Source organism: Rhinoraja longicauda, chromosome 1, assembly GCF_053455715.1.
Source record: "Rhinoraja longicauda isolate Sanriku21f chromosome 1, sRhiLon1.1, whole genome shotgun sequence".
NCBI lineage: Eukaryota > Metazoa > Chordata > Chondrichthyes > Rajiformes > Arhynchobatidae > Rhinoraja > Rhinoraja longicauda.
In genome coordinates this window covers 62,637,906-63,726,379 of record NC_135953.1, presented here as the reverse complement: position 1 = coordinate 63,726,379, position 1,088,474 = coordinate 62,637,906, and the positions used below count along the sequence as shown (strand labels likewise).

Here is a 1,088,474-nt window from a genome sequence, read left to right as displayed (position 1 = left end):
ATGTGTTTCTTTTCTGCGATTATATTCTTTAGTGTGCACTACTTTAAAAAAAATAGACACTGGTGTTCAAAACTGAAAATGTTCTCAATGAGATCAGTGACACCTCAGTAAACTACTAATTCTGTGTTATCATTATATTTATCTATGCTGTTACATTTTTTTTATTGAAATCGTCTTGTGGGTTTTATTTTACAACGGAGCAATGTGACATGTTATTCACACTAATTAATGGGTCAGTCTGGCACTTTGATGCCACATTAATAAAAGTTATCACTTGCCCACAAGTGCATCTTGGCACTTGCCAAGATGCAAATAGGTTCTGACAAAGGATATCGAAAGTGAAATGTTAACTTGTTCACCTCTCTCCGCAAATGCTGCCCGACCCGCTGAGTGCTTCTATCATTTTCTGCTTTTATGTAAAATAAGCTAACATGCCAGTGCAGCGCCTTAGGAGTGGAGCATTTTTGCGGGTCTTATTTTTCAATTAAAATAAGGATTCCTGACTCCACGCATATTAAATTTTCGATAGTACTTTGTTAAAAAGAGCTGGGGAATTCTTCAAGCCTCATATCCAAATAAATTCTCAGAACCGGAGAATGAGGGGTGGCTTGACAAATTATATAAAATTATGAGAGGCATTGATAAGGTAGACAGTCAGAGCCTTTCTCCCCAGGGTGGAAATGTGGAACACTAGAGGGCATAGCTGTGTGAGAGGGGAGAAGTAAAATGGAGATGTGTGGGGCATGTTTTTTAAACACATAGTGGTGGGAGCCTGGCATTGCCAGGGGTGGTGGTGGAGGCTTTTAGATAGGTCCATAGAAGTGCAGGGAACAGAGGGATATTGATCACGTGCAGGCAGATGTGATCAGTTTAACTAGATATCATGTTCATCACAACCATTATGGGCCGAAGGGCATGTTCCGGTGCTGTACTTTTCTATGTTCTAACCTGCACCATAAAATAATTTATTTCATAGGACATTGCATCATGAAAATAAACCACGCTTGTTGTAAAGTTCATTGGCTATAAAATCTTCCATTTTGATTTGTTTCATCTTTTTTCCAAATGTGTAATACTTGTACTTGTTAATACAAATCATTTTTATTTGGCATTTTCAAAAAAAAGTCCTTCTGCAAATTTCTGACTGCACAGTGATCCTCCAATAAATACCATGAGTTAATAAAAAAGAAAAAGAAAACAGATAGCATAGACACTTGGTGGCTTCAGTCGGTATTTCCACCCACTCCAGCATTATGCTTTCCAAAAAGTAAAGGAGATCTGGTATTTGCATTAATAGTATCATCCTAACAGGGAATATTAACTTGGTTTGATCAGACTTTTATTTTTATGATCTAAATAAGTCAAGTAAAATTTACAATTTAATAATCTTTTTAAAAAGAATGAATTAAAGAACTTGCATTTACAACGCTGCCCTTCATAACCACAATGTGGTTGCAGCTCAATCTGTTTTTTAAATAGCTAAATATTGATCAGGGCACCAGAAACTCCTGGTCTTCTATAGGTATGCCATATGATATTTTCTATCCATGGGGAAGAACAGGAGAATGGGTGTGATGCTAAAGGCAGCGTCTTGTCAGCAAAACCCTCCCTTACTATCACACCATGGCATCAATCTGCCTCTGGATGGGGCTTTGATTGTAAAGGAAACAAGACCAAGTGGACCCGTTGGGCTCAAACCTCTCCTGCGTTGGTGCAGCACCCTCCCCCCCTTCCTCCCCCACCCCTACTTCCCCCTCCCCATACCCCCCCCTCCCCTTCCTCCCCCTCCCTCCCTCCCCTCCCTCCCCTCCCCCCCTCCCCTCCCTCCCTCCCCTTCCTCCCCCCTCCCTCCCTCCCTCCCCCACCTCTACTTCCCCCTCCCCGCACTCCTCCTCCCCGTCCCTCCCCACACCCCTCCAACCCCTTCCCTTCCCCCACCTCTCCAACCCCCTCCCTCCCCTCCCTCCCCGCACCCCTCCTTCCCCCTCCCAGCCTCTCCTCCCCCTCCCTCCCCACCCCTCCTCTCCCCCTCCCCGCCCCTCCTCCACCACTTCCCCTCTCCCCTCCCACCTCCCTCCCCCTCCCCCCCTCCCACCTCCCCTCCACTGCCCCTCAAACCCCCTTATCCTACCTTCTCCCCCTCCACCTTCCACCTCCCCCTCAACCCCCCTTATCCTCCCTACCTCCCCCCCCCCCCCACCCCCTCTCTCGGAGATAGATTTAAACTTTAATATGTGAATAACTGAAAAAAATATAACACCAATTTCAACAAAACTTCTTCCATTAGCAGCAAAGGGACGACGGTGAGTAAGGTGGGCCTAAAATTGCCGCGCTATCATGTACCATTTTGGCTGTAGTTCAGTAACAAACAAACAAACAAATGAATTTTAGTATATAGATATATAGATGGAACATGATGCATGAGAAAAGGATAAGTAGTGTACTAACATTACAGGGAAACTTGCGTAAGGGAGAACAGCATTTGTATGTTATCAATTCGGACAAAGCAAATCAGATTTAATATTTTGAAGCATAAAATAGCAGCTGACAGGATATAATACTTATGTTTATGAAAGGAAATGGAACATATCCCGATTACAGAACAGTATAATTAACATTGGTGGAAGAAAAAAATATGGAATTCCACCCATAGAAAAATACAAATACATCCAAGACACTCATACCCATATATATGCACACACACACTGTGACATTGAGAAATTACCCTGGGTTCGACAGTAACCACACCTACATTCGCAATAGGGTGAACTCACATGATATGTTTAATTCACAGAGACAAGAAAGTCCAGGACTGCATGGGTTGTTGTCCCCCGGCATCAGGGCACATGGACAGTGGCACTGGCAATCTCGGGCTTGTCTCGGCAGCTCTGTCCTTTCTTCTGTGTGTGGCCACAGTCCTTTGTTGTGCTTGGGGAAGAGGCACTGGCGTCTCAGGCTTGCTTTCTTCTGTGTGTGGCCACAGTCCTCCGTTGTGCTTCGGGAAGAGGCACTGGCATCTCAGGCTTCCCCAGCACCTCACCAGTGGAGGTGCTGGTTATCTAGGGCTTCTTCCCGGCAACTTAGTCTTCACCACATGGTGCTTTCAGATTTGTCCCAGTGGCTCCTTAAATCTGCGACAGGGGAACAAAGCTAGCAGGGAGGTTCCCCGCTATCTCTCCCTTCCTCTCTTCTTTCTTCCTCTTTCGCTTCTTCTCTCACCCTCTCCATTCTCTCCTCCAGCTGGAATGCCTGGGTTTTACAAGGAGCTGGCTGAGGACGTTCAGGTGTGCCGATCCAACTAATTGGACCCAGCTATTACCAATGATGCTGGGCATTAGCCTCTCCTAGCTCGCCTGACAGTGATAAGGATCAGAGCGGCATCTGATGCAGGGGGTGTTGTCAGTGTGTGTGTGTGTGTGTGTGTGTGTGTGTGTGTGTGTGTGTGTGTGTGTGTGTGTGTGTGTGTGTGTGTGTGTGTGTGTGTGTGTGTGTGTGTGTGTGTGTGTGTGTGTGTGTGTGTGTGTGTGTGTGTGTGTGTGTGTGTGTGTGTGTGTGTGTGTGTCCCATGACGATCTAGGGATGAGAGAAAAACACAACCAGATCATTCTTCTTTTGTCAGTTTCTCACCGTTTTCACCATTTTCTGTTTGCATTTCCAGCAATAATGGTCTAATTAGTTAGTTAAACGTCTATAAAAGCAAAAAAGTTTACCTGGAGTCCTCTGAAGATGCAGAGCTTTACTGGAAACCCATGACAATACGTTTGCTCAGTAGCACAGACTGTGGCATCATTTTGTCTCAAGGTGATTTAATGGGCAGTTTTCCTTTTCAAGAGAAGTCCTTCTGAATGATACTTTGGCTCCAAGACTCGGACAAATGAATGGAGTGGCACATCCAGAAAAAGGAGCCCACTCAACATCAAGAAAACTTTAGAAACAGTAGCAATCCTCCATTTGACTTTCTTCTTCCATCATGCGAGTAGCCAGTATGCTTGCCCAGTGTGGCGTTGGGAATGACGCCGGGTTTGGCAGTGACCAGACCGACACTTGCAATAAGGTGAATTCACGTGATATGTTTTATTTACAGAAACAATTCAGTCCAAGACCGTATGGGGGCACCGTCCCACATCGTCAGGGTGCAGGTATGGCAGCACTGTCGATCTCAGGCGTGCCCCTGCAGCACAGTCCTGGTCTTCGAAAGAGGTGGTTTGGCGATCTCAGGCTTCTACTTGTAGTTCACCCTTGCCTCGAGGAGGTGCTGGTGGTCACTGGCTTTATTTGGTGGTTCAACCTTTGTGCTTGAAGAGGCAAGGCTGGTGGTCACTGGCCTATCCTAGTGGCTTAGTCTTTATGTATCTGTGCACATCCCCTCGTGGTCCATTGGCAGGAAGAGGCACTGGTGTCTCAGGCTTGCCACGGCCACGCAGTCTTAGCCTCTTAGAGGTGTTGGCTGTCGAGGGCTTCTTTCCAGCAGTCCAGTCATGACCACACGGAAGCACTGGTGATCTCCGGCTTGCTCTAGTGGCTCAGACTTCCTCAAACCTGCAACTGGGGAATAACTAGCATGGAGGGTCCTGACTTTCTCTTGCTTCCTGTCTTCTTTCTTCCTTCTTCCTCCCCTACTTCTTCAACCCTCTCCCTTCTCTCCTCTGGCTGGAATACCTGGGTTTTATAAGGAGTTGGTTGACGAGGTTCAGGTGGTTCAATTCGATGTTAGCTAATTGGACCCAGCTGTTGCCAGTGATGCTGGGGATTGGCTCTCCTGGCGTGTGTTAGTGCGCATGCATGTCTTAGATGTTCTTGTATTTTTTTCCGTAGGTGAAATTCCTTTTTTTGGGGGTCAGATTTGCAAAAGGTCTTTGATAAGGTATCCCAAAATATACAAAATGGGGGGGGGGGGGGGGGGGAGAGGGAGGGGAATGGGGAGGGGGGGGGGGGAAGTGGGAAGCTGAAGAATAGATTTCCAGCTGATTCGAGGACAGGTCAGGTTGGACACGTTAGAGGCAGGAAACATGTTCCCAATGTTGGGGGAGTCCAGAACAAGGGGCTACAGTTTAAGAATAAGGGGTAGGCTATTTAGAACGGAGATGAAGAAAAACTTTTCCAGTCAGAGAGTTGTGAATCTGTGGAATTCTCTGCCTCAGAAGGCAGTGGAGGCCAATTCTCTGAATGCATTCAAGAGAGAACTAGATAGAGCTCTTAAGGATAGCGGAGTCAGGGGGTATGGGGAGAAGGCAGGAACGAGGTACTGATTGAGAATGATCAGCCATGATCACATTGAATGGGGGTGCTGGCTCGAAGGGCCGAATGGCCTACTCCTACACCTATTGTCTAGGAAGGAGAGATTGAAGTAATGAGTGGTTGTAGACTAAGAGGTACAGCGCAGAAACAGGCCCCTCGGCCGACTAAGTGCTTGCCGAACAGCGATCACCCCATACACTAGCACCATCCTAAACACTAGGGACAATTTACAATTTTACAGAAGCCCATTAACCAGAGAAAATCCACGTGGTCACAGGGAGAACGTACAAACTCTGTACAGACAGCACCCATGGCAGGATTGAGCCCGGGTCTAAAGTAGCAGCTCTATCACTATGCCACCATGCCGGTTATTTGAACAGAAATAGATGGGGTCATCACTTCTCAAGCATTAGTGCTGGGACTTTTGTGGTTTTCTGCTTACATTAATGATTTGCACACTGAAACCAAAAACATAACATCTAAACTAGTCATAGATTGTGGCAGGGAGGGGGAGGGCAAAGATCAACACTGTGGAAGAATGTAATACATAGGTAGAGTAATAGAAATATAGAATCAGGGAGAAATTGAATACCGAAGGAAGTCATTTAGCTTCCTGTAGCTGCAATGTTGAGAAAAATGTTTATTTTTTCCTTCCAGCACCAGTTTTGCACTCATTGTTGCTCCATTACATAAAGCTCAATTAGCCATAACCTTTCCTAAACGAAATCATGTTTGGGATATGTTTCACCTGGGCCTCTTGGTTTATCTATTTGCAATATGATTTTCCCAAACTTATTGAATTTCCTCAAATGCCTCTGAAACTGTCCGATCCTCAAGTGGCTGTTTCCACTTCTCGGCACTGTTACTGAGTTTTCAAGTATCATTGTTTAGTGATCAGTGTACAAGTACTCCGCGATTCCTTTGGTTCTCTCAGAATTTTAAAGGATTAGAAATATTTACAAAGCAATTCAATGAGGGCCAAAGCAATGCGATTATTCAAAATAATATAATTGCAAGAAGCAGATATGAAGAATGGCCATATTTAATTGCAACTGTATTCCTACATTTAATGTAAATGATTGAAAATATTTGAAACACGATGACATTTAGAACAAATTATTATGAAATCCCTTTATTCAGCATTTCAAATCTTTTAACAAAGTTTTCAAAAGAGATAAATTGAACAATTGTGTTATTTCAATTGTTTATGCGAGATGTAAATATGAAGATTAAGATCCTTAAGTATGCCTTCTTTCACAGTGGTAAGTGAAAAAATACAGATAACATTTCCCATGATTACATATGGTTAAAACACAGAAGATGCACATAGAAACATAAAAAATAGGTGCAGGAGTAGGTTATTCGGCCCTTCGAGCCAGCACCACCATTCAATATGATCATGGCTGATCATCCAAAATCAGTACCCCGTTCCGGCTTTTTCCCCATATCCCTTGATTCCCTTAGCCCTAAGAGCTAACATCTAGTGAATTGGCCTCCACTGCCTTCTGTGGCAGAGAATTCCACAGATTCACAACTCTCTGGGTGAAAAGGTTTTCCCTCATCTCAGTCCTAAATGGCCTGCCCCTTATTCTTAAACTGTGACCCCTGGTTCTGGACTCCCCCAACTTCGGGAACATTTTTCTTGCATCTACCCTGTCCAATCCTCTAAGAATTTTATATGTTTCCATAAGATCCCCTCTCATCCTTCAAAATTCCAGCGAATACAAGCGCAGCCGACCCATTCTTTCATCTTATGTCAGTCCTGCCATCCCAGGAATTAACCTGATGAACCTACGCTGCACTCCCTCAATAGCAAGAATGTCCTTCCTCAAATTAGGAGACCAAAATTGCACACAATACTCCAGTGTGGTCTCACCAGGGCCCTGTACAACTGCAGTAGGACCTCCTTGCTCTTAAACTCAAATCCTCTCGCAATGAAGGCCAACATGCCATTAGCTTTCTTCACTGCCTGCTCTACCTGCATGCTTACTTTCAGTGACTGATGGACAAGCACACCCAGGTCTTGTTGCACCTCCCCTGCTCCTAATCTGAAACCATTCAGATAATAAACTGCCTTCCTGTTCTTGCCATCATAGTGGATAACCTCACATGTATCCACATTATACTGTATCTGCCATGCTGTTGCTAACTCACCCAACCTATCCAAGTCACCCTGCAGCCTCATAGCATCCTCCTCGCAGCTCACACTGCCACCCAGCTTTGTGTCCTGCACCATGGTTTACAAAAAATCAATAATCAAAAGAACATGTTGATAGAATTATTTTCAAATTGATGTCAAATGAATGATATATTCATTCAATGTATCTTCATGAACATAATTATGGAACAATAAATTAATTTCTCTGTTCTTGGAACACATCGTTTCATATCTGGCTGATGTCAATGTGTGCAGGCCACTTGTGAAATAGGTTGTCTGCTGATAATATGTGGATATTACTGAAAGTTACACAGTTTATGTTCATTCTCTGGCAAACAAAAAAATAAATTTAGAGAATACTACAAATTACTTCAAAATTAGGAACACAGGCAATGGTATCATCACATTTTTTGCCAACCTGACCAATGTCAGCCCTTAATGTAAGCAACATTTCCAACGGCTAGGCTGACATTGACTCCATGCTGGAGAAATAACAATTAGAAAGACTTTGGAATTGGAAACTTGAAGAGATAAATGCAATATCAGATCAGATACAGAAAGGGCAACAGAGAGAGAAGGAAAGGTTGGATGAAGAAAAATTGCTAGAAAATAAAAAAAATTGTATTTTTAAAATGTTCAAGAGATAAAGATAGTGTAATTGTCAATTTTCAGCACCAGTTAAATTGTTTAGTAGCATTTCGGTGCAAACAGCGAGTGTTGGGCAGCAGTTAGCACTGCTGCCTCAGTTTCTTGGACCCAGGTTTGATCCTGCTCTCAGATGTCCTCTATGTGAAGTTTGCAAGTTTTCCCTGTGACCACGTGTGTTTTCACCCAAGGATGCACCGATAGGTTAACTAACTACTCTAAATGAATTGAGTAGAATAAGTGGTTAAAATAGAATAAAAGGCAAGTGATTAACTCATTAGCCATAATAAGCCATTCCCTCAGTATAACATTTGAAAACCCCACACAAAAAAATTACATGTATAGAATGCACTTTGTGTCGTCCTTCACAAAAAATAACATGATTTTTAAAGTCGATGGATATTTCAGTTTGTTTTCTTAAACTAATTTTTAGTGTTCTGACAGTGGCTGAAACAAAGTTTATAAATTGCGCATTTAATTCTCCAATTTCAAGTAATAACTTCCACCACCCTCCCCCCACCCCCCACTCCCCGATCGCAGTGCGCACACATTTGTCACACCAGTCAAGTCCCCTGCTCCTTTCCCCTCCGTACACTCATCTCCGATCCCAGTCTTACATTTCCCCTTTCATCCGAATCCTTCCCTCTGGTTTTACACTGTACTCTTATTTCCTTGTCTGACATCGTTTGGTCTCATTTTCACCTCTAGCCTTTGTCACTCTCTCCACCCATCTGCCAATCACTTCCCGCCTCCACCTCACCAACATTCACCTATCACTTTATTCACAAAATGCTGGAGTAACTCAGCAGGTCAGGCAGCATCTCGGGAGAGAAGGAATGGGTGACGTTTCGGGTCGAGACCCTTCTCTTATTCATTTTGTGAATAAATCGATTTGTACCAGCATCTGCAGTTATTTTCTTATACTTCACCTATCACTTGCCAGGCTTCATCCCACACACACCTCGTTTTTCCCCCCAAATCCCACCCCCCCCTCCCCCACCCTGCTCCACTCAGTTTGAAGAATGGCGCCAACCCAAAATATTACCTGTCTATTCCCTCCACAGATGCTGCCTGATCCATTGAATTCCCCCAGCATTTTGTGTTCTGATCAAGATTTCATCATCTGTAATTTCTTGCATCCCCATTATAAATTGTACCCTTTGCTTCCTGGCTTAATGCGGGTCAGTTTGCTTAATTACATCACTTACCCCGAACGCCAGCCACCTCCCAGAATTGCCCAGCCGGCAAGTCTCTGCGGAATTGCATTGCTAAATCTCTGTGGTAACTTTTTGTTTGATGAACTGGGAGGGGGTAGTATTATTCCTTGACTGCTCACCGCAAAGCCGGCCCTGCTACCCATTTTAATCCCGTTATACGGACTATTGGAGGCAGTGGGAACTGCAGACACTGGAATCATGGTCAACACAAAAAATGCTGGAGAAACTCAGCAATGTCAGACAGTATCTGCGAAGGACATGGAAATGAGACAGACGTTTCGGGTCTTCAGTTTGACCCATATGTTGCCTGCCTGCCTCGCCCTTTTCACAATGCGAGTACTGCATTGTGCAAAAGTTATAGAGTCCTCCAGTAAATCACTACACGTTAGACTGGAATTAATGCACAACGTCGAATTGTTTGCCAGCGCGCGACTATAGGAGAAGCGTAACTCAATGGGAAATAGCAAAAAAGTATCAAAGCCATGATTCTGAATGCAATAAGGAAACGAAACGGTCAGCGGAATTTCGCACCCTATTTGCAAGTTCCATTTATGTTCGGCACAAAACAGTGCTAGAACAACCTAGCGGGTCAGGCAGCATCTGAGGGGATGTTTCGCGGGTCCGAATAAAATGTCCAAAGCAGACATACTTTGCGGATTTCTGGCACATTTTGCACACAAAAGGTTTGGTCTGCAAGTAACCGAAGGGTGGGGATTGTTCTGTGATGGACGAACCCGGGCTCGGCCCCAGTGCCCTCGACCCCGGTGCCCTCGACCCCGGTGCCCTCGACCCCGGTGCCCTCGACCCCGGTGCCCTCGACCCTACCTGGGTGACTTCAGTTGCATGATCAGCAGAATCAGCGCTGTGTGCCAAGTCCCCGTCAACAAACACACTGCGCATCTCTAATCATCTTGCAAGTAGCGGAGTGAACCAGACCAAAGTATCCACAAATACAATGACTTGCTGGAAGAAGTCTTACCGTTTGCTTAAGCACAAGCAAAAAAAATGTAAACCATTAAATTAATGCACAGGGGTTCAGTTAAAAGACGAGAAAGTCTGATTTAAGGATGAATTCCGTGCAGTAGTGAATAACCAAAGGATAAAGATAATTCTCTGTCCTGCAATAATTAACTTCATGTGTTAATTATTCACAATTCATGCTCAATTTAATTGTGTTTTTCTGCCCCCCTGACAAATGAATTGACGCAGCTGTTGTCAATCTAGATATTTTATGATTAAATATGTTGAAAGTGGCACGTAGATAAATCTTCTACGTTGCACCATGCCGTGATATTGTAAAAGTTTCCCATTATCTAAGATCAACCAGTGAGTAAAGTTAAATTGTTTACTAAATGAGGATATTAAAAACAAAGGTTTTTAACTCTTCACGTCCATCCCCAGTGACCCGAATTGAAAGCTTTACAATGTGGTGCGGGCTCGCAAATACGCACCGTACTTGATCCCCCTCCCACCCCTTCCCCTCTCCCTGGCATTTCACTGAATCAGACTGCTTGCAGTCGGGTCTCCATCCTCTCACCAGATATCTGGAACACGCTGCCAGGGGTGGCGGTGAAGGCGGACAGGATAGAAACCTTTGGATATGCACATGGACAGACAGGTAATGGAGAGATATGAACCACGTGCAGGCATTGGAGATTAGTTTGACTTGGCAACGTGTTAAGCAGGGACATTTTGGCCTGCAAGGTCTATTCCTGTTCTCATCTGTCCAATGCTCCAACACCCAATCCAACTGCTTCTACCGTTACAACTTCATTGCTAACAGATATAAAAAATGTAGGTGGTATGATTACACAAAGTGCTTGGTGGTGTGGATAGTTACCAAGCTTAAGTAAGGCAACAGTAGGAAGTAAATCAGATGGAAAGTTAGGTGGAACATTGGCAGATGGAATTTAATCCTAACAAGTATGAGACGATGCACTTTGGGAAATAAAATAGGCTAGGACATATACAGAAAAAAAGTGGAATGCTTAGGAATGTTGATGAACACAGGGACTTAGGGTTGAAGTCCATAGTTCCCTGAAAGTGTCAACACAGGTAGATAAAGTGGTAGCAGCAGCATTTCCAATGCTTGTCAACATAGATTGAGGCATAGAAATAAAAGTTGAGGTGTAATGTTTCAACTTTATAAATGGTGAAACAATTAAAAGAGGTGTGTAGGAAGCCTGAAAAGTAGGGGGAAGCTTGAAATATATGCAGCTCAAAGGGAATGGCAGATGGGGTGAAATAATGAAAGGATTTGGAATCAAATTGATAATTTATAAATTTACTTGGCTAAGAACCAATGTCGAAGAGTGCAGGAACAAAAAGTGAATATACAGTATGTTTTCAGGTTTTCCCTTTTGTTTTTGATATTCTTACTATTGAAAAAACATTCTATTACCTAATTTTACATACCTTTAGGGCACCAGAGTGGTGCAGATGGTAGAGCAGCTGCCTCAGTGCCAGAGATCTGGGATCGATCCTGACCATGAATGCTGTGTGTGTGTGTGTGTGTGTGTGTGTGTGTGTGTGTGTGTGTGTGTGAAGTATGCATGTTCTCCCTGGAGACCTCATTTGAAGTATTGTGTGTAGTTCTAGCCATCACATATAGTAAGATTGTAGTTGTTTAGTTTAGAGATACAGCAGGGAATCAGGCCCTCAAGCCCACGCCAATTATTGGTCACCTCTTCACACTAGTTCTATGTTATCTCACTTTCACTTCCACCCCCTACACACTAGGGGCAATTCACAGAGGCCAATTAACCTATAAACCTGCATGTATTCGGGATGTGGGAGGAAACCGGAGTAACCAGAGGAAACCCACAAAGTTGCAGTGAGAATGTGCAAACTCCACACAGACAGAATCCAAGGTCAGGATCAAATTTGGGTCTCTGGTGCAATGAGACATCAGCTCTATCATCTGCACCACTGTGCTGCCCTACAGGTATGTAAAATTAGGTAGATGGTCAATGTTTTTCCAATAGTTGGAAGAACAAATACAAAAGGGAATATCTTAACTCATACTAAGTATATTCACTCTTTATTCCTCCGTAACCTGCATTGGTTTTAATGCAAGCAATACCAAAATTTATAAATTTTGTTTCCAAACTCCTCTAAGGCTTTACCCTACTAGCCAATCTCTTCCAGCTCCTCATATTTAAAACTTCCCCTTGCTTTTCAGAACTCCTGCACTGTCCCTCTCTTCCCCTCCTCTTTCCCAGTTCTCCCTCTATCTTCCTGTCTCCACCTATATCCTTCCTTTGTCCCGCCCCCCTGACATCAGTCTGAAGAAGGGTCTCGACCCGAAACGTCACCCATTCCTTCTCTCCTGAGATGCTGCCTGACCTGCTGAGTTACTCCAGCATTTTGTGAATAAATACCTTCGATTTGTACCAGCATCTGCAGTTATTTTCTTATACAGTGCCATTTTAATTGTTTCTCCATTTAGTATCTGAACCTTGAATTGCCTTTGGATAAAATGTTAAACCAAGACGCCTCCAATAAATTAAAAAGATGCCATGACACTACTTTGGAGTTATAAGTAGTGTACTTGAATAAACCATTGAACCTGATAGATAAGGATGGCACAGTGGTAGTGTTGCAGCCTAACAGCGCCAGAGATCTGAGTTCGAATGGAACTATGGGTGCTGTCTATACAGAGTTTGTACATTCTCCCTGTGACCTGCATGGGTTTTCTCCGGGTGCTCTGGTTTCCTCCCACACTCTAAAGATGTACAGATTTGTTGGTTAATTTACTTCAGTAAAGATTGTAAATTGCCCCTTGTGTGTAGGTTAGGGCAAGTGTACTGGCGCGGACTTGATGGGCCGAAGGGCCTGTTTCCGCACCGTATCTCTGAACTAAACTAAAAGATATAATGGGACAACACGAGTGCAAGAAAGCTTTAGATTCCTAAGGTTGGGAGAGCGTGCAGTTTTAAAGGAAAAAAGGTGCATTGAGGATTGCTATCAATGGAGTAAGAAATTAAGGGATATCATATCAGAGAAGAATGAGAGTGTGCAACGTGCAAATATATAAGCTAGTACAGTTGGAGAGATTCAGCTGTAATTAATCAAGTGGGATATGATACCCTATTAAAAATAGAGGTACAAGTCCCGATACCTCATCTCTCATTTCCATCTAGGAACACCAGCAGCCCTTCCAGGTGAGATGGAAGTTTACTTGCACCTTTTCTGACCTTGTAATTTACATTTGGTGCACTTGAAGTTGCTTAGTCTGCATTAGAGAGACCAAGCATAGACTAGTTGACCATTTTGCTGAACACGTGCTCTCTCCACCAGGGATTGTTGGAGCTCCATTGCCAACCAATTTCCTTCCCTTTCCCATACTGACCTTTCTGTTTTCGGCCTCCTCCACTATCAGAGTGAGGCCAGTATGCAAATGTTCCACTTGGGTGGCCTACAATCCAACAGCATGGAATTCTCCACTTTCAGATTAATTCCATCCCCTTTTCTCATCTACCCTGTTCGCCCCTCCCCACCAAAACATCTTCAAGTGTCAGAGATCAAGGAGATCAATAGTAGGCAGTGGTTATGGTTAATGTTCCAAATGAGTACATCCATCTTCATCAAAGGAATATGGTGCTGTTGGAATCTCAGCAAAGGAAAATGTACTTGGAATAATTGGTAGGATAAAATCTGATAAAGGATAGTTGTATTTAAGGCGGAGCAATTAACTGGTTCATAACCAGTATAGATTGTTGAAAAAAGCGAGGAGAGCATTGCAAAAGTATTAGCTATAATCATCCAAATATCTGCAGCTAAGAGGTTAGCATCAAGGACTGAAGAAATGTAAATATTTCAAAGAGAATACCAGGATAGACTCAGCAACTGCAGGTCAGTTGTTCACCCTTGGCCAGGATGGGAATTTTGATAATCACGGTCAGAATTGGCAGTTAGTTGGACAAAGTTCGATTGACTAGTATGGAACTGTTAAAAGGCAAATCATACTGAATTAATGCTAGAATTGTACTTGATCAAATGAAGTTGCAGAGCGGATCACAGAGGGAAATATGATGAACCTTAAATAAGGTGAAACAGTATAGATTGGTGGTCAGAAATGAAGCCAATGTTATAAAAAGTGCAGTAAGAGCGTGGATAGAAAATGGAATAGAGAAGAGTTGCGAATAATCATTTTTTGGATTGTAGGGCGGTGTAAAATAGAGCGCCCAGGGATCCAGTACTAGGATCACTACTTTTCTTAACATAGATACTCATGAGATTGGCTTGTGTGTCAAGGGATTCATTTTAAATTTTCAAGCAACACATAACTTAGAAACATAGTGAAGTGTGAGAAGGATATTAGTAGATTTCAAAAGGTTGGGAGAATAGGCAGATAAGTGGCAGGTGAAAGTTAATGTGGGATTTTAATAAAATGTACAAGAAGAAAAATTGGTGACAATGCCAGGATAGGTTGTATAAATAATTTTTTTTAAAAGGTATGTTTGTTGCATTAATTAGAAACACAAGATTTAATCTATGAGAGATTGGTTCATTCCCAACTGGACCATTGTGTCCGTAAGAATGGTTTGAAGACCTTTGGGAGAGTGTTTTAGGGACTTACTGATTTTAATATTGAGAGATTTTTGAATCATGAATTGGCTGAAAAAATGGCATTGTTCTGTTGAGAACTCATGTGTTATTAAATAGATTAGATAAAGAGAAGCTTGTGGACAATTGGCAGATAAATCAAGAAACAAAGGGCAAAGAATAGAGGAGATTGACAAAAGCACTAAAACTGAGATGGGGAAGTTTTTTGTTAAAGCAGCAAGTGGCCAAAATCTGAAAAGCACTATCAGCAAGGTAATGAAGGCATATTCAATCACGGTGATCAGAAGGGGATGGGAGAAATACTTGAAAGGTTGGGGGAGCGGGACCAGCTGGATTGCTCAAAACTCACTGAAATTAAATGGCCTTCCAAGCTGTAACCTTTCTGATTTCAAAGTTAAGAATTAACCAGACCATGGATTGAGAGAGACTTCCTGTTTTGCTCTAGACTCCGAATCTGTCCCACATCTGGATTAATACGACAGATTTAATATCAGTCTGAAGCAATATCACTTTTCATGGAAGGAATGGCTGGTTAAATAAATACATCGCAAGAGTTTTAAAACCATGCTGTTAAGATTCTGCATCTGATAGTTCTGCTTTGCCTGGTCTTGTTGTACTTTTTTCACTTCCAGACGACATGTGAAGATTAACAATGCCAAAAGTTAGGGGCCACAGCAACAATACTGCTACGGCTCAACCACCACACAGTCATTGATAAGTCTTTTGCTGCTTGTCAAGTCTGGACAACACCATCTGTTATGCATGAAGACCATCTGGGGTTCAGTGAGAAGAATTCCAGCCACCTTAAGACAAATCTGCTTCTATTCATTAGGTCAGGTTGTCATGTCAATCATTACCAGCTCTAAAGGTCATTGCAGTTCTGTCTGCCTTGGTACTGGATTACCAAGCCCACAGTAGAGAGTTTACTTAGTTCCAATAATTGCTTTAAGTTCTCCTCTCTTAAGCACCATCATTAAACAATTGTTAAATGAAGTATAAGAAAATCAGAACAGCATGATAGATTGCATCAGTGGCACATGGAAACTTCCACTCACTAAAATTTGAGTCAATGAATTACTCTGCTATTATTTTATAGAAAATGATGCAAATAGCTATGAACTAATGTTAAAGAATAGCAACTCCAAAGCAATAATCACATTGAGATTCAAGTCAGGTACTTACTTAAGATTTCATAATATGTCTCCCACGATCAACATCAAGGATTGTTCCTGCAAATCTGGCAAAGCCATACAATTCAAGAATCAAATAAGTACTTTCATTATTATCAGGTAACCCAATTGACATAACCTATGGAAAGCATAAATGTTGTATTATCAGACCATGTTATTTATTTCTAAGCTATGATATCCAGTGCCCTCCATAATGTTAGGGATAAAGACCCATCATTTATTTATTTGCCTCTGTACTCCACAATTTGAGATTTGAAATAGGAAAAAATCACATGTGGTTAAAATGCACATTGTCAGGTTTTAATAAAGGCCATTTTTATACATTTTGGTTTCACCATGTAGAAATTACAGCAGTGTTTAAACATAGTCCCCCCATTTCAGGGCACCATAATGCTTGGGACACAGCAATGTCATGTAAATGAAAGTAGTCATGTTTGGTATTTTGTTGCATATCCTTTGCATACAATGACTGCTTGAAGTCTGCAATTCATGGACATCACCAGTTGCTGGGAGTCTTCTCTGGTGATGCTCTGCCTGGCCTGTATTGCAGCCATCTTTAGCTTATGCTTGTTTGGGAGCTAGTCCCCTTCAGTTTTCTCTTCAGCATACAGTGCATTCAGAAAGTATTCAGACCCCTTCACTTTTTCCACATTTTGCTACGTTACAGCCTTATTTTAAAATGGATTAAATTATTGTTTTTTTATCATCAATCTACACACAATACCCCATAATAAAAAAGCAAAAACAGGTGTTTAGAAATTTTTGCAAAGTCATTCAAAAGAAATAACTGAAATATCACATTTACATATGTAGTCAGACCCTTTGCAATGACACTCAAAATTGAGCTTATGTTCATCCTGTTTCCATTGATTATCCTTGGAGATGTTTCTACAACTTGATTGGAGTCCACCAATGGTAAATTAAATTGATTGAACATGATTTGGAAAGGCATATAAGGTCCCACAGTTAACAGTGCATGTCAGAGCAAAAACCAAGCCATGAAGACGAAGGAATTGTCTGTAGACCTCTGAGACAGGATTGTGTCAAAACACTGGTCTGGGGAAGGGTATAAAACCATTTCTGCAGCATTGCAGGTCCTGAAGAGCACAGTGGCCTCCGTCATTCTTAAATGGAAGAACTTTGGAACCACTAGGACTCTTTATGGAGCCGGCCGCCCGGCCAAACCGAGCAATCGGGGGAGAATGGCCTGGTCAGGGAGGTGACCAAGAACCCGATGGTCACTCTGACAGAGCTCCAGAGTTCCTCTGTGAAGATGGGAGAACTTTCCAGAAGGACAACTATATCTGCACCACTCCACCAATCAGGCCTTTATGGTAGAGTGGCCAGACGGAAGCCACTCCTCAGTAAAAGGCACATGACAGCCCACTTGGAGTTTGCCAAAAGGCACCTAAAGGACTCTCAGACCATGAGAAACAAGATTCTCTGGTCTGACGAAACCAAGATTGAACTCTTTGGCCTGAATGCCAAGCGGCACCGCTCATCACCTGGCCAATACCATACCTACGGTGAAGCATGGTGGTGGCAGCATCATGTTGTGGGGATGTTTTTCAATGGAAGGAACTGGGAGACTAGTCAGGATCAAGGGAAAGATGAATGGAGCAAAGTACAGAGAGATCCTTGATGGCAATCTGCTCCAGAGCTTTCTGGAACTCAGACTGGGGTGGAGGTTCACCTTCCAACAAGACAACGACCCTAAGCACACAGCCAAGAAAATCCAGTAGTGGATTTGTGACAAGTCTGTGAATGTCCTTAAGTGGCCCAGCCAGAGCCCGGTCTTGAACATGATCGAACACCTCTGGAGGGATCTGAAAATTGCTGTGCATCGACGCTCCCCATCGAACCTGACAGAGCTTGAGAGGATCTGCAGAGAATGGGAGAAATTACCCAAATACAGGTGTGCCAAGCTTGTAGCGTCATACCCAAGAAGACTTGAGGCTGTAATCACTGCCAAAGGTGTCTCAACAAAGTATTGAGTAAAGGGTCTGAATACTTATGTAAATGTGATATTTCAGTTATTTCTTTTTAATTACTTTGCAAAAATTTCTAAACACCTGTTTTCACTTTTTTATTATGGGGTATTGTGTGTAGATTAATTATTTTAAAAAAAGAATTTAATCCATTTAAAAATAAAGCTGTAACGTAGCAAAATGTGGAAAAAGTGAAGGGGTCTGAATACTTTCTGAATGCACTGTATAAAAGGGCATGCTCAATTGGGTTCAGATCAGGTGATTGACTTGGCCACTCAAGAATTTACCATTTTTTAGCTTTGAAAAACTCCTTTGTTGCTTTAGCAATATGTTTGGGATCATTGTCTTGCTGTAGAATGAACCACCGGCCAATGAGTTTTGAGGCATTTGTGTGAACTTCAGCAGATAGGATGTGTCTGTACACATCAGAATTCATTATGCTACTACCATCAGCAGTTGTATCATCAATGAAGATAAGTGAGCTAGTACCTTTAGCAGCCATACATGCCCAGGTCATAACACCCCCACCACCGTGTTTCACAGATGAGGTGGTATGCTTTGGATCTTGGGCAGTTCCTTAACTCCTCCATACTTTGTTCTTGCCATCACTCTGATATAAGTTAACCTTTGTCTCATCTGTCCACAAGAACTTTTTCCAGAACTGTGGTTGCTCTTTTAAGTACTTCTTGGCAAACTGTAACCTGGCCATCCTATTTTTGTGGCTAACCAGTGGTTTGCATCTTGCAGTGTAGCCTCTGTATATCTATTCATGAACTCTTCTGCGGACAGTGGTCATTGACAAATCCACACCTGACTTCAGGTGTTTGGGGATTTTTCTTTATTATAGAGGGAATTCTTCTGTCATCAGCTGTGGAGTCCCTTTACGATTAGTAAGCTCACCAGTGCTCTCTTTCTTCTTAATGATGTTCCAAACAGTTGATTTTGGTAAGCTTAAGGTTTGGCTGATGTCTCTAACAGTTTTCTTCTTGCTTCTCAGTCTAATAATGGCTTCTTTGACTTTCATTGGCACAATTTTGGTCCTCATGTTGATAAACAGCAATGGAAGTTTCCAAAGGTGATGGAAAGACTAGAGGAAAGACTAGAGGAAAGACTGGGTGCTGAGAGCTTTCTTCTACCTGCATTAAGGAGGCATTTAAACACACCTGAGCAATTACAAACCCCCGTGAAGCCATGTGTCCCAAACATTATGGTGCCCTGAGATGGGGGGACTATGTATAAACCCAGCTGTAATTTCTACATAGTGATACCAAAATGTATAAAAATACCCTTTTAAAAAATCTGACAACGTGCACTTTAACCACATGTGATTTTTTTCTATTACAAGTCTCAAATTGTGGAGTACAGAGGCAAATAAATAAATGATGGGTCTTTGTCCCAAACATTATGGAGGGAACTGTGTACACAAAATAAAAGAAGAAATATCATGAGATTTGTGCGAAGCTGACCTTGAAATAACTGGTACTTCCAATGCATGCCAGGAAAGAAAAAGCTAATCACAATTAAAATGTGAAGACTTACAAAAACAAAACTTTCTGTAGCAGATGTACAGAACAAGCTATCAATCCCACTAATTTGGAGTTCATTAGGGCATCTCGAAGTAAACCAGTCATCAGACAAGTCTTGGTGTTGATGCATCATAAATATTATCTGTTATGCCGAACCAACAGAGATCATAAGGCCATAAGGGATAGGAGTAGAATTAGGCCATTCGGTCCATCAAGTCTACTCTGCCATTCAATCATGGCTGACCTATCTCTCCTAACCCCATTCTCCTGCCTTCTCCCTGTAACCTCTAACACCTGTACTAATCAAGAATCTATCCATAACTGCCCTAAAAATATCCACTGACTTGGCCTCCACAGCCTTCTGTGTCGCTTAATAACAATTCAACAATACACCTCTGATCCACTAACCATACACCTCCCATGTCTCTGAAGCAACATGGACTGCTAGAAACTTAAATAATTACGACAATAAAAACAATGAACTATTTCGGGACAGAGACGCACATCCCGAAAGAGCTTGCACCATATGCAATGCCATCTGTGGACGTCCAGTGAACTAGTCTGGCGGTTGCAGGAATTTCAAGTATGCGCATCAGTTGCCAGAACATCAGTGGTGCACCTGTAAAACTAAATTGTTGCCTGATCAGGAGACAATTGCATCAACAAGCACAGGGTGATGGGCGAATAGGACTTTGTCCATGTTAGGTCAAATAGAGCAGACTTTTGGAAGGCATCGTGTTTATGCATAAAAACATAGAAAGTAGGTGCAGGAGGAGGCCATTTGGCCCTTAGAGCCAGCATCGCCATTCATTGTGATCATGGCTGATCCTCCACAATCAGTAACTTGTGCTTGTCTTCTCCCCATATCCCTTGATTCCACTAGCCACTAGAGCTCAATCTAATTCTCTTTTAAATTCATCCAGTGAATTGGCCTCCACTGCCCTCTGTGGCAGAGAATTCCACAAATTCACAACTCTCTGGGTGAAAAAGTTTCTTCTCACCTCAGTTTTAAATGGCCTCCCCTTTTTCTTAGACTGCGGCCCCTGGTTCTGGACTCCCCCAACATTGGGAACATTTTTCCTGCATCTAGCTTGCCCAGTCCTTTTATAATTTTATACGTCTCTATAAGATTCCCTCTCATCCTAAACTCCAGTGAACACAAGCCCAGTCTTTCCAATCTTTCCTCATATGACAGTCCCGCCATCCCGGGAATTAACCTTGTGAACCTAAGCTGCACTGCCTCAATAGCAAGGATGTCCTTCCTTAAATTAGGAGACCAAAACTGCACACAATACTCCAGATGTGGTCTCACCAGGGCCCTATACAATTGGGGAAGGACCTCTACTCCTATACCCAAATCCTCTCCTTATGAAGGCCAAACATGCCATTAGCTTTCTTCACTGCCTGCTGTACCTGCACGCTTACTTTCAGTGACTGGTGTACAAGGACACCCAGGTCTCGTTGCACTTCCCCTTTACCTAATCTGACACCATTGAGATAATAATCTGCCTCCTTGTTTTTGCCACCAAAGTGGATAACCTCACATTTATCTACATTATACTGCATCTGCCATGCATCTGCCCACTCACTCAACCTGTCCAAGTCACCCTGCAACCTCCTAACATTCTCTTCGCAGTTCACACTACCACCCTGCTTTGTGTCATCTGCCAACTTGCTAGTGTTACTTCTAATTCCATCATCCAAATTATTAATATGTATTGTAAATAGTTGCGGCCCCAGCACCGAGCCATGCGGCACTCCACTCGCCACTGCCTGCCATTCTGAAAAGGACCCGTTTATTCCTACTCTTTGCTTCCTGTCTGCCAACCAATTCTCTATGCATGTCAATACCCTACCCCAATACCATGTGCTCTAAATTTGCTCACCAATCTCCCATGTGGAACCTTATCAAAGGCTTTCTGAAAGTCCAGATACAGTACATCCACTGGCTCTCCTTCATCCACTGGCTCTCCTTCATCCATTTCACATCCTCAAAAAATTCCAGATTAGTCAAGCAGGATTTCCCCTTCATAAATCCATGCTAACTTGGCCCAATCCTTTTACTGCTATCCAAATGCACTGTTATTACCTCTTTAATAATTGACTACAGCATCTTCCCCACCACCGATGTCAGGCGAGCTGGTCTATAATTTCCCGTTTTCTCTCTCGCTCCTTTCTTGGAAAGTGGGATTATATTAGCTACCCTCTAATCCACAGAAACTGATCCTGAATCTATTGAACATTGGAAAATGATCACCAATGTGCCCCAGATTTCTAGAGCCACCTCCTTGAGTGTCCTGGGATGCAGACCATCAGGCCCTGGGGATTTATCAACCTTCAGTCCCATCAGTCTACCCAATACCATTTCTCGCTTAATGCAAATTTCTTTCAGTTCCTCTGTCCTCTAGTACATCTGGGAGATTAGTTTGTCTTCCTTAATGAAGACAGATCCGAAGTACCTGTTCAACTCTTCTGCCGTTTCCTTGTTACCCATAATAATTTCACCCATTTCTGTCTTTAAGGGACCCACTTTTGTCTTTACTAATCTTTTTCTCTTAACATCCCTAAAGAAGCTTTTACTATCCTTCTTTATATTCTTGGCTAGCTTACCCTCGTACTTCATCTTTTCACCCCGTATTGCCCTTTATGTTACCTTCTGTTGTCCTTTGAAAGTTTCCCAATCCTCTGGCTTCCCACTACTCTTTGCTATGTTATACATCTTTTCTTTTAGTTTTATTCCATCCCTAACTTCCCTTGTCAGCCACAGTCGCCTCTTACTCCCCTTAGATTATTTGCTTGTGTGGAGAAATAATAACATGGATAAGCATTTCCACGATAGATGTTCTCAGACAGGCGTGGGGTTGTACAATATTACAAAAGTGGAAGTCAAAAGTTAAAGATGATGCAGATATATATGTAGTCCAAAGCTCACTGGCAGATCAAAAATAACAGCAAGATTTTCATATTGCTTCAGTTTCAGGCGAATGCAAGAGGGGGGGGTGGGGGGGGTAAAGCTGTTAGATAGGGAACAGTGTTCGAGGTTGTTCAAAATGGTATTAGCCAGCAATGTATGGTCACTCACCAGCCACTCATGTTTACCAGTTATCCACATTCACTAAGTAATATTGCAAATCAAAAAACTGCACATGCAATATTTATCACTTGTGTTGCACAGATCTTGTGCAGGCATGATACTGAATGAGGCCACTTCCAAACTAAGCCCTCTGCTTGCAAATTGTATAACATCGAGAGGGCCTGAACAATATCCTATCTTCAAAGTTACAGATCTGCATTTAACATTGGCAATAAAAGAAATATTTTGATATTCAAAAACACTTAGAAGTTATTATAAATATTCAAACATTGAAAGAACAAAGAAAGAACACAAAATAAACAAGCATAAATTAAGTGAATATAATTATTTAAAATAATAAAAACAAAGTGAACAGTTGCTTTCCATTCAAATGAATGGAAACACTGCAAATGGTGAGGAATTCCTGCAAATTTGCACTCAACTCTTGGACTCCACCACCAATACATTGTTGAAGAAATGTTGGAGACCGAATAAAAGTATATGCAATCATGAAAGGCATAGATAGGGTAGACAGTTCAAACTTTTTTTCCTGAGGGTGTAAATGGCAAAGGCTAGAGTGCATAGCTTGGTGATGAGAGGGCAAAGTTTATGGAGATATGCAGAACAAGATTTTTTTATACACATAGAATGGTGAATGCCTGGAATTCACTGCCAGTAGTTACAGGGGCAGATGTGATAATGGCACTTAAGAGGCCTTTTCTCAGGCACATGGATATGAGGGAAACGAGGGATATGGATCATGTGCAGGTAGAGGAGATTAGTTTAACCTAGCATGATATTAGCATGGTCATTGTGTCGCTGAGGTGCTTGTTCCTGTGCTGTTCTGTTCCATGTAGTAATCCCAGAATCTTAGCAGACAACTGCCAGGAATGCCAGGGAGATTGAGGCCTTGTCAACAAAATTCTTAAGGAAAATTCTGCTTCTATTTCCAGATTTTGGACAAAAAAAAAGGACAATTTGTTGATAGAGGATGAGTTATGTAGGATGGGAGTGAGATGGAGCTGAGTATCATCAGTTGCCATGTGGCAATTAATACCATTGAGGCAAAATGTAGCAAAGAAATATAAGGGAGGCAAAGATAGTTCTCCAGGAGGCATCAGAATTCATGATATTGGTGTTTCTTTTCTTCTGGCAGAAATTCTCCAGCCCCAAAAAAGAGAAAATAAGGACAAATTAATGCAACTGCCTTCAAATGCAACTGGACAACAATGGAGAGTCCCTGGAAGAGAATAGTGTGGTAAATCATGTCAAAAGTTGCACAGGTAAGGAATTATGTAGTTCTGGAATCAATATGAAAAATTCTACTTGTAAACCATTTTTACCAGTTAATATTAATTTTGGACACTATTCTCAGCTACAGTAGGACTGAAATTAAATAGCAAAAATGCTGGAAATGCTACAGAGGCTCCTGGGTTGCTGAAACAAAGCAAAATTAAAAGACTGAATAAGATTCGTCAAATGTAGTTCGCATCCACCCAGGCTGGATTCAGAGGGCTGAGTGAACTGATTCTAACACTTGGGATGTGTCCAGGGAACATACTGAGGTTTGAGCACAACTTGGCCTCAGGCTGAGGCCCAATGGTGGCAGCACTTGTCAGGAAGAAATGTTGCGGACTGACCCTTGCCCTCTGTAAGCTGTCAAGTTATTAAATATATTTGACATTCAAAGACCCTTAAAAGCGACTAGGATTGTGTAAATATTATTCAAAAATTACTGTAAAAAAATAAATAAAACATGTACACTCTGAGAAATAATTTAAAACATTTAAATTAAATAAAGTAAAAATTAACCTTTGTCACTAAATCCTCAGTCCGCAGCCTGCAGCTCTGCGTAATATATCAATTTGTTGGCCTTTCATCAAAACTGAAAACAGTTGTAATACATTTTCAACCAAATGGTAGAAGGAAATGTTCGGAGGAGATAAAGGATGACAGGGAAAGATAGGGGGATGGAAGCTTTGCTGAAAAACAAATGGTAAGGTCTTTGATTGTAAAGGATGTGATAGTCAAGTCAAGTCAATTTTATTTGTATAGCACATTTAAAAACAACCCACGTTGGCCAAAGTGCTGTACATCTGATTAGGTTCCAATGGGGAAAAAAAATGAAACATACAGTAGCACGCAAACAGTTCACAGCGCCTCCTCAATGAGCCTCAAACGCTAGGGAGTAGAAATAGGTTTTGAGCCTGGACTTAAAGGAGTCGATGGAGGGGGCAGTTCTGATGGGGAGAGGGATGCTGTTCCACAGTCTAGGAGCTGCAACCGCAAAAGCGCGGTCACTCCTGAGCTTATCCTAGACCGCGGGATAGTGAGTAGCCCCAAGTCGGCCGACCTGAGTGAATTAAATGGAAAAGAAATGGAGTGAAATGGTAATGGTAATGTGGCAAATTTTGATTATTTTGCCTTTGTAACATAACTGAACTCCTTTGGTCTTTTGTTAATTATCTGCATATACTAAATTTTGTACATGCTTGCTCCTTTTGAATTTAATTGCAATAATTAAAACACCAGTAATAACCAATTATTTTCATGGTTTTGCTTTTTTTATTTGCTTAACAATTAATTGACGACATTAATCTGCCGAATCTGTATATTGTGCGGCTCTTGATGGTGGCTGTCGATTCCATGGTATAATCTGTGCTGAGTGACTTCATATTCAACAAAACAACATCCCACAACATGATAGGCAAGAAATCAGAAATTGTACTTTTCTGGAAAGCTAAGGAAAAGGAGTTAGAGATCTCTTTGAAACTTTAAATATTTGTCACAAAAAAATGATTCGTAATCTTTTTACAATACAAAATTAATATAACAAATTTCATTGATGATGGAACAATTATACCATAGGAAAATAAAACTGGAAGTTTTGCCAAGTCAATTAATATTATAAAATGCAGACCAACATATGAAATTTAAAAAAATGTATGTATGACATATAAATTTATGTTTACATCTTAACTTGCATATGAGCAGCATTACTGAGGAATCCCAAAACAACCTTCACAACATAAGAATGTTCAAACCTATTTATAAGATTAGAAAGTTGCCTTTAATAGTTAAGCCAATCTACCAACCCAAAACTATTGTTCCTGGAACCCCCAAATAGAAATTCATAGTACCAATCAGTCATCTACAATTTTCAGGATGAAACAACCATCTTTTCTTTATAGTTTCTACTTGCTTTCCATTTAAATACACATACGGAAATAATTTCTCTCTTTGAAGCAGTTCCTCAGAATGATAATTAATCTGCTGACTCTGTATATTATGTGGTCCTTGATGATGGTTGCATATATCCCTATGTTTTAATCCGTACTGGGTGACTTAATATTCAACACAATTGCTGACGTGAGATGCTATTGAGGTGAATTAAATTTGAATCGACCACCACTTGTTTAAGTGTATGTATATAACGATATATGCACACAATACCAGTTACCAAAACTCAAAATTAATTTTTTGTAAATATTTAAATTTTAATTGCCTGTGAGCGATATGGCTAAATCAGTTGTGTGAAACTAGATCTTTGTGGCCGATAAGTATATGACTGTGTTATGAAAACTTCTTCCAATGTTGTTACCATCTTGATTAGGTCAGGATTCACTATCAAAGTAATAGTAAAGCTATTATTGGTGCTAACATTAAAGCCATTAGGTGCTGGTTGCTATTTATAATAAATACAATATAAACTTTAGTTTGAGGAGCAGAATATTATATAAATGTGAATGTACCCGATATATACGGGTCCAAGTTGTACTGCTCCATCAGCAGCTTTGCAAATTACAGTTCTACCCTTAGACTCCCTTTAACCTTTAGGAACGTTACATTTGCTGATTAATCTCAAGGATAAGAACCATCTCAGCAAATTTCTGAAGCACATAAAATAAGCATAGATTTTATTCAATAAAATGAGAGAAAAGAGACAAAAGTAGTAAAAAAAGAGACAAGAATAGTTAAAAAAGAATATTTCCCCAAAAGTTTCAGACACAAAGTTAATGAGACTCTGTACCATTAAAAATCCCATTTACTCTGGTTCAAGACATAATTTCTATGATTACATCATTATCAGTTTGTAACTCCAGAACGTTAGGACCAAGAGATTTTTTGAACTGAAGTTACTAGAATAGTCTAACTCATGGTATCAGATGTCAAGGCACAACAAATATTGAGCAAGGGTCAATTAAAAAGAAAATCAACATGACTGGAAAACATCATGGGCAAATTTCTAGCAACTAGTAAAAACAAAGATATCATGATTAGAAATAGAGAGCTGTCCACATCCATTATAGGTAATAGTGAAAGTTTGCAGTTTACTCCATAAAAAAACTTTATAGACCTGACGTTGAGATAAACCTCTTGGATATGTTATGTGATCATATTACGAGCAAAACAACTTATGGTTATAGAGGCCAAGTAGCATGAGATGCATACAATTGCAAATCTTACCAAATCTGTTCAGCAATACTCTTGGGTTGAATGTAATAACTCAAATTTTAAACATTCTTTCATGAACTGCCTCAGAACCTTAACAAAAAATAATGGAGAAAACAAAACAAAATCAGCACAGTAAACTCGGATACAATGCAGAATTTCAGATGCTAATTTTACACCATAAACAAGATAAAATAATTTTATTTTTCAAAACAAACTCGGTATTGTTAAATAAAAGTAAGGAATGTAAAAATTGCGGAAAGGATTTGAGAAAGTGTTCAATAAATCTAATATGACTGGATTTTAAAAAAGTTTGTAAAATTCCACTTGCTCTTTCCAGAATTGATTTATTAAATTGACATTGAAAAATAAATGTTGTATTACACATTCCTTAAAAGTTTCATCTGCTTCAGCTGATGTTCTTTGATCTATTTAAACTGTTTTTGTTGGAGTTTCTCAGATTGCTACATCTTCTTTAGTCATGATTTATAATTAAATCTAAAGCTGAAAGATACTTCCTCATTATAAAAAGTGTGAGGTCCTTTCTGAGAGGATATTCACTTACTGTGTTTATTTTTTACTGATGAAGGCACCAATGGCAAGCCAGCACCTTATCATTGCCCTTTCCCAACTGTGCCTGATAAGGTTGTGGTGCACCACCCTCTTTAATTTTTACAGCTTTTTCTGCTAGAGATTTCCAAAATGGTTTTGTAGGAAAATAACTGCAGATGCTGGTACAAATCGAAGGTATCACAAAATGCTGGAGTAACTCAGCAGGTCAGGCAGCATCTAGGAGAGAAGGAATGGGTGACGTTTCGGGTCGAGACCCTTCTTCAGACTGATGTCAGGGTGGGTGGGACAAAGAAATGGTTTTGGGTCAGGCTGGAATTAGGGCAAATAAATGAAGGAATTGTGATGTACTTCCAAGTTAGGATACTGTGCAATTTGGAAGGAACCAGTTCCTTGTTCAGGTTCCTTCCAAATTGGGAGCAAGCACAAGTTGATGTTCCTTGTGCTTGCTCCCCTTGGTGATAGAGGTAGCACCGTACTTCAAAAATAACTGCATTTCAAATGTACTTCATAAGGTGGAAGGCATCACAGGGGACTGGTCATAAAAGCTACTTTAGCCTCAGAATAAAATAATGTACCTTCAAAATGGACATGAGGAGGAATTCCTTTAGCTAGGGGGTGGTAAATCTGTGAAATTCATTACCACAGATGCATGTGGAGGCCAAGACTGGGCATTTTTAAGGCAGCGATTAATAGGTTAATGATAAGGAAGGGTGTCAAAGATTACGAGAAGGCAGGAGAATGGGGTTGAGGGGGAAAAATAGATCAGCGATGATTGAATGGCAGTAAATATCCCAGACCATTTTAACTATTCTAAAGTGATAGCAAATGTACGCATTAAGGATCTAGAAGATGAAATATGATAGTAATCAAATTTTGCAAAGTTGGATGGACTAAACTTTCCTGTTTTTTTAAAAATGTTTGCACCAAAATTCTCAAAGTGCAAAAGTCTCCGTTTTGTTGTTGGGACTTCAGTTCTAATTTAGGTTTTCCCAATATATGTTTTACATAGAAACATAGAAAATAGGTGCAGGAGTAGGCCATTCGGCCCTTCGAGCCTGCACCGCCATTCAATATGATCATGGCTGATCATCCAGCTCAGTAACCTGTACCTGCCTTCTCTCCATACCCCCTGATCCCTTTAGCCACAAGGGCCACATCTAACTCCCTCTTAAATATAGCCAATGAACTGGCCTCAACTACCTTCTGTGGCAAAGAATTCCACAGACTCACCACTCTCTGTGTGAAGAAATGTTTTCTCATCTCGGTCCTAAAAGACTTCCCCCTTATCCTTAAGCTGTGACCCCTGGTTCTGGACTTCCCCAACATCGGGAACAATCTTCCCGCATCTAGCCTCTCCAACCCCTTAAGAATTTAATATGTTTCAATAAGATCCCCCCTCAGTCTTCTAAATTCCAGCGAGTATAAGCCTAGTCTATCCAGTCTTTCTTCATATGAAAGTCCTGCCATCCCAAGGATCAATCTGGTGAACCTTCTCTGTACTCCCTCTAAGGCTAGAATGTCTTTCCTCAGATTAGGAGGCCAAAACTGTACACAATACTCCAGGTGCGGTCTCACCAAGGCCATGTACAACTGCAGCAGAACCTCCCTGCTCCTATACTCAAATCCTCTTGCTATGAATGCTAACATACCATTTGTTTTCTTCACTGCCTGCTGCACCTGCACGCTTGCTTTCAATGACTGCAACCTCTCAACACTGGCCTTTGGTTAGATAGTGTGACATTGATGTCAGTCAGTAGGTAGTCGGTGAATATTGTTACTATAACAACAACAAAATAGTATGGGAAATTGGATTACATTTTAAGCATTTCTTTCCAAATAAAGAGAATGGCAGAGGAATTCCGTCCCACATGTTGTACAACTTGCAGCAAGTGAGAATTCTGAGGCATTCCTTACGGACCGAATGATCACATCTCGAGTTTGGCCAGATTGAGAAGCAGGATTTGGAGTTTCAGGTCTCGGATGCTTCTAAACCATGCTATCCTTGGCACCCTTAACCTTGCAGAAGTGGTCATACCACAACTTATTTATTTGTGTCATCACACAACTGTTTGCCAATAGCGAGCAAATTTTAGTGCCACAATAGACAATAGACAATAGGTGCAGGAGGAGGCCATTCAGCCCTTCGAGCCAGCACCGCCATTCAATGTGATCATGGTTGATCATTGTCAATCAGTAACCCGTTCCTGCCTTCTCCACATACCCCCTGACTCCGCTATCCTTAAGAGCTCTATCTAGCTCTCTCTTGAATGCATTCAGAGAATTGGCCTCCACTGCCTTCTGAGGCAGAGAATTCCACAGATTCACAACTCTCTGACTGAAAATGTTTTTCCTCATCTCAGTTCTAAATGGCCTACCACTTATTCTTAAACTGTGGCCCCTTGTTCTGGACTCCCCCAACATTGGGAACATGTTTCCTGCCTCTAACGTGTCCAACCCCTTAATAATCTTATACGTTTCGATAAGATCCCCTCTCATCCTTCTAAATACCAGTGTATACAAGCCTAGTCGCTCCAGTCTTTCAACATATGACAGTCCCGCCATTCCGGGAATTAACCTAGTAAACCTACGCTGCACGCCCTCAATGGCAAGAATATCCTTCCTCAAATTTGGAGACCAAAACTGCACACAGTACTCCAGGTGCGGTCTCACTAGGGCCCTGTACAACTGCAGAAGGACCTCTTTGCTCCTATACTCAACCCCCCTTGTTATGAAGGCCAACATTCCATTGGCTTTCTTCACTGCCTGCTGTACCTGCATGCTTCCTTTCAGTGACTGATGCACTAGGACACCCAGATCTCGTTGTGCGTCCCCTTTTCCTAACTTGACACCATTCAGATAACACTCTGCCTTCCTATTCTTACCACCCAAGTGGATAACCTCACACTTATCCACACTAAACTGCATCTGCCATGCATCCGCCCACTCACACAACCTGTCCAAGTCACCCTGCAACCTCATAGTGTCTTCCTCACAGTTCACACTACCACCCAGCTTTGTATCATCTGCAAATTTGCTAATGGTACTTTTAATCCCTTCATCCAAGTCATTAATGTATATTGTAAATAGCTGCGGTCCCAGCACTGAGCCTTGCGTTACCCAACTAGTTACTGCCTGCCATTCTGAAAGGGACCCATTTATCCCCACTCTTTGCTTTCTGTCTATCAACCAATTTTCTATCCATGTCAGCACCCTACCTCCAATACCATGTGCTCTAATTGTGCCCACTAATCTCCTATGTGGAACCTTGTCGAAGGCTTTCTAAAAGTCAAGGTACACCACATCCACCGGCTCTCCCCATCAATTTTCCTAGTTACATCCTCAAAGAATTCCAGAAGATTAGTCAAGCATGATTTCCCCTTTGTAAATCCATGCTGACTCGGAACGATCCTGCTACTACTATCCAAATGCTCCGCAATTTCGTCTTTTATAATTGACTCCAGCATCTTCCCCACCACTGATGTCAGACTAACTGGTCTATAATTTCCCGTTTTCTCTCTCCCTCCTTTCTTAAAAAGTGCGACAACATTAGCTACCCTCCAATCCACAGGAACTGATCCTGAATCTATAGAACATTGGAAAATGATCACCAATGCATCCACAATTTCTAGCGCCACCTCCTTAAGTACTCTGGGATGCAGACCATCAGGCCCCAAGGATTTATCCGCCTTCAGTCCCATCAGTCTACCCAACACCATTTCCTGCCTAATGTGGATTTCCTTCAGTTCCTCCGTCACCCTAGGATCTCTTGCCACTAGAACATCTGGGAGATTGCTTGTATCTTCCTTAGTGAAGACAGATCCAAAGTACCGGTTCAACTCGTCTGCCATTTCCTTGTTCCCCATAATAAATTCCCCTGCTTCTGTCTTCAAGGGACCCACATTTGCCTTGACTATTATTTTCCTCTTTACATACCTAAAAAAGCTTTTACTATCCTCCTTTATATTATTGGCTAGTTTACCCTCGTACCTCATCTTTTCTCCCCGTATTGCCTTCTTAGTCATCTTCTGTTGCTCTTTAAAGGAGTCCCAATCCTCTGGCTTCCCACTCTTCTTTGCTTTGTTGTACTTCTTCTCTTTTATTTTTATGCTGTCCTTGACTTCCCTTGTCAGCCACGGGTGCCTCTTACTCCCCTTAGAATCTTTCCTCCTCTTTGGGATAAATTGATCCTGCAACTTCTGTATTATTCCCAGGAATACCTGCCATTGCTGTTCCACCATCTTTCCTGCTAGGGCCTCCTTCCAGTCAATTCTGGCCAGCTCCTGCCTCATGCCTCTGTAATCCCCTTTGCTATACTGTAATACTGACACCTCCGATTTTCCCTTCTCCCTCTCAATTTGTAGAGTAAAATTTATCATATTGTGATCACTGCCTCTTAATGGCTCTTTTACCTCGAGTCCCCTTATCAGATCACCTGTCTGTCTTTTCTATATGTTGTGTACCCCTGAATATTCAGTTCCCAGCCCTGGTCCTCTTGTAGCCATGTCTCAGTGATTCCCACGACATCATACTTGCCAATGTCTAACTGAGCCTCAAGCTCATCCACTTTATTTTTTATACTTCGCGCATTTAAATACAACACTTTAATTTCGGTATTCACCTTCCCTCTCACACCTGTCACAATTGGCCCTGACCTTACTCTCTTATCCCTTCTAGAACTTCCCTTCCCATTCATTCGAGAGTCCTTTGCAATTTCTCCTCTATTCGCTTCCCCTTTAACTCCATCTTCATATTCCCAGTTTGTCAACCCCTCCCCCCCACTACTTAGTTTAAGAGGCCACGTCGTTGGCTTCTGCAAGATCCTTTACACTGCATGTGTCATGCAGCATGTCACACTCAGGAGATGTTCCATAGTCTGGCACTCGCAGTCTGCCGCATCTTCAGTATATCCCCACTTCAGCATGTTTGATTTGCTCCTCCCCATGCCTGTCCGCAGTCTGTTGAGACTGTGCGAGGTTATCCACGGTTGGTCAGAACCTGGTGGGAGTTTCTCAGAGGGATCGATTGCCATGTGAATGTCTTCCGGAGATTTCTCTAGTCTCCCTTCCCAGAGTTTGAGCCTTCTGGACGATGCACTGCAGTCCAGGGGATGGATAGAAGAGAGGAAACTTTTGTGTTATTTCAAACGCTGAAGTAGCAAAGGGTGGTCATGTAGGGGGTGTCTTTCATCCTCTGATTGTCTGAGGCGTTCTTTTTGACTGGCTACAGCTGATTCCAGGAGGTGCAATGGCAGAGAGTACATAGATGTTGTCAGTCTTGGTAGGTTTCATGCATCCACTGATGCAGTGACAGCTTGTGTTTAGCACAGGATCAATCTTCCTTGCATGAGCTGAGCGCTCCCATACTGCGCAGGCATACTCGGCAGTGGAGAAGCAGAGAGCCAGAGCTGTTGATCGAATGGTTTTAGAATTTGCTCCCCATTTTGAGGTACTCAGCTTGCGAAGAACATTTCTGGAACTGACTTTTCCTTTAAGCTTGGTGATATGTGCTTTGTAGGTCAGAGATTGATCAAGAGTCACACCGACTTAGACTGGACTGTCACAGTGCTCCAATCTGACTCCATTCCATATGATCTTCAACCTTCCATTTGCATACTTCTTCTTCAAGTGCAAGGCGCAGATGGGTTTTAGATGGATTGGCTCTCAGGTGATTCTCTTTGTAGTATGACGACAGGTTGACTAAAGCCTCACACAGAGTAGCTTCTGCCTCAAGGAAGTCAGCACTTTGGGTTGTAGTACACAGGTCATCTGCATAAATGAAACTCCTGGTGTTGGGATGGATAGGCTGGTCGTTAACATAGATATTGAACAAGGTGGGTGCCAGGACACTTTCTTGAGGGAGGCCATTTTTCTGCCTGCACCAGCGACCTTTCTTTCCTTACAGCTCGACAAAGAAGCGTCTGTTTTCGACCAGAGTCTTCACCATGTTGGTTAGATGCAAATTGTGTGTTAAATTAAGTACTTTATGTAACAGTCGGCGATGGTTTACTGTGTCATAAGTGGCTGAAAGGTCTACAAAAACAGCGCTTGTGATAATACCTTCCTGAAAGCCATCCTCTATGTGTTGGGTGAGATTGAGAAGCTGACCTGTGCAGGACTTCCCAGCCGGAACCCTGCCTGCTCCTTTATTAGGGATGGCTCTATCACCTGGCCAAGGCGAGTCAAGATGAGTCGTTCAAACAGCTTGTAGGTGTGGCAAAGAAGTGATATTGGCCTGTAACTCTTTGTTGCTGAAGGATCTTTGCCTGGCTTCAGCAATGCTATGACACGTGCGCGACTCCAGATCTTTGGGATGTGACATCTCTCCATGCAGGTGTTAAACATGGCCAGCAGCCACTGTTTTGCAATTGGTCCAAGGTGCTTGATCTGTTCAGTCATGATGTTATCCAGACCTGCAGCTTTACCTATTTTGGCTGTGCAGATAGCAGCATCTAGTTCTTTCATTGTGAAAGGCTGATACAGGGCCATAGCAGGAGCGTTCTCGTCGCGGTCCCTGTCAGATTCTACAAGTATCTGCGAATCCTGCTACCACACCACACACTGTATCCATCGCTACCAACTACTATTCCCCGATGCAGAGGCAATGTTACCTCAAGAACAAGACAGAAAGTCCTTTTCAGGACCAGCAATCACAGTTCTGTCTTTCAATGTTGAAGGAATTTCAACAGCTAAACAGGGGCTACTCGGATCTGTGTCAGAAATCAGTGTTTGCAAGACACACATCGCGGCCTAGATGACATCCGGCCCCATATTCCTGGCATGAGATTGGTGGTTGAAAGGTCACATGAACAGTATGGAAGTGCAATTTTTGTCAAATTGGGCATCCCAGTCTGTTCTACATCTATATTTGCTGAGAATTATTTTGAAGTATTGACAGTGCATGTTAATGGAGACATTTTGATCACCTCTGTCTACAAACCACCCATTTGGGAGTTTCATATGTCTCCTGATGCGGTTGGTAAGTGCAGAAACAAAATCTTCATATGAGACTTTAATTGCCACAGCAATCAATGGGGCTATCAAGTTACAGACGAGAATGGAGAGCTGTTGGAAAACTGGATGGACTCACACAACATCCATCTCATCCATGACCCTAAGCTTCCACGTCCAACCTAGCGCCAATGAGCAAACTTGTCCGAGATCCCATTCCCAAATCCCAACATCGCCCAATAGGATAGCTGTTGTCCAACCTGAGATAACACCCCTATGAAGGCATTTCAACTTCAAAAAGCCAGACTGGCAGGGCTTTGCTATGGACCCTGACCAGTCGATTGGGGATTTGGAGTCTACACCTGAAGCATATGACCAATTTGTGCTAAGAGTATGGAAGTCGTCGAGAAGACATATCCCTCGAGGCTGCTGCATGGAATATGTACCTGGCCTTTCCCCAGTTTCTGCTGCCAAATATGTCTTATACAATGAGAAGTATGAAGCCAACACCTTTTCTGGGAAGCTCTTACTGCAGCTATTGCATCTGATCGGCGCAAGTCGTGGCAGGATCTGATTGAATCCGTGGATATGACACACAGCAGCAAGAAGGCTTGGGCCATTCTCAATCGGAATAACAAGGACCCAAAGAAGACCAAGTCACTCCATACTGACCGGCCTACTGCTAATCAAGTAGCACAACAACTCCTACTCAATGGCAAAACTGACTCACCAGTGACAAAGCAGAAACCCCAGCAGTGCTATGAAGGTAACTCCGATAATCCACAACTGTGTCAGGCTTTCACAATGAAAGAACTAGATGCTGCTATCTACACAGCCAAAATAAAACACAACTTAAGGCAGTCAAAGAAGCAAAAGAGGAAGATAGGTAGACTGGGTATTAGAGAAACCACTGAGTGCATCTCATTTCAAAAATATTTTCCAGTATTTGGAACTACGACATACACAATGCTGGCTTAGATCTTAGCGAATATTGAGGAACATAGACCTTGGTAAAAAATCCAAGAATCCCTGAAGGTGGCAGCATAGGTAGACAAAGTGGATAAAATAGCACATGGATTATAGAAACATAGAAAATAGGTGCAGGAGTAGGCCATTCAGCCCTTCGAGCCTGCACCGCCATTCAATATGATCATGGCTGATCATCCAGATCAGTAACCTGTACCTGCCTTCTCTCCATACCCCCTGATCCCTTTAGCCACAAGGGCCACATCTAACTCCCTCTTAAATATAACCAATGAACTGGCCTCAACTACCTTCTGTGGCAGAGAATTCCACAGACTCACCACTCTCTGTGTGAAGAAATGTTTTCTCATCTCGGTCCTAAAAGACTTCCCCCTTATCGTTAAGCTGTGACCCCTGGTTCTGGACTTCCCCAACATCGGGAACAATCTTCCCGCATCTAGCCTCTCCAACCCCTTAAGAATTTTATATGTTTCAATAAGATCCCCCCTCAGTCTTCTAAATTCCAGCTAATTCCAGTCTTTCTTCATATGAAAGTCCTGCCATCCCAGGGATCAATCTGGTGAACCTTCTCTGTACTCCCTCTAAGGCTAGAATGTCTTTCCTCAGATTAGGAGACCAAAACTGTACACAATACTCCAGGTGCGGTCTCACCAAGGCCATGTACAACTGCAGCAGAACCTCCCTGCTCCTATACTCAAATCCTCTTGCTATGAATGCTAACATACCAATCGCTTTCTTCACTGCCTGCTGCACCTGCACGCTTGCTTTCAATGACTGGTGCACCATGACACCCAGGTCACGTTGCATCTCCCCTTTTCCTAATTGGCCACCATTCAGGTAATACTCTGCTTTCCTGTTCTTGCTGCCAAAGTGGATAACCTCACATTTATCCACATTATATTGCATCTGCCATGCATTTGCCCACTCTCCTAATCTATCCAAGTCACTCTGCAGCCTCCTAGTATCCTCCTCGCAGCTAACACTGCCACCCAGCTTCGTGTCATCCGCAAACTTAGAGATATTGCATTCAATTCCCTCGTCCAAATCATTAATATATATTGTAAATAACTGGGGTCCCAGCACTGAGCCTTGCGGTACCCCACTAGTCACTGCCTGCCATTCCGAAAAGGACCCGTTTATTCTTACTCTTTGCTTCCTGTCCGCCAACCAATTCTCTATCCACCTCAACACAGAACCCCCAATACCGTGTGCTTTAAGTTTGTACCCCAATCTCCTATGTGGGACCTTGTCGAAGGCCTTCTGAAAGTCCAGATACAACACATCGACTGGTTCTCCCTTATCCACTCTACTAGTTACATCCTCGAAAAATTCTATAAGATTCGTCAGGCATGATTTGCCTTTCATAAATCCATGCTGACTTTGTCCGATGATTTCACCACTTTCCAAATGTGATGCTATCACATCTTTAATAACTGACTCTAGCATTTCCCCCACTACCGATGTTAGGCTAACTGGTCTATAATTCCCCGTTTTCTCTCTCCCTCCCTTTTTAAAAAGTGGGGTTACATTAGCTACCCTCCAATCCTCAGGAACTACTCCAGAATCTAAAGAGTTTTGAAAAATTATCACTAATGCATCCACTATTTCTGAAGCTACTTCCTTAAGCACTCTGGGATGCAGCCTATCTGGCCCTGGGGATTTATCGGCCTTTAATCCATTTAATTTACCTAACACCACTTCCCGACTAACCTGGATTACCCTCAGTTCCTCCATCTCGTTAGACCCCCGGTCCCCTGCTATTTCCGGCAGATTGTTTACGTCTTACCTAGTGAAGACAGAACCAAAGTAGTTGTTCAATTAGTCTGCCATCTCCTTGTTCCCTATGATCAATTCACCTGTTTCCGACTGCAAGGGACCTACATTTGTCTTAACTAGTCTTTTTCTCTTCACATATCTATAAAAGCTTTTGCAGTCAGTTTTTATGTTCCCTGCCAGTTTTCTCTCATAATCTATTTTCCCTTTCCTAATTAAGCCTTTTGTCCTCCTCTGCTGGACTCTGAATTTCTCCCAGTCCTCTGGTATGATACTTTTTCTGGCTAATTTATATGCTTCATCTTTTGTTTTAATATTATCCTTGATTTCCCTTGTTAGCCACGGATGCACTACCTTTCCTGGTTTGTTCTTTTGCCAAACTGGGATGAACAATTTTTGTAGTTTATCCATGCAATCTTTAAATGCCTTCCATTGCATGTCCACCGTCAACCCTTTAAGTATAAATTGCCAGTCTATCTTGGACAACTCATGTCTCATACCCTCAAAGTTACCTTTCTTTAAGTTCAGAACACTTGTTTCTGAATTTCCCTTCTTCAGATGGGTGATAGAATACAAGAGCAGGGAGGTTATGGTGCAATTCGATAAAACATTGTTATTGGCCATAAGCTGATTCTAGACAATTTCAATTATTTCAATTCCTTGGTAACCCATTTGACCCCAAACTTTCAGCCTCATATCCTTTCACGACTACCTCCTTCTTTCAACTATGGTCCATCAGCCACCTCCTTCCAAAGATATGTTCTTGATTTGCTGAAGAGAATCCAAATCAAGATGAAGTCACATTAGGGAGTAGTCCACTGTGGGCATTGCTGCAAAACTCTAAGGTAGTGCTAATTCTGCAAAGAAAAATCAAAGAAACAGTAGAAACACAGAAAATAGGTTCAGGAGGCGGCCATTTGGCCCTTCGAGCCAGCACCGCCTTTCATTGTGATCATGGCTGATCATCCATAATCAGTAACTGGTGCCTGCCTTCTCCCCATATCCCTTGATTCCACTAGCCACTAGAGCTCTGCCCAACTCTCTTTTAAATTCATCCAGTGAATTGGCCTCCACTGCCTTCTGTGGCAGAGAATTCCACAAATTCACAACTCTCTGGTGAAAAAGTTTCTTCTCACCTCAGTTTTAAATTGCCTCCCCTTTATTCTTAGACTGTGTCTTATTCTTAGACTCCCCCAACATTGGGAACATTTTTCCTGCATCTAACTTATCCAGTCCTTTTATAATTTTATACGTCTCTATAAGATCCCCTCTCATCCTCCTAAACTCCAGTGAATACCAGCCCAGTCTTTCCTCATATGACAGTCCCTCCATCCCAGGGATTAACCTCGTGAACCTATGCTGCACTGCCTCAATAGCAAGGATGTCCTTCCTCAAATTAGGAGACCAAAACTGCACACAATACTCCAGATGTGGTCTCACCTAGGTCTATACAACTGCAGAAGGACCTCTTTGTTCCTATACTCAAATCCTCTTGTTATGAAGGCCAACATGCCATTAGCTTTCTTCACTGCCTGCTATACCTGCACGCTTACTTTCAGTGACTGGTGTACAAGGACACCAAGGTATTGTTGCACTTCCCCTTTACCTAATCTGACACCATTGAGATAATAATCTGCCTCCTTGTTTTTGCCACCAAAGTGGATAACCTCACATTTATCTACATTATACTGCATCTGCTAGGCATCTGCCCACTCACTCAACCTATTCAAGTCACCCTGCAACCTCCTAACATCCTCTTTGCAGTTCACACTGCCACCCAGCTCTGTATCATCTGCAAACCTGCTGGTGTTACTTCTAATTCCATCATCCAAATCATTAATATATATTGTAAATAGTTGCGGCTCCAGCACCGAACCTTGCGGCACTCCACTCGCCACTGCCTGCCATTCTGAAAAGGACCCGTTTATTCCTACTCTTTGCTTGCTGTCTGCCAACCAATTCTCGATCCATGTCAATACCCTACCCCCAATACCGCGTGGTCTAATTTTGCTCACCAATCTCCCGTGTGGGACCTTATCAAAGGCGTTCTGAAAGTCTAGATACACTACATCCACTGGCTCTCCTTCATCCATTTTACTTGTCACATCCTCAGAAAAATTCCAGATTAGTCAAGCAGAATTTCCCTTTCATAAATCCCAGGCATGTGAGTGGGATAAAAAAAAAGAGGAAAAGAGCCGACACTTGCAACGGGGGTCATAAAATTGGAAAAATTACACACAAAATTACCATTTTCAAGCCTCTTTTAGTGCATTTCAAAGTAAAAACAGATATTATAAAATGTTAAAATGTCTTTGTACACTAATAACATTTTGAAGTAAATTCGCACATTAATTGATAATCAGCCCAAAAAGGTGGTAATTGGCTTTTCTGCTGTTTTTTATATTTAACCCTATCTTAATTAATTTAGTTATATAATGGATACCCAAAATGGCGGCGCTGCCCTAGCAGCTGCGGCTTACCTGCGGTTCGTTTGTCTCTGTGTTTTGTTGTTTTTTTGTCTTAATTGTAGATGTGATGTCGTGCTTTTGTGTTTGTGTACTATGTGTGTGTGTGTGTGTGTGGGGGGGAGGAGGGGAACTGTAAAATTGTAAAGGTGTCCCTTCCGAACGGAGACCCGACCTTTGTTTTCTGGGTCGGGTCTCCGTTCCTGCTGCGGCCTACCATCGGCCCAACTCCTGGAGCTGGTGGCCTCCAGGGCTCCGGTTCGCAGAGCCCGCGGACCGGACTCACCATCAGCGGAGCCGGCCGTCCTCGGAGGCTGCGGGAGCGGCTGCGACTCGCCTTAGGCTTGGGCCTCGTAGATGCCGACATCGGGAGCTCCGGCAGCGTGTTTGCCCACCCCGGATCGCGGGGCTTGGGTCGGCCCGCTGCGGACCTTTCACCGTCCGGCGCGGCCTGGAACGTGGCAACGACACCAGCCTGACCGCGGGAGAAGACGGCAGGGGAAGGGAAAAGACATTCTGGCCTTCCATCACAGTGAGGAGGGGACTGGAGGAGACTCACTGTGATGGATGTTTCTTTTTTTGTGTGTTGGTTGGGGTTGTGTAATTTGCTTGTTTTATTGCTTTTATTATTGGACTGTGGGTGACTAAATTTCGTCCAAAAAACTTGTTTTTTGGATGACAAATAAAGATATCTTGAATCTTGCACTTAAATTTAATATTTACTCATTACAGTTCCACCACTGATTTTCTGGCACTCTTGGTTCTAGAGCTTTGCTGGTTTATCCAGGCCAAGGAAGACGGCTATGGGGATAGATTTGCTGGCTTCAGCTGGGCTGGAGTTCCAGAGCCCCGGCCGCAGGTTGCAAATTCAACCCACCAAAAGGCCGTGGTGAGGTCGAGATTGGCTGCCTTGCCCAGCCTAGGTGCCACATTTCTGGGGAGCTTCCAGGGCGCGCGGGGAGGGGATTTCTCGCGGAACCCCTAGCGACCTCTAGTGGAACCCTAGTGTTCATTACAAATTCACATGCCTGAAATCCATGCTGACTTGGACCAATCTTTTTACCGCTATTGAAATGTGCCGTTATTACCGCTTTAATAATTGACTCCAGCATCTTCCCCACCATCAAAAACATCAAACAAATTAAATGATTCTTCAGTATTTTTAGGGATTACATCATTCACAGTGTTGTGTTGTAAAACTGGAGCATATAATTCCAGTAGATAGAAAAAACGATCAAACCCCAAGCCTGGTTACGCACTGGAATTTGTTTATTGATTGATGCCAGAGTTAATTAACAAGTTTGATTAAATAAGAAGAATTTTCCAAAGATTTTTTTTAACTGAATTTAGTATTTGTATGGGTTGTACCCAGGAGACTGTAACAGATATGCCAAGATCATTCAATTAACATTTTCCAGTATTCTGAATACATAGCTTAAATTTAGGTGATGATACCCTCCAAAGAACTTCAATGAACAAGTTTGGAAAGTGGAAAAAATTAATTTTAGAAATTAAAAACTGAAAGTGGCTTACAATTCTTGACAACGTCACAAAATATTTCTCATTCGATCTTCGTACGTCAAGAAAATTGTACGCCAAATACGAGAAAACCTATTAACACACCTCGAGGTAAGATCCTTCAAGAAAAACATGGCTGTACAAGTTCAAAAAAATGCATTCGTTTCTTAACAGAATCATGTACAGAAATGAGTACTTAGTAATTCGTAGATATAAAGCTCAGACATTTATGAAGCTCTCCCACCTCATGGTCTGCAATGAAACCTTATCTAAATGCACAAGGAAACTGATTAAATTGCAAAGGATCTTTACACCACTTTTCGAGTAAATGGATGCTATTCAGTTTTATTCTGCAGAACAAAAGTTACTCAGTACAGGGGAAAAGATTACTGCTATAAGTCAAAAACAAATAAATCACATATCAATGAAAATAAGGTAACATTTAGCTGAATGCCATTAAATTCCAGTTCAGGGAATACAATATGACTCACAATACAAACCATTTGAACTTTCCTTGATTAAATACCTTCAATGCTTTATTTGTAATGTTTACCAGTAATTTCCAACAGAAATTTACAGAACCTTCAGTCTGCTTTTATGCAAATTTTGAATTTTTTTGAATTATTTTTAAATTAATGGTATATTCAAATAACGAATTAAAAAGTAAATAGAACTACATAACCAATGTATCAAAATACAAGGTTTAACACTGATCTAAAAGACAAAATTTACTTTTGGATGACGAAACAAAGGTAACTACTATTCATGATAAATTGATAGTTTGCCAACATGGGCAGATACATATTAAATGATTACATGTTTGAAAATTCCCACACGTGCTGATACCATCCATGTCTCAAAGCTGGCCATTTATCAAGTTGTTGTATTCTGATCATTCAAAGCACTGCGCGAACTGTGCAAAAGAATCCCAACTGATAATCATTCGTCTTTTGATTTCAAATCACGATTATTCAAGGAGTGATGAACAATTAACAGATATTTTTAGTTGGCTTGGGTCATCTATGTTGTCAATAATTATTTTTGATTGCACTTGCACTGAACAGTAACAGAAAGGGTAAAAAATAAAAATGCTATATGAGCCATGAAAACAATTTGAATATTTTAAATTGGCCAGTCTAAACACAGATTCTCAGAGGAAGAAATAAAATAAACAGCTGTAATATAATTTATATGTAGCCTTTTTTGCAACAAATTTAGTTTCCATATGCATAGGAATATAATCCACAGACTCTTGCTCAAGATTTCAATGAAATGTCATCACAACATATCTAAGTAGACAAAAAATGTTACCTCAGCTTTCATACAAATTCAAGTTAAGAACTATCACATGCATAAATTATTTTTAACATTATTCATGCTGATATTTTCAAATCTTTGTAGGGTTTGAGGAAATTTGAATTTAAAAAAATCCTTGCATGGGATTAATCCTTCTGTAATTGTTTATTTTTGAAAAAGTTCTTAAATAGATATTTCTGCCTCCTAAATATTTTTGGCCATACCATGACTTTTTATCTTATCAATTGCGTTGCAATAGATAAAATGCAAGCATTGCCAGAACAATTCCACAGATAGGGATCAACAGGTATTTCTTGTACTTCTGCCAAGTTGTCTCTTTGGTCTCTACTGCATCCCGTCTCTTGTTCTTCTTACGACGGCCTTTTAGTCTTTTCTCAAAGGCTTCTAATTCCACCTGGGTAAAATGACAAAACAAAATTGACTGAAATAAAATTAAAATGCCAAAGTTACCTTGTAGGCGAGATAAAACAAGTATACATTTCAGATTCATTACTTTTACAGAGTTTATCCATGGGCAATATACAAAGTATAACAAAGTGAAATAGCTCTGCCAATTGATTGGTTGCAATAGATGAGTTTAGAAGAGATGTACCTGTCTCAGTTGGAAGGACTGCCAGAATCCCTGGAGGGGTTTGAGGGCGGATGTATTGGGAAATATGTTACATCTCCTGCAGTTGCAGGGAAAAGTACCCAGGGAGGGGATGGCTTGGGTGGGAGTTGAGTGAACTAAGGAGTTGTGAAGGGAGTGGTCTCTGCAGAAGGTGGAAAGGGGTGGAGATGGGAAGATCAAGGTTTCAAGGTCAGTTTATTGTCACATGTATCAATTAAGGTGGGTTCACATTGAAGATAGCAGACATGCAATAGATTGATGTGTTTGATGCTTTGTGCCCCACCTGGGGAACATTTCTCCCATCCCCAATTCACACTTCCATCCTTATTTAACACCCTGTGTCTTTTCAGCTTTACCTTTGTCCAACCATTTGCCGATGAAAACCCGTGCATCTCCCCATCACTCGCCAGGCTATGTCCGACCACTCCTCTCTTCCAACTTCCAACCCTCCCTCCCGCCCCCATCTACCACCACAATCACCAAATGCTCCAACCCAAAATGCCACCCTATCCATGTTCTCCAGATCCGCCGAGTCAATCTAGCACTTTGTCTTTTTTTGAAAGTCAGCAATAGCAGTTCCTTGTTTCTCAGGCAGAATATAGGGGACATTAAAAATGGCACCAGTCCCCTTTGATTTCCAAGGTTAAAGAAAAGTTAGCCCAAGATTTCCACTTGAGGATCGTCCAATGATTTTATTGAATGTGTGCAAACTTGCCACTTATGCAAAAAGGAATAGAAATATGCTCTGTTATTAGACTGCCAGAGTGAAAATGATTCAGAGGATATTACCTTTGCTTCCCTTTTAAATTACAACTAGAGAACTGATTTGACTGAGTCTTGCTAGAAATATTAGATAACAAAACAAGATTTTAGGAATATATCATCCAGCATTGACCCTAGCCTTTAAATTTAGACGTACGTGGGTGAGTTTTTAATTTTCCTTCATTCACTGATTATTCAAATTGTAAATATCACGATGACATTACTGGAATTGATTTTCAAAGCAAATGCTCAGCAATTAAGATACCGAATCAGAGATAAACCAGACATCAGAGCATTTTTTCACTAGAGAAACTAGAGACGAGAATATGGTTGTTCGGCTTGTAATAAACAATAAATAATGTTCATCAGTAAAATATGCAGTTCATTGCAATTTTTAATACACAAAGAGTCAATGGTGATAATTAAGTTTCCATTCTTGGAGTGTATTGTGTAATTGTATTATTTGACCTGCACAATCCATGCTGTTTTACAATGTATGTAATAACTATGTTAAAACGTAACTAATTTGAGAATTTTAATTTGCTCCATGCCTTGCAATTGTTTCACGTGAGCCTAGATAATTAAGCCAGCAGTATGAAACCATTTGCATTTTACTAAATTTCTCACAAATTGCTGCACATCCCAAGCGCTCCAGAAATATAGACAGGGAATGTTAAGTGTTTTCAAGATTCCAAAAACAACAAATATATTTGTAATGGTCCTAGTTGAAAATAATAGAGCAGGAAACCAGGAAAACATGTTGTTCTTCAAATACTGATGTGGAATCTTTTCAATTCACTGAACAGGCAGTCAGAGTCAAGAGTCAAGTCAAGAGTGTTTTATTGGCTTATTGCCTGAAACAGAACAATGAAATTCTTATTTGCAACAGCACAACAGATATGTAAACGTAAAAGTACTCTCTAAACACCATAATAAACACGCCTCTAATAATCCCGTGCTCCCTTTATTTTCAATTAACTATCAAACCAGATAACGTTTACTTTTAAATTGGTTTTCGGTCCACAATATTCAGATGCATTAAAGAACTGAATTGCCAGATTTCTCTTTGATTAAAAAAAGACCAAACTCAATGCTCAGTTGAAACTCACATGAATTAATAAAATTAATTCTCGACTAAATCACGTTGATGCATTTGTAAATTATTTAAGTCAATACGTCAGATAAGAATGTGACTATAGATTTTATTTTGTGCTCATCTGCCAGTGATTTCTGCTCATATTGCTCTGGATTTTGCAAATAAGTTATCAACATTTCCCCAAAGTGCATGCCAAAAAAACCACTCATGAATGAATTTATTAAACTTGCTAGTCACTGCTTAGCACCATTCCTCTCACCACAATCTGATGTCAGCAAGGGAGCATGCCGCCATTTGCGTTGGGGGCAACTGCTTGAAAAGCTGTGCGATTATGGTCTTGATGCATGAACCTTAGTCCACATGATCTAAGGGACGGCTTATTTAATTTACATTTTGAATTGCTCGAATTTGTTTTAAATTTTCATATGAGCACATTTAATTGTTTGGCATCATGTTTCATTTTTTTATATTAATAAACCAATTAATTGTTTAATTTGTTCATATTTTTTAATACTTTTAATGGATGTAAATTATCATAGAATTCAAACAACATCAAATGCACTGTTTTGCTCACAATAAAATAATTGCAGAGGCTACATGCACCAGCTGCCTGCAACTGATTGAATATTATCAAAGCCATTCCTGCAGTTCATGAAGAAGCATTCACTGCCTACATGCACTGCAGGCAGTCATTCCAAAGCTTTAGGAGACTACACTGTAGAAAAGAAAACCAGGAATTAAAACTTGTAACTCAGATCCAGCACAACAGCAGAAGAGATGGAGACCAGGAGTGGGCCTATTAATTTTGTGAACAGGAGAATGCCAGAGGGATTGACAGCAGGATCAATGCCCCAGGGACATGGGTGCAGAGCTGGAAGTTTATTCACAAAGCCATTGAACACATCATCAAATCTCAGAAACCAACAGCTGCATCACTATGTTTGGATATTACTCGATGCATTCCACCGCCATTACTTATTACCTTACAAACATAACCAACACAAGTTAACCAACAGACACTGAAATAGTTGCCAGTGCAACATGCACACACATATCTGTACACCCTTTAGCAGTTACATACTGCCTGCTGCTCAACCATCACCCAGACATGGCAAAACAAAGCTGATGACAGAGAATTGCTGCCACAGAGACTGTGGCCAGCAGCATAGTTGAGATCACTGAAAGGAGATGACAAGAGTATATCTATTTCACATTCCAGATTAACACCTCTCTTCCCGTCATCCCACAATTTGTTTGTGTTTGCATAATGTAGATGACTAAAATATGCCCCACACTTTGCTAGTTGCCTATTCTCCTTACAAACACTGTAATAGGCATCGTTCTCTCTTCAGATACTGAAAAAGAAAAATCTACCAGTCGAGCAGGATGAACTTTATGGAAGGGCATCCCGTCACTCAATCTGATATTTGCTGACACCAGCTCAGATCTTGGAAACCTTCGTCAGAGGATAGTTTGGAGAAAATATCTTCATATAATGGTCATAAGGGACCTGCACGGCTACTTTAAAGAAAGACGCTTATGAATCAGCTCCCTGCACACGTCCTAATGCCATTTCCCTTCTGCAAGTCATGGATCATGCTATGACGGGGAACACTAAAATAATAATTGTAGACACATCTACATGTTTGGGGCAGAATTAAGTCTTTCTCAAAACTGGCATGAAAAGTCGAGAAGCTTAGGAAAAGCCAACGTTATATCTGGAATCCATTCTTTGTAGTGCAAAAATAGCATCCAGCTCCATTTCAATACTTGGGTCCAAACCAATGTGGCAGTATTTGATGGATAAGGCCCCTACTTCCACTATAGCATGAGCAGAAGCCAAGTAGTGTCAGAGCTTAAAATGCTGCCAACAAAATTCTATATATCAGTATTTGCAAAAGTGTTTTGAGGTAATAATACTCCAGAAATCTGTCCTCACTCTCCATGGCTAGTGCAGCCTTCTCTATAAGGAGATCTGCCGAGAATCGTATTGGAAGGCTAAGGAATGCAGAATAGAAGCAATTAAGTGCTTGCACAAGAGCGATTCATCAATCACTGTGATTTTGGTAGTAATCAGACATAAGATATTGCAACTTTGCTTGGCTTGTGCTGAACATAGACGATTAGCAGAAAAGATATGGAGACCTCTCTGTCTGTATGAAGAATCAGGTTCTTCTTTTCACATCTACTACAGTGAATTCACCATTGCAGGGCTAGAAGACCACAATGGTTACAAATTCTGCAGTGAGGTGCACAACTGATGACTTCAAATGTGGTCTCACGTTATATAATTCTGGTGAGTTAGCTTTCCCCTCTGACAAACCTATATGCATACGGTTGCATCGTAATTAGCAAAAAAGGATCGCTGTTCTAATAACAGCTAGATTCAATTTAATGACAAAAAGTCATTCTCCTGCAAGGGCTGAAAATCTTCTCAACCATACTCTTTAGCTTCCTAGTAGCAAGGGTCCCTCAAATTCAATGTGGATTTTCCAAGGAAGTTAACTCACCATGTAACCATGAAATGGAACATTATTTCAAGAATATGCAAACATAGAAACAAAGAAAATAGATGCAGGAGGAGGCCATTGGTCCTTCGAGCCAGCACTGCCATTCATTGTGATCATGGCTGATCATCCACAATCAATAACCCGTGCCTGCCTTCTCCCCATATCCCTTGCTAGCTCCTAGAGCTCTATCTAGCTCTCTTTTAAATACATCCAATGAACTGGCCTCCACTGCCTTCTATGGCAGAGAATTCCACAAATTCAGAACTCTGGGTGAAAAGGTTTTTTCTCACTTCAAGTTTAAATGGCCTCCCCTTTATTCTTAGACTATGGCCCCTGGTTCTGGACTCCCCCAACATTGGGAATATTTTTCCTGCATCTAGCTTGTCCAGTCCTTTTATAATTTTTTACGTTTCTATCAGATCCCCTCTCATCCTAAATTCCAGTGAATACAAGCCCAGTCTTTCCAATCTTTCCTCATATGACAGTCCTGCCATCCCGGGGATTAATCTCGTGAACCTACGCTGTACTGCCTCTATAGCAAGGATGTCTTTCCTCAAATTAAAAGACCAAAACTGCACACAATATTCCAGATGTGGTCTCACCAGGACCCTATACAACTGCAGAAGGACCTCTTTACTCCTATACTCAAATCCTCTCATTAAGAAGGTCAACATGCCATTAGCTTTCTTCACTGCCTGTTGTACCTGCATGTTTACTTTCAGTGACTGGTGTACAAGGACACCCAGATCTCATTGCACTTCCCTTTTACCTAATCTGACACCATTGAGATCCTCCAAAGAGGAAAGAAAAATTAACTTCACATCCCAGGAAACCATTAGAACAGAGATTTTTAAAAATAAATATTTTCCATCATTTAAAAGATTCTTTCAAAACTAATAAACTTTAGGAACATTCATTCATGCCTTATTTTTACCGTATATTTTTTCATATTTTTATATTTCAGATACAGCGCGGAAACAGGCCTTTTCGGCCCACCAAGTCCGCACCGCCCAGTGATCCCCGCACACTAACACTATCCTACACACACTAGGGACAATTTTTACATATACCCAGTCAATTAACCTACATACCTGTACATCTTTGGAGTGTGGGAGGAAACCGAAGATCTCGGAGAAAACCCACGCAGGTCACGGGGAGAACGTACAAACTCCTTACAGACGGCGCCCGCAGTCAGGATTGAACCTGAGTCTCCGGCGCTGCATTTGCTGTAAAGCAGCAACTCTACCGCTGCGCTACCGTGCCACCCGTATATATATATATTCTAAACCACTTATGAAACTGCTTACCTGCTGTTTCAATTTTTCTTTTTCACAAGTTGCTTTTTCTTCAGCCTCTTTCATCTAGAATTACCAGTTTAAAAAATGTTTTCAATTAGTTGCTAATAATATAGAAATAATTTAAAGCTATTTATTCTGCATTTTGAAAAGTTGCATTCAATTAGTCGACTTAATAATATAGAAACACCATTTCAAAAAAGCACGTTACTGTTATGTAACTATTGTTTGCAATTTTATACCCTTGAAACTTGCAGAACAGATCTGACCCTTTCAATTAGTTGTACTGTTTGGGGAATTTAAAATCATCAATATTTTCTCAGTAACCTGAAAAATTACTGCCCATTTATTTCATTAAATCACTAACCATTTCTAAAGTTTCATATTCTCACCACCTAAATGGTTTAATTTTTTTCCACAGATGGAATTCCACAGACCATCATCAGACATGTAACCAGCATCCAGTTTACAAAAGCTGAAAGAAGACATCTAAATTGCCCCATTTAAAATGTCATTTTTCTGTTGGTCTTAAGGTAAAAGGAGCAAAATGAAATTGGAGTCAATCCATGATAAATCTGAGCCACCTGGCCAATTATAATGAACTTATCCCGTACAATGAACACAAATCGGCATGTAACCTAATATAGTTCTTGAGCCTCTTTAATTTAAAATCCTGTCTTTGTGATGAAACACTAGTTCCATAATGGCAACATGATTACAAATTCCTCTCCTGCATTTAGATTAATACTAGAGTTATTTAATTTGACAGTAATTTGGTTGACTTCATTTCCAGCACAAGCTATTATTTCACTATTTTCTCTGTCGCCTAGTTGTCAGTTGCAGGGAAGCTTTAAATCAGAAACAAATTAATGTTTCGATACCCACTGAATTGTCAACAGTGCAAACACCATCACCAGAATGAAGGCGGCACGGTCGCGCCTTACAGCGCCAGATACCAGGGTTCGATCCCGAGTTGTCTGTATGGAGTTTGTAAGTTCTCCCCATGGGTTTTCTCTGAGATCTTCGGTTTCCTCCCACACTCCAAAGATGTACATGTTTGTAGGTTAATTGGCTTGGTATAAGTGTAAATTGTCCCTAGTGTGTATAAGATACTGTTAATGTGTGGGGAATGCTAGTCAGTGTGGACTCGTTGGGCCGAGGGGCTTGTATCTCTAAACTAAAGAAAATTAAATTTTCTTTTTTTCTCCAGGATCCCATTATTCCTGCAATTCCAACCTTTCATCAACACTCTCATTCTTTAAAATATTCCTAATTCCCACAATTTTGAACCAAGCTCCTGGCCATTCTACACTCATGGCAGTGTGTCATTTTAAAGATCTTGTGAAGTACTTGGGAATGATTCATTATATTAAAAAAGCATTGCGTAAATACAAGCTATTAATAACAAATGTTGTCAGATAATATTTTTCACCCCAACAATCTTTGTTTTAGCTCTAATTAGAGCAAATATCAATTTGTGACTTACATTCCCAATGTTCAAATTGGGGGTGTATGTCACAAATTCATAAATTTAAACTATTTTCGAATTCATATATTTTATATTCAGGGTAAAAGAGACAGACTAAACAGGATTTTAATGAGTGAGAATGTAGATCAGGCAGTGCTGTAACTTTTACTGGGCAAACATGCTTCGTATCCATGTAAAATGCATTTAATTTTATCCCAACTACTTCTTGATTAACAAGGCTATTATTGAAATTCTCTAATCAATTTGAGATGATGATAAACATCATACTTGAATTATTGAATTTTAAAATAAAGGAGGCCAATCTCAGAGAAATGAGAACAACTAACATTTAAAATGCTAACTTTCTGAAACAATTTTAAATGTTAGTTGTTCTCATTTCTCTGCCCTTTTTGCCCCACTCATCACAGGAGAGAGCAGGGTTTGGAGAGAGCATAGAAGATGTTTATGAGGATGTTGCCCAGATTAGAGGATATTAGCTGCAGGGAGAGGTTGGACAAACTGACTGTTTTCTCTGGAGCATCAAAGGCTGAGGGGAGACCTGAAGGAAGTTTATAAAATCAATGGTGCACAGATAGGGCAGTCAGAATATTTTTCCCAGAATAGAAATGTCAGACATTAGAGAGCATTTCTTTAGGTCAGAGGAGGAAAATTTAATGGAGATGTGTGTGGGGCAAGTTATTTTTCACAGTGAGTCATAGGTGTCTGGAACACACTGGCAGAGGCGATGGTGGAGGGAGATATGATAGTGGTGTTTAGGAGGCTTTTAGATAGGTACATGAATATGCTGGGGTTGGATGGATATTGATCACGTACAGGTAGAAGAGATTAATTCAATTTGGCATTATGGGGGGGATTCTAAGCATGTTTCATATTTTCCCAATCCTTTATATTCTCATTTAAACGTTGCATGGACCCTGCTTTTACAAGGATTTCTGTTGAAGACAGCAATCTTGATTAAATATCCTGTAAGCAATTTGATATGACATTCACGTTATGGTGGCTTAATTTGCTGAATACCTTATTCATAACTGCAACAGTTCTACAGGAGAGTTCATTAGTTTGCTAAGTCTATTCCTTGTACCCCAATTTCTAGGAAAGCCGGGAGAGTATAATGTAACAATTCAGGAGACATTACCTCAGATGCCTTTTGCTTCATTTCCTGACAGACTTCATCACATTCCACCAGGACCTGCTCCTCAGTCACCACCATACACAGTATTTCCTTACAAAATACAGAAAGTTTCTAGTGTTAATTCTTCAAAGAATGTTAATTTAAAAGGAAACAATCTATTATGCAAGAAGGATGTAGTTGATGTTTTGAAATTAAATCAAACGTTTCCTTAAATGTGCACACTTAACATTGTTCACTTGACTTTTGGAGTCGTTGCACAATAATTGAATAATGAGATTTTTCATGTAACAAAGGTTCTCCAGTGGAGGTGAACTCGTGCATGGTTATTTTTCTGGCATTTTAAGCAAGTAGAATGTAGTTGAATCTTGCTGAACAAAGTACAATACTGAATTACAATAGAGACATACTTCCACAGTTAAATTTAAATAGTTCTTCCCTGCATGCACATAAATAAACTCATTGGAAGTAAAAACAAGGCTTATTTAACTTTTTCTTTACTAATTATATTTAGAAAATATTCTTGGATTAAATAATATTATATTTCATACATAATCACCAGAATTTAAATTCCCCAAATTAATGTTGTGTTTTGCTGTGAGGAATGAATAATTATTTTGGAAGCCTATGTTTCCTTCTATCACATCATAGTCTGACTAAAACCTCTTCAGATGCAAACCATTTCAGGTGAATCAATCTTCACAGTACCAATCACTACATTCTGATGTTTTAATTCGTCTTTTTTGTATTTCCTTACCTCATAGAAGGGAATCATTCTGCCCATCTGCCTATGCTAACTCTCAAAACAATCCCACCAATCCCAATCTCCATCTATTTTTCCTGCAATTCTATCTCAATGCCCATCCGCCATGGAGCTAGCAGACCGCACAATGTTCCGTTGGGACAGAAACAAAGACTCCGGTAAGACCAAGGGCGGTGGGGTTTGCATCTACGTACACAACGACTGGTGTACTAATACCAACATCGTAGACAGCCATTGTTCTCCTGATCTGGGGTACCTAATGGTCAAATGCAGGCCCTTTTACCTTCCTCGGGAGTTTACCGCTATAACTGTTACAGCTGTTTACATTCCACCGGACGCTAATGCCAGCACAGCTCAAGGCTACCTACTAAACGCCATAAACTCTCAACAGAAGACTTATCCCGAGGCTGTCCATATTATAGCCGGTGATTTCAACCACGCAGACTTAAAAGCAGTTCTCCCGAAATTTCATCAACACATTAAATGTACAACCAGGGGGAAAAATACTGGACAAAGCCCATTCAAACATCAAGAGTGGCTACAGGACAATATCACTACCTCACTTGGGACAATCAGACCACCTATCCATACTCCTAACCCCAGCATACACCCCCCCCCCTAAGAAGGAAAGCCCCCCTGCCATCAAAATTGTTAAAATGTGGCTTGAAGGAGCATCCTCGCAGCTTCAGGATTGCTTTGAAAGGACTAATTGGGACATTTTTGAGGACCAGGATTTGGAGGAGTACACATCAACAGTACTCTGTTACATTAAGAACTGTGTTGACATTGTCACTGTCGACAAATGCATCCGGGTGCACTCAAACCAGAAACCCTGGATGACAAAGGAGGTCAGAACTCTCTTAAAGGATCGTAATGCTGCCTTTAGGTCCAAGGACAAAGCCCTCTACAGCGTGGCTAGAGCCAACCTTAAGAGAGCCATCAAAAGAGCAAAAGAAAATCACAAAAATGAGATTAAGGACCACTTCACCCACAAGGACCCACGACAACTTTGGCAAGGAATCCAGCACCTCACAAATTACAAAACCAGCAACTACAAGATCGCTGATGCAAACGCCTTGTTGGCAGAGGAACTTAATGGCTTCTTTGCCCGTTTTGAGGTGAGAGCGGTAAAGTTAGTTACACCATCTACACCTGCCTTCAACAGCCACACGCTCACGGTACAGGAGCATGAGGTGAGGCATGTGCTCAGGGCTGTCAACACAAGGAAGGCTGCAGGCCCGGATGGAGTGACGGAAAGGGTGTTGAAAGATTGTGCAGACCAACTCTCAGTGGTCTTCACGAAGATCTTCAACCTGTCCCTGTCCAAAGCCATCATCACATCCTGCCTGAAATCCGCAACAATAATCCCACTGCCAAAGAAACCAGTCATCCGTGATCTCAACGACTACCGTCCTGTTGCACTAACCACGGTCATTATGAAGTGCTTTGAGAAGCTGGTCCAGCAGCACATCAAAGCCAGCCTCTCAGCCACTATCGACCCACACCAATTCGCTTACAGATCAAACAGGTCTACAGAGGACGCCATTACTACTGCCCTACACACCGCACTGACCCATCTTGAGCGGCAGGGCAGTTACGTGAGGATGCTCTTCATAGATTATAGTTCAGCATTTAACACGGTCATCACGGACAGACTGGTTTCAAAACTAACTGATTTAGGACTCTCCCAATCTATCTGTAACTGGATTAAGGACTTCCTGACCAATCGGCCCCAGATGGTCAGATTAGGCCCTCACACATCCTCCACTCTCACAATCAGCACCGGCTGCCCACAAGGATGCGTGTTGAGCCCCCTTCTCTACGCCCTCTACACCCATGACTGCACCCCCACTATCCTACCAACACCATCATCAAGTTTGCGGATGACACGACTGTGGTTGGACTCGTCTCAGGAGATGACGAGACAGCCTACAGAGATGAAGTCCAAAAACTGATAGGATGGTGTGCGGAAAACAATCTGGCTCTGAATCCTTCCAAGCCAAAAGAACTCATAATAAACTTCCGAAGACACAATACGGGCTACACACCACTGCATATCAGCGGGGTTTGTGTGGGAAGGGTCCCTGCCTTCAAGTTCCTGGGCACGCATATTGCTGAGGATCTCTCCTGGACCACAAACACCATAGCGGCAGTCAAAAAGGCACAGCAGCGGCTCTACTTTCTGAGGATCCTCAGGAAGAACAACCTGCAAGAGCAGCTGCTAGTGACTTTCTACCGTTGCACCATCGAGAGTGTGCTGACGTACTGTATTTCTATGTGGTACACCAGCAGCTCAGAGGCAGACAAGAAAGCCCTTCAGAGGGTCATCAACTCTGCAAAGAAAATCATTGGTTGCCCACTGCCCTCTCTAGAGGAACTTTACTCCGTCCGCTGCCTCAGCAGAGCAGCCAACATCCTGAGGGATCCTTCCCACACTGGTCATCAGCTGCTTGAACTGCTGCCCTCTGGTAGACGGTTCAGGTCCATTACATCACGGACTAATAGACTCAAGAACAGCTTCTACCCCAGCGTCATACGTGAGCTGAACACTGCCAGACATTCACATAAAACTGAATGGAAGGAACGGAACTGATCGGAACACTGTCAGTTACTTGTCAGAAAACACAAGCCTCAATTTAATACATGTTTACATTCTACTGCACTTATATTGCTTAACATTTGCTAAACTTATCACATGTTACTCCCGACCGCAACTTATATTTAATTACATTATTTCTTTTATTTAAAAAAACCCCAAAAAAAACGGCACTACCGATGCATTTGCAATATGTTAGCTCTCATTGCTGTGCAATAACTTGCTGTCTTGATTGCACTGTACACTGCCTTGACCGTATTGTAATTATTTTGTCTATATTGTATTAGAGGTCAGTTTGTTTAATTCAGTAGATTAGGTTTAGCTTGTTATGGATAAAGGTTTATCCTTTGTACTGTCTGCTGTGTGTGATTGCATCATCTGGACTGCTTTAATTTCGCTGTACTTTGTGTAGTGACAATAAAGGTTTTTTAACATTTTTTACATTTACATCCCTTCTGCTAGTTCTCAACCACACTACTGTAGCCAATTAATCTACCATCTGCACATCTTTAGTATGTGGAAGCAAACTCAAGCTCCGAGGGGAAACCTATGTGGTCATAAGGGAATGAGTAAGCTTCATAAGACAGCACCAGAGGTCACAATAGAATCCAGGTCACCGGAACTGAGGCAGCAGTTCCAACTTCTGTGCCACTCTCTGGCTCTTTACGTCGATGTACTTTGCCTTTGCTGCAAAGTAATGACGGAAACTAAATCTGAAAACAGTGAGTACCCAAATATTCATAATTAAAGCAGTAATCTTCCTTTCAACCTTCTGTTAGGAATGTCAACTATCTATACAAATGGATGATTGACATTGCTGAGGAATAAATTTTTACATCACATTTATGCTGTGAAAGAATGGGCCAGAATGCAGTGACCTTCAGCCGTGAACCATAGAGAACCATTGGCTAACTAATTTGCATAGGAAAACCAGTCCGGCTTCCACATCTGTGCAAGGCACAGTGGCACAGAATATGGAAATCAGAAATAAGCTGGCATCTGACTTCCTGCCGCTCAACTGGATTCAGCATCATGCCCAAATGCAGAGGACAAGCTTCCACTTCCAGCTTTCCAAAGTTGAGCTTCCAGAAGCCGCAGCATGACCCCATTTGAATTGGACCACTTAAATAGTTTGGAAAAGTATGTAAAAGTTACATAATGTTTTTAATTCATTTCCACAATGGAAAAGTGTTTGTGAATATTTTTAAATACTGATTACAATTTAGTCATTTGGATTATTTTATAAAAATTACTCAAAGGCATTTGAGAGAAGCAAGTTGTTGCAAGTCCATCAAGATCCACTGTAGATCCAACAGGATCTCCCTACCTTAACTTTATTCTTTCTTCCCCTGTTCAGTCACTCCTCACTTATATCTGTGACACCCCTGATACTCTGTCACCTTGAGAGTCTTAACTTTCATAACTGAAAAATCAAAAATATGGCACATGCTGGAAACCTGACAGAAAACAGAAGATGCTGCAAATACTTTGCAGAACAGGATAAATGCCTCATGCCGAAGAACCCTCATCAGAAAGAGGAAAGGTGCCAGTTTTACAGTGAAGACAGTGCAGAGAGGGGGGGAGGGGATGGATAGGACACAATGTAATTTGCCACAATGTATTATAATTAAGCTTTACCTTCTTTAACCGCTTACAGGGGCATTTAATCTTCACTTTCTGGCTGCAGCCCTCTTGACAGTTACCAGGGTGGCAGGTTGCTTTGCACCGATGTCCACATAACAACTGGTTAAAATGAGGCAGAACAGAGAATTTTGTTCAATAAATAGAAAATATAAAATGAAATAAGTGACGAGCAACCTAATTCCTATTTAAAATTGTCCAGATATAAATTTGCCCACAAACAAATATTCTAGTGCTTTCAACTGAATTCACCATCCTATCACTGCCAACCACCATCACAACAGTCAGAAGAAATAATAGTTAGGAAGGGTCACAGATGTGATAGGATCTGAAAATAAAAATGAGAATTTACAGCAAAAACGGGAAAAAAACCCAACTGAGACATTTTTGAACGGGAATCCATTGCCAATCATTCTAGTTATTGCTGATCTGCAAACATAACTTCAGACTGCACTCACTTGGACTGAAGATCTTCACTGGAAGATTTGGACTGGAGATGAGTGGCTGCAGAGGCCGGAATCTGGGGCATCAAATAATTTATTGGAAGAACTCAGTAGGTCAAGCAGCGTCTGTGGGGGAAGGAGTGGTGGAATCGTTGACGTTTCGGTCAAAACCTTGCTCGACTCATTGACCTCCATTAGCAAGATCTCGGCTGGGCAAGCTGGCCATTTGTATTTTTGAATAAAGTCTGGAGGTGATGGGGCATGGATGAGTTTTGACACCAGTTGACATAATGCAAGGATGGAGGTCGTGAGAACATTGAGGCAGATCTAGGTGCCCTTGATGGGATCCAAATTCAAGTTGGGTTCAAATATGGCACCAAGGTGACAAACAGTTTAATTTGAACAAATTCTCAGAGGGGTAGAATTGGGGGTGAGTAAATTGAGCGCTAGAAACAAAGAATTATGGCTTTCATTTAGGTAATACTTAATTGAAACACATTTCTGCTCATCGACTTTTGTAATTAGGCAAGCATTCCAACAATTTAATCTAAGAGGGATCACGCATGGTTATGATAAAATAGAACAGGGCATCACATGTGGAAACAGTCTTTTCTGAAAGTCAGCAACTACATTTTCAGATGATACTGAATGGCATTGTGTAGACAGGGAACTGGCCATGGATATATTTATACAGGGTACTGGACGGTACATATATGGAACAAACTGGATAGCTAAGTTGATAACCGATTGTAGTCCCTTCTAGATGAGCCAGTGTAGAGGCAATATAAAGATATTAAGCCTGATGAAAGGACAAGTAAAACATGGAGGATAGCTTTATCATAGTCACATTGTTTGCCAGTGGTAAACTTTGATATCCATTTCAGTATCCAGGAAAGAGTGGAAACATATTTTTGCTCAAACACCTCAGGAACAACTGCTCATCCAAGTGATTTAGCAGCAAAGGATCCTGATTTAAATAAATAAAAGTTAAGATTTTTCCCCTGGAAAATGCATGTGGAATGCTTGTCTGATCACAAATGCATTTTCATTTAGTTCCCACACTTGGCTTCCGCATCAAATGGTAAAAGTTAAAACACCATCTAACTGATTTTCCAGTCCCATAAAGTGCACACCACCTGTTCATTTCCAGGTTCAAATTATCTAGCAAAGCCAAATACAGCACAGGACCTAGCAACTGGAAGCAAGGGGAGGGAAGTCAATCATGGTTAAAAGGTCTCAGAAGCTCAAAGCAGTAGGAATGCATTGTAAGAGTTATCTGGCTGCTAACCAACTTCCTTACTCGCCCACTTTTGCAGAGGCATTTCATCCCTCAGGATAAAGAACAGAAATTTCGAGGCACTACAAAAGTGGGGAAGAGAGGGCAAGACCCAACATCATGATTCCACATACTGTGTGAGTAGCTACTGTGCAAAAGGCGAAATCTGCCAATACTCAGTACAGGTCCACGGGAGAGGGGGGAGCGGGAGAGGGGGGAGGAGAGGGTGCTGCAACAATACAGGAAAGGTTTGGGTCCAATGGGTCCACTTGCTCTAGTATTCCTCTAAACCTTTCCTCTCCATTGGGGGCTGTCCAAAATGTTGTTATAGTACCTGCCTCAACTACCCCCTGGTGCAGCTCATTCCATATACCTACCACATGTGTGGAAAGGTTGTATATCAGGTTCCTATCAAATCGTTCCCCTTTCATCTTAAACTTATGTCCTCTGGTTCTTGATTCCCCTACTCTGGGTAAATAAACTCTGCATTTATCCTGTCTATTCCCTTCACGATCTTAATACACCTCTACAGGATCACCCCTTAATTTCCTGCGCTCCAAGGAATAAAGTCCTGGCCTATCCCACCTCTCCATTAGCTCAGTTCCTCGAGTCCTGGCAACATCCTTGTAAATCTTCTTTACACGCTTTCCAGCTTAACAATACCTTCCCAATAGCAGGGTGACCAAAACTGGACACAATACCCCAAATACAGCCTCACCAACGTCTTGTACAACTGTAACATAACATCACAATTTCAATTCTCAATATCCTGACCGATGAAGGCCAAGGTACAGAAAGCCTTCTTGACAACCCTATTTACCTGTGACGCCACTTTGAAGGAAGTTCGTACCTTCACTCCCAGATCCCTCTGTTCTACAACACTCCCCAGGGTTCTGCCACTGTGAAGGTGATGCTCTGGTGTGACTTCCCAAAATGCAACACCTGCATTAAACTCCACTACCCATTTTTCAGCCTACTTGCCCAACTGATCAAGATCCTGCTGCAATTTTTGAAAACCATCTTCACTATCCAACTTCTCCAAGCCAATTCTCTATCCGGTCGGCAAGCTTTCCCTGGATGCCATGTGATCTTAGCTTCCGGAGCAGCCCGTCATGCAGAACGTTATCTACAATGTTAGGCTCTGTAGTCTAGAGTTCCCAAGCTTTTCCTTGCAGCCCCTCTTAAAGAGGTTCAACATTAGCCACCCTCCAGTCTTCCGACATCTCACCTGTGTATAATGATGATTCATACATCTCAGCCAGGGCGTTTGCAATTTCTTCAGTAACTTCCCACTCCCACTATGTCCTCAGATATATCTGATCAGGCCCATGAGATTTATCTACATTCATACACCTTATAACGTACAGCACCTCCTCGACCGTAATACAATAAGTCCTCAAGATATCTTCATTAACTGTCTCAAGTTCCCCAGTTTTCATGTCTTTCTCCATGGTTAAAACCGGAGAAATACTCACTGAAGACCATGCCCATCTCCAACAGAGATGACGGCTTTGGTTTCTGAGGACCCCATTCCCGTTTTGGTTATATTCATTTTGCAGGAATCTCATCCCTGTCACAGACTCTCCTCTCTGTTGCCGTAACTACCGACTTTCCTTCCAGTATGGCTCTGCCCGACATTGCCCTTCCCCACTGTGCCTCAGAGCCAGGCTCAGTGCCACAAACCTGACTGCGACTACTGCTCATACCTGACAGGTCATTGCCTTCAACAATATCCAAAGGGTATACATGTTTTGAAGGGGAATAGCCACTTGGGTCACTTGCACTCTCTGTCTACTCCCTTTGCTCATGGTTACCCACTTACTTTCTTCCTGTACCTTAGGCATCACCGCCTTACTACAACTATCTATGAAGCTCTCATTCTCCCGGATGATACTGAGGTAGTCCAGCTGCAGCTCCATTTCCCCAATGCAGTGTGTAAGGAGCTGTACCAGGATATAATTCCCACAGGTGTAATCATCAGGGACACCAGCAGTTCCCCAGACCCCACATCCTGCAGGAGGGACATTGCACCAGTCTACCACCCACGAGTGCACTAAACCAAGAGGGTCAAAAGCACAACAATCATTCACAAAAAACAACACATTGTAACTTTACCTCCCATCTCTCTCTCCGTCAGCCTTCACACCTGAGCCTCATGAGCCAAAGCCTCTAACTTATCCTCACAAAGTCCTTAAAAGTCTTGAGCTAACAAGCTCACACTTACCCTGCACACAGCACTTCACCATCACACAGTCACTCTCCCAACACAACCACTCCACTACATCTTGCCTACTTTTTATTTACTCCTCAATTAGCCAAAAGTGATGACTCAACCAATGCAACAGAAACCTTTTGAAATCTCTCGCTGCTGCTCAGACATTGAAATAGACTGACTCAACCAATCCAATGGCTGCCACAAGTCAGTATTTCCAAGATAGTCAAAGCCATTTGTTTCTTTTACCATGTCAGTATACAACTGTTGAGATTCGGAGCAGATCCCAGCTTCTGGACACCCACATTAGCAATTCCAGGGTTAAAAACTGCACAGTCTAATGTGTTAAACGTCCCATGATACTGTCCTTTATGAAACAATGGAATGGTTTCCCCTATTATCCACATATACTTGCAACGAGCATTTATGGTAAGTACCATGGGGCATCATAATGGTGTGATCTGCAGTCAATAAGAAAATGTTCAACTTAAAGATTTCACAGTAACGGAATAAAATGAAGACTAATATTTGGAATTCCCCGACAAAACAGAAGGTCCTACAAAAGTCTGCAAATTGTATTATTGTTGTCCACACGGAAATCCGACAAATCTGTCAATTTGCCAAGGCATTGAGTTTGGGATGCGTCAGGACAACAAACAGGTCATTGATCTGGGAGATTGGTGGTAATTATCACAGGCAGCATTTCAGAGGGTGGGCTCTGACCCAAAAGAAAATGCTGCTCCCAGATGGATGTGACACTAGTCAATTAAAATAAATTACTGCTTCTTCCTTGGGACAATTGACCAATCGCTCAAAGTACGGCACTATCTTTACAACAGACTGAAGGGGCAGAACACCCTGACCAGAAAGTGTTAAAATGAATTGCCAGGGAAATGAGGCTGAGTGGAGCCTCACAGCATGTTAAACAGACATTGCACAATTCAGCAGATAATTACACAAGCATTTTTCAAATTTACCATTGCAATCTAATTTTAGCTTCTTAATATTAACCTCAATATAATGCAGATTTTCTGAAATGTTAATATAATCCTATTAAGCGTTAAAGTCTTTTAATGTTAGAATTTTAATTGTATTAGTTCCAAGAATATCCTTATCTTTGTACTTCATATTAGAACTAATAAGTACATTTTCACGTTATTGCCATTTATCAAGATTCAATATCATCCAATTAAAGTAACAAGAAGGTAACTGTGCTATTAGACATCAGAACAACTGCAAAATAAATCACATGTGAAGAGTAGAGAGCCAATTTCATATTCTCACTTAAATATAAGACTGTTCTGATGAGTATTTCCACTCACACTTTCTGCCTTCTCAGAAAATGAACTGGTGAAGGGGTTGGCAAGGGAATGAAACACCAATGTAACCCATTAAATTGAGGAAAATTAAAGACTTTGCATCATAGTTAGTATATGGCTCTTTACATCTGAGTGAATGATAGCTAAAAATCTCCCCTTTGACAGCTGTAAGGCTGTTATATTACGTGATTAGACAGACAGCATGCTTAAAAAAAAAAAAAGTCAAACATAAAAGTAATTATTAATACATGGTATCTGGTAACAGAGCTGAATTTCTTAACAGACAAACTCTTTGTCCACTTCAAAAGGACTTTGTTTGAACATACCTGCTTAGGACATTGATTTTTGCAGGAATTAAGGCTAATTTTTGTTTTAGCATCAGCTGTAGTCATTTTTCTAAAATAAGAAATAACATATTTGATGTTGACAGAAAAATATAGTATAACAATAGCCTTCAACAAGATTAGTTCACAAGGCAATAGGTGCGAGGGTCATGCATGTGTGTCCTTCCAGAATATTAATCAAAACTTTTCCCAAAAGCAGCTCCTTAAATAAACATTCATTGTTCACTTCATGCCCTTCGACATAATTACCACAAAGGTAGGCAGAAATCACACTCCTGGACTTATTCTAAATTTGTTTTATGCCCCATTTTTAAGGTTTCTTAGCTTAGCAATGTGTTCTTAATTTTTTTTAACATATCGATGTCATGAATATATCGTGCAAATTTTATAATAACAGCAATTGCAATTCTTTCCAAAATACATTAGTTAAAATAAAAGATCCAAAGAATATAGTTTGCAGCACAAATAAACAGTCAAGCCATTATTTTCTATCGATTTCGCAGCATTTGAGATAAGTATTCACCAGAGTCCTCAGCTGTGCCTCTTTTCACCTTGCCAAGGACTTAGATGGCTATCACAATTAAACTTTGCCAATGGTTATTCTCCAGGATGTCAACAGTGAGGAACTTGCTATGTGGGACATGATTATTTATGTTGTTATTTACACCAGTTGGCCATTATAGAAGCAGAAAAAATAGCTCAAAGACAACAGGAAAACTGGGAAAGGGGCTGTGGTTGCTGAAATGGGATAAATGGAACACAGCTTTAAATTTGCATGGAATGGCAATGATACTACTGAGAGTGCAAGACATGATATGTGGAATGTGCAGATGGCCAAAAGCAAAGGAATTGAAAGTGGTAGAGAGGTGATTGAAAGAAAATCGCTGTGGGTAGATGATTAAAGTAATGGGATTGAAGAAATGAAAAGCAAATACAACAAGGGTAATAAGGATGAGATGTTTTCTTTTTTCAGTTTAGAGACAGCAAAACTGGGAAAAGACAATGGATTATCATGAATTTGCTTTTCGGCCATTTCTGAATTTGAATTAGCACGTAATTCAAAGTAAGGAATTTCGATGGCACATAATATAATTTGTAATCCAAATAAAAACTGCTTATATTTGACTATAATAAACAGAAGACAAGGAAAAATATGTATTTAAAGAGGTTGGGCGTCCAGAGGATGGAAATCAAACAAGGGAGCAGAATTGCTCCGTTTTGTGAATGACCACAAGTTAGTGTGTGGCTGTTGGAGTCAAACAATGAGGTTTTACAGGTGACGTGAAGAAACAAGGAGTCTGAGTGAGTAGGATCTGGATGGAAAGATCCTAGGTTGTGGTTGAAATTAAGGTAGTTGTTCCATTATGCCATTTTGGAAAAGACAGATGATAAAGATCAGGAAGACCAGGAATTATATTTAAGGATGGGGGGGGGGGGGGGGGGGGGGGGGGTGGGAGTTGTGCACTGATAAACCATCTTTCCATTAGTATCAGTATCAGAATATCACACCCACAACTACCGATACAGTCATTATTCCTAAGAAAGTAAAGACTTTTGATGAAGGGCAAGGGACAATGGGATAAAGGTGGGGGTGACATGAAAGACTAGTGGTTGCTATCTAGATTTATCAACATCATCCAAGCAAAAAAGCATTCCGAATTGCCTAGTTTACTTAGCTAATATTTCTCTCTCCTAGGAACAATATAAGTAATTAAGTTTCAACATACATGCATTCCACATAAAGGGTTGCCATCTTGCAATGACATTTTGTTCGGATCATCTGAGAACATGGAGCACATGCACCTTCGTGACATGGCTGAGTGCACGGGTGAATGCAAGCAGGTGGTCGAGGATTGCTACATACTTCTTCACACATCTGACATTCTTTACCAGCCTATTCAAAATAGAAAAAAAAGTGTAATGCGACATTCATGAATTCACTATAATTTATTACAGGCACGTGCAGAAGTTCACTTAACTAAAATGTGATCAGTTTATTAAGTAGTAATCAATAATACTAAATGGATTGAAAGCATCAGTTTGTTCAGATAGGATGTAATAGATTTGTCAGAACTTCAAAATTATTTGTGGGAGAGTGCAGAAGAAAAGATTCCAGCATATTAAAATCATTGGGATGTCTAGTTAAAACACTTGAAGAGCGATATCCCTCCTCTCGACTAAGAGACTGGGCTCACAGTTCCTATCCAGTTTCCAAATAGGGACTAATCCTTTGCCTTCCAATAATCCTGCTGCTTTCTAGCAAAAAAAAGTTGCAAAGACTGTTTTGTTCATACACTCCAGCAGAGTTTTACATTACACTAATGAGTCGATGATCTTATTAAACAGCATGATAATCGTTTGCCAATTCCACAAAGCTATCACCCCTGAAGAGAGGAAAACAATTATTTCTATGGCCAAATCTCTTCTCCAAATGTAAAATTTCAAATGTAAAATGACACCAGGTTGAGATCAATTTTAAATTTAATTTTCATTTAATTTTAATCTAAAAAAACATATTTAGATTTCATTAAATTAGTAAATTAATGTAATTTTACCATTATTCCATTACAACTGTGGCCATGTTAACTAGACACATATGGCTACAGAGATGCAGTTGATTTTAAGCAGAAATTGTAACATTCACCAATCAATGCAAGTAAATGTACTTGCCATCTACATTTTAGCACTATAATTTAGTTAAGGAAGTACTCATAATGATTATGAAATACAGGTAGTTCTGCTATAACACATTATATCCTTAACATGCATTGGATATAATGTAACTGATAAATTTGGGAATACTATTTGGATTATGTGGTCCAAATTAGTTTTTAATGTAATTTTGATCTGGAAGTAGAAAACCACTTTGCAAATTGACAAGATGTCACAAATCTAAACAGTACAGGGGTGAAAAAATCCTGTTTCTATAAAACCTCCCCAATATAATCAGACATACATCGTCTCTTAAGAACAAAGATGCAACTTCACAAATTTAATTAAAATGTAACACATTCATACCCCTCTTAATCAGTATTGTGTCTTCTGTTGTTTTACACTGGTGCTTTCCCTTGGACCAGATTCATTATTGCACCCCTTTTCCTTCATCTAAACACCAACCTGCACATACTTTCCTGTACTTAAAAAAAAAATGCCATCTGCTTCGGCTGTGCACTGCTCTGCTGAGAACCCCCTACCCTCCCAACCGCTGCAGGCTGCTGTGCTGGAAGCTAGGTGGGGATCTCCATCTTCTGCTGGGGCTGTGAGGGTTCAGGGCTGCACCCTTATGGGGGAACTGGCTATGCTCCATGTATCCAACTGTGCCTCTCATCACCTCATATTGGATGTGATGGAATCCAGCTAGAGATTTCTCTATGACCACGTCGCACCCATCACTTATGCCTGCCAAACGCCAGCCCTCACAAACAGCCTCGCCACACCAAGCCAAGTAGTGATTCATCAACACCAAAATCAGCTGAGGACAGTGAGTTGAACTAGGTTCCTGGTTCCCACATACCTGTACAGCAGCTGTATCACGCCAGGTTACTGGCACAGCAGCACTGACAGTAACATCTCTCTTTCTCCTTTCCCTTTCCCCTTGCCCTGCCCCTCACCCATCCCCAAAAAACTTTTAAAATTGCCTATATTTCAAACCTATTTTTAAATTCTGGACATTTTATTTTAATAAAACAGATTATATCTACAGCCCTAGATTCAATTTCTCTGTCTTTTGGAAGAGAAAGGGAAAATTAAAACGAGAGGAAGTCTCATTCTCCCTCTCTTCACAGCCTTTCACGGCTCAACAAAATTGCATTATTAGACCAAAGGCCTAGAGGAAGAACAGTGAAGACTTTCCCAGTAGGCCAGAACTGTTGAGAGTGGATCATAGGTCAGAAGAGACCAAGGCAGGATGAGTATTTAAATTTAATTTGATGTTTTTTTGTAGGTCAGACACAGCACGAATATACAGTGCCCTCCATATTGTTTGGAACAAAGACCCATCATTTATTAATTTGCCTCTGTACAATTTGAGATTTGTAATAGAAAAAAATCACATGTCCTTTTTACACATTTTGGTTTCACCATGTAGAAATTACAGCTGTGTTTATACATTGTCTCCCCATTTCAGGGCACCATAATGTTTGGGACACATGGCTTCACAGGTGTTTGTTGCTCAGGTGTGTTTAATTGCCTCCTTAATGCAGGTATGAGAGCTTTCAGCACCCAGTCGTTCCTCCAGTCTTTCCATCACCTTTCGAAACTTTTATTGCTGCTTATCAATATGAGGATCAAAGTTGTGCCAATGAAAGTCAAAGAAACCATCATGAGATTGAGAAACAAGAATAAAACTATTAGAGACATCTGCCAAACCTTAGGCGTACCAAAATCAACTGTTTGGAACATCATTAAGAAGAGAGCACTGGTGAGCTTACTAATCGCAAAGGGACTGGCAGGGCAAGAAAGACATCCACAGCTGATGACAGAAGAATTCGCTCTATAATAAAGAAAAATCCCTAAACACCTGTCCGACAGATCAGAAACACTCTTCCGAAGGCAGGTGTGGATTTGTCAATGACCACTGTCCGCAGAAGACTTCATGAACAGAAATAAGGAGACTATACTGCAAGATGCAAACCATTGGTTAGCTGCAAAAATAGGATGGCCAGGTTACAGTTTGCCAAGAAGTACTTAAAAGAGCAACCACGGTTCTGGAAAAAGGTCTTGTGGACAGATGAGACGAAGATGCAAACCATCAGAGTGATGGTAAGAGCAAAGTATGGAGGAGAGAAGGAACTGCCCAAGATCGAAAGCATATCACCTCGTCTGTGAACCACAGTGGGGGGGGGGATGTTTTGGCCTGGGCATATATGGCTACTAAAGGTACTAGCTCACTCATCTTCATTGATGATACAACTGCTCATGGTAGTAGCATAATGAATTCTGAAGTGTACAGACACATCCTATCTGCCCAAGTTCAAACAAATGCCTCAAAACGCATTCATTCTACAGCAAGACAATGATCCCAGACATACTGCTAAAGCAACAAAGTTAAAAGATGGTGAGTAGCCAAGTCAATCACCCGAACTGAACCCAATTGAGCATACCTTTTATATGCTGAAGAGAAAACTGAAGGGGTGTAGCCTCCAAAACAAGCATCAGCTAAAGATGGCTACAATGCAGGCCTGGCAGAGCATCATCAGAGAAGACACCCAGCAAATGGTGATGTCCATGAATCACAGACTTCAAGGAGTCATTGCATGCAAAGGATATGCAACAAAATACTAAACATGATTACTTTCATTTACATGACATTGCTGTGTCCCAAACATTATGGTTCCCTGAAATGGGGGCACAGTATCAGCAATGATCAAATAGAATGGCTGAACTGATATATAAACCCAAAAAGAGAAACTTGAATATTATTCGTCCTTCACAACAGACTTAAGTGGTCAATTTATCTTTCCACTTCTTAAAAATGTATTTTATACATTAATTTAATTATCTGCAAGATACCGTTAAAAATATTGAATGTTTTATCTGTGGAATCTGTTTAGTAAAATCAAAGCTCTGAATGTTTAAAAGACTTCATAAGAATAAAGATTAAGTGCGCATGAAATAAAGTGAAGGAATTGTCCCTAAAAAAAAAAAAAAGATTTAGTAAAACATATCACAAAGTAGGAGTGACAGTATTGTACATAAATGAATATATGACATAAAGAAAACTGATGTGCATTGGAAAGAAGTTCATAACGAAATGAAAGATAAATGGAAGAATTGTTATAATCATGGGGCTTGCAGACTAATTGTGGGAAGAGGCATAATCAGTCTGTAAACATACAAGAGAACAGGAATAAGATTATTTAAGAATGTTTTAGTTATACAATTATACAACTGAAACAAGAATGATTAAACATACTTTGCAATTCTTAAATTATATGCATGACATCTTCAATCGATGCACTTATTTACCTGCAAAGGGAGAATCACTGCTAAATCTAGTTCTGAGTAAATAATGAGATCAGTGGAAGAAATAAACTTGAACAGTAATATTGGTGTAAGAACAATAGTTGGATCATGCTTGAAAAAGCCAAAGCCTTGTGCTCACCTCTGCAGGATCCAGGCTATTACATACATCAGCATATTGCAAGTATTGAAGCAATTCCAAAGACTGGAACAGTCTAGGGCCAACAAGTGGCCAAAGGCAATGGAGCCTTGAAGGCTGCCACTATCTGCAGACCCAACTCAAGTGGTCAGGCCTTAAAAACAATAAATTTAAGTACACTTTTATCCTATGTAAATTAATAATTTGAATTTCAATTAAAAAGGAGATGAAATCAAATCTTTCACACTTTTTCAAATGAATGGAGTCTTGCTAGGTCTGGATGATTTCAAAATAAGGGACAGATACAAAACATATCCAGTCCTTCAGCTCAATACGATTAGGAGAATAGATGTGGACAGATTGAGAGACCAGATACTCTTCAGCTGACCTCCAACACATTCTGTACTTCCATGCTATATGCACAGAAGTAGAAGGACTGGCATTTGCACTGTGGTAAAAGTCAGCAGTTCACCACAGAAGATTTGGCTAAAAATCAGTATTACCATGGCTTGGTTGAGTATAAGATTCAAAACAAAAAGGAAAACAGCACAAACACAGACAAGCTTTAAATTGGTAAAAACATTTTTCACAGATATTATGGCCAAGTTAAATCTAAAAATTCAAATCCTACCATGATAAGTTAATTAACTTTCCAATTTGTGATCTGGGAGCACAAGAATATTGGACTGTCATAATTACACAGCAGATTCACTAAAAGCTAAAGGAGTCAAGGTTGAAAGAATAATTTGCAACAAGATTACAGATTAACAGAATTAATTTAATCTTCTTAAGGATTATAGAAAATATAAATTAAAATAAAACCATATCATTAAAATAAAATCATAAATATCAGTATAACGTAGATAATGAAGAGGTGAACAAAACTATTTATGAGGTGCAATGGTGGTCCGGAAAGTGGCCAATGTATTAACTTTTAAAAAACACCTCAAAGCTATCTAATAAATGCGAATTGGTCAGCTTAATATCAGCTTAGTAAGAAAGATTCTGGATTTTTAAAAAAATTATTAAATACCCCCCCCCTCTCCATCCCCCCCTTATCCTCCCTCCACCCCCCTCCATCCCTCCCTAGGATATAGATTTAAACTTTAAAATGTGAATAACTTTAAAAATATAACACCGATTTCAATGAAACTTCTTCCATTAGCACCAAAGAGACGACGGTAAGGTGGGCCTAAATCTGTCATGCTGTCGTATACCATTTTGGCTGTAGTTCAGGAACAAACAAACAAACAAACAAGCGAGAGTTTTAGTATATAGATGCATCATGGCAAAATGGCCCACTTGCTCTCTTGGCATTATTCCAATTTCAGCCCAGTCTCCACTCTGATGTCAGGCAGGTGCCTGGTCCTTGGCTCATATCACCTCTGAAGATTACCAGTTAATGAAGTACTGGATAACCAAGCTTTTACTTTATTAAAATTAAACGGGATCAGACATGGGCAATAGCATTTCGCAGCACTGAGTTCAAAGACTGCTTCCATTCGTTAGTTATTGATATAAAATCAGAGAGAGAGAATATCTAAATTGGGAGCAATATTTGCCATTGAGAAGCTTACCACAAAGGTGTAGTAGTAAATTCTGGTTAAAGTGAAAAGAAAGGAGCATGTTTAAGAGATGTAGTGAACAGAAGAAATTACCTAAGAATGAAATAACATGGATTTTATGAAATAATTTCCGTAAATTTAACACCATATGGATAAATATTAAACACTAGAACCCTCTTTCAAGAGCTCAAAATTCCACTAATTGAATACCTTTTGTTCATCATCTCCATCCGCTGTAGTGATTGCATGGCATTCTATTGCACAGGTGTGATTTCCACATGACAAGTGCTGCCCACAAGGTCTTTTACAGGAATATGGCCTTGCCGCATGACAAGGTAAAGGGCTTATCTGAAATGAAGAATTAATCATACATCAAAACTGTCTTATTACAAAGTAAAATGTTAAATTAAGTAACGCTTAAGGAAAAACATTCATTTTCATCTTAGAGTCAGAGTTATGCAGGACAGAAGCAGGCCCTTCAGCCTAACGCGTCCATGCTGACCAAGACGTCTATCTGAGCAAATCACATTTGCCATATCCTTCTAAACCTTTTGCGTCCATGTACCTGTAAAAATGTCTTGTAAACATTGTCATTGTACCCACCTATACCGTTCCCTCTGACAGCTCATTCCATATACTTACCACCTTTTGATTCATACCGATTTTCATATATTCAGAATTATTACTGCTGCATGTCTTTGCAGGTACTTGAAAACATGGGCCAGGGGTTAGGAGCATGGTGGGCCTCCAGGCAAAGTCAGCAACTGGTATGCAGCTAGCTGGTAGCCAGGGCAAGGAGTGAGTGAGTAGGCCCAGCGTTATCTTTGCATCCAAGTATTAATTCTCATACAGCCGCTTGAAGCCAGTGTAATAGCTGATGTGCAACATCTACCCTAATGGAAACCCCATTCAGGCAATTATTGTGCCTTAGGTGAAGTCCAGAACAGGGAATATCAGTACCCTCATGGACAATCTCTACAGCGATAGACCTGAATGCCACCCTGCTCTCACAGCTTGGGAATTCAGATGCTTCGAAAATATTGTTACTCCACCGAGTGATCTACATTTGGCAGCTGGCAGCCATTTTAAAGAACAGAGCTGTGGGTATATATTCTTCTGTAGGTGACACCAAAGTAGGTATGCTGGAATAAGCTGCATAATCATGAATGAGTTAATTTCCTGTCTCATACAGAATCAGACTCTCCCTCTAGAATTAGCAAATGCCTTATGATCCTCTGGTTCACCCCCGCAACACTGCAGTCTCAGTATCTGGGTCCCAGCCCTGAAAGTTTCAGATTAATTCAGCACTGACCCCAGACCTCATTCCAAAGGTAATCTTGACAAATGGCTATTCCCAGACAATTTCAATATATGGGCAGAAATGAATGCAACCCTCAAAACACGTGCAATAGACAAGAGGGGAGTAGGGAAGACTTACTCTAATTGTACCCTTCTCGACAAAATGCTTGGAGTGTGGACTTGTCTTCATCAATGTATTTCATCAGAAGGGTAAGCACAAGATGTCATGGCAATACTTTGGACCAAGTAATGCCACTTGTTAAATTATACCATCATCTACTCAACAAACCACAGGTATTCACCAAGACAGGCACCAATGAATACTGGACCAACCACTGCTTAACCGGTTCCATTTTCTCCATCAATCTAACCCTAAAATAACAGCATTGACAAAAACAGCGCCATGAAAAGATCAATACTGAAACTCTCACGGATGCCACAAAGACTGCTCTTCTGACATTTGGTCACAATCAGTCAAACTCAGAGCAAGTGATGCAAGGAGCACATCACCTCCCAAGCTACTGAAACAGAATCATCCTTAATCCTCTGAGAAAGATAAAAAAAGGAAAATAAAATTAAAGCGTTTTTGTTCATTGTGCCTCTCTATGTCTGTACAATATCTAATTTGTATCCAATTTTTCCAATACATACTCAAATTATAGTTGCAATATTCTCTTTTTTTCTCCTTCCTTAGAGTTTTTGACAACAGGGGGAAAAAATGAATACCATGTTGAACCATCTCTAATGACACTGGAATGTAAGATCCCAATTTAACAAATTTTCATACCATTCACATACTTCCAGCATCCAAGACAAAATAAAAATCACCAATAATTCTTACATTCTTTATGTAATTACTTCTGATCTCACCTCAAATTGTTCCATCCAACATAAACATGGACACAAATTTTCTTGTCAGGTCCCTACACTAGCTGTAGTTTACAGTAGCCAAATGACCTATTAATCAACATGGTTTTAGAATGAAGGAGAAAATGGAGCATTTGGGAAAAGTCCACAGTCATTGTAAGAATATGTACTCTCCAAACATTACTTTAAGACCTATAACTCACTTTCAAAAAGTTACCCTGAAATGAAAAAAATATACAACAGATATTGTATTCTCCCCACCCCTGCAATAATCACAACCTACTTTGTGGGATTATGTAGTGAAATGTAATCCATCCCAAATATTATAAGAGGCAATAAAATTTTGGAATCTGTCCCACTAGGAAGTGGTCATTCGAACAATGAAATCCCTTTGGATTATTCTGTGCCAAGGTATGAAATCCAAACAGTCAATTTCCAAAGGTTCAGCTGCTTTTTAGATTTTAAATAGTTTCTCGTTTTTTCCCTCATTTACTATTGTCCTAACTTGTACAATTCCTTCCTGTAATAAGCAAATGACATTTGGTATTACAGCAGTATATTAAAAATATTGAAATTATTGTCACATGGCAAAAAGCAATACTTTTTGATGAAGCGCACGCTCACCGAGTCTAGAGCAAATGTACGACTAGTCTCGTTTAGCAGCAGTTTTACACGTGCTTTATCTAGTGCATACGATAGGTTATTCATTGTAAGAGAAAGAGTCATAAGAAAACAGTCATTACAAGTCTTCGTATACATTGTTTATTTTCTTTTTTTCCTTTCTTTTTTTCGATCCGATTTCATTGGTAAATGTGATTTTGGTAAAGTGAAAAATGCGGAAATCCTGCAAAAAGCGCGGAAAATGGATTTTAAAAACGCGAAAATCCGCGGAAACGCGGATAATTCACATGCCTGTGGTTGGATCTTGAGGATAAAGAAATATAACCTAAAATTTAAATTAGGAAATGCATTTACAGGCAAAGAGTGGTAGATATGTTGAAAATATTTCTGTAAATGCCAATTAATACACATTTATTGTTAACAAATAGACCATGCAGTTACGGTGAAATATGGTCAATGAATCGGGGAAAATTGACTTAAAGGATGAAGTAGCTTTCACTTCCAGTTTTTGTTCTCATTACTGGGGCCGACAGTTCTGGTGAGAAATTGCTTAAGTGTCTAATGGAAAATACAGGGTAGTGATGCTGAAGATCTTCAAATGCTGCAACAGTGCAGGGGAAAGACAAAGAGAGAAAAGGGAGACAGAGAAAGAGAGAAAATGAAGAGGAATAAAGAAAAGGGAAAGAGAAGAAAGGAGCAAAAAAAGGGGGAGAGGTGAGCAAAAGAGGGAGAGGAGAGAAAAAGAGGAAGGGAGAAAAAGTGGAGAAAGGCCAGAATGGAAGCAGACTACAAAATTCAACTCTGACTAAACAACGACAATGCAGAAAATTGGGAGAGGTTAGATGACTGCTTCATGGTCCTGTGTTTAGCACATTGATATAATCACGAAGACAGCACACTAGTGCCTCTTCTTCCCTAGTTTAAAGAGGTTCAGCATGTCATCAAATACTCTCTTGACTGGTGGCATCATGGCCTGAAACGGTAATTTTAACGTACAAGAAAGCAAAAAGCTGCAGAGTGGTAGGCTCAGCCCAGTCGATCACAGGCACAGCCCTCTCCACATTCAAAAGCATCTAAAAGAGGTGCTGCCACAAAAAGGACAGCATCTATCATCAGCACGTAGTCCATGCCCTATCCTTCCAATAGGCATGAGGTACAGAAACCTGAAGTTGCACATTATCAGATTCTTCAAACTACTTCCCTACAACTGTCAGGTTCTTGAACAAACCTACACAACCCTGAAACTACCTCAACAATGGAACACTATGGACCATCTCTTCCACTACTATGGACTTTTTTTTCTAATTGTGCTTTGCATTGATGTCTACTTTTTTGCAGTCTTTTTTCTTTTTACTGTCTTGCAGTGTCTCATGCATTTCATAAATATACAGAATTTAAGCATAATTTTTGTTTTTGTGTGTTGTTTTGAGTCTATTTGCCTGTGATGCTGCTGCAAGTATTACTTTAATTGTACCTGTACCTCACTGTACCTGTACATATGACAATAAATTTAACTTGACTTCAAATCTACATTCAGTGCATGAATGTAATCACAATTCTTCAATTTGCCTTTTATTATAATTCTCCACTTCATTCCCACTGAACTCTTTTTCCTTTACCTCACACAGTTCCAATAAAAAATAATGCAAGTGGGGATCAGTGCCCCATTATATGATCAGGTATCTTGGAGACTTGGTTCCTTTTTTTCCCCCTACAAAGCAGCTTTTGATAATATTTTCTACATGATCTTGTCTTACACCACCATTCTTTGCTACTCATGTCTTCCAAATTGAATTGAATTAAAAGGTACAGCATGGAAATAGGCCCTTTGGCCCAGAGTCCACACTGACTACCGATCATACTAGTTCTATGTTATCCCACTTCCTCATCCACTCTCTGCACACTAGGGGCAATTTACAGGGGCCAATTAACCTGCAAACCCACATGTCTTTGGGATGTGGGAGGAAACAGGAGGAAACCCACATGGTTAGATGGAGAATATGCAATCGCCACACAGTTAGCACCCAAGGTCAGGATCAAATCAAAGTCTCTTGTTCTGTGAGGCAGCAGCTCTACCAGCTGCACCACTGTGTCGAATGATGAAGACCTTTCTGTTCTGTCCTTTCCATCACTTCCAAATTTCTCTGTCCCATACTTATTTAAAATCTGTCACATCCTCCATTCTAATTCACAAACAAAAATGTAGTTAATTAAACAATTATGAGTTGATGTAAACATAAATGGTTTGCAACAAGAACTAAATTGATTTTGAATGAAAGCTTTGATAAATATTCTTGCTATGGAACCCAGTTGACATTAGTGGCTTGTATTCAGTGCAGACAAAGCAGAAACACTTTAATTACACCGGCCTGGGAGGCATATTGCCTCTTCTATTATCCTGGAGTTCCATATCCCTTTGGATAGGTCAAACATGTTGTATCCAGTTCCTCCTTCACTTAGGGCTGCCCCATGAAATTCATTGGAACTAAAGGATTAAATTTCCACTTCAAAGAAATATCTTTTTTTAAAGAGCGCCTTAAATATTTAAATTAACTGGCAAAGTGAACTACTTATAAATTACACAATACTTTTACTGATCTCTTCATTTCAAAGGTTATTGAAAGTACCTAAATCAAAAATATATTAAACTGCTTATCTATATTTTGAACCTAACTGGAAGTTTTGTGGTTATATTAATAGTTAGAAATCCACGCATTTTGTCTAAAATCCAATCAGACAAATTCAAGTCTATCCGTGACAGCTGGGGAATTTGAATTCTAAATTAAATAATCTGGAATTAGAAGGAAATAATCTGGAATTAGAAGGAAATTAATATAGGTAGTGCAGAGCATGACTATCATAAAACACATCTGAGTCACTACGGTATATCTAAGGAGGAAATCTGCCATCCTTGATCTATCTGGCCCATACACAAGTACAAACTACAAACTTACGGCAATAGGGCAAACTTAATTCAAGATTCAAGATTCAAGATAGCTTTATTTGTCATCCAATATTGGACGAAATTCAGTCACCCACAGTCCAACAATAAAAGCATTAAATAGGCATTAAAATTACACAACCCCAAAAACACACCAAAAAAAAAACATCCATCAAAGAAACTTCCATCACAGTGAGTCTCCTCCAGTCCTCTCCTCACTGTGATGGAAGGCCACAATGTCTTTCCCTTCTCCTGCCGTCTTCTCCCGCAGTCAGGTTGTTGTGGTTGCAGGCCGCGCCGGACGGTCCGTAGCGGCCCGAGCCCAAGGCGAGTCCCAGCCGCTCCCGCAGCCTCCGAAGACGGCCGGCTCCGCTGATGATAAGTCCGATCCGGGCGGGCGAACACGCTGCTGCTGTTGCTGCACGTCGGGGCGGTCGTGGCTCCCGACATTGAAGCCCCCGCCCAGCAGAGAAACATCCCGCGGCATATTTTATGCCGCGCCGGACGGTGAAATGTCCGCGACCCAAGCCCCAGCGGGCGAACACGCTGCCGCTGCCGGAGCTCCCGATGTCGGCATCCACGCGGCCCGAGCCTAAGGCGAGTCGCAGCCGCTCCCGCAGCCTCCGAGGACGGCCGGCTCCGCTGATGATAAGTCCGGTCTGCGGGCTCTGCGAACCAGAGCCCTGGAGGCCGCCAGCTCCAGGAGTTGGGCCGATGATAGGCCGCAGCAGGAACGGAGACAACACCCAGAACACAAAGGTCGGGTCTCCGTTCAGAAGGGACACATATTTACAATTTTACAGTTCCCCCCTCCCCCCCACATACACACATAGTACACAAACACAAAAACACCACATCCCAACTACAATTAAGACAAAAAAAACAACAAAAACACAAAGACAAATGGACCGCAGGTAAGCCGCAGCTGCTAGGGCAGCGCCGCCATTTTGTCTGTAATGCCCCTCTGAATGAACTTACAGGTCACTGGATTTCATCAAACTACTACATCAAAATGTACGAATAAATATAAAAGGTTGTTACTGCTTTCAGCGGCAGATACAAGCACAACTGATCCTGCAAAACCTTGCCTTACATCAGAACACCTGCCTAAATTGGGAACACTGTTCTAATGATTGGTAAAGCAACAGTTTGACACAGTCATACTCCGAGAAACATGACATAGCGCCAAAATGCCATGACTCCTCTATCAGGAGATATATATATATATATATATACAACCTTTGTTGAAACAACCTTTCACCATCCGGCGCGGCCTGGAACGTGGCAACCTCAACAGCCTGACCGCGGGAGAAGACGGCAGCGGAAGAGAAAAGACATTCTGGCCTTCCATCGCAGTGAGGAGGGGACTGGAGGAGACTCATTGTGATGGATGTTTCTTTTTTTTTGTGTTTTGTGTTGGTTGGGGTTGTGTAATTTGCTTATTTTATTGCTCTTATTGTTGGACTGTGGGTGACGAAATCTCGTCCAAAAGACTTGTTTTTTGGATGACAAATAAAGATATCCTGAATCCTGTATATATGCCTCTAAAACACCATCATATTTGCCTCATTGAAAAGATAAGCCTCTTAAACACCACTTTCATATTTGCTCCCACCACCCCTAGCAATATGTTCCAGTCTCCCAGCACTCTGTAATCTTGCCCCACACATCGCTATTAAACTTTCCCCCTCTTACCTTAGAGCTATACTCTCTAGTGTTGGACATTTCCATCCTGAATGAAAGGGTTTGACTGTCTACCCGATCTATGCCTCTCATGATTTTATATACTTCAAATCTCCCCTCAACCTCCAACATTCGAGGGTAAAACCATCCAAGTCTATCCAACCTTTCCCTGCAGCTGAAACTCTCTAATCAAGGCAACATTTTGGTAAACCGCCACTGCACTCTCTCCAAAGCCTCCACATTTTTCCTGTAATGGGGTGAAGAGAACTGCAAACAATAATCCAAATGCAACCTATCCAAGGTTCCATAGAACATAGAATGTACTCAGGCTGAGGACCATCAACATCTATCACCAACAGTGATTTGGTAGCACCACCATTGAATAAGATGCTCCCGATGCTGATTGGACTGTGTGCATGTGACTGATGAAAGAAAAGTAAGGGGAATAAACTTACTTGACTTCATCCTTACCATTTGATCTGATGTAAATATATCTGTCAATGACAAAATTCATAGAGGAAAAAACATCAACTTGTCCTAACCGAAAAATCAGCTAAGTGAGCAATGGCCACATTGTTGTGGGTTTGGAAGCAAAAATTATCCAGAACCACTTTCATCCACGAAGGATGTTATTGAACCATGCAAGTTTGTAAACTGATGAATGATGATGATAACTATTATCAATGTGTAAGAAAATAACTGCAGATGCTGGTACAAATCGAAGGTATTTATTTCACAAAATGCTGGAGTAACTCAGCAGGTCAGGCAGCATCTCAGGAGAGAAGGAATGGGTGACGTTTCGGGTCGAGACCCTTGTCTGAAGAAGGGTCTCGACCCGAAACCTCACCCATAACTATTATGAATGGTGGATTTACATTCTTATTTATCTATTACTTTAAATTTAAGATCCTTAATTGCCATGATAGGATTTGGAAAAAATGAGCTCTTCAGGTAAATTCCCACTTCCCAGCTCTTGTTCCACGGATTTTTAAATGCTTATTCTGGATAGAGATAAGGGGTGTCATTACATCTTCAAAAAAGTGGGCAAGAAATTAGACTATGCTGAACAAGAGATTAAACATTTCTAAAAAACTGGAAAAGGTACAAACAAGTGGAGTGCTTAAATTTTACTGTCAGCAAAATTTAGTTTCAAGTATTTCATTAGCATGAGTCAATATAACAATTAATATTATTAAATGTAAATTAATATTGCATTGCATGAACTAAAACATATCTGACCAGTAGAGAGAAAGTAATTTCCAAAACCTGTTGGTAATTCAAGGGTTAATATTTTATCAGACTAAACAAAGCCAAAAATCACAGCCTTTGTGTTTTATATTCAACAATCCAATTCAGAACGTTAAAAAATTAAAAAAAGAATTCCCTTATGTGATCAAAAACACTAAAATGGTCTCACCAAAAAAAATCAAAAGGCCATATTGAAAAATAATTATCTGCAATAATCCCCTGGATAAATCAGGTAATGGTAATATCATTTGCACTATATCCTTCAGTCAGCTTTTCTGCAAAAATGTGACAGAATAATTGTTGAACAAAAATGTGCATTCAAAGCATTCAGTGACCCAATAGAGACTTTTACTTATGTATCTGGGACCTTCCTCCATAACTAAATAATCGACTAAGTTGAAATGAGATGATTCTTCAGCAGAAGAATTTTAATGCACATACCAAGACCAACATTTTCGTGGTCGACATTTCCTAAAATTACTTGAAGATTATAAAAGATGTATGCCCATGCAATATTATAAGGTCATGCATGCGCTGTACCATCTCCAACGTTTCAAATTCTGTGGCACAGATAAATCTGACATTTGAAGAATGGCTTATTACAGATGCCACATTGACAGACTTCAAAGGAGCGTTTACTAAACTGAATAACTGACCTTTGCAACACCAAAGGCTATACAAGACACGTCACACTATCTCATGGCTGTCTGCTGGAACCTGTCTGTTGCAAATGCAAGCAAACAAAAGGGACCAATTTCTATGAACATTTTAGAAAATTACCTTGGTTTGGTACCCGTGATGACATTTTACTTGAGAGGTTGGCAAACTATGATCAAAAAGACATTTGTGAAATTGTTACTTAAAAATTTACATCTGTCAAAGTAAATGTTGTTTTCAAGATATATATTTTGAATGAGGAACTTTAATAAATTTATATTAATAATAAATTTAATTAATGAGGCCCTCGCAGTAGGTTGGTCACGGAATCAAAATGAGTTGGAAAATTGAAGCCAAAATTGGCTTGGTCATCGAAGACAGAGGTTGGTGATAGAGGGAGTATTCCTTACTGGACATAAGTAGCCAGTGGAGTTCTGCAAAGATCAGTGCTGGGATCTTTGTTGTCTGTAATGTTTATTAATGTTTTGGATGAAAAAGTAGGTGTTATGATTAGTAAATTTGCAGATTACATAATAACTAGCAATATTGTGGATGGCAAGGAAGGATTCAGCAGGATATAGATCAGATGGCGAAACCAAGCGCAGGCTCGCCGATCGCTTCGCTGAACACCTGCGCTCGGTCCGCATTAACAAAACTGATCTCCCGGTGGCCGAGCACTTTAACTCCCCCTCCCATTCCCAGTCTGACCTTTCTGTCATACAGCACCTCATATTTCGCCTGGGCAGTTTGCAGCCCGGTGGTATGAACGTCGACTTCTCCAACTTTAGATAGCTCCTCTGTCCCTCCCTTCCCCTCCTCCTTCCCAGATCTCCCTCTATCTTCCTGTCTCCACCTATATCCTTCCTTTGTCCCGCCCCCCTGACATCAGTCTGAAGAAGGGTCTCGACCCGAAACGTCACCCATTCCTTCTCTCCCGAGATGCTGCCTGACCTGCTGAGTTACTCCAGCATTTTGTGAATAGATGGATTATATGGGCGGAGAAATTGCAGATGGAGTTTAATCCAGACAAGTATGAGGTGGGGGAAGGGGGGAGAGGGAGTGGGGGTGGGGAGGGAGTGGGGGTGGTGAGGGAGTGGGGTTGTGGAGAGGGAGTGGGGAGGGTGGGGGGCAGTATGGGAGCGGAGGGTGCTAGACCAATGCAGGAGAGGTTTGGGGAGTTTTAAGGGGGGTTGAGGGGGGGATGGAGTGGGTGAGTGGGGGGAGGGAAGGGGGGGATACGGAGGGTTGAGGGGGGGTGGAGTGGGTGGGGGGGATAAGGGAGGCTGAAGGGGGATGGAGTGGATGAATGGGGGAGAAGTGGGGGAGGGGAGGGTGCTAGACCAATGCAAGAGAGGCTTTGGGTCCATGGCTCACTCTGGCTGCAACGCTGGCGGCACGGGGCCGAGGGGAGTGGCTCCCTCTCCACTTCCCTGTCCCTCCTCGCCCTCCCATGGCCCCGGGGGACATTCCCCACCCAGCAACGGTTATATTTTAACGTTTTTTACTTTTTAAACTTTAAAAATCACCTTTTTAAAGATTAAAAAATCAGTTCTCAACTTACCGTCGCCGGCAGCGCGTTCCACGTCACAATGGGACCCGCCCAAGTGATAGGAGTGGCGGCCAATGAGGGGGGGGGGGGGGTGAGGAGGTTCGACGTCACAATGGGAGCGGGGCGGTACCCGCCTGAGTGACGGGAGTGGCGGCCAAAGAGGGGGGAGTCACAATGGAAGGGGGCGCGGGACCCGCCCGAGTGACGGGAGCGGAGGCCAATGTGGTGTGGGGGAGTGGAACAATAAATTACCTTCCTCCCGTCATACAGCGCTGCGGCACAAATATGATGGCGTCGCCGCTGTTCGCCACCGAGCTGCAGGAGACCTTTTGATCTATGGCACGCTGTGCCCACAGCACTGGCCTCATTGGGCCGAGGTGAGTGGCTTCCTCTCCCCTTCCCTGTCCTCCTTCGCCCGCCCACGGCCCCGAGGGACACTCCCCGGTCGGCAAAGGGTCCACGCATCGTCAGTTGGGGGAGGGTGGCCAGGCCTGCAGAAGAGGTTTCCACCCAACTGGGATTGCCGCGCCCGCAGGACCGCCCGCAGCAGAGATTTGCACCCAACGGGTGCACGCCAGTCTAGTTGCTACTAAAATCAATGCACAAAGATCTAAGAAATCTCAATCAATCAGCAATATCTACACTTACTGAAACAAAGAATAGCAGTAATAGAGCAGAACACCTCAGGTAACAAATAATAGTGAAAGGCAGCTGCAGATAATAGGTGGTAATGTTAAGATGACCATGCCCTGATAGCCAACTTAAGAGACTGAAATAAGTTTGCTGTCAGCTGAAGTAATTATTCATAAAGTTAGAGTCATAGAGCACAGAAACAGGCCCTCTGGCCCAACTTCCCCATGCCGATCAAGATGTCCCATCAATGCTCGTCCCTCTGGCCTGCATTTGGCCCATATCCGTCTAAACATTTTATATCAATAATTCACTTTGGTAATAAAAATCAACTGGAACCAAAGCATATAATTGTGCATATAATTTACAGATTGAAAATTTAAAAAGTTACTGATTGATCCTCTGATTCAGACAGTTGCAATCTGCTAATTAATTCTAGTAACCATTCATGCTGTTCATAGACATTTAGGTTAATTTCTCACATCAACAATATTCTGATAAAGTCAACAGAAAAATAACCTTAACTCTGAAAAGTGGCACAGTAGAAGTGTCACTCGTATTGACAATACTCTTGAGAAAATACATACATTTTACCTCAAATCGTTTTAAGTAAATTTGCAGATTACATAATAAACAGCATTGTTGTAGATGGCAAGGAAGGATTATTTGTAAATTACATTCTGAGCTATGCAGAGTAAAAGACTATTTTATGAAGAAGGCTCGTTGATATTTAAAAGCTGTCTAGCAATGCTATAATGGTGAAAACATGATTCAAATTGGATTGCAAGTTGCATTCAAGGATTAAAACTTAACTTATCACAAATCTGCCAAAGTATCTTCAAAATAAAATGCAATAAACTCTATCAAAATTTCAACGTATTAAAATCCAACAGCTTTAGCTGAAGCATTTTCAACCTGATTTTCCAGAAAGCCACAATGAGCATTAATACTCAATCATCTAATTATACATGTTACTACAATTACTCTACTTGTACCCACCTCATGTTTTCCCAGGCAAGCCCTGCAAGACAAAATCATGAATTTTATTGAAAATGTAAATAACCAAACAAAAATACAAAGATATTACTACATTTTATACTGATGAATCATATGTATGAAATTATTCCAAATGTTCATATAAGCATTCTTCTGGTTATCTAAATCATTCACAAATAACTCAAAAGGAGATGAAAATAAGAAGAGCATTGTTTATTTACTTTCATGCACTATTTTAACACAATTTGTGAAAAGGAGAAAAAGAACTTTACTTATCTTGCTGATGAAAACAAAACTTCACTTTGTCAATAAATCCCTTCCGAAAATTTTAGAGTTTCATGTGCAGTTACATTTTTTGAAAAATGTCTGAAGTGCAATTGAACTATTCTTTAGTAGGGACATTTGTCAGCAGAAGTTTCCCCCAAGTCTGTCCTCCATTCCCAGTAAGCTACCTCCATCTTTGAGGACAACATCGTATGGGCAATAAATGTTGGCCTCGTTATCGATACCCAGATTCAAATCAACAGATTTTTAACTTTAAAATCTCTGTTCTCTCCAACAATTCAATCATTCTTTGGCCTAATGGACCCTCGCTCATTCTTTCCCAAAATTCTCCTTTCAAAATCCTCTGATCTCACTTCCAAATTTGAAAACCTCATCTTACCTGCTAAAATCGACCTTCACATCTAACTGTCTAATCACTATTTTCTTCTTCAAGTTGATGTCAATGTGTTAATGAAGTTCAATGCTTCCACTAATATTGCAAAGCTTTTTTGGCATTAAATAGTAAACATAAATGAAAATGGTATTACATGCATTGTTATGAAAAAATACTCTTGATTATCTGATTACATGGATTTTTTTTTGCTTTAGCATCTGGTCTACGGATCAATGTGGAGTCGAAGCTGTAGGTCCAGAGTGCAGGCCAGATGTGTGGCCAGGCTTCAGAACATGAGCCACCGAAATTTCCGCCACCTCCAAAGAGATCCCACTACTATCCACATTTTCCCATCACCCCTTTCCGCCTTTCGCAGAGACCGTTCCTTCCGCAACTCCCTGGTTAATTCCCACCCAAACCACCCGCTCCCCAGGTACCTTCCCCTGCAACTGCAGAAGATGCAACACCTGTCGCTATTCCTCCTCCATCGACTGTCCAGGGACCCCGACAGTCCTTTCAGGTTAGGCACCTTCTCCAACCTCATCTACTGTATTCGTTTTTCAAGATGTACACTCTTATCCCTCAGCGAGACCAAATGTAGACTGGGCGATAGTTTTGTGGTACACCTTCGCTCAGCCCGCCTGAACCGCCCTGATCTCCCGATTGCTGGACATCTTAATTCTCCTTCCCATTCCTACAGACCTTTCTGTCCTAGGTATCCTCCATTGTCAGAGTGAGGCTAAACACAAATTGGAGGAACAGCATCTCATATTTCACCCAGTGGTATGAATATTGATTTATCTCACTCCAGGTAGCCCCAGCATTCCCTCTCTCTCTATCCCTCCCCCACCCAAGTCGCACTAGTTTCTCGTTTTCACCCTACAAACAGCTAACAATGGCCTGTTTCCTTTTTTGCATATCTTTTATTCATTGTTCTTTATCTCTCCACATCATCATCTATACCTCTCGTTTCCCTTATCCCGAACCAGTCTGAAGAAGGGTCTCAAACCGAAACATCATCCATTCTTTCTATCCAGAGATGCTGCCTGTCTCGCTGAGTTACTCCAGCTTTATGTGTCTATCGCCAGAACATGAGGCGTCGCTCAGTGGAAATATACAAGCTGAAACACTGGGCTCTACTTTCTATTCCCTTTAAACTCACTGGGTTCACTGATAGATGTATTATTGTGTAACAAGCAAAAAAGGTGCAATGTGTTAGGATGTCAATAGGATTGCATCCAGTACTTTAGATTAACCCTAGGGTGCAAGATTATTGAGTTTTACTGTACATATTACTGTGTTATTTCAAAAACTAGGAGATTGACAAAAGAGCACTTTAATAGACTGGTATCAAAGTTATGATACTGTTGTATAAACAAAGCAGTTATGGAAATAATTTCTCATGAGTATCGTGGAAATTAAATCATTAAAGTTAATAATCGATAACAGCATAGTTCATAACTAATTGAATATAGGTCATAATATTAAAAATATTAAAAAGCAGCATTAAAAAAATTAACAAATTAATTTGAAAAACCACTGGACAGCATATTTTTTTCAAAATTAGCTGCAGCATTCAAATGCTGATTTCACAACCATAGCGTCAGTCAAAAACTTTTACTTACGTGGGAATAGGAACCATGCAGGATGGGCAAGGGATCGTAGTTCGAATGAAGGCTGGTTCAGAACGTCGTTCCCAAGGACCAGTGGGTTGGCACTAAGACAGAAAGGTTATCATGAGCACCGTATTACAAAATGCTAGAGCAACCTTTTAGTAACTTTTTAGATAATATTTACTAAAGAGCTTTGACAATTTGCTCAAGGCACACTGAAAATAAATCTTTGAATTAATTTCAATATAACCTTTCAGTTTCTTTCTTTACTGCTCTGAATTGGAACTAGGTAACCTGCTGCTTCTTACTAATCTTAAATCAAGGTTTAAGAACGTGAAAATAGGAGCTAATTTTGCACAAGACAAAACAAAAAGTATTCTTTCTGGATGAAAAAATAAATGTAACCACCAAACAAGAGCACTAAATGCAGTTTTAATTCATTCTAACTCCCACCCACCATTTATTGGCTTTGACATAAAACATAGAACAGTGTAGCACAGGAACAGGCCCTTCAGCCCACAATATCTCTGCTGAACACAATGCCAAGACCAACTCTTATCTACCTGCATATAATCTAAACTCTACATTCCATGCATATCCATGTGCTTATCCAAATGTCTTTTAAATGCCACTATCATATCTGCCTCCACCATCACTCTTGACAGTACATTACAGGCATTCACCACCCTATGTGTTAAAAAATATTGCCCGTATATCTCCTTGAAACATTGCCCTACTCACGTTACACCTTTGCCATCCAGCATTTGGCATTGCCGCACTGGGAGAAAGGTTCTGACTGTCTACCCTATCTATGCCGATCAATTTTATATACTTATCAGGTCTCCCCATAACCTCTGGCACTCCAGAGAAAATAATCCAAGTCTGTCCAACTTCTCCCTGTAGACAATACCCTCTCATCAAGGCAATATTCTGGTATAGCACCTCTGCACCCTTTTCAAAGCCTCCACATCCTTCCTGTAATGGGGTGACTAGAACTGCTCCAATACTTCAATTTACCTTGGGTTTTTTATATAAAGAATAATAATAATAATATATTCCTTTATTCGTCCCACACCGGGGAAATTTACAGTGTTACAGCAGCAAAGTGGATAGCAAGAGAGCAAGAGATCATTCATTATAAATAAAAGATACTTAAATTGTCACCAGTTTTCTGTGTGTTCTTAGCTGTTATTGTTGACTCGTATGCTGGGAACGGTGCTGGTTGTGCAGTCTCACAGCAGCGGGAAGGAAGGACCTCCTATATCTCTCCAGGCACTTGGGGTGAAGGAGTCTGTCACTGAAGGAGCTACTCAGTGCAGTGACAGTGTCCTGCATGGGGTGGGAGTCGTCCAGCAGCGATGCTAGTTTTGCCATCATCCTCCTCTCTCCCACCATCTGCACTGAGTCGAGGGGGCAACCCAGGACAGAGCTAGCCTTCCTGACCAGTTTGTCGAGTCTCTTCCCTTCCGCCGCTGAGATGCTGCTGCTCCAGCAGACCACTCCATAGAAATTGGCCGATGCAACCACCATGTTGTAGAAAGTCCTTAGGAGTGCCCCCTGCACTCCAAAGGACCTGAGTCTCCTTAGCAGATAAAGTCTGCTCTGGCCCTTTCTATATAGCGCATCGGTGTTTTCAGTCCAGTCCAGTTTATTATTGAGGCAGACACCCAGGTACTTATAAGAATCCACCCTCTCGATGTCCATTCCCTGGATGTTCACCGGTATCGGGGGGACCTGGCTGCGCTTGCAGAAATCTACCACCATCTCCCTGGTTTTCCCCGTGTTGATCCGGAGGCAGTTCCGCTGGCACCAGTCCACAAACTCCTTGATCAGTTCTCTGTACTCCCTGTCCTCGTCGTCCGTGATGAGGACAGAGTCGTCAGAGAACTTCTGTAGATAGAAGTCTGCGGAGCTGTGCCTGAAGTCCTTAGTGTACAGGGTGAACAAGAATGGTGTTAGCACTGTTCCCTGTGGAACCCCAGTGCTGCAGACCACCCTGTCCGAGACCAGATCCTTTGTCCTCACATACTGTGGTCGGTTGGTGAGGTAGTCCAGAATCCAGGATGTGAGGTGATGATCCACTCCTGTGCGCTCCAGCTTGCCCCCCAGAAGCCCCGGCTGGATGGTGTTGAATGCACTGGAGAAATCAAAGAACATGATTCTCACAGTGCTATCCGGCCTCTCCAGGTGTGAAAGAGCTCTGTTCCGCAGGTAGATGATGGCGTCCTCCACCCCGATGCGAGTCTGGTAGGCGAACTGCAGCGGATCCATTGATGGTCTCACCAGGGGGCGGAGATGGGCGAGGACCAGACGGTTCAGTGTCAAATGCTTGAAATTATTTGTTACAACTTGAAAAAGCAATGCAAAAATGATTGTTCCGTCTTCAATGCAATACTAAAATTCAACAATAATTAGAGTCTGGGGAGCATTTAGTAACAAGCTGTTTTATAATACAAGCATTTTCTTTTTTCCTTTTTATCCCGTAGCAGTTTAGTTTACTGTCAGATTGTCTTTTTTTCTCATCTCAAGAGCACAGCAGAAATAATAGCAAATGACTGGAGTCAACCATGCAACATGATTTGAAAATTGGTTGGGAGGCAGGAGACAAAAGGAAGATAAATAGTGAGGATTCTAGTTGATAGCTTTCTGATTAATACTGAACGGACAAAAAAAGATAAAAAGACAGTCAAGACTGTCCTCAGGAATAGAGACAATGACACACCAAGGACTGGGACAAGCAGGCTGTTAACTGTTTGGCATGATGCCACATAGTACATCAAGCCAAATGGCATTTAAGGGCTAACCAAGATGAAAAGGTGGCAACACTGGAAGAAGAGGACCAACAAGAGGCTGGAAATTCTGCTCCTCTGAGCAACAACATACCCAATACTTCTGAAGAACTTGCACCCAGAACGAAGAAATAAAAAATATATATGTTGCAGTAACAATTACAACTTAGCTAGGGCCAAATGTGATAATAAAGAATTTTTGAGACAAGAAAGAAAAGGGCTTAAATCATCAGGGAGAATGGAAAACTAGTCATAGAAATATCAGAAATTAGACTTTTTCTGTTATGGCTTTGGTGCAAATAAGCAAATTGACAGCATGCATGTAAAACTATTATGGAACCTACAGTTTTATTCATTACCAAAATTCTGTGAAACATGAATTTGCATTGACAATGTCGATTTGGGTATATGTTCTGGAGTATTGCTTAGAAGAAAACTAATAAATCAGTGATTAAGCTGGAACACCGCAGAAATCTTTAAAATAAACAAATCAATGCCCACCATTTCTCTCAAAAGGAAGCTGCATTGATTGTTTCCTGATTAATCACAAGCTTCACAAAAATTTACCTCAAGATATACTTGAATATACAAACTACATATTCTTACATGATTTTCTTGTTTAACCAGCACTTCATCATGACATGGTTCAGGGCAAAGGTGAGCACAAGTGGTTTGTGCTTTTTGGCAGGACTGCTTGCATGGAGGGCAAGGACCAAAGTGGCATCGGTGCTTCACTCTACTTGGATGATGACATGTGGATGGCTTCCTGGAGATAAAAATAACGTCTTCAGTTATATGGAGTCACAAGAAACTGAAGATGCCAGATTCTGAACAATAAATAATGTGCTGGAGGAATTCAGTAGGTCAGGCAATATCTGTGGAGGGAATGAATATGTTTCGGGTCAGAAACATTCTGTTCATTCCCTCCACAGATGCTGCCTAACCTGCTGAGTTCCGCCTGGACTTTGTCTTTTGCTCAAGTCTTCAGTTAAAATCCTTAGAATAGATTTTTAAAATCCTGCAATCATCAAAAATATATTTTTATGATGGAAAAAAAGAATAAAAATAAGGCAGGAAATGGTGTTGGATAGACTGATGGGACTGAAAACTGATAAATCCCCAGGGCCTGATGGGCTGCATCCCAGAGTACTTAAGGAGGTGGCTCTAGAAATTGTGGACGCATTGGTGATAATTTTCCAATGTTCTATAGATTCAGGATCAGTTCCTGTGGATTGGAGGGTAGCTAATGTTATCCCACTTTTTAAGAAAGGAGGGAGAGAGAAAACAGGAAATTATAGACCAGTTAGTCTGACATCGGTGGTGGGGAAGATGCAGGAGTATATTATAAAAGACGAAATTGCGGAGCATGCGGATAGCAGTAACAGGATCATTCCGAGTCAGCATGGATTTACGAAGGGGAAATCATGCTTGACTAATCCTCTGGAATTTTTTGAGGATGTAACTCGGAAAATGGACAGGGGAGAGCCGGTGGATGTAGTGTACCTTGACTTTCAGAAAGCCTTCGACAAGGTCCCACATAGGAGATTAGTGGGCAAAATTAGAACACATGGTATTGGGGGTAGGGTACTGACATGGATAGAAAATTGGTTGGCAGACAGAAAGCAAAGAGTGGGGATAAATGGGTCCCTTTCAGAATGGCAGGCAGTGACTAGTGGGGTACCGCAAGGATCGGTGCTGGGACCGCAGCTATTTATAATGTACATTAATGACTTGGATGAAGGGATTAAAAGTACCATTAGCAAATTTGCAGATGACACAAAGCTAGGTGGCAGTGTGAACTGTGAGGAAGATGCTATGAGGTTGCAGGGTGACTTGGACAGGTTGTGTGAGTGGGCGGATGCATGGCAGATGCAGTTTAATGTGGATAAGTGTGAGGTTATCCACTTTGGTGGTAAGAATAGGAAGACAGATTATTATCTGAATGGTGTCAAGTTAGGAAAAGGGGACGTACAACGAGATCTGGGTGTCCTAGTGCATCAGTCACTGAAAGGAAGCATGCAGGTACAGCAGGCAGTGAAAAAGCCAATGGAATGTTGGCCTTCATAACAAGAGGAGTTGAGTATAGGAGCAAAGAGGTCCTTCTGCAGTTGTACAGGGCGCTGGTGAGACCGCACCAGGAGTACTGTGTGCAGTTTTGGTCTCCAAATTTGGGGAAGGATATTCTTTCTATTGAGGGCGTGCAGCGTAGGTTTACTAGGTTAATTCCTGGAATGGCGGGACTGTCATATGTTGAAAGACTGGATCGACTAGGCTTGTATACACTGGAATTTAGAAGGATGAGAGGGGATCTTATTGAAACATATGATTATTAAGGGGTTGGACACGTTAGAGGCAGGAAACATGTTCCCAATGTTGGGGGAGTCGAGAACCAGGGCCACAGTTTAAGAATAAGGGATAGACCATTTAGAACGGAGATGAGGAAAAACTTTTTCAGTCAGAGAGTTATAAATCTGTGGAATTCTCTGCCTCAGAAGGCAGTGGAGGCCAACTCTCTGGATGCTTTCACAGCCCACAGACACACTCCTAGACTCAATTAATAACATCACATCATACAGAAAGGGAAAGATAGGTGACATATATTCTTTATTAACGAGAGAAAACATAATAATAATAATAATAATGCATTACATTTGTATAGCGCTTTTCTAAACACTCAGGGTTTACTAAAACATAGAAAAAATAAATAAATAAGTAAACGAACAGAAAAGGAAAAATAAGGTGAGGTGACGGTCAGTGGTTGAACGCAGTGTTGAACAGGTGAGACTTCAGTGATGTTTTGAATGTGGTGAGTGAGGAGGAGTCTCTGATGGTTTGAGGTAGTGAGTTCCAGAGGGTGGGAGCAGCGATGGAGAAAGCCCTGTCCCCCCAGGATCTGAGTTTGGTCCGGATGGGGGGGACAGGAGGTTAGCAGCAGCAGAGCGGAGGGTGCGGGTGGGAGTGTGTCTGTGGAGGAGGTCAGTCAGGTAGGATGGGGCCAGGTTATGGAGGGCTTTGTAGGTCATGAGGAGGATTTTGTACTGGATTCTCTGGGGGATGGGGAGCCAGTGGAGCTTGTAAAGGACAGGGGTGATATGGTCACGGGGCAGGGAGTGGGTGAGTAGACGGGCAGCGGAGTTCTGGATGTATTGGAGTTTATTGATGATTTTTGAGGGTGAACCATAGAGGAAGCTGTTACAGAAGTCCAGACGGGAGGTGATGAAGGCGTGGATGAGGGTTTCTGCAGCTGTGGAGGAGAGGGACGGACGGAGACGGGCGATGTTTTTGTGGTGGAAGAAGGCTGTCTTGGTGATGTGTTTGATGTGTTTGTCGAAGGAGAGGGTTTGATCAAAGATGATTCCAAGATTCCGGATGTGAGGGGAGGTGGATACTGGGAAACCGTCGATGTTGAGGGTGAAGTTATGGGTGGATTTGGTGGGCGTTTTTGGTCCAATGATGATGATTTCAGATTTGTCGCAGTTTAGTTTGAGGAAATTGATTTAAAGCCAAGATTTTATTTCAGTGATGCAGTTTGTCAGGATAGAGTGTGTGGTGGTGGAGATTGACTTGGTGGAGATGAGGAGCTGGATATCATCGGCGAAGCAGTGGAAATTGAGACCATGACGGCGGATTAATTGACCAAGGAGGAACAGGTACAGGATGAAGAGGAGGGGGCCGAGAACTGAACCTTGGGGGACACCTTGGGGGAGGGGAGCGGTGGGGGATTTGCAGTTATTAATGGAGATGAACTGGTGCCTGTCGGAGAGGTATGATTTGATCCAGGATAGGGCAGTGCCGGTGATGTTAAAGGTGGTTTCAAGTCGGGTGAGGAGGATGGAGTGATTGATGGTGCCAAAGGCGGCGCTGAGGTCGCGTAGGATGAGAATGTTGAGGTTGCCAGTGTCAGAGGAGAGGAAAAGGTCGTTGGTGATTTTGAGGAGTGCAGTTTCAGTACTGTGGTTGGAGCGGAATCCGGATTGGAATGTTTCATACAGGTTATTGGTAGAGAGGTGATGTTTGAGTTGAGAAGCTACAGCGCGTTCCAAAACTTTGGACAGAAAGGGTAGGTTGGAGATTGGTCTGAAGTTGTTTGGGGTGTCAGGGTTTGACAAGTTTGGGGTGACAAGTCAACTCCCTAAAAGAGCAGTGGGAAGGGGATCTGGGTTTGAAAATTTCAGACTCCATCTGGTCAAAGATGATTGGGGGTATGTACACATCTCCGATATGCATGAAGCATACTGTTATGCAGTTTAAGATTTTCCACCGACTGCACTGGACCAAGGCTAAGCTAGCCCAATTCACACCCAATATAGACTCCATGTGTGACCAAGCCACTTTAATTCATATGTTTTGGGATTGTCCTAAGTTATCTAATATTTGGCAATTAATATTCGATACGCTCTCCCAAACTACCTATGAATCCTGAGAACCATCAGCTCCCGTTGCTTTATTCGGTGCGGTAACACAAAATCTTGCATTAAATAATAATAAACTAAATCTTTTGTCTTTTGCCACGCTGGTGGCCAGACAACAAATCTTGATTAGATGGAAAGCTTGTAACCCTCCAACATTTGCACAGTGGATTAGGGATAAGTTGTATTTTATTAAATTGGAGAAGATTAGGTATACTGTTAGGGAATCAGCTGACAAGTTTACATTGATATGGCAACCTTTTCTTAGTTGTATTGATGATTTAGGCTCTGATAATTTTATGGTTGAGTAGTGTCTTTGATATGTGTGTATGTAATTAAGAGTGGAATTGAAGTATTAGAATGGTCCAATAGACAATAGACAATAGGTGCAGGAGAGAGGCCATTCGGCCCTTCGAGCCAGCACCGCCATTCAATGTGATCATGGCTGATCATTCTCAATCAGTACCCCGTTCCTGCCTTCTCCCCATACCCCCTGACTCCGCTATCCTTAAGAGCTCTATCCAGCCCTCTCTTGAATGCATTCAGAGAATTGGCCTCCACTGCCTTCTGAGGCAGAGAATTCCACAGATTCACAACTCTCTGACTGAAAAAGTTTTTCCTCATCTCAGTTCTAAATAGACAATATTCAGAACTTATTCTTAAACTGTGGCCCCTTGTTCTGGATTCCCCCAACATTGGGAACATGTTTCCTGCCTCTAACGTGTCCAACCCTTTAATAATGTTATATGTTTCGATAAGATCCTCTCTCATCCTTCTAAATTCCAGTGTATACAAGCCTAGTCGCTCCAGTCTTTCAACATACGACAGTCCCTCCATTCCGGGAATTAACCTAGTAAACCTACGCTGCACGCCCTCAATAGCAAGAATATCCTTCCTCAAATTTGGAGACCAAAACTGCACACAGTACTCCAGGTGCGGTCTCCTCTTGTTATGAAGGCCAACATTCCATTGGCTTTCTTCACTGCCTGCTGTACCTGCATGCTTCCTTTCAGTGACTGATGCACTAGGACACCCAGATCTCGTTGTACGTCCCCTTTTCCTAACTTGACACCATTCAGATAATAATCTGCCTCCCTATTTTTACAACCAAAGTGGATAACCTCACACTTATCCACATTAAACTGCATCTGCCATGCATCCGCCCACTCACACAACCTGTCCAAGTCACCCTGCAACCTCATAGCATCTTCTTCACAGTTCACACTACCACCCAGGTTTGTATCATCTGCAAATTTGTTAATGGTACTTTTAATCCCTTCATCCAAGTCATTAATGTATATTGTAAATAGCTGCGGTCCCAGCACCGAGCCTAGCGGTACCCCACTAGTCACTGCCTGCCATTCTGAAAGGGACCCATTTATCCTCAGTCTTTGCTTTCTGTCTGTCAACCAATTTTCTATCCATGTCAGTACCCTACCCCCAATACCATGTGCTCTAATTTTGCCCACTAATCTCCTATGTGGGACCTTGTCAAAGGCTTTCTGAAAGTCGAGGTACACCACATCCACCGGCTCTCCCCTTTCAATTTTCCTAGTTACATCCTCAAAAAATTCCAGAAGATTAGTCAAGCATGATATGTTTTAACATTCCGATTTTTCTCCTTCCCTCTTCTCTGTTTCTAGGCGTGTTAGTGCCCTAGATAATATGGTGTACTGCTTTAAACCTCTAACAATTTATCTCTTTTTTAAAAATCATCCTTTATTTTTTATTTTTTGGTTAATTTAATTTTTTATTTAAAAAAAAAAATTGTCTTTTTTTTAATGCTTATGTTTATGTTTACTTATTTTCCTTGCATATCTTAAGTTGTATACCCTCTGAATGGTATTGTGGGTGGGGGTGGTGGGTGGGGGGATATCTATCAGCACTAATGTGTTCATGCATTGAATTGTCAAAGCTGTATCATTAAAAAATCAGAAATAAACTTTGTTCAAATAAAAGAATAAGGGGCAGGCCATTTAGAACGGAGATGAGGAAAAACATTTTCAGTCAGAGTTGTAAATCTGTGGAATTCTCTGCCTCAGAAGGCGGTGGACGCCAATTCTCTAGATAGAGCTCTTAAGGATAGCGGAGTCAGGGGGTATGGGGAGAAGGCAGGAACGGGGTACTGATTGGAAATGATCAACCATGATCACATTGAATGGTGGTGCTGGCTCGAAGGGCCGAATGGCTTACTCCTGCACCTATTGTCTATTGATTGGAAGGGGTTGTGTTAGGACAGAATGAAAATAAATAGATCTTAAAAAATGAGAAGCAAGTGTTGTTGCATTGGTTCAGACCATTTGATTTAACTGGTTTGGGTAATGTTTCTGCATCATACAAGCCATCTTCTGGTAGCGTAATTCCAAGTTTGACATTCTAAAGTCCTAAACAGCCTTGCAACCATTGCATTGGGTATACCAATCTAATCTATTTGGTCTGGAACAGTTTTGTAACAGGGGAAAAATAGGGAGAGGAAGTGGTGGAGGGGATAAGAGGGGGGGAGTCACTTTAAATGATCCAGGACACATTACAAATTGTACAGAGCAAACAGTATGAATTGAAGGTCATGGATGTTTGCCCACAGGATTAGATTACGCCTCCTTATAAAACATCAAATGCACAGTATATTACAACGTCATCCATATAAATTATCCTTGATTTCCTCAAATAGACATTTGTGAAATTTACTTTCCATAATTTCAGGTAACAAGAGTAAATCAAAAGTAACAAATTACACTTTTTTTTAAACTGACTAATGAGATATATGACATATTTCATAGCTTAAGCAGCAAATAATGCTGCCAGTGACAGTGACCATTAACTATTGTATGAAATGTTTATATAATGGAGCAGGATGTTTGCACAATCTCAAACTGCTATATTTTTCAAAAATTGTTCAGTTTCATGCAAGACCTCCATCCTCTTCTTTATGTAATGTGACCTAATCGGAAGTGGCGGCGCCTAACGGCAGCGGCTTGCTAGCAGTCTGTTCGTCTTTTTTCCTTTTTTTTTTTGTTGTGTGTCGGTGTTGGGATGGTTTTTGTGTATTTTTTTGGTTGTGTATGTGTGGGAGGGGGTGGGGGAAACTTTTCTCTTCCTCACGGCGCGGGGTGCGGCTCGGCTGCGGGGCCTAACATCGCCCGGTGTGGCTTGGCCGCTGGACTTTACATCGCACCGGTGCGGCTTGGCCGCTGGACTTTACATCGCCCGGTGCGGCTTGGCCGCGGGACTTATCAGTGCCCGGTGCAGCTCGGCCGCGGGACTTAACATCGCCCGGTGCGGCTCGGCCGCGGGACTTTACATCGCTGGTGCGGCTCGGCTGCGGAACTTTACATCGCCCGGTGCGGCTCGGCCGCGGGGCTTAACATCGCCCGGTGCGGCTCGGCCGCGGGGCTTAACATCGCCCGGTACAGCTCGGCTGCGGGACTTTTCATCGCTGGTGCGGCTCGGCTGCGGGACTTAACATCGCCCGGTGCGGTTCGACCACGGGACTTTACATCGCCCGGTGCGGCTCGGCCGCGGGGCTTTACATCGCTGGTGCGGCTCGACCACGGGACTTTACATCGCCCGGTGCGGCTCGGCCACGGGACTTAGCTGCGCAGGGCTTGGTCGCGGGCCTTTCATCGCCCGGTTCGGCCGCGAGACGTTTCAGTGCCCGGTGCGGGGACTGTGCGTGTCGGTTGGGGACGAGCTGTCTGTCCGTGGGCGTGGGGAGGAGAGTGGAAGTTTTGTTGCCTCCATCACAGTGAGGGGGTGTTCGGAGTCACTGTGATGGACGTTTGTGTTGGGGCTATGTGTCTTGTGTTCTTTTTTTTTTTCTGTGACTGCTATGTAGTTTTGTTCGGTACTTCGGTGCCGAACGACAAATAAAGCTCTGTTATACCTGTTATTATACCTAATGCTGAACTAAAGTAGCAAAGTACTCAGAACCACAAAACACAAGCAGTTTTAACTTGACACTGTCTGCAACACAAGCCTGATGGACGTGGTCCCAACAAGATCTTGGTTACCTGAATATTAACAGACTTTTTTGTGTAAGCTATACCACCTCATTGCTCCAAACCATGCTAACCCTATCCTTAATTTACCAGAGCACCACTTCACAAGGTTGGTTTACAAATATATACTAGCTGTCCTGCAAGGTTTAACATTTCTTATCTGATAGGTTGAACATCATTATATACAAATTACATCTTCACTGTTCAAAGTCAATTTCCTAAATATTGCAGACTTACCTGCATTGCTCTTTACACCTCGGAGGCTTGGTAGTACGTTCTCTGCCACAAGGTACAATTATAACAGTTGCACTGCAATTACATTTAACTTCGACGGTCTCTGGACAAGGGTAGCAAGTACCTAAGAATTTGAAAAGAAAAAAAAATTAAACAGGGCCATGGTGGTACAGCGGTAGAGTTGCTGCCTTACAGTGCTTGCAGCGCTGGAGACCCGGGTTCGATCCTGACTACGGGTGCTGTCTGTAGGGAGTTTGTATATTCTCCCCATGATCGCATGGTTGTAGGTTAATTGGCTTAGTGTATGTGTAAATTGTCCCTAGTGTGTGTGATAGTGTTAATGTTCGGGGATCGCTGGTCGATGTGGACTCGGTAGGCTGAAGGGCCTGTTTCCGCGCTGTATCTCTAAACTAAAACTAAACTATATAAATTCAATCGACACAGTAATTTAAATGGCAGATTCATTTCCATAGTACTTTAATCTGCCTCACTTTTAACTCCATTCAAGTTGTTCACTCTGTGCGACCTTTAGATTAAAAACTTGTGAAGGGCACTCTAACATTTAACACATTTAAGTCATGGAATTGTTTTTTATAATCAGGAGTTCCTATTATCACTCAGCATCAAGAGATAAAAAGGTGGTTGGGGGATGGGGATAGAATGCGTCTGGACTGGAAGTATGCTTTGCCACATAAAACGGAATCAGAAGACGTCATTTTATGATAAATTCTTAGAAATGTAGCCATTTCTCTTCGTCTTTTCATATTTCTCAGAAGGAACTTTGTTTAAAATGCCTTCAAATCATCAACAAACTACAGGGGGTTTCTACATTATGGCTGTTCGCGTCACGGAAATACAGTGTTACAGAAATCACAAATCTCTTCAAAAATTTGAGATATTGAATAAAACTCATTCTTACATAATGCGTGAATAAAATGTAAATAAACATTTTTTTTCCAACATGTGGTTCTTGACGCACACACAAGTAGGGCGGTTTTGCGTTAAAAACATCAAGATACGGGAGTTTTTTTTACAATGTACCACCTTCCCCCTATCCCTCCACAGTGCGGGATTCACCTATGCTGGTGAAAATGTTAGGTGTTTTTTGTCCTAAAAAATGGTAAATAATTGAAGACAAGACTTGTGGTGTAGGACTAGTAGATTTTCTGGACAATTGGATGTCATTCCTCTTCATACCACTAGGATTTCCAAAAAACGGATTATCAGAGTTTCGTTGTAGTCCCTCTACAAGGTGAACATAGTAGCTATACAGAAGGTACAGATAAGATATTGAGGCTGTCAAGAAAGGAGAACTTCGATCACCAGGAAAAGTTAATTCGTCTTTGGTTATTTTCTTTGGAGCAAAGGTGGAAAGGACATTAAAATGAGACATGTAATATTAAGAAGTCAATTTGGAGTGGATAGAATTTCCCCAATTTCCTCAGCAGAGACGTCAATAAATTAGTTAGGTTAGATTAAAAGTATTTGGTGCTCGTGCTAAAGGGGAATAGAGGAAAAACAATATTCACCCAGCGTGTGGTTGGGTTCTGGCACTCACTGCCTCAATGAGCAGTAGAAGGTTTTATCCTTCATTGCATTTTTAAAAAAAAGTAATGTATTAGTTAATTCGTCTTTGGTTATTTTCTTTGGAGCAAAGGTGGAAAGGACATTAAAATGAGACATGTAATATTAAGAAGTCAATTTGGAGTGGATAGAATTTCCCCAATTTCCTCAGCAGAGACGTCAATAAATTAGTTAGGTTAGATTAAAAGTATTTGGTGCTCGTGCTAAAGGGGAATAGAGGAAAAACAATATTCACCCAGCGTGTGGTTGGGTTCTGGCACTCACTGCCTCAATGAGCAGTAGAAGGTTTTATCCTTCATTGCATTTTTAAAAAAAAGTAATGTATTAGTTAATTCGTCTTTGGTTATTTTCTTTGGAGCAAAGGTGGAAAGGACATTAAAATGAGACATGTAATATTAAGAAGTCAATTTGGAGTGGATAGAATTTCCCCAATTTCCTCAGCAGAGACGTCAATAAATTAGTTAGGTTAGATTAAAAGTATTTGGTGCTCGTGCTAAAGGGGAATAGAGGAAAAACAATATTCACCCAGCGTGTGGTTGGGTTCTGGCACTCACTGCCTCAATGAGCAGAGAAGGTTTTATCCTTCATTGCATTTTTAAAAAAAAGTAATGTATTAGTTAATTCGTCTTTGGTTATTTTCTTTGGAGCAAAGGTGGAAAGGACATTAAAATGAGACATGTAAAATTAAGAAGTCAATTTGGAGTGGATAGAATTTCCCCAATTTCCTCAGCAGAGACGTCAATAAATTAGTTAGGTTAGATTAAAAGTATTTGGTGCTCGTGCTAAAGGGGAATAGAGGAAAAACAATATTCACCCAGCGTGTGGTTGGGTTCTGGCACTCACTGCCTCAATGAGCAGTAGAAGGTTTTATCCTTCATTACATTTTTAAAAAAAAGTAATGTATTACAACATAACAAGCTGATATCTTAAACATTACAAAATGGTACAAGCAAAATGACAATATTTTTGCCAGCATGGACTTTTCTTTTGTAAATTTGCATAATGAAATTCACCTTCAATGTGCAAGCATTTTTTGACTGTGAAAAATTGTATCTGAAGATCAAGATCCAAAACATGGCCCAAAGCTCATGATTTATCGTCCAATAGAAATCCATGCAATTTTATATGCATGCAGTAGCTCAAAGGACTGAAGAGATACCACCAATGCAAAATTCTCCACCAATGCAAAAGAGATACACTCAGCAAAATTCTCCAAATATGTTGGTAGGATATCTGTGATCAGAACCTTAAAATGGATCCAGCACACAAATACTGCAGCTGAGTTTCTGTTCTTTTAATGGCACTGTCTAAATCCTGAATCTCCACGCCCAATAACACTCTTGGGATACCAGCACCCCAAGGACTGCAGCAAGACTATAGGTTCCCACCATCGCATTGTCAAGGACAATTTGGGAATGCAATATAAGTTACAGGCTTGCCAGCATACTCATATTCTGTTATTAAAGATAACAGCAAAACAACAGTGGCACCTTTGAAAAGGTGTCACACGTGAGGCTGCTAAGGAAAATGAGAGCCCATGGTATCAAAAGGCAGATACTAGCAAGGATAGCAGATTGGCTGAATGGCAGAAGGCAAAGAGTGGCAATAAAGAGGGCTTTTTCTGCTTGGCTGCCAGTGACAATCGGAGTTCCGCAGGGGTTGGTGCTGGGGCCGCTGCTCTTCACGTTGTATATTAATAATTTGGATGAGGGGATAGAAGGCTCTGTGACCAAGTTTGCAGATGATACAAAAATAGGTGGAAGGGCAGGTAGTGTAGAGAAAGCAGGGTCTGCAGAAGGACTTGGACAGGTTGGGAGAGTGGACAGAGAAGTGGCAGATGGGATATAGTGTAGCAAAGTGTGGATTCATGCATTTTGGTAGTAGGAATAAAGGCGTAGACTATTTTCTTAATGGAGAGAGAATCCAGAAATCGGAGGTACAAAGGGACTTGGGAGTGCTGGTACAGGATTCCCAAAAAAGTAATCTGCAAGTCGAATTGGTAGTAAAGAAGGCAAATGCAATGCTAGCATTCATATTAAGAGGGCTAGAATACAAAAACAGGGATGTAAAGCTGAGGCTCTATAAGGCGCTGGTCAGGCCACATTTGGAGTATTGTGAGCAATTTTGGGCACCATATCTGATGAAGGATGTGCTGGCCCTGGAGAGGATCCAGAGGAGGTTTACAAGAATGATTCCGGGAATGAATGGGTTAACATATGATGATCGTTTGACAGCACTGGGCCTGTACTCGTAGGGTTTAGAAGAATGAGGGGGGACCTCATTGAAATGTACCGAATAGTGAAAGGCTTGGATAGAGTGGATGTGGAGAAGACGTTTCCACTAGTAGGAGTCTAGGACTAGAGGTCATAGCCTCAGAATTAAAGGACGTTCCTTTAGGAAGGAGGTGAGGAGAAATTTATTTAGTCAGAGGTTGGTGAATCTGTGGAATACTTTGCCACAGAAGGTTATGGAGGCCATGTCAATGGATAATTTAACGGCAGAGATAGAATGATTCCAGGGGTTATGGGGAGAAAGCAGGAGAATGGGTTAGGAGGGAGAGATATATCTGCCATGATTGAATCGTGGAGTAGACTTGATGGGCCGAATGGCCTAATTCTACTGCTCTCATTTATGACCTTATGACTATGTTAATTCAAAGCTTTTGGGAAACGAAAATCAAATGCATAATCACAACCACATTTTTGGCACAGCTTCCCTTTAGAAATGGGATAATGTGCAAATAGTCTTCAAATTCCACCACACCAGACTGAAAATGGTGCCATTGTTATCGTTTAAAAGGGAAACGGTAATTATAAAAACATTATTCAATGGCAAAATTTTTGTTTAGAATACATAAAATTCACCTCCATCAACACTTTCTGTATGTGGCATTTTTCACATCAGATTATCTATACCAATGCTGAACAAGAGCATTCTTCACAAGAAGTAACCTTTACCTCCACTTTCAATCTGATTTTGAGAAAGAGCAGATTTTAAAATCATAATATGATCGCTAGAATTAATTAAATTTAATAAAGGTACAAACAGATAGTAAAAGGAGAATTTTTCCATTTGACATTATAGAAATGTGAAATATATTACAAAGCTACCTTTGTACTGGAATCATTTCTTATCAGAAAGCTTTGCACTGTTAAATCATCTAGCTCCATAACTCCATCCTCACCTCCAACGATCTAAAAGCCTGAAAACAACTTATTTATCATCAAGGTCAAGATAATTTATTCAGTTGTGTCCAACACTTTGCTCCTCCCTAGCTCAGACCAATGTGTATGGCTTCTCTCGGCTCGAAACCTAAATTCAGATATGTTTATTGTCATATACACCAACATGCAATGAAATGTCTTGTTCATGTGAAGCTCAGAGAAATTGGTATAGTTATGATAAATATAACAATTACAATGACGAGTGTAAACAGTAGAATGGTGCAAGATTGTAGAGCAAAATCACAGTCGTGCAAAAGAATTTGCACAATATGTGCAATTTGTGCAATAATGGAATAAATGTATGAGGCAGAGTTAAAAGCAAGAGAACAGTCTATGTGGCAGCATCCCCAGGAAGGGAGTGTGAAAGAGCTGATTGGTTCGGGAGTCTTATCGCAATGGGGAAGAAGCTATTCTTAAATCTGGAATTCAGAGCATTCAAGCTCCTGTATCTAAGGTAGAAGAGAGAAAAGGGAATGGCCAAGATGACAGACATCCTTGATAATACTTTGGGCCTTCCTGATGAACACACTGTGAAGAGTGACTGGATGAAAGGAGACAAGCCTGTGGTGAACTGGGTTGTGTGCTCTTCAGATTCAGCCAGTCAAAAAGTCTATAGTGCATCTTCTGTAGAAGCTCTCTCCTAAGGTACTAGCCTCTCATCACCACTTTTCTCAAAAATTCTAATCTTTTGACACTGTTCTTGCACGTGCCTTCCTGTGAATGCCCAGTTTCCATATAAATCGATCTTGAGCTTTTTCAGAATTCCTAGTCTGAACCTATCAATGTAGTTTGCAACCATACCACATCACTGAAACAGCCCTTATTAAAGTAAATAACAAATAATCAATAAAAATATTACATGATGGTTAAATACTGGCCAGGACTGTCGTGATACTGCCCCAACCTCACTTTACATCCATGCCTTGGGATATTTTATGTCACCCAAACAAAGCTTATTGTAGATGTTCTTTCTGGCCTGGCCCAACCCTGGACAGCGAAGATCATAATAGTCCAGTAACAATTAGCTCCGATTCTATTGTTTCAGTTCAGATAAACTCCAGTGACATTCTTGTATATATATGGCAATCTACAATTTCATCCAGGTATTTGCAAATACTGTACCATGGACTTAGAAACCAAAAAGATTGATATTATTCAGTATATTAATAGCATTTGTGTTGCTAATTTCAGTTTGATAACCTATTGTTGTCTTGAGATGTTAACTTCCTTTGTCTCTCTTCACGGATATTTCCTTACTGAAATGTTACCAATTCTTTATTCAAATTTCCAGCATCTGTAGTATTTTACACTTGGAGGTTGAGACAAGCAAGATTTGCGGAGAGATTTGTGAAGTGTATCAATTAAAGAAGTTCTGCATGTTTAAAAGTTTTCAAAGATGACTGCAATTTCTTCAGGAAAAAAAAAGAAAAAGCAAGACAAATTTACTTCAATAACCGAGTACAAATGACAAAAGAAATAAAGCGTTCCTTATTTGGAACCTTATTGCATGCTTACCTGCAATAAGCTGACCACAAACTCATTAGCATATTTCACATAAACAATTTCATGTTTATGAAAACTAAAGGCATTATCTGTAAACACACAGTAATACACACATTTTTGAATTCTAAAAATAAGAAAACAGGAGCAAAATTTTCAATGGAAATGTTATAATTCCAGAGGATATAGAATGTTAGAATAATCTAAAAATATTCGATTTCCCACCTGAATTTTTTGTCAAAAATGTAATACCGTAGACCTTGAGTCATTGTACAGCTTGAAAATAGGTCCTTTGGCCCATCTTGTCCATGCCAACATGTTGAGCTATTCCCATTGCTTGCATTTGACGCACTGTCCATATATTGGTCCAAATGTCTAAAAAGCCGCATCTGCCTCTAGTTTCCTCTGGCACCTTCTTCCAGGTTGGACTACCCCCAGTGAAAAAGATGCCCTTGATATCCCTCTTAAATCTTCCCGTCACATCTTTTAAAAATCAAGTTGAGATGCTGTTGTGATCAAAAACCCTGACTGTAATTGATCTTTCATGACTAGGTAAGAGCTTTCGTATACGTGAAGAAAATTTTGCTCCAAAAGCAAAAATGCTGATCCCAATTCAATGTGCATTAACTATGAAAGCCCTATCATCTTGTTGCTTGGTAGCAATCTAAACATAAACTGGACTGTTAATAAAAAACTTTAAATCTTTGATACAACAAAATTATACAATCTTCATTGATGTAAACAGCAATTGATGTAAATCATCATGTTTTGGTATGCACCGTTCTCCTCATGTTAAAAAATGTGTAAAGAAGCAATTTCTTCACAGTTTATGAACATATTGGACCAAATTACAAGATATAGTAAAATTCAAAACTAATTCTTTCCTGATCAAAGTAAATAATGGATCGTTTACACTTTTCATAGTGTAGCTTTTCACAGCTACACTAGATCATAAGCAATAGTTTCACCAAATATTTCCCAATGAATATTGCAATCACCACCACACAGAGTGAAATGAAAATGTTTTTTAATTCTGCGTTGCTATTCTGAAAAGGCTGTACATAATGTAAATTGTGTCTTGATTTTTTAAGAAATCTTGTTTATTCATTAAAAAAACATGATGAAAGGGCAGCACAATGGCACAGCAATTAGATTACAAGAAAATTACACCTAGTGTGGGTGGGTGGTAGAAGAATCACGGTAGAGTTGATCAGCGTGAGATGTAATACATTACTAATCAAATTGACAAATGTAATTGATGTGATTGCTTCAAGAGCTAGCAGAGAACGCCCTCTTCCTATGTCAGCGCCTTCAACGACAATTTGCATTTATGTAGTGCAAACTATTCTAACACACTGTACATGAGCTTTATCAAATATACCAAATGTCTACCCAAACTTTACACCATCTGTTTTAAACAGTAATTATTTGGGAGCATCTTAAAAGAGAGAGAAAGAGATGAGGGAGAGAACTCCAGGCAAAATGGTGCCTCGACAGCTGAAAGGAGAAGCAGCAGTGCAGAAATTTTGTGGGGTCAGAGAGTAAGAAATCAAAGAATTCTTAGGACTAAAATGGGAATTTCAGGACTGAAGCAGAATTGGCTATACGCCCTGTTTCACTGTCCAAAGGGAAATGCTATCTCAAATTCACCATTCTACTTGATTCACATTTCTCTCGATTCTCTTGATTAAACACAGTCTTTGAATATATTCAATGAATTAGATCCACTGCTTGTTGCAATAGAGAATACCAACAATTTACAACCTACTGAGGAAATTAAAAGCCAAACACTTCAGTTGCTGGAAATACAAAATAGACACTAAGTGTTGTTGTTGTTCGTCCTTCGGATTCGAAGATGACGATGACTTCACTTTCAGTTGGAGGATGAGTGACTGTGGGTCCGGAAGTGACTGGTGAGGCCAATCCGGGCCCGGAAGGCACGCCCACACGTAGGACACAAGTGGATGGGTGCTGCAGTGGAAGTGGAGGTAGCCCGGGCCTTGCGCGCGGTGCGTTTCCTCTGGGCCTCTGCAGTGTGTCTGTTCTCTGCTGCACGGGCTCCTGTGGTGAGCTTGCTACCCCAGGTTGGACGGTCCAGAGCAAGAGACTCCCAGGTGCTGAGGTTGATGTCCAAGTCTTTGAGGGGCACTTTGAGGCAGTCCTTAAACCGTTTCTTCTGTCCTCCTACTGAGCCCTTGCCCTGACACAGTTCTCCATACAGAAGCTGTTTTGGCAGTTGACTCTCGGGCATTCTGACGACATGGCCTGCCCATCTGGCTTGGGCTTTCCATAGGAGGGTGTGGACGCTGGGGATTCCGGCCCGTTCCAAGACCTCTGTGTCGGGAATTTTGTCCTGCCACCTGATGTGGAGTCTGCGTAGGCAGCTCAAGTGAAAGTGGTTGACATGTCTGCTGTAGGCAGTCCAGGTCTCACTGGCATAGAGAAGAGTGGTGAGTACCACTGCACGGTAGACCTTCAGCTTGGTGGTAAGGCTGAGTCCTCTCCGCTCCCAAACATTCTCACGGAGTCGCCCAAAGGCAGTGCCGGCCTTGGCAATCCTGTTGTTGACCTCAGCGTCAATGTTCACCACTCACGAGAGTGTACTACCCAGATAGGTATAGCTGTCGACTGCCTGTAGATTCTGCCCCTTCACCGTGATGTGTGGTTCCTGGTAGGGCTTTCCAGGCGCGGGCTGGTACATAACTTCAGACTTTTTGGTGCTAATGGAGAGACCAAAGTTGTCACAGGCCTGTGAGTAGCAGTCCATTTCATGCTGCATCTTTTGCTCTGTGCTGGCATTGAGGGCGCAGTCATCAGCAAACACGAAATCTTGGCAGTGGGCAAGTCCTAAATGGGACTTGAACGGGGGTTGGACGACCCTGCCCCCACGATGTCTCCACTGTCTTGTGTGCATACCACAGTCGGTAAGTCGTTGGATCCAGCGGCTTTAGGGCTTGTCTACCTAGCATGTGAAGCCTGGGTTCGGCGGATTGCGCGGAGGAAACCACTAAAAGGTTCCACGGGCAGAAAGACGATCCCAGCAAAGCGTCGTGGAGCGCAAACAGGGCAGAGTGAGATACGTAGGACACCTCTGACCATCCACTGCATCTTGACCTGTCCCCAGCCGTCCCGACTATGTCTTGCTGCTGGAACCCGATAGGCCAGGACGAGAGAGTGAGGTCGACGATCTGCGCAACTCCCCCTCACTTAAATCCAAGTCAAGCAAGTCATGACACTAAGTACAACAAATATTGCAAACATAATGAAAAATATTTAACCTGAAACATTAATACTCTCTTTCCCCAAATATGCCACCTGCTTTGTATTTTGTGTATCCACAGTGAAGTGCTTTGAGAGGTTGGTTACAGGGAAATCATCTCCAGCCTCAGCAAGAACCTAGACCCATAACAAATTGCCTATCACCACTATAGACTGACTTGCGATGCGATCGCGCTGGCTCTCCACTCTGTAGTGGACGCTCTCATTTCACTCCTGTCATCAGGAAGAAGATATAGCAGTCTGAAAATTGCAATGTCCAGGAACAGCTTCTTTCCAACAACTATCAGGCAATTGAACACTACGAAGTCCAATCAAACGGCAAATTATGAACTGCCGGGGTTGTACTGGAGACTTTGGGCTTTATTTTGTATTTGCACTATGTACGTTTTATAAAACTTATAAAACTTTTTTTTAAATTGTTTGTCATATTATTTATTGAGTACTGTTTGGCAAACGTGTTCTGCTGCTGCAAGTAAGAATTCCATAGCTCCACCGAGGGATATATAACAATAAACCAATCTTGACTTTATTTCCAACCTTCAGTAATATATAAATAAATTACTGCATAGCTGGGAAGAAACATATTGCATGACTTCTTGAAATTTTGCTCCCTAATACCAGGTTAGGGATTCCAGATTTCCCAGGTGGAAGCAAAATCCATCATAACTTTTTAAAAACAAATGAATACAACTTAGAGATAACCAGTTTGAATGGGATGAAGAGCATGGCCAAGACAAAGGTTGTGATTCGAATAACCTGCACTCAATCAAACTAAAACAAAAAATTGGGTACATTAATTCAGATTTTTTTTTGCATGATTTGATGTTATGATGTTGATGTTAGATGTTGATTTGATGTTGATGTTTACCTCGATGGAGATGCGTTTTTTTCCGTAACATATCTCCGTCCACACTGCGGACCAACATCGAGGAGTTGGCAGCCTTTGCTGGAGACTTCGGGAGCTTCAACTGCGGGAGCTTGTGGAGTTAACATCGTGGAGCTAGTGGTACCTGTCGGGGGATCGACTTCGGAGCTCCAACCGCAGGAGCCTGCAGACTTTAACATTGTGGAACTCGCGGTCCCTGGTTAGAGACTGACTTCGGGAGCTCCAAGCCACAGGAGCTTTGACTGCCGCGACGCGGGGGGCTTCGACTGCTGGACGCGGGGGCTTCGACCGCTCCGACAGGGGGTGCTTCGGTTGCCCTGACTGCGGATGGTTCAACTGCCTCGACCACAGGAGAATAAAGAGGAAGAAGCTTGGACTTTATTGCCTTCCATCACAGTGAGGAATGTGGGGAATCCGCTGTGGTGGATGCTTATGTTAACTTTTATGTAGTTGTGTGTCTTGTTACTTTTTTTTGGGATGGCTGTATGGTAATTTGAGTTTCACTGTACCTTAATTGGTACTTGTGACAATAAACTGATCTTTGAACCTTTGAACCTTTATTGCATTAAAAAAACTATTAAATTTGTGAAAATTACCTCTATGGCAGGCTGATGGGCACTTGTGATTTCTACAGCCAAGAGTTCGACCACAGCTTTGGTCACAAGAAGTGCAATTGCCAGAACAGCACTAGAAGCAAACAATACACGAGGATTACTATAAATAAATAATACTTTGTGTCTTTTTAAAATAGGTGGTGGTTAAAACACAATTAAATAAAAACTTCAAAATTAAGCGTAACAAAATCTCCAAGTCTTAAAAATTCTTAACTTTAATTAGTTTGAAAGCATTCAGCTGTATAGGATGAAGCATTATAACCACAATAATGCTTCAATATCATATCCACAAAATTGTACAAATACCAAAATAAAGACAGTTCAATCTCGCAATTTCCCGTGCCAATGTTTATCCACAGAGAATAATATTAGAAAAAAGACAAGCAATTGCAATACTGACACCTTCTACTTTCGATTTTAAATGACTTTGTGACAAGAGGAGTTGCGTATAGGAGCAAAAAGGTCCTTCTGCAGTTGTACAGGGCCCTAGTGAGACCGCACCTGGAGTACTGTGTGCAGTTTTGGTCTCCAAATTTGAGGAAGGACATTCTTGCTGTTGTGGGAGTGCAGCGTAGGTTCACTAGATTAATCCCGGAATGGCGGGACTATCGTATGTTGAAAGACTGGATCGACTAGGCTTGTATACACTGGAATTTAGAAGGATGAGAGGGGATCTTATTGAAACATAAGATTATTAAGGGATTGGACACGCTAGAGGCAGGAAACAAGTTCCCAATGTTGGGGGAGTCCAGAACCAGGGGCCACAGTTTAAGAATAAGGGGTAGACCATTTAGAACGGAGATGAGGAAAAACGTTTTCAGTCAGAGAGTTGTAAATCTGTGGAATTCACTGCCTCATTAGGCAGTGGAGGCCAATTCTCTGAATGCATTCAAGATAGATAGAGTTCTTAATGATAGCGGAGTCAGGGGGTATGGGGAGAAGGCAGGAACGGGGTACTGATTGTGAATGATCAGCAATGATCACATTGAATGGTGGTGCTGGCTCGAAGGGCCAAATGGCTTGCTCCTGCACCTATTGCCTTGTGTCTAAATCAGCATGCAATGTGTGATTTAATGTTTCAACATATGCACAAATCCAACGCATATAACAATACTTGTCACTTAAACACTTTTGGTTATCATATGCTATGTTTATCTTATAAAAATGTTTATTATGTTACAGCACAATTATAGTGTTTGCCAAACACCGCTTGAATGAATTAAAAGATGAAGTGGAGACCCAAGCAAGAAGGAAGGAAAAAATAGTTGCTAAAACGCACTAAGAGCTAATTATGGATGTTTGTGTACCCGACTATTCAATCAACAGGAGCATCCTGCAGGGGATCTTTGGTCAAAAGTACATTATGGGAGTTGATCCCCGAATTCAAATTGTATACCAGTTAGAACTTCTTATAAATAAAGTCCATTCATCCAATCACACAACACTGACATCTGCTGGAAAGTAAGCCAAATGACAGGTGTACAAGAATTAGTACCCAAACCTCTCCTGTATTGGTGCAGCACCCTCTCCTCCGCCACTCCCCACCTCCTCCCATCTCCCCTCACCCCCTCCCCTCCTACTCCTCCCCCTCCCTCCCTCTCCCCTCCTACTCCTCCCCCTCCCTCCCTCCTACTCCTCCCCCCTCCCTCCCTCCTCCCCTCCCTACCCCCTCCCCTCCTCCCCTCCCTCCCCCTTTCCCTCCCCCACTCCATCCCCTCAACCCCCCATATCCTCCCTCCTCCCTCCACCCCCCCTCCCTCCACCCCCTCCCTCATTCCCTTCCTCCTCCCTCCCTCCCTAGGAGATAGATTTAAACTTTAAAATGTGAATAACTTTAAAAACATTACACCGATTTCAATGAAACTTCTTCCATTTGCACCAAAGGGACCACGGTGAGTAAGGTGGGCCTAAAATTGTCGCACTATCGCATACCGTTTTGGCTGAAGTTCAGGAACAAACAAACAAACAAAGTTTTAGTATATAGATGTTAACTGGACAACTATTGTAAGGAGAAAACAAAAAGGCTACCAAAAATACTCAGTATACCATTTGGACCATTTACCAAATACCATTTTTGAAATACTGATTCAGGAAAGAAAATTAGTGAGGATATCACAAAATATTTTCTTCAAATACTGGCATGAGATCACAAAGATTTGTGCGCGTGTAAATGAAAGGGACACTCGATGATAATAGGATTGGATTGGAACGGTACGACACTAGCCTCATCCCCAAGAATTTATCCTGCCGATATTCATCCTAACCCCAATCTTAAACTGCAGGATAAATAGTTACTTGGGGGACAGTACTATATAGCAACAAACTTGATGGAACAATCCTCCTTTCCAAGATTCTGCCCTCACAGAAATTTGATCATTGGATTAATTTTATTTTTAAGTTTAACGTTTTGTCAAGACTTCCATAAAATTATAATTACACTAAGAGAAGTTTATATAACCAAATTCTAGGAGTAGAATTAGGCCATTCGGCCCATCGAGTCTACTCTGCCATTCAATCATGGCTGATCTCTGCCTCCTAACCCCATTTTCATGCCTTCTCCCCATAACCTTGTTATAATCAAGAATTGGTCTAACTCTGCCTTAAAAATATCCACTGACTTGGCATCCACAGCCCTCTGTGGCATTGAGTTCCACAGATTAACTATCTTCTGACTAAAGAAGTTCCTCCTAACCTCCTTTTTCTAAAGAGCGCCCTTTAATTATGAGTTATGACCTCTGGTCCCAGATTCTCCCACCAGTGGAAACATCCTTTCTACATCCACTGTATGCCTTTCATTATTCTGTAAGTTTCAATGAGGTCTTCCCTTCAACCTTCTAAACTCCAGCGACTAGAGGCCCAGTGCTGTCAAACGCTCATCATATGCTAACCCGCTCATTCCTGGAATCATTCTTGTTAACCGCCTCTGTACCCTCTCCAGAGCCTGCACATCCTTCCACAGATATGGGGCCCAAATTTGCTCACAGTACTCCAAATGCGGACTGACCAGCGCCTCATCGAGCCTCGTCATTACATCTCTGCTTTTGTATTCCAGTCCTCTTGATATAAATGCTAGCATTGAATTTGCTTTCCTTACTACTGATTCGACTTGCAAATTAACATTTTGGGAGACCTGCACCAGCACTCCCATGTTCCTTTGCACCTCCGACTTCTGGATTCTCTCTCCATTTAGAAAATAATCTACTCCTTTATTCTTATTACCAAAATGCATGACTCCGCACTTCGCTGTACTAAATTTCATCTGCCACTTCTCTGCTCATTCTCCAAACATGTCCAAGTCTTTCTGCTGAGTACTTCCTCTACACTCCCTACCCCTCCACCTATCTTAGCACCATCTGCAAATTTGGCCACAAAGCCTTCAATGCCCTTATCCAAATTAGATTTTAGATTTAGATTTAGAGATACAGCGCAGAAACAGGCCCTTCGGCCCAGCGATCCCCGCACATTAACACTATCCTACACCCACTAGGGACAATTTTTACATTTGCCCAGCCAATTAACCTACATACCTGTACGTCTTTGGAGTGTGGGAGGAAACCGAAGATCTCGGAGAAAACCCACGCAGATCACGGGGAGAACGTACAAACTCCGTACAGACGGCGCCCGTAGTCAGGATCGAACCTGAGTCACCGGCGCTGCATTCGCTGTAAGGCAGCAACTCTACTGCTGCGCCACCGTGCCGCGCTAATGTACAACGAGAAAAGAAGCGGCCCCAGCACTGACCCTTGCGGAACTCCACTATTCACTGGCAGCCAACCTGAAATAGCGCCTTTTATTGCAACTCTTTGCCTTCTGCCATCCAGCCAACCCGCTATCCATGCTAGTATCTTCCCTTCAATACCATGGGCTCTCATCTTCCCTCGCAGCCTGACGTGCGGCACCTTATCAAAGGCCTTCTGAAAATCTAGGTAAACAACGTCTACAGCCTCCCCTCTGTCTGTCCTGCTATTAACTTCCTCAAAGAACTCCAGCAGATTCGTCAGGCAAGATCTTCCCTACGCAAAACCATGCTGGCTTCTGCCTATTTTATCATGAACTTCCAAGTACTGTGTAACCTCATCCTTTATATAAGTGATTCTAAAATCTTACCACCTACCAAAGTTAGGCTAACTGGCCTATAGTACATTTCACCACCAATTTCCATCCTGCTCTTAAATATACTTGGACCATCTCCGACATCTCCCTACCGTTTCTGGATCTCACCATCTCCATCACAAGAGACAGACTAGTGACTGACATCTACTAGAAACCCACTGACTTCCACAGCTATCTGGACCCACCCTGTCTCCTGCAAAAAGTCTATCCCCTACTCCCAATTCCTCCGTCAATCCCCTACTCCAAATTCCTCTTCATCTGTGCCCAGGATGAGGAGTTTCACACTAGGGCATCAGAGATGTCCTCATTCTTCAGGAAACGGGGCTTCCCCATTTCCATTATAGATGAGGCTCTCACTAGGGCCTCCTCTATATCCCGTAACTCCGCTCTTGCTCCCCCTCCCCCCATTCGTAACAAGGACAGAATCCCCCTTGTCCTCACCTTCCACCCCATCAGCCAGCGTATCCAACAAATCATCCTCCAACATTTCCGTCACCTCCAACGGGATCCCACTACTGGCCACATCTTCCCATCTCCTCCCCTTTCTGCTTTCCGCAGAGACCGTTCCCTCCGTAACTCCCTGGTCCTCGTCCCTTCCTACCCAAACCACCCCGTCCCCAGGCACTTTCCCCTGCAACCGCAGGAGATGCAACACCTGTCCCTGTATCTCCCCCCTCGACTCCATCCAAAGACACAAACAATCTTTCCAGGTGAGACAAAGGTTCACCTGCACCTCCTCCAACCTCATCTATTGTATCCGCTGTTCCAGATGTCAACTTCTCTACATCGGCGAGACCAAACGCAGGCTCGGTGATCGTTTCGCTCAACACCTTCGTTCAGTCCACCTTAACCAACCTGATCTCCCGGTGGCTGAGCACTTCAATTCCCCCTCCCACTCTGACCTTTCTGTCATGGGCCTCCTCCAGTGTCATAGTGAGGCCCACCGGAAATTGGAGGAACAGCACCTCATATTTCGCTTTGGCAGCTTACAGCCCAGCGGTATGAACAATTACTTCTCTAACTTTAGATAGTTCCTCTGTCCCTCTCTACCCCTCCCCCTTCCCAGTTCTCCCACTGTCTTCCTGTCTCCACCTATATCCTTTCTTTGTCCCGCCCCCTGACATTAGTCTGAAGAAGCGTCTGGACCCGAAACTTCACCCATTCCTTCTCTCCTAGATGCTGCCTGACCTGCTGAGTTACTCCAGCATTTTGATACCTTCGGCGTCTAGTTTCCGCTCTTCTGCTTTGCTCCCTTCTTGTACAGCGGGGTGATATTCACAATTTTCCAATCTTCATTAACAATTTCATCTACAGGGAATTCAGAAGGTTCCTTATCCAAAGAATGATGAAAATATCGAACTTACTACCATATGGAGTGGTTAAAGCCTATATATTAATATATTTATGGGGCAACTCTAGGGCATCAAAGGTTTTTCTGAGAGATTTAGATAAGGAAAAAAAAGAGGATTGAGTGGAGCATCAATGTTGGCATCGTCTGGTCTGTTTCTATCCTATGTAAACAGATGAAAACAATCAATTCCATCTTTTTCATTCAAATCAATCATTCATGGTTATGATGCACATCAACTACTGCTTTAGTAAGGACCTGGACCCACTACAATTCGCCAACTGCCACAGTTGATCAAGAGGTGAAGCGATCTTGCTAGGCTAGCTCTCCATTCTGCACTAGATCACTTGAACGAGAACACATACATCAATCAGACTGTTGTTCATCGACTACAGTTCCACAATCATCACAATATTCCCCATTAAACTTAGAAAACGGAGGTATCTGCACGTCCCTCCTTAATGGATCTTCAACTTCCTCACCCACCTCTTAGCACACAGAGTTGCTGTGCTCTGGTGCCAACCACAATCAGCACGAATCAGCAACATTTGCTCCTCGATAACATCAAGGCTGTGCGTTGAATCCCCTGCTCTACTCACACTCTACCCATAACTATGTAGCCATTTTTAAATTTGCCAACGATACCTCCACTGTTGGAATAATAAGTAATCATGAGTCAGAGTACAGGAGGGAGATTGAAAATCTCATTGAATGGGGCCTGAACAACAATTTATTCACAAAATGCTGGAGTAACTCAGCAGGTCAGGCAGCATCTCTGGAGAGAAGGAATGGGTGATGTTTCGGGTCAAGACCCTTCTTCAGACTGATGTCAGGGGGCGAGACAAAGGAAGGATATAGGTGGAGACAGGAAGATAGAGGGAGATCTGGGAAGGGGAAGGGAGGGACAGAGGGACTATCTAAAGTTGGAGAAGTCGACGTTCATACCACTGGGCTGCAAACTGCCCTGAACAACAATCTTGTTCTCATTGTTAGCAAGACAAAGGAGCTGATTTGTGAAGGGAAACCCAGGGATCCATGGTCCTGTCTTCATCAATGTGGCAAAGAAGAGAGACAGCATTTCATGGTTCCATTGCTGGGTACTTATGACAATTAAACACACTTTACTCATTTTTTTGGCAATCAAGGATGAATCTGTTTACAATTTTGGTATGAACAATGATGAGCTTCTCACTATAAATCATCTACGTCATAAAGATCATGTAAACATGTGAACATTGTTTAATTCACCTTATTCCGACCTACAGGCAGAAACTAAAATCTGCTAAACCTGCGGTCAGAACAACGAAAAGGTGGACAAGTGAGGGCATTGGAAAAACTACAGTCCTGCTTTGACTGCACTGATTGGAATGTGTTCAGGGAAGCAACCACAAGCCTTGATGAGTACACAGACACTGTGCCATCCTATGTCAGCTTTTGCGAGGACAGTCGCATTCCCACAAAGACCCGGACCTGGTTCAACAACTACAACAAGCCCTGGTTCACAGCAGAACTCAGACAGCTCCGCCAGTCAAAAGATGAGGTCTATAGGAGCGGGGATACAGACCTCTACAGGCAGGCCAAGTACAATCTGAGAAGAGGAATCAGAGCTGCCAAGGAAAGCTACTCTGAGAAGCAAGTTCTCAGCTAATGACTCTTCTTCAGTTTGGAAGGGCTTCCAAGAAATCACCAGCTACGAGGAAAACCCCACGCTCCTTGGACAATCGTCAGCTGACCAATGACCTGAATGAGTTTTACTGCAGGTTCGAGAAACAGAAACATAACCCTGGGACCCCTTCCCCCCACCCCCAATCACCACTTCACACGTACTCAAAGACTGACTCCAGTTTGCAAAGACTGTATCCGTCCCCACCCACTCCTCCCCAAGCAGCAATTCACACCTACTCAGAGACTGGCTGGAGTTTGCAAAGACTTTAGTCTCTTTTTTGCTCTGGTTTATTTTCACCCACATGTTTAGACCTTATTGTTTTGATGTGTTTATGCTTTATTCTTAATTGTTAACTGTATGTTTGTGTTGTCATTTGTGAGCGGAGCACCAAGGCACATTCCTTGTATATGTATACTTGGCCAATAAACTTATTCATTCATTCCATTTTATTTCACCCAGCTCCATATAAAGTTAAAATTGTACTCTAGTCTTACCTTCTTTTTACACTGATGCCTTTGGCAATCCCGCAATTTGGCACATTTTGTTTCACACAGATATTCCTTATGGCAAGACAACATTTTCACATGCTTCCCACAGCGACACTGCTTTTCAACTTCCTGGAAATAAAAAAAGCATGGATATGCAAGAATGCTGGTTTACAAAACGTTATTTTACTACACAGAAAATATCTCAAAGCCATTTTCCTTCCTAAACATCATCACAGTAATGTAAAGAAAGTTATTTTTTTATTTATTCAGGTAAAAGATCCTTAGTTGCATGATCTAAGATGTTTTAAAAATACTTCTGAATGTTGTACCTTAGAAATAAACTGACTGGTAACATTGCACTTAATTATGCAAGTAATTAATGCAAGTCCTCTGCCCAGGACAGGATAGCCCTGCAGAGAGTAGTGCGTTCGGCAGAACGCACCATGGGAACTACACTCGTCCCCTGCAGGACCCATACATCAGGAGGTGCAGATCCAGAGCAAGCAAGATTATGAGGGACCCCTGCCACCCCAGGAACGGACTGTTCCAGATGCTACGGTCAGGCAACCGCCTCCGCTGTCACGCTGTGAAAACGGAGAGGATGAGATGGAGTTTCTTCCCACAGGCCATCAGGACTGTCAACTTTTATAACTCCAGGGACTAAATTTTGTCTTCTCTATATTAACTTTATTAACTTTATTTATATGCTGTAACTGAAATTCTTTTTAGTGCACAATCCGCAGGCATTGCCACTTTCATTTCAGTGCACATCGTGTATGTGTATGTGACAAATAAACTTGACTTGACTTGACTTGAAATCATAGAATGCCTATTTTCTTTGAACATTAGAAATGCAATTTTACGCGGTCTTGTGATTTTCTTCAAAGAACCCAAAATAATTCTTCATTCAAACACACTAACGTGCTGTTTCAAAATTATCCATTTTAAGGCTTCTACTCTATTCCAATCAAGCTCACTGCAAGGTCAAGGAACAAGGCCTCATTGAGTCAGAGTCAAAAACACGGAAACAGACACTTCGGCCCAACTCATCCACACCAACGCTAGTCCCATTTGCCTGCATTTGGTCCCTATCTCTCAAAATATTTTCTAACCATGTACCTGACCAAATGTCTTTTGAATGCTGTTATATTACCTACCTCGACCACTTCCTCTGGCAGCTTATTCTACATATGTACCATTCACTGTGTGAAAAGTTGTTGGTTAAATTCTCATTAAATCCTTCCTCTCTCACCTTAAACCTATGCGCTCTAGTTCTCGATTACCCAACCCTGGGAAAAAGATTGTGTGCATTTGCCGTATCTATGCCCCTCATGATTTTATACAGGTCTGTATGATCACCCTCAATCTCCAACACTCGAAGGATTAAAATCCCAGTCTACCCAATGTCTCCATATAACTCAGTCCCACATCTCAACATCCTCATAAATCTGCTCTGCATCCTTTCCAGCTTAATGGCATTTTTATCAGTGACCTAAACTGAACACAATACTCCGTGCAGTCTCACCAAGTGATGTCTAACTACAACATAATGTCCCAACTTCTTTATTCAATTTCCTTACTGATGAAAGTCAGCATGCCAAAAGCTTTCTTCATCATCTTCCAAATTCTAGTGTACAAGTCTAATGCACATCCATTAGACCATATTTTGGCCTATTGCCGCCCAATACTGCCTTGCAACATTATTTCATTATCATTCTAATCTTTCCTGTATTCCACCTTATCACAGACGATCCCTTTTAAAATCTTCATTTTCCATTCCCATGGACATGAAATATTAACTAATTTTCTCTCCAAGTGCTGCCTGTACTGTTAATTTTAACATTTTGAGGAATTTAGAGACAATTGGATTCAAATTATGAAGCCATCTATACAGATATCTCATATCAACTTGTCCTTTGAACTTCTCTCTTCCCAACCAAATCTGAAAATTAACTCAAGTTCCCCAATTTCTCCTCTCAGCATTTATCTTGTCACAAACAATAGTCTATGGCCCAAAGTTCCCCTTTCCATCTCAATACCTGACAACCAACATCACATTTTGCAACCTACTCGCATGGATATTTTACAAACGGAGAGACAGCATATATTTGATGCTACATTTTGGAAGAAGTGGTTCCCTTAACTCGATTCCCCATTTTTTTCTATTAAATGGAGTGTTTACCACGATGGTTGGAGATAATCAGCAGCCAGAAGCAGTGAGAGCAAGCATTGGCTGGAAGCAGGTGAGTCAGAGGGAAAGAAGATTTAAAAAGAGCGCCAAAGGACCGGGTTTGAGTAATTTACAAATTTGCCCTAAAGTAGTTGATTAGGTAACAAATAAAGAAGTGCAGCTGTAGCGGAGCGGTCTTGGTGGGAGCGGCCAAGTTGAGTGCCTTGGCGAGTACGGTGTGACTCTTTGGCTCGAGAGTCTTCGGTGAGGAGGCTGAGGCAAGGAGGCTACACTTGATTCAAAATTTGTGATTTTTGTTTTGTCCACTGAAGACATGGCAGGCAAGTTGGTACAGTGTGTTTCCTGCAGGATGTGGAATTTGCTGCTGCTTCTGGAAACTACATCCGCAGAAATTGTGTCCAGGTGCAGCTCCTGAATAAACTTGTTGGGGAACTGGAGCAGCAGTTGGATGACCTCGGGGCCATCCGGGAAAACGAGTTTCCTGGACAAGACCTACAGTGAGGTTGTCACACTAAGGATACAGGAAGAGCGAAGGTGGCTGGCTGTGAGAAAGAGAAGGAAACGTGGAGTGCAGGAGACCCCGGTGGCAGTACCTAATGAAAACAGGTACACCCTCTTCGGAGCGGATGGCACAACAAGATTGAGTGGTAGCCAGGGCTGTGATTCCAACACTGGTGCCGAGGCTCAACGGGGAAGAGTGACGTTAGGCAGAGCCACAGTGGTGGGAGACTCCATCGTCAGAGGTGCGGATAGGAGATTCTGCGACAGCAGGCGAGACTCCAGGATGGTGTGTTGACTCCCTGGTGCCAGGGTCCAGGACGTCTCGAAGCGGCTGCATGGCATCCTCAAGAGTGAGGGGGAGCAGCTGGAGGTTGTTGTGCATGTTGGCACAAATGATATAGGTCAGAAGAGGAAGGAGGTTCTGCAACAAGAACTTACGGAATTGGGTAGAAGACTGAAAAGCAGGACCTGCAGGGTAGTGACCTCAGGATTACTAGTGAAGGTGAGAATAGGAAGATTGGGGAAATGAATGTATGGCTGAGGAGTTGGTGCAGGGGGCAGGGATTCAGATTTCTGGATAATTGGGAGCTCTTCCGGCGTCAGGATGACTTGTATAAAAGGGACAGGTTGCACCTAAACTGGAGGGGGAACAACATCCTAGTGGGAAGGTTTGCTAATGCTACACGGGAGGGTTTAAACCTGATTGGCAGTGGGGTGGGATCTCGTGCAGGACAGAGGCACGTGAGAGGCTAGAAGTTGGTATGGATGGTGGTGTGGGAAAGGTTAGTGGACAGAAAAGGCAGGTAAAAGGCGGAGAGCGAGGAAGGAGGGTTGGTTTAAACTGCACGTATTCTGCAGGATAGGAAATACAGGCATTTGGATGGGCACGGGCTGATTAGGGATAGTCAGCATGGTTTTGTACGTGGGAGGACGTGTCTCACGAATCTGATTGATTTTTTTTTAAGTGACCAAAAAGGTCGATGAGGGCAGAGCTGTAGATGTTGTGTACATGGACTTCAGTGAGGCGTTCGACAAGGTTCCACACGGTCGGCTGCTCTGGAAGTTTAGATTGCATGGGATCCAAGGAGAAATAGCTGAATGGATAGCAAATTGGCTCCATGGAAGGAAGCAGAGGGTAATGGTGGAAGGTTGCTTCTCAGACTGGATGCCTGTGACTAGTAGTGTGCCTCATGGTTTGGTGCTGGGCCCGTTACTGTTTGTCATCTACATCAATGATTTAGTTGGGACATACTGGGCAAGATTAGTAAGTTTTATATTGTGTTCAGTTCTGGGCACCATGTTATAGGAAATATATAATCTTTCTATATCTTTGAAAGGGTTCAGAAAAGATTTACGAGGATGGTGCCAGGACTAGAGGATGTGAGCTATAGGGAGGTTGAGTATGCTGGGTCTCTATTCCATGGAGTGCAGGAGGATGAGGGGAGATCTTATAGAGGTATACAAAATTATGAATGAATGAATAAGTTTATTGGCCAAGTATGCATATACAAGGAATGTGCCTTGGTGCTCCGCTCACAAATGACAGCACTAACATACAGTTAACAATTGTAATGAGAGGAATACATCAGGTAGCACAGAGTCTTTTTCCCAGAGTAGGGGAATCGAGGACCAGAGGGCCATTGGTTCAAGGTGAAGGGGAAAAGATTTAATAGAAATCCGAGGGGTAACTTTTTCACACAAAGGGTGGTAGGTGTATGGAGCAAGTTGCCAGAGGAGGTAGTTGAGGCTGGGACTATCCCATCGTTTAAGAAATAGTTAGACAGGTACATTGATAGGACAGGTTTGGAGGGATATGGACCAAGCGCAGGCAGGTGGGACTAGTATAGCTGGAACATTGTTGGTCGGTGTGGGCCAGTTGGGCCGAAGGGCCTGTTTCCCCATTCTATCACTCTGACTCTAGAGAGGCCTTCCTGGTCAAAATCATTGATGAACATTAGACAGTTATAAATGTGATTCCAGCTTAACAAATAAGTCAATCATCATTCCCCTGTATAATAGAACGTATCTCTTTATTGTTGAATGAAATTTCCCACCATTTGCGCATCTATATTTTCTATTTTTAGATGGTACTGAAGCACATTCTTGGTATCAACGTCAAGAATCACTGATTTAACAATTAAAATAGACTTGTGTGCATATTTTATCAAATTACTTTTGAAGCAATAAGTTTAGTTATGCCAGTGGATATCAATTAATTTTACATCCGATGGCATTAAAATACTCAAATGGACAATCTGCTCCATCCATCATTTGTTTGCGAGGCAATGTGTGCTTCTTGGACTTTTTTCTGTGACTATAAATATATTTTTACACCAGTCACAGTGATAACAGTTTTAAATTTCCCCACCCAAATAACAGTGATAAATTATTAACTTCAAGCAGATTTTTAAGACGTCTTAATTCACAGACTCCCAGTTATTATGTTTCTTTCCACAACATACTTTATCAATAATCAGAAACATTTACAACTTTTCAACTAAAAATTTGGAAGAAACAAAAATCTAAACCAAAAGGGTAGTGTTTTGTGCTTTTCTCACTACCCTGGTACACTTTTAGTTTAGGTTTTAATGGTCAGGTGGGGCAAAGAATCACTCTTTTGAAAATAGAAGTAGTAAAATCAGATCATTTTAATTCCTTTCACTTAAATTACAAAAACAGATCAACTCTGGGATATATGGATGGCATGAATATGAATGAATTTGACATTTTTTCCAAATCTATGTTTTATTTTAAAATAAGTAATTAGGGCAGAACACTACTAAACGAATGCATCCTCTCACCTGTCGGCAGATCTCACAGGGGGCTCGATGGCAGCGCATTGAACATCTATGTAGGCCACACTCTAATTGTTTGTCACATGTATCACCACAGGTTGATACATCCTCTGTGCAGGGCAGTGCAGATTCTGGATGAATAGTTAATAAAATACTTCAATTCAGCGAGAACCTTGATTGTTTGCCCAAAAAAGAGCAAACCATTTAAATCACCCTTAATTCAATTACAAATTATTTTAAAATACAATTAAATAATCATGTAGCTTCCTAATTTGCTCATGATAGCATCCTGCAGTTTGACATATATTGGCATTTTTTTAAACAAAAGATGAAAGTACACGTTCAGTCGAAGTGATTTAAAATCTAATAAGGGAAGACTTAAGGAAGACTTAAGACTTAAGGAGAGCGGCAACATTTTACCTAAAGCACCTTTTAAAACAGTTAAAAATGCCCATTGGAATCGTACCTCCTTAATATCTATCCTTTTGAGCGCTAAGAAAGTCATTACTTCCAGTACTGATACTCTTCTGCCAATCATTTTTCATAGGAACTTTTGGAAGTACTGATCTTTATTGATAGAGATGGGGGTTCCAGGTAACGTTCAATCACTTGAGTGTGGGCTTGAAGATCTTATAGCAAAACTACAGTTTAAAAAAGGAGATCACTGATACATGGCCCAGCCCCAACTCTCCTGGCCCTGCCATACAACCCAAGAGTTTCTCTGCTTATTGTATAGAATCTTCAGTAATGTGACAGACTTAGTTCAATTCCACACCCTTGACCTGAAATACTTGTTTATAAAATTCTGTCCCTTTTATCTACTGAGGAAATTCACTACTACCAATATGTCAGCAATCTACATATCACCCCAAGCCAACACCAAGGAGACACCGGACGAATTATATCTGTTGATTCTGTTGAGACAGCAAATCCTGATGCTCTATTAATCGTCGCCCACGACTTCAATCAAATAAACTTCAGGAACCTATTCCCGAAGTACAACAGCATGCCACCTCCCCCAACACTCTTGCCAATAAATCAAGTATACCTATGACTCCACCCCTTTCCCTCATTTTAACCAGTCTGGTCATCTGTTGGTGCTGCTCCTGCCAGTTTATGGACAGATTGAAGTGCGAGTCGCCAATGAAGAGAGTAACAGCAGGACTGCTCTGAGTCAGTGGAGTGGAACACGCTCAAGAGAATTTCATTAGCCTGAATGAGTATACCTCGGCCATAACTAGTTTCATCTATATATTCGGTGATGACTGCTTTCCAACAAAGACAATTCCAATCTATCCTAACCAAATACCTCAGAGAAACAGGGAGATTCACTCTCTGTTGAAGTCCAGATCTGAGGCTTTCAAGGAGTATAATCCCACACAGGACAAGAAGGCCAATTATGATCTCCGCAAGACCATCAGGAATGCCAAGGGATAATTCCAAAACAGTTGGAAGCACAATTCAATCAAGAGGATGCCAGGCAACTGTAGCAGGAGCTGAATACCATCACATGCCACAAGCCAAAATCAGAGGCGATCTCTGGCAAACGACACCAGAAGATTTGTGCAGGCAAACAGAGTTCCGACTAGGCATGTGTGTCCCTATCCCCCATTGGTTCTGTCCATACAGCTTGGTGGCAGGTCAGATCTGCTTTCACGAGGGTAAACTTTCGAAAGCAGTTGCCTGGATGACGTCCCTGGACCTCTTCAACCACTCACTTCAATAATGTACTACTACCAGCTGCTTCAAGGAAACTTCAAATTCCAGTCCCCAAGAAAAATAGTTACCTGCCTCAGTGACGATCACCCAGTAGCTCTAACATTGACTATAATGAAGTGCTTTGAATGGTTGGTAATGCCCTACATCTATGCTAACTTTATAGACAATCTAGACCCTTTACAATTTGCACAGGGGAAAAATGTCATTTCTCATGCATGACATTCAGCTCTGAATAACTTTGATAATTCATGGACAACTCAGACTACAAGACCATAATACCAATTAAGATCATCCCTAAATATCTGGAACTTGGCCTGGGGACCTCCATATGCAACTGACTTTTGGACTTTATGACCATTAGGTTAGAATTGGCCATAACATTTCTTCCTGATCTTCAATCTTGGTCCCTTCAAGGTTGTGTGTTCAGTCGCTTAGCCCACAACTGTGTGGCCAAGAATAATGCCAACTTGATTTTTAAATTCGACAATTATTCGCCAGATCAACAACAGCGCTGAGGTGAAGTACAAGAAAAAGATCGAGAACATGTAATATGTTTTCAGGACAACAACCTAGCACTTAATATCAGGAAGATTATTTGTTGACCCAAGGAAACAAGGGGGTGAATGCAACTCTGTCCTCATCAATGGAACTGCTGTAGAGATATTTACCAGCTTCAAGATTTACTAGGCTTGTATACACTGGAATTTAGAAGGATGAGAGATCTTATCGAAACATATAAGATTATTAAGGGGTTGGACATGTTAGAGGCAGGAAACATGTTCCCTAATGTTGGGGGAGTCCAGAACCAGGGGCCATAGTTTAAGAGTAATGGGTAGGCCATTTAGAACAGAGATGAGGAAAAACCTTTGCAGTCAGAGAGTTGTAAACCTGTGGAATTCACTGCCTCAGAAGGCAGTGGAGGCCAATTCTCTGAATGTATTCAAGAGAGAGCCAGATAGAGCTCTTAAGGATAGCAGAGTCAGGGGGTATGGGGAGAAGGCAGGAACGGGGTACTGATTGAGAATGATCAGCCATGATCACATTGAATGGTGGTGCTGGCACGAAGGGCCGAATGGCCTACTCCTGCACCTATTGTCTAAGATCCTTGACATCCATTTCATCAGCAATCTAGCCTGGTCCCTCCATCACCGCTGTGGTGATCAAAAAACACATCAGTGTCATTACTTTCTTAGGCATCCAAAAAGATTCAGCATGTACAAACAAACCACAAAGAAAAAATGAGGAAAGAAAAAAAATCAAATCAAGGAAAAAGAACAATATTTGAATGTCTGAAGAAGGGTCTCGACCCGAAACGTCACCCATTCCTTCTCTCCTGAGATGCTGCCTGACCTGCTGAGTTACTCCAGCATTTTGTGAATAAATACCTTCGATTTGTACCAGCATCTGCAGTTATTTTCTTATATTTCCCCCATTGTCTAACAGCTGTTTATTGTACTTGAAAGCATCACAACAAAACAGCAATTTGCAATTCTATAGATCTATTAAAGCAACAAATGTCTAAAACCTAAAGAGAATTGACTCAAATTGGGAAGAACCAGGCCACGCATATCTTGTTCTGCAAACTGTCTGTCTTCTGCTCTTTTCCAATTTATGAGCTTAGACCATTAAAAGTAAGGAAAAATTCCAGATGAAACATGATCTCAGTGGTTACATTCCAATCATCATGGCTTTTACTTGATGTTCACGATAGAAAATACCAATTAGGACTGGGGGTAGAGGAAATTACATCCTCTATTTTCCCCAAAGTAGACAGAACGTCCTGGCAATTCTATCCCAGCTCAACACCAGTAATGCTAACTAGGACCTCTGCCAACTAGAGTCAATATAGGTCCTGTAATGACCTCAAGCAGCACAGGTTAGGAGAAAAGAGCGTGAAGTACAAGAGGCTATAACAAAGGGAGTTTACTTGAAATTGTATACAGACACAAGGACAGGAAATAGCTACACAAATAATGTCAAAGAGAAGAAAGATGTTCTAGATTGGAAACGTAAATATTTAGGTGAATAGATGACAAGTATACATACTTGATTTTCCACATGGACAAACCCTGAATCCTGATCGTGGGCAATTTCCACAAGACCCACGGTGGCAGACCTGCTCACATGTATGATGACCACAAGACAGAGTTTTTCTGCACACCTAAGTGATAATAAATTTGTGTTACATATACCCTTTGTTAATCCAAATATTCTAAAAAATATTATTGTAATACTGAACCATATGCAAACAGCAGAAAATGATAAACACCAACTCCTGTCAACCAGTAAAATTATATGCCAATATGGCTATTTCAAAAACTGCTGTTTTTTTTCTACAAACATCAGGAACAGATATGGGTGAAGATAAGGAAATCTGAAAGTTATACAATGAGAGATCATGCAAGAGAGCACACAGGACAATGTCAACCATATCAGGCAGGAAAATTGGACGTAAACACAATGGAGCACAGTATTTTTGTTTGCAAGGAGGACCAGGTTTACAACCTAAATCACTTCCAGGACAGCTTTTTTTTTCAAGCCAGTCAGGAATATTAAAATGCCATTGGATAGCAGTAACAGGATTTGGATAGCAGTAACAGGATTGGATAGGATTTACGAAGGGGAAATCATGCTTGACTAATCTTCTGGAATTTTTTGAGGATGTAACTAGGAAAATGGACTGGGGAGAGCCAGTGGATGTAGTGTACCTGGACTTTCAGAAAGCCTTCGACAAGGTACCACATAGGAGATTAGTGAGCAAAATTAGAGCACAAGGTATTGGGGGTAGGGTACTGACATGGATAGAAAATTGGTTGGCAGACAGGAAACAAAGAGTAGGGATAAATGGGTCCCTTTCAGAATGGCAGGCAGTGACTAGTGGGGTACCGCAAGGCTCGGTGCTGGGACTGCAGCTATTTACAATATACATTAGTGACTTGGATGAAGGGATTAAAAGTAACTTTAGCAAATTTGCAATGACACAAAGCTGGGTGGCAGTGTGAACTGTGAGGAAGATGCTATGAGGTTCCAGGGTGACTTGGACAGGTTGTGTGAATGGGAAGATGCATGGCAGATGCAGTTTAATGTGGATAAATATGAGGTTATACACTTTGGTGGTAAGAACAGGAAGGCAGATTATTATCTGAATAGTGTCAAGTTAGGAAAAGGGGAAGTACAACGAGATCTGGGTGTCCATCAGTCACTGAAAGGAATAAAAAGGAATGGGTGACGTTTCGGGTCGCGACCCTTCTTCAGACTGATGTCAGGGGGGTGGGACAAAGGAAGGATATAGGTGGAGACAGGAAGATAGAGGGAGAACTGGGAAGGGGGAGGGGAAGAGAAACTATCTAAAGTTGGAGAAGTCAATGTTCATGCCGCTGGGCTGCAAAATGCCCAAGCGAAATATGAGGTGCTGTTCCTCCAATTTCCGGTGGGCCTCACTATGGCACTGGAGGAGGCCCATGACAGAAAGGTCAGACTGGGAGGGGGAGTTGGTGCTCAGCCACCGGGAGATCAGGTTGGTTAAGGCGGACTGAGCGAAGGTGTTGAGCGAAATGATCGCCGAGCCTGCGTTTCGTTTCGCGGATGCAAGACACCTCACATGTTCTCCATCTCCTCGATAACACCTCGGTAGGGGTCGAGCTGCCTGTCCGTGGGGGGGAAGAGAGTGGAAGTTTTGTTGCCTTCCATCACAGTGAGGGGGTGTTTGGAGTCACTGTGATGGATGTTTGTGTTGGGGTCGTGTGTCCTGTGTTCTTTTCTTTTTTGTTGTGTTCTGTGACTGCTGTAATTTCGTTCGGTACCTCGGTACCGAATGACAATAAAGTTCTGTACTGAGATGTCCTCATTCTTCAGGAAACGGGGCTTCCCCTCTTCCATTATAGATGAGGCTCTCACTAGGGTCTCTTCTTCATCCCGCAGCTCCGCTCTTGCTCCCCCTTCCCCCTATTCGTAACAAGGACAGAATCCCCCCCGTTCTCACCTTCCACCCCACCATCCAGCATATCCAACAAATCATCCGCCAACATTTCCGTCACTTACAACGGGACCCCATCACTGGCAACATCTTCCCATCCCCTCCCCTTTCGGCGTTCCGCAGAGACCGTTCCTTCCGTAACTCCCTGGTCCACTCGTCCCTTCCTACCCAAAACACCCCATCCCCGGGCACTTTCCCCTGCAACCGCAGGAGATGCAACACCTGTCCCTTTACCTCCCCCCTCAACTCCATCCAAGGACCCAGTCTTTCCAGGTGAGACAGAGGTTTACCTGCACCTCCTCCAACCTCATCTATTGCATCCGCTGCTCTAGATGTCAACTTCTTTACATCGGCGAAACCAAACGCAGGCTTTGCGATCGTTTCGCTCAACACCTTCGCTCAGTCCACCTTAACCAACCTGATGTCCCGGTGGCTGGGCACTTCAACTCCCCCTCCCACTCCCAGTCTGGCCTTTCTGTCATGGGCCTCCTCCAGTGCCATAGTGAAGCTCACTGGAAATTGGAGGAACAGCACCTCATATTTCGCTTGGGCAACTTGCAGCCCAGTGGTAAGAACATTGACTTCTCCAACTTTAGATAGTTCCTCTGTCCCTCTCTTCAATCCCCCTTCCCAGTTCTCCCTCTATCTTCCTGTCTCCACCTATATCCTTCCTTTGTCCCGCCCCCCTGACATCAGTCTGAAGAAGGGTCTTGACCCGAAACGTCCTGAGATGCTGCCTGACCTGCTGAGTTACTCCACCATTTTGTGAATAAACGGAGTTTCTACGTTCTCCCCGTGACATGCGTGGGTTTTCTCCGTGATCTTCGGTTTCCTCCCACACTCCAAAGACGTACAGGTTTGTAGGTTAGTTGGCTGGGCAAATGTAAAACAATGTCCCTAGTCGGTGTAGGATAGTGTTAATGTGCAGGGATCGTTGGGCGGCGCGGACCCGGTGGGCCGAAGGGCCTGTTTCTGCGCTGTATCTCTAAATCTAAATCTAAAAATGTTAACTTGCAATTTGATATCCAATTTTTCCTATTTTGACTGAAAAATCATTGACCAGAAACATTCATTTCTCTCTTCACAAAAGCTGCCCAACTTGATAAGTATTTCCAGTCGGTTAGTTGGTTGTTGTTAATATTTTTAAAACATTCTTTCATTATTACCACATCAAAATTCAAGAATTCCCAAGTTAACAGTGCTGCAGGAATACTTTCATCAACAATGACCTCAATGACTCTTTTCCAATGGCTACTAAAAATCAGCATTACATGTCAACTAATCACAGAATTCAACATTTGAATATTAAAAGCATCACTGTCCTTCTGTTTCGAATTATCCAAAGGTTTTCACCAGATCTACAAGAAGCTGAAATAACTAATAAACAAAGGAAGTTATTTGGTCTAATGTGTCATAATTGAGTTCAGTTTACCTCTTCACATTGCCATTGAGGATTAGCACATAGCTGCTCGGCTGTTTTCCTGCCACACAAACATCGTTGCAAGCTGACACGAGGACACTCTGGACAATTGCCTACAAAAAGCATTCAAGGGCAATTTTTGATATTTTAAATTTCAAACCACAGCATTTAATTTTTATTTAGTTACAATCACGATAGAGGAATTTTCATTTATGTCAGGCATAGGTCATTATGCCTGACAAATGAATCATCTAATTCCCTCAAATGAATGATCTAATTCTGATAAATTGTATAGGGCCCTGGTGAGACCACATCTGGAGTATTGTGTTCTGTTTTGGTCTCCTAATTTGAGGAAGGACATCCTTGTAATTGAAGCAGTGCAGCGTAGGTTCACGAGATTAATCCCTGGGATGGCGGGACTGTCTTATGTGGAAAGATTGAAAAGACTAGGCTTGTATTCACTGGAGTTTAGAAGAACGAGAGGGAATCTTATAGAGACACATACAATTATAAAAGGACTGGACAAGCTAGTTGCAGGAAAAATGTTCCCAATGTTGGAGGTGTCCAGAACCAGGGGCCACAGTCTTAGAATAAAGGGGAGGCCATTTAAAACTGAGGCGAGAAGGAACTTTTTCACCCAGAGAGTTGTGAATTTGTGGAATTCTCTGCCACAAAGGGCAGTGGAGGCCAAATCACTGGATGGATTTAAGAGTTAGATAGACCTCTTGGGGCAAGTGGAATCAAGGGATATGGGGAGAAGGCAGGCATGGGTTACTGATTGTGGATGATCAGCCATGATCACAATGAATGGCGGTGCTGGCTCGAAGGGCCGAATGGCCTCCTCCTGCACCTATTTTCTATGTTTCTATGTTTCTAAATTATGTACAGGGTCAGGCATCCATATAATTTTGTTTTGGCAGAATAAAAAGCTAATTTTAAATTACTCAACTCGTATGTTTTTTTAATTTTAAGCCACAAGAATTCATCCACATAGAATTTAGAAATATGTAGAAGTAGTTTACATTCCATTAAATACATTTTCTGGCCATTTCCTCCCCACCCCTCCCACCAAACCATCTTACTTAACACTTTCATGAGAGAGTTAGATTTAGCTCTTAGGGTTAAGAGAATCAAGGGATATGGGGAAAAAGCCGGAATGGGGTACTGATTTTCGATGATCATATTGAATGCGGTGCTGGCTCGAAGGGTCGAATGCATCTATTTTCTATGTTTCTATGTTTCATCTTTTCTCCCTTTTCTCCCTCAAGAGTGGAAGGAGAGCGAGTACGTGATGGACACCTGAACTATCCATTGCCATATTTCCCCACGATAAATAAGGAGGCCATTCAGTCCAGGATCATGTTGGAATGCAAAGATATCTACCTTCTTTGATGAACTGCCAACTATCTCTCCAACTATTCTCATTTACATTTCTATGGAAATTATTTAGATTTCTTCGTACCTAATTAATCAGCTATCCAAGAAATACTTAACTGAATCCTTCCAATCAGGTTTCCACCCGTGCCACAATATCAACATGGTGTGGTGACACCAGGTGGCAACCCAAGGGCACAACGAACCATCGGCTCTAGAGGGCGGCGTCTTGGTGTGGGAGGTGCCAGCCACGAGGGCGGTACCTGAGTTGGTATTTAAGGCCGGGCAACGCCCATGACTGGGAGAGTAGTAGGGAGCTGTACTGGAGAGAATAAACACGTCTAGTGCACGCAACTCGTGTCTGATTAGTTTTTTGGCTGGACTCCTTCGTGTTCCAGCTACAATGGCACCAATAAAAGTCTGTGCGGTATTTATGCCTGCAGGTTCATCTTGTCTACAATCAATGATGCAGTCAATCAAAGCATCCTTCTCTGCTATCTCTCCTGGCTCAGCCAGCAGAGTGGATTACATTTCTTTACTTCTATTCGCATCTATCCAGTTTTATCCAGAGAATCATCCTTCCCCTACCTCTGTGTTATCTCAGTGTGCTGGAGTCGATCCTTAACCTTAATACAAGTGCTGTCCTTCTGCAACAGTACTGAAAAGCAGTTTCCATGACTGCTGATGTTACAGTTTTACCTCACCTTTTCAACATTTCATATTGCTGTTCTCTTATTGCCAAATGTTGGCAGCTATCCTTTCATCTGCGCAAGTCCAAACCTGTGAAATTCCTTTCCAAAAGCACTCCATCTCATCCTCCACCTTTAGGATTCTTCTTAAAACCTACCAAATTAGCCTTAACTGATGCTTTATCATTAAGAATCTATAGCAGGATAACCTGTCCTTCATACTCATCCATGAGAAAGCCCAATTGCAATTTAACCTGTCTTAGCTGGTTTGGGAGAATATTCAAAACAGAGACTTAATTTACCTTGCTGAGATTAAATGGCATCTCTGAATAATAGATATCACTTAAAATGTATTTGGTTTCCAAACTCAAGGTCCAAAGAAATCGAGATATGTTCAGTTATCGCTTTACATCTATGCCCCATTTAGGTCAAGCATTAATACGATAAGATTTAACTTTATTTATCACAGGAGGGAAATTGATCTGCCAACAATCATAAAACACAAGATACATGAAATTAAAGTGACAAGTGAAAAGGATTGGGGATGTGCAAAGATTGGGGAGGGGGGCGGGGGAGGGGAGTCAGTCTACCTCACGACAGAAGGGGGAGGAGTTGTACAGTTTGATAGCCACAGGGAAAAAGGATCTCCTGCGGCGTTCTGTACTGCATCTTGATAGAACCAGTCTGTTGCTGAAGGCACTCCTCAGGTTGACCAGTGTGTCATGGAGGGGGTGAGCTGTATTGTCCAAGATGCTCCACAATTTGAGGTTCCTCCCCTCCAAGACCACCTCCCATGAATCCAACTCCATCCCCAGGACGGAACCAGCCTTCCTGATGAGCTTGTTAATCCTGTTGGCGTCCACGGCCTTCGCCCTGCTGCCCCAGCACACGACAGCGAAGAAGTTGGCACTGATTCCAATCGATTAGTAGAACATCTGCAGCATCTTACTGCAGAAGTTGAAGGAGCGGAGCCATTTGAAAAGGTACACTCGGCTCTGCCCCTTCTTGTACAGGGCCTCAGCATTCCTGGACCAGTCCAGTTTACTGTCCAGGCAAACTCCAAGGTATTTGTACTCCCTGGTAAACTGCACATCCACACCTTTGATGGAGACAGGGGACAGGGGTGTTCCTCTCCTCAAGTCTATCACAAACTACTTTGTCTTGTCGGTGTTGAGCTGCAGGTGATTCAGCCCACACCACCCATCAAAAAAGAATACAAATATATGTAAAAAATTAAAATATCATGTTATTTTCAGTTCAAATTAAAGCAGATGGATTCAAAGTGAAAAGCACAATGCTTTGCCTATACTAAGTATATATATGTTATATTACGTTTACTGAAAATTACACGTTGGAGTTTATGCCACACACTAACCTGCATGACATAAATTTTCACATTTATGCTGTCCACAAGATAACAAGCGACCACACGGCCGTTGACAGGACCATCCCTTAGCACTGCATCGCCTGGATATTGCTTTAGCCTTTACACAGTAGCACGTTATAGAGACCATCTTTGGACAAGGTGGGCAAGGGCCTAAATTAGAAACACAAACATCATTCTTAATTATGACTAGGTTTATTAAGATTGTGCAAAAAACAATTCACCTATTCTAAATTACTTTACCAGGATGGCATAAAAGAAGACACTTGTGTCCACATAAAGGCTTAAATTCTTTGTCACAAACTTGGCCACAGGAATGAGGGACAAGCCACGGGTCTTGTGGTGGATCTTCAACTTTTCGACAGTAGCAGTAGTATCTTGTCGGAGTTTGAGATTGTTCATACTGATGCCTACATTTAGGACTAAATAGAAAATCCAACATTAATTTTCTGAACTGCCAGAAGTTTTGTATAAATTGATTTCTACTTACAATTGTTTCTAAAAAAATATACAGTATCCAGCATTTTGCACATAAAAATGGTTTGTATTGTGGTACCCAACATAATAGATAATATAGCAAAATTATTTTACATAGGATTATTCAAAGCCCACAAATTCAATAAAAATATTTTTTATTGAAAAGTTTTTAAACAGTTATAAGAATTATCTCCAACAGAATCAAGTTACATGTTTCATAAGATTGTTGAGAAATATACAATTGAATGTTGATTCACGAATATTTGCACAGTCAATAAAAGTCCTGAGTGACAGGTCCACACTTAATGAATTTTGCATAATGGCAAACTATGTGAAGACAAAGCCAATAAGAATGCTGCCTCCATTCTTTAGCAACCTGGATTTAATCCCGATCTCCGGTGCTGTCTGTGTGGAGTTTGCAAGTTCTGTCTTTGACCTGCTAGAGTTTTCTTCAGGTTTCTTCCCCCACGCCAAAGATGAACAGATTAATGTGCTGGCGACACAAGAAACTGCAGGTGCAGGAATCCTAGCAAAAATCAACGTGCTGGGGGAACTCAGTGGGTCAGACAGCCAGGGTCAGGAGGGAATGAGCAGATGATGTTTCGGTTTGGACATTTTTACAGATAAATGGATTGATGTGTTGATTGTCACTGTAAATTATCCCTGGTGCGTGAGTGGTAGAATCTGTGGAGAGTTTACGAGCATGTAGGGAGAACAAAATAGAACTTGCATAGGATTTGTGCAAAATGGGCTTAAATTGATTAACATGACAAAAAAAATAAATTTAAATGGAGATTTCAGGGTAACAATAGGGCCCAAATTAGAGAAGAGCCAGTGCGGACTAGATGACAAATTATCCTAACCTGCAGGTGACTTAATATTGGTCTCCTAATTAACTGAGTTAGTCACTAATTCACAAGATGAGACTTTATCGCATGCAATACAATATTGAAACAAAGACCATCAGTTGAGTAAATATCCAATGATTACCATGGCCATGGATGATCTTTTTTTCCAAAATCATCATCCAGCACTGAGGATACAAGGAAAATGCTGTCTTTTGCCCATTTTTGAATACATGGCATGTGAAATATACAATAACAACGGAAACAACTCCAAACCTAAAGAGGAAACAAATGGAATCTTTAATTAAAAATAAAAATCTGAATTTTAAATAAGATGATTGAACAGTTAATGAACACAGATATATTTGCATATTTTAAACCATGGTCACCCTCAAGGAAATTGTTTCATTAATAAGGTCTCAAAAAATAAAATATATATTAATTCACAAACACTGTCAACAAACTTGCCAATAAAGGAGGCAATGAGTAAAAAAAATAAGATGTGAGCACAGGTCAAGTAAGTGGATATTTTCAAGGCATAGATAGATTTTTGAATAGTACACGTGTCAGAGGTTATGGGGAGACGTAAGAAGAATGGGGTTAGGAGAGATAGATCAGCCATGATTGAATGGTGGAGTATACTTGATAAGCCGAATGGCCTAATTCTACTGCTATCCCTTATGACCTTTTTTAAAAAAAATCCTAGCTTAGGTTATTTTTAGGAAACCGTTGACATTCCCAAATCAAATCACAGATCTCCAGCTTATCCAAAGTCTTCTGAATGTCAATCACAATTTGATCATTAGGATGAATACAAAAATATGAAAAAAAATCTAAAATTAAGAACACATAAACTTGTGGTATAATATTTCACAGTCCTCAAAGGATTATCAACAGATTAGGATTGACATTGTAAAAACATATATCAATACTTACAGCTTGGTTCCTCTTTACAGAGGCAATGCAGATGAGACATGTTTGAGCCCCTGACTGAAATGCGTCATTCAAATATTGTTTTGTACGTTCTAGTTCTCTGGAAAATTCGTCACCTATATAAAATCAAAGAATCAATTCATGAAGCAAGATAGTTTTAAGTTTTGCAATCCATCTGGTATTAAGAGATATTTACACTTCTAAATGTTGATACATGCAATATTGATTCCTCCATCTTAACCAAACATGAGAATGTAACTAACTATTTTACAATGCATGCACCCCTCAAATCAGCATTAAAAATACTTAATTCTGGTATGGAAATTGTGCACTACATTGTGCAGATCAAGGTAATGCCAAGACTTAACTTTGCCATTGTATTTTCAAAATCATTTAGAAATTTTCACAAGCTGCATTTGATCCATTTGTAACAAAAATCTCATTTTATATTAATGTTTCAGGATTCAAAGTTCACACTGAACAATAAGCATATTTATAATTTATGGTCCATGTTTTCACATTATACTTTAACCATTATTAAGTACATTTGTTTCATCTCACCTATATGATCTGAATATGTGGTAAATGTTGATGCAACAATTTTCCCTTGCTGGCTCTCAAAATCATCCCCTCCTTCTTCCTCAGAGGAAGTGTCTTCATCAGCAAACCTTTGAACTGCAGCTTGATTAGCCTTACGGATTTCTTCAAATCTTTTCAGTGATGATAGCTCTACCGAAAAAAAAAATATTATTAATAGAACTTAAATTGCAAGCTGTTGCATCAGTCATATTAACTTCCATTCACTCTTCTGATAATGTATTAAATTCAAAATAAACCACCAGTGGTTTGAGAAACATCTACAAATGTTATAGCTTTGTAAAACAAAACAGAATTATGAAAAGTATTATACTCATGGAAAGGTTAGCTCAGCAAGTTCAATGAATTTTTCACCCAGAATCTGTGGAATTCTCTGCCACAGAAGGCAATAGATGCCAATTCACTGGATGTTTTCAATAGATAGTTAGATACAGCTCTGAGGGCTAATGAAATTAAGGGATATGGGGAGAAAGCAGGAACGGGGTATTGATTTTGGATGATCAGCCATGATCATATTGAATGGCGGTGCTGGCTCAACGGGCCGAATGGCCTGCTCCAGCCCTTATTTTTTATGTTTCTAACTCCGGATGTCAAAAAAGAGAGACTATTTTTTAAATATTTAAAAAAATAAAATTGTTTTAAAAAAAAGCCGTTCTAGTGTAAAGAAAGTATATGGGTGGGGGTGTTGGAAAGTATTTGAAAAGGAAATTAGGAGAGCCAAGAAGGGGCGCAAAATATAATTGACAGCAAGACTTTTTTAATACTTTGGTATTTTCCATAATATGTTAAGAGAAAGTGGTTATTTATAGAAAGAACAAGGTCATTAGGGACAAAATGGCAATCTGTGCACGGAGCTGGAAGACGTAGGCGAGATCTTAAATGAATACTCTGCTTAATGATTAGGACATTGTTGTTGGAGAGTCCAGATAGTCAGATGGTGGAATTCAAGAATAAGTTACTATTAAAAAGGTGTTACATGTCATAGAGGGCTCAATGATAAATAAGTCGCCAGGGCTTGGTGATATAGTTCAATGGATCTTTATTATCATGTGCACCACGGTAAAGTGAGATACTTTTTCTGCATACAGATTAGTGAGATTATTGCCATACACAAGCCCAATCCCCGGTTTGCTCATAATGCAAAGAAACAGCCCCAAGTCTATATGCAATATAGACAATAAACCAGCATCTGCAGTTTTCTTTCCTTCCATTACATTATAAAACATTGGTTCAACCATTGCTGGAGTACTGCGCGCATTTCAGGTCCCCATGTTACAGATAAAACAGAATATATTGGAATAGTGCAGAGGGGATTCACGTGAAGATTACTTGGGGAGGATTGTTTCAGTTAGGAAGGATAGTGAATAAACTGTGTTTGTTTTCCTTGTAGATTGGGATGTCAAGGGACCTGATAGAGATTTCCAGAATTATGAGGCACAGAGATGGGGAAGATAGCCAGAGGCCATTTGATTGGCTCTACCACCTCCCCCGCACCCCCCCCCCCCCCCCCACGTGGGATCCGGCGCGTCCTGATTGGCTCCTGCCACTCCCCCACACATGGGTTCGATTGATTAGCTCCAATCTCCCGCTCGACTGGTCGCTGTTCCGGGTCCCAAGTGGGGGGAGCGCCGTCGCCCCTCTGATTGGTCGCCGGCTCTTCACGCTCAAAGCGTGCTGGTTGTCCGACGGGGCTTCTTCCCACACAAAGCAATGGCTGTCGCCGTCAAGTCGCCGCTGCTGCTGAATGAGGGGACAGTCGCCGTCGAGCCACCGCCGCCTCAGGGTGGTTGAGGGGGGATGGAGTGGGTTGGGAGGAGGGGAGGATAAGGGGGGTAGAGGGGGGATGGTGGGTGAGGGGAGGGGTGATGAGGAGGGTTGAGGGGGGATGGTGGGTATGGGGGGGGAGGATGCAGGGGGAGGGAGGGGAAGATAAGAGTGGGGGAGGGGAGGGTGCTAGACCAATGCAGGAGAGATTTGGGCCAACGGGTTCATCCTTTTCTAGTCTATTATACACCTACTGACTCCCACAGCTATCTAGACTACACTTCTTCCCACCATGCCTCCTGCAAAGACTATATCCTCTACTCCCAATAAGTCCAACTAGGACTTCTGAGATGTCCTAATTCGTTAGGGAACGGAGGTTCGCCTCTTCCATCATAGCCGAGGCCCTCACAAGGGTCTCCTCGATATTCCACAGCTCCGTTCTTCCACCCACTACCCCCAGTCGCAACAGGGACAGAGTCCCCCTAGTCCTCACCTTTCACCCCATCAGCCGTCACATGCAGCACATAATCCTCCGACATGTTTGCCAGCTCCAATGGGATCCCACCACTAGCCACATCTTCCCACATCTTCCCACCTCCACACTTTCCCATGGTCCACAGAAACCATTCCCTCCGCAACACCCTGGTTAACTCATCCCTTCCCACCCAAACCACCCCTTCCCCAGGTACTTTCTCTTGCAACTGCAGGAGATGTAGCACCTGTCCCTTTACCTCCTCCCTCGACTCTGTCCAAAGACCCCGACAGTCCTTTCAGGTGAGGCTGAGGTTCACTTGCACCTCCTCCAACCTCATCTACAATATCTGCTGTTCCAGGTGTGCGCTCCTATATATTGGCAAGATCAAGCGCAGGCTCAGCGAACGTTTCGCTGAACCATATAACCATATAACAACTACAGCACGGAAACAGGCCCGTTCGGCCCTACCAGTCCACGCCGACCACTCTCTCTGACCTAGTCTCATCTACCTGCTCTCAGACCCCTCCCATCCATATACCTATCCAATTTACTCTTAAATAATAAAATCAAGCCTGCCTCCACCACTTCCACCGGAAGCCCATTCCATACAGCCACCACCCTCTGAGTAAAGAAGTTACCCCTCATGTTCCCCTAAACTTTTGTCCCTCAATTCTGAAGCTATGTCCCCTTGTTGGAATCTTCCCCACTCTCAAAGGGAAAAGCCTACCCACGTCAACTCTGTCCGTCCCTCTTAAAATTTTAAAAACCTCTAACAAGTCCCCCCTCAACCTTCTACGCTCCAAAGAATAAAGACCCAACCTGTTCAACCTCTCTCTGTAGCTTAAGTGCTGAAACCCTGGCAACATTCTAGTAAATCTCCTCTGTACCCTCTCCATTTTGTCGACATCCTTCCTATAATTTGGCGACCAGAACTGCACACCATACTCCAGATTCGGCCTCACCAATGCCCTGTACAATTTTAACATTACATCCCAACTTCTATATTCGATGCTCTGATTTATAAAGGCAAGCATACCAAATGCCTTCTTCACCACCCTATCCACATGAGATTCCACCTTCAGGGAACAATGCACAGTTATTCCCAGATCCCTCTGTTCCACTGCATTCCTCAATTCCCTACCATTTACCCTGTACGTCCTATTTTGATTTGTCCTACCAAAATGCAGCACCTCACACTTATCAGCATTAAACTCCATCTGCCATCTTTCAGCCCACCCTTCCAAAAGGCCCAAGTCTCTCTGTAGACTTTGAAACTCTACTTCATTATTAACTGCACCACCTATCTTAGTATCATCTGCATATTTACTAATCCAATTTGCCACACCATCATCCAGATCATTAATGTAAATGACAAACAGTGGACCCAACACAGATCCTTGGGGTACTCCACTAGACACTGGCCTCCAACCTGACATACAATTGTCAACCATTACCCTCTGGTATCTCCCATTCAGCCATTGTTGAATCCATCTTGCAACCTCACTATTAATACCCAACGATTTAACCTTCTTAATCAACCTTCCATGTGGAACCTTGTCAACTCCGCTCAGTCCGCCTCGGCCTTCGCGATCACCCGGTGGCCAAACACTTTAACTCCCCCTCCCATTCCCTTTCTGTCCTCGGCCTCCTCCACTGTCAGTGAGGTTCAATGAAAATTGGAGGAGAAGCCCCTCATATTTCTCTTGGGCAGCTCACAACCGAGCTGTATGATATTGATTTCTCTAACTTCAAGTAACCCTCGCATTCCCACTTTCTCTGTCACTCCCCCACCCTACTTCCCCGACTAGTTTCACTGTACTACTGATTAATTTTACTGATTGCATGCCTCGTTCTCACCTTCCCCTCAGCTTACAATGAACCATTCTATATTTTCTTGATCAGCGTCTGCTTTCATCTGTCGTTTTCACATTATCTTTCCGTATCTCTAATCTCCCTCTCCCCTGACGCTCAGTCTGAAGAAGGGTCTCAACCCAAATCATCACTCATTCCGACTCGTCTTCTGGAATTTTTTGAGGATGTAACTAAGAAAATTGACTGGGGAGAGACGGTGGATGTGGTGTACCTCGACTTTCAGAAAGCCTTCGACAAGGTCCCACATAGGAGATTAGTGGGCAAAATTAGAACACATGGTATTGGGGGTAGAGTACTGACATGGATAGAAAATTGGTTGACAGACAGAAAGCAAAGAGTGGGGATAAATGGGTCTCTTTCAGAATGGCAGGCAGTGACTAGTGGGGTACCGCAAGGCTCGGTGCTGGGACCGCAGCTATTTACAATATACATTAATGACGGATGAAGGGATTAAAAGTACCATTAGCAAATTTGCGGATGATACAAAGCTGGGTGGTAGTGTGAGCTGTGAGGAAGATGCTATGAGGTTGCAGGGTGACTTGGACAGGTTGTGTGAGTGGGTGGATGCATGGCAGATGCAGTTTAATGTGGATAAGTGTGAGGTTATCCACTTTGGTGGTAAGAATAAGAAGGCAGATTATTATCTGAATGGTGTCAAGTTAGGAAAAGGGAACGTACAATGAGATCTGGGTGTCCTAGTGCATCAGTCACTGAAAGGAAGTGTGCAGGTTCAGCAGGCAGTGAAGAAAGCCAATGGAATGTTGGCCTTCATAACAAGAGGAGTTGAGTATAGGAGCAAAGAGGTCCTTCCGCAGTTGTACAGGGCCCTAGTGAGACCGCACCTGGAGAACTGTGTGCATTTTTGGTCTCCAAATTTGTGGAGGGATATTCTTGCTATTGAGTGGGGCGCGCAGGGTAGGTTTACTAAGTTAATTCTCGGAATGGCGGGACTGTCATATGTTGAAAGACTGGAGCGGCCAGGCTTGTATACACTGGAATTTAGAAGGATGAGAGGGGATCTTATCGAATAATAATAATAATAATTATTATAATAATATAATTATTATAATAATAGTAATAATCTTATCTTATCTTATAAGATCTTATCTTATCTTATAAGATCTATCTATTGTCTATTGAAACATATAAGATTATTAAGGGGTTGGACACGTTAGAGGCAGGAAACATGTTCCCAATGTTGGGGGAGTCCAGAACCAGGGGCCACAGTTTAAGAATAAGGGGTAGGCCATTTAGAACAGAGATGAGGAAAAACTTTTTCAGTCAGAGTTGTAAATCTGTGGTATTCATTACCTCAGAAGGCAGCAGAGGCCAATTCTCTGAATGTATTCAAGAGAGAGCCAGATAGAGCTCTTAAGGATAGCAGAGTCAGAGGGTATGGGGAGAAGGCAGGAACGGGGTACTGATTGAGAATGATCAGCCATGATCACATTGAATGGTGGTGCTGGCTCCAAGGGCCGAATGGCCTCCTCCTGCACCTATTGTCTATTGACTCTCCGGAGAAGCTGCCTCTGCCAGCCCAGCCGGGCAGAAGTTCTAAAGTTCTGCCTCATTTTTTTCTCCAAATTCTAGCATTTTTCTTCTTTTCCACCTTATCCATTTATAGATACTATCAGGTACGATGTATACAAATGCTCCTAAGTCTGCATTTACTGCACACTTTCCTTTAACGCAACCTCCTAAAATGACAGTTCTCCAGACTAAACTTTATCTGACACTCTTCCATCCGTATTTTGAACTGAGCTAGATTCTGCTGTGGACTCCGCAAATGTGGCAGGCAGGTGCAGTGCACGGGATTGTTTACCATTGCTTGCATCAGGCTGACTCCTTGACCTGGTGATGGCGGCGGTGCTGAGACTGCAGCCCCTTCCATTTGCGGGCCTGGCATCGCTCCTGCCGGCCTGCGATGCTCCTTCGGTCCCGGGCACTTGATCGCTTCTTGTTTTGCCTCTCCCACGTCCTCGCCCGCGGCCCCGACCAGCCTGTCGCCAGGCGGGCTCCATGCCTCCCACTCCCCGTCGCCTCTACAACGGCAGCGTCTCGACACCGGCCAACGGACCCTCCATTCAGTCCCTCCCGGTCCCAGCACCACCAACTGCGCATGCTCGGCAGACACGCGGCGTTGATTCACTGCGCATGTCCGCCGCTAACCCGATGCATTGTGGGGATTGGAGTTCACATTCACTAACGTCATCCATCCAGCTGGGATGGTCGACAGGGTGCGCTTGCGTGCAGGTGGTGAGCGCGCCAGGGGACGGGGACGGGGACGGGGACGGGGACGGGGATGCGTGCACGTGCATGCGTGCGGGTAGGGGGTGCGTGCACGTGCATGCGTGCGGGTAGGGGGTGCGTGCGCGTGCATGTGCGCGTATGGGTGTGCGTGCACGTGCATGCGGATGGGGGCGGGTGCGTGTACGTGCATGCGGGTGGGGGCGGGGTGCGTGCGTGCGCGTGCAGGTGGGGACGGGGACGGCGAACCGAGAGATTGAGACTGTCGACGCGTCTCCTTCAGCGGACTCGCATGACTTCCCCTGACACCAACGTCGCTGTCAGGCTACTTGCACGCTCCCCAGCCAGTCTGAAGCGGTGAGTCCGCCCGCCCGCTCGCCCTCAGTTACCGAGCCGCGACTGCACCAGCACCTCAGGGCCCTGCCGCCCCGAGCGGGGCCTCGCCTGTCTGCAGCCCGGTTGGCCGGCTGTAGTTACCGGGCCCGGGGTCTGGCCCTGCTGCTGAGTTTTGTGCGGACAGCGTATATTTTACTTTTCTGTTGCGGGAATCTCTCCGTTTTTTCTTGCTAATTTCTGAGCTTGCTGCAATTGCGGTCATTTCCGCATTCTTCACGGTGTTAAATTAATAAATTCGGAGCATTGGGCAGTGTCAATACTAATGAAATGCCGGTTGATGTTCAAATAATTGTGAATTGTCAATAGTTAATCGCACCACTTCAAATGTGCAACAGTTCTTGTCTATTTATGCATATAACCTACATTTTCAGTTTAATCAATCGGATGCCAGGTGACTGGCATCTTTAACCTCTCCAACAGACTTCTGCTGCCATCTACTTTAAGGAAACCTCCATTATTTCAGTACCCAAGAAAAATAAGAGATTTGTCTCAATGCCAACCAATAGCTCTAACGTCAACCGTAATGGTACTTTGAAAGAATGGTAATGACCCACTAGTCTTGTGGATAATCTGGACCCCTTGAAATTTGCATAGAAGAAAAATAGGTCAACGGAGGACACCCTTGCACACCATTGAGCTCTGGATCATCTTGACAATAAGAACACTTATGTTAGTATAATATTCACTGATAACAACTCGGCCTTCAGCACAATAATACTGAATAAGCTCTTGTCTAAACTCCTAGATCTTGGTCTTAGGACCGCCATCTACAATTGGCTTCTGGATTTCCTAACCAGCAGACATCACCCTCTACTTCCACTATTGTGTGGTCAAGTGTAACACCAACCCGATGTCGGTTGACAATAATACCATTGGTGTTGGATGGATTAACAATAACGTTGAGACAGAACACAGGAGAAAAGATCAAGAATCTACTGTCATGGTGTCAGAAGAACAATATAGCCCTTAACATTAGCAAGAAAAAAGGTTGCAGTTGACCAAAGGAACCATGGAGTGAGGAGGAGAACACAATCATGTCATCAATGTAGCGTCTATAGAGATGGTTAACTTCTTCAAGTGTCTTGGCATCCACATCACTAGCATTTGATCTTTACATGTTCAAAAAAGTAGCTAAGTTTATAAAATTTTGGAGTGACTCAGTGGGTCAGGCAGCATTTCTGGAGAATATGAATATGTGATGGTTCAGGTCTGGACCCTTCTTCAGACCACCTTGAGTCTGAAGAAGGGTCCCAACCCTAAACATTACCAATGCTGCCTGATCTGCGTTATTCCAGCACTTTTTTAAATCTTTTTTGGTAAACCAACACCTGCAGTTCCTCATGTCTCCTCCTTGTGCAAATTACTTGAGTATCTGAGAGATTTGGTGTGAACATGAGGATTTTCATGAACATGTACAGATGCACTGCAGAAAGTATTCTGATGGGATGCATCTCAGCCTGGTATGGGAACCATGCTGCTCTTAACTGTCTGAACCTTCAGAAAGTGGTGAACACAGCCCAGAACATAACAGGCTCATAACTTCTTTCCACCCAGTCCATCTTAATGGTGCATTACATCAGCAAGATTGGAAGTATTGTCAAGGATGTCAGCTATCTTGGCCATTCCTTTCTCCCTTCTACCTTCAGGGAGAAAATACAGGAATTTGAACAGCCAGACATCCATACTTAAGAGCAGCTTCTGCCTCATGACTATCAGCCTCCTGAATTTATCAGCTCTTTCATATTTCCTTCCCAGAGGTGCTGCCACTTACACTTGCTCTTAACTCTCTCCCATTCCTTATTGTACTTTCGTATTTTTTGAAATACTATAGATTTCATTACAATCTTTGCACCATTCTGCCATTTTGCATTTATTGTTTTTATTTCTTTATCATCGTGTATGTTGTGTACTCTATGTGAACAAGGAATTTTGTTGCATCCTGGTTTATATGACAATAAACTAACCTGAACCTGAATCCATTTACATAGTTTTTCAATGGTCTTGTTCAGGAAAAGTGATTTGCATTTTATATGATGTAGTGCCTCGACCCAAAATACAAACTATCCCTTTGACTCAACAGATGTTGCTTGATTCATTGAATTTCTCTGCAGTTTGTTTTTTGCCCCAGATCTCCATGCTTGCAGTCTCTCGCATCTCTGTTTATGCATTTCACTGGCACTTTTCACAGACTGGAACTTACTTTGTGTATTTGTGACTAATTAGGTTCTTTCTAAATTCTGTTAATCAAAAAAAAACTGCACATGCTGGAAATCTGAAATAGAAATGGAAAACACTTAAAGTTCTCTGCATGGTATGCACCAATCATGGTAAGATAGTTTTTGCACCAATGAAATCTGACCACCTGATTGTTTCTAGAATTTTCTGTATTTATTTCATGTCTACTTTTGATAGTAACAATTAGTTGAATAAAATAATCAACCTATTTGTTTTTGGGGAAAGAGCCATAATCATGTAATTAAATTGTCTGTGGACTGTTTACCTGAGCACTTAGTTGTTTATGTTACATTTCACAATTTTTTCCCCACCAAAGACATATCCCTTGATGTATTAAAATTAGTAGTTAAAATCCAGGATTGATTGCTATGGGATTGGATAGTAAGACCTAGAGGTATGTGGTAGAGGAGGCTTGAGACCACAGATGTAACTGAATGAATGTAAGACCCGAATGTAAGTTGCACAATTTTCACATTAGGTTGGACCTCAATATAATACATTTTTTAGATATTGCCATGTGATTTTGTGCAGGCAGTTGAGAAGGAAGTAGAGTTTTTGTTGATTGCCTTAAGGAAAATATGGCATCTACAACTGTATACATTTTGTGATGTTTACTTGTCATATCCCATTGCACAGATGAGTTCAGGATCTAAATGGAAATTGTGCATAGTCAACATGTAACATTGCACGACAGGATTTATGTTATGCCGGTTATGATAGTAGCAATTATTAACTGCTGGCTTCAACCTGGCTGACTGACACTCAGCTGTCCTGCTGGGTGTCAGCTGTTCGCAGCTCGTGTTTTAAGCTACCACGCATGTGCAGCCAAATGTGGAAGTGGGATATGAGGTGAAATTAAGACAATGTTGCATCTGATCCCTGCTCAACTTACTGTTGAGCAGTGGAGAGCTACTGCTGAAGAGAAAGGGCAGATGCATTTTGCATGCAAATCTTCAGTTTTATATCAAGGAGGTCCGTGGAAGAAAGGTTACGTAGACGAATCTGTGGATAAAGGTAAACATTTTACTCTGAGTTAATGGTTTTTTTCAGTATTTATTTATTTCTTGGGGTGTTTGTAATTGCATTTAAATTTTACATCTTTAATCTTGTAAATTTATTTAAATATATTTTGATTGTAAATTTCTTTGAGGTGTTTAATATCTGTCCAAAAACATTTGATTGAAGCAAACTGTTAGAAACCATCAGAGCAATCTGCTGCCGGTGGAGACTGAGGAAAATTAGGGCTTTAGTGTAAATTCCCAATTGGATACATATTGGAGGCTGCCCTGTCTCACACGGAAACATCTTGGGTGCACAGAGACAGCTTGTTCAATTCTCTGCATCCAGAAAAAAGCTTTCATCATGGTGAGTGCACATGATGAGCCGGGTCGAACATCATCTGCTCGTCCTGGGATCTTGCTTTGATTGAAGTTTGATATTTTGTAAGGAATTCCTGTAAAGTTTTATTTTCAGCTTTCTCTAAGAACAGGCAAACTTTACAAGAAATATTAACAACACTCAGTCCGTTTGGCTCAACTTCAGTGATGTAAGGCAAGCTATTATTTTGAATGTGCGTATTTAACACTAACCAAAACAACTTTTTGTTTCTTATAGGAAACGTGAAGCTGCCAAACAATTGATTGAAGGTTACTACTGTCAGTTAACAAAAGGCTGTGGAAATGAGTTCTGCGCAAATGGGAACTGTGCTTCCTGCCCAGGTTTCAAGCAGTTGGACAATAATCAAGCTGCGGCCAGAGCTCTGGAGTTATATCGGACCAGGGCAGAGTTATGTGTAGGTTGGCCGACTAAAAAGCTGAGATCATTGCTTTGTCAAAATATTTCACATGACAAGTTTAAACATAAAGATCTCAAAACTGTTGCGGAAAATGACACTGAGGTAATCTTCAATGAGAAACAGAAGCAAGACAGCTTTCAAGGTATAGCTTAGTTTTTTCTTGTAGAGCAAATGCTAATCGAGAAAAGTTGGTCTTTTAAAAATTGAGTTACTATTCTGCTTATCTTAAAACATTAATACTAAATAAGAATTAATTTTTAATGGATTCTTTATTTCTTCTATGATGTGCATTCATTCAAATCATTGCTGCTTCATTGAGAGGCAACTCCAATAGTACCTCGTCCTCTCTTGCTTTTATCAAGCACTGTGGTTGCTGAATGCTACCACCCCTGATCTCCTTTTGCTCAGCCCACCAAAACCATTGTTGTGTTGCTGTGTTGACAAAAAACAAGGCCACATCTCTAATTTACAAAAAAATTCAAAGATAAAAAATGACCAAAATCGGTTTTAATGTAAGGTTCAAACAATGTAGAAGATTAAAATACTAATGGTTTACCAAATTCCCCCAATCACTTTCACTAAAATGTATTGCAAAGCACCCATGTCAAGCCTAAAGTGTAAGTTATAGGGAATTGCTCTAAATTCGTGCAATGCTTTCTGCATTGGAATGCAAAATGACTAACTGCTGATCAGAATAAGATTTCAATATTTGTTAACGTGTGTGAAGATCATTAAGATGTAAACATTTACACAGGAAAAAAAAACACGCAGCTAAATGATTGGATCTGGCATGTGTTTTTATGAGATAATAAAACATCTACTGTTTTCCATATGTCACTTATTTCATATTTTCTTGTGACATATAAGGAGACCATTTAGTCCATCGAGTCTGCTTGCCTTGGAGCAGTCCCATCAATCTCATTTCCCTGCTTACTTTCTTGTAACCTATTCACTCTCACCTACCCTTCAACTTTACCTTGATTCTTCTCCAATCTGCTTACATTGGGGCAATTTACAATGGCTGTTTAAGTCACCAACGAGCATGTCTTGGAAAATGGGAGGAAACTTGAGCATCTGGGGAAAGCCTAGCATACATAGGAAGAAATTGAAAACTCCAGACAGCACCCTAGGTTAGAAGTCACTGGAGGCATGTTGCAGCATTTAGAACTGAGATGAGGAAAAACTTTTTCAGTCAGAGAGTTGTGAATCTGTGGAATTCTCTGCCTCAGAAGGCAGTGGAGGCCAATTCTCTGAATGCATTCAAGAGATAGCTAGATAGAGCTCTTAAGTATAGCAGAGTCAGGGGGTATGGGGAGGGCAGGAACAGGGTACTGATTGAGAATGATCAGCCATGATCACATTGATCACAGTGCTGGCTCGAAGGGCCGAAGGGCCTCCTCCTGCACCTATTGTCTATTGTCTATTACCAGAGAAAAATAAATTGGAAACATGTAAAAGAAACATGTGAAAGTTACTTTAGTAATTTCACGAGAACCAGAATTAAGTTACTTTGTTTTTCTTTATATAGGTTTGTTCTCAAAATGTTATCATTTGCATATCAAAGAGCCCGGTGAAATAAGGTGCTGAACTACTCCATTTTTTCCCAATGATTGTAAATTAACTGGTGATAATTCTTTCTTATTGACAATCATATACAGGTGCTCCCCGGCTTACGATGTTTCGACTTGCGATATTTTGACTTTGCGATGGTGCAAATGGTAGCGAGCCGCCGCTCCCTTCCGGCCACGTGATCGCGTGTATTACAATGCATTTCGACTTGCAATACTTTCGGTTTCCAATGGGTTTTTCGGAACGGAACCCCATCGGAAGCTGAGGAGCACCTGTAATTCTGATAAAGTTTTGATATAGTTCTGATAGCTTATTTTATGAAAAGTGAAATGTCTACAAGCGTTGAATAAGCTTGATTGGTACAAAATTGTATTGTAGTTATTTATCTTGAGATAATCGGATATCTTTCAATTTATGTCCTCTGATTTCTGAATAATTTATTTTAATCCCTAGATATAAGCTACCTTACTGAAGGAAAAGTAGATGAAATTCTTAATGTTTGCAATGAAACCGGAGACTTTTCACTTCTGGTGCGTGTTATTGGACGGATATTCTCCAGTGCAGAAAAGCTTGTTAAGAGCTTTAGGAAACCTGAAATGCAGAAAACATGTATGAACTGTCTACCCGAAAACACACCAACTGATGTGGAAAAAGGTGATAAAACAAAGGCAGTATTTGGATGCGAAGATTCAGTACCATGCTGCTCTCAACAGAAATCATGTGATTGTCTTGTGCAATCAGTTAAGCCAGAAGAAGTAACTGTTGATGTGAAATCTGTTCGGAGAGTTTACAGAAAACTACTTTTACATAACCGGATTGAAACCGCACTGATTAATGCTTTGATGTATCTGTCACCAGACATGGAATGTGATTTAACTTATCACAATGCATACAACAGAGATTCAAACTACCTAAATGTATTCATAATTGTCATGGAAAATCATAACCTTCATAGTCCTGAGTATCTGGAATCAGCCTTACCTATGTTCTGCAAAGCAATGTGCAAGCTTCCTCTGTCAGCACAAGCCAATCTAATTCAACTGTGGTCAACATACAGCTCTAATGATACCCGCAGAATGATTGAGGTCTTTCAGCAGCTTATTACATACAAAGTTATAAGCAATGATTATAGTTGTCGAAATTTGGTGAATGAAGATGATGTCGTAGTTGCAGCAGCCAAGTGTCTAAAATTGGTGTACTATGCAAATTTGTTGGGTGGAGTGTTGACCTTGGAGAATGATGACGAAGAGTCCTCACAAGAAGCCAGAGAGAGGAATTTGCAACAGAATCTTTTAATCGAGGACACCAGTTACAAGAAAGGTCCCCGGGTGGACCCATTGGCCAAAATACTTAATTTTAAGACTATTGACTGCTGTCGACCAGTCATACCTTATGATGAATTTGTTAATGAATCATTAAATAATGTCCTGGCAGTGGATAAAGACTACATATTTTTTAAAGTGGATAGTGAGAAGAAATTTTCTTTCTTGACTTGTCCATTCCTCCTTACTCCCTACACAAAAAGTCAAGGGCTCTATTATGACAACAGAATTAGAATGTTCAGTGAACGCCGCATAACTGTGCTGTACAACTTGGTACAAGGACAGCAAGTTCAGCCTTATCTTCGACTAAAAGTAAGGCGTGATCATATGATTGATGATGCTCTTGTACGGGTATGTACTCATTTTTTTTGTGCTAAGCTATCTTTTGTAATTGCCAATGCCAAAGAAATGTAATTATATTTGTTAATAGATTTAATTTAAATTCCCAACAACCACGGAAGTGCGGAAACAGACCGTTCGGCCCACTGAGACCGCGCTGACCAATGATTACCAGAAGCCAATTAACTCACAAACCTGCTCCACTTTGGAATGTGGGAAGACACCGGAGCACGCAAAAAAACCATGCGGCAGTCACGGGGAGAACGTACAAATTCCGTACAGGCAGCATCCGTAGTCAGGATCCAACTCTACCACTGTGCCCCCAACTAAATGGCGAAATAATCATTTTATTTTGAATAAAACACATCTTTAAATGAATTTCTATCGTTTTGGATAATATCATGAACAATGATTGTAAAGCAAAAACAAAATACAGATTTGGAATATAAACAAAGTATTAGAAAAAAGAATAGAACAGGCAGTATCTGGGGAGAGAAACAGAGGTGTAAGTGCCAGTTTTTTGGCAGCATTTAATTGATTAAATTCTATTGCAAACATTTAGGCATTGTTATTCTTGGTTCTTTCCAGCCTGCAGTCACATTCTCTGGACTTGAAAAAGGGGTGTTGATGATTTACATGTCTTTGCATTCCGTATCAAGCATTCCGGATTAGGATGGCACAGTGGCTCAACTGGTAGGGCTGCTGTCTCACAGAGCCAGCAACCCGGGTACATTCCTGACCTCGGATGCTGTCTGTGGAGTTTGCACGTTCTCTCTGGGTTTTCACCCACATCTTGTGGGTTTTCATTCACATTCCAAACACGTGGGAGTTTGTAGGTTAATTGGCTTCTGTAAATTGCCTCCAGTGTGTAAGGAATGGATGCAAAAGTGGGATAACGTAGTACTAGTGTGAACAGGTCATTGATGAAATGTGTGGACTTGATGGGCTGAAATTCCACTATTAAAAATAGTTTAAAATATTTAATAATAATAATATGAGAAACACTGGACAGTCTAGGTTTGTTTTCTTTGGAACTGAAAAAGCTGATAGTTTGCATGATTGAAGTGTATAAAATTCTGAGATCGAAGGGTAGATAGTAAGAAAACTTTTTTTTTTCAATTGGTAAGGGTGTCTATTACCAGAGGATATGGTTTTAAAATAAAGATTAGGAAATTTGAAGAATTCTTTCACTTCGAAGGTAATTGAAACTAGGAACTCAATGTCTGAAGCCATGTTGTAGACAGGTACTCTCTCAACATTTGGGTATTTAGGTGAGCACTTTAAACAGCAAAGCACCAAAGATTATGGCTAGTGCTGGCAAATGGTTTAGTCTTGATGGCTGGCACAGACATGGTGTCTGTTTATGTGATGTATAACTCTTAGCTCTATGACCAATGGAATAATAATTTACTTCTCAGGCAACTTGAAATATTAACTGTTTATAGACACAAATCGCTGGAGTAACTCAGCATCTCTGAAAATGAGAGATCTCTCGTTTTCACACCTTACCCTTCCATATCTCTGTCTCCCTCTCCCCTGACTCTCGGTCTGAAGAAGGGTCTCAACCCAAAACATCACCTATTCCTTCTATCCAGAAATATTGCCTGTCCCGTTGAGTTACTCCAGCATTTTATGTCTATCTTTGGTGTAAACCAGCATCTGCAGTTCCTTCCTACACATTAACTGTTTATGTCCATGGATTCTACTAAACTTGCTGAGTGTTTCCAGCAATTTTTGTTTTAATTTCAGATTTTGAGTTCCAATATTTTTCTCTTATAATATTGTCATTAATGTAGTTTTAATGTAGATTTAGTCTAGACATGGGCAATAACATTTGCTTTCTCTTGCTATTCCTTAGATGTAATCTCTGAGCAGTACATAAATGGACAATTGTTTCACCTACAGAAATTACATTTTATTGCACGTGCTTTACACTATTCAGCCCTATCAATCTGAACTATGTTTAATAATAATATGCTGCTGTTAGTTTTGGCAAATTTCAGCTCATTCATTTGAAAATAAATTGATTTTTGGCTTTCTCTTCCACTGCTATTTGTTACAGTTTTGTTCTAAAATAGTTGATGATTTAAGTGATGCCGATTGTGCATGTTACCACGGAGGTTGGTCCTGAAGTGGGCTTGAATTTTCACTGTAGGTCCACCAAATTTTGATTCACTGGTCACCAAAATGAGTATGGAAAAAGACAAATTGTTAAGTGGACAAACACAACCTTCAACCTTCTGCATTTGTAGCAAAATGGCCATTGGATTAGGGAAGCCCCTAAATTACAAATTTGAAATCTTTCAGTACGTATGATGTAATTCATTACATTGAACCACCTTTAAAATAAGGTTCTAATGTGTCTGAAGGAGGGGCTCAACCCGAAACGTCACCCATTCCTTCTTTCCAGAGATGCTCCCTGCCCCGCTGTGTTACTCCAGCTTTTTGCAAATGTTAACAGACCCGATTGTGCTTCTTTTGATCACATAAGTAATTTGTCCAGTGGAAATGAAGTGCCTTTTATGGTTCCTTTAAATGATGGAACCACGTTGGGACACATTTGGGACTTCTGTTGCTTGAATCCCTAAAGTCCCACGGTCATGATATTTATTCCCTCAGGAGCTTGTTGGAGTAATATTATGGAGTGCATGTGAAGTTTATTATTTAAGTTGCCTTATTTACATCATTTGCAGTTGGAAATGATTGCCACAGAGAATCCATCAGATTTGAAAAAGCAACTGTACGTGGAATTTGAGGGTGAACAAGGAGTGGATGAAGGTGGCGTTTCCAAGGAATTCTTTCAGCTGGTTGTTGAAGAGATTTTTAATCCTGATATAGGTATTATTTTTCCACCAATTGGACATTGATTATTTCAGTAATCTATGATTGCAGATTTCTTGGACTTAATAGTCATGGTATGAAAGGAAGAAATGAAATTTGTTGAAGGCATCGCCCTTGGATTATAATATTGATAGTTCTAAATGTTTTTCAAATGAAAATCTGGGAAGAGTTGTTCTTTTCGGGCATGATTCAAATGTGATGATATTTGTAATTCAGTGTACTGAAAAATCCATGTTCAAACATTTGCCATCAAGTGCTTTTGTGCTTGGCAATTGCCATTAATCTCAGTTTTGATGATGCATCTCTGTAATTAAAAATGAACTAGTAAAAAGGGATGAAGGAAGAGAAGAATGTATCATGTTCAGTAGAGAATTAGTGCATAGCTCTTGACAGAAAATTCCATGTTGATGATTACATATTATAAACCTGTATAGGAAGAGAAAGAAAGATGGATGCCAAAAGACCAATGCATCAAGCATTCTGCTAAGTGGTTAGATAATTGAAATTGTCTTATTCCAATGGGCAAATGTTTGATTTTTTTTCTTCCCTTAGGAATGTTTACATATGATAATGAAACAAAACAATTTTGGTTCAACCCTACCTCTTTTGAGAATGATGGACAATTCACCCTAATTGGAATAGTGCTGGGTCTAGCAATATACAATCACTGCATCCTTGATGTCCACTTCCCTATGGTGATTTACAGAAAATTGATGGGCAAGAAGGGAACTTTGGAAGATCTTGCTGATTCACACCCAGTAAGTTAATCCTGTAATTACTATGTTGAGGTTAATTTTCATCTGCTTTAATTAAATACATATTGCAATATAAAATAATAAATCAACATAAGATTATTTGTGAATAAACAGGTGATTTGATAGCAAATGGATTTCAACACACACAGCTATTGTATAGTTCCTATAGCTATTGTATAGTTTCAAACCATTACTCCAATTTGACGACATTGAAAAAAATCATTCACGCATTCATGTCCTCCCGCCTAGACTACTGCAACTCCCTACACACTGGGATCAGCCAATCATCCCTGTCCCGCCTGCAATTGGTCCAAAATGCCGCAGCGAGACTCCTGATGGGTACCCGTAAAAGAGACCACATCACCCCGTTTCTGGCCTCTCCACTGGCTCCCAGTACGGTACAGAATCAACTTCAAGCTCCTCCTATTCACATACAAAGCCCTAAATGGGCTTGCCCCCCACTATATCAAAAATCTTCTAACCCACCTCTATCTCCAGGTCCCTCAGGTTGGCCGACTTGGGGCTACTCACTATCCCGCGATCTAGGCTTAAGCTCGGGTGACTGCGCTTTTGCGGTTGCAGCTCCTAGACTGTGGAACAGCATCCCTCTCCCCATCAGAACTGCCCCCTCCATCGACTTCTTTAAGTCCAGGCTCAAAACCTATTTCTACTCCCTAGTGTTTGAGGCCCTCTGAGAACTGTTGAGTTGTGAACTGTTTATGTATGTGCTGTTATGTTTGTGTGCCATTGCATGTTCGTTCTTAGTACCTGAACTGATCTACAGCACTTTGGTCAATGTGGGTTGTTTTTAAATGTGCTATACAAATAAAATTGACTTGACTTGACTTGACTAGTGGTTCAGCTAGCAGAGCTGCTGCCTCAAAATCTTGGGGACTCGGATTCGATCCTGACCTTTGGTAGTGCCTCTGTGGAGTTTGAGTCTGTGAGTTTCCTCAGTGGGGCCTCACTTATCCCAAAGACATGGGTTGGTGGATTAATTTTTCATTGTAAATTATCCCCTGTGAGTAGGTACAGTGCTCTCCATAACGTTTGGGACAAAGACCCATCATTTATTTATTTACCTCTGTACTCCACAATTTGAGATTTGTAATAGAAAAAATGTGCTTAAAGTGCACATAGTCAGATTTTATTAAATGGTATTTTTATACATTTTGGTTTCACCATGTAGAAATTACAGCTGTGTTTATACATAGACCCCTCATTTCAGGGCACCATAATGTTCGGGACACACCCCTTCACAGGTGTTTGTATTTGCTCAGGTGTCTTATTAAGGAGGCAATTAGCACCTAGTTTTTCCTCCAGTCTTTCCATCACCTTTGGAAACTTTTATTGCTGTTTATCAACATAAGGACCATGGTTGTGCCAATGAAAGTCAAAGAAGCCATTATTAGACTGAGAAACAAGAATAAAATTGTTAGAGACATCACCCAACCCTTAGGCTTACCAAAATCAACTGTTTGGAACATCATTAAGAAGAAAGAGAGCACTGGTGAGCTAACTAATCGCAAAGGGACTGGCAGACCAAGGAAGACCTCCACAGTTGATGACAGAAGATTTCTCTCTATAATAAAGAAAAATCCCCAAACACCTGTCTGACAGATTGGAAACACTCTTCAGGAGTCAGGTGTGGATTTGTCAATGACCACTATCAGCAGAAGACTTCATGAACAGAAATACAGAGGTTACACTGCAAGATGCAAACCACTGGTAAGCCACCAAAATAGGATGGCCAGGTTACAGTTTGCCAAGGAGTACTTAAAAGAGCAACCACAGTTCTGGAAAAAGGTCTTGTGGACAGATGAGACAAAGATTAACTTAGTGATTATCAGAGTGATGGCAAGAGCAAAGTATAGAGGAGAGAAGGAACTGCCCAAGATCCAAAGCATACCACTGTGAAACATGGTAGTGGGGGTGTTATGGCCTGGGCATGTATGGCTGCTGTAGGTACTGGCTCACTTATCTTCATTGATGTTACAACTGTTAATGGTAGTAGCATAATGAATTCTGAAGTGTATAGACACATCCTATCTGCTCAAGTTCAAACAAATGCCTCAAAACTCATCGGTTGGTGGTTCATTCTACAGCAAGACAATGATCCCAAACATACTGCTAAAGCAACAAAGGAGTTTTTCCAAGCTAAAAAATGGTCAGTTCCTGTGTGGCCAGGTCAATCACCCAATCTGAACCCAATTGAGCATGCCTTTTATATGCTGAAGAGAAAACTGAAGGAGACTTGCCCCCAAAACAAGCATAAGCTAAAGATGGCTGCAATACAGATCTGGCAGAGCATCAACAGAGAAGACCCTCAGGTGATGTCCATGGATCACCGACTTCAAGCAGTCATTGCATGCAAAGGATATGCAGCAAAATACTAAACATGACTTTCATTTACATGACATTGCTGTGTCCCAAACATTATGGTGCCCTAAAACAGGGGGACTATGTATAAACACTGCTGTAATTTCTACATGGTGAAACCAAAATGTATAAAAATGGCCTTTATTAAAATCTGACAATGTGCACTTTAACCACATGTGATTTTTTTCTATTATAAATCTCAAATTGTGGAGTACAGATGCAAATAAATAAATGATGGGTCTTTGTCCCAAACATTATGGAGGGAACTGTAAATGGTAAAATCAGGGGAGTTGATAAAATTGTGGGAAGAATAAAATAGGATTAATGTAGGATTGGTGTAAATGGATGGTTGATGATTTGCATGTATTTAGTGGGTTAAAGTGCCTGCTTTCAAGTTAACTTGAAACTTCCTTCATCATGGGAATTTAGGTATTCTAAAACAATCCTCTCAACACATCTCTTCCAGTAATTTGGACACAGGCTGCATAATGGACCAACAGCATCAGCTTTCTAATCAAGCCTAGCCATGTCCTCAGTCAGAATTATAATCTATAATTTATAATCTATCTATCTCTATCTATCTTCTATCTATCTTCTTATATCATCTATCTATATCTATCTTCTATCTATCTATCTATCTATCTATCTATCTATCTATCTATCTATCTATCTATCTATCTATCTATCTATCTATCTATCTATCTATCTATCTATCTATCTATCTATCTATCTATCTATCTATCTATCTATCTACTAAAACTCAGATCTTGAAGCGATGTTTGTATATATATTCCACTGATGTCGGCTGAAGGCAATTCCGGCAAAACGGTGAACCGTAGCGCCACGATTTTTGAACCGCCTTAATCAGCATGCGGTTCGCTGCTGGAAAATGATATTTTTATTTAATTCGGACTCATATTTTTTAAGTTACAGAGGTCTAAAGGTGCTGCCCCCCCTCATTTATCGAAGTTTTGACAGAAGGGGGGCGCTGCGGTCCGGCAGTGCTCAGTACGCATGCGCGGAATCTCCTCACTCAGTACTCAACACGCATGCGCGGCATCTCCTCACTCGCACCAAAACAATGGACGCCGTTAGCGGCGCCAGCCCGCGATCACCGGCTCACCTCTCCTCTCTCCCTTTGCTTCTCTCCTCTCTCCCACACCCGGGAGAACATCTCCCCGCTATCCCCCCCCCCCTCCCCCCTCACTCTCTCCCCCCTCCACAAATACCGCAACATCTGTCATCACCAAACGGGTAAGAGTGGGGCTGGGGGAGGAGAGAATGGGGGGTGTGGGGACGGGCCCAACGGGCCCGCATTGAACGGGCACACTTGGTCTAGTATACTATTAAAACTCAGATCTTGTATGTATATATATATATTCCACTGATGTCGGCTGAATACGGCAATTCCGGCAAAACGGTGAACCGTAGCGCCACGATTTTTGTACCGCCTTAATCAGCACGTGGTTCGCTGCTGGAAAATGATATTTTTATTTAATTCGGACGCATATTGTTTAAGTTACAGAGGTTTAAAAGTGCTGCCCCCCCTCATTTATCGAAGTTTTGACAGAAGGGGGGCGCTGCGGTGCGGCAGTGCTCAGTACGCATGCGCGGAATCTCCTCACTCTGTACTCAGCACGCATGCGCGGCATCTCCTCACTCGCACCAAAACAATGGACGCCGTTAGCGGCGCCAGCCCGCGATCACCGGCTCACCTCTCCTCTCTCCCCTTGCTTCTCTCCTCTCTCCCACACCCGGGAGAACATCTCCCCGCTATCCCCCCCCCCCCCCCCGGGCCTTTGAATGATGCGATCTCCCGAAGCCCCCCCCCACCGGACTTTTCACTGATCCGATCACCCGCACCCCCCCCCCCCCCCCCGGGCCTTTAACTGATGCTAAGAGTGTGTCTGGGGGAGAGAAAATGGGGGGGGGGGGGATGAGAATGGGGAATGGGACAACAGGGGTAGTGCGGAGGGGAATTGGTGGTGGGGGAAAGAGGGGTACTGGGAAAAGGGGAGGTCCATATCCCTCCCCTCTCCCCCATCCCTCTCTCCCCCCCCCTCCCTCCCTCCACAAATACCACCCCATCTCTCATCACCCTCCCCCCCTCCCTCCACCCTCCATCCTCAACACATCCCTCCCTCCACCACTCCCTCCCCCTCGATCACTCCACACCTCCCTCCCCCAAACCTCCCTCTCCCTCCCTCCCCCCTTCACTCCCTCACCCCCTCCCGGATACAATGGACGGGCCAAAGGGGAGAGTGTGGGGAGAGTAAGAGTGGGGATGGGGGACGAGAGAATGGGGGAGTGGGGAATGGGCCCAACGGGCCCACTTTGTCTAATATAATACTAAAACTCTGCGTTCGTATGTATGTGTGTATGTACGGAAGATTCCGAAGTTTAACTTACAAACCCTACTCCTCCAAGACGGTACACCAAAGCGCTACGATTTTTGTACGTTTTGGGTTTGACCTGAATATATCGTATATTTATACGTAACAGCGATTGCAGCAAAACGGCGGACCGTAGCGCGACGGTTTTCGCACCGCCTCAATCGCCAATCTCGCGCTTGCTCGGCCGTGATATTTTCATTTAATTTGGTCGCGTGTTTTTTAAGTTACAGAGGTTTTAAAGCGCTGCCCCCCCCTTTTTCAGGGGGGCGCTGCGGTGCAGATTTAGTTTTCAGCTTGTGGCTTGTGAAGGCTACATTTGTTTCGAAAAGTTTCCAGAAAAGGATTTAGTTTTCAGCTTGTGACGGCTACATTGTTTCGAAAAGCTTCCAGAAAAGCACTGATTGTTTTGTTATTGCAAGTCAAGTCAAGTCAAGTCAATTATATTTCGCACCGCCTTAATCGCCAACCTCCCGAACGATCGGCCGTGATATTTTCATTTACTTTGGTCGCGTATTTTTTACGTTACAGAGGTTTTAAAGCGCTGCCCCCCCCCCCCCCTTTTCAGGGGGGCGCTGCGGTGCAGATTCAGTCTTCAGCTTGTGACGGCTACATTGTTTCGAAAAGTTTCCAAGTAGTCTTTTTTGTTATTGCAAGTCAAGTCAAGTCAAGTCAAGTCAGTTTTATTTGTATAGCACATTTAAAAACAACCCACGTTGACCAAAGTGCTGCACATCTGATTAGGAAGAAAAAAAAAAAGACAGTTATAGTGGTCACTTGACAGACACAGATCAGGAGGACGGGCCCAACGGGCACACTTGGAGAGTAAGAGTGGGGCTGGGGGAGGAGAGAATGGGGGGTGTGGGGTCGGGCCCAACGGGCCCGCTTTGAACGGGCACACTTGTTCTAGTCTATATACTACTAAAACTCAGATCTTGTACCGTTTTTGTATATATATTCCACTGATGTCGGCTGAAGGAAATTCCGGAAAAACGGTGAGCCGTAGCGCCACGATTTTTAAACCGCATTAATCAGCATGCGGTTCGCTGCTGGAAAATGATGTTTTTATTTAATTCGGACGCGTATTATTTAAGTTACAGAGGTCTAAAGGCGCTGCCCCCCCTCATTTATCGAAGTTTTGACAGAGGGGGGGCGCTGCGGTCCGGCAGTGCTCAGTACGCATGCGCGGAATCTCCACACTCAGTACTCAACACGCATGCGCGGAATATCCCCACACGCACAAAAACAATGGACGCCGTTAGCGGAGCAAGCCCGCGATCACCGGCACACCTCTCCTCTCTCCCCTTGCTTCTCTCCTCTCTCCAAAAACCGGGAGAACATCTCCCCGCAAACCACCCCCCCCTCCCAACTCACTCTCTCCCCCCTCAACAAATACCGCAACATCTGTCATCACAAAACGGGTAAGAGTAGGGCTGGGGGAGGAGAGAATGGGGGGAGTGGGGACGGGCCCAAAGGGCCCGCTTCCAACGGGCACACTTGTTCTAGTATAATACTAAAACTCAGATCTTGTGTATATTTTTTTTTGTGGTTTGGCCTGATATATTCGTAACAGCGATTGCAGCAAAACGGCGGACCCTAGCACGACGGTGTTCGCACCGCCTCAATCGCCAATCTCGCGCTCGCTCGGCCGTGATATTTTCATTTAATTTGGTCGCGTGTTTTTTAAGTTACAGAGGTTTTAAAGCGCTGCCCCCCCCTTTTTCAGGGGGGCGCTGCGGTGCAGATTTAGTTTTCAGCTTGTGACGGCTACATTGTTTCGAAAAGTTTCCAGAAAAGGATTTAGTTTTCAGCTTGTGACGGCTACATTGTTTCGAAAAGTTTCCAGAAAAGCACTGATTGTTTTGTTATTGCAAGTCAAGTCAAGTCAAGTCAATTATATTTGTATAGCACATTTAAAAACAACCCATGTTGACCAAAGTGCTGCACATCTGATTAGGAAAAAAAAAAAAAAGAGGGTTATAGTGGTCACTTGACATACACAGATCAGGAGGACGGGCCCAACGGGCACACTTGGAGAGTAAGAGTGGGGCTGGGGGAGGAGAGAATGGGGGGTGTGGGGACGGGCCCAACGGGCCCGCTTTGAACGGGCACACTTGTTCTAGTATCTTACTAAAACTCTGACTTGTATGTATATTTGTAACAGTGATTTCGGCTGATTTCTGCAAAACGGTGAGGCGTAGCGCCACAAGTTTTGCACCGCCTTAATCACACCGCTGGACGCTTGCCGAAAATGATATTTTTAGTTAATTTGGTCGTATAGTTTTTAAGTTACAGAGGTTTAAAAGTCAAAAACAAATTCTCTCATTTTTTCGGCTGATTTTCGGCAAAAACGGTGAACCGTAGCGCCACGATTTTTGCACCGCCTTAATCACGACGCTGAACGCTGGTGGAAAATGATGTTTTTATTGGATTCGGACGTATATTTTTAAAGTTACAAAGGTTTTAGTAAAATATAAAAAATTCCAGACGTTTTTTCCATGGCCTTCAGCGTGTGACGTCAAAATGCCCATGCCACCCCCCTCCTACTGATTTATTGAAGGCTTTCAGCGTGGCCTCTCTCCCCTTGCTTCTCTCCTCTCTCCCACACCCGGGAGATCCTCTCCCCGCTATCCCCCCCCCCCCCCCCCAGGACCTTTCACTGATGCTCTCCCCCCCCCCTGAACCTTTCACTGATGCGCTCCCCCGCGCCCCCAACCACCCACCCCCGGACCTTTCACTAATGCGCTCCCCCCTCCCCCCCCGACCTTTCACTGATGCGCTCCCCCCCCCCCCCCCCCCCCCCCCCGGACCTGTTGGTGCTGGGGGCAAGAGAGAGTAGGGGAAAGGGGTGTGCTGGGGAAAGGGGGGGTGGGGGAGAGTAAGAGTGTGTCTGGGGGAGAGAGAATGGTGGCGGGGTCTGAGAATGGGGACTGGGGAGGGGGACAACAGGGGTCGTCCGGAGGGGGCTTGGTGGTGGGGGAGATAGGGGTACTGGGAAAAGGGGAGGTCGTGGGGAAAGGGGGGGTGTGGGGAGAGTAAGATTGGGGTTGGGGGAGGAGAGAATGGGGGGTGTGGGAATGGGCCCAACGGGCCCTCTTCGCTAGTCTATTACTAAAATTCTCGGTTTGTTTGTGTGTATGTGTTTGTGTGAGGGGGGAGGGGTGAACGGGATGGGGGAGTGGCTGGTGAGGGAGGGGTGAAGGGGATGGGGAGGGTTGAGGGGGAGGGGTGAGGGGGAGGGGTGAGGGGGAGGGGGAGGGGTGAGGGGGAGGGGTGAAGAGGGGGAGGGGGTGCTGCACCAATGCAGGAGAGGTTTGGACCCAACGGGTCCACCTGGTCTAGTATCTAATATATACGTTTCCATAATATTTATGATAGAGACATTTTACAAATTAGAAGGCGGGTTATGGCCAACTTCACAGAAATTGACTGGAAGTTATCAAAAAAAGATAGGTTAATTGTTAAAAGGGGCCACAATCCATAGAAGTATTCAGTAAAACTTTGTAAATGTGTTATTTGCAGAGCTTGAGCTGTTGAACAATATCACTTATTAGGAATATCATACATTTCTTAAAGTGACTTGATGAACTACCATAGCAATTGTGAAAGTGTCCAGTTCAGCGTTTCTCAACCGTGGTTCTCCGAAACACTAGGGTTCCGCTGGAGGTCGCTAGGGGTTCCGCGAGAAATCCCCCGCGCCCTGGATGTCTCCCCAAAAATGTGGCACCTAGGCTGGGCAAGGCAGCCAATCTCGACCTTATCGGGACTTCCATAACCGATCGGTGGGTTGAATTTGCAACCTGCGGCCGGGGCTCTGGAACTTCAGCCCAGCTCTCCAACTCCACCCCATAGCCGACTTCCTTAGCCGGCTTTGCAGGCCGGTATCTCGCCCCCCCCCCCCAGCAGCCTAGGTGGACTGTTCCGGTACATTTGTACCCCTATCGGAGACCGTGACCTCCTTTGGTCAGGTAAAATGGATAAACCATTTTCTGATTTTCTGGAACCAAGAGTGCCAGAAAATCAGTGGTGCAACTGTAACGAGTAAATATTAAATTTGAGTGCAAGATTATATAATTATATTAATTAATTAAGACGTGGTTAAAATATAAAACACAGCAGAAAAGCCAGTTGCCACCTTTTTGGGCTGATTATCAATTTATGTGCGAATTTACTTCAACAAGTACTTCAATATGTACTTCAATAAGCAAGATGACATAATGCTCTAAATTACTGCAATTAGTGGTCATATGTTGGTTAGTTGCTAATCATATGTAAATGCATTTTTGAGTGATTTTTGTGTTTAATTTCATATTCGTAATTTTATTATACACGTACGGCATATTCTTGGAAAATTCTTGTGTATTATAATAAAGGATTCAACCTGTTATGTCATTTAAAAGTATAATAATCATGGGGAATATATTTAGCGACATCTATACGGCGCCAGTGTGAAACGGCCTTTAGTGTTCAGTGGACAGGAGCTGTACGTGACAATTTTTAATGTAGGGGTTCCCTGTGACATGAAAATTATTTCAAGGGTTCCACAAGGGTAAAAAGGTTGAGAAACACTGGTCTAGTTCGTGCTGAGTTGGTCAGCATGAGACAAATTTTATTATGTTTAAGTCATAAAGGGAAAATTTTATTATGTTTAAGTCATAAAGGGAAAACTGGTCAGATGTTTGTTCCTGAGTGTGATCTTGCAATCCTTATAGAAACTTTGACTGAGGACATGGCCAGGGTCGATTACATTGGTCTATTAGACAACCCGTATCAATGTCCAAATTATTGAACGAGGTGGAAAATGAGTTGAGCGGAAGATTTTTTTGGAATACCTATAAGTAAAATGAAGCTTCAAGTTAACTTAAATTAGTACGGGTGTCAGGGGTTATAGGGAGAAGGCAGGAGAATAGGGTTTGGAGGGCGACATAGATCAGTCATGATTGAATGGCGGAATGGACTAGATGGGCCGAATGGCCTAATTCTGCTCTGATCACTTATGACCTTGACCTTAAATGAAGTTAACCATTTAAAATCTAAGCCTGAAGAAGGGTCTCGACCCAAAATGTCACCCATTCCCTCTCTCCAGAGACGTTGAGTTACTCCAGCATTTTGTGGCTATTTAAAATCTAAGTGAAGCATGCAAATGCACTTTTGGGTCATAATTATAAAAAAATACATACCTATTCGATTCAGCAAATAACATATACATTTCAGAGGTTAGAATGAAATTATTAATCTTCAACAATTTATACTGATTATGGGATTGGATAGAATTAGACTAACATACATACAGATTGTATTTGAGGGACTATTTTTGATATATTATACATATTGATTATATGAAACTAATTCTTTGCAGGTACTATATCGAAGCTTAAAAAATGTCCTGGAATATGAAGGGAATGTCGAAGAAGATATGATGATCACTTTTGAAGTATCGTACAATGATTTATTCGGAGTGCCAATAACTCATAACCTAAAAGAAAGCAGCGAAGACATTCCAGTAACAAACCAGAATAAGAAAGTTAGCATCACTTTGATCTTAATTGTCAAATATATAGTCATTAAGATGCATAGAATGAAGCAGTTATCATGTTGTGTTCCAAAGCATGTCTAAGCATATGAGATAAGGTTGGTTCCTATTATTTTTAAAAAGCCTACAGTCAGAAAGTGGAGACACAGTGCCGATGTGTAAGTTATGTCTACGTTATCTTGCACATTACTCCACAACTTGTTTGAAAGGTATTGGCTGAGTGAAATAAAATATTGAAAAATGCTGGCAGACATAGGGTAATAAGAAACAATTTCTAACTTCTGCCAATTGAAGCCATCAGTTGTTTTTGTTTCAATAATTTGATTTCAGCTCTTTGCATCATGAAAGTGTAACTGCAAAGTAGTGCTTCAGGAGTAAAATCGATGGATTCCCAAATACATTTGCACATGGATGGATGTAGTCTGGAGTTCCTTTGGTTCTAGCCGACCAAATGCATGTTCAATAATTAGACATGCATTGAATGTGTACATTTGCTCTATATCATCTACAACAAAGTATCTGAAATAAAATGGAAACAAAATTGCCTCCAATTAATGTTTTACTATGTACTCACTATTTTTGTGAACAAACATGGTCAATTCAAATTGGCAAGCAGCAGCAATAAAGCAGTTGGATTTTTTTGAAGAATAAATTTGAGGCAGAAAATTGATAGTTCCTTGACCTTCAAGAACTATTTAATATCCACTTGAATGGAGTTTAATCTAAAAGTTGACCGTGTAAATGTTCATACTTTCTCCAATGTTTACTTTGCACGTAAGAGTATTTATTCTCGCCAAGTGTATGTGTTGTGTTATATTTCAAACATTAACTGTCTGATTTAATTTCTCTCATGCAGGAATTTGTTCAACTATATACAAATTATATTCTGAACCAGTCAGTGGAAAAACAATTCAGAGCATTCAATCGGGGTTTCCATATGGTTACAAATGAGTCCCCCTTGAAATACCTTTTCAGACCAGAAGAAATTGAACAGCTAATCTGTGGCAGCAAAGTAAGTACTGTTTAGATTATTCTAAATCGGGATTAATGAATTGTTGTATATCAACAGTTGAATTTTTTTTTATGTTATCTGGTGAAACTAGTGACATAGTATGTTGTTAACACAATGTGTTTGGCTTTAAGACCAGGAAAATATGGTCCACATCGGGAGCCTACTCTTAGCAAAGGCAGATGTTGATGAAATACACCACCAATTTCAATGCCTTTGATGTATCCAAAAATATAATCAAAAAGGGGATTTGAAGTTCAATACATGGACCAGCACTGATACATATCCTACTAGATACTTCTGAAGACAACCATAGCACCATCTTAAGACATTGGAAAAATATCACCAATGCTGTCTTCACAAAATCCATTAAATTCTCCAAAAGAGTAAGGGCAGCAATGCCCTCATCCTTTCTCAGAATAATATCCTCAGGATTAAAGCTACAGTGGATGCATTGGGTGGGCCACATCGGTTGCAAGGCCAACACCAGTTTCGTGAAATAGATACTCTGATATGAGCTCTGTGTGTACAATGATATCCTCAAAGCATTCTTGAAGAAATGCAAACTTCCTTCTGACTTGGTGCCTCTGGCCCTTGACTGCTCAAAGTGGAGAAGGAGAATTTGGGATGGTATTGAGAACCTCAAGGTCATGTGTTAGGAACACACAAAAGTCCTGCATGTGCCGAAGGGAGCACATCAACTGAAGCTCATCCACTCACCTTATCATCCTCCTCTTCCCCTACCCGCAGAAGAATATGTGCTCCCTACATTGGCCTTATTAGCCACTTCACAATCCACAAAACCAGGATGGAAGCAAATCACCCTCAAGTGACTGGCTAAGAAGGTGATTTGCCAAATGTCAGCCTTATCCCCCTGTGTACTTTAGCAGAAAAGATTGTGACAGTTTGACTAAAATCAAACATTCCATTTTGACGAGATTGAGCAAGTCAAATTCTAGTTTTAGATTTGTCATAGAGCTGTACAGAACAGAAACAGGCCATTTGTCCAATGTGGCATATTGGACTAGTCCTATTTGCCTGCATTTGGCACATATGGCTAAATTCTTCTTAGTCATAAATCTGTTCAAACATCTTTTAAAGGTCATAATTCTATCCGCCTCCATCGTTTCCTTTGGCAGTTCAGTCTAGATATGACTAACCTCCAAATGAGAAAGTTGCCTGTAAAGTCCCTTTAAAATCTCTCACCTCTCAGCTTAATCCTATGCCATCTAATGTTTGAATCTTCTACCCTGCGAAAAAGATTGTGAGTGTTTACCTTATCCAATATGGTCATCCCTCAGCTTTCTACACTCCAAAGAAGAAATCTTTTCCTGTAAGTTAAGTCTACAAGACCAGGTAACATCCAGGTGAATCTCTTTTGGGCAATCTTCAAATTAATAACTTCCTTCCTATAGTTAGGTGATCAGAACTGCTCACAGTATTCCAAGTATGGTCTAACCAACGACTTGCACAGCTGCACCATGATGTCCCAACTTTTGTACGCGATACCCTTACCAATGAAGGCAAGCGTACCAAATGCCTTTGCCATACTGTCCACCTAACTCTCCAGTTCTATGTCCTAATCGAACACTATAGTCTTCATTTAATCAGGACAATTACCACCTCTGCTCTTCTTACAAAATGCCAATTTTCTCTCATTTCAGATTGCATGGGTTTATTGTTCTTAAACTTATTCTAAGATCTATATCCTTGTCTTAATTCTTCAATTTTTTTCACTTCATTCTAACTCAACTGTTATCCTCAGCATTATAACCTAGCCTCAAACTTCTGCTCTCCAGTGCTCTATACTGATTTCTTTCTCAAGTCAATGTTTTTTTGGTGGATGTTTCCCCAAACCATTATTGCCTTTCCTTCTTGCTTTCAAAACACTTTCAAAAATTTATTTCTTGGTGTTTGATTTCTCCCCTTTTCTCAGTCAATCTCACGTCCGGCTTAATACCCTTTCTTACACCTTGTAGAAAATGTATCTGAAGAGCATAAAAAATAGAAGCATGAGTAGGTCATTTAGCCCCTCTAGCTTGTTTCACCATTCAGTGAAATCATTTTTGACCATCAGCCTGATACCACTTTCTTACATAATGCTGCAACCCTTGATGTCCAAAAATCTGTCAAACTCTACTGTGAATTTATTCAGTGACTGAGCTTCCCCAACCCAGTTAAAGTCGGGAATTCCAAAGTTTAACCACTGTACTCTATGGGTAAAACATGTTCCTCAGTTCTGAATAGACATGTTTTTATTTTGAGAAGGTCACTCCAGCTTCTCGACATTCCAGCCAGAAACATCATCCTTATAACTGCCTTTTAACATACAAAAAATTAGTACATTTCAATTAATTACCTCTCATTCTTCTGAACTCAGGAGTAGTCACACTCTGTTTAATTTCTCATATGAAAGAACCACCCACCTCAAAAATGAATCTGGAGAACCTAAAGCATTGCAAGTATTTCCTTCCATTGGGAAACCAGACCTGTACACAATTGATATAAGTTCAGTCTCACCAGGGCCCCTTTTTATTTCAGTAGGATGTCTTAATTCCTGTACTCAAATCCTTTTGCAGTAAGGCCAACATTCCATTTGCCTTCCTAGTTACTCACTCTTCCTGCATGTTAATGTTCAATGATATCTGTAAAAGTCCACAATGGTTTCAGTGACCACCAACACAATTTAATATTTAAATTTCTTTTTTAACTATTTTATTCTACCAAAGATCTAATTTTTCCACATTAAATTCCAAATCCTATATATTCATCAATTCATATAGCATATCTGTCTCCTTCAAAGTCTCTCTGTGTCAATCTTCTAAAACGTGTAAGAAATTTGTTATACAGATTTTCCTTTTCATGAATCCATGCTGACTCTGCCCAATCCTATTACTGTTTTTTGGGGGCCTTGTTAATAAATTGTAAACAAATTCTTAATATTAGATTCCAGCATTTTCCAACTACTGGTGTTATATGATCTAGTCTTTAGTTCCCTGTTTTCTCCCTCCCTTATTTTGCCCAATAGTAAAGCTGCATTTGTTAAATTTCAATCTGTGGGAATCATTCCAGAATCTACAGAATTTCAGAACATGACAACCAATGGATCCAGTATCTCTGGACGGTGCACCTTTCAAAACCTTGGGATGTGGATAATCTGGACTTGTGGATTTATTAGCTTTCAATCTCAACATTGGTTATTTACTCATGCTAATTGTGTTCAATTCCTCATTCTCTCCAGATCTTTTTTTCTGGGAGGTTTTCCTTCTTAGATGAAGATAGACACAAAATATGTGTTTACTTCCTCAATATAATTTCTTCAGTGTCAGTTTGAAATGTGGCCACATTAACATTAGTTCATCTCTTTTATGCTTATTAATTAAATATTTTACAGACTACTTTTATGTTTTTTGTTTGCCTATCCTAATATTCTATTTTATTTTACCTATTCAATGCCTTGGTTTTCTTTTGCTCACTTCTAATTATTATTTTTTGGCTTACTACTCTTTGGCAACATTATAAGCCTTTTCCTTGTGTTTAATTTTGTCTTTAATTTAGCTTCTTGTTAACCATGCATGGACAAGTTTACCAGTTGTGCGTTTATACCTTAAAGGTATTTTAAATGTTAGTCATTGTTCATTTATGCTATACTTTTGATGTAGTTTGCCTATCTCCCGTAGCCTATCTCCTCTGCTCCCCACCCCGCAGATTCTTTCACTCACTTACAATTTACACTGGCCACTTAATCTCCTGACCTACACACCTTTGTGATATGGGAGGAAATCCAAGCACCTGGAAGAAACGCAGCGGGTCAAAGGGAGAATGTGCAAATGCCACACAGACCGCACCCAAGACAGGATTGAACTTGGATCTCTGGCGCTGAGAATCAGCGGTTCTACTACTTGCCCCACAACATCATTTAGTCTGAAACCAGTACCTTAAATCTGAATAAAGTGAATATGAAGCAAGAATTGGCTATGGGAGTTGATGAGAATGCAGGGAGAATTAAAAATATTTTAATTAACCCTTTTTCATTGTACAGTACTTGATCTAAAATAGCTTGTTACCTTGTCCATTCTTTAACATACTGATCTGCTTATCTATTTATTGCATTTCTCAAGCACTCACTGGTTTTGTTCTTCATACTATTATTGTACATTGATTTTAGATCTCCCCATAATTATTGTATTCCCCTTGTAACATTTGCCTCCAAATTCCTAATTTATACTATGCCTTACATTATCACTCTGGTTTTGGAGCCTAAAAGCTACACCCCTATTATGTTGCTTAGCACGACCCAAAATTAATCTACTTTTTGATTTTCCAAACTCATTTTTTTTTTCTCCAATGCCTTTATTCAATTTTTTTAAATCGGGGCCACCTCACCTTTTCTGTTTTACCTGTTTCTCTTGCACATTAATTACCCAGGAATATTTAATTCCCAGAATTGCACTTTACCAAACCTTCATGACTATTAGATCGTACCCATTCATTTTTATTTGTATTGTTAATTTACCGGTCTTTTTACAAATGCTGCATGCATTCAGATAAACAGACTTAAATTTTGCCTTTCCTGTTTTTCCTGCTGTGCTGTGACTCTAATTGGAGGAATACTAGCACTTTTATATCTCTTGTCCCTTCATTATCAGCGTCAGTTATTGTCCACAATTTTGCGACCATGCATTTTTTTCTCTTTAACTAAGAAATTACCTCTAATCAGAACACTTGGTCATTCTGTCCGTCCCACTCCCAACTATTCCTTGTTAGTTGATCTGCTCTGACTCTGATTTGGGTGTTCCAGTGGAACAATATCAAGTGCTCTACCTCTGTTGCCTGCAGCAGATTGAAATGGTAGCTTATATTCTAGTTATTATTTATAATTTCATTGCATTCCAGAATCTGGATTTCCATGCACTGGAAGAAGCCACAGAGTATGATGGAGGATTCACAAAAGAATCTAGGATAGTAAGGTATCTGCCTTTTCTGTGTGTTCACCAATCTACAGCATTCTTTGCACTCCCCATATCCAATATCTACATCACCCGTTAAGAAATGCAGCAGGTTAAAATACAGTGGAAGTGCATGCATCTTGAATACAATCTAGGTCTTTAAAGATATTATGTAATTGCTTTATCATGAAGCCGTAAAACATTTTTAGATTCAGCTTTAGTATTTGTTTTATTTCCGGATGAGTTGAGTAGGACGCACACAGAAGAAAACGTAATGCTTCCATTCTGATGCAATTTGTTTCTACCATCTTCCTAACCTGACTTCTATGAAGTTTTATTTTTCCTGCGTAACTGGAGCAACAAGGATGTCATGTTTCTCCTTTGTTTTTACCATGGAGAAAGTCAGGAGGACTGAAGATCTTGGAGTAGTCACTGGAAGTGGCTTGGGAGCAGTCAGTGTTATGGTCACAGAAGTGCTGAAGGTCCTGACGATGAACAAATTTCCCGGGCCTGATCAGATAAATCCGAGGGCACTGTGGGAAGCTAGAGAGGAATTTGCAGGTCGGAAAGTTAGTAGATAGTATTCTGAGGGATAGTTTATATCATATCATATCATATATATACAGCGCGGAAACAGGCCTTTTCGGCCCACCAAGTCCGCGCCGCCCATGCACTTAGATGGACATGAGCTGTTCAGGGATAGTCCCCACCCCTACTCTCCCCTCCCCACCCCCACTCTCCCCTCCCCACCCCCACTCTCCCCTCCCCACCCCCACTCTCCCCTCCCCACCCCCACTCTCCCCTCCCCACCCCCACTCTCCCCTCCCCACCCCCACTCTCCCCTCCCCACCCCCACTCTCCCCTCCCCACCCCCACTCTCCCCTCCCCACTCCCACTCTCCCCACCCCACTCTCCCCTCCCCTCCCCACCCCCACTCTCCCCTCCCCACCCCCACTCTCTCTTCCCCACCCCCACTGCCCCCCTTCCCTCACCCCTTCCTTCCCCCACCCCTTCCTTCCCCCACCCCTTCCTTCCCCCACCCCTTCCTTCCCCCACCCCTTCCTTCCCCCACCCCTTCCTTCCCCCACCCCTTCCTTCCCCCACCCCTTCCTTCCCCCACCCCTTCCTTCCCCCACCCCTTCCTTCCCCCACCCCTTCCTTCCCCCACCCCTTCCTTCCCCCACCCCTTCCTTCCCCCACCCCTTCCTTCCCCCCACCCCTTCCTTCCCCCCACCCCTTCCTTCCCCCCACCCCTTCCTCCCCCCCACCCCTTCCTTCCCCCCACCCCTTCCTCCCCACACCCCATTCTCCCCCTCCTCCCCCTGCCCCCACTCCCCCCGACCCCCTCCCCCCACCCTCACTCTCCCCCCCCACCCTCACTCTCCCCCCCACCCTCACTCTCCCCCCCACCCTCACTCTCCCCCCCACCCTCACTCTCCCCCCCATCCTCACTCGCCCCCCCCCACCCTCACTCTCCCACCCTCACTCTCACCCCACCCTCACTCTCCCCCCACCCCCACTCTCCTACACTTCTTCCCACCCTGCTTCCTGTAAAGACTCTATTCCATACTACCAATTCCTCTGTCTACGCTGCATCTGTGCCCAAAATGAGGTGTTCCATACCAGGTCATCGGAGATGTCCTCATTCTTTGGGGAATGGGGGTTCCTCTCTTCCATTATTGATGAGGCCCTCACTAGGGTCTCCTCGATATCCAGCAGCTCCGTTCTTGCTCCCCCTCCCCCCATTCATAACAAGGATAGAGTCCACCTTGTCCTTGCCTTGCACCCCATCAGCCGTCGCATACAGCACATAATCCTCTGACATTTTTGCCACCTCCAACGGGATCCCACTACTGGCCACATCTTCCCATCTCCACCCCTTTCTGCTTTCCGCAGAGACCGTCCCCTCCGCAACTCCCTGGTCAACTCGTCCCTTCCCACCCAAACCATCCCCTCCCAAGGTACTTTTCCCTGCAACCGCAGGAGATGCAACACTGTCCCTATAGCTCCCCCCTCGACTATGTCCAGGGACCATGATAGACTTTTCAGGTGAGGCAGAGGTTCCCTTGCACCTCCTCCAACCTCATCTACTGTATGCACTGTTCCAGGAGTGGACTCCTGTATATCGGCTAGACCCTTGCTGAACACCTCCGCTCAGTCCGCCTAAACTTTACCCGATCTCCTGGTTGCTCAACAATTTAACTCCCCCTCCCATTCCCACACTGACCTTTCTGTCCTGGCCCTCCTCCATTGTCATAGTGAGGTCCAGCGCAAATTGGAGGAACAGCACCTCATATTTCGCTTGGGCAGCTTACACCCCAGTGGTATGAACATTGACTTCTCTAACCTCCCAGTTCTCCGACCAGTCTTATTGTCTCCAACTACATTTTATCGATGTTTGCTTTGTTGTTACCTTTTCCCATCTAACAATGATTTATTCTACATTTTCCTTGAAAGTAAGCATGCAGGTACAGCAGGCAGTGAAGAAAGCTACTCGCATGTTGACCTGCATTGGGAGAGGATTTGAGTTTAGGAGCAGGGAGGTCCAACTGCAGTTGCACCTAGTGAGACCGCACCTGGAGTATTGTGTGCGATTTTGGTCTCCTAATTTGAGGAAGGACATTATTGCTATTGAGGGAGTGCAGCGTAGGTTCTCCAGGTTAATTCCCAGGATGGCGAGTCTGACATATGATGAAAGAATGGGTCGACTGGGCTTGTATTCACTGGAATTTAGAAGGATGAGAGGAGATCTTATAGAAACATATAAAATTCTTAAAGGATTGGCCAGGCTAGATGCAGGAAAAATGTTCCCGATGTTGGGGGACTCCAAAACCAGGGGCCACAGTTTAAGAATAAGGGGGAGGCCATTTAGGACTGAGATGAGGAAAAACTTTTTCACCCAGAGAATTATGAATCTGTGGAATTCTCTGCCACAGAAGGCAGTGGAGGTTTACATTTAGATTTACCTCTTCTGGCTAAAGGAATCAAGGGAAATGGGGAAAAAGCAGGAACAAGGTACTGATTTTAGATGATCAGCCATGATCATATTGAATGGTGGTGTTGGCTCGAAGGGCCGAATGGCCTACTCGTGCACCTATTTTTCTTTGTTTCTATATTTCTATGATCCATATTCCCTTTGTCCTGTTTTCACACCCTACACTTCCTTATCTATACACTCCCTTATCTGTACGCCCCTTATCTGCACGCTCCCTTATCTGCACGCTCCCTTATCTGTAGGCCCCCTTATCTGTACGCCCCCTATCTGCACGCCCCTTATCTGTACGCCCCTTATCTATACGCCCCCTTATCTGTACGCCCCCTATCTGCACGCCCCCTTATCTGTACGGCTCTTATCTATACGCCCCCTTATCTGCACGCCCCCTTATCTGCACGCCCCCTTATCTGCACGCCCCCTTATCTGCACGCTCCCTTATCTGCACGCTCCCTTATCTGCACGCCCCCTTATCTGTACGCCCCTTATCTATATGCCCCCTTATCTGTACGCTCCCTTATCTACTCCACTGACATCCGTCTGAAGAAGGATCTCGACTCGAAATGTCACCCATTCCTTCTCTCCAGAGATGCTTCCTGTCCCACTGAGTTACTCCAGCATTTTGTGTCTATCTTTGTTTTTCATATTTGTGTTTTATTTTAATATTAAAATTGTTGAGTAAAATTAACATTTTAATATTTTAATGTGTGCACTTGGTTAAAAATGTATTGCTTGGTTTGTTTAATTTTACCCCAAAGTAATCTGGTTCATAGCGAGCTCCAAAGTAAGCTAAAGAATGGCATGAGTCACAATGTATTGCTGCAAATCAGCTTTCAAAATATTGGGCAGCAATGAAAATTGATCATTTTCAACCTAATTTTACTTTTTTTTCTCTACTCTCCTTCCATCATGAACACCGTTAAAGAGATTTCTGGGATATAACCCACAGTCTTCCAGAGGAACAAAAGCGTCAATTCTTGCAGTTCACCACAGGCTCTGATCGCGCCCCAGTAGGCGGCCTTGGCAAAATTAAGTTAATCATAACCAAGAACGGCCCAGATTCAGACAGGTATGTTTTTAGATAACTTTTTGTGTGAATAATTTATTTATCTTTAACTTGTTGCACTGACTATGTGATAAGATATGCAAATAAGCTAATGGGAGAAATGCAAGTAGTATTCTTCAATTTGGATTTAATCAATTGATGGAACAGATCAATGTGTTTGTGTATGTACATCACACAAGAACCTTCTCACTGTATGTAGTGTTTTCCAGCAATTGATTAAACTCTAGACATGTACATGGTTTATTTAAATTAACTCCTGGGTTCAGACTATTTATAAGGAGAGTGGGCAAGATTAAAAGATGTTCACTTGGCTTCTATTTTACATTTTGAAATTCTTTTAAAAAGAAATCAAGTGTTGAAATTGTGGACATATAATACCTTGAAATTAACTCTTTTAATCAACGACTGCCCTATCTGCAACCTCTTAAAATTCAGGAAGCCTACGGATAAAGCAGCAACCAGCACCACAGGCACAGAGATTCAATACAGTAAAGCATAGACAAATTTAGGAAGTCAGGAGGTAGGTTTAAAATAGGAAATTATGAAGGCAAAGATAGTGTGTAAAAAAAGATTGGCAGCTAAAATCATGGAAAAATTAAGAATATTTAAGAAATACATAAGGGATAAGAGGTTAACAAATAAAAGAGGTTTGTCGCTTGGAGACCTATAAGGAAACGGTGTGAACAAAAGTACACGAGCTGGCATACTCTATAGAGCCCCAAATGTCTTCATTATTGAAGATAATATTGATCTGACCTTAGCTCTGGAAATAGAAGACATTAGTATGGTTTGATGTGAATATTTTGTCTGTCTTCAAAGGAAAAGGACTATATAATCATTGTGATTAAAGAGGAAGTGTCGTATATCAAAAAGGAAAAATTAAGGTGTTCAGCATCTTCAAAAGTACTGTATCATCAGGCCAGAAAATATATATCTACGGTGTTATGAGATGCAAAAGGAAGAAGATAGTGGGGGTTCTGATAAACATTTTCCAGATCCTTTTGCCTTCAGGGACAGAGTTGCAGGACAGAAAGACTGATCATTTAGGAGAGCATACATACAGCACATTCAGCCTGACATTGTAATGGGAAAATTACTGCAAAAAGAAGACATATTTGCCTATTGCTATAACATTCTTCTACACCCTGCAATAATTTTAGGCAATGGTTGAAGGATTAGAAGGAGGTGGTTGAGAATACTCTTAACCCAGTGAGTGGTGAAAATAAATACATGAAACGGTGGAAAAGATAAAAGCTCTCAATAGATTCAAAGATCATTTGGATTAGCATGTAATGTGTCATAGACTACAGGGCATCAGAGATTAACCATACAGTTAGTCTAAACAGCTTCTTCAAACATCAGGTATGGACACTATAGACCAAATGACCTCCAACACCATAAACATCAATGATATTTCAGTGTTTCTTTTCTCCTGGCAGACTACCAACAACACATACGTGCTTCAATGTACTGCTACTTCCAGACTATTCTACCAAGGACAAGCTGAAGGAAAGGCTTCTTAAGGCAATCACGTACTCAAAAGGATTTGGCATGCTATAACTACGTTTTGGCCATGCAAGTGTTGTAAATTCAATTGGAAAAAGTAATCACCTTTCAAAATATAGATCAAAATATCAAAATATTTTTCATTTGATTTCAAGGTTTCATTTTGACATCAATTTAACCATACCAGTTTTCAACCCTTTGCAGGTTGTGAGATGTCACAAACAATCACAATATTGCTTGATTTCACAATGAAGTACCAAACTTCAAGAACATTTGTCACAGTGTTTGTAATTTGAAAATGTCTTACTTTTCAAGAGGTCACTTGAATGTTAAGTTCGCCATCTAGATTTCTTTCATCATTACACATTCAAAAATCAGTTGATGGAAAGAGGGAATGATGCACATTTACAGAAAAAAGTCATTCTAAACGCTCCTTGCAGCTTTGCTTTTCCCCTCACGATTCACCTACTATTTCAAAAAACAATGTGGTGAGGGAAGATCTTTTTGCTCATTTGACATGACTTAATAATTTGGGGGTAGGAGTAGTTGGACCTCCAACCTAAGGAATGGGAGCATTACTAAAGGTGCTTTCTTTAAACCAAACTCAAGAAACCTTTCCGTGGCTCAGGGTTTCTCTTAACCTAATTTCTTCGGATATTTTGAGTAAAAGCAGCCACTTTGTTTTGTACTTGATTTTCAACTGTCTCCTGAAGAGGATCAGTGCATAGCCACTAAACTAGAGAGTGCTTCTAGTGCATGTAATGACTCTTGTTTCACGGTGACTACTATGATGTGATGTACAATAAAACATCAAAATATTGTAACTTTAAAAACTACTTCTTGGGTTGTCAATCTTTATTCTCTAATAAATGAAAATCATGTCTCTAAAAGAAACAGCTGTTTAAATTTAATGTATAAATCCAATTAACAGCCAGGTGTATAGTTGTTATGTGACATACTTTGATTTGGGGTGTATTTAAAATTGAGTATTAATCTGTATTGTTGGAATTAAAATGCGTTCAAGTTTACATCTTGTCTTTAATCTCTTCCTTTTAACAAGGGGGGAGGAAGAGACATTGTTAGTTTTTACTACAATCTAAAACTGCTTTTCTTTCATCTTTCACAAGGGCAAAAATCTGCAGGTAAATTATCCTTTCATGGTTGATTCTACTAAAGATTTGGTCTCCAAAATTATTATTACAGATTTTGGTAGCATTATTAATGAATTCTAGTGCATAATTTACACTTGTTTCATGTTTCAGCTGACAATACTATTCTGGTAAAAAGTGAACCTTATTGGATGTGGCAAACTTATAATATAACATTGGATGGGCATTTACAATGAATATGTTTAAAGGGCTCTCCACACACATGACCAACCTTGCATTACAGCACGGTGGCGCAGCGGTAGAGTTGCTGCCTTACAGCGATTGCAGCGCTGGAGACTCAGGTTCGATCCTGACTACGGGCGCCGTCTATATGGAGTTTGTACGTTCTCCCGGTGACCTGCGTGGGTTTTCTCCGAGATCTTCGGTTTCCTCCTACACTCCAAAGACGTACAGGTATGTAGGTTAATTGACTGGGTAAATGTAAAAATTGTCCCTAGTGTGTGTAGGATAGTGTTAATGTGCGGGGATCGCTGGGCGGCATGGACTCGGTGGGCCGAAGGGCCTGTTTCCGCGTTGTATCTCTAAATAAAATTTTAAAAATTGGCAGAAGGCTCAGTGGTCATCAAGGACTTTGGAATTCTTATGTGGTTAGTCACAAGGATATGTCAGCCAGCTGTTTCTCTTTGTCTTTGTCTCTCTTTATGTCTCTGTCTTTCCATTTTTATCTGATATGACTGACTTAGTTAATATTTTATTTGGAGGATTGTGAAATCTCATAACAATCAAAAATTATATTTATTTCAGGTGTTCAATTACATGAAAACAATCTTCATAATATCTTATGTGATATTATTTGATTTGTTCTATTACAAATCTCAAATTGCGGAGTACAGAGGCAAATAAATAAGTTATGGGCCTTTGTCCCAAACATTATGGAGGGCACTGTATGATTGCAATATCTAAATGAAAGTGAGAGGGGAAACTAATCCTATCAGAAATCTGTCAGAAAAGTGCTTCCAATTTAATAATCCTGATGTAAGTTTTTGCCCACACCAGTTTCACCTTGGGTTGTGGAATCTTTGACATCCTGCTTCACGATTTTAACGATTTGCAGATGCATAAATTTTAATACGAATCACTTGCAATTCTTTACTTCTGCCTTTAATATGGATTGGATAAGCAATTTTTACTCCAGCTGCCAATCATAATTATATGCTTCAAGGTATTTAACTGCTAAATAAACCAAAATATTAATTTTACATTGCTTTATTATAAGGTGACAGTTAGCCAGGAAAGCAAAGATGAAAATTTAAACAGCTGTATTATCGGCTTTTGCAATCCTTAAAGAATACATTTCTATACTGCTAACTCTATAATCAGTAAATGCCTATGAATTTTTTTCAAAATTTTAAGCTTCTTCTTGAGCCCTTTGCATCTCTTCTCCAGCTGTTCCTGGGGTGTCCTCTTTTCCTTTTTCCTTGGGGGTTTCATTTCAGGGCTTGCTGGGTGATGTTTGTGGCAGGTTTTCTGAGGGTGTGTCCAATCCAACTCCATTTTCTCCTTCAGATTTGTAAGTCAATGGGATCCTGGCTTGTTCTTTTCCACAGGTCCACATTGCTTTCTTTGTTTCTCCACCAGACGTTTAGTATTCTCCTGAGGCAGATGTTAATGAATGTTTGCAGTCTGTTTGTTGTGTGTTTTGTTGTTTTCCATGTCTCTGATCCATATAGCATCACCTGCTTCACATTTGAGTTAAAGATGCGTATTTTGTTGTTGATTGAGATGTGTTTTGAGCTCCAGATCTTCCTGAGCATGTTAAACACCACCCTAGCCTTATTGATTCTCCCACATTGTCCACTGAATCACATTTATTTTCCCTTCAGTTGTTTCCATCATGATCCAGTCAATTGCCAGGAGGAACAGGAATGGTGACAGGAGACATCCCTGCTTGACGCCCGTCTTGACACTAAAGCTCAGGGAGAGCTGGCCTGCATGCATAACTTTGCATGAGGTTCCATCATACGAGTTCTTGATTAAGTTTATGATCTTGGTGGGAATTCCATGATGGTACGTAAGGCGCCATAGTGTTGTCCTGTCTAAGCTGTCAAACTCATTCTCAAAGTCGATGAAGTTGAAGTACAGGGACGTTTTCCATTCAATAGACTGTTCCATGATGATGCCTGGTGTTGCTATGTGGTCTGTGCATGAGCGATCCTTCCTGAATCCTGCTTGCTGGACCCGTAGCCTCTTGTCTACAGCTTCCTGAAGACGGTTGAGGATGACCCGGTTGAGAATTTTACTGGGTACAGAAAGTAGGGTGATCCCTCGGTAGTTGTTACATTTTCTTCGGTCACCTTTTTTTGGCAGTTTCACAATGTGTCCCTCTGCCCATTCTGTGGATGTCTTTTCCTCTTCCAAATTCTCCCAAAGAAGCCGTAGAGCATGTCTGTTGATGAGTCTATATCTACTTTAAGGGCTTCAGGTGGAATATTGTCAGGGCCAGCAGCCTTGCCAGATTTTACCGCCAAAGTGGATAACCTCACATTTATCTATATTATACTGCATCTGCCACGCATCTGCCCATTCACTCAACCTGTCCAGGTCACCCTGCAACCTCCTAACATCCTCTTCACAGTTTACACTGCCACCCAGCTTTGTGTCATCCGCAAACTTGCTAGTGTTGCTTCTAATTCCCTCTTCCAAATCATCAATATATATGGTAAACAGTTGCGGCCCCAACACCGGACCTTGCGGCACTCCACTCGCCACTGCCTGCCATTCTGAAAACATATAACATATAACATATAACAACTACAGCATGGAAACAGGCCTGTCCGGCCCCACCAGTCCACGCCGACCATTCTCCTTGACCTAGTCTCATCTACCTGCACTCAGACCATAACCCTCTAATCCCCTCCTATCCATATACCTATCCAATTTACTCTTAAATAATAAAATCGAGCCAGCCTCCACCACTTCCACCGGAAGCCCATTCCATACAGCCACCACCCTCTGAGTAAAGAAGTTCCCCCTCATGTTACCCCTAAACCTTTGTCCCTCAATTCTGAAGCTATGTCCCCTTGTTGGAATCTTCCCCACTCTCAAAGGGAAAAGCCTACCCACGTCAACTCTGTCCGTCCCTCTCAAAATTTTAAAAACCTCTATCAAGTCCCCCCTCAACCTTCTACGCTCCAAAGAATAAAGACCCAACCTGTTCAACCTCTCTCTGTAGCCTAAGTGCTGAAACCCAGGCAACATTCTAGTAAATCTCCTCTGTACCCTCTCCATTTTGTCACCATCCTTCCTATAATTTGGCGACCAGAACTGCACACCATTGAACTGCACAGAAAAGGACCCGTTTACTCCAAAAATAGCAACTGTTTGCCATATATATTGATGATTTGGGTGTCCTTTTCTGTATACACTGGAATTTAGAAGGATGAGGGGGGATCTTATTGAAACATATAAGATAATTAGGGGATTGGACACATTAGAGGCAGATAACATGTTCCCAATGTTGGGGGAGTCCAGAACAAGGGGCCACAGTTTAAGAATAAGGGGTAGGCCATTTAGAACGGAGATGAGGAAGAACTTTTTCAGTCAGAGGGTGGTGAAGGTGTGGAATTCTCTGCCTCAGAAGGCAGTGGAGGCCAGTTCGTTGGATGCTTTCAAGAGAGAGCTGGATAGAGCTCTTAAGGATAGCGGAGTGAGGGGGTATGGGGAGAAGGCAGGAACGGGGTACTGATTGAGAGTGATCAGCCATGATCGCATTGAATGGCGGTGCTGGCTCGAAGGGCTGAATGGCCTACTCCTGCACCTATTGTCTATTGTCTATTGTCCTTGTACACCAGTCACTTAAAGTTGGCGTGCAGGTACAGCAGGCAGTGAAGAAAGCTAATGGCATGTTGGCCTTCATAACAAGAGGATTTCAGTGTAGGAGTAAAGAGGTTCTTCTGCAGTTGTATAGGGCCCTGGTAAGACCACATCTGGAGTATTGTGTACAGTTTTGGTCTCCTAATTTGAGGAAAGACATCCTTGTAATTGAGGCAGTAGGTTCACGAGATTGATCCCTGGGATGGCGGGACTGTCATACGAGGAAAGATTGAGAAGACTAGGCTTGTATTCACTGGAGTTTAGAAGGATGAGAGGGGATCTTATAGAAACGTACAAAATTATAAAAGGACTGGATAAGCTAGATGCAGGAAAAATGTTCCCAATGTTGGGCGAGTCCAGAACCAGGGGCCACAGTCTTAGAATAAAGGAGAGGCCATTTAAAACTGAGGTGAGAAGAAACTTTTTCACCCAGAGAGTTGTGAATTTGTGGAATTCTCTGCCGCAGAGGGCAGTGGAAGCCAAATCACTGGATGGATTTAAGAGAGAGTTAGATAGAGCTCTGGGGGCTAGTGAAATCAAGGGATACGGGGAGAAGGCAGGCACGGGTTATTGATTGTGGATGATCAGCCATGATCACAACGAATGGCGGTGCTGACTCGAAGGGCCGAATGGCCTCCTGCACCTATTTTCTATGTATCTATGTTTTCAGTTGTTTGATTGCAGCCTTTATTTCTGATTTTGTTGGTCTACCACACTTAATATGTAGTAGTATCCTGGCTTTGGGAATATGTGGCTGTACTGCCAGTGGTGGCCTGTTTAGGACTTCTTCGAAATGCTCTACCCATCTGTCGAGCTGCGCCTCCTGGGTTGAAAGCAGTTGGCCATTCTTGTCTCTAATTAGTTTATTACTATGCAGGTATATCCCGGACAATTTCCTTGTGATGGTATATAACTCCCTCATGTTCCTTTCAGTCGCCGCAATTTCTGCCTCCTTGGCTAGCCTCTCTCCCTGTGTTCTCTTGTCCCTCCTGATGTTCTTTCGCACTTCTTTGTGACATCTGTTGTACTCCTTTTGGGCCAAAGCCTTTTCAGCTCGTTCTTGAGTTGTTCACTTTCTCTTTGAACTTTCTCCTCCGGTGGATTGTGTTGAGGGTTTCTGGTGTTATCCACTCCTTGTGCTTTTGGGTCCTTCTCCCTAGGGCCTCCTCACAGGTTGAGCTGCAAGCAGCTTTTAGGTGTTCCCACTCCTCATTTATTATCCATCCTTCCTTCCTCCTCAGCTGCAGCTTTGTGTTTTCCCTTGAAGGAATATCCTTGAACCTCACCACTTGAGCACTGCTGAGTTATTCGGTGTTGTATTTCGCTCTTTAGCTTTTGGCCCGGTAGTGTCTCTTCAGCCTTAGTTTGAATTTCCCTACCAGGAGGTGGTGGTCTGAAGCTGCATCTGCTCCTTTTCTTGTTCTGACATCTTCCATGGACCTTCTGAACTGTTTACATATACAAATGTGGTCAATTTGGTTTTCTATGACATGATCTGGTGACACCCACGTTTTAATAGGGTTAAAAAAAATCCTCAGGTCTCAAAATGAGACCATAAATCCAATATTAAAAAGTGCATCTATCCTGAAACTAATCACTAGCCTACTGGCCTAGTGCCAGTATGCACCTAGACCAAACTCTTTGTTTCAGATGAACCCAAGATTGTCTTGAGGTTTAAATTGGAATCTGTGCTCCATGAGGGAGAGTGTGTCAATACCTTTGTGTAGCTTCACTTTTATCTTGCTAATCTTTGCAGCAGACTTTCTAGCAAGAGCATCTGTTTCAACTCTGAAGCCATGACAATGGCTTCACCTCTGGCTGTGCCTCTCTTAGTCTGATTAAATAAAAGCTAGCCATAAAAGTCTCATTATCTTTGTAGTGTGGATTTCATCCCCTTTATTATTTCTTCCTTTTGATCCTAATTTTAGGAGCTCTCTGATGCTTACAAACATGCTTAGAAATCAAACTGAACAGGAAATACTTAACTAATTTTAAATTAGTCAACAGGATCTATAAATAGGAAATATAGAATGAAATGCACTGCTGAGGTTTAAGGTGTTGAAATTTCACACTTTAACAAATAATTTTGAAAAAGTTACACTTTTTATATTGATTGAGAGAATGATAATCCCACTTTTTATGAAATGAAATAAGTGAAGCAGTAATGCTTACCATTTAAAAACATACCACCTGCAACAGTCTTATGTAATCAGACTACAGTGCAAATGTAGTCAGTTGATTGAACTGTAAACTGCTCTAAACTAAACTGTAAAATACTGTAAAAGGCTGCTAAACAACACTAGTGAAGCAATGAGGAACCTATACATTTTAACTGCATGTAGAAACTCTGGCATGTAGAAATCACGACAGTATCTGAGCCTGCATGCTTTGGGGTCATCGTTTTGAAAAATAAGTTCAGATTGCGAGTGCAAGCTTATGACAGCCAACTGCAACAACTATACTGATGACTGCTCAGCTGGCAGACAATTCAAATGAACAATCGTTTTCTTTGGTTAAAATTTGGGAGAAACCAAAACGATATAATTTTTGGGCTTCCATTACCAAAATATTCATCTTGCCTTTGTCATTGTGAAGCTGAACCCAACCTGTGGGCGATCCTCCTCCCCACAACATATTACCTTGTTACCTGCATGTGGATAATTATAGATAATAGGAACATTCTAAAACAGAAATGTAGTGTTGAACAGAACATTGGATTTTAGGTTTATTATCGTCACATGTACCAAAGTACAATGAAAAGCTTTGTGTTGCGAATCCAATCAGATCATACTATACAGAAGTACAATAAGTCAAGTCAAACTCAAGTACAATAGTTCGAGCAAAGAGGAAGACACTGATTGCAGAATATAGTTCTCAAAGTTATAGCGCAACAGTTCCAACAACAAAGTTCAATGTCCACAATGGGGTGGAGGTGAATGGGACAGTGCCCCAGTTCATGGAAGGACTATTCAGAAACCAGATAACAGAGGGGAAGTAACTGTTTTTGAGTCTAATGGTGCGTGCTTGCAGACCTGTGGCTTTTGCCTAATGGGACCAGGAAGAAGAAGAAGAAATGACTGGGGTGGGACAGGTCTTTGATTATGTTGGCTGCTTTACCGAGGCAGAAGGAGTCAGTGGTCAGGTCTGTGTGATGGACATCCACAACTCTGCAATTTCTCAAGGTCTTGGGTGAAGACTGGTGCTGTAGACCGAGAGGTTTTAGTGACTTGTTCTTGTAATTTGCTGATACCATCTAAGCCTTTGGTAGCCCTTTCAGCAATGTACCATTTCCATTTAACCATTAGACATAAGACATAGGAGCAGAATTAGGCCATTCAGCCCACGGAGTCTACTCCGTCATGCAATCATGTCTGATCTATTTTTTCCTCAACTCCATTCTGCCTTCTCCCCATAACTTTTGACACCCTTCCTAATCAATAACCTATCAATATCCCCTTTAAAAATACCCAATTCCATGGCCTCTACAGCCATCTGTGGCAACAAATTCCACAGATTCACCACCCACTGGCTAAAGAAATTTCTCCTCGTATCCATTCTGAAGGTACGTCCTTTTATTCTGAGGCTGTGCCCTCTGGTTCTTGTCTCTCTAACAATGTAACTTTGTTATACCTTTCCAATACATAGGTGAGGGACTCAGAGGGGATCCATGTCATGATAGGAAGGTCCGGTTGCAGTAGGACTTTGTGTCCCCTGCCCGTCCTATTTTTACGAGTGCAGGACAGGAGTGGATTGCAGGTGTATAGCAAATGGCTGCATCAGGGGCCCGCAGGCACTGTTTAGCCATTTTGTCACAGCCAAAGAAAAACAGACAGCAATGTTTGTGTTTACTGAGGCTTGCAGTTCAAAAGGGGCGCCCGGCTCCAAGGAGTAAGTGGCAAAGCAAGAGTGACAATTTCCTTGGCCACCTCAAAGGCCTGTCGCAGTTTTACTCCGCATTTAAAGCAGGTTTTCTTTTGAATGACAGCACACAGGGGCAGCAACAAGGTAATACTGACGGTATGTAAAGCATCCTGTAGTCAAGTAACTTGGCAAACCGCTGAATCCCTTGTTTACACATGGGCTGCTCTAATCAAAAATATATATTTTTCACCTTGTCTGTTATCATTTGGTCTTTAACCCACCGAGTGCACAGAAACTGAACCATTTGATTGGTTACTCGTACCTTGTTTGGGTTAATCTCCCAGTCTCGAGATTTCATATGTTCTACTAAAGTGATTAGAGCTTCTGAGATATCTTTCTTGATGGGTCCTTGTAACAATTTGTCGTCAATATATAGTGAGCCACCTTAATGTCAGGGGGCTAGGTAGCATTTTTCTAGGTGTGTGGCCATGATGCCATGACATAATGTGGGGTTGTGCATTACCCCTGCGGTAAACGGCAAAGATGTACTGCCTCCCTTTCCAAGTACAGATAAACTGATCTTGGGACTCGTCAGCGATAGGAATAGAGAGCAAGGCATTGGCCAGTTCAATCACAGCACACCACTGGACAATCCCAGATGAAAAGTTCTTGAGTAAGGTAATAACATCAGATAATGTGACTGTTAAAAAGGGTGCATTCTTATTTGATTGGCAGTAGTAGACTGTTGTTCACCAGTTGCCATCAGCTTTCTCAATTGGCCAATTATAGCTGGAAACAGCAGGTCGATTGATTTCCACCTGTACATGCCTGACTATTTTTTCTCTGATTTCTTTATGGCTTCCCAGTATGTAGTTATGCTTTATGTGCATGCCGTGGGCATTCTAGGAATCGGGACAGATTCCCATTTAGCATTGCCCACCCCCACTATCACCCTCCATATCCAAAAAGGAATTTTTCCCAAAAGTGGCTGTATGGTGGATCCCCTTACAGATCCATGCCTTGTATGTGTTCAGGGACAACTGAATTGCATTGGGCAGTAAAACTGGGGTCAACCTGCAGATTCTGATGGTGCAGTTTTTTTTAGAAATGTGATTTAATATTTTGTGTATTGTATATTAATAACTACACAAATGCAATAAATGTTCTTTGAATACAACCTATTTTAAAAAAAAATACATTGAGAAATTCTGAAGAATTCTGAAGAATTTCTAATTTCTATATAAATACAACTTTCCTTATTCATACACATGCTGTATGGGCGACAGCAGAAAACATTATTGACATAAATACACAACATAGCTATTTTACTTTAGGGACTGAAAGAAACAAAAAAGCTCACTAACAATAATATGCAATTAAATTCCCAATAAAGTCCCAATAATGAGTTGGCATCTATTTCGCATCAATATTTACAGCATCATAGAACACACAAAGAATCCATTCAGCCCATCAACGCCGTACCAGATCCTGGTAGAGCAATCTGCAAGTCACATTTACCCAGTCTCTGTAAATTACTTTCCTCAAGTGAGTCATAATCCACTTATAGGTAATGAGTTCCAGTCGTAGTTTCTGTGTAAAATGTTTGTCCTCGTATTTCCCCTTCCACCATATGGCCAACACTTCAAATCGGTGCTGACTGGTCCTTGAACCAACTGCTTATTGGTACAGCTTCTATTGTACAAGTCTATGTATAAAATTTGCCATCGGCACATTAAAATGTCTTTCTTCATAACTTAATTCAATTTTTCTGTGAATCTTCTTCCCGAGATGGATCTCAATCACGTTAAAAACATTAAAATTGTATTATTAATTCCCATGTTTATATTATTCTTTTTTACCCTCTTCAACTTCAGCCTTTGCTTCAACATCTATCAGTCCTGAATAATCAAACTGCATTCCTGATTGTTTAATCTTGTTCTCAATCTTCATCACTCTTTCTTTTAGCTTCTGTTGTGCAGCGTTGTATTCGGCCAGAAGTCGAGCAAATTTGGTCTGCAGATTATCAATTGCAAGGTTCAGTCTTGTCACTTTATCCTCTAATTCCTTTGGATCAGCTCCAAGCAGGGCAATATCCAGATCCAGAAGACCATCCTTCATGAGAATCTGTTTCCCCTTTTCCTCCAGCATAGCTTTTGCATCTGGATACTCCGTGAGGGCTTCCATGAGATCATCCTTTGAGAGGCAGAACAAATCTGAGTAGCCTATACTCTTAATATTTGCTGTTCTTCTGTTCCCAGCTTTGCTACCTTTGATGTTGAGAATACTAATTTCACCAAAGTAGCTGCCATCACTGAGAACCACAAACTGAGTAATTCCATCATCGGCAACGACTGCCAGCTTCCCTTCTTTGATGATGTACATCTCTCTACCAATGTCTCCTTTGCGACATATATAATCGTCAGGGCTATACACTTGGGGTCTTAGCTTCAATACCAACTCAACTAGCAGACCAGCTTCACAATCTGCAAAGATGCGCACTTTCTTCAGTGTCTCCAGATGGACGTTGATTGCAATCTCTGCCCTGAGCTTATCTGGAATATACTTCAAGACTTCTCTTTCATCTACAGCTTTTTTGTTTGTCCACAAGTAGTCAAACCATTTGATAACTCTCTTCTCCAAATCTTTGCTGACTTTTCGGAAGTGCATGTACTGTTTGATGGCATCAATCCTTGATTGAAACTCTGCACGAGCTGCATTCATGTTGGAAATCATGGAACCAACGTTACCAACAATGGTGGCAAAAATCAACACTCCAACCAAAAAATCGCCCACCACAAAAAAGTATTCTGAATCCAATACTGGAGGAGGTGTTTCCCCAATGGTGGTTAGTGTCAGTGTTGACCAATAGAGACTGTATATATACTTCCTAGGAAGCCGAGAAAATTCCGGAATAGATACATCTGGATATACCCATGTGTCCGTTCCAAACCCTATAGCCTTTGAAATTGAATAGTACACACAAGCATTCCAATGGATGATAATTATGATGTACATGACAAGATTGGATATTCTGAAAATATTCGGGTAGTTTGTTCTTGTTTCAGTTCTTGACACAAACTCAAACATTCGACCGATCCGAGACAAACGATTTAATCTAATTTCTGGATATTTTAGGCCGAACAAGAAATACAGAATATCAGTTGGTATGAGTGAGAAAACATCTAATTTCAACTGCAATGTATAAAAATAATTTTCTCTGAGCTTATTTTCATCATGGACTAAGAGTCCTTGTTCCAGATAACCTGTAAGGGGAAAAGAAAGTATTAAAGTTATTAGAAAACATTTTCTGCAAAGATGCAAAATGTGCAATATGGAACAGGGTGCTACAATGGAGACTATCTAAAATTAAAGGAAACACAATTGACACATACTATATTTAAATAATGGCAATAATTATCTTGTAAATTAAGGCACCCAGCTTCAGTACAAATCAATACATTTAGCATTCAAATAACATGGATCTCTGGATTTTTTTTCAAACCTTTACCTTTAACATAACAAGAAGCCTTGCTTTTCATGGCCACATCAATAGACAATAGGTGCAGGAGGAGGCCATTCGGCCCTTCGAGCCAGCACCGCCATTCAATGTGATCATGGCTGATCATTCTCAATCAGTACCCCGTTCCTGCCTTCTTCCCATACCCCCTGACTCTGCTATCCTTAAGAGCTCTATCTAGCTCTCTCTTGAATGCATTCAGAGAATTGTCCTCCACTGCCTTCTGAGGCAGAGAATTCCACAGATTCACAACTCTCTGACTGAAAAAGTTTTTCCTCATCTCAGTTCTAAATGGCCTACCCCTTATTCTTAAACTGTGGCCCCTTGTTCTGGACTCCCCCAACATTGGGAACATGTTTCCTGCCTCTAACGTGTCCAACCCCTTAATAATCTTATACGTTTCGATAAGATCTCCTCTCATCCTTCTAAATTCCAGTGTATACAAGCCTAGTCGCTCCAGTCTTTCAACATATGACAGTCCTGCCATTCCGGGAATTAACCTAGTAAACCTACGCTGCACGCCTTCAATAGCAAGAATATCCTTCCTCAAATTTGGAGACCAAAACTGCACACAGTACTCTAGGTGCGGTCTCACTAGGGCCCTGTACAACTGCAGAAGGACCTCTTTGCTCCTATACTCAACTCCTCTTGTTAGGCTTTCTTCACTGCCTGATGTACCTGCATGCTTCCTTTCAGTGACTGATGCACTAGGACACCCAGATCTCGTTGTACATCCCCTTTTCCTAACTTGACACCATTCAGATAATACTCTGCCTTCCTATTCTTACCACCAAAGTGGATAACCTCACACTTATCCACATTAAACTGCATCTGCCATGCATCCGCCCACTCACACAACCTGTCCAAGTCACCCTGCAACCTCATAGCATCTTCCTCACAGTTCACACTACCACCCAGCTTTGTATCATCTGCAAATTTGCTAATGGTACTTTTAATCCCTTCATCCAAGTATATTGTATATATATTGTAAATAGCTGCAGTCCCAGCACCGAGCCTTGCGGTACACTAGTTACAGCCTGCCATTCTGAAAGGGACCCATTTATCCCCACTCTTTGCTTTCTGTCTGTCAACCAATTTTCTATCCATGTCAGTACCCTACCTCCAATACCATGTGCTCTAATTTTGCCCACTAATCTTCTATGTGGAACCTTGTCAAAGGCTTTCTGAAAGTCAAGGTACTCCACATCCACCGGCTCTCCCCTGTCAATTTTCCTAGTTACATCCTCAAAGAATTCCAGAAGATTAGTCAAGCATGATTTCCCCTTCGTAAATCCATGCTGACTCGGAACAATCCTGTTACTACTATCCAAATGCTCTGCAATTTTGTCTTTTATAATTGACTCCAGCATTTTCCCCACTACTGATGTCAGACTAACTGGTCTATAATTTCCCGTTTTCTCTCTCCCTCCTTTCTTAAAAAGTGGGACAACATTAGCTACCCTCCAATCCACAGGAACTGATCCTGAATCTATAGAACATTGGAAAATGATCACCAATGCGTCCACAATTTCTAGCGCCACCTCCTTAAGTACCCTGGGATGCAGACCATCAGGCCCTGGGGATTTATCAGCCTTCAGTCCCATCGGTCTACCCAACACCATTTCCTGCCTAATATGGATTTCCTTCAGTTCCTCCGTCACCCTAGGATCTCTGGCCACTAGAACATCTGAGAGATTGCTTGTATCTTCCTTAGTGAAGACAGATCCAAAGTACCGGTTCAACTCGTCTGCCATTTCCTTGTTCCCCATAATAAATTCCCCCGCTTCTGTCTTCAAGGGACCCACATTTGCCTTGACTATTTCTTACCTCTTTACATACCTAAAAAAGCTTTTACTATCCTCCTTTATATTATTGGCTAGTTTACCCTCGTACCTCATCTTTTCTCCCCATATTGCCTTCTTAGTCATCTTCTGTTGCTCTTTAAAAGAGTCCCAATCCTCTGGCTTCCCACTCTTCTTTGCTTTGTTGTACTTCTGCTCTTTTATTTTTATGCTGTCCTTGACTTCCCTTGTCAGCCACGGGTGCCTCTTACTCCCCTTGGAATCTTTCCTCCTCTTTGGGATAAATTGATCCTGCAACTTCTGCACTATTCCCAGAAATACCTGCCATTGCTGTTCCACCGTCTTCCCTGCGAGGGCCGCCTTCCAGTCAATTCTGGCAGCTCCTGCCTCATGCCTCTGTAATCCCCTTTGCTATACTGTAATACTGACACTTCCGATTTTCCCTTCTCCCTCTCAATTTGTAGAGTAAAACTTATCATATTGTGATCACTGCATCCTAATGGCTCTTTTACCTCGAGTCCCCTTATCAGATCAGGTTCATTACACAACACTAAAGCCAGAATTGCCTTCTCCCTAGTAGGCTCCAGTACAAGTTGTTCTAAGAATCCATCTCGGAGACACTCCACAAACTCACTTTCCTGCAGTCCATTACCAACCTGATTTTCCCAGTCTACCTGCATGTTGAAATCTCCCATAACCACCGTAGCATTACATTTGCGACATCCAAATTTTAGCTCCTGATTCAACTTGCACCCTATGGATAGCGGAGTGAGGGGGTATGGGGAGAAGGCAGGAACGGCGTACTGATTGAGAGTGATCAGCCATGATCGCATTGAATGGCGGTGCTGGCTCGAAGGGCTGAATGGCCTACTCCTGCACCTATTGTCTATTGTCTACTGTTTGGGGGCCTGAAGATAACTCCCATTAGGGTCTTTTTACCCTTACAATTCCTCATTTCTATCCATACTGATTCTACATCTGATTCCATGTCACCCCTTGCAAGGGGTGAATATCATTCCTCACCAACAGAGTGACCCCACCCCCTCTGCCCACCTGTCTGTCTTTTCTATATGTTGTGTACCCCTGAATATTCAGTTCCCAGCCCTGGTCCTCTTGTAGCCATGCCTCAGTGATTCCCACAACGTCATACTTGCCAATGTCTAACTGAGCCTCAAGCTCATCCACTTTATTTCTTATACTTCGCGCATTTAAATACAACACTTTAATTTCGGTATTCACCTCCCCTCGCACAATTGGCCCTGACCTTACTCTCTTATCCCTTCTAGAACTTCCCTCCCCATTCATCGAAACGTTAAATGAAACAATAATGTAGTTTTTGTATGCAGTTCCTTTATGGACAATTATTTACTTATGGGCTTTGCTGGGATCCGATTATCCCAATTATAATATTGAAGTGAGGCTTGTGCCTGAAACAGGAAGATACCCGGGCCACTGAGTATTTTCTGATTTTCAGGTTGCCAACGCTTTGTTTCAGCCAAGTGGAACAACTAAAAATTGTCCTCATGCAGATAAAAAATAACTCCTCAAAACAATAAAAAGCATACCCACCTGTCCTTGTCCTGAACAACATGTCCATAATGTAAATAACATCTGATACATAATCAAGGGTGAACCACAAGACCAAGTAATCTGCTTGGAGTTCTTCAAAACTTGCTCTAAACAGGGAATTAAAAAACATGCAGTCATTCAATTAAATTTGGTTATATTTTCTACAGTAAAACTTTCAACTAAATATAATATTGAAAAGGATCAGCAATTTTTTTTTTTAATTATGAGTTTTCATTATTGAATTTCAATAACTTAGCACTTTCTCCTTCTAAGATTAGTAAAGGCATGATAATTCATGAAGTTTAGCTAGACTCTCAGGTTTCGGCATTATATTAATTTCTTCTAACTTACAGTTAAAGTAAATCAGCAACACATTTATTTGTCTACCCACTGAGATTTCTAAAAGAATTCCCATGAAAGATTTTAGCACTTTGAATACAACCTCTCAAATGCTCTGTCAGTGCACCACTGAATCTAACAAATGACAATGATTCCTGCCCCAACCTACCTTGCTATGATCATTGTCCAGTTATACATCACTGGCATACTAATTAGCATGAGCCAACAGTAGTACACGTTTCCTGCTGGGTCCACAACGGGTATAATTTTTGTCCATCTAAACAAACTGCACAGAAGTGAAATCTCATCATGGTAAAATCATATTACATTTTAAAAATATAACCATTATATACAATATTAGTCTGAATGAAGAACAACTACATTGAACAACAAGGAATCTAGAACAGTACAGAAATAGACCCTTTGGCCCACAATGTCTGTGTCGAACATAATGCCAAGATAGATTAATATCATCTGCTTCACATGATGTATTTGACGATCTAGAAAAAATCATCCACGCATTTATTTCCTCCCGCCTACTGCAACTCACTATACACTGGGATCAGCCAATCATCCCTGTCCCACCTGCAATTGGTCCAAAACGCCGCAGCAAGACTCCTGGCGGCTACCCGTAAAAGGGACCACATCACCCCGATTCTGGCCTCTCTCCGCTAGCTCCCAGTACGGTACAGAATCGATTTCAAGCTCCTCCTATTTGGATACAGAGTCCTAAACAGGCTTCCCCCCCCCCCCCCCCCCCCCCCCCCCAGGGCGACACAGTGGCGCACCGGTAGAGTTGCTGCCTTACAGTGAATGCAGCGCCGGAAACTCAGGTTCGATCCTGAATACGGGTGCTGTACTGTACGGAGTTTGTATGTTCTCCCCGTGACCTGCGTGGGTTTTCTCGGAGATCTTCGGTTTCCTCCCACACTCCAAAGACGTACAGGTTTGTAGGTTAATTGGCTGGGCAAATGTTTAAAAAAATCGTCCCTAGTGGGTGTAGGATAGTGCTAATGTGCGGGGATCGCTGGGCGGCGCGGACCCGGTGGGCCGAAGGGCCTGTTTCTGCGCTGTATCTCTAAATCTAAATCTAAAAAATCTAAAAATATCAAAAAATCTTCTAACCCACCACTCAAACTCCAGGTCCCTCAGGTCGGCCGACTTGGGGCTGCTGACTGTCAATAGTCAATAGTCAATAGTCGTTTATTTGTCACATACACATAAATGTGTAGTGAAATGAAACATTACCCGCAGTTGAACAATAAGACCAATAAGAATAATCAATAAAAATGCAATAACGCATACAATCACAAACTAACACCAAACAAAAAGAGACATCCATCACAGTGAGTCTCCTCCAGTCCCTCTTCACTGTGATGGAAGGCCTTTTGTTATGTTTGTGTGCCATTGTATGTCTTTTCTCTTCTCCTGCGGTCAGGCTGTTGTCGGGGCGGTCGGGGCTCCCGACATTGAAGCCCCCGCTGGGCGGTGAAAATCCCGCGGCCTATTCCAGGCCGCGCCGGACGGTGAAAGGTCCGTGGCGGGCCGACCCAAGCCCCGCGATTCGGGGCGGGCGAACACGCTGCCTCTGCCGCTGCCGGTGCTCCCGATGTCGGCCCCCACCCAGGGGCCTGCGGGCTTCCGACATCCACGCGGCCCTCGCCGGAGCCTCCGGAGACGAGTCGCAGCCGCTCCCGCAGCATCCGCAGGCAGCCAGCGCCGCAGGTGGTGAGTCCGGGCCGCGGGCTCTGCGAACCAGAGCCCAGGTGGGCCCAGGTGGTCCCAGGTGCATGGCCGATGGTAGGCCGCAGCGGGAACGGAGACACGACACAGAACCAAAGGTCGCGTCTCCGTTCGGGAGAGAGAATTTTACAGTTCCCGTTCCCCCCCACCCACCACACACATAACATACAAACCCTACACCATATTAAAACTACAATTCATACAAAAAACACAAAAGACAGACGGACTGCAGGCAAGCCGCAGCTGCGACGGCAGCGCTGGCTCCTCCCCGGACTGTCCCCAGCGCTGACTGTCCCGCGGTCTAGGCTTAAGCTCAGGGGTGACCGCACTTTTGCAGTTGCAGATCCTCGACTGTGGAACAGCATCCCACTCCCCATCAGAACTGCCCCCTCCATCGACTCCTTTAAGTCCTCAAAACGTACTTCTATTCCCTAGCGTTTGAGGCCCTCTGAGGGAGCGCTGTGAACTGTTTATGTATGTGCTGTTATGTTTGTGTGCCATTGTATGTTCTTTTTTAGTACCTGCACTGATGTACAGCACTTTGGTCAACGTGCATTGTGTTTAAATGTGCTATACAAATAAAATTGACTTAACTTGACTTGACTTGACTATATCCCTCCACTTCCTACATATTGCTAATTATCCAAAAGCCTCTTAAACGTCACTATCATATCTGACTCCACCACTACCCCTGGCAGCACATTCAGGCACTCATCACCCCTGTGTAAAAATATTTGCTCCACACAACTCATAGAGTCAGAGTCATACAGCGTGGAAATAAGCCCTTCGGTTCAACTTAGAAACATAGAAACATAGAAAATATGTGCAGGAGTAGGCCATTCGGCCCTTCGAGCCTGCACCGCCATTCAATATGATCATGGCTGATCATCCAACTCAGTATCCCGTACCTGCCTTCTCTCCATACCCCCTGATCCCTTTAGCCACAAGGGCCACATCTAACTCCCTCTTAAATATAGCCAATGAACTGGCCTCAACTACCTTCTGTGGCAGAGAATTCCACAGATTCACCACTCTCTGTGTGAAAAAAAACTTTCTCATCTCGGTCCTAAAAGACTTCCCCCTTATCCGAGTTCTGGACTTCCCCAACATCGGGAACAATCTTCCTGCATCTAGCCTGTCCAACCCCTTAAGAATTTTGTAAGTTTCTATAAGATTCCCCCTCAATCTTCTAAATTCCAGCGAGTACAAGCCGAGTCTATTCAGTCTTTCTTCATATGAAAGTCCTGCCATCCCAGGAATCAATCTGGTGAACCTTCTCTGTACTCCCTCTATGGCAAGAATGTCTTTCCTCAGATTAGGAGACCAAAACTGTACGCAATACTCCAGGTGTGGTCTCACCAATGCCCTATACAACTGCAGCAGAACCTCCCTGCTCCTATACTCAAATCCCCTCGCTATGAATGCCAACATACCATTCGCTTTCTTCACTGCCTGCTGCACCTGCATGCCTACTTTCAATGACTGGTGCACCACGACACCCAGGTCTCGCTGCATCTCCCCTTCTCCTAATCGGCCACCATTCAGATAATAGTCTGTTTTCCTGTTCTTGCCACCAAAGTGGATAACCTCACATTTATCCACATTGTACTGCATCTGCCATGTATTTGCCCACTCACCTAACCTATCCAAGTCACGTTGCAGCCTCCTAGCATCCTCCTCACAGCTAACACTGCCCCCCAGCTTTGTGTCATCCGCAAACTTGGAGATGTTGCATTCAATTCCCTCGTCCAAATCATTAATATATATTGTAAATAGCTGGGGTCCCAGCACTGAGCCTTACGGTACCCCACTAGTCACTGCCTGCCATTCCTACTCTTTGCTTCCTGTCTGCCAGCCAGTTCTCTATCCATATCAATACTGAACCCACAATACCATGTGCTTTAAGTTTGCATACTAATCCTTGCCCGAACTTGCCCACATCGACCAACATGTCCCATCTACACTAGTCCCACTTGCCTGCTTGTGGTCCATATCCCTCTAAACCTTTCCTACTCATGTACCTGTCTAATTGTTTCTTAAACATTGCAATAGTCCCTGCCTCAACTATCTCCTCTGGCTATTCAGTCCATATACCCACCACCCTTTGTATGAAAAAGTTACCCCTCAGATTCCTATTAGATCTTTCCCCCTTCACCCTAAACCTATGGTTCTCAATTCCCTTACTCTAGGCAAGGGACTCTGTATGTCGACCCGATCTATTCCTCTCATGGTTTTATACACCTCTATAAGATCACCCCTCATCATCTTGTGCTCCGATGAATAGAGCCCCAGCCTGCTTAATCTCTCCCTGGAGTTCAGACCCTCGAGTCCTGCCAACATCCTCGTAAATCTTCTCTGTACCCTTACCAACTTGACAACATTGTTCCTATAACATGGTGCCCAGAACTCATTTAAACTTTGCCCCTCTCACATAAAGCTATGCTCTCTAGTCTTTAATATTCCCACTGTAGGGAAAAGGTTCTGACTGTCTACCCTATCTACATTTTCATAGTTTCATATACTTCAGTCAGGTTAACTTCAACCTCCAACGTTCCAAAGAAAACAATCCAAGTTTGACCAACTTCTCCTTATAGCTAATACCCTCTATTCCAGGCATCATCTTGGACCTTTTGCAGAGCCTCCATATCCTTCCTGTACTGGGGTGACCACAACTGCACACAATATTTCAAATTAATATTGGCTGAAAACATATTTTATGTGACAGCTTTCTAGGTGAAAAGTCCAATTCAATTCTAAAATAAGTAATCATTGACCAGAAAAATTCCAAATCTTAGACTTAGACTTTACACCAACTAATCATTTAAGATAATATTTCTAGATCACTTCAACACATTAGTAGGTAACACAGCACTGGATAAGATTTCTTTCCCTTAAGGGCATCAGTGAGTTCCACCAGTTTTGTGGTTACCATTACTGAGGTCAGTTTACATTTTCACTCAATTACTTAAATTTAATTTTCCTACTGGCCATGGAGTGATCCCAATTTTTGTCTCCATGATCCAGAACTTTAGCGACTAGTCCATTAACATAAGCAATGCACAACCATACCCCTAACAGGGATTGCTATAAATTCTACTATAATACTATAAATTAATTAGGTATTGAACATGATTGCATCCCTTGAGTCTCCGTGTTTATAACCATAAAATAAAAGCATGTCCTAAACTTAAATCCCCACAGCGTACACGCTTTATTGAACAGGATAAAATCCAAGGACACTTACTGCATCAGGCCTTTCGGATTGTCGTCCTCCTCTTTCTTCTCGTCTTTCTTTTCGTCTTTCTTCTCGTCTTTCTTCTCGTCTTTCTTCTCATCTTTCTTCTCTCCCTTCCCCTTTTCTTCCTCTTTTTCTTTATGCTTCTCTTTGTCCTTTTTCTTCTCTTTGTCCTTTTTCTTTTCTTTTTTGCCATCAGATTTACTGTAACATGGAGTGATATTTGACACTTGTTCAATATGAAAAATGGTTTCAACAGAAGATATTTTCCACTCACCCTTTATTTTCTTTTTTTTTCTTTTTGGATTCTTTCTTTTTTTCTTTTTCTCTGAAAATGAAGATCATACGTATTATTCGGTATGACATAATTAATATTTATAATCCCATCATTCACCGTAATTGCTTTCACAAAGTGGCATATTTATCCTCTGATGTTATTTAATTTTTCTATTTTAATAGGAAGAAATCCAAAGGTTAATAGGAGAATAAGTAACAATTGAATTTATATAGCCCTTTTCCGAAGCTCGGGATAACTCAATGCACTCTATCTATCTATCTATCTATATATTACTAAATCTCTCATCTTGTATATTTGTTTGTTTGTACGTATATATATTTGATTGTATATTTGTACGTACCCGAAATACAGCCAAAATGGTACACGATAGCGCAACAATTTTAGGCCCACCTTACTCACCATTGGCTTGCTGTTCAAATAGTTGTTATATATTTAAAGTTTTTCACTTTTTAAACTTTAAAAATTGCTTTTTAAACTTTAATAAATCCCTTTTCCACTTACCCTGGCCGTCAGCCGCGCCTGCGCAGTAATACCACCGTGTTCGACGTCAAAATGGGAACCCAACGTGTCTGTGCCTACGCAGTTGGGGCTCATTGATCTAATACTTATGTAAGATATCTGCCAGATCCCCGCGTGCGCATTTGGGGGAGGGTTGCCATTTTGAGATCACCATTTTGATATCGCCATTTGATTGGCTCTACCACCTCCCCCCACGTGATTGGCTCCTGCCGCTTCGCCCCATGTGTGGTCGATTGATTGGCTCCGACCTCCCGCTCCACGCCCGATTGATCGCTGTTCCGGATCCCATGTGGGGAGAGGGCCGTGGTCGCCGGCTCTTCCCGCTCACAGCGTGCTGGTTGTCTGCCGGGACTTCTTCCCGCTCAAAGCAACGGCCATCGCCGTTGAGCCGCCGCTGCCGTTGCTGCTGAATGAGGGGAAAGTCGCCATCGTGTCGCAGCCGCCTCAAGTGGGTTTGACGGGGGGTGGAGTAGGTGAGGGGGGGAGGGGGGGATGAGGGGGGTTGATGGGGGATGGAGTGGGTGAGTGGGTGTGGACGGGGGAAGGGGAGGAGGGGGGATAAGAGGGGGTGAGGGGGGATGGAGTGGTGAGTGGGGGGGAGAAGAAGGGGGAGTGGGGAGGGGAAAGGGGGAATGGGAGAGGGGAGGGTGCTAGACCAACGCAGAAGAGGTTTGGGGGCTTTTAAGGGGGGGTTGAGGAGTGATGGTGGGTGAGGGAGGAGGGGGGGATAAGGGGGATTGAGGGGGATGGAGTGGGTGGGTGGGGAAGTGGGGGAGGGGGGAGTGGGGTAGGGGAGGGCGCTAGACCAATGCAGGAGAGGTTTGGGGGAGTTTTAAGGGGGTTGAGGAGGGATGGAGTGGGTGAGTTGGTGAGAGGGGAGAGGAGGAGAGGGGATAAAGGTATTGAGGGGGATGGAGTGGGTGAGTGTGAGAGTGGGGGGGGAGGGAGGGGAAGGGGCAGGGGAGGTATGGGGGGTTGAGGGGGGGTGGAGTGGGTGAGGGGGGATTAAGGGGGGTTGATGGGGTGGGTGAGTGGGAGGATAGGGGAGGGGGAAGTGGGGGAGGGGAGGGTGCTAAACCAATGCAGGAGAGGTTTGGGGGAATTTTAAGGGGGGTTGAGGGGATGGAGTGGGTGAGTGGATGAGGGGGGGAGGGGGGAGGGGAGGAGGAGTGATAAGGAGGTTTGAGGGGGATGGAGTAGTTGAGTGGGGGGGAGTGGCGGAGTGGGGGAGGAGAGGGTGCTAGACCAATGCAGGAGAGGTTTGGGCCCAACGGGTCCACTCTGGCTAGTATATTACTAAAACTCATCTTGTTTGTTTGTCAGTTTGTTCGTGCATAAATATATTTATACCCGAAATACAGCCAAAACGGTACATGATAGCACAATAATTTTAGGTCCATCTTACTCACCATTGGCCTGTGGTTCAAATGGATGTTATATTTTTAAAGTTATTCATTTTTTAAAGGTTAAAAATTACTCTTTAAACTTTAATAATCCCTTTTCCACTTCCCCTGCCCGTCAGCCGCGTTCGATATCCAATGGGAACCCGACAGCTGCCTGACCAATGAGGGTCGAGGGCGCGACGGGATCTGACCAAATGGCTCAAAGGGGGGGGTGGGACCCGCCCTAGTAACAGAAGCGGCGGCCAATGAGGGGTGGGGGAGTGAAGCGGGAGAGGCGGGACCGGAAGGAGGCGGAGGGGGGCGGAGGGGGGGGGATAAGGCGGGTTGAGGGGGGATGGAGTGGGTGAGTATGGGGGGGGGGAGGGTGCTAGACCCAATGCAGGAGAGGTTTGGTCCCAACGGGACCACCCTTTTCTAGTAATTAATAAAGTGCTTCTGAAGTGTAGGCACTGCTGTAATGTGGCAACCAATCTTTGTATTCTCTCTAACACAAATGAATAAATGACAACATTACATGTTGCACATGTCGATTGCAGCATTAAATGTTAACCATGGACAAACTATCTATATCTGAAGGGGCAGATGGATTTAACATTTCATATGAATGAATGCTGAAGTCAGTACTCCTTCACCACTTAATTGAAATGCCAATTCATATTATGTTCTCAAATGCCTGTAATAGGGTTTGAATCCATAATCTTCTGATTCAATGGAGAGGATGCCACTCTGTCTCATATATATCTTACTTGTGCCGTTTTTTTAAAAGAATCTTATGAAATGCACAGTGACAAAACAATTGTTCTCTGCTGTATTCATAATTACAGAAATACAACTGAATACTTACTCATCATTGTTATTACAGTTGTTAACGTTGGACATCTCCAACTCAGAAGCTTGATTCCTAAGAGACAGCAAACCAGTTGGAAATGTTGTTAACTTAAAACAAAATTACATGCTAATAATTTTTTTAGATATTTACAACTCAGAGATTATGTAAAATCACATACGCAAGAATATAGATTTAGAGGCCCAGGAATTCTTGATGAATGCTTGAACCGTCACTATAATACAAATAAATTAATATCTTATATTTATAACACTCTTTTAGATACCGACATTCCGTCATCAGAATCAAATAGACGAGCATGGGAGGACGAATTGGCTCAACCCATAACGCAAGACATATGGGACGAAAGTTTACAACACATACATCAATGCTCGTTAAACACTAGACACTCATTAATACAATTTAAAATATTACACAGACTACATTATTCGAAGACAAAATTAAACAGGATCTTCCCAAGTATCTCCCCTATTTGTGATAAATGTCAATTTCAAGAAGCCAATTTAACTCACACTTTTGTGACTTGTACAAACATGCTAAATTTGTGGATCGATATTTTAAAAATCATTTCTAAAGTTATCGATAACCAACTGGATTTAGATCCAAAATTAATAATTTTAAGATTATCAGAACACATTACAAACTTTACGCTAAGTCAGAGACGCTTTCTTGACTACAGTTTAATAACTGCGAAAAAATTAATACTTAAATTTTGGGAAAAAACAGTAACCCCCACAATTAAAATGTGGATTACGGAAATGACCGAGACCTTGCATTTGGAAAAAATAAGGTTTGCCTTAATTGACAAACCAGATCTATTTTTTAAAAATATGGTCTCCATTTATTGAATTTTAAAAAAAGTAAATGGGTTTGTCACAAAACTAAAATTTAAAACTAAAGTTAAAACTTGAGTTTAGGGTTGGATGTACAACTATACTCACTAACTCCCGGATCTATCCCCATAATCTTTATGTTAGTAATTCTCTTTTTTCTTTGCTCTCTCTCTTTTAGTTTATAGTCTTTTTTTCCAGCCTCTTTTCATCTTTATTTTTTCTTTAAAAATTTAAAAATTGAAGCTATGTAAGAACTCTATAACCAGTTTGTCGTTTATTATTATTTGTACATATGCTTTAAAAAATTAAAATTTTTAAACAAAATTCATAAATGGAGTATTTTTGAGAAGACCTTGATCTGAAATAACTTTGCATAGATGAATATGATACATCTCAGTCTTAAAATGCAGAAGAAATTGGCATGTAACGGATATTAATTACATTTTACAGTACAGAGGTTATACACCTTTGGTAAGATTGTCATTGATTTCATCTTTCTCTTGTGTTCAGAACAATAGCAGATTTTCCAGTAGAGAGTTTTTGTGATACCATTCTCGTCTTGGAACTCCTGAACATCCATCTGACAGCTGAGTGTGAATTTGCAGGACTTATTGTCAGAATCATGGTGCCCACAGAAGTAATGTGCTTATCAATCACAAATTTAATTAACGATCGATAGGAATTGTTTTATTCCTCTGAGAAACAGCATTATAAATGTGCTATTTCATAGATTGCTCGGCATAAAGACAATCATTTGTTCCACATAGCATTTATTATTTTGTGAAATAAACAGCCTGGACAATTCATTATCAAGTAGGTTTGCTTGTGCCTCTCGGGAGGTTTTAAACTAGATTGACACTAGAAGGACTGTTAACGCTAGTCAGCATGGCTTTGTGCATGAGAAATAGTGTTTTGTTAAATCTTCTGAAGAGATCACCAAAGAGATTGATGTGGCTGGGCAGTGATGTGGTATATATGGACTTTCGTAAGGCCTTTGGAAAGGGTGTAAAAGAGATTCGCCACAATGCTACTGGGACTTGCGGGAGGCGGGATAGGCTGGGACTTTGTTCTTTTAGCATAGGAGACTGAAGGATGACCTAATTTAAGTTTATAATATAATGAGGGGCATGCATAAAGTGAACGCTCACAGCTTTTTCCCCCAAGGTAGAGGATTCTAAGACTAGAGGACATAGTTCAGTTTCAGTTCAGTTTAGTTTATTGTCACGTGCACTGAGGTACAATGAGAAGCTTTAGTTGTATGCTAACCAGTCAGCAGAAAGACAATACATGATTATAATCGATCCACTTGCAGTGTACAGATACATGATAAGGGCATAACGTTTAGTGCAAGGTTGTGCCAACAAAGTCCAATCAAAACATTTACTTCTATTATATATAATCTAATTCAAAAAAAGGCCCCTAAACAAGGAATTCATATATCAAGGCGAAAATGGGAAACGGATTTGAATATTAATATTGATGGAACAAATTGGTCAAAACTATGCCTTGACAGTATGAAAAATACAATAAATGTTCGGTTTAGACTAGTACAATATAACTTTCTGCATCAATTATATATCACACCACAAAAATTAAAGAGAATAAATTCAAGTTTATCTGACCAATGTTTTCGGTGCAATCAAGAAATTGGTACTTTTTTTCATTCTACTTGGTCCTGTTCAAAAATACAACCTTTTTGGACAAACTTAAGAAGTTTTCTAGAACAGATTATCGGAATACAACTTCCATACAACCCAAGATTTTTGTTATTGGGTGATGTTGAAGGAATAAGACCACAACTTAAAACGAATAAATATCAGAAAGAATTTATAAAAATTGCATTAGCAGTAGCCAAAAAAACTATCGCAGTTACTTGGAAATCTGATTCCTATTTAAGTATGGACCTTTGGAATAATGAAATTTCTAACTGTATCCCACTTGAAAAAATTACTTATAATTTAAGGAACAAATATGATACTTTTTTAAATATCTGGCGTCCTTATCTACAAAAGAGGGGCCTATATATATAGAAGAATTGTTCATATTCTCAATGGTTCTTTTAGGAGAGAGGTATATATATATACAGTTTATTCTGTTTGGAATTCCATGGGGCATGTGCAGGACCCCCAACACCCAGGCAGTCTTTAATCTTTAATCTTTTTTTCTTTTCTTCTTTTTTTTCTTATTTGGGGTTGGTATAAGGGGGGTGGGGGGAGGGTGGGAGGGTTTGTTTTCTAAAAAGTTCTGTAAAAAATAAAAATAAATAAATAATTTTAAAAAGAAAGAAGAAAAAAAAGGATTTTACAAGAATGATCCCAGGATTGAGTAGGTTAACCTAGGATTGTTGGCACTGGGCCTGAAGTTTAGAAGAATGAGGGTGGTCCACATTGAAACTTACAGAAAAGTGAAAGGCTTGGATAGAGTGGATGTGGAGAGGATGTTTCCAACAGTGGGAGAGTCTAGAATTAGAGGTCATAGCTTCAGAATTAAAGGACGTTCTTGCAGGAAGATGAGGAGAAATGTATTTAGTCAGAGGGTGGTGAATCCATGGAACTCTTTGCCACAGAAGGCAGAAATAGATAGATTCATGATTAATACAGGTGTCAGAGGTCATGGGGAGAAGGCAGGAGAATGGGATTAGGAGGGAGAGATAGATCAGTCATGTTAGGCTTGTATACACTGGAATTTAGAAGGATGAGGGGGGATCTTATTGAAACATATAAGATAATTAGGAGATTGGACACATTAGAGGCAGGAAACATGTTCCCAATGTTGGGGGAGTCCAGAACAAGGGGCCACAGTTTAAGAATAAGAGGTAGGCCATTTAGAACGGAGATGAGGAAGAACTTTTTCAGTCAGAGGGTGGTGAAGGTGTGGAATTCTCTGCCTCAGAAGGCAGTGGAGGCCAGTTCGTTGGATGCTTCCAAGAGAGAGCTGGATAGAGCTCTTAAGGATAGCGGAGTGAGGGGGTATGGGGAGAAGGCAGGAACAGGGTACTGATTGAGAGTGATCAGCCATGATCGCATTGAATGGCGGTGCTGGCTCGAAGGGCTGAATGGCCTACTCCTGCACCTATTGTCTATTGTCTATTGATTGAATAGCCAAAAGAAGTAGATAATAGTTCAGCACTGCTCTCTGGTTGAGGTAGGATGATTCAGTTGCCTGATAATAGCTGGGAGGAAACTGTCCCCCAATCTGGTGGTGTGCATTTTCACACTTCTATAATAATAATAATAATAATAATAATAACGGTAGCGCAGCGGTAGAGTTGCTGCTTTACAGCGAATGCAGCGCCGGAGACTCAGGTTCGATCCTGACTACGGGTGCTGCACTGTAAGGAGTTTGTACGTTCTCCCCGTGACCTGCGTGGGTTTTCTCCGAGATCTTCGGTTTCCTCCCACACTCCAAAGACGTACAGGTATGTAGGTTAATTGGCTGGGTAAATGTAAATATTGTCCCTAGTGGGTGTAGGATAGTGTTAATGTACGGGGATCGCTGAGCGGCACGGACTTGGAGGGCCGAAAAGGCCTGTTTCCGGCTGTATATATATGATATGATATGATATGATAATACATTTAATTTGTATAGCGCTTTACTGGAAACTCAAAGACGCTTTACAGAGTAAGTAAAACATAAAAATAAATAAATAAACGAACAAAAAAGGAAGGATAAGGAGAAGCGACGGTCAGTGGTTGAAGGCGGTGTTGAACAGGTGAGTCTCAAGTGATGTTTTGAATGTGGTGAGTGAGGAGGAGTCTCTGACGGTTTGGGGTAGTGAGTTCCAGAGGGTGGGAGCAGCGATGGAGAAAGCCCTGTCCCCCCAGGATCTGAGTTTGGTCCGGATGGGGGGGGACAGGAGGTTAGCAGCAGCAGAGTGGAGGGTGCGGGTGGGAGTGTGTCTGTGGAGGAGGTCAGTCAGGTAGGATGGGGCCAGGTTATGGAGGGCTTTGTAGGTCATGAGGCGGATTTTGTACTGGATTCTCTGGGGGATGGGGAGCCAGTGGAGCTTGTAAAGGACGGGGGTGATATGGTCACGGGTCGGGGAGTGGGTGAGTAGATGGGCAGCGGAGTTCTGGATGTATTGGAGTTTATTGATGATTTTTGAGGGTGAACCATAGAGGAGGCTATTACAGTAGTCCAGACGGGAGGTGATGAAGGCGTGGATGAGGGTTTCTGCAGCTGTGGAGGAGAGGGATGGATGGAGATGGGCGATTCTATACCTTTTGCCTGATGGGAGAGGGGAGAAGAGGGAGTGGCCAGGGTGTGGCTCATCTTTAAGTATGCTGCTGGCCTTGCCGAGGCAGTGTGAGGTATAAATGGAGTCAATAGAAGGGGGGATTGTTTGTGTCTTAGTCTGGGCTGTGTACACAATTCGCTGCAATTCCTTGTGGTCTTGGGTGGAGCTGTTCCCAAACCAAAGTGTGGTGCATCCTGATAAAATGCTTTCTATGGTGCAGCTGTAAAAATTAGTGAGAGTTGTAGGGGACATGCCAAACCTCCTAAGCCTTCTATGGAAGTAGAGGTGTTGGTGTGCTTAAAATATGTGTTGTTAGGCTTAATATGAGAGGAAAGAGATTTAAGAGGGACCTCAGGGCAACTTTCTTCACTCACAGCGTGGTTTGTATCTGGAATGTGCTGCCAGAGGAAGCAATAGAAGTGGATATAATTATGAAATGTGGGAGGAATTTTCAATGGGGAATACCAATGTTTTGCTTAGGTCCTGCTGAAATTACGTTTCAACATTTTGAACAGCTTCCTCATTTAAAACAAACCAAACAGACCGACTGAAAGTCAAATGAGCCGCCAAGAAGCAGATGAAGAGTAAGTTCATCTTTGGGTGGAGATCAAGGTGGTCGGACAACATGGAGGAGGGAATGGGACTACATTTGGTGGGAGCAAAACATGATGGTAGAAACTGCTAGGCTTCCTCACCGCTCCAGGGACTTGTGCTGGATCATAACCATGGGCGCTGTCTGCATGTAATTCACACATACTCTATGACTACACACACACAGCGCAAAAACAGGCTCTTTGGCCCACCATATCCATGCTAAACCTTTTGTCCATTTGCACATGCCATCGGTTGGGTGTGCCAGTTACCTCCCAAAGATGTGCAGGTTGGTTAATTGGGAACTGTAAATTATCCCCTAGTCTTGGTGGAAGAAGAATCAAAGTGGAGCTAATGGGCACATGAGAAAGAATAAACCAGGGAAAATAGGGAGATGGGGGCTGGAATGGAAATGATGGGATTGCTCAGCTGGGAGCTGCCATGGACCTGATGGACTGAATGGTCTTATAATTTATAATAAGTAATACTTAAAAAGCAAGGTCCTTTTGCATGGTGTTTAAAATGTAACTAGTGGGCCAGAGTTTGGATTTATACCACACATCCATTTCTTTGTACAACTATTCATTTTCAGGCAGCCAAACAAATTATTTGAGAAAGTAACAAGAATTATTACCACTGCGGTCTCTTCAAGCTATGCAAGTTATATTGACATGTTTTTAGGTTGATAATAAGCTGTAATATTAACGTCAACAGACTTTGGTCCAGGATACAGGTATAACTTTTACAAGACTTTGGAATCCTAGTTGCACTTAGCCACATGTTTGGGGAAATTACTGTGACTGTGGAGAGGCCTTTTCATTTCCCAAGGACATGCTTAACACTTTCATGTTAGAGAGCGAGGGAAAGCTGCAACAGCATAACGTTTCCCTCACTTATGGAGCCAATGCTATAATACCCAAAATGAGGAATCCAAATTAGATTTTAGGCATTCAATTTGAGAACAATTCAAACTAATAATTAAGGTACAATATGAAGACATCTTAAATTGAATTGATTCTTACATACTGTACCTGCTTTGTCCATTCTCCATCTGTTCGACTTCATCGCTGGCAGGGTGAATTGACACCTGGGGAATGCGGAATCCGGAGGTCCGATGTGTATTAATCAAAGCCGCCATTTTGATGATAAAATTGATTCCTAAAAAGAAGCAAGGCAACAAACAATTTGAAATGGTACTCTTGCCACCAACGTAGCACTCATAGCTTTCAAGTCCACCCAATTGAGATGCATGAGTGAGAGTTCTTCATTATACAAGCACCTGTTAGAACTATTTGCACATGTATGGCATGCTGATGAATTTATTACACTGGTCTATATGCATGCAGCAGAAGAAGCAGTATGCCATAGACAGCTATCTACTCACACAGTCTACAGATCAGATCAGAGCTCTGCAGTTTTGCCAACTCTGATCATGTACAGTGGTAAATAATTAAATAATAAGTCAGAGGTGGATCCATGAACATTTCCAGCTTCAATGATGTTGGATCTCTGCGCACGAGTGCAAAAGACAGGACTGAAGAGATGGAAACTACTTTCCCCCAAGATTATTTAATCATTAATTTATCATCTAAGAATATGCCTTGAAACGATCGTTTCATACCCACTTAGTCCATTCTACATCTGTGTGATTTCATCACCTGCGGGATGTGCTGACACCTGGAGAATGTGTAGGTAGCTCCAGCAAGTATTGTTCGCACCTGCCACCTTGATAACAAGATTGCTTCGCCCTCGGCCTCCCTCTCAGATCTTTACCATTGCACAATTTAATTCAGACAATTCATTTCAATTCACATTGCGGCATGGAACAGATCAGTTTATTGCATTCAACCAAGTGTAAGGGGTCCAGAGAGATTCTGGGTATCAGCCAGAATGTTTGACAGCTACATTAGTAACATTTTCCTGAGAGTGAGGAATGCCCAGGTGTGCTGTTCAGGACAAATTCAATCTGGCCAGTGATTTTTCATGAGCCCACAATCAACCATCCAAAAATGTTAGAAGACAACATCTGTAATGATGCCAAGTGGAACTTAATCATCATTAACCTGCTCACCCGTGAACAATCATGCAGGTCAGGCTATTGACTTCATTACATCTTTGGTCGAAATGTGCACAAAAGAGCTAAATTCCACAGGTGAAGTGACGTAGACAATTTGCTACTTTTATAGACAATAGACAATAGGTGCAGGAGGAGGCCATTCGGCCCTTCGAGCCAGCACCGCCATTCAATGTGATCATGGCTGATCATTCTCTTTTTTTATTTTTTTTATTTTATTTAAGTTTTAACAGAACTCATACATGTTACATTTCATAGTAAGCAATAATAACTACATTATAAATTCGATTATACACGTATTGTTCTGTATTATCTCCCCTCCCACACCCCCCCCTTCCCCCCACCCCCCAGTTAAAAAGAAGGAAAAAGAAAAAGAAAGAGAGAAAGAAAGAAACCTGGAGTCCAGAAGGAGACACTTCCGGGTAATTTCTTATTAAATTCTTATTAAAGGTATCAAAACAATCCTGAATTTAAATATTTCCAATTCTTAATCCTAGCTTTAAAATGAATGGGTTCCACACCTTCAAGAAGAAGTCATATCCATTTCTCAGATTATACGTTGCTTTTTCTAATGGGATACAACTACGCATTTCTGCACACCATCTTTCAAATCTTATTTCATTTTGATCTTTCCAAGTGACCGCTACACATTTTTTTGCTACTGCTATTGCTATTTTGAGAAATCTTTCCTGATGTTTATCTAAAATTAGCTTTGGTAATATTCCATTTGTATCTCCCAATAAAAACAACCTTGAATCCAATGGTATGATCTTATTCATCAATTGTTCCAATTGAGATCTCATTCTCAATCAGTAACCTGTTCCTGCCTTCTCCCCATACTCCCTGACTCCGCTATCCTTAAGAGCTCTATCTAGCTCTCTCTTGAATGCATTCAGAGAATTGGCCTCCACTGCCTTTTGAGGCAGAGAATTCCACAGATTTACAACTCTGACTGAAAAAGTTTTTCTCATCTCAGTTCTAAATGGCCTACCCCTTATTCTTAAACGGTGGCCCCTTGTTCTGGACTCCCCCAACATTGGGAACATGTTTCCTGCCTCTAATGTGTCCAACCCCTTAATAATCTTATACGTTTCGATAAGATCTCCTCTCATCCTTCTAAATTCCAGTGTATACAAGCCTAGTCGATCCAGTCTTTCAACATACAACAGTCCCGCCATTCCGGGAATTAACCTAGTAAACCTACGCTGCACGCCCTCAATAGCAAGAATATCCTTCCTCAAATTTGGAGACCAAAACTGCACACAGTACACCAGGTGCGGTCTCACTAGGGCCCTGTACAACTGCAGAAGGACCTCTGCTCCTATACTCAACTCCTCTTGTTATGAAGGCCAACATTCCATTGGCTTTCTTCACTGCCTGCTGTACCTGCATGATTCCTTTTAGTGACTGATGCACTAGGACACCCAGATCTCGTTGTACGTCCCCTTTTCCTAACTTGACACCATTCAGATAATACTCTGCCTTCCTATTCTTACCACCAAAGTGGATAACCTCATACTTATCCACATTAAACTGCATCTGCCATGCATCCGCCCACTCACACAACCTGTCCAAGTCACCCTGCAGCCTCATAGCATCTTCCTCACAGTTCACACTACCACCCAGCTTTGTATCATCTGCAAATTTCCTAATGGTACTTTTAATCCCTTCATCCAAGTCATTAATATATATTGTAAATAGCTGCAGTCCCAGCACCGAGCCTTGCGGTACCCCACTAGTCACTGCCTGCCATTCTGAAAGGGGCCCATTTATCCCCACTCTTTGCTTTCTGTCTGTCAACCAATTTTCTATCCATGTCAGCACCCTACCTCCAATACCATGTGCTCTAATTTTGCCCACTAATCTTCTATGTGGAACCTTGTTGAAGGCTTTCTGAAAGTCAAGGTACACCACATCCACCGGCTGTCCCCTGTCAATTTTCATAGTTACATCCTCAAAGAATTCCAGTAGATTAGTCAAGCATGATTTCCCCTTCGTAAATCCATGCTGACTCGGAACGATCCTGTTACTGCGATCCAAATGCTCCGCAATTTCATCTTTTATAATTGTCTCCAGCATCTTCCCCACCACTGATTTAAGACTAACTGGTCTATAATTTCCCGTTTTCTCTCTCCCTCCTTTCTTAAAAAGTGGGACAACATTAGCAACCCTCCAATCCACAGGAACTGATCCTGATTCTATAGAACATTGGAAAATGATCACCAATGCGTCCACAATTTCTAGCGCCACCTCCGTAAGTACTCTGTAGCATAGTCTCATCAGCGCATGAAGCCAGAAAGCTATCAAGGTTCAAGGTTCAGGTTTGTTTATTGTCACATATACCAATTAAGGAACAGTGAAATTCAGATTGCCATACTGTCATACCAATAAAGAGCAACAAGATACCCAAATAAATTTTAACATGAACATCCACCACAACGACTCCCCCACATTCCTCACTGTGATGGAAGCCAAAAAAAGTTCAATCTTCTTCCCTTCTTTGTTCTCCCGCAGTCGGGGACCTTAAACCTTCTGCTGTCGGGGCGATCTTGGCTCCCGCAACAGGCCTCTGCTTTGGGGTGATTAAGCTCCTGCATCGGGGAGGGGGGGGAATCTCAGCACCCCGCGCCGGGTGATCGGACTCCCGAGTCAGGGTGGTCGGACCTCCTGCGGCTTGGAGCTTCCCGACATCAGTCTCTACCCGAAACTGCGAGCTCCTCGGTGTTGAAATCCGCAGGCCGCGGTTGGAGCATCGATCCCAGTCAAGGGATCGCAGGCTCCAATCATGTCCATGGCCCCACGGTGGGGCTCAAAGCCAGTCTCAAGCAAGGCCGCCAGCTCCATGATGTTAGGCTGTTGAGCGACCAGATATACGATTCAGAAAAAAATCGCATCTCCAGCAAGGTAATAGATTGAAAAAATGTTTCCCCCGACCCCCTACCCCCCACATAAAACAAACCAGAGAACGTACTCTTTAACATGTACTAAAACGTACTCTTTAACATGTACTAAAACGTACTCTTTAACATGTACTAAAACGTACTCTTTAACATGTACTAAAACGTACTCTTTAACTTGTACTTAAAATAACAAAAGAGAAGAAAGGACACAAACTGTTGGCGAGGCAGCCATTACCAGCACCACCCGTGGTCAATTACAATTGATATCTTTGTAAATTACAATAATTGTATATTATACAATATATTAAGAATATTTGAAATGGTTTAAATAGTGCAACATCCTCTCAAGTGTCTAGATCTAGACACAAGGAACTGCAGATGCTGGCTGCAAAACAAAATAGACAAAGTGCTTAAGTATCTCAGCGGGTCAAGCAACATTTTGGAGAACATAGTTAGCGACGTTTCGGCTCAGGACCCTTCAGACTAATAGTAGTAGAGGAGAAGGAAAGTTGGATGAGAGCTGGTGACGGGGCTATCTGGCAAGTGATCCACTTAATGTTACTGGATGAACAGAGGGCTGTGCTTTCCGAGGGCATGAGATTGGAAGGGGTAGGGGGAGTTGATGTCATGCCGGCAATTAGAAATAAAAAGGCCCAGAGAGGGGTAGAAGGCCGGCTGAGGGAGTCCACAAGGAACAGGGTCACTGGTAGGCGAGGACAAGGCCTGAAGGCAAAGGCAACGGAAGAAGAGCTCAACATCATGAAGGGATACAAAGATAAGGCCTCTGCTGAGGACTGATCATTCTGCATTGGAAAAGGGGAAGGTTAGGAAAATGGTGGAAACCCGACAGGGGTTCGAACTGGGGTCAGATCCAGGCTTTGAGGAGATCACCAATTTTAGGCAACTGACCTACAAAACAACCCACTCCATGCCTCCCCCTCCTCCCCTCGGCCTTTGTCCCCCACTCCTCCCAGTGTCCCACCTAAATTGTGCACCCATTTCACACCTTTCCATTTCCCTCCATCCCCTTCCACCTATATTACTTCCTCTGACTTCACATTTCACGCCTCTTCTATGCTTATCTCACACATTTTATCTTTTCATCTTTGGCCTTTGTCCAACTATCTGTCAATCAATACCAAGCGCCCCCCCCCCCCACCTTGTATTCATCAATCACTTGCCAGACTTTGTTCCATACCTCATCTTTCTTCCAGCTTCCCCCCTCCAACCCCCCACCACCCATTACTATCAGCCTAAAGAACGGTCCCAACCCGAAACATCACCTATCCATATTCTCCATCGATGCTACCTGCTGATCTAGTGTGTTACTACGGCACTTTGTGTCCTTTTTTAAGTGTCCAGGTGCATTTTCTGCTATTGCAATATGTTCACTTTGGCACAAATTCCTCACCTAGAATGTTTTATACTTTTTCTAGACCTACAGTTTCGTTTAAGAACTTTGCTTTCAATGTTCAATCTTCAGGACCTGAGCACATTTAGTTAAACAATTCAAAAGCAAAATATTTAAAATGCTATCAATCTGAAATAAAGAAATATGTCAAGTCATTGAAAGATCAGTGAACTAAAACATTAGTCCTCTCCATCTTTTCATGGATGCTGTTTGATGTACTCACACTTTTTCGTCCTTTGACTAAATGAAATAAATGTTCCACTTCGTAATGATCCTACTGGCCGACTACTGCAACTTAAATGGCACCCCCAGAAAAATAGCAGATGCTGGTGTATTCTGCCACGGATGGTATTTCTCTGGAAAGGTGCTCAGTTCTTTTAGTAAGAAATAGGCTATGACGAGGAATGTCCCGTTAGCCCATTTAATTCACAATCTTGAACTTTTTGGAAATCAAATATTATACTGCAGATATTATAGATCTAAAATAGAAGCAGATGGCCTGTAGCCTGAAATGTTAACTCTCTCTCTTGTCCAATAGATGCTGCCTGACCCATTGAGTGTTTCCAGCATTTTCAGAACTTTCTGGAATTGACTATGGTACATTTGTGGAACATCTAGGGCAGAATTGAATGGAATCTCCACATGTTCACAGATATATTCCCACATACTCTTAGTTGACTCCTCCAATCTTTCTTGACAGATTCAATTCATAGCAAGAGGAGTATTGCTTACCCTGATGTTTACCCAAATAAGCACAAACTGTTCTTTACAAGAGATTAAACTGGGAAATAAATTAGTATCTTTCAATTTTGTGATCATGTTTAGTATAAGTTTTAATTATGTTTTTTTAAATTCTACTGCTGAAGTTCAAAATGCTTTAGACCAGTGAAATTGGTTCTTCACATATGGACTAAGCAATTGTATCAGTTGGGGACTTGTCCAGCAAGATCTGGGACATTATCTCCTTGTGTATCTCAATGTCAGAAGTTCATTGACAATCTCTTCCTGTGAAATGAATTGCCAGATCTTACTGCATTAAGAAATATTATATTGGTTTGTTTTACTTTACTGAAAGTATTTAAACACATGATTTTATTATTATTATTATTATTATTAGAAAGATGTGATTTGCAAATTTCAGTATGTTAAATAACCAAGGTTTTTTAGCATTGTCATAAATATTTCAAACCAGCCTGTACAGGACAATATTTCATGAATATCATCACATATGCCAGTGTCCTCTTTGTCCCGGGCTGATGGTTTAAAGACAGGTGGGCAATAGTGAAAATTTTCACAGTTCTACCCATCAACTAGAGATTCTTGCATGAAAGGAGAAATATAAATTATTGTTTGACTTAACGTTAATTTTAATTATATATCAATTTCCAAATTAATTTTACAAGAACCATTAATGATTTTATTGAAATATGATCAATAATGGACATCCCTGTTTTCATTCCAAAGTCTGAAACATTGCTCAGTGATTTTGTTTATTGTCACGTGTACCGAGGTGCAGTGAAAAGCGTAGGAAGGAACTGCAGATGCTGGTTTAAATCGAAGTTAGACACAAAATGTTGGAGTAACTCAATGGGACAGGCAACATCTCTGGAGAGGGAATGGGTGACGTTTTGGTTCGAGACCCTTCTTCAGATGAAAAGATTTTGATCTAATGGAACATTCACTGTTTTAGTCTACAAACATAGAACATAGAAACATAGAAAATAGGTGCAGGAGTAGGCCATTCGGCCCTTCGAGCCTGCACCGCCATTCAATATGATCATGGCTGATCATTCAGCTCAGTAGCCTGTACCTGCCTTCTCTCCATACCCCCTGATCCCTTTAGCAAAAAGGGCCACATCTAGCTCCCTCTTAAATATAGCCAATGAACTGGCCTCAACTGCCTTCTGTGGCAGAGAATTCCACAGACTCACCACTCACTCTCTGTGTGAAGAAATGTTTTCTCATCTCGGTCCTAAAAGACTTCCCCCTTATCCTTAAGCTGTGACCCCTGGTTCTGGACTCCCCCAACATCGGGAACAATCTTCCCGCATCTAGCCTCTCCAACCCCTTAAGAATTTTATATGTTTCTATAAGATCCCCCCTCAGTCTTCTAAATTCCAGCGAGTACAAGCCCAGTCTATCTAGTCTTTCCTCATATGTAAGTCCCGCCATCCCAGTAGTGCTTCTTGATGTCATTCTAAAATTAAAATGTGGCTTGCGTTCTGAATATTGATTGATGGAAGTGATGGTATAGATTTTCCACACAGTATGTGAGCCTTATTAAATGGCAATTTCTAAATCAATATTCAGGGCATAATCTCTGTGGACATGGAATCTATAAAAACTTAAGACACTAAGTAGAGTGAACTAAACAGTTCTATTAACAGCTGAACTTTTACATCAACTGTACACCAGATTAAGTGACATTCCCGCATGTCACTTTATCTGGTAATCAAAAATAGTATTATTCATAACAAGCAACTAAGCATCCCATGAAATAAAACAAGTCCAAAACTCATATTTCTCTGAGCTAAGAATTTATGCTTATGTCTGTTTAAAAAGTCAATCCTTTACTTGAATCTATAAAATTTAATTCCCAAATCTCCAGATAGGGAAAACAATCTTGAAGCATCTAATTCTTCAAACCTTCAAAGGATGGTATACATTTTAAGAACACTTTTCACCTTTCAAAACTCCAGAGAATTTAAGCCAATATCTCTTAACAAGGGAATCTTCCAAGGTATCAATCTAATGTGCTATATTTCCACCTCCTAAGGCAACAATAAAATTATTTATTTATAGAAAACAAAACAGTGCCCGGATATGTTTTCATCAAGGCTCTTTATGCTTGCAGAATTTTTTTCTTATACACCAAGCCCTTGCAGTGAAGGCTAGAATAACATTTTCTTGAATAATTGTTGGCCCGAGGTATTAACGTTTTGTTATTCATTGTAACTGCACCCCCTCCCTCGAATGCTACTCTGATCCCTATCATTGGTTGACTGGCCAGGAGAAGCGACACACACACAAACACACACATGCAAGGGAAGAAAGAAAGAAGGATGAAATAAGAGGAAGGGAGGGAAAGTGGGTGCCTCCCTGCTAGCTGTCTTCCCTGTTGCAGGTTTGAGGAAGACGGAGCCACTGGAACAAACCTGAGACCACCAGCACCACTGTGTGGTAGACTGGACTGCCGGGAAGAAGTCCTAGATAGCCAGTGCCTCTACTGAGGCGAAGATTGAGTGAGTGGGGCAACCTGAGATGCCAGTGCCTCTTCCTGCTCACAGACAAAGTGGGACTGTGCCCACACACAGAGGCAAAGGCAGAGACCCACCAAGATAATTCAGAGATTGCCAGTACCACCTCTTCAAGCCCATAGCTGAGCTGCCAGGGTAAACCTGCAACCGCCAGTGTCCCCTCTTGAGGCAATGGTGAACTGCAGAGAGAAGCCAGAGATCGCCACATCTCCTCCTTCGAGACCAGAACTAAGAAGCCAGGACACGCCTGAGATTGCCAGTGCACCTGCACCCTGATAGTGAGGGACAGCACCCCTAAGCAGTCCTAGACTTTCTTACCACTGCAAATAAAATATATACATGTTCACCCTACTGCCGAACCTGGTGTCATCCCGATGCCACATCATTCATAAACCCTGCCAAATTCATCTGAATGCCAATATTAACCTGTCTCGTGTCTTTAAAAATATATTCTGCTTTCTACCTTTCCTCATAAAGTGGATGTTTCACATTCGTCTTGCAAATAGATCCACAGAGGACGCCATCTCTCTGGCTCTTCACACTGTCCTGACTCACCTAGAGAGACAGGGCACGTACGTGAGGATGCTATTCATAGACTATAGCTCCGCCTTCAACACGGTCATCCCCACCAAGCTCATCACCAAACTCCACCAGCTAGGCCTCAGCTCGTCATTATGTGACTGGATCCTGGACTTCCTGCTGGAACGACCGCAGGCAGTGAGAATGGGCCCGCACCTGTCCTCCACTATCACCCTGAGTACCGGCACACCACAGGGCTGTGTTCTGAGCCCCATGCTCTACTCCCTCTTCACACACGACTGTGTTTCTGCATTCGACACCAACACCATTGTCAAGTTTGCAGATGACACAACGGTGATCGGGCTGATCACCAACGGGGATGAAACAAACTATAGAGCGGAGGTGCAGAACCTGGCGGACTGGTGCTCGGATAACAACCTGTCCCTAAATACCACCAAGACCAAGGAGCTGATCATCAACTTCCGTAGGTTACATAACGGGGAATATGCCCCGATCTCTATCAACGGGGACAGTGTGGAGAGAGTGTCCAGCTTCAAGTTTCTGGGCACTCACATTTTGGAGGACCTAACATGGTCCAATAACACTGCTGCGCTGGTCAAGAAGGCACAACAAAGACTGTTCTACTTAAGAACACTGAAAAAGTCTGGTCTACCCCAACAGCTGCTGACGACCTTCTACCGCTGCACCATAGAGAGCATCCTAACGCATGGCATCCCTGTGTGGTATCTCAGCTGCACGGAGGCAGAAAGGAAAGCTCTACAGCGGGTAGTCCATAGAGCTCAGAGGGCCATCGGAACACAGCTACCAGACTTGGAGGGCATCTACAACACACGATGCCTCAGAAAAGCCACCAGTATCCACAAAGACTCTTCACACCCCTGCAACAGTCTGTTCGAACTCCTTCCATCGGGCAGACGATACAAGGCCTTCTATGCCCGCACCTCCAGACTCAGGAACAGCTTCATCCCCAGGGCCATAGCTGCTATGAACCGGTCCTGCTGAGCCGGATGGCCACAACGCATAGATCAACTTGCACTTTACCTTGTCCAAAACTGTTACAACTGTTTCGTTTTCGTTGGGTTGCTGCTGTCTAAATTACCTAAATTATTGCATCGTATGGGAGGCGCATTCCCAATCTCGTTGTACCCCTGGGTACAATGACAATAAAGATATATTGTATTGTATTGTATTGTATTGTATTTGCCACAGCCTTTCCTAACCATTTACTCATCTGCATCCTCCTCACAGCTTACTGACCAGCTTTGCTTTGCATAGGCAATGGACTTGGACATTTTTGGCTCTGCCATCTCATCTGTGTGCAGGTAACCCACACTTAAAAATTGCAGACTTTCCTGAATAAAAACATAACACTGAAAGAATCCAGCAGGTCAAGCAGCTTCTGCAGAGGCAAATGGTATAAGTCAATATTTAAGGTTAAGACCCTGTCTGAAGACTGAGCAGGAATGGAAAAGGCTGGGGTAGGATAGAGGCTGATAGATGGAATGAGATAGGGAGGGGACGATGGGTAGATGGAACCAAGTTGGGATGGGTGGTGGGATAGTGGCTGGGGCTGATAGGTAGAGCCAGATGGGGAAGGGTGATGGGCAAAGGTAGAGGGAGGGAGGAGCAGAGAGAGATTAACTAGGTGGATCAGTGAGCCTGTGAGGGAGGAAAACACCAGGAGTGTGGGTTACCTGAAATTAGAAAAATGAATATTCAAGCACTGGATTGTAAGTTACCCGTGTAATCTGAGATGTTGTTCTTCCAGTTTGTGTTGGCCTTTCTGTAACGAGGAAGGAGGAGGAAGGATCCCACATGAGGATGGTGTGGGAGTGGGAAAGATATGCAACTGGAAGCTTCAAATAGCCGTGACAGTCACGGTACACGTGCTCCGCAAATCAATTGGTTACTAATGCTTGGCATAACTAACATAGAGGAGGCTACATCGCATGCACCAAACGCAGTAGACCAGATTGGAACAAGTGAAGATCAATTTTTGCATTGCCTGGAAGGGTTGTTTATATCCCTGGCTGGGGGTGAAGGTGGGTGAGATGTTGGATCAGGCACTACATCTCCTTTGGTTGTAGAGGAAAGTGCCATGGATAGGAATGGATGGGTAGAATGGAATGGGAGGACTAGGGCATCATAGACAATGCAGTCCCCATGGAAAGCAAAAAGGAGAGGGAGAGGGGAAGATGTGTCTGGGGGGCGATCAAGTGGAAGCTGGTGGGAATGTGCAGGCTAATATGTTGGATGCACAGTCTGATGGGTTGATTGGTGAGGACCAAGGGAACTCTATTGCTGTTCTGTCTACGGGCAAGGTGAATGGTGTAGGAAGTGGAGAAAATGCAACGAGGGCTCCAAGGGGAAATCACAATTCCGTTAGAAGAACCATATTTCAGAAGTTCTAAACTTCACTGATGAGAACAGATGGGAACGGAAACAGAAACATTGAGAAAATCGATGGCATCCTTAGGAGGCAGGGTGGGAGTTGAAATAGGTAGGTAGCTGTGGGAGTTGGTGGGTTTACAGAAAATACCAGTGGCAAGTCTATCTTCTGAGATGGAACAGGCTTTAAACAAACACTGCTCCATGTAGCTGTTCCAACTATTCCGTTGAAACCAACTGTAGACAAGACAGACGTTTTGCAGAGCACCTGCACTCTGCCCAAAACAACCAATGTAAGCTTCCAGTTGCATGTCATTTTCACTCCCTTTTCCACTCCCACATTAACCTGTGTGTTTTCATCCATCTCCATTGCAATGGAGAGGCCAAACACAAAATGAAAGAGCAGCATCTCCTATTCTGCTTGCATTGGAACAGGTGAAGGTCAATCTCTGCCTCACCTGGAAGGGATGTTTAGATCTCTGACTGAGGGTGAAGGTGAGGGGAATGATGGGACAGGTGTTGCTCATTGGTTTGAATGTCCATTTTTTGAATTTCAGGCAATCCATACCTCTGGTGCTATCTTCTCATATACATTCGACAGGTCCACCCAGTGTTCTCTCTTTCTTCATCTGTCCCTTCCTCTTTCCACCTGATTCCATCTGCCCATCGTCCTCTCCCCTTCTGGTTTCATCTTTTACCTACCAGCCTCTATTCAACTCCCCTCCCTTCCTCCTACCCACACCCCACCCCACTCCCCACCTCCCCGAACCCCAAACTGCTATGCATGGTAAATCTTTCCTGTTTCCCTCTTAGGCCTGTTGTAATTTCTCAACACCAAACGTTGCTTCCAACGATGCTGCTTGATCTGCTGAGTTCCTCCAGCACTCTGTTTCTAGATTCGAGCTGCTGCAGTCTGTTCTGTCTTCGTCATTGTCCTCCTAAACAGGACTATTGGCAGAAGAAGCCTGTTGTTCCTAATTGCATCATTATGAGATGGGGTAGTTGTTAAATAGTACTAAGCACCAAGGTGTGCATTTATAGAGTCAACAATGTTAAGTTAAGTATATTTTAGGCTGCTCCATATGCTCTTCAATTTTATCAGCTTACAGTGGGACAAAGAAGTTCAATTCTTTTAATATTTTTTATCATCTTGATTTTCTGATAGAAATTCCCTTAATCTGGGAATCTGAAAGTAAAACAAGCTGAAATAAGGATGCCAGACAGACCCGACTATTTGCGAGGCATGCTAAGCAAACTCACTAAGATCTCCATGTTCACATGTGTGGAAACGGATGTGCTTATCTTACGTCAGTCGATAGTTGGTGTGGGTTCCGGTATCTGATGAAGGTTGCAAAGAGATTGGAAGAGCAGACCAGTCATACCCTGAGTAACCATGGTTGGCTTTGTTTAGATGAGCAAAACGAGCAAAGTACTTCACACTTTCAGTGATATTACTCCATGGAAGTGTACATGTTGATCAAAAGCTGGCATTGTCTGATTGGTCACATCTAACAAGCTGTCATCTGCTATCTATGCAGGCCATGATATATTTACTTAGCAATAAGTGTTTGAAATCATCTTCATGTAATTTGAAACCATAACCACATGGATAGCCAAAATGACATTGGACACTAGCAGAATGATGTTGGACACAAAAATGTGAAACCATGTTTTAGGCCACAGCAGGCCTGAAATTTGGTTTCACATCTTTGCAGATAGCCTAAGAATCTGACATTACATCAACCTTACGCAGAACCAGTATGTAGAAACAAAGAATTGCAGATGCTGGTTCATACCAAACATAGACACAAAGTGCTGGAGTACCTCTGGAGAAAAAGGATGGGTGACGATATGGGTCGGCACTTAGGTCATCTTCACAATGAAAGTAGGGAGTGGGGGGTTGAAGATTTGGAGGTGAGAAAAGACCAGGACCAATCAGGGCCAGTCACAAATTACCTCAGGCGGGGTGGTGTTCTGGTAGGCCCATTGTTGGCATGGGGAGGTGTGATCTCAAGAGGAAAACAAGATGGAGAGCTGTGGAACTGGTTAAACAACTAGGGGGAGTAACCACCTCTCTTTCAATGCTCGGGGAATTAAACTACGTCATTACTTTCCTACAAATGCCATATTTAGCCGTTGAGATTCCTTCCTTGTCATTTCTGCCCTTTCCCTTTTTGATGTTGTCCAATACTACATTGGATCATTTCTGTAGGCATCTAGAATGTATCTCTTCCCATTCTGACTTTGCTATTATGGACTGCTTGTTTTTTTTAAATCTCACTGATACACTGACTTTCACCACTACTACTCAGACATTTTCTTTTAGCCCCACAAATCCAAAATTACAGCACTGGCACTGTGTTTGATATTCTCCCATTTATATGGGTCCAGGATTTTCAGATGTTGGGTCTTATTACCTGTGATCCTTTCAAACAGGCAAGAATTACATGTCCAAGCGACTACACCTGTACACCTCATAGTTGGTATCATCCGTCTAATCTTCACATTGAGAAGTGGGTCACTTTAAAGATGGACTAATTTGGTAACTGGCTCTGATTGTCATGTATAGCTACTAATGCAATGTGACAATAAGAACTTGTTCTAATGCCCTGCTCTTAGGTGTTAAAATCACAAATTGCACTATGTATTAATTGGTTTGGCAGCCATATCAGTTTTTAACCTGAGAGAACAATGGGAATTAATTGCCCTAAAACAGTCCTGAATGTCCATGAACGTCTAAAAGAAGTTAAAGAAATCATCAACCTATTTAAATGCTTGTTACCTCACATTGTTGATTGTAACCAATGAAGAAAAAGAAAGATTTATAACTAAATTCGATCGATCAAAGGCATCAAATAAATAGATAATCAAACAACCTTCACAGCTCACAAGTGTCAGGATCAATGATGTGCAATGTAATTTGCCTTTAGTTTGGTGTAGAGATACATCGCGGAACAGGCCCACCGAGTCAGCATCGGACAGCGATCACCTACACTAGCACTATCCTACACACTAGGAAGAATTTACAATCTTTACTGAAGCTAATTAACCTACAAACGTGTACGTCTTTGGAGTATGGGTGAATACCAGAGCACCCAGAAAAAATGCACACGGTCACGGGGAGAAAATACAAACTCCGTACAGTTAGCACCCGAGGTCAGGATCGAACCCAGAACTCTGCCACTGTAAGGCAGCAACTCTCCCGTGCCACCTGCAAATTTATATGCTATAGTGAAATAATCAGTGATATTAGACAATAGACAATAGACAATAGACAATAGGTGCAGGAGTAGGCCATTCAGCCCTTTGAGCCAGCACCGCCATTCAATGCGATCATGGCTGATCACTCTCAATCAGTACCCCGTTCCTGCCTTCTCCCCATACCTCCTCACTCCGCTATCCTTAAGAGCTCTATCCAGCTCTCTCTTGAAAGCTGCCTTCTGAGGCAGAGAATTCCACACCTTCACCACTCTCTGACTGAAAAAGTTCTTCCTCATCTCCGTTCTAAATGGCCTACCCCTTATTCTTAAACTGTGGCCTCTTGTTCTGGACTCCCCCAACATTGGGAACATGTTTCCTGCCTCTAATGTGTCCAATCCCCTAATTATCTTATATGTTTCAATAAGATCCCAATATTAAACCAATTGATGCAAATATTTTGAGTTACAGAATTTGAAATACTTTCATAATATACAACTGAGTACTTGGTTTGGGGACATTTTCAGAAAAATATTGTCAGAACAGAATAATATTTTGTCATTGTGTTACTCAGGATGGCCAACATTATTAATGCAATATTCATTGTTCAATCTTATTCTTGTCAAGGCTTACACCTTTTTAATTGTGTATTTCTGTTTCTATTCGGTTTCTGTGGTTTTAAACTAGTCTGACGATTTTCATTATCCGAATTAAATAATATCAGCATTAAAACATGGGACAGTCTGTGACATGTTTGAATTCATTGTTTACAACAGATATTCCATAATTTTCTCGAGCATGGGAAAGATCTTGAGTAAATCCCTCGACTCAATGCCTTAGCTCAGGCGGTAAAGAACATCTGTAAATATGGCGCCAATTGCATTTCCTAAACCTACCAATCTTACTCAAACTGAGTTGATTGCAAACTTATTTATGTGCTTCAAAACATTCTGCTACTTTATTAAAAATAGTTCAACTTTTAACTTAATAGATAAATTTTAACAATAGACATACAGATTTATTTTCAATTTCATTAAAATGTTAATGCTTTCCCCCCCTTATTGTACAGTTTGATCTCCTCATTTCTGATCTGTTATTTCTTTATTCATAGCTTGTTTATCCTGTGCAGAGGCCTTTGTTCTTCATTGTTCCAGTTTTGTTGTAGTACCTAATATCCTTCAGTGCTGATCTTTAGCTGCCATTTTGGTAAATTCTTTACAGGTTTTTACAGAACCTGGCTAGAAACCAAATATTTAGTGTTGTTCGTTCTTCTTACTTAGGTTACCTTGTCTTTGCTAATTTATTTGATAGGGGTGCAGCAGTAGAGTTGCTGCCTTACAGTGCTTGCAGCGCCAGACACCCGGGTTCGATCCTGACTATGGGTGCTGTCTGAATGGAGTTTGTACGTTCTCCCCATGACCTGCGTGGGTTCTCTCCAAGATCTTCGGTTTCCTCCCACACTTCAGACTTACAGGTTTGTAGGTTAATTGGCTTGGGTTTGTATACTTGGTATAAGAGTAAATTGTCCCTAGTGCATGTAGGCTTGTGTTAATGTGTGGAGATCGCTAGTCGGTGTGGACTCAGTGGGCCAAAGGGCCTGTTTCAGCGCTGTATCTCTAAACTAAACTAATTGTATTGGCCCATACCATTCCTGCCTAAATTATGTATCCCCTGTACATGTATTTTCCAACTGATCTCCATTAAGAGTATTTATTTTATTGTGTTCCTTTTTTTTCTCTTTTACCTTCATCCATATTTCCTCAAGCCAAATTCCACACAAAAACATCTTTCCTATAATAATGTAATTGTGTACATATATCTTCATAACAGTGCTGAACATTGCAGCAATACAAATATACTGTACCACTCTCAGCAGCACTGTGGCGATATTTTGGTCTGAAATGCTGGAGGAATACATAGACCAATCAAGCAGATTTTCAAATTGATAGTTTGTCAAATGTTTCAACCCAAGTTTATTATTTTACAATTTTACAATCCTCAATATGCTGAATTAAAAGCTTGGGCTTATCCAGCCCTTTCGTATTCAACGAGCTTGTTCATCTGCAAGTGTTCTTTTTTTAAAAAATTTATTTTTATTTTTTAATTCAACTATGTCATCAAGCAAACAAAAACTTACCACAATGAGGTGGTCCTCTGGGCTCACGCAAGGTGTCTACATTTATGTTGGATCCAAGTAGAAAGACAAGGCTTTCAGTGGTAAGCCTGAGCCAATGCCTTCATTCAACAGCAACAACAATCCTCAGGCATGTTGAAAACCGCAGAATAAACTAATCAATCATCTGTAGTTACGCAAAAGATCAGTAAATCTTCAGTCCCACGACTTCAATATCTTTTTCAATGTGTAGCTTGTATCAGTTACACTGACTTCAGCTGATTATCAGACTCTGCCCACTCACTGTAATACAGAACATTATGACTTAATCTCCTCTTCTTATGTTCGCACCACTAATCCATTTTGTTTATGATTTTAATTTCCCAGTGTATGGATGTAAACATAGGCTTCAAATTGATGTTATCGGCCCAGGTGGTAAGCTAAATTTTAATAGGAAAAATAATATCAAATGATGATACATGTACGAAATAGAACTGTGAAGATTAACTGAGGTTTAGTCATCATTACAATCCAGGGTGACATGGCAACATGTTTATTTACAGCTAAATCTCACACTTGTGAACGAGATAAACTACATTATAATTAGTTTTTATGATATTGCTTCAGGGATAAATACTGGCCTACAGATTAGGATTACTTTCAACTAATCATTACCCAAACTCACTTTCAGTTACTTGTCTAATTTATCAATTTACAATTTCAAAGCAACAGGCAGCAAAATTTCACACAATGCCTGAGATATTCATATACTTTTTCTATTTTATTCTCATAGCCAACATTTAATTGTTAATCCTTGATTAATATGTGTTTCCACAAAAAATACATTCCCATCAATATCAATTTATTACAGGCAAATTGTAAAAAGGTTTGAAATTCGACAATGGCTCTTTTTCTTTCCAACATGCATCATGTCACACTCTCTTGCTATTAAATTATAGTTGATGAATATCTGCCCATTGCACTGGATTTCTGACTCTAGTTTTTTTTTTGCATTATGTATTGTTAGTGTGTGTGTGTGTGTGTGTGTGTGTGTATGTGTGTGTGTGTGTGTGTGCGCGTGCGTGCGTGCGTGCGTGCGTGTGTGTGTGTAATGGCATTACATTTCAACAGTGAACTTGAACCTGAATTGAATCTCGTATTTAATTTGCAGATAGTGACAAAATTTTCCAGCTGTGATATATGTTTCATACTAGAAAAAGATAGTTGAAAATACAGGTAAGAAATTAAGCAGACAATCAGTAACAATGGCAACAGTTAAATCCATGATATAAATGGAATATTTAGTTTCATTTAGTTTCGTTTATTGTCACGAGATACAGTGAAAAGCTTTTGTTGTGTGCTAACTAGTCAGCGGAAAGACAATACATGATTACAATCGAGCCATTCACAGTTTACAGATACATGATAAAGGGAATAACTTGAATAACATGAATAACGTTTAGTGCAAGATAAAGCCAGTAAAGTCCGATCAAAGATTGTCCGAGGGTCTCCAATGAGGTAGATAGTAGTTTAGGACTGCTCTCTAGTTGTAGAAACATAGAAACATAGAAAATAGGTGCAGGATTAGGCCATTCGGCCCTTCGAGCCTGTACCGCCATTCAATATGATCATGGCTGATCATCCAGCTCAGTAACCTGTACCTGCCTTCTCTCCATACCCCCTGATCCCTTTAGCCACAAGGGCCACATCTAACTCCCTCTTAAATATAGCCAATGAACTGGCCTCAACTACCTTCTGTGGCAGAGAATTCCACAGACTCACTACTCTCTGTGTGAAGAAATGTTTTCTCATCTCGGTCCTAAAAGACTTCCCCCTTATCCTTAAGCTGTGACCCCTGGTTCTGGACTTCCCAAACATCGGGAACAATCTTCCCGCATCTAGCCTCTCCAACCCCTTAAGAATTTTATATGTTTCAATAAGATCCCCCCTCAATCTTCTAAATTCCAGCGAGTATAAGCCTAGTCTATCCAGTCTTTCTTCATATGAAAGTCCTGCCATCCCAGGGATCAATCTGGTGAACCTTCTCTGTACTCCCTCTAAGGCTAGAATGTCTTGTAGTAGGATAGGTTCAGTTGCTTGATAACAGTTGATATTGATATTGATATCAATTGATACCAGAGATACAAAAATGGCTTACGGATAATTTTAAATTCCGTAATTTTATTTAAATAGACAGTAACAAGAACATTCCTCACAGGGTGATTGAGTAAAAGGATACATTCATTTGGATTTATATTAATTCTTAGATAAACAGGACACAATTTCAAATACTGCTGTTGGCACAAAACTCCAAAATGTAGTTAACAGAGGGAAATGTCAGGAAATGGAATGGGCAGACACCTACAAGATAACATTTAACTGTGAGAGTTATGGCATGGTGCATTTTGGAAAGAAGACTCAATGTAGGGTAAAGGGACAAGTTTAAAAAGAGTACAAGAACAGGCAGCCCATTTTGTTAAAAGAATTAAAGTACTCTGATATTTTCCATTTATATTTATCCGTATACATTGTACTATGCTTAAACATGTACATTTGATTATTGTGATGTGTTATTTTGCATTCATATAATCTCCCAATACAAGTGACCCGCTGTTACAATTAGTCCTATAGTTGTATATAATAATAATAATAATAATAATAATGCATTACATTTATATAGCGCTTTTCATATACTCAAAAACGCTTTACAGGGATTTAGAGAACATAGGGAAATGAATAAATAGATAAATAAGTAAATAAGTAAACGAACAGAGAAAGGAGACAGAAGGTGAGGTGACCTTCAGTGGTTGAAGGCAGTACTGAACAGGTGAGACTTCAGTGATGTTTTGAATGTGGTGAGTGTGGAGGAGTCTCTAACGGTTTGGGGTAGTGAGTTCCATAGGGTGGGAGCAGCGATGGAGAAAGCCCTGAAATATATAACTGAAATATTTATTTTAGTAATATTTCTTGTCATAATATTTCATATGTCTGGCAACAATTAAGTGAGCTATCCACTTCTTATTTTTAATTTGTTTCTTTATCAATTTCCTGTACCAGACCCAGAGCATATTCAGCTCAACTAGATAACCTTGAGCAATGGGTAATGTTGTACTGAGATTTTCCTTTTACTAGGCTAGTTTTAATCTTGCAACAAATGCTGCTTCGTCAGCTTTGTATAATTCTTCAAAATCCTATTAGAACCAGCCCCTGATAAGCCTTAATCAGTGTAAAAATAGATTTCATGCAGTCAGTGAAAGCATAAAGAATAGGAGCAGATACGATAGAGGTGGGAACTAAATATTCTAAAATACCTTGTACATTATTATGTTAATACATGGAACCCACAATAAGTGGGGTTGGTCAGCTGGAAGCTGGTACATGCCAATTGACTTGCAGCGCAAACACACCCTAACTTTGATTAAGATTAAAGTAGACATCACGTAATACAGGCGGCATACGCATCGATGCTATATCTAAATGTGACCTGAGTAACGATTTAGATGGTAAAGATTGCAATGTTGTGCAAATGGGTCAAGCTTGCCATAGTGGTGCATCTGGTAGAACAGCTAGCTCCCATGACCTGGGTTCAACCCCAACCTCTAATGTCTTTGTGGAGTTTGCAGTTACTCACTGCGATTGTGCAGATTTCTCCATGGAGCTCCAGTTTCCGTCCATCTTCCAAAAAAGTGTGCTTTGTTAGGGTAAATGACCACTCAGAGAATCTGAGGGGATTTAATTGGAACATGGAGTGAATGATGTGGGACTACTGTAAAATGAATATCGGGTGTTCAATGGTCAGCATGGATTCGGTAGACCTAAAGGCCTGTTTCTGTGATGCATGATTCTATGACTCTATAATTCGAATGTCTAAATATTACCCAATACATCCACCTCAGAACATAGTGGTCATTGCCAGGAGATAAAGAAACTAGTCTGATTTCACAATATGCAATTAAGCCAAAATGCTTGAGGACAGAAACCAAAAACAAAACTGTAAACCACAAGTCCTATATCTTATTGATCTTGAGCTCCCTGCAAAGACCTGTGACCTGCATTGCAGCCCTGTGACAATTCTGTGCCTTTTCAATCTGACGTTTTGGAACTCACTTTATTCATTACAGAGCAAGACTAAAGGGTTAAATTATTCTCATCATAAAAAAAGTGCTTTAAGCAAATACATTTTCTTACCATGTGTGACCTATATTGATTTACCAATGTGACATTTTATGGTGAACCTAAAAGGTATTCTAATTTCTCTTAGAACTATACCGGTTGATCCCTATTCCTTTTACATTGGTGGAACTTGTACAGTTTTATAGGCAAGCTTGTCTAAGGCTGTGCTTGAAATTAAATGCCCAGAATGACCAGTGAAATCGTTTAGGGATATCGTTTAAGTTTCCAAACAGAAACTTAACCAACAATTAGAGGTGTGCATGAGCCACTCAAACTGTGAAAAAAGCTTCTTTCTGTAAACAGAAAGAGAGCAGAGCAATTCCGCAAGATTTACAGGTTAACATCTGCAGTTCGAAATGGGCTATCGATGTAATGAAGAGACAAGACACAAAAATTAAGCAGCTGAAGCAATCATGATTATTTATCATAAAATTGGTCCCCTAAAGAATTGGGGAGAAAGATTCAACTTTGAAAAAAGATTCTCCGATGGAATAACTAATGTGAATGAATGATGTCTGGCACACTTTGAGGCTGCTGTATATGTTGGTACTCAATTATATCAATCTTGCCAAATTACCGGTGTTGAATGAATTTGCACTGAATGTGAATCATGATAACCTGCAATTGCAGACTCAGGATAAGTAGTAAATATCAACTGGGAAGTGCAACATTGTCCAAGATAGCCTGGAATAAGTAGCTGAAAAAAAATTGAACACGAGACTCACACACAAAAGTTATTATGTTCTCATGCATACCTCATGATATGTTTACAGACAATGTAATATGCATCCAGTAAATTATGCATCGGGTCATAAAAATACATTGCTGATTGAGATAAGCAATGAAAAATATGTAGACACAAGTAACTACAGATTTATTTTTCAAAAAAGGCATGAAGTGCTGGATGTAACTCAGCGGGTCAGGCAGCATCTGTGAAGAACATGTACTCATTCAATTCCTATTTTTCCTCTCTTTAGGAAAAGGCTGTGTTCAACAAAGGTAGGCGTGCTGAGAGGTGGACTAGGTCAACAGTCCAATCTATTAAACTCTCAAATACAGTATTGATATTATCTGCGATAAAGCACATAATTAATGTGATGCATTAACTGAAATAATAGAAAGTATATCCCAGGGTAGCTTAATTATACCTTAACTAAGGAGACATGTTTTCAGCAAGTTTAAAATAGTGACCTAAATGTAGTGTTAAATGTGCTATTTACAATGTATATCACAACATAAATCTGATTAACACTACACAGGTCCTCAATGTTGCTCTTTCCTCGTTGTTACAATAGGCTGCAAACTGAACATTTATTCATGGGAGATATTGGAAATTTTGAGGAACTCACACCAATGCAACCATGGAAAATTAAATGAGGGAATTGGCCTGCAGAAAGGGATGTTGCACATTTAATTTTCTCTATGGATGCCCAACCAATGCATGTCCGCCAAATAGCTTGTGGACGCTTGGCTTATTCTTTGAACTGTTCTCACCATTGATACCCTTATCCATTGGCTGAATGTTCTCACATTAAAAAATAACCCCTTTCTCACCTCCCTCAGGTCTCACCAATGACTTGGAATTTCCATTAGATTCTTTTCCTATTTTTCCAAATGATGGAGTTCATGTTTTGGCCCAAACCATCCCTTGGCATTGGTGCTTTTGGTTGTTTCCATCATTGAATCCACATTGAGAATCCATGGCATCCTTGCACTTTGCCACCTCTACAGATATGTGCTATACAGACATGACTTTGCTTAAAATTGTGGTCTGTGCTGCTCAAATTTCTATATGTGCGTTCACATATCTTTCTGTTTGACATCATGCATCATCTTCATTGTTAGGAAAATAACTGCAGATGCTGGTTTAAATCGAAGGTAGACACAAAATGCTGGAGTAACTCAGCGGGACAGGCAGCATCTCTGGAGGGAAGGAATGGGCGACGTTTCAGGTCGAGACCCTTCTACACACCAGAGTTAGGGGAAAGTGAAATTATACATATAGACAGCGAAGTAGAGAGATTTAGAACAAATCAATTAAAAATATGCAAAAAAAGTTTAGATGATAAAGGAAACAGGCCATTGTTAGCTGTTTGCTAAGTGAGAATGAGAAGCTGGTAGGACTTGGGTGGGGAGGGATGGAGAAAGAGGGAATGCAGGGGTTACTTGAAGTTATAGAAATTAATATTCATACCGCTGGGTTGTCTGCTCCAAATGATGACATGTTTTAGTTTACCCATGGCTGGCTTTGACTCTGTCTACCCTCTACAGTGCTCTACATTGCATCTGTGCTGCTGCTCTTACTTCTTGTGGTCATATTCTTTCCTGGTGCTGACTCATGGTTTCATTTCTGACCAACGCAGGCACTTCCATTCATATCATTGGGTGATCGTATAGAGGTGCATAAAATCATGAGGGACATAGATATGGCTTCCTGACGGGCCGTGTAGCCAGAAGGCTTCCTAACGGCTGCGCTGTGGACTGGGAATGCGGCCGGAGGCCTTTATCGAGGCGCCAAGGTCTCGATGCCTTCTGGATCGCCGCGGGTCACAGAATCGCCGTGGGTCACAGATGCCTTCTGGATCGCTGGGGCTCTGGTCGGCACCACGACGGCGTGAAGTGCGGCGTCGACAGCAGTGAGGCCTCGGCGGCGGTGAAGCGGCAGCAGCAGTGAAGCCTCGCAACGATGGGGCCTCGGCGGCAGCAATGCCTCGCAGGTCGACCCGCGGCTGACAGTCAATGAGAGCATGGAGGACTACCGTGAGAGGGGAAGGGAAGAACAATGGAGGATTCAGCGTGGGGGGACCGTCATGAGGGGGGAGGGGAAGAACAATGGACAATTGGGGAGGATGGGAGAACAAAGGACAATGGGGACACGGTGTGGAGGAAACCACTGTGGGGGGGGGGGGGGGGGAGAACAAGAGGGTGAGCCGCCGTGCTTTGTAACTTTGTCAGTGCCGTAGGTGGATGTTATTTGTATACATTGGGTATGCAGTAAAGAATTTCACTGTGCCTAGTCACGTGTGACAATAAGGTATTCCATTCCATACGGTAAATACACACCTTTTTTTCCAGGGTTGGTTAAATCAAGAACAAGAGGTCATAGGTTTAAGGGGAAATATTCAATGGGAACCTGTGGGTCAACCTTTTCTGCACAGAAGTATGTAGGTATATGAAACAAGCTCTCAGAGGAAGTGGTTGAAGCAGGTACAATAATAATATTTCAAAGACATTTGGACTGGTACACAGAAATGAAAGGTTTAGAGGGACATGGGTCAAACATGTGCAAATGGAACTAGTTTAGATGGGCATCTAGAATGGCATGGATTAGTTGTGTCGAAGAGTCTGTTTCTGTGGTTTATGACTCTTTGACTCCATTAACTTGTTGAGTCACACCCACTATTGAGCTGCGTGCTGCAGTATTCACATTCAGTACAATGCCTTAGCTATTTATTTTAATGGGAGTTGTGAACTTACTGCATTCTTTCTTCATGTCGACATCTACTTCTGTCATGTTACCATTTGTCATGCATTGCTCAATATAATTGTTAACATCAAAGGAATTCACAGTACTGCTCTCAGTGCATTCGGAGGATGTACTTCCTTGTTTCAAGCACTCCGTGGACTGCAATTCTCTGAGTCAGGTACATTTATTGCTGCTTCTGCAAGCTGGTCCAGACGTCCAATTTTCAGCAACAGCTAACAGAGAGAAATTAAAGAATGCAATTTTATGGAGTGAAAGGAAGCCTTGGACTCCCCAGCAGCATCCTAGCAATTGTAGTGAGTCCAAACGAGCGGTATTATCCAAATACTTTATTGGTATAAAACCCGTGACAAACGCAACGCACTTCTTCTTGGACTACACTAACTTCGCTCACTAATCTAATCTCTATCTACAGTTTGGCGCCAGGCATTTAAATACCCCGCGCTCCCTCACCCCGTGACCGTAAACCAATCCGAGGGTTCTACTACCTGGCCAATCCCTATGTCCCTACACAATATCAAACCCTCTAACTAATGTGGAAGCTGGTGTTAACCTTCTAGTAAAGGCCTGCTGCAGTGTGCCTGGTCAACAGAATTCATGATCATGTAGTATAAGAAAATAACTGCAGATGCTGGTACAAATCGATTTATTCACAAAATGCTGGAATAACTCAGCAGGTCAGGCAGCATCTCGGGAGAGAAGGAATGGGTGACGTTTCGGGTTGAGACCCTTCTTCAAGAAGGGTCTGGACCCGAAACGTCACCCATTCCTTCTCTCCCGAGATGCTGCCTGACCTGCTGAGTTACTCCAGCATTTTGAGAATTCATGATCACATGTGCATCATGTATTTTGCACAATTGACATCTATGTGAGCATTCCACCTGGTGGCTATTCATGTATGCATCAAATGTGTAATCAACATAATTCAATCTCAAAGTACACAAAGTGCCCTGATTGCATTTACCAAGCAGACATAATGTAATATACTAAAACATTGGATTGTGCGATAGAATGTCTAAACTAGAGGCATTTATGGTGGAGAAGGTAAGTTGTTCCTTTTCTCCGGGTGGTGTGAAAGAGTTGGGCTGGTGTTGAGGAAGGTACCTGCTGAAGGTCATCAAGAATATTATTATAATGTAAATATTGATGGATTATTTTGCATAACCAGCAAAACAGGCCATTTTAGTTTAATCACAAAATAAATGAAAAGACAATTTTGAGACATAAGTTTATAGAGAAGCCATAGTGATATTTTTTCCTCATTACTTCCCCAGCTGATACTAAACCGTGACGAATATATCATGGCAGAGTTTTTATGTTTACCAACTGAGCAAACAACTCAAATGACCAAGATCAACATATCTCATTATATATGTCTATGGAAATTATCAAAAAGCAGTTCTAAAGGTTTTCCATTTGCTGCTGAACAATTGTGAATTTCCAACCATTTCTGTTTTGATTACAGTTTTTAAGAATGTGCTATACTTTGCCTTGGGATAAATAAAGTATTCAGTAGTTATATTATATTAAATGTTAATACATTTAAAACTTGTAAAGATACAATTGGCATTATTCCACAATTAATTAACAGACAGTCCCAGGCTCGTGACTCATCTTTTTCAGGTTACGAATTTTATTCGGAAAAGAACTGGCACTGTGGTGCAGCTATTAGAGCTGCTGCCTAATAGCTCCAAGGACCTTGATTTAGTCCTGACCTTGGATGCTGCCATCATTCAGTTTGCACTTTCTCCCTATGACTGTATTAATTTTCCCTTCTGCTGCAGTTTCCTCTCATCCTTCACATGCTGGTTGCTAGATTAATAGGCTCTTATAAAAGTGACCCTAGTCTACGTGAATAAGTGTTAAGTGCCTGGAAGCAATGCCAGTGGAGGTGGTAGAAACAGATATATAGCAATGTTTAGACAGAATCCATCTACTTTTCACGCTACCTCGGGAAAGTAGCCAACATAATCAGGGACCATTTTCATCCCAGTGATACCCTCGTCTTCACCAAACCATTCCCTCTCCCCCCCCCCCCCCCTCACCTCAGACTGATATAAAAACTTGACAGCATGTATCATCAAATTCAGGAACAACTTCTTCCCTGCTGTTATCAGACTACTGAACGGTCCTCCCATAAGCTAAGGAATGGCCCTGAAATTTCCAACCTACCTCATTGCAGACCTAGGACATTTTCTCTGTTAATGTAATGCTACAATGCAGAAACATTATATTCTGCACTCGGGTATTTTTCTCTTTGCACAACCTGATGTACTTGTATAAGGCTTCATTGTACTCAAGTATCATATGATTTTACTAGATAATGCACAATCAAAGCTTGTACATGTGACAACAACAAACTAATACATGAATTGGCAGGGAATAGACCATGTGCAGGCAGATGGTATTATAGAATCATAGAGTAATACAGCAAGGAAACAGTCCCTTCACCCAACTCATCAAGATACCCCATCTAGGCCAATCCCATATGCCTGAGTTTGGCTCACATCCCTCTCAAACTTTCTTTTCCACATACCTGTCCAGATATCTTTTACATTTTGTTATTGTACTTTTCTTAACTAATTCCTCTGCCAGTTTGTTCACTACAATTCTGTCTGGAAAAAGTTGCTTGTCGGGTTTCTATTAAATCTATGCCCTCTCACCTTTAAACTATGCCTTCTAGTTTTTATTTCCCTACCTGGAAAAAATAATCAGTGGATTCATCCTATCAATTCTCCTCATGATTTTACACACCTCTCTAAGATCACCCATCAACCTCCTGTGTTCCAAGGAATAATGTCCTAACCTTCCCAACCTCTCCCTACAGTTCAGGCCCTTGAGTCGTGGCAACATCCTTGTAAAACCTCTCTGCACTCTTTTCAGCGCAAAGGCATTTTCCCTGTAGCGTGACAAAAACTGACGAAAATACCCCCCCCACCCAGACTTCAACAACATCTTGTCAAGTGTGTTAAATTGGTATCATGGCTGGTGGCCGAAAGGCATGTCCCTGCACGGTACTGTTTTATGTTCATTGTTCTAAGAGTGAAATGATATCTGTGCGATTGTTCAATGCAGTGGCTCGATGGACCATATCTCGAGAGAATATTAGTTTTTTAATTCAAAATTATCCAAATAATCCAATTTCCCTAGATAGTTAATTTTCTGGAATCCTGGTAACATTCTGGTAAACCTCTTCCACACGCTCTCCAAGCACTCCACATCCTTTCTGTAATGGGGCATCCAGACTGCACACAATACTCCAAATGCGGCCTAAACAAAGTTGTATACAACTGCAACATACGTCATCGATTAACACAGCAAGAAAACATGTCCTTCAGCAAACTTGTCCAGGCCATCCAAGATGGCCATCTAAGTCCTTTGCCTACATCCCTCTAAACCTTTCCTACCCATGGATCTGTCCAAGTGTCTTTTTAATGTTGTTATTGTACCTGCCACAACCAGTTTCTTTGGCAGCTCATTCCAGAAACCCATTACCCTCTGTGTGGAAAAAGCTGCCCCTCGTTTGTCTTTCATTTGTCACCTTAAACCTATGTTTTCTAGTTTTAAAGTCTGATTTCAGCTTCAGGTTCCTTTTCCTAGTCTTACAACATCTATCTATATATCTATCTATCTTCTATCTTCTTATACTACTAAAACTCAGATCTTGTGTATGAATATATATATATAAATAAATATATATATCCGTATATATATCCGTATACATCGTGTGGCTGCGCCTAATGGCTGCGGCTCTCTGGCAGTCTGTTTGTCTTTTTTTCCTTTTTTTTTGTTTGTGTCAGTGTTGGGATGGTTTTTGTTTCTGTTTTTGGCTCTGTATGTGTGGGGGTGGGGTGGGGTGGGGTGGGGTGGGGTGGGGCGGGGGGGTGGGGTGGGGCGGGGGGGTGGGGTGGGGGAAACCTTTCCTTTATTAGGTCTCTTCCCTGGGGCGCAGCTCGGCCGCGGGGCCTTCCATCGCCCGCGGGGCCTTCCATCGCCCGGCGCAGCTCGGCCGCTGGACTTAACATCGCCGGCGCGGCTCGGCCGCGGGACCTAACAGTGCTCGGTGCGGCTCGGCCGCGGGGCCTTCCATCGCTCGGTGCGGCTCGGCCGCGGAACGGTTCAGTGCTCGGCGCGACCGCGGGGCCTTCCATCGCCCGGCGTGGCTCGGCTGCGGGACTTAACATCACCGGCGCGGCTCAGCCGCGGGACGTTTCAGTGCCCGGTGCAGCTCGGCCGCGGGGCTTAGCTGCGGCCGCGGGGCCTTCCATCGCCCGGCATGGCTCGACCGCTGGATTTAACATCGCCGGCGCGGGGTGGGGGAGAGTAAGAGTGTGTCTGCGGGAGAGAGAATGGGGGGGTCTGAGAATGGGGACTAGGGAGGGGGACAACAGGGGTCGTGCGGAGGGGGCTTGGTGGTGGGGGAAAGAGGGCTACTGGGAAAAGGGGAGGTCGTGGGGAAAGGGGGGGTGTGGGGAGAGTAAGAGTGGGGCTGGGGGAGGAGAGAATGGGGGGTGTGGGAATGGGCCCAATGGGCCCACTTTGCAAGTATATTACTAAAACTCTCATCTTGTATATATATTCGTACATTTGATTGTATACGAGTTTGTTTCCGCCCCCTCCCGCCGGGAAGACCGGCGCCTGTCCCGGCGTGCCTCGCACCTGACCTTGCTCCTTTGGTGTAGGGCGGCGGCAGAGGGTCAAAGAAGATGGCCGTCACCGTCCAGCTGCCGCTGCAGGAGAGGTTTCCACCCAACGGGTCCACAGCTCCCTCTGGACACCGGGGTGAGTGGTTCCCTCTCCCCTTTCCTCTCCCCCCTCCAGCCCCAGGGGACATTCCCCAGCCGGCAACGGGTCCACGGGTCCTCACTTCGGGGAGGGATGACGGGCCCGCAGGAGAGGTTTGGGCCCAACAGGGGTTGCCGGGCTCGCAGGAGAGGTTTGTACGGAGGGTTGCCGGGCCCGCAGGAGAGGTTTGTACGGAGGGTTGCCGGGCTCGCAGGAGAGGTTTGTACGGAAGGTTGCCGGGCTCGCAGGAGAGGTTTGTACGGAGGGTTGCCGGGCCCGCAGGAGAGGTTTGGACCCAATGGGGGTTGCCGCTGTGGGGGGGGTGAGAACAAAAGGGGGAGCCGGCGTGCTTTGTAACATTGTCAGCACCATATGTGGCTGCTGTTTGTGTACATTGGGTATGCATCAAAGAATCTCACTGTGCCTAGTCACATGTGACAATAAAGTAAAGTATTCCAAGTATTCCACATGCTTTTGCAAGTCTGCATTTTAGCATTCTTCATTCCATTGCTAATTGGGAAGACAATTTATTATTTGTGAAACTAAGCAAACCAGTTCACCTTTAAAAGGCTCATTATGTGCATGATCACATTGCATAACTTCTCTTACCTCACCCGTTTACCTTTGTGTATTAGAGGATAGTTTCTTTCTCACAGAAATATGCCAAATGACTTTTTCTCAACCTGAAACATCACCCATTCCTTCTCTCCCGAGATGCTGCCTGACCCGCTGAGTTACTCCAGTATTTTGTGTCTACCTACAATTCTGCTTTCCTATTGTGAATTTAGATTTCTTTTAATTATTTTTAACCATCCATATCAATTGACAGGATATCATGGGAGTGTCTGCCCAAATTCTCTGCAGGTGACTGAGGGTGAAATTAAAGGTGATGCTGATTTAGAAATATAATATCACAAAATTGCCTGCAAGGTGTTGCCTCTTTGTTGTTCTGTTTCCATGGGGACTGTTCACCCATATGTACGTATATTGTTCAAATGTATGAACATGAGCTGCCCAAAACCTTTACACTAGTTAGCATTATGCTGACCTTATTTTAGCTGAGAATTTGGAATTTGCTCACTTCTGTTGCTTTGAATGGGTGTTACTTCAAAGTTAAATTCCCTATAAACAAAAAAATACATTTTATCCCTGATAAATAGAAAATAAGTGCAGGAGTAGGCCATTCGGCCCTTCAAGCCAGCACCACCATTCAATGTGATCATGGCTGATCATTCTCAATCAGTACCCCGTTCCTGCCTTCTCCCCATACCCCCTGACTCCGTTACCCTTAAGAGCTCTATCTAGCTCTCTCTTGAATGCATTCAGAGAATTGGCCTCCACTGCCTTCTGAGGCAGAGAATTCCACAGATTTACAACTCTCTGACTCAAAAAGTTTTTCCTCATCTCCGTTTTAAATGGCCTACCCCTTATTCTTAAACTGTGGCCCCTGGTTCTGGACTCCCCCAACATTGGGAACATGTTTCCTGCCTCTAACGTGTCCAACCCCTTAATAATCATATGTTTCGATAAGATCCCCTCTCATCCTTCTAAATTCCAGTGTATACAAGCCTAGTCGCTCCAGTCTTTCAACATATGACAGTCCCGCCATTCCGGGAATTAACCCAGTAAACCTACGCTGCACGCCCTCAATAGCAAGAATATCCTTCCACAAATTTGGAGACCAAAATGCACACAGTACTCCAGGTGCTGTGGAAGTTTAAATATGGAAATCCTCATTTATCAAATCACTGTTGGATGTTTCATTTATTTAAAAGTGCAGGAAACTAATTTATGCAGGATATGCGCTGTTAAAGAGCTTGCTCTATGATAGATACATGTACTCTCATGCACATGAGGTTAAACAGAAGTGGGGCAGGGAAATGGAGAGAAGGAAGAGACATTGAGGAGATGAGGGGAAACGGGTCTGACCCAAATCTGGCTGTGTTCAGGCTGCAAAAGAGCAGCATTTGTAAATCAAAGAGGGGAAACATAAACTGAAAGTAAAATCAATGACTTCAGGAACACTTTAATTCCCAGAAGGTAAGACAGAAAATGCTGGAGTAGCTCAATAGGTCGGGCGGCATCCTTGGAGAATACGTTTAGGTGACATTTCAGACTGAAGTAGGGTCCCAACATGAAACATCACCTATCCATGTTCTCCAGTGATGGTGCCTGACCAGGTAAGTTACTCCAGCATTTTGTGTCTTTTCTTGTTAAATCAGTATCTGCAGCTTACACCCCAGAGGTATGAACATTGACTTCTCTAACCAAATAGACCTTGCTTTCCCTCTCTCTCCATCCCCTCCTCCTTCCCAGTTTTTCCACCAGTCACCAGTTACTGTCTCCGACTACAGAACATTCCATCTCTGTCCTGCCCACTCCCCTGACATCAGTCCGAAGAAATGTCACCCATTCCTTCTCTCCAGTAATGCTGCCTGTCCCGCTGTGTTACTCCAGCATTTTGTGTCTACCAGTATCTGCAGTTCCTTGTTTCTACATTTCCCAGATGGTTTTCCTCTTTCTGTGTCAGGTACTCATTGTTTTTCTGAGAGTGAACAACGATGGTTGTAATTCATGACCTTCTAATCCATTTTCTATGCAAATGTCAATAATTTGTCCCATACACTTTGATGATAATATCATTTTGGGGAAATTACACCAATGAGCCACAACATTAAACCACTGACAGGTGAAGTGAATAACACTGGTTATCTTGTTACAATGGCACCTGTCAAGGGGTGGGATATATTAGGCAGCAAGTGCACAATCAGTTCTTGAAGTTGATGCGTTGGATGCAGGAGAATTGGGCAGGTGTAAAGTCCTGAGCAACTTTGACAAGGGCCAAATTGTTATGGCCAGACAACTGGGTCAGAGCATCTCTGAAATGGCAAGACTTGTGGGGTGCTCCCGGTCAGCAGTGGTGAGTAACTACTGACAGTGGTCCGAGGAGGGACGAACCACAAACCGCAAGGCTCATCGATGCGCGAGGGCAACGAAGGCTCTCCCATCTGGTCCAAACCGACTGTGGGAAGACAACAAGCCAGTGGAGGGAGTATGATGCTCCGGGCAATAGTCTGCTGGGAAACCCTGGGTCCGGCCATTCATGTGGACATCAATTTGACAAGTGTCACCTACCTAAACATTATTGCAGACCAGGTACACCACTTCATGGCAATGGTATTCCCTGATGGCAGTGGCCTCTTTCAGCAGGATAATGCGCCCTGCCACACTGCACACATTGTTCGGGAATGGTTTGAGGAACATGATGAAGTGTTCACGGTGTTGCCCTGGCCTCCAAATTCTCCAGATCTCAATCTGATTGAGCATCTGTGGGATGTGCTGGATCAACAAGTCCGATCCACGGTGGCTCCACCTCGCAACTTATAGGACTTGAAGGATCTGCTGCTAATGTTTTGGTGCCAGATATCACAGGACACCTTCAGGGATCTTGTAGAGTCCATGCCTCGGCAGGTCGGCGCTGTTTTGGCGGCACACGGAGGACCAACAGCATATTAGGCCAGTGGTCATAATGTTTTGGCTGATCGGTGTATATTTCCTGTGTAATGACATCAGAATTAACATAAACTGCAACGTGAAGCACCCATTCCAAGTTCTCAATGGTCAAGATTTACACGAGAAATGGTAACAAACCTTTCAAAACATACAAATGAGAAACAAGTGGAAATGTTTTCCATGCAATCCAATTTCTAGACTTTTAGTATAATTGAGTTACGCACTAGTATAGACCTTTAATCAAATTATCAATTAGTTTGAAGAAGGGTCTCGACCCGAAACGTCGCCCATTCCTTCTCTCCTGAGATGCTGCCTGACCTGCTGAATTATTCCAGCATTTTGTGAATAAATACCGTCGATTTGTACCAGCATCTGCAGTTATTTTCTTACACTAATTGTTTAGGTTGTTTTCATCACAAAATCTCTGCCAAAACAGAATCACCCCTCACATAGACACAAAATGCTGGAGTAACTCAGCGGGACAGGCAGTATCCCTGGAGAGAAGGAATGGGTAACGTTTTGGGTTGAGACCCTTCAGACTCTCCCTCACATCACCCCTCACATGTTACAAGTACATAGCTGATTCATATTTTGCATCCCTTTCCCTCATTTCCACACACGTCTCTATATTAAACTTCATTTGCCACTTGTCTGCCAGCCAATGTCCTTTTATAGACTGTTCCGATCGCACCCAACCCCAATACCCAGGAGATAACTAAGACATGTCACCCATTCCTTCTCTCCCGAGATGCTGCCTGACCTGCTGAGTTACTCCAGCATTTTGTGAATAAATCGATTTGTACCAGCATCTGCAGTTATTTTCTTAGATAACTAAGACAACTATACAAAGTAAAGGCAATAGTTTCTGATATCATTTCAGCTGTGGTAGAGACGACCTATATGCCTAGTCAAACTATTGCAGCATGTCAGTGTTCCCTTCTCCCTCATTCACCCTCCCAACCTGAATTCAATTCTTTATTTTCATTTCAGGACAAGCTAATGATGGCTGACACTTTCTCATCAATATTCCCAGCAAGCCTGCATCCTGGTCACAAAAATCAGAGTTCTGTCTGCGTCAGTGAAGCAATAAAAAATATTGACAACAGTGACATTTGCTCATCAGTCACCCCTCACTATAGCTTAGGTTTGACTCTTGTCAAGATTATTCAGCAAAAAATGTAATTACAGCCTTGGTACAGATTAAAATACTAAACAGCAGGGAAAAAGAGTATTCTCCTTGCTATCCAGGGAAAATTCACTCAAATGACTCATGCCCTGCTGAAACCCAAGTCAATGAAGATCAGGAGTAAATTCTCCAGTGATTGGAGTCATGCCTAGCACAAAGGAAGATAGCGTGGTTATTAGATGCCTCATTTAACACTCAAGTATCTGAAGGCAGATTGGGCTCAATGTCTTCAGCTGGTTCACCAATGGCCTTATCTCAAATAAAGGTTGAGTGGCAACACAAGAGACTGCAGCTACTGGAATCTTGAGAAAAAAACAGAGGGGAGAAGTAGGAATCACAGAGCTACTGCAGGAGGGGAGCACCATGAATCACAAAGGGGGAACAGTGAGAGAGGGTCTCACAGAACTCCTGCCAGACGAGGAGTTGAGCGTCTTCACGCATAATTTGAGGAGATTTCATAGTGACTTTGGACTTTGGAAATGACGCCAAAACATGGCGGCGCCTGCATGTGTAAATATGCAAAAGGAATTTCACTGTGCAGGTGTACACGTGACAAATAAAGCACAATTGGACCATTTTACCTAATAGCATTGTGGGGGGTACAGCATTAGGACATAACTTTACAAGTGAAAGGTCCAGCATCTCTAGAGCATCTATTTTGAAAATCAATGTAAAAAATAATCAGAAAAATCCTTTTTAAAAGGAATGTAGCCAATTGTTCCTTGTTAATTGGAAGAACGAGCTGATGGTTAATTAAATTGGGTCCAAAAATCAGAGTGCTTGAGCTCCCATGCAATTGGTAGATTGGTGCGATGGGTTTTCACAAACCCATGGAATGAATGCTGGTGCATTGAAGCACCAAATCAGTGTTAGTGCACTAACAAAGAGAACATGCTTTCTTTCCAATGCATCATTGCTTCCCTATTGTACTAATTCTATTATGTCCCATCAACAAGGTTAGTCTGGTGAATGTTGTTACTTTCCTCAGGCATCACGTAGGTCAGGGACCAAAAAGCTATATTGCAGCATCACTTCAACAATGATTCCCTGCATTATTATTATTCTTGAAATGGCAAAGGAACAACGTGAAGTTTAAGCACCGTGGCGCAACTGGTAGAGTTGCTGCCTTACAACGCCAGGGACCCGGGTCCAATCCTGACTGCAGGTGCTGTCGGTACGGAGTTTATACGTTCTCCTCGTGACCGCGTGGGGTTTTCTTCGCGTGCTCCGGTTCCCTCCCATACTCCAAAGACGAAGGTTGATTGGTTTCGGTAAAATTGTAAATTGTTTCTGGTGTGTGGGCTAGTGCTAGTGTACAGGGTGATCGCTGGTCGGCGCAGACTCGGTGGACCGAAGGGGCCTGTTTCCACGTTGTATCTCTAAAGCCGTTGCCTCTCAGTGCCAGAGACTTTGGGTGCTCTCTGTGTGGAGTCTGCACGTTCTCCCTATGACCGCGTGGGTTTCCTCCCACATCCCAAAAATGTGTGGGTATGTGGGTTAATTGGCCTCCTGTAAAATTCCCCCTACTGTGTAAGGAGTGTGTTAACATAGAATTAATGTGAATGGGTGATCAGTCAGTGGTTGGCATGGACCGAAGAGCCTGCTTCCACACTGTACAGTATCTCTAAATTCTAAACATAATGCCAATGCAACGCTTTAGCAGGGAGAAAGAAAACCATTCCACCTAAAAGCGTCACTAAAGACATCACGCAACTGCTTCGGGACAACTCGTCCCCTGCACCTCCTCTCCTGTTGAACAAGGGCGGGGCGGGGCGGGGTGGGGTGGGGTGGGGCGGTCTGAGCGCCAGGTTGCCTCTTCATTGATAGCCGACACTCTGGCAGGCACACGTGGGAGGAGCGCCTGCAGCCCTGCGATGCCATAGGTATTTCCAGCCGAAGGGTGGAGGATAGGAACAGTTAAAAAAAGATGTTGAGCTGAAGCGAGTTTAAGGAGTGTTAAATTGTGAGCTGAACAAAGATTTTGGCGAACAACTTTCAGCGTGTCCAAGATATTATCCCCAAAATAAGACCTGTTTAGTTAGCTCCGGGGAAACGCCACTTCCAGTTACACAGATAACTCTTTTAATGGATCCAGCATACGAACAGTGTGTTGAAGGTAATGTCTTTTAGCTGTGCCGGCCTGCCAGCCCTATTTTAAGTGCTTTATATTTGCTGCTGAAAACTGTTTTATTTCCACTTCCATTGCACTAATATTACACGGGGCATTTAAGTAAATGTTGCACGATTTGAACTTCAGAACAGGTTTCCAACATATTTCATGTGGTAAGTACTTGTACTTCCTTGTCAACCGACAACAATGTGAAGGCAATCGAAACGCTGTTTGTAGAGCTCAAAGCTGCCCATATCGTAGACCAGTAGTGAGCTTACCCATTTTACATAGGTTGCAAGTAGATATTCATTATTAAGTCAATTTTATCCCAGTAGTTATAACTTTATATAGTGGAGTTGGGTTAAGCTTTAAAGGCAGAACGTTTAGAGCCATTGGGAAATTCCATTCAAGATTCCTGTTTAGAGCACGCTCCATCAGATAAGAAAATGTTTGTATAAATCAAGGAAAAAGCAAGATTTAACATTAGCGTTTACAAACAATATTGATACATATTTTATACAGAATTTACCAATCTAAGACCAAAAGAGGGAATTCAGGGTCTTGGCAGAATTCTATTTACACATTCATTCTACCTTCCTATTCATGAATTCTCATCTTGGAAATCCGGCAGCAAATTTAGACAATAGGTGCAGGAGGAGGCCATTCGGCCCTTCGAGCCAACACTGCCATTCAATGTGATCATGGCTGATCATTCTCAATCAGTACCCCGTTCCTGCCTTTTCCCCATACCCCCTGACTCCGCTATCCCTAAGATCTCTACCCAGCTCTCCCTTGAATGCATTCAGAGAATTGGCCTCCACTGCCTTCTGAGGCAGAGAATTCCACAGATTCACAACTCTCTGACTGAAAAAGTTTTTCCTCATCTCAGTTCTAAATAGCCTACCCCTTATTCTTAAACTGTGGCCCCTTGTTCTGGACTCCCCCAACATTGGGAACATGTTTCCTGCCTCTAACGTGTCCAACCCCTTAATAATCTTATACATTTCGATAAGATCTCCTCTCATCCTTCTAAATTCCAGTGTATACATAACATAACATAACATAACATAACAAAACTTTATTGTCACTCGGCACAACACCGAACGAAATTTCAGCAGTCACAGCAAAAAAAGAAAAGAACACAGGACACACGACCCCAACACAAACATCCATCACAGTGACTCCAAACACCCCCTCACTGTGATGGAGGCAACAAAAACTTCCCCTCTCCTCCCCCCCCCCCCCCCCCCCCCCCCCCACGGACAGACAGCTCGACCCCTACCGAGGCAACCGACACGCACAGCCCCCGCAAGGGGATGGAAGGCCCCCCCGGCCAAGCCGCCCCGGGCACTGAAACGTCCCGCGGCCGCACCGGGCAATGTTAAGTCCAGCGGCTGAGCCGCACCGGGCACCGAAACGTCCCGCGGCCGAGCCGCACCGGGCACTGAAATCTTATTGAAACATATAAGATAATTAGGGGATTGGACACATTAGAGGCAGGAAACATGTTCCCAATGTTGGGGGAGTCCAGAACAAGGGGCCACAGTTTAAGAATAAGGGGTAGGCCATTTAGAACGGAGATGAGGAAGAACTTTTTCAGTCAGAGAGTGGTGAAGGTGTGGAATTCTCTGCCTCAGAAGGCAGTGGAGGCCAGTTCGTTGGATGCTTTCAAGAGAGAGCTGGATAGAGCTCTTAAGGATAGCGGAATGAGGGGGTATGGGGAGAAGGCAGGAACGGGGTACTGATTGAGAGTGATCAGCCATGATCGCTCGAAGGGCTGAATGGCCTACTCCTGCACCTATTGTCTATTGTCTATTGTCCCGCGGCCGAGCCGCGCCGGCGATGTTAAGTCCAGCGGCCGAGCCGCGCCGGCGATGTTAAGTCCAACGGCCAAGCCGCACCGGGCACTGAAACGTCCCGCTGCCGAGCTGCGCCGGCGATGTTAGGTCCAGCGGCCGATCCGCACCAGGCACCGAAACGTCCCGCGGCCGAGCCGCACCGGGCACTGAAACGTCCCGCGGCCGAGCCGCGCCGGCGATGTTAAGTCCAGCGGCCGAGCCGCGTCGGCGATGTTAAGTCCAGCGCCCGAGCCGCACCGGGCACTGAAACGTCCCGCAGCCGAGCCGCGCCGGCGATGTTAAGTCCAGCGGCCGAGCCGCGCCGGGCGATGGAAGGCCCCGCGGGCGAGCTGCGGGGCTCGACACTCACACAACCTGTCCAAGTCACCCTGCAACCTCAGCATCTTCCTCACAGTTCACACTACCACCCAGCTTTGTATCATCTGCAAATTTGCTAATGGTACTTTTAATCCCTTCATCCAAGTCATTAATGTATATTGTAAATAGCTGTGGTCCCAGCACCGAGCTGTGGTCCCAGTACCCCACTTGTTACTGCCTGCCATTCTGAAAGGGACCCATTTATCCCCACTCTTTGCTTTCTGTCTGTCAACCAATTTTCTATCCATGTCAGTACCCTACCTCCAATACCATGTGCTCTAATTTTGCCCACTAATCTCCTATGTGGAACCTTGTCAAAGGCTTTCTGGCTCTCGAATAATCACAACTTTGGCCTCAATTTTGCTACTTGATTTCATTTTCAGTCCAAAGCCTATTGAGGCCCTGAGAGTGCAAAATGTTTTTTAGAAGTGCGTCTTTATCTCAGTTTTAAATGGTTACGCACTTATTCCCCCACACCACTTCCCTGCTCCTACGTAATCCCTCCTCACAGTATCTACTTCAAGGCCCCTCTGAATTGCATCTCTTTCTTCTAAACTCTGGAGATCAATAACTGATTTTGCCCAGTCTTTCCTCATAGCTGAACTTCTCATCCAGGCAAATGTTCACTGCAGTGCCATCTAGGCTAAAAATATATTTTATGTTTTAATAAGACAACCAAAACTATATAATGCTTCAGGTGTGGTCAAGCCTAAGTCTGTTTAGATGCAGCAAGGCTGCCTCACTCTTGCAGTCCATTTTACTGCAGAAAGAGCATTAATGTTCTTAATTATTATTGTTTCTATTTGATCACCTGTTAGTGTATGAAAGCACCAAGCTCTCTCTTCACATTGATGATTAGCTACACATTAGTCACAATTTGGATGCTTTATTCCTGTTATGTTCCAGTTCATTTTTAGATTTAGAGAGTTACAGACGTTTACAGCCTGATCAAATTTACAAAAATATCAAGCAATACAAATCAAATAAAATCTGATGTAAATATCCAAATGTTTTAACTTTACTGCAGAAGCAAGTAGGCTCAGCTTAGCAAAGGTTATTTACATTTACACTGAGGAAACCAATTGGGTAGAACTTTTAACTGACTGTTCTATGATCCAAATTCTTGACCTAAAATGATCTATTCTTACTCTGAAATTATTTTTGTGTTGCTTAATATAGTTTGGACTTGATCTGATGCACAATGAATCTGATCCCATTATGGCTTGTATGTTATGGTGTTTCAAGTGACCATCTGAATACCACTTAAATACTGCTAAAATGTCATGGGAGTACCTGCCTCCAGCAAGTCTTCGGGCAGTGCATTCCAAATCAAAAGCATCCAGTCGGTGAAGCACCACTTTCTCAAATCACCTCTGAAACCTCTGCTCCTTGCTTTAAATCAATATCCTTTGGTTATAGACAGACACCTCTGTTTTGGAGGAAAGTTTCTTGCCATCTACCCTACCTTGTGTCTCATAATATAGAAATGTCCCACCCTCAACCCCCTGCTGCTCCAAGGAAAACAAACAAGCTGATCCAGTCTTTCCTCATAGTTAAATCACTACATCTGAGGCACCACCCTGGTGAATCTCCATTGCATTCTTTACAGTGCAATCATATCCTTTTTGTAGTGTGGTGATCAGGACTATACACAATATGTTTTGTATTGTTGTATGATTACCCCTTTGACCGTGGATAATGAAAGCAAGTATGCTGTCTTAAGTACCCATCTACTATTACCACTAGTACTCCTGCTACAATCTTCAGGGATCCTTGTGCACGCAGATCCTTTGTTTCTCAGCACTTACTTGGGTCCTACAATTCATTGTTTGTGGCCGAGTCATGTTTGCAATATTTGAAAGTCATCCAGTGTTTTGGGCTAATATAATTTCTTTGTTCAACATCATTATGCACATTGGTCTTTACCATACCACAAAAGTGGGTGGTATTGTAGATAGTGAAGATGGTTGTCAAAAATTGCAGCAGGATCTTGATCAGGTGGACTGGGGAATGGTTGATGGATTGAGGTGTTGCATTTTGGCAGAACCTACACCGTGAACGGTAGGGATCTGGGGAGTGTTGTATAAGAAAATAACTGTAGATTATGGTACAAATCGAAGGTATTTATTCCTGATGGGATGAGTTTCCTGATGGGATGGGGATATGTCAATAAGGGAGGGGGAGAGGTGTATATAAGGTGGAGGTAAAGAGGAATTTCTTCTCTAGCAGCAGCTACACCAAAGGCTGTATAATGGAAGATACTTAAGGCTGAAATGGAAAGATTTTTGAGCTATAGGGATGCAAGGGGTGTAGAGAACAGGCAGGAAAGTGGAAGGAGGGCTGGATCAGATTTGCCATAATGTAAGTGAATAAAGGTGAAAACTGTCCATATCAGAATTTTATTTACTTTTTCACAAATTCTGTAAGGATGAATTTTATTCCATAACTCAGATCTTTGGGTCATGATTTGTGAACTCTAAGGGTGAATTTCTGTTACCCAAATCACTATCGTTTGGGTTACCTGTATTGGAACAGATTTAAGGATCTCAATGCCTAATTCTCTCATTTCTTGTGTTGGTTTTTTCACATTATTTTTTGGTACTTCAATTATGAAATTTAAAATATTTTGCAAAACTGAATATTTTGAGTAAAATGTGGTTATTTTAAAAATAAATCCAAATTCGCTAAAATACGTTTCTCAATTGACTTTTTTTAAACCCTTTAGTGATATCATCTAATCATAGGTGGGGTATATGTATAACTTGAAGTTGCACCTTCATGTGTTAAAAAATATGTTTCTTTTTAGCTCTTGATTTCAAACAGATACTATAATAAAATGAAAATTGTTTTCCCTTACAGGTTCCTTCATTTCGTTAGCTTGCCACTCTACTGCTCGACAGGCTTTATGTCAGATCATCAATGTAACCGAAATGAAAGACGACCACCGCCAAAAGCAAAATGAAGAATTCAATGGGACAGACCTTGCAAAAGTAACTTGGCCCGAAACGCAATACAACTTGTATATAGGGTTGACCTTAGCAATTACTTCCAGCCTCTTCATTGGAAGCAGTTTTATACTCAAGAAGAAAGGTCTCTTGCGATTGGCTGAGAAAGGAATTACCAGAGCTGGTAAATGTTCAAATTTTATTTTAGGCATTTTGAAATCAACATACTATAAGTTTCAATGATGAAGTGGCTTTGCAATTTGTTGGAACCATTGACTCTGCGCAAATTGATTAGCCAAAATCCAGGTAACAATAAAGTTTGAGGTGGAGTTTGTACATGAGCTTGATATAAATGGTGTATAAATGGAAGTAAGGATAACATTCAAACTTTGTTTCCATGACAAATATCTTGAGATATTTGCGAATGGAGACTATGAAATTTTCCTTTATAACCAAAGGATAAAGAAATGCAGCACTGTAGTTCAAAGCTTCCCTTTCATAGGTTTTCTTTCTTGAGCTTAATTGACCGGTCCTAACTGTTCATTCTGTAAAGTGGGGTAATGGTAATCAAATCTTCCTCCATTTATCCCGGCGAAACTGGTTTGGAATTCATTGCAATAATGATAGCAAACTTTGATTTTAAACTATAAAGTATAATTAAGCCCTTAATTTCATCACGTAAACTTAAAAATAAAAGTGCTGTTTAAGTGCTGTTGAATGCAGCTCATAGAAGGTTTACTAGATTGATACCTGAACTGTCATGTGTGGAAAGGTGAGGCAGGCTAGGCTTGTATTTGCTGAGCTTAAAGGGCCTGTCCCATTTAGGCGACTTTTTTTTTCTCTTTGGCGACTGGACCCCCCTTGAAACAATGTCTAAGACAAGCTACAACAACCTACCACCTAGTCAACGTCAAGCGACAAGCTACTGACAACCGGCGACCCAATCGTCGCGACTTAGGACGTCCACCTACGACGACACCTACGACAACCGAAGTCAACCTACGTCCATCAACAACAAGCTACGACCCTGTCGGCCACAACTGAAGACAATTTGCGTCATTTTGGTCTCCAAAACAATGGAATCACCTAGTTTCCTTATACAAGGGGGTGTAGGGTAGGGTTTCTAATCATTCTGCATCATGCCTACCATGGAGCAACATCTGAGGGCATTGCTCTCATAAGAAGAAGCCCTGCTGCTTGCAGTGGCCCTCATGCTCAAAGATCAGCAAGACAGAAGGGCAAGAAGAATGGGAAAGGAGAAGCCCAAGAGGTCTGTGTGGTTGAAGCCCTTGTCCCTGAAGAAGCCCAGGGTGGGCCAGTATGATAACCTGATGACTGAGCTCCAGCAAGAAGATGAGGCATCCTCTCCAGCAGATTCAGATGCTTGCTGACTGCGATGGAGCAGGAGCCCAAGAATGTGGAGACCATTGTCTACGCAGCATGTGTCCTCCACAACCTGATCCGTACCAGAAGTGCAGCAGCAGCAGCCATGGTGGAGGGTGAGCGAGTGGACAACCAGACAGGCAACATCACACCAGGCTCGTGGAGAACTGGAGGACAGATTGCACTGATGGTGGGACTGGAGATATTGCCAGGAAACAACACCAACAAGAGAGCCAAGGACCAGAGAGACCATCTCTGCACTTACTACAACTCCAAACTAGGCAGTGTACCATGGCAGAACGACGTGATCTGAAGAACAGCAGCAAACAGCCCACACCACAAACAGAAGTCCATCACTCCAGGAAGAGAGCCCACAACAGACCACAAGAAAAGCCCCTTTGCAGGGCCACCCACATCCTCCCAAAAGAGTTTAATTTTCAATGCAGTACAATGCTTGTGTTTATGTTTATTTTATTGATCAAAATATATGAAAATAGTTTGCTTTTCAATGCAGTGCAATGCTTGTGTTTGTTTTATTGACCAAAATATATGAAATTAAAATATTTGAAAGTGATGCCATGAGACACTACTCTGAAATACAATATCTTCATACCTCAATGGAATTCACCGAAGTCAGCACCGGCAAAAAACCTACGTCACCTGGTGACAACCTACGTCAGGGGACGTCAAACTACGCTCATTGGCATCAAACCCACTGCATGTCGCCGAAAATGTTTCAACATTATGAAAATCCAGCAGCAACCAGAAAGACGCTACGATTCTTTGGGCGACAGAGGAGACTACTCGTGACCATACAGGTGACACCATGGTGACCATGTGGCGACAGCCTAGTCGCCTAATAAATCACCTTAGTGGGACAGGGGTTTAAAAGAGTGAGGGGGGACTTGACTGACACACAAGATCCTGAGAGATCATGACAGCTTGGATATGGAGAGGATGTTCCCTTGTAGTGCCAGAGTATTGTAAAATTGCCTATTTGACACCCATTTCAAAAAGGGGAGAGTGAGAGAGATAAAGGGTAGATAGTTATGGGCTGAATAGCCCAACATCTGTTGGAAAAATGTTCAGATCAATTGTTGCGGAATTAATAGTTACACATGTGGAAAACTGTTCTAATCAAGTAGTCGGCCTGTTTTTTCTGAAGGGGAAAAATTGGGTTTGCAGATACCTTGGCTTTATAAGCGAATCTTAATACAGTGGATTGTGAGGAACCAGTAGATGTATTTGAATGTTCCGAAGACTTTTGACTAGGGTTTCTCAAAAAGCTAAGTCATCAGAGCTCTGCTGTTGGAGGTTAATCTAGTGGCAAGGATGAGGATTATTTGCCAATAGATTAGCAAAGTTAAGATGGGTGAAAAACCAAGGAGCCTTGGTGATAGGTCATAAGAGTTCCTTGTTTCGGACATTATTGTCAGTCAAAGCATTGTTTCTGTTTAAATTGAAAAGGCATGGGGAAATGGGACCAGAAAGGTTCCTTGAAACAATGTATTGATTTTTGGAGAGGAGTGATGGATTGGGACAGGTGCGAGAAAGGGAGGTGGGGAACATTCAGTGTTGTTCTGAAAGAATGCAAAGTACAGGCTACTGATGGTGCACTTAATCTTTTGAGGGACATGAGGAAGGATTATAGTTGATAGTACCAGGAGCTAATGTGTTGGATTGAATTGAATTGAATAAATTTTATTGGCCAGGTATGTATACGTACAAAGAATTTGCCTTGGTGCTTTGCTCGCAAGTAACAACATGACATACAGTAAACAATTAAGAATAAAACATAATTTACACATGTGAAGAATGCAATAAAATACCAGAGCAAAAGCAGGCAACAGACTTTTGGTTGTTGAGCAGAGCTGCTGCTCATGGAAAAAGCTGTTTTTATGTTTAGCTGTGGCGGCTTTGACAGTCCGGAGTCGCCTTCCAGAGGGAAGTGCTTCAAAGAGTTTGTGGCCAGTGTGAGAGGGGTCAGAAATGATCTCACCCGCTCGCTTCCTGGCCCTTGCAGTGTACAGTTCGTCAATGGGGGAAAGGTTGCAGACAACAACCTTCTCGGCTGATCGAACGATGCGCTGCAGCCTCCGGATGTCGTGCTTGGTGGCTGAGCCAAACCCGACCATGATGGAGAAGGTGAGGACAGACTCTATGATTCTAGTATAAAACTGGATCATCATTGCCTGTGGCAGATTGTGTTTTCTCAGCAGCCGCAGGAAGTACATCCTCTGTTGGGCCTTTTTGACTGTGGAGTCAGGTTGATTGTAAGGTTACCATGACCCATCTATAGCCTACTTTAGAAAAAAGTTAGCATCCTGACTGCCTACTTTCTCACTTTTTGTGTGGACATATACAGCACAAAGCTGCTTTCTATATTAATTCAAAAGAAAAATACTACCATGCTAATTTACTGAAGCTCATGTGCATTCTGAAATTCACCATTACTGTTACTGGATTAATTGGTAAAATTCTGAGATCCAACTTCTGCTGAACTGAATTTTGCCTGCTCAGCTGTGTCATTAGTCATGTTGCTGGAATTAGACTTCAATTAATTATCAAAAATGTAGTTGATTCATTTTACGTGACTCATTCTGTAGAAGCAATTAATACTTCAAATAATACAAAGGTAGGGTGTTAAAGTTTGAAGTTATGACAGGAGGTTGGATGTGGAAAAAATGCTTTCATTAGCAATGAACTTTCTAGGGAGGGGATCGTTGAGTAACTTTTTGTCTGTGACAATATGTTGAGATAGTAATCCTTATTCCTATTCATTTGCACCAATGGTTAAGGTGGAGATTGCTGTCATTTGTTATCTGCGATGTCACCTGGCACAAATACAATCTACCCTTTTAATTCTTCTGTGATAACTTCGCAGGTCAAGGAGGATATGCCTATTTGAAGGAATGGCTATGGTGGGGAGGACTTCTATTGAGTAAGTTGCTTTACATATGTCATACATTAAAGTTAACTTGAGCCTCTACTTAAAGTGGTGTGTAATCAATCCATTCAAACTGAGCTTGCAGTATCGAAGTTACTATTGTGCAAGGTTGCTAAAGGTGATCTGTCTCAAATTTGCAAAGTAAATTGAAATGATCACATCTATGGTTTTAATTTTAAGCCAATTGCTTGGGGCCTACACTACAGACCTTGCAGAATGGAATATTGAAAGGCGAGGGCTAGTAACAGCTGTTAGCCTCGCATCTGTTGGTACTGATGCCTAAAGTCAATTTCTCCTTCTCCAGTCCTGCAATGCTTTCAGGTATTTTTTTTAATTTTCATTTCTTATTTTTGTATTTTTACTTCCCTTTCTGTTCTGGATTTATGTGGTACACCTGCGCAATGGTGTCTTGTGGAAATATTAGTAAAAACAAACACCCTTCCCAGAGGAAAATATATTTAGAAAAGTGAATTGGCATGAGTGGTTTGCTTATAGAATAAGCAGCGAACAACATTCTATGCAGCTTTTAGAGTCTACGACCACTGATCAATCATAACATCTGAAGGGAACGCACCGATAAAAGCTGTGAAGGGACGATAGTGAGACTCAGAATTGAACCTTGATGCTCATAAACAAAGTATAGGGCCACAATGGAGACATAGGAAACTGCAAATGCTGGAACCTTGAGCAAAGAACAAACTGCTGGAGGAAGTCAGTCATACTGCATGGAAACAAGCCCTTTGTCCCAACTTGTCAATGCTGACCAAAATGCCCCATTTAGGCTAGTCCCATGTACCTGGCTTTGGCACATATCCATCTTTTCACTGTATCTTGGTACACATGACAATAAACAAACTGAACTTTCCTATCCATGTATCTGTTCAAATGTTTTTTTTAATGTTATTGTAACTGTCTCAACTAGTTTTCACGTATAAAGCCCTAAATGGACATCCCCCCCCCCCCCCCCACATCAAAAATCTTCTAACCCACCTCTCTAACTCCAGGTCCCTCAGGTCGGCCGACTTGGGGCTACACACTATCCCGCGGTCTAGGCTTAAGCTCAGGGGTGACCGCGCTTTTGCGGTTGCAGCTCCTAGACTGTGGAACAGCATCCCTCTCCCCATCAGAACTGCCCCCTCCATCGACTCCTTTCAGTCCAGGCTCAAAAACTATTTCTACTCCCTAGCGTTTGAGGCTCATTGAGGAGGCGCTGTGAACTGTTTGCGTGCTACTGTATGTTTCATTTTTTTCCTTAGTACCTAATCAGATGTACAGCACTTTGGTCAACGTGGGTTGTTTTTAAATGTGCTATACAAATAAACTTGACTTGACTTGACTTGACTAGTTTCTCAGGTAGCTCGTTCTATATACCCATGGGAAGGGGAGTTAAATAATTAGCAACAAAGAGATACCTGATTCAGGTGGAGAGCCACCTGACTAAGGAATATGTAGCATACATTCTTTAATTGTGATTTCACAGTTACCCAATTTTTAGAAATGTACACTCCTGACGTGGTTATGACGTGTGTGTGTGTTGAGATTTTGTTGGCATTCATCCAATTTTTTTGTTTACCCTTTCCGAACACATTCCTTTTGTAGAAACCAAAGGGCACTCTCTGTGGTGACTCTCCAAAAGGAATGTGTTCAGAAAATCTTTCTAGTCCCTCTACCCTAATACCTAACAAAGGTTTTGTTTACCCTTTCCGAACACATTCCTTTTGTAGAAACCAAAGGGCACTCTCTGTGGTGACTCTCCAAAAGGAATGTGTTCAGAAAATCTTTCTAGTCCCTCTACCCTAATACCTAACAAAGGTTTTGTATTCTGTACAAATGTAGCACCTGGTGTTGAGCAACACAAACTATGGGGACACCACTGTCTCTGGTTGTTGCGATGCTTCCATAAATAGCAACAAGAAAGGATGCCACTGTGCATATTTATAACTTTTTTAAATGGACTAGAACAATTTGTAACTGATCTAGCTGCTCTGGTTTCAACACATGACTAAGCTGTCAGATACAATTGACTCTGGCATCATTATGTAATGCCACTACACCCCGTGATTTATGGTGAACATCAAACATGTCAAAACTCAACAAAAGAGCAAACCTTCTTACATAGAACATAGGACCTTACAGCACAAGAACAGGGTCTATGCCACACAAAATGACTGCCGAACATGATGCCAAGATAAACTAATCTCCGCTGATCACACATGATCAATATCCCTCCATAACTTTCGTATCCCTGTGCCAATCTAAATGTCTTAAATGCCATTATTCTATCTGTCTCCACCACCACCCCTGGCAGTGCATTCCAGGCATCCATTGCTCTGTGTTTTTAAAAAAACCCCAACATGCTCCACAAATCTCCTTTAAATGTTGCCTTTTTCACTTTAAAACTATGCCCTCTAATCATTGACATTTCCATCCTGGAGAAAAAGTTCCTGACTGCCTTCCCTATTTATGCCTCTCCTAACTTTATATATTTCTATCGGTATTCCCCTCAACCTCCAACATTTCAGAGAAACAATCCATCTTTGTTTCTTTAGAGGTCATGCCCTCTAACCTATGCAGCATTCTGGTAAACCTCTTTGGCACCCTCTCCAAACCCTTCACATCCTTCCCATATTGGAGTGACCACAACTGCACACAGTACTCCAAGGGCGGTCTAACCAATGTCCTATAAAGCAGCAACATGACTTCCTGAATCTTGTACTCAATGCCCTGACTGATGAAGGCAAGCATACCATATGCCGTATAAGAAAATAACTGCAGATGCTGGTACAAATTGATTTATTCACAAAATGCTGGAGTAACTCAGCAGGTCAGGCAGCATCTCGGGAGAGCAGGAATGGGTGCTCATTCCTGCTCTCCCGAGATGCGGCCTGACCTGCTGAGTTACTCCAGCATTTTGTGAATAATACCATATGCCGTCTTCTGCTCTTTCAGGGAGCCATAGACTTGGACATCCAGATCCTCTGCAGATCAATGCTGTTAAGGGTTTTGCCTTTAACTATATACTTCCATTTAATGTCCTAAAGTGCAACATCTCGCACTTGCTCGGATTGAACACCATCTGCCATTTCACTGCCAATTTCTGTAGCTGATCTATCTCCCACTGTTGCCTTCCTCACTGTCCATAACTCCACTTTTGTGGGTCGTCTCCACTGGTCACAGCCCCCCGGCCAGAAACCCACCACAACCACCTGTCTTCCATGAGTAAACCAGTTCTGAATTCAAATGATCAAATCATCTTGGATCCCATGTACTTTTACCTGGTTCAGCCTGCCATGGACTTCATCAAATGCCTTTAGACCACATCTCTACCTTACATTCATCAGTCACTTTCATCATCTGCTCAAAACTGAATCATGTTATTCCTTAAAGAGCAGGATGAGGGTTGATCTTAGAGGTGTATTCGGTCATGAGAGGAATAGATGGGGTAAATTGAGTCTTTTACACAGAATATAGGAATCAAGAACCAGAGAACATGGATTTAAGATGCGGTGGGAAAGATTTAATAGGAACCTGAGGGGCAATTTTTTTCACACAGAGGGTGGTGTGTATATGGAACAAGCTGCCAGAGGAGGTAGTTGAGGCAGGTGCATTGGCAATGTTTAAAAAACATTTGGACAGGTAAATGTATAGGTTTAGGATGTGGGTTAATGCAGGCAGGTGGGACCAGTGTAGATGGGGCATGTTGGTCGTCGTGGGCAAGTTGGATTGAAGGGCCTGTTTCCACACTATATGACTATGACTCTGACATGACCTACTGCAGACAAAGCTATGTTAACTATCCCTAATTACCCATTCCAAATGCAAATAAATCTTGTATTCTCCAATAGCTTCACAACCACTGAGATGAGGCTCATTGACCTATGGTTTCCTGGATTATCTCTCTTTCACTTCTTAATTAAAAGAACCACATTGGTTACTCTTCAATCCTCTGGGAACTCCTTCTGTGGTCAGAGATGCAAAGATCTACATCAAGGCCCTGCAATCTCCTTTCTTGTCTCTCTCAATAACCCCAAAATCCCCAAAACCCCTGGGGTTTATGCACATTAATGCTCAAGAGACAAAAAAAAATCTTCTCCTTGATCTTAAACTGCCCTTGCATATTAGTCTTCCCCCACATTGATCTCACTGTCCTACATGTCCTTCTCCTTGGTGAATACAGATGCAAAGTGTTCGTTTAGTACCTTGCCCATGCCCTCTGACCCCAAGCGTAAATTCCTTCCTTTGTCCTTGAGCGGTCCTATCTTATCACCTTGGTTAACCTCTCTTTAGTGTATGTTTAAAAAGCCTTATTTTCTATAATCTGCCTCGTGAATGACATTTCATGGCTCGTTTTGGCCTTTCTAATTGCCTGCTTGATTTCTTTCCTGTTTGTTTTATACTCCACAAAGGGCCTGTTTGATTTCATGTTTCTAAACTTGCTTTTTTTATCTCTTTTTGACCAAATTTAAAACCTCTAGTCATCCAAAGTTCCCTTACCAAACCGTTTCTTTCCTCCTTGCTAGAACATGCCAGTCCTGAGCTGGGCCTTTAAACGATGCCCACATGTCAGATGTGGACATGTCCAATAATAAGTGTTCCCAATTTACTCGCCTTAGCTCCTGCCTAACAATTTTGTAAACTGCCTTGCCCATATTCCCCCAATGTCCAGACTTGCCCTTATTCATAACTATCTTAAAGCATCTGGAGTTGTAACTGCTGTTCTAAAATACTCTTCCACTGAAACGCCAGTCACATGGCCAGGCTCATTTTCCAATACGCGAACCAGTATGTCCTTCCTCGCGTTGGACTACCCACATACTGCTTCAGGAAACCCTCATGGATACACAAATTTTGCCCGGTCTAAGCCTTTTGCACTTAGAAAGTCTCAGTCAATAGTTAAAGTCGACAACTATGACAATTCTGTTGTTTTGCATCCTTCCATAGTCTACAAATCTATTCTTCTACCTCCCGCTGGTGCCTATAGTACAATTCCATTAGAGTGAAAACACTGTTCTTATTTTTGAAGATAGACACAAAAAGATGGAGTAACTCAGCAGGACTGACAGCATCTCGGGAGAGAAGGAATGGGTGATGTTTCATGTCGAGACCCTTATTTTTGAGCTCTACCCATATTGCCACAGTGGGCGAACTTTCCAGTATGTCCTCTCTGTGTCACCATGACATTCTCCCTGGTTAATAAAGCAATCCTCCACCTCTTTTACTTCTCTCTATCACATCTGAAGCAACAAAATGGTGGAACATTAAGCTGCCAGACCTGTCCCTCTCGCAAACAAGTCTCCGTAATGGCCATGACCATTGCAATTTTCCGTGCGGTCATAAAAGCTTTTATTATACGGTTCTTTCAAAACCAGTCTGCTTGATCATGAAGCCACTTTTTTTCCCCAAAATCTTTCCTTCCGTTTTGGGATATTCGGAAAAAGGCCTTTCATCTCCATTAGACGTTCTGCCTCCAGTTAGAAATGTAACTTAATTCTTGCTACCTAGCTTGATACTCTAACCTTTAGAACAATTGCCTCAACATATCCATGCCTCTCTTCAAAGGGTCAGTTGTTCAAACCTTCAACAGCACTTGGAACAGAATGCTCCACATTGCCCCCATCCTTCATTGGAAGTAGTGTATTCAGATACTGTATACCCAGCGAAGGAAATGGCACTTGTTATTCCCTTTATTCCATTTTATTCTGCTATGTTTTGTCTATATTTCCAATAAATTCACCCTATTATCTTGTGGATCCACTGATTGGGTGGGGATCTTTCACCAGAGCAGTTTCCAAAGATGAACCATGCTTTATTTTGCACTCTGTTGGTGCTCTAAATAAATATAAGGTTAATGTACTCTTTTTAAAGGAAAAGACTCTTGTGCGGTTTTGCAGACTCTATCTGCTGAATTACAACTGGCATTGTTGACTTTGAACATTTTTTTCCAGAAGAGTGGCAGAATTAATTTGGGCTTTTCAGTTGCAGCAACAGAGCTTGCTAAATGAAGTTCAAATGAAGTTCAGGGTACTGCTTACTCAAAATGGGATTGTTAGGGCTGATTAGTGTCCAGGCATATCGGGAATCATTTATTTTGACACTGACTCTGAAATAAAAAGAAAATACTGGAAATAATAGGGTGGTGAGGTATCTGATGAGTATTTGCAGCATTTCTACTATTTTGGATTATCAATATCCTGCAATATCTTGCTTTGGATTTGTGTATTGATTTTTTAACTTTTCAGATAGCTTAGACTTGCTTTTTATGATACCTAAGGTGGCCATTCATTTCATCAGGTCTATACTAACTCCCTATAGAACAATTCAATTCCACTTTATTTCATAGCTTATCAGCACTTACGAAAAGGTGATTTAATATTAGTTAATAATGATTTTATGATGTGTGCATTACAAGAATTTTTTTTTAATATCAAAGATCATCTTCCTCTTTGGAAGTATAACTAAGCCACCTAAACAATAGCTAACGTGTATTTTGTTATTTTGCTATATGTTGGCACTGTAAGAATAGAATGGTAAGGGAATCAGCAGATAGCCTTCCTTCCCTTCTCAATACATTCAGTGTGCCAGTAGGCCAAAGGCTGTGTACATCACCTTAATTTTAATGTGGCTGGTATTTGTTTTTAAGGACCCAATTATTTTAGCAGCCTTAGCTGTTAATAGAACCATTAATGCCTGCATCTAGTCCAATTCAAAGTATTTATTCTTTTAATGGGCAAATATTTTGCTCCAGCTATTCTGTGGTTCCTAAACCCCACTCCCATCTTGCCATTCCTTTCTCTGTGGTGCATCAAACTAAGACTGCTCTCAGCAGGTGACTTCTTAGGTGAGGAATATCCGCTTGCATGGTAATATGCATACTGCTGGATCAATGAAAATTGAATTTTGTTGATTATAACATTTGCCGCTGTGCAGAAATTTTGCTCCTTCTCTAATCCTGAAAGTTGTCATGTTGAGGCATGCAGAATATAAGATAGCATAGTAAGAAAAATAGTGTCCCTAAAGTTGCACTTGTGGAAGATATGTGTTGGACAGAACACATTCACTGTTAATTAGCTGATGCTGAACAACATATCACATTTTCTTTTTAAAATGTCCTTAGTGCTATCGATATTGAAATTTACCAAATCCCAGGGGTCCTTGGGTCGCAAGGTTTCTTTATGCTGGGATTGGATATTAATATTATATCGGTAAGCGTGCCTCAATAAAAGACGTATTTTTTAATTGAAAATATTATTTTGGTTGAGTATTGCTTCGTCTAGGAGTGTATTAATTCAAAATTGCTTCAAACATTAGTGTAGTAATTTGATGACAATGAAGTCGAAAATAATGACATTTAATTAATTGTGCTTTTGCTGGCTTCCTAATGAAACAACTCCATAAACCCTTGTTTCACCACCATAACCCTGCATATTTTGTCACTTTATGGTTATCAAGTTTCCTTGAATCTGATTCTGACAGGCTAATCCTGGTCAAAACGCTGCACAAGGAAATTGTTTTGCCAAATATCTTTGAATTTGCATTAGCTAGTTCCTGGTCTTGTGTCAATGAAATCTGTTTCCCCTCATTTACTCTATCAAAACTCTTCATGATTTTTAGCATATTGATAGCACCAAAGACATTTTTTAAAGAAAATCTTTTGGCATTGGTCTTTCCCAAATTGATATGGGCACAATAGGAAATTAATTCTCAAAACTTTCAAAAAGCTAGGGTGGACAATACCTTTCATGTTTCTAAAGTCGTTCTTGCTATTTTATTTTGCAGTGGGTGTTGGAGAAGCTGCAAACTTTACTGCATATATGTTTGCACCTGCCACACTGGTTACTCCATTGGGTGCACTAAGTGTGCTAATAAGGTATGTTTTATTATTGCAATAATTAAAATGAAGGGTTGCTTTTGAAACATTACCATATTGAAAGGTACCGCATGGAAACGGGCCCTTTGCCTCACTGACTCCATGCTATTCATCGATACTCATTCACACTAGTTCCATATTATCCTACCTTTGAATCCATATCTTGCACACTAGTGGAAATTTAGAGGTCAATTAAACTACAAACCTGCACGTCTTTGGGATGTAGGAGGAAACTGGAGCACTCAGAGGAAACCCACATGATCACAGGGAGAATGCGCAATCTTTACACAGACAGCATCCAAGGTTGAGATTGAACCTGGGTCTCTGGTGCTGTGAAACAGCAGTTCTTCCAGCTATTAGGCCAAAATTGGATTTGCTTATTGAAAAGCATGCCAGCACTTGGAGGTCCTGACTCAGAGGAAGATGGCCATTTTGGCAAAGTACCAGCTGTAGATAATGCCTGACCAACAACTCTGACACTTTCAGAAGCAGGGCATGTGATAATTTTAATAAGCTGTAAGGTAAACAAATTAGTTTAAGGTTTAGGTCAGTTATTGTCATGTGTACCAATTAAGGTGCAGTGCAATTTGAGTTACCATACAGCCATACTAAGTGAAAAGCAACAAGACACACAACCAAATAAAAGTTACCATAAACATCCATCACAGTGGATTTCACATTCCTCACTGTGATGGAAGGCAATAAAGTTCAAACTTCTTCCTCTTTGTTCTTCCGCGGTCAGAGAAGTCAAACCATCCGAGGTCGGGGCGATTAAAGACCCTGCAGCCGACGATCGAAGTCCCCGTCGGAGTGATCAAAACTCCCGCGTTGGGCGGTTAAAACTTTCTCTACTGCATGGAGCTCCCGAGTCGGCCTCTTCTTACCAGAGACCGCGGGCTTCACGATGTTAAAGTCCACAGGCCCCACGGTTGGAGCTTCGATCCCTAGCAAAGGGATCGCAAGCTCCCTGATGTTAAAGTCCCACAGACTCCTGCGGCTTGGAGCGCCTGTCGGTCTGCAGGAAAGGCCGCCAACTCCAGGATGTTAGGCCATTGTGGGGACAGAGATACGATACGGAAAAAAATCGCATCTCCATTGAGGTAAGAGATTTTTTTTAAAGTTTTCCCCCAGCACAAGTCTGTCAGCTTTCTTAAAATCAAGAGTCACAAGAGGCTACAGATGCAGGAATTATGAGTAAAAATCAAACAGACTGACTTTGGAACAGGAACACCTATTGAAAACTTGAGTAAATCAAACTTCCTTAAAAATGGGTTAGGATTAGTTATTGTGTTCAATATTGTCAGTGTAATGCCTGTGTACCATGCATAACCTTGTGTGTTGTCCTACAATGGAAAAAATGTTTTGTATCTTCATCGGCCAGGGGTGCAATGCACAGAAACAAAAATGTTTAGGGGGTATTGTACATGGGGAAGTCTAAAATAAAACATGCCTAAAGTAAAGCAAGTAAATCAGGACAGAAGCATTGATAGTAAATTGACAAATTTGCATGAATTACTTGAGAATCTTATAATAAGATGTGCAAACAGGCCCTTCGGCCCAAATTGCCCACACTGGGCCAACATGTCCCAGCTACACCAGACCCACCTGCTAGCATTTGGTCCATATCCCTTCAAACCTGTCTTATCCATGTACCTGTCTAACTGCTTCTTAAATGTTGGGATAGTCCCTGCCTCAACTGACTCGTCTAGCAGCTTGTTCCATACATCCACCACCCTGAATGGCTGAAATATATTAATGGACCACATTTAAGAACCAATACTATTGGATCAATTTATTAATGCTGGAATGTTAATTGTCCAGGGAAAATATTAGTTTTTAAAAAACCATTATAGACTGAACAAATCTTCCTTTGTTTGCAAATCGTTCACTGCAGTATCCTGCTATGTTTTTTTAATATTTCCCAAACAGTGCTGTGCTTTCATCTTATGCCTTACATGAGCGACTGAACATCCATGGCAAGTTGGGGTGCCTGCTCTGCATTATAGGATCAACTATGATAGTCATTCATGCTCCGGAAGAGGAAGGAGTCCACTCCTTGGATGAGATGCAAGAGAAGCTAAAAGACACTGGTACATTCATTTTACTTTAACAAAACATATCTGCACAATAACCAATTTGGAAAAATCAGGAAAGGTGGTTCATTCTTAGACATTACTAGCTGCTTTCTTTGTAGTGGATACTGAAAAAATCTGGTGCAGTCTAATAATTTCTTTGCTGTAATTCTATTTGATTATAGCATCCAATTGTAATAAAGTAAGAGAACTATTGGTTATCTCGTTAGCAGAAACAAAAGTTGGAAAATGCAGAAAATACTCAGCAGGTCAGTCAGCATCTGAAGAGTGAGCAACCAATTTAACATTTCAAGTCAGTGACATTTAATCAGAACATGGAAAATTTAGAAATCAATTGTATTTTTAATTGCGAAGAGAGAGCAGCGGTGAAGGGAACAAAGGGAATGTCTGAGTGGATGGATTCCAGGAGATGCTGAATGACACAAGATTGCTGCTGTCTGAGAGAGGCTAGTTAATCAAGGCCATTCTGTATGGAGATGTATAGAAGAGCTAATAGAGAAACACAAAAATGCTGCAACTGAAAGTTACAAAGTGCTGGAAATCTGAAATAAACAAGTTTACTGAAAATAACAAGCCGTACAAGCAGCATCTCTAGAGTAAGAACATTACAAGTTGATCTTATTTATTTCAGACTTTCTAATTCCTGAAAATGAAAAGACTAGTTGACTGAAACTGTTGAATTCTTTCAGTCTTGAGACTTGGGAGTCTCGCACTGTGAGCATCAAATGCAATACACTAAATTATAAGAAGCACAAGTGTATTTCTGCCTCGCTTGGATGAAGTGCTTAGGCGCTCGGTGGGAAAGGAAGAGGTGGATAAGAGTCTCTTGCAGTTGTTTGGAAAGGTGCCATGAGAAAGGCAGTGAATGTCAACTGAGATGGATCAGTCTGATAATGGAATCACATTGCGCCTGGTAATGGAATCACATTGGGATGGACAGTATTGGATGATCTGTGTAATATGGAGGCTAACGGTTTAGAAGATAAGGAACAAAGAGCATCCTGTCTTTGTTTTGGTTGGGAGGAGAAGGGGAAAGTGCAGATATATGGGAAATAGGACATATAATGCGGAGAGCCATTTCAACAATTATGGAGGGGAAACCACAGATCAAAATGGGAGATATCTAGGCAGCACTGGTATGGGAGATATTGCCATCAAAATGGATATAACATACCTGGAGAAAATAGAAGAATGAAGTGCTATCCTTGCAGAAAACAGTATGGGATGAGGTGCAGACTAGTTGGAAACTGAGTTTGGAATGAATATTGGTCACTAACTGAGATGGGAATGGGAAAATCAAGAAAAGGAGGGGGGGGGGGTGATAAGAGATGGACCATTTAAAGGTAAGAAAAGAGGAAAAATTGATAATGAGAGAAGCTTTTGAATTCTGCATGAGAGCAAAAAACAGCATTAAAACATTTAGAAGAGGACACGTAGGGTTCAAGATAGTACTGAAACAGAGTTTCACATTTTCTACAGTAGCTGGGCACAATTTGGACGCCTGCGTTCATAAAGCTGCAGCCTACACCTTTACAAAGCAGGCCTCCAGCGATTCACTTGCTCTAGTTCCAATTTAGTGTACTGCATTCAGTGCTCACAATGCAGGAGAAACCAAACACAGATTGATTGACCGCTTTGCAGAATGCTTCTGCTCAGTTCTGAACTGTCAGTTGGCTATTGCTTTAAATCTCTTCCTCTGACTTTTGGCCTCTTCCTGATCAGTATCTCCTTTTAATTGGGTGAAAATCAAATCTCGTGTATCAACATTGAATTCGACAATTTGATGTAACAATCCTTTCCCATCTGCAAAGCTAGTACTCGGCATCAACCTGTTACACTAACACAATTTTTCTCCCTACACAGGTACTGCCTGACTTATTATTTCTAAGATTTCCAGCAAATACAATGCTTTGTATTTCACTATTCCAGCATTGTTCTTTGTCTTATCTCTCATTCCTCTGTCCGCGTTCACACAGATCAGTTACAGTTAACAAACCTTCACTGTCCTCGTTCAGCTGGCACCTCCAGCACATCCTTCCATCTCTCTGAGACTCCACACTATCATATATATTCCCTTTGATCTCCCCCACTTCCTGTACAACTGCATTTTAAACCAGGCATGGTATTTTAACTTTTCTCGGTTCCTGTGAAAGGCCATTGATGAAAACACCAGCTCTGATTCTCTCGCCAGATGTTGTCTGATCTGCTGAGTGCTTCCGACCGTTTGTCTTATGGTTTAAGATTTACAGCTTGTTTGTGGTAGATTTTCATCTATATTTTTCAGCATAGTATCATATTTTTGAATCTCATGGCGAGAAGCAGTTTTATTAGAAAAATAAATATGGTGCTTTTTTGAGTTGAGCTGCACAGAAACAGCCCCTTCAACCCAACTTGTCCATGCCGATCAAGATGCCCCATCTATGCTAGTCCCATTTGCCTATGTTTGCCCCATAACTCTTTAAAACTTTCGTATCCATATACCTGTCCAAGTGTCTTTGTTATAGTGCCTGCCTCAATTACCTCCAAGCAACACATTCCAGGTACCCACCACCCTCTCTGGAAAAAGGTTACCCTCTGGCTCCTATTAAATCTTTCCCTTCTCACCTTTAACCTCTGTGCTCTGGTTCTTGATTCCTCTACTCTGGGTAAAAGACTGTGCATTCACTCTTTCTAATCCCCTAAAGATTTTAAACACCTTTACAAGATTACCCCTCAACTTCCTGTGCTCCAACAAATAAAATCCAAGCCTGCTCAACCTCTCCCTATATAGCTCAGGCCATCAAGACCTGGCAACATCCTTGCAAATATTCTCTGTATTCTTTCCAGTTTAATTACATTCTTCTTACAGCAGGGTAACCAAAACTAAATACAGTGCTCCAAATGTGGCCTTGCCAACGTCTTGTACAACTGTAACAAAATGTCCCAACCTCTGTACTTGGTATCCTGACTGATGAGGTTCAATGTATCAAAAACCTTCCTGACGACCCTATCTACCGACCTGTGGTGCCACTTTCAGGGTACTATGTACCTGTGCTCGTAGACCCCTCTGCTCAACAACACTCCCCAGGGCCCCACCATTCGCTGTGGAGTCCTGCCCTGGATTGACTTCCCAAAATGCAACATCTTGCATTTATCTGCATTAAACTCCATTTGTCATTCCTTTGCTCACTTGCCCAGCTGATCAAAATCCTGCTGTAATTTTTGATAGCCCTTCACTATCCAAGATACTTTTGTGTTTTTGAGCTGTATATTTTTGAGCTGTGTAGAACATGATGAGCCAGAATCTAGAATGATGTTTCTTGTTTGTCTCATTGAGATGAAATCAGTTGACTTATCCTAACTCTGAAATCAGGTTGCCTTCAATCCTTTTTGAAGACAACAGGAATTGTTTTAGTTATGCGTTTAGAGGCACCATAAATGCAAATTACTGAATGCAGCTGGAGGATCTGTATTTAGGGCGGTTGAATAACCAATCAGTCAGCGAATTCTGAGGAAGAATCCGAGGGGAACAAGATCTGTATCAAGCCCTTTGCTTGCCAGAATTGAGCTGTGATATCAAAGAAATTGCTAATGCTGTTGGTGTGTTTCTTATAATTAATTTGAGTTAAATCATACCGAGAATTGATTGCAGCTGTTATTCCCCATGTTTCCTGGTAAATAAAGCAGCTTAACAATTCATATTTGGCATTTTGCAAAGAGTTCCTATTGCCTTTGGCAATGGCAGGAGAGTACAGAATAGAAAATATGAGACATAATCACATCGGCCTGTTGTTACACCTGTAAATGGATATTGGCCAATGTGGATACATCGCTGAATACAAAATACTTGGGCTAATTGTGTGGGCAACTGAAAACTAACTCACTGAGGGAAAAATTAGAGCGGCATGGTGGCGCAGCGGTAGAGTTGCTGCCTTGCAGAGCCAGAGACCCGGGTTCGGTCCTGTCTACAGATGCTATCTGTACAGAGTTTATACGTTCTCCCTGTGTCTGCGTGGGTTTTTTTTCTGGTGCTCCGGTTTCCTCCTATATTGCAAAGATGTACAGGTTTGTAGGTTAATTGGCTTCGTTAAAATTGTTCCTAGTGTGTAGAACAGTACTGATGTACGGGGATCGCTGGTCAGTGCAGATTCGGTGGACAGAGGGCCTGTTTCCACGCTGTATCTCTAAACTAATCAAAACTAAAACTTATTTGTTCATGTTTAATTTATATTTTGTTTTTCTTTTTTCTTTCAGGATTCATCATATTTGCCAGCATAATAATCATAGTTTCTGTGGTATTAATTTTCTTTATTGCCCCTAAATTGGGAACAACAAATATTCTGGTCTATATCTTAATTTGCTCGCTGATTGGTGCCTTTTCTGTATCTTCGGTAAAAGGACTCGGCATTGTGATAAAGGAGCTGATTGAGAACAGACCTGTCGTCAGCAAACCATTGACTTGGATTCTGCTCCTGACGTTGATAATTTCTATTGGCACACAAATCAACTATTTAAATAAAGCTCTTGATACCTTCAACACCTCTTTAGTGACCCCAATTTACTATGTGTTCTTCACAACTACTGTCATAACCTGCTCTGTCATCCTATTCAAAGAATGGAATGGTGTGAATGTCAAGGATGTCATTGGGATTATCAGTGGATTCTGTACCATAATTTTGGGCATCTTTTTACTTCATGCATTTAAGAAGATTGAAGTCACTTGGGAACAGTTAGTATCTCTGACAAAGAAGATTGAAAAGGAAGAAACAGATGGATTTGAACATGATGATCATCATACATTATTGGAGAACATGGACAGCCCATCTGCCAGATATGAAGATGAAATACATATATTCTTTGATAGAAATGTTGATTTACAATAGTGTCCTAATTTAAATAGCTAATTAGGAAAAAGGAGCATTATTTTGAGATCTGCAGATTACCTGTGCAACCAGTGTATTAGATCATAAGATTGATATATGTACATCTTTTGATTTGCATAGTATTTATATAATTGGTTTCCAGATTTAATTGTGCACTCAATGGACAGTCCTGTGTTTTCAAAATTAAGTAATGCAAGTACAAAGGAACTGCTGCCTAGCAGTTCATCTTTGGTCAGCGATGTTAAGTGTTCTATATGGTTGCATAATCACATCAGTATTTTGTATTCTACCTCCAGAATTCATTCCCTTGATGATTGAATTTTGATCTGAGAACACTTCTGTAGCTATTAAGTAATGCCATTTGTTCTGAACAAATTAGAGTTTTTAAATCAACAGCTTTGACTTGGACGTGGTACAGTGCAATTTCAATGTGAGGCATTTGTTTCTGGGATCATGGTGAAAGAATGGATGTTTGCATTAGAGATTTGGTCTGCAAATAAGATTTCTGCAGCTTGTTGCTGTGCTCAATTAAAATGGGCTTCATCATACCACAAAAAAAAATATGATCAGGGATGCAACTCTTGAATTGTACAGTATGCCACATAGGTGGGTTTTCAAAATATTCTAGCACTTTTGTTAACAATGTACTACAGATGTGTATAATTTGATAGTCTGTATGCAGTGGAGATTTGTAAACATAGCTCTCACTCCATGGCAAATAGCTCCTATTGAGGGTGAAAGTGTTTGAATATAACTGCAAAGATTTGCTTTATTTTTATAAATAAAGGTTGGTCTCTATTTAAGAGACATCTGATCTGTACTTTTCCTAATTTTTGATAATCCTTGTTTTCATATTGATATTTTAGAATTATTTTAAATGTTAGCTTATCTCAAAATTCTTTTGACTTTATCAGTAGACCAAATGAGCTAAAGACAACATGTTTGTTTCCATATATGTACAGCAAGATAAGCATTCAGACTAATACTTTTACTTTGTGGGTAAAAAAGGCATGTGGTATACTTGCCTTCATAGGTCAGAGCATTGAGTGTAAGAGTCAGGAAGTCATGAAGCAGCTTTATAGGTCTTTGCTTCGGCCACATTTGGTGTATTGCGTGCAGTTCTGGTCGCCCCATTACAGGAAGGATGTGGAGGCTTTAGAAAGAGTGCAGAGGGGGCTGATAAGGAGGTTGTAGCTACCAGGGCGGCACGGTAGCGCAGCGGTAGAGTTGCTGCTTTACAGCGAATGCAGCGCCGGAGACTCAGGTTCGATCCTGACTACGGGTGCTGCACTGTAAGGAGTTTGTACGTTCTCCCCGTGACCTGCGTGGGTTTTCTCCGAGATCTTCAGTTTCCTCCCACACTCCAAAGACGTACAGGTATGTAGGTTAATTGGCTGGGTAAATGTAACAAAAAATTGTCCCTAGTGGGTGTAGGATAGTGTTAATGTACGGGGATCGCTGGGCGGCACGGACTTGGTGGGCCGAAAAGGCCTGTTTCCGGCTGTATATATATTATAACAGTATAACAGAGCTTTATTTGTCATTCGGTACCGAAGTACCGAACGAAATTACATAGCAGTCATAGAAAAAAAGAACACAAGACACATAGCCCCAACACAAACGTCTATCACAGTGACTCCAAACACCCCCTCACTGTGATGGAGGCAACAAAACTTCCACTCTCTTCCCCACGTCCACAGACAGACAGCTCGTCCCCGACCGACCCGCACAGTCCCCGCAAGGGGATGGAAGTCCCCCCGGCCGAATCGCACCGGGCGCTGAAACGTCTCGCGGCTGAGCCGGGCGATGAAAGGCCCCGCGACCAACCCTTGCGCAGCTAAGTCCCGTGGTCGAGCCGCACCAGCGATGTAAAGTCCTGCAGCCGAGCCGCACCGGGCGATGTTAAGTCCCGCAGCCGAGCCGCACCGGGCGATGTAAAGTCCCGCAGCCGAGCCGCACTGGGCGATGTTAAGTCCCGCAGCCGAGCCGCACCAGTGATGAAAAGTCCCGTGGTCGAGCCGCACCAGCGATGTAAAGTCCCGCAGCCGAGCCGCACCGGGCGATGTTAAGTCCCGCGGCCGAGCTGCACCGGGCGATGTAAAGTCCAGCGGCCGAGCCGCACCGGGCGATGTTAGGCCCCGCAGCCAAGCCGCACCCCGCGCCGTGAGGAAGAGAAAAGTTTCCCCCGCCACCTCCCACCCACACCACCACCCCCACCCACACCACCACCCCCCACACATACACAACCAAAAAAAAATACAAAAACCATCCCAACACCGACACACAACAAAAAAAAAGGAAAAAAGACGAACAGACTGCTAGCGAGCCGCAGCCGTTAGGCGCCGCCACTTCCACATATGATATGATAGGTCGGACAGACTTGGATTGTTTTCCCTGGAATGCCAGAGACTGAGAGGGACCTGATAGAAATATAAAATCATGAGATGCATAGATCATGTAGACCCCTTTACTAAGATGGAAATATCTCATACATGAAGGTTTCTCTTTAAGGTGAGAGGGGCAAAATTAGTGTGTGGTGAGTGTCTGGAACATGCTGCCATAGTTGGTGATGATGGAGGCAAATACAACAGTGGCATGTAAGAGACCTTTGTATCAGCACATGGATATGCATGGAAAGGAGGGAAATGGATTATGTGCAGGCAGATAAGAGTTGTTCTTGGCATAGTTGGGTCATTTTGGGTCAAAGGTGCTGTTCCTGACCCAGACATTTGGGGTCAAAGGTGCTGTTCCTGTGCTGTACTATGTCCTAACTTGCTGTGTTATAAACAAGCAAGCTTGTGATGTAAAGATTATAAACTAGTCTCATTCATTTGAGTCTGAAGAAAGATCCCAACCCGAAACGCCACTTATCCATGTTGGGTCTGAAGAAGGGTTCTGACCTCAAACATCACCTATCTATGTTCTCCAGGGATGCTGCCTGACCCGCTGAGCTGCTCCAACACTTTGCATCTCATTTAAACATGCATCAAGAAATTACATGGGGACAAGACAAGAATGTCAAATAACTGGGGAATATAAACAAGTCTTTCATTTCAGGCTGTTCCAAGTCAAGTTGTCAACTTTTTGCTGGTATTTCCAAAAGAATTGAAGTATTGGTGTAATGTAACAGACTTGGGAATAGTCAAAGCTGGACAACCAGATAATCTTATTTTTACATGTTCATTTGTGTTTGTTATCTTAATCAGCTTAAGTCAAAGTTTGTTACTTTAACTAGTGTGATTTATAATTGGAGGTAATAGTTGCTGGACAACTATTCTTACTGCAGTGGTAACAAAGACGATATCTGTTGACAAGCAGTAATTCTTGTACTTATGACATGTGCTCTGATGGAGGTGGGGAAGGATAGTAAATGTCTATTGTTTTGGTATAATACTCCATTTAGGCATTGATTTTTTGTTTATTCTATTACTGTGTCCTCCACTATCACCCTGAGTACCGGCACACCACAGGGCTGTGTTTTGAGCCCCATGCTCTAACCCTATTCACACACGACTGTGTTCCTGCATTCGACACCAACACCATTGTCAAGTTTGCAGATGACACAACAGTGATCGGGCTGATCACCAACGGTGATGAAACAAACTACAGAGCGGAGATGCAGAACCTGGCGGAATGGTGCCCAGTTAACAACCTGTCCCTAAACACCTCCAAGACCAAGGAGCTGATCATCAACTTCCGTGGATCACACAATGGGGAATATGCTCTGAACTTTATCAATGGGGACAGTGTGGAGAGAGTGTCCAGCTTCAAGTTTCTGAGCACTCACATTTCGGAGGATCTCATATGGTCCACTAACACCGCTGCGCTGGTCAAGAAGGCGCAGCAATGACTGGTCTGCCCCAACAACTGCTGACGACCTTCTACCGCTGCACCATTAGAGGGCATCCTAACGCATGGCATCCCTGTGTGGTACCTCAGCTGCAAGGAGGGTAGTCCATAGAGCTCAGAAGACTATCGAAGCACAGCTACCAGCCTTGGAGGACATCTACAACACACGATGCCTCAGAAAAGCCACCAGCATTCACCAAGACTCCTCACACCCCTGCAATAGTCTGTTCAAAATTCTACCATCGGGCAGACGCTACAAGGCCTTCTACGCCCGCACCTCCAGACGCAGGAACAGCTTCATCCCCAGGGCCATAGCTGCTATGAACCGGTCCTGCTGAGCCGGATGGTCACATCGCACAGCAAACCGGCACAGACCTACTTGAACTTTATATTGTTTTAAAACTGTTTCTAATTTTGTTTCACTGGGTTGTATAAATTTATACTGATTAGCTAATTAATTTATTGCATCATATGGAAGGTGCATTCCCAATCTCGTACCCCTGTACAATGACAATAAAGATATATTGTATTGTATTGTATTGTGCCCTGCAATTTAAGGAATTGTATACACATGCTTTTTTTTCCGATCAATAGGATAAACAAAACTACTGCAAGCAATGGATTCATTTTGAAGTGCACTTGCAGTCCAAAAATGCTGAGCAGCCAGGAAATATAGATTAGTACATAGAATGATTGAAGGGATGTCCAGGGAGAAATCATGATCACACCTCCAGGAGAACTTACTGATTTATTTGAATAGTACCATGGAACTAAACTCAGGGCCGTCTTAACGCATGGGCCTGATGGGCACTTGCCCGGGGGCCCACGAGCATAGGGGCCCCATGCTGATCTGTGTATGTTAAGTGACTTGCAATAAATAAATACTACTTTAAAAATGTAGGTTCAATAAGTGCTTTTTTCGCAACATTTTCGGTCACTAAGTGCTTCTCACAGCGATCTGTAAGTGCTTTTCGCAACAATGTAGCACCCTAAGTCCATCGCTAAGTGCTTTTCGGTAAGTGTTTTTCACCGACACGACAGGGGGGGCTGGTAGGGAAAGGGGGGTGGGGAAGAGTAACGGTAGGGGCCCCAGTACACTGCTTTGCCCGGGGGCCCATAATGCTGTAAAAACGGCACTGACCTAACTAATACACTAAGCTATGATTTCCTGTCAGCAAATCAAAGTAAACAATGGAAGTCAATAATTGTCTGACTTTTAATTTAATTTAGTTGGAAAGATCATTAGAAGATCAGAAGAAAGCATCTAAATGTTTTCCTTCATACGGAATTTACTTAAACTACGACGCTTGGTGTTTCAAAGGTTGGGTTGAGATGCAAACTAGTTGGGTTATAAGTAAACCCTTGACCTGATGATTGCAGCGATTTTGAAGAAGCAGCAACAAAAAATGTGTAAGATAAGATATATAAAGGGAAATGTATCATTTTTATTCAAAATCCCTATTTTGCTCATGAAACAAAGCAAGAACTATCATTGGGTAAAAAGGCATTTATAGATTTTTTAAAATTGTGAATGACATAATTTAGATATTTTATTATAGTCATACAACACAGAAATAGACCCTTTGGCCCAACGTCCCATCTCAGCTAGTTCCATTTAACTGTGTTTGGCTCATGTTCCTCTACACCTTTCTTATCCATAAACCTGTCCAAGTGTCTTTTAAATGTTCCTATAGTACCTGCCTCTACCTCTTCTGGCTGCTCACTCCATATACCCACCACCCTATGAGTGAAAAAGTTGCTCTTCAGGGGCTTAAGGCACTCCTTGGCCTCCAAGGAATAAAGTCCTAGACTTCCCAACCTCTCCCTATAGCTCAGCTACTCGAGTCCTGACAACATCCTCGTAAACCTTCTCTGCACTCTTTCTAGCTTGCATTGCTGTTAACACGGAGGCCTCAGGATTTGCCCGCAACAAAGCACTTGACCCTCAACACAGCCTTTCCCAACACGTGACCTGTGTTATATCTCCTGTGCTACTCACAGCAGCTCATTTTAATTTGTCTAATTATCTTCTTAATCTCTTGCTGACTGCCTGCTCTGCCTACTAGACTACCAGTTTCCTTCTACTTGATGTCAGTTGAGTTTTGCTTTTGATTCAACGGAGTTTAGTGCTCATGGATATTTTTTTAATGTTGTTAAAGTCTAAAGGGAGTCATGTGCTAGAAGCATTTATCTACTACTGCACAGACAGGTTTCGCCCAAACGTGGTTTGGGCGAAACCTGTGTCTCTTTGAAAAATACAGAATGGCATCAAGAATGAGCAGGAAGCAAGCTTCTTGAAGTGACACTGTGGCGGTGCCCGGGGGCTAGGCCACTCCCTTGGTCATTCCCCTCGGTACTGAGTGGACAGGGGGGATTAGGCCACTCCCTGGGTCATTCCCCTGGGGACAGACTGGTCTGGGGGCTACGGGGTTTGCTGGAAGGGGTTATTGTTTTGACTCGTGCGGGTGACTGAGTGAGTGGATGTTCAGATACTGTATTAAAGTTATTGTTACTTCTTACCTGGCGTCTGGCCTGATTCCTGTCGCGCCCAGACCCACTACAACACAATATAAAACCACCATTGACTGATCTTGTCATGTCCTGAAGAGCAGAGCCAACACATCAAGTCTGGAATGTGTTAGTTGAACCTATATGAGGGATTACTGCTTTTATTTACAATTATTGGTGACTTGTGAAGTTGGCACAGTATCAAAATGCAAAACTCAGTGTGTGATGCTTTGATTATTCTCCACAGAAGCAAACGACTGCCAAAACACATCGACAGATAAATTAGTACTATTATCTGCTGTGCTTTGGATGTAGACATGGAATTCTGAATCTGCATTGGGGCATGGCATCTGTTAGAAAGTCATCAATCTGATACATAGAAGGGTCTTGACCCGAAACGTCACCCATTCCTTCTCTTCAGAGATGCTGCCTGTCCCGCTGAGTTACTCCAGCATTTTGTGTCTACCATCAATCTGATACTTCTACTTTCACCATAGATGTTGCCCAATATTTGCAGCATTTTGTTTTATCAAAAACTTTTGACCACTACTTTTGATTTGTTTAACAAATTGCAAATAAGCTGGTAATGACAAAAAATAATGGGTCAGGCAGCATCTCTGGAGAACATGAATAGGTGCTCTTTTAAAGCTTGTCATCCATTGTTTTTGTCTTGTTAATAAGATATGAACAAAACTGCTTCAGTGATTGAAACTCCTTTTCAGTTAATAATAGCAATTATTAAAGGACTGAGTTCAAAAAACAATATTCAATTTATTTTGCTTTGCTTATAAATAGATGAAAAACAACATCATAACCAGGCATCATGACCACATCATTACATGAAGCATAAAGGATTTGTGTTCTCTACGGTACAAAAAGATGGGGAGATAAGAACAGTACACAATACCTACTGTTTTTTTTATGTTGCTTATTTCTAGCTATAACTGTTACATGCACAAAATGTCTGCTGCTGATCTTGCCACCTTTATAGAGTCAAACAACATGCAAACAGGCCCTTTGGCCCAACTTGCCCATGCTGACCAACATGTCACACCTGCCTGCATTTGGCCCACATGCCTCTAAACCTATCCTATCCTTGTACCTGTCAGGTTGTTTCTTAAACATTGTGATAGTCCCTGCCTCAATTACCTCCTCTGACAGCACAGTCATATACCACACCAGAGGTTGGGATTGAATCTAGATCACTGTCGCTGTCATGCAACGGGTCTACTAGTTGTGCCACCAAGTTGTTGATTGTGAGGAAACTTGGGCTGGAGAACGATTTTGACCATCTGATAAATTGGGTAAGGTGATAACAGATGGAATGCAATCCTGATAGATGTGAGGAGATGCATTTAGGAGATCAAATAAGAGGAAAATCTGGCTCAAAACAGTCTAATGGACTTTTGAGGAACAAAGGGACCTTTGTATTTAATCCCAAAGATTTCTGAAGGTGGCAGCACCAGTAGCAAAGTTGGTGAAGACAACGTACAAGATGCTTGCCTTCACTATGTGCAGCATAGTAAGAGCAGGGAGGCCTTGATGCAGCTTAAGGAAACATTGGTGAGGTGATGGCTGGAATACCTTGTGCAACACTGGTTGCTATGCTTTAGGAAGGACATGTTTTCACCAGACAGGGTGCAGATTTGCCAGGATATTGCTTCGGATGGATTGTTGCAGTTATGAAAAGAAATTGACACGATTAATTAGTTTGCAGATACCACCATAATTGGTACTGTAGCGGACAGTGAAAAAATGTCATTTAATGTTACAGCAGGACATTAATCAACTGGGAAAGTGGGCAAAGAAATGACAAATTTAATTTAATTCGGACAAGTGTGAGGTGATGCCTTTTGGGAAGTTAGAGATGAAAAGACAACGATTTGTGATACAAGGAGAGGAGGTTAAAAGTATAACGCCAGAGAATGTAACTGGAGGGAGGCAGGGAAAAGGGAGAACTGGGTACACATCAAGATGGGACACGGGGATGGGGGGAGTGGGTGTGTTAGTAGATTAGTTACCTAAAATAGGCTAATTCAGTTCATATTGTTGGGTTCTAAGGTACTCAAACAGAATATGAGTTTGTCCCTCCAATTGGTGCTTGGCCTCACTCTAGCAATAGAGGAACCCCAAGACAGAAAGGTCTGAATGAGAAGGGAGGTTAAAATGGTTAGCAACCGGGAGATCCAGTTGGCCTTGACTAATCGAGTACATGTTTGTATGAAACGATCGCCTAGTCTAAGTTTGGTCTCACTGATGTATAGGTGAGCACATCGGGAGCACCAAATGCATTCGATCAGATTAGAGGAGATGCACGTAAACCTCTGTCTCCTGGAAGGGCTGCTGGGGTCCCTGAAGGTTACAAGGGAGAAGGTATAGGGATAGATTCCCTCCTGGAATTGTTGGGGGAAAGTACCTCTGGAGGTGGTCTAGGATCGGAAGGGATGAGTGAAGCAAGGAATTGCCAAGGGAATGGTCTCTGTGGATATAGGTGGGAATGGGAAGCTGATATGGGAAGATGTGACGTGATGAGGTCATGTTGAAGGTCAAGGAAATGTCAGAGAATGATGTATTGAATACAGAGACTGTATGGAGGTTATGGGGTGAAAGGTAAGGATGAGGGGAACTCTCTACTGTTCCATCTGGGTGGACTATCCATGGACCCCAGCAGCCCTTCCAGGTAGACAGAGTTTAATTTGCACCTCCTTTTCTTCATCCATTGATTTTGGTGCTCCCGATGTGGCCTCCTTGACATGGGCAAGACCAAGCTTACACTAGGCGACAGTTTTGCTGAATACATGTGCTCTGTCCGCCAAGGCCTGCTGGATCTCCCAGTTGCTAATTATTTTAATTCCCCTTCCTAATCCCATACTGACATAGAAACATAGAAACATAGAAAATAGGTGCAGGAGTAGGCCATTCGGCCCTTCGAGTCTGCACCGCCATTCAATATGATCATGGCTGATCATCCAGCTCAGTAGCCTGTACCTGCCTTCTCTCCATGCCCCCTGATCCCTTTAGCAAAAAGGGCCACATCTAACTCCCTCTTAAATATAGCCAATGAACTGGCCTCAACTACCTTCTGTGGCAGAGAATTCCACAGACTCACCACTCTCTGTGTGATGAAATGTTTTCTCATCTCGGTCCTAAAAGACTTCCCCCTTATCCTTAAGCTGTGACCCCTGGTTCTGGACATCCCCAACATCGGGAACAATCTTCCCGCATCTAGCCTCTCCAACCCCTTAAGAATTTTATATGTTTCAATAAAATCCCCTCTCAGTCTTCTAAATTCCAGCGAGTATAAGCCTAGTCTATCCAGTCTTTCTTCATATGAAACTCCTGCCATTTCAGGGATCAATCTGGTGAACCTTCTCTGTACTCTAAGGCTAGAATGTCTTTCCTCAGATTAGGAGACCAAAACTGTACACAATACTCCAGGTGCGGTCTCACCAAGGCCCTATACAACTGCAGCAGAACCTCCCTGCTCCTATACTCAAATCCTCTTGCTATGAATGCCAACATACCATTCGCTTTCTTTACTGCCTGCTGCACCTGCATGCTTGCTTTCAATGACTGGTGCACCATGACACCCAGGTCACGTTGCATCTCCCCTTTTCCTAATTGGCCACCATTCAGGTAATACTCTGCTTTCCTGTTCTTGCCGCCAAAGTGGATAACCTGACCTTTCTGTTCAGCGCCTCCTCCAGGAAGGATTAAGCTGGCGAGAATGCAGAAAAGTTTCATAAGGATGTTGATGGAACCAGAGAGTTGTAGTAGTTATAAAGAGAGATTGGGACTGTTTTCCTCAGATTGCAGTAGGCTGAGGGGATTACCTTATAGAGATTTATAAATTCATGTTGGCCTTAGATAGGGTAGATAGTCATAGTCTTTTTTGTTCCCAGGATAGGAGAGTCTAAAATTAGTGTGGATAGGTTTAAGGTAACAGGGGAAAGATTTAAAGGAGAGCTGAAGGGCAAGATTTTCACACACAGGGTGGTGGGGATATGAAATCAGCAGCTCAAGGAAACGGTGGAGGCAGGTACTTACAATACACAAAATATATTTGGACAGATTTGTGGATAGGAAAGATTTAAAGAGACATCAACTAAAATAGGCAAATGTGACCAGCTTAGGCAGGCACCTTGGCTAGCATGGACAAGTTGACCCATAGGACCTGTTTCCATATTGTGTAATTTCTATGCTTCTATGACTCTATGACAGAGGCATAGGTGAGCAAGTTTGGAGAGGATCTGAAGAAGAATTTTATTCACACAAAAGAATTATTGCAATCAGGAATGCACTGCCTGCGAAGGTGATAGAGGTAGTTTTGCACAACATTTAAGCAGCATCTGGGTGAGCATTTTTATCGCCAAAGCAGAGTTGGCTGTGGACCAAGTGCTGGAAAGTAAGATTAATATAGATACTGGTCGTCCTCAGTTCCATTTTCATAGTCATCCATAAGTTGATTTTATCTATAAATTAGAAAATTAAAAAACCACTCAATATGGTAAACATGTTTCCACTGTGTTGTAATGAATGGTATCAAAAGCACAGAAGACTTAAGGACAATGACGAAAAGTGGAGAGAAAGGAACCAATTTTGTCATTTGCATCAACAAACATACTGTATGTACGCACATCAGACGTTTATCGGACTTTTGAACTTATGATATTATGAGACCTTATTTTGTATGTATAGGGTCCAGATGTCTGGCATTTGTAACCCAAGGATGATCTGTAGGCATGGTGGACCGATTCAGTGCTGTATAAATCTGAATAAATTTTTAGCTCCATCAAAATAGGCTATTAATTGATTCCAATATTGTTGTGCAACAAAACTGTCCAAATGAGTGCAGATGGGTCCAAACTCAGTCATTGCTGCAGATTTTGATTCAGTTCTCTTTACTAGGAGTCCATAGTGTTCAATAATTCTGTGTACTGGACCAGAAATTTCTCTTTTGATTTGCCATGTGTAACTGTGGACTGGGGCACTGTGTAAATAAGGCACTGTGGAACATTGGGCAGAATGAACCAGAAACCACAGCCTTGCCAATTTTCAATCAATTTTAAGTAGTTGATGAATAGTGAATGGGCTTCATTATGTTCATCAGATTCTCCTGGCCTAGTTTTACTTGTGTGCTTCACTCAGGCTCTCTACTTGTGCCAATCGCAAAGCCTCTTAAATGCTACTTGGTGCTAGTAAATTCACCCAAAAAAACATAACTTTTGATTTCCTCTGACTAATTGATGAACAAAGAAGAAAAAATTCCATTTGACCTTTAAGTTTCGTTTAGATCTCAGGGTACTCATAGTCCATTGGTTAACTTTGCCTTAATTTCCTTTCTTCATCTTTGGTCTTAAGGTCATAAGTCATAGGAGTAGAATTAGGCCATTTGGCCCATCAAGTCTACTCCGCCATTCAATCATGGCTGATCTATCTCTCCCTCCTAACCTCATTCTCCTACCTTCTCCCCATAACCTCTGACACCTGTACTAATCAAGAATCTATCTATCTCTACCTTAAAAATATCCACTGATTTTGACTTCACAGCCTTCTGTGGCAAAGAATTCCACAAATTCACCACAGTCTGACTAAAGAAATTTCTCCTCATCTCCTTCCTAAAAGAACGTCCTTTAATTCTGAGGCTATGACCTCTCTTCTCTATCTTCCCCCTCAGTTCCTTTAACACAAATCAACTGACAGGAAATGTACCTTGTGAACTGAATAGCAATGGAAACATGATGAGCGTCTGTACAGGAAATCAGAGGTTAACACCCACATATTTCTCATCGAAGCACAGAAAGGTATGTAATATTTATGTTTTTGTATTTTGCAATTGTGCCACCAACATTTACCAATGACAAAGATTGAGGCTGAATTAAAATGCCGCAGTGCCTTGGATCCTATCTCTAATGGATTATTATTTGCACAATACTTTTCATCCAATCCAACATGCATCGCTCCACAAGATTCATGTTGGCGTGGATATATTGGGATTTCTTCAGATAGTTCCTTTATCAACTCTTTCACTCTTTAAGTCGGACAGAGTAAATACTGTGACAGCGCCCCCTCCTTCGGATGCCCCTTCAGTGGCAGACAGGCCAGAAGAGGCCAAACCTCAGGACCATTGACCTGAAGATTGGCTCATCTGAACCTCGTCAGGTTACGCCTTATAAACCCACCTCTTCCAGCCAGAGGGGGAGAATTGAGAGGGTAAGAAAGAAAAGAAGGAAGAGGGAGAAGATGGGAAAAAGTGGGGTGCCTTACTGCTCGCTGTATTTCCCATTTACTTTACTTTAGAGATACAGCATGGAAACAGATCCTTCAGCCCACCGAGTCCGCTACAACTAACAGTCACCCCATAGACTAACACTATCCTACACAATAGGGACAATTTTACAATTTTACCAAAGCCAATTAACCTACAAACATGTACATAGAAACATAGAAAGGCCATTTGGCCCTTCGAGCCAGCACCGCCATTCATTGTGATCATGGCTGATCATCCACAATCAATAACCCGTGCCTGCCTTCTCTCCATATACCTTGATTCCATCTTTGGAGAGTGTGAGAAAACCGGAGCACCCAGAGAAAACCCAGGGAGAACCAGTATATATGGGGCATCTTGGTCGACATGGGCAAGTTGGTAATGAATTGCCTGTTTCTATGCTGTATGTGTCTCTGACCCAAGACAAATAGCATAGGACAATGTGGCCAGAAAGTGAATTATACTATCACATGTGATCACAGGGAGAACGTACAAACTCCTTATAGACAGCACCCGTAGTCAGGATCGAACTCAGGTCTCTGACGCGATAAAGCAGCAGCTCTACCATTGCACCACAGTGTCATCTGTTAATTAATTTAAATTACCATTTATTATTATTTCCTCATTTTCCTAACCCCAAAACACAGCAAAAATATTTCTGCACCATCAACAACTTTATTTGAACAAATAGGAATCTTAGGACCAGCCTTCATTGTCCAAATATTTAATTGAACAGAATAAACATCTCAATGGAATTCCTTGCAGTTATGCTACGTCTTCGCAACTATATAAAACTTACAGATACTTCACGGAAAACATGTTTCAGGCAAAATTCATTATCTACAGAATCACTAAAAATCTCATAACATGATAAAATGATCTCCATTACATGTTAACAACTATTTTTTTGCTGTTTTAGGATATACATACAAAATTTAAACTGCTTCAGCAGAGCATATTATAAAACAGATGGTCATGATGCAAACTGGGATCTGTGGTCAGCAGTAGATGTGTGCAATCACCCTGACTAACCCAGGAAAATATTGTATTTACCTTGTCTTCTTACCTGGTAGAGGCTACTGAAGAACGCTGGCTCCAAGGTCAGAGGCAATGCCCTGAGCTGCCTCAGGCCTTCCATTCACAAACCTTCACACGACGGAGATCAGAATCAATCCTGCCCACAAAAAACTTTGATGGGCAACCGAGTAACACGGTCTGCCTAAGCCACCAGTCAAAGACATTTAGCCAAGATATTCCAGAGCAATGGGATTAATGTGATGGTTCCTTGTGCTGGGCTTTGGAGGTGGAGGGAAGAGGTCATTGAAGCTAAGGAGGGGGTGGGTGAGCCCAGGGATCAGGTCAGTCAGCAGCATTGAGGAAAGGAGGGTCATATGGGGGAATGTTGATGTTCAAAATAGCCTGGAAGCACTTCTACACAAGTTGTTGAAAGTTCAGCAAACAATTAGGAGGATGAATGCTTTGTTGGCTTTTAATTGTAAGATGATTTGAATACACAAGGTCTCACGGCAATTAAACATGGACCTGGTGAGACCACACTTAGAATGCTGTATATAATTGTAATTTCCTCTGCTAAAATAATATAGACTTTCCATGGAGGGATCGCAGCGAGAGGTGACAGGACTTATTCAAGAGATGGTGGGTTGTCATACGAAGGGAATTAAGTAGGCTAGGCCTGTATTCTTGACAGTTTGCAAGAATGAGAAGGGGTCTCACGGATAATGACAAAGGGGCTCAACAGGTTGGATGCAAGGAGGATGTTTCCTTTGGCTGAGGAGTGTTGACCTTGGGTCACGGCAACAGTAGGTTAATTAGGGCTGATGTGGAATTACTTCACAGGTGTTGAATTATTTGAATTCTAAAAGGCTGCGGAAGCTCAGTTACGGGCTTCATTCAAAACAGAGATAATAGTTTCTGGACATTAGGGGAATCGAGGGAAAGTGGGAAAGGAGAGGTTGACGATCAGACATGAGACTGACAAATGGCAGTGCAGACTACAATCGGCCAAAGACTAACCCCTTTCTGATGATGTGTTCTTATCAGGAACAACACCAGGAGAGAAATGAGGACCATTCTTTTAAACTTTAATGAATATACTCACAAACTATTTAGCCTCTCTTGACAGATGTTCTCACTTAGCTGCAAATCTCCCAGGAAGGCCCTGGAGGATTATGAAGGGAATAGATATGAAATAAGAATATATAGGGAATAGGTAGTGTTGATGCACAGTCTGTTACACAGAGCAGGGGAAAACAAAAAGGTTTAAGGTGAGAGGGGAAAGATTTAATCGGAACCTGAGGGGCAACTTTCCACACAGAGGGTGGTAGGTATATGGAACGAGCTGCCAGAGGAGATAGTTGAGACAGTTACCATAACAACATTTAAAAGACATTTGGACAATTACATGGATAGGAAAGGTTTAAAGGGATATGGGCTAAATGCAGGCAGGGAGGACCAGTATAGATGGGATATCTTGGTCGGCATGGACAAGTTGGTATGAATTGCCTGTTTCCATGGTGTATGAGTCTCTGACCCAAGACAAACAGCTTAGGACAATGTGGTCAGAAAGTGAATGATACCATCATATGTGTCCCTGATGTGGAAGTCCCAACAATTTGCAAGACAACCCAAATCAGGATGCATTTCATATCTGGTGCCATTTAACCCAAAGGTAATAGCAACTGCCAGACTCTTGGCTTCAATCCCACAGCACTGACGAGAACACTACTGGGCATTGAATTTACAGGCACACAAATATTTCTGAATAATTCTAAACAGGAAAATTTTAAAACTGATGAAATATATCAGACTATTAAAAATAACTACCAATAAAATCTAATACACAGAATACTTTGAAGTGTCTTTACAAATATAATAGAAAAAACAAACAATCATATCATATCATATCATATATATATAGCCGGAAACAGGCCTTTTCGGCCCTCCAAGTCCGTGCCGCCCAGCGATCCCCGTACATTAACACTATCCTACACCCACTAGGGACAATTTTTACATTTTACCCAGCTAATTAACCTACATACCTGTACGTCTTTGGAGTGTGGGAGGAAACCGAAGATCTCGGAGAAAACCCACGCAGGTCACGGGGAGAACGTACAAACTCCTTACAGTGCAGCACCCGTAGTCAGGATCGAACCTGAGTCTCCGGCGCTGCATTCGCTGTAAAGCAGCAACTCTACCGCTGCGCTACCGTGCCGCAGTAATAAATATTATTACAAATAATATTGTCATCTTAATCCCCCATGCCTGTTTCTTCAACTGGATTTGCTAGCAAAGGGGCTGAAGAATTGCTGCAAGTTCAAGCTGCCTTGCTGGGCACAGTAAGGAGCCCAGTGCCACATCATTGTTGGGAAAGTGACAGTTATCTTCTCGCAGAAAATTTGAAGTCACACACACTTTGGAAACCCTAAGCTTGCTGTGATTTACACAGGAAAATGCCAGCATTTTCCCACAAAATCCAGATTATTAATTCATGTCAATGATTATGTCCTATACCTGTGGGACAAGCTCACTTCAGACAGTCCTAAAATGCTCCTCATTTACCAGAAAGTTATCAAAATAAATGTGCATTAACATAAGTCCATTTTTGTTTATATTAGCATGTTTCTGTTTTTATAACACATCCAAAAATTTCCCTCTTAACGAATGAATGTTTCAAAGCTTTTTGATTCACAGTAGTGAACTTGTTCCTGGTCTTTCTGATTAATTACACCATTTTGGTGGTATTAGCCAGAAGGAACAATGTGAAGATGAACATTTCCAAATGAAGCACTTTGCTCTACTAATTTTAATGCTGTGCTTTCTAATCTCTATTCATCTGGGATTGTAAGTTATCACAATTAGCACATCTAAAGGTGATCTTATCAAATTCAATAAAGTCCTGCTTTATCTGCTTAAAATTATTAGCAACTATGTGATGCACTGATACTGAGATAACTTTAAATAATCACATTGGTGGCCATTTCAAAAGATAGCTAGGTAACAATGACACATACTAACAGCACAAAGCAATTCCAATAGGAATATGAATATAAATATTACTACAGATAGCATTTGAACCAGATGTATCTCTTTGAAATAAAGCATAATAAACAAAAATAACACAATTAATACATTTCAACGTAAGATTTTCTGACTATATTTTCTTGAATCTTTCTTTAATATTGCACTTGAACGCTTGCCGAACTGATGGGGAAATGAAAGATAACCTTCCAGAGATTCAAAGTACTTGTTTTTTGTTGCAGAATGTTTGTGGTAAAGAGACAATAGATGCAACACCTTGCTTGGAATGTTTTCTGAGGATTCTCAATATTTTATCATTCAAATCCAGCATTTTGAGCATGCAGGAAGTTTTTTAAGTATATTCATTCACAGCAACCTCATTGATTGAGTCCAATAATTCAAGAAAGCTTGGCCGCCCATCTGGTTTCTGAAAAATGGTTTGAAAATACATTAGAGTGATCATCTGTACAGGAACTGCTCAGTAGTTTTCACGGATACTGACCCCATTTCAAAACCAAAGTCCTTCTGAGCTGTCCGAATGATTCCCTGCCACTCTGCATTGGATTTTGTGTTATCAGGAAGAGAACAAATGTACTGGAGAAGCAGATTACTAGAGAAGACCCACTTTCTGGTTAATGCACATCCTAATTAGGCAACATCTTTGGAGAACATGGACAGGTGAAGTTTCAGGTCAGGACCCTTCTTCAGACTGACTTGAGTCTGAAGAAGGGACCTGACCCGAAACATCACCTATCCATGTTCTCCAGAGATGCTACCTGACCCGCTTAGTTACTCCAACACTTTGCGTCCATTTGTGTAAGGACCAGCTTCTGCAGTTCCTTGTTTCTGCCATTACATTTCTTGCATTTTTAATACATTTTAAACCATTGAACAAAAAAAGGTCCTCTGCTTTAGCAACTGCTATGGATCGAGTTATTCAATAAAGCAGCTTTTAATGATGAAAAGGCTACAGTTGGGCAAAATCCATAAGAATGATCACTTGGGTGTGGGGAAACATTAAAATATTTGACCCCTACTAAATTGTCAATGAACTTGCCAGTAGTAACAGAAATTAGTCTCAGGTTCGATCCAGACTACGGGTGCTGCACTGTAAGGAGTTTGTACGTTCTCCCCGTGACCTGCGTGGGTTTTCTCCGAGATCTTCGGTTTCCTCCCACACTCCAAAGACGTACAGGTATGTAGGTTAATTGGCTGGGTAAATGTTAAAAAAAAAAAATTGTCCCTAGTGGGTGTAGGATAGTGTTAATGTACGGGGATCGCTGGGCGGCACGGACTTGGTGGGCCGAAAAGGCCTGTTTCCGGCTGTATATATATGATGATGATGATGATACTTTTGCTGTATCACAATTTACACACAGTTGAGATTAGCATCAAAGCTTTGGAGGATTTTTGATTGTTTAACGTATAGTGCATGCTTTATATTCATAAAATTATTGTGTTATAACAATTATATTTAATTAAATATTTAAGGTCCCAAATTCTAAGAGAACACGTTCATTGGCATAAATTCAGGAAGTGTAGAAATCCCCAAACCACAAATTCCCCCATCTTTAAATTGTAGGAGAAGGCTGTGCTGCTGAACCATTCTGCTTCAATGTTTCATCAAAGACACTACATCACCCATACACTCAACTCCACTCTATACACCTGTCGGTCTTCCAGAGATGCAGCAAACCATTATGGTACTGTGTGGAGTTTGTCTGTTCTCCCTTGGGTTTTCTCCGGTTGCTCCGGTTCCGCCTAATGATGTGCAGGTTTGCAGTTATTTGGCCTCTGTAACTTGACCCGAGTATGTAAGCAGTGGATGAGAAAGTGGGATAACATTGAACTAGTGTGAGAGTGATCAATGGTGGACATGGACTTGGTGGACCCGAAGGGCCCGTTTGTATGCTGTATCTCTAAACTAAACTAAATATTACCATGAGATGATTTTAAAAGGCCTGACGAAAATCTTTGTTTATCAGTCTTCAATGGAAATATTAGGCTTCCACAGGAAGATAATCGGTGCTCTTTCAGATTGATCAGCTTTTTTGTTAATGTTTTAGGTTTTTATTAGGGCACCAAGGGAAGGCATGAGCTCTTAACTGATGTCATTAAATCTCACTAGAGGCTTCAGCAGTCTCCAAAATGTCCCTCCAAAAGTACATGAGCGTTGACGATGAATGAACTGCCTGTGTTACTTTTAAGGGGTATAACTCAAGCAAAACTGGATCGCCCCCTCAACTTCCAGATCCTTTCTGTGGAAATTCCTCATCCACCTCATCTAAACCCAAGACGTTATAGTGCCATAATATGCATAATTATTTGCAATATTTTTACATAAAAGGAAACGGTGAAACTATTTTGATTGAAATTAAGATATCTTCATGTCACAATGATGAAAGCAGCATAAGTAGACGCGATTGGGCCAAACCTCGTGCCAGCAGCTGTACATGATCTGGAACACCACGGGTGATGCATGGGATGGTCGATAAAGCCGTTCTCCTCCAGATATCTCTTCAACAACCTCAGCATTCGATTTGTTCTCAAAGGGCATCCGACCCTCAGTAAAAACTTCCCACATCAAAACACCTGAAGAGAAATAGAAAGCAGGGATCAACAGGGAGTTGTCCAAATGGAGGTGAGGCAATGGAGGTAGGAGTCTGGAAATTCACTTACTTTAGGTCCTTTGCGTCCTGACCTGCAGGACTGAGGCAAAGAAAGTTCCTCTCACATCTGTTGCAAATTCATTACAGGGACTGTAATAACACTCATCACTGATTTGAGTTAAGCTGAGTCACAATTGTAGACATAATTTTTTCTGTGGCATTCAGCAGCGGCTATTTTAATCCATTTATTGTCCACCTATTTATGAGGTCAAAAACAATTTTTTCCAACCCACCCTTAGAAATTAGTCCAGTAATGTTAGAAACCGTGCAGTACGGTGGTGCAACAGTAGAGTTGCTGCCTCACAGCTCCAGAGACCCGGGTTCGATTCTGACTATGGGTGCTGTCTGTATGGAGTTTGTATGTTCTCCCTGTGACCACGTGGGTTTTCCCCAGGTGCTCCAGTTTCCTCCTACACTCCAAAGACATACAGGTTTGTGGGTTAATTGGCTTCGGTAAAGATTGTAAATTGTCCCTAGTGTGTTGGATCGGGCTAGTGTAGGGGGTTCACTGGTCAGTGCAGACTCGATGGGCCGAAGGGCCTGTTCCCACACAGTTTATCTAAACGAAACTAAGCTAAACAATATACAATTACAAAATATTCAAAATTTTGCAGATGCTGTAAATCTAAATATAAATAAGGTGGCACATTGGCGCAGCTGGTAGAAATGCTGCACCGGAGACCCGAGTTCAATCCTGATCTTGGGTGCACTCTGTGTGGGGTTTGCATATTCTCCCCGTTGCATGGGTTCCCTGCAGGTGCTCCTTTTTTCCTTCCACACGCAAAAGACGTGCGGGTTTGTAGGAGATAACATGGAATTTGTGTGAACGGTGATCTATGGTCATTGTGGACGTGGCCGAAGAGCCAATTTCCATGTTGTATCGTTCAATTAATCTTTCAATTAATCAATGAAGCAAAAAATATTGGAAACAATCACTAGGTTAGGTAACACTTGGCCAGTGAGTCATACAGCATGGAAATAGACGCCCACACTGACCAACATGTCCCATCTACACTAGTTTCATCTGCCTGCATTTAGCCCATATCTCTCTAAAACCTATCCTATCCATGTACCTGTCTAAATGTTTCTTTAACATTAAAGAATGAGAGCTTGTAATTTTGAGTCCACAATTGATTCCCATCACACAGAAGATTTTGAGCATTTTCTGACTTTATTCTTTACTACAGTCAATAATAAGGATTGGTCCAAGAACTTGAGCTGAACTGGCTCCAAGAACTTGCTTATATCTTGAGGATCAGAAGTTCTCAATGTGAAGGCTTACCAAATTAGAATTATATATTGGATGCTTAACATTGATCTGTTGAGTTGGCAATTTAGATGAACATTGATCTGCCTTACCAATTGCCTGACCACCTTGATATGTCGAGTGCCAAATATGATCAACATAAGCTTTCTTTCAACCTCACTCTCAGCTCTTTTGATATCACACGGAGAGAACAGGGCAAACGACCTGTTCTTTATGGTATTCATGACTTTCTTTTGTATTTTGCACTTGTTTGTTAAAATGCAGGAGTATGGGGCACAGGAGGATGAGGGATGATCTTATAAAGGTGTACAAGATCATAAGTCATAAGGTCATAAATAATATGAACAGAATTAGGTCATTCGGCCCATCAAGTCTACTCCGCCATTCAATCATGGCTGACCTATCTTTCCCTCCTAACGCCATTCTCCTGCCTTCTCCCCATAACCCCTGACACCTGTACTGAGAGGAATAGATAGGGAAAATGTATTTTATCCAGAGTAGGGGAATCAAGAACCAGAGGGCAAAGTTTTAATGTGACGGAGGGAAAGATTTCATAGAAACCTGAGGAGCAACTATTTTACACATACGGTGGTAGGTGTATGGAACCAGCTGCCGGGAGAGGTGGTTGAGGCAGGTATTAACACTACATTTAGACAGGTACATGGATAGAATAGGTTTGGAGAGATGTGGACCAAACACAGGCAGGTGGGACTAGTGTAGATGGGGAATGATGGGCAACGTGGGCGAGTTGGGCCAAAGGGCCTGTTTCCATGCTATATGACTCTATGACTCTCTAAACACGTTCAGCCACAAGCTCAATGAATAAGCAGAAATTCTTTTACCGAAGGACCAGACATCCGATTTACTGCTGAATTTAGACAAGTGGAAGACCTCAGGTGGTGACCATTTCACAGGAAATTTGGAGCCGGTTGAGCTGGTGTACTCATCATCAAGAACGTACCTGGAAAATAATCACCCTGGATTTCAAACATACATTTAACAGGAACCCAATTACTTCACCATTCACATTAATGATTGAAACTCCAAGCATTATTTTTCAAACAATACATTTTTTTAAATTGCTGTGCCTTTAAGTTCATAGAATTTAAATTAGCCAATGTTTAACAGAGACGAATCATTACAAGCTCTGAAAGTTATTTACGTTGATAAACTTTTTTAAAAAACTCTTCTGGGCTTTTGATGCAACTACTAAGGTTACAGCAGACAACATGGGGAATCCCCTGGAAACTCATTCCCAAAACATCCAATGACCTTTGCCCACTGAGGTAACCTATTTATATTCCGCAGTAGGCTTGTGGCACATTTCATGTTCGCTATGCCAAACATAACAAAGCAGTCTTTACTTTCTACTAATTAGCCATGCATCATTATTGATCTGGGTTTTTTTCCCTTGAAAGTAACATTCCCATCAAGCTTAATAATTCGATTTTTTAATGAATAGCAGTTTGAATTTGACATTCATATTCTAAGTTCATGATAGTTGATATTCGAAGTGACGAAAGCACCACTATGAATAACTATTTCCTTTTGGTAAGACAGTGCTGAGATGCCTCTCAGGAAAGGGGCTTTTTAAAATAACATCCGGTCTATAACTTTCTGCATCTGCATCTAAATTCACAAACAGATACCACATCAGAGACATTATCAAAATGTAGACTGGTGACAACATGCTCGGCACTGAGCAAATGTACTTTGTTATGGATAATGAACTGCAACAGTATCTATTTATGAGGCATCTTTAGTATAGTGAAAACATACCAAAATGTTTCACTGAAACATTTTTGAACAAAATGCACGTGCACTTTATGTCCATCACATTTGACTCTTCATAATAAGTTTCCAGCATAAATGTTTCCTGTGACCATGTGATTCATTATGTGCTCTGATCCCAAGCCCACATGTTTTGGTGTAGTTCACTTTCTAGGTCAATGTTTTACTAATTGCTTTTAACCAAAATTAATGTTGTGCTTTTAACAGCTACAAAGCATTTGAGTGACCCGAAGAGTTACAAACTGATGAGAGTACCTGATTTTTTACAATGGTAAATTTTTGTGTTAATGATTTCCCATATCAAGAATTATTTTCAACATTTTTAGCAAGATAAATGTGTAGATCATTATTGCCACTTTTATCAAAAGGATAAAATGACAAATTAAATACATTGCCCAGAGATATTAAATAATACCTGGAAGAGAACAATGATCATATCTTATGCTTCTGAATGCTTTAACACATGCACTTTTGGGGATTCTTGGAGAGATTACTCCCTATCAATGACTCCAGCAGCAACACAAAATAGTAAGAAGCCAGTAAGTAGCTCAATAAAAAAAGCAAACTTACAGTAAGTCAGAATTGTGGATCTGCTAAACAACTTACCTTGCCATTCCAAAATCAGATACCTTCACCACATTCTTGTCACTGACCAAACAGTTCCTTGCAGCCTGGTTACAAGAAAAAATTGTAAAGTGAATTTCATGGTTTCTAACAGATTTATACTTGGTTATAAATTTACGACCCAATTTGATGGACTCACAAAGGATTTCGTGAAGCGTGGCTTGAAGTTTAAAGGTGTAACACTGTTGAAGGTATGGAGAGGAAAGGTTAATGTGCCAAGAAGGAGGGGGCTGATGGCAATAGGTCTTAAGGAGAATAGTGGAGTAATTGAGGAGTAGGAACTGTGACCAATACAAATTAATTTGAGAATCAAGCCGGCAAACTGGATTGTCCGAAGATTAGTGGGAATAGGATCAAAGGAAATGGAACTTATTGACAAGCTGAGCTTTGGAGCAGGTGCAAGGAGAGAGACTAATGGGAGATTAAATTCAGGAAAAATGCTTTGGGAGAATTATGAACAAGTTGGTTAGAACTATTGAAGTGTGGTATGGTGGTACAGCGGTAGGGTTGCTGCCTTACAGTGCCAGAGACCCGGGTTCGATCCTGACTATGGGTGCTCTCTGTATGGAGTTTTTACCTTCTCCCTGTGAATGCGTGGGTTTTCCCTGGGTTCTCCATTTTCCTCCACACTTAAACTGCTTACAGGTTTGTAAGTTAACAATCTTCAGTAAAGATTATAGATTGTCCCTAGTGTGTCGGATAATGTTAGTGTACGCTGGTTGGCATGGACTCGGTGGGCCAAAGGGCCTGTTTCCATGCTGTAACTCTACAATAAACTAAACTGAGCTAGATGTGATACTCTTGTTGGATGTCCACAATATCACCTACAACCATTGATATCTCTTAATGCCATCCTAGTAAATTGCTAGTTCACTACCAGGTTTTGATTACATAGAAACACAGAAAATAGGTGCAGGAGTAGGCTATTCGGCCCTTCGAGCCTGCACCGCCATTCAATATGATCATGGCTGAGAGCCATGATTGTTGAGAGAAATCTTACCAAGTCCCGGTGAATGAAGTGGTTCCTCTCAAGATATGCCATCCCTTCACACACATCCTCACAAATACCTAATAAGACATCTTTGTTCAGTCGGCCTTGTCTCTGTCGCAGATAATTGAGTAGGCAGCCATTCTCCATGAACTCCGTAACTATACAGATTGGCTTCTGTTGTGTGCAAACTCCATAAAGTTGAACCAGATTTGAGTGAGATAATTTCCTGTGGAAGGAAAGAAGTACATGAGCAGCCAATTATATTATTGGATTAGGGGGTAAAATGTAAAATCCACACAGCCCTGTTAACATGTGGAATTAATTTGCTTCGGAATATCCAAGACTTTATATCAAAGATTGCAAGAAATATTTAGCTGGTAAGGCTGCATCTGTGGAGACAGAAACAGAACTAATGTTTGAGGTTGACAACAATTGATCAGAACCTTTTGAGCTGTTAATTCTGTTTTTCTCTGCATGTATTGCCTCATCCGATGAGGTTTTCCAGAATGTTCTATTTCATTTTGGGATTCCAGTTTGTGCAAAATTTTGAATGTTTTATTTTAAATTGGTGAGAGGAGATATTCATTGTGACACTAGTATCTTTATATATTTATTTGATGAGATCTAATGCATTTACACAACAAATACTTTATTTATATGTAAGAGTCATACATCAGGGAAATATATCAGCCCATAATGTCCATGCTCACCTTTTTTCCCATCTAAACTAATTCCATTTGCTTGCATTAGGACCAGATCCTCTCATCTGAAGTCTAAGATCTCTTGTTTGTGATACTCCTACCCAGGGAAAAAAAGATTATCTACCCTATTGATGCTTCTCATAATCTTATATACCTCCATCAAGTCACCCCTTCACGCCAAAGAAAACAAGCCCAGACTATAAAATCTCTCTCTATAATTACAGTTGCCCAATCCAGGAAAAACCCTGGTGAATCTCCTCTAGTCTCTTTTAGGACAGTCATGTCCTTCCTATACTGTGGTGACAAGGACTACAATATTCAGTGTACCAACTCTTATATTCTATTCCCTGACCTAAGCAGACAACATGTAACCTCCAGGTTCAGGAACAGCTTCTTCCCAACAACTATCAGGCCATTGAACACTACAAACTCAACCTCAACTCCCAGCTACAAATTGCCTAGGTTGCACTAGAGATTTGTTTGGGCTTTTTTTATTTATTGAACTTCACTTTTTATGTTTGTTTATTATATTATCTATTAAGTACTGTGTAAGTACTGTGTTTAAAAACCTGCCATGCTGCTGCAAGTAAGAATGTCATTATTCTTGATTGTTTGATGCCATATATCTTCACAACCCTAATGACCTGCATTGCCACCTTCAGGGAACTGTGGACTTGTATCCAGAAGTCTCTCTGTTCATCAAATTCCTTAATGCCCTACCATTTACTTCATATGTGGTAGCCCTCTTCAACATCCCAAAATGCATCACCACACAACAATGGAGATGTATGATAATGGATGTTTTACAGGATAGCTTCTTGCCAATTCCTTCCACTTTCAGGTTTTCCTCATTTTCTAGAGTCCTGAAGCAGCTACATTTTTTTAAATTCTAAATGCAATCTGCCCTATCTAAAAAAACTGGGAATTCCAATGGAAAGAAATTTGAAACAAGCAAATTGTCTGATTTCAGAGGGTTTTCCAAGGTCAGTAACACCATGGTGATATGGATTGATTTTCTGCACAAAGTGAATCTCCATGCCTATGTCTTTTTTTTTTAAACCCTCAAGTGCCCACCGCTCTTTCTATATGATCAGCAGCACTTACATCATGACCTTAGCTTCCTCAATAAAATCCTCTTCTGACATGGAACCTTCAAAAACAGTTTTGATTGCTACTTTATGCGTTGCTCTCCATTTCCCAAGGCGCACCATCCCAAACTGTCCGCTCCCCAGCTCTTTCATGAAAGTCAGATCCGACGTGTTGATCTCCCACTTTTCTGTGGGGGAAAAAAATCAGCTATGGTGGCCAGCATGGAAATGTTTCATCAAGATTAATCAATTAAAATATGAAATAGGCCCACACAATTAACAAATGAAAGTGGAAAGACAGAGATAGTGTGTGGTAGAGGATAGAATCATATGGCACGGAAACAGGCCCTTCAGCCCAACTCATCCATGCCAACCAAGATGCTCCATCTAAACTCGACCCATTTGCCTGTGTTTGGCCCATATCCCTTTATGGATGCCAGGGCTCTCAACATCAACGTGTCTTTCTCACTCTTCTGCTGGCAGGGCTGCGACTCTTTTGCTTATGTTACAACAGATGAGCTGAAGAATCCAAGTGGATTTTCAACCTGTAACTCTTCAACACCTCTTCAAATTAAACATTGAATAATCTTTATGAAAATTAAAGGGGGAGATTTTCACATTCTTGTGATTGCCTGAGCAAAATGATTGGAAAATAAACAAGGGTGGTGGTGTTAAGTGGTAAACCCACCCACAAAGGAGCTGCAACTGTCTGCCTGTTCATTGTGGTCTCCTGTTTGCGTGCCCCATCTTGGGCTAACATGAAGTTTGGTATCGAGATACAGCATGGAAATAAGCCCTTCAGCCCATTGAATCCACGCGGACCATCAATTGCTCGTGCACACTAGTTTATGTTATCCAACTTTTCATCCACTCCCTACACACCCAGGGCAACTTACTGAGGCAAGAAACGTGTCACTCTGGAGGTATGCCAGCCTATACACTACCCCTTTCAAGCACAATGCAGATTATCTGAAAGCAACATCAAAGCAGAGCAGTTGAATATATTAATTAAAAGATACAGAATGGAAACAGGCCCTTCAGCCCACTGAGTCCACACCAACCTGTCACACGAGTTCAATGTTTTTCTACTTTTCCATCCACTCCTTAAATATGAGGGGTAATTTACAGAGGCCAATTAACCTACAAACTTGTGTGCCTTGCAATGTGGGAGAAAACTGGAGAAAAGGCATGTGGCCAAAGGGAGAACTTGCTAACTCCACGCAGAGAGCACCGGAGGTCAGATTCTTCCAGTTGCTCCATTGTGCCTCCCATTAGTTTTAATTCCTCCCTTTTCATATTTTAGATTTACTGTCTTAATACCAGAAGAAATGAGGTTTAGGATATTTATATGTATATATAAATACATGCACACGCACGCGCACACGCACGCGCACACGCACGCTCACACACACACATTGATTTATGGAATAGCATACAGTACCATAGCTAAAGCCAGCTGTTGCAGGAACGCACCTTCCCATTATTCCAACGGGATATCGAAATCTTGTGATGAGGCCTAAGCAATATTATGGAGAAGAAAATATTATTTATTGCAAAAATCTCTAGTTATTATGATAGTGAGACTAAATAAGTGTATGTCAAATAATAAATGCATTTGTAAAATTCATTTTAAAGTGGTGAGATAGCTGTTTTTACTCTTAATAAAAACAAAAGGGGCATTCTTCTCTTGCATTGTCAAATTGAATGTCACTGAACGGTTGTAGCACATTCTTATTAATAATAATTCTTGTTAATAAGAATGTGCCACCTTGTAATGAGGAGGAGGGGGAGGGCGGGTGTAAAAGAAAGAGCCAGTCGTTTTGGGTAAGCAGTCAGAGAGCAAAAGGGTTGGATGAGGTGAGGGGCTGAAGTGCAGGAGTTTGACGATGAGTCTCCATTGGGGATAGTAGGAGAAAGATAAGATGACTGGATTGGGTCCTTCAGGAACTGGGTTGGGTAGATGATCTGTTGAGGGTGGGATAGTTAGTGGCTTGGTCTACCTGGAATCTCAGGAGAGATCATGGGTAGGAAGGTCATGCAGATGAAAGATGGTCTTATGCTGGCGGTGAGAGCAATAGAGGTAAAGGCTAGGAAGGGACTTTCCTTAGTAAAGACTCAGTCCAGTGCTGTGGCAAATTAAACCCACAGTTGTCATGGGAGCCTCCAAAACTGGTTGGTAACATGGTCTAATTCTCCCCTGTACAGGAATGATATATGTTGATGCACATTGATCATAATTTGAGCCAGGAATTGCGCAGACATGAAGTGAAGGTCAAAATGGTGGATATTATGTTTTACTTGTTACAGTTATCATTGCGTTTTATTGCCAACTGCATTTTTAATTGTGCAGCATTGAAATAAACTGAGACATCCGGTCTAATTTCTAAGAAGTTCCACTGTTCAGTTGATATGGAGAATCGTGCTAACTACCAACATCTGATCTATCAAAGGAAAAACCTCTGAAGATAGAAGCAGGAAAAATGCTTTTATTTACCTTTTGCCTGTTGCATCTCAAAATATTTCACACATCATATGTTACTTTGAAGTGCAGAGAAAGTTAGATTGCAGAAGGTCATCATGACCATTTTGAACATGGTACATATATAAACCACAATGAGGTAAACTGGCAAAAACGAGGCATCACTGGTTGAGAGAGATATGTTGCCTAACAAAATGAACTCCCTGTGCAGGATGGAGCTGCAGATGCTGGTTTAAACCAAAGATAGACACAAAAAGCTGGAGTAACTCAGCGGGTCAGGCAGCATCTCTGGAGAAAAGGAATAGGTAACGTTTCGGGTTGAGACCCTTCTTCGGTGTCTTTTTGTGTCTATCTAAAATTAACTCCCTGTTCTTTACTAAATATCCAAGTGGACAACAGGACCAGGCAAACATAGTGAAAAAGTCACTGCTTCATCTAAACATTACCATATCCAGCAATGTAACTTCTCATCACCACCACACTAAACTGGCAGCTCATGCTCTCAGTACAGAGTTCCCAGTGTAAGCTGACCTAAACATATCCAGATAATCGATCAGAAAGTACATAAAAATCACACTTACGCAATGTTTAAATGGAATTGCATTTTCACTTTCCCATACCTGCTGCATTGTGTTCATGATACTCAATAAGCTCATGAATTGTATCAAATAGGTGCTTCTCTGCCACATAGTACTGTGCCTGTGATGCCTGCGTCTGCTTAATGTGATAATGTCTCACTGATCCATTTTGATCTCTGTTGGAACACACAGTAATCAGAAATGAAATGTATTCATTCAAGTATTCTTATTCCCACAATATTTGATCATATATTTTCTTACTGGAAGCATTGTATTCAAAGGGGAATTGTTACCAAGATGTCATCATTGATCATCTATCTCACATATCAATAACATTGGTGTGCCCAGTAGAAAAATCAATAAGATAACCTATTAGAAAGAATGACAGCTTTCACACTAGTTCTATGTTATGTCACATTCGCATCCACTCCTTGCACATTAGGTGCAATTTTACAGAAGCCAATTAACCTACAAACTAGCACGTCTTTGAGATGTGGGAGGAAACCAGAGACCACGTGGTTACAAGGAGAAGATGCAAACTCCACTTAGACAACATCCAAGTTCAGAAATGAGCCTGGATCTCTGGCACTGTGAGGCAGCAGCTCCATCAGTTACTGGGTTAGATAGAGCTCTAGGGGCTAGTGGAATCAAGGGATATGGGGAGAAGGCAGGCACGGGTTACTGATTGGGGGACGATCAGCCATGATCACAATGAATGGCGGTGCTGGCTCAAAGGGCCGAGTGGCCTCCTCCTGCACCTATTTTCTATGTTTTATCAGCTGCACCATTGTGAGATAAAGGCACTTCCCGTAGAGATTTCTTATTTTTATAGATGCACATCTGAATTGATGGTCTCATTAAATCATTGCTTACCCTCCAGCTCTGGTGAAAACAGATACAGTGTAAATCCCTTGCTGGCTGGAGTCTCTGACAATAAAGGCCCCTTCTTTACCCTGAAAGAAAAGATATATGAAATGATACCAAACAACTTTAATAACCTATGAACAAGTTTGCAAAAGATGTGGGTGGTGAAAATGAATTAATTACACATGGGAAAAGATGAAAGGGACAATTTGGCCTTTCCAGCTTCCTTTACCATTCAGATTAATCATGGCTTATCTTGCAACTCAGCAGCATGTTCCTGCTCTCTCTCTCCCAACACCCCTTCATATCCTTTGTGATCAATGTCCATCCATCTCCTTCTTAAGTACATTCAGCAACTCTCTAGGTTTCTGTGGTAGCAAATTCCATTGGCTCACCACCCTCGAAGTGAAGATATTTCTAAATGCCTTACTCTATTTCCCACAACTGAGACCCCTCAATCCAAATCCACCATTGAAGGAAAAGCTTTCCTCTGCCAATCCTTCCAGCCTATGAAGACGTGTCAGACTTTTATAAGTTTCAACATGATCTCCTCTTCTTCTTCTACACTCTTGGTTGACCCAATCCCTCTGCATACAATAGTCCTATCATCCTGGGGATCAGTCAGGTGAATCCGGATTACCCTCCCTCCCTACAAGTGTATTCTTTCCCAAGTCGGGAGAGTAAAACCACAGATAACATACCAAGAGAGGTCTCACCTAGAAGGTGTAGAATTAGAGTAATTGATTCACAATGCATGGAAACAGGCACTTCAGCCAAACCTATCCATGCCAAGATATCTAAACTAATCACATTTGCCCACATTTGGCCAAAATACCTCTAAATCTTTCCTATCCAAATGTCTTTGAAATGTTGTTATTGTACCTGTCTTAACTATCTCCTCTGGCAGCTCATTCCATATATGAAATTGCCCCTCAAGTTCCTATTAAATCTTTCCCTCCTCACCTCAAACTTATGTCCTCTTGATTCCCCTACCCTAGGGAAAAATATTGTATTCACCCTATGAAGACGTGTCAGACTTTTATAAGTTTCAATGTGATCTCCTCTTCTTCTTCTACACTCTTGGTTGACCCAATCCCTCTGCATACAACAGTCCTATCATCCTGGGGATTCTAGCGTCCTCATGCTTTTATATACAGTACCTCCACAAGATCACCCTACAGTCTCCAGCACTGCAAGGGATAAAGACATAGCTTGCCAACTTCTCCCTATAGCTCAAAGTCCTGGCAACACCCTCATAACTTTTTTCTGCACTCTTTCCAACTTAATGGCATCTTTCTGATAGCAGGGTGACCAACACTGAATCCAGTAAGTATACAACTGTACAACTACATTTTGTACAACTGTAACAATGTCCCTACTACTTAAAATTCCCCGACTGATGAAGGCCAGCATGCCAAAAGCCTTCTCCACCACCCTATCTACCTGCAACGCCGCTCTCAGAGAACTGTGCTAATATTCCTGTATCCCACTGCTCTATAATACTCCACAAAGACCCTATCATTGATCGTGAAAATCCTGCCCTGATTTCACCTCCCAAAATGCACCACCTCACACTTTACTGAAAGGTGGTCACACCTTTGACCATTCCTCGGCCAACTTGCCCAATTGTAGTAATTATACCCAGGATAATTGTGAACCTACATTCAAAGCCTCTTGCAATGAAGGTCATGGTATAATTTGCCTACTTAACTACATTTTAGCCTTCAGTGTCTGCTGCAGAAGAATGCCCAGATGCCCTTGTGCACATACATTTCCTAATCATTCACTTTTTAAGTAATACTCTGTCTTTCTGTTTTTCATACCAAGGTGGATTACATCAATCCATTTTATCCTGCCCTATGTTTGCCCACTCACCCATCATGTTTAAATCGGTTTGATTCCACTTTGCTTTCTCCTCACAATTTATAATCGTTTCATGCCGTCAGGAAGTATGGTATTTGGATCTTTCACCTAAACTCTGGAATAGCTGATTCCCAGGCACTGATCCCAAGAGTGCCCCACTTATTCCTTCTCTATAGACCTGCCTGGTTGGTTCGGCTGGGCATAACCCGCTCCCACTCCCAGGTGTAAAAATAGATAATATTATGATACATAAAATCCTGCGTGCTAACCCTCAAACAGCTCCCTTTCACTCATTAACCAGATAACCTTGTTTACCTTGTCAAGAGAGAGCTAGATAGAGCTCTTAAGGATAGCGGAGTCAGGGGGTATGGGGAGAAAGCAGGAACGGGGTACTGATTGAGAATGATCAGCCATGATCACATTGAATGGTGGTGCTGGCTTGAAGGGCCGAATGGCCTACTCCTGCACCTATTGTCTATTGTCTATTGTCTACATCTTATTCCCATGGTCATCTCAGTTTAATCAAGGGCATCATCGACCCCCCACCCTCCCTGCAGTTTAAAAGCTTATTTTGTATCCTTTCCAGTTTTGACAAAGAGCCTTTGACCGAAAATGTTAACTCTATTTCTCTTTCCACAGATGTGGCCTGACCAGCCAAATATTTCCAATTTATATTTTAGATTTCCAGCACATGCAATTTCATTTTTGTAATTTTCAATTATTTTTATTGAATTATATTTCATGGATTTCTTTCATTGCTTTTCTATTTCGTTGTTCAGCTTTGTAAATTCTCTTTTTTGTGACTTAAATAGGCTGTATTCGTCTTCACTAACATTTCTGTCTTCACATACTTGTAGAAGCTCCCGCTTCCACATTCCCTGCAAGTTTACTTGCATATTCTGTTGTATGAGGGACCTGGTGGGCTCTGCCGCCGAGAGCGAAAGGGAACCCGGCGGAGGACTGCCGAGAACAAAGGGGGACCCAGTGGGGGCCGTCGAGAATGAAGCGGGGCCCGGCAGGCCGCCTGCGGCACAGGCCTGGTTCCTCACTGTGAGAAGACAAGACTGTACTAAGAAGTTTTAAAACTTTGTCGGCGTCAGAAAGGTGCCGACTCTTAGTGTACTGTCTAAGTGACGTCCGCTGTACAATATTGCCGGATTGGATACAAAAACAAAGAATTTTACTATACCGAGGATCATGTGGCAATAAAGCATCATTGAATCAGTGAATCGTTAAATGAATCAATCTCTCGGTCCTTTCAGTTGATTTCTAAGATGCTCAGGATTGCTATCTATTCTGGTAACTCAACATGACACCTCTTTGCATCCAATCCTGACCTTAACTTCTTTTATTAGTCATTTTTGGGGAATTTTTCTTCAGCGATGAAAGTCAAACAAAAAGAAATAAAATATGAATGGCTGCCATTTCAATGAGAATGTAAATGTACCATTGATGAAAATCAACTTTACTCATTTCCTCTAGAAAATATTAAGAAAAGGTTAAAAGGTAAAAACTGTCTCAATAGTGGCTAATATCTCTGTTTTGTAAAATGCAATTCCTTTAATATACCATACAACTGTCACATCAAATACACATACCTGTATATTTAAATTCTAAATTAGAAAAACAAATATTGATCAAAATCATATTTTTTAAAAAGGCAACATGTAACTTCAAATTAAATGTATGTCTAAAGTACAATTGTAGAAATTTCTATGCAATTTACCTCTTGCCGAAGGAGCTGTTCTGCTTTGTTTCGTGTGATATTTTTACAATACCACCTGGGAGAAAGGGAGATTGTTATTATTGGAATATCTACATGTGATAGTACAAACAGCATAGCAGTGTCCAGCTCTAGCAGTACTACACCTACAATGAAAAAGACCAATACATCTTTGTACAGCCATTCCTTAATTTATGAAAAAGAAAATCAAAGAAGCCATGTGAAATGCATCCCTGACATTTCAATACTGTGTGTTCCTATGAGTGAAGAGTGGTGGGTTATTCTTGATAGTGAAATTTGAATTTGTAAATCAAGGACAGGTACCCTCAAAGAGTCAGTGGCATTGTGGTGAGAGAATATGTGTAAATAAAACATTCCTTAAATGAGGAATTGCTGTATTCATACCTCAGGCAGTTTTTTTTTCATTGCTGCCCAATCTAGAGTGGATCTCAGTGAGGAGGTTTAATAATAATAGTTATCTCCTCTGACTTTTGTATCTTTCCTTTGATTGAAAAACGTCACTAATGGACAATTTAAGCAATATTTCACTGGACACAGTTGGTAAAGTCTACGACGGGAGGTCTCCTGGCTCACCACATTAGCAATGAATAGAAGGAAACATTTTGTGTCTGAAAGGTCTGTAGCCTGTGCGCCAAGAAAGATTTTAGGCATCTGGAGGGACCATCTAAAAAAACAATGGGATCCTCTTTACATTGTGTGACAGGCAGCCTGGTGTGATGAGGTTTTCTGGTCATGGCTACACAGGTACACTTCAGTGCTGAGAAATATATCCTGCACCCTGTATACACAAAATGCTGGAGTAACTCAACGGGTCAGGCAGCATCTCGGGAGAGAAGGAATGGGTGACGTTTCGGGTCGAGACCCTTCTTCAGACTGATGTCGGGACAAAGATAGGATGTAGTCGGAGACAGGAAGACTAGTGGGAGATCTGGGAAGGGGGAGGGGATAGAGAGGGAAACAGGGACTACCTGAAGTTAGTGAAGTCAATGTTCATACCGCTGGGGTGTAAACTGCCGAAGCGAAATATGAGATGCTGTTCCTCCAATTTGCGCTGGGCTTCACTCCGACAATGGAGGAGGCCCAGGACAGAAAGGTCAGATTGGGAATGGGAGGGGGAGTTGAAGTGCTGAGCCACCGGGAGATCAGGTTGGTTGAGACGGACTGAGCAGAAGTGTTCAGCGAAACAATCGCCGAGCCTGCGCTTGGTCTCGCCGATGTAGAGAAGTTGACATCTGGAACAGCGGATATAATAGATGAGGTTGGAGGAGGTGCAGGCGAACCTCTGCCTCACCTGGAAAGACTGTTTGGGTCCTTGGATGGAGTCAAGGGGGGAGGTAAAGGGACAGGTGTTGCATCTCCTGCGGTTGCAGGGGAAAGTACTTGGGGAGAGGGTGGTTTGGGTGGGAAGGGACGAGTGGACCAGGGAATTTCGGAGAGAACGGTCTCTGTGGAAAGCAGAAAGGGGTGGAGATGGAAGATGTGGCCAGTAGTGGGATCCCGTTGGAGGTGGCGGAAATGTTGGAGGATAATTTGTTGTATGCGACGGCTGATGGGGTGGGAGGACAAGGGGGACTCTATCCTTGTTATAATGTGGGGAGGGGGAGCAAGAGCGGAGCTGCGGGATATTGAGGAAACCCTAGTGAGAACCTCATCTATAATGGAAGAGGGGAACCCCCGTTTCCTAAAGAATGAGGACATCTCCGATTCCTTAGTATGGAACACCTCATCCTGGGCGCAGATGCGGCGTAGACAGAGGAATTGGGAGTAGGGGATAGAGTTTTTACAGAAAACAGGGTGGGAAGAAGTGTAGTCAAGATAGCTATGGGAGTCAGTGGGTTTGTAGTAGATGTCGGTCACTAGTCTGTCTCCTGTGATGGAGATGGTGAGATCCAGAAATGGTAAGAAGATGTCGGAGATGGTCCAGGTATATTTAAGAGCAGGATGGAAATTCGTAGTGAAGTCAGTGAGTTTTGCATGGGTACAAGAGGTAGCACCAATGCAGTCATCAACGTAGCAGGGGTAGAGTTCGGGGATGGGGCCAGTGTACGCCTGGAACAGGGATTGTTCGATGTACCCTACAAGGAGGCAGGCATAGCTAGGGCCCATGTGAGTGCCCATAGCTACGCCTCGGGTTTGGAGGAAGTGGGAGGAGTCAAAGGAGAAGTTGTTGGGGGTAAGGACCAGCTCTGCTAGGCAGAGGAGAGTATTGGTAGATGGAAATTGGCTGGTTCTGCGGTCGAGGAAGAAACGGAGGGTGGGGGATGGTGGTGTAGAGTGACTGGACATCCATAGTAAAGATAAAGGAGTGGGGGCCTGGAAAACGGAAGTTATTGAGGAGACAGAGAGCATGTGAGGTATCTTGGACATAGGTGGGGAGGGATCGGACCAGAGGGGATAGGATGGAGTCGAGGTAGGTTGAAATTAATTCGGTGGGACATGAACAGGCAAAAACAATGGGTCTGCCAGGACAGTTCTGTTTGTGGATTTTGGGAAGAAGGTAAAAACGGGCCGTGCGGGGCTGGGGAATTATAAGGTTGGAGGCTTTAGGGGGCAGAGAGCTGGAAGTGATGAGATTAGTAATGGTGTTGGAGATTAAGGCCTGGTGCTCATCTGTGGGGTTATGGTCCAAGGATCACTCTGTATCTTTCCTTTCACTCTACATATTGTACTTGAGTTTGGCTTGATTGTAGTTATGTAAAGTATTATTAGATTTGATTGGATAGCATGTTAAACAAAGATTTTCACAGTACCTCGGTACACCTGACAAAAATAAACCGAAACCTAAACTTAAGAAAGTAGCATCCACAAAGCGAGCCAGTTTCCAGTTGTCAAAATGCCAGTGAAGCTGCCCGGAGCTGGAGAGCTTCCCCTTGATCCACCGCTCTGCAACCTTGGCTACTTTCCACTGTATTCTCCCCTCTACACCACACCCACATCCCACAGTGCTTTGCTGTCAGAAATCCATTGCTTAAGCTGGATAAAATAGACAATAGACAATAGACAATAGGTGCAGGAGTAGGCCATTCAGCCCTTCGAGCCAGCACCGCCATTCAATGCGATCATGGCTGATCACTCTCAATCAGTACCCCGTCTCTGCCTTCTCCCCATACCCCCTCACTCCGCTATCCTTAAGAGCTCTATCCAGCTCTCTCTTGAAAGCATCCAACGAACTGGCCTCCACTGCCTTCTGAGGCAGAGAATTCCACACCTTCACCACTCTCTGACTGAAAAAGTTCTTCCTCATCTCCGTTCTAAATGGCCTACCCCTTATTCTTAAACTATGGCCCCTTGTTCTGGACTCCCCCAACATTGGGAACATGTTTCCTGCCTCTAATGTGTCCAATCCCCTAATTATCTTATATGTTTCAATAAGATCCCCCCTCATCTTTCTAAATTCCAGTGTATACAAGCCTAATTGCTCCAGCCTTTCAACATACGACAGTCCCGCCATTCTGGGAATTAACCTAGTGAACCTACGCTGCACGCCCATGTGAATGCATTTCGCCACACTGATTGAAATGAGGCACAACAACCAATTCTAGTCAAAGCTATAAGATGGGAGCCTAATGATTGGCGAGGACTGGGTGGGTCAAGGGGCCTCTTTCTGTGACATAAGTCTCAATGGTTCAAAGTCCCTGTAAATGGCTTAAGGTTCCACACCACCAGCTGGGCCTTATGGGGCCAGCCTTATGAACTTTCTAAAATACAGAAAAAAATCCCCAGACAATTAACTATTTCAGGTTTGGCTTTGCCCAAATGTGAGTCTCATGACCAATACTCCTACCCCTCAGAAGCCTTAAAAGCTCTTGCCTTCTACAGGCGCCCTGATAAACGGAACAAAACCTTTCTATGTGATACGAGTTGAGCTTTGCCAGGTAATCTTCCCTCTTTGTGTATTTTATTTTGTTTATGCCAATCCCCACCTCAACCTCCCCATATCCCCCATACTTCTTTCCGCTTAATTTCAGATATCTCAATGGGAAGTCAATAGTGAAGATAATGGCTATTTTCTTGTGAGTAAAGATAGCTATGCCTCGGAAAATCTTGAATGCCCTCCATGACTGAGTTAATGGAGAAGTCTTCAGTCAATTGCATTTCATGATCCTGAACCAATTGTTGAGCAGGTCATCAGTCAGAGTTGGGAACACTGTGTGAGCCGATTCACTAGGCAGACGTAGCTAAGAATTGCAATGACATTTCCTTCTTGCTGCCACTCCACTATCACAATGGCAAGATCCACAACCGTCTTACCCACCTTGGAAGGACAGAGCTTTCATATCATTCCATTCTTTCAAGCCACCCTGGTAACCTCCACACCCCTGACATGAAGCCCCAGAGTCAGTGACATTATGGTGAAAATGTACGAAAATGAAAAGTAACACTCTGGGCAGTGTGTACCACACAAATGTATCAGAGAACTGACTACCACATCAGTATAGTGCAATGCACAACAGCACAAGGATATTGCTGAATTAGAAACATTTGCCAACTACTAATTTTTAAACTAGTTTCTTAATAACATAACAGAATTCTTGTTAATATTGAAATAGCAAGCTGTTAGAGATGAACTTACTCAAATGCCTCTATATTAATAGATTTCTTCTCAGTCACATAGTTGCTTGGAATGAATCCTTCATTTCTGAAATGATATGCATTAATTATTCTCTGTTTTGCAGCAATCAGATTAACAAACCTTTGTAAAGACCATTGACAGTTTGCAGCCTAAATTCAAACTTTATGAGGTGTTTTCTAAGAATGTTTTTCAATTACGCCACCACATTGCATGAATCAATTCACCCACCTCGTCTAACGCACACTAGTTCTATGTTATTCCACTTTCACATCCACTCCCTACACATGAGGGACAATTTACAGGGGCCAATTAACATACACACCAGCATGTCTTTGGGATGTGGAGGAAACTAGAGCACCTGCAAGAAACCCACACGATCACAGAGAGAAAGTGCTAAATCCAAACCCGAGGTCATAAGGTCATAAGGGGTAGGAGTAGAATTAGGCCATTCAGCCCATCAAGACTACTCCACCATTCAATCATGGTTAATCTATCTCTCCCTCCTAACCCCATTCTCCTGCCTTCTCCCCATAACCTCTGACACCTGAACACCTGAGTTGCGTGCTAAATCTAACTGAATGTCCCTCAAAAATATATAATCTATACTGTATCAAATATGCAAAAACTAAGTCTTACCCATCCTTGTCTCTCGCTTTCCACCAGAGAGGGTCATGCTTTTGAAGTATAATGTACTCTTTGTACCTCCTGATGCTCAGGCCAGTGGGTTCCTGGGCACAGAGATCATACAGTGCAATCACACGGACCTCCCCTCCGTCCTCCTCATCAGTGGGTGGAGGTGGGGGAGGCTTCCTTCTCGATGGGACCCCCACTGTCCTGTTCACCTGACCAGTGACACAACATCGTAAGATAATAAACATACTGAACCTGTTAAAAATACTGTCAATCAGTGCAAAATAGATACCCCCAAAATAACAAAAATCATTCTTATGATTCAACTAGATAGAGGCCTAGATAGAGTGGATGTGAAGATGGGTATTTCCAGTAATGGGAGTGTCTAGGACCGGAGGGTACAGCCTTTCAATAAAAGGACATACCTTTGGAAAGGAGATGGAGAGGAATTTCTTCAGCCAGAGGGTGGTGTATTTGTGGAACTCATTGCCACAGATGGCTGTGGAGACCGTCATTGGGTATTTTTAAAGCAGTGATTGATAAATTCTTGATTAATAAGGGTGTCATATATTATGGGAAGAGGCAGGAGAATGGCGTTGAGAGGGAAAAATATATCAGCCATGATTGAATGGCGGAACAGATTCGATGGGCCGAATAGCCTAATTCTGCTTCTGTGTCTTATGATCATAAAGACTAACTGTTTCTACATCTTTGAAAGCTTTACCAGTGCAGTGGATGCATCTTGTAAATGGTGCAGTGAAGTGAAAGTTGCCTTTGTGTGACTGTTGTGTTAAATGTCTCTCCCAGTTGTATATACAGAGTCGTGTTACGTGCAGGTTCTATCCTGTATCATTTATTACGAAAACATTGCAAAAATGTTTAACGTACTCTGTAAATATTTGAAGAAGGATACGATGACTGGCGCTCATTCAAGGGATACTCGTCCATGAGATCAGCATTATCATCCAGGCTCATCTGAGTCGTGACTGCACTAAAATTGAACAAAAGTAAAAGATGGCATTAACCATGTTACCGTGGGCCATAGATGCTCAGCAAAAATATTGAAATATTCATTTAGCTGAAAGGTATTAAAGGCACAGCTTACCGTTTTTGAACAGTGCAGCAGCAGCAAAACACCGACTGGATGGTATGGTCTGAGGAGAGAGGAAATATTTAGCAACAACACTGGAGAGATGAAAGCACAATATAGCAGGTAACAGAAATGTACCATTGACGTTTTTCTTTGAAAGCCCCTAAAGAATATTGCGCATGCACAAATGTTATTATTTGGAAGATTTTTTTCAGAGAGATTTATAAGGTTTCAAAAAAATGTAAGAACAAATTGTGGCCCTAGAAACTCATCATATGAAAACATAGCAACAATAGCCTCCCCATAATGGAATTAATTTGCACAATAATTTTGAAATTGTAATCTAGGACTATGTAATGAAAATAAATAGCACAAAACATGGATTATTTTCTCTGAAATGCCAAAAGGTTGAGGGGAGATCTGATGGAAGTTTATAAAGTTTTGAAGGCAGACTGAATAGTGGCATAGAAGAGATTTATAGATAGGCACATGGATACAAAGGGAATGGAGGGATATGGAGGCAGAGGAGATTAGTTTATCTTGGCATCATGCTCTGCAAAGATATTGTGGGCTGATGGGCATGTTTCTGTGTTGTACTCTTCTCTTCTATGTTCTAAAGAATTTAAGTTTTAACTGAATTATACCCACTATCATCTTGCATTTAATTATCTGTGATTATTTATGTTGGTTTAAAAGTCTAAACAACAAGTCAATTTACCCAATACAGGGTGTCAGGGGTTATGGGGAGAAGGCAGGAGAATGGGGTTAGGAGGAAGAGATAGATCAGCCATGATTGAATGGCGGGGTCGACTTCTTGGGCCAAATGGCCTAATTCTGCTACTATCACTTATGACCTTAAGAACAATACCCACCCACAAAATCATCCATGTCCCAGACTGGAATGGATCCATTTGTCACATTGTGCCTTGCAATCTTGGGTGAATGGGCACCTGTGATCACATTAATCCATATTGTCAATGATCTGCAGGTGTGGTGACCGACATTCTGGTGAAGCCACACTCGGGTCTGTTTCACAATAAATGTTACAATTACTTTAGATCACTTTAAATTCAGTTTTAATGAGTTAAAATTCTATCAGTTGACCCGGTTTTGGTTGTTGAGCCAGAGCTAGCGGTCCATTCCACTCACTGATTTTTTCTCCGTCTTGTGCAGGTATTCCATAAATACATTTTCTGCTTAAATTGGTTTAAATTCTGGCTTTGCGTGGCCAAAATGGTCACATTATAGTAATTAATTGACTAAATTACAATTAGTTGAGCTGATTGATGGGAGATTTTATGTTTGCTAATGAATGTTCTGGGAAATTCGAGTAACGCTGGATTCTGGTAAAACTAGTATGAATTTCAGGACTCCCTGGGTGTTATTTCCAGGGAATGGAAACTCGTTGCAGTAATTCCTGTCCATCTCAAGGATATGCCATTGGGTTTCTTGTTCATATCATCGCCAGCAAATCAGAGCTGAAATAGTTTTATGGTCATGGACTGAACAAGCTGCAAAAGTCTCCACTATCACCCCCACCTCTCCACCTCTCTTCCAGCGCTCTCCTCCGCCAATGACAATCAGGCTGAAGAGGGAGCCCAGCCTGAAATGTTGCTCATCCATGTGTTCCAGAGATGCTTAGGAAGGAACTGCAGATGCTGGTTTACACCAAAGATAGACACAAAGTATGGCTCCAGTTTAACAATAGAAATTGCGGAGGTGGAGAGGCTATTCAGAAAACAGAAAAGCCGGAAATCTCCAGGACCGGACAATGTTTCCCCCTCCACCCTCAAGCTCTGTGCCGAACAACTGGCACCGATCTACACAGACATTTTCAACCAGTCCCTGCAAACCTGCACTGTCCCTGCCTGCTTTAACGTCTCCACTATTGTCCCTGTACCCAAAAAGACAAGGATCACTGGTCTTAATGACTACAGGCCTGTCGCATTTACCTCTGTTGTCATGACCTTTGAAAGACGTGCTGGACCAGCTGATAAACATCACAAACCCCTTGCTGGACCCCCTGCAGTTTGCATACAGGGCCAATAGATCGGTGGACGACGCAGTCAATCTAGGCCTGCACTTCATCCTCCAGCACCTAGACCACAAGGGGACCTATGCCAGGATTCTGTTTGTGGACTTTAGCTCTGATTTTAACACCATTGTGCCAGAGCTACTACACTCCAAACTCTCCCAGACTGTGCCTGAACCCCTCTGTCAGTGGATCATCAACTTCCTGATGGACAGGAAGCAGCATGTGAGGCTGGGAAAGCACATCTCGGACCCACAGACCCTCAGCATAGGAGCTCCGCAAGGCTGCGTACCCTTTACTCTCTCTACACCAACTACTGAACCTCCACAGACTCCTCTGTCAAGCTCCTCAAGTTTGTAGATGGCACTACCCTGATTGGAATGATCCAGGATGGGGAGGAATCTGCCTACAGAGGGGAAGTGACACAGCTGGCGTGCTGGTGCCATCGCAACAACCTGGAGCTCAATGCTCTTAAGACAGTGGAACTAATTGTAGACTTTCGAAGAGATCCCCCTCCCCCCACTCACCATCAACAACACCATAGTCACATCTGTGGAGTCATTTAAGTTCCTTGGAACCATCATCTCCAGGGACCTTAAATGGGGGGCCACCATCGACTCCACAGTCAAAAAGGCCCAACAGAGGATGTACTTCCTGCAGCAACTGAAGAAACACAATCTGCCACAGGCAATGATGGTCCAATTCTATACTGCTATCATTGAGTCCGTCTTCACCTTCTCCATCATGGTCTGGTTTGGCTCAGCCACCAAGCCCGACATCCGGAGGCTGCAACGGATCGTTCGCACAGCTGAGAAGGTTGTTGGCTGCAACCTTCCCCCCATTGACGAACTGTACACTGCAAGGGCCAGGAAACGAGCAGGCAAGATCATCTCTGACCCCTCTCACCCTGGCCACAAAGCACTTCCCTCTGGAAGGCGACCCCGGGCTGTCAAAGCAGCCACAGCCAGACATAAAAACAGCTTTTTTCCACGAGTGATAGTTCTACTCAATAACCAAAGTCTGGAGTCTCTTTTTTGCTCTGGTTTATTTTCACCCACATGTTTACACCGTAATGTTGTATCGTTATTGTTTTGATGTGGTTATGCTTTATTCTTAATTGTTAACTGTATGTTTGTGTTGTCATTTGTGCGCGGAGCACCAAGGCACATTCCTTGTATATGCATTCTTGGCCAATAAACTTATTAATTCATTCAAGTACTAGAGTAATTCAGCAGGTCAAGCTGTATCTCTGGAGAAAAGGAATAAGTAATGTTTCGGGTTGGAACCCTTCTTCAGATTCCCAGTCTGAAGAAGGGTACCAACCCGAAACGTCACCATTTCCTTGTCTCCAGAGATGACCCGCTGAGTTACTCCACCACTTTGTGTCTATCCTCCAGAGATGCTACCTGACCTGCTGAGATATTCCAACACATTGTGTTCTGAGCAAGATTCCACAGTTCCTGACTGATGAAGGCCATTGTGCCAAAACCCTTCTTCGCCACTCTATCTACCTGCAACACGACTTTCAGGGCACTGTGTAGTTGTACTCCTCAATCCCTCTGCTCTACAACACTCCCAAGGGCCCTATTTTCACTGTGTATGGGAGATTTCTGGTTTAACTTCTCAAAGTGCAACAATGTACACGCATCTGAATTAAACTCCATTTGCTGTTCCTTGGCCTACTTGCCTTTATATTCAAGATCAAGATGTAATTCTTGATAGCCATCTTCATTTCCCCAAATCCACCTATTTTAGTGTCACCTGCAAACATATTCTCATCCAGATCATTGACAAAGAGCAATGGCCCAGCACCAACCCAAGGCACACCACTGGTCACAGGTCTCCAGTCCAATGCAACCATCCATTACCACCCTCTGCATCCTACCCTGAAGCTATTTATGTATTCAGTTAAACACAAACAACTGCAGATGTGGGTTACATAAAAAGACCCAAGTGCTGGAGTAACTCAGCGGGTCAGGCAGCATCTTCAGAGGACATGGATAGGTGATGTTTTTGGTCGGAAGAAGGGTCCCCAACTGAAACACCACCTAACCATGTCCTCTAGAGATGCCACCTGACCTGCAGTATCCAGTTAGCTAGCTCTCCCTGGATCCATGCGAACTAGTGTCCTCACAGTGTCTGGGACATTTTAACAGATATTGTTTTATATTTTGAATATCAGACATATTTTAGTTTTGTTGCATGGTTACACATTAGTACACATCACTGACACATCAACCACCCATCTAGCAGAAAATGTTGTAAATACTCAATGGTAGGCCACATCTGTGGGAAGAAAAACAGAGTTAACATTTGTTTGAAAGGCCTTTGTCCTGAAATATTAACTGTTTCACTTCCCAGAGATGTGGCCTGGCCTGCGGAGTATTTTCAGCATTTTCTGTTTTTATTTTATATTTCCAGCATGTGCAGTTACTTTGATTTTCAACCACCCATATAATTTTGATATAAAATGCAGCCAATCTGCAGACATCACTTTCACACACTAACATCGGCATACGCACTTGCTTAATTTCCAAGTAATCACAACTACACCACAAGTTAGACTTGTTTTAGCATTTCCTGCTTTTGTCATTTCTGTCCTTGTCAAACTCCTTTATATGACTCTCAAATAAATGTATGTCCAATGATGGATGGAGCAGTTTATTATTCATTTCAAAGTCCAAAGTTGAAAGTTCTTCCCTGCAGTTACTGGAGAGAAAATAATTCTTCTTCTTCTTCTTCTTAAGCCCTTGGCTCCTCTAGGGAGCATAGGCCATTGACAAATGTCCTCCACCTCACTCGGTTGTTGGCGGTTCTTTAGAGATCTCCCCAGTTGAGCCCACTCCCAGACACCTCTGCCTGGACACCTCTTCTCCAGCTGTTCCTGGGGCGACCTCTTTTCCTTGGGGGTTCCATTTCAGGGCTTGACGGGTGATGTTTGCGGGAGGTTTTCTGAGGGTGTGTCCAATCCAACTCCATTTTCTCTTTGAAACTAACTTTATTTCATACAGTTGTTCCCTTCCTTGCCTTTCTTACAAATGATGCAAAGAAATTAACCCAATCACTTGCTTAGAAGTATCTCAGACAGGTAGGGTGCTTCGCTACTTCGCTTACTGGGCCATTCACCTGCAGCAGCGGCCAGAGGTTGACAATAATTGTGTCAGCACGGTGGCGCAGCGATAGAGTTGCTGCCTTACAGCGCTTGTAGCACTGGAGACCCGGGTTCAATCCCGACTACGGGTGCTGTCTGTACGGAGTTTGTACATTCTCCCCGTGACCGCGTGGGTTTTCTCCGAGATCTTCAGTTTTCTCCCAGACTCCAAAAACGTACAAGTTTGTTGGCTTGGTATAAGCGTAAATTGTCCCTGTTGTGTGTGTTGAATAGCGTTAATGTGTGGGGATCGTTGGTCGGTGCAGACTCGGTGGGCCAAAGGGCCTGTTTCCGCGCTGTATCTCTAAACTAAACTAAAAGACCGAAATATGTCTGCCCCTCATAATCCGGTGAGAAATGCAGACCCTCAAAAAAGTTATGAATCTCCAGATACGAGAGCATATTGACATTATTTCAGAAAGTGTGATGAGGATTTTTTAATTAGTTATTTGCTGGATGAGTACATCTCAACCAATGTCAAATACCAAATAGAAACATATACAATTCTTAAGGGATCGGACAGGCTAGATGCAGGAAATATGTTCCCGATGTTGGGGGAGTCCAGAACCAGGGGTCACAGTTTAAGAATATATAAAATTATTTTAAAGAATTTTTTAAGAATAAAGGGTAGGCCATTTAGGATTGAGATGAGGAATACCTTTTTCATCCAGAGAGTTGTGAATCTGTGGAATTCTCTCCCACAGAAGGCAGTGGAGGCCAATTCACTGGATGTTTTCAAGAAGGAGTTAGATATAGCTCCTCGGGCTAACAGAATCAAGGGATATGGGGAGAAAGGAGGCACTGATTTTGGATGATCAGCCATGATGAGATTGAATGGAGGTGCGGGCTCGAAGGGCCGAGTGGCCTACTCCTGCACCTATTTTCTATGTTTCTATGTCAGAATTTTTTTAAAATTTTTTTTTTAAATTTTATTTTATTTTATTTAAGTTTTAACAGAACTCATACATGTTACATTTCATAGTAAGCAATAATAACTACATTATAAATTCGATTATACACGTATTGTTCTGTATTATCTCCCCTCCCACCCCCCACCCCCTTCCCCCCACCCCCCAGTTAAAAAGAAGGAAAAAGAAAAAGAAAAAGAAAGAGAGAAAGAAAGAAAGAAACCTGGTCCAGAAGGAGACACTTCCGGGTAATTTCTTATTAAATTCTTATTAAAGGTATCAAAACAATCCTGAATTTAAATATTACCAATTCTTAATCCTAGCTTTAAAATGAATGGGTTCCACACCTTCAAGAAGAAGTCATATCCATTTCTCAGATTATACGTTGCTTTTTCTAATGGGATACAACTACGCATTTCTGCACACCATCTTTCAAATCTTATTTCATTTTGATCTTTCCAAGTGACCGCTACACATTTTTTTGCTACTGCTATTGCTATTTTGAGAAATCTTTCCTGATGTTTATCTAAAATTAGCTTTGGTAATATTCCTTTTGTATCTCCCAATAAAAACAACCTTGAATCCAATGGTATGATCTTATTCATCAATTGTTCCAAACATTTTTTTAGGTCTTTCCAAAAAGGAGTTACCTTCTGACATGCCCATGTAGAGTGTAAAAAAGTACCCACGTCTTGGTTGCATCTAAATCAAATTTCAGATGAGTTTGGTTTTAAATTGTTTAATTTTTTCGGGGTTAAATATAGTTGATGTAAAAAATTATATTGTACTAAACTATATCTCACATTAATAGTATTTTTCATACTATCTAAACACAGTCTTTCCCAACTTGGTTCATCAATGATAATATTAAGATCTGTTTCCTATCTTTGTCTTGATTTTTGAATTCCTATCTTTGGACTAGATTTTTGTAATAATTTATACATTGATGATATAAAAAAAATTATTCCCTTGCCCTGAATCAAGGATTCAATTCCTTTAATCTGAAATAGAGACATTGAATTACCTAACTTTTCCCTTAAAAAAGATTGTAATTGATAATAGAAAAAAATATTATTCCCTGGAATTTGATATTTATTTCTCAATTGAGAAAATGTCAAAAAGTTATTAGGTGGATTGCAATTACCAAATTTTAAAAATGATTATCTGGCAGCACAAATGAGTTTTATTTCATCCTTTTATCAAGAGGGTGGAAAAACAGCATGGGTTAAAATTGAAATGGATAAAATAAAAGAGTTATGTCCAGAAGAATTTATATATAAATGGGAAGCGAAGCTATTAGTTAAGGATAAAGAGTCACCTTTGCTAAAACATTTAATTAATACATTGTTGAAAACAGTTAAAGTTAATGATAAAATATTTTTTTTAACAGCTAAAACTCCATTAGTAAAAAATAGATTATTGCCGTTTGCTTGGAATAATCAAATACTATAAGTCTGGGAACAGAAGGGTATTAAAAATATAGGAGATTGCTATGTCAGAATTTATTAATCATATCTAAATGACCCCCACACTGAGGAGGCAGTTAGCAGTCAATCACAAGAGTCACATGTAGAGCAGATGAGATAAGGATGATGCTTTTCCCTCTCCAAAGGGCATTTGTGATTCAATGGGGTTTTTGGAGAGTTAGCAATTTATAGTTTCTATTGCAGGAACTGACCTTTTCTTTCACATTCTAGTGGGGGAGTCTAGGACCAGAGGTCATAGCCTCAGAGTAAAAGGAAGTTCCTTTAGGAAGGAGATGAGGAGAAATTTCAGGTGAAAGGGTGGTGAGTCTGTGGAATTTATTGCCACAGACGGCTGTGGAGGCCATCAATAGATAGTTTTAATACAGAGATTGATAGATTCTTGATTAGTACGGGTGTCAAAGGTTATGGGGATTTCGCAGGAGAATGGGGTTAAGACAGAAAGATAAGGTTTCAAAGGTTTCAAAGGTCTTTTATTGTCACAATTAAGGTACAGTGATATGCGAATTACCATACAGCCATACAAAAAAAGAGCAACAAGCCACACAACTACATAAAAGTTAATATAAACATCCACCACAGCGGATTCCCAACATTCCTCACTGTGATGGAAGGAAAAAAGGTCCATCTTCTTCCTCTTTATTCTCCCACAGTCGGGGCAGTCGAACCATCCGTCAGGGCGATCGAAGCTCCCGCAGCCGGTGGTCGAAGCTCCCATGTTGGGGCGATCAAAGCTCCTGCATCGGGGCGTTCGAAGCTCCTGCCGCTTGGAGTTCCTGAAGTCGGTCTCTGACCAGAGACCACACGCTCTGTGATGTTAAGTCCACAAGCACCCATGGCTGGAGCTCCGAGGTCGATCCCTGGCAAAGGGATCGCGGGCTCCACGATGTTAAACTTCCTATAGGCTCCCCGCGGTGAAGCTCTCAAAAGTCGGTGTCCAGCAAGGCCGCCAACTCCTCAATCTTAGGCCGCAGTGCGGACGGAGATACGATACGGAAAAAAAACGCATCTCCGTCGAGGTAAGAGAATAGAAAAAGTTTCCCCCAACCCCCCCCCCGCCCCCAAATAAAACAAACTAAAGAACACTAAAAACATACATTTAACACATACTATTAAAACACAAAGAAGGGAGGAAGGCCCAGACAGACTGTTGGCGAGGCGAGATAGATCAGCCACGTTTGAATGACGGAGTAGACTTGATGGGCCGAATGGCCTAATTTTTCTCCTATCACTTATGAACTTATGAAGATTTATTTACTCAGTTGAATTTAAGTTCTCCTGATCCTGAATTCAATAACCCACCACTACAAAATGAGGGGCAACTTATCAAATATTTTCTCATTACTGCTATAAAAAGGAGGAAATCTTTCATGTTATTTCTTTATAAATGTAAAGTACACATAAAAACGCAAAACTTTCCTGAATTCTGACTCAAAATCATCAGATTAACAGCAACCAAATTAGTTTCCAACCAACAAATATTGCCTTGCTTCCTTTTTTCCCCAAGTAAAATAATAGCATGACTTAAGATTAAAATTAAAATTAAAGATTTAATCATAAAATTAGTTTGATTGAGTGTAGTTTATTATTGTTACGCATACTGAGGTAGAGTGAAAAGCTTTTCTTTGCATGCAATTCAGTCAATTAAAAGATTTTACGTGAATACAATCAAGCCATCCACGTGCACAGATAATGGATAAAGGATACAGCATTTTGTGCTAAATATAACATTGAGGTCCGATAAAGTCCAATTAAAGATAGTTCAAAGGTCTCCAATGAGGTAGGTGGGGGGTCAGGATTGCACTCCAGCTGATGAGAGGAGTGTCCGGGGGCTGACTTGTCCTTGTTTGTGCTACAGGCCTTGCTGAGGCAGCGTGAAGTGTAGATGGAGTCAATGGAAGGGAGACTGGTTTGTGTGATGGTCTGGGCTGTGTCCACAATTCCTTGCAATTTTTTGTTGTCTTGGATGAAGCTGTTGCCAAACCAGGTTGTCATGCCTATCAATTAGTTGCTTTCTACTGCACATCTGTAGAAGTTGGTGAGAGTTGTTAGGGACATGCTAAACTTCCTAAGCATTCTAAGGAAGTAGAAGCATCCGTGTGGTTTCTTGGCCAATGTGGCTGGTCCTGGACAAATTACTGCTGATATTTATTCCTAGGAACTTGAACCTTTCAAATATCTCTTCTTCAGCGCCATCAACATAGACACGCGTGTGTGTACAGCTTTGCTTCCTGAAGTCAATCACTATCTCCTTTGTCTTTCTGACTTTGAAATTACTTGAAAAAAAATGTGGTTTGCTGCCAATGAATGTACTTCTATCTCTGACAGTTTTGAACAAGAATGCAGTCATCATGCAGTAATAGTAGAACACAGAACATAGAACAGTACAGCATTAGCACAGGCCCCTCGGCCCACAATGTCCATGCTGAACATGATGCCAATTCTTATCTGCCTGCTCATAATCCATATTCCTCCATTCCCTGCACATCTACATGCCTATCCACAAGCCTCTTAAATACCACTATCACATCTGCCTTAACCACCATCCCCAGCAATGCATTCCAGACACTCACCAACTGTGTGAAAAAGTTGTCCTGTGCAGCTCTTTTAAAGTTTGCACCTCTCACCTTAAAGCTATGCTATCTAGTATTTGATATTTACATCCTGGGAAAAAGCTTCTTACTGTCTACCTTGCCTATACATCCGATAATTTTGTATACCTCTATCAGGCCTCCTTCAACCTCCGACATTACAGAGAAAACATTCCTAGTCTATCCAACCTCTTCCTGTAGCTTCACCTTATCAAATAATTTGATCATGTTAGTAAGACATGACCCACCATGTACAAAGCTATGCCTCATCCCTAATTAACCCATTCTCTTCCAAATGGAAGTAAATCCTATCCCGAAGAATTCTCTCCAATACCTTATCTACCACTTATGTGGGGCTCATTAACCTATAATCCACTGGATTCTCTCGACTTCCCTTTATCTAATCTTGACTCTAATGTGTCTGTTTAATTGTAACATAAATTTGCCTTATTAGCTTTAAGAATATTTGTGCTACAATTAAACAAAGTACCCTATAAAATGGGAGGTATATTTTTTAAATACAAACCATAAAAATGTTATTCACATTTTAGATATGACACATCAGCGCTATCAGTCAGGAAATGGATTGCTAAATATAGCAAAGGTGGCAGGAGGCGTAATTTTGTTCACTGAATATTCCAATGAACTGAGGAGTCAGAAAAACTTTCAAAGGAATGCAAATTATGCAAATGAAATCGAGAGGTCATTTGATGGAAATCTCTGTTGCTGATGCAATTAAAGTTAATCCAATATAATAAAAAAAATCATCTGTGATCATTCCTACTTGATCAAATGCACGATTTTCAGATGGATGATGAGAGACTGTGAATTGCTCACAATTGTCTCCTTGAGCATAGTTACTGTAAGTCCCTGCAAGCTCATTATGAAACTTTCAGTTACTGATTCACAATTAGCTACTGATTCGAACTTATATTTATTCATCTATCAGGATCTGAGCATCACAAGTAGAGTCATTAATAGAGAGTCCTAGACTCGTTCAGCATTGAAACAGGCCCGTCGGCTCAACTGAGTAAGGCCAGGATTTACTGCCCAACCTCAATAGCCCATGAAAAGCTGTTGATAGGGCACTTTTTCTGAGTCACTGTAGCCCTTATATTGAAAGCATTTCTGCAGGCCTGTTGGGGAGGGAGATCCACTTGGCACCTAAAAGATCTTGCTATATATTTCCAAGTGGAGATGGCGTATAACTCGGAGGGGAATATACCAACCTCGCTTGGAGATATATGGTGCTGGAGTTGCTATAAGGCTTGGGTAAGCGATAAATGCAGTGCATTTTGTGGATAACGGATACTGAAGTTGCTATGCATTGGTGGTGAATTTAGTTAATTTAGTTAATAATCTGGAATATAATGAAGGGACTGTCTCTTAGGTAATTCCAGACCTGGAGACTGCTGTCTGAATTGGAAAAGCTATCGCACAGGTCAGTCATGAACATGGAACAATACAGCACAGGAACAGGCCCTTCAGCCCACGGAAACTGGTAGAGCAGCTGCCTCACAGCACCAGAGACCTGGGTTCAAGGTTTCAAGGTCAGTTTATTGTCACATGTACCAATTAAGGCACAGTGAAATTTGAGTTACCATACAGCCACACTAAGTGAAAAACAACAGGACACACAACCACATAAAGGTTAACATTAACATCCATCACAGTGAGAATTCCACATTCCTCACTCTGATGGAAGGCAATAAAGTTCAATCTTCTTCTTTAGTTTAGAGAAACAGCGCGGAAACAGGCCCTTCAGCCCACCGAGTCCGCGCCGACCAGCGATCCCAGCACATTAACACTATCCTACATCCACTAGGGACAATTTTTACATCCACCAAGCCAATTAACCTACAAACTAGTACGTTTTTGGAGTGTGGAAGGAAATCGAAGATCTCAGAGAAAACCCACGCAGGTCACGGGGAGAACGAACAAACTCCGTACAGACAGCGCCCGTAGTCAGGATCGAACCCGGGTCTCCGGCACTGCATTCGTTGTTAGGCAGCAACTCTACCGCTGCACCACCGTGACTGTTCCTCTTCTATCCTAACCTCGGGTACTGTCTGTGTGGAGTTTACACACTCTCCCTGTGATCGTGCGGGTTCCCTCAAGTGATCCGCTTTCCTCTAAGTTATAAATTCATAATTTGCTGCACATGAATACAATCAAATCAAACACAAGTACAAAAGGTAGAGAGAAGGGAATTAAAACGGGGAGAAGGCAGGAGAATGGGGTTGAGAGGGAGAGATAGATCAGGCATGAATAGGCGGAGCGGATTCAAAGGAACGAATGGCCTAACTCAACTAGGAGAATTAAGGCAATTAATCTCCAGGACATGGGTGACGTTTCGGTCTGAAGAAGGGTCTCGACCTGAAACGTCACCCATTCCTTCTCTCCAGAGATGCTGCCTGTCCCGATGAGTTACTCCAGCATGTGGTATCTATCTTTGATTTAAACCAGCATCTGCAGTTCTTTCCCACACAATCTCCAGGATATGATGATTTACATCCAGTGATTTTGGAGATTGTAATTACACCAGTTGTGAGTGTAGTCAAGAGAGAGATAGTGAGATTTAGCTCTTAGGGCTAAAGGAATCAAGGGGTATGGGGAAAAAGCAGGAATCAGATACTGATTTTTGGATGTTCAGCCGTGATCATACTGAATGACGGTGCTGGCTCGAAGGACCAAATGCCCTACTCCTACACCTATTTTTTAATGTTTCTAAAATATAGATTCTAGAACTTCCCCATTAGATTAGAAGGGACCAAATGTAACCCCATTATTTAAGAAAAGAGAGGGGAGAGAAAACAATGGACTATACTAACATTATTAGTAGGGAAAATGCGAGGATGTGTTATTGAGGAAGTCGTAAAGTGGAATGAAATTAATAGTAATGTTGGACAGTGTTAACATGCATTTATCATCAGAAAGTTAGAGAGTCATGGACAGCATGGAAACGGGTCCTTTGGGCCAACTTGCTCATGCCCTATCTACACTCATCCCACCTGCTCACGTTTGGCCCATATCCTTCTAAATGTTTCCTATCCATCAAGTCTGAATAGAAAAGGACAAACCAGTTGAAGTTGTATATTTGCACTTTCAGATGTCCTTCGAAAAGGTGCCACACAAGAGATTATCCATCAAAATTAGAGTGCACCTTATGCAGTGCAATAGACAGACATGGGTTGAAGACACAAGGGACTGCAGGTGTTGGAATGCTGTGTAGAACACAAAGTGCCAGATTAACTCCGGGTCAGGCAGGGTCTCTGGAGGACATGGATAGGTGGTGTTTTGGGTTGGGATCCTTCTTCAGACTGATTGTAGTTGGGGAGGGGGGGGGGGGTGGGCATATATTAATGGATGGAAAAGACCATGAATAAATGGGTCAATTTTGGGATGGGAAACAATGGTAAAGTGGGGGGGGGGGGGGGATGGGGGGGCGTGTTCCACAGCTATTTGCTATGTCATTGATTTGCATTAGATAATCAAGTGAAATGTATCCACATTTGCTGATGGTACAAAGCTGCATGGTGAAGTGGGTTTGTGAGGAGGATGCAGAGAGCCTTGAGGAGAGGGAAAGGAAAAGCCCTGTGAATGGATGAGGAGATGTTAAGCAGATTATAATGTGGAAATATGTGAGGTCGACCACGTAGGTAGGAGAAAGAGAAATAGATGGTGCAAAATTGAAATGCATTGATGCTCAGTGTGAACCGGATGTCTTTATAAATGAATGGCGGAACGTTAGCTGCAGGCACAGGACGACAAACAGTACGTTGGCCTTCACTGAAAGAGCTTTTGAGGCACAGAGCTGCCCTTTTCCATTGGGTCCCGATGAAACTAAAATTAGATTATTGTGCACACATTGGGTCTCCCCACCTGAGAAAAAATGAATGAGAAACCTGATTTACCAGATGGACCCCTGGTATAGAGGCACAAAGAACTGGAGATGTTGGAATCTTGAACAAAACATAACTCAGTCGGTCAGACAGTAACTCAGTGGGTCAGACAGCATCTGTGGAGAAAATAGACCGACGATGCTTTGGGACAGGATCCTTCTTGGTACCTGGATCCCTGATATGACAGGTTCCTTGTTTGAGGCTGGATTAATCAGACCAGTCTTATACCAGCCCGAATAATGGGCTTGTACCGAAGGATCTCGACCCAAAACGTTACCTATTCCTTTTCTTAAGAGATGCTGCCTGGCCCGCTGAGTTACTCCAGCTTTTGTGTCTGACTTGGACTTATACTTTCTAGATTCTGGAAGAATGGGGGGGTTAATTTTTTTTAATGTACTATTATTTTTATTAGCTTTGGCAGGATAAAGATGAAGTTAACATTTCCCTTGGCTGGGCTCTCTAAAACCATTGGTCACAGTCACAGTATAATGGCTTGGCCATTTAACAGTGGGATGACAAAAAAAATCATCAACCTGAGGAGGGTGATTCTTTGAAACACTTCATAGTTCTTAAGTTAATAAGTTATAGAAGCAGAATAGGCCATTTGTTCCATTGTCTATCCTGCCATTCAATCATGGCTGTTCTATCTTTCTCTCTCAACACCATTCTCCTGCCTTCTCTCCATAACCTTTGACACCCGTACTAATCAAGAATCTGTCAATATCCACTTTAAAAATACCCAAGGACTTAATCTCCACATCCATCTGTGGCAATGAATTCCACAAAGACGGCTGCAATAGCTCGATTGCTAAGTATATTAAAGATAGATATCGATAGATTTATAGACTTTGAGGACAATCAAACAACATGGGGTTAGAACAGGAAATGATGTAAATAACTATCACAACTTCATTGAAAGGCAGAGAATGCATGATCAATCGGCCTACACCTGCTTCCCGAACATAGAACATGGAACAGTACAGCACAGCAACAAAATGTCCAAGGTAAACATCATGCAAATAATCTCCTTTGCCTGCATGTGATCTATGTCCCTCCATTCCCTGCATATCCACGTGCCTATCTAAACGTTTCTTAAATTCCAGTATCATATCTACCCCGGCAGCATGTTCCAAGCACCCACTACCTTCTGTGTAAAAATCTTGCCCTGTACATCTCCTTTAAACTTTGCCCTTAAAACTATGCCCTCTAATATTTGATATTTCCAGCCTGGGGGAAATGGTTCTGACTGTCTACCCTATCTATGCCTTTCATAATTTTATAATCATTTGTTTCTTATATTTGTATACCTGACTAATTCTGACCCAGACTCTTCCATCATGATCTCTAACGATAGACTGGCAAGACATAACATACAGAGGTACATAACTAGGAGGGAGTAGCCTGGGAAACATCATAATTTCAAACATGGACAAAGAAACATTCTTCTATATTAACTATTGCATTAGTTTAGTGTAGTTTAGTTTAGTGTACCAAGATACAGTGAAAAGCTTTTTTTGTTGTGTGCTGTCCAGTCTGCGGAAAGACTATATAGTCATAGAGTGATACAGTGTGGTAACAGGCCCTTCGGCCCACACCGGCTAACAATGCTACATTAGTCCTACTTGCCTCCACTTGGTCCATATCCCTCCAAACCTGTCCTATCCATGTACCTGTCTAATTGGTTATTTAACAATGGGATAGTCCTAGCCTCAATTACCTCCACTTGCAGCTTGTTCCATACACCCCCACCCTTTGTGTGAAAAATGTTACCCCTCGGATACCTATTAAATCTTTTCTCGATCACCTTGAACCTATGTCCTCTGGTCCTCGATTCCCCTACTCTGGGCAAAAGACTCTGAGCATCTACCCGATCTATTCCTCTCATGACTCGGCATTGTCGTGGTCATTGTTGTCGGGTAAAAGAAAATTTTGGCGATCTGCTACAACTTTGACAGTCGCCGGCAGTTGCCTAAAAAATCGCCTAAGTGGGACAGGCCCTATAGGATCTTGCCTATCTCCTGTGGCTCCACACAGAGGTGGCCATTTTGATTCATGAGAGGTCCCACTCTCTCTCGTTACCCTTTTCCCCCTGATGTATTTATAAAATCTTTTGGGATTGTCCTTAATGCTATCCGCCAGAGCTATCTCCTGGCCCCTTTTTGCCCTTTTGATTTCCGTTTTTTAGTATACTCCTTAGTTCCCAAAACTCCTCCAGGGATGCACTTGATCCCAGCTCCTATACCTGTCCCATGCATCCTTCTTGTTTTTGACTAACGTCTCAATTTCCCTCGTCAGCCAAGCTTCCTTGCGTTTGCCTGCTTTGCCCTTCACATTAATGGGGACGTACACATCCTGAGCTTTCTTCAGTACACTTTTAAAAACATCCCACTTGACCGATGTTCCTTTCCCCTCAAATAACCAGCTCCAGTCAACTTGAGTGAGACCTTCCCTCATACCCTCAAAGCTGGTCTTACCCCAGTTGAGCATTTTAACACATGGACCCTCTCTGTCCCTATCCATAACTATCTTAAACCTAATCGAACTGTGGTCACTGGTCCCAAAAGCCTCCTCCACACACACTTCATTAACTTGCCCGTCCCAATTTCCCAATACTAGATCCAGTGTTGCCCTCTCACGTGTGGGGGCCTCCACATACTGCTTAAGAAAACTCTCCGGAACACTTTCGAGAAATTGCACCACATCTGAACCCTTCACGCTATGATTTTCCCAGTCTGTATTGGGAAAGTTAAAACCCCCTACTACAACAACCTTATTTGACCTGCAGCTGTCTGCGATCTCCTGGCACATTTGTTCTGCTAATTCCCGTTGACTATTCGGGGGTCTGTAGTACACAAGGTGATCATCCCTTTCTTGTTCCTCAGCTCCACCCATATAGCCTCACTGGACGAACCGTCCGTAATGTCACCTCTGAACACAGCCGTGACATCCTCCTTAACCAACAATGCAACCCCCCCCTCTTCTTTTTCCCTGACCCGTCTCTCCTGAAACTCCAGTACCCCTGAACATTGAGCTGCCAGTCCTGCCCCTCCCTTAACCAGGTTTCAGTCATGGCTACAACGTCCCAGTCGTTCGTACTTATCTATGCCTTAAGCTCATCTGCCTTACCCATCAGGCCCCGTGCAGTTTAAACCAACTCTCCTTCCTCGCTCTCCGCCTTTCATCTGCCTATTCTGTCCACTAACCTTTCCCACACCACCCTCCATACCAACCTCTAGCCTCTCACGTGCCTCTGTCCTGTACGAGATCCCACCCCCCTGCCAATGTAGTTTAAACCCTCCCATGTAGCATTGGCAAACCTTTCCGCTAGGATGTTGGTCCCTCTCCAGTTTAGATGCAACCCGTCCCTTTTGTACAGGTCACCCCTGCTCCGGAAGAGATCCCAATGATCCAGAAATCTGAATCCATGCCCCCTGCACCAACTCCTCAGACATATATGATTGCAATCAAGCCACCAGTGTTTTTATACAGGATAATGGGAATAACTAAGACCATGAAATTAACTATGCTTGCACATTATGGTTGTAAATGTTGCCTTGATTAATTTCCCCATTTAATGTTATGAATCCAAAAGACATATGAAGAAGGGTCTTGACCCGAAACATCACCCATTCATTCTCTCCAGAGATGTGGCCTGTCCCGTTGAATTACTCCAGCATTTTGTGTCTATCTTAGAAGTATTTTAAGTTATACTTCACTCCTGTTTGAAATATTTTGATTGTAATAGTCTCATAAAGTCCTTTTTAGAGGTTTTCAATTATTACGCAGAAGTCTGTGTTTCTATGATGTAAATACCTTGGGTTAAGGCTCTAGTTTTTCACTGTTTGATTTTCAGGGCTACGTGAGTCAGAAACATTCAGATCCAAGATTTCATGGCTAATCTTGAGAAGCCGAGAATAAAGTCCGGGATCCTTTGGACTCACATTATGTGTTGACATTATAAGCAGAATCATGAAGCAATGGCAGCTGTTATTGGGAATTCTAGATGTTATTAAAATGTTAGAGATCAGTTTGAAGATGGCTTCTGACCCGAAACGTCACCTGTCCTTTTTCTCCAGACATTCTGCCTGACCCGCTGAGATACTCCAGCACTTTGTGTCTCTCTTCGGTATAAACCAGCACCTGCAGTTCCATCCTACACACTAGTGGATTATTATTTTTTTAAATTCTTCACCTTTTTAATAGGATTTTCATTGTTTTAACAAATAAACCTTAACCCTTTTCAAATATTCTATACTCCTTTTATGGCGGCATTTATTTCCTGCTCTCAACCCCAATAAATCTGACTATTTTAATGTTACTAATGTGCAATCAGTAGTTGAAGTTGTTAGTAATGCATTCAAAAAGAAAGTGCTCAATGTGTTGAGGGTCCTGAGATCGCAAGTGCAGAGAGCTGAGAGATCTTTGCATTGGTCCTCCAAAGAGGGTGGGTATCACCTAGGTGCAGGGTAAAGGAGACTGAGGTTTCTATTTCTCCCAACCTCCCACAACCAATTTAAAAGCGTTTTCTTTTTCTGCAAGCAGCAGGTGCAAACAACAATTCATCTTATCACACCATCTGATTTCCTTTCTGTGGAAGTGGTTTATCTTCATTTGACACCTCCTCCCACCAACCAGCTTAGAGATTCAAAACACACGGCTGATGTGTATAACTCAAAGCCTTAACCTCAAATTTACCAGGCCACTGCGCAAATGTATGCTTCTCACTGTATTCCTTTAATGGTTGTTCCATGATTATTCCATCTAAGAATAAGTATTTTTCACTTCTAGACAACCATCCAAACAAGTACCCAACTATCCAGATCAAAGTAAATTTAGAATAGGTATGTTTTCTTCATCTGTAGACATAGACTTTAAAAATAATTCTCTATTTGGTTCCCTGCTTGATCATTCTTGAGTAATATTAATGCCTGCTGGATCTCCCAGTTCCGAACCACTTCCCCTTCCCATACCAACCTTTCTGTCATATCATATCATATCATATCATATATATTGTCTTGGCCTCCTCCGCTGCCAGAGTGAGGCCACACACAAACTGGAGGAACAGCACCTTGTGTCAAATTGGGTAGCTTACAACCCAATGGTATGAACATTGAATTCTCCAATTTTAGGTATTTAACCAACAGCCCTTTCCTCTTCCCCCATTACCTTCCTCCTCTATCCCTTCATCTGACTTCTCCATATCTCATCACCTTCTGTGTTCTTCCCATATCTGGCCTTCGACCACCCATCTGCCAACCAAAGTCCCCCCACCTGTATCCACCTATCACTTGCCAGGGTTTATCCTGCCTCCACCTCTCTTCCAGCTTTCTTCCCCTACTAAAATCAGTCTGAAGAAGGGTCCCAACCGAAAACTTGGCAATCCATGTTCTTCAGAGATGCTGCCTGACCACTGATTTACTCCGGCACTTTGTGTTTTTTTTTGTTGCAAACCAGCATCTGCAGTTCCTTGCTTCTATATCAATGCCTGGTCAACATCCTGGCTGACCTCAATCATGGTATCTAAACTGTTGGGTAACTAAAGTATGGCATTCTCTTTTAACAGCAATATATATTTGAGCAACTGCTAGTCACCATCTCCCTGTTGGATTGCAACCTTGTCGTGGTCGGGGAGCTTATGTGTCTCAGTGACCCCTAGAGCTCTGCCAGCGGGAGATTCGTCTCCTGTTAGGGTTTCCCATGTTGGACAGGTCGAAAGGTAGAGACGAGAAGAAGAGCGATCCACTGGTCCTCCAGGTTGGGGGTTGAGCACAGGGCTAACAACCCCGCCTCGTAAAACGAATATGTTACGGAAACAACTGAAGGAACCAACACTACTGGGCGTGATGGACTTCCAGGGCCATCGACAGACGCTAGGATGAATGTTAATGGTGAAAGCCGATAGGAAGCCAGTGGCAGGAAGGTGGAAGTTTTGAATGCCAAACGTGAGACTAGGATAGGACTTTGGAATGTACGAACATTGTACGACACAGGGAAACTAGCACAAGTGACATCAGAGATGAGACGCTACAACCTAGACATTCTTGGAGTAAGCGAAAGCAGATGGACAGGATCAGGGAGACTTGGGACCAGCACAGGGGAGACAGTGTTGTGCTCAGGAAGGGATGACGAGAATCATGGAGAAGGAGTAGCCATCCTTTTAAAGAAAGGAGTTTGATAGAGTGGGAACCTGTCAATAGTAGACTCATGAAGATCAGAATGAAGGGGAAGCAAATTAATACAACCATCATCCAGTGATACGCCCCTATAAACGATAGTGATGATAGTGTTAAGGATGAATTCTATGAGCAACTACAGGCTGAGTTAGAAAACACACCAAGGTATGACATGAAGATTGTGATGGGGGACCTAAATGCAAAGGTTGGAAACAACAACACAGACCAGGACAGAGCCATGGGCAAAGAGGGCTGTGGTTTTATAAATGAGAACAGTGAGAGACTAATAGAACTGCACCAATTACAATCTAGTAATTGGAGGGACCCTCTTTCCGCACAGAGACATTCACAAACTAACATGGTGCTCTCCAAATGGAAGGGATAAGAACCAGATAGACCACCTGATGATAAACGGCACATGGAGACGCTCATTACTTGATGTTAAGGTTAAACGAGGAGCTGATGTTGGTAGCGACCATCACCTGGTCCTGGCTGTTCTCAAAGTCAAACTGAGGAAAACAGGGAGCAAAAAGACAGGCAGGCAACAGTTTGTCGTTGAGAAACTACATGACCCAAAAGTGAAAAGTTCTTTCGTGCTACAATTGAGGAACAGGTTTCAGGCACTAGTAGATATGGATGATCACACAGCCTAATGCAAATAATATTAATATTAATACTGTGTGGAAACAAATCAAAATAGCTTATGTGAAAAACAGTGAAGCCTGTCTGGGGTTCAAGCAGAAGATAAAGAAGGAATGGATAACTGAAGACACATGGCAAACCATTAAAAATAGGAGAAAATTAAAGAAGCAAATAAATGAAACAAAATCCAAATGGCTGCAAGGAAGATACAAGATGCAATATCAAGAAGCAAGCAAAGCAGATCAGAGGAAAGCCAGAGCTGACAAACGGGCGTACATGGAAGATCTAACCAATCAAGCAGAAGATGCAAATAAGAAAGGAGAGCAAGGGAAGGTCTACAAGATAACCAAAATAATCTGTGGTCAAACATCGGCGAAACACTGAGACACCAATTGAAGACAAAAAGGGCCGACTCCTAACAACAGAAACAGAACAAGAAGCCCGCTGAGTGGAACACTTCAATGAAGTATTGAATAGAACACCGCCCATAATAGAGGCTAACACCTAACAAGCAGAGGATGACCTAGATATTAGCACTGAATCACCAACTAAGGAGGAAATTGGCATAGCCATTAAGTCCCTTAAAAGTGGAAAAGCACCTGGGCAAGATAACCTCAATGCAGAACTGTTTAAGGCAGACCCAGAACTTGCAGCCAAAGTATTTGTACCACTTTTCACAGCTATTTGGGAAAGAAAGGAGATACCTGACGACAGGTCAGGAGTCATCATTAGGATCATGACCAAAGAAAGGCAACTTAAGAAAGTGTAACAATTGGTGAGGGATCACTCTTCTATCAGTTCCAAGCAAGATTCTGGCAAAGATTATATATAATACAACGTACCTCACAAGCAATAGACAAACAGCTCAGGAAAGAGCAGGCAAGATTTTGTGGTGGGAGGGGATGCATTGACCAGATATTTGCCCTGCAAAACATTATAGAACAATGCACAGAGTGGCAGAGACAGATATACATCAACGTTGTTGATTTCGAGAAAGCATTTGACAGCATCCACTGGGACAGTCTCTGGGGCATATTACGAATGTCTGGGATCCCTCAGCACATAGTCGAAGTAATTAAGAGCTTCTACGCCAAATTCACTTGCAGAGTAGGGAATAGTAACCACACATTCCAGGTAAAGACAGGAGTTCGACAAGGGTGTGTGATGTCAGCGCTACTCTTCAATATTATCATATCATATCATATCATATATATACAGCCGGAAACAGGCCTTTTCGGCCCTCCAAGTCCGTGCCGCCCAGCGATCCCCGTACATTAACACTATCCTACACCCACTAGGGACAATTTTTACATTTACCCAGCCAATTAACCTACATACCTGTACGTCTTTGGAGTGTGGGAGGAAACCGAAGATCTCGGAGAAAACCCACGCAGGTCACGGGGAGAACGTACAAACTCCTTACAGTGCAGCACCCGTAGTCAGGATCGAACCTGAGTCTCCGGCGCTGCATTCGCTGTAAAGCAGCAACTCTACCGCTGCGCTACCGTGCCGCCAATATTGCTATTGACTGGGTGATGCGTCAGACAACCGAAGATCAAGCAAGAGGCATACGATGGACCCTCTTCTCAACATTGGAAGATCTTGATTTTGCTGATGACATAGCTCTGGTCTCCCACACTCACAAACACATGCAGGAAAAAACATCCCGTCTTAGTGACTTTGCACAACAAATTGGCTTGAGGATAAACCAGAAAAAATCTGAATTAATGACACCAAACATCCAAAACCCCTTACCAATCCAAGTGAATGGAAACGACCTTCCCATAACTGAGTTTATTTATCTTGGTAGTAAAGTCAGATACGATGGCGAAGCACAAAATGACATTAAGAACCGGCTAAACAAGGCTAGGAATGTTTTCAGAATGCTAAACAATGTATGGAGGTCCCAGCAATACAGCACCAAGACCAAGCTGAAGATATACGGGAGCTGTGTCCTCTCCACCCTCTTATATGGCTCAGAATGCTGGAGAATGACAGCGAGTGACATCAACCAGCTGTCAGTCTTCCATACTAAGAACCTGAGAAGAATCCTTAGAATATTTTGGCCAAACACCATATCCAACCAAGATCTCCTTGCTCAATGCCAGCAAGAGAGTATGGATACCATCATCATGAGAAAGCGCTGGAACTGGATTGGCCATATACTGAGAAGAGAACCAGACAGCATCCCAAGAATAGCCCTGCACTGGACACCAGAAAAGGAAAAGAGGGAGACCCAAAACCACATGGCTTCGAACTGTAGAGGAGGAAATGAAAACTATGGAATTGACCTAGGGTAGTGTCCAGAAACTAGCCCAGAACAGACAGGAGTGGAGAACCTTCATTGTTGCCCTACATGCCAGGAGGCATAATGGGCAGTAAGTAAGTAAGTAGTCACCATGATGGAAGAAGACAGACCCAAAATATAGCCATTTAAAGCCCAAGTGATGCGAGAATAAGTAGGCACAAGGAATTGTAGATGCTGGTTTATACCAAATATAGATACAAAGTGCTAAAATAACTCAGGTCAGGCAGCATCTCTGGGGAAAAAGGATGGTCTATAACACAGCAGTACAGATATCATCACACTCATGCGTGAAGTAACCTAGACCCTGCATATTAAACTCTTCATCATGGCATCAAAAATCCCATCATCATATACAGACCAACTAAATTGTTCAGGATTTAGGTCTCTTCCTCATGGCGCGGGGTGCGGCTCGGCCGCGGGGCCTAACATCGCCCGGCGTGGCTCGGCCGCTGGACTTAACATCGCCCGGCACTGCTCGGCCGCTGGACTTAACAGTGCCCGGTGCGGCTCGGCCGCGGGGCCTAACATCGCCCAGTGCGGCTCGGCCGCGGGGCCTAACATCGCTGGTGCGGCTCAGCCGCTGGACTTAACAGTGCCCGGGCCGCGGGGCCTAACATCGCCCGGTGCGGCTTGGCCGCAGGGCCTTCCATCGCCCGGCGCGGCTCGGCCGCTGGACTTAACATCGCCCGGTGCGGCTCGGCCGCGGGGCCTTCCATCGCCCGGTGCGGCTCGGCCGCTGGACTTAACATCGCCCGGTGCGGCTCGGCCGCGGGACTTAGCTGCGCACGGCTCGGCCGCGGGGCCTTCCATCGCCTGGTTCGGCCGCGAGACGTTTCAGCGCCCAGTGCGACTCGGCCGCGGGGACTTCCATCCCCTTGCGGGGACTGTGCGGGTCGGTCGGGGACGAGCTGTCTGTCCGTGGGCGTGGGGAAGAGAGTGGAAGTTTTGTTGCCTCCATCACAGTGAGGGGGTGTTTGGAGTCACTGTGATGGACGTTATGTGTTGAGGTCATGTGTCTTGTGTTCTTTTTTGTGTGTGACTGCTATGTAGTTTCGTTCGGTACCTTGGTACCGAATGACAAATAAAGCTCTGTTGAATCTGTTGATAATATGGTTTGAATATTCAGGAGGAATCATAGAAAGTTCACAATGTAGACAGAAGCCATTTGACCAATTGGGTCAGCAGCATAAGAATTACCCAATCTAATGTCATCTTCTAACACTTGCTCCATGGCCCTGCAGGTCATAGCTCTTTGGATGCACATATAAGCATCTTTCAAATGTGGTGTGGACTTCAGCAGAGATCCATCCTCTGATCACCCACCAGTGCAAACATATCTCTTCAGCTTCCCTCCACCAATTACTTTATGCCCATTGGTTTTCAACTTCCTTTCAAACTAAAACAGTGCATTCAAGACGCAGCTTTATCGTGCCATATTTGGATTATTGTGTGCAGTTCTGGTCGCCCCATTTACAGATAGGATGTGGAAGCTTTGAAAAGAGTGCAGAGGTTTACCAGAATGATGGTGGATTAGGGGACATTAGCTACAGGGAGAGTTTGGGCAGACGGATTGCTTTCTCTGGAATGCTGGAGATTGCAGGGAAACCTAATAGAAGTCTATCAAATTATGTAAGACATAGATAGGATAGAGTCAGAAGCTTTTTTCCAGGATGGAAAAAATCAAATACTAGAGGCCAGAGGTTTAAGTTGTGAGAGGTAAAGCTTAAAGGAGATATAATTGCCAATCGTTTTTCTACACAGAGGGTGATGAGGGCCTGGAATGTGCTGCCGAGTTGATGGTTGAGGCAGATACGATAGTGGCATTTAAGAGAAAGGCCCATTATTATGCAGGAAATGGAGGAATATGGGTTATGTGCAGGCAGAAAGGAGTTGGTCTTGGCATCATATTCGGCACAGACATTGTGGGTCGAAGAGCCTGTTCTTGTGCTGTTGTGTTCTATGTTCTACTTACTTATTATGGTACAACAGATGGCCATTTGAACCACAAGGTTCCCAACAGAATAATCACATCAATCTCATTCCCACTCTTTATTTCCCTGATCCCTTCAAATGTATTCTCCACCACTTATCCACAGACAAAGTTGCAATTTGCATAAGCTAATTAATCTTACCCGAATACCTTTGGGATGTGGTAGGAAAACAGAGATCCCAGTTACGGGGAAGCAAAACATAACGTGCTGGAGTAACTCAGCGGTTCAGACAGCGTCTGTGGAGGGAATGGATAAGCAACGTTTTGGGTCAGGATTGAAATGTTGCCAATCTATTCCCTCCACATATCCCACCCGACCTGCTGAGTTATTCTAGCGCTTTATGTTTTCATAAGGTTCCAGCATCTTTAGTTCTTTGTTTCTTCAGTTACTGGGAAAATGTGTAAACTCCACGCAGACAATACCCAAGATCAGGATTGCACTGATCCCTTGAGCACTGAAGCAGCAGAGCTAAGAGCTGTCCAACCATACCTTTCTTTGTCCTATTTGTCCATTGGCACTGGAGGCAGGAATATCTAGCTGCCACAGATCAAAATGTTCCAAGGACCAGTAGAATACAGACCAAGGGCTGGTAAAGGGGATTAGTATAATTAGGAACTTGATGGTCAACATAGAGATGAGGGGCCAAAGTGCCAATTTCTGTGTAATATGACTCCATGACTCTCTGAGAATAATAATGATGACAATTATCAACCAGAGTAAATTAAATAACAAGGGGAAAGTTAATAAATTTGCGACAAACAAATTTTACAAATTACTCCATTGTCGATTTCAAAGCAGGTTTCCATATTTCTATCAGTATCATTGTTGCCAAGATAGAAAATGGCAAGAATGGCACTAATACAAGAAACACAATTAGATGAAACTCGAGTTTTGTGAAATATACCTGTTAAATTGCCAATGAGATAAGATGGCGACTGTATTTAAATAAATGTTCATACTGGGAAGAAAACCGAACAGTTAGCATTATGCACCCTAACTACTTGTCTGACTGAAATAAACTACTCCTATTACACCAACAGCATAATTTGCTATTATTTATTTAGTATAATGTTACAGTAAATTTGATATTCAAATTCGATATTCACATAAACATGATAACAAATAAAAAACGTTTCTCCATTCATGCCTTGAAAAATCTAATGTAAATTCGAAGTATTAGGAATGAAGTACAAAGACTAATCATTCACGCATTCTAACTTGTGTAGCTGAAAATCAGAATTTGTCCACTCATTAAAAATAAAAGGCCAAACCATTTTCCCTTTACAAAAGTCTTTAAAAAGTCATTAATTTTTTCCCCTCAGTAGACAACGGTGAAAATTAAGCAATGAAACCGACCAACCTTTCATACATTCAACGGCTCCAATATAAATTATTTTTGGTAATAATGCATGTATTTAAAGATTTTGTTTTCATAAGTGACACATATTACTGAATTATGCATGCAATCAGAGAATAAACATTTCAACATGTGGTTGGAGAATAAGCATTATTCAAAGAAGAAAATACAGCCCAAGTTATAACCATTTTGAAAGCATTTTGCACAATACAACCTATCGCTCATAGAAATATTTATTTCCACAGGTTGACTAATTCAAAATTGGCGATTTACTCCCATTCCAAATATTTCCTCTTTATTCTGTGTATGCGTTAAACACATGTGATAGGAAGGTTACTTACAAGTAGAAAGAATCATTTTGTTTCTTTTACTGCAATTAAAACATCCTTTTGAACGGCGACAGCTTAAGCTTTTCAATGCTTTTCATCCTCAAAGTACAGCTTGAATCATGCACAATGTGAGAGTATTGAGCTGGCGAACGTTTCGCTGCGTTACACTCAGGATGTGACATAGAGATCCGATTGAACAGTTTTCAGTTATGTTCATTGTCATTCATCTCACAGAAACCAGAAGTTCTAGAAAATTAAATTCCAGGCTAAGGTACAACTAAATGAACTTTAAGCACACATTTGAAGTACTTTAATTGAAGAGGAGCAATTTTCAATGCTGTGAAAACTCTGTTTAACCTTTAATACCCTATTTTGGAGACACCTGCCAAACCCTTAACCTCAAAAACCTAAAAGACCAAGAGCAGAAAGCATTTGGAACACCACCACCTGCAGGTTCACCAACAAGTCATGCGCCATTCTAATTTGGAAATGTATCACCATTTCTTCATTTGTAGGAAAGAACTGCAGATGCTGGTTTAAATCGAAGGTTGTCACAAAATGCTGGAGTAACTCAACGGGACAGGCAGCATCTCTGGAGAGAAGGAATGGGTGACGTTTCGACCAGAAACGTCACCCATTCCTTCTCTCCAGAGATGCTGCCTGTTCCGCTGAGTTACTCCAGCATTTTGTGTTTACCACTTCTTCATTATTCTTGATCAGAATACTGGAACTCTGAACCCAGCAGCATTAGGAGAGCACTTTCACCACAGGGGCTGCTGCAGTTCAAGCAGGTAATTCTCCATAGCGATGGAGATAAATGTTGGCTTCACAAACAACATCTGTATTGTGGAAATAAATATGACAATTTTAATGATTAAGATTTGGGTCTTTAGTTCTAAAAATGCATCCTCTTAAGAATGGGGGGAGTGGCAGGTATTTAATGATGCAAAATGAAAGATGGAATTGAACTAGACTGTCAGCATGGACATGGGAGGCCAAAGGGCCTGTTTCCATGATGTATGACTCCATGCTTTCCTAAAAGCCTACATCATGTAAAGACCATTTTAAAAAAGGGATGAGCCCAATGAGATTAATGGATTTTCAGCTTTGGAAGTATTAGCTGAATTCATATTTACCCTTAAATTTTGACTGTGAATGAGTCACACGGAGCTGCAGATGTAAAATGTCTTTATTCAGCACAAGCAGACATTCTAGAGAATCTCTCTCTCTCTCTCTCTGAGAGAATAGGCTGGAGAAACTCTAGAGTATTTCTCCAAATTGCAAATACATTGAGTTTTTATACTCTGACAAACAAAAATAACAGATGATGTTTAGATGCCATTTCAACAGATTTGTAATTAAACAGATTACTTCAATATTTTAAGTGCTGACAATTGGTTCTATGGAATTAAATGTTACTAAGGGAGTGCATTATAACTGAAAAGATACCTCTGAATATTCAGACACCTCTGCTGGAATATGGTAATTCACACAGATGGTCTGAAGGCTTCTCTCTGGATACATAAACAGGGACAAAGGAGGCTGCAGAAAGTAGCAGGCATTGTTCAGTGCATCAAGGGTACTGACTTCCCCACCATTGAAAGGGCCTACAGGAGGCGCTGTTTCTAAGAAGCAGCTAATATCTTCAGACACATGCCATGATGGCCCTGTTCTCCTCTTTCTAGTACCATCGAGGCATGAAAATCCTAACCTCCAGGTTCAAGGACAGCTTCTTTTTAGCCATCATCAGGCTCTTGAGACTGCACAATCTCACCCCAGCAACTTTGATCTACTACGGACCTTGTTTTGGTTGAACTATAGATTTCAGCTTTGCACTATTACAGTCTGGTTGCCAAGTATTACTTTGTTCTATCAATTTGTTTTCTTGATTATTGTATGTTTATTTGCATGTTATTGCATTAATGGGCATGTAAAGCTGCAGCAAGTAAGAATCTCTTTGCTTTGTTGTTGATACATATGGCATCTAAATAAACACTCTTGGATCTTGAACGCTTTAGTTGATGGTCCAATATCCATGACCAGTACCATGAAGTCATTGTAAAGGCAAAGATTATTGAGGCGCCAAGCAACCATACTCTTTCTTCTCTGACCATTACTCTCTTTAATCATTTATTTTGTGCTCCCCATATTCTTATCGCCTGTCTTGTAAAGGCAGCTGATCCCGTACACACATTCACTGGAAAGTTCTAAATATTTGTACACTTTTCCCAACAACGTTTTTGAACATTAATTGTATATAAACCTTGGTACACTCCCCAAATGACATTCTTCTGTGACAGTGATCATTACTCTTTGCCCAATACAGCTTTAACACGTTTCACCATTCCTTTTCACTGTATCTTAGTGAGGTGGCTGTGGCTTGTTTTTTCTCTTTTGATCTCAACTCACGGAATCTTCGTTCTCTATCTTGAACCTCTTCCAGCCCTCAGAGGATTTTGGAGTTCCTCAGTCTCTGGCCTTTTGTACATCATTCTCTTTTCACCCCATTAAACAGCATTCATCAGTTATCAAGGCCCAGACATTTGTAATACCCACGGAACTTGTCTTCCGGCTGTTCTTTTTATTCGATCTTCCTTAAAGCACACCTCTGACTGGTCTATTAGTTCACCCTCTTGATAAATTTGTTACCTTACTGAAATTTTCCATTGGAAAGTTTCTTTAAAGCACTTTACAATCTTTTTGGTTATAAATGCCAGTTGCTATTTCTACTTAAGCAAATGCATTCGGGTTTTTTTCTCTCTGAAGATCAAAGTATTGGTGGGTAGCAAGAAGGGAGTGACAAGGAAAGATTGAACAGATCAGGATTCAGGACCAGTTGGTCATTACTTTATATATTTCGAACATAAAACCTTAAAAATACAAATGCTAGCAATAATTGTTCATGAAATTTGCTGACAGGACCTATTATAAAAATAACTGGTGTTTTCTCATCTGGATCATAATTATATCTAACATGTTCTGTTCTGAAATGAACCTTTATATCTCTTGTTTCAAATAGACCAAAATCAACACACCGTTTTACATCCTGTTCAGATATATAATAGTAGTTTGCAGCTTGATATTCAACACAAGACTACAAGATTTAAAACATTGAGTATATATATTATACATTGGAGAAAATTAGGAAATAAATGTCCATATGACAAATATTGCTGTATTCAGAAAAAAATTAATTAGATTGCTAATATTGTACAGTTTGTTTGATAGGATAAATACAACATATCAATTCAAGAAACTGTCGTGGGGAATGGAGATTTTAAAATCACAACTACACATTTTACATTTAAAAATATTTATTTGGTTAATGTACGAGCAAATGTGAAAAACACTTAATAAATGTTCTGTTTATAACATGTTAATAGTTCACTGTCAGCAGCATGAAAGGCAGAAAATTAAAGTCTGATTTATTACACAAATTAAATCACTAATTAGGAAAGTAAAAATTTGAAGCTATTTTAAACAGATCATTACTGACCCTGTAATATTCACAAGCACGTATACTTGCTTGTGAATATACTGCTTGCGAATAATCACTGAACAAAGTAGAAATTGAACTACATAAAAAGCAATTAATTCTGATACAAGCATACATCCCAAATTCACATTTGTAGGTTTTTGTTCTTTAAAAAAAATCACCATTTTGACTGCAATATAAAAATATTTTTTTGGATTCATATACAGTATTGCAAATATAATTCTAAACTTAAAAATCTAAACAAAAATCATCCTCCTGCAATAGGGTGAATCTAGTGTTGGATATGTACATATTTATTCTTCATTAATCAACAAATGAATATTTAGTAAATTTATGGTAACTGAGTAATATACATATACATAATGAAATATTCTAACTTTGTCATCATATCGTAATTTGACACAAATACGTGAATGTTTTCAGCCCTCAGTCAACATGAATGGTAGTTCTCAACTTGTCTAGAACAAACAGATAAACGAACGCAGACGTATCCCCTGGGCAAAGGATTCTAAAACTATTGTGCCCCCCTCCCGAACACAGGGTCCCCCTCTGTTCTCCCACCGTCCCCCACGGTGGTCCCACCATGCGGGGTCCTGCATTGTTTCGTCACGGCGGTCCCCCCACGCTGTGTCCCCATTGTCTTCCCCTTCCCCCCTCACGCTCATTGACCGCTGATCAATCGCGAGGCCCCACCGCCGCTGAGGTTCCCACTGCCGCCAAGAATTGCTGGTCCAGCTGCAATTTGTGACATCCAGGATGGGTTCACCTTGCTTAATAAATTTGAAAGACACACCTACCCCTACCACTAAAGATGAATCTTAGGTTAAAGCGGGAAACGTTGAAGGGAAATGTTGAAAGAGACTTGCCCTAAAAGCTGGTGCCAAATTTAAAAAAATACAGGTACTGAAAATCTGAAATAGAAAATGCAAAATGCCAAACATTCATGGCACCCCAAGGTGCATATGTGGAGAGAGGAACAAACTAGAAGTCACATTCAGTTGAATATGGAACAGTACAACTCAAGGACAGGTCCTTTGGCCCACAATGTCCATGCCGAACGTTGATGCCAAGACCAATTCTTATCTACTAGTGTTTAATCCATATCCCTCCATGTCCATATGCCTATCCAAACGCCTCTTAAATGCTACTATAATACCTGCCTCAACTACGAATCCTGGCAGCATGTTCCATACACTCACCACCCTCTGTGTAAAAAAATTGCCCTGCACATCCCCTTTAAACTTTACCGCCTCTCACCTTAAAACAATGCCCTTTACTATTGATTTTTCCATCTGGGGAAAAAAGGTTCTGACCATATACCTAGAGATATAGATATAATAGATATACAGTACATTAAAATTAATAGTTCCTTTTTATAAGAGAATTTATTTGCATGTTGCTGCTCTGATATTTCCTAGTACCAAATTCCACTGGATAAGTGGGTTGCACTTATCCTTATCCAATGGCCCAAGTCGAAGGTTGTTTTTCCAGTGAATAGCACTTAGGATATGAACTCTCAATCAAAATACAAACCTAAACTAAAATACTTCTATGGACCAAATGAATGTGGTAGTAATGTAAATCCAGACACAATCTACTGTGTTTAAAATATATACTGTATATAGCAATCTTCCCTGCATTTTTCTCTTTTGATAATTTTAATTATCAGATTACTTTCATTCAGTTTTGCAAGTTTTGTTTCAAACCTTATTATGAATTTCACACAAGACACTATGCCCGAGTCCCCACACAGGCCTCATTTGGAAATGGAACCATTTACCGGAGAGATGGTGAATCCATGTGCTAAGTCATGTCATGAACTATAATGCTCTTCAACTCCATTCAAAATGTAACTGATGTACTTAGGTCAGACACTCAATATTTTCAGTTATCCCAATGTATTATCAACTAACCCATACAATCAACTATGCAAAACAATTTGCTCAAAGGAGTTGAGAAAAGTTGGTACTTCCAATTTTGAAATGGAGTTCAATATTTGAAACTAGATTCATTGCTTCATACAAAGCACATCTCGGCACTCTCTCTCTCTCTCTCTCTCTCTCACACACACACACACGGCGCTGACGATGGCTGCCACGGTGTACTGCTCCTTGCTGTTTTGTATGCATTTGTTCGTTTGTGTTGTCTGCGGAAATTCCACAAAGCTCATTTTTGCTCTGGTTTATTTTCACCCACATGTTTAGACCGTAATGTTGTCTCCTTAATGTTGTCTCCTTATTGTGGTTATGCTTTATTCTTAATTGTTAACTGTATGTTTGTGTTGTCATTTGTGAGCAGAGCACCAAGGCACATTCCTCGTATATGCACATACTTGGCAATAAAGTTATTCATTCATTCATTCATTCATTCATTCATTCAAATACTTTGATATCATTTTCTACTGTTATTTACAGTTGTATCCTCACTTGAATTGAAAGATAATAGGGGCATATTTTTTTCAGTAATAGCTTTACTTTCACATTATTCATTTCAAGTAAACCCAAAATACAAAAACATAAAAAAACAAAATGAAAGCAATAGATCATCACCCCAAATGTAAGTTGAGTCCACCAAAAACTCTCACTTAACCATATTTTACCAATTACTGATAGAAATATTTCCAGCAACTTAAAAAAATATATTGTCTGTAGTAAGATGTATGAGCTCTCCAAATTAAATATCTCTATCTAATTTGGATTGTGCATTGCTCTTCCAATTGTTAATTAGATATTATCAAATACTATCTCTGCATTCAACTATTTATATGTTTTCAGTAATTGAAGGATTTTGTGGCATGATATTTTAGAATTAAGCAATGGCACACAGATTATCCAACTCAGAAAGAGGCAATAAAGAAATAAAGTTGCTAAAAATTAGTTCAGCAAAAATTGTCGATGGTTTAATTAAATTTCTAGTGTTAACAATAGGGATAAAAGTTGCCCTTAGATGTGGAATTGGCAAAGAGATATAATTATTAAAAATGTGACAAATCAGAATCAGTTTCAACACAAGGCTTCAATTATGCTCTCTATCATTTCAGTGCAATGGAATCATTTCAGATTATACTGTATCACAGAAAGTGAATATATTACTTTACAAATATACACCGTGCTGGTTAATATTCCATTTACCCAAAGCGTATTTGCATCAAACATGTGGTTTTCTCTTCTTAATCACCATATTGTGTTCCAGATATGCACAAAGCTTTTGAACTGATGATCTGAATTATTGACAAACTCCCAAAATAATTTGTCATGATACATAATAAATGTATGGATTTTTGACTTGATTCAAAAATATTTTAGAGGCAGCTGAAAGTCACTTTAACAGTCAGGTTCCATTATTTCATGCATCTTCACTAGTAAGTCTGAAAAACATGGTCTTCCTTCAGCTTTCTGGAAAGATAAATGATACAGCAGACATTACCATTAAAAACAAGTCTAATGAATTGAAATTAGATTTAGTCAGAGACTGCTGTATCTAAAAAATATTCTTCTATGGTTCTGGAAAAACCCCAGAAGCTTTTGCAAAATTGAATATAGTAAAAGACAATGTAAATAATACAAATACTATCAGCTTTAGTTTATATATGGATTCTCAAACTTAATTAGCAAATGAAGCCTCAGTTAGATCTATAATTTTCCTTTAAATCTTGGAGACCTTCAAAACCATACCCATTTTTCTCCAAACCTCACCATTGATTCTCTGCATTTTGTTCTTAACATAACATTGAACCAATGTCACCAATTGCATGTGTAGCCACAGTTGATATAAACCAAAAGAGCTAATCAAGTATAAACTACACTGAAATTGGACAAATCCTACTTGACAAAACACAAATAGTTCTTCACAAAACTTGAAGTCAATAGCAATTATATATTTGTGAATGAAACTAATAAAAAATGATATTCACTTCCTTTGGAGTCACTAAGAGTTACCAATTTCAGAGTCAACACATTTGGCCCATTCTCAAGCTTGCACAGCATTTCATTAATTAGTTTAGATGTAGCGCAAGCTTCCTTCTTTCCCGTTATGTTCAGAGCAGTACAAACCCTAGGTTCAAATATTTCAATGTAATGCTGGGATTTTTATCATATTCTATTCTACTCAACAATAACAACCAAAACTTTGCTGACCATAATGACCATATCCCACTTTGCATCTAACTCCTTTACCCATTTGTTTTGTGCTTGCTGACCAATAACAGCTACAGTGCCCTCCATAATGTTTGGGACAAAGACCCAACATTTATTTATTTGCCTCTGTACTCCACAATTTGAGATTTGTAATAGAAAAAAATCACATGTGGTTAAAGTGCACATTGTCAGATTTTACTAAAGGCCATTTTTATACATTTTGGTTTCACCATGTAGAAATTACAGCTGTTTTTATACATAGTTGCCCCATTTCGGGGCACCATAATGTTTGGGACACGGCTTCACAGGCATTTGTAATTGCTCAGGTGTGTTTAATTGCCTCCTTAATGCAGGTACATTAAGCTCTCAACACCGAGTCTTTCCTCCAGTCTTTCCATCACCTTTGGAAACTTTTATTGCTGTTTTTCAACATAAGGACCAAAGTTGTGTCAATGAAAGTCAAAGAAGCCAGTGTGAGACTGAGAAACAAGAATTTGAGACATCAACTGTTTGGAACATCATTAAGAAGAGAGCACTGGGGAGTTTACTAATCGCAAAGGGACTGTCAGGCCAAGGAAGACCTCCACAGCTGATGACAGAAGAATTCTCTGTATAATAAAGAAAAATCCCCAAACACCTGTCCGACATATGAGAAATACTCTTCAGGAGTCAGGTGTGGATTTGTCAATGACCACTATCCGCAGAAGATTTCATGCACAGAAATACAGAGACTGCACTGCAAGATGCAAACCACTAGTTAGCTGCAAAAATAGGATGGTCAGGTTACAGTTTGCCAAGAAGTACTTAAAAGAGCAACCACAGTTCTGGAAAAAGGTCTTGTGGACAGGTGAGACGAAGATTAACTTATATCAGAGTGATGGTAAGAGCAAAGTATGGAGGAGAGAAGGAACTGCCCAAGATCCAAAGCATACCACCTCATCTATGAAACACGGTGGTGGGGGTGTTATGGCCTGGGCATGTATGGCTGCTGAAGGTACTGGCTCACTTATCTTCATTGACGATACAACTGCTGATGGTAGTAGCATAAAGAATTCTAGTGTGATAGGACACATCCTGTCTGCTCAAGTTCAAACAAATGCCTCAAAACTGATTGGCCGGCGGTTCATTCTACAGCAAGACAATGATCCCAAACATACTGCTAAAACAACAAAGGAGTTTTTCAAAGCTAAAGAACGGTCAATTCTTGAGTGGCCAAGTCAATCACCCGATCTGAGCCCAATTGAGCACGCTTTTTATATGCTGAACAGAAAACTGAAGGGGACTAGCCCCCAAAACAAGCATAAGTTGCAATACAGGCAAAACAAGCAATGGCTGCAATACAGGCCTGGCAGAGCATCACCAGAGAAGACACAGCAACTGGTGATTTCCATGAATCGCAGACTTTAAGCAGGCATTGCATGCAAAGGATATGCAACAAAATACTAAACATGACTACTTTCATTTACATGACATTGCTGTGTCCCAAACATTATGGTGCCCTGAAATGGGGGGGGACTATGTATAAACACTGCTGTAATTTCTACATGGTGAAACCAAAATGTCTAAAAACGGCTTTTATTAAAATCTGACAATGTGCATTTTAACCACATGTGTTTTTTTTCTATTACAAATCTCAAATTGTGGAGTAGAGGCAAATAAATAAATGATGGGTCTTTGTCCAAAACATTATGGAGGGCCTATCTGAGCTGGTCCCATTTGCCTACCATTTGCCCCATATCCCTATGAATCTTTTCCATCCAAATGTCTGGCATAGATTGTAACTGTAACCATCTCCACCACTCCCTCTGGCAGCTCATTTCAGATATCCATCACCCTCTATGTGAATAAATCGCCTCTCATGTCTCCGTTAATCTTTCCCCACTCACTTTAAATTCATGCCCTCTAGTTTTAGACTTCCCTACACTAGACAAAGATGTAACCATCCACCTTATCTGCACCCCTCAAGATCCTATATATCTCTATCTGGTCACCCCTCAGCGTCCTGTGTTCCAGAGAAAAAAGTCACAATATTTCCAGCTTCTCCTTAAAACCAAAGCCTTCCAGTCAGGGTAACATCCTTGTGAATCTTTTCTGCACCCTTTCCAACTTCATGGCATGTTACCTAGAGTAGGTGACCAGAACAATTTTCCAAGTGTGATCTCATCAACACCATGTACAGATGTAACAATGACGTCTTAACTCTTGCACTGCGGGAGTACAATAATCTGGGTGATGTATTGACTAAATTCTAAACATTTTTATTTGTAGAAGCAATTAAAAGTTGTGTCACTAACGTCATGCCAACAAAGATTCATGATCTCGTAAACAGCTTTTGATGCTTGCTTTGGTCGATATAATCGATAGCCAGATGAAATGAATTCAACTACTTCTGCATTTGTTTTAGTTTCAAATGGCATTTTTCCATCATTGTAAACTTCCCACATCAGAACACCTGCAAATTTAAAGTTAAAAAATTGCTATTGAGGTCCCCATGACCAAATTAACATGTCAAATTATTCACTATATATCAACATAAAAAAGGTCGACTGAATTATTCTGATTATTCTTTTGAATTTTCCAAACTGACTGGATAGATACTGTATGTTCTGATTCTCCCAAATGATTTGAGAAGGGATGATGATGTTCAGGAAAACAAAAAAAAGGTTAAATGTATATGGATTATTATGTCCAATAACTCTTAATTTCAAATGGGAAATATTTATAATTTTCAAGCTTGTGGCTCATGAGAAGCTCAGGTGGTTTTGGAGCTCGGGTTTTTAGTACGACAGCTGAGCCCATTGCCCTTGTTATATCCAATGTTCTCAGCCATTTCTAAGTATCAGGTGCAGTGACTTGAATTGGTTAGAGAGTGGCTTTCATATTGGTGGGGATTCTTAAGAAGAGTCCGACATGGATAATTTTTTCCTCACTGAACATGGTTGCAAAATGTTTCAGCCTTTTCTTTAAAACTCTTTAAAGTAATTTAATTATATTTTAAGAGGCCATTTAAAACTGAGGTGAGAAGGAACTTTTTGACCCAGAGAGTTGTGAATTTGTGGAATTCTCTGCCACAGATGGCAGTGGAAGCCAAATCACTGGATGAATTTAAGAGAGAGTTAGATAGAGTTCTGGGGGCTAGTGGCATCAAGGGATATGGGGAGAAGTTGGGCACAGGTTACTGATTGTGGATGATCAGCCATGATCACAATGAATGGCTGTGCTGGCTCAAAGGGCCGAATGGCCTCCTCCTACACCTATTTTCTATGTTTCTATGTTTCTATGAGAAAAGAGTCATAATCATAGAGTCATAGAGTCCTACAGCACAGAAAGAGGCCCTTCGGCCCATCGTGTCCGCGCCGCCCGTTACCAAACACAGTCTAATTTTAATCCCATTTTCCCGCATTTAGACCGTAGCCCTGAATGTTGTAGCATTTCAAGTGCCCATCCAAATGCCTCTTAAACGTTGTGAGTGTTCCCGCCTCCACCACCACCCCAGGCAGTGAGTTCCAGACTCCAACCACCCTCTGGGTGAAAAAGTTCTTTCTCACATCCCCCCGAAACCTCCCTCCCCTTACCCTGTATCTATGTCCCCTCGTTGTTGAACCTTCCACCAGTGGAAGAAGTTCCCCGCCATCTACCTTATCTATGCCCCTCATGATCTTGTACACCTCGATCATGTCCCCTCTCAGTCTTCTCTGCTACAGGGAAAACAACCCCAGTCTGCTCAGTCTCTCCTCATAGCCGAGGCCCTTCATCCCTGGCAGCTTCCTGGTGAATCTCCTCTGCACCCTCTCCAAAGCTATCACATCCTTTCTATAATGTGGTGACCAGAACTGTACACAATACTCCAGCTGTGGCCTCACCAGTGTTCTGTACAATTCCATCATTACCCCCCTACTTTTATATTCGATGCCCCGGCTAATGAAGGCCAGTAACCCATATGCCTTTTTAACCACCCTGTCCACCTGTCCTGCTGCCTTCAAGGACTTGTGTACCTGTACTCCAAGGTCCCTCTGTACCCCTGTTTTCCCTAGGGTCCTTCCATTCATGGTGTACTCCCTCTCCAAGTTATTTCTGCCAAAGTGCATCACTTCGCACTTTTCAGGATTAAATTCCATCTGCCACTGCTCCGCCCATCTGACCATCTCATCTATATCTTCCTGCAGCTTGCAGATCCCTTCCTCGCTATTCACCACCCCCCCCTACCTTTGCGTCATCTGCAAACTTGCTGATCATGCCCTGTACGTTGACATCCAGATCATTTATGTAGATTACAAACAGTAATGGACCCAACACCGATCCCTGCGGCACCCCACTGGACACCGGCCTCCAGTCACAGAAGCACCCTTCTACCATCACCCTCTGCCTTCTGTCACTAAGCCAGTTTTTTATCCATTTTGCCAAGGTGCCCTGGATCCCATGGGCTCTTACCTTCTTGACTAGTCTCCTGTGTGGGACCTTTTCAAAAGCCTTACTGAAATCCATGTATACCACATCCACTGCACTACCCCCATCTACCTCCTTGGTCACCCCTTCAAAAAATTAAATCAAGTTAGTCAGACACGACCTTCCCTTAACAAAGCCATGTTGACTATCCTTAATTAACCCTCGATCCTCCAAGTGAAGACAGATTCTGTCCCTCAGAATCTTTTCGAACAGCTTCCCCACCACCGATGTCAGACTCACCGGCCTGTAGTTCCCAGGTTTATCCCTACTGCCCTTTTTAAATAATGGCACCACATTAGCTATCCTCCAGTCCTCCGGTACATCCCCTGTTGCAAGAGAGGCTCTGAAAATTTGTGCCAGAGCCCCCACAATCTCCTCCCTTGCCTCTCTCAGCATCCTGGGATACATCTCGTCAGGGCCCGGAGACTTATCCACTTTTAAGCCTGCCAGAGCCTCCAGCACCGCCTCCCTGTCAATAGCAATATGCTCAAGAACATCACAACCCTCCTGCTCTATTTCTAAGTCCGCATCGCAGCTTTTATCTTTTCTGGTTAAATTGGAAGTACATAAGGAAGAACTTTTCTATGCTACCCACGAAGCTTGCAATAATAATGCTGCAGCCAATTTTCTGAATAAAGGAGTGTATTTGATTATAATGTTCACAGTAAAAATGGCTTTTAATTGTTAGAGATATGCCAAATGAAACAGAATAAGGCATGCATTTAAAGTGTATACTGCTGATTAAATTTGCTTACCAAACGACCATACATCCGATTTACTGCTGAACTTAGAGTAATGTAGCACCTCAGGGGGTGACCATTTCACGGGAAACTTGGCACCTGAAGAACTCGTGTACTGATCATCCAACACATATCTAAAGATGAAGCAATTAAATACATTTATATTGTGGATATCTTAGCAAAAGGAGGCCATTTGTTTCATTACCAGGGTGTTATCTATTCCAATCTATTCTACTGTTCTTCTCCACATCCAATATTTTGTACATATCTACAAGTTACTGAAATGTCTTTACTGAAATGGTACCAACAGTGGCTTAGTAGAATGCATTATATATTGTATTAATGCATAGAAAAAAATATCAATCTCCTCTTTTATGCATGCATTCAAAAATCTGAAAATTTCAGCCTCATTACATTTTCATTAATCTTTGGAAATTAGGTTTCAGCACAATTGTAAAATGCTTCAATGTCTACTTGGTTATCACTAAGGTTATGGTTTGAAGCTAATCTCCAGAATTTCAGCTCTAACAGTTCACGAGATTACTTCAGAAATTATTGTGAAATACCGAGTGGAACCATTAAAAACTACAGACAACTTCAGAGCTGCATTGTATTGAATGTTGATGGCTTGTGGGCAATTGTCTATTATTCTCCTTGAGAAAGTAAAATTCAGATTCAAGTCACAATTTCACTGGTGTGGACTAAGAATTATTATGTTTATGCTTCGGACTTAGTTTATTTTTAATGGTTAGTTTCAAATCCACAATATGATGACATACAACCTCTTGAAATGAGTAATATTTTATTTTACTACTGTGTAGTAAAATTGACATGAAAGATTTCAATTGACTTTAATTGATTTCATTTTGAGCAAAAATCCATGGATTAGGATTTTTGAGAATAATCCATGGATTATTTTTTTAATCAATTGTTTCTATTGTAAAAGTGCGAAAATGCAAGAGGTATTCTTCTGGTAACAGTAACATTTTCACATTCAAATGTCCTTCATGAAATGAATCAATGAATTAAGTTAATTGTGTCCACTTAAAGCCTAGACATTGAAGATAGTTTGAGACTTTACATTAAAATAAAACTTAACCTATATAGCGAGTACATTTTTGATATTTTTTTAATTTTGTGTAAAATGTTTCCTTGGACATTACCTTACTAAAAGTGCATTAGAATTTAAAGCGTGACTGATGTAACATAATGTGGACCAATGACACCATGGCATTCATTTAGCTCGTTGACATAGAACATAGCACAGTACAGCAGAATAGGTCCAACAAATATGGTCTAACTAAAGTACTATCATCACTTCCTTCAATGCCCCAACCAATGAAGGCAAGCTTACCACATGCCTTCAGCCCACAATGTCTGTACCAAAACATGTTGCCAAAACCAATTCATGGTTTCACAATTCACAAATGTGGCCTAAGTACTATAAAGCTGCATCATCACTCCGACCAATGAAGGCAAGCATACCAAATGCCTTCTTTAACCACTCTACCACTTAACCATTTGTGTTGCCACTCCAGGGAGCTACAGACTTGGACCCCAAGATCCCTCTTTACATCAAATTGTATATTTTCCCCTTACATTTGACCTCCAAAATTGCAACACCTCACATTTGCTCAGATTAAATTCCATCTGCCATTTCTCCACCCATTACCGTAGCTGATCTATATCGCACTGCATACTTTGACAGCCTTCCAAACTTACTAATGTCTACGTATAGGTCCAAGACATTTATACCTATCATAAACAGCAGAGGTCCCAGCACACATCCCTGCAGATCTGCAGCCTGAATATTGTCCTTCCAGCACAACCCTCTCTCTTCTATCAATAAACTTGTTCTGAACCCATACAACCAACTCACTGTTAATCGTGTGCATCACATTCTTCTGGATTAGCCTATCATGGGAGACTTTATCAAATGTCTTACTAAAATCCACGTTGACAACATCCACCGCCCTACCCTCATAAATCAGCAATTATAATTGCTTATGTGGGATTGTTGTTACTATTTAGATGTTAGATTTTCCATTCTCAACATAAGATACAGAAAGGAAAATTAAAATGCATAACACACTTGCCATATTGAAGATCTTTTCTTTTCACTTAAATAGATGGGATATGGTTAGTTTACATTAACTATTAAGGAACTGGAGTACTTAAGTCATACGAAGCAGTCTCTTAATAGATTTGATGAATTTGATTTTGCTGAACCAATCACAAAAAAAGGTTTTGGTATATAAGCATAATCTTACCTGGTCATTCCAAAATCAGACACTTTCACCACATGTGAATCACTCACCAAACAGTTCCTGGCAGCCTAAAAAAATGTCATACTCCTTAAAATAAATTTTGAGCAGAGTTTTTAATGCTATTGGTGTGAACAATGGCAATCATTATTAAACAATTCACAATCTCAACGAGAATGTGGTTTGCTTTAGATTTCCATGTAGTTATTAAAAGGGTCATGTTTCTTTCACATGTTTATCATTATAATCACATTCATGCTTAATTCATTCTATTTAGTAATATGATTTAATTGATTTATCCGAGTATTGGAGTTGAATTTACAAATTTTGTTTGACGATCTGCTGCAAGAAACAGACCAATTAACCTATCCATAGAAATTCAACATTATTTATCACATAAATTCAAAATTGTACATGGAATTTAATAATACATAATTTAGATTATTCAATCTGGATTCGGCAAACTTTCTTTTAATTTGGACTATACGAGTTTCTCTCCTTTTCAAAAGGAAAACCAGCCATTGCAGTTCAAAGAATTTTGATATAAGTTTGCATTATTTATCGTAAAACAATTGAAAGCATTACCAGATCTCTGTGGATGAACCCATTTGCTTCCAAGTATGCCATGCCTTCGCAAACATCCTGGCACATGCTCAGTAATATTTCAATGCTTTGCTGTCCTCTTCTTTGTCTGAGATAGTTCAGTAGACAACCGAGTTCCATAAATTCGGTCACAATATAAATTGGTTTTTGCTGTGTGCAAACTCCATATATTTGCACTAATTTACAATGAGATAACTTCCTGTAGATAAATGAATGAGATTATGAATGTTTGAAATCAAAGCTGAATTCATTTTTTTTATCACTATGTTTAGGGAACTTAGTTGAAATGGACAATTTAAAAATTGCACAGAAACATCAGCAACATAAGATACTGCTTACTACATGTACTAGAGGACAGAGGATCTAGGGGGATAGAGGAACTGAAAGAAATTTGCATTAGGCAAGAAATAGTATTGGGTAGACTGATGGGACTGAAGGTTGATAAATCCCCAGGGCCTGATGGTCTGCATCCCAGGGTACTCAGGGAGGTGGCTCTAGAAATAGTAGACGCATTGGTGATCATTTTCCAACGTTCAATAGATTCAGGATCAGTTCCTGTGGATTGGAGGATAGCTAATGTTATCCCACTTTTCAAGAAAGGAGCGGGAGAGAAAACGGGGAATTACAGACCAGTTAGCCTGATATCGGTGGTGGGGAAGATGCTGGAGTCAATTATTAAAGAGGTAATAAAGGTACATTTGGATAGCAGTAAAAGGATGTCCAAGTCAGCATGGATTTATGAAAAGGAAATCATGCTTGACTAATCATCTGGAATTTTATGAGGATGTGACAAGTAAAATGGATGAAGGGGAGCCAGTGGATGTAGTGTATCTAGACTTTCAGAAAGCCTTTGATAAGGTCCAACACGGGAGATTGGTGAGCAAAATTAGAGCACATAGTATTGGAGGTAGGGTGTTGACATGGATAGAGAATTGGTTGGCAGACAGGAAGCAAAGAGGAGGAGTAAACGGGTCCTTTTCAGAATGGCAGGCAGTGGCGAGTGGAGTGCCGCAAGGCTCGGTGTTGGGGCCGCAACTATTTACCATATATATTAATGATTTGGATGAAGGAATTAGAAATAACACTAGCAAGTTTGCAGATGACACAAAGCTGGGTGGCAGTGTGAACTGCGAAGAGGATGTTAGGAGGTTGCAGGGTGACCTGGACAGGTTGAGTGAGTGGGCAGATGCAGTATAATGTAGATAAGTGTGAGTTTATCCACTTTGGCGGCAAAAACAAGGAGGCATATTATTATCTCAATGGTGTCAGGTTAGGTAAGGGGGAAGTGCAGCGAGACCTAGGTGGCCTTGTACACCAGTCACTGAAAGTTGGAGTGCAGGTACAGCAGGCAGTGAAGAAAGCCAATGGCATGTTGGCCTTCATAACGAGAGGATTTCAGTATAGGAATAAAGAGGTTCTTCTGCAGTTGTATAGGGCCCTGGTAAGACCACATCTGGAGTATTGTATACAGTTTTGGTCTCCTAATTTGAGGAAGGACATCCTTGTAATTGAGGTAGCGCAGTGTAGGTTCACGAGATTGATCCCTGGGATGGCGGGACTGTCATATGAGGAAAGATTGAAAAGACTAGGCTTGTATTCACTGGAGTTTAGAAGGATGAGAGGGGATCTTATAGAGACATATAAAATTATAAAAGGACTGGACAAGCTAGATGCAGGAAAAATGTTCCCAACATTGGGGGAGTCCAGAACCAGGGGCCACAGTCTTAGAATAAAGGGGAGGCCATTTAAAACTGAGGTACGAAGGAACTTTTTCACCCAGAGTTGTGAATTTGTGGAATTCTCTGCCACCGAGGGCAGTGGAGGCCAAATCACTGGATGAATTTAAGAGAGAGTTAGATAGAGCTCAGGGGGCTAGTGGAATCAAGGGATATGGGCACAGGTTACTGATTGTGGATGATCAGCCATGATCACAATGAATGGCGGTGCTGGCTCGAAGGGCCGAATGGCCTCCTCTTGCAACTATTTTCTATGTTTCTATGTTTAACTTCCATATCTCTATCAAGTATAACATAGCAAAGATGAGCGGGAAGCCAGAGGATTGGGACTCGTTTAAAGAGCAACAGAAGATAACTAAAAAGTCAATATGAGGAGAAAAGATGAGGTACGAAGGAAAGCTAGCCAAAAATATAAAGGAGGATAGTAAAAACTTCTTTAGGTATGTGAAGAGGAAGAAAATAGTTAAGACAAATGTGGGTCCCTTGAAGACAGAAGCAGGTGAATTTATTATGGGGAACAAAGAAATGGCAGACGAGTTGAACAGGTACTTTGGATCTGTCTTCACTAAGGAAGACACAAACAATCTCCCAGATGTACTGGTGGACCGAGGTCCTAGGGTAACGGAGGAACTGAAGGAAATTCACATTAGGCAGGAAATGGTGTTGGGTAGACTGATGGGACTGAAGGCTGATAAATCTCCAGGGCCTGATGGTCTGCATCCCAGGGTACTTAAGGAAGTGGCTCTAGAAATCGTGGACGCATTGGTGATCATTTTCCAATGTTCTATAGATTCAGGACCAAAGTGTCACCACTTTCAGGGAACTACACACATGTACTCAAGGTCTGTCTGTACAATAACATACCTCAGGACCTTGCCATTTAGTGTGCATTTTCTGGCTTATTTTAACTTCTCAAGGGGCATAATGTCAATTAAATTTCATCAACTATTTCTTTGCCCATTTTCCCAGTTAACCGAGACCCTGTTGCAACCTTAAAAAACCTTCTTCACAATCCATTATATCATCAATTTTAGTATCAACTGAAAATTAACTAATCATGCCACTGACATTCTCTTCCAAATGATTAATATATATGACAAACCACAAAAGACCTATTCCCAATCCCTGAGGCACATCACTAGTTACAGGACCCCAATCTTGAAAGCAACCCTCTCCTATCACCTTCTGTCACCTACCACCAAGCAAATTTTGTATACAATTCGTGATCATACATTGGAACCCACATCTAATAACCTTCTGGATCAGACTACCATGAGGGACCTTGTCAAAAGTCTTGCTAAAGTCTATCTACACAACATCCACTGTTCGATGTTGTCAATATGGACTTTAGCCCTTGTCAATCCTCATGACCACCTCTTCAAAAAAACAAACTCTTCTTATCTGTATCTTATCTCTTAGAATTCTCTCGAGTAACTTTCCGACCACAGATATCAGACTTATTCATCTATAGTGCCCAGGTTTTTTTTTCTGGACTTTTAAACTGAAGCACAACATTAGCCACCTTTCATTCCTCCAACACCTCACCCTCATCTAGCAATGATTCATTTATCTCAGCCAAGGCTCCTGCAATTTCTGCTTGAGCTTCCACAGTCCTTGCATATATCTGATCAGGCTCTGAAGATTTATCCACCTGCATACGTTTTAGGATGTCCTACGCCTCCTCAATTGTAATATGGACTGTCCTCAAGACATCAGCCATTAACTTTCCCAATCTGCCTAGTTTTCATGTCTTTCACCGTGGTAGAAACAGAGGAGAAATATTCATTGAAGACATTACCCATCTCCTGCAGCTCCGCACATTGAACATTACTTTGGTTTCTGAGGGCCCCGATTTTCTCTCAAGTTACCTTTTTCCCTTAATATACTCATAAAATCTCTTTGGATTCTCAATCTCATCTGCCAGAGAAGTGTTGAACAACTAAAAATCACAAGTATATCACTGAAAAAAAACACATGCAATCCTATCTTGGACTGTATTTTTGTAGTGCATAATAGATGGAGCTGGAAGAGTTATGCAATCATGCAAAGGCTACTTGAATACACTCGAGTGAAGCTGTTGATCACAAACATGTGATCAAAGTTCCTAATTATATCAATTGGGTAGCGCAGATGGGTGAATGGTCGAGCACAATAAGAACTCAATGAGAACTCATCTGTGAGTTGATAAACACCTGGCTCCATAGCAGAGCAGGTAAGGATAGACCCCTCTAACTTATACCAAGTAGACCTCAAGTCTCAGATCAAGGCACATTTCGATGTGAGGGACCTTGGATCTGTAACTACATTTTGCACAAGTGACATAAAGACATGCATTGCATATTGAACCCATGCCTAGTGCTTTCATGGTTAATTTTGTCCAGGGAGGACATGGAGCACATTTGCAAACATATGTAATCTGCACACAAAGCATCCAATTGCCTTTAGAGGAAGAGATCAAATTTGTTCACATACTGCACAAAAACATTGAAAAATGTGATATAATTTCCATCCTGAGAGACATATAGTATTTTAATCACACTGATTAATTTTGCCAAACCATGTGAAGCAATTCTACTGTAGTTTATTGATTTGTTAAAGCTATATGAAATCTGAAGTTAATTCGTTATCACTCACGTCATGATCTTTGCTTCTTCTATGAAATCCTCTTCACTCATTGCACCTTCGCGAATTGCTTTAATTGCTACTTTGTGTTGAGCTCGCCATTTCCCTAAACGTACCACTCCAAACTGTCCACTTCCTAACTCTTTCATAAAAGTTAATTCAGATGGATTTATTTCCCACTTATCTGTGTGAATAATGACCAACATTTTAATTGTGTTAATGAATGGAAACTTCCAATAATACAGGAGAGAAATGAACCTGCTTATTTATATCAGTATAATTTTAATTGTATTAGATGCCTTTATCTATAAAGTGCAGACACGCAAGTTAAAGCATTATTACGGCAGTATACAATCTGAAGAAATAAAAACTATTTGTGTTGCAAACAAAAGATGTCTTTTAGACACTAAAGAAATAGCTCTGAGACGGTCTATATTTAAGTATTATTTTGTAAAGCAAAAGCATCTAAAGTATTTGAAACCAGAATGTGCATCTACATTTCCATGTAGTACAGTTTTGGAAAACACCTCCATTTTATTCGAAGCTATATATTTTATAATATTAATGTGTTGGAATATTTTACTAGATCATGAACTTCATTAGAAAATCATTGGAAAAATATATTAATACAAAAATGTTATGAGTGTGTCAGCCAAAAATTACAAAATAGCTGTTTACGAGGGAATGGCATCCACCTTGATTAAAAAGTCCTGACTTTAATTCCAGACAATAGATGGATTCTACCATCAATTCTATACATTGAATTGGGTTGGATGATTTTCAAATAAACAAGTAAATGCTCAACTGACAGAAAAAAACCCCAAACATTAGTTATATGATAGAGGTAGGGGGTTTAAGAAACAGACACAAATCTACAACCGAAATTGCAGTGCTTGGGTTACTGAAGAACTAGGTAATTAGATGGCCATATTACCATAACTAAAACCAGCAGTTTTAGGTGCAGATCGTCCTTTGTGGCCCACTGGATATCGTAATCTTGTGACCAGACCTAAGATGATATCGCATAATGTTAATCAAGGCATTAATTCTGCACTTACTTTTATTCAATGTCTTACAATCAGTTTTGCAACCCCAACACATATACATCATTGCACTAGGATATATAGACAATAGACAATAGACAATAGGTGCAGGAGGAGGCCATTCGGCCCTTCGAGCCAGCACCGCCATTCAATGTGATCATGGCTGATCATTCTTAATCAGTACCCCGTTCCTGCCTTCTCCCCATACCCCCTGACTCCGCTATCCTTAAGAGCTCTATCCAGCTCTCTCTTGAATGCATTCAGAGAATTGGCCTCCACTGCCTTCTGAGGCAGACAATTCCACAGATTCACAACTCTCTGACTGAAAAAGTTTTTCCTCATCTCAGTTCTAAATGGCCTACCCCTTATTCTTAAACTGTGGCCCTTGTTCTGGACACCCCCAACATTGGGAACATGTTTCCTGCCTCTAACGTGTCCAACCCCTTAATAATCTTATACGTTTCGATAAGATCTCCTCTCATCCTACTAAATTCCAGTGTATACAAGCCTAGTCGCTCCAGTCTTTCAACATATGATAGTCCCACCATTCCGGGAATTAATCTAGTAAACCTACGCTGCACGCCCTCAATAGCACGCCTTCCTCAAATTTGGAGACCAAAACTGCACACAGTACTCCAGGTGTGGTCTCACTAGGGCCCTGTACAACTGCAGAAGGACCTCTTTGCTCCTATACTCAACTCCTCTTGTTATGAAGGCCAACATTCCATTGGCTTTCTTCACTGCCTGCTGTACCTGCATGCTTCCTTTCCGTGACTGATGCACTAGGACACCCAGATCTCGTTGTACGTCCCCTGTTCCTAACTGGACACCATTCAGATAATACTCTGCCTTCCTATTCTTACCAACAAAGTGGATAACCTCACACTTATCCACATTAAACTGCATCTGCCATGCATCCGCCCACTCACACAACCTGTCCAAGTCACCCTGCAACCTCATAGCATCTCCCTCACAGTTCACACTACCACCCAGCTTTGTATCATCTGCAAATTTGCTAATGGTACTTTTAATATATGAAACATAACAGAACACCAGCACAGAATTAATCCACTACTGCTTTTTATCATTCACAGCATTAGATCCAACAAAATCAATCTACGTCATGAGACTTCAACATATTTTCTGTAACAGGAGCCCCGAAGATGTCTTGGACATACTTATCACACTTATCATATATTTTATGCCTCTACCAACAATCTCAAAACAATGACTTTTAAACTTATACCCATTATATTTTATCTTAAAATAATTTTGCATTTGTTTGGATTTTGCATTTGGATCACATTACCTGCTGCATTGTGTTGATGATATGCAATTAATTCAGGAATATTATTAAACAGATGTTTTTCTGCCAGATAGTACTGTACATTTGGTTTCTGGCTGAACTTTATATGATAATGTCGAATAGATCCCTCCCTGAAAAAAAACATAACTAATGGTCAACAATTATTCTTCAACTCTTATTTAACAAATACTGACGATTATGGCTCCTCTTCATCTTTGCTTCTTCCTCTTATCAATTTAAGTATATACAATTTAGAAACGATTAATTATTTATTTCATTAAACATATTCATAATTTTGAATATTGTGATCAAATAGTGACCTGTACCCTGCCGAACTGGTCTGTTGATCATTCATATAATTCCAGTTAATCACTCCTCCCCAAGGATGTAATATTCTTTCGAACATCCAGTGCCATGAACGTTTCGGAAAGACTTAGCACACTTCCTTGTGCCTTTAGCCTATTCTCCAATGACCAAAGCTGATCCCACACACATTTTTAAGCAGTGTTCTTGGTTTTTCCTATTACATTCAAAGATTTACTGAAACCCTACACCTACCCACTTTAGTATAATTCAGTTTAGCAAATATCGCTCGGTCCACCAGGGACGACCAGATCTCCCAGTTGCCAACCATTTTAACTCCCCTTCACACGCCAACACTGACCTTTCTGTCCTGGGCCTCTGCCATTGCCAGAGTGAGGCCACATGCGAACTGGTGGAAATATCTTGGCAGAACAATTTGCTTAAATATTTGAAAGAAACAACAAAGTGTGTTGATGAACACAATGCAGTTGATGTAGTCAACTTCATGGACTTCGGCAAGGCATTTGACGTACCCATGAGAGCAGGCAAATTGCCAAACTGGATACTGAAATGATTTGGTAACATGAAGCAGCGTGTGATTTGAGACGTTGTTTATGTGGCTGGAAACCTGCGATCAGTGGTGTACCGGAAGCAGTGGGACATGGTACCAAGATGTTTGTTAGATATATTTTGGATGTGAATGCTGGAGAAATGATCGGTCAGTTCAGAGATGACATGAAAAATTGGTGGAATCATTGATAGTGAGAAGCTTAATCCTAGATTATAGAACAATGTCAATGTTAATAAGATGGACAGAAAAATGGCAAATAGAATTTAATCCTGATAAGTGTGAGATGCTGCATATTGGGAATACCAATAAGGTAAGAAGATACACAATGAATCGTAGGGTTCAAGGGAGTATTGAGGAATAGAAGAACCTCAGTAAACAAGTTCCAGTTTCCCTGACAATACTAGTACTTATGTTCCACAGGACTTAATTGTGGACATCAATCTCAATGTATTCTTTTATTCCAGTTCAATTATATTCTTTCCAAACTTTCCCTAAAATGTATCAATGCTATTTCTTTGAACTAGCTAAATCAAGTTTCTGATTAGACAGAGGCATCAGGGCACTTTATCGTCAAGTGATCAACCCATGAGACTGGCTGCAATCTCACATTAGGTTTAATGACCTGATCAGGGTCATGGATGAAATACGAACAGAAATCGTGCATTTCACTCTGCTCAACATAGCTCATGATCCCAATGATTGCAACACTTTTCTCAGTACCTCTAATCACATGCCTCATTTGCCCATAGAATGTTTTCTCTATCTCCTAATGCTAATTTATTCACTATCATTCTCCTTACTTCTGGACACCTTATGCAGCATCTTCAATACATCTCTGTTGTCATAAGTGATAGGAGCAGAATTAAGCGATTAGGCCCATCAAGTCTACTTTATCATTCAATCATGGTTGATCTGCCTAACGGCTGCGGCTCTGTGGCAGTCTGTCTGTATTTTTCCTTTTTTTTGGTTTTGTTTGTGTCGGTGTTGGGATGGTTTTTGTTTCTGTTTTTGGCTGTGTATGTGTGTGGGGTGGGGGGGGCGGGGGGTGGTGGGGTGGGGGAAACCTTTCTTTTATTAGGTCTCTTCCCCGGGGCGCAGCTCGGCCGCGGGGCCTTCCATCGCCCGCGGGGCCTTCCATCGCCCGCGGGGCCTTCCATCGCCCGCGGGGCCTTCCATCGCCCGGCGCGGCTCGGCCGTTGGACTTAACATCGCCGGCCCGGCTCAGCCATGGGAACTAACAGGGCGCGGCTCGGCCGCGGGGCCTTCCATCGCCTGGTACGGTCGCGGGACCTAACAGTGCCCGGCGCGGCTCGGCCGCGGGGCCTATCATCGCCCGGTACGGCCACGGGACGTCTCAGCGCTCGGTGCGGCTCGGCCGCGGGGCCTTCCATCGCCCGGCGCGGCTCGGCCGCTGGACTTAACATCGCCGGCGTGGCTTGGCCGCGGGACGTTTCAGTGCCCGGCGCGGCTCGGCCGCGGGGCCTTCCATCCCCTTGCGGGGGCTGTGCGTGTCGGTCGCCTCGTTAGGCGTCGAGTTGCCTGTCCGTGGGCGTGGGGGGGAAGAGAGAGGGGAAGTTTTGTTGCCTTCCATCACAGTGAGGGGGTGTTTGGACTCACTGTGATGGATGTTTGTGTTGGGGTCGTGTGTCCTGTGTACTTTTTTCTTTTCTTGTTGTGTTTTGTGACTGTTGTAATTTCGTTCGGTATTTGTGCCGAATGACAATAAAGTTATTCAAGATCTATCTCTCATAAACCCCATTCTCCTGTCTACACCCCATAATCCTTGATACCTATACTAATCAAGAATCTATCTATCTCTGCCTTAAAAATATTCATTGACGGCCTCCACGGCCTTCGTGGCAAAGAATTCCACAGATTCACCACCCTCTAACTAATTCCTCCTCATCCTCTTCCTAAAGGAACATCCTTTAATTCTGAGGTTATGACCTCTAGTCCTGGACTCCCCCAATAGTCCTCTCGACATCCACTCTATCCAAGTCTTTCACTACATTTCAATGAGGTCCCCCCTCATTCTTCTAAACTCCAGCGAGTACAAGCCCAGTGCTGCCAAACCCTCATCATATGTTAACCCACTCATTTCTGGGATAATTCGTGTAACATGTCTTGAACATTCTCCCCACTTTCAAGGGTCAAGAGTGTTTTATTGTTATATGTCCCAGACAGAACAATGAAATTCTAATTTGCAGCAGCACAACAGAATATGCAAACATAGTACTCTGTGATTTTCTTTCTGTTGTGATGCTTGCAATATGTCACTACAGACAGGTGCTACCTTGGAGGAGTTTACAAGCAAAACAGAACAGTGAAGATGGGGCTACTTTTAACACCCCTGTTCTGGTCAAGGAGATGGCCATAGACAAAGTAGGGATGGTTCCTGTCAAGGGTTGGGATGAGGCCTGATGATGCATGATCTCGGCTACCTCCACTTTGTCTTACACTGAAATATCACCTTCACTCATTATGTACATAAAATGCAGCACTAAAAAAAGAGCCACTCATCTTTCTGTGCAACTTCTCTGTTGTGACAAATCTGCCCTAGTGAGACCGCACCTGGAGTACTGTGTGCAGTTTTGGTCGCCAAATTTGAGGAAGGATATTCTTGCTATTGAGGGTGTGCAGCGTAGGTTTACTAGGTTAATTCCCGGAATGGCGGGACTATCATATGTTGAAAGACTGGAGCGACTAGGCTTGTATACACTGGAATTAAGAAGGATGAGAGGAGATCTTATCGAAACGTATAAGATTATTAAGGGGTTGGACACATTAGAGGCAGGAAACATGTTCCCAATGTTGGGGGAGTCCAGAACAAGGGGCCACAGTTTAAGAATAAGGGGTAGGCCATTTAGAACTGACATGAGGAAAAACTTTTTCAGTCAGAGAGTTGTGAATCTGTGGAATTGTCTGCCTCAGAAGGCAGTGGAGGCCAATTCTCTGAATGCATTCAAGAGAGAGCTGGATAGAGCTCTTAAGGATAGCGGAGTCCGGGGGTATGGGGAGAAGGCAGGAACGGGGTACTGATTGAGAATGATCAGCCATGATCACATTGAATGGCGGTGCTGGCTCGAAGGGCCGAATGGCTTCCTCCTGCACCTATTGTCTATTGTCTAAAGTCCCCAAGGTTGAGAAGGTGAAAGATAACAAAAATACTAGCAATAGATCCACCATCAATCATGCTTGGTCGCTCAGCTTTACTTTAGCAAGCGGTCGGGTGAAGACTACAGTTCTGCTCAATTGAATGTTTCTTTTTGGTAGCAAAATTTCAAGAAATTTGAAGAAAATTTCAAGTGCAAATTAAGTTTCTTCAAACATTTGTGCTGGTTTTAGGAAGTTTGTGCCTAAAGCTGGCTCACCTGTACCACAGAATAAACTGATCACCTCTTGGCCTTTGTAAATTGTGCTTGTTTGCAAATCTTCAAGAAGGCTCAAAAAGCTAAGTAGGTCATGTGGATGCAAGACACTAAAACAGGCCTCAAAACCTTTGAATGTGAATGTTTTGAATTGTTAAGCATCTGATTACAGAACCTGAATGTACCGAGGAAATAGGTCTGAAAACTTCCAATAAATAATCCTACTATTTTAAATGTCAGGATAGTCACGTGATAAATGGAAAAGCTTGAAATGTGTTTTTGTGATAACCCATTTTAAGTTACATTAATAAAACAACACATTTTCTCTCGTCATTATATCAATGTGTTTTTTGAAACAGCAAATGTTTGTAAAAGTGCATTTTAATGTACTGCTTCAGGACAGGCATAATAATATTTGAGCAAAAACTTGAGGGGGAAAGAACAAACACCCTTCATAACCAGTTCCATTTAAATCACAATAATTATACACAAAGCAGCGGTCCACAGAAATCACAACTTAACTTCCACAATCTACTCAGCCACCTGGCCATGTCATTCACTAGATCAGATTGAGGGGTTAGCAATGACTCGCCTGGTTTACTGCACAGCTATTTAAGTAACAAGGTACGGTTGCCCTGAGCAGCATACCAGAGAGACCCCTCGCATCAGGCTCTGCTATAAATGGCACAGATGGATGTGCATTACCTGAAATCTACCAGTGTTACAGGTATTCTGATGATGATCCAGTGCTGATGAAGGGTCTTTGACCAAAAACATTAACTAATTTCTCTTTCCACAAATGTGGCTTGACTGGCTGAGTTCTTCCAGCAATTCAATTTTTTTGTTAATAGGCATTCAGATAGTTGGTGTACATTTTGGATCATATTCAATATAGAAATTTATATTCCAGAAGCCAGAGCTCTGCAGGTCCTCTCTATCCACTTCACCTCTGAACACCTGTGCCTCAATGTCTTCCCCATTGCTGCTGTTTTTGGAATGGAGGTTTACTACACCAATTAATTCTAGCAGTGCAGTTAAAATCAAAACTCAGCTGCCCAACAGTTTTACTTTCAAAATCTTCAAAATCAGTTAAAATATATTTTAAAACATTCAAACTTGCTCTGCAAATATTAGCAGATGCAACTCTTTTTTTGTTAATGAAGTCAAGAATTTCTTTAAATATCTGCTTTAGCCTTCATTTGTTGTTGGTTATATGAATAATCATCGGTAGAAAAATATTAAATCTTGGATACAAATAGTTGCTGAAATCTGCGAGTATATGAAAATATTGTAGATATTGCACAATATTAATATGGAGTACTTTTACCAATCAACATTGCTAAAGGTTTAGCTATCAGATGAATAACTGAAGAACCCAAGAACTAGATGGAGTATGCTTGGCAGCCCCTTGAATTCTGACACCTTCTATTAAGATTGAGGAATATTGAAAAGGGGACGTACAATGAGATCTGGGTGTCCTAGTGCATCAGTCACTGAAAGGAAGCATGTTGGTACAGCAGGCAGTGAAGAAAGCCAATGGAATATTGGCCTTCATAACAAGAGGAGTTGAGTATAGGAGCAAAGAGGTCCTGCTGCAGTTGTACAGGGCCCTAGTGAGACCTCACCTGGAGTACTGTGTGCAGTTTTGGTCTCCAAATTTGAGGAAGGATATTCTTGCTATTGAGGGCGTGCAGCGTAGGCGGGACTGTCATATGTTGAAAGACTGGAGCGACTAGGCTTGTATACACTGGAATTTAGAAGGATGAGAGGAGATCTTATCGAAACGTATAAGATTATTAAGGGGTTGGACACGTTAGAGGCAGGAAACATGTTCCCAATGTTGGGGGAGTTCAGAACAAGGGGCCACAGTTTAAGAATAAGGGGTAGGCCATTTAGAACTGAGATGAGGAAAAACTTTTTCAGTCAGAGTTGTGAATCTGTGGAATTCTCTACCTCAGAAGGCAGTGGAGGCCAATTCTCTGAATGCATTCAAGAGAGAGCTAGATAGAGCTCTTAAGGATAGCGGAGTCAGGGGGTATGGGGAGAAGGCAGGAACGGGCTACTGATTGAGAATGATCAGCCATGATCACATTGAATGGCGGTGCTGGCTCGAAGGGCCGAATGGCCTCCTCCTGCACCTATTGTCTATTGAAATTGACATGATCATTGGCCTCAACTCAAGGGTCCTCAACCCCACCTGCCAAAGATTCACCACCATCTGACATGAGAATCCCAGAATTAATAACTCAAACTATTTAAGGGATGCATCCTCAAAGTTTCTTTTTGATGTAGCAAAGTAATGTAAATAATTGAACATTTCGTTTTTCCAGTAATTTTATGCTTCCAAAATAGTGCCCAACCGAGGCAACTATTTGTGCGCTAGCTACAAAAGCAGATCTACAATCACATTTTACAATTGCTCCACACTCGAAATCTCTACACTGTCAATGGTTCGATTGTAATCATGTATTGTCTTTCCAATGACTGGATAGCATGCAACAAAAGTTTTTCACTGTACCTCAGTACAAGTGACAACAAACTAAACAGAACTGAATTTCAGATATGACATTTTCTAAGCCTTCGATCACCTTCTGGCAATGTCTTCCTCCATCTCATTTTGCTCCTTGAAAAACCTGGGGCTGCTTAGATTGCAGGAAAAATGTAGATTAAACGTTTCTGGTGTATTTTACGCAGTCACAGAAAATTTGTGGACATAGATTAGCTCAATGACACAAGCAGAGCCATAAACACCACCTTTGGAAAGGATACAAAGTACTGGAGTAACTCAGCAAGTCAGGCTGCTCGAATTGCTGAGTCACTCCAGCACGCTGTGTCCTTTTGTGAATTAACCAGCATCTGCAGTTGTTTGTTTCCACCACTTTTGGAGATATTTTGTACTTCTTCTAAACTCTGAATCACAAATGAATGCAAATCAAACGTACTGCACAAATCAATTGCACAAACTGTTTACTTCTGTAATTTTCCAGGAATAACATAATGGAAGCATTATAGAACTAAGCTACCTCCTTCAATTGTATAAAAGCATCTCTCATTTTAGGCTTTGTACGGATGAAAAAATGTGTAATCAGTCAAAACAAAATTTAATCAGATAACCCCAAATCCTGGGTGGAGAATCAAACCCTTCTGGCTGGCTAAAGCCGTCTATAGGCCTTCCGACAGCCGGTCCAAACCCGCCTGGTGAAGAGGGAAAAGGATAATTGAAGTAGAAGCAGCATATGCTCACCCTCCGAATTTGGTGTAAAGAGACACAGTATACATCCCTGGTTGGCTGGAATCTCTCACCAGAAATACTCCCTCTTTATCCTGAAAAATAAATAAATATTTAAACCTTTGCAAAGTAATTTCCTTCCAAAGTAACTGGAAAAAATAGATAAATCTGTAGTCGATTTCCCCTCAGATTCCTTCATAATAATACAATTGTTTTAGCGGTAATTTTCTTTTATTTTCTGGGTTTGGGATGGCATACCCACTATCAGAAAGTTATGGGCTCGATTTCATTCGTAAATCACATAACCTTGACTGGGATTTCAATTAAATACTTCTAATTAGAGGTATCATATTTCAAGTAAGATGTTGAGCTGACACTGCCAATCTTCTGAGTTTGGCATGAAAGATCACACCATTATAAACAGCAGAGAGATAACTTGTTTTAATAAAAGCATAAACTTATGGAAATGCACAACATGTCAGGCAATCTCTCTGGAGAAACAAAGTTAATGTTTCCTGTCCCTTGCCTCCTGACCAACATTTATCTGTCAATAAACACCTGGAAAACAGATCTTATTGCGCCAAAACTTTTATTGTATGCTCTACATTACAATGCAAATTACACTTCAAAAGTTCTTCACTGACTGAAAAATCACTGAGAACTTAGATTGCAAGTGTTCTATTCCAAGGTATTTTGAGAGAAAATTCAAAATATTTGAAAACGATCACCAAAGCAATAAAAGCAATGTTACAGAATGACAAACAAATAATTTTAAAAGCCATCTGGCACTCATATGAAGGATTCAACAACTGGGCATCCGAGGCCTTCTTTGCTGATGAAATTTAAAGATACACATTACTAAGTGATGAGATTTATACACATCACAGTCAGAAATGGGTGATCTCATATGCAGAGATGACGACTCTTTTTCTAAATTCTCCCAGGTAAATTGTATTTCCGCTGAGACCAGTAGTCTCAATTTCTTGGTTCACATCCCTTCCCACCCAAACCATCTCCTCCCTAAGGACTTTCCCCTGCAACCGCAGGAGATGTATCACCTGTCCCTGCACCTCCTCCTTCACATCCATCCAGCGACTCCGACAACCCATACAGATGTGACAGAGATTCACTTATCTTCTCTAACCTCATCTACTGCGTCCGATGCTTCCGATGTGGCCTCCATTACCTTGGCTTGACCAAGCTTACACTAGGTGACCCTATCTTGGCACTGTATCAATAAATGACTTTCTAATGTTTTATTGGGAAGATGTTCGGCCTACGATCAATCAAACGAGAGATGGAATAAGGGTCATCAGAAGCATGCAGATGCTGGCAATTGATGCTGTTCTTTTAAAACCAAAGGAAATCACGATTCATCCACATGTGCAGTGATTATGAAATGGATCAATTCAAATAATTCAAGATAACCTTGATGAAATTTTGCCCAAGGTTTTTCAAACAAGAACATCCCAAATTGTAATTGAACTTGTGTTGCATGTAGCTCTATGACTTAACACAATTAATTACAAGAAAGTAAAGAGCATTTTATAAATGCAACAGGCTTAGTTATAGCACTGAAATCATTGTTAACTACGTGCATTTGACTTTTTGCTCAAGATATTGTCAAGCACAAATATGAAAACATAGCCTCATATGTTGTGCTCTTTCTGTTGGTGTGATCAACAATCTGGTTTTTCCAACTTGTCCATTTATTTGAACACTTCATTAATGAGTAACCCCTTTGTAAATAATTTCACCATTACCTCAGATCTCAGTAAACACTCTGCTTTACTTCTATTCACATTTTTGCAATACCACCTAGACAAAAAAAAAAGAAAACCAATCAGAGAATTACATCGTTTTCAGTAAACTACATCCACAGCATTGTAGGGAAGCAGTTATTTATGTCATTGCAACCAATGGAGACTAACTGTATGATCATTGGCTGTGTGGCTATAGAATACCCCAAGGATATTAAAAGGATTAAATAATAGCAAATTCTTACAATGTAATGCTTCTCAAAACAAAATGGTGCTGGTGCGACAATATCTCCACGTGTTTTAGATTGTCTGATGGATTTGAAAGACTGCCCTTAGGACCTCCGCTCAGGGAACAAAGTTGGGCAAGTGACTAATGTCAGGCCAGGTGCACTCTGGGACCAATGACCATAATTCAATTAGATTTACAATCATCCTACCACAACCAGAGAGCAGTGCTGAACTACTATCTACCTCTTTGGTGACCTTTGGACTATCCTTGATTGGACTTTGCTGCCTTTACCTTGCACTAAACGTTATTCCCTTATCATCTATACACTGTAAATGGCTCGAATGTAATCATGTATTGTCTTTCTGCTGACTGGTTAGCACGCAATAAAAGCTTTTCATTGTACCCTTGGTACACATGACAATAAACTAAACTGAACAGGTAAACTAAACTGAAATAGTTATGGAGAAAGGTAGGACTGGTGCACAGTTAAGGTCCTAAATTGGGTCAAGGCCAATTTTGAAGGCGCAGGCAGGAACCTGCAGAGGTGTATTGTGTGCGAATGTTTGCAGGTAAAGAGAGGCTTTTAAAAATGCGATAGCAAGAGATCAGAGACAGCATGTTCACGCTAGGGCAAAGCTGGCTCATTTTAGGAACCTGCACTTTAAGCAAATCAAGTTGGTTTAATTCCCAGGCCCCAACAAAGTGCATCCACGAACCTTGTGGAAACATAGGGAAAAGTTGTGGAGCCCTTTGCCGAGATATTTTATGATTTTTATAAAAACATAATTTGTAGCTACATCTGAATTTCTGCAAGACTGGAGGCTGGCTAATATTGTACTGCTATTTACAAAGGTCTTCAAGGACAAGCCAGGAACCACAGGCTACTGAGCTTGATAACAGTGATGGGTAAGTTACTGGTGCAGATTAAGAGGGACAGCATTTACCAGCATTTGGATAGACAATGACAGATTAAGTATAGGCTGCACAGTTTTGTACATTGGAAATCATGTCTCACAAATCCGTTCTGGTTATTTTGAAGATGAAACCAAGGGGATTGATGAGGTCAGGACAGTGAATGTAGTCTACATGGACTTTAGCAAGGCAATGTTCTGCATGATGGGCTCGTCTGGAAGGTCTGAGATTGCATAGAGAGTTAGATTTAGCTCTTAGGCTTAATGGAATCAAGGGATATGGGGAAAAAGCAGAAACAGGGTACTGATTTTAGATGATCAGCCGTGATCATATTGAATGGTGGTGCTGGCTCAAAGGGCCGAATGGCCTACTCCTGCACCTTTTTTCTATGTTTTTATGATCCAGGGAGAGCTACTAATTCTAAACATAATTGGCTCTCTGGCAAAAGGGAGAGGGCAGTGGTGGAAGGTTTCCTTTATCTGACTGGGGGCCTGTGATTGGTGGTGTGCCACAGGGATGGGTACTGGGCTCATTGGAGTTTGTCATTTATATAATAAGGTGGATTAGAATGCGTAACCTGAGATTGATAAGTTTACAGATGATGTTAAAGTAGGTGGTTTCATAAACACTGAAGAAGGTCCTCAAAGATTACAACAGGATCTAGAGCAACTAGGTAAGTAGGTCGAAGAATGACAAATGATGTTTCATTCAGATAAGTGTAAGGTGCTACGTTTTGGGAAGACAAACCAAGATAGGAATTTCACAGTGAATAGGGCCCAGGAGAATATTAGGGAACAGCAGGATCCAGGACTTCAAATGCATACTTCTGTGAAAGTGTCCATGAAGGACTCGAGATGAATACAGTCTTTTTGACAGGGAACATGATTAAAAAACTAGAGGGCATGTGTTTAAGCTGAGAGGGGAACAATTTAAAAGGGAATTGAGGGGCAACATCTTCACACAGAGAAAGTGCAGATATTGAACGAGCTGCCAGATAAAGCGTTTAAGGCGGGTGCAGTAAAAACATTTGGACAGGTACATGGATAGTAAAGTTTTAGAGGGTTATGGGCCAAATTTGGGCAAATGGGACTAGATTAGATGGGCATCATGGTCAGCATAGATGAGTTGGGCCATAGACCTGTGACTGTGGTAGTTGATTTTCATGAATTTTCTGTGGAGTGGAAGGGAATATGTGTAGCACTGTTATTTGAGAAAGGAAGCAGGAATTGGGGAACTAAAAAATGCAACAATCAATTTTCCATGAAGTGGTGACCGAGTGCGTAGAAAATGACTAGAGAGTGTCAGCGTGCTCTATCTGAATGAAACATTTCTGGAAAATGTGGAAAATTTAATGAATAGAATGGGTAACAGGGATATCATTAAATGGAATAAACCTAAAATTTAAAGGAACAGGATAGGGGCACAACTACCACAGCTGCTGCCTCAATGACTGGAATCAATCCTACCCTCAGTGCTGTCTGTGTTAAATTTGCACTCTCTCTCTCTCTGTGACTGCGTGGGTTTTTTCCAGGAGCTCTGTTTTCCTCCTACATCCCAAAGGCACGCAGGTTGGTAAGTTAACTGTCTATTATAAATTGACCCCAGTCTATATACAAATTGTAGAATCTGGGAAAGTTGACGAGAACGTAGGGAGAATAAAACAAAAATAGGATTAATGTATATGATTGACCGATGGCTAGCATGGACTTAGTGGGCCGTGCTCTGATGGAGATTTTTGCTGCAGCACTGAAACAGGTCCCAGTGAGGATGCCCTGGTAGACACACTGTATATTTCCTGCCAAGGTTCAGGTTGGAGCACTACTGTCTGCTCACCATCCTGAAATTTGGACCTTTCACCCAACTTGTATCTTGTTCTTAGACACAAGATGCTGGAGTAACTCAGCAGGACAGGCAGCATCTCTGGAGAGAAGGAATGGGTGATGTTTCGGTTTGAGACCCTTCTTCAGACTGATGATCTTGTTCTGCACTTTGTACAGTCTCCACTGTTTCCTTGTCATCTTATATTACAAGCCCAATGCCTGGGAATTGCACCCCAGTCATCCCGAGTCAAATCTTACAGTAATTTAACATGAAAGCACTAAAATTCTACATGACTGCAAGTAGAAGACTGCAGGACTTACTCATATTTTTCCAAATTGCTGGATTTCTTCTCAGTTACATAGTTGCTTGGAATGTAGCCCTCATATCTATTAAAGAAAAATATATATACAATGATTCCAATGATACATGTACCATTAATATTTACTTATACTGTAGTTTTATGCTTTGTACTACGTCTGAAATTGTAACCTGTAGAATTCTAAAATTGTACATTCTTCCAATGCCTTCCTGTTTTTAATGTTAGTTGAGTATGGATAGTACTGTCCACGTTCTTATAAAATTAAAGACATTTGATGCAAAATGTATCAACTATTGACTTCAACTGACTGTGTGAATAAACCCGATCTTATAATTAGTCTTTATGACTAATTATAATGAGTATAATGAGTCCACTTTTATAGTGTCCTCATTATACTCTTTTATCTTGCTAACCCAAGATTAAATGTTGCGATTTCAACCTGATTCCATGTAAATACAGGCCCATAATTAGTTCATATCAGCATTACATTGCGAACCTTATCAAGAAAGTACTATTAACTTAAGCGGATGCACAGGAAGGAGAAATGCACGCCATTTCAGTCAGAAGCGTTCTTTCACGAATGTGGTCGTGACATTTTGCAGAAAGGATGGTATCAGTCTGTCAAACGACGTGTGTGATGAAACATATGTTTTTATAGGTTCGGATCATACGTAGTTCCAAACTTTGCACCTACAGCGACCTTTAATTTTAGAACTAGTTACTGTATCCCCTTTCCGAACAGGAATTCATCTCATTATTATAATGTACTTCCATGGTGAGTTTGATAGCAATATGGTTTTATTTTACAATTGTTTGGCAAAACAGCACATCTCAGAGAGTTACCTCCTTACTTCATCTCTTAATCATTCATGTGTAGTCACTAGAAGTGGTTACCGAATTTCCACATAAATAACAATCAGCACTGCTAGCCTGACAGCTATTTCCATTGCAAAATTAATTTCTAAAGCTGAATCAATGATCTTACAATAACATAATAGACAATAGACAATAGACAATAGGTGCAGGAGTAGGCCATTCGGCCCTTCGTTGCATGAATCTATAATCACAGTAAAACAGCATTGGAGCTAGAAGTGCAAATGAAGAGCAAGATTTTCAAATCCAAAGTTCATAGAACACGCTTGACATGTTTCCATGTATAATACTGCGCTTAGAGGTGGCACAGTGGTGTAGCTGCTAGAGCTGCTGCCTCAAGGCACCAGAGACCTGGGCAAGAGCGTGACAATGGGTGCTGTCTATGTGGAGTTTGTACATTCTCCCTGTGTGACCGAGAGGGTTTTCTCCGGGCAATCTGGTTTCCTTTCACATCTCAAAGACGTGTAGCTTTGTAGGTTAAGTGGCCACTGTAAATTGTCCCCTAATTTGTAGGGAATGGGATAACATAGAACTAGTGTGAATGGGCGATCTATGGTCAGCGTTGACTTGGTGGGACAAAGGGCCAATGAGCTTCCATGCTGCATCTCGAAACTAAACAAAAACTAAGAAACCTCATTCTAGGTTCAATACACACAGTTCTCCATTGACATAATGCAAGTTTTCACAGTTGTTACGATGTAACACAGTAAATGTGATCTTCACAGGCAGCTCTTGGAAAGATGTACTACTACATGACCAACACTTCCAATTACAGGGCAATGTTGTGGATCAATGGATGCTACCATGAAAGAAGGTTCTGGGAGAGTGCTCCCAAGAAACCTGGGCAGCTGAGTGCAGGAGGATCTCTATGATTACAACCACTGTTTAAACGTTGACATTGTTTGCAGAAGATTTTTGTCAGAAAGTAAATACTGTAGTGGATGAATCTTCTGACAAAAAAAAGTAAGAACAAACATCCTGATGGACCTAGGCCGCCCAGAGTTGCATGCTAAATTATTCCACCCTGGGTTATCCCAATTTTGAACAACACCGTACCTTTTTAAAACTTTGGTAAATTTAGTTGGCATGGTGGCACGGATGGTAGAGCTATTGCCTCACTGTGCCAGAGACCAAAATTAAATCCTGACCTTGGGTACAGCCTATGTGGAGTTTACACATTATCCCTGCAACCCGACCCTGACACTGGGTGCTCCAGTTTCCTCTAACATCCTAAAGAAGTGAGGGTTTGTAGGTTAATTGGCTTTTGTAAAATTTCCTCCTAATATGTAGGAAATGGATGTGAAAGTGGGATAACATAAAACTAGTGTGAACATGTGATCAATGGTCAGTGTGGACTAGGTAAGCCAAATAACCCATTTCCATGCTGCTAAAATAAACTTAACAAAAATAAAATAACACAGATGTTGGATTCTGGAAGCTAATCCCCCCCCAAAAAGCTTGAAAACGCAGAATGGCTCAAGTATAGAGGAACACCAGAAATGTATATAATGCTAAACAGTTTTATAATGGCAATGGAACCATATAAATTAACATTTAAATGTAGAACTGTTATGTTCAAGTCACATCCTACATTCAAAATACACTGGGTTCAAGTTATAAGAGCCAGTAGAAGACACTTACCCATTTTTATCTTTTGCTCTCCACCAATGTACATCAGATTTTGTTATAAGCTCATATTCTTCTCCCTTAACAAGACTTAAATCGTGAGCTTCCAATGCTTCAAAGTCATACATTGCAAGAACCACTTCAGCCTCTTCCTTCTCCTCCTCCTCCTCCTCTGTTTCTTCATCTTGTGGTAAGTGTGATGGAAACTTATGAAGAGTTCCTGGGAGATTGTTACATAGCTGTTGAAATATGATGGGAATAAAGGCAGAATATTATACAATGAAAAGTAACTTCCATGAATCAAATGCTATGAAAATCTTCGGCCTCATTTTACATTCAATTGCCAAGTTTGTACTTAAATATAAAATCAACATTTAACACATGAACACATCTGGTCAAGAAAGATTTTCCCTCACCAAGATTCTAAAAGCAGAAAAATATTTGGGTGCTTTTATTAACCTCTAGCATGTACACAACTTGAACTTCAACTCAGTTCTGTTTTCTCTTTAGCCGTCAAACCTTAGGCTATACGTTTTAAAGAGAGAGTTAGATTTAGCTCTTAAGGCTAAAGGAATCAAGGGATATGGGGAAAAAGCAGGAACGGGATACTGATTTTGGTTGATCAGCCATGATCATATTGAATGGCGGTGCTGGCTCAAAGGGCCAAATGGCCTACTCCTGCACCTATTTTCTATGTTTCTATAAAATTGGATTATTTATTTTTAGGCTTTTGTGTTCCCATAACATGGGAAAATCAAACAGCCAGAGTTGGTTGAACTGTTAGATGGCAATTCCTGGCAAATTCAATTGATGCTTAGTGAATGGGTTTACTTTACTTAGTAATTTTTTTATGCGCCTGCTTTATTAATACCTGGTTTCACCTTTTAACTAAAATAAACCCAAGGCTTTGTCACTATCACTCACATAAATATCACCTAATTACAACAAATGCCAATGCCCGGAGGCCAAGAGGAAGACCAAAGCTCCGCTATAAGGGCACAATTAAAAGGGCTATGACAAGCTACAATATCGACACTGACAACTGGGAAGCGGCTGCTGAGGACCGTGGCAGGTGGAGGAAGGACCTCCAGGCGGGCATGAAACATCATGACAGCATGTGGTTCAAGACCCTGAAGCACAGGAGCCAACGCCGCAATATTGTCAAAGACAGCAGCCACAGACTCCCCGGAACAACAACCAGAGACGACCTCACCTGTGGAAACTGTGGAAGGATCTGCCTGTCATGGATTAGCCTAGTCAGTCACACAAGGAAATGTAACCGCAGATGAAAAATCCCCCTCTCCCAGCAGGACACACGCCAAGCCGCACCATCATCTCCCGCAGATAGACTGATGCCAGAGAGAGAGGCAGCACAAAGTAAAGCCTGAGTATAATCCTGAATTAGCTCAATTTCTTTCAAAAAGCTCAGAATAAAAATGGAGGAGAAAAATGAATCTAAATTTAGTTAGAAAAAGTAGCTGTGAGATGATAGGAGCTTCTCAATGGAGGAGAATGAATACATGTGGTCGAGTCTATTCTGAATGAGTCTGAAGTGAAGAATTACAGACTCAAAAGATTAAACTAAAAAAAACCATGACACCAACACAGTATTTGCTATATTAATAAGAAAACCTCATAATATTAATTTGCAAGATGGAGTAAATATTTTGCCAAAATTATGAAACAGAAACTAGAAAAAGATTAAAATATAGCTCAGATTGAACTAACAAAATTGGCCACTCTGGAGCACTCAAAGCATCCAAGATTATATGAATGCAAGACAGGCCACATTGAAATTGATCAATATTGATTTACTGCATAACAATCTTGAACGATTTAGTCAGAAGCTTTCTCACTGATACCATAGAACTTAATAGAGTCAGTAGTGCAAATACCAATTAACTGAATGTAATCCGACAAAGCAATTCAGAAACTGAGCTCTATATGTCAATTTTAATCAATCCAGCCAAGGCCAAATATAGTAAAACTGATACTCTATTACCCGTTGTTCACTCGGTGTCTGGCACTCCAGGTAATATTTACCATACTATCTTGCAGGTTCCCTGGGCTTTCCTGGTTCCTGTGCTCCCTTTCAATTCATCAATGATGTCCACACTCTCTGGCACTCAACAAGCACTGGTTACAACTCTCCCATTCCACTCAATGGGGCACGTTGAACAGTTCTGGCAGCTCCAGGCCAATGCAGGTATTGATACTTAGCAACTGGGACCAGATTTTTAATATGCATGCTTTACTAATGCCCAATTTTGCTTTTTAACCAAAAATATACCTGAGGCTCTGTCACCATCATATTCATAAATATCATCTCATTAGAACAAACATTACATCCTGGGTTGACTTAATTTCTTTAAAACAGCTCAGAATAAAAGAGGAGGAAAAATAGGATTGTAAATTTAGTTAGAAAAGGTAGTTGCAAGATGATAGGAGCTTCTAAATGAAGGAGACAAATGGAAAATGACTATCTATTCTGAATGAGGTTTATATCATATGAAGTGAAAAATCACAAAATCAAAGAAAATTCAGAAGCCATGACAACAGTTTTTGCCATATTAATAAGACTTTCTAACTGGTTTAATTGTTATGGGTATATTATGTGGGGGTATTAATTTATTGCCATTATTAATTTATTGATTTTTAGTTTATTATATATTATCTATGTGTATTGTATTCTTGCTATTGAGGGCGTGCAGCGTAGGTTCACTAGGTTAATTCCCGGAATGGCGGGACTGTCGTATGTTGAAAGACTGGAGCGACTAGACTTGTACACGTTGGAATTTAGAGGGATGAGAGGGGATCTTATTGAAACATATAAGATTATTAAGGGATTCGACACATTAGAGGCAGGAAACGTGTTCCCAATGTTGGGGGAATCCAGAACCAGGGGCCACGGTTTAAGAATAAGGGGTAGGCCATTTAGAACGGAGATGAAGAAAAACTTTTTCAGTCAGAGAGTTGTAAATCTGTGGAATTCTCTGCCTCAGAAGGCAGCGGAGGCCAATTCTCTAGATGCTTTCAAGAGAGAGCTAGATAGAGCTCTTACAGATAGCGGAGTCAGGGGGTATGGGGAGAAGGCAGGAACGGGGTACTGATTGAGAATGATCAGCCATGATCACATTGAATGGCGGTGCTGGCTCGAAGGGCCGAATGGCCTCCTCCTGCACCTATTGTCTATTGTGTTTACAGGCCTGTTGTGCCGCTGCAAGTAAGAATTTCGTTGTTCTGTTGTTGGTAGATATGCCAATTAAACATTCTTGACTCACTAAGGTCCCCATTTCCAGCCTGTCTTCAAACTGACAATGATCCAGTTTCCAATCCTCTCTTTATCTGGGAGGCTATAACATTGTGCATCATCACTAAAAAATTGTGTGGGGATATTATTTTATACTCCCAATTTTACATTTTATATTTTTATATAAATCTGTTCTTTGTATGCCTATGTCCTTACTCTTTTAAATTGTATCTTTGTTTAGACTTGTGTTTGTTTTTGTGGAAAGCACATTAAATTGCATTAAATTGCATGAAATGTGCTATATAAAAGTTATTATTATTATTATTATTATTATTATTATTATTATCCAACAGGCCAGAAAAATCAGCAAATCTGGTCCCACCAAAGTCATGAATGAGCCCGATTATCAGAATTTCACTGGATAATATTCTTCGAACAAAAAATGGCTACACCTGTTTAACATTTAAAAGTAAAGGTTACAGGAGAATTTCTGTGACTATTCTAATAACCACATTGTTGCAGAACCTAAAAAAGGCACTTCCTACTGTCCAGAAAACATGTTTGTTTCCATCAACAATCCATCTATCACAGTGGTAGGAACGTTGCCTTTTCTGACACCTACAATTATCAAGAGTTCAGTTCATTGAGATTTCAAACATTTAGCTGTTGGGATACCATCAGGCAAGATGAGAACTCCCATCGAAAAGAAACTAGAAAGCAATGTAATATGAACTTTTTAAAATTAACCCACGTGTAATAATCATTTAAGAATAAGGGGTAGGCCATTTTCAACTGAGATGAGGAAAAACATTTTCAGCCAGAGAGTTGTGAATCTGTGGAATTCTCTGCCACAGAAGGCAGTGGAGGCCAATTCACTGGGTGTTTTCAAGAAAGAGTTAGATCTTAAGGCTAATGGAATCAAGGGATACGGGAAAAAAAGCAGGAACGGGATACTGAATTTAGATGATCAGCCATGATCATATTGAATTGTGGTGCTGGCTCGAAGGGCCGAATGGCCTACTCCTGCACCTATTTCCTATGTTATGTTTCTATAAAAACTGAAACATAAACAAGCTTCTAGTAAGAATTGAAATGTCATGACTTTAAAAAAAACATAAAATATATAAATAAAAAATTATGCTTTTTAAAAGGAAAATCATAGATTAGAATACTTTTAAAAATGAACTTGAAGTACAAAATATGCAAGGTATTTTCAAAGACAATTTCATGTAACCTGTAATTTCTAATGGTTTCAGCTTGATTCACCGACGTCAAAGAAAGAACAAACACTTTAACATAAAAGTGTGAAAATCCTGCCAATAATGAAAGATTGCTGAAGAGGGCAGCACCGAGGCACAGCAAGATTCAGCTATCTCATTTTGACCCTGTCCTCTGTTGCTGATTGTATGGAGTTAGCATGCTCTCCCTGTTTCCTCCAAGTGCTCTGGTTTCGTCCCACATCCTAGAGACATGTTGGTCAGTAGCTTGATTGGTTATTGTGAATAATTCCTTGTGGTAGCAGAATCAGGGTGAAGTTCCCAGGCATACAAGTATGAATGAGTTACAAGGAAATAAGTGAGGGGATGGCATTGATGCAATTAAAAGTGACCCCCACCTTACAGCAGTTTGAGTAACTGAAATTTGCACTTCTGGAATTCACAAATCACTACCAAAAATCTGACCTATGGAATAAACATTTGCTCTCACAAAATTTATGTTTAAATTTTTATGTGTCCCATAACACCCAGGGATAGATCTCATCCTGCCCTGGGGAATTGTCCACCTTAATGTGCGTCAATTACCCTAATGCTTTCTCTTTCCTGTTACACACACATTCCAGACTTTCACTGTACATTTTCCCGAAGCAAATTATGAATTCAGCACCCAACACACATTTCCTGGCTCCACACACAAAGATTTTCCTTTCAGCTCCTGAAGGGATTGATCTACTCATTCCCTTGATACCTCTTGCTTCTAATTTATTCATAATAGATTTTGGAATTCTCTTTAATTCTATTGGCCAAGACCATTTCATGTCCCCTTTTTGCTCTCACAATAATGATTTTTGTACATCTGACTTACACTTCCTTCTTTTTCCCAATCAAACCTTCAATTTCCTTTGTTAACCAAGACACCTTAATTTTATGGTCTTTGCTTCTTATCCTTACAGGGACATAGAGTCATACAGCACGGGAAACAGGCCTTTTGGCCAAACTTGCCTATGTAAATCTACTGAAGTTTTTCTGAAGGTTGAATAGATAAGCAGAAATCAGAGAAGGCAGTGCATCCTAATTGTCAAAAGGTATTTGGTGAAATTGCTCTTGAGGTAAATTAAAGTAAATGGGATTGGGAGTAATATACTGGCATGGATTAAAATTAGTTGACCAATGGGTAACAAAATAGGAATACATTTAATTGTTTTAGAATGGTAAAGGTAGACTGGGGGTGTTCCACAGAGTTCATTGCTTGAGCCATCACAGGAGACAGACTAGTGACTGACATCTACTATAAACCCACTGACTTGAACAGCTATCTGGACTACACTTCTTCCCACCCTGTCTCCTGCAAAAAGTCTATCCCCTACTCCCAATTCCTCCGTCTATGCCGCAACTGCGCCCGGGATGAGGTGTTTCACACAAGGGCATTAGAGATGTCCTCATTCATCAGGAAACGGGGCTTCCCCTCTTCCATTATAGATGAGGCTCTCACTAGGGTCTCTTCTACATCCCGCAGCTCTGCTCTTGCTCCCCCTCCCCCCATTCGTAACAAGGACAGAATCCCCCTCGTTCTCACCTTCCATCCCACCAGCCAGCGTATCCAACAAATCATCCGCTAACATTTCCGTCACCTACAACGGGACCCCATCACTGGCCACATCTTCCCATCCCCTCCCCTTTCTGCGTTCCGCAGAGACCATTCCCTCTGTAACTCCCTGGTCCACTCCTCCCTTCCTACCCAAACCACCCCATCCACGGGCACTTTCCCCTGCAACTGCAGGAGATGCAATACCTGTCCATTTACCTCCCCCCTCAACTCCATCCAAGGACCCAAACAGTCTTTCCAGGTGAGACAGAGGTTCACCTGCACCTCCTCCAACCTCATCTATTGCATCCGCTGCTCTAGATGTCAACTTCTTTACAACGGCGAAACCAAACGCAGGCTTGGCGATCGTTTTGCTCAACACCTTCGCTCAGTCCGCCTTAACCAACCTGATCTCCCGATGGCTGAGCACTTCAACTCCCCCTTCCAGTCTGACCTTTCTGTCATGGGCCTCCTCCAGTGCCATAGTGAGGCCCACCGGAAATTGGAGGAACAGCACCTCATATTTCGCTTGGGCAGCTTGCAGCCCAGCGGTATGAACATTGACTTCTCCAACTTTAGATAGGTCCTCTGTCCCTCTCTTCCCCTCCCCTTCCCAGTTCTCCCTCTATCTTCCTGTCTCCACCTATATCCTTCCTTTGTCCCGGCCCCCTGACATCAGTCTGAAGAAGGGTCTCGACCCGAAACGTCACCCATTCCTTCTCTCCTGAGATGCTGCCTGACCTGCTGAGTTACTCCAGCATTTTGTGAATAAATACCTTCGATTTGTACCAACATCTGCAGTTATTTTCTTACATTATCATATCATATCATATCATATATATACAGCCAGAAACAGGCCTTTTCGGCCCACCAAGTCCGTGCCGGCCAGCGATCCCCGTACATTAACACTATCCTACACCCACTAGGGACAATTTTTACATTTACCCAGCCAATTAGCCTACATACCTGTACGTCTTTGGAGTGTGGGAGGAAACCGAAGATCTCGGAGAAAACCCACGCAGGTCACGGGGAGAACGTACAAACTCCTTACAGTGCAGCACCCATAGTCAGGATCGAACCTGAGTCTCCGGCGCTGCATTCGCTGTAAAGCAGCAACTCTACCGCTGCGCTACCGTGCCGCCCACGCAGCTTGTGGAAATGTAAGTAGAAACAGATATCAACACTATTAAATGTTTTAGCCACATTAAATGGCTTGAGCCACATTGCTTGAGCCACAGTCATTATCAAAAATTTGGATGAGTAAAACAGATGTGATATTTCTAAATTTTCTGATGACATGAAACGGAGTGGGATTAAGAATTGTGAGGACATTGTAATGACGCTTCATAACACATTTTGTGAACAGGCAGATAGATTACAAATGAATGCAACATGGATAAATAAGTATATAAAAGGCAGGTTGTTATTTAAATTATTATTCAATTGGGAAATGTTGCTGTGCAGAGAGATCTAGGTGTCAGTATACACCCGTAGCCAAACAAGCAAGTGCAGCCACCAGTTAAGAGATCCTTATGTCTTGTCCTTCAATTTAAAATATTTTTTAACTACAGGAGCAAAGATGTCTTACTACAATTATACGGAGCCTTGAGGAGCCCGGAGCTTTGTGCACACTTTTAGACTCCTTGCATAAAAAAGGGTGCCCTTTCTATAGAGGGAGTGCAATAAAGATTGGCCAGACTCAGGTGGCAAGATTGTTGTAGGAGGATAGATTTAGTCAACTAAGCCTGTATCCATGTTTTAATAATGAAAGGGGATTTAGAGAGGTGGGTTAGAAGATTTTTGATGTAGGGGGGGGGAATGTCCATTTAGGGCTTTATATGTGAATAGGAGTAGCTTGAAGTTGATTCTGTGCCGTACAGGGAGCCAGTGGAGAGAGGCCAGAATCGGCGTGATGTGGTCCCTTTTACGGGTACCCGTCAGGAGTCTCGCTGCGGCGTTTTGGACCAGTTGCAGGCGGGACAGGGATGATTGGCTGATCCCAGTGTATAGGGAGTTGCAGTAGTCTAGGCGGGAGGAAATGAAAGCGTGAATGATTTTTTCAGTGTCGTCGAATTGGAGGAAAGGTTTGATTTTAGCTATGGTACGAAGTTGGAAGAAGCTGGCTTTTACCACAGCGTTGACTTGCTTGTCAAACTTTAATGCAGAGTCAAATATCACGCCGAGGTTTTTGACATGTGGTTTGACTAGGCAGGATAGGCTTCCAAGACTGCCTGTTATCGATTTGATGGAGTCGGGGGGGCCGAATAGGATGACCTCAGACTTGCTCTCGTTTTATTGGAGCAAGTTCTGTGCCATCCAATATTTTATGTCCTCAAGGCAGTGTAAGAGGCTGTTTAAATTTGACTGGTTGTTGGGTTTCAGGGGGAGGTAAAGCTGAGTGTCATCGGCATAGCAGTGGAAAGAAATGCCGTGCCTTTGAATGATTTGCCCAAGGGGGAGCATGTATAGAGAGAAGAGAATGGGGCCTAGGATGGAGCCTTGTGGAACTCCGCAGGAGAGGCTAGCTGGATAAGAGGAATAACTGCCTATGTTGATGGCGAAACTCCTATCTTTGAGGTAGGAAACGAACCAGCTCAGGGCAGTGCCATCAATGCCAACCGCGTACCGGAGACGGTCAATAAGGATGGTGTGGTCCACTGTATCGAACGCTGCGCTGAGATCGAGAAGGAGCAGGATTGCACAGTCGCCGGTGTCGATGGCGAGAAGCAGGTCGTTGTGTACCTTCAACAAGGCAGACTCTGTGCTGTGGTAGGCTCTGAAACCTGACTGGAAACTTTCCAGGATGGTGTTTTGGTGTAGGTAGGGCACTAATTGGTTTAGAATTGCCTTTTCAAGGACTTTTGACAGGAATGGCAATTTGGAAATGGGTCTGTAGTTGCTAGGCAAGGTGGGGTCTAGGTTAGGTTCTTTCAGTAGGGGCTGGACCACCGCGTGCTTGAAACTGGTTGGAACAGTGCCAGTGGCCAGAGAACTGTTGATAATAGAGAGGATGCTGGGACCGGCTATTGCAATGACATCCTTCAGAAGGGCAGTGGGGGCAGGATCAAGGGGGCAGGTTGCAGGTTTCATAGCGGAGACAAGCTTTGCAAGGGAGGATAGAGTGACGGGTTGGAAACAGTCCAATTTAGATGAACAGACTAGTGAGACAGCTAGGTCACGGGTGGGAGGGGAAATGTTCATTCTAATGTTCTCAACTTTGCTGGTGAAAAATTTAGCGAATTCTTCGCACTTAGCAGGGGACCCAACTAATCTGGTAATGGGGGCGGGACATATGACAGAGGTAATTGTGCTAAATAGGACCTTGGAGTTATGAGAGTTTTTGGAGATAAGGTCGGAGAAGTATTGTGCTCTAGCAGACTTTACTGCTTCCTGGTATTTGAGAAGATTGTTTCTCAGAATTTCGAAGGAAATTTGAAGCTTGTCACATTTCCACCTCCGTTCTGATTTTTTGCACTCCCTTCTTTGGGCTCTGGTGGTGTCATTGAGCCAAGGCTTTTTCATTTTAAGGGGAGCGATAGAATCCAGGATGGAAGTGCAAGTGATATTAAATAAAGAGGTGAGATCCTCAGTGCTGAGATGGGGGGGAGAAGCCTCAATAGTGCAGATGTTGGGGGCAGCTGTGAGAGCCTCGGAGAATTTACTGGCAGTCAATGAATTTATGTCGCGGGAGTAACGAACAGGGAGATGAGATTTTGCGGGAGATAAAGGCAGAGATGCGTCAAAAATGATAGCGCTGTGGTCCGATAGACAGGCCTCAGTAGTTTCAATGTTGTAGATTGGGAATCCGGACGATAACACTAGGTCGAGAGTATGGCCTAACTTGTGAGTGGGTCCCGTGGTGTGAAGAGTCAGATTAAAGGACTCAACCAGGTGCATAAATTCACTCACAAGAGGCTTAGTGGGACAGCAAACATGAATGTTAGTCACCAAGAATCATGACCCGGTCAAATTTGGGCAAAATGTTAGAAATCAGATCAGCAAATTGGGTGATGAAGTCCTTATGCATTTTTGGTGGGCGATACACAAGAACAATTAAGAGGGGATAGGCTAGGCCTACTTTAATTAGTTGCACCTCGAAACTGGAGAAATGATCAGCGTTCAGGAGGCGGCAGTTGAAATGTTTCTTAAACACAGTGGTTAAGCCCCCACCGTGTCCGGAGAGCCTAGGCGAGGTGAAGAAGTTACAGTCATCAGGACAGAGTTCCATGAGTGGAGCAAGCTCACCAGGGTTAAGCCAGGTTTCTGTGGCAAGTAAGAAGTCCAATCCACGGGTGGTGAAGAAGTCGTTGAGGATGAAGGTCTTGTTCTGTAGGGATCTTGCGTTGATCAGGGCCACTTTAGCAGGGACAGCAGGTAAGCTTCGGTCTGGTAGCGGCTCCCACGCCAGTGGGCGGAGGTTCAGGGAGACCACGCCGCTGCGCTTCACAGATGGCCTTGCTGGGAGCCCGCGAGCCGGCAGTCCAGGGACCGGGATGATCGGTCGAAGAGCGGCATACCTGAGCTCGAGGGAGCGCCGGTGGATGGAGCGGTAAGGTCGACCAGGTCCGACTTCGCAGCACTGGGCGAGGTAGGACGATGTTGGATGAGCGCGGGCGAGGTTTTTTAACTTTTCAAATGTTCCCGCGCGTTTACCCCACCTCCTAGCGCGGTTCGTACGGCGGTGGATGTAAGGCTGGGCCCGCACATCTACCTGGAGTTGATCGAGGAGCGATCGCTGAGAGAAACTTTGTCCGGGACCTGGACTGAAGAAGTCGACGACGGAGGGTCGGATCATCAGGAGGGTTCGGCGATCGTAGACCAAAGTGGCTCACAGAACACTAGGATCTCTAGGTGAGCGACGACAGGCAGCCAAACACAACGGCGCGGCCATCTTGATGGTAAAGAGGGGATGTGTCCCTCAATTCCTCATCCTCAGTGGTCACACTCTCAGGATACAGTGCAAGATATTTAAGATTGAGATGGAATTTCTTCACTGAGGGCACTGAACCTGTGGAATTTTCAACTTCAGAAACCTGTGGAGGCCAAGTCGTCAGTGAATATAAGGAAATCAATAGATTCACAGATACGAAAAGCAGCAAGGATCAAGGGGAGCGAGCAGTAACGAGGTATACACTTCTTCTATGGCAAGAACAAAAGTGGGCGAAATCCCCCAGACGTGAGCATCTTTGCTTCTGTACTTAAAAATGCCATAAATTGAAGAACAAGACATAATTTGACTTCTTAACAGGTGGCTGCATTTGCCTGTTTGGTTACAGGTGCATAATGACACCCAGATCTCTCTGCACAGCAATATTTCCCATCGGTTAATAATTTAAATAATAACCTGCCTTTATTTTTTTTCCTGCAAAGTATGTGTTTGCCTGCTCAATAAATTTGTTATGAAGCCTCTTTGCAGTCCCCTCGCAATTCTCAACCCCACCCCGTTGTATATCATCGGAAAACTTAGAAACTTCACATTTGCTTCAGTGATCCATGATCATCTTCAGTATCTACGCAAACACAAAAGGAATGAAGAATGGTCTCGACCTGAAACATCACCCATTCCTTCTCTCCAGAGATGCTGCCTGTCCCGCTGAGTTACTCCAGCATTTTGTGTCTACCTTCGATTTAAACCAGCATCTGCAGTTCTTTCTTACACAAAAGCAATACTCCTGCCCGTATTTTTCTTTGCCACTTATTGATCGGCCAGTGCTATAATAACTCAATTATGAGAGCTGCTCTGCAAAAATTACTGGAACCAATTGCCAGTACTTTTTTTCATTTCTATCAGCTATATCAAGCATCGACGATTTGAAAGTTTACACCACAGTGAGAGAAGATTCAAAAACTAATGCTTGCAATAGTGAATTTAAACTGCAGAATTTCTTACCACATCATCTGGCGTTGGTGGAAGTGGTTTACGAGTAACTAAAAAGTAAAGACATTGCGTTAATACTCAAAACAATCTCCAGCAGCAGACTATAAAGAACATACCTATCCATAGTCAGAATACTTTGGTTCATAAATTGATAAATGTCAGTGCAGCTATTGTCAATGGAAATTCTCACTCAAAATAATTAATTCAACATTCATTATAAAGGCTTGTAGCTTGACCAATTTTGACTCAATAGCGAATTTAAAAAAAATGTAAAAGCACTAAAACTACCATTGATAGAACATTTGCCGGAATGCACAATATCATATTTACATGAGCATGCTACGATCAATAACAGCAGGCGAATTTACATACAAAGAATCATGATTATATTTCACAAATACATCCTTAGATCAAAAGTGAAAAAACATATAGTAAAATAATATTTATCTAACAATAGAATATTAATCTGACAAGGCCTGACTTTACTCCAGAGATGCACTATAATAATCTAGTCCGAAATTGAACAATTACCAGGTGTCCCATTTTGTCATCTAAAGAAGGCAGTGGGTTATGAACAATGGGAATGAGGAACCTAGTGAGCCTGTGTCAGGTTCCCAACAGTAAGCTGACAGTAACATACAAGGCTGATGTTAGGTCAGCCCTGATAGAACATAGAACTGCACAGCACAAGAACAAGCCCTTTGGCCCATAGCGACTGTGATGGACATGATACTCAGACCATCACTTATCTACCTGCACATAACCCATATCCCTCCAGTCCCAGCATATCCATATGCAAATCCAATAGTCTTTTAAATGCCACTAACACATCTGCCTCAACCAACACAGTAGCACGTTCCAGACACTCACCACTATGTGAAAAGGGTTGCCCTGGACATCTCCTTTAAACTTTGCCCTCTCGTATTAAATGTTTCCATTCTGGGAAAAAGATTCTGACCGCCTACCCTATCTAGGATTCTCATGATTTTATTTACTTCTATCAGGTCTCCCTGTAACCTTTGGCATTCTAGAGTAAGCAATCCAAACTCTCCCTGTAGCTAATATCCCCTAATCCAGAATTCTTCTGCTACTGAGGCCTAAAGAGCAACTGAAAACTAATGGCAAGTTCATCAAGCAGGGGTGCCTAGTGATTTAAAGTCAACTGCCCCCATACCTTTTATCCTCACTCAGAATTCACCTCAGAACAAGTGGTAAAATAATGTTCGAAATGAAAGCATAAGCTGCCAGCAGCTTGACCAATGTTTTTCTGATGAAGTCAGACATCTATTTTATGGCCAGGGCTGTCTGCTTGCACATCATTCCTTTTGGACTCAATTAATACAACTTAGAAAAAATAGAACAAAAATTGTCATATCACAAACACAACATGGAATGGCTCACTACATCCAATTTATTTGCTCAGCTTCAATGGGCAATTGCAACTTTTCAATTGTCCAGCAATATCAAAGTATATATACATTTTCTAAGATAGATTTTATTGAATGTCGTTCCAAAATTTAACCCAGTTCCTTTTCACTTAGATCTATTAGATGTACATAAACAGCAATATAGAGCATGACTAATACCAGGGTATGCATCTTGAACAGACACATCCTTTTCCAAGGTCGCAATGACATTTTCCTCAATGTCAAATATCACAGCCTTATTGTCAAACCCATTACTTACTATCACTAAAGAGGTTATATTCCTCACAGCCTGGAGCAAGTTTATCTGCTTGCCCACAACACTGCCATGATCCATCTGCCCAGAACTTTGGGTGATATTTTGGCGTTATCAATTCATTGTTTCTTATTTCTATTTAAAAGAAATTCAAAAGGTATAGATTAACCACAAAGAATAATGATCGTTGGACTTGATAACTTTAGATAATAAATTACAATAGCTCCTAATGTGACCTTAATAGACCCAGATCTTCCAATTTATACTTACTGCAATAGTAAATTGAATATATTTTTAATGTTTTTAAGTAAGCTACAAAGCCAAACCAAAAATGTAACATGTTTATAAAAGCAATTTAAAATGGATAACTTTTCTTTTTTTCATTGTTTTCTTAAAATATGTATTACTATTTAAACTGTGATGGCTAATAATATATCATTTGATTACCTAATTTAATGGAAGGACATCCTTGTAATTGAGGCAGTGCAGCGTAGGTTCACAAGATTGATCCCTGGGATGGCGGGACTGACATGCGAGGAAAGATTGAAAAGACTAGGCTTGTATTCACTGGAGTTTAGAAGGATGAGAGGAGATCTTATGGAAACATAAAATTATAAAAGGACTGGACAAGCTAGATGCAGGAAAAATGTTCCCAATGTTGGGCGAGTCCAGAACCAGGGGCCACAGTCTTAGAATAAAGGGGAGGCCATTTAAAGCTGAGGTGAGAAAAAACTTTTTCACCCAGAGAGTTGTGAATTTGTGGAATTCTCTGCCAGAGGGCAGTGGAAGCCAAATCACTGGATGGATTTAAGAGAGGGTTAGATAGAGCTCTCTGGGCTAGTGGAATCAAGGGATATGGGGAGAAAGCAGGCACGGGTTACTGATTGGGGGACGATCAGCCATGATCACAATGAATGCTGGTGCTGGCTCGAAGGGCCGAGTGGCCTCCTCCTGCACTTATTTTATAGACAATAGACAATAGGGCAGGAGGAGGCCATTCGGCCCTTCAAGCCAGCACCGCCATTCAATGTGATCATGGCTGATCATTCTCAATCAGTACCCCGTTCCTGCCTTCTCCCCATACCCCCTGACTCTGCTATCCTTAAGAGCTCTATCTAGCTCTCTCTTGAATGCATTCAGAGAATTGGCATCCACTGCCTTCTGAGGCAGAGAATTCCACAGATGCACAACTCCCACAGATTCACAACTATTTTCTATGCTTCCATGTTTCTATCATTGCATAAATGCAGGGGATAGCTAAGTCATCTAATTTGAATCAATCACAGCATCTAGTTCAATAACTCATCAAGTATTGCTTTACACAATTAATGTCAGTTCCTGTATAGGTCATGCACAGCTCAAGGCAAATTAGAACTAAACTTGCCAGAATTTCTTTAGGCTTATGACAGGATGGCAAATAGATTGGGTTCTTGATGGCTTCTGTCTTCATCAAACCCAAGTAAACCTGAACTTAGATTTATAACTAAATAAATTAATTTTTAAATATGTTTCAAAACTGAAAGTAGTTCCCCCAAACTCATCCAGTGGTTAAACGGATTCTATTTTCATGCTGGAAAACTCAGGAAAGAAATGGGTCATATTTTTGAAATGAATGCATAAGTGGTAGTTTTCTTCCCTGGTTTAGTGCATGACCATGGAGATAATGCTATTGAATTCACCTTTTTCAAGTTGGGAATAGTATGCAATGCTGGAGAGAGGGCATATAAAATAGTGAAGGGAGAAAAAAAATGTATCATTAAAACTCATCATCGCCAAAACTGGTGATTATCATGGTTGGCAAGAACATTTTAAAGAGTTTGAGAGCTGATGGTGAAAGTTGAGGATCTTGCAAGGTGATCCTTTTATCTCTTGACAATCCATTGAACAGCTAGTGTTAGCTCTCAACCTCTTCAAAATGTTCCTGTGGAAAAGTCACCTATAAGCGCCAGTTTCATTATTTTTCTGCACCCTCTCTCCGGTGTCACATGCTATTCCTAACCCTAGAGGTCTGATTTTTTAACTAGTTCCACAACTTAATCTGTTGTTACTAGAAAATATGAATAAACTGTTCAACATGCTTTTCTTTTTTGTCCCTGCAGCAGACGTAGTTAGCACACTTTCAATATATATTTGTGCCATGTAACATGTATTTCATAACTAATGGACTAAGTAATTGTATTTACCTAACTTTGAGCATTATAAAACTTATCAGGATAGGTACAACTTCTGGGTTCAACAGCAGCCATCAAAGTAACTAACATATCAAACAGAAGCGACATACATAACTGTACCTACACTTGCAGCCATTCAGAATTAATGAGTTTATTCAACGGGAAAGCAGGAATTCTAATTAACAGCTTGCCTGGTAATTGTAATGTCTAGGTTCAGGAGCAGGTTCTTCCCGAGAACCATCTGCTATAACACTACAACCTCCAAATAAGCTCTGAGCTACATAGACTTGGGGCATTGTTTTTGTCTTTACACTATTATTATTTGGGTTTTTTTTGTATAGTCTTACAACATGCAAACTGGCTCTTCGGCCTAACTTTCCCAATCCGACCAACATATCCCATCGGCACATCCTACTTGCCTGCATTTGACCCATATCCTTCTAAACCTATCCGATCCATGTATCTGTACAAATGTGTTTTTTTAAAAGTTGTGATAATACCTGCCTCAACTACCTCCTCTGGCAGCTTGTTCCATAGACCGACTACCCTTTGTGTAAAAAGGGTTCCCCTCAGGTTCCTATTAAATCTTCCCCCCCCAACCTCACCTTAAACTTATTTCCTCTAGTTCTTGATTCCCCCTACTCTAGACAAAAGACTGTGCATTTACCGTACCGATTCCTCCCATTTTACATGTCTCTATACAATCACCCTTTATCCTCTTGCACTCCTAGCCTGCTCAACCACTTCTATAGCTCAGGCCCTCGAGTCCTGGCAACATCCTCGGAAATCTCTCTGCATTCTTTCCTACTTTAGCAACATCTTACCTACAGCAGGGTGACCAAAACTGAACACAATACTCTAAATGCGGCCTCACCAATGTCTTGTACAACTGTACCATGACCGCCCAATGGCTAGACAATACTCTGAATGTTTAAGGCCAATGAGCCAAAAGCCTTCTTGACCACCCTATTTAAAATTTTGAAATTGAGCAATGCATTATTATTTCCTCTCAGTTTTAACAGTTTCCAAAATGTTCTTCAATTTGAAATAAACTGTTGGCTGAATTAGCAGAAGACAAACATTACCTTCTTTGAGCTTTTTCACCCACAGGCTTCTGCTATCAGCATTTGGAGCAAAAACATACAGGGTATTACAGTCATATATAATCTGAAACCAAAACACAGAATTTTAAATTACCATAATGCATAAGGATTTGAACCCTATAAAGAGGAAAAGAGACACAAGTTGATGCCCAACATTTGTGCAAAACAATGCAGGAACTGGTTAATTGTACTTAGTTCTTCAGATGCACTGATACCCTGATGAACAATCACACATTGTTAGTTGACATTTAATTTTTTTGTATTTATGCCGCTTTTTTTCTGCAGTTAGTTGATGTCGTAATGATACAATCAGACCTCTGATGTGAGTAGATACTCTTGGATTCTGATTCTACTTCCATACTGATGAATAGTATGACAGAGTTCATACTCATCATTTAAGGACTTTGGAAAGAGTAATTAATAACAATGAAATATAATAATTCCAGACCTTTAAAACCAAAAATGTGTTAAAGCAAAAATAAACATCAGAAAAAATAGCAGGTTAATGTAGACAATGAGGTATACCAGTGTTGCCACGCCTGCGGTAAGAATACATATAACACTTACATCAACGATGCCAAGTAGCATTAAGATAAAAACAGTTTTGTGGTTAGCACTGTTAATCAAGCTTATACCCTAGCATACTGTAAGGAATCAGAATACTCTGTAATAAACTTTTAAAGAACAAACTGCGAGCTGTGAATTGAAGCAAGAAAATGCTTGATGATAGCCAATCTTCAAACAGAACATCTCCGTAACAATAATATACTGGCTACCTCTTGGAATTAAATGTGGAAAAGGGCAGTAAAGTTGTGTTTTTTACTTGAGACAGACAATGAGGAAGTTGGAGAGTCATCCAAGAACAACAAACAGCATTTAATCCTGAGGAATATCAGCAGTCACGTGGTCAGGAAAGAGGTGAACTGTCCAGTCACCTGAAGTCTTACATTATCAGAACCTCAGCAGGTTGTCTAATGAGCCAACTGTGAGCATGCAAAGTTAAGCTCAGAACTTCTTGTCTGTTGATAATAAGCGAGTTCGGTATCTCGACCGCGCATGCGCAGGTCATAGGTCACAGGTCACTTGGGCTAAACATTCTCGCTGGCTGAGCTGCTGCGTGTAAACAGACCTGCGTTTCATCCGTATTTTCCAGTTTTGCTTCTTCGAGATAAGAAAATACTGCTTTCAAAACTATTAATTAGGTGTATTTATAGTTAATTTGTAAAAACTACGATGATTTTGTAGGTTTTATTGCTTTATGCTTCGGTAAGTGAGCGAGATCGTGTCGATTTCCTTTTGCATTGTAACTTGTATACGGTACAAGTTACAATGCAAAAAGAAATCATCAAGATCTCGCTCACTGAAGCATAAAGCAATAAAACCTACAAAATCATCGTATTTTTTACAAATTAACCATAAATGCAGAATTGGACAATATGGGGAATGAAACTATCTTCACTACACTAAATCATGTACAACATTCACAATTAGATGTTTCCCACGTTCTTAATGGTACTTTCAAACTTTCCTATAATTGTCCAGGATACTTAGTGTTTCTTATATCCCAATCTTCATTGGCTAGGAGGTTGCATTTTGAATTGAATTGAATAAATTGAATTGAATTGAATTGAATAAATTTTATTAGCCAAGTATGTATACATACAAGGAATTTGCCTTGGTGCTTTGCTCGCAAGTATCAATACGACATACATTAAATAGTTAAGAATAAAACATTATAATCTAAACAATGTGAAGAATGAAATAAAATACCAGAGCCAAAGGAGGCTACAGACTAATTTAATTTGAATATGTCATATGTAGTTCAATATTCTGCAACAATGATCTTTAATCCAATCGTATTGTTATTGTGTCGCGCTTGGCGAGGAATCTACCAAGGACAGGGAAGTAGGCCTTTCAAAAGATAGGTAAGGCAGGAATGCAGGAGTACCAAGTAGGCCATTCATCCTCTCAAACCGGTTCTACCATTTAAAAGGAAGAGTACACAAACTTTTTTTTTTTTTTTCATTTCATATATACAGCGCGGAAACAGGCCTTTTCGGCCCACCAAGTCCGCGCCGCCCAGCGATCCCCGCACACTAACACTATTAACACTATCCTACACACACTAGGGACAATTTTTACATTTACCCAGTCAATTAACCTACCATACCTGTACGTCTTTGGAGTGTGGGAGGAAACCGAAGATCTCGGAGAAAACCCACGCAGGTCACGGGGAGAACGTACAAACTCCTTACAGTACAGCACCCGTAGTCAGGATCGAACCTGAGTCTCCGGCGCTGCATTCGCTGTAAAGCAGCAACTCTACCGCTGCGCTGCCGTGCCGCCCTGAACTCTGAAGCACTTCCCTCTGGAAGACGACTCCTTTTGATCTGGTATTTTATTTCATTCACATGTTTAAACTATAATGTTTTATTCTTAATGTTTTAATGTTTTATGTTGTATTCTTAATTGTTTAATGTATGTTCATGTTGTTACTTGCGAGCGGAGCACCAAGACACATTCCTTATATGTGTATATACTGAATATAGTAGATGATTCAGTCAGCAGAGTTTGGCCAATAAACTTACTCAATTCAATTCAACTTAAATGACTCCACGGATGTGACTGTGGTGTTGTTGATGGTGAGTGGGGGGAGGGGAGGGCGAGCTCTCCTAAAGTCTACAATCAATTCCTACATCAACAATTTGAATACAAAACCAGAAGAAATGTGTTACTAAAGGAGAAAAGTAGTAGTTTTGGTGACTCAAGTAAGGCCACAGGAAATTATGAAACTGTGAAATAGACAAAAGCACAGTAAGAGAATTCAGTGTCAGGAAATGTAATTTTAATTACAAAAAACTTACACTGACAATCAAGGAATGATATGCAGGTGCGGAGGGGTGCAAGAACTCAAGATATTAAAACTTCTCAATGTGGGAATTTAGAACTTCATTTAAAAACATGTTTCACACATCTTTTCCAGTTTTTTTCCTCATCTCAGTCCTAAATGGCCTACCCCTTATTTCAGTTTAAGAATAAGGGGTAGACCATTTAGGACAGAAATTATTTTATTTTTTTCACCCAGAGAGCTTTGAATCTGTGGAATTCTCTGCCACAGAAGGCAGTGGAGGCCAATTCACTGGATGTTTTCAAGAGAGAGTTAGATGTAGCTCTTAGAGCTCAAGGAATCAAGGGATATGGGGAAAAAGCAGGAACAGGGTATTGATTTTAGATGATCAGCCATGGTCATATTGAATGGCGGTACTGGCTTGAAGGGCCAAATGGCCTACTCCTGCACCTATATTTCTATATTTACTTGTGCCGTAGATGTAAAAAATTATGATACCACATAATTTGAAAAGGTTCCGCATGGTAGGATTCTCTGGAAAGTTAGATCACATGGTATCCAGGGTGAGCTAGCTAACTGGATACAGAATTGGCTTCATATAAGGAAGCAGAGGGTGGTGGTAGAAGTATGTTTTTCAGACAGGAGACCAGCGACTAGTGTTGGGCTTCAGGGATCGGAGCTAGGCCCATTCCTGATTGTGGGTTATTTCGGAGATTTGGTTCAAAATGTACAAGGCATAATTAGTAAGTTTACAAATTACACTATCTTCACTTTCATAGACATTAACAGGATCTTGATCAGCCGGGCAAGTGGGCTGAGGAATGGCTAATGGTGTTTAAGTCAAATCTTCACTGTGAATGGGTTGGCCTAAGGTAGTGTTGTGGAGCAGGGGGATCTAGGAATACAGGTACATTGTTCCTTGAAAGTGGTGTCACAGGTAGATAAGATGATTTTTTTTTTTAAGACTTTTGGTGCATTGGCCTTCATGAGTCAGAGTATTGAATATAGAAGTTGGGACATTAGGTTACAGTTGTACAAGATGTTGTTGAGGCTGTATTTGAAGTATTGTGTTCAGTTTTGGTCACCCTTCTGTTGGACGGATGTCATTAAACTACAAAGGATACATTAAAAATTAATGAGAATGTTGCCAGGATTTGTGTGGCTGAGCTGTAGGGGGAGAGGTTGAGCAGACTTTATTCCTTGATGAGCAGGAGGCTGATGGGTGATTTTATAGTGTAGACAATCATGAGGGGAATAGATAGGGTGAATGCACAGAGTCTTTTACCCCGTGTAAAGGAATGAACAGCCAGAGGACATGGATTTGTAGTGACATCGGAACGATTTAATAGGAACTAGAAGTGCAACATTTTCAGAGGGAGGTGAGCATACACATTGAGAGGCGGTAGCTGAGGCAGGTACTGTAACAGCATTTAAAAGACATTTGGACGGGTACATGGATAGAAATGTTTTAGGGGCATATAGGCTAAACACAGTCAAATGGGACTAACTTAAATGGGAGCTCTCTGGCAGTCTGTTGTCTTTTTTTCTTTTTTTTTGTTTGTGTCGGTGTTGGGATGGTTTTTGTTTCTGTTTTTGGCTGTGTATGTGTGGTGGGGGTGTGTGGTGGGGGTGTGGGGTGGGGTGGGGGGGTGGGGCGGGGGGAAACCTTTATTTTATTAGGTCTCTTCCCCGGGGCGCGGCTCGGCTGCGGGCCTTAACATTGCCGGCGCAGCTCGGCTGCGGGACGTTTCAGTGCCCGGTGCGGCTCGGCTGCGGGCCTTAACATTGCCGGCGCAGCTCGGCTGCGGGACGTTTCAGTGCCCGGTGCGGCTCGGCTGCGGGCCTTAACATTGCCGGCGCAGCTCGGCCGCGGGACGTTTCAGTGCCCGGTGCGGCTCGGCCGCTGGACTTAACATCGCCCGGTGCGGCCGCGGGACGTTTCAGTGCCCGGTGCGGCTCGGCCGCGGGACGTTTCAGTGCCCGGTGCGGCTCGGCCGCTGGACTTAACATCGCCCGGTGTGGCCGCGGGACGTTTCAGTGCCCGGTGTGGCCGCGGGACGTTTCAGTGCCCGGTGCGGCTCGGCCGCGGGACGTTTCAATGCCCGGTGCGGCTTGGCGGCTGGACTTAACATCGCCCGGTGTGGCCGCGGGACGTTTCAGTGCCCGGTGCGGCTCGGCCGCGGGACGTTTCAATGCCCGGTGCGGCTTGGCCGCTGGACTTAACATCGCCCGGTGTGGCCGCGGGACGTTTCAGTGCCCGGTGCGGCTTGGCCGCTGGACTTAACATCGTCAGCGCTGTTCGGCCGCGGGACGTTTCAGTGCCCGGTGCGGCTCGGCCGTTGGACTTAACATCGCCCGGTGTGGCCGCGGGACGTTTCGGTGCCCGGGGCGGCTCGGCCGGGGGGCCTTCCATCCCCTTGCGGGGGCTGTGCGTGTCGTTTGCCTCGGTAGGGGTCGAGCTGCCTGTCCGTGGGTGCGGGGGGAAGAGAGGGGAAGTTTTGTTGCCTCCATCACAGTGAGGGGGTGTTTGGAGTCACTGTGATGGATGTTTGTGTTGGGGTCGGGTGTCCTGTGTTCTTTTCTTTTTGCTGTATTTTGTGTGACTGCTGAAATTTCGCTCGGTGTTGTGCCGAGTGACAATAAAGTGTTGTTATGTTATGTTATGTTATGTTATCAAGCTAGGTCAAAGGATCTATTTGTGTGTTGTATTGACTGTGACTCTCAGACAAATACAGAAACAGAACAAAACTAGCAAACTGCAACCGTCATCAACATATGAGCGATGAAGTAATGAGGCAGAAGTGAACCTTGATAGAACTTCTGCTTTTAGAGTCTAAGAGTCATGCAACATGGAATCAGGCTCTTTGGCCCAACTCACCACACTGACCAAGATGCCACACGTAAGCTGGTCCCATTTGCCTGCGTTTTGGCCCACATCCCCGTAAACCTTTCTACAAGATGCACGAAGGTTGATCATTTATCATTTTCCTATTTTGTTTCAGTTGCACAATATTAAACTAAGCTCTGTAAAGTGGGGGGCGGGGGGGGGGGGGGGGGGGGGGGGGGAGGATCATTACCAATTCAAACCTTTTCTCTTAGAGGAATATTAGATTTTCTCTCAGTGTCTGTAGAAACTGCATTTGCTGAATCAGTCACTGCTTTGTTCACTTTTCTCTACTCACTATATTACTCATATTGCAACCTGTAAAATGCATATGGATTGTGAAAGCTGATCCTTTAATATTTTGACGACTGATGCACAAGATCTTGCTATGGAGGGCGTGCAGCGTAGGTTCACTAGGTTAATTCCCGGAATGGCGGGACTGTCGTATGTTGAAAGGCTGGAGCGATTGGGCTTGTATACACTGGAATTTAGAAGGATGAGGGGGGATCTTATTGAAACATATAAGATAATTAGGGGATTGGACACATTAGAGGCAGGAAACATGTTCCCAATGTTGGGGGAGTCCAGAACAAGGGGCCACAGTTTAAGAATAAGGGGTAGGCCATTTAGAACGGAGATGAGGAAGAACTTTTTCAGTCAGAGAGTGGTGAAGGTGTGGAATTCTCTGCCTCAGAAGGCAGTGGAGGCCAGTTCGTTGGATGCTTTCAAGAGAGAGCTGGATAGAGCTCTTAAGGATAGCGGAGTGAGGGGGTATGGGGAGAAGGCAGGAACGGGGTACTGATTGAGAGTGATCAGCCATGATCGCATTGAATGGCGGTGCTGGCTCGAAGGGCTGAATGGCCTACTCCTGCACCTATTGTCTATTGTCTATTGTCTATCTTATGCCATGTGGGGCAAACGTCAAAAAATACAGCTGAGTTGCTGAGAACTCGGACAAAATTACAGTAACACATTTTTGTTTCTTGAGGTGAAATACTGAAAGAGTTTGTTTCTCAAATGTTATCAAAAGATCTACAATATGTCATTAAATCATAGCTATGGGATATTTTAGCTGCTGAACCTTCATTTCGCAGTTCCCATTCTTGCAGTTCATTGCTCTGATCTAGTGATAATATTGTTTAGGTTCATCATTTCTGTCACAGTTAAAGGAGTGTCTGGGTCTGGGGTTAACTGGGCAAGTGGCAAATCCCAAGGCTACTCAAGGAGGGAGGCCAGAGATCTTGGCAGCAGCTGAAAGAGAGGACAAAACCTTGTGATTGACCAATGGGGGAGACCAGGCATCTTGGAAGTAGAACAGAAACCCCAGATGATTTGGTCTATAGCAGTAAAGATGTGATATTGTGGAATCTACAATTTCTGCAATATGGCTACTTAGGGAGGGCCTTAGTGAAGAACTCATATTTGCTTCAGTATTTGCATGATATTCAGAGCAATGTTTTGAATGAACGTAATGAAGCATACAACAAACACAAAGCATTCAATAGACAATAGGTGCACAAGTAGGCCATTCGGCCCTTCGTGCCAGCACCACCAATCACTGTGATCATGGCTGATCATCCACAATCAGTACCCCGTTCCTGCCTTCTCCCCATACCCCCTGACTCCACTATTTTTAAGAGCTCTATCTAACTCTCCCTTAAAAGCATCCAGAGAATTGGCCTCCACAGAGAATTCCACAGATTCACAACTCTCTGGGTGAAAAGGTTTTTCCTCATCTCCGTTCTAAATGGCCTACCCCTTATTCTTAAATTGTGGCCGCTGGTTCTAGACATCGGGAACATATTTCCTGCCTCTAGCATGTCCAATCCCTTAATAATCTTATGTTTCAATAAGATCCCCCCTCATCCTTCTAAATTCCAGTGTATATAAGCACAGTCGCTCCATTCTTTCACCATATGACAGTCCCGCCATCCCGGGAATTAACCTGGTGAACCTACGCTGCACTCCCTCAATAACAAGAAGGTCTTTCCTCAAATTTGGAGACCAAAACTGCACACAATACTCCAGGTGTGGTCTCACCAGAGCCCTGTACAAGTGCAGAAGGACCTCTTTGCTCCGATACTCAACTCCTCTTGTTATGAAGGTCAACATGCCATTAGCTTTCTTCACTGCCTGCTGTACCTGCATGCTTACTTTCAGTGACTGATGTACAAGGACACCCAGATCGTGTTGTACATCCCCTTTTGCAAACTTGACACTATTCAGATAAAAATCTGCCTTCCTGTTCTTATCAACAAAGTGGATAACCTCGCATTTATCCACATCAAACTGCATCTGCCATGCATCCGCCCACTCACCCAACCTGTCCAAGTCACCCTGCATCCTCACAGCATCCTCCTCACAGTTCATACTGCCACCTAGCTTTGAGTCATCTGCAAATTTGCTAATGTTACTTTTAATCCCTTAATCTAAACCATTAATGTATACTAGACGGGCGGGTGACGTGGGCCTATGATTGTTGCGCTATCGTGTACCGATTTGGCTGTATTTCGAAAACAAACCTACAAGATGAGAGTTTGTAATATACTAGACTGACGTGGACCCGTTGGGTCCAAATCTCTACTGCGACCTCTCCTGTGGGCCCAGCAACCCTCCCCCAACTGAAGATCAGTGGACCCGTTGCCAGCTGGGGAGTGTGCCCCGAGGCCGTGGATGGGCAAGGGGGAACAAGGAAGGGGACAGGGAGCCACTCACCTCGGCCCCATGCGACCAATGCTGTTGGCAGATCAAGCCGTGGACCCGAAGTCTCTCCTGCAGCTCGGCGGTGAAAGGCGGCGACGGCCATCTTGTTGGACCCTCTGCCGCCACGCTACACCATGGGAGGAAGGTCAGGCGCAGTGCATGCCGGACAGGCACTGGTCCTCCCGGCGGGGGCGGAGCGCTTTTATTAAGGTTTATTAAGTAAATTGATTTTTAAAAATAACAAAACTTGATTTATTGAGACCGCGGGGTAATGGTGAGTAGGGTGGGCCTAAACTTGTTGTGCTTTCGTGTACCGTTTTGGCTGTCTTTCCAGAACAAATCTATCACAAACAAATAAGAGTTTTAGTGATAAATATAGATAGATATATTATTAATAGCTGCGACCCCCAGCACCGAGCCTTGCTTTTACCCACTGGTCACAGCCTGCCATTCTGAAAGGGACCCGTTAATCCCTCGTCTTTGTTTCCTGTCCGCCAACCAATTGTTTTGCCCATTGTTTTGCAATCAATGACAAATGCTCCAGATAATTGCTGTAATGATTCACCTCACCTTTATTAAGATATCCATCGGAATGATGTACAGGACTATGAGAGACCGTACGCCCTAACTAATCACCTTCACTCCAGAAGCAAAGGCACTCCAATCTCAGCAGACAACACTTGTTAATGAATGAATAAATGAATGCAAGTTGCAAAATCCAGTATCAGCAGTCAAAATAATTCACCCTCATTCACATGATAAATTTACAACTTCATCCCTGATGCATATAGTGCTAATTGTTGTAATATGTGTGTCAGGAAATGAACTTGTAATTCAAAATCAATGTTTACATTTTTAATTTAGTTTAAGGGAGAGAAGAATCGGTTCAGGGCTAGTATTTTAAACAAATATGAGCAACTAAGTGTGAATTTTAAGATAAAATATCCATGACACCCCAACACATACTTTATCTTTTGTCTTCCTCCTTTCTCTGCACCTTCAAACCTGTATTACTTCTAATGTTCCTAGTTCCGATGAAAAGCCACCCATTTGAAATTGTAATACTCTGTTAAATTGCAATACCCGTGTTTTGAGCATTTTTTGCTCTTATTTAAGATTTCCAGCCCCACATTATATTGCTTTTGAAATCTAAGATTATTTTCTTTATATTTAATGATATATATATATATATTTTTTTAAATCCTTTTATGATGGCACAAGTAAGTACATGAAGGAATAAGATTGTATTGGAATTTCCCATCTAGTTTTAATGAGAATTACCAAGGAGTTGAGGGCCTGAGCTTTAAGGGGAGGTTGAGCTTTGAAATTTGAGCTTGAAAGGTTATCATGTATCTATACACGGTAAATGGCATGATTGTAATCACCTATTGTCTTTCCGCTGACTGGTTAGCACGCAACAAAAGCTTTCCACTGTTCCTCGGTAGACATGGCAATACACTAAACTGAAAACTGAGCTTGCCAGGACTTTATTCCTCCAGGAGGATGAGGGGTTCAAAATCATGAGAGGAATCGAACAGGTAAACGCAGAGTCTTTTCCCAGAGTAACGAAAACAAGAACCAGAGGATAATAGGAAACTGAGGGGTAACGTTTTTACACAAAGGGTGGTGGGTGTATGGAATGAGCTTCCCGAAGAGGTAGTTGAGGCAGCTACTATTGTCATATTTAACATGCATTTAGATAAGTACATCGATAGAATAGGTTGAGATGGATATGGGCCAAATGTAGGCAGGTGGGAGTAGTGTAGATGGGGCTTGTTGGGTAAGTTGGACCGGAGGGCTTGTTTCTGTGTTGTATGACTCTATGACTAAACTTTAAGGAAATTGGAGTTTATTCATGATGAGATTTGAGAAAGCCAACAAGAGATAATGTTAGAGGTGGCACAGTTGAAAATAAAATTTATGTATGGGTGAGGTAAGCAAGTAGAATTAAAGAGGTCAATTATGTCAATTGATTATAGTTAAGGTAATGGAATATCAGTTCATCATCAAATATGGCATAAGATCACGTTATACAGAGTTCATACTTGTGCAAACAACTGCATAATCAGATGGAGCAATGGTTTGGTCCATAAAATATAAGCTCTTTGGAACATTCCTACCATAACTGTGTCAGCTGTGAATCAGGCAGGTAGTAAATGTTTGGGAATTATTGCAGTAAGTTTGACTTCAAGTTAAGGATTCAGAAGAGCCAAATAAATATTCCCTCTGTAAATAACTATGAGAAGGACATGATCAGTAATTTACAAAGTGCTCAAATAACCTTAGAGCCATAAACCATCTGGTTTGGGATTCAAATACGCTCTCTTTATTTGAATCATGACATAAAGATCCTGGAAATTGCTACACACCTTACCCACAGAGCCAGAGTAGCAAATGGACCTCTAAACTGCAATGACGACTGGATAATAACAGCATTGTAGCATCATCCACATCCAAAGAACAAAGTAAAATTACACCCAAAATATTAAACAATGTTACATACCTGAAAGGGATACTTGTTTTGACAAGGAATAGGGCTAGAGTGAGGCTTCACAATCTCTGCACACTTGATTGTAGGTAAATCAATGGATCCCTTTTTGTTCTTTTTCTAGAGAAAGATTTAAAACAAAACCTGTCATTTTTGCTACTAGAATGTGTTGAGTATTTAAAGTAATCATCTTCTATAATCTCAGTTCTGCTAGAAGCATTAATTTAGTACTGTGCCTACATTTAGGTGAATCACACAACCATCTTCCAGTACTATATCTTGGGTAGCTACACAAATTACAGTTAAACGCCTTTAATGTGCCACGCTCAGGTGGTGCTGAATTAGCAGCTTTTCCAGACCAGTGGATGGTAATGTGTAAATAGAGTCAGAGTCATACAGCAGGGACCAGGCCCGTCAGCCCAACATGCCCACGCCAACCCAACATGCCCCATCTACATTAATCCCACCTGTCTGCGTTTGGCCCATATCCCTCTAAACCTTTCCTATCCATAAACGTGTCCAAATGTCCTTTAAATGTTGTGAAACTCCCTGCCTCAACTACCCCGTCTGGCAGCTCATTCTAATACATTTCTAAATCACAATTTTTCTAAGTTATTACATTAGGTTTCCGGTGAGCCCTGCGAGTGGAAACAGGGCATGGGGTGCAGGATGTCAGTGTGCTCAGGAGTCAGATGCCAAGTATGCAGTGCAGGAAGCCTGGTGCCGAAGCATCGGGATTTACAAATAATCAGATAGCAGGCTTAATTTCAAGTTAAATCCAATCTTTTGAACACAAACTAGTTGCTCAACTTTATCATTGGAACTGGACCAGCCGTATTAAAATTCATTTTTCACAGCCAAACTGTCGTTTATTGTAAACCTTCTCATAAGATTTATGATGACCGTTGAATTTCACACTCCATCCTTTGTTCCATTACTCCCTGCTCCCAATGCTCCGCACATTTTTTGCCCGTTTGGTGAAAACCCGTCAGCTCAAATTCTGCACCTTCTTTTATCTAAGACACAATAGTTATCCTGAAACACCAATTATTATTATAATTCTGGCCCTTGCCATGCTTCATTCTAAAAAAATATCCACAATACAAATTTACTTTAGGAAACGATATTAAAAATGTGAACTCATCCTAGGACACAGGAGAAAGAATAGGCCACCTGGCCCCTCAGATCTATCCCACCTTTCAATAAGATCTTGTCTGACCGATTTACTCCTCTGTGCCAGTTCCCCGTAACTCCCAAACTTTCCAAAATTCATCCACTTCCTCTTTAGATACCTCCAGTGATCTAGCCGCGACAACCCACCAGATCACAGAATTCCAGAGATTCATCACCCTCTGCAAGGGCACTATAGAATTAAGCTGGTGTCGCCAATGAATACCTGTCCAAACGTTGCCTACTATACAATCGCAATCTCTCCTCTACGTTGAAAAACAAACTTTTGATCATTCATGTTACAACTCTACATTGAACCAATTTAGCTTGCGATAATTGTCCGAATGTAGAATGTATATGGTTGCAAAGACCTATCACTCTCAAGGAAATATACAACCAAAATGGCTGCACTCTAAACTACAGATGCAAATTTCATCTGGGCCTACTGCTGGCTGGTTATCTTTCAAATGGTTTTATCTAAGATTATGCAGATGTATAATTTGGAAATGTACTTCATTCACTGCTCTATCTCTGCACTCACTTTTCATAAGATCATTAAACATAGGAGTAGAATTAAGCCATTCGACCCATTGAGGCTGCTCTGTAATTCAATCATGGTGGATCCATTTTTCCCTCTCCTGCCTTTTCTCATTCTCCTCGTAACCTTTGACACCCTTACTAACCAAGAAACTAACAATCTCCGTTTTAAAAATACTTCATGACTTGGCCTCCACAGCCTTTGGCAATGTGTTCCGCGGATTCAGCAGCCTCGGGCTAAAGAAATTCCTCCTCTTCCCCATGCTAAAGGTACATCCTTTTACTGTGAGGCTGTGCCCACTGATGCTAGATTCTCCCACTATTGGAAACGTCACTTCCACATTTACTGTATAACATATAACAATAACATATAACAACTACAGCATGGAAACAGGCCTGTCCGGCCCTACCAGTCCACGCCGACCATTCTCCCTGACCTAGTCTCATCTACCTGCACTCAGACCATAACCCTCCAATCCCCTCTTATCCATATACCTATCCAATTTACTCTTAAATAATAAAATCGAGCCAGCCTCCACCACTTCCACCGGAAGCCCATTCCATACAGCCACAACCCTCTGAGTAAAGAAGTTCCCCCTCATGTTACCCCTAAACCTTTGTCCCTCAATTCTGAAGCTATGTCCCCTTGTTGGAATCTTCCCCACTCTCAAAGGGAAAAGCCTACCCACGTCAACTCTGTCCGTCCCTCTCAAAATTTTAAAAACCTCTATCAAGTCCCCCCTCAACCTTCTACGCTCCAAAGAATAAAAGACCCAACCTGTTCAACCTCTCTCTGTAGCCTAAGTGCTGAAACCCAGGCAACATTCTAGTAAATCTCCTCTGTACCCTCTCCATTTTGTCGACATCCTTCCTATAATTTGGCGACCAGAACTGCACACCATACTCCAGATTCGGCCTCACCAATGCCCTGTACAATTTCAACATTACATCCCAACTTCTATACTCGATGCTCTGATTTATAAAGGCAAGCATACCAAACGCCTTCTTCACCACCCTATCCACATGAGATTCCACCTTCAGAGAACAATGCACAGTTATTCCCAGATCCCTCTGTTCCACTGCATTCCTCAATTCCCTACCATTTACCCTGTACGTCCTATTTTGATTTGTCCTACCAAAATGCAGCACCTCACACTTATCAGCATTAAACTCCATCTGCCATCTTTCAGCCCACCCTTCCAAAAGGCCCAAGTCTCTCTGTAGACTTTGAAAATCTACCTCACTATCAACTACTCCACCTATCTTAGTATCATCTGCATATTTACTAATCCAATTTGCCACACCATCATCCAGATCATTAATGTAAATGACAAACAACAGTGGACCCAACACAGATCCTTGGGGCACTCCACTAGACACTGGCCTCCAACCTGACATACAATTGTCAACCGTTACCCTCTGGTATCTCCCATTCAGCCATTGTTGAATCCATCTTGCAACCTCACTATTAATACCCAACGATTTAACCTTCTTAATCAACCTTCCATGTGGAACCTTGTCAAATGCCTTACTGAAGTCCATATAGACAACATCCACAGCCTTGCCCTTATCAATTTCCCTGGTAACCTCTTCAAAAAATTCAAGAAGATTAGTCAAACATGACCTTCCAGGCACAAATCCATGTTGACTGTTTCTAATCAGGCCTTGATTATCCAAATAATTATATATATTGTCCCTAAGTATCTTTTCCATTAATTTTCCCACCACAGACGTCAAACTAATAGGTCTATAATTGCTAGGTTTACTTTTAGAACCTTTTTTAAACAAAGGCACAACATGCGCAATGCGCCAATCTTCCGGCACCATCCCTGTTTCTAATGACGTTTGAAATATTTCCGTCATAGCCCCTGCTATTTCTGCACTAACTTCCCTCAATGTCCTAGGGAATATCCTATCAGGACCTGGAGACTTATCCACTTTTATATTCTTCAAAAGTGTCCGTACCTCCTCTTCTTTAATCCTCCTAATTTCCATCACTACTCTACTTGTTTCGCTTACCTCACATAATTCAATATCCTTCTCCTCGGTAAATACCGAAGAAAAGAAATTGTTTAATATCTCCCCCATTTCTTCCGGCTCAGCACATAGCTGTCCACTCTGACTCTCTAATGGACCAATTTTATCCCTCACTATCCTTTTGCTATTGACATATCTGTAGAACCCCTTGGGGTTTACTTTTACATTACTTGCCAAAGCAGCCTCATATCTTTTTTTCGCTTTTCTAATTTCCTTTTTAAGATTCCTTTTACATTCTTTATATTCCTCAAGAACCTCATTTACTCCCTGCCGCTTATATTTATTGTATATCTCCCTATTTTTCCGAACCAAGTGTCCAATTTCCCTGGAAAACCACGGCTCTTTCAAATTATTATTCTTTCCTTTCCACCGAACAGGGACATAAAGACTCTGTACTCTCAAAATTTCACCTTTAAATATCCTCCATTTCTCTATTATATCCTTTTCATAAAACAACAATTTCCATTTCACTCCTTTTAAATCCTTTCTCATCTCCTCAAAATTAGCCTTTCTCCAATCCAAAATCTCAACCCTTGGTCCAGATTTGACCTTCTCCATAATGATATTGAAACTAATGGCATTATGATCACTAGACCCAAAGTGCTCCTCAACACATACCTCCGTCACCTGACCCATCTCATTTCCTAACAGGAGGTCCAACACTGCCCCTTCTCTGGTAGGCACCTCTACGTATTGCTGCAAAAAACTATCCTGCACACATTTTACAAACTCCAAACCATCCAGCCCTTTAACAGAATGTGATTCCCAGTCTATATACGGAAAATTGAAATCACCCACAATCACCACTCTGTGCTTACTACTAATATCTGCTATCTCCTTACATATTTGCTCTTCCAATTCTCGTTCCCTATTTGGCGGTCTATAATACACCCCTATGAGTGTTGCTAAACCTTTCTCATTTCTGAGTTCCACCCAAACAGCCTCCTTAATCGAGCCTTCTAGTCTGTCCTGCCAAAGCACTGCTGTGATATCCTCCCTGACAAGCAATGCAACACCCCCACCTCTTGCCCCTCCGATTCTATCACATCTGAAACAATGAAATCCTGGAATATTTAATTGCCAATCGCAACCCTCCTGCAACCATGTTGCACTGATCGCCACAACATCATACTTCCAGATGTCAATCCAGGCTCTAAGCTCATCCACCTTTCTTACAATGCTCCTAGCATTAAAATATACACATTTAAGGGACCCATCATTTCTTATTCTCAGTTTATTTCTTTTCCCTTCTTTCTCTCCTACATATTGGGTCTGAGTGTTTCCCTTTTCTGCCTCCTGCCTCACACACTGCCTATTAGCTATCTGTGTTTGAGTCCCTCCCCCCAACCGTACTAGTTTAAAGTCTCCGCAGTTATTTTAGCAAATCTCCCCGCCAGGATATTGGTTCCCCTCGGGTTCAGATGCAACCCGTCCTTTTTGTACAGGTCATACTTCCCCCAGAAGAGGTCCCAATGATCCAGAAACTTGAAACCCTGCTCCCTGCACCAGTTCCTCAGCCACGTATTTATCCTCCACCTCACTCCATTCCTATTCTCACTATCGCGTGGCACAGGCAGTAAGCCTGAGATTATTACTTTGGAAGTCCTTTTTTTTAAACTCTCTTCCTAGCCCCCTGAATTCTCCTTTCAGGACCTCTTCCCTTATCCTACCTATATTGTTGGTACCTATATGTACCACGACCTCTGGCTCCTCTCCCTCCCCTTTCAGGATATCCTGGACACGCTCAGACACATCCCGGACACCGGCACCAGGGAGGCAAACCACCATCCGGGTCTCCCGACTGCGTCCACAGAAACGCCTATCTGACCCCCTCACTATAGAGTCCCCTATTACTACTGCTCTCCTCTTCCTTTCCCTACCCTTCTGAGCAACAGGGCCGGACTCCTTGCCAGAGGCCCGGGCACCGTCGTTGCCCCCAGGTAGGCTGTCCCCCCCAACAGTACTTAAACAGGAGTACTTATTTCCAAGGGGTACAGCCACCGGGGTACTCCCTAGTCCCTGCCTCTGTTCCTTGCCCCCCCTAACAGTGACCCACTTGTCTACCTCCCGTGGTCTAGGAGTGACCACCTCCCTGTAACTCCTATCTATAACCTCCTCACTCTCCCTGATCAGACGGAGGTCATCAATCTGCCGCTCCAGGTTCCTAATACGGTCCCTTAGGAGCCCCATCTCGTCACACCTGGTGCAGATGTGGATGTCTGGAAGACTATCAGACTCCCAGATTCCCCACATCTGACACCCAGAACAAAAAACTGCCCTGGCAGTCATACTCTCCAAACAAAGCCCCGCGCTCGGTTACTAAACCTACCGCCCGGCCGCTACTCCAACCGCTCCAACCGCCCACCCAAAAGAACTGAGTGATCTCCTGGGAGAGGCGAAAAACCGGATAAAAAACCCAGGCCAATTTGGGAAAAAATCCGGGAAATTCCTCTCCGACCCCAAGCTAGGCAATCGAAACTAGTCCGGGAGATCACACAGGTCTTACTCCTTACTATCCCCACACAATCCCCACACACTACTTCCCAAGCAACACAGCTTGGTGCTGCTTGCTGCTGCTTGCTACTGCTGCTGATTGCTGCTGCTGCTACTGCTGATTGCTGCTGCTGCTACTGCTGATTGCTGCTGCTGCTACTGCACACATAACAATAATAAACTAGGTTTTTCATTATTCGGTGGGTTTAAGTGCAACTGTTTATAACCAACATTAACAATTTTCTTTGGAGCATAGGAAGCTGAAGGGTGACCTTATCAAGGTACACAACATGATGAAGGACATGAATAAGGTGAATGTTCTCAGTCCTTTCTCCAGGTTAGCCAATTCTTAAAACTACTGGGCATAGGCTTAAGGTGAGAGTGATTTCAGAAGGTATTCAAGCAATTTTTATAATTCAGAAGCAGAACCAGCTGTCAGAGAAAGCTATAGAAGCAGATCCAATGATAGCTGCTAAAAGCCGTTTCCATGCTGCACCACTCAATAATTCTGCTTTCCTGAAGGTTACACTGCTGTTGAATGAATTGGAGTACGATCTAGTTCAAGGACATTGATGACATTTCAAGTGCATTGCAATATTAATTGAGAAAAATCAGCAAGACGAATAAATCAGCCATCTACGGTTTAAACATTCAGGAATCTTAAGGTGATTAATTTAAGATATTTTAGCCTAGAGTGTTTGATGCCTAAACCTGGTAGTTTGAAATCACTTCAGGGAATGTAATGGAGCATTTTTTCCCTACATAGTGCCTCAGTCAGTTATGTAGCAGAGTGCTTCAAACTGCACCATCTTGCAAATATCTCCATCATCAGCATGCAATTAACCAGACACATCAAGGTTCAATGAAACAGTCACCATAACGAGCTGTGGTTGTGGGTTATACATTGTTCACAAATCATTTGGTTGCACAGAGCTTGGACAGAAATGTATTGATGATGTCTCAGTAACTCAAACCCCCTCAACTTCCAAGCTCATTTATTGTTTCTATAAGTAAACGGATTCCCCAGTTCCCTTTCCTTCCTCCTATTCATTCAGTTCACTCATCTCTGGCAGCAGGGAATGAAATTAAATGATCACTCTGGATCTCATTAATCATTATTTAAATAAGTATATCTATATGAACATATAAGGGTGTATGAGTATTTTTGTATTAATATCTGACTTATTATACGGGTGGGTGACTATATTTGTATTTATATTTTGTATGTAAATGGTCGGGTATATGTATATATATGATTGGCCTAATGTATGTATATATATCAGATGTAGTTAATATAGACATTATTGTGTAAATAGGTATATTCATATGATTGTAGGGGTGAGTGAGTATATATGTAGTTATATATGTATTTTAGGTATTAGTTATTATAGATAATACTTGATAAATATTGATTAGGGAATGGGGGTAGGATTAAATAAGTTCACACTTCTTCCTACTCCTTTTCGCACATGTAAAGACGTTAAGTAATGGATGAAATTCTTTGTATTTCTTCTGTTTTTTTGTTTATTTTGTTTTTTAATTGATGTCTTTTAACATGTACGAAATAAAATAAAATGATGATGATGATGATCTCCTTAATACATAGCACTCACTGCAAAAAAGCTAGATGTTACACCCGCCTAGAAGATGCTAAATGCTCAACTATTCTAAGCCATCATTGTATTAACAGCCACAAGCAGTCTGATGCTTTAATATAGTTCAGCGACAACCTTCTAAACATCCCTTTAAATAGCACTGGAATGAACATGCTAAGCAGGGAAATTTCAAGGGTGTCAGCTGAAAGATATTTGTAAATGACTTTGGTCAACGTGGGTTGTTTTTAAATGTGCTATACACATAAAATTGACTTGACTTGACTTGACTTGACATCAAATCGCCCGTCATTCAATTTGTTATCTTATTCAATTTTTACTAAGTGTGGCAGATGGTCATTAGAATGTGCATACCAACATGACATTTAACACACCTCTGATTGGAATCAGAAATAGGATGCTCCAAATCACAAGCCTTCAAGTCAGTATTTTGATGAAATTTCAATAAACAGAAACATTAAAATGTACTTCTTTTTCCAAAAGATGCCACCTAACTCATTTTAATTTTTTTAGCCACAAGTTGTAGTTATTTCGTATCAATATATAATTAATGTTTGATAAGTGTAACACATTTCCAATTGACTGAATCTGCTAAGGAAAGAAAACTGATGGTCACCATAAACTTCCACTCAGCTTTCAAGGCCCTTTACAGTAAAGTCATTACTTACAGCTCGTGCTTCACCTACATTATTGGAAATCTAAATAAACAGTTGTCTGGTCTTCTTCTGCTGTGCAATCTACATTGTTTATGGAAGTTGGATGAGAATGTAAAAAGGCATGATTAATAAATTTGCATGTTCCCCATGCTACATGCAAGAATCCTGGACTTCAGTTTTCAGAGAAAAACTGAACCGAAAATGATCCTGAATCACAAATAAAAGTCCCAAAACCTGTGCCATGAAAATAGTTCACTAGGACACATGGCTTTTGTCAAATGACTTTATTGATGTTTGTTTTTGAACAGGTATATTGTGTTTTAAGTAGTAAACTGGGACTCTTGTTGTTGACCTCCCCGTGGTGAGCCCTGTTAACTGACCTCAGTCAGGCGAACGACAACAGAGACAGCAGAAGCAGCTTCATAACTTCTGCTGCCTCAAACGCAAGAAGAAGTAGCAAACCAGTCTACATCAATTGGAGTTATAGTCATACAGCATGGAAACAGGCCCTTCGGCCCAACTTGCTCATGCCGACCAACTTGCTCCATCTACACTAGTCCCACCTGCCGACATTTGGCCCATATTCCTCTAAACCTTTCCTATCCATGTACCTGTCCAAATGTCGTTAAAATATTGCTATAGTACTATATACTAATACAATTTTTGAACTGTTATTTTTTTAAATGTTTGCGAGGTTGGTATTCACTTATATATCTATTTTTAATTAATATTTTCCCTTTTTTTAAAAATCCCTGACTCCCATTAGATTTTTCATCTTTTTGGAAGAAAGGTTAAGTTACTTGCTCTTCCAAAAATAGTTTGAAGCATAATACAAATCTTTATATATTTGATTATAAATGTGTGAAACACAAATCTTGAAAAAAGTATCTGTTTTACAATTTAATAGATCAGACGAGTGCCCAAAAAATGTTAATAATGCAGCTGAAAATGTCTCTCACACCAGCTCCTCATCTCCACCAAGTCAATCTCCTCCACCACACACTCTACACTGACAAACTGCATTACTGAAATAAAATCTTGGCTTCAATCAAACTTCCTCAAACTCAATTGCAACAAATCTGAAATCATCATCATTGGTCCAAAAATGCTCACCAAATCCACCCAAAACTTCATCCTCAACATTGATGGTCTCCCAGTATCCACCTCACCTCACATCCGGAATCTTGGAATCATCCTTGATCAAACCCTCTCCTTCGACAAACACATCAAACACATCACAAAGACAGCCTTCTTCCACCTCAAAAACATTGCCCGTCTCCGTCCATCCCTCTCCTCCACAGCTGCAGAAACCCTCATCCACGCCTTCATCACCTCCCGTCTGGACTACTGCAACAGCCTCCTCTATGGCGCACCCTCAAAAATCAATAAACTTCAATACATTCAAAACTCCGCTGCCCGTCTACTCACACACACCTCGATCCGTGACCATATCACCCCCGTCCTTTATAAACTCCACTGGCTCCCCATCCCCCAGAGAATCCAGTACAAAATCCTCCTCATAACCTACAAAGCCCTCCATAACCTGGCCCCATCCTACCTGACCGACCTCCTCCACAGGCACACTCCCACCTGCACCCTCCGCTCTGCCGCTGCCAATCTCCTATCCCCCCACATCCGGACTAAACTCAGATCCTGGGGGGACAGGGCTTTCTCCATCGCTACTCCCACCCTATGGAACTCACTACCCCAAACCGTTAGAGACTCCCCCACACTCACCACATTCAAAACATCGCTGAAGTCTCACCTGTTCAGTACTGCCTTCAACCACTGAAGGTCACCTCACCTACAGTCTCCTTTCTCTGTTCATTTATTTATTTACTTATTTATCTATTTATTAATTTCCCTATGTTCTCAAAATCTCTGTAAAGCGTCTTTGAGCATATGAAAAGCGCTATATAAATAAAATGTATTATTATTATTATTATTATAATGTCACAACATGAAAATCGTGGAAGGAAGGTATTGGACAGGTATTTCAGAAATCCCTCTAACTGATGTAATTAAAAGCTTTTAGAATCAACACCAAATTTAGATTATGTTCCCAGCATTTTTAAAGCATAAAATCTAAAATAAAATCCCGATTAAATATTAATTCAAAAGAATTCTCAAAGATTTATTATTATAATCCAACCAGCGATTGGCCTCCTCCTCTGAGACTGGTGAAGCTTCAATAAAAGAAAAGGCAGTGTGCCTTTAAGGGCTTGATACCACATAGTCATGTGATTATCCACACCCCATTTTGTCTCACTTGTGATCTCTACAGAATATAAAACATTCTTTAAATCATCAACAGAAACAATAGCTTAACCATGTTGATGCAATGAGGAAGTTAAATGTTAAAAAACTTCCAAAATTTGTAATTGACAAGGGCTTTTTTAATTTCTCTCCAGTGCATCAATAAATAAAATCATTAGGCCGTTCAGCAATGAGGGTGAGCCAATGGTATCGATGAGTCCGATGTGGCAAAAGGAGAGCAGAGGCTTAAAGCCCAGATCTGCCTGAGTATTTGTGTTCTACTGTTAGAGAATTGTTGCAACCATGTTCTAGAAAATTGTTTATCCTCAGAGTATTTATTCACAAAATGCTGGAGTAACTCAGCAGGTCAGGCAGCATCTCAGGAGAGAAGGAATGGGTGACGTTTCGGGTCGAGACCCTTCTTTAGACTGATGTCAGGGGGGCGGGACAAAGAAAGGATAATGGTGGAGACATGAAGATAGAGGGACATCTGGGGATGGGGAGGGGAAGAGAGGGACAGAGGAACTATCTAAAGTTAGAGACGTCAATGTTCATACCGCTGGGCTGCAAGCTGCCCAAGCGAAATATGAGGTGCTGTTCCTCCAATTTCCGGTGGGCCTCATATTTCGCTTGGGCAGCTTGCAGATTATATCTATACACTGTAAATTGATTGATTGTAATCATCTATTTTCTTTCTACTTTCTAGTACGCAACAAATGTTTTTCACTGTACCTCGGTACATGTAACAATAAACTAAACTGAACTGCAACCAAACTGAACTGAATAGTGAAGGTAACAGGAAAGTTAAAAGAGTTGCAATTCGCTCATGCTGATAAGGTGCCTTCTTGAGCTAGTTCCATCTGCCGGCATTTGGCCCATTTCCCTCTCAACCTTTCTTATCCATGCAAATGACAACCTGGCTTTTAAACATTATAATTCTGCCCATCTCTACCTCTTCCTCTGACAACTCAATCTGTACACCCTATGTGTGAAAAACGTGCCACTTAAGTCCACTTAAATCATTCCCCTCTAATCTTAAACCCAAGGCCTCTCCTGGGAGAAGGACTGACAATCCATCTTGTCTATGGCCCTTGTTCCGCCCCATACCTCATCAATATTATCAACGATGCACTCATTCTTTTTTCAATCCACTCCCATCACCAGGAAGGTGAAAACTGACACCATTAGGTCCTGAAGAAGGGCCCCAACCCAAAACGTCATCTATCCATGTGCTCCAGAGATGCTGTTCAACTCGCTGAGTTCCTCCGGCATCTTGTGTTTTTTTAATGTTCAAGAATAGTTTCTTCCCACCAACAATCAAGCTCTTGAAAACTACACAGCACAAACCTCAGCTATTGTGAACTTCTATGGACATTCTTTGTTGGACATTCTGTGTTTTTTTCCAATTGCATTACAGTTATTAAGTAACTGAAGGTAGACACAAAATGCTGGAGTAATTCAGCGGGACAGCCAGCATCTCCGGACAGAAGGAATGGGTGATGTTTCGGGTCGAGACCCTTCTTCAGATTGATGTCAGGGGAGGGAGCGGGACAAAGTGTGTCCCGAAACGTCACCCTTTCCTTCTCTCCGGAGATGCTGTCTGTCCCGCTGAGTTACTTCAGCATTTTGTGTCTACCTTCGATTTAAACCAGCATCTGCAGTTCTTTCCTGCACATATTAAGTAACTGAATTGTTTTAATTATTATATATTGTCCGTGTGTATTGTGTTTACAAGCCCGTTAAGCTGCTGCAAGAACTTCATTGTTCCTTTGTCAATAAAAATGACATTTAAACGCTCTTGATCTGATAGGATGATGAACAAGCCGATACAATCTCCACCCTGTCAGTCATTTCCTTTCAACTCCTCCCCATCCCACTCTGCAATTTAAACACTTTCTTTTTCAGTTTTGATAGTTATAAACCTGAAATGTTAACTCTTTTTCTTTCGCCACATGCGCTACCAGACCCGAGAAGAAATTCCAGCATTTTCTATTTTTAAACCAGGATAACTGGACTTTTCTCCCACAAAAATGGCAGATTTTGAAGTAAGCTGGTATTGCTGTAGAAGTTCAATTCTTACACTATCCATACACAGGCCAGCACATTAACACATTAAAAACTATCAAGGCAGTTGTGGAATGCACACAGTTAATGACAGTTATGAGGAAATTATCAGGGTGTCAGGTCTGCCTGATCAACAAAATGTTATCACAAATTGCATGACACCAAGAAGGTAGAGAATTAGAAATAAAACTATTCATAGAAACATAGAAAATAGGTACAGGAGTAGGCCATTTGGCCCTTCGAGCCAGCACCGCCATTCAATATGATCATGGCTGATCATCCACAATCAGTACCCCGTTCCTGCTTTTTCTACATATCCCTAGATTCCGTTAGCCCCAAAAGTTAAATCTAACTCTCTCTTGAAAACATCCAGTAAATTCGCCTGCACTGCCTTCTGTGGTAGAGAATTTCAAAACTCTCTGGCTGAAATAGTTTTTCTTCATCTCAGTCCTAAATGGCCTCCCCCTTATTCTTAAACTGCGACCCCTGGGTTCTGGACTCCCCAACATCGGGAACATTTTTCCTGCATCTAGCCTGTCCAATCCCTTAAGAATTTTATATTTTTCCATCAGATCACCTCTCATCCTTCTAAATTCCAGTGAATACAAGCCCAGTGACCCATTCTTTCATCATATGTCAGTCCCGCCATCCTGGGAATTAACCTGGTGAACCTACGCTGAACTCCCTCAAAAGCAAGAATGTCCTTCCTCAAATTAGGAGATCCAAAACTGCACACAATACTCCAGGTGTGGTCTCAACAGAGCCTTGTACAACTGCAGTAGGACCTCCTTGCTCCTCAAATCCACTCGCTATGACACTGGACAGGCACATAAAATGACACAAAGTGCTGGAGTAGCTCAGCAGGTCAGGCAACATCTCTGCAGAACATGGATGGGTGAACTTTACAGTCAAGACCCTTCTTCTGACAGACAGACAGGCACATAAATGCATCTGATCAACTACTGGCCTTCAAAGGAGGAAATCTGCCAACCCAAACATGGCATCAGCCCTACTCATGTGAATGACCATTAAGTGCCCTCTATAAATGATTGAGCAAGCCACTCAGATATACCTTAATTGTGGTACCGAAATAGACCAATAATAAAACTACACAGGCCATCCATCATCAACAAAGCATGGAAGTTGGATGCAGAAAAGTCACTCCCAGTCCTCTTCATAAACAAATTAGTCTGAATCATCTAAATTAGTCTGTGTGCAACTCTTCCTGTCAAGTGACAGTTCGATATGGCAAACTCACAGAAACATAGCCTACAAACAATGTGCCAGATACATCATGATCCCTGCATACATCATGTCCTACTGGCAGGACAGACCTGTTAGAGATGGTGGTTCAGTAGCATACAGATGAGAGCACAGCTGTGAGAGTCTTCATCCATTATTCAGGACTCACCATGGTATCAGGTCAAACGTGGGTAGGATAACTATTCTCCTACCATTCCCTCCAACGACTGAGCCATGTTCTTATTTATAAACAATAGTTGACAGAAGCACTAAAAGTAAGTAGCAAAGGCACAGAGTATTTTGGGTGAGGGACTCACTCCATTACAAAGAATTACTTGGTAGCACCACCACTCACTGAGCTGGCCATGTCCTGCAGGATATAGTATCCAAATTAGATCTGTGTCGTAGTAAATGAACCGCAAAGGGAAAACTCTACCTGATCTAATCTATGTGACCACCACAAAATCCTTGTGGAAATGAAGTCCTGTCTCCACAAGGAGGGCACATTATGCTCACATTGAGGGGGGGGGGGGGGGAGGGGGATGGAGGCTTCCAGTTTATTCCCCCTCCCACACCTCTACTTTCAGTCTAAAGAAGGGTTCCAACCTGAAGGCATCACCTATTCTTTTATCTCTAGAAATGCTGCCAAACCCGCTGAGTTGCTTCATCATGTTGTGTTGGGCTACAATAGTGCTAAATGAGATAAACTGATAAAAGATATGACAGCTCAAAACTCAACATCACTGAGTACTGCAGCAGTAGCAGGAACATACAACACCACAATTTGTAACTTGATGACCCAATATAGCCCTCATTATCATTAAGCTAAGGCGTCAACTCTGGTTCATTGAGGAACACTGCTGTAATTTCTACATGGTGAAACCAAAAGATATAAAAATGGCCTTTATTAAAATCTGACAACGTGCACTTTAACCACATGTGATTTTTTCTATTATAAATCTCAAATTGTGGAGTACAGAGGTAAATAAATAAATGATGGGTCTTTGTCCCAAACATTATGGAGGGCACTGTATCTCAGTCCCGCCATCGCAAGAATTAACCTGGTGAACCTGCACTGCACTCCCTCAATAGCAATAATGTCCTTCCTCAAATTAGGAGACCAAAATTGCACACAATACTCTAGGTGCGGTCTCACCAGGGTCCTGTACCACTGCAGTAGGACCTCCTTGCTCCTAAACTCCACTTCTCTTGTTATGAAGGCCAACATGCCATTGGCTTTCTTCACTGCCTGCTGTACCTGCATGGTTACTCTCAGTGACAGATGTACAAGCACACCCAGGTTTCGTTGCACCTCCCCTTTTCCTAAACTGACACCATTAAGATAATTATCTGCCTTCCTGTTCTTGCCACCAAAGTGGATATCCTCACATTTATCCACATTCTACTGCATCTGCCATGCATCTGCCCACTCATCTAACTTATCCAAGTCACCCTGCGGCCTCATGGCATCGTCATCGCAGCTCACACTGCCACCCAGCTTCGTGTCATCCACAAACTTGGAGATGTCACATTTAATTCCCTTGTCTAAATTGTTAATATATATTGTAAATAACTGGGGTCCTAGCACTGAGCCTTGCGGCACCCCACTAGTCACTGCTTGCCATTCTGAAAAGGACCCGTTAATTCCTACTCTTTGCTTCCTGTCTGCCAACCATGTTCTCTATGCATGACAATACCCTACCCCCAATACCATGTGCTCTAATTTTGCACACTAATTTCTTGTGTGGGACCTTGTCAAAGGCTTTTTGAAAGTCCAGATACACCTCATCCACTGGCTCTCCCTTATCCATTCTACTTGTAACATCCTCAAAAAAGTCCAGAATATTAGTCAAGCATGATTTCCCCATCATAAATCCATGGTAATTTTGACAAATCCTGTCACTGCATTCCAAACGCGCTGCTGTATCATCTTTAACAATCGACTCAAGCATCTTCCCCACTACCGATGAAAGGCTAACTGGTCTATAATTCCCCATTTCCTCTCTCCCTCCTTTCTTAAAAAGTGGAGTTACATTGGATCAGTTCCTGTGGACCGGAGGGTAGCCAGAGTCGAGAGAACATTGGAAAATGATCACCAATGCATCCACGATTTCTAGGGCCACCTCTTTGAGTACTCTGGGATGCTGACCATCAAGCCCTGGGGATTTATCTACCTTCATTCCCAATAGTTTACCTAACACCATTTCCTGACTAATGCGGATTCCCTTCAGTTCCTCCCTCCCACTAGACCCTTGGTCCCCTCGTATCTCTGGGAGATTGTTTGTGTCTTCCTTAGTAGAGACAGAACCAAAGTACTCGTTTAACTGTTCTGCCATTTCCTTGAAGGGAGTATTAAATAGAAATTGGGAGTGATCTCTATTAGAACTGTCTCAATACCACCATGATAAGTATTTCAATTAACTAATACAGTAAAGTACAATTTTTGGTGTTCCTATTGCAAATTGTTGTTCTTAATTTTAACAGCTTGATCATTTATAATCTGTTGTGGTCTATATCATACAGATTTACATACTGTCAGGTTTTATAAAGGAGAACATCTAAATATACATTGGAACAAAAGTTTTCAGCATAAATATGCAATTTGTATTAAAACTAATAATCGACGCAAACATGGAAAAGATAGAGGAGCAGGTCATCTACAGGTTTGAGCTATAATTAAAATTATATCCTAAATGATTACTATATTAGAACCATAATATCCTATTTTGATAGCAAAGGGGTTTGGCTAGCTCTGATAGCGAGATCGCTTTTCCAATCCTCGTTGATTACATTCAGAAGTTATTCATTCTTGACCTTGCTTTTTCCTTGGTTTTGAATCAATACTGTAAACTACTTTGCATCAACAGCAATAGTTTACATTATATTTTATGATACATTTCATCCGATTTAGCAGCCGGTCCAATGCTACCACAAACAACGTTATTCAGGATTACTATCAGGGGGTTAAATTTTAAGCCAAAACAATTATTTCCGTTTATCCCAAAATCTTTTCCAAAGTGGAAAACATTCAATTTTATCCCAATCATTAGTATAGTCAGTTTGCAATATTTATCAAGAATAATTTACTATAATATCCCATTCAATGTAGTTGTACATCTGAACACTTGTGCTCTGTTTTATCTAATATTAAGTGGCTTGATTGGGTTAAAATGTTTACGGTCCATTTCTCATATTGAAGACTTGAGCATAAAGCCTATGCTGAAACACCAGTGCAATAGTGAGATAATGTTCCACTGTCAGAGTTGAAAGGTTATTTCAGATCTATTTTATGGAAAGTGATCAAAAAAGTCCTGAAATATGAGGAGGAACAATGTTCTTGAGTTTAACTCACATGCATGAATTCCCAAGCAAAACTTTCAGTTAAAGCAAAGCAAAAACGTACAAAGTATTAATAATTAACCTCACCTCAGAACGATTTTCATAATACGTTAATCTTGACTTTGTTAAAACAAAGAGCCGTTCTTTGTAATTGAGTGGAGAAGTCCGTTTTTTCTGCTGTGATCTTTTAATTAAAGTTTCCTGAAGTATAGGATCTGCATTCATCTCTCCCCAGATTCCTGTTATGTTCTTCCTGTGAGCAGAAGGCCCACTACACTGAGAGCTGAAATAATTTTGGAAAATGAAGCATCAGATAGGATTTTATAATCAAACAATATAGCAAACTTCTGCGTGATTTATTACTGATAAGGGTGGCACAAAAATGTAGCTCATAGAGTTGCTGCCTCACAGCGCCAGAGACACGGGTTTGTTCCCGACTACCGGTGCAGTGTGTATGGCGTTTGCACGTTCTTCCTGTGACTGCAGGTCCTCTGGTTTCCTCGCACATCCTAACGATTTGCTGCTTTGTAGGTTAATTGACCGTTGTAAATTGCCCCCTAGTTTGTCGGGAATAGGGACGGGTGATCAATGGTGGGCATTGACTCGGTGGGCCGAAGGGCCTGCTTCCATGCTGTATCTCTAAACTAAACTTACCTTGCTGATTACAAAATAAATTAGGTAACTGGAATCATGTTTAACTGTTAATAATTACTTTGCCAATAATCGTGTGGTTTGCAATTTTTTTTCAATTACGATCTATTATGATTTATACGTTACAATCCTCCAAATAAAATAAATTTACAAGTTTATCTATATATTAAAATCTTCCAAACACAAGCACGTTGTAAAGTAATAACAGAAAATGTAACTCAAACAATATCTGCAATTAGAGAAATATAATGTGCGACTCAATAGACAATAGACAATAGACAATAGGTGCAGGAGTAGGCCATTCAGCCCTTCGAGCCAGCACCGCCATTCAATGCGATCATGGCTGATCACTATCAATCAGTACCCCGTTCCTGCCTTCTCCCCATACCCCCTCACTCCGCTATCCTTAAGAGCTCTATCCAGCAATCTGACTCAAGTCAGCAATCTGATGAAACCATCGCGATTTCAGATTTTCAATTTTTGTGCTACTTGTGTTTACATATTACTATTATTAATTTTGCTTTTGCTCTGAATGTAGCTGCATGCCGAAGAGCAACACAAGGAGAATTAGATATGCTAAATGGATCCTTAGAACATGCAAAACAAACATTTTACCGGTTGGTAAGTTACAACACTCTCAACGTGGCATAGCACAGCATGCCAATCCATGGCTGAAAAACGTTTAAAAGTGTGATAAAAGCAAAGCAGGATCAATTGCTCACCCTCCACAAATTCTGCTCCTTGAACTCCTCCCTAGCAACCGTTTAAGCTGAGCCCGAATGAACACCGAGATCACGAACAATCCACTGAGCTTGCATTCCAATCCCATATGCTGAGATTCCTCGGTTCCTCTGTGATATCCACAAAGACAAAATGTGGGAAGAATTGTGATACAGCATTATGGGCAGATAATACTTTTTCATTATAACACAAAAATGGGTTGATAAATTGAGACCAGGTACCTTAAATTAATCATAAGAATCAACAACGTTATAGTGAAATGTTATAAATCAAATAACAGGAATTACTGTGTTCTCCATCACATCCACTTACTTGTATTGCTGAAAGACTACCCATCTCTGCGCCTCCTTCAGACAATTTCTGTAATACTTCCCCTCTCCATTTCTTCCCGAGCCTATCTGCTGTTGAAAGCCCTAATGTTACCTCCGTATTCAATTGTTTTGATATTTTCCTGGTGGACCTCGCACCTTCTGAAGGGCATAGATCTTCCTCCACCAGCATGCAATACCATCTGCAAATGCACAGCTCTTCTGTCAGCACCTCCAAGCCCACAACCTCTGCCATCAGGAAGGACTTGCAGCATCCTAATCGCACACAGACACCCAGGCACAGCGGTAGTTTTGCTGCCTTACAGCGCCAGAGCCCCAAGTTACCTGACTATGAGGGCTGTCTGTATGGAGTTTGTATATTCTCTCTGAGACCATGTGGGATTTTACTGGGTGCTCCGGTTTCTTCCCACATTCCAAAGCTGTGCAGATTTGTAGGTTAATTGGCTTCTGTAAAATTTTCCCTAGTGTGTGGAATAGAACTAGTGTATGGGCTGATTGTTGGTGGGTGTGGACTCGGTGGACCGAAGGGCCTGTATCTCTAAACTGAACTAACTTTTAGGTCCTTCGTCATCATTATCTCCAACTCCGGACCGCACTGTGAAAATACCTTCATCAGAAGGACAGCAAGAGGTTCTAGTCGACCACTCACCACCATCTTCTCAAAGGCAATTCGTGATGGGCACTTAATGTTAGACTTGCCAGCAATATCCAGATCAAACAATTATGTTACCCAAAAAGGTGATCTTGATAAATAATTCAAACAAATACAGTTTACAGAAACGTCAATAATCTACTGCTGAAATCAGCAAGTGAGTTATCTTCAAAGGTTCAAAGGTATTTTATTGTCATGTGTACCAATTATACAAAAATCATAAGGTCATAAATCATAAGCTCGATTTATCTTTCTATTGGCCCATAGACAACAGTGACACAGTTTGTAGAGCCACAAAGCACCAGAGACCAGCCTCAATCCTAACCTCGAGTGCTGCTTGTTGGGAGCTTGTATATGTTCCCTGTGACTTTGTGCGTTTTCTCCGTGTTATACAGTCATAGAGTGATACAGTGTGGAAACAGGCCCTTCGGTTCAACTTGCCCACACCGGCCAACAATGTCCCAGCTACACTAGTCCCACTTGCCTGCGCTTGGTCCATATCACTCCAAAACTGTATTCCTCAGTTTCCTCCCACATTCAAAGTCCTATGGGTTGGTAGATTAAATTGTCACTGCAAACTGCCCTCAGGTGTGTAGGTGTGGCAGAGAATCCTATAGTGAGGGTCAGTTGGTCAAAATGTGGGAGAATAAAAATGGACTCATGAAGGATTTGTGTAAATGTTGAGGTCAGTATGGATTTAATGTACATAATTTCCATCAGAATTTACAGAAAATGGATACAAAATTAAATTTAACTTACAACCTGACTGTTCAGGTCCAGAATACTCTCCTGCCCCTGAAATGTTCAATGGTCCCCATGACACTCCAGAAAGCCAGTGGACAGAATGTGCTCCTTCTGCAGGAATGACAAGGCATGGATGTATCCTCAGAAGATGAAATGGCAGTCATCTCTAACAGCCCATTGCTGCACGTGTGAATGGCTACTTGTCTAGCTTGTTTACAGTCATCTTGGAACAAAAGATCATGCTGCTGCCAGATCATAAAAACATTTATTTTTTTAATGGCAAAAATCAAGATGATTTTAATCTCTGATTTAATTTAATAGGCATAGAGTAGTTTCATTATTTTTTCCATTCTTGTTTTGTGGAAAATAACTGTCACGAAATTCTAAGAAACCTAGATGGTTACAATTATGATGCAAGTCACTTGTGAAATAATTTATTGGAAAGATTGGAACATCAAAATATTCACCATTGCAGTGATACGTCTGTAGGAATCATTGGGCTAATGTGTCACAGCCATAGATTCATACAATGTGGAAATAGGGCCTTCGGCCCAACTTGCTTGTGCTGACAAACATGTCCCATCTACACTAGTCACACCTCCTCGGGTTTGGCCCATGCCCTTCTAAACATATCCTATTCATACACCAATCCAAATATCTTTTAAACGTTGTGATGGCACCTGCCTCAACTACCTACTCTGGCAGCTCATTCCACATGCCCACCACTCTATGTAAAAAAAGTTGTTCATATTCCTATTAAATCTTTTTTCTCTCACCTTGAACCTCTGTACTCCAGTTATTGATTCCCCTGCTCTGGGTGAAAGATTGTACATTTACCTTCATGATCTTAAACACCTCTATAATATCATCCCTCATCCTCCTGCGCTCCATGGAATAAAGAGCGAGCCTGCTCAACCTCTCCCTATAGCTCAGGCCCTCGAGTCCTGGCAACATCCTTGTAAATCTTTTCTACACTCTTTCCAGCTTAACAACATCTTTCCTATAACAGGGTGACCAAAAATGAACACAATACTCCAAATGTGGCTGCACCAATGTCTTTGTACAATTATAGACAATAGACAATAGGTGCAGGAGTAGGCCATTCGGCCCTTCAGGCCAGCACCACCATTCAATGTGATCATGGCTGATCATTCTCAATCAGTACCCCGTTCCTGCCTTCTCCCCATACCCCCTGACTCCGCTATCCTTAAGAGCTCTATCTAGCTCTCTCTTGAATGCATTCAGAGAATTGGCCTCCACTGCCCTCTGAGGCAGAGAATTCCACAGATTTACAACTCTCTGACTGAAAAAGTTTTTCCTCATCTCTGTTCTAAATGGCCTATCCCTTATTCTTAAACTGTGGCCCCTGGTTCTGGACTCCCCCAACATTGGGAACATGTTTCCTGCCTCTAACGTGTCCAACCCCTTAATAATCTTATATGTTTCGATAAGATCCCCTCTCATCCTTCTAAATTCCAGTGTATACAAGCCTAATCGCTCCAGTCTTTCAACATATGACAGTCCCGCCATTCCGGGAATTAACCTAGTAAACCTACACTGCACGCCCTCAATAGCAAGAATATCCTTCCTCAAATTTGGAGACCAAAACTGCACACAGTACTCCAGGTGCAATTGTAACATAACCGCACAACTTCTATACTCAATAGATAAACACAAAAAGCTGGGGTAGCTCAGCGGGTCAGACAGCATTTCCGGAGAAAGGGAATGGGTGATGTTTCGGGTCGAGACACTCAATACTCTGACTCATGAAGGCCAATATGCCGAATGCCTTCTTGACCACCTGTTCTCACGACTTTCAAGGAACTATGTACCTGCATTTCAAGATCCTCTCATTCCCAAATACTACAACTTCAGGTAACTCACTTTCCCTGGCTGGACAGTTCTATTGCAGGTCATCCAGTGTACTGTTAGCTCAATTGTTTTCCACAGGCAGCACGATGGTGCAGCTGATTGAGCTGCTGCCTCACAGCGACAGAGAACCCAGGTTCCAACCTGACCTCAAGTGCCTTGTGTGTGGAATTTGCACATTCTCCCTGTGACCCGAGTTTCTGGGTTACTTCCAGGTACTGCGGTTTCCGTCCACATCCAAAGATGTGTGGGTTTGTAGGTTAAGTGGTCTCTGTGAATTGCCTCTAGTGTGTGGGGAATGGATGTGAAAGTGGGATAACATTCCATAGACATACAGGTTAAGGTTAATTGACTTCAGTAAAATTGTCCCTAGTGTATAGAATAGTGTTACTGAATGGGGTGATCGCTGGTGGGCTTGGACTCGATGGGCCAAAGGACCTGTTTCTGTGCTGTATCTCTAAAGTCTAAAGGAATGGATGCGAAAGTGGGATAACATAAAATATATTGTGAACAGCTGATCAATGGTCAACATGGAACCAGTGGGCCAAAGTGCCTGTACCTCTCAATCAATCAGTTTCCATTAGTATCTTGCCCTGCTGGGCATTTTCTACCACTCTCCAACAGCTCTCATTAGTCTATCGCATGACGTCTTCAACAGTTTATCACAGTGATAATCTTGGCCTCACCATATCAGATATATTCTCTTGTACTATTCATTCCCAGCCTCTCTTAAAAAAATGAAACTAACATGTTTTCTCTTTCCTTGTTCCAACTAACAAGGTTGACAGACAGAAAGCAAAGAGTGGGAATAAATGGGTCCCTTTCAGAATGGCAGGCAGTAACTAGTGAGGTACCGCAAGGCTCGGTGCTGGGACCACAGCTATTTACAATATACATTAATGACCTGGATGAAGGGATTAAAAGTGCCATTAGCAAATTTGTAGATGATACAAAACTGGGTGGTAGTGTGAACTGTGAGGAAGATGCTACGAGGTTGCAGGATGACTTGAACATGTTGTGTGAGTGGGCGGATGCATGGCAGATGCAGTTTAATGTGGATAAGTGTGAGGTTATCCACTGGTGGTAAGAATAGGAAGGCAGAGTATTATCTGAATGGTGTCAAGTTAGGAAAAGGGGACGTACAACGAGATCTGGGTGTCCGAGTGCATCAGTCACTGAAAAGAAGCATGCAGGTACAGCAGGCAGTTAAGAAAGCCTTCATAACAAGAGGAGTTGAGCATAGGAGCAAAGAGGTCCTTCTGCAGTTGTAGCGGGCCCTAGTGAAACCGCACCAGGAGTACTGTGTGCAGTTTTGGTCTCCAAATTTGAGGAAGGAAATTCTTGCTATTGAGGGCATGCAGCGTAGGTTTACTAGGTTAATTCCCGGAATGGCGGGACTGTCATATGTTGAAAGACTGGAGCGACTAGGCTTGTGTACACTGGAATTTAGAAGGATGAGAGGGGATCTTATCGAAACGTATAAGATTATTAAGGGGTTGGACACGTTAGAGGCAGGAAACATGTTCCCAATGTTGGGGGAGTCCAGAACAAGGGGCCACAGTTTAAGAATAAGGGGTAGGCCATTTCATTTAGAACTGAGATGAGGAAAAACTTTTTCAGTCAGAGAGTTGTGAATCTGTGGAATTCTCTGCCTCAAAAGGCAGTGGAGGCCAATTTTCTGAATGCATTCAAGAGAGAGCTAGATAGAGCTCTTAAGGATAGCGGAGTCAGGGGGTATGGGGAGAAGGCAGGAACGGGGTACTGATTGAGAATGATCAGCCATGATCACATTGAATGGCGGTGCTGGCTCGAAGGGCCTCCTCCTGCACCTATTGTCTATGGTTCAACCTGATATATAATATTTTTCTTTTTCCACAGCTGCTGACAGATCAACAGGGCATTTTCAGCTATTTGGCTGTGTTTATTCCTTTTAGATGGGCACATGGATACGTGGGGAATGGAGGCATAAGGATCACATGCAGGCAAAGCTTAGAAAGAGAAAGACTTCCATCGATTTTTTATATATTGGAATCAAATGTTTTACTTTTTCTAAACTTTCTCCTGCACATCATCTTTTTTGTTTATTTAGCAAACAATAGCACAGTGACACAGCTGGTAAAGTGGGTGCCATGCAGCCCCAGAGTCCAAGGTTCGATCATGACCTCAGGTGCATTCTGTGTGGAGTTGGACGTTCTCGTTGTGACCAAGTGGGTTTCCTCCAGGTGCGCTGGTTTCCTCCCACATCCCAAAGATGTGTGGGTTTGCAGGTTAATTGGCGTAGAATTGGTGTGGACGGGTGATTCATTATCACTGTGGACTCGGCGGCCAAAAGACCTGTTTCGCTACAATAAACCAAGACAATAATTGTAATATTCAGTGGTTATTGTCTAACTATAAATATAATACTTTTTCACCATTGCCTTTGCCTTCTGGTATATATCTTCTTATTATGTAATTCAATATCTTATTGATGGTTGAATCTACTTGGACTCCTGCATATCCCTTATAACCTTCCTCAGTTATCGCAACCATAACATGCATGCACATCTATCCATATAGATCTCACATTTGCATGAAATATAATTTGAATTATTTTAAATATTTACATAGTTTATCTGACTTTTCCCAAAAGGAATTGCATTGCTTCAGACTGAAGAAGGGTCTCAACCCAAAACGTCACCTATTCCTTCTCTCCAGAGAAGCTGCCTGTCCCGCTGAGTTACTCCAGCATTTTGTGCCTACCTTCGACTTAAACCAGCATCAGCAGTTCTTTCCTACTGCATTGTTTTGTATTCTATTATCATACCTGATGTGGCATAATATCAAAATATGCCAGATTTACATCAATGTTATGAACTGCAGTGTGAGCCTCGAGAAGGATGCCATGAGGCTACAGACTTGGATAGGCTGCGTGTGTGGGCAGATGCAGTATAAAGTGGATAAATGTGGCAAGAACAAGACAGATTATTATCTGAATGGTGTCAAGTTAGGAAAAGGGGAGGTGCAACAGGACCTAGGCGTCCTTGTACATCAGTCACTGAAAGTAAGCATGCAGGAATAGCAGGCAGTGGAGAAAGCAAATGGCATGTTGGCCTTCATAGTAAGAGGATTTGAGTATAGAAGCAAGGAGGCCCTACTGCAGTTGCACAGGGCCCTTGTGAGACCACATCTAGAGTACTGTGTGCAGTTTTGGTCTCCTAATTTGAGGAAGGAAATGGAAACATAGAAAAGTAGATGCAGGAGTAGGCCATTCGCCCCTTTGAGCCAGCACCGCCATTCAATATGATCATGGCTGATCAACTAAAATCAGTACCCCGTTCCTGCTTTTTCCCCATATCCCTTGATTCCTTTAGACAATAGACAATAGGTGCAGGAGTAGGCCATTCAGCCCTTCAGACCAGCACCGCCATTCACTGTGATCATAGCCCTAAGAGCTAAATCTAACTCTCTTGAAAGAGTTCAGATAATCGGCCTCCACTGCCTTCTGAGGCAGAGAATTCCACAGATTCAGAACTCTCTGGGTGAAGAGGCTTTTTCTCATCTCAGTCCTAAATGGCCGAACCCTTATTCTTAAACTGCGATCCTTGGTTCTGGACTCCCCCAACACCGGGAACATTTTTCCTGCATCTAGCCTGCCTAATCCCTTATGAATTTTATATGTTTCGAGAAGATCCTCTCTCATCCTTCTAAATTCCAGTGAATACAAGCCCAGTCGACCCATTCTTCCATCATATGTCAATCCCGCCATCCCGGGAATTAACCTGGTGAACCTACACTGCCAGCCCTCAATAGCAGTAATGTTCTTCCTCAAATTAGGAGACCAAAATTGCACATAATACTCCAGGTGCTGTCTTACCAGGGCCCTGTACAACTGCAGAAGGACCGGCTTGCTCCTAAACTCAAATCCTCGCGCAATGAAGGCCAACTAGCTTTCTTCACTGCCTGCTGTACCTGCATGCTTACTTTCAGTGATTGATGCACAAGCACACCCAGGTCGCGTTGTACCTCCCCTTTTCCTAATCTGACACCAGTCAGATAATAATCTGCCTTCCTGTTCTTGCCACCAAAATGGATAACCTCACATTTATCCACATTATACTGCATCTGCGTTGCATTTGCCCACTCACCCAACCTATCCATGGTGCAGCCTCATAACAGCTCACACTGCCACCCAGCTTTGTGTCATCCACAAACTTGGAGATGTCACATTCAATCCCCCCTCATTTAAACCGTTTATATTGTAAATAACTGGGGTCCCAGCACCGAGCCTTGCGGCACCTCACTAGTCACTGCCTGCCATTCTGAAAATGTTCTACTCTTTGCTTCCCGTCTGCCAACCAGTTTCTGTCCATGTCAATATCCTACCCCAAATCCAACATGCTCTAATTTTGCACACTAATCTCTCATGTGGGACCTTGTCAATGGCTTTTTGAAAGTCCTGATACATCACATCCCCAGACTCTCCCTTATCCATTCTACTTGTTACATCCTAAAAAAATTCCAGAAGATTAGTCGAGCATGATTTCCCCTTCACAAATCTATGCTGACTTTGACCAATCCTGTCACTGCTTTCCAAATGTGCTGCTATAACATTTTTAATAATTGACTCAAGCATCTTCCCCACTACCGATGTAAGGCTAAAGGGCCTGTCCCACTTTAGGCGATTTTAAGGCGACTGCCGGTGACTAGGCTGTCGCCGACAGTTCGCCGGATGTCGCGGGCGTGATCGTGAGGAGTCTTCCAAGAATCGTAGTGGATCTCAGTGCGTCACTGAGAAATCATCCGGAGTGAAATTTCTCGGCGACAGCTGGCTTTGCGCCAGGTATCGTTGCTTATTGCCCCTTTGTCCTCCTCTGTTGTATTCTAATTTCTCCCAGTCCTCTGGTTTGCTGCTTCTTCTGACCAATTTATATGCCTCTTCCTTGGATTTAACACTATCCTTGATTGCCCTCGTTAGCCACGGTTGAGCCGCCTTCCCTGTTTTTCGCCAGACAGAGATGAACAATCTTTGGAGTTCATCCTTTGCGGTCTTTAAATCTTTGCCAATGCATCTACACTGTCAACACTTTAAGCATAATTTGCCAGTCTATCCTAGCCAATTCCCGTCTCATACCTTCAAAGTCTCTTTTCTTTAAGTTCAGGACCCGAGTCTCTGAATTAACCGTGTCACTCTCCATCCTAATCTTGGAATACACCATATTATGGTCACTGTTGCCCAAGTGGCTTTGCACAACAAGATCGCTAACTCATCCTTCCTCATACCTTCCTCTACCCATACCTCATATCAATACCCAGTCTCGGATGGCTGGCTCTCTAGTCGGTTCCTCTACATATTGGTTTAAAAAACCATCCCGTATACATTCCAGGAAATTCTCCTCCTCAGCGCTGCTACCAATTTGGTTGGCCCAATCTATATGTAGATTAAAGTCACCCATGATAACTGCTGTACCTTTGCTGCATACATCCCTAATCTCCTGCTTGATTCTATCCCCATCCTCCCTACTGCTGTTTGGTGGCATGTAAACAACCCAACAAGCGTTTTCTGCCCTTGGCTATTTCGCAGTTCTACCCATACCGTTTCTACAGCATCCAAGCTGATGTCTCTCCTTGCTATTGCATTAATCTCTTTAACCAGCAATGCCACCCCACCTCCTCTTCCTTTCTGTCTATCCTTCCTGAATATTGAATACTCCTGCTTGTTTAGCTCCCAGCCTTGGTCACCCTGGAACCATGTCTCCGTAATTCCAACTATATCATATTCCTTAACTCCCAACTGCACATTCAATTCATCCACCTTATTACAAATGCTCCTCGCATTAAGGCCTAAAGCTTGCAGGTTTGTTTTTCTTATCCCCCGTTTGCTTCTGTCCTCCTTTTATGGCCCTCTGTCTCCTTGCATTGGTTCTCATCCCCTTGCCCTGTTAGTTTAAACATGACTTTCCTACATTCTCTTTCCCGTTAACTGCACGCATACGCTTCCACGTTATTGACTCCATATTCTTGCTATTGAGGGAGTGCAGCATAGGTTCACCAGGTCAATTCCCGGGATGGTAGGACTGACATATGATGAAAGAATGGATTGACTGGGCTTATATTCACTGGAATTTAGAAGGATGAGAGGGGATCTTATAGAAACATATAAAATTCTTAAGGGATTGGACAGACATTGCAGGAGCAATTTTCACGATGTTGGGGGAGTCCAGAACCAGGGGTCACAGTTTAAGAATAAGGGGGAGGCCATTTAGGACTGAGATGAGAAACTACCTTTTCACCCAGAGAATTATTTATCTGTGGAATTCTCTGCCACAGAAGGCAGTGGAGGCCAATTCAATTCAATACAATACAATATATTTTATTGTTATTGTACGGGTACAACGAGATTAGGAATGTCACTCGCATATCGATGCTATAAAAAATATAAATAAATCGCGGCAAAAACGAAAACAACAAAAAAAGGGGGGGAGGTGGAAAAAGGGGAAACAAGGTAAAGTGCAAAAAAAGGTTCATGCAGGGGTCAGTTGTGCCAGATGACCATGGGGGCAGAGACAGATCATGGGGGCTCTCAGCAGGACCAATTCAGAGCAGTTATAGCTCTAGGGATGAAGCTGTTTCTTAGTCTGGAGGTGCAGGCAGAGGGGGCCTTGTAACATCTGCCAGAGGTAAGTAGTTCAAACAGACGGTGGCATGGGTGTGAGGAGTCTTTGTAGATGCTGGTGGCTTTCCTGAGACAGCGTGCCTTGTAGATATCCGCCAGGGCTGGTAGCTGTGTCACTGGTTGTGATTTGGGCTGAATCACCTGCAGCTCAACACCGACAAGACTAAGAAGTTGGTGGTGGACGTTAGGAGGAGAGGAACTCCCCCCCCCCACCCCCCGACGCCCCTTGTCTCCATCACTGGTGTGGATGTGCAGTTTACCAGGGAGTATAATTACCTTGGAGTGCACCTGGACAGTAAACTGGACTAGTCCAGGAATGCTGAGGCCCTGTACAAGAAGGGGCAGAGCCGGCTGCACTTTTTGAGAAAGCTCCACTCCTTCAACGTCTGCTGTAAGATGCTGCAGATGTTCTACCAATTAGTGGTAGCCAGTGTCATTTTCTTTGCTGCCATGCGCTGGGGCAGCAGGGTGAAGGCTGCGGACGCCAATAGGATCAACAAACTTATCAGGAAGGCTGCCTCCATCCTGGGGGCAGAGAGATTCATGGGAGATCTTGGAGGGGAGGATGCTCCTCAAACTTCGGAGCATCCTGGACAATACAGCTCACCCCCTCCATGACACACTGGTCAACCTGAGAAGTATCTTCAGCAACAAACTGGTTCCACCAAGATGCAGGACAGAATGCCACAGGAGATCCTTCCCTGTAGCTATCAAACTTTACAACTCCTTCCCCTTCTGTCATGGGGTAGACTGAGACTGTTAATACACATCTATTCCAGTTACGAAAAATCATCTTTAAATTGTATTTTCCAATCCATCAGCCTATCTTAAGCAGTAATCACCCATAAATAAAATGATTCCTGACAATTATCCTTATTTTCCCATCACCTATTTGAACACACACAAAAGTGTATTGAAGAGCATTGCACAAATGGAATGCAATATACTACAACTTAATCTATACTCCTTTGCTTCTAATTGTTCAGTGTGTTACCTCAAGGAAGGTTGAAGTATCATCACGGATACCTGCAACCCTGACTGTTCTCTTTTTTCTTCTACCTTCTGGGAAAAGATATAGGAACTTGAAATTCAGGCATCCCCGGTGCTGTTGGACTCCTGAACCATTCACCACTTCCCAGAAATGCTGCAATACACTATTACTCTTAATTCATTATACTTCAGGTTTTTTTGTTCCACTACTTCAGATTGCATTCCAATCTTTGCACCATCCTCTTGTTTTGCATTTGCCGATGTATTTATCATCACCAAGTAAAATGTTCCCTTTTGGTTTCATGCACACAAAGAATTTAATTGCACCCTGGTGTATATGATAATAAACAAAACTAATCTAATCTATGGAATGTCAGCAACATCTTATTTTTTCAGCATTATTCTTACCTAATTCAGTACTGGACAATATAGAAATTGCCAATGTTTCTACACAACCCCCAAAGGCTAGTATATTAGCAATGCTCATATTGAACTGTTTTACTGCTATTGCTCTACGTAATTATAATTTTAATTTAGTCCTGTATATATTATGTTGTGCCCTCAGATTCCACTGGTCCTTGCGTTGTAGAAACAAATTTGCATTGAATTTCAAGTCAACACCTCATATTCCGAGTGGTTCCAACCTATTACCTGCCACGCTTTATCTTGCCCCCCCCCCCCCCCCCCGCCCCCTCCCTTCCAGCTTTCTTTCCCCTCCCTAATATCAGTCTGAATGGCCCTGACCCAAAACTTTACGTATCCATGTTCTTCAGAGATACTGCCTGCCCCACTGAGTTACTTCAGCACTTTGTCTCCTTTATCGTAAACTGGCATCTGAACTTCAAGTTCCAGATTCTAATACTATGTTAGTTCTTTTTGACTCGCCGCTCATTTCCACATTATGACATCACTTCTGTCAACCAAATACTCTTTTCTTTCCCTTAACCAATTAAGTTTCCATTTACTGACATTTTGTTAAAATTCAACCCTTAAATCACTTTTCATTAATCTCATCAAATGTTTCCTCAAAAGTCTGGAAGCACAATATCACATAACTTTCTATTTGAAGTGTTACTTCTTGTAAAACATCAACAATCACAGGACAAAGCTGCATGCTGTACATAGCTCGCAAATGGAGATATTCGTCAACAGCAACTGAATTTCATGCTGCTCTTTTTACAATAAAAACGTGTTGGTATTTTTAGAGCTCAGGATCAATGCTTGCAATAGCTTTGCCAGAGATATATATTTCTGTTGCTTCCCTCCACATGGACTTCATACAATGCTAATGTGACGAAAAATACAAAAAAAGCCACAAATTTCAAAAGAAAATATATTGATTCTGAGAACCCACAATATTTTAATAGAATACCAACCATTTTTCCCCAGGACTGTGTTGATGCTACATTTCTATGGAAGAAAAAAAAATGGATTGGAAACAAAACACTTGAATATTATTTGTCGTCTGACCAAAGTTGTTTTTTAGTGGGAATACAAATTACTGAGATAACAGGGGACTCTGAAAAGATTAATAGATATTCTCAATCTTTTACATAACATGTGGTAAGGTTGGGGTATGTGAAATTGGGGTATGTCCGAGCACTTGGCCATACAAATTTTTTTTTATTTATTTTTTTTTTTTTTATTATTTTTTTTTTTGGAAGTAAGCACATTACATTTTAATGGTTCCTTTTTACAGGTGCCAAGAATTATTAAAACATTATTTGTACAACTTCCTTTTTAAAAAGACATGAGAAAGAAAGAAGTAGTGAAGAGTAAAGAATAAATTAGTGAGTATCGAGTGAAAAAAAAAAAAAGAGAAAAAAAAAAAAAAAAAAAAAAAAAATTGTGCGAAAGTAAAGCAGAGAGGAGATTCTCCCACGCAACCAATCGATGTTTTCTTAATCAATTTTCAGTCAAACCCCGAATTTTAATTTTATGCTGATATTACACCGCATGATTCCACAAGGTCAATAAATGGAGACCAACTCGATAAGAATTGGTCTTTTTTTTCTATTAGGAGGAGTCTCATTTCTTCCAAATGTGCTGTTTCCAACATATTACCAATCCACATTTTAAGTGTTGGTGGAATAGACTTTTTCCACAATTTAAGTATGAGTTTTTTCGCTATTATTAAACCATAATTAAAAAATGAGATTTGGGATATATTTAATTTATTTACATCTCCAAAGATAATCATTTCCATGCTAGGTTCCATTTTTATCTTAAATAAACTAGTAAATATATCAAATATATCACCCCAAAAACGTTGAAGTTTTATGCACGAAACGAAAGAGTGTGTAAGATTGGCATTTTGTGAAAGACATTTATCACAAATGGGTGAGATATTTGAATAAAATTTATTCAACCTAACTTTTGAGTAATATAGTCTGTGTAATATTTTAAATTGGATTAAATTATGTCTAGAGTTAATCGAACATTTATGTATGTATATCAAATACCTCTCCCATGTTTCTTTAGAAATTTTTATCAGTAATTCTTTTTCCCAGTCTTCTCTAATTGCCTCTGTTGAAGGCAATTCTCTATTAAGAATACTGTTATATAGATATGATATTAATTTTTGTGAGTCCGCCTTAATATTCATTGCTTCTTCCAGTGGGTCTATCGTTATATTCTGTGATCTTGGTATATATTTTTTTATAAAGTCACATATCTGTAAATATTTAAAGTATTGGTTATTATTGAGATTAAATTTTGATTTTAATTGTTGAAATGATAATAAATTTCCCGTTTCATACATGTCACCCAACTTTTTAATTCCCTGTCTTTCCCATTGTCTATATGTTTTATCCATAATAGCTGGTTTAAATACCGGGTTATTCACTATTGGTGTTAATGAAGATAAGTTTCATAATTTTAAATTTAATTTTATTTGTTTCCAAATTCGAATTATATTGTGTATAATTGGATTCTTCTTATATAATATATTATTCAATTTTATCGGGGAGAAGAGGATCGCTCCTAAATCATAAGGCAGACAATCCTCTTTTTCCATTCTTATCCATTCCATCTGTTGAGAAGGACACTCCAACCAATAAATAATATTCTTAATATGCACTGCCCAATAATAATATAAAAAATTAGGCAGTGCAAGTCCCCCTACATCTTTAGGTTTACACAAATGATTTCTTTTAATTCTATGTGCTTTGTAGTCCCATATAAAATTAGTAATATTAGACTCTAGTTTTTTTTAAAAATATTTTGGTATATATATTGGTATGGATTGAAATAAATATAATATTTGTGGTAGCACTATCATTTTGATAGCGTTTATTCTGCCAATTAATGATAGTGGGAGCGTTTTCCAAAATATAATCAAAGCGTTCAATTTATTTAACAGAGGACTAAAATTAGCATTAAATAATGATTTATATCTTCTGGTAACTTGAATACCTAAATACTTAAATTTTTCCGTTGCAATTTTAGATGGAAATTTTAATAGATGATTCGTTTTCTGAGGATGTAATGACATAATTTCACTTTTATTCCAATTTATTCTATATCCAGAAAAGGAGCCAAATTCCTCTATTACATTTAATACGTTCGGGATACTCGTTTTTGAATTTGTAATATATAAAAGTATATCATCCGCGTATAATGAAATTTTATTATTAGAGTCCTTAGTATTGTATCCATGAATATTCGGATGAGTTCTTATCCTTTCCGCCAGTGGCTCTATCATAAGGGCAAATAGCAGGGGTGATAAAACACATCCCTGCCTATTGCCCCGTGATAATTGGAATTTTTGAGACAACGTATTATTAGTTAATATTCTTGCTGTTGGTTTATCGTATAATAATTTTACCCATCTAATAAAATTATCTCCTATATTAAATTTTTGGAGTACTATGTATAAATACTGCCACTCTACCTGATCAAATGCTTTTTCTGCGTCCAAAGATATAACTGCTAAGTCTTCCTTTTCCCCTTTATGTGAATACATTATATTATAAAGTCGTCTCAAATTGTTAAATGATTGTCTTTTGGGTATAAACCCCGTTTGGTCCTGATTTATCAATTTATTAATATATTTGCTCAATCTTCTTGCTAAAATCTTTGCTAAAATTTTTTGGTCTGTATTTAACAGTGCTATCGCTCTATACGAGCCCGGATCTTCTAAATCTTTATCTTTTTTTGGTATAAGCATAATTGTGGATTCTGCTAAAGTTTCTGGTAATTTCTTATCGGTAAAAGCGTACCTGTATAATTTAAGTAATCGTGGGGCCATTAACTCCTGAAATCTTTTATAAAATTCATTATTAAAACCATCAGGCCCTGGAGTCTTCCCATTTTTCAATTCTTTTATTGTTTCTCTTATTTCTTCACTTGTAATCTGGGTTCCTAATTCCTCTTGTTCTAAGATATCCAATTTTGGCAAGTTACACTTATCTAAAAAATTTATAATTTTATTGTCTTCAATGTTAGTTTTAGATGTATATAAATTTTGATAAAATTGAGCAAACCTTGTGTTAATGTCCTTAGGTAAAGTTAATAGTTCCCCGTTCTCTGATTTGATTTTACTAATTGTTTTTTCCTTTTCTTGTTTCTTCAATTGTCGTGCTAGAAGTTTATGTGGTTTATCCCCAAATTCAAATTGTACTTGTTTTGTGATCTGAAATAATCTTATTACTCTTGCCGATAATATTCGATTAAGTTTAAATTTCAGTAATGTTATCTTATTATGTTTATCTATTGTTGGGTCTTTTGCGTTTCCTAATTCTAATAATTTAATTTCCTTTTCTAACGTCCCTTGTTCTGTCCTGTTTTTTTTATTTAATAGTAGAGTTACATAAATCAGTCATGGCCAAAACTAACTCAGATGAATTTTTAAGATCATTAACTTGGCAGATTCTGCAATGGGTCCGAGGCCAAGAAGTCACCAAGCCCACATACATTTCACTGATCTGTCTGGTTGGATCTGGTTTAATGTTCTTCTGCGAGAGTTTTTTTAAAATGACAGGTCCTGATAAGAGGTGTCAAATTAAAAGAAAAAATACTGGACCGACAGGATCCGTGAACAGAGGAAAAGTAGTTGTATTTATTCACAAAATGCTGGAGTAACTCAGCAGGTCAGGCAGCATCTCGGGAGAGAAAGAATGGGTGACGTTTCGGGTCGAGACCCTCCTTCAGACTGATGTCAGGGGGGCGGGACAAAGGAAGGATATAGGTGGAGACAGGAAGATAGAGGGAGATCTGGGAAGGAGGAGGGGACGGGAGGGACAGAGGAACTATCTAAAGTTGGAGAAGTCGATGTTCATACCACTGGGCTGCAAACTGCCCAGACGAAATATGAGGTGCTGTTCCTCCAATTTCCGGTGGGCCTCACTATGGCACTGGAGGAGGCCCATGACAGAGAGGTCAGACTGGGAATGGGAGGGGGAGTTGAAGCACTCGGCCACCGGGAGATCAGTTTGGTTAATTCGGAGGGAACCGGGGCTACATGACGTACGTGGGGCAGCCCAGGGTGTGCAGGAAATGCAACAAACCTGGGCACGTGGCGGCAGAATGCAGGACAGTCGTCTGCAGAAACTGCAAGTTAGAAGGCCACGAGACAAGGGATTGTAAAGAGAGTAAGAGCTGCAACCTGTGTGGGGAGGCAGGCCACCTTTACAGGGCCTGCCCTAAAAGAGCAAGCACTTATGCACAGGCGATAAGAGGGGCCGCTGCCAGCACCCCCAGGGTGGACGAGACGCCTCCTACCACGGAAAAAGTCCAAAAAGGAAAGGAGAGCAGGGGCGAGGACAACGCGACCACCAGGAGCCCCCAACCGCAGGACAGAGCCCCCCAGGCCCCCGCCCACGAGGGTGAGTCGATGGAAGAGGGGGAACAGGAAGAGGAGGAATGGAAGGTGGTACAGTCGAGGAAAACATTGAAGGCTGTGCGCACGGAGAAAAAGACGGAGGGGGCAAGCAAGTCCCAAAAAAGAGTCCTCTCCCAGGACGAGGCCAGCAGCCTCTCCGCATCGGAGGATGAGACGACCAGGAAGAGCCGACAACGGAGGCAGAGGCAGAGGAAGAAAACGGGGGAGGAGGAAGGTAAGAGAAAGAACGTGTCTGTTGCCCCCCAGCCCCAGGAGACTGGGAGCAGTGCCAATGGGCCCCAGCCCCAGGAGACCGTGAGCGGCACAACGGCCAATGGGCCCGTGCTCCGGGAGACCGTGAGCGGCACAACGGCCAATGGGCCCCTGCTCCGGGAGACCGGGAGCGGCACAATGGCCAATGGGCCCCAGCTCCGGGAGACCGGGAGCAGTGCAGTGGCCAATGGGCCCCAGCTCCGGGAGACCGGGAGCAGTGCAGTGGCCAATGGGCCCCAGCTCCAGGACACTGGGAGCAGCGCAGTGGCTTCGCCAGAAAATACACCCTGTGCTGAGGAAGCCACCAACCTGTACCACTACCTGTGCGACAAAAATGTGCAGGAACTCAGCCAGATGATTGGCATGCGGGAGGATCGCCTGGGACTCTAAAGGACAATGGAGCTGAAACTGGCATCCTTAAACGTGCGCAGTGTGAAGAGCACTGTGCGATGTGTATCCGCCTTGCAGTACCTGGCCAAGGTAAAGGCGGATGTGACTTTTTTACAGGAGTGCGGGCTGCCACACCTTCGCTGCTATCGGAGGTGGTCGCGATGGTGGCCCCACGGACTGTCGGTATGGTCGGGGGGAAATGATTGTCGTGCGTCCGGTCTGGGGATCTTGCTGCGGGGAGGGGGCTTCACCATCACTGAGGTAAGGGAGGTGGTGGGGGGTCGTCTCTTGGTGGTGGATGTAATGTACCGTGGTTCTCCGCTCCGGCTGATTAATGTGTATGCCTCACCCAGGTGGAGCGAGCGGGTGGCCGTCCTCCAGCAGCTCCCACCGCTGCTGGCCACGTCTAGACCGCTCGTTCTGGCCGGTGACTTCAACTGCATCATCGATGCGGCTGGACGATCCGGCAGTGCCAACCACAGACTGGACGGCACCTCCAAACTCCTGGTGGAGACGGTCAAAGATGCAAAGCTGCGCGACGCCTTCAGTGACCCTGCAGGCGGAGTCCAGCCACGGTTCACCTGGTCAGGACCAAACGGTTCAGCCCAGTCCCGGATAGACTTCCTCTTCACATCGAGGGCCGTCACGGTCAGACACACCGACCTCGCCCCGGTGTTCTTCTCTGACCACTGCCTCCTTCAGGCCACCTGTCACCTACAGGAGGACCGGAAGGCGGGCAGAGGGACGTGGAAGCTAAACGTGGAGCTGTTGACCCCGGAGAACGTTAAGGAGCTAAAGAGGGACTACGCATGTTGGAGAACTGTGAGGCCCCTCTTTGACTCCCAGACACTCTGGTGGGAGGCAACAAAGGAGAACATCAAGAAGTTCTTCGTCTCCAAAGGTGTTCAGAGAGCAAGACAGGGTAAGAGGGAACTGTGTCAACTCCAGACAGATTTGCAGCAGCTACTCCTTCTGCAGAGGAGAGGGGTGGATGTGAGGGAGGAACTGAGAGAGTTGAAGGGCCGGCAAGCTCGGCTCTTTACCTCTGAATCCTCCAAGATCATCTTCCGGTCCAGGGTCCGCCATGTTGAGCAGGATGAGACGTGCTCACGTTACATCTTCCATAAGGTTCACAGGGGGAGCTCTGTGATCAAAAGCCTTAGGGAGGAGGACGGCTCGGTAACATCCTCGCAGACAGACATGCTCAAGATCTGCAGATCCTTTTATAAGGATCTGTACGATGTAAAGACCACAGACAGCACCGCCTCCCAGAACTTCCTGTCCTCCATCACGGAAGTCTTGGACGACAGCAAGCGGGAGAGTCTGGACCAACCACTGACCCTGGAGGAGCTGACTGGCTCCATCCGTTCCTTTGACTCGAGTAAAACTCCCGGAGGCGATGGCTTACCGGCAGAGTTGTACTCGGCTCTGTGGGACTGGGTGGGCCCGGACCTGCTGGAAGTGTACAACGATATACTTCTAGCAGGCAGCATGTCAGACTCTATGAGGAAGGGCAACATCACCCTGATCTACAAGCAGAAGGGGGAGATGAATGACTTAAGGAATTGGAGACCCATCACATTGTTGAATGTAGACTACAAGATCCTGTCTAAGGCCATCGCCAACCGGGTCAAGTCTGCTCTGGGACAGGTGATCCACCCGGACCAAACCTGTGCTGTACCTGGCAGGAAAATCTCAGACAGCCTGGTGCTGCTGAGAGATACCATTGCCTACGTGCAGGACAGACGGGTGGATGCCTGCCTGGTCAGCTTGGACCAGGAGAAGGCCTTCGACAGGATATCGCACACGTACATGAGGGACGTGCTCTCCAAAATGGGCTTTGGGGAGGGAATCAGGAAGTGGATACAACTGCTCTACTCTGAAATCTGTAGTGCAGTCCAAATTAATGGGTGGGAATCAGACAGCTTCCCCGTCAGGTCTGGAGTCAGGCAGGGTTGCCCTCTTTCCCCTGTCTTGTTCGTCTGTTGCATTGAACCCTTTGCCGAATCCATCAGGAAGGATGCGAGCATAAGAGGAGTGACACTGCCAGGCAGTGGGGGCACTCAGGTCAAGGCCTCCCTGTACATGGACGATGTCGCCGTCTTCTGCTCGGATCCAGGGTCGGTCCGCAGACTGATCAGCGTCTGCGACCAGTTTGAGTTGGCCACGGGGGCCAGGGTAAACCGCAGGAAGAGCGAGGCCATGCTCTTTGGCAACTGGCCCGACCGATCTTCCATCCCCTTCACCATCAAGCCTGACTTCCTGAAGGTGCTGGGGATCTGGTTCGGGAAGGCTGAGGCATGTAACAAAAATTGGCTGGAGTGGATAGCCAAGGTGGGGAAGAAGCTGGAGCTGTGGAAGCAGCGCTCCCTCTCCATCACGGGGAAAAACCTGGTCATCAGGTGTGAGGTGCTCTCGGGGCTGCTGTACTTGGCGCAAGTGTGGCCCGTCCCTCCCTCCTACGCCACGGGGATCACCCGGGCCGTCTTCCGTTTCGTCTGGGGGTCGGCGATGGACCGGGTGCGACGAGCCACAATGCACAAGTCGGCAGACAACGGGGGTAAAGACGTGCCCAACGTCGCCCTCATTCTGATGGCCACTTTCGTGTGTGGCTGCATCAGGCGGAGCATAGAGCCAAAGCACGTGGGCACCAAATGCCACTACCTGCTGAGGTTCTATCTGTCCCCGGTGTTGCGAAGGATGGGCCTGGCGCAGATGCCACGCAATGTGCCAGTCAGCTGGACATTGCCGAACCATCTGTCGTTTGTGGACAGGTTCTTCCGGACCAACACCTTTGACCACAAGTCCATCGGGCAGTGGTCAGCACGGAACATCCTGCAGGCACTGCAGGGGAATGACTCCATGGATCCTGTGGCGTGGTTCCCAGAACAGACAGCCCAGCTTGTCTGGCAAAATGCCTCATCGCCAGTACTCACCAACAAGCACCAAGACCTGGCTTGGCTGGCGGTGAGGGGAGCCCTCCCAGTCAGATCCTTCCTGCACCGCCGGAACCTCACTACCAGCGCACGCTGCCCTCGGGACGGCTGCTACGGAGAGGAAACGGTGGCCCACCTCTTCAAAAAGTGTGGATTTGCCAGGAGAGTCTGGAGAGGTCTGCAGGGGTCCCTGTCACGATTCATTCCGAGCAGCTCCGTCACAGAGGACTCTGTGCTCTACGGACTGTTCCCAGGGACGCATTCCGAGACTGACATCGAGTGCTGCTGGAAGGTCATCAACTCGGTGAAAGACGCTCTTTGGTCTGCCCGATCCTTGTTGACCTCCCAGCGGAGCGAGCTGTCCGTCAAGGAATGTTGCCGACTGGCCCACTGCAGACTGCAGGAGTATGTGCTGAGGGACGCTCTGAAGCTCGGTGCAGCCAACGCCAAGGCCCTGTGGGGGAGGACCACAGTCTAGGGTCCTTCCGCTGCTGGACATGGGGGGCAGGGTGTGGTGGAGAGAGACGCCCCTCCAAATAAGGGATATGTATGTAAATGTATGTAAATGTCTAAGTAAATGCCTGTATTGAATATGTAACCTCCGGAAATGTCGGATGGGTTTGTTTAAAAATGATGTTTTGTAAATGATATTTATAACTTGAATAAAGTATTTTTTGATAATAAAAAAAAAAAAAAATCCGGACCGAGCGATCGCCGAGCCTGCGCTTGGTTTCGCCGATGTAAAAGTAGTTGTACGACAGGTCATTCAAAGTACAACCAACTATGTAAATGCCTTCAGAGTTACACAACCGGTTATTTCTAATAGTGGCGTGTACTACTCTCTTTCCAGATTAAAGATTTTAGATTAAAAATAAATTGTACCCAATGTATGAAATGGCATTTTGTAGCAAAGAAAGTGAAACAAGCAAATTCAAAGCACTCGAAAAGCCCGGTCGCGACAATCAGTAATTAAAGACGTACGCTGTACACAAAATTCACCAATTCTGACTTAAACACTTCCAGCCATGCAGACGGCGAGTAGACTCGACTTAAGTAATCTCCCTCTAAGAAATAGTCTAAAAAATGTTTTTCTCCCGCGTGTCATATCAATTCACATCTTAGCGACAACTCGTCCAACATTTATACGAAATCACTTCCTGAGTGTCAGCACACACAACATATACAATTCGCTGCTCACAAGTTAACCTCACACTTAATTTGCACCAATAATATATTGTTTCCAATTACTTTCTTTAAAAAAAAAAACAAGTTACGCACTTTGTTTTGATGGGACCGGAGCAGGTTCATAGTGACCGTGCCGGGCCGGGCCGGGCTCGCCAATGCTCACCGGTCTTTGTCCCTGGAGCGCGCTCTCCGGGTCTACCTCAATGCGGTACAGGTGTTTCCAGGGTCCCTGTGTGCGCGTGTGCTCGCCCTTTGCCTCCCTTACCTGCCAATTTGTTGGCCACTCTTTTGCAGATCTCCAGCCCCCCCAAAAAAGCTTCTCGCTTTCCGCTTTTTTGTGTGTGAACCGGACACTTGACTCAGCCGCCCGTCTACTTGCAACACGCGACATCAAGCCGCAAAAAGACACCATCAAGCAGAGCACGCCGGGACACAGTATTCTTGGAAGGTGCAGAACGGATTGCGGAAATCCGACCCTTTCCAGTTCGGTATCGATTTCTGTCAACGAAACCGGCTTCAATCAATGCATAAACGAAAATGCACAATGATATAAAGATATACAGCGTCGATGCTGGAATCTTGAGTAAAAAACAATGTAATTCAGTGGGTCAGGCAACATTCGTGGAGGACGTAAATAGGCGAGGTTTTGGGTCGGGACCCTTCAGTCTCTGCTTAAATATGGTTTAAAGAACTGATAGCATCAAATATGCTCTGTGATATAAACGGATTGAACTCATTACATATTTTTTTAGGTTGGTGATTGTCTAGTGTCAGCAATTACCTGAAATAGAGTCATACAACTCGGCCTTCGGCCCATCTTGCCCATGCTGACCAAAATGCCCCACCTACAATAGTCCCACCTGCCCACGTTTGGCCCACATCCCTCTAAACCATTACTATCCCTCTAAATCTTTCCCATCCATGCTGAAAACAATTCTGGGACGCAATTATGCAGCCTCCAGAAACTGAAGTATCAACAATCCAAAGTAACACAATTATTTGATAACAAAAGAAAATGTTAATGTTTGAAACATTTAGCAGATCATTTGACATTCTTTTGAGAATGATGCATTTTCATTAAAACTGGAAAAAGTTACACAAGCATGTTTTACTTTGGAATGGGGAAGTGTGAACAAAAGGGGAAGATTGTGACTGGAGTGGAAGTCAGAAAGGGTTAAATCCTCGGAGTATTAATAGTACAAGATGAAAGATGGTGGTGATGAGTCAGGTAAAGAAACAACAGGGGCGGCACGGTGGCGCAGCGGTATAGTTGCTGCCTTACAGCGAATGAGGTGCCGGAGACACGGGTTCGATCCCGACTACCGGTGCTGTCTGTACGGAGTTTGTACGTTCTCCCCGTGACCTGCGTGGGTTTTCTCTGAGATCTTCGGTTCCAAAGACTACAGGTATGTAGGTTAATTGGTTTGGTAAATGTAAAAAATGTCCCTAGTATGTGTAGGATAGTGTTAATATGCGGGGATCACTGGTCGGCGCAGACCTGGTGGGCCAAAGGGCCTGTTTCCATGCTGTATCTCTAAACTAAACTAAACTAAAAAATATCAGCCAGGAGTGGCTGCAGAGGGAGGGAGTCATATGATCATCAGAAGTTACAAAATCCTGCAATACAGAAGCAGGCTCTTCGGCGCACTGAGTCTATACCGCCTTTCAAGGACCCACTTACACTAATCTCAAATCATCTATCCCTCATTATCATCAATTCCCCCCAAATCTATAACAGTGCCACCGTGAACAAGACGAAAACTCTAGAAACACGGAACTGCAGATGCTGGAATCTTGATCAAAACACAAATAGCCCGAGTAACTCAGTCGGTCAGCTATTTGGAGACATGATTAGGCGACATTTTGGGTCAGGACCCTTCTTCAAACCCAGACTGGAATGTGGTATGAATGTACCTAGAAACATCTAATATCTGAGACATCAAAAAGATGTGGCTGGGAAGAGTGAATGAGGGGGAAAGTATCAATGTATAAACAAATGGGATAAAAACAGGCTGAAACAAAGTCTAGCAGAATGGTCTTACTTGTGGAAAATGTAAAAGAAAGTAGTGTATGATTGGGAGACTATGCAATGAAGATCATAAATTGAAGATGAGGCAAATGGCAGTCGGGAAAATGATGATCTCATGTTTGGTAAGATCATGGTGCAGTGGGTGGTGTGAAAAAGTTTGTGAGAGTTGGCTTTGAGCTTCCATGGGCAAAACCAAGTAACCAAATAGTAACACGATCCTTGTCAGTAGCTCATGTACAGAACAGCAGGAATTTCCCAGCCCCATGGGACTTCTGGATATTTTGGTTCACAATTCTGCCTTCAACAATACCATGCATTATCCCAAAGCAACATTTGGTGCTTTACCTACTCTTCAAAACTGTCCAGGACCATAAATTCTTCAAGTGAAGCAGTGATTTATCTGCATTTCTATCAATTTAGGTATACTGTTTGTTGATGATAAATACGGTCTTCCCTACTTTGAGGCAATCGAATGACCTATGTGCAGTATACTTTCATTCATTCCACAAATGTGTTTTCAGGTTTCCAGTACTTTGTGACTTTAGTTCTCCAACCTACTCTCATTCTGATGTGTCTATCTTTACAATGTTCCAACAGAGATCACTGTAAACTCATAGACTAGCTCTTCATCTCAAACTAAGCACATTATGGCCTCCCAGGCACAACACTTGTGTATAATTTCTGATTTAGCACTTTCAGTGTTTTAATTTCAGGTTTCTACTTTCTCAGTTTTCCTTTCAGCAATTTCAAGCGATTACTTTCCTTCCTCCATTTACCACCTCATATAGAAAGCTGTCTTTTAATTGTCACCTTATTGCCTTTGTTCGCCCCATTTGACATGTAGTTTCCCTGAGTCTACTCTGATACACACTTTCTTTTGAGTTTTCTCTTTCTCTGCATCATTCCCCTTTTATCTGATAAAAGATTATTGATCTAAAATACTAACAGTTTTTCTCTCTCCACAGATGCCACTTGTTGTTGAGTTCCTTCAGCGACCGTAGACCCTTTTTTTAGAATACAAAGTAGCACTTTTTGTTCCAGAGCGATACTTCAGGATTGGACATGGCGATAAATGTAGATGAGTAACTCTTTATAGTAATCTGAAAACATTAGCGATAAAGCTTGTGAAATGATTTTTTTCCACTTATGTACAGGCACTGTGTCTCAAAGGAGTTTTTTTTTTTAGTTGGTTCTTTAGTTGTGGTGTCAGTTAGGTTTCAAAACCCAGTTGATAAAATATCTGCTCAAAATACATAAGCACTTATGTGGGACAATCATGATGAATTTATGAATGAAAACTGCAAACATATACTTATTTTTGTCCTATAAATGCCAATTTCAATGAGTTTCAAAGATACTGTATAACATAAAAAGTTCAGGTTTTAGCCATAAAGATTTAAATTAGGCTGTGTACCTCTTGTTGCTAAGGCACTGCACCACCAAATAGTCCTCCCCAGGTTACAACAGGGTTCTGTATGTAGAATGGTTCGTAACCCAGACAGTTTAGAAGCTCTCATGAACTGAGTTCCCACATGACAGAAGATACCCTCAGCTCCTCAGCAGCTGAAAAATGCATCCTGTTGGACTCTTACAGTAAATGCTCAATTGTACGCAGAGGCTGAAAATAAGACATGTGTAAATAACCTGAGGAGGCCTAAAAAAATGGGGTTTAAGATCTGTTAACCCCCCTTATCCTCCCTCCCTTCCCTCCCCCCCTCCCTCCACCCCCTCCCTCCCTCCCTAGGAGATAGATTTAAACTTTAAAATGTGAATAACTTTAAATATATAACACCGATTTCAATGAAACCTTTTCCAGTAGCACCAAAGGGACGACAGTGAGTAAGGTGGGCCTAAAATGGTCAGGCTATCGTGTACCATTTTGGCTGTGGTTCAGGAACAAGCAAACAAACAAACGAGTTTTAGTATAAAGATGCCAAACATGATGACAGGTTAATCACCTTTGATCCATATCCCTCCATTCCCTGCAAATCCATATGCCCATCTAAAAGCCTCTTAAACACTCCCGATCATATTTGCTTCTACCACCATGTCTGTCAGTGGGTTCCAGTCTCCCACCATTCTTTGTGTAAAAATCATGTCCCGCACATCTCCTTTAAACTTTCCACTTCTAACCTTAAAGGTATGCCTTTGACATTTCCACCCCGAGAATATGGTTCTGCCTGTTTATCCTTTCTATGTCTCATAATTTTCTATGTACCTCTCTCAGGTCTCCCGTCAATCTCCAATGCTCCAGAGAAAACACTCCAAGTTTATCCAATCTCCACTTGGATAAACCTAACACATGGCATCCCTGTGTGGTATCTCAGCTGCACGGAGGCAGAGAGGAAAGCTCTTCTGCGGGTAGTCCATGGAGCTCAGAAGACTATCGGGACACAGCTACCAGCCTTGGAGGGCATCTACAACACACGATGCCTCAGAAAAGCCACCAGCATACACAAAGACTCCTCACACCCCTGCAATAGTCTGTTCGAACTTCTACCATCGGGCAGACGCTACAAGGCCTTCCACACTCGCACCTCCAGACTCAGGAACAGCTTCATCCCCAGGGCCATCGCTGCCATGAACCGGTCCTGCTGAGCCAGATGGTCATATCGCACAGTGAACCGGCACAGATCTACTTGCACTTTATTCTGTTTTAAAACTGTTTCTAATTGGTTTCATTGGGTTGTTTAAATTAATACTGATTAGCTAATTAATTTATTGCATCGTATGGGAGGCGCATTCCCAATCTCGTTGTACCCCTGTACAATGGCAATAAAGATATATTGTAGTATTGTATTATAGCTAATATCCTTTAATCCAGATGGCATTTTCTGAGTGCTCCCCAAAGCCTTCACATCTATTCTATAATGAGGCAACCAGAACTGCATGTAATGGTCCAAATGCAGCATAATTAAAGTTTTATAAAGCTGCAATTTGACTTCCTGCCTCTAATACTCAATGCCTCAACCAATGAAAGCAAACATGACACACACCACCTTTACCACTCTATTTACTTGTGTTGCCATTTTCATAAAAATAGTATGAAAGATGACCCTTTCTGCATTGATGCAGGAGATGTACACAACAACTTTAGTTTGTAATACACTTCCACATAAGGAAGATTATTTATGTTCCCTTTACAGTGACACAATTGTTGTACATTCCCTTAGATGAAAAGCTCAGAGTCACCCGTACAGCACTGCAGTAAGGGGCGCCATCTACTGGCCATGCTGACATTACTGAAAGTTTTACTAATTATGTCACAGTTCAAGTATTAGGTACAGTTCAAGTCCCCAGATTATTGGAAGGAAGTAAAAACACACAGAGAACGAACAGTAATCCTATGAGGATGTTGCCAGGGCTGACAAATTACAGTTACTGGCAGGGAAGGCAATTTTTGTTTACAACAAAAGTGAAGCCTGGGCAAAATGAACTGGAAGGACACCTTTGGCAGTGAGGTCAATATCAGGCGACCAAGATTTAAGTTAGAGACACCAGAGACTGACTGCAGATGCTGGAATCTTGAGGAAAAACCCAAAATGCTCAGCAGGTCAGGTGACATAAGGGAGAGGATTGGACAGGCGACAGTTTGGGTCACGATCCTTCTTCAAACGTCAGATTTAAGTTAATTGGCAACAGGATTAGAGAGAAGTTGACAGAAAAGCATTTCTGCCAGACAGTGGTGAGGTTTGGGAATTCACTGAAAGAAAGTGTGGTGAAAGAAACCCTCATTACATTTAAACTGCACATGGTTGACTAGAAATACTTCAAACCAACATTGCATCCAAAATTAGATTTTCAAACATTGTAGCCCCAACTGAAATTTTTGCTGAGACTGGATTGTCCACTCTCAGGAACAATGCTTTAACCTATGACCAATGTTCTCATAATGTCAAGGAGACAGGGGGAATATAACTCAAGGTGGTAAGGCTGAGGTTTTAATGTACTCTCAAGCTAAGAACTGTCCTCAAGTTGCTAGTCTGTGACAGATGCAGTACTGCAGCAGGGTACTATCTACTGGTCAGGCTGATGCGACTGAAATTTCCTCTTTGAAAAATAGTGAATGAATGGTGGCAAGCTAGAAATTATGGAGGGCTGGAAGAGATACATCATATGGTTGGTTCGTGGGATGTCATTGAGCAATTAATTTGCGATGCCATCATTGCAATTTCAATAATGCCCAAGAGGTAAGATCTCAGACACCATTTAACATTCTAGGCAATCAATTAGGAAGGAAAATGTGCCATCTCGGTCAGAAACTGGGTCTAGGATCCAGGGCATTTCACAGATTTTAATTCTCTTTCTCTAACTGCCTGTAATAATCAATCAATGGATGACTATCAACAGCCTGTGTTATGGCAACGCTGGCCCACCATATCACGGATATTCCAATCCTCTCTCTGAAAGTAAAACCACCTTATACATTATCTATTCCACTTCTGAAAAACATCCCTCACCTGAAAAAGTATCTTTCTTTATCCACAGATGCTGCATTACTTGCAGAGTGTTTCCAGCACTTTCTGTTTGTGCAGATACAATATCTCACTAAATTCAGGAATTTGATGAAAAGATTTGAGGGGATGATGGTGTTGAACAGTCGATGAACAGAATGGCATACTTATTATTTTCCATATACTTCTAATCCTTCATGGACTTATTTCTCTTTGGTGAGAACTCATTAACTATAGACAACAGATTTAAAGACATTTTGGAAGGTTTACAATGGGCAAGGAAGCATTTCACAGTCAGTCTGAAGAAGGGTCTCGACCCGAAACGTCACCCATTCCTTCTCCCCCGAGATGCTGCCTGACCTGCTGAGTTACTCCAGCATTTTGTGAATAAAAACCTTTGATTTGTACCAGCATCTGCAGTTATCTTCTTAAGCATTTCACAGAGTTGTGGGGTCTGAAATATCATATGGAAGAATCAGAAACTTCCAATTCAAGCGATGCAAATCTGTCAATGCACTTAAAATGTCATAACCGCACTAAGCCTGAGCTAGAATGGGAGAGAGAAGGGAGGAGGGGGGCAGAGCAAAAGAGAGACATGTGGGATGCAGAGTGGAGGTAGGAGAGATGAACGATTAAGTGTGTAGGGTGGACGTGGGAAGGAAAAGAGGCACAAAGAAAAAGAGGGAAAGAAGATAGCAAAAATAAAAGGAAGCCAGCAAGCCTTGTAATAATGCACGTTTTGAAGGGCAGTGACTGGTATAATATAGGAAATACAGAAACAAAGTCCCACATAGAAACATAGAAAATAGGTGCAGGAGTAGGCCATTCGGCCCCTCGAGCGAACACCGCCATTCAATATGATCACGGCTGATCATCCAAAATCAGTACCCCATTCTGCCTTTTTCCCATATCCCTTGATTCCCTTAGCCCTAAGAGTTAAATCTAACTCGAAAACATCCAGCGAATTAGCCTCCACTGCCTTCTGTGGCACAGACTCACAACTCTTTGGGTGACATCTATGAGATCAGGGCGATAATCCCTTTTCCATGCTATCTAAGGTGTAAATATTGCCCATATCACAGATTGTTAACCTTTCTTTAAATAGTGCCATGAAGTTATGAAGTGGACTTTACCCACAACCATTCAACCTATCCATTCACTAAAAGTGATACTTCTTAAGTGTGTTACCAGAATCTTTCTCCTTCTGTGTTGATACATCCCTGTGCCCAGTAATTGCGCACTCAACTTTTCGGTGATCATCTCAACGTCATCAGTTACGCAGACTAATAAGTACCTAATGTTTCATTATAAGATGCAGCTAGAGGACAGACCTGTCAACTTGGTTGGGAATCCATTGAAAAAGGTAGAAAAGTTAAGCTGCATTTATACCACTTGTCTCTATCCTAGTTCCTGTTATTGATAAATTCACAAATGGGGAGAGTGTAAGAAGAAGATGAAGCCAAGGTTCTATGGGTGACCACCAAGATGAAAGTACATGGGCAGGAAGTGTGATGAAGATTGTTGAATTGATCTTTTGGGTGGGCAACGGAGATCAAAACCTTAAATTAATTCAAAAGCAATTATGGGACAACCTTTCCCCTAGATTTATGGAATAGTCTTATAAATTTTATTTATCTTGTGATTCAAACATTAAACAGAAATATACAGCTGGAAGATATCAAATTCAATTTCCAAATCGTCCAGTATCCCTGACTAACGTTTCTGTTGTAAAGGCAAATAAAGAAAGATGGGTTCTACAGGCACACCACCAATTTTCCAGCTCCCTTGGTTCCAGAGCCATTGCTGAACCAACAGAGAGAGGTCACATAACAATAATCACTGCAGATGTAGGCAATTAACCCTTTAGGGACAGAGGCACATGTCCCGAAAGAGTGTGTGCCACATGGCGCATTTCCATCTGGTTCAATTATGCTTTATTTGTCACATATGACATTTTTTGCATACATTACACATGCAAACGCCACCATCTTTTGGCGCCATTTCCAAAGTCTCGTCGGCAGGTGCGTTCAATGTACTGGAGCACTTCCTGTGAACCAACTCTGAAGGGTCCAGATCTGAAACGATGTCTGCCCATTCCCTCCATAGATTCTGCCTGACTCGTTGAGTTCCACCAGCACTTTCTTTGGCTCAAGATTCCACCATCTGAAAGTTTGTTGTGTCTCTATTAGTCTACTGGTGCATTTCAATATTGTAAAATACTGCCATTGAAGAGATAATATTGCAATTTATTTTTACATTTAAATAGCTTCTCCGAATGCCTGTCAAATGTCAAACTGGGCTTCAGAGCTCACTTCACTGACTCACTGAAATATATTCCCCGAGTTGTCGTCGCTCTAAGAATATTCTTCACGTTGTTGTTTTGAAATGCATGGCTTAAATTAATGCGAAATATTTGGAAATCCCAAGGAATAAAGGAACAGCAACTCACACCTGGTATTTCAATTGCGTTTGGCTGCAATGTTTGAGCTATGTGAAAATATGGATTTTCCAGCAGGCAATTTACTCATACACAAAACCATATTGAACTATTTATTCTGCACCCACATAGCAACATGTAATGTATGACACTGCATTAGTTTAATCATAGAGCGAGGCAAAATAGCTAAAATGCAAACATTGAATGCTTCATATTCAACAATATTGTGTTATAACAAACCATCATCTATTGTGGGGTCAAGGAAAGAGCGTTCACGTCTTGGTTCTTGGTCTTCCAAAATATTCCAAATGGAATATAAACTGGAGGTCGCGGTCCTGTTTCCACCAATCCTTCCACTACTACGCACAAGAAGCACAAGACGCGATTGTATGCTGATGCCGAGAGGTGTGTTCAGCTCTGGCTGAACAATTTCTAATCTTGTGATGTGGACACGATAAGAAGATCATCTATTGCAATGTTTGTTGGGAAAAAATTACGTGTGTAAATAGAACTTAAGTTTTACTCCCGAAAGAACGCGTGCCACACGCAATGCCATCTCTGGTCGCCTATTGAACTAGTCTGGCTGTTGCAGGAATTTCAAGTGCGCTGTCATAATTTTCTCCAGATTAAAGGAGGTGCAAGACCATCTGTTGCCGGAAAATCGGTAGTGTATCTGTAGACTAGTTGGCCTACTTTCTGACAGTGGAAAATGTGGGAATCCATGACTGATACATAAATACGATCTTATGAAAAGCAGTCATTTGGAGTTCACAACATCATCACCTGCAAACTCCATCTTTAAACTCACTGATGGCATCACTGTTGTTGAACAAATTATAGATCCCGATAAGTCAGGATATAGGGGGGAGATTGATCATCCAATTGAATGATTCCAGAACAACAACCTTATTCTCAACGTCAATGAAACCAAGGAACTGATTGTTACCTTTTGAAGAGGAAGGCTGAGGGTCCACAATCCTGTGTTGATCAACATGTCGGTGGTGGAGATAGTCAACAATTTCTGGGGTGTACACATCCCTGAAGATCTGTCATGGACCCTAAACATTGATGCAACCATAAAGAAAGCCCATCAATGCCCCTACTTCCTTAGAAGATTGAGGAGATTCATTTTGTCGACAAATACTCTCTTGAACTTCTACAAGTCCACAGTAAAGAGAATATGGACTGGTTGCATCATGGCAAAGTTTGGCAACGCAAACACCCAGGAACAAAGGAGATTACAAAAAGTGGCAAACACTGCCCAATGCATCATTGTTAGTGACCTTCCCACTGTTGAAGAGATCTATAGGAGTTGCTGTTTCAAAAGGTCAACGGCATCATTGAGGACCCAAACCACCCTGGCAATGCTCTCATTTCACTCCTGTCATTTGGAAGAAGGTAGTGGAGTCTGACAACTGTAACATCGATTGGTTCAGGAACAGCTTCTTCCCAACTACCATAAGGTTATCAAACACTATGGACTCCATACTACGAATTCCCTTGGTGGCACAAAAAAACTTTGTGTTTTGGTTTGTACTATATTGTGTTTTTTATTTATTGAACTTCTATTTTTGTTTGTTTTTATGTTATCTATTGAGCATTGTGTTTACAAATCTGTTACGCTGCTGTTCACAAACCTGTTTCATTGTTCTGTTTCGGTGCATATGACAATAAAACACTCCTGACTCTTGACATTTAAATGTGTCGTTATTACATTGGTGTGGTGTAACTTCTGGATGCCACGGGACCCAACAACCTACATTCTTTATGAATGACAGATGAATGAACTGAGCATGCTGTAACCAGATACTGAATGTTGACGTTACAAAAATAAGTGGGAAAGTAAATTACAAAGTGAACACAAAGAGTATTTAAAGGGATATAGAAGGGTTAAATAAGTGAAAATAAAGTTTGGCAGATGGAGTATAAAATGAGAAATGAGAGGTTATAGAATTTAGTAGATTTGGATATGGGACATATGCAGGCAGATGGGACAATCTCAGGTTGGACAAGTTGGGCCAGAGGGCCTATTTCTATGCTGTATAACTCTATGATTCTATGTATAAAAAAAATACTGGTGAGATGGTGAGAGAGTACAGATAGATCTGGGTGTATTTATACATCAGACAGAAAGTTAGCATGCATTTTCAGTAAAGTATTGGAAAGCCAAACAGTATATTGACCATTGTTGCAAGGGAATGAATAATTAAAATAGGGGTAGTATTGTTACAGCTACACAGAGCATCAGTAAGATCACAACTGAAATACTGCATTCACGTCATCCTTATTATCTGCTTAGTAGCTTAGTACTTGCAAGGTCCACTTCATTTATTCCCAGAGGCATAAAAGTGAAGGAATGCTACATGTACGAGCAATTTTGGTCTTTCCTCAGGTTTGCTAAGCTTCAGCTTGAACATTTCAGCTTGTTCAAGCTGAAGCTTGGCAAACATGAGGAAAGATCATTGCCAGAGCCTCAGGGGTATCCATGGGGTTTTTTTTCTCTGTGGAACGTCGTCACCCTTACCCCTCACAACTAATGAGGACTTGAATGACTGGTTTTGTTCTGATTTAAAGAAATACTCACATTGGAGCAGATCAGAGTTCACTTGATTAAGCTCGGAATAAAAGGATTATCTTTTGAGAAATGGCACAAAGGGTCATCTTATTGAAACATAAGATTCCGAAGGCTTGCTGTTGCAGATACAGAAAAACCTTATCTCCTTCTGGAGGAACCTAGAACTAGAAAGCCTGGTTTCAGGAACAGGAGTCAAAAATTTAAGGCGGGGATGAGGTAGTTTGTTTTTAGATGATCATGAAACATGGAATTTTCTACAATAGAATGCTTTAGAGACTGAGTCAATTAATATATTAAAAACTGAAATGGACATTTTTGGGGGGTTTATAGGAGTGGTACAAGAAAGGGACCAGAAAGGAGTGAGTTGAGGCCAATATCAGCTCAGATGTATTGTAATTGAATAGAAAGAGCAAGCTTGAGGGTCAATTCAGCTTTCTGCTGCTCTTGTTTCTTATGTCAGATTTGAGAATGTAACTCGTGGTAAATTTCATGTTTGCACGACTGCAACAAATAACCAAATTGTTTAATTAATATCCTTCCAAGCAAGTCTGTGCAGTTGGCAGCATTACACTGCTTGAACAGTGACTTGCAACTCTGGTGTCAAGTTGACTGAGACAATTTAAACTGGGTAGAAGTGCCACAGAGCTACTTACTCAAAGAGGGATTAGGGAAGGCTTCTTTCTTCGCTGAAACATGGTTCACCCCTGACTCACTTGGCCCTGAGGGTTTCTCCATTTATTGTGTCGACTGTATGGAATCCTCAGACAAGAGCAAAGGTGGCCATGTCTGCTTATATCAATGTTTCATTGTATACTGATAAGAGTCTTAGCTCATTTCTGCTCCCCTGACCTTTTCTTAAAACGCCGTCCCTTTTATCCACCTAGAGGATTTCTCTCTACAATCTTGTTAGCGGTGGCCCTGGGCAAATTATACTCAGTTGTCAATTCTCTTGAGACAAAAAACCCTGATATCCTGGACTTCAACCTAGCCAACTTCAGGAACATACTTCCCAAATGCCATCAGCATGCCTCCTAATTCATGTGACGTATTAACACTGTCGACTACTGCTACTCCAGATCAAGTACACCTATCCATTCATCCCTCACCCTCACTTGGGGTAATCTGAACATTTGTCAGTGGTGTTTCTGCTAGTCTGAGGCACCAAAAAAGAGAGTAATACACCAGTGGTTTGAGGAGGACTGCCTCAAGTCCGCGTTCAAGACCACTTGACTCAGCTTCAAAGAGTATACTTCAGTCATCACCGGTTTCATCAAGAAACGTGTTGATGTCTGCATTTCAACAAAGACAATTAGGTTCTGTCCCAGCCAGAAATCTGCGATGACCAGGGAGATAGATACACTCTTTGTTAAAATCCAGATCTGAGGCATTCAAGGATGACCCTGCATTGTACAGTAAGACCAAGATCTTCATGGAGCTATCAGGGATGCTGAGAGAATTCCAAAACAAGTTTGAAGCTCAATTCAATCAACTGTAGCAGGGTGTGAATATCACCACGGACTACAGGCGAAAATCCGGGGCGATCTCTATCAGATGAGCTCAATGCCTTTTATGCCCATTTTGAACAGGAAAACTACGTTCCACCAAAACATGTCCCCCAACCCCTGCTGACTTTGTCCCAATAATCCTGATGGCAGGTCAGATTTGCTTTCACATTGGTAAACCCTCGTATGTAAAGGGTAAACTCACATAGGTAAAAGCAGCTGACCTGGATAGACTCCCTGAACGGATTCTGAAATTGTGCACCAATCAACTGCTGGTAGAAAGCTGCTTCACAGCGCCAAAGACTTCAGGTCGATCCTGACCTCAGGTGCTTTGTGTGCAGCTTGCACATTCTCCCTATGACCACGTGCATTTCTTCCGGGTGCTCGGGTTTCCTTCCACATCCCAAAGATGTGTGGATTTGTAAGTTAATTGATCTGTAATTTCCCATGGTGTGTAGGGGGTGGATGCATGAATGGGTTAACGTATAACTAATGTGAATGGGTGGTCGATGGTCAGCGTGCGCTCGGTGGGCCGAATGGCCTATTTCCATGTTGCAATTCTAAACTAAATTAGACTAAACCGGCCACTGTCTTTGCTCACATCTTCTACCTCTCATTTCAAGTCTTCTGTCCCCATTTGCTTCAGGGAAACCCACATCATTCCAGTCCCCAACACAAATAATATGACCTGTCTCAATGATTACTGTCCAGTAGCTCTAAGATCAACCATAAGGAAGTACTTTGAAAAACTGGTTATGGCCCACATTTGCATCAGTCACCCAGATGATTTAGAAGTCTTGCAAATTAGCTGCAGGAAAAAGACATTCAGTCTGGATCACCTCGAAACTAGGAACACCCACGTCACAATGTAGAAAAAAGGAACTGCAGATGCTGGTTTACACAAAATGATGGAGAAACTCAGTGGTCAGGCAGCATCTCTGGAGAACATGTTTAGCTGACATTTCGGCCTGGACCCTTCTTCAGGCTGACTTTGCAGGGACGGGGGAGAAAACTGAAAGATAGGAGGGGCAGGACAAGCCTGGCAGGTAATTGGTAGATACAGGTGAGAGGGGGGAGGATTTGATAGGCAGATGGTTGGGCAATGATCAGAGATGAAAAGACAGAAGGTGTGAGACAAAAGGATTGTTGTGAAATATGAAGCTAAGGGAAGGAATGAGGTGGAAGGGAAGGGGAGAAATAGATGCGTGTCCTGGTGCAGGATAGGAGAGAAGGGGAAGGGTAAGGTCTGGGGGAAGTAGGGAGAGGGGGTGGGTTTGTAGTTACCTAAAATTAAAGAATTCAATGTTCATACCATTGGGTTGTAAGCTACCCAAGCGGAAATGTGGTGTTGTTCCTCCAGAATGTGTGTGGCAGCAGAGGAGGCCCAGGACAGAATTGTTAGTATGGGAATGAAAAGAGGAGTGAAAATGGTTAGCAACCAGCAGATCCAGTAGCCCTTGGCAGACTGAGCGCAAGTGTCCAGCGGTGCAGGCTCGAAGGGCCGAATGGCCTACTCCTGCACCTATTTTCTATGTTTCCATGTTTCTATGAAACAGTCACCAAGTGTACACTTGGTCTCGCACCTATGTCAGGATGTTATTCATTGAGGGCTGTAGCCTACACCATAATATCAAATAAGCTCATTCCTAAACTTCTAGACCTTGGGCTTGAGGCCTCCATCTGCATCTGAACTTCCTGAACGACAGATCTCAGTCAGTCAGAATTAGTGCCACAATCTCAGGATCAGGCAGCATCTCAGGAGAGAAGGAATGGGTGACGTTTCGGGTCGAGACCCTTCTTCAGACTTCTCCAATTTTAGATAGTTCCTCTGACCCTCTCTTCCCCTCCCCCTTCCCAGTTCTCCCTCTATCTTCCTGTCTCCACCAATATTTTTCCTTTGTCCCGCCCCCCTGACATCCGTCTGAAGAAGGGGCTCGACCTGAAACGTCACCCATTCCTTCTCTCCTGAGATGCTGCCTGACCTGCTGAGTTACTCCAGCATTTTGTGAAATAAATACTTTCAATTTGTACCAGCATCTGCAGTTATTTTCTTACAATCTCAGGGTCCCAAGGTCCAGAAGTTTAGGGATGAGCTTAGTCACTATTTTGGTGTCAACTGCAGCTCAGCTTGAAAAGTTTGCAAAAATGTTGAATCTTCTCAGACACCTAAGAAAGTAAATACACTAAGTAGTGCCACCAGCAGTGGCTGCCTCGCCAACCAACAGTCTGTCTCTTTCTTCTTTTTTGTTATTTTTAGTATGTGTTAAAAGTATGTTTTAGTGTTCCTTGGTTTGTTTTATGTGGGGGGTGGGGGTGGGGGTGGGGTTGGGGGAAACCTTTTTTTAATCTCTTGGCGGAGATGCAATTATTTACCGTATCGGATCTCCGTCCGCACTGCAGCCGAACATCGTGGAGTTGGCGGCCTTTCCTGGAGACCGACCCGGCGCTCCAAGCCGCAGGAGCCTGTAGGACTTTAACATCGCGGAGCAAGTGGTCTCTGGTAAGAAGAGGCCGACACGGGAGCTCCATGCCGCGGAGAGTTTCAACCGCCCCAACACTGGAGTTTCGACCACCCCGACGGGGGCTTCCATCGTCGGCTGCAGGGGCTTTGATCGCCCCGACCGCGGATGGTGTGACTGCCCCGACCGCAGGAGAACAAAGAGGAAGATTGAACTTTATTGCCTTCCATCACAGTGAGGAATCTGGAATCCGCTGTGATGGATGTTTATGTTAACTTTTATGTGGTTGTGTGTCTTGTTGCTTTTTACTTTATGGCTGTATGGTAACTCAAATTTCACTGTACCTTAATTGGTACAGGTGACAATAAGCTGACCTTGAAACCTTGATGCGCTGCCCTGATCACTGTATTAGTGTGAAGGAAACAGTTTAAATTGCTGGTGACATGGATGCCTCAGAACTTGAAGCTGTTTATCATCTCCACAGCAGCTCTTTTGATGAGGATAGGGTTGTGTTCACCCCATCTCTTTACCAGATCAACAACCAATTTTTTCACCTTGTTAGGGAGTATTCCGACAATATATGTCTCAGGCTGGTATGGCACCTGCCCTGCTCTTAACCACCTGAACCCTTAGAGAGTGATGAACACAGCCCAGTCTATTGCAAGCTTGTCATTACTGTTCATTAGGTCCAGCTTGAACATGATTTGTATTAGGAAGGATGGGAGTATCATCAGGGATGCATGCCATCCCTGCCATTCCCTTTTTCTCTTCTACTTTCTGGGAAAATACGAGCTTCAAAGCTCGGGCATCCAGACAGAAGTTTCTACCCCGATACTGTCCGGCTCCTGAAACAATCACGTCTTGTACACCCAAATGTGCTGCCATGTTCTCTTACATTTAACTCGACTTCATTCAGTTTTCTGTTATTGTGCTTTAACATTCTTTGCACTACCCGCCCGTGGCACAATAATCTTGTACCATTCTGTTGCTTTGGACTCGTATTTATTGGATTTATCATTACACATTTTCTCTGTGAATTACAGACAAACAAGGAATTTTATTGCAACTTGATGTACAAGACAATAAACTGATCTGAATCTAAATCTTCTCACAAGTGTTGAATTTTGGGACAGATATTGAATTGGAGCCTTGTCGGTCAGTACTAGTGGAAGTAAAAGATCCTGTTATACTTTTTTCAAATAAGAACAAGAGTTGTCCTAATGCTAATTCTAAAATGAATTCCTCATTCAACGCAACCAAAACAATTGAATTTATATTGTTCTCACTGCCATGACTCACACAAAAATCACCGATTTAATGGTTGTAAATTGCTTTTGAAATATCCTAAACAGGTATAAAGGGCCAACATATTCCACCCGGGTACAGATTTATGTGAGTTGCCAAACAGCAAATGCGAGCTCCAACTGAGATTTGCGCAGCTGTGGGTAACATGTAGCTGTGACTTGTAAGACCCAAATTATCAAAAGTTCATGATGAAACTCCGGAAGCAACAATTTTAAAAAAAGTAATCCCAGAAATGTTCCCAGTTATCTAATTAAATAAAAGGTCTTCCATTGTCAAAAAAAGACACAAAGTGCTTTTCATCTCGAGCCTTTGTCCACCATCTGCCAATCAAACCTGTATCAACCTATTACCTGCCAGGCTCTGTCCTGCCCTCTTCCACCCTCTCTTCCTGCTTTCTTTCCCCCTCCCCCCCAATCAGTAAGAAAAAAGGACCGCACCCAAAACATAATTCATCCATGTTCTCCAGAAATGCTGCCTGACCAGCTGAGTTACTCCAGCATTTTGTCTTTTTTTGTAAACCTTCTATCTACCGTGCTAGTCCTCCTTGCCTAGTGACAATCCCTTCTCTCATCTCCAACAATCCTCTAATAGAAAAACAGCACTTTGAGCCTTTTTTTTGCCAACCAGTATCTGCATTTCCTTGTCTTTCCATTGTCATTTTGCAATTCATACCTCCTCTGAAGAGAGAATACTTCCGAAAGATAATCCACTGTGAATTTTACAAAGCTCTAAAAACCATTGCTTGTGGACCTTTCTCAATTCCAGTCTGAAGATGGGTCCCGACCCAAAAAGTCACCCATCCATGTCATCCAGATATGCTGCCTGACCCGCTGAATTACTCCAGCATTTTGTGCCTATCCTCCAGATAGCTTGCTAACCCGCTGAGTTACTCCAGCAATTTATGCCTATCCTCCAAATATGCTGCCTGACCGCTTAAAGTCCTCCAGCATTTTGTGTCTATCCTCTAGACATGCTGCCTGACCCGCTGAGATATTGCAGCATTTTGTGTCTATCCTCCAGACATGCTGCCTGACCCGCTGAGATATTGCAGCATTTTGTGTCTATCCTCCAGACATGCTGCTTGACCCGCTGAGATACTGCAGCACATTGTATCGCTTGCAGCCAAGGGTTTGTCGGCGACAATCGAGCTGGCGTCCCGCGTAGCCATGGTGATCGGGCAAAACAATTACGTCACGAAAAGGGTATGGGTGACGTCGTGTCGCGGGCGAGGAGGTGACGCCATGAATCAGGACCTGTGTGGAATACGTTGACGTCAGAGGGCTGAGAAAGGGAGGGGCCCTCTGACGTCACGCAGCGCGGGGGGGCGGGGGTGGGGGTGGAGACGGGCGACAGGAAGATGGCGGCGGGCAGATGATGGCCGAGTTGGGGATGAGGATCGTGTGGCTGTGATCACGGCAGCGTGCGTCATGTGCCGGCGGCGGTGGTAGGAGGTGGAGGAGGAGAAGAAGAAGACAAGGGGAGGGAGGTGGGGAAGGAATCAGGAAACGTCAAGTGGAGGCAACGTCGAGCGAGGCGGCGAGATGGAGGACGTTAACTCCAACGTCAGCGCCGACCTGGAAGTGCGGAAGCTGCAGGAGTTGGTCCGTAAACTGGAGAAGCAGAACGAGCAGCTGAGGACCCGCTCCACCATCCTGAGCCCCAAGCACACGGCGCTGGCACCCGCTCCCGTCCCCGCCCCGGCCGGCAATTCGTGGCAACCGCTCCTCGGCTGCTGCCCCAGCCCGGCCCCGACTGTGGAAGGGGAGGCGCAGTCGCAACTCACGCAACGGGGAGGAGCCGTGACCCAGTCGCCGGGATCCTGCGGCCTCCCGGGCTGGGAGGAGAGCCCCGAGCTGGCCGAGCGCACTGTGTTGGACGAGGTGGCGACGCTGGACCTGGAGACAATGAGTCTGAAGGACGATGGCGAGCAGGACGAGGACAGCTGGTGAGTCGGGGGGCGGGCAGGCACAGTCATACAAGCGGCACCCGCCCTGTGTCTGGCTTTGACACAATGCCTGGTATTGGGATTGGGATGTAACTCATTGCTGCTGCCCCTTCCTTGTAATGTTTGTGATTTCAAAGTTGGTGTTTTTGTATCCACCCCACAGAGGTTGGGTTCCTTTTGAACACCCAGACGTTGATATATGAGTTTAGGGTTAGAAGCAAGTTATATCTTGGTCGTATTCTACTGCCATGAGATACGGCTTTCCGTTCCCTCGATTCAAATTAACAATTCGAGTTCTTGGCTGGTTAAAGCCATGGAAAATGTAGTGTTTTCATTGGGGTTTCTACATGTTGAATTTTTAATATTTATGGAAACAATGGCGCAGTTAAATGCGTTAATTTTTTTTGTGACATAAATTGTTACAGGAGCGATGAAGGCGATTTTGCATTGTAAGCAAGCCTATCCCTTGAAGCAACAGTACTGATTCTACTATGTTTAACTAGTGTTTCTTGGCATAACGTTTCCTACGATCCTATGCTGGTAAGAATCAGATAATCCTAGTACAAAGCTCTTTGTAACTTGTGTAGGTAGGAACTACAGATGCTGGTTTAAACCGAAGATAGACACAAAAAGCTGGAGTAAATCAGCCGGTCAGACAACATCTCTGGAGAAAAGAAATAGGTGACGTTTTGGGTCGAGACCCTTCTTCAGACCTGTAACTTGTTTGGTTTCATCCTTTCAAATCCACTCTAGAATGAGTCATATGCATTGTTTCCTTTAATATACACATTGGCCCTATTGATATACTTTGACATCTTCATATATTTAATTAGCCAAAGCCACAAAATGTGTGTATAACTGCATGTTCTTCAGAGATGCAGAAATAAAAAAATACTCTACTAATGTGCCACCTGTCATCCTGCTTCATGTTGCTTGACCAGGACAGAACCTCATTTTTGAATATGGTTGGTGTTGCCACCCAATATTTGACCTGATGAATTAAGATTTTGTGGGGTCTGGGTTCAATATTAAAAACATTTAGAGCCACTCCTGTCTGCCATTGCACTGCCATTTCTGGTTAGTTTTCTAAGATGATGAGACAAGATATGCCCAAAGCTTGCGATGGAAAAATCTGCCACATTGTCTTTAAGATATGATTTAAAAATTACCACCATATCAGGCTCTTGCTTAACTGGTCCTTGGAAAGGTTTAGGTGTTCAGACACATGTATTTTGTTGTTTGTGAAGAGGACATTGCCAGGTTGCCTGGCCTGCAATTTGAAGAAGGGTCTCGACCTGGAACGTTACCCAATCCTTCTCTCCAGAGACGCTGCCTGTCCCGCTGAATTACTCCAGTATTTTGCCCTGTCTGAATCTAGTTTGTAGGTTGATGGTAACTTATCCATCGGGCTTTGTTCTGCTTTATCAAGACTACTTCAACAACATCGGTTTTCTGAATCCACATCTTTCTCTGTGTACAAAGAGTGGGGATAAATGGGTTCCTTTCAGAATGGCAGGCAGTAACTAGTGGGGTACCGCAAGGCTCGGTGCTGGGACCGCAGCTATTTACTATATACATTCTTGACTTGGATGAAGGGATTAAAAGTACCATTAGCAAATTGGCAGATGATACAAAGCTGGGTGGTAGTGTGAACTGTGAGGAAGATGCTATGAGGTTGCAGGGTGACTTGGACAGGTTGTGTGAGTGGGCAGATGCATGGCAGATGCAGTTTAATGTGGATAAGTGTGAGGTTATCCACTTTGGTGGTAAGAATAGGAAGGCAGATTATTATCTGAATGGTGTCAAGTTAGGAACAGGGGACGTACAACGAGATCTGGGTGTCCTCGTGCATCAGTCACTGAAAGGAAGCATGCAGGTACAGCAGGCAGTGAAGAAAGCCAATGGAATGTTGGCCTTCATAACAAGAGGAGTTGAGTATAGGAGCAAAGAGGTCCTTCTGCAGTTGTACAGGGCCCTAGTGAGACCGCACCTGGACTACTGTGTGCAGTTTTGGTCTCCAAATTTGAGGAAGGATATTCTTGCTATTGAGGGCGTGCAGCATAGGTTTACTAGGTTAATTCCCGGAATGGCGGGACTGTCATATGTTGAAAGACTGGAGCGACTAGGCTTGTATATTCACTGGAATTTAGAAGGATGAGAGGAGATCTTATCGAAACATGATTATTAAGGGGTTGGACACGTTAGAGGCAGGAAACATGTTCCCAATGTTGGGGAGTCAAGAACAAGGGGCCACAGTTTAAGAATAAGGGGTAGGCCATTTAGAACTGAGATGAGGAAAAAAAATTTCAGTCAGAGAGTTGTGAATCTGTGGAATTCTCGGCCTCAGAAGGCAGTGGAGGCCAATTCTCTGAATGCATTCAAGAGAGAGCTAGATAGAGCTTTTAAGGACAGCGGAGTCAGGGGGTATGGGGAGAAGGCAGGAACGGGGTACTGATTGAGAATGATCAGCCATGATCATATTGAATGGCGATGCTGGCTAGAAGGGCCGAATGGCCTCCTCCTGCACCTATTGTCTATTGTCTACAAAGGCTATCATTAATTAACAGAGTAGTACTGTAATGGCCATTAAATCATACATTTATTTCTGTTAGAACTCAACATATGAAACAGCCAATTAACTATTTGCATTCAGGAACAGAGTCTTTTATTTCGCCCTTTTAATTTTGTAATCTCTGGTTTCATCTACTGATTTACTTTGACATTTGAATTCGCTATCCCTTCCATTTGCTGTCTGTTTATAATTTCTTGTACTGATGTTTTTCTCTCCGGTTTTATATTTACACTTACTATCCTTGTCCAAAACATTTAGTTTAAAATCTTCTCTATTTCCCCAATTTTGTTGTTCACTCGACCCTGTTCCCATATAGTTCAGGCGCAGGTTACCCCATCGATACAGCTTTCAATTTCTTCATTGCTGGTCCCAGTGCATCAGGATCCGAAACCAGTTTCTAAATCACCAACATTTGTTTCACGCATTCATTTTTCTAATCTTATTTACCCGGTCCTAATTTCCACATGGCTTAAGTAGCAATCAAAACATTCTTGTCTTGTTCTTATCATATCATATCATATATATACAGCCGGAAACAGGCCTTTCTTCTTCCTAACTTGTGCCTAGCTCTGAAAGGTGATGAAGTAGAACCTCCTAGTCAGATGTGCAGCACTTTGGTCAACGTGGGTTGTTTTTAAATGTGCTATACAAATAAATTGACTTGACTTGACTTTATTTTTGCTGCCTGTGTTGTTGGTGTCCCATGACTACAGAGTCATCCTCCTCCCACTGTGATTTTTTTTCTCCAGCTTGGAGCAGAGGCCTGAAGCCCTTACATCAGACAGGCAATGTAGCCTTCTAGACTTTTGTTTTTGAATGTAGAGAAGTCTCAATCGGTCTCAACTGTTATTCCCCCCTCCCCCCCCCCCCCCCCCATCTACTGTATTCTTGTTTACACACACACACTGGGTTCCAGCACCACAGTATTTTGATCAATTTGTTAAAACTCCTGAATCTTACCTGAACAAACTAGAAAAACGTCAAACCCATTGTCAATTGAACAATTGCAGAACAAAGCTTCTGCACTTTTATTGTTAACTGTATATTTGTAGTCCTATATCCCTAACCACTGCTCAGATCAGCCATCTTTATGGGAATTGACAGCTTCCTTGTGCAAAACATCTAGGTTACATTCCCTGATGAATTGCAGTATCTACGGCTCATCTTCAGTTTAATGACTCTAAAATGTGTGTGCCCTATATTGTACTGGTGTCCAGAAGCCTCCATGTAATGCAACCTTAACATTTCAGCTATCGTACATTCTTAATACATTAATTAACTGTTTGATTATTTTATGCGATTAGTTATTCTTCTTCCGAGGGAAGCTGCTTGGTTTCTTTAGACTTTATTTTAGACTTTAGAGCTACAGCGCAGAAACAGTCCCACCGAATCCGTGCCGACCACCAGTCACCCCATACATTAACACTATCCTACACACTGGGACAATTTTAACCAAAGCCAATTAACCTACATACCTGCACGTCTTTGTGTGGGAGGAAACCAAAGCACCTGGAGAAAACCCATACGGTCACGGGGGGAACGTACAAACTCCATACAATTAGCACCCATAGTCAGGATCGAACCCGGGTCTCTGGCACTGTAAGGCAGCAACTCTACCGCTGAGCCACTATGCCGCCATTACTGAAACTATCTTTATGACTGAAATCCAGATTAACAACCGAATAGAAATTCTCCAATTACTGTAGTGGGATTTGTTAGTTCAGCAACAGTTTGCAAAAAGATTCCTTATATAGTCAGTTGTACACTTTGACTCATTTTTATAGAAAGTGTTCAGAAATTCTACAGCTTTGAGATAAATTATATGAGGTGTAACAGAAAGTCACTTTACGGTCATGGTTGGGCATTTTATATCAAAAAGAAATATTTAATAAGATTATGTCACTGTTATCAGCAATTTTCATGTCATTTTCCTGTACTGTGATTGTGTTTCTATTAATTAATGTACTGGTGAATTGTCTATAGCTAAATTCCCATCAACGTGGAATACCACAGTTTGTGCCAAGAAATGATCTGTCCTTCTGACCTTCCTGGAAATTCCTTTGCTATTGTTAAACTCTTACTAATTATGTCTCTTCATATTGAAAATGTATATATTTATTTATTTCTTAATTCAATCCTCTAACTTGTGAATGCCTCGTATTAATTACAATAACTGCATTTGTTACGTTGACATCGGTATTTCTATCCAAAACCAGGAGCAAAGCATCGAACTGCTGGCAAAACTCAGCAGGTCAGGCAACATCTTTGGAGGGAAATGGATAGTTGACATTTGAAGAAGTTTAAAGAAGGGTCCCAACCCGAAACGCTGTTTGTCCATTTCATTCTACAAATGCTGCCTGATCCACTTGGTTCCTCAAGCAATTTGCTCAGAATTCCACTATCTGCAGTCTTTTGTGCGTCTTTAGGAGTAAAGTAATAGTAGTTTGGTAAAATCTCAAGAAGGAAATGAATTATTACTCAGTATTTTGTTGTTAGAACTCTCCATCTGTAAAGTAGGGCATTCTGTCATGTTATCCATTTTCTCTGTACATTTAAAAACAAATCCTTCCATAACATTGCCACTCTTCATAGTATATTTTCTGATCTAATTTTCATTTTAATCCAATCTGTATCACAACTATTAACATTTGAAACAAATCTTTATATTCAGATGTTAATTTGTTTTATCCTGGTAAATAGGTATCATACAATCACGTTGCTTTAGCAGTTAAAGTTTTATTTTATTGAACCATCAACATATATTAATTTCCCTAAATCTGCTTAAATTTTATCTGACTTTTCCGTCTCAAGAAGACCATAATATCCAGTCCCCATCAAACTTGGAACAGTTCCCACAGTGAACTGTTTTTTAACAGTTTTTAAATGTTATTTTATTTTGTTTTTGCCTGCCTGACATACTTATAGAATTGCAAATATTTGCATTAAACTGATTCCAATCCAGAAATACTTTATTGGTGAGGACAAAGGACCTGGTCTCGGAAGGGTGGTCTGCAGCACTGGGGTTCCGCAGGGAACAGTGTAGCACCATTCTTGTTCACCCTGTACACTGCGGACTTCAGGCACAGCTCTGCAGACTCCTATCTACAGAAGTTCTCTGACGACTCTGCCTTCGTTGGCCTCATCACGGGCGACGAGGACAGGGCGTACAGAGAACTGATCAAGGAGTTTGTGGACTGGTGCCAGCGGAACTACCTCTGGATCAACGCTGGGAAAATCAGGGAGATGGTGGTCGATTTCCGCAGGCGCAGCCAGGTCCCCCTGACACCGGTGAACATCCAGGGAATGGATATCAACAGTAAACCGGACTGGACTGAAAACAACGATGCGCTATACAGAAAGGGCCAGAGCAGACTTTATCTGCTAAGGAGACTCGTGTACTTTGGAGTGCAGGGGGCATGGTGGTTGCATCGGCCATTTTCTATGGAGTGGTCTGCTGGAGCAGCAGCATCTCAGCGGCGGAAGGGAAGAGACTCGACAAGCTGGTCAGGAAGGCCAGCTCTGTCCTGGGTTGCCCCCTCGACTCAGTGCAGGTGGTGGGAGAGAGGAGGATAATGGCAAAGCTAACATCGCTGCTGGACAACGACTCCCACCCCATGCAGGACACTGTCACTGCACTGAGTAGCTCCTTTAGTGACAGACTCCCTCACTCCAAGTGCGTGAAGGAGAGATATAGGAGGTCCTTCCTTCCCGCTGCTGTGAGACTTCACAACCAGCATTGCTCCCAGCAGACGAGTCAACAATAACAGCAAAGAACACACAGAAAACTGATGACAATTTGTATCTTTTATTTATAATGAATGATCTCTTGCTCTCTTGCTATCCACTTTGCTGCTGTAACATTGTAAATTTCCCCGGTGTGGGACGAATAAAGGAATATATTATTCAAGTTTCTCTCTGCTTCATTCTGTATTGAAATTAGAACAGATCCTTGGAAATGAATGGCTCACTTATTATACATTTTGACACAAAATGGTGGTCCTTAGCTGGATAAAATTATTCATTACAGTATACACTGCAGTATAGTAAAGGCACAGCAGTTATCAACTAGCTATGGAGAAGCCTATACTAAAAGTCTGAAGCTGTCTGTTCAAATCTTACCTTGGCCAATAAGCCTGCTGTCCTTGTCCTCGGTATCAGAGATCACACATCTTTGGGGTGTTGTTCGAGTGGTCTGAACAAGTATCTGTAGTGTTAGTGGTACACACTGCAACCACCAGTTGCTGATGGCACAGGGACTGAATGTTTAGGATGGGCAATGAGGTGCAAATCACATGGCCTCCTTTTGCCTGGACATTGATAAGTTTCTTAAGAGTTTGAGCTGCACTCATCTAGGCAAGTGGAAAGTATTCCATCACTCTCCTAATTTGTGTCTTGTAGTTGGTGGTAAAGCCTTTGGGAATCGGGATGAATCATTCACCATAGATGTCCAGCTTATGACCTGCTCTTGTTGCTGCAGTACTTATGTGGCTGGTTAAATTGAGTTTTCATATAATTGTAGTGTGATGTGAAATGTATAAATGCATGTTCAATGCAAATATGTAAAAAACTGGAGTCAAAATGTACGCAGCATGTTGATCAACTGTACAAATCTTTACAGGCTTTTTATTCTCCCAATTAAATGAAACAATAGTGAAGCTTATTATAGCTCACTTTGGGTTCAAATTATGGCAGCCTAGATTCCTGAAGGCATGAGACTAGTTTTAAAGTTAATAGGCAAGTATCAGTAACACCTGTGCAAATGAACATAGAAGAGTACTGGAGGTGACACAGGTAATTGAAGGTATGGCAATGGAAATATAAAGTCTCTCATGCCCATCCTGCTGATCCAGAAGATTAAGAAACATGAGATCCTCTGATAGTTTGGATTCATAATTGGCTGACGGGGTAGTGATGGGGTAGTGATGGAAGGGTATTATTCTGGCTGGAGATCTGTGATCAGCGGAGTTCAGCAGCGATCTGTGCTGTGACTGCTGTTTGTATATAAATGACTTGGACGTAAATAGAGATGGCTGGTTAGTAAGTTTGCGGACAACACAAATGTGTGGAATTGCAGAGAAAGAGGAAAATTGTCAAAGGATCAGTTACAGATGTGGACAGCGAAATGGTAAAGGGAGTTTAATCCAAGCAAGTCTGATGTGTTGTACTTTGGGAGGTCAAATGTAAGGGAAAAGTATACAGTTATTGGCAAGGCCCTAAGCAGTATTGATGGTTCAGAGGGATCTTAGGGTCCAGGTCAATAGCTGCCAGAAAGTGACAACAACGCAATTGAATAGTGGTAAAGAAGGTGTTTGGACTGTTTGTCTTCGTCTATCAGCCAATTGAGGAGAAGATTCAGGAAACATGTTGCAGCTTAAAAACTTTACTTAGGCTGCATTTGGAGTATTATATGCAATTGTGGTCAAAAGGTGTATTGGTTTATTAATAGGAATAACATCTGTTTCAACGTCAAGGCTTTGGAGAGGGTGCAGAGGAGGATTTCCAGAATGCTGCATGGGTTAGAGATTATTAGCAATTAGAGGTTGAACAAACATCGATTGCTTTTGTCTCTGGAGAGATAGAGGCTGAGGGGGGACGATAGAAGTATATAAAGTAACGAGAGGTATAGAGTAGGTAGACCGTCAGAACCGTTTCCCAGGGTGGAAATGCCAAAGATTAGAGGGTATAATTTTTGGGTCAAACGGGGAAAGTTTAAAGGAGATGTGCAGTTCAAGCATTTATTCATACAGAGAGTGGCGGATGCTTGGAACGTGCTGCTAGTGTGGTGGTGGAAGCAGGTTCAATAGTGACGTATGAGCCAATAGTGGCGTATGACGCCCGTACCTCCAGACTCAGGGACAGCTTCATCCCCAGGGCCATAGCTGCTATGAACCGGTCCTGCTGAGCCGGATGGTCACATCGCACAGCGAACCGGCACAAACCTACTTGAACTTTATACTGTTTTAAATCTGTTTCTAATTTTGTTACCTCTGTACAATGACAATAAAGATATATTGTATTGTACTGTATTGAAAGGCATTGAGATAGGCACGTGGGCATACAGGAAATTGAGAGACATAGATTGCATGCGGGGAGAGATTAGTTTAACTTGTCATCATGTTCGGCAAAGACATTGTGGTCCGAAGGCCCTGTGCCTGCGCTGTTCCATGCTTTATTCTATCCAGGCAGCATTATGATGAACCTCTTCTTACATCCTCTCCAATGCCTTCACGTCCTTCATGTAAGAGTACATGAGTCATCAAGATGTGATTTTTTGGGGGGAAAAAACTAATGAGAAAATGAGAAAAGACATTACAAATTGTAAATCAAGCCAATGTTTCAAAGAGCAGAAAATGAGAGAAAAATGCTACAAAGTTGAAATTCAAAGGAGTTAATCATTCTCTTTTGTTTTGCGAATAAATCATTTATTTAATCTGGGAAATTCTTTGTTTACGTTCCATTTTAGGTTATACACATCACCAAAGAGGTTACCAACTCCAGTTCAAAAAGCTTCTAGCCCCTTACAATGGTGCAGGCAGGTGTTGGATCATCCAAGCTCAGATATTGAAACAGCAAAAAGGTCATTGTTGCATAGACTTGATCAAACAATGGCAGGTAAGTAATAAAAAAAACACTGCTTTTCAATATAAATGTGCATTTATATTTCAGAAATAACTTGAATGTGCAAAATACTATTCAAATTGGAGCATATTGTTTGTCACCAAATAAAGTGGCTGATTTCTTTGGTTAAAATAACTTCATTATCAGATATTGAAATAATTTTCGGGAAAGCTCTAGGTGCAATTACTATTCTACAATCCCAACATTGTCAATATTTTGTACTGAATCTGTTTATGACTTTAATGTTGATTCAGGAGAGAAGAGGCCTTGTTGGAACAATCTGCAGGCCACTTCACAGCTTTGTCCTGTATTTCTGTTGTGCAAGTGCCATACAATGACATCTCCAGCATTTGAACTTGTGGCCACCTTCCCACTGGGTACAGAAATACAGTAAAACTATGCAACACAGTGCAACTTTGCGATGCCTGTTGTTCATGCTCTCTATCTTTGGCTGTTCATCCAATTTCTTAAATATTTAGTGAGATCAATTATATGGGTTTAATATATAATTTATTGTTTTTGTTTATTCTTGTGCCTTTTGATTAGCTGAGAGTCCAGTATTGTAGCCTAGCATCTTCAGAGGACCATATAGAAAGTGGACCATATAGAAAGTCTGAAGAAGGGTCTCGACCCGAAACGTCACCCATTCCTTCTCTCCTGAGATGCTGCCTGACCTGCTGAGTTACTCCAGCATTTTGTGAATCAATACCTTCGATTTGTACCAGCATCTGCAGTTATTTTCTTATATATAGAAAGTGGATAGTCACAGTCTTTTGCCAAGAATAGGGGGGTTAAAACTTGAGGACAGAGGTGTAAGGTGAGAGGAGAAAAATGTAAAGGAGTCCTGAAGGTAAGCCTTTCACTCAGAACATGCAACAATCCATCAGAGGAAGTGGTGAGATAGAAGCAAATACAACATTTAAAGGGCATTTGAATAGGTTCATGGATAGGAAAGGTTTAGTGGGATATGAATGAAATACAGGCAAATGGGACGAGCTGAGGAAACCGCCTTAATCTGTCATGGACAAATTGAGCCAAAGGGCCTCTTTCTGTGCTCTATATCTCAGACTATAGAACTGTATCTGCAAGCCCCAGGTTATTGCACCCTTTCTAAAATTGTGTGTATGCGTGTGTATGTGTTCAATCACAATATTGAATAACTTCCTTATGTTTCTGCTTTAAATTTAATTTGCCTCTTCCACTATTCTTTCAATACCATGAAGCCTTTTATTATCCTCATCAGAAATAGGGTTGGTATTAAATGTTGGAACGACATTAATTGTTGCTTGAAATATTGAAAAACAGGATTGATTTTGTTGATGACAGATAGTGATTGACTGACTTGATTTAGTTTCTGTTGTTGATGAAGGCAGTGTATTTAATGAGAGTGTGCAATTTCAGAAGGCTTGGTACCACATAACATGTTGACTAAAATTACAGACACTGGCCATGTGGTTAAGAAACTGGCTGAGTCAGCAAAAGTAGTCAATAGACAATAGACAATAGACAATAGGTGCAGGAGTAGGCCATTCAGCCCTTCGAGCCAGCACCGCCATTCAATGCGATCATGGCTGATCACTCTCAATCAGTACCCCATTCCTGCCTTCTCCCCATACCCCCTCACTCTGCTATCCTTAAGAGCTCTATCCAGCTCTCTCTTGAAAGCATCCAACGAACTGGCCTCCACTGCCTTCTGAGGCAGAGAATTCCACACCTTCACCACTCTCTGACTGAAAAAGTTCTTCCTCATCTCCGTTCTAAATGGCCTACCCCTTATTCTTAAACTGTGGCCCCTTGTTCTGGACTCCCCCAACATTGGGAACATGTTTCCTGCCTCTAATGTGTCCAATCCCCTAATTATCTTATATGTTTCAATAAGATCCCCCCTCATCCTTCTAAATTCCAGTGTATACAAGCCCAATTGCTCCAGCCTTTCAACATACGACAGTCCCGCCATTCCGGGAATTAACCTAGTGAACCTACGCTGCACGCCCTCCATAGCAAGAATATCCTTCCTCAAATTTGGAGACCAAAACTGCACACAGTACTCCAGGTGCGGTCTCACCAGGGCCCGGTACAACTGTAGAAGGACCTCTTTGCTCCTATACTCAACTCCTCTTGTTACGAAGGCCAACATTCCATTGGCTTTCTTCACTGCCTGCTGTACCTGCATGCTTCCTTTCATTGACTGATGCACTAGGACACCCAGATCTCATTGAACTCCCCCTCCTCCTAACTTGACACCATTCAGATAATAATCTGCCTTTCTATTCTTACTTCCAAAGTGAATAACCTCACACTTATCTACATTAAACTGCATCTGCCATGTATCCGCCCACTCACACAACCTGTCCAAGTCACCCTGCAGCCTTATTGCATCTTCCTCACAATTCACACTACCCCCCAGCTTAGTATCATCTGCAAATTCGCTAATGATAAATAGTGTACGGTTTCTTTCAGCCAGAAGGAAAGTGTGCATGAGTCTACCAGTGGTTAGTTTTAGGATTATTACTCAATGATGGTTATTAATAACCTTGCCTTCGTGACACAATTCCAAAGTTTACAAGTGGCGCAAGGCTAGGTGAGGGTTGTTGCAATGTCACAGACTTACTCAGTCCCAGTCAGCACTTTAATTGCGACTATGGTGAACATAATTGTCAAGATCTTTGTTTATATGTCATAAATAATTTATAGTTTATCAGGTCTCTCCTCAACCTCCTATGCTCTAGCGAAAACAATCCAAGTCTGTCCAACCAGACCTTGTAGCTAATATCTTCTAATCCATGCATCATTCTGGTAAATCTCCTCTGCCCTCTCTAAAGCCTCCACATCATTCCGGCAATGGAACAACCAGAACACAATACCCTAATGCAGCTTAACCAAAATCCTATAAAGCTGCAAAATGACTGCTTGCCTTTTTACAATGCCCCATTGCAGTTTCAGAGTAACAGATTAAACATTGTTGGACAGAATTTGGTGATCATGCAAAATATCCTCTTCATCAGATGCATCCCCATTTTTTGAAAATTAAATTAAATTAAGAAAATAATTTATTCATTTTCTTCAGTTTTGTGAACTAATCAGGAATCAAAAATATTCAAAATAAAATGTGTACAACAGCGATGCGAGTCTGGGACTTCAGCTGAAATGTCTAATTTAGTATGTATGGTTTTACTGAGCTTCCCTCATTAGTCTGTATTGGCGTCCAAATCTGACATTTCCTCAGAAATGTGTTGGTTGTGTTTTGTATCCAGTGACAAGGTCGATGTCAAGTTGAGCATGCTGTTTTATTCTTATTAAAATTTGTGATGAACTTCATAGTGACTGTCTAAAATCATGCATTGTACAAGATTTCCTTCTCCAGATGGAATCAAACAACCAATTTTTTAATAATTTGATAGATGCATGACCACCTTTACTGACATCAGCTTTTTATGAAATTGAATATGCAGGAAACCATTCCAGGTCGGGCAGCATATGTGGAAAGAAACAGTTAGTGTTTCAAGTTGAACCTCTGTTTCCAGCATTTTTTGGTTTTATTTCAGGTTTTCTGTAGCTTGTTACATTCATTGTTAAATTCCCTGAATTTTATTGTGGAATTTAATTGCATTTTATCGTGAAGTTTGAATACAATTTCTAAAACCTGTGCTCCAGATTATTGGTCATGTAGCACTACTACTGTTTGCACTATTCTGATTATTACTATGAAAATGAGTTATGTTGTCATTTTTAATTTTGCAGATTGCAAAAGGCGCAGTCTATTCGGTAGCTCTTATTATCCTGCTAATTACTCAAGTCCCTTCAGTCCAAGTGGAAGCAATAGTCCTTTTGGCAGTGCCTTCACTTCCCCGTCCTCCACACCAGTCCGATCAACTTCACATGTAAAACAATTGGTAATGCCTGGGACTACAGGTAAAGTGACCTTAACATCACAGTAATAATTAAATGTTTCATAATTGTGCACAATTTCAGATGTTTGATTTTGGTGTACCATTTTGGTGTACCATTAATTTAACATTTTTATTCTAGTTTTGAGTGGCAGTACCAGTAGTTTCAAGGTGCCTTAATGTAATTTTAGCAATATATTGACTGGTAAGATTGCTATTTGCAGGGAGTCAACGCAAGATACCTTGTATCTATTTAAATCTACAGAGATCATGGATTGTTTGTTCTAATCAGTACATAATTTATAAACTGTAATTTATTTTTATTGTGGGAAGAATAGGATAATGTTTTATCTAAGGACTCCTCTATTTAATAGTGATCAGTATTTATGTTGGTGGGCATTAGTTCAGATTATCTTAGGCCATGGCAATGGCATGTCAACCACACTGATTAAATCCTTCTGGATTCTCCTGAAATTTTTGAGCAAGTTAGTCATAAGCATCCTACTGTACTGCCACGTGTTTATTTTTCTGTCCGTTTATTATGATCTGCACAGCTTCCCAGTGATTTAATCCCCCACCCCCACCCTTTTCCTCGCCATTACACATAAACATGAATCAGCTTCTTCTGGCCTTGCTCCAAATTGACGTTATAATATCATAGAGCCTCTGAGGTCATCACATTTGAGACAGAATCCTTTAAGTCTAATGTTAAAATGGAAAGTTCCTCACGAGGTTCCAAATTTGTATTGTTAATTGGGCTTTAATAACAATGCAAGTCAATCAGCCTCCAGGACATGTGCTGCCATTGAAGGAGATGATACTATTACATTCACATATCTAGGCTCTGCATTTGTTTTTGTCCTTTGCTAGTAAATATCTATATATTTCAAATTGTTAATTTAGTAAGCCACCACTTATTGGAGGTGGGAAGGGGAAGGGGAGTTCTACACTTCTGCCATAGGACTACCCTTTACTGTCCATAAAACCCCAGTCTAACAACAGAAAATGTCTTAATGGATTCCCAGATCTGAAATATAAACTGCATCCTGGATCACTATCCATAGATGTTATCTAACCTACTAACTGTTTCCACCATTTTCTGTGTGTTGATTTACAAAATATGTTCTATCCATCCTGTCAGTTGTAAAAAAACTCATAAATCAAAATTTCAGTCAAATTATCCCTTAAGCATCAGTATTCCACATAATGCAAATCTATTTTTTTAAATTTATCATCGTAATCAAACTCTTGGTGTTTTAGTAACATGCTGGTGAATTTGTGCTACCTTTTTTCCCCAAGGCCAGTGCATCCTTTAATCCCCAAAGGTATTTGAAAGGTATGTGGCTTCAGAGCAAATAAGGAGAAGCTGTTCCCTTTGGCAGAAAGCTAGTGATTGGCAAAAATAAAAGCATGAGGAGGTATTTATTGTTTTGCAAAATTTAGAATTGGTATTCTTAGAATAGGTGTTGCTTTGCAAAACTGAGGATGGTGAATGAAAATCCAATCATAATTTTTACTGTGATTGGATAAATATTTGATGAAGAAAGAATTTACGAATTGGGTAACTACCAGAGAGTCAGAATAGACATAATGATCCAATTTTGCCTCTGATATATTAAGCAATATTTTCATTGTTTTCCGATCTTCCGGTTATATATTTTTTTCACATACTAATTTTTCTGTGATCCCTCAGAAAGAGATGAAGGTAGAATTGGTCTCTCCTGTTTTGTCCATTTGTACCTAAGTTTTGTTGAAGGAGAAATAATCTAACCTGCGTGGGTTTTCTCCGAGATCTTCGGTTTCCTCCCACACTCCAAAGACGTACAGGTATGTAGGTTAATTGGCTGGGTAAATGTAAAAATTGTCCCTAGTGGGTGTAGGATAGTGTTAATGTACGGGGATCGCTGGGCGGCACGGACTTGGAGGGCCGAAAAGGCCTGTTTCCGGCTGTATATATTTGATGATATGATGATGATGTCTACTACATATGCAAGAGCCAAAACAAACACATGCAACGTTCCTCTTCTTTCAACGTTAGGTCATTTTAAAGCTTCCACGGACCAAAATGCCCTCATTAGCCCCTCTTCATCCGTGGATAGTGAGCTAAGTGCTTCTGAAGTAGATGACGACTCGTTGGGATCTGGCTACAAGCTTGCTGATGTCACAGACGTGCAAATCCTAGCTCGTATGCAGGAAGATAGTAAGTATTCATGTGAAACGTGCACTGATTTTGTCACTTTTTTTGTGTTCGCCATTTCCTTCTTGTCTGTTGATAATAAGCGAGTTCAGTATCTCGACTAAGCATGCACCGGCATAGGTTGCCGGAGCTAAACATTCTCGCTGGCTGATCTGCTGGGTGTATACAGACCTGCGTTTCATCCATATTTTCCAGTTTTGCTTCGTAGAGATAAGAAAATACTGCGTTAAAAAATATTAATCCGGTGTATTTCTGGTTCATTTGTATAAGACTACGATGATTTTGTAGATTTTATTGCTTTATGCTTTGGTGAGTGAGCGAGATCGTTGCGATTTTCTTTTGCATTGCAACTTGTACCGGAGCTGCTCCTCACGTGGGAATATGTCGCACTTCCCAAAACATGAGTTATTCTTGGTTTTCCGTATTGTCAGCGATGCAAAAGAAAAACAAACATTTGAGTGAATGAATTGCTGCTTTGTGCGGGCAGTGGCTACAGTCCGTCCGGAATGTCAATGGATGAACACTGTAAACTTGAAGCTGCTGTTTGTGCAGAGATTAGACAGCTGCAGAGGTCAGCATCCAGCAGCGTGGTTTGTCTGATCAAACCCTCCCTATAATATCACCCAGTAGACACAAAATGCTGGAGTAACTTACCGGGACAGGCAGCATCTCTGGAGAGAAGGAATGGCTGACATTTCAGGTCAAGACCCTACAGGAACGATCTCACTTACTCACCGAAGCATAAAGCAATAAAACCTACAAAATCATTGTAATCTTGTACAAATTAACCATAAATACACCTAATTAATATTTTTTAAAGCAGTATTTTCTTACCTCAACTAAGCAAAATTGGAAAATAAGGACGAAATGCAGGTCTGTATACCCGCAGTAGATCAGCCGGCGAGAATATTTAGCTCCTATGACCGGCACATGCTCAGTCGAGATATCGAACTCGCTTATTATTGATATTTTTCCCTTGTAGTTCTATGACATTTCCTTTTTGTGTCTGGCTGGAACTGGAAAATTTTGCCTTCTTAGTTACTGAATTTTTTTTAAAGTTATCATTATGTTGCTTCCAGTGGATAATAACGAGTTCATATGGCAGGTTTAACATGGTTCTCCACAAGTTTTATCAGGCAATATTTGATGCTGGGGCAAATTAGATATTGAAGTTTTGTCTAAGAGATGAGTTTTAGAGTGTTTGTCAGTCTGATAGAGGGACCAAGGCATTCAGGAAGGGAATTCCAAAGAAGGAGGCACAGCCTCTAATTGTGCAATAAGTACAACTGGAGATGCTCCAGTGAGCCAATAAGGGGTGGAGGAGGTAGGGTGAAGAATTAAGTTAATTGGGCTTTCTGTGGAAGTTGAGGGGCATATATAGGATATAATATGAGAAAGAGAATTTTATGTTTGCAATTCTTTAATAAAGTAGTTTAGCAAGAAGACCGAAAACACAACAAGTGCTAGAATATGGGTGGGAGATTTTGGATGAATTTACGTTTATGGGCGATGTAAGGTGTTTTATTCAGCTACATTTCATTATCACTAGGTCTCAGACAGGAGTATGCAGCAAGTACTTCAAGACGTAGTTCTGGTTCGTCTTGCCATTCAACAAGACGAGGTACATTCAGTGATCAGGAGTTTGATGTTCAGAGTCTAGAAGATGAAGAAGAATGCGTTCCTCAAACGTTGCACCCGTCGCTAAACCGTTTCACTCCGTCTCCACGGCACACCCCTCGAGCTTCACCCAGGAATTCTCCACGCTCGCGCTCTCCTGCTCGCAGTCTGGATTATGGGAGGGCATCTGTCTCCCCACAACCCATGATCAGTCGTCTGCAACAACCTCGTCTATCTCTGCAAGGGCATGCGTCAGACCTCCAATGTAATATCATAAAAAATGAAGGTAACTGATTGATTGTGGAGTTCAATGTTCAGTAGTTAAGTACTAAAGTTTCCTGTGTTTCACGATGAGAATGTCATGACAGAAACACTGGCCACTCCTTTATTTTTCCAAATAATAAGCATGAACTGGAGAGCTTTAAAGATAGTCGTTGAATATATTCAGAATGGAGATTGAACTACAAGAAAGTCAAAGGATATGGGGAGAAAATAGGAAAGGGTTGTTGTGGTCATAATTGGATCAGATATCTTATTAAATAGTAGAGTAGGCGTGAAGGGCTGATTGCCCATTCCTGCTGCATCTCACTCACATTCAAGTCACTGAAAAGGAAAACATTTCATTTAATCTAAAAAATCTGCAATTTTCCCTATGACAGAAAGGGTAGTACAGAACGTACTACAGAATATTTACCTTTTCCTATTAATTTCAGTGTCACTTGTTTCAATAAAGCTCAGCTAGGAAAATCAAATATAACATAACAAAATTCAAGATTTGAGATTATATAATATTGACTGCAGTGTTCCCTAAGAAAATTATTTTGCATGGTTTTGTTTGACGTTTAAAGGGTACTATCTTCGATATTTTTCTGTTCTAGAAAAGCTAAGACGCAGTCTTCCAAATCTATCCAGGGCATCTAATATCCAGTCACCAGAATCTGTTAAAAACAGTAGAAGTTGTGATTCGAATTTACAAGTGCCAAATGGGGGTGTACCCCGCATTCAGCAACAAGCTTCAGCGAGTAAGTATGCATTAAAATCTAAACAGAAGAGTACATTTTTCAGAAATTTCAAAAGGCCTTCAGTAAAGTGCCCCGTAATTGACTCACTGCTAAGCTTAGAAAACTAGGAACAGAGGGTCAGGAACAGAACTGTACGTGAGGTTAAAGATGTTTGCCTGTGCTGGCAGAAAATATAAAGTGGTCCTCTGCCCAGATTACTCCAGGTGTTCAAATTATCTAATTAAAAGATAAAGTAGGAGTTGAGGAAAAAAATGTAAATGACACCTACTTGAGGACTGTAACAAATTCAAAATGACAATAACAAATGTCCTAAGCCACATAGAAGTGTATGAAGTACTTAAGAAGCATAACCACTGTTGTAATGCAGCTTGTGCGCAGCAAGCTCCCACAGGGAACACAATGATAATTCAAGGGATATGGGGAGAAGTTGGGCACAGGTGGATTGTGGATGATCAGCCATCATCGCAATGAATGGCGGTGCTGGCTCGAAGGGCTGAATGGCCTCCTCCTGCACCTTGTTTCTATGTGACTCTGTAAACCTCCCTTCAAAGCAATCGTGAGGGACTGAACGCCCAATTATCTGTATTTTAAGTACATGGAAAACGTGGATTCATGTTTATTGCTTGTAAACAGGTTATTATCAATTGTTTGTCTAGTTTCATTTATGCTATTCCCAGCAGCATGGATGGTACTCTAACATGGAAAAATCTTGTTTTTAACCTCCAAAGAGAGGCCCTATTTAAAAATAGCTACATTTCAGCAGCATGTCATATCCAAGGGAAGTGAAACCGGCCTGTTCTTCTTTTGCCCATCCTGCTATGTAAACAGAGTGGTGCAGCAGCAGTACAAAATAGCTCATTTAAACAGTTTCTCCTTTCCCATGGAAAAGTAAGGCGGCTTTGCTCACCATCCAACCACTTTTCATTAAGGCCTGCTTTAGAGAAAGTTATGGTTATATCCTCAAGAGAAAAATATGCCCAGTTTATTTCCATTCCTTATGCTGACACTGTGATGGTTAGAAAACCCCTGTTTCCTGTCCATAAAAAAACTCTGAGGAATGAGTTTGGTGATAATGGAGATTCATATAGTTTCACATGATCAATAATCCATTAAATGCATTGCTGGTATTACAGTGGGACTGGTGAGTAATATCTGACATTTGATAAAAGTTAATATGGAGCATGAACTTAAAATGAGATTAATTTTCACCAGCTGTCCAAATAAATGAAACAATGTCCATTATTAAGGAAGATGCTATGAGGTTACAGGGTGACTTGGACAGGTTGTGTGAGTGGGCAGATGCTTGGCAGATGCAGTTTAATGTGGATAAATGTGAGGTTATCCACTTTGGTGGTAAGAATAGGAAGGCAGATTATTATCTGAATGATGTCAAGTTAGGAAAAGGGGACATACAACGAGATCTGGGTGTCCTAGTGCATTAGTCACTGAAAGGAAGCATGCAGGTACAGCAGGCAGTGAAGAAAGCCAATGGAATGTTGGCCTTCATAACAAGAGGAGTTGAGTATAGGAGCAAAGAGGTCCTTCTGCAATTGTACAGGACCCTAGTGAGACTGCACCTGGAGTACTTTATGCAGTTTTGGTCTCCAAATTTGAGGAAGAATATTCTTGCTATTGAGGTTCACTAGGTTAATTCCCGGAATGGTGGGACTGTCATATGTTGAAAGACTGGAGCGACTAGGCTTGTATACACTGGAATTTAGGATGAGAGCGGATCTTATTGAAACATATAAGATTATTAAGGGATTGGACACATTAGAGGCAGGAAACATGTCCCCAAAGTTGGGGGAGTCCATAACCAGGGACCACAGTTTAAGAATAAGGGGTAGGCCATTTAGAACGGAGATGAGGAAAAACTTTTTCAGTCAGAGTTGTAAATCTGTGGAATTCTGCCTCAGAAGGCAGTGGAGGCCAATTCTCTGGATGCTTTCAAGAGAGAGCTAGATAGAGCTCTTAAAGATTGCGGAGTCAGGGCGTATGGGGAGAAGGCAGGAACGGGGTACTGATTGAGAATGATCACCCATGATCACATTGAATGGTGGTGCTAGCTCGAAGGGCTGAATGGCCTACTCCTGCACCTATTGCACTCCTGCATCTATTGTCTAACCCATGAAGTACAGACAAGGCTGGGGGTTTTTTAAAGTTCAAATGGATCGAGAATTTGAGTATTTCTTGTCATCTGCCAACAAGATATAATGGATTTTTGAGGGGTTTTTAATGCCATGGACTTTCGCAATTTCCTTTGTCATTTAAAAAAAACCATCAAGTGCTATCAAATGGTACAAATGCTTGATTCATAACATTAATTATTTTTATGAATAATTAACAAATACTTGAAATATTCCCCTCGACCAAAAAAAGTGGTTGCTTTATGCATGATAGGAGTCTGCATAGTTTTAGATATTTTGTTTGAGGTGTAGAACGTCTTAAGTTGCATGAAGGTGGATGAATCTCCCGAGCCAGATCAGGTATATCTGAGAGCACAGTGGGAAGCTAGTGATGGGCACAAAGGGTGGTGGATGTATGGAACAAGCTGCCAGAGGAGGGAGTTGAACCAGGAACTATCCCAACATTTAAGAAACAGTTAGCAGGTACATGGATTGGACAGGTTTGTAGGGATATGGACTAAATGCTGCCAGGTGGGACTAGTGTAGCTGGGATATGTTGGCCGGTTCTGGGCAAGTTGGGCCGAACAGCCTGTTTCCACTCTCTATCACGCTATGACACTAAGAAATTGCAGGTGCCTGGCTGAGATATATGAATCATTATTAGAAGGTAGACATAAAATGCTGGAGCAACTCAGCGGGACAGGCAGCATCTCTGGAGAGAAGGAATGGGTGACGTTTCGGGTCGAGACCCGACTTCAGACTGAAGAAGGGTCTCGACCCGGAACGTCACCCATTCCTTCTCTCCAGAGATGCTGCCTGTCCCACTGAGTTACACCAGCATTTTGTGTCTACCTTCGATTTAAACCAGCATCAGCTGTTCCTTACACATGAATCATTATTAGGTGCGGGTGAAGTGCCAGAAGACTTGCTTGACTACATTTGTGCCTCTATTTAAGAAGGGTTGCATGGAAAAGCCTTGGAACTATAGACTAGTTAGCCCAATGTCTGTGGTAGGCAAGTTATTGGAGAGTATACTGAGGGATAAGAAATATATGCATTTGGGTAGACGGGCTGATTAGGGAGAGTCAGCATGGTTTTGTACATGGGAGATAGTGTCTCCCGAATCTGTTCATTGAGGAAGTAGCTGAAAAGGTTGATTTAGAGCAAAGCCATATATGGTGTCTATATGAATTTCAGTAGGATATTTGATAATGTCTGCATGGTAGGCTACTCTGGAAGGCGAGATCACATGGGACCCAGGAAGAACTAGCCGACTGGATAGAGAATTGGCTTCATTGAAGGAAGCAGAGGTTGATGGTGGAAGGTTGTTTTTCAGTCTGGATGACTGTGACTGGTGTTGTGCCAAGAGGATCAGTGCTAGGCCCTTTGCTGTTTGTGGTTTATATCAATGATTTGGATGATAATGTGCAAGACATGATTAACAAGTTGGTAGATGACACGGAGGTGAATGGCATCATAGATAGTAAAGATGGTTGTCGAAAATTGCAGCAGGATCTTGATCAGTGGGGCAGGTGGCCTGAGGAATGGTTCATGAAGTTTAATCGAGATAAGTGTGAGTTGTTGCATTTTGGGGAGTGAAACCAAGGCAGGATCTTCACAGTGAATGGCAGTGCTCTGGGGAGTGTTGTAGAGCAGAGGGATCCAGGAGTGCAGCTGCATAGTTCCTTGAAAGTGACGTCACAAGTAGATAGGGTAGTCAAGAAGGTTTTTGGCACATTAGCCTTCATCACTCTCATTATTGAGCTACAGGGTTAGGTTGACTTGCTAGGACTGTATTCCTTGAAGCGCAGGATGATGAGAGATGATCTTATAGAGGTGTATAGGATCATGAAAATAGATAGGCTAAATGCACAGTCTTTTACCCAGAGTAGGGGAATCAAGAGCCAGAGCACATAGGTTTAAGTGAGGGGGGGGGGGGGGGAAGATATAATAGGAACCTGAGGGGTAAATTTTTAATACAATGAGTGGTGTGTGTATGTATTGAGCTGCCAGAGCAGGTCTTTAAGGCAGGTACTATCACAACATTTAAAAGACATTTAGACAGGTACATGGATAGGATAAGTTTAGAAGGATATGGGCCAAACGCAGACAGTTGGTAGTGTAAATGGGGTGTGGAGGTCGGCGTGGGAAAGTTGGGCCGATGGGCCCGTTTCCATGCCGTGTGACTTATGACCTAATGGTATCATAATTTTTGAAATCGACTGCTTTAATCTTAATATATTATTAGTAACAGCAGCCAATTTGTTCTTTTGGTTTTTTTTTTGTTTAGTTTTGTAATCGATGAAAGAATTAAAAGTGCAAAACCCGTATTGAAATGATTGTAAAGATCACATGAAATGCCTAAAACAAACTACTTGTTATTTACAGTACCTTCTTCGTGTAAGCTCCGACTTCCAACCACACCATCACCATTATCTCTTCGACAGCCACTGAAAGCGATGGTCAATCCCGCGCCTGCCTCTGCAGGCTCCACAACCGGTCATAATAGCTCTGAAACTGGGCAGTCTGCTCAGTCTCTCGGCTCGCCAAATCACAGTCCTTCAAGTGGCGCCCCACCGAATAAAGGTCAGGGTGCGGGCATTCGAAGTGGCTTGCCGCGACCTAGTGCCTCTGCTGGAGGGGGAATATCAGTGCCTCGGAGTAAGCTTGCACAGCCTGTTAGAAGGTAAGAGAGTGAGTGAAAGCAAAAATCTTTAGTTTACATGAATCAATGCCTCTCCCTTATTTAGCATGACTGAGAACAAGAATTGACAATGATTGTCTCAAGCTTTCACGGAATTTAGAACTCATTTTTGTGAACTAGTATCCTGCACTCCAAGGACAAATGGAAAACCTACCGCTTGAAAAGTAGATGATGCTATTGTTCTGCCAGTCCGTGGTGCTCATTAAATCATATGTCCCTTACGTAAATGATGCAACTTGCACCTGTTGTAGGTACCCTAACAAACTAATCCACACTGAGCTAGATGTGCATTCTGGGGGAAATGTAGCCTGTGCTTCCAAATGTGTATGGGTATATATGTATGAGCTGTACACAAATTGGGCAATCTTAAGCTGGAGAGGACCTGTGGTTAAATTCTAAGGGACTTGCGAAAGTCCCACATTTGGCTGAAGTTAGTCCAATCTTAAAAGGTGATTAAATCAATCTGCATCGTCCAATTTTCTGGGTGGGCTGGCGTCTATTCTTTTACAAACTAATGCTCGATTAACTCAACAGAAATACTTCCCAACTCTGTTTAACTTTGACAGAATAGAATATCAGCATGTTTTGCTTTCTAGACAGTATATATTTTCAATCATTTAAAAAATTGAGCATGATCCTGATTACGAGTGCTGTTTGTACAGAGTTTGTACGTTCTCCCTGTGACCACATGGGGTTTTCACCGGGCGCTCCAGTTGCTTCCCACACTCCAAAGACATACAGGTTTGTAGGTTAATTGGCTTTGGTGAAATTGCCTCTAGTGTGTAGGTTAGTGTTAGTGTACGGGATCTTTATTTGGCACAGACTCTGGGTCCATGCTATATCTCTAAAGTCATAAAATATAGATTTGAGACATTTACACCAGGTCAAAGTCCAGGCAGCTTAATCTTGCATCTATCTATTTCTGATTCATTGCCTTGTTTCAGACTTAAATCATCCATATTATCCATGTATATATATGATATGATATGATATTCCACCATGGTTATATCCTAACGTTCAGATCTCTTTGCATGAGCAACTTGAACAATGGCTGAATCAATAACAATTCTGGATTTAAACTTGGGATTTGAATACTATTTATGTTAATGTGACAAGTCATTGAAAGGCTTATGTTGTATATATTGCCCACTTTATACATGAATGAGCATATGGAATTATAACGTATTGATAATCAGTACAAATAAATGCCTACCAATCAATGTGTATTTAATTTTTTTAACTGTAGGGATAAATTCTAGGGTTAAGGGGCATAAGCATTCCGGAAGTGACGTGAGAGGACGCTGGCGTTGTTTGTTCGCCGCTTCTCACCACTTCTCTGTTTGTATTAATTTTGCTGTTTTTGGAAAGATTTCCTTCTGCTTGGACTAATCCTTCTGCTTGACCCTCCTGGCATCATCTGCCCAGCTCTACCTCCGCTGCCTCCGCACCCTTGGACTTCTCACTCCTGTCTGTGCTCCTGTCTCTGCTGGCTTGGACTGCTCTCCTGTGGGTTACCTGGACAGCTAGCTAGCTCCCTGCTAGCCACCGCTGCAGTCATCGAGCTGCAGGTTACTCGCTAGTTGCTAACGCTAACAGCTGCCCGGCTGCTTCCTCTGCCTGCACGTCCTCAGCTCCCTATTAACCCTTGGGCTGCTTAGCTTCCTCGGTCCTCCTCATAGGCCATGCTCTGGATCAGCCTGTTGTGACGTTTTGATGTGCTAGCCCGCGGTAGCCGGCTAACTTCTCCGGGCTCCGTGCTCCTTCGCTCCTGCCTGGCATGGCACTGAGGTACTTCGCTGCGAGGCTGCTCCAGCTCAACAACCACTCCACTCCGCCATGCATCTCTGCCATCATCAGCCACGGACTTCTACGACGACCCAGATACATCCACAGAGGTTCCGGTCACAAGTTTGCTTACTCCCAGACCGGTCACTCCATCCCTACACTCTGGTCAGCTGAGCGGACTTCCACTCGTCGATTACGTCATCACAATAACGCACACGAGCGCGCCCCCTCCCCTGTCTGCAAACCCTGGCAAAATCACCCGTGTCCATCCACACCATACAAAGCAACATGAAGCTCACTCTGTTCAATATCCGGTCCCTCAACAATAAAAGCCACATTCTGAATGACTTCATCCTGGAAAATAAACTGGACTTCCTCTGTCTGACTGAAACCTGGCAACAACCTCTGGACTACCTCCCACTCAACCTCACTACATCCAACGGATACTCCTACATCAATAAACCACGCTCGGAGGGCCGAGGTGGTGGGATTGCCGTAATTCACCGACAGGACTTCAAGATCAGCCTCATCTCCATCTCATCTGCTCCTTCATTTGAACTTTCAAACTCTCTGGCCACACACAATTAGTCATGGCAGTTGTCTACTGCCCTTCCAAACCACACCCATCATTCCTTTCTGACTTCTCTGACTTTCTGACCCAGCTCTGTTCTCTGTCCCCCTCAATCCTCCTCCTCGGTGATTTCAACATCCATATGGACTCCACTGACTCCACAATAACCGCTGACTTCACTGAAATACTCAACTGCTTTAACCTCACTCAACACGTCAATTTTTCCACCCATAACCGTGGGCACATTCTGGACCTTGTCTGCTCCACTGGACTAAATCTGCATCACCTCTCTGGCTCCGACCTCACCCTCTCCGATCACTTAGCCATCACCATGTCCGTCAACATTCCCACCCCAGCTCCAAGGCAAAAACGCAAAATCAACTTCCGTAAGCTGAACTCTGTTTCACCTACCTCGCTCTCATCCTCCCTCTCTGAAATAATGTCCGCCTTTCCCTTCGTTGACCTCCACAGCCCCTCTGACCTCACTGACTACTACAACCACACTCTCTCCTCCTGCCTCGACCAGCTTGCACCTATAAAAACTAAAACAGTTTCCTTCACCCACTCTGCTCCCTGGTTTACCCCCGAACTCCGCATGATGAAAACTCATGCCCGCCAACTTGAAAGACTCCGCAACAAAACAGGTCTCACAATTCACTCCCAAGCCTACAAAGACCACCTGCAGCACTACAAAGATGCCCTCTCCCACGCCCACTCCACCTACTACTCTCAAATAATTCACTCTGGCTCCGGAAACCCAAAAGCACTCTTCTCTACAATAAACAAACTCCTCAGCCCCCTGGACACCATCTCCCAATCATTCACAGTTGACAAATGCACCACTTTCCTTTCATTCTTCCAAAGCAAAATAGACAGCATCTACAGCACCGTAACCACCAACGCACCTGCTCCCCCTCAAACCACCTGCCCCCCCTTATCCTGTCAACCCCTACCTCAGTTCTCCCCAGTCTCCACCACCGACCTCTCTGACCTCTTCACAGGAATAAAAACTGCCACCTGCACTCTGGACCCCATCCCCTCCAGCTTTGTCAAAGTCTGCCTTCCTGCTCTCTCTCCACTTATCACTGCAACAATAAACTCCTCCCTGTCCACTGGCATCGTCCCGCCATCCCTCAAAATCGCTGCTGTCACCCCCATTCTGAAAAAACCTGGTCTCAACCCTGACACCCCAAACAACTTCAGACCAATCTCCAACCTACCATTTCTGTGCAAAGTTTTGGAACGTGCTGTAGCTTCCCAACTCAAATACCACCTCTCTACCAATAACCTGTATGAAACTTTCCAATCCGGATTCCGCTCCAACCACTGTACTGAAACTGCGCTCCTCAAAATCACAAACGACCTTTTCCTCTCCTCCGACGCTGGCAACCTCAACATCCTCATCGAGGGCGGCACGGTAGCGCAGCGGTAGAGTTGCTGCTTTACAGCGAATGCAACGCCGGAGACTCAGGTTCGATCCTGACTATGGGTGCTGCACTGTAAGGAGTTTGTAGGTTCTCCCCGTGACCTGCGTGGGTTTTCTCCGAGATCTTCGGTTTCCTCCCACACTCCAAAGACGTACAGGTATGTAGGTTAATTGGCTGGGTAAAGGTAAAAATTGTCCCTAGTGGGTGTAGGATAGTGTTAATGTGCGGGGATCGCTGGGCAGCACGGACTTGGTGGGCCGAAAAGGCCTGTTTCCGGCTGTATATATATGATATGATATGATATGATACTTGACCTCAGCGCCGCCTTTGACACCATAAATCACTCCATTCTCCTCACCCGACTTGAAACCTCCTTTAACATCACCGGCACAGCCCTATCCTGGTTCAAATCTTACCTCTCTGACAGGCACTAGTTCATCTCCATTAACAACTGTAAATCCCCCACCGCTCCCCTCCCCCAAGGTGTCCCCCAAGGCTCAGTCCTTGGCCCCCTCCTCTTCATCCTCTACCTGTTCCCCCTTGGTCAATTAATCCGCCGTCATGGTCTCAACTTCCACTGCTTCGCCGATGATATTCAGCTCCTCATCTCCACCAAGTCAATCTCCCCCACCACACACTCTACACTGACAAACTGCATCACTGAAATAAAATCTTGGCTTCAATCAAATTTCCTCAAACTCAACTGCAACAAATCTGAAATCATCATCATTGGTCCAAAAACGCTCACCAAATCCACCCAAAACTTCATCCTCAATATTGATGGTCTCCCAGTATCCACCTCCCCTCACATCCGGAATCTTGGAATCATCTTTGATCAAACCCTCTCCTTCGACAAACACATCAAACACATCACAAAGACAGCCTTCTTCCACCTCAAAAACATTGCCCGTCTCCGTCCATCCCTCTCCTTCACAGCTGCAGAAACCCTCATCCACGCCTTCATCACCTCCCGTCTGGACTACTGCAACAGCCTCCTCTTTGGCTCACCCTCAAAAATCATCAGTAAACTTCAATACATTCAAAACTCCGCTGCCCGTCTACTCACCCACTCCCCGATCCGTGACCATATCACCCCCGTCCTTTACAAACTCCACTGGCTCCCCATCCCCCAGAGAATCCAATACAAAATCCTCCTCATGACCTACCAAGCCCTCCATAACCTGGCCCCATCCTACCTGACTGACCTCCTCCACAGGCACACTCTCACCTGCACCCTCCGCTCAGCTGCTGCCAATCTCCTGTCCCCCCCCCCCATCCGGACCAAACTCAGATCCTGGGGGGACAGGGCTTTCTCCATCGCTGCTCCCACCCTATGGAACTCACTACCCCAAACCGTCAGAGACTCCTCCTCACTCACCACATTCAAAACATCACTGAAGTCTCACCTCTTCAGCACTGCCTTCAACCACTGAAGGTCACCTCACCTTCTGTCTCCTTTCTCTGTTCATTTACTTATTTATCTATTTATTCACTTCTCTATGTTCTAGAAATCCCTGTAAAGCGTCTTTGAGTGTTTGAAAAGCGCTATATAAATGTAATGCATTATTATTATTATTATTAAGCAGGAAACTGGAAACCAAGGTCACGTCAACCACGATCTGATTGACTGACAAAGCAGGTTTGAAGGGCCATCTGCTCCCACTATATGTTCGTGGGTACATTTGAGATTTGTTTGACTTGTAAGTAAATTGTCATATGAATTCACTTCTCTTTTTGTAAATTGATTTATAGATCATTGCCAGTCCCGAAGACGTATGGCAACATGAGAGATGAAAGCTGGAAAGATGGTTGCTATTGAATGAAATACTCAGAACAGTCTCACGCTCACTCCACGAACGTTCTTGGAACAAAAGGACTTTTATAGACTGTTCATGGAAATATAGCAGGATTTGAGAATATCCAGTTCTCTGCCATAAATCAGCACAAGTTGGTGGAGATCATGGAGTAGCAGCACTTTATTGACATTAAACATCAGTTTTTACATCAGTTTTTCCATGTACAATCAGTTTTTTCCATAACTGTCCATTGTTTTGATGCTAGTGAGAAGATGATATTGACATTTAAGACATAATAAAAGTCTGGACACAATCCCAAAAAATGCCAAAGAAAAAGCTTACAACAACCAGTGCTAGGGAAAAATGGATAATTAACATTGTCCTTTGAACGATTAAGTAAAATAGACTATTTGTGAAAGCCTGTTTTTGTACAATCAGATGTAGCAGTGGCAGATTTTGTATTCGGGAAGAGAAGGAAGAGACAATTCCAGTAACACATAGAACAGATCTACCGTTACAGTGATTCATAGTCCAATGCACTCTGGTTTAGTTTCAGCACCAAAAATCATCATCTTTGCAGTTGTGACCACCTTCAGTGATATGTATTCAAATTACACAGTCTTATTTTGTTGAGTACAATTTTGGGTGTGAGGGGGATGTAATTTTAATTTGTGGCGACTTGCAATAATATCCCAACGATAAAGATGAATATTATCAATTGTCACCCTAAAATATTTGAAATGAAACCGGTATTTTTTTTTCTGTAAGGTGTTATGTATGAGCAAGGTGACTTATGATCTGTCCGTGATCACTGGAGTTGTGCTCTGTTGTACATTGCAACTGACTGAAACTTTCAACCTATTGCTTGTGAGAAAAAGCATGTTGTAACCTAAACGGTGCTCTGTACAGACAAAACTATGGATAAGTGGCTAAAGTTGAGTATATATTGTAAGTGAGACACTTTGTTTAAGTATTTGCCCACACTAAGAAAATGTATCCATCAAAGTGAACACCACATTTGAATGTGCATAACTATTTCAATGTCCATTTTTATGAAGTGACTTTTATTTTAAATTGCCAAAGGGCTTGGTGTTAAGCAGGTTTTACACAATTTTGTTTGTCAAATTGTACAGCACTGGCTCAGGAAAGAGTGGTGTAAATGTGCAGCCAAGTTTTCAGCAATCAGCACATAATAGGATTTGTTCATTTTTATAACGTGTTTCTTTTATAAGATATGTAGTGAAAACTTAGTCCATTAAAATTGTAATCTGATCATACCACAGTGCTTACAAAAATGCAACATAATTCTATCTAAACTATGCACTGGTTATCCTGTTATATCAATAAACTTGCTTGGAGCTGTTCAATAAATACTGAAGCCTGGTAGGTACTATATTCAGTAATTACCATTTAAGAAGTCACTACACGTGTATATTCTTATGAAAATTTGAGTTTACATTTAAATATTTGCATACTACTGCAGGGAGTTGTATGTTTATTATTTTGAGTGATGCCGTGGAACAGTTTAATTTGACCATATAGTCAATCGCCAGAATCCATTGTTTAATTATTTCAAAAAGAGTGTATGTTGATACATGAACTGGAAGCAGTTTATGCAATTTCAGTAGAAAACATTCTTTCCTAGTGGCCATATTCCTGGTGTTGGAGCCTTGATAAATATATAATGGTGTGATAAATGTGAAGTGACTGAGCTGGCCAGGACTATGGTGAACACAAAGGTTAGGGATGAACAATGAGTGGATGAGATGGATGTGAAGTGATGGGGTGAGCACAGTGAATAGGATGATCAGTCTACATAGATAGCTGAACATGAGATACGTGTGACAAGATTTACAGTGCGTGTGTGGATTGAATATGTGCCATGTGTGCAAGTAGTGAGAGAGTTAAATGATTTTGTTTTTGTTTACTCATCTGAAAGACCAGGTGAAGTAACCTGTTTCAGTTTTACATTTGGCAAAAGCACAGAATACTCTCATTCATTTGAACATAATTGTGTTACATGCAAAAAAACTGAATGTAATACTATAAACATTATTTAGTTGTGCAGGTATGTGTTTAAACATTTTCCACTGAGAAGTTGCCTAAACAAGAGAATTATATTTATTTTATTTGAGTTATCTTCCAGTATCTTAAAAGTTATCAAGAGCAGTTTAATTTCAAAATTTTGCTTTTAAACAGGTGTGAAATGCATGTTGTGAAGTAAGCAATCTCCTTAGAATGGATGTTTGGTTTAGTTCTTTCCACAGGAGAGATATAATGCTTGAAAATTATGAATATCAAAGACAAAAACTTTTAAGCAGGAAGGATCCTGTGAATGGCAGGAGGGAGTGATGGAAACCATATTCCATTCTAAGCTATAAGATTCTCTTCACGTAATGACAATGAAAGCTGACAGTACACAATAGTGGAATTCTTTTGGTATTTAATAACTTCTTCGAAAAAAGACATGAATAATACACAACCATTCGCACGCTGCAGTACTACAACAGTTGGACAAAAATGAAACCTCACTAACCTTAAGAATAAATTGAATAAAATTAAAAGCATCTGTCTCTCAGCATGAGACAAAAAGGATCAGAAATTTGACACTCAAACAGCACTGAGCTCTTGTGGGCAAAAAGACTTGCTTACACTGAAAAATGAATTCATTTTGTATTAAAAAAAATAGTGCCTATAATTTAAATTTATTTTTGAGGTTGTTATAATGTTGATTGGTGAATGCGAGTTAATTTTTGTGCCAATATCTTGGAGTAAATGATACTCAGTGTAAATAAATGGTAATGTATTGCTTTCTTTATTTAATTTTTGCTTTGCCATATAACTTTTGTAAATGTTAATGAACTTGTTTAAAAAATATGCAAGAATCACCTTGTTTAAAAAAAAATAAACATTTCTTGACATTGGAGAAGTATTGCAGCTTTTTGTAGTTATCAATATCGAATAGACCAGGGTCTAATCAACTGATTGTCACAATGGAGATGAACTGTTTTAAATATACAGTGATAAGGAAAAAGATGAAGTAAATATACTTTTGGCCATATACTTGTGGAAGCACTAAACAGAGCCACATTAGCGTCCTCGACAAATAGAATATTGGAGACTTGCTCAATTTAAAAACATAAATGTATCAGAAGGCTTGAACACATGGAACCATGAAACATTTAATATGTGCATCAATTAGCAGAGCACAAAGTGTGTTTCCCCTCACCCCACTGGGAACACTTCCATTACTGACGAATGGGAAACCCTATTCCCTGACCTAACCTTTGTTCCAGTTGCTCTCCTCCATAATGAATATGGCATAATTGCATTTCCCAGCACTTGAGCCATATAACCTCTGCCTCGACGATTCAATTGCTTGTCTAGATCCTTTATAAATATTGTGAGTGTCTCTATTTCCATCACTCCCTTGGGCTGCGTATTCCATTGTAGTCCAATTAAGTATAACCAGGGCCTCAATGCTGAGGATGTAGACTTGGGAGAGAACATTGATGTTAGATGTGAATTTGGAGGATCCTGAGGAGACAAAACACTGTCAGGGAGACAGTAGTATCTCACAATATTGTACTGTGATCTTAAATGCTCACCAATGTGTTAACTTCAAAAGAATAGAGTTTTATATCCAAGCTTGCAAATATCACAATGGTGAGAAGCAGCTGAAGGCTTTGTATTATTTATATTTAGAGTTGTGGTAAATATAGCTGAAGGCAGTATTTATTGCCAATGCCTAATTTCCTACAAGATTGCCACCACCTTTAATTTCTGTGTTTTGTTAAAGGTTGGTGGCTGGGGATATCTAGGACATGATCCAAAAACTTAGAAAAATAAGAGTTGGGTAGTCCATTCTGCCCTTCCTGCCAGCGCCATAGCCAATCCTTTAGCTGGATACCACATTCGTGCTCTCTCCCCTTACCCTGGCCTCCACTGTCTTCAGCAGCAGAGAATTCCATAGGTACACTGCCCTCTGATTCAAGGGATTTCTTCCCCTCAGTCCTAAATGCACTACCCCATTTCCTGAGCTTGTACACCCTGGCTACAGACAGCCCCAGCCTGGGGAGCAGTCTGATCATTCTTTATTACTCTCCCTCTGTGGAAAGTAGATATTACCCTTCCTCTGTGGCAAGGAGATGAAAACTGTGTATAGTAATCCAAGTGTAATTTCACTTTGAGGGAGTGCAGCCGTAGGTTCACCAGGTTAATTCCCGGGATGGCGGGACTGACATGCAGTATGTGGGATTTTATCAAGGGGCTCTGGAAATCCAAAACAGCTCTTCCACTGTTTCTCCCTTATCAGTTTTTAGGTTTTGTCTGATCCCATTGATATTATGAAAGATTCTTGTTGTCCTTTATGATGACACGACAAACTGGAGATGCTGAAATCTTGAGCAAAACATAGTGCTGGTGTCATTTAGTGGGTCAGGCAACATCTGTGGAGCAAATGGACAAGTTTAGTTTGGTTAAGTTTATTATTGTCATGTGTACCGAGATACAATGAAAAGCTTTTTGGTTGCATCCTATCCAGTCAGCGAAAAGACAATACATGATTCCAACCAAGCTGTCCACAGTGTATAGATACAGGATAAAGGGTATAATGATGACATGACGTTTTGGATCAGAAACCTCCTTCAGACTGATATTCAGTTTCCTCAACCTTTTGTATTTTGCAGTTATCCTAACTAACAGGCTCAAGAAATGTATCTGCTCTTGATGTCAGGCTCCACATCAGTAGTCCCATTTTTTTCTCTTGTTCCCTTTTTAAATAGAGGTTACATCTGCAACATTAATTTCTGCAGGTTATTCCATAATCTGTAGAATTTGGAGAGATTATAACCTAAATCTACGATTTCCAGCCACTTGCAGCAGTCTGGGATGCAATATGTCAGGTTGTGGAAAATGCTACTCAGTCACATTAACTTCTCTAACATTTCTTATTTAAACAACTTAGTTTCCTTCGACACTTCCTTTTCCTTGGACTCCAGGTAACCTAGCATTTCTGGGGAAGTTATTTTGTGTGTTTTTCTGTGAATTTCCATTGTAAATTCTCCTGTTTATTAACATAAGAGATCTATATTTGCTTTCACTGCTTTTTTCCCCCTTTTTATAAACTAGTGGAAACTTCTACATTCTGTTTGTATATTCCCTGATTCTGGTACCCTCTGTGCTCTCTTTTTTAATTTTTTTAATTAATTTTATTTAAATTTTAACAAAACACATACATGTTACAGCTCATCGTACCCAATGATACCTACATTATAAATTCGATTATACATTATAAATTCGATTATACATGTATTGTTCTGTATTATCTCCCCACCCACAACCCCCCCCCCCCCCACCCCCCAGTTAGAAAAAATAGGAAAAAGGAGAAGAAAAGAAAGAAAGAAAAAAAAAAAGAAAGAAAGAAAGAAAGAAAGAAACCTGGAGACAAGAAGGAAACACTACCGGCTAATTTCTTATTAAATTCTTTTTAGGGGTATCAAAACAATCCTGAAATTAAATATTTCCAATTCTTAATCCTAGTTTTAAAGTGAATGGGTTCCAAAGTTTCAAAAAGAAATCATATCTATTTCTCAGATTATAAGTAGCTTTTTCTAATGGGATACAACTACGCATTTCTGCATACCATCTTTCAATTCTTATTTCCTTATGATCTTTCCAAGTGACCGCTACACATTTTTTTGCTATTGCTATTTTGAGAAATCTTTCCTGATATTTATCTAAAATTAATCTTGATAATATTCCTTTAGTATCTCCCAATAAAAACAACCTTGAATCCAATGGTATGGTCTTATTCATCAATTTTTCCAATTTTTTTTTTAGGTCTTTCCAAAAAGGAGTTACCTTCGGACATGCCCATGTGGAGTGTAAAAAAGTACCCACATCCTGGTTGCATCTAAAACAAATGTCAGGTAAATTTGGATTTAAATTGTTTAATTTTTTCGGAGTTAAATATAATTGATGTAAAAAATTATATTGTACTAAACTATATCTCACATTAATAGTATTTTTCATACTTTCTAAACACAATCTTTCCCAACTTGGTTCATCAATGCTAATATTCAGATCTGTTTCCCATCTTTGTCTTGATTTTTGAATTCCTGTCTTTGGACTAGATTTTTGTAATAATTTATACATTGAAGATATAATTTTTTTAGTTCCCTTGCCCTGAATCAGGGATTCAATTCCTCTAATTTGAAATAAAAACATTGAATTACCTAACTTTTCCCTTAAAAAAGATTGTAGTTGATAATAGAAAAAAATACTGTTCCCTGGAATTTGATATTTCTCAATTGAGAAAATGTCAAAAAATTATTTCCTTCATAGCAATCTCCTATATGTTTAATACCTTCTGTTCCCAGACTTGTAATATTTGATTATTCAATTTTTTACTAATGGAGTTTTAGCTGTTAGAAAGAATCTTTTATCATTAGCTTTAACTGTTTTCAACAATATATTAATTAAATGTTTTAGCAAAGGTGACTCTTGATCCTTAACTAATAGCTCCGCTTCCCATTTATAGATAAATTCTTCTGGGCATAGTTCTTTTATTTTATCCATTTCAATTTTAACCCATGCTGTTTTTCCACCCTCTTGATAAAAGGATGAAATAAAACTCATTTGTGCTGCCAGATAGTAATTTTTAAAATTTGGTAATTGCAGTCCACCTAATTCAAATTTCCATGTTAATTTTTCCATAGACACTCTTGGCATTTTACCTTTCCAAAGAAAATTTCTCACAATTTTATTCAATTCTTGAAAAAAAAATATTTGGTAAAGGTATAGGCAGTGTTTGGAATAAATACTGTATCCTTGGAAAAATATTCATCTTAATACAGTTCACTCTCCCTAGCAATGTAATTGGAAGATTCATCCATTTCTTCAAGTCCTCATCTATTTTTTTAATTAGTGGTTTATAATTTAGTTTATACAGATTATTTAACTTATTATCTACTTTAACCCCTAAGTACTTCATGCCTTCTTTTTGCCATTTAAACTGACTTTCTCTTTTACATTGATCATAATTACCTTCAAAAAGAGGCATTATTTCAGTTTTGTCTTTATTAATTTTGTATCCTGATACTTTCCCATATTCTTCCAGTCTGAAATATAATTTTCTTAAGGATTCCAATGGTCTAGTAAGACAAATTAAAACATCATCTGCAAATAACATAATTTTGTGATTTTCCTGATTAACTTTAAATCCTTCAATGTCTAAATCTGATCTTATTAGCTCTGCCAGAGGTTCAATGGCCAATACAAATAAAGCCGGTGACAAGGGACATCCCTGTCTACTAGATCTTTCCAAATTAAATGATTGAGAAGATTGGCCATTTGTCACCACTTTGGCTTTAGGTTGTTTAAGAGCTTTTACCCAGTTAATGAAACCATTTCCCAATCCGTACTTCTCTAATACTTTAAATAAAAAATCCCATTCTAACCTGTCAAACGCCTTTTCAGCATCTAAAGCAACTGCTACGCTCAATTCCTTTCTTTTCTGTGCTAAATGTAAAATACTTATAAATCTTGCTACATTATCAGATATTTTCCTTTTTTTGACAAATCCAGTTTGGTCCTCTTTAACCAGCTTCGGTAAGTATTCTGCCAATCTCCTTGCCAAAAGCTTAACAACTATTTTATAATCTGCATTCAACAATGATATTGGTCTATAAGAAGATGCATTTAAAGGGTCTTTCCCTTTTTTTTAATTACGGTTATAATTGCCATTGAGAAGGATTCTGGTAATGTAGAAGTTTTTTCCGCTTGATGTATCACTTCCATAAATACTGGTAACAACAAATCTTTAAATTTTTTATAGAACTCAGGCGGGAAACCATCTTCCCCTGGAGATTTATTACTTGGTAAAGAATATAATACTTCCTCCACTTCTCTCAAAGTAAAGGAGGCATTTAGTCCCATCTGCTCCTCATTAGAGATTATTGGTAATTGTATCTTGGATAAAAAATTATTTATCTTAATTTCATCCTTTTCAGATTCAGAATGGTACAGATTAGTGTAGAATTGCTTAAATACCTCATTGATTTCTCTAGGTTTATAAGTAATAATGTTTTGATCTGTTCTAATTGAATTTATTGTTCTTAATATTTGTTCTTTCAGTTGCCATGCCAATACCTTGTGCGCTCTTTCTCCTAATTCATAATATCTTTGGTTAGTTCGTAATATTAGTTTTTCTGTTCTGTAAGTATGTAAAGTATTGTATTGAAATTTTTTATTTGCAAGTTGTATTTTTTTCGTATCTGAAGAAGCTTTCTGTAAGTCTTTTTCTAATACGGTGATTTATTTTTCTAATCTTTCAGATTCCTTCCTATAGTCTTTCTTTATCTTAGATGAGTAGCTTATAATTTGGCCTCTCAAATAAGCCTTCATTGCATCCCATACAATAAATTTATCATCAACTGAATTTAAATTTGTTTCCAAAAATAATCCAATTTGTCCTCGAATAAAATCACAAAAGTCTTGCCTTTTCAATAGTAAAGAGTTGAGTCTCCATCTATAGACTGACTGTTCTTTATCTGGCATCGTAATTTTCATTAATAATGGTGAGTGATCCGATAACAATCTAGCCTTGTAATCTATTTGTATTATTCTACCCCTTAATTGAGCTGAAATCAAAAATAGATCTATTCTAGAATATGTATCATGTCTATTGGAATAAAAGGAGTAGTCTTTTTCCCTGGGATGGCTTTTCCTCCAAACATCTATTAAATTTTAAATTTCCATTAAATTCAAGGTTGTCTTCGCTGCTCTTGTCCTTGTCGTTGTCCTTGATGATCTATCCATTACTGGATCTAAACAAAAATTGAAATCTCCCCCTATCAATATATTTTCATGTGCTTCTGCCAGATTTAAAAAGGCACCCTGCACAAACTTCTCATCATCTATATTTGGTGCATATATATTCATTAAGGTCCACAATTCTGAGAAAATTTGACAATGTACCATTACAAATCTACCTACTGGGTCACTTATGATATTTTGTATCTTAATTGGTAGCGTTTTCTTAAATAGGATAGCAACCCCTCTTGCTTTTGAGTTAAAAGAAGATGCGACCATACTTCCTACCCAATCTCTCTTTAACTTTTGATGTTCTTTTTCCGTTAGATGTGTTTCTTGCAAGAAAGCTATATCTACTTCCAATTTTTTCATCTGTGTTAAAATTCTCTTCCTTTTTATCGGTCCATTTAACCCATTCACATTATAGCTTTAAAAATGTAATTTGTTATCCATTCATTCCTTTTTTTTCCCCTTTTTCCTTACCTTGATACCTCTTCCGGTATTTACATTGTGCCGTATTTCAGTGTGCTCCCCTCCATAGTCCAGGTATAAAAACAGAAAAGAAAAAAGAAAGATAGAAAAATAAACCCTCCCTCTAATGTTGCTAATAAATAGATTAGCAACATTACCCCCCTCTATTATACGAGGTGTGGTCCGCACCACACTTGTGCCCATGATTATGGTGGAGCATCCACATTCTCCAACCCCCCCCGATGTATCAAGTACTTCTAAAAATTAACTATCCTTAATACAATTAATCCCCTCTATAGTATACAGATCTTAATAATAATCATTCATTCATGAGTCTTCTTAAGCATTTCTCGATGGCAATTCTTCCGCATACTCTTCTGCTTTGACAAAATCTTAAAAAAAATTATTTTCTCCAGTGTTGATCATAATCTTCAAAGTAGCCGGATGCAGTAAAATAAACCTATAGCCCTTCTTCCATAGAATATTTTTTGCCTTATTAAATTCTTTTTTTCTGCTCAATAAGACATTACTGATGTCTGGGTAAAAGATTATTTTAGTACCTTCATATTCTATTGGTTTTCCCTCTCTTATATTATTCCCGACTGTTTTGAAAACCAATTCTCGATCTTGGTATCTTAAAAATTTAATCAACACAGATCTTGGCTTTTGATTAGCCGAGGGTTTCGGTCTTAGAGCCCTATGTGCTCTTTCTATTTCCATCCGACCTTGTTTGTCTATTCCCAGAGTAGTCACTATCCAATCTTGAAAAAAGTTAATTGGGTCTTCCCCCTCCACTCCCTTTGGCAAACCAACAATTTTAACATTATTTCTCCTGCTATAGTTTTCCAAGGCATCCAACTTCTCCACCGTCTTTTTGTTTTCAATTGCTGCAGCAGTAATACTGTCTTCATTTTTTTCCACTCTAGATTTTAACATTTCATTTTCCATTTGTATATTATCCACTTTATTTGTCACTGTTTGAAAATTCTCCTCCATTTTTTTCAAAGTCTTATGCAATTTCTTGTTATCTCTCCTCATTAATTTGTTATCTCTTTCAATTTTCTTAAGCCTGTTAATAATTTCTTGAAACATCGTTTTCATATTAGTCTCTGTATCTTCTTGATTTTCTTCCTCATTTCCACTTCCACTGTTAGTGGGGTTTCCCGTTACCTCATCATCACTCGTGTCCGAAAGTCCAGACTCGACTTCAGCAGCCTCTCGGCAAACAATGGGCCTTTTTGATAACTCACGGTGACCCCCTCGTATTCTGCCCCGAGTCAAAGAGTGCTTGCTGGGAGTAGCGGACTCCAGCTTCGTACCGGAGCCCTCCCCAGTCTCACCGCCTGCCGAGGGGTCACCAAATCCAGTCCCCTGCTCCATCAGAGCTGTGGGCCTACCTTCGATTTTTTTTCTTGATTCCTTTGTTGGATTTCCTTGCTTCTGTGGCCGTTGTAGTCCTCTTTTTTCTTTCTTGGAAGGCATCCGTACGTTCTGTATACTTTCTGATTTGATTTAAAGTACTTGATTTCCTTTAGTTCGTCTTTTTTTAGCAGTTTAGGGCTTTGTTATCGGGAGTGCTGAAAAGTTATGTCTACTCAGCCAAGCATTGGACACGCCCCCCCTGTGCTCTCTTAATAAATCTCTTTGTCCTTCTTTGCAACCCTCCAAACTGCTCCCAGTCCTCAGGCTTGCTTTTTATCTTCTGGTGTAGCGACCATAGAAAGTCGTCCTAGTTGTCGAACCCTCAGATTGGCCAGCAAGGTCACGTGTGGGTGCGACCGTAGGGATTGGTCCAGAGAGCGACACCGCTGATTGGACAGCGTGGTAATGTGCGCTTTTGGCGCCCGAAAAGAGTCAGTTGGGAGACGTCTTCGAAGAGAACAGTTAGTTTTAATGGTTGTCTGTAGTCTTGTTAAGAAAACTTTGTAATCGAATATTGCTGTCGCAATAAACTTCTTCAACAAAGAACAAGTTTCCAGACTCGCCATATTGGTGACCCCGACGTGATCCAGCCGATCACTTACCATGAGTGAATCAAACGCCTCGTTGTTGGTTCCTACGCCCAGCACACCGGAGCTAAGCACGGTCAGCGTTCACCTTCCGTCGTTTTGGACACATCAACCACAATCTTGGTTTGTCCATACCGAAGCCCAGTTTCACTTTAGAAACATCTCAGCAGACGCAACAAGGTATTACTACCTCGTCAGCGCTCTACCGCCGGAGACGACCGCGCGGGTGATGTGGTTCATCATCAATCCTCCGGCAGAAAACAAGTACGAGGCCATGAAGGCATTGTTGTTACGGACCTTCGGGTTCAGCAGGCAGGACCGAGCTAAGCGTCTTATGCACCTACCGGATCTCGGAGATCGGCTGCCGTCCATTCTCATGGCTGAAATGTTAACGCTAGCAGGTGAACATACGGATTGCCTCATGTTCAAGCAGGCATTCCGAGAGAAGCTTCCCGAAGATGTCAAACTTATGCTCACGGATTGTTCTTTTAAGGACCCCGTGGCATATGCAGAAAAAGCTGATGCCCTCATGGCGTCCAAATCGAAAGAAAGAGGTTCAATCAACAAGGTCTCGACATCAGCGGCCACGCCACAGCGACATCAAGATGGCGCCGCGTCTCCCACCATTTCTCCAAAAGCCCGCCAAAAGGATCCGCACAAGCACGGCTGGTGCAATTACCATCTACGATGGGGTGGAGAATCCCGCAACTGTCGCTCACCTTGTACCTTCTCGGGAAATGCCTCGGCCGGTCGTACATAGAGGCAGTTGCGATTGGCCAAAACCGACGCCTCTACGTCCGAGACAAATTCACGGACACAGAATTTTTGGTTGACACGGGAGCCATTGTCAGTATCGTACCGCTGACCGACCTTGAGACCAGATCGGGTAAGACAGGTCCAACCCTCATCGCGGTTAATGGCAGCCCCATCCGCACGTATGGTACGCGGAAAATGTCCCTGGTTTTAGGCCTCCGCACGTATGAATGGCCATTCATTATAGCAGACGTCAGCCAGGCGATCCTAGGTGCAGATTTCCTCTGGGCCTTTTCACTAGTCCCCGACGTCCGCGGTAACGACCTCCGACCCTCCGCCAGCAACGATGAACCCGCCGCTCCGACAACCGCCACCCCACCCAGCCCGACTGTCCAGGCCGTCGTCGCGGCCCCCGACTCGTATGCTGAGGTCCTGGTGGAGTTTCCAGAGCTGCTCATCCAGCGTTTCGACGCCCCTTCGGCCAAGCACGGTGTGGTCCACCACATCCGCACCGAGGGCCCACCCGTTTTCGCTCGGGCCCGGAGGCTACCGCCCGACAAGCTGGTGGTGGCGTGGGCGGAATTTAGGAAGATGGAGGAAATGGGCATTGTCCGTCAGTCCAACAGCCCGTGGGCCTTGCCGTTGCATATGGTCTCCAAAGCATCTGGGGGGTGGAGACCATGTGGCGATTATCGGCGTCTCAACGCTGTCACCACGGCTGATCGCTATCCCATACCGCACCTGCAGGACTTCTCCTCTGGGCTGGAAGGTGCGGTGGTGTTCTCCAAGATCGATTTGGTGCGAGGATACCACCAGATTCCTGTGCGGCCGCAGGACATACCAAAAACTGCCACGATCACTCCGTTCGGGTTGTTCGAATGGTTGCGCATGCCTTTCGGTTTAAAGAACGCGGCACAGGCTTTCCAGCGACTGATGGACCGTGTGGGTCGGGATTTGCCTTTTGTGTTTATTTATTTCGATGATATCCTGGTCGCCAGCCGCTCAGTGCAGGAACACCAGGCCCACTTGCGGGCTGTATTCCAGCGGCTCCAAGAACACGGGCTCGTCATCCAACCCTCCAAGTGTCAATTCGGCCTCCCTTCTCTCGATTTCTTAGGGCACAGAATCACCCCTGCCGGCGCCACCCCTTTGCCCGAGAAGGTGGAGGCTATCCGGGCATTTCCGCGACCCACCACAGTGAAAGGTCTGCAAGAGTTCGTAGGCATGGTTAACTTCTACCATAGGTTCGTCCCGGCAGCAGCGCGGGTCATGCGCCCGCTCTTCCAGTGCCTTGCGGGTAAACCTGTAGAGTTGATATGGTCCCCGGCCGCGGAGTCGGCCTTTGCAGCAGCTAAGGCGGCTTCGGCAGACGCTACCATGTTGGTCCACCCGAGCGCCTCTGCCCCCACGGCCCTGATGGTCGATGCCTCTGACGTGGCGGTGGGTGGGGTTTTGGAGCAGCAGGTGGGTGGCTTTTGGCAGCCCTTGGCGTTTTTCAGCCGGCAACTGAGTTCGGCTGAGCTGAAATATAATGCCTTTGACCGAGAGCTTCTGGCCCTCTATTTAGCTGTTCGTCATTTCAGGTATTTCCTTGAAGGCCGCCTATTTGTGGCCTTTACAGACCATAAACCATTAACTTTTGCTTTTTCCAAATTGTCCGACCCATGGTCGGCCCGCCAGCAGCGGCACCTGACTGCCATCTCTGAGTTTACCACCGATGTCCGTCATGTCGCTGGTAAGCTTAATGCCGTTGCTGACGCCCTGTCTCGGCCTGCTGTTTCCCCCATTTCGGTGGTGGACTGCGAGGTGGATCCCCAGGAGCTTGCGGAGGCACAGCTTCTAGCGGATACCGCCTCGGCATACCAGTCAGCCACTTTGGGGTTGAAGTTGGCCCAGGTGGCCTGCAGGCCGGAGGGCACAAAAGTCTGGTGTGATGTTTCCCTTCCCCGTCCCAGGCCGGTAGTGCCGCCCTCCCTTCAGCGCCGGGTGTTCGATGCCATTCACGGGCTGGCGCACCCGTCCATCCGCTCCACCTCTGCCTTAGTAGCCGCTCGGTTTGTGTGGCATGGCCTGCGTAAACAGGTAGCTGTTTGGGCCCGTTCCTGCGTTCCCTGCCAGACCGCTAAAGTCCAACGCCATGTCCAGCTCCCGGTACAGGAGTTTGAGGTCCCAGCGGTCCGTTTTTTCCATATTCACGTGGATTTAGTAGGACCCTTGCCTTCCTCCCGGGGCTACACCCATCTGCTCACGGTGGTGGATCGGTTCACCCGGTGGCCAGAGGCTTTCCCATTGTCAGATACCTCTGCTGCCTCTTGTGCCAGGACCTTGGCCCTCCATTGGGTGGCACGTTTCGGGGTTCCGGCTGTTATTACCACCGACAGGGGGCCACAGTTCACTTCAACCCTCTGGGCCACGCTAGCAGAGCTGTACGGTTCCCGGTTGCAACACACCACAGCGTACCACCCCCAGGCTAATGGGCTTGTGGAGAGGTTCCACCGACAACTCAAGGCGGCCCTCAGTGCGAGGCTGGAAGGCCCGGACTGGGTAGACCAACTTCCCTGGGTCCTTCTGGGCATCCGGGCCGCTCCTAAGCAGGATCTCGGTGCTTCGTCCGCGGAACTAGTATATGGCTCGCCACTTCGAGTACCCGGGGATTTGCTTCCGGACTCCTCCGGCCAGCTGCCTCCAGTTCAGTTAGTCTTAGCATCTCTCCGGGCACGCGTGGGTTCCCTGGCCCCGGTTCCGACTTCACGTCATGGGTGTCCCATGGTACACGAACCGCCTGCCCTGAAAGACTGCGAGTTTGTATTTCTGCGTAAGGATGCCCATCGTTCCCCGTTGCAGAGGGTCTATGAAGGGCCGTTCCGGGTTTTGCGTAAGGGGACGGTCACCTTCACCTTAGACGTGGGCGGCAGGAGTGAGCTCGTCTCAGTGTCCAGGCTCAAACCTGCGCATTTGGATCCGGACCGCCCGGTCCTGGTTGGCCAACCACCTCGGCGAGGCCGGCCTCCTGCAGTTCCGCTCAGTCCAGGACCCCCCCGCTCCGGTAGTTCCACCAGGTCCGGAATCCCCGGCTCCTGTGGTTCAGGCTGCCCCTCTCCTTACTCGTTCTGGTCGCGAAATCCGGCTCCCTGCTAGGTTCCGTACCTCGGGTTCTGGGGGGGTCATGTAGCGACCATAGAAAGTCGTCCTAGTTGTCGAACCCTCAGATTGGCCAGCAAGGTCACGTGTGGGTGCGACCGTAGGGATTGGTCCAGAGAGCGACACCGCTGATTGGACAGCGTGGTCATGTGCGCTTTTGGCGCCCGAAAAGAGTCAGTTGGGAGACGTCTTCGAAGAGAACAGTTAGTTTTAATGGTTGTCTGTAATCTTGTTAAGAAAACTTTGTAATCGAATATTGCTGTCGCAATAAACTTCTTCAACAAAGAACAAGTTTCCAGACTCGCCATACTGGCAACTTTATATGACTCCTCTTTGGATCCAATATTGTCCTTAACTTCTTTTATTAACTATGGTAACAGCTGTCCATAAATCCACTGAGGATGAAGGAAATTACAATTCTGTTCAGGTCAGGATGGTGTATCTACAGTTATTGATGTTCCCATGACCCTCGTTCTCTTGGCTTTCATATTAGAGGTTGAAGGTTTCTGCTCTGATCTGATCTTGGAGGATTCCAGGAAAATAACTACAGTGCATTTAATTAATGACATTCACTGCAGTCACCTGATGACAGCAGCAGACAGAATGAATGATTAGTATGGTGGACAGGGTTGAAGTCAGGTGGGTTGAATTGTCCTAGATGGAGGAATTGTTGGATCTGTACTCATCAAGCAAGTGAAGGCTATTCCATCACACTCCTACTTGTGCCTTGTAGATGATGTTAATGATTTGGGTTTTAGGAGGTGAGTCATTTGACGCTGGAAAGCCAGCCTTCGACAGCACTGTCATGAACACCTTCATCACTTTAATGATTTAGAATGGAGTGATTGCGTGGTAGAAACCTTCAGTGGATTTATCCTGCTTTCTGTGGATGAGCTATATCTGGGCAATTTCCACACTGCCATTGTTGCAACTGTTGACAGCTTGGCCAGCAGCCACGTGGCTGGGGTGCAGATCCACGTGGTTCAGCCAGATTGTTGTCTGGTTCCATTGCTGTTTGGGTGTTGCATTTTGGTAAGGCAAACCAGGGCACGATTTCCATTGTAGGGCCCCAGGAAGTTTTGTCGGACAGAAGGACTGAGAGGTGCAGATACATAATTCCATGAAAGTGCTGACACGTGGACAAGATGATGAAGAAGGCATTCAGTATGTTCACCTTCATCGGTCAGGGTATTGGGATGAGAAGTTGGGACATTATGATGCAGACATTTGTAAGGTGACATTGGAGTACTGTAAGAAAATAACTGCAGATGCTGGTACAAATCGAAGGTATTTATTCACAAAATGCTGGAGTAACTCAGCAGGTCAGGCGGCATCTCTGGAAAGAAGGAATGGGCGACGTTTCGGGTCGAGACCCTTCTTCAGACTGAGTACTGTGCTCTTCTGTACTCTCCTGGAGTACTCTTCTGGTTCGCAAAACCTGTGCATGAGGGTGTTGTTCATTGGATGTTGAATACCCTCAGTGCAAGAGACACTTTCAAACAAACACCTGCACAAAGTGTAGATGTCATTGCAAATAAGTGTGGTTGTTAGTGTCATAATTTGCAACCAAACTGTGCTCACACAAGGTAAAGATAATAGGTGTATTTTGAGAGTAAATGCTTTTGCTGAGAAATTTTAAATAGTATTTTTCTATTCAAAGTGTCCAGGAGATGGCGCTAATATCACACAATTCAAGACATATCAACAATCAGGCCCCATTAATTTTGAATTTATATTTTCACAAATTTTTCTGACCACTTCGTGCACTAAATTAAAAATTGCAATGCCAAAGACTTATTCACTGTAGATCCATATGTTACTTGTAAAGACAAGGAAACTTGGGATTATCATATATAGTTTTTTTAACTGCTCTACATAATGCATGCAGGTAAATCCATTCTACAAAAAATATGAATTAGAGTCATAGAATCATATTCAAAGTCAAACAGCACACATAAAAGGTCATTTGCCAACATGTCTGTGCCGACCAAGATGCCCCATCTAAGCTAGTCACGTTGCCCTGAATTTGATCCATATCCCTCTAAACCTTTCCTTTTCAGGTACCTATCCAAGCGTCTTTTAAATGTTATCACACCAGCCTCAACTACCTCCTCTGCAGCTCCTTCCATATATATACCTACCACCCTCTGAGTGAAAAAGTTGCCCTCAAATTCTTATTAACCTTTCCCATCTCACTTTAAACCTATGTTCGCTGATCCTTGAGTCCCATATTCTAGATAAAAGACTCTGAGCAGTCACGCTATCAATTCCCCATATGATTTTAGACACCTCAATAAGATGACCCCTTAGCCTCTTGCACTCTAAGGAATAAAGTCCTAGCTTGTCCAATCTCTCCCTATAGGTTGCTCAGGCAGATAGGGAATGGGTGACCATCAGTCAACCCAAGAGAAGGCAGGCAGTCCCATGTGACCATCTCCTTCCAAAACAGCTATACCCTTTTAGATACTGTTGGGGGAGATGGCTTATCAGGGGAAGGCAGCGGCAGCCAAGTTCATGGCACCATGTAGGGCTCTGCTGCACAAGTGGGCAGGAAAAAGAGTGGGAGAGCTAGAGTGATAGGGAATTCCATTGTAAGGGGATTTGATAGGTGTTTCTGCGGTGGCAAAAGAGACTCCAGGATGGTATGTTGTCTCCCTGGTGCAAGGGTCAAGGATGTCTCTGAGCGGCTGCAGGGCATTCTGCAGGAGGAGGGTGAACAGCCAGTTGTGGTGCACGTAGGTACCAATGACATAGGTAGAAAGTGTGAAAAGCAAATTTAGGGAGTTAGGAGGTAAAGGATAGACAGAAAGGAAGAGGAGGTGGGGTGGCATTGCTGGTTAAAGAGGAGATTAATGCAATGGTAAGGAGAGACATTAGCTTAGATGCTGTAGAATCTGTATAGGTAGAACTGCGAAATAGCCGAGGGCAGAAAACGCTTGTTGGAGTTGTGTACAGACCACCAAACAGCATTAGTGAGGTTAGGGATAGCATCAAACAGGAAATGATAGCAGTAGTACAACAGGTAGCATGGGTGACTTAGAGATTGGGCTAACCAAATTGGTAACAACACTGAGGAGGAGGATTTCCTGAAGGGCATACGGGATGGTTTTATAAGCCAATATATGTCGAGGAACTAACTAGAGGAACCAACAAGAGGGCAGGCCATCCTAGACTGGGTCTTGTGTAATGAAGAAGGATTAGTTAGCAATCTTGTTAGCAAAGCCCCTTGGACAACAGTGACCATATTATGGTAGAATTCTGCATTGAGATGGAGAGTGACACGGTTAATTCAGAGACAAGGGTCCTGAACTTAAAGAAAGGTACCTTTGATGGCAAGAGATGGGAATTGGCCAGGATAGACTGGCAAATGATACTTAAAGGATTGACGGTGGGTATGCAATGCAAAGATTTAAAGATCGAATTAATGAATTACAACAACTGTTCATCCCTGTCTGGCTTAAAAATAAAACTGGGAAGGTGGCTCAACCGTGGCTAACGAGGGAAATTAGGGAGAGTGTTAAATACAAGGAAGAAGCATATAAATTGGCCAGAGGTAGCAGTAAACTGGAAATTTAGAATTCAACAGAGGAGGACAAAGGTGTTAATTAAGAGGGGGAAATTAGAGCAAAAGAAAGTTTGCAAGGAATATAAAAACTGACTGTAAAACCTAAAGATATTTGAAGAGGAAAAGTTTAGTGAAGACAAAGGTTCCTTACAGTCAGAAACAACTTCTGGAAACAAGGAAATGGCAGACCAGTTAAACAAGTACTTTGGTTCTGCCTTCTCTAAGGAAGACACAAACAATCTCCCAGAAATACTAGAGGACCGAGGATCTAGTGGGAGGGAGGAACTAAAGGAAATCTACATTAGTCATGAAATGGTGTTAGGTAAACTGTTGGGCTTGAAGGCAGATAAATCCCCAGGGCCTGATGGTTTGCATCCCAGAGTACTCAAGGAGGTGGCCATAGAAATCGTGGATGCTTTGGTGATCATTTTCCAATGTTCTATAGACTCTGGATCAGTTCCTGTGGATTGGAGGACAGCAATTGTAACTCCACTTTTAAAAAAAGGAGGGAGAGAGAAAAGAAGGAATCATAGACCAGTTAGCCTTACATCGGTAGTGGGGAAGATGCTTGAGTAGATTTGTAGCGGACAGCTTCTCGCCTATCAATTAGCTCCCAAGCTGCCACTTGCATAGATCGGGTGAAACGATAAGCTTTTGACTCAAGCAATAACAATAACAGAGACCTTCTCGACGTTTGAGTTAGTTAGACATTTTTTATTTGAAGTCGCAATATAACATATTGGCATATCTCTTGTCATCGACTGATTATTGATTCGCTTAGTAAAATTCCATATCTTACCACAGTCTATGTGATTGATACGAACTGCCAGATTTATCTTTGGCGGAAATCTGTATTAATATTCTTGTCAATAAGATCTACAATTGATTACATCTTGGCTAATGAATCTTTAGGCAGAACCTTTGGTTTAACCTCTGTCAGCACCTTCTCGGCTCACACTGGCTAAAACGTCCAAAAACTGCCGTAACTCGAGCTCCGCCCAATCCATACGTAAGCATCACATTAACTCTATAGTGTCCAAACTACAGCAGGATACAAGGTAATAATAATAATATGCAAAAATAACTAATAAACGCAAAATGGCTCCTGCACTATTATTAAAGATGTAATAGCAGCGCATTTGGAAAGCAGTGCCAGGATTGGTCAAAGTCAGCAGGGATTTATGAAGGGGAAATCTTGCTTGTCTAATCTTCTGGAATTTTTTGAGGATGTAACAAGTAGAATGGATAAGGGAGAGCCAGTGGATGTTGTTTATCTGGACTTTCAAAAACCTTTGACAAGGTCCCACACAAGATATTATTGTACAAAATTAGAGCACGTGGTATTGGGGAAGGGTATTGACATGGATAGAGAACTGGGTTAGCAGACAGGAAGTAAAAAGTATAAATTAACAGGACCTTTTCAGAATGGCAGGCAGCGACTAGTGCGGTGTCACAAAGCGTGGTGCTGGGACCCCAGTTATTTACAAAACATATTAACAATTTAGACGAAGGAATTAAATGTAACATCTCCAAGTTTGCGGATGAAACAAAGCCGGGTGGCAGTGTGAGCTGCGAAGAGGATGCTATGACATAGCAGGGAGACTTGGATAGGTTGAGTGAGTGGGCAGATGCATGGCAGATGCAGTAGAATGTGGATAAATGTGAGGTTATCCACTTTGGTGGTAAGAACAGGTAGGCAGATTATTATCTGACTGGTATCAGATTAGGGAAAGGGGTGGTGCAACGAGACCTGGGTGTCCTTGTACATCAGGCACTGAAAGTAAGCATGCAGGTGCAGCAGGCAATGAAGAAAGCTAATGGCATGTTGGCCTTCATAGCGAGAGGATTTGGGTTTTAGAGCAAGGAGGTCCTTCTGCAGTTGTACAGGGCCCTGGTGAGACCAAACCTGGAGTATTGTGTGCAGTTTTGGTCTCCTAATTTGAGGAAGGACATTCTTGCTATTGAGGGAGTGCAGCGTAGGTTCACCAGGTTAATTCATGGTGGGACTGACATATGATGAAAGAATGGAATTACTGGGCTTATATTCACTGGAAATTGGTTCACTGGAAATTGGAAGGATGAGAGGGGATTTTATAGAAACATATAAAATTCTTAAGGGATTGGACAGGCCAGATGCAGGAAAAATGTTCCCCATGCTGGGGGAGTCAAGAACCAGGGGTCACAGTTTAAGAATAAGGGGTATTCCATTTAGGACTGAGATGAGGAAAAACTTTTTCACCCAGAGTTGTGAGTTTTTTGGAATTCTCTGCCACAGAAGGCAGTGGAGGCCAACTCATTGGATGTTTTCAAAAGAGAGTTGATAAAGCTCTTAGGGCCAACGGAATCAATGGATATGGGGAGAAAGCAGGAACGGGGTGCTGATATTGGACGATCAGGCATGATCATATAGAATGGTGGTGCTGACTCAAAGTGGCCGAGTGGCGTACTCCTGCACCTATTATCTATGTTTTTATAGCTCAGGCCTTTGAGTCTTGGCAACATTGTTATAATCTTCTCTGCACTCCTTCCAGCTTTAAGACATCCTTCTTATGGCAGGGTGACCAAAATTGAACACAAAGCTCCAAATGCAGCCTCACCAAACTCTTGTTTCATTGTAACCTAACGTCCCAACGTCTATACTCAACACCCTGACTGATGAAGACCAATGTACCAAAAGTCTTCTTGACCACCCATATATTCCTGTGATACCACTTTTAGGGAACGATGTACCATCATTCCTCATCCCTCTGCTCTACGACACTCCCAGGGCCCTAACATTCATTGTGAAGGTCGATACGATATGATAAAACTTTATTCATCCCCGGAAGGAAATTGGTCTGCCGACAGTCGCAACATAGAAGGTACACAAAAAAAAAAGTTAGAAGTGAAAACAAAAAGAAAAAGATAAGCGACTGTTGGCTGGCTGCCATGTGCACAGCGCCTTCATAGAAACATAGAAACATAAAAAATAGGTGCAGGAGGAGGCCATTTGGCCCTTCGAGCCAGCACCGCCATTCATTGTGATCATCCACAATCAGCAACCTGTGCCTGCATTCTCCCCATATCCCTTGATTCCACTATCCCCTAGAGCTCTATTTAACTCTCTTTTAAATTCATCCAGTGAATTGGCCTCCACTGCCTTCTGTGGCAGAGAATTCCACAACTCTCTGGGTGAAAAGGTTTCTTCTCACATCCGTTTTAAATGGCCTCCCCTTTATTCTTAGACTGTGGCCCCTGGTTCTAGACTCCCCCAACATTGGGAACATTTTTCCTGCATCTAGCTTGTCCAGTCCTTTTATAATTTTATACGTCTCTATAAGATCCCCTCTCATCCTTCCAAACTACAGTGAATGCAAGCCCAGTCTTTCCAATCTTTCCTCATATGACAGTCCCTCCATCCCAGAGATTAGCCTCCTGAACCTACGCTGCACTGCCTCAATAGCAAGGATGCTCTTCCTCAAATTAGGAGACCAAAACTGCACATAATACTCCAGATGTGGTCTCACCAGGGCCCTATACAACTGGAGAAGGATCTCTTTGCTCCTATACTCAAATTCTCTCGTTATGAAGGCCAACATTCCATTAGCCTTCACCGGAACAAATGACCAAACAAAAAAATGCAGACTTATCCCCTGGGCAGAGGATTCTAAACTAGAGTGCCCCCCCCCCCCCCCCCCCCACACCGGGTCCTCCTTTGTTCTCCCACCGTCCCTCACGGTGGTCCCCCTCACGCTGGGTCCCGTTTGTCTTCCCCTCCCCCCTCACGCTCATTGACCGCAAGGCCCCACCGCCACCAGCAAAGCTCCCATTGCTGCCGAGGCCCCGCTGCCTCCGAGTCTATTGTGAACCACAGCGTACTTTCATGGGAGTGGGAGCTTGTGTTTGCAAAGTAAAGCATGTTATGACCATTCAGAACGACTTACGATGTGTAGGCAACTTATTACATGGAACGTAAGATTACAATTGAACGTAAGATTCACAGGTTGACACAGCACAGAAATAGGCCATTTACAGTCCTGTGGCGATGAAACTATTGTAGCCACACGTACTCCCACTCTTCAGGCACTTGCAAACTCTGCAATTTTACCCCATCAATTACTCACCCAATTACTTTTGAGAGTTTTACAGAATTACTTCCATCATCCTCCTGCGCATTGCATTGCATTCCATCATCCTCCTGCGCATTGCATTCCATCATCCTCCTGCGCATTGCATTGCATTCCATATCATAATCTTCCCACCTTCATCGAGTGTGCATTGAAAGCCCAGATCATTGCTCTCCACCCTCTTATAAAATGCTACCATTTGGTTTATAAAGTGCTGGAGTAACTTCAGCGGGTAGGTTTTTCAGCAACTATGCTATGGTCTTGTGAATAATTTTGGTCTCCATGTTTTGGGAAGGATGGATGCTGAGAAAGTTCACACGGTTAATCTTTGGTATGACGCATTTGACCTATGAAGAAAGGTTGAGCAAGGTGTGTCTCTCCAAATTCAGAAGAATAAGCAGTGATCTTATTGAAATGTAGATTATTGAGAGGTTTCAGGGTGAATGCTGAGGGAATAATTGTCCCTCTGGGAGTATGTTGAGGCATAGTTTCTGAATGATGCATTTAAGACAGATGAAATTTTGGCTCTCAATGTCCTATGGAATTTTCTACCTCAGAGAACTGTGGAGGTGGAGGCATTGACTCTACAGCAAAGTGCTGGAGTAACTCAGCGGATCAGGTAGCATCTGTGGGGATAATGGGCAGAGTCAAAACACCTGAAGAAAGGTCCCAAACCGAAACGTCGCCTAGCTATTCCCTCCCCAAATGCTGCCTGATCCATTGTTCCTTCAGCCTCAAATATCATAACCCGTTAGGGATAAGGCCCTATTGTACCACATTCATCTATGTACTTTTCGACAAGCAACCTAACTCTACACAAGGACCCAAGCAGGCATTCAGCAACTGAGCCACAATTTGCAGCTCTTGTTGGGGGTGTGCCATCCCTGAATGAGCAGTGAATATATTACTGTCAACATAATAGAGTCGCCCCAACTCCTTGCACTGGGGAGCCGAGGTAGCAGAGGAGAGGACGGAGCACTCGTGAGCTCCCAGATGGTGCACATGGAGGCGGAGAATGCAAACAGGGACAGCTGGAAAGGCGGAGCCAACGGATGGGTAGATGGTGGATAAAGTGATGTTCTATGTTCTCAGGTGAGAAATAAAGGAGAAGTGCGGGGCAAGGTTCTTTTTTACACAAAGAGTGGTGGGTTCCTGGAACACTGCCAACGGTGGAAGTGGGGGCAAACATGATAGTGGTGTTTAAGAGGTTTTTAGATAGGCACATGGATATGCAGGGAATGAAGGGGTATGGATCATGCGTACACAGAGGAGACTATTAATCTTGGTGTCGTGTGCAGCATGCACATTATGGGCTGAAGGGCCTGTTCCTGTGCTGTACATCTCCATGTTCTATGTTAATGAATAGGAGCTACAGAGAGTGAGCTTTAGACTTGGTTACCCTGACACCACAACCTTTGTTACAATGTACAGTGGTCTGACTTACTGCCCTTTAGGAATCAAAACCAATTCTGCAACCACCACCCCCCCCCAACACTGCCTTTGTGCACCTTGTTGATGGTAACTTCACCACAAGAAGGCTCAGACACGCTTTTTGTTGGTGAATACGGCAAATTACTCTGAGTGATCAAAAAGGTGTGAGATCATGGTGCAGTTGTATAAGATCGTGATGAGGCTGCATTTAGAGTATTATGTTCAGTTCTGTGTACCATGTTATAGTATATTGTCAAGTTGGAAAGGGTACAGAGAAGATTTTTGAGCATGTTGCCATGATTCGAGGGCCTGAACTATAGGGAGAGGTTGAGTAAGCTGGGACTCTATTCCTTGGAGCGCAGATGAGGGGTGATCTTATGGAGATGTATAAAGTCATGAGAGGAATAGATCGGGTAGACACACAGTCTTTTGCCCAGAGTAGGGGAATCGAGAACCAGAGGACGTAGGTTTAAGGTGAGGGGGGAAAGATTTAATAGGGATCTGAGAGATAACGTTTTCACACAAAGGGTGGTGGGTGTATGGAACAAGTTGCCAGAGGAGGTAGTTGAGGCAGGGACTATCCCAACGTTTAAGAAACCATTAGACATACATGGATAGGACAGATTTAGAGGAATATGGGCCAAACGCAGGCAGGTGGGACTAGTGTAGATGGGGACATGTTGGTTGGTGTGAGCAAGTTGGGCCGAAGGAAGGCCTGTTTCCACGGTGTATGACTCGAGAAAGGTCGACGGATGTGAGTGTGGAGATTGGGCAACATAGAATGGAAACTGGTTGTGCAGTAAGCCGCCCCGGGAAGATCTGACACGATTCGCGGCACAAGCTTATTGTTTGCTATGTCCCCTGTTCATTGTTTCCCGCTTTTGCTGAATGTGAAGGGTTTGTTGAGGCGTTGTGACCTCCAGTGGGGCAGCCAACTCCGGCCACGCGTAAGACTGGACACACACCGATCAGACAGCAGCAGTGGCCGGGCTCAGAGCGGGATGTCCACTGGTTTCCCCCTTGAACGCAGATCCCAACACCTGCTACTTCAATACTTAAACATATAAATAACGCCCCAAGTAAACAATACGCGGTCGGTTATCTGAATTTCGGTGTGTTTGCGCTGTCTGCAGTTTGTTTCTGCTATCTTTTAAAGGCTAACTCTGGGGGGGGGAGTGGGGAGGGGAGGGAAGGGGAGGGGAGGGGGGAGAGGGGGGAGGGAGTGGGGAGTGGGGGAGGGAGGGGGAGTGGGGAGGGGGGAGGGGAGTGGGGAGGGGAGGGGAGAGTGGGGAGGGGAGAGGGGGGAGGGGAGGGGAGGGGGGGGAGGGGAGGGGAGTGGGGAGGGCGGGATGCTTTTCTGTACCAAGATGCTAATCGCACCTCTGGCGCTGATACTGGTCAGGGGCAAGGACTACCCTCTCGCCAATAAGATCGCAGTGGAAGAAACCATCGGAGAAGCCGATTCCCAACCGATATAAAGGCGCCCTGGATACGTGTGATATGTGTGCCGAGTGCCCGGGCTTCCTCCAAGGGTGCAGGGTGTCCGCTTCACCGGCTCCGACCACCCACCCACCCTGACGATGGGAGACCATACCTGGGCACCCAATGCCACTTGGACGCCGTCCGCCGACGGGAACGTTTCCAATTCCACGGAGTCCAGTCGCGACACGACGTTGGCCTTCGCCGCGCAGACAGACATGCAAGGATGGAGCAGTGGAAGCGGCTCCCAGGTTCCCACCCCGACTGGCCTTCCCGTCCAACCCTTGTGGGACTCTGCGCTGAGCCAGGGCATCAGTGTGCTGGTGGCGGCGATGCTGTGCTGGGGTTTGCTGGGGTTGGGCTGCACTGTGGACATGCCGAGCCTGGGCGGCCACATCAGGAGGCCACTGGGTGTCCTACTGGCCGCCCTCGCACAGTTCCTCATCATGCCCATGGTGGCCTTCCTGCTCGCCCTGGCCTTCTCCCTGGACGAGGTGGCGGCCGTGGCCGTGCTCCTGTGCGGCTGCTGCCCGGGTGGAAACCTCTCCAACATCATGGCCCTTCTGGTCAACGGCGACATGAACCTCAGGTATCGGCGGCCGCGGGTCGGGCAGGAGCGCCGGCACTTTCACACCTGGGCCCGGCCTCACCCCGCTGCCGCAGCCCGTCTGGTGGATGTAACTGGTCCCTGGGCCGGGGGGGAAGGGGTGGGGGGGTGGGGGGAGGGGGTGGTGGGGGTGGGGGGAGGACGAGAGGCAGCAGCAGCTGGAACCAGCGGAAAGAAGGGGGTGGGGCGAGAGAGCATTGGGGTAATGGGGCAGCATGAGGGGTAGTGGGGGAGGGAGGGGGAGTGTGAGAGGTGCGGGTGTGGGGTGAGGGGTTTTGATGGCGATGGGTTGCGCGGGAAGTGTGGGGTCTGAGGGTTGGGCTGAGGTTGGTGCTGGTGATGGGTTGTGGGGCAATGGGATGTGAGGGGGTGTGTGGTAATGCGATCTGGGGGTGCGGGTTAATAGATGGTGATAATGATGGATAAGGAGTAAAGTAATGTGTGAGTGGATGAGGGGCAAGGGGTTGTGGCGGTGTGGGGTGTGGGGTGGTGGTGGGTGAGGGGGACTGTGATGTTGATGGGGTGTGATGCCGATGGAGTGAGAGGGTGTGGGTGTGGGAGTGGCGGTGAGGGGGGTGTGGGGTGTGGGGGTGCTGGTGAGAGAGGGTGTGGGTGTGGGAGTGGCGGTGAGGGGGGTGTGGGGGTGCTGGTGAGGGAGGGGTGGTTGTGATGTTGATGGGGTGCGATGGTGACGGGATTGTAGAGTGTGAGAGAGTGTGGGGTGTGTGGGATGTGAAGTTGTGTGCGGAACTGAGAGGAGGGTGAGGGAGATGCTGGGACTGGTGCATTGCCCGTGTGGTGAGAGCGCTGACGCGGGGGATGCGTGACTTGCAACAGAGATGGGTCTGACTCATTTGTCCTCCGTTTATGTCCCTCTCCAGCATAATAATGACCGTGTCCTCCACTCTCTTGGCGCTGCTGCTGATGCCCTTGTGTTTGTGGATTTACAGCCGAGCCTGGATTAACACTCCTGTGGTTCAGCTCATGCCCTTTGGGGCGATAATTCTTACTCTGTGCAGCACTTTAATCCCCATCGGGTTGGGAGTCTTCATCAGGTTCAGATTCAGCAGAGCAGCGGATATTCTGCTCAAGGTACGGTGACCTAGAGGCTGGGGTTGGCGGTGGCTGGGGGTGATGGAGAGGCTGGGGGTGATGGAGAGGCTGGGGGTGATGGAGAGGCTGGGGTTGGCGGTGGCTGGGGGTGATGCTGGGGTTGGCGGTGGCTGGGGTTGATCGAGAGGCTGGGGTTGGCGGTGGCTGGGGTTGATCGAGAGGCTGGGGTTGGCGGTGGCTGGGGTTGATCGAGAGGCTGGGGTTGGCGGTGGCTGGGGTAGATGGAGGAAGTTAGCCAGCGAGCAGCGTCTGTCCTGGTGACCCCACTAACCCATGTCCACTTTTCACGTGGAGTTGTACGAGCGTTTAAACATCGCGCCCGCTGTGGCGCATTGCAAGTCAAATGTGAATCGGAAACAAATAAAGTCATCGGAGCATTTCGAAAAAAAATCCAAAAACAATTGAAATATATTAATGGATATCAAAGTATTGCCTGTAATTTAAAGGCTCGACTTCGAGCAGGGCAGTTAGCAGGTGGGAGACGGTCTACTCACTCTGGTCGGCTCTTAAACCAATCCACTGTTGGTCAGCTGTACATCTGCACTCGAGATGTTTTCCAATTTGGAGAAATTGTGTCCTTATCCATGTTGCTTTTGTCAAACGAAACTAAAATGCAGTCTCAAAATGAAGTGACGAAGTACAAATAACATACGATAGCGGCCTTTAAGAGGCCTTTAGAGAGACGTGAGGACACAAATGGACTAAAGGACACAAAGCGCTAAGGTAACTCAGCAGGACAGGCAGCAGCTCTGGGGAACATGGATATGTGACGTTTCGGTTCGAGACCCTTGGATATGCAGGGAATAGAGGGATATGGATAATGTGCAAGCAGATGAGATTAGTTTTGCTTTAGTTGGTCACGTTGCTTCAGTAATCAACTGTAATTCTCTATTAATACCACCAAATGTGTCCCCGGGAAAATCTCAACATCCCCTGCTGTTGAAGCCCAGCACGGGCTTTAAATGCATGCAACGTTTTTGATGTAACCTTATCCCATTTTTTTGCTCTTTCGAATTATTAAAAGAACTAAGGATAAACCAGAACGAAAACCCTGCAGATGATGGAATTCTGAAACAAAAAATCAGAAAATGCTCGGAATAATAATAGTCCTCGCAAAATCACCCCTTGAATAAAACATACTTGTGTTTTGATGAAGTAACGTCATGTGCCTGAATGGGTGAAGAGAATCGACATTAACGTTTTAGGTCGAAGACCCTTCGTCAAAACAACAACATATACCAAATAATTATTTAGCTTTACAAACATCTATTTAAGTCTGTTGGTGGAACATTTTATTCTGGCTCAGTTTACGTGCCAGAAACAAAGCCGTTTGGACTGAGAATTGAACTCGTAACTAGCCCTGATTAACAATCATGTACAGTATATAACTTACACCAACTTCCCCGCGTCTAGTGGTCCTACTCTCGCTCCCCCTCCCCCCAGACGGAACAAGAAAAGAGTTCCTCTAGTCCTCCTCTTTCACCCCCATCAGCCTGTGCATCCAACACATCAATCTCGGACATTTGCATAATTTCCAACGTGATCCCACAACCAGTTACATCTTCTCATCCCACCCCTTTCTGCTTCTGGAAAGTCCGCTTTATCTGTGCATGCCTAGTTCATTCATCCCTTTCACACCAAAACCATTCCCTCCCTAGATACTTTCCTCTACAACCGCAGGAGATATAACACCTGTTCCAATACCTGGTCCCGCGCCTCCATGCATGGAGCCAGCAGTCCTTCCAGGTGAGACAGTTTACGTGCACCACCTCTAACCTTGTCTACGGCATCCGGTGGTCCCCATGTGGCCTCCTGCACATCTGCAAGACCAAGTGTAGACTCAGTGACCTTTTCGGTCCACCAAGGCCACTTGCTAACCATTTTAAGTCCTCCTCCCATTCCCACACTGACTTTTCTGTCCCGAATCTCCTCCGTTGCCAGAGTGAGGCCACACGCAAATAGGAGGAACAGCTCCTCATATTCCACGGAGCTTACAACCCAACGATATGAACAGCGAATTCCCCCCCCCCCCCTCACCTGTATCAACCTAATATTTGCCATGCTTTGCCCTGCCCTCCTCTCTTTCAGATTTCCTCCCACCAGCCCCCCACCCCATCACAATCAGTCAGAAGAAGGGTCCCGACCGGAAACGTCACCTATTCATGTTCTCCAGACATGCTGCCCAACCTGCCGTTACTTCAGCACTTTGTGTCTTTTTCTATTTTTTTGTAAACTAACACCTGCAGTTCCTTTTTTCTGCATTTCTAGTATAGTTGCTACGCTGCCCTCTGAATGAGGTGATAAACTGTGGCGTAGTCCGTTCCTGTAATTTGGGCAACTATAAAAAAATCACAACATTATTTCATCTTACTAAAATAATGTAGCAAACAAGAATTATTCACAACTCACAAACCCTTGAGCAGCGTCCTCCACTCAGAGATTACTGATAGTAAAAAGTAATAGGATACTCAAACCAGGGTAGTATATCTGTGGTGTAACGTGGAATTGTCTCACACTCTTAAATGATACTGAATAAAATCTTAGCATGGGATTTTTTAAAAGCAATCGGCTTTCTCAGTTTACTTCCTTGCTAAAATTTCGGAAGTACTAGGTTCAGTTCCGACCACTAAATATTCACTATTAACTATGTTGTAATTCAAAACCTTTCTACTTTTTAAAATATATATTATAGGGAATATAAATATCACACAGCCATTTATATTGCGCGAATAAGGATTAAATGTGGTTCGAACAAACATTTCGGCGTAAACTGCAAAATTAAAATAATTCATAAAACAACAGAAATCGGGTTATTCGAGTGATTAGAGCTCGAAGCACAACTCGATTTCAATTTTGTATGCGTGGAAATCAAAATGTGTATCACGTGCGATTGAAATTTCATTCTATAGTATTTTTAAATTGTAATCTAAAATATCCTTTTAAAAAATCGATGACAATGCGAGATTAGCGGAGGGATTTGAGGGTTTCATACTATCATGGTCATTGAGTTCGGGCTTCAAATTAAGAGAAGGATCCGAATTCTTCTGGATCGCCCAAATTTTGCGGCAGTCTGGGAATTTTCAACTACCCAGTTGAAAATATACACTTTGACCAACCAACAAATAAATACTATCTTCTTCCCGTTTTACTGTTTCTTCCCTCCCGAGGGCCATTCCCCCAGACTCCCGAGAGAAACTCGCCAATTCCATCTTCCCCGTTTGTGAATCAGCGCTTAAAGCGATGCTTATTTGCGTTCGCTGTGACATTATTAATCAATCTTTCCAGTGTAAGTGCTTCATTCATTCGCTTGAAGTTGGGCTTGCTAAAGTTGCGGACCTGGTTGTTAATCTTCCGTATTAATAGATCCCGGGTTCTAACGAACCCAATGATTCTGCGAATGGCAGGGTTCTGTGATTCTGCGAGGGAGTGCAGCACATAGACAGACTCATGCCCCCTCACACTCCTATAATATGCAATCTCAATCACACCTCATCTTACCTGCATTAAGTTTACCACATTGAAATAAGCTTTATCTGGTCGCTTTTTGTTATTTCTGGTTTATATTCTGTTATTTATTTTTCTTTATTAGTTTGTGCCGCACAGCGGTGCAGTTGGGAGAGATGCTGCTTCACAGCGCCAGAGAACGCGGTGCAATCCTGACCTCGGGTTCTGCTTGGCGTTTGCATGTTCTCATTGTGACCACGTGGGATCTCTCCGGGTGCTCGGGTTTCCACCCACATTCCAAAGACTTGAGGGCTTGTAGATTAATTGGGTTGATGTGTAGGGAGTAGATGAGAAAGTGGGATAGCGTGGAACTTGTGTGAACGGTTGATCGATAGTCTGCGTGGACTCTGGGCCGAATGGCCTATTTCCATGCTGCACCTATATTAAAGTCTGGAGAATAAACTGCTTCCGACTTGATGGACTTGCACAATAGTATTTTTGAACGGTTATCTAAAAACCTTGAATGTTAATATAAATTCTGAATGGTCATTATTGTCTAGGCATCCAGCTTTTGAAGCGTTCTTTTAGAATGTAAATTTATGATTTTCTCAACTATCACGAACTCATTTACCGATGTCCCCCACGCCCATGTTAAGGAGGTTTATAGGCTTTCATCCTGCTCCATGCAGATAGACGATCATGTAGGATGTTTATTGCAACGGACAATCTGTCTGCGCATTAGGACCATTCATACCTATACTTATTACAGCCGTGTCTTGGAATACTATCAATGACCGTTAGCTCGTGTCGAGATTGTACTAACCACAGATGTATAGAAATGCAACTTTTAGAAACAAGACATTCCCAGTATTTAATTTCACTGGAATCGAATTAACGGTGGAAATGTTTTCTTTTTGTAAAACAAATAAAATCCCCATCTAGATTTCACTCTGGGCCTTGATGGTCACTCTTTTCATCCTCTTCATCCTCACTGGCATCATGCTGGGCCCTGAGCTTCTAGCCACTATCCCAGCTTCTGTATACACCGTGGCTCTGCTGATGCCGTTCATTGGGTGCGTTGCTGGTTACGGTCTGGCCACCCTCTTCAAACTGCCCCCTAACTGCAAAAGGACAGTTTCCCTGGAGACCGGATGTCAAAATGTCCAACTCTGCACTGCCATCCTGAAATTAGCCTTCCCGCCCCGGATAATTGGTGGGATCTACATGTTCCCGCTACTCTACGCTCTGTTCCAAGCCGCAGAAGCCGCCCTGTTTGTTTTGGGGTACAAATTGTATAGGCGAGAGGTGTTGCGAAAACAGGAATCATCAGACCAGGATGAGACGGACATTTCCTACAGGACACTCAAAGAAGAAGAAATAAGTGAATCTGTTTACGGAGCTGTGAGCGGACAACACATAGTGATGGAGCCCACTGGGAGTGTAACGCAATTGTGAAACTTCATGGTTCAACAACTCCGTAATTGATAGCTGGGAACCAATTAATAGCCAGCGCTTGCTTTTCACGTGTTTTGTGCAATTCGGTGTGCTTGTTTTGGAGAATTAACATATTGAAGAATTTCTAAATTAATGGAAGAATTTCTAAATAAATGGAAGACTGTACGAGAAATTGAAGTTTGTTATTCTCTGGGTGCTTGTAAATGATGATCGTTTCGCTATTAAATATGACGATCCTTCAAAACTGCGTATGAACACATGTTAGTTAACCTAGTAATCTAAAATGTGTTGACCTTTCGCTGATAACGTTAAGGAAATGTTGTCTGTGGGCATATGCAATATTGCTACCACAATTTCCTCTGGAGTTATTTGAGCCACCAGAAATAACATGGTATATTTTTGAGCTGCTTGAATTCTGACGGCAATGCTTTGTTCACTCGTTAAATATAAAAGTTCTCCCTAAACCGCGAGTGGAGATTGTTAACGCAATTGTTTGGATCAATTAGCAGCAGCCTTGTAATGACTGGTTGAGTGGACTATTTAAATAAAGCAAGGCGCACAGTGTGGTCGCCTAAGACCATGGCGGCCTTAGGCGAAGAGGCGGCTGATTATATGTACTCGCCGTACAACCCTTATTCTTATTATTACCGGCCAAAGTGTCCCAGTTGGAGGCAGAGGCATTACTTGAACAACTATGGAGATCCGACCGAATATTTTGACAACTACCAACGAGCTCGGCTCAAGGCTATATTATCTCAGGTGAACCCAAACCTAACACCGAGAGTGAGGAAAGCTAACACCAAAGATGTCGGAGTGCAGGTTAACCCTAAAATCGACGCGTCCGTGCAGTGTTCGTTGGGTCCCAGGACGCTGACGGCGACTATTCCCCGGCACAAGGGAGTTGCCATGAGGCGCCGGGCTCCACAAAACCAGGTCCAAGGAAGCCCGGTTAGTATGCCCAAGAACGTCCGCTTTAGGAGGACCATGGCCATCTACTCGTCCATCGTGTCGCCCAACCTCAACGGCTTCATCTCTAAACACGACCAAGACAATGGGAAAGCGGAGTCCAAAGGTAAACAACCACCTCCGGAAGAAGACTCGGAGGTGAAAGAGTCTGAGAACGAGAGAAGGGAGGACATGGCCCCTCGGGAGGAGAAGGAGGAGGAGAAGGAGAAGGAGGAGATGGACCCGGACGGGACAAATACCGAGCAGTCCCAGAGCACGAGGGAGGAGGAGGAGGAGGAGGAGGAGGAGGAACCAAATACCGAGCAGCCGCTCACCAGTCCTGTCAAAAGTGAGAAGCGGCTGAAATTTCAGGTGAGAGTTTCATTCTTTAGTGAAGTCCCCCTCTCCCTCTCCCTCCCTCCTTCCTCCTTCCTCCTTCCTCCTCCCCCTCCCCTGGGGTTGGACGAAAGTAGCGCCCGTCTCTTTACTATCGATGACGGACGCGAGGCGGGGATTAAACGTTCAAGTCTGAAACAGTTTCCCTCCGAGTGGTTCGCTGGGGCGGACACGTTCATTAAAGAACTGGAATTAATGCTTGTTTGCGGAAAGTCTAACATTTCCGGTTTAACTGACTGCAAGGCGCCAGTGAGAGGTCACAGAGCACCAGTATCTCCCCCCCCCCTCTCTCCTCCCCTGGTTTGGGTCAAACCGAAGTGTTGCGTGGACGACAACAGAGTTCATTTGCAGTATGAGAAGTGCTTGGCTCATGTCGGGCACGCCTGTGCGCGAAACCTTCCACTTGTCCAACACAGAAAATAGGTGCAGGGGTAGGCCGTTCGGCCCTTCGAGCCAGCACCGCCATTCAATATGATCATGGCCGATCATCCAAAATCAGTACCCCGTTCCTGCTTTTTCCCCCATATCCCTTGATTCCGTTAGCTTTAAGAAAAATATCTCTGACTTAAACGTCCAATGAATTGGCCTCCACTGCCTTCTGTAGCAGAGAATTCGACAGATTCCCAAGTCTCTGGGTGAAAAAGGTTTTCCTCACCTCAGTCCTAAATGGCCTACCGTGAGTTAGGAGTGAAGAGCTGGTCTGGAGATCTCCACTGACCAGCCAGTGGGGCATTAGTATAAGAATGTGGTCGTGATGCAACTTTATATGACTTTAGTTAGGTCGCATTTGGTGTATTGGGTGCGGCTCCAGACGTCCCGACACAAGACGTCGGATTACTACCAGTGCCACGTGCTAGTCAGAGTAGGAATAAGAGGATATTTCAGATGAATACGTGGCTTGAAAAATGGTGCAAGGGGGAGGGATTCCAATTTTTAGGACATTGGAACCAGTTCTGGGAGAGGTGGGACCAGTACAAACAGGACGGTCTGCACCTGAGCTGGAATGGAACCAATGTCTTAGGGGGAGTGTTTGCTAGTGCTGTCGGGGAGGATTTAAACTAATGTGGCAGGGGGATGGGAGCAGGAGCAGAGAAACAGAGGGGTGTAAAATGAGGGTAGAAGCAACAGGTAGCAAGGTGAAAAGTAAAAGTGGTAGGCCGACAAATCCAGGGCAAAAATCAAAAAGGGCCACTTTTCAACATAATTGTATAAGGGGTAAGAGAGTTGTAAAAACAAGCCTGAAGGCTTTGTGTCTCAATGCAAGGAGTATACGTAATAAGGTGGATGAATTAAATGTGGAGATAGTTATTAATGATTATGATATAGTTGGGATTATGGAGACATGGCTCCAGGGTGACCAAGGCTGGGAGCTCAACATCCAGGGATATTCTATATTCAGGCGGGATAGACAGAAAGGAAAAGGAGGTGGGGTAGCGTTACTGGTTAGAGAGGAGATTAAAGCAGTGGAAAGGAAGTACATTAGCTTGGAGGAAGTGGAATCGATATGGGTAGAGCTACGAAACACTAAGGGGCAGAAAACGCTAGTGGGAGTTGTGTACAGGCCACCTAACACCAGTAGTGAGGTTGGGGATGGCATCAAGCAGGAAATTAGAAATGCATGCACTAAAGGCGCAGCAGTTATAATGGGTGACTTCAATCTACATATAGATTGGGTGAACCAAACTGGCAGGGGTGCTGAGGAAGAGGATTTCTTGGAATGTTTGAGAGATGGTTTTCTAAACCAACATGTCGAGGAACCAACGAGAGAACAGGCCATTCTAGACTGGGTAATGAGGAAGGGTTAGTTAGCAGTCTTGTTGTGCGAGGCCCCTTGGGCAAGAGTGATCATAATATGGTAGAGTTCTTCATTAGGATGGCGAGTGACAAAGTCGATACAGAAACAAATGTTCTGAACTTAAAGAAAGGTAACTTTGAGGGTATGAGGCGTGAATTGTCCAAGATAGACTGGCGATTGATGCTGAAAGGGTTGACGGTGGACATGCAATGGAAGGCATTTAAAGGTCGCATGGATGAACTACAACAAGTGTTCATCCCAGTTTGGCAAAAGAACAAACCAGGAAAGGTAGTGCATCCGTGGCTAACAAGGGAAATCAAGGATAGTATTAAAACAAAAGATGAAGCATACAGATTAGCCAGAAAAAGTAGCATACCAGAGGACTGGGAGAAATTCAGAGTCCAACAGAGGAGGACAAAGGGCTTAATTAGGAAAGGGAAAATAGATTATGAGGGAAAACTGGCAAGGAACATAAAAACAGACTGCAAAAGCTTTTATAGATATGTCAAGAGAAAAAGATTAGTTAAGGCAAATGTAGGTCCCTTGCAGTCGGAAACAGGTGAATTGATCATAGGGAACAAGGAGATGGCAGACCAATTGAACAAATACTTTGGTTCTGTCTTCACTAAGGAAGACATAAACCGTCTGCTGGAAATAGCGGGGGACCGGTGGTCTAATGAGATGGAGGACCTGAGGGAAATCCAGGTTAGTCGGGAAGTGGTGTTGGGTAAATTAAATGGATTAAAGGCAGATAAATCCCCAGGGCCAGATAGGCTGCATCCCAGAGTGCTTAAGGAAGTAGCCTCAGAAATAGTGGATGCATTAGTGATAATTTTTCAAAACTCTTTAGATTCTGGAGTAGTTCCTGAGGACTGGAGGGTAGCTAATGTAACCCCACTTTTTAAAAAGGAAGGGAGAAAACGGGGAATTATAGACCAGTTAGCCTAACATCGGTAGTGGGGAAAATGCTAGAGTCAGTTATTAAAGATGTGATAGCATCACATTTGGAAAGTGGTGAAATCATTGGACAAAGTCAGCATGGATTTACCAAAGGCAAATCATGTCTGACGAATCTTATAGAATTTTTCGAGGATGTAACTAGTAGAGTGGATAAGGGAGAACCAGTCGATGTGTTATATCTGGACTTTCAGAAGGCCTTCGACAAGGTCCCACATAGGAGATTGGTGTACAAACTTAAAGCACACGGTATTGAGGGTTCAGTTTTGAGGTGGATAGAAAATTGGTTGGCGGACAGGAAGCAAAGAGTAGGAATAAACGGGTCCTTTTCGGAATGGCAGGCAGTGACTAGTGGGGTACCGCAAGGCTCAGTGCTGGGACCCCAGTTATTTACAGTGTATATTAATGATTTGGACGAGGGAATTGAATGCAACATCTCTAAGTTTGCGGATGACACGAAGCTGGGTGGCAGTGTTAGCTGCGAGGAGGATGCTAGGAGGCTGCAGAGTGACTTGGATAGATTAGGCGAGTGGGCAAATGCATGGCAGATGCAATATAATGTGGATAAATGTGAGGTTATCCACTTTGGTGGCAAGAACAGGAAAGCAATTACCTGAATGGTGACCGATTGGGAGAAGGGGAGATGCAACATGACCTGGGTGTCATGGTGCACCAGTCATTGAAAGCAAGCATGCAGGTGCAGCAGGCAGCGAAGAAAGCGAATGGTATGTTGGCATTCATAGCAAGAGGATTTGAGTTTAGGAGCAGGGAGGTTCTGCTGCAGTTGTACAGGGCTTTGGTGAGACCGCACCTGGAGTATTGTGTGCAGTTTTGGTCTCCTAACCTGAGGAAAGACGTTCTTGCCTTAGAGGGAGTACAGAGAAGGTTCACCAGATTAATCCCTGGGATGGCGGGACTTGCATATGAGGAAAGACTGGATAGACTGGGCTTGTACTCGCTGGAATTTAGAAGACTGAGGGGGGATCTTATAGAAACATATAAAATTCTTAAGGGGTTGGAGAGGCTAGTTGCGGGAAGATTGTTCCCGATGTTGGGGGAGTCCAGAACCAGGGGTCACAGCTTAAGGATAAGGGGGAAGTCTTTTAGGACCGAGGTGAGAAAACATTTCTTCACACAGAGAGTGGTGAGTCTGTGGAATTCTCTGCCACATAAGGTAGTTGAGGCCAGTTCATTGGCTATATTTAAGAGGGAGTTAGATGTGGCCCTTTTTGCTAAAGGGATCAGGGGGTATGGAGAGAAGGCAGGTACAGGCTACTGAGCTGGATGATCAGCCATGATCATATTGAATGGCGGTGCAGGCTCGAAGGGCCGAATGGCCTACTCCTGCACCTATTTTCTATGTATCTAACAATCTAAAGGCTTTAGAAAGGGTGCTGTGTAGGTTTGCCAGAATTATGCCCGGATTAGGGAGTATTGCCTAGAGCGAGAAGTTGGACAGATTCGGATTGATTTATCTGGAACGCCGGACATTGAGGGGAGACATAAGAAGTGTATAAAATTGAGAAGCATTGATGGGGTAGATAGAGCCTCTTAAGATGAATATATCCAATGCTAGAGAGCAGCTTTGTGGGAGACGAGGTTTAAAGGGGACGTCTTTTCGACAGCGGTGGGTGCCTAGAACACTGCCCAGAGTGGGGGCAGGGAAGGCAAATACAATGGTGACTTTTAAGAGAATTTTGAATAGGCACATGGATATGGAATGTGTGAGGGTAGATACGGTTTGGTGGTTTTAAAGGTTTGATTAGTAAGGGTGGTCGGGGGTTATACGGTGAAGGCAGGGGAATGGGTGGTAAAGATAGATCATCGTCGATTGAATGGCGGATTGGACTTGATGGCCGAATGACCTAATTTTCCTCTAACGTGAATTTATGATGGCAATTTGGACACATTGTTGTGGGCTGAGAGGCCTGTTCCTGTGATGTTCTGTTCCAGGGGCACAGTCCCAGACTCTTGCTGCTGTTTTAAACAAATACCTTTCCATCACTGGCCACTAAACGCTTCTACTTTTCGCTTCAGTTCCTAGAGCAGAAGTACGGATATTTCCACTGCAAGGATTGCAATGCTCGGTGGGAGAGCGCTTATGTCTGGTGTGTGCAAGGCACCAGCAAGGCAAGTATAAAGTAAAAGCAATGATGCACGCTAGTGCTTTGAGGACCGTGTGTTTCACTTCCTCCTCTCCTCCACAGGTCTACTTCAAGCAGTTTTGCAGAACCTGCGAAAAGCCGTACAACCCTTATAGTGTCGAGGACATCACCTGCCAAGTAAGTAGCGCAGGAAGCACCGAGCCGATGTAGAAGTTTGGAGAGGAGTGTCCTGCAGCCTGCAGTGAGACATGTTTTTTCCTGCCCATCAGACCTGCAAACAGACGAGATGCACCTGTCCCGTCAAAATGCGCCACGTTGACCCAAAGAAGCCGCATCGTCAGGATCTGTGTGGCAGGTGCAAGGGCAAACGGCTGTCGTGCGACAGCACTTTCAGCTTCAAATACATCATTTGATCTCGATGGCAAGACTGACTTCCTGGTGGGGCTCGAGATAATAAAACAGTGTTGTTTTCTTTGGTTTAAAAAAAAAAAGAAAATAAAGTGTGAAAAGCACATTTTCTTGTTGCTTCTTGAACTCGGGTGTTGTCTTTAAGGCCAGAGATTAACTCACCCCACCTTGCTCGAAAGTGTTGGGCTATTTCTAACTAAAATATTCTAGTTTCCACTACTGATTGTTTATTGGATTCTACACTTGGAGTTCTCCCCTAATTATTTGCAGTTAAATTATAATCTGTCCAACATCTGAACATCTGGTGGATGCTTTCAGTTCATTAAAGCCTATTTGTTCACTGTCCCGGCTTGAAGTTGCCGTTTAGTAGTCTCCGGACCAAATGCAGGGTTTAGTTGCAGGCGAGGGGGAGCGAACCACATCCAGCCACTGAAACGAGATTCTCCTGGAGCCCCGCATATGCCACCACCAGACACATTTGTCTCTTGCTTCAACAAGCCCCGGTCACTCTCCTTTGTGACACCCTGGTCTGCTCTTCCGCATCCAACTTTGCAGCATGCAACTGCAGCAAATACAACATCTCTTTTCTCCACCATTCAGGCATTGGTAATTCCTCCGGGTGAAGTAGGCGATTCAATTGCACTTCCAGCCTGGCGCGTTGCATTCGGTGCTCTGAATGTAGTCTCCTGTACACGAGGGAAACCAAGTGCCAGATTAGGGGTTCTCTGCGAAATTGTCACCCATTCAGTTTGCAGGGGTGACCTGGCTTCTTGTCAGATGTGCAGCACTTTGGTCAACGTGGGTTATTTTTAAATGTGCTATACAAATAAAATTGACTTGACTTGACTGCAATTCCGCGCCCCGCTCCCAGTTGACTGTTTATGGCTTTCTGCGCTGTTGGACAAAAGCTCAACAGAGGTTTGAACTGTACCTCATCTTCTCACAAGGTACAATTTGGTCTTCTACACTCAATATCAGATAATTGGGTAACTGCACGTTGTCCACTTGTAACACTGGCTGTTTCTCTCTCCACAACTTTGAGCTGATGCGTTTCCTAAAATTGCTTTGAACTTCCCTGGTCTTTTCTTGACTGTTTTTATTATTCTATTAACCATGTAATCTCAGCCGTTCAGATATCCCTTTATCTGTTTGACCCTTGTCTGCAATTAAAACCTAATTTTCCCTTCTCCAATTCTGATGCCATCTTTAATCTGGTACATTTTTTCGTGCAGATGCTGCTGGGGGCTCCCATCACTTTTCAACTTATTTTAAAAGGACAACAGAATGTTTTCAAAGGACAACAGAAGATAGCAAAAAGGGCAATATGCCTGAAAAGATGAGGTACGAAGCGAAGCTGGCCAAGAATATAAAGGACAGTAAAAGCTTTAGGTATGTTAAGAGAAAAAGATTAGTAAAGACAAATGTGGATCCCTTGAAGGCAGAAACGGGTGAAATTATTATGGGTAACAAGGAAATGGCAGAAGAGTTGAACAGATACTTTGGATCTGTCTTCACTAAGGAAGACACAAACAACCTCCCAGATGCACTAGAGAGCAGAGGATCTAGGGAGACAGAGGAACTGAAAGAATTTTACATTAGGCGAGAAATAGTATTGGGTAGACTAATGGGACTGAAGGCTGATAAATCCCCTGGGCCTGATGGTCTGCATCCCAGGGTACTCAAAGAGGTGGCTCTAGAAATTGTGGACGCATTGGTGATCATTTTCCAATGTTCAATAGATTCGGGATCGGTTCCTGTGGATTGGAGGGTAGATAAATTATCCCACTTTTCAAGAAAGGAGCGAGAGAGAAAATGGTGAATTATAGACCAGTTAGCCTGACATTGATGGTGGGGAAGATGCTGGAGTCAATTATTAAAGAGGTAATAACGGTGCATTTAGCTAGCGGTAAAAGGATGTCCAAGTCAGCATGGATTTATGAAGGGGAAATCCTGCTTGACTAATCTGGAATTTTTTGAGGATGTGACGAGTAAAATGGATGAAGGAGAGCCAGTGCATGTAGTGTATCTAGACTTTCAGAAAGCCTTTGATAAGAATCCACACGGCAGTGGGTGAATCTGGCTTTGATATACAAGGTTTGAGTGAAACTAATAACTTTCATGTTTTCCAATGGTTTGAGCTCTGGGTATTAAGATGGCCTACGTTAAAAATGAATTCTAATCAGGATAGCTGGTGATTGCTTTTAATGCTACTCTTTTAAAACTAAATTATTGTGCATTATAGTGTATATAATAACAATAATTTATGATGTGTGCTAAGTTGAGTTTTATTAGTGAAGTTTAAAATGCCATATTATGGCTGTATTTTTGGAACCGTTGCAATGAAAGTCAGCTAAGACGTTCTCCATGGTGCCTGACTTGAGTTTTACTGGCTTTTTGGGGATTTCCAGTTTTCACTTTATTATGAATTCCAATGTGTTTGAAAACAAGTGACCGTTTTTGAACACGGAGGCAGATGTACACACAAACTGCATCAAAAACCTGGCCCATCATCCATGGAGGGAAAGGTATGGTTCAGATCAAAATCCTGCACCGCAATCCTGTTTGGGTCATGACCTGAAACATTGACTGTCCCCTCCGCAGATGCTGTTTGATTGGCTGAGTTTTTCCAGTCATTCTTTACTCCAAATTCCAGCATCTGCAGTCACTTGTTTCTAGTATAAATCTTGACTTGCTTTTGCCAATAACTTCATGTTTAGTTTATTGTCATGTGTACTGAGGTACAGTGAAAAGCTTTTTTTCTGATGCCTGTAATATTACCATAGTTTATAATATTGGAAATATAAATTGCAATATGACACAGGTTTGCTCTCCATTTTAAAAAAAACACAACATTTTGAAAAGTTCACATCCGGATGGAACTGGGCTAAGTGGCAGATGAAAGTGCGGAGTTGTACATTTTGATGGTAGGAATAAAAGTGTAAACTATTTTCTAGATGGGGAGTAAATTCAGAAATCAGAGGTGCAAAGGCACTTGGGAGTGCTGGTGCAGGAATCCCAAATTGTTAATTTGCAAATTGAATTGGTAGTACGGAAAGGCAATGCAATGTTAGCATTTATTTTGAGGGGACTAGAGTATAAAAACAGAAATGTAATGCTGAGGCTTTAAGGCACTGGTCACACTGCATTTGGAGTATTGAGCAGTTTTGGGCCCCATATCTGAAGGATGTGCTGGAGTTGGGGATGGTCCAGCAGAGGTTTAAGAGGATGATCCCAGAGATGATTGGGTTAACATATGATGAGCCTTTGATGGCCCTGGGCCTGTACTCACTCGAGTTTAGAAGGATGAGGGAACCTCCTTGAAACATGTCAAATAGTGAAAGACATGGATAGAGTGGATGTTTCCACTAGTGGGAGATTCTAGGATCAAACCACAGTGTCAGAATAAAAAGATGCACCTTTATAAAGATGAGGAGGAATTTCATCAGTCAGAGGGTGGTGAATCTGTGGAGGCCATCATTAAGTATTTTCAAGGTAGAGATTGACATTCTTAAAGGGTGTCAAGGGTTATGGGGAGCAGGCAGGAGAATAGGGTGGAGCGGGAAGATAGATCAGCCACAATTGAATGGCAGTGCAGATGGGCTAAATGGCCTACTTCTGCTCCTAAGACTTATGAACTTGAGAATAACCAACACTTGCTTTCCAAGTTGGTGATTGTTCCTAAATGTTCAGTCTGAAGAGAAAATTACCCTCTGTGGTGTTTAACATGAATCTTCAATGGAACCAGCTTGCAGGATAATGTCACATTAACCACATTTAATGAGGGTGTGGGCAGACAACATTTTCAATGCTGCAACCTCGTGTATGTTAATAAAAATGCATAACTCCTTGCCTCCATACCCAGTTTAATTTGAGCTATAACCAAATTGGATCTTTAATCCTTGAGTGGATACCAACTAAAATCAAGGCAGAGTCTCATATTATTTCTTGTACTTAAAAAAATAAGGTGGCCATCTCCCAGATTTAATTATTCAACTAAAACATGGATCCCCAAGAGTTAAATTCAAACATCTAGTATGTGAGAAAAGCTATAAAAACTATCCAATAGGAAAGTGGTTATTCACGCATCATCTGCCACCTTGTTACTCACATCATTATTAACTCCCCGAGAGTAATGTGCAATGAAATGCTAGAGGCCAATAAACTTGATGGTTAGCTTTTGCTTAACCAAACACAGGCAGGAGAATTAATCATGTTTTGTTATCTACAAGTGATAAATATATTAAAGTTCTTAAGATATGAAATTAAAAATGGACATAAAACTAGTTTTCCCATTAAATATTTAGAGTCAAAGTACCAAACTGCCAACAAAATAATTTATCATTGAAGAATGATTACAGTGATTTGTTAATTTGCTATGACTGGTTACAGAGCTTTAAATTATCTTAACTACTGTTTGCAGTCTGATAGCATGCACAGTGCCTTAAACTCATACAATTCATTACAAATACGCCTGGTCTACAGTTCACTTTCTCAGAAGGCAAAAAGCTAAAATTGAACAGTACATTCTATGCTCCATGATGTGGAGCCCAATAAAAATCACAGTGGATAGGATAGATGCATATAATAAGCAGGGTCATTCCCAGCAAACAGAGGCAGCACACCGTCAATGGATGAATTTACATTCGATTTCTTTCCCCACAGAGAGCCACTGCTGTGAACAATCTCACTTATTTCAAAAGCTGGAAAGTTTCAGACTTTGACCTTGAGTATCTCTAACATCGTGTATTCAGTCTTTGTTTTTCTCAATAATGCAGCAAAAGATGGTCCCGAAGTTCAAAATCCTCGGGAGACAGAATATTATTTGCTCTTGGGTTTATCTAAATTCAGGCTGGAGAGGCAGCAGATAAAGACTCGTTACCAGTACTTAAGTATTTTGTTTTGCATTAGTTTTATACACCTATTCTCAACAGTGCAATGCACAAATATACAAGGAAATACTTTTTTTTACACTATACAAGTCTAAAATATTTACAGAATAGAATAACTTAGATGAGCTCTCCTAATGAAAATAGCTAGGATGCAGCACTAGTTCGGTTGTCACTTGGTTAAGTCCCTACGGGTGCATTTTTGGTTATATACCATCAGTACTTGTAACATAACCACTGAACAGAGAACATCCAATGTCCACTGAGCAGTAAACAAGGTAACAGATGTGGTATTAGTTTTACATTGCTGAGCAAAACTCAGTTTGGTATCCCAACTGTCTAAAAGATTTTCTACAGCATACCATCGATCATGTTAACTCTAATACAAAATAAATTTATTGAAAAAAAGTTTGCAGACATGCTCTGAGACCTTATGAACTATTAACACTTTATGCTGAAGCCTGCAGTCAATATCAAATCAAGTTATCCTCTTGCATTCGATCCTTTGCCACAAGTGGCATGAAATTGTCTGTCTGTTGAGTCTAACCTTTGTCCAGACATTGAAAGCTGACATATTGCCATGTGTTGCTTTGAAGCCTTGCAGGTTATTCAGCCTAAAGCCATTTCCTGGATGATTTTTAGCATCATTCCACCTGCTGCGGAGAGCCTTAATGTCATTATTATACATTATAATGTGGGAGCTGGCTTGTCTTCAGAAAATGAAGAATATGTGCCCTTCCATGCCTTTTACTTTCAATATGGCTACAGTGCCAGTGCAATAGACCATGACTTAATGTTGCACAGTCAACCCCTATTTTGTCCACTTGGAGTGACTTGCCCCATCCTACTGTGAATTGTGTGCAGCTACTGTCCACAATGCTTATCTTATTCCCCCCTGTTTAACAACTGGTTCTTTACAACTGACCTACTGTATAAATAGATGCAACCTGCTGAGAGTTGAAGACAAATTGAAGCTGTGAGGGGATATGGTTAATATTCATAATGTTTCTTAATGCAATGTGTAAATAGTGAGTTACTGCTGTAGATTAAAATCCAGTACTCTGAATGTCAGCAGCAGGAGTTGTTTTTGCCAGAAGCTGGTATGACTGCACTGTTCGAAGAGACTCGCGAATTTGTAGATTCAACTCCATCAATTTGGAGCAGACTTTGGATAAATCCTGGTTTGAGCCCACGACAGCAAAGCTGCCAGTTTGGCCCAATGTCTGATGGCGAAAATAAATGTGCAGGAGAGTTTGTAGAGGATCATCATCTGCATTTCCAAAAATATCATTGGGCCATATGGATCTGGTGGATAAATACGTAAAAGTTAGTTTACAGAGAGCTCCAATTATGCAATCTCTAAAACTAATGCACCTAAATCTCGATTTTAAAATAATTACAAATGTAACTGATAACTGGATCTCAAGATGTATTAAAAAAAATACTGGACATACTGTGGAGGATTGGCCAGAACCGTTTCAATGAAGGAACTTTGATCTGAAATGTTAATTGTTTTTCTTCCCCACAGATGCTTTCTGACTTGTGGAGAATTTCTAATTTTTTTAAATTTTAGATTTCCAAAATCTGCAGACATCTTGATTTTTGTTTTAGAAACATAGAAAAACAGGTGCAGGGGTAAGCCATTTGGTCCTTCGAGCCAGCACCGCCATTCAATATGATCATGGCTGATCATCTAAAATCAGTACCCAATTCCTACTTTTTCCCCTTGATTCCTTTAGCCCAAAGAGCGAAATCTAACTCTCTCTTGAAAACATCCAGTGAATTGGCATCCACTGTCTTCTGTGGCAGAGAATTCCAGATTCGCAACTCTCTGGGTGAATTTATTTTTCCCTCATCTCTGTCCTAAATAGCCTACCCCTTATTCTTAACCTGTGACCCCTAGTTCTGGACTCTCCCAACATCAGGAACATTTTTCCTGCATCTAGCCTGTCCAATCCCTTAAGGATTTTATATGTTTCTATAAGATCCCTTCTAAATTCCAGTGAATACAAGCCCAGTCGACATATTCTTTCATCATATGTCAGTTCCGCCTTCCCGGGAATTAACCTGGTGAACCTACGCTACACTCCCTCAATAGCGTCCTTCCTCAAAATTGCACACAATACTCCAGGTGTGGTCTCACCAGGGCCCTGCACACTGCAGCAGGACCTCCTTGCATCTAAACTCAAATCCTCTCGCAATGAAGGCCAACATGCCATTAGCTTTCTTCACTGCCTGCTGTACCTGCATGCCTACTTTCAGTGACTGATGTACAAGCACACCAAGGTCTTGTTGCACCTCCCCTTTTCCCAATCTGACATAATTCAGATAATAATCTGCCTTCCCTTTCTTGCCACCAAAGTGGATAACCTCACATTTATCCACATTATACTGCATCTGCCCACTCATCCAACCTATCCAAGTCACCCTGCAATGTCATCGCAGCCCACACTGCCACCCAGCTTTGTTTTCTTAACAAGTGCTTGTAAACTTTCAGTTTATAAAATCAGATGATTCCAGGAAATAGCCGAGTTAATGTATTGTAATTTAACATGTGGAAAAATGTGTTCAGTGTCACATCGCCAGTAGCGTATCCAATTTAACAATTTATCTTTATTACTGAAACTAATATTTGTAGCAGGTCAATACTTATGATTCAAGATACCCTGCTCCAGCACACTCCGCGCCACTGACCCACCTGGCAATGAACCAAAGAAAGAACACACCAACATTTGATTAGGGAATTGATAATGCTGAAATTAGTTTTGATAATGAGGGGGGGAAAATAACTTCTGAAAAGGATATTCAACAAATCTACAATTAGATAGATGATAAAAGATAAGTAGAATGGGGATGCTTACAGGCACATTAATGTTTGGAATTCCCCTATAATATGTAAAATTCCTTGTTAGTAAAAACCACTCCTGTGATGGAAAATTCATTGAAAAGTAAAAACAGTTTAAACTAATGTTTGCTGGATATAATGTTCCATTTTTTTAAGCTGCAACCATAAAATGTATTAAATATTGATGTAGTAAGATGGTGTTATATCCTGTAATTTGTCAAATTGCATGAGATTGCACACATGCAACTCCAGAATTCATGTTTACCATCTAACCCTTAAACAAGCTGACTCAATTACAACGGTGGGATGTGGATTCCTGCTAGCATTACTGATTAAAATAATCAGATGTGTTACCTGAATGCCTTGACCTGAGCAAGTGCAGAAGGAAACTCCTTGTTTCGCAAAGATTCAATGACAGATTGAATGGCAGTCTCTGTGCAAGTTTGCAAGTTTTCAGGGACTTCGACATCATTACTGATACTTTCTGCCTCTTTCAGACAAACTTCCAACAAGGCAAGTTCTTCAGACATATTTATAACCTTAAAGCAAAAAGTCATACAAGTAAGCAGACTGAGATGGTTCTCCCACATTGTACCTACATTGTCAAACAATAGAGTAAGAACAAAACATTCACATATTTAAATTATCTCTATTTATTATCATGAAAGGGTGTTTCAGAGAAGGCAGACAATTATTGCCCATCCCTATTTGTTCTTCCAGTAGCTGGTGGTCACACATCGCAATTTTTTGTTGTTAAGAAGGGAGTTCCAGAATACTTATGCTCATTCTGAATTGGTGATTTATTTCCAACATGGAAAGTGAATGAGGGCGAGAACTTGGAAGAGCTGTTGCGTTGATGTACTTACTGTCCTTGCCCTTCCATGCAGTTGACGACTGCTACAGTACACAATTGTAGTCACGGTAATCCAGTAATTAAAGGGGGCAAACCAGCGGACTGCATATTTTGAATGCTATTAAATTTCTTGAATAGGTACGACTTCAAAAAAACATTTAAGGAAGTTAAGAATAGTACGCTAGAAAAGATGAGAAACGTTTTGAGGAATCATTTCTAGAATACCCAGTTTGAAGTTGATGGTAATTAAAGAGGAAACCTCACTGGAAGGAGGTTCCAGTGTTGGAGGGTCAATCATGTCAATCCCAAGGCACTGCTGCAGGAGTTTCTTAGGACAACAGCTGGACTCAATCACCTTCACCTATTTAATGAATGACTTTCCGTCCATGAAGGCAGAATGAAGATTTAGTAATTTTCCCTTTAATCAAAGTGACTGTATCACATTGACAAATAGAGTGGAGCAGAGGATGATTTCCTACAATTATGGGTTGCAGTACTCGACTAATAAACGGGAGATGTTGCGCTTGAATTTCATTAGATTACCATGAAAGAGGACACTGTAAAAGCTTAATTTTTTTATTTCAAAAATGAAATTGTTAGAGATTACATTAAAGAAACAGCATGGAAACAGGTCCTATGGCCCACTGAGTCCAAGCCGACCATAGTCACACTAGTTCTATGTCATCGCACTTTTGTGTCTACTCCCTTCAGTTTGTTGGTTAATTGACAGAGGCCAATTAACCAACAAGCTTTTGGAATGTACCAGTGTTCTGACCTGTGGAGAGTCTTCAGCAATATCTGTTTTTTCCATCTGAACAACCTTATTAACAACACCCAGGAGAATTCCCCTGAGCAATAATTCAGTCTCCCTTTCAAAATATTTTATTGGGTCTATTAGCCAGTGTTAACTCTCCTTAATCAATCAATAACTTTTTAAAGCATTTTTTCCCTCTAACTTTCCCCCGTTCTGATGAAAGCTAATTAACCTGAAGCAATGAGATCAATCTTCAGTCCCGGTACCTACACACTTCTGTCTCTAACTTCCTTTCAGAAGTCCTGGTTTTCAACACTGGTGATTGTGCTGGCATTTTTGTCCAGATACCACATTAGTGTGGTAGATTCCTTATTGAAAACAGTTCCTTATTGGTTCAAACCTGACATATCCACACACAACTGAGAGGAACACATTGATGCCTGAAGTTAATTCAACATGATTTTATAATTTAAACAAGTTCAATGATTTCAGCTGCCTTTGCAGGTAGATATTTTAAAGTTTTTAAATGTACAAGGAAAATTAACTTATTTTTGTGTCCTGAATGTGAATGATATAGGCCTGCATAAACATTCAACAATTAGATTGCATGGACAGTTTTGACAACCTTAGCAGATCTGGGGAGCGGCTGTCTAAGCGATTGAGCCCAGATGACTGCTTGGGTTGAATCAGTCTGCATTGTGCTGGACTCTGCCATGCCACACACTGCAATAGACAGGATAGCCAGAGGCAACAAAAGAGCTGTGATAATAATTCACTTGAGTGTAGTGAGATAATTTGATTATCACTGAGTATTTCCAGCAATTTCTATTTTTATTTTTGAAAATTATAGCAAGGAATCTTTATTCTCACCTACATCATTTAAATACCTAGGATGGCAAAACATTTGGTCCTGAGAATTTACCACTCTTGAGTGCCCTTATTTTCTTCACAACCATTATTTTGATTACGCAAAGTTTGCAACATCCCTGTCTTCATTTAAAATTATTTACCTCAGAATTTCTGGGACTTTCCTCTTTACCTCTACTGTAACCACTGCTGCTGACATGGTACATACCCAATACTTTATTTTCAATATCACTGTTATTTGTTTTTATTGGGCACACATGGGCCTTTGACAATCCACTTATTCATAAACATTTGTTGAATTTGCTATCTTTGCAAGTTTTGCCACCATCGATTTCTACTATTTTTTTCTCCCAGTCACCAGGGTGTGTGTGGATTACCTCTTTCTATGCCATTTACATTTATGTGGTCCAGACCTCTAGAGATGCACATGCCTCTTATTTTAGCTGCTGGAGCATAAGAACATTCCTTCAACAACAGTGAATTTAAAGATGAATTTACAGTCATGGGTATACAGAGAGAGAGCAGGGGTCTGAGCACACAGCCTGGAGGTACCTTAAGCCCTGAATAGAATCATGTTTATTACACAACATGGATGTTGTCGCAGAAAAATATACTGTTATAAATATTTAACTTACGCACTTTTAACATAATGCTGCCTCCATGAATAATAATAAAGAGGCGTAAAAAATTATTAAAAAACAATTAACATTAATAATAACGATTCAGCAGGACAATGATAGGGATGGTAAAGTATGTCTGGGGGACAGTCCACAGAGCTGAAAAAGAACAGAGAAATGCTAGGGAAACGTTTTTAAGTACATGTGAAAAAAAATAATTTCAAGAGATAGCAAGGTCTGTGATGGAGGAAGAATTGTTGGTTTGAAAGTATGGTGGAAGTTTTAAATACATATCTTGCATCATTTTTTTAAAACAAATTCTATTATGTGGGGTGAAGGGGTTTACTTTGGAAATACATGGAACAATTAATGGAGAACAATTATTAGAATAATAATTGTCTAATCGTTATGTAGTACGGATGCTGATTTTAGCAGCTATACACATTTGAATGCAAGGTGGATAATGGCAGGTTAATAGAGAAAGCATGACACCTGATTGCAGAAACAGTTTACCTCGGTCTCTTGCTTAATCATGTCCACTTGATTTATAAGTTTGCAGTAGGCTTGATACAAAAGTAGTAGTTGGAAATGAAGTTTGTACAGCCTTCGACATAATTCCAGCTCCTATAAAAGAGTAGACATAGACAGATTAGTACCATGGTCTGATACCCATGAAACAACAGGAAGATATACCAGTTACCTTTAACCAGTCAAGCAATTGTCATTTTACAATGGTTTGATACAATATAAAGCTGATGAAATGCAGATGAATGCCGAGCCTTGCATCATACTCACAGTTCCATTTCCAGTAAAGAAAGCAAAAAATAAAACAGCACATGTGCACCTGACATGAAGCAGCCAGCATTGCTGTGACAATGTTATCCAACACTAAACATTCATGTCATGCACACCTTTCAGAAACAAGCACTTTGCAAATGTAGCCAAATATTTCCCACAAGGTAATTTTTAATTCCACTGCTACACTGAAAGTATGGTATCCCCAAGTCATGTGAAGTAAAAAGCTAAATTTTACTTTATTTGATTTTTGATTACTCTATTGTACTGCAAAATCAAATGGCCTCACTACGCTCAAGTAAGGAACACTGAGACAAGAAAATGTGATCAACAAATCGATAACCACCGAGTCCACAAAAATTCAACTGGACCTGAACCTGCCACAGAATGTGGGCAGCCAGGAATCAATACTTTACTGCCTTCGGGAGAAGTGGCCACCTACTCCACAGTTAGAAATCAAATCCACCATCACCCACCATCAGTATCACTGCACAACCTCCCACCACCCCACCCATTCGACTGTGGACACAAACAATTGACAGTGGACCTCATTGTAAACCAGAGCCCAAGACAGGGGTAAGGGTTCCAAAATCTCCACCAAATAACAGGAGAATGCAGTGACAATGTTATCTAACACTTTACACTAATGTAACACACAATCTTTAGAAACAAGGGGCTCTGAGCAGATGCAACAAAATATTTTCCACAAAATAATTTTAACTTCCACTGCAAATTTCAGTCTTGAAAACCTGATTGGTATATGATAGAGATGACAGTCACACTCATTTAGGTGTAATCAATAATATACCCACAAGCAACAAAAATAATGAAATCTATGCTGTGATATATCTGGAATATAACTCTGAATCTGGTTTTAACATTTTTCGTAAACTTTCCACATGTTATAAGAACAAATGTTTCACAATTTTACAAAGTTTGCAAAAATGCCTGACACATTACTGCGCAAATCTTTCTGTTCTTACCCAGTGATCTTAGTAAGTACACTATAAACCTATTTCTTCGATATCTTGTCAATACATTTTGAATAGCTGTAAATAATAAATAATAATAATTCTCCTATTACCAGTTTTAAAAAAAGTCTAGTTTGATCAAATTTTACTGTAAAATGTTACTGCCTCTGTTTAAGGCAGATAGATTCTTGATTAGTATGGGTGTTAAGGGTTATGGGGAGAAGGCAGGAGAATGGACGGGAGGAAGAGATAGATTTAATGGCGGAGTAGACATGATGGGCCAAATGGCCTAATTTTGCTCCTATCACATAAGAACATTTATTCATGGTGAGCTGTGCACATTTTTACTGAGGGTTCTGCTCAGTTCGGTTGCTCCTGTCTCAGTTATATAGTTTCACACATCACCTCGTTCTTTCTACCTTGAACCAATAGGAAGAGAACATTGACATGGATTCAGTACTATTGGAAATGTTTTGGAGCAGACCTCCCACACAGTCGACAGTGCTGTTGTCAAGACTTAGCCATAATTTTTTGCCGAAGCCCCAAAATTGAATACTGACACAGGGTTAAGCCAGCAGCACCATTCTTCAAGTCGTTTAAGTATCTTATTGAGAGTATTGCAACCTTTGAGGATCATTGATTTCTGGGTTTTCCTGTTTCTTCACACCTTTATCCTCTCATGTACAGCATATTCCCCTGCTTCACTGCAGCTCCAAAGATGCATGACATCGCACTTTTCCATAATTGAATTCGATTTGCCATGTTACACCTGCACAGCTAAGATATCCACACCTTCATCTTTCAGGGGCTGTTTTCCCCTCGTTATTAACAGCAGCATCAATGTTTGTATCAATTGCAAACTTCTTTAATCCTTCCCCTACTTCTATGCCTAAATCATTAATAAGCACAACAAAAAGTTAGGATCTAACTAATGAGCCTAATGAAATCCTTCTGGTAACAGTCTTCGAAGTCACAACAACATCCATCAACAATAGACAGTAGGTAATAGGTGCAGGAGTAGGCCATTCGGCCCTTCGAGCCAGCTCCGCCATTCAATGTGATCATGGCTGATCATTCTCAATCAGTACCCCGTTCCTGCTTTCTCCCCATACCCCCTGACTCCGCTATCCTTAAAAGCTCTATCTAGCTCTCTCTTGAATGTATTCAGAGAATTGGCCTCCACTGCCCTCTGAGGCAGAGAATTCCACAGATTCACAACTCTCTGACTGAAAAAGTTTTTCCTCATCTCTGTTCTAAATGGCCTACCCCTTATTCTTAAACTGTGGCCCCTGGTTCTGGACTCCCCCAACATTGGGAACATGTTTCCTGCCTCTAATGTGTCCAACCCCTTAATAATCTTATACGTTTCGATAAGATCCCCTCTCATCCTTCTAAATTCCAGTGTATACAAGCCTAGTCGCTCCAGTCTTTCAACATATGACAGTCCCGCCATTCCGGGAATTAACCTAGTAAACCTACGCTGCACGCCCTCAACCATGTCGCTGAGCCAGCTTTGGATCTAATTTGTCACTCTCCCATGGATTCTAGATTTTACTTCCATCTTCTGAAAATTTGTTAATCAGTTTATCATAGCTGATCTCAATTTAACAAACCCCTGCTGACTATTTTTCGATCTTCTGTCTCTCAGAATTGATTCCCATTATGTTTAACCCATTCAACATTTTCTCTTCCTCCCTAATCTCAATGTTGGTGCCATCCTGATTGTATAACATATTATAGATACTTGTACAAAGTGGCCATCTTCACAAAAGAGTTTGATCCCCAATAAACCCCACTCCGTCCTTACCCACTTGCTCTTTATTTCTAAAACCGTCTTTGGATTTTCTAAGATTTAAAACCCCAATATCACCCGGAATCCCTGTAATCAAAAGAACTAGGCTGTCATTGATGCACTTCCTCAGCATAGCCATGATATCATACTTTCACATCTATTTGTGCCAATCTCATCTGCTGAATTCATTATAATCCCTGCATTTCAGGATATTCCATTTGGCAAAACCAGAATTATTCTGTATCTATCTTCTACTTTTGCTTATTCTGTCTTCCTAGTACTCTCATTAATTTTCAATAGACATTCACTCATTTAGTCTTACATTTTCTACCTGCCTTATTCTATAAAAGCATTTTGATCACTGCATTTCATTTAACCTAAAATCTGCAAAAGTTATCATTAATTAATTTCAGAAGAAATAAATGCAAATATAAGAGTAGAAATTTACACTTCAAATTGTTGTTGAAGAGTGGAATACAATAGATACTTTGCATAATCAGAATTATTGGACCTTTTATATTAACATGGTCCAGAATGCATTACATTCAAGCTTGTAATATGCTTAGTAATGAGGCTGTAACGAACAATTCACTATCAACGCCATCTGGTCTTTTACTATGTTAATTACTATTATTTTTAACAATACAGCAATGTTTTGCTAAAATATCAAAAGGTATCAATGCTTTTATTTATTAACATTTATAGAAAAATTCTAGGGAATCTAATGATTTTTAAAAATATGCTTGCTAAATATGGAATGATACATTATTAATAGTTTATTCAACATATTAGGGAGTTGTTCAATATATTCACCACTAGTGGTTTAAACTGTAAGAATTTTACAGTATGCACTAAGGAGCAATGCAAGAGTAGGAGAGTACACTTGGGAGCAATACAATCAATTATTTACCATGCTGGGAATGGGTGCCCAGAAAACAACTACTTGAATTTATATATCGCCCTTAATGGGTTGTAATAGCAAAAGGGTAATAAAATGTCTGACAATGTTATCAAACAAAAATTATCAATAAACAAAAGAGCAGATTGTACAGATAAGGTTATACAAACATTACATAAAAATAATTGGAATGGCGTACAATATTTAAAATCAGTAAAATGTGATATGTACCAAGATAGGCAGGATAAAGCCAATTGAAACTGAAGGAAAGGAAAATAATTTCCAAGAAGAGTAGGGATATGGAATCCTACAGTTGCATAGAAAGTGCTGAATTGCTTATTTTTATGCATAACAATTCCATGGTTCTATAACTTAATGTAATATTGTGATTTATTTTTCATTTAGTTCATTACTGCCTATTGCATGAAAACTCACCGATGCTTTCTCTGAAAGCATATAGCCAGTATCACCAATATCAATCCTTATTTATACATAAAATCCTCCAAAACAACCAATGAAGTCACACTTACTCTGACGTCAAACAATTGATGATGTTATTTACCTCACAACTGAATTCCATTTCATCACTACCAGAATAACAAATCCAATGTACTTTATATAGTTATGGAAGATGTAGAATGAAAGCATTTTTTCAGTTTTCTTTCAGTAATTATGTCAAACATTACAAGGGCTACGACGTGTGACAAGTAACATAAACAACATGGAAGCAATAAAAAGCATTCTTTGGTAGTTGCAAACCATGTGTACACCTGTATGACTGATGGCAGACACACTGAAAGATTACACATGTAAACACAGCAAGCAGATGTAAGTTTGAAATTCCAACACTGTTAAGATGTCTAGTAGACAAGAACCATCACTTACTGCTAGAACTTCCATTTGCTAAGCAAGAAGGTGAAGTCACAAAACAAGGAAAGAAAAGAGATCAAGAATTAGTGACAGTGAAAGACGCTCCAGTGTTATATAAGAACCAATTTACAAACCGATCTCAAATGGTGGTTAGATTTACTCACAGGAATTTCATCTCGTCTAAGTAATTTTGGAGGCTCCTTAACTGATTTAAAAATATTTCAGATTACGCAGATACTTTTATAACAAATTATTTTAGCGTTGTGGCAAAATTATAAATATTTCATATACAATTAAAATGCTCCATCATGTCATTATGCAGGACATAAAAAATAGGAGGCCATTGAGCCTCGAGTGTCTGCTCCACTTTCATATGGTTATAGCTGATCTTTTTCCTCAAAACCACTTTCCAGCGCTATGCCATCACATCAACTCCTTTAATGGAGTCATAGAGTCTACATGATAGACAGTGCCTTCCATAATGTTTGGGACAAACACCTATCATTTATTTATTTGCCTCTGTACTCCACAATTTGAGATTTGTAATAGGTAAAAAAATCACATGTGGTTAAAGAGCACATTGTCAGATTTTAATAAAGGCCATTTTTGTACATTTTGGTTTCACCATGTAGAAATTACAGCAATGTTTATACATAAGCCCCCCTATTTCTGGGCACCATAACGTTTGGGACACAGCAATGTCATGTAAATGAAAGAAGTCATGTTTAATATTTTGTTGCATATCCTTTGCATGCAATGACTGCTTGCTTGAAGTCTGTGATTCATGGACATCACCAGTTGCTGGGTGTCTTCTCTGGTGATGCTCCGCCAGGCCTGTATTGCAGCCATCTTTAGCTTCTGCTTGTTTTGGGGGCTAGTCCCCTTCAGTTTTCTCTTCAGCATATAAAAGGCATGCTCAATTGGGTTCAGATCGGGTGACTGATGTGGCCACTCAAGAATTGACCATTTTTTAGCTTTGAAAAACTCCTTTGTTGCTTTAGCAGTATGTTTGGGATAATTGTCTTGCTGTAGAATGAATTGCCGGCCAATGTGTTTTGAGGCATTTGTTTGAACTTGAGCAGATAGAATATGTCATACACTTCAGAATTCATTATGCCACTACCATCAGCAGTGGTATCATCAATGAAGATGTGAACCAGTGCCTTCAGCAGCCATACATGCCCAGGCCATAACACCACCACCACTGTGTTTCACAGACGAGGTGTTATGCTTTGGATTTTGGGCAATTCATTCTCTCCTCTATACTTTGCTATTGCCATCACTTTAATATAAGTTAATCTTCGTTTCATCTGTCCACAAGACCTTTTACCAGAACTGTGGTTGCTCTTTTAAGTACTTCTTGGCAAACTGTAACCTGGTCATCCTATTTTTGCGGCTAACTAGTGGTTTGCATCTTGCTGTGTAGCCTCGGTATTTCTGTTCATGAAGTCTTCTGTGGACAGTGGTCATTGACAAATCCACACCTGACTCCTGAAGAGTGTTTCTGATCTGTCGGACAGGTGCTTGGGGATTTTTCTTTATTATAGGGAGAATTCTTCTGTCATCAACTGTGGAGGTCTTTCTTGGCCTGCCAGTACCTTTGCGATTAGTAAGCTCACCAGTGCTCTCTTTCTTCTTAATGATGTGCCAAACAGTTGATTTTCGTAAGCCCGAGGTTTGGCTGATGTCTCTAACAGTTTTATTCTTGTTTCTCAGTCTCATAATGACTTGTTTAACTATCATTGGCACAAGTTTGGTCCTCATGTTGGTAAACAGCAATAAAAGTTTCCAAAGCTGATGGAAAGACTGGAGGAAAGACTAGGTGTTGAGAGCTCTCATACCTGCATTAAGGAGACAATTAAACACACCTGAGTAATTACAAATGCCTTTGAAGCCATGTGTCCCAAACGTTGTGGTGCCCTGAAATGAGGGGACTATGCACAAAAAAAAACACAGCTGTAATTTCAACATGGTGAAACCTAAGGAAGGATATGCTGGCTCTGGAGAGGGTCCAGATGGGGGTTTACAAGAAATGATCCCAGGAATGAGTGGGTTAGCATATGGTGAGCGTTTGACAGCAGTGGGCCTCTACTCGCTGGAGTTTAGAAGGTTGAGCGGGCGGATATCATTGAAACTTACAGAATAGTGAAAGGCACAGATAGCGTAGATGTGGAAAGGATGTTTCCACTGGTGGGAGAGTCTAGGACCCGAGGTCAGCCTCAGAATTAAAGAGCGCTCTTTTAGAAAGGAGGTGAGGAGGAATTTCTTTAGTCAGAGGGCAGTTAATCTGTGGAACTCATTGCCACAGAGGGCTGTGGAGGCCAAGTAAGTGGATATTTTTAAAGCAGAGATATACAAATTCTTGATTAGAATGGATGCCACGGGTTATGGGGGGGGGGGGGGGGGGAGACAGGAAAATGGGATTAGGAGGCTGAGATCAGCCATGATTGAATGACGGAGTAGACTTGATGGGCCGACTGGCCTAATTCTACTATAACTTGTGAACTTGTGAAAGATAGGAGGACGGAGGAACTTGGGGCAGACAATGGAAGTGGCTTGAGAGCTGTCAATGTTAGGGTCAAAGAGATGCTGAAGGTACTATTGTGTATGAAGGTACATAACTCTCCAGGGCCTGATGATATATATCCGAGTACATTGTGGCAAACCAGAGAGGAAATTGCAGCAGCCCTGGTTGAAATTTACGAGTCATCTTTAAATACAGTGGAGGTGCCGGAAGACTGGAGGGTGGCAAATGTTGTGCCTTTATTCAAGAAGGGAAAATGCTGGGAACTATAGGCCAGTGAGCTTAACATCTGTAGTTGGAAAGTTACTGGAAAGTATGCTGAGGATAAACAGGCATTTAGATGGACAAGGGCTGAATACGGATAGTCAGCATGGTTTTGTACATGGGAGGTCGTGTCTCACAAATCTGATTGAGTTTTTTGAAGACGTGACCAAAAAGGGAAGTGTTGCAATTTTGGAAGTCTAACATGGGCAGGACCTACACAGTGAAGAGTAGGGCTCTGGGAAGTGTTGTAGAGCAGAGGGATCTCGGAGTGCAGGTGCATAGTTCCCTGAAGGTGGAGTCATAGGTAGATCGGGTGGACTAAAAAGCTTTTGGCACATTGGCCTTCATCAGCCAGAGTATTGAGTATGGAGGTTGGGAGGTCATGTTGCAGTTGTATAAGACGTTGGTTGGCCATATTTAGAGTATTGTGTTTAGTTGTGGGCAGCGTGTTATAGGAAAGATGTTGTCAAGCTGGAAAGGGTACAGAGAAGATTTACGAGGATGTTGCCAGGACTAGAGGGTCTGAGCTATAGGCAAAGGTTGAGTAGGCTGGGACTCTATTCCTTGGTGCGCAGGAGGATGAGGGGTGATCTTATAGAGGTTTATAAGATCATGAGAGAATAGATTGGGTCGACGCACAGAATCTCTTGTCCAGAGTAGATGAATCGAGGACCAGAAGTTTAAAGCAAAGGGGAAAAGATTTAATAGGAATCTGAGGGGTAACTTTTTCACACAAAGGGTGATGGATGTGTGGAACAAGCTGCCAGAGGAGGTAGGGATTATCCTAACATTTAAGAAACAGTGAGACAGGTACATAGATAGGACAGGTTTGGAAGGATATGGACCAAATGCTGGCAGGTGGGAGCTGGGACATGTTGGCCGGTGTGGGAACATTTGGCCGAAGGACCTGTTTCCACACTGTGTCACTCACTCTCTCTATTGTGATAGCAGCTCATTGAATTATTTCAAGAAGTGGCAGAGAAGACACTGTAAAACAATGGATGCATTATTTGGATTTTGAAAGATATCCGATGGAATCATGACCGCAATTAGTGCAGTTGGAGTCAGGAAGGAGGGAGCAGAATGCACAGCAAGTTCTAAAAATGAAAATGTGGGATTAAAGGCAGCTATGCAGATTAGTCAAGACTAGTAAGCAGTGTATCACAAGGATCAATTCAGGAACAATACTGAAACAATTTACATTATTAATTGGGATGGAAATGGAGATATAATTTTAACATTTGGAAGGGTAGGTAACAGATAGGAAGACTGTGATTGTATAATTGTGTACGCAGGTCTCTGATGTATAACTGTGGGGCATGATATTAATGGGCAAATGAGTGCAGCAGCAAGAGTTGTGGCATTTGTGTCATTAAATACATTTAAAATATATAATTTAAAGATTGTGTATGGTTAAACTAAAATATGTTTATTATTTATATGTTAGAACTGGTTTGGACTAAAAATCTGCCCCTCTGCACTGAAGTTGTGCACCACTGAATTAAATGTATCAAACCTCTTGTTTGGACATACTGCGGAAAATTGTAAAGATCTGCTCCCCATATTATAAAATAATAAAGGCATTGGGTAAAGTTAAACCCAGCTCATCCTGCACCATTATCATTTTTGTTATTTATTACTATTGCCTTCATTCTGATCCTCTCGTTTTCCTCCTTACCGTATCCCAATCTTTTCTCCACTTGTCCAAAATCTGATATATCTGCAACATTTTCTAGTTTTTTTAATGAAAATATCAGAGTATTGAAATATTTTTTATGTTTCTCTCTCCACAGATTATGCTTGGTAATTTAAGTATTTCAAACATCTGCTGATTATACATTTTGGTGAATTCACGCAGTTCAAAATATTTTTTGTTAATTCTTAAAGGTAATATTCAATAAAGTGCCTTACAAAATTTCAGGTGTAAAAAATGCAGCAGAATGTCGTAAAGCTTGGTTACGTTTAAAAGCAAATGGCTAGGGTAAAATTATCTTAATGTTTTAGGGGAGAGATGGTTTGAAGTCCTGGTTTTGTCCAATTTGGTATTGCTTTACTTGTGTAATTTGAACGAATGCATGAAACGCAATTTTGAAACCTGCTGATGACAAAAAAGAACATTTGGCTTTTGAGAAATATACGACATTTATCAGAATGGGTCGGAAACTCACAGAAGCAATTTAATATGGTTAAAAGTGAGATAATATATTTTGGGAAAATAAAATGAGAAATGAAAGTGTACACTCAATGAAAGGTTGATGAAGGAATTGGATAAATATTGAGACCAAATGGTTCTGTTCTTGACAATTTGTCCCTGACAGTCTTTGTGCAGCCATTAAAACGATTGTAGCATCCAGGATTTATAAATAGAAGCATCAAAATAAATAATAATAAATTTAAATAATAAAGCGGGTTCATTTCAGAGTGCTTCATTGTGGAAAGGCAATGAAAGTCACAGGAGAGTGTATAGGATTAATTTATTGGGGTCATTTCAAGGACAGAATATTTACGAGACTTAAAACACTGATGCCATTTAAAATTGAACAAAGAGTTAAGTGGGGATTGTTTGGAAGTGGGAAAGGAGCAAGCCCTTATGCCTACTACATTCAACAAGGTAATTCCTGAACCTATTGTTGTCCCATAACCCTTAAAAGGCTGACAAGGGAAGTCAAGGACAGCATAAAAATAAAGGAGAGGAAGTATAACATAGCAAAGAAGAGTGGGAAGACAGAGGATTGGGACTCTTTTAAAGAGCAACAAAAGTTAACTAAAAAGGCAATACGGGGAGAAAAGATGAGGTACGAGGGTAAACTAGCCAATAATATAAAGGAGGATAGCAAAAGTTTTTTTAGGTACGTGAAGAGGAAAAAAATAGTCAAGGCAAATGTGGGTCCCTTGAAGACAGAAGCAGGGGAATTTATTATGGGGAACAAAGAAATGGCAGATGAGTTAAACCGTTACTTTGGATCTGTCTTATCATATCATATCATATATATACAGCCGGAAACAGGCCTTTTCGGCCCTCCAAGTCCGTGCCGCCCAGCGATCCCCGTACATTAACACTATCCTATACCCACTAGGGACAATTTTTACATTTACCCAGCCAATTAACCTACATACCTGTACGTCTTTGGAGTGTGGGAGGAAACCGAAGATCTCGGAGAAAACCCACACAGGTCACGGGGAGAACGTACAAACTCCTTACAGTGCAGCACCCGTAGTCAGGATCGAACCTGAGTCTCCGGCGCTGCATTCGCTGTAAAGCAGCAACTCTACCGCTGCGCTACCGTGCCGTCTTCACTGAGGAAGATACACACAATCTCCCAAATGTTCTAGGGGCCGGAGAACCTAGGGTGATGGAGGAACTGAAGGAAATCCACATTAGGCAGGAAATGGTTTTGGGTAGACTGATGGGACTGAAGGCTGATAAATCCCCAGGGCCTGATGGTCTGCATCCCAGGGTACTTAAGGAGGTGGCTCTAGAAATAGTGGAAGCATTGGAGATCATTTTTCAATGTTCTATAGATTCAGGATCAGTTCCTGTGGATTGGAGGATAGCAAATGTTATCCCACTTTTTAAGAAAGGAGGGAGAGAGAAAACGGGTAATTATAGACCAGTTAGTCTGACATCAGTGGTGGGGAAGATGCTGGAGTCAATTATAAAAGACGAAATTGCTGAGCATTTGGATAGCAGTAACAGGATCATTCCGAGTCAGCATGGATTTACGAAGGGGAAATCATGCTTGACAAATCTACTGGAATTTTTTGAGGATGTAACTAGGAAAATTGACAGGGGAGAGTCAGTGGATGTGGTGTACCTCGACTTTCAGAAAGCCTTCGACAAGGTCCCACATAGGAGATTAGTGGGCAAAATTAGAGCACATGGTATTGGGGGTAGGGTACTGACATGGATAGAAAATTGGTTGACAGACAGAAAGCAAAGAGTGGGGATAAATGGGTCCCTTTCGGAATGGCAGGCAGTGACCAGTGGGGTACCGCAAGGTTCGGTGCTGGGACCCCAGCTATTTACGATATACATTAATGACTTAGATGAAGGGATTAAAAGTACCATTAGCAAATTTGCAGATGATACTAAGCTGGGGGGTAGTGTGAATTGTGAGGAAGATGCAATAAGGCTGCAGGGTGACTTGGACAGGTTGTGTGAGTGGGCGGATACATGGCAGATGCAGTTTAATGTAGATAAGTGTGAGGTTATTCACACTTAAGAATAGAAAGGCAGATTATTATCTGAATGGTGTCAAGTTAGGAAGAGGGGATGTTCAACGAGATCTGGGTGTCCTAGTGCATCAGTCACTGAAAGGAAGCATGCAGGTACAGCAGGCAGTGAAGAAAGCCAATGGAATGTTGGCCTTCATAACAAGAGGAGTTGAGTATAGGAGCAAAGAGGTCCTTCTACAGTTGTACCGGGCCCTGGTGAGACCACACCTGGAGTACTGTGTGTAGTTTTGGTCTCCAAATTTGAGGAAGGATATTCTTGCTATTGAGGGCGTGCAGCATAGGTTCACTAGGTTAATTCCCGGAATGGCGGGACTGTCGTATGTTGAAAGGCTGGAGCAATTAGGCTTGTATACACTGGAATTTAGAAGGATGAGGGGGGATCTTATTGAAACATATAAGATAATTAAGGGATTGGACACATTAGAGGCAGGAAACATGTTCCCAATGTTGGGGGAGTCCAGAACAAGGGGCCACAGTTTAAGAATAAGGGGTAGGCCATTTAGAACGGAGATGAGGAAGAACTTTTTCAGTCAGAGAGCGGTGAAGGTGTGGAATTCTCTGCCTCAGAAGGCAGTGGAGGCCAGTTTGTTGGATGCTTTCAAGAGAGAGCTGGATAGAGCTCGTAAGGATAGCGGAGTGAGGGGGTATGGGGAGAAGGCAGGAACGGGGTACTGATTGAGAGTGATCAGCCATGATCGCATTGAATGGCGGTGCTGGCTCGAAGGGCTGAATGGCCTACTCCTGCACCTATTGTCTATTGTCCATTGTCTATTGTCTAAAACTTTTCCTCAACAAAATTTTGAATGTGGAATTAATAGATTTTTTTCAAAGGTACAAACACATCCATAACCTCAGAAAAGCAGAAGATTTTCTTAACTTAATGCTTGGCTCTAATTTTAAGACTGTCAGCTGCAGATTCTAGAATTACCCCAAAGCATATTTGATCAAACCATAAATTTGTAATCCTTTTCAGGTATGGCACATCACTGTTAATAATTAAATAACCCATCTTGTAATGTTTGAAAAATGTTTACTTCTGGTGTAAAAATTGTACTTTTAACAGAATTCCTTAAAATTCTCGAATTTTGCATTTTGCTGTGAACAAGGTAAATTGGCAGCCTATTTGGGCAGGCCCGAGGCTAAATTCACTAATGTAATCTAGACAGCAAGACAGTAGACTGGAATGGCCCTTTTCTGGCAAAGCAGCAAACATTTCTTTCCTTTCCCATTTGGACAAAATCCAATGGGATGCTATGCCTACATTAAATGCTAATGCCGCGTTACGGGCGGTCACGGTGGCACAGCGGTAGAGTTGCTGCCTTACAGCGAACGCAGCGCCGGTGACCCGGGTTCGATCCTGACTACGGGTGCTGTCGGTACGGAATTTGTACGTTCTCCCCGTGATCTGCATGGATTTTCTCCGAGATCTTCGGTTTCCTCCCACACTCCAAAGACGTACAGGTTTGTAGGTTAATTGGCTTGGTAAATGTAAAAATTGTCCCTAATGGGTGTAGGATAGTGTTAATGTGTGCGGACCTGGTGGGCCGAAGTGCCTGTATCCGCGCTGTATCCGACCTGCGCGAGATAACCACTTATGGGGTGTTTGCGCAGTAATCAACCAGAACCAGTATCTCTAAACTAAACTAAACTAAATACATCCATCCATCTTTTGGAATGGTCATGAACAAGACAAGGGTGAAGAGGTGCAGAGGAATGTCTGGTACAAGTGTCAATTACTCAATCCTTCTGCTTGAGAAAGGGTGACAAATAAATGGTACCCCTGTAATTAGACTAGAAAATGAATGCATGTTTTGTACATTTGTGGTTGAGCCAACCACTGTTCTCCATTATAGTTTACATTAAGAAGAAAATAGAAAGTAGTGGTCCAAGGGAAGGAAAGGTTGTGCAAGCCATTCGCAAGGGACCTGCAACTACTGCATAAACATATATTTTAAAAAAAGATGAGTGGTTGGAGGGACAAGATGTAACACAGTAAGTCCAGGGGAAGGTATGGCCTTATAAGGAGTGGGAATTCTTTGGAGATTGCTGATTCTATTCAGTCTTAGTGGATAAAGTAATTTATATTACATTATGTTGATCCATGTCCACATGCTGTAATGTCTACCTTGAATTGAATAAAGTAGACCCACCAAATGGGGTTGTGGAATCTTTTAGAATGAGTTACTTGGCACAAACTCAAGAACATTTTCTAGGTTTTATGTGAGTTGCACATTCCCGAAGGCTGCTTATTTTCCATAAACACAAAACAAGTTAATTTGGTCCTTTGGAATGTCAAACAGTAGTTGCTGTAAAAGGTCACATACACACTTTATTAATTGCAAAGATTTCAGAATGCACTTGGGACAGAACAGAAACAGGATGAGCGAATTACCAAAGTTGAACATGCAGCTCAACTTGTGCATGTGTGTGCGCGCGCGTGTGTCCAGTAATTGGACAACTGAAAAAGTGCAGATATAAAATTAATCCCCAGATCATTAAATAAATAATTGAAACAGAAAGAGTTAAGCAGAAAGTGTGCATGCACTGAAAATGCTGGGAAATTAGTGTAGTTCAATGCTCCCCATGATTTTGTCACATAAATCCTGAATTAAACATAAATCTTACAATCGTTGTTCCCCTTTATTTTCCAGGTGTCTTCTCTTTAGTAATTGTACTGATTTTGTTCTTTGTTATCACCAGATCTGGGTTCCTCACAACTTTACTGTGTATTCCACAGTGAACACCGATGCAAAATATCTGTTTAATGCCTCAGCCAATTTTTTAATCGCTACAAGGTCTTTTCATGGATGTGACGCAGTATGTTGAACTACTCACACACATCGGATGTAGTCTTACCAAGGTCTTTGTATGGCTGCAGTGACTTCTATTCTAGATTTCTAGGTTAGCATTCCATTTGCCTTTAAATTTTTATTTTTTTTCCCTGATCATGCCACTTTATTGATCTACCTCGTTTGATCTCTACTGCTTTGAGCTTTTAGAGCGTATGCGTCAAAACAAATGACCTTGCACTTGCCTGCACTGATATCCATTTGCCACAGTCAATTGCTTAATCTTTTAATATCTCTTTGTAATTTAATGCAACAGTACTTAGAGTGCCATTTATCTTTGTATCATCAAACTTGGATACATGCCTTTTAGTCATGAATAGTTATATGGTGAAATAGCTGCGGCTCCATTATTGATTGCTGCAGAAGAGCACACGACACACTCTGCCTATTCGAATACCTCCCTTTAAACCTACTCTCTATCTTCTACCACTCAGTCATTTCCCCAACTTCCTGCAATTTCATGAGCTTTTAATAATCATTCGATTAATCAAATATTTTATTGGAAGTCCACGTTATCCTGCAGATATGCTCCTGTGAACTTCTTTCACCCCTCAAAAACCCTGAAATCTGGATCACAGAGCCAGATGTACACGCTACAAATACAATGTTCTTGCTGATCAGTTAAAACTAACGTCTTCATATATTCTGTCCTAAGGATAATGTCTCCATAATTTGCCCATTGACCCTCATTGAAATAGTGAATTGACATGCACAATTGAACAATAAAAAAACAATCAAGAGAATTTTGGAAGATTAATAGTTACAGCAGCTGAAGCTAATTTCTGTAAAATTTAGGGAGAGAATTGTGGCCCTAAGGATTTGTTACTTTTAAAAGAATATGGAACACTAATTCCTTAGGTGGTGAATTGGTGAGGAAAAAAAAGCAAGTCCAAATTACTAAGAAAGCAAAACATGGTGGAAAAGGTCGTCATAAGGTCATAAATGATAGGAGCAGAATTAGGCAATTCGGCCCATCAAGTATACCCCCATCAATCATGGCTGATCTATCCCTCCCCCTAACCCCATTCTCCTGCCTCCCCATTCTCATGACACCCGTACTAATCAAGAATCTATCTATCGCTGCTTTAAAAATATCCATGGACTTGGCCACCACAGCCTTCTGTGGCAAAGAATTCCACAGATTCACCACCCTCTGACTAAAGAAATTCCCCCTCATCATCCTAAAGGAACGTCCTTTAAGTCTGAGGCTATGACCTCTAGTTCTAGACTCTCCCACGAGTAGAAACATCCTCTCCACATCCACTCTATCCAAGCCTTTCACTCTACGGTACATTTCAATTAGGTGTCCTCTTGAAATAAATGCTAGCATTCTGTTTGCCTTGCCGATTCGACTTGCAGATTAACTTTTTGGAAATCCTGCAATAGCACTCCTAAGTCCCTTTGCACCTCCGATTTCTGGACCCTCTCCCCATTTAGAAAATAGTCTACGCCTTTATTCCTACTACCAAAATGCATGACTACACACTTTGCTATACTATATTCCATCTGCCACTTCTCTGCCCATTCTCCCAACCTGTCCAAGTCCTTCTGCAGAGTCCCTACTTTCTCTGCCCTACCTGCTGCTCAACGTATTTTCGTATAATCCCCAAACTTGGCACAAAGCCTTCAATCCCCTCATCCAAATCATTAATATACAATATGAAGAGCACCGACCCCTGTGGAACTCCTATAGTCGCTGGCAGCACACCAGAAAAAGCCCCCTTTATTGCCACTCTTTGTCTTCTACCATCCTGCTATCCTTGCTAGTATCTGCCCCTTGATACCATTTGCTCTCCTCTTCCTTTGCAGCCACATATGTGGCATATTATTAATGGCTTTCTGAAAATCTAGGTGAGCAACATCCACTGACTCCTTTGTTTGCTCTACTATTTACTTCTTCAAAGAATTCCAGCAGGTTCTTCAGGAAATATCTCCCCTTTGCAAAACCATGCTGACTTTGTTGCAGGAGAGAATGTTTGATAAGTGGAGGTGATGAGACAGAGACTATTATTTTTCAAAGTAACATTTTTTTGCAGAAGGCATAGGATTCAAGAGAAATGTAAGGTACTGCATGTTTTGAAATATGCTATTGCACCGTTGATAGAGACACAATAAGCTGAATATCTTTCCTCTGCACTACAAAGCAGAACATTATAAATGTCAATGCTGAAAGTTATAATTGTTAAGTAGTTCATCAACACAACAATGCAACATCTTTTAAAATCACTTACTTAATTTAGAATTTTTCCAAGACATAAATTCAAAACTCCAGGTATATTATTGCTTTTAATATTGAATGGATTTTGAAAATGCACTCACTGCCAATGCTGCAGTTAGAAATACAATAAAATATTCTGAACTGAAGGCAGTGATATTTCCATGGGAGTATCTTACACAACACAGCAACGTATTTCTGTGTTTAAGAACAAGTTTAACATTCCTTATACCAATGGTCAACTGATCTCCTCTATATTATTATGGAAAAAGTGAGGATGAAACAGAGTAATTGAATTTGTTTCTTTCACTAATTAGCTATTCAACTTGCTGAATAAACTTGTTAGAACTTTCAATAGAAGAAGTTATCAACAAGACATTGATTTTTCTTCATTTCAGAAATAAATAATTTGATGTTGTTCCAAGAGAGCCACTTCCTCTTGCACTATGTATCTTCCCTTTTGCTCTATCTATTGTACTTGAGTTTGACTTGATTGTATTTATGTACGGTATATCTGATCTGTTTGGATAGCATGAAAAACAAAGCTTTTCACTGTACCTTAGTAAACATGACAATAATAAACCTAAACCGTCTGTTTAAATGTGACTGTAAAACAATACTGCGTTCCATACATTAACATGGAGCAAGTTACAAGTTTACTATATAATCTGCAACAGATTATTATACAAATATAATCAAGACATGGTTCATGTCACGATGCTGTTGAATATTATTTACAAATAAATTGTGATGCTACATGCAAATTAGTCTTATTAATATATACACAAACATAACTGCATATTTATATAGAAGATACACAAAAAGCTGGAGTAACTCAGAATGGGTGATGTTTAGGGTCGAGACCCTTCTATATGTACACACAATTTCCTAAGGTAGGTCAGTGTTTGAATTTTTATGGGATCCATTTTAATAAAGATAGTGGTGGAAGCTTGCGATATAAGAGAGAGCACAGTTAACTGCACCTACAAAAATAATACCGACAATATATTCCAAGTGTTTAAATAATCATCCTCCTGCTTAGCCTTCCAATTTTCCAAAGTTCCTCTTATACTTTGGCAATCAATAAATGGAAAGATGAATATATTATATCAGAGTGGGGGTGGAGTTGAAGAGAAGTTGGTGGAAGAATGGAAAAATGCAGACACTCACCTGTGCACCTCTATTGGTTCTTTGGAGATTATCCCCTGCACCAAAAGTCCTTTTACAGTTTTCCAACCACTGCATTAAAAAAATTCAAATGCATCAGTAAATTAGAAGTTTAAAATGTACCAAGTCAGAACAAATATAAATCTATGGTTATTTATCGATAAATCATGCAGAATTCCCTCATGCCGCAAAACCAATATATACTTGCACAGCAAGTCCCCAGTCCCCAAACCACCTTCCTTTTTTTACCTGCTGAACAATTAACACTACTTGGCAAAGTAAATTGCAAGTTTATTTCAGTCATCACATTGCAAATAACAGATTCAATAGCATCATTGCTGGAATTGTCTTCCAGGATCCTGTTTCTCAGAATACGAGTGAAAGTGTTTTTGATGGAAAGTCATTGACATGAAACTCTGGTCTCACTCCATGCATGCTACCTGACCTTCTGTTTTATTTCAGAATTCCAGCATTTGCAGCTTTTGCATGTTCTATGTCAATAAGTAATTGGAGTTTGTAAATCCTGTAATTGAAAATATGCGTGAAGTCACCTCCTAGCGATTTAACGAAAGATATATCCACAGAATTCCAAATCAGAAACCCTAATTGTAAATGCACATAATCTGATATGGTTCTTCTGAAATGACAGCTCAGGTAGGAAAAGCAAATGCAGGGGCACCATCTATCCATCGGCTACCCCAATATCTTTGGATAAGTATAGATAGTGCATTGTGTATATACTATAGGAATATATATGTTATCACCAACTCTGCTCAAAATGCCAGTTCCTGTGACATGCAAGAAAGATAATTCTTTGTCTAATCAATTTAAGAAGTCCACCAGAATCAATCAATTATACCTGAAGGGTTGTGTAAGAATGGTAGTAATACTTTAGAGAATATGGGACATGGTTTAGAAAACTTTGGCTGCTTGATTTACAGCCTGTTGAACAAAATCTGTGTAAGATCTATTCCTGTACTCTAATTCATGAATTTTGATTGAAAGAGACATTTAATAGTGCTGGTACTTAAAAAATATCTACAAATATGTTTTGTGCAGAGCTCTTAAAGCCTGTTGACAATGTTAAGCAGAACTGTTAATTTTGGCTCTGTAAAAACAATATTGAGTGTATAATATGAACCAATAGTACGCGTCAACATGCAAGAAAGGTCATTCTTCATCTAATCAATTTAGAAAGCCCCCTGGAATCAATCAATTATATTTGAAGGTTTGTACAAGAATGATGGAATACCCCAGAGAGTATGAGACATGTTTTATTTAGTGAATGGATTCCAAGTTCCATTAGTAAATCTTATTATGCTTTCTCTGCGGCCAATTTAATTATAGTGTAGATTTATGAGAACAGAATTTGCTCGTAAAATACAGCATATCATCTTGTCACCATCCTCCACCGGTCAAATGTTTAAAGGTGACAATGCTGCATATGTTGCCATAAAAACAGAAATGACAGCTCAGGAAAAGAATTTAATGCAATTTAATTTAAATAATGTATTTCATGCAGGCGGCACTCATGAGAATTCAGTCAGCTTAATTGTGCAACTATTTAATTTCCTGAGGCCAGGCAGGGGCTCTCTGATACCTCCTCATAACTACCCCCTGACCATGATCCCACTAACAAACATCAGGCCACCATTTCCCAAGGTATCATCAATCATATTGCCTCCAGGAATCTCCCCTCTGCAGCCTCCAATCTTATAGTTCCTCAACCCCACACTGCTCATTTTTATCACTTTCCCAAAATCCACAAGCAGGACTGCCCTGGCAGACCCATTGTTTCTGCCTTCACCTACCCCACCAAACTCATATCCAAATAGCTCCATTCCATCTTGTCCTCCCTTATCGAGTCCTTTAGACCTACATCCGAGACACCTTATATGCTCTTCACCACTTCAATAACTTTCAATTACAAGGCCCCGATCGCCTGATTTTTTAACCATTGTCATCTAACCCCTACACACCTCCATTCACCATCATAGAGGCCTCAGGGTCCTATGGTTCTTCCTTGGATGGAGACCCAACCAGTTCCCCTCAACTAACACTTTCCTCTGCTTGGCAGAACTTGTTCTCATCCTTAACAACTTCTCTTCTGACTCCTCACACTTTCATCAAAGGTGTAGTCATGGACATTCGCATGGGAAGGACCAGGGGAACTCTATCCTTGATCCATGTGGGTGGAGGGGGAGTGAGAGAAGAACTATGGGACACAGAGGAGACATGGGTGAGGTATTCATCTATGACAATAGAGAGGAAATCACATTTATTAAAGATAGAGGACATGGAAAGTCTCATCTTCAGAGCAGATGCAGCAGAGACATTGAAAGTAGGGGTTAGTGTCTTTGCAAGAGACAGGATGGGAGGAAGTGTAATCCAGACAACTGTGGGAGTCGATAGGTTTGTACCCAGGTAGCTCTGGGTAATACAGATAACCCACAGAATTGGATTGAAAGCAAATCATGTTCAACACCCTGTGACTGTTTCAGAAACTGATGAATGTAGTGGTGGGTAGGTGCAAATTTTGTACGCATTTCACGTATTGAAAAAGAAAGAGGCAATTTAAAGGAATCAGGTAGATTTAAAGGATGGATCATTGGAAAGTGCTATATCAAGTGATATGACTGTGTTATGGCCTGGGCATGTATGGGTGCTGATGGTACTGGCTCACTTATCTTCATTGATGATACAACTGCTGATGGTAGTAGCATAATGAATTCTGAAGCGTATAGACACATCCAATCTGCTCAAGTTCAAACAAATGCCTCAAAACTCATTGGCCGGCGGTTCATTCTATAGCAAGACAATGATCCCAAACATATTGCTAAAGCAACAAAGGAGTTTTTCAAAGCTAAAAAATGATCAATTCTTGAGTGGCCAATCATGCGATCTGAACCCAATTGAACATGCCTCATATGCTGAAGAGAAAATTGAGGGACACTAGCCCCCAAAACAAACAAAAGCTAAGGATGGCTGCAATACAGGCCTGGCAGAGCATCACCAGAGAAGTACCCAGCAACTGGCGATGTCCATGAATCGCAGACTTCAAGCAGTCATTGCAAAGAATATGCAACAAAATACTAAACACGACTACTTTCATTTACATGACATTGCTGTGTCCCAAACATTATGGTGCCCTGAAATAGGGGGACGACGACGACGACGGGGACTATGTATAAACACTGCTGTAATTTCTACATGGTGAAACCAAAATGTATAAAAATGGCCTTTATTAAAATCTGACAATGTACACTTTAACCACATGTGATTTTTTTCTATTACAAATCTCAAATTGTGGAGTCCAGAGGTAAATAAATAAATGATGGGTCTTTGTCCCAAACATTATGGACGGCACTATACATGATTTACTCCAAACCTGTAACCATCAATTTGCTTAAACCTGTCAAGTTCCCCTTTAACACATAGCGATTTCCTATCATGTCTTGGCAGCTTGACTCTGTTGGTAATGACTCACTAAAAAGGAATATTTTGGCAGATCACCAAACTTAACCAATATGAAAGATTTTCCTGAAATGACCTCTGATTCTACCACTCTTATCTATTTCCAAAAAAATGCTTATAATTTATTATGATCCAAATCTTTTAATATTCAGAATATGTTACTCAATGCCCTCCAAACATGCTCGGCTTCAACTAAACAATCAAATAGGAAGTTGCCATCATTGCAGGCTACTCCAAGATTTTGTTATGTTGCTCATACCCTTTTGCATCTTCTAAGAGTCCAGCTAACCTCCAGCAAATGTGTGGACAAAACTGACAAATGACTCCAAGTAAAGATACAAGACAAATTTGGGCTGCTTCTTTGAATTTAACAATCTCACCCACCTCATGCCAGGCTATAAGAATAGCATTGACAGAAAAAAGTTTTACCCAATACAATATTAATTCCCAGAAGTCACCATTCTCATGGCAAAGAGAGGATATCTTCGGAATATTTTTTGTTGTTGTAAATTACATATAAATTACAGCCAAAACAAATTCAACTCTCTGAATAAGTTTGAGATCATAGCATTATTTATGTACATTTCCCACATTCTGTCAACGTTTCTAAAGTATAGCATTTAACATTTTATACTATATTGCAAAAATGGCCTTATTGTCACTTTTTTTTTCATGACTAATGATTAGCTGTAGGAAAATTTACAAGATTACCAGCATTACTCTCCCTTATCTAATTTGCAAACATTCAATTATACAAAGATTGCTGCAAAATTCTACAAATACCCATAGAACAGTTTCAAATTTGCAATAATTACTAATTTCACTTAACCATTGTTTGTCAATTCAAAGGAACAGAATGATTTTCCAAAGATAATAACAAATAAAAAGACATCAACATTTTCCATCACTTGCTACTTTGGTCAGGTTTAAAAATAACAAATCAATATAATTGCACATCAGAAGAATGAAGGCCACATACTCTTTGAAATTAAAAGGTATTAACCAAGCCAATGCTACTTAGCAATAAAATACAGAGCAAACAAAAATAAGTCAAGTTGTTTTACGATATCAAATATGGCATAAGGTAGAGAAACAAGGAAATGCGGATGTTGATCTACAGAAAAAGACACAAAATGCTGGAGTAATTTAGTAAGTTATGCAGCACCTGAAGAAGGGCCCCGACCCAAAATGTCATCTATATATGTACTCCAGAGATGCTGCCTGACCCGCTGAGTTAATCCAGCATTTTATGTCCCTTTGTGGCATAAGATATCGTGTTCCAGATAGTTCATCCCAGCTGGTCAAAACATATTGATTACTAACTATGAACTATTTATTGCAATTCTTGACATGCAACCAGTGAATAATGTAAGGGATATCTAGTTTGATAATTTCATAATAATACACCATTATTATTCCAATATACCTAAAGGAATGGAATATGTGCCTTTTCTTGAAATAGGCAATGTAAAATGTATAAACACAATTCATGCACTCTGCAAGATTTAATGAACGTCAGCAATAGATTTTATTCATTTCAGTGTTTCAAAGAGAGAGGCAATGTTGAAGACCTGCTGTATTCCACTTTTCTACTGGTATGAACAATTTAGCAAAATAAAAAGAGATGTGATTAAACTGAAGTTTTCCCCCCAGTTTTTTTGTGTTCCAGATTTTAAAAATATTTCATTGGAATTTTATAAAAATTGTCCGACATAAATCAAAAGAAAGTAGAAATACAAATATAGGAAGGATTTATTATATAGCTCACCTGCTCAGCTCCCTCCCTTTTGGCATTGTAGGTATCCAAATGTTCTTGTAGTTCTAATACACTGAACTTTAATGTCTCTAACAATCCACAGGAGACAAGCTGTAAGAAAATAAACAAAATGTTTGGGTACATTATGTATTTATGCTCTATTAATATTTTAATAATGTTATATGAAGATATTTTTGTCAAAAACTAACAACTCTGGTTTAATCACTCTCTCTCTCAGATATACAAAGCATCTGATGGTATACAGAAGGATGGTAGGGAAAACCACAGCGTAAAGTAGCACTTCAGTACCTCTAATTACCCAGATCATGAATGGTGGTCGTGAAATGGATTCAGATTATCATTCCATCGAGAGAGTGGTGCATTGAACCACTGTAACAAGGGTTAGGAAGAAATACTTGCCAGGAGTTTGACTTGGTCTTGACCATACACTTGAGGATAGTTTTTTAGATTGTTTTTTTTAAACCAAAGTCTAGTATTACCAAGTAAAAAAGAAATCAGATGTTTTTACATGTAATTTCACTGAACATGGGCAGATAGATGCCTGTGGTAGTGTTACTAGCTCTCACTGGTGTATATTATGTCTTCACTGTGTCTCAGGTTGTGTGCTGGCTTCTTGGATATACAGTGCATTCAGAAAGTATTCAGACCCCTTCACTTTTATCACATTTTGTTACATTACAGCCTTATTTTAAAATTATTTAAATTCATTTTTTTATCATCAATTTACACAATACCCCATAATAAAAAAAATGAAAACAGGTGTTTAGTTTAGAAATTTTTGCAAAGTAATTAAAAAGAAATAACTGAAATATTACATTTACATAAGTATTCAGACCCTTGACTCCCTATACACTGGGATCAGCCAATCTTCCCTGTCCCGCCTGCAACTGGTCCAAAACGCCACAGCGAGACTCCTGATGGGTACCCGTAAAAGGGACCACATCACCCCGATTCTGGCCTCTCTCCACTGGCTCCCTGTACGGTACAGAATCAACTTCAAGCTCCTCCTATTCACGTATAAAGCCCTAATGGACATTCCCCCCCCCAAATCAAAAATCTTCTAACCCACCTTTCTAACTCCAGGTCCCTCAGGTCGGCCGACTTGGGGCTACTCACTATCCCGCGGTCTAGGCTTAAGCTCAGGGGTGACCGCGCTTTTGCGGTTGCAGCTCCTAGACTGTGGAACAGCATCCCTCTCCCCATCAGAACTGCCCCCTCCATCGACTCCTTTAAGTCCAGGCTCAAAACCTATTTCTACTCCCTAGCGTTTGAGGCTCATTGAGGAGGCGCTGTGAACTGTTTGCGTGCTACTGTATGTTTCATTTTTTTCCTTAGTACCTAATCAGATGTACAGCACTTTGGTCAACGTGGGTTGTTTTTAAATGTGCTATACAAATAAAATTGACTTGACTTGACTCAGTACTTTATTGAGGCACCTTTGGCAGCGATTGCAGCCTCAAGTCTTCTTGGGTATGACACTACAAGCTTGGCACACCTGTATTTGAGTAATTTCTCCCATTCTTCCCTGCAGATCCTTTCAAGCTCTGTCAGGTTGGATGGGGAGCGTCGATGCACAACTATTTTCAGGTTCTTCCAGAGATGTTCGATCGGGTTCAAGGCTCTGGTTTGGCCACTCAAGGACATTCACAGACTTGTCACGAAGCCACTCCTGCGTTGTCTTGGCTGTGTGTTTAGGGTCGTTGTCCTGTTGGAAGGTGAACCTTTGCCCCAGAACACTCTGGAGCAGGTTTTCATCAAGGATCTCTCCGTACTTTGCTCCATTCATCTTTCCCTTGATCCTGACTAGTCTTCCAGTTCCTGCCGCTGAAAAACATCCTCACAGGATGATGCTGCCACCACCATGCCTCACCGTAGGTATGGTATTGGCCAGGTGATGAGACGTGATGCTTGGCATTCAGGCCAAAGAGTTCAATCTTGATTTCATCAGACCAGAGAATCTTGTTTCTCATGGTCTGAGAATCCTTTAGGTGCCTTTTGGCAAACTCCAAGCGGGCTGTCATGTGCCTTTTACTGAGGAGAGGCTTCCGGCTGGCCACTTTACCATAAAGACCTGATTGGTGGAGTGCTGATATAGTTGTCATTCTGGAAGGTTCTCCCATCTTCACAGAGGAACACTGGAGCTCTGTCAGAGTGACCATCGGGTTCTTGGTCACCTCCCTGACCAAGGCCCTTCTCCCCCGGTTGCTCAGTTTGGCCGGGCGGCCAGCTCCATGAAGAGTCCTGGTGGTTCCAAAGTTCTTCCATTTAAGAATGACGGAGGCCACTGTGCTCTTTGGGACCTGCAATGCTGCAGAAATTGTTTTATACTCTTCCCCAGATCTGTGTCTCAACACAATCCTGCCTCGGAGGTCTATGGACAATTCCTTTGTCTTCATGGCTTGGTTTTGTCTCTGACATGCACTGTCAACTGTGGGACCTTATATAGACAGGTGTGTGCCTTTCCAAATCATGTCCAATGGATTTAATTTACCACTGGTGGACTTCAATCAAGTTGTAGAAACATCTCAAGGATAATCAATGGAAACAGAATGAACCTAAGCTCAATTTTGAGTGTCATGGCAAAGGGTCTAACACCTGTCTTTGCTTTTTTATTATGGAGTATTGTGTGTAGATTAATGATTTATTTTTATTTTTTAATCCATTTCAAAATAAGGCTGTAACGTAACAAAATGTGGAAAAAGTAAAGGGGTCTGAATACTTTCTGAATGCACTGGTATAGCTCAAGACTAGTTTTGGATGGGATTATGTAGAGCTGTAGTTGATAAATAGGAGTCTAATGGAGGAGTCCTTGTCCAGCTGTTACAGAGATGAGTTTAGGGCCAGGGAAATTACTTGTGATGGTCAGCAAACTGCAGTGGTTCATAGCCGGCTGGGAGGCTGGAGTTAATATGCAGTAACAGCCTCTTGAAGAACTTCTTGACAGTGGTTGTCAGTCACTGGATGGTAGTTATTAAAGCACGCTACCTTACTTTTCTTTGGTATTGGGAAGATAGTGGTCTTCTTGAAGCAGATGGAGACCTCAGAATGGAGTTGCGAGAGGTTAAAGATGGCTATTAATACCTCTGCCAGCTGATCTGCTAATCCTAAAGACCTAAGGACGCAGCCAGGGACTCCATCCGGGCTAGTTGCTTTCCATGGGTTCACTCTCAGGAAGGCCTACTGTAACCATTGGTACAATTGTACCCGAGACTGGGGGAGAGGGTGATAATCTTCCTCCGGCCCTACTGTTTTCGTCAGAGAGGGACCCATTGTTGCCAGCAATACTGCCCGCCTTTGCTTTGTAGCCAGTTATAGCGTGCAAGCTTTGCCACAATCTACAGGCATCTGTGCCATTGCCTTGAGACTCCAGCTTATTTCGGAATTCCCTCTTGGCATTCTTAATGGTTCTGCAAAGGTTTATTTTTCCTTTATGTAATAATCTCATTCAATCACTCTTGGGAGATGGATGTTAACATGATCTGGAAGGATAATAGGTTTAAAACCCTTTTTTGTAATTGTACAAGTAAATTCAAAGATGGATTGTGCAAGCCCAAAAGTGATTCAAAGAGCTGCCATTGGGAAATGCAGGGTATAAACATTGTATCCAAGAGAAAAGGTACTGTGGCAAATTCATTACTGCAGTGATATTAATTGGAATGCAGGTGGATGTTACTGCAATTGGAAGGAGAATCCTGATTAAATTAGTTGGGCCCCAAAGGGCAGGAGAGTAACCAAACTGGAGAGATTGCATGCATAATCAACTGAGACATTTCAATTGTGAAAGAATGAAACAAAGTTAAATGAATAGTAAATTTAAAATAAAGCAGGAAATGCTGAGCAGATGTATTTTCTATTTCTATCTGTAGGGCAGATAGAAATAGGTGGCGCAGCGGTAGAGTTGCTGCTTTATAGTGCTTGCAGCGCTGGTTCGATCCTGACTACAGGTGATGAGTGTGTATGGAATTTGTACGTTCTCCCCGTGACGGCGTGGGTTTTCTCCAAGATCTTTGGTTTCCTCCCACACTCCAAAGACGTCCAAGTTTGTAGGTTAATCGGCTCGGTAGAAATGTAAATTGTCCCTAGTGTGTCGAGGATAGTATTGATCTGCGGGGATCACTGGTCGGTGTGGACTAGATGGGCCGAAGGGCCTGTTTCCGCGCTGTGTCTCTAAACTAAACTAAACCTGTGAAAAATTAGATAAAAGTAAGTACATTTAAAACTTTCCTTCACCAAGTAGAAGCTGAAGTACTAGTAGGTTCTTTGCACCCTTGTACCTGCACAACCATTCAAAACGTTCATTACAAATCTTTTGCATCAATATGCCTTTCCAGCGCTGATCCCATATCTTTTGGTTCCTACAATATAGTATTCAGAAAAATGGTAATTCTATTTCTCTCGTCACTGCAGCTGGCTGCCCTGCTGAGTATTTCCAGCATTTTAGGAATTACTTCAGTATTTTGTGTTTGAAAAGTAAACTTATTTACTTTTGAACAGAAAGTAGATTATATTTTGTCAGAAGGCTTAAATATATATTTGGCAAATTACACCTCAACATCGTCTTCAAGAAACATGCAGGCAAAAAAGTCTTCTGAGCAAATGTGAAACACCACATAAATTAATTTATACTATTTTCCATCAATTGTTTTATGCAGAGATAAACTTACGGTTTCGGCATCCACAAAGACAGTGGGGCAATCTGAACACATCATCATTACTTCCAAAGAACTCTTGAACTTAGACCCAATCTTCTGCAAGCTGTCTCCCAAATGGCTGACTGAATCATGAGTTATGGCACAGAATTTCTTCTGAATGTTCTGCAGAAATGAGCAATCAAATGATTTGACCCTGCATCTTTCACGTATTTTGAACATATTTACAAAAGCAAAAGGTTTTTCTACATCATGAACGCTTAGCATTCGTACAAATCAGTTTTGGCTTGAAGTTAACATTAACACTATTGTAGAGCAAATCAAAAATACATTGTTGACTTGGTTCTGGGAAAATCAAGTCTGTTTTCATATGAATAATATCTTATCATTAATGAATACTAACTTATAGAATTATTAATTCTCGTCTTTCCAGTGACTTGATTCCTATTTCAAAAACTTTAATAAATGAGTAAAGCAATCACTATGAATATCACATATATTGTATTTGGAGAGGGTGCAGAAAGGTTTACCAGAATACTGTCTGGATTAGGAGGTATTAATTACAAGGAAAGGTTTGAAAATTTAAAATATTTTCTCTGCAATGCGAGAGGTTGAGGGGAGATCTGATAGAAGTATATAACATTATTAGAGGTAATAGATAGTGTAGACAGTGATAACCCTTTTCCCAGATTGAAAATATTTAAAACTAGAGGGGAAGGGTTTGAGTGGGAGGAGCAAAGTTTAAAGATGATGTGCATAGCAGGTTTGTTTTTATACACAGTGGATGGTGGCTGCCTTGAATGCACTGCCTGAGGTGGTAGTGTAGGCAGATACGGTAGTGGCATTTAAGAGGCTTTTAGATAGGCATATGGATATGCAGGGAATGGAGTGATATGGATCATGTGCAGGCAGATGAGATTTGGCATTGTGTTCAGCACTGACATTGTGAGTGGAAGAGCCTGTTCTTGTACTGTACTGTTTTATGCTCTATTTCCTGAATTGGTAATATCTGTGATTGCTTAAAAAACCCATATATTTTAGTTGATAGACCGCTAACCTGAAACAATCTAGAAAACACATGAAATGTATGCACAGCACAGGATCCATCTGTGTCCGACAGCATCTGGTTGACATGGCAACGCCAGGCTTCCTCCTCATCCTCATAAGCCACTGGTTGGAAAGCAGACAAGATAGCAGAGAGGAAAGGTGAAGGTGGTGGTGACGTATGGATCTCAGGGTATCCTTCCTGGTCTCCCTCATCTTGACTGAAAATGAAACAAGAAGTGCACAAGGTAAGGGAATTAGATTAAATACAATGGAATCTACCCTCTATTTATTTCAGATGATGACTCGTTTAACAACACTGATGTTTTGTATTGTATTCTCAAAGCAACATTGCTATATATTTATATTATTGAACTGGAAATAATTTTTTCCTCAATATTCCTCCCCACTTGCAATACTATACATTACAGCATACATAGTTCAAGAAAACATTTTGTTAAAATATTAAAAGATAGATGGCCACTAAAATTGGCTCGCAGAGAGATAGGACCCTTTCTTCGGACTTGGGTTTTTATTTAGAAAATAGCAGCACAATAAAGCTATAACTCAAAAGGAAATACTTGAATAGATTTTGTTGCTGGCAACCTCTGTAAATAAATTTAATTAAAGGTGATCAGTATAAAATCTGACGTGAGCTCACATTTTAGCATAGCAATAAAAGAGTGTCAGAACTTGATCCATTCTTCACCCAACTCTAACTGTCTCCTAATATTGATAGGTTATAAAGCGGCCCATTACCCAGAGCTTTCCAAAGATTCAGGAGTTTAGGAACATTCAGAAGTTTAAATATGAAAGATGTAAATACATATGGGATATATTATGTAATTTTTATTACAGCTTTACACCTTGTGAGTATTTAAGGATCCTGTTTCGAGCAGAAACACTGCTGACATTTTAAAAATAGCAATAGAGTAGCAAATCATGTTTACTTCAGTCCCAAGCAAATTTTCCTGGATGCAGCATTCCTCTTTTATATTTAATTAGAACAATGCAGAAATTAAATATTAGTTCAGAATCTTTTACCACTGATAAAATGAACAAATTGATTATTTTCAAACCAGGCTCACTGTTAAAAAGCTTTTGGCATTGTGAATAAACCTGCCAACATGATGTGCAATTTTCCAATGTATCTTTGATTACAAAGCGAGCTGTAAAATGGAACAATCCACCCACGATAAAAAATTATCAATTATAAATAGTATATACTCACTGTTCAAGTTTACTGAAAATTCTCACAACACAAGCAGAATAAATGTATCTGAGACCATTCATATTGAGTGCAGTAATATTCCGAATAATTACTTAATTTGAAGTGCAGTTTAATATTTACAGTGTGTTAGCTGGAAGATGAACTGCATAGGTACACAGTGTAGCTGTATGCAATAAGTAAAACATATTCTCCTGGAAAAGGCAAAAGACCTTTTGCAGTCGTAGACAGTAATTTTAATTCAGTATGGTTTATTTTAAGAGGGTGGATGCATCAAAGGATGTCCATTTACGAGCTCAATCAATTTAATGGGATTCACATCTGTGAAGTTATTCAATTCTCGTGGCAATGCATCCTTTCCTGTAAATTGCGATACACCTTTTTTCTTTTGACTCAGAAAGAGCAAATTATCTTCTGCTACAAGCAAGTACCTTTTGCATTTCATGGATTAAAAAAGGCGTGGTTAGAAAAAAATTGACAAAAAACCCCAATGATTGATTTTAGAGCAAGCCAATCACATTGCCGACTTCCATCAGCCCATTTACTTCAGGGCCACAAAACTACTGAAATTTTTTTTGCATGGTTTATTCAAAACTGGCTGGACTACTTCCAAAAGGCTTTCGTGGATTCTCTTGACAAACATTAACCAGTCTCATCCAATTTTACAATAAATTTCATCAAGGAGATATGTTTTAGACATAGTTGAAGGATTACTCAATGAAAAAAAGCAAACAGCCACGTTTGGCCTCAACTAAGCTGGGAATACAAGGAAAACGCAGCATCTGCAACTCATATGGTTCCAATTTTCCCAAAACCCTAATCTCACCTTCCAACTGTAAACCTGCATGTCACAACCTTTCAATAATACATACCACTACATTTTAAGTGATGAGTTTCTGTCTCTAACACTGTTTTAGGCAGTGACTTCTAGACTCTGATTGTCCTTCAAATGAATTTTCAAAATCCTTTTTTAGCCCTATAATCATTTTATGCAAAACCTTAAATCAATTCCTCTTGGCTTCTGATCAGTTAATTAAGGGAAATGTGTTCTTCCAATTCATTCTTTCGAGGTCTCTTTTAATTTTATACATTTCAGATCAACCTCCCCTTTGCCTCCAATGTTCCAAAGTATACAATCCCAGCTCATCTAATCTCACCAAAAAGCTAAAATTTCCCATTCTGGCAACATCCACATAAAGCTCTACTGTATCTTCTTCAGTGTAATGTTTCTTGTAATGCGGTGACTGGAGCGCAGCACAATGCTCAAACTATGGCAGAACACGTATCGCATATAATCTGGGAATTTGCCAAAGATCGATCACTGGTTTTAATGACTACAGGCCTGTCACACTGACCTCTGTAATCATGAAGACCTTTGAAAGACTTGTGCTGGCCCACCTGAAAAATATCACAAACCCCCTGCTGGAACCTTTGCAGTTTGCATATCGGGCCAATAGATCAGTGGATGATGCAGTCAACCTAGGTCTACACTTCATCCTCCAGCACCTAGACCGCAAGGGGGTCTATGCAAGGATTTTGTTTGTGGATTTTAGCTCTGCATTTAACACCATTGTGCTTGAGCTACTACACTCCAAACTCTCCCAGTTGACTGTGCCTGAACCTCTCTGTCAGTGGATCATCAACTTCCTGACAGACAGGAAGCAGCATGCGAGGCTGGGAAAGCACATCTCGGACCCGCAGACCCTCAGCATAGGAGCACTGCAAGACTGCGTAGTCTCTCCTCTCCTTTACGCTCTCTACACCAACAACTGCACCTCCACAGACTCCTCTGTCTTCTCAAGTTTGCAGATGACACAACCCTGATTGGACTGATCCAGGATGGAGAGGTGTAAGAAAATAACTGCAGATGCTGGTACAAATCGAAGGTATTTATTCACAAAATGCTGGAGTAACTCAGCAGGTCAGGCAGCATCTCAGGAGAGAAGGAATGGGTGACGTTTCAGGTCGAGACCCTTCTTCAGACCCGAAACGTCACCCATTCCTTCTCTCCTGAGATGCTGCCTGACCTGCTGAGTTACTCCAGCATTTTGTGAATAAATACCCAGGATGGGGAGGAATGTGCCTACAGATGGGAAGTGACACACCTGGCATCCTGGTGCATTCGCAACAGCCTGGAGCTCAATGTTCTAAAGAAAGTGGAATTGATTGTGGACTTTAGGAGAGAAATCGTCAAGGTGAGGAGTGATCTAATAGTCTTGATTTCAAATCAGATAAAGTATAGGAATCGTCAATTTAAATTGAATTTGCAGAATGCATCCTGGGATTTATGTTTTAATCTTGTTATCCTCAATAATATAGCACTTAGTAACATGCCTTTTTGTCGTTTAGACCCTTGGTGATACACTTCCCCTCTATTTTTGGCAAGTATTTCGATGTTTACCCAAATGTGCCCCAGATGCATGTACACCAGCATCTCAATCTGTCATTAAAGATCATATGGTCAATCTGGTTCTGACCTCTGCCATTTTGAGAACATGTCAGTGTATGAATTTCACAATGTTGAAATAATAAAACAAAAATCAGCAAATATCATTATGGCACAGATATCCTGCTCAATGACCTGCAGTTATTTATGTTGTTCTTATTGATGTAGGAATTCAGATCTCCCTGATCATGGTTAACTCATGATGACTCTCTTTCTCTCTCTCTCTCTCTTTCTCCACCTTGGTGCAAGGTAGTACAACACTGAACCAGGTGATGTTACTTTATTTCCCAGTTAGTTTAGCTTTTGTAAATCTGCTGCATAAGAGTTTGCCACTCATTGTGGAGCTATCCCTTTCCCCTTGTCAGTATGAATCCGTACTTGTCAGGGTAGTGCTGAACAGATTCCAGAAAAGTAGCCTTTCCAGTTTGTTAGAATTAGCAAGTCCAACAAACTACAACATTAACTCATTTCTTATAGTACCAACATTATTTTTCTTCCTCTTCTCCTCATCCCCACTCATGTTTCTATTTAAGTTCTCCGCCGTCAACAATCAAGTAACGTCTTCATTCTCTTCCAACACTATAGCATCACAAAGTCTTTCTGCTTGACTTGCTTAGCACAACCGGCATTTTGTTTTTATTTCAGATTTCAAGTATCTGCAGTTCTATATTTTTCCACAAGTTACAGTGCCTTAACGAAACATTTTGGATCAGCATTTATTTGTCTATTCTTATCATCAGATTCAAGTATTTAAACTTCAACAATGTACATATGGTGCAAATCATTCAAATCCTTTTGAAACAGAGAGTAAAAGTCCTATTAGCACTATGTACTTGCAAGTAAATAAGTAACTGATATCCTCTTTTGCTTTAAAAAAAGAATAATATGGATTTAACTACCTTGAATGTCCTGAAAGATCTGCCTCCTCCTCTTCGCATCTCTCATCCAGCTCTTTAAGAGCAAGCGTGACATCCTCTTCACAGATAGACTCTGGCAAACTCCCCGGAGCAAGAAACTCTTGAAACGTCTGGGATTCCTGGTTGATGTCGGAACCTGCGTCTTCATTAACGGTGCTAACCAGTTCATCCTTCACAGCCACGGTGACATCCTGTAAGCAAACACAGAACTAAAAATACAGCAATGATGTGCTTTCTGCTGTTATTTACATACTGTAATTACAGCATGTTAAAATTTGGTAGTATTTTCTGAATAATATCATTAACAATTGGAGCCTTATTGTTGCTTGGAAACAGTTTAATGTTTTCAATAAAAGGCAGCATAAAATCTTCCTTTTTAAGTAGTGGCAATGATTATCCTGCTGGGCCCTTATTTTGCAAAGTCAGATAAGCTCCAATAGATAGCAGTCAACAAGCACCGTGATGTCACAGGAAGAGTTTTCTTTTTTTACAGGCACTATTTGGAAAGAAAAATAAGGTCCTCTAAACTGAATGGGGGAGCTTGGCAATACCCATAATCATGGTTAAGTTCATGAGGAAAAATATCATGGTGAGGCGTTTCCTCTGAAGTGAGGAAATACTCCTGAAAAAGGCACATGCCTGAAAATTGCCTGCAGAATCACTGAAATTCGTGACATAGAGAGCAGGCCATTTGGTTATCACGTGCATGCCAGTATTAGATCTATTTTTAGTGAATCCTAATTCCCAGTAATTGGTCTGTAGCCTTACTGCGTTCATCCAGCTGCACTTATTGAACATAGCACAGTACAGCACAGGAAGGGCACTTCAGCCCACAATGTTTGTACCGAATATGATGCCCGGTTAAACTGGCCTCATCTGCCCGCACATGATCCATATCCCTCTATTCCTTGTACTTCTATGTAAAAGCCTCTTAAACGCCACTATCCTATATGCCTTCATCACCACCCCTGGCAATGCATTCCAGGTTAAATGGGAAGAAGATTTCCACCTGATTCTGCAGGACCCCATTCCACTTTATCACATTGTGAAAATTTGGTCTAAACACCCCCTCTTCCCAACTTTCTAATTTCCAACCTCTCCATCATCCCTTCCTGTTGTCAATTCATGTTGCTGAATCCTATTTTAGCCTCGTAAAATTGTCTTTATCCAAACTTAAAAAACAACTTTTGATTTTGGTCCATTTTTATCCTATTGCATAATAATATTTAATCTAATTGAATTAAGCTTGTATTAAAAAAATTCTCCCAATGGCCCACCTTCCATTGTTACCCCAAATAAAGCCCAATATCACTCCCTCTCTTGATAGTTAAAAGGTTATCTTGAATAGTCCAAGAGAATTCTCTACCTTCTACACCTAGCATTGTCCTAATTGTTGGAGGGTAATTGAAATTCTGCTTACCACTGTCTTGTAAATTTTGTATTTCTAACAAACCATGGAGACACAAGGAACTGTAGATGCTGCAATCTCATGCGGAACACAAAGTGCTGGAGTAATTCTGAGTCAGGCATCATGAAGTCAATGTTTTGACAATGCAAATCCACATTTTAAAAATAGGAATTAAATAATTTTAGGCAAATGCTTAACTGCAATACACATAAAATATTTACCTTATAACGGAAATAATAAATTTGTGTTAGATTGTAACTGTAATTTAAATGTAATGTTAATACTTACAATACAGGTTTACCCCAGCATTATTCCACAGGTCTTTACACAGGCAGTTTAAGGACAAATGTAGACGATGTGCTAACACAGCAAGCCTGAGGCCAGTACCCACAATCACAACCCCAATCATTCAGCAGAATGTAAAGCCAAGAAAGGATTAACACAACTAAGCCATTATTTGATTAAAAAAACCAATTAGTTACTTAGAAAAACCACCATCACCTTGATGACTGTAGGATTAACTACAAGAAAATGCAGGCTTGTCCTTCAAAATTTACCTCAGCAAAAGTGCTGAAAAAGTCAATTATATTAAAGAAGGATTTGTTTTTGACCTGTAGTGACAATTCATGTGCCCGAGTAGAATCCTTCAAGAATTTTATGGCATACATTTTTAAAAAACCTTTCACAGGTTAAAAATATTGAAACCTCAACAGTTTTATGATTCTGCAATTTCAGATCAGCTTTCAGTGCAGAAATATACAAGGAAAAAGCAGCATTAGAAAGAACCCAAATCAGCCATGCACCAATTCATATTTCTACCCATATTGTTTCCCACCTCAGGCAGCTGGCTGTTAGCGCTATCTGGAAGAAGTGTCTCTAAATTTGGTGTCTCAGCTCTAGACAATGGAGCTTCTTCAGACACACTTGTTGCTATGTCCCTTGACTGCAGCAGGGAATCCACATGATTTGATACTGCATCGTATGTTGTTGAATCACTGTTTAGCTAAGGGAAGACAGAAGGATGTGTGTGAGATTAAAATCATATAAATAATACCAGAGTTGGCACCTAGGAAAAATAACAAATCTTTTTTCAGCAGAAAAACAAACTAAATGGCACAATTAACAGCAAAAATAAACATATTTCCAAATACTTGGATAATGAACAATGCCAGATATTTTGGAGATTGTTCTCAGTGTCCAAAATATTCACAGTGACCGTCAAGCATTAATTTGCACAAATGGCAGTATTTTCAACATTCTGTATGCTTCAAATCTTAGCATCATGGATTTTAGCATTGAATTTTGCCTTCATCTAAACGGAATATCAAAATAAACATTTAAATATCCCAATTAAACTATATGAGTACTGTTAGTGAAGCATAAAATGCATAATTCAAACGGCCAGCCTGTTTGGGTTATTTAAATTCTACAGTATTCTACAGTAATGAAGCAATCCTATAGTAGCCTTAAATTGTCCATATCCTTTGCTGACCACTCATGAAATGAAAAAATGTAGTCAATAGGTTTCACTGACCAACAATTTAACAAACAACTTTTGCTCTGTCTCTCCAGTGAGTTCTTAATATCCCAAACAGACCCAACTGCTGCCCACATAAGTGGAAGCAATAAAACACTTGTTTTGTAAAACTTTCAGCAGCTGGTATAGTGATCATCAGTAAAGGGCAGGGGAGAAAATGTTTCATTTGACTGATTAAACAATATTTATTTTCTTAACCTTGATATATTATTCTCAATGCAGGGCCATGGATAGCTGTGATGCGAATTTGAAGTAAAGGGTAAAAAAGCCAAAGGAGGTACAAGAAAACCTTTTTTCTTGTTTCCAGATACGACATCCCTCTTTCCTTCCATAACGCCATTCAAAAATAATGCTGTGTAAATCTACTATAAGTGCAATTGAGCAATATGATAATGGATAATTAATTATTACCTCGGTGAGAAAGGATAGCAGGTCGGTGAAGGAAAAAACATGAATGCACAGAAAGCAAGAACTTGGGGAACACAGAAACAATGGTATTGTTTCAATGGTATTGCTCCAGTGCTCACCACAATATTCAACCTCTCCTTGGCAAAGTCTGTGGTCCCTGCATGCTTCAAAAGATCCATCATTGTACCGGTGCCAAAGAATGCCTCTCCAGCGTGTTTAAATGACTACCGACCGGTGGCCCTCACCTCGGTTGTCATGAAATGCTTTGAAAGGCTAGTCAAGAAGCACATCTGCGCCCTCCTTCCACGCAACATGGACCCACTACAGTTCGCATACCGTCCGAACAGGTCCACGGATGATGCGGTCTCCCAGGTTCTACACACCGCTCTCTCTCATCTGGACAGCCAAGGGGGCTATGTGAGGATGCTGTTCATTGACTTTAGTTCAGCATTCAACACAATAGTCCCCAGCAGAATGGTTGAGAAGCTGCTGGAACTGGGGCTTAGCACCCCTCTGTGTGCCTGGGTCCTGGACTTTCTCACTGCCAGGCCCCAAGTGGTCAGGATGGGGGAACACACATCTAGCTCCCTCACCCTGAACATAGGATCCCCCCAGGGCTGCGTCCTTAGCCCCCTACTGTACTCCCTGTACACACATGACTGTGGGGCCAGGTTCAGCTCAAACTCCATCATCAAGTTTGCTGATGACACTGTGGTGGTGGGCCGGATCTCCAACAACGATGAGAAGGCCTACCGGGAGGAGGTGGCTGATCTGGCACTCTGGTGTCAGGACAATAGCCTCCTCTTGAATGTCACTAAAACAAAGGAGCTGATTGTGGACTTCAGAAGGGCTAAACATCCAAGGACGTACACGCCACTGGAGATAAATGGGTCTACTGTGGACAGGGTGAGCAGTTTTAAATACTTGGGAGTCCGCATCACAGAGGATCTGACGTGGGCAACGCACATTGCCGCACTGGTGGGTAAGGCTAAGTAGCGCCTTTACCACCTTAGACAATTGAGGAAATTCAGAGTGTCTCTGAGGATCCTTCATTGCTTCTACTCTGGGGCTGTAGAGAGCATCCTGTCCGGCAACATTACAGTCTGGTTTGGGAACAGCTCTGCCCAGGACAGGATGGCACTGCAGAGAGTAGTGCGTTCGGCAGAACGCACCATGGGAACTACACTCATCCCCCTGCAGGACCTATACATCAGGAGGTGCAGATCCAGAGCAAGCAAGATCATGAGGGACCCCTGCCACCCCAGTAACGGACTGTTCCAGATGCTACGATCAGGCAAACGCCTCCGCTGTCACGCTGCGAAAACGGAGAGGATGAGACGGAGCTTCTTCCCACAGGCCATCAGGACTGTCAACTTTTATAACCCCAGAGACTAAATTTTTGTCGACACTAATAGTAACTTATTAACTTTATTTATATGCTGTAACTGTAATTCTTTTTTGTGCACAACCCGCAGGCATTGCCACTTTCATTTCACTGCACAGTATGTGTATGTGACAAATAAATTTGACTTGACTTGATAATGCCAGAGCAAGTTGAAGAATTATTTAATGAAATGCACAACATTCTCCATTGAAAATAAAGGTATTTTGTTCAACAATGCGACTAAACCAGTGAACAATTTAAAAAAAAATGCTTGACCTTACAGATTTAAATTAATGTTTTAGGAAATGTTCTGAATGTCCACCATCCTTCATAAGAAATGTTTTGAACGTCATAGCTGAAAGACCTGACTCTAATTTTTAGAAAATGCTCTCCAGTCCTGGACTTCCCAGTAGACAGAAATAATTTCCCTTTCTCTGCATCTTATCTTTAATAAACTGAATACTCCAATCAAATCATCCTTTGAACGTAAATTCCAGAGAAATTAATTACATGTAAACTCTCAAAGTAACTTAACCTCTGGGCCCAGGCTGTATTCGGGTAAATCCATGCCAGACTTCCCCAAGGTCAGTAAGGCAAATTAAACTGATTGTCAGTTGTGGGATTCAATCAGCCACTTGCAGCTTTATACCTAGAATTTTGCTTTCTTATTGGGGCCAGGCAAGTGACAGACACAAGCATAAATGCCACCTCATTCTAAGCCATTAATTAGAAAGAAGGATTCAATTAAATTAGTTAGATTTATTATAATTATTACTTTGAACTATCTAACTCCCAAATGAAGGATGTGCTGGCCCTGGAGAGGGTCCAGAGGAGGTTTACAAGAATGATCCCAGGAATGAGTAGGTGAATCTCTGATGAGCGTTTGTCGGCACTGGGCCTGTACTCTCTGGAGTTTAGAAGAATGAGGGGAGACCTTATTGAAACATACAGAAGGGTGAAAGGCTTGGATAGAGTGGATGTGCAGAGGATGTTTCCACTAGTGGGAGAGTCTAGGACTAGAGGTCATCGCCTCAGAATTAAAGGACGTTCTTTTAGGAAGGAGATGAGGAAAAATGTCTTTAGCCAGAAGGTGGTGAATCTGTGGAATTCTTTGCCGTGGAGGCCAAGTCAGTGGATATTTTAAAGGCAGAGATAGATAGATTCTTGATTGGTACAGGTGTCAGAGGTTATAGGGAGCAGGCAGGAGAATGAGGTTAGGAGGGAGAGATAGATCAGCCATGATTGAATGGCAGAGTAGATTTGATGGGCCAAATGGCACTCCTATCTCTTATGAAAACTATTTAATTATTTTCAGACTTATGGATTCCCAGCATTATTTTTTTTTCTCCCATTTATATTATAGATTTTACCAGAGAATGGGGAAAAAACAGAAAACTTGATCCTTTCCACAAACCATACAAAAAAGAAACAAAGCTAAAAGTAGCTGCACAGAAATGTCCTTACTAGTTAAATTAAACAAAACAGCTGGCAGCAAAATTAAGGAACATTGAAATTGTAGTGGGAGAAAAGAGGGGGCAGAAAGTGACAAACAAAAACAATGTAGCGTGCCTCTTTTTAGTAACCAATAAGGACGTACGTTGTTACTGAGATGCCCCTTGGCCAAAAAAGAACGAAAACACAAAAGTAATTCATAAACTAAAATAATAATAGTTACGGATACAATTTCAGAAGCATAACTGTGTTTCTATTGAAAATGTCTCCAAATTTATTGTTATATGAATATTTCATACAATATTATGTCTAATTTATGCACTTTTCCTAATTAATAATTTGGTTGAAAAAACATTTCTTCTGCAAAATAGAAATTTAAAGCAACAAACAAAATCATCCATGCACAGGAGTTACCCCATCTGAAGTAGGAGGTATTTTGTGAAAACATTAAATACAACTAAATCTTGACGATTCACAATTTTTAAAAATCAATTCCAAGGGACAGTTTGACCATTTAGAAAGACACTGATTAAGGACAGTCAGTGATGCTTTGAGAGGGTGGGTCATGTTTGAGTACCTTGATTGATTTTTTTTACGAGACAATAAAGGGGGTTGATGAGGATAGTGCATTTCATATCTTTTGACAAGACTCCATAGGTCCGAGGCAGAAGAAGCAAACTAATTTAAACTTAGTTAAGCGGCAAAAAACAGAAGATAACCAATTGGTATTTCTGTAACAGGAACCCTATTTGCAGTGAAGGTCTACAAGGTTCAATCCTCAGTTCCCTGGGTTTTTGATGCAGGGATTTATGATTTAAACAAAGATGTTGAAGTCATTATAAAAGTTTTATAGATACCACGAAAAATGTCTTTGTGGTTGGTAGCAAGAAAGCTCTTGAGTCAGGATAGAGATAGTCTGGTTGAGTAACCAGAGGGTGGTAGGGAGTCTTCCCTTGAAATGACAGCAAAATACAGAAGTCCTCACCATATTTAAAATGTGTTCTTGGTGTGACTTGCCGAGCTACATGCTGAGGGATAGAAGATCAGATTGGGAACTTTTCAACGACTGACATGGACTTAATGATTCAAATGATCTCCAATCATTTTATATTAAACTTAAATCAATCTATTTAGAAGGGATTATGTCACAAACATACAAATAGATACAAAGAATTTAATTGGAGGAAAAAAATTGGTGACTTACTATTTGTGTGCGGGTCAATATCTGACTAACAGTCAGTACCTCCTCCTCAGATGACTCATCCGTATCCTCCTGATTCGTTAAGTTTAAACTGGGCATGCTTCCTAATGACTGGAAATCTTGGAGTGATGGTGTATCCCCCTTCTCAATGCTTTCCAATGAACGCCTCCGCACACCCCAGTTAAAGTTGTCCATGCTTTCACCCTGCAATAGTGTTATTTGTTAATCTATTATCTTTTAAACAGTTGAAATGTTCTTAAAAGCTACTTTTCATAGGACCATTGCCCGAGCAAAGCTGCGCTGTTTATTAGAGGTGTTGCGCTGAAAATAGCTTATTCCCAAAACACACGGCGTAGCTGCTAATCCTTAGTGATTTACCGAAATACCCACAAGTGATAGCATACAACGGACTAAGCATTGTCAACCAAAATAACAAACAGCTCATTATCATCTATAACAGCACTTTAAATACATAAGTGACGTACTTATAAAAGTTAGATATCTTTTAAAAATCCATAACATTTTGTTAGATTACATTTTATATCAATATATTGCTTATTAATTTTATTTCATTACAATTATGCGTAGGTACATCCTACAAACAGATTTGCACACAATTTAAAACCATTAAGGCCCCACACAGTAATACTGTACCGTGAACATTCAACATTTATCACACACAAGACAGTAACTTTACAAAACACTGCACCAGGCTGCAACTTACCTGCAGCTCCTAGTTAGCAATGAAGAAAAGAGATGACCAGCATTAAAAAGTGAGAAAAGAGAAATATTTGGCACGATGTGTGAAACAGGAGTACACCTTAATCTCAACAAACAAAATTACATTGAAATTAACAGACAGTTTAATTAGGATGTGATCACCTGCTATTTAAAGATATTAATCCCTGGTTGTTTCACCCTTTTTCCCCCATTGTAAACCACTCACTGCATGCTTTACTCATTGCAATAAATTGAAAAGCATGTCCCAAACATTACGGAGGGCATTGTAACATCACTCCCACATCCCCCTTTTTTGTTTATATGGAGCTATAATTAAACATCTAATTTCACACTGGACACATGCACTTTTGATTAGCATCTTTTACTTAAAAATAACAAATTGCGTAACAAAAACATTGCACCAAAATCCTCCGATAACATTTAGATTCTTTCAATCTGAATGGTAAAGTTGACAAAATTCCAGGTAGGCGATATTGATAATAGAACCGACTGAATAAATTTCACCTCTTATTATTTTCACTAACCAAACTGTAATAAAGTGCTTAAGTCCACTAATATTATAAAGCACCTACTAGGCGGGACTACTACTAACAAGCACTACGATTGGCTAGCATGCAATAGCCCATCTACTCAAACGATCTATGTTTGCACAAAATTATTCAGCAATATGGTGATTTAAATATGTGCTTAGAAACTGGATCATAATACACTGGATTTTTAGTTTCCTACTTTGCAGTTTTTGAAAAAAATAGAAACATCATTATGGTTATGGCAACCACTCAGGATTTGATTGGTGACCTTGGGACAAAGGTATACTTACCTACGAGGAGCCTATTCCCAGAGAGCTTTCAGAGACACCATATCCTATCGAGATCTCTTGATCAACTATGCATTTGCAAGTCCAGGTTTTCCAAAGCTGTAATTACTGACGTACATGACTTTCCACAGGAAGAGCTATGCTATGCTTTAATTCTCGCACTGCTCTCTGTGTGGATATCAAGGTCATGTTGCCTCTCAACTTCCTCACTATAAATTCTTTCTAATCTGTAACAACAGATCATTTTCACATCCCCTGACTTGCTGCTCATCGCAACACTAGGCCCTGTAGTTAAACAAAAATGATTTCTCCTACATTGATTTCAGCGATGAACAGGTAGCATCGCAGGCAGTGGGATGTGCTGGTATTGCTGGCTTTTTACAAGCGCAGTCAGCCACTGGCTGAACTTATGTTTCAAAAAGATATCCTATTATGAATTCAAACCTTTCCATTAACAGGAAAGATTTCACACTTTCAAGATTGCAGATCATGAAAATAATTATCTCATGGTAAATGCCACATGGCTCCTTCCTCCTGAGAGAGAACGCAACCTGCTGGACATCATGAGTGGCCGACAACCTCTGGAGGGAGAACAAAGGGAGCCGTCCAGGTACCAAGATATTAGAAACATTGTGGAGTCAGAAGGGACTGTTGTGGATCAGATGTGTAGACCAGGCAGGAGGATGAGATTGGTGACAATTGTGATAGGAATAGAGGACGATATTTCAACCATTTCAATGTTTACTTAAAAAAAAAATAGATTAGAGGCATTCAGGAACTGTCCTGGGTCAGTCCAGGAACTGAACTGTCCTGGGTTTCGTCCTATTAACTGTGATTTACACGTTCCTCCCCCTGCAGGGGAGGGTGTCTCCCCCTGCCTCGCTGACGTGAACATTCCTTGCGGTTTGACCGCTTTTCCTGATTGCTGAATGGAGTAAGGTCTCATCAGGAATTGTGCAAGTCTTATTTTGATGCCCATTTCTAGATGTAAATATCCTCAAACATCATGACTGATGTCAGTCTAAAGAAGAGCCCTGACCCGAAACGTCACCTATCAGAGATGCTGTTTGACCCGCTGAGTTACTCCAGCACTTTGTATCTTTTTTAAAAAAGTTAACATTGAAATGGTTAAAATATCATCCTCCTTTCCTATCACAACTGCCACCAATTTCATCCTCCTACACATCTAACCCACAATAATCCCTTCTGACTCCACAACCTCTCCATCACAGAAGCCAACTGTTTCTATTTCTAAAACATCACCAATCTCCATTAAGATTGAAACCTCATATTTCGCTTGGGCAGCTTACAACCCAGCGGTATGAATATTGACCTCTAACTTCAAGTAACCCTTGCTTTCCCTCTCTTTCCATCCCAGTTCTCCGACCAGTCTGACTGTCCCCTTGATTACATTTTTATATTTATATGCTTCGTTGTCACCTTCCCCAGCTAACAATGATCTATTCTACATTTTCTTTGAGCTTTGTCCCCTTTGATGTCTCGTTTTCACACCTTACATTTTTTAATCTCTGTGTCTCTCTCACTGCTGACTCTGTCTGAAGGGTCTTGACCCGAAACGTCACCCATTCCTTCTATCCAGAGATACTGCCTGTCCTGCTGAGTTATTCCAGCATTTTGTGTCTATCTTCAATGTAAACCAGCATCTGCAGTTCCTTCCTACACAATCTCCATCACTATATTTGCTGTTGGTATCTTCAGACTCTCCCTTCTTTCTATAGGTTTTTTTATGTCTACGTGAAGTGTATGGACATATTTTTTTCTTTGTTAAAAGCACACCACAATGAAAAAATATTGCTGTAAAGGTATTGGAAATTTAATAGAGATTTGGGTTGTGAGAAAATAAAGGAAGCTAATAATCCTGAGTGCTCTGGTCATGTTCCGATGACATCTTTAAGTCACTTTGTTGGTAGATTTTTGTTCTACTTTTCATTTATTCAGTTTAAGTTAATATGTTGGATATCTACAACTTTTAATCGTACTAAATTTCAGTAGGGAAATAACAGAATATATTTTTGATGATAATCTAAATTAAATTGGAGGATAATGTTATATTAATGGAATCTGTTCAGCTTTGAGGTACTGCTTCTGGACAACTAAAGTGCAATATCAGTGTACACTACAATAACATTTTCCTTTCAAAATACTTAACTTAAAACCATGTCCTTGGTACAACAAAATAAAAGATTGTGCAATTTTAGTTAGCCATCTTAAACCACCAGGCAAATTTCTTACCTCAGCATCTTCCAATTCAACATCTAAGAAATCAAAATCCTTCAACACTCCAAATTGTTGTTCACTATTAGTATCCTCCACCGGTACGTCCTCCTCTCTTATCGGGTCTTCAGTCGTGGAAATTAAACTTGTTTGTTGTTCTGAAATATCGAGGTCTTCACTGGATGAAAACACAACCTGGAAAAATGTTTTGAAATTATATATAGACTTGCAAGACAAGTTTGAACATGAACCATTTCCTCAATTTTTAGACATGTTTGCACTTTCCACATTGCCTGATGCTGTCGATGTGACCAGTTCAAAAATTCTTAGTGAAGATATCCTGGGAACTGCACAAACGTTGTACTGCAAGCTTCAATGGCGTTTTTAAATATCTAAGCTTCATGAATGCAATTTCAATTTAACGATGAAAGGATTGTTTTCTTAATATGCAGAATGAATAAACATAAGCTAAAATATAATTCAAGGACAAGGATTGGGATAAAAAAATGAGAAGTTATGGTGGGAAGCACTGTACTTTGATATAAAGCATGTTTTCTTTGACTCAAGGAGAATGACTGATTGAGAATGCCAGGATTACAGAATGAGTAAATGGATTGTTACTGGGAAGAATTTGGTTTTGGTCTTCCTTCACACAAAAGTAAATATGAGGGACAAAACTCTCCAAAATTCCCACAATTAATTTCTGGTGCACTACTTTCAAATTTATTAATAAACATATTAGGAAGTTATGTTTTCAGTGCAGCTGCCAGTTTTCAGCATAGCAGTAAGTTGAGGAATAAACAATAATATGAATGAAAGAGTGGCAGGCAGTCTGGGCCCATTATTTCCCCCCTTTTAAAAAAATAGATGACATTGCTTCTTAACCCCGTTCAGTTGTACAAGAAGGATGGCAAGTAAAAAGTAAAGACCAAAAGTATAATGTAATCAAGGTATGTCATATATTTAGGACATATGGAAGAGGAAAACCTTTGCTTTGACAGCAGAACTCTGATTCAATGAAGAAAATTGAGAATGGGAATATTGTTAATTGACTGTCTATATAAATGGTTGCTGGCAAGTCTGTGTTTACTCTCCGAAACGAATTAGCCCTAAATGGTTTACTCATCCGTCACAGGGTCAAGATTACTAATGGGCCTCAACTTACAGAAAGGTCAAACCAGGGAAAGATGACAAATTTCCCTCTTGAAACACTATGTTTTTAGAAGCTGCGCTGGGATACAACTTTAATCTAATTTCATTCTCCAGGCCTTCTGATGCTAAAATTCCTGGATTGTGATGCAAAATAATGTGTGACTGCATCACTGAAACCTGGCAAACTCCATGTAAATTTTTAAAGGGAAATAAATCAAATCAAAATAATTGCAGGCATAAAATAATGTAAAATGTCCTTGCATTAATGAACATGTTGTTTGAGTATGCATACAATGAAAGTTGAATAATTGAACGGTCAGCATTACATAAAAGGGAAGATGCCTGCATGATGAACGTCAATACTTATAAACCTGTATAAATTTGGGCAAATTAGAAATCCCTTTATTATGTTATGGTTTGTTTCACCTTCCAGAAGGCACATGGTAAAAGTTTCACATTAAGCAATTTGAATTTAATTAATAAATACAAAATTCTCCAGTTTGTATTTATATGGGCACAACGGTAGAGTTGCTGCCTTACAGTGCCAGAGACCCAGGTTCGATCCTGACTACAGGTGCTGTCTGTACGAAGTCTGTACGATCTCCCCATGACCTGCATGGGTTTTCGCCAGGAAGCTCCAGTTTCCACCCACACTCCAAAGACGTGCAGGTTCGTAGGCTAATTGGCTTGGTATAAATGTGATTTGTCCCTAGTGCATGGGGATCACTGTCGGCGTAGACTTGGTGGGCTGAAGGGCCTGTATCTCTAAATTATAAACTAAACTAAAAATGAAAACACTGGCTTACCTGCTGATTTATTTAAGATTTCACCTAGCTTTTCCTACAGTTTTGCTGCTCCATCTCATTATTTTGGAATTTGTAACAAACAGTACTCCTTTTTTGTTTCTCTGACTTGAACAAAACAGATTAATTCTTGCAATCCACACATATATTGTTCTATTACGTAATTGTATTATATATTGCTCTATATTATTTTGTAATACTCTTGATCTAATTTCTTGACCTTCTCCCGGATTCAATGGGCGGTCTACTTTTAACATACTTTCTCGTTATGTCTTGAATAAAATACTTTTTGGCTCATCATGAAAACAGAAAATACAACGTTTCAATGACTAATACAAAAAAGTAAACCATTTATTAGAATATATGTATAAGATTGTAAACTAGAAATATTCATTTGGTTAAAAAAGGTTTAACCTACCGAGGGGTTTTTTGGGAGACCAACTTCTTGGCCGCAAAGTGAGAGCACATTCATTAATTTCTCTCTTGTTCTTCTCTAAAATAAGACACACAAATGTTTCAAGAGATCACAAAGGTTAAAAAGATTCATGATATTGTAGAAATACCGTAACTAAATTAAAGTACACCAAGTTTTTAAAAGGAGAAACATAGAAACAATGAACTGCTGATGCTGGTTAATACACAAAAGGACGCAAAGTGCTGGAGTAACTCAGCAGGTCAGGCAGCATCTATGGAGAACGTGGATTAGTGATGTTTCAGGTCGAGACCCTTCTTCAAATTGGCCCTTCTTCGAGACTCTTCTTCAGACTGGTTCCAATGTTTTGATGGGTTGGACTGTTCTTGCCTTCAGCCAGTAATTCTGTAAGAACTCCTGGCTAACCTGCACTCATATTTTTGATTTCTATGCCCTTGTGCTGAAATGCTGAAGTTGGAGGTTAGCTAGATGTCAGTTGCCAATGTGTCTGTACTCCAGTAGTGATGTCCAGGAACAATGAAGAGAGGAGCTGAACACAATGTATATCAGGCCCTGTTCAGCATTATGCCAGGGATAAGTGCAATCCCATTCATTTGAATGAGGTTGCTGATCTTGAATTACAGGAATGACATCAAGAACATAGTGTCATGATATCACGACAACAACCTCAGCCTAATGTCAGCAACGGAAAGACCCAAGGAAGCGAAGGGGTGAACACAACCAATGGGGCTGCTCGATAGAGATGGTCAATAGTTTCAAGTTCCGAGGTATCCATATCACCAGAAACCTAAACTGGTCCCTATACACAGATGCATTGATCAAGAAAGTATTTACTAAAATAAGATTATATAAGATTATGAAAGGCATAGAAAGGGCAGATAATCAAAATCTTTAACTTCTGGTAGGAACATGAAAAAACATAGGTTAAAGGGGAATTGAGGGATAAGTTTTCTTTTTAAAAAAAGAGCATGGTTGATATCTGGAATATATAATTGCTGCTAGAGGATATAGTGGAATCAGATAAAAATTACTATGTGTAGGAAGCACTTAGACAGACACTTGAACACTTTGAAGGATACGGTCCTAGTGTGGCCAAATGGGATTAGTGTAAATGAGCAGAGAGATCAGCAAGGGCATCATGGTGGAAGGGCCCATTTCTGTGCTGCAAGACTCAATGACACATCTAGATGAACATAGTTATGGATGCTTCAGTCTTGTGTTTAACATACACCTGCTTGGCACTGGCAATATTGAGCTTGGAGATGTGCTTGGATACTTCGCTCAGTGTGGCGGGTAGAATTACAGTTGTCATCATTCAGAAAACTCAATGCTCATTCCCCTATTAATAACACACTGGCCTTCAGAAGAAATGATTTACCGAGACCAAACTTTGAGTGGATTCCACAGTACCTGGGATAGTTGGGGCCTTTTCCAACTGACTGGCACTAAGGCATTTGAGTTGGATCCTGATGATGTGGAAGAGGTACTTCGAGTGACAGCAATGACTTTTGGCTTTCCGTTTCTGCATGCAGCACTGTGTTGATCGCCATATTTCTGTCCTATGATTGGTGTCTATTGAAATCAAAATGGTGTTAAAAGTAAGACCAACACAATGCACTTGCAATAAAAACAGAAATTGCAATAAATGCTCAGCAGATCATGCAGCATCTGTGGAAAAAGAAGCAGTCAACTTTTCAGGATGATAACCTTTCATCGAACTGAGAAAGCTGAAGATGCTGAAGTGTGGGGTGAATGAGACGGGTGAAAAATACAATGACAATATCTGCATTTGAATGGACGTAAAAAGAGACTGAAATGGTGGAACCAGTTGTGATGCTGACTGAAATAGGGTGGCGAAGGCTTGTTAATCACATAATCTTACTGGAGGTGCAGACATAAGATGAATAGAGGGAGAGAGGTTAATTAAACAATGCTGAGTGTATTTGCACTGCAGAGGGAATGGTCCTTCCGCAATACTGAAAAGGGAGGGAGGAAACCAGGCATCATATTGAAAGAAAGCAAAATTACAAAGGACAATCCATTGAATGCATAGACTAAGAGGAGGCAGAGAGAAGGAAAAGTCTCCACGAGTCTCATTTGACATTCTTGTTCTAAATAGGAGGAAAGGGGTGAGGGCAGAAGTGCAGGGGGTTAAGAGTCTGTCAACTGTGATCAAGAGGATAGACACAAAATGCTGGAGTAACTCAGCGGGACAGGCAGCATCTCGGGAGAGAAGGAATGGGTGACGTTTCCGGTCGAGACCCTTCTTCAGACTGATGTCACGGGAGGGGGCGGGACAAAGATAGAATGTAGTCAGAGACAGTAAGACTAGTGGGAGAACTGGGAAGGGGGAGGGGATAGAGAGGGAAAGCAAGAGCTATCTGAAGTGAGAGGACTCAATGTTCATACCGCTGGGGTGTAAACTACCCAAGCGAAATATGAGGTGCTGTTCCTCTAATTTGCGCTGGGCCTCACTCTGACAATGGAGGAGGCCCAGGACAGAAAGGTCAGATTGGGAATGAAAGGGGAAGTTGGCGCTGAGCCACTGGGAGATCAGGTAGGTTAAGACAGACTGAGCTGAGGTGTTCAGCAAAACAATCGCTTGGTCTCGCCGATGTAGAGAAGTTGACACGTGGAACAACGGATACAGTAGATGAGATTGGAGGAGGTGCAAGTGAACCTCTGCCTCACCTGGAAAGACTGTTTGGGTCCTTGGATGGAGTCGAGGGGGGAGATAAAGGGACAGGTGTTGCATCTCCTGCGGTTGCAGGGGAAAGTACCTAGGGAGGGGGTGGTTTGAGTGGAAAGGGACAAATTGACTAGGGTGTTTTGGAGGGAACGGTCTCTGCGGAAAGCAGAAAGGGGTGGAGATGGGAAGATGTGGCCAGTAGTGGGATCCCGATGGAGGTGGCAAAATGTTGGAGGATTATATGCTGTATGCGACGGCTGAAGGGGTGGAAGGTGAGGACAAGGGGGACTCTGTCCTTGTTACGAATGGGGGGGGGGGGGGAGCAAGAGCGGAGCTGCGGGATATTGAGGAGACCCCAGTGAGGGCCTCATCTATAATGGAAGAGGAGAACCCCCGTTTCCTAAAGAATGAGGACATCTCCGATGCCCTACTATGGAACACCTTATCCTGGGCGCAGATGAAGGAATTGGGAGTAGGGGATAGAGGCTTGACAGGAAGCAGGGTGGGAAGCAATGTAGTCAAGATAGCTATGGGAGTCAGCAGGTTTGTAGTAGATGTCGGTCAATAGTCTGTTTCCTGTGATGGAGACGGTGAGATCTAGAAATGATAGGGAGATGTCGGAGATCAAGAGGAAATTATTTAAGGAAAAGTGAAGCAGCTCAGAAACACTGGTGTAAAAGGTCAACAGGATAGATCAGATGGAGACTGAGAAACTGGGAGAATGGAATCTTAAAGGAAGTAGGTGAGAAGAAGGATGTAGGAAGGAACTGCAGATGCTGGTTTAAACTGAAGATAGATATAAAAAGCTGGAGTAACTGAGCGGGACAGGCAGCAACTCATATATATAGGGATAAAAAATGAAAGATATGCAAAAAAGTCACGATGATAAAGGAAACGGGCCATTGTTAGCTGCTGTGTGTGAGAGGAGGCGTAATTTAGATATCTATGGAAATCTGAAGGACTTGTAATGGATCTGATTGCTCACAGTTCCAGAGGTGAAGATTGCAAAAGGGAAGAAAAGAGTCGAATCAGAATTGGATAATGTGAAAGGGAATTAGGTCAACAATGGCAGCTGGGCCAAAGACGGTGGTGGTGGAGGAAGTGGGTGTGACGGAAACTGGTTTGACTTCTGTTCAGAGGAGAAATGAAGGGCCTTTGGACCACTTTGATGCTGCACAGAGGTGGAGAAAGATAAGGCGCCCACGATGATGTTTGGAATACAAAACTGGATATTGTGGTGGAGGGTAACATAAGAATCACAGATGTTTGTGGGAAGAGACAATACTGAACTTTCTCTGCTTGACAGAATAACATACATTCACATTTTCACAGAATGTCTTGTAAATATCTCCATTATATGAAATGCAGGGGAAGTGTTTTGATTTAGATACAAACGACTGTGTTGCGATTACTATACAGTACGAAACAAAAATAACAAAAATATTACACAGGAAAATTATTAATTCAGACCAACAAGCAATGATCAGACGGTTCAATATCAATTTATCAGCAATAAATATAACGCTTAGCTACACACCTCAGTGATGTCAAAGTGAAAATCGAGAGTTTTTCCAGGCAGTTCCTTTGAAGCATTGTTCCAAATTTTTGTGAAGGAAATTTCAGGAGATGAGGACAAACCAATGGCATAATTTGTTCTTTGTGCCTCATCTGGCACAACAAGACTGGCTGAACGAGAAACGACCAATTTCAGAATGTTAAGTGCTTCTTTCCAGTGTGGACTCTAAATAAAATAAAATAAATCAATGATTGTACATATAGACAGAGAACACTTTGTCAGTCTGTCTCAGATGCAAATTGGCCATAGTAAAATTATGGTGAACCTGAAGCATAAAACTGCCACGGGATTGTTAAATCATCAGATTGCAAATAATTCTGCCAGACCCATTTTTGAGAGCAACAACCCATTTTTTCCTTGAAAGAAAGCATTGATCCCTTTCCTTACCTTCTGTTTTCCTAGTCTCTGTGTGTTATTCATTACCCATAATGTCAGACACCTTTACAAAACCAGCTGATGAAGAGTCACCCCCTCCCCCAACATTGAACAAGAACATCCTCTTGCTTCATTTTGGGACAATAGTAGGCATTCTGTGATCCATACCTTGCATTCCAAACTGGAACCTTGAATGCTCATACAAATATAATGTTAATGTTCCTGTTATAGTAACAATCAGCCAAAGAAAACATATCTACCCCATGATCAATAGTTAAAAATTGGTTGATCTGTTCCTCGGTTTTTAAATGTAGTTTTATATTTAATTCTAAGCCGAGTGAGCCGAACAAAAGCAGGCACATATCAAATGGCATAATTACCGCAGATTACATGAAATACCACATGGAAGGCTCTATTTCTTTCACTGGTAAAAATGCTGCAACATTTAAATCTCTCCCTTTTATGCCCCAAGTTGAATAACAGTTTTGAGCATATCTCTATTATTTTTCATGTAACATTGTTCATAAAGTTTCCTTCTGTTACCATTGAAAATTCAGAATTTTTGTCTTTGTACTTTCAACTGCCATGACCCCGTGTGATTTATTATTCCTTTGGGCAAATGTGCACACACAATTGACAGCTGAAATGCCATCAAAATCCTTTCAGGGTTAAATGACTATGATGATGGAAGACAGATAGAGTGGACATTCACATTCAGTAGTCACTGCTCCCAGATATCAGTATTATAATTTAAGTGCCCTGCTATCGTGATTACTATCTCAGACATCCACCTACTCTAATTATTGACAGATTCTTTGAACAGTATTTTACATACAAATGATTATAGTTATAACTATTTATATTGCAGTGCCAAGATTAACAAAAGCAGAAGCCGCAATGTGCATTTTATAATGCTTTCATTTCTCCTCCTGCTACTGGCCTCAAGCTCACGACATTCAAAAAGTCAAATCTTTGAAAGCAAATCAAAGCAAAAAGCAAAATCCCCTTTAAGGTACACATTGTGAAATAGAAGTTTGTGTTTTGTACTGTTCTCTCCACTGTCATAAATACTGATTTGAAGTCATCCTGAGGCAACAAATAAACATTGTGAAAAAGCACTATATATATATAAAGGCTGTTCTCTCAATTCATGTCTCAGACATTTTAATCACAGGTTAGAAATAGTTATCCATGTGAAGGAGGTTTCCTTGAAATATTAAAAAACCTGTGATTTAATCTTTGCGACTTAAAGTTTTAACGTAAGGGTAAATTAACGTGAATGAACTTGCCTAAACTAAAAATCACATAATGTCCAATAAGAAATTAAACATTTTCACTTTCGAAATATAATTTCAACAGTAAACTAAAAAAATCTAGAAATGGCTACCTTGTCAAACCATTATTTACTGAAGAATGAGATAATGAACTGCAGTTGCTGGTTTACAAAAAAAGACTCAAAGTGCTGGAGTAACTCAGCAGGTCAGGCAGCATCTCTGGAGAACATGGATAGGTGACGTTTCAGGTTGGGATCCACCATAATCAGTCCGATGAACATTGAACTCTCCATTTAGGTAACTAACCAAAACCGCTCATCCCTACACCCTCCTTCTTTCTCCCCACCCCTTTTCCCCATACTTGTCTTCCCTGTGTCCCACCTGACAAGCACCCATTTCTCCATCCCTCCTCCCCTTCCACTGGCTTCACAATTTGTAACTCTTCTATCCTTATCTCACACCTTTTGTCCTTTTATCTCTGCTGTTTGTCCTTTTATCTCTGCCTTTTGTCCTTTTATCTCTGCCCTTTGTCCTTTTATCTCTGACTTTTGTCCAACCATCTGCCTATCAAATATCCTCCTCAGCTATAGCTAGGTATCACTTTCCAGGTTTCGTCCTGCACCCACCCCCCATCATGTCTGAAGAAGGGCCCTGACGAGAAACGTCACATTTCCGTGTTATCCAATGCTGCCTAACCCATTGAATTGCTGCAGCATTTTGTGTCATTGTTTACTGAATACAGCATGCAACAAAATGAGATATAATCAAAATACATTGCAACGGAAAATTGCAAAGATATTCCATTAATAGATCAAAATATCCATTATCATATGCTTCAGTCGTTACAAACTCTTATATTATAAGGTAAAACTAGGGATCGTAATTTATAATTTTTTTAAAAATCACAACATTATTTCATTATGACTCACCTGCACATATTTACCAATGATCTTCACAATCTCCAAATTAAACTGTTTTACTGGTGTTCCAGACAGATCAATATGACTCAGAAGGCTATATATAATTTGTAGTAATGACTGCTGCATACTAGTTAGGCCTTTTTCCAATAACTGAAGAAATAAATCATACATAGAGAAGTAATGCCTTTGTAATCATTTCTCAGTACATTTTTATGCACTAAAAGTAATCATAGTAATATTTTTCAAACTCCATTTTAATTCATTGCTATCAACACTAAATGCAAGAAGAGCAGTTATCATAAGTATCAGTTCTGTACATGGTAAATTAAGATTCAGTAAATTCTACTTTCATGTATTTGATTATACAACAACTGCAGTGCCAGAAGTTTTGTTGAAAGTTAGAGCAAAACAAATTTCCCAATGTATGCTGCAGGCATAGCCACTGGGTTTACTAGTCTTCCATCTAGTGGCCGGAGTGAGAATTGAAGTGTAACCATAATCATAGAATGGCTATGCCAAAGCTGGGAATGCAAGACATACAATAACTTTGATATATCACAGTATCCTTTGATTTACAACAATAAGGAAGTAGAAAGCTTAGGAGAACGCATGAAAAAAAGTCCTTTCCCCATTAAAATAGATGTAGGTATTGGTGTTCATTCTTTGTGATAGAATTGTATAGATCAAGAAGTTATGATCTGAAGAAATTTGATCAATACAAATTGAAATCATCAGCAGAAAATGAAATTGTACTTGATGGTAAATGGAAGAAGTGATTAACAGTAATGGACAAGGGGTGGAGGTCAGAACTCTGTGAATACATCAATTTTCTGAAAGAGAGCTACAGGATAAATAGCCAATTTTATTAAACAAACAGTAAAGTGGTCCAGGTCAACACCAGCCAACAAGAAATTTAAATACACAAATATTATTTATTTTTATATTACTCTCTACAAACTAACACTTCAAATAACTTTCGGAAACTTACCTCAGCCAAGTAAGTGACCAGGTTAAAAGTGATATCTGAGAATGCATCATGGAGGTATCTGCAAACCACATTAATCCAATTTGCACTGTCTCGTGAATAACTGTGTGCGCTATACAGGCTCATCATGTGAGCCAGGTTGGAAAGTGTGGCTGTTTTTTCTTCTGCACAAACCTGAGAAAGGAGTAATAAATTATTCAAAAATAAACATGTACCAGAATCTAACTTGTCTTTTGCTTAGAAACTTTAAAAACTGAATGCAGTGTGACAATGTCCACAATTTCAGCATAACGTGCAGAAAAAAAAAGAAAAATACTTTTCAAGCATACTTGTAAGATTTTTCTTAGCTACCAAATTAGTACCCCATTTGTAAGAAGAAAACACACATGAAAATAAAATAAGCTATTTTTAGGTTTAGTTGTCATTCTCAAACTGTCATTTTCTTATAACTGTCCTTTAGCTATCCCACTTGTGACACTTTGAAGCCAGTTTTCTAATGCACTGGTATTTTTCCAACATGAACGGAAAGAGGAAGAGGAGTAGGAGAGTCAATTCCCCAAGTCTGCTTCATCCTTCAATAAGATTATGGCCGATCTGGTCTTAATTTCAAAACCACTTTCCTATTCTCTCCTCAGATTCCTGGACTTCTTTTGTGCCAACTTTGCCTTTAATACATTAAATTACTTAATCTCCAGTTCCTTAGGGCGGAGAATTCCAAAGATTCACCACCCTCATTTTTCTAAACTGGACAAATTATTCTGAAACTATGGTCCCCAGTTCTCGATCCGCCCACAACGAGAAACATCCCCTTGCCATCCACCCTGTCAATCTCCCTCAAAATCTAGTAAGTTCCAATAAAATCACCTTCTTTTACACTAACCTATTGAATCTGTCTTAATGTATCAAAACCTTTATCCCAGGAATCAACCCCACTGAATCTTATCTGTACTGTCTCTAGTGCAAGCATATCTTCCTTTAACATATCATCCTTTAACAAACTCTGTAGCATTCCAGGAGTAATCTCACCACTACCCTGAAAAATTAACTCTATAATTATACTTGATACCCAAAGATAATAGAGCAGAGCAAGATAGACCACTCGACCCTAAAAACCGTAGTATGTCATGGCCCCAATTTAGTAGGCAGAAACATTTAAAAAGAAAAATAACAAAAATCTGTGAGTTAATAGATGAGATACATTCTGCATTTTTATGGTATCATCACACATACTGTTCCCCAAAACACTGATTAGACTGCGAGAGGCATAGCGAACGGCAGGTTTTGCCTACTAAAATGGCGGACGTTACGCTCCTTTGCGTACTACACTTCAGTATAGGCGATTTCGACGGAGTGGTTCATCTTGCTCCTCTAGTATCTTTGCTGATACCCATTGCAATAAAGACTAACATTCTTATGTCACTCGCATGCTAACCTTTTCTGTTTCATGTATTTGTACCCCCAGATCCCTATGTAGACTCATTCCATTTAAATAATTGTTTTTTCATTCTTCCTTATAAAATGGAAAACCTAACATTTTCCCACATTATACTTTGTCTGCCCATGTCTTGCTCATTTATTTAACCTATCCATAACCCTGCATAACTTCTTTATATCCTCCTTAAAAGTTTCTAACAAACTTATTTATGTACCATCATTAAATCTGGCCATAGTATATTCAGTCACTTCAATCAATGTGACAATGTATCCAGATTCCTGTTTTGAAACTCACCCAATGCTCTTTTGAGTAAAGATTGTCCCAAGAACTTCTGCAGCACTTACGATTCTACATTAAAACTGTTTAACTTGAACTAAGTATTTTCTTTCACAAAAGGATCAACAACAGACTGTTACCGATATTAATGCATTCAAATGCATTAATCCTGACTATTTATTAAATATGATAATTTTCTAAAGTATAATTGGCATTAATTATTCCATTATTTATGTAATTGTTTATATTTGGGTTCATACCTTTGCTATTCTGTCAGCGGTCTCTTTGCAGAATTGCGTTGGGTTATCAAAATGTTGAATTAAATGAGGTAGCAGGCATAGAATATTTAATGGGAACCCTGAAAATAAATCAAAATTAGGTCAAATCCAGATTATGACAGTTAATATGATAAACAGGAATAAATAAGTAAACTAACTTGGGAGTATTGAGTATAAAGGAAGTCAGGTTGCAGCTTTATAAAACTTGTGGAATGCAGTTCTGGCTCGTTCTAATTACAGGATGCATGAGGAGGCATTGGAGAAGTGCGGTGGTGGTTCACGGTACAAGAGCACCAGCAGAGGTCGGGCTAGGTTCCTAGCACAGTTACATAACAGCAGAAAGGGCAAGGGTTTTCACAAGATAGTCAAAAGATCCTGGCACAGCAGCATGTCAATAATGTAAAACCCTATATACCAGATGCTGTAATAACCCATTTTAGTGCTAATTCCATGATCAATCTTCTCCCTGGGAATGCATTCCGAGCACCAGGTGAGGAACTTAAATGATACAAAGGAAAAATGAACAAATCAAACCTGATATGTGTGCAATAAAGGAATTAATAAAGACCTGAGCTAATTTGTCCAAGGTCTGAAAGGTATTACATTCCAATCTATCGCCTAGTTTATCACCTAAGATTACCAACACACATATAATCTATTCAAGGGTCAACTGTAAACACTTATTGGCACAGGCACCACTTTTATTTTTGCTCTTTCATTAGAAAAAAACAGTACTTCACTCTCACACGTTAACTCTGGTTAAAAACATGTCACAACCTCAGGCAGTTTTATTTACGACAGGCCTGCAGATTTTCAAAGTAAAAACGGTAATAAAATTGCGAATTGCAGTCTGACCTCTGATTTAAAATGAAACATATAGGACAAAGCAGCTTGCTTGACAGCCACCCCATTCACTCACTCCAGCACTATTGCACAGTAGCAGCAGTTTAACCATCCATAGAATGCACTGCAGCAACTCACTAAACTCCTGAGACAGCACCTTCCAAACCCATGACTTCTATTCAGTTAGAAAGGGCAGCAAAGCATGGGAACATTACCTACCTGGAAGTTGCCACCCAAGTCACACATCATCCTGGCATGAAAATATATTGCTGCCCCCCTCTCTGTCACTGGGTCAAAATCTTGGAACCCCTTCCCTTACAGCATTGTGGGTGTACCCACATCTCAAAGATTACAATCATTCAAGACGGCAGCTCACTACCATCTTCTCAAGTACAACCAGACGGGCAATTAAATACTGACTCAGTCTGCAAAGCCCATACCCCTCTTTCGTCAGAGGGTGGGTAAATCTGTGGAATTAATTGCCACAGAAAGCTGGGGAGGCCAAGTCAATGGATATTTTTAAGGCGGTGATTGATAGATTCTTAATTAGTACGGGTGTCAGGAGTTATGAGGAGAAGGCAGGAGTGGGGTTGAGAGGAAAAAATAGATCAGCCATGATTGAATGGCGGAGTAGACTTGATGGGCCGAATGGCTTAATTCTGCTCCTAAAACTTATGTACATTAATATTTTTTTAAAAACCTGCAAATGCAAGTTAAAACAAAAAGACACAACACCTTTTCTATCATGGCTTACATGGGTTATTTCAGATTTGCAGCACATTCTCAGAATTTGCTGTTTTACTTCAATCAGATTTATATTCCAATGATACAGCATGGAAGTTTATTTTGTTTGTTGTCCTGACTACTGGTCTGAAATGAAGGAACTCAACAAATGATGAGTTGACAATTATTCTTACCAGCAAGACTTCCAATTTTTCGGGGCAACATAATTCAATCAACTATCATATAAGATAATAAGGGATAGGAGTAGAATTAGGCCATTTGGCCAATCAAGTAATGGCCGATCTATCTCTCCCTCCTAACCCCATTCTCCTGCCTTCTCCCCATAACTGACACCTGTACTAATCAAGAATCTATCTATCTCTGCCTTAAAAATATCCACTGACTTGGCCTCCACAGCCTTCTGTGGCAAAGAATTCCATAGATTCACCACCCTCTGACTAAAGAAATTTCTCCTCATCTCCTTCCTCAAAGAACGCACTTTAATTCCGAGGCTTATGACCTCTAGTCCTAGACTCTCCCACTAGAGGAAACATCCTCTCCACATCCACTTTATCCAGGCCTTTCACTATTCTGTATGTTTCAATTAGGTCCTCCTCATTCTTCTAAACATTATCAACCATTTCCTAGTATTTTTCCCAAATATTTTTTTTATTTTACACTTCTTTCATTTCATTGGACTCAGGGTTTAAGTGAACATCATAGTGGGTGCAGCAAGTAATGTTGCAGCCTCACAGTTCCAACAATCAGGGTTTAATTCTTACTTTGAGTACTGCCTATGTGTTGTTTGCATGTTTTCCATGAATGCAAGGGTTTCCCTTGTATTACAATTTCCTCCCACATTCCAAAGCACCCAATGTAAGTTTTAAATTCTGATTGCCTTCGAAGTTTGGCAAGTTAATTAGGCACTGTAAGTGACCCCGTGTAGATGGTTTGTTGGAGAATCAGAGTAGACTTCATATGTGAGAAAATATTATTGTGAAATAATATTATTGGGATTGATGGAATTGTTCTAAGAACCAGCACTGAATCGACAGGCTGGATGATCTCCTTCTCTGTCATAAGAAAATATGAATATCTACACTATTTGACATCAAATGTCCATGTGACCAAACTGCATTGGAATATGAATACGTGGGGGTATAGGTCAAAAATCAACAAGCCATTCCACATCAACACAAGAGGATTGGGTGGTAAAAAAGGCATATGGTTTGCTTACCTTCATTGTATCGGCATTTAATGTAAGAGCCAGGAAGTCATGATGCAGCACTATAGGACTTTGGTTTAGGCACATTTGAAGTACTGCATGCAGTTCTCGTCACCACATTACAGGAAAGATGTGGAAGCTTTGGAGAGGGTGCAGAGGTTTACCAGAATGCTGCCTGGATTTGTGGATTTCAACTACATGGTTAGGTAGATTTGGATCATTTCCTCGGGAACATCGGTGGTTGTGGGGAGACGATAGAAGTATATACAATTATGAGAGGCATAAATAGGCCAGACAGTCAGAATCTTTAGGTTGGAAATGTTCAACACGAGAGGGCATAGTTGTAAGGTGAGAGGAGGAAAGTGGGGCATGGTTTTCTTTGCACAGGGAGTGGCATGGGCCTGGAACACACTGCCATGGGTTGAGGTGGAGGCGGATACGACAGTGGCTTTTAAGGGGCTTTTGGAACAGAGGAATATGGATCATGTACACACAGCTGAGATCAGTTTAACCTGGCATCATGTTTGGCACAAACATTGTGGCCCGAAGGGACCATTCCTCTGCTGCATCCAAAGTACTAGTTTTGAAAAACACCTGTAACTAACAGTGTTTTTTGTCCAATCTGTTATTTGCTATGTTTTTATTATTACAGTCTGGGTAACTTTGGGCTTCACAATGCATGACGTAGAATATTTCTTTGTTTTTCTGACCAAAGCTTAACTTACACCAACTCCCAATTTGAATTTTAGTAACAATTTGCATAAGTAACAAAAAAGTAAATTTCGAACAAGGAAGAAAGCTTGAAGACCAAAACCAGAAGCTTACCTGCTACCTGAGCTGGATCCACCAGAGAATGTCTAGAGACGGAAATTAGTTTGCTCAAAAGATGAACTGTCATCTCTTGAGTGGAAGCTGAGGTAAAGCCCTTAAGGAACAATTGTTGAAGGCCAGGAAAGTTCGTCCACTTCAGTTTGGTCTGCACTTTTTCAATCTTCTCCCGACTCTCTGATTTATCCAGAGGCAAATGTGTGAGTAATTTGTTGAGCAATTTTAGTGCCAAAAGGTATTCATACTCATAGTCTGACTCGAGTAGGGCTGCAGCTATCCAGAAAATTGTGGCCATCAGACTATTCGGGTCAGTAGTTGGATGCTGGTCAGGCATTTCACCCTCTCTGAGAGAGGATAGGCTTCGAGTCCTTGCTAGGTTCCCATAGTTCACCCTCCCATCCAAAATATCCAGTGTATTACTTCGACGTCTGTCACAACGCCTGTCTCCCAGCAGACTGGCTCGCAAGGAATTACTTCTTGCATGACAACTATAATGAGTTAGGAAACCACTGGTGTTGAGCGGGCTTGTGCTTAGGTTTAGTTGTCCAGTGCTTTTCCTGTTAGCTGCCAACTTGGTGCCCAAAAATGAATCAGCCAAATGTGTGCTGTAACAAGATAAGGACAAATACAAAAGATCATTTAGTATGTTTAAGGAGCATGCTGATTTTAAGATTATCCTATGAACCACACCAAATGCAGATGACGACAATTTTCTTTCTGTTCAAAACGTAATTTACTTTATGACTTAGGTCCTTATTTTATATCCTCTCCTGACCTTACTTCACTTTAGCTTAAAAGCAGCAACATTCAAAGTTGGAATAGGAGTAGGCCATTCAGCTCTTCGGGCCAACGTTTGAAGAGTGCCGATCTGAAACACTGCCTACCCATGTTCTTCTCAGATGCTGCCTAACCTGCTGAGTTACCCCAGCACTCTGTCTTCTTTCATGAACCAGCTTCCTAGTAACCTCAAGGCTCATTCATGGTTGATCATCCAAATTCAGTACCCAATAATGTTCTGCATAATTGTATGTTCCCCACATATCACCTCTACCATTCGGAATTTCTGCTTGATTTCTTATTTACATAATTAAAGGCCACTTTTAAAATTTATTTCAAATCACTTTATTTTGCTTTCCAGAGCACTTCCTTTTAATTTTTCGTCAAGCTAGCCAATTGGCTTGAAGTCATGGTTGAGGCTTATAACAAGTGGTGTACCACGGGACTCAATATAGGGTCAACTGTTGTTATTAACAGTTTGGATGTGAATGTAGGTGGCATGGTTAGGAAGTTTTGGATGACACCAAAAATTGGTGGAATAATGCTCGGTAAGGTTATGACGATGGGGTCTTGATCAACTTTGCCTATGGACTGAGGAATGGCAGATGGAGTTTAACTCAGATAAATGCAAAGTGTTGCACTTTGGAAGAACAAACCAGGGTGGGAATTGCATAGTAAATGGTCGGCCATTTGGAGTACTGTGTGCAGTTCTGGTCACCCCATTAAAGGAAGGATGTGAAGGCTTTGGAAAGGATGCAGATTTATCAGAATGCTGCCTTGATTTGAGGTTATAAGCAACAGGTACAGATTGGACAAACTTGGATTATTTTCTCTGACTCGTTAGAGACTGAAGGGAGACCTGATCGAAGTATATAAAATGATGAGGGGCATAGATAGGTAGATAGAACCTTCATTTGTTTCATCTCTAACATTTTTTATAAAGGATTATCAACCCAAAATGCTGTTTCTCTCTCTGCAGGCACTTCTTGATTAGAATTTCTTCGCTTATTATTTTCCAAAACGTACTATCACTATGACTACTTGCATAACCATATACCTCCATAAAGAAAACTTGCATGCATGCAAAAGAACAGCTGTTGTAATAACAATTACCCAGCCTCAAGTTAAAGGCATTTATAATTACAAATATACCGTTGGGATAAAACTTTATACTTATTAAAAGATGGGTGGTATTTGAAATGAAACAATACTTACTGAGAAAGTGCGGAAAGCAGGTCATAATGCTTTATTGTGTCTGCTAATGTGTCAATGGCAGACTCAAGAGTGAGCAGTAGTTCTATAACAAAACCCTGTTAACAGAACATCGATAAAATACTGAATTCGAAGAATGCAAATCAAAATAGTTCACACTTCAAACATTCTCTGGCTTCAGAATTGTCCAGTTGCAGAGTTCAAATCAAGTCCATCCAGATGGAACACTAAGTTCAAAAATTTCACATCATAACCATAACATTCATGATTTTAGATAGGTAGCTATTGACAAAAACTGCGACTCACATTTATACCACCCCTACATCCATCTTATTTTGTTTTACTTAATGCATTGCTTTCCACTGAAGCTTTGTAACAGTTCATTTCTTCTGCTTGCTGCTCTCGCACAGACCCCATTTTATCTACATTCTCCACCACTACCAATTCCCACATTTTGAAGATAAGTTGTAACAGATGACACCTTAACAGCAGGGGGACCAACATTCTGGCAGGCAGGTTTGCTAGTGTTACACGTGTGGGTTTAAACTAAGTAATGGGGGGGGGGGGGGGGGGGGAGGGGTTGACAAATTGGGAATATGAAGGTGGAGTTAAAGGGGAAGCAAATACAGGAGAAATTGCAAAGGACTCTCGAATAAATGGGAAGGAAAGTTCTAGATGGGATAAGAGAGTAAGGTCAGGGCCAATGGTGTCCGGAGGGGAGGTAAATACCGAAGTTAAAGTGTTGTATTTAAATGCGCGAAGTATAAAAAATAAAGTGGATGAGCTTGAGGCTCAGTTAGACATTGGCAAGTATGATGTTGTGGGAATTACAGAGACATGGCTACAAGAGGACCAGGGCTAGGAACTGAATATTCAGGGGTATACGACCTATCGAAAAGACAGACAGGTGGACAGAGGGGGTGGGGTCGCTCTGTTGGTAATGAATGATATTCACTCCCTTGCAAGGGGTGACATAGAATCAGGAGATGTAGAATTCTATGGATAGAAATGAGGAATTGTAAGGGTAAAAAGACCCTAATGGGAGTTATCTACAGGCCCCCAAACAATAGCCTCGACATCGAGTGCAAGTTGAATCAATAGCTAAAATTGGCATATCGCAAATGTAATGCTACGGTGGTTATGGGAGATTTCAACATGCAGGTAGACTGGGAAAATCAGGTTGGTACTGGACCCCAGGACAGGGAGTTTGTGGAGTGGCTCCGAGATGGATTCTTAGAACAGCTTGTACTGGAGCCTACCAGGGAGAAGGCAATTCTGGATTTAGTGCTGTGTAATGAACCTGATTTGATAAGGGAACTCAAGGTAAAAGAACCATTAGGAGGCAGTGTTCATAATATGATAAGTTTTAATCTACAAATTGAGAGGGAGAAGGGAAAATCGGAAGTGTCAGTATTACAGTATAGCAAAGGGGATTACAGAGGCATGAGGCAGGACCTGGCCAGAATTGACTGGAAGGAGACCCTAGCAGGGAAGACGTGGAACAGCAATGGCAGGTATTCCTGGGAATAATGCAGAAGTTGCAGGATCAATTCATCCCAAAGAGGAGGAAAGATTCTAAGGGGAGTAAGAGGCAAACCGTGGCTGACAAGGGAAGTCAAGGACAGCATAAAAATAAAAGAGAAGTATAACATAGCAAAGAAGAGCGGGAAGACAGAGGATTGGGACTCTTTTAAAGAGCAACAGAAGATAACTAAAAAGGCAATACGGGCAGAAAAGATGAGGTACGAAGGTAAGCTAGCCAATAATATAAAGGATAGTAAAAGCTTCTTTAGGTATGTGAAGAGGAAAAAAATAGTTAAGGCAAATGTGGGTCCCCTGAAGACAGAAGCAGGGGAATTTATTATGGGGAACAAGGAAATGGCAGACGAGTTGAATCGGTACTTTGGATCTGTCTTCACTAAGGAAGATACAAACAATCTCCCATATGTTCTAGTGGCCAGAGATCCTAGGGTGACGGAGGAACTGAAGGAAATTCACATTAGGCAGGAAATGGTGTTGGGTAGACTGATGGGACTGAAGGCTGATAAATCCCCAGGGCCTGATGGTCTGCATACCAGGGTACTTAAGGAGGTGGCTCTAGAAATCATGGATGCATTGGTGATCATTTTCCAATGTTCTATAGATTCAGGATCAGTTCCTGTGAATTGGAGGGTAGCTAATGTTATCCCACTTTTTAAGAAAGGAGGGAGAGAGAAAACAGGAAATTATAGACTAGTTAGTCTGACATCAGTGGTGGGGAAGATGCTGGAGTCAATTATAAAAGACGAAATTGCGGAGCATTTGGATAGCAGTAACAGGATCGTTCCGAGTCAGCATGGATTTACGAAGGGGAAATCATGCTTGACTAATCTTCTGGAATTTTTTGAGGATGTGACTAGGAAAATGGACTGGGTACTGATTGAGAATGATCAGCCATGATCACATTGAATGGTGGTGTTGGCTCGAAGGGCCGAATGGCCTACCCCTGCATCTATTGTCTATTGTCTTCTAAATACATGCAGAATCGTCTGTTTTCATTTTTAAGTCGCACAAATGCAGCACATTTATTCTTCAATTGACCAATATTCAATATGACTTTCTACCACTATGATTGCTGATCTATTAGGATGTTTTCCTTGACTTTCCTTAAACTATATGAATACAGGTGTGCATGGAAATATTGCAAATGTAAAATAAAGAACACATTGAAGATTTTTTTACTCTCATTAAAGTTGATTATTCACCTGAGCCTCTTCCCCTGCATCACCAACTGTTTCAACAAGTCTTGACAATACATCAGAGAGCGTGGATACAGTCAATGGCTGCTTTAGAGCTCTGAAAATCTGGAAAGACCTTCCAGCATAATGTCTGTTTGAACATGAAAGTGCTGTCTGCAAGGCCACTTCACTGAGGAGTTGCTCCAGCTGAAAACCTAGAAGACAAAAGAAACCAGAAAAAATGAACTTGATTAAAAGTTCAGATGCTCAGATTATGAACATTCATATTTGAAAACTTAAATTCTGATTACCTGATCTTGATTGCTTGAATATGGATATTACATGTTTTAAAAACACAGTTAACTGTTCAGCAGTTTTAATGTTTGGGTTCTTTGGAGAGACATCTTCATGATTCCAAAGTGGCCCTCGTTTTCTTTTGGAAAAGAAGAAAGGGTTTTCAGAACAATTAAAATACATCAATTACCATTCTCCCATTAGGTAAAAGAAGTCAAGTTAGTTAGACACACAGTATATTCAACTAACAACAGCTTACTCATATGTTCAGTTAAAATAATTAATACCAGAAGAAAATGAGTGCCAATTGTGATTCGAACATAATTAAATGCAACAAAAGAGATCTCAAAATATTCATGTGGGAACCTATAAAACTGAAGGCATTCCTTTCCTTTTATTAAATTAGAATACAATGAGAAGTTCACAAGGCCTACATTTAGGTTCCGCATGGTAGGCTGCTCTGGAAGGTTAGATCGCATGGGGTCCAAGGAGAGATAGCTGAATGGACAGCAAATTGGCTCCATGGAAGGAAGCAGAGGGTGATGGTGGAAGGTTGCTTCTCGGACTGGAGACCTGTGACTAGTGGTGTGCCTCAGGGTTCGGTGCTGGGCCCGTTACTGTTTGTCATCTACATCAATTGATTTGGATGAGAACTGACAGGGCAAGATTAGCAAGTATGCTGATGATACAAAAATTAGTGTTTTGCAGATAGTGAAGATAGTTGTGAAAGATTGCAGCAGGATCTGGATCGATTGGCCAGGTGGGGGGAGGAATGGTTGATGGAATTAAATACAGAGAAGTGTGAGGTTGCATTTTGGGACGTCGAACAAGGGCAGGACCTACATAATAAATGGTAGGCCTCTGGGGAATGTTGTAGAGCAGAGGGATCTAGCAGTACATGTGCATGATTCCTTGAAGGTCAAGTTGCAGGCAGATAAGATGGTCAAAAAAGCTTTTGGCATTTTGGCCTTCATCAGTCAGAGTATTGAGTATAGAAGTTGGGAGGTCATGTTGCAGTGGTATAAGACGTTGGTGAAACTGCATTAAAAATATTGTGTTTAGTTCTGGGCGCCATGTTATAGGAAAGATATTGTCAAGCTTGAAAGGGTTCAGAAAAGAATTACGAGGATGTTGCCAGGACTAGAGGGTGTGAGCTATAGGGAGAGATTGAGTAGGCTGGGTCTCTATTCCATGGAGTGCAGGAGGATGAGGGGGGATTTATAGAGGTGTACAAAATCACAAGAGGAATAGATCGGGTAGATGCACAGTCTCTTGCCCAGAGTAGGGGAATCGAGGACCAGAGGACATAGGTTCAAGGTGAAGGAGAAAAAATTTAATAGGAACCCGAGGGGTAACTTTTTCACACAAAGGGTGGTGGGTGTATGGAACAAGCTGCCAGAGGAGGTAGTTGGGGCTGGGACTATCCCATCATTTAAGAGAGTTAGACAGGTACATGGATAGGAGAGGTTTGGAGGGATATGGACCAAGCACAGGCAGGTGGGACTAGTGTAGCTGGGACATTGTTGGCCCGTGTGTGCAAGTTGGGCTGAAGGGCCTGTTTCCACACTGTATCACTCTGAATCTCTGACTGTATTTAGTAATACAAATTGACGTCATTCATGTTTTCCTAGAAGAAACATTCAGTTGCATGGATATTCATCTTCCCAATTTGGGTACAAACGGACGTTAGGCTTGGAAGGATGTGAGAGGCCCAGAATGCCACACTGATGTCCACAAGAGCAGGAAGATGTTACTCCATGATGTTGCATTTTTTTAATCCTGGGATGAAAGGGGGTACAACCACATTCAAATCTGGGGAGTGGAACTCTTTATTTAGTGACTTTGTACCTAATGTCACAGAAAGCCAAACCTTTGCGCACTCGATAGAAAACAGGGCAAATTATTATTTTCTCTTGTCCTTGCAGATTGAGAAAGTATACAATTCTGACAAAGGCTCTGCAAGGATTGGTACAGATCCAATTCCAGAGAACAAATGTCCTTGAAGGAAGTAATGAGAATTCAATTCCTGTCTCTATTGCTTACCCTTTCTTCTCTTATTGCGGAGAAAGATTGGCAAGCACGCTGATAAATTGTGGTATTTTACTTATTGATGATGTAATATTTATGCTTGCTCAAAAGGAAACTTTTTCTCCATAGAGATCGATTTACTTCCATTTGCTTAAGTTTACCAGTTATAAGTTGTGTCAAAAAGGGATAAAGATTTAACTAAAATATTGTATGGGGAGAAGGCAGCAACGGGGTACTGATGTGAATGATCAGCCATGATCACATTGAATGGCGGTGCTGGCTCCAAGGGCTCAATGGCCTACTCCTGCACCTATTGTCTATTGTATGATTCTAAATATTATCACATTAACTAGAAATTTCTTAAATAACTTGAAATTTCTACTTCAGTTTACCTTTGTAATTAAACACTTTTTATGAAAAATGCTGAGGAAGTGCATGATTTGCTTCAGAACTTGAGAATTCACAATATTATTTGAAATCTCAGTGAGAACCTTCCTCAGTTGAACAGGTATGTCAGCAGGTATGTCAGTAAGTGGCATGCCTTATCATTGGGGACACTACTTGCATCTCAAACAGCTGTGTGAACAAGCATAAAATAGCTAAATTGCAAGTAATTAAACCAAAATGGCTAGGCCCAACACACTACATATTCATGTGTTAAGCAATGTAGCCAGCTTTTGAGAATGTTAGGACATTGACTGAATACCCTTTCTCTAATTTGAGTGCATCAAATTTTCTGGTTCTTTTCTTCCTCCTCCATTTTTATATTGCGATAAACTCAAAGAAACTATTAATCACCAGTTCACACTAGTTCTATGTTATCCACTCCCAAAACACATTACGGGGAAATTGGACAGAGGCTAATTAACCTACAAACCTGCATGTCTTTGGGATTTGGGAGGAAACCGGAGCACCAGGAGGAAAGCCACACGGTCACAGGGAAAACGTGCATACTCCACACACAGAACACCTGAGGTCAGGATCGAACCTGCGTCCCTGGCACTGTGAGGCAGTAGCTCTGCCAGCTGTGCCGCCCAGATGCAATAAAATAAATCAGCACACACCAATCTTTGGAATGCAGATTATCCTTGTTGTATCCTGATATAGCCATTGAAATAGATACCTACAAGACTCAGAAAATTTGAGGACAACACAGTTATAGACCTAGCTCACACTTGCCCTTGTATTCTATTTATTTTGCATCAGGCACCATCATCAAGCTTGTTTATTTAACTTCATACATAATTTCAAATTACAGCCCTGGAATTTTATTTTAAAGGACATGAATTGCAGTAAATGCAGTATTTGAAGTGTTAATTGAGGTCTATTTTCCAGAAATTAATGTAAATTTTGTACAAAGTTAATTTTCAGAGAATCTTACCTTGTGGTTATAAATTCAATGAGTGCTTTCACCTTCTCATCTTGATCTGCAGTAATATCCACCTCACTTAAGATGGTGGGAGTGAGCTGGGGAATGGCAGCACTAGTAGTTCCCAAGCTGATGCTAGAAGAGGTAGAGCTTGAGCTGAGTCCTGAGTCAGTCATTGGCGATGGCTGGTAATCTGGTGCAAATTCACTGCCCCCTGCTGGAAGAATATTTTCTAAAAACATTAAACTTCCAGAAATGAAAACTGTAAAACCAGAGTTTAATAACTGAGGAAATAATTTCTGACAATGCAATAGAAAAATTATAATTATAAGACCATTAATATGATATTGATAATATTAATATGATATTGATATTAAGACTATGATATTAATTCAGAGAAAATACTTATGGATATAGACATATGGAATTTATAATTAACACCACCACAGAAAACGCAAAATATTTTTATATCTAATTGAGTAGAATTGTTTATTTCAGTTTGACCTCTGGTTAAGTTCATCTCTAAAATAACCTGGCTTCAGTTACAAAAATAATCGATTGTGCTCAATATTCACTGCTTTATTTGCTTCCTAATCGCAACACATGCACTCAGTATAAATGTATACTGTATATCCGGGACTATGGTTTGAAAAATAATAGAAAATTGCAACAATATTATTATTGGAAATATGGATTATGCATGTTCATTAACATAAAATTGTCATCACATTTTAGCCCTGATTAGCCATGATGGTTTCAGTGAGTCAGCATACTTCCTTTATAGCAGCTATATAACTAAACTAAACGGAACCTGTTCTTTAATTCTACGTCTCATTAAGAAATGACATTTCATCAAGTGATAAAAAAGATTCTAACACTGATTTATAACATATACAACAGTCACTAACCTGTAAAACTGTATTCTACATGAGTGGTTGGTTTGACAGTAAGCACCTTAGGTTCAGTAAAATCCCTGTTCCTGAGGAGAACGGAGGCCACAGCTTGAACATTACTGTTATAGGCCATTACTATAAGCAAGTGCAAAAGCAACCGCTTACAATGTTCATAAACTTCAGGATGCTGGTGATCAAATCCTATATAAATGAGAAAGAAAATCAGGAATGTTTTTTTTCTTTAAATAATTTAGTTACAACTAAACATGATTTGTGAGATTTAAAATGAAAAAGTAGGTCATATGGATCTATACTTTTCAACATATGTATTCAACATTCATATATTTTTTACATCCCACCATTGAGTAATGCCCAAAAAGGAGATGTAATAACATCTCGCAATTGTTTTAAAATGTTTTTCTGCTTTTAATATTTCTTCATCCAATTACAAAATGTATTCTAAAATTCGCAAACATATTCCTTATACTTGTACTGTGATTCTGCCGCATTAATAAACAAGTAATACTTTTTTTGCATTGTTTTTTCTTTTAATCCCTGGTCTGTGGAGAGGTGAACTTCTCTGTAGAGTAATTGCTCTGCAAATAACCTTAAGCTCAACATTTTGCACTTGCAATCAAATATCAACACCCTACACAGCATATTTACCTATAAATATTGCATGAAGCAAAAGGTGCATGTAGTTCCCCCATTCCACCTTTACACTGTGATCAACTATAAGATCTGTCAGAAGGATTACTGCTATGTTACACCTAGAAAGGAAACAAAAGCAGTTTTAGAACCAGACAAATGTAATGTAGCTGCCCATCAATGCCAGCAAGTTTTCTGAAATCTGAGACATCCCTCAATTGATGAAATGGTGCAGACATGATGACTTCAGTACATGACAAATCATTACTTCATATAGTTTAGTTAGGTGTGACATAAGATCACCCCTCAGCCTCCTGCAATCCAAGGAATAAAGTCGTAGTCTGCCCAACTTCTGAACTCCTCAAGTCCTGGCAACATCCTCATAAATCCTCTCTCCACTCTTTCCAGCTATAAGTGATAGGACATTTTTCCAATAAGTCCCTCAAAACCAGAGTGTTCAGTTATTAATTTTGTTTTGCCAGTTTTTTGAATTTTAAAAATGATTAAAATTCAAGTCACATTAAATCTTAATTTAAAACAAGCTAAGCCGAGTCCACGACAACACAATGCCCTGCTGTCATGCACCAATCGACCGAGAAGCTGTCAAACAGAATGAGCAGCTAACGAAATTGAAGAATTCTCAGATAGTAAACTAGGAAATAAAATGCACATTTCCATTTAAACCTTTAAAACTACACAAAACCACAAAATAAGAATTACAAAAGGTTAAAATTGAAATAACAAATAATAGGGTGGCACAGTGGGCTAGTGGTAGAGTTGCTGCCTAGAGCATCAGAAACCCGGGTTCGATCCTGACCACAGGTGCTGTCTGTATGGAGTTTGAACGTTCTCCCCGTGACCTGTGTGGGTTTTCTCTGGATGCTCCGTTTTCCTTCCCACTCCAAAGACGTACAGGTTTGTCTGTTAACTGGCTTTGGTAAAAAATTGTAAATTGTCCCTAGTGTGTGGAGGATAGTGTTAGTGTTCAAGAGGGTGGGGTAAGGGTGCTGAGGAGGGAAAAACATTAACATCATAATCCTGTATAGAATTCTGGAATATTTTTCAAAGGAAATGACAAACCACAAGTATAAAATAAGTTATTTAGGGCCAGAGAGATCAAGAATTAATTATTGTTTAGGCTGTTTTTTACAAACCTCAATAAAACTATGTAAATAAATGCAGTATTTTTGTTTTGTTTTAAAATCATGAACAGTTCATAAATACTTTAAGATCTTCTGAGTTTGTGACGTGCACTTTATGCAGTAAAAGACTACAAAACATAGTTCCCTGCCAAGATGCCAGGAATTAGTTACAGCAGTTCTGGATTTCTGGCTGTAACCCTCATGTGCACATTTGATAAGTTGCCGTTAGATTGCTACCAAGAAAGTGATGAATATTGTGTGTGTCCAGGTTATATCTCACATGAAATTTTAAGTTACTGACAGAAAAGGGGGGAGTTACGTGTGCGGGAAAGGGAGTGGAATCAACTCTTACCGTACCTTGAATTAAATGCATTTTGTTCCCAGACCAAATGGTTTGAAAAAAAAACCCTTTCTCTGACAAGGTCAGAGCAAATAAATAGAAAGCAAGTTTAGAATCAGGAAATCTACATTCTGTGAAGCAGTCAGTTATTTGCATTTCCACCTATTTAGTGTATACCATTTGGTGGTCATGATGTGCTCCTTTACATTGAAGAAAACTAGTGCAGATTGGTTGACCGCTTTGCAGAACATCTCCATTCATCATGCAAGTGTTCCCTTGCGCACTTTGCTCTATGTGTTTTTGTCCTCTTACATTGTTCCAACAATGCCCAGCATTACTATTAAGAGCCCATTTACACTAAGCCTGTACGAATCCCATTTTACTCTCCCCTGACTTCCACCAACCCCTCCCAGATTCTGTACCTCACCGACACCCTAAGGGCAACTTACAGTGACCAATTAACCCATCAAGCCATGTCTTTGGGAAGAAAGGGGGCATTGGAACACTGAGCAAACCAAGACCATCACAGAGGTGGAAGTTAAATGTGGAGCTGTTAACCCCAGAGAACATTGAGGAGCTAAAGAGGGTCTACGCATGTTGGAGAACTGTGAGGCCCCTCTTTGACTCCCCGACACATAGAAACATAAAAAATAGGTGCAGGAGTAGGCCATTCGGCCCTTCGAGCCTGCACCGCCATTCAATATGATCATGGCTGATCATCCAACTCAGTATCCCGTACCTGCCTTCTCTCCATACCCCCTGATCCCTTTAGCCACAAGGGCCACATCTAACTCCCTCTTAAATATAGCCAATGAACTGGCCTCAACTACCTTCTGTGGCAGAGAATTCCACAGATTCACAACCCTCTGTGTGAAAAAAAAGTTCTCATCTCGGTCCTAAAAGACTTCCCCCTTATCCTTAAACTGTGACTTCCCCCTTATCCTTGTTCTGGACTTCCCCAACATCGGGAACAATCTTCCTGCATCTAGCCTGTCCAACCCCTTAAGAATTTTGTAAGTTTCTATAAGATCCCCCCACAATCTTCTAAATTCCAGCGAGTACAAGCCGAGTCTATCAAGTCTTTCTTCCGAGATGAGAAAACATTTCTTCACACAGAGAGTGGTGAGTCTGTGGAATTCTCTGCCACAGAAGGTAGTTGAGGCCAGTTCATTGGCTATATTTAAGAGGGAGTTAGATGTGGCCCTTTTTGCTAAAGGGATCAGGGGGTATGCAGAGAAGGCAGGTACAGGCTACTGAGCTGGATGATCAGCCATGATCATATTGAATGGTGGTGCAGGCTCGAAGGGCCGAATGGCCTACTCCTGCACCTAGTTTCTATGTTTCTATATGAAAGTCCTGCCATCCCAGGAATCAATCTGGTGAACCTTCTCTGTACTCCCTCTGGTGGGAAGCAACCAAGGAGAACATCAAGAAGTTCTTCATCTCCAAAGGGGTTCAGAGAGTAAGACAGAGTAAGAGGGAATTGTGTCAACTCCAGACAGATTTGCAGCAACTGCTCCTTCTGAAGTTGAGAGGGGTGGATGTGAGGGAGGAACTGAGAGAGTTGAAGGGCCGGCAAGCTCGGCTCTTTACCTCTGAATCCTCCAAGATCATCTTCCGGTCCAGGGTCCGCCACGTGGAGCAGGATGAGACGTGCTCACGCTTCTTCTTCCATATGGTTCACAGGGGGAGCTCTGTGATCAACAGCCTTAGGGAGGAGGACGGCTCGGTAACATCCTTGCAGACGGACATGCTGAGGATCCGTAGATCCTTTTATAAGGATTTGTACGACATAAAGACCACAGACAGCACCGCCTCCCAGAACTTCCTGTCCTCCATCACGGAAGTCTTGGACGACAGCAAGCGGGAGAGTCTGGACCAACCATGGACCCTGGAGGAACTGACTGGCTCCATCCATTCCTTTGACTCGAGTAAAACTCCCGGAAGCGACGGCTTACCGGCAGTTGTATTCGGCTCTGTGGGGCTGGGTGGGCCCGGACCTGCTGGAAGTGTACAACAAAATACTTCTAGCCAGCAGCATGTCAGACTCTATGAGGAAGGGCAGCATCACCCTAATCTACAAGCAGAAGGGGGAGATGAAAGATATATGGAATTGGAGACCCATCACATTGTTGAATGTAGATTACAAGATCCTGTCTAAGGCTATCGCCAACCGGGTCAAGTCTGCTCTAGGACAGGTGATCCACCCGGACCAAACCTGTGCTGTACCTGGCAGGAAAATCTCAGACAGCCTGGTGCTGCTGAGAGATACCATTGCCTACGTGCAGGACAGACGGGTGGATGCCTGCCTGGTCAGCTTGGACCAGAAGGCCTTCGACAGGATATCGCACATGTACATGAGGGACGTGCTCTCCAAAATGGGCTTTGGGGAGGAAATCAGGAAGTGGATCCAACTGCTCTACACCGATATCTGTAGTGCAGTCCAAATCAATGGGTGTGAATCCGACAGCTTCCCCATCAGGTCTGGAGTCAGGCAGGGTTGCCCTCTCTCCCCTGTCTTGTTCGTCTGTTGTATTGAGCCCTTTGCCGAGTCCATCAGGAAGGATGCGAGCATAAGAGGAGTAACATTGACAGGCAGTGGGGGCACTCAGGTCAAGGCCTCCCTGTACATGGACGATGTCGCCGTCTTCTGCTCGGATCCAGGGTCGGTACGCAGACTGATTAGCATCTGAGACCAGTTTGAGTCAGCCACGGGGGCCAAGGTAAACCGCAGGAAGAGCGAGGCCATGCTCTTTGGCAACTGGCCCGACCGATCTTCCATCCCCTTCACCATCAAGCCTGACTTCTTGAAGGTGCTGGGGATCTGGTTCGGGAGGGCTGAGGCGTGTGACAAGAATTGGCTAGAGCAGATAGCTAAGGTGGGGAAGAAGCTGGATCTGTGGAAGTAACGCTCCCTCTCCTTCACAGGGAAAAATCTGGTCATCAGGTGTGAGGTGCTCTCGGGGCTGCTGTACTTGGCGCAAGTGTGGCCCGTTCCTCCCTCCTACACCACGGGGATCACCCGGGCCGTCTTCCATTTCATCTGGGGGTCGACGATGGACTGGGTGCAACGGGCCACAATGCACAAGTCAGCAGACAACGGGGGTAAAAGCGTGCCCAACGTCGCCCTCATCCTGATGGCCACCTTTGTGTGTGGCTGCATCAGGCGGAGCGTAGAGCCAAGGCACGTGGGCACCAAGTGCCACTACCTGCTGAGGTTCTACCTGTCCCCGGTGTTGCGAAGGATGGGCCTGGCGCAGATGTCACGCAATGTGCCAGTCAGCTGGTCATTGCCGCACCATCTGTCGCTCGTGGAAAGGTTCTTCCGGACCAACACCTTTGACCACGTCCATCGGGCAGTGGTCAGCATGGAACGTCCTGCAGGCACTGCAGGGGAATGACTCCATGGATCCTGTGGCGTGGTTCCCAGAGCAGACTACCCAGCTTGTCTGGCAAAATGCCTCCTCGCCAGAACTCACCAACAAGCACCAAGACCTGGCTTGGCTGGCGGTGAGGGGAGCCCTCCCAGTCACATCCTTCCTGCACCGCCGGAGCCTCACTACCAGCGCACGCTGCCCTTGGGATGGCTGCTATGGAGAGGTGACGGTTGCCCACCTCTTCACAGAGTGTGGATTTGCCAAGAGAGTCTGGAAAGGTTTGCAGGGGTCACTGTCACGATTTATTCCGAGCAGCTCCGTCACAGAGGACTCTGTGATCTACGGACTGTTCCCAGGGACGCATTCAGAGACTGACATCGAGTGCTGCTGGAAGGTCATCAACTCGGTGAAAGACGCTGGACATGGTGGGCAGGGTGTGGTGGAGACGCCCCTCCAAATAAGGGAAGGGATTCCCCACCAGTGGGCCACATGAGTGGCAAGGGTGGGGGGTAATTTTGTGTAATTGGAGTAATGAATGTATGTACTGTATGTATGTATAGCCTCCGAGAATGTTCGATGGAATTTTGCAAGGAACATGTTTTGTGTATATTTATTTCTTGAATAAAGTATATTTTGAAATTTTATATTTAATATATTTTATAAATCACAGATTGAATGCAGCACAAGATGTCAGGATTGAACTAGTTTTTCTAAAGCTATGAGATAGCAACTCCACATGCTGTGTCACTCTGCCGCTCTGCAGGCTAATACCTAATTGGAAACTACAAATGCATTTTCAAATTATCCAAAAGTTTACATGAAGACAGTGGCATGTTAACACTCAACGTGGAAATATAATTTGTCACTATATATTATAAACCAATAAAAAACTAAATATTTTGCTGAATGATAAGCACAGTTGATTTTAATAATGTTAATATTATTAAATCGTTTTATAGGAAGCTTGATGTAATTGATTGTTTTTACACTGACCTCTGTAAGGGTACCCCTGGGTTACCAGTCTCAGGCAAATAATCAGCAAGTGGTGACCAGCTTCCACCTGAGGGAGGAAATGGCAACGGTTCTGCTTTGTTGAATTCCATCACTTTGAGCCTCCAATTCGCATACATTGGCATAGAATCACCTTTAAAAAATATAACATGTAGCAAGAGAATTAGAAACAAGATCATTAAACTGGTCATTGAATATCTTTCCCAGATATGCATCAAGAACCTACCTGTTGTACACACTATTCTGTGCATGAAATTCAAGTGCAAAATATAATTACAAAATTATATTCCCTCCCTTCCAAATAGAATTCTGCTAAGATTCATAACATTATAAATATAAATTTGCATACACAAACAGCCTTCACAAGCCTAACTATCAATTCTAAAGTCAGGTCAAGTGTCTGGCAAACTCAGCCAAGTTTGCAAACACACTTTGAACTTGAGGTTTCAACCCAAATAAGACAAACCTCCGCATCACGATTTGAAACTAATTTACTTACTCTTCTCCTCTTCATAAGATCCTCCAGAGCTGCTGCTGTAACGAGATTCTAGCCGGTGATGCTGCCGGTTCAGGTTACTATTCAGTCCACCGTAGATGTCAAGGTGTCCATAACTGATAAAATCGAGAAAGTAGTCAATTAGGCTGAAAAATTTAGAAATTATAATTTAAGTGTTGGAAGGAACTGCAGATGCTGGTTTATAATGAAGACACAAAGTGTTGGAGTAACTCAGCGGGTCAGGCAGCATCAAAGCGCTGAAGTAACTTAGTGTTACCTGACAGTGTTATGCTGCCTGACCTGCTGAGTTACTCTAGCACTTAGCATCTAACTATAATTTAAATTTCGGTTATTAAATATAATTACCTCAAAATATCTAAAGGAACCACAACTACAAATAATGTTTAGAGCAAAAGAAAGAACACTTCCTGACTGTATCCAAGGTTTGTTTTCAGTGAGGGAGAGCAGGTATCCACTCTGGGGTAATTATATATTTGAAAAAATGAGGGTAAGAATAAATGTGAAAAATGGATGTGTGACTGTTAAAGGGGTCAATTTATGGAACAGTTGCAACAATAAATTAAAAGAGTGTAGTAATATGTGTAAATTCAAGAAAATGTTTAAAAATATTATATTTGAAAGATACAAAATATGTGATCAACACTGAGAAATGACTGGCATGACAGAAATGATGGTTCTTGACTATATTTGAGTTTCTTTCTATGTTTTGTTTATCTGCTTCTGACTTATGATGTTGTGTTTTAAAAAAAATTATATTTTGTTAAGTATTAAGGGTAGGCACAATAAGCTTTGGCTTCTGCCTACACCTTTTTTTTCAGTCAGAAAATATAATGTGTGATTATATTGTTTTATTTTTGATACAATGATTTCGCACTATTTAACTTTCACAACTGTATGGTCAATCTGTTGTATTGTATTGACCGGAAAATAAATAAATTAAAAAAATAATAATGTATGGCAATATGTCAAATGCAAAGAACATGGAAAACCTAGGGCAAACTTTGAGCAAAAAAACAAAGTACTGGAGGAACTCAGAGTCATGCAGCATTTGTGAAGGGAACTGAAGGATAGCGTTTCAGATTAGAACCCTCCTTCAGACTGATGAATCTCCATTGGGCCAAACCTTGCCTGACCAGTATCCCTCACCCATGTTAACCATTCACAGTCCCTCCAGACCATTCCTAACCGGAACTAAATTTGGCCAACCAATCTTGCCAGACTCGGCATCATGGATCCAGTGGCATGGTCTTAGCAGCAGCCATACTAACACCCTACCAAAAGCATTTTCAGCCAGCAAAGACCCTCTTCAGCTTTGCCAACTGTAAAAAAAACATTGTAAAAGCTTTGAGTGATTTTAACTTTTTAAATAACCTCAGTAATTAAAACAAATTAATTTTTTTGTAGCAAATGAGTTACCAAAGATAATAATTAAAAATTAAATGGTTTTCATAAGGGATAGGAGTAGAATTAGACCATTTGGCCCATCATGTTTACTCCACCATTCAATCATGGCTGATCTATCTCTCCCTCCTAACCCCATTCTCTGCCTTCTCCCCATAACCTCGGACACATGTACTAATCAAAAATCTATCTATCTCTGCCTTAAAAATATCCACTGACTTGGCCTCTACAGTCTTCTGAGGCAAAGAATTCCACAGATTCACCACCCTTTGACTAAAGAAATTTCTCCTCATCTTCCTAAAAGAATGTCCTATAATTCTGAGGCTATGACCTCTAGTCCTACACTCTCCCACAAGTGGAAACATCCTCTCCACATCCACTCTATCCAAGCCTTCCACTATTCTGTTTGTTTCATTGAGGTCCCTCCTCATTCTTCTAAACTCCAGTGAGTACAGGCCCAGTGCCGACAAAAGCTCATCAGAGGTTAACCTACTAATTCCTGGGAAATTCAATGAAACTTTAAAAAAATAATCAAAGTACATACTTTTCTTCAATTGTAGGATCCTTTGCTAATTTATTGTCCTGATGACCATCATGTCCAGCCACCATTGTATTGCTGCTGGAAGTGGTACCTACACATTGAATAAAAATTGAATGAGTTAAAAGTGCAATCTTAATATAGAATTTGAAAAAATATACCTAATATTTAACATACCACAATAAAATTAGATATTGGAAAACAAAAACAGTTTTTAAGAATGTACTACTTCATAATAAATGTACAAAACCAAAAAGTGCAATATAATCCCTTGTATAGTATAGTTACCTGAGGTGACAGAGGGGATTTTGTAGCTAGAAGTGATGCGATAGTAAGGTGGGTTGTCCAAGTGAATTACAGCCGAGCTGACTGGATCGGTCAGCTGCAGTTCTTCCACCAGCTCTTCTAACAACTGCATTGTTTTATCTCTCCCCAAGTAGACAACTACTTTTTTGATCTGCAGAAATGTAAAAATATTCATGATCAGGAAATCTGTGATTTCTGGAAAGCTGCATCGGTTTCCACTTTCCCTGGTGAGTTAGGTTATTGAGGTGAAGATAGTACATCATGGCAATAACAATTAACTTCAAATCCATTGAACCATTATTCCACTAAATAGTTTCAACATCTTACCTTCAACAATATCACAATATTTAATATATTTAAAATCTAGATGTATTTTGGCTTTATCATCAGTCTGATATGTGGTAAGTAATTTTAGAACACTCCCCCACCATCTGTATCCAAAAAAACTTGCCTGACTTTGCCCCACCCTCACCTCACCTTTCCAACATTTATCCTCCTATCCCCGACCTCCACTATCAGTGTGATAAAGAGTCCCAACCCAAAACATTGCCTGTCCATTCCTTCCACAGATGCTGCCTGACCTGCTGGGTTCCTCCAGCACTTTGTGTTTTGCTCAGGATTCCCACCATTTGGAATTTCGTTTATCTCCTGTAAAACTGAGCTTGTTTCCAAAGTATTATTACATTCTTTTAAAAGGGATTAAGGCCAAAAGATGTACTGTAAACCAATTTTGCTTTATGAGAGAAATTCTGTAACACACTTAAATTTCTGATCTTCCAACTGATAATCATAAATTGCAAACAAATTCATGAGGATAATAAGTAATAACAAATGACTTACAGACTACGCTCTGGGCCAATTTACTTACATAGGGCAAGAGGCTGGGCTCACTCGACACACCACACATACTGATGAGGAAGTGCAGAATTATTTTTAGGTTTTTGGGCCAGCTGTCTGCCAGTGTGGTCCACACATTTTCTATCTCTGACCATGCCAGCTCATCACCATACTGTTACCAAAAAAAAATCACAAAACGTAAACATAAACAAACTGAGTATCAACTCTGACAAGTAAGTATCTCTCACAATCAGGGTAAATTTTCAATATCTTTACTGCTAATATTAACATATTAAAATAATAAAAACTATTTTCACTGTGGTTGTATGTCAATAGAAATTAAAATTTAACAAATCTCTGAAAGTCTCAATGATTTGACACTAAAAATTATCAGAAGAAAATTTAAATTTAAAAAAAAATGCCAGCTTAAGAAAAATACTGCTTTTAGAAACTGCAAAATAAAATAATTATTTTTGTGCATCACAGTACCACACGTTTATAAATGTATTTTATATTCTTATGGTCAAAATAATGTCAGGGGTTTTGGAGAGAAGGCAGGAGAATGGGGTGAGGAGGGAGATAGATAAGCAATGATTGAATGGCGAAGTAGACTTGATGGACCAAATGGCCTAATTCTGCTCCTATCACTTATGAACTTATAATTGCAGATTCAACCAGTTTACTCAATGCCCAAGATTTACTCAATGCCCAAGATTTATTGCTGAGCCTGTCCATACTCTGTTGTAATGGTTGAGCAAATAAACCCCAAAAATTCATAACCCTGGAAGACTAATTCCAACCCATTATCGTCCATACCAGTGAATTTTAAGATCAAAATATAAAAAACCTGTTGCACCATTTGTGAAAACCATGATCTTCAGCATGTAATAAAACTTGTGACATTTAACAACTGATTTTTTGTTCTGTGATAATTTTGTGATATTGAATAGAATATTGAAAAGAAAACAAAAATTGAACACTTACCTTTGCCGTCATATACATCAGGTTATTTAGCACCATGATAGTAGCTTGTGGCGATCCCCAACCTTCCCCTTTCAGCCAGCGTCTGCTGTTAGTCATCACCTCCCCGTCCTTCATGTAGTCTGCATCAGATTCATCCACAGTCTTTGCTGACGGCAAGGGTTTGAAATCTACCAGTTCAATATTGTTCATCCAGGGCAGAAGGTAATGCAGCATCACTTGCCGACCTGCAGGGTGTGCTGTTTGGATTCTGTGGCTGACTTCTGTGAAGGTTAAAACATCAGTACCATAATTCAGTATCAAATATTCTGAGGTCAACCAGTAGCTTTGAAGAAAATACTCAAAGCTCTAAATATTTCAAGAAATAAGTTTGATATCATATTAGTAATTACGTTTGAGCAAAAAATAAATGATCTTCTTAGGGATTGAAGATAACTTGCTTCCAATGGCCCTATCAGGGCACCTCCCCACCTGAGATAATTGGTGTGAGCTTTGATTGCTCCTGGTCTTTTCCTGCCTCCAGCTCTTCACTACCCCCTCCTCACCCCAAATTTCAGTATGAAGAAGGGTCCCAATCCAAAATATCCTGTTTGGGTCCCCAGATATTCTGCCCGACCTGCTGAGTTACTCCAGCACTATGTGTCTATCTTTGATATGAATCAGCATCTGCAGTCCTGTTCCCCACTCATGTGTTGGTGGTTTTGAGGTGACCAGTGAGGTCAATGTGAGACTTGAAAACTCATTCACGAGGGGTGGAGGTGAATGAACGGGACAAAAGAGTGTGTAAATTGTGAGTAGGTGTGCTCAGTTGCCACTTACGCACAGCTTGAGAGGTTCTCAACACCATCCCAAATGTTCGCTCACCATTTTCAGTTGTCATGGCGCAGAGGTTCCCAGGAATTAGTAAAGATATTATACTTCTTCAAGAAAACAGTGCACTACCTTCAAACTTTTCATAAGCCCAGTGGAACATCAGTGTTATGTTAATGCTGAGGTTTGATTTTCAAACAAACTTTTCTTCAATAGAGCAAAGGCTGTGCTGGGGCATTTAAGATGGTATAGCTTTCATCATTGATGTCTGTCTTGCTGAAAGGTGGTCCAACATTTCCAGGGTCTTTTTGTGATCCTTTACCATCAAAGGGCAGCCTGGTTGGTTGGGAGTGAGGGGTTGGTAGGTCGGTAAAGAACCTTGATATTGCAGTGAATGAATGGACATTGTCTTGGAGCTCAGCCCGAGTGCGTGCAAATGCAAGTGTCGCCTACCTATTGCACCTTGATTAGTTTTGGAGTGTAACCACCATTGGTTGAATAGTTTCCAACTAGTTCTGAGAATTAGCTCCACTACCACAGGAAGTTTGTCAGAAAAAAAGAAGCAGCACTGAGGTTAGAAAAATTGAAGGAAGTATTGGGGTAATGACATAGCTTCACACATTGATTCGGTTTTAGACCATTTCGTCAACACCACAGCTTGCATGCCGTCATGGAGCAAACATAAGCGAGGTGAACTTCTGTGGACTGTCAAATTTGAGGTGTTTCACAGACCCTCTGCAATTTTATTGGAATTGTCAGAGAGAACATCATGCCCCAAGAGCCTCCAGACAGATTGAATTCCCTGCAAGGAATAGTTGAGGAGGATCCTGATGAAGACCTTCCCTGTGGCAGACATGATGGAATATGTCCCTAGCTCCCACAGTTGGACCTGTCTCCTTTGGTGAAAATAGTCATGGTGAATTTATGGATTTGAGACCGAAGCACTTATCTGCCTAGGTTTAAGATTTTAGCTGGTCACTGTCAGCTTCCAAGGCCTTGTTATTTTTGAAAAGGTATACGAGTTTCTTGATTTCTTGTTAGACAGCAAGGCTGGTCTGAATATGTTGATCAAGTTCAGGACACTGACATTTAGGACGTCAGTGTCCTGGCTGAGGTGGTTTTCCATGATTTCTTACTCATGCACTTTACAAAGGAATAACATCTGCGAGTTAGACTTTTTTGGATAAATGACATGGATTGGTCATAACTTCAAAAATTTAACATGTTGAATTGAATCAATATTTGTAAAATGGGCACAGCATAAAAATTGAAGATTGGCAAGGAACAGAAATCCCTTGGGATTAATGTTTTCAAACCTTTCTGGCAACACAAGGCAAACATTGGCTTTGCAGGGCCTCAAGGCAAGACTGTTCAAACTGGCAAATTTGGATCACCTTGTATAAATCTGCTATCCTTCCATATTTACAAATATTTTATGCAGCCTTTTTTATAAAGCAGATAATGACATTTTCCAGTTGATCAAAGTAGAAAACTGCTCTGGCACATTCAAACAGTCTGAGTAAGAGCAGAATTTAGTAAGATATTAGTAAGAGTTAGTAAGATATTTTAAAGCTATTTGAAAATTATTTGCAAAAGAGGAAGTTTTTTCAAATAAATTCTTGTTTTTCACAAAAATACAAAATGACAAAGAAGTTTTTTTTCTAAGAATGATAACCTAAAGTAAATTTGAAAGATCATTTTCATATCAAAGAGAAATTATTGCAAATACAACAAATAAAATATACCCGAGAAGATTGAGATTGTGAGCTCTGGGTAAGTCCTTGCCAATTCCTCTGATAATTGATAGTAGGAAACTGAGTACAGATGCGGTAATGGAGACGGGTGATTTAATATTCCATCGGTTCGTTGTACTTCCAGCTTGTGGGCATACCGAAATAGCTTGGGCTCCAAAATCTGCAAATAATCAAACCAATGCACAACATTTTTAAATGGTTTATTCAAAGTTCAACTGAAGATGAAAAAACTTGTTGCTTTGATAATCCAAATGTTTTTCAAGGCTGTATGAAGTGTTAGAGAAGGAATTCAGGAAAACAGGTTTGAGGTGCCTAAGGCACTGCTGTTAAATCCTGGATTGCCCATCGTGATCCAAAAAAATACAAGGTGTATTAACCAAGTAGCTTCTATATTTTTTCTTAACATTAGTTATTCAAAAATATTATAGAAAGCATTTTTTCGTATATTCTCAGACATAACTCCAGATAAAACGTCAAAGTAGTGCACCAAATCAGACCCATTCAGTTTTTGTGTAAGAGGTAGAGCATGGAAACAGGCCTTTTGGCTCACTAAGTTCACACCGACCATCGAGCACCCGTTCACACATTAGTTCTAAGCATGCCCTACATCCTAAGGACAATTTACAGAGGCCAATTAATCTACAAACTCACACGCCTTTGGAATGTGTGAGGAAACCGTGTGCCCGGAAGAAATTCACTTGATCACAGGGAGAACATGCAAATTCTGCACAGACAGCACCAGGGTTTAAGGCGCTGCTAGGCAGCAACTCTTAGCTGCGCCACTGTGTCGCCTACCAAATGTTTTGTTCCCTCCTGTTCATCAACTGCCTTGACATCAAGCCAAAGACAGTTGCAAGGTTGGCAGGATATTGCCAACTTCAGTAATACTTCATGAAACCATGAATAATTTAGTCATTATTGAATTGGCTAAGCTTATGTATTCCAATTCTTAAATTAATAAAGTTCAGATTCAATGGAAACACAGGCAACAAATGAACTAAGTTGACATAATTATCATGATCTTCACTGAATAACTATTAAAGGCTTGACGTTTACTTCATCTGGGATATAGGAATAAGCTCTGTAGTGTTTAGTTCTCAATGTGTTAATTGTCCAAAGGTTTGGTAGTATTGTTTTGTTAAAGTTCGTTAAAATTGCTGTATATTTGCCTTGCAAACCAATATTTGGATCTAATGAAGTATCTTTTCTCAATAAGACTGGCAATTCGGCAGAATGCGAAAATGTAATGTGACATCCTTCCAACTACAAGGTCCTCAGAACTGAAAGGTGATGCCCTCAATTAAGTTCAAGACTCCAGCTAAGACTTAAATCAGTGTTTCATAGATTTAAACTTTGCTTTTAGACCTCTATTAAATGAGACTAAAGATCTTGCATTCTATCTTTGGGGAAAAACCTTCTATTTATCGTGTAACCTTCAAAGATCTGTATACATAAACCTATATGTACCTACTCACAATATCTTTAGGGAACTTGCCGCGTGTCTTCTTTTACTCTTCCTATACATAAATATATAATCTAACACAGCATTAGGTTAATTTTAACTGTCTCTGTCTTGGCTCTGTCCACTTCACCAGTGTGTACTATAGTGAAGTTTATTATTAACCTGCTGCGGCTTCCATTATGGCATTGCTTCACTTTAAGTATCCACTAAAAGCAGCTGTAATTTGAATTTAACCCACTGAATGATGCATTGGACTTATAATATTTGCAAATCAGAAAATAGCTATTTTATTCTTGCTTATGTCTAATGACTGCTGTACAAATCCTGTTGACATTGGATTCGAAAGAGTTTTGCTGGATCCAGCTGTTCTATTACATAGAAACAGAGAAAATAGGTGCAGGAGGAGGCCATTTGGTGCTTCGAGCCAGCACCGCAATTCATTGCGATCATGGCTGATCATCCACAATCAGTCACCTGTGCCTGCCTTTTCCCAATATCCCTTGATTCCACTAGCCCCTAGAGCTCTATCCAACCCTCCTTTAAATTCATTCAATTGGCCTCCACTGCCTTCTGTGGCAGAGAATTCCACAAATTCACAACTCTCTGGATGAAAAAGTTTCTTCTCGCCTCAGTTTTAAATGGCCTCCCCTTTATTCTTAGACTGTGCCCCCTGGTTCTGGACTTCCCTAACATTGGGAACATTTTTCCTGCATCTAGCTTGTACAGTCCTTTTATAAATTTATACGTCTCCATAAGTTCCCCTCTCATCCTTCTAAACTCCAATGAATGCAAGCCCAGTCTTTCCAGTCATTCCTCATATGACAGTCCTGCCATCCTGGGGATTAACCCTGTGAACCTACGCTGCACTGCCTCAACAACAAGGACTTCCTTCCTCAAATTAGGAGACCAAAACTGCACACAATACTCCAAATGTGGTGTCACCAGGGCCCTATACAACTGCAGAAGAACCTCTTTACTCCTATACTTGTTATGAAGGCCAACATGCCATTAGCTTTCTTCACTGCCTGCTGTACCTGCACGCTTACTTTCAGTGACTGGTGTACAAGGACACCCAGGTCTCGTTGCACTTCCCCTTTACCTAATCTGACACCATTGCGATCATAATCTGCCTCCTTGTTTTTGCCGCCAAAGTGGATAACCTCACATTTATCTACACTGGCTCTCCTTCATCCATTTCACTTGTCAAATCCCGAACAAACAGACTTAAGAACAGTTTTTACCCCAGGGCCATACGAGAACTGAACACTACCTTCTGCACTAGGCAACACTGTTAAAAAATCTTTGTACTTAATATAATTGTATTTATTTGTTTTTGCATTTATTGCATATATGTTTGTACGCACCGTCAGGATTGGCTATTTTTTAATTTCGTTGTACTTGTTGCAATGACAATAAATGAATATTATTATTATTATTATTATTATTATTATTATTATACTGCATCTGCCCACTCACTCAACCTGTCCAAGTCACCCTGCAACCTCCTAACATCCTCTTCACATTTCACACCGCCACCCAGCTTGGTGTCATCTGCAAACTTGCTAGTGTTACTTCTAATTCCATCATCCAAATCATTAATATATATTGTAAATAGTTGCGGCCCCAGCACCAAGCCTTGCGGCACTCCACTCGTCACTGCCTGCCATTCTGAAAAGGACCCGTTTATTCCTACTTTTTGCTTCCTGTCTGCCAACCAATTCTCTATCCATGTCAATACCCTACCCCCAATACCATGTGCTCTAATTTTGCTCACCAATCTCTTGTGTGGTACCTTATCAAAAGCGTTCTGAAAGTCTAGATACACTACATCCACTGGCTCTCCTTCATCCATTTCACTTGTCACATCCTCATAAAATTCGAGAAGATTAGTCATGCAGGATTTCCCCTTCATAAATTCATGCTGACTTGGACCTTTTACTGCTATCTAAATGCGCCATTATTACCTCTTTAATAATTGACTACAGCATCTTCCCCACCACCGACATCAGGCTAACTGGTCTGTAATTCCCCGTTTTCTCTCTCGCTCCTTTCTTGAAAAGTGGGATAACATTAGCTACCCTCCAATCCACAGGAACTGATCCTGAATCTATTGAACATTGGAAAATGATCACCATTGCTTCCACGATTTCTTGAGCCACCTCCTTGAGTATCCTGGGATGCAGACCATCAGGCCCTAGGGATTTATCAGCCTTCAGTCCCATCAGTCTACCCAATACTATTTCTCGCCTAATGCAAATTTCTTTCAGTTCCTCTGTCTCCCTAGATCTTCTGTCCTTCAGTACATCTGGGAGATTGTTTGTGTCTTCCTTAGTGAAGACAGGTCCAAAGTACCTGTTCAACTCTTCTGCCATTTCCTTGTTACCCAAAATAATTTCACCCGATTCTGCCTTCAAGGGACCCACATTTGTCTTTACTAATCTTTTTCTCTTAACATACCTAAAGAAATTAGATACAACATTATTTCAGATTTGGATCACTTATCAATGGTTCAAATGTACCCAAAGTAAATTCAACTGTCTTGTACCATTTAATGTTAATTTAAAATCAACTTAAACATGAACATCAAGCCAAGATGTTAATCAATCACAAAATCCGAGTGGTGAACATCCTCCAGGAGACAAGATATATTGTGCATGGACATTTAATATAAATCATTAGAATTCATCTAATCAGGGTGGTTGATGTTGAGCAAAAAGTGTTTTTAATTATTTTGCATGATTTTCATCCTCATGCAAAGTCCTTAATTGCATCAATCAAAGGTGATTGGTTAAACCACTTAAAATCTATGCTTTTCTACTCGGGCTACTGAAACAAATGATAGCCATGAGTGTTAAAAAGAGGGAATTGTGACAAATGGAATTTCCCCATGCATTGAAGGATCGTAAATATTTGGGAAGTTGTGACAATTGCCAGAGTCAATCCTTTTAATTGACAAGTCTCACCCGTTATTTGGAAATGACAAAAATGAGAGATTATCATCAATGTAATATTGTGACAAAACTCATAATATTTAGATTTATAATTAGGAGAATGTTTTTTCCAAGGTTTAATAATGGAAGAAAGTATTCTAAATCATTATACGCTTTTCATTGAGAAAATTCTACTCGTTCTATTTCAAATGCAAACCTGCAGCAGTTGCATGGCAATTTCATAGATCTCTCTGGATGAATCAGCTGCTTTGAAAAGTATTAGGTTCAGCAGGGTCACTGTGTCAAACTGGTAATCTCTGTGAAGAAATTCCAAAAGAACATGCAATATTACGTAAAGGTTAGACTTTGTATTACATTTGGTAAGATTAACACAAGTAAAGTACACATGAACAAAAACAAATATTAAATCAAGCAGTACAATCCTAGCTAAATACACACCATATTTATATAGTAAAGTATATACAGCGTAAGGGTACCTGGTTAAAAATAATATACTTTTTTTTAAAAGACCAAAATCAAATACATTAACTGCCATCAAAACGCATTCGATTTTGTATGTACAATTTTAAAAACTCTGATAACGAGAATCATGCACTTTAGGCAATGGTTATAATAAGGTTTTCCATTATAATAGTTCACCCTCAGGTTCTTCTTTGCACTTAGGACACATCCTGTGCCATTTATGAAGATAAGTGGTAGGAATCTGCAACAGGTCAATACCAGTACTATCCTGGAGATGCAGCAGATGAGTTCATCATTACATTTTATTTCTCCAGACACCTGTTGCAGATTACTTTAAATTTCAATTCACATGAATGAAAGGCTGTAATATGAACTCATTTCAATTGCTCATGATTATGAAGTGGAATATGAAGTTTAAGATAATTAGGTTTATTATTGTCACATGTATCTAGGTACAGTGAAAATATTTGTTTTGCATGCCATCTGATGAGATAACACTATACATAAATATAATAAAGTCAAACTCAAGTCTAATAGGTAGAGCAAAGGGGAAGATAGAGTGCAGAATATGGTTCTCAGCATTGTAGTTTTGAGATTCAGACTTTCCTCCCAATACTCAATTTGTAAACAGTTATGATATAGATTTTCATTGCATTTACCCGATATGCCTATTACTGCTTAACAGTCAATACGTGACAGTTAAAATTATACCTGTTATGGAATACATTGGTTATTGCCTTGAAACACCCAGCTGCCACACGTCTTGAACCTGTATAACATCGATCTACAGCCCAGCACATCAGATTACTCTGGTCTGGATTCAGTTCCAATAAAAGCATTACAGCTTCACAACCTAACTGATGAACCTAAAGACAGTAAAATATAGATCATATTAAAACACTGATTATATAATAAATTGTATCACAAATCAATACTTATTGCTAGAATAAGCAGGGACAATTATATGAGTTCGAGCTATTGTTTGATTTTAACAAAAACATCATGTTAACTAATCTTGCCTTCAAATAATACAATACATTTATACATGGTGTAAATGAACAAGGATTCCATATTATAGTTAACTCATAAAATTAACAAAGACAAGAATCTCAAGATAATTATAATTAAGTTCATTTAGTCTTCAATATTATAACATGGTATTTCTTACTTTTTTTTCCTGGGAATCTAGAATATTATCCAACCACTTGTACAAGTAGCCATCTGAAGACAAACCCACATTATCTGATACAGGTCCACAACATAGTACAGCTGACATAGCCTATTGACAGGAAAAATGGAATTGAGACACAAGGTTAAAGAAATACTTTGAAAATGCTTATGACATTTTCCTAGGCCTAAGTACTCATGCTGTTGCATCAAAAATGCCCTAAATCCAGGAATCGGTAATACAATACTACCATAAAAATTAACCACATTAAGCACTTGTTGAAATTAAAGTGATTAAATGATTATAGGAAACTGACAGCATTTATTTGAACTTTTCCTTGAAACCTCACATATTCAATTATATTTCAAACCTTCACTGTTTAAAATGATTTTAAGACATATTTTGCACCCTGGAGTTAAAAAAAGAAAGAAAATAAAACAGTATTACTAATTAGACAAATTTCAATGTCAGATTGTTAAATCCATACATGTTGAAGAAGGATTCTGAAAATCTATAGACCTCCACTATGGAAAGCAGCAGTTTCATGGCATTATGTAGGTTCTTGTCATTAATGACATTATGGTACTCATAATTGCTCAGAATGTAAGTTGTTCAAAGATCTAGGCATAAAAACAGAAGTTGCTGGAAACACTCAGCAGGTTAGGCAGCATCTGTACAAGGCCGCTGTGGAGCTGAGATACCAGCCCACAAAGCCCATCTCAGAAGTCAGCTACGGGAACAGGATCTGGCTGGGCCAGAGTTACAGAGCCCCGGCCACATGAAGCAAATTCAACCTGCTGATCGGCCGCAGAAATCGGCTATGGCAACGGATCTGCTGGATCCGGCCAGGCTGGAGTTCCAGAGTCCAGGCTGCAGAGGCCAAATTCAATCCACTGATCAGCTATGGAAGTCCCGATGAGGTTGAGATTGGCCACCTCAGCCAGCCTAGCTGTTATATTTTGGGGGGGACTTTTGGGGGGGATTTCAAGAGCGCTCTCGTAATTTTGGCTGGATTACAGGAGGTGCTGGACCACCATTTGCCAGAAAATTGGTGATGGGCCTGTGTTGATTAATTGGATGGTGAAAACAGTAACTTTCCAAAGAACTTTTAGTAGACAATTGAATGGATAATTGAATGGGAAATATTTATGGGGCAAAAGGAAACGGTTATAAGATTATCGTCTTTGGGTTCAAATTTTAAACGTACAAGGTTGATGTTAAATACATTTTCCATTTGAGGTACACCTACACTGTGTCAAAATAACAAATTGAGCTGAGAATGTTTCATAAAGGAATTCTTTCATTTGCACAAAGTAAAATAAATTGCTGAGAAAAATTCCAAACTTGTATCGAGCACATAATATGCCAGTTAATTCCAGCAGGTGGTGCACGTGGATAAAATAATACATGGACAAATCAGGCTTTGATGGGAGACACTCAATGCTCACTTAACCAGTGCTGTTCAATGTCGCTTCTGCCTCTGCCTCTGCATCAGCATATTGCATTGTAAAGGCCGGACGGTGCTGGAGGTGAGATCCCACCTTGTATCAAGCCCCTTGGCTTTAGGTCGGTCTGCTGAGTTTGTGTCTTTTTAAAATATAAACCAGCACTGTGTGTCTTTTTAAAATATAAATCAACACCTGTAGTTCCTTGTATTTAGGGTTGGGTGAAAGCAGGCTTCCCAATCACTTGAATGGGGCAACCAATCTGCATCAAAAAATTTACCTGGCCTCGTTTTATTTCATTCACTTTGCATTTATGTTTTTAATTAATTTACAATATTTTTACCTGATTTAATTTGTAATTAATTTCAGAGGTTTTTAAAATAATTATTTAAATCCATTTGAAATATCTCTGAATACCAGGAAGAACTCAAAATAGTGAATTATGCCTCTCACATGCATGTGCAGCCTTTGGAGGTCAAGTTGTCACTGACAGTCTGCTCCACCTTGCGGAAGAGCATGGAATGGAGGCCTCTACCACAGGCCATCCTGAAGGTGGTGATGGCATGCAAGTATGGCCAATGCTTTAGTTTGGAGCCAAATGGGGGCAGCAGGGTTGGATCAAGCACAATCTGGGGCATTATAACTTTCTCGTTTACTATGAAACTGTATTGGATTTAAGCTAGCACGCTGGGGCAGTGGTAGAGATGCTGCCTTACACAGGTTCAATCAGGACTATGGGTGCTGTCTGTACGGAGTTTGTACGTTCTTCCTGTGACCGCGCGGGTTTTCTCCGAGATCTTTGGTTTCCTTCCAAACTCGAAACATGTACAGGTTTCTAAGTTAATTGGCTTGGTATAAATGTAAATTGTCCCGAGTGTGTGTTAATGTGTGGGAATCGCTGGTTGATGCGGACTCGGTGGGCCGAAGGGCCTGTTTCCGCACAGTATCTCTAAACTAAACTAGCACAGACAGCAAAATATATTTATACAAGAAAGTTATAACTATTTTTGTCCCACCTTATATACACAAGCTAAAATAAGAACCCTTCTGATTAATATGTGTATGTACATCAATATAACATTGATTAATCTCTTGGACTTGGTTCACTTAAATAAATACGTTAATCTCTAATGTTTGTTAAATGACACAATGCAAATTTCCAGGAAAAAAATACAACCCTTTTACATACAAGTTAAAGTTCAAAATCAAAATTTGCTGGATTTTCTCCATGAAAGAGAAGAATCTAATACCTTTAATGCAGAATACTGGTGCCGGTTAATTTGTATGTTCCTATCACTGTATCTGTCCAGGGGAGTAAACATAATGCTAAAGGGACCGGCCCAGTGACTGAACAACATAAACAGACTATGACGTAGACTTTGCTGTGGAAAGATAGCCCTGCGTTGGTGCACTGTAAAAATAAACAAAAATAAGAATTTTCAGTATTACTCCAGAAAATATGAAGATTTACACTTCACATAACTGTGCAATATATAAACTAGAAACACCGTTTAAGTGCACAACTGTTAAACAATGCCAGAAATACAGTTTATTTTCTGTGTTGCAGTCAGATATTGGGCCCCTTGGACTCACAATCACTGGAGAGAGATTACACAGAAAACATTATTTTCAACATAATGCCTTTTCATACTATTAGTCAAATAATCCAATATTTCAACACAACAATTTTTTAATAATTAAACAATAAATCCTTTAAGTAATCTCTGAGAATAATGAATGAGGAGTTTTGCACACACCCCCTTCCCATTTTATGTTTTGAAATACAACCAGCAATTCTGATGAAGAATGATGACAAAGATCTCATGCCATTTTTCAATTATATTTTTCTAACATGAAGCTATAGAAAATATAATACTGTGGATATTCAATTGGAAAGTTGCATTCACAAACAGATTTATGTTGCATGGGGGAAAGAAAGTCAAATATTAATACTATGTAGTCAGGTTTGTACAAATCTCACCAAAATTTTGCTTGTCAGATTTGTTTGACCACTTTTTAAATGCTTTTGACGTGTTATTCCAGTTTAGTTTCGCTGTGAGAAATGTTTTTTTTTGTCTCTGATCATGGTTTGCATTTTGCCTATTTCAACGATGGAAATAATTGACATCATGGTACTGGACTACATACAGCCCATGCTGCCAACCGCAGAATAGTTGCCATCCACAGATTTTCCCATTATATATTGAGGGCAATGCAGGTGTCTTTTTGTTGAAAAAGAACTCGGAGGTAGTCCAATTCTGTTTCTCTACAGTGACAAGTGACCTAAGACAACCAGACACCCCAAAAAATAGCCACTAATAATTTCAATGAGGTATGAACATTAATTAAATAATGTCTAAAATCACCAAGATAGTTTAAGCTTTATAAAATATAGAAAAAGTGTGCTATCTTTCCAATATGGGTGGCTGTAAATGATGGTACATGCCCTCAGCCTGAACCTAGCAGTCTCTAAACAAGACAGCCTTACTTCTGAGCCAACAAGTTTAATGTTCACATGCTCATCCAATTAAATGATTAAACTAATTATCATAATTGGATATTGTCTTGATTCAGTAATTTAAGGTCTGCCTTAAGGTAAAGCATTAATGCTGTTTCCTCCATTTGCAGTCTCCCTTTTATTTTAACATATCAGCTAGACTTGAGATATTTTCTACAATAGGAAAAATATAGGTTAATTACACTTTGAAAATTCTCCAGATGAGTGCAAGCTGAAAGCTTTTATACAACTTTTCCATTTTTTACTTATTGGCACTGTTATACCACAGAAAATTAACGAAATTGATGTGGTGCATTGTCAAGAGTTAAGACAACATACTGCTGGCTTAAATGGATTTACCGTATTGGAGTAAACCTTGGCACAGTGTATGCTTACCCAAAAACAGAAAGCACGTTATATATTTTTTTATAAACAGACAAAATTAACTAAATATTGTTTCCTTTCAAATAATAAGAAATTGCTTGACATTTTGTACCATATTAACACATTGTTTATCTTATAATTATGCATACCTGGGACATTTTGAATGATATTTGCCACTAAGGCACTGAAATGGCATCGGATATCCTTTAATGTGTCAGAATCCTTGTCATTCTCAGCTTCAAGAAGCTGCCTGGTTAGATCAACATACTCCAATAAAGTATTATTGAGGGAATGTAATTCGTTATCAAGGCCTCCACTTCCACTGGTAATTGGAAAAAGAAAAGAATGTTAGAACTAACAAAAACAAGTCAAATAGATTATCCTTATTATAAGAAGTTCAAGAAAAGTATTGCTGGTAATTTCAAGCAAGGAATGAATACATTGTTAAATTTATCAGTTTTTTCCCCCTAATTGGCTTGATTGTTGTCATTCTGTTTCCAGCCAAACAGCTAGTCCTACACATCGACTTTGAAACTAGGCAAATCCTCACACTGCACTTACAATAACAATACAAGTATTTTGAAATCACTGATAGACGACCTTTACCAAGTGATGGCATATATTAAAGGACCCCCCCCCCCCCAAGTCAGCTGTTCCAATTGGGAGCTTTGGTTCCTCTCAAAAATTGGTTCATAATTATGTTCATAACAATGTTCATGGTACCAATAGGTGCCATCAGGCATCTGGCATGAGGAGGGAACATAACATCTTGTAGTCATGTCTGCGGCTACCCATTCCTCTACTGCTATAGTTCCACTGCTATTTTCCGTTCCTCCCCAGCAGCTGAGGCAACAACAGTGCCATGAATTTGGGTCTTACTGCATTTTTTTCTATCTCCCTGAAAAGTAGTGAGTATTTTATCACATTCTTGATTTTTACCATATAGATAGCAGTCAGGCATTGGGGGGGTTAGGAGCTCACATGCTTGGCTTAAAATGCCTGGTCATAGTCATAGAGTGATACAGTGTGGATACTAGTCCCACCTGCCTGCGCCTGGTCCATATTCCTCCAAACCAGTCCCATCCATGTACCTGTCTAACTGTTTCTTAAACGATGGGATAGTCCCAGCCTCAACTACCGCCTCTGGCAGCTTGTTCCATGCACCCACCACCCTTTGTGTGAAAAAGGTACCCCTCGGATTCCTATTAAATCTTATCTCCTTCACCTTGAACCTATGTCCTCTGGTCCTCGATTCCCCTACTCTGGGCAGAAGACTATGTGCTACCCGTTCTATTCCTCTCATGATTTTGTACACCTCAAAAAAATCTCCCCTCTTCCTCCTGCGCTCCATGGAATAGAGACCCAGCCTACTCAACCTCTCCCTATAGCTCACATCCTCTAGTCCTGGCAACATCTTTGTAAATCTTTTCTGAACCCTTTCAAACTTGACAATATCTTTCCTATAACATGGTGCCCAGAACTGAACACAATATTCTAAATGCGGTCTCACCAACGTCTTATACAACTACAGCATGACATCCCAACCTATACTCAATACTCTGACTGATGAATGCCAAAGTTCCAAAAGCCTTTTAGACCACCTTATCTACCTGCGACACTACCTTCAAAGAACCATGCACCTCTACTCCTAAATCCCTTTGCTCTACAACACTACCCAGAGGCCTACCATTTACTGTGTAGGTCTTGCCCTTGTTCGACGTCCGTGTTAAATTCCATCAACCATTCTTCTGCCCACCTGGCCACTCAATTCTGATCCTGCTGCAATCTTTCAGAGCCATCTTCACTATCTGCAAAACCACTAACTTTTGTATCATCAGCAAACTTGCAATCTTGCCCTGTATGTTCTCATCCAAATCATTGATGTAGATGACAAACAGTAACGGGCCCAACACCAAACTCTGAGGCACACCACTAGTCACAGGCCTCCAGTCTGAGAAGCAACCTTTCACTATCACCCTCTGCTTCCTTCCATGGAGCCAATTTGCTATCCATTCAGCTATCTCTCCTTGGATCCCATGCGATCTAACCTTCCAGAGCAGCCTACCATTCGGAACTGTAGGATCTACTGAATCCCACGACAGAAAGCAAAGGACAAACGACGTTTAGCAGAAGCAGACACCTTGTGTCACGTTTATTCCGGAAGCCCCTTTTACCTACATTCTCACCAATCATAACCAGTGAGCAGATAAGGCCAATTAGTGAGTCTGACCTTGGAGTTGAAATGGGTCCCTATCAGAATGGCAGAGTGGGGTACCGCAAGGCTCGGTGCTGGGACCGCAACTATTTACAATATACATTAATGACTTGGATGAAGGGATTAAAAGTACCATTAGCAAATTTGCAGATGATACAAAGCTGGGTGGTAGTGTGAACTGTGAGGAAGATGCTATGAGGTTGCAGGGTGACTTGGACAGGTTGTGTGAGTGGGCGGATGCATGGTAAATGCAGTTTAATGTGGATAAGTGTGAGGTTATCCAATTTGTTGGTAAGAATAGGAAGGCAGAGTATTATCTGAATGATGTCCAGTTAGGAACAGGGGACGTACAACGAGATCTGGGTGTCCTAGTGCATCAGTCACTGAAAGGAAGCATGCAGGTACAGCAGGCAGTGAAGAAAGCCAATGGAATGTTGGCCTTCATAACAAGAGGAGTTGAGTATAGGAGCAAAGAGGTCCTTCTGCACACCTGGAGTACTGTGTGCAGTTTTGGTCTCCAAATTTGAGGAAGGATATTCTTGCTATTGAGGGCGTGCAGCGTAGGTTTACTAGGTTAATTCCCGGAACGGCGGAATTGTCATATGTTGAAAGACTGGAGTGACTAGGCTTGTATACACTGGAATTTAGAAGGATGAGAGGAGATCTTATTGAAACGTATAAGATTATTAAGGGGTTGGACACGTTAGAGGCAGGAAACATGTTCCCAATGTTGGGGGAGTCCAGAACAAGGGGCCACAGTTTAAGAATAAGGGGTAGGCCATTTAGAATGGAGATGAGGAAAAACCTTTTTCAGGCAGAGAGTTGTGAATCTGTGGAATTCTCTGCTTCAGAAGGCAGTGGAGGCCAATTCTCTGAATGCATTCAAGAGAGAGCTAGATAGAGCTCTTAAGGATAGCAGAGTCAAGGGGTATGGGGAGAAGGCAGGAACGGGGTACTGATTGAGAATGATCAGCCATGATCACATTGAATGGCGGTGCTGGCTCAAAGGGCCGAATGGCCTCCTCCTGCACCTATTGTCTATTGTCTATTGTTATTGAGCTCTTGTGGCTGGACCTTCTCGTGTGGCTGCTGGCGAGTCGCCAGCGGTGACAGGCTGTATGCAAAACCTACGTAGGCGTGAAGGCGCCACAGAACCTTGTCGAATGCCTTACTGAAGTCCATGTACACAACATCTACAGCTCTGCCCTCAACAACCTTTTTGGTCATGTCCCCGAACATACTTTCGTCATGGTATTTTCACTGCTGGTTCACAGAAAACTGCTTTTCTAAATTGACAATTGACTTATCTCTGGCACTGACAAAGATGGGTTTTATTAAGCAGTCAGCCTTCCTGATAGAAAAGACTCAAACATTAACCCACTGTTAAGAAGAACATGACGCTTATGAAGAATGTGGTTCAGCCAGGGATGACAGATGCGGAGGGCAGGGGAATAAATTGCAAAGGTATGAGAGCATGTGGTCTGAACAAAAGACAATGCTTTGTCTTTGAATGCCTCAAATCATTCATCCACATAAAACACTGTCGTCAAACACTTGTTTTCCCACCACGAACACTGGGATCATTGTTAGCCTACTTGAGTGCAGCTACTTAAGTCACCGATTCATCTTTAAAACTATCAAGCATTTATTAACTGCAGTGCTTCTTTAAAGTCAGTCATGGAGTCATATAACACAGAAATGGGCCCATTGGCCCACTACATCGATGCCAACCATTTTGTCCAATCTACACTAATCACAATCCTGCATTAGGTCCATAACCTTCTATGCCTTGCTTATTAATGTCTCTCAAACATAGTGATTGTATCTGATTCCACCACTAATTCTGGCAACATGTTCCAGATATCAACCTCTCATGCTTAGTGTAAAAAAAAAACATTCCTCTCAAATCCCCTTCAAAAGTTCTACATCTCACCTTAAACTTATGCTCTCTTGTTTTTGATACCCCTACCTTGGGAAAAGGATTTTATCTACCCTATCCAGGCCTCTCATAATTGTGTACACTTCTTAGTTTCCTTCATTCCTGGGAAAACAATCCAGTTTATCCAACCTCTCCCTTTTACAGCATAACATTTCTGTTGCAGTTTGTCGAAAACTTGAAATACGTGAAATATGTTAATGCTTTGTCATTTACCTGTGACTAATTACACCAGCATCTGCCAGTAGTTCAAAGATCCTCACGAGTTGCACTCGCAAAATGTCTCGACGCCTGCGTCGTTTCATATTCTGCGCAACACACACACACAACTTTACTTCGTAATTTGAAATATTACCCAATACTACAGGTAAAATAAAACCAATAAATAAATCTTGTTGAATTTTTGAACTAATCTACTGTAAAAAGATATTGTTAGTTAATATCTAAATATAATTAATTAATTTACAAACTATTAGATATTATAACAAAGTATAATCACGAACGACATTGCTCATAGAGTGATTCAACCCACCTCGTCCACGTCAACCTGTGCACACTCATCCATATTAATCCCATCTGCTAGTACTTGGCCTGTAACCTTCTATGTTGAAGTAATTCAACTGCTCATCTAGGTACTTTTAAAATTCTGTCAATGACTACCCTCTCAGATTTCACCCCAGTCTCTCTCATTTCTGGAAAAACAAGCCCAGTTCATCCAATCTCTCACTAAGTGGTGAGTATATGCAATGCACTGCCACCACCCTCTCCAACAGTGCATTCATTCCAGGTACTCACTGCTCTATGGCTAAAAAAGCTTCCCGTCACATCCCCTATAAATCTCTGACTCCTTACTCTAAATCTATATCTGGTTTTACTGTAAAAGGAAAATGTTTTCAGTAGTCTACCCTATCTATACACCTCACAATCTTACCTCTCCTAACCTCTTCCACTCCCAGACCTAAACTCTTCAGTCTGTCAAAAGTATTTATTCTGCACAATATTTGAAAGATCCCAATTTCCAACAAAGAAGTAACCTGGAGTAATATTTTCTGAAGATTTTAAAACAAATGTTGTTAAAATAATTAAAATACAAGCAGTCAGGCCTTCAGCTGTAATACTATTTTACATAAGATTAGTTACCATGAAGATGACCTTAGTTTTATGGATAGGGCTGATTGTAAATATCGAAAAAATATATGCCATTCTAATGCAGGACAAAATTAAACATGTGGGAAGATCATATTAACTACACAAGTGAAATCGCCAATCACCAAATTTTGAGCACCTGTATGACAACAGATTCTTCCATGATTCCAAATATTAAGATGCCTTCAGTTAGCCATTTTGTAGCAAGAAAATTCAACAAATAAATACACTAAATATAAAACATATGTTAAACAACCATATGTTAAACAACTGGTATCATGAGGCTACATCTATTGATTTAAATTAAGTAATACCTACCTTGAAAGAAAGTAATCATTAAGGGAGGCTTGCATGAATGTTTGTGCAGAACTGAATTTTCAGAATAAATATTTCTTCAAAGGTAAGGTGAAAGAGGAGAGGTAGTAGGAAGATGGATTTACAGGGATATTATGTACCTGGGCTCTGGAAACTTGGTTTGTGATGCCAATGGGAAAAGTAATTTTAGATGAACAGACTTTTATTCCTCACTGCCATCTTTTGGAAGTATGCAATCAGTGGTAGAAGACACACTTTCAGTTTATAGATTATGGGCTCATGATTCATTTGAATATTTGAACACCATAGAAACATAGAAAATAGGTGCAGGAGGAAGTCATTCGGTCCTTCGAGCCAGCACTGCCATTCATTGTGATCATGGCTGATCGTCCACAATCAATAAACCATGCCTGCCTTCTCCCCATATCCCTTGATTCCATTAGCCCCTAGAGCTCTATCCAACTCTCTATTAAATCCATCCAGTGATTTGGCCTCCACTGCCCTCTGTGGCAGACAATTCCACAAATTCACAACTCTCTGGGTGAAAAGGTTCCTTCTCACCTCAGTTTTAAATGGCCTCCCCTTTATTCTAAGACTGTGGCCCCTGTTTCTGGACTCGCCCAACATTGGTAACATTTTTCCTGCATCTAGCTTGTCCAGTCCTTTTATAATTTTTATCTGTTTCTATAAGATCCCCTCTCATCCTTCTAAACCCCAGTGAAAACAAGCCTAATTCACCACATCCAACCTAGCAAATCAGCGCAGTACTGAGAAGGTAATGCACTGACAGAAGTATCAACTCTTGTGAGAAATATTAAAATAAGCTAATCCTGTTGAATGGACATAAAAGAGCAGGTGTTCTCCCCATTCTCTTTGCCAATCGTAATCAAGCCATAGATTGGATTTTGTTCAATGGAGTCTGGATTCATCATTTGGATACCCATGTATCTTATACAAAGTAAATAAGGATTTTATCTGTTCATTGTTTTCCATTATGTCTCAACAATACAACAAAACAATCTGTAAAATCAAATATGCAAAAACATTCTTAAAAAAATGATTTTCTTAAAAAAGAATTAAGGAAGGGAAAAATATGAATTTGTTTAGAAAGTTTCCCAAATGGATGAAAACATCAGAAACATTCTGTAAATGAGGCTTAGTTGGCAGCATGTTCAGAATTATTTAGATGCATGGCACCCATTTTCACAATTTGAAATTATTTTGCGAAAATTTGCAAACTAAACCTGAGAGTTTATTCTTTCAAAACAAAAATTACACTTTGTTCAGATGATTTAGAAAATTAATGAAGAAACAGGACTCTCGTCCACTTTTCTTTTACCTCTGGTCTTCTTTCAAGTGCTTCCTTAATAATGGGGTGAAGTTCTTCTATCAAATCTCTGCAACGAAGCAACCAAGCAAAAAGAACCTCAGTAATTCATTTTCTTGAAGTAAAAATACACACAAAATGCATATTCAACTTTGTCTTCAAATTAATGGCAGTCTTTGTTCAACATGAAGGAATTTTGAAAATTTGTCAGATAAAACATATTTTGTTGATGGAAATGCACTTGTCTGTAAAGTGGCAATGCACGAAGGCTGTACTCAGTTTCTTTATATTTTGAGTCACATGAAAATCAAGCAGAGCACGAGAATATCTTCCTTGAATATAACCGTTAATTTTGAGTATATTTAATTGAGTGGCTTTAGAAGCAACTCTGCGAAATGATGGTTAGTTAGGTAAACCTGCTCTCCAAATACATTGAAAGAGAAACCAAATGAAATATATCTTAAGGTGCTCTGTTTGTTCAGAGGATGTGTGATTTAAAAAAATTAAATCCTCATACCTGAATGCTACAGGATTGGTCCTGCCAAGCCCCAGCACTAGAGATTCTGTAATTTCCATGCTCTCAGAGCGCATCATTGGAACTATAAACTTGAATAATGAGGATGGGGACGGAATGCCAATTACCTGAAATTACACAATGATTCATATTTAAACAACATTTATATTTTCAGAACAATGTCATTTATTCCTCAGGTCACGACTGGAAATATCAAAATTAGCTTTCTTAACAACACTCTTGTTTGAAGCAGAAATATATACAGTATATTCAAACCATTCTATGATCATAACACCAAAGGAGATTTATACATTTAAAGTGAGTCATCACAGAAGCAAGCCTTTATTCTGGATGAGATTCTCAACTATAGCCCCGACAGTGAGCAGAAAATATATTGTCAAATTAAAAAAAGGGAATTTTCCTTTTGAATTACCTAACAATCTTTCCAGAAACCAGAACTGTAAACGGCTAATGGTTGCCTTGTTTCACAAGAAAGTTAAGTACAACAGGTTTTCACCATTTTAATTAATCTTTCCAGGCAGATCTCAAACTTTCTGATTTCAATTGTTTCTCAATGAAATGCAGGTCTAGGCACTGGGCCATTCTATGTGCTGATCATATTTCATTTGAAGACGTTATGATACATCTCAACTTTAATTTAAACCAGGTAAAACTTGTAACACCTTGTTAAAAATGATAGTTTTTACTTATATATTGCCTTCAATTCAACAAAATTCTCCAAAGTAAATCACAAGATCATTTTTGGACAAAATTAGAAACCAGGGATATATCTGGCAAGAGTTGTAAAGAGAATTTCTAAGCTCAGGGTTTTGGTAATTGAAATCATGGCCATCATAATGGAGCAATAAAGTTTGAGAACAATTGAGAGGCAGATATCTCAGAGGGCTGTGGGAGATTGCAGAGACAGGAAATGCAAGACTATGGAATGATTTGAATACCGAGGCACTGTTCATGTTGATATGCAAGCGCAAGGCTGATAAAATTAGTGGCACTTGGCAGAGAACAGTTATCCCCTTGATAGTCTGATCCTGGAGTTATCTATTCCATTCTCTTGACAATCTAACGGTAACTGAACTTCAGTGATTCTTTCATTGAAAGACACTTTGCTAAGATCTTCTGTCAGCGCATGTAAAAAGATGCACCATTGGGTATGAGACATCCATTCCCCTTGCAGTCAGAGCTATGTCTGTGGTAACCCATTTATAACAAAAACTTTTTACAGTTTGTCCAACACAGTATTCAAGTCTGAAGCCAAATATGAAATGCATAATAAATGCAAATGTGCATATAATTAATCCAAATTTCATTGACTTTTTTATTTATTACCCACAGTATAAACTATTTTGGCAAGGAAGTGTTTAAGAAAAAGGGAGTCAAGAGCTAATGATAACTGATAATTTTACTCATGTTTGCTCCCATAGTATTTGTTATCCTTGCTCCTTCACCCCAAACTCAAATGGTTTGTGTGAGCTCAATGCAAAGGAAATGTTTTAATTGAGACCTTTGTGAGCATTAGTACCAACCATTGATCAATGTGATGTAGCAATTGAGAAACATAAAGAATAAAGATGAAGTAGATAAATTAGAATCAAATCAGCACAGAAGAGGAGAAAAAAAATTCAGATGGTGAGAGAACATCAACTTGTCAATGAATGAATTGGAGGAAAGGCAGGACCAATGAACGCTGAAATAAACAAATCATTTTACACATCATGTGAGTCATTGACGATAACATTCACAACTGCCTCCAGTAGCCCAGGACAATCTTTGGCCAACTGAGGAAAAGAGTATTTGTGATTGTGATCGCAAACTTGGCATTAAGCTTGTGGTCCACCTTGCAGCTCTAACATATAGTTTGAAGACCTAGAGAAAACACCTCAAAGCACTAAAGAGGTGCTGCCAATGTTGCCTCCGCAAAAACATATAAATAAATTATCAAAACAAAAACAAAAGTCAACGTCCTGTCCCAGCTCAACAGTCCCAGCACTAAGGCTTTGAACACACCTGAACCAGTTTTGGTGGATCGAACCATGTCATTTGCAGCCACACACCACATTCTACAAATAAGCACTCTACTCTGAACTCCATCACTGCAAGATATTTCTAGGAGGACAGAGGATGAAGTTTCAAGGACTTCCTGGAGTATTCTTCAAAAATGTAAAATTCTCAATGACTCATTAGATTCTCTGATGTTCAAGGCTCTAAATTATAAAAGATTCTTGGGGAATGCACTGAGCATGCTGTACCACTGTGAAGCTTATAATGTGGCAATGCAAACTGTGAAAGCAACAATATCTGAAACAATCAACCCACATGCTCCACCAGGCAGCACCGGTGGCAGAACCTTTGAATCCATCAGTCATTTCAGAACCTAGAGGGTCGAAGTGGACACGTTATCCTCAACCCCAAGGACTTGCTTAAGCAGAAAATGATTCAAAGAATTCATGCTGCAGTCAGCAATGAAACTCAATGAATTCTCCCAATAAAATAATTTGTTTCCAGCCACATTCAATTTGAGCATTAGTTATATGGCATAAATTAGATGTGTAAAGTCAATCAACGCAGGCATTGGGAGTGATTCACGAAAGAATTAAGATTATTGTCTCCATTCTGGCTTTCAACAGACAAAAAGATTACTCGTGAGCCCTTTTTCTGCGGATCTTAAGAGCTGTTGTTTACGGAAAGCGTAAGCTTTGATTTATATAGCATAAATAAATTATCAAAACAAAAACAAAAGTCAAAGTCCTGTCCCAGCTCAACAGTCCCATCACTAAGGCTCTCTACTCTGAACTCCATCACGGCATTGATTTATATAGCATAAATCAACTGGGTCAGTCAGGGCAAACATTAATATTTTAATGCTAGTGATTAGACAATAACATTATCGAATGGCCTCCTCCTGCACCTATTGTCTATTGTCTATATCCTGGGAACTGGATATAACACTGGTAAAAAAATCTCTGTTGCATTCCCTCCAAGCCAAATCCTATAAAGTGTGATGCCTGGGACTAGGCTTGTATATACTGGAATTTAGAAGGATGAGAGGGGATCTTATCGAAACGTATAAGATTATTAAGATTATTAAGGGGTTGGACACATTAGAGGCAGGAAACATGTTCCCAATGTTGGGGGAGTCCAGAACCAGGGGCCACAGTTTAAGAATAAGGGGTAGGCCATTTTGAACAGAGATGAGGAAAAACTTTTTCAGTCAGAGAGTTGTGAATCTGTGGAATTCTCTGCCTCAGAGGGCAGTGGAGGCCAATTCTCTGAATACATTCAAGAGAGAGCTAGATAGAGCTCTTAAGGATAGCGGAGTCAGGGGGTATGGGGAGAAAGCAGGAACGGGGTACTGATTGAGAATGATCAGCCATGATCACATTGAATGGCGGTGCTGGCTCGAAGGGCCGAATGGCCTCCTCCTGCACCTATTGTCTATTATTACTCAGACGTTAATATGAACCGAGCAAGATCATAACCATGTGCACATCATCCATGCCAAAAATGTTCTCAAAGACGGTTAGATTCTTGCAGAACCCAAGGAGTTTTGAAAGATCATCGCTAATGCATCAGGTAACTCAAGGCCAACTCTTAAAACCTGGAGATAAAGCTGTTACATTGATGGGATTTGCCTAGTTTTAATCCTCTTTATTTCCACAGTACTTTAGCCTCAGTGATATTAATTACTTGAAATTCCATAGTCACTATATTCTTGGTTATGCTTCATTTGTTATATTTATTGTTTTGATGACAATAGGTACAAAATATCCGTTTCATGCCTTTGCCATTTCTTACCCACCTCCAGATAACGTCTCTTGTCACCGCCTCAGTAAGCTCTATTTTCACTTTAACAAATTTACCTTCACTCTAGTTTTTGGTCCTATATTTGGTGCTTTATTAAACTCTTCCCAATATCACACTTACTTCTCATCTTGATAATTTTTAGTCTCTTTTTTCAATCTAACATTATCTCCATCTTCCTTAAATGTATTACCTCTGTCATGGAGTTATTTCTCATTGAGAATTTTGAAATATTTCTTATTGCTTACCATTGATTGATCTACAGTCAAATAATTGCTTGTCCCTAACTTAAACTCAGGATGTTAGATACCATACTCACAGGTCCTATGGCACACGTGCACTCACAGATCCTGCGACATGCACACACCCACAGGGAACATACACACAGACTTTTATCCACACATTTTGGCTTTGTCAGCACCATTCTCATCCTGTGCCAGTCTCCCCCTTTTCCTAGCTGCCTCTAATGTCCCTTCCTTTCTCTCCTTCTCACTTCATTCAACTCCTACATTCCCCCACTCTTTACCAAATCAGGCCTCCACCAGTTTTCCATTCGCCAGCCACGAATCCTCGACAACAGTAAAACTTCAGAACTACCCCCAATGAACAATTGCCCACCCAGCCCAGCAACCATAAATGCCAAAGCTGCAGCCTCGCCAAGGTCCCCATGCGATAGCCTTTGAGAAACGTGGTTGCCTAAGCAATGCTGACAAAGGGGAAATAAAATTCAACTTCTTTCCAAAGAGACATTAATATGGTAGAAAGAGCTTTTCCAGAGTTAATAATATCCCAGCACCCATTTCTTGGGACTGATGTTTAAGCCATAATCACTAAAGACAAACACACCAAAATGAACAAGCGCTGTTCCAAAAACTCACACAGACAATGCCAAATGATGGCCAAATGGTTGGCGTGAGAGCTTAGGTGACTTTCTTCAAGTACTATTTTCACCTGGGAAATGTAGTATCTTAGCACAGGAGGTCATTAAACCCATCAACATACTTATTCGGCCAGTGAAAGAATCAGTTTTCCCATGAATCATTTCAAAATACAAACACATTTTTCTAATCCAACTGTATTGTTTTGAAATATTAAACAATTAAGCCATTTAAAAGTTTGTACTTACTTTAGAATCCAGACTATATCCACTATCTGGTGTAGACGCCAGCGTCTCAGGAGGGGAGCAGCGCACTGACCCAGATGGAGTCGTGTTGCATGTTGCTGCACTGCAGCAAAGAATAAGGTAGTTTCTCCAAAGCCCAATGTATGAATCATTGCCAATTGTGGTGCTCACCTTCTTGGCATTTATAGGACTGCTGCATAGAAAGATAAATTAATATTAACTTTTAAAAATGCTCAAACTTTAGTATATTCATTTCAAAATTATATCTGTACTAAAGAAAAAGTGCCACATAAAATTAAAAAGGGGGAATAAAAAGACAAATATTTGAACATTAAAAGCATCTCTAAAATTTTAGAATTGTATTTTATGACCAGGTTAATGTTTTCAGGTAGCTGAAATCAGAACACTGAAATAGTATGCAAAACTACTCGAATTCATTGTTTTGGAATTAAATTCATTAGTTAATTTAATACATACATCATGCAGGAAAGGGATAACTTGAGTATGACTAACAGAAAAGAGACAAATGCTCTGGTCAACATTAGGTGCTTAAAACTAATTCAGAAGGACTCACTTTATGTCCACTTGTGGAGAAAGCATCTGTAGACGAGTATAGGAATACATCCATGCAAAACTCAGTGCTGAGGGACAATGTTTGGGCAAATTTTCTTGCTTGAGGAAGCTTGACAAACTGATTACCCAAGGGTCCAGACCCTGTGTCACATGTGCAAATATCCAAATATGTGAAGGACTGACCACATCAAACTGATGACTGATGGGAGAGGAACTCCATTCTGCCAGTGTCTGGAGGTCGATACCACTGGGGCAATAGAGCAAGTTTGTCTGATTCAAGAACAAAAAGTACTTTAAAATTAGAAGTTGCTTTGAATATACATCACCAAAGGAAATTATATTAAATAAAAAGTTTTATTCAGCATCTTAAGATAAAACTCAGCAAATCTTAAACAGATTGACAGGTTTCCTTTCCTCTCATTATGCAGGTTGTCATATTCTTTAATTGGATATAATTACATCGATAACAGCTGACTTTTAATACCTTACATAATAAGTCACTTAATTGTGGCAAACATTATTTTTGAGTGTGATCCTTTGCTTAAATGATGTCCACATAAATATATTTGACATTCAGTAGGGAGAGACACTGATAAACAATTCCTTTGAATCACCCGATAACTCAAAGGCAGAGAAGATTAATTAGCCTTGGAACATAGATTCAGTGTAGGGAATCATTAATGTTAATCCATTTTACAAGGAAGATATTGGGGTAGTAAAGATAATACGTCCGAAGTACGTCATGGAGATAAATACTGAATTAGACTATTGTTCTTATTAGCCACCAAAGAATCATTGTATTATTAATAATGTGACCTTTATTGAGAACTCTATTGCTAAAATACAAAGTTGTCATTAATAGGACATATAATATGTATTCTAACACAAGATGGTGGTGTCTTGTATATTATCATAGATATCTGATATTCACGACAAAATAGGGTTAATACGAGTGCAAAATTAAGTCACTGAGTAAGCAAATTAGGTTCATAAAGTTCATAAGTTGTAAACAAAACATGTTTATAAAGGATTCAAAACTGTCAACAAAACAATAACCCTCAAACCATAAAGTATCAATCAACTCTCGCTCACTGCTCTACCTGGTCTGCTCCAGTGAGGTGTATAAAGCTTTCCAAGATGGAAGGGCTTAATCGATCCATGATGTCAATTGCCAGCTCCTCATCCCCCTAGGGAAGAGAGGAAAACATTTACTGTTGCACAACGTGTTCAATGGATAATGAACTCAATGCAGGGACATACAGTGTTGCCTGTCAAATTGAGAACAAATTAAACTTAGTTAATTTAACATTTTAATGAAGGTCCAACAGATCCATTCACATAAGTGGAGGCCTCACCTGGTGCACCAGCCACAACTGGCATAAAGCTGGAGTGCTAGACACACCGTATATCCAAGTTAATGCAGAACCAGCCCTTGATTTGTCACAAATATCAGCGCAAGAGGTCAGATGCCCAATATCCTGTACATTTTGTATTTCCACATAACAAAGCAAACACATGGAAATTAAGACCCACCGGGCCAGCTTTTTAAAAATCCTGAACTGATGGCAAAATACAAACAATATTCAGATCATTTTACAATCATTTCATTTCAAATGACAGGAATAAAACCAGGTGTTCAAAATCAATTCAAACAAGGTTCTGTAAACATGTCCCAGTAGGGCTTGACACAAGTAGAAGATGTCATTGATAAGGCAGCATAGTCAAATTCCAACTACTTGCATCATTCTTAAAACTGGTACAACAGGCACATTTGACAACAAGCTACTTCCTTACATGCATCTGTGGAGGGAAATGGATGGTTGATGTTGCAGGTCGAGGCCAGATGAAAGGTCTCAACTCGAAACATCAACTATTAATTTCCCTCCACATACGTTGACTGGCCCGTTGTGGTTCCACCAGCAATTAGGAGCCATAGAGTGATACAGTGTGGAAACAGGCCTCTCGGCCCAACTTGCACACATCGGCCAACATGTCCCAGCTACACTAGTCCCACCTGCCTGCGCTTGGTCCATATCCCTCCAAACCTGACCTATCCATGTACCTGTCTGTTTCTTAAACGTTGGGATAGTCCCAGCCTCAACTACTTCCTCTGGCAGCTTGTTCCATACACCCACCACCCTTTGTGTGAAAAAGTTACCCATCAGATTCCTATTAAATCTTTTCCCCTTCACGTTGAAGCTATGTCCTCTGGTCCTCGATTCCCCTACTCTGGGCAAAAGACTGTGCACCTGCCCGATCTATTCCTCTCATGATTTTATACACCTCTATACGATCACCCCTCATCTTCCTGTGCTCCAAGTTTGTTTTTTGATGTTATTATCGTTTTTTTTTAAAAAGACAAGAATAAATATGGAAAAACTGTATGGGTGATAAACGTGGAAAAGACTATTATGTAAGTAAAAGGGTTTACAAATATTTATTTATAGAGAAGATATTTAAAGCACCAAATTCTAAGACATATAGGAAAAAAACTGCGATACTGGTTTAAATCGAAGATAGACACAAAATGCTGGAGTAACTCAACGGGTTAGGCAGCATCTCGGGGGAGAAGGAATGGGTGATGTTTCGGGTCGAGTCCCTTCTTCAGACTGAAGAAGGGTCTCAACCCGAAACGTCACCCATTCCTTCTCTCCTGAGATGCTGCCTGACTCGCTGAGTTACTCCAGCATTTTGTGTCTAAATCCTAAGACATGGTAAGAGATTAAGGCAATTTGCAAGGGAAAGGTTGAATGAGTATTTAATGCAGAGAAGATACTGCACTGTGCACTGGACAGCAGGTTCAGGATAGTTCCAGCAATTACACTTTGGGTTATTCCCTTCTATGTCACATTATTCTAAGATGATTGATTACAGTCCCACACAGCAGCAGCAAATTCCTTCAGTGCAGAAAAACTTCTCAAAGAAAATCTTTAATTTCAATTAAAGGCAAAAAGTGCTGGAGGAACTCCTTATGTTTCAAAGATCGACATGCCAATATGTATAGTTTCTTTATATTAATGAGATGAATGAACATTTTTGCGTCAGTTCACATGAAGCAGCATTGTAGAATAGCTGGCCAGAACAAAGTGATATGAACATCCATACTCTCTTTCACAATTAATAATAAAATGTAATTAATTGTGGCACTGACCTTTGAGAGGCCTAAAGCTGTGAACAAACTCCTAATTTCTCTTAGAATGTTGACAGCTAGTTTCCTGGTGGCTGGCCGACAGCTGCAGAGAACTACTAAAGCAAAACCTTCCACCGCATGGAAGACAGAGGAATAAGGGCTCCGTTCAAGTGGAAGTGTGTGGGCAGCTCCATTGGGAACAGCACGCTGCAGATAACAAACCAAACGTGAGTAAGGAGGAAGCAATAAATTACAATGCAAGTTAGCAAGTAAAGAAGAATAATGGATTGTTTATTGAAAAAATGTGGTCATTACCTGAAGATCATGGCCTTTCACATGAGATTGAACTGCTTGCTTCCAATGGTTTATTAACTGTACCAACATCTTGACTGAGTTATCAAGGAGTGTCGGATGGACATCATTCACTTCTCGGACAATGAATGATACAAACCCCGAGAGGACATCCTCCCTCCAGTCTGGAAAGTCAACCATTAAAGCCTGTAACGTAGTGAATGCCAGACCACGTAGTTCTTCATCCATGTGTATGGTGAGTCTATAATTTTTTTTAAAAAGATGACTGATTACCAAACAATGAATTTCTAGTGTATAAACATTCCTCTCCAAACTTTAAAAATATACAGGTTGCTAAGGGCAAACAGAACATGCTGGAAAAAGGAACTCAGAAATATTCAGCTTTTGTAGGTAGCAAGAAACAGAGTTACTGCTTCAATGCAATTGTCGTCTTTATTGAAGTTAAACTGATACTCTTTCTTCACCCACCATTTATTATGGGTTTTATAAGATTGGTTTCAGCTCTTAATTTTAATAGGGATGGTTTTATAACCTTATAAATCAATCATGTCCACTTAATGTGAGATAGTTGATGGATACACATGATCAATTTAGCTGGGGAAGTTTTTCAAAGTCCCAGAAATTTCCAGATTCGGTTTTTCATACGTCTGAAACGTATCCTCATCCAGAGGATAGATTTTAAACTCTGTTCAGTGTTGTTGCTCTCGATTCTAAACAATTCAGTTTTAATGCATTAGAATGTGTCTATACAGTCAAAGATCAAAAACTCATAACATATTATTTTGTTATTTAATTAAATGCATCACCTTGCCAGAAGTTCAACAAGCTCTGCCCGGCTCATGCCATCTGGAATCAGCCTGGGTATAGCAGCCACACAAGTCCGGAATAGATCAATCTTAGGTTTTCTTTCTCCCCTATAAAAACATAAAAACAGTTAATCACTGTAACTTTCAAGGCCATGCACAAACGTAAAGAATTGGACAAGGAGGGTGATAGATTTGTTTTTAATTCTTTCACGCAGTAATTTTCTAGACAGCTATGATTTGCATTTCTGAGATGAGAAAAGGAGAAAATCTTTAGGATCTATACAGGACGAAAGCAGCTTATTTGAAAAAAAAAGTTCTATTGTGTGGGCCTCAAGACATGCAAATGAAGGGCATAGCTAATCATTACCAATAAAGACATAGTAACAAAAATCTTATCTAATTCCAATGCATTAAATAACGTGAAAATATTTAAGTCAACACTTCCCTCATAAAGTGATTTTTTTGTGGAAAATCAGACGATTAATCTAAATGCCAAAATTTTAAAGCAAGATAATGAAAATAATGAGAGTTTTTGAAAACTTGAATTCCCATATAACTTGAGTGAATATCTGCAATGGATAGCAACAATCATATAATCATTGCACTTATAATGATCATAATATTATGAATGTTTACCATTTATTAATATGAAAAAGAAAGCAATGTTAGGATTTCGACCTCTGCATTGTTTAGGAGAATAATCCCAATGCTATGTTATTCTGCCCTGCCACATACTTGGTACGTCTCCATTCCAAAAAGACACATGCACAGCAAACAAAGTTCAGTGAGCTCATGTATATTCACATCTGCACACAGACCAATTGACTACAGTTGTATGTTAAAAGTTAGAATAATATCATTTAGGTTATTTGTAGATTTAATACAGTGTGAAGTGCTACATTTTGACAGGAAGAATGAAGATGAGAAAAGAAAAATGGTACAGAAGTGGGTGCAGGATCAGAGAGAATGGTGGAAGGGGGAGGGGCCGATGAACACTATCTTTACTAGAGGGTCATAGGAAACAAGAGAAACAGATAGAGCAATGAAGTTCTTGCAGTAGCACAACAGAATATGTAAACAATATAATAAACGAGAAAAAAAAATCAGTGTATGTATATCTACATATACACACATATAATATATCTACAAACACACACAAAAAACAGACAAACAATAAAAGTGTGAAAATACAAAACCAATGCCCCCAAGTCTATAGGAAAGAACTGCAGATGCTGGTTTAAATTAAAGGTAGACACAAAATGCTGGAGTAACTCAGCGAGACAGGCAGCATCTCTGGAGAGAAGGAATGGGTGACGTTTCGGGTCGAGACCCTTCTTCAGACTGTAGTCGGAGACAGTAAGACTGGTGGGAGAACTGGGCAGGGGGAGGGGATGGAGAGAGAGGGAAAGCAAGGACTACTTGAAGTTAGAGAAGTCAATGTTCATACCGCTGGGGTGTAAGCTACCCAAGCGAAATATGAGGTGCCCCGTATCAACTCCTGTATATTGGCGAGACCAAGCACAGGCTCGACCAAGCACAGCACAGGATTGTTTTGCTGAACACCTTTGTTCAGTCTGCCTAAAACTACCTTTTGCTCAGCACTTTAATTCCCCCTCCCATTCCCAATCTGACTCTCTGTCTTGGGCCTCCACCATTGGTAGAGTGAGGCCCAACGCAAATTGGAGGAACAACACCTCATATTTCACTTGGGTAGCTTACACCCCAGCTTCAAGTAGCTCTTATTTTCTCTCTCTCTCCATCCCCTCCCCTTCTCAGTTCTCCCACCAGTCTTACTGTCTCCAACTACATTTTATCTCTGTACCACCCACTCCCCTGACATCAGTCTGAAGAAGGGTTTTGACCCGAAGCGTCACCCATTCCTTCTCTCCAGAGATGTTGCCTGTCCCATTGAGTTACTCCAGCATTTTGTGTCTACCCCGTAAGTCTATGTAGTTCAGAGCTTATTGGAGGTTGTACAGTTTAATAGCTTGCTGGCTGTAGGGGAGAAGCTGTTCCTGAACATGGATGTTACAGTTTTCAGGCTCCTGCACTTTCTTCCCGATGGCAGGGGTGAAATGAAAGGGTGTGGGTCTCTGGTGATGCTGGCTGCCTTTTTGACGTAGTACTTCGATGGTGGGGAGGTCAGAACCCGTGATGGACTGGGCAGTGTTCACCACATTTTGCAGTCTTCTTCCTTCCTGAGCATTCAAGTTGCTGTGGCACCAGGCCATGATGCAACCAGTCAATATGTTCTCTCCTGTACACCTATAAAGGTTCAGGAGCGTCTTCTCTGACATACCGAATCTCCACAATCTTCCTGAAAGAGAGGCGTTGATGGGTTTTCTTTATAATTGCATCAGTGTGCTGGGTCCAGGAAAGATCTTCAAGAATAGGCACGCCTACCAATTTAAACGTTTTGACTCTCTCCACCATCGTCCCATCAATATAGACAGGTTTGTGGGGTCCTCGTCCTTCCTCTTCCAAAGTCCACAATCAGTTATTTGGTCTTGCTGACACTGAGAGCAAGGTTGTTGTGCTGGCACCACTTGGTCAGTTGATTGATCTCACTTCTATACTCTGACATCATCATTTATTATTTATCCAACAATAATAAGGAAATTATGCTGAATGTTTATAAAACAGATTGACTCCTCATTTTGATTCTGTGGTCCTTGATTCTCGAAATCTCACCCAGGAGAAATATCAACTCCATCAAATATTGTGAGAATCCTGCAATTTTCAATGACACCAACTTCCATTCTCCTCATATGACAAACACAGGAATCAATCAGGTAACCTTCACTTTACTCTTATACTCCATATAATTGGAGATAGACGCAAAATGCTGGAGTAACTGAGCAGGACAGTCAGTATCCCTGGAAAGAAACATCACCCATTCCTTCTATCCATATAACTGGAGCATGATATTTCTGCGCCTGTATTCAAATCCTCTTGCAGTAAGAAAAGTTGATGCTGTAGTTCATTTGATTTAATCTGGGGTAGTTTGGACAAAGCAAATAAAGAAAATCTGTTTACATTGGGAGAAAGCTTGACAGGCAAAGGTCACTTTTTTTAGAAAACGGTGATTGGCCTGAAAGAATGGTTGAAATTAAATGGTATCTTTCAAGAGTAATTGTGTAAGTAGATAAAGGGAAAACATTTACAGGCCTAAAAGAAAAAGAGCAAGGTGATTCATTTAATAGCTCGACCAAACAAAAAAAGTATAAGCAGGAAGAAAATGTCCTCCTTCTTTGTTGCACCATTTGATGGCTCCCATTCAAATGTTTTCAATGAAAATCAAAACTAGGCAATGCTGAATTATCATTTGAAAACATATTGATTATTTTTAGTATTTATATTTCTGTAAAGGCTTCGTCAACCTTTTTTTTAACAATTTTACATATTTGTTTCTTACGTGATCATATCTTCAGGCTCCTTGTTGGACATTTGTACATTAGTCATGCTCATAGATCTTCCCACTTCCTTGTCCAAATGTCTAAGAATACTGTCAAGAGCCTTCCTCACTTGGGGGTGATAAAATGACATTCCTGATTGGAAAATATGTTGACACAGTTAATACACTTCCTTGTTCAAATCATGAAAAGCCAGTTGGAACTACACGTTACAAATGTATCTCTGCATGGCATTTTCTCAGTGTGTAATCCGATCATTATGAATGAAAATGGTCAGTTAACAATTAATTCTGTAGCTTTTCCTCTCCAATGTGATCAACCTTTTTGACAGCTTTAACTTTCTCAGCAGCTGTGAATTAGAAAAATAAGGCTGGATACTAAGAAAGCAAAAGTTCTGATTGAAAAAAAAACAAGGACAAAGTTTAAAAAGCAACGTCAGGAAGGTAGAAATTGGTGGATTTTCAATTATCATTGGCATCACCAAATATTGTGTATGAAAACGTGACAGTTCTGTTAAATGTATAGCTGAAGCCATGGTGCAGTTGAGAACGCTTATGGTTCCTGGGACACAGTTCATGGGAGTGTGGGTTGGAATCTACACCAGACAAATGAGCAGGAATAACACGATCTGGACTGATAATCATGGGGCGATTTGCTCATGCTGTTGTGGTTACCATGGTGATAGGACACTGAGCTTCAGAAGGCAAAGAGGAAAAGTTGATTACTGAAGACAGGCAATCAATAAACAAATTTGAAAGGCAGAAGAAAAAAGTTGGAAATCGAAGGCAGCAAAGGAATTTGGTAGTACTTGAATGGTACAATGGCGTAGCCAACAGATTTGGGTTCATTCCCGACCAGGAGTGCTGTCAAGTGTACATACTTTCTCTGTAACTACATGGGTTTTCTCCGAGTGCTCTGATTTTCTTCCAAATCCCAAAGACATGTGGGTTCATATGTTAATTCATTAAAATTGTCTGTAGTAAGTAGATGAGTAGTAGAATCTTGGGGGAGTAGATGAGAATGTGGACTGAATAAGAATTGGGACTGATGCATGATTAGTATGAAAGGGAGGTTGATCATCAGCGCAATCTCAGTGGGCCAAAGGGCCTGTCTCCATTCAGTATCTTTCTAGGCCGAGCAAAGTTTTATACTTCAAGCCATGAGTCTGGGAAATACAGCACAGGCATAGAGTCATGCAGCATTGAAACAGGCCCTTCAGCCCAACTCATCAATGCCAACCAAGATGCCCCATCTCAGCTAGTCCCATTTGCCACGTAGATAGATATTTGGTGTCAGAACTATTATTGAGATATGGATTAATGAGGGAAAGGGGATCAACAGCTCAATCTCCCTGGTTTCAAGAATAAGAGTTCAATAATCCTGGTTTCAGGAGACGTGGATGGAGAGGGAGAATAGCAATGTAAAAACAGAAAATATTTCAGGTCAAAGAGCATTCTTTTGATGCAGACTACACAGATTTCAGCAACGCATTTGACAAGATATATGACAAAGCATTTGACAATATATACGGAGCAAATGTAATTTATTGTAGAGGACAGTGAAATACCGTACTTCAGAAGATCAAGCATGTATTTGCCTGGGTGAGTGAAACACCAATAATTCTCAAGAAGCTTGACACCACCCAAGACAATGCAGCCCATTTGATTGGGCTCGTATCAACCACCGTGAACATTTGTTCCCTCTGCCATCAGCATACAGCAACTGCAGCATGTTACTTCCACAAATTACACTGTAGTTCCCCGTCCATCCTACTCCCACAGCATCTCCCAAACTCTCAATGTGTAGGAAAAAACTGCAGATGCGGGTTTAAATCGAAGGTAGACACAAGATGATGGAGTAACTCAGCGGGTCAGGCAGCATCTCGGGAGAGAAGGAATGGGTGACGTTTCAGGTCGAGATCCTTCTTCGGACTGATGTTGGGGGAGGGGGCGGGACAAAGAATGAGATATTCTACCTTTGGCCCGCCCCCTCCCCTGACATCAGTATGAAGAAGGGTCTCGACCCAAAACGTCACCCATTCCTTCTCTCCCGAGATGCTGCCTGACCCGCTGAGTTACGCAAACATTTTGTGTCTACCAAACTCTCAACCTCTACCAGCAAGGACAAGGCTAGGAAGCAAATGGGAATACCTACAAGTCTCCCTCTAACATGGGCACCAGCTTGACTTCAGATATATTACCAGCCCCCATTATCGCCGAGTCTCAATACTGGAAGTATCTTCACCAGGAGGGCTATTGCAATTCTTGCCACCATCTGCTTCCAGACAATTAGGGATAGCTGATGTCAGATCCCCACAATTGAATTTAAAAAATGGAAGCACATACCAAATCGAAAGGATCTAAGAAGAGTTACATTCAATGGGCATTATTTAAACAGAGCTTTGCAATAACCTGTTGTAAACTACTTCAGTTGTAATTTATGGTGCTGAATTGATTGGAAACGTATATTTGGTTCTACATCTTCCGAGGAAAGGTTTTTGTCAAACATATGACATACTAGCCAGCAGTCTTGTTAGGCGATGCCAATACAGGGCAGGTGCAGTAAACATAGTGGCTCTGCATTCAAACAGTCTAATTGTAATACCTAATTACAATTAAATGTTTCCAATGCCTTCACCATCATGAACCACATTAAGTAAGGTGGTTTACAGGACATTGTTGCCAAGTACTTGTTCGTTACTGGCGGTGGTAAGAAACACGGCTATTCTGCATTTAAATGCCAACTAAGACTAGGAACTAGCAATCATTTTCATTGACTACAATGACTTTCAATGACAAAGTATTATCAATCAGGTACATGGATAGGAAAGGGTTAGAGGAAGATGGGCCTTATCGGGCAGGTGGGATTAGTGTAGAAGGGGGCACTTTTGGCTGGCATGGGAAAGCTGGGCTGAAGGGCCTGTTTCTGTGCTGTATGAGTCTCTATGATAAGAGTCGAATATCTAGCATTGCCATTTCAGTAATCCTTGAAAGTAATAGGACAGATAGATGAGAGTAGGTAGTCATGCTACATTGTATAAAACATAAGTTAGACGAAAGCAAGAACTATATACTTCAGATTCAGACTAGTTTATTATCATATCCACCAAGGTGAAATTAAGCATGAAGCTAATGTCATGTAACAAAAAAAAAATCAATATAGAAAAACCAACCTATCACTTTAGCTTCTTCATCTGTAAGGGTTTTGTTCAAGAAGATCTTTTTTACTCGCAGTGTACTACCGGATGGAAGAACAACTCCCGTTGTTGGCATTGGAGGTTCCCCATCTTTCTGCTGTAAACTATCTGCAATTACTAGGAACGCTCTCAACCCAATGTTCATTCTCTGCAACAAAATTATAAAGCCACGAGTTATTTTAGCTGCAACAAATCTAACATAACCAAATCCCACTCAATAATCTCTGGAAACCCAATGGTATGATCATCACCTTATGATTAAAAATTGCTTAAAATGGAACATATTATTTAATGTACATAAAAATTGGATCAATGTAAAAATCTGAAAATCTATGTATGAACTTAAAAGCAAACACATTTAAACCAAGTAACATTTAAAAACACTTTAAACAAATTCCATCATACAAATGGCAGAGAATAGCTTAATTACAATATCAAGATTATTTTAATGTCAAGACAAAGTTTTAATTTTGCTTAACATCACTATTTAAATAAATATAGGCAAAATGAGACAAGACATAGAACATAAGTGTCACAAGCAATTGATTTTTTTTTTGCAAAATTATTATAATGCCAATTAGATCTTGTTTTTAAAATATTGCAATGGAATCATATGCATTTACCTGAGAGAGCAATTTGGTATTGGGAAGCCCTTTGTGGATTTTGCTGACTGTTTAAATATTACCAGGATGTCACTTTCTGAATCTATTTCAGATTGTTTAGAGGATAGTGATACTAATTTGTCAACTTGACATACTACACGGTGAGAAATTCAGGAACTTTGTTGAATCCGATAATTTAAAAACATAAATTGCAAGTCGAGCTTATATCCAAAGAGCAATCTTTCGTTTTTTAGAATGATTGCAACATCTCAATGCAGTGCACAATATTGCTGTTCCTATTGATGACTTCAATATACGACAAAGCAAAAGTAATTTGCAGTACATTAATTTGGAACTATTAAAACTAAAATTTTTAGATTAAAATGTACATATCCCCTAAATTCAAGATTACCACCTTGGTGAAAACATCATTAAACATTTGTGTAATTTAATGTAACTTAAAATTTTATATGTACATAAGTTCTATAATAGTTAGGTACATGAATTCTTATTTTGGGGTTTTTCATCTTAATGCAACAAAAATGTATGTTCATGAGTTAAATTGAAGTCTCACCTCTGGGTTAATGGCAAATGTTTTTGATGGTTTTCCAACACAAAGCAGGTCAAATATGATTTCTTTCATTGCAAAATCAAGCCGCTCCTATTGTTTAAACACAAAACAATAGTTGAATTTCAAAATAGATGTACACTGCAAACCATGCCAAAAGAGGAACATGCCTTTATTTATGCTCCACAACAGCTCCTCCCACCTCTCTTTGCCACTCTTTTAATCTACGTTCCTCTCAAATTCTGTGGTTGTAATATTGAGGGATGTGAGAAACACAGCCATAAATATGAATTATTTAGTTGAGCATTTGGAGGACCGAGTTCCATTGTCCTGCAACAACAGCAAAGTGTGGTGAGCAATGCATTTCCAATCTTTAGCAGAGGAGAAAATGTATATTACGCAAGATTAGGAGTTGAATAGTTTAGAAGCTCAGAGGCAAAAGAAGGGCTATGAAAAATGGTGGAAGAATAGAGTTGATTTTTATCAATGTCTGTGCTATGTTAACATCACTGAGGGTCACCATTTACATAAGAGGGAAGGCAAGCATGGTTCTGTCAGGTCGCTCAACATGACAATCCAGTAATTACTCAGATGGGTAACCATGTAATAAAATGCCCACAGTTGAACAAGGTGAACAACAGAATGGCATTACAGGAAAACAGCTAACCATTGGGTGGTACAATGGAGCAGCAGTAGAGATGTTTCCTTACAGCGCCAGAGACTCGCGTTCGATCATGACAACAAGTGCTGTCTGTCTGGAGTTTGTACATTCTCCTTGTGACCCCTTGGGTTTTCTCCAGGTGCTCTGGTTTCCTCCCACACTCAAAAGACATACAGGTTTGTAGGTTAATTGGCTACTGCAAATTGTCCCTAATGTGTAGGACAGTGCTAGTGGACAGGTGATGGCAGATCGGCATGGACTTGGTGCACTGTATTTCTAGTCTCCAATCTAAAGTTTATTTTACTCGATAGAACAATGTGTTGGAATGAGACACGATGTGAAGACATCATAATTTCTTGAAAATGAGAATGCACATTTCAAGAAAACGACCACAATTATTTGGGCTTCATAAACAAAGACAAATTATTGCATCCCTTAAAGGGAGAGCTGATGAACATTTGAAACAATATAAACTATAGGCCATGGGATTAGTTTTGGATTGCTACAAAGTACTTCAAGTTCCTAAGTGTAAATTTGTCCTAGACCGACCACATTAAAATTATAGCCAAGAAAACACATTAACGCCTCTGCTTCCTCAGAAGACACCGGATGTTGGTGAAATTTTAATCCAAAGAATTTTGGTTCTATTATATCCATGCTGCATGATCAATATTACAAGATGAAAAAGGTGAGCTATAGGGAGAGAGGTTAAGTTGGCTGGGTCTCTATTCCATGGAGCGTAGGAGGATGAGGGGAGATCTTATACGGGTATACAAAATCATGAGAGTAATAGATCGGGTAGATGCAGTTTTTTTACCCAGAGCAGGGGAATCCAGGACCAGAGGACAAGGAAAAAGGGAAAAGATTTAATAGGAATCCAAGGGGTAACTTTTTCACACAGAGAGTGGTGGGTGTATGGAACAAGCTGCCAGAGGAGGTAGCTGAGGCTGAGACTATCCCATTGTTTAAGAAACAGTTGGACAGGTACATGGATCGGACAGGTTTGGAGGGTTATGGGCCAAGAGCAGACAAGTGGGACGGGTGGCTGGGACATTGTTGGCCGGTGTTGGTGAGTTGGGCCGAAGGGCCTGTTTCCACACTGTAGCACTCTATGACTCTATTCAGGAAATATCAATACAACAAAAAAAAGTTGCTTTTTATTTTTTCATAGGTTGAGTTTTACCTTCAGAGATAGCAGTTACATCAAACCCTAATTGCTCATTTTAAATAATAATAATAATAATAATAATAATATATTCCTTTATTTGTCCCACACCAGGGAAATTTGCAGTGTTACAGCAGCAAAGTGGATAGCAAGAGACCTTCATTATAAATAAAAATAAATATAAGGATAATTGTCATCGTTTACAGTGTTTTTTTTACTGTTACTGTTAACCGGTCTGTTGACTGGTCTGCTGGGAGTAGCACTGGTTGTGCAGTCTCACAGCAGCGGGAAGGAAAGAACTCCGACATCTCTCCTTCACACACTTGGGGTGAAGGTGTCTGTCACTGAAGGAGCTACTCAGTGCAGTGACAGTGTCCTGCATGGGGTGGGAGTCATTGTCCAGCAGCGATGTTATCTTTGCCATCATCCTCCTCTCTCCCACCGCCTGTACTGAGTAAAGTAGTGAAAATATGTTGAAAATACTGCTGCAGTGTTGTTAGAAAGTTTTAGAATTATGGGCCAGCAAGAATCACTTTTCTATTTCTAAGTCATGGCAGTGAGAGATTTTGAGGAAAAAAATCGTAGGGGAAAGCATTGCCATTTGCCTTCTACTTTTCTCAGCAGTGGAGTTCACGAGTGTAGGAGATGCTACTGAGGAGTTGCTGCAGTGCATCTTATTGATGACATCTATGGTGCACTGATGGTAAACTATTTAACATGGCAGGTAGCTGGGGAGCCAATCAATTTGGCTGATTTATTCTGATTACTGTTAAACCACTTGTGTGTTGCTAGAGCAGCACTCAACAATCCATGTGGAAAGCATAATATATTACTCTAACTTATAGCTGGCGGAAAGGTTTTGACAAGTCACAAGAGTCGATCCTGACCTCTGGTCAATTATATCCCCCAGATATTGATGCAGAGGCTATGCTAATATTTGAAAATGTGCACTTTTTTTAATAGGTATACCATCTCAAAAGTTGCACTTTCAACTAAATATAGTGTTTGCAATCAACCATGAATTTTTCCAGCAAATTCATATTCAAAAAATTGGCTTCAAAACAGTACACATTGCAAATAGAAGCTTTTTGCAAATTAAATTAATGGCTGGAAAATTCTGTCTAATATTTACCAAGTCTCCCTGCTAAAATTAATTCCTTGTCCTAGAATTCCAATCATATTTTCACAAGAGGATTCTAAACATATTTATTGCAGCAATTTTAAATTGAGTTTTGAATTAATACAATGTTATTATTTCCCAAAGTAGATGGAACAGAATATTACAGCTTCCAGATATTTTTACTGCAAGGTGACATGCTAATAATTCTTAAAATTGTTAGAGCCCCATGCTAACTAAGGCCTGTTGTCCAGCCGTACTTCTGCCAGTTCAGGTGCCCTTTTCTGAAGCCTGTCCTCATCACTACCTCCTCCAGAAGCCCTCGCATGCCACCACCACCTCCACCTTTTGGAGCCCACATGCTGCTTCTGCGAGACCGCTCCCATCATTACTTCCTCCAGGAGCCTACCACCTCAGTTATATACATTCTTAAGCTCTTTTCAATATCAGCACAACGATATAACACAGAACTTATGTAAATGCTCGCTCTTTGATGATGGGTGATTTGGCATATTAATTTTCATAGATGAACACTCTCTGGATTTGTGTGGCGCCATGTCACTTATCATTTACATCGCAACTTATCATTTATCATCACAGCCTCGCTGTGTATGAGCAGGCATGAGCTTGTCTGAAGGGCTGCATCACAACAGAACACTCCACAATCATCGGCAAACATCTCACTTCTGACCTGAGCGGGAAGGTCAGAATTACTATAACAGGAGACTACCTTGAGAACATCCTGCAACATTACACATTGGTTGGCTATATTCCTTTGTGTTAGCTAATGATATCCAGACCTGGCACAACACAAACTGGCATAATTGAGCAGATTACAGGCATATTAAAATCACTGGCAGACACAATCAATTATATTGTCATCAAGGCTATTGACCAATTCATTGGGAATATGTTGCATTTCATTTACCCTATCTATTTTGGCAGACGTTTCCAGTGAAGGATGTTTTAGGACTGGGTCATGCCTAGCATCAGGAACAATGCAAGTGGTCATCCACTTGCTTTTTTTGTCGTTGAGACAGTTTGTTATAAAAATAAGTGTCTGGTGCATTATCATGGCCAAGATACTACTGGTAATGGCATCAGTTCTGAATGCAGCCATGATGAAGAAATAGCAGGTTTCAAGAATAGGCAATTGGCAACCTCAGGACAATTAAAGATTAATTTAATTTAGTGAACATTAAGCATGTTTAATGGGACAGAATTATTAATAGGTGCACCAAATAATGTAAATTCATAAATTTGCTTCGAGGTTAAATAATGCAGAAAGAAAAGTCAGAAAATATTTAATTTTGTGATAAGAAAAGAACCACACCTTAAATATTGAAGGAAATCCATACCTGAGCAATAAACTGGATGATCTTCACAAATATGTTCAGAGGCGTATCTCGTGGGACCACACTGCGTGAGCCTTTGGGGAAAAGTGCTGATACGATACTTAAAAGGCGACTGTTCATGGAGTAAAAATGTGAAAAAGTAAATTAAATCTTGATCAGCACTTGTATGGACACGATGTATGAAATTGTAGCTTACTGATAAGAAAGAACCTAAGATAATATTAAGTTACTTCATGTTATAAGCAAAATGTAATTTAGAAGCAGCTTTAACTGCAAAATGCTCCAAAACTCTGGCAAAAATTCAAGAGTCGAAAAGTACTGGAAATGTCACAACCAAAAGCGATTTTAGTTGTAGGGGCAGCATTAATGTACACAAAATGATTGTTTTTAACTCATGGTTCTCCCAATGGAAATAAAGGAAGAAAATAGCTCCATTAGTCATATGTGAGCACCTGCACAGCAACAGGTTTCCCCCCACAATTAATAGCATTGGCATACTGTGAAATAAAAGCAGAACAAATCCTATCAGGGAAACAACTGGAAAAAAAACTTATTTTCAGGCAGAGATTGACAGATTCTTGATTAGTAAGGGTGTCAGGGGTTATGGGGCAAAGGCAGGAGAATGGGATTGAGAGGGAAAAATTGATCAGCCATGATTGAATGACGGAGTAGACTTGATTTCTGACTGCTCTTATTCAGTTCCTCGAACTTATGAAACCAACAACCAACAAATGCAAGTCATCAAAGCTGTCAATATATTAATCGTTTCTGACACACAAATATCATGGGGAACACCTGCAATTTGGCGCAAGTGGGGTTAAGCTACAAATCAGTGAAGAAAACTACTGTGAACAGACACTATAATTTTAGGACTTAAGATTTGCACAGAGATCCCAAATTAACTCATTTTTGCAGGGATGAATGGGCAGTTGTGTCGTGGACTGCCACATTTACCCTGTAAAAATATAGCTCAACAACTATAAAACCAGAGAACCACCGATAATTAATCTATTATAACAATATAGGTTTTCGTGTTTCATCATCTTAGTACTTAACCTGGTGCCTGTGGTTTGGACGCTTCATTTTGTGGAAGAATCTATAATTGATATCACCCATTCAAAACAGAGATGAGGCAACATTTTTTTCAGGGATGTGTGCCCCTAGAACCCTGCTTCTACCATAATTTGAGGAAGAAAGTTTATGAATATTTTTAAGGTAGAATTAAATAGAAATGAATAAGCAAGGAGGCGAAAGGTTACCGAGTGTAGGAAAGGAATGTCGAGTTCAAATTATAATTAATCATGATCTTTTTAGAGAAGATGCCCAATGTTCTCCTCATATTTCTAATTTATACGTTCGTATCCAGATAAGCTTGAATAAAGAGTTATACACTGGATCTGTAGAACAGTTTTGAAAGTGTTGCCGTTTATTTGAAGTATTTTCCTGACTATAACTCCAATCCAAAACAACTGGCTGCACAGTAACAGATTAACAAGCCAAATAAGGTCCTATGGTCACAAGGAATAAGAGGAATTAGGCCATTCGGCCCATCAAATCTACTCTGCCATTCAATCATGGCAGATCTAACTCTCCCTTCATTCTCTTGACTTCTTCCCATAACCTCCGACACCTATACTAATCAAAATCACTAAGGCATTCTTCATGCCTAGAGACGGATAGGTAACAAAAATAGTTTACTAGTGATTTTTTTAAAAACTCGAGTACTCCAAGTCAGTCACAATGGTGTATGCAATTTTCGAATAATTTAAGATTAAATTTATCACGTGTTTGAATTACAAACACGCAAAAACACAGCAAATGGGTCAATCAATTAGATTTTGGTGGAAGTTTCAGAGCAACACCTCTAAACCTACTCGAATAAATTACATTTTGTCCCAGTGTTCTTAATTCTCTTCCGAAGGAAAACATTATTCCACATCCAAAGTTTCTGACACCGCTCAATGTGTTTCAGGATATTATAGTGCTTAACAACAATTCATTTCTATTTTTAATATAAATTTGTACGCCTATTACTCACCTTTGTGTTACAGTGTTGCTTTCACATTTTATTCTGATTACATAAACCCATAACAACCTATACAGTGATTCCAGTGCAACCCGAGACATTTTGGGATCTTTGTTCTAAAAGACAAAAACAAAAGAATTCAATAGCCAGAAATCAAATACTGACTGGTACCATGAATATGCATATAATCACACAACAGATGTGGGAATTATCCACAAACATATTGCATGCAAAATAAAAACAATGAACTGTTTAAATGTCCAGAGGAAGTTTAAATCCTCTTCTATATTGATTTGTTTGGTCATTGTTTGGTGTTAATTTTCTAGTGCACACATCAGAAATGAGTGTATTGCCGAACAGGGTGTAATTTAAATTGCACAAGGCCGAATATATACACTTAAAAATGTTTTTAATATGCTAATCAATATCCTTTGAAGTTCAAAGGCAAAATATATTTCCTTTTGCAGCAATTACAGCAGCTTAATAATGTTGCCTCCATCATATTCATCGTGAAGTCACAAGAAACGGTAGATGCTGGGATCTTTAGCAAAACACAAAGTGCTGGAGGAACTTAACAGGTCGGACCATATCTGTGGAAGGAATGAACAGATGTGTTTCGAGTCAGGAGCCTTCTTCAGTCTGAAGAAGGGACCCACACCGAAACGTTGTCTATCTATTCCATCGTCCTGACCATGACCATTGGAGTTCCCTCATCATATTCATTAGTTAGTTAGTTAGTTTAGTTTATTGTCATGTGTAGAGGTGCAATGAAAAGCTTTTGTTACGTGCTAACAAGTCAGCAGAAAGACAAAACATGATTACAATTGATCCATTTACAGTGTATAGATACATTGTGTTAAAAAGCCCAAATGCATTTGAGATCATTAAAGTATTTCCAATTAATGGTATCTCAAATAAAAAAGATTTTGTTAGTGTTCCATTTTCTCATTCACTTATCGCATCAGAAATGAGTGAATTGGCTAGCAGACATTGTGGAAATGCGGTTGTGAGGGGGATATGACTGGCGGCTCAATGTTTCAGGGTTTTGATGCTTCAGACCTGATCGAGAGGGAGGCAAAAGAGGTAGAGGAGTTGCGTTCCTAAACAGGGAGACTGAAATGGCAGCACTCAGAGAAGACTTACTGGAGGGTTCATTTGCTGAAGCAATATGGGTAATAAGAAAGGTGCAAACACTCCAATGTGATTGTACTGTAGAGTTCCCAATAACAAGCAGGACATAAAGGAACAGATATGTATGTAGATTACTGAAAAATGCTAGAGCAGCAGGGTTGCCCTAGCGGGTGACTTTAATTTCCCCAATATTGACTGGGACTTGCTCAGAGCCAAAGGGTTAGACGGGCAGAATTTGAGAGCTGTATCCAAGAGGGTTTCATGAAACAGTATGCGGATAGACCAACCTGAGAAGGGAACACCTTCTTTAGTCAGAGGGTGGTGAATCTGTGGAATTCTTTGCCACAGAAGGCTGTGGAGGCAGTGGATATATTTAAGGCAGAGATAGATAAGTTCTTGATTGGTACGGGTGTCAGAGGTTATGGGGAGAAGGCAGGAGAATGGGGTTCGGAGGGAGAGGTTGATCAGCCATGATTGAATGGCGTAGACATGATGGGCCAAATGGCCCAATTCTGCTCCTATCACATGATCTTATAAACTTATGAACATACTGGGTTGGGAAATGGGCCTGGTCAGGTGCCTAGTGGTTCACTGGAAGACCATTCTGAGGATAGTGATCACAACTCCACAAGTTGTAAGATTGTTATGAATAGGGAAAAGGTTGGGTCCTGCGGGAAGGTGCTAAATTGGAGTACCGCAAACTACAAATTTATTAGGTAAGCACTCAGGAGGGTACACTTGGAGCAGTTGCTATTGGGCAAGTCTACATCTGACATTTGGGAGTCGTCTAAAGACCAGTTGATCAAAATACAGAACCGGCATGTTCCAGTGAGGAGGAGGAATAAGGAACCTTGGATGACCAAAGAGGTTGTAAATTTGGTCTAAAAGAAAAAGGAAGTGCATGCAAGATTTACGAAGATGGAATCAGACACTGCCTTTGAGGAGTATAAAGAAAGGAGGGATTGAATGGTGCCCTGCTGCATGTCTCCACCTTGGCCAGGGCAAGAAGGGGGGGCAGAAACAAAGTGCATCCATCTCCACAGCTCCATAACAATAATTAATGCAAACTTGACTCAGCCGCAAATGCATGCATTATCGTGCTGATACTAGATTACTGAATGACGTATTCCCAAACAAAATTATGAGAACCCTGCAATGCAAAGGAACTTTCGGGCAGAAACCAAAGACTTTGCAGCAGCACATTGCATGTTGATCCCAGAGGATTACAGTTGTATGATAATCTGGCCCTGGGACCTTTGGTGGTGTCAAACTGACAGATTTTCCTGACTATTACTACCCGACAATACTTTCAATTTACTTTTTCTGAGATTTCTGAGCATTCAAGAGAGAGCTAGATAGAGCTCTTAAGGATAGCGGAGTCAGGGGGTATGGGGAGAAGGCAGGAACGGGGTACTGATTGAGAATGATCAGCCATGATCACATTGAATGGCGGTGCTGGCTCGAAGGGCCGAATGGCCTCCTCCTGCACCTATTGTCTATAGTATAACAACCTTTTCAATCAGGTGAGTTCAAAAAGAATACATAACCAGACCCTGCTTAGTTTACAGAGATCATTGTCCCAGTGAGATTAGGACAATGATATGTAATCATTTCAAACTCAAGCATAGCCTGTTGCAGATTCCCCAAAAACAATAGACACTCATTTCTTTTTAGATCCATTCTTTTGTTATCAATTTTCTAGACTAAATGCTTGAAAACTTGGCTCATGCACACTCACCTGTAAGGTTTCTATTTGCTTTCTAATAGTGTTGTTAGATGGCATCTGAATAAAGCAATGCAAGACAGCAAAACAAAGCATGAGAATGGGATGTCCATGCATGTTAGATGGGGAACAAAGCACAAACATAAATTCTTCCTGGCCTTTGATGAACACAGTTAGATACAACATTAAGCAAAGTAAACAGCTTTTCATAAATATAACAAAAAGCACCGCAATGTATTTTCAGTTAAAATAATCACAAAATAATTATTTCAGAAAATACGACAGACAAATAATGAAATATGATGTAAATATCACAAGCATCTTGCTCTCTTTGTGATGTTTTCTGATGCCAAATACAAGTATAAATAATGATATGGCGAGTTAGTTGCGATTTCAATGTGACAGAATATACATATACAGCCATGAGTAGGAACAAGAATAAGCATGCAGAATGAATAGGAGTTCTCTTGTAAAACTAATGTATGGAATTTACAGATAAAAGTCATGCCTCATATCAATCGATCAGAAATTCAAACATTAGTTTCAACCCAATAATTCTCCACATCTTTAACAATATTTGATTGGAATTCAAATCAAAAGAGAAAAGACTCCAAATGTAAGTACATAAACAACCTATAAATAGGAACCTATTTAGTTTCCATTTTGTGTACACGCTTACATAAACAAAGATCAAAATTTCTACAAGTTCCTGATCCAGATGTGTTGTTTTAATTTTAAGAAGTTTAAACCACATGTGGATAAATGGAGGTCAAATCGGGGATAATAGTGGGATTTTATTTGCACGCAAGTAGAAAAATAAAGATGTCCAAGAATGATTAGAATCAAACAGCACGAAAGGCAAAACAAAAATTAGAAAAAATGAAATAAAAAATACACACTGTATAAAGTACACATTCATTAAGATCGCCATATTCAGGCCAGGAACATGCACCCCAAGATCAGCTTTACACTTCTTTCTCAGGCAGCTTGTTTTGCCCAAGTGTTGTGCATTAATTTTATTCCATGAATTTCTTTTGAAAGGAATTCTTAAATGCATATTTGGTGATGAAACAGATGTTGTTCACTACTCTTCCCCTACCTTTAAATGAGAAAGACAATTCTGAAGGAATATGTGCCAGTTGTTGAGAAAGAACTGCTTTTGACTGACACACAGCAGGCAGGTAACTAATGGGTATAGGGCCTGGAAACAAAAACAAGTATTAAAATACAATTAATATCACTGAGCAGGAATATCTATCATAAAATGATCCCATAAAGTAACTGGCAGAAATTACAAAAGGATAAATACAGTTTTGTTAGATATGAAGACACAATTATAATGATGATCATGAAATTCTATGCATACATGATTAGTATAAATTCTGGTACTTAATCTGAATTTGAAAAGATTACTTCTTTCAAAATACATCTATTTGTAACTGTCTTAATTTAAGATTATTTAATTCAGTAAATGTATCCCAAAATATTTAGCAAATGTAAACATATGTTCACTTCTCCCAGTCAATTGCTCTGCTTAACAGCAGGATCTAGTTCAAATTATGCACGTGTTTTGTGTTTACATTTTGGTGTGTTTTAAAAAAATGTAAGTTATACAAGAGCAAACTTTAATTCTTTATCACAGATCTTTAGTAATGATTTGTAAATAGCATAGGGCAAACATCTGTTGCCTTCAGTGTCATCATACTGTGGTATGCTGGATGTATAAAACAATGAGAAAAAAAGCAGTCCATGGTGATTCACACACAAAGTCACAAAAATTGCACATAATACTCCAGGTGCGGTCTCAGAGCCCCTGTACAACTGCAGTAGGACCTCCTTGATCCTAAACTCAAATCTTCTCACAATGAAGGCCAACATGCCATTAGCTTTCTTCACTGCCTGCTGGACCTGCATGCTTACTTTCAGTAACTGATGCACAAGGACACCTAGGTCTCTTTGCACCTCCCCTTTTCCTAATATGACATAATTCAGAAAATAATCTGTCTTCCTGTTCTTGCCACCAAAGTGGATAACCTCACATTTATGACTAAACACTTGGCTTCAATAATGAAGCAAAATGGGTGGATTGTGAGAGGAACTGAGAAAAGCTCAGATTTGGACAATACGTCACCCAAATTTAAACGGAGAAAAATTACCATTAATTAGAATCAACATACATTTCCTTTTAATGGAAGGAAACATGAGGATCGAAAGTGCTTTCCATTCATTTAAAATGGAAGATCATGTAAATTAATTGGAAAAGGCCAAAAATTAAGTGATCACAATGCAAAACAGAAAATGTACATGAATGTACTTTTTAAATTAAAAGAGAAAATCAACTGTTTCTTTCTTCAAAATAACTTATGTTATTCGTGATGTTACAAATGCATATTACTAGTTACACTAAACAATTAAAAAAAAATTCTCATGGATTTCCACTTTTGTTTTAATTTAATGGCAAATAAGTACCTTTTAAATAAAATAATTGAACATTTATCCAAACTAGATTCCAACAAATATGTACTATGCAATGAATGCTTAAAGATTAGGTTTCGGATAGGTTTATTATTGTCACGTACCAAGGCACAGCGAAAAGCTTTTTTTTACATGCTATCCAAACAGATCAGATATACCATACTATACATCATGTCAAACTCAAATACAATAGATAGAGCAAAGGTGAAAGGGGAAGATGGATTTCAACTATAATACCTAGACATTAGTTTTCTTTAGTCAGAGGGTAGTGAATCTGTGGAGGCGATGTTTTTAAGGTGGAGGTTCTTGATTAGTATGGGTATCAGGAATTATGGGGAGAAGGCAGGAGAATGGGGTTGAGAGGGAAAGATAGATGAGCCATGATCGAATGGCAAAGTTAACTTGATGGCCCGAATGGCCTAATTCTGCAAAAAATCTTTTGATAACAATATCAAAACACTTACCAATGAATGTTTCTTTCTTGATGAAAGTTCAAATGTGGTCTGATACAGCATCTCTACAAAATTCTTGAGACATGGCACATTCACTTCATTTTTAACAGCCTTAATAAACAAGATTGGTTAGGTCAGTACAATGGGAAAAGAACGTCTCAAATATCCCCAAAAATACTGAAACTGACATTTTTACCAGTGGCTTATTGCCAATGCACTTTACATTGCAATTATTGCCAATTCCACTTCCAGAATTTGAAAATGTTTGACATCCCAACTTATTGCTTTGTCTTACATATAAAATGATGAAAAACATAGATTAGACTTTTTTCCTCAGGATGGAAAAAAATATTGGAGAGCTTAGTTTCAAGGCAAAGGAGGCAAAGTTTAAAGGAGATGCGGGGTACAATTTTATTTTAAACATAGAGGGTGGTGAATGCTTCGAACTTCCTGCCAAGGGCAGTAGTGGAGGTAGATAAGATAATGACATTTAAGAAACTTTTGGATGGGCATATGGATATGCAGGGAATGGATGGATTTGGATTATCTGCAGGCAGGCAAAATTTGATCTTGGCATCATGTTCGGCACTGTCATTGTGGACCAAATGCCCTGTTCCTGTGCTGTGCTGTTCTACATTCTTTGTTTAGTTTTACCAAAGATTTCTAGCACCACATTACATGACACCTGTGTGGAATATGAAGTGGTAGAATAGTGATTTAAACTGGAATATCACTATTGTCATTTCTTTTTTTTGTTGCTTTTGCCAACAACGGATGTGCATAAATTTATGTGTTAGAAATGGTTTTCGGAAAAGGGACGGCATCTTGCAATTTTTCAGAGAACACTACCACTGTAAGATATAACTTTCACAATGTTGATGGCACTGGAAAAAACATATGTATCACCAACTTTCTACAAGGCTGTAACATTTGTCAGACACAAGCAACTGCAGATGTCGGATTCTTGAGCAAAAATCAGTGCTGGAAGAATTCAGTGAATCATGCAGAGCTTGTGGAGTGAATGGACAGATGGCCTTTTGGAACAGGACCCTCTTTTATACTGATGGTGGGGAGTAAGAAAGCTGAAAAGGTTTTTCCAACTTTTCCTCCCCACTATCAATCTGCAGAAAGGGCCCTGACCTGAGATGTCATCTGTTCATTCCCTCCAAAAATGCTGCTTGATCCATTGAGTTCTTCCAGCGCTTTGCGTTTTGCTCAAGAATCAAGCACTCTGTTTTATGAATAACATTTGTCAGTTGCATTACCAATCATTTCTCCTTACAAAATGCCCGAATAAGAAATATTAAACTTACAGCAGCCACAGGAATCAGAATTTCCACAAAGAGTCCAGCTAGTGCATGTTTAATGTCTTTATCTTTGACTTCATGGAAATACTGGGCACATTCCTGTTAAAAACAAATCAGGTTCAAAATTCCCATTCCCAAAAATAACGAATGACAGAAAACAATGGAGATAGTGAATATATGCTAAAAGAAAGAGTTCATTTCAATAGATTTGCAAAACCTGGACATGAAGAAAATGAAATTAAAATTGGGGAAGAGAGAATAAAAAGGTGAAAAGGGGGAAATCAGAAGACATTGAACAGCACAGGAGACAGATCAGTTTGCTAGTTCAAAGAAAATGATTAAGGACTATCAGGAGGTATAAATAGGGACTCAAGTAAAATCTTAAACACCAGAAAAGGAGAGAGGAACAGTGGAATGTTGGAAGTGTAGGATACCAGAAGGAACATCTGAAATAATTGAATTCAATGTTGATTCTCAAAGGCTTTATTGTGCCAAGTTGGAAGTTAAGTGTCAGTTCTTTGAGTTTCATTTCCAGAAGCACCTCATCCCTTGACTTGCCATCAACCTTTTCACTACTTACATAGGCTATTCCATTGGTTGACCTCTACAACCAACAAGGAGAAAATGCTTAACACACATGGCAATGCAACCACTATTTTCTCTCCAAAACACATGACCCCGACGAGCAGCAGCACCTTCAAAGCCATAGCTCGCAATCATCTTTTCAAGGACAATTAGGTGGGCAATAAATGTTGGCATTACCAGCCATGCCCAGTCTGAAGAGCGCATAATTAAAAAGAAATGCCACCCCTAACAGTGTAGCATATGTGTACCTAATGGTTCAGCTAAGGTTAATGGTCATTTTAAATCAAAACCAATAGTTGATATTCAATACAAGACAAAGATTTCTTATTTATAAGACAACGATTTCTATTTGCTCTTATTTAAACCAAGGAGGGATTTGAAAACAAGGACAAGAATAAAATATTGAGGTCTTGCACATCTGGGAAACAACATAGATGCACAGCATCTATTTATCTTTGGAAGGTGGCTCAAATGTAGACTCATTTGGAATACCATTCAATTAAATCTTTCACTCTCCTGTGAAATCTTTTGAGGATGAACTTGCTGACAAGAGTTCAGGACATGCATGTTCCTGTTAGAGTGAAGGGCAAGGCAGGTGAGCATAAAGAAGGTTGGATGACGAGGGAAATTGAAGCTCTGGTCAAGAGTAAGGGCAGGTATAAACAGCTGGGACCAAGTGTATCCCTGGAGGAACTTCAGGAACTAAGGAACAAGCTAAAAAAATTAATCAGGAGGGCAAAATGAGGACAGGAGATAGCTCTGGCAGATAGCATTAAGAATAATTCCAAGAGATTTAATCACATATAAGCAAAAAGGGTAACCAGAAAGTGGGACCTCTCAGGAATCAAAGTAGTCAACCTTGTGTGGAGCCAAAGGAGATTGGCAAGGTCCTCAACGAGTATTTCTCCACTGTTTTTACCGTGGAGAAAGACACGAGGACTGGGGAACTGGGGGCAGCTAATGGAAGTGTCTTGAAAGTAGGCAGTATTACGGTCAAAGAGGTGTTGAAGGAGACAAATCTCCCGGGCCTGATCAGATCTATCCGGGGACACTGTGAGAAGCCAGAGAGGAAATTGCAGGTGCCCTGACTGAGGTTTTAGAGTCGTCATTAAATACAGGTGAGATTCTGAATGACTTGAGGGTGGCAAATGTTCAAGGAGGGCTGCAGGGAAAAGCCTGGGAACTACAGGGCAGTGAGCCTCACATTAGCTCAATAGAAAGTTACTAGAGAGTATCTGAGGGATACTATATACATGCATTTTGACGGGCAGGGGTTGACTAGGGAAAGTTAGCATGAATTTTCTGTGGGAAGTCGTGTCTCACAAATCTGATTTGAGTTTTTTTGAAGATGTGACCAAAATGGTTGATGAGGGCAGAGCTGTAGATGTTGTGTATATGGATTTCAGTAAGGTATTCAAAAAGGTTCCACGTGGTAGGCTGCACTGGAAGATCAAACCAGGTGGAATCCAAGGAGAGATGGCTGAATGGATAGAAAATTGGTTTCATGGAAGGAAGCAGATGGTGGAAGGATGCTTTTCAGACCGGAGGTCGTAACTAGTGGTTTGCCTCATGGCTCGGTGCTGGGCCGATTGCTGTTTGTCATCTATATCAATGATCTGGATGAGAACGTACATGACATGATTAACAAGTTTGCAGATGACACAAATGTGGGTGGCATTGTAGACAGTGAAGATGGTTGTCAAAAATTGCAGCAGGACCTTTATGGGCTGGACAGGTGGGCCGAGGAATGTTAATGGAATTTAATACAGAGAAATATGAGGTATTGCATTTTGGGAAGTCTAACATGGGCAGGAACTACACAGTGAATGGGAAGGCTCTGGGAGTGTTGTAGAGCAGAGAGATCCAGGAACGCAGGTACATAGTTCCATGAAAGTGGCATCACAGGTAGATAGGGTGGTCAAAAAAGCTTTTGGCACATTGGCCTTCATCAGTGTATTAATAATAATAATAATAATAATAAACATTTATTTTATATAGCGCCTTACCAGAAGCTCAAAGCGCTTTACAAAAACAATCATAACATAAAAACAAACAGACAAACTATCCTAACGGAGAAGCGGCGAATAAACAGCGCCAGCGTCCTCTCATGTCAGGGTCCGGCAGTAGACAACAAAAAGCACAGGACACACAGATACAATTTTTACACAAACAGCCATCACAGTGATTGCTCTAGGCACACCCTCATTGTGATGGAAGGCAAAGAAATGTCTTATCTCCTCCTCATTCTTCTCCCGTGGTGCCACGAGGTGATCGAGGCTCCCAACTTTTTGAAGCCCCCACCGGGCGATGGAAAGTCCCAGGGCCGAGCCGAGCAGGCCGATGAAGGTCCTGAGCCCCCACCGGGCGATGGAAAGTCCCAGGGCCGAACCGAGCAGGCCGATGAAGGTCCTGAGCCCCCACCGGGCGATGGAAAGTGCCGCGGCCAGGCCACGCAGGGCGATGAAGGGCCTGCGAGCGGGTCGATCGTACCTCGTATTGAGTATAGAAGTTGGGGGGGTCATATTGCTGTTATATAAGACGCTGGTGAGGCCGCATTTAGAATATTGTGTTTAGTTTTGGTCACTATGTTATAGGAAAGATGTTGTCAAACTGGAAAAGGTGCAGAGAAGATTTACGAGGACATTGCCAGGACTCAAGGGCCTTGGATATTAGGAAAGGTTGAGCAAGCGAGGACTCTATTCCTTTGAGCGCAGAAGGATGAAGGGTGAACATAACGAGGTGTACAAAACCAGAGGATATAGGTTTAAGGTGAGAGGGGTTAGATTTAATAGGAGCCTGAGGGGTAACTTTAAAAAAAAAAGGGTAGTGGGTGTATGGAATGAGCTGCCGGAGGAGGTAGTTGAGGCAGGTACTATCGCAATGTTTAAGAAACATTTAGACAGGTACATGGATAGGATAGGTTTGGAGGGATGTGGGCAAACGCAGGCAGGTGGGACTAATGTAGATGGGACATGTTGGTCAGTGTGGGGAAGTTGGGCAAAAGAGCCCGTTTCCATGCTGTAGGACTCTATGACAGTGATGCATCCAGATATGTTGTTTGAATGTCGTTGATATGCCAGATCTTGTGAGTTTTGTGGGGTGCTGGCGTGCTTTCCTGGCCGTGATGCCAATGTGGTTGGACTCGGACAGATTGCTGGTGATATTGACACCTAGGAACTTGAACTCATGACTATCTCTACTTCAGCACCATTGATACAGACTGGGGCATTTATTCCATCTTCAATTTTCCTTTGCCTTGATCGTATACTTTAAATAAGATTAATTGACTCCATGGACAAGAAACTCTGAATTACATCCTCTCCAGAAACACATTTAGAACTCTTGAAGAACTTCCCATATATGGCAATGGTACCGAAGCCTTACATGTAGAGCTTTTAATGTTGCACAGATTTCTCACTATTTATTCTTCATATCATTGCAGTATCTCGAGGAACTAATCTAATAGAACCACGCAGGAAAGAGTAAAATGTTTACACTGGTAAACGTCCTGTAAACATTAAGAAAAACAGCCTTATGTAAACCTAAGTAAAGAGACTGTGCGGTCAGTGTTCAAAAGCATTCAAAAAGGAAATTTCCAATATAATTAACAAAACAATATTAAAGGGCTCTTAAAAAATCATCTCCTCAACAGGAAATTTAAAAATTGTAGTTGCCAGAAATCTGAAACAAAAACAGAAAATACTGACAGAACAGCAGGTCAGCAGCTTTTTAGGAAGAGAAACAGAACATCACAATTTTCTCAAACCTCACTGCTAAAATTTAACAAGAGGTTTTAAGCACACATTAAAAGGATTAACATTTTAAAAACTAGCTTACCTGCATGAACTGAAAGGAAGCTTCAAAGTCCTCCACTGGATACATTTTGACCCGGAAGAACTTCATGCCCATAATTAGACTGATGATGCTTTGCACAATATGAGGACTCTGTTCTTTAAGACGGAGTTCCTTCAGCTCAGTCATAAACTTCTTTCGAACAGCCTGAAATCTAAAATAAATTGAAATTAACTTTTGCATTTTACAAAATAAGTAACTGCGTCGTACATACTCAAAATGCTTCAACACCCACCATATATCGACTTATTCTACACATTCTGCAAACAAGGTCCCAACCCCTTTTAAGATTTGTTTCCAGCTTTCTACATCTCAATAGGATGCAACATCATAATAACTGTTAACTTTATATGTGCAATAGAAAAAGCATATCATAGAACATAGAAAATAGGTGCAGGAGGAGGCCTTTTGGCCCTTCAATAGACAATAGGTGCAGGAGTAGGCCATTCAGCCCTTCGAGCCAGCACCGCCATTCAATGCGATCATGGCTGATCACTCTCAATCAGTACCCCGTTCCTGCCTTCTCCCCATACCCCCTCACTCCGCTATCCTTAAGAGCTCAATCCAGCTCTCTCTTGAAAGCATCCAACGAACTGGCCTCCACTGCCTTCTGAGGCAGAGAATTCCACACCTTCACCACTCACTGACTGAAAAAGTTCTTCCTCATCTCCGTTCTAAATGGCCTACCCCTTATTCTTAAACTGTGGCCCCTTGTTCTGGACTCCCCCAACATTGGGAACATGTTTCCTGCCTCTAATGTGTCCAATCCCCTAATTATCTTATATGTTTCAATAAGATCCCCCCTCATCCTTCTAAATTCCAGTGTATACAAGCCTAATTGCTCCAGCCTTTCAACATACGACAGTCCCGCCATTCCGGAAATTAACCTAGTGAACCTACGCTGCACGCCCTCAATAGCAAGAATATCCTTCCTCAAATTTGGAGACCAAAACTGCACACAGTACTCCAGGTGCAGTCTCACCAGGGCCCGGTACAACTGTAGAAGGACCTCTTTGCTCCTATACTCAACTCCTCTTGTTATGAAGGCCAACATTCCATTGGCTTTCTTCACTGCCTGCTGTACCTGCATGCTTCCTTTCAGTGACTGATGCACTAGGACACCCAGATCTCATTGAACATCCCCTCTTTCTAACTTGACACCATTCAGATAATAATCTGCCTTTCTATTCTTACTTCCAAAGTGAATAACCTCACACTTATCTACATTAAACTGCATCTGCCATGTATCCGCCCATTCACACAACCTGTCCAAGTCACCCTGCAGCCTTATTGCATCTTCCTCACAATTCACACTACCCCCCAGCTTAGTATCATCTGCAAATTTGCTAATGGTACTTTTAATCCCTTCATCTAAGTCATTAATGTATATCGAGCCAGCACCGCCATTCATTGTGATCAAGGTTGATCATCCACAATCAGTATCCTGTGCCTGCCTTCTCACCATATCCCTTGATTCCACAAGCCCCTGTCTATCTAACTCTCTTTTAAATTCAACCAGTGAATTGGCCTCCACTGCCTTCTGTTGCAAAGAATTCCACAAATTCACAACTCTGAGTGAAAAAATTTCTTCTCACCTCAGTTTTAAATGGCCTCCCCTTTATTCTTACACTGTGACCCCTGGTTCTGGACTCCCCCAACATTGGGAACATTTTTCCTGCATCTAGCTTGTCCAGTCCTTTTATAATTTTATACGTCTCTATAAGATCCCCTCTCATCCTTCTAAATTCCAGTGAATAAAAGCCTAGTCTTTCCAATCTTTCCTCATATGACAGTCCCTCCATCCCAGGGATTAACCTTGTGAACCTATGTTGCACTGCCTCAATAGCAAGGACGTCCTTCCTCAAATTAGGAGACCAAAACTGCACACAATACTCCAGATGTGGTCTCACCAAGGTCCTATACAACTGCAGAAGGACTTCTTTACTCCTGCACTCAAATCCTTTTGTTATGAAGGCCAACATGCCATTAGCTTTCTTCACTGCCTGCTGTACCTGCACGCTTACTTTCAGTGACTGGTGTACAAGGACACCAAGGTTTCGTTGCACTTCCCCTTTACCTAATCTGACACCATTGAGATAATAATCTGCCTCCTTATTTTTGCTGCCAGTGAATAACCTCACATTTATCTACATTATATTGTATCTGCTATGCATCTGCCCACTCACTCAACCTGTCCAAGTCACCCTGCAACCTCCTAACATCCTCTTCGCAGTTCACACTGCCACCCAGCTTTGTGTCATCTGCAAATTTGCTAGTGTTACTTCTAATTCCATCATACAAATCATTAATATATATTGTAAATTGTTGTGGCCCCAGCACCGAGCCTTGCGGCACTCCACTCTCCACTGCTTGCCATTCTGAAAAGGACCCGTTTATTCCTACTCTTTGCTTCCTGTCTGCCAACCAATTCTCTATCCATGTCAACACCCTACCCCAATACCATGTGCTCTAATTTTGCTCACCAACCTCCCATGTGGTACCTTATCGAAGGCTACACTACATCCACTGGCTCTCCTTCATCCATTTTACTTGTCTCATCCTCAAAAAATTCCAGAAGATTAGTCAAGCAGGATTTCCCCTTCATAAAGAAGACTAATCTTGACTAATCTTCTGGAGTTGACTAATCTTCTGGGATTTTTTGAGGATATGACAAGTGAAATTGATGAAGGAGAGCCAGTGGATGTAGACATCACAAGTAGATGTCTATAATATTTATTTATTGATGGCATGACTTCAGATTTCATTGCTTCCCTTTTATTGGGAACAGTTATCTCTATCCAGAAGGTAAATACTAGATCAAAGACATTGCAACATTACAATACATTCTGATTGCAAAGTGAATGGAAATCACTTAACCAAGATTACTTAATTTGTCTGAAAACTAATTACTAGAAGTAAACGATTTAGTAACACAGAATGTAGACAACATGTGGATAGTGTTCAGTGAACACTGAAGTAAATTGAGATTCTGTTTATTGAGATATTCTTACTTTGATTGTGCAAGAACTCCAATCACTTCTGCATACAAATCTGCAATAATATGCATGTTCCCAGTGTTGGGTCCTGAATACCTGGAAAAGGAATAAAAATGCATGGTAAAGCAAAATTGTAAACTATAACTAAATGGATTAAATTTAAGCCATGATTAAAATGAATCCAAATTAGAACCATGTAAAATGTAAAACAACTGATGTGCCAACTGAAGACACAAGAGACTGCAGATACTGGAACCTTGAGCAAAAAACAAAATGCTGGGAGGAAATTAATGGGTTTGGCAGCATCTGTGGAGGGAATGGACGGACAAAATTTGGGGTCAGTCTGAAGAAGGGCCTTGACCCGAAACATCATCTGCAACCAACTTCAACTTTTTAAAGTGAATGAATGATCAACTTGGCCTTCGCCTGATGTCTCCACTGCAATAGAGTCCATCACTCAGCCACTTCAATTCACTCTGTGGTATCAAGAAACAGCAAAGAATACCAAATGATGGCAAGGGGAGCCAAAATCCCAGAGGTTTCATCAGAAATATGGATCAGAATTAGGTGTGCATTCAACCAAAGTGGTCCCAGTGCAGATATGATAATGGCAACTGTTCAACAAACTGAAACATTGCTGAAAAATGTACATGTACAAAAAGTTGAACCAATCCATTCAGCAAATAACTGCCCCGATTGATTGCTTATTCATCAGCAAATGTTCAGAGTGCTGCCAGCATCAAGTAGCTCATTAATATTCTGCTGTTCACTGATACATACTTTAATTCACCAAAATCAATGGGCTGCAAATCTCACTACATCTCTGGCTCAAACAGAAAAGACCAGAATATTAAGGGAAAGGTGAAGTGACAACTCTCAACAGTAAAACAGAATTTGATCAGGTTCAGCAAGTTAATGGCAATGAAGAACGCACTGAAATCGATGCTGTGGAGAATTTTCACAGGAACTGCAGCAGTTTAAGAGGTTGCTCAACGCTGTCTTTTCAAATGAAATTAGGGATGAGCATTAAGTGTTGGCTGCCTAGCAAAAGCTACATCCCATGAAGGAATGAACACATTAAAGAACAGCGTAAGGGGAAAAAAATGGTCAGTCAAAGAGGAATTGCTCAGAACAAAATATTGTCATTTTGAATATTATCAATGCATTATATTTAAGAGCAAAATTTAAAAATACATTGACTAATCACAAAAGTATTACATTGCGCACTCTAACGTTGACGGGCAAAAATAAACTTGTGACTGCCATCCAGTCTTTGCTGCTGGGAAGTACATGTATGGCAGTGAGATTTGGCTAATCTATAGCACTTTGGGAGGAAGGGAAAGAATAGAAAAACAAGAGTTAGATACAGTGGAAACTAAGTGAATTCGTGAAAATAGGTCTTTACCACTTTTTTTTTCATTTTTAAGCCTTTGGGTGCCACATTGAAGTCCCCTCGTGGTCCTTGAGAAGATAGTGGTGATGCTACAATGCCACTGTGTTCCAGGATTTAGGACCAGCAATGAAGGAGAAACACTGATATATTTCATAGCTAGGAGGGCACATGATTGGAAAGAGAACTTTTCAAGAGAACTTCCCAATGGCCATTCCACCCTGCTTTCCAACTGGTGGTGGAAATTGTGGGTTTGGGTGATGTATAGCATAGGTGAGTAATTGAGTAACTGTGTGAATTTTGTAGTTAGGACATAATGTAGCCATTATAAGGTAGTGCAGGAGGAAACAGTCTTTTAGACCGATGGATAAGGTACCAATCAAGTGACTCACTTTGTCGTGGATGGCATTAAGATTCTTGAATATCATTGGAGTTGCACTCATCCAAGCAGGTGCAGAGTGCCATCACCCTCCTGACGTGTGCCTGGTAGATGATAAGGTTCCCTGATATCAAAGGGTCAATCACTCACCCAAGGAGACTGGCCTCTAACCTGCTTTTGTAGTCAGAGGTTCAATTTGGTTTCTCGTCAATGTTGATTCCCAGGATTTTGATGATGGGAGATTTAAGTGTGGTAGCTAGATTTAAGGTCTACGAGTGGCGAGATTCACTCTAATTGAAGATGGTCAATGCCCAGCAATTCATGGGAACATCGGCTATGGCATAGATCAGCCCACATTTTATCATTTCAGGTCTTGAATTGGCCTGCTTTTTTTTTTGTCCCACTGCAGCAATGCAGATGCTGTTTTCTATTCCACTGGGAATGTTCTGATGCCAAGATTTTTTTTTAATACAGCCGCCCTTTCTACAACACAAGGATACTGGGAATTTGTTGGCTTTTAGCCCCAATAGGTTTCTTTGTATTTGAATGATAATAATTACTTTGAGTTTCTCACTCTTATTTCTCCTGGCTACCTTGCTCTCTCTCTAATGCTCTTTTGCATCACTTGTTTATCCTCCAATACCAAGTGCTTCTTTACTGTTGCATTTCATGTTCTCCCTTTTAGCCCATTGTTTGGATCTCCTTTTTAAAATTCTCATTTACTACTCTGCAAGGTTATACTTTTAATCTAAAGCTATCTCTTTTATAACTCTATGAAATGCAACTTTGCAGTAATGTTTTAAACATTTTCTTAAACATCTAATTTTTTATTAATCTATTGTCTTAGAATTTAATATAGTTTTATAAATCATCTTAGCCTGCTCATCCACTCCTATACCACTGATTTTGACCCAATAAATGTTATATAAAAGTTTAGCATATTATCACTCTTCCCTAAAAGATCCTTAACTATGAAATTAGTAATCAATCTAATCTCATTACATAAAATCTAAAGTAACTTATTCCATCATTTGCTTGACAATTTATTTTGCGGGTAACTGTTTCAGAAATATTCAATGAACAAGAATGCCCTAAGCAACTTGATTTGTCCAGTCTAAATAAAAATCTGATGTCTTCCACGATTTCTGTTTCATTGCAGAATGTTGCAGGTCAGTTTAAATAAATGAACAGTCATCCTAGATAACAGAATTAGTACCCTTATTACTTTGATTTGAATTGAACGTTGGAAAAACAAATGCATCTCAGTAAACTACCACAGACATTTATGCTTACATTTTATACTACTTTGAAGGCATGCACAAAGCATACAAAGGCTCAACTTACCCTTCCCTGTGTTTAAAGTGCTTAAAAGCCAAGTTCATAACTTCGTGTACTAAAGCATCTGGCACTGGATGAAGTGGAATCTATAAAACAATTTATACATCAGCATGTTACTAAATGCATTTTTTGAAAATGTAATTCAGACATTGTTTTTTTAATCTGATAAGCAAAATGGTTAAAAAGTAGTTTTTCCAGGCTTTTATCAATCATGACTTTAAGGCTTCAAAGAAATCCTGCATGAGATGACACTGCAAATAAAAACACCACTCCTCAGAAATACCCAATTGTTCTTAAAAATAATAGTAAATGTTTCTCCCATTACTTCTGAAAACTTACATTTCAGATATTGACACATTACAAGGTTTCAAATTAATTACCATTTTTGAGTTACAGTACATGCAGGATACATCTTGAAAATACACAAAATATTAAAGAACACAACAGAAAGATGTTCTAGTTTCACAATGCATTTCTGAGGTGAAAGATTAAAGTACTCAATATACACCGATCAGCCAAAACATTATGAACACCTGCTTAATATGCTGTTGGTCCTCCGTGCGCCTCCAACACAGCGCCTACCTGCCGAGGCATGGACTCTACAAGATCCTGTGGTATCTGGCACCAAAACATTAGCAGCAGATCCTTCAAGTCCTGTAAGTTGTTAAGTGGAGCCGCTGTGGATTGGACTTGTTGATCCAGCACATCCCACAGATGCTCAATCGCATTGAGATCTGGAGAATTTGGAAGCCAGGGCAACACCGTGAACACTTCATCATGTTCCTCAAACTATTCCCAAACAATGTGTGCAGTGTGGCAGGGCGCATTATCCTGCTGAAAAAGGTCACTGCCATCAGGGAATACCATTGCCATGAAGACTGGAGCGACTAGGCTTGCATACACTGGAATTTAGAAGGATGAGAGGGAATCTTATCGAAACATATAAGATTATTAAGGGGTTGGACACGTTAGAGGCAGGAAACATGTTCCCAGTGTTGGGGGAGTCCAGAACCAGGGGCCACAGTTTAAGAATAAGGGGTAGGCCATTTAGAACGGAGATGAGGAAACATTTTTTCAGTCAGAGAGTTGTAAATCTGTGGAATTCTCTGCCTCAGAAGGCAGTGGAGGCCAATTCTCTGAATGCATTCAAGAGAGAGCTCTTAAGGATAGCGGAGTCAGGGGGTATGGGGAGAAGGCAGGAATGGGGTACTGATTGAGAATGATCAGCCATGATCACATTGAATGGTGGTGCTGGCTCGAAGGGCCAAATGGCCTACTCCTGCACCTATTGTCTATTGGTCTGCAATGATGTTTAGGTAGGTGACATGTGTCAAATTGAAGTCCACATGAATGGCTGGACCCAGGGTTTCCCAGCAGAACATTGCCCAGAGCATCACACTCCCTCCACCGACTTGTCGTCTTCCCACAGTCGGTTCAGACCAGACAGGATAGCCTTCGTTGCCCTTACGCATCGATGATGTCCTGTCGCAAGTTTGTGGTTTGTCCCTTCTTGGACCACTGTCGGTAGGTACTCACCACTGCTGACAGGGAGCACCCCACAAGCCTTGCCATTTTAGAGATGCTCTGACCCAGTCGTCTGGCCATAACAATTTGGCCCTTGTCAAAGTTGCTCAGGTCTTTACTCCTGCCCATTTCTCCTGCATCCAACACATCAACTTCAAGAACTGACTGTTCACTTGCTGCCTAATATATCTCACCCTTTGACAGGTGCCATTGTAACAAGATAACAAATGTTATTCACTTCACCTGTCAGTGGTCATAATGTTTTGGCTGTTCGGTGTAAAGTCTTTTACCAATTTGACCATATCTGCAAGGGAAAAATCCATATGCAATCATATCGACGTCTGTCCACAATGGTTGGGACCACTATCGTTGGTTCTATCACACGGAATGGGATAAATTCATAACATTCTACATTTCTTCATAATCTGTAAATCCATGGCCCAGCATGTCCTGCACTTAATCAAACCAGGAAACCAACCTTATCTCAATAATTTATTCACAAAATAAGGTGTATGCCTCTCAACACAAGCAGCATGTCACAGACAGATGGAGTACTTTCTCACGATTGAAGCAGATTAAAGGTCCTGTCTCATCATATTCAACCATGAATGATCATTGAAGAAATATGGCACACTCTTGCTCTCCTGCTCATTACTACTTCAAGCCAACTCCCTCAAGATCATGGCCGAGAATTTGCTTTCTTGATTGTTCTCCCCAACACTTGACTCAACTGTAAATGTGAATCCTGAATGCATTCAATGATTCAGTCCCCATAATTCTTTGGGGGAGGGAACGCTTAAGATTCAAAATCCTCAGAAGGCTCATCTCCAAATAAAACAGTGACTTTTGTTTATTCATTCACTTAAAGGGCCTGTCCCACTTAGGTGATTTTAAAGCGACTGCCGGTGATTAGGCTGTCGCCGAACATTCGCCGGGGTGTCGCGGGCATGATCGTGAGGAGTCTTCAATGAATCGTAGCGGATCTCGGCGCGTTGCGGAAAATTTTTCCAGATATAAATTTCTCGGCAACAGCTGGCTTGTCGCCAGGTATCGTAGCTTATTGCGGGCGCTCTCGCATGCTGTCCCCAGGTTTGCTAGGTTGTCACAGATGCATTTAGAAGAATGTAATATTAAATGAAGAAAAGGCATTTGAAGATACCAGAAGATAGTTTTGTTTAACCAATTTATTTACCGTCAGGACATTTGACAGGTAGATTGGAGGCGACAATTTGACGGTCAGTTAAGCGTGGGAATTTCTCGATGTTTCCGAAGACGGTGTAATCTCTTAGCCAGGTGCTAGTTTAACAAAAAAAGTAACTTATATCAACCCGACTCTGCATTGTCGTGGCCATTGACGTAGGGTAAAATAAAATTTTGGCGATCTGCTACGACTTTGACAGTCGCCTAAAAAATCACCTAAGTGGGACAGGCCCTTAACGTGGATGTCTTTTGGAATGCAGTATTGATTGTGCATCTCCACTTCTCAGGCCGCAGCTCAGTCAGCCAGACCAAATAAGAAGTGCAGATTTCCTTCCTTCATGGATCTTAATGACAATCTAGTTTTGTTTCACAGTTACCATTACTGAGAACAGCCTTAATTCTAAATGTATCTATTCGAATTTAAATTCCCTGGCTGCCACAATGCCTTTCCGAACTTTAGCTGCTGATTCATTAACCTAACCATCACACCAGATGATACAGTCTACATTTTGCCCTTAAGAAGAAAGATCCTCCAACCATTTACCTTGTTGTTCCCTCAGGATCATGTACATTTAAATGAAATCACCTTTAATTTTTCAAAACTCTGATGTATATCTTGCTCTGCCTTAATCCTTCCATCCTAGGAACCAAATTAGTACATATTCTCTGATGTACATTCAATGATAATATATCCTTTCTTAAATTCTCCCAAAACAAAACTTCAAGGTTTGTCTCACCATTGCCCTGTAACACTGTAACAAGACTTCCCCATGTTGCATTCCAACTTTCTTTCAATTAACAGGACAGAAAGCTCACAAAGGGATAGGAGAGTATGGCCAAGTGGAATAGGAATCGATGTGAAAGGTGAGGTGAGTAATGGATTAAAAGTATTCTATATGAATGCGCAAAGTATAAGAAGTAAAGAGGATTTGAGGCTCAGTTAGAGATTGGTAGATATGACATTGTGGGGATTACAGGGAGACATGGCTGCAGAAGGATCGGAACTGGAACTGAATATTCAGGGTTATACGTCCTAAAGAAAGGACAGGCAGGTAGGCAGAGGAGGTGGAGTAGCTCTGTTGGTGAGGGATGAAATTCAGTCCCATGCGAGGGGTGACATAGGGACTGATGACGTAGAGTCGCTGTGGATAGAATTGAGGAATTGTAAAGGTAAGAAGATACTAATGGGAGTTATCTACAGGCCCACAAACAGTAGCTGGAGAAAGGGTGCAAGTTGAGGTAGGAGTTAAAATTGGCATGTAACAAAGGTAATGCCACTGTGGTTACGGGAGATTTCAATATGCAGGCAGACTGGGAAAATCAGGTTGGTTCTGGACCCCAAGAAAGGCAGTTTGTAGAGTGCCTCCAAGAAGGATTCTTAGAGCAGATTATACTGGAGCCTACCAGAGAGAAGGCAATTCTGGATTTAGTGTTGTCCAATGAACTAGATTTAATAAGGGAACTCAAGGGAAAGGAACCGCTAGATAGTGACCATAATATGATGTTTTAATCTGCAATTTGAGAGGGAGGAGGTTAAATCAGAAGTGTCAGTGTTGCAGTTGAACAAAGTTGAATGAAGGCATGAGAGAGGAGCTGGCCAAGGTCGACTGGAAAAGGATCCTAGCAGGAATGACGGTGGAACAGCAATGGCAGGAATTTCTGGGCATAATCCAGAAGATGCAGGATCATTTCATTCCAAAGAGGAAGAACGATTCTAAAGGGAGTGAGGCAACCGTGGCTGGCAAGGGAAGTTAGGGATGGAATAAAACTAAAAGAAAAGGTGTATAACATAGCAAAGAGTATTGGGAATTCAGAGAATTGGGCAACTTTCAAAGGACAACAGAAGGTAACAAATAGGGCAATACCGGGTGAAACGATGGTACGAGGGTAAGCTGGCCAAGAATATAAAGGATAGTAAAAGCTTCTTTCGGACTGTTAAGAGAAAAAGATTAGCAAAGACAAATGTGGGTCCCTTGAAGGCAGAAACTGGTGAAATTAATATGGGAACAAGGAAATGGCAGAAAAGTTGAACAGGTACTTTGGTTCTGCCTTCACTAAGGAAGACATAAACAATCTTCCAGACGTATTATAGGACAGAGGATCTAGGGAAACAGAGGAACTGAAAGAAATTTGCATTAGGCGAGAAATAGTATTGGGTAGACTGATGGGACTGAAGGCTGATAAATCCCTAGGACCTGATGGTCTGCATCCCAGGGTACTCAAGGAGATGGCTCAAGAAGTCATGTACATATGTACTTACAAAATAGGTTTCCAGGAAAGCACAAATACTTAAAGGGCCATTTTATAAAATCCATAAAGTCACAGATTTCTTTTATGGTTAACCAGGATAAGTCATTAATTTTCTTTCTTCTCTTCTTTGCGTACTAGAAAATACAAAGAACCCATTTCTTCCGAAAATATTATTTATAGTTTCTGCCATGTCTAAAATCCAGTGGATATTCACCCAAAAGTTACATTGTAGTGGTACAGTATCTAGTATCTATCAATATTTTTTGTTATATCAGAGAAAACAAAGTCAAAAGCACTGCATAAGCTTACCTGTTTTAAAACTTCTATTAAAACTAAGCAAAAAATGAAATCTATAGCTAAGTCTCTTCGTTCAAGCAAATAATCTCTATCACGATGTTGTTCGTCCCTGAAAAAGAAAACATTGGAAGAGTGTCACCTTACAATTGTTTCTTGTTCTATGTTCTGATTTTATGACAAGAAAATCATAGCATCGACAATAATACTTCTTTCTGTACATGTGATTGTACCAAACACAATTATTTAAATTAATTAGTTTTGGGCCATCGAGTAAAATGAAAAGAGATATCCTAGGGAAAAATTGGACAGCTTGGCAGACAATTTGGAGTACGATGCCTTATTCTATTATTAAATATGATAAAACTCCTTTCTTCAGGCACACTCAAGACTTTGGTAGAGCTGAACAGGTGAGAACTACAGAAAGGTATTCCAATTAATACTCTCAAAACTCATGTAATACACTTGTTTTTTAAAATGACGTTACATAGCAGCATAATAAACTTTGTGGTGAACCCGGTAACTTTCAAGAAAATGCTGAAATTAAGGGTTTGGTGTGGCAAAAGGAGAGCGGGAATCAGTTTTGATTAATCTCTGCAAAACTATCAGATACCACATTATCAAAGTTTCATTGTATCTGCACCAGAAAGTGAAAGATTTGGGTGGCTATCATCAATTATTATAAAATGTTACTCTTCATTATACCTTTTATTGGTCTTTTATTTCAGAGAGTAAATTAAGATTTATTTTTCAATTCAAATTCAATTTTCCTGCATAGGTTACCATTAAAAATACAAATACTCCAAAATGGCATACGGTTTATAGGACCAGAGGGATTTTCTCATTTTATATTACTTTCTCGCCCAGTAAGGGTTTTTCTGTAATGATCAGAAAATTCAAATGCCGTCCACACATCAATAGCAATGTTTAAAAAAAACTGGCTAGGCATAATCCAAAGACACCATAAGCGATCTATTTGACCAGGAGGTTGACCAAGCTTCTCATCTACTTACCGATAAAAAAATATTCCTCGAAACAAAATATTATGCAATATAACTGGACCAAAGTAAGAATTTTGCTGTCAAGTGTTTACTCTAAAAACAGTGATCGAAATTAAACACGCCGAACAGATATGGGCGTGGTTGAGGCTGTTTTCTTTGGAACCGAGACACTGAGAGATTTGATCAAAATGTATAAAATAATGATATTCCTGGGAAGGAAGAGTAGCAAGAAAAGTTTCTTTAGCAGAGCTCAATTACCAGAAAACACAGATTTAATAGAAAACATTGATTTAAAGTGAAATTAGATATGATGGGGGGAATAAAATGGTGGAGATTTACTGAGAGATCCACTAGAGGAGGAGAAGAAACCTTTACCAGATTAAAAAAGAGGTGAGCAACCCTTGTACTGTAAATGAGAATTAGAAAGCGAGATTAGTCTGACTAGCTTTAAAAAATATATATTATTGGCACAATAGAATGAATGGCCCCTTCTCTATAAAATTTAATGATTCAATAAATAAAATAATCAATCATTGTTTCCTTCACTTTTCTTATTTTTCTAAATAAGGATTAAATAAACACACCCTTTTGATTTTGTACTTGATCGTGGTCGATATTCATAGGATTCATCTTCCGTTCCATTCTGCCGTCTGTACCAGTCAAATAAGGTGCGTAATAAAGACGGAAGGCAGTGCTCTGCTACTGAGCTCATAGAGCTAATCACCTGCAAAAATAGTCACAAAAATTCTCATAATTGGAAATAACCTGTTTGTACAGTTCAAGCAAAAAAGAGTAGACTATCACTATCAGTATTTAAGTGCGCTGGCTTGATTGCCAACCCAACTTGAAGCGCTTAAATTCTTCAATGCTCTTGTAACCAATACTGGAGCTAACAGAGCAATTCTGAAGGCCACATTAGGATTCATTTGTGTTATTGATTTTCCTTATTATCTGAATGTAGGCACAATTGAGATTATCATCAATTTTTAAGTCATGGAGTCATACAGTCAAACTGGCACTTTGGCCCAACGTGCCCATACTGACAAAGATACCCCATCTACACCAGTCCCATTTGCCTGTTTTTAGCCGATCACACTCTAAACATTTCCTATCCATGCAGCTGTCCAAATGTCTTTTAAATGCTGTTGGAAGTACCTGCCTCAACTGCCTCCTCTGGCAGCGCGTTCCATACACCCACCACTCTGTGAGAAAAGGTTGACCTTCAGGTCGGTGCCAGAAATGCAGTGAGACTTGTGTACTCCTCAGGTGAGGTCTGCTATATGATTTTACCAAGTTGAATGCAAAACAAAGCATTTCACTGTTCCCAAATACGTAACAATAAAGCATCATTGAATCATTGAACCATAGAACCTTTCAGCCTCCTGCACTCCACGGAATAAAGTCCTAATCTGCCCAACCTCTCCCTCTAGCTCAGGCCCTTACGTCCTGGCCACATCCTCGTAAATCTCTGCATTCTTTCAAGATAACAACACCCTTTGGCAGGGTGACCAAAATTGAACACAATTTCCCAAATGTGGCCTCACCGACATCTTGTACAACTGTAACATAACTTCTATACTCAATACAATGGACCCATACCAAATTTACCAAAAGCTTTCTTGAACACCCTAACTGTGATGCTGCTTTCAAGGAACTATTGCTTTCCAACACTCCAAGTTCACTCTGCTCTACGACACTTCCCAGATTCCTGCCCTCACGGTGAACGTCCTGCCCAGGATTGATTTACCAAAATGCTACACCTGGCAATTTTTTAACAAAGATCTTAAAACAATGCTTATTGAACATGTAAATTGTGCTCTCTGATTACTAATGTACAAACAGAACCATAATGTTACTTAACCAATTATGAGTCACTTCAAGTGCATGACGTGACTAAGTGGGAGATACTAACACTAAATTCATGTATAATTCAGAAAAACTCACTTCCTTTGAACATTCATTGACATGGCATTTGACTTTGAAATTTGGCAGACAAGTGTAAAATTTTTAAATGCACTGTGTGCAAACATGAATTTTGTTCTGCAACAATTTTCCCAACGACAAGTCAAGTCAAATTTATTTATAGAAGCACATTTAAAAATAACCCACGTTGACCAAAGTGCTGCACATCAGAGACAACCTCACTTCCCTACTCTAGCCTCCCACCATGCTGTCTGAAGCTCGACTAAATATTGAACATTGGGATTCTGTATCTTATAGTTACGATTTTATTATTTTTTAATTACAAATCACTTCAGCCTTTCTCTTGAAAAAGTGAATAGCCTGCAACTTGCAATAAGATATAAAAAGTCTAATGAGTCTACCGCTAATGGCACAAACCAATTAATTATTGGATAATCCAAACTACTCTCCAAAGATACCAGATTTAAATTGCTGTAAAGATGCAATTAAACTATGAATGTATGTTAGAGGCTTTTCACTGCCACAAGAATTTATTTTACTTACCTGTTCACTTCTTCCAGATTTTTTTTTTAACCAGTTAGGAACTACTTGAGTATATAACTTTAAGTTCTCCAGGGTAGACACAAAATGCTGGAGTAACTCAGCAGGTCAGGCAGCATCTCCGGAGAGAAGGAATGGGTGGTGTTTCCGGTCGAGACCCTTCTTCAGACTGATGTCAGGGGATGGGGCAGAACAAAGATAGGATGTAGTAGGTGACAGGAAGACTGGTGGGAGAACTGGGAAGGGGGAGGGGCTAGAGAGGGAACGCAGGGACTATCTGAAGTTAGAGAGGTCAATGTTGATACCACTGGGGTGTAAACTACCCAAGCGAAATATGAGGTGCTGTTCTTCCAATTTGCACTGGGCCTTATTCTGGCAATGGAGGAGGCCCAGGACAGAAAGGTCAGATTGGGAATGGGAGTGGGAGTTAAAGTGCTGAGCCAACGGAAAATCAGGTTGGTTAAGACAGAAACGATCGCCAAGCCTGCGCTTGGTCTCGCCGATGTAGAGAAGTGGACACCTGGAATAGCAGATGCAGAAGATGAGATTGGAGGAGGTGAAGGCGAACCTCTGCCTCACCTGGAAAGACTGTTTGGGTCCTTGGATGGAGTCGAAGGGGGAGGTAAAGGGACAGGTGTTGCATCTCCTGCGGTTGCTGGGGAAAGTACCTGGGGAGGGGGTGGTTTGGGTGGGAAGGGACGAGTGAACCAGGGAGTTTTGGAGGGAACGGTCTCTGAGGAAAGCAGAAAGGGGTGGAGATGGGAAGATGTGGCCAGTAGTGGGATCCCATTGGAGGTGGCGGAAATGTTGGGATATAATATGTTGCATGCGATGGCTGATGGGGTGGAAGGTGAGGACAAGGGGGACTCTGTCCTTGTTACGAATAGGGGGAGGGGGAGCAAGAGCAGAGCTATGGGATATCGAGGAGACCTTAGTGAGAGCCTCATCTATAACGGAAGAGGGGAACCCCCGCTCCCTAAAGAATGAGGACATCTCCGATGCCCTTGTATCGAACACATCCTGGGCGCAGATGCGGCGTAGACGGAGGAATTGGAAGTAGGGGATAGAGTTTAAGTTCTCCAGGATACATTTCCAAGAGTCTTGAATGCCAAAATGATTTGCTGACTGGACCCATCTCACAGTTGCTGCAAATTCCTCGTGATCACATCACATTATTTTCTGCTGGCCACTAACCTAACCAAAGGCTTCCTCAAGCCTTGGTGCTTGTTTGAAACACAACCCAGTCTGGAGATTCTAAAAGCACTACACTACCTTTACAATCAATAAATTCAGAGTTTAACTCAGAAATCCTCATGAGGAAGTGTACAGGGTGGTCCAAAGTTGTCAGAATAGGAAGAATTATAATATTTCATTAGCTGTAAATTGTCTTATGAAATCATTAAATCATACTACATTTAAAGGTATTTTGTAGCATTGGCCTGTAGAAATGTTTTTTTAAATGAATAGTTGACTTAAATCATTCAGGTTTCCCAAGTCACTGATCAGAAAATCATTTATTTAAAACTTTCCCAACAAAGGATGAGCTACACCAAGAGAATGCATTTGTTTCCCTTTCCTTTCTACCTTCCATTAAAAAAAATCCTGCCACTATATTTTGCGAGAACACCAAGCCTCCTCCTGGAAATTCTCAAAACAATCAATCCTTTGCGACCATCTTGCTATCTTGAAGTAGATAAACTCAGTAGAACAAATATTAATACCACTATATCTCAGAGCATTAACAGAAACACTATAGTGCAATATTCGGCCTTGCATATCTGTTCTATTGATGACAAGGGACTAATTAAATTGAGCAATGCATGGGCACAAGGAATAACTGGACAAAAATGGGACAGTCAGATGAGAGAGATTTTATCGATCAATTGTTGATTTTGTATTGTAAAAAGGGGTCTTTGGGAGAGTGGGGAACTTGCAATGAAGCTGCAGACTGAATAACAGCCTGCGCGAGAGTAAAGAGCACTTTTTGTTAATCATAGAAATAGAGTTAAAATGGTCAATAAAAGCTGATGTTATAGTTAAGAGTTAAAGCTGAGTAAAGTCAAGTTATAATATTGAGGTTAGGCACATGGAACCTTGTAACTGGAACTAAATACTACACACTACAACTTTACCTCATCCACCAATAACGGAAATGTTTTATTCCCATATGATCGCTGATAGTGGGGTAACATACATGGTTCTCAGTAATAACAGAACTTTTTCTTTTAACTACTGTAATTACCAGATATTTCCAAGATTTTGATCCAGCACTAATTGAATATGTAATATGTGCCCAGGTTAAAGTTATTTGGGCGTGGAAGTGGAACTCGGAGATTAACGTTTTTTCTTAACTTTGCCACTTTCTTCCCTCCCTGATTTACATGCAAAAGCAGAAAGGTGCTGTTAAATTAGTTTGGGGAATTAATACAGTCCTTCCTCTAGACATCATGTACGGTAGCCAAGAATCCACAGGTAGTTCAGAGAATCAAAAGACTCCAAGATTAGAGATATTGATCAGGCAGACTGCCTCAGCTTAAGCAGTCTGACTGTCCTGAATTTTGCTTGCCTGCATACTTAAATAGCAGGTAATGACCAATATAAACTAGAGAAAGCTACTTCTTCATCCTTCTTGAGCCAGATCATTGCCATGCCTTCCGCATAATTATTTTAATAATTACTATGACCAGAACATAAACTAGATCAAATGTATCAACATTCCAAGAGCAGGGTAGAGCATGAATAAACAAATGAATAGCTTACTTCCTCATGTCTCAAAGCCTTTCCATGAATTACAATGTTTGGTCAATCAGTTGTGCAACTTCAGTAATTGTCAAGAAATTTGCTGATATTTTTTTCCAAAATGGTATTTACACGAAGATGATAACATTTTCAATAGTACATGTTGGATACCGGTGATAGATCGGTGAGATAAAACGCAAACTTGGTTACTGCTTTACAGATCACTCTGCCATGGTCACCAGGAACTCCCAGTTGCTAGCTATTTCAATTTTCCTCCCCACTCCCACCCCAGCCTATCCACCCTCTGCCGCCTCTCTGTGATGGAAAGCAAATGCAAACCTGAGGAACAGCACCTCATATTCTGCCTCAGTAGTCTCCAATCTGATGGCATGAATGTCGAATTCTCCAATTTAATGCTATCTTTCACACACACCTATCCCATCGATCTTCCTTGCATTGTTCCCAACTGCACAACTGTCTCACCTTTTTGGTCCCATACCCCATTTTCAATTCCCATCAAATCCCGTCATCTTCAGCCTCTGATTACCTGTATCATCCATGTCCAAGACACTATTACCTGCATCCCACACTCCCCACCTAACTCCATCCACCATTTTGCCCCTCCAATGTGGGTCAACTTATCGAATACAGTTCTTGCCCCCCCCCCCCACCACTTTATATGGCTACCTTCCCTCCATTCCTTCAGACCTAAAACATCACCTGTTCCTTTCCCTCCACAAGTGCTGCCTGACATGCTGAGTTCCTCCAGCAGTTTGTTTTTTGCTCCGAATTGCAGAATATGCAATCTTTTATATCTCCTTCTCCTTAGATATTAATATCTTTTTATTTTCTCACGAATTGAGTAAAACTGAAAGCTAGCAATGTAACAGGAACAAGCAATATTCAGTAACATGGAGAATGTTGTTTCGGTGGATAAAATTAAAGAATCATAAATTTCCTACTACAACAATTGCAACTCTTGATTTCTTACCTGATCAAATTGTAAATCTTCACCTCTTTGTAATGATCTGGACAATGGTTTCTCCTACAAACACAAACAAGGAAAAAAGTTACTCTACTGTGGCTTTCAAGTTATAGAAAAAAGTCAGCATCGATTGTACTTAAATTAAATTTAGAAAAGACAAACCACATAAGTATGCCATTTAATAATATTTACTGAGAGTCCTCAAAAAGAGAACATTCAAATAACACAAATAAAGTTTCCTCGACAAAATGTTCCTTTTTGTGTTGGCTGTTAGTAGAAAACCCAAGTGTGTACATCGTCAATTCTGGCAGTTGTTACTAGTAAAAGCGGCAGAGGTGGGCAGAGTTCACCCAATCCCCACCTCCCCTACCCACTTGTGTCTTGGAGTTCTGGGTAATCTGGTGTGCTTATGCGAAATATCAACTGGTGGTCAATCACTGCAAGTTATCACTGGACAATTGTTCAGCAGGTTTTTTTCAAGATACAATGGATTCCAATAGCAGAGAACTTGATTCATTTATACTGTGATGAGTTCCAAAAATAATTGATACCTTCTTAAATTCACTTTGTTTCCCCCTTACTTGCGACCCAGAATATGAATGGATTATGTATCTGAAAAATAATATTGACCCTCAAAGGTCTTGTGTACAAAAGTCACATTTATCTGACTTATTTTGTAGATCGAATTTTCAAAGAAAACATGGAAAAATATAAAGATGGATATTGGGTTGCAGTCAGGGACACCCATCATGATGTTCCATAGGCCAAATATGATCACAATAACTATTGGCCAAGTGAATAATTCCTAGGCTAGAATGTTCCATCACGAATGTCAAGATATCATATGCTTCAATGATCTCTCACCATTACACTGATTTTATTGGAAGTGTTGAAGAGCCATTTATTAAAGATCACAATGTGTCTGAGGAAATAAAAACATTAGTTAAGTGATGGTGGTGGGAAGCAGTAATTAGAGAAAAGAACTAGACCTAACTAATGGGGTAATGAAGGATTTGCTGGTTGTTCATTATCCTTTTACTAATACTGCAACAGGCCATAACAATATAATTGAGGCCTGTTTCATTGAGGCTGTTAGGTGACCACATATTGCATTTTGCATAAATGACATTAAACAAGCATTTTATGCCCTCTGGTTTCATGGTAATGCGAGAGCACAGAAGAATTGGAAGAATTTCCAGTAGAATAATGACAGCTTTAAAAAAACAAGATTGTTTTTGACACAATATCTCTAGTAATAGACTTTTCTCATTTGGGCATATTAATCTCAATCCAGTATCAAACAATTAAATTTTAAGTGTTGATATTTAGCATAATGGAAATATATTTCAGTATTTCAGGGGATGTCTTTAAAATTACATTTACTATTTTTGGCTAAGCAGTACTGATAAATTATACTACTCTTATGCTAGTAAAAATGGTTCACTTCTTGTTGCAATTAAATGCAAACATATCAGGATTCTAGTGAGTGAATAGACAACCAAAAATCACCAATTCCAATTTTATCAATTGTTTTCAGCAAATCACTGTCCACAAATTAGACCTCACCTAAAAAGCTCTGGTTTGTATTGGTATATTTGTTTGCGTAAATGTTGAATACCATCTGGTGAAAGGATATGACATCAATTAAAAAAAACATTTGATGTTCTATTCAAATTCAGACATTGATATTGAACCTCAAAGATCCTGCACGCATCTAATTTGTGAACATTCAGAAAAGAAATTGCTGCATTGAAAGCAAGTGTGCTTTCAGCTGCCAAGGGCATAAGCTCTAGAATGCACTCTCTACAATGTTCCAACTCTTTCCTTCCTTAGTACAAATTTTAAGGTTCTTTTCAAAAATTATCTTATCTAATATTTCCTTTGTTATTAAACAAAGGAATTAAATTATGTTTGCTAATACCCATGAAGTACATTGACGTTTTTCTACATTAAATAATGTGAAAACAAAAACAAAAATGAAAACAGACCATTTTTCTATGGCAACAGTTACATTGAAGAATATAAAGCTAAAAAAGGCAAAGAGCATGTACATAAGTAAAATTGATGAATATAAAGCAAACAAATGTTTAGTTCAGTTTATTGTCACGTGTACCGAGCTACAATGAAAAATTAAAATGCTAAGAGAACACTCAAAAAGATGGTGTGTTACTTGGAGAGAAATCTGCAACTGGTGCTATTCCCAAAGGTTTGCCACCATAATCTTTCTTGGTGGCAGAGTTGAGAGTTTAAGAGGCGCTGTGGGAGTAGACTCAGAAATAATTAACGCGCATTTTGTTACTAGCATAGACTGTGGCGATATGCACTTACATTGAAGGGAATGACCAATTCGAGCACAAGTTAAGAGTGGGATTTGATGACAGCTATTCCATTGACCATCATGGAAACATCCCCACATCTGAACATGATGGAAGATAGGTCATTGATGAAGCCAATGACGATGTTTGGGCTTAAGAAAATGTTCTGTACAACTACAGTGGCAATATTCCTTGACCAGGTTGACTGACCTCCAATAACTACAACCATCTTACTTTGTGTGCAGTTTGACTCCATCCATTAGACACTTAATGTAACCCCTTAAACGACCATTGACAAAATTTATCAGGCTCTTTGTTAATGAAGGGCAATTGCCTTTGTGTCACCTCTGGAATTAAGCGCTCTTGCGCATGTTTGAACCGAGGTTGTAGCCAAGATATTCTGGAAAAATCTAAGCCAGCTAATGATAAGCAGATTATTGACGAGCAACCCTACTGTAGCAACTTAACACAAGGCACAATAGTGTGTAACAAAGTCTTCAGTGCTGAAGCCAGAATATTGTCTCTCCCATACCTTCAGCTAGTAACTAGTCCTCTCAACCTTTTCTTCACCGTACGGGATTGAAATAACTGAAGATTGGCTTCCGTTTGGCACTGTACAATACTAACCACTACCTCAGCGACTATGATTTACTATTGTTTCGTAGGAAAATAGCTGCAGATGCTGGTACAAATCGAAGGTATCACAAAATGCTGGAGTAACTCAGCAGGTCAGGCAGCATCTCTGGAGAGAAGGAATGGGTGACGTTTCGGGTCGAGACCCTGCTTCAGACTGATGTCGGGGGAGGCGGGACAAAGAAAGGATATAAGTGGAGACAGGAAGACAATGAGAGAACTGGGAAGGGGGAGGGGAAGAGAGGGACAGAGGAACTATCTAAAGTTAGAGGTCAATGTGGGGTCTCGACCCGAAACGTCACCTATTCCTTCTCTCCAGAGATGCTGCCTGACCTGCTGAGTTACTCCAGCATTTTGTGATACCTATGATGGTCTTTGTTTCGGTTGCACTAAGGATTTCAGTTTTGCACTATTTTGATCTGGTTATCTGGTATTACTTATTAATTAATTGTATTTTTTGACTATTGAATACCTATTTTTGAGTTTTGTGTAAATGGGCATGTAAAACAACTGTAAGTAAGCATTTCATTTCTCCATTGGTGGTACATATGACAATTGAACACTGTTGAATTGACTCTTGGTACATGCAGGGCCCTTTTGGCATTTAGGATGGGTTTGCTCTTGGATACATCCTTCTAACAGCTACTTAATTATCCTTTATCATTCATGGCAAGATGCAGTAATACTGTGGAGTTTTTGTTTTGCTCAGTTGGCTGTGAGATTGTTAGCTGCCTATCACGTGCTGGTTTTACTGTTTAGCATGCATGAGTTGCAGCTTTACAATGCTGGCATATCATTTTTCATACCCCTGTTGGTGCACCCGGCCTGCTCTTCTCATTCCTTATTGAATCAGGGTTGAGCTGCTGTCTTTCTTGATGACAGAGTGAGTGATGTGCCAGGTCACAAAATTACATGTTGTGATTAAACAAAACTCTGTTATTGTTGACAGCCACAATGCTTCATCAAAGCCCAGCTTTTAACTGTTGAATTGTTCTGAGTTTATCCCTTTTAGCACAGAGGGAGGGTCACATCATACGGTGGAAGGTGTACAGTATTAGTAAGAGAGTTAATTTTGCTGTCAAGACTGCTACGAATGTTGTAAAGGACAGAGGCATCAGCATACATTGGAGAGGATGAGGTCAAGCAATTTAATCTCTTGCAGAAAAGGCTACAAAGTGCAAGAGCAACTCTGCAGATCAGGCAACATCTCTGGAGAACATAGATTGGTGACATTTTGGGTCAAGACCTTTCACACTCCAGTAGTTTGTGTCCTTTTGTGTATTAACCAGCATCTGCAGTTTCTTGTTTTTACATGGATAGCATACAAGGAACTGTAGATGCTGTTTTACAAAAAAAGACAGAAAATGGTGGAGTAACTCAGCAGGTCAGGTAGCATTCCTAGAGAGCATGGATAGCATACAAGGAACTATAGATGCTGGTTTTATCCCTTGTATTGGTTCGAACAAAGACTGCAGCTAAATCCTTCAGAATTCAGCCAGATCTGCTAATGTTTTGTTCTCCAGACACTGTGGTAATTTTTGAATTGTTTTTCAACTCAGTACAGCGTTTTAATTCAGCGGCTGAGGAAGGTGAGAGGTACAAACTGAATAATTTTAATTCCTCCTATTTGAACTGATACACTAAGCTTTCAGAGTCTGCAGTCATTGTTGAGGAATCTCACAGCTACTCCATCACACCTGTGCTTCCATCTAAGGATTGTGTTGAAGGAACCGAGTACAATGTTTTAAAGATATGATTCTCTGAGTACCATCTTGTTCAAATATAGCTCAACTAGCCAGTGAAACAGCTCTCTCAATTTAAACTCCATGTTCACAAGGAAGACTTTGCAAGATTACTAGGCTGGGTGTAATTTTTCAATGGCTTAATTCAGTGCCAAGGTTGATGTCAGATGGTCTGTCCTGTATAATACTTATTTTCTTTAAACTGTTTTTTAGAAATTTTGGTGGCTTGATGGGTCAATTCAGAAAGCAGTTAAGAGTCAATCATATATAGGTCTGGAGTCATATATAGGCCAGTCTGGGTAGGGGAGACATATTACATGCAGTAAAGAATATGAGATTTATTTTGAATGAGTAGGTAATGTACAGCTGATTAGCTAACTCATGCCATGCATTGTCTCCAGTTTAAATATTCATGAATTAACTCCTGCTGCTAAATGAGAGAAATGCAATTACCATCATACAATGTCGACATTTCTATTTCCCATAATTGCATCTTGAATTCACTGAATGAAAATGGCAACTTGTCAAAATAATTATCAGCCTGGTAACACGAACTCATAGCAATTAAAAATTGCTATCCGTCTAAAAGATTTTTGACGGAAATGGACTGTTATCAAAGAAGGGAACTGTCACTGGAATAAGGGCCTAAAGATCAAATATTAATATTATGACTTTGACTACCCCATATTTAAATCTACAGTAATGTTTTCAACATTCGTCTGAATTATTTGCCTTTAGGTATTGTCAATACTCCTCAATTGATCAATGGATAAAGCACAGAAGTCATACAGCGCTGTCAAAATGAAACAGCACTGTTCTTCAAAATTAGCAATCTAAGTAAATTAACTGAGTCTGCATTAATAATGGATAAAAACATTGACTTTCAGTCTGTTTCATATTGTCTCTTGAAGAAAATAGGATGATGCTGGCATACACAGCTAAGTAAAAAACAAATGTGTGCAGATTTTCAATCTTATGTTAATATTCATGCCTGAAACCTTGCAGTTTTTCTTGGACAAGGTATTCACTTGTAATGCATGTCCTTGTAATAATTATCTGATAAAAGAAAAATCTCACAGTTCAGGACCAGCATGTTTCAGTAAGGAGGGATAAGGATAGCAAGGTAAGGGAATCACGAATGATCAGAGAGGTTCTAAATTTCATGAAAAAGAAAATAGGAAGCAAGTGTAAGATTTAGGAAGATGAAATCAGACAAGAGTCTTTGATTAATATAAACGATGCAGGAAAGAACTCAAGCAGGGAATGTAGGGCCAAAACAGGCCATAAAATGCCATTATCAAGACAGATGAAAGAAAAGTGCAAGGTTTTTTTAATATGTACATTAAAAACAAGAGGGTAACCAGGGAGAAGGGCCAATCAAGGATAAAGGTGGGAATTTATGCTTGGGAGTCAGAGGTTGCAGGCAAGGTACTAAACAGCAACTTTTCAACTGTTTTAACCAAGGAAAATGATATAGAGGACAGCTAGATCACTGTGGGTATAAGAAGAATCAGGGCAGTTTGAAATTAAGGAGGTATATTGGGTCTCTTAAAAAGCATTAAAGTGAATGTCCCCAGGGCCTGATGGTATCTATCCCAAGATATTGAGAGAGGTAAGAGGGGAGATTGCAGGGGCCTTGACCAAGATCTTCGTATCCTCTCCAGCCACAGAGAAGTCCTGGAAGACTGGAAAGTAGCCAATGTCATTATTTTGTTTAAGAAGGGAAGTAGAAATAATCCAGGAAATTGTGGGGCTTCACATCAGTGGTACAGAAACTAACAAGAGATGGGACTTAAGAAAATAACTGCAGATGCTGGTACAAATCGATTTATTCACAAAATGCTGGAGTAACTCAGCAGGTCGGGCAGCATCTCGGGTGAGAAGGAATGGGTGACGTTTCGGGTCGAGACCCTTCTTCTGAAGAAGGGTCTCGACCCGAAACGTCACCCATTCCTTCTGTCCCGAGATGCTGCCCGACCTGCTGAGTTACTCCAGCATTTTGTGAATAAATAGAGATGGGATTTAGTCGCATTTGGAAGAGAATGGGATAATTTGGGACAGTGCGCATGGCTTTGAACGTAGCAAGTCATGCCATCCTAATGGGATTGAGATTTTTATGGAGGTGATGAAGATGATTGTTGAGAGTAAGGCAGTGAATTTTGTCTACATGGATTTAGTAAAGGATTTGATAAAATCCCTCACTGTAGGCTGATCAGGAAGATTAAGATGCATGGGATCCATGGTGACATGGTCCTTTGGATTCAGAACTGCCTTACCCAGAGAAGACAGAGGATAGTGGTGGAAGGATGTTATTCTGGCATACATCTGCAACGTGATATTCTGCAGGGATCTATCCTGGGACCTCTGTTAATAAACTTGAACATAAAAGTAGATGGATTGGTGAGTAAATTTGCAGATTACACCAAAATTGGTGGAATTGTAGTGAATGAGGAAGCCTGTCAAATGATATAGCAGGATATAGATCAGCCACTCATATGGGCAGTGAAATAACATATGGAGTTTAACTGATCAAGTTTAAGATGTTGCACTTTAGGAGGTCGAATGTAAGGGGAAAATATAAAGTTAATGGCAAGACCTTTAATAGTATTGATGTTCAGAGGTATCTTGGGATCCAAGTCCATAGCTCCCTGAAAGTGGCAACATAAGTGGACAGAGCAATAAAGAAGCCATACATCTGCCTTGCAAGAGTCAGGAAGTCAAGCTTTGTAAAACTTCAGGTAAACTGTATTTGAAGTATTATGTGCAGTTCTAGTCACCCCACCATGGGAAGGATTTTGAGGCTTTGAAGAGGTGCAGAAGAGATTTCCAGGAATGCTGCCGAGATTAGACGGTATTACTTTTTTAGGAGAAGGCTGGACAAACATTGATTGTTTTCCCAGGAGCATCAGAGGTTGGACGGAGATTTGATAGCATTATACCAACTTTGTAGATAGCGTAGACAATCAGAACCTAGTGTGGAAATGTCAAAGATCAGAGGGGCTAGTTTTGTGAGAGGGGTAAAAGTGTAAAGAACAAGTTTTTTAATAAATCACACACAAAATGTGGGTGCCAGGGGTGGTGGTAGAGCTGATATAATAGTTAGAACAGAACTGTACAGCACAGGAACAGGACCTATAGCCCACAATATCTGTGCCAAACATAATACCAAGACTGATTTTCATCTGCCTGCACATAATCTATTGATATCCCTGCATATCAATATTCTTATCCAACACTAACCTGCATGTTTTTGGGATGTGAAAGCAAACCAAAGCACCCAGAGGAACCCTTGTGGTTAAGGGAAAACATGCAAATTTCATGTCAACAGCTCTGGAGATCAGGACTGAACCCACGTTTCCCAGGCTGTGAGGCTGTCACCTTGATGCAATAGCAAGTAATTGGCAAGGCTAATGAAATGTTGACCTTCATCGAAAAAGTATGGAATATAAAAACAGTGACCTTTGTAACAAATTTGCTGGAGAGACCAGCTTTTAGTATATATTTAAGGAAGTATATATTTGCCTTGGAGACGGCAGAAAATCTTCATTAGATTGATTGCTAAATGACAGAGGAAGAACGATTAATCAGTTTGCTCTTTCCTATGAAGTGTAGAAAAATAAGACTAATTTAATTGAAACATGTAAGATTCCAAGGACGATTAAAAGGTGGATGCAGATTATCTGGAAATATAGGGAGGAAATGACAATGGAGGAGGCCCATGACAGAAAGGTCAGACTGGGAGTGGGAGGGGGAGTTGAAGTGCTGGGCCACCTGGAGATCAGGTTGGTTAAAGCGGACTGAGTGAAGGTGTTGAGCGAAACGATCGCCGAGCCTGCGTTTGGTCTCCGATGTAGAGGAGTTCTCTTCTTGTCATAGTGAGGCCCACCGCAAATTGGAGGAACAGCATCTGATATTTCGCTTGGGCAGCTTACACCCCAGTGGTATGAACATTGATTTCTCTAACTTCAGATAGTTCCTCTGTCCCTCCCTTTCCCCTCCCCCTTCCCAGTTCTCCCCGTCTTCCTGTCTCCCACTACATCTTATCTTTGTCCCGCCCCCTCCCCTGACATCAGTCTGAAGAAGAGTCTTGTCCCGAAAAGTCACCCATTCCTTCTCTCCTGAGTTACTCCAGCATTTTGTGATACCTTCGATTTGAACCAGCATCTGCAGTTATTTTCTTACACAATTAATAATAAACTAGATCCACCGTAAATGTTACAATGAGAATTTTGGGGGAATATATTTTCTGAAGCTTAGTTCAATGCCAAGGCAGCATACAGTGCATTCAGAAAGTATTCAGACCCCTTCACTTTTTCCACAATTTGTTACGTTACAGCCTTATTTTTAAAATAGATTAAATTCTTTTTTTTTTTAAATCATCAATCTGCACACAATACCCCAGAATGAAGAAGCGAAAACAGGTGTTTAGAAATTATTGCAGTAATTAAAAAGAAATAAATTGAAATATCACATTTACAGTTCGATCATTCACCCACCCCTCCCCCGGTCCAGTCACCCCTGCTGCAGCCCCCCTTGTCTGCACGTCCAGGACACTGCCCCACCTCCCCTCCCACAGCGCTTGGGTCCCAGTCAACACCCACTGCTTCTGCTTCTCCTCCCCCCACACCATCCCCCACCCCCCCTCACACCCTTGAGCACCCATTCCCTGTGCTCCAATCTGTCTTTCTCCACAGACCAGGTGAGAAATGAGCTCAGGAAGATCAATGCGAGGAAGGCGGCTGGTCCAGATGGCATCAGCTCGAGGCTCCTCAAGTCCTGTGCAGACCAGCTGTGCGGAATAGTGGAGCATGTCTTCAATTTGAGCCTGAAACTGGGGAGAGTTCCACAGCTGTGGAAAACATCCTGCGTGGTACCGCTACCAAAGACGCCGCATCCGAAGGAACTCAACAGCTACAGGCCGGTGGCACTGACATCACACCTGATGAAGACACTGGAGCGTCTGGTCCTCGCCCATCCCCACCCCCTGGTGAGACCATCAATGGATCCGCTGCAGTTCGCCTACCAGACTCACATCGGGGTGGAGGACGCCATCATCTACCTGCGGAACAGAGCTCTTTCACACCTGGAGAGGCCGGATAGCACTGTGAGAATCATGTTCTTTGATTTCTCCAATGCATTCAACACCATCCAGCCGGGGCTTCTGGGGGGCAAGCTGGAGCGCACAGGAGTGGATCATCACCTCGCATCCTGGATTCTGGACTACCTCACCAACCGACCACAGTATGTGAGGACAAAGGACCTGGTCTCAGACAGGGTGGTCTGCAGCACTGGGGTTCCGCAGGGAACAGTGCTAGCACCATTCTTGTTCACCCTGTACACTGCGGACTTCAGGCACAGCTCCGCAGACTCCTATCTACAGAAGTTCTCTGACGACTCTGTCATCGTCAGCCTCATCACGGGCGACGAGGACAGGGCGTACAGAGAACTGATCAAGGAGTTTGTGGACTGGTGCCAGCGGAACTGCCTCCGGATCAACGCGGGGAAAACCAGGGAAGTGGTGGTAGATTTCCGCAGGCGCAGCCAGGTTCCCCCGACACCGGTGAACATCTACCTCAAAAATTAACTGGACTGGACTGAAAACACCGATGCGCTATACAGAAATGCCAGAGCAGACTTTATCTGCTAAGGAGACTCAAGTCCTTTGGAGTGCAGGGGGCACTCCTAAGGACCTTCTACAACATGGTGGTTGCATCGGCCATTTTCTATGGAATGGTCTGCTGGAGCAGCAGCATCTCAGCGGCGGAAGGGAAGAGACTCGACAAGCTGGTCAGGAAGGCCAGCTCTGTCCTGGGTTGCCCCCTCGACTCAGTGCAGGTGGTGGGCGAGAGGAGGATGATGGCAAAACTAACATCGCTGCTGGGCAACGACTCCCACCCCAAGCAGGACACTGTCACTGCACTGAGTAGCTCCTTCAGTGACAGACTCCTTCACCCCAAGTGCGTGAAGGAGAGATATAGGAGGTCCTTCCTTCCCGCTGCTATGAGACTGCACAACCAGCACTGCTCCCAGCAGACGAGTCCACAATAAAAGCTAAGAACACACAGAAAACTGATGACAATTTATGTATCTTTTATTTATAATGAATGATCTCTTGCTCTCCACTTTGTGACAAGTCTGTGATTGTCCTTGAGTGGCCTAGCCAGAGCCCGGACTTGAACCCGAGCGAACATCTCTTGAGGGACCTGAAAATAACTGTGCATCAACGCTCTCCATCCAACTTGACGGAGCTTGAAAGGATCTGCAGAGAATGGGAGAAATGATCCAAATATAGGTGTGCCAAGCTTGTAGCGTCATACCCAAGAAGACTTGAGGCTGTAATCGCTGCCAAAGATGCCTCGACAAAGTACTGAGTAAAGTGTCTGAATACTTATGTAAATGTGATATTTCAGTTATTTCTTTTTAATTACTTTGCAAAAATGTCTAAACACCTGTTTTTGCTTTTTTATTATACGGTATTGTGTGTAGATTAATGATTAAAAAAATGAATTTAATCAATTTTCAAATAAGGCTGAAACGTAAGAAAATGTGAAAAAATGAATACTTTCTGAATGCACTGTATATCATGCAACAAGTCACCCCTGGTGCTTCCCACATGATGATGCAAGTTGAAAATATTGCATGATTACAAATACTAACAGATGCACCCCTTCACCAAAATGAGTTCTGATAGTACCTACTTAGAATGACAGAATGTTTGTCACATTCTTAAATACCCACCTACATTTAATGTCAGATAAGGATGGCAGGTTCCTCAGACTTTAGTGAACCAGTTTACCACAGAGAAGGGCAGTGGCCTTGACCAAAGTACAAAAGTCACTCCCTGACAACTCCCTTGGATGATCAAAATGTCATGGTGCACTCTAGATTTTGACACAACAGGAGCACAGAAACTAACTCTATTTTGAAGCACTCACGTAAACTAATTTGTCTGGAACTGAAAATCCTATGCATTTAGACTACAGATGGATGCAGGCACTGCAAGAAGGGAAAATGTGATAATCAGGCTGCACTATATACTGAACTGATTCATGTACTTAAACAAAGGAAAAAATCAAGTGCTCACAATACATCCAGTAAGCTTGCTTTATTGATGGCCCATTATATTGGTTTAATTTAAATTCACTGACTACATGATCTTTGCTTTTTATGGATCATACGGTCTTTGTCTCTTGAAGTATTTCTGGAAATGATCACTCCAAGTGTGCTTCTTGAAATCCAGAAAGTGCCTTTTACTGCCCTGTATCTTATCAACAGATTGTATAATCAGGAATAGCAGCATATGACGTGTGCCTGTTATAATTACTAGTCAACAGTCATTTTGTAACTGCCGTTAACCACTAAATGCTTTATTATTTGATTTTACTTGCACGTAGAAAACTGCAAGTGAAAGCAAGTAATAAAGCTAGATAAAAATACGTTGAGCAAAGAAATTTTCTTATCTAGAAATGAAGCAATGTTTGAGAACAGCTCAAATTAAGTAAAATAGATAACTGCAGCTGTTCATGAGAGATTCTCTCGGTCTCCAAGCTCACCCAGTGGTCCCAAGCAATTATCAAGCATTAATATTTTTTGCCTTTCAAGATTGGTTAGGCCAATATTGCCGCTATCATGCAACCACCTATCCAAATGGACCAGTTATACTTTTTCCATACTTAAGAGTCAGAATTACACAGCATGAAAACAGGCCCTTAGGCCCAATCATGCCAACTATTGCCCCATCTAAACTAGTCCCATTTGTACGTGTTTGGCCCTTATCCCTCCAAACCATTTCTATTCATGTACGTATCTTTTAAATGCTGTTATAGTATGTGCCTCAACCACCTCCTCTGATTGCTCGTTCCATCTACCAACCACTGAATGAAATAGGTTGGCCCTCGGGTTCCAATTAAATCTCGCCTGATGCAGCTGCTCAATGAAATTATCCAAATTTAAAGAGAATTCCAAGGCCCAGTTTAGGATGCTGATACTGGTTTGCTTTCCCAGCCAATGGATTTGGAAGATTTTCCAAGACAGTGTTGGTGGTACTTCTAACAATAGCAGACGTAGACGTAGCTCTGAAATCAGAGTCTGGGAACAAACACCTACACATTTCAATTATAGTTCAAAGCGAGGGTATTTCAAAATGCTGGAGTAAATCAGCAGGTCAGGCAGCATCTCAGGAGAGAAGGAATGGGTGACATTTCGGGTCGAGACCCTTCTTCAGACTGATGTCAGGGGGGCAGGTCAAAGAAAGGTATAGGTGGAGACAGGAAGACAGAGGGAGAACTGGGAAGGGGGAGGGGAAGAGAGGGACAGAGAAACTATCTAAAGTTGGAGAAGTCAATGTTCATACCGCTGGGCTGCAAGCTGCCCAAGCGAAATATGAGGTGCTGTTCCTCCAATTTCCAGTGGGCCTCACTATGGCACTGGAGGAGGCCCATGACAGAAAGGTCAGACTGGGAGTGGGAGTTGCTCAGCCACCGGGAGATCAGGGTGGTTAAGGCGGACTGAGCGAAGGTGTTGAGTGAAACGATCGCCGAGCCTGCGTTTGGTCTCACGGATGTAGAGAAGTTGACATCTCGAGCAGCGGACACAATAGATGAGGTTGGAGGAGGTGCAGGTGAACCTCTGTCTCACCTGGAAAGACTGTTTGGCTTCTTAGATGGAGTTGATGGGGGAGGTAAAGGGACAGGTGTGGCATCTCCTGCGGTTGCTGGGGAAAGTGCCCGGGGATGGGGTGTTTTGGGTAGGAAGGGACGAGTGGACCAGGGAGTTACGGAGGTAACGGTCTCTGCGGAACGCAGAAAGGGGAGGAGATGGGAAGATGTGGCCAGTAGTGGGGTCCCGTTGTAGGTGACGGAAATGTTGGAGGATGATTTGTTGGATACGCTGGCTGATGGGGTGGAAGGTGAGGACGAGGGGGATTCTGTCCTTGTTACGAATGGGGAGAGAGGGAGCAAGAGCGGAGCTGCGGGATATAGAGGAGGCCCTCGTGAGAGCCTCATCTATAATGAAAGAGGGGAAGCCCCGTTTCCTGAAGAATGAGGACATCTCTGATGCCCTAGTGTGAAACACCTCATCCTGGGCATAGATGCGGCTTAGACGGAGGAATTCGGAATAGGGGATAGACTTTTTGCAGGAGACAGGGTGGGAAGAAGTGTAGTCCAGATAGCTGTGGGAGTCAGTGGGTTTATAGTAGATGTCAGTCACTAGTCTGTTTCCTGTGATGGAGATGGTGAGATCCAGAAACAGTAGGGAGATGTCAGAGATAGTCCAAGTATATTTAAGAGCAGGATGGAAATTGGTAGTGAAATGTATGAAGTCAATGAGTTCTGCATGGGTACAAGAGGTAGCACCAATGCAGTCATCAATGTAGCGGAGGTAGAGTTCGGGGATGGGGCCGGTGTACGTCTGGAACAGGAATTGTTCGACGTACCCGACAAAGAGGCAGGCATAGCTAGGGCTCATGCGAGTGCCCATAGCTACACCTCTGGTTTGGAGGAAGTGGGAGGAGTCAAAAGAGAAGTTGTTAAGCGTAAGAACCAGCTCTGCTAGGCGGAGGAGGGTGTTAGTGGATGGGGATTGGCTGGTTCTATGGTCGAGGGAGTGGGGGCCTGGAAACCGGAAGTTATCGAGGAGACGGAGAGCACGTGAGGTGTCTTGGACGTAGGTGGGGAGGGATATGACCAGGGTGGATAGGATGGAGTCGAGGTAGGTGGAAATAAGTTCGGTGGGACATGAACCGGCAGAAACAATGGGTCTGCCAGGACAGTTCTAATTATGGTTTTTAGGTAGAAGGTAAAATCGGGCCGTGCTGGGCTGGGGAACGATAAGGTTGGAGGCATTAGAGGGTAGAGCGCCGGAATTGGTGAGGTCAGTGATGGTGTTGGTGATTAAGGTCTGGTGCTCGTCGGTGGGGGTCATGGTCCAAGGATAAGTGGGAGGGGGTGTCTGAGAGTTGTTGTCTGGCCTCGGTCCGGTAGAGGTCAGCAAGCCAACATGGTTTACTATCATATTTATTTCTTTTATATGTCTCTTAAATCTAATCTGTCTTCAGATTACTTGCTTGACAGACGTTAATCTCTCTCCTTTAACTCATTATTCATGCAGCTTTTCTTACAAAATAATCTTGTTATTATGCTGCTTTATATTCGCGTGGGCAACTCATTAACCAAATCTGTTGCCCTTTGGTCAATAAATCAACAGAGCTATTTCCTATGAATGAGGCTGAAGACTTGTTGCGCCACACACAACTACCACTCCTACATATGTTGAGACATCACTTGAACAAATGTGAGAATTTCCCAGGCGGCTCTAATTATCTTTATAGTTCCTTGCAACGTTCCTGTTTTATAACACATAGGTTTTCACAAATCGAGTTAAATTGCTAAATATTGGAATGAAGTACATACTGCTTTACACTGTTTAAACATTTACTTTGTAACCAGGCAGATGCTACTTAAAATATTGACTCAATACTAACTGAACTTGATTGAAAGCAGATTATTACGGACTTTAACTTCTTATTTAAGGCTCGGCCTCATTAATGAGTGTCATTTGTACTGAAAATTTACATTTTCTGGCGAGAAAAATACATTTTAAGTGTGTTCTTATTTTCTGTCAGGTGTTCTCATCAGTCCCATCAAATGTTTACAATTCAACCAGTTAGCCAAACATCTTGGGATGTGAAAAAAATCTTTAAAGCAGTAGAGTTTTTTGGGTCTGCTTTGTGTGCTCAGTAAAGCAGTCATCTTGTCTGTGGAAGGCAGACCTACGTACTGCAGGCCACAGGGAGCACCTGAAACAACAGACAAGGATAGAGGAGGCACATGTGAATCTGTGTCTTGCCTGCAAGGAAAGTTTGTGTCTCTGGATGGTGGTAAAGTTGGAGAGAGTGTTCCCTCAAGAAGCAAATGTCAGCGGATATCAGCAGCTGGAAATGGAAAAGTTGAGCAAGGGTACAAGGCTGGAAAGGGTTGGCCAAGAAGAGGAGTATTGCAGACAGGAGAACGGGCCATCTTGGAGGCAAGGGCTCCTTCCAAAGTAATAGCATGGAGGTGATAGAGCTCAACATCATGGTGCGCTCAGAAGTCAGTAGGTGTGGAAGATCAGGGAAGATGGTGATGACATGGCAGGGGTTAGAGCTAGGTTGAGTCAGTTCAGGATAGGTACTATGGTGGGAGGAGGGGGGTGCAGGGTGATGTTGGGGGAGGAGGAATGTGCCCTCCTTGCAGAGGAAGAACAGGGGAATTCGGCAGCAAATATCTTGACTATTTGAAAACATTTAAAAGCTTTTTACAATTGAAATAAATATCTAAATGAAGACAGAGTGTGGTGATGGAAGAGCAATATTCAAGAAGAAAGTCTGTGGCTGATGGAGCTCCATCGGGATCTGTGCTTTGACCTCTGCTGTTTATGATATATAAATGACGGATGTAAATGTAGATGGTTAGTTAGTAAATATGCATATGGGAACAAGCTTGCAGGGGTTGCACACTGCAAGGAAGGCTGTCCAAATATACAGTGGGATAGGGATGAGCTGCAGAAGTGAGTGGAGAAATGGCAGATTGAGTTTAATTCAAGAAAGTGGAGGTGTTGCACTTTAGAGGTCAAATGTAATGGGAAAACATACAATTAATGGCAAAACCCTTAACAGCAATTATGTATAGAGGGATCTTGGGGTCTAAATCCATAATTCCCTCAATGTGGCAACACAAGTAAACATAGCACAAAAAGTAAGGAAATTTGTGTTTGGTAGATTATTTCTTTGTTGTAACAATGCTTCTTGGCAATAAATCTTATACCGTTGGAAAGCCTGTTTATTTCCCTTTTAAATGGTGCCACATTTGTAAGGAACATGCATTTGTGGGATGAGCAGCAGAGCTGAGTATGTGGGTTGCGCCCATGAAAAATCTGCCAAATCTTCTCTGCCAATGCCAAACAGCTTATTCTGCCATTGACTCTTGTTCGGTGTTGTTTGGTGGATTGGATGATTTAAGTCTGAAGAAACAAGACATATTGGCAATTTAACAATTTATTCATTTAATAAACAGGAGCCTCAGTAGCGTGTTGGAAGAACCATACACAGCCACAACAGCCTGGCACCTCCTCCTCATGCTGGTCACCAGCCTGGTCACACACTGTTGTGGGATGGCATCCCATTCTTCAACCAGCATTTGTCGCAAGTCAGCCAACGTGGTTGTGTTGGTCACTCTGGCACGAACAGCACGCCCATATACTCAGCTCTGCTGCTCATCCCACAAATGCATGTTCCTTACAAATGTGGCACCATTTAAAAGGGAAATAAACAGGCTTTCCAACGGTATAAGATTTATTGCCAAGAAGCATTGTTACAACAAAGAAATAATCTACCAAACACAAATTTCTTTACTTTTTGTGCTATGTTTAGATAGTGGTAAAGGAACCAGTTAGCACAAACACAAGGCATGATTACAATTGATCCATTTACAGTATAGATACATGATAAGGGAATAGCATTTAGTGCACAGTAAAGCCAGCAAAGTCCGATCAAGGATAGTCCGAGGGTCATCAAAGAGGTAGATATTAGTTCAGCACTGCTCTCTGGTTGTGGTAGGATGATTCAGTTGCCTGATAACAGCTGGAAAGAAACTGTCCCCGAATCTGGCGGTGTGTGTTTTCACACTTCTATTCCTTTTGCCTGATGGGAGAGGGGAGAAGAGGGCGTGGCCAGGGTGCGACTCGTCCTTGATTATGCTGCTGGCCTTGCCGAGGCAGCATGAGATATAAATGAAGTAAATCACGGTAGCACAGCGGTAGAGTTGCTGCTTTACAGCGAATGCAGCGCCGGAGACTCAGGTTCGATCCTGACTACAGGTGCTGCACTGTAAGGAGTTTGTACGTTCTCCCCGTGACCTGCGTGGGTTTACTCCGAGATCTTCGGTTTCCTCCCACACTCCAAAGACGTACAGGTATGTAGGTTAATTGGCTGGGTAAATGTAAAAATTGTCCCTAGTGGGTGTAGGATAGTGTTAATGTACGGGGATCACTGGGCGGCACGGACTTGGAGGGCCGAAAAGGCCTGTTTCCGGCTGTATGTATATGATATGATATATGATAAATCGAAGGGAGGTTGGTTCGTGTGATGGTCTGGGCTGGTCATCCCAATACAGATAAGATGTGGGGGCTTTGGAAGGGTGTAGAAAGGTTTACCAAAATTATGTCTGGATTGGGGGGCCTCTAGCTCCAAAGGGAGGTTGGACAAATTTGGGTTGTTTTCTCTGGAACACTGGAAGTAATGGGGAGACCCGATAGAAGAATAGCAAAGGGGATTACAGAGGCATGAGGCGTGAGCTGGCCAAAATTGACTGGAAGGAGGCCCTAGCAGGGAAGACGGTAGAACAGCAATGGCAGGTATTCCTGGGAATAATGCAGAGGTTGCAGGATCAATTTATTCCAAAGAGGCGGAAAGACTCTAAGGGGAGTAAGAGACACCTGTGGGTGACAAGGGAAGTCAGGGACAGCATAAAAATTAAGGAGAGGAAGTATAACATAGCAAAGAAGAGTGGGAAGACAGAGGATTGGGACTATTTTAAAGAGCAACAAAAGTTAACTAAAAAGGCAATACGGGAAGAAAAGATGAGGTACGAGGGTAAACTAGCCAATAATATAAAGGAGGATAGCAAAAGTTTTTTTAGGTACGTGAAGAGAAAAAAAATAGTCAAGGCAAATGTGGGTCCCTTGAAGACAGAAACAGGGGAATTTATAATGGGGAACAAAGAAATGGCAGTCGAGTTAAACCGTTACTTTGGATCTGTCTTCACTGAGGAAGATACACACAATCTCCCAAATGTTCTAGGGGCCGGAGAACCTAGGGTGATGGAGGAACTGAAGGAAATCCACATTAGGCAGGAAATGGTTTTGGGTAGACTGATGGGACTGAAGACTGATAAATCCCCAGGGCCTGATGGTCTGCATCCCAGGGTACTTAAGGAGGTGGCTCTAGAAATAGTGGAAGCATTGGAGATCATTTTTCAATGTTCTATAGATTCAGGATCAGTTCCTGTGGATTGGAGGATAGCAAATGTTATCCCACTTTTTAAGAAAGGAGGGAGAGAGAAAACGGGTAATTATAGACCAGTTAGTCTGACATCAGTGGTGGGGAAGATGCTGGAGTCAATTATAAAAGACGAAATTGCTGAGCATTTGGATAGCAGTAACGGAATCATTCCGAGTCAGCATGGATTTACGAAGGGGAAATCATGCTTGACAAATCTACTGGAATTTTTTGAGGATGTAACTAGGAAAATTGTCAGTGGATGTGGTGTACCTCGACTTTCAGAAAGCCTTCGACAAGGTCCCACATAGGAGATTAGTGGGCAAAATTAGGGCACATGGTATTGGGGGTAGGGTACTGACATGGATAGAAAATTGGTTGACAGACAGAAAGCAAAGAGTGGGGATAAATGGGTCCCTTTCGGAATGGGAGGCAGTGACCAGTGGGGTACAGCAAGGTTCGGTGCTGGGACCCCAGCTATTTACGATATACATTAATGACTTAGACGAAGGGATTAAAAGTACCATTAGCAAATTTGCAGATGATACTAAGCTGGGGGGTAGTGTGAATTGTGAGGAAGATGCAATAAGGCTGCAGGGTGACTTGGACAGGTTGTGTGAGTGGGCGGATACATGGCAGATGCAGTTTAATGTAGATAAGTGTGAGGTTATTCACTTTGGAAGTAAGAATAGAAAGGCAGATTATTATCTGAATGGTGTCAAATTAGGAGGAGGGGGAGTTCAACGAGATCTGGGTGTCCTAGTGCATCAGTCAATGAAAGGAAGCATGCAGGTACAGCAGGCAGTGAAGAAAGCCAATGGAATGTTGGCCTTCGTAACAAGAGGAGTTGAGTATAGGAGCAAAGAGGTCCTTCTACAGTTGTACCGGGCCCTGGTGAGACCGCACCTGGAGTACTGTGTGCAGTTTTGGTCTCCGAATTTGACGAAGGATATTCTTGCTATGGAGGGCGTGCAGCGTAGGTTCACTAGGTTAATTCCCGGAATGGCGGGACTGTCGTATGTTGAAAGGCTGGAGCGATTGGGCTTGTATACACTGGAATTTAGAAGGATGAGGGGGGATCTTATTGAAACATATAAGATAATTAGGGGATTGGACACATTAGAGGCAGGAAACATGTTCCCAATGTTGGGGGAGTCCAGAACAAGGGGCCACAGTTTAAGAATAAGGGGTAGGCCATTTAGAACGGAGATGAGGAAGAACTTTTTCAGTCAGAGAGTGGTGAAGGTGTGGAATTCTCTGCCTCAGAAGGCAGTGGAGGCCAGATCGTTGGATGCTTTCAAGAGAGAGCTGGATAGAGCTCTTAAGGATAGCGGAGTGAGGGGGTATGGGGAGAAGGCAGGAACGGGGTACTGATTGAGAGTGATCAGCCATGATCGCATTGAATGGCGGTGCTGGCTCGAAGGGCTGAATGGCCTACTCCTGCACCTATTGTCTATTGTCTATTGTCTATAAGAACATAAAATTATTAGAGGAAGAGATAGGGTGGACAGTCAGAGCCTTTTTCCCAGGATGCCTAGCTTTAAGGCGGGAGGGACAACTTGAAAGGAGATGAGCAGCGCAGATTTTTTTTAAAAAGCAGATGGCAGCAAGTGCCTGGAAAGCTTTGCGAAGTGTAGTGGTCGAGACAAGTACCACAGTGGCATTTAAGATACTTTTGGAGAGGCACCTGGATATCCAGAGACTGGAGCGATATGGATTATGTACAGGTAGTTACGAGTTGGCCTTGGCATCATATTCAACAAGAACGGCATCGTAATGAGGATGAATGAGACACAGAAAAGCCAAGAAAGTGGGTATTTGGAATATAATGTGGAAAATTAGATTATCCACTTTGATAAAGCAGAAATTCTGATGAATTATTAGTGAGATATTGGGAAATATCGATGTTCAAAAGAACGGGTGCCTTTTATTGCAAGTCACTGAAAGCTAATATGTAGATGCAGTAGACAATTCTTAAGGCTTTGAGATGTTAGATGTCATTGCGGAAAGTGTGATGTCTCACTGCAATTATTTAGGCAGCACCTGATGTTTTATAAATGATTTTAGTCGCCTTGTATTAAAATTATATTCTTTCCTTAGATGGAGTGCATCAACGATTCATCAGACTGGTTACTACAATGGAAGGACTGTCACATAGAATTGGGTCATAGAGTATGAAAACAGGCCCTGCAGTCTAACTCATCCATGCCTATCATAATGATCATCTACTCTATTCCATTTGCCTGCATTTGCCCCACATCCTTCCAAACTTTTCCCATCCATCTTCCTGTGTAAGACTAAAAATACCATGTTCATTCATCATATCTATGCCCTTCGTGCATTTATGCCTTCTATACCATCACCCTTCAGTCTCCTAAACTCCAAGGAATAAAGACTCAACCTCTCGCTGTAAACTCAGTCCCTTGAGTCCTGGCAACATCCTCACAAATCTTTTCTGCACTCATTCCAGCTTAATGGCATCAAATAGCAGCTAAAGCGTGGCCAAAACTGATAACTATACTCCAATTACAGTCTCAACATCATATTGTACAATTGCAACATCATGTTCCTACTTCTATACTCAATGCCCATACTCATGAAGGCAAGCATGCCCAAAGCCTTCTTGACCACCTTCCACCTGCGATATCACTTTTAGGGAACTTAGGGAATAATGTACTTAAATTAAAAAAGTTTTTTAAACTTCCTGTTTTACATCAGTCCTTAATGTTTACTGAAGGTCCTACCCTTCCCAAAAGATAACACCTTGCACTTGCCTGAATTAAACTCCATTTGCCATTCCTCAGCCCACTACCCAACTGATAAAGATCTGACAATAATACGAAACAGCCCTTTTTACTGTCTATGATACCACCTATATTACTGTCACCTGCAAATATACTAACTATTGCTTGTACATTCACATCAATAGGCTAATTTCTGTGGCTAGTAGGCTCGCTGTGGTTATCAAGCTTGTGTCTGTGGAGGAAATGAACAGTCGACATTTCTAATTCAGATGGAAAATACTCTTCATCTGGTGTGTACATTTGAAAAAAATATCTTCATCTGTTTTCAATGCATGAATGCAGTTCAATACACAAGATTTAAAAATTATTTTTAAATCAGTAAAAAAGCCTAATATTTGTAGCTGAAAATTATAATTATTGCTGTTAAGTTTGTCATGTGGGAATGAAAATTAACAAAAACTCTCATTCAAAAAGGACAGAGACATCTTTATATGGCATGAGAAAGAAAATATCACGCGAGTGAAGTAATGGGCGGCCAAAATCTCCAAAGAACATCATCCCTTCTACTTTTCTGCCTGTAGTAATCTGGGCTCATCTCTTTTCTAGTCACTGATTCCAGAATGAAAAATAAATCTGATTGTTCTTTTATACATATTCTTACTTGACTATTCCCCCCAAAAATTCCACAGGTGTAATGATTTGTGTAGTATTAATATCGTATCCCATACTTGAGACAAATAAGCAAAGTGCTGTTTATTCTCCAGATTTATTCAGAGAACTTACAATAAACCCTCTGTGGAATGTTGTTTCTTTGGAATGTTTTGGCAGTATTAGAAATTCATTAGGAAACTGCAGACCTAACAGAATGCCAGCACTTACAGTAAACAAATCATTATTTTTTTACTGCTGCTTTAAATTCTAACAGTAAAACACTACTCTCTGGTACAAAGTGAAAATCTGTACATTATATTCCATAATGGTATACATTTGTGCACTCCAGAAGAAACATATAGTCCATGTAGCATTAACCACATGAATTGGAATAGTAACAAAGTAGCTCTAAAGGAACCACTAATATCAAAGTATTATAAGAAAATAACTGCAGATGCTGGTACAAATCGATTTATTCACAAAATGCTGGAGTAACTCAGCAGGTCAGGCAGCATCTCGGGAGAGAATGAATGGGGGACGTTTCGGATCGAGACCCTTCTTCAGACTTCTTCAGTCTAAATATGTACTGTGCATCGAAATGGGTACTATACAAAAATGAAAGGTGCAACATTCAATAGTGCACTCAAAAATAAGCTGGCCAGGCATTGAATGTAAAATCAGAAAAACGAAAAACACCTCAAATAATTAGGATCACGAATTTGGTGCACAGTGAGCCTTTTCATTGAAAAACTTCAGATTTATGTGGCTAAGCACAAAATGTAAGTATGATTAGGGGTGTCCAGACTGAAATCTTGAACATAATGCCAAATTAAATTCGAAGAGGCAATGATTATTTGCTTATGATGATTGGTGATCTGGCAAAAGGAATGCATACACTTAAAATGATCTCTGTATACATTTGTGCACAAGGCGGCCACTGTAAGTGTGTGACTGCTATAGGTTTATAGGGAAGAGAAAGCAGAAAGAGAGCACTACACTCAGTCTTCTGCAGTTCCTCGTGTCTCCTATAAACTCTCCATAGCAAGTCTTGCAGGCCATGAAATGCTCCACACTGCAATGCCAAAGCAAGTTATCCAACATCGGCAATTTTTTAATGTAAAAACAAAAAAATCTTGGAAATACTCATTCGTAGAGAAAGAAAAAGCAGGTGCTTCAGGTCAATAACCATTTATTGGAAATGTACACAGATTAGGATTCCAGCCCACTGAAAAGTGTGCAGTATGAAAACAGACATGAATATTAAACACATCTTATTGACAGAAGCTGATGGGACGAGAGCACAGGTAATTGAACACTACCCAAGGGTAGACTTGGTGACAAAGCAGTATTCCATTCACTGATTATGACCAGCCATTTCACTTAAATTAATTTCTTACCAGATTGTACCCAGGTCATAGAATTATAGACACAAAATGCTGGAGGAACTCAGCAGGTCTGACAGCATTTCTGGAGAAAATTGATAGATGACATTGCGGGTCAGGACTTTTCTTCAAACTCAGTCACCTATCCATTTTCTCCAGAGATGCTGCCTGACCTGCATTTTGTGTCTATCTTTGGCAGTTCCCTTTTATTACATAGAGTCATGTAGTTGTACACCACAGATACATACTGAGAATTACTTCATCATACATACCAGTTACATCTTTGCACATTTCTCAAAACAGGTTTTATGCTACTTCTGGTTTTCAACTAACACAGGTGCTAAAACAAATCCTGTTACACAAATAAATACATGTTGTATCTTCAGTAATGTTACACTAATGAACATTGAAGTAACAGTTAAGAATTCCTTCTTCTAATTTATGTTTTATTAAAATTCGACTTACCAATGGTTCAGCCATCACAACTTCAATCTTTTTTTCAGACTGAACTGTAAATTCGGCAAACAGACTTTTAATAACATACTCTCCAGGTTTGATATCCGGGTCAACGGTGATGTTTGACATGGTGACACCCTTCTTCACCCAACAGGGATTGCTACCTGGGGAAATCCGGCGCCTCGATACAGTGCTAACAGGTGCAGAGGCTGCAGGGAAACACACGGAAAACAATTATTTTTGATAATTAGCCAGCAAAAAGTGAGAATGCAGTATTGCAAGCTTCATAACAAATATAATTAATTTGAACAATTAATTAAAATTTCTGTAATGATTCCTAAAAAGATCTTGGAGCACTTTTGAAAATAAACAAAAATATAAAGATTGAGCATACGAATAAAGCCAAACTTTAGCAATTCAAGTCACCTGCTAGCCTTTGCCACACTCCTACCTCTCTTTTCCAACTTTTTCCTCCTATATCATCATTTTGAAGAAAGGTCTCGACCCAAAACCTCACCTATTCTTTTTCTCCAATGCTGCCTGACCCACTTAGTTATTGTAGCATATTGTGTCTCTCTTTTCTGTTTTCCTTTGTTTATTCTTTGTAATTCTTGTAATGTAGAACAATTTGTTGCTCAGTTGGGCAAATGATCTCGTACATGACAAATGTTTCTAAATATTCTAGATTGTCCAGTAACCGAAGACTGGTCTACAGACCATCGAGGAAAGCATTTTTCAAAAGAAATTTCCACCAGCATTCCTGAATCTTTTTGACAAATGGTAATATTAACCTCTCCGAAATTGTACCTGGGATTCCATCTTTCTAGTTTTCTTCAAGAAACCAAGTAAATGTTTCTCAAAGCTGATCCCACACTGCTACTGTAACATCAGCAGAAGAGCCACTGTGCCACATTTGCACTAATATGTCAGCAGTTTAAGTAAAATAACAGTGTCATTTCTAGATGTAACCTTGCAAGAATTATAATTTATAATCCACATTATTCTAAATGTATATACAAGAGCAAAATAAATCTTTCTTGCACAATATAAGCTAACCTTTGTTTTATACAGGGCCCAATGCAAGTTGAGGAACAACACCATATCTTACTTTAAGGTACACTAGACCAAGTGGACCTGTTGGGCCCAAACCTCTGCTGCATTGGTGCAGCACCCTCTCCTCCCCTCTCCCCCTCAACCCCCCTTATCCTCCCTCATCCCCCCCTCCCTCCCTCCCTCCCTCCCCCCCCCCATCCTCCTCCCTCCCACGGAGATAGATTTAAACTTAAAAATGTGAATAACTTTAAAATATAACACCGATTTCAATGAAACTTCTTCCATTAGCACCAAAGGGATGACGGTAAATAAGGTGGGCCTAAATTTATTGTGCTATCGTTTACCGTTTTGGCTGTGGTTCAGGAACAAACAAACAAACGAGAGTTTTAGTATATAGATTGCAGCCTTCCAGATTCGTTCTTTCTCCCTGTAGCACCACTGGCCATTTCTGCTAATAAATATAGCTACTTCAGAGGCAAACAGAGAATCACTCCACTCTGGCTTACTGGAATACAGTACATGTCAACTGGCAGAATATAACCTCTTCATTGCAAGTCTTACAGGTTATAAAAACTACACTGCAAGAGATACAACATTTGCACTTTTTAAACATCTCACTGAAGATGAAAAAAAGACTGGATCAAACACAAGATTGGTGCTGAAGTATAAAAAACTTAATGGAATTGCAAAATACATACCTGAGAGAATGGTGTTTTAGACCCAATTAAGTTTTTAAACAGTATTACTAGTTTTTATAAACTAATTTAAACATTTCCTACAACAAAACAATGTTGTTAGGATTACTGATACCTTAATTAAGACTTCTGAAAGTTCCACTGGAAAAGTTCTGAAATAGCACACACGCGATCCGCAAGAAATTACTGATAGTAAGTTCTTACATTTTGAGTAAAACAGTGAATGGTCAAGATTATCTGGTCAAGACTGACAGATGAACCATTATTTCTCACCAGAAATTCTAGGTCATAGTTAAACATTTCAGGAAAATTACAATAAAAACAGGTCATATTAAAGGTTTTGAACCCAAAACATTAACTCTCTACACATGTAGACCGTGGGCCGAACATCGAAAATGTGTCTAGATTTTAACTTTTGTGACCCATCTCTGTTTGAAATTTGGCACAGATTTAGATAACAAATTATTGAGAAAGAATTCATAACTCGTCAGTGCAAAAAGTTGCACTCATTAATTAAGCTAATTAGAAAAAGTCACAGCACTCCAGCCGTGGGCTCCGTTGACCTAGGCTCCGCCAGCTGTGGGGTCTGTCGACCCAGGTTCCATCAGCCGTGGGCTCCATCGAACCAGGCTCCAGCCGCGGGCTCCGTCAACCCGGGCTTCGTCGACCTAGGGTCCGCCAGCCACAGGCTCTGCTGACCCAGGCCCCAGCCACGGGCTCTGTCGACCCAGGCTCCAGCCACGGGCTCTGTCGACCCAGGCTCTAGCCACGGGCTCCGTTGACCCAGGTTCCATCAACCGCGGGCTCCATGACCCAGGCTCCAGCCACGGACTCGATCGACCCAGGCTCCAGCCACGGGCTCCATCAGCCGCGGGCTCTGTCGATCCACGAGACCCCACTCTGGTCTGCTCCGGTCCCAGCTTCTCCGCGGCTTTTCGTGAGCTCAGAGAGAGAATTCTGAACAGGCACTGCAGTGTTTTGCCAGGATTTACTCCAGGACTTTGACCCATCAACAGTGAAGGAACAGCGACACGTGGGCTCCCTGCCTAGCTAGCCTGAAACTAAGCGTGTAATTGGTCAATTGGCGTCCAACAATGACAAACGCGCTTTGATTGGACAATTACTACTCAGAAAATTGACAAGATGTGAGTTTTTTTCCATATTTTAGAAATATGTGCAGGTTTTGTTCTTGACGAGTTTCAGATATAATTTCTATAATATTTTTACACAATATGTTATAAATACAGGTAGATATGGGATGTAGGTCACGACATGAAACAAAAAGGCACCTCGGCCCACGGTCTAATGCTAACTGAGTGCACAATCAGCGCTTACAGTATTTCCTGTTTTCATTTTAGATTTCCAGCATCTGCAGTACTTTGGTTTTTCAAAAGAACACAAGAGTTCCACTCTCAACTTTCATTTCTGATATGAACTTATAATGATCTCATTTACTTCCTGCACTTCCTAGAAACGTTTGAATATAAAACAGAAGTGTAACATCCCCTCCCATGTTAAAGACAATTGCAGCACAACCCTCAGTGACTTACACCTGTGAATCTTTAACTGGCACTGAAGAAAATTTCTCACCAATTAACCCGAGAACCAAATATAACGTTTAATACAATGCCCAATTATCAGTAACAGAAATATTTAATGTTTCATAAATCTTTTGTACTTAGCATTTCACTATTATCTAATCTTGCTTAGAGATTTTGGGCCAGAATTTGCTGCCAGTAGAAAGCCATCTAAGGTCACTGCAAACCTGTGTGATGAAGAATAAACCTTTTCTAGATCTTAGAGTAAACTGCTGGTAAATGTCACCCCAATTTTAAACTCAGCAAGGGGCAATCTCACCCCAGTCACTCCGTCTTCTCCTCTCTCCCATCAGGCACGAGGTAGAGGTTTGAAAACTCATACCTCCAAATTCCGGAACTGTTTCTTCACAGCTGTTATCAGGCAACTGACAGTCCTCTCATCAGCTAGAGTGCAGTCCTGACCTTCCATCTACCTCATTGGAGACCTTTGAACTATCTTTAATCAGACTTTATCGAACTTCAATGATATACCTCGCACTAAATGCTGTAACCTTTATCTGTACACTGTGGAAGGCTTGACTAAACATGTAGTTTATTTGACCTGATAGCACTTAAACAAGCTTTTTACTGTACCCTCCGTACATGTGACAATAATAAACTAAACTAAATATGGTTAAGAAATCAGTGTTAGCAGCAGGGCTTTGCATGGATTATTGCTAGAACCAACCCTTCACTATACAGCAAAAAGTAATGAAATCTAAGTAAGCTGCATTTTCTAGTTTAAATCTATTAACTTTTATTAAACTGAAGATTAAAATACAACGACTCTCAAAACAAACTCAAATACTTACAAATAAACTTAATTAATTAAAATGAAAACTGTACTTATCTATGCCGCCCACTGTTGTTCTTTGCTGAAAGGGAATTCTTGTCTTGTTCCTGCATAACATCCAGTACTGCAGATTTCCCCAGCATAAATGTGGGGAAATAGCAGCTGCCACTATGAGCAGACCAATGAGGAATCAATGGCAGAGTGGTCAGCAAGTTTAGGATCTCTACATTTGTGTGGAAATCCTAAATTCGACGGCACTTATATTGACAGACTAATTTTGTAAATGCAAAATTTGGAATATTACAGTGGTTTGTCAATTGGTGAGCTGCAATCTCAGATACTCACAGCACTCCATTAGTTACAGGAAGCTGAAATGGTCTTTTAATTCATTTAATGTCTCTCAACAGCTCTTAATGTCCAACTCTATGTGTATCCCTGGGAACAACCTTTCATAAAATTTTAAGGCACCTATGTTGTTCACCAGACTTTCTTTGCAAATGCACTGTCTGCATAGTGGGCATAAATCTGTTGGAGTAACACTTGGTGCTGGCCTACTTTGGTTCCAAGCACAGGCTGAGGCAGCCACATACAAAGTTTGCCTTCAGGATGAGGTTGATGTTCAGTAAACTTTGGATCTCATTGTCTAGGGACTTGTGCATTACAACCTATTGGACTCATTCCATCTGGGATCCTCAGATGGACACAAAGATTACATGGATGACTGGCAGGCCAGAGGAGCAGGGAATGAGCTACATCTGCACCATTTACAGCAGTACCGAGACTACTGCACATCTAATGACCAGGTTATTACTAGTTATTGAGAGAACACGCCTCTCCCACAGTCCCAAATTTTGTTTAATCTTGCCTATCCACTTCAGCTAATTTTCATTACACACCTTGGCCTCTCTGAGCCAAACCTCCAAGAACTTTAGGTACTCAGATCTGACAGTGAAAGGGAAGGAGGACTGGTTGGGCCAGTTGCTGAAGAACATAGTTGTACTCTTCTTGGAGTTTATTCAGGTCCCCAAAGTCTTCTCAAACTGGTTGCAGTGTTGATCAATTTATGGGCCGACTGTGGATCCAAGCAGAAGACAACATTGTGTTTTGTACAAGCGGCTTTAATTTGGGTGCCCCTTCTATCTGGCAAAGTCACCTCTCTTATGCCTGTATTATTCCTGATGGATTTGGCAGAGGATTCAATGCAACACGCAAACAGGGGAGAGTGGGCAACCCTGTCTTACTCCAGACTTGATGGGAACCTACTGGTTTCCCAAATACTGATTTGACCTGCTCTAAAGAGGTCAATGCAGATGGATCTAATTTCTGATTCCCACGGCAATTCCATTTTTGAGAATTCCCAGCTGACCAGACAGATGTCTGTTACCCTTTCCTGCATGTAGGTGATGGTTTCCTTGAGTCAAAGATTTTCCTGCCAAAAACCAACATAGGTTTGGTCCACGTAGATCACCTGTCCCAGAACAGACTTGACCCACTGAAAATGACCTTGGACAAGATCTTGCAATCCACATTCAGCAGTAATACATCCGAAATTCCCAATGTGTTCCTCGCCTCCCTTCTGCTTGTAGATGAGGGGGTGATGATGCTCTTACTCATGCATTTTGAATGCTGCCAGCCAGAGGCATAGCATTGCATGCATCCAAGAAGTCCCTCCCATCTACCTTCACAGAGTGCAACCCAAATAGTAAGCTGTCACTTCCGGGAGTTTTATTTGAGTTAAAGGAATGAATGGAGCCCGTCAATAAATGCCATAATTATCAATGACATCCTGTGAACAAATAACTATTTGCCCGAATTAAAACAGCTACAAGACACTCATGGGACATATCATTCTGAACAGAGAATCCATTGATATGCTCCCCAGTTCCCAACCTAAACATTTGCACCCACACCACCAGCATTCAGTAACATAAATGTGTACCACCTACAAAAGGCATTGCAGCAACTCATCAAGCCTACCCAAAATCCTCAAACTCTCTCACCTGGAATAACTGGAACACTACAACACTACCAACTGAAAGTTTCCCTCCACATCACACGCTGTCCTATTCAGAAATATATCACTGAATCTTTATAAACACCAGGTCTAAATCTTGCTACTTCTTAATCAATACCATTATGGGACACCTTCATCCAAAACACTGCAAAAATTTAAGGTGGAGTTCATTTCTGAAGAGAAATAAATGTTGCCCTTGTCAAAAAAATAACATTCACAAAAGGAATAAAGTGCCCCTCAATTTTTGATATCCGATGTTAATATTTGTTATTTCACATAAGAACAACATAAGTAAACAAGTTAGCCCCGATAGCTTGTTCTGTCATGTAATGAGATTAGGGCAAATGTGTGGCCTAATTTCATTTTTCTTAATATCTGTAGTCAACACAAAATCTATCAGTCTCAATTGCAAAATAATCAAGTGACTTAATGCCAGTAATAATTTCAAACTTGTATTACTTGTGAGTGGAGATATTTACTTTTGAAATACATATCTTTTTTTGGTAAAGTATGGCCCTGACCTTAGACTCACTAACCAGCAGAATGACTATCACAATCTATCCAAGTCAATTCAGTGAACGGTTTTGATCCCCAATATGGAAACTTACAAAAGGCCACCAGTCCCACAGTTATCTCTCTTATACACCGTCTTCTGTACTCAGCATTTTTCTTAACCATCCTTGAATTCCAACAGCTTATTTTTATTTTCCAGATTGATGTGTTTCCCAAATCATTTGCTTAAATATTAAACAGGAAGGTTAGAAAAACTGATATTTACTTTATCCTTTGATCTTCAACAACAAAGCCAGAAGATTTCCAGTTACCATTGGAGCAGGTAAGAAAAGTAAAAACAGTCTGGTGAAGAAAAGAATCAACCTCCATTTTTCTTTTTCAAAACACCGATATCTAAATTAACAAAATGACCAGACGCACCCTTGAAAGTTAATACCATGTTTACAGAGACTATCATCAAAAACATCTGCGCAAACTCTAATCCTCATTCTCATTCATCATTTAAAATGTGTAGTTGCTGTGCTGGTAATTACAAATATTCAATCTCAAAGAACATCAGTGGGAAATTACTAGGAAAATAAAGAAAGATTTGGTGCTTAACAGGAGATATAAGGCACAGCCACGGTCTCTGTAAAATACACTCAAGACAGATTAGGTTATGTAGGTTTTAATTGGCTGGGTAAATGTAAAAATTGTCCCTAGTGGGTGTAGGATAGTGTTAATGTACGGGGATCGCTGGGCGGCACGGACTTGGTGGGCCGAAAAGGCCTGTTTCCGGCTGTATATATATGATATGATATGATGATGATTAAGATGCGCTGAATGGAAAGAAAAAAAAATCAGAGACCGGAGAATTGGCAAATGAAGGAATCAAGAATGAGAAAGGCAAGAAAAAGGGGCTGTAATTTAAAATGAGCGTTAAATCCTGTTCTAATTGTGCCATTGTAGCACTTCTTTCTCAAATAGTATGCTGACATTTGTTTCTCCAATCCATCTATAGGATTTTGAAAGATGATGAGAACATCCATCCCTTGTAACCAATTCTTTCAAAATTCTAGAATATAAATAACATCAACATCTATAACTTTAAATAAACAAGTGTGCCTCAAATGCTTTACCATAGTGTTTTCTATAATATGTTTAATGAGCAATGGCAATTATTATCCATGACCAAGAGAAGTATGATTTACGATGGGAAACGATCAAACAATGAATGATACTAAAATTAGGGTACTAAATCCTTTGATTCAGTTTAACATAGTTTAAGAAGTATGTTTGCAAATGATCTGAACATATATCAACCTTAATATTTTTTTAATTAAATAACTCAATTATCTAAGGTTTCGATGCATTGCTTGACATACATCAGTTATCAAATTGAACCATTAATCTTAAAGAAACTAATACCAATATGTTTGTGTAGCACAAGAAAATGAATGTTATTCAGGCTTAAAATATCAGACTCAAGCTTAGTATGCAAGTTTACTATAAAAGTGGCATGGAGAATATTAAATTGATAAGATTACCAGGGTTGCGGTGATTCTTGTAAAATAGAATGGAGAAAAGATTGAAAGCATAAAAGTGTGCACGCAACATTCAATAATATAGATTATTGTGAAGCTGGATTCATCCATGCAGCTATTCTTAAGAGTTTTATTTAAATATTTATATTTTTATATCAGATCTTACTTGAATTTTTTATTGAAAAATCTTTAAATGACTGTTGCAATGAACCACGTCAGAAAAATGTCACAAGAAGCAAGACGAGGTCAGATTGTATCTGTGCAAAATTGATGATCGAGCCACCTTGTTATTTAACTCATCTATTCTAAAATAAATTTCCCAACATGATTGCTCCGATACAATTAACATATCTTGATCAAAATGTTGATTACTGCGAAAAGATACTGAGCATCTCATTATTTCTGGAATAGTCCCTGTGATTTCTACTTTTAATGATGAAGAAGCTTGATATTTCAATTCACCATCTTTTAACCTAGATAAATAATTACTAAATTGGAATAAATGGGAGTGCGTACATCATACTTATAGTTGTTTTCTGGTGAATGAAGGGGAATTTTTCTGTCTATTGCTTGTCAATAGGAAAACCAAGTCAATACGCAGCCCACACATATCACAGGACATAGGGACATCTATTGATTTGAACAGCAATACACCTGGTCAAGTTATGAAGTGTTCTTAAAGGCTCGGAGAATTAATCAACAACATTTTGGGTACCAGCATTACCAATAGTGAAACATTTCAGCTGTCTTTCAGACAGAAAGCTAAATCAAATCCTTAACTGCGAAGCGGAACTCTTACTGGTGTCCTGGTTAGCACTATCCTTCCACCAACATAACTAAAAATGTCTTCTGTTTGCTTTGATTTCCAAAAGCTAATGATGACTTCGCTCAATAGCATTTTTAGTTATTACAGGGATTTTAAGGAGAAAAGCACTATATGAAAATCTAAGTCTGCTCTGCAATTTAAAAAAAAAAGACAATAATTATTTTTTTCCTTAAATGGGTTACACAAAAGTATCCAACCAGCAAGAAATTGTGGCAAAAGCAGGCTTTACAAATCTGATCCCAGTGTTACTGAAATTTTCTTTAAGTAAACCAATACAGATTTTATTTTATATTTTTAAAAAGTTAACCTAAAAGATCACAGTACGCTTTGCTAATGGAATTGGTAAAATCATAATGTTGTTGCATAAGGGAGGTCAAATGAATACTGTGCATCTATCCGTAAGGAGACAATCTATCCACAATCAAATTAAATGAGGGAATGGAGAATTTACATAGGACATCAACAAAGAGTTAAAAAGTTCAGGCCACTCAGAAGTAAAAATAATATTTGCTGGTCTATAAAAGTTACATCTTCAGCTGCAGTGAGAAGCAATGGCGGAAATAACCGAGGCTTTGACCACAATCTTTCAGTGCTCCTTGGATATGTGGTTGCAAATGCAAAATAAGGTTCAAAAGGGAAATAGACCTGATGCAATTTTACATCAGGGAAGGAATCTGTTGTTTTCCATACTTAAATCATTGATGACAGCATGACATGCTAATTAAAACAGCATCCTGTGTTATATATAATAATGGCAGAGTCCGAATGAAAGGAAAATTTCCTAAACTGTGCGAGTCTCTGCTTAGGCTCCAGGACTGTACCAGATCTGAGCAACACACGATATACAAGGATGTGATTCAAGATATTAATTAGAATAAGGAACTTAAATTGAAAGACAAGAGAATCTGGAATTATTTTTTCTGCAGAGCTACGAAGGTTATCGCAAATTGTGAAGTGTTTTGATAAAGTAGCTATAGAAAACATTTTCCATTGGTGTGGTAGTGACAACCAAATGAGACAGATTTAATAGTAATAATAGAACCAAAATCAAAAGAAATAAAAATGCTGCCACACTGTTTTAATTAGATTGTACTGACTATAGAGTTGATTGAGTCAGATTCAATTGCAAATGTCTAAAAGGTATTGAGAAATAAAAAAGGAAAAACTTGCAAGGCTTTACAAAAGCTTTTCAGAGACCTCAGGCATGCATAATGGATCAAAAAATAAGCGCCTTCATTTAGATAATTGTTTTAATATAAGAAGTTTCAAATGCTCCTCCCAGGAGCATTATATCATTAAAAAAATACCAAGTCAGATGCCAAAATATCCTTCGAAAAGGTGGAATTTAATTGGATCTTAAAGCAAAGAAGGTGGTGAGATAGATTGGTTTTAAAAGGGAATTCCAGAAGATAAAATGCAGTCTTTTGCATTTTAGCAGCATATATTACAGTCAGTGGTAGAGTAACTGAATTAGTGGATGCCATGACTGGAGAAGCATAGGTATTTGAGTCACCTCACTGAAGACTAAGTGGGGAACTATGGTGGAGCACAAAGTAAATGTTTTTAAAAAACGGTGATTTTTAAAAAAAGTGAAGTACAGGTGGAACACCGATTTTCCGGCAACTGATGGTCCACTATAATCCAGACAAAATTATGAGAGCCCAATTAAAATTCCCTGATCAGCCACAGATGGCATTGCATGGGGCAAACAATCTTTCCGGTTGTGACCCTCCATCATGAAAAAAAAAACGTTTCTTTCAATCTTCTCTCCTAACTGTTTCGCGAAGACAATAAAGTAAACCTTTGTTACATCGACCCCCTCATAACAAATATGCAGGAAGGAACAGCAGATGCTGGTTTAAACCGAAGACAGACAAAAAGCTGCAGTAACTCAGTGGGTCAGGCATCATCTCTGGAGATAAGGAATAGGTGATGTTTCGAGTCAAGACCCTTCTTCATACTGAGAGTCAGGAGAAAGGGAAACGAGAGATATTGATGGTGATATAGAGAGATATAGAACAAATGAATGAAAGATATGCAAAAAGTAAGGATGATAAAGGAGACAGGCCATTGTTAGCTACGGTCTAGGTGAAAACGAGTTACAGAACAATGAGACTCAACTAGACAACTTTGAAGCTAGTACGATGACTTTGAAGCTAGTGCAACAACTTGGATGGAGAGGGAACGGAGGGGGTTGCAAGGGTTACTTGAAGTTAGAGAAATCAATATACATTCTGCTGGGTTGTAAGCTGCCAATCAGGATTGTGTTATAAATTAGAGGTAATAATTAGATGTTGAGAAGATTCAGCAGTAAATGAACTGAGGTGGACATGAAGATTGAAAGACGCAGTCGCAGTGATATCTCAGGAAGTGGAAGAGGTATGTAGTTGTTGATTAGGAAACAGAGTTTCTGACAGGAACCAAAGGTATAGTCTTGGTCTTGCCAATATTTATTTTCTGTGTGGAATATCTGCCCATTCTTGCTGGACAATAGTCTGACAACTTTGAGATACTAGATGGTTCTGAAAGTTTCAACAGCTAGCGGCAGAAGGCTGATGGTATGAGTCCACAACATCATCGCACAAAGTGGCTTTAAAATTAAAACTTCAAAGTCTCTGTGAAAATGAAGCTTGAACAACAGTCAGGACATCTTCCATCTTGCAGTGTGGTGGAATCATATTAAATGCCAAAACCGAGCATAATGATTATGTACATTAATATATATTGCAACATCCTACTCCAATGGTTTGATCAAGATTATGCTGAGTGACCAGTTACTCAATAGAAAGTGCAGATGGGTAAAAGGTACATCTACCTTAATACCAAGCTATTGACAGTATTGTACAGCAGCACCTGTTTGCTACATACCAAAATTAGGAGGTTACTGCGACAGCTAAACAGTTTCAAGCTAGTAGGTCAAAGAAAAGCTCCAGTGGACAACCATATATAGTTAAGCATTTGAAAAATGAGCAGGCTCTTTGAACATTGGTATCAGCAACGAGATTATCACATTCCAGTAACAGTTAAAAATCGTATAATCAGAGCAAGTTGCAGTCTTCACCTCGATGTTCTAGCAAGTTAAAACAATTTAAATCTACACAAACGTACACACCAGATATGCTCAATTTCTCCTCGCGAGGAAATAATGAAGCATCCAATAATATTCTTATCAATAAATGATTTTCTACTGTTTTATATTTCGTATTGGTTGTTGTTTATTATTGTCACAATTATATTTAGATTCAGTGAAAAAATTTGCTCTGCATGCTATCCAGGTAAATCATACCATATTTCTTTACTTACCTAAATCAACCAGGGCGCAGCATCCAGATAGACCAGGTTGGGCCTTTGCGGAGAGGCAAGCTTGTTCGCCACAACATAGCACTAATACGGAGTATTTCAACAAGCTTCAGTAACAACGGACATTAAGAGAATCATCATCAAGTGGCTTCAACAGCACATCAATAGATGGCCTTATTTGTTGGAAGCCAATGTCATGTTATCTCCAGGTCAAAGTAGAGGGGTAACGCATAATGGCATCATCCACGGCTCAACCATCGTATTACATTACCATTTGACTACTGATGGGACAGGTTTTGAATGTTTCTATATTATTGAGTCACAACTCCTGTAAAACTCCTGTAAAAGAAAATTGTACTGCAAACATATTTGGTACCTCCATTGACAAAAAACGTACCAGGTACATCTATGTTTACAAGGCTAGAATGTTTTTCTTTGGGAGCATCGGCAGCGGAGAGGTGACCTTATTCAGGTGCACAAGATCATGAGGGGAATGCATAAAGTGAGCGCTCACACATATGACTTTTAAAACACATTTAGATGTATGGATCAGAAGGGGTTAGAGGGCTTTGGGCCAAATCCAGGAAAATGAAACTAGACTAATATGTCAACTTGGTTGGTACGGATAGGGTGTGCCGAATGGCCCATTTCCATGTTGTGCAGCTTTATGACTTTATAATTCTCTGATTCTTCATATTTCTGGATGCCCTGGGATCCCAAGAAAAAAATATCAATTCAAAATTAATTTAATTAATGTCTAAGCATCTATGTCCCTCTACATTATAGAAATTTCCAGGATTCGCTACAATTTTGGTTAAGAAATTTCTCCTAAATCGAAACTGTAAACTTCCAAATTCTTGCCATTCCCAGCAGAGGAAGCGTATTCCAGCCTCCTCACTAGTAATCCCCTCAACATGGAGCCATTTAGATTGCTCAGATCCAATTAATCAATGTACATATTAACCAATATAAAGTATTACAGAATGGGGGAGAGGAATAGGGCCATTTTTTTTTAGATGCTCTTTTCAGAAAACTATTCTGTTTCTCTCCATGATCAACTTCCTGTTTTCATCCAATATCAACTGGCTGTATAGAAAGATGGACAGCCCAACTTTGTATCTTGTGCTCCCCTCCTTTTGTTGATCCCTATCTCCTGCATGATATTTGGCCACTGAATCAAGGAAATTAGGAACTCGTTGCATGAATATTTAAAATCATGGGCTCTACAGGCATTTGAACTTCCTCAATCTTTATATAAATGATTCTGGAAAATAAAGAATGGAAATTTTTACCAGTTCTTCCCAAGAAGATCTGGGGAATTAACCAAGAAATGGCAAAATGACAAAATGTTGATTTAATGTTAATGCAGCAAAATATTAAACCATTTCACAAGAGTGTTATTAAAAACATTGTTGCCAAGCCACATAATGAAATATTAGACCTAAAGAAAGATTTTAATTAGCATCTTCAAAGAAAGAGAAGATGCATGGCAGATATTACAGTAGATTCCAGAGCTGAGGTAGCCGTCAACTGAGCAGGGATTTATTAATGTACTTGTTAAATTAGGGCACAATCATGGGAGCAGAAGTAGAGAAGCACAAACGACCAAGCAGTTACAAGGCTAGAGATTATAGTGCCTTCCCAGGATCTTAATACACACTGAAAAGCATGGACTAACCAAATGGGATTTGGTGAAAAACTGGAGCACTGCACTGAAGTTTTGAATGTCCTCAAATTTATGGGGAGTTGTCGAGGGGTACACAGGAATATTCAAATTTGGATATCAGAGATATGGATAAGAGGTAAAACAGCTGAGGTAGAGGACACATTAAGGCACTGAAAAAAGGTCTCGGCATTACCAAGAATGTATAATCTTAAGCTCAAGCAAAAAGCAAAGTAATGGAAGATCACAATGGGTCAGGCATTATCTATGGGGGCATGGACAGATGAGGATCCTGGCCCACAATAGTCATGTATCCAATCTCTCCATTGATGCTGCTTGACCAGCTGGGTTTCTCCACCACTTTGTCTTTTACTCAAGATTCCGGTATCTGCAGATTCTTGTGGCTCCATAAAAAATTTATGGATTGATAACAATGGTGACACAAAATTTGCGAACAATAGTCAGGAAAGAAGGGGCAGTGACAAGAGATAGAGTTTATGATGTGCATTAACAATGCATCAATCCTATGAATATTTAGAAGAAAACTAGACCAAGTTGGGCCCAAACCTCCCCGGCATTGGTACAGCACCCTCTCCTCCTCTCTCCTCCTCCCTCCCCTCCACCCCTCCCCCCTCCTCCCTAACTGTGTTTTCAAGAGGATGTTGCTCAAAGGCGACATAGCAAGGGAAACAAAAACTGGTCAGGGACTCATGGGAGATGAGATAATGATGAGGATATAAGAGAAGCTGTTCTAACTACAACTAGATAAATGAGAACTGAACCAGCAAGAATGATCCAACCCAGCTGGATAATGAGATGTACAATGGTGGAAAGCAAGGGAGAATGAAGGCATTTAAAATGGCATGATCAACTGTGATTTAACCCCATCATAAGCAGAAAGGGCATCAAATGGAGAAATTCATACAAGCATTTGCAGCATTCACATATTACATGATGTTCAGAAACTTGAGAGGAAAGAGATAGATATTGTACTTTTTAATTATAGACTGAGGATTCAAGTTTTTTTTGAGAAAGGTTGACAGCAGATTTGCAGATGTAGGGTCAGTACCAGAGGAGACAGGACAGTTAACAGTATCAGCCAACGTGGGATCCAAGAAATAAAGTGGGATGGTCTGCAGTGCAATATTAGCATGAACAATGAAGCAGATGCTGAGCCTCATGAATAAAATTATTTCAGAGAGGTTATGTGCCAGACAAAATGGAAACCAGAGATAGCGATTCCACTTGGGGGTGATGTGGTGGGTGAGGGCTGGCATTCAAAGTTTGGCCCAGTGAATGTAGTGGACACATAGAGAACTTGCATCATATGGTTATATAACGTCATAACATCATATGACTTTAGCCTTGCTGCCAGGCTGGAATAAAACTGTTTTGAAGTTCCTGTAAATATGGTGTTTACAGATTACTAACACCCCAGTATATTCCTAGATCTATTCCAAACTGAACTTCATTTGTCATTGCAGGTGAGAAGAGAGGAGTGGGGGATTTTAAAAGAATGGGGGATTTAAAAAGAGTGCTGGAGAAAAATAATGCCAGGACTTACCCATTCATTCCAGAATGATCCAAAAATAGGGATGTGTTTTGGCAGACTAAAGGACTAATGCTTCTAAATGTACTTCCAATCACAGCAAAATAGCTGCTCGATCTGGTCAAATTTGAGAAAGCAAAGATGAGTCGCATCTAGGTTTGCCAAATTTCTCACTCCCAAATAAGGGACAAAAGGTGACGTCACAGCCCGTGCCCCACCTGACCTCACCCAGCCAGCAGCCACGTGCTCCTGCTACACCAATGACGGCCGCCCGGGCCGGGAGACGGTTTGCTACGCAACCTCTGTTAGGCGGCGCCCGGGCCTCCGGGCCTACACTGTCCGGGCCTACAGCGCCCCCCCGGGCCTAATATGGGACAAGAGCGGTCCTGTACAGGGCAAACCAATTTAGCCCAATATACGGGATGTCCCGGCTAATACGGGACAGTTGGCAACCCAAGTTGCATCAGCAGATCATTTGGGAGGGAATAATTAATTTAGAGCAACTAGGAAATTTGGTGAGGATATTTACACAGAGTAACAGGTTACACAGGTTAGTGGTTGCAAATATATAGTGGCAAGTAGAGGAAAAAAGGCTAGGCTACTGAGATTTTGAAATAAAGTTTAAAAATAGATAGCTTTTAGAGTGGCAAACAGAAAAGGAAGTAAGTTGGAAGGAGAAAGTGGGGAAATAATGAATAAGTGAGATAATTAAAACTGGCCTTGTAATTAAGACACCAGCAATGCCACTTGAGATGGCATGGTCCAGGGTTGACCAAGAATCAGTGTTAGGGAATTTATATCAAAGTAGGATCAAGAGATAATATGGGACAATGAATTCAGAGAACTAAAAGCAGTGAGTTGGGATGGTGGATGAAATCAAAAAGGATAAGAAGCTGTTCAATGCACAATCAGCGTGGGGAAAATAGTTGTGAAAATCTCAATGGGGGAAAAAAAAAAATCAATGCATATGGAGATTTTCTCTAGTGTCCTACACTTATCAAGTTAGTTCACATATCTTCAAATTAATGGATAAAATTTCCATGAAGTAACTTTTCAGTATCCAAAATATACTAAAAAATCTTTCGATTTGCATTATCTTGTTAGTTTGCCACTGCCTGATAAATTTGATTTACTAATTCCATCATTATTATTTCATACCCCAACAGTAGCAATGACAATGTAACGCTGCAGTGAAAGATTGATTTGCTTTTTCATCTCTTGAATTCTTCCAGTTCAACTCCATACCACTCTTCCTGAACATTGATAATCATCTCTGAAATCCTCATAATGAATTGGTTTAGGATCATTAATTGTCAGGTGGGTGAACTGGTTTCCATCACTTGGCCAGCAAATCGATCAATATCACAATTTAAATATTGCAAATGCTAGAAATTTGAAATAAAACAGAAACACATAATTCAAATAGCATCCGTAAAGAGTTAATGTTTCAGGTTACTCTGAAATGTTAATTGCTTCTCTCTCTCCCCACAGATGCTACATCTACGCTGACTATTTTCTAAATTTTCTGTTTTAATCACCAAAATCCCAACCTTCAGCCCTTAATTTTCGAGAATGGAGGTTCATTACAATACTCCTTGCAGTTTACTGCTGCTTGATCCGCATCTAAACACTCACTGACTGGACACTGCATGACCCGAGTCACATTTGAATACTGCAGTAAGCAGACTTTACCAGAGAATTGTCATGCAGCATATTACATTCAAGCCGAGGAGGTGGCAATGATAGACAAAAGCACTTTCAACCTAGAAGAGCTGGATAGCTGTTTAACATAATGTTCTGAACAAAAGTATGAACTACCAGCATTCAAAATGTTGGCAGAAACTGTGCATACCAAAGGCCGGCCATATTAATGTCACTTCATTGTTGCCGTTGAATTGAAAAAGCTTAACTATAATCAAACAGCAGCAAGCTATGTATTGGCATCTACACACAAAGGCAGCTGATCACACTGGAATAATAACTCTATATCTGGCTTTCTAAAAAGAATTTAGCAGCACAAAATAATATGTGAGCATTTTTACAGCAAATCTCACTGGCAGCAAGCTGAATAGCAAGCATTTCCCTCCTATCAATAATGTTAACCCCTTGCTGCAAAATTAATTTTGCTTACAAATCTTACTGGTTATAATCAATTATTACATTATTTGATAACAGGCAACTGAACACTCATATTTGAGTACAACCAATGCTGTGCTAGTAAGAGAAATCAAGCTTAAAATGTTACCTACATTTGCTGACAGTATGGTAGAAAAATTGAAAAGTATTTAAATGAAGGGGCTTTGTAAAACAATGGATTACTTCAGATTATTTGCAGTAAAAGGAAAAATAATAGCATACTACACTGAATAAGGTAATTTAAGAGTTTATATTTGGGACACCATTTGTACATTTTACATAGCTCATGGTACATAAATGTAAAGCCCCTTATTTGGTGAGGTCACAGTTATTATTTGCACATAAATATGATTGTATTTACTTACAGCTACTACTGCTCCAAGACTTCAGGAGAGACTTAATGCTGATTTCAAAAAACACAGAGTCCTGTAGGCTCAACATTTTGTCTTTTGGTGAGCAGCGATGACAAGATATATCACAGCAGTTTTCCCAGCTGTTTATATTATATCTTGTGTTGTTGTCCCCTCACTCCTTTCAAAGACAGCGCAGTTCTTGCTTCAAATGTCCTTTTTCATTATCATGCAGTCTTTCTGTATGACGCACGCTTCCAATACCAGCAATCCTGAATGCAGATGAAGTCAGCAGCTGGCTAGAAAACTTACTCCACATTGAGGGCAGTTTGAAGGTCAATTTCACCTTCCATGGGCCACGACAACATCTTCCATAAAGACTAAATCGTACGATTCAAACACAAAGAGTGGTCTATAATGGCCAAGTCGAGCAACTGTTACCAGCAGCTTCCTATGTTGGTAAATACAGTACAGAAGGGTGGAACCCAGAACTGTTATAAATAACTGTTCAGTTAACTACCAGAGAAATATAAATGCACAGAGCAGAACCACAAGAGTACCTCGCCTCGCATTGCCTTGTAGAACTGACAACCTTTTACCAAGTCACAGAAGTACATTCATCGGCACTGTTTGTTTCTGGAAAAACCTGGCTCCAACGTCTTTTCAAAGCAGTGAATTACTTCCTACGGCACTGCCCACCCAGTCAATAAACAGCGACTTCTCAGCATGCTTGTGATGACGCAGTATAGAGCGTCCCATTTAATCTAGCAAAGATAATGTTGGCCGCCTGGCTTTCACTTGGGGGAGGGGAGAAGGAGGAGTGGGCAGGGTGATGCAATCGATACTGTGGCTTTCTAGTCTCTGGTGCAGCACTTCAGCTTCCTTACACCAATTTTTTTTCCACGGCTGCTTACACAAAATTTCTCTATTTCATAATTGCAGCAGAAGAGAAACGGATCTTAATACATTTCAGCAATACATTTTACATGTTTAATTTACAACTAAGACACTCAAGATTTTAACGTCAACATGTTGTCTCAGCAATTAAATGTTTAAAATAATTTAAAAAATACCAAGCAATTCATTTTTACCAAAATTATATGCAATTTAGGAAACAGTTTTTCTTCAATGATAATCTTTTCCCCTAGTTCCTTGCAAAACGTTTCCCTCGGTTGCTGCGGTGCTGGCTCGAAGGGCCGAATGGCCTACTCCTGCACCTATTGTCTATTGTTATAAAAATAAAAAAAACTGAAGAGGTTAGAACACCAAAAACAATGGCCAGCGTGGACCGCAGTGGGCCAAAAGGTGTGTATCTGTGCTTTATCTTGCTATGATTTGAAAGCACAAGATGCTGGAAACATTCAGCAGGGCAGGCAGCATATGCAGAAAGAGAAACCATCAACAGTTCAGGTTCAAGCCTCATCACCAGCACTGGAAAGGAGAGAAAATATGTTGAATTGATTTGCAGAGATATCTATTTCCCACACTTCTGCTGTTGATACTCTCCTCATGACAGAGCAACCATAGAGATCCCTTGATTTTGACAATCTACTTGACAACTAGCTCTGCCATTCAATTAATTATTCTTCACAATTTCTGCCACCTTTAAAGAGATTCTTTCAAAGGAATCCAGGCACCACCACCAGGCACATCCTCCACAACCTCTTCAGCATTCATAAGGTACCGGTCCATTTGCAACACCCTGATCTGCTCTTTCATGTCCAAACGTTACTCAGTTTTAAGGCTCTTTCCGAGAAACCACAGGAAATTCAACACCTGTCCTTTCTCTTCTTCCCAAAGGAAGCAGAAATACATTTACACCATCAAATCTTGTGTTCTGTATTTCCTTTTTACAACATAGCCTCCTCCATATTGGAGAAACTAAACACAGATTAGGCAAACTCCTCATTCATCAGTGGTGACCTTGCACTTCGTATTGCCTTCCACTTTAATTCTCCATCTCTCTCCCACTCTGATCTGTAGATGGACCCAAGAGCAAGATCAAACACAAGCTTGAGGAACGGCAACACATCCTCCATCTGAGTGTTCAGAAGCCTTGTATCAAATTTTACAACTTCAGGTAACTCGCTTTCTCTGTCTGTATCAGAGCAGGCCAGGCCATCTATCTGTGAGACTAACTCAGTTATTTTCTCTCTATTAACACAAACTGACTTGCTGGGCATACTCTGCCACCCTACATTTCGTAACTTTTAGAGTCATAATTACATGAACAATTCTGATAAGCTATGGTTTATGCTGGATGGATGCTGGATGAAACAAAGGTCAAGAGAACAATGAATTAATAGAATCAAAATATAACTAAAGCAAAATGAAAGTTTCAGAGTAATGGAAAGAGGAGTATGCAGGTTTTAATTTAAAATGAGCTTGTTCTTGTACATAAAGTGTAAGAAAATAACTGCAGATGCTGGTACAAGTCGAAGGTGTTTATTCACAAAATGCTGGAGTAACTCAGCAGGTCAGGCAGCATCTCAGGAGAGAAGGAATGGGTGATGTTTCGAGTCGAGACCCTTCTTCGGACTGATGTCAGGGGGGGCGGGACAAAGGAAGGATATAGGTGGAGACAGGAAGATAGAGGGAGAACTGGGAAGGGAAGGGGAAGAGAGGAACAGAGGAACTATCTAAAGTTGGAGAAGTCAATGTTCATACCGCTGGGCTGCAAGCTGCCCAGGCGAGATATGAGGTGCTGTTCCTCCAATTTCCGGTGGGCCTCACTATGGCACTGGAGGAGGCCCATGACAGAAAGGTCAGACTGGGAGTGGGAAGGAGAGTTGAAGTGCTCAGCCACCGGGAGATCAGGTTGGTTAAGGCGGACTGAGCGAAGGTGTTGAGCGAAACGATCGCCGAGCCTGCGTTTGGTTTCGCTGATGTAAAGAAGTTGACATCTAGAATTTCTTGTTCTTGTACGTGGCTAATGTTGATGAAATTACACAAGAACATCTATGTTCCCCAAAGAAACTAGTGGGCTTCTACAATTGATGAAATTCATCTGCAGACTGTAGCTCAAAAATAGCATTTGGAAGGGAATCCCAGGTAGCCAAACAAGTGAAAATTAAGAAGCAGTAATCCAAGTCCAAGTCAACATGGTGTGCAAGTTGAAGGAAACCCAAAAAGGCATGATATTCTCCTGACGTTACAGATCTTGTGCTTCTTAGGGGAGGTCACAGGACTGGAAGTTACAACTAAATCAAGTTTCTCCTGGCATTAAAGTGCATCATGTAGATTGGATACAGCAATGCTGCAACAACTTCTGCCATCAAGCATTTGATAAAAAGGTTTTGAGCAGACGGGTGAAGTACCTGGTCACAGGTAACCTAACAGTTCACTTAACAGGTTTCTGCTCTCCTGCTTTGGTACCTTGACTTCTAACCTAATAAGTGCATGTTATTCTCTGTTTTCTGTCTGTTAAAGTAATTCCTTTAGTTAAGGTTCTGATCATTACTGAACTCTTGAGTAATCTAAAGGTGCAGCGAAGATGTGGCAGGAAGGCTCGATGACCACAAAGCTTAGTGGAATTTATTCACAAAATGCTGGAGTAACTCAGCAGGTCAGTCAGACTGAAGAAGGGTCTCGACCCGAAATGTCACCCATTCCTTCTCTCCTGAGATGCTGCCTGACCTGCTGAGTTACTCCAGCATTTTGTGAATAAATACCTTTGATTTGTACCAGCATCTGCAGTTATTTTCCTAAGCTTAGTGGAATCGCTATTCTCTCTTGTTGGAAATGGTCATTACCTACCATTAATAACACATTACCTGTCATCATCAGTTGATCATATCATACTGCCACAGTCGGCAGTTGCATTACATAGGAGCCGTAAATGAAGCTGAACATGCTTGTAATGAATCATTCTTCGCCTAACATTTAAAAAAATGAGGAAATGCCCTAAAATAAAATGCTGAAAATGCTCATTGGGTTGGATATCATCTGTGGAGAGAAATAATAGTTAATATTTTTGGTTGATGACCTTGTACCATAACTGGGGTAATTGACCTGAAGTGTTAACAATGTTTCCCTCTCTATAGTTGTTGTCTGACTCATTGAGAATTTCCAGCATTTTCTGCTTTATTTCACATTTCCAGCACACGCAGCATTTTATTTTTGCCATATTGAACCTTCCAGAAATCCTTAAATTTGATTGCCCATGAACCCTGCTGAATTAGCCTGTTCTAAAGATGGCAGTTTATGCCCCTCCTTTGTCAGTTTTTTATGTGAAGATGTGTAAGAAAGAACTGCAGATTCTAGTTTAAACCAAAGATAAATACAAAAAGCTGGAGTAACTCAACAGGACAGGCAGCATCTCTGGAGAAGGAATGGGTGATGTCACCCATTCCTTCTCTCCAGAGATGCTGCCTGAAACGTTGAGTTACTCCAGCTTTTTGTGTCTATCTTTTTTATATGAAGATGCTCACTTATATTATAAGATTCAGTGTCCACCACAGAATGCATCAATATCTTTGGAGAATAAAGAAATTTTAAAAATAAAAATAGAAAAATGCTATGTTTGCTCTGCAGCATGGAAGCCTGCAGAGATATAGTCTGTACACACAAGATTTAATTCATTCACTGATAGCATACATAACACATTTTGGAAAGCATGTATGCCCTGCCCCTATCAGGGATTTTGTATTCACGGGTTGCAAATAATGTGTTACTAACATTTCAAAGATATGTCATTTAAAATTAACTGCAATGTAATTATACTGGAAAACAAAGGGATTGATGGTGATAAAACATTATCTCAAATGAAATTGCAGTCAGCAAACAACTTCATGGTTCAAAGATTTAGACTCGCTGCACAAGGCCCTACCTAAATCACCATATTGCAGATTGTGCAATATCATGCCGCTATCACAATCATTTAACACATCCTGCTTGCACAGGGACATCTCATCTCAAAAGCCTTTGACTATCAATTGAGATGGTTTTTGGCATGCTGTATTTCATAGGTCAAAGAATTGAGTGGTTATTCCTTGTTATTATAGACTTTATAACAAATTTCAGTTCTAGCAGACAAAATCTGTTGTAGCTGAGATGACGTTTGTATCGGAAACAAAGGGCAGAGTTTGTCGCTTCAGTGACCGTAGGTGGTTGGAATGAATCGTGTCTCAGTCTGTATTTAACATTGCTGTTTATTGTGTGGCTTCTTTTTGTGTATGTTTTGTTGACTATACATATTTACCCTCCTCGCTTGGTTATAGTGGACAATCGGCAGTAACGGATACCAATGTACATCACCTCCACTCCTGAAACAAGATCACTGGGTCATCATGCTAAAGTAGGCAGCTGATGCTTTACGATTCACACAATAAGAGGCCAAACTCACTTTCATTGTTGGTTCATTCAATGAAGCATACAAGAAATTGGGACTTATAGCAAATGCTTATAAAAAGGATCGCCATAAAACTACCCAGTGGGACAAATGGGCCCTTGCCCAAAATATTGATCCAAGAACAGACCGCTTTAAGAGCCTCAACCCAACCACAGATTATACTTCCCATCCCTTTATTTTGCAGCTTCTTGAAATGAAGATTAAAATTTCAATTTACTTTTAAAATTATTTTTGCCCAAAACTAAATGACTTAATTTTACAAAGAAAAACAAATTACTCCAAAAATTGACTGGGTCACTTCTTTTATATATTTAAGTAGCTTGGCCATTAGGTTTCTTCTTGTAAAACTTTTCATTAAATAATTACAGCCTTTTCTAGCCAGCTACTTAACAGTGATCAATGTAATTTATTACTGGCAAGGGTGGCAATGACAACTGTTTTGAATATTTTCACAAAATACATAGTCAATTCTTTTAAACCCAAAATGGGTGACCTCACATTTCACCATGCTAAACTCAATGTTCAAGAATTTTTGCTTTGCAGTTTTGTTTTGCAAGTGACCTCACTATATTCTGGTCATTCCAATGAATGGTCGCCTTCCTGTGCATATTAGAGCAAGAAGGCAGGATAGTAGCCACTGTTATTCCTTTGTTTAAGAAGGGAAGCAGAGATAATTCAGGAAATTATTGGGTGTGGATTAGGGGTGCCAACTATCTCACTCCCAAATAAGAGACAAGGGACGTCACCGCCCTGCGCCCCACGTGACCTCACCCAGCCAGCGACCACGTGCTCCCGCTCCACCAATGAGGGCCGCCCGGGCCGGGTTGCTACGTAACCTCCATTAGGCAGCGCCCGGGCCTCCAGACCTACAGCGTCCCCCAGGCCTAATACGGGACAAGGGCGGTCCCGTATGGGACAAACCAATTTAGCCCAAAATACGGAATGTCCCGGCTAATACGGGACAGTTGGCAACCCTAGTGTGGATCCCTACGACAGTGGTTTGGAAAATATTGAAGGATTCGTTTGGAAGAGAATGTGCTACTCCATCACTTTGTGTATTTTTTGGCAATACACTGTTCAATGTTCTAACTCGAGCTTGGAGTCATACAGCTCTGAAACAAGCCCTTTGGCCCAACTTGACCATGCTGATCTTGAAGCCCCAGTTAATCTTGTCCAACTTTCCGCTTTTGGTTCATATCCCTTTAGACCTTTACTAACCATATATCCATCTAAATGTCTTTTAAATGTTATTATAGTACCTGCCTCAAATGCTTCCTCGGGTTCCTATTAAATCGTATTCCTCTCGCATCTCATTCTTGTTTCCCCTATCCTGAGTAAAAGACTGTGCATTCATCCGACTTATTCCTCTCATAATTGTATACACTTCTAAGATCACTTCTTAATCTTCTGTGCTCCAAGGAATAAAATCCTCCTCAGCTCAACACCTCAGGCCCTCCAGTTCTGGCAACATCCTTGTTAATCTTCTCTGCGTCCTTTAAAGCTTAACTGGACTGAGGTGGACCCGTTTGGTCCAAATCTCTCCTGCGGGCCTCTCCTGGGGCAACCCTCCCCCAACTGACGATCCGGCAACCCTCTCCAACTGACGAAGCCCATTGTCGGGCGGGGAGTGTCCCCCGGGACCGTGGGTGCGTGAGGGGGGACAGGGAAGGGGAGAGGGAGCCACTCACCTCGGCTCAGTGCCACCGGAACTGCAGCCAAAGCTAGCCGTGGACCCGAAGCCTTTCTTGCAGCACGGCGGCGATCATCGGCAATGGTCATCTTTTTGGTCCCTCTGCCGCCGCGCTACACCAAGGGAGGAGGGTCAGGCGCGGGGCACGCACCGGTCCTCCCGGCGGGGGGGAGCGCATCTATTAACGTTAGCAGCAGCTCGTGGCCTCAGCAGCCCCCTCCTCCTCATTAGCCCCAAACCTGCATTGGTCCAGCACTCCTCCCCCACTCCTTCCCTTCCCCTCCTTCCCCCCACTCTCCCACTCCATCCCCACTCACCCACACTTATGTCCCCCCCAACCCCCCTTATGAATGAATGAATGAATGAATGAATGAATGAATGAATGAATTTATTGGCCAAGTATGTGCATATACAAGGAATGTGCCTTGATGCTCCGCTCACAAATGACAACACAAACATACAGTTAAGAATAAAGTATAACCACATCAAAACAATAACGATACAACATTACGGTGTAAACATGTGGGTGAAAATAAACCAGAGCAAAAAAGAGACTACAGACTGGTTATTGAGTAGAACTACTACTTGTGGAAAAAAGCTGTTTTTATGTCTGGCTGTGGCTGCTTTGACAGCCCGGGGCCGCCTTCCAGAGGGAAGGTTTTGTGGCCAGAGTGAGAGGGGTCAGAGATGATCTTGCCCGCTCGCTTCCTGGCCCTTGCAGTGTACAGTTCGTCAATGAGAAGGTTGCAGCCAACAACCTTCTCAGCTGTGCGAACGATCCGTTGCCGCCTCAGGATGTCGTCTTGGTGGCTGAGCCAAACCAGACCATGATGGAGAAGGTGAGGACGGACTCAATGATAGCAGTATAGAATTGGACCATCATTGCCTGTGGCAGATTGTGTTTCCTCAGTTGCCGCAGGAAGTACATCCTCTGTTGGGCCTTTTTGACTGTGGAGTTGATGGTCCCCCCATTTAAGGTTCCTGGAGATGATGGTTCCAAGGAACTTAAATAACTCCACAGATGTGACTGTGGTGTTGTTGATTGTGAGTGGGGGAGGGGAGGGGGAGCTCTTCGAAAGTCTACAATTAGTTCCACTGTCTTAAGAGCATTGAGCTCCAGGTTGTTGCGATGGCACCAGGACGCCAGCTGTGTCACTTCCCGTCTGTAGGCAGATTCCTCCCCATCCTGGATCAGTCCAATCAGGGTTGTGTCATCCGCAAACTTGAGGAGCTTGACAGACGAGGCTGTGGAGGTGCAGTCGTTGGTGTAGAGAGAGTAAAGGAGAGGGGAGAGTACGCAGCCTTGCGGAGCTCCTATGCTGAGGGTCTGCAGGTCTGAGATGTGCTTTCCCAGCCTCACATGCTGCTTCCTGTCCGTCAGGAAGTTGATCATCCATTGACAGAGGGGTTCAGGCACAGTCAACTGGGAGAGTTTGTAGTGTAGTAGCTCTGGCACAATGGTGTTAAATGCAGTTTATTCATAAAATGCTAGAGTAACTCAGCAGGTCGGGCAGCATCTCGGGAGAGAAGGAATGGGTGACGTTTCAGGTCGAGACCCTTCTTCAGACTGATGTCAGGGGGGCGGGACAAAGGAAGGATATAGGTGGAGACAGGAAGGTAGAGGGAGATCTGGGAAGGAGGAGGGGAAAGGAGGGACAGAGGAGCTATCTAAAGTTTGCATTAGCAGAGCTAAAGTCCACAAACAGAATCCTGGCATAGGTCCCCTTGTGGTCTAGGTGCTGGAGGATGAAGTGCAGACCTAAATTGACTGCGTCATCCACTGATCTATTGGCCCTGTATGCAAACTGCAGCGGGTCCAGCAGGGGGTTTGTGATGTTTTTCAGCTGGGCCAGCACGTCTTTCAAAGGTCATGACTACAGAGGTAAATGCGACAGGCCTGTAGTCATTAAGACCAGTGATCCTTGTCTTTTTGGGTACAGGGGCAATAGTGGAGACATTGAAGCAGGCAAGTTTGCAGGGACTGGTTGAAAACGTCTGTGTAGATCGGTGTCAGTTGTTTGGCACAGAGCTTGAGGGTAGAGGGGGAAACATTGTCTGGTCCTGGAGATTTCCGGCTTATCCCCCACCTCCCCTCCACTCACCCACTCCATCCCCCCTGAATCCCCCCCCCCTTCCTGAACCCCTCTCCTCCCCTGCCCCCCCACTCAACCTCTCCATCCGCCCTGAACCCCCTTCCTCCCCTCCCTCCCAACTCCATCCCCCCCTCAACCCCCCTTATCTCCCCCCTCCCCCGCCCCCTCACCCACTCCATTCCCCCTCACGTGGCGGGAAGCGAGCCGGGGCTCACTACGGGTCGCTGCCGATTGCATCACCTCAAAGTCAAAATATCGTAAGTCGCCCAAACTGTGCACACGCAGACCGACATCGAAAACGCAGTTCGTCCTCCTGGCAGGAGGGGAAGGGGAAGCGGGTGAGGGAGGGGGTTGAGGGATAAGGGGGGGTTGAGGAGGGGATGGAGTGGGTGAGTGGGGGGAGGGGAGATGGAGTGGGTGGGTGGGGGGGTAAGGGGAGGAGGGGGGCTCAGGGGGGGTGGAGTGGGTGAGTTAGCGGCAGCTCATCGGCGCGAAACATCCTCCCCCCCCCATTGGCTGCCACTCCTGTCACTCTGATGGGTCCTGCCCCCGGCGGTCGTCGTGGACCCCCCCTCCCTCATTGGCCGCCACTCCCGTCATTCGGGCGTGTCCCATTGTGAACGTCAAACGCGTCTGACGGCCAGGGACTTGGAAAAGGTAATTTTTAAACTTTAAAATATCTCTAACTTTAAAAATAGAAGACCAATTTGAATGATGAGTAAGGTGGTCCTAAAATTTTCACGCTATCGTGTGATGGGGGCACAAAAATAAGGAAGAATCAAACAAACAAGATGAGAGTTCTAGTAATATATACTAGACCAAGTGGACCCGTTGGGCCCATTCCTTGTCAATGGGGGACAGGTAAGAGGAGAGGGTGGCACTCACCTCGGCCCCGTGGCGCCAGGGCTATAAACATAGATGCCATTTCTCCTATAGCAAATTGACCAATACCATGATGTGAGTGATATGCTCTTTTAAATCAAATCATTAGTCTATATATTTTTTTTAATCCATCCAAATAGATCATGAAGCAAAATAAATGCAATTACAATTCTCAAAGTGTACTCACATATGTGTGAAAACAGAAAGCAGAACTACCGATATGAAGTGCAAGACGCAAGAACGTGAATTCACCTTTTTAGGCCTCCTTTTCTTTCGGTTCGTGGATACATTGCATGAGAATTTTTGACTTTGCGCAGTTACAGAATTTTTAAAAATACACTAACTGAAGGGAAGGGAGGCCTAAAAAAGTAAATTCACCTGCAGCAAATTATAAACTAAACGGCACCACAACTGATAGACAATTATGTTATAGGATTTTTAAGTGACTAACTAAAAGGTGTGCTCATTTTTTCATTGTTTAGGTCCTCTGACAGCATGTTCCATATTTGTCCCCCTCAATTTTGGGGAGCACTTTAATTCTTAACCTTGTGTTGAATAACACATCTAATCTCACATTGATACCTTCAGATTTTGTCAATCTGCAGCAAAAAAATATCCTCAAATTAAACAACAAATGCCGAGTCATTATCTGTGATGGCCATAACACAAAATATTTGGCAGAATGCAGGTAAAACTGGGAGAGGAGAAGCAATTTCCAACCAAGTTCAGTTGCAAGCCTGCAGTGCTTGAATAATATTTCCAGCATCTGCTTTCTTTCACTCACTATCTCACAGAATCAATATTTTTCTCTATTGAAGAGATGGTTGATTTCCACAGGCAATGAATCATTCTCAATGCGCAACTATTTCTGATTGAAATAGAGGGGCAAAGCTACTGTATCTTTCTGAATATTTGAAGCCAGTTATATTTCTAACTCTGTACTATCAACTGTACATTTGGATACTTTTTTTAAACCTCATGGAGTGATTTAATTAAAGGTAGCTGCTGCCTGTGATCAACATATGTCACATACTCAAAAGGCAGATGAGTGGCATTGATCAATGCTAATTATAGTTACTTTCTCTTAAATATTCCACTCTTCTGCAATATCCACTGATGCACTCAGCACATTACAGTGTACGTCTCTTTGGTGAAATAAACAATTGCAGTGTCCATGTAGCATTTATTACGCACGTCATGACTCCAAGAGATTTCACCATGAATGCATAAGCCTACTCAGTGATCATGTCAAAGCAATAGCTAGAGCATTTTTCTGCCATTCCAACTTTGATGTCCTTTCAGTGTAATATAGGTCATGCACAGGAGGGACAAGGTGAATGAAAGATACAGTTTGACTAACAGCTCTTATTCCTCTTTCATATTTCATATTTCATATTTCAGATACAGCGCGGAAACAGGCCTTTTCGGCCCACCAAGTCCGCGCCGCCCAGCGATCCCCGCACATTAACACTATCCTACACACACTAGGGACAATTTTTACATTTACCCAGTCAATTAACCTACATACCTGTACGTCTTTGGAGTGTGGGAGGAAACCGAAGATCTCGGAGAAAACCCACGCAGGTCACCTTTATAATATCAAATTGGCTACAATATAAAGTGTTCTGCTTTGCAATAACATTGGTTAAACCACTCACTATACTTCATTTGATTCACAGGCTTGAAGCAATACCGGGAATTTTGTTGCAGGTGGCAGGTTTATTTGCTGGTGACAAATTACCAGCAGCATTCAGGCAATGATATTTAGCATGCAGGTGATAGTCAACTTGAAGTACTCAGATGGTTTGGAAATAAGCCTTTCAAAAGCCAAAGATGTGCATTTTTATCCATTATTAGGGCATTTTAGAATTTGCACATTTGCACATTTTCTTTAAAAAAATAACTTCCCCTCGAAAAGGCCTGAACTATTTCTGCTATGCCATAAACATTTGCTGATGAGAACATAGCAGAACAATACAAATTGCAAAGTATATCAAGAGAGTTTTATGCTATGATGCCCAGCATAACAATTCAAATTGTAAAAATAACCTAATTGGAATCATTCTTTTTCTTCACTGTCTTCGATGCTCCGTAGTAGCCTCTGGTTACCTTCACAACTTGTAAGCAACAGTCTATGGCAAACTTCAAAAGAAGCAAGACATCTCGAGCACTTATAGACTTAAGTATAAGATTTACTTTGTCCTGATAATAGTCAATAGTGCTTTATGTCACAGATGCAACTGCACAGTGAAATTCTTTTTGCATATATTACACATGCGGGCGCCGACATTATTGGTCAAAATCAAATTCCATTCAAAGTCCAGTTGGTCCATTCGATCGGCGTACTGGAACAGTTCCCACGAACCAACATCACTCGCCTCACCTATGCCGGCCATCTTTGCTTCTTCCTGAAGGCGCTGGAGGCATTACTCCAGTTCATCCTTCTACCGGTCCTTGCCCCTCATGTCCGACTTCTTCAGCTCCCTCCTGGTTACACCGACCACGAGCCTTTGGGCGAGGTCCCGCCGTCCGCCGAAAATAGGTAATCCTTCCATGTGCATTCATTCACTGTTCATATATTTCTCCATCCACAATATAGCAACATTCTGCAGCTGCGGCTCACCGGCAGTCTCTCTGTTTTTTTTTTGTTTTTTTGTCATTGTCGTTGTTAAATGTACGTTTTGTTCTATTTTTAATTCTGTGTATGTAGGGGGGTGGTGGGGGGGTTGGGGGAAACCTTTTTTCAAATCTCCTCCTCAACGGAGATGCGACCTTTACCGTGTCGTATCTCCGTTCGCGCTACGGCCTAACATCGTGGAGTCGGCGGCCTCCAGCTGGGATCGACCTCAAAGACTCCGGTCGCAGGGCCTGGACTTACCATCTCGGAGGCTTCGGCCGTGGGCCCTGCAGACCGCAACATCGGGAGTTCGCAGGTCCCTGGCTGGCGACCGGCTTTCGGGAGCTCCAGCCGTAGCAGCTTCGACCGCCCCGAAGCGCGAGGTACGATCAACCCGCTCGCAGGCCCTTCATCGCCCTGCGTGGCCTGGCCGCAGCACTTTCCATCGCCCGGTGGGGGCTCAGGACTTTCATCGGCCTGCTCGGCTCGGCCCTGGGACTTTCCATCGCCCGGTGGGGGCTCAGGACTTTCATCGGCCTGCTCGGCTCGGCTCGGCCCTGGGACTTTCCATCGCCCGGTGGGGGCTTCAAAAAGTTGGGAGCCTCGATCACCTCGTGGCACCACGGGAGAAGAATGAGGAGGAGATAAGACTTTGCCTTCCATCACAGTGAGGGTATGCCTGGAGCAATCACTGTGATGGCTGTTTTGTGTAAAAAATTATATCTGTGTGTCTTGTGTTTTTTAATGTCTACTGCCGGACCCTGACGTGAGAGGACGCTGGCGTTGTGTATTCGCCGCTTTTCCGTCAGGATAGTTTGTCTGTTTGTTTCTATGTTAATTGTTTTTGTAAAGCGCTTTGAGCATGCGATAAGGCGCTATATAAAATAAATGGATTATTATTATTATTATTATTAATAATCTGGCACTCTCAGAACTTTCTGGAAGATTTTGGGAGATCCAGAACTTTGGATATTACTGTAGTATAATACATTTTATAGTGAGCAAGGTGAATTTAAAGCAAGTGCACAAAACAGAAGCAGATGAATTTAAAGGGAAGGAGTGGAGGGAGGGAGGGGACTGGGCTAATGCGTTAAACTGGAACATGGAATCAAGTCCCCGGTGTATTTAAAATGGAGCATGAGAACGAGTACCTAGCGAGCCACACCAATGGGATTTTTGAATAATGGGATAGTACATTACTGGAGTTTTACCATATGAGGCCCAACAATATATCTGTTGCTGACACCATCAAACAGACTATTTTTACATTTAGATTCGACTATTCCAATACTATCTGGAATGGCCTTCCTCATCGAATGCAACATGAACCTGCCATCTTATATTCTACTGCCCATGGCAATTTACAGGAATTATCTCAGAACTGGGTGACTGCAGCAGCTGATCTATCAAATATATTTTACTATGAATAATTGTAAAATTGTAAATTGGTAATTAAGTTATAGCATTGCGCAGACAATATGTAACTGTAACTTGATTTTATAATTATCGTAAGAAAACCAGCAGAACTGAGACATAGTGTAAATACCTGTGTTAAAAAAGTACCTTTATTAAAATACCTCTGTAAAAAGTAATCATTTTATGCAGTAGCCATTGGCATAGTTTCACTTTGATGAGTGCGAACAAAGATGTAGTGGATCAAAGATAGGCACAAAAAGCTGGAGTAACTCAGCGGGACAAGCAGCATCTCTGGAGAGAAGGAATGGGTGATGTTTCGTGTCGAGACCCTTCTTCAGACTGGTTAGTGAAAAGGGAAACGAGAGATATAGATGATGATGTAGAGAGATAAAGAACAATGAATGAAAGATATGCAAAAAAAGTAACAAAGATAAAGGAAACAGGCCATGGTTAGCTGTTTGTGGGTTAAAACAAGAAGCTAATGTGACTTGGGTGGGGGAGGGATAGAGAGAGAGGGAATGCCGAATGAGAGAAATCAATATTCATAGCACTGGGCTGTAAGATGCCCAAGCGAAATATGCGCTGCCCAAATCAAAGCTGTGTGGCCATTAATTAGACAGAGACAAGCAGTTGCTCACAAGATCAGATGACGACAGCATGGCTGGGATGGTAGTTTTTCTACATGGTAAATTTGTAATAATAAAGCAAACAAATTGACAATTAAGGCAAAAGTGTCTACGGGAGAGTTGAATTACCACGAGATATTGACTGCCGAGAACTTAAATGTCACATGGGATCATACGTGGCTGTGTCATTTTTCAAATTAGGAGGCAATAAAATCATGGGCTCTGTTAAGTATCAGTTATGACCTCGACTGAATGGGCTTCATCGGAGAATTGAGGGATAGAGGTCGGAACATAAAAGAAAATTTAATGAAAGAAAGAAGCTTCATAAAAGGTCAGAGGAGAAAAGACTGAAAACATAATCTTTGTCTGAGACTCCAGAATCCAAGGACTGTGAGCTGCGCATCAGCATCACAGGTGCAGCAGTATTGTATTTAATAAATTCTCAAACTATGACGCAAATATTACTGGCTGTTACACATTTTATCTTGTCAGTGAATGATTCCAGTATTACAGTTCTATTAAAGACTGAGTACACTGCAAATTTTAAAGCATTTAAGATCACCTGAAAGAAGTCATTACAATTATAAAGGGTGCATAGTGAAGCTACAAAGAGACTTTTTTCATTTAATTTTTTTCATTTTATTTTCATTAAAAACGAGATGGTTATTACTCACTCTAATGGGAAAAACAGAGGGATGTTTTTAACTCAAGACGTTGACATGTGGAACCCACTACCACAGAAAGTGTTTGAAGCTTAGTTAGAAAATTTAAAAATAAGATTTTTTTTAGAAATTAAAAGAATTAGATGAATACATGCAAGATAAAAAAACAAAACATGTAGAAAGGCTGACATATTGCAGATGGAATGTGGTATTAATACAGCATTATTTAACACCAGTTAAACTATTTTGGCTTAGTACCCTGTTTCTGTTACATATATACTATTTATCCTGAATTCATCTGAAATATACCTCAAGAAAATGGAGGAATTTTCCCTCAATCCCTTCTGATATTTTTCCACAAGCATTTCACAGTAACGTCAAGAGCAGTCACACTTCCTGCATTCTTAAATTAACCTTTAGTTTCCTTGTTTGGAAAACCACTACAATAAGCAATGAACATAAATTGCCCCAGCAAAGCCCAAACCAATATTACCTAGCATATTATTGCTAAAGCCATTCTGTTCAGAAAATAAATGCTGGATTTACCAATGATGTCCATATCCTGTAAATAGTTAAAACTTTGCTGGCTTGCACATAGCCTAAAAGATTGATTTGTCTTGCTTCTGGCAAATAGGACAGATCTGCACAACTGTCCCCAACATTGAGCAGATATATGCATATTCATTACACAAATGATGTGCAATGTCATAGGAGCTGATTCAAATCGACTTGAACATTTGTGATGGTGAGAACTCGGGAGAAAGCTGAGAACTAAATTCACCCAGCATCTCCAGCGAAAGATGGGTGTCTTCCTTTGACATTCATATGCTGGAATCCTCCATCATTGCTGATGGAGACATTTAAGCATCCTTGTGAATGTCCAGATAGAGACGTGTTAATTTTTCTTACCAAGCTCAGTGTTACATGATACGATGGTAGGTCGTCAGGGAAGGTAGGATTTGGTCTCCACGAGGACTGTTCGACAATTACTATCATTAAGAAGGCTAAGATTTATGCATCAATGTCAGGCAACTTGACAACATCAGGATCCATTGAAGTATGAAGTACTTGAATGTTTTCAAGTTATGTCATATATCCTCTCTGCACTTTCCAACTTAATGGCATATTTCCAATACCAAGATGAACAAAACTGAACATAATACTCCATACTCCATGTATGACCTCACCAATGTCTTGTACAACTGGAACTCCTACACTCTATTCCCTGACTAATTGATATCAAATTGCAAAATGCCCTTTTGTACCACCCTATCTAGCTGTGATGCCATTTTCAGGGAAATATATATACTCATACTCCTCGATCCCACTGCTCTACAACATTCCCTCGGGCCCTACCATTCACTGAGAAGATCCTGCATGGTGTGATTTCACAAAATGCAACACCTCACACTTATCTGAATTAAACTCAATTTGCCATTCCTTGGCCCATTTGCCTAGTTGATTAAGATCCCGCTGTAATTCTCGATAACCATCTTCAGCATCCATGAGACCAACTGTTTTAGTGTCAAATGCAAAATATACCTTCTCATCCAAATCATTGATTTGGATGACAATCAGCATTGGGCCCAGCACTAATGCCTGAGATACACCACTAACTAATCACAGGCCTCCAGTCCGAATAACAACCTCTGCTTAAAGCCAATTCTGCATCCAGTTAACCACCTCTCCGTGAATCCCATACAATCTAATCTTCCAGAATAAACCTACAATTCATGCAACATGAAACTCCAGAATATTGGACAATGTGCTGCTTGTCATTAACCATATAACCATATAACAACTACAGCACGGAAACAGGCCCGTTCGGCCCTACCAGTCCACGCCGACCACTCTCTCTGACCTAGTCTCATCTACCTGCTCTCAGACCATAACCCTCCAATCCCCTCTTATCCATATACCTATCCAATTTACTCTTAAATAATAAAATCGAGCCTGCCTCCACCACTTCCACCGGAAGCCCATTCCATACAGCCACCACCCTCTGAGTAAAGAAGTTACCCCTCATGTTACCCCTAAACTTTTGTCCCTCAATTCTGAAGCTATGTCCCCTTGTTGGAATCTTCCCCACTCTCAAAGGGAAAAGCCTACCCACGTCAACTCTGTCCGTCCCTCTTAAAATTTTAAAAACCTCTATCAAGTCCCCCCTCAACCTTCTACGCTCCAAAGAATAAAGACCCAACCTGTTCAACCTCTCTCTGTAGCTTAAGTGCGGAAACCCAGGCAACATTCTAGTAAATCTCCTCTGTATCCTCTCCATTTTGTCGACATCCTTCCTATAATTTGGCGACCAGAACTCATTAATGTCATTAATAACATATGCAACGTTAAAAAATATCTCATATTCCACTGCAGGCAATTTGGAAATTATCTGATACACAAAGTCATGGTTTCAACCATAAAGTTGCCGAGATTTCTAAAATCTGCCTCAACATTAGGTAAATTCTAACGACACCATTAAAAACTGTAAAATCACCCTTAAAGCATTTGTATAACTGGGATATGGGCACAACCTAACATTTTATACCACAAAATTGAATTGAAAAGATTACTTACTATAATATGTCATGGAAAATAAACTATTTAAATATTCAATATCCATGGCACATCACAAACCAACATGATGCTGCTCTAAGATACCAACCCAAAACTATTATCAGCTATATTGCTAGCTTTAAATTCCAGCATCCTAATTAATTCAAACCTCAGGAAACCCTTGACAATTAACCTAAAGCTAGCCACAAAATGCTGGAGTAACTCAGCGGGTCAGGCAGCATCTCTGGAGAGAAGGAATGGGTGAAGTTTCGGGTCGAAACTCTTCTTCAGACTGAAGAAGGGTCTTGACCCGAAACGTCACCCATTCCTTCTCTCCAGAGATGCTGCCTGACCCGCTGAGTTACTCCAGCATTTTATGTCTACTTCGATTTAAACCAGCATCTGCAGTTTTTTTCCTACAATTAACCTAAAGTTGTCCTCAGATACCTGAATATTCATTATCAAATTTTGTGATTATCACAAGCAAGTCACTCGACCATCAACATGTCACCAGTGTGCTTTGACAAGCCAGCGAAAATCACCCATTCAAAGTGATATATCTGGATGACCTGTAGAAACAAAGAACAGCAGATGCTGGTATATACCAAGATAGGCACAAAATGCTGGTGTAACTCAGTGGGTCAGGCAGCATTCAGAGTCAGAAGGGTCCTGACCCAAAACGTCACCTATCCTTTTTCTCCAGAGATAGTGCCAGACCCGCTGAGTTACCCCTTTACTTTGTCAGAACAAGAGACTTTTTCTAACATTAATTACTGTATCTGAATCTCCAAATGACTTTTTTTCCCCAAACTGCATCCAATTTAGTAATGGGACAAAACATACAAAGAATGGAGGATTTCATAATCTACCATCAACACCAGCTCATTAGCTCCAATTCTTCAAAGTTCTGAAAGACTAAAATGTCAAACTGCACACATACCAAGTAATTTGGAGGCTAACACAAAGCAGCAAACTATTTGATCTCTTTTTTCAATTTGTCTTTAGGCAAATCTATCTACAATAGCTCCACAAGAACCATTTCCCTCATCCACCACTACCCTTGTCCCCACCATCACTATCACAATCCCCAAGAGAGCAAAGTTTAATTTTGCAAGCCACTATGTTAGGCAATCAGCAACAACATGATGTGCAACCATGGTACCCGAGGGGCACTTGTAAGCATTCCTTTGCATGTAACATCAATTCAGCAATGCAAAGTTGCATACATGTTCAATACTAAACACAGCATGTGTTAGATCATACAGCATGGAGCAAAGTAATTAGCATCTGCTAATGATTAAGAGTTAATATTGAGAACACCAAGAAAGCTTAATAAATAACATTATAACTTCAAACATAGTAAAGCAAATGCAGGCACTTAAGGATTTAAACCTTTCTTCATTTGCTATTATAACAATCAACAAATAGGATTCATGACATTCATTGAACTATATGGATGGAGAAGTACAGGATAAAATTAGTTCAATCATTCACTTCAGAAGAGAAATGGAGAAAAACAAATCCAGAGGCATAATATTTTTCTTAGTACTAACGTCCTGGTTGCTATGATTCTCAAAATATATGAAGTGTTCATCTTTGATATGATTCTGTATCACTGAAGCTTGTGGATTGTAAATTAGGAAATCAACTGAATAATAATTTTTTGCACTCAGATCAAAACTGCACTTGGTCCCTGTTTATCACAGCAGTAAATAGTTGAATATATAAATTCCATACCAAGATTTTCTGAACAACAAAATGCTCCACGTGCTTCCAATTCTAAACTTTGCTATATTTAGTTTACAATGTTTACAATGACAAATATTATAATAAATTGTCAACCTTCGTAATGTTCTTTAAGAGAATGAAGTTTCTGCCTAAACTCTTGCCCTCATAGTTAAAGAGGATGGGTTAGAAATAATTAGAGGAAAATGCACCAGTTCAATGAAGGTTTTGCATGGCTGGCCCGTCATGCCCAGGCCAACCATTGTACTTATCTTTACTATCCCGTTTACTTGCATTTAATCTGTCTTTGCCTTGATAATTCTATTTTTGAGAATCCCAATTGTTCAAACATTGTCCTGAATATTTCCCTGCGAACCATAATAATTATTTTTTTTAAATCCAATAAGCATGATCATCAGTGTAGTAACTTGTCTTGCTTGAATTATATCAGAATCAGAACCATAATACACATTATGTGAGGCAATTTTATACATTTTTCCATAATAAAGATTGCATTGCATATTATCTTATTTGGTTGATCACATTTTGTACAGGAGTACCAACCAATGTAATAGAATGCATTGAATGCAGTACATATTAGGTCAGATTAAAGATATCAACTGTTTCACAAATAATTCTACAAATAATGACTACTGTGCCCATCAGATGCTGATGTATTGAATGGTTCCCAAAAATCTTATGTATCATTTTGTATACGATATGTTTGAAACATACAAAGTGACGTTGAACAAATACAATTGGAAATAACTTTATTTAGACAAATCTCCAACAGCCATTTCACAAAAACCTGGTTATTAAATTTATCAGAGAGGTTTTGTTCTGTACAATCCAGGTTCTGTCAATTAATTTGGGCAGGTACCTGGAATTGAAAAGTCTGGAGGGACATGGGTCAGGCAGAGGAAGTGGGACTTGCAGAGGTAGGCAACTTGGTCAGCGTGGACGACTAAGACCGAAAGGCCTGTTTCTGTGATGTAGAGCTCTACAACCCATGACTCGATGAAATCCACCATTGGTGGAATTTGGCATTGGGAAAGCAAAATAATCTGACTTTCAGATGCATTCAAACAAGTGCTGAGAAGAAAAATACCCATATTACCTCAAACCTATGTTAAGTTGTACTCTACTCCATTATTACAAATTGCAATTCTGTAGTGGAGCAAACCAAGTTAGAATGCCTCACAGAAGCATTATCAAATAAAAATGTAAAACTCTGAAGCACAGGAGGAGATATTGAGGCAAACAACCAAGCCACTTTGTCAGAAGTATAATCATGAAGGAAATTCTTGGCAAAAGACAGAACAGTTTAGAGAAAAGATTCTTCAGATGAAAAGGTCAACAGGAAGGAATGTTAATGTTCAGGCATGTTCAAAAGGTCAGAATCAGACAAGTTCAGAAATTGAGACAACTCATGAGTGAGAGTGCTGAGAGGGCAAGGTCATAGCGAGTTTGGAGAAGAGGGTGGAGTTTTAAAATAAAATTGAAAGCTCAACATAAACTTGACAATATTCACAAAGGAAACAGTGAAAAAATGAGTGAAGGAAATATGATGCAGAATAGGACATGGGCATAGCTTTGAATGATTTCAAGGATAGAATATGGCAGGTGGGCCAAGAATCTGTTCAAATAATCATCTCTGGAGGTAACAAAAAGGTTTTCAGAGCATAAGACATGAATCAAAGTTGAAGTCAAGCAGCAAAACATGTGAAACCAGGCAGTTTCAGTAATTACACAGCCATATGGTCCAAGAGTTCTAGGGGCTAGTGGAATCAAGGGATATGGGGGGAAGGCAGGCACGGGGTATTGATCGGGGACGATCAGCCATGGTCACAATGAATGGCGGTGCTGGCTCGAAGGGCCGAATGGCCTCCTTCTGCACCTATTTTCTATGTTTCTATGTTTCTATGTTTCTATGTAATGCTCTTCTCAGTGATAAAAACAACAAAGTTCTGAACAGTATAGTTCAGTTTCAGGAAGATGCCAGGGAGGGGCTTGGAAACTGTTGCTAGGGAACAATGTTTGTGACAGAGGTTAAAAACAATGGCTTTTTCGTTGCAATATTTGATTGCAGCATATTTCCCCTCAGCCAATACTGAATGTCAGATAGACAGAGAGAATACACCCGGAGAAGTGATGGTGAAGTGGAGCTGGGTGGGTTGTGAATTCACGCCTTGTCATCAGGGAGCAGCAGCACAAGGATAAAAAGTAGGTGGTGGCCAAAAACAGTTTGCTTGGTACACACCAAAGTTAAAAGCATGGGCATAAGATCACAAGTGATAGGAGCCAAATTAGGCCATTCGGCCCATCGAGTCTACTCCGCCATTCATCATTGCTGATGTATCTCTCCTTCCTAACCCCATTCTCCTGCCTTCTCCCCATAACCTCCGACACATGTACTAATTAAGAATCTATATATCTCTGCCTTAAAATTTTCCACTGACTTGGCCTCCACAGCCTTCTGTGGCAAAGAATTCCACAGATTCACCACCCTCTGACGAAAGAAATTCCTCTTCATCTCCTTCCTAAAAGAACGTTCTCTAATTCTGAGGCTATGACCTAGACTCTTCCACTAGTGGAAACATTCTCTCCACATCCACTCTATCCAAGCCTTTCACTATTCTATATGGTTTCAATGAGGTCCCCCCTCATTCTTCTAAACTCCAACGAGTACAGGCCCAGTGCCGTCAAATGCTCATCATATGTTAACCTATTCATTCCTGGGATCATTCTTGTAAACCTCCACTGGATCCTCCCCAGAGCCAAGCACATCCTTCCTCAGATATGGTGCCCAAAATTGCTCACAATTTTCCAAATGCGGCCTGACCAGCACCTTATAGAGCCTCAGCATTACATCCCTGTTTTTGTATACAAGCCCTCTCAAAATAAATGCTAGCATTGCGTTTGCTTTCTTTACTACCGATTCGAACCGCAGATTAACTTTATGGAAATCCAGCACTCTCAAGTCCTCTGATTGCACCTCTGATTTCCCTTGCACCTCTGATTTCTGAATTCTCTCCCCATTTAGAAAATAATCTACACCTTTATTCCTTCTACCAAAATGCATGCCTCCACACTTTGCTACACTATATTCCAACTGCCCCTTCTCTGTCCACTCTCCCAACCTATCCAAGCCCTTCAGCAGTTTCTCGACACAACCTGCCCCTCCATCTGTTTTTGTATCATCTGCAAACTTAGCCACAAAGCCTTCAATCCCCTCATCCAAATCATTAATATACAACGTGAAAAGCAGCAGTCCCAGCACCGAGCCATGCGGAACTCCGCCAATCACTGGCAGCCATCCAGAAAAAGCACTCTTTATTGCCACTCTTTGCCTTCTGCCATCCAACCAACCTAATATCAATGCTAGTATCTGCCCTTTGATACCATGGACTCTCATCTTCCTTAGCAGCCTCCCGTGTGGCACCTTATCAAAGGCTAAAATGTTACCAACCACCAAAATCAGACAAACCAGCCAATAGTTCCCACTATTCTGCTTTGCTCCCTTCTTGTGCAGCGGGGTAATATTGGTAATATCCACAATCTCTAAAGCCACATCGTTCACAACCCTAGGGTGCAGTCCATCTGGCTTATCCACCTTCAGGCTTATCCACCTTCAGCCCTATCACCTTCTCCATAACTTCCACCCCCTGACTCAAGATTCAAGATTCAAGATATCTTTATTTGTCATCCAAAAAACAAGTTTTTTTGACGAAATTTCGTCACCCACAGTCCAACAATAAGAGCAATAAAATAAGCAAATTACACAACCCCAACCAACACAAAACCCCCCAAAAAGAAACATCCATCACAGTGAGTCTCCTCCAGTCCCCTCCTCACTGTGATGGAAGGCCAGAATGTCTTTTCTCTTCCCCTGCCGTCTTCTCCTGCGGTCAGGCTGTTGTCGTTGCCATGTTCCAGGCTGCGCCGGACGGTGAAATGTCCGCAACGGGCCGACCCAAGCCCCGCTGCAAGTCGGGGCGGTCGTGGCTCCCGACATTGAAGCCCCCGCCGAGCAGAGAAAATTCCGTGGCCTATTTCAGGCCGCGCCGGACGGTGAAATATCCGCGGCGGGCCGACCCAAGCCCCGCGATCCGGGGCGGGCGAACACGCTGCCGCTGCCGGAGCTCCCGATGTCGACATCCACGCGGCCCGAGCCTAAGGCGAGTCGCAGCCGCTCCCGCAGCCTCCGAGGACGGCCGGCTCCGCTGATGGTAAGTCCGGTCCGCGGGCTCTGCGAACCTGAGCCCTGGAGGCCGACAGCTCCAGGAGTTGGGCCGATGGTAGGCCGCAGCAGGAACGGAGACACGGCCCAGAAAACAAAGGTCGGGTCTCCGTTCGGAAGGGACACATATTACAATTTTACAGTTCCCCCCCTCCCCCCCACATACACACATAGTACACAAACACAAAAACACCACATCACAACTACAATTAAGACAACAAAAACAACAAAAACACAAAGACAAATGGACTGCAGGTAAGCCGCAGCTGCTAGGGCAGCGCCGCCATCTTCGCAATTGAATTTCAGGCATGTTGCTGGTGGAAAGGAAGCAACTGCGCACAATTTGCTCGCAATAATTGAGAAAAGAACAAAGTAAGTGTGATCCCATTCGGTTGCGAAGTAGTAAAAAAACATAGAAAACTACAGCACAGGAACATACCTGATGGCCCATCATGTCGGTGCCAACTCGGATGCCATGGTTCATACCCCTTTATTGCTTACCTGTGAAAGAGTTAATGGCTATTAACTTTGCATGATGGAATGCTTGGCCATTGTCTGCAAACCTGCTTGTATGCTTTTGGAGCTTCTATATTGTTGTTAGTGTAGGAATGTTAATTGCTCATAAGGATGTGTCTGGTAGCTGAAACTTACAATCCCTGGAAACCACAGAAATAATAAAATGGTAGAATGAATGAACAGGATAAGCCTAAACTTTGGGTCCTGAATAGCTGATGTTTGCAAAATTGCACCAGGCAGGACATAACCATGTGATTCCTAAAGCTTGTTCGACGGTATATCCTGTTTTGCCTGGGAAGAATGTCTGGAAAAGACGATGGACATTACTCTCGTTAAGATTAGAATGTGGTTAACTGTTGACTACTTGTGGGAATGTGTAAACAAGACCTTCTGTGGTATGATAAGGATATCACTAATGACTTATTGTGTGGAATATTTTATGACTGAAGGGTGTCATGTATATTGTGTTCAATACAGTTTGTGATTGATTTGAAGGAAATGTGTTAAACATCCTGGCTGCAAATTCTGTATAAAAATGCAGCGAAAATGCTGTATCTTTGAGTGGAAGCAAGGGGAGTGCTGAGTATGGTCATACACCCTTAGCACTGATCCCCCCACTCCCGTCTGACGATAATTAAAGCTTTGCTTGGTTTACCTTTAACTGTTTGTGTTGTTGTCTGTTTTAAGAACCTGTTCATGTGTGTCGTGTAGAGTAAAGTGCAGAATATTGCAGCGCACCAGATCCACACATAAAGTCCAATGTCCACAATGGTGAATTGTACAGTATTGTTACATGAACTGTACAGTACCCTAGATTATGAAAGCACCATTTAGAAGCCTGATAACAGAGAAGATGGGCAGTTTGAGATGGAGTGTTCATTTTGTTGCTTAAGCACAGCTTCTGTAGACTCCCAATGAATGGTCTTGAAGTTTTCAAATCTATTCCAAATACTCCTTTGCCATTTTGACAGTCATGGGCAAGGAATTTTTCAAGCGTTGTTGCATTTGATCTTTGAGTAATTTACCAGCACACTGTACTCTATAGGATTGTTACATCCTATACATTTTGGTGCCGTAGCAGAGTAGAAATTTGATTAGAGAGACTCAAACCAGAAATTCAGGAAAAATAGGCACATTTGGAATGCTGTGATAGATTCCAGGATACTGGGGCGGTAATAAAATTTGAAGATGACTCAAAGGAAATTAGCTGGAGGAACTCAACAGGTCATAGTGATAGAATCATGCAGCATAAAAACAGGCCCTTGGGCCCAACTTGCCCACACCGACCAACATGCCCCATCTAGCAGGCCAAAGAGTAACGTGAAGGAAAATAGACAGTGGATATGTTGGGTTGAGCTTTTTCATCTCGGCTGACGGAAAGCGGAGATGGTGGTTGAGACTGGGAGGTGATAAGTACAGAACAAAAGGCTGCACATTCTGGAATCTGAATTCCAGTAGCAGCTGCCCTTTGTTCTCCACATCACCCCACCAGGCTCCTACTCTCCATCCTATCTTCTCCATCTGCCAATCAACTCTCCTCACCCGAATCCATCTGACTCTTACCACCCCTCCTTCCATCTACTTCCCCTCTACTCTTTCAGTCTAGATGAAAGTTCTGGACCAGAAATGTAAATTGTCCATTTCCCTCCACAGATGCTACCTGATCCACTGAGTTCCTCCACCTATTCTCTTTCACACAGATTTCTATGCCCACTGAGAACTTAAGTCATATGTTCTCTCCTCTGCAAACTCCATGGTTCAGAAATTTATCCAATTAATGACTGAGGCACATCTGAAAAGGAAGGTGCCAGTTTCAGTTTGTGTCATTTTACTTGTATGCGGGCACTCTCCTGGCTAGAGAGCAATTGATGAATTACATATTGGAGCATTGTGTAAGGAAGTGATCACGATCCATTGTGATGCTCAATAAGATCTGTGGGCATTTCCAGTCAAAGATAACAAATCAAATAATTGTCTGGGCCAGGAATCGTAATGTCTGTTGAAAATAAGCAAAAGATAACAACATTTCTCCAGAACTCAACAATCAACTCTAGCAAAATCTAAAAATACAAGTTTGATTCCAACACCACCCCCACAAAAAAAAACGTGATTGGAGATTTATATACACAAATATGATTTTGCTAACCTAAACTTGATATAAACCATATAGGGAGCATGCAAGTGCCGGATCTCTAACATCTGTGGTATACGATTTCTCACTGACGATCTGAGCAAACTCCATTAAAGATTCGTAGGGAAAAAAAATGCAGATGCTGGTTTAAATCGAAAGTAGACACAAAATGCTGGAGTAACTCAGCGGGTCAGGCAGCAACTCGGGAGAGAAGGAATTGGTGACGATTCGGGTCGTAACCCTTCTTCAGTCTGAAGAAGGGTCTCGACCCGAATCGTCACCAATTCCTTCTCTCCCGAGATGCTGCCTGACCCGCTGAGTTACTCCAGCATTTTGTGTCTACCCATTAAAGATTCCAGCTAAACTGAAAGTTGCTTCTAAAAATCGACAGCAATATTCCATAGCACAGAAGCATACTGTGGTAATATTTATAAATACCTTATCAACTCAGTACAAACATTCTTTACACAAGCCATTGTTTACATCAAATATGTGCAAAAAATAAATAAATATATAACTTATTTGCAAACATCGTAAACTTACTGTTGTTGCCTTCTGCATGTTACTAACAGGCAGTGAGCGAACAGTTTGCAGTCGAATTAATAATATTTTTTATAATATTATCTGGATTTTAAAATAGCTAGAATCAGGTCATTTTAAAGAGGATTTGCTTGTCATTTACTCTTATAAATTCTTTCCGGTATGAAGCATCCAGCTCTGTAGTTAAGAATAAGTTGTTCCCCCCCCCCCCCCCACGAAGTTTTTAACAGTAAATTTCTGCTCCAAAGCTACAACAATGTGGTATGACGAGAATTCAACTTCAATTGTTAGATAATTGTTTCTCTCAAATGCCAAATATCTAAAGACTGTTTTGCATGTCATTCTGATGATGCCCCTTTGAATGTTCCTCCTCTTATCCACACAAAAATATTAAAACATTTTGAAAACTAACTGAAGAAAATTTAGCGACTCCTCAATTTATTGAAAGGGTTGCATTCCACAGCAAAATTTCATAAATTCAAGAGTGGTGGATGAAATGTGCTACAGGCACTTGGGCAAATTGTAGTTCTTTGCATGAAGAATGTTGTGTTGTTTGCTGCAGCAAAACATAGGTTTATAAATTGGACTTGCATATCCCAAAGTATTGAATGAAAATTTGGACCTGAGCCGAAATGTGAACTCTCCATGTTCTCCAGACCTGCTGAGTTACTCCAGCACTTTTTGAAAAACTAGCATCTGCAGTTCCTTGTTTCTACATTTCTCTAATACTCTGATAATCAGCTTTTCAACTACTGTACACAGTAATCCCATTTATTCAACATCTGGCTCGCCGGATGCTAATTCCTGTGCTCCCTTCATTCTATTGGCAGCCCTGTTAAGGCACTCCCTCCCCTGGTTCTCTTAGTTCTCCCTTGAGACTTACCCGATTCCTTCTTCCACACTCCACTAAAGTTACTATAGCCTTGTCTCCCACCCTAGAAACATAGAAAATAGGTGCAGGAGGAGGCCATTCGGTCCTTCGAGCCAGCACCACCATTCATTGTGATCATGGCTGATCGTCCCCAGTCAATAACCCGTGCCTGCCTTCTCCCCATATCCCTTGATTCCACTAGCCCCTAGAGCTCTATCTAACTCTCTCTTAAATCCATCCAGTGATTTGGCTTCCACTGCCCTCTGTGGCAGAGAATTCCACAAATTCACAACTCTCTGGGTGAAATTTTTTTCTATCACCTCAGTTTTAAATGGCCTCCCCTTTATTCTAAGACCCTCCCATTAATTTTACCAGGTTCACTGAAAAATATATTTTGCTGCAACTAACAGCTTTAAAAAGTAAATCATACTGGAATATTAATGAAACAAAACAAACATAAACGTTCAGGAGCAACTTAGCAGTTCAGCCAGCATCTCTGATGAACATAAATTGGTGGCGTTTCAGGTTGTGACCTCTCTACACGCTGTAACAAACCAACCACTCGCCCCCTTTTTTCCCCTAACAACCCAGCCCTCCCACCTTTTTTCCCCTGTTCCTTGTGTCTTTATTAATAGAACATCTAATAATCCAACACCGCTAAAGTTCCAATCATGCCAGATTAACAGATTTTTACGATATCTGGTAAAGGCATTAGAGGAGACTGGTAGAAGGTGAGAAGTAATGCTGCACTGCCCTCACTGCCAGGATCAATACACAAATTATATAAACCACTTAAACACAAGTTAGAATAATTCCTAAAGGGATTTAAACAAATGTGAAGAAGGGTCTTGAACCAAAACGTCACCTATTCCTTTTTTCCAGACATGCTGTCTGACTCACTGCATTACTCCATCTTTTTGTGTCTATCTTCGTGTTTAGTTTAGAGTTTAGTTTAGAGATACAGCACGGAAACAGACCCTTCGACCGACCGAGTCCACGCTGACCAACGATCACCCATACACTTGTTCTATATTACCCAACTTTCGACATCCTACGCATCAGGGGCAATGTACAGAAGCCAATTAACCTACAAACCTGTAGGTCTTTGCAGTGTGGGAGGTAACCAAAGCACCCGGAGAAAACCAAAAAGGAGAACAGACAAACTGTGCAGACGGCACCCATAGTCAGGATCAAATCCAGGTCTCTGGTGCGATAGGGCAACTTAAAAATACAAGTGGCATCAGAGGGATGAAAAATAAAAATAAGACTGGCTTGAACAACATAACTGCAAACAATAGACAAACTGCCTAAAAACTACAATGACATGAAAAAGAAAAACAGGGCCAATAAAGAGGAGAAAATCAATAAGTTTAAATCAGAACGATGGGAAATCTATGTCATTGTACCATCTAATCGTCATTATTGATCCAAGTAAGGTGCTTATCAAAGTACAAAACTGATTCAGACCACAAAAAGTGCCACAATGAATCAAAGAGCAAGGTTAATTCAGATCTGGAAATCTTAGAATTATTTGCAAAGAGTAATATGACTATAGCAAATGCACTGAAGATGGTTGGCATTAGAAATGTATCACTATCCCTTCACCCTTCCAGAGTTTTAATACTGAACCTCCCTACAGAGAAGCAATAAGAGTACCTTCACCAGATATTCTGCATCTGTCAAAGAAAATCACAGTAACCTTCCCAAGTCAAGTTGGGATGGACACTAAATGTTGGCCTGAGGAAATGAAGGCCATGATTAAAGGAAAATCAACAAGTCTAGTCTTGCTGTCATCATATTTTACAACCAAAAAGATCCCTGGATAGATACGTCACAACCCCTGTCTTTTTTTAACCTTGCATTTTGGAAAATAAACAAATACCCCATTTACCACTTTTTCACACATAAACATAACTGCCACAGCTATGTTGACTACACCTCCTTATGCAAGGACATTTTTCAGTGACCACTCACTTCGCAACTCCTTGATTTGCTCATCCTACCCCAACCAACTTGCTTCTTCCCCAAACACACCCCTGCAACTGCAAGAAATGTAACTCCTTTCCCTCCATCTTCTCTCTCACTTGTATCCAGAGCCCAGCAGCCTTTCCAGGTGATACAGAGGTTCACGCACCCCTTCCAACTTCACATATTGCATTTTTCTACTCCTGATGTGACATCAACTACATTAATGAGACAGACTAGGTGACCGTTTCACCAAACATATGCCTTGTCTGCCAAGGTAGACACAAAATGCTGGAGTAACTCAGCAGGGACAGGCAGCATCTCTGGAAAGAAGGAATGGTTGACGTTTCGGGTCGAGACCCTACTTCAGACTTCGACCTAGTCTGCCAAGGCCTGCTAAAGCGCCTGGTTGCTAACCATTTTAAATCCCTTTCCCATACCGACCATTGTATCCTTGATCATCTCCATTGCCACAGTGATCCGTTACATCGGACCAGTTGATCATATGATCAGTCAATCACAGAGACTCACTCTTTCATTTGAGCCATGAAATGGGGGAAGGAAGGAGGGGGATAAGGGGGGATGGAGTGGGTGAGGGGGGGGGGAGTGGGGGAGGGGAGGGTGCTAGACCAATGCAGGAGTAGTTTGGGGGAGTTTTACGGAGGGTTGAGGGGGGGGTGGAGTGGGTGAGGGGAGGATGGAGTGGGTGAGTGGGGGGGATAAGGGGGGTTGAAGTGGATGAGTGGGTGAGTGGAGGGAAGGGGTGGAGGGAGGAGTGGGGGAGGGGAGGGTGCTAGACCAATGCAGGAGAGCTTTGGGCCCAACTGGTCCACCGTGTTTTAATTGTATATAAAATTATGAGAGGGATAGAAAGGGTTGACAGTCAGAACCTTATTCCCAAGAATAGCAAAAAAATAGCTTTGAGGTGAGATGGGCAACGTTTAAAGGAGATGCGCGGGGCAATTTTTTTTCCATATACACAGAGGGTGGTGAGTGCCTGGAACATGCTGCCAGGGGTGGTGGCCGAGAAAGAAATGATAGTAGCATTTAACAGACTTTTGGATAGGCATATGGATGCACAGGGAATTTAGGGATATGGATTATGTAGAGGCTAAGATTTGTTCTTTGCATGTGTTTGGCACTGATATTGTCGGCTGAAGGGCCTGTTTCTGTGCTGTACTGATGCTTTCTTTACCACTCTATCTACTTGTGTTGCCACTTTCAAGGAGCTATGCACTTAAACCCCTAATTCCCTCTCACATCAATGTTGTGGAGGGTCTTGCCATTAACCATATACTTTCCTCTTACATTTGAGCTTCCAAGTCAAGAGTCAAAAACATCTCACTCAAACTCAGATTAAACTCCATCTGTCATGTCTCCACCCATTTCAGTAGTTTATATCCTGCTGTAAACTTTGACAGCCTTCCTCACTGTCTGCACCTCCACCAATTTTGGTGCCGTCTGCAAAATCACCAATCAATTTTAGTTCAGTGTACTTTAGTTTAGAGATACAGCGCAGAAACTGGCCCTTCGGCCCACCGAGTCCACGCCGATCAGTGATCCCCGCACATTAACATTATCCTAAACACACTAGGGACATTTTTTTAAATACATACACCAAGCCAATTAACCTGCATACCTGTCCGTCTTTGGAGTGTGGGAGGAAATCGAAGATCTCGGAGAAAACCCACGTGGTCACGGGGAGAACGTGCAAACTCCTTACAGGCAGCAATTGTAGTCGGGATCAAACCCGGGTCTACGGTGCAGCAAGCGCTCTAAGGCAGCAACTCTACCACTGCGCCACCCTACACCTTTACCAAATTACCAACAGAGGAGGTTTACGTTCTGGTAAACCTCCTGTGTTTAAAGCCTTTACATCCTTTTGGTAATGTATGGCGGGAAATGCACACAATACTCAGTGCTGTGCAATTCATCTACATTTATGTCCAAGTCAGTTATGTATATCGTAAACAGAGGTCACCGTGTAGATTACTGCACAACTCCAATGGTCTAGCCAGAATAACACCCTTCCACCACAACCCTGTCCTCTAAAAATAAGCCAGTTCTTACTCCCAATCCCCTGCATCTGAATCTTCTGGATCAGCCTACCATGAGGGACTTTATCAAATGCCTCACCAAAATCCATGTAAACAATATCCACCACCCTACTCTCATCAATTAGATTTGCCAGCTTCTCAAAAAACTCGATCAAGTTTGTTAAACATGACCAGTCACGGACATAGCCATGCTGACTGTCCATAATTAGTCCATTGTCTTCCAAATCAGAGAAAATACTATCCCAATCCTCATCTATAGCTTCCCTGCCACTGGTGTGAGGCTCACTGGCCTATTATTTCCTGGATTATCTCTGCTTCCCTTCTTAAACAAAAGTACAATATTGGCTACTCTCCAGTTCTCCAAGATTGTGACTGTGGCTGGAGAAGTTACAAAAATCTTGGTCAAGGCCCTGCAATCTCCTTGCTTTTCTCAATAGCTTGGGATAGATCCCATCACGCACTGGGGAGTTATTCACCTTACTGTACTTCAACACTAACACCAGCTCCTTCTTGATCTCAAACTGCCCTTGCAAATGTGTTCTCTATACTGATCTCATTGTGCTCCATGCCATTCTCTTGGTGAATACAGATGCACAGTATTCATTTCGTACCTCATTCACATGTCAGATGTGGAATTGCTCAATAAGAACTACTCCCAATTTATTCTCCCTGGCTCCTGCCAAATTGGCCAGGAGCTCATTTAACAATAGAAGATCCAGTATGATCTATGCAGTTATCCGGGAATGTTCAAAAAATTTAAGTAAGGAGATTAATAATGGCTCAAATGAAAGAGTGAGTCTCTGTGATTGACTGATCATATGATCAACTGGTCCGATGTAACGGATAATACTCCAATGTAACATTCTCTTGGCTTCACTAAGCAACGGCAATGCAATTGGAATTAATTAGCTTTACTGATCTCAAGTGGAAGGAATAAGACTGCAGCCATCTGGTTGTAGGGAGATCAGAAACAATGGATCTACACCAAATATATCTCCATTGTTATCCACTGCCTCCATGAAAGGCAAATGAGCTGACTGATATGATAATCATAATAAGAGGTATCCGGAGGCCTAAGAAGGCATGTGGTTAGACTGTGCATGTGAGCGCAATAGAGAAAAAGGTCTTTGTATGATCTTTGGCTTGGTGCCAATAACAATGATGCAACACCATTGCTGCAGTGGAAAATGGAGGTTACACCGTGGAAGCCAGTAAGGACGATGACAGACAAAATAGGTCAGATTTGGACAGAATTATTCATCTTACTGGAAGCCACAGGAAAAGGGAGGTGATAGAGTCTTGGAAACTCCTTACCTAACCCTGGAACAACCTGGGATCATGGAGAAAACCTAGGTCCAATGTTCAGAAAAGTGACATTTATTCTCAAAGGGGAGCCATGAATCTATGTGAGACTGATCACTTTGTTTTGAGAAGCAGTATACTATGCAAAGTGTGACTGCCAGTATATAACTTTGAGTAAAGCCAAGTATACCTTTCACTAGTTATCAGATACGATTTTAATATAAATGCAAATTTGCACAATACCTTCCTATGTACTTGCCGTCTTCTTATTTACATACTATCTTTCTGTGTTTCATGTGCTATTAGGCCCTTTTATTCTTTCTATACTGCAATAATTCTCATTCTGATAAAAGTCATAAGGTCATAAGTAATCGGAGCAGAATTAGGCCATTCGGCCGATCAAGTCTTCCACCATTCAATCGTGGCTGAGCTATATCCCTCATAACCCCATTCTCCCCATAACCCCTGAAATCCGTACTAATCAAGAATATCTATCTCTGCCTTAAAAATATCCATTGACTTGGCCTCCACAGCCTTCTGTGGCAACAAATTCCACAGATTCTATACAAATAAATTGACTTGACTTGACTTGACTCTGACTAAAGAAATTCCTCCTCGTCTCCTTCCTGAAGGAACATCCTTTAATTCTGAGGCTATGACCTCTAGTCCTAGACTCTCCCACTACTGGAAACATCCTCTCTACATCCACTCTATCCAAGCCTTTCACTATTCAGTAAATTTCAATGAGGTCCCCCCCTCTTCCTTCTAAACTCCAGCAAGTACAGGCCCAGTGCTGTCAAAAGCTCATCATATGTTAACCCACACATTCCTGAGATCATTCTTGTAAACCTCCTCTGGAACCTCTCCAGAGCCAGTACCTCCTTCCTCAGATATGGTGCCCAAAATTACTCACAACACTCAAAATGCAGCCTGACCAGTGCCTTATAGAGCCTCAGCATTCCATCCCAGTTTTGTATTCTAACCCTCTTGAAATAAATGCTAACATTGCATTTGCCTTTCTTACTACCAATTCAACTTGCAAATTAACTTTTTGGGAATCCTGCACCAGCACTCCCAATAAATACCAATTTCCATTCTAATTTTTCTTTCCAAAACGTTAGTAACCTCATATTTTCCATCAAAGTCAAGGTTGAACCCAGGTCTCTGGTGCTGCAAGACAGCAACTTTACCGTTGTGCCACCATGCCGGGCATTGAGCCAGACAATTGAGCCTAACAGAATGCAGCACTCACATTATTCTACATTGTGTGCAATCTGTTGAAATGTAGCACGATGGAAGTGGAATTAACTAAATTAAAGCCCTTATGTTAATTGCTGGAAAAGGAAAAACATACCATTCATCATCGCGGGATTTAGCATCTTGTAATGTAGAAAATGACCCAACCAATTTGTACACATCAAAATTTCACTAAAAAGCTAAATGTAGTAATAACCAGCTAACCCTATCAAATGGGATAACTCATCTACTATTCTTCAAAATGTCTGAGCTAACCCTATCAAATGGGATAACTCATCTACTATTCTTCAAAATGTCTGAGAGTATACACTGGGTGTGGGTTTAATATTTAATGTAAATGGTGGCACTTTTGACACTGCAAAACTATTTCATTACCACACTGTTGAGTCAGCCAGGGACATTGTACTTAGTCCATAAAGTTGGTTTTTGAAACCAAAACCAACCTCAGACCCACAGATGAGATTCCAATTGCTGTAGATTATGTTTCTTCATCAACCACATTTACAAATAACATTTGGCATCGGAAAATCACCCCATACCATTGAATGAAGACCCAAGGTAAATACTGCAGATAATAAGCCAACACAATGCAAACAATAGATAGACAATAGACAATAGGTGCAGGAGTAGGCCATTCGGCCCTTCGAGCCAGCACCGCCATTCAATGTGATCATGGCTGATCATTCTCAATCAGTACCCCGTTCCTGCCTTTTCCCCATACCCCAAACAAGACAATAGTGTAGGAGTTAAGACTTTGGCACAAGATGGGTAAGAAAAGTTATTTGTTAAGACATTATGGACTGAATACTTTCCTCAGAAGGCAGAGAATTCCAGATATTAACTACTTCTGAGGAAGAAATTTCTACACACCTCAGCTTTAAATGACTGGCCCCTTATTTTGTAGCTTCTTCTTGACTCTCCCAAAAGTGGAAAAACTCTACCCTACAGAGCCCACTTAGGATCTTAAACATTTGAATAAGGCCACTCTTCATTCTTCACAACTCCAAGGAATGCAAACCCAAACTCTCCGGCCCTCTTGACAGAAGAACCTTCTCATCCCAGGAATTAGCCTGGTGAGTAAAGAACACAGGAAGAACTTAGCAGGTCAAGCAACATCTTGCAGGGAAATGGACGGATGGCGTTTCAGGCAGAGATACATTTGGTGAAGATTCCAACGTCTGCAGTCTATTGTATCTTCAATTAGCTTGGTAAATCTCCTTTGGACTATCGCCAATACTACTATATCCTCTTTTAGGTAAGACAACAAAAACTCTGCAGTTTTTCTGTATTCTTCCTTCTGTTTTGCAAAATGGACATAAACTACAAGAGCAAAGTTCTTTAATTCATTCAGATTAGCAAATTTAATTTGTAGCAAAATATTGCTCTTGGATCAAAGGTCCTTTTAAATTTCCTTAGTAAAAACTGTTTTAAAAAAAAAAATCATGGTAGGTTCAGTAAGCATTCCACTACAAATTTATAATCAAGAATAGTGGATTGTCACGGAAGGGTATTTAATTGTCAGATGCCCCGGGAATGGAACAATTAAATTCTTACCTTACTTTGCAGGCACATTCATGCAGCAACACAAAAATAAATATGCAATTATCAATAATGCAATAAATCATCAGTAATACTCAGATAACCAGACCATAATAACACAAATCAGACGGCAGTGCTATTTACATAAAGTCCATAATAGTTTGTTGTTGAGCTAGGGTTGCGCAGTTTGGTTCAAGAACTAATGATTGCTGGAAAGAAGCTGTACCTGAACCAGATGGTAATAGTACTCAGGCACCTGCACATTCTAGCGAGTCCAGGGTGGTGTGCGTCTTTGCAGATAATAGCTGGTTTCTTTAAGCAGTACGTCCCATCGATTCCTTCGATGGCGGGGAGATCAATACTCATGATGGATTAGGCAATATACACAACTTTCTGCAACCTCCTTCAATCTTGGATGTTCGAGTTACTGAACCAGGCCATGGTGCAACCAGTCAGAATGCTCTCGACTGCAGAGTTGATTAGAGCATTTAGCTACATGCCAAGTCTCCATAATCTAAGGAAGTAGAGGTGTTGATAAGGTTTCTTTGTGTCATTGATGGCGGCGCGCACGGACGCAGCGGCTCACAGCTCTCCCTTTCGGTGCGTTTTATGTGTGTTATCTGTGTTATGTCTGTTAGTCAATTTTAGTCATGCAAACCAGGAAAATCAGGCAAATCCTACCTACAACCGAAAGGACCTTCTGATCATCGGATTCCAGTGCAATCGGGACCTTGTGCGCGAATTTCCACACCCGCGAAATATACCGGAAGAGATAGCCAGGACACCGGGCGCTCCGTGGATAGTTGTCGGCGCGAACAGGCGTCGCAGGCGGAGGAGAAACAGGAAGCAAAAGCGAGGATGCCGGTCCGGTATACTTGCCAAGCTAAAGAGACAGCCACACAAACCACCGCTACCCAGCATGTTCCTCACCAACGCCAGATCCATCATCAACAAAATGGACGAACTAAAACTGCTGATATCAGCAAACAAACTCGTGGAGGACTGTTGCATTCTCTTAGTAACAGAGACATGGCTTCATCCACTTATCCCAGACGGAGCCATTGAGCTAGCCGGGCGTACAGCGTTTCGTTGGGACAGAAACATCGACTCCGGTAAGAGCAAGGGGGGGGGGTTATGCATTTATGTGCACAACAACTGGTGCACTAACATCCAAATCATAGATAGCCACTGTTCTCCTGATCTGGAGTCCCTAACAGTTAAATGCAGGCCTTTTTACCTTCCTCGCGAATTTACAGGGGTTATAGTAACAGCAGTCTACATCCCACCGAATGCTAACGCTAGCACAGCTTTAGGCTACCTGCTCGGTGCAATAAACTCACAACAGAGCACATATCCAGAAGCAGCCCACATCATAGCCGGGGACTTCAACCATGCAGACCTAAAGTCAGTTCTCCCGAAACTTGAACAACACATAAGATGTGCTACCAGGGGGAAAAACACACTAGACAAGGTTTACTCAAATATTAAGAAGGGGTTCAGGTCAGCACCACTACCACACCTGGGGCAGTCAGATCACCTGTCCATATTCCTAACCCCAGCATACACCCCACTCAGGAGGAAAGCTCCAGTCACCATAAAGACTGTTAAGACATGGCCTGAAGGAGCTTCCTCGCAGCTGCAGGATTGCTTCGAAAGGACCAACTGGGATATTTTTGAGGATCAGGACTTGGAGGAGTACACATCAACTGTACTTTGCTACATCCAAAACTGTGTTGACAATGTCACCGTCGACAAACGCATCCGGTTGTACCCAAATCAAAAACCCTGGATGACAAAGGATGTCAGGTCTCTCCTCAAGGACCGTAACACCGCCTTCAGGTCTAGTGATAGAGCTCTATACAGTGCTGCTAGAACCAACCTGAAGAGAGGCATCAAGGATGCCAAAGCGTCCTACAAGAGGAAGATTGAAGACCACTTCTCCAACAATGACCCACGGCGGGTATGGCAAGGCATCCAGCACATCACCAACTACAAGACCAGCAACCGCACGACTGCCGACGGCGACGCCTCGCTGGCTGAGGAACTTAACTGTTTCTTTGCTCGTTTCGAGGTGAAAGCTACAGTGGCAGACATTACACCCTCTCCAGCACCTGACAGCAACACCTTCACTGTGCAGGAGTATGATGTTAAGCGCGTGCTCAGAGCAGTGAATCCCAGGAAAGCTGCAGGCCCCGATGGTGTGACGGGCAGAGTGCTGAGGGAATGTGCAGACCAATTATCTGAGGTCTTCACAAAAATCTTCAACCTGTCCCTTTTAAAATCCACCATCCCTCCCTGCCTGAAGTCCGCCATAATCATCCCACTGCCGAAAAAGTCTGTCATCAGCAGTCTTAACGACTACCGTCCGGTAGCACTCACACCGGTCATCACAAAGTGCTTCGAAAGACTGGTCCTGCAGCACATCAAAGCCAGCCTCCCACCCACCTTCGACCCACACCAGTTTGCCTACAGAGCAAATAGGTCTACAGGGGATGCCATCGACACTGCTCTTCACACTGCACTGACCCACCTTGAACACCAGGGGAGCTATGTGAGGATGCTCTTCCTCGACTTCAGCTCTGCCTTTAACACGGTCATCCCGAGCAGACTGGTCACCAAACTTTCCGACCTTGGATTTTCCCAAACCATCTGCAAATGGATCAAGGACTTTCTGACCAACCGCCCCCAGACAGTCAAAATAGGCCCTCACCTCTCCTCCACCATTACACTGAGCACCGGCTCACCACAGGGCTGTGTGTTGAGCCCCATCCTTTACTCCCTCTACACTCACGACTGCGCCCCCACCCATCCCACCAACACCATCATCAAGTTCGCGGATGACACGACTGTGGTTGGACTCATCTCAGAAGGAGATGAGACAGCCTATAGGGATGAAATCCAAAGGCTGGCAGCATGGTGTTCAGTGAACAATCTGGTCCTGAACTCCTCCAAAACAAAGGAACTTATAATTGACTTTAGGAAAACCAGTGGAGATTACGACCCACTCTACATCAATGGGGTCTGTGTGGAAAGGGTACCAGCTTTCAGGTTCCTGGGTACGCACATCGCAGAGGATCTCACCTGGTCTACCAACACCATCACCACAGTAAAGAAGGCACAGCAGAGACTCCACTTCCTGAGGATCCTCAGGAAAACCAACCTGCAGGAGAAGCTCATGTTGTCCTTCTATCGCTGCTCCATCGAGAGTGTGCTGGCATACTGTATAACCACATGGTATGCCAGCTGCTCAGAAAAGGACAGGAAGGCCCTTCAGAGGGTCATCACGACGGCCCAGAAAATCATCGGCTGCTCACTGCCCTCCCTGGAGCACCTGTTCAGCCTACGCTGCCTCAGTAGAGCAGGCAAAATAATAAAAGATCCATCCCACCCCGGCCACCGTCTGTTTGTTCATCTGCCCTCTGGTCGACGTTTCAGGTCGATAAAATCCCGAACAAACAGACTTAAGAACAGTTTTTACCCCAGGGCCATACGAGAACTGAACACTACCTTTGCACTAGGCAACACTAAAAAATCTTTGTACTTAACATAATTGTATTTAATTGTATTTATGTATTTATTTGTTTTTGCATTTATTGCATATATGTTTGTACGCACCGTCAGGATTGGCTATTTTTTAATTTCGTTGTACTCGTTGCAATGACAATAAATGAATATTATTATTATTATTATTATTATAACGTGCAGGGCCTAGACCAGATCTTCAGAGATATCCCACCCAGGAACTTGATGTTGACTCTTTACACTGCCTTCCTGCCAATGAATGGATAGCCGATAAAGATATGTATCTGGACTATCTGTTTTCCATTCCTGAAGTCAACAATCAGCTCCTTGGTCTTGCTAACATTAAAAAACAAGATTGTTTCCTGGCACCATTGAATCATATTATTGACATACCTCCTGCGCTCTGACTCATGTTTACCCATTATTCGTCCAACGACGGTGGTATCATCCATTAATTTAAAGATTGCACTGGAGTCTGGCTCCACAGCCATGGGGATAGAGGGAGCACAGCAGGGGGGCACTAACTCAGACATTGAGGAGGAAGTGGTGTTGTTAATTCTTACTGATTCTGGTTTGCCATTGAAAATCAATGAAATTGGAACAATAATAAACAAAAATGAACAAATTGGAACAATCTTCAGCTTTCAGAAAATCGAATGGAAACACTTCCTCCTCAAGTGAATCTGCAACTGTGGACATATATAACTGGTAACCATGGATATTCGAAGTGAAGGCTGAGTTAGAGGACATTTCAAAAATCAAAAAAGATGCAGTACCCTCCCAATAATTCAAAACTGTTCCTTGTACTGTATTATTCAATTATAAAGAAGTTAATAGAAAGGGCAACCAGACAGCTGATGGCATTGTCTGGAATGTATGAGGTAATGTATGCTTAGTCCGTGAGGTTCACCTCCTGTTCCTTTAATCTTATTTCCACAAACTACTGACTAATCAACCTCAACTGCATGCAGACGAACATCATCAGTTTGTTCGTGTACAAGCCACTTCCTTTACAAATGCAGTCATCACTCCACTCCTCAAAAACACCCCCAAAAACATTGACCCACCCGACCTTTAAAAAATGCGCATCTCAGCTCCAACCTTTCTTTCACTTCCAAGGATATCCTCTTTGTTAAATCCATGCATATTTACTGCCCCCATCTACCTAGTAAATGCATGTTTGAATTTTCAGCAGTTTTACATCACTGACACAAATTTTGTTGTATTTTAGAGTTAAGGACCTACATTTTCATTAATCTTTGTTAACCTGTTTACATAATTTATTTAGATACAAGGAACTGCAGATGCTCGTTTACAAAAAACAACAAGTGTTGATGTAACACAGTGGGTCAGGCAGCATCTTTGGAAGACATGGATATGTGACATTTCTGGTCAGGATCCTCCTTTGGACTAATTGTAGTAGGGGAGAAAAGCTAGAAAAGAGGAGGGTCGGGACAAAGCCTGTCAAGTGATAGGTGCGGGGAGGGAATTTGATGGACAGATGAGTGGACGAAAGCCAGTAGTGAAAAGCAGGTAAAAGGCTGTAAGTTAAGGAGAAAGGGGAGTAAAATGTGGACAGTGGAAAGGATAGTTTACTTTATCACCCTCCACTGAGTTACTCCAGCATTTTGTGAATAAATACCTTCGATTTGTACCAGCATCTGCAGTTATTTTCTTACCCTCCACTGATGATCAGTTTGTATTCATCTCTGGTTTCTTCCATACCTGGGATGATTCTTTAGTTGCAATTACACACGACTATTCTTTCCACTCTTAAACTCTTATGTCTGTAGTCTCTATGGACTTCTGGCATTATGCATGTTTATTATCTACATTATATTTGAAGTCAAGATCATCCAAAAATAAATTAAGTCGGCAAAAACCATTGAACCATGTACTTAAAGAATCCATTCAAGTACATTTTTTAGATTAATATACAAGGGAAACAAAAAGAAAATCTATGGAATTCTCTGCCTCAGAAGGCAGTGGAGGCCAATTCTCTGGATGCTTTCAAGAGAGAGCTAGATAGAGCTCAAAGATAGCGGAGTCAGGGGGTATGGGGAGAAGGCAGGAACGGGGTACTGATTGAGAATGATCAGCCATGATCACATTGAATGGTGGTGCTGGCTCGAGGGGCTGAATGGCCTACTGCACCTATTGTCTATTGTCTAAAAGACACTATTTTAAATCTTACCTCGCATATTAGTAATCTCACAGCAAGCAAGGACCAGAGGATGCTCAGAAATTAGACATTTATATTGTAAGTGTATAGCAAGAAAGTAACAAAAATTAAACCTTGAAGACAGAGACAGGAATTATTATTATGGAGAATGAGGATATTGATGACTGTGATGCTATTGGGCCATTACTGATGATGGACATTGAAATTTCCTAGCAGAGAACATTATTCTGCGCCCTTATCACTCAAAATTCTGAAGATCTCCATGGGGTGATTTTGGGGTGCATTACCATAGTGATGCACTTTGGTCTTTTCTATTATCTTGAGTGAGGATCGCTGTGAACAAAATCTGGATATTCTCAATGCCAGAAGAGTTCAACAAATAAAATGGAGTAAGTCTGAAGCAAGGTCGAAACATATGGTAGTAGACACAAAACAAGATTAATAAGTAACGAGAAGGAAAAACCGACAAGGGCACAAAATAAGTTTTAAAATAAGAAATACTATTTACTGGCAGGAAAGAACTAAATTATTCAGCCAACTCAAAAGTCAAATGTTCAAATATTTCTGAAAACAGTTTAACCAAAAGATATCTAAAGATATTTTATCTCCATTAGACCAATAACAGAGGTAATCAACTGGAATTCCTGTTCCAAATTTCTGATTCTTTAATAAAAAAACAGATAATTGTTTGTTTATAAAAGTTCAAGAGGCCCATTGCTAGTTAAATTTAAGGAAGATAAAGTAAAAACGTTTTAGTTTATCTTTAAAAACATGCTAGTTAACGCCTGCTTTGAATCATTAACAGAAGGAATTAATGCAAAAGCAAATATTCACTCCCATTTCTGTTTGGATTAAGGTAATTAATTTAGATTAGTTTAAGCATGCTTTCAGATAACAGTCAAAACGTTTTTTAAACTACTATTAAAATTCCTAAATTCCAATAATACATCTGTTCATCTAACTTCAGATATGAAATAAACATATACAATTTAACCAAGTTTGTCAATTTCTTTCCTAAATGTTTGAACAAAGCTCATGATCATTTCTAAAGAGAGTCAACCAATTGATCAGATAGGTTGAACAATATTTGTGTGACAAAATTGTCTTTTTCAAGATCCACCTTTTTTTTTTCTACCACCCAAAACAATTTTATAAAATTAGTTGATCTAGAACAAGTACGTTTGTATGCTTCCTGCAAGGTACAAACGTAATTCTATTAAATCTTAACATTCTGTAGTATATAATACAAATCCCAAAAGGTTTATGACACAACCCATTGCTGACCTAGTACAATTAAACATACAAAAGTCAAGTGCACCTTTTGATGGCTCTGGTCCATGTAGTTGAACTGTGGAATTCATTTCTTCCATTGTATGTCCTACAGAAAGTAGGCTCAACCGTCTCATTTTTAAAAGCCTGGGAATGGTATCACGATCAGTAGGCTCAACATCCAAAACCACTTCCCCAGATATAACAGCAGGCACCACTCGCTTCAAAAAATCCATTGCTCGCATATGAAGTCTCAGAAAATAAATGCAGCAGTTTAACTGCCTTACCCACACACCAAGTGCTCATTCAAACTTGCTTAATACACAAAGGTGGATTATTTGCATTGGATTTCACAATGATGTCATTGGGGAACTGGGTGGTGCCCAAAAGCTGCAAGTCAACATTTAGCTATCAAGCAATGTTTGAGACACATTGCCTGCCTTGCAAACCGATAAGGCCATACAGTATACCAATTGACAAGAAGCTCGAAGGTACATTTTAACAGGTTTGTAGACCTAGCAGAAACCACCTTGACAATGGATAAAGAACTGAAAATGAATGCAATTCCATGAAACATCAGGCATTCTGGAATCCGTTCATTAACAGGAACTTGGCTTCTATTTATCAACTTGCAAAACACCCTCACTCAAACCATTCATGATGGGTGGAACCTCATATTTCCAACACATCTGTTCTCCAGAGATAAGGTGCATCACTTTAAAGGCCATGTAAACAAAGTAATCTAAACTTACAGGTTTTATTCAAAATGAAGCACTCAACTGGCAAACCGCTTCATGACAAGGTAAAATTTTAATAAAATGCAGATGCTGGAAATCTAAAAAAACTGAAAACGCTGGAAACAAGGCAGGCCGAACCTTCATTCCGAAACATTCACTCTGTTTCTCTTCCCACAGTTACAGTCCAACTCTATCGCTAAATAACTGTGGCTGACTGAATGAACACACCCTAAGATCACATCAACTGTTTTATTAATGCAAGATTTCTGAGTGAGACCTTTACCAGCCTGTTAAGAAAACATTTCAGAACTAACTGAAATGTACTTTTTGTGACCATCAATTAAATCTAACGGACATCTTGCAGCTGAAGTACATATTCAAAATCACAAATGGGAGTCATATTAGATACAAAAGTTAATTTTACAGGTATTAGCATGGCAGTGCTCAGCAATATGTTGGATGTCAATAGTCAATAGTCAATAGTCGTTTATTTGTTACATACACATAAATGTGTAGTAAAATGAAACATTACCCGCAGTTGAACAATAAGACCAATAAGATTAATCAATAAAAATGCAATAACACATACAATCACAACTAACACCAAACAAAAAGAAACATCCATCACAGTGAGTCTCCTCCAGTCCCTCCTCACTGTGATGGAAGGCCAGAATGTCTTTTTCTCTTCCCTGCCGTCTTGTCCCGCGGTCAGGCTGTTGGAGTTGCCACATCGGGGCGGTCGGGGCGGTCCGATATTGAAGCCCCCGCTGGGCGGTGAAAAATCCCGCGGCCTATTTCAGGCCGCGCCGGATGGTGAAAGGTCCGTGGCGGGCCGACCCAAGCCCCGCGAATCGGGGCGGGCGAACACTCTGCCGCTGCCGGAGCTCCCGATGTCGGCCCCCACCCAGGGGCCTGCGGGCTTCTGACGTCCAAGCGGCCCGCGCCGGAGCCTCCGGAGACGAGTCGCAGCCGTTCCCGCAGCATCCGCAGGCAGCCAGCGCCGCAGGTGGTGAGTCCGGGCCGCGGGCTCTGCGAACCAGAGACCCAGGTGGTCCCAGGTGCATGGCCGGTGGTAGGCCGCAACGGGAACGGAGACACGACACAGAACAAAGGTCGCGTCTCCGTTCTGGAGAGAGAATGTTACAGTTCCCGTTCCCTCCCACCCCCCCCCCCCCCAAAACATAACATACAACACTACATCATATTAAAACTACAATTCAGACAAAAACAACAAAAAACACAAAAGACAGACGGACTGCAGGCAAGCCGCAGCTTGCTTTATAACATTGGAAGAGTATTGTCAATTCCAGGTACTAAATGGGCCATTGATGTATGGTGACTGAGAAAGCTAAATTTTGTTTTTAAATATTTCACCCCCAGCTCATTTAGTAATCCTAAATTAACTCAATTCCACCATTTTCCTCAAATGTGGTATTCTGACAAACTCGGCCTGTTTCTGTGGTGTGTGGCTCTAAAACTCTATTTTCAAATTTGATCTTTATATTTTGGGTTCCAAATCATTCAAGTAAATTAGAAACAGTGGCAACAATAATGTTAAGCACCATATTGCTTGGTAACTCCCCAAAGCCCAACATGACACCCCACTGACAAACCCACCACCATTGTAAAAGTGGTAAAGCCTCTTGATATCTTTCTGTGCTTAGGTATTTTATACTCAAATCCCCTGGCTGTCCTTATCTGCTTTGTGAGATATCTAATTCTCAAAATGTACCCAACAAGTTGCAACTTAATCCCTTCATTACATTAACCACTCCCAATCAAATTGGCAATCCCCACATACCATTTTTACTATTATTCCAGAGTTAACGGATTTACAGTGAAAGCCGAGGACATTTAATTTGCTTAATATTCTAGAGCCTCTCTTTTGAACTGTGTCCAGGACTTTTAAATCTCTGAAAGTGTGAATTATATAGCTGGAAACAATATTCTAGATAGTCTGAAGGCCAGTACCTCTTCCCGAACAGTGTATTCACTTAGTAATGGATCCCAGTAATCCAAGTCAAAATCAGTAACGTTTAGAAACTCAGCACTGAGGTCAATTGCGTACCCAGACGTTAAAGCAAAGCCTTGTGTGGAAGATGTACGTCGTGCAATGACAATGTAAAATATCTTCTGTCAAACAAAGGCTGCTTCATCCTTTGAAACTGGATCTAATTGTAAACGCAAGCACAAATCTCCATCAGCTCACCATTTACCAATTGTCTCCTCCAGACTTCATTGATGTCACATGTGGATGAAAAATTAACCAAATAGAGCATAATAATATTTATAAAAATGTCCACACAAAACTGTTAAAGTGAACAAAAAGCCTCCACTTGAGGAAATAAGACAACTCTTTCTCCATCTCTCAACCTCTCCTTCGAGCCCAAAGATCACAAGCATACGACACACCAATTTGTAAAAGGCTGAGAATCCAAATATACAACACAGTTCACAAAATCTGCGACCTCATCAAAATATACAACCATATTGTTCAGATCCCAAGACAAAGACCAAACCATTTATCTTCACAGAAATCATAGTAGAGTTGTGAATAAAAATCATATTGCAATTAAGTTAATGAATCCAAGAAAAATCCAAATACAGGATGAAGAGCCGTCCAGTCAGGGAGAACTTGAGGAATTATAGGTGAAGAGGTATCCATTTTCATTAGCACATTGTTTCAAATGATACGATAGAACTTTATTTATTCCAGGAGGCAAATTGGTCAGCCAACAGTCATAAAAAACAAGATACATGAAACATGAAATTAAAGTGACGAATGGAAAGTCCAGGATGGAGGATGTGCAAAGATTGGGGTGGGAGGGGGGTGAGGGGAGTCAGTCAACCCCCGACAGAAGGGGGAAGGAGTTGTCTAGTTTGATAGCCACAGGAAAAAAAGGATCTCCTGTGGCGTTCTGTCCTGCATCTTGGTAGAACAAGTCTGTTGCTGAAGGTGCTCCTCAGGTTGACCAGTGTGTCATGGAGGGGGTTGGCAGTATTGTCCAAGATGCTCCGCAGTTTGAGGAGCATCCTCCTCTTCAAGACCACCTACAATGAATCGAACTCCATTCATAATATATGATACCAGAAGCACATTACAATCACACAACACAAAATATAAGTAAACAAAGTGACTATAAACATATTTTTCGTGTCATTTCTCAGATTTACATGAAATATAAGTGTCCAGTCAATCGACACAGCAAAAAATTAGTACTTAAGCAGTTATCAAAACAGCGCATTTTTTTGTTCATTTTCATTAAGTAAACTTTCACAAGTTGTGAAATGTATAGATGTTTTTCCCCCAATGAATATCCAGAAGTAAATTTTAGAAATATCAGTATCTAAATAGCTTGTACACCCATTATTGTTTCACACTTGAATAAAATTACGATGCTTTTGTACTTACCCAACGTTTCTATGGTGATTGATCTTGCCTAAATTCCATAGAGATGAGCTGGGTCTTTCTCAAATGATAAAATCGGAATGGGGCAAAAGAACCTGAAATGGAATAAATGATATAGTATTGCATTTATTAAAAAGTTGGAATATAGAAATTAAATAATCTTTAAATGATAATTTTTGAAATATGGAAATTAAACATTTATATAACAAATAATAATCACACACACACACAATACTTTGCTTATATCTCTGCAATCTGCACCAAATTTCTCCAATTAGAGATGTATGAAGATATCCCATCAGAAAGTATTTGCACACCATATTGGTAAACAAAAAATGCATGTGTAGATTTCTCAGTCACTTTGTTTGAAGTTTCAAATATTTTGTCATGGTTCTTCATTTACAAAATATGGGCATTTTTGTCAAAAGTCAAGCTCTGTTGGCTATTCCTAATTTTTCCTCAAGGTGGTAACAGTCAGCTGCCTTCTTAAACTCCTGCAGTCCTTTTGTTGAAAATGCTCCTAATGATATTACTGAGAAGAGCACCGGAACAATGAGCAAATGGTAAGATATTTCAAAATCTGAATGTTGAGTGACTGACAATAGACAATAGGTGCAGGAGTAGGCCATTCAGCCCATCGAGCCAGCACCAACATTCAATGCAATCATGGCTGATCACTCTCAATCAGTACCCCGTTCCTGCCTTCTCCCCATACCCCCTCACTCCGCTATCCTTAAGAGCTCTATCCAGCTCTCTCTTGAAAGCATCCAACGAACTGGCCTCCACTGCCTTCTGAGGCAGAGAATTCCACACCTTCACCACTCTCTGACTGAAAAAGTTCTTCCTCATCTCCGATCAACTGGCAAAGGAACCAGCAGGATCTTTTTCAGTTCAGTTCAGTTTAATTTATTGTCACACTAGACCAAGTGGACCCGTTGGGCCAAAACCTCTCCTGCATTGGTGCAGTACCCTCTTCCCCCCTCCCCCCATCCCCCAGGCCAGGCCCAGGCCTCCACCAATGGCTGGCCTCCCAACGCTGCTGCCATCTTTCCCCTTGGCCCACTTCAGGCCCAGGCTCCGGCTGCTTCCCCCAGCACCAGGCCTGGCTCCCGCTGCTTCGGAGCCGGCAAACCCGCCCCCAAGAGACAGGGTGGCCGAGCCCTGCTCCTACCCGAGATCAATGGGCCCCAACTGCGCAGGCGCGGACGCGTTTGTTCTGCGAATGCGGTGGTCATCTTACGTAAGTACCAGATCAACAGGGCCCCAACTGCGCATGCGCGGTTTTTTTTACTTTAAAATATGAATAACTTTAAAAATATAACACCGATTTCAATTAAACTTCTTCAATTAGCACCAAAGGGACGACGGTGAGTAAGGTGGGCCTAAAATTGGCGCGCTATCGTGTACCGATTTACCTGTAGTTTAGGAACAAACAAACAAACAAGAGTTTTAGTGTATAGATGTAACGAGGTAAGTGAAAAGCTTTTAGTTGTGTGCTAACCAGTTACCAGAAACGCAATACATGATTGCAATCGATCCATTTACAATGTATAGTTGCATGATAAGAGAATAACGTTTAGTGCAAGGTAAACCTAGCAAAGTGTGATCAAAGATAGTCCGAGGGTCATCAGAGAGGTAGATAGTAGTTCAGCACTGCTCTTTGGTTGTGGTAGAATGATTTAGTTGACTGATAACAGCTAGGAAGAAACTTTCCCTGAATCTGGTGGTGTGCGATTTCTCACTTCTATAACTTTTGCCTGATGGGAGAGGAGAGAAGAGGGAGTGGCCAGGGTACAACTCGTCCTTGATCATGCTGCTGGCCTTGCCAAAGCAGCGCGAGGTATAAATGGAGTTAATAGAAGGGAGGTTGGTTTGTGCGATGGTCTGGACTGTGTCCACAATTCACTGCAATTTCTTGCAGTCTTGGATGGAACTGTTCCCAAACCAAGCTGTGATGCATCCTGATAAAATGCTTTCTCTGGTGCATCTGTACAAGTTGGTGAGAGTTGTAGTGTGTCTAAGGAAGTAGAGGCGTTGGTGCACTTTGTCAGATTTTAATAAAGGCCATTTTTACACACTTTGGTTTCACCATGTAGAAATTATAGCAGTGTTTATATATAGTCACCCCATTTCAGGGCACCATAATGTTTGGGACACAGCAATGTCACGTAAATGAAAATTGTCATGTTTAGTATTTTGTTATATATCCTTTCCATGCAATGATTGCTTGAAGTCTACGATTCATGGACATCATCAGTTGCTGGGTGTCTTCTCTGGTGATGCTCTGCCAGGCCTGTATTGCAGCCATCTTTCGCTTATGCTTGTTTTGGGGGCAAGTCCCCTTCAGTTTTCGCTTCAGCATATAAAAGGCGTGCTCAATTGGCTTCAGATCAGATGATTGACTTGGCCACACAAGAATTTACCATTTTTTAGGTTTGAAAAACTCCTCTGTTGCTTTAGCAGTATGTTTGGGATCATTGTTTTGCTGTAGAATGAACTGCCGGCCAATGAGTTTTGAGGAATGCATTATGCTACCACCATCAGCACTTGTATCATCAATGACGATAAGTGAGCCAGTACCTTCAGCAGCCATACATGCCCAGGCCATAACACCCCCACCACCGTGTTTCACAGATGAGATGGTATGTTTTGGATTTTGGGCAGTTCCTTCTCTCCTCCATCTTTGCTCTTACCATCACTCTAATATAAGTTAATCTACATCTCATCTGTCCACAAGACCTTTTTCCCTGAATTGTGGTTGCTCTTTTAAGTACTTCTTGGCAAACTGTAACCTGGCCATCCTATTTTTGCGGCTAACCAGTGGTTTGCATCTTGCAGTGTTGCCTCTGTATTTCTGTTCATGAAGTCAGTGGTCATTGACAAATCCACACCTGACTCCTGAAGAGTGTTTCTGATCTGTCGGACAGGTGTTTGGGAATATTTCTTTATTATAGAGAGAATTCTTCTGTCATCAGCTGTGGAGGTCTTCCTTGGCCTGCCAGTACCTTTGCAATGAGTAAGCTCACCAGTGCTCTCTTTCTTCTTAATGATGTTCCAAACAGTTGATTTTGGTAAGCCTAAGGTTTGGCTGATATCTCTAACAGTTTTATTCTTGTTTCTCAGTCTCATAATGACTTCTTTGAGTTTCATTGGCACAATGTTGACGTACACGCCACTGGAAATAAATGGGTCTACTGTGGATAGGGTGAGCAGTTTTAAATACCTGGGAGTCCACATCAAAGAGGATCTGACATGGACAACGCACATTGCCGCACTGGTGGGTAAGGCAAAGCAGTGCCTTTACCACCTTAGACGGCTGAGGAATTCAGAGTGTCTCTGAGGATCCTTCAATGCTTCTACTCTGGGGCTGTAGAGAGCATCCAGTCCGGCAACATCACAGTCTGGTTTGGGAACAGCTCTGCCCAGGACAGGAAGGCCCTGCAGAGAGTAATGCGTTCGGCAGAACGCACCATGGGAACTACACTCGCCCCCCTGCAGGACCTATATATCAGGTGGCGTAGATCGAGAGCAAGCAAGATTATGAGGGACCCCTGCAACCCCAGCAACGGACTGTTCCAGCTGCTACGGTCAGGAAAATGCCTCCGCTGTCACGCTGTGAAAACGGAGAGGATGAGACGGAGTTTCTTCCCACAGGCCATCAGGACTGTTAACTATTATAACTCCAGGGACTAAATTTTGTCTTCTCTATATTAACTTTGATTTATATGCTGTAACTGTAATTCTTTTTTGCACAATCCGCAGGCATTGCCATTTTCATTTCACTGCACATCGTGTATGTGTATGTGACAAATAAACTTGACTTGACTTGAACTTTGGTCCTCATGTTGATAAACAGCAATAAAAGGTTTGAAAGGTGATGGAAAGACTGGAAGAAAGATTAGGTGCTGAGAGCTCTCTTACACCTGCATTAAGGAGGCATTTAAACACACCTGAGCAATTACACACACCTGTGAAGCCACGTGTCCCAAACATTATGGTGCCCTGAGATGGGGGGACTATGTATAAACACAGTTGTAATTTCTACATGGTGAAACCAAAATGTATAAAAATACCCTTTAATAAAATCTGACAATGTGCACTTTAACCACGTGATTTTTGCTATTACAAATCTCAAATTGTGGAGAACAGAGGCAATAAATAAATTATTGGTCTTTGTCCCAAACATTATGGAGGGCACTGTATAATGGTATTAAAGGCAGAACTGTAGTCAAACAGAGGAGGCTGACATCGGTGTCTCTTTTACCCAGGTGTTCTTGGGATGAGTGTAGGGCTAGGGCAATGGCATCGTTCGTGGACCTATTGTGGCAGTAGACAAACTGCAGTGAGTCAAGGCTGCTGGGTAGACTGGATTTTGGTTTCAGGGGGTATGGGGAGAAGGAGGGAACGGGGTACTGATTGAGAATGATCAGCCATGATCACATTGAATGGTAGTGCTGGCTCGAAGGGCCGAATGGCCTACTCCTACACCTATTGTCTATTGTGTGTTCCATAACTAGCCTCTCAAAGCAGCAAGATCTTATGTAGAAACAAGGAATTGCAGATGCCAGTTTACAACAAAAAAAAAGATGCAAGGCAAATCAGGTCAGGAAGCATCTCTGGAGAACATGGATGGCGATATTTCAGGTTGGGACTCTTTTTCAAACTGATCTTAAGTGCTTGCTTCATAGCAGGTCACGGAATAGGTACTTGAATACTATCTTTCAAGAATGAATCCTATTGAAGAATGCTGCCTTGGTGACACCAGACATATAAACAATATTTAAATTGAGAACAACCCAAGAAACCATCAACACCCTCAAACTGCTCAACTTAATTCAAAATTTCATTTTACAACACATCTGAAAGACGAGAGGTATAATTTTCAGGCTAAACATAAACTTCACTTCCTTGCCATTTATTCTATTATCCTCCTGGGCACATAGGTTGAGGTAGTAGGTAAATTATTGGCATCTTGTTCAATTAAGAATAGAATTTCAGATCCTCCATTCTCTTAATCACCAAACCTTGCAATGCCATAAATAACAGCTACTGTTCTCCCCCCCAAAAATTATTTTTTTGGAACTATAGAAACAAGTTTCAGCTGTGAATTTGTCATTATATCTAACATCATTATGCTCGAGGAAAATGGAAATGTAAACTCTGGCAATTGAAATATTTGATCATTATTATTTTAATATGATTAATAATTCTCATTCCTAAACACTTTGAATGAAAACTCAACTTGTTCACATTTGGTTTAAAAAAAACACGCTCCACATTCAAAAACCACAATGTCATCACAAGCCAGTCCTTTTGACGATCTGGGGCTGTTCCAGGTTCTCGAGGACAACTTGCATCCCTTTGGCAGGACAACTATTGAACCGAGAATATGTATTCTTACTTTTATTATTTTTATGAACTTTCTGATTAAATGTCCTCAGTACTATTGATGCCACAGGTTCCACAAAATCTTTGATACTCTTGCCCCGTCCCAGTGTGAGAGCTTTTCCTTTATGCCACTCAAGAATAAGGGTTTGTCACTGCCGTCTAGTGTGTTTATAGCTAGCAAACAAAATTTATTTGAAGCCAGTGCTTAAAAAAAACAAGGCCACTCTGTGGCATCATGATTATTTTGCAAACTCTCAGCTGGCAGTGAAAGCCTACACAGTTCAGAATGCACAATGGGCACATTCAAGAATTCTTAATTGAAGGCAAATAAATAATGATCAAATTCCTCTCTAAATTCCACCATGTATTGCAAGAAAGATTTCTCAAAACATGTTTTCTGATGAGATGTGATTAATGTAAAATATTAACTCTGTTACTTTCTCCATAGATGCTGTCTAGCCTGCTGAGTAGATAACCATTTTGTGTTATTGTTTCATGTTCTTTTTTAAGTGCTGCTCTGCTGGTACAGATGCCCCAGAGAATTTAAAACTGATCACAGTGATCACTGCACAATTTGCATTTATTTTACAATGTTATTGTCACTGGAAAATATATGGTTTAAACTCATATTATGGGTAAATATTTTAATATTCTTAAAGAGAAGGCATTAAATGACAGGACAACTGTGAGAACAGTCTGAAGTTAGGGCGGCACGGTAGCGCAGCGGTAGAGTTGCTGCTTTACAGCGAATGCAGCACCGGAGACTCAGGTTCGATCCTGACTACGGGTGCTGCACTGTAAGGAGTTTGTACGTTCTCCCTGTGACCTGCGTGGGTTTTCTCCGAGATCTTCGGTTTCCTCCCACACTCCAAAGACGTACAGGTATGTAGGTTAATTGGCTGGGTAAATGTAAAAATGTCCCTAGTGGGTGTAGGATAGTGTTAATGTGCGGGGATCACTGGGCGGCACGGACTTGGAGGGCCGAAAAGGCCTGTTTCCGGCTGTATATATATGATATGATATGATAAGGGTCTCGACCTGAAACATCACCCATTCCTTCTCTCCAAAGATGCTGCCTGACCCACTGAGTTACTCCAGCATTTTGTGTCTACCTTCGATTTAAACCAGGATCTGCAGTTCCTTCCTGTACAACTGTAAAATATGTGGTCATTCTTTTTGTTTTGCTAAAACCATCACTTGAAACATTAAATACTGCAACCAAGAGGAAACAGAAGGTTCACCTTAAAACATGGATTGATTAGTGAGGTAATGCAGGAACTTAACACTAACTAGTGGCATAATGTCTTAACTTCTTCAACAGTCCTTCAACATCAAGGACTATTTACTTCTGCTCCAGTTCTATGGATTCTGGATGGCTGATGTAATTAATGCGAGTCCTCTGCCAAAGGTGGAGTAGAGGCTGTTTATCAGGATAGACAAGTGGATAGCATGGGAGGCAGTGTGTCCTGGCTCCATCTTTGCAGGGCTTTCGTAAGCTCCCAAAGAAATTCAAGGGTTTTAGTACCCTCCTCGATGCTTCTTCCCCATTTTAAGCATCATGAACAATGGCTAGTGACAATTTTCCTCTGCCTGGCTGTTACAGAGACAACGCTTGGCCAGTGCTACAGGAATCTAACCTTGAATAAATGAACAACATAGTCCACTCTTTTGGATCTATCCTGGCGCAAGTCAATGCTTGGGAGAGAATGCTGGTGTTGGTGCATTTATTCGTCTTTGGATTTAGAGGATTTTATGAAAACACCAATGAAGGCATCTCTCTAAAGCTTCAAGAGCACGGAGCAAGTAGTCCACCTCTCTGAGGTACACAGGACAGAAAGAACACACTGCTTCCTCGTGAACTATAGATTTTGTACAGTGTTTGAAGATTTTCCTCAGAAGGCCAGTCTGTGCCAGCGTACGGGAGACGGTAGTGAATTTCATCGTCATTGCCAGTCTTAATTAGGTATTTAGTGCCAGCTAGTGGAGATGGTTTGTATTGCAATGACCAGCAAAAGATGTCACACCAGGATATAGAAACCTTCATCTAACAGAAAACATGAAGGCACAACAAACTGCTGGATAGTGAGTGAGAAATTGTTCAAAGGACACATGCACAGATCCAACAAACAACACAAGAGACTGCAGATGCTAGAATCTGCAAAAATAAACAACCTGTCTGAAAAAACTCGATGGGTTGAGCAGCATCTGGGAGGGCAAGGGAGGGAGGGCAGTGAAATAGGGTCTGGGACCTGGGAATTTTCTGCACAGTTACAACTCATTAATTGGCTGCAGCAATACAAGGCCAAGGCACATGCAAGAATCACAAGGTTATAACAATGACAAAACAGTGAGTAGTTGTCTCATTTCTCTGACTGCGAGGTAACCTAACAAATGTGAAAAAACAGAGACCAAGATAGCCTTGTTTAAGATTGTTAACAATATTAGATTAAATTCTGAAGGACCCTCCTCACATGGAAGGTGGTGTCTATGTGGAAGTTGTCACCATAATCAGCCGTTGGGACAAACAGTGCAGAAGTATTTAAGGTGAACTTGGGTGCATGAATGGGAAGAGGATATGGAAGGATGGGAACAGATTGTCAGCAACATAAACAGCCGTATGAGCTGTTTATGCACTATTGTATCCAACTCTCAATAATACTCATGAGTGCAATTAATGATTCAGAAGATTATACATAATAAAACAGGTTCAACTGCTTGTATGGGAAATTAAATTTGTCCAGTTTTGAAAGGCACATTAAAATTTGTATACTTAATGATTACTACATGTGGTCCCTCACAGTTCTTCCGTTGAAGCCGAGAAAGTCAGGTGGAGGTTAAATGCAGTCGACGAACAAGATGCATGGGAGCTCAAAACAATGGTCGGGCTACGATGTAGAAGTTGAGTCATGGAAAGAGCGCAATTACCTGAGGTCTGCGAACTGTGAGAGTAAACACACCGTAGTGGGACTTGCTTGTTTTGGAGCATTTTGAGGCTGCTGGTCTCGGTGTTCCAAAAAAAAAAAAAAAGGGCCCACAAGGGAATCTCCTTTTTGAAATGGCAGACATGGCAGATGAGACCTCAAAGGGAGCAAAGTGGGCTATTCTATGCCAGATTCTAGATTGGTTTTAACTGACCAGAAAAGTCAAAAGCTGAGAAAGGAATAAAGGCCAACAATAAGGATGATAACAATGTGAAAGAAACAAATCTCTGTGAAACCATTCTTGATGTCAATTCAGGGAGGGTCTTAATGAAGCAACCAGAGAGGTTGCAAAGCCAGCCTGTAGCAGCTTAACCTATTACGTTGTACTTCAATGTCAAGATTTATTTGCATTGGACACAACTCAAACCTTGATATTGTTACAGTTAATAATCAAGTAATTGTGTTTGACATGTACATGTTCAAACTACACTTCCTACCCAAATGAAGCAACATCATGGCAATGTCAACACATCAATCAAGCTGGTCTGTCAATGAATCATCATACTGTCACCTTCACACATACTCTTATTAAACTCCGGCATATTGCTTTGAATTGGTTCTAAATTCCGATTGCAGCAACTTATTAGCTTTTTATGTGCGCGATAATCCAAGAAACATGGGCCCAAGCGAATTGGTGCGCTGAGGCTACATTTAAAGGAACAACCATAGTTTTACATAACAAAAATTTGTGCATATTCATAATGTTATTCCTTAATTTTATTTCCTCAAATGAACAAATAAAGAGAAATTCAGGACAATGTACATTCAACAAAAATCTTTCCAATAGATTTTCTCTTTATCCTCCCTTGGAATCATTGATTCATTACTGTACAGGTCCACACCAAGTTATTAACATTTGATTTATGTACAGCCCATATTGTACATACAAATGAGCAGAGTTAGGAGAACTTGGTTCATGGCAATATCTGAATGGATGTGTTAATAAATGCCCTGGTTTAATGACATATTGCTATGTTTTTGTATGAATATATTGCCAGCTGGCCACATTTCTGACTTGCCACTGTTTAGATTATAAATAGTTATGAGGAACGGAACTCTGTCATAACCTGGGTGGACAAATTACAACACCAGTCTTGTTAATACATATTAATTCTAGATTTTTTCTAAAGCACTTAAATGAATGTACACATTCATCTCATTTGTTTATTACACAAATAAAAAAACGTTAACAAAAATATATATTACAAATTGGAACGACAATCAATGTGTATTAAACTCATAACTTTGATGGGAGTATATATTTTAGAAATAGCTATAAATCTAAAAAAAAACACACATCATTTATTCCCCTCTGACTCTGGGAGATTGCGGATGGAATTTGCTGAACTGAATAAGACTTTTTACTTGATGAGGGATTTAGTCTGAATCTTCTCAAGGTGATGTGTTATGCGGTTGCAGGAAGAGGCATTGACCTTGACTGGTAGTGGGATATTTAACAATTTACTTTATTTGGAATTATGTGGGTGGGTGGACATTCTACCATCTCGATCCAAATTTTCATACTTTAGAATTAAAGGAGAAATTCATTTAGAGCCGCAAATTCATTATGTTTAACAATTTTATCGGGCGGCACGGTGGCGCACAGCTTCCTTCATAATGGATGTTGCTTTAATTGACTAAATACTTAAAGCTGATAGTAATTTATCATTCTGCAAATCTTTTACCAGCCTATCAACCAGGTACATAATTAACTAGGAAGTGGTGCCAGCATCACTGAGCAGAATACAGTTTTCGCTCAGCTCAAAGCACAGGTACATAATTAAAAGCAGAATTACCCAACAGTACTGTTAAAAAAGTCTGAAAAAAATGCCAGCAACAGCTAAATGAGGAAAAAACAAGAATAGAGCAGAAGATACGGAAAGAAAGGCAGTCAGACAGAATGGAGCAATGGAAATAAGATGCATTGAGTGAGAGCAAAACAAGAACGAGAGAGGTAGACAGGCAGTGGGTCACAGAGAGAGATCAAAAGCAAGCCAACTAAAAAAAAAAATCTCATTTAATTTCATCCCATCATTCACACTTTTATTCTCAACCTGTCCACCAAAGAGATGAAAATCTTAAAGACAGATCAGAATAAAGTACAATGGAAAGAATTATCTTTTAAAATTCTGACACTATCTGCCATAATACACTATTTTTGGATTGAGAAACATCCAAAATTGGATATATTTGAAGCAATGGGCTAGATGAGGATATTTAAAGGAAAAGGATATGAATATCTCAGCAAATAATCAAAAAAACATTCAATTCACTGTCTTTTAATACAACAATTGAAATTTATCTTTCCTTTAGTTTGAGCCAACTTCCAATTGGAAGTTAACTAACATTGCTTAGTTTAGTTTAGAGATGCAGCATGGAAACAAGCCCTTTGTTCCACCAAATCCACGGCAACTATTGATCACCCATTGACACAAACTCCATCTTATCCCACTTTTACATCAACTCGGCACAATTTACAGAGGCCAATTAACCTACAAACCCACGCATCTCAGGGATGTGAGAGGAAGATAGAAGGATGAGAGGAGATCTTATCGAAACGTATAAGATTATTAAGGGGTTGGACACGTTAGAGGCAGGAAACATGTTCCCAATGTTGGGGGAGTCCAGAACAAGGGGCCACAGTTTAAGAATAAGGGGTAGGCCATTTAGAATGGAGATGAGGAAAAACTTTTTCAGTCAGAGAGTTGTGTATCTGTGGAATTCTCTGCCTCAGAAGGCAGTGGAGGCCAATTCTCTGAATGCATTCAAGAGAGAGCTGGATAGAGCTCTTAAGGATAGCGGAGTCAGGGGGTATGGGGAGAAGGCAGGAACGGGGTACTGATTGAGAATGACCAGCCATGATCACATTGAATGGCGGTGCTGGCTTGAAGGGCCGAATGGCCTCCTCCTGCACCTATTGTCTATTGAAATCAGGGCACCCAGAGGAAACCCACATAGTTACAAAGAGAACATGCAAACTCCTCACAGACAGCACTCTAGTCATGATGGAACCCAGATCTCTGGCGCTGTGAGGCAACACTACTGTGAGGCTGTGCCACTTTCTTCTTAAAAATAAAATACCTTGAGATTCGGGGGCCAATCATTAAGAAACAAACTCTTTACTGAAATACACTATGGGTTACTCAGTCAACAGAGAAAAATATGCAGAGAAATAACTTATCTTTGGCTAATAAACCAATGATGCATTGTTTCTGTGGACTTGTTTTTCAGCTGCTCACCCTGAGGAAGTAGCCTAATTTATTTAATTACAATAGTTAGAAGCTTCTCGTTTGACAGCTGTCAGCTATTATCAACTTGCAATAACACTCAAACGGGTAAGGAAACATAACAATTTTCCTGTCATTCTATTTTTTTTCTTGTTTGAAATTATGCAGTCTGTAACATTAAAGTTCTGTTTTCACAGAAATTGTGCGTGTCATTGCTCTTAATAGATTGCAAGATCATGTTGTGTTAAATGAGGGAGAAATACCCAGTGTCAGTGAAAAACTTTGACAAAAATGTCTCCAGAAACAGAGAAAGTATGGTTTCCATTTGATTCTGAAAACAATATTTTGTTTCACAACAGGTATATAGATCAAGTATGCAGCTAGATAAATTAAAGGTTTGATCATGAGTAAAAAGGGCAGCAGTTTTTGGAAAACATTAACAAAATATACTATAGAAGAAGGGTATCGACCCGAAACGTCACCCATTCCTTCTCTCTAGAGATGCTGCCTGTCCCGCTGAGTTACTCCAGCATTTCGTGTCTATATTCGGTGTAAAGCAGTATCTGCAGTTCCTTCTGAAACAAAATATACTATTTGATTTTCTTTGTAGTTGGGCAAGAGAATGCAAGAATTGTAGATGAGTTAAAGAACATGCGATAAGTAGTACGATGACAGCACTCATTCAGGCAGAAAATGATAATGCCTACATTCTTCCCCAAGGAGTATGGTACGTCATCTTCATTGATAGGATATTGTGTTTATAGTTTGTAAAGTTTACTTTAAATCTCCATTGTTACAATAATCAGGAAATTATTCTGGGTAAAAAAAGAAAACATGCAGACACAAGATTGACAAATATACTACATTTCAATTTGCTCTGCCACTACATACTCAGGTGGCATCGCATAGTCATTCTTACTAATTAATCTCTGTTATCCTGATGTCACTGATAATCCCTGCCTTTCTATTGCTTTTCTCTTTTCTCTACTTCACCTGTCAAAAGGGAAACATAATGAGAAATTATGATGAGTAACTGCTAGTTGACGTAGCAGAAGAAGGAGCCGCAACATTGCATCGTCGTCAGAGAGATAACACGGCCTCAGTCACTCTTATCTTATATTCCCAGGTTCCTGTAGCTGCCCACTGCCCACTATCGTTTTCCTACCACAATTCCAGATGTTAGATATTCTAACTCTTCCCATCTAAAGGACGTACTTTTAGAAAGGAGTTGACAAGGAAGTTCTTTAGTCAGACGTGGTATATCTGTGGAATTCATGAACACAGACGGCTCTGGAGGCCGTCATTGGGTATTTTTAAAGCAGAGATTGACAGGTTCTTGATTAGTAAAGGTGTCAAATTTTACAGGGAGAAGGCATGAGAACGGGAGGGGAAGACAGATCCGCCATGACTGAATGATGGAGTAGACTTGATGGACCAAATAGCCTAATTCTGCACTATGACTTATGAACTTAGTTGAATCAATAATTCGAACTTATTATCTGTTGATTGTGCTCTGTTGTCCATAATCTCATTGCGAAAGAAACATCTACCTCCTTAACGGTAATGACATTTGTAAAGGTAATGAGGAAACTGTACCTCATCCATTTCTTACTGTGTTTTAATAATCAATCTTTGACATATTAGAAACTATTCACTCATCTTTTCTATTTGTCAATTGCGATAGAAATGGCTGGTCTCAACATTCAACTGATAGTTGCATTTTAAAATGTAAAATATTAAAGCATGAACAAAGTGACTGTAATGGCAACTTACCGACTTTTCCAGTAACTTCTTTTCCGATTGCCATTTCTACACAGGGAGTAGGAGTGATCTTTTGCAGACCCAACAGAACAGATCTTCCAGTCGTTATTTCCAGTTTAATTGGCTGTTTATAGGGCCCTAGTGAGACCGCACCTGGAGTACTGTGTGCAGTTTTGGTCTCCAAATTTGAGGAAGGATATTCTTGCTATTGAGGGCGTGCAGCGTAGGTTTACTAGGTTAATTCCCGGAATGGCGGGACTGTCGTATGTTGAAAGACTGGAGCGGCTAGGCTTGTAAACACTGGAATTTAGAAGGATGAGAGGGGATCTTATCGAAACATATAAGATTATTAAGGGGTTGGACACGTTAGAGGCAGGAAACATGTTCCCAATGTTGGGGGAGTCCAGAAGCAGGGGCCACAGTTTAAGAATAAGGGGTAGGCCATTTAGAACGGAGATGAGGAAAAACATTTTCAGTCAGAGAGTTGTAAATCTGTGGAATTCACTGCCTCAGAAGGCAGTGGAGGCCAGTTCGTTGGATGCTTTCAAGAGAGAGCTGGATAGAGCTCTTAAGGATAGCGGAGTGAGGGGGTATGGGGAGAAGGCAGGAATGGGGTACTGATTGAGAGTGATCAGCCATGATCGCATTGAATGGCGGTGCTGGCTCGAAGGGCTGAATGGCCTACTCCTGCACCTATTGTCTATCAATGCCATCAATGCATATCGGACAAAATTACCTTGGAAAGTTATGCAAAACTTTTTTTCATATGTGTAACATGTTACAAATAAGCAATATTAAACCTATTTAGGATAGTGGGAACGATAACTGTGTTTGAAATAGCTGTACTTCAAAACAATTTATTTGGTCAAGAAAATTTGAATGCTAATTAGAAGATCCAACACTTGATTAATGCTAAATTTCTTGATTTTCTTAAACATATAATGTACCATCAACACTTCAATCTGTTCCACTCATTCCCTTGAAATACCTTCATTCTTTCCCCTTTTTCTTCACCTCCTCCCTCATTGAAGTACCAATCTTCAACTTTATTTCAATCCATTATATCTTACCTGAACTTCTCAACTTTAGTCAGATTTCCTGCCCCACGATTCAAAGGCTAACTAAAGGTAACCAATATGTATCATGATCCCTTCTACCTTCCCATGTAATTATCAGGCAAGAGGGAGGTTGGAAGTACAGAGCAAGTAACGCCAACCCGGCGGAAGATTAAAGTTCAGAACAGGCAAGTGTGTTTTTTCTTTAACTAATTCCAAAGCTGGCCCAACCTCTCCAGTTAAGTGTGCTTAGGTGGGTGGTCTGTGCAACCAAAGGACTCAAATAAATTGTATGCACGTTACACCACATGCTGCTTGCATCTCGTTTGGCTTCATCTGCATGCCTAACAACTCTAGTCCTTATGCATATTATTTGCATGCCGAACCCAGAACAATCTTCACCAACTCTGTACCCACTTAAACATTTTAAGATTAGCTAATAACTTAATATCTTCCCCTGTTACAATAACCATCGACTTTTTATCAGGGACATCACCCATCATTGTCCCTTTCACAGCAAATTCATTTAAAACAGGGGTTTCCAAACAATGGCCTGTGGGCCACATCCGGCCCGCCAAGAGATTTTAACACGTTCCATGCTACAGCTCGGCTTCCCCTGTCTTCTCCCATCAGCGCGTCTCCGGCTCCCTTCCGGTGCTCCGAGTGTCCCGACACCCCTCCCTGTTCCTGCGCTCCTCCAGGCTCGGCGCCCCTGCTCCGCGCCTCACTTCCTGCAGCACTTCAGCACTCGCCCCTGCTGGCCCTCCAGCCCTTCTCAACACCTCGAGGCTGGGGCCGTCAAGCAGAGCCGTGCCCTGGCCCAGCGCTCGCTGCTTCTGCCACTGCACACCCTCCAGGCCCCTCGGCTCGGGTTTTTCCCGCTGCTCCTCTCCCAGCTCGCTCAACCCCGTCCTTTCCTCCTCCTTCTCCCCCCGTTCAGCGGCCCTCTGCTTCTTGGCCTTGCTCTCCTGCCTCCCTTCCCGCCCGCATTTCCCCTTCTCCCGCCGGCTTGCCAGACATCTTCCCAGCTGCTTGCGTCAGCGGGCTTTACAGCCCTTCTCCCAGTTCCTCTTCCTCCGCCAGATCCTCCAGCTTCTTCCCCATTTTTTACTGCACAAAAATTGACCATTTGGCCGTTTTTTTCAAGGAAAGAACGTACCTGTTGCATGTGTTACTAGTGAATGCCGGAAGCTGCCAGGTACTCTAGATGGCTTGAATTTCTTCCATTTGTTTTACAAGTTCTTTTTCAAGATCATTAAATTTATAAAACTGACATTTCTTTATTTTTTCCTACAGTCCGCAAAAATGTGCCAAATATGTAATGTGGCCCTCATGCTGAAAAGTTTGGAGGCCCCTGATTTAAAACATCAGGTTCAATCATTATAATGGATTTCTTGTTAAGTACCATCCACCACAATAACTAAATTCTGCTGTCCATCATTTAAGCTTCATTAAAATTTATTTAGTCTTTCATCCCAATCCGAGCTAGATTTAAATAGCAACTAGCCCATCAACACAGCCTGCTCTCGTTATTACAGACCTTATAACAGATTTCAGTTATAGTGGAGGGCGAAATCTGGTGTAACAGATTGTGGTCTCATTGAGTGGTGTCCACTATGTGGCTGGAGCCAATGTTGTCGCAGTCTATATTTACCTTTCCTGTTGATTGTGTGTCTGGTTTAGCATATGTTTTATTGGCTGTCTTTCCAATATTGTACATATTTACTCCCCCCCCCCCCCCCCCCCATGGTCCATTATACTGAGGGTTATATATGCATCATGCATCAAAAAGGCCAATCTTATTTTAAAAGATAAATAAATAAGGCTCCACACAAGTCATTAAAATTCTGCCTCTGCACTTTTGCATCAACATTAAATATTAGAACTAGAAATACCTCAACATTGCAAGTTCTGAAATTTTCAAGTTCCATCTTCCGCATGCAAAACATAAGCATAACCACAACAATTGCCAGGCATGCAGGATGAAGTCAAATGAGATGCAAGCAGTTTTTGATTTCAGATGTGCAAAACTTATTTTGGGCCCATAAGTGGCACAAACCACCCACCAAAACAGGTTTGCCTGGAGAAGTTGGGCCAGCATTGGAATTAGTTAAAGAATTAGTTGATGCTTCTTTGTTCTTCTGCCAGTTTGGCATTGGTTGCTCTGCACCTCAAACCTCCCTTTTGCCTGATGACACGAGGCATCCAATTGCATGTATGGTGCAACAACCCCCCCACCCCAAAACCCCACAACAGGACATCATGTCCAAAAACCCATGCACCATCTGACTACTTGCCTGATACCTTACCATCTGTGTGCCTACCCTCAACACCTGATTATGACACCGACCTCCCCACACTTTACCCGACTCCCTTGCAATTGCATGTTCAACTACACACCACAACCTCATCACGTATTCAGTCATACATTCCTATCAAATAACCATCTGACTTCATCCAATCTCCAGTCCGACTCACAAGCCACTTTTGCGATTGATTTATTTGATACAGTGTATAACATCCTGTATAAAGCGCAAACTGCTGTGAGAAAACTGCCTTGCACACTGCTGTCATGGACTTCCTACACAGCATTGGTGTAATGAGTTTACCTCTTTAACCTAGTTTCCCTCATTTGATTTCCAATCATTTCATTTTACATCGACTTTCTGGCTCTGCAAGTTTCATGTTAGCTTGCCAGCATTAATTTAAAGGACATTAGCAACAAAAGGCCACCATCAGTTGATGTAAAAGTGATGTAGAGAAAGGAATTACAATAGAACTGCTGCATAACACACATTGGGAAAGAATCGACACCCAGGGAGTTGATTCTCTCCAGATAACTCAAACCTTGATTGGAACTATTACCAGTATAAAACTAAATACTTTGCATGGAAACACAAGAAACTGCAAGCGATGGAATCTTGAACCAAACACAAAGTGCCAGAGAACAAAAGCAGATTATGGCACCATCTGGAGGGGATATGTACAGCAAATGTTTCAGGCCAGGACCATCTTCAGATTGAAACCCAACACATCACTTGTCCAGATGCTGCCTGACCCACTGAGTTCTCCAGCAGTAATTGCTTAATTACTTTACAATTCTGGCAAGCTTGCCTCATTGAGGAAATACAGCGGATAGCTGTGTACTTAACAGCAGAGATAAAATGTCCTTTTACACTTTCCAGAAGTTGATCATAACCACATATGTCTCGGCTTTTCAACTACACATCCAAGCATTATCTCTATCTGGACCCCTGATAACTTTATACACTTCAATCACGACTGCCTTTAGCTTTTGTTCCAAAAAACAGAATGCAACATCGTAGTTAAAATGTCCCAATCCTGGCCCTATTCACATAAATCTCCCCTGCTCCATCTCAAAAACAATAAGGTAGACACAAAATGCTGGAGTAACTCAGCGGGATAGGCAGCATCTCTGGAGAGAAGGAATGGGTGATGTTTCAGATCAAGACCCTTTTTCAGACTGATGTCAGGAGAGTGGGCGGCACAGAGATAATAATATATTCCTTTATTCGTCCCACACCGGGGAAATAAAATGTAGTCGGAGATAGTAAGACTGGTAGGAGAACTGGGAAGGGGAGGGGATGGAGAGAGAGGGAAAGCAAGGGCTACTTGAAGTTAGAGAAGTCAATGTTCATACCGCTGGGGTGCAAGCTACCCAAGCAAAATTCGAGGTGCTGTTCCTCCAATTTGCACTGGGCCTCACTCCGACAATGGAGGAGGCCCAGGACAGAAAGGTCAGTGTGGGAATGGGAGGGGGGCTTAAAGTGTTGAGCAACCGGGAGATCAGGTAGGTTTAGGCAAACCGAGCGGAGGTGTACAGCGAAAAGATCGACGAGCCTATGCTTGGCCTCGCCGATATACAGGAGTCCACACCTGGAACAGCGGATACAGTAGATGAGCCTGGAGGATGTGCAAGTGAACCTCTGCCTCACCTGAAAAGACTGTTGGGGTCCTTGGACGGAGTCGAGGGGGGGGGGGGTTAGGCACAGATGTTGCATCTCCTGTGGTTGCAGGGGAAAGTACCTGGGGAGTGCATGGTTTGGGTGGGAAGGGACGAGTTAACCAGGGAGTTGCGGAGGGAACAGTCTGCGGAAAGCAGAAAGGGGTGGAGATGGGAAGATGTGGCCAGTAGTGGGATCCTGTTGGAGGTGGTGAAGATGTCGGAGGATTATGTGCTGTATGCGATGGTTGATGGGGTGGAAGGTGAGGATAACGGGGACTCGGTCTTCGTTACAAATGGGGGGAGGGGGAGCAAGAGCAGAGCTGCGGGATATTGAAGAGACCCCAGTGAGAGCCTCATTTATAATGGAAGAGGGGAACCCCCGTTCTCTAAAGAATCAAGACATTTCTGGTATGGAACACCTCATCCTGGGCACAGATGCAGCGTAGATGGAGGAATTGGGAGTTGGGGACGGAGTCTTTACAGGTTGGAAGAAGTGTAGTCTAGATCGCTGTGGGAGTCAGTGGGTTTGTAATAGATGTGTAGGAAAATAACTCCCCCTTCCTAGTTCTCCCACTGTCTTCCTGTCCACCTATATCCTTTCTTTGTCCCACCCCCTTGACACAGTCAAGGATCTCGACCCAAAACGTCACCCATTCCTTCTCTCCTAGATGCTGCCTGACCTGCTGAGTTACTCCAGCATTCTGTGATACCAGGTTTGTAATAGATGTCAGTCAATAGTCTGTCTCCTATGATGGAGATGGTGAGAACTAGGAATGGTAGGGAAATGTCGGAGATGGTCCAAGTGAATTTGATTGCAGGATGGAAATTAACAATAATATCTTTCCTGGACAGTAGTAATTGGAATTTTGTACAAAAACCTCATGCAAGGCCAACCAAACATGTATAAACGGATAGTGCAACATGTGGTACAATCCAACAGTATGCCAATTTTGTACACTATGCTTCAACAGCATGTTTTCTATGGTGCATCTGTAGAAGCAAACATAACAAATATAATTCAGTTGAAGGTGGACTTTGCCACATCTTCCCATAGGACTGGAAACTCAATGAACATACATATTTTGAGGAGTTTCACAGTGGGCATACTTTGTCCAGACCCAAACATCATATCCATTTCCTTCCACAAATGCTACCTGACCCATTAAGTTCCTCCAGCAGATTGTTTTTATGCTAAAACGTACATATTCTTTCATGCAGTGCAAACTCAAAAATTATACAGATGGCTATGAAAGTAACACAAAATAATGAAAGTTTTATTCAGAGCACAAGATAATTTTCATCACTAAGTTTGAAGTTAGTGCAGAAACTCAAAGATCTGAAATTTTTTTTGTGGTATGCATTATCTGCAGGTGAAATGAACTCTACACATGCACTAACAAGGTTAGTACATGTTTAGTTCATTTCATTAGCAAATGACACATGCCACAAAACAATTTGGAGGCTGCGTTTCAGCAATAACTTCAAACTTAGGTCGATGAAGACTTTGTTAAGGACATCTCTTCCAAATATGCTGCTGAACAGCACCTGGATTAGCATATACAAAATAACCATATATTGGCACCAGATCCAGTGTTTTGAATAATTTGGTTAAATTTAAGGACAACAAAAATTACAACGAATTGACCCTGAAATTATTGAGTGATATAGAAATTACACTCCAGCTCTACATATCAAGCTATTTCTCTAGGTAAGGGAAAACAAGTAACCAGCACAATTTTCTAAAGGGGAATCATGCTTGAAAACCTCATGAATTGTGACCTCCTCTACATCGGCGAGACAAAGCACAGAAAAGGCGACCAATTTGTGGAATACCTGAGCTCCATATGCAATGGTCATCCTGAGCTCCCAGTGCATGCCATTGCCCACATTCCCTTTGTCTTCAATCACATCCTTTTGCTCCCTCCCCAGCTGCTTCCATCTATAAATTCATTTCATGCATTGGCCTTTCCACCGGCTCCCATCTGATTCTGGTCTTTTAGTTACCATAATTGTATCTATTACGTACTCTGGTGGTCCCAATACACACTACCCGCTGTGTAAAATAAATACTCCCCAGGTCCCTTTTAAGTCTTTCCCCTCTCAGAAACCTATGCTCGCTACTTCAAGACTGGGGAAAATGTGGCTATTTATATTCTAAGTTCTAAGAATCGAATATAAAGATGCGACAAGCACTTAGATTATATCTCACATCCCTTTCAACATGTCAAAACAGTTTACACCCTTACTTCAAATAAAGCACACTCAGTCATTAGATGAAGAGATGGAGACAACTGCAGATGCTGGAATCTTGAAGAAAATACAAGTGCTAGGCTACCTTACTGCATCAGGCAGCATCTCTTGAGGACATGAATAGGCAATGTTTCGGTTCAAGAACCTTATTCGCCTGGATTCGACATCCATGGCAGGTCTGGAAGAAGGGTCCCAACCCAAAAGGCTGCCTATTCGAATTCTCCAGAGATGTCGCCCGATGTGCAGACTTTAGCAAGAACCTGGACCCATTACAATTTGCTTACCGCCACAATAGATCAATGGTTACTCACACTCAGCAATGGACCACTTGGACAATAAGAACACCTACACCGGCCATCTTTCCCTTCCACAAATGCTGCCTGACCCATTGAATTACTGCAGCACTTTGTGTTTTGTTCAAGATTCCAGCATCTACAGTGTCTTGCCTCTCCATTGAAATGCCATGCTTCTAATTCCATCAGTCTGCACCCAACTGAAACCCTGAGTCTCATTTTATTAACCAGGAAATCACCCTGCATCGTCCAAAAATGCAAGGATGATGTCCAAGCTATTTTCAGAGAGAATTATGTTGCATAAATAAATAAAAATTATTACAACTGCTTTCACAAATTCAATGCATCCAGTGAGATGACACACTTACAGCAGCAACAGAAATGAACTACTTACAGACACAAACAGCATTGCTCTGAAACATGCACTTCAGCGCCCTTGAACATATATCAGATTCAGGCCACTGTAAACATGAATAGATGTAGATATTGTACAGTCATAAAAACAAAGCAGTTCCTGATTTCATCCAACATAAATTCCATCCAACATGACAAAAGAACCTGTATCTGCATATCTATATCTTTCTTGACCCCAGGATGTGTTAAACATTTTTTAGTGAACTATATTTGCATTCTCAGTGGCCTCTGGAGATTGTATCCGTACTTCTTTTATGTTAACCTGAAATATCAATTCAGTTACTCTTTCCGCAGATCCTGCCTGACCTTCTGAATATTTCCAGCATTCTCAATTTTTAGTTTTATCTTAAAAGATCGATCTAATGATTTAAAACCAATGGAGTGCGGAGTCTGCACACTGTGGCCACGTGCGTTTCCTCTGGGTGCTCTGGTTTGCTCCCACATCCAAAAGTCATGCGGGTTTGTAGATTAATTAGTTAGCCTCTGTAAAATTGTCCTGTGTGTTGGGAGTGGATGAGGAAGTGAGAAAACATAGACCTAATATGAACAGGTGATCGATGGTCAGCATGGACCCGTTGGGCCAAAAGGTCTCATTCCATGTTGTATCTCTAAGCTAAACTAATATTTCACTCAATTAATAGAATCACACTAAATAAAAGGGAGAGTTTTGAACAGCTGAACCAACCATAAGAACATTAGAAACAGGAGCAAAACTAAGCCACTGCTCTTCCATTCAGGACAAAAAACGAATTCTCAACAATTTTGCTCTCATATAACTTGATTCTCGTGACCTCTGTTTTAAATGTACTGGATCACTAAGCCCACTACCCTTTGGAGGTAAACAATTTCAAAGAAGAAATTTCTCCTCATCTATATCTTAAATATCTTACTACTTATTCTTGACAGCTCAGCCAAGGAAAACACTACCCTGCATCCTATGCTACTCAATGGCTAGTTTCAATGGGCTTGAAATATCAGTGACTGTTACATTGTTTAGAAGAATATCATTTCACAACTATCAATACAATCAATTGTTTGTTAATTTCAAAAACAACTCTCCAGAAGTGCTCCGTGAAAATGGTAGTCTGTGCTCTTCAGAGACAATAGTCTCTGATTACTGCGGGAAAAATACATTAAAATGCTTTTTTTCCCTCACGAGTGATTCGCACCCGACTTTAATAATATGTACACCTAAGTTAAATAGCGAATGGGCATGCAATCCAAGCTCAGCAACTGAACCTAAACTATGTGGCCTCAATACTCCCTTTCGGAATTGTGTATGGCTTGATTGAAGTTACATACAGTATGTTTTGATCTGACTGGATTGAACGTAAGTAAAAGTTTTACGATGTATCTCAGTACCAATCCAGATTTCAATTTCGGTGAACAAGCAAGCTGCAAAATAAAAGTACATCCCAATCGTCCAATCACCAATGATAGACAAATCTGAAGCATTTGACACACTTTCAGCCAGAAGTGCTGAGTGTGGCCTTCTACTGGGGTCCCAATCACCACACACGCCACCCTTGAAATATAGGGTTTCAAACAGCAATAACATGTTAAATAAAACATAGCACAATGCAAAATATAATCAAAACGCTCAGTAGATTAAGATTCATCAGATTACATCTAGTTATTAGACCTCATCTTTTTTTCAGATCGCCAGTTTTTGTTCTCCAAGATAAAATTGCCTCATGCACACATGCAATGGTGTAAACGCTGGAAGCTCATAAATCAGCCAATTGTTCACACACAAATACAAGCGGGGAAGGAGTAAACCGGTGACATACTACACGCTTCAGCATAGCACAAAGATTCTTCACAGGGCCAATATCATTCAAAAAACACCCACAGTCCAAAGTTTAGAGCAGGTGGGTTACGGAGGTAAGTTTAAAACAGGAGTTTTGAAATCTTAGAAACTTAGATAATTTCAGAGTTTAGGGAGTTTTTGTGCTTTTTCTCCCGGAGATCACATTCTGAGAAAAATAATCATTCTCTTCCACGCAGACTACAAACTTCGACAGAATATCGCAGGCACTTTCACTCAAACTGCAACGCACTGAAGAGAAGAAACGAGGATCGACGGTTCCTCTCGCATACATACATATACACGAGACACAGTATATCACAGAGATGGGACACTAAACTCCCAGGCGATAATTCAATGTCTACTGCAGATACAAGAGACTGAAGATGCTGGAACCTAGTTTTTCTTTTTCTCCCAATACACACACTCCCTTCTCCCCTCATACACACGTCGACCAACTGCACACTCGTCCAGTAATATAGTAAGGAGCTTTGTTCACTCGAGCCCTGGACGAGCTCGGCCTCACGCTCGCTCCCAGGCGCTTTGTTTGCCCCCCTTTGCAACAGCCACTGCAGTCCGTTTGTCTCAGCCCATCGGCCAGGATGCGGTCCAGCGGCTTCGACCAAACCATCGCCGTGAATCCCTGCGGTCGGGAGCTCCCCGAGGCGCCTACCTGTAGAGCTGGGGATCGGTCTGGCGTGTCAGTGTGTCCCGGTACCGGACGCTGGCCCGCTGTTGCTCCGAGCTCCTACTGGTTACTGCTGGCACCGCCCCCTTGGCGTGGCGTGTTTTGTTTTCCCTCTCTCTCTCTCGCTCCCTTTCTCTGGGCCTCGTCCCTTGCCTTGCCCGCTGTCGGCCGCCGCACCTCTCTGTTCCCCCCTCCGTGACAACCGGGCTCGATCTCCCTCACGTCCCTCCTCCCGCCTCGCCCCATTGGCCCGGTTACGTCACCGCGCACGGAGAGGCTGGCTGTCGATTGGCGGAGCGGGCCGTCCATCACCCAGCGGCGCAGGGCAGGCAACTTCCGGTCTTCCGTTTGTTTAAAGGCAAACGAGGAAGTGGAAAGCAAGCCTGTGGAATGGAAGAGCGTCAGCTCCTTACTTCCAAACGGCCCTCAGCGTCTCACATCACCGTGTGCATGTATTTGCGTTGCTTCGATACTGAAGATGTCATGAACCCTATTAGTGTGAAAGATTCTTTTATTGCAGGCAGAGGTTAATGACCCTCTGTTACCAGCAACAGATAGTTGGCGTTTTGTTTTTGATCCAATACCTGACACTTCTAACGTGCTTGCTTCTGTTTGAACATATGGTCATTGACCGGGTTTAGGGTCCGTCCGCAAATCGTTTCCGGTGTTGCAGTGCTGCCAGAGGAACTGTTTCCGGGGCCGTGCCCGTGACAGCCGTTGGCGGCGCCGCGTTCGCCAGGTGGCCGTTGATGGCGCGCGCTGCCGCGCCGGAGCAGCCGCTGGACGGCGGCGGCGAGGGGAAGGAGGAGTCGGGGCCCTGGCCCACCGTCGGCTCCGACCAGGTACCCGCTTCACTGCGCGCACAGCGAGGTGACCTCGGGCAACGGGTTTGGTTCCGCGTGACATTCAGAGTCGGCGGGGACGGGCCAGGCCTGCGGTGAAAGAGTGTAGGAAAGAACTGCAGATGGACACAAAATGCCGGGGTAACTCAGCGGGACAGGCAGCATCTCTGGAGAGAAGGAATGGGCGACGTTTCGCGTCGAGCCCCTTAAGGAGAAAGCGTGACCCGGTCTGGAGTCGCGGTGGTCTGCTCCTGAAAACCTGTTGCCATCACGGGGCCGCGACGGCGGCTACCGTAGGGAAAGATTGACCCTTCCTCGAGCTGAGTTGCAAGTTTGTGTAAGAAGGAACTGCAGATGCTGGTTTAATCCAAAGATAGACACAAAATGTTGGAGTAACTTAGCGGGATAGGCAGTATCTCTGGAGAGAAGGAGTGGGCGACATTTCGGGTCGAGACCCTTGGTCATAGAGTGATAGTGTGGAAACAGGCCCTTCAGTCCAACTTGCCCGCACTGGCCGACATGTCCCAGCTGCCTGTGTTTGGTCCATGTCCCTTCAAACCTGTCCTATCCATGTACTTGCAGCAATTTTTTTAAACGTTGGGATAGTCCCAGCCTCGACTACCCCCTCTGGCAGCTTGTTCCATATACCCACCCCTCATTAATGACCTTATGAGTGTTTTTTGTCCTCTTCCTCCCACGCCAGAGAGAGTTAGGGTTAACGGAATCAAGGGATATGGGGAGAAAACAGGAATGGGTTACTGATTTAGGATGATCATAATGAATGGTGGTGCTGGCTCGAAGGGCTGAATGGCCTACTCCTGCACCTATTTTTTTTAATGTTTCTACCCCTTTTTAAAGAAGGGAATTTGGCATGTCTTCTAAAATTCCATAAATTTTGGAGCTGTTTTATCTGATTAGAAAGTACCAAATGTAACCCCATTAAGAAAGCAAGGACAGTGAAATGCTAAAAATTGGCCATTTAGCCTGACTGTAAAGAAAATGCTGGAATCCAATCAGGAAATGTTACAGGTTGTGTGCAATCCAGAGGATTTGATGTGTTTTTACTCCAGGCCCTTCATAATGTGCTGCATGAAATCAATTAACAAAAGTAAAATCTGATTTTGGAGTAATAATGCCAAATATTATTGGTGAATTAGTTTAGTTTGTTGTCGTGGTGCAGTGAAAAGCGTTTTTGTTGCGCGCTAACCAGTCAGCAGAAAGACAATACATGATTACAATCTATTCATTTACAAAGTATAGCTACATAAGGGAATAACGTTTAGTGCAAGGTAAAGCCAGTAAAGCAAGGATGGTGATCAAAGAGGTAGATAGTAGTTCAGCACTGCTCTCCGGTTGCGGTAGGATGATTCAGTTGCCTGATAACAACTGGGAAGACACTGTCCCCGAATCTGATGGTGTGCGTTTTCGCACTCCTATATCTTTTGCCTGATGGGAGAAGAGGGGGTGGCCAGGGTGCGACTCGTCCTTGATTATGCTGCTGGCTTTGCCGAGGCAGTGCGCGGTATAATTGGAGTCAATAGAAGGGATGGTGATGGTCTGACCTGCATCCCAAGTAGGTCATCTACTTGGGCAGAAAATATGAAGGTTGAATGTTTTCTAAATGGAGAGATATTAAAGAGCATTGGTGTTCAGATTGACTTTGCACCCTTACATGAAGTCAAAGTTAGTCTGTAGGTACAGATTGGAGTACAATGGTAATGATATCTTGCTCCAAATATAGAGCCCTAATAAGAAGCATCCACAATATTGTGTACAAATCTGATTTTACCCCCCATCTAAGGAAGCGAAGACTTGCAATGGAGGAGAGATGGGTAAACTCGGCTGACTCTTTGGAGTGTTTCCAATACGCAGACAGAACTATATGCTTAAACGATGCTGCTGCCTGTGCATCAAATAAATAATGCTTGTAAAATTTCTGTTATCTGGAGGATGTTTTCAATGTTCTTTGGTACCTATTTGTCAGACTATTCCTAAAATAATCTAGGTGATATAAGCCATTTGGCCCTCCTTCCTGCTATGTCATCCAATGAGATAGTGGCTCGTCTTTTACCTTGGGGCCATGTTTCTACACTAACCGCATCACTTGACTCCTTGTATATCCTCAAATCTATTTCTTTATTGATGATATCTAGCGATTAAGCTGCCATAATTCTCTTAATATTCACGACTTTTCTTTTCATTTCCATCCTGGGCGTCTATTGCCTTACTTTATGTTTGTGATCGCTGGTTCTAGGTACCCCAGCTAGAGGAGATGTTGTTCATCTACTCTCTGAGGCCCCATAAGAATATTGCATGGCTCCATGAGATTGTCCCTCATACTAATAAGCATGAGGGTAAAGATTGACTCTGCTCAATCTTTCCCATAGCACAACCACTTTCTTTACCCAATCCCAGGACTCAATCTGGTAAATCTTAGTTGCACTCCTCTGTTGTTAATGTATCTTCCCTTGCATTTGTACCCAATATCATTGTACATCAGTGTTTAATCATCAGAGTTCCCTTGTGATCATTGGCAACATTCAGTTTGCCTTTAAATTTCATCTAAACTGAGTGTCACCTTTCAGTATGCAAAGATTCCTAGTTCCTCTGAATATCAACCGTGGCACAGCAGTGGAGTTGCTGCCTTGCAGCGGCAGAGACTCGGGTTCGATCCTGACTATGGGTGCTGTCTATACGAAATACGTTCTCCGTGTGACCGCGTGGGTTTTCTCTGGGTGCTCCGGTTCCCTCCCACGCTCAATATGTACAGGCTTGTAGGCTAACTGGCTTCTGCAAATAATTGTCCCTAGTGTGTAGTATAGTACTAGTGTACAGGGTGATTGCTGGTAGGTGTGGACTAAATGGGCCTGTTTCCACACTATCTTTAAAGTCTAAACTGTCATCTTACCATTGTATATGATGCCTGTCTCTTCTGTTGTTTCTACCAAACTGGATGACTTTCACGACTGTATTCTAATTGCAACATCCTCACCCATTTATTTGATTGTGAAGCCTCCATGTATCCTTTTGAAATTCTAACTTCTATCAGCTTATCATTAGTAAAGATGGATATATTGGACAGCATTTCCACCATCCAAAATAATTGAGATAGACTGTGAATGCCCACTGCTCCCAACTTGCCATCCCAATGAACCATCTATTTCTCAGGTTTTGATGGTTAACCAATCATCCACAAGTATATTGACATCATTACCATTTGTGTTCATTTTTTAGTAATATCTTGAATGGTACCTTATCAAAGGTTTTTGAAACTCTAAATAAAGCATGTCAATTAGATTTTCATTGTTAGATCATAAGGAATAGGTGTAGAATTAGGCCATACGGCCCATCAAGTCTACTCTGCCATTCAATCGTGATTGATCTATCTCTCCCTCCTAACCCCATTCTCCTGCCTTCTCCCCATAACCTCTGACACCTGTACTAATCAAGAATCTCTATCTCTGAATGAATTAATAAGTTTATTGGCCAAGTATGTACACATACAAGGAATGTGCCTTGGTGCTCTGCTTGCAAGTAACACGAACATACAGTAAACAATTAAGAATAAAGCATAAAACATTAAGAATACAACATTACGGTTTAAACATGTGAGTGAAATAAACCAGAGCAAAAAGAGACTACAGACTTTTGGTTATTGAGGAGCTACTAGTCATGGGGGAAAAAAGCTGTTTTTATGTCTGGTTGTGGCTGCTTTGACAGTCTGGAGTCGCCTTCCAGAGGGGTGCTTCAAGGAGTTTGTGGCCAGGGTGAGAGGGGTTTGCCTTAAAATATCCACTGGCTTGGCCTCCACAGCCTTCTGTGGCAAAGAATTCCGCAGATTTGCCACCCTCTGACTAAAGAAATTTCTTCTCCTCCTTCCTAAAAGAACGTCCTTTAATCCTGAGGCTATGATCTCCAGTCCTAGATTCTCCCACTAGTGGAAACATCCTCTCCACATCCACTCTATCCAAGCCTTTCACTATTCTGTATGTTTCAATTAGGTCCCCCCTCATTCTTCTAACCTCCAGTGAGTACAGGCCCAGTGCTGACAAACGCTCATCATAAGTTAACCTAATCATTTCTGGGATCATTCTTGTAAACCTCCTCTGGATCCTCTTCAGTGCCAGCACATCCTTCCTCAGATATGGTGTCCAAAATTGCTCACATTATTCCAAATGCGGCCTTGCCAGCACCTTATAGAGCCTCAACATTACATCCCTGTTTTTGTATACAATAATTAATACACTTACAATCTCAATACCAAGAGAATGATCATATATGATTTCTTCTTCACATGTCCATGTTGACTCCAACTGGTTTTATGTTCTATGTTAGACACAAAATCCTGGGGTAACTCGGTGAGTCAGGCAGCATCTCTGGAGAAAAGGAATAGGTGACTTTTCGGGTCTAGACCCTTTCCCCAGACTGACTCGGTGAGTTACTGCAGCATTTTGCGTCCATCTTCGGTGCAATCACCATCTCCAGTTCCTTCCTACACACTTCGTGTTCTAGGTGCCTTGTTACAACATACTTAATAAATTTCTGCATTTTCACTCATGCTGATGTCAGGCTAACTGTATATTGGTAGTCCCTTGTTGATTCTACATATTTCTCAGTTAAGTTGTGAGAGCTGCTTTAGAAACGATGCAATTTTGGATGATGACGAGCAATGCATTTGCTATCTCTAAAGCTAATTTGCTCAAAAGCCAGGGATGCAGGTTCTTTCTTTGCTAGCTGCAGAACTAAGTAATCGACGACTGTTTGTTCCATCCTAGTTTTAATCTGTATGTAAGGCTTATAGATTTTGGAAGTATATAACAGCCAACCTATTTTAAATTAAAAAATAACCATCCTCCTTATTGGTAACTGACCTTCAAAGACTATGTGGGCAAGGAAACTGAAGAGACAAATTTCACTTTAAAAAAAATAAATTCAACAGAATCATAGATCAGAATCTGATCCTCAAATCAAGAAGTTTGAGGAGCTCAGTTTCGTTCTATCCATCTATTTACAAAGTAGATGTGGAGCAATTAAATGTTATTTTAAGTTTATTTTCTGACTAGATATAGAATGAATCCTACTTGTGTTATTCTGCAGAGTCCAGTCGGTGCATCATACATCCCCACAGATGAAGAAAGGAGAGTCTTCAAGGAATGCAATAAGGAGAGCTTCTACTATAGGTGTATGTACAAGTTTTGTTTAATCACTGTACACATTGTTATTGGGCTGATAGTCGATTTATAAATTTTGCTGTGATTTGTTTCTGGTCTGTTGAGTTACCTTTGCATTTGTAAGTCATAACTCGTACAATAGTTATGAATAACCATTTATGTTCTGCATTATGAAACGAAATATTTCTTTAGTTGCCAATTACAATATTCTCATTGCCAGCTGAATATGTTTAACTTTTACTACTATACTTCCTGAATTTACTACTATACTCTCAGAATTTATGCGTTTTGAGGAATGTTTTCTAAATCTAAAACAACATGTAAATGGCATTACCAGAGAGGCATTAACGATCTCCTCTCGGGAAATAAGACTGGGCACGTGATTGATGTGTCAGTGGGGGGAGCACTTTGTGATCTGTGGTCATAATTCTATTAGTTTTAAGATAGTCAAAGAAAAAATTAGACCGGTTCCACAAGTTGATGTCCTAAATTGGGGGGATAGCTAAGTTTGCATTCCATCAGACAACCTACCTGAAATATCATCAATTCATGTCTCCCAGAGATGCTTGCTGTCTGACACGCTGACTTGCTCCTGCACTGGTGTCTTTTGTAATGGTTTGACTGGATAGTACACAAACAGCTTTTCGCTGCATCTTAGTACACGTGACAATAATAAACATATCAATACTAAAATAGCAAGTTAGATACGTAATTGACGTGATAGGAGGTGGAGAGAGGGTGGTGGTAGTAAGTTGTTTTTCCATGTTGGAGGCCTGTGACCAGTAGTGTGCTGCAGAGATTAATGCAAGTTCCTCTGTCATGTATTAATGATTTGGATGAGAACGTAGGTGACCTGAGTCATACATGCAGGTACAGCAGGCAGTGAAGAAAGATAATGGCATGTTGGCCTTCATAACGAGAGGATTTCAGAATAGGAGTAAAGAGGTTCTTCTGCAGTTGTACAGGGCCCTGGTAAGACCACATCTGGAGTATTGTGTACAGTTTTGGTCTCTTAATTTGAGGAAGGACATTCTTGTAATTGAGGCAGTGCAGCGTAGGTTCACGAGATAGATCCCTAGGATGGCAGGACTGTCATATGAGGAAAGATTGAAAAGATTAGGCTTGTATTCACTGGAGTTTAGAAGGATGAGGGGATCTTATAGACATATAAAATTATAAAAGGACTGGACAAGCTAGATGCAGGGAAAATGTTCCCAATGTTGAGGGAGTCCAGAACCAAGGGCCATAGTCTTACAATAAAGGGGAGGCCATTTAAAACTGAGGTGAGAAGGAACTTTTTCACCCAGAGTTGTGAATTTGTGGAATTCTCTGCCACAGAGGGCAGTGGAGGCCAAATCACTGGATGAATTTAAGAGAGAGTTAGATAGAGCTCTGGGAGCTAGTGGAATCAAGGGATATGGGGAGAAGTTGGGCACAGGTTACTGATTGTGGATTATTAGCCATGATCACAATGAATGGCGGTGCCTGCTCGAAGGGACTAGTGGCCTCATCCTGCACCTATTTTCTATGTTTCTGTGTTTCTACATTTGCAGACGTCACCAAAATTAGTGGTATTGTAAACAGTGAAGGCTTACAACAGGATCTTGGGAAGGTGGGCCAAAAACTGGAACATGCTCCAACATTATTATTACATCTGCTTTGAGAGACTTTATCAAATGCCTTCCAGAAATCCATAAACGTCGCATCCATGATTCCCCTGTTTTTCTTCCACTTACCACATTCTCAAAGAACTTCAGTAGATTAGTCAATCGTGGTTTTCCTACAGCATTCAATGCTGACTCTGCTCAGGCCTATTATTCTTTTCCTAACAATATTAAATTAACATGTTATTAGATCTGCTTTTCTCTCCCTCCTTTCTTACGTAGTGAAGTCCATTCTACAGAACCTTATCTACAGACCCTTAGTAAATGATAACCAGAATATTCTCTTTTTCTAAAGCAATTTCTTTCAAAATTCTGATATGTAGATTGAATCAACAGTGTTTAATTGTCATGCACATCATCAACGGAACAATGACATTTTTACTTGTTGCAGATTAACAGCCCGTAAATTCAATAACATGCAAATACAATATAATTTTACATTAAATTAATATTATAGTAACCATAACATTGTGAAAACCAAAGTCTGTCATGCAATCAAATACACAGTCGATTAGAAGTTCATAGTTGCTGAGGTTAGTGTAGTGTCCAGAGCCTGATGGCTGCTGGGAACTAGCTGTTCTGAAATGTCCTTGGGGTTTGTCAACTTTCAAACTCATCAATTTTTCTTGCCTGTTTATTTTTGACAGATTTCTTCACTTCCTCATTCTCGCTAGACACTTAATTTACAAGTATGTCAGCCTGTTTTTTTAATGCCTCTGTCATTTCTGTATTTCAACTGTCTCAATCAGTAAGGGGCCTACATTTACCTAACCTTTCCTTTTTATTATCTGTAAAAGCTGTTGGCCAATAGTTTTTTTCTGAAATATCAATACACATCTTTGTAAAATACTTGTTCTCTGCTATGTGCAAAAATGTTTTCAATCCTTCAGCCTAATGACATTTTGAGCAATCAATATTATTACAGAAATATCTTCAATGTAAAAAGACTGCAATTAAAATGAAGCTGTAATTTTACACAGACAGTTGGTCAATGGGACAATAATTAAAGTTGTTTTAATGTTATTTACAGCACTGCCTTTTTCTGGGATGAGCATGCTGGTAACTCAAGTTCTCATTTCTAGAGGTAATCTTTTAAAGCAATATTTTTTTTATCACATTTATTAAATTCCTGCTTTAGTTCATTTTGAATTGTTTTTCCCATTTAGGAATCCTTTCTACTTCAAATAGGTTTGGATCCATACCAAAGGTTGCATGTGAGTGAAGTTAGTATTCATTTTGTAAGCGTAGGAGAAACCAATTAGCAATTAGTGTACCTTTTACTGATCTAAGTTCTCTGGTTGTAGAAGAGTATTCTTGCAATCTGTCAAGCAATATTTTCTTGACCAACAATGCAAAATGGTTAAAATAGTTTTAATATTTATGAAAGACCTTGATTTATTAACTGACTTTCAGTCATGGTATTGCTCTAGTAAATCAATTATGTGTCTCCCTCTAGTTGCTAAACTGGTGTGCCCTAAATTAATCTATGTATTATCCAAATGTTTATAAAGATTTTGTAAAGATATTCATGATTAGAAATCTTTAAAAGTAATTTTTCTTTTTACTACGTTCCCTTCTCAGTTGCTGGTGTTTGCGGTTACCTGGTAGGAAAGATTTCCTATATGAGAACATGCCAAGAGAAGTTCATGAGACTGGAGAATTCACCTCTCGGAGATGCTCTACGGCAAGGGCGTAGAAGATTTTCACATCAGTCAGTTGCTATATTGTGTACTTTTAACATAGTTATATGGCTCCTATTTATAACGTGCAATTGAGTATTCTTAATGTGAATTGATGCAAGAAAGTTTTTATTCTTTAAGAAAAACATTCTTCCCTTTGACTTGTGAATAGCAAGTTCCTTCAGATGGACACCAATGAAACAGTATAATAGCAACTGTCCGGAGTTCCTAACTTAGAATAGAGTGGAAATACTATGACTCGTTTGCTAAAGTAGATATTTTACAATCCTGAGAGGTTGAAATGCTTTTTTATGGATAGTATTTGACAGCTTTGCAGGGATGTTTTTCCATTTCTTTGACTTGGGAACGGATGCAAGATATTTTTTATATTCCATTGTGTTATTAAAGAGCTGATGGTGTAATAATGAAGTGATAATGGAGAGACTGGTTAGCAGATCCGTTCATGTCTACATGTCACAAAGACGTGCCATTCTGTCACGCAAGCCATGTTTTACATGTTTTATACTATTACATTGCATTGTTCTTGAAACTAGTTCGCATATAGTATGAGGCATGCTAACCAATATAACAATATATTTTATAATAAATTGTGTTTCATGAAGAGTATATGAGCATAGTTATTGAGAGATTTTTTTTCCATTGGCTAGTTTTGGCTTAAAATGTGGATCATATTTTCTGGTGAAGCCTTAAAGTAAATGTTTTGTGTTGCAGACATTCATATCCGAAGTCTGACTTTTCAGAGAGCACTGGAGAAGACCAAACATTATCATCTCCTTCAACTTTCCAACCTGACATGAATAGCCCTTCTTCCTCTGATTACAGTTACACAAATGTTTCCCCAGAGCCGAACTACAAGTCTGTTCCATTCAGTTCTACACAAAGTGAGTCGGCTCCAACAGGGATTGCCGATATTCCAGGTGATATTTTACTTTCATTAACATATTGTTTTGAAGAGAGTTTGAATGGGTTTATAAAGCTTAATCTATTTCATTTTATTGAAACCATAAATATTTTTTATCCTGTTGCAAAATGTTTCTCTTGGATACCAGGTTAAATTGTTAATTTTGTTTAAATTTGATTATCTGTAATTTGTGTGGCATCCTTATGTACATTATGACTCTTTTGAAAGCTAACATGCCAATCCATAAACCTTTAAAAATAGGTTTCCAAAAGAAATTGGTATCTCATACAGAATGCTTCAAATAACTAATTGAAGAATTTTGTTCAAGATGATTAGATTGAAGCCTCTATTTTTCCACTGGAATTAAGAAATTTTATCAGTTCTTGTTTTTCTGTGAAAACAATTCAAAAACCTCAGATATTTGAAGGGAACACAAGTCCAGTGTGACGTGCACATTCCTTAATCTACACTTTTTTGTTTTGTGGCTTATAGATACAGAAATCTTGAAAGAAAAATACATTTATGGCACTTTTTCAATGGGTAGATCTACAATTCTTAAAGATTTTTTTAATGTATTTTGATACTATTTGTAGCCAAATTATATTGATATCATTTCATTATGATTGGAGATGTCCATATGAATGTTCCATGTATTAAAAATAAATGTTATGTTATGGTTAATAAATAGAGATATTAATATCTACAGATGTTGTTTTCACTTGGTTACCAAAATGCTTTTTAAATATCCAATAAAGTTCTTGTATTTTTCCAATAAATACAATCACTTTGGCGTTTTTAGTTAAATAGTTCAGAATAGCTATAGGAGCAGTTTTAGCATAGCGATGCAATTAAAAATTAAAATTCATGACTAAATTTGCCATAGCCTGGCTTACCGCCCACGTTACATGGTCTTGCTGTTGCAAATGGGCAAATTATACCCACAGGAAGACTCTGATAATTAAAAATAATGACTTTCACAAATAAATTATTTTAGAAATTATTTTTTTATAAATGAATACACTTCACTGCAAGGTACAAGGAAATATAATTTACTTAACTGAATTGTTTTTCCCGAAAGTTAAAATGTACTTGCACCATTCTGGTCATTTAAATGACTGCCATTGTTTTGCCACCAAATTCCAACCAGTAGAGTTGTCCCCTTCCCAAATATGAAATCTTGAACACATACCAAAGAAAATTTCAACTAATTCACCAATACTATCAAAATATATTAATCTCCATCCTAGATAAATTGCTGAAAGTGCTTCCTAATCTTTAGATATTTTCTTTCCCTTTTCTATTTTCCTTTCTCATTCTTCTTTTGTACTTGCTCACTATCCGGTTACTCATATGAATCTCCATGTCCACTGTAGTTTAGTGTCATACAAAGGCCCAGTCTGATGTATTTTATTGTGAATTCAATGCCATCATCCTCTCCAAGCTGGTTACCAAGCTCATGGAACTGGGTCTCTGCGCATCCCTCTGCAATTGGATCCTCGACTTCCTCATCCACAGACCACAGTCTGTTCAAATTGGCAGAAACACTTCTTCCTCATTAACAATCAGTACGGGAGCACCTCAAGGCTGCGTACTCAGCCCCCTGCTCCACTCACTCCATGCTTATGACTGCATATACAGACACAGTGCGAACTCCATCTTCAAGTTCGCCGACGACACCACCATTGTTGGACGAATTGCAGATGGTGATGAGTCAGAGTATAGAAGTGAGATCGACTGATTGACTAAATGGTGCCGGCACAACAACCTGGCTCTCAATAATAATAATAATCATAATAATATATTCCTTTATTCGTCCGCACCGGGGAAATTTACAGTGTTACAGCAGCAAAGTGGAGAGCAAGAGATCATTCATTATAAATAAAAGATACATAAATTGTCATTTGTTTCCGTGTGTTCTTAGCTGTTATTGTGACTCGTCTGCTGGGAGCAGCGCTGGTTGTGCAGTCTCACAGCAGCGAGAAGGAAGGACCTCCTATATCTCTCCTTCACGCACTTGGGGTGAAGGAGACTGTCACTGAAGGAGCTACTCAGTGCAGTGACAGTGTCCTGCATGGGGTGGGAGTCATTGTCCCGCAGCGATGTTAACTTTGCCATCATCCTCTCTCCCACCGCCTGCACTGAGTCGAGGGTGCAACCCAGGACAGAGCTGGCCTTCCTGACCAGCTTGTCGAGTCTCTTCCCTTCTGCCGCTGAGATGCTGCTGCTCTAGCAGACCATTCCATAGAAGATGGCCGATGCAACCACCGTGTTGTAGAAGGTCCTTAGGAGTGCCCCACTGCAATATCAGTAAAACCAATGAACTGCTTGTGGACTTTGGAAGAGGATGGATGAGGACCCACAATCCTGTTCATATCAACGGGACGATGCTGGAGACAGTCAAAAACATAAAATTCCTGGGCATGCATATTTCCGAAGACCTTTCCTGGAACCAGCACACTGATGCAGTTATAAATAAAGCATATCAACGCCTCAACTTCCGGAGAAGATTACAGAGATTTGGTATGTCAGAGAGGATTCTCTTGAACTTCTTCAGGTATACAGTAGAGAGCATATTGACTGGTTGCATCATGGCCTGGTTCGGCAATTTGAATGCCCAAGAGCGAAAAAGACTGCAAAAAGTTGTGAACACTGCCCAGTCCATCACCGGCTCTGACCTCCCCACCATCGAAGGGATTTATCGGAGTCGCTGCCTCAAAAAGGCAGCCAGCATCATCAGAGACCCACACCACCCGGGCCATATACTAATTTCACTCCTGCCATTGAGAAGAAGGTACAGGAGCCAGAAAACTAACGTCCAGGTTCAGGAACAGCTTCTTCCCTACAGCCATCAGGTTATTAAACACTGCAACCTCAAAGAAGCTCTGAACTATAGTAGACTATTATTGTTATTATCGCACAATTATTGTTTTGTTTTTTGTGTGTGTATGTATATATATATATATATATGTAATTGTGTGTATTTGTGTGCGTGTATATTTACACATTGAACTTTTTTTTCTCTTGTTTATTATATTGTTTACAGTTCTATATTTACATATTCTGTTGTGCTGCAGCAAGTATGAATTTCATTGTTCTATCTGGGACATATGACAATAAAACACTCTTGACTCCTGAATTCTGAGGACATACGGCATATAAAATTCAGAACCGCTCAGTTATTATTTTGAGAAAGTTAGCTCAGATTATTGCAAAGTAGCATGAACAATAATTATTGCAGTGCAGCTATTTTATGTCCATTGTTGATATTTTGCTATAATCTCTTCATCTCTTTTAAGATTACCCTCTCAGATAATATATTGTACTATATTGGAAATGATCTTGTTACTGACTGAAGTTCCGTAAATTACAACACTGGGCATTTTGCCAGCTTGCCCCTCGGCCTTTAAATGCTAATAAACTACAAACTCTGCCTTTAACGATGGCAGTGGATTTGTATGCCTGTGCCTGAACATGCAGAATTACATTGTGATTAACTTTGGTATGTTGTACAGGTGGTAGCATGACCATAGTTCACCAATTTATGCTGCAGATATATGTTCAAAGCCACAGCCTTATTAATAAATGGAAAAATATTTATTATCTTGTGAGATGAGTAAAGTTGTGGCTTGTTTTGCTTTTATTTGAAGGATACCATGCAGATCATTAATCTCATCTAAAGAGCTTTTTTGATTTTTACCACAGCACCTGTTCCAGAGAGTGAAGAATCAAAACCTCAAAGGAAGCCAATGACGTACGATGAATTGAGAAACAAAAATAGGGAACAATACGAAGTTACCAACACACAAAAGGCGGACTCGTTGCACAGACCAACACGACAGAGAATACCTAGCAACAAAGGTGCTCAATTATGGATTTTTCTGTGTAACAATGGGAAGGCGTTGTCTCCTCATGCCACTTTCTCAAATGAGCAGCGACAGTTCTTCTAATGGTAGTAACATAATAGTTGTTTAGTTGAGAACTGTAGGAATATGAATTAGTAATATGTCCAGGATTGTTGTCATTTGTCCAAATTAAAATGTTGTGTCATGTGGAGGATTAAAAGTTGTCTTAAGATGGTTAAGACCAATCAGTCTGAATTGATTGGTTTTGAACTAACTGCCTGGTAACACATCCACTTCCAATGTAAATTGGTAGTATCCCCATTGTTGCTTCCATGGAAGGCACGATCAGGTTAGTCTATGCAAGTACTGCATTTAGTATATGGTACACATTGCTGTTCCTCTCTACTGAATTAGGATGGGATACCAAACAAATAGGCTATTTTGGCCTGGATGTTATAAGTTTCCTTAGAGTTTTTAGAGTTGCACTTATCCAGTCAAGTGGAGAGTATTCCACCACACTACTGACATGCCTTTTTGACTTTGGAAAAGCTTTGGATGTCAGGTGAATTGTTTTTCACATGATTCTCAGCCTTGAACCCCGTGGCCATGGTATTTGTGGCTGCTGCAGCCATTGCTTGGCACGTTGCCACTTACCAGCCCATGCCTGAATGTAGCCAAAGTCTTGCAGCATGCAGGCTTGGACTGTTTCATTTGTTAAGCGGTTTGGAATATAATTAAATACTGTGCCAACATCCCCACTTTTAACCTGGTGAGCGGAAGATGGTCATTTGTTGCATGCTGTACACAGGAATGATTAATTGATATCCAACCACCAGGGTTGATCCACATGCTTGATTGAAATGGTAAAAAGAAATGGTGGTCCGTGAGGTTACAGATTATGTTGGTGTGCATTTCTGCTGATAATGGGTCCATAGGAACTTGTGTGTGCCCAGTTTGAGCTGTCAGGTCTGTCCCATTTAGCAAATGGGATTAGAGTACATGGATAAAAAAGATAGACAGACTGATGAGTTGTAGTGGCACACCATGTGATGAATGTCCTATGTGTGCAGATGGCTCACCTCTACCAGTGGTATCCTGGACAGGCATGTATACAGGCACTTTGTTGAGAACTAGATCAAATAAGTTTATTGCTTAGAAAAAAAAACATAGAAAATTAAGTGGAGGAGTAGACCATTCGGTCCTCCAAGCCAGCACTGCCATTCAATATGATCATGGCTAATCATCCGAGATCTGCAGTCAATATTGAAGATTCTATTGTTACTTTCCTATTTTTGTTAATAGTGCTACATAAATACAAGTAGTTAGGTGGTCCATGATAAAATAATACATTTCACTTGACAGGTTAAGAAGAAAGCAGATTTTGTTTTTCAACAGTTATGATAGTATGAATTATGAGGCAAAAATGTGGACTTTGTACCAGTTCTTGGATCATGAAATAGTAAAGACAACCTATTATGCATATTATGCAGAGTAGTTGTACACAGTGCAGCAATTTGCAGCGTTCAATCCTGACCTTGCATGCTGTCTGTATTCTTTCTCCACCCATGTTGGTTTCCTCCATCTGTTCTGGTTTCCTCCAAAGAACGTCTGGCTGGTTATTGGGCCACTAAATTGCCCTTTGATGCAGGTTACTACCAGAAAGATTCCAAGGGAGGTGTGTGAGATAGAATAAGTTGTGTGACGTACCAGAGGAAAAGGAGGGAATGAATGGGACAAATAGGATTGTTCGCCTGGAAGACAATAGCCTGAATGACCTTCTGTATTACAAAGTTCTGTAGCTTATATATGCTGCTAAATTGCATTTTAATTTGTAGATTTATGGAACTAGCTTCATAGACCTGCAGAAATATTGAAACTTATCTTTATTTTTTTAAACAGAGATTTGGGGTAATCATAGCCTTGTTTTCAAATAATAGATTATTTCTATTAGGTGACAATCTACACCGATTATCATTTACTTCTATTAATATTTGATTACATTTTTTAACCTGCATAAGCAACTTTAACATGAATATAAGTGATATTGGACTGAATCGCAATACATGATTTGTTGTATATTCAAATTATTTCATAATTTATCTGACGTTTATTGCTAATTAGTGTTTTTTTTAATCTTGTAGCTAAAACCAATAAATATGGAGATTCCTGGGAAGAATAAGAAACTCACTATCAACAAGAAGCTAGTAAATAAACCTATATGGTTTCATATGGTAAATAAACCTATATGGTTTATATGTTGAATAATGTCGTCTTCAACATTATTTAATTTCAAAAGCTGGACTGTTTTTAAAAAGATTGACTCGAGACAGATGAGATGACAAAATAAGTTATATTGAAATAGATTCCATTGGATTTGACAACTGTGGTAAATCTAAGCTGGTAGTGCTGCTTGTCAGTCAAAGACTTGTATTTTATGTTTCTTATTATAAGAATTATGATCATTAGAAATGCCACACAATCATTACCTGCAATAATTTCTCGATGTAACAGTTTTCCATGGGAAAATGTTTCAAAATAAAATCTTCGATTAGCATACAGGTGTGATGAATAGGCTGACTGATTATTAACTGTTAATTCAGAACCATGTTGCTGCTGTTAATCAAATCAAACCAAAATAGTGGACTTTATTGAAGTTGATAAAAGTTGCATAACCCTACTGATCTAAGTTGGGGAAAGACAATTAGAAAGTTACAATGGAATTCAAGAGGTCTTTGAAAGAATATTTAAGTGCACCAGCTCTCTCTACAGGTGCTGTCCCAATTTGTTCAAGCATTTTCTCTGTCTGTTCCAGTGATCAGCCCATTGCATACTAATGAAAGTATAATTTTATTTGTCAGAGGGGAAACTCCCAAGTACTGAAAACTATTTCAATGCAAATTTTATTGGATCTGTTGCCATGAACTAGACGTGTAGGGAGATTACAGATAGCAATAAAAATAAGTGTAGTATTAGTGGGAGATTTCATGTTTCCTTGTATTGACTGGATCACCACAGTGTAAATCCCCAGGGCCTGACCAAGTACTTTACTCGGACCTTGTGGGCAGCTAGGAAGGAAATTGTGGAGGCCATTGCAAAGATATTTGCATCAATAGCCACAAGTGAACTTCTGGACAACTGGAACTTGAATGACTGGTGGGTGGCCAGTGTTGAACCGTTATTTGAAAAGGGCAGCAAGGACACTCCAGGGAACTACAGGCCGGTAGCATGAACACCAGTAAGTGGTTAAGTTGTAGTGGGGATTCTTGGGCACAGGATTGTCAGGCCTTTGGATAGGCACAGACTGACTAGGGATAATCAGCATGATTTTGAGTGTGGAAAATGGTGTCTCATGAATATGATTTTTTTGAAGAGGTTGTTAACTTTGTTGACTTTAGCAAGGTGACTGTCAAGGCCATTGACAAGGTCCGCATGGTACGTTTGTCTGGCAGGTTAGTGGGTGGAATGCAAAGTGAGCTAGCTAAATAGATTAAAAATTGGCTTGGAGGAAGGTGTCAAATGATAATTGTGGAGCTGTAACAAGTTTGAGTGTTGTTGAGCATCTTTAATAAATCCTAATTGTTTGCTATTCACTCTGAATTGAGAGTTACATTACATTTTGTTGAAGGTTCTCCATGGAAGGAAATTTGGTCCATCTTGGCCATCTGTGTCCATGTGTCACGTGAGCCACTTCCTATTTATCAGTGTCACATTACATTCCCTTTCCCCTGTGTGATATCTTGAGCTCAGACACAGAATAACAAGTTAACTCACTGCTGACCGGAACATTTCTGCCCAGCTGTAAAATGCGTGTTAATAGTTAGCTTTGATTTAGATTCGTCATCTACACCTAACTGCAAGTAGGCATTTGTCAAGTCCATTTTTGTGAAGACTTGGCCGCCAGTGAGGGTGCTAAACAAATCCTCTGCCGTTGGTAGGGTATCTGGTATGCTATCTTCAAGTACCTGGTTTACGGTCACCTTATAATCCTCACAAAGTCTAACACTACCATCAGGTTTAGGTACAACTACAATGGGTGTTGCCCATTCACTACTTTCTACCTTACTGATAATGTTCTCAGCAAGTCTTTTCAGTTCTTTCTCAACCTTGTCCTTAAGAGCATACGGCACAACCCGTGGTTTGCAATGCACTGGTGTCGCATCCTGCTTCACGCGTACTTTCACCTTGTACCCCTTGATTGGCTCTCCCTGGTCGCTAAACACCTTCGGATATTGCTTGATTATGTCCTCCGGACACTTGAATTCTTCATGAACGAGGAATATCTCGTTCCAGTTGAGCTTCAAGATCTGCAGCCAATTCCGACCTAGCAACGCAGGTTTATCTCCCTTTACAACTACGAGGGGCAACTCCACCTGTTGCTCCTTATACCTAACTGGTATAGTTACGCATCCTAACACTGGAATCTTCACTCCAGAGTAACCATGTAGCTCGATTTGCTTCGCTTCCAAAGGAATTTGACTCAGCTTCTCCCGATACACAAATTCTGGAATCACGCTCACAGATGCTCCTGTGTCGACTTCCATACTAACATGAGCTCCATTCAACTGGACCTGCACGGACACATTCTTTGTCTTCCGGTTTACTAACTCATTGCTGCAGATGATGTATATCTCAAGAAGCTCTTCCTCTACCTGCAGTTGATCCACAGAATGCAGCTTACTTGTTAAACCTTTTTTCTACTTAGCCTTTCGACAAGCCTTCGCTAGGTTCCCATCTTGTGACACGAGTAACACTCTGCCTTGATGAACGGACAAGACTGTGCTAGATGTGAGCCCAAACAGCGATAGCATGACTTTGCAGTCGTCTTGCTACCCTTCCATGGATAACGATTCTCTGACGTCTTTGTCGACTTATCCATCTTTAGTTTGCTGGACTGCAGCTTGTTCAACTCTTCCGCTGGTTGTCTAGAAGTTGTCCTGACTTCTCTAGAACCTCTTTCTGCCATATCCATTGACAAAGCAGTTTTACAAGCTGTTTCAAAGGTCAGGTCATACACCGTCATCAGCTTACTTCGGATCCGCTCACTTCTCAGTCCACACACAAAACGGTCTCTTAACGCCCGGTCTTGGAAATTTCCAAAATTACAATGAATTGATAACCTCTTGAGTGTCATGATAAAATTACTAATATCCTCCTCTGGAAGTTGGCATCTCGTTCCAAAACGATAGCTTTCAGCTATTTCTAAGGGCTTAGGGTCATAATGTTCTGTTAACTTCTTCAGAATATCCTTCAAAGACGTGTCCTTTGGTTTGGCTGGAGCTAATAAATTCTTTACTGTATCATAAACATCGGGACCCATTTCAGTGAAAAAATTGCTCTTTTCCTAGTTTGAGTTGCTTCATTCAACCGTCTTGATTCTGCATCAGAAGCTTCTACTTCAGTGATGTTATTTGCAGCAAAAAACATCTCTAAACGTTCGATGTACACACTGAACGTTTCCCGGCTTTGCTGGAACTCACCCAATCTTCCGATATAGCCATTTTAGATTTCTTTTTGTTTTAACAGTCTCACAGAATTCAACTTTGTGACCCGATTTCCAGCTTTCCTTGACACCAAAAGTTATACAACCCTCTCCGTGCATTTGTAGAATTCCTTATCTACACAAACAAGTAAAGCTGGGGAATCGACGATCCCACTTTCATTGCCAATTTGTGATATCTTAAGCTCAGACACAGAATAAAGTTTTTTCAAGAGCTTTGAGGAGATCCGGAAACCGAAATGGATGGAGGACATTGGAGAAAACCGTGATCTTTTCTGTTTTTTCTGTTTACTAATCATTATTATTATCTGTATACTCATATATAACTATATATGTAATAACCAATATTTATTAAATATCTATATTACCACTAAAAATTATTAATAAAATTATTAACATTAACATAAATCATATAAATTTAATACTGTATATGATTGATAACAATGATGAATAATCAATAGTCTTCGATTAACATAGAAATGAATTACACAATTATATTATTTAGGAAGATATGCAAGAGGTAAATTAGCCTAAGTCATAATAAAGTTTGACCGTTTTTCTCTTTACTTTTCAATTTAAAATTAAATTTATGATAGATTTAGTGGAAAAATTAATATGATATGTAGAGATATGTAGAGGTTATGTGCTTATGTATGCATACATACGGGTATGTATATATATATATAGGGGTATATCGTGTGTGTGTATGTATGGGTATGTAAATAAGTTTGTTACTCCCAAAGAAGATATATGAATGTTAGAAATAACCCTTTATTTTCTTTGCGCACGGAGCTAGAATTTTTTTTTTTTACAAAGGCTACGGAAGTCTTTAGAATTCTAGCCACGTTAGTGTGGCTATCACTAACTACACTAATTGTAGAGGTAGTTTCTTTTCTTTCACCCTATATTAATCAACTCTATCACTTTTCTCTTTTTAAATATTTTTGTAACTTAATGTTAGAATGGGAAAATAAGACAAATACAAGGAGATGTGTTCGGAAGAGCGTTGTATATGATTTTAAATTCATCTATTTGAGGTTCGGGAGCAGGGTCAGGTTCTGTGTGTTGTACCTTCTGATCGGTTATAGACCACCTTAGAAACAATATGCAAGACATTAATATGACAAGTGGGGGTCAGGGAATAACATTTTGTAGTTGGAATGTCAAGGGAATCAATGAACCAATTAAGAGAGGTAAAGTTTTGGCACATCTAAATTTAATCAAAACTGATATAATATTTCTTCAAGAAACACATCTCAAGAAGGAATCTCAACATAGACTTAAAGCTAAGTGGATTGCTGAATCATATCACTCCTCCTTTTCCCACAAGTCTAGAGGAGTTGCAATACTAATTCGTAAAGGAATACCTTTTAAGAACTCCTCAACAATAGTGGATATTGATGGCAGATATATTATATTAGTTGGAGAATTAAATGGAGAAAAAGTGATTCTTCTTAATGTATACGGGCCTAATTTTGATAACCCTATGTTCTTTAATAAAACATTTAATAAAATTCCTGAATTCACACAATATAAATTAATAATTGGAGGAGACTTCAATTGTACATTAGATCCATACTTAGATAGATCATCAATGCAAAAAAAAATAAAATCTCAATCAAGTGTATTTTTAAATTCATTTATTAATACCACTAATATTAAGGATGTCTGGAGAATAGAAAACCCAACTGGACGGGAATATTCATTTTACTCACCAGTACACAAAACATACTCAAGAATAGATTATTTTTTAGTTGACTCTACGTTTATTCCATTTATTTATAATTCAAAATACCATAACATTATAATTTCGGATCATGCACCTGTAACATTCATGATTAAATTAAATGGAATGTCCGAGAAACAAGCATATTGGAGATTTAACCCACAAATTTTGAACGAAAAGTCATCCCAGGAATATATTATTAAACAGATTCAAATATTTTTGGAGGTAAATGACAACCCTGACACACCTATTTCTCTTATGTGGGAAACGTTTAAAGCGTATGTTCGAGGTACATTAATTTCTGCTCAAGCATTTTATAATAAAGAGAACAGGATTAAGCAACATACATTGGAAAGTGAAATTAAACAACTAGATATAGAAAATGCGAGAATGCCATCTACTTTAAAACATAATAAAATTGCTGTATTGAAATATAAATTAAATAAAATGTATTCAGAACAAGTAATAAAACTTTATCAAAAAACAAAACAATTACATTTTGAATTTGGAGACAAACCACAAAAACTATTAGCACGTCAATTACGAAAAATGGAAGGGGAAAAAATAATTCATAAAATTAGAACAGAGACAGGAGAATTATTAAAAATGCCCAAGGACATAAATGATAGATTTCTTCAATATTATCAGAACCTTTATTCAACTAAAACCGTAGCACAATCAGAAGGAATAGCAGACTTTTTAAAAAAATGTAATTTAAAAGGTTTAGATTCAAACGATAGAGAATTATTAGAAAGGGAGATTACGATAAAGGATATTGAGGAGTCTATTGGTTCTTTAAAAAACGGTAAAGCAGTAGGACCAGATGGTTTAGGCTCCGAATTTTATAAAAAATTCTATGATTTGCTTAGCCCACGTTTACATAGACTGTATGAGTATATATATACTCAACAGAAACTTCCAGATACTTTAAATGAATCTATAATAATACTGATTCCTAAAGCTGATAAAGATCCGGAAGACCCGGGATCATACAGAGCAATTGCACTTTTAAATACAGATCAAAAAATTTTAACTAAAATACTAGCGAATAGATTAAGTACGGTGATGAATAAATTAATACACCCTGACCAAACAGGCTTCATTCAGAAACGATACTCATACTATAATCTAAGAAGATTATTTAATATTATATATTCCAAGAGAATTATTAATGAAGATCTAGCAATAATCTCACTAGATGCGGAAAAAGCATTTGATCAGGTTGAATGGTCTTATTTATTTTTGGTGATGGAAAATATGCAGCTAGGGGAGAAATTCTGTACATGGATAAAACTGTTATATACAAATCCCACGGCTAGAATATTTACAAACCAAAGGTTGTCATCGAAATTTAGCCTAGCTAGAGGTTGTAGACAAGGATGCCCGTTATCCCCATTATTATTTGCGCTTGCTATTGAGCCACTGGCAGAAAGAGTTAGGGGGCATCCGGAAATACATGGATATAACACAAAGGACACAGAGAACAAAATTTCTCTATATGCTGATGACGTATTAATTTACATCACAAAACCAGAAATTAGTATTCCAAACTTATTAAAGCTAATAACCCAATTTGGATCACTTTCAGGATACAGAATAAATTGGAATAAAAGCGAAATTATGCCAATAAGGGAACATAACAAACAGATAATACAACAATTTCCATTTAAAATAGTAAATGAAAAATTTAAATATCTAGGTATCTATGTAACTAAGATATATACATCATTATTTAAAGCAAACTTCCCCCCGTTACTGAACAAACTACATAAGAATATTCAATACTGGAAAACACTCCCCATCTCAATGGTAGGCAAAATTAATGCCATAAAAATGATTTTTTTACCGCAAATATTATACCTTTTTCAGACAATTCCGATATATTTGACAAAAAACTTTTTTAAAAAATTGGACTCTATTGTTAATGATTTCATCTGGGATTATAAGAATCATAGGATAAATAAAAGACACTTGTGTAAATCAAAAATAAATGGAGGCCTGGCTTTACCCAATTTTTTGTTTTATTTCTGGGCAGTTAATATTAAAAATATGAATTTCTGGTTGGAAGAAATAGATCTTCAACCAGACTGGTTAAAAATGGAAAAGGAAGATTGTTTGCCTTTTGATATTGGTTCGATATTATTTGCCACGTCTAAATTAAACAAAAAAATTTATAGGGAAAACCCTATAATATTTAGTGCTATACGAATTTGGAAACAATTAAAAAAGACATTAAAACTAGATAATTTATCGCTTTTTCTTCCAATTGTGAATAATCCTTTGTTTAAGCCTTCATGGTTAGACCGGGGTTTTACACAGTGGAAGAATTATGGAATTAAAAATATGGGACAACTTTATAAGGAAGGCACCTTTCTGACATTTCAGGAGTTGCAACAGATTTATGGTCTTCGTGGAAATGATTATTTCAGATATCTTCAACTTAGAGATTACGTAAAGTCGAATTCCCAAAATTTTCAAATTAGAAATTCAGAAATTCTTGACGAATGTTGGAACAAACATCCTAATACAGAAAAATTAATATCTTATATATATAATATTTTATTAGACAGTGACATGCCTTCTACGGATTTATATAGACAAAAATGGGAAAAAGAATTAAATCAAGTAATAACGAAAGATACTTGGGAAGAAAGTTTGCAACATATAGATCAGTGTTCACTAAACGCCAGACATTCTCTAATACAATTTAAAGTATTACATAGGTTACATTATTCCAAAACAAAACTACATAAAATTTTCCAACATATTTCACCTAAATGTGATAAATGTCAACATTTAGAAGCTACATTACCTCATATGTTAGCAAACTGTATAAAAATTAAAAAATTTTGGGTAAATATTTTTAGTATAATATCTAAAATAACCAGCACACAATTGGACCCAGATCCAAAATTAATTATACTCGGAATATTAGAATTAGAATTAAATAAAACATTCAGAACAACACAAAAAAACTTTATTGATTATAGTTTAATAACAGGAAAAAAATTAATTCTAAAATTTTGGAAAGGCCCTACGGCCCCCACAATTAAAATGTGGATTATAGAAATGACGGAGACCTTAAACGTGGAAAGAATCAGATTTTCCCTGTTGGACAAACAGGAATTATTCATTGAAACATGGTCTCCTTTTATTGATTACTTAAAGGGTCAGAATAGTTCAGCACAGGAACCTGACTAGCACTCGGACTAAAGAATGAATGAAATGCTATACTTTGGAATGTACGAATATATCTCGAATGAAGTTTTTGTTATTTTAATAAATTTTTCCATTCTTCTTTAACTAATTTTTTCCTTATTTTTATTTTATTTTATTTTTTTTTTTTTTTTTTGTTTTTAGTTATTTTTTCTTTTAAATTGGTTTTTGTTTTTAGTTTTCTTCTCTCTCTTTTCTTTCTTCACTTCATTTACTTCGTTAGCTTTATTTAGTTTATATAAAATAAATTTAAAAAAAGGGGTAAAAGGTATATAATAATAATTGACAATATTATCAATTCAAAAATGTATGACTGTAAAGATGTAAACAGGTTATGTACCTATCCCCAATAAAATTTTATTTAAAAAAAAAAAAAAAGAATAACAAGTTAACTCACTGCTGACTGGAACACGACTGCCCAGCTGTACTGTGGTTTATTCAATCATTTACAATCCTCCAACCAAAGGTGGCACTATTACACCCTGTATTAGGTATCCATCTTTATAATATATGCATGCTGTTTGCCTTTGATTTTAAATTTCTAATATGGCAATCAGGCTTTGCCAAGCAAAATCTAAATTGAACATATTTTTATTGGCAACAATGAGACTGACCTGTAGTGATATGAATATCAAATTATGCAATGTTCTGGTTGTGCTATATGGTTGCAGATAGTACAATGGCACAGCATTTAATGTTGCTAATGCACAATTCTAGAAAGTTCAGTGTGACCCTGACCTCACATGCTCAAAGGACATTTTGATTGGAAGGTTAATTGCCTTCTGTAAATTATCTGGGTGGCCAGAATAGAGAAGGAATCTGAAAGGAAATAGGTTACAGGGAAATTAGTGGGGAATAGGATTGCTCTCAGAGATGGCACACATACAACTGCAAGAAAATGTGTGGAAAAATAAGAAAAATGTTCTGCAATGCCTGGAGCAGGACTGCCAAGATACTTGTTGGCCATGCACACACACTGCTTTCTCTGACTTTATTCCTACACCACTTCCTATGTATAATTAAAGAGAAGAACACATTTTGCAGCCCCACTTTTTTAATCCTGATCTAATAGGACCTCATTGATTTAACAGTTTTTTTCTGCAGTTCCTTCCTATAAAGCTGCATCATGACTTCCTGACTCTTTTACTGACCTATGAAAGCAAGCATACTATATGCCTACCTTAACAGCCTCCTTCACAGTCTGCGACTCCAGCAATCTTGATGTCATCTGCATCTACGTTTACATCCAAGTCATTTATATATATCACAAACAGCAGAGGTCACAGCACAGATCTTTGTGGCATTCCACTGGTCTCAGACCTTTAGCCTGAATATTGTCCTCCACTACAACCCTCTGCCTTCTATCAGTTCGCCAGTTCTGAATCCATATGTCCAAGTCACTGTTAATCCTATGCACTTTAATCTTCTGGATGAGCCTACCATGGGGAGCTTAATCAAATGCCTTACTAGAATCCATGTAGACAGCATCCACCGCCCGACCCTCATTGATCATCGTGAAGCTTGCGATCCCTGTCGTTGATTGACTTTGTAGCTCCAACCACGGGAGCCTGCGGACTTTAACATCATGGAGCTCGCGGTTCCTGGTTAGAGACCGTCTACGGGAGCTCAAAGCTGCAGGAGCTTCGACTGCCCCGATGCGGGAGCTTCGACCGCCCCGACTGCAGATGGGTCAACAGCCCCGACTATGGGAGAATAAAGAGGAAGATTGGACTTTATTGCCTTCCATCAGAGGCATGTGGGGAATCTGCTGTGGTGGATGTTTGTGTTAACTTTTATATAGTTGTGTGTCTTGTTACTTTTTTTTAGTATGGCTGTATGGTAATTCGAGTTTCACTGTACCTTAATTGGTACATGTGACAATAAACTAACTTTTGAATCTTCACCTTAATCTCAAATTGCCCTTGCATATCAGTATTCTCCACACTGATCTCACTGTCCTCCATGTCGTTCTCCTTGGTGAAAAAAGATGCAAAGTACTCTTTTAGTACCTTGCCTACATTCCCAGATTCCTCCTGAGATCCAAGAACACAAAATAAGAAGTTATACATCTGTCTCTTCATGAGCATCATTCAATAATTTGTGCCACCATGGGAAAATATACATAGAAGGAAAAACGTTTTAGGCTCTGAAATAAATTTCTGGATTTTCTTCTGGACTTGAGGGCCTGAGCTAGAGGGAGATGTTGGACAGGCTAGGGTTTTATTCCATGGAGTGCAGGAGGATGAGGGGTGATCTTATGGAGGTGTATAAAATAATGAGGGGAATAGGTTGAATGCAGAGTGTCAAGAACCAGGGGATGATACGTTTAAGGTGAAAGAAAAGATTTAATAGGAACCTGCGAGGAAGCTTTTTCTCACAGTGGATGGTGGGTATATGGAACGAGCTGCCAAAGGAGGTAGTGGAGGCAGGTATTAACAACATTTAAAAGATATTTGGACAGGTACATGGGTAAGAAGGATCCATTAGACAGATATGGGCCAAACATGAGCAAGTGGGACTAGTGTAGATAGGCATCTTGGTCAACCTAGACATGTTTCCATGCTGTATTCACCATGACTCTTTCCTAATTCCACCATGATTCTTCCCTTGTTATTACCTTGTTGCTTTTGACATAAGAGATAAGTGGAAGAAACAGTACAATGGTCACCAGGACAGAGAAGGAAGTATAGTTCTAGAACAGCAATGTAGCAGCCAAAATAAGCTGGTAAGTTTTTACCGATTCTTTTGCTGTTGCAATCATGGTCATGCAACCGGCTTGATGGCTAGACCTTGTAGAGTTGTTTCATCACGATTTTGTGGAAGCCCAAATTTCATGTTCAGCCACCATAACTCTAATTTCTTCCAATCTTCCACCCCAGGATCTGAATATAAAATTCATATTTGATACTCAACATGGACTCGGTGGGCTGAAGGGCTTGTCTGCATGCTATATTTCAATTCAATTCAAACAAAAATAGCATTAATGTTTTAATTTATGTTCTTACTGGGGTATAGGAAGTCCATTGATTCGTCTAACCTGGAAATATTTGTGTGATGAAATTTGTGCACGGAGTTCTAAGATGGCTAATAAATACAACTCGTGTTACCTGATGTTTTGTGGTTGTTTATATTTTATTACCAGCAGATAATAACAAATGCCATCACACTGCTCTTAAAATACAATCAGACATCTATAATTACACTTATATAGCATTGCTTTTTCCATTATTGTTGAGATCATCGAGAAACATTTTCAAATGTTAAACGTTACGTGGATCCATATGCGGTACAATGAACCTGCTGAATGTCATGGACAGGTTTGGGATGCAATGTAATATTTATTCTTCAGGTAGGCTTTGAACTGTGGGGGAAAAAAATATTTTCAATAATATTTAATTGTCAAATATTTAACGATTCTCCTGCTTAGAGAATACACATGGTATAATATGCTCATGGAACCTAATCCAAGTAAAAGTACAATGGACTATTACTTCTACTGAAAGGTATAATAAGCAATAACCACTGACAATTCCATCTGTCAATGTCGCACTGGATACACAAGGGATTGCCAAGACTGGACTCGTGAGAAAAAAACTAACTACTTAAGGACTCAATGATTCAGGCAATTTCTATGGAGGCAAATAGACAACATTCCAGATTGGGCCCTTCAGACTGTACACTTTATTTTTCCCATGTACCGCCTCCCCCCCCCCCCCCCCCCCCCCAATCACCTAGTTCCCTTTGCCGCCTTCATCTGCTTGTCTCCCAGCCCTTACTTTCCTCCCACCTCCTTCCTCTTCTTGCGTTCGAGGCAGCAGAAGTTATGATTCTGCTTCTGCTGTCTCTGTTTGTTGTCGTTCGCCTGGCAGAGATCAGTTGACAGGGCTCACCACGGGGAGGTCGACAACGTGAGCCCCAACCTCCTTCCTCTGATGCTACATTTCACTCCCCATCTTCTTATCGGATTCCTCATCTGCACCCTTTTGGCTTCTCCACTTCATCATCAGCCTTGGTTACCATCTCCACCCATTTCTCCACCTGCTAATCATCTGCCAATCGAGCCCTCCTTACCTGAATCTACCTATTTCTTGCTCAATCCTTCCCCTTATCTCTCTCTACCAACTATCTCCCCTCTGCTCCAAGCATACTCATCCAAAATGTCATCAGCCCATTTCCCTCAACAGATGTTGCCCGACCCATTGAGTTCCTCCATCATTTCTTTTTCCGCTAAAAAGGCAGGCTAGTTATTTTTCATTCAAAAGTGTGTATAAACATTTAAATTCCAATATTTAAGAAACACTCTTGTTATCTCACAGTAGAAAATTTAAATTAAACATGTTTACAGGTTCCAAAAACAAATTGTCTAATTTCTAATCTATAATATACTTATTTTAAATCATCAATGTGTTTATTAATGTACAAAATACACCAAGTCACATACCTTGAGTCGTCAGTTCCTGGAGTTGGCTGTTGAGATTTACTTGAATCATCTGTGTGTTGATGAGGTTCATTTTTATCTTTGCTATAGTTACTATCGTAATAGGGCTGGCTGGAATATATCATCTTGCAAGTTAGTACAAAATATTAAGTATGTTTGCCAAAGGCTGAATCACTGTGCTGAATACTACTGTTATTTCACAGATGCTACATGGGCATCTGTATATTTTCAACGGTTCTTGTTCTCATTTTATTATAATCAGGTATTTGATTCCAAAAGAAGGCCAATAACCTCAATTTATGTTTACACATTGGCTGGCCAGAGGCTTTGGTTAAAATATTAAGTTGACACTAACTCTTGTCCCCAGTCAGTGATTCACCCTTGCAATTCACAAATGGTCTCATTCTTGCACAGATTGTTGTTCTTTACTCCCCAGGCTGGGAAGTAATAAAATTCTGACCTGTTTTCAATTGTTAAAAACCCCAATGGTTCAGTGCCTGCTGCCCGGGTATTGATTCCCTTTAATCTTACTGAGACTGTGTGTCCTGTGCTCCCTTTAAACTTACCAGGTTTGCTGGAAATGTTATACCATTGTGTAACATCTTTTTTAGAAAGTAAATTAAAACTGCAATAGAGTATTAATTGGAATAACATCCAATATTTCATATAATCTGCCAACCAGACACCACCAAAATCTGATCATGCCATGTTATTGGAGTCCTATCATTCAACACACAGTGAGGAATGATAAGTCATTATCTGTGGTTCAGAGCCTGAAACAGTGGAGAGACATGATTTTATAGGTATCGATGCCATGAAATCAAACTAAAGGGAAAACAGACCCTGCAAGTCCTCCTTGAGTATCAAGCACCAATTTACAGTTATGCTACATGTATCCCATTTTATACTCTGTTCACATTCCCATCTACTCCTCCAAGATTTTTTTTTAAAACAGGCCCTCCGGCCCACTGAGTCCACACACTGACCATCGATCACCTGTTCACGCGAGTTCTGTTATCTCGCTTTCTCATCCACTCCGCACACACCGGTGGCAATGTTACAGAGGCCAATTAACATACAAACCTACACGTCTTTGGGATATGGGAGAAAACTGGAGCAACCAGAGGAAACCCATATGGTCACAGAGAGAACATGAATCTCCACACAGACAGCATCTGTGGTCAGGATCAAACCTAAGTCAATGCCACTGTGAGGCAGCAGCTCTACCAATTGCGTTACTCTGCAGCCCAGATTCTACCACTCACTTACACACTAGCCACAATTTATGTTGGGCAATCAACTTACTAACCTGCTGCTCTTGGGTGTGGCCATCTGGTCACGGGGAGAATATGCAAACTTCACACAGACAGCACTGGATATCGTGAGTGAACCCATTTGAGGTAGATGGGAGCCCATTGAGCTCGGAAAACATTATTTGGGCAAAAGGGGGTTGGAGAATCAACTTAAAGAGTAAGAGAAATGATAAAAGAAGGCGAGGTCAGGAAAGAACAGAAGTCCTTAATGTAACACAGGAGGGTCTCGACCCAAAACGTCACCCATTTCTTCTCTCCTGAGATGCTGCCTGACCTGCTGAGTTACTCCAGCATTTTGTGATACCTTTGGTTTGTACCAGCATCTGCAGTTATTTTCCTACACTTAATGTAACACAGAGTTGGTAAGCTACCTATCAAGAAAGTTTCCATTGATACATGCCAAAACGAGGTCATTAGTAAATCCCAATTGGGAATTCAAGAATCACTCCCTGAGCCAAGAATGCTTAGAATGGGGAATGTGTTAATTAGGAAGCAAATGAAGTTTGGTGCATTTAAGAAGAAGCTAGACAAGCACATCAGAGAGGAAAAACAAGGGTCTCGACACCTAGTCCTTTTCTCCAGAGATGCTGTCTGGCCCGCTGAGTTACTCCAGCTTTTTGTATCTATCTTCAAATAATATTTTAATATGGTTAGATGACAAAGTTGGGAACAACTGCTTCTCATCCAGAGACTCAATGTTACAAGGGATGAGCATCAAATACAATAACAATATTAACAATGACAAAAGATCAGATGTGGAATTATATTCTTCTTTGACAAAATTTAAAAAACTATGGAAGATATTGGCTATTGGAAAGTATTGATGGCAGGGTAGGTTTTGAGGGACTTTGAAAGCTACTCAGCACACCCTACAAAACATGTCGGGTTGTGTGATCATTCCTCCAAATACAGGGGAAAAGCTAGTGCAATGAAAATTGTGAACCTATATTAACAATGGGAAGGTTTATGTTGTACGTGAGTTGTTCAATTCATTGTGTTTGCCTGTCTTGGATTCCCATAATGTTGTCTGTGCCCCAGGGGGGAACTAAGAGGAGGAAACTAAACTGATGGCTGCCTGCAGATGACTATATTCTGTGATACCATAACAAATTAATTAGAGTGACAATGAGGTAGAATTGAACTGAACCAACCTCATCTCTGTTACTTGAAGCTGAATACATGCTCCCACTTTTAGACAGACACAAAGTGCTGGAGTAACACAACAAGTCAGTTAAGATCTTTGGAGAAAGGATGGATGCCATTTCGGGTCAGGGCCCTTCTTCAGACCCACTTCTATCTCTTATATTAAGAAGATATGATTCTTGCCATGGCAACGATTTAAGTTCCAATTTAGTATAGCCTTGGATCCTGCATAATAGGAGGGAAACTGGCTGGAGAGGGTCAAATTGAAATTGGGAACCTATCTAAATGTGGGGGGAAATTAACCCATTGTCTTCTTAGTTTAGTTTTCGAGATACAACGCGGAAACAGGCCTTTAGGCCCACTGAGCCCGCGCCGACGAGCGATCCCCGCACACTAATACTATCCTACACACACATTAGGGACAATTTGCAATTTATGCCAAGCCAATTAACCTACAAACCTGTATGTCTTTGGAATGTAGGAGGGAACCGAAGATCATGGAGAAAACCCGCGCGTTCATGGGGAGAATGTACAAACTCAGAACAGACAAGCGCCTGCAGTCAGGATAGAACCCTGGTCTTCGACACTGTAAATGCTGTGAGGCAGCAACTCTACCTGCGCCACCGAGCTGCCCAATCACTTTCAGTAACTGCCATCATTCCTCTCCCTGGCACCTGCCAAAAATTGAACCAAAATTTGCAGCCATGGTATTACTTTTGAACCAAAGGTCACATCTGCTCCTAGTTATCACCAAACAGATGTGGAAGTGGGCAGTGTTCCCTCCTTACCTGCTGCTGCCAAAATCCTCATCCATACTTTAATTACTTCCAGAATTGACTGGTCCAATGGATCCCTGGCAATCTCCCGTATTCTACTTTCCACAAATTTGAAGCGCTAAAAATCTCTTCATCCTTGTTCTGTATTACACCTGTGTTTGTTGGCCAACGTTAACCTTAAGTTAAGCAATGCATCATTTTTAAAATGCATTTACTTGTTTCCAAACCCTTACATGACTTTTTCTCTCACTATTTTGGCAATCTCCAGCCCTTCTACCCTATGAGTTACCTGCAAAAATCAAATTCTGGCCTCTTGATAATCGTGGACTGTAATTGTACTGTCTTTAATAGCCATTGCTTCAGCTGCTTGTTCCTAATTTGTTCTCTTAGATTTTTCTACCTCTTTCATCCTTTTCGAAATTCTGTTTACTGTAGCCCATATCTTGTACCTACAGTATCTGTGTACCTGTCCAAATGCCTTCTAAGTGCTGTGATTGTCCCTGCTCTATTACCTCCCCTGGAAGCTTGTTCCATATACCTACCACCTGCTGTGTGAAAAATATCCCTCCGATCTTCTTTAAATATCCCCCCTCATATATTAAAACTATGTCGCCTAGTTTTTGACACCCCTATCCCTTTCTAAAGATAGTGATTATATTCCCTATCTATGCCCCTCATTATTTTTCTAAACCTCTATAATGTTAACCCCTCAGTTGCCTGCGCTCCAGTGAGAACAATCCTAGCCAATCCAATTTCTCTTTGTAACTATAGCCCTTCATTCCCAATGAAAATCTCCTGCACTCTTTCCAGCGATACCCTTCACAAATGAGGTGACTAAAATTGCATACAATATTTCAAGTGTGGCATATACAGCTGCACATGTACCAACTTTTATATTCAATATTCCTGCCTATGCCTATGAAGGCAGGCAAGCTAATCACATTTTTCACTACACTATCCACCTGTTTTACCATTTTCAGAGAACTATGAACTTTTGTCCCAATGTGTCTGAACATCAATACTTATGTTACCTGCCGTGTATGTTCAACCATTATTAGATTACCCAAATCTGCACAAAATTGCACAGTTTGTGGAACTGCTGTCTCGCAGCACCAGGGACACGGGTTCAATCCTGACCTCGACTGCCATCTATGTGGAGTTTGTGCGTTCTCCCTGTGACGACGTTGGTTTTCTTCTGGTGCTCTGGTTGCCTCACACATCCCAAATATAGTAAAACCCCACTATAACGGACCATGGGGCGAGGGGATGTTGTTCGTTATTGCAGATTGTCCGCTATAACCAAGTAAGGGATTACCAAGTAATAGAATATCATTGCATGAGTAGAGGAAACGAAGAACTGCAGCTGCTGGTTAATACACAAATAGACACAAAGTATTGGAGTCACTCAGCATCGCTGGAGAACATGGATAGGTGACAGTTTCGGTCGAGACCTTTCTTCAAGCTCTCGGTCTGGAACTGGTGAGTTTAGGCGAAGATCGGCCGAGTTATTGACGGTGGCCCGTGGGCGGCCGGAATACATGTAAGGAGTGCGGCACAGGCACGGCCTGGAAGCGGCAGAGGAAGCCGTGTGGGCCGGCGGTAGCAGCAGTAGGTCCGTCCGCTATAACCAAAATCCGTTATAAAGAGGTCTGTAATAACGAGGGGTAACTAGATTTTAAATCCCCATCGAAGGATCCAGCAGGGAATTGAGAGATTTTAGTTTCACTTTGATCTGGAATTTTAAGCCTGAAAAATTGCTGGAACCTATTGAGAGGGAGTTGATAAGAGGATGGGTAAATCACAGGATTATGAATGTAAAGCAGGAATGGTCATCAAAGGCTGAAACATTGCTACACATGCATCACAAACAGGTTATAATTACATAGTGACAGTGACTTTTTGTCCTTATGATTACTGTAAATGACTCACCCAAAAAGGAACTTTATGTATCCTTGAGGCAATCTGTGTCCAAAACGCTCAAATCCGGCATTTTCAAACTTCTTACGACAAACTCCCATGTAAGATAATTTTCCGATCACAAATCCAAGTATTCCAGCCACTGTAAAACCATATTCAAAAGTGGGGGTGAGAATGATTGCAAAATCTGACTGCCAAGAAATGTGAAACAACATTAAATGTTTGGGAGGAGAGGAGAGAGTTTCCTAGTGGAGACAGTTGTGATGGGCAGACATTTCTACTGATCAGCTCATATCTAACCCCTAGTTCTTAAGTATTTATGTCCACAAAGAGGAGGACACGCTAAGGGACCACAGACCTTGTAAACTCAACCATATTCAGCAAAGGATATAAATCCAGTTGCAGTTATTATAAAATAAAATAAAGCTGTTTGCTACAGGTAAAGTCTTCACCAGAATCATGCAGGGCAGCACGGTGACGCAGCGGTAGAGCTGCTGCCTTACAGCGCCAGTGACTCGGGATCGATCCCAACTACAGGTGCTGTCTGTACGGAGTTTGTACGTTCTCCCTGTGACCTGCATGGGTTTTCTCTGACATCTTCGGTTTCCTCCCACACTCCAAAGACGAACAGGTTTGTAGGTTAATTGGCTTGGTATAAATGTAGAATTGTCCCTAGTGTGCAAGGTAGCGTTAATGTGCGGGGATCGCTGGTCGGTGCGGATTTGGTAGTTCGAAAGGCCCGTTTCCACGCTGTATCTATAAACTAAACTAAACTAAATAATTTGCTTTTCTTGACCTTACCAAGGCCATTGACTCCATCAACTGGAAGAAACCATGAAACTTTCTTTTCAACTATACCTGCCCACAGAAATCCAAATACATCATATGCCTGCTTCACAATAGCATGCAAATTGCAGTCTGCACCAGTCTGCACTACAAACCAGATCGCAGTACAAATTGGTGCCAAGGAATGTTAGGACAACCAGGCATACGATAGATTAGAGAGTGGCATTTAAGAGTCTTTCAGCCAGGTACATTGATATACTGGACGAGGAGGGATATGGATCACTTGTAGGCAGAGGAATTAGTTTAATCTGGCATCATGTTTGCCATCACCACTGTGGACCAAAGGGTCTGTTCCTGTGCTGTATGTTCTATCGTCTAATGGCAAGGATTCCATGTGTCAGAAGAGCACAGAAACCCTGTGTAAATGGCAAAAACAGTTCAAAGTACAACTCCCCCCCCCCCCCCCCCCCCATTTTGGGCACCTCCTCCATCCACAGAGTCCCACGTTCTGCAGGCCCCACATTCACATTGGTCACCGAAAAATCGACAGAACCAGAATGGAAGCAAATCATCCTCAATCTTGAGGTACTACCCCAGAAATAGAAAATGATTTGTGGCAGGTTTCAGGTGAGTTCCTGTCAATGATTATCCAGAAATAATAAATTCACACTTTTGCTGTTGTGCTGCAAAAGAGTTTAAAGGGATGGAAGGTCAGTGCCGAATGGAAACGATGCTCCAGTGAAGACCAAACCAGCAGAGACAGTGCATTCAGAAAGTATTCAGACCCTTTCACTTTTTCCACATTTTGTTACATTACAGCCTTATTTTTAAATTTATATATTTTTTAATCATCAATCTACACACAATACCCCATAACAAAAAAGCAAAAACAGGTGTTTAGAAAATTTTGTAAAGTAATTAAAAAGAAATATCTGAAATATCACATTTACACAAGTATTCAGACCCTTTACTCAGTACTTTGTTGAGGCACCTTTGGCCGCGATTACAGCCTCAAGTCATCTTGGGTATGACGCTACAAGCCTGGCACACCTATATTTGGGTAATTTCTCCCATTCTTCTCTGCAGATCCTCTCAAGCTCTGTCAGGTTGGATGGGGAGCGTCGATGCACAGCAATTTTCAGGTCCCTCCAGAGATGTTCGATCGGGTTCAAGTCCGGGCTCTGGCTTGGCCACTCAAGGACATTCACAGACTTGTCACAAAGCCACTGCTGCGTTGTCTTGGCTGTGTGCTTAGGGTCGTTCTCCTGTTGGAAGGTGAACCAGTCTGAGGTCTAGAACGCTCTGGAGCAGGGTTTCATCAAGGATCTCTCTGTGCTTTGCTCCGTTCATCTTTCCCTCAATCCTGACTGGTCTCCCAGTTCCTGCCGCTGAAAAACATCCCCACAGCATGATGCTGCCACCACCATGCTTCACCGTAGGTATGGTATTTGCCAGGTGATGAGCGGTGCCTGGTTTCCTCCAGACGTGATGCTTGGCATTCAGGCCAAAGAGTTCAATCTTGGTTTCATCAGACCAGAGAATCTTGTTTCTCATGGTCTGAGAGTCCTTTAAGTACCTTTTGGCAAACTCCAAGTGGGCTGTCATGTGCCTTTTACTGAGGAGTGGCTTCCGTCAGGCCACCCTGCCATAAAGGCCTGATTGGTGGAGTGCTGCAATTATAGTTGTCCTTCTGGAAGCTTCTCCCATCTTCACAGAGGAACTCTGGAGCTCTATCAGAGTAACCATCAGGTTCTTGGTCACCTCACTGACCAAGGCCCTTCTCCCCCGATTGCTCAGATTGGCCGGGCGGCCAGCTCTCTGAAGAGTCCTGGTGGTTCCAAAGTTCTTCCATTTAATAATAACGGAGGCCACTGTGCTCTTTGGGACCTGCAATGCTGCAGAAATTGTTTTATACCCTTCCCCAGATCTGTGTCTCAACACAATCCTGTCTTGGAGGTCCACAGACAATTCAATAGACAATAGACAATAGGTGCAGGAGTAGGCCATTCAGCCCTTCGAGCCAGCACCGCCATTCAATGCGATCATGGCTGATCACTATCAATCAGTACCCCGTTCCTGCCTTCTCCCCATACCCCCTCACTCCGCTATCCTTAAGAGCTCTATCCAGCTCTCTCTTGAAAGCATCCAACGAACTGGCCTCCACTGCCTTCTGAGGCAGAGAATTCCACACCTTCACCACCCTCTGACTGAAAAAGTTCTTCCTCATCTCCGTTCTAAATGGCCTACCCCTTATTCTCAAACTGTGGCCCCTTGTTCTGGACTCCCCCAACATTGGGAACATGTTATCTGCCTCTAATGTGTCCAATCCCCTAATTATCTTATATGTTTCAATAAGATCCCCCCTTCATGTTTTGGTTTTTGCTCTGACATGCACTGCCAACTGTGGGACCTTATATAGACAGGTGTGTGCCTTTCCAAATCATGTTCATTCAATTTAATTTACCACTGGTGGACTCCAATCAAGTTGTAGAAACATCTCAAGGATAATCAATGGAAACAGGATGAACTTAAACTCAATTTTGAGTGTCATAGAAAAGGGTCTGAATACTTATGTAAATGTGATATTTCAGTTATTTCTTTTTAATTTGCAAAAATTTCGAGACACCTGTTTTCACTTTTTTATTATGGGGTATTATGTGTAGATTGATGATAAAAAATTTTTTTTAATCCATTTTAAAATAAGGCTGTAACGTAACAAAATGTGGAAAAAGTGAAGGGGTCGGAATACTTTCTGAATGCACTGTAAGTGACCGCAGATAACGAGGAAGAAAAGGCTGTTGCAAGGTCTTCCACATCAATAAAACAAATTGAACTGTCCCTTCCCTTCATCCTCCATGGCGATTTCAGGTAACAATCTTCAAATGAAAACCAATCTGCCATGAACTTTTCCACAACTCTTCGCTGCCTTTTCACATAGTAGGTAGGAATTGCTGGATGAAGCAGTCCCAGGAGGAATGCTATTCAGGCTGGTGCTAGGCTTCTCATCATTTTGTCTTGGACATGAAAGAAAATCTGTCCGCAGAATATAACTGACTGAATATAAAGCCCCTAATGGTTTCTGTGATTGCAATTTCCAGCATGACACACAATATTTCCAGCATGACACAATATTTTCAGTTTAATCGACACCGCAGCATAAATCATTAACTTACATGCAACTTTAGGGATCGACCCAAACTTTTTTGAAGGAGAAAGAATTCCTACACATGAAACACAAAAATGTTACAATTTAGTGCAAAATTAATTGATATTTTATTTGTTGAAATATTATTTTGTTTTGCCTTTACAGAGCTTAAATTCCTCAAATCTGTAGATTCTCCAAAATAAATTTTAAAACTTCACAACCCCCCCACCCCACTTTCTCCCCATACTTCTTTTCCTCCCCCCCCCCTCCCCTGTGCTCCATCTAGATACACACCTATTTCTCCTCTCCCCCTCCGTCCACATTCCCTCCTCTGGCTGCACAATTTGGAGCTCTTCAGTCCTGTTGTCTCACACCTTCTTTTCATCTCTGGTCTTTGTACAACCATCCGCCTATCAAACCCCGCCTCGCCTGTGTTTGTCTATTACCTTCCAGGCTTTGTCCTGTGCCTAGAGACAACATATGCTGGAATACTCAGCGGGACAGGCAGCATCTTCGGAGAGAAAGAACGGGTGACGTTTCGGGCCGAGACCCTTCTTCAGACTCTCACAAAATGCTGGAGTAACTCAGCGGGACAGGCAGCATCTCTGGAGAGAAGGAATGGGTGACGTTTCGGGTCGAGACCCTTCTTCAGACTTTTTGGTCTTTTATTTGTCCTTTTTTTTTGTCCTGCGCCTCCTCTCTTCTAGCTTTCTTTACCTCCCCCTAACCCCTGCCCCCCCCCCCCCAAGTCTTTACAGTCTGAAAAAGGGTCCCAAACCAAAATGTTACCCATTCATGTTCTCCAGTGATACTGCCTGTCCCGCTAACTTACTCCAGCACCTTGTGACTTTTTTTTTGTAAAAAAGCATCTCAGTTCCTTGTTACTACTACTTGAAGTGCCCACTCCTGCAGTGACTCATCCCTGCCCTGCAGTTTTAAAGGCTGCAGTTATCCAATCACCACAAATTGCTGAAGGGAGCAAATTCATTAATTCCAGTTTAATCAGAGAGTGATTTCAGGCTCTTCATGGCAACTTTTGCAATTTTTTCCTTAAGGCATGCAGCCCGCTGGGAGTGTCCTGGCAAGCAGTAGGCCCAGCTCACCGCTGTAGATCGACGACAGAGGACCTACTGGTAGGCTTGGCTTGCCCACTGCGGACTCAGAAATCGGCCCCGAGTCAATGGTGCCAACAGGCCCTATGCCAACAAGAGCCAGGAGGGGCCTGAGAGCAAGGTGGACCATCGAGAGTGGACCATCGAGAGCGAGGTGGATCATCGGGAACAATGGGGGGACCCGGCTGGGGGCCGCAGGGAACTAAGAGGGTACAGGCGGGGGGCCATCGAGAATGAAGGGGGGCCAGGCAAGGGGCTGCCGAGAGCAAAGTGGGATCCGGAGGGGGAGGCTGCTGTCACCTGCGGCAGCAAGCAGTAAATAGGAATGGTCAGCGCCAGACACATGGCGACACTTGTGTACTGCCTAGGTGAGGTGTGCTGTACGATGTTACCGGTTCGTATACAAAACAAAGCATTTCACTGTACCTAAGTACATGTGACAATAAAGTATCATAGAATTTATTCTTTAAGACCAATCCATGAATTCATTTCTAAAGCATTCAAAACATGTAGAATTACAGCAACAGAAGAAATAAACTAGCAAACAAACTCGCAAATTATCTTTTTAAAATATCATTCATCAGTCGGAGTGTATAACATGTTGCTGAATATGTGCTTATCTATGGGAGGTTAGAAGTGGGTTAGAGAGTGGGTGGCATCGTAGATAGTGAAGATGGTTATCAAAAATTGCGGCAGGATTTTGATTGGATGGGCAGGTGGGCTGAGGAATGGTTAATGGAGTTTAATACAGAGAAGTGCGAGGTGTTGCATTTTGGGAAGAGTGGGTAACATATGATTGAATATGTGCCGACTTCACCAAAGAGAGCAAATTCCAGCACCGCTCCTTTGGATCATCCACCAAAATTTAAGTTGATTGAGAGAATTTGAACTTCAACCCAAATTTTATTAATTGTTTATCTTTATATTTTGATATTGCAAATTAATCTTTTATAATACCTTTGTGCACCAAACCTTGGGTAACAAGCATGCTTCCAAGAGATAAAGGCAGAGCTGAAAAGCAAAATTTACACATATGAACAGCATTCTATCAAATATTTAACTGCAAAACAAGTATCTGCACAATTGTATAAAAAATGCCTTTAAAATAATATCTGCAAATTTACAATGGCAGAAGGGGTGAAATTCCCTATTTCTAAAATGTAGAACACAATCTACTACCACCAGGAAAAAAAACTGTTAACAAATGTAGTAGAATCAATAGACAATAGACAATAGACAATAGGTGCAGGAGTAGGCCATTCGGCCCTTCGAGCCAGCAATTCAATGTGATCATGGCTGATCATTCTCAATCAGTACCCCGTTCCTGCTTTCTCCCCATACCCCCTGACTCCGCTATCCTTAAGAGCTCTATCTAGCTCTCTCTTGAATGTATTCAGAGAATTGGCCTCCACTGCCCTCTGAGGCAGAGAATTCCACAGATTCACAACTCTCTGACTGAAAAAGCTTTTCCTCATCTCTGTTCTAAATGGCCTACCCCTTATTCTTAAACTGTGGCCCCTGGTTCTGGACTCCCCCAACATTGGGAACATGTTTCCTGCCTCAAACATGTCCAACCCCTTAATAATCTTATACGTTTCGATAAGATCCCCTCTCATCCTTCTAAATTCCAGTGTATACAAGCCTAGTCGCTCCAGTCTTTCAACATATGACAGTCCCGCCATTCCGGGAATTAACCTAGTAAACCTACGCTGCACGCCCTCAATAGCAAGAATATCCTTCCTCAAATTTGGAGACCAAAACTGCACACAGTACTCCAGGTGCAGTCTCACTAGGGCCCTGTACAACTGCAGAAGGACCTCTTTGCTCCTATACTCAACTCCTCTTGTTATGAAGGCCAACATTCCATTGGCTTTCTTCACTGCCTGCTGTACCTACATGCTTCCTTTCAGTGACTGATGCACTAGGACACTCAGATCACGTTGTCCATCCCCTTTTCCTAACTTGACACCATTCAGATAATAATCTGCCTTCCTATTCTTACCACCAAAGTGGATAACCTCACACTTATCCACATTAAACTGCATCTGCCAAGCATCCGCCCACTCACACAACCTGTCCAAGTCACCCTGCAACCTCATAATATCTTCCTCACAGTTCACACTACCACCCAGCTTTGTATCATCTGCAAATTTGCTAATGGTACTTTTAATCCCTTCATCCAAGTCATTGATGTATATTGTAAATAGCTGCGGTCCCAACACCGAGCCTTGCGGTACCCCACTAGTCACTGCCTGCCATTCTGAAAGGGACCCATTTATCCCCACTCTTTGCTTTCTGTCTGTCAACCAACTTTCTATCCATGTCAGTACCCTACCTCCAATACCACGTGCTCTAATTTTATGTGGGACCTTGTCGAAGGCTTTCTGAAAGTCGAGGTACACCACATCCACCGGCTCTCCCCTGTCAATTTTCCTAGTTACATCCCCAAAAAATTCCAGTAGATTAGTCCCCTTCGTAAATCCATGCTGACTTGGAACAATCCTGTTACTGCTATCCAAATGCTCCGGAATTTCGTCTTTTATAATTGACTCCAGCATCTTCCACAGTCAGACTAACTGGTCTATAATTTTCCATTTTCTCTCTCCCTCCTTTCTTGAAAAGTGGGATAACATTAGCGAGATAACATAAAGGTGTAAAGCATGGAAACAGACCCTTCGGCCCATCTTTTCGAGGCCTACCAAGTTGGTGTACTGGGCTAGTCCCTTTTTGCATATATTTGGCCCAATGTCCTCTAAATCATTCAAATCCACATTTCTGTCCAAATGTCTTTTAAAAGTCACTTGACCAAGTGGACCCCTTGGGCCCAAACCTCTCCTGCATTGGTGCAGCACACTCTCCTCCCCCCTCTCCCTCCCCTCTCGCCCCTCCCCCTCCCCTCTCCCCCACTCCCCCTCCCCCCTCAACCCCCCCCCCTCCTCCTCCCCACCTCCCTCCCTCCCCCTCCCTCCTCCCCTCCCCCTCCCCCCATCCCCCCTCCCCCTTCTTCCACCCCTCCCCCCTTCCCCTCCCCCCATTCCATCTCACTCAACCCCCCTTATCCTCCCTCCTCCCCCTCCCCCCACCCCTCCCTCCCTCCCCCCTCCCTCTCTGGGAGATAGATTTAAACTTTAAAATGTGAATAACTTTAAAAATATAACACCGATTTCAATGAAACTTCTTCCATTCGCACCAAAGGGACGACGGTGAGTAAGGTGGGCCTAAAATTGTCGCGCTATCATGTACCGTTTTGGCTGTAGTTCAGGAACAAACAAACAAATGAGAGTTTTGGTATGTAGATAATTGTATCCGCTTTTATAGCATCTGACTATTCTATGTTATCCCTGAAGCCCCTCTTAAATCTCTCCCCTCTCTCCTAGATGGGAGTTAGATGTGGCCCTTATGGCTAAAGGGATCAGGGGGTATGGAGAGAAGGCAGGTACAGGTTACTGAGCTGGATGATCAGCCATGATCATATTGAATGGCGGTGTAGGCTCGAAGGGCCGAATGGCCTACTCCTGCACCTATTTTCTATGTTTCTATCCTCTAGTTTTAGAATTCTCAACCCTTGTGAAAAGACTGTGAACATTCGCTATATCCATGCCCCTCGTGGATGTGCACCACAATATGTTCACCCCTCAGCCTCATACACTCCAAAATTCCCAGTCTTTCTAACCTCTCCCAACAACTCAAGCCCACAGGGTACCATCCTAATGAATCTCTTTTCCAGTCTCTCCAAGTTAATGTGGTTGATCCTACTGCCTATAGCTGGGCAACCAAAACTGCACGCAGTACTCCAAGTATGGTTTCACAAACGACTTGTACTGCTGCATCACAATGTGCAAACTTTTCATGGTTATTATTCAATATTCTGGGGTTGTCGATACATCAGTGGCATGGTTAAGAAAATAAAATCCAACAGGATCAGCCGCAACAATGCAGATAAAACTGCATGATAATTACAGCCACCAATACACAACCAAATAGATTATTCATGCAAACACATTGGCTTTCAATTGCTTAGAATTGTAAACACAAGTGAAAAGAATATTAAAGTGTGACACTCTTTTAGAACATAAGTAAATCAGAACGTACCTCTGAACCAGAAGCTCTCCGACTTGCATTCCTTTATGATCTTCACAGCTTTCTGATCACTGAAATTTATAACACATCCACCCTGCGAAGAAAAAATTGAAAAGCTATATCTATATACTAAAACTCTCGTTAGTTTGTTTGTTTGTTCCTGAACTACAGTCAAAACGGTATACGATAGCGCGACCTCACTCACCGTTGTCCCTTTGGTGCTAATGGAAGAAGTTTCATTGAAATGGGTGTTATATTTTTTAAGTGACTCACATTTTAATGTTTAAATCTATCTCCTAGGGAGGGAGGGGGAGGGAAGGGGGAGGGGGGGGGAGGAGAGGGTGCTGCACCAATGCAGGAGAGGTTTGGGCCCAACGGGTCCACTTAGTCTAGTATTAGATAAATACAAGGAACTACAGATGCTGTGTTACAAAAACAAAGACACAAAATACAGCATTAACTCAATGGGTCAGGCAGTATTTCTGGAGAACATGGTTGTCATGGATGATATTGTTGTTGTTTATTATTATTACCACGTGTCTCGAGATAGTCAAAAGCATTTGTTTGCATACTATCCTGTAAAAAAAAGACTATGCAATTGGGTGGCACGGTGGCGCAGTAGTAGAGTTGCTGCCTTACAGCGAATGCAGCGCTGGAGACCCAGTTATGATCCTGACTACGGGTGCTGTCTGTACGGAGTTTGTACGTTCTCCCCTTGACCTCCGTGATTTTTCACCGAGATCTTCGGTTTCCTCCCACACTCCAAAGACGTACAGGTATGTAGGTTAATTGGCTTGGTAAATGCAATGATTGTCCATAGTGTGTGTAGAATATTGTTAATGTGCAGGGATCGCTGGTCGGGACAGACCCAGTCGGCCGAATGTGGCTGTTTCTGCGCTGTATCTCTAAACTAAAATTAAGCCTGCCAGAGTACAAAAATAAAGGTACAACATTTAGTGCAAAGATGTAAGATTGAAATCCATGGTGAGATAGGTGGATACAAGTGGTGGTGGGGGGGGGGGGGGGGAGGAGGAGGGTTTGATAGACAGTTGGTTGGACAGTCGGAAGCCAGTTCATTCAATTTTAAAGAATGAACATTGAATTCTTCAATTTTAAGTAACAAGCCCCCAAACAACACTTCCTTTACCCCTCCCCCCCCGACTCTTCCCTGTGCTCCACCTGAACTTGCACCCATTTCACCCGTTCCACCTTCCTTTCCATCTACATTTCTTCCCCTTGCTTCACACTTTGCAACTTTTCCATCCTTATCTCACACCTTTTCTCTTTTTATCTCTGACCTTTGGCCAACCATCTGCCTATCAAAAAAAATCCCTCACCTGTATCCGCCTAGCACTCACAAGAAGTGAAGTCTGAAGAAGGGTCTTGACCTGAAACGTCACCCATTCCTTCTCTCCAGAGATGCTGCCTGTCCCAATGTGTTACTCCAGCTTTTTGTGTCTAGCGCTCATAAGTATTTGTCCTGCCTTTCCTCTCTTCCAGCTTACATATTGGTACTACAAATTAAATTATGGCAACGGAGGTTGCATGTTTGAATTCGGAACTGAGTCTTTGTAGACAGCAAATTGGACATTTTTCAAGACATGTCAGGATACAAAGGTCGATGGAAAGAAACTATTTCTACTGAAACTATTTCTGCTATAATCTAAAATCAGCATCAGTCCTTTGAGAAATGAAGTAGGACATACTGCTACAAATAGAGATCATTGGAGTATGGAACTTTTCTCTGGTAGTGTTAATTGATGCTAAATAATTATTAATTATAAAGCTGACATTGATATTTTGATAACCAGAGGGATATAAATTTGATCATGCACCAACCATAAACTCACTGAAATGAAAAACTGATTCAAGGAGCTAATTAGTTCACTCTGGTTCTTATGTTCCTTAAAGTGAGGTCAATTAACGCCGCTCCTGAGGATAGATTGTTGACCGAGGTCCACCAGAGGCTCATCGATTCCTAGAACCACCGATTAAACTTACTCCAAAACCACTCCGACACAGACTAAATCCTATTATTTTCTCCATCTCTATTGCATCAATTTTGACAATATCAAATTTCTTACAAATGCTTTTGATATGCCTTCCTTTTACTTAATCATAGATTCTCTACATGATTGATGTCAGGGATTTTGATCCGATCTGGTTCCATTTCCCACACTCTACTCTCACCCCTAACCTTCCCTCCCAACCAGCTCACTTGTTCTCTACCAGCCCATTAGCCTCCACATTCAACATTATCTGTCATTTCTGACAACAGTAGACCAAACAACCAACAAACATATCTTTCTTATCATATCTTTTACAGTACTGCACCGTGCAGCATCCTGGTGACCCGATCTGAAACTTCACCTGTCCATGTTCTCCAGATATGCTGCCAGACCCACTGAGTTACTTCAGCACTTTTATGTAAACCAGCACCTGCAGTTCCTTGTTTTTACATTCAGTGCTATGGACTTTTCTCAGCCTTTGCTGCTTTAGCAGAAAGTCTGCCTCTTTCCCCTCTGACCAGAAAAGTGGTTTCTCCGTCCACAGTGGTGAGTTTATGAAATATAACTCACATTTTTTTAATATAAAATTCTTGCCTGAAAGCAATTAACAATTAAAAGAAAAATACTTCCTTAAAAATATTTTCTACTGTTACTAGTTTATTGAAAAACAAAGAAGAAGAAAACAATAATAGAAGGCCACTGGTCAAAGTCCCTACCTCATAAAATAAACTGAAGTTAGTGCGCAGGACAGATGGTTGGGACTAACATATTTCACCAATGTGAATATTATTTTCATTCATCTACGGAGCATAATGTTGAACATTGCCACAGTCTCAGCCCCACCTAGTTAAACCAGTTTGGCCTTGTAAAATTTCTTAGTTGAAGTATTCAGGGCTTCTCTATCAACCCTTGCCTTCCTGACACATTGCAAGGACTGAAAAGACAAACACAGAGCTGTGTACGTTGTGAATCTTGAAGTTAGAACTTTAAAGGATTTATGATTTAGTAACATGAAAAGTAGAAACAGGAGGAGGCTCTTTATCCATTTGGCTTGCTCTAAATAAGATCCTGGTGGATCTTTCACCTTTTGATCCCTCATCATTTTCCAGGCACTTACTCTGTGTTTCAAGCAACTGATGGACCCTGGCCCTTTTCCCTGCTTTGTTTGGTTTATAAAAATCATATTGCTTTTATATTAAACAAATGTGGACAGGCCATTTGGTGGAGGTTCACTTTACACTGAACAAATACCACAGAATTTTAAAACACAGAATCTGCAAATGTTAGACATTTTGGAAATGGTGAACATATCAGTAGAGGGAGGAACAACACAGTGGAATAAAAGTTGACAAACCTTGCATCAGAATTTTGTTCTGCACTTTAAATCTCTCAAAGGTTGCTGTTGTATTTAACATTATGGAATAGACAAACTTTCCATACTTACTTTTTCACATTGATTTTGATGATGGGACGTTTCACTGGACATTGTTGTTCTGATTAAACAGTGTTCACTGAACTGAAAGTCAAGGCCCCCAGCTCTCTTGTGAATTACTTCCTATTGCATTACAGCCTTTTGCATAGCTCCACCTATTTACGCTCTGTGACGTTGCCAGACCTTTCAATGTTTCCCAGACTGTTTCAGTTACTGAGAAATTCTTTTCATTCCTCTTCAAAGACTGTGGCTGATAAACAATACAACTTTTCAGAAAGATATCCAGCCCAAAAATGTTTTCTCCTTAATGTAGCAGTTGGAGTTTTCAGGAGAAAAATGATCTTTGAATAATCTGACAGGATTTTAGAAACAAAGTCAAGTCAAGTCAAGTCAATTTTATTTGTATAGCACATTTAAAAACAACCCACGTTGACCAAAGTGCTGTACATCAGTTCAGGTACTAAGAACGAACATACAATGGCACACAAACATAACAGCACATACATAAACAGTTCACAGCGCCCCCTCAAAGGGCCTCAAATGCTAGGGAGTAGAAATAGGTTTTGAGCCTGGACTTAAAGGAGTCGATGGAGGGGGCAGTTCTGATGGGGAGAGGGATGCTGTTCCACATTCTAGGAGCTGCAACCGCAAAAGCGCGGTCACCCCTGAGCTTAAGCCTAGACCGCGGGAGAGTCAGTAGCCCCAAGTCGGCCGACCTGAGGGACCTGGAGATAGAGTGGTGGGTTGGAAGATTTTTGATATGGGGGGGCAAGCCCGTTTAGGGCTTTGTATGTGAATAGGAGGAGCTTGAAGTTGATTCTGTACTGTACTGGGAGCCAGTGGAGAGAGGCCAGAATCGGGGTGATGTGGTCCCTTTTATGGGTACCCGTACCATCATCGAGAGTCACTGTTCAGTTAACCCAGAGTTTCTCATGGTCAAATGCAGACCGTTTTATCTGCCCAGAGAGTTTACGTCTACTGTTGTGACTGCAGCCTATATTCCTCCGGATGCTAATACTAAGCTTGCAATGAAAGACCTGCATACTGCCATAAGTAAACAACAGACTCACGATCCTGAGGCAGCCTTCATTGTTGCGGGTGACTTTAATCACTCCAACTTGAAGACTGTACTCCCCAAGTTCCATCAACATGTCTCCTGTGCCACTAGAGTAGATAAGATACTGGACAAAGTTTATACAAACATGGCTGAGGCCTACAAAGCTGTCCCCCTCCCCCACCTTGGTCTGTCTGATCACCTCTCATTGTTCCTGCTCCCTAAGTACTCCCCACTCATCAGACGTGTGAAACCCACAGTGAGGACAGTTAAAGTTTGGTCAGACGAAGCGGACTTCTCACTTCAGCAACGTTTTGGAAACGCTGACTGGAGTGTGTTTGCAGCTCAGGCCACCCTTGACTCCCACACGGACATTGACTCTTATACCTCCTCCGTTCTGGATTTTATCAATTCCACCATTAACAGTGTCACCACCCTCAAACGGATTACCATATTCCCGAATCAGAAGCCATGGATGAATAGTGAGGTCAGACTACTGCTGAAAGCACGTGACACCGCTTTCAGGTCAGGTGAGGCTCGGGCCTACAGTTCTTCCAGGGCTAACCTGAAGAGGGGCATCAAGAAGGCCAAGCACAGTTACAAGCTAAAGATCGAGGAGCACTTCAAGAACAACTCCAACTCCCGACGCGTGTGGCAAGGCATCCAGGCCATCACGGATTACAAACCCACCAACTCGATCCCCACATCCAGCGACGCCTCCTTCCTTGAGGAGCTTAATCACTTTTATGGCCGCTTTGACAGGGACAATCAAGAGGTGGCCATCAAGGCTGTGCTCCCTGCTGATCATCAGCACCTCACACTCACCCCCACTGACGTGTGTACGGCATTGAGCAGGATTAATGCACGGAAGGCTGCTGGCCCTGATGGTAGCCCCGGGCGCGTCCTCAGGGTCTGTGCTGCGCAGCTGACAGATGTTTGGACTGACATCTTCAACTTGTCACTTGCCCAAGCAGCTGTCCCTACGAGTCTTAAAACCACCTCCATCGTGCCGGTGCCAAAACACTCCACTGCAGCGAGCCTCAACGACTTCCGCCCAGTTGCACTTACTCCCATCTTCACTAAGTGCTTCGAGAGGCTGGTCTTGGCACACCTCAAAGGCTGCCTACCTCCCACACTGGACCCCTATCAGTTCGCCTACCGCCAGAACAGGAGTACGGAGGATGCCATCTCCACGGCACTTCACTCCGCCCTCTCCCACCTTGACAACAGAGACACCTACGTGAGAATGCTGTTTATCGATTTCAGCTCAGAATTCAACACCATCATCCCTTCCAAACTGATTGCCAAACTCAACGACCTGAGCATCAACCCCTCCCTCTGCAATTGGATATTGGACTTTCTAACCAACAGACCCCAGTCTGTTAGATTAGACAACGACACCTCCTCAACCATCACCCTGAACACCGGTGTTCCCCAGGGCTGTGTGCTGAACCCTCTCCTCTACTCCCTTTTCACCTACAACTGCACACCTGTACATGGTTCTAACACTATTATTAAGTTTGAAGATGATACAACGGTGATTGGCCTCATCAGCGACAACGATGAGTCGGCCTATAGGGAGGAGGTCCAGCTACTTGCAACGTGGTGCGCTGACAACAACCTGGTCCTTAACACCAAGAAGACCAAGGAGCTCATTGTGGACTACAGAAGGACTAGGGGTGGTACGCACACCCCCATCCATATTAACGGGATGGAGGTGGAGCGTGTTTCCAGTTTCAGGTTCTTGGGTGTCAACATTTCTGATGACCTCTCTTGGACCCACAATACCTCAACACTGATCAAGAAGGCTCACCAGCGTCTCTTCTTCCTGAGGAGACTAAAGAAGGTCCATCTGTCTCCTCAGATTCTGGTGAACTTCTACCGCTGCACTATCGAGAGCATCCTTACTAACTGTATCACAGTATGGTATGGCAACTGCTCTGTCTCCGACCGGAAAGCACTGCAGAGGGTGGTGAAAACTGCCCAACGCATCACCGTTTCCTCACTCCCCTCCATTGAGTCTATCCAGAGTAGGCGATGTCTGCGAAGGGCACGCTGCATCGTCAAGGACAGCTCTCACCCCAACCACAGATTGTTTACCCTCCTCCCATCTAGGAGGCGCTACAGGTCTCTCCGTTCCCAGACCTGCAGGTTCAGGAACAGCTTCTTTCCTGCGGTCATTACCTTACTTAACTCTGCGCTTCGGTGATTGCTGCCATTCCCACCCCCCCTCGGGCACTCCTCCCATCAGTGACTGATCCCGCTCACCGGAATTTCCACTACCGCTACTGTGCATATATGCATATATTATGTTTTACTATTCCATCACATGCACTCTGGTTAAGATGCTAACTGCATTTCATTGTCTCTGTACTTGTACACTGCACAATGACAATAAAGTTTGTATTGTATTTGTATTGTATTGTCAGGAGCCTCGCTGCGGCGTATTGGACCAATTGCAGGCGGGACAGGGATGATTGGCTGATCCCAGTGTATAGGGAGTTGCAATAATCTAGGCGGGAGGAAATGAATGCGTGGATAATTTTTTCAATGTTGTCAAATTGGAGGAATGGTTTGATTTTAGCTATGGTACGAAGCTGGAAGAAGCTGGCTTTTACCAAGTTGACTTACTTGTCAAACTTTAATGCAGAGTCAAATATCATGCCAAGGTTTTTGACATGCAGTTTGACTAGGGAGGATAGGCTTCCAAGGCTGCCTGTTATCCTTTTGATAGAGTTGGGAGGGCCAAATAGGATGACCTCAGACTTTCTCTCGTTTAGTTGAAGGAAGTTCTGTGCCATCCAACATTTTATGTCCTCAAGGCAGTGCATGAGGCTGATTAAATTTGACCGGTTGTTGGGTTTCCGGGGGAGATAAAGCTGTGTGTCATCCGCATAGCAGTGGAAAGAAATGCCTTGTCTTTGAATGATTTGGCTGAGGGGGAGCATGTACAGAGAGAAGAGAATGGGGCCTAGGATGGAGCCTTGTGGAACCCCACAGGAGAGGCTAGCTGGGGAAGAGAAATAATTGCCTATGTTGATGGAGAAACTCTTATTTTTGAGGTAGGAAACGAACCAGCTCAGGGCAGTGCCATCAACACCAACCCCGTACCGGAGACAGTCAATAAGGATGGTGTGGTCCACTGTATCGAACGCTGCACTGAGCTCGAGAAGGAGCAAGATTGCACAGTCGCCAGTGTCGATGGCGAGAGGCAGGTCGTTGTGTACCTTCAACGGAGTTGTGTACCAAGAACTGGAGATGCTGGTTAATACACAAAAGGGTACAAGATGCTGGAGTAAACCAGGGGTCCAGGCAGCATCTCTGGAGAAGATGGATTGGTGACATTTTAGGGTCAAGATACTTCTTCTGAAGAATATTCAAAATTATTTTTTGTTAAAAAATAAAATTGTCCTGCCAGAATATTAGTCGGTGTAGAAAGGCACTGCAGGTGCTGGTTTATGCCGAAGATAGACACAAAATGCTGGAATAACTCAGCAGGTCAGGCAGAAAATGAGTAGGTGAGGTTTCGGGATGAGACCCTTCTTCAGATTAATCTTAATATGCCTGGTCAGCTAAAAGCGCAGTGGTTTTTCGCACAGCATTCTCTGAGTGCAGTATGATGGACTCAGCAAATAAAGGAATGATTTGATTTTAATTTTAAACATGTATTTTTTAATTTACAGTTAAATCTTCTTTGTAATTGTGAAGTGGTAACAATTTTCCCAGATAATTTGACAAGATGCTAGAACTGGTTCAATGAAATCAAATGCCATTACCTGCTAGCTGAGAACGTAAGTCTGATGGTTTAGTGAAAAGTACAGTGTGTGAGCACAATATTCTGTGAGTACAGATTCCACAGAGTGTGCACTCTTGAGAATAAAGGATTTCAGGGAGGCTACGGTAATGGTTACAAAATTAAAGGGCAGGACAGGCGATATGTTGTAGCTGAGGTATATTACAGTAATTTCTTTGCAATGAAGAAGGCCATTTGGCCCATCGGATTCATGCTGGCTCAAAGACCAGTCCTATTCCTTCACCAATTGTCATATAGTCTATTTTCTCTCACATGGTCCCAATGGGTGATTAAATTAATTGGAATCTATGGTGACCACAGTTGCAGTAAATATTGTCGAAAAAGCACTGAATACTGGGAAAATTTCAGGAATCAGCAAAGGAGCACCAAAGCATAAATAAGGAGACGAGAAGTCAAAAACCAAGAGTAGGCTAACAGTAGACTAAACAAAGAGTATGGGTCTCTGATGATGCTGGCTGTCATTTTGAGTCGATATCTCCTATAGATCCCTTCGATGGTGGGGAGGTTAGTAACCATGGTGGACCGGCAGTGTTCACCACTTTTTGTAATCTCTTTCATTCCTGGGGATTTGAGTTGCCAAACCAGGCCATCATGCAACCTATCAATCTGCTGAAGAAGTTGAAGAGAGTATTCGTCGACATTCCGAATCTCCTCAATGGGTTTGTTCTTTAAACTGGCAAAGATTTGATGAGTCAGTGGCTTCCTTACACCATTAGACAATAGACAATAGGTGCAGGAGGAGGCCATTCGGCCCTTCGAGCCAGCACTGCCATTCAATGTGATCATGGCTGATCATTCTCAATTAGTACCCCGTTCCTGACTCCGCTATCATTAAGAGCTCTATCTAGCTCTCTCTTGAATGCATTCAGAGAATTGGCCTCCACTGCCTTCTGAGGCAGAGAATTCCACAGATTCACAACTCTCTGACTGAAAAAGTTTTTCCTCATCTCCGTTCTAAATGGCCTACCCCTTATTCTTAAACTGTGGCCCCTGGTTCTCCCCCAACATTGGGAACATGTTTCCTGCCTCCAACGTGTCCAACCCCTTAATAATCTTATACGTTTCGATAAGATCCCCTCTCATCCTTCTAAATTCCAGTGTATACAAGCCTAGTCGCTCCAGTCTTTCAACATATGACAGTCCTGCCATTCCGGGAATTAACCTAGTAGAAAATATGGAATGAAGGTACAGTAAGTATCAAATTTCACATTGAACTGAGTAGTCTTCTAATGTACTGCACCCTGTACTCCACCTCTTTCCACTCTAGCTGCAACTCTCTATTACTGATGATGTCCTCTACTTTTCACCCAGCGTACAAACAACAACATTCTACTTTGACATGCAGGTTAAAATATCTAACCACTCAGTCACTCCCTTGTCTTTTGTTTAACATGACTGCATGATTGATTGCAGGCATCCCCGGGAGGCACTACACAGGCTGTCACGCTGACTCTACTAGAAAAACATATTCAGCATTTTGCAGGCAATGACATGTCAGGAGCAGACAAAATATGTAGGAAGGAACTGCAGCCGCTTGTTTATACCGCAGATAGACCCAAAATGCTGGAATAACTCAGTGGGACAGGCAGCATTTCTGGTGAAAAAGAATAGTTGACGTTCTGGGCCAGAACTCTTCTTCAGACCCAGGAGCATGCAGTCTGGTGCGATTGCAAAGTTTCTGCAGGGCTTTTCACCATCTTTCTCTTGTTACCTGCTCACTTCAATCTTACTGTCACACACATGACAAATTGCTGATCAAAAGTACTCTTTTTACCCTGTCTCTTAAAGCTACTCTTGTTTGTATTAGAGATTCAGTTGCTCCTCACTGGTCTGGTCCGAGGGGGTGGTGAGGGAAGGGAGAGTGCAGAGGCAATGTTGTGGGGAAGAATCTTAAGTGTCATTTCCTCAGTGACGCCAGGTTTTCAGACGGGCAAATCCTTAATTAGAGAAGGTAAAACATAAAGTGCTGGAGTAACTCAACAGGTCAGGCAACATCTATGGAGGGCATGGATGGACGACGTTTCAGACTATTTTGCTCACGTCTCCATTTGAGAAGGTCAGTATGGTGTTGCAGCATTTAGCACTCACCACTCCAGGAACCAGGGTTCAAAGGTAACCTCTAGTGCTGCCTGTGTGGAATTTGCATCATCTCCACGTGACTGTATTTGTTTCTACCCAATGCTCCAGTTTCTTTCCACATTCCAAAAAAAATGCTGGAAGGTTAACTGATTGTAAATTAACTCCTTGAGACGATAAAAGGGGAGTTGAAGGATGTGAAGAGAGGGAATAAATTTCAGGGCTACAGGGAAGTAAGAGAGGAAATCGGACTGATGGGCACCCAGCTGGGAAGCAGCAGGAAACTGATGTGATGAAAGGCCTCCTTCTGTGTTGGTAAGGGTAGGGTAGAGGTGTTAATGTGTGAGGTAAAGCCAGCATTAGTTTACAGGAACAAGGAAAAAAAGGAGAGGGCGATTCTAAACTGCTCACCAAGGTTGATGCTATCAACCAAGCCTTTGTGTAGAGCAAGCCAATGAAAATACCATGAATAATTAAATGTTTAGGTTTATTGCTTTCACGTGTACCGGCTACAATGAAAAGCTTTGCTTTGCTTGCTATCCAATCAAACCTGATAATACTTTACATAAATACAATCAGGCCAAATTTAAGGACAATAGATAGAGTGAAGAGAAAGGTACAGAGTGCAGAATATAGTTCACAGCATTGCAGCATAACAATTCCAGAGACAAAGTCCAATGTCCGCAATGAGGTGAAAGAAAATCAGACTGTATCCTAGCTTATGGAAAGGACTTTCAGAAGCCTCCCTTCCTTTGTTTTCATATGGTCTTTCTAACTCTTCTATTTTCTTCCTACTCTTTCCCCAACTCTGGTGTGGAATGATCACATTGAATGGTGGTGCGGGCTCGAAGGGCCGAATGGCCCACTCCTGCACCTATTGTCTATTGTTTGTTGTCTATTGTCTAATGGAATTGCTGCCTGTCTACTAACTCCAGTCGAGACCATGGCATCACTTCCTCTCATTTGACTTCCCAAAAGAACTCCATGGTGACAGGGGCTTTGCCCTTTTTCATTCCGTTCCCTCCAAATCTGCTCTTATCTTTCCATTCCACCCCAGCATTAATATGAGTTTTCCTTTCGAAGCCAATGGTCTCCATAGATCACCCTCTGCCCTTTTGGCATCTCCAGCATCACACCACCTTCAAATTTAAGATCTCCTCTACTTTTCAGAATTCCAAAAGGACATGTTCCCTTTGTGAACTCCCTTCCTACTAGTCTCACCGTAGCAAAGTTAGTAGAGCTGCTGCCTCACAACGCCAGAAATCCAAGTTTGATCCTGACCCCATATGGAGTTTGCACATTCTCCTTGTGCCAGTGTTAGTTTCCTCTGGGTGCTCTGGTTTCCACCCATATCCCAAAGACATGCAGATGTGTTGCTTAATTTGCCTCTGTAGATTTTCCTGATTGTGCAGAGAGAGGATGAGACAGTGGGGTAATATGGAACTCGTGTGAATGGGTGGACAGTGGCTGAAAGTGGCTGAAATGCTGTACCTCTAAACTAAATTTGACTAAAGCTCCATCACTTACAACAACTCTGGTCCTTCTCGTGGCCCGGTCATCCCTGGTCGATCCCTGGGATGGCAGGACTTTCATATGAAGAAAGACTGGATAGACTAGGCTTATACTCGCTGGAATTTAGAAGACTGAGGGGGGATCTTATTGAAACATATAAAATTCTTAAGGGGTTGGAGCGGCTAGATGCGGGAAGATTGTTCCCGATGTTGGGGAAGTCCAGAACCAGGGGTCACAGCTTAAGGATAAGGGGGAAGTTTTTTAGGACCGAGATGAGAAAACATTTCTTCACACAGAGAGTGGTGAGTCTGTGGAATTCTCTGCCACAGAAGGTAGTTGAGGCCAGTTCATTGGCTATATTTAAGAGGGAGTTAGATGTGGCCCTTGTGGCTAAAGGGATCAGGTGGTATGGAGAGAAGGCAGGTACAGGTTACTGAGCTGGATGATCAGCCATGATCATATTGAATGGCGGTGCAGGCTCGAAGGGCCGAATGGCCTACTCCTGCACCTATTTTCTATGTTTCTATGTTTCTATGTTTCTATGTCAAGTGAAGGAAAAACCCTCTCTTTTTTACACCTCATTGCGGACTATCTAGAGTCCCAAAGTAAAATGGTGATTCACTTGTACTTCCCTTATTGAAGTGCTGTAGTGAGTCCAAAACGAGCGTTATTGTTCAAAGGTCTTTATTCGTAGGTAACCGTAACAAACTGCAACTGCTTACTTTGGATACACACTACTTAACTAGCCAATACAATCTAATCTCATCTCTCCAGCTGGGCGCCAGACACAACTATACCTCGCGCTCCCGCATCTCGTGACTCGTTAGCCCAACCGAGGGTTCGAGACCCCTCCGCTAATCCGTATGTCCCTACATGACCCCCCCCAGAACCCTCGAAACCGTACCTCACGGGTGCCCGGACCTCCCTCCCGGAACGCGTACGGAGGGGGGAACCCGATACCGCCAATGTGACGGGAGGCGGGGAGGCCGCTGCTGCCGGAGGCGATGGAGGGGCCACGGAAGCGGAGGGCATAGGCGACGGAGAGCGCTTGATCGGGAACGGGGGCCCGGGCCCAACCATAGGCGGCGGGGGGCTGAGGGGTGGCAAACAAGGTGCCGCTGGCGGCACCAGGGGGGCGGCCATAGGCCGGCCCCTGCGCGGCGGCTGGGCCACCGACACAGGGAGGTCCTGGTCCAAATGGGCCGGCTTGAGCCGGGATACGGAAACGAGTTCCTGGCGATTACCCACCTGTAAGGTAAAAGTGACAGCCCCTCTCTTCAGTACCTGAAACGGGCCCTGATAAACCGGCTGAAGAAGGGGGCGGTGGGAATCTTTCCGCAGGAACACGAAATCACAGTCCCGCAAGTCTGACGGGACGTGGACCGCCGCGCTTCCGTGCCAGGAGGTCGGGACTGGAGCCAGAGAACCTACCCGTGCCCGGAAGGAACCCAACACCGACGTAACGGGTGGTGGCAAAGCGGGGGCGGAAGGGAGGATGTCACCTGGTACCCGCAGGGGCGAACTGTAGACGAGCTCGGCCGAGGATGTGCCTAGCTCGGCCTTTGGGGCCGTACGAATGCCGAGGAGGACCCAAGGCAGCTGGTCAGCCCAATCGTGGCCGGTCAGTCGGGCACAGAGGGACGCCTTAAGCTGCCGATGGAAGCGCTCAACCATCCCGTTGGATTGGGGATGGTAGGCGGTGGTCTGCTGTAAGCGAGACCCATACAACTGTGCCAGCGCGGCCCAGAGGGAGGAGGTGAACTGGGCTCCCTGATCTGTGGTGATGATAGCCGGTACGCCGAAACGGGCCACCCAATGCAACGCCAGGGCCCGTGCACAGGAGGCCGCCGAGGTGTCCGACAATAGGAGCGCCTCCGGCCAACGTGTAAACCGATCCACCACCATCAGGAGATGAGTATAACCCCTGGAATAAGGCAATGGACCCACCAAATCCACGTGGATGTGGAAAAAACGGACTGGGGGAACCTCGAAACTCTGGTATGGGGGCTGGACATGGCGATGAACTTTGGAGGTTTGGCACGGAATACAGGCCTGTGCCTAGGCCGCCACCTGCTTCCGCAGGCCGTGCCAGACAAACCGGGCGGCCACCATGGCCGAAGTCGCCCTGATGGACGGATGTGCCAGGCCGTGAATGGCCTCAAAAACCTTACGCCGCAGGGCGGCAGGCACCACCGGGCGAGGGCGTGAAAGGGAAACGTCACACCACAACTTGGTACCTGTGGGGCCATACGCCATCTGCTCCAGACGCAGTCCCGAGGCGGTGGAGGCGTACACCTCGGCCATTTTTTCCAGGCGCTGAGCCTCCGCTAGCTCCTGGAAATCCACCTGTCCGCCTACCACGGCAACGGAGGGAATGGCCGGCCGGGACAGGGCATCAGCAACGGCATTAAGCCTACCCACAATATAACGGACATCGGTGGTAAACTCCGAAATTAGGGTGAGGTGCCGCTGCTGGCGAGCTGACCACGGATCAGAAACCTTAGCAAAAGCAAATGTCAGAGGTTTGTGATCCGTGTAGGCCACGAAAGAACGGCCTTCCAAAAAATAGCGGAAGTGGCGGACTGCTAAATAGAGGGCCGGAAGCTCCCTATCAAACTCACTATATTTGAGCTCGGCTCGCGAGAGCTGCCGGCTGAAAAACGTCAGGGGCTGCCATTGACCTTCGACCTGCCGCTCCAAAACCCCACCCACCGCCACGTCTGAGGCGTCCACCTGTCAGCGCCGTGGGGGCGGAGGAGCGCGGGTGCACCAGCATGGTGGCGTTGGCGAGGGCCTGTTTGACCGCGACAAAAGCCGTCTCTGCAGGTGCGGACCATACCAACTCTGCGGGGTTACCCTCGAGGCATAGAAAAAGGGGGCGCATGACCCGAGCTGCTGCAGGCACGAACCGGTGATAAAAGTTCACCATGCCTACAAATTCCTGCAATCCCTTGATGGTAGTAGGACGTGGAAAAGAGCGGACCGCCTCCACCTTAGCTGGCAAAGGGGTGACTCCGGCCGATGTAACCCGGTGACCCAAAAAATCTACCACCGACAGGCCGAATTGGCATTTGTCCGGGTGCAGAATCAGGCCGTGGTCCTGCAGCCTCTGGAATATAGTGCGGAGGTGGACTAAGTGCTCCTGGACCGAACGGCTGGCAATCAAAATGTCATCGGGGTAAATAAACACGAACGGCAAACCTCGACCCACACGGTCCATGAGACGCTGAAATGCCTGAGCTGCGTTTTTAAGGCCGAAAGGCATACGCAACCACTCAAACAATCCGAACGGAGTAATGGTAGCCGTCTTTGGGATGTCCGGCGGATGGACCGGGATCTGATGATACCCCCGCACCAGATCGATCTTCGAAAAAATTGTAGCCCCCTCCAGGCTAGCTGAGAAGTCCTGTATGTGCGGAATCGGGTAGCGGTCCGGCCGTGTTGCCGCGTTAAGTCGTCGGAAATCCCCACATGGTCTCCACCCCCCAGATGCTTTGGAAACCATGTGCAAGGGTGAGGCCCACGGACTACTTGAAGGCCGCACAATTCGCAGCCTCTCCAAGCTCAAGAACTCCTCTCGAGCCATGGCCAGCTTGTCGGGTGGGAGGCGCCGTGCCCGGGCAAAAACCGGCGGGCCCTCGGTCGGAATGAAATGCACCACCCCATGCTTCTCGGAAGGTGCATCGAACCGCTGAACGAGGAGCTGCGGGAACTCCGCTAGGACCACATCGAACTGACCGGGGGCCGTGGTGATGGCCTGGATCGCTGAACTGGGTGTTGCGGCACTTGGAGGGGCCGCAGGCCTCGTACTTCAGGGCCGTACGTCGGCCAAGGGCTGCAGGCCGCTACCGTGGACGTCTACGACCAACGAAAACGCCCATAGGAAGTCTGCACCCAAAATGGCCTGGCCCACATCCGCCACGATGAAATTCCAACGGTAGGTCCTAGACCCAAAGGACAGGGACATAGTCCTCTTACCGTAAGTGCGGATGGCGCTATCATTCACTGCAATAAGGGGCGGCCCCTTCCCCCCCGCTTGAACTTCACAGCCGTAGGAAGGTACAATATTCACAACCGCTCCCGTATCCACCAGAAACATGTTCTGCAGCCCCCTCTTGCCTGGCAGACTGCGAAATAGCGGCCGAGCCGTCGCTCTCCCGGCCGCTCCCCCGACTGCCGCTAGGCCTCGAGACATGATTGACCGAGTCGTCCCGGGTGTGCCGCTCCCTGACGAGCACGTCGGCTTTCTCGGCGAACGTTCCCGGGTCGTCAAACGAGACGTCGGCCAACACCAGCCTGACGTCCTGGGGTAGCTTCTCTCGAAATGCCGCCTCGAACATCATGCACGGCTGATGGTCGCCCACCAAGGTCAGCATTTCCATCATCAACTCGGACGGCAGCCGCTGCCCCAGCGCTGGTAGATGGAGCAGCCTCAGAGCCCGCTGGTTCTGGCTCCAGCCGAATTTCTTCAGTAGGAGTCTCTTGAGCCCCACGTACTGCTCCGTTTGGGGTGGACTGGTCAGATATTGACTGACCCTCGCCGCCACCTCCGCCTGCAGACAGCTCACGAGGTGGTGGAACTTCTCCAGTTCGCTATCCACCTTTTTAATATGGAACTGCGACTCCGCCTGTACGAACCACAGGTGCGGCTGATGGGCCCAGAACGGCGGTAGGTGCACCTCGCCCGCGCTCGCTCCCACTTGCGACATTCTGCGTGTTCTTCGCGTTTGGGTCACCAATGTAGTGAGTCCAAAACGAGCGTTATTGTTCAAAGGTCTTTATTCGTAGGTAACCGTAACAAACTGCAACTGCTTACTTTGGACACACACTACTTAACTAGCCAATACAATCTAATCTCATCTCTCCAGCTGGGCGCCAGACACAACTATACCTCACGCTCCCGCATCTCGTGACTCGTTAGCCCAACCGAGGGTTCGAGACCCCCCCGCTAATCTGTATGTCCCTACAGTGCATTAACTGTTGCCCATGGTGTCGTCCTCTCCACACAGATGGATGCTCATTTTGTAGCACTTTTCCACTTTGTTTGCAAGTGTGAATTTAAAAACTCAAATCTGAGTCACCTATTGAATTAATGTTATGTTTCATTCATATTCTAATGAATCTCATTTCTCAGTTTTCCAGACTGGTCCAGTGAAACTCAACATGGGCTTGCGAAACAGCATCCTATCTTTGGACCGGTCACATCACAGCCTTTCGGTTTCAGCGCCCAGTTCAATAATACCACATAACCATTCTACTCTTTCCATCACAGTTCCTGGCTCATCTTACTTTTATCGTTAAATCTATCTTGCCTCATGCTCTATATCGATCAGTGATCATAGGAGCATACAGCACAAAAACAGGCCACGTTCCACCAAGTCTGTGCCGACTATCAAGCAGCCATTTTACATTACTCCTACACTAATACCATTTCATTCTCTCCACATTCCCATCAACTCTCCCCAAATTCCACCACTCACCAACACACAAGGGATAATTTTCAGTGACCAATTAACCTACCAACTTGCACGTCTTGGGGATGTGAGCGAAAATCAGAGCACCTGGAGAAACCATGTGGTCACAAGGGAGAATGTGCAAACTCCATATGGCAGCTATGGAGGTCAGAGTGAATCCGGGTTGTTGGAATTGTGAGCAAGCAAATCTATTAGCCACACCAGTGTGCTGCCCTTCTACTTGACTCTTTGTTCTTGTTCCCTCTTTCCTATATTGTTTGAAATATGTTATATCTCAAAATATTTCTTATTCATAATCTTGAAACACTAAACGACACAAAGTGCTGGAATAATTCAGCTGTTCAGGCAGAATGTCTGGAGAATATGGATAGATAATGTTTCAGATTGGGACCTTTCTTCAGACTGATTGACAATCGACAATCTTCAGACAATACCTGAATTGTTACCTCTCCGTGTTCACCAGAGATGCTGCCTGAGTCATTTCAGCACCGTGTCATTTTTCGTAAACGAGCATCTGTAGTTCCTTGTCTCTGAAACGTTAACTTTTGTTTCTCTGCTACTCCGAACCTGCTAAGCATTAGACTGCACTGGAGAACAGCTGGTAGAGCCAGCAGAGACCTGGGTTTGATCCTGACCACGGATATTGTCTGTATGGTGTTTGCACGTTCTCTCTGTGACTGCATGGGTTTCCTCTGGGTGCTCCGGTTTCCTACCACATTCCAAAGATGTGCAGGTTTGTATGTTAATTGGGTTCCGTAAAATTGCCCCTGATGTGTTGTGAGTGAGATAACATAGAACTAATGTTACCGGATGATCGATGGCTAGTGTGGACTCAGTGGGATGAAGGGCCTGTTTCCTTACTGTGTCTTTCAATCAATCAATTAATCAATATTTACATGATTTTCTCTTTTTATGTGAACAGTGATGTTGTGTAATTTTGTATTTGTCCATTAGAGGAAGTGAATTATTGACACAAGAAATCAACTGCTGAAGAAACTCACTTTGGTTCAAGGCCGTGATTCAGGACCTGATCTCCATGACCTGTTGAGCTCCTGCACCAGCTTGTTTCTTGCTCCAGATTCCATCACCTGCAGTCTCGTGTGCAGCCACTGATACAACATCCACAGCACCTTGCTACACTGGAAGTTAAGCGGACAGTTGCTTTGCTGTGATTTGTCCATTTTCTTCATAATGCAATCTGTTATATCTTTTGATAAAAAGTTTACGAACATCTCAAAATCTTTTTCAAGAGTTCTTATAATTTGCAAATGCATCTTTAGTTTAGTTTAGTTTAGTTTAGTTTATTTTGGTTTGGTTTAGTCTAGTTTAGTTTACATACACAGCATAGAAACGGAGCCCTAGGCCTACCAAACCCTTGCTGACCAACGATCACCATTACTATATCCCAGACATTTGGAGCAATTTATCGAAGCCAACTAACCTATAGACCTGTACATCTCTGGAACCTGTTTCAGATTAGTTTCATTTTGTAGAATATTATCATTTACTTTAAGTGTCATGCTCAGAATCAAAGATCAAGATTATGATTAATTAAAATCTCTATATTAAATATTATTTTAAAAAATTGCATATTGGAAACCAAAGCAGCAAGGCAAACATCCCAATGTGTGTGCATGTTTTGCATCTGTGCAGATGCTGCCCGACCTGCTGAGTTCCTCCAGCACTTTGTGTTTTGATGCAGCCAAAGGTGGATCTTCCAATGACTGTCACATGGCCTGAGCTCACTGTTAACTGCCCTGGGACCACACCAGCATTTCCTGACCCCAAACATCGTCTGTCCATTCCCTCCACAGGTGCTGCCTGACCTGCTGAGTTCCTCCAGCACTTTGTGTTTTGATGCAGCAAAACTCCTTTCTACGATAAGACGTAGAAACAAAATTAGGTCATTGGGCCCATCGAGTCTACTACACTGTTCATTCATGGCTGATCTATTTTTCCCCCTCAACCCCATTCTCCTACAATCTCCCTGTAACTTTGACAGCTTTACTAATCAATAACCTATCAATCTCCATTTTAAAAATACCCAATGTCTTGGACTCTAGTCCTCTGTGGCAATGAATTCCACAGATTCACCACACTCTGGATAAAGAAATTCCTCCTCCTCTCCAGTACATCCTTTTCTTCTGAGATTGTGCCATCTGGTCCTAGACTCTCCCATTACTGCAACCATCCTTTCCACTTCCACTGTATCCTGGCCTTTCATTATCCGGTAGGTTTCAATGAGATCCCCCCCCCTCATCCTTCTAAACTCCAGTGAGTATAGGCCCAGAGCCTTCAAACACTCCTCATATGTTAACCCAATCATCAAGATGAACAGAATTAGTCCTGTGGAGTTAAATATTATGAATATTTTACCATCTACCATTGTGTTTATACTGATCTGTCGTAATACAGTATTACTGTAGTGATACATTTAATAGTGTTGATATCTGTTTCTACTTACATTTCCACAAGCTGCGTGGGCGGCACGGTAGCGCAGCGGTAGAGTTGCTGCTTTACAGCGAATGCAGCGCCGGAGACTCAGGTTCGATCCTGACTATGGGTGCTGCACTGTAAGGAGTTTGTACGTTCTCCCCGTGACCTGCGTGGGTTTTCTCCGAGATCTTCGGTTTCCTCCCACACTCCAAAGACGTACAGGTATGTAGGTTAATTGGCTGGGTAAATGTAAAAAAAAAAAAATTGTCCCTAGTGGGTGTAGGATAGTGTTAATGTGCGGGGATTGCTGGGCGGCACGGACTTGGTGGGCCGAAAAGGCCTGTTTCCGGCTGTATATATATGATATGATGATATGATAATGCCAGAGAAATATGTATAAACTATAAAATAATGGAGGGTTAAGAAGTATTGGCAGGGGAAGGGGTGGGAAACATGAGAAAAAAAACAAGATTTGGGAAATTTATCTGCTCTTTGTTATCCATTTATTACTGTTATCTACTCATTACTGATGTATTTATGTTGCTCGTGTTTGGGATATGCATATGGAGTACACTCGAGTTAGAGCTTATGATGTATAAAGGTTCATTATAAGCAGGTCTCCAATTATTTTAAAAAACAGTTGAAAGAGACCTGCGTAGACTTTGCTTTCCCAAGTGTGCTTTTCCCCACGATAATCATTTTTCCAAAAATGGTTTAGTTTAGTTTATTTTCACGTGTACTGAGGTACAGTGAAAAGCTTTTATTGCAGTAACTGCAATAACTGCAGTATTAGATTTATGAAGACCAGACAGAGGCATTAACTTATATTTATGCTTTAATGATGTTCACTGCCGAATGTTGGCAGGCATTTCTAGGCCTCTGTTGTTTCTTTACGCAACTGCCCAACCTGCGGTCACTTGAACTTTAGTCAGTAAACTAGGAAAAACGAGGGAAATAATTTGGTGCTGTAGCTAAAGTTTAGTCATTTTTGTTTTCTCTCATCTGGACCTTTTCAACTGGTGAAAAAACAACTTTTGACTGTGGTAGGAAAATTTTATATTTTCTTTGTTAAATTAGTCTTGAGATACCTGGACAATTGCAAATCTGAAGCTGTCCTTTAGACTTTAGAGATACAGCGCAAAAACAGTCCCATTGGCCTACCAAATTCGTGCTGACCAGATATCACCCCCTACTCTAACACTATCCCACACACTAGGGACAATTTACAATTTTACCAAAGCCAATCAACCGACAAATCTGTTTGTCTTTGGAGGAATCAGGAGCACCCAGAGCAAACCCACGAGGAGAACATACAAACTCCGTACAGACAGCACCCATAGTCAGGTTCGAATCTGCGTCTCTGGGGCTGTAAGGCAGCAGTCTACCACTGCACCATTGTGCCGCCCAAGTGAAATAAACCAGCATAACAGGATTGACACAAGATTGAGATTGATCGAATTCATTGAATCAGCCTCACTCCGCAACAAAACTGCCAAATTTTTTGACAAATCAGCTTTCCTGCTACTCCCATGGTTCAGGTGCACCACCTGAGGTCGCAAGTACCTAACTCGATGAATCACAGCTAGGATGTCAACATCCAGAGCAGAAAAGCCAGTTGGTGCCCTGGGCTAGAGGTGTAACTGCCTACACAATAGATCTATTCCAATGGGACATGAACAGAACCTGCAATTAACTCAGATGCATCAACAACATTCATTTGAAACCTCTACAATAAAGTCATGGTTCTGTCAGTGAACCCATGGCAGATTAAACCTGGCTGAGGTTAAGAGTCATTGTCATATGTTTAATTGTTAAATGTATTGGGACGGAACAATGAAACGGGGTTGTTTGCTGCAGCTTCACAGGCGTATTAATGCAATACAATACATAAACATATAATAAATAACAATGCAATCAACTATGTTATACTAGATAACCAAACCAGAATAGTGCCTGTCAACGTACATAGTGCAACATATACAGTGATCATGGTGGTTTGTTGCTGAGGTAGGATTATGATTAGGGTTATGCAGTGTCGTTCAAGAGCCTAATGGTTGCTATGGAGAAGCTGTTTTTAGGTTTTTAGGCTTGCCTTCCTTCTTCATGATGGTGGCAGTGAGATGCTATTAACTGATTTCTTAAAGCAGCGCTTCCTGTAGATCCCAGTAATGGTGGAGAGGTCAATACCTGTAATGGACCCGTCATTGTCCACCACTTTCTACAGCTTCTTGCATTCTTGGGCATTCGAGTTACTGAACCAGGATGTGACGCAAACACTCAGTATGCTCTCTGCCATACGCCTGCAGAGGTCTGATAGAGCATTTGACAACATGCTATATTTCTTCAAACTTCTGAGGAAGTAGAGGTATTGATCAGCTTTCTTTGTGATTGCATAATTGTACCGGGCCCAGGGCAGATCATCAGATAAGTGCAGGCCCAGAAATTTGAGGCAGTTGACACACTCCACTGCTGTCCCGCCGATGAAGACAGGCTTATGAATCCTCAGCTTTCTATTCCTTAAAACAACAATCAAATCTTTGTTCTTGCTAATGTTGAGAGTAAGATTGTTGTTCTGACACAACACAAGCAGATTATCAATCTCCCTTCTGTACTCTGACTGATTGTTATCCGCTCTCTGTCCAACGATTGTGGTAATGAAGATGATATTGGTGAAGTGTCTGGCTGCACAGTGATGTGTATGGAGAGAGTAGAACTAATCCATTCCTTTTAACAGGGAGAAACCTTTGAGGATAAGAGAGATACATTTTAGATAGTGATTCTTTCTCATTGAATTTACCATCTAATTTAGGTGCTTTACTTTAAATGGCATGTTTACATTTTAATTCCTTTACAAAGTTCAAAATAAATTGTATATGTAAACTGTTTGACAGCTATGACAGCCAGTTCATCTTGTGCCCATGGTATCAGCATGGGTGATGTAGTCTGGGCCTATAATTCCTGGAATTTAGAGGAATGAAAGGTGATATCATTGAAACATGCAACATTTTCTTACTGAGCTTGACATTCAAGACTTTGTTGTCCAGGATGGAATGACTGGAACTGGTGGTCATAGTCTCAAAATAAGATTTTTTTTAGATTTTAGATTTAGAGATACAGCGCGGAAACAGGCCCTTCGGCCCACCGAGTCCGCGCCGCCCAGCGATCCCCGCACACTAACATTATCCTACACACACTAGGGACAATTTTTACATTTACCCAGTCAATTGACCTACATACCGGCTATTTACGATAAAGATGAGAAGAAATACTCTCACCCAAAGATTGGGACAAACAAGCACAGGTACAAGTCATTCGGTTATAAGGAAAACATATTTATTATCTAGGTTGCATCCAGTATAAAGATGCACGACTAATCAATGAAAGCCACTGTTGGTTCCTCAAAACATCCACTGAGTGATTACGGTGCAGTCTCCTTTTATCCTTCTGTTCCAATGACCCATGGCTTCACTTCCATCTGGTTGAGCTTACTCTCTCCCTGTCTCTCTCAACTCACACTCTATATTATTTTTCTCTTTGGTCTTGCCTTATTAACTTCCAATCTCCACACCTATCATGCTCTGTTGCTTTCAAAAATTACATTTGACGTTTCATTTATTACTGCCTCTTCACTTATAGGTTAAGCCATTTCCTATCATCCATGTTTCCTTTCTCACAGACAGAGCTGTTTTCTGAATGGTGCACTTACACTAACTGTTTAGAATTCTGCCACAAACATCACTTGCTTTAGCCCTTTGAATGTTTTAACTCCATTCTTATTCTCCTTCTCTTAATCAATGCTTTGGACCTACTTATTTCAAGAACATAGTTCATTTGCAAAACACAAAGTGCTGGAGGAACTCAGCGGGTCAGGCCGCATCCATGGAGGGAATGGACAGGCAGTCTTTCGAGTTGAAATCCTTCTTCAGTCTGATTGTTGTAGGGGGAAAAAGCTGGAAAAGGGAGGTGAAAATGAGACAAACCCTGTTAAGCGATGGGTGCTGGAATGGGACTATAAGTGGATGGAGCTGCAGTTCAAAACAGGGCTGCCAGGAGCAAGGCTCAGCAGACTGCCAGGCGTTGCGCCAATGAGTACTGGACACAGCTTAGTGAGGACATCCAGACGGCCGCCATAACAGGGAACATCAGGGGAATGTACGATGGCATTAAGAAGGCACTAGGACCAGTCCAGAGCAAGACAGCCCCCCTCAAATCCTCCACTGGGGAAGTAATCACAGACAAATGGAGAGATGGGTGGAACACTAGTCCGGCCTCTACTCAAGAGAGAACACTGTGTCCCCCTCAGCCCTTGAAGCTATCGAGTGCCTGCCGACCATGGATGAGTTAGATGGAGAGCCGACGGTAGAAGAGCTCAGCAAGGCCATTGACAGCCTGGCCTCAGGCAAGGCCCCAGGCAGCGACGGGATTCCCCCTGACCTGATCAAGCACTGCAAGACTACCTTACTGCTTCCTTTGCATGAAGTCCTCTGCCAGTGCTGAGAAGGAGTTGTACCACAGGACATGAGGGATGCCACGATCATTACCCTCTACAAGAACAAGGGCGAGAGAAGTGACTGCAACAACTACAGAGGCATCTCCCTCCTCAACATCGTCGGCAAGGTCTTTGCTCGGGTCATCTTGATCCGCCTGCAGAAGCTGGTAGAACGTGTCTACCCAGAGTCACAGTGCAGTTTCTGAGCTGGAAGGTCAACAGTAGACATGGTCTTCTCCCTTCGCCAGCTCCAGGTGCAGAGAACAGCGGATGCCCCTGTATATTGCTTTCATTGACCTCACCAAGGTGTTTGACTTCGTCAGCAGAGATGGCCTATTCAAGGCTCTCCCAAAGATTGGCTGCCCACCAAAACTGCAGAGCATGATAGAATCCTTCCACATCAACATGAAGGGGACAGTGCAGTGCAGTTCAATGGCAGTTTCTCGGAGCCCTTCGACATCCGCAGTGGCGTCAAACAAGGCTGCGTCCTCGCTCCCACACCCTTTGGGATTTTCTTCGCTCTGCTCCTGAAATATGCCTTCGGCACCGCAACAGAGGGGATCTACCTGCGTACTAGATCAGACGGCAAGCTCTTCAACCTCACCCGCCTCCGAGCCAAGACAAAAGTACGTGAAGCTCTCATCAGAGACATGTTGTTCGCCGATGACGCAGCAGTTGTGTCCCACACCCAGCAGGAACTACAGTCATTGATGGACCTCTTCTATTGGGCTTGCAAGGACTTTGGGCTGACCATCAGCCTGAAGACGAATGTCCTGGGACAGGATACAAAGGCACCGCCTGTCATCACCATCGACGACTACGAACTCAATGCCGTCCATCAGTTCATGTACCTCGGCTCCACCATCACCGACAACCTCTCCTTGGACACAGAGATTGACAAGAGGATCGGGAAGGCAGCTACAACTCTCGCTCGCCTCACAACTCGAGTGTGGACCAATCCAAAGCTGACAGTGAAGACAAAGATAGCAGTCTACAACGCCTGTGTCAACAGCACGCTGCTGTACGGCAGTGAGACATGGACTACATATGCCAGACTGGAGAGAAGACTCAACACCTTCCACCTTAGAAGCATCAGCCGTATCCTGGGTATATCCTGGCAAGACAGAGTGTCCAACGCCGAGATTCTGTCTCGCGCTGGCCTTCCGAGTATGTACACTCTACTCAGGCAGCACAGGCTGCGGTGGCTGGGCCATGTCCACCGCATGGAGGATGGCCGTATTCCAAAAGACATCCTCTATGGAGAGCTAACATCTGGGAGGAGAACCATCGGCCGCCCCCAGCTACGTTACAAGGATGTCTGCAAGAGAGATTTGAAGGTGCTCGACATCGATGTGGAGTCCTGGGAGAGCCTTGCAGCTGACCGCACAAGGTGGAGAGGTACCATGAACCAACATCTCAAAACGGGGGAAGAGAAACTGATGAACGCAGCGGCAGAAAAGCGGGCACGCAGAAAGGAGCGCAGCAACTTCGACAGACCAGAGTCCACACACAAATGTGACCTTTGTGATTGAGACTGTCACTCCCGCATTGGTCTCTTCAGCCACAAGCGACGCTGCTCTAGCCGAGGTGTGGAGCAAGCAGCCAACTAGGATGCATCACCCATGGTCAGCCATGACCGAGGGGGCCTAAGATAAGACAAAACAGAGATGTAATGCTAAGGCTCTATAAGGCGCTGGTCAGGCTGCATTTGGAGTATTGTGAACAATTTTGGGCACCATATCTGAGGAAGGATGTGCTGGGCCTGGAAAGGGTCCAGAGGGCCTGTGCTCGCTGGAGGTTAGAAGAATGAGGAGGGACCTTATTGATACATACCTAATAGTGAAGGGCTTGGATAGAGTGGATGTGGAGAGGCTGTTTCCACTAGTGGGAGAGCCTAGGATTAGAGGTCATAGCCTCAGAATTAAAGAACGTTCCTTTAGGAAGGAGATGAGAAGGAATTTATTTAGTCAGAGGGTGGTGAATCAGTGGAATCCTCTGCCACAGAAGGCTGTGGAGACCAAGTCAATGGATATTTGTAAGGCAGGGATAGATAGATTCTTGATTAGTGTGGTGTCAGAGGTTATGGGCAGAAGGCAGGAGAATGGGGTTAGGAGGGAGAGATAGATCAGCCATGATTGAATGGCGGAGTAGACTTGATGAGCTGAATGGCCTAATTTTACTCCTATCACATGGCCTTATGACCTTATGATACGGGTGAAGGGGGTTTGATTGGTAGATGGGTGGAGTAAGTGACAATAGCTAGAGATGAAAACGAGTCAATAGAGTGTCAGATAAGGAGAGAAGAGGAGGTGTGAAATGTACAAAGGGTGGCACACTGGCGCAGCCATAGAGTTGCTGCCTTAGAGCGACAGTGACCCGGGTTCGATCCTGACTATGGGTACTGTCTGTATGGAATTTGTACATTCTTCCCGTGACCGCGTGGGTTTTCTCTGGGCGCTCTGGTTTCCTCCCACACTCCAAAGACGTACCGGTTTGTAGGTTAATTGGCTTCGGTAAAAATTGTCAATTGCCCCTAGTATGTGTGTGTAGAATCGTGCTAGTGTACTGGAATCACTGGACAGCATGGACTTGGTGGGCCAAAGGACCTGTTTCCACACTGTATCACTAAACTAAACTAAGCTAAACAGCAGATGCTGGAATCTTTTTTTTTTTAATGCTGTTTGGAATCTTAGTTCATTAGGATGTCCCTGATAGATTTAGTGTACTGGGACTAACCTGGTTTGGATCTAACAACATCACAGCCTCACACTCTAGGTTAGTGCTTATCTGATGTGACACCTCCCTTTCTAGTTGCAATACTATGTTGTTGCAGTAGGGGTGTCTTCATGCCCATTTCTAAAACAGAAATCGAAATAAAAGGCATTCGTCAATATTAGCAGAAAAGTTCCAGGGCTAAAAATAATGAACATTTAAACATCTATAGTAACAGAACTAATTTGAATAGGTTGTACAGAGCAAAGTGCTGCCTGCTTGAAGAATGTGATTGTACATCTAATGGTTGGAGAATTTATCAGGCAATAGATATTAATAGGGTTAAGGTGGCATATATATATATATATGAATGCGCAAAGAAGTTGCGCAAACATACTTAAAAAAAACTGAAGTCAAAGTAAAGACAATGAGGTACAAATATACAATTCTTTTCAGTGTCGTTGCTTGTAGGATTTCAAGCTGGATTATTCTGTGCCAGGCATGCCAAACATTTTACATGGAGGCGTAATTAGTACTGCAGGTGCTATTATTGGTTACTCACGGGAGCAAACGTCCACTGAGGCTTTTTATGAAACATATCCCCACTTGTATCAAATATAATATGACAGATATTGTAACCTAAATCTGCCTGTAGAACAGCTGAAGACATTGTGTCCCAGTTCAAAATGTTAGCTTGATATAATTTTTGGGTAATATATATTTTTTTGGTCAATGTATTAAATTTGTAAACATGTGAACACATTTTGCAGAATTGTGCCCCAGAACAGAACATTCTGTACCTAGACCACACAGCAGCAATTTGAATATTGATACCAGTGTGTTAATTTTCTTCGATTAAAATACAATTTGATTCACAAAGTTAAATAAAATGCACAATTTGTAGTTGCATTTCTCAACCACCGACAACTTCCCCCCAACTTTGCTCCACTTGAGTAGAGCCCACAATTTCAGGTGACTCAACTAAGGAATTTAGGTAACTGGAAAGAACATGCAATGTGTACATTTCTAGTCCGGCGCAACAAAAAAAAGAAAATCAACCAGGATCGAAAGCAATGTATATTAAGCAAAGCAAAAATATCTCTTGCTTTACTGCAGGAGATCGGACCGTCGCTCGCTCCTTGTGGAGGAGCGGGAGAGTTGGGACTTGCAACAGGTACGCACCTCTAGCAGGACCAGGACCAGGACCAGCCCCGCCTTGCCTTGCCTTGCCTTGCTGCCGGGAGGAGGGGCACCGGGCTCGGGTGGCTGCCCTGATGAATAATTGAAGGATTCACATACCTGCAATGCTCTCCTGCTGGTATTAAGCTCGCCTCTCATAACGTTTTTTAATTGTTCAAGATATGAACCACTGTAAATCCCGTGGAGAAATGCTTGCCTTGTACAGGGACCTACTGTTGGAAGTTTTCTTGGGTAAGTTGCCATTTCAAATCTGTTATTGCTTGGGCTGTTATTGCATTATTCATTTGTCTGAAATACGATGATGGGTTGTCAGAAAATTAAGACATTATAGTTTTTAAAAAAAATTACAGTAAAAAAAGTCTGAGGAAAGTAATATTGGATTATTTATTGAAAATATGATCAAGAATAGAGTTTAATCATGGTTTTCAAACCCGCATGCATTATTAATTGTAATCATATGAATAGTTCATTGGTCGTGTGGGAAACAAAATGCTGTATTGTCATTAATAAAGAGTAATATCAAGACTGGTTTATTTGCTTAAATTAATGAAACCTTTAAAATCTGACAATGGGCATCATGCTCTGGACTACTTGAGAAACAAACACTGATTCTCTCTGTACAGGTGGTATTGTCTATTGTCTATTGTAACAAAACATTTTTTCCTGTGACATTTTTAAAAACCTTTTTTGCTGTCTCGATAGTTAATAAGGTGGAACTTTCTGAAGCTCAGTTGAGTATGTATGATTGAATCATTAATCCAGAAATTTGGAGGAATAATCTGGACATGTATAGTTCAAGCCTTCCTGCGACAGCTTTATAATCTAAATCTGAAGAAGGGTCTCGACCCGAAACGTCACCCATTCCCTTCTCTCCAGAGATGCTGCTTGTCCCGCTGAGTTACTCCAGCGTTTTGTGTCTATCTTCGATGTAAACCAGCATCTGCAGTTCTTTCCTACACTTATAATCTAAAAGCTGTTTCAACAATTATACAGATCAAATCAAGGAACCATAAAGCAAAGTAGTTGTAGTAAAACCCAACTGGTTCCATTATGCCCTTTTGCTGAAGGTACCCCGCCGTACGTATTGGTCTGGACTCGATGTCACCACAATCCCACGGCCAAAATGGCTTGATGCCTTCTTGGTGTGGAGTGCACACTGTGAGAGGAACCACTTGTGAATTGTGTTTCAAGAAATGCGATCGTCTCTTGGCAGCTAGTTGGGAATAGCAGATGTTATGAATTAAAAACACTCTTTCTCTTTTTTTATCAGATAATGAATGTTCAGATGTGAATGTTCAGATATGAATGTTTTGTGGCAGTACAGAGAAAAACTGATTCAGAATGAGTTTGGAAATATATTCAATAATATTTGGGAAATATCAGATATTTGGTGAATGGTATACCTGACATCATATGTGGAAATAGAAACAGAACTAATATTTTAGATCTGGAAGCAGAATAGGTTTTATAGATGTGACAGGTTTTATGCAAACTGACATGGAGATAGATGATTGAGGGGCAGGGCGGTGTTGTGTTGGGAAAAAGACCTGAAAGGTTTAATGGTGGTGCGAGGTAAAGTTGAATGGTACTTGGATAAATGAAATGAAGGATGGATAGAAGCTACTAATGGCAACAGCAATATTGATCCTAATACTTATGTTTTTGAAATATGCATGTCATAAACTGAAATTTAAATGTTGAGTGGGGTGGTGAAATGCCCATTTATCCTTTTCACGTTGATAACGATTACGTCTTCACTCGATGGTGGAAATACAGGATCTCTTTTTTTAGCCCACACCCATTCTTTCCCTGCCCCTTCGATGTTTACAATGTGCTTATATGTAACATTTATCAGTTCATGCAAAGGGTCATCTGCACAAATGTTTCTTGATTTGCTGAAAATTTTTCGGCACCTGCAGTTTATTGTGCAATTTACAGATTCTGAGATGCTGCAGAGATATTTTACCATAACTTTGTTTGTTTTTCTTCGGCGCCAGATTAATGAAAGTAATTATTGCAAATACCTGCATTCCTTCTCTCGATCTGCATTCATTGAGCTCATTCGCTGATCATTTTATAAATGTGATCTCTAGAGATTTTATATTTGGTTATAATTTGTTATTTTTTGTCTTTCATTTTCAATCTATTGATATATAAATGCACGCTACTTTTATATTTACCCTACATATAGTAAATCCAATACAATGAAATACTTTTATTCACAAAGTGCTGGAGTAACTCAGCAGGTCAGGCAGCATCTCGGGAGAGAAGGAATGGGTGACGTTTCGGGTCGAGACCCTTCTTCAGACTGAAGGGTCTCGATCCGAAACGTCACCCATTCCTTCTCTCCCGAGATGCTGCCTGACCTGCTGAGTTACTCCAGCACTTTGTGAATAAATCGATTTGTACCAGCATCTGCAGTTATTTTCTTATACAATGAAATACTTATTTTGGTTGTTGGAAAATACTTTATTTGCTTCTTGCCACCATATATTATTGGGTTCTTAATTAAGACATTTTACTTCGGCCCGGGTTGAACAGCAAAATAATGCATCTCTTGGAAGAGTTTGCGTTATATACTCTAATAAATATATGGCAAAACAAAGACCGATGTTGTTTAGATTTTTTTCCTGCTATGGATACAGGGAATACAGACAATGGAAACATCATTTAACTCTGCTTATAATTTTACCAAGGGGGAGTAATATTATACCTTGAGAGCGATTTGTATGCAAATTTCCAGGCTGGTATGTGAAGGTTGATGGTTTTGTTTTTGGTTGAGGCTATTACAAATATCCTCCAGTCTGAATCTTGAGTGTCGACTTTTCTGACTTATTCTGGTCGTCCTTCTCCTTGACTCCTGCTTCCTGCAAACCTCTACCAGTGTTGGTAGGATGAGCCTTGGCTGGATGGCAGCTACTTGGAATGGACAGATTTGGCCTTTCATAAATTCAGCACTAAGTGATGTCTGTTATTAGATCCCTCTATTTATTTATTTTTAATTACTTCCTCCATTTGTACAATTCAGGAAAAGGCGTTTGTTTATTTTTGTGACTTGGGACAAAGTGGAACTGTAAATCATTACTTATTTAACTGGTTCACAAGTATCCTTTAGTGAGCATTTGTCACTATCTGATTTCCTGTTATGTTTGCACAAAGTAATTCATTTCACTTGTGAAATGTTCTGTAACTGAAAATAATGAAGGACATAAAGTTGAAAGGAAGCACAGATACAGGATCCTGTAAGATACAGTATTTAACAGTCCTGGATTTAACTGAATAACCTCTGTGAGGCTGGAGGAGCAATTAAAAATTGAGGAACAGAGTCATCTTTATCTTGAAAGAAGACTGAGGTGGCTATTAAGAAATCCGAGAGGAGCGATCTCAGGAAGTGCCTGCAGATTCCCAATATCTCTGTCTAATGGGGACAGACCTCATCAGCTCAGGTTTCCAAAAATGAATCCCTGAATATGAATTAACAACAAAGCTTCAACCAGTAGTGGAGGGAGATGGTTATGGATGTCGAGTAACACACTGACATTTTTAACCAAGTTTAATTTTGTTTAGAGATACAGTGCCCACCAAGTGCACGCCGACCATCGATCGGCACTAGTTCTATCCTAGACACTAGGGAAAATTTACAGAAGCCAATTAACTTACAAACCTGTACATCTTTGCAATGCATGAGGAAATGCACCAGAAAATGCAGCCAGAGAAAACCCACGCCGTCACAAGGAGAATGTGCGAAGTCCACATGACAGAGTCTCTGGCTCTGTAAGGCAGTAACTCTACCACTGTGCCACCTCTTGTACTGAGAGTTCCACGTTGCAAGAGTTATTGCCCTTCCAATGGGTTATTAGTAAATCTAATTGCAGAGATTTACATGAATGTTAAAGATCCCTAGTTTCTATTTGAGATTAGGGAATTGTGTCATTAACTTGACCATATTCATTTGGAAATTGTTGTTGTAAAATGAAGTACCTACATTTGTCTTGTTCCTGTTTTTGTGATGCCACTATGCAATAAATAACTACCATACTTACCAGTAATTTATTAGATTGAAATTGGTTTGGGATTTTGGAAAGATATGAAAACATGCAAATGGATATTCTTCACATAAATTAAATCTAGATTAAATTGGCTAAAATTGTAGATCCATAGGAAATTTGCAAGTAAGATTAAAATGTTCACACAGGCTATTGGAAGCAGTTAATGTCTAAATGAGAGCACTATGTATTCATAACTTTGTCAATGGGTGATGACTCCATGGCAGAGAAAAATATCTATGTTATTGTCATAACAAGTACAAATATTATGACAAGATTCTATTTTATTGATTGCATTCCACGAACATGTGCAAGCAAACTTGCTTAACTGTTTCTCCACAGTTGTTCACACAATAAGCACCATTAAATGTGGTCATATCAGCCTTAAATTGTAACCTTGCAGTCACCTGAAGATGTACCTTGCACATCAATCTGAATATATTGATTTGCTGGAAATAAATTATATTGTAAGCAAGTAAGATTCTAATTAATCAGAGCAGTTTTGCATTTGGATGTACAGTGCAGATAAACGCATTTAAAAAAAACACAGCCAACGAATGGTGCATGAGTTTTTTATTGTCATTTTTTTGTGATGCCATGAATAAAAACACATCAAATGTATGTTACTGTTTGAAATTTGATGAGAGAATGTGTAAAACCTGATCAAAACAATTGGCCTTTCCTCTTGCAATTCACGATTTTTCTTGTCCATTTTCTAAATTGTTTTGTTTTCAATTTTAATTTCAGGTTACATTTCCCTCTCCCTTTACTATGGTTTGCCCCCGATGATCTGGTACTTCCCGCTTCAGATTTTGGATCTCTCTGGCTATGAAGTCTTCGCTGCAGTTTATTGCACACCTTTAATATTAAACATCTCGGCAGTGTGGAAATTGGCTAATAACAAGTATGTCCTGGCCCTTCTCAGGCTGATCACTATAGGTAAGTGAGTGTTTTGCTTTTCCATAACTAGTAAACATATTTATTTGTTTAATCTTGTGCCTGCACCTGCCATCTCAGCGGGTTACTGTTGAAACAAATCCCAAATATGCACCAACGCAAAAAAACAGAAAATCATTATTGCGTGATGGGAAGGTAACAAGTTACACATCCTATTTTATTTGATTACATCGAGGTACAAAGTAGATCAGCCCAGAGCCCATGTTTATCCACTAATTATATTTAAAGAATTGCAAGTCCAGTTCAATATAGGTTTGGGAATGTGGGACGTTTTGGGTGGAGACCCTTCTTCAGTCTGAAGAAGGGTCTCCACCCGAAACCTCACCCATTCCTTCTCTCCAGAAATGCATCCTGTCCCGCTGAGTTACTCCAGCATTTTGTGTCGATCTGTGATTTAAACCAGCATCTGCAGTTCTTTCCTACACACTCAATATATGTTTAGTTTGGTCTAGTTTAGAGATACAGTGTGGAAACAGGCATACAATGTGGAAACAGGCCCTTCGGCCCACCGAGACTGCGCTGACCACGATCCCCATACACTAACACCATCCTACAAACTACGGACAATTTACAATTACATCAAGCCAATTCGTTTCGGAAGTGGCGGCGCTGCCCCTGCAGCTGTGGCTCGCCGGTAGTCTGTTTGTCTTTCTTCTTTTTTTGTCTAATTGTTAGCGTTAGATATACGTAATAGCCTATTTTTAGCGGTGTATTGTGTGGAGCGGGGGAGGGGGGGGTAGGAAAAACCTTTTTAAAAATCTCTTCCTCAACGGAGATGCGACCCTTTTCCGTCATCACAAGTGACTTTCAGAGGGTTTACAACATAGAGGAGGACATCGCTAGACCACAGGGGTCACCGTGGATTGTGAGTTGGACCGGCAGGCGACGTGGACGGCGAAGAGAGAGGAAGCAGAAGCGAGAATGCCGGGCAGGATTACTGGCTAGGCTAAGGAAGCAACCGCACAAACCTCCACTTCCGAGTATTTTCCTCACAAACGCCCGATCTGTCACGCATAAAATGGATGAATTGGAGCTGTTGATCGCTTCTAATTCCATCGTCCGGACCTGCTGTGTGATGATTATAACCAAAAGCTGGTTACACCCGTTAATCCCTGATGCCGCAGTGCAACTAGCTACAGGCAGGACAGAAGCAAGGAGTCGGGTAAGAGCAGAGGAGGGGGGCTCTGTGTCTATCTACACAATGACTGGTGTGCCAACCGCAGGATTGTTGCCCGACATTGTTGTCCTGATCTTGAAGCTCTCTCAGTTTTATGTAGACCCTTCTATTTACCCCGAGAGCTGAGCGTAGTGATAGTCACTGCTCTCTACATTCCTCCCGAAGCTAATATTAGCATTGCTCTCAGCCACTTACTAGCCATTGTAAGCAAACAGCAGCGAGCCCACCCGGTGCACATATCATAGCAGGGGATTTTAATCAAGCATGTTTTAGAACAGTACTCCCCAACTTTTACCAGCATGTGAAATGTGCAACAAGGGGGAAAAACACTTTAGACCATGTTTACTCAAACGTTACACATGTTTACAGAACTGTAACTCTACCTCACCTTGGCCAGTCGGGCTACCTTTCACTGCTCCCGTTTCCTGCATACACCCCCCTCGGAAGAACAACAAAACCATCACAACTTGGCCCGAAGGGGCCCTATCCCAGCTACAGGATTGCTTTGATCACATAGAATGGGATTTATTTGGTCAAGGGGACTAGGAGGAATACACAGAAACTGTGCCTTTTTACATTAAAAGCTGCATTGACAACGTTACAGTCAATAAACGCATCCGGGTGTTTCCCAATCAGAAACCCTGGATGACAAGGGACGTCCAAACACTTCTTAAAAACCGCAACACCGCCTTCAGGTCAGGTGACCGAGCCCAGTACAGCACCGCGAGAGCTGACCTGAAGAGAGGCATAAAGGAGGCCAAGGTGACCTACAAGAGGAGGATCGAGGACCACCTGTCACACAACGACCCACGAAGAGTGTGGCAAGGGTTACAGCACATAACCAACTATAAAGGCAGTACCAACAGCACTGTAAATGCCGACGAGGAGGAGCTTAACCGTTTTGTCACCCGGTTTGAGGCTAATAGGCCTACTACTGACTCGCTGCCACCACCCGCCTCTAACACCCACACACTCACACTACAGGAACAGGATGTGAGGCGTGTGCTGAGGTCGGTAAATCCAAGTAAGGCTGCTGGACCTGATGGTTTCCTAAGTAAAATACTCCGGGCATGTGCTGACCAACTCGCTGGGGTCTTCATAAAGATTTTTAACATCTCTCTGTCACAAGCTGTTATACCACCCTGCTTAAAGTCAGCCACTATCATTCCTATTCTCAAAAAAACAGTCCCTGAGGACCTGAATGATTATAGACCGATTGTACTTACACCAGTGATTATGAAGTGCTTCGAGAAACTAGTCTTGCATCACATTAGAACCAGTCTATCTTCCTCCTTCGACCCATATCAGTTTGCCTACAGAGATAACAGATCGACTGAGGATGCTGTCGTCATAGCAACTCACACCGCTCTGACCCACTTGGAACATCGGGAAAGCTATGTGTGGATGTTATTCATTGATTATCGCTCAGCATTCAATACAATCATTCCAGACATTTTAATCAACAAACTGATTGGCCTAGGCTTCTCACCCTCCATCTGTACATGGATCAAAGACTTTCTCACCGCCCACAGAGAGTTACTTTACTCAGTACTCCATCTCTGCTCAAACCCACCATTCCTTGAAGCAGTCTGGGGAAGCCCATTACATCTTCCTCCATCTTCCAATCCCACATGGTCAGATTGCTGTCAGATTGTGAATAGCAATGATTCCTGTGATACTGCACTAATCACAGACTACTGACCTGTGAAAGGTGACTTTCTTCTTATTGTCTTGGTTGACTGTACAAGTGTCAGTGAGAACACACTCGGAGTAAGTACTGTGCACTGTTCTGGTCGAAGGATGTGATTAAGTTGATTGACCACGATGTTACCTGAGTTTGCAGGGTTGAGTTATAACGAGAGGTTGGACATGCTGGGACTTTTTTCTTTGGAGCGTAGGAGCCTGAGTGGTAACTTTATTGAAGTGTACAAGGGGGCCATGGATAAAGTGAACACTCAGTCTCTTCCCTAGGGTAGACGATTCTAAAACGAGATTCAAGGATTCAAGGCATAGGTTGAAGGTGAGAGGGGAGAGATTTAAGAGGGACCTCAGACCTCACTTGGAGGATAGTCCGTATCCGGAATGAGTTGTCAGAGGAAGCTATCGACGAGGATACAATCGCGACTTTAAAAAAACATTTGGACAGATATATCGATGGATAGGAAGGGTTTTGAGGGCTATGGGTCAATACAGGTTGAAGGGACTAGCTTGGTTGGCATGGACAAGGTGGGCCAAGGAGCCTATTTCACTGCTGTGCATCTCTGACTCAAATATTAATTTATATGGTAAGTCATTTGACCTGAAACTTTGAATTTGACCTCTTTCACTCCCCACAAACTGCCTGTTGAATATTTACAGCATTTTCTATTTTTATTTCTGCTTTCACGGCAAATACGGCTTTTTATTTTTCATTTGCTGCTCAGAAACATTAAACCTAGAAATTATAATATGCTGTGCTTAGATTTTTAGATTTAGATTTAGAGATACAGCGCAGAAACAGGCCCTTCGGCCCACCGGGTCCGCGCCGCCCAGCGATCCCCGCACACTAACACTATCCGACACCCACTAGGGACAATTTTCACATTTGCCCAGCCAATTAACCTACATACCTGTACGTCTTTGGAGTGTGGGAGGAAACCGAAGATCTCGGAGAAAACCCACGCAGGTCACGGGGAGAACGTACAAACTCCATACAGACAGCACCCGTAGTCAGGATCGAACCTGAGTCTCCGGCGCTGCATTCATTGTAAAGCAGCAACTCTACCGCTGCGCCACCGTGCCGCCCACATACTTCACATAAAACAAATACTTTTGGGTTAAATATTGGTTAAAGCTCCCTAGGTGGATCACTGCCATTATCTGAAACAGCAGAGAGGTACACTGCACACCACAAGCCTGATGTTTGTTTTCAAGTTATTTGACTAGAATTATTTCAGTCCTTATTAATCAGACCTATTATTTAAGGAACAAGAAGTGTTGCTGCCCAAAAGATGTTAAAACTTTTGTTTACTAATTTTTCTTTACTTTTTCCTTTGGAGCATAGGAGCCTGACGGGTGACTTTATTGAGGTGTACAAGATCATGTGACCCATGGGTAAAGTAAACGATCACAGTCTTTTTCCCATGGTGGAGGATTCAAAAGCTAGAGGGCATAGGTTCAAGGTGAGAGGGGAGAGATTTATTGTCGCGCCTGGCCAACAGAGAAGCTCCTTTCGTCTCTGTGCTAAATCCGGGGCCACTGGTGACTGTTTCTCCACCCACCCATTTCTCTTGTACATCCTTCTTGCATATTCCTCGCCCACAGACTCTCCTGCAGTGCACAGTGTCTGAGAACAAAGAATTCTTTGAGGGAAAATTCCTCAGGTAGATTGTATTGTACTGTGGTATCCCAATTTATTGCATCGTGAAATAATTTAATAATATGGTGGCTCAACATTCCTGTCTCCACCCTAAAGGAGACCTTAAATAGCTTTTGCATACCGACAGGAGAACATAGAATCATAGTGCGTGGAAACAAGCCCTTTGGCCCAATTTGGCCACCCCAGCCAACATGCCCCAGCTACTAACTGTTTAACTATTTCTTAAACATTGAGATAGTCCCTGCCTCGACTACCTCCTCTGGCAGCTTGTTCCATGCACCCACCACACTTTGTATGAAAAAGTTACCCCTCTGATTCCTATTAAATCTTTTCCCCTTCACCTTAAACCTATGTCATCTGATCCTTGATTCACCTACACTAGGCAAGACACTGTGCATCTATCCGATCTATTCCTCTCACGATTTTATACACCTCTATTAGATCACACCTCTTCCTCCTGCATCCAAGGAATAGAGTCCCAGCCTACTCAGCTTCTGTCTATAGCCTCAGACCCTCTAGTCCTGGCAACATCCTCGTAAATCTTTTCGGTACCCTTTCAGGCTTATTAACATCTTTCCTATAACATGGTGCCAAGAACTGAACACAATACTCTAAATGCGGCCTCGCCAACGTCTTATACAACTGCAACATGACCTTCCAACGTCTATACTCAATACTCTGACTGATGAAGACCAATGCGCCAAAAGCCTTTTAGACCACCTTCAAGGAACCATGCACCTGCACTCTTAGATCCCTCTGCTCTACAACACTCCCCAGAGCCTTACCATTCACTGTGTAGGTCCTGCTGATATAGACTTCCCAAAACGCAACACCTCACATTTCTCTGTATTAAATTCCATCAACCATTCCTCAGCCCACCTGGCCAATTGATCAAGATCCTGCTGCAATTGTTCACAACCATCTTCACTATCTGCAAAACCACCCACTTATGTATCATCAGAAAACTTGCTAATCTTGCCATGTATGTTCTCATCCAAATCATTGATGTAGATGACAAACAATAACGGGCCTAGTACCGAACCCTGAGGCACACCACTAGTCACAGGCCTCCAACCCGAGAAGCAACTTTCCACCATCACAGTGATATTTCAGGAATCACTAGAGTCAGGAGTGGTTCCAGATGAATGGCAAATTGCCAATATTGCCCCGCTGCACAAGAAGTAAGCAAAGCAGATTAGTGGGAACTATAGGCCGGTTAGTCTGACCAGTGGATGGTAAGATTTTAGGGTCCATCATAAAGATGGAGTACTTTGAAGTTCACGATAAAATAGACCGGAGTCAACATGGCATTGTGAAGGGGAGGTCTGCAGAAGGATTTGGATAGGTTGGGAGAGTGGGCAAAGAAGTGGCAGATGGAATATAGTGTAGCAAATTGTGGTCATCCATTTTGGTAGTAGGAATAAAGATGTAGATTATTTTCTAAATGGGATGAGAATCCAGAAATCGGAGGTGCAAAAAGATTGGGGAGTGCCGGTGCAGGATTCCCAAAAAGTTAATCTGCAAGTTGAATTGGTAGTAAAGGAAACAAACGCAATGCAAGCATTTATTTTGAGAGGGCTTGTGTACAAAAACAGGGATGTAATGCTGAGGCTCGATAAGGTGCTGGTCAGGCCGCATTTAGAATTTTGTGAGCAGTTTTGGGCACCATATCTGAGGAAGGATCTGGAGAGGATCCAGTGGAGGTTTACGAGAATAATCCCAGGAATGAGTAGGTTAACATATGATGAGTGTTTGACGGCACTGGGCCTGTACTTGCTGGAGTTTAGAAGAATGAGGGGGGACCTCATTGAAACCATATAGAACAATGAAAGGCTTGGGTAGAGTGGATGTGGAGAAGATGATTCCACTAGTGGGAGAGTCTAGGACTAGAGGTCATAGCCTCAGAATTAAAGGACGTTCTTTTAGGAAGGAGATGAGGATGAAATTCTTTAGCCAGAGGGTGGTGAATAGACAATAGACAATAGGTGCAGGAGTAGGCCATTCAGCCCTTCGAGCCAGCACCGCCATTCAATGCGATCATGGCTGATCACTCTCAATCAGTACCCCGTTCCTGCCTTCTCCCCATACCCCCTCACTCCGCTATCCTTAAGAGCTCTATCCAGCTCTCTCTTGAAAGCATCCAACGAACTGGCCACCACTGTCTTCTGAGGCAGAGAATTCCACACCTTCACCACTCTCTGACTGAAAAAGTTCTTCCTCATCTCCGTTCTAAATGGCCTACCCCTTATTCTTAAACTGTGGCCCATTGTTCTGGACATCCCCAACATTGGGAACATGTTTCCTGCCTCTAATGTGTCCAATCCCCTAATTATCTTATATGTTTCAATAAGATCCCCCCTCATCCTTCTAAATTCCAGTGTATACAAGCCTAATTGCTCCAGCCTTTCAACATACGACAGTCCCGCCATTCCGGGAATCAACCTAGTCAACCTACGCTGCACGCCCTCAATAGCAAGAATATCCTTCCTCAAATTTGGAGACCAAAACTGCACACAGTACTCCAGGTGCGGTCTCACCAGGGCCCGGTACAACTGTAGAAGGACCTCTTTGCTCCTATACTCAACTCCTCTTGTTACGAAGGCCAACATTCCATTGGCTTTCTTCACTGCCTGCTGTACCTGCATGCTTCCTTTCAGTGACTGATGCACTAGGACACCCAGATCTCGTTGAACATCCCCTCTTCCTAACTTGACACCATTCAGATAATAATCTGTCTTTCTATTCTTACTTCCGAAGTGAATAACCTCACACTTATCTACATTAAACTGCATCTGCCATGTATCCGCCCACTCACACAACCTGTCCAAGTCACCCTGCAGCCTTATTGCATCTTCCTCACAATTCACACTACCCCCCAGCTTAGTATCATCTGCAAATTTGCTAATAGTACTTTTAATCCCTTCATCTAAGTCATTAATGTATATCGTAAATAGCTGGGGTCCCAGCACCGAACCTTGCGGTACCCCACTGGTCACTGCCTGCCATTCCGAAAGGGACCCATTTATCCCCACTCTTTGCTTTCTGTCTGTCAACCAATTTTCTATCCATGTCAGTACCCTACCCCCAATACCATGTGCTCTAATTTTGCCCACTAATCTTCTATGTGGGACCTTGTCGAAGGCTTTCTGAAAGTCGAGGTACACCACATCCACTGACTCTCCCCTGTCAATTTTCCTAGTTACATTCTCAAAAAATTCCAGTAGATTTGTCAAGCATGATTTCCCCTTCGTAAATCCATGCTGACTCGGAATGATCCTGTTACTGCTATCCAAATGCTCAGCAATTTCGTCTTTTATAATTGACTCCAGCATCTTCCCCACCACTGATGTCAGACTAACTGGTCTATAATTACCCGTTTTCTTTCCCTCCTTTCTTAAAAAGTGGGATAACGTTTGCTATCCTCCAATCCACAGGAACTGATCCTGAATCTATAGAACATTGAAAAATGATCTCCAATGCTTCCACTATTTCTAGAGCCACCTCCTTAAGTACCCTGGGATGCAGACCATCAGGCCCTGGGGATTTATCAGCCTTCAGTCCCATCAGTCTACCCAAAACCATTTCCTGCCTAATGTGGATTTCCTTCAGTTCCTCCATCACCCTAGGTTCTCCGGCCCCTAGAACATTTGGGAGATTGTGTGTATCCTCCTCAGTAAACACAGATCCAAAGTAACGGTTTAACTCGTCTGCCATTTCTTTGTTCCCCATAATAAATTCCCCTGCTTCTGTCTTCAAGGGACCCACATTTGCCTTGACTATTTTTTTCCTCTTCACGTACCTAAAAAAACTTTTGCTATCCTCCTTTATATTATTGGCTAGTTTACCCTCGTACCTCATCTTTTCTTCCCGTATTGCCTTTTTAGTTAACTTTTGTTGCTCTTTAAAAGAGTCCCAATCCTCTGTCTTCCCACTCTTCTTTGCTATGTTATACTTCCTCTCCTTAATTTTTATGCTGCCCTTGACTTCCCTCGTCAGCCACAGGTGTCTCTTACTCCCCTTAGAGTCTTTCCGCCTCTTTGGGATAAATTGATCCTGCAACCTCTGCATTATTCCCAGGAATACCTGCCATTGCTGTTCTACCGTCTTCCCTGCTAGGGCCTCCTTCCAGTCAATTTTGGCCAGCTCCTGCCTCATGCCTCTGTAATCCCCTTTGCTATACTGTAATACCGACACTCCCGATTTTCCCTTCTGCCTTTCCATTTGCAGAGTAAAACTTATCATGTTGTGATCACTGCCTCCTAATGGCTCTTGTACCTCTAGTCCCCTTATCAGATCAGGATCATTACACAACACTAAATCCAGAATTGCCTTCTCCCTGGTAGGCTCCAGTACAAGCTGTTCTAAGAATCCATCTCGAAGGCACTCTACAAACTCTCTTTCCTGGGGTCCATTTCCAACCTGATTTTCCCAGTCTACCTGCATGTTGAAATCTCCCATAACCACCGTAGCATTACATTTGTGACACGCCAATTTTATCTCCTGATTCAACTTGCACCCTATGTCGAGGCTACTGTTTGGGGGCCTATAGATGACTCCCATTAGGGTCTTTTTACCCTTACAATTCCTAATTTCTATCCATACTGATTCAACATCTCCTGATTCTATGTCACCCCTTGCAAGGGAATGAATATCATTCCTTACCAGCAGAGCAACCCCACCCCCTCTGCCCACCTGTCTGTCTTTTCTATACGTTGTGTACCCCTGAATATTCAGTTCCCAGCCCTGGTCCTCTTGTAGCCATGTCTCAGTGATCCCTACAACATCATACTATCTAAGAATCTATGGAATTCTTTGCCTCAGCAGGCTGTGGAGGCCAAGTCAGTGGATATATTTAAGGCAGAGAGCACAGGTGTCAGAGGTTACGGGGAGAAGGCAGGAGAAGGGTTAGGAGGGAGAGATAGATCAGCCATGATTGAATGGCAGAGTAGACGTTGGGCTGAATGGCCTAATTCTGCTCCTATCACTTATGAACGTGACCCTCTGCTTCCTTCCATGAAGCCAATTTTCTATCCATTCAGCTATCTCTCCTTGGATCCCATTCGATCTAACTTTCTAGAGCAGCCTACCATGCGGCACCTTGTCGAATGCTTTTCTGAAGTCCATGTATACAACATCTACAGCTCTGCCCTCATTGACCATTTTGGTCACTTCTTCAAAAAATTCAAATCAGATTTGTGAGACACAACCTCCCACAAACAAAACCATGCTGACTATCCCTAATAAGCCCTTGTCCATCTGAATGCCTGTACATCCTATCCCTCACAATACTATGTAGTAACTTTCCAACTACAGATTTTAAACTCAATGGAACTATGGTTCCCAGCATTTTCCCTGCAGTCCTTCTTGAATAGAGGCACAACATTTGTTACCCTCCAGTCTTCCAGCACCTCTCCTGTATTTAAAGACGACTCATAAATTTCAACCGGGGCTCCTGCAATTTCCTCTCTAGTTGCCCACAATGTCATCGGAAATACCTGATCAGGCCCTGGATATTTGTCTACCATCATATACGATCGTACTTTCAGCACGTCTTCGACCGTAACACTGACTGCTCTCAAGACACTTCCATTGATTGCCCTAAGTTCCCCCGTCTCCTGTCTTTCTCCTCGGTAAATACAGAGGAGAAATACTCATTGACAACCTTGCCCATCACCTGTGGCTCCACACAGAGGTGACCTATTTGATTCGTGAGGGGTCCCACTCTCTCTCTAGTCACCCTTTTCCCCCCCTTATGTATTTATAAAATCTCCTCGGGTTGTCCTTAATGTAATCTGTCAGAGCTATCTCCTAGCTCCGTATTGTCCTTCTGATTTCCTTTTTTACTTTGCCTCCTTAGTTCCCGAAACTCCTCCAGGGATATACTTGATCCCAGCTGCCTATACCTGTCCCATGCTTCCTTCTTATTTTTGACCAATGCCTCAATTTCTATCGTCAGCCAAGCTTCCTTATGTTTGCCTGCCTTGCCCTTCACTCTAATAGGGACGTGCATATCCTGAGCTGTCTTTCTCCTTGGTAAATGCAGAGGAGAAATACTCATTGAGGACCTCGCCCATCTCCTCTGGCTCCGCGCAGAGGTGACTGCTTTGATTCCTGAGGGGTCCCACTCTCTCATTACCCCTGCCCCCCTTATGTATTTATAAAATCTCACTGAAGGCAGAATGCTTGAGGAGAGAAAAACAAAAAGGTGGACTTTATCACAAGCATTTTGTTTACATTTATCTATGGAATCTCTTTGATGGACAGGTTGTGTGAGTGGACAGGTTGTGTGAGTGGGCAGATACATGGCAGATGCAGTTTAATGTGGATAAATGTGAGGTTATCGACTTTGGTGGTAAGACAGGAAGGCAGATTATTATCTGAATGGTGTCAAGTTAGGAAATGTGGAAGTACAAAGAGATCTGGGTGTCCTTGTTCATCAGTCACTTAAAGTTAGCATGCAGGTACAGCAGGCAGTGAAGAAAGCTAATGGCATGTTGGCCTTTATGACAAGAGGAGTTGAGTATAGGAGCAAAGAGATCCTTCTGCAGTTGTACAGGGCCCTAGTGAGACCGCACCTGGAGTGCTGTGTGCAGTTTTGGTCTCCAAATTTGAGGAAGGATATTCTTGCTATTGAGGGCGTGCAGCGTAGGTTCACTAGGTTAATTCCCGGAATGGCGGGACTGTTGTATGTTGAAAGACTGGAGCGACTAGGCTTGTATACACTGGACTTTAGAAGGATGAGAGGGGATCTTATTGAAACATATAAGATTATTAAGGGATTGGACATGCTTGACAAATCTACTGGAATTTTTTGAGGATGTAACTAGGAAAATTGACAAGGGAGAGTCAGTGGATGTGGTGTACCTCGACTTTCAGAAAGCCTTCGACAAGGTCCCACATAGGAGATTAGTGGGCAAAATTAGGGCACATGGTATTGGGGGTAGGGTACTGACATGGATAGAAAATTGGTTGACAGACAGAAAGCAAAGAGTGGGGATAAATGGGTCCCTTTCGGAATGGCAGGCAGTGACCAGTGGGGTACCGCAAGGTTCGGTGCTGGGACCCCAGCTATTTACGATATACATTAATGACTTAGACGAAGGGATTAAAAGTACCATTAGCAAATTTGCAGATGATACTAAGTTGGGGGGAAGTGTGAATTGTGAGGAAGATGCAATAAGGCTGCAGGGTGACTTGGACAGGTTGTGTGAGTGGGCGGATACATGGCAGATGCAGTTTAATGTAGATAAGTGTGAGGTTATTCACTTTAGAAGTAAGAATAGAAAGGCAGATTATTATCTGAATGGTGTCAAGTTAGGAGGAGGGGGAGTTCAACGAGATCTGGGTGTCCTAGTGCATCAGTCAATGAAAGGAAGCATGCAGGTACAGCAGGCAGTGAAGAAAGCCAATGGAATGTTGGCCTTCGTAACAAGAGGAGTTGAGTATAGGAGCAAAGAGGTCCTTCTACAGTTGTACCGGGCCCTGGTGAGACCGCACCTGGAGTACTGTGTGCAGTTTTGGTCTCCAAATTTGAGGAAGGATATTCTTGGTATGGAGGGCGTGCAGCGTAGGTTCACTAGGTTAATTCCCGGAATGGCGGGACTGTCGTATGTTGAAAGGCTGGAGCGATTGGGCTTGTATACACTGGAATTTAGAAGGATGAGGGGGGATCTTATTGAAACATATAAGATAATTAGGGGATTGGACACATTAGAGGCAGATAACATGTTCCCAATGTTGGGGGAGTCCAGAACAAGGGGCCACAGTTTAAGAATAAGGGGCAGGCCATTTAGAACGGAGATGAGGAAGAACTTTTTCAGTCAGAGGGTGGTGAAGGTGTGGAATTCTCTGCCTCAGAAGGCAGTGGAGGCCAGTTCGTTGGATGCTTTCAAGAGAGAGCTGGATAGAGCTCTTAAGGATAGCGGAGTGAGGGGGTATGGGGAGAAGGCAGGAACGGGTTACTAATTGAGAGTGATCAGCCATGATCGCATTGAATGGCGGTGCTGGCTCGAAGGGCTGAATGGCCTACTCCTGCACCTATTGTCTATTGTCTATTGACACGTTAGTGGCAGGAAACATGTTCCCAATGTTGGGGGAGTCACAGTTAAACCTGTGACCTGGGGCCACAGTTTAAGACTAAGGGCTAGACCATTTAGAACGGAGATGAGGAAAAACGTTTTCAATCAGAGAGTTGTAAATCTGTGGAATTCTCTGCCTCAGAAGGCAGTGGAGGCCAATTCTCTGGATGCTTTCAAGAGAGAGCTAGATAGAGCTCTTAAAGATAGCGGAGTTAGGGGGTATGGGGAGAAGGCAGGAACGGGGTTTTGATTGTGAATGATCAGCCATGATCACATCGAATGGCGGTGCTGGCTCGAAGGGCCGAATGGCCTACTTCTGCACCTATTGCCTAGTGTCTATTGATTGCTGTTATCTAAAGTCCTCTGAGCCCCTCATGGCATTCCTTCATATCTCTTCTGTTCTCAATATCTTTCTGTGCTTCTGTTAAGTTCTGTACAGATACGGTGATGTGAGCAACTTGGGTCACTTTGCTGCACTAAATACATCATGTTGTACAATACTTTGAAGCAAGGATCATTGCACTTTTCAATTTCGTAGCTACTCAGATAGTGCTTTAATCATTTCACGCTGTCTTCTTTTGAGGGGAAGAACTGGGTGAAACTAAAGTTTCACAATGATTATTTTTACTTATTTATTTGGAAGACATAGTTGTCACAGGTAAGGTCAACATTTGTTGCCTATTGCAAATTGCACTTCAGGGTGTGGTAGTGAACTCCGTATTAAATTGCTGTGATGTAAACGACCTTCATGAATTTGGGTGGAAGGTTCAAGAATTTGAACAAAATGCATTTTTGACATGTCTTAGTCCTGATTAAATATTAACTGTTTCTCTCTCACTTCAAATGCTACTTAACTTATCAAACACTTGCAAGATTTTCAGTTGTTATTCAGATTTCTAGCATCTACAGTATTTTGCTTTTAGAATACAACCTGGTCCTCAGTGTTGACCCATTTCAATCAGACTCGTAATGGAACTCCAATTACAGTTCTAATTACACACCTTAATGAATGGGAAATCTCTCGGGGGAATGAGAATTAGCAGAGATCACAATTCCGGTAAATTAACAATGGTGAATCTGTCAAAATGCAGATTATACCAAATTGTAGTTGAGACCGCTGTGGTGGGCAGGATCTTGAAAAATGACGAGATGGAGTACAGGAAGGAGATGGAGAGCTTAATAGCATGGTGTCAAAACAGCAACCTCTCCCTCAATGTCAGCAAGGCATAGGAGCTGGGCATCAACTTCAGGAAGCGGGGTGTAGTACATGCCTCTGTCTGTATCAGTGGTGCTGGTGGACATGGTATTAGTTTTGATACTGGTTTATTATTGTCATGTGTACCGAGACACAGAAAAAATCTATTTTGCATGCCATCCAGGCAAATCAAATACATGAGGACATCAGATAGTGCAAAAGAGAAAATATACCAAATGTTACACCCTCAGAGAAAGTACCAATTCAAGGGTTGCAATGAAGTAGATTGGGAGATGAAGAATGTTAACTAACATTCTTAGTTTACGAGATCGTTTAAACAGTCTGACAACAGTTGGAAAGAAACTGTTCTTGAAACTGGTGGAACTCACTTTCAAGCTTCTGTAGGAAAATAACTGCAGATGCTGGTCCAAATCAAAGGTATCTTCTGCCGGACAGGAGGGGTGAAGAGGGAATGACTACGGTGTAAGTGGTCCTAGACATTATTGCTGCTTTCCCGAGGCAGCGTGAAGTGTCGATGGAATCAATTGGGAGGAGGCGGATCGAGCCTGGCCTGCATGGTGGACTGAATTACATTCACAATTCTGCAATTTTTTGCGATCTTGGGCAAATCAAACTAAGCTGTGATACATCTGGATAGGTTGCTTTCTATCGCACGTCTATAAAAATTGGCAGGAGTTATTGGAGTCATAGTGAATTTTCCAAGGAAATCGAGGTGTTGGTGAGCTTTCTTGCTGTAGTTTCAATGTGGTTGACACCAGGTCACATTATTGGTGATACCTAGGAACTTGAAGCTCTCGACCATCTCCTCCTCAGCACCATTGATGCAGACAGGGACACAGAGTCCACCCTGCTTTTTGAAGTCAGATGGTTGAGAGCTTGAAGTTTCCAGGTGTAAATGTCACCAACAATAAGCGAGTTTGGTATCTCGACCGCGCATGCGCAGGTCATAGGTCACTTTTGCTAAACATTCTCACCGGCTGAGCTGCTGCGTGTATACAGACCTGCGTTTCATCCGTTCAAGTGTCTATATTCTGCACCCTGAAGGTGCACCCAGGTGGTGAAGGGAGTCGGCGACAATGGTGGACACTAAACAAGGGAAGGGACGGTAGGAAGAACCGGGGGTTTTACCTTCCATGGCTCGTGAGGCCCTCCCCCAGGGCACAATGGCTGAAGATGGCCGGGCTAGGAGAAGGAGAAGGACGACGGTTCGCGGGACGAAGCGATGGAGGTGACTGCTACAACAGGTCTTTATGGCCAGCTGCAGCTGGGACTGTGAAATGGTGCTAAAATCTGGTGACTGTTGCATATAGACTCAGTGGGCTATTTCTTTGCATTATATGCTAACCAGGGATTGTACCTATGTATGGCAATAATCTCACTGATCTGTATGCAAAAAAAATCTGTATATACACATGATAATAAATAAACCATTTCCTTCCTCCTTTTGCACTACCTGTGGTACTTGTGCATGATTTGATCTGCCTAGATAGCACTCCAAACAGTGTTTTACAATGTATATCGAAAGACGTGACAGTATTAGTGCAATACCATATCCACATGGTCTGTGAAGGATCGATCAATATTGTGCAACATTTGCCCAACATCATATTACAAAAGGTATTTCAAATAACTGTAGTTGTAGCGACCATAGAGAATGGTCCGGGTCGTCGAACCCTCAGATTGGCCAGCAAGGTCACGTGTGAGCGCGACCGTAGGGATTGGTCCAGAGAGCGACATCGCTGATTGGCCAGCGTTGTCATGTGCGCTTTTGGCGCCCGAAATGTTAGTTCGGCGAAGTCTTCGAAGAAGACAGTAAGTTTTTGATGGTTGTCCTTTACCTTGTTGTTTAACTTTGTATTCGAATATTGCGGCTGCAATAAACTTCTTCTACAACCAACAAGTTTTCGGACTCGCCATATTGGTGACCCCGACGTGATCTGGACGATCACCGACTATGCAGGAACACGACGCCTCGTTGTTGAATGCCGCGCCTGGCACACCGGAGTTAAGCGCGGTAAGCGTTCACCTTCCGTTGCTTTGGACACATTCACCGCAATCTTGGTTTGTCCACACCGAAGCCCAATTTCATATAAAGAACATATCGGCCGACTCGACGAAGTATTACTATCTCGTCAGCGCTCTATCACCGGAGACGACCACACGCGTGATGCGGTTCATCGTTAATCCGCCTGCGGAAAGCAAGTACGAGGAAATGAAGAAATTGTTACTGCGAACCTTCGGGTTTAATAGGCATGATTGCGCTGAAAGACTTCTGCACCTACCGGACCTCGGAGATCGACGGCCGTCCGTTCTCATGGCCGAGATGATGATGCTAGCCGGTGAGCATACGGATTGCCTCATGTTCGAACAGGCATTCCGAGAAAAGCTTCCTGAGGATGTCCGACTGCTGCTCACGGATTGTTCTTTTAAGGACCCCGAAGCATATGCAGCGAAAGCGGACGCGCTCATAGCGGCTAAAAACAAGGCAAGCGGTTCGATCAACAAGGTCTCGACATCAGTGACCACGCCACAGCGACATCAAGATGGCGCCGCGTCTCCCGCCAGTTCTCCAAAAGCCCGCCAAAAAGATCCGCACAAGCGCGGCTGGTGCTATTATCACCTACGATGGGGTAGAGAATCCCGCAACTGCCGCTCACCTTGTACCTTCGCGGGAAATGCCTCGGCCGATCGTACATAGGGGCAGTTGCGATTGGCCAGAACCGACGCCTCTACGTCCACGATCGATTCACGGACACAGAATTTTTGGTAGACACGGGAGCCATCGTCAGTATAGTGCCGCCGACCGACCTCGAAACCAGAACGGGTAAGACAGGTCCCACCCTCATCGCGGTTAATGGCAGCCCCATTCGCACTTTCGGTATACGGAAGATGTGCCTTGTGTTAGGCCTCCGCACGTACGAATGGCCATTCATCATAGCAGACGTCAGACAAGCGATCCTAGGCGCAGATTTTCTCTGGGCTTTTTCACTGGTCCCTGATGTCCGCGGTAACGACCTCCGACCCTCCGCCAGCGAGGAGCCCGTCGCTCCGACAATCGCCTCCCCGCCCAGCCCTACTGTCCAGGCCGTCGTCGCGGCCCCTGACTCGTATGCTGAGATCCTGGCGGAGTTTCCAGAGCTGCTCATCCAACGTTTTGACACGCCTTCGGCCAAGCACGGCGTGGTCCATCACATCCGCACCGAGGGCCCTCCCGTTTTCGCTCGGGCCAGGAGACTACCGCCAGACAAACTGGTGGTGGCACGGGCGGAATTTAGGAAGATGGAGGAAATGGGCATTGTCCGTCAGTCCGACAGCCCGTGGGCCTCGCCGTTGCATATGGTCTCCAAGGCATCTGGGGGGTGGAGACCATGTGGCGATTATCGGCGTCTCAATGCTGTCACCACGGCTGATCGCTACCCCATACCGCACCTACAGGACTTTTCGTCTGGGCTGGAAGGAGCGGTGGTGTTCTCCAAAATCGATTTGGTGCGAGGATACCACCAGATTCCGGTGCGGCCGGAGGACATACAGAAAACTGCCACGATTACTCCGTTCGGGTTGTTCGAATGGTTGCGTATGCCTTTCGGTTTAAAGAACGCGGCACAGGCTTTCCAACGACTGATGGACCGTGTGGGTCGGGGTTTACCCTTTTTGTTTATTTATTTAGACGACATCCTGGTCGCCAGCCCCTCAGTGCAGGAACACCAGGTCCACTTGCGGACTGTGTTCCAGCGGCTCCAAGACCATGGGCTCATTATCCAACCCTCCAAGTGTCAATTCGGCCTCCCTTCTCTTGATTTTTTAGGGCACAGAATTACCCCTGCCGGCGCCACCCCTTTGCCCGAGAAGGTGGAGGCTATCCGGGCATTTCCCAGGCCCACCACAGTGAAAGGACTACAGGAGTTCGTAGGTATGGTTAACTTCTACCATAGGTTCGTTCCGGCAGCTGCGCGGGTCATGCGCCCGCTCTTCCAGTGCCTTGCGGGAAAACCGGTAGAGTTGATATGGTCCCCGGCCGCAGAGTCGGCTTTTACAGCAGCTTAGGCAGCATTAGCAGACGCCACCATGTTGGTCCACCCGAGCCCCTCCGCCCCCACGGCCCTGACGGTTGACGCCTCTGACGTGGCGGTGGGCAGGGTCTTGGAGCAGCAGGTCGGTGGCCGTTGGCAGCCCTTGGCGTTTTTCAGCCGGCAACTAAATTCGGCTGAGCTGAAGTATAGCGCATTTGACCGAGAGCTTCTGGCCCTCTATTTAGCTGTTCGTCATTTCCGGTATTTCCTTGAGGGCCGCCCATTTGTAGCCTTTACGGCCCACAAACCATTAACATTTGCATTTTTCAAATTGTCTGACCCATGGTCGGCCCGCCAGCAGCGGCACCTGACTGCTATCTCCGAATTTACCACCGATGTCCGTCATGTCGCGGGTAAGCTTAATGCCGTTGCTGACGCCCTGTCTAGACCTGCTTTTTCCCCTATTTCGGCGGTGGACTGCGAGGTGGATCCCCAGGAGCTTGCGGAGGCACAGCTTCTAGCGGATACCGCCTCGGCATACCAGTCCACCACTTCGGGATTGAAGTTGGCTCAGGTAGCCTACGGGTCGGAAGGCACAAAAGTCTGGTGTGATGTTTCCCTTCCCCGTCCCAGGCCGGTAGTACCGCCCTCTCTTCAGCGCCGGGTTTTTGATGCCATTCACGGGCTGGCGCACCCGTCCATCCGCTCCACCTCTGCTTTAGTAGCAGCTCGGTTTGTCTGGCATGGCCTACAGAAACAGGTAGCGGGTTGGGCGCGTTCCTGCGTTCCCTGTCAGACCGCTAAAGTCCAGCGCCATGTCCAGCCTCCCGTACAGGGGTTCGAGGTCCCAGCAGTTCGTTTTTTCCACATCCACGTGGATTTGGTCGGGCCTTTGCCTTCCTCCCGGGGCTACACCCACCTCCTCACGGTGGTGGATCGGTTCACCCGGTGGCCAGAGGCTTTCCCATTGTCTGATATCTCGGCAGCCTCGTGCCAGGACTTTGGCCCTCCATTGGGTAGCTCGTTTCGGGGTCCCGGCAGTTATTACCACTGACAGGGGGCCGCAGTTCACTTCGTCCCTCTGGGCCGCGCTCGCAGAACTGTACGGTTCCAAGTTACAACCCACTACTGCATACCACCGCCAGGCAAATGGACTTGTAGAAAGGTTCCACCGTCAACTTAAGGCGTCCCACAGTGCAAGGCTTGAAGGCCCGGACTGGGTAGACCAACTCCCCTGGGTTCTTCTGGGTATCCGGACTGCTCCTAAGAAAGATCTCGGTGCGTCGTCCGCGGAGCTAGTATATGGCTCGACACTTTGTGTACCCGGAGATTTGTTTCCGGAACCCTCAGACCAGCTGCCTCCAGTCCCATCAGTCTTAGCATCTCTCCGGGCACGGGTGGGTTCCCTGGCTCCAGTTCCGACTTCACGTCATGGGTGTCCCATGGTACATGAACCGCCTTCCCTGAAGGACTGTGAGTTTGTGTTTCTGCGAAAAGATTCCCATCGTGCCCCGTTGCAGAGGGTCTATCAAGGGCCGTTCCGGGTTTTACGTAAGGGAACGGCTACCTTCACCTTAGACATGTGCGGCAGGAGTGAGCTCGTCTCGGTGTCCTGGCTCAAACCTGCACACTTGGATCCGGATCAACCAGTCCTGGTGGCCAAACCCCTAGGAGAGGCCGACCTCCGACAGTTCCGCTCAGTCCAGGACCCCCCGTTCCGGCAGTTCCTCCAGGACCCCCCGTTCCGGCAGTTCCTCCAAGTCCGGAATCCCCTGCTCCTGTGATTCAGGCTGCCCCTCTCCTTACTCGTTCTGGTCGCGAAATCCGGCTCCCTGCTAGGTTCCGTACCTCGGGTTCTGGGGGGGGTCATGTAGCGACCATAGAGAATGGTCCGGGTCGTCGAACCCTCAGATTGGCCAGCAAGGTCACGTGTGAGCGCGACCGTAGGGATTGGTCCAGAGAGCGACATTGCTGATTGGCCAGCGTTGTCATGTGCGCTTTTGGCACCCGAAATGTTAGTTCGGCGAAGTCTTCGAAGAAGACAGTAAGTTTTTGATGGTTGTCCTTTACCTTGTTGTTTAACTTTGTATTCGAATATTACGGCTGCAATAAACTTCTTCTACAACCAACAAGTTTTCGGACTCGCCATATAGTGACGTTAATGATCTTATATGTTTTCATATGTCTTGCATTGTGCTACCAATCCCAATCCTTTGCCATTGTAGGCAAATTTACTGGAATTGTGACTGTCTGATAGTAGTTTCCTATTGGTTGGAAGAGAAGTGTAACCAAACCACAGTTGACAAGGTGAAAGAGAAGTCTTCTGTAATTGATGAGATACTTCAATATCTGCATCAAAGGGTCAAATATTTCTCCTATGCTACGAAAGGAAATTATTGTATAATATTATTTTTGTCTTGCAGCGAGCATTGCTTCGTACCAAGCCTCTCACACTGTCACCCGTCTCTTAACTTTGGCTCTTGGTGTTTGTGCGGCTCTACTTGTTCAAAGTGTCACGTGGTGGTCAGGAAGCAACCAGCAAAGGTATCGGCTTTTTTGTGAGATCACATTTGTTGAATTTGAACAAAGAATAAATAAACTGGTACAACAAATAACTAGCAATGGTATTGATGATGACTTGTTATCTGCAATCGGAAAGTATCTTGTAATAATATAGTTATATTAGTACACATCCATGCTAAGTTAACGTGTGGCGTTTTATATATCCATATTTGGTCATTTAATTCCTGTATTGAAACAGGACAATTTAACAAAGCAGTTTTAATGTTTAACAAAATGTGAGGGTGTCTCTCTAGCAAGTAGTCTTCAACCCCAATAGTGAAATCTTGGAATTCTTCTCCGATGATGGGGGATTGAATTAGGCCTTTGACAGGTCGAATGAAACCCATTTTCGGCAGAGGAGGGAGGAGGTGGGGTGATGTGATGAGTTATGTGAAATGCCATTATGTTGGGGAACGTGTGGGCAAAATAAAACATTTAGGCTGAATGTAATGAAAAAAGAAGCAGGTTTTCGAGGATTTGCATTAATGAATGGAGAAAGAACATTTCAGGGTTCCAAACAACAATTTTTATTATAGTAAAATACAAATAAAGAATTAATAAAGCATCAAATCTCCAGCCCTTTTGGTCATTGAGTCATCAGGACTAGGAATAGAAAAGAAGTGAATGGCCAGGTCAATCGCAGAACAGGACAGACCTAGATAAAAGGTACTTGACTAGGGCAACATTGTGGCTGTTAAAGGGGACACATGGTTATTTAACTGGTGATAGACACATTCAAATCACCAGCTGCCATCAGCTTTCTTAACTGGCCAGAAGGGGCTCTGATAGCTGTAAATGGCAGGTCTGATGACTCTCATCTGTAGGAGTCTGTGTATGGTTTCTACTTTCTTTCGGGCCACCCACTATGTGGATATGCTTAATGAACATGACACGGGTGACTGATGGAATCAGGACAGGTTCCCAATCCACATTGCCCACCACCACTGTTACTCTCAGTATCCCAAAAAAGAATTTTCCCGAAGGGTCTCTCTAGTAGATCCCTTTAACAGATCCATAAAACAGACAGTCAGGTGTGGTGTGCCAGTATCAATTGACGGGCGGCACGGTGGCGCAGCGGTAGAGTTGCTGCCTTACAGCGAATGCAGCGTCGGAGACTCAGGTTCGATCCTGACTACGGGCGCTGTCTGTACGGAGTTTGTACGTTCTCCCCGTGACCTGCGTGGGATTTCTCCGAGATCTTCGGTTTCCTCCCACACTCCAAAGACGTACAGGTTTGTAGGTTAATTGGCTGGGCAGATGTTAAAAAAAATTGTCCCTAGTGGGTGTAGGATAGTGTTAAGTGTGCGGGGATCGCTGGGCGGCGCGGACCCGGTGGGCTGAAGGGCCTGCTTCTGCGCTGTATATCTGTATCTGTATCTGACAATAAAACAACAGTCTGGGCCGCAGCAGTAACTGCACCCTTGTCGACCTGAACTGACGCTTGCTCACCCTTAAATCTATCAGGATTGCCATGTAGCAGAATAGCCTCTGCTCCAGTATCTATCAACATCACTTCCCTCTGTACCCCCTCTCCACCATAAGGTTATCGGAACGTGTCCTTGGGTCTCTGAGTGATACTCCAGGTATTGCCCTTGAGCCCTGGCACTGCCTGCCCTCCCCTGCCCCTCGGTCTAAGGGGTGTCTGAAGCGCCACAATTAGCCAGGCTCTCAGACCAAGGTAGAGCGGTGTCTCGTCTCGGGAGGCCCAAGGCCTTTACTGCCTCCTCCTACTTCTTGGGTTTCCCTGACGGTGTCTGCCTTGTATCACAATGCGGTCTCCAAAGAACATACAGGACCGCAGTCGGTAGCCCATCAATCTTATAGAGTCATACAGCATGGAAACAGCCCCTTCGGCCCAGCTTAGCCTTGCTGACTAAGATACCCCATCAATAAACCATTTATATGGTTTCTCCCGCTGTACGCCAGGGCTGGGGTTCTGATTCTCAGACTATGCCCAAAGGGCAACGGTCTCTTAGGATGTGGGTAATCCATGCACAAAGCTACCACAACAAGCAGATCTGTACTTATGGCACCCATGTGTCTTATTTCATTCTCCTTCAAATTAATCTGGCCAGCACTCTGATCCCATGGCCAGGTGAGCCAAATAGCCAGTGGTTCACCAGGTTACTATTTGCACTCTGCCTCCTAACTTTTGTAATTCTGTGGCACTATAAACCTGGAGTTTCCGTGGTTTCAGTCAGACAATTCTGTCAGGCGAGTAAATTGGTTATTATTTCCCAGTTCAGTTTTAACTTTGGTTCGGACCAAGGATCTTGCTGCTGTTCCTGGTTTGTCATCCTCTTCTTCCTCCTCTGTTCATTTTGTATCTGCCTCCCCATCCCAGTGGTCAGGATCCCAGTCATCTTGTGATAACATAGTGTGTGTTTTTATTAGGTCCGCCCGAAATTCCCTGCCTATTTAAGCTCTTTTGCTGCTGAACAGTAGCTTACTTAATCTACAGGTGCTATTGATTTATTTCACTTCCACCTTCTCTGCCCAGCCTTTCCTGTCTCGGTCGAGGTCACGCAGTGATTTTCCAGAGCAGCTAACCCTTTTATTTAATCTTTCATTTCCAATTTCAAATATTTCAATTGTGACACCACTGCTGTCTTAGTGCAGTGGGGAGTATCCATCCCACTTAAGGGGGAATCCTCTTTCTTTTTGGGAAGCCCGTTCCCTTCAAAATGTAATTATCAAGTTGGCAGCTTTTCTGCTTTACCCTTTACCTCTCTGGTGGTCCCCATTTGCTTAATACATTAGCTACCACCCCCCATAGATACATAGACATAGATATGTAGTCAATAGGTGCAGGAGGCCATTTGGCCCTTTGTGCCAGCACCGCCATTCAATGTGATCATGGCTGATCATCCACAATCTGTACCCCATTCCTGCCTTCCCTTTGCACCTCCGATTTCTGGATTCTCTTCCCATTTGGAAAATAGTCTACGCCTTTATTCCTCCTATCAAAATGCTTGACTCCACACTTTGCTACACCATATTCCATCTGCCACTTCTCTGCCCACTCTCCCATCCTGTCCAAGTCCTTCTGCAGAGTTCCTGCTTTCTCTACATAACCTGCTCCTCCACCTATTTTCATATCATCCGCAAACTTTGCCATGAAGCCTTCAATTCCCTAGTCCAAATCATTAATATACAATGTGAAGAGTAGCTGCCCCAACACCGACCCCTGTGGAACTCCACTAGCCGACCAGAAAAAGCCCCCCTTATTGCCACTCTTTGTCTTCTGCCATCCAGCCAACCTGCTATCCATGCTAATATCTGCCCTTTGATACTGTGGGCTCTCATCTTCCTAAGCATCCTAATGTGTTGCAACTTATCAAAGGCTTTCTGAAAATCTAAGTAAACAACATCTACTGACTCTTTTGTCTGTCCTACTATTTAGTTCAAAGAATTCCTGCAAATTTGTCAAGCAAACCGCCCATTCGAAAAGCCATGCTGACTTTGGCCTATTTTATCACGAACTTCTAAGTACTCCATAACCTCATCCTTTATAATCTTAAAATCCTAAAATCTTAACAACCACCGAAGTCAGACTAACCGGCCTATAGTTCCCACTGTTCTGCCTTGCGCCCTCTATGTGCAGCGGGGTAATATTGCCAATTTTCCAATCATCTGGGACCACTCCTGACTCTAGTGATATAAGAAAATAACTGCAGATGCTGGTACAAATCGATTTATTCACAAAATGCTGGAGTAACTCAGCAGGTCAGGCAGCATCTCGGGAGAGAAGGAATGGGTGACGTTTCGGGTCGAGACCCTTCTTCAGACTCTAGTGATTCCTGAAATATCACTATGAATGCCTCCCCAATCTCTAAAGCCACCTCTTTCAGAACCCTAGGGTGCAGTCCATCCGGCCCAGCCCTTTCAGCTTCCCAAGCACCTTCTCCCTGGTAATAGCCACTCCACTAACTTCCACCACCTGACTCTCTTGAATTTCAAGCACGATGCTGGTATCTTCCACCTAAATGCAACACCTCACATTTCTCTGTATTAAATTTAATCAACCATTCCTCAGCCCACCTGGCTAACTTATCAACCATCTTCACTATCTGCAAAACCACCTACTTTTGTATAGGAAAATAACTGCAGATGCTGGTACAAATCGAAGGTATCACAAAATGCTGGAGTAACTCAGCAGGTCAGGCAGCATCTAGGAGAGAAGGAATGAAGAAGGGTCGAAACCCTTCTTCAGACTGATGACGTTTTGGGTCGAGACCCTTCTTCATTCCTTCTCTCCTAGATGCTGCCTGACCTGCTGAGTTACCCCAGCATTTTGTGATACCCACTTTTGTATCATCTGCAAACTTGCTAATCTCTCTCCACAAGTGAAAAGTGTTTTCTTACAATTCAACGATCTGCTGACTACGGTTTATCCTATCCTTTTGCTAGATGCCCTTGTAGGTCTTCCCATGTTTTACCCGTTCTTCTAAGTGAGCCCATGCATTTTCCCAAGCATCTAATTGTTTTTCAAATTGAGTCTGCTTGCTTGATATATGTGCTGTTAGCAGACAACTCAATTTATCTGAAAAACCTGTTTAACCCTTGCATTACACTGAACAATAAAGAAAACTGGAAGGAATAAACTGGAATACAAGGTGACAAAAAAAGAGTGAAAAGCAAGCTTAAAATGACTTGAATAGTTCCTTCAAACCCAAATGATTTTGTTTTGTCATAAAGGATACACAAATGCTAATATATTTCTGTATTATTAATGTGTAGGCTCTGCAGAGTTTGGGGTTTCATTCTTGGTCATATTCTACAACTTGTCATGAGGATCTGGTGCATCTCCCTGAACCCAGTGTGGGCCAACAACATGTTCAACTCTGTAATACTGGCTCTGGGTGCCATTGTGACTTTGGAGAGAATATGCTCAGGTAAAGGATACATTGGAGTAGTAAGAGCATTTTATTCAAGGAAGTTATATGCTTGTCCATGTCGAAACTATTCACGCTTAACAAACTTTGTTGTTGTAATCTTAAGGCATACATAACACCGCAGATTTGTGTTTTAAAATATTTGTGATTTTAAAATAGATTCCTTTAAGTAGGTGGAAAGCCATTTCATTTGTTTACTTCGTATTAGATTGTGGGACAGTCAATGAAGCAGAAAAGTGGAAGAATACAACTTTGAAAATGTCGTGTTTTTTTATTGGAACAATTCACAATATCTCAACATTCTGAAGGACGAATTAAAATAATGAATCAAGGAGTGTAAAACATGCTGCAGTTGAAGGTTGAAGAATGAGGAAAGAATATTAATATTTAATGTAGGGTATTTAAGACTGTGGCCATGAAAGTATGTTGCCTATGAAATTTACCTTTATTCTGCCTATATATATCATAGTGTTAAGATTAAATTTGACAGATGAAAAACAAAAATATATATCTGAAGATTGACCAGAACAGCATGGTTAACACATTTGACCTGTTCTTCCCTTTACACGGATGTTCCCTTTTAATCTTTCTATTTCTCCTGCCACCTTTGCTGCATCTTATAATTAATATTTTCTGTATTTGTCAGTTCTGACAACAGATCTCAAAGTTGAAACATTAATTGTTTCTCTTTCCACTGAGGTAATCTTTCAGTATGTTTTAGTTTCAGATTTCCAGAATCTGCGGTCTTATTGACCTTCCCTCCCACAACCTGTGTTTGCAGTGTTTGCTGATTGCACACCTATATATCAGGACTTTGCTCTCTTCAAGTGGTATTGGTAAACTTTAGCCAGGGATGCAGCACCAATCATTTAACAGAGACAAGAGGACTGCGCTTAACAACTCTGGTCAGAAAATTACATTGAGATTCCACCCCCCTCCCCCCTCCCACTTCCAATTTGTTGCAGCATTTAGCTATTCTTTTCATAAGTTCATAAGTGATAGGTGCAGAATTAGGTCATTCGGCCCATCAAGTCCACTCCACCATTCATTCGGGCTGATCTATCTCTCCCTCCTAACCCCATTCTCCTGCCTTCTCCCCATAACCCCTGACATCCATACTAATCAAGAATCTAAGGCAGCTATCTCTGCCTTAAAAATATCCATTGACGGCCTCCGCAGACTTCGGTGGCAATGAATTCCACAGATTTACCATCCTCTGACTAAAGAAATTACTCCTCATCTCCTTCCTAAAGGAACACCCTTTAATTCTGAGGCTATGACCTCTGGACCTAGACTCTCCTAATAGTGGCAACATCCTCGCCACATCCACTCTTATCCAGTGCTTTCACTATTTGGTAAGTTTGGCCTCCCCTCATCCTTCAAAACTTCGGCGAGTAGAGGCCTAGTGCTGTCAGATGCTTATCATATGTTAACCCACTCATTCCTGGGATCATTCTCGTAAACCTCCTCTGGACCTTCTCCAGAGCCAGCACGCCATTCCTCAGATATGCAACGCAAAATTGCTCACAATACTCCAAATGCAGCCTGACCAGCACCTTATAGATTCTCAGCATTGCATCCCTGTTTTTGTATTCTAGTCCTCTTGAAATAAATGCTAGCATTTTGTGTGCTTTCCCTTACCGATTCGACTTGCAAATTAACCTTTTGGAAATCCTGCACCAGTACTCCCAAGTCTCTTTGCTCCTCCAATTTCTGGATTCTCTCCCCATTTTGAAAATAGTCTTCCTGAAGAATGGACCCTTGCTGTTTGGAGAGGAGGAGGTTAGTGGGTGGGGGAGGTGGGGTGGTTGGGAGGTTGAGGAAACAGAATTGCTGGAAGAATTTGAGACACGAAGAATTGGGATGCTGGAAGAACCCAGCCAGTCAAGCAGTATTTGTGGAAAGAGAGACCAGTTAACGTTTCAGGGCAAAGGTTGAAGGCTCTCCTTCCACAGACTGACTAGCAAAGTTCTTCCACCACAGTGCTGGAGGAACTCAGCAAATCAGGCAGCATCTGTGGAGGGAGTGACTAGGTGGCATTTCCGGTCAGGATCCATCTTCAGACAGAATGTCACTTGTTTTATTCCCTCCACAGATATTGTTTGATTTGCTGAGTTCCTCCAGCACTTTGTCTTTTGGTGGAAGATTTCAGCTAGTTAGTCAGTAGCATCTGTGGAGGGAGAGCCTTCAACCTGTGAGCTGAAATATTAGGTGTAGGAAGGAACTGCAGATGCTGGTTTACACCGAAGATAGACACAAAATGCTGCAGTAACTCAGCGGGACAGGCAGCATCTCTGGAGAGAAGGAATGGGTGACATTTCGGGTCGAGACACTTCTTCAGACTGAGTCCTGAAAGTCTGAAGAAGGGTTCCAACCAGAAACGTCACCTATCCTATTTCTCCAGAGATGCTGCCTGACCCACTGAGTTACTCCAGCATTTGTGTCTGTCTCTCTTTCCACAGATGCTGCTTGACTGGCTGGGTTCATCTAGCATTTCCGTTTTTATTTTGAATTCTCGCATCTGTAGTTTTATTTGGCTTCCACCTGTTGTTTGAGAGAGTATTCAACTGACTGAGTCATCTGAAATTTCTCAGTTCCTTGGGCTCACCTGCTGGTAATTGATAAGAGATCTCAATTTTTTTTACAATGATTGTTGTCATAAATTATTTTAAATTAATTGTTATCCGCGACAGATTTTCAGAAGTTGCCGCAGATGGAAGAGGAGATGAAATCATCGGTGGAAAAGATGCATCCTGGTAGTTGCCGCGATTGGCTTGTGAGTGGGGCTGCGTTTGGGAGTCTACAGTTCCTCACACACTGGATCTTCGGGGAGGTCTCGCTCGTTTCCCGGTGGGCAGTGAGTGGCCACCCAAATGCTGGACCAGATCCAAATCCCTATGGGTAAGGCGGGGGTTGCAGGGAAAACTCAATTTAGAGTCCCAGGCCTGTGCTGCAGTATATATTTTATGGAACAGGACCAATGTAAAGATTGCAAAGATGAGATATATTTTATATTCATTATGGATTTATAATCGTGGCTCTGACCCGCATGTGCTGCCATGATCACTCACCACTTGTCAGCAGAGCATTTAGGTGAGAAGGGAAAGATTTAATAGGAACCTGATGGGCATTTTTATTCACAAAGGTATGGAAAAATCTTCCAGAGGAGGTAGTTCAGTCAGGTACGATAACAAATTTAAAGGACACTTGAACAGGTACATGGATAGGAGAGTTTTAGGTTTAAAGACCAAACGCAGATAAATGGGACTTGTGATGATGGAGCATCTTGGTCGACATGGAGGAGATGGGTTGAAGGGCCTGTTTGAATTCTCAATGACTCAATGAAGGCCTCAATGACTCCATGTCTCTAACTCAAATGAGATATAACGGCATTGACTCTATGACTCTCTATGACATTAACTTTTGATTTAGGCTATTTCCACAGTTGCTGCCTGGCTTGTTGGGTACTTGCCAACATTCCTTTTTTATTTCAGGTTTTGGCATTGCTGTCTGTGATTTTTTAATTTGTATTAACATTGGCCCTTGAAGTGCTCAGTTGTCAACTCCTGCATTCACACCACTAGGTTCAGGAATACCTACTTTCCGACAACTATCAGGTTCTTCAACTAATCAGCGCAACCCTAAGCATACCTTGACAATGGAACACTTCAGTCCACCTCTTGCGCTACCATGAACTTGTTTATTTTATTCATTATCTTTTTGCAATCCTATTTCTTTTAGAAATGTTATGTGTAACGTATGTATAATTTGTTTTTGTATGCTTGACTGAGTCTATGTGCCTGAGATGCTGCTGTAAGCAAGATTTTTCATTGTACCTGCACCTCATTGTACTAGTGCACATGACAACAACTTTGACTTTATTTCCTACTGGACCAAGGTGACCCATCGGGCCCAAACCTCTCCTGCATTGGTGCAGCACCCTCTCCTCCCCCCCTCCCTCCCCCCCTCCCTCTCCCCCACACCTCCCTCCCTCCCTCCCTCCCTCCTCCCCTCCCCTCCCCCCTCCCCTCTCCCCTCCCCCCTCCCCTCCCCTCTCCCCTCCCCTCTCCCCTCCCCTCTCCCCTCCCCTCTCCCCTCCCCTCCCCTCCCCTCCCCTCCCCTCCCCTCTCCCCTCCCCCCTCCCCTCCCCTCCCCTCTCCCCTCCCCTCTCCCCTCCCCTCCCCTCCCCTCTCCCCCCTCCTCCCTCCCCCCTCTCTCCTCCCTCCCCCTCCCTCTCTCCTCCCTCCCCCTCCCTCCCCCCTCCCTCTCTCCTCCCCCCCTTCCCATCCCCCTCTTCCCCCTCCCCCCACTCCATCCCCCTCAACCTCCTCCCTCCCACTCCCTCCCTAGGAGATAGATTTAAACTTTAAAATGTGAATAACAGATTTCAATGAAACTTCTTCCATTAGCACTAAAGGGATGACAGTGAGTAAGGTGGGCCTAAAATTGTTGCGCTATCGTGTACCGTTTTGGCTGTAGTTCAGGAACAAACCAACGAGAGTTTTAGTATGTAGATTCTGATAAGGAGTCTTTGACAAACGTCAATTCCTGCTCACTGCTTTAAATATTTCCTGTTTTTTGTTTTGGATTTTTGTACCAACGGTTTTTGCTTAGATTAATTTATTTTTCTTGTTTTCCATGTATTTATAATTTGGCTTTCCCCCCCCCCATATCAGTTGCTGGAATTAGTGATCATTGATTAGCCTAAGTAGATCACAGGAAAAGGAGAGTAAAAGGCTATATACAGTTAAGTATCGCAACAGGGATCCACACTAAGAACAATGATAGTATTACAGAAGATCAGAAATTCCCTTATTTTTGAAAGAGGGATTCCTTTTTTCCTTCTCTTTTGCACTCATGCACTTTTGGCTTTTGTTATAAACTGTCTTCCTTTTGCTTATTTTTGCTCTTTTATTTGCTGCACTATTTTTTTACTCCAATCCCCACGTACTTCAGAAATTTAAAATTTTGCCGGAGGTAAGGTGTTTTGAAGTTTAATTAATATATTGTCAGGACAAAAACATGATTTTTTAAAATATGCTTTTCAAATAAAACAACTTTCTTTTTCTTTCAGGGGTGTGATTTTGGTCGCCCTGGCTATCGGTGTGATGTTATCATTTTGGGTCTTTGTTGACAACATTGTCCTTTGGCTCATAGGTATGGGGCTTGCAGTTCCTGCAAGTGTTTTGCACTTGTAGAAAAACACTACCCACCCCCCATCTTTCGCTTTCCCACTGCAGACTTGGGTTGGTCTACAGACCCATGATACTTAAATATTCTTGTGAGAAAGTCAATATGGTCAGCTGGCTTTTTGGCAATGTAGCATTTATAGCTATTTCAGTCCTACTCTCATTCACGATTCACAAACATACATTTGGTAGATCTCATGAGATACAGAGCATTAATCACAATAGAGTAATCTGATGGTCACATCTCACCTGGGACCCAATAAATAGCCTGCATCTGCCCTAGCTAATACTGGTGAATAGTATTTAGAGATCAAACCACAGCTCATTGCCGCAATGCTTATAATTTACGTGCTGCATTGTAGCAAAACCGATTTTTGTGATGAGCTTAATCATGACATGAATCAGACGTGCCATTTTCTGAAATTTGCTCTCTTTAATTTAACATGAACCATTAATAAATTATATTCATTTCATAAACAAAAGCACCGCCTTGAGTGAAATGTATTCATGCCTATTTTGGCCGTGCTGCCAGCCGTGTTGGTTCTCTCCAGCTGGAGACTTTGATTTTCCAGTGAAAATAACTACTGCTAAGATATATGCAATTCACCTTCCACTGTTTCAGGTCAATAACAAAAGCCAAATTGATCACAATGGAAAACCATGCCTAGAGTAACAAGGAAACATGCCCAAGAAAATTATAACTACACTTCAATAGTATTTTATTGAAGTGTAAATGTTATGGAACATATTGATTTCACTAAAGCATAATATAAATGGAGATACAGTATATTCCCTTTAGTTATGCAACAAATGGTTTTGAAGAAATTATCTTTTGTGCAGAAATATTAGACAACAATTTTCATTCTACAAGTTTCTAATTTCTCTGTGGTTTATTTGATTGAGACGGTTTTAATTAACTAATGCAAATGGATAAGATGGAGGGTTAGAGAGTTGAATGTTTTGGTGGAGGGAAGGGCAAAGTGGGAACTGGAAACCAAGTTCAGGAATTTATTGGCTCCTTTCCTAGTTAAAGCTGCATTCAAGACTACTGTCCTGGTTCACTGCCAAAGAATGATTTATATCAAAGCTGCGTTGGGAGTGAGTCTTATTTGGATTAGGCCATAAAATGGTCTATGTTATCACCAATAGCCAAATTAAGGGCCTGTCCCACTTAGGCGATTTTTTAGGTGACTGCTGGCAACTGTCAAAGTCGTAGCAGATCGCCAAAATTTTCTTTTACCCGACAACATTGACCACGACAATGCCGAGTCAGGTCGAGATTACACCCTCTTCGGAAACATCGCAAAATTCTCACGCTTACCAATGCTTCTCCGGCGTCCTAATTTTCGTTGAAATCACTGACAAGTCTGTAATTACTTGAGAGTTTTGAAATATAACATCTTACCCGGGTTACTTGAAAACCAAGCTTCACGGTAACAAGGCATAAACTGGATTGACTTCCAGTTTACTAATAGCAGTATTAAGAAATTTAATTTTAAACGTGGTTAAATGGATTTTTGTGCGGAGTTTGGGCATTCTTTGAAAATGTACGGGAGATGCATATCTGGTTTCTGGGTTGCAAATCTGGGTTGGGAGCCTACTTTAAATGTGATCGCTGATGCCCATATACATTGCGAAAATTCCCACGCTTACCTGACCGTCAAACTGTTGCCTCCAATCTACCTGTCAAATGTCCTGACGGTAAATAAATTGGTTAAACACAAGTATTTTATGGTATCTTCAAATTACTTTACTTAATTTAATATTACATGCTTCTAAATGCATCTAAGACAACCTAGCAAACCTGGGGACAGCATGCGACAGCGCTCGCAATAAGGAACGATACCTGGCGATAAGCCAGCTGTCGCCGAGAAATTTCAATCCGGTTGATTTCTCAGCAACGCGCCGAGATCCACTACGATTCTTGGCAGACTCCTCACGATCATGCCCGCGACGCCCCGGTGAACTGTCGGCGACAGCCTAGTCGCCGGCAGTCGCCTTAATATTGCCTAAGTGGGACAGGCCCTTCAGTTTCAGCTCAATGCCGAATTTGTGTGTTAAAAGCCAGAGAGATTCTTATCTGTGAGGCAGAAAAACAGTGATATATCATCATTCCTTTTCCTTGGCATCCATTTCAAGAGATGGGAGTTGCCTTCAATACCTCCCTATAGTTCATGTACAAATATGAAGAAGAACCCTTGAAGTAGGAGGGCTATTGTAAAATTAGACAATCCAAGTGACTAAAGATTAGAGCACAATAGGGGAGTATCTTGTACAAGTCCAAGATAAGTATTGGAATATTTGTTGAATGTGTCATGAAGATAATCTAGCAAATCTCCAATGTACTTCATTGTGCAATGGTATTTTTTGTTGTATGTACAATGAAATTCCATGTTTTGCATACTATTCAGTTAAATACTACTATACATAAGCACAATCATAAATAAGTACCAAAGTGCAATGCTTGTAGTGTAAGACTTCACCAAGACAGTACACAGTCATCATGTTTCTGGCACCATCTTGTACCCTTCAAGTTTCAAGTTCTTAAAAGCATAGTCTTAAGCATGGGCCCTAAAGGCCCATTGTTGTGGTACTTTCAGTGCTGCATAAGTCAGCTGAACCTTAAAGCATCCGTCTCCTCCTAGGTCAATTTAGTGAATACCTACAGAATGTTAATTGAAACTTTGTTGGGAAAGGCAGCCTTTTTGTTGTCCTTCCCTGTGGAAATCAATGGCTGAATCAGATGTAGGGTGGTTGCAAGTATTGAGCAAGCCCAAATATATCTAAACAGCTAATTTTAAAAAATCTTTTGATAGTAGATGGCTAAAATGCTGAAACAGTGATGCAGCACAGTGGCGCAATGGTAGAGTTGCTGCCTTACAGCACTTTCAGCGCCAGAGACCCATGTTTGATCCAGTCTACGGGTGCTGTCTGTACGGAGTTTGTACGTTCTCCCCGTGACTGCGTGGGTTTTCTCCAAGATCTTCTGTTTCCCCTACACTCCAAGGAGTACAGGTTTGGCTTCCCATAAATAAAAATTGTCCCTAGTGTAAGATAGTGTTAGTGTGTAGGGATCGCTGGTTGGCGTGGACTCTGGGCCAAAGGGCCTGTTTCCGCGTTGTCTCTCTAAACTACACTGGAGCAGTGCCCAAGAGTTCTGTTTAAAGGAAAGTAGGTAGTTAAAAATGGGACATTGTAAGAATGAGGTGCGTGGAATTAGTTGAGTAGATTATTTATGAGGGAGGGGGTGGGGGGGGGGGGGGGGGAAGGAATGTTGCAAAATGGCCAAATATATTTTGATAAAAATATATTTTTGGTTCCTTTTTGTGCCGTAGTTCCAACTAGAACTGCTCAGCAAGATTTGCCTTTTACTGGAATTGTAATCCTTGATTTCAGCAGCAAAAACATTTGCAGGCAGGCTAAGTTTATTGAATGCAATTCAGACTAATTCTGCAAGTGTTTGTTTTGAATAATATTGCATAGGGATATCAAGGAGATTTCTGTTAAGGTAATAGATTTTTATTATTGCCGTTACAGGAGTAGTATCAGCAATTTGTCTCTTTTACCTTCGGGGGGAAGGAGCATTTGCTGCAGGAACTGTGTTAGCCGTTTATGCCATGTCGCTCTGGCCCCACCTAATTGAACGTCTCATCAGTTCAGGACACCCAGGAAAGGCCATGGGCACGGCGATGCTGGTGTATTTGATAGAGATCATCAGCACAGTGTGGTGTATCGCTTACAACTTTGTACCTGGAGGTGCCATCACAAGAGAGAAAACAATGGTGGTTTTGGGTATGTGATTTAAAGTAAGATATTAATCAAATGATTCATTAGGGAGGGAGAAGCATTTTCCTGCCAGTTGCTAAATACATTAAAGAAAGGTTTTAATTTATTTTTGCTCAGTTTTCCTATTTTTATGCCTTTTAAAAATATAAATATATCTATCTAGCTATTCCAGTCTGAAGAAGGGTCTCGACCCGAAACGTCATCCATTCCCTCTCTCCTAGATGCTGCCTGACCTGCTGAGTTACTCCAGCATTTTGTGATACCCTAGCTATTCCAATCATGAATTGCAGTGGCTTTTGTTTTAAATATTTGTTTCAAGGTCAAGGATATTGCCTGTGTGTTTTGATTTCACAAGCCTGTTAAGCTGCTGCAACTAAGAATTTCATTGTTGCATTGTCCATACAGTACTTATGGCAATTTAAACACTCTTGACGAACAAACAGATCATTAGACTAAGATCATTTAAAATAGGTAGAGCAGGCAGGTAAGAAAATTGATCTTTTGTGTTCATACTGACCATGATATGGGGAAGATTTGCAACCATTCGAGATGAAGTATACATTACTTGAAGATAGACACAAAATGCAGGAGTGATTCACCGGGACAGGCAGCATCTCTGGAGAGAAGGAACGGGTGACGTTTCGGGTCCAGACCCTTCTTCAGACTAAGACATACATTACTTGAAGTAGGATAACGTCATGGAGGAGTCCCTTTGAGCTGTATGGTGGGCTTCCGTGAGTCACGTACACAAGGTATCCACCATGTAAGTGGATAGGATTCATGTTACAAACAAGTTTATTCACTTTGATGAATTCATTTAGAGTGGAAAAGATGGAGGTGCCATCACAAGAGAGAAAACAATGGTGGTTTTGGGTATGTGATTTAAAGTAAGATATATAAAGTTCTCCTTGAAATGAGGATGATTAAGAGGAGTTTTAACAGGTATATATTATCATAACTGATTTAAATAAAAGAGAAGCAAGTTTCATTTCATTTCAAATGGTTTGAGGTTCAGGAGCCACTGAATTCAAAGTGACAGATAAAAGGAATTCCAGGAAAAAATGTTTGCTCAACATAGAGTGTCTTGTAGTCTAAAACTGAAGGTGAAGGAAACAGTTAATAAGTGATTTCAAAGGGAATTGGTTAGGCAGGGGAGAGAATAATTTGCAGGATTTCAAGAAAAAAGTAGGGACAGGTTGAATAATCTCCTGTATTATGATATCCCTGTTCTATCATCTCTGTCTTTTATGTGGCAGATGCACTGAAGAATCTGGACTTTAATCCATATGTAATCCCCAATTTTTCAGTTCTGATTGACTTTTCTTGAAACAAATTTGTTGGCAAGGTGTAGATAAGGCATTGTTCTGCTGCCTACCCACCAGTCTGCTGACTAATTCATATTGAATGGCGGTGCAGCCATGATCATATTGAATGGCGGTGCAGGCTCGAAGGGCCAAATGGTCTACTCCTGCACCTATTTTCTATGTAATTGTTTGAGAGCACGGGGCAAGGTATTGGAGTGCTGGCAGTACCTCTGACACCAAATTCTCATGTGGAATTAGCTCAGAGGTGAAATTACAGGTTTAAAAAATTGATGTTGTTGACATGAATGTAAATTGCTTGTTCTAGTGATTGCTGAATGAATAGATCTATAATCTAAGAACAAGCCAGCTGTTAAATGTTTATCCTACCTGTGTATCGTCTCTGCTTTTTCCTTAAAACGTCCAAATTATTTCCCCCCGCAAAGTGCCTAACCAATCCCTTTTGAAAAGCCTTATTTACTGTTTCCACCACCTTCGGTTCTAGATCACAATTCACTCCATATTTAAGAAAATGCTTTCCGTACATTGTTCCGTGCTTTTAATTCATAACTTTGAATGTACTGGCTCCTGAATTACAAACTATCTGCAAACAGGAACAGCTTTTTTTATCTAAAGCACTTTTTTTCACTTTCTGTATATTTTGCACTTTGCTGTTTTTAATTACGGTGTTGTTATTGTGGAAAAGTGCTTTGCTTTATAGTGCTCGATTAACCTACATTGGTGATTAATGAAATCTGAAATGCACCCATTTAATTTGCTTCCATCTCAACATACATCCCATGAGAAAGCCTTCTGTGGGTTGTAGCTGCTGTTTGATTATTTCACAATAGTAATCTTGCCACAGAGAATTAACCATCCCTTTGAATCCCTCTATTTTACTTTCGTTTTTCATTTTCATATTGTCGATGTGATAAACTAAATTATCATGAGTTAAATTTAACACCAATGCACACAACTATTTTTAATTCATTACAGGATTGCGTCCTGTCAGTTGTTGGCTGCTCTTTTGCTCTAATTAATAGGGTTGTGAATCTAAGGGGCCTGTCCCACTTAGGCGATTTTAAGGCGACTGCCAGCGACTAGGCTGTCGCCGACAGTTCACCGGGGTGTCGCGGGCATGATCGTGAGGAGTCTTCCAAGAATCGTAGTGGATCTCAGCGCATCGCTGAGAAATTATCCGGAGTGAATTTTCTCGGCGACAGCTGGCTTGTCGCCAGGTATCATTGCTTATTGTGGGCGCTGTCGCATGCTGTCCCCAGGTTTGCTAGTTTCTCTTAGATGCATTTAGAAGCACATAATATTAAAATAAGTAAAGTCATTTCAAGATACCATAAAATACTTGGCTTTAACCAATTTATTTACCGTCAGGACATTTGACAGGTAGATTGGAGGCAACAGTTTGACGGTCAGGTAAGCGTGGGAATTTTCGCGATGTTTATGGCCATCAACGATCACATTTAAAGTAGGCTCCCAACCCAGATATGCAACCCAGAAACCAATATGCATCTCCCGTACATTTTCAAAGAATGCCCACACAATTTTCACAACCGTCTTTAAAATTAAATTTCTTAATTCTGCCATTAGTAAACTGGAAGTCAATCCAGTTTATGCCTTGTTACCGTGAAGCTTGGTTTTTAAGTAACCCATACAAGATGTTATAGTTCAAAACTCTCAAGTACTTACACGTGTCAGTGATTTCAGTGAAAATTAGGATGCCGGAGAAGCATTGACAGCGTGGGAATTTTGCGATGTTTCCGAAGACGGTATACTCTCGACCTGACGCGGCATTGTCGTGGTCATTGTTGTCGGGTAAAAGAAAATTTTGGCGATCTGCTATGACTTTGACAGTCACCGGCAGTCGCTTAAAAAACCGCCTAAGTGGGACAGGCCCTTAAGATAGACACAAAATGCTGGAGTAATTCAGCAGGACAGACAATATCTCTGGATAGAAGGAATGGATAGAAGCATTATAAAGAAGGTTCTCGACCCGAAACGTCACCCATTCCTCCTATCCAGACATGCTGCCTGTCCTGCTGAGTTACTCCAGCATTTTGTGCCTATCTTCGGTTTAAACCAAGATCTGCAGTTCCTTCCTACAGGGTTGTGAATCTAATTTACTGGGCCTCTAAATTGTTGGAAGGAGCAAATATTTAGGGAACATTGAGCTGCAAGAACTGCAGACTGAGATAATAAAGGGCTTTATTTCATTATTTATTAAATATAACTTTAAATTCTAAAATGTGCTTAGGAGAACCTTCTTTATTATGTTTCTGCCCCCTCGATGAAAAGAGGTATTGCCCGGATCTCGGAAATATTGTGGACCACGTTGGCCGAGTATTAGTGAACAACATTTGAGGAAACAGCAAGGATATTTATCAGGTTGAAAGTGGTAACTGAAAAAGGGATCTACTCTTAAGTGTAATTAGAATTCTAATATTGATTTAAAAGTATAGTAAAACAACGGATAACATTTAAAGAGAAGAGGTACATTTCCATGAGAAGGAAAGGTAGGGGAACCAGAACTAGAATTCCCTAAATGCTGAAATTTGATCTCGTATAATGTGCAACAGGAAAAAGGAAGCACATGCTGTAAAACACATCAAGTTGATGATACGAGTGAAAGCTGAAAGGAGGAGAGGAAGGAAATGAAGATGAAGTGACAAAAAAAAAATACAGGTTAGCCCTAACATAATAGAGAATACTAAAATCTTTTGGGCACATAAACAGTTATTGGATAGTGAGAAGAAAAGTAGTGCTGGTTAACGATCAAGTAGGTGATTGTGCCTGGATGCAGAAGGAAGGACAGATACTTGATGATTTGTGTAGAGGATGTGCACAAGTCTCAGTCGAACAGATGGGGTAAAGATTGAAATTGGTCATAGTTGTCACTTGCACTGAGATACATGAAAACCTTTGTTTGCTTGCTATCCAGGTGATAATACCTTGCATGAGTATGACAGGTAGAACAAAAGAGAAAATAAACAGAGACCTAATAATGGAAAAGAATTTCTATTTGCCCTATCTAAACCATTGGAAAAATGCTTCGAGCCTCGGTGTTGCAGCTCCCGAGAAAGTACAGGTTAAAAAATGTGAGTGCCACAACAAGATAGACTGGATGTTTGGGGATACATCCTTAACTGCAAATACATCCTTGTGCATAGTAGATGAGATGCCTAAATAGATTATGTTTGTAAACTAAGCCCCGTAAATCACCTGCTCTGGATGGAATGTGACCAAGGAGACTGAGAAAAGAACAGATGGACATTGGAGAGGGTCTGGTTTTAATCTCCAGCCTTCTCTATTTAAAGGGATGATATCAGAGAGTTGAAGAACTGCAAATATTGCACACTTGTTCCAAAATGTTAAAGAACAAATTCAGCAAGTACAATCTGCAAAGATTGCTTAGTGGCAAATCTGTGGTAGTGGGGAGAGTAGGGGCGAAATTAGGTCACCTGGAGAAATCCAAATTAATTAGGGAGATGTCACACAGATTGTCACAAAGCAAATTATGCTTGGCTAATCAGATTTAATTTTTTGATAGGGTAACGTTCTGTATGCATAAATGGGTTTTTTGAAGTAAATTCGCACATAATAGGCTGCTGAGCAAAATTCAAATCTAAGGAATAAAAGGCATAATTGGCAGAATAAAAATAAATTTGTTTTAAGGATAGAAACTAGAGACTCAAGGTAAACAAATGTTTTCGTATCAGAGGACAATAGACAATGTCCTCTCTGGGAGTCAATACTGGAACCAATCCTACTTTTGATATAAGAAAATAACTGCAGATGCTGGTACAAATCGATTTATTCACAAAATGCTGGAGTAACTCAGCAGGTCAGGCAGCATCTTGGGAGAGAAGGAATGGGTGACGTTTCGGGTCGAGACCCTTCTTCAGACTGAAGAAGGGTCTCGACCAGAAACGTCACCCATTCCTTCTCTCCCGGGATGCTGCCTGACCTACTTTTGATATATATTGTGTACATAGTATAAATGGCTTAAACATGATTGTACAAGGTGACAGTCCCAAATTTGGGGGTGACTCAAACTGGGGAACCTGGTAAACAGTGAGAACATTAATAGTAGACTTTAAGAAGGTGTATGCTGGTGAAGTAAGCAGTGGAATAAAAAGTGAACAGAAACAGCAAGAGGAGATCCTATAGACTAAATAGCATAATTGGAAAGCTTTTCCATTCCATACTTGGATATCTCTGTATAAGTCTTAATACATGACTTGATATGTTAAGAAAGTTGTTAATAAAGAATATGGGAGCCTGGGCTATATAAATGGTACTTTAGATTACCAGAAAGTGTTGCTGAGAAGATCACGTTGAACCTTTATAAAACATTAATTATGGTAAAAGTAGAGTGGAGCAGACAATCCTGGTAACACAGAGATGCTAGAGAAAGTCTAGCAAAGATATATTTGTCTCATTCCATAGATTTCTTTTCAGTTACATTTTTCAGTGGCCTCAATGTCTGCTTCCTGTACTGTGGTGACGCTAAACCCTAAACCTGTTCTTTTCTTCCTTTTCCAGGAACACTCATGCATTTGATTGGATTTGGATTATTCTTTGGTCAACGACCTAAATTGTTCGCACCAGAAGGCAAAAATGTGGCTCATTTCAAACTCTTGACCAAGTGTGTCAAACAATGTAAGTGACATAACTATAACTGCAAAGGCATTATATTTCAATTTAACATGTATAAAAGATTATAAGTAAATGAGTTCCAGCACCCACAAAAACTTCTGAATGCTGATCTTAAAAATGGTCCATTTATCCCAACTCCGTTTTCCGCCAATTTCCATTCCTCTATCCAGGTCAATATATTGTCCTTGCTCCAACTTGGGATACCCTTTTCTGTGGCACCTTATCAGTAGTGCAGCTGATTGAGCTGCTGCCTCACATCTCCAGAAACCTGGTTGCGTGTGCCGTCTGCGTGGACTTTGCACATTTTCCCTGAGACTGCATGGGTTTCCACCAGGTGCTCCAGTTTCCTCGCACATCTCAAAAGACGCCTGGGTTTGTAGGTTAATTGGCCACTATAATATTGGCCCTAATATGTTGGGAGTGGCTGAGAAAGTGGGATAACTAAAAGCTTGTGTTAATGTGATTGTTGGTGTGGACTCAGTGGGCCGAAGGGCCTCTTTCTTTCCATGCTGTAATTTTTAAAATGGAAATTCAAATATGCCACATCTACCAGTCCCCATCTATCCACCATGTTTGTTACCTTCCCAAGAAACCACTGTAAATTTATCAAACCTGATTTAAGCTCTCTTAAGCTCATGTCTCCTCAACCTTCCCAATCTATTAAATTAAAATTGTCCACTAAATAAGACTGCTAATTAAATTGAAGATCTGACAAATCGTCATCAGATCACCTGTAAATCTAAAATAGAAAGGGTCAGTTCCTTGACGCTGAGGTTATTTCAAGTTTAAAATTATGTTTGTAGCTCTCTAATCCAAGATCACTCACTTGCCCACCATCCATCATAAGTTGGTTGTGTATGGGGATGGGGCAGTGGATGTGTGGTCATATAGGTCATAGTGCTCCAGGTGTGGTGGCATCTGCATTGAGGAAATGTCCCTATGCTGGGTGGTTTCAGTAGTATCACAAAACATTGTTGTGATAAATGTTGAGGACAGAGGTCCCTCTGCTCAATACTTCCCAAACCTCTGCCATTCACTGTGAAGGCACTGTCCTGGGTTGACTTCTCAAAATGTAAAATCTCACACTTATCTGCATTAGATCTTATTAGTTAATCCTCAGTCCACGCCCAGCTGACCAAGATCCTGCTGTGATTTTGATAACCATCTTCATTGTCTATACCACCTACTTTAGTGTCATCGCCAAACGTACAAATTATGCGTTGTACATTCTGATCCAAATCGTTGATATGGTTGGACACGAAAAGCTGGAGTAACTCAGCGGGTCAGACAGCATCTCTGAAGAAAAGGAATAGGTGACGTTTCGGGTCAAGACCCTTCCTCAGACAAACAGCAATAGGCCCAGCACCGATCCCTGAGGCACACCACTAGTCCCATGCCTTCAGTCCAAAAACAACCTTCCACCACTGCCTTCTGCTTCCTTCCATGAGCCATATTCCGTATCCAGTTAATTAGCTCTCCTTGGATCCCATGCAATCTAATTTTCCAGAGCAGCCTACCATGCAGAACCTTATCAAAGGCTTTGCTGAACAATATCTACAGTCTTGCTCTCGTCAACCTTTTTGGTTACTTCGTCAAAAAACGTGATCAAATTCGTAAGACACAATCACACATGTACAAACCCGTGCTGCCTTTCCCTAATCAGCCCGTCTATCCAAATGCTATCCAAATATCTTATCCTTCAGAATCTTCTCCAGTAATGTAATTACCACAGACGTTAAGTTCACGAGTCTATAGATCCCAGGCTTTTCTTAAATTTTGCATCTGGAATTCTCATGCAACCTACAAAATATTGTAAACATTTTAGGCAACCTCATTTTCTTTTTAAAGAAATTGTGGAAAGACAATTTTACTTATTTATATATTTGCATTGTATATGGACAGTGCATATGTAGGCTGATTAGCAGCAACATCCTCTGAAGATTTAGCACTTTGTGCGATGGTGGGTAGTCAGTCATTCATTGGAATTATTTTTGCTGTGTTTTACATTGACACTGTTTGGCCTGGAATTGCAGTGTAAAACATTGTTATTTAAAAATATAAGGAAATGATCACTAGTTTGGCATTTAATTTAAAGGTTTACATGTGGAATACGAATGTGGTGTACAGTAATGGTTATTTTGCACAATTCTTGTGCAACCAGCATATCTGTGCAAATATTGCCTCCCATCTCCATGGATGCCAGCAGCTGAGAATTCACTGAATACTATTTAATGTAACGGATGAATTTAAAATGAAGCAATATGCCGAACTGAATGTCAATGATATGTACTGAAAAACAAAATCAATGTTATTGAATATTGTACAATATTTGGCTTGCTAGTAACTATTGTTGAAATGAAAAATCATAATTGTAATACAAATTTTATTTTCTAATTTTTTTTGCTTTCCCGTTTAGTGCTTTGGCTGTTTGTAGGAGTGGGTCTGTTGGGATTAGGGCATCGATTCACATTGTATCAGAAGAAATTACTCAACTCAGCCGAAATCCTGGTGAGTAAGGATTTTATTTGCATTTGTTTATATACTGAAGCCAAACAGAAACCAAACCTGAACAATCATGGCATGAACATCATATCTAGGAAGCCTATATCATCATGTTCTGAAATTGCAAAATAACTTCTTTGATGGTACACTATGATTAGCTTCCATACATTTAATTCCTTTTCTTTTCCATTGTCTCTACCTTTTGTGACCAGTCTGTGAAGAAAGATTTCTCCGCTATGATATGGTCTTACAGATTTGGGTATGACAATCAAGGTTGGCCAAGTTTAGAAAGATCTGCTGAGTTTATTGAACAAACAGGTATGTATTTTGTTTTAGGCGCCAATCATTTAACAAGAATATTTGTACATATTTGAAATTTCTGAAATTTAAAAACAAAAGAATAATTCTGTAAGTATTTACTGACATGTTTTGCATTTATTTCTGTTGCTATTTTTCTCAGTTCTCTTCCCTGGAAGATGTTGATTCTTGGATGATGAATGGTTCCAAAGGCATTCTTAGATTAAGGGTATTGCTGGCAAAATTGAGGTGTTTCGCTTGTCTTTGGTTCCCCAGAATTTGGTATCCAGATACTATTTTGAATTGTTGCATAAACCAATTTCCTTTAAATTCTTTCATGGGCGTCTCCACAAGACCAATGTATATCCCTAATTGGAAAATTGATGGGATGTAGTCTTCTTGAACTATTGGGTGATCAATAGTTGGCATGCATTCAGAGGGCCGAAGGGCCTGATTCCATGCTGTATCTTTCAAACAATCAATCAAACAATCAATCAATTAATCAAACAAATCTAATCTAAGGTCCCTGTCGGTCATGGCTGACCATGGGGATAGGCTGTTACCCATGCAGCACATCCCCCCTCTCCACGTCGCTGATCGGTCCAAAGGAACAGCAGAACCGTTACAGTTTGGCACCAGCTCTGTCGCAAGAACTGCCAGAACGTAGTTGTAGGCAACGACGAACTGCCTTAGGGACTCGGACTCCAGATTTTTCTTGAGGTTTACTCCTGGAGTCTTTTTCGCGACTGGATATGGCCACAAGGCAGTGGAGGTTTTAGATCAGTTTTCCCTCTCCTAGATGGACTGCCTTCCCAGGCTGACGAATCTCATCTGCCCAAGACTCGTGGGGGCGGGAGTGTCTACCTTCCCATCTTTGCTTTCAAGAGAGAGCTAGATAGAGCTCTTAAGGATTGCGGAGTCAGGGGGTATGGGGAGAAGGCAGGAACGGGGTACTGATTGAGAATGATCAGCCATGATCACATTGAATGGTGGTGCTGGCTCGAAGGGCCAAATGGCCTACTCCTGCACCTGTTGTCTATTGTCTATAGCACCTGCCCATTGCAGCCTTCATCCGCCTTCCCAGTGGTTCTGACGCTCCACTAAAGTCAGCCATCATCCTCTGCCTGTTTCACCATTGAGGTCTTGGTTGGATTGCTCTTTGTCGGGGACCTCCCCCTCGGCCTTACCGCCATGGGTGACCCTACCAGGAGCATAATTCCAGACGGAATCACTCTCAGGATCTCAGGACCACACAAGCTTCTCCACCACGGCAAGGTGACAATCCACAAGCAAGATAAATACTGGTTTACAAAAGAAGACAGAGTGCCGGAGTCGCTCAGCAGGTCAGGCAGCGGGGGGTGGTGGAAAGAAAGCTGGAAGAGAGGAGGGGCAGGACAAAGCCTGGCAGGTAACAGGCTGTTATGAGGGAAGAAACGAGAGGGCTATTTAGTTACCTAGAATTGGGGAATTCAATGTTCATACCTTTGGGTTGTAATCAATCAATTATTGTGTCTCTCAATACAATACAACCGAATTGCTAGACTACCTTGGTAGTCAATTAGGGTCAATAATGTTGGTGTGAGGCCAGAGCATCTTTTGTTACCTCACCCTACTGACTATTCCTTTGAGCTGGTGCTGTCATAATGGTTCATTGTACCGTGTTCTGATTCTGTTCTGATATATTTCTCTGCACATGCACATTTTCAACAAATAGTTGTAAAGTCTGCCAATTTTTACTTGGATCACGTGCAGGCAGAGCGGATTAATTTAACTTGGCATCATGTGTGGCATGGAAACATTGTGGGCCGAAGAGCCTGGCCCTGTGACGTACTGTTCTATGAAGTAGCTCAGTGTGCTAAAGTGATTGAAGGAGAGTGCAGGCAATTAGAAATGTTTGGATTCTGATTTAACAGTGAAGACCTCAGCAGGAAGTAATGACAGATCTAATGTGGGAGGAAGAACTGGTGATATCCCACTTGTAGGAGAGAGAGGTGCTTTAATTTCATGCTCTCTAAACCTCTTCTCTCTGCCATTTATGTAACCTCCAATAATAGTTTGCCTGCAGCCAGCCAAAATGACTTATTAGTTTTCTCTTCACCATAATTTATGTGCCTTTCAACCATTTGTTTTCATGCCACCCCTCTCTTCCCACACATAGCACGGATACAATTCCCCTTGTCCTCACCATCCAACTCACTCACTAACCTCCACATTGAACATGATATGCCTGCTTTTTCTCTCCCCTCCTCACTGAGTATTCCAAAGGGACTGTGGCTTCTGAACACTCTGATTCATTCTTGCACCTTCACCAATGCCCATTCTGAATCAATCTTGGGACGTGGAATACCTTCCATTTGTACCACTTTCCTTCTACATCCCTACTGCCTGTTAACCACGATTGGTACACACAGTGAGATTTTCCCTACATTGGGCAAGTCAAATGTATTGCAAAATACCTCCCTTCAGTTTGGAAAGGTGGCCCAGAGATTCTGGTTGCCACTTTTAATCCCCCATCACACTCCCAGTATGACTTCTGTTTTCGTCTTTCACACCGTTTCAATTTAATTTTAGGGAATAGCACCTCATCTTTAACATGACGTTAGAATTTACAATTTCAAGTAATCAGCTATCCAACTTGTATCTCAAAAGTTAGCATCGCCTTCCTTTTAGTAATTTCAAAGTTCATTTATCTCCTGTTTACACCTCTCCTTTTGTTATTCACTAATATTTACTGGCTCGTGACACTTTCTCCCGCCCTTCAATCTCTCAAAGGGTTTTGTTCCCATTTGTTCACCTTGACCCAGTTCCAGCACTATGCATTTAAAAAAAAAGTTTGAATCTCTAATTTCTTCCAATTCTGATGAAAAGTGACCAACCTCAAGTTCTCTCCATAGCTCAAGAGTATTTAATTATCATATGTACCAGCAATGGAACAATGAAATTCTATATCTTACTGCTGTCTGACCTGAACTTATGGCATTTTCTGCTTCATGCCAAAGTTCAAATCCTCTTAAAATGCTTTTAAATCATGGCAACTAATTGTGATATGGACATCACTTTGGTAACAATTCTATGTTGGTGTTTGTAAACTGATTCAGTAACTTGAAATCTTGCTGCAGGTTATGTTTTCAGGACAATTCAGGTATGCATTAGCTTCTCCTGTGTAATATTCTCATCTGTTGGTTGTAACCTTCTTAACACTGTTATCAACGATAGGTGCTGATTTAATAACAATATTGGAAAGTGATGCCTCTAAGCCTTTCCTGGGAAATAATGATCTCACCATGTGGCTGGGAGAGAAGTTGGGTTTTTACACGGATTTTGGTCCAAGCACAAAAGATCACACCTGGGGGTAAGTAAGCCCGCGACAACCATTTACACATCCTCCTCATTTGCTCCTTATATTATTGTCTGTTGCTTTACCAGTTGAATGATTATGTAATAATTATGCACAAAGTTTTTTTGCTTTTTTCTTGCACTGGCGTTTTATCTCTAATTTTTCCACTAGTGTTTTATCTCTAACTTTTCTGGTCTTCCTTTGGGCACGGTTTGAGTTATTTATTTTTACCCTAATATTTTGTTTACTGCCATCTTCGTATTGAAACAGTATTTATTTTGACAGATGAAAAGCTATTTCAGTTACATTTACCATTTTCCATAGTATTTTCCATTTTTTCCACAATATAAGATGGTATTGATGTGCCCTTGTTTACTTTCGTGGAATGATGTTGATTGTTTCTTCGGCAATGATTAATCACCATTACACTCATTAATCAGAATCTGCTGATAAATGAATGGGAAGTTAAATGCATATAGTTCAGTCAAGCGGCGCCAACATTGGCTGCCTAGCCAACGGTCTGTCTGTCTTTTCTTTCTGTTTTGTTATTTTAAGTATGTGTTAAAAGTATGTTTTAGTGTCTCTTGGTTTGTTTTGGGGGAGTGGTTTAGGGGAAACTTTTTTCAATCTCTTACCTCGACGGAGATGTGATTTTTTCCGTGTCGTATCTCCATCCCCCATTGCGACCTAACATCGTAGAATGGCACGGCCTTTCCTGGAGACCAGCCCGGCGCTTCAACACAGGCGCAGCATGGACTTACCATCGTGGAGCTGCGATCCCCTTGCCAGGGATCGACTGGAGAACTCCAACCGTGACCCTATGGACTTTAACATCTTGGAGCCCGTTTTAAACATCGCAGTCCCTGGGTGGAGACTGAGTCGGGGCTCTAAGCCGTGGTGAGTTTCAACCACTTCGACGCGAGCACCCGGATCGCCGGCTGCGGAAGCTTTGATGGCCCCGACCGCGGATGGTTCGATAGCCCCGACCGCGGAGAAAAAGGGAGAGATTGGACTTTATTGCCTTCCTTCACAGTGAGGAATGTGGGGAGCGGCTGTGGTGGATGTTTATGTTAAATTTTATTTTATGTGGTTGTGTGTGTTACTGCTTTTCACTTGGTGTGGCCATATGGTAACTGAAATTTCACTGTATCTTATGGTACATGTAGCAATAAACCCATCTTGAATCTTGTTACGTGTACCGAGGTACAGTGAAAAGCTTTTGTTGTATGCTAATCAGTCAATGGAAAGATAATACATGATTACAATCGAGCCATCCACAGTGGATCCACATATAATTCACACATAATGCCAATGTGGGAGGAGAAAGAACAAATTTGTAGAAATGTAGCAATGAGTTATGAATTGCCACAATTGCGGCAGGCTGTTAAAAATAAATTAAACTCGCTGTAAATCATTAGGTGATGGAATTTATTGATGCAGATGTCCTTGTATTGACAAAACTCATGTAACTAATATGCCAAATAAAACTAGTCTTTAAGATTTTTATAAGGTGACTTTTATTTTATCCTTGCAGTTCACTTTCAATTCCACCTGTTTGTGGTGTAATTTTTCTTAAAGAAAACAATCACACTTTTAAGAGAATAATGTGGTATAAAGGTTGGTAGTATTTCAAGTCGGTAGAGCCACTAAAATTATCTGGGTAAGAAATATAAAATACAAAGTCTGTAGTTTTGATTAGTAAGGATGTCAAAGGTTACAGGGAGAAGGCAGGTGAATGGGATTGAGAGGAGAAAGATAGATCAGCCATGATTGAATGGTGGGGCTTATTCTCTAGGCCAAATAGCCTAATTCTGATCCATATCTTATGGTCTCAAGTCTTTGGGGTACTGGGTACTGTTTAGTAGCCTACATGATAAGAAGGAACTTGAGGTAGTGGAGCTAGAAAAGGAACATTATCCAGGATACTGTCTGGACTGAAGAAACAAAACTGAGTACAGATATGACGAGGGCATGGATAACAAGATTATAAGGTAATCTCACAAGTTTTTAATGTTTTGATAGGAAGGAACAGAAACGGTAACAGAAACAACTTTCTGGCTGTCTTCCAGACAGGTGTTGACAATTGGGGCTCCATTCCCCACTCTCCATTCCCCACCCTTCCTGACATACACAGTCAAAAATTAAATTTGTTAATTGTTTTGGAAGAATTAAACACATTTAAAGTAAGTAAAGTCAATATTTGTTTTAAATGTTCTCCCCGCAGCAGCTGCTTCATATTGATTTCATCATTGATTGTACTTATACCAGGTAAATCTGGCATAGGAACAGCAGGCGGTTTTCCCATTCGGAGCTGGGAATTCTGATAAGCTCCATGAGCAGTGTAATGGGGCAGCACTGGGTCCTGGGGCCAACATTTCACAGAAGGGGAGTGCTGTGCTTCAGCTTCACCCTCGGGACCTGTATTCTATTGTATTTATCAGATTTGACCTATTATCCTGATAGTTTCACATCACATGTTTTATTTAGTTCTCAGCCTGGAGAAGGGAGAATGGCCTTTATATTGCACCATAATGTTTACCTTTTACGTGTGAAATGAAACATTCAGATATAGCTGGCTTTCTTTGTCACAGAAATTAGCATCTCTCATCTTTAACATTTATCTGAAATATAAACAGGTGGTAGAAATGAGCAGCATCTGTACCCATAAGATAGGGTGTTGTTCCAATCTCTCAACCTACCTCATTGTGGCCCTTGCACTATTTTAAAATCTGTATTTTCTCTGTAACCCTAATGCTATATTCTGAACAGGTATTTTTCTCTTTATACTGCCTGTTGTACTTATCTTTAGATCGATTGTATTTATGTGTCGTACAATTTGACTGGATGGCATTTTATTGTACCTCACTATACATGACAATAAAAAAACAGCAGCTGCCTCTTATTGATTTTAGCTGGGCCATTAATCTGTGGAAAGACAAATAATATCTCCACAGGTGTTGCCTGATCTGTTAAGTATTTCCCAGACTTTCTGTTTTTATTTCAGCTTTTGAGTATCAGCCAATTTCTGCTTTTCATTTAACATTTACTTGCTGTTCTGCCTTTGAGCAAAGGGTTTTTTTAACCAAGAGGTAAATCAAGTCACGATATACAATGCAATATAATTGGTTAAAATTTTACTTCAAATTTTCTACTGTAAGTGTATTTATCATTTCCTTAATGGTTTAATATTGTAAGAAACTTCTCTAAGAGTTTCATATTTAGCAACAATTTCAAATAATAGACTTTTTGGTTAACGGTGCGGTTGTCAAAGTGACATTAATTCATTTCTGGTCTTTAGAATAATGGTTTTGTCAAGATACCCCATCGTTCAATCCATCCACCATCTTCTTCCATCCCCACATGGAGAGATTGCTCCTGCTATTTCAATGACTGTCAACATATCAGGGAATCTTGTGGATTTGGTTGTTGCTCATTTTGGCAATGAAGGGTAAGTGAATATTTCTATATTTATCTGTTTAATTAATATTTATACTATTTATTGACTTCCCCTGTTTGTAAATCTCTGTATGTGTATGCTTTTAGGGATGAGTTAGATAGGAAGGTGCAGGCAGAGTATATTTCACATACACTGAAGGAAGCACAACAACGTCTTGTATTTTTGGGTTACATCACTTCTGCACCTGGCTCCAGAGACTACCAACAGCTTCGAAGCATTGGAAATGTAAAGGTAAAATGTCATTTATCGAAATGAATTAAATATAAAGTATATTTTGTATTACATCCCACCCTCCGAGGGAAAAATTTGCTCCTCGAGTATCTATTCAATCTTTTAAAATCTCTCTAAATTAGAGAGAAACAGATATGTACAGGAACAAAGGGACAACAACATCTGAAATAGTTGAATTATTCATGTTCCCCTTTATACAATTTTAACCTGTTTCTCTCGCTACATGTACTCCCTACCAAATTGTTCCAATTTTTTTCCCAGATTTCCAGCATCTGCAGCTTTTTGCTGTAATCACATTACTTTTGTTGGAGTGAAAATCTGAATTTTGGTTGTAAAACAATAGCATAGTTCAATCAGATGCAATATATTTCCACTTAATGTTATATGATTGAATTGCTAATCGATATGCTTATGAATAAGTTGATCATGATTTTTTTTTAAATTTACCAAAGCAAGGTTTCTAGAGTATGCACATTATTTTTTAACACACCAGAATAAAAGGCAATGGGCTATTTTTAGATTATCATGTTAGCCCCCAGCCCAAAATTTCTATGTACACATGAACATTCTCTCTCTCTCTTTTAGGACATAGATCAGACTGATTTGCATAGATGGTGCGAGTACATCATGTACCGTGGACTAATAAGGTTAGTTGCAATACTTCAGCATAGTGTCACGATCAGTTACCTACTAAAATGAAGTTTTTAAACTTTCTTAGCCCTCAGACTACATCATTTCTACCCCTTTTTTCAGTGAATGACTTCATGGTTGCCTCCCCACCCATCCCTTTATTTTTTGAACTTGCCACATTCACACAATCTCCCTTTATATGTATAATTTGAGGAATTTATGGTTTTGCAATCCCTGAGGATTGGGAAGAATGCTTTATCATGAATCATGCTATAAATGATCTTTTTGGGCAGCAGTAAGGGTGACAAATGGTTCACAAATGGGATACTAGAGATAACTGGAAAGGTTGCACCAAGTCAAGTTGGGAAGGAAGGGTATGAGAGGGAAATCAGCATCATGTTGATGGTTATTGCAAAGTAAGAACACAGGCTGAGACCGCTGGTAAATTTGCATGTAAATAGGAAGAGGATTGTGACCTTCCAATAGCTGGGGCACGGGATCTTGAGTTCAAATACTTCTACTGTCTCATTCCTTTAAATTTCCCACTGGATTCCTTGTCTACGTTTCCCCTGCGGTGATTAACATGGAGGCAAAAAGCTGAGACATGGGCTGGTTCACAGTGACACATGGTGGCCTCTATCTGCAACTGCAGCAGAGCCAAACATTAACTGCAAATTATTCTATCAGTTATTGTTTTAACATGAATTTAAACATGTGAACTCCTGTTAGACATAAAAGATATAAATGATAAATTATGATTTCCTTAAAATGTGTCTGATGTCAACAAAACAACGAAATTCCAAATCCAATCAGAAAATGCTGACAAAACTAGACACGCCAGGTGGTAGGGGAAAATAAAGTTAAAGGTTCAGGTCCCAGTCCTGCTGAAAAATGTAAATTGTTTTAATTTCCATATTTGCATTCATCTGCAGTAGTTTGATGTTCTATTCTAAGTTTAAACCTGGTTTGAGATGTCCCCAACAACCCTCGCCATGCAGAACCATCACTCAGCTATTAATATAAAGACTAGCATCTTTGGAAGGGACTTGCAATACTTCAATTTCAATAGTAGATGCACTGTACGTTACTGCTAATTGAACAGCGTTGTATGGAAAATTGGAGATACTGCCTCTGTCAAGTAGTTGTGCTGCTGATGCCAGAGATCAAATAAGTTATTTTTCTGTTGCAGTTTCAACTATCGCCGTTTCTGTTTCTTATTAACACCTTTTCTATTCTTGATGTTTTTTCCTTCTAATTTTACACCTATCATTAATTAAAAAAAAAAATCTTGTTGGCTAACTTAATGGCTTAATGGCTAACTTAATGGTTATGCTTCCCTTCCCATAAGAAGACAATCCAATTGTTCCCCAACTGGAAAACTTGGATTAACCGTAAAGTTCATTCCCAGGTGAAGGGCAAGACCACTGCGGCCAAGTAAAACTATCCCGTGTGGTACAAAAATCTCACTTCGATCTTCGCAAAGCCATCAGGAATGCTAAGAGATAATACCGGGACAAACCTGAGTCCCTGTATAATCACACAGATACCCGCAGACTATGGTAAGACCTGAATAATATAATTGGCTGCAGTCGCTGTTGATAGTGCAGGCCTCCCTGATGAATTAATACCTACTATGCCCGTTATGAGTCGGAGGCCAACATCCGTCCCGTCAGACATAAATGTGCCTTTTCCCATGATCACGGAAGCAGAAGTTAGTTTGGCCTTCCTGAGGGTGAACCAACGGAAAGCTACTGCCTCGGATGAAGTCCTTGGCTGCGTCCTTAGGAACTGCACGGACTAACTACTAGCGGGAGTGTTTGCGGACATCTCTAATCTTTCCCTGATCCTTTCTGAGGTACTCACCTGCTTCAAGAAAACCACTATCATCCTGGTGCCAAAGTAAGATCTCGTGCCTGAATGACTGCCGTCCAGTGGCATTGACATCATCAACATGAAGTGCTTCAAGAGGCTGGTTATGGTACACATTAAATCCAACCTACCAAGGAGCCTTGATCCACTGCAGTTCGCCACAACAGGTCCACGGCTGATGCCATCTCCCTGTCCCTACACTCATCTCTGGAACATCTGGATAAGAAGGACACCTACTCAGTACTCCCCTCTGCAACTGGATCCTCAACTTCCTGATCAACAGACCACAATCAGTGAGGATAGGCAACAAATCATCTTCTAAAATAATCCTCAAGGATGTGTTCTCAGACCCTACAATATTCCGTATACATTCATGACCATGCAGCAACATAGCAATCCAACTCAATTTCCAAGTTCGCAGATGACACCACCAAAGGAGATTGTGATTGACTTCAGGAAGCGAAGCAGCACACACATCCTGGTGTACATTGATGGCGTCAAAGTAGAGATGGTCGAAAGCTTCAAGGTCTGAAACTATGGCCAATAAAGCACACTAATGCCTCTACTTCCTAAGAAGGCTGAGGAAGTTTTCCATGTCCCCAACAACCCTCAACAACTTCTACAGATGCACCGCAGAAGCATAAGAGATAAACATAATGAAACATAAGAGTCATAGGGGGATTGGGAGGATGTATCATTTATGGGAGAGTCTAACACCAGAGGCATAGAATAAAGGGTTGCCTGTTTAACACTGAAATGTGGAATAATTTCTTCTTCCGAGAGGTTTTGAGTCCTTGGAATTCCATGCACCACGAAGACGTGGCAGATAAAACTTTGAATATGCTCAAAGCAGAGACAGATAGATAGATTTGATTAAGGTTGTGTATGGGAAAGGGCAGGAAAATAAACTTGAAGAAAGTTAATTAACTGTGACCTTATTGAATGTCTGAACAGGCACCAGGGACATAGTGGTCAAATGCTGTTTCCATTTCTTCAGGTGTTATACATTAAAAGTAAAGTTCATGGTAAATATTTGGGTGGATAAAATAGTAAAGACTCAGAAATTCAATAAAAATCGCTTTATTTTCACCAAAATTATTGACAGGTAAAATGGGATCTTGTGGTTTTTAATACTTGTGCCTACACCATGCGTAAGCATGCAGGTCACTCCCCTACCCTTTTTAGCATTTCCTTGCCACCGCTGATCCTGTTCCCTTTTGGTAACCATTAATTAATTTACTAAAATTTGTAAATAACTTAAATTTGTATTCTCTGATTCTCTGCATTTCTACAAGGTTCAAAATAGAATTAAGAAATACAAGCTTTTATGATGAGAAAATACCATTAAGAAACTTAGTATTGAAATATATGTGTGTATTTGTGAAAGATTGTATTACAAAATGTCGACTTGAAATATGGTTTCAAAGTAGCATGTGATCATGACATTATCAACCACAAGTACTTACACTTTTATTAAATTAATTTAGCATTCTTGTGTATTGAATATTATGATTAAATGCAGTATATATTTTTGTTAGTTATTGTTTAGGCCAATAAAAACCCTTTACATTTAAGTTGCAGTTTATTTAGTTCACTGTTTATTCACTACATTAAAGTCTTTAGGCGCATTTTTCTTAACTTATTTCATTCCTAATTATGTCACAAATTCACCAATATTATTTGATTAAAATCAAGTGATATATTTTAAGGTGAGGTCGGGTAGCCAATAAATAAATTGCTGTTGCTAATTTGATGTTATAACAACTTTTTAAATGCACCTTCATATTCTTTTTGACATAACAAAAAGGTGTGTCAAATGTGTGGCAAAACTCTCAATCTCTATGTGCATGAAAGAAGTTGCCCCAAACTATTTTCCATCAAAAGAATTGGCACTAAAAATATATATCTCATGATGCACATTCATCATGATAGTGATCAGATTTAGTTTGGATGACCTTCACAGTCAAGTGTTCAATTCCATTTGGTCAAAGCAGCAATAAATTATGCTTCAATCAGATATAACATTGAAATTGCATAGTCGTTAGCTCTCTGGGCAGTTGCAAAGAAAGGAACTTGCAACAGACTAAAATGGATAAAATATGTGGTTCAATCACAAGGCTATTGGAGAAAGATCATTAACTTTGGTTATCTAATTAATACTTGAAGAGCTCAGATACTTCTGTCCTCTCCCCCACCCTCCCCCCTCCCCAAACCTGAAGCTAACTATGACACCGGTTCCACTGCATGGGGGAAGGTAGCCAAATCAAAACAAGGACTTGCATTTCTGCAAAAAATCTCAACTAGTTGTTTCATGTATTGACGTAAACACACTGTATCTGTATTGTTTATCTTTTATTTTAGGTTGGGCTATGCCCGCATTTCACATGGTGATTTAAGTGATACAGAAATCCAGTTGGGCAAATTTCGGATTCCTGATGACCAGAATCAATATGAAGATAATAACAAGATTGAATTTGATCCTCGAGCAGTACCTGAAGAAATTCACTTTAATCCCAGGTTAGTGACAGGGAAGGCGACAATGAAAGATTGAATGATTGATACTTTATCACAAGTTACATGTCATAGAGAAATTATTTGCTTTGCATACCATACAAAAAGAATGCAAAGTTGCACCGACAAAGTTACAAAGTATTCAAAGTATTCAATGTTATCTCCAAAGGTCCTTCTTTGTTTTTGGTGGCCCTCCAATGCCGGGTCCCTCTTTGTTCCCTCGCCCCTCCTCCCTCGCCGGTTCCCATTTTGTTCTGCGCGCCTTCCCCCCATGCCGGGTCCCTCTTAGTTCTCAGCGACGTGCCCTCAACTGACCTCTGGCACCCACTGTGGGGCCCGTCTAACCTCTGGCACTCACACGCACCCGTCCACAGCTGCCCGCCGCCGGGCCATTTTGAACGGCTGCGCGGTGCTCGCCGGGAGCTTCCGATGTTCCTCCCCACTCCCCGATGTCTGTGGCGGGCGAATCGGGCCTACCGGGTGGGTCCGACATCCACAGCGGGCAAGCCCGTCATATTATGGCATTTGCTATGTAGGCATTGAAAATTATTTTGTTTCCTTGGCAAAAGAGGTCCAAGTATGCTGGCTCTTGGAATATTCCCATTCCTCAACTTACTTCCCTTTCTTGCAAGACCATCAAACCCCTACCCCTTAATTCTCCTTAATACTATCTAGGTATAGGTTTATTATTGTCACATATACCACGGTACAGTGAAAAGCTTTGTTTTGCATGCTATCTAATCAGATCAGATAATACTTTACATAAATATAATCAAGACAAACTCAAGTACAATCGATAGAGCAAAAGGGAAGATACAAAATGCAGAATATAGTCCTCAGCATTGTAGTACATCAGTTCCATAGACAAATTCCAATGACTGCAATGGGGTAGAGTTGAATCAGACAGTACCCTAGATTATGGAAGAACTGTGCAGAAACCTGATAACAGAGGGGAAGAAGCTACTGCTATCCACTTACATTAGGGACAATTTACAATGGCCAATTAACCAACCAACCAGCATACGTGGGAGGAAACTGGGGAAATCCATGCCGTAAAAAAACCTCATAAACCACCAAGGTCAGAATTAAAGTTGGGTTGCTGGAATTGTGCGGCAGCAACATCACTTGCCTTGTCCTTTAAATGTGTCTCAGTAAAAATAACAAGTAGAAATCTACTCTGTTATGGAGCCCGGTACCTAGATTTTGCTTGCAATTAATACTCATTACCTCAGATTATAAAATCTCATCACTAATGCTTGGCATGTAATTAAGATGATTTCATCAGTTCCACCTTGCATAAAAAAATATTTTAAAAGGTATATGTCTTAAAGTTTTCTGAAGGAGATGGGTTAAGGTGTTGAAAGGCAAAAGTGTAAATGGTTATCAAGGGATTTTGACATTTAGGGTATGGTTGCTGAAGTTAAGATCATAACAATATAGAGAAGAATAATTAGGAGTGATAAACCATCTGCCCATTTAAACCTGCTCATTCATCAAGATTATATCTGATAGTCTATCTCAGAGCCATTTTCCTGTGTTGCATCTGTTAATTACATTATACGCAGAAATCTATTGATTTACTCGACCGTGGACCCGTTGGGCCCAAACCTCTCCTGCATTGGTGCAGCACTCCCCCTCCCACCTCCCCCCCTCCCCCTCCCACCTCCCCCCCTCCCCCTCCCCTTCCCCCCTCCCCGTCCCCTTCACCCCACCTCACTCTCCTCTTCCTCCTCCCCTCCCTCCTCCTCCCCTTCCCCTCCCCCCTCAACCCCCCTTATCCTCCCTTCTCCCCCTCCCTCCCTCACCCCCTCCCTCCCTCACCCCCCTACCTCCCTCACCCCCTCCCTCCACCCCCTCCCTCCACCTCCCTCCCTCTCTAGGAGATAGATTTAAACTTTAAAATGTGAATAACTTTTAAAATATAACACCAATTTCAATTAAACTTGTTCCATTAGCACCAAAGGGACGGCGGTGAGTTAGGTGGGCCTAAAATTGTCAGGCTATCGTGTACCATTTTGGCTGTAGTTCAAGAACAAACAAACAAATGAGATTTTTAGTATATAGATTTCTTGAATGAACTAGGGACAGCCTCCGTAGTGCTCCAGGGTAGAGAAATGTGTTATCGTCATTTCTCTTCATCTCAGTTCTAAATGGCCTATCTTTGACTTCTGACTCCTCAGCCAGGAGAAACACCCTCTCTACATCCACCCAAAACTAGGAGCAGTGAGGGCACAGTATGTACTCTAGGTGGTGCAGTTCAAAGTGGATCACAGAGGATTGACTGAACTGCAACAGTGCCAAAGAGCATTGTGCAAAATTGCATTTGTGGCTGGTGATGAGGGGAACGACACAAGCCATAAATCTACTTGACTTTGTTCTTTGCGGTCAGCCTATTACAGGCACTGTACATAACGGTAGTGGTAGCAGTCATCACCAAAAAACCCATAGAGATAGTCTTGATTTTGTACTGATGATATCCTCCATTGCAAAGTGTGATAGATTCACCAGGAATGTGTTTGTATTCCATCACATCTTATGGACACGTAAAAATTATTGTAAGACGTTTAAGATTTATTTGACTATGGTATTAAGGAATCCTGGTAAATAAAGACCATTAATAATCAGGCGAAAATCTCCCCACTGTCCATTTTTATCTGTTGGAGGATTGACACCATTGCTGCAAGGATTTCTGAATAGTGTTTCAGAAACAATCATCTTCACCATATCATGATGTCTGATGTGATATTTTTGCTGAGTGCACAAATGCTCATTTCCATTCATAACTCCTCTTAAAAAGAAATAGTTCGTAGCTGCATGTACCCCAGATCTAAACAATATTCAATTACAAACTGATAAATGATAATCTAAAATTCACACCTTTGGACACTCATCCGTCACCCCGTGGGCCCACTACATCAATGTCAAACATTAAATACGAATACCATCTACTACCATTTTGTACAAAGCCTATAGTAACAGTGCTTCAAGTGCTCATTTGGACGTTTCTAAATGTTGTGAAAGTACTTGCCACCACTACCTTCTCAGGCAGTGCGTTCAAGACTTAACATCTGGGCGAAGAAACAAATTCTTCATATTTCGTCAAAGTCACTCACCTATTCCTTGTGATCTTGGATACCACTATCACAAGGAATGGTTTTTGGCTATCTATCCTATTTATGCCCCTTATAATTTTGTATATCTCCATCATATTTCTGCTCCAAGGAAAATGAATCCAGCATATCCCTCTTTATTTTGCTGCAACACAAGTTTCTCCAACAAAGCGATACTATTTTTTGATTAATCCTTGCCTTTGGAAATGTAGATTAATCCTGTTAGTATTTTTTCCAATAACGTCCCTCCAACTAACGTTAGCTTCATAGGCTTACAATTAACTGCCTTATTCCTGCTGCCTTTCTTGAATAAGAATCCATATTCATCATCATGAATTTCATCTGTGGCCAGCAAAGATTTTAAAAATTGTGAGAGTTCCAGTGATCATTTTGTCATGGGATACATCTCTTCAGGTTGCTGTGATTTATGCTCTTTAATCTTCCTTTGACGTCTAATACTTTTTTTTAAATGGCAACTTGTTTCAGAACTTCACTGTTAGCCTTCCCCAATTCTTCTTGGTGAATACAGATGTGAAGTATCCTTTTAACACCTTACCAACATTCTCTGGCTCCATTGGCAATTGCCCCTTTGATCCATTGTAATTCCTGCTCTTCCTGCATTACAGAGGTTGGAGGGGGGAGGGGAGGGAGAGGGGGGAGGGGAGGGAGAGGGGGGAGGGGAGGGAGAGGGGGGAGGGGAGGGAGAGGGGGGAGGGGAGGGGGAGGGGAGGGAGAGGGGGGAGGCGAGGGAGAGGGGGGAGGGGAGGAGGGGGCGAGGTGGGAGGAGGGAGGGATTGTGTACCGAGAAAACGGGTTGTGTTTTCCATGTTTATCTATTTACTTCATCCACATAAATTCTGTAACAATGTTGTAGGAAAATATTGCATATTTCAAATATTTGGGTGTTGGTTTTGAGTTTTGTAAGGGTGAATTTCTGTTACCCAAACGTGAGGATCACCTGAACTTATAAAATGCTTTGAGATATTTCTTGCTCTTCGACATCAATGATGTTTCATGCCTCTTCTTTCCCTCATTTCATTTTTTAAATACCCTCCTACATTTTATATTCTCCTGTCAGGTTCTCCCATTTTCAGTGCTCTAGACCTGCCAAGTCTAAAAAAAAACTTTTATTCAACCATCGATATTCCTTGATATTCAAGGTTTCTTGGACTTGTTGTCCTTGCATATCACCCTTATGGGAATATGTTGGTTCAGAGCTCTCTCATAGAGTCGTACAGTGTGAAAACAGGCCATTCGGCCCAACTTGCCCACACCAGCCAACATGTTCCAGCTACACTAGTCACACCTGCCTGTGTTTGGCCCATATCCCTCCAAATCTGTCCTATCCATGTAACTTTCTAACTGTTTCTTAAATGTTGGGATAGTCTCTGCCTCAACTACCACCTCGGTCAGCTCATTCTATACAACCACCATACTTTGTGTGAAAAAGTGACCTTTCAGATTCCTATTAAATCTTTTCCCCTTCACCTTAAACTTATGTCCTCTGGTCCTCAATTCACCCACTCTGGGCAAAACACTGTGCATCTACTCCTCTCATAATTTTATACACCTCTATCAGATTACCCCTCATCCTCCTGCACTCCAAGGAATAGAATCCCATCCTACACAACCTCTCCCTATAGCTCATACCCTCGAGTCATGGCAATATCCTCGTAAATCTTCTCTGCACACTTTCCAGCTTGACAACATTTTTCGTACAACATGGTGCCCAGAATTGAACACAATACTCTAAATGCGACCTCACCAACGTCTTATATAACTGCAACATGACCTCCAACTTCTATTCTAAATACTCTGACTGATGAAGGCCAAAGTGTCAAAAGTCTACCTGTGACTCCACGTTCAAGGAACCATGCACCTGCACTACTAGATCCCTCTGCTCTACAGCTCCCCAAATGCAAAATGCAACACCTCACGTTTCTCAGTATTAAATTACATCAACCCGCCTGGTCAACTGATCAAGATCCTGCTGCAATTTTTCACAACCATCTTCACTATCAGCAATACCACCCACTTTTGTATCATCTGCAAACTTGCTAATCTTGCTATGTACTTTCTCATCCAAACCATTGATATAGAAACAGTAAAGGGCCCAGCACCGAACCCTGAGGCACACCACTAGTCACAGGCTTCCAGTCCGAAAAGCACCCTTCCATCAATACCCTCTGCTTCCTTCCACAAAGCCAATTTTCTATCCATTCAGTTATCTCTCCTTGGATCCCATGTGATCTCACCTTCCAGAGCAGTCTACCATATGGAACCTTGTCGAATGCTTTAGTGAAGTTCATGTATACAACATCTGCATCTCTGCCCTCATCAACCTTTTTGGTTACGTGTTCAAAAATCTCTCCATTTTACTTTTAAATTACCATGATGGTGCCTGTATACCTAACTGCAAGAACTGCTCCTAGTTTTGCCAGGACCTATTTTATTATATTGGTGTCAGTCTTCCTTGAATTCATGATCTTTGCTTTGGAGTTCTCTACTATGCTTTTTCATTACTGTTTTTTCATTACTATCTACAATCACTTTGACCCAAATGCCCTCTCATTGAAACTTCAGCTGCCTGCATGGTTACTCTAAGATTAGGCCCAGTATTTATTTTCTCCAGTAGGGCTAGATTATCTTTGCACTGCCTCAAAAGATCTCCTGGACACATTGTACAAAATGCCCCTCCCCCCCCCCCCCCCCACCCCTTTCATACTAAGATTCCAATGAAATATTGTTCACACATCATGTTTAACATGAAACTAGGTTGAACAACTTTCCATTAGTGACATTATTTTCCATTAATAACATTAGTTCTTTTTCTCTTAGGTTTGGATCCTATAAGCTTGGACACAACTATGAACACATACACCACTTTCATATGAGCACACCAAAGTACTTCCGTCAGCAGAATGAAAAAGGGAAAAATAAAAAGCATATGTGATCGCACAATTAATTGCAGGAATCTGAAACACATTTAATATTTCTGTATATAAGCACAGTTGTTTAACTCTTTATTAAGAATCTTCCCATGTGCTGGCAGGAACTTTAGAAACCATGTATCAGGCCAATGTTTTATGATAGAATCTACAGCATTTGTTACTAACCTCTGAGAGATTGCAGAACGCTTTCAAAACAGTCCATATTATTGATTCTTCCCATTGGCTATTATATTCCACATACCTTTCAAATGCTTCTTATAGTATGTATTCTAATATACAGAAATTTTATCAGTCTTTAGAAAGAGTCTGACCAATCCATGTCCTCCACAAATGCTGCCTGCCCTGCTAAGTATTCCAGCACTTAAAAAAAACCCCTATTGTTACTTTCATGCACTTGGAAATTTGATAAACATTAATAAATATTTACCATACCATTTGATGACAACTGGGATATGACAAGGTTGTTCTTGACACAGTAATAATGGAAACAAATATACATATAAAAAACAGCTAACCTGCCTCTTAGTTCCAAGCACTATAACATCAAAGCTCCACAGACATTCAGATGGATTCCCTTACAGTGTTATCCTTTATGAAAACAGACTGAAAACTCACTCTAAATTATGTCAATTGTTTTGTACTGTATGTGTAATTTTCTGAAGATACATTTATGGATATGGTCTTGGAAAATGCAAAACGTTGGTAGACCTAACTGAATAACACTTCGGTAAAATTCTGATAAACCCCACCCATGCGACTTTGGTGTCAGATTTTTCAGACCTTTGGATATTTCTCCAATGCCCTAACACACTGATTCACTGTTTCAAAAATGTTACATGATGGCATAATATTTTTGAGTGAACCTGTGAGCTAAAGGGAGTGGAAACTGAATCCTGGTAAAAAAATTAAACGGAATGGGGAAATAAAATCCTAATTCATGATCTCTGATGTTCCTGAACCCAGCTGCACACCCATTTCACAATCCAGACTCTAGCTCTGGTCACACACCTAGCTTGGTCACTGCCCTCGCTCAAATTCGGATTAATGAGCAAGTCAAATGCTGAACCATTGGGATTTCTAAATTATCGAGGATTGTTAGAGTTTTACATATATATTGTAGAGGACAAACTAGAAATATTTATAAAGTGTGGATAATCTTAAAAAAGAGTAGGGAGCAAACTGAATTTTGGAAGTATGATTGATGGCTGAGTAGAAAAAAAGACCAGTGGGATTGAGGTTTGTACCAGAAATGTTCTAACAAACCTGAATCACTCAGTCCATTTTGGCCAACTGCCATCCTAAATTGTACATTGGACATTCATTATGTTGAAGCAGTTATCCTTTTTGAAGAAGTAAATAACTGAGGTACTCACTGATGCAGAAGTAACAAAGTATTCAAAATATTGGTATAAATATAAGATTAGGTTCATTTTTCAGTAAATTTAGGGGTGTAATATCAAAACTAGAATGAAATGGAAGATTAGAAAGTTATTTATAAATGGCCACTGAGACAAAAACGTTCTTTGCATATTCTTCACAACAGTGATACTGCTTTAAAACTGAGGGGTTTAGATCTTTATGAAAGGGATGTGAAGGGTGCTATATTAAAATGTATTCGTTTTGTAAATGAAAAAATTGCATGAAATTTTATTTTTTTGTAGGCTAATAACAACAGCCTAAAATTTGGTTGGCTGAAGAGATGACTTAATACTAATTTCTAATATTCCTGGTGTCTTTTATTAAAATTTGAAATTTACAATACCAGAATGTTTATTGTAACATTTAACATTTTGTTCTGCTTTCCAAATTACAAATGATCTATTTGAGAATATTTTACAAAAATTGAAAATTGCTCAGTGCAGATATTAAGTACTTTTTTAGTTAAATGGTCTAATCAAATGAGAACAAAAACACAAACACATTTTTCCCAATTCCCTTTCCTCTTTCATCCTCTGAAAAATAATGTATACCTTTTCTTCCTCTGTTAATACACTATCCATGGGACGCTAAACCTTTTAGGCTGTGTTTTTGTACCTGGATATTTCTTACTTTATCAAGGCTGTCCATTTACTGTTTACCAGTAGCCTGCTATTAATCATCTTGCCTAGCTTTTTCTCAACAACACAACATCCAAAATACCAGACCATTTGGATGTGCATCGCCAGAGAAAGTTAAGTTAGATGAGAAGTGAATCATCGAGGCAAGAATATTTGAGAAGATGAGAAATAGTAAATAGTCCCCAACTGCAGAGGGAGTGAGTAGAGCTGATAGGAACAGTCTGGGGACAGTAGGAGATCACCAAAGCTTGCAAATGTTCATTAAAATAACCAAATACGAGTCAGAAGCAGGAATGATTAGAGTGCCCTGGTTTAATATTGTGTGGGAATGAACTGCAGATGCTGGTTTACACTGAAGATGGACACAAAATCAGAGATGCTACCTGCCTCGCTGAGTTACTTAATATTGGTTTAATATTGTTTAGTTTCAAATAGCATGACACAAAAAAGACAATGAAGGCCAGAAGACAAGAGTAATGTAAAATGCCATTGATAATAGTCCAAAGCTTTGATGCTGGAGAGTTATAAGAAAAGGAAACATTAATAATGAGTAGGAAGGAACTGCAGATGCTGGTTTACACAAAAGGTAGACACAAAATGGTGGAGTATCTCAGCGTTTCAGGCAGCAACTCTCGAGAGAAGGAATAGCTGAATTTTCGGGTCGAGACCCTTCTGGTCTCAAGAAAGGTCTCAACCTAAAACGTCACCCATTCCTTCTCTCCAGAGATGCTGCCTGTCCAGCTGAGTTACTCCAGCATTTTTGTCTCTAACATTAGTAATGAATTGACTGTTCTTTGAATGCAAGAGGAGCAAGGGAGGGAGGGGGGAAGGGAATCATGTGAGAATTCTATACGCTTGAGGCCATGGTTCATGTATTCTACACAGTTTAGGTCACAATGAGAAAATGTCTGCAGGGGAGATTATCAGAACTGGAACATTTAAATTATGAAGAAAGATTAGATAAACAGGAATTGTTTTGTTTGGAACAGAGGAGGCTGAAATAAGTCTTAACTGAAGTGTAAAAATCCAAGATGGGCCTGATTTAAGTATATAGAAATGACCAAATTCCTTTGGTTGAGGAGTCAAAAACCAGGAGGTTAATTAACAAGTACAGAATCTTAACAAATATTTTTTTATTCAGAAAGTAAAGGGAACTCTGCCTGTAAAGGTGGTTGTGTCAGAAAAGCCAAATGTCTGAATGAGTACTTAAATAACTAATGACCTATAAGACTATGGATCAAGTCCTGGAAGGTGACTTTACATTGAATAGCCTTTTTCAGCTGTCCTAGGCAGAATGACGTTTCAATGTTTCTATCTTTCTATAATCTGCACATAAATAATATGTGGCCTTTGTTTTTGGCATCTGGTTTTGAACGAGCAATTGGCTACATTTCAGAATATGAATAAATGGATAAATTACTTTTTTTAAATCACTAAATGCACGATCTGTCGAAACAGATCTAGTATTTTCAGGTTGATGACCATTCATTAGAAACTGAAGGGTGATCTCTACAGGAAACAGCCCATATTAGAATTTTAAATAGGAACATTTAATAATCTCATTAGTGCATTCTAGTAAAAGGGAAAATAAGCTAACTTCATGTCACACATGCACCATCATTGGTGCATACTTCCAATGCCCAATCTCAATTAAATTGCTTCAAGAAGCATGTTTATTCTAAGCAAAATATTGTCAATGGGATAAGGGTTTTTAGGGGTTAATGAGTTTCAAACTCACAATTACAAAGTTACTTTTACAGATCCCAAGGTCTTTTCAATAGAAATGTTTATTTTTGTTACTGCAAGCTAAAAAAGCAAAATATTCTATTTTATAATAAAAGGTTGTATTATATTGTTTAACAGTTTTGTTAAAAATACTAAAGGTTGTATTTTGTTATAAAAGCGTCTATTATTTTGTTTAATAGTTTTGTTGCACAAATCAATAGAAGTGATTGCTTGTCAATTTAAATGATCACCCACTGGGAAGGTTGCTATTGTGGATTTAAGAGACAATGGTGTCTGATTTACTGCTGGAAATAGATTTTTTTCCCTCCCACACTGGTTAAATTCAAGACAGTTTTTTGTAACCTGTCAATTTCCAAAGTAACTTTAAAGTGGTGCTCCAGTTCCTGGTCAAAATTGTGTTATAACCAATTTATTAGCCCGTGTAATGTAAATAGTGCGTCCTTATTCATCACGTTATTTCCTTTTTGTGTTATGGAAACACACGTTAAAATTATGAGGTAAATATATAGGACATACACAGAATTTGTGTCCCATTGGGTGCGCTAAAACTAGAGGACGTCAGTTTCAGGTGAGCAAGGGGAGATTTATAGATCTGAGGGGCAGATTTTTCATGAAAATAGTGGGTGGCATCAGTAATGAGCTGCCAGAGGAGGTGTTAGAGGCTAAAACAGTAACAATTACAAGGCTTCTTGACATGTTCTTGAATGAACAGGGCTAGAATGATATGGAATTAATGCAGGCAAGTGGGCTCAGTATAGATGTTTAAATGCAAAAATAAACTTTATTAAGAATAAAAATATATCCAAAAAAAAACTTCAGTCATTCTCATCGTCTATATCGATGTCATACCCAGTGGTGTTTGCACCCATCTTTAAACAAAACTCCCTTGCCAACCTGGTCCCCCCTGGGGTAATATCCCATCCCTTATCCAGCGGCGGAGGACTAAAGTCAACAGGATCGCTGCACCCAATGGGTAAGCCTTAAAAAGTGTCAAAATTAGATGAAACTGGCTTGACTTAAAAGTGACAATCTGGCCATCGGCCACCTTTAACTTTCACCAGTAAACAGTGCGGCGGGTCGCACCGACACTGACTGAATGGTCGGTCGGCCGGCCACTGTTGCTGGGGCAGGAACTCGTCCCTGTTATTAACTGCGGCGACGAGGTGTGGCTTAATTTTTTTTTGGGGGGGGGAGGGGGGGGAGGAAAGGAAGGAGAAGGAGAGAGAGTAGAGTTAAAGACAGTTGGGGGGAGGAGGAAGAGTAGAGTTAAAGACAGTTGGGGGGAGGAGGAAGAGTAGAGTTAAAGACAGTTGGGGGGAGGAGGAAGAGTAGAGTTAAAGACAGTTGGGGGGAGGAGGAAGAGTAGAGTTAAAGACAGTTGTGGAGAGGGGGGGGGGTAGAGTTAAAGACAGTTGTGGAGAGGGAGGGGGAGTAGAGTTAAAGACAGTTGTGGAGAGGGGGGGAGAGTAGAGTTAAAGACAGTTGTGGAGGGGGAGGAAGAGTAGAGTTAAAGACAGTTGTGGGGAGGGAGGGAGGGGGAGTAGAGTTAAAGACAGTTGTGGAGAGGGAGGGGGAGTAGAGTTAAAGACAGTTGTGGAGAGGGGGGGAGAGTAGAGTTAAAGACAGTTGTGGAGAGGGAGGGGGAGTAGAGTTAAAGACAGTTGTGGAGAGGGGGGAGAGTAGAGTTAAAGACAGTTGTGGAGGGGGGGGGAAGAGGAGTTAAAGACAGTTGTGGAGAGGGGGAGAGTAGAGTTAAAGACAGTTGTGGAGGGGGAGGAAGAGTAGAGTTAAAGACAGTTGTGGGGAGGGAGGGAGGGGGAGTAGAGTTAAAGACAGTTGTGGAGAGGGAGGGGGAGTAGAGTTAAAGACAGTTGTGGAGAGGGGGGGAGAGTAGAGTTAAAGACAGTTGTGGAGGGGGAGGAAGAGTAGAGTTAAAGACAGTTGTGGGGAGGGAGGGAGGGGGAGTAGAGTTAAAGACAGTTGTGGAGAGGGAGGGGGAGTAGAGTTAAAGACAGTTGTGGAGAGGGGGGGAGAGTAGAGTTAAAGACAGTTGTGGAGAGGGAGGGGGAGTAGAGTTAAAGACAGTTGTGGAGAGGGGGGAGAGTAGAGTTAAAGACAGTTGTGGAGGGGGGGGGGAAGAGGAGTTAAAGACAGTTGTGGAGAGGGGGAGAGTAGAGTTAAAGACAGTTGTGGAGAGGGGGGGAGGGGGAGTAGAGTTAAAGACAGTTGTGGGGAGGGAGGGGGAGTAGAGTTAAAGACAGTTGTGGGGGGAGAGTAGAGTTAAAGACAGTTGTGGAGGGGGGGGAGAGTAGAGTTAAAGACAGTTGTGGAGGGGGGAGGAAGAGTAGAGTTAAAGACAGTTGTGGGGAGGGAGGGAGGGGGAGTAGAGTTAAAGACAGTTGTGGAGAGGGAGGGGGAGTAGAGTTAAAGACAGTTGTGGAGAGGGGGGAGAGTAGAGTTAAAGACAGTTGTGGAGAGGGGGGAGTAGAGTTAAAGACAGTTGTGGGGGGGAGAGTAGAGTTAAAGACAGTTGTGGAGGGGGGGGGAGAGTAGAGTTAAAGACAGTTGTGGAGAGGGGGAGAGTAGAGTTAAAGACAGTTGTGGAGGGGGGGGAGAGTAGAGTTAAAGACAGTTGTGGGGGGAGAGTAGAGTTAAAGACAGTTGTGGAGGGGGGAGAGGAGTTAAAGACAGTTGTGGGGAGGAGGACAAAGAGAGTTAAAGACAGTTGTGGAGGGGGGGAGTAGAGTTAAGGACAGTTGTGGGGAAGGGGGGGGAGTAGAGTTAAAGACAGTTGTGGGGAGGAGGAGGAGGAAGAGTAAAGTTAAAGACAGTTGTGGAGGGGGGAGAGTAGAGTTAAAGACAGTTGTGGAGGGGGGAGTTAAAGACAGTTGTGGAGGGGGGAGAGTAGAGTTAAAGACAGTTGTGGAGGGGGGGAGTTAAAGACAGTTGTGGGGGGGGAGGGGGGGGGAAGAGTAGATAGAGTTAAAGACAGTTGAGAGAGATAAAGCTCAAGGGGGAAGAGACGACGAAGACGCTGTCAATGCGGAAGCATCATGCGCTTACGTTTGCTTCAGACCTGGGCCCAGTGATCAGTAACCCGAGGACGGGACGAGAGGAGCGGTGGGCACCGACTGGCGGTGCTGGCGGCCGGTATTGACAGTGGAGGCGGGCACCGACTGACAGTGTTGGAGGCCGTGGGTGGCGGAGGCGGCGGCAGCGACGACTGGCAGAGGAGGAGGAGTGGGGCGACGACTGGCAGAGGAGGAGGAGGAGAAGTGGAGAGGAGACTGGCAGAGGAGGAGGAGGAGTGGAGCGGCGGTAGCGACTGGTGCCCGCTGCCCCCACACCCGCCCTTTGACGCGCCGGCAGCCAACGGGCGCGGCGCAGGGGCGGGACTCCCGTCCGCAGTTACCGGCTGACTGGCTTTCCCGGCACGAACGGAGCGGTTGTCCAGCGGCGTCCAGTCTGTCTGTCTGTCTCCTCACTGCACTGAAAATGCACGCCGATGCAGTCAGTAAGTATCATCTCGCCGGCCCGGCTGCAGTCGCCTTCAGAGAACTCCCCCTCCCCTCCCGCCCCCTCCCCTTTCCGTCGTCGGCATCCAGCCGGAGGTCTCTTTCAAACAAACCCGGTGTGCATCGCCATCGCCATCCTTTCCCACCACCCCCAATATCGCTCTGGTTTAGGTTTTTACGTGACTGGTAAGAGAAGCAATGGCGCAGCTCTTATTATGTTATCTGCTCATTATACCCCCCCTCTCTGAAGAGCGCTGGCTGATTGTTTTCCCTGTTGTGCTGATCGGTTGAAGGCGAAGAACGGTAATGTGATAAGTACGCACTGATTAAAAAAAAAAAAGGGGCAAATTAGCCCCAGTGCTGGCAAGTGGGCCCTGAGCATTCTCCTCCTCCTCCTTTCCCACCCCCCGGTTGTGGGGGTGGGGACATTAACTCTGCTGCAAAGCTTTAGTTTGAGTTGCATTTATTTCAGGCTGTTCGAGGAGGAGGAGGGGAGAGCAACTGGCCTTACGTCAGCACGTCAGCGCAAGGCCCGTGACGTATTCTGGGAATTGTAGTTATGTGACGACACGTTCTTTGGTTACGCGCCGCAGCCCGTCACAAGTGAACTGCAACCCCCATAGTGCTTTGCGCGTCGCGAGCCGAGGGGAAGTCTCATTGCAATCCCTTCCCACTTGGAAGTAGAGCTCCCCATTCCCTCCTCTGACCGGCAGGCAAGCTCTGCATGCACGCCAGGCTGCCGAAACTTCGCTTTTGTTTGGTTGGCCTCAGTGTCAGTCATTAAAACAATTTGTATTTCTTGGCTCATATATTTTCACTTTTTTTGTGAACGTGAATTATTTTAATTACTCTCTCCGCTCTTGGCATATTCACCCACTGGTGTGGCTATGCAAGATATGGTGATCATTCTGCGTTCAGGTCAGTTGGGTTTTCCTTGTATTTGGCTTTTTAGTTGTCTCTTGTACAATGTTGCCGTTAGTGCGATACAGCGATGTAATTTTTCGGGTCTGATCCAACTAAAAATGTTTCGAGTTTGTTTGCTGTCAACTGTTTAACCTAGTTTTGATTTTGATGCATCGACTAACATCCTCAATCAGTAACAAATTCTCAAATCTGAGTCGTGTTTAAAGTACTTAGTGTAACATTTTTCAGCCTGCGTTTTCCTAATTTAGATTTCAGGCACTTATCACCCCAGTAATCCATTTGTTATACGTTTGTCGTCCCTGATTTGTTTCCGTGTGTTAGAATTAACTGATCTGATTCTAAGTTTTAAAAAAAACACAAAGTGCCGGAGGAACTCTGGTTCGACAGTATTTCTGGTGAATATAAATAGACAACGATCTGATTCCAGTTCACTTGTTTTTCACATTGGGATACCTTGGTCGGAATATTCAATGTTCAGTTCACGTTTTAGAAGATGAAACTTTTAACTGGGAAATATAACCTGGAATGTTTTGTTTTAAATAGAGATTTGATGTAGAATATTTTGGGTCTAACGTAAGAATTCCATCCAGTTCTACATGGTAGACATTGTTCTGTTATGGTTCTACCATGTGGAACAGAATTTAGGGAAAATCCAACATTCAACTGTATTGATTGGTTCAATATACTGTTCAATATAGGTTCAATAGACTTCAACTTTAAAAGAATGCCTGGTATATTTGAAACAATTAATTAAATGGAAGTAGTTTATAATTGGAATAGAAAATCAAATGAAACTTTTAAATACTCAATATTCTGGACAATACAGATCTGTATCATTTGAAAACATGTACCACATGAGTCATATTAATACATAACTTCAACAAAAATACACATTTCTTTCTTTTCTTACCTTTTACTGTCAGTCAACATCATTGCACAGACTGGGAAGCAATTTTGTTTTAAATGTGTACTGACTCTTGCATGCACTACTAATTTAACACTAGGTGAAATTAAGTGGCTACTGGAGAATACAGCACAGCCTTGTGGGATTATGGAATGATCCAAGAGTAGGTTCTCAAATGATTGGTATCGATGACTGATTATTATTTAAGATTCCAATCCATACACAATAACTTACATTTTGAAGAAAGACACTGCTGGAGTATCGCAGCAGGTCAGGCCTGGAGAACATGGATATGCGATGTTTCAGGTCGGGACCTGTTCTCAGACTGATTGTACTAGGGCAGGAGAAAGCTGGAAAAGAGACAAAGTCTACCAAATGATGGGTAGAAACACCCACAGATGAGCACCAGGCCATAATTTCACAGATGGTTTCAGATTTTATCACTTCAGGCTGTCTGCCTTCCACAGCCTCCAAGCTTATCATTTCCCAGTCCTGCACAACCCAGTTTTACCTTCACCCCAAAATCCATAAACACAACTGCACTGGCAGACCCATTGTTTCTGCCTGCTCCTGTCCCACTGAAATGATTTCCGCGTACCTAGACTCCATCCTATCCCCCTGGTCCAATCTCTCCTGACCTATGTCCAAGATACCTCGCATGCTCTTCATCTCTTTAATGTCTTCTGCTTTCTGGGCCCCCACCCCCTCATCTTTACTATAGACGTTCAGTCACTCGACACCTCCATTCCCCACCAGGAAGGACTTAAAGCCCTCAGTTTCTTCCTCGACTGCAGAATCATCCAATTTTCCTGTAACACTCTACTCCATCTAGCGGAGCTTCTTCTTCAACTCCTCCCACTTCCTCCAAGGCCAAGACGTGATTATGGGCACCCGCAAGGGTGCCAGCTATGCCTGCCTCTTTGTAGGATTCGTAGAACAATCCCTTTTGGCGTATACTGGCCTTATCCCCGAACTCTATCCCCGTTACATTGATGACTGTATTGGTGCTACCTCCTGCACCCATGCAGAACTCGCTGATTTCATCAACTTCGTCACCAATTTCCATCCTGCACTCAAATTTACATGGATCCTCTCCGACACCTTCCCCTTTCTTGATCTCAGTCTCCATCACATAGAAACATAGAAAATAGGTGGAGTAGGCCATTTGGCCCTTTGAGCCAGCACCGCCATTCAATGTGATCCTGGCTGATATTCCAAAATCAGTACCCCGTTCCTGCTTTTCCCATATCCCTTGATTCCGTTAGCCCTAAGTGCTAAATCTAACTCTCTTAAAAACATCCGGTGAATTGGCCTCCACTACCTTCTGTGGCAGAGAATTCCACAGATTCACAACTGATGTACAAGGATACCCAGGACTCGTTGCACCTCCCCTTTTCATAATCTGACACCATTCAGATCATCTGCCCTCTTGTTCTTGACGCCAAAATGGATCACCTCACATTTATCCACATTTTTCTGCATCTCCCATGCATCTCCCCACTCACCCAACCAATCCAAGTCACCCTGCAGCCTCATAGCATCCTCTTCACAGGTCACACGGCCACCCTCTTTGTGTCATCCGCAAACTTGGAGATGTTACATTTAATTCCCTCGTCTAAATCATTAATATATATTGTAAATAACTGGGGTCCCAGCACTGAGCCTTACTGCACCCTACTAATCACTGGCTGCCATTCTGTAAAGAACCTGTTAATTCCTACTCTTTGCTTCCTGTCTGCCAACTGGTTCTCTGTCCATGTCAATACCCTACCCCCAATACCATGTGCTCTAATTTTGCACACTAATGTCTTGTGTGGGACCTTGTCAAAGGCTTTTTAAAAGTCCAGATACACATCCACTGGCTCTCCCTTATCCATTCTACTTGTTACATCCTCAAAAAATTCCAGAAGATTAGTCAAGCATTATTTCCCCTTCATAAATCCATGCTGACTTTGACTGATCCTGTCACTGCTTTCCAAATGTGCTACTGTAACATCTTTGACAATCAACTCAAGCATCTTCCCCCCTACCGATGTAAGGCTAACTGGTCTATAATTCCCTGTTTTCTCTCCCTCCTTTCTTTAAAAAGTGGGGTTACATTGGCTATCCTCCAGTCCACAGGAACTGATCCAGAGTCGAGAGAACATTGGAAAATGATCACCAATGCATCCACGATTTCTTGGGCCACCTCCTTGAGTACTCTGGGATCTAGACCATCAGGCCCTGGGGATGTATCTGCTTTCAGTCCCAACAGTTTACCTAACACCACTTCCTGACTAAGGTTTCAAGGTCAGTTTATTGTCACCTGTACCAATTAAGGTATAGTGAAATTTGAGTTACCATACAGCCATACTAAGTGAAAAGCAACAAGACACGCAACCACATAAAAGTTAACATAAACATCCATCACAGTGGATTCCACATTACTCACTGTGATGGAAGGCAATAAAGTTCAAGCTTCTTCCTCGTTGTTGTCCCGCGGTTGGGGCAGTCAAACCATCTGCATTCGGGGCCATCAAAAGCCCCCGCAGCCGACGTTCGAAGCCCCCGTCGAGGTGATCGATACTCCCACATTGAATCTCTGTGGCTTGGAGCTCCCGAGTCGACCTCTTCTTACCAGAGACCACAGGCCCCGCGGTTAGAGCTTCAATTCCCAGTAAAGGGATCGCAAGCTCCGCAATGTTAAAGTCCTACAGACTCCCGCGGCTTGAAGCGCCTGTCGGCCTCCAGGAAAGGCCGCCAACTCCACAATGTTAGGCTGCAGTGGGGACGGAGATACGATATGGAAAAAATCGCATCTTTGTCGAGGTAAGAGTGAAAAACGTTTCCCCACTGAAACAAAATATTTTGAAACAAAATACTTTCCAGGAAATGTGTCTGCTTTGGCAGGGGTAGGTCATTTTGCCATTCAATCATCCTTTGGTATTCAGTAATATTATATTTGATCTTGTACCATAAATCCACTGTTTCCATTTGATTTCAACATCCCTGAATATACTTGAAGATCGAGCTAAGCCTAGTCTGTTTAATCATGCTCCTCCTGGGACAATTCACAATCACAGGAATCAATTTCATGAACTTTTATTGCACTCCTCCACTGACAAGTATGTCCAACTTTGGATAATGATGCAAAACGGCATAATGACACAGCTTTTTGAGCTGCTTCTCAACAGCACCAGTGACCTTGGATTTAAAAAAAAGATAATTTGTACGTCAGTGTGGACTCGGTAGTCTAAAAGGCAGGTTTCTGTACTCTGTATGATCCTACAAAACCAGTACATACTATTCAAAATGGAGTCTCTGCGAGTCCTATGTAATTGCAGTAAGATGTCTTTAATCTTGTATGCAAACCATTTTGCAGTAAAGACCAATGTGCTTCCTTAATTGCTTACTAGAACTGCATCTTAGTTTTCACTAATATGTGTGCAAGGATACTCTTCGATCTATCTGATTCCCTCCAGACCTACGATTGTCAATCTTATTTTAGAAAATGTACTTTTTCTATTTTTTTACAATCCTAATGTACAACTTCACTTTTGTTTAATTTGTTAAATATTTTCCCATAAACTTGTACCTGTGGCATTATCCTCACTACTTTCTCCCTTTGTTAGTATTACCAGCAAAATTTGATCACTACCTCCAAATCATTGATGTAGATTGGGAGATGAGACCCAGCACTGATTCCTGCAGCAACCCACTAACCTGAAAATGATCTGATTTACAGCCTCCTAACCTGAAAATGTTCTGGTTATTCCTACTCTGTTGATTTTCCCGCCCCATCTCACTCCATGCCAGCATATTATTCAACTCTGATTTTATTAAATAATGTAAATTGTGACTTGTTCTCAAAGATATTCAGAAAGTCCATCTTATCAGCTGCTTTGCCCTGTTCCACTTCCTCAATAATAAATTTTAGCATTTTTCCGTTTAAAAAAAAGTGCAATTACATATGATATCTTCTGCTCTTTGGAAAACCTTCCAGAAATATAGATTTTTTTAAAAGATGACAACCAGTGCATCATGCTATCTCAATACCATTCCTTTGGAATCCTTGAAATTCCAGTCATCAAGGTCTGGGTGTTTACTTGCTTGTAATCGGTTAACCTCACCAATCTTTGTACTATCGCTAGTTTTTGTTTTTACAACTAATTTCCTTTAGATATATTGTTCTTCAATATTTCTGGAAGATTTGTATTTTCCGCTATGAACATTAATATTTAATTTCTCTTATTTTCTTTTTCCTCTTTCAATCTGCAAGGTTTCCTAATGCTTTGTCTTTTGCATGCCTATATATCTATTTATTGAAAATACTATTAATTAAATACTTATTTGCAATAGTTTTTAATCTAGATCTTTGGTAATCCAGATATGAGAAGCATTCATAGGGCAGTGATTGCTGTTGCCTGGCACATGTTTTTTTGCCAAGTTTTGTGTGTAGGGCCTTTTTCCTTGCCCAGTACCATACTAAAACAAAGACTGATTGTGGTATCTTGCAGTGTGAAAAAAGGCTGGCTGCTTTCCTACTTTACAAAAAATCCTTCGCAGTCTGGAATTACCATGCAGCATTTCTTGGGACTGAACTGTTTGAAATTCAGCTCATCATTCATTAGTGTTTTTGCACACTTGGTATTTTTAAATGTAGAAACATATTATTTCTAAGATTTATTCCAAATCCTTCTGTTCTCTTCCATCAGGATTTATTTATGCTATGAGAGGTTGGTGGAAATGTAATAGACACAGTTGAGGCATTTGAATTTTGTTTGTGTTTGGATGATGGATGTTCAAATAGAATTTGTTAGACCTAATTGGTTGTAAAGCAGGTGGGAATTTGCAAATCTTATTTTCAAAATGGAAATCAGTTCACTTTTCAATTGAAATACTCATTGAAGCTAATTATTATAGGATTGGAGGTAATTTGCGTGTAGGGATTATTTTCTCTATGTTTCTGTAATTTCCTAAAAAAAAGTGGATTTTACCAAAGCCAAAAACAAAAGAAAAGTGCAATTTAAGATAATGTTGCCTGCCCAGCAGCCAGTGTCTTCTAATATATTTCTAACGTTAACCAAGTGGACCCGTTGGGTCTAAATCTCTCCTGTGGGCCTCTCCCGGAGCAACCCTCCCCCAATTGATGATCCTGCGGGCGCGGCAACCCTCTCCAACTGACGAAGCCCATTGCCGGGCGGAGAATTGGCGGGCAAGGGGGGACAGAGAAGGGGAGAGGGTGCCATTCACCTCGGCCCCATGCCGCCAGCGCTGCAGCCAGAGCGAGCCTTGGACCCAAAGCCTCTCCTGCATTAGTGTTGCACCCTCCGCTCCCCTTCCCCCCCGCCCCCCGCCCCCCACTCCAACCCCCATTCACCCACCCCATCCTCTCTCAACATAAACGGGCCCAACTGCGGAGGCGCAGAGCAACAACCACGCACACAGCAACCCTACCGATCCGTGGTCCTGTTGGCGGCGAAAGACACTTACCTGTGGCCCATGCATTCAGCGCTGTTCGTAGGCAAGCTGCGGGGAACAGCGGAGCGCTGTCCGTGGGCGGGAGCCAGTGGCGTGCAGTTGTGGCACCCCTCCCCCCACGTGGGACCCGGACCAATCGGGCGTCAAGTTGGATGGAAGGAAAATCTTAAAGATTTTTTTTAATGGGTGCGCTCCCCCACGTGGGACGTCACTCTGGCGGGTCCCGCCCCAGGCCATCATCGTGAGCCCCCCCCCCCCCCCCTCATTGGCAGTCACTCGAGCAGGTCCCATTGTGACATCACCCGCTGAACATGGCAATAAATCGTTTTGATAAGGGAATTTTAAACTTTACAATCTCTGTAACTTTAAATATATAAGACCAATTTGAATGAAACTTGGATGAAAGAGTCCCCACGACAAAGGTGAGTAAGGTGGTCCTAAAATTGTAGCGCTATCGTGTGATACGGGGCACAAAAACATGGCTGTAACAAACATCCTAACATATATATACATCGACCCTCATAACAAATAACAAACAAATAACAAACAAACAGTTTTCGTAATATATATATATTTTTTCTATATATATAAACATAGCACAAAAATTAAGGAAATTTGTGTTTGGTAGATTATTTCTTTGTTGTAACAATGCTCCTTGGCAATAAATCTTATACCGTTGGAAAGCCTGTTTATTTCCCTTTTAAATGGTGCCACATTTGTAAGGAACATGCATTTGTGGGATGAGCAGCAGAGCTGAGTATATGGGTTGCACCCATGAAAAATTTGCCAAATCTTCTCTGCCAATGCCAAACAGCTTATTCTGCTGTTGCTATTGACTCTTGTTTTGAGCTTCTGGTACCCCCAGGTGCTGACAATCAGGTGCCTGATAGAGTAACATCTTTTGGTGGAGGCAGTGTGATGGTGTGGGGCGGCATCTCCCTCACTGGAAAAACGAGGCTTGTCATCATTGGAGGCAATCTCAATGCAGAGAGATATCGAGATGAGATTCTGCAACCAGTGGCAATCCCATATCTCCACAGTCTGGGATCGAACTCTATCCTCCAAGATGACAATGCTCGCCCCCACAGAGCAGGGTTTCTCAGAGACTACCTCCAGAATTTGGGAGTGGAGAGGATGGAATGGCCTGCCAGCAGTCCTGACAACCCCATTGAACACTTGTGGGATCAGCTTGGGCGTGCTGTTCGTGCCAGAGTGACCAACACAACCACGTTGGCTGACTTGCGACAAATGCTGGTTGAAGAATGGGATGCCATCCCACAACAGTGTGTGACCAGGCTGGTGACCAGCATGAGGAGGAGGTGCCAGGCTGTTGTGGCTGTGTATGGTTCTTCCACACGCTACTGAGGCTCCTGTTTATTAAATGAATAAATTGTTAAATTGCCAATATGTCTTGTTTCTTCAGACTTCAATCGTCCAATCCACCAAACAACACCGAACAAGAGTCAATGGCAGAATAAGCTGTTTGGCATTGGCAGAGAAGATTTGGCAGATTTTTCATGGGCGCAACCCACATACTCAGCTCTGCTGCTCATCCCACAAATGCATGTTCCTTACAAATGTGGCACCATTTAAAAGGGAAATAAACAGGCTTTCCAACGGTATAAGATTTATTGCCAAGAAGCATTGATACAACAAAGAAATAATCTACCAAACACAAATTTCCTTACTTTTTGTGCTATGTTTAGATGCTATCTTTTATTTAACCGAAAATAGCGCATTGTGGATACGTAGAGTCATAGTGATACAGTGTGGAAACAGGCCCTTCGGCCCAACTTAAAATTGTATCTTGATTTCCCCTTGTAGCTTTTAATTTGGTTAATTCAAATGATTTAAAAGTTATACAATCATCATAAATTTGTAATATTTGTTGACAATATATCACGGAAGTGTTTTCTAGCGTAGACTGGGAAAATGAAATAAAAGAAAGGTCAGTGGATAAACAATGGCAGATATCTAATTACATTTCTTAATGCTCAGCAGAAGTATGTCCTTCTGCGAATCGGGGAATTGTCCATGGTCAGTTAACAAAGGTCAAAACAAAACTAGTGGTCGACCAGATAAAAAGCTAATGAAGAAAAATTGATACGAGCAAATAATATTAAAATAGCAAGAACCTTTATAGTGGATATATAAAAAAATATGGGACCGCTCGGTTGTGAAACAAAGGAATTAATAACTGAAGATGAGCAAATGGCAGATAATTAAGTTCCTGTGCATCGGTGGCCACAGTGGAGGACACTGCAAACACCTCAAAGACAACAGGAAGGTTGGTTTCAATTACGAGGGAAGAACTTGTTCAAGAGGGCAAGTTAGCTTAGAATTTGTAGTTGGGAAGAAGAACAAAGGGTATTTAGTTTAGAAAAACTAATGCAATCAAACAATTTAAAATGTTCAATTAAATTTGCTTAAGATTTTTCACGATATAACAAGCAACATTTACGGAGGAAATGTGCAGATCTGAGAATTTGAATTTGCAGAAGCATTTGACAAGATTCTGTTAAAAAAGGCTGGTGCACAAGATAAGACCTTGTGTTGTTGGGAGAAAGATGTGCTAATGTGGATTGATCACTTATAGGGGGATTGCACAGCAGATGAGGTCAGGACCCCTGACCCATACTATTACCACGCAATGCCTTTCGGGGAGCAACGCCGTGTACTACAGGCAATCACTTACAGTGCACCCTGCACTGTCTCTTTGCTTAGACTTTTTCTTCTATTTTATGTTTGGAATGAATTCTGTTGTGGAACAATTTGCCAGTCCTATTGAGAGGGTGTTGCAGTTGAATGTTGCGGCTGCACTTTGCTGTAGCTTGGCTTCACCCATCTTCTCCCATCAGCGCATCTCCGGCTCCCTCCCGGCGCTCCCAGTGTCCCGCCATCTCTCCCCGTTCCTGCGCTCCTTGCTCCACCAGGCTCGGCGCCCCTGCTCCGTGCCTTGCTTCCTACGGCTCTTCGGCCCCTCGCCGCTCCTGCTGGCCCTCCAACCCTTCTCCCCGCTCGCCATCTCCGTCAGCAGGGCTCCGTGTGCACTTGGAAATCAACACCTCATGGCTGGGGCCGCCGAGCAGAGCCTTGGCCTGGTCCTCCGCCTTGGCTCCCAGCGCCCAGCCCAGCTCTTGCTGCTGCTCGGCCTCCGCTGCCGATCGGTCTCTCCCCGGTCCTCTTCCTTCTCCTCTTCAGGCTCAACACCCTCCTCCTCCTCTTCCACGGCCGCCTCCTCCAAGGCCGTTGAGCACAGCTCCCTGGGCCCTTCGCCCTCAGGCAGATCGCCGACCTCCAGCGCTCACTGCTTCTGCCCCTGCAGACCCTCCAGGCCCCTCGGCTCGGGTTCTTTATGCTGCTCCTCTCCCAGCTCGCTCAACCCCGTCCTTTCCTCCTCCTCTTCTCCCCCCGCCGGCCGGTCGGCGGCCCTCTGCTTCTCGGCCTTGCTCTCAGGAGGTTCCCTTCTCGGCTGCGTTTCCCCTTCTCCCGCCGGCTGGCCAGACGTCTTCCCATGCGCTTCTTGCGTCCGCGGGCTTGGCAGCACTTCTCCCAGTTCCTCATCCTCCGCCAGATCCTCCAGCTTCTTCCCCATTTTTTACAGCACAATTGACCATTTTGGCGATTTTTTTTAAAGGTAAGAATGTACCTGTTGCATGTGTTACCTAGTGTATGCCGGAAGCTGCCATGTCCTCCAGATGGCTTGACCGACTCCATGCGTCACGACCTTACGTGCAATCCCCCTATTAAGTAGATGACAGAGTCTGATTAAATGAGCCTTTTATTGTTTGGCCTGCAATGGCATCACTAGTCATAGGCCCTCAGTTATTTACTATTTTCATGTAAGAAATCCAAGTGTGCTGGTGACGAAAATAGATGGGAAGACAAGCTGCAATGACAATAATTGAACGCAGCCAAGGGATATAGATAAGTGGGAAGGATGACTTAAAACTTGGCAAATGGATCTAAGTCTGAGGTTATGTATGTGGGTAGGAGAGATGAAAATTCAGATTTAAATGGAGTGAGACTGCAAATAAGAGTGCAGATGGGTTTGAGTGTTCTGCATATGGTTGACAAAAATGCCACCTGGTAAATAAAGTAATTGGGAAGAGAAATGCATCTTGTCCTTTAATACTTGGGATCAGAATTTAGAAATTAATTTTACCCTAGATACTACACCTGACGTTGCGTGGGTCATCATGCTGGCAATATATTGAAGATATGTATCTACGCAGAATGTGTAAATTTACTTGGTCATAGTTATACAGCCTGGAAACAGACCCTTTGGCTCAACTTCCCAATGCAGACCAAGATGTCCCATCGGCATTAGTCCCACCTGCCTCGGTTTGGCCCATCTAAGCCGTTCCTATCCATGTAGCTGTCCAAGTGTCTTTTAAGTGTTATCATTGCACCTGCTTCAAATATCTCCTCTGGCAATTCGTTCCATATATCCACCACCCTCTGTGTGCAAAACATTGCCCTTCGGGTTCCTTTTAAATCTGTTCCCGCTCACCTTAAACCTCCATCCTCTAGTTCTTGGTTCCCCTACTGTGCATGAAAGAGTCTGTGCATCTACCTTTTCTATTATCTTATTATCTTGTACACCCCTACAGGATCACTCCTTCATCCTGTGGTCCAAGGAGAGAGGTCCCAGCCTACCCCACTTTTTCCTATAGCACAGGCCCTCAAATCCCAGTGTCATCCTTGTAAATTTCAATGATGATTTCAACTATATTTCAGTGTTGAATACTTTTCCTTTCTTTTGAGTCCACTTTAAAACAAAATATATATATATATATATATGGATAATTTTTATCTCCAACTCGGGAAACGTTTGAATTTCAAGATTAAGAACAACGTTGATTGTCCTTCTGCCTCATTAAATACATATAGCAAAACTAAGTTGAGTAGGGAAATGAAGCTGCTTGAGTTGAAAAGGTGGATCAGATGTGATAATTGTTACCTGAAGTATGAAGACATTTTCCCCAACGGTGTTGCCAGTCACTGTTGTACTCTCAATTTTATGTGGTAGTAGGTTTTGAACTGATAATTTGTGCGATTGCATCGTTTTGATGGATCCAAATTAATGAGTTGCATGGTGGAGCTTCTTTGAGTTAAAGATTATAAAAGAGCACAGCTAGTTGGTGTGAGATATGTGCAGGACAATGTGCAGCTGATCAATGTCGGTCAATAGATTTGTTTTGTGGGAAGCCTTGAAAGATGTGTTCATTCATGGATGGCAGTGTCTTATTTTTTTGGTGCTAATATTGATCTATCATGCAGCCATTGTTGAATCAAATAGTGTTAAGTGACGATTTTGGGAAATCAGCTTGCATCAGATCATGAAGTGATGTAACAATTCCACCCAGGGTTTTCATCAAAATCATGGGCAGCATGGTCGCGCAGTTGGTAGAGCTGCTGCTTCACAGTGCCAGAGACCCAGGTTCGATCTTAACCTCGGGTGCTGTCTGTGTGGAGTTTGCACATTGTCCCTGTGACTTTGTGGGTTTCCAACGGGTACCTTCCACATCTCAAAGACGTGCGAGTTTGTAGGTTAATTGGCGTCTGTAAATTGCGTCTCGTGTGTAGGGAATGTATGAGAAAGAGGAATAACAGAACTAGTGTGAACAGGGTATCAATGATCGGCATAGACTCAGTAGCCAAGGGGTCTGTTCCCATGCCGTATACCTAAAACTAAATCATTCCTTTTGAGTCTTTTGTGTTTAATTTCTCCCTTTCCTAATTTGAGTAAATTCAAAGCAGACACTCTTGCTGATGGATTACATGTCAAATGCAGTTGCAAATTGATTTTAAAGTGTAATCTTTCAACATTTTCCCAAATATATGATGCTTTAATACAAGCTTTTGATGCATCTGCTTGAGTACCTCTGAATTGCTGGTACTGTTTGATGAACATCTCCAGTTTGCACTAAAGTAACACTTCCTATTAATTTATTTATGGTGTCTAAGATCTTGTAGCTTTTAAACTAGTGCTTCAATGGCTACTTTATGAGCTGTTGTACAGTCATTCCAGACAACAAGTTTGCAGTCAATCAGAATTTTTGTTCTTTGCAGTTCTCAAATCAATGTTGCATATTGGACTGTCCAAATTTATCAAATTTAAATGGAGATTACAAGCTGATTGTGCAGTTCTTTGCCTTCCTGTCATGTGTTGACACAATGCCTGATGAGGCCACAGGAAGGCAATCATGTTTTGTCTTTGAACTTTAGCCTGAGATAAATTAATAAGGAAACGTTTTTCCTGTTCCACCTGAAGCATCCAAACAAAAATGCCATCATAAATAGTAATAGTAATCAAGGAATTTATTTGATATCTCTCCAAACTTGTTTCTTTCCCCACAATATATTCACCTAACTGGTTTAAATTGAGGATGATATCCCACTGAAACTTGCAGCACAAATGTCCAGCTTTTCTTCGTGGGTCTGGTAGACCAAAACGAATCTGGCTTGGATCGACCCAAATATTCAGTGCCTAAGAAAGGAATCTCATTATTTTACATAGTTGAATGGGAGCCTAATTTTAATTAAATCGAGTCCACATCCTTATTCTAGAGCTTAATTACATGCAGAATTTCAGATGTGTTGGACATTTTCTTTTTTATTATTTATCTTTGTAAAAGTACTTTAATATTTCACCCAAAGTGTTGGTGAGGCAGTACCTTGTTCCCCTTACTTTGAGAGGCTAGTAGGCAGTCCAGAAAAGAGTCACAAAGTTAATTCTCATTAATTTCTATCACAAATGGCAAAAAAATATTTGACTTTATTCTTTGGAATTTTAGAAGATGGGTGATCTTTTTGAAGATGCTGAGGGATTTGTACGGTAGATGTTGAGATGTTTTCACTAGTTAAGGGAGATTATTGAACGAGAGAACATAGTTACATAGGGGGCAGTGAGGTAAAACTGAAGTGCAAAGGAAAACAACTTCTCATCAAGATTAGTGAACCTCTAGAATTCTGTAATCCAGATGGTTTTGGATCCTGGATCAGTGGAGACAGTTAAGGAGGTGGTGGATAAATGCTTCAAAGTTTGGGAAGTGTATGTTATGTGGAACTTGTGTAGAAGAGGATTTTGGGCATAGATCAGCCATGATCATATTGACTGGCAAGGCAACTTCAGAGGCCAGATGCTTATTCTTGCTCCTATTTTCTGATGTACATTCCTGTGAATAGATTTAACTTTTCCAAATCTATTCTGTTTAAAAATAAATCACATTTTTCAATCATTGAATTAGGACATTTTATAACTTATCTTTCAATGTTTACCACTACCAGTCCAGAGTCCTCAGGACTACAAGGATGTGGAGGGATAAGGGATCTGTGCAGGCAGATGGGATTAGTTTATCTCTGCATTATTTTTGGCACAGGTATTGTGGGCCTAAGGCCCTGTTTCTGTGCGGTACTGTTCTCTGATCTATGAACCATTGTTAATTTTAAACTTTTTTTTCCTCTCTCCTAGATTTTCCACTAACTTCTCACCTGTCTACACTGGCCAATATTCACAAGATTTACCACACCTTAAACAAACTGGTAACTTTATTTTTATTTGTATTCGACAGTTCAGAGTGATTGTTCTGAAGTGTTAAGGAGTTTGGCATCTTATGAAAGAGGATTAATTGCCAGGTTAGATGAAGAGTATTTCAAGTTGTCAAAAGAAGCAATGGAAGAAATTCCCACAGCTCTGAATATTATTTTTCAATTTCTTTCGCTATTGGAGTACCAGCATATTGGCAGATGATTGGATGACTGCCACCATCATACCATTGTTTAAAAGAAGGAAAACGGGATGGTTCAATTTTGATGGAGATATTATTGAAATTTATTCAAAAAGACAATTCAGACCTTTTGAAAAGGCACAGAATAATCAGATTTATTCACAAAATGCTGGAGTAACTCAGCAGGTCAGGCAGCATCTTGGGAGAGAAGGAATGGGTGACGTTTCGGGTCGAGACCCTTCTTCAGACTGAGGAATGGGTGACGTTTCGGGTCGAGACCCTTCTTCAGAATAATCAGAGCCAGAAAGGGGTGGGGGGGGGGGGTGAGAGCAGTGCTGAGGGACCTCCTAGTGCATGTACAGAGTTCCTTAAATGCAGCAACGCCGATCAGTAATGTGCTTAAAATGCAGGCTTGTTTTATTAGCTAATGGCCTGATATACAAAAGCAGGGAAGTTCTAGTCACCGGGCAGGATGTGATTGCACCAGGGAGGATTTAGAGGAAGTTTATAAGTATTAGCTATGTGATAAGCTAGCATTGTTTTTGGAATAGTGGAGGCTGGGTTGAAACTGGAGTCCATAAAACAGAGGGGGCACAGTTCTAAATGCCTTTGGTCGAAGGTGTTGAGGGGAGATAAGGAAATGCCTTTTTTTTTCTTTCCGAGGCTGTTGGGGTTCTGAAATTTTTGCCTAAAACAGGTGATAGAAGCAGACGCCGTTGTCATATTTAAACAAATATATACTCGCATGTGTATTTGAAGAACTGTAACCTTAAGACAGCATTTGGTTAGGTAGATTGCCATGGTTGTGCTAAGGACTTCAGCTTTGTTTTGTTTTGCACTATATTGTGTTTTTATTGATGGGATTTTTTTTGTTTATTATCTTATCCATTGAGCAATGTGTTTACAAACGTGTTGTGCTCCTGCAAGTAAGACTTTCATTGTTCTGTTTCGGTACATATGACAATAAAACACTTGACACTTTTGATCAGGATGGATCAAATGGCTGCCTTGTGTTGTAAATATATTCTGCAATTGAATGAGTCAGTGATAATTGTATTCATAATATTTCTTCAACCAGATTGATAAATAGAAGTCTGAAATGGGTGGAATGGCTTGTATAGGTGACAATGACCAATGTGTGGGGTTTATTACTATAGTTATATATTTCTGAAAGCAAGTTTTGTGGCTGTATTGGTGTAAACATCAATTAATTAATTGTGTCGTCTGTATTATAGAGTAGAGAACAGGAAAAACAATTGAAGGTAGACACAATGCTGGTGTAACTCAACAGGATAGGCAGCATCTCTGGAGAGAAGGAATGGGTGACGTTTCGATTCAAGACCCTTCAGACTGATGTCGGGAGTGGGCGGGACAGAGATAGAATGTAGTCGGAGATAGTAAGACTGGTGGGAGAACTGGGGAGGGGATGGAGAGAGGGAAAGCAAGGGCTATTTGAAGTTAGAGAAGTCAATGTTCATACAGCTAGAGTGTAAGCTACCCAAGCTAAATATGAGATGCTATTTCTCCAATTTGTGTTGGGCCTCACTCTGACAATGGAGGAGGCCCAGGACAGAAAGGTCAGATTGGGAATTGGAGGTGGAGTTAAAGTGCTGAGCAACCGTGAGATCAGGTAGGTTAAGGCGGACTGAACGGAGGTGTTCAGCGAAACGATCGCCGAGCCTGCGCTTGGTCTCGCCAGTGTACAGTTGACACCTGGAACAGCGGGTACAGTAGATGAGGTTGGAGGAGGTGCAAGTGAATCTCTGCCTCATCTGAAAAGACTATCCGGGTCCTTGGATGGAGTCAAGGGGGGAAGGTAAAGGAACAGGTGTTGCATTTCTTGTAGTTGCAGGAGAAAGTACCTGGGGAGGGGGAGGGGGAGGGGGTGGTTTGGGTGGGAAGGGACGAGTTGACCAGAGAGTTGCAGAGGGAACAGTCTCTGGAAAGCAGAAAGGGGTGGAGATGGGAAGATGTGGCCAGTCGAGGGATCCCGTTGGAGGTGGCGAAAGTGTTGGAGGATTATATGCTGTATGCGACGGCTGATGGGGTGGAAGGTGAGGACGAGTGACTCTGTTCTTGTTGCGAATAGGGGGAGGGGGATCAAGAGTGGAGCTGCGGGATATCGGGGAGACCCTAGTGAGAGCCTCATCTATAATGGAAGAGGGGAACCCCCGTTTCCTAAAGAATGAGGACATCTCCGATGATCTAGTATGGAAAACAACATCCTGGGTGCAGATGCAGGAAAAACAATTGTGTGTCCATTAAGGTGGGGGTGTGGTGACATATTTGGTGTGGGGGCAACAATCGAAAATCATAAAGGGGGAAATAAACTGATCAAAACAGAACTGTGATAGATTGAGGAATTTGGCTGATAGAAACATAGAAACTAGGTGCAGGAGTAGGCCATTCGGCCCTTCGAGCCTGCACCGCCATTCAATATGATCATGGCTGATCATCCAGCTCAGTAGCCTGTACCTGCCTTCTCTTTAGCAAAAAGGGCCACATCTAACTCCCTCTTAAATATAGCCAATGAACTGGCCTCAATTACCTTCTGTGGCAGAGAATTCCACAAACTCACCACTCTGTGTGAAGAAATGTTTTCTCATCTCGGTCCTAAAAGACTTCCCCCTTATCCTTAAGCTGTGACCCCTGGTTCTGGACTCCCCCAACATCGGGAACAATCTTCCCGCATCTAGCCTCTCCAACCCCTTAAGAATTTTATATGTTTCTATAAGATCCCCCCTCAGTCTTCTAAATTCCAGCGAGTACAAGCCCAGTCTATCCAGTCTTTCCTCATATGAAAGTCCTGCCATCCCAGGGATCAATCTGGTGAACCTTCTCTGTACTCCCTCTAAGGCAAGAACGTCTTTCCTCAGGTTAGGAGACCAAAACTGCACACAATACTCCAGGTGCGGTCTCACCAAGGCCCTGTACAACTGCAGCAGAACCTCCCTGCTCCTAAACTCAAATCCTCTTGCTATGAATGCCAACATACCATTCGCTTTCTTCACTGCCTGCTGCACTTGCATGCTTGCTTTCAATGACTGGTGCACCATGACACCCAGGTCACGTTGCATCTCCCCTTCTCCCAATCGGTCACCATTCAGGTAATACTCTGCTTTCCTGTTCTTGCCGCCAAAGTGGATAACCTCACATTTATCCACATTATATTGCATCTGCCATGCATTTGCCCACTCGCCTAATCTATCCAAGTCACTCTGCAGCCTCCTAGCATCCTCCTCGCAGCTAACACTGCCACCCAGCTTCGTGTCATCCGCAAACTTAGAGATGTTGCATTCAATTCCCTCGTCCAAATCATTAATATACACTGTAAATAACTGGGGTCCCAGCACTGAGCCTTGCGGTACCCCACTAGTCACTGCCTGCCATTCCGAAAAGACCCGTTTATTCCTACTCTTTGCTTCCTGTCCGCCAACCAATTTTCTATCCACCTCAACACTGAACCCTCAATACCGTGTGCTTTAAGTTTGTACACCAATCTCCTATTTGGGACCTTGTCGAAGGCCTTCTGAAAGTCCAGATATAACACATCGACTGGTTCTCCCTTATCCACTCTACTAGTTACATCCTCGAAAAATTCTATAAGATTCGTCAGACATGATTTGCCTTTGGTAAATCCATGCTGACTTTGTCCGATGATTTCACCACTTTCCAAATGTGATGCTATCACATCTTTAATAACTGACTCTAGCATTTTCCCCACTACCGATGTTAGGCGATGTGTGCGTGTGTGTATAATATATATCTTACAAGTATATATCAAATCAAGAGAATGCAAAAGCATTTAAAACAGTGACAATTCAAGTTGAATAGCATTCAATGGCATCATTTCTCTGATCACTTGTGTTCGGTCCACCAAGGTCTAGCGGATCTCCTGGTCGCAAGCCACTTTAACTCCCCTTCCCATTCCCATACTGACCTTTCTGTCCTGGGCCGCCTCCATTGCCAGATTGAGGTCACATGTGAATTACAGGAATAGCATCTCATATTTTGCTTGGGTAGTTTGCAACAGCGGTATGAGCATTGAATTCTCCAATTTTGGGTAATTTCTCCGTTTCCCACCCCGTCCCCCACTTCCTCCACTAAATGTTTGTTAACCCGTTCCACAGTTTGCAATGATGTATCTCTCTTGGGCTCACACCCTCTCCAGCCAACAATTAAATGCACTTGTCTAATCAGGTGTATGAAAGATTTTCCCACTGATTTACTTTCAGTTGATGTAGCGATCATTTCATGTCCATTCGTCTGCATTCCAGTGTGGCTTTCTTATATTGAATTGAAGGACTTTATTCCTGAGTTGACATGTTGAATGAATATAATCTATTCTGCCTGACCTGCTGAGTTACTCCATCATTTTGTGAAATAAATACCTTTGATTTGTACCAGCATCTGCAGTTATTTTCTTAATCTATTATCTAAAGAAGGTTTAAAAAGTATTGTAAATATCTGTCCAGCATTGTTTTTAATGTGTGCTGATTGATAAAGTAAAAGTTCAAATTATTGTCCTTAACTGTCTATTTGTTGCGCACATTTAATGAATGTGCATTATGTTTTGTTGGCACGACAATGGCAAACAAGATGCAGCCTGAGAAAACTAGCCAGCAGATGTGTCTTGTAAACATGGCAGAGTTCAGCAAATATAATGCACATGAAGAAATTATAGTGGACGTGAATTGGTAGATGCCGATTTATAGTCGCCACAATATACCCTTAGTTCAACGATTCGGCAAGATGGTGGTTACTTTTAAAATTTCCAGCTTGTAGTCTATATACCCTTGCAGTTGCATTTCCAAATCCTTATCTGGCTACTATGATTTATTCACAAAATGCTGGAGTAACTCAGCAGGTCAGGCAGCATCTCGGGAGAGAAGGGATGGGTGACGTTTCGGGTCGAGACCCTTCTTCAGACCCTTCTGCCCTCTGGCTACTATGATCTCCATACTTCTTGGTGGCTATTTCAAAGACTTAAGGTTAATAATGTCGTTAATGTTTTCAGTTCCCCATTTGTCTTTCTATAAATTTCTAGTTAAAGATCACTCGGTCCTTCCAGTTCATCTTGATCTAAGTCAAGTGTAGGACAGTGTGACAGCCATTTAGCACATAGTTCAACAAATATTTAGTGATAATGACCAATTTTGGGTGATCTCTGCCTTGCATGGGATGGTTTTTAATTTGATTTAACTTATTGGATTGATATTTTAGTTTAGTTTAGAGAAACTGCACGAAAATAGGCCCTTCAGCCCACCGAGTCTGCACCAACCAGTGATACCCGCACATTAACACTACCTTGCACACACCAGGGACAATTTTACATTCATACCAAGCCAATTAACCTACGAACCTTTACGTCTTTGGAGTGTGGGAGGAAACCCAAGATCTTGGAGAAAACCCACACAGGTCATGGGGAGAACGTACAAACTCTGTACAGACAAGCACCCGTTGTCAGGATCGAACCCAGCTCTACCGCTGCACCAATGTATTGCACGTTTCTAAGTTGCTTCCTGACTTGGCATTAGTCAACATAACTCCTTGTTTGAATTGATTGCTGCCATTTCAAATTAAAGGATTTCCAAAAACAAGTTACTATGTTTAGGTGAAATTAACTGTGCTCTGGGAAAAAATGTGGAGGCGTTTGGGTGGGAGTGAAGGAGAAAATAGCTGCATAGAGAGGATGGAAAGATCTGCTTTTAGGCCAAGATTAACAGTGCTGTTACAACTATAGAATGATGGATTATATTCCAAATTGCAATAAATTTGTACAGTTCATCTTCTCTTACCTTTTCATTTCAGAACTTGACAGAAGACGTTGGCCAAGACGACCAGCAATCAGGTGTGATTTGATTTTTATTTTGCTGATCTGCTGTTGCAACAACATTCATATGGGTTAGCTGGTGTAAATGTAATATTGGCTTAATACAAAGTCTTTGCTTGACCATGTTTGAATCCATGAATTTAAGTTGTATGTTGTGGGACAATTCCAGTGGATATTGCTTGTGAAAATTTGAGCTATGGTAGTTCATGTTTACAAACATCTGGTGGATGTGCAGTTGAGTAGGGGGTTTTGGCACCTACATCCAGCAAAATGAAGACATGACGGAGGGGGATTACCTCTGTCCTGTTTGGTGACAGGAGTTGATTGCTGTCCGAGTAGCTTATTTGGATTGTAGCATGCAGTTCTGGCTGCCCCCATTGCAGGAATGATGTGGAGGCTTTGGAGAAAATACAAAAGTTTATCAGAATGTTGCCTGGATTAGAGGGTTTTCACGAGAGGGAGAGGTTGGATAGACTTGGATGGTTTTCCCTGGAACATTGGAGGTTAAGGGGAGACTTGATAGAAGTACATAACATTCCAAGAGGCATAGGTAGGGTAGACAGTCAGAACTTTTTTCCCCAAGGTGGAAATATCCAACACAAGAGGTCATAAGTATAAGGTGAGAAGAGGAAAGTTTTTACGCAGAGAGTGGTGGGGGCCTGGAACGCATTGCCAGGGTTGGTGGTGGAGGCAGATATGATAGTGGAGTTTAAGATAGGCAGGAAAAAGAGGGATATGGATCATGTGCAGGCAGATGAGATCAGTTTAACAAGGCATCATGTTTGGCACATTGTCGGCTGAAACGCCCGTTTCTGTGCTGAATTGTTCTATGTTATTGTGTTCTGAAGCAAGTAGCAACAGCATATGGTGTGATTAATAATAAATATTAAAGCTGAAGTGCCTCAGTGGTGGAGCAGGTGAGGGTGGGGTAGTCAGCAGTCGAGCATGCTCATTTTGAATGGTGTTGGACTACTTTGAGTATTTTTGAAGTAATTAGTGTTTCTTCACATTTCTGACTTTTGCCTTTGGAGAATCGTGAAGTGAGCCACTTAGTTCAGGTTAATAACTTTTGTAGCAATAATATTGGTTCTTGGTCCATTTCAACGTGACCAGTTACTGAAGGTTGATTTTGGTGGTGGATGGCTGTGGTGTAGTGCTTGCTCAGTGATCGCCATATAATGCCTCTAGGATTGGTGCAGGACCCATTGCTGTTTGTCATTGATATCAACTATTTGAATGAGAATATACAAGGCATGATTAGTAAGTTTCCAGATGACACCAAAATAGGTCACTTGACGGACAGGCGTAAGGGGTTAATAGCCAGCCCGTGGGTAGGCGTGGCTCATCCCTAGGTGGACTACGCTGTGAGCAGGAGCTCACAGCCTAATAAAGACCTTTATCTAAAACTGCCTGGCGTCCTGCCTTTTCTCTGGCCTCCGCCAGGCCACTACACTTGAACAATAAAGATGCAAGAATTAAAAAAGGATCTTGATTAGCTGCAGAGTTTTATTTGGATGTGTGAGATGTTGCATTTTGGGAAATCAAACCAGGGTAGGATCTATGCAGTCAACAGCAGGGGCCTGCGGAGTGTTGTAGAGCAGATGGATCTCTAAGTTCATAATTCGCATGTAGATAGGGTGTTGACGAAGGCTTTTGGCATGTTGGCCTTCATCATTCGGGGAATTGAGTGTATACTCAATTGAGTGTTGGGTCGATGGAAAGAGTGCAAAAAAGATTGACAAGAATGTTGTTAGGAGTCGAGGGCCTGAGCTATGGGGAGAGGTTGGACAGGCTAGAAACTTATTATTTGGACCGCAGGAGGCTGAAGGGGATCTCTTTTCCCCTTCCCCCTCCCAACACACACATACACTCACAGCGTGGTGGGTGTATGGAGCAAGCTGCCAGAGGAAGTAGTTGAGGCAGGTAAAATAACAACATTTAACATCATGGGCAGCACTGTGGCACAAAGGTCGAGTTGCTGCCTTATAACACCAGAGACCTGACTACGGGACGGATGCTGTCTGTACGGAGTTTACATGTTCTCCCCGTGACCTGCGTGGGTTTCCTCCGGGATTTCCAGTTTCCTCCCACACGCCAAAGACGTATAGGTTTGTATGCTAATTGGCTTAGTATAATTGTAAATTGTCCCTCGTGTGTAGGATAGCATTAGTGTGCTGGTCAGGACAGACTCGATGGGCCGAAGGGCCTGTTTCTGCTCGGTATCTCTAAACTGAACTGGAAAATGAAACATTTAAATGGCATTTGAACAGGTACATGGATAGGAAAAGTTAGAGGAATATGGACCAAACACAGACAAATAGGACTAGCTTAGAAAAGAGGCATCTTGAACGAATTGGGCTGAAGGACCTATTTCCATGTTCTATGACTCTGACTCTAATTGAATGGCAATTGTAAATGGTTCGATTATCTCTTATTTTAAATATCTGGAACTTGCTTGGTGTGGACAGTACTTCCCACTTTTTAAGCCCATGGACAAATTGTCTAGGTTTTGTTGCATGCAGGAATGGAATGGTTGCTCATTATATAAGAGATTGTCAACACTTTTGAATATTTTGTTAATAAGTGAGAGTTAAGTTGGGTTGTAATTAGCCAGTTTGGATTTGGTCTGTTTTGTGGATTGCAAGTACCTAGTATTTTCCATATTGGAACATTAGGAGTGGCTAATTATGGAGTGTAATCTTCAGTGAACTAAGCCGCCTTCAACCTCCTATCTACATGTGATGCCATTTTCAGGGAATTATGTACGTGTAGATTCCTCTTGTTGATTTGTTCCATACTGGCACATTTTGTCTGGTTGTTAGATCTATTATGATTTTGTCAATTTAGACAGTTATGCTGCTGAATACCTTAACCAGAATAGTTTCTATACTCATGATACTTCCAGTACTACTTCCATATGTTTGGCATAAACAACTGATTAATCAGCTGGAGGAAGTAATCTTGTTTCCTCGCCTGTGTTTAATTAAAGCCAGGAGGACCTTGTGGGGACGGGTCAATATCGGACCATACACAGGGATTATGATGGAGTTTGGGACATTGTGAGGTGTGATTCTGTGAGCATTATCAAGCTTTTGCTTGGCAGCTTTGTGGGCAAGCTCTCCCGTTTTTGACACTAGACTCTGGAAATCTTTTGCAAAGTTGGCTGGCCTTACTGTATCTGAATCTGTCCCAATGTTGGTCTGTCTTTCTAGTTATATTTTAACTCTGCTCTAACATGGTGATATTGATGTAATTGAATAGGTTAATGTAGTGGTTGAGACCATATTCCTGTCCTTTAGGGGTTTCAAAAGACAGATTAGATAATTATCAATTTCCTTCCTTGAAGAACTTAAAAGTAAATATATAATACTATTATTGGAAAGATGTGTCTTGCCATGACTAATGAAATGTTGGTCATTGCTTAATATCAAGGCTATCTCTTAATACTGAATGGTAACCAATATTTAAATAGCAGGTCCATGACTACTTGTTGCAAGTTTCTTTAGGAAATTAGCACATTCAGGTAGTTCTGCTGTAACAGAATAGTTGCGCTGCATTTTTAAGAAAACAAATGTTATAAAAACAATTGTGTCAATGGGAAAAGAAGGTTAGGGACCAGAGAGTTTCAGACTCTCAATAAGTTTTTTTTACCCCACATGATTTTTTAAAAAAAATAAAGGTCGTTTTAACAGCTAGAGGTTTATTTTTGTTCCTGCAAGCTAAAAATACTGAAGGCTTTATGTTACATTGCGCAATGATATATTACTTAATGGTCAATAGAAGTAATTGCTTGTCAATTTCAGTGGCTGCTTGCTGTAATGTCTGTGTACCTATGATGGGGGGGGAGGGTTAATCTTTTTTTTGCCCCCAGACTTTTTTCTCCCAGGATGTTTTTTTTGTTCTTTGTTAATTTCCAAAGTAACCTTTAATGGGTTCTCTACTTTAAGGTTGAAATTATGTAATAACCAATTTGGCCTACATGATACAAATGGTATTCCCTTTTTCATCAATCAGGTTATTATCCAATTCCAGTTAATCATAGTCATGCAATATGGGAACAGGCCCTTCAGCCCAATTTGTCCATGTTGACCAAGATGCCCCATCTACTCTAGTCCCACTTTCCTGCATTTGGCCCATATCCCTCTAAACCTTTCCTATTCATGTATGTATCTGTCCAAATGTCCTTGAATGTTGTTATAGTACCTTGCTCAACTATCTCCTATGGTGGGTCATTTTGCACAACCACCACCTTCTGTGTGGGTAAAGTTGCTCCTCAGGTTCCTATTAAACCTCTCCTCTCTCACCTTAAACCAGTTCACTAGTTCTTTGTTCCCCTACTCGGGGTGAATGCTCAGTCTTTTTACCCAATTTATTCCCCAAATAATCAAACACACCTCTAAGATCACCCCTCAGCCATTTGCAGTTTAAGGAATAAAGTCCTATCCTACCCAACCTCCCCTTCTAGATCAGGCCCTTGTGCCTGGCAACGTCCTCGTAAATCTTCTCTCCACTATTTCCACCCTAATGATCTCCTTCCAATAGCAGGGTGACCAAAACTGAACAGTATTCCAAATGTGGCCTCACCAATGTCTTGTCTAACTGTAACATAACCTTCTAACTTTGATGCAGTGCTCTGCCTGATGAAGGCCAAAGTGCCAATAGTCTTCTGGACCACCCTATCTACATCTGCCACCACTTTCAAGGAATTATCTGCCAGCATTCCTTGAAACCTCAGCTCTTATGATACTTCCCAAGGTTCTGCCATTCACTGTAAAGGTCCTGACTTGGTTTGACTTCCCGAAATGCAAAACTTTGCACTCATTTTATTCACAAAATGCTGGAGTAACTCAGCAGGTCAGGAAGCATCTCGGGAGAGAAGGAATGGGTGACGTTTCGGGTCGAGACCTTCTTCAAACTTTGCACTCATCTGCATTCATCTCCATCAGCCATTCCTCAGCCCACTTGCCCAGCTGATCAAGATCCTGATGTAATTTTTGATAACCATCTTCACTTTTTTTACTATATCACCTACTTTAGTGTCACCTGCAACCCATTAATTACGTCTTGCACATTCTCATCCAAATCATTGATATAAACTACAAACAGCAATGCACCCAGCACCAATCCCAGAGGCACACCACTAGTTACAGGCCTTCAGGCTGAAAAACAACTTTCTGCCATCATCCTCTGCTTCCTTCAATGAAGACACAGGTTATGAAGATGCGTGTTATAGCAGAACTATCTGTAAGTGATTGCGATGTAACTTAGTATTTTTATCAATGGAAGTGTGAATTTTACCTCGTATCAATTTAATTGTTGAAGAATTATGCAACAACCACTCACCAGAGAGCAAAAGGAGTGCAATAATATTTAGTATGGTAGGTATGCCCCTAGGTGTTCTCATGGACAACGATGGGACAAGACAATGTTCATAGATGGCTAGTCCCTTCATTGTTATCTACTACTTCCTTCAATTGCTTTGCTTTAACATTATGCAAAGCAATGTAATAATGTGCTTGATACAAGGACATTAGACTTGAAAATCAGAATTGGGAACTTGCTGAATAACGGGGTTGGGGGTGGTTCCAGGAAGTTGTTCCCACAATGATCAGTGCAGAACCCAATAGTAAGTAATTATGTCAACAGTTTAATGGGGTAAAAGAAGGACAATTGCAGAATTTATGCATAGATCTCACTAATGACCTGGAGAAAAGTAAATGTTGGATCACTGCAACTAATTCTGAAAGAAAAAGCCAAAAATTCTATTTCAGCTGGAGTTTCTCTTTGCTCTAAGCACTATGCAGTGTACATGTGAAAGAGTAACTCTTTTGAAAGTAATTATGTTCCTCAGGAAATTGTGTGCGCTTAAATATTCCTGTTGCCCTGAGTATGTATTGGTCAGTCTGATGGTCATTTGCTTTTCTAAATCTTGTTTTGCAGGAAATCTTCGGTCTTGCAGTTGCCCTTCCGACTGCTGTAACAAAGGAATGCCACCCAGGAAAAAGAGGAGACCTACAGTAGCAGATGATCTAACAGCTAAAAAAAGCAGGCACGATGGGTATGTTTCCGGTTTTATGTGAAGACTAAAATGTGAATGTTCCCAATTCAAAGCATAAAACTAGTTGAAATACTTAACCTCAATTTCATCAAGTTGAATGCTTTTTTATATACTATGTGATATGATTCTAGCAAAAGATTGATTGTGAGCTTGCAGGATTGGTATACTTATCATATCATATCATATATATACAGCGCGGAAACAGGCCTTTTCGGCCCACCATGTCCGCGCCGCCCAGCGATCCCCGCACATTACCATTTAATACCATTTGTGGATGTTGACGTGGTTTTGACATGTCTACACACTAAACCTGATTGGATGTTAATCCTAATGAATAGTCTGTCTATTGTCAATTGGCTTCGCCACAAATTAAATCATGGTCCATTTTAAATCAGAAATTGCAATGCGTGTCTTAAAGCCTGTATTGTCCTTGTACCAGCACTGTTTGGAAATCATCATTTACTTTCAAGTTTATTGGTGAATCATTTAAGAGAACTGCTGGCATTCACGTGGTTTTGTAGCTCTACATGTACTATTCTATAATTTATCTATTACAAAGTATCTGGAAAGTTTTCTCTGAATGCCTCATCATAGAACAGTACAGCATGGTAACGGGTCCTTGGACTTATAACGTTATCGCCGAACATGATGCCAGGTTAAACTGATCTCATCTGCCAGTACATGATCCATATTCCTTGAACTTCCACCTGCCTATCTAAAAGCCTCTTAAATGCCAATATCGTATCTGCCTCCACCACCACCCCTGGTATTGCATCGCAGGCCCCCACCACTGTAAAACAAAAAGAGAAAAAACATGCCCTGTACATCTCCGTTAAACTTTTTCCTGCTCTCATCGCATAGCTATTCCTTCTAGTGTTGGACATTTCTACTCTGGGGGGGAGGGGAGAATGGTTCTGACTGTGCCCCATCTATGCCTCATAATTTTATGTGCTTCTATTAAATCTCCCCTCAATCTCTAACATTTCTTGTAGCTAAAACCCTCTAATCCAGGCAACATTCTGGTAAAATCATTTCATGAACATGGCAACTGCTGTGTTTCAAATGCAAAAACGAATATATTTGAAATGGAACTGTGATTAACAAGATCTGTTTGTTGTATACTCCTTTGAATGCTGTGTGGGGGATGTTTGGAGTTGTGCTTTAGGACAAGTTTAGATTGTGGGACCAAGGCAGCTAGAAGATGGGTTCGAGAGAGGAAGGCAAAAAACCTGAAATGTTTCCTGATATGGATGCAGCAAGAAGTTCTAATGAAAGAGCAGGACTAAATGGTTTGGTAAATTGATGTCCATGGGCTAAATGTGATCAAGCTTGGTGTGGGGCAGGTTAGTGAAGATCAGTTTTAATTCTAATTAAACTCTAGAACATTCAATTCTAATGAAATATCATTGCATATTAAATACATTTCCACTTTATTTCATAATATTGTGTCAAATGTTATTTCCAGGTTATCAGAGGTGAAGCCCAAGATGATTATATTCCAGTATTGTTTCTTACTCTGCAGCAGTTTTTGAGAAGTAAATTGCTTTAAAAAAGGCTTTTGCATAAATGATTGAATATATTTAGTTGAATCTCTTTGTTTTTTCTGCAGCACCATGTTCAGGAAACAAGACTCAACTAGGATGAAGCCTGAAGAGGAAGGGTTCTCCAGCAAACGATGCTTAGAGTGGTTCTATGAGTATGCAGGTGTGTTCAAATATCATGGGTTAATGTTCAAAAGAACAAAGTAAGCTGGGGAGAGGGGTTCTGGCACATTTTTGTTTGTGTTTGTTCCTCAAAGGACACTTCCATATTCCAAGGCATTTAAACAAAAAAATAAGTTCAATTTTGGTCCAATGCTCACTGATCATATTGGAAGAAATAATGTAAGTTGATTTGGAGTTGATATTTTGTTGTTGAATCCCAAATGTGTGTATCTATTGCACCCAATCCATTTGGGATTCAACAACAAAATATCAACTCCAAATCAACTTACATTATTTCTTTCAATATGATCAGTGAGCATTGGACCAAAATTTTAATACTTGAAAATGTCTTAACATTTAAATTGTGCCAGTAACTTTGCATTTGGTAATGTTCACTTGCCACCAATAGAAATGGTTGCATAACTCGAGGAGAAACATTGTCTTGACTTGACAGCAATAAACTTGACTTGCAACAAAACATCCAAATACTGTGCTCTTTTGCAGGTAGTGATGATGTCATCGGCCCTGAAGACATGGAGAAATTCTGTGAAGACATTGGAGTAGAACCTGAAAATGTAAGTGAAATGGCAGTAAAATAATAAGATGTTTAATTTTGCTAGAGATTAATTGCTGCAGATTTTTTTCTAAAAGTGTTCTACATTAGGAACTTACAGACATTAGTTCTTGTATTTGCGAATTTGGTCCTCTTTTGAAGGCATTTCAAAAATCACAATTTGTGACTTTCAGCATTTCAATAATAACAGTCCCTTATGTTCTAACTATTCTGGTGATTTCCTCACTCCTGTTATCGGTCTACTGAATAGCCTTCCCATAAGTTAGAATATGGTCCTGATCTTCCAACCTACATAGGGACATGAAATTTTTCTTTGCAACTGTAACACCACAATACTGTAAACTATATTCTGGACTGTGGTATTTTTCTTTTTGCACCACCTGTTGTATTTGTGTTTGACTTGATTGTATTTGAGTTTGGTATGATCTCATTTAATTTTATAGCATGCAAGCAAATGCTATTCACTGTATCTCGATACATATAACAATAGACCCGTGCCACTCGATGCAAATGACAAAGCTCAGTTTCTCCTGAAAAAACACCAGTAGATGGTCACATTTCTTTTCCAGATGTGCCCTTCATTACTTCAGTTTCAGTACATGAGGAAATAACTGATTCCCACACTACTTCTTGTAATTAATTGATAACTGTGCTGTGGACTAAAGTCATGCATGTATCTTGATGTTCATCTTGCCACCTCATGCAGCCGGAACGTGGTTACCTGGAGTCTTGCAAGTTTCCATGTGCTTTCACAGAAATCTATATAAAACTAATAACTATTATCCCTTGAAAAGATGGTCCTTCAAAACAAAGTAACATCAGTGGATTGATGTTGTACTTGCACTTTCTGCAATCTACACATTACAAATTCCAAAATTGGTGTCAAATGTTTTTAAATTGTTTTACAGATACCAGCTTCTTCAGCTTGCACGATTTATTTGAAATGCAGCACCCTTTGATATGCCCTTGCTGGGAATTTAGAAATTATTTTTGGGAAGGAAAATACTCAACTTGCATTATTTTGTGACACATGGGAGGAATAGAATCTGTAAAAGGCCTTTTTTCACATTGAAATGTTATTCTCGTTATAGGTGGTGATGTTGGTGTTGGCTTGGAAATTGGATGCCCAGAGTATGGGTTACTTCAGTCTACAAGAATGGTTGAAAGGAATGACCTTATTACAGTATGAAAACTTTTTGATTTCATTTTTTTTAACTAGTCAACTTTATTCCTAACATCTAAGAGCATTAATATTGTTTATGGCTAGCACTTTGGTTAATTTCTAAAACTGTATGAAGCTGATTTACATTTTTCAAAAAATATTTATGCCACGCTTCTGCATCAAAAATGTTTTGGGTGCAGAAGGCATTTCAATCTGCCATGCCTGTACCACTAGTAAATCCACACTGTTTTCTCTGCTACTTGAATGAGGGATCTGTGAAATTTGTTGAGGCAGTGCCTCATGCAATTTATAGTGGGTATTAGTCTACAATACAATTATTTCTCATTCAGCAGTACAGTAAAACATCAATAATGTGGTATTTGATTATATGGAGATCCTGATGGTTCGGCATATGGCTCATCTGATGATGTATTACTTATACTGCCTTAAACTCGCTGTGGCCCCAGTTTTTGTGCTGCCTTTAAATTTGCTGTGTCCATTTATTTTTTTTGCTCCATAGTGCAACATGAAAAAGTGAACTAAAAGGGATATTAATACAAATAAAATCCAGTAGTCCTGAAGATGTCACATTAATGGAGTTTTACTGTAGTTGTCAATCTTTGGGCTGCAAGGTGACGGAAATAGGATATGAGGAAATTGCTAATATGGTGTGTTGTGCTTCGTTAAACTTGGGGTTGAGGTCTTCTTGCGTTTGAGGCAACAGAAGTTATGAAGCTGCTTCTGCTTCTGCAGTCTCTGTTTGTTGTCGTTCGCCTGACTGAGGTCAGTTGACAGGGCTCACTATGGGGAGGTCGACAACATGAGGTACATTAGTTAAGCACGGTCCGGTTGTGATACTTATGATATGGAAATGCATATTATAAATGTTGCCTCAAAATAAGAAGAGTGTAGTTCTCAGAACTAACGTTTCTTTTGCATAGGAGCATAATTAAGACTGGGCTCCCAACTAGCTTTTTCCTTCTGTATCCCAATAAATATTTTGTGACTTCATTATTTTTTCCAAAACTGCAGTCTATCCCCAACTGTAGTATAACTAATATTTCATATAAATTCCTCATTAAAGGAATGATATTCATTCATAAGATATTATTTTGCTTATGATGTGTTATTTAGGAAATGTAAATGTAAATTGACAGATATCTGCCTTTCCATAATTGTGCCAGGTAACTTGAAATCTTTACATGCAAGGGGAATTGATGGAGTAGTATTGTTGTTGCAATTCATTAGGCTACATCTTGTAAAAACTTGTTATTCGACAAGAAAAACAGAAATGATAAAACATTGGGATATTTTTTATTTTGATAAAAGTTTGAAAGGTGGGGTAACTTAACTTTGACTAATCTTGATTTGTTAAACTGTTCGATTAATATATGTTCAATCTCGTAACTGTTTTCCAAATTAAATTTTGTCATTTAACTTTAAATTTCAGTTGTAAACTGTATTTTTAAAGATCCTGTGCAAGGTACACAAGGTCAAAACATGTTTGAAATTAAATTGGGTTTTGAAAATAAATGGACTAATTTCCCTTTTTCTAACACTTTTTGGGGGTAAATGGTTTCCATTTGTTACTTATATGTCCATCTCTGCTATTGTTTTGTCCTTTGATTTTGGTTTATTGTTGAACTAGTTATCAATTTTACTTAGGTGATAGCAGTTTTTCATTTCGAGTTAAACTCGACATGAATCCATCCAGTGGTTTTCCTGTCTTTGTCCAGAAATGGTTGTTTCATTTGAAGTCTTTGATTAAGGGATAGTGCAGAACATTAAATAAACTTTTAATTAAAACATGGTTAAATTACTAACCTTCTCCGTACCATCACAAATCAATTTCTAAATGAAATTTGCATTTAAAAATATAGGGTCATGTTTATAAACTGTCCAGATGAAATTATTGGTTGTAAAATATTTTCCTTTGGTAGATTACTTGAATTTTTATTCATATAACTATTATTAAATTCAGTTGGTCAAGTATTTTTTTTCAGATGTACAGATAAGAAATTGGTAGGTTTTTAGTATGTTGGTACATTTTGAAACAAAAGGCAATTAATTAAAAATGTTGAAAACTAAATTAATTTTCTCAATGGGGAAAAATGCTCAGTCGTGTGATGAAATCAGGTACTCAAATATTTAATGGTTTAGGGTGGACTTGACTTTCTTGTAACATTACTGCACTTCAATACTGCTTTAAATGGCTTGCAATATATTTTTGTCTTAAAAAGATCTAAGGAGTTTTGCAACCATTTAGACTCATTTTACACAACCCGCAAAAAGGTTATTCTTTGTCTCCCCACTCGCATGCTTGTCTGTATTTCACTTCCTCACTGACCTTTATTCCATCTCTCAGTAAAATTCTTTTGTTTATTTGGTCTGGAAATTTAATGAATTGGACTATTGAAGTGCTGAAGAAGACTTTAGTTAATTTCTGTTTCCAATTTTAGATGCGACACAACTGAAAAACTGAGAAACTCACTAGATTATTTGAGGTCATTGTTGAATGAACCCACAAATTTTAAACTTGTATACAGATATGCATTTGATTTTGCACGGGTAAGTTGATTCAACTTTAACAAAACTTAAGAAATGGTGAGCAGCAAAAGTACCAAAATTTAGCTCTGCTCACAAGATGACAGCTAATTGACATCTGCTTTTCTGAAATTTCCTTTTACCTCACGAGATAAATATTTCTTTGGGTATTTGATCTGAAACTGTCTATTCATAATTTTTGAGTGTTTCTCCAAACCACTTAAATTATTTTCTGGATTAAGATGGGCCTATTTAATTTCTTAATGGTTAAGGTTTCTGCAGAAATTAATAAGTGAAAGTAAATAGTTTACCATCCATTGGCCTTGTAATCCTAATCACCCTTTTACTGTGGTATATTCTAATTATTTTCCAAGAAAATGTCATACATGGATGACTACTACATCAGGAAGCTCAACAATATGTAACAATTATTACTGCTATTGGTATGCAAAGTACAGGTATTTTACTCCACCAAAACAAAAGTTTACTTAAACTATCTACTCCATAATTTCTTGGCAGCACTTTCATTCACTTTGGGAGAAGTTTGGCACTATTTTCCTTGGATCCCTTTTCCTGAATTCTTTGAACTGCTTCAATTTTGGAAAAAGTTGCCCTTGCAGAGAATCCCATTGCAGTCCTGACCTGTGTCTTGTCAGTGGTTGAAAGGCTTTCCAAGTGAGGGGCTTGTTGCATTATATATTTAACCTGCTTTATAGTCACTGTATTTAAGTGACCTAACCAGTTGAATTTCCGGTCAATGGTAATCCCCAGGAGAGTGCTGACAATGTCACCATTAGTGGTGAGAGATTGCAGTCTCTTTTTGACTGCTAATCTTAACTTTCCTGATCTTTTTCTGCTGCTTTGTATTTTAATTATACACGTATTCTTCTGGAACATGTCTAACCAAATTTATTATTCATCTTTTTATAACTAATATCTGTTTGAATACTTATTTGTAGAATCAATGGGCTATTTGGCCCATTGTGTTTATTTACTTTCTCAGAATTTTACAATTATTAACTTTCTCCATAGTTTTTTACATTTTGTATCCAATTTCATTTGAATGTTGTTCTTGCATCTGCTTTGACCATTCTTTCTTGCAATGATTTTGATCTCATAACTTGTTGCATTATTGTTTTCTTGCAGCCTCTTAATTTTCTGGTTATCTTAAAGATGAACTTCGGACCACATGTCGTGCTCACATTTCCAAGGCCATGTACCAATACCTCTGTGATTACACTCGTCTTCATTTCTGCTTTGGTTCATCAATGCTAAAACATTTATTCCTTTATTATCTCCGGACTCTGATTATTCTTTCTACAACCTTTTACAAGCTTAACTTATTCCAAACCATTCATTCCCAAATCCTAACCTGCACCATATTCAGTTCATTCATCACCCATGTTTGCCAGCCTACATTTGAATCCTGGTCCAACAACATCTCTATTGTAAACTTCATTAGTGTTTTTAAAATCTGCTTCTCCCACTCCATCCCTGTAATCTCTTGCAGCTCTTCAGCGTATTGAGTTGGCTCTGCTCCTCCAATTGTGGTACTGCAAATGTTACTGATTTGTTTTTTAAATAATTTCTTTATTGACAGCTGTGCCTTCGTCTGCTTTTGGTCCTACTTTCCCTGCTTTTAATCCTACCTTCCCTAAATTCTCTAAAAAGTGGAGATGCCTTTTAAGTATCTTAAAAGGTATCTCCTGCTTAAACCTAACCTAGTCTTGAGTCATCTACAGTAAAACTCCAATAATCAAGCAGCCTTTAACTAGCACATTTCCTTGCTCAATAGTATAATTTTCCAGAACCAAATGAATTTAAAGAGAGCATTGGAAATAGGGCCTTGGTGAGCCAGATGCTGAAACATCAAGATTCCCCAACAAAAGGATGGAGGATTTTTGGAATTTTACTGTATTATCTTCATCTTTGTGGCTCGACATGCTGCCAGGTTTTGTTGGATGTTATGCGCTATGGGATGTTGTTGTAACAGCCCTTCCGACATTGGGAATTATTATTCCTTCCTACTGTTGAGATTTGATGAATGCATGAAAGTGGGAATCGGTGTAGCCCTCCAGGTCCCTTGAGCATGCCCAACCATTTGATATGATCATGGATGATCTGTCCTAGGCCTTGACTTCTACTCTATGCTGATCCTCAGTTCCCCTATCTTTCAAAAAATGTATTTACCTCCAGAATTCTGTGGGGTAGAGAATTCCAGAGTTTCCTGGAATCTCTAATTCTCTATAAAATGTAATGTATATGTATCTCAAATTCTTACCTTGAAACTATGTCCCATCGTTTGAGACCCTCCCACTGGTGAAACCATCTCAATTTATACCCTGTTGTGCCTCCTTGGGAATCGGTATGTTTCTAAAAAATGAGATATAAGGTTACAGAAACAGGCCATGTCTGAAATATTGCCATGTCTGTGCAATATTATTGGACCTATGAATAACATCACCCTCCCCACTTCGATCCCCCTCTCTATATCCTATCTTCTGCTTTCAACCTGTGCCCTCTTGCCTAAGACACCCACAAGGAAAAGGATTCTTACCATCTATCCTGTCCATCTTCATAATATTTTATACGATGATCCCTTGGCCGCCTCCTACTCCTGGGAAATTAACAGAGCCTGTCCATTCTCACATCATTACAAAAATATTCCAATCCAGGCAACATCCTAGGGAATGTCCTCTTCAGCCTCTCCTTCATGATCACATCCTCCTTCTGATATTGTGGCAGCTAAAATTACACACAGCAGGTCCTACCTGGAGGAAAGAATGTTTTAATGTTAGCTGTTTGCAACATAAAATGGTGGTGGAACTCAGTGGGTTAGACAGAATCTGTGGTGGATATAAATAAGCCACATTTTGGGTTAGGATAATCCTTCAGACACCTCATGATATACAGTGCCCTCCATAATGTTTGGGACATTATGAAGAAATGTATTATGTAGAAACCTTTCTACTTTGAAGAAGTTCTCCTCCTCTCTTCGACGAGAGTTTAGCAACATGCTCTCTCGCTGCTCCCCCTCTAATGTTTGGGACAAAGACCTATCAGTTATCTATTTGCCTCTTATTTCCACAATTTGAGATTTGTATTAGAAAAATTCACTTGGTTATAGGGGACATTGTCAGATTTTATTAAAGGGTATTTTTATACATTTTGGTTTCACCATGTAGAGATTACAGCTGTGTTTATACATAGTCCCCCCCATTTCAGGGCACCATAATGTTTGGGACACATGGCTTCACAGGTATTTGTAATTGCTCGGGTGTGTTTAAATGCTTCCTTAATACAGGTATAAGAGAGCTCTCAACACCTAGTCTTTCCTCCAGTTTTTCCATCACCTTTCAAAACTTTTATTGCTGTTTACCAACATGGGGACCAAAGTTGTGCCAATGAAAGTCAAAGAAGCCATTATGAGATTGAGAAACAAGAATAAAAATGTTAGAGACATCAGCCAAACCTTCGGCTTACCAAAATCAACATTTTGGAACATCATTAAGAAGAAAGAGAGTGCTGGTGAGCTTACAAATCGCAAAGGGACTGGCAGGCCAAGGAAGACCTCCACAGCTGATGACAGAAGAATTCTCTCTATAATAAAGAAAAATCCCCAAACACCTGTCCGACAGATCAGAAACACTCTTCAGGTGTGGATTTGTCAATGACCACTGTTCGCAGAAGACCACAATTCTAGAAAAAGGTCTTGTGGACAGATGAGACGAAGATTAACTTATATCAGAGTGATAGCAAGAGCAAAGTATGGAGGAGAGAAGGAACTGCCTACGATTCAAAGCATACCACCTCAGCTGTGAAACACGGTGGTGGGGGTGTTATGGCCTGGGCATGTATGGATGCTGAAGGTACTGGCTCACCTCATTGATGATAACTGCTGATGAATAGCATAATGAATTTTGAAGTGGAAAGACACATCCTATCTGCTCAAGTTTCTTACAAATGCCTCAAAACTCATTGGCCGGCGGTTCATTCTACGGCATGACAATGATCCCAAACATACTGCTAAAGCAACAAAGGAGTTTTTCGAAGTTAAAAAATGGTCAATTCTTGAGTCGCCAAGTCAATCACCCGATCTGAACCCAATTGAGCATGCCTTTTATATGCTGAAGAGAAAACTGAAGGGGACTAGCCCCCAAACAAGCATAAGCTAAAGATGGCTGCAATACAGGCTTGGCAGTGCATCACCAGAGAAGACTCCCAGCAACTGGTGATGTCCATGAATCGCAGACTTCAAGCAGTCATTGCATGCAAAGGATATGCAACAAAATACTAAACATGATTATTTTCATTTACATGGCATTGCTGTGTCCCAAACATTATGGTGCACTGATATGGGGGGACTATGTATAAACACTGCTGTAATTTCCACATGGTGAAACCAAAATGTATAAAAATGGCCTTTATTAAAATCTGACAATGTGCACTTTAACCACATGTGATTTTTTTTCTATTACAAATCTCAAATTGTGGAGTACAGAGGCAAATAAATAAATGATGGGTCTTTATCCCAAATGTTATGGAGGGCACTGTAGTATATTGATGTACCAGCCCTTGTATTTTATGCCATGGCCATTGAAAGCAAGAATCTCCCAAGGCGTTCATCTGTAATTCCTCGGGTATTTCACTTACTGTGTATATCCTACACTTTTTTTAAACCTCAAAAGCATAATCTTGCACTTGGCAGATTTAAATTCCATTTGCTAAGTTGGAGAGATATAAGGAAAGATGACAAATTCAGTGATTTACATTGAGCTCAAATTTTTTAAAAGGAAGACATTTTTGTGAGATGTGTGAGGCATTAACATGCAGTTAAGATATCCATCAACTTGGCAGCAATTTATTGCCCCAAATTCATGGTGCCCAAAAACACAACACAATTGTGTGCTAAAATTCTCATTCAAGTTAAAATTACCAACTAATGTTGCGTTCAATATAATTGCTAAAAATTGTTGCCAGTTAATGTTTGAATGTTTAATAATTTATTGACACGGTCTTCACCATGACTTTCAATTTCTGACACTGGCTTGAATTACATATTTGTATTTTCTCTTCACAGGAAAAGGATCAACGTAGTTTGGAAATTAGTACTGCTAAATGCATGTTGGGACTACTCTTAGGAAAAACATGGCCGCTCTTCCCAGCCTTTCATCAGTTCCTTGAGGTATTAAAATATAACATAATATGAATTTGTTATAGCTGTCCTTTCAATGCTCATTAAATGACAGAATTACATTTGCTATTTTAAAAAGTATAATTGTTTGACTAAGTTTAGTTTTCATTTTTTAATTATTTACAATTTTGTATAACATTTTCAAGTAATAGGCTTTAATTTCAGTAAAATGTATTTTAACCATTTTACCGTGCATGGATGGAAAAATATTAACTAAAACTGAGGATCAATAAACTCAAATTTGAAAAAGTAACAGTCTGGCTAAGTAAAAACAAGTTAAAGTTGACCAATAAATTCTGAAGGTAGATACTGTGCATTTTAGTTCTGCACCTGTTAACAATCCTGGGAGGTAGACACAAAATGTTGGAGTAACTCAACGGGACAGGCAGCATCTTTGGAGAGAAGGAATTGGTGACCCATTGGGTCGAGACCCTTCTTCAGACTGAATAATCCTGGGAGATTTGGTTATGGCACTGTGCATTGACGAGCTATTGGACTGAATGTGATCACATTTCTGCTGTTTCCTTTTAAATGAACTTATCCTTGCATTTCTCATGCCAATTAATCATTTTTTAAATGAACTGTTCAATATACTGATCATCAATCGTGAATAGAAATTTAGATATGGATAATTACCCATTTGATGAATATGCATGGGATATAGACACTGGGCATGTGACCTCAAATGCTCTTATTCTTTTAGATGATGCTACAAGACCCTTGCCTTTCTCAAATGCTCTTATTCTTTTAGATGATGTTACAAGACCCTTGCCTTTATACATTTTTGGAAAAATAGTATGTTGAGAAAGTGTGTGGACATTTTTGATTGCTTGACAACTTTAGTCACTGAGTACCAGTAGATTGTGCTTAGAAAAGGATACATAGGAAGTGCATTTACTGCATCATATGGTTTTCATTGAAATCAGCATCATAACCATATCCGCACTGTAAATAGTCAACAATTTCTATTGAACAACCCTTTTCTTTTTAATAATCCTGTGTTTTAAAACAAACCCTTTTTAAAATTAAAAAAAACTTCAGATCATTGCCTTCAGATCTGCTACATCTGCTGGTACAATATCAACAAATTCTAGATTTCTGTGAACTGAAAAATCTGGTTGATAAAGTCTGCGAGATCATGCTTTAGGCCCCAGTTTTATCGAATCTTTTTTTAGCAAGCCTCTGGACATCGTTGGCTTATATGTCTGATGAAGTACAATATTTTATTGTGCTATGGTAAAATACAACTTTTTTTTTCCACATAACAGAACTGACTGTTTCATTCTACGTCATAAAGTCATGTATAATGGTGATTCATTGCCATTTTGAATTTTTTTAATCTTTGCAGCAATCCAAGTATAAAGTGATCAACAAGGACCAGTGGTGCAATGTGCTTGAATTTAGCAGAACAATTAATCTTGATCTTAGCAACTATGATGAAGATGGGGCTTGTAAGTATACTAGGAAAAACTGTAATTTTGTTTTCTCCTTGTCCGATTCCCTTTTGGTACCCATGCATGAGGCAGTGAACAACAACTGGTTGCTATAAAAGAAACATGATGCTGAAAGATGTATAGAACTACTTTGTGATGTTTTTTCTGAAAATATACCCTTTTCCTGCAGGTAGCTCAATATTGGTTCTCTGCGTTTTATCATAGCCAAGCGGTGGCATTTAGGAGGTTGCAGTTTAAATAAGAATTCCACAATTTTGTCGTTCATCAGGTTTTTGCTATCTTGGTGTTTTTAAATGCCTAGTTAAAATATTTTTTTAGGTATAGAATGCTTGGACTGGCTGCTAGATTAGAGATGGATTATAGGGGATATGATATGAATGAATGAATAAGTTTATTGGCCAAGTATGCATATACAAGGAATGTGCCTTGGTGCTCAGCTCACAAATGACAACACAAACATTAAGTTAACAATTAAGAATAAAGCATAACCACATCAAAACAATAAGGATACAACATTACTGTCTAAACATGTGGGTAAAAATAAACCAGAGCAAAAAAGAGACTACAGACTTTGGTTATTGAGTAGAACTATCACTCGTGGAAAAAAGCTGTTTTTATGTCTGGCTGTGGCTGCTTTGACAGTCCAGAGTCGCCTTCCAGAGGGAAGTGCTTCGATAAGTTTGTGGCCAGGGTGAGAGGGGTCAGAGATGATCTTGCCCGCTCGCTTCTTGGCCCTTGCAGTGTACAGTTCGTCAATGGGAGGAAGGTTGCAGCCAACAACCTTCTCAGCTATGCGAACGATCCGTTGCAACCTCCGGATGTCGTGCTTGGTGGCTGAACCAAACCAGACCATGATGGAGAAGGTGAGGACGGACTCAATGATGGCAGTATAGAATGGAAAACTAATACTAGTTTTATTTTGTGCATGAAACACAAGGCATCAATCGAGCCAAACACAAATAAAAAACTAACATTTGAAAAGATGCTTGTGGTGGCACAGTAATTTTTGCTAGTAGTGCTGCTGCCTCACAGCTCGTGGAACCTAGGTTCAATCCTGACTTCTGACTATGTTGGGTTTGTATGTTCTCCCTGTGAGCAAGTGGGATTGCCATGTTGTCCTATTTCCTCCTTGATCCCAAGGTGATAGCAAGCTCAATGGTCACTAAATTCCTCACAGAGTACAGATATGTGATAGAATCTGTGGGAATGAAGGGACTTCATGGGATTGTGGAGAGAATTAATGGGATTTTTTTCTGGGACTGTTATGCTACAATAACTATATTCTGTATTCTGGCATCTTTCTCTTCACTACCTTTTGTGCGTGTTTGGTTTGATTGTATACGTGTTTAGTTTTATCTGATTTGATTGGATAGCATGCAAACAAAAGCTTTACACTGTGCTTTAGTATATGTGGCAATCATGAGCCTAAACTTGAGAATAACATTTCAGATGGTGTCAGATTAGTGTAGAAAGGATGCTTGATGATCAGTGCAGACTTGGCAAGGTGAAGTCTATTTCTGTGCCTATTTCTGTGCTGCAGACTGATTGTGTAACTTTTCTATTTTAATCAGCAGTAATCTACATTACACATCACTAGTTTTAACAATTTTTCTGTGATTTGCCATCTACCTCCAGAGCTCAGCAAAGAACAGATCTGCTTTTTTAACAGATGAGCACACTGATCTTTCACTGGATTGAAGTTGGCCTCATTGTATAATTACTAGTTCGCAAATTGCCTCCAATTTTCAAATTTCATCTTCTGCAGAAGGCAGATGACAAACACTTGCAACCTAATTTTAGAATTGTTGTTAAATGTTGTCGAGCGATATATGTATTGAGTATTTAAAATGTTGTCAAGATTTTTAAATGGCAGAAACTCAGTTTTTGCACCACTTGGCCAACTGTGAACTCTGATGTGCGTGGTTGGGGAATCCACTCAAGGTCCAAAAGGATTTCTGAATGACATGATACTTTGGTATACTAGTTCATTAGAGATGCCACAGTTGCATATGTTTAATAAAATGTACAGTAGATTTTTTTTTGCAGCTGATCACTGGTAAGAGGTAAGCTGCTGTTCCACAACAGCAGGGACATTTGATTTGCAGCAACGTGTAGCTCGATCGCGCGTTCTAAGAGCTGGCAAATATGATTTATTTATTTTTGTCAGGAAAGTGTCAATTTTCTAAATAGTTGGCAGAACTGCTGGACGTACTCAGGAAGTACAAAGAAAAGCATTTGAACATTGTCAAGAATATACAAGAAAGAGAAAACCTCTGTTTAGGTTATTACTTAAACAATATATTATCGCCATATTGTATGGAAACATTGCTAGGGTAGGGACAGAACAGTTAGCTTAATATTCCAGAGTACAGGCCGTACAGATAGGATAGAAGTAGAGGAAAGAGTTATTTATACTTTCGATTAAGGAGAATATCATGACTGTAATCAAGAGTGTTTAATTGTCATATGCACCAGGAATGGAACAATTAAATACGTGCTGCAGCTATACAGGCACATTAATGCAACCACGCAACAAATGTACAATAAAAAGTCATGCCAATAATTGATCAGCTATGCTAGGTTACCAGACCACAAAAGTGCAAGCTGAGGTACATAGTGCAACCTACACAAAGTCCATGGTAGTTTCTGCTGAGGTAGGGTTGTGCAATATGGTTCAAGAGCCTGTTGGTTCATTGCACAAAGCTGTTCTTGAACTTGGAGGTAATGGTTCTCGGACTCCTGTACCATCTTCCTGATGGTAGCAGCAAGATGGGGGCATGGCCAGGGTGGTATGTCTTTGATATAGGCTGCTGCCTTGAGACAATACTTCATATCATATCATATCTATACAGCCGGAAACAGGCCTTTTCGGCCCTCCAAGTCCGTGCCGCCCAGCGATCCCCGTACATTAACACTATCCTACACCCACTAGGGACAATTTTTACATTTACCCAGCCAATTAACCTACATACCTGTACGTCTTTGGAGTGTGGGAGGAAACCGAAGATCTTGGAGAAAACCCATGCAGGTCACGGGGAGAACGTACAAACTCCATACAGTGCAGCACCCGTAGTCAGGATCGAACCTGAGTCTCCGGCGCTGCATTCGGAGACTCAGGTTCGATCCTGACTACTTCATGCAGATCCCTTGATAATGAGGTGATCAATACTTGTAATTTCCCTAATGAAGCAGCATGCTTGATTCTTGAGCGTTTGAGTTACTGAACCAGGCCATGATGCAACCGATCATTATGCTTTTTACCATGAACTTCAATAGAGTAATTAATGAAGTACCAAATCTCCTCAAATGTCTGAATAAGTAGAGGCATTGACGAGCGTACTATGTATTGGAAAGTGGAAGTGGCGGCGCCTAACGGCTGCGGCTCGCCAGCAGTCTGTTCGTCTTTTTTCCTTTTTTTTTTGTTGTGTGTCGGTGTTGGGATGGTTTTTTTTTTTTTAGTTGTGTATGTGTGGGGGGTGGTGGTATGGGTGGGGGGGTGGTGGTGTGGGTGGGGGGGGTGGGGGAAACCTTTCTCTTTTAGGTCTCTTCCTCACGGCTCGGCCGCGGGGCCTTCCATCGCCCGGTGCGGCTCGGCCGCGGGACTTTTCATCGCTGGTGCGGCTCGGCCGCTGGACTTAACAGTGCCCGGTGCGGCTCGGCCGCGGGACCTAACATCGACCGGTGCGGCTCGGCCGCGGGACCTAACATCGCCCGGTGCGGCTCGGCCGCTGGACTTAACAGTGCCCGGCGCGGCTTGGCCGCGGGGCCTTCCATCGCCTGGTGCGGCTCGGCCGCGGGACCTAACATCGCCCGGCTCGACCGCGGGACTTAGCTGCGCACGGCTCGGCCGCGGGGCCTTCCATCGCCCGGCTCGGCCGCGGCACTTTTCAGCGCCCGGTGCGGCTCGGCCGCGTGGACTTCCATCCCCTTGCGGGGACTGTGCGGGTCGGTTGGGGACGAGCTGTCTGTCCGTGGGCGTGGGGAAGAGAGTGGAAGTTTTGTTGCCTCCATCACAGTGAGGGGGTGTTTGGAGTCACTGAGGGACGTTTGTGTTGGGGTCATGTGTCTTGTGGTTTTTTTTTGTGTGACTGCTGTGTAATTTAGTTCGGTACCTTGGTACCGAATGACAAATAAAGCTCTGTTGACTGTTGACTGATGTGATTGCATTAATCACTTTTCATCAAAGAAAAGGGAGGAAACCTGAAAACATCAAGGCAGGAGCTAGACGAGCACCTGAAAAGAATGCATGCTGATGACAAAAGACACCTGAAGACAGCTATTCCATCGGACATTCCACCAATTGAACAACCAGAGCACCAGATGGACATTAGTCCTCCAAAGTGGAGGGAGGTGGAACGGACAGTAAAGCGGGTAAGAGCATCTTCAGCCCCAGGGCCAAATGGGGTTCCGTATCGACTACAAGAGTGCTCCTGATGTTCTTCGCTTCCTGTGGAGACTAATGAGAGTGGCTTGGGAGAAGAGAATTATACCCAAAGCATGGCGCAGGGCAGGTGGAGTCCTGATTCCGAAAGAGAAGGAATCCACAGATATCAGCCAATTCTGCCCTATCAGTCTCCTCAATGTAGAGGGTAAAATCTACTTCAGCATCATAGCTCAGAGGATGACCAGCTATTTAGAGAGAAACAACCTTGTGGATACAACAGTCCAAAAAGCAGGCATCCCAGGGTTCTCTGGATGTCTCGAACATACCAGCATGATTTGGCACCAAATCCAGACTGCAAGAAAAGAAAAGAGAGATCTGCATGTCATTTTCCTTGCCAATGCGTTCGGAACTGTCCCGCACAGTTTCCTGTGGGCATCCTTTGACTTCTTCAGGATACCAGAGACCATCGCAAGCCTTGTCAGGGCTTATTTTCAGGATCTGCAGCTGTGTTTCACCACGCCAGACTTTACCACCACGTGGCACTGCATGGAGATTGGCATAATGGCAGGGTGTACCATCTCCCCATTGATTTTTACAATGGCTATGGAAGTCATCATAAGGGCCTCCAAGTGGGTGGTGGGAGGCGAGCGGCTGAAGTCTGGAGTCCGTCTACCACCCATCAGGGCCTACATGGATGACATGACAATCATAACAACAACAGCACCTTGCACCAGGCGCATTTTAGGGAAGCTTCAAGAGAACATCACTGGGGTTAGAATGAAATTTAAGCCATCCAAATCAAGAAGCATTTCGATAATCAAAGGCAAACTGACGGATCAAAGGTTTTTCATTGATCAAGAACCAATCCCAACTGTGTCAGAGAAGCCAATCAAAAGTCTGGGGAGATGGTATGACTCTAAACTGAAGGACACTGATCAGGCAAATGAGCTGAGGCAAGAAATCATCAAAGGTCTAGCAAACATCGACCGATCCATGTTGCCTGGAAAGCTGAAAATCTGGTGCCTGCAGTTTGGGTTACTACCTCGCCTTATGTGGCCACTAACCATGTATGACATCACCCTCACAAGAGTCGAGAAGATGGAAAGAACAATCAGCTCTTTTGTGAGAAAGTGGTTAGGTGTTCCTCGATGCCTGAGCAACGTAGGCCTGTACGGTCAGGGGGTACTTCAGCTGCCTCTCTCTAGCCTCACAGAGGAGTTTGTGCACTAAAGTCAGACTAGAGATGACCCTGGCAGAATCGAGGGACACTGTCATCCGAGCTGCTGCGCCAACCCTGGCAACAGGCAGGAAGTGGACGGCTAAGAATGCGACACAGCAGGCAAAATCTGCTCTCCACCAAGGCGACATGATTGGGCAAGTCCAACACGGACGAAGTGGCTTGGGGCTTGCCGAAAAGCGACCTTGCTGGAACAAGGCATCCTCACTGGAGCGCCGGAAGTTGGTCACGGCCGAAGTCCGCCGACAGGAGTCGAGTAGGTGTGCCAAGGCTGTGTCGCAAGCTAAACAGGGCCAGTAGATGAGATGGGAGAGAGTGGAAAAGCGGAAGATCAGCTGGAAGGACATGTGGGAGATGGAGGCAAGCAGGATAAGCTTCCTCATTCGGGCAACCTATGATGTCCTTCCTAGCCCAAAAAATCTCAACCAATGGCTGGGCGAAGATCCATCATGCCCCCTGTGTTCAACACCAGCCACGCTTAAGCACATCCTCACTGGGTGTAAAGTAAGCCTCTCCCAAGGACGGTACACCTGGAGACATAATCAAGTGCTCAAATGCCTGGCAGCGACTCTGGAAAGCAGGAGAACAACCAACAATGCCCTGCCGCCCAGAACAACCAGTTATGCCAATTGCCTTTGTTCAGGAGGGGGAACAAAAGCAACGGAAAATTCCACCAAGGACAAGGTTTGGACAGCTGGAGGCAGCCCGGGACTGGCAGATGCTGGTGGATGTGGACCAACGGCTTACAGTTCCACCAGAGATAGCCATCACCAACTTGAGGCCTGATCTTGTCCTCTGGTCCAACTCTCAGCACGTGGTGTATTTTGTGGAGCTCACAGTCCCTTGGGAGGATGCTGTGCAGGAAGCCTTTGAAAGAAAGAAACTGCGCTACACAGACCTTGCAGCGGAGGCAGAACAGCGGGGCTGGAGAGCAAAGATCTGCCCGGTAGAAGTTGGATGTCGAGGATTTGTGGCAACATCTACCGTAAGACTGATGAAGGACCTGGGGATCAGCGGACAAGCCCTACGCCAGGCTATCAAGGAAACATCACAGGTGGCAGAGCGGAGTAACCAGTGGCTCTGGCTGAAGAGGAAAGACCCAATCTGGTCTCCCAAATAAGCCGGCTAGGCAGATGCAGAGGGGGGTGGTTCTGGGACGTCAGAATGCACTGCTGAGCCTACTGGAGACGTCGTGGGTCCAATCAGCGAAACGTCGATGAAAGTAGGTGCCCACTTGATAACCCCAATGACGTGTCTGCCTAGCCTTTCTCAACATCGGAGGAGCATAGGTGAGTGCATAAGCCTCCCATTACCACCGGGAGCAAATTGACATTTGGCACTTTGGATTTCTAACATCTTGTCCTGTGTATTTGGAAACTGCAATCTGAGCCTGGGACAGATGATCAGATATGTATGCCCAGGAATTTGAAGCTGTGATTCCCTCCGAAATGAAATTATGGAGGTGCTTTATTGGGAGAGATGAGAAATAATAAGGGGATGATTGCATTGTTGGGATTGTACTATAGACCGCAAATAATCAATGGAAATTAGAAGTACAAATATGCAGGGAGGTTGTGGAGAATGAAAGGGGTAGTAAAGTGATCATAGTCGGAGATTTTAAGTAATATATACTGAGATACCATAGTGTTAAGGCTTAAATAGGGTGGGATTTGTTCAGCATATTTCCAAATGCAAATATATAGATCCTACTAGGGAGAGGACTAAATTTGACCTAGAAACATAGAAAATAGGTGCAGGAGTAGGCCATTCGGCCCTTCGAGCCTGCACCGCCATTCAATATGATCATGGCTGATCATCCAACTCAGTATCCCGTACCTTCCTTCTCTCCATACCCCCTGATCCCTTTAGCCACAAGGGCCACATCTAACTCCCTCTTAAATATAGCCAATGAACTGGCCTCAACTCCCTTCTGTGGCAGAGAATTCCACAGATTCACCACTCTCTGTGTGAAAAAAAAGTTCTCATCTCGGTCCTAAAAGACTTCCCCCTTATCCTTAAACTGTGACCCCTTGTTTTGGACTTCCCCAACATCGGGAACAATCTTCCTGCATCTAGCCTGTCCAACCCCTTAAGAATTTTGTAAGTTTCTATAAGATCCCCCCTCAATCTTCTAAATTCCAGCGAGTAGAAGCCGAGTCTATCCAGCCTTTCTCTTTATATGAAAGTCCTACCATGAAAGTACAAGACCTACTCTTGTAATGGGGCTGGGCAAGTGACAGTGGGGAAAACTTTGGGACCAGTAACCATAGCTCTATTGGTTTTAAAATAGTTATTGAAAATGACAGAACTGATCCATAAGTTAAAGTTCGAAATCGGGATATGGTAAATGAGACAGGAGGTTGTAAAAGTTGAGTGGAGCAAGTTGTTTGCAGGCAAAGGGGTGCCTGGCAAGTGGGATTTTTTTAAAGTATGACAGCACGAGTTTGAGGTGTGCATGAAAGAAGGGCTAAGTTGGCAGGAGTAGGAAACCCTGGAAAGAACATAGAATATATCCAATGGTACAGCACAGGAATAGGCTATTTGGCCCCCAATGCCTGTGCCGAACATGCCAAGACAAACTTATCTGCCTGCACATGATCCATTTCCCTCCATTCCTTGCATATCCATATAATTCACAGGTTGTAGACTTTCTTGTATTCCTTTACCCCTCCATGATGCACTGCTTGTGTCCGAATCTTAAGGTACAGTTGGCTAGAATAAATACTGTATTGCCTAGCAAGTCAATCTTAAATGAGAAATCTACCTTTTGAAATGCTCAACTTTTGAACTGTGGGGAAATCGTCTTTCAGGGCAAACAGTCTTCATGCAAGTTCTGGGAGAAGCTTTATCAGACTGGGAATTTAATGGTTTCTCCAGTGCCTGACAGGCTTAAATTGTCTTTCACATGTCAATATTTTCATTTTTTTGCTGCAACTATCTAGCTACGCCTGCCTCTTTGTCGGGTACGTCGAACAATCCCTGTTCCAGACGTACACTGGCCCCATCCCCGAACTCTACCTCCGCTACATCGACGACTGCATTGGTGCTACCTCTTGCACCCATGCAGAACTCACTGACTTCATACACTTCACCTCCAATTTCCATCCTGCCCTTAAATATACCTGGACTATCTCTGACATCTCCCTCCCGTTTCTGGACCTCACCATCTCCATCACAGGAGACAGACTAGTGATGGACATTTACTACAAGCCCACCGACTCGCACAGCTATCTGGACTACACTTCTTCCCACCCGGTCCCCTGCAAAAAGTCTATCCCCTACTCCCAATTCCTCCGTCTACGCCGCATCTGCGCCCGGGATGAGGTGTTTCAGACTAGGGCTTCTGAGATGTCCTAGTTTTTCAGAAAACGGGGCTTCCCCTCCTCCATTATAGATGAGGCTCTCACTAGGGTCTCTTCTACATCCCGCAGCTCCGCTCTTGCTCCCCCTCCCCCCACTCGCAACAAGGACAGGATCCCCCTCGTTCTCACCTTCCACCCCACCAGCCAGCGGATCCAACATATCATCCACCAACATTTCCGTCACCTACAACGGGACCCCACCACTGGCCATATCTTCCCATCCCCTCCCCTCTCTGCGTTCCGCAGAGACCGTTCCATCCGTAACTCCCTGGTCCACTCGTCCCTTCCTACCCAAACCACCCCAACCCCGGGCACTTTCCCTTGCAACCGCACGAGATGCAACACCTGTCCCTTTACCTCCCCCCTCAACTCCATCAAAGGACCCAAACAGTCTTTCCAGGTGAGACAGAGGTTCACCTGCACCTCCTCCAACCTCATCTATTGCATCCGCTGCTCTAGATGTCAACTTATTTATATCGGCGAAACCAAGCGCAGGCTCGGCGATTGCTTCGTTGAACACCTGCGCTCGGTCCGCATTAACGCAACTGATCTCCCGGTGGCCCAGCACTTTAACTCCCCCTCCCATTCCCAGTCTGACCTCTCTGTCATGGGCCTCCTCCAGTGCCATAGTGAGGCCCGCCGGAAATTGGAGGAGCAGCACCTCATATTTCGCCTGGGCAGTTTGCAGCCCGGTGGTATGAACGTCGACTTCTCCAACTTCAGATAGCTCCTCTGTCCCTCCCTTCCCCTCCTCCTTCCCAGATCTCCCTCTATCTTCCTGTCTCCACCTATATCCTTCCTTTGCCCCACCCCCGACATCAGTCTGAAGAAGGGTCTCGACCCGAAACGTCACCCATTCCTTCTCTCCCGAGATGCTGCCTGACCTGCTGAGTTACTCCAGCATTTTGTGAATAAATCGATTTGTACCAGCATCTGCAGTTATTTTCTTATACTACTAGGTTTGCTTCCATGTCTAGTTATTATTAGTATATATCTAGTTGTATGTTATAACTGGTGTTAGGTTTCTTCATGCCCTTCCACTGTACATTGTGAGATGTTGAACAGCCATACTGGAAAGATTTTTCATGAAAATAGATTTTGTATGGTCTTTATTCCAAAGTAATGAGCATCTTCCACACACCATAATTATCCCCTAACCCCAACACTAGTGTTTCTATTGGTGTCTGCAAAGGTAGCAAAACAGAGGGTTGGGGTAATTTAATAGTCAGTTTCACAACCTTCAGTGAATTTACATTGATACTGTAGTTTTACAGGACAACACCCACATCGAATGCACCTTTTGCATTCGGTGATATTTTTATGCATGTGTAAAACACATCTGCAACAATAGGGTTAAACTTTACACCTGTAGTGTATAGAAGATGCACTCTCAAAGAATGAAGAAAGACTTGTAGGGCAAGTTATCTATCCTACCTAATGCCATTCATGGATGACATTTCTATGGTCCATATTAACTAACGAAATACAAAATAAATCAAATCTAATCCAGAGAGGAAATTGCAGGAGCCCTGGTTGAAATTTACACGGCGTCCTTAAATACAGGAGAGGTGCTGGGATCTGATGATGGCTTTGGACCCTAATCACGATTGTGCCAATTTCAGACGGGTGCTTTTGCCATCTGGACAAACGGTATAAATTGAAAGTGATGGGTTTGAGTGAGATGTCGTTGACAAACCTATTTTAACCATATATCTGCCTGGATACAATAAGAATGTAATTTATACCAAAGTTAAATACTCAACCTTGTACATATACTCTCAACGTTTTTATGTTCAGCTGATTTTATGTCGCCTTTTAAGATAAAATTATGCTTAGCCCTCTCAAAGCTTTTGTCTGATTCGTGAACTGTTGATCGAACACATTCTAATTCCATAAATTATAAATCAAGTAAATATGCACAAGTGATATTGCAAAGTGATTTTTTTAAATTTGTAGTTCAAACTAGAAGAAATAAAAATGGTGTCTGTGTAAAATTCTTTGTGATTTCATCATATCTAAAATTGTTTCAATAGACAATAGGTGCAGGAGTAGGCCATTCGGCTCTTCGAGCCAGCACCGCCATTCAATGTGATCATGGCTGATTATTCTCAATCAGTACCCCGTTCCTGCTTTCTCCCCATACCCCCTGACTCTGCTATCCTTAAGAGCTCTATCTAGCTCTCTCTTGAATGTATTCAGAGAATTGGCCTCCACTGCCCTCTGAGGCAGAGAATTCCACAGATTCACAACTCTCTGACTGAAAAAGTTTTTCCTCATCTCCGTTCTAAATGGCCTACCCCTTATTCTTAAACTGTGGCTCCTGGTTCTGGACTCCCCCAACATTGGGAACATGTTTCCTGCCTCTAACGTGTCCAACCCCTTAATAATCTTATACGTTTCGATAAGATCCCCTCTCATCCTTCTAAATTCCAGTGTATACAAACCTAGTCGCTCCAGTCTTTCAACATATGACAGTCCCGCCATTCCGGGAATTAACCTAGTAAACCTATGCTGCACGCCCTCAATAGCAAGAATATCCTTCCTCAAATTTGGAGACCAAAACTGCACACTGTACTCCAGGTGCGGTCTCACTAGGGCCCTGTACAACTGCAGAAGGACCTCTTTGCTCCTATACTCAACTCCTCTTGTTATGAAGGCCAACATTCCATTGGCTTTCTTCACTGCCTGCTGTACCTGCATGCTTCCTTTCAGTGACTGATGCACTAAGACACCCAGATCACGTTGTACGTCCCCTTTTCCTAACTTGACACCATTCAGATAATAATCTGCCTTCCTATTCCTACCACCAAAGTGGATAACCTCACACTTATCTACATTAAACTGCATCTGCCATGCATCCGCCCACTCACACAACCTGTCCAAGTCACCCTGCAACCTCATAGCATCTTCCTCACAGTTCACACTGCCACCTAGCTTTGTATCATCGGCAAATTTGCTAATGGTACTTTTAATCCTTTCATCCAAGTCATTGATGTATATTGTAAATAGCTGCGGTCCCAACACCGAGCCTTGCGGTACCCCACTAGTCACTGCCTGCCATTCTGAAAGGGACCCATTTATCCCCACTCTTTGCTTTCTGTCTGTCAACCAACTTTCTATCCATGTCAGTACCCTACCTCCAATACCATGTGCTCTAATTTTGCCCACCAATCTCCTATGTGGGACCTTGTCGAAGGCTTTCTGAAAGTCGAGGTACACCACATCCACCAGCTCTCCCCTGTCAATTTTCCTAGTTACATCCTCAAAGAATTCCAGTAGATTAGTCAAGCACGATTTCCCCTTCGTAAATCCATGCTGACTCGGAACGATCCTGTTACTGCGATCCAAATGCTCCGCAATTTCGTCTTTTATAATTGACTCCAGCATCTTCCCCACCACTGATGTCAGACTAACTGGTCTATAATTTCCCGTTTTCTCTCTCCCTCCTTTCTTGAAAAGTGGGATAACATTAGCTACCCTCCAATCCACAGGAACTGACCCGGAATCTATAGAACATTGGAAAATAATCACTAATGCGTCCACAATTTCTAGAGCCACCTCCTTAAGCACCCTGGGATGCAGACCATCAGGCCCTGGGGATTTATCAGCCTTGAGTCCCATCAGTCTACCCAAAACTTTTCCCTGCCTAATGTGAATTTCCTCCAGTTCCTCTGTCACCCTAGGATCTCTGGCCACTAGAACATCTGGGAGATTGTTTGTATCCTCCTTAGTGAAGACAGATCCAAAGTACCGGTTTAACTCGTCTGCCATTTCCTTGTTCCCCATAATAAATTCCCCAGCTTCTGTCTTCAAGGGACTCACATTTGCCTTGACTATTTTTTTCCGCTTCACATACCTAAAAAAGCTTTTACTATCCTCCTTTATATTATTGGCTAGTTTACCCTCGTACCTCATCTTTTCTCCCCGTATTGCCTTTTTAGTTATCTTCTGTGCTCTTTAAAAGTCCCAATCCTCTGGCTTCCCACTCTTCTTTGCTATGTTATACTTCTTCCCTTTTATTTTTATGCTGTCCTTGACTTCCCTTGTCAGCCACGGGTGCCTCTTACTCCCCTTAGAATCTTTCCTCCTCTTTGGGATAAATTGATCCTGCAACTTCTGCATTATTCCCAGGAATACCTGCCATTGCTGTTCCACAGTCTTTCCTGCTAGGGCCTCCTTCCAGTCAATTTTGGCCAGCTCCTGCCTCATGCCTATGTAGTCCCCTTTGCTATACTGTAATACTGACACCTCCGATTTTCCCTTCTCCCTCTCAATTTGTAGAGTAAAACTTATCATATTGTGGTCACTGCCTCCTAATGGCTCATTTACCTCAAGTCCCCTTATCAGGTCAGGTTCGTTACATAACACTAAATCCAGAATTGCCTTCTCCCTGGTAGGCTCCAGTACAAGCTGTTCTAAGAATCCATCTCGGAGGCACTCCACAAACTCTCTTTCCTGGGGTCCATTACCAACCTGATTTTCCCAGTCTACCTGCATGTTGAAATCTCCCATAACCACCGTAGCATTACATTTGTGACATGCCAATTTTAGCTCCTGATTCAACTTGCACCCAATGTCGAGGCTACTGTTTGGGGGCCTGTAGATGACTCCCATTAGGGTCTTTTTACCCTTACAATTCCTCATCTCTATCCACACTGATTCTACATCTCCTGATTCTATGTCACTCTTTGCAAGGGAGTGAATATCATTCCTTACCAACAGAGCTACCCCGCCCCCTCTCCCCACCTGCCTGTTTTTTCTGTACATTGTGTACCCCTGAATATTCAGCTCCCAGCCCTGGTCCTCTTGTAGCCATGTCTCAGTGATTCCCACAACATCATACTTGCCAATGTCTAACTGAGCCTCAAGCTCATCCACTTTATTTTTTATACTTCGCGCATTTAAATACAACACTTTAACTTCGGTATTTACCTCCCCTCTCACACCGGTCACAATTGGCCCTGACCTTACTCTCATATCCCTTCTAGAACTTCCATTCCCATTCATTCAAGAGTCCTTTACAGTTTCTCCTGTATTCGCTTCCCCTTTAACTCCATCTTCATATTCCCAATTTGTCAACCCCTCCCGATTTTTTCAAATTATAAAAATCCAGCAGTGTAGTAGATCAGAAAGAACCATATCGAACATCTTGTGTAGAATCATAAAAACCATCAAGTCTTCACTATTCAATCAATGCTGATCTCCTAAACCCATTCTCCTGCCTTCTCCCCATAACCCTTGACACCTGTACTAATCGATCTATCTATCTCTGCCTTAAAAATATCAATTGACTTTGCCTCCACAGCTTTCTGTGGCAAAGAATTCCAGTTTCACCACCCTCTGGCTAAAGAAATTTCTCATCTCCTTCCTAAAGGACCATTCTTTAATTCTGAGGCTATGACATCTAGTCCTAGACTCTCCCACTAATGGACACATCCACTCTATTCAAGCCTTTCACTATTCAGTAAGTTTTAATGAGGTCCCCCCTCATCCTTCTCAACTCCAGCAAGTACAGGCCCAGTGCTGTCAAAACGCTCATCATATGTTCACCCACTCGTTCCTGGGACCATTTTCGTAAATTTCCTCTGGACCCTCTCCAGAGCCAGCACATCCTTCCTCAGATACGGTGCCTAAAATTGCTCACAATACTCCAAATGCGGCCTGACCAGCGCCTTATGGAGCCTCAGCATTGCATCCCTGTTTTTGTATTCTAGCCCTCTTGAAAATAAATGCATTATGTTTTGAGTTTCAGTTTTCTCCTTTTTAACTTGCCCTGTGGCCTGGATGCACAACCACTGGTTTCTCTTTAGTTGCCCGTCTGTCTGTCAAAATTCTCTATATGCGGGGGGGGGGGGGGGGCGGTCATGACAATGCTTTCTGTGGTAAACATTTTTTAGATGGTTAAAGTACCTTGTGTGCCAATACCACTTTCCTTTCTGAGTTTAATATCTTTTAATGGTGCTTTAATATACACCAATATCTTGTTCTGATTACAATATTAAGTTATAATTTCATTGCTTTCTTTCAGGGCCAGTCTTATTGGATGAATTTGTGGAATGGTTTAAAGACAGACAGATGTCCTAGCACTTTAAATTCGGGAACAACATCCATATTCAGAATTAGCCATAAAAGACCTAAGAAAACAGATTTGAAATGTGTTTTTGATTTTGTTTTATCCTCTCCCAAAAAAAACTGACTTGCTGTAAGCATTAAATATCTACAAGCACTAAATCCAGTATCAAAATTTCTTCTGAGCCTGTTTTGCGTTTTGTAATGGAACTATAATAATGGTACAGCAGACCACACTGTGATAGCTTGCTGTTGACTTTGTGAATTGTGTTGTAAGTTGTGTTATGCTGAATTTTTTTTTCCAGAAAGATAATGAATTCCAATGAAAATTGTATTAAATGGTTAAGACTTAAATGAAAATTTGTTGAAAAAAACTTCTTAACGAAACCAGTATATGTATGCATTTAGAACTGTTCTGTATAGCTTAACTGATGAAGCTCAAGACAAGATTTATTTTTTAGAGTATAAATTGTTGAACCATGGAATAGCAAAATTTTGATTCACTGCATCAAGCCGTGATCTGTTGATTAATGCATCATAATTGGCTCTTTAAGCCAGAATTCTTGCCTTGCGTTTCCTGTCTAATAGGCCGAGCTGCTTTTCTTTTGTGTTCTATTTTGTATAACTCGCTGCAAAAAATAAATTGAACACAGAAGCTTGATGGTGTTACCAAATTTGCACGTTTTTTAAAAAGGTTATTAGAATGTGTTGATATCAGATGTACAGACCAACTTGTATTCTGATGTGCTCACTTCAGAATCATGTGAATTGATCTTTTGTTTTCACCCATTTAGTGTTGTTCATTGAAGAGAAAAGTACTGACTTGGTCTTTATCTAATGTGAATGTAGCGTTGCGGTTCGGCAGCACTGATGTAATTTGGCTTTTATTTGGACATTGGATTGAGATTAATGTCAATTGTAACATGATAGTGCCATTAAAGCTACTTTTTGACCATGGCAGCAAATTGTGCATCTAAAGCAGGTGATTTTCTAGTATTGCATTTTTCTGTTGCCTTAGACTTCTACCAAAGATGTTTATTACCTATCTGGCCATATGCTGAAAAGTAATAAAATTTGGAGACCTTGAATGCATCTTTTCCTATAACAATTGACATCATAACTGGTGATTATTTTTTGATCTCAAATTCTAATGCATTTGAAAAGTGATTTTTGGGTCACTGGTAACATTATTGCTAACCAATGAATTATAAATAATAAGTCATCCTGATCAATGCTTAAACGTTAATTATTAAGAGAGAGCTATATGATGAACATGCAAGGACTGGTCTTTTCCAAAATAAACTTGCTCATGTTAACTGTAAATGGTACTCTGCAAAAATGCAACATAAAGCAGTTACAGTACATTTTATTTTGTGTTTATAAAGTTATAGCATTTTCTTGAATCAGTGATATTGAATGGTATTGTTCAGTGTTCTAGTATGGCTTAAAGTTTTTGCCCGGAGAAAATATTTATACCCTCATATTTTAATACAGTAAACCTTTGGTATAACGGACCATGGGAGCAGCAATGGTGTCCAATATTGCCGAGAGTCCGCTGTCACAGAGTATGGGATTATAAGCAGTAGAAAGAAAAAACTGCAGATGCTTGTTATTACACAAAAGGACACAAAGTGCACCGAGTAACTCAGCAGGTCAGGCAGCATTTCTGGAGAACATGATGTTTTTGGGTTGGGATCCTTCAGACTCTCTGGAACTGGGCATGAAATCAAGGTGAGTTGAGGGGAGGATCGGCGGAGACTTTGGTCATGGTCCGTGGGCAGCCAGTGTGAAGGTAAGGGGTGGTGGTGGCACCTGGAAGCAGTGTGGGCCATGGGTGACGTTGGCAATCGGGTATGGAAGCGGCCAGAGAGGCGGTGCGGCCCGGCCTGGCGGTGAAGATCGGTAGATCCGTTCGCTATAACAAATCTGGTATAAAGAGGTTTGTAAAATCTAGGGTTTACTCCATATGGTCATAGTTTTGAAATTTGTTAAATCATTTATCAAAATGCAGTCTCTTAATCGTGATACTGTCATCGTCCATTCTTTCCAAAAGCATATAATGGAAAATTAAGTTTCATCGATTTATAATGTGAAACAAAAGGTTTAATTTCTGCTTTGAGGTTAGAAGATTGCTGTGATCAACAAAAAAGCTTCCTTTGATTTAAAAATTGTTACATGGAAATGCAATTTTAAGCAGCTGGTTGTTTAGTATGAAAACATTTAAAAACCTTTCTCTTCTGACTCGTACCTTTGGACTGGATTATAAAGATGCATTTTGCTTATGCGATTTAAACCAGCATCTGCAGTTCATTCCTATGCATTTTGCTTAATGTATCTTTACGTTGCAGTTGATTTTCTTTTCAGTCTTCCAATATCTTACAACCTATTAAATGTTTTGCAATTTGACATGGTCATGAATCTATAGATGCCTTTTAAAGGATGTACACTAGTCTTGAACTGTATAGTGTGTGCGTTGAAGAATGGCCAGAGTTCTGGTAACATAGGCTTTAATATAAAATGAATCTCCTCAGTTTTCTTCTGGAATTGCCTGCAAAGAATGTAATCTTAACAAAACAACGAATTGTACTTGCGAGTACACAAATAATATGCGAAACTCTGTTCACTTCTATAGCTGCAGTTAAATTTATACTTTGATTTACCTTCATGTTGAAGTGGCATTTTTATATTTTAAAACTGAAATTGGATCAATTGTTGCAATGTTGTAAAAAAGGATCCGCTGTTGCAATTTTTTGTTTAGGTTATGGGATTTTTGTTTGTTATTACTGGCTTGGAAATCTTTCAAAATAATGTTGGAAGGGTCATTTCATATTTTACATTTTCCTCTGCAATCTGTCAGTCCAAATTTTAATTTATTGGTTAATTAGGCAAATTAGACATTTATCCACCAGGGTAGAGTACAAATCTAAAAAATGCCCTTCATGGGAGCATTCATTTCAGCAATCAAAACAGTTTGTGTGAAAATGTCTGAATTGCTCAGTCTTAGTGCGCTAACATGTTCCAAGAATGGCAGTTTATGTTTCACTTACCTACGCGATGTAAATTATTGATAATGCCTTATGGATAATTTGATTGTTAATTCATTGATAATTATCAGCCTATTTTGGTAATGAACTAAATATAGTTTTCACTAATATACCTTGAATTTTGATAATGAATTACTAAGATCTATAGAATATCACCTGTTTTAATTTCTTCCCCATTCGCAAAATGTCCAGAATGGTTCTTTGTAGTCGAAGACTGCCTTAGGATGATGTAATCTATTTTTGTCTTAAGTAATTTTGTGAAGATTAAGCTGTAACATTTTTTCTGAATGTTCACAAAATTGGGGATGCTGTATTTTGTTTCCACAGAAAGGATCTTTTATCAAGCTTGTTTTTGTATTCTTTGTATTATTGTATGTAAGTATATTTTTGGTGGTGCAAATTTGAATAATACTGCTAATGGATTTAAAAATATCAAATCCAATTTCTGCAATGTTTAGTTTCAAAATCAATTTAAAACATGTGTACAACAGAACAGTTGTGCAACTAATTGGTGCTCCCACTCTAAGGTTTTGTAATTTTCAAGTCTTCCTCATTTGAAAAGTACAATGAACTAATTTGTTGGGCGCATTAATTTGTATGTTAAGCCAAGCATCTGTTTTTGTTAGCACGCATTATCTGTATTTATATTAGTGTCATTAAATGTTGATTAAATTGGATAGTGGATGTTTTAATTTGTCACATTCATATGAATTACTACCAAATACTTTATTTGAAAAGACAAGATTTCTATTGCTCTTATGAGTGGTACAAAAAAATATTTATTTTCACCAAAAATAGCACTTATTGAATAAGGATGAAATTCCTTTGCATAATGGAATTGTTATCAATTAGAAAGGTTAAATCTGCTTTTTAATTTTTGAGGCTTAAAAACTAAAGTAAAAGTTGAATAGGAAAATGCTGGCAATTATGTGGAACTAAAGGCATTTATTGGGAAAATTGTGGTTAATGAGTGTTGGCTGTTAAATTAAACAGTATTAAAGAATCAACACAAGCAGCAAATCAGGAAATGGTGAGTGTCACGATCAGACAAGGCAGATGGGATTGAAATGCTGAAATGATTGTGATAATAGTATGACTCGTTGACAGCTTGGCAAACTATCTGGCCATGGGAGGCTTAATATGACCTTTTAAAAACTCATTTGGACGTGAGCAAGCATTTTGGGGGCATTTTTCAATGCATTCATGTCAGTTGGAGTGATTATTTTCCTTCAGTGAAGTAATTTAAACCAGCAGAGCTGGTGGTATGCATAACGAGAATTTTCCAACTGCAGATATGCAGACCCTGATACACAAGGGAAAATAAAAAGCAACAGATGACTGAATTTGAGCTTATGCTTAGAAAACATCGATTTGATGAAGAACATGCTGACATTTCAATGTTATTTTTGTCAAAAGTGGTTCTGCGTCTATTTTGGCTCAATGTTTTCCACAGCATCAGAGCGAAATGCTTCAAATTGACATTGTTCATTTTATGGTTAGGGCATAAAGTATACAAAGCAATATGAACATCTTGTTTTAATGCGATGTCCTCCGACCTAATTCACAAGTTATGGGAGTAGAATTAAGCCATTCGGCCCATCACATCTACTCTGCCATTCAATCATGGCTGATCTCTGCCTCCTAATCCCATTTTCCCCTTCTCCCCATATCCCTTGACACCCGTTCTAATCAAGAACTTGTCTATCTCTGGTTTAAAAATATCCACTGACTTGGCCTCCACAGCCCTCTGTGGCAATGAACTTAACAGATTAACTACCCTCTGACTAAAGAGGTTCGTCTTCACCTCCTTTCTAAAAAAGTGCCCTTTAATTCTGAGGCTATGACCTCTGGTCCCAGATTCTCCCACCAGTGGAAACATCCTTTCTGCACCCACTCTATACCTTTCATTATTCTGTAAGTTTCAATGAGGTCCCCTATCAACCTTCTAAACTCCAGCGAGTAGAGGCCCAGTGCTGTGAAACGCTCCTCATATGCAAACCCACTCATTCCTGGAATCATTCTTGTAAACATTTGGACCCTCTCCAGAGCCAGCACATCCTCAGATATGGGGCTTAAATTTGCTCACAGTACTCTAAATGCAGCCTAATAGAGCCTCAGCATTACATCTGTTTTTGTATTCCAGTCCTCTTGATATAAATGCTAGCATTGAATTTGCCTTCCTTACTACTGCTTCGACTTGCAAATTAACTTTTTGTAAGTCCTGCACCAGCACTCCCAAGTCCCTTTTGATTTCTGGATTCTCTCATTTAGAAAATAATCTACTTTTATTCTTAATACCAAAATGCATGACTCCGCACTTTGCTACACTGAATTTTATCTGCCACTTCTCTGCCCACTCTCCTAAACTGGACTCTCCAAGTCCTTCTGCCCCCCTCCTACAGGAAACCTCAGCAGGGGTTCCACTGGGTCTTCCCCTTCCACCTCTAGCCAGGTGGCCCTAGCCACTCCCCACCCACACAATGGTCCTCATGCCCCCCTCCTCTCTGTAAATCTACCACCCGTAGGTGCTGGTGGTGGTGCTGGCTCGAAGGGCTGAATGGCCTCCTGCACCTATTGTCAACCCCCCCACCAGACATCCTCCCCTTTCTGCAGAGTCCTGGCTTCCTTGACACTGCCTGCCCCTCCACCAATCTTAGCATCATCTGCAAATGGCCACAAAGCCTGGTTATAAGGGTTGGTGTTTTCCAGAGACATTGTGATGCAGCATCCTACTCAGCCCATACACATCTGGAATGCCAATTATAATAATCATAATTCCATACACTGATAATTAGGTTTAAATGAACTATCATTTTACAATGACAGATGATTTTTGTGAAATCTGTGATCCATTTTACATTTCAGAAAAATGTTTAAATGTAAAATTGAGCAAGCTTTTGACAAGGAATAACGCTGTAATTTTTGGAAGCATTACAATGGGCGTAAGAAAGTTTAAGTTTTCAAAAGGAGAACACAGCAGCTACTTTGGAATATACCCTAGAATAGAATTGAAAGTCAACGGTCAGTAAATTGTCAACTGTAACATAAGCTTGCTGCCAATTGGCATTTGCTTATGGTAGCAATTTACTACATTTTGAAGATGCAAGAAATGATGATGGTTTACAAAAAAAACCTGCTGGAATAACTCAGCAGGTCAGATACGATATGGAAAAAAATCACATCTTCGTCGAGGTAAGAGATTGAAAAAAAAATCCCTCCCCTCCCCTCACATAAAAACCAAGGAACACTCAAACATAATTTTAACACATACTAAAAATAACAAAAAAGAAAAAAGTACAGACTGTTGGTGAGGCAGCCACTGTTGGTGGCACCATCTGGTGTACACATCATAAGAGGAATAGATCAGGTAAACATAGTCTCTTGACCAGAGTAGGGGAATCGAGAATCGGAGGACGTTGGTTTAAGGTGAGGGGGGAAAGATTTAATAGGAAACTGAGGGGTAACTTTGTTTACACAAAGGGTGGTGGGGGTAGTTGAGGCAGGTACGATTGCAACATTTGAAGAAACATTTAGACAAGTATGTGAATAGGAAAGGTTTGGAGGAATATATGGGTCAAATGCAGGCAGGGGAGACTTGTGTAGATGGGACATGTTGCTTAGCGTGGGCAAGTTGAGCCGAAGGGCCTATTTCCGCACTATGACTGACCCACTGAGTTATTTCAGCACTTTGTATCGTAATCTTATTTTGACTTTGTTCAATAACAAAGCTCTGGAGTTGTGCCATTTTGTAATAAATTGCTAGGTGATTAGAAATTAAATGTCAAAATTTCAATAGGTGATTACATTGCTGTGCGCAATAGTATTTCTATATTGAATGAACAATTCTGGACTGCAATAGTCTCAGAGAACATATACAGGAGTGCCTCTGTACTGCTGTGAAAATGTCAAAATGTGGTTAAAATCTTGCAGTCCGATGGATAATAGGGGGTTGTACCAAGTATACAAACCCAAGCCAATTAACCTACAGACCTGTACGTCTTTGGGGTGTGGGAGGAAATCGAAGATCTCTGAGAAAACCCACGCGGTCACGGGGGGATGTACAAATGCCGTATAGACAGCACCTGTAGTCGGGATCGAACCCGGGTCTCTGGCGCTGTAAGCACTGTAAGATAGTAACTCTACCGCTGTGCCACCATGCCGCCCTGTTGAGACGTGTGGTGGTGGAGGGTGGATTTGATTTGCTTTGAGTGCTCTGATTTAGTACAAGAATTTATGTGGAGCTCCTCAATTCTGACATCTCCATTTTTCTGACATTTGTTCACACAGAAATTAAAATTCCATTTGCAACCAAGACATTCAAAAGTTTTACAAAATGTTCCTTTGAAATTATTGCATTCCATTCTTTTCATCAGTTTTCCTTCGTTAAGTCACAAGTCAAGGGTATTAAGACGATCCTAACATTGTTCATTTAAAAGGCCTTCATATAAATTAATCTTTCTAAGAGTACATCTTAGGGGAGATGGAGAATATGAATAATTGGCTTCAAAGATAAATGTCCTTACTGCAATATCAGACATCCTGCAAATGTGCATTCACAATTAAGTTGACTAAAAGGCTGATGTGAAAATTGAATGTTTAATTTAATGATGTATAAATTTAACCAATTACCATTTTCCTTAAACATCAAAAGTAAAACTCAATTTACTTTGAATTCAAATTGAATTTACTTAAACACTCCCGAGGCAGTTCTTCAAATAGTGTTTATTCAGTGCTACAATGTTTGTTAGTTACAATGGCAGTTCTTATGGTTTTATAAACTGTGGATTGCATAAGAGTTAAAATAAACCCAGTATCTTTCAAATATTTACCATGCTCCATGCATTTACATTTACAAACATACACACACACTCATCTCAGATTCCTATTTCTAACTTTCTTCACACACACTTCAAATCCTTGTAACATTTTCTTAGTACATTGGGTTTTAAACCCACTCCTCCAAGACTAGATAACTTCCCAGTTGGACAGGTTCCCTCTTCCAAAACTGGTTCAAATGCCCAAAGAATGCAGGTCCTTTTCCTGCAGTTCTGCTATTGTTCAATTTACTTTGCTTTGTTAGTATTTTTATTCATGCAGGGAACAATCCAGACCCCACCTTTGAATGACATTCAAAGTAATGTGGGTATAATTGTCAGTCTTAAATTTCTGAACCGAGTTTTCACAGGAGTCTGTACCTGTGCACAATATAGGTGTAAAAAATGTGTTGGAACATGGACCTGTGCATAGATCTTTGAAGGTGGAAGAGAGGTCAGTAAAGCAAATGGATGCAGGGATTCAATAGACAATAGGTGCAGGAGTAGCCCATTCGGCCCTTCGAGCCAGCACCACCATTCAATGTGATCATGGCTGATCATTCTCAATCAGTACCCCGTTCCTGCCTTCACCCCATACCCCCTGACTCTGCTATCCTTAAGAGCTCTATCTAGCTCTCTTGATTCAGAAATAGAGGCACAGAATGCAAAAGCTGCAAAGTTGTATTGAAACAGTACAAAACACTAGTTAGGCCATAATTTGTTGCAATACTTGGGGGAAGATGTGACGGTCGTGAGAAGTGTGCATAAATCATTTTACTTGAATAGTTATAAGGATGATGATTTTGGCTGGAATAAACTGATAGTAGTGATCTTGGAACAAAGATTGAAAGATTTGATACAGGTTTACATGCCATAAAGAGAGAAGCTGCTCCTGGCAGCAGATGGGTTAAAGGAAAAACCTTTTACCTGGTTTTTTATAATCCAGACTTACTGCCTGTCAAGGTATTGTAAACAGAATCAGCGCCTTAGAGCAAATAAGGAACTTGAAAGAAATCTGTGGGAGGGGAATCTGGTTGGCATTAACTGGATCGCTCTACTAGGGAATTGGCAGTCTATTTCGTGGATGCTACACAAGATGCACACAAAGCTATGTTAAGAATTTATTGCCACCATTTAAACAAGTGTCCGATTACTTAATACTATTTTAAAATGTTTGGTAGTGTAGTGATCTCTACATTTTTACTGATCAAGCCTTTTTTCCAATTTTAATTCTTTGAAATGATTTGTGCATGGAAGGTTTTAATTAGCATTTCATAAAAGTTTGGGGACAGCCGTATAGTCTTGGTTTTTCCTCCTGATATTTTACAAATTTAAACATTAAAAAAATACCCCCCCCTGTATTTTAGTCTTCAGAAAAGTTGAACAGATAATAAAGCAAAACCTTTCCTAAATTGATTTCAGACATCTGCAAGATTAGCTGATACGAACAAGTTTCACAAGAAGCAAGGATCTATCATTTTCTAATTTTTAAAACTGAAAATTCTATTCATGCATAAAATTCATATAACCAATATATTGGATAACAAAGAAAACATATGCCAGCAAAGGATACAATGTTCATTATTACAAAACCAAAAGCTATCTGAAATCAATTTAATAACTGGCAGTTCCTGTTTTATATAGGAGTGCAGGATCGAACTTTTGATCTATTGAGCTACAAAATAAAGCCACAAATGTGAGATTTGCTAATACGTAATGCCAATACTAAAATCTGTTCCGTCATTCAGTATTTCAAACAAGGCCTCTCTTATTTAAAAAAGAAATCAGCTTGGAGAACAGTGAATAAGCTGACCATTACAGCTACAATACATTTTGTTGCAACATAATACTGATAGGCATGTGAGTGAGGTAAAGAAAAAAGAGGAAAAGAGCCGAGCTTGCGCAAGGCGTACAGCGGGGGTCAAAAAATTGGGGGTTTTTGGAAAATGTACACAAAATTACTAGTTTCAAGCCTCTTTTAGTGCATTTCAAAGTAAAAACAGACATTACAAAATAATGTGAATATATCAACACCAGATTAAGGAACAACTGCTTCTTTGCTTTTATCAGATTACCAAATTGTCCTTGCAAAAGCTAGGATGCAAACCCAATCCTCTAAACTCTAACATGATATTCTGCACTCTGGTCATTTTCTTCTTGCATTATCTGTTGCACTTGTATGGGTTGATTCTACGTGTATAGTATTTGATTTGGCTGGATGGGCACACAAACAAACGCTTTTCACTATCGCCGTACAGTTGACAAAAGTAAACCAACAGCAAGTATTGGTAAAGCACATGCAAGAATATAAAAATCAGAAGGTACATGATTCCTTGGGAATTTGTTTGAGATTTTGTTGACATATCCATTTTCCATTTGATTGACAGACCATTATTTGTATAGTTGTGAAAATCTAACTCGGACAAAAAGTTTTCAATATCAATATTGTCCAGCTTTAATAAGATTTTTCTACTAAATTCTAAAATTCATATTGCTTCATTCTGATTTAGCATACATTCATGTGTGGCAGGGCTCTGAAATCTGATTTAGAAAACTCTGCATGGTTACTGATAATACTTAATGGTTATAGTTAGAAAGGAATATAACTTGAGTAAAAGCCAAAGGAAACTATTGAATTAGAATAGGAATAAAGGAGGTGTATTATTTATATCCTTTTCATTTTAGTTCCTTTCCTGCTGGAAAATAACAGTAAACATTTTTATGGACGATTACATTTATCAGCCACTAGTCACAAATGATGATGGCTACAATGGTGTGATTTTTCTGCATTAAATTGATCTCTTTTCCTGTGAACATTATAATTGATGACTTCTGTCACTCTCATTCCTCAATTTCTTGATTTATAGCACAATTCCACATGGGTTATTGGATGTTTGACAGCCTCTATTTTTGCCTTTCACCTGGACTCGGAAGAGTGTTCCATCAGCACACATGCAGAGTTTGTAACGTTCCCAGCCATCGTCCACCAGGAACTCTCCAGTTGATGAATTTGGAAGCCGTGATAAATTGATCATCACAGTCCCATTGAGAATAATACTGTTTACCTAAGAAAAGAAAGTCATAATACTGTGCTTTAGTGCAGCCAATCATTATTAAGGCATTTTGGAAAGAACATCAATAGACAATAGGTGCAGGAGTAGGCCATTTGGCCCTTCGAGCCAGCACTGCCATTCAATGTGATCATGGCTGATCATTCTCAATCAGTACCCCGTTCCTGCCTTCTCCCCATACCCCCTGACTCCGCTATCCTTAAGAGCTCTATCTAGCTCTCTCTTGAATGCGTTCAGAGAATTGGCCTCCACTGCCTTCTGAGGCAGAGAATTCCACAGATTCACAACTCTCTGACTGAAAAGGTTTTTCCTCATCTCCGTTCTAAATGGCCTACCCCTTATTCTTAAACTGTGGACCCTGGTTCTGGACTCCACCAACATTGGGAACATGTTTCCTGTGTCCAACCCCTTAATAATCTTATACGTTTCGATAAGATCCCCTCTCATCCTTCTATATTCCAGTGAATACTAGCCTAGTCGCTCCAGTCTTTCAACATATGACAGTCCCGCCATTCCGGGAATTAACCTAGTAAACCTACGCTGCACGCCCTCAATCAGGAATACAATGGGAATTGGTCATTTGAATTTCTAGTGTGAAGCTTTGGAATAGCCAACACCTAAAGCATTCAAAATTTAGACTCCTACTTCAATCATGTCCTTCTTATTCCCATGACAGGTCATTTCAGACACCCAAATACTTTTAAAAGGAATGGCTTGTGATCTAATTTTTGACACAATCACACATAATTTTCTTTCTGTTCAGCATTTTAAGTCTCATCTATTTTATAAACAAAGTAAAATACTGGCACATGTTTACTAGAATGATCCCAGGAATGAGTAGGTTGACCTATCATGAGCATTTGTCGGCACTGGGCCTGTACTCGCTGGAGTTTAGAAGAATGCGGGGGGACCTCATTGAAACATTCAGAATAGTGAAAGGGTCTGAAGAAGGGTCTCGACCCAAAACGTCACCCATTCCTTCTTTCCAGAGACGCTGCTTGCCCCACTGAGTTACTCCAACATTTTGTGTCTACCTTTGATTTAAACCAGCATCTGCAGTTCTTTCCAACACAGAATAGTGAAAGTGTTGGATAGAGAGGATGTGGAGAGAATGTTTCTACTTGTGGGAGAGTCTAGGACTAGAGGTCACAGTCTCAGAATTAAGGGAAGGAGATGAGGAGAAATTTCTTTAGTCGGAAGGGTGGTGAATCTGTGGAATTCTTTGCCTCAGAAGGCTGTGGAGGCCAAGTCAGTGGATATTTTTTAGGCAGAGATAGATAGATTCTTGATTAGTACAAGTGTCAGAGGTTATGGGGAGAAGGCAGGAGAATGGGGTTAGGAGGGAGAGATAGATCAGCCATGAATGGTGGAGTAGACTTGCTAAGCCGAATGGCCTAATTCTACTCCTACCCCTTATGTACTCTATTTATCAGGCGAGTACGTAATATTCAAACATTGAACTACTCCAATTTAAATGTTTTTGAAAATTTGTTTAATTCTGCACAAATATTATAAATTGAGGGCAATTCAATTCATTTGCTACTTAGAGCACATTAAAATTTATAAATGTTTCAACAATATTTCCAAACATCCTATACTTACGGCCTTGAGTTCCATATTATCCCTCATGCGGAATTCAATGGTCTTTCCCATGATAAAGACCCCTTCATTTCCACGCACAATCGCACGGCCGCCAGAATGAATATGCAGATCGGTACTATGATTGCTTGTTATCTAGAAAGAAGTTTACATTCATTTTAAATCATACAGAATATATTTTATGGAAATGTCAGCAGAGTGCATACTTAGTTCCTATGGAAACAACAAGATTTATTATTGGTGTCAGCTGGCATCAAAATGTTGTAAGGCAAAAGAAATTCTGCCATTGCAAGAAACGGGTTACACTTAAACCAATTTCTGCAATAAAGCAACAAAAGAATGAAAGAATTAATGGATAGTTTTTCTATTCTGAAATTCCATAGCTATATTGATAAATATGAGCCCCACAATACATCATGTGATATATGCCATTCATGAGCTGTGTTAAAATAAACAGCATGCATACCTATCTATATTTACACAAGCTAAATGAATATCAGTGCAACGGACACATGCATGCACAGTGATTGAAGTATCGTGAAGTGAGTGAAACAAGTATTTGGACAAAGTAGATCAACAGTACTTTGGACATGTCATAGATGGAATGCAAATTGATTTTGTTTTAAGACCAAACAACTATTTTATTGTGGAAAGGGTGTCATTAGGAGAAAAATCAGCGAAGCTCAGAACCTGGTAGAAAGTATTTCTAATTGTGCTCCATGATTTCATTAGTAAAGAGCTTTACAGAGTTAATGGGCGTTACCAAGTTTGGAAGAGATTTGAAAGTTGAAACTGGCTTAGTAAAAGGTCACACTTTTCACATGCTATTTTTAAATATGATTAGTGCTTGGATGTAAAATGGAAGACCTGTTTGTATATTTATCCTGGTTTACAAATTTAATGGGATTTTTTAGTGCATCAAAGAGTCATAGAGAACAGCACAGGGGAGGCTCTTGAACTCACCGTTCATTTTTACACTAATTAAATTTTCTAAGGATGGAAGTTTGGGAAGGATGACTCGCAAAAAAATGTTGTGACTTCCACCATTCTGACCCATGAATGATAAATGCTGCAATGATTTTAAACAGATGTCAAATATTTAAAATGTCATGTTTCCACTGATAATTTTCTACAAAAATATAAAGTATCATAAAGATTCAAATGCTTGCATCTGATTATACTGGAGCAATATACTTCTTTAAGAGTGAATCAAACTGTTGTCTTTTATTCTATTACTAAATCTAATTGAAATATGGCATGCTTTTTTAAAGTGAGGTACAACTTAAATATCAACCTGAAGGGGGGGGGGGATTATAGTAAATGGGTCATCAGTTTCAGTTTCGGTTTAGTTTATTGTCACATGTACCAAAGTGAAAAGCGTTTGTTGCATCCTAACCAGTCAGCAGAAAAACAATACATCATTCCATCGAGCCATAATAAGGGAATAATGCTTAGTTCAAGGTAAAGCCAGCAAGGCCCGATCAAAGGTAGTCCAAGGGTCACCCAAGAGGTAGATAGTAGTTCAACATTTCTCTCTGGTTGTGGTAGGATGATTCAGTTGCCTGATAACAGCTGGGAAGAAACTGTCCCTGAATCTGATGGTGTGTGTTTTCACACTTCTATACCTTTTGCCTGATGGGTCATTGGCATTGTGAATGTTGCCAATGCCAGAAGTGGACATTTGCATCATTTGTGTCAGAGGGAATTGGGGCCATTAGTGAAGGATTGCGGTTGCAGACATCTGTGAACAGTGGTAGGCGAGATAACTACAAATAGTGGAATGGGAACGTGCATAAAGGCATTGGTATCCCAAGCTGGAAGGAAATATGGCTTAATGGAAGATTAGCTGCATGACATTTCAGCCAAATGGAATGCACATTCTGTGCAATGTGGGGGGATGTCGCACATACAGCAAGTGTTTACAAATGCAGAAGCCTGAACTCTGGAGCAGGAGTAGGAGTTAAATGGCACAGTTAGAACTTGATGCAAAGCATGTCTGCTGATGTGAATTCACCACAGATCAAGAGAGTGCAGCAAGTGGGGGTTAAGGGAAGGTGCAGTCACACATAGCAAAATAATTTAAGTAATTCTGGTTGGCCGAGCAGACTTGGATGCTTTAGGGTACATGAGAGACATGTAAGGCTGCACTGGATTCATTTCAATGCAAGGACGTACAACAGATTAATTTAGAGCATTGAATAGCACATGGGAAAATGATATTGTTTCTATCAGTTATGATTGAAAGGAGGGCAGGAGTAGCAACATGAGATTCCAGGGTATGGAATCTTCCAGTATGACACGGGAGTGGTGGAAAAAGGGGTGGCATTACAAAATTGATTTACAAATCCATTACAATGGTGGTGAGGGGGGATATTTCAGAAGGCTCTACAAATGAGGCCATGTGGACAGAGGAAAGGAACAAGAAGAGGCATTTACTCAGGCCACCTATCAAGCAGCAGGAATTGGAGCAGTGTAGACAAATCACAGATATATCAATGTACTAGACCAAGTGGACCCGTTGGGCCCAAACCTCTCCTGCATTGGTGCAGCACCCTCTCCTCCCCCCCTTCCCTCCCCCTCCCCTCTCCCTTTCCTCCCCTCCCTCCCTCCACCCCCCTCCCCCTCCCCCCACTCCATCCCCCTCAACCCCACTTATCCCTCCACTCCCCCTCCCTCCCTCCCCCTCCCTAGGAGATAGATTTAAACTTTAAAATGTGAATAACTTTAAAAATATAACACCGATTTCAATGAAATGTCTTCCATTAGCATCAAAGGGACGACAGTGAGTAAGGTGGACCTAAAATTGTAGCGCTATCGTGTACCCTTTTGGCTGTAGTTCAGGAACAAACAAACAAACAAACGAGAGTTTTAGTATATAGATTAGGATTATAGTCGATGGGGATTGATTGCTTTATTGTTAATGGGGAGGTGCAGTCAAATGTCGAGGAGGTGAAATTATTAAAGTATATCCAGGAGGGCAGCCAGATACCAATCCAATCCAATTTACAAATTCAGACTGCACCACCATAGTGGACCGGATATCAAACAATGACGACATTGAATACAAGAAGGAGATTGGGATCCTCATGACCTGGTGCCAAGCCAACAACCTCTCCCTCAATATCAGTAATATAAAGATTATGCTCAACTTCAGGAAACAAAGTGATACACCCCAATACATTGAAGATGCCGAAGCAGAGATAGTTAAAAGCCTCATGTTCTTAAGAATAAATATCACCAACCATTTGTCCTGGCCCAGCCACATCAAAGCAATGGCCAAGAAAGCACACCAACACCTCTACTTGCTTAGAAGGCTTTGGCATGTCCCTAACAACCCTTTCCAATGACTACAGATGCACCGTAGAAAGCATTTTATCAGGATGCATCACAGCATGGTTTGGGAACAGCTCCATCCAAGACCCCAAGAAATTGCAGCAAGTAGTGGACATGGCCCAGACCATCATGCAAACCAACCTCCCTTCCATTGACTCCATCTACACCACGCTCTCAGCAAGGCCAGCATAATCAAGGACCAGTCTCAACCCCTTCTCCCTCTTCTCTCATCAGGCAAGAGGTACAGAAGTTTGAAAATGCATACCTCCAGATTCAGGGACAGTTTCTTCCCAGCTGTTATCAGGCAACTGAACCATCCTTTCGCCAGCTTGAGTGTGGTCCAAACTAGAGGTAGTAGGTATATAATTCTACTAGGGAAGGGGCTTCTTACGAGGGAAGTTTTCTGAGGGAAACTAGCAGGCGAAAAGATAACAAACATGTTGAACACTAACCCTTTCTGTGGATGCCTTCAGTACATTTAGTGTCTTCACACCTTTAGGCAAATGAAACTCATGAGTATCATAGTCGGTGCTGAACACAGTTTTCTGGGTCCGAGGATCAATAAAAGACATGCCAATATCACTGGTGATGGAGGTTTTGTCCTTCTCTACACTAAGTTTGGTTGTTCCCCGCTGAAACACCACCTAAAGGGGCATAGAAACGAAAGGTATCATTAATACACAGGATGCATTAATAAGACAATATATTGTAAAAGGAACTCAGGTTTAATTTTGTCACACTCCATATTACCAACTTAATACTGAAATATCTTGGTTGATATAAAAACACTATTCTTAGGGTAGGATCGACAGGACATGGACAATTACAGCTATGCAGCTGTGAGGCAGCACAAGCTCAGCTTGCCCCATAGGATAGAACGGAAAGCAACCCATTTACTCTTGATCAAACAATTTACTCATGAACGACCCAAAGAGTTAATGATACACATCAATAACTTACTCTCCACTCACCTTCCAAAGATACAAAATGACAGGCGAAACAGAGCTTAAACAAATAATACAATGGATGTGCTGTACTACAAAAAGGTTGCATTGTAATCCTTTAAATATAACCTACATATAGATGACTTTGTACTTAAAATAACTAAGAATTTTATTGTTCTGTTCCTGTTGCACATGAAACTCTAGATTACAACTCAATGTAATAAATTGGAGACTTTTTGTAAGCATATATTCAAAAATCTTTGAAATTCAACTGGAATGAACTAATGTGCACACTATTTTCTTAAAAATTGCTGGTTTTGTTGTATAATATACAATTCTTTTTGTTAGGGCATTCTTTTGTTAGGGCAATTCAATATTAATTGTCAAATTAATATTTTGACAAACTATTTCAGTCATCAACATGTAGTGTACTTATTTTTAATACTAGTTTATTTTTTAAAGATTATAATCAGAAATATTACATGTGGTCAATCAAAACTAACAACTGTATGAATGGAAGCTTTTTGCAATAAAATGGCCTTGGATGACTGAAAAAAAAGAACTTCCTCGGTTGAGGTTGATTATCTAAATGATTCGCAAGATAGCTGGTCAACTGTAAGTAAGCTTCTTTGAATGTATATTCTTATAACATGCAATGGATGAACAGGCCAGCACTATGTTAATTTGCATGTAATTTGATAGACTCAATGCTTTTTTTGTTTATGTAAAACTGGGGCAGCAGTGGTGCAGCGATAGAGTTGCAGCCTTTTAGCGCCAGAGACCCATGTTCGATCTTGACTACGAGTGCCGTCTGCACGGAGTTTGTATATTCTCCTTGTGACCGCGCGGGTTTTCTTCGGGTGCTCCAGTTTCCCCCCACATTCCAAACCGGTGGAAATTTGTAGGTTGATTGGCTTCTGTAAAAACTGTTCCTAGTGTGTAGGATAAAACTAGTGTATGGGTGTTCACCAGTGCTCACTGACCAGCATGGTCTCAGTGAGCGAAAGCGCTTCTTTCCACGCTGTATCTCTAAACTAAACTGTACCTGTCAAATATAGAATGTAAAGATTTCAGCTTACTGGTTGATTGTTGCCGACGATCAACAAGTCTTCATCTCTTCTGCCTCCCACTGTGCTCTTGTGCATGGGATACACGACTCCCATGTCAGACTCCTGTTTGAACCGTAACAAGCCTTCATCATGGAACTCCATGCTATCACAACCATTGGGGCCGATTCGAATTACAGCCCAGATAACAAGTGTAATCTGAAATAGTAACAATGACGTTAAGTTCTGTTGCTAATACTGGACAGTGAACTATTCTTTGTTACAAATAATCTAACTGTTAAGTAGTGTAATGAAGCCATTGTATTACTTTTAATATTAAATGATTTTAATTTCATCGTTACCTATGAAGATAGTTTTTACACACACACACCAGATTGTCTTATAAACTGCTTTCAAAACAAGTTATTTTAGAATAAATGTTACAAATTTACAACTCATTAATTCATAGAGAAAATATCTCAGACCAAAACTCATGGTAATAATTTTGGATGACTGCAGGACTGAAGAAAGTTACATGGTCAAAGGAAAAGCAAAACATGGAAACAATACTTTACTACGACTACATCCTATTTTAAAAAAGGGGCACACAAAGCATGGTGTGCCTCAGATTACACAATAACACTATGCCTTATTTGTGATATAAAAAAAACGTTTAATTTCTTACCAGTTTACAATCAATTTAAATCTCTAACATAAGAAACAGGGAGAAGCCCAAAGGAGAAAATAGAAATTATAAGCCACACTTTGCATGCACCTGTACGACAGACACTGCTGTAAGGTATATCAAATTTCATTGTTAATCACATGGATGCAATTTTACAAACAAATATTCTGGATTTAGAATGTACAACCAGCAATAGTAACCACCGCTTGCATATTAAACCAATTAACCCACACATCTTTAGGATATGGGAGGTAAACAGAGTACCCATAGGAAACCAATGTGGTGACAAGGAGAACATGAAAACTCCACACAAACAGCACTGGAGATCAGGATTGAACCTGGATCTCGGGTGTTGTGAGGCAGTAGGCGCCATTGGGCCACTGCAGAATAACTCTCAAAATACCTTTAATTTTGTGTTTAAGTTTTTGTTATTAATATTATTTATTATGAACATATTGCCAAAGTAAAATACTTACAATTAAGTTAATCACTGCCAGAATAAACATAAGGGCTATTACACAAATCGCCAGATTGCCCTTACGACCCCGTAACCCTGTCCTGTGCAATCTTTCCTCCTCGATAGGAACATATCCAGCTTTAAAGTTGCTGTTGTGCTCTTTGTTTATATTTCTACGGTCAACTGCTTTCTCATGCATGGAGCGGAGGACAGGGCCATTTGAACTCTGGAAAATATGAAGGAAAATAATTAACATATGATTGTTTTTAAAACATTGCTCATTGAAAAATATTCTGTTTAGCCATGAATTTGAAACTCCAGGATATGGATAAATATGCTGGTCTTTATAAGTATTCAGTCTGTGTACACACAAGGAACTGCTGAAATCTTGAGTCAAACACAATGTGTATTGTGTAACTCAATGGGTCAGGCATTATCTCTGGAGGACAAGGATTGGCAACATTTTGTGTCGGGTTAATCAGTGTATCTTCATTTCAAGATTGTGACACACCACTACAATGCACCAGTAGATAAAACAACAATATAACTACAGTTTTCTAACAAAATTAACAAATATTTTGAAACATTGAGATTTAATAATGCCGGAGTATGAAAGAGCTTGGGAATATACTTCACTGTATCGAAACAGTTTTGCAGTAAGAAAATGTGTACCACTTACATTTTCCTATCAATTGCATTGAATAAAAACATTCCACAATTATTGGAATAGCTACCATATAAACAACACGTGGCGATTCCTGTACCGCACTCACTATGAGCTAACCACATTCTGCTCTTGCATCTGGCATCTCCTTCAAATTGGTCTGCACGTTGACATTTCAATTTGACAGCATTCTCTTTTTACGATTCATTTTAAATCAGAGGAGCACTGATCCTGCAAACTATTTCTTTCATGCCACACTTGGAACAAGAGCTAAAGTGAGGGAGTTAGTAAACCAAAGGGTAGAAATTAGCTGCAGGCTTATCTTCTCTTTTTCAACCTCGGCAGTACATACTCTGAAATAGACGTCTGCTTGGAGACAAAACTAACTCTACAAGGGTCAAATCAAACTTTATTTGAGGAATTATAATTATTTGATATCAAGCCATCAGTTTTGTGCTGGTAGACAAACTCCACAATAACACAGAAACATGAACTGCTTCCTATGCTCCCTACATTCTCCTGGCTATCTGCAGACAGCAAATCCTATCATGTTCCACGGCATGGAGTGCATTTATTTATATAAAGCTGGCCTGGTCCAATTTAGCCCGGGTTCAATCCCAACTATGGATGCTATCCGTGTGGAGTTTGTATGTTCTCCCCGTGGGTTTTTTCCGGATACTCCAGTTTCCTCCCACTTTCCAAAGATATGAAGGTTTTTTAGGTTAATTTGTTTCAGTAAAATGTCCCTAGTGTGTAGATTGCTAAAGTGAGATAACAAAGCTAGTGAACGGCCTGGTGTTTAATTTAGTTTAGTTTATTGTCATGTGTACTAAGGTACAGTGTAAAGCTTTTTGTTGCGTGCTAACCAGTCAGCAGAAAGGCAATACATAATCACAATCAATCCATTTACAGGTTATAGATACACGATAAGGGAATAAAGTTTAGTGCAAGGTAAAGCTAGCAAAGTCCGATCAAGGATATTCCGAGGGTCACCAAAGAGATAGATAATAATTCAGCACTGCTCTCTGGTTGTGGTAAGATGATTCAGTTGCCTGATAACAGCTGGGAAGAAACTGTCCCTAAAACTGGTGGTGTGCGTTTTCACACTTCAATACCTTTTGCCTTTTGTTGGTTTGTGTGATGGTCTGGGCTGCAACTACAATTTGCTGCAATTTCTTGTGGTCTTGGATGGAGCTGTTCCCAAACCAAGCTGTGATGCATCCTGATAAAATGCTTTATCTGGTGCATCTGTAGAAGTTGGTGAGAGTTGTAAGGGACATGCCAAACTTCCTAAGCCTTCTAAGGAAGTAGAGGCGTTGGTGTGCCCTCTTGGTCGTTGCTTCAATATGGGTGGTCCAGGAGAAGTAGTTGGTGATATTGACCCCTAGGAATTTGAAGGTTTCAACCATATCTGCTTCGGCAACGTCAATGCAAACAGTGGTATGTGTAATGTTTTGGTTTCTCAAGTTGATCACTATCTCCTGACATTGAGAGAAAGGTTGTTGTCTCGACACCAGGTCATGAGGTTCTCAATCTCCTTCCTGTACTCTGTCTCATCATTATTTGGTTAATTAAGAGGGGGGAAAAAGCATGACAGAAAGCTTGCGGGGAATATAAAAACTGACTCTAAAAGCTTCTTTAGATATGTAAAAGGAAATAGATTAGTGCAGACAAATGTAGGTCCCGTACAATCAGAAACAGGTGAATTTATAATAGGAAACAAGGAAATAGCAGAACAGTTAAACGAGTACTTTGGTACTGTGTTCACTAAGGAAGCCACAAACAATCTCCCAGAAATACTAGGGGACTGAGGATCGAGTGGGAGGGAGGAACTGAAGGGAATCCACATTAGTCAGGAAATGGTGTTAGGTAAACTGTTGGAACTGAAGGCAGGTAAATCCCCAGGGGCTGATGGTCTGCATCCCAGAGTACACTAGGAGGTGACCCTAGAAATCGTGGATGCATTGGTGATCATTTACCGATGTTCCCTCGACTCGTTCCTGTGGTCTGGAGGGTAGCCAATGTAAACCCACTTTTTAAGAAAGGAGGGTGGGAGAAAACAGGGAATTATAGACCAGTTAGCCTTACATCGGTAGTGGGGAAGGTGCTTGAGTCGATTGTTAAAGATGTTATAGCTGCGCATTTGGAAAGCAGTGACAGGATCGGTCAAAGTCACCATGGATTTATGAAGGGGAAATCATGCTTGATAATCTGGAATTTTTTGAGGATGTAACAAGTAAAATGGACAAGGGAGAGCCAGTGGATGTGGTTATCGGGACTTTCAAAAAGCCTTTGACAAGGTCCCACACAAGAGATTAGTGTGCAAAATTAGAGCACATGGTATTAGGGGTAGGCTATTGACATGGATAGAGAACTGGTTGGCAGATAGGGAGCAGCAAAGAGTAGAAATTAACGGGTCCTTTTCAGAATGGCAGGCAGTGATGAGTGGGATGCAGCAAGGCTCGGTGCTGGGACTCCAGTTATTTCAATATATATTAACGATTTAGACGAGGGAATTAAATGTGACATCTCCAAGTTTGCGGATGACACAAAGTTGGGCGCGGTGTGAGCTGCGATGAGGATGCTATGAGGCTGCAGGGTGACTTGGATAGGTTGGGTGAATGGGCAGATGCATGGCAGATACAGTATAAAGTGGATAAATGTAAGGTTATCCACTTTGGTGGCAAGAACAGGAAGGCAGATTATTATCTGAATGGTGCCAATATTAGGAAAAGGGGAGGTGCAATGAGACCTGGGTGTGCTTGTACATCAGTCACTGAAAGTAAGCATGCAGGTTCAGCAGGCAGTGACGAAACCAAATGGCATGTTGGCCTTCATTGCGAGAGGATTTGTGTTTAGGAGCAAGGAGGTCCTACTGCAGTTCTACAGGGCCCTGGTGAGACCGCACCTGGAGTATTGTGTGTAGTTTTGGTCTCCTAATTTCAGGAAGGACAATATTGCTATTGAGGAAGTGCAGCGTAGGTTCACAAGGTTAATTCCCGGGATGGCAGGACTGACATATAATGAAAGAATGGGTCGACTGGGCTAGAGAAACAAACAAAATTCTTAAAGGAATGGACAGACTAAATGCAAGAAAAATTTTCCTGATGTTGGGGGAGTCCACAACCAGGGGTCGCGGATTAAGAATAAGGGGTAGGCCATTTAGGATTGAAATTAGAAAAAACCTCTCCACCCAGAGAGTTGTGGATCTGTGGAATCCTCTGCCACAGAAGGCAGTGGAGGCCAATTCACTGGATGTTTTCAAGAGAGTTAGATTTAGTTCTGAGAGTTAAAGGAATCAAGGGATATGGGAAAAAAGCAGGAACGGGGTACTGATTTTAGATGATCAGCCATGATCATATTGAATGTTGGCTGGCTTGAAGGGCCGAATAGTCTAGTCCTACACCTATTTTTCTATGTTTCTATCATTATTTGATGGTGTCATCGTCTGCAAATTTGACACAATGGTGTCATCGTCTGCAAATTTGAAAATTGAATTAGATTTATACATGGCTGCACAGTCGTGGCTGTACATGGAGTGAAGAAGGCTGAGGGGGTTGATGGTTGGTGCGGACTCGGTGGGTTGAAGGGCTTGTTTCCATGATGTATATCTATCTCTATCCCGAGTCCAAGGCATCATAATTTTTTGATGTCCAATCTGATCCATTAGATTTGAGAGATACAGTGCCCTCCATAATGTTTGGGACAATGACCCATCATTTATTTATTTGCCTCTGTACTCCACAATTTGAGATTTGTAATAGAGAAAAAAAAAATCACATGTGGTTAAAGTGCACATTGTCAGATTTTATTAAAGGCCATTTTTATACATTTTGGTTTCACCAGGTAGAAATTACAGCTGTGTTTATACATAGTCCCCCCCCCCCCCCCCCCCATTTCAGGTCATCATAATGTTTGGGACACATGGCTTCACAGGCGTTTGTAATTGTTCAGGTGTGTTTAATTGCCTCCTTAATGCAGGTATAAGAGAGCTCTCAGCACCTAGTCTTTCCTCCAGTCTTTCCATCACCTTTGGAAACTTTTATTGCTGTTTATCAACATGAGGACCAAAGTTGCACCATTGAAAGTCAAAGAAGCCATCATGAGACTGAGAAACAAGAATAAAACTGTAGACATTAGCCAAACTTTAGGCTTACTAAAATCAACCGTTTGGAACACCATTAATAAGAAAGAGAACACTGGTGAACTTACTAATTGCAAAAGGACTGGCAGGCCAAGGAAGACCTCCACAGCTGATGACAGAATTCTCTCTATAATAAAGAAAAATCCCCAAACATCTGTCTGACAGATCAGAAACACCTTCCAGGACTCAGGTGTGAATTTGTCAATGACCACTGTCCACAGAAGACTTCATGAACAGAAATACAGAGACTACATTGCAAGATGCAAACCACTGGTTAGCCGCAAAAATAGGATGGCTAGGTTACAGTATGCCAACGAGTACTTAAAAGAGCAACCACAGTTCTGGCAAAAGGTCTTGTGGACAGATGAGACGAAGATTAACTTATATCAGAGTGATGGTGAGAGTAAAGTGTGGAGGAGAGAAGGAACTGCCCAAGATCCAAAGCATACCACCTCATCTGTGAAACAAAGTGGTGGGGGTGTTATGGCCTGGGCATGTATGGCTGCTAAAGGTACTGGTTCACTTATCTTCATTGATGATACAACTACTGATGGTAGTAGCATAATGAATTCTGAAGTGTATAGACACATCCTATCTGCTCAGGTTCAAACAAATGCCTCAAAACATTGGTCGGCGGTTCATTCTTCGGCAAGACACTGATCCCAAACATTCTGCTGAAACAAGAGTTTTTCAAAGCTAAAAAAGGTAAATTCTTGAGTGGCCAAGTCAATCACCCGATCTGAACCCAATTGAGCATGCCTTTTATATGCTGAAGAGAAAACTGAAGGGGACTAGCCCCCAAAACAAGCATGAGCTAAAGATGGCTGCAATACAGGCCTGGCAGAGCATCAGCAGAGAAGATACCCAGCAACTGGTGATGCCCATGAATCGCAGACTTCAAGCAGTTATTGTATGCAAAGGATATGCAGCAAAATACTAAACATGACTACTTTCATTTACATGACATTGCTGTGTCCCAAACATTATGGTGTCCTGAAATGGGGGGACTATTTATAAACACTGCTGTGGTTTCTCCATGGTGAAACCAAAATGTATAAAAATGGCCTTTAATAAAATCTGACAATGTGCACTTTAACCACATGTGATTTTTTTTCTTCACTATTACAAATCTCAAATTGTGGAGTACAGAGGCAAATAAATAAATGATGGGGCTTTGTTCCAAACATTATGGAGGGCACTCTATATACAAACTCTGGAGCCTAAACAGTTCAGGTGAATTAGCTCCAATGTGCCCAAAACTTGTATCTCCTTCAGAAATACAACCTAATCATTCATCATTTTCTTCCAGATAAACTAGATCACCATTTGTAATTCAGCATTTCCAGAATCAATGCAGAGCTTTAAATGTGTGCGCAGCCAGTGGTACACAGAGGTATTCAACATCTCAAACGAGAGCTCCTTGATAAATATTATAAATTGATTCTGGAGCATAGCAGCAGCTCAAAGCAAACATAGTGTGCACTGTGCAAGCTGTGATGACAGAGGCAGTCTGGCTTAGTTTCTCCTGCAACCTGGAGGCCTTGGGTACCTGATCGAGAAAAACAGCCTTTTCCAACCTCCCACTATTGAGACATCAATTATATCTCAGAATTTTACTGCTATCATTATTTCATATTAATTAATGGACAGTCACAAGAAGCCAAAGTCACCCTGTAGTGATGTAGAACACTGGAGTAATTCAGCAAAACAGTAACTGAGTTACTCCAGCACAAGATTCCAGTATCTGCAGTTCCACGTGTCTCCAACTGAAGTGATGTGATAGGAAAACATTAAATACTAATTTTGTTCAGAAAATCAGCCTTGCACAGCTCTGAACAACCCATTCACATCATCATTTTGGGATCAGTCTATAGCAGGGACAAATTATCATTAAATAATGGTCACATCGACCTCACAAGATTCCTAAATGAAGGTAGGAGTCAATCCTTGCTATTTCACCAATGCCAATGATAATTACAGGACTTCCAATATCTGACAAACAGATGTCTGCCAAGGTCAGAGTGCAAATTTGGTTTATATTCTTCGAACTAAAGAGATTGCCGGAGAAAATGCACGCCCCCATATACTTTATCCCTGTTTATCATAAAACAGCAAAAAAAATAGGGAAATGATCTTGTTAAAACATTGGTTGTGAAAGAAAATAACTGCAGATGTTGGTACAAGTCGAAGGTATTTATTTCACAAAATGCTGGAGTAACTCAGCAGGTCAGGCAGCATCTCAGGAGAGAAGGAATGGGTGACGTTTCGGGTCGAGACCCTTCTTCAGATTGATGACATTCAATGGAAGTAATAAAAACAAAACAGGATTTTGAAATACTAACTTGCTCTCTCCACATTCCTGTTATATTGTTGCTAAACCCCTCTACATTATGACTTTAAGGAGTGAATTGGATTATTTGATTCCTCATCCACCATATTTCTCAATGTATTCCAGATCAAGCCTTTCCATTGTGACACTGAATTTTGCAGATTTACAATACTATAAATTTGCAATAGCCTTCAGAAATCAAAGCAGCACAATGTACAAGATTTCCACCACATCATCTCCTCGTCCTCCATGCTGTCCTATCGTCCCCCGCGCCCCTCCGTGTATTCCCTCCTGCGCTGTCCCCACTCACTGCCCTCTCCTCTCCTCTCCCCGAGCTCACTCCCCTCTCCTTCCCTGCCCCAACCCGCCTCCCCCACCCTCTCCCCACCCTCTCCCTCACCCTCTCCCCCACACTCTCCCCCACACTCTCCCCACACTCTCCCCGTCCCTCCCTCTCCCCCACCCTCTCCCCCACCATCTCCCCGTCCCTCCATCTCCCCCACCCTCTCCCCCACCCTCTCCCTCACCCTCTCCCCCACACTCTCCCCGTCCCTCCCTCTCCCCCACCCTCTCCCTCTCCCCCACACTCTCCCCGTCCCTCCCTCTCCCCCACACTCTCCCCGTCCCTCCCTCTCCCCCACCCTCTCCCCGTCCCTCCCTCACCCTCACCCTCTCCCCCACCCTCTCCCTCTCCCCCACCCTCACCCTCTCCCCCACCCCCACCCTCTCCCCACCCTCTCCCTCTCCCCCACCCTCTCCCCCACCCTCTCCCTCTCCCTCTCCCCCACCCCCACCCTCTCCCCCACCCCCACCCTCTCCCCCACCCTCTCCCTCTCCCCCACCCTCTCCCTCTCCCCTCCCCCACCCTCTCCCCATCCCTCTCCCCCTCCCCCACCCCCTCCCTCTCCCCCACCCTCTCCCTCTCCCCCACCCTCTCCCCCACCCTCTCCCCCACCCTCTCCCTCTCCCCCACTCTCCCCCACACTCTCCCCCACCCTCTCCCTCCCCCTCTCCCCCACACTCTCCCCCACCCTCTCCCTCTCCCCCACCCTCTCCCCCACCCTCTCCCTCTCCCCCACCCTCTCCCCCACCCTCTCCCTCTCCCCCACCCTCTCCCCCACCCTCTCCCTCTCCCCCACCCTCTCCCCCTCCCTCTCCCCCACCCTCTCCCCCTCCCTCTCCCCTTCCTCTCCCCCACACTCTCCCTCTCCCCCACCCTCTCCCTCTCCCCCACCCTCTCCCCCTCCCCCTCCCTCTCCCCCACACTCTCCCCCACCCTCTCCCCCTCCCCCACACTCTCCCCCACCCTCTCCCTCTCCCCCACCCTCTCCCCCTCCCTCTCCCCCACCCTCTCCCTCTCCCCCACACTCTCCCCCACCCTCTCCCTCTCCCCCACCCTCTCCCCCACCCTCTCCCTCTCCCCCACCCTCTCCCCCTCCCTCTCCCCCACACTCTCCCCCACCCTCTCCCTCTCCCCCTCCCTCTCCCCCACCCCCTCCCCCTCTCCCCCACCCTCTCCCTCTCCCCCTCCCTCTCCCCCACCCTCTCCCCCACCCTCTCCCTCTCCCCCTCCCTCTCCCCCTCCCTCTCCCCCACCCTCTCCCCCACCCTCTCCCTCTCCCCCTCCCTCTCCCCCACACTCTCCCCGTCCCTCTCCCCCACCCTCTCCCCCACCCTCTCCCCCACCCTCTCCCTCTCCCTCTCCCTCTCCCCCTCCCTCTCCCCCTCCCTCTCCCTCTCCCCCACCCTCTCCCTCTCCCCCTCCCTCTCCCCCTCCCCCACCCTCTCCCCCTCCCCCTCCCTCTCCCCCTCCCCCACCCTCTCCCTCTCCCTCTCCCCCACCCTCTCCCCCACCCTCTCCCCCACCCTCTCCCTCTCCCTCTCCCCCACCCTCTCCCCCACCCTCTCCCCCACCCTCTCCCTCTCCCTCTCCCTCTCCCTCTCCCCCTCCCTCTCCCCCACCCCCACCCTCTCCCTCTCCCCCTCCCTCTCCCCCTCCCTCTCCCCCACCCTCTCCCCCACACTCTCCCCCACCCTCTCCCTCTCCCCCTCCCTCTCCCCCTCCCTCTCCCCCACACTCTCCCCGTCCCTCTCCCCCACCCTCTCCCCCACCCTCTCCCCCACCCTCTCCCTCTCCCTCTCCCCCTCCCTCTCCCCCTCCCTCTCCCTCTCCCCCTCCCCCACCCTCTCCCCCTCCCCCTCCCTCTCCCCCGTCCCTCTCCCTCTCCCCCACCCTCTCCCCCTCCCTCTCCCTCTCCCTCTCCACCACCCTCTCCCTCTCCCTCTCCCTCTCCACCACCCTCTCCCTCTCCCTCTCCCCCACCCTCTCCCCCTCCCTCTCCCCCTCCCTCTCCCTCTCCACCACCCTCTCCCTCTCCCTCTCCACCACCCTCTCCCTCTCCCTCTCCCCCTCCCTCTCCCCCTCCCCCACCCTCTCCCTCTCCCTCTCCCTCTCCCCCGTCCCTCTCCCCCGTCCCTCTCCCCCTCCCTCTCCCTCTCCCTCTCCCTCTCCCTCTCCCCCGTCCCTCTCCCCCGTCCCTCTCCCCCTCCCTCTCCCCCTCCCTCTCCCTCTCCCTCTCCCTCTCCCCCACCCTCTCCCTCTCCCTCTCCCCCTCCACCACCCTCTCCCTCTCCCTCTCCCCCACACTCTCCCCGTCCCTCTTCCCCCCCTCCTGTCCCCGGCCCGGTCACGCTGCCATCTCCTCCACCCAGCTCGCTCCCCTGCCCTGCCCCACTGTCCCCAGTTCGTCCCTCGTCGCCCGTCGCCCGTCTGCCCCCTCTCCGTTCGTGTCTGTCCCCGGTTCCCTCACCTGCTCCGCCGCCATCTTGTTCCATTCTGCAGCCCCGCCCCCCGGTCTGTACCGGTCTGTACCACTTGGTGGCGCTGCCCGGGGCGGACACAGACACAGGGAGCTGTAGATGGTGTCTCTCTCAGTCCAGTGGACACAGTCACTCTCTCAGTCCATTGGGCACAGGGATAGATGGTCTCTCAGCCCCGCCCCCCGGTCTGTACCGGTCTGTACCACTTGGTGGCGCTGCCCGGGGTGGACACAGTCACTCTCTCAGTCCAGTGGGCACAAGGATAGATGGTCTCTCAGCCCTGCCCCACCCACACCATCTCACTTGCTTTTCCCACGTGATGTGACAGGGGGATAAAAAAAACATTTTAAAATAACTATTTTGACCACTTTCATTTGGGACTCCATCTGCAGCAAGGCTGTTTTGCGCTCTGTATGTTGTAGGGCGGGATCCGCAAACTCTCCTGCAGATGGGACTGGGGGTTTGGTTTGTGAAGCTTCCCACTCTGCTTGTACAGCGCCCCTGGTGCATGGGCTTCAGAGGTTATTTGTCCCTACATTTTGAGTAGTCCTGGGCCAAAGATGCCCACCAGGAGGACTATGCTGTAACCACATCCTTTAATCGAGTTACAAGGACCTACAGATGGTGGTTTACAAAACAAGTCAGCAGGTCAGGCAGCATCTCTGGAGAGCATGGAACAGGCTACGGTGCGGGTTGGGACCCTTCAGACCAATGGTGCTGATTCGTCTGCCTGCATCTGTGAAAGGAATGCAGAAGCGAAGTTTCGGGTCTGAATTTATCCATGTCCTCCAGAGATGCTGCCTGACCCGCTGAGTTACTCCAGCACTTTTCGTTTTACGCAACACTCCAGCATCCGCAGTTCCTTGTGCCTCAGAGTTCTATCTTTGTCACCAAACTTCACTAGGCAATGCCTCCTGTGTGCAGGAAATAGCACATGTTTTCCAGGTGGAATCGTGCACCTCCATTGTCAGAGGGCAGAATGGTATTATAACAGGCAGGTTGGCAGAAAGTATTTGTTTTTTGTGTGTTAAGCTTAAGGCCCATCAACTTTATTTATCAGAGAATGAGCTGACAATGACATAGTTTGGCCTGGAATTAATCTGTATTCACCTTCACAGATATTCTCTCGAGATTTAGTATGATTAGCTTCCATTCGGTTCCATGAAGTGGAAACATAGAAACATAGAAAATAGGTGCAGGAGTAGGCCTTCGAGCCAGCACTGCCATTCAATATGATCATGGCTGATCATCGGGAACATTTTTCCTGCCAATACTCTAGGAATTTTACATGTTTCTATAAGATCTCCTCTCATCTAAATTCCAGCGAATACAAGCCCAGTCGACCCTTTCTTTCACCATATGTCAGTCCCACCATCCTGGGAATTGACCTGGTGCACCTACGCTGCATTACCTCAATAGCAATAATATCCTTCCTCAAATTAAGAGACCAAAATTGCACACATACTCCAGATGCAGTCTCACCAGGGCCCTGAAGAACTGCAATAGGACCTCCTTGCTCCTAAACTCAAATCCTCTCGCAATGAAGGCCAACATGCCATTAGGTTTTTTCACTGCCTGCTGTACCTGCATGCTTATTTTCAGTGAATGATGGACAAGCACACCCAGGTCTCATTGCACCTCCCCTTCTCGTAATCTGACACCATTCGGATTCCTACAAATCTACTGACTCCCATAGCTATCTAGACTACACTTCTTCCCACCCTGCTTCCTGTAAAAACTCTATCCCCTACTCTCAATTCCTCCGTCTACACCACATCTGTGCCCAGGCTGAGGTTTTCCATACTAGATCATCGGAGATGTCTTCATTATTTAGGAAATGGGGGTTTCCCTCTTCCATTATAGATGAGGCTGTCACTAGGGTCTCCTCGATATCCTGCAGCTCCATTCTTGCTACCCCTCCTCCCATTTTCCGCAGTTTCCACCCGATCAGCCGTCACTTACACCATATACAGTAATCCTCCAACACTTTTGCCACCTCCTACGGGATCCCACCACTGGTCACATCTTCCCACCTCCACTCCTTTCTGTTCTCCGCAGAGACCATTCCCTCCAAAACTCCCGGGTCAACTCGTCCCTTCCCACCCAAACCACCCCCTCCCCAAGTACTTTCCCCTGCAACCGCAGGAGATGCAACACGTGTCCCTTTACCTCCCCCCTTGACTCCATCCAAGGACCCCGACAGTCTGTTCAGGTGAGGCAGAGGTTCACATGCACCTCCTGCAACCTCATCTACTGTATCCGCTGTTCCAGGTGTCAACTTCTATACATCGGCAAGACCAAGCGCAAGCTCGGCGATTGTTTCGCTGAACACCTCCGCTCGATCTGCCTTAACCTACCTGATCTCCCGGTTGCTCAGAACTTTAACTCCCCCTCCCATTCCCAATCTGACCTTTCTGTCCTGGGCCTCCTCCATTGTCAGAGTGAGTCCCAGCACAAATTGGAGGAGCAGCACCTCATATTTCACTTGGGTAGCTTACACCCCAGTGGTATGCACATTGACTTCTCTAACTTTAAATAGCCCTTGCTTTCCCTCTCTCACCGCCCCCCCCTTCCCAGATCTCCCACCAGTCTTACTGTCTCCAACTACATTCTATCTCTGTCCCGCCCACTCCCCTGACATCAGTCTGAAGTAGGGTCTCGATCCGAAATGTCACCCATTCCTTCTCTCCAGATATGCTGCCTTTCCCTCTGAGTTATTTTGTGTCTACCATTCAGCATTTTGTGTCTACCATTCAGATAATAATCTGCCTTCCTGTTCTTGCCACCAAAGTGGATAACCTCACATTTATCCACATTATATTGCATCTGCCATGCATCTGCCCACTCACTCAACCAATCCAAGTCACCCTGCAACCTCATAGCATCTTAATCGCAACTCACACTGCCACACAGCTTTGTGTCGTCTGCAAACTTGGAGATGTCACATTTAATTGCCTCATCTAAATCGTTAATATATATTGTAAATAACTGGACTCCCAGCACTGCCTTGCGGCACCCCACTAGCCACTACCTGCCGTTCTGAAAAGGACCCGTTAATTTCTACTCTTTGCTTCCTATCTGCCAACCAGTTTTCTATCCATGTCAATAGCCTACCCCTGATACCATGTGCTCTCATTTTGCACACTAATCTCTTGTGTGGGACCTTGTCAAAGGTTTTTTGAAAGTCCTGATAACCACATCCACTGGCTCTCCCTTATCCATTCTACTTGTTACATCCCGAAAAAAATTAGAAAAGATTAATCAAGCATGATTTCCCTTTCATAAATCCATGCTGACTTTGACCGATCCCATCACTGCTTTCCAAATGTGCTGTGATAACTTCTTTAATAATCGACTCCAGCATCTTCCCCACCACCGATGTAAGGCTAATTGGTCTATAATTCCCCGTTTTCTCCCTCCCTACTTTCTTAAAAAGTGGAGTTACATTAGCTACCCTCCATTCCACAGGAACTGATCCAGAGTCGAGAGAACATTGGAAAATGATCACCAATGCATCCACCATTTCTAGGGCCACCTCCTTGAGTACTCTTGGATGAAGACCATCAGGCCCTGGGGATTTATCTGCCTTCAGTCCCAACAGTTAACCGAACACCATTTTCTGACTAATGTGGATTTCCTTCAGTTCCTCCATCCCACTAGATTCTCGGTCCTTTAATATTTCTGGGAGATTGTTTGCGTCTTCCTTAGTGAAGACAGCACCAAAGTACTCGTTTAACTGTTCTGCTATTTCTTTGTTTCACATTATTGCTATTGAGGGAGTGCAGCGTAGGTTCAACAGTTTAATTCCTGGGATGGCGGGACTGACATATGATGAAAGAATGTGTCGACTGGGCTTGTATTCACTGGAATTTAGAAGGATGAGAGAGAATCTTATAGAAACATATAAAATTCTTAGAGAATTGAACAGGGTAAATGCAGGAAAAATGTTCCCGATGTTGGGAGAGTCCAGAACCAGGGTCACAGTTTAAGAATAAGGGGTAGGCCATTTAGGACTGAGATGATGGAAAACTTTTTCACCCAAAGAGTTGTGAATCTGTGGAATTCTCTGCCACAGAAGGCAGTGATGGCCAATTCACTGGATGTTTTCAAGAGAGTTAGATTTAGCTCTTAGAGCTTAGGGAATCAAGGGATATGGGGAAAAAGCCGGAATGGGATACTGATTTTGAATGATCAGCCATGATCATATTGAATGGCTCAAAGGGCTGATTTTCTAGTTTTCTTTGTTTTTATACTTTCTGCATAATTTGAAATGTACAGACCGACAATAACTACAGTTCATAATAATGAACACGGGAATGTTTAAATACTCAATAATATTTCTATATTTCTCATGAAACTTGCTGTTCTCCCTTCTAATCTGCCCTGGAGCAACATGGAAACAATTCAATAGTAACTTTGGAATGTTGTTTAATGTACGTTTAGAATGAAAATAAAGTGCTGTGCTGTAAGGAAGGAGCTGGGAAGTGGAACTGTTTGGGTTGTTTTACAAACAACCGGTGCAATCATGGTCTGCAGAATGGTCTCTTCCACGTTGAAAGTAGTGGAATTGCAATTTGTTATAATACACTTCCTGATGTTAAAAGCAAAGTATTTATTTTTGCTAAATTATATTATTTGTCTAGAGTAAAAATTGTTCTTATTGTGTAATGGGATAACAACATTGTATACAAAAACAGGACGTAAAAATGCCCCGCTGAGTTACTCCAGCACTTTGTGTCTATTTTCCAGACACAAAAATGTTGCCACTCATCTTAGTTGATAAATCATATAATTAGACAATAGACAATAGGTGCAGGAGGAGGCCATTCGGCCCTTCGAGCCAGCACCGCCATTCAATGTAATCATGGCTGATCATTCTCAATCAGTACCCCGTTCCTGCCTTCCCCCCATACCCCCTGACTCCGCTATCCTTAAGAGCTCTATCTAGCTCTCTCTTGAATGCATTCAGAGAATTGGCCTTCACTGCCTTCTGAGGCAGAGAATTCCACAGATTTACAACTCTCTGACAGAAAAAGTTTTTCCTCATCTCCGTTCTAAATGGCTTACCCCTTATTCTTAAACTGTGGCCCCTGGTTCTGGACTCCCCCAACATTGGGAACAGGTTTCCTGCCTCTAACGTGTCCAACCCCTTAATAGTTGCTTGCTTAAACAAATGTTAGTGCATGCATTGATCAACATTCTGGGGCAATTGGACAGGGCAGATTGCGACAAGTTTGCCCGCAGCGAAGAAATAGCGTTGCTACAACTAAAAGTCAGCAGCAGCATCGCGCACGCGTGGCGTCCCTGACACCAAATAGCAAAATTTCCCCCAGCCCCGTATAAAAACTGCAGCGAGATCTCTGGTCCAGGTGGGTTGGAGTCGAGCGTGAGCTGAAGTAGGTGTGAGAATCATTCCCAGGAAGTGCGAGTGGCTACACCCCGGCTATGGCGGATACTTTGCGAAGGCTGGTCAAAACAACAACCTACAAACTGTTGCAGAATAAACTCGAGTCTTGGTACAAGGATTATCACGTGAGCCTTATTTTACTTTCGCCCTTTTTTCATTTGGGTCAGATAACTTTACCAGAGGGTCTTTGTAAGGATGTGACTTTAGTAATCGGAATGTCACGATGCCACGCACAGGTTCCGTTGCTTTTTTGCAACTAAAATAAATCAAACGTTACGCGAGGTCCAAAACAAACATGCGTTTTGGTGAAAATATTCAAATATTGTCCCATTTGCAATGTGAATGGTCGTGATTTACTAAAGTGATAACTTTTGAGTTGCAACAAACCTAATCGTTTTACTATTTAATTAAATGAATTAAAACTGCAAATTGAATTTGTCGGATCTACTACATTGTAATGTCTCCTCGTGAAATAATTGAAGAAATCTTGCAAATTAGCATGGAAATTTCCCGGGAGTTTGGTAACTAAGGACGCTCGTTGCTATGGCAATGTGCAAACCAGCTGGAATGAAATTCTGCGCAGTTTTTTGTTTGCATTCGTCATGACGTGTAATATGCAAAATTAAAATTCGCATTCAATTACATGAATGTTTCACGCATATAATATTTTGTCCTTGGCTGATGTTTGAATATTGGCGAACAGTGCCATTTTGCCAGGATTTACATTGGGTAATCTGCACCATTGCATTAAGGGGTAGGCCATTTAGAACTGAGATGAGGAAAAACTTTTTCAGTCAGAGAGTTGTGAATCTGGAATTCTCTGCCTCAGAAGGCAGTGGAAGCCAATTCTCTGAATGCATTCAAGAGAGAGCTGGGTAGAGCTCTTAAGGAGTCAGGGGGTATGGGGAGAAGGCAGGAACGGGGTACTGATTGAGAATGATCAGCCATGATCACATTGAATGGTGGTGCTGATTCGAAGGGCCGAATGGCCTCCTCCTGCACCTATTGTCTATTTCAAGATTTCAAGGTCAGTTTATTGTCACATGTACCAATTAAGGTACAGTGAAATTTGAGTTACACCTGCAGCAGCAATTTAGTTTTATTTCATTGTCTTTCATTTCTAACAAGAATGCAAAATCAGGAAAACAGAATTTATCAGTTTCAAATTATGAAGAATGACACTAGAAGCAATCGATTCTTTATTTAGACTTTTATTCAATCGAGAATGTGTAATTTCCAGATTAGATATTTTAAATGATTTTCAAGCATTTGGAAATGTACTTCCAACACTCATTTGGACATGCCTTTCATGGTTGAGGTGCATTCAATTGTCTCCAGTAAATGGTCACATAGGTACAGCCATTTGCTTAAAAAATGTAGTTAACAATTCTTTCTGTGTAAAATGCATGATCCATAACCTACAATGAAAAATCATGAAGAACTAAACCCAAAATGTAGAGGAATTTTCACAGAAAAATGGGAACAGAATTTGGGCATTCAGCCCTTCCAACCTGCTTTGCTGTTCAATAGATTATGACTGATCATGCAAATTCAGAAATCACTTCCTGCCTTCTACCCCTATTCCTTGCTCTCTTTAGCACTAAGAATTACTTCAAAGTTGAATATTTAATGATTTTGCTTTAGCTGCCTTCTGAAATAGAGAATTCAGCATTTTCTATATCTGGGAGATTTTTCCTTATCTCAACCCTACATTGGTTATCCATTATCCTCAGGTTGTAATCCCTGGTCCTGGACTGCCTGCCATTGGGAACATCCTTTCTGCATCTAAAACACAAAATGCTGGAAGAGCTCAGGGGGTCAGGCAGCAAACTCTTCAAAGCACTTCCCTCTGGAAGGCGACTCCGGACTGTCAAAGCAGCCACAGCCAGACATAAAAACAGCTTTTTTCCACGAGTAATAGTTCTACTCAATAACCAAAGTCTGTAGTCTCTTTTTTGCTGTGGTTTATTTTCCCCCACGTGTTTAGATCGTAATGGTGTATCCTTATTGTTTTGATGTGTTTATGTTTTATTCTTAATTGTTAACTGTATGTTTGTGTTGTCATTTGTGAGCGGAGCACCAAGGCACATTCCTTGTATATGCACACTTGGCCAATAAACCTATTCATTCATTCATCCATTCATTTGGAGAGGGAATGGACTGACGTCGTCTTGACCCGGTGCGTTGTCTATCCATTCCTTTCCCAGATGCTGCCTGATCTGCTGAGTGCCTCCACCATTTTGGTTTTTGCTCAAGATTCCAGCATCTGAAGTTTCTTGTGCATCTTTTCTGCATCTCATCTGTCCTGTCCTGTTCAAATGTTTGTAGCTTTCAATGAAATACCTTGTCAATCTTTTAAACTCTGGTGATAAAAGCCTAATTAACCCAATCTCTCTTCAAATGTTAGTCCAGGAAATACTGCACAGCTTCCAAAGCTAGAATATCCCTCTTCGGATAAGGAGACCAAATCTGTAAACACACTACAAAATGTGTGGTCTCACCCAGGCCCTGCATAATTGCAGCAATGACATCCATATGCTTGAAATAGCTCACAATGAAGGTCAACACAGAATTTGCCTTTTGGCCAACCTACTGGACCTAAATTCTTACTTTCAACAACTGGTGCAGAAGGACACCTAGGTCTAATTTTTCTTCCCCAATCCCAATTTATTGCCATTCAGTTAATAATCTACCTTTCGGTATTTTTGCCACCAAAATAGATAACCTCACATTTATGCACATTAACCTACTCCTGCCACGTACCTGCCCACACTTTATCTTGTTTAAACCCTTCAGGAGCTGTGAAAATAATAAATGAATGATTTGTATTTCATATTTTTATAGTTTTTAAGCTTGCTGTGCGTTGAAAACTTGTGTGGTGTTGTCTTTGCCTAGCTTTAGGAAGTTCAAAAGTTCCTTTGCGCCATCATGCATTGCAAAATCTACCACCGAGCTGGGAGTGAGATGCAAGAACTTCCATGAGCATTGCTCCTTTTATACCTGTTGCTTCCAAAAGACATGGGTAGCTGAACCAGGAGTAACTATTGGGGCCTTTTACTGTACTGTTCAGCTTGTGTTAGTCATCAGCATTCTAGTGAATTAGAAAGCAAAGGCAGAGCATTGTTCAACTCTTCAATTTCCCTCCCAACTTGCCTGTTTCGCTGTACCATTATTACGCTGGAATGATCATATTTCAGGCCAAGTACAAGCCAGTGGCTAGAGGCCAGCAGGTTATGGCCACAAGCCAGACATGAGGAATTTACAAATTGGCTCCTTCACAATGGGGATTCGTGGCATGATAAACAAGCTTCTAGATGTGGATGTCACTCCGTCATACAGCATTTGCACTTGCGTCACCTGCAGTTTATTAGCACCATTCATTTTTTTTTCAACCTGTGCACTGCGAGCTGTTCTTTGTCATCAGCAGGGCAAGCTTGATCCCACAACAAAAAAATTCTGTCCACTGCTGTTCCTTGCTGCTGTAGGTTGCCTCCATTCTGCACGCTCGGCCACGGTGCAAGCCCAATCTAACTGAGCCCCAGGCTGCTTGAAGGCCTCCAATGGCCCACTCCGACACCACTTCATATGTCCCGAAATGGAATAATGAAGTTCTACATAATAGCAATAATAACCCGATACCGAGATGGAGAGAGGCACTATCTTCCCCCCCACTGGTCATGCACCATCTCCCCCCCCCCACTGGTCATGCACCATCTTCCCCCCACTTGTTTGCCCCTATTTCCCCAACACTTCCATATATTAAATTTTTGGTGGTCGTGCCATTCTCCATTTCTGCAATTTTTAATGGAATTTGATTATTTAATCCTGTCAGCAGTGGTGGGTGAGGCAGATGCTATAGTGGTATTTAAGAGGCTTTAAGGCAGGCACATGGATATGGAGGGATTATGGATCACGTGCATGCAGTGGATTAACTTGGCATCATGTTTGCCGTAGATATTGTGGGCTGAAGGTCCTGTTTCAGTGCTGTATTGTTCTATGTCCGTTTGTGAGTGTCAGGGAAGTCCACGATTATCCCGTCTGTTGACAGCTGGTCAGCCAGAAGACATTTTAGGGGACTGTGACTTGTCTTTAGGGGACCTCAAACCAGGAGACCAACTTACTGTTGCAGATAGGTGCAGGTAGGGGATTAGCACGAGCAGGCAGCTTGGAGACCTACTGTGCACCACTGTGGTTGCTGAAAGCATGCAGAAGGTCAGGGAAGCACCTGAGCAGTTCAGTGGCACACATGGTAGACCTGCTGCCTCACAGTTCCTGTAACACCTGGATCCACTCTCTTTGGTTCTGTCTGTGTGAAGTTTGCATGCTTTCCCCTGTGACCGGATGTGTTTTCTTTCGGTTGCTCCGTTATCCTCCCACATTGCAATGATGTGTGAGTTGGTAGGTTAATTAGTCACTGTAAATTGTTTTAGTGTTAAATGAGTGGTAGAATATGGTGAGAGTCTATGGGGATGAGGGGGAGGGGATAAAATGGATTAGCATAGAATTTGTCTGAAAGTGGGGCTTGAAGGTCAGCATAGATTTAATGGGCTAACATGTCTGTTTCAATGCTCTAGCACTCTCCCCCCTCCGTCTCCCTCTCGTGATAACCTTAGTGAAGATAAACCTGAAAAATGCATCCTACTGGATTATGTGAGGATTCTGATCTGTTTTTATCTTTGCCCAATTCCTAGATCAACTCATGTGATCAGAACTTGAATCGATGCTGTGAACTTATTGAACTGACCTCAAAGGTGCAAGGTGAACTCTTCACCATCCTCAGCCTTGCAGCAAGCGAAGGTATTAAGTTGGATAGCTCCGCGTTTCACACCTTGCTTTCGCTGTCACCTTTTAAAGATCAAATTCACTTCACAGTCACTTCCTTTACTTGGAGGGCAAGCATCATGTTCCATTTCTTGTCTGCTCAGGGTCAAGGATTTATTTTGGAGGAAGGATAAATAAAAATCCATGTTGAAATAACCTGGGAACGTTACCTGATGAGGCAAAACCACCTGCACTCGGGCCTTTTTTCTCCTCCAAACCGATAAAAATAATATTTTTTTGATTCCACACCTTTGGTCCCAGATCGTCGATTTAATGTTAGGATGCTGGATGGAACTGGTTGACAACCGACCCGTGGACGAGACTAGGCCTGCAAGCTTTATTGAAACATTCTGGTTCTTGATCAGCAGGGTTATGAAGATAGACTGCTGGGGTAACTCAGCAGGACAGGCAGCATCTCTGGAGAGAAGGATTGGTTGATGTTTTGGATCGAGATCCAAAATGTCACCTTTTCCTCTCCAGAGATGCTGCCTGTCCCTCTGAGTTATTCCAGCTTTTTGTGTCTATCATCAGTTTAAACCAACATCTGCAGTTCTTCTTACACATGAAGTCTCTTTAGTTTCTTTTTGAGCTGCTTGCTGCTTTGCACGTACTGCAGTATTATTTTCTATGGAAATTAATGATCCACAGAATAGCAAGCAAGTTATTGGAGTAGATATCACATCCAATATTTTAAATGAACAGGAATTTGGCCAGATTTCCTTGCATGTGTGGAATCCTCCCTGCCTCCTTAAAGTAGTCCCATCTGCACAACTAGACCAGGAAACTATGTGACACTTTTTCAAGATTACTTTTTGCCATTTTTTTAATTTTTAAATAGCACCTTGCAGCTATATCAGTTTTGGATTGCAAACCTCGAGTTCTGAATTTATACCCAGTTTACTCTAATTGCATTTAAAGGAAAAAATCCCTGAATGTAGTCAACTTTCATGTTTTTTTGGGTGACTATTTCATGGTGCTTTCATGACACAAAAATGATAATTTGTCCTTGACACATTTCTCCATTGAGCCCTGAATTAGTTTTATTCACTGGGTATTGAATAGAGTTTTAGCCTTTGACATATGATTGACTTTAAGATAGCTTCATTTAATTTTGCTTCTGAATCAACTTGAGAAAATGAGGATCAGGATGTTGCCGGTCATATATGATGTGGGAAATCTTTCTTTCTGAAGACTTATTCCATACTACATACAGCTGAGAGTGGCAAATAAATTATTACCATCATGTAGGGTAAGGTAGACTGTATTTTTGGTCATCCTGCTCTAGGAAGGATGTCATTAAACTGGAAAGAGTGCAGGGAAGATTTGCAGGATATGGGAGCCTGAGTTGTAGAGAATGGTTGGTCAGGCAAAATGGCGCAGCAGATCGAGCTGTTGCCTCACAGTGCCAGAGACTCTGATCCGATCCTGACATTGGTTACCTATGTGAAGCTTGCACGTTCTCCCTGTGAATGCATGGGTTTCCTGTGGATCCTCTGGTTTCCCCCTACATCCCAAAGGTGTGCTGTTTGTAGGTTAATTGGCCTCTGTAAATTGCCCCCAGTGTGTAGGTAGTGGATGCAAAAGTGGGATAACATGGAACTAGTGTGACCAGGTGATCGGTGGTCAGCATGGACTCGATGGACCAAAGAGCCTGTTTCCATGCTGTATCTTTCGATCAATCAAAAGCCAGGACTTTATTCCTTGGAGTGCAGGAGACTAAGGTGTGATCTTGTACAAGTGTATAAAATCATGAGGGGACAAGACAGGGTGAATTCAGAGTGTCTTTCCCCCAGGGTAGGTGAATAAAGACCAGAGGACATATGTTTAAGATGAGATGGTCAAGAAGATGTAGGAATCTGAGGGACAACTTTTAACTCTGAGGGTGGTAATTATATCGGACATGCTGGCAGAATAGATAGTTGAGGTAGGTACTGTAACAGCATTTAAAAGACACATTGACAGGTACATGGATAGGAAAGATTTAGAGGGATATGGGCCAAACACGAGCTAATGGAACTAACTTAGACGGGGCATTTTACTCACAGGAAATCCCATAGAAATTAAACTCTACGGATTTCTTTCAGGGAGATGTGCAATTGGAGGATCTTTTTAATTTGAAGGAAATAAGATGTGATCTTACCGACTGAAATAGTTTATGGAAATAAGTTTTTCTGGCATTTTTGGAGCACATCATTGTGCACTGGAACATGCTTATTGCTTTTTCTTTTGATTCTCTTTGGTGATATTCCTGAGGCAATGAAGGATGTCAGCCAAACAGAATTCATGCCTATTAGTCATGTTTGATGTGAAAGGCACTGCTCATTTTGGGATTGAGGCTGCCATTTTTGTTTTTAAATAGATAGGCAAAGGCAGGTCTTCTAAAACCAGGCAATAAATGCAGTAATTTGCATCAGACATATCAAAGGCTAGCATTGAAATGAAATCTGATAATAATCTTCTTTACGTTTTTGTTTTAAATAGGTGGTGTGTATTGTGGCATTGATACCATCAAGTCCCGCTTCCTGCCGTGGCTCGGGTCTAACTTTACAGTCATTACCTCAGGAGTGACCTCTGACACCAGCTTTACCCTCCTGCAGGTAGGTGAAAGATGGAAATCCCCGCTGGTCATGTGTCCGCGAACCTAATTTCAGCAATAAAAGAGAAATTGTTATTGCATGATATTCATCAGATTATCATTATATATTTTTTCCTTCTTTCCCCCCTTGAAGTTACTATGCAATATGTTAACCCGGCCACAAGGAAAACTGAGCATCAGAAATCTGCGTAACCCAGCCAGCTATGATCCTTAAAGAAACGTGATTAAGCAATAAACACTGGGTTTAGTTCTAGTTGTATTGGATTTGAATCAAATCAAATGCCTGATGAATGCAAAAGAAAGATTAGATTAAGCAAATAATAAAATTATCTTTAATTTTGACTTCTGAAAAAGACAAAATTCCACGACTGTAATAGTTTAAGTTTAATGGTAGAGAGATTAATTGGCAGTAACTAACAGTTTATCACATTGTTAAAGTGCTGTACTAATTATCTGTGAAGTTTCAGACAGGGGAATAAAAATGGACATTTCCATGTAGCTTGTGAAGCCTGATTCACGCCAACGTTATTTTGAAGGCAATAATATTCTTTGATAAACAACCATTGCTGTTAAACTGGCACCTCAATTTGAACCTTTAATGAAACATGTAACAATTAAAACACAAAGTGTTGGAAGAACTCAGCAGGCCAGGCAGCATCTGTAGAGGGAATGGGTAAGTTACTTTTAGACTGAAGTCTGGAGATGGATCCCGACCGAAACATTGCCTAACCATTCCTTCCACAGATGCTGCCTGAACCACTGTTCCTCCTCCTCTCTTTGACGGGAGTTTAGCAACATGCTCTCTCGCTGCTCCCCCTCTGTGATTCCTCCTGCCCTCCTACTACCTCCTCTCCTCCAGCACTTTAGGTTTTTTTACTCAAGGTGCTAGCATCTATAGTTCTTGTGTCTAGAGTAACAATTACATTTGTTTCTATAATATTTTTCGTGCCTTGATTGTTAAAATGAACTGATTCATGAAATTAAATTTCAAATATCCTCTGGTAGGCAGGGATGCTAAATAGTAATATGAAGGAAAGAAAGAATTGAGTGTGCATCTGTCATAACAATATATTCCAAATGCTTTGACTGAAGCTTTTATGTAAACATTGTTGTAAAATATGAAATGTATCAACCAACTTGTGCACAACAAGTTCACAGAAACAGTTGCGTGATGACCAGGTAATCTGCTTTTGGATTTTGGCACAGTGGGCCCAGTATGTGAGAAAGAATAAGAGCTTGTATTCTTATGTTTAGAAGAATGAGAGGTAGTGCCATTGAAATGTATAACACTTTTATGGAGCCTGATAGGGTAGAAGTGGATTTGATGTTTCCCTTGGCTGGGGTGTACATTCTCAAAATAATGGGCTAGGCTTTCAGTGCTGAGATGAAAATGTACTTCTTGCTCAGAGTTTATTGAATATTTGGAATTCTGTATCTGTGGTGGCCCAGTTGCTGAGTACATTCAAGGTGGACTTTGATAAACATTAAAGGTACTAAACATGGATAGGACAGGTTTGGAGGGATATGGGACTAATGTAGCTGGGACATTGTTGGCCGGTGCGGGCAAGTTGGGCCGAAGGGCCTGTTTCCACACTGTATCACTATGACACTATAATAGTATTGGTTTATTATTGTCACAAGCACTGAGATACAGGTAAAAACTTGCACACTATCCAGGAAAATTATGCTATACATGAGTATAACTTGTCGTGCAAAAGAGAAAGAGTGCAAAAAATGGTGTTGCAGCAACAGACAGTGCATTGGGACTACACCCTCAGCATATGAAATTCTGTTCAAGAGCCTGATGGTGGCAGGGTAAAAGCTATTCTTGAATCTGGTGTAATAAACTTTCAAGTGTTTATCTCTTCTGTCTGACAGGACAGGGGAGAAGAGGAAATGATTGGGTGTGAGATTTTTGATTATTTTAGCTGCTTTCCTGAGACAGCAGGATGTGTAAATGGCATCAACCGAGGGAGGTAAGTTGAGGATGGTGTGTGGGGTGGCAGAGGGAGGTGAGTTGAGGCTGGTGTGTGGAATGGGCTGGGCTGCATCTGCAACTCTTGGCCTTAGGCCCACTTCTGATGAAATAGAGGCATGGGTGTGCTTTCTTAGCCTTGGAGCCAATGTAGTTGGATGAATACAAATTGTTTGTAATACTTGCATCCAGAAACTTAAAGCTCCACTGCAGTACAGGACTTGATGGCCTGAGCTATGTTGAGTGGTTGAGTAGGCTAGGACTTTATTCCTTGGAGCGCAGGTGGATGAGGGGTGATCTTATAGAGGTGTATAAGATCATGAGAGAAATAGATAGGACCAATGCACAGTATTTTACCCAGATTGCAGGAATCAAGAACCAAAGGACACATGTTTAAGATGAGGGGGGAAAGATTCAATAGAACCTGAGGGGTAACATTTTTATGGAAGGAGCTATTGGAGTTGAAGCAGTTACTATCACAACGTTTTACAAATACATTTGGACAGGTAAATGGTTAGGATAGGTTTAGAGGGACATGGGTTAAACACAGGCAGGTGGGACTAGTGCAGATGGGGCATGTTGGTCTGCGTGGGCAAGTTGGGCCAAAGGACCTGTTTCCACACTCTGACTCTTTCAACACTATTGAAACAGAATAGGCTTGTATTTCATGCCGCTTCCTGAAGTTGATGCCCAGCTCCATCATCATGCTGACATGAAGAAAGTGTTTTTAAAATTTTGAGACCCTGCTATTAGGCTCTCTATCTCCTTGTTGTACTCCATCTCAGCAATGTTTGAGATCTGGCCTTCTACAGTGCTGTCATCTGCACCCTTGTAAATTGAGTTTGCAGTATTTGGCTGCACAATCGCGAGTGTAAGGAGTATAGTAAGGGGCTGATAAGACAACCTTGTAGAGCACTGGTGTTAACAATTTTTGTGGAGGATGTTTTTCCACCTGTCCTTGCTGATGACAGTCTATGGGTCAGGAAGTCAGGCATCCAGTGGCAGTGGAGGTGTTGAGTCCATGGAAACGGAGTTTGGAGATGAGTATTGAAGGTGGAGCTATAGTCCAGAGAAACAAGTCTGGCGTAGATGTCCTCATCTATCCCTGGAATATCTGTAAAAAGGACCATGGAGATGGCATCTGTTGACTGTAAATGAACTGCAGTGGATCGAGGTTCTGGCAGGTTGGAATCAACGTACGCCGCGACCAACCTCTCAAAGTACTTCATGATAATGGATGTCTGAACCTTTGGACCTTGCTTCCCTTTGTCATCAGAAGATACGGTCCTGTTAAAGCAAGTACTCCTTGGACTGGTGTAGGAAGAGTTAAAGATGTTGGTGAATATTTCTGTCAGCTGGTCTGCCCAGGTCTGAGGTCAACCTGGGGTCACTATCCGGGCCAGTTGCTCTCCTGGTTACTCACAGAAAGGCTGAGCTGACGTCTGTAAAGGTGACTGTGTGTGTGTACAGGTACACCCAGTGCTGTGGAGTTGGTGCAGGACTCGAGCGCTGATGAATGCTGGAGCAGGCATGAGGAGACATGATTCTATTTATTTTCATTTGTTCTATTTACTCAAAAGCAGCCATGCGTCAAAATCAAAACATTGCTCAATTGGTGTTTATCTGCATAATTAGATGTTTCTCGTACAGTATCTTTTGCACTTCATAGAAACATAGAAAATAGGTGCAGGAGGAGGCCATTTGGCCCTTCGAGCCAGCACCACCATTCATTGTGATCATGGCTGATCATCCACAATCAATAACCCATGCCTGCCTTCTCCCCATATCCCTTGATTCCACTAGCCCCTAGAGCTCTATCTAACTCTCTTTTAAATCTATCATGTGATTTGGCCTCCACTGCCCTCTGTGGCAGAGAATTCCACAAATTCACAACTCTCTGGGTGAAAAAGTTCCTTCTCACCTCAGTTTTAAATGGCCTCCCCTTTATTCTAAGACGGTGGCCCCTGGTTCTGGACTCGCCCAACATTGGAAACATTTTTCCTGCATCTAGCTTGTCCAGTCCTTTTATAATTTTATATGTCTCTATAAGATCCCCTCTCATCCTTCTAAACTCCAGTGAATACAAGCCTTGTCTTTTCAATCTTTCCTTATATCCCAGGGATCAATCTCGTGAACCTATGCTGCACTGCCTCAATTACAAGGTTGTCCTTCCTCAAATTAGGAGACTAAAACTGTACACAATACTCCAGACGTGGTCTTACCAGGGCCCAATACAACTGCAGAAGGACCTCTTTGCTCCTATACTGAAATCCTCTCATTATGAAGGCCAACATGCCATTGGCTTTCTTCATTGCCTGCTGTACCTGCACGCCAACTTTCAGTGACTGGTGTACAAGGACACCCAGGTCTCGCTGCAGTTCCCCCTTACCTAACCTGACACCATTGAGATAATAATCTGCCTCCTTGTTTTGGCTGCCAAAGTGGATAACCTCACATTTATCTATATTTTACTGCATTTGCCCACTCGCTCAACCTGTCCAGGTCACCCTGCAACCTCCTAACATCCCCATCGCAGTTCATACTTCCACCCAGCTTTGTGTCATCTGCAAACTTGCTAGTGTTACTTCTAATTCCTTCATCCAAATCATTAATATATATGGTAAACAGTTGTGGCCCCAACACCGAGCCTTGCGGCACTCCACTCGCCACTGCCTGCCATTCTGAAAAGGACTCGTTTACTACTCTTTGCTTCCTGTCTGGCAACCAATTCTCTATCCATGTCAACACCCTACCCCCAATACCATGTGCTCTAATTTTGCTCACTAATCTCCCGTGTGGGACCTTATCAAAGGCTTTCTGAAAGTCTAGATACACTACATCCACTGGCTCCCCTTCATCCATTTTACTTGTCATATCCTCAAAAAATTCCAGAAGATTAGTCAAGCATGATTTCCCTTTCATTAATCCATGCTGCCTTGGACTTATCCTTTTACTGCCATCCAAATGCACTGTTATTACCTCTTTAATAATTGACTCCAGCATCTTTCCCACCACTGATGTCGGACTAACTGGTCTGTAATTTCCTGTTTTCTCTCTCATTCCTTTCTTGAAAAGTGGGATAACATTAACTATCCTCCAGTACACAGGAACTGATCGTGAATCTATTGAACATTGGAAAATGATCACCAATGCGTCCACTATTTCTAGAGCCACCTCCCTGAGTACCCTGGAATGCAGACCATCAGGCCCTGGGGATTTATCAACCTTCAGTCCCATCAGTATACCCAATACTATTTCTTGCCTAATGCAAATTTCTTTCAGTTCCTCTACCCCCCTAGATCTTCTATCCTCTGGTTCATCTGGGAGTTTGTTTGTGTCTTCCTTAGTGAAGACAGAGCCGAAGTACCTGTTCAACTCTTCTGCCATTTCCTTGTTACCCATAATAATTTCACCCATGTCTGCCTTCAAGGGACCCATATTTGACTTTGCTACTCTTTTTCTCTTAACATATCTAAAGAAGCTTTTACTATCTTTCTTTCTATTCTTGGCCAACTTCCCCTCGTACTTCATCTTTTCAGCCCGTATTGTCCGTTTTGTTACCTTCTGTTGTCCTATGAAAGTTTCCCAATCCTCTGGCTTCCCGCTACTGTTTGCTGTGTTATACATCTTTTTAAAAAGTTTTATTCCATCCCTAACTTCCCTTGTCAGCCACGGTTGCCTCCTACTCCCCTTAGAATCTTTCTTCCTCTTTGGAAAGAAATGATCCTGCGTCTTCTGGATTATGCCCAGAAATTCCTGCCTTTGTTATTCCACCGTCATTCCTGCTAGGATCCCTTTCTAGTCGACCTTGGCCAGCTCTTCTCTCAAGAGGAGATAATGTTTTCAAAAAACCAATAATAAATCCAGTCCCTTTCTTAAAAAAAACAAACCTGAAGGTAATTCTGAACATCCCTCTGCCAGGCAACTCATTCCATGCCACAGTATGTTGACACTGCAGAACTAGTTGATCTCATCGGCAACTGATACTATACAAGGAAGAGGTCCTATTCTTAACACTACTATATTTAGTAGGCTGAGTTATAGTTACAATTAGGTACCCATCCTCTCCAGCCCTGCCCCTGCATTTGTCCAAATGTACATCTTCATGCAATTTTACCGTCTATACTTTTCACAAGCAGATTCCATTGAGTAAATTACCTTGATGTTCAGGGCATCTGTTTTGTTCTCTTGATTTCCCAGTATGATATTGAGATGCCAGTTATCTGATTAATGGCAGCAATGGTACTGCAGGAATGGGTGACCTGGAAGACTAAATTGACAGCCAAATCAAACAATAAATGAGGAAACAAAATATTCAGGCTCTGATTATTTGTTGCACAACCCATTCCGCATCCTGAACTGTGGTTATGGAATTCATCAGCTCTCTATATCATTGTGTTTTTATCTTGTCTGATATAAGACACTATATAACTTAGTTTGTTGGCAGAGTAATCTTTCTTGTGTACTAATTCAAATTAGGAGGAATCAATACTCCAATGCTGAATAGTACTCTTGATGATAGACACAAAGTGCTGGAGTAACTCCGCGGGTCAGGCAGCATCTCTGGAGAAAAAGGATGGGTGATGTTTTAGGTTGGGACTTCAGTACTCTTGTATTTCTGATCAACATGTGAGAAAGAATATCAATTTGAACATATGTGTAGGATTTTTTAACTGAGATTTTATAGCTCCCGGTGTGAAATTACTGTAAACAAAGAAATTTTAACAATGGTGTAAAATTTACAAGCTACAAACTTCCATCCATTCAGTCTTGCATCTTTTTTTTCTTTTTGACATTGACTTATCTTATGTAATTGGCCATAATTCAGACTGTGCTTGTTCAAGTACTCGTGTATGGGATAATATTTCTGGTGTGTACTTAATTGTACTGTCTTCAAGGAATCTGCTGAGAAAGACTGGAAACTGTGGGAGCTGACAACAGCCCATGATAAGGAAATGCTGGAGCTGGAGACTGAATTGAACACCACACGTCGCCACCTGGGGGCAGTCAAGCAGGAGTAAGAAATCTAACCTAAAACAATATTTATCTATCTACCATCAAAAAATCTTTAATCATTAGTTACCCTCCTTTATTTTTTGGGAAGTAAGCATTTGTGTGTTTCACATGACAATGGTAGTGTGAAAATATTACAGCAATCAGTGGATTGGACTTCTGAGACCAGCACTTGTCTATTATACCCTTTGTTTAATAAGAGTTTCTTGTCCAAGTGACCAATGGAGGATGTCTGTCAAAACAATCTGATCTGATTTCTTGGACGATGCTGCAAAGGAGCATTTGTACTTGACATGATGTCGTCCCAAGTGCCACTCTTGAGGAACTCTGGCAGCAGAAGGTGAATTGTGACTAGGCGTGCCTGGTTGACTCTTTGGAGTAGTGCAATTTGACCAAGAAATGTTTGCAATTTGCTCCGTGCTGGAAGTAAGCAAAACAAACAAATTTCGACCATTGCCTTGGATGAAAATGTGTTAAACCTATTCATAACACGTTTTAATAAAAATAAAACAGGACAGCACAGGAACAGACTCTTCAGTCCCCAATGTCTGTTCCGAACATGATGCTAAGACCATCACTTATCTAAGTGCACATAACCCATATCCCTCCATTCCCTGCATATCCATATGTCTATCCAAAAGTCTCTAAATTCCATTAATGTATTTGCTTCAACCGCTACACAGTCACCCACTGTGTAAAAAAACCCAACAAAATCTGCCCTGCAGACCTCCTTTAAACTTTGCCCCTCTCACCTTAAAGCCAAGAATTGAGTACAATGCTCTGTTCACAATAGGTCTGCCAGCACTGGAGATTTTGAGCAAAACATAAAATGCTGGAGTAACGTAGCGAGTCAGGCAGCATTTGCGTGAGGGAATGAACAGGCAATTAGTTTAGGATTCTTCATCAGATTGTTTGCAATAAGGGGGAGGGATTTTGTTGTGTTAGTCTGGAAGAGTGGGTCATTGTTGGTCTTTATGCTGCAGGTTAGCAGAAGCTCATCTGGAACTGGACGATACTCAGAACAAATCAGTTGTGGCATTCCAAGTGACGGAGGATGAAATGATAAGAATGAGAAACGAGTGAGTGTCAAGTCTTTAAATAATCTTTCTTGCAAACACCAACTAGCTGGTGGGAGGGGTCTGACATTTGACTGATATTGGCATGAGGTCTTGGGTCCAAGCCCAGTTTGGAATCTGTTCTCAGTGACTGTGCTGAAATGAGATGAAAGACTAATCACTATTTCTTTTTATCCCTTTTCTGATCACAGCAACATGTCTGGACATGATAAACTTGTGACATGAACGGCACATGTAATATCAGTTCCATAGGAGCATAAGACATAGGAGCAGAAATAGGCTATCCAGCCCATTGTGTCTACTCTGCCATTCAATCATGGATGGTCTATTTTTCACTCTTAACCCTATTCTCCTGTCTTCTCCCCAGAACCCTTGATGCTGTTCCTAATCAATAACTTGTTCATTTCAACTTTTAACATTCCAAACTCTTAACTTGGAATAAAGACTTCCTTAAGCTTGTATGCAAAACTATATCTTTATGGAAAATAGGGAAACTATTGTAGGTATTGGTTGGGGGTAGGTTCTACACTACCCTGCTCATTGTTTGCTGGTGTGCCCCATGAAACGTTTGGAATGTTAAAAGTTGAAATGAACAAGTTATCTTAACCAAACCAGTTAACCAAACAATCTCTTGTATATACAGTTCCTGAATATAATAATGCTACAGCTGATAGTCAGAGAATTGTAGAGCACGGAAACAGTCCCTTTGACCCATCTTGTCCACGCTGACCAAGTTGGCATATTGGGCTAGTCCCTATTGCCTGCATTTGGCCCAATGCCCTCTAAATCTCTAAATGCATCTGGGTCCACAAGATCTCTCTTCCTGCAGCTGAGATCAGAACAGTACTCTAAGTCTGACCTCACTAGTGACTTGTAGAATTGTATCATGATGCCCACTATTTTGTACTCCATACCCTTCCCAATAAAGACAAGTATGCCAAATGCATTCTTCATCGCAATGTCCATCTCACTTGCCTCTTTTAGAGAACCATATACTTCCAGATCTCTCTGTTCTGCAACACTCTTCAGGAGACTACCATTTACTGTGTAAGCCAGGCCTTGTTTTGGCAAAGAAAAGTTTGACACCTCACACTTGTCAGAGTTAAATTCAATTTGCCATTCCTTGGCTCACCTTCCCAACTGATCTAGATCTTGATGTAAACTTGGACGTACATCCTCACTGGCCACTATACCACCAAGTTGGGTGTCATACTGTAAATTTACTAACAATGTTAACTACATTGTCATCCAAATTGCTAATGTATATAGTGAATAGCAGTGGCCCCAGTGGCATCGACCCCTGTGAGTCGCCACTGGTCACAGGTCTACCCACCCTTGGACTCCTTGCACCAAGCACATTTTGAATCAAAACAAATTGGTTAGCTCACCTCAGTTATTGTTGATATGAACTTTACATAATTGTAAAAGGAAAATTCTAGGCCAAAGGCAGGGCGAGTCACCTGAATAATGTTAAAGATGAGCAATTCTATTCAATCACCTTTCAAACTTGTTGTTTTTGAATTTAGAGACATACAGCACAGAAATAGGCCCTTCAACCCATCAAGTCTGTGATCACCCCGTACACTTGCACTATCCTACACACTAGGGACAATTTACAATTTTTGTTTACCAAAGCCAATTAACCTACAAACCTGTATGTCTTTGGAGTGTGGAAGGAAACCACAGCACTCAGAGAAAACCCACGTGATCACACGGAGAACATACTGTATAAACTCTGACATCCCCGAACTTGGGTCTTTGGAGCTGTAAGGCAGCAACTCTACCACTGCCCCTGTGCACCACTGTTAGCATTTTATTCCATGTAGACCACAGAAACTGTGTTTTTTAACTGCTGAATGTTGACATTAAAAACTCGAGTGTTGTCAGAGCATGGATCTACTATTTTATATACTATTTTATCTACTATTTTATATATCTACTATATCTACTATTTTCAATTTGGTTGTTTGTTGCCTGGTAGAATGCATGATTTGATAGCTTTTTGATGAGATAACTGATCAGGACAATGCAGTTGATGTCCTGTGTGTTGATCTCCAGGAGCCTTTTGATAAGATTACTCACAGCAAGCTTATCACTTGGTATGAAAAGGGTCACTGATAGAAGGTCAAGCTGAATGGTTGCTTTTCAGAGTAAAGTATATAGTGGAGTTTTCAGGATTGGTATCGGTGTCCTTGCATTTTCTTTATCTATATTAATGATCCAGACTTGAGGGTGCAAACTGTTTCTAAATTTGTGGATGGGTGAAACCTGAGAGTTGCTTAGGTTGAGAACCAGCATGGAAATAGAACACAGAACACAGGAACAGGCCCTTTGGCCCACAATGTTTGTACCAAACATAATGCCAAGATAAACTAATCTTGTCTGCCTGTACATGACTCGTATCTCTCCATTCTGTGCCTATCTAAAAATCTCTAAAATTCCACTATGGTATCTGCCTCCACCACCATCCGGGCAGGGTTCCAGGTACTGTGTGTAAAGAAAAACTCTCCCATCTCCTTTAAACTTTTCCCCTCTTGCCTTTAAACCAATGCCCTCTCGTCTTTGACATTTCCACATCTCCACATTTCCAGGGCGAATAGCCTGCTGCTGTACTGTAACCATTCTATGAATTAGATAACCATTGCCGGCAATAATGTTAACATAGTTGCTGATAAAAATAAAGCCAAATTACTTCTGTGGAGCAGGCTTGCCACAAAGGTATTTGTGAAAGGGGTCTTAGAAACATAGAAAATAGGTGCAGGCGTAGGCCATTCGGCCCTTCGAGCCTGCACCGCCATTCAATATGATCATGGCTGATCATCCAGCTCAGTAACCTGTACCTGCCTTCTCTCCATACCCCCTGATCCCTTTAGCCATAAGGGCCACATCTAACTCCCTCTTAAATATAGCCAATGAACTGGCCTCAACTACCTTCCGTGGCAGAGAATCCCACAGACTCACCACTCTCTGTGTGAAGAAATATTTTCTCATCTCAGTCCTAAAAGACTTCACCCTTATCCTTAAGCTGTGACCCCTGGTTCTGGACTTCCCCAACATCGGGAACAATCTTACCGCATCTAGCCTCTCCAACCCCTTAAGAATTTTATATGTTTCAATAAGATCCCCCCTCAGTCTTCTAAATTCCAGTGAATATAAGCCTAGTCTATCCAGTCTTTCTTCATATGAAAGTCCTGCCATCCCAGGGATCAATCTGGTGAACCTTCTCTGTACTCCCTCTAATGCTAGAATGTCTTTCCTCAGATTAGGAGACCAAAACTGTACACAATACTCCAGGTGCGGTCTCACCAAGGCCCTGTACAACTGCAGCAGAACCTCCCTGCTCTTATACTCAAATCCTCTTGCTATGAATGCTAACATACCATTCGCTTTCTTCACTGCCTGCTGCACCTGCACGCTTGCTTTCAATGACTGGTGCACCATGACACCCAGGTCACGTTGCATCTCCCCTTTTCCTAATTGGCCACCATTCAGGTAATACTCTGCTTTCCTGTTCTTGCCGCCAAAGTGGATAACCTCACATCTATCCACATTATATTGCATCTGCCATGCATTTGCCCACTCTCCTAATCTATCCAAGTCACTCTGCAGCCTCCTAGCATCCTCCTCGCAGCTAACACTGCCACCCAGCTTCGTGTCATCCGCAAACTTAGAGATGTTGCATTCAATTCCCTCGTCCAAATCATTAATATATATTGTAAATAACTGGGGTCCCAGCACTGAGCCTTGCGGTACCCCACTAGTCACTGCCTGCCATTCCGAAAAGGACCTGTTTATTCCTACTCTTTGCTTCCTGTCCGCCAACCAATTCTCTATCCACCTCAACACTGAACCCCCAATACCGTGTGCTTTAAGTTTGTACCCCAATCTCCTATGTGGGACCTTGTCGAAGGCCTTCTGAAAGTCCAGATATAACACATCGACTGGTTCTCCCTTATCCACTCTACTAGTTACATCCTCGAAAAATTCTATAAGATTCGTCAGGCATGATTTGCCTTTCATAAATCCATGCTGACTTTGTCTGATGATTTCACCACTTTCCAAATGTGATGCTATCACATCTTTAATAACTGACTCTAGCAGTCTTCTGGCTGTCTTGGAAGGAAACTGTTGGCTGACCACCAGAGGGCTGCAATGCCGATTTGATGGTCACCTGGACAAGGGTCCTTCGAGCAGAGCTGTAGGAAGGTGAAGTAAAAGACATCCTGGTGTTTCTCGGGCATTATTTGTATTTAGTTTAATAGCCAGAAAAGGCATATCTTGGGAGAAATGAGTCAGAGCTTGCATGGCAGAGCTCTAAAGAAGACATTGGGGGAATAAACGCTATCTTTTTTCAAATTTCCCCCATCTACACTATTTTGATTTTGTTACAAACATCTATCCTTTCTTTTGGATTCTCCAACACCCAGAAACAACTGGATATAGTGTTTATGAGATTAACTTTGTCTGCTCTATCTAAATGCTCTGTTTTAATTAGGCACATGGATATGCAGTGAATGGAGGAGTATGGATTATGTGCAGGCAGATGAGATTAGTTTATGCTCGGCATTATGCTCGGCATTATGCTCGGCACAGATGTGGGCCAAAGGGCCTCTTGCTGTGCTGTACTGTCCTATGTTCTATTTAAACCTTTCCTGACCTGCTGAGTTACTCCAGCACTTAGTGTTTGCTCAATATTTCAACATCTGCAGTTTCTGTGTAAACATTTCCACTATTAACAAGAGAACACTTTTTTTTTTCTCTCTCAAACAATTTCTTCGGCATTTTGATTTAAGCCGTTTCATGTATTTTCCAGACTGAGATCAGTTCGTGAGCAAGTGAGATACTACAAACAAAAGGTGGATATGCTGGATGATTATGAACACAAGATCAGACAACTGAAGGACGAGGTCTCCTTCCTCTCGGCTGAGAAATCCTTGCTGCGGGAAAGGTATTGTCCTCTCATGCCACAATCCCTCTGATTCCCTTTGCCATTTCCTCCTCAAACCTCACTGCCTTGGGTTCCAAATAATAATTATGCTTCCAGCAATGCCATTAAACTATTGTACAGGTGATTCAGTATGAGCTGGGGATTTCTACAATGGGTTTGAATGTTTGATGGCATCACAGATATAGTCACCAGGAGAAAACGCAAATTGGAGGAACAGCTCCTCGTATTTTGCTTGGGCACCTTACAACCCAGCGTATGAATATCGATTTCTCTAATTTCAAGTTTTCCCTCTCTCTCTCTCTGCTGCTATCCCACTAGTCATCCTGCTAGTTTCACTGTTTGCATCTATATATCCGTTCCACAACCAACAATGGACCATTGTGGGCTCCACCTTTCCTTTGTCATCGGTGCTGGCTCTGATTTGTTCTGAACCTTTTCATACCTCTAGTTTCCATCTCCCCTGCCTCTCCATCTGAAGAAGGGTCTCGACCCAAAACGCCACCGATTCCCTTTCTCCAGAGATGCTACCTGACCTGCTGAGTTACTCCACCATTTTGTGTCTACCAGGTCATCATGTGGGTTGATAATTAAAATCGTTCACTATTCAGTTGTGCGGCACAGGAGCTGAATTTTTAACTTGCTCTGTTGAGTGGCCTGGATGTTTGGTCCGACAAAGCTGGAATACATAAACTCGTCAATGGGGCCTTCCTGTTGATCTGTACTGAGATCCGAGCAGGGTGGGATGGCTAATTTCCCAATCTGATCAAAGCAATGAATAATGGTTCGGAGCAAGTAGTAACCACAGAGGTAGGGTGAAACATTTTGTGTCGCTTTCTTTGAGATTAGGAGTGCACCTCATGTGTCACGCCTGCTGTGATCCCACCCTGCTGCACGTGGCTGGACAAACAGTCCCACCATTTCTCTGGTCCCAGCAGGTACCTCTGACCTCCTGCCCTGGAACAGATGCAAATGTGGTCAATAGTAATTGAAATGACCTGGGTGTATTCATTGATGCTTTGGTGAGTGAATTTTGAAGGGGCTTCAAAACACACCCGTCAAAAAACTGACCTGCAGTTAGAACCCGTCAACTAAACAGTTTTATTCCTTGTTTACACAGTTTCACTCTAGGTTTAGATGACTAGTCTCCAAAGGAAAGTGCTATAAGGTACCAAAAGTGGATTTTGCGTGTTTGTTGCCATCTCCAGCTTAATGATGACACTGTCACAGAAGCACGTTTAGCCATCATACACCACAAGATACTGGTCCCACTCTCCCCAAAGAGGCTGAAGGAAATGTTGCAAGGCCGAACAATACTTGTATTTTTTTTCCCCAACTATCATTGCGGCTGAGCCGGCCTTTGTTGCCCTCTGAAGGGCCCTTGGTGAGGGTTGCTGCAGGACAGTTGGCAGCAGGAATCCTGCCCTCTGCTCGCTCCTTCCAACCCCTTGGATGGGCAAGGAAATCCCTGCACAGGCCAGAAGGAAAACTTGGGATGTTCCCATTCCCAGAGCCTCAGAGTGGGGGGAATTGCCTTCAACCCAGGGGATGGCTGTAGGAGTAATTCCTCTTAACCTGCCCTCTAATCCAAACCCCGTTCCTCAACACCATCTTTACATTATTGTCTGGGCTGTGGTGGGAGGTCTCTACTCTTCCGAGCAGGAACTTGGAGTGGGAATCCTGCTCATCGTTCCTTGAGACCACCTGTAGGCAACTTTTATGCAGTGGACTGCTGCTGACAGGATGCACCCTGCAATACCCCATGCATCCCACCTGACAAGCTGAGATACTCCAGCACTTTGTGACCTTTTCCCCCCATGTTTAAACAGGCTTCACCTGTTCTAAAGAAGGGTTTGCCAGGATTTTTTTTCCCTCTGAGCTGAGAGGTTCATGCTCCCATGGACCTGATCTTCTGCTGTGCTGATGCTAAGCCCAAGTTACCCTGCTGTGTTGTGCGATGACATAAGGTGAGTCTTCTGTTTTGTTCATTTCTTCTTTATTCGAGTGGATTTATTAAAATCTAAAAGTTCCTGTCACATGTTCCTCCACACAGTGAAATTCTTTGTTTTGCATGCAATTCAGTGAAATCATGCTACACATAAGCACAATCATAAATAAGTACAAGAGTCCAATGACTGTAGTGTAAGAACAATAGACTTCTCTGACGCAATACACAGTGGCCACATTTCCAGCACCACCTTCTGCTCTTCAAGATCTCAAAATACTTGTCTTGGCCTTAGAGCTCCGTTGTCCTGGCAGCACTGGATTGGTGTTGCAGGGGTCGGCCTAGCCTGGCAATGCTGTCCACATCATCTGCAGCTGTAGAGCATGTCCGGTCCACTCGCTCGGCCTCTGTGGGTCCTCCAGCAGCCCAATCTACCGATTCCTCAACCCCTAGATTTGTCACATAAGTAGCCTTGTACCCATCCACCTCAGTGTTTGAATCTTTCTTTCTTGGGACAGAAACACTTTTTTCTTTTGGAAGTTCCTCCTCAATCTGCTTCATCCACACAGTCAAGCAGCACATTCCTGAATGTAACAATTGAGAAAACAAAAGGCTGCTTCTTGTCCCTCCCAGTTTCTTTCTCCGATTATTCTCTTAAATCCGTGTGCTCTGGTGACTATTTTGGCAGATTGGGAGTAAAACAAAAACTTACTCAGTTTGGAGAGGAGCTGAAATTGTGGCAACTTTGCTTTTAATTAGCCGAATGGTGACACTGAAGTCGAGCATCTGAAATTTGCCCGATTGCAGACTGAACTAACGTGCCAAGCTTAGACTTGGTTTAAGAAAAAGTATTCAAGTGTTGTACTCTATTTTATTTTTAAACAACTCCCCTCTTGTGTTTCAGAGATGCATGTCTAGGATTAGCCCAGTTGCAGCAAGATATATATAGCAGTGGCAGCACATCATGCTCGGGAACCAAAATGGGTAACCTGCAACATGCTGACATTATAATACAGCTTGTGTTGAGGCTTTGCGTACAGGAATGGGGATGCCTTGCTACACTGTTGTAGGAGTGCCGTAAGGCCACACTGTGTGGTTTTGATTTCCTTATCCAACAAACTGTATAACTCTGAGCAAGAGCAGGCCACTTCATTCTTTAAGCCTGTCCCGTCCTTCATTGAACCGGCCGACCCCTGTGCGGAGCCGGTTCAGGGCGACCCACTCTTTGCGGGGCATGTCCGAGCCGGGTGGGGCTGTGGTGTTTGGTGCGACAGTGAATTGAGGAGGTTACGATGTCTGTTCCCAGCTGGTTCTCCATGCTCCTAGTATGTTGAAACCGGAGCCACAGAGGGTCGCTGCATGACGGGAGAAAGCGTGACGAGATGACAAGTGTTGAGGTCCCAGTTGCTGTGAACCCTGGGCGAGGTGGTGCAAAGGATGTTTGGCGTCCGATGGGGCCTTGCACACCAGCCTATGAGTGAAGAACTCTCTGCGAAGCTTAGCGGGTGCGATACCTGCGAGCACCGGCAGGAGATCCGTCGGAGTAGGGTGTAGGCAGTCAGTGATGATCCGCATGGTGTCATTGAGGGCGGCGTCTAGCTTGCTAGTATGAGCACTGTGGCACCATGCTGGGGCAGCGTACTCAGCGTTGTGTCTGTGTGTGTCTGTGCCTTTCCTCATATCCTGAGATGGATTCTTGTTCTAAACACCCCAGCCTGGGGAAACATCCAGCCTGTCTAGCCCTGTAACAACTTACTCAGTTTCAAAATTGATCTCTGATCATTCTTCGAAGCGCTAGCGAATACAAACACAGTTGACTTAATCGTTCCTCGAACAGTAGTCCTGCCTTCCTGGAGAAGCTGCCTGTCCCGCTGAGTTACTCTAGCATTTTGTGTTAATCTTTGGTTTAAACCAGCATCTGCAGTTCCTTCCTGCACTTATACTTACTGTTTGTTTTCTGTGTACCAAACAACATTCTCTACGTGACCACCCCCCCTTCCCCAAATATCATGCACTGTAATTTTATACTTTTTATGTAGGACTTTATCAAAAGTTTTCTAGATATCCAAGTGCATCACATCTACTGGTTCACCCTTATTCATTTAGCCAGTTACATCCTCGTACTCCAGTAAATTAGTCAAACATGATTTCCATTCAGAAATCCATATTGACTTTTACTTTGTGTCCAAGGACCCTGTTATTTCTTCCTTTACATTAGCTTCCTGCTTCTGATATTGGCTAACCGATAGTTCACTTTTCTCCCCCTCCTTTTTTTAAACAGCATTTGCCACACTTCAATCTACCTGGAGTATTCAACAATCTATCTGAAAAATGACATCTAATGCGTCCACTATTTCACAACCATCTTCATAGTAATCTGGGATTCAAGTTACTGGGCTCTGTGGATAGAAACATAGAAAATAAGTGCAGGAGTAGGCCATTCGGCCCTTCGAGCCTGCGCCGCCATTCAATATGATCATGGCTGATCATCCAACTCAGTATCCCGTACCTGCCTTCTCTCCATACCCACTGATCCCTTTAGCCACAAGGGCCACATCTAACTCCCTCTTAAATATAGCCAATGAACTGGCCTCAACTACCTTTTGTGGCAGAGAATTCCACAGATTCACCACTCTCTGTGTGAAAAAAACCATTCTCATCTCGGTCCTAAAAGACTTCCCCCTTATCCTTAAACTGTGACCCCTTGTTCTGGACTCCCCCAAACTATACTCTCGGTAGCACCATGGACTATGGTGTGTGGGGGGTGGGGAGCACCATGGATTGTTGACAAATTATTTATCAAGTGTAAGCTCCGACACTGGGTACAAATGAGCTATTTGATGACAAGGCCATCTAGGCAAAGCCTGGTATCCACTTGTGTGCACTTGCAACAAAGATGTAACACAGTCAGGAGTAAGAACACTGGCTGACTTTTCTGCTCAATCCAGGTGTAAGTAACGTCATTGAGTCATTCATGGAATTGACCTGAAAGCCGTCCTATTCATGGTAATATCATTATAATGTTAAGTCCTGAGCAGAAAGGGACTATAAGCTCCCTCATTGGATAATTATTTTTTTAATTATTTGGACCATTAAGTACTCCTTGTATTTATATTAAAGCCACAGTGGCGCAATGGTAGAGTTGCCTCCTTATAGCACCAGAGACCCTGGTTCTATCCCGATTATGGGTGCTATCTGTATGGAGTTTGTACGATCTCACTGTGACCTTGTGGTTTTCTCCAGATGCTCCGGTTTCCTCCCACATTCCAAAGACATGCTGGTATGTTGGTGAATTGGCTTCTGTAAATTGTCCCTAGTGCTTAGGATAGAATTGGAGTATGGGTGATTGTTGGTCAGTGCGGACTTGGTGGGCCAAAGGGCCTATTTCCACACTGTATCTCTAAAAACTAGCCACAAATAAAGAAAGTGCCTTCGCTTTTGCCCCAAATAAAGAAGGAAGTCTTTGCCCACTGACTCAAATAATTATCAAGGGAGACATTTTTCCTTTCTGTCCTTTTTTGTGAAACCATCAATCTCTTCTTTATGAGGAGTTTGCAATCTTATTTTGCATTGCACACAGACTAAATATTCCCCAAGAAAGTGCAGAGGAAATGGAAACAATGTGATCTCAATCCTAAAGCGCATTTTAAATCTGCACCAGTTCTTGAGTTGGCAAATCAAAATATGTTACTAAATGCAGTCAATGACTTAACTTGTCTAACATTTATTATTCTCCCACACCCACCCATCCCCTTGATAGTTGGCAGCTGCCAAGAAAATGAAATGTATTTTATAATGGAATGGGTAAATTTATTAATTCAAAACACTGCTCTATGTTTAATATTGTGTTTTATAGGAATTGTAATAATTGTTCTTTTTGTTTTGAAGAGTCCCAGGTCGTTGTTCCCCGATCTCTTTCCCATCTGTGAGCCGTTTCTCTCCAACTTACGGTAAACTGACTAACGCCTCTCGTCAGACCCGACTGATATCCCGCTTCAATGACATTTACGCCAATGAGCGTCTGCATGCACAGAACCTACTGAGACGCTACGTTGATGATCTAGAGATGGTGCAGCAAATAATATTCATTGCAACAGCTGTGAGTAAAGAGATTATGATAGAACAACGCATTGCAGTATGGGGACGCACTTCCTGAAGGCCTTACAGATGTGGAGTTGTTTTGGATTAAGGTCCAATGTTTAAGGATTTGGGCACAATGGAGATTAGTGACTGTATGCTGTAAAATCTCATCAATTTTCACCAACTGGAGAATTGATGCCTCCATTAATTACAACAAAATACAAAAAGGCATTAGAAAGCCAACCCATTTTGAACCAAGGTGAGAAGAGGTTTTCTGTGAGAAAACCAAGGTGAGAAAAGGTTTTGCATCTTTAAGATTCTCTATCCCAATGGGTGGTGGATGTTTAGCTGAATTTTTCCTATTTGAGACAGAACATGAGCGGTGACACAGTGGTGCAGTTGATAGAGCTGCTGCCTTGTTGTGCCAGAGATCCAGGTTTGATCTCTGGTGCTGTCCGTGTGGATTCTGTATCTTCCTGTGACTGCATGGATTTCCTCAGGGTTCCGGTTTTCTTCCACATCCCAAAGACATGAGGGTTTGTGGGTTAATTAGCCTGTGTAAATCATCCCTAGTGTGTAGAGTTGATGCAAAAGTGTGAACGGATGATCGATAGTTAGTGTGCACTTGGTGGGTCGAAGGGCCTGTTCCCATGCTGTGAATTTCATTCAATTGAATCAATCAAATTTCATGTCACCAATTCCCTCATAGGTAAGAGTAGGTAACATTGGGATCTAGGGATATAAATATATGTTGGTGCCACTAGTCACAAACATATGTTGGGCCTAGCTCCATAAATGTTGAGTGTTAGTCCAAAACAACCCCAGATCTGCAGATATACAATGTCATGTGTAAGCAATGTATTAATGCTTATTTATAGAAAAAGATAATTGAGGGTGGTGAAGGTGTGGAATTCTCTGCCTCAGAAGGCAGTGGAGGCCAGTTCGTTGGATGCTTTCAAGAGAGAGCTGGATAGAGCTCTTAAGGATAGCGGGGTGAGGGGGTATGGGGAGAAGGCAGGAACGGGGTACTGATTGAGAGTGATCAGCCATGATCGCATTGAATGGCGGTGCTGGCTCGAAGGGCTGAATGGCCTACTCCTGCACCTATTGTCTATTGTCTATTGTCTAAAACAGAGGTTAAGTTAATTTTTTTAGCCCAGGATATGTCACAGTGGATTCTGGGGGAGGAGGGGGGTGGGGGGGGGGGGGGGTGCTGAAGAGGGATCGGGCAATGGAGCCTCAGAAAACTAATTCTATTATTTTAATGTTGTCTCTGAATATTTCTCTGAATAGATGATGTAAATAAACCTATGGTGCACCGTTGCGATTTCAATTTATCGATACAGTTGAGTGGTCAAATGTCACGTTTAATACAAGTCCTCTTTGTTAACTTGGTAGTGGCCTGAACTATGAGCTTTGTTTATCGAGCAGCTAATTGATTGCTTTAAATGTGAATTTCTCTAAGTTTAAAGAATTCATATTGCTGGTGCAGAAGTTTGGTTCTCAGTCTGTTGGAGTGACTGCAGGTATGGTGACATGCAGCTACAATGATATGGACACTGGATGGCAGTGCAGACCATCTAATTGCTGCATCTGGCCTTGTTTTTGTAGCCAATGTTCACCTTTTTTCAATCCTACAAAGCAAGTGAACCAGTGTGCATGGTTAGTGATCAAGAACAGATGTTCAATTAGTGAGAGATGATCCAGGAGGAGTAGTTTGTTGCCTATTGTGTAGAGTAAAAGTTGGTGAATGTGGTGTATTCTTGAACCCGGAAGATGGGAGCTCAGGGCAGCTGAGGACTTTGTTTGATGCGTGAAAGCTGATAGAGGTCATAATGGTCTGGGCATCGACGTAGCTGAATGTGGTGTGCAGATGCTGGTTTATACCAAAGAAAGATATAAAATAATGAAGCACCTCTGCGGGTCAGGCAGAATCTCTGGAGAAAAAGAATAGGTGATGTTTTGGGTCGGAACCCTTCTTTTATATTCTCCAGAGATGCTGCCTGACCCACTGAGTTACTCCAACTTTTTGTGTCTATCTTGCTGAATGTGGTGGTGGTTGTGTGCCATGAGCCAGTTGGTAGTGCACAGGGTAGGCAGCTCGTGGTGTCAGATAACATGTAACGCTGGTTTAACATCCAGCCTGCTGCTGGAGTTCAGTGGTTGGACTAAGATCCTGTCTTAACTCTCCCCACCTGTATTTACATGGACTATCCTCTACTTGCAGGCTAGTTGCTGGTTACATTTCTTCTTGCTATTGCATACGTGCTACAATTATTTGGTACTTCCTGGAGTTGGTTGAAGCTGCAAAGGGCTACGTGTGACTTGGGTGCCAAACAATAATCGTGCATGACTGGGAGAATGGGCAGGAGACTCTTGGAAACGATGAGAAGGGGATGAATTGTCTTCTGATAGCAACGACCACCCAGCATGTTCAGGGAGCAATTCTGCCACTTGGACCACAGAAAGCAACAATGCAGCACAGTGGGGCCGCTGACAGAGCCACTGCCCCACAGCACCAGAGTCATGGGTTCGATCTTGACCTCTGGTGCTGTCTGTGTGGAGTTTGTACATTCCCCCTGTGACTGCGTGGATTCCCACATTTCTCCCACATCCCAAAGTCGGGTGGGATTGTAGGTTAATTGGCCTCTGTAAAATTGCTCTGTACAATTCCCATGCCTTCTAAGCCCAGCTCCTGATAGTGACCTTCTGCCCCCTCTGCCTTTCAAGCTTGTGCCCAGGGGCTCATGCACAGTAAAACTCTATCCTAGTGTGACAGGATATCTGTTTCATACTACAACTGGTAATTCTTTTCAAGCTGTGCCAAATCTACTGCTTTCCACTGTTGCTGAGCCAGCATTTGAAGATTTTAGAATTGTGGAGGTTGTTTAAGACAGAAGATGCGTGACACTGCGGGGATGCTGGAAGGACTCGGCCCGTCAAGCGGCATCTGTGGAAAGAGAAACCAGTCAATGTTTCCACCAGACAACCTTTCAACAGACTCTAGAATAGGCGTTGATTACATCAACTCTTTAAAAACATGTTTTACTGCTCAGCAAACAAATGGATTGAGGTGGAATATAGTGATGAGAGCACACAGCAGGTTTCAGCCTTTACCAAACTGAGAGGGATTCGTAATTTGTACATTTCTAACTTCTGATCGACTTGACATTTTTCCAGATTAAGACACTGATTGTTGAATGGTACTGAAATTAAATTAGCAGAAAGAACTGCACATCCGATAATAATTGCAAGTAGCCTTAGTAGCCTTAGAAGTCCTTGCATGTAGCCTTTGCGTTTTATTATATAGCTTTAGAGTCAGACAGCACGGAAACAGGCCCTTTGGCTCAATCTGCCCGTGCCGACCACGATGCCCCATCTAAGCTAGTCCCACCTGCCCGCCTTTGATCCATATCCCTTTAAACCAGGGATGTCCAAACTTTTTTCAAAGAGGGCCAGATTTGATAATGTGAAAATACCCAAGGGCCAATGCGCTCCCCCCCCCCCCCCCCCCACCGAACCTTTAACTGATACGCTCCCCCCCCCTGGACCTTTATCTAATGCGCTCCCCGGGAAGGTGTAGTCGCCGTCGCCTCTCCCGTTGGGGGGATGCGGCACTCTCCCGTGTCCCCCCCCCGCACGCCCTCAACCCCGCCGCCTGGAAGTGTAGTCGCCGTCGCCTCTCCCGCTCGGGGGGGGAGTCGGGCAGCGCTGACCGCCGGGAGGTGTAGTCGCCCTCTCCCCTCCCCTCCCACCTCCCCCCCCTCCCCTCCCCTCCCACCTCCCCCCCCCTCCCCTCCCTCCCACCTCCCCCCCCTCCCCTCCCCCCTCCCCTCCCCTCCCCCCTCCCCCCTCCCCCCCCCTCCCCCCCCCTCCCCTCCCCCCTCCCCTCCCCCCTCCCCTCCCCCCTCCCCTCCCCCCCCCCCTCCCCTCCCCCCTCCCCTCCCCCCTCCCCTCCCCCCTCCCCTCCCCCCTCCCCTCCCCCCTCCCCTCCCCCCTCCCCTCCCCCCTCCCCTCCCCCCTCCCCTCCCCCCTCCCCTCCCCCCTCCTCAGTCAATGAGTTCTTTCTTCTAGTGCAGTGGCGCAGAGGTGGAGTTGCTGCCTTGTCGTGCCAGAGACCCGGGTTCGATCCTGACTATGGGTGCTGTTTGTATGAACTTTGTACATTCTCCCTGTGACCACGTGGGTTTTGCCCGGGTGCTCTGGTTTCCTCCCACATTCCAAAAATGTTTGTTTTGCAAGTTAATTGGCTTCTGTAAATTGTCCTTAGTGTGTAGGATAGAACTAGTGTAGGGGTGATCTCTAGTGGGCATGGACATAGTGGGCCGAAGGGCCTGTTTCCATGCTGTCTCTCTAAACTAAACATGTAGAGTACGTCCTGCGATATGTTTTCATATACAGTGAACCAGAATACTGGGTTACACTGCCTAATGTTCTTAAGACATTAACTCAAGTAAGTCCCAAATAATATGTGAGCAAGGATGGGGATGGGATCGAGGAAGCTTCTTGTTGTGGGTGTGTAAGTGGTATTAGCTACAGGGAGCAGTTGGGCACACTTGGATTGTTTTCTCTGGAACGCCGGAGGTTGCAGGGAGACCTGATCAAAGTATATAAAATTATGAGAGGTGGTTGAGGCAGGTGGGTTAGTGGCACAAAAGACTTTTGGATAGGCATATGGATATGCAGGGAATGGAGGGATATGGGTTATGTGCAGGAGATAAGTGATGGTCTTGGCATCATGTTTGGCATGGACATTGTGGGGTGAAGGGCCTGTTCTTGTGCGATACTGTTCTATGTTCAATGTAAGTGGAACTTGCTTGTTACGGAGGCATGGGTTGCTCTAAGGAAGCCTTTTGAGCACAGCCTTTCAATCAAGGAAACATGGCAATTGCGGAATGAAAGTTAAATGATAAATCACAACCAAATTAATGAGCAGGCTGCTTTCCCCAACTGACAGTAGGGGCTCTCCTACCAAACCAATTGAAGTGGGAAACAAAATTAAATTGCTGATTTTCTTGTCTCTATTTTTTAAAGATTGCATGTCTGCTGAGAAGACTGACCACAGGAAGAATACGCAGAAAATGAAAGATTTTTTTATTATGTTGTTGGCTATGTTATAAAGATAATCTCCTCTCTTTTAATTCCCTCAAATGCAGGTTTTTATACTTGTACCTATTTGAGATCTGGACTTTGCTGGCAAGGCCAGCATTTACTTCCTCTATCAAGTTGTCCTTGTAGGTCGTGTGGAGCTGCCTTTTCGCAGCCCCAATGTCTTGAACATATTGCTGGTCAGTGGGAAATGCCAGAGTTTAGACCCAGCAACAGTGGAAACCCAGAGACGTGTTTCCAGGACTGTGTGGTATGCAGTTTGGAGGGGCTCCATGCACCCTGTTACCATTATCCTTGGAGGTGGAGGCTGTGGATTTGGGAGGTGCTGATGGAGTTACCTGGGTGAGAAGTGTATTTTGTTAATGGTGCTTGCTGCAGCTACCATTAATCGATAGAGGAGGGAGTTTAGCCGGGTCAATAGTGGGCTGCTCTGGGAACTGGATGATGTTGGGCTTCTTGGGTATGTTGGTGCAGAACCTATTCTCCCCACAGCTTTACAGGCTTCTCTGTAGTTCTGATGAAAGGCCTCCAACCCAAAACGACAACTCTGTTTCTCTTCCCGCAGATGCAGCCTGACCTGTTGAGTATTTCCAGCATTCTCTGTTTTTGTTTTGACCACTTCCCTTCTTATGAGGATGGTTCTTTCTAACCTGAGAAAGAAGCACAGACGTGAATGAGCTGCTTGTTTAAATTCCAATGAATGTCTGTTAAAGCAAACATGTAAAAAAAAACTGAAATTACTTGCGCCGGATCACACAGTACCATCGTAATTGTGTCTAATCTGATTGCTTCTGAATTTAGGAGGCATTTCAAGCTGCGAAAATGGCATTCCGACAGTTCAAACTCCGAGTACGGAAAACATTATCGCCTTCGCATCTTGGGCCAGAGTCGCTGGATGACACTGTGATTGATTACATCATTCGCAACCTGGATCTCTATGACGTCCAGTGTAGCATTAATGTATGTATCCATGAAGCACGTGTCAATGTTGCAGTAGGTTTTGCTGCTGATTCCATTCATTAAATGTGCACCATTTTTGGCGTGAGACAAATTAGTTTAGTTGTCAATAGACAATAGGTGCAGGAGTAGGCCATTCGGCCCTTCGAGCCAGCACCGCCATTCAATGTGATCATGGCTGATCATTCTCAACCAGTACCCCGTTCCTGCCTTCTCCCCATACCCCCTGACTCCGCGATCCTTAAGAGCTCTATCTAGCTCTCTCTTGAATGCATTCAGAGAATTAGCCTCCACTGCCTTCTGAGGCAGAGAATTCCACAGATTCACAACTCTCTGACTGAAAAAGTTTTTCCTCATCTCCGTTCTAAATGGCCTACCCCTTATTCTTAAACTGTGGCCCCTGGTTCTGGACTCCCCCAACATTGGGAACATGTTTCCTGCTTCTAACGTGTCAAACCCCTTAATAATCTTATTCGTTTCGATAAGATCCCCTCTCATCCTTCTAAATTCCAGTTTATACAAGCCTAGTCGCTCAAGTTGAATCATTTATGCCAACAATATACTGGAACTAGAGAAAGCTCTCAATATTTCTGAACCTTTTGCACTCAATTGATGTTTAATATAATATTAGAATTTGTGCAGATTAAAACTTCTTCAGGATTGGCAGAAGCCGACACCTAAGCTTGGAAAGCTGATCTTCTCACATTAGCACAATTAAAAAGTTAAAATGATTAATGAGTAAAAACTAGGATGGAAATAATAGTTCTTTTGCATACATTAAATGTGCATGCACAACCGCTGGTTTGCCTGGCTTTGTCCCACCCCTACCTCTTTCCCAGCTTTCTCTACTCTGCCCACCCCCACCATGCCCACAATCCGTCTGAAGAAGAGGCCTAATACAAAACATTACCTACTCATGTCCTCCGGAGATGCTGTCTGACCCACTGAGTTACTCCAGCATTTTGTGTTGTTCACAATGACTTACTTCAGTATTTTAAAATATGTTAATTGTCCCATTGGAAAAGAGAGGTTAACATATTGGACTAATTATCCATTTGCATACAACACCACGGGGACTCAGTGGCGCCAGCAGTTGAGTTGCTGTCTTACAGCTCCAGAGACCTAGCTTTAATCCTGACTGCTGTCAGTACGGAGTTTGTATGGTCTCCCTGTGACTGCGTGGGTTTTCTCTGGGTGCTCTTGTCTCCTCCCACATTCCAAAGACGTACAGGTTTGTAGGCTAATTGGTTTCTGTAAATTGTCCCTAATGTGTAGGATAGAACCAGTGAACATGTCGGTGCAGACTCAATGGTCTGAAGGGTCTGTTTCCATGTTGTAGCTCTAAAACTAAAACTGGTGATAGCAAAGTTTAGTGGATCAGAAACTGGTGACATTAAGGGTCCACTAAAGAGTTGAGGTGTGCTATGTCTATGACTCTTTTGACTCAGACCTGCTGTTCAAAATTGATCCGTGACTGAGGCCCAAGGTGTCAGGGTTACTCTCCGACCAGTCACACTTTTGCACCTCCAGGAATAGGAAATTCATCTTGAAAATAGGGTTTGGAAGGTGCCCTTAGAGCAGGTTGTGATTAGAGCTTGAACAAGGCCTTGAGTCATGTTCATGCTGGAATGTCTGCTGTCAGATTGTCAGTGGGTGGGATTCAGCACTGTGTCACAGAATAGGGTGCCCGAGGAGAGCAGGTATATTAAATTTAACTGGGTCAGATCACTGGTGCTACATTGATACTCCAATACAAATCGTTGCTCCAGGAATGACCAGCACCTGATGCTACATGGAATAACATGCTCTAATTTGCTGGTGGTAGGAATTCTTGCTTCTCCTGAGCAAGATGGAGATACAAATGGAACAGACAGTTCCCATCTGCATTACGTTGTCTGGGATTCCTCCTCCATTTTAATTAGACTCCCAGCTCCACATGGTGAGACACTTGGGCCCCAACATTTGCTGCCATAACAAAAGAGATGCTTGTTCCCCATATTTAAATAATAAACTCACCATTTTGCATAACTATCCTTTCCCATACATTATAGTGAGATTTGCATCAGGGCGAGGGTTTTTAATGTATAACATGAAAATACAATATAACCACATGCACACTTCATTGTTACCATTTATAAAACCACATTAGCTTTGTTTTATGATAATCAAAGTCAGGACTAAATGCTGGCAGTCTGCCAGCATTAAACTAGGATTCTTTCCTTGTACTGAATAACATTTAGATATTGGGGCATGCACTATATTTTAACTTAAGTAAAGTTTTCAATTTAACTCCGTCTTTGAAATAGTCAATAATGTCCTTTCTCGAGCAGCATGCCCTCAACATTTTAAAAATGACATATTAGCCAATGACGCTGACTGATCTGTGATCGGATGACCGTGATATCAGGGGCGGTTGATTTGTCAGCTTATTTGTGGAACTTTTCTGGCGGATCAGACATGTTTTGCTGCAGGATCGGCCATTAAAAAGATCAACTTGTATTTCAACAGGATGTGATCCGTAGCATTAGCGTTCATCCAAAGATCTCCATCCCGATCGAAGTTGACTTTATATTGATCAGCAGTTTTATCCGTGAAATTTGTCGGGTAGCCTTTGCCATGCAGACATTGGATCCCCCACTTGACATCGCCTTCACTGCCGATGGTGAACTCTTCAATGAGAATAAGTAAGAGTGCCTTCAATTGTATCACAACAACAAACTGCATTTATGAAGCATCTGTAACATAGCAAAACATCCAAAGGTGACTCATGGGCTGGGACAAATAGGTTTAAGGTGAAGAGGAAAGATTTAAAAGGAGCTTGGGTAGCCAATCTTTTGCACAAAGGGTGGTAGGTATATGGAACAAGCTGCAGGAGGAAGTAGTTGAGGCGGGTACTATCATTAACATTTATGAGACATGGATAGGATAGGTTTAGAGGGTTTTGGGCAGGTGGGGCCATTGTAGATGGGCATGTTGTTCGGTGTGGGCAAGTTGGGCAGAAGGGCCTGTTTCCACGCTGTATGACTCTATGACTCTAAATACTTGTTCAGAGGTAGAATATAAGAAGTACCATGAAGGAGCGTGAGTTACTGTGGCAGAGGTTGGGAAAAGGATCCTTGAACTTGGAGTGATGACAGTTGAAAGTCAGTCAGTCATGGAACCATTAAAAACTGCGATGAAGAACAGTTTGGATTTAGTAGCAAGATGGTATTGTTGGTTACGAGATGGTTGGAGATGTTGGAAGGGGCTAAGACTATTTGAAAACAAAAGTTTGAAAACAGGAAGTAATTCACTTGGAGCCTTTACAGGTTAACATACCATGAGTGATGGGTGAGAGAGACTTGATGTGAGTTCAGACATTGGATCATCTGAAATGTTGCTGCCCAAATTTCTGGACAGCAGAATGAGTGGTGGCTTTATGAGATCTAATGGTATTACCAGGGCTAGCAGTGTCAAAGGCAAAGATGAAGGTTTCTCCAGCAAATGGCAGTATTAATGGGGTAGGTGAGTGGACCAGAGCTTAGTTTGAATCAAAGGTGATGTCAAGGGAATAGAGTGCCAGGGTCAGTTCGGGGAGATGCTGATGAGAGGGAGGAGTAAGTGACTCGGAGTGACAACTGGCCATGATCATCCATATATTCAGTGAGAGGAAATTTCTGCTCATCCAGTAGACAAGAGTTTAATGATGTAGAGACAGAGCAGGGACTGACGGAAGTGCTGAAGCAAGCATGTGATTGATCAATGTGTATGTGGAAACTGATGATTTGAGCAATGATTATTTAATTATGTTTATCATATCATATCATATCATCATATATATACAGCCGGAAACAGGCCTTTTCGGCCCTCCAAGTCCGTGCCGCCCAGTGATCCCCGTACATTAACACTATCCTACACCCACTAGGGACAATTTTTACATTTACCCGGCCAATTAACCTACATACCTGTACGTCTTTGGAGTGTGGGAGGAAACCGAAGATCTTGGAGAAAACCCATGCAGGTCACGGGGAGAACGTACAAACTCCATACAGTGCAGCACCCGTAGTCAGGATCGAACCTGAGTCTCCGGCGCTGCATTTGCTGTAAAGCAGCAACTCTACCGCTGCGCTACCGTGCTCCTGATATTGCCTCCCACACACCTGGAGAAAACATGTGCTGAACAACCCGCCCTAGTGCAAATTGGCTGCCAATATTGTTTTTGCTATAATAGTAACAACACTTTAAAAATACTTCATCGCCTCTGAAGCACTTCAGAAAGTTCTGAGGTTATGTAAATGTTGTTTAAGCAATGCCACCTTATCAAAACGGACACGTCATAATCATAGAGTGCTGGTGAATGTTACGGATCCATAAATTATGAATGATGCCCTAACTTTGTGGAGGGATAGGGCCTAGAAGTATGAGCACGTTTAATTGCAACAGTACCACAAACGAGGAACTCCTTCGGTTTTGATTCTCTACCATTTTTTGGGTTTTCAGTGGATGATCCGGCTAATAATGCACAAAATGAGCAAAGTCAAAAAGCATCAGTCAGCAAGTTTCAAGGCTGCCACAACTCAGCACAGTGGCGCAGCTGTAGAGTTGCTGCCTTACAGCGCCAGGGACTCTGGTTTATTCGGAGTTTGTACATTCTCCCTGTGACTGTCCGGGTTTTCTCCAGGTGCTCTGGTTTCCTCCCACATCCCAAAGAAGTTAATTGGCTTCGATAAATTTTAAATTGTCCGTAGTGTGGAGGATGGTGTTAGTGTAGGGGGATGGCTGGTCGGCACAGACTCGCTGGGCAGCCTGTTTCCGTGCTGTATCTCTAAACTACAAAAATACTAAACTAAACTCCGACATTGATTTGCTGCAGTGTGCTTTGGAAACCCATTTACATTATGGCCTGTTTCTGCACTCGGTCTGTTTCTGTCAGGCCATCTATCTACACCAGTGTTTGTGCTCCATAGCAATCTCCACCCACGCAGTCTTTTATTTTAATCTAACCCTGTCAGCACATTATCCCATTCCTTTCTTCTTTGTGTGTTTATTGAGTTGCCCTTAAGTGCCCACTTGTGGTAGCAACAGGAATATGTCACTCAGCTCCCTCAACCGGTTGAGTTGTGATAACCTCATCTTATGTCCATATACTTCGAAATAGACTATGCCACGTGGAAACCTAGCAATGTCAAAATTAAAATGATTGAACAAAGACTCTTTTGAATTCCACACTGTGAGTACTGGTGCACTAAACTTTAGTTTAGTTTCTTGTCATGTGTACCAAAGTACAGTGAAAAGCATTTGTTGCATGCTAACCAGTCAGCGGAAAGACAATACATGATTACAATCAAGCCATCCACAGTGTACAGATACGTCATAAAGGGAATAGCTTTTAGTGCAAGGTAATGTCCGATTGAAAAATAGTCTGAGGTTTATATTCATGCTTGGTGCTGTTCTTCCTGCAACTCTTTACATGCCTCAGGATTAACCGTTTTCCCTCCCCTCCTTTCCAGGTATCGCCGCAGTTATGACTCTGACTTCACTGCTCCCCTGGTGGTTTATCACATCTGGCCAGCCCTGGTAGAAAATGGCACTGTCATTACCAAGGGAGAGGCATTCACAAAGAGAGGAGCTCTGGTAAGCAGGATAGTTGCTTGATGATGAACGGCTGAGTTTGGGCTACACCGTGACTCTCATCCCTCCAAGCCCTTGATGCTCTCTACCTCTATCCGTCACTCTGACTCTCCAGGATCTCTGCACTCATCCAGAGCTGACCACTTCACACCATTAATTTCCTTTGCTCCAATGTTAGACACTGTGCTTTCACCTCCTAGAAAAATAAATGGGTGAAGGAGTAGGCCATTCGGCCCTTCAAGCCAGCACCACCATTTAATATGATCATGGCTGATCATCCAAAATCAGTACCCCGTTCCTGTTTCTCCCCCTATCCTTTGATTCCATTAGCCCTAAGAACTATACTTAACTCTCTCCTGAATACATCCTGGGTCCTAAGCTGCAGAATTCTCTCCCGAAACCCCTCTGCCATGCTCTCCTTTTACTGTGGAACATTATATCTCTGAACACTTGTCCTAACATCCCCATATGTGGGACAGCAGGAACTTTTCCAGTGAATTTCTCCAGTGAATTGCCTGGAATATTTTATTGCATTAAAAGGACTAGAGGGCATTGTTGCAGCTCTGTCTGAATAGAGACTGGCGACTTTTTAATGTATATGACATGTTCATTTTAAGATGATTTAAAACGCTTCATTTCCTGAGAGTATCCAGCAAACAGACAATGCATGTGACATGTTAGCTTGAATCTCTACTCTGAGATGACCCAAATTGATAATTGGTTAATCATCAGTGATCATAAATGGGGAACAATGTAGATAGCAACATCTGGAATGATATTTTGGGCAAGCCACATCTGCTGCTATCTTGTTCCTCATTAACTCCATATTTTTCCATTATCTTGGTAGCAAGTAACTGGATTCAATTATTACTCCCTGCTTTGTAAATAAATTAAACCTGATGGGTGTTTGTTTCACAGTCGTGATCTGATCTCGAAGAGCAGATGTGAACTTTGTGTGCAGTACATATATATAATAATAATAAAATTGGCTTTTTTATCAGTATGTTACCTTCTGTTAAATCTTAGCAAGCCTGGTGAGGGCTCAGCATTCCTCATCTTTCTATATTGGGGCCTTACAACTGCTATCAGCAATTTAGGCTGTTCTGAAGGTATAGTCACCGCTATTTCAGTGGATCTGATGAAGGATTCAATAAGCTTTCATACTTTTAGTTTAGATTAGAGATAGTGTGGAAACAAGCCTTTCAGCCCACTGAGTCCGCACTGACCACCATAACCGGTACACTAATTATATCCTGCACACTGGGGACAATTTACAGTAGCCAATTAACCTACGAACCTGCCCATCTTTGGAATGTGGGAGGAAACCTATGTGGTCACAGAGAGAATGTACATACTCCATACGGACAGCACCCATAGTCAGGATTAAACCCAGGTCTCTGGCGCTGTAAGGCAGCAGCTCTACCGCTGCGCCACTGTGCCGCCACTTGGTGATCACAGAAAAGAGATCTTGCTCATCTATAACCTGTTCCTCGTATGTCTTTCTTCTTCTTCTTTCGTATATCAACTACAACAATCAAAAGTGGCAATTGGTGCTTCAGAGTAATGTAGTTGATGCTTTGCTGCAAATGTTGCCAGTTCTGTAGAACTACCCAGGGTGGACGATGAGGACATAAAGCAGCTCCCACCCCATATGTCTTACTGAGTAAAAACAGAAGGAGGGAGTGGAATACTTCAGTCTTGCTTCTCTGACCTGTCAAGATTTCAGTTCCATGGAAGTTCTTTCTTGTCAAGGGGCTTGTACTCCGGTACTGCGGAATGATGGAATTATTTGAAACATGTGGCAAGTGTCTCTCTGTCTGTCTGGTAATTCTTTTGCATTTTATTGATTCAGTGGGCACCCAGTAAGAGTCGAAGCAGAAGCACCAGTCCCATCCGTTCCCGTTCCATCAGTCCAGCCCGCGGCCTGGTAGGTCACTTTTTTTGTCATTGAAAGATGAACAGGCTCTTCGACCCACCAAGTCCACACCGACCATCGATCACCCATTCACAGTAATTCTACAATAACCCACTTCCCTCCCTACATATTAGCAGGAATTTTACAGAGGCCAATTAACCTACAAAATCATGTCTTTGGGATGTGGGCGGAGACCGGAGCACCCGGGTATGGGGAGAGGGCAGGAACGGGGTACTGATTGTGAATGATCAGCCATGATCACATTGAATGACGGTGCTGGCTCATAGGGCTGAATGGCCGACTCCTGCGTCTATTGTCTATTGTCTATATTGTCTAAAACCCTTGCAGTAACAGGGAGAAAGTGCAAAGTCCACACAGACAGCACCCGAGGTTAAGATCGAACCCGGGTCTCTGGCGCTGTGAGGCAGCAGCTCTACCAGCTGTGCCACTGTACAGCCCCTACCATGAAGACAAGTTGGCCCGGGGTGCACATATTTTGAAATGCAACTCAAGTATACAACTTTAGTTGCACAGGCTTTAACCAAAGCCTTACAGATATCGTAGTCCGTGTCAAAAAGAATGGAAACGGGCCCTTCAACCTACCTTGCCCATGCCGACCAAGATGCCCCATCTGCACCAGTCCCGCCTGCCTGTGTTTGGGTCATATTCCTCCAAACCTTTCCAACCCATGTACCTGTGCAAATGTCTTTTAACTGCAGTTATTGTCCAGCCTCGACTACCTCCTCTGGCAACTTGTTCCATACACCCACCAACGTCTGTGTGACAGCGTTAATGCATATGTGTGTGTGTTTCTTAAACCTAGTTTATTTTTATCTGTGCTTTTGTTGCAGCAAATAAATGGTTTGGTCCAGTAGTTATAGAAACATAGAAAATAGGTGCAGGAGGAGGCCATTTGGCCCTTTGAGCCATTCATTGTGATCATGGCTGATCATCTACAATCAGTAACCCCGTGCCTGCCTTCTCCCCATACCCCTTGATTCTGCTAGCTCCTAGAGCTCTATCTAACTCTCTTTTAAATTCATCCAGTGAATTGGCCTCTACTGCCTTCTGTGGCAGAGAATTCCACAAATTCACAACTCTCTGGGTGAAAAATATTTTTCTCGTCTCAGTTTTCAATGGCCTCCCCTTTATTCTTAGTCTGTGGCCACTGGTTCTGGATTCTCCCAACATTGGGAACATTTTTCCTGCATCTAGCTTGTCCAGTCCTTTTATAATTTTATATGTTTCTATAAGATCCCCTCTCATCCCTCTAAATTCCAGTGAATACAAGCCCAGTCATTCCAATCTTTCCTCATATGACAGTCCCTCCATCCTGGGGATTATCCTCGTGAACCTACGCTGCACTGCCCCAATAGCAAGGATCTCCTTCCTCAAATTGGGAGACCAAAACTGCACACAATACTCTAGATGTGATCTCACAAGGGCCCTGTACAACTGCAGAAGGACCTCTTTACTCCTATACTCAAATCCTGGATTTGACTGGATCTGTAAATCATGCTGTATGCTGGATGCGAGTACATAGAAGCCAGTGACTTACCATTGGCCTGGCCTGGCTCTGTGATGCAAGAACTTGTGGGACAAATTAAATGAACAACTAGCATTGCTGTCCCTGTGATATTTCAAGAAAGCCTTTTGTTGCCTTATCTGCGATGTGTTCCCTTCAACTCCATGTCAGTTCATTATCCAGCAATATTGTGGCAACAAATGCAAACATTGCAGTAAAAAAATCTACTTCTCAATTATTTACATTGAAGACTAGCTGAGTCTGTTTATGTAAGGCTTCCATTATCCAGTGGAGTTCCTAGCACGCAAACTGCTCTCAGTCCTCCTTTTAAAAGAGTTTATTTTTTTGTTAATCAGCTTTGAAGTAAATGGGAACTGCAAGGGACATATTATTTATTGCTTTTCATTCTCCACCTCTCTGCAATTGTTGTATATTCAATTCCTGTTTATAGTTTACAGCTTTTACTGCACAAGAAGGGAAATTGCCAATTAAAGATTTTAAACATACAAAACACCTCTAAGAAACACTGGACCAAGACGTCCGCACATTGCCGACCACGTCTCAAATTGCTGTGCAGCATCGTTACAATAGACAATAGTTACAGGAGTAGGCCATTCGGCCCTTCGAGCCAGCACCGCCATTCAATGTGATCATGGCTGATCATTACTATGGAAGCAGTGAGGAAACTGCAAAATTCAATAGGGGATCCGTTCAATGAAATATGGAGCCTTACCAATGCTTGTGCATTCCACCAACGTAACTTCTCATAGCCTGGTATTCCCGTTGAATGCTGAACTCTGTGCACGTTTTTGAAAAATGAACTTGTGTGGCAAAGACCTATAAAATCAGAACCATACTTGTAGCGAAGACATCATTTGGCTTGCTTGGCTTCATCAGTCAAAGAATTGAGTACATGAGTTGGGAGCATCATGTAATAACTGTGCAGTTCACTTTGGTTTATTGTCACATGCACAGAGGTACAGTGAAAAGCTTTTTGTTGCGTGTTAACCAGTTGGCAGAAACACAATACATGATTACAGTCGATTTACAGTGTATAAATACATGATAAGGGAATAACGTTTTGTGCAAGGTAAAGCCAGCAAATTCTGATCAAGGATAGTCCAAGGGTCATCAAAGAGGGAGATGTAGTTCAGCACTGCTCTCTGGTTATAGTAGGATGATCCAGTTGCCTGATAACAGCTGGGAACAACTTGTTGATGAAATCTTACGAGGAATATTGTGTGTAGTTTTGAAAACCTATAGGAAGGATGCCATTAATCTCTAGGGTGCAGAAAAGATTCACAAGGATATTACAGGGACTGGATGGAGCAACTGGGAATGCTGGGACTTATTTCCCTGGAGCTTAGGAGGCTAAAGCTGACCTGATGGGCCTGAATAAAAACATGAAAGGCCAAGATAAGGTAAATGTTCAGTCTTTTTCTCAGGATAGGGGGAGTCTTAAGTTTTTAATTTAGTTTTAAAATGAGAGGGCAAAGATTTAAATGAGACCTGAAGGGCAGGCTTTTCACACAGAGGGTGGTGGGTACATGGAACGAGCTGCCAGAGGAAATGGCAGAGATGGGTACAATTACAATGTTTAGAAGATATTGAACAGGTATACGGATAGGAAAGGTTAGAGGAACATAAGCCAAATGGAAATAAATGGCACTAGCTCAGGTTGACAACTTGGTCAGCAGGTGGGCTGAGGGGCCTGTTTCCGTGCTGTATAAGTCTATGAATCAATGAGTCAATAACTGTATGGATACCTGTTTCAGCGCTTGTCTCATCTATATCAATTTGAATGTAACATTAATAAAGATTGGGTAAACTTGGTGTGATTGCCAAGTCAATGTTTGGGAAACAGCTACTAAGGTCTTTTGTAAGTTGAGTATGGGGGGGGGGGGGGGGGATAAAACAGTAACCCCAGAGTAATCAGACTTCGTTGTCTCTCAAGGACACAGGCTGCTAGTTTCACCATGGTTGGCTATTGAATTTGACAAGCAATCGCTTTTATTAACACTTGGGCAATGATACTCTATTAAACAACGTAACATACAGCCTTTAGTATTTTTGGCTTGCTGTAATAAAAATAAACTTAAAGCTATTAAAAGGACCTTTATTTTCTAAACACCTGCAGGGAGAAATATATTTGTTATTGCGAGTCTGAAACTCTCTAGGCCCTAACCCCTTTTCCCCATTGACACAAATGTTTTTAGTTTAGTTTCGAGATACAGCATAGAAACAGACCCTTATGCCCACCGAGACCAGACGACTTTTGAACCCCTGTTCACACTAGTTCCATGTTATCCCACTTTCTCATCTACTCTCTATACATTAGGGGCAATTACAGAGAGCCATATTTGCCTACAAACTCACACGTCTTTGGGATGTGGAAAGAAACTGGAGAACCCAGAGGAAACGCAAATGGTCACATGGAGAATGTGCAAACTCCACACAGACAGTACCCGGATTGAACTTGGGCTGTGGGGCAGCAGCTGTGCCACTGTGCATGTAGCATGATTTTCTATAAGACGAGGTTTCTGAGAAACAGCTATTGTATTTTAGCAGAATTACTGAAATGCTTCTTGCATTTTTTTAAGCCATTTCCCATCTCACGCAGCAAGAGTACAATTGTTTCACTAGATTGTGAGCTGATATTTTTATGCCTTGTGTTTGTTTTCCAGTCATCCCGGAGCCGAAGCCCATCCCCCCTGAGGCAGAGCATCAGTCCCAGTGAGTGAAAAACATTTTTAATGTAACAATCTGGAATGATTTAGAAGTTGATTCACAAATATCCGATGTAACCATCAAAGTATATAAGCCTCGGGCAGTAGGCTAGTTAATGTGCTTGCATTAAAACTCCTTTGCATATTACTTTAATACCGGTTCTGGCCACAATGAGCTGTCACCGGCCCTCTTGTTGGGGAGGGTGAAAAAGGCCAAAGCCTGTTGTAAGGCCAGGAGAACCAGTGATGGTCCCCTGTAGAAATATCCAATGTTCAAACATTGGCACTGTATTTGGAAGATCACCTGAATAATAAAGGTAAGTGGTCATCAATGTTTATCAATCACAGAGGCGGCACGGTCGCCTAACGGTAGAGTTACTGCTTTGCAGCGCCAGAGACACGGGTACGATCCTGACTACAAGTGCTTGTCTGTACAGAGTTTGTATGTTCTCCCCGTGACCGGTGTGGGTGGGGAGAGGGGGGGTGGGGGGGAGTAGGGTTGGGGGGGACATAGACCGTTGCGATTCGCTGTTGAAGACCACTGGAGCAAGTATGTCTTCAATTAAATTAGGTATGTGCAGTTTTTTAAATGAAACTCTTTCTTTATAACTTAGTCATAATTTTAGCGTGCATACTTTTTTTTGCTGAAATGTTGCATTACGCGCCTTTTTATGAATTTTGATGTAAAATTCTGAATTTTGGACATCAAAATTCTGAATTTGTAAAATCAAATGTTGGGAGGTCTGCAATACCACGTCCGTTTTCTCATATTGCTTTCGCGTGTGTGCCTACAAGAAACAGATCATCACAAGGTCGCCTGAGTATAACTTCTTTAGCAAATGTTATCCCATTAGCTATGCCTTTTAGCCATGCATGTGCTGGCGTGACATTGCTGTTCAGTGTAATCAATGTGGTTGAAATGGATGCAAGACAAAGTTCCAACCTCTACATTGCAGCATGTATGAAAGCAGAGTTACCACTTAAATCGCATTTTTGGCAGACTGTTTACCATGTCATAACTCTACAGCCAAATTTAAAACATTTTAAGATGAACAAAGCTTGGAGCTATGGTTATAAAAGCAATTTCCATTCATTGTTAAATGTTTTGTAAAAAATGAAACACCTAACTTGGATTGGAACGTACAATAATTTAACACATTCCTCTCACTGATGTGTAGAGCTCTTACTTGACAGCCATTTAAAATTTAATTTTGTTATATTATTCTGGAGGATAAACCGACCCACATAAATGTAGGAATTATTAGCAAAACACGGATCCCTCCCTGAATAAATTACCATTTGATGTTTTTTTTCCTTCTTAACTAGGACGCTGAAGAACTAAAGTTGAAGAGTTAAGAGGTTGATAGACTTCTGAAAACTACCTGAATAATGCCAAAAGAAGTTTAGTGGACAGAAGGAAATATGTATGAATAATCCATGTTTTTCCAATCTTCAGGGAAACGAGAACCATTGTTGTTTGATTTTTTTTTAACAGGTGTTGCTTAATTGTTACAACATTTTAAATACATTCCTTGTGTTGCATCATCATAACTCTTAATTATCTGTCATAACCCCAAGTCTGCAGATACACAAATCCTCCAGGGTTCCAGAACAAATTTATAAGGCAGCTAAGTCTGTGCATAGGATATTTATCATTGTAAATGGCAACATTAAATAGATCTCAGCTGAAGTGAAATTCTGAACACTAGACTTTAGGAAGAATATCAAGAATCTGGTGAGGGTGCAGATGAGGTTTATCAATGATGCTGGAGTGGAGTGCGAAGAAGAGGAATTGTTCTTTTTAAAGTAAATGAATAGAGGTAGTTGAAAATTATAATGTGTTTTGATAGCTGGGAGAGCAGAGTTAACAGATTTTTCTACACCACTGGTTGATAAATGTACACTGGTCATCGATTTAAAGCAATTGGCAAAAAGACAAGATGAGAAATTAGAATGTTTTCATAGAGGATGATCGGGCATTCTCTGCCTGATGATATGGTGGAATCAAATTCCATTGTAATGTTCCAAGATAATTGGATATGCTCTTGAAAAGGACCAATTTGCAGGGCAATGGACTAAAACAGGAGCATGATAATAAATTGGGCATTTCATTTAAGCAGCCAGCTTTTTCTGAGGCTAAAGGGCCTATTCCTCTGCTGCAAAATTATAAATATGATTGTGTTAAAAATCATGTGATTATAAAAATCATTGATTGGTTATGGCCAAAGCTGCAATGTTTCTAAAGGTGTTGTGATCTCAAAATACATTGATAACTATTAAAAGAATTTAACTGTAAGATTAAAACAATTAGGGCGGTATGGTGGCGCAGCGGTAAAGTTGCTGCCTTACAGCGCCAGAGACCCGGGTTCAATCCTGACTATGGGTGCTGTCTGTACGGAGTTTGTATGTTCTTCCCGTGATCTGTGTGGGTTTTCCTCGAGATCTTCGTTTTCCTCCCACACTCCAAAAAACGGTTTGTAGGTTAATTGGCTTGGTATAAATGAACATTGTCCCTAGTGTGTGTAGGTTAGCGTAAATGTGCGGGGATCGCTGGTCAGCGCAGACTCCATGCCGCTGCTATGTTTAATGTAGCTGTATTAAGAAAACTCATGGTTTTATAACCTATGGGGTTGGCACAGTGGCACAATGGTAGATCTACTGTCTCACTGCGCCAGTGACCCAGGTTCGATCCTGACTGTGGGTGCTGTCTGTATGGAGTTTGCACGTTCTTCCTGTGATTGCGTGGGTTTTCTCTGGGTTCTCGGATTTCCTGCCACATTTTCAAGATGTGCAGGTTTGAAGGTTAATTGACATCTGTAAATTGTCCCTAGGGTGTAGTGTACCCTAGTGTATAACTAGTGTATGGGTGATCATTGGTCGGTGTGGACTGAGGGGCCTGTTTCCATGCTGTATCTCTAACTAAACTAAACAACGGAATTGCCTGCCGTTGACCCTCTGATTGCGATAAAAGTGTGATACGAGTCTGTATCTGAGTGTGTGTACATGCATTTCCATGTGTAGCATCAACATACTTATCATTTTAAAAGCTTTATCATCTTTATTCTGCACAATAGTATTTTTAATCATTGAAAATCAAAACAGTCTAACAACTGCAAATAGAAATCCTAACATGATTTATGATTAATTAATGTAGGTGAAAGTAGGAACTACAGTCACATTTTTCTTCAGGTGTTCACTCCTTTGTTTTTTTCCCCCCTGTAGTCGATGTATATATTAAATTCTTTGGTAAAATAGACCAATCCCACACAGTGCCCTCTTGTATCTGTGAACTGAGTTCAGCTGCAGCCGATGGGTCAATAATCTGTCTTTTGGCTCTATGGGTCTTTAATCAAATTAAGTTGCAGGGCCTTAAAGTTTATACTCTTCAAGGTAAGGGGGATGGGTGCTTTCTCATGTTCGAGCACTCAGAGTCAGCTATGAGCAATCTTCAAGTCGCAGGGCCTTAAAGTTTCCAGCATTTGTGGTTGCTATTGCAGGATGGAAGGAGCTTGGGCTTGGAGCTGACCTGTGCTCATAGCTGACTCTGAGTGCTCGAACATGAGAAAGCACCCATCCCCCTTACCTTGAAGAGTATAATCTTTGAAAGGAATATGGCATCAGGAAAACAAAACTTTGACGTTTCAGAAAATGTAAAACACAATAGAGTTTTATCGTTCATGCCGTAACGACTGCAAAATATAATGTAAAAAGAAGCATTCGTTCTGCCTTTGTTGTACTGTTACGCTGAATTGCTCAGACTTTCAGCAGCCAAAACGTCTGCAAGGACAGCAAAGTCCACCTGTAATTGTGGCCTTGCATGGATTAGATACCTGAAAGCTCACACTAAGCCTGGAGGTTTCTCTTTTGGTCTTCGTGGGCTGCTCCTGACTTAGAAACAAAGTCCTTTGTTCCTCTTAGATGTTGCCGCTTGCCAGCTATGCTTATAAAATGCACAATAGATATATTCTTCTTAATTTGGGCTCGTTACTTTCAAAGAGAAATGTTGCTTTTTTTCCCCTCGGGGAAGGAGGTAATGTTATTAATTGCAGCTTCGGTGTTGGCACTTGATTCCCCAAAATATTTAAAAAAATATTAGCCACAGTGATCCAAGTAACAAATTCTTTTAAATATTTTGTACCTGGCAGGGTTCCTTGGCAGATGCACAAGATTTCATTCTTGTGGTAGTCAGAGCTGTTGTGCTTATTTTACAAAGAGAAGTGACCATTTCAAATTACAGTATTGTATTCATTGTTTATAGCTAACGTTTGAAAATGGTACTAAACATTCATGGAGTGTGCTTTAAAAAAACGATTTTTAATGATTTAGATACTTAGTTTTAACACTTTTAATGAATTGACACAATCATATATAGTTTGCAATGAAATTGTGTGCATTGTGACCCATGAATTAACGTTGTGCAATTATTCAGTTGAATATTGTATAAGTCAATGTAATGTGTTTGGAAAAACAAAAATAAATTCTTCAATTTTTAAGTCTTTACATTGTGCTTGAAAGTAATGAGCGTTTTGGGTTCACAATGATCTCAAATGCTGGAATTTTGCTTAGAGGTGCTGGAGTAACTCAGCGGGTCAGGCAGCATCTCTGGAGGACATGGATAGGGGATGTTTGGGGGGGGGTGCTGAGTTTTATTCAGATTCTCTAAAATGTGGCTTGGTGGTGCAACGGTAGAGTTGCTGCCTTACAGCAGTTACAGCACCAGGGACAAGGGTTTGACCCCGACTACAGGTGCTGTCTGTATGGAGTTTATACGTTCTCCCTGTGTCCATGTAGGTTTTCTCTGAGATCATCGGTTTCCTCCCACACTCCAAAGATGTACAGGTCTGTAGGTTAATTGGCTTGGTTTAAATGTAAATTGTGCCTATTCTGTGTAGGTTGGTGTTGTGGTCAGCACGGACTCGGTGTGCCGAAGGGCCTGTTTCTGTGCTGTATCTCTAAACTAAACTAAAAACTGAGACTCGTGCACAAAAACATTTGCACCTTATGCAGTTTTTGTGCAAACATGAAAGATTACTTAATGAAGGTACTTCCATACTAATATGCCTTAAACTTTCAGATACTCCTTACTTATATAAAATGAGTGTTGTTTAAGAGGTGGACACAAAGTGTTGGAGTAACTTGATGGGTCAGGCAACATCTCTGCAGAAAAGGAATGCTTTTGCTCTGGAGAAAAGGAGAATGCTTAAGAAGTGTTTTCTCAAATGGGTTAGAGATTGGATCACAAGGGATACAGATGCTATCCATCGTGCAGGCAGATAAGAGTTTGTCTCAGCATCATGTTCAGCACAGACATTGTGGGCGGAAAGGGTCTGTTCCCGTGCTGTACTGTTCAACGTTGTATGAGCCGGAGGGAGCAGAGTGACCAGCTCCTCCTTCAATTCCCAGAGTCTTCCTCTAGGTGATGGTGGAGAGTTTGCAAGAAAGACCATCGATCCCCCCAATAATCCTCACGCTCGGGTACGTGTGTGGGTGAGAGGTGCACCTGGGGCATATCCCCAATAATCCTCATGCTCGGGTACGTGTCTGGGTGAGAGGTGCACCCGGGGCATATCCCCAATAATCCTCACGCTCGGGTACGTGTCTGGGTGAGAGGTGCACCCGGGGCATATCCCCAATAATCCTCACGCTCGGGTACGTGTCTGGGTGAGAGGTGCACCTGGGGCATATCCCCAATAATCCTCACGCTCGGGTACGTGTGTGGGTGAGAGGTGTACCCGGGGCATATCTGAGGATAACTGCTGGTGAGATTATTGGACCGCAATCTGTCTGAGGCAGAATTAATGCTGGCAACTCTTTAAAAAATATTTTAATCAGTCCTGGCTGCTCAGTTGATACGAGGAAACTCAACTAGGTGTGGCACAGTAGCGCAGATGTAGAGTTGCTGCCTTGCAGCACCAGAGACCCATGTTCAATCCTGACTACAGATTCTGTCTGTATGGAGTTTGTACGTTCTCCCCATGAATGCGCGGGCTTTCTCTGGGTTCTCCGTTTTTTCTCCCACTCTCCAAAAATTGTCTTGAGTAAATTGTAAAATTGTCTCTAGTGTGTGTAGATAGTGATCGCTGGTCGGCGCGGACTAGGTAGGCCAAAAGGCCTGTTTCCTCGCTGTATGTCTAAAGTAAAGGCAACTCCTTGGTCGTGGTTCCTTTGCTGACAAAGATCTGCCCTTTAGGATTTTAACTGACGCTTCATGGAAATGTTGCATGTTTTGTTGTAATTTTGAGTTTAGAGAAATGAAAGTGCTTGCAACTTGTTAAAGCTGCACTCAATTTGTAAGTTAATCCTGCTTCCCTGCAGAACATGTCGTATGTTATTGGAAGCAGTGGGGCCTGGGTAATTCAGCCACTGCTCTCCGAGAGACCAATGTAGATGTGGTACACATGAAAGGCCAAGCCACAAGCGATCACAACCTTTTCATCTCCCACCAGGACATTTGTATCTGTCAGAAAATCAAACGTTGGATTTTAAAACTGGTCCATTTAAATCTTCAGTAGTAAGCAATAATCACAGCTTGAGCTTCCAAGTACCCGTAGTGATTTCATCCAAATTAAAGAATGGGGGTTGCCACTTAAATCCAGCGTTCAGAACACGATCAACAAATGCAATGAGTTAAATGGATGGACACCTGACTTTCCCAACATAGGATCAGAGGCAGTGCGGGCTAAGCATCGTATTTAAAAATCAGCAAGCACCAGTCCAAACAAACCTGTATGTTTGTGTTTTTTAGCTTCCTGTTTTACCAGCTGTTTTTTGACGGATGTCTATCAGATGCCAAACACTGGGTGGACAGAAAATACAGATATTGGGTCTTTATTAATGGGGCAAAGATCACGTCTCATTTGTGTATACGTCACTTTTCTCAAGTTCATTAACATCATGCCATCATGTATGGCGCATACATTGTGAACTGAATGGCCGGTGGTGCACTGTGCCACGTTCTATAAATGAACAAAAGAAAGCAGGAAGTGATCATTCGACCTCCTGATGCCTGCTCTCCCATTCAACAAGGTTGTGGCCAGTCTTGTGGCTCAGTGCCAATTCTCTGCACTAACCCCATATCCCGTAATTCCCTTCAAATCTAAGAATCTTAGTCTTGAATACACTCAGTGACAGAGCCTCAGTGATACATCCCCCTTGTGTATAGAATTCCAAAAATTCACTGGCGTCCAGGTGAAGAAATTTAATGTCAGCGCTGAAAGGCAGATTCTGAGGCTGAGGATTCCAAAGGTATTTAAAGGATGGCTTTTGGAGCTTAGCTGCCAGTGCCTACAGGATATGCACTGACTTATTTGGCCAAATCCAGCCCTCAAAAACTACATAATGGTAATGACCAAATCATCTTTGTTCAAGGAGGTTGTTGTGACTAAATATTAACCGCCAAATGACCAAATTATTCACAAGTCAATGCAATGGCTAAATAAATAAATAGGAGAAATTAGAAGTAAAGAATTTCAAATAGGCTGTTTTTGTACAGTGCTGGCCAATCACCATTCAAGTTCCATGCTGATTCCATTTCATTGGCAAGAGACTTATACAGGTTTGAAGAGTCACAAGAAAAATGTGGGAGATTGTTGCATATCACTTGTGCTGCAAATCAATTGCATGTCTTATTATTGCATTACCAAAGTGATTAGGAGCAGGCTTTAACTGGTAAAACTGATGTGTGTGTCATTGTGAGCATTGTAAAGCTTTGGTGGTTAATCCAAGAATAGTATAGAATCCCTGTAATAAATTACTAAACATAAGTAGTTTGCAGTACAAAAATATTTCATGCTATTATTGTAACCTTTAATTATAATAATGAAAACGAGTCAGCTTTATCAAGGAGGGAGAAGTTTTATAAGGAATATTTTCCGACTGATGTGACTTTCCTCAGGAGCCTGAACTAGAACATTTGCAAACATGGATCCATGGATCCCCCGGTTGCTAGCTCCTCTTCCCATTCCCATATTGACCTGGGACTCCACCTTTACCAGAGTGAAACCAAATGCAAACTGAAGAAACAGCACCTCATATTCCACTTGGGTAATTTACAACCCAACTGTATGAACATTGAACGTGTGTCAAGAGTTATGGGGAGAAGGCAGGAAAAT

The 1,088,474-nt window shown here is 41.7% G+C and overlaps 16 protein-coding genes across 33 annotated transcripts; 9 read left to right on the top strand and 7 right to left on the bottom strand.

Annotated features, from left to right (window-relative positions):
- Window positions 1–41,327: 41,327 nt before the first annotated feature.
- On the bottom strand, window positions 41,328–139,791 carry nfxl1 (nuclear transcription factor, X-box binding-like 1). Its single transcript, XM_078410602.1, has 22 exons — window positions 139,511–139,791; window positions 133,542–133,709; window positions 132,984–133,096; window positions 132,193–132,323; window positions 130,969–131,147; window positions 130,717–130,878; window positions 127,291–127,391; window positions 123,929–124,043; window positions 120,170–120,294; window positions 114,683–114,805; window positions 107,044–107,134; window positions 95,978–96,098; window positions 87,940–88,099; window positions 84,557–84,648; window positions 82,277–82,298; window positions 69,993–70,130; window positions 63,845–64,011; window positions 62,100–62,169; window positions 56,521–56,625; window positions 51,530–51,616; window positions 48,918–48,971; window positions 41,328–43,026 (listed from the first exon to the last, which is right to left on the bottom strand). The coding sequence occupies exons 1-22, from the start codon at window positions 139,707–139,709 to the stop codon at window positions 42,853–42,855; spliced, it is 2,697 nt and encodes an 898-aa protein (XP_078266728.1). The 5' UTR covers window positions 139,710–139,791; the 3' UTR covers window positions 41,328–42,852.
- A 373-nt stretch (window positions 139,792–140,164) lies between these two features.
- Window positions 140,165–174,023, top strand: LOC144593365 (ubiquitin-protein ligase E3A-like). 3 transcript variants are annotated; one of them, XM_078398836.1, is made up of 11 exons: window positions 140,167–140,292; window positions 141,077–142,658; window positions 144,181–144,503; window positions 146,384–147,603; window positions 150,285–150,429; window positions 150,985–151,190; window positions 161,316–161,480; window positions 162,346–162,501; window positions 167,395–167,468; window positions 171,365–171,508; window positions 172,945–174,023. In XM_078398836.1, the coding sequence occupies exons 2-11, from the start codon at window positions 142,645–142,647 to the stop codon at window positions 173,063–173,065; spliced, it is 2,568 nt and encodes an 855-aa protein (XP_078254962.1). In that variant the 5' UTR covers window positions 140,167–140,292; window positions 141,077–142,644; the 3' UTR covers window positions 173,066–174,023. The 3 variants fall into 3 exon arrangements, with proteins under 3 accessions (XP_078254952.1, XP_078254962.1, XP_078254972.1); XM_078398846.1 differs by having other exon boundaries at window positions 140,277–140,292; window positions 141,132–142,658; XM_078398826.1 differs by lacking the exon at window positions 141,077–142,658 and having other exon boundaries at window positions 140,165–140,292.
- Window positions 174,024–183,584: 9,561 nt separating this feature from the next.
- On the bottom strand, window positions 183,585–194,180 carry cnga1b (cyclic nucleotide gated channel subunit alpha 1b). The gene is made up of 4 exons (XM_078410589.1): window positions 194,069–194,180; window positions 189,251–189,367; window positions 188,743–188,849; window positions 183,585–185,117 (listed from the first exon to the last, which is right to left on the bottom strand). The coding sequence occupies exons 1-4, from the start codon at window positions 194,071–194,073 to the stop codon at window positions 183,700–183,702; spliced, it is 1,647 nt and encodes a 548-aa protein (XP_078266715.1). The 5' UTR covers window positions 194,074–194,180; the 3' UTR covers window positions 183,585–183,699.
- A 45,636-nt stretch (window positions 194,181–239,816) lies between these two features.
- Window positions 239,817–264,232, top strand: LOC144599549 (magnesium transporter NIPA2-like). Its single transcript, XM_078410575.1, has 6 exons — window positions 239,817–239,925; window positions 244,995–245,264; window positions 249,348–249,404; window positions 257,187–257,277; window positions 259,207–259,367; window positions 263,604–264,232. Exons 1-6 carry the CDS (start codon window positions 239,895–239,897, stop codon window positions 264,230–264,232), a joined length of 1,239 nt encoding a protein of 412 aa, XP_078266701.1. The 5' UTR covers window positions 239,817–239,894.
- A 16,835-nt stretch (window positions 264,233–281,067) lies between these two features.
- On the bottom strand, window positions 281,068–330,803 carry txk (TXK tyrosine kinase). The gene is made up of 15 exons (XM_078410562.1): window positions 330,728–330,803; window positions 303,863–303,911; window positions 303,646–303,748; window positions 302,764–302,969; window positions 302,128–302,193; window positions 297,537–297,591; window positions 293,957–294,036; window positions 293,126–293,259; window positions 291,468–291,542; window positions 290,043–290,214; window positions 288,247–288,463; window positions 287,229–287,293; window positions 285,674–285,792; window positions 283,330–283,487; window positions 281,068–281,322 (listed from the first exon to the last, which is right to left on the bottom strand). Exons 1-15 carry the CDS (start codon window positions 330,741–330,743, stop codon window positions 281,248–281,250), a joined length of 1,590 nt encoding a protein of 529 aa, XP_078266688.1. The 5' UTR covers window positions 330,744–330,803; the 3' UTR covers window positions 281,068–281,247.
- A 5,634-nt stretch (window positions 330,804–336,437) lies between these two features.
- Window positions 336,438–436,968, bottom strand: tec (tec protein tyrosine kinase). Of its 7 annotated transcripts, XM_078398764.1 has the most exons (20): window positions 436,834–436,968; window positions 420,481–420,660; window positions 414,706–414,834; window positions 413,420–413,615; window positions 395,941–396,045; window positions 384,985–385,066; window positions 381,735–381,863; window positions 380,061–380,098; window positions 368,134–368,357; window positions 365,621–365,686; window positions 362,342–362,396; window positions 360,594–360,673; window positions 353,111–353,238; window positions 351,693–351,767; window positions 350,771–350,942; window positions 346,383–346,599; window positions 345,804–345,868; window positions 343,549–343,667; window positions 340,642–340,799; window positions 336,438–337,606 (listed from the first exon to the last, which is right to left on the bottom strand). In XM_078398764.1, exons 2-20 carry the CDS (start codon window positions 420,621–420,623, stop codon window positions 337,535–337,537), a joined length of 2,253 nt encoding a protein of 750 aa, XP_078254890.1. In that variant the 5' UTR covers window positions 420,624–420,660; window positions 436,834–436,968; the 3' UTR covers window positions 336,438–337,534. The 7 variants fall into 7 exon arrangements, with proteins under 7 accessions (XP_078254890.1, XP_078254895.1, XP_078254904.1 ...); XM_078398769.1 differs by lacking the exon at window positions 420,481–420,660; XM_078398778.1 differs by lacking the exons at window positions 420,481–420,660; window positions 436,834–436,968 and adding an exon at window positions 436,662–436,809.
- Window positions 436,969–454,787: 17,819 nt separating this feature from the next.
- slain2 (SLAIN motif family, member 2) lies at window positions 454,788–486,427 on the top strand. Of its 2 annotated transcripts, XM_078398762.1 has the most exons (8): window positions 454,788–455,274; window positions 464,310–464,458; window positions 468,206–468,376; window positions 470,390–470,551; window positions 472,098–472,451; window positions 473,044–473,187; window positions 477,702–477,999; window positions 483,553–486,427. In XM_078398762.1, the coding sequence occupies exons 1-8, from the start codon at window positions 454,871–454,873 to the stop codon at window positions 483,617–483,619; spliced, it is 1,749 nt and encodes a 582-aa protein (XP_078254888.1). In that variant the 5' UTR covers window positions 454,788–454,870; the 3' UTR covers window positions 483,620–486,427. The 2 variants fall into 2 exon arrangements, with proteins under 2 accessions (XP_078254888.1, XP_078254889.1); XM_078398763.1 differs by lacking the exon at window positions 473,044–473,187.
- A 23,039-nt stretch (window positions 486,428–509,466) lies between these two features.
- Window positions 509,467–515,984, top strand: slc10a4 (solute carrier family 10 member 4). Its single transcript, XM_078410548.1, has 3 exons — window positions 509,467–509,954; window positions 510,854–511,064; window positions 515,472–515,984. The coding sequence occupies exons 1-3, from the start codon at window positions 509,467–509,469 to the stop codon at window positions 515,982–515,984; spliced, it is 1,212 nt and encodes a 403-aa protein (XP_078266674.1).
- Window positions 515,985–516,556: 572 nt separating this feature from the next.
- Window positions 516,557–522,595, top strand: zar1 (zygote arrest 1). Its single transcript, XM_078410536.1, has 4 exons — window positions 516,557–517,301; window positions 522,115–522,207; window positions 522,285–522,359; window positions 522,452–522,595. Exons 1-4 carry the CDS (start codon window positions 516,564–516,566, stop codon window positions 522,593–522,595), a joined length of 1,050 nt encoding a protein of 349 aa, XP_078266662.1. The 5' UTR covers window positions 516,557–516,563.
- A 3,941-nt stretch (window positions 522,596–526,536) lies between these two features.
- Window positions 526,537–802,388, bottom strand: fryl (furry homolog, like). 6 transcript variants are annotated; one of them, XM_078398759.1, is made up of 63 exons: window positions 802,168–802,388; window positions 778,355–778,446; window positions 713,218–713,417; window positions 689,257–689,310; window positions 683,648–683,787; window positions 682,078–682,174; window positions 676,801–676,880; window positions 673,703–673,783; window positions 670,677–670,845; window positions 666,261–666,353; window positions 664,960–665,058; window positions 663,120–663,221; window positions 659,179–659,282; window positions 657,144–657,252; window positions 652,849–652,935; window positions 651,649–651,820; window positions 648,479–648,611; window positions 645,064–645,171; window positions 644,261–644,498; window positions 643,967–644,152; window positions 641,916–642,002; window positions 640,817–641,085; window positions 640,246–640,435; window positions 635,304–635,428; window positions 634,799–634,856; window positions 632,215–632,306; window positions 627,997–628,169; window positions 626,217–626,377; window positions 623,522–623,632; window positions 623,065–623,219; window positions 622,088–622,187; window positions 617,470–617,638; window positions 614,918–615,177; window positions 613,965–614,105; window positions 613,079–613,247; window positions 612,797–612,884; window positions 610,834–610,946; window positions 610,317–610,467; window positions 604,483–604,586; window positions 603,832–604,017; window positions 602,936–603,140; window positions 599,544–599,665; window positions 599,260–599,447; window positions 596,519–596,613; window positions 594,524–595,131; window positions 590,890–590,987; window positions 588,922–589,092; window positions 587,943–588,083; window positions 585,326–585,529; window positions 582,510–582,671; window positions 581,085–581,159; window positions 578,730–578,906; window positions 574,922–575,122; window positions 569,772–569,939; window positions 567,511–567,719; window positions 562,951–563,158; window positions 561,909–562,058; window positions 557,236–557,334; window positions 551,997–552,065; window positions 538,754–538,771; window positions 533,926–534,036; window positions 530,676–530,860; window positions 526,538–528,781 (listed from the first exon to the last, which is right to left on the bottom strand). In XM_078398759.1, exons 3-63 carry the CDS (start codon window positions 713,335–713,337, stop codon window positions 528,523–528,525), a joined length of 8,997 nt encoding a protein of 2,998 aa, XP_078254885.1. In that variant the 5' UTR covers window positions 713,338–713,417; window positions 778,355–778,446; window positions 802,168–802,388; the 3' UTR covers window positions 526,538–528,522. The 6 variants fall into 6 exon arrangements, with proteins under 6 accessions (XP_078254882.1, XP_078254887.1, XP_078254885.1 ...); XM_078398756.1 differs by lacking the exons at window positions 778,355–778,446; window positions 802,168–802,388 and adding an exon at window positions 774,255–774,495 and having other exon boundaries at window positions 526,537–528,781; window positions 602,936–603,137; XM_078398750.1 differs by lacking the exons at window positions 778,355–778,446; window positions 802,168–802,388 and adding an exon at window positions 774,255–774,494.
- A 160-nt stretch (window positions 802,389–802,548) lies between these two features.
- Window positions 802,549–823,092, top strand: ociad1 (OCIA domain containing 1). Its single transcript, XM_078398739.1, has 8 exons — window positions 802,549–803,024; window positions 808,122–808,206; window positions 810,890–810,943; window positions 811,026–811,073; window positions 811,441–811,570; window positions 812,271–812,476; window positions 816,163–816,318; window positions 818,444–823,092. Exons 1-8 carry the CDS (start codon window positions 802,932–802,934, stop codon window positions 818,479–818,481), a joined length of 810 nt encoding a protein of 269 aa, XP_078254865.1. The 5' UTR covers window positions 802,549–802,931; the 3' UTR covers window positions 818,482–823,092.
- Window positions 823,093–829,865: 6,773 nt separating this feature from the next.
- On the bottom strand, window positions 829,866–849,026 carry ociad2 (OCIA domain containing 2). The gene is made up of 7 exons (XM_078398728.1): window positions 848,905–849,026; window positions 845,464–845,545; window positions 842,329–842,382; window positions 840,288–840,335; window positions 836,341–836,470; window positions 831,183–831,290; window positions 829,866–830,102 (listed from the first exon to the last, which is right to left on the bottom strand). Exons 1-7 carry the CDS (start codon window positions 848,944–848,946, stop codon window positions 830,087–830,089), a joined length of 480 nt encoding a protein of 159 aa, XP_078254854.1. The 5' UTR covers window positions 848,947–849,026; the 3' UTR covers window positions 829,866–830,086.
- A 24,749-nt stretch (window positions 849,027–873,775) lies between these two features.
- On the top strand, window positions 873,776–941,394 carry LOC144599525 (PGAP2-interacting protein-like). Its single transcript, XM_078410522.1, has 16 exons — window positions 873,776–873,890; window positions 878,453–878,644; window positions 898,925–899,045; window positions 903,804–903,958; window positions 906,652–906,859; window positions 909,033–909,115; window positions 912,685–912,939; window positions 918,792–918,908; window positions 921,322–921,413; window positions 921,620–921,725; window positions 924,921–925,056; window positions 928,340–928,489; window positions 928,585–928,729; window positions 929,315–929,376; window positions 933,590–933,745; window positions 939,688–941,394. The coding sequence occupies exons 1-16, from the start codon at window positions 873,821–873,823 to the stop codon at window positions 939,800–939,802; spliced, it is 2,163 nt and encodes a 720-aa protein (XP_078266648.1). The 5' UTR covers window positions 873,776–873,820; the 3' UTR covers window positions 939,803–941,394.
- Window positions 941,395–946,740: 5,346 nt separating this feature from the next.
- dcun1d4 (DCN1, defective in cullin neddylation 1, domain containing 4 (S. cerevisiae)) lies at window positions 946,741–1,005,406 on the top strand. 4 transcript variants are annotated; one of them, XM_078398699.1, is made up of 11 exons: window positions 946,741–947,117; window positions 961,884–961,954; window positions 967,951–967,990; window positions 973,913–974,030; window positions 975,640–975,734; window positions 976,238–976,308; window positions 977,399–977,490; window positions 979,929–980,037; window positions 985,094–985,198; window positions 986,556–986,658; window positions 1,001,673–1,005,406. In XM_078398699.1, the coding sequence occupies exons 1-11, from the start codon at window positions 947,099–947,101 to the stop codon at window positions 1,001,726–1,001,728; spliced, it is 879 nt and encodes a 292-aa protein (XP_078254825.1). In that variant the 5' UTR covers window positions 946,741–947,098; the 3' UTR covers window positions 1,001,729–1,005,406. The 4 variants fall into 4 exon arrangements, with proteins under 4 accessions (XP_078254825.1, XP_078254834.1, XP_078254817.1 ...); XM_078398691.1 differs by lacking the exon at window positions 946,741–947,117 and adding an exon at window positions 947,904–948,036; XM_078398708.1 differs by lacking the exons at window positions 946,741–947,117; window positions 985,094–985,198; window positions 986,556–986,658; window positions 1,001,673–1,005,406 and adding exons at window positions 947,899–948,036; window positions 981,160–981,458.
- Window positions 1,005,407–1,009,364: 3,958 nt separating this feature from the next.
- sgcb (sarcoglycan, beta (dystrophin-associated glycoprotein)) lies at window positions 1,009,365–1,030,778 on the bottom strand. The gene is made up of 6 exons (XM_078398679.1): window positions 1,030,654–1,030,778; window positions 1,020,726–1,020,932; window positions 1,019,598–1,019,783; window positions 1,018,027–1,018,218; window positions 1,014,245–1,014,376; window positions 1,009,365–1,012,636 (listed from the first exon to the last, which is right to left on the bottom strand). The coding sequence occupies exons 1-6, from the start codon at window positions 1,030,666–1,030,668 to the stop codon at window positions 1,012,433–1,012,435; spliced, it is 936 nt and encodes a 311-aa protein (XP_078254805.1). The 5' UTR covers window positions 1,030,669–1,030,778; the 3' UTR covers window positions 1,009,365–1,012,432.
- A 5,259-nt stretch (window positions 1,030,779–1,036,037) lies between these two features.
- Window positions 1,036,038–1,084,774, top strand: spata18 (spermatogenesis associated 18). Its single transcript, XM_078410509.1, has 13 exons — window positions 1,036,038–1,036,195; window positions 1,040,762–1,040,867; window positions 1,043,373–1,043,488; window positions 1,050,361–1,050,479; window positions 1,051,459–1,051,554; window positions 1,056,365–1,056,499; window positions 1,062,330–1,062,540; window positions 1,068,432–1,068,590; window positions 1,071,096–1,071,271; window positions 1,074,077–1,074,200; window positions 1,076,050–1,076,124; window positions 1,080,322–1,080,370; window positions 1,081,690–1,084,774. The coding sequence occupies exons 1-13, from the start codon at window positions 1,036,109–1,036,111 to the stop codon at window positions 1,081,695–1,081,697; spliced, it is 1,461 nt and encodes a 486-aa protein (XP_078266635.1). The 5' UTR covers window positions 1,036,038–1,036,108; the 3' UTR covers window positions 1,081,698–1,084,774.
- Window positions 1,084,775–1,088,474: the final 3,700 nt, after the last annotated feature.

Bases quoted from the DNA above. Each gene is read 5' to 3' on its own strand.
- nfxl1 (XM_078410602.1), bottom strand. From the start codon at position 139,709: ATGGAGCCCGCCTGGCGACAGGCTGGTCGGGGCCGCGGGCGAGGACGT. The intron at 132,324-132,983 runs GTAAGTATTGAT...TTTCCTCTTTAG, and splicing joins CTGTAAAGAGGAACCAAGCT to GTTTGGAGTTGTTTCCGTTG. The intron at 120,295-123,928 runs GTATGTATACTT...CTATTCATCCAG, and splicing joins TTGTCCATGTGGAAAATCAA to AATCTGCACTGCCCTGCACA.
- LOC144593365 (XM_078398826.1), top strand. From the start codon at position 140,228: ATGACTTCCCCTGACACCAACGTCGCTGTCAGGCTACTTGCACGCTCC. The intron at 150,430-150,984 runs GTATTATTTTTC...TTCTTCCCTTAG, and splicing joins GATTTTTAATCCTGATATAG to GAATGTTTACATATGATAAT. The intron at 171,509-172,944 runs GTATGTTTTTAG...TTCTCCTGGCAG, and splicing joins AACGGCCCAGATTCAGACAG to ACTACCAACAACACATACGT.
- cnga1b (XM_078410589.1), bottom strand. The intron at 188,850-189,250 runs GTAGGTTGGGGC...TTCCCTGTTTAG, and splicing joins TGGACAATGATCATAGCAAG to AGCAAGTTTTGAAGAACTCC. The intron at 185,118-188,742 runs GTGGGTATGCTT...TTCCCCTTACAG, and splicing joins GTTGTTCAGGACAAGGACAG to GTTATCTGGAACAAGGACTC.
- LOC144599549 (XM_078410575.1), top strand. From the start codon at position 239,895: ATGGATCCAGCATACGAACAGTGTGTTGAAG. The intron at 245,265-249,347 runs GTAAATGTTCAA...ATAACTTCGCAG, and splicing joins GAAAGGAATTACCAGAGCTG to GTCAAGGAGGATATGCCTAT. The intron at 257,278-259,206 runs GTATGTTTTATT...TTTCCCAAACAG, and splicing joins GCACTAAGTGTGCTAATAAG to TGCTGTGCTTTCATCTTATG.
- txk (XM_078410562.1), bottom strand. The intron at 302,194-302,763 runs GTAAGACTTAGT...ATATCATTTCAG, and splicing joins AAAGCGAGAGACAAGGATGG to AAATGAAGGATTCATTCCAA. The intron at 293,260-293,956 runs GTAAGCAATGAT...GTGTTCCAACAG, and splicing joins GTTTTCACCAGAGCTGGAGG to AGATCAAAATGGATCAGTGA.
- tec (XM_078398764.1), bottom strand. From the start codon at position 420,623: ATGAATCACCCGTCCACACCAATTCTACGCCAATTAACCTGCAAACCC. The intron at 385,067-395,940 runs GTATGTAACATT...TTTTGGTTTCAG, and splicing joins AAAACAAGTATCCCTTTCAG to ATTATATATGACTGTAATAC. The intron at 381,864-384,984 runs GTAATGTTTGTC...TCTTTTAAATAG, and splicing joins GGTGAAAAAGCTCAAAGAAG to AAATAAGAAACAATGAATTG.
- slain2 (XM_078398762.1), top strand. From the start codon at position 454,871: ATGGAGGACGTTAACTCCAACGTCAGCGCCGACCTGGAAGTGCGGAAG. The intron at 473,188-477,701 runs GTAAGTATGCAT...TGTTATTTACAG, and splicing joins TCAGCAACAAGCTTCAGCGA to TACCTTCTTCGTGTAAGCTC. The intron at 478,000-483,552 runs GTAAGAGAGTGA...ATTGATTTATAG, and splicing joins CTTGCACAGCCTGTTAGAAG to ATCATTGCCAGTCCCGAAGA.
- slc10a4 (XM_078410548.1), top strand. From the start codon at position 509,467: ATGGGAGACCATACCTGGGCACCCAATGCCACTTGGACGCCGTCCGCC. The intron at 509,955-510,853 runs GTATCGGCGGCC...GTCCCTCTCCAG, and splicing joins AACGGCGACATGAACCTCAG to CATAATAATGACCGTGTCCT. The intron at 511,065-515,471 runs GTACGGTGACCT...ATCCCCATCTAG, and splicing joins CAGCGGATATTCTGCTCAAG to ATTTCACTCTGGGCCTTGAT.
- zar1 (XM_078410536.1), top strand. From the start codon at position 516,564: ATGGCGGCCTTAGGCGAAGAGGCGGCTGATTATATGTACTCGCCGTAC. The intron at 517,302-522,114 runs GTGAGAGTTTCA...TTTTCGCTTCAG, and splicing joins AGAAGCGGCTGAAATTTCAG to TTCCTAGAGCAGAAGTACGG. The intron at 522,360-522,451 runs GTAAGTAGCGCA...CCTGCCCATCAG, and splicing joins TCGAGGACATCACCTGCCAA to ACCTGCAAACAGACGAGATG.
- fryl (XM_078398750.1), bottom strand. From the start codon at position 774,450: ATGCGAGCAATGGATTTTTTGAAGCGAGTGGTGCCTGCTGTTATATCT. The intron at 641,086-641,915 runs GTAGAGCAGTGA...TTCTTGAATCAG, and splicing joins ACCTCACTGGAGCAGACCAG to ACAAACTTGCTCTATTGCCC. The intron at 617,639-622,087 runs GTTTGCATTTGA...GATTATTTGCAG, and splicing joins TTGCCATGCAACTGCTGCAG to ATTTTGGAGCCCAAGCTATT.
- ociad1 (XM_078398739.1), top strand. From the start codon at position 802,932: ATGGCGCGCGCTGCCGCGCCGGAGCAGCCGCTGGACGGCGGCGGCGAG. The intron at 810,944-811,025 runs GTAATCTTTTAA...TTTCCCATTTAG, and splicing joins TCAAGTTCTCATTTCTAGAG to GAATCCTTTCTACTTCAAAT. The intron at 816,319-818,443 runs GTGCTCAATTAT...TTAATCTTGTAG, and splicing joins GAGAATACCTAGCAACAAAG to CTAAAACCAATAAATATGGA.
- ociad2 (XM_078398728.1), bottom strand. From the start codon at position 848,946: ATGTCCAGTGAAACGTCCCATCATCAAAATCAATGTGAAAAA. The intron at 845,546-848,904 runs GTAAGTATGGAA...TTTTCTTCGCAG, and splicing joins ATCAAAATCAATGTGAAAAA to GGTGGATGTGTTATAAATTT. The intron at 840,336-842,328 runs GTATTATAAAAG...TTTCATGTGTAG, and splicing joins CCAAGGTTTGGTGCACAAAG to GAATTCTTTCTCCTTCAAAA.
- LOC144599525 (XM_078410522.1), top strand. From the start codon at position 873,821: ATGAACCACTGTAAATCCCGTGGAGAAATGCTTGCCTTGTACAGGGAC. The intron at 899,046-903,803 runs GTATCGGCTTTT...ATTAATGTGTAG, and splicing joins TCAGGAAGCAACCAGCAAAG to GCTCTGCAGAGTTTGGGGTT. The intron at 933,746-939,687 runs GTTAGTGACAGG...TTTTTCTCTTAG, and splicing joins GAAATTCACTTTAATCCCAG to GTTTGGATCCTATAAGCTTG.
- dcun1d4 (XM_078398691.1), top strand. From the start codon at position 948,006: ATGCAAGATATGGTGATCATTCTGCGTTCAG. The intron at 974,031-975,639 runs GTATGTTTCCGG...TTTTTTCTGCAG, and splicing joins AAAAAAAGCAGGCACGATGG to CACCATGTTCAGGAAACAAG. The intron at 980,038-985,093 runs GTAAGTTGATTC...TTCTCTTCACAG, and splicing joins ATGCATTTGATTTTGCACGG to GAAAAGGATCAACGTAGTTT.
- sgcb (XM_078398679.1), bottom strand. The intron at 1,018,219-1,019,597 runs GTAAGCTGAAAT...ATGCCCCTTTAG, and splicing joins TCGTCGGCAACAATCAACCA to GTGGTGTTTCAGCGGGGAAC. The intron at 1,014,377-1,018,026 runs GTTAGTGTTCAA...ACTTCTTTCTAG, and splicing joins TGAAGGCATCCACAGAAAGG to ATAACAAGCAATCATAGTAC.
- spata18 (XM_078410509.1), top strand. From the start codon at position 1,036,109: ATGGCGGATACTTTGCGAAGGCTGGTCAAAACAACAACCTACAAACTG. The intron at 1,040,868-1,043,372 runs GTATTAAGTTGG...TGTTTTAAATAG, and splicing joins CAGCCTTGCAGCAAGCGAAG to GTGGTGTGTATTGTGGCATT. The intron at 1,051,555-1,056,364 runs GTGAGTGTCAAG...TGTATTTTCCAG, and splicing joins ATGATAAGAATGAGAAACGA to ACTGAGATCAGTTCGTGAGC.